At 44.5% G+C, this 1,153,433-nt stretch overlaps 2 protein-coding genes and 1 pseudogene across 2 annotated transcripts in view; 1 reads left to right on the forward strand and 2 right to left on the reverse strand.

Annotated features, from left to right (window-relative positions):
- Positions 1–195,431: 195,431 nt before the first annotated feature.
- DNAH5 (dynein axonemal heavy chain 5) lies at positions 195,432–835,707 on the reverse strand. Its single transcript, XM_029590044.1, is given in 80 exon segments — positions 195,432–197,269; positions 212,264–212,495; positions 214,873–215,025; positions 226,362–226,574; positions 232,285–232,500; positions 246,598–246,801; positions 247,781–247,986; positions 265,115–265,334; positions 266,837–267,082; positions 276,988–277,137; positions 295,000–295,121; positions 298,605–298,795; positions 300,685–300,799; positions 301,707–301,950; positions 312,014–312,124; positions 312,126–312,197; positions 325,753–325,908; positions 327,538–327,854; positions 336,813–336,948; positions 339,250–339,387; positions 348,474–348,653; positions 359,308–359,511; positions 362,941–363,117; positions 364,473–364,587; positions 376,213–376,444; positions 388,659–388,926; positions 395,393–395,546; positions 406,457–406,587; positions 409,130–409,302; positions 437,262–437,460; positions 446,427–446,650; positions 448,580–448,793; positions 461,708–461,830; positions 467,505–467,639; positions 468,461–468,603; positions 472,152–472,356; positions 474,755–474,931; positions 476,996–477,237; positions 482,158–482,304; positions 484,037–484,190; positions 511,793–511,900; positions 513,668–513,802; positions 525,951–526,145; positions 527,037–527,224; positions 531,877–532,055; positions 539,581–539,753; positions 541,614–541,838; positions 542,900–543,112; positions 547,630–547,786; positions 559,065–559,228; positions 561,622–561,775; positions 565,699–565,898; positions 579,584–579,824; positions 596,277–596,515; positions 604,905–604,967; positions 606,482–606,700; positions 615,466–615,701; positions 625,146–625,347; positions 644,039–644,175; positions 653,650–653,749; positions 653,848–654,038; positions 656,505–656,750; positions 665,589–665,763; positions 667,912–668,057; positions 676,811–676,982; positions 677,427–677,633; positions 677,836–678,157; positions 680,021–680,106; positions 691,851–691,958; positions 694,116–694,331; positions 701,673–701,795; positions 710,427–710,534; positions 716,855–716,968; positions 728,694–728,870; positions 737,027–737,164; positions 752,948–753,169; positions 766,957–767,120; positions 781,914–781,998; positions 787,110–787,244; positions 835,425–835,707. Coding segments are annotated over 80 exon segments (13,911 nt in total). The 5' UTR covers positions 835,482–835,707; the 3' UTR covers positions 195,432–197,117.
- Positions 835,708–862,039: 26,332 nt separating this feature from the next.
- Positions 862,040–902,209, reverse strand: LOC115083299 (annotated as a pseudogene).
- Positions 902,210–1,115,348: 213,139 nt separating this feature from the next.
- Positions 1,115,349–1,153,433, forward strand: part of TRIO (trio Rho guanine nucleotide exchange factor) — a 964,000-nt gene continuing 925,915 nt past the window's right edge. The window contains exon 1 of the mRNA XM_029590045.1: positions 1,115,349–1,115,949. Coding sequence (XP_029445905.1) covers positions 1,115,841–1,115,949 — 109 coding nt within the window. The 5' untranslated portion in view covers positions 1,115,349–1,115,840. The remainder of the gene's footprint in view (positions 1,115,950–1,153,433) is intronic.

Here is a 1,153,433-nt window from a genome sequence, read left to right on the forward strand (position 1 = left end):
CAGACCGCAGCCCTTGGATCCCAGGATTTTGCTGAGCAAGGTGGGGAGAAGGGTTCTACCTCATATTTTGCTGTAGTAAGGGGGTAAAGGGGATCATACAATGTTTGGCCCTTTCATTCAATTCAAATGTTGGAAAGAGGAAAAGCAGGAGACAGGGTTTTAAAGAGTTGTCAGTAATGATATTTCTATATTTCCTGGAAGTTGGCAACTGTGCCATTCCCCTAGAAAGGAGATCTTACTCTTGCATCTTCTCCCTGTGGTGTAAGGGGGATATAACTACATGTTGGTATATTAAAAATAATAATAATAATAATAATGTGTGTGACTAGATATAGATATGTATATATAAGACACTTCATCCCTTCTCCTCACCCCTCTCAACCCCTCCTTTCCCTTTCCCTGTCCCTCTCTCTCCTACACACACACCTCACCTCCCTTTCCATTTTCCCTCCCTTTCCCTATCACCCCTCTCCACCCTTCCTCCCTTCATTCTTAATTTTCACCTTTCATACATACACACTCTCCCCTCCTCCCCTCTCAAATTTTCTCCCCTCTTACATACTTCTTTACCATCCCGCTCACCCCTCCCTCTCTCACAAACCCAATATACTCCCCCTTCTTTCACTGACCCTCTCTCCCATTCACCTCCTCCCTTCCTTCTCACTCTCATTCACTATCCCTCTCACCAATTTGCCTCTTGATCTTCCATTGGTAGGACCTTCACTTCCTACCAGTGGCTCTTCCAAATGCCACAGTTTGGAGGCTTTTCCACTGTAGTGGGGCCTGACCTCCTCAGCAGTGGATCTTTCAAATGCCACGGTCCCATGGCTTCCTCTACCACTGGCAGGGCCTGGCTTCTCCACTAGTGGTTCTTCCAAAGGTCATGGTCCAACCGCTCTTCCAACGCTGGGAGGTTCTGGCCTCCCTACCAGGGATTCTTTCAAAGGCCATCGCCCGGCAGCTCTTCTACTGCTGGCAGGGCCTGGAAAACCCCGCCAGCCTTTTTGCTGCTGCAGCCGCACCCCATGATGGGAAGGGAGAAAAAAAAATGACTCTGCAGACCAGATCCAGCTCGCAGGCTTTAGTCTGGGGACCCCCTACATAATGACATGTTATGTGTAACTCCCCTCCCCCTGCAGTTATATATATGGACCACAACGGGAGAGGAGTCACACTAGAAGAAAATAAAATTCAGAATATTCTCATACATAAATATAAATTCATTGACTTACAAGGGCAGACCATGGAAGTCGCACTTCTGGTATAGATGTATTAAACCAGCTGATTCCTGTCTAACTGGCTATCCAATGCTCTTTGTTATTTAGAGCACTCTTTTTCAACATTAAACAACAGGGATGTGAATGCCACCTCTACTTTGGGTTACACAGACACTTATAGGTGTACAGCACTGCTGCTCTTTCTTTAAACTGGATACGTTTTATGGGTCTATATTTTGTTTTCATGTTTGAATCTGTCCCACATAGAATAGCCATTAATTAGCTCATTCTTCAGCTCACCAGCTCACCTCTGTTTTCCAGCTCTCTCAACTTTTGCACAGTAAAAGGAAACAGTTTCTGTCTCCCTTTAGATTTATTTGGCAGCTCTGTAATAACAGAGCCATCTTTTTTTTCCTCGCCCCCTTCTCCATTTCCCAACTGGTTCAGAGTCAGCTGCAATGGTGTTTCTCCCTCTTTTACCTCACAGCATTGATTGCCACACAACACTCATCTCCTTTTCAAAAGGATTTGCTTGCATAAGAGCAGTATATAATGTAACAGTTTTCAAAAGGTCACTTACAGGGGTAACGTGCATTTATACATGTAAAACCCCAATTTTAAGTGCAAAAATTATGCTGACAATTACCCCTAAGTGAGATGTTGGATCCCCTTCCTCTGCAGTCTGGCTCTGCAGCAAGGCAAAAACAAAACAAAACAATGTCCAAACTTGGCTTCCTACCAACTCATCAAGCAAGAGAAAACAGTCTGCAGCTTCTCTAATTGGCTAGTGTGCCTGCCAGTCTATGTTAACAAGCAGCAGATCTCCACAGGGTGATGGAAAACAGAGTTGGCTAGGATTAGCCCTGCAAAGAAAGTATTTAATATATTATTGAAAGATGCAGAGCTGAAACATCATAAAGGACTATTAAACTAGGAAAGCCAGATGCAGAAGACAATCCCTGGGTTTCAAAATGATGACAGATGTACAAATTAAGAAAAGAAGACCCGATTCAATGTATCTGAGTTTAATTTACACTTCCTTTGGTCAAATTTTTTTTTTTAAATGGTTCTTAATGCTTACCATTAATTGTTGCATTTTAAGGACAAGCCTCCAATATAAAGGGAAATTAGCTTGCAATGTCATAACCTTTTCCAAGAAATAATATGCCAAGTACATTTATGTAACCCCCCCTGCCAGACGGGGCACATAAAATGTGAGAGGACCTGAATGAGCTGTGTCAGTCTCTCGGGAAGGGTTTGAAGGGAACGTAGGTCAAGCAGATGCTGTCGTGGACCCAAGCCCAGAACATAGGAGGATGTGCAGGTGTCCTTAGTTGGAAAGGGCTTTTGCTCACTGACAAATCCCTCTATGAGCCCCTATTTTCTCCTTACTTCACATCTGTAGATGCATCCCTTACTACCTCCCCAACCCAGAATGGTTTCAATGCCTCTTAAGTGAGAGAGAAGACTCCCTGATGGGAGACACGTCGCATCTCTCCCCGACCTAAAATGATTTTGGGCCTCCAAACCTCCCGTAGACCATCCGTTCAACATTTAGAACACCTCCTGATGATGTTGTCGGAGATGGTAGTCAATTCTAACTACTAGGCAGATCAATTCTTCCAGGGCGGCCAGTTCGTCCTTAAATGCCGGAGACAGTCCCTCGATGGGCCTGGGGATGCTCGTGGACGCCCGGTGAAGCAGTGCTGGGGTTGAGAGAGGAGATGCTAGACGGTCGCGCCAGGTGAGCAGGCCCGGTCGCAGCACCAGCACAGCTGGGAAGCGCAACGGTTTTCCTGGGTGATGACTCCTGACATGGAATCCAGCATCGTGCACCTACATGTATTACTTTGTACTTGTCCACATTAAATTGTATCTGGCATTTAGATGTCCCACTCTCATAAGGTCCTTAAGCAGTTCTTCAAAATCTGCTGTTGTTTTAATGAATCAAAACAATTTTGTGTCATCTGCAATTTATTTATGAACTTTCAAAATAGCACAAGTCGCAGTACAGACCTATGAGTCACTCCAATAATGATCTTTTTCCATTAGAAAAACTGACAATTTACTCCTACCCTGTTTCCTGTCTTTTATCCAGATACCAATTTATAATAGGACACTGCTCTGATCCCATGACCTCTCAATTTCCTGAGGAGTCTCTCATGAGGGACTTTTTCAATGCCTTCTGAAAATCCAAATGCACTAAATCGATCAGTTCACTATTATTGGCATGTTTATTTATACCTTCCAAAAAATCTAGTAAATTGGTAAAACAAGACTTTCCTTTGGAAAAACATATGTTGCCTCTCCCCCATTAAACCATATTTATATATGTGGTCAGTAATTTTGCTTTTAAAAATAGCTTCTATGATTTTTTCTGGCACCGACATCTGGCTTACCAGTTTGTATTTTTTCTTATTACCACTAGAGCCCTTTTTAAAAATTGGTATCATGTTAGCCACTTTCCAGTTTTCTGGTACCTTGGCTGCCTTAAATGATAGGTTGCAAATCACCAGAAACAAATCTGAAATTTCATATTTCGGTTCTATCAGAACTCTTGGGTGAATGCCATCTGGTCCTGGTGATTTATTATTCTTTAGTCTGTACTACATTTCCCAGTGATTTTGTTTAGTAGCTCAGAGTTAACACCATCAAATAATGTTTTCTGTGTGGGTATGACCCTGACATCCTGCTTAGTAAAGATAGAGGCAAAGAATTAATTTAGTTTTTCTGCTATTTCCTTGTCCTCCCTGAGTACCCCTCAGTCATCTAGTGTCCCAAATGACTCCCTCAAATGTATTTTAAGAAGGTTTTATTACTTGTTCTTACCTCTTTGGCAAGCTCTTTTCAAATTCTCTCTTGGCCATCTTAACTACTTTTTTACACCTAACTTGTCAGTGACTAAGCTCTTCTCTATTTTATTCATTTAGACCCATTTTCCATATTTTGAATGATACCCTTTTGGCTTTAATTGCCTCTTTTACCTCACTATTAAACCATGCCAACAGTCATTTGGTTTTCCTTCAACCTTTTAAATGTATGGAATGCAGTTTGTCTGGGCCTTAATGTTCGAAATTTTAAACAGTATCCATACTTCCTGCAAGTTTTTAACTTTGTGACTTGCTCCTTTTAGGTTTTTTTTCTAACAAATGTCCTCATTTTATCGTAGTCTCCCTTTTTATAGTTAAATGCTACATCAATAGTTGTCCTTAGTAATCACCATTCAGTGATTATGACAAATTTTATTACATTATGATCACTGTTGCCAAGCAGATTGACAACTACCTTGCCAGATAGTATCTTTCTCCCAGGATCATGAAATTTTGTTCTCTCCTCTGGAATTTCTTTCTCCCAGCACCCTTTGAGGCAATATGTAGGAACCTCTCTTGTGTCCTGGCCCTCACCCTTCTGAGCTTTTCCTATACAACCCTTCCCACCCACTGTGGACATCTCATGCCCCTCTACTCTACCTGCAGGGCTCAGGTCAGGTCTCTGGTTATCTCTTCCTTAGAAGACACACTGCTCCTTGGCTGCTTCCCTCTGAGGAGAACTTCCTATTTCCTCAGGACTTTCCCCTTGAAGGGAAGTCCCCATAAGGCCAAAGGCCCTCTCACATGAGAGGCAGCCCTGGGCTGAATTTACTCCCTGGATGGGTTCCTTTCAATAACTCCTCCCAAAATCCTAAACCACCCCTTTTATACTGAGGGACAAACTCCCTCTATGGGATCTTGTTCCCCAATCTTTTTAAAGGGAATCTTCGCAAATAGAAGAGCAACCACTCCTTAATTTAAACAGTCAAATGCTCTGTGTAAATTTAGTAGAATGCATACCATCTAATGTTCACTTATCATACCACCACTTACATTTCAGCATGAAAAGGCAATGTTTGCTTTTCTACAGTTTTGTTACACTCTATTAACGCAACCTGTGCAGTCTCCCCCATCCAAAATGGTTGCAGGGTCTTTTTAGTGATGGAGAAGGCTCCCTCATGGGAGACCCAGCACATTTATGTGAGTATGGAATATACACAAATATCTACTGGAGGTGGAGATTATAGCTGCAAAGATTTAAAGGTAACTTAGAGGCTGATGTACTAAATTAAGGCATTTTCCATTGGTTAGCGGATGTTTTGCAAAACTTTTCTATGAATATAAATGAAGTGACCTATATATATAGCTCACTTTTATGTGCATTTCTGTTGATGCTGTCCCATTCAGTGCCACTATATTTTAAAGGGGCTTTATGGCCTTAAAGGGGAGGTATGACCCATCAACTCTTCCCCATCCTCACTGTAATGCCCCCTTGACTGCTTACCTCGTGGGAAGGTCCTGGGTGTGGAACTGACTGGCGAGAACCCCCCCCCCCCCCCAAGGGAAGACTTCATCGGTCCTCACATTCTTTGCAGCTGGTTCCTCTACCTGGGGAATAAGGTGTTAGTGGATGGGATTTCCCTCCTTTCACCCCAGGAAAACAATTGGAACTGTGAACATGGCTGGTAGTATGTACAAATATATTCAGATTTATTAGACTATATAAATACATACATTTCTACATGACTATGTACATTGTTTTATTGTAAACCGCCCTGAACCTTGGAGGGTGTGGTATATAAGTATTTCAAAATAAATAAATAAATCACTAATAGAATATCAAACAGCACACTTATCTACTTGTGGTTAGTAGTCTCAAGCCATGCAACTATATACATTTCTACAAGATATCAAGAACATGTAATATTTGACAATTTGGAGTTGTTGGCCCCCACAGTATGCTACCATAAAGAATAGAAGGAATCTCTTGCATTCCTTCTTAATTATTATTAGTGCCCTCCCCCTTTTATCCCAAGTCTCACCCATGTGAAAAGATGCAACTGGGCTGGTGAGCAGTACGGGTCTGGTGGGTTCGTTGTATCTAAACCTATGCCATCTCCTCTGTGCTCTGCTGAAAGGTATGTGACCTCTTTTAAAGACTCAACTCCACTTCCCTATCCAACACTGGGGTCCCCACCTACCTGTAGGACCCAATTCCATATTCCGGTCTGCTGGCAGGGTTCATGCCTTCCTGGGGGACCTGACTCCACCTACCAGTCTAACTCTGGGGACCATACCCTTCTGGGGGACCCAGATCTACTTACCAGAATGCTGTCAGGATCCATGCCCTCCTGAGGGACCCAACTCCACCTCTGGGTCCATCGCTGGTGTCACCGTTGTCATGGGGGATGCAAGGTCACCTCTAAGTCTGCCACTGGGGACCCCTTCCTCCTGGGGGATCACTAAATCTGCTGTGGGTATCCCTGTTAGTCAGGATGAGAATTTGTTTGCTTCGTAGGACTGTTTTTCAGTACATTTCTCTCATAAATCCCTCTCTCATCCAGAATTCTCCAATGTAGGACTTTTCCAGTCATAGTTCTGTAATTTAGGATTTTGCTATCCTTTGATTTAAAGAGATATTTCACTGCAAGTTACCAACAGCATTCTAGGGGACTGTGACATGCAAATTCCTACCTGAGTCTCTGATTCAACTGCTCAGTGGTCAGTAAATTACCTTCACAGTAAGGGATCTGGCAACCTTTTCAATCTCATTCTGAATTTCCTAGGCTGGTGGCCTATATTACATAGCTGCACTGTCCTCTTTTTTCTCTGCTGCAAAACATTTACAGGTCAATGCAGTACCATGCACTGGCCATAGTGCATGGCTCAACGCAAGATTGGATGTGCGTAATGGACGTGTGTCTATAACCCCCAAACAGGTGTTTATTTTGGAGGAGCCCAAAAAGTGTACATAAAAACAGAAAATACTGTTTTTCTGTACTTCCTTCGACAATAACATATCAATATTAAATCAAAGAACAGAAAAAGAAGAAAGGTCAAAAAAGTTTTTTAAAAAATGGTCTGACCACCTCCAAGGTCTGGCCCAATGGGCCAAGCAGTCTGGGTCAGACCCAGGGGACCGGTATCTGAATTTGGGAATCCAGGGTCCTTAGCATAAAACCACCCTTGCCAGACTGCAAATCTTCTCCTTCATAGCCAGGAACCCCTGCTGGAAAGACTATATAAATTTATATATTTCTACATGACTATTGTTGCACCAGAAGTGGACCCTTGGGCCGAGGTGGGGTTGACACTACCCATAGGAAGGATCCTATGGGTCCTCACAGTCGGCAGGCAGAGAGGGCTGATGGATGGAGGCTGGCTGGCGCTTCACCAATACCATCCCTCAGTCCCCATGGGTTGATCCTTTGGGTGCAGGGGCCATCTGGACTTAGGTGGTCTCCATCGGTGGTCATCGATGGATAGATCAAGATCAGCTCAGAGTCAGCAACAGGTGAGGGTATCAGTCTGTACTGGATCAGGCGGAGTCCCGGAGATCCAGGCGCCAATAGGAACACAGACAGAAGGTGCCCAAGCAAGAGCAGGTCGAAGCCCGAATAAGCCACATCCAGGACAAGGGCTGAAGAGGCATCATTGAGCAAGCTGGGTTCAGGGCCAGCGGCAATCTGGAAGTGGTAGCAAGCAAGGCTGAGTTCTGGATGAGGAGAGAAGCACATGGATGGTCAGACAAAGCAGAAGTCCAGGGCTGGAGAGAGACAATGGAGTACTCCGGCAATGCAGAGGTCCGGGGCTGGAGAGAGGCAATGGAGTAGTCAGGCAATGCAGAGGTCCAGGGCTGGAGAGAGGCAACGGAGTAGTCAGGCAATGCAGAGGTCTGGGGCTGGAGAGAGACAATGGAGTAGTCAGGCAATGCAGAGGTCAAACTAAGTCAGCAATCCAAAGGGGAGATGAAAGAACAGGGACACCGGAACAAGGAATCAGGAACAAGGATACTCTGCATCAGGAACCAGTAACGAGCACTCAACAAGTGAGGGGACCTGTTGCAAAGGCAATCTGAGATAGCGGGGTTTGGCCTTATATACCGGAGCTCTTCTGATGTCATCATCCAGGGCCTGCAGCTAGATTCCCACAGCGGGCCCTACTTTAGGTCTGGTTGTGCGCGTGCTCACCTAGGGAGGGGCACAGCACTGGTCGGAACGGTGTCTCTCCACGGGCCATGTGGAGAGGCCTGACGCGGAGTGCCAGGAGCAGTAGCAGAGCCGGAGGCACCAGGGGTAGCCCGAGGATGGAGCCGGTGGCTCACATCCGCCAGAGATGAGGGACCAGACACTGGATTATTTTGAAAGAGGTGAGAAGGCCGAGTCGCGGGTCTGCCATGGCCAGCGAGCGTAACAACTATCAGCATTGATAATAGGATATCAAACAGCATACTTAGCTACTCATGCTTAATAGACTCAAGGTAGCAAGAACATTTAATATTTGGCAATCTGGGGTTGTTGGCCACCACTGTATACCACCATATAGAACAGAAGGGATCTCTTGAGTTCCTGCTTCATCAAGTGCTGTTAATGTCTTCCCCCTTTTTTCCCAAGTCTCACCCATATGAAAATAGGCAACTGGGCTGGTGGGCAGTGTTGGACCAGGGGAGCAGTTGCATCTTAACTGCTGCCATCTCCTCAGTGCTGCTTCTACTTCACTGAAAGCTCCATGCCAGTGCTGAGGTCCACATCCTCCTGGGGACCCAATTCCACCTCCTGGTCTGTTGCTAGCATCTATACCCTCCTGGGGGACCTGACTCTACCTCCTGGAATGCTTTTGGGCTCAGCAACCTTCTGGGGAACCTGACTGCACCTCTGGGACTGCTGCTGGGGGTCCCCTTCCTCCTGGGGACCACTCAATCTGCTTCTGGGCCCCACACCTTCCCGGGGGACTGCTGAAACTGCTGCTGGGGTACACAACCTCCTGGGAGACCTATCAATCTGCCACTGTGGTTCCCTTGTTCAAGGGACACCCAGGGTCACATCCCGATCTGTCACTGTAATCCCCTTTCTCCTGTGAGACTGCTTGATCTGGACATCCTCTTTCTTAAGAGAGATCCAGGGTCACTTCAATGGGTCAGCTTCATTCAGCCAAAAGGCCAAGACCCAGGCAGGGCCATGGAAAGAAAATAGGTACATACCCTTCCATCCTGCCTGGCCTTTTTTCTACTGTTGTCTAAGATCTGTGTACCCAAGGGTGTGACTCCCCTTGTTAGTCAGGGTGAGAATCTGTTTGCTTTCTAGGACTGTTTTTCAGTTCATTTTTCTCACAAATCCTTCTCTCTTTCAGAATTCTCCAGTGTAGGACTTTTCCGGTCATAGTTTTGTAATTTAGGATTTTGCTATCCTTAGATTTAAACTGATATTTCACTGCAAGTTACCAACAGTAGTCCAGGGGCTGTAACATACCTGAGTCTCTGACTCATCTATTCAACAGTCATTTAAGCACCTTCACAGTAAGGGGTCTGCCAATCTTTTCATTCTCATTCTGGTTCCTGTGCTCATGGCTCATGTTACACAGCTACATTGCCCTCTTTTATTTCTGCTGCAGTTTACTTAAATGGTAGCATGCTATTTACCCTCTCTCTCTTTCTCTTGGGAGGGGGGTTTCATCCATATTTGTTATAACAGATATTTAAAAAGCTGGCCCAAGTAGTACTATAGAGACCTTTGCATTCCAAATTCTAAATTCCTTAATCCTTTATTCTTTCTCCTTCAATACTCATACTTTGCTCATGCATTCCCTAGTTAATGAATATATTCTGAACAGTTTGGGGACAATTATCAGAAAGCTCACCCATATTCTTCTAATTTCAAAGGATAACTATGCAGTTACATTCTCTTGGAAAATTGACTACAAGATCCATAGATAAAAAGTACCCAAAGACTTCATACCTGTTTCATATGCTGGCAAAAATGTTGTGAAAAACATCATGCATAGATCTGAATGCACAATCCATATGCACTGTTTTCCCTGCATTATTCCTAGCCCCAGGAATGCCTCCCTTCAGCTGGGATCAACTTCCAGGCACTGTGGAAGCTCTTATATATAATTTTAACAGGGCAGAGGGGGACAACATTCCAATAAGCCAATTTATCCGGGTAAATAGCTTTGACGATTGCCTTACCCACCATGTTTTCCTATTAACAAAAGGCCAGAAATAGCTACATAGGAGAAATAAACTTGGTTTTTTTTAGAAGAATATAGTAATTGCAGAGTGATGGGAGAAGATTTGGCTGTGACACAATCAATAGTTCAAAGACAGCTGAATGTTCTCACACAAGCAAGGCATTCAGTGCCACACAGAACAGTAAAGGTCAGAATATACTGCAGTAATCCTGCAATAACTGAATACAGGGACCATGAAATGTAATGCTTCTTTCAATTTACTTTACAGCGGATGATTTTTGTTCAGACTGAAATAACAGCTGTTGACCTATCAGGTGGTAGGAAAAGTCTGACAGCTTTCTCACTTGATATATGAAGGCTTAATTATACTGTAAGATACTTCTTTTTGGACAGCCAGTAGAAAAGGAAAGATGTCTATCAAACACAAGAGGATCTGCAGAATGACTCAGCAGATACTGAGGACAAGTTTTAAAAGTTGTATTCCTAGGATCCTGCTCATAGTTCTAATTTTCTTTGCTCCTTTATTGTAAAGCTTCAGGATACAATCATGTCTATTTCAACCTTACAGAAACCCATACATTTTTGCAATCTGTGACATTGTTTCATGGCAAGTACGTCACAGTGCAACTTTAACCCAGTTTTGAAAGTGTTCTCACACAATCAAGGGCAGGTGATTTTTTTTTTTTGTTTGCAGTTTTAATTGGTTTAAAAGCAATTGCTTTGGAGAAAGCAGTAAGGCTGAATTCAGAAATTTTATCTCAGGTGTCAAATTGGCATAATGCAGGGAATCTGAAAAATGGAGATGTACTTAAAAAATCTAGATTATAAAGCTATTTGTCCATTAATTAATATAAATATCACAACTTTTTTCAGGGGGAGGGGGGCACCTAAATTTTAAATCAACACTGGAAAGCAGCACTGACTCAAAAGTGGATAAAGGCTTCCAAAAAGGGGATCCCTGGTAATCTGTGTTCTGACAGTTTTGACAGCCATTTTTAAACCGGCCAAATTTTCAAAGTGCTGCACGTGCAAAATCATCAGCTTATGCCCGCTTGTAATGCCGGCGTGTGTACATGTAGTTTTGCAAAGTTGGTAGTTGTGCACGTATGTGTTCTCGAACACACAAATATGCACGCATCAAAAAGGGGCATGTCATGGCCGTGTCAGGGGCAGGCACTAGACATACGGGCATTTGACGTATTTTGTAAGGGCCACGCGCTTATGGGACAGTGCATTCAGCCAAACTTGTGCGCTCGTATATTTGCTACTGCATGTATACGCGAGCGAGTGCTAACTTCTGTTTTGCTCGGGTATTTTCTATTGGTTTGGCTCCTCGCTCTGGGTCACTGGATGCAGAAGCAAGGCAGAAGTGGGAGGGAGTGTTTCTGGGACTTACTGGTGAAAACTGGGAAAGTGTTAGATAATAGCACATGGCTAGCAAGTTTACAATGTGTGTTTGAAAGGACTAAGGTCTGGAAAAATGTTTTCATGTATGCACTGGTGATTTTAGTATAGTATAGGGAAGAGACAGGAACAGGAGGTGAAAAATATGTGTTGTACCAATAGTTATTGAGGGGGATATTCATAATTTGTGTTTCTCTTCAACATTATGATTACAATAGCTGCATGGGTACTCAGATCTATATGGCTCAGAAGAGAAAGAGAGAGGGGAAAAAGAATGCAGAGGAGGAGCTACCCCTTACACAGAGTTTACAGGACTCCGACACAGTTTCTGGATCTGTCTGAGGAGGACATAATGCACAGGTTCAGATTTAACAAAAAAAAAACATACTGTACCTAGGCCAACTGTTAAAGGCAGAACTGCAACCTAGTACCCAAAGAGGCCATGCCTTGCCAGTACACGTCAAGGTCACTACCACCCTGCCCTTTTCTGTAACTGGCACCTTCCAAAGCCCTCTAGGGATCACATCTGGAATCACTCAGTCTGCCACCTCAAGGTCCTGGCTGCCTTACTGAGGAAAACACAACAATGTATCTCCTTCCCCTCCAAAAGACAGGAACAACACCAAATAATCATTGATTTCTATCAAACTGCACGCTTCCCCTCAGTCTTGGGAGCTAGTGATTGCACTCACATGCCCTTAAGGGCACCAGGAGGAGAAGAGACCACATAATGCAACCGCAAGGGATTCCACTTCCTCAACATGCAAGTGGTCTGCAAAGCCAAGGGCAACAACTTGAATATGGTGGCTTTCCAGGATCCATTCATGATGCTTACATTCTCTCACAATCAAGAATTCATGACCACTTCCAGCAAGGACACATCACTGGGGGATGGCTTCTAGGTAGGAAGACACCCACCATTTCTAACACATACCTATTTCCCTGCATACTTTTGTCACCCTTATATTTAGGGTGCTACTGCAGGGCCAGGGAGCCACTGGTGGCTGCAGCTGCAAGGGAGGCATCTGCTGCAGCTGCATCTGCTGCAGCTTCTCCCTCCACACTGCAGTTTGATCATCTGTTGCCTGGCAAAGGTCCCGTACCAACTGCAGAATCCCCTGCGCTTCCTCCCTGATGGAATCACAGAGGGCCTCTGCTTCTTGCCTCACCACATCATGCAGGTCTGAAATCACCTCCAAGAGTCTGCCACTTTGCTGTATTAACATCCTCTCAGCCTGACTGGCAACCATTTCAGGTTTGGGCTGGTCAGATACACTGCTGTTCTGTGGGCGATCCTGTAGCAGATCAGCCAGTGTGTCCTCCGGCTCCTCTTCCTTCCTGCCACTGCCGCTCCTCTTCCTCTTCAGACTGTTGCAGCTCCTCACGGGCTCCCTCTCCCTCTTCATCCAAGCTATCAGGGATTACCTGCAAATGCCAGTACCGCTTTTGGGGCTGACTAGGTGCAGGTCTTGGATGCTCATCATCTGGCTCCTCTAGAAAAAGAAATAGGTAAATGTCAAACACTGGCAGTTGGTGTTTTCTGTACTTTGGTTCATATGGCCTGCATGCTCCACTAGATAGACCTAATTACTAGTCCTTTGGTACAGAGGTATAAATCACTGTAGCATTCAATGCTGCCCCTACCCTGATTTACAGTCCAGATGGGAGTCCCTGAGGCAGATGGAGGGCTTCATCCAGGCTGCAGAGTGCTTGAGTATTATGAATTTCTAAGGAGATAGAGCAGTTTAAGTGTGCTCTACATGTTTGGGTCACAGTCTACCACTGACACAAAGACAAGGTCCTGTCTTTTGAAGAGTAATGAAAGGGGAGAGAAGCAGAGAAAGTCATAAAGACACCCCTAATGTAATTTCTGCTGCTGGGACACAAGACACAGTCAGGATGGACTTTTGGAGTCACTGTGTAGGGCAGGTATTGTGGTCAGGGATGCATTCACTGTTAGCTGATCCCACCCCACACCATGGAGGCTGAACATTTGCACGGCCCCTGCGCCTTGAGGAACACATGGCTATGAGATAGAAAACCATTACATCCTAACATGTTTAAATCTTGGGGCCCTGCTTGTACCTGCACACACATTTTACGCACTCATGCTTTAAAGACATGTCCTCTTCTTGCAGGCTCCTTTGTAAGGGAGCCTTTTCCCTTAAGCTGTAGGAAAGCACAGAAAAAACACACAATGTTACCTCTGACATTGGTATAGAAGGTTATTTTTGTGCCCACATACATTTGCTATCCCTTGGAGAACTTTGATGGGGAAACAGATAGAGGAGATTAGGGATGTGAATCGGGCTTCGGACGATTGAAAATATTGTAGATATTTTCAAAATCGTCAGCAATCGGGGGCTCTCCGAAAACAATAGGAAAACCTCACGATATTGATCGTGGGGCTTCCCTTATCATTTTGGGGGAGGGTGGGAAAAACGGCACACAAAAATAACCCCTAAACCCACCCGACCCTTTAAAAGTAACCCCTTAGCTTCCCCCACCCTTCCGACCCCCCCAAAACCTTTTTACAGGTACCTGGTGGTCCAGTGGGGATCCCGGGAGCAATCTCCCGTGATCTCCTGCTCCGGGCCATCCTCCGGCTACCGGGCCGTCCTTTGCCCTTACCTTATGACAGGGTATCCGTGCCATTGGCCGGATCCTGTCACATGGTAGGAGCACTGGATGGCCGGCGCTATCTTGTGCTCCTACCATGTGACAGGGGCTGACCAATGGCACCGGTAGCCCCTGTGACATAGTAAGGGCAAGGCTATCGGCGCCATTTTGGTTCCTGGCACCCGATGGCACGAGTGCAGGAGATCGCTCCTGGACCCCCGCTGGACCCCCAGGGACTTTTGGCCAGCTTGGGGGGGCCTCCTAACCCCCACAAGACTTGCCAAAAGTCCAGCGGGGGCCGGGAGCGACCTCCTGCACTCGGGCCGTATTGCCAGTATTCAAAATGGAGCCGGCGCTAGCCTTTGCCCTCATATGTCACATAGTGAGGGCAGCCGATAAATAAAACGCAATCAGGCCCGATGGGAAAAAACCCACATGTGAATCTGAACTGGAATCCGAACTGATTCCGGTTCTGATTCACATCTCTAGAGGAGATAGTCCCAACAAAGAACATCCCTTCTGCTCTTTAATATACAGGCTATGCAACAACACATTAAACATTGTACTTTATTTTCTTAAAAAATGGCGTGGGTCATCCATTGCTCTTACCATGTGATAGGGGCCGGCCAATGGCACTGATAGCCCCTGTCACATGGTAAGGGCAAAGGGCCATCAGTGCCATTTTAATTAGTGGCAGCCAATGGCCCGAGAGCAGGAGATCGCTCCTGGGTCCCCCGCTGGACCACCAGGTACCTTAGGAAAATTTGGGGGGGGGGGTTGGGAGGGGGGGGGATTGTAAATAATTAGATCTAAAGGGTCGGGGTGGGTTTGGTTTTTTTTTCTGTGTGCCCTTTCCCCCCCCCCCCCCCCCCCCACCTCCAAAATGAAAAGAAAACCACACAAAAATTTCTTGGGGTTTTCCTATCATTTTCGGGGACACCCGATACATGACGGATTAGAAAATACCATGCTATATTTTCATCCGTCAAAAAAACGATGCACATCCCTATTAAATCCTTAGATACAAGAAGGTAGATCACATTCAAATCTAACCAGTTATGTTTGAATTTAACCGGTTAGATCTGAAAGTTATCCAACCACGTGTGGCTGAATAACTTGCAACTTAACTGGCTGTATTCAAAACAGATGCAAAAATTGAGCTTTAAAAGAAAAAAGATCAGGACCTTTAGGCCAATTGCCCCAGCTCTCCACCCCTAAAAATATGTAATAATTGTGGCCATAATGCCTAATTCCCCCCTCCACCCCCAACCCACCAAATTAAAACTAAACCAGCAGGCACTAGTGACTAGAAGCCACTGCACCTCACTCCTTTCCCGGTTTTTAGCTTAAATGTCAATTCCCCTCTTGCCCCCCATATTCACCCAACTCTCAACCTCCACCCTTCCTCCCCCGCCCCCCCCCCCACCTCCTAATCTCTAAAACCCCTGCCAGGAGTGTGGTAGTCTCCCACCTGCCCCAACCCACTCCCTGAATTGCTGGAAGCTGCCGTTATGGTACTTTGCTCCATCCAGGAATGCCCTCAAAATGCCTCTTGTTTATCTGGCTAAGTTTTAGCCCAGTAATGCATTATCTGGCTAAAACATGGCTGGTTGGACAGGGGCGGGGGGTGGGGGAGGGAATATTTAAACACCAGATTTGTCCGGTTAAGTTTAGGATTTACTCAGACAAATCCTTGAATATGGACCTCTTTTTATTACTTTTATCCTTTTGTCGGGATATAAAATGTCATTTTAATGCTATATGTACATGAATACCTCTTCAGCTGAATCAACTTTAAGGAATGACTCTATATTTTATTATTTCAATGTTAATAAGCATACCAACATTTTCATTCCTTGTCTTCATCAGATAACTTTGTCTCTATGTCCTTCAGGTAAATGTTACAAAGTCACACGTGCTCCTCCGGGGTGAAAATTGCATCCTCAGTAGAACTTAATATCTCCTATTTCCTCCCTTGCCTTGGGCCTTCGACTTCCATTTGTGCTCAGCAATCCCATCTATCTCAAATTTCTTCTTAGGGATTTACTGTATATCATTGGTATCAAGGGAAAGAGAAACATCATTTTGAATTAATACATTTAACTTTGGTTAACCCAGTCATGACATCATCATTTCCCATTTTTTTAAATTCTAAATGATTGAAAGGTTTGTTACTATATTGATCTCAGGAAAAAGCATACTATATTGGAGACTGCAATGTCTTTTACTGTACAATGAAAAGAAATTTATTGCCAAAATAAACCCCATTTAAACTCAATCTGAGTTTCTATCAGGGGTATAGGATGGGAAAATCGACAGGAAAAGAACATTTAAAACTTTTTCCACTGCTTTTAATTAATTTAATGTATTTAATCCTATCTTGTACTTATTTTATTTCAATTTTATATTACTTTTGTTAATTATTTTAACTATTTTTCTTTTACAAGTATGTACCATTTATTATAGTGTTTTATTAACTATTTTATGTATTTTATTTACTATTATTGTAAACCGTCATGATGGTTTTTCTGATACGACGGTATATAAAATTTTATAAACTAGAAACTAAACTAAACTAGAAACTTACTGATACCAGAATCTTTTCTGGGTTACACAGTTTGTGCATTCTCAGACATTTCAAGAGCTATTACAACCCATAGAATGGTATTTGTCAACTTTCATTAAGAAGTAGCTAATATAGGAGGGCAGTTCTCCCTAGGCTACCCTGATAAATGTAAAATCATTTATCAGCATCATGTACATTTTTTATAATCCAGATCAACTCACAGCCTTCTTAAATATAAATAAGCAAGATATTACTGAAGAATTTAAGTCCAAATTTGTTGGATTTAAAATCAGGGCACCCAGAGGCAAGAAGGCTTTCCCTTGAGGTTATTAAAGGTGCCAGGGATCCAGCACAACCCCCCCCCCCACACACACACACATACACAACCTCACTGTGGCCAGATCATTCCTTCTCCCAGTGTCCCCACTAACACTTCAGAGTTGCAGTGCCATTGACCCCCATAAGAGTAGCAAGTCCAACAAAAAAAAATTCAGTACAGACTGACAGGCCCTGGAGTGCCCCATCCTCCTTCACACTGGTTTACATGATGATTGGAATCCCACGCTGAGGAAGAGTCAAGGCCATTTCAGCAGTGTTCAAAACACAAGGGCTTGCAGATGTCGTGATGAATTTTGTCACAGTTGCTGCTGATTTGGTGACTGCGCCAGGGCAACGACAGGCTTAGCACGGGGTCTTAGTGTAGTAGTATTTGGGAATGCTAGCACCAATGAAAATTTGGCACCAGATGCAGTTTCCTATGCCTAAATCTGAGCCTTGATCCTCTATATCAGTGATTTTCAAATGTGGGGGCACACCTGTGACTGTGTTGCAGTCCTATTTCTGACTAACGTGCAGCTTCTGCTGCCAACTCACACTCTATGCAGCTCTCAGGAAATTTGAACTGCACGACCTCATCACTTTTGTGATGAGAGCCAAGAAGTGCTAGAGTCACCGCGCATCTCAGTGTGACTAAGCTACATGCCATGAACCTTCAGGAGTATTCGAGACAGTGAGGAAGAGGAGCTGGGGGCTTGTATGAGTGAACAATGAGAAGTGGGCAACACATGGTCACATGAGGGGCAGGGGGAGGCAGAGAGAGAATGTTTCTGTTTCTTCCATTGGGTCCTGAGAAGAAAATGTTTTCTTCCACTGGCCAATTCTTGTGAAATACAAGAAAACACAAAATAAACATTTTTAAAAAAATGGAAGTTGGAAAATCAGTTTTGTACACCAACGCTAGAGGACTTCATTGTCAGCAGAAATTAACTTTATTTATCTAATGAGAAACAAATTTTTGTTGATATTTTGAAAGCTTATTCTAATTAATGTAAGCTTACTTGTATAAGCATATAATAGTATCATTTTATTTTTTCTTTGGTGAGGGAAGGGGTTCACCAAGTGGTTTCCTTCTGCTCTTTTGGGCCATCCAGCCCATTTAGAATCAGAACCATGGACCTCTATTCACAACCACCTAGGAATTTTGTCACCTGTTTTAAACCCCGCCCCCAATGTACCTCAGCTGGGCATTGCAGCGATGCTCCTGTGCAGAGGACGCCATGCAGCAGGGCTCCTTCAGAGACCCTGCAGTCTGGCCTCCAGATGCCACCATTGAGTGAACGTGTTGACTCCCTCTCCCTCCCAGGGTCTGCGAACGTGGCCTTTGCAACATTCCCATTCCCAGCTGACCCAAAAACCAGAAGACTAGATTCAGGGATTGAATTGTAAATCTTAACGCATGGCAATGCACAACACTGCCACTGAGTCTAATTCATACCAAATAGAGAACGAGAGTGGCAGTCAGCACAGAGCAGAGCAGGAATAGCTCTCTGGATGCTGCCAGCTCAAATATCTAGCCTATATGCAAAGAAAATAGGAGAAATATGAAGAGGACTGTGTAAAACCTTGCCATCTTTGTATGGGAGTCTCAACACCAATGACAACTTAGAGACTGAGTAGATGTTTTCAATGGAGAAAGAGGTGGTGGAGGATTCCAGAAACAGAAAATTGACCTTGATTAAGTTCATGAAAGAAGGGACTGGCAAAATCCATCTTTTTGCTGTGAGCCTGATTCATTTTTTAAAAAGTGGCCACCAGTTTGCTAATGCGCAGCATGCCGAAAAATGGCAAGGAAAATGTGGCTTGGAACAGTTTAACTTCAAAGTCAGACTTGCAAAAGGACAGTAAAACTTGCCATAGTTGAATGAACAGGTTGTGGGTAATTGGGCGCCTTGCATCGCGCAGTGGCCCTGTCTTTCTAGCCCACCCTACCAACAGCTGTTCCAGGGAACAGCTCTGAGGTGAAGATGGTAGTACTCACTGGTGTTGAAGATAGCGAATCCTTCCAGGCAGAATAGAAGATAGGAGCAGGTAGCGAGTCAGGGAACATGGGCCCTCGAGGAGCAAGTACCGGTTTCCTGATAGCGACCTGAAAAACAAGTGAGGCCCCCGAGGAGCGGGTACCCCATTAGCGTTAAGAGTCCAATAGTAGATTGGATGCAGAGTAGCTGGGTATGGAGAGCGAATACCATCCATAGGAATTCCCTTGCTAACTCAAAGGCTAGCAAACAGTGTAGGCTATAAATATCCGGGCAGCGTGACGTCATCACAGGGGGACGCCCCTGAGGTTCACGCGAAGTAGGAAATAAGAGCGAGGGCCACGCGGCGCACGCGCCCTAAGGTACATGCGGCAGGCAGCACCCAAGCCGTTCTGGGGACGCCAGAGAGGATGGCAGGCAGACGCAGCAGAAGCCAGCCATCCATCAACAGCAAGAGGAGGTGCAAGGAAAGAACAGTAGGCGGAGTGAAGCCATCGGGAAGGGACGGTTGCAACAATGACAGGAGATGAAGTGCACTTTCTTTGATTATAGCTGATATGCCGAATATAATGGGTGTAATCAATTGCAAGCATATCGCTCTCATCCTCCCACACAGGAGAGACATGGTATATTGTAAACAAGAAGCACACATGAAGATCATCAGTGTTGTCTCTCAAGTTTTCCAGAATCAGCCATGACTCCTTCATTCTTGTGCAGTTGGGGCTGGCTTGAAATTTCAACAAAAGGATATATAATGAAGGCTTGTTGCTCAGTAAGTCAAACCAACGTGTAAGCTAAAATTTCAAAATGTGAGTTCTCTCGGGTGGATACCAAAAGTGTTGGTTAAACTATAGGGTGGGTATCAACAGATTAACAGCAAGATTTAGTTTGATTCCTTTTACGCAACAAATTAATGGATTTTTCTCGTTCAAAAAATACAAAGACTGGGAAGCACACCATGAAGTTAGTAAATAGCATATTCAAAACAAATCGGAGATAATTCTTTTTTACTCAATGCACAATTAAACTCTGCAATTCTTTCCCAGAGGATATGGTTAAGACTGCACAGCTGGGTTTAAAAAGAGTTTGGACGGAGGTTATCCATTCTACATCACTGCGGTGAGACCCGGGACTTTGTTTCTCAGCTTGTTGGAGAGGGAGATCGGGATGCCGGCTTCGCCGACGTCAGAGGGTGGCGCCGGAAGAACCCTTGAAAAGGCGCCCCCGTAAGAGATCCCGTGAGGTTATCCATTCTACATCACTGCGGTGAGACCCGGGACTTTGTTTCTCAGCTTGTTGGAGAGGGAGATCAGGACGCCGGCTTCGCCGATGTCAGAGGGTGGCACCGGAAGAACCCTTGAAAAAGCGCCCCCGTAAGAGATCCCTTGAAAAGACGCCTCCATTTCGGCACGTCGTCAAATCGGCGCGTCGTCGAAGCCACGCGTGTCCAAGGGGCACGCGCGACTTTGCCCGACTTCGCCCGACATAGCCCAGGTTGATTTTTCTTTATAAGGAAAGAGGAAATTGCTGCATAGTCAAGAATTACTTCAAATTAATTAACCAGCTATACTATGCCTGCGAAGAGGAAAGGGAAAATTCGGATCTTCCCTCCGGAACCTATTCCATCAACCTCTACATAGCTAGAAATCCATAAATTCTTGACCCAGCTGGGAAAGCAAGGAACCAATGAGTCCGTTGGAATTCCTCTTGGAGGAGAAATGGGGAATTCCCATGAGGAGGCGTCCTTAAGCCCAGATATTAGACCACCACCGGTACAACGTGCATCTGAGGAACAGGCTGTTCAGCCCTCTACCCTATTAGGAGATGGAATGACTGAACAGGAGGGAGCCTCGACCTCAAATATAGAAGAACCGATGCAGATGATAACATGACCTGAGAAGGTAACCCTTGAGGCAATTTGGGACGCAGTCAAGAGTCTGAGTGGAGCCGTGAATAGATTGGAAAAAAAGATGGACACAATAACATTAGAAAGTCAGGGTAAGATGCAGCAATTTCAAACTAATTTATCAGAGGTTTCAAAAAAGGTGGATAAAAATGAGGAAGATATGAGAATGATACAAAAATTGAATGTTATGGTAGTTAAAGAACAAACTGCTATATCACATAGGTTGGAAATGTTAGAGAATAGGGCAAGACACTTAAATGTACGTATTACTAATTTTCCACAGGTACTTGGGGAATTACCCTATATTTCTTTAAAAAAATATTTGAAAGAAGTATTATCATATACTGATAGTGATTTACCATCTATAAATACATGTTATTTCCTATTAAAAAATCCCCTGTACCAGCAAATCTAACAAATTTCCTGGAAGATTCATCATTAGATATATTGCATAGAAACACTCTGATTGTATCTTTTATAGTAACAAAAGATATTAGTACCCTAATGAAAAAATATTTCCAAAAGTTTCCAACCAGTTTTCACGGACAAACTGTGAAAATATACCCAGACCTGGCTCCCATCACAAGGTTACGACGAAAATAATTTTTAAAGTTGAGACAAAGAGTAGTTACATTGGGTTTTACATTCTTTTTAAGATACCCTTATAGATGTGAGCTGAAGAAAGGGGATTGTGAGTATGTGTTTTTTCATTCTGAGCAATTAATACAGTTTGTAGAAGCTCAACAACCTACTGCATCAACGCCGTTGCCCAACGATAGGACATCTAATGAGGTTATACATTTAAGTGAGTGAGAAATAAAATGAGCTATATTTAAAATTCAGCTAGAAAATATGGAGAGCTATCGATAATTATTTGCTGTTTTATCTCCTGTATATCCTAGTTTCCTTATATAGCCTCAATTTTTTCTTTTTCTCTTAGATAGAGAAAGGGGTTATTATGGTTTTCCTTTTTTCTTGTTTAAATATGCAATTTAAAATATATGTTGGACATTATAAATTTTCATTAGGTTTATTTTCGTGAAAATTGTATACTAAACGGATCTTGTAAAAAATTTGACTTAAATGTCTCTATATTTGATTTCTGTATATTAGAAATTTGGAAAAATGATAAATAAAGATTAAAAAAAAAAAGAGTTTGGACAAGCTCCTGGAAGAGAAGTCAATAAACTATTATTAACCACTACTTATCACTGTGCGATAGCAGCATGGATTTATTTATTGTTTTGTGATCTTGCCAGGTAATTGTGATTGGCCACTGTTAGAAAAAGGATACTGAGCTTGATGGAACCTCGGTCTAACCCGAGTATGGCAAAATCTTATGTTCTTATGATGCAATTGTTGGATCCAGGTGAAATGACACTGCTTGTCCCTTGTATCCTCCCAGTTTCTCAGAAAAAAACTCATGGCATTCATACATTCTGTTCTTGAGATGCCCTTCAGTATGACATGTACCTATTGGATATTGATTCCTTGATTGTCAGTTATTACTGTCTTCATAGATAACTAACTCTCTCGACACAAAGTCACTTCCAGTTCACATTCACAACCATTGATATGGACTAGTAGTTATTAACACTTCTGAATTATGTGACGCCATGTTCTGTAAAGTCTGAATGTGATATAATTTCCCAATCTCATCACCTATTGCTGCATGCAGCATACATATATTTGTTTGTGAATCAGGGTCTTTGTTCTTTCCCTTATGTCTCTGAAGTTTGGTCTGCAAACTCATTTAATGTGGCCTTTCTTTTAGCAAAAATTAAATTCTGCCCCTTTAAATCTGCATATAGCATGTCAATGCATTCTTCTACAGCTGAAAGTTAAGTTTGGAAGCACAGCCTCCTGAATTGGATGCTAAGTGACTTTCTTATTTTGGCTAACAGTGTCTACACTGGTTGCAGTGACCCTGGTTTCTTTAATGTGCTATAGCACCATTTCAGCTGCCAATACCTTTTCTTGTGCTGTTGCAAGGGCAGATTTGGCTTAGCAAGAAGATGGTGCCGACGTGCTTCATTCTGGACCCCACAGACTAGATAGTCACAATTTTGTGCAATTCAGCCTTATAGGTGGCAGTGTTCTCATTATAACTTTGATTCTGCTTGTGGAACTGAAATTTGCATTCTGATGAACAGTGCAGGTGATAAATATATCTTAAGTAACACAATGATTTCTTCATATGTCTTAGTGTTCGGCAAGGCTGGCCCATTTCTTTTCAGGGATCCCAATCTTATTTGCTTCCAAATAAAATAATAGTTCCAGGCATTGGGATACCCTACATCAAACTCCTTAATGTGACCAAAAGTGGCCAAAGCTGCAGGTGAATGTGTTGCTTTGACTTCTAAGCAAGATCCTACCTTCTCAGTGCTGACTTATCATGCTGGATTCACCGACCAAGAACGGCGGTATCATAGCCTCATCACTAGAAATGGGCACAGAATATTAGGTGAAACCCAGCAGATATTAACCAATTTTTATAATGTAAACCATCCACTACCTAGGTGGGAGCTGCATAGCCAGAAAAGATAAAGGACAAGAAGAAGCCCCAAGAGATTGTGGAGCACAGAATCTGAAGACATCCCATGCAAGTAGAGTGGCCGCTGCTGCATACATAAAATTAAGTTACTTATAAAAAATACACAAAGAACACTTGTGATGGGCCTTTCTTCCCAGTAAAAATGGAAGTAAAAATCCTGGTAGTGCCTCTTGATTAAAAACTTTACTCTGCAATCCCATATTAACAGTGAGTCCAGTACTCAATAGTCTGGGTAAATCACCAAATACGCACATACTGTGGAGGTTTATGCTAGTATATTATAAACTGTGTGGCACAGGAGATGAGTCTCTTTCAATGGAAAGAAGGCTGTAGAACAAGGGTCATGGGATGAGGGTGAAAGGGGGTAGACTCAAGAGTAATCTTACAAAATATTTCTTTAGAAAGAGCGTGGTGGATGCATGGAATGGACTTCCAGTGGAAGTGGTGGAGATAAAAATGGTATCTGAATTCAAGAAAGCATGGGATAAATACAGGGGATCTCTAAGGGAGTGATGGGAATTATACTGCTAAATTAATTGGATGGATAGGCAGACTAGATGGGCCATATAGTCTTATTTCTGCCATCATGTTTTGGTGTTTCAAGATACACTCCTGTCCATTGCATCTCTGTCAGAGACGAAGTATGCAGAAAATACAAAACATGCTTTTTTATGCTACCCCCACTCTTTGAAATTCACTCAGCTGAGAAGAGGTTATTTATGTTCTAGGAAAATGTGCAAAATGTGACTTTTTACCTTTGCATTTTAATGTATTGCTTCCATGTTTTATTTTGCATTTCTGGTTTTTATGATTTTGCATCTTTCATGTAAATTTATATTTGTGTAGAATTGTATATTGTTTTTATTCGCATAGAGTTCTACTGAAATTGACTCACATAAATGTAAACAAATAAATAAATGACTAGCCATTGCTCCACCGGGTCTATAATTGAGCACACCATTGGACTGCTGAAAAGTCAGTTTCACTCAGTAGATTACACTAAAGGTTTCCCTGTCCTTGTGCTAGGGAAAGTCAGAAAAGAATTTATTGTATGCTGTATATTGCACAATATTTGCATCTTTCGCTATCTTCCCTGGCCTGGGGATGCAGAATAGATGGCTACAGAGGAGGAAGATGAGGATGGAATAAGAAGTTGCTGCATGTACAGCCTCCCAGAGAGTTTGTTTAACGTCCCAGTTCTTCAGCACAGAGTGGAAAGTGTGTGGTGTGCACGTGTCATTATAACATAGCTGATGAGGCTAGATGTTAAGGGTGTTTATGTTGTTTTCCTGTTATAGCACTACTTTGTTATCCTCTTTTTCGAGAACTTCTCTGTTGAAGGTGGACCATGGCTTGCCAGGTAGGGGGCAAATGAAACACCTATGCACTCTGCCTCTGCTTCTCTCATACTACTTTTGAGTGGCTTAACAACTTTTGAGTTGTCGGATCACCCTAGCATTAGAAAAGTGTAGCAGTACTTCTTCAAAGTAGCAGAAAGATATGCGTCAACTGTCTGAGCATAGTGAGGACAGCTCTTCATTAAATACAGTTATAGTAGAGATGGGGATTGGATATATATATATTTCCTTGTAAAGACTGCATCACAGAATGGGGCAGAATTTCAAAAGGTTATGCACGCCGGACCTAATTTCAAAAGGCCCGGGGACGCGCATAAAGCCCCGGGACGCGTGTAAGTCCCAGGGCTTGCAAAATGAGGTGGGGAGGGACGGTCCAGGGGGCGGGGTGGGGAGGAGTCAGAGGCTCCCGGCACAGCGGCCATTTGCCGCTGCGCCGGGGATCACACGCCGGCAGTCGGCCAGGGAACACAACTTACTTTAGCCCCAAGGCTGAAATTTTGAAACAAAAGAAAAAAATAAGAAAAAGGTAGGGGGGAAGTGTGGGGGAGGTAGGGGAAAGGAAGGGAAGGTGGGGTGGGGGGGGTAGGGAAGGAACGGACTGGGAGGGAACGGGGGAAGGCAGCACGGCTCGGCGCAGGCTCGGCGCGCACAAGCTGCACAATTGTGCGCCCCCTTGCGCGTGCCGACCCCCGATTTTATAACATGCGCGTGCCTGCATGAGCATGTTATAAAATCAGGTGTACGTGTGTGCTCCCTCTCCCCCCCCCCCCCCCTGTTAATCACTCATTATTTCGGATACTCTGGCACTTATCACTTAACCCCCCCCCTCTCAATATAAATTCTCTGGTAGTACCCTCCCCTGTTAGTTCACCCTGTATCCCTATCCTTTAAATGCATTCCTATTAACTAATTTATGATCTGTACATTTTTGTACCCTTATCCATTATGCAGTTCCTGTTAACTTATGTACTCATACCAATTATGCAGTTCCTGTTAACTCATGAAGTTGTAATGTTAAGCCCGTTGCTTTTGCTATCTCTTTCACGTGTTTCTTGTAAAGCTTGTTGCTGCATTATGTATTATTGTAAACTGAGGTGATGTTCCAAACGTGCCGCGGTGTATAAAAACTCGTAAATAAATAAATACATAAATAAATAAATAAATAAATAAATGTTCACCCGTGCTAGTGTCTGAAAATCTACCCCAATGCTTATGCATGTTTGCTCTGTAAAAAGTGCTTTTTCGTACTTGTACTGGGATTTTCTTCACTGAATCATTTCATCCTAGGGTGAATAAGTGTTTCAGGGAGTATACAAGTGCGATGGTGTAGAGACTGAAATGTGGATGGTCATTTTTGACTCCTTTTTGTGCCGGTCATGGCCTACACATGCTAAATGCTATTCCCCTGCCTTTTTCTAGAGGAGACCGATGTCATGCGAGCAACTTTGTTTGTATAAAAAGGGACAATCAGGCTCATGTGTAGTTTAGTGAGGCGGCTAATGCATTCTGAGACTTGGAGCGAGCTGGCCCCCAAATGCTTCATTATCCACTCGTTATCACTCAATTTCCCATTAGTTGACCTCCTATGCAGCACCTGCTCCAACTGTGAATAATGATATTTTTATTTGGTTACCTTCCCAAAAAAGCTGTTTGCCACAGTGTCCTTTCCAGTCGGAAATTGGATGAATCAAGCCTTTAGTCTTTTATTTGGAAGGATGAATACCTAACATCACAAATTATAGTCCAACTATGGTGTCATGAATGGGATGGTGGCACCTTTATTCTGCGTTTCTTCCTTTTTTTTTAACTTTGCTTAGTTCCGTTACATTGTGAAGTGCTCTTTTGTGAAAAATATCCCAGTCAGCAGATCATCTTCTGTAAAATGATGCATTGAGAAATAGTCTGACAGTTAATTTGTAGGTTTAAGACTCTGTCTTAAAATTGTTTGATGAGTTTCTTGTGCCTTTTTGTTTTTTTTCACAGTAACACTGGGTTCTGTTTCCTTTTGCTTTGTATTTTCGTTTTTTTTTTTTTAATTAGGCCATGCAATGTGTCCCTGCAGGCTATTTTAATTCATCCCATTCAAAGCTGCTTTCTGCGGATAGCAATGACTGCAATGAACGTGAGCCTTTCTGGGGGAAGTAACTCCACTGAGGTTAGTGACAGAAGAAAAAAGTCTTATTGTGGCGTCCCCAGTTCGTTCTTTATTCTACTGTGTGCAGATTAGTGAGGCCATCGGAAATAAAAAAGGGAGGAAAAAAGAGCAAGAGCATGGAACTGCACCATTTATAGTCATCACTGAAGGAGATAATTAATATACTCAAGTTCAGACCCTGCCAGCAAAATTTTCCAGCAAATCTTTGCTACTGAAATAAGAAAAAGCCTTGCTGAAAAACCTAGCAAGGGACATTTTCAGAACAGCAAGCCAGAGTTGCAGACAAAATAACTTGCTTCAAAAGTGGTAATAGTAATAACTTCACATGCCACCGAAATTGCACCCCCTTAAGATGTTTTTCTTATTTTTAGAGGCCTGCATGAAATGTGCTACTGTCGCTAAGGTGGGGAAAGCATTTGAGGAGGGAGAGATTTATAACTCTACATTTTTTTTTTGTGATGGTAGATTATATCCAATCACACCAAGGTGCCTGTTCAATTAGTAAAGGCTAAATGAATTCTTAGGAAAGCTGGCAGGTGGCTAAGAAAAGAGAGAAAAAAAATATGGTTGCATTCTTTCTGTATTGCTGCAAAGTCACATTCAGTTATGCTTAAGCAAAGCACAGGATACCTGATTGGAGAGAGGCCCAAAAGTGTACATCGCAGGTAAGAAGGTGTTGCAGATTCACTCGTGGGTGTGGTAAAGAAATTAAAGCAAACACACAAAGGGCTGGTAACCCCCAGGCTTACCATCCTGACAGGATTCACCACTTCAGGGCACAAAGCGATATCCCAAGGCTCTACATCTCCTGACAGGAACCACTACACAATAAAACACAAAGCCACACTCCCACACTCATACTTTGAGATAGCACAGAATGGATACTGGGATAACAGTGTTTATTATTAATGCTAAGCTATGTTTCAGAAAGTAACCAGAATACATAGATATAGCAAAGACCATAGTTGCAAGGTGAATAATGCAGTACAAATACTTAAGAACATAAGAACATACCATACTGGGTCAGACCAAGGGTCCATCAAGCCCAGCATCCTGTTTCCAACAGTGGCCAATCCAGGCCATAAGAACCTGGCAAGTACCCAAAAACTAAGTCTATCCCATGTTACTGTTGCTAGTAATAGCTAGTAATAGCTGTGGCTATTTTCTAAGTCAACTTAATTAATAGCAGGTAATGGACTTCTCCTCCAAGAACTTATCCAATTCTTTTTTAAACACAGCTACACTAACTGCACTAACCACATCATCTGGCAACAAATTCCAGAGTTTAATTGTGCGTTGATGATGCAGGTGCTAGCCCCCCCTTGAGGCAAGGAGATCAGATGGAGAACGTCTCAGAATTAAGTATCATCTTAGAACCCGGGCAAACTTCAATCGGGACTGAGGTAGAAGTTAAAGAGGGTGGAGGGGATGGGGCTTTTATAACTCGGATTAAACCTTTAGTTAAACCGCAAGAATTTTCCTTAGAAAACATTTGGGATGCTATAAATGAAGTGAATAAAAATATGGGAGATCAAATGTCTGCATTATCAAAAATTGTTTTATTAACAAAGAAAAATGTTGAGGATATCGAATTGGAAAATAAGACAGTTAGAAATGATTTAAAGAAAGTAAAAGAAGAAACTGGAAAATCTAGGGAGATTCAGACAATGATGATAAAGAAAATGTATTATTACAACTTAAAATAGAAAATTTAGAGAATGTAGCTAGGATCAAGAACATAAGATGTATAAATTTTCCAAAATCGTCTATTTTGACTCCATTATTTCTTTGGAGAAAATATTTGATGGAAAATTTAAATATCACAGAAGCTACCTTACCTATAATGTCTAAACTGTTTTATCTTCCATTAATGAAAAAATCAACGGTTGTTGGAAATATTGGAAATCTAAAAATAGAGGAGTTAGTTAATAGTGCTCAATCCCAAAATAAAGATTTGAATGTAACAGAAATGTTAGAAAAATCTGATACAGAATCTGTAGTACCATCTACTTTAATAGTATCTTTTATGTTAGAGACAGATAAAGATTGGATCTTTAAAAAATTCTTTTTAAACAAATCCAAGGAATTTATGGGGTGCAAGGTGCAATTATTTCCCGACTTAGCATCTGCCACACAAAGACGTAGAAAACAATTTCTAGCATTGAAATCTCAGGTAGTTCAGATGGGAATGATGTTTATTTTGAAATATCCATGTAAGTGCCTCATAAAATATGAAGGAAATACATATATCTTTTTACATGCGGATCAATTAACACAATATATTCAGAGTAAAATTCCACGAACAGCTAGCTCCACCCCAAAACCTGATTAACCTGATTAAACTAGTCATAAAACGATATGAAGTGATTCTCTCTAATAAAATAAGTAATCCCAGTTAGATGTGCTTTTAAATATTAAAATTAGATAATGTTTGGGGAATGTGTATCTTGGTTTCAATGTGGGCTAGACACAGGTAGATAAAACAATGAAAAATGTGTTTCAATGAATGGAATTTATTGACCGATAATTAAGTGCAATAGTATATAATGTCATGAATTATTGATTAAGTATATTATTCGGTCAACATGTTGTGTAAACTTGGTAAAAATTGTCTTATCATGTTGTTAATGCTAAATTGTTTTCTACAAACCTGTGATTAATTTAAGAAATTAAATGCTTAAATTGATTGTAAAATTCAATAAATATAAAATAAAAAAAGAACTTTCTCCAATTAGGTTTAAATGTGCCACATGCTAACTTCATGGAGTGCCCCCTAGTCTTTCATTTATCTGAAAGAGTAAATAACTGATTCACATCTACCCGTTCTAGACCTCTCATGATTTTAAACACCTCTATCATATCCCCCCTCAGCCGTCTCTTCTCCAAGCTGAAAAGTCCTAACCTCTTTAGTCTTTCCTCATAGCGGAGCTCTTCTATTCCCCTTATCATTTTGGTTTCCCTTCTCTGTACCTTCTCCATCGCAATTATATATTTTTTGAGATGCGGCGACCAGAATTGTACACAGTATTCAAGGTGCGGTCTCACGATAGAGCGATACAGAGGCATTATGACATTTTCCGTTTTATTCACCATTCCCTTTCTAATAATTCCCAACATTCTGTTTACTTTTTTGTCTGCCGCAGCACACTGAGCCGATGATTTCAATGTGTTATCCACTATGACGCCTAGATCTCTTTCTTGGGTGGTAGCTCCTAATATGGAGTCCAAAATTGTGTAACTCTAGCATGGGTTATTTTTCCCTATATGCATCACCATGCACTTATCCACATTAAATTTCATCTGCCATTTGGATGCCCAATTTTCCAGTCTCAGAAGGTCTTCCTACAATTTATCATAATCTGCTTGTGATTTAACTACTCTGAACAATTTTGTATTATCTGGTTGCCGCATCTAAGAAAAGATATAATTGCGATGGAGAAGGTGCAGAGGATGGTGACCAAGATGATAAGGGGAATGGAACAGCTCACCTATGTGGAAAGACTAAAGAGGTTAGGACTTTTCAACTTGGTGAAGAGACGGCTTAGGGGGGGATATGATAGAAGTGTTTAAAATCATGAGAGGTCTAGAACAGGTAGATGTGAATCGGTTATTTACTCTTTCGATAATAGAAAGACTAGGGGGCACTCCATGAAGTTAGCATGTGGCACATTTAAAACTAATCAGAGAAAGTTCTTTTCCACCCAGCGCACAATTAAACTCTTGAATTTGTTGCCAGAGGATGTGGTTAGTGCAGTTAGGGTATCAAAGATTGGATAAGTTCTTGGAAGAGAAGTCCATTACCTGCTGTTAATTAAGTTGACTTAGAAAATAGCCACTGCTATTATTAACAACAATAGCATGGAATAGACTTACTTTTTGGGTACTTGCCAGGTTCTTATGGCCTGGATTGGCCACTGTTGGAAACAGAATGCTGTGCTTGATGGACACTTGGTCTGACCTAGTATGGCATGTTCTTATGTTCTTATGCAATGGCAACGGCAGCAGCAGGTTTAGTTGCCAGAGTCACCTATCTGCCTCTTAGCACTTCCATCACAAAACATGTATTCAGCCTGTGCTGAGTATACATTTTACAGTCTGTGCACTTTTTCAACTGTCAATAGATTTGCATAGTATTAGCTTACTGCATTGGGAATTAAAATTAAATTAACCTTTGCATTAAAACTGTGTGCTGAAATCCAGCGCACAGGTTCTTAATGCACAGGTTATTGCATCAGCCTCTCTGTGCAGCTGTTCAGATAACCCCAAACAGGAACAATTGACCCCATTTAAGCTTTATTTCACCAGAGGTTTGGCCAAATTGAAATCTTTAGCAGGACGTGACTTCATGCCGCCAGGACCCTCCATGGTGATTCTCAGCATTCCCTATCATCTACTGCAATCTCTGTGCTAATAGCTGTATATATGGTTGGCTCTGACTTTTGGGGATGCCCAGCTCATCAGAGTTCAAGGTCAAGTTCTTATTAATTCAATTCAATGTTGGGCACTATTAGCTCATCATAGCCTGCTTATCAAAGGTTCACAGTACTTTCCTGAGATTTAGCTGGGTGTTTTACCATTCTGTGCTGCATTCTGTCTCCGGTCCTTTCTTTATTTATTTATTTATTTAAGGTTTTTATATACCGGCAATCATGAGCACATATCTTGCTGGTTTACATGGAACGGGAGTGCATTAAATACAACTAGAACTGTGGTGATCGAAGGAGCAGTTACAAATAACAAGGGTAGCAGAACTTGGATAAGAAGGAAGAGATAGGAAAGAATAAACGGTTGAACGGTATACAAATAAATTAAATGCTATGTAAAAATGGCATGATTAATGGCTGAATATTTGAAGTCCTTGGTTTGTATCTATAACGTGATATTAGATTGTGTCTGGGAAAGCTTGCTTGAATAACCAAGTCTTAAGTCCTTTCCTAAAAGTTAAGAGGCAGGGTTCCAGTCTGATTAGTATCTTATTAGTATCTCCCACTGGCAATTCACACTCTGCTTTATTATATTTTGTATATGTAGGGACTGCCTTGTCTTCACTAGATGGCCCTAGATCCCCACCCTTTTTGTTAGACAGCTAGGAAGGAGATAGCATTGGGCCTCCCTCAGAGGATGACCGTGATGGTTGAATCTCTATCTAGAGAGTTTGAGTTTGGCTTTTTTATGATAAAAGAGCTATTTTCAGTGCTCTTGTTGTGAGTTGGGCCCTCCTTGCTTAACTTTCCTATTTGTGAAGAGAATCTCCTTTGCCTGTCAAGACCTATCTCCTGGTTTAGGTGAGTAGCTAGACAAATTTGTGGATCTGTGTGTCTCTCTCTTTGCAAGTGAAGAGGCTGAAGTGACTTCATCACCTCGAAGGAAGCTTTGGATTTTGATGTTAATCCCCTTTTTGTTTATGAGGAAGTTTTACCATGCTTTCTCACTCTTAAGCTTGGTTCCCAGTCAGCCTGGCTTTTAGATCTATGCCAGACCTTTCCTCATGAGAGGTCAATCCTAAGGAGTTTGGAGTTTTGTAACAGGAGAGAAGAGACAAGATCTTTGGAGACCCATCCCTGGGAATCTCCATCATTTGGAGACACAGGTTGATGAGAAGAAGACTAAACATTTTGGACCTCAGGTAGAATTTATTTTGCGACTAAGGACCCTTTTCACATCTAGGATTTCCTTGCCCAACTGGGATAGTTTATCTACTAAATCCAAGAGGGATAAACCTCATCCCAGGAGCCCAAAACTAAGGACACATACTCAGAGAGAGAGAGACCTTAAGGATGTTCAGTAAAAGAAACCAGTGGGAGCATAGATGTAAAATGAAATATTTTCAATGTGACTGGAATTTATTTGGTTTGAAGAAATCAAAGTAAAATTATATTTGAACACTCAAACTGTGTCCAGCCTGTTCCCTGCAGCACTAACACACAGAAGGAAGGGCGCTCACTACATCACCTGGGCCTTGAAGGTTATTTCCCCCCCCCCCCCCCCCCCCAATATAAAGGACCTACACCTTGAGACAAGCAAGAGGAACAATATGCTAATGGATACAGCCCCAAGATATAAATGGCCCTTTACAATATAGCCAATCTAGCAATAAAGGGTTACATATAAGTATTTGGAACAGTTAAACTCAGATGTACCATCTATCCCCCTCCTCTTGACATCTGGATGCTATTGTGACAAAAGGAATAACATTCAGATGTCAAGATTTCTTTTGACCTAACCAACAACACAAGAAAGGCAAATATGTACAAGAAGAAAATCTGTAATAATAAGAAATGCATAAAGTAAGATAATATGTAGCATCAATAGCATAATGATTGTGTAATGATTGTATATTTCAGAAATGGAAAAAAATTGCTGAGTTAAGGGGAAAAAAAGCAACATTTCAAAATTGTGTAGTAAATATGTGCAATTTGTCATTAGTTAAATGCATAATTAAATATATCCTATGACACATTATTATAATATCAAATCATTGCATTTGAAGTAACCTGGATGCTAGGAAGGTCATGTGCTATTTTGCCAAAAATTAGCTGTATAATATATGACACATTTTTTATTTATTTCCCCCATTGACAGAAATGTGTGTGAGTAATATACCCATGAAACCCCCCACAACCAAAGCTTAAGTGTATTCATGCCTTTCCTCCCCTAACCCCTAACCCACCCTGGTTCCCCCCTCCCTCCCCACAAAGCCCATTCCACAGGACAATAGACAACATATAGGACTAACAACACATTTATACAGACTTCCCATACTGCATAAGAAATTGCCTAAACTCCCAAAAAGTAAAAGAAAAGAAGGAGGGAAAATGCAAATATTACTTGTGGAAAAAATCTGTGAAAATATCAAAAACAGAAAACTTCACCGATCTGTTTAGAAACGCAAAAAAAAGGGTATTAAGATGAATTCTCTTTTTTTAAACAAGGATGGGGGAGGGGTGGAAGAGGAGCCTCACCTTTGATTTCTGGAAACAAACATACATAGATACAAATATTCGGCACAAACTCAGTCTTTCTTTGGATAAGTCCTCATGCACACACCCACATTGTATTTATTTATTAAGTAATTGTGGGAGAGAGAAGAAAAGCTTAGAGTGATTTTCCTCTTTCCTAAGTTCTGTAAAAACACAAAAACAAAAGTGGAGGCTTCTTCATTCTTACAACTTTCATAAAAGAAGGGTGAAAAAACACCATCATTTTTCCTTCTATAACATATATTTTCACATAAAAAGTCAATTACATTTTAAATCAAGTCACAGTGTCACACTTTTCAAATAAGTCTTACTTTTCTTTTGGTTAGTCTGGTATTATAACCTCTCTCTTATCTGCCAATAAATTATTTATTTTAATTATTTATTTAAACTTTCTGTTCCCCGCCCATCAATAATTCAGGGTGGGGTACAAAAGATACATTTTATGGATGTATCTCAATAAAAACAAAAATACATAAAAGTGAAAAAATAAAGCAAACAAAATAAAATCACAGCACAATTAGACATCAAAGAATAAAAAAGGAACAGCAGAGACTGAATTAAACTTCTGCACTGCATGCCGACTTAACAAATGAGTTTTCAGTGCCTTCTTAAAGGCTTTTGGCTCCTTTATATTATGAATAAATGCTGGAAGAGAGTTCCCAAATTTTGGCCTGCTGTTGAAAATGCCCTTTGTCTTGTCTCATCAGGATGGTCAGCATAGGGTGAGGGGACATCTAAGAGACTTTAATTGGAGGATTTAAGAGATTGTGATAGGATGTATCTTTTGTAAGCATGTGCATTTGTTGCTCCATTCGCTTCATTTGTTTCAGCAGTACATGAATATCTGATGAATGGATAGTGGGCATGCAGAAACGACGTGTACATACGCACATTCCTGTCCCTAATGACCTGAAGCCAACCTACCCCTGCACTACAGATAGCACTGCTCAATTCTTTGCTTTTTTTTCTCCATTCATACACTTAGAACATTAATCAAGATATAAGGCCTGGTTAGCTAAGCATTTTTCCATAAACACAACATCTGGAAAAAAAAAAAAAGATAACTTTCAAAGCAGTACATGGGTGCACATCAGCTTGTGTGCTTTGGTGTACACCCAGGGACACTGATTTTATAATTTGCACACATAATAAAATACACTGGCTGTGTGAACAGGTGCACCCAATTTTAAGTGGGTATGCACCTAGCCTCGTAAATCTCGTTTCTACTGCATAAGTCAGGGTTTTTTATAATAGGCGCAAGCCACACCAATGCCAATTTCACCAGTTCGTCCACCAGTTGATCCAGTTAAGAGCTAGGTCCTCCAACCCTCTGCCCTCCCCCCCCCCCCCCCCCCCCCGGTTTAATAGCCTGCACTCCCCCCAGTTACCCCAGACCCCTTATATCTATCAGACATGGCTATTTTTTTATTTTTTCAAGTTAAACCTCCTCCATAGCAGAAGTAAACAATGCCAGTCAATATAACAGATGGTTGTGTTTTAGAAGGTTGTGTTTTTCAGATAATAGAAGGACTAGGTGCCATTCCATGAATTTAGCATGTGGAACATTTAAAACTAATTGGAGAAAGTTCTTTTTCACCCAACGCACAATTAAACTCTGGAATTTGTTGCCAGAGGATGTGGGTAGTGGAGCTAGTGTAACTGGGTTCAAAAAAGGATTGGATAAGTTCATGGAGGAGAAGTCCAGTACCTGCTATTAAGTTGACTTAGAAAATAGCCACTGCTATTACTGGTATCAGTAGCCAGGTTCTTATGGCCTGGATTGGTCACTGTTGAAAACAGGATGCTGGGCTTGATGGACACTTGGTCTGACCCAGTATGGCATGTTCTTATGTTCTTAAGGTGGCACAGTGCTTATAGGAGTGAGATATTTGAAGGCAGAATGCCCTTGCAGAACTGGACCAAGACATGGGCATCTCAGCCAAGTAAATAATTTGGTGCATCTTCAAACCAATATTTATCACCCCTTACTGCTAGGTGCCTCAGGCAATTGCTCAGCTGGCCCTACCCTTAATCCAGCTCTGCCCCTTCTGTTATTTTTTGAGACAGATGAGACTCCAGGGATGACCCTAGTATTACTGACCTGTGTGGAAGGGAGTTGGGAGGTTGTAAAGCCATGACAGCAATGCAGAATGTATGTGCAAGAGTTTCTTGTGCCCTGTGAATGCTGTCCCTGAGAAGACAGCTGTAAGTGAAAAATGCAGAATTGCGTAAATGAAAAACAGTTTTACTTTTCATTTGGATACAGTCTTGCATTCTTGCACTTCCTCATATCTGATAGCCAGTGGAGGTTTATTTTCTGACTGCAACAAGCCTTCTTTTTGCATGTATGTCCGGGATGTCTTCATTGATTTTTATAGAGCAGAAGTGAATAATTGTTTCAGAGAATATACAAATAAGGCTGTTTGGAAAGAGAGACGTTGACAGGTGTTTTTTTGGCTTCTCAGCCTTAATTTGCACTGCCACTGATATGACAGCCCAGGCATGTTCAGTGTGGTTTTCCTGCTTTTTCTAAAGGGGACTAACATCACCAGAATGACTTTGCATGTCCAAAAAGAGATAATGAGACTCATGCATAAGGAAATGAGCTAATTTATTCCCTGGCTCAAGGCAGGGTAGGTGGAAAATCCCTCATTTTTGCTCTAATCACCTCTATTCAGCTTACCATGCAGCCTCTATTCCAGCTTCGAATAACAAATATTTTTGTTCACCAGCTTGTCAGAAATTCAGAATACCTATTTGTCTGTGCCTCTTTTATGGACTCCAAATAGGTGACTCATCTCCTAGATATTACAAAACAGTTTTATTTTTTCTTTTGCTATGAAGGCCTAACTATAGATGTATTCTGTAACGTCACATAAATTAATTTATCTCACTTTTCTAAAGGACCTTGGATGTATGCCAGAAGTATTAATCTGGAAAAGCTGTTTTACATGTTCAGCAGAATTCTAAAGTCTCCTAAGAATAAATTGAACAGTTTTAGCTGCTAAACTATTCTTTATAGCCTACTGAGATCATTTGCTTTTATGCACTGGAAAGCTCATGGTAAATGATTTAGCAAATTGGAGACACAGAGCAACTTTGATGTCCTATCCAGTAAATCATTTAGAGTTTTATCAAGCCCATGATCTTTCATAACCACATGAACAGTCTCATACTATAGGTCTGTGTTACAGTCCCGGGCCGTGCCCCGGGACCTTCACTCACCTCGCGAGCAGGCCGGGGCATGGGAACCCTTCCTCGGCCGTCCAGGCCCGAAACCCAGCCTGCTGCGGTGTCCCCTCCACGAGGGAGATGCCAACGACCTCCAGTCGCTGGCCCTGCCCCCTAGGCACACATGCGCACCAGGGCTCTGGATTTAAAGGGGCTAGCGCGGGAAATGGAGGACAGCCCCAATGATGACGTCAGACATTGACAAGTTATTTAAACCATGCAGCCACCTCTTGACCTCGCCTTGCAATGAGGTTCGCTCTTCGGAGCTGCTAGTTGCTGTCCCAGGACTCTCATCTATCTTGACTTCGGACTTCTGACTTCTGGGTTCTGACCCTGCTTCATCCATTGACTCCGACTTCTGTTTCCGCCCCTGGTTTTGGCTTCAGACTTCTGACTTCTGGCTTCTGACCCTGCTTCGTCCATTGACTCCGACTTCAGCTCCCTCGTCATCTACAGGTATCCAGTTCTTGCTTGCCCGGAGGATTCTCCTAAGTCCCAGTGGCTTGGGCTCTAACGGGCTCCTCCCGGGGGAGCCGCGGGCTTCCAAGGGTGAAGACTCTTCTGGCATCCGGGGCCCAACCGCTCCCATTGACCATCTCTTCAGCCGCTTCCTTGATCCTTGGTTGCATAGGGTCACACCTAAGTCTAGGAGGCCTGGGTCCCTATGAGCTCCTCCTGGGGGGACCTCATGCTTCCAGTGGTGAAGCCTTCTTCAGAACACCTCTTCAGCGCCGCCTCCCAGCTGCAACGCCCACTGTGGGTCCCCACAGTGCAACACATGCAGTCTCAGCCGGCCCAAGGGTCCACTACCCTAACAGTATGTCACATCACTATGTACATGTTGCCTTTGTTAACTTCAAAATCACTCAGATCAGCCTATGCCTAGGTGTAGAATTCTGAAGCATATGATAGGTAGCTGAGAATCAATTAAGTACTGATTTGCCTCTTCAGACAAAAGAAATAGCTACTAAAGATCCCCGCTGGCATACCCATAAAGTACACAATTTCAGTTAGCCTAGATTGGCTCTGGATGTCAGTTTTGCAGTTTTGAGGACACTTGCTCAATTTACAACAAGCTGGCACATAGATATCTGATTTGGAATTGGTAAGTTGGACAACAGTCACTTTTTTGTACTTAGGAATGTGAAAGCCACACAGTGCAGTACTGCGGGGTGGGGGGGAATGAAAGTAAACACTACAATAAAGAATAAAAGGCATAAAATGGTAATATTTGCATTGACAATATATTGATATAGAACAGGGGTGGTGAACTCCACTCCTCAAGAGCCACAAACATGCCTGGTTTTCAGGATATCCACAATGAATATGCATGAGATGTTGGAATCTGTGGGAGGGAGCGCTAGGGAGCGCTTCCAATTCTGGGGAGATGTGTGCCCATGGACTATGACACGACTGCAGAGAGGAGCTCCATGGAAGTGCCGCAGCAGGCAAGATGTGTCCCAGCATGGGAGGAGCAGGCTGACCACTGCCCTAACCTCTGCCGAACCTGCACACACCGGTAGAGACCCAACAACGCAATGCTGGTCTCTGGGGTAGCCCTCCAGCCACTCGATAGCCCTTTTGGACCTGCCACTGGGTAGTGGCAGATGCGGCAGAATGGACAGAGGTCGAGGACAGGCGATGGTACTGGAGCTTGGAACAAGATGAGACCTCAGCCTTAAACTAGGCTGACAGCTTGAAGAAGGCGAGGAAGCTTGGAGACTCAGGAGCTTGGGGCTCAGACGAGACGAGGACGCTTGAAGACTCAGACAAGATGAAGACGTGAGGTGGCTTGGAACTCAGACATGACGAGAACGTGAGGTGGCTTGGAACTCAGATGCAAGATGCTCAGACGTAGTTGGAGATCAGAAGTGGATTCTAGAGAGTCAGGTGAGGATTCTGGATACTCTGATGAGGATTTCGAACTGGGGAAGACTCAGACAAGGATAAGGACTCAGGATACTCAGATGAAGACAGAGCTTAGGAACTAGGAAGAATCCAGGCACTGCTCGAAGACAGATCCTGCCGGAAGGGGGGCTCCAGCCACCAAACTCAGACATCCGTAACTTAAGGACTGACGGTACTTCAGGGTCGGAACCTGACAAAGGACATCAGAAGCGAGACTTGGAACATCAGGGTTGGAATGTAGGACATTGGAAATGACCGGTACCTCAGGACATCAGGACATCTATGGCAACTGGACATCTGGGAACTTCAAGAGAGGAGGACCATAGGGATGACTGGAACATGACGAAGACATCAGAAGGCTGAGACGTCTGGAAATCCGAAGACAAGGGGACATCAGGACATCCGGAGATAGGGAGATGTCAGGACATCTGAAGTCGAGAAGTCATCTGGACAAACGAAGACATCTGGACATCTGAAGACACGGAGACATCGGGACATCTGGAGACATGAGGACGGGATCCGTCGAAAGACCGGGACATGGAACGAAGAAGACAACGGAAGTTCAGGAACTAAGGATGAAGACAAGGAGGATCAACATGGAACAGACTGCCTTGAAGAAGAGAAGAGGGATCGTGGAGGACTCCTGGAATGAAAAGCTGGAACTGAAGATCCAGGAGAGGTCTGACTCCATGACCAACTCCTTGCAAAGGCGAAGACTGACTGAAGGCTGAGCCCTTTTGTAGGGCTGAAGAAGGAGGAGCCAGAAGGACTGGCCTTTTAAATAAGCTGAAGAGGTGCGGCCCTGAGCCTAAGGAGGCAGGACCGTGGAGAGCGGCATCCTGCAGTAAAGGAGAAGCAAGGCCTTGACGATGGTGGCTCCCTGCCGTGAAGCAGGAAGATGATGGCAGCCTCCAGGCCGCATGAAAAGGAACTTCAGGTTGGCCTCCGGGCCACAGAAGAGGACGTTAGCAGTGGCCTCCAGGCCACAAAGAGGACCCGGCGATGGCGGCCTCCTGACCGCATGGTGAGAAGCTTCAAGGCGGCCTCCTTGCCGCAAAGAGATGGCAGTGACTGCGGCCTAGCCGTGAAGAAGCAGCAGCAGCGGCACCAGGCCGTGAAGAAGATCCGGAGACAGTGGCCTCCAGGCCACACAAGTGGTAGTGGTTATTCCAGACCGCAAAGATGGCAGTGAATGCGGTCTCCAGGCCGCGGGGGGCAGTGCTGACATCGGCAGCTCCAGCCACGAAGGAGAGAGGACATCGGCGGCCTCCTGGCTGCAAGTAAGGAGGCAGCAGGGGCGGTTGACCTGCCGCAGAGCACGAGGACACGGAAGACAATGGAAGAGAGGTGAGAGGCTGCTTGTGGGCTTATTCCCATAAGCAGAATCGTAACATGAGATAGATTTGCATGTATATCCCTGTGGATCTAATAAAAGCGGGTGGGGGTTCACAGGTTCTATAATACCTGGAAGAGGAATTCCATGCCCATTGAATTAGTTGTCCCTTTCTCACCCTCTTCTCTTTTCTTTGGCACTCCTTTTTCTGTATATTAAGATATCACATCTAACCATCATGTCCAGATGAATGACATCCTAGAGGGTGTGGTTATGCAGCATACAGCACACCATGATGATTTCTACTGCTTTCTCTGGTGAATATTGCAGAGCTCCTCCAGAGTAGTCAAGGCAGTGGAACCGTCTTTGCAACAGGTCAAATGTACATCCTATGACTGCCCTGGTTCTTGTATGCACCTCGTTATAGCAGATTTCTGCCACTATACATGGTGCAGCCAGGAACATGATCAGCCATGCCTTGCAACCGTATCCAGCATCTCCTGCAAAAACAATTGGAACTTGAACAATCCATTAATTTGTTGTGTTAAAGGAATCAAACTAAATCTTGCTGTTAATCTGTTGATACCCACCCTATAGTTTAACCCACACTTTTGGTATCCACCTGAGAGAGCTCACATTTTGACATTTTAGCTTACACTTTGGTTTGACTTACTGAGCAACAAGCCTTCACTATATTTCCTTTTCTTGAAATTTCAAGCCAGCCCCAACTGCACAAGAATGAAGGAGTGATGGCTGCTTCTGGAAAACTTGAGAGACAACACTGATGATCTTCATGAATCCTCCTGTGTGGGAGGATGAGAGTGATATGCTTGCAATTGAATATGCCCATTATATTCAGCATACCAGCTATATCAAAGAAAGTACACTTCATATCCTGTCATTCTGTAAGCTGCAGTGGGTACTTGTTTATTTTTTATTTATTTATTTATTTATTTAACATGTTTTCTATAGTGTCATTCGGTTTTGCCATCATAACGGTTTACAGTAGTCACATTAGTTAAACAAAATCTTGAATCATATTAGGTAAGCATCGTTACATAATATTATTTAAATAAAAGTTACATCATGGTGGCTATATAGTTTACATAGTTGTGTAACCACATTTGTGTGTGGCATTGTATGATGCGTTGTGTATTGTCTCATCTGTTGTTAAGTTGTCTTAGATGCTTTTGTGTTTCTTTGATGATGTGGACTTTTTCTTTGTGGTTGGTTGTGTGGGGGATTCTGGTTGTGTTGATGGATCAGATCATTTGCATATTCTCTGGTGAATAGCCAAGTTTTCAAGTCTTTTTTAAAGGTTTTGATATTTGGTTGCATTCTTATTTCGGTTGGTAATGAGTTCCATAGGGCGGGGCTGGTGATGGATATGGCTCTCTCACGAGATGTATTCAGCTGCGTGGATCTTACATCAGGGATTTTGAGGAGTCCTTTGTTTGTTGATTGAAGGTTCCTTTTTGGAGCCTTGGGTACGATGCATTTGCTCAGCCAGTAGTTTTGCTGTCCTGTGATTATTTTATGAAGGATTGTTAGAACTTTGTATTCTATTCTGTACTTTATTGGGAGCCAGTGTAGAGAGATGAGGATTGGTGTGATATGGTCATGTTTCTTTGTTCCTGTAAGAATTCTGGCTGCTGTGTTCTGTAGTATTTGGAGCAGACGGATGATGGTAAGAGGTAGGCTGAGGAGTAAGGCATTGCAGTAGTCTAGGTTGGAAAATATGAGTAGTTGTAGGACTGTTCTGAAATCTTCCTGTGCAAGAAAAGGTTTAAGATGTCTGAGTGTGAGTAATTTGTGGTATCCTTCTTTGATTTTATTTGTTATGTGGATTTTATATGATAGTTCTTTGTCTATGGTTATTCCTAGGTTTCGAGCATGGCTAACAGGAGACATAAATGTTTTAGGGTCTTCCTTTTTAAGTGGTAGCATGGGAGATTCACTGACTTTTTTTTGTCTAGGATTACTAATTCGGTATTCTCAATGTTTATTATGGGGTAGATTTTCAAAAAACGTGAATAGGCGTACTTTTGCTGGCGCATCAGGCGCAAGCAAAAGTACGCTGGATTTTAGTAGATACGCGCGGAGCCGCGCGTATCCACTAAAATCCTGGATCGGCGCGCGCAAGGCTATGAATTCTGTATAGCCGGCGCGCGCCGAGCCGCGCTGCCTACCCCCGTTCCCTCCAAGGCCGCTCCGAAATCGGAGCGGCCTTGGAGGGAATCCTCTAACGCCCTCCCCTCATCTTCCCCTCCCTTCCTCTATCTAACCCACCCGCCCGGCCCTGTCTACAACCCCCCCTTACCTTTCACCGGGGATTTACGCTTCCCGGAGGGAGAAGTAAATCCCCGCGCGCCAGCGGGCCTCTTGCGCGCCGGGCCGCGACTTGGGGCGGGTACGGAGAGTGCGGCCACGCCCCCGGACCGCCCCGGGCCATAGCCACGCCCCTGTATCTGCCCCCAAAAAGCTGCCGACACGCCCCCGAAACGCCCCCGAAACGCCGCATGACCGGGCCCGCCCCCGACACGCCCCCGACACGCCCCCCTCGGAGAACCCCGGGACTTACGCGAGTCCCGGGGCTCTGCGCGTGCCGATAGGCCTATGTAAATTAGGCTCACCGGCGAGCAGGGCTCTGAAAATCCGCCCCTATGAGTTTTATGGTGGATAGGCACTGTTTGATTTCTGCGAGATAGCTGGTTATACTTTTGTAAGTTTCTTCTATTGAATTCTGTATTGGGACCAAGATTTGGATGTTGTCAGCATATAAGAAATGAGTTAGGCCTAGGCGATCCAGTGTGTGATAGATTGGTAGAAGATAGATGTTGAAAAATGTTGCTGACAGGGCAGATCCTTGTGGGACTCCTGTACTTAGCTTAACCTTGTTCGAAAAGTTATTGTTGAATATTACTTGGAAACTTCTGTTTGACAAATAAGAGGCGAACCATTTTAGTGTGGTTCTAGTTGCTCCTATTTCAGATAGTCTGTCAAGTAAGATGGCATGGTTGACTGTGTCAAAAGCAGCTGATAAATCCAGGAGGATTAATATGTAACTTTTTCCTTTATCGAATCCTCAAAGTATTGTGTCATTTAGCAACAATAGTAATGACTCGGTGCTTAAATTTTTTCTGAATCTAAATTGTGAGGGGTGAAATATGTTATTCATTTCAATGTGGTCAGATAGTTGGGAGTGGACAATTTTTTCGATGATTTTTGCTATGAAGGGTAGGCTTGATATGGGTCTATATTTTTGAATATTCTCTGGGTCTAGGTTGTTCTTTTTTAATAAAGGTTTGATGATTGCTGATTTTAGGCAATCTGGGTATTTCCCTTCGGTAAGTGATAGGTTAACTATTTCAGTTATTGTTTTATTTATTGAGTTATCAAGCAATTTAATAGTTTGTGTGGGGATGCTATCAATGGGGTGGCCCAGAGGATCTTGTTGAAATTCCTTCAAAATGTTGACTGGTTCATACGGCCACCACAGCCACTGTATTCTGGAACGAGCCAGTGGCAAGAAAATACAAGATAGCAATATGTTTGACTAAACCTGGAATGGCATGTCCATGCTCAGTTAGAGGATCAATGTCATCTCTGATTTCTTCATAGACAGAAATAATTGCCATGGAGCTCAGTCTAGACATCTATACCACATCTGTCTCCAGTAACCCCAGTAGTGTTATCCACAGGTAAAATATCTGCTGACTGTGTGCCCTTCTGTGAAGAGCATGAGAAAAGACATCCTGTTCCTCTTGGACCCTCCTTTCTTCTTTGGCGATATATAATCTTCTTTTGCTCTTTTCCCTCTCTTCTTTGCTCTAAAGCTTTTGCCATTGTAATTCTTTGGCCCACTTATAAAATGTATCAAAGCATTAAAGAAAATGTATGTAATCCTTGTTTACCATAAAGAACTCAGAGAAGCACCTACACACAGCACCACAATAGACTAAAATGACCACCCAAAACATGACTCCTGCCCTTACCCAGGCATTACATTTCCCATGTTAAAAAACAAGTGATACGATATCTCCCAGCTGATTTTCCTGTAACAGCTAACATCATCTTTTACATGTGATATGCATGCTTCCACAGTATACCATGGGTTTCATAGCATGATGGTTTTTTTGGCATTAAAATGAGGGGTTAAAGGGGCACTTAGAGAAGATAAGGCCATGGCGGAAAGATTAAATGATTTCTTTGCTTTGGTGTTTACTGAAGAGGATGTTGGGGAGGTACCCGTAATGGAGAAGGTTTTCATGGGTAATGATTCAGATGGACTGAATCAAATCATGGTGAACCTAGAAGATGTGGTAGGCCTGATTGACAAACTGAAGAGTAGTAAATCACCTGGACTGGATGGTATACATCCCAAAGTTCTGAAGGAACTAAAAAATGAAATTTCAGACCTATTAGTAAAAATGTGTAACTTATCATTAAAATCATCCATTGTACCTGAAGACTGGAGGATAGCAAATGTAACCCCAATATTTAAAAAGGGCTCCAGTGGCGATCCGGGAAACTACAGACCGGTTAGCCTGACTTCAGTGCCAGGAAAAATAGTGGAAAGTGTTCTAAGCATCAAAATCACAGAACATATAGAAAGACATGGTTTAATGGAACAAAGTCAGCACGGCTTTACCCAGGGCAAGTCTTGCCTCACAAATCTGCTTCACTTTTTTGAAGGAGTTAATAAACATGTGGATAAAGGTGAACCGGTAGATATAGTATACTTGGATTTTCAGAAGGCGCTTGACAAAGTTCCTCATGAGAGGCTTCTAGGAAAAGTAAAAAGTCATGGGATAGGTGGCGATGTCCTTTCGTAGATTGCAAACTGGCTAAAAGACAGGAAGCAGAGAGTAGGATTAAATGGGCAATTTTCTCAATGGAAGGGAGTGGACAGTGGAGTGCCTCAGGGATCTGTATTGGGACCCTTACTTTTCAATATATTTATAAATGATCTGGAAAGAAATACGACGAGTGAGATAATCAAATTTGCAGATGACACAAAATTGTTCAGAGTAGTTAAATCACAAGCAGATTGTGATAAATTGCAGGAAGAACTTGTGAGACTGGAAAATTGAGCATCCAAATGGCAGATGAAATTTAATGTGGATATGTGCAAGGTGATGCATATAGGGAAAAATAACCCATGCTATAATTACACAATGTTGGGTTCCAAATTAGGTGCTACAACCCAAGAAAGAGATCTAGGTGGGAATTATTAGAAAGGGAATGGTGAATAAAACGGAAAATGTCATAATGCCTCTGTATCGCTCTATCGTGAGACCGCACCTTGAATACTGTGTACAATTCTGGTCGCCGCATCTCAAAAAAGATATAATTGCGATGGAGAAGGTACAGAGAAGGGCAACCAAAATGATAAGGGGAATGGAAGAGCTCCCCTATGAGGAAAGACCAAAGAGGTTAGGACTTTTCAGCTTGGAGATGAGACGGCTGAGGAGGGATATGATAGAGGTGTTTCAAATCATGAGAGGTCTACAACAGGTAGATATGAATCAGTTATTTACTCTTTCAGATAATAGAAAGATTAGGGGGCACTCCATGAAGTTAGCATGTGGCACATTTAAACCTAATTGGAGAAAGTTCTTTTTCACTCAACGCACAATTAAACTCCATACGACATATAGCACTATAGAAGTGTTAAGTAGTGATAGTAGTAGTAGCAGTAGATATTAGAGATGTGAATCGTGTGCCCGATCGTCTTAACAATTGGGTTTGGCTAGAGGGGGGAAAACATCTGATCTGGGGTGATGTGAATCAGAATTGGTTCCGATTCACATCGTTATTTTTTTTTTAGTGAGGCCCGACCCTTTAAAATTAACCCCTTACCTTCCACGCGCCCTCACTGGACCACCAGGTACTCGTAAAAAGTTTTGGGGGTTTTGGGAGGGTGGGGGAAGGTAAGGGATTCGTTTTATAGGGTCGGGGTGGGTTTAGGGGTTGTTTTGGTGTGCCGGTTTTCCCCACCCTCCCCCCTCCCCCGATTTATGATTTTTCACGATAAACCAGGAAAAAAAGGTTTTTAAAATGCGATGAAAGGGGTCCTCGTCCAATTGAAAGTCCAGCAGAGCCAGTATCTACTCTTAGAAGTAAGCCGGTTCTGATGATCCTTGTTCAGGGAGAACAGAGGAACAACATATCCAAAGGAAAATTGAGCAGTAGTATTAAAGGAAAAAGTCTTTACTGCTCCCCATGGTGCAAAGAACCATAGTCCTGAAGTATTATAAACAGATAATCTGCTGTTATTTCCTCTTACCTCAGAGGTAGCAAAGTAGACTTTTGAGATGTTTCCCCCAGTGACAACAGGGTGACCCAACAACGAGCAATCTTGCGCTTCCATGTAAGCCTTGGCAAGCAGAAATATGGGGAAGGGGTATGCTCATCATGAGTGTAGTTACTAGTACATCTGAGGTTGTGTCCATAACCTGTGGAACATGAACCTCAGATGGGGTTTCCGGCTTCCATTTGGCATAATTGACAAATGGAATGTACTAAACCACTACCTCCACCATAATCACAATGGGACAGAATCCTGTTAAAGCATGGAGGATAGGCACCTGACTCTCACACTTCTCAGGCTCCTAAAATCCAAATCATTCCCAGATATCTGGGACCCCCCCGACTCTCCTCCACCTCCGTGACTCATATCAGGTCCCCTGGCTGCTTCCTCTTGAGGAAAAAATCCTATTCACCATGGGCCTTTTCCCTTGAGTCCTTTCACCTGAGATGAAATCCTAGATGACCCTTCCCCTAGATGGGTTCTCTCCATTTCTTTCCACCAAATCTTCAACCCAGTTTTTTTTATACTGGATGACTACTCCCTATATGGGACATTGCTCCTCATTCTTAAAGAGGAGCTTTACAACACAAACCACAACCATTCTCTCATCATGACATAGTTTAAATGCATCATATAATGTTACCAGAAGGAAGGCTGTCTAGTGGCCAGACCTAGATTTAGGTATAGGCAACATAGGCAATTGCCTAGGCCAGTGCTTCTCAACCCAGTCCTTGGGACATAACCAGCCAGTCAGGTTTTCAGGATATCCACAATGAATATGCATGAGATAGATTTGCATACAATGAAAGCAGTGCATGCAAATCTATCTCATGCATATTCATTGTGGATATCCTGAAACCTGGCTGCTTACATAAGAACATAAGATATGCCATACTGGGTCTGACCAAGGGTCCATCAAGCCCAGTAGCCTGTATCCAGTAGTGGCCAATCCAAGTCACAAATACCTGGCAAGTACCCAAACATTAGATAGATCACAAGCTACTATTGCTTATTAATTACCATCTTAGCAGTTTATGGATTTATCCTCTAGGAACTTATCCAAACCTTTTTTAAACCTAGTTACACTAACTGCTGTAACCACATCCTCTGACAATGAATTCCAGAGCTTAACTATTGTGCTGAGTGAAAAAGAATTTTCTTCGATTTGTTTTAAATGAGCTACTTGCTAACTTCATGGAGTGCCCCCTGGTCCTCTATTATCTGAGAGAGTAAATAACCGATTCAAGTCCTTTCATGATTTTGTAGACTTCTACCATATTCTCCCTCAGTTATCTCTTCTCTACACCTAACAGCCCTAACTTCTTTAGCCTTTCCTCATAGGGTAGCCATTCCATGCCCCATATCATTTGTTTTGCCCTTCTCTGCACTTTCTCCAATGCAGCTATAATCCTTTTTGAGATGCGGTGACCAGAATTGCACACAGTATTCAAGGTGCGGTCTCACCTTGGAGAGATACAGAGGCATTATGACATCCTCCATTTTATTCTCCATTCCCTTCTTAATAATTCCTAAAATTCTGTTTGCTTTTTTGATTGCCACAGCACACTGGGCTGTCAGTTTCAATGTATTATTCACTATGATGCCTAGATCTCTTTCCTGGGTGGTAACTCCTAAGATAGAACCTAACATTGTGTAACTCTAGCAAGGGTTATTTTCCCCTGTATGCATCACTTTGCACTTGTCCATGTTAATTTTCAACTGCCATTTGGAAGCCCAATCTTCCAGTCTCACAAGGTCCTCTTACAATTCATCACAATCCGCTTGAGATTTAACAACTCTGCATAATTTTGTGTCGTCCGAAAATTTGATCACCTCACTCACTGTACCCCTTTCCAGACCATTTATAAATATATTAAAAAGCACCAGTCCTTAGCAGTAGGTTTAGAAGCACTGGCCTAGGACACCAAATTTTAAAGGTACCAGATACCGAGACCAAAGAGGAGTGCAACTATGCCAAGAAGGAGCCTGCTCTACAATCCACCTCTAAGGGGCACTACTATGGCATTCTGGGACTCTGGAAGGGAGTGGAGGTAGAATGACCACCCACTAACTGAACTCCAAGGTCTTCCAATCCTGCCTATGGGCACCCAAATCCTAAATCTAGCCCTGCTAGTGGCCATTCAGAATACCACACCTTTCAAATGAAATTAGCAATAGGCAGCTTTTGCTATCCTACAGTATTCCCATATTCCTCTAGAACAGTGGTTCTCAACCCTGTCCTGGGGACCCCCCCCCCCCCAGCCAGTCGGGTTTTCAGGATATCCACAATGAATATGCATGAGAGAAAATTTGCATGTTATGGAGGCAGTGCATGCAAATTTTCTCTCATGCATATTCATTGTGGATATCCTGAAAACCCGACTGGCTGGGGGGGTCCCCAGGACAGGGTTGAGAACCACTGCTCTAGAATGTTTAATTAGCCGCAACCAACCAGAATTCTCTCCAGGTATCCTTTTCAGTGATGGAAAAAGGCTCCTTACTTAGGAGATAGTCCCATTTCCCTTATTTTTAGTTTCCTTTGTGAGACAGGGCTACAAATTCAGACAACTGATTGCACCCTACCCTATTTCTTTATGCAAAATGCCATCCAGGCTTTGGATTTATGCATTACCAGCATGTTATCATGAACGCCCATATCTATAGTGTTAAGTTTATGGTTTAATTACAGCAGCCTGTTTACTATCCCAAGGAGATGCAAAATGTCTGTTGTTCCTCATTGCATGCTTATTAGCCTTCAGATGGAGTTTGTAATTAGCTCTTAATAATGTAATGCAGTTTAAGCAATAGCTACAGTAATTCATGTCAGCAAGATGTAAGAAGCCTCAAAGTTACTAGTCTCTCTATTTTAGCTATTAAGTAACAAAAAAAAGGCCTTTCAGAGCATGTAAAGCATGACTTAACATGCTGCCATAGCCCTATACAGTCAAATTATTGTTCAGATGTGTAGTTTCTTACTTAAAAGTTTAGGGAAGTTAATTTTGTAGCATCACAGGTAACATGCAGCAGCTAGATGCATAAGTTATACTACTTTTCAAAGTGAACCTATGCACATAACTTTATGTTGAAAACTATGCAAAAGTATGCACAGGAATTTACCTGCATAAAGTTACATCTGTTCTTTGTAGTACACAACATATGTATGTGAGTTTACATGCACACTTTTTTTTTAAATCTAAAGTATGCATGTAAATCCAAACTGCACCTCAGTTCCATCCCCCAGAATGCCTCTTTTTTGCATGTGTGAAAGTATATGTGAAATCAGGTTTCATGCCTATGTAACCTGCAATATATACATGACACGAGTTTCTTGTTGTAGGTTATTACTCCAGGGTTCACCAACTTCATACTATGCAAGGTTAAGGCTTTAGAGAGACCTGCAGTTCAACTGCTAGCCCAGCACCAATAATAAAACTACACACCTCATTAGCATGTGACAGCATTCAACTTTACTGAATAATTAGCAAACCTGATCAATCTGCTCACTCCACAAACACATGAATACTGTAGAGGTTTAGGCATAAAATCTTGCTCAAAGATTTCAAACTGGTATTAAATCAGTAGCTAGCTCCAATCTTTACACAGTCTTTGCACTACTAACAAAGTCCCAGCTTGTGTCCTATTATGGAGCCATTTGAATGCTGAAGGGCTGGAGATGATGTCAGCATTGCTCTTGCTGCTAACAGCTGAATCCTTATTTAGTCCTAGGGGAATTCTGCACTACTGCGGAGCGCAGAATTTGCACAGAATTCCCCCCCTGTGCAGAATTGCCATTTTCTGTGCAGAAAATAGCAGAGGAGACCCTGGCATGCTGTGAACGGAGTGCATCCCCTCGTGTGCCATGGGACATGCTCCATTCGCAGCAAAGATGAATGCCCGGGTGCGCCGTTTGCGGCGAAAATGAAAGGCCCCCGTGTGCCGCGAACGGAGTGTGCTCCACTCGCAGCAAAGATGGAAGGCCCCCGTGCGCCGCGAACGGCGTGCCTGGGCCTTCATCTTCACCACAAACAGAGCGCGTCCCATGGCACATGCAGGATGCACTCCATTCGTGGCATGCCGGTCAGAGAGAATGTGTGTGTGAGAGAGGGGAGGGGGTGTGGGGGAGGGGAGGGTAAGAGAGAGCAGGAGGGTGTGAGAGAGAGCATGGGAGGTAAGAGGGGGTGGGGGGATGCTGATGAGAGAGAATGTGTGGGGGAGAGAGGTGAGGGGGTGTGGGGGAGGGGAGGGTCAGCGAGAGCAGGAGTGGGTGAGAGAGAGCATAGGAGGTAAAAAAGGGGGTGGGGGGATGCTTGAATGTGGGTTTCAGAGAGAGAGGGAGCCTATATGAGGGGAGGGGAGGGTGAGAGCATGGGAGGTAAGAGAGCGGGGAGGGATGCTTGAGTGTGGGTTTCAGAGAGAGGAAGCCTATATGAGGAGATTGTGAAGGAGTGTGTGTGTGTGTGAGAGATTGGGAACTCGTGTGTATGAAAAAGAGATTGTGTGTATGTGAGGGTGCTAGTCTGTGTGAAGGGATTGTGTATGTGTGAGACAGAGTCTGTGTGAAGATCTGCATGAGAGAGAGACATAGGTAGCCTGTGTGAGGATGTATGTGTGAGAGAGAAAGGGAGCTTGTGTGGGTGTGTATGCAAGAGAGAGGGCCCTGTATGAGGGGATGTGTGTGTGTGTGTGTGCGAGACAGTGAGGGAGCCTGTATGAGGGTGTGTGTATGTGTATTAGAGAGAGGGAGCATGTGTGTAAGAGAGAGGGAGAGACAGAGGGAGCCTGTGTGAGGGGCAGTACCGAGAACGGGGTCAAACTCTGGGACTGGCAATAGAGTGGAAGGGGTTGAGCCTAGAGGTGGAAGGGAGAGATACTGGCAGGTGGAGGACTTGGGGCCTGAGAAGGCAAAGTGGCCAGGGGAGTAGGGAGAGCGGGTGGAAGGGACACTCTTACAGTGAGTTTCTAGGGAAATTCTGCTCAAAATATTTAAAATTCTGCTTCTTTAAGTAATAACTTTTTTCTGTATTAATTTAAAATGTAATTACTTAAAGACTGTCATGTAAATCGTGTTATTTTGACCAATATAAAGTTTGCAGAATTTTGCAGAATTTTAAGTTTTTGTTCTCAGAATTCCCCCAGGAGTAGATTATAGCAGCCTCCAGCCAAGGAAACCCTTGGTCTCTGGCAAATCAAATGACTCTAAGTCCATCACAGCATGGATCCTTAATTGTAAACAGACAACAATTATTTTTAGCTTCAGAGCTGTTACGTGTTCCGCCCGCGGCTGTCCCATGCATGGGACCGCTCACCTGCATAGTTCCTCAGCGGGTCCCGGGATGACCTCCCTCGCGCTGGTTGCTAGTCCAGCTAGGCCCTGGCGGTCTGCGACGACGGTCACCGGGCCTTCCACTGCACGCCAGGCCTCACGCCGAGGTTCGGCCTCTTCCTCCATGCTAGCCACGCCCATACGCGCGCGCACATGGCCTGTCCCGAGACTTGTAGGGCTGAGAGCGGTACCGGGTTCCGCGGCGTGCCCTGATTAAGCTAATATATAAGGAAGTTCCTGACTGCACTTCCTTGCCTTGGCAATCAGATTAGTACTCTGCTAGATTGTCTTCGCATTTGTTCCTGCTTGTTCCTAGTCTCGTTCCAGGATCCTTCTGTTCCAGTTCCGTTCCTGACCTGTTCCTGTATCCTCGTTCCTGAGTCCTGTCTGTTCCTGTGTTTGTCTATCTGCTTTCCCAGGTAGTACCCTTGGACTGACTTCTGGTACTGACCCCGGCTTGTTCTTGACCTGTCTGCCTGCCTGCTACCTGTCTACGACCATCGCTAGTTCCTGACTCATCTGCCTGCCACCTGCCTCAAGACCCAGCCTGTTCCTGATCTATTCGTCTGTCTGCCGCCTGCCTCAAGGACCTCAGCCTGTTCCTGATCTACTCATCTGTCTGCCGCCTGCCTCAAGGACCTCTGCTTGCCTCTGATTACATCTGACCTCCAGTATCTGACTCTTGCTTCGGTGACCACTCCGCGGACTGATCTATGGACATTGACCTTTCGCCTGCCTGACCATGCTTCCAGATTCTGGCTCTGTTCCTCACCTTGTCATCACTAACTCTGTTCTGGCTCTCCTTGCTCCAGCTCGAACCTGACCACACTTCCTCTCTGTCTGTGGGCACACTGGACTATCACTCTCCCAGGAGACCCTGCGAGGCCCACCTAAGTCCAAGCGGCCCGGGTCCCTACGGGCTCCTCCTGGGGGGACCTCGGGCTTCCAGTGGTGAAGCTCTACCTACCTCTGTCTCCTTCAGTGCTCCAGCCCCTGGGGCCAGTTACCTTCTGTTTCCTTTCAGGAGCCATTCCACCCTTGCCCCAGGCCAAGGGTCCACCCCCGAGTGCAACAAGAGCAGAGCGGGGAACTTCCTCCATCTTGGGCTGAGAAAACAGTGATCTGCCTGCACTTGCCCCTTTTATATGCACATCTCTTTTTATTAATACATAATCAACATTTAAATGTAATATCTTTTTGAAGGGCAAGTACATTGCTTGCAGTAATTCAATTAATAACATTAGTTTGTACATTTATACATCCTAACAACTTGTACTTTTATATAGGCAAAATAACGAAGAACCTCCAGTACAAGGCTCTTGAATAATCATAGCTAACTCCAGCACAATTCACATGACTGCAAATATGAATGGCCGCTTACCTTAATTGTAAACAGACACCGTTTTTTTTAGCTTCAGAGCACAGCAAGGAACTTCCTCCATCTTGGGCTGAGGAAACAGTGATCTGCCTGCACATGCCCCATACTGGAGAAGAGACGACTGAGGGGGGATATGATCGAGGTGTTTAAAATCATGAGAGGTCTAGAACGGGTAGATGTGAATCAGTTATTTACTCTTTCGGATAGTAGAAAGACTAGGGGGCACTCCATGAAGTTAGCATGGGGCACATTTAAAACTAATCGGAGAAAGTTCTTTTTTACTCAACGCACAATTAAACTCTGGAATTTGTTGCCAGAGGATGTGGTTAGTGCAGTTAGTATAGCTGTGTTTAAAAAAGGATTGGATAAGTTCTTGGAGGAGAAGTCCATTACCTGCTAATGGAGGAGAAGTCCATTAGCAATGCTTACATGGAATAGACTTAGTTTTTGGGTACTTGCCAGGTTCTTGTGGCCTGGATTGGCCACTGTTGGAAACAGGTTGCTGGGCTTGATGGACCCTTGGTCTGACCCAGTATGGCATTTTCTTATGTTCTTATACTGACAAGAGTTCAACAGTGTTTTTGCAGCCCTTACAGAGACAACATCAAATTGACAGTCCTTCAGTGTGACAAATGATAGTTTTGATATTGTCACTGTCTTCTTAATAAAGGTGGGTTACACATATGCTTATCTGTGCAAACCCCAGGAAATTTTATAACAAGTCATGCATGCACATAAATCAACTTTTATTTAGATAAATGGCTTTCAAAATTCACCCCAAATAGTAATCAGAAATTGGAATATGACTTAATAACTGGATGGAGCACACTAAAGAAATCTACTGTGACAGCATTTAACTTTCAAAAAGGTGACTATGATAACATGAGAAAAATGGTTAGGAAAAAACTGAAAGGAGCAACTGCAAAGGTTAAGAGTCCAGCTCAGGCATGACTGTTGTTTAAAAATACCATCTTGGAAGTCCAGACCAGATGTATTCCATGCATTAGAAATGGTGGAAGGAAGGCTAAACAACCTCCAGCATAGTTAAAAGGTGAAGTGAGAGAGCTGTAATATCTTAAAGAACATCTTTCAAGAAATGGAAAAGCGATGTGCATAAAGAAAACAGGAAACAGCATAAGCACTGACAAGTCATAGGCAAAGCACTGATAAGGAAGGTAAAGAAAGAATTTAAAAAGTAGCTTGCGATAGAAGCAAAAACTCATAATAAAACCTTTTTCAGGTACATTAAAGGGCCCGCGGCAGGAACCTGGCTGCGGACCCGAATGTTTACGTCAGTTCCCTCAACATATAAAAGCTCAGGCAGCGCTCCTCAGCATTGCCTTTGCAACAGGTCGCCTTGGTCTTCTGTTCCGGGTTCCGAGTTCTAGTTGCCTTGTGCTTGTCTTATTCCTGTGATTCCTGGTTCCTGTTCCTTATGTTCATCTCGTCTGTCTACTGGATCGACTACCTGGTTCTGACCTCTGCTACGCCTGACCTTGCCTGCCTTCTCCAAGCCTGACCTTTGCTACATCTGACCACATCTGCCTTCTCTGTGCCTTGACCATTGCTACGCCTGACCATGCCTGCCTTCTCTGTGCCTTGATCATTGCTATGTACGACTTTGCCTCAGACATTCTTGAGTCCAGAGATCCATATTGCTTGCTACACCTTCCAAGTGCTGCCAGCTTCCATTCAAGCTTGACAGTGACGCCTCTGTCCCTATCCTCTGGACATGGACTATTAAGGCTTCGGCCTTCCTTTGCTCAGGCACCTTCAGTTCTTTTTTGTCCCTTGGTGCTTGAGTTCCTGTTCCACATCCCGTCCAGGATAGGACCACACCACCTGCTGGCTGCTGTCTCTGGGCTGAACTATCTCCTACCTGTACTCCACCTTGAGGCCCGCCTAAGTCGTGCCGGCCCTGGCACCCGAAGGCTCAACCTGAGGGGAACGTGAACTGGTATAGGTGAAGCTCCAGTGGCCTCCAGCTTCAGCCCACTCTGTCTGCTGACAGTGGGGACCCTTAGGCCCTCACCTACAAGTTGTGTCAACCCCACCTCAGCCCAAGGATCCACCTCCTATGCAACAAAAACATGGAGTCAGTGGACATGATCAGTATTTTTTAGCTATGCTCCAGAACTGCAGCCAGGATTGCCGAAGCCCCAAGCAGAGCTGGAATCAGAATGGAGGAAGGCTCTGGAGCTCAGAGCTCAGCTAAGGTTCTGGTGCTGCTCCACTCTCTGCTATCTTAAAATAAAGTTTACTGAAAGTATCAAAATGCAATATCTTGTTAATTTCATAAGTAAAATAATCAAACGTCATTCCAACTGTTTGAGAAAGAGCATTTTTATTAATGTAATTTTGTTTTATGACTTTCTTTTCTTGGATCCAAAGCATTCCTAGGCATATATGGGGATTGGGAGGAGGTCAGGTAAAAGGATGTGTGGAAAAAAGGTCTAGAGGCAAAAAATTAGTTTCACTTTGTCTAGAGTGGACACTGCCTGGTGAAGTTGGACCCATACTTGTCTCTACAAAAAGCAAAATGAAGGTTATACAGTGCGAACTCTGTCTTAAGATATCTCTCAATCAGAAGAGACATCTGGAAAGATATCACTCAAATATTTTCATAAATAATGCTAAAAGAACAAGAGAAAAGAAAAAACAAAATGGCTTCAGCTGAAAGATTTTTTTGGAATTGCATCTGAGTTAGAGTTCAAAAATGCCACCAGGAAAAACAAGAAGATGTGGATACAGCTATACCAGAGGGGATTGCCCTTGATCTGCTACCTTTTTCAATCATAGAATCAGCCGCAGTCAGGGAAATGCATTGTTTCTATCTACTCTATCTGCTTAGTCTTCACTATTGTATATCTCCTACCTGTTTGCCTTTTGGAGGGAAAGCCCTTCTTTTAGACCCAAATCACACTGTTCTTCTTTCCTTCCCTATTGTCCCTCTTCTGGGTCTCTTATATAGATCCTTATGGGTGCACTTCTTCAATGGCTCCCAAAAGAGTTTATCTGGCTCCTAAACTCAACAGAATCATATCCAACCTATGAGTTTAGTACTTTGTGGTATTTGAGGCTTTGAGTCTGTGTTTTATGTGAAATTATGTCCAGAAGTCTGCCAAGGTATGTGCGTGTGACTATATCTATAGGGATGTACAGGGGGGAAAATGTGTTTTTGTTATTCAGTTTGTTTTCGGGAGTTTTTTTTTCCCACAAATTTCGGTTCGTGAATTGCTCGATTTGTTTGATTTGTGTGAAAAAAAACGAATCCAGCAATTAAAAAAAAAAATCCACAAAATTGCCAAAAAAACTAGGTCTCCCTCCAGCCCCACCCCCCCATAAAAATACGAGGGCCATGATCACCCCGAGTCCCCACTTACCGACTCCAATGGGGATCAGCTGGTGAACCCAGGCCCGATGTCATGGCCTAGCTTGGAGGCCAGGACTCAGGCCCAATGCCATGACCAAACCTGGAGATCAGGTTGTGGCATCGAGCCTTGGACTGGGCCCTTACCTGGGCCGAGGTGCTGGCATCAGGATCCAGCCTTCGATGGATAGCTAAAGGATCAGGTACATTTTTTTGCTTTTTTGGGGGGGTCTCAGCCAAGGCCCCAGCATCGGCTTGTGCCTAGGCCACGGTCCTTGCTTTGAGCCTTGGCCTATTCCCCTTTCCGACTCTGGCGCCTTGACCTAGGCTCAAAGCCAAAGTCTCACCTAGGGCATTGGCCATGGCCCCTACTTTAGGGTGCCATGGCCTAGACCTAGGCCTGTTGAACTTGTTTAAAATGAAACCAGGGAATAAGATTTCTTTCATTTGGGGGCCCCAGATTTAGTTCAGGGCCCCCTGAATGAAACAAATTAGCCTTATTGGTTGCATTTTGCATTTTCGTTTTAAATGAATCCACATCCCTAGATATATAGTCCTTGTCCTCAGCTCTTGGGTATGAGAGCACACAGGGAAGGCTGTTGTGCCAGAGGCCCCTGTCCCCGCCCCCACCCTGCCCCCGTACCTCACCTCCCTGCCCCTGCCCTTTTAGTAAAGCCCCGGGACTTAGATGCATCCTGGGGCTTTACGCGCATAGAGCTTTTAAAATCTGGCCCTCTCCTTTTCATTTGGACCTCCTCAAATTATCATCTTGTTTCAGGAACACTTCCTTCAGCACAATCTGGACTCTCAAGACTTCACCCCTCCTGGAATCCAGCAGTTCTCCTATTCCTCTTCTACCATACCTTCCCTTTGGAGGGTGAAGACCCACCAAGTCTCCTTCACCTCTGACCTAAGGCTTACTCTAACCCACTCTCTCCCTCTGTTTCACAGAGTTGAAGAGGTTCTATATAGACTTACTACCCCTCCCAATAAAGAGTGGTATACTACACTAAAACACCTCACTTTACTGACATCATAATAAAGGGCAGGGTCTGTTGAGATCTCTGACATATACTGCTGGCAGGATGACCTGTTGATGCCACTAATGCTATGCTACTAAGGAGAAACAACTGCTAGTAAGGGGCAGATTTTATAGTCCTCTTACAAATGTATATGGTTGGAATGTAAGAAAAAGTAGTTTCAGACAGCAACCAACAAGACGTTGAATTTTACGGTCTGGGAAAACAAATAAGCATGGGGGTAACATACTGATGCAGCTGTTACTACCCTTAACCAATAAACTTTATACTTGTGATGCAACTCCAACATTGCTCTCTGCTTCAACAGCAAGAAGTAATGGGGAACTGGACTCAAACAATAACCACCAAGGGCCCTAACTTTGACAGTTTGGGAAAATAAGTATGGAGGTAACTAGTATGGCATGGAAGATACCACCTCCTGCTGCTACCATTATGGGGGAGACCTGTATGATGCGGCTGATGCTACCATAAGCTTGCTCAGCAGACTGGATGGACCATTTGGTCCTTTTCTGCCATCATTTCTATATTTCTATGACTGTTTTCACAAATCTTAAGTGTCCCTCTTTGGCCATTTGAAAAGTTGTGATGTATGCTATTGTTTTTCTACTAAATTTAGGTCCATACACAATATTTTACTATTTGTACAGTTAAATAAAGTAGGGCTGCATCATGCAGCAATGCTCATTTCAATAAATGTCTTCCCACCAAAGCCAATGCCGTACAACAAAAAGGTGCTGTCCACTGTATGCATGTACGCATGTATGCATGTACACTATATGCATGTCCACTGTACGCATGTAAATGCTTTTTAAAATCTGCCCCTATTTGAATAGGGTAATACACAAACTAATGATTGTGATTTCTGAGTCTTCTTAGGTTGTAATAAAAGATCCCTATTTATATAACGCGCTCTTTTGTACGCGTGATTAACTACACGATCCGGATAGCCCCGTGTACAAGTTGCAGTGTTTGCAGATTTAGTTTGTCGGTGGATTCTTTTACCCATCCGGTTTCTGGAAAAAAGATTTATTTGAAAAATAGAACTACGTGGCAATCCAGCTCAGTAGTATATATTATACAATGTCCTTGTGGATTGTTTTATGTGGGGAAAACATCAAGAAAGGTTAGAATTCGGGTACTAGAACATTGTAGTAGGATTCGGAATGTGGTTGAAACTGCCCCACTGGTAAAACATTGGCAAGAATACCATCATACAGTGGAGGAGCTTCGTTTTTTTGTAATACAAGAAATACATAATAGACATGGAGGTAACATTAATAAAGCATTGCTACGTTTGGAGCAAAGATTGATTTTTTCTTTGGGAACATTGTGGCCCAAGGGTTTGAATGATAAAATAGATTGGGTAGCATGTCTTTAGTAATGTAATTATTATTGATTCGGGTTGATGTAAGAAATAAGAAGTGTAAGGAGTTTTTTTACATTTTGAAAGACGAAATGTTTTTTTATTCTGAGTTCTGGGGAAGTGCAGTTGTGCAGCAGGGCTAAGTTGAATTTCAGCGGGAAGGCAAAATAAAGGGGCGGAGATGAATTTAGACTGCCTTTTGATTGGAGTAAGGGACTTTAAAAGAAGAGGGGGAGTGGTTATTTTACTTCTTTCGATTCACTCGATGTCGGCGTCTGTTTCAACATTATGAAGGTGGTGGTGTGTTAAGAACTATAAGATACGGTGAGTTTTCCTTCTCTTTGTTATCCGTGTTTATGGGATTTAGAAAGGAGGGGGTTTTTTCCTCTCCGGTAGGAATTTCTAATTTTTGAATTGTTGATTTAATTCGCTCAGGTAACTCATAAAGGAAGGGTGGAAGAAGTGTTTAATTTCAAGCGTTGGTGAATGCTTGTTGAAAAGACATGGAGCAGCGAGAGCGGAATGGTACATTTGCATGTACGTCTAAGAGAAATCTTTTTGAGGACGTACAGGTAAAAATCTAATCATTAGATATATTTTTAAGGTAAAAAGATACAAAATTCTCTTTGGTGAAAATTTATTGAAAATTATGCTAATTGATTTTACTAAACATTATAGATGAAATCCATGCGGAAATATGTGATGAATATGAATACATGAGCAGTAGGAGATTCATTTAAATATCTCCTGAGGAAGCCTGTGGGAAGGCGAAACATGTTGAGATAAAAGAAGAGTCAAAGAATTTGTCGTTTTTCAAACAAATGACAATTTATGAAAATTGGATTTTCTCTGCTTATTCAATAGTTTGTATTTAAAAATCTATAATGTACTGTAAAGCAGTTTTGGTATGTGTGTATGACTTAATCTGAGAAGATTGAGACAGTTTTATGAAGAAAGGTTTGAAGTATGTGAGGGTATGTATGATGTATGAATGGAGTGAGCATTTTTAGATGCATGTTTTTGTGGGTAATATGTTAAATATTTAAATACTGTTGTAATTTTTCTAATGTAATAAAGATTAAAAATATATGTCACTATATATGGTTTTATGGTGAAATTAAGGCAAAGAGACCCAACAAGGTTATATCTCAGGAACTTTGGGATAGAATTTGAAGCTGGACTTCCCACTTGAACAAAGCAGCGTCAGGACAGTACCTGGAATTAGTCCCATGACAAACATCAAGCTGAAAAAGCATGGGCTGAATTGAAACTGGTGGAATGAAGCCAAGCCTAGGGTGCATTTGCCTCCTCCCGGTCGGTCAAAGCCAAGGACCAGGAGTTGCTGAAATCTGATTCAAGAAGGCATACAGTCCCTGAAGCTTGATGATACTTAGTGAAGAAGCAGAACTCAGAAAAGGTGATGTGGAAACCTGGGCGCAGGTGCCTCCTGCAGGTTGGGTAGAACCCAGGATGGAACACCACATCTCTGTGGGATGAGCAGAGATAGACTCTGGAACCACTGCAGATACCTCCTGCTGGTCGAAGGGAGTTCCAGGACTGGCTTAAAAAAAAAAACTGGATGCAGGTGCCTCCTGCGGGTCATGAAAATCCAGACATACCAAAAAATGAAGCAAACAGTAAAAAAAAAAAATTTGTAACTAGGCAAAGGGTCCAGGAAACTAGAAGCAAAAATTTTCTAAGCAAGGAACAAGATTCAAAAAATGTCCAGGAAACTGTAATTGTTCCACAAGTTCCTTCATGATGAAATTCCCTCTGGAATCAGACTCTATGAAAGCCTGGGTGGGAAAGATTAGGAGGTCATGGGAAAATAAGTTGGGGAGTTGGACTGGTAAGGCCTAAAATTATTTCCCCCACCAGACCTTAGGCTCTGGGATTTCCTGGCTTCATTGGGCATTTGGCTACCAGATGGCCCTTGCCCACACAATATAGGCACAGGCCTAGTTGCCAGTCGCAGAGCCTCTCTTCCGGGATCAACCAGGTTCATCTCAATTACATGGGTTCTCCAGGGGAACTGCTGAAATGAGGAGCAGGTACTGGAGGTGAAGGTGGGTGCTGGAACCGGGATGCCACCACCTGATCTTGCCCATCAGGTTGATAAGCTCTTCCAAGGATGTGGGCAGATTTTGGGCTGTGAGCTCATCTTTAATTCTGGGAGACATGCCTTCCATAAATATGGTGAGGAGACAGTCCTCTCACCAATTGAGCTCTGTTATCAGGGTCCAAAATTCAATGGCATATTAAAATAGTGCTCTTCTGCCCTGGTGGAGGTAAAGAAGCCCTGAACCCATGGTGGCCAGTCGGCCTGTTTCCTCAAAAACCATTTTGAAAACAGTGGTAAACTGCTGCAAGTCCTGTAACAATGACTCAATATACTCTCAAAAGGGAGAAGCCAAAGCCAGGGCCTTGCCATCCAGGAAAGAGAGAATGTATGTGGTCTTAACTATATCATTCGAAAAGAGTGGAGGAAAATGTATCTAGTACTACTTTAGGAACACACGGCATTGCTTGGAGTCCCTGATATACTAAGGTGGAGCCGGCAGCTGTGGTATCAGTCAGCTGGGTTCCATGGGTACTAGGGAGTAGGCAGTAGGACTGGTAAAGTTGCAGCAGCATCTAATAGTGTAGAGACTTGTTCCATAGATGCAGCCAGTAGTTCCAGAAACGTCTGCTGTTCCTGTATCTTGTGTGCCAGACCCAGAATGGTCTATAAAGCTGTGATGTCCACCAAGTCCACAGTCTCAGCAATCTGTTGAAGGCATGGACTTTTGGGCCAAGGTGGAGGTGGTGCAACCTGCAATGAGGAGCCCTGTAGTTCCCCACTGTCGGCTGGCAGAGTTGGATGAAGCAGAGACCTAGCTGGAGCTTCTTCTATACCACCCCACATTCCCCTTAGATTGAGTCCTCAGGTGCCAGGGCTGGCAGGTCTTAGGTGGTGGCTTCTGCTGAAGAACAGAAGATCTATCGAAGAGGCTGGGATGAACAGACGAAGTTGAAGGCAGGCTTGGGTCAAGGCAAGTGACATTCAGGGATGGTCAGAAGGCAGTCCAAGGTCAGTGGCAGGCAGAATTTGAGAATAACCAGAAGTCAGGTAGCAGGTCGGTGGCAGGTAGAGTTCAAGTGGAGTCCAAGAAGCAGTACAAGGTCAATACCAGGAAATCCATCCAAGGGAAGGCAGGATGGATAGGTGGGGCAGGAGGGCACAGAGCAATCAGGCAGAGAGGCAGGGAAATGTGGAACATAGAAAGGCTGACCACAAGTCTGAAGAGGACCTGAAGACGAAGGCCACTGGAATCAAGAACAAAAAGAAGGCCAGGAACCGAAGACAGCGAAGACCAGGAACTGAAGACAATGAAGACCAGAAACTGGGAATGCAGGAGGAATGCTGAGGCAACTCACACTACAAGCTGTAGGACACCTGTTGCCGAGGTGAGGATTGAAGGAACACAGAGGTCTTTTATATGCTGGGGCCTGTGAGGGTCATCTGTGAGTGCTATGGTGGATTTCCCATTGCAGGCCCTATAAATTTGTAGCCATCAGGCACATGTGCACCTATAGGAAGCCGGAGGAGGTGCTGGTAGTGTCCCTGCCGCATGTTGCATTGGGAGCAAAGAAGTGTGGCAGCCTACCACGCTGCTGCACTGAAGTCTTCCAGTGGCATCAGGGCTGAAGTTCGGTGGCCCAGGACCGACGGTAATTGAGACACTTCGTGGGGGGAGGGGAGGAACCTGCCAACCACTGAACGCAACAGGATCTGAACCAAATAGAATTCCAAGAAACTAAATTACATGATGGAGTTCAAGTTTACCAATGATTTAAAAAGTGATGCTGCAAGCAGAACAACAGGAAATTTCAGAAGTGAAATTAAAGAAACCAGCACCAAACAATACTGCTGGAGATGCTTCTAGAAGAAATGTGTGTATTGTAATGCTCAAACCAGCATAAGAAGCCAGCCACTACAACTCTTTCTGGTGCAAAGTCTCTAATTGCATCTCTTATTGTCCCCACAGTATTAAACATTTGCACCACTCTTGGAAAACAAAATAAAAAACTATCTTTTGAGTCAAATGTCAACAAAATTGTCAAGCTTTCAGAATGATATGGATGGCCATATATCATCCTTTTTAGATCCACATTTTAAACATCATTTTTACAACACTGAGCAAATGGAAGCTGTGCTCACAGGTATGTCTGTTGCTCTTTGTGCAACCACCGAAAATAATAGCCCAATGCCAGTCTCAGCCAAAAAAGCATGTACGTCTGCAAGAATCTGTGATCTCTCTGAGGGCAGACCTGAGGATGACAGCATGGGGGGGGGGGGGTGTCTCTTTTGTGCAAGGAGGTGAAGGTGTGTATTGCAAAGAAGAGGGAGCCCCTTCATTCCTGTCCTTTGGCTCTTTGGAAAAGCTTGATTCACAGCCTCTATTGGGACAGCTGTCTTACTGTTTCTTTTGTGCATCAGCAGCTCATGTAGAAAGTGAAAAACTCTTCTCTACAGCAAGAAACCTCATCACTGATGGCAGAATAAGACTGAGCTCTGCAAATGTTGAGAAAATAATTTTGATAAACCAGAGCCTATCCTTGAGTATGCGGTGAACAGGAAGATATTTGAAAAAAGCTGTTTAATGAGAGCCAAAAAAAAAAAATGGAAACAAATCTTTGTTTAGGAATTTGACTTTAGTTGTTTAGAATGTAATTAATGCCATACAAATGTAGTTTCTGTGCCACTTAATTGTTTAAAACAGAAATAGATTATTTCCCCAGCCCTCCTCATTATCCCATAGTTGCTGACTTGTTAGATATACAAATAAAACAATTCATGTTTAATAAATAGTGTTTAAGTATCATCTTTTTTTCACTCAAACGTATAATTATCTTGGCATATTTATTATCCAGTAACATCAGTTAGAAATGTGATTAAGCTTACTACAGCACCATACTTTATTTTTTACATTTTTCCCTGAGGCTCCGGAGTTGGAGCCTAGTAAAAACAGCTGAAGCTGGTGCAGCAGTTTGGAGCTGTGTCAGAACTGCTCCAGAACAGTTGTTCCTGGAACAAGCTGGAGCTAAGGGTCTCTCGTGAGCCCCAGAGTCCTCCTGAAGCTGGAAGCTAGACTACCACTACCAATGCCAACCCTAGTATTATGCTCAATTGCCTTTTGTCCCAGGTTTAGTAAGTATATAATACAATCTATTAGATAATCATGGGTGGCAAGAGAAATGGGAAGCTATGCACAAGCCCTTTGTTTATAGGACTGGTCTTAAATTGGCATTTCACATTATAGACTGAAGAATATATTAACAGTCACCTTTTTTACAGAGCAGTATTTACAAATTCCATGACTTCAAAGGGAAGCCAAATTTGATGAGTGTGCCTGTCTCCACTAGGAGCTGACAGGAGATCCATTTTCTGAAAGAAGATCTTTGAGCCAAATATGTGAACTTCCATCTCAGTGCAGTGATATTTGTAGCCCTGTGTCTTCCATTTGCAATCAGCCAGACATCAGGTGGTAAAGTCAACGTCAATAGTGGCCTAAACATTTCCTCCAGAAACTGTATCGTGTGGCAACTCTACCTACCTAGATGAGTCTGGAAAATGGCACAGTTAAGCACAGCTAGGCTGGGCATGTATTTTATTTTTATTATTATTATTGACTGATTTTGAAGATGCATCATCATCCAAGGCACCTTACAATTCAAATGGAAAAATTACACATAGTCTGAATCAAGCTTAAAATTATGAATTCTAAACACTCTTAATTGATTTAGGTTAGAGTTGCTGTTCTCAAGAAGCTAGGGCATATTTCCACTCTAAGAAATGATGCGCATCACTGAATGTTTGTGTAGAAACCCCTTGGGGTCTCCACTAGATGTCCCTAGTCCCAGCCCTTGGGTAGTCAGCTGCAGAGGGACAAACCAATCATTATAGTATCTCCCCCAGAGTTTGTGTAGAATTGGACATCCCTTAGGTGCAAGGATGGGGAGTGGTGGGCTAGATTAGGTCAGAATAGGGCAGATGTAGTTTGCTTTTGGAAAGGAAGGATGTGTATTATATGTGCTCTCTGAGTCTGACAAAAGAGAAGAGAGGCGCGTGCCTTGCCAGTTCCTGTAATGGGGCTGGAAAGGAGAAGGCTATTAAGAGACTTTTATACGTTTTCCAGGGCTCTGCATTTTTGACCAGTTCTATTCCTGACAGGCAGAATCCCCTGCGCAGGAGGGTCAGAAGTGACTGTGCATCTTTTCGACCTACATAAGAGGAGGTTGCAGCCTCCAGAGAGAGAAGAGAACATGTTTCAAGTTGTATTTTTCCATCGTTGGGGGAAAAGGGAGATTTTTCTGTCCCCTTCCTTTCCCTTGAACTGAAGACTTTTCGTAGCTGTTTCCAGTACTGGTCTTTCCTCCTGGGAGGCCAGTTGCTGTCTTTTGAAGAGGAATCACCAAGGGAGAAACATCAGGAGACATCACACGGAGTTTCAACCCCAAGACACAGGACACTGACCGATGACTTTTGGGATACTTTGTGGACCTCAGGTACTGTGGGAAAGGATCCGGTCACTGTTAGGATTGCCCAGCCACCTTGGGATAATCATTTTTCCTTTCCTTGGAGTATATGTGCCAAGCTCCTGCCTGGAGGGACATTTCCACAGAGTTAGAGATCATTTAAACCTTGTCTCATTTAAAACTGATAACACTGGAAGTATCTGGACACTTTATATTTTGTATCTATTGATTCTTTTAAAAGGAATTACAGAGAACTTTAATTTGAACCCCCATCCAGCGAGTCCTGCCTGGTTTATCAGTGTACCTGCCCCAAAGAGCTATGGTAACACACACACATGGGAGAACACTAGTGCCTGGGCCAAGAAGGTTAGCCTTCACCCCGAAGGAAAGGACCTACACCTTGGGAACTCAGGAAAGAGGAATGAACAGTGTGAGGACAGCTCCAGCAAAAAATTATTTTATGGCCCTTCAGGATATGTACTATCCACTGAAAAAGAGTTACATCTGGTTTAACAATACATGAAGTCCTGTTATTGCAACAGAAAAAACTGTGTCAAAGGAACAGAATTGACTTCCCAGTTTTTTATAACACTACTATTTAGTGCACTTACAAAATCCTTTCCCAACTCATTTTTCAATACTTAAAGTAAAAATACAAGCAGAAAGAAAAAGATAATTAATTTGGACAAGTTAAACAAAGCAATTTATTCACCCAGCATGCTGTAGCTACATCATCTTCAGGTTTCCTGCCTTTAGCTCTTTCTGTTTCTTGTATGGGGCCTAAAGCACAGTCTCAAATGTTATGACAACTGCCAACATAACCTAACTGACGGGCCAATTCAGTAAAGTCCGCAGGAGAGCTGGCGAATGCCCGCTCTCCCGGCGCGCGCACAGGCCACTTGCCTGTGCACGCAATTCAGTATTTAAATGAGGCCCGGCGGTAGAAACAGGCAAAAGGAGGTGCTAGGAACACTAGTGCGTCCCTAGCGCCTCCTTTTATCCCAGAGCGGCGGCTGTCAGTGGGTTTGACAGCTGATGCTCAATTTTGCCGGCGTCGGTTCTCGAGCCTGCTGACAGCCACGGGCTCGGAAACCGGACACCGGCAAAATTGAGCGTCCGGTTTTCGACCCGACAGCCGCTGGCCGACTTCAAATTTTTATTTATTTTTTTTTTGGGTAGGCGCTAATTTCTGAAAGTAAAATGTGTGGCTTGGCTGCACATTTTACTTACTGAATCGCGCGGGAATACCTAATAGGGCCATCAACATGCATTTGCATGTTGAGGGCGCTATTAGGTTCGGCAGGTTGGACACGTGTTTTTGGCCTCTTACTTAATAAGGGGTAAGGGAAAATGCGCGTCCAATGGCAGGTTAACAGTGCGCTCCATCAGAGCACACTGTGCTGTATTGGCCCGAAAGGGATTCAAGCTGGAATCCCTAAAATTCATGACAGAACCTATAGCAAAAAGTCATCCCCTAAACAAGACAGCAAGGGGTTAATATTCTCTGGTTGTATCAACTGGCCTTGCTTGAGAAGGAGAAAGGAGATTCCCCCCCCCCCCCCAGCCAAATCCGATCGTTAAAATGATCGGGCACACGATTCACATCCCTAGTGTTACCTTGCAAGATTGGAAGATCCACGATAAAATCGATAGATATGTGTCCAGGGTTCCTCTGGAACAGGCAATGGCTGTAATTCCCCCCCAAGGACGGCCTGCCAAAGTTTTCTGTTGGGCACAGACTGTGCATAAATCCACATATGAGCAGACATCTTTACACATATTTGGCCACCAATAAAATTGTTGAGTTAAAGCTAGTGTCCGTGCACATCCCAGATTTCCCGTGATGCGGGAGTCGTGAGACCAGGATAACACCTGGTTTTGAAATATCTTGGAAACCACTGTTCTTCCTGGAGGTACAGTCTTGATGATGGAAAGAAGAATTCATGTTGGATCAATGATATGTTGTATAGATTCATCGGGTTCCTCTGTACAGAAAGAACGGGAGAGTGCATTCGCATGAAGATTTTTGACCAAGGGAATGTAATGGAGTTTGAAGTCAAAATGCATAAAGAAAAGAGCCCAATGAGTCTGACGTGGGTTAAGGCGTTGACCCTGTTGAAGATGTTCAAGATTTTTGTGCTCTGTATAAACAGTAATCCGATATTGAGCTCCTTCAAGCCATTGACGCCATTCTTCAAATGCTAGTTTGCTAAGAGTTCTTTGTCACCAATGGCATAATTTTGCTCACCTGAGGAAAACATCTTGGAGAAAAAAGAACATGCATGCAAAGTACCTGAGGACTCGTGCTGACTGAGCACTGCTCCAACTCCATCGGATGAAGCGTCCACCTCCACCACAAAAGGGAGTCTCGGATCTGGGTGTCAAAGACACAGTTTCTAGAGAAAAGCCTCTTTAAGTGTTCTAAAGGCTACTTCAGTTTCAATAGGCCATTATTTGATGTTAGCTCCTTTGCATGTTAATGCAGTAAGTGGTGCAGCCAATTTAGAATACTTCTGAATGAAGCTGCGGTAGTAATTTGCAAAACCCAGGAATCTTTGGAAAGCCCGTAAGCCGTTGGGTTGAGGCCAATCTTGAATACTCTTAAGTTTTGCAGGATCCATACTGAAGCCTTGACTAGAAACTATATAACCTAGGAAAGGAAGAGCCTCCTTTTCAAAAATGCATTTTTCTAATTTTGCATATAAACAATTCTCCCTCAATCGTTGTAAACTTTGGTGACATCCTGTCGATGAGACTGCAGGTCTTTGGAAAATATCAGAATATCGTCTAAATATACAACTACACAATTATAGACAAGATCTCGAAAAATTTAATTCATTAAATTTTGAAAAACAGCAGGAGTATTGCAAAGTCTGAATGGCATAACCAGATACTCATAATGACCATCCCTGGTGTTGAATGCTGTTTTCCATTCATCTACCTCACGTATCCGAACTAAATTATAAGCCCCATGGAGGTCTAACTTAGTGAATATTTTTGCTCCTTGTAAGCGATCAAACAACTCCACTATGAGGGTAATGTATAATGATCTTTTAAGGTGATTGCATTTAGGCCATGATAGTCAATACATGGTCGAAGAATGCCATCTTTTTTGCTCACAAAGAAGAAACCCTCACCTGCTGGAGAGGAAGACCATTGAATAAAACCCTTTTGTAGATTTTTCCTTGATATATTCAGACACAGCACAAGTTTCTGGAAGAGACAATGGATAAACCCGACCTCGAGGTGGTGTAGAAACTGGCACCAGACTAATAGCACAATAATACTTCCGATGAAAGGGCAATAAGTCCACAGCCTTTTTAGAGAAGACATCTGCAAACTGGAGATAATGTGAAGGTAAGCTGTCAGGAGATAAGATGGTGGAAGAACAAGGTAGAACAATAGCGTTCCTCAAACAAGTCTTTTGACAAGCAGAACCCCAATGGGTCAATTGAAGAGAGGTCCAGTCAAATTGTGGATATGTAACTGTAGCCAGGGAATTCCAAGTACTACTGGATGAATAGCCTTCTGAATGACAAAAGCTAGATGTTCCTGATGTTGTGAATTTGTGCAAAATTTTAATGGAGTGGTGGTATGTGTAATCGTTCCTGGAAGAGAATTCCCATGAATGGAAGAAAGAGTCAGGGGTACAGGACAAGAATGAGTAGGAATAGACAATAATTCCACAACATCTTGCATTAAAAAATTTACTCCGGCTCCAGAATCTACTAAGGCTAAGGTGGAGAAATCTCGACCTCCTACGGAGAGAGTTACTGGCAGTGTTAATGGGGGAACAGGTGAAGCTAGACCTAGGACCAATCCCCCTGTGAACCCTAGGCCCAGGAGTTTCCCGGTCGGACAGAGCAACGAGCAATTAAGTGACCGGATTGTCCACAGTTCAAGCAGAGTCCAGCCCGTTGACGTCGCTGACGTTCCTCAGGAGTCAAGTGACCATACCCAACTGCATGGGTTCATCCATCTGTTTATCTGAAGAATAAGGTGGATGTGAGGCTGGAGATGAATTTCAGATACAATTAACAGGTCCATGCCTCCTCAGTCCTTGAAGTTCGTGGGATCTCTCTTGCAGGCGTCGATCAATTCCTCCTGTTAAGTTGATCAGAGCAACCAGAGATATCGGAAGTTCATGAGTGGCCAACTCGTCTTTAATCCTGGGAGCTAACCCATCTAAAAAGATAGTCCAAAGACAGTCTTCTCACCAGTAGAGTTCAGTAGCCAGAGTACGAAATTCAACCGTATAATCTGCCAGAGAATGCCCCCCTTGTCGTATATGTAGTAGTTTGGATCAAAAGCTGCCAAACAACCTGGTTCTTCAAAAATTGTCCAAAAAAGATCCAAAAATCAAGGAAGATCTTGGAGAATGGGATCCGAGTGTTCCCATGGAGGGGAAGCCATGGCTAGTGCTTTACCCTCAAGTAAGGATAAAATGAAGGTAGTCTTCGTAAGATTGTCTGGAAACAAAGAATTCTGGAGGCAAAATTGCATGTTGCACTGATTTAGAAATCCTCGACATCGCAAATGATCTCTGGCATAAAGAGGAGGAGCAAATAGTGAAATAGTAGAACAGAAGGATGGTAGTGGCATTGGAAGGCTCGATGTAGAAGGAATTGGAGGTATGTTTCCAGGCACCATGGAATCAAAACGGGCACTGAGCTGGTCCATGGAAGCCACTAATGTCTCCAAAGCTCTTAGCTGTTCCAAAATCTTCTGAGCTTGGCCCAGAATAGCCTTCGCTGGATCCATAGCCTTGGCAATCTGTTCTAGGCTTTTAAGAAGTGGACCCTTGAACTGAAGGAAGGTGATCCAGCTTGTAAGATGGAATCCTTCCTTCAGGAGGCGAGACTGGACAAAAACTGAAACCCCAATAAACTTCACCAATACCAACCCACGTTCCCCTTAGGTTGAGCCCTCGGGTGCTGGGGTCAGCTGGACTTACGTGGGGTCTCAGATAGAGAGCCGGGCACAGCACAGACAGACGGTGAAATTCAGGGTAGTCAGCAAAGTTCAAAGGATGTCAGCCAAAAAATCAAAGGTTTTATTAAAAATCAATCACTGGTATCTTAACAACATGAATTAGAAAACACAGGGAAAAATCTGTAATCACCAGAAAACCAAAGAAATCTCAGGAAAACCCAAAACCTCGGGAGTGACAAGGTACTTTAAAAAAAAATGTTGCCAAGGCACTAGTGCAGTGCAGGGACTTTCCTTATATAGTCCCTGCATTGTGATGTCAGAGAATAGACCTGTGAGGAAAAACTACTGGCCCTTTAAAAATAAAAGTAAACAACCTGCGGTCCTACGGAGCCCTGATGACAGGGAAACCCGGAAACCCCAATGAAGACGGCAGAGCCCCAACCGTTCGAGCTGCTCCAGCCGCACGCCCAACAGGATCCCAGCAGCGACCCAAGCCCAGCGACAGAACCGAAGGCAGAGGCTCCACATCCCATGCGCACATCAAAACGCTGCAACAGAAACACCGCAGCGATGCCCAGCGCTGCGACCAGCCCTAAGCCTGCACTGCCAAATTGGAGAGAAGGTAAGTGGGATCAGATGCACTAGTCCAACCTGCGAACAGTAGGTTACTTAATTATGAAGTAAAGCATGGTGCACAAGACGTTTTATTAAAATTTAAAAACTTTTTTGGAGCAATTAAATTCATAGTCTTAAGAATGGAGGTATTCCATTCATAGACAGTAGTATTGATGTTCTCTGAAATAGTGTCAGGTTTAACTGGAAGAAAAGAAGTTAAAAACTGAACAGATTGAACTTTTTTTCTTATCAGGGATTTGTGGTTATTTGTCAAATCTTTGACAATCCCAGGGTTGAGCACTCTACATAAAGAAATAAGGGAGTGATCTGACCATGGTATTGTTTCCAGTTGCAAATTTAACAAGCTGGTACAAATAAAGTCTTGGTTAATAAATACAAGGGTCTAGAATGTGATCATATTTATGAGTTAGTGCATTGATCAAGTGCTTCCAGCTTAGACCAGATATGGCCTTAAGAAACACAAAGACAGTAGGTGGAGAAGAGAAGACATCTAGATGTAAATTAAAGTCGCCAGCAATAATAGTTTTAGATAAGTCAAGAAGTGGAGATAAATCTGAGGTTAGTAAACCTGTCAGACAGTATAACACACAAAAGTTGGCAATTGAAGTAAGACTTCATAAGAGTCGTTGATGCTTAAAGTTCTCTTGCAGGGTTGGAAACAAGATTTAACAATAGCCAAGAGTCCTCCACCCATGCGGTTCAGTCTAGGGTTGGAGATAGGGACTTAATCTGGAGAAGACAATTTATTTAATATTACAGTATCATGGTCAGCAAGCCAAGATTCAGATATTAAACACAGTCAGGCTTAGTATTTGATATAAAGACATAAATAATAGGAGTTTATTTCTTATAGATTGTGCGTTGAAAACTACCTTTGTAATAGTAATTGTTGAAGAAAAAAATAAAGCTGAATTGATACATTGCTTTATGTGTGTTAATGAGCTTCTAAATCTATGAATATGCTTAACACATCTATGTCCGAGATCACCATAAATGCAGTTACCTATAACAGTTGAGATTTCTATGTTGAAAAAAATTAGAAAAAGTAGAGAAAAGGAATATTAATAAGGTAAACAAAGACCTTAAGAGTGCAGACAGTCCATCACAGGAGATAGCAAAGAGATGCAGAAAAAGGAGCATGCCCCCTTGTTGCACTTCTTTGGCATGTGGCGTCTCTGGTGGCATGCTGGCCCCTTTAGCCTATCGCTCCGATCTTGTCAGCAAGGGGCAGGACAGGAAATCATGCAGGCTATGGGGTGATGCATTGATGGTTCTCACAGCATACAATGGCTCCCAACAGCAGATAGTAGCAGGTAGTAGCATTAGTAGCATTAATAGCATGGGATCTATTTAATGTTTGGGTACTTGCTAGGTACTTGTATCCTGGATTGGCCACTGTTGGAAACAGGATACTGGGTTTGATGGACCCTCGATCTGATCCAGTATGCCAACTTCTTTTGTTCTTATGTTGTTAAGTATTAAGAAGCTGCTTTGTAAGTATTTGCATGCATAGCAGTTCATTACCATATCTGCAGAACTGGGGGGAAGCTAACATGGTATTTTAAATCCCACAAATCACCATGTTAGGCCATTTACTGTGCAGTAAATGCCTAATGCAGTTAAGTAAATGACCCCCATAGACAGTAAACCCTCTAAGGACAGGGAAATACCTACTGTCTCTGAATGTAACTCACCTTGAGCTACAAATGAACAAGCATAAGCTAAATAAAAATAAGTACATAACGCTCTTCCCAAACCCTTTGGAATCATCCTTCTCATATAACCTCTTACATGTATGGAAGTAGCAAGTTGATCTCTGAGCCTATAACTGAAGGCCTTATAACTAAAATTAAGATAGCACTATTGAGCTAGATTGATGGCGCCATGTTGTTGCGAGAGGAGAAAGAGTGAACATTTAATGTCGAAATATATTGCCCCGATAAAGGATCGAAACGCGTAGCATGTCGGGCATCTCACGGCATGATATAAATTTTTCCCGACTAGTGTCTCCATTTAAAATGAAGAAGAAATTTATGAAAATATATGCACATGCTTTGGCAAAGATAAATAATCTTTCTTCTCTTTTGAAAGTATTTCAAAAGTTTATGGGATTATAAATAATAAAAGGAAAATACGCACTAAAAAATTATTTTCTAGTTTTTGTGGATACACTTATGAGACCTATGATTTAAAATGAAAGGGAAAAATTGGTTTGCTGGATAGTCCAGCCAAGTTGGGCAAAATTTTCCTTTAGCATTTAAAGGTTCCCACTTATAATGGTCTCTGTAATAGCTCTGTTGCCCTTGGTTCTTTTCTGAGTAAGTTTATTATTTCACCTGGGTTTTGTTGTATCCTTTCTGTGGTAACTCTATATAGCTGCAGTACATTATTTAAATAGCTTTCAACTGGATATGGAACTCTTATAGAATGCATTTCAAACTTTTCCAGGGGAAATTTAATGAGGACCATACTGTTATTCAACCCATTGATAGACAGCGCTGAACTAAGCACATCAAATGTTCCTTGTCTCTGTCAAGGAAAGGGCAGAATGACTCTCCAATTCATTTTACAAATTCAGTATGGATGTCTCCCTTGTCACTCATTAATAATCTAGAATTATGAGACTCAGCTATGGGATTAAATTCCTAATTAATAAAAATTGCCTTTAAAATCAAAGCCAATCAAGACAGACATGACTTGCAATTACTTATTCCCAAAATTTATATTTTACATATTATTTTATTACCAAACTAATAAGGTTATCCCATTTCCCCAGCCACGTATACTGGCCCAAAAAATTGCTTAAGATAATAGGGATGTGAATCATTTTTTGACGATTTAAAAAATCGTCCGATATTTTTTAAATCGTCAAAAATCATTAGAGTGCGCAATACAATACAAATTCCCCCGATTTATCGTGAAAAATCGTTAATTGGGTACGGGAGTTATTGGGGGGGAGGGTGGGAAAACTGGCACACCAAAACAACCCCTAAACCCACCCCGACCCTTTAAAACGAATCCCTTACTCTCCCAACCCCCCCCCCAAAATTTTTTTAAATTACCTGGTTGTCTAGTAGGGGGGGGGGTCCCGGCGTGATCTCCCGCTCTCGGGCCATTGGCGCCATTTTGGCTGCCACTAATAAAAATGGCGCCGATGGCCCGATAAAAAAAAAAATCCACCCGACCCTTTAAAACTTACCCCTTAGCCTCCCCCACCCTCCTGACCCCCCCCCCCCCCAAACCTTTTAAAATTACTTGGTGGTCCAGTGGGGGCATGGGGAGCGATCTCCCGCTCTCGGGCCATCGGCTGCCACTAATAAAAATGGCGCCGATGGCCCTTTGCCTTTACTATGTGACAGGGTATCCATGCCATTGGCTGGCTCCTGTCACATGGTAGGAGCACTGGATGGCCAGCACCATCTTTAAAAATGGCACAGGCCATGGCCGGCCATTCAGTGCTCCTACCATGTGACAGGGGCCGGCCAATGGCACGGATTCCCTGTCACATGGTAAGGGCAAAGGGCCATCGGCGCCATTTTTATTAACGCAGCCAATGGCCCGAGAGCGGGAGATCACTCCCCGCGCCCCCACTGGACCACCAGGTAATTTTAAAACATTTTTGGGGGGTTCGGGAGGGTTTTTTTGTTATCGGATCAGGCGCAGCCGATAACAAAAAAAAAAATCGAGCCAGACAATAAAAATTTCAAGATTTGAATCGGAACCGGAACCAATCCGATTCTGGTTCTGATTCACATCTCTATAAGATAATACTGCATTACAGTGAAATAGAATTGGAAACTAGACAAAAATTAACTGTAATTGTTAAGGACTAAATGGCCCAATTAAAAAAAAGAATTTTAATCTTTGGAAAACAGGGAGGAACCGATATTTATTTTTGTTACCCCCCTCTACGGAGACCTCCTGTAATGCAGGGGCTCACTGTAGTCCTTGAAGCTACTCCTGCCCCAAACCTTCTGTCGCTTCTCAATTCACACCAACATAGTTCACAGGAGGCCAACGGGGTACGAGGGGTTCATTCTAGAGGGAAGAAGGATAAACCTATTGGGCTGTAGACTCATGGGGTTGGGGACTCACAAACAGCCTCTAACTTCCTTTAAATTATCTGGATCCACAGTACTTAAGCTTGGGATGTTCTTGCTTGAGGGACCTCTTGACACTGAAGAAAACAACACTGGATACTCTCATGGGGTGTTCAACAAAAAAAATACTGCAACCAAAACTACTGAGGGGTAGAAATCCATCTAAATGGCTTTTGAATAACAGAAAATATATCCATGTAAATGGCTTGGCCATAATATTTGGCAACTTATCTGGCTAAATTCTAGCCAGATAAAGAGTTACCCGGCTAGAATTTAGATTATGTCAGAGGTGTTCCTAGAGTGGGAGGTAGGCATTCCGCGAAGGAGCGGATTTAGCTGGTTATTTTTGGATTTATGAATTAGGCTTGGGTCCATATTCAGCTGCTGAACGACTAGATAAGTTATCCAGATACATCTATCCACTTAACTTAACTGGATATTCAGTGGCACGGCAGCACGCTAAATATACCCAACTATATTTAAAGTTGGCCAGATAGGTATATCCGGCTAACTTTAGACCTGCCTGTAGCGCAGCCAGATTTAGCCGGTTAGGTTCACTGGCTAACTCCAAATATCGGAGTTATCATGCTGTTCCAGGATTCCAGTATTGGGCCTATAAGGGGATGCCATCTCCAGATTTAGTGAGCTGAGTAGAGACCCAAGAAGACAAAAGCCATTTCTTGGTGTTAGGCCCAATCTCTTTCAGTTTTAACCCAATATTTATCCATTGGCTATAAGGGCCAGTTAATACTTTTTAAATGTATGGCCTTCTGGTACAACTGTAAATTTGGGAGGCTTAGACTACCCAAATCCTTAAAAGCTGACATCACTTTTGGAGAGATTCTCAGTCTTTTCCCTTTCCAAATGAACTTAGCAACAAATTTAGATTACAGAAGAAAACATAAGAACATAAGAAATTTCCATGCTGGGTCAGACCAAGGGTCCATCAAGCCCAGAATCCTTTTTCCATCAGAGGCCAAACCAGGTCACAAGAACCTGGCAAGTACCTAAACACTAAGAAGATCCCATGCTACGGATGCAATTAATCAATAACAACCAACTATCAAGGGAACTCCTCGATATGTGGTGATGTGCGGTTGCTATATCTGAGGCAACCACTTTGTGATTGTCTCTTCTAATAGCTCCCGTGTTTATTCTTGAATTACTTTATTATTTTTAAATATTTTTATTTATTTTATTTTGTTTTATTTCCATGTGCTTGGTATCCTCTCCTTGGCAGGTACCACAGCCCTCCCTAAGCGTTCCGGCTTTGTTATTAGTACTTATCAGTTCTTGTTGATCCAGATCAATTCTTGCTGCTACTGTGGGGTCGGGACCACCTGCCTGACATTGGCCGTGGTTCGGCAATTGTCTGCCTGCTTCAGGGACCTCAGGGGGATTTTCTTTTTGTCCAACGTAAAGTTTCAAAACTCTAAAGCACATATAATTTTTTTCTTTAAAATTCTTTTTCGTGAGCAGCACTTACATCATGAAGGTGCAATACCGACTTATAAACTATCCATTTATAATCCACCCGACAAGGCCTTGTTTCTGACCGTGACCGGTCTTTCCTCAGGGGATATCCACTATTTTAATAGATAGTCGGAATTACTTATCTTGAACTGCAGTTTTTCAGAATTCAAGCGTTGTATGGAACTGCTGGTAGCATCTTCTTAGGACGGATGTTGAATTTCTTTAAGTTATTTTTCCCCAACACTCTGAGATGAATCAATGTTTTTAGTCAAAGTAACTGAGCGAGCATGCTTCTCATTGTTTCTTCGTTTTCACCAGCGTACCTCTCATGCTCTCCAGAACGCTCACTGATGCTTCTAACGTGCCTATGGGGGTTAAATGTCTCTCCCCTGTATTCAAAACAGACCAATCACCTGTTACGTTGTGTGCTGAGGCTGCGTGATTTCAAATGAATGAATTCCAGTCCAGCTCTTCATTCAATCCCTGAGGAGCCTGAGTCTTTAAGGTGAATATCCAAAACGACTCCCGTCGATTTAGCAATGAGACTCGATAATCACCCCTTGGTGCTTCTTTTACCTGATCTATTATTGTCCATTTTAAATTACTAAATGTATATTGGAACTGTAGGCAATGGGCTACCATCGGTGCCTTAGTGGACTGGGTGTTTATTTGAGATTTATGTTCATTTAGCCTAGTTTTTATACAGCGTGTTGTTCTGCCTATATATACTAATGGACACGGGCAGATAATAGCATAGACCACATAAGAAGATTCACAATTGGTGAGACACCTCCGATATACATTGTATTGAGTTATTGGGTTATAGGATGCACCCATACTTGCCCCTCTTTGATTTACAAGTGACATTTCAACACCTCCAAATTGGTGGATATGATAAGCCACTTGCCTAAAGTAAACTAGTAGAAAGTGTGTATTGCCTGATTATACACTGAGCTTTGTGGCAAGTGTATTGTTTGGGTATGCAACATTAACAGGCTTCTCCAGCATGGATACAGAAAGCCCAGCCCTGGCTCAATTTTTTGTCTACCTAACTGTACAAGCCACTTGTCATGTCACCTATGCTGTCACATCCCTGATAGCCCCCCCTGTCAGTGCCATTTGTTGGAAACACAAAGCCAGAGAAAGACTAGGGAAAGAAGCAGCGCGCTTACCTGTGAGCCAGCCATCACCATAGAGGCTGACTTCAAAAAATTCAAACAGGACCGATTGCCTAAGTATAAAGGAATCGTGTGCAGCTCTCAGGTACCTGGCGACCACATCGAGGATGCACATTCGAGCGTTACAGACCAATTACACATTGATGGGAGTGGAGGAGCTTTCTATTGCAGTAGATCTCCTCCCTCCCATGGGGTGGGATGATGGCTATGTGAATGCAGTTGATAGCTCCCAGAAAATTTGGAAAGTTGGCAATGGCATAAAACCCTCTTTTCAATTCCATCAAGTCCTGCCTTGTACTGTAAAAGATAGCATGGTCTTAGGGCTTACCAATAGCCTTTTAAGGCTCATATCAGATTAGATCCTAGCTTCTATTGTCTGATAGTATTGGCAGTGAGATCACAAAGTCAGGGTGGTGTGAATGATGCAACTGTTCTCTCTTTACTGCAGGAGATTTGGGATACAGTTGCAGGACATGACTTCTCACACCAGTTGCTATTCCCAAAACACTGGTGGAGATGAGGTACAATGAGACTTTATGTTCTAACTGCTGTGTCATAGAATGCACCTTCAGAGTTCTCAAAAGTAGATTTCACTGTTTGGATAAAACAGGGAGAGCTTGAATGTATGCCCAACCAGAGTTGCTAAAATAGTGCTGCTCTGCTGTGTAGTACATAATCTGATTCTACGGCATGCCTACATTTGTAATTGAAAGTCACCTCAGAAATTTAAAGGTCAAAGTATATTTAGTGATGACTACAATAGCACCCATATGTCACCTAAAAAAGATTCACCTCAATGAACACAAGGCAAAGCTGTGTTAGAAGCTATAGACTTGGCCTGACATGTCACAGATAGCCATTGGGAAATATAGAGATGTCAGGGTGCTGCTTGGCCCAGGAGATGACACAACAGCATGGTGGCAGCACGAGGATGAGAAGAGACACCAGCAGCAGGACCAGGAAATGAAACATGAAGAAAAGAGATACCAGCAGCAGGACTATGATTGAAGACTGCATCAAGGAGGCAGGACTACCAGCAAAACATAGAGGAGGGCATAAGAAGTAAGCAGCAGGACAACACATGACAGTAGACCATCCCTATCATCTAGCCAGCACAGGGGCTCTCTAGTGAGGACAGGCCCAGAGGTCTTCTTCCATCTAGCTGGGACAGGAACTCTGTAGTGAGTACCGGCCTGGCTTGTTTGGACAAGTCATCTTTCAGTGAAATGTGTAACCCTTTAAAAGGGTTAATACTTGGGGGAAGGGGTGGGGGGCGGGTGGAGGGAACCTCACAGCCCTTTTCCTTGCCTCGGCTTATGGCTGTTGGGGGTGGCATTTGTTTGAATGGCTTACCCCTGGTCCTTCCTGATAGCTGGGGATTGCTGCATGGAGTTGACTCCTGGGAAGATGGGGATGGCACTGGTGGAGGCTCTGGCAATCTTTGAAAGAGTTGTGTGACAGTAGATGGGAGGTTGTTGACCGAGGTGGCAGTGGTGGTAAGGCTCTGCGTTAGGGCAGCTGTGTACACCGTCAAGGCATTGGTGGTCCTGATGTGAACCTTCCTCAAACACACCAGCTCTGCCTGTATATTTATTTATTTATTTATTTATTTATTTATTTATTTAAGGTTTTATATACCGGCATTAGTATGCAAACATCATGCCGGTTTACATTGGAACTAAAAAGGAGGAAAGGAAATACAATGAACAGGGGTATTGGGAGGGGGCATAGCATAGGCTGCAGATATGGTATATGGTGCAGATGGAGGTCATGCTTCCTCTCGATGAGGTCAGTGGTTTCATGGACTTGCTGTTCCTCTTCTGCTGGTGCTGCAGGTGAAGGCTGATGCACTGTCTGCAGGAACAACACTGGCATGTTCGAGCTGGTGGCTTGATCAGGCTGTGTATCCATAGGATCTGGCTAGAGAATGGGCATGCTGGCGCGAGGTGGGGACTAGCCAGCTTGGTCCCATGGCTTCAGGCTGGAGAGAGTAAGGTTCATGTCCAGTTGCAGGGGTGAGCCAAGGGGGTGCAAGCCGCTGCTGCTGGAGCTGCTCCTCCTCCTCTTCCTTACTCCACTGTGTTTGTGAGTCCAATTAGAGGGTTGCAGTATGAGCTCCTGCTGCTGCACTGCTGGTCCTGAGGCTGCATTTCTGGTCGTGGGGGCTTCACAGCTGGGACAGGCAGTTTCCTGGGGGAGAAAGAAAGAAGACATAAGTATAAATGCTAAAAAGTGCACATGTAATTTTTGGCATAAGATGTGCCCTTTTCATCAATCCATCAGTCTATCAATGTGAGCATCTTATGCCAAAATATGTGTACATCTGTAGCAGACTTGACAGTTACATGTGAGGTGAACTTACCAGCCCCAGCTCACGTAGTGTCCAGGGCTTCTTCCATGCCCTCAAATTAGTCTAGTCCCAGCCGTTCAATCAGATGCTGCTCCATGGCAGTCAGGATGATGGGCAAAGGGGCTCCTTGTCCCGTCTGTCACTGATAATTGTTCCTGCTCACCACCCTGGTCTTGAGCTGGGCATTTATATTGCCATAGCGGTGGGCCACCTGCTCTCCATTCCTCCTTATTCCACTGCACCGGGATATAGCCTGGGCAACGGTGCACCATATCTGTCCCTTGGCTGCCCTGGATGTCTTTGCAGCACGGTTCCCAAAAAAGAGAGTGTAGTTCTCAAGGGCCCTGGTGATTAGCAGCTCATTGTCCTCGACGCTGAATTTTAAGGTCCTTAGATGAGTTAACTCTACTGTCCAACTGCCAGATGATTGGATTTCCACTTCCGGAGAGGTGTCACTATCCTCATTCTCGCTCCCACTCCCCATTTCTCTCCCTTCCTCCCCCTCTCCTGCATTTGTCCTGCAAATTCCCCTCCCCTCTGCCCTCTCTGTCTATTCATACCCTACCATCCTCTTCCCGCCACACTCGCCTGCCTATCCCCTTCCCCCTATCCCCTTCCCCCTTCCCCCTCCCACCTCCTTACATCCCTTCCTTTGTCCCTACTCTTCTCCTGTCCCTGTCCCTACTCCTACTCCTATTCTTCCTATCATTCCTGCCCACCTCCTCCCTTCTCTCCCTCCTCTCCCTCCTCTCCTCATGCTTCTCCTCTCTTCTCTCCCCATGCTTCTCACACTCCATCCTCACCATCACTCACCGCCACCACCACCACCACTTCTCACCACCACCACAAAGACAGACAGACAAACTTGACAAACTTACAAAAACTTTCACGCACAAATAAACACAAGAGACAAAGGTAAAGGGAAGCAGATGATAACAGAAGACAAGACAATGCACTCAGATATTGCTATAGACCTGTTCTAAACTCCTACCAAAAACTCACCTCCTCTCTTCTTCTCTCTCTCCATCTGACACACTCTCAAAGAGGCAGCTGCAGGACACCTGTATATGTAAACAAAAACATTAACGCATGACTCATAAAACGATGCATGCCGCATAAAATGGCACACAGTGATGTGGGTCACACTGCGGTGTCATGCTACACAATACTGTATTACAAGTTGTACAAGTTAGCTACGCGATGCAGTAAATACGATATTTCCCTAATCATGCCCCTTTTTTTTTTAACGCAGATGCTACCACAACATATTTCTGCTATATTTATAGCAGTTTGATGGTTCTAGACCTAAGCTTGGTCAGGTTAAAGAGCTGTTCGAAAGTTTGCTGACTATAGTTAGCCAGTTAACTTTAAGATAATCAGCTCTATTTAATAGTGTGGTTGCACTATTGAACATACCTCCAAAGTTAGCCAGATAAGTTTATCCGGCTAACTTTGCTAGCCGGACTGTGTCTGAATATGGGCCTCCTTAATTTTAACTTGTAGTTTTGGCTTGTGTACTTCATACTGAATAAATAAGGCTGCAGCCTTTATTTTCCAAGGCTGGTGTCCAATAGTTTTGATTTATGTGAGGTGGTATGTGTAGGGGCACATGGGGAGGGGGGGGGGTGTTCCAGATGCCTACATTATGTAGTTACTCGATCAGCTCTAGAGCTTTTTATGTCAATTGGCTTTACACAGGCAACCCTCCAGTCCTCAGGGATAAAGGCAGAATGGAATGACAAGTTACAGATTACCAGCAGCAGGTCTGCAATTTCATATACGAGTTCCTTTTAGAGCCCTGGGGTGAATCCCATCAGCTGTCTCTTTTCTCCATCCCACATGTGCCATTTCTTCTGCCTTATCCTAATTCTGCACCCTCTCACTCTCTTCTTCCATCCCGCTGCTCTCTCACCCTCTGTGCATCTCTCATTCCCTCTCTCAGCCTCTTGTTATTTTTCTGATTCCCTTTTATACTGCAAACAGCATTTTAAATGTGATAGACAAGAAGAAACTCCCTCTCTTATGCATGCTCTGTTATCTTAGCTGAAGGTGAAGGTGAGGTGAAGCAGAGAAGGGAAGCTTGACTGTATATGTGTACAAGGCAGAGGGAACTTTGTCTTGCATGATTTGTTTAAAATTACTGCTTTTTACTAAGCACTGCCATCACTGCTTTTATTTGATCTTATTTTTTCTTAAGCTGCCCAAGCCCTCCAGATGCTGGGAATTCTCCCTGAATTCTGAAGTGCGGGTTCAAAACCCAGAAACTCATGCAGAGGGCCAGAGAGTTGTCAGCTGTGATGGAGCAAGAAAATGCACAAAGCAAGCCATTGATTTTTCAGTAATCCTTATGGGGATCAATAATCAAAGTACTCACATTGATGCACACCTAGCTGGCAAATTTTACTTGTAGGGTTTTAAGCAACACATTGCTTTCTCTGCAAATACATTTTACATCTAAAAGAATGCGTGTAGTAGTTTGATCCCTCTCCTTCTCTCCTTCCCCAGGAATGTGCATATTATTCCCCGTATTGAGAGTGGGCAATATTAAAGACCCCATTTCTGAAAGTAACACGAGGTTTTATCTGAGGAAATGTGTTTATTGTCCTCCCCATGGGATTAAAAAAAACAGGGCTAAATCCAATCCAAATGTGTCAGACTGCTCCATCCGAGCTTGAAATTTTAGCAAGCTATGAAGGGGTTCTTTCCTTCCCTTTGAGTTTTAAATCTGACATTTTGCTTTATATCTCAAAGAAAACTCAGTACTATGCTTGCTTTTATATAAAACACCTTTGACTTCAAGTATCTGCTGTTTAAAGTAATATTTTATGCATGCATTCAATTTACAGGAACATTTCATAAAGCTTTAGCATTATTTATATTGTACCCAATGACATTTTCAATAAATGGTGCATAGTCAATGCAAATGCTGCTGCTGTTAAGTTTAGAAACCAATTTTGTTCTAGAAATGTTAGCCTAATGTGCACCAAAAAAAACTATGTTCTCTCTAAAGTTCAAATATTCAACTATCCTGAAGTTAAAGATGAAAAATGTTTACAGTACTATATATGCACTTGTTTTGGAATCTCTAAACACTGTGGGCTCAATATTCTGAATTATCCAGCTATGTAAGGGCTGGATTTTCTTTCTTTGCACCGGTTTGTGAATCCCGGCGCTAACAGGGGGTGTGGGGACGAAGCAGGGGGCGGGCCTGCGAAAGCCGGCAGTGGTCGCACCACCGCGGTGCTATCGCTGCCGGCTTTCGCACCCAATAGCGCAACTGGCGGCGATAAGGGGCCTTACCTTTTCACCGTCAGCGAAGTTTCCGCGGCTTCCGCCCCGACGCCACCCCGACTCCTCCTTTTCCAGTGCTGACGCTGCCCCGACTCCGCCCCGATCCAGGTATCGCACACGAAACGGGACTTTTCGCGTGCGATAGGGTTAGAAAATAACCCCTTAAGTTAGCACCTATGCTGCTGAATATCCCCATATTTGGCACTATTTCGACAGATAAGTATTATCCAGCTAAGTCAGACCTGCTCTATGGCAAGTCAAACTTATCCAAATAACTTAACTAGATAAGTCTGAATATTGGCATTTATCCAGCTAACAGGCCAATACAGAACAGTGCGCTCAGCTGAGTGCACCATTTCCCCCGTTTGGCTGCACATTTTAGACGCGCTATTATTACCCCTTATACTGTAAGGGTTAATAACATGTAGAAAATGCGTGGCCAACCCCCCTCCCCCCGGAAATTAATAGCGCTCATCACATGCAAATTCATGTTGATGAGCCTATTATTTAGTTGCCTGGAATACTGAAAGTAAAATGTGTGTAATATTTGTTTAATTTTTGGAAGGTAGGAAGTTTGAGTGAAAAATTTAAAAATTAATTTTAAATTGATTGACTTGTGGGAAATGTTGTCAGTCTTGATATGAATGAATGTAAGAATAATTTTAATAATAAACACAAAGACTGAGAAAAATTTAAAATGATAATTATTTACTTTGAGAAGCGAATCTGGTGTACAAAAACCAGTTTTTCAATACATATAATTATAACTTTGAGAAATAATTCTAGTGTAGATAAACCAGATTCTCAGATGTCAAGGGAAAGGATAAATCTAATGTACATAAATTAGTACTTTTGTCCAGTAACAACTGGAGTTTTAATTTGTGTCCTTAGATTACCAGTAAATATATGATACCCTTTCTAGTTATTTTAGGGATGTCATGTGTATGTGTAGTTGAGTGAGTGAGTTCCAGGTATTCTGATGATCCAGTTTGATAAGAAGATCTTCAAGCAACAATAACACAATATAGCTAGTTAGGTCATTAAGACTGAGGGAACTATTTTCTTTTTTTTCATAATAAATAAAATCTCAGTCCACTAAGGTTCCTCTAAACATACACATAGCAAGACATAGTTCACAGGGAAGAAGAAAATTAAATAAGGAGTTAGGTTTCTCTTTTTGCTTTATTATTAAGAGAGGGTAGTAGGTGAAAAGAAAACTAGACCACAAGTCAAGCGTCCTGAGACATAATTCATATGGTAAAGAGTTCCAGCCGGTGATAGCTTGCAATGCGAGCCAGCATCTAGTTACAAGCAACTAAAGCGTCTCATCTGCGTTGTTAAAGTTACCATTGACAGCCAGCTACGGTCGCTAGCCTTGTACTCAATCAACCATAGAAGAGTTAAGCTAAGTCATATATATATATATATATATATATATATATATATATATATATGTTGTCATCTGGGACATGAGACATTTTATATACATTTTTTAATACAAGCCTGGTACCAGATTAAATGCTATTTTGATTTTAGTAATATTTTATTTTATTTATTTATTAATTTCTATACCGGCTTTCACGACCAAAGGTTGCATCAAGTCGGTTTACATTTAACAAGTCGTGTAATAAACATAGAACTAGGGTAATTGAACTGGTGCAGAAAATAATAGTTACAATGAACAAGGAAATTACCAACTGGGATAGGAGGAGAAAAGAGAAAAGGGACAGGAATATTTGCATAGTAAAACGCATTTACAGTGAATATTTACATAGTAAGCAATAAAGGATCTGTGTCAAGAGGATGTGTTATACATCTAATATGTATTAATATGTATTAATATGTATTAATATGTAATATTAGATGTTATACATCTAATATGTTAGTACATCTAACATAGAACATGGATGCACTGCTTTTATAACATGTGCATGCTAGCACACACATGCTATAAAATCTGGGGGCCCGTCTGCACATGCACATCGGATTTTATAATCCACATGTGCATGTGTGGACGGCGCAGGTAAGTGGGGGAGACTTAGGCAATTTCCACACTGCAACACATCCCAGCCTTCCTCAATTCCCTCCTCCCCACCTCACCTTCCCTACCCTTCCCCTCTCCTCCCCACCCCCTAAATACAAGGTTTTTGGGGGGGGTTTTTTACCTTTGCTCAGCAACTTACTTCAGCTCCCGAGCTGGGAGCCAGGTCTTCGGAGACAGGCTGTCCCGGCCCGCCCCCCACTTATGCACGTACTGCAGGTTACGCATGTGGCTGGGCCATGTGCGCAGCGCACACAAGGCCCAGCCACACACGTAGTCCCCCAGGTTTTACGTGCACGGGGAATTTAAAATGTGCCCATTAGTGTATTCAACGATATGTGACTGGTATATGATAATTGACAATTACCAAGAGTAATTCATATTGCCACATGTTATGCTCAGGCTTGTGAACCCTTGGACCGATGAGAGGATGGAATACCTGAGGAGGTGGATCCGTAGGCTCCCCCTTCGGGTGGCGAGGCAGAGCAGAAGATGCGACCAGCTGACCCTCGGTACTGGAGACTGAGGCGACTGTGGAGGCAGACGAAGAGTCATGACATCAAGGAGAGGAACTGTGTCTTAACCACTGGAAGTCCGCAGTCCCCCCAGGAGGAGCCCGTAGGGACCTGGACCCCTGGGACTTAGGTGGACCTTTGAGAGGTCAAGGAATCGAGAGCTCGGTGCAAGGGCTAACTGGAGCTTCAACACCTGGAAGCCCGCAGTCCCCCCCAGAGGAGCCCATAGGGTCCAGAAGAAGTCCAAGGTCAAGTGCCAGAGGTTGTCACTTGCCAGTCCAAAGTCACACACCAGGATCACAAAGATGAGACAGGAACCAAGAAGCAAGGGTCCGAACACAAGAAGACTCTCCCAAGCAAGCAGACTCAAACAACACTGGAAGGACAGTTCGTAGCAGTGCTCTATCTTCATCCTACCAGGCCACCAGCAGGAACCAGAAGTCCTGAACAGACAGTCAAGGACAGAACCAATCCACAGGAGTGAGGTCCGGGGCAAGCAGCAGCTGAACAAGGCAGTGAGTCATTCTTGGATCTTCCAGTCCTGCAGATGTTAAATACTTCCAGTCCTGCAGATGTTAAATACTTCCTCTGCTCTGGATCATTGTGAACAGCTGAACGTAGTTAAAGGGACGAGGTCCCTTTAAATCTAGCAAGGAGGCGCGGCCTCGTGCCTAAGATGGTGGTGGCCATCTTGGATTTCCTCCACGGAAGAAAGGCTGCCTGATACTGCGAGGGAGGAGCAGGGACGGCTCCCCACCCAAGGCCATCCCGGGGGCCCGCGCCGGAGCAACGGGCACGGACTCAGCAGCTTCCCTTGAAGCTGCTGCGGTGGGTCGCCACCACGGGTGAGATAGGAGACCATGGCCGTGGCCGTCCACGGCCACAAAACACAACACCACCTGAAACAAATTGTTTTTACTTGGAATATTGGAATAGTGTTATTGCTAAATTTGATCTAATTTCTCTTTTGGGTATTTTGGAAATAATAAACTGCATATTAACTATAGACTTGTCTTAGACAATCCCTTATTTTTTCCTTCGTGTAGACAACTGGTATAAGAATTGTTATAATAATTTGTTTAAAAGGGGAAACTGATCATAACTGCTTGGCTACTATTACGTGACACGGTGCAAAACTAACAATTCTGCGCCGGGTGCTCTACATTTATATGAGTTTTTAACTATTTAATGTTATTCTATTTCTTAGCTGTTTTGAATTATTCTTTTTATTGGTGTATGATTGCTGCTTTGGACCTCTCACTGTGCCATGCAGTATATTACTTGCCATAGTACCCCTCCTTGCTCAAGGAGTTCCATAGAGACCACCCCCACCCCCCCATCAGTGCCTGGTTCCAATGAGCACCAATAATGTGGCCCTGTTTAAAAAAGGTTTGCACATCCCTTGCCTAGCTCCTTTTCCTGGGTGGTGTCTCCAAATGTGGAACCTTGCATTTTGTAGCTATATTTGTATTTATTTATTTAAAATTATTTGTTCAGGGTGGGCTATAATAAAACATACATAATCATTAAAACAAAATAAAATAAAACATATACAATTTAACAATTATATGGAATGCTATATAATATAGATGTTGACTTTAGTGACACACTTGAGTTGTAGGAGCAGCTGGATTAAAAATGTAAGTCCACATAGGTCTAGAGGGAAACATAGCAGTTGTTGATAGAGGTAAAAAAGCATATCAATAGAGATCAGCTACCAGGGAAGGCAAGCTAGAATAGATGTGTTTTTAATAATTGCTCTAAAAGCTTAGGATCTTTAGTTTACGATATGTTACTCAGTAAAGAGTTTCATATTGTTGGGCCATGAATGGAGAAGGAGCGTTCCCTAGTTTCAGGGAGGCATGCAACTTTTAGAGAAGGAATATCTAGCAGGCATTGGCCTGCAGAACATAAAGTATGTGAAGGAAGATAGATTCTCAGAGTAGACTGTATTCAAGGTGAAGTGATGTTGTGAAGGTGGTGGTGGATGAGTACTGCAGTTTTATATTGTATGCGTCAGAGAACTGGAAGCCAGTATAATGCTGTGAGAACTGGAGTGATGTGATCTTGTATTTGTGATCCAGTAAGTAAACAAGCAGCATAATTTTGTATAATCTGTAATGGTTGTATAGTGGAGTACGATAAACCTGAGTAAAGAGAATTGCAAAAATCAAGACCTGAAAGAACAAGAGCTTCAAGGACAGTGTGAAAGCAGGTTTCAAAGGGGTTTGAGATAGCAAAGTAGTTTTAGTTTATTGAAAGAAATTTGGACTAGTGGCTAGTGTGTGCTTTCATTGTTAGCCTTGGAGCAAGATATATACCAAGATCCTGCTCCAAGATCTTGGTATTTGGATAGGAGGCAGGCTGTCCAAGGGAGATATCTTCAGTCTTTTTAACATTAAGTAGAAGTTTATTCTGAGAAAGCCAGTCCTAAACAGTGGATAAGCAGTGAGAAAAAAATTGGTTGGTGTCATGCCAGGTGGATTTCAGCGGAAAGAAAATTGAATGTCATCAGCAAAAAGCTTATCTGACATACCAAGCTGTCCTAGAATTCTACATAGTGGAGTTAAGTAAATGTTAAAAACTACAAAGGAAAGAGTGGAACCTTGTGGAACACCAGATTGTATGGAATGCCAGAAAGAGCTAATTTTGGTTGCTGTTACCCATGTGCATCAGTTTGCACTTGCCACATTAAACTTCATCTGTCATTTGGATGCCCAGTCTCCCAGTCTCACAAGGTCCTCTTGCAATTTCTCACAGTTCTCTTGTGATTTAACAGCTTTGAATAATTTTGCATCATTTGCAAATGTGATCACCACACTCCTTGTTCCCATTTCCAGGTAATTTATTAATATATTAAAAAACAATGGTCCCAGTACAGATCCCTGGGGCACTCCACTATTAACCTTTCTCCATTATAAAAATTGACGATTTAGCCCTACTCTCTGTTGTCTATCCTTTAACTATTTCCCAATCTACAAAAGGACATTGCCTCCTATCTCATGACTTTTTAATTTCCTCAGAAGTCTCTCATGAGGGACTTTGTCAACACTTTCTGAAAATCCAGATGCATTATATCATCTGGCTCACCTTTATCCACATGTTTATTCATGCCTTCAAAAAATGTAGCAGATTCGTGAGGCAAGACTTCTTAGCTAAATCTATGTTAGTTTTATTCCATTAAACTATTAGTATCTATATATTCAGTAATTTTGTTTTTTTATAATAGTTTCCACCATTTTGCCCAGCACTAGCATCAGGCTCACTGGTCTATAGTTTCTTGGATCACCCCTGGAGCCCTTTTTAAACATTGGGGTAACATTGGCCACCCTCCAGTCTTCAGGTTGAAAGGATGATTTTAATGATATTTTACAAATTTTAACTAATAAATCTGAAATTTCATTTTTAAGTTCCTTCAGAACCCTGGAATGCATACCATCCAGTCCAGGTGATCTGCTACTCTAGTTTATCAATCTGGCCTATTACATCTTCCAGGTTCACAGTGATTTGGTTCAGTTCATTTGACTCATCATCCTTGAAAACCATCTCTGGAACCGGTTTCTCTCCAACATCCTAATTAAAAAAACACAGAAGAAAGAATGAATTTAGTCTTTCTGCAATGGCCTTATCTTTCCTAAGAGCCCCTTTAACCCCTAGGTCATCTAACATTCACCTCACCTTTTAACCATGCCGGTAATAGTTTTGCCTTCCTTCCACCTTTCTTAATGCATTACTTCGGCATTTCTCCAGCTCCCTTCCAGCCCAGCACACACTCAGGGAGCAGGACTTTGAGGGATGTTGTTACTGAAGATATGCAGAGGTTCGGGAGCTGGGGAGCTGTTTCTGTTGGCTGTGCTATGGTGCCACAAACTTTCCCCATGGTTTTTAATCAGAACATGGGAAAGGAGGTGGGGTGGTGCCACAGGAGACCAGCACAACTCTCAAGTGAGCGATAACAAACCTGTCCTGCCTTCCTCTCTCATTCTAATCAGGAAGCATTGCTAAGAAGAAGAGTCATCCGGCATAAAAAGCCTGCTGCATTAACCACAATCTGGTTTTAACTGCGCCCACTGGAGACTGGGCAGGAGTTTGAACTGTTTGCAAGGCTGACACAGAGCCCAGAGCAAATAAGCCCAAGTGGCCCCCCTCCCCCACAGAGGCTGAAGAGTAGGGGAGGAAAGGTATGTCATCCCCTCCCCTCCCTCATCTCCCTCTCAGATATGGGGTGATAGTGTGCTTCCAACCCAGAAGTGTCTGCCAAGTCGCAACTGCAAACAGCCCCACCAGATTAGGAGGAGGAGTGAGAGTAAGTGCAGAAGTAGTGGCAGGAGTTTTGCTCTACTGGTGCTGGGCCTGAACAGGAGTGCAGGAGATGGCCTGAAAATGTATGAGTCTGCAGCTAAATGCAGGAGACTTGCCAACTCTGTCATACCCGGTAACTAGTGCCGAGATCCAATTGGGTTCCTCAGAGGTAAGATTATTGGTTCTTCCACCAGGCTTGAGAGTAATTTGCCCTATCGTGCCTGAATCCCCTCAACAGAGCCTCCCAGTGGTTCACTGATAAGACACTATATTCTTTCACAGCAAGCCACTGGTTCAAACTCTGACAAACCTTCTTTCCTTACAGTTGTGTAAGATGAGCATGCCCAGTATGCACTGCTGCGAGGTTGACAATGCTTGTGGTGCCAGCTGCATAGCCACACTTTCACAGCTAATGGAGTGAACTCTTCTGGCCACCCTATTCCACCAGCTTCTTCAATGACCTGAAGGAAAGGCTCCACCTGCCACTCTGCTGCCTGGACCTTTTCATTGTGGTTGGGAGATGTTCCACCAGCTGCTCTGTCACAGCTCTCACATGTCACAGCCTGGGCCCACTAATGTGTGTCACTCTGTCCCATTTTATAGCACTTGAATGGTCCAATTTTTTACCACAGGGATTGAGAGCTATTTCCTTTCACTGATCTTATTAAAATTTGGCAGGAGTGCTTCCACATTACAAAGAGATGCAGCTTTTATCATTCAGGCAAACTGGTTCATGAATAGAGTCTTTAATCCATGCATATGGAAGACAGTGTCAACAGTGGTGCTGGGCATGGAAGTGGCAAGCAATGGCCTAGTGGTTGAAACAACGGAATGGAACCAGGGAATGCAGGGCTCAAATCCCAGGTCCCACAGTGACACTCCTAGTGACCTTGGGCAAGTGACTTTATCTCCGATTGCCTTAGGTAGCCTCTTAGATTATAAACTCTTTTGGTCAGGATTTGTACCTGCATTCTAATAATGGTATAAATTGCCTTGGAGAATTTTGGAAAAGAAAAAGCAGGACACCTTGGAAAGGTTGCCCAAACAATTAAATAAATAAAAAAATACAACAGACTCTCCTGAATATAATAAGACACCTGGCTCCAGCCTGCACTAATCGTACAGTACAGTACCATGTCTGATATCTTTAAAATAGTTTCTGTTATCAGCTTTCACACAGCCCTTTTCCAGTCTTTTTCAGATTACGTTTCTTCAAATCTGTGGCTTTTAGTCTTTGAAAAGACACTTCAACTATGTATGTAGGGCAACAGAAAGTGCCCCACCACATCATCTCCATAAGAATAAAAAGTTATTTCTAAGCATATTGATTAGGTAATATGGTTTTCAGTATCTAATGAGTTGACATTTTTCCTTCTATGTTGGTAGAATCTCACAAGCTCATGTACAAACTCCCAACTGGATACATTTTATGTTGGCCTAATATTAGGACTGCAGCCTACAATGAATCCCCATGCAACCTAACCCAGAGTGTGAGCCTCTGATGTCATAATGGGGCATTATGACAGCAGACCCCTGTCAGATTACATTGTCTGTCTCTCTCACCAAGGCAAATCATTTCTTTGGTACACCTGACACTGAGGAGTTTGCAGAAAGTGAAGAGAGAGATGGGAAACCTCAAAAAGGCAAAAGGTTTGTAATTAATCCAATCCAATTAGCTGCTGGCCCTGGTACAAGGTAGCAATGTACCTTGGATCATCCAGATTTATAGACAGCCATAAAAGTAGTGGAGAAAGGAACCTTCCTGTATGGTCTATAAAAACTGTGGATGTGAAGGAATCGCACATGTTTCTTCCAGCAACTTCATCTGATATCACAGGTGAATGGGCAGAAACGAAAGAGATGTGTGGTCAAACTGAGCACCCAAGTTAAAGGCAGTTGTACTGTGTCAGAGCAAGAAGGGCCTTCTGGGATCTCTCAAAGCAGGAGCTGGATCAGTCGAACCTGCTCTGCCCCAAAGCCATAGCAAGATCTAGTCAGGACCACTCTGCAACGGAGTCTGCTGCCTGAGCCTCACCCCTCTTCCAGCGGGGTGCATGGTCATTGGCAGAGCATCTGGGCGTTGGATCCCACCACCTCCGTGCCCTGGTACCATGTCTTCCTTCTTCATTCCTGACTGCCTGCCTAATAAAGAACTTTGATGGCCCCAGCCAAAGCATGAGATGAGCCTGGAACATCCTGAGGAAAAACCAAAGTCAGACCCAGGCTAGACTCTAGCTGGATGTACTGCAGTGATGAGGAGATTTTGGATTTGGGATTAAATTACTCGCCTTTTCCAACCTAACCTCAAGGCAAGTTAAAGTTCAGGTACAGCGGTGCATAATTTCCTGCCCCCAAAGGGCTTAGATTTTAAGTTTTATACCTGAGGCAATGGAGGGTGAAGTGACTTGCCCACGGCCACAAGGAGCATCAGTAGGAGAATCAAGATTTTTTGATCCCTAGCTTCCCTGATTCTCAGAAAGCTGCTAGGCCACTCCTCCACACAAAAGTTAAACTGCCTTTTATGAAATCATATGTAGATATGTTTGGTGAATTTTTTCCAACTTACTGAACAACAGTAATCTCCTTCTGTATCTTACTCTCTCTTTATTAAAACTGGGAAGGTGGTTATAAAAACTATGAAATGAATAAACATACTTACATATTGGGAATGTGCTTTCATATGAAATGAAACAGGAAATGTCAAAAAAAATTCCTATTTTGCTTCCTTTCATTTGAAGCAAAAGAAAAATGAACACAATTTTTTTTAGTTTTTCTTTCATTCTCATATGCCAGGCTGCCAGCACTGGCCCCACCTCCCTTGCCAAAAATGTTATGCTATCAAAATTCCAAAAAGCCCATCTTGGCTAGCTGCCATCACTCTCTAGCTGCCCAGCCACCCCCACTGCATCTCAGCCCATCCATGGGTCTGAAGAGGGCAGGATCTTATTTTATCCGTGGGGTTGAATTATGGCAGGCCTGATCTCCATTCGCTCCTGTGCCACTGGGGCTGTAATCCAAAATGGCAGCGGACAAAATGAGGTCAGGGCCTTTCTGGAGTATTGACAAACTACAAACCTCACACACAGCCCTCACCCCACCGGGCTTGCTGCCATCTCCCTCAGCCATGCTGCCTCCTGCATCTTACCCTCATCAGTGTGTATGAAGGGGAAATGAGCAATCCCCACTCACTCTTGCCCCACCAGTGCTGTCTTTCAAAATGTCACGGGCCATTTTGGAGTACATGTTTCTGACTGATTGAGGTCAGTGCCTTTTTGAAATATGGGACCGGCCAGGCAGGAACAACTGAGGAGCGAGGGAGAGAGAGAACGCTTGGGGGAAGCAATGGAAAGCAAATAGTTAAAATAAAGGAAATGAAACAACTTTGAAAATATTTAAAAAATGCTAGAATTACATGGCAACTTTATAGAGTATGTTTTATGATTCAATGACTTGCATATCCAGGTTGCAATTGCTTCATATGTGTGTGTGTTAGTCTGTGTGCATGTATATGTGAGTCTTGCAGTTGCTCTGGGGAGGGGTAGGATGTAGGTATAGGGGGTGGGCCCTGGCAGTATGTGGGGGGATAAGGGATTGTGGGTGAAGGGGATATGTGAGTGAGGGTGGAGTGTATGGACAGCGGTTTCAGGAGTTAAATTTATTGCTACTAATACTACTAATATTAATAATTTTTATAGTGCTACACGATGTACACACTGCTGCACTGACACACATGGGAGACAGTCCCTGCTGTATGGAGCTTAAACACTAGTCAAGACACACAAGCAAGACTTTGTGTACCTAAAACATAGAAACATAGAAACATAGAAACATAGAAATGACGGCAGAAGAAGACCAAACGGCCCATCCAGTCTGCCCAGCAAGCTTCACACACTTTCTCTCATACTTATCTGTTTCTCTTAGCTCTTGGTTCTATTTCCCTTCCACCCCCACCATTAATGTAGAGAGCAGTGATGGAGCTGCATCCAAGTGAAATATCTAGCTTGATTAGTTAGGGGTAGTAGGGGTAGTAACCGCCGCAATAAGCAAGCTACACCCATGCTTGTTTTATTCAGACTATGTTATACAGCCCTTATTGGTTGTTTTTCTTCTCCCCTGCCGTTGAAGCAGGGAGCTATGCTGGATATGCTTGAATGGTTAAAGTCAAGCTTTGCCCCAAATGTCTATTATAGTTGCTCCTAGGGAGAAGAGAGTGTGTGTGTGAGTGGGTTGGTGGGAGATGTGTGAGCGAGGGGTGTGTGAATCCATATACAGCCCCTCTCGCCCACATCCCCTAAGATACACATCCCCATTCACATTAATCAAATGCCCACTCACCCCCCCCCCCCCGCACCTCCTCACACCCATCCATACCACTCCACCCACAAACATTCCCCATAACACACACATACACACCCCTATCCCAATCTCCCTTATAATCCAACTACTGGCTTCACCTCATCTCTGGCTGGCAGGGCCTGAGAAATCCTGCCAGCCCTGGTGCTTGTGCTGCTATCAGCACAACTGAACATAATGTCTCCGGTCCTAGGACTTGCATCATTTTGAATAAGGACCTGGTGGGCCACGAGTGCCTTGGGATGGCTCCTGCCTCATTTGCATTTCTTAAGATCCACAGATGGGGGTAAGATGGATCTGCAGCAGGTGAGAGAGAAGGTGTGGGCACACTCTGGAGGAAGCTTTACTTTTTAAACCTTTCAGTGCTGAGGCCATTTTTATTTGTTATGCTTCTCCATCCACCAGCAGCTCCTCCACCAGCACTTATGGTTTCGCTTTGTCTGTCTGAGCACCACAGCTCCTGCCTTTGATATCACTGTCACAGATGGACAGCCTCTAAATAGCACCTCCCTGTGGAAGAGACTTTTTCCGCTGTCGTGGCTGGTTAGAGGGTTACTGGGTGTTTGTGTTGCAAGACCTCTAGTTGGCACATAAGTTGCCCTCTTCCCAACAGGGTCTCCTGTGCAGAAAAAGGGTCCAGAACCCACCCAGCAAAGTCTCCTGGAGGTCGGGAAGGGAAGCAGGGATACAATTAGGATAAAACATTCTGAGGACCTCTGCAATGAAGAATTCTTGAAGTAACAGGTTTAACAACTTTTTTATTTTGCTAAAAAGAAAATAATTTGATATTTGCTGGTAATAGACAATTTAACTTGCATTCAAATTCTTTCAACAGGAATCTTTGAAACAATACTTCCAAAACCAATTTTTTTATCTTTTTCATTAATCAACACTTAGAAATTCAAATGCTTTCAAACTTTTTTTCTAGAACAGAAATACTTTGGAAACAATTTTAATATTTACTTTTTCTCTTTTTTTTCAGAACTTTGATCTTGAACTAACTATAAGTCAGATAAGTATCACTTTTTTTGTCTGTTTGTCTTTATTTTACTCTGTGTCCAACCTTTCAAATTCATATGTCAAGAAATTGAGTCTTTGTGGTATTTTTTCTTTCAGGCTCTTCGAAAACAGAGAATCCCTTTTATGGTAAGTTTCCCTTTTATTTTCTTCACTGTATGTGTTTACTTTTCCAGTCTTTTCTGTCTTTTGTGTTGCTTCCTACTAAGCTCAGTATTTGTACTTGACTGCTAGTCTGGCCAGACCTAGGGTGCGATTATGGTAGATGTGTGCAGAGACTTACCTGTGGTCCCTGGGTCTTGGTCCAATCTCATTCCGTCCCAATGCAAGCTCCAATGCGATGGTCTCGGGTGCACTCACATCTCCTCTGGCGATGGTCACTGGTGTCGGGCATTCTCTTGTCGGCGTTCACCTCCAGGGGGTACCTACTACCTGACTATACCAAATCAACAACGACTGGCAATGAATATCTTCCACCCAAGAAGAGTCTTTCTAGTGAGGGTGTCTGATGGCTTGGTGAAACTGATAACTAATAATTCCCTGTCTTTTTTTTTCCAGGGGAACAGCATTTACTTTTCCACAGTGTTCTAAACTTTACACTCCCTTCAAACTAAAACAGGCAAAAGTACTGTGTTCCTGTTCAGCTTTATTACTATTAACTACCTTATTCCCCCCCCCCCCCTTTTTTTTTTTTTTTTTTTTTTTTTTTTAAATCTTCCAGGGCACAGGAATCACCTTGGAATAAAACTCCTTTTGTGCTTCTTTTTCTCTTCCAAGCTCCTCAGAAACATGGTAACATGGTTTTTGGATCATTTGGGTCATGGTTCATTTTTTTATATGCTGCCTATGCACAAAGCCCATAGGCAGCTAACAATAAAACATACATAATTAAATCAAAAAAATATTAAAAATTGACATAACATCAAAATGAATAAGATCAAATAAAATTACAAAGAAGATGGCATCTACTGCTAAAACAACATGAAATAAGATAAAAATATAATCAAATAATTTTGTAAAGAAATAGAATCTGCAGCCCAGACAGCATGAGATAAAACATAGGTCAATACATTAACAGAAGTCTTATTGGTTCCTATAGCTGTTCCCCTTGGGTGCTGACTTGCTCCACATATTCCTGGGATTCTGGCAGAGCAGGTGATCAGCACTTCTACCTCCTCCAACAACCTCCTGCCTTCTACGCCAGTCTCCTTATTCTTCAGGGAGCAGATCCTTGCTCCACTGATATCACCAAAACGAAGTGCTGCTTTTAAAAGCTTTTAAAGTTCCTGGTACTATCACTCTCAGCTTTCTTAATGACAGGGAAGAGGTGACAGCCACCTCTATTTAATTCCTATAACTTTTGAAAGTAGCTGCGTTGTCCATGCTAAAGTCTCCAAGAGCTGGTCCCCTCACTTTTTAGTGTTCCTACTCTGAGCAAATCACTGTAAAATGCCAAGAAGCTAACCCTCGTGCTTTTGAGCTTGCTACAATAAACATACAAGTTACCTGCAGGAAAACCTGGACTGGATTCCTATCTAGACTGTAGTCTTGGAACGGGGCTCTTTCTAACCACATTAAAATACCCAAATCCCCTTCAGCATCAATAATTGAAAGGTTCTTTCTTCAGTTTAGTAAAGCTTTAACTTTTAATTGCTTACTCATCTACTCTCCTCCTCTTGTCACTATTTCATTCTTAGCAGAATTAATTAATTCTATCAATGACAGTTTTCCGAATAGTTCTCAGTTTTTTAGTTGTAGGAGACTTTAATTTACAAGCTCATGAACCTGATAAACCTTTGGAATCAAATTTGTTTTTGCAGCAATGGTAGACCTATCACTTACTCAATGGGTCAATCAACCAACGCATACAGCTAGTCACATAATTAATTTAATATTTTCTTTAGATTCCATCAAGATCTCTAAAAATCCATTCCTTGTTACTCCTTTAATCTGGACTGATCATTCTCTGATTCAGATTTTTTAGTTTATAGAATGTGCCAAAAATAGTCAAAACAAGTACACAATAAGCAAAGAATAAGGGAAGGGGAAGATGATTCAAGGAAAAGGGAAATCGGAAGTGAAAGTCAGTGAAGAAGGAGGAGGAGGGACTGATCAGAGGGTCAATAGATGACAGCTCCAGGAGCTTTTTGAGAAGGTTATTCTTAACTATTCTGAACTGGATGTCACAGATCCTGGTTATGTGTTACAATGTCCACACTCAAGCAGTTCATGGGAGAAAGAAAAGCCAAAAACAAGGAAAACAGTAAAAGATTAGTCAAACAATAGACAGCACACTCCCTTTCTATCTATCCACAAAGCTGTCCTTGACCTCTACAGCTGGGCCCAGTGGCTCTTCACACTCTCCTCAGTGAGTGACTGTGAAAGTCTGACTTCCTACGTTTCTTGAAAGGGTGTGAACTCCTGCAATATTGTCACTTCTCAAATGGTAAAACTATTGCCTGATAAATACTTATCACACTTTACTGAGTTTTAATTGTGATATCTAGAAGTAGTGCAGCAAAAGTACTGCATTTCAATTTTGCATATTATTATCTTAGTACATAATGTGATAGTCTTTTTTGTGTGTGATAATTTTAATAAGAATACCAAAATTACCGCATTTTATTATATCTACTTTTATTGATTTCCTTTCAGTACACAATTTGTAATGTGCCTAACAGACATAGAAACTTTCAATCTGGAATCTCTTTCTGTAACTCCTCAGTGGATATAAGAAATGAGCTACATTGTGTTGTCATGGAAAGTAATGCTTACCCATAGGCCTGCACTATCCTAATGGTCCCTCTCCTCTGCTGTTTATTCTCTTGTTTTCCCACATCATTGACTTTACATACCTCAGCAGACTTCCTGGTACTGATATCCAAATTAGTTTATTATAACATTATTATTTGGTTTGATGGCACGAAATTCATTCATTGGGAGTTGAACCAGTCTTGAAGGAATTCTCTGAACATTTAAATATGACAATAATTATCTTTTGACATTGACAAATATCTTTAGACTGTTGTGACAATGAATTTACTGAGCTGTGCCTTTTCTCAGGCAGGGGTGCCTGCAGCTGGACTGTAGCACATTTGTCACTGCTATATCAATGAGATATTTAAGTGAGTTGAAAAGTGCAAGCTACAAGCCTTGCACGGACGTGCATTCCCTTCACTTACCTCTCCCACCCCCGACCCCAAAACCTCCACAGATATGGCTAGAGATTGAGATCACTGGTGGCAGCAGTGCCACAGAAGCCCACTTTTCCTCCCACTCTCTGCCCAAGTCCTCGGCTGCCTCACGTATTGCATGCTCAATGCTTGACTAAGGGTGTGTAGCCGCACATCCACATCACAAACTCACTACTGCTGTGGACAAATGTATAGACTTATTTATTTATTTATTTATTTTAAAATTCTTGTATACCGCCTACACAATTGTATTGGATCTAAGCGGTTTACAGAGAGTACATGCATAAAATATAAACATAAGTAACAATACAGCATAAATGGACAAAATAAGCTCAAAGTTGGAATAAAATAAGATAAAATGGTTGAGGTTAGGGGAAGGTAGAGTTATAGTTAAGAACCTTCAAGTTTGCCCTATGCCATAGAGCAGAGGTGCGTCTTAAGTGCCTTTTTAAAATCATTATAATTTAGGATAAGGTGAATATGGTCTGGGAGAGAGTTCCATAATATCGGACCAGCAACTGAAAAGGCGCGCCTGCGGGTTAGGTCCAGTCTGGCTGTTTTAATTTTTGGGACTTCTAACATACATTTGTCCATGGATCTTAGTTGACGGGGTGGCCAGTACAGCCTTAAAATAGGACATAGCCAAATGGTAGAAAGATTGTAGATTAAGTTGTAAATAATGCATAGCAACTTGTAATGATTGCGATAGTGTATAGGAAGCCAATGGAGAAATCACAGGACAGGAGTAGTGTGCTCTCTGCATAGGGTGTTGGAAATTAAACGAGCGACAGAGTTTTGAATGAGTTGACATGGAAGACCTAAGTATAGGGCATTGCAATAATCTAAACCTGATAGGATGAGCACTTGCACAACTGAGCGGAAATCAGACAGAAAAAGAAGAGACTTTAGTCTTTTGAGTAAATGAAATTTGAAATAAGATTTTTTAACTAATGCAGAAATATTAGAAGTCATAGATATTCTGGAGTCTAGCAGTACTCCTAGATTTCGAGCACAGTTTGTAACTGGAATAGTATGGCTATCAAAGATAAAGTTTGCTGGTGGACAGTGAGTGGAATCAGGATTAGTGGATAGAAAAAGGAGTTCTGTTTTTGCTATGTTCAATTTTAAATGATTATGTGAAAGCCAGGTGTTTATGGTCTTTAAATTTATACATTTATACATTACAGTTTCTATGTAACATCTTGAAACCTTGAACCTGCATATTTAACCTTGCTAATTCACTAACTGGAATTTGTATTATAATGCCATTGCCTATACTAACTCATTAACATATTTTAATCCATTGAAACTTGTAAACCGTTATGACAGCGAAACTGAATGACGGTATATAAAACTCAATAAATAAAATAAATAAATATAGTTGTATCAGTGATAAGGTTTTTGTCCAGAAGTCAGCATGGTGAATGATAAACTGGAAGTCATCTGCGTAAATTATAAATTCTAAGTTAAGACCAGCAAGAAAGTGACAAGAAGGGGAGTAGATAAATATTGAAAAGAATAGCAGAAAGTGAAGATCCTTAAGGGACACCAGTGTGTATGAAATACCAGTCAGAACTGAAGTTATCATAAGTGATTTTTTAGGGCGATTGGCAAGAAATGATTTGAGCCATTGTAGTGTGCAACCAGAGATACCTGTGTGCTGTAAGATGGAGAATAGTATGTCATGATTTAATGTGTCGAATGCTGCAGAGATATCTAGGAAGACTATTATATAGTCAATGTTGATGAACAGACAGACAGACAGATGAGCACAACCATCACTATAGGTACACCTGCTCTAGCAAAACATGCCTAAAAACTAAAGTATTTTATTTTAATTCTGATAACCATCAGATGCTTGATGGTGCTAGAGCATTAGTGTTAAAATGGTATATGACCTTTTGTTATATAAAGTCAGAACAGAACTTCTCTCATATCTCACTGTTTAAGCAGATACAATAACCGATATACACACTACAGCAGAGATCAAAGAGCATACTTAAATATATTCAATATCACTATTAAAACTATTGGTGAAACTTTATGCTTGTGAAGTAGGGGTGCACAGCTGGTTCCATTTGGTGAAAGAAGTAATCAAACACCTGTTGCTTTAATGAGATGGAAGACTCTAGGGATGTATAGCCCCAAAATATTTGGTTTGGTTTGGTTCACCTTTTTGTTTCAGGAAGGCGGGTTCATTCTTATTCAGTTTGTTTAATGTTTTTTGGTTTTGTTCATTTGACAAACAAAAAAAAAACACAAACAAGATAAAACTACAAAACAAAACAAAATAAATAAAAAATGCTCAAAAATGAAAACAGACCTCTGGCATCCCTAGCTGGGCCTTCTTGGGCCAAAACACTTCCCCGAGCTGGGCCCCAGGACCTAACCTCAGGCCTGGCACCAAAGTCTAGTACCACTATCAAAGCCTAGCACCAAGCCAGCCACAGCTCAAGGCTTAGCCCCAGACCAGGTCCAGCACCAAGGCCTGTCCTAGGGCCAAGCCAGCCATTAAGGCTTAGCACCAGGCTAGACCTAGCATGATGCCATGGCCTAGCCCTGAGATAGGCGCAGAGCTGAGGTTTGTCTGGAGACAGCTGAGGCTGGATCCTGCTCAAGTGCTAGGGAGATACCATCCCAGCGCCCACTTACTCCCTTCCTGGATCTTGCATTGAAATAGGCAGGAGCGATACCCAGCCACTCCTGCCCAGATCCCAGCAATTTGAAAATGGCACCATCTGCCTGAGGACAGTGCCAAACTGATGCCTTTCTCTGGTGTGCTTCAGCTGACCTCTGGGCCCTCTCTGGTGCTTTCTTCAACAACAGCCTTGTGAGAAGCTCTGCCTTCATCGAGTAATGGGGAATAAACCTTCTGTAGCATCTCATAAGGCCTAGGAATGCTTTCATTATTGCTTTTGTTTGTAGAAGTGACACCCTGGTGATTGCCTCAATATTCTAGATCTGCAGATGAACATTGCCCTTTCTCAGGGTGTAGCCAAGATACTGGACTTTTTGCCCTTCCAACAGGCACTTTTTGCCCTCCCAACAGGCACTTCACAGGTTTGGTCAGGTTTGGTCATCAGTGCTGCTTTCTTCAGACTGGTTAGTCTGGCCTGTACTCTTGATATGGGCAAAGCAGATGGTCAACCAAGCACTCAAACATTGTAGGGGCACCATGGAGTCCAAAAGTGAGGACAGTAAACTGGAAAAAGTTTCCCTTGAGTCAATAATATAATCTCCTCCTTCGCTGGTGGCGTGAGAGATACCTGCCAATACCCTTTTATAAGGTCCAGGATAGAGATGAACTGGGCTGATCCCAGATGCTCAATTAGTTCATTCACTCATGACATTGGATATGTGTCATTTTGAGACCTTGTTGACCTTTTTAAAGTCAATGCAGAACTTTATGCTCCCATCTGGCTTCGGCACTAATATTATGGGTGAGGACCAATCACTTTTAGTCTCCTCTATAACTCCAAGCCAAAGCATCCCCTCCATTTCAGTCTCAATGACATGGTGCCAGACCTTGGGAATCTGATAGAGTCATTGCCGTACAACAACTGCAGGAGGGTAATAGTGTCATACTGCACCAGGTGGGTACAACCTTGTAGGTTCAAGAAGATCTCCATGTTTGGCTCCACCAGCTGCTTTCTGTCAGCTGCCCAAGCAGTGGACAGCTGCTTTCCAAAACGAATTTGGGTTTGGTCCACTTCAGGTCCAACCTCTCGACCAAACTCTCCTTCTTGCATCATTCCATACTCCCGTGCAACCCTCTTCTTCAGAAGATTTATGTGGTATATTTGAGTTTTCTTTCATTTATCTGGCTCAGCTACTTTGTAATTCACAGGAGCTGTTTGCTTCAAAACTTCGTAGGGTCCTTGCCAGTGGGCCAGCCACTTGCTTTCTGAAGATGGGAGAAGGACAAGGACATGGTCTTCTGGCTGGAATACTCTTTGAACCATAGGACAATTTAACCTTGGGCTTGAGTAGCCTGAGCCTTCTCTAGGCAAAGGCGGGCCACCTCCCCACCTTTTTTAGATGATCCTGCACTCAAAGAATGTAGTCAATGAGGTTCTGCCCAGGGATCCTTTCGTCTTTCCAGGTCTTGCAAGCTTTGTCCAAGATTCCTTTCAGTCTCCTCCAATCCAGTGTCGCAAAAAAGGAAAACCCACCAAGCTCTGTAGCATTTTGCGGACTGTGAACAGCCCATAGTGTAGCAATGCATCCCAACTCTTGGTGCCTTTATCCACAAAGTCCCTCAACATTTCTTGAGTATCTGATTGAAGCACTCTATGAGGCCATTGGTCTGCAGGTGATACACCAAAATATGCAGAACTTTTGCTGCAAGGTGCAGAGTTGTTTCATTACATTGGACAAAAACAGGATTCCCTGATCCATCAGGATCTCCTTAGCCAGCCCAAGTCAAGAAAATACTTCCATTAGGATGGTCGCCACCATTGCTATGAAAGGTGCCACCCGTATGCCGCTAGGCTTTGTGAGTTGGCAGGTAGAACAGAACCAGCAATACAACTAGATCTGTTTATATTGGCCCGGCCAATAGAATTGTGCCAACATTGTATCATTTGTATCATTTGCTTTTCCACCCCCAGGTAACCCCCTAAAAGGTACTGTGAGCTAATTGCATAACCTTCTGGTGATATGGTTTGAGAACTAGGAGTTGTTCTATCAATTCCCTTTCCACACTTCCCTTTGCAACTCGGTAAAGTACCGTATTTTTCGCACTATAAGACGCACCTGACCATAAGACACATCTAGGATTTAGAGGAGGAAAATAAGAAAAAAAATATTCTGAACCAAATGGTGTGCTAAAACATTTAATAAAATATAACAGAATAATATTTCAACAATGTAAAGTGAACAGCAGTATTAAGAACCATCATCGCTGTCATTAACAAATGAGGAGAGACTTTAACATTCAGGTACTCCTCTAGTTGTCTGGGAACCCCAAGAACTCATCGCTAGTGTCAGAATTTATGAAGCTCAGTTGCTCACAATCACTGGTATCACTTTCTTCACTATCTTCATATATGATATCATTTTCAGTGCCATCTAAGGCATTGCTAATGCCACATTTTTTGAATGACCGTACAATGGTTTCATCCTTCACTGACTGCCATAATGTTTTCACCCATTCACAAACTTGAGTGATAGTGGGCCTCTTCATTCGTCCATTAGGTGTTAGATCATGATTACCAGCAGCCATCCATTTGTTCCACTCTTCTCGTATAAAGACTTTAAATGGTTTGTTGATGGAAACATCAAGAGGTTGCAAAAGACTGGTAAGACCCCCAGGAATTACAGCTAGATGAGTCTTCACTTCTTTAAAGCGCTTTTTTGTGGTTTCACTAATATGTACTCTAAACTGGTCAAGCACTAATAGGGCAGGATTTTTCAGAACCCCTCCAGGACGTTTGGACCACACTTTTCACCCTATTCTCTCATTACATTTTCATCCATCCATCCTTTCTCATGAACATGCGCAACGACTCCTTGTGAGATCGCTTCTTTTGGTATGTTTTTCCTTTTGAAAATTAACATTGGTGGCAGTTTGGTGTCGTCTGTACAGCAGGACAACACAACTGTGTAATGGGTTTTTTCATGTCCTGAGGTTTTCACAATTATGGCTTTGGCACCTTTCAGATCAACAGTCCTGTTAGATGGCACATCAAAGGTTAGCGGGACTTCATCCATATTCCCACTCTGGCCAATTTCAAAATCATTTTTCTTCTTAGCATCAATTACAAATTTGTGAAAAGACACAATCTTTGATTCATATTCTTTTGGCATTTTTTGCGCAATTCTAGTTTTGGTGCGCATAGCAAGGCCACATCACCTCATAAATCTGTAGCACTATGATGATGATCAGTAAAATCCTGAATGCCTTTCTCTACAGCAATGCGTTTGGCTTCATATATTATCATTTTTGTAGAGACTGAGAAGCCATTATTCCTGTTACGTGTGATCCATTCTTTCATGTCCACGTCTAACTGTTGCCACTTTGTAGCATGCCCACGAAAAGTGTGCTTACTTTTATCTGCTTTTTGCAGCTGATCCTCCTGTTTCCTCCACTCCCTTATCATTTTTTCAGTCGGAGGTGGCCCAAAATGTTTCTCCGCTGCTCTGTTTCCATGTTCCTTAGCATATTTTACTACCTCCAGTTTAAAAGGAATTTTATATGTTAGCCTTTTCTGCTTTGACATCTTTGTATGTAGCATGAGACTATAGTATTTTTTTTGCAAGAAAATACAGTAATGAAAGAACTTTCAGTCTGCAGGAGGGAAATGCACTCATGCACGGCAAGCAGGAACAGGCTGGAGCAGGCACATGGGGCAGCTAAAGGAAAGCCTGCACCCGCCCACCGATCCTTCCAACAGCGCTCCTCTCCCTCCAACACGCAGTTGCTTCTTTCCCACTGGGTTCTAAGAGACAGCACAGAGGGGACAGCAGTGTCTGGGCGTAGCTGCGGGACGTGCCGGGAGGAGGGCGAGATTTGGGACTCAAAAGGAAAGCCAGTTCTACAGAAACGCTGCCACCTCTCAAAAGCAAAAATGCCTCAGGGAGGAGTCAAAGACAAAAAAAGAATATTAAAAATATAAGATGGTCCTCCATCATTCTTATTGTGCATTATAGGTCCTCATAATACTGCCATAGCCAAACCATCGTCCCTGCAGAATTTCCCGACAGGTGTCAGGTTGGTCAATAAACTTCCAGTTTGCCAACATGGCCGGATTCATACTACTGTCCTATCACTGCATATCCAAGGCATACGGTCAAGTGCCTTCAATAGACGGGAAATGTACAGCCAGCCTTGGTGCGATTTACAGAATGCTACTGAAAAATGGATTTTCTTAGATCAGTTTTAGTGGCCTTCTTTTTTTATTTTTATGTTTCCTGGAATTTCTCTCAAAAATGAGAAAAATCAGTGGGGAAATACTGTATTACCGTACTCATTTTTCCAGGTACCGGTAAATATCAAAGTTCAGGTATATTTTGGTGCATAGAAGTCAGGATAGTAAAAAAAAAATATTAAGCAGATTCATATTTTAATAAGCAAATTTACTATAATTTCCTGTAGAACTGAAAAAGAGCACTTTATGGCTCTCACCCAATCACCTTCTCCAATCAACCCACTCAGCAGCATCTCCCTCTCTACCTCCCATCCCCTGTATGCAAATCCCTCTTTGCCCTGCCAAGAATCTCCCTCTCTCTCACCCCCCCCCCCCATCCCCAACATAGCAGCATTTCCCCCCCCCCCCCCCCCCCCCCTTACCAGCAGTGGCTCCAGGCTCTCATGCTGCTCTTTGCCTTTTGTCCCTCCTTCGGCAGGATGCCTGCACGTGCTTTTGCTCTGGCTCCTGCGCTCTGTAGCACTTCCGCCAGGGGGAGGAGAGGAGGCAGGATCTGAAATGCCGTGTTAGCGGCTGCCTTCCAGCGGTGGCGAAACCTCTACCTCAGCAGTTAGCCCGGTTCGGGCATTAAAATAAAAATAGCTCACCGTTTCGCCGCAAATCGGCTTCGTTTTTGGGTGGGGGACGGGCATGCAGCGCGGCATACCGTGATTGACAAGTCAGTATGGCATGCCGTGCTGTGCGCCCGTCCTCCGCCTGAAAACGGAGCCGGTTTGCGGCGAAACGGTGAGCTTTTTTTTATTTTAATGCCCCAACCAGGCTAACCGCCGAGGGAGAGGTTTCGTGAGGTCTGTGACGCTACATTCGCTCCATAAGATGCACAAACATTTTCTCTCCACTTTTGGGGGAAAAAAAGTGCGTCTTATGGAGCGAAAAAATACGGTAAATCCCCTTTCATTACAAAATGAGGTGGAATAGGTTCTGTAACCTGGCTTTCTGTCCATCCTCAGTATATACTCCACCCTCTGGACCCATCTGAAGCTCCCCAGGTCACCCCTCTTTTCCCACTCAAAGGGGACAGGTATGACATTGTGGGTGGGCTGCTGCTCTCCTCCTGATTCCAACACGTCATCCCTGGTTGCCAATCAGTTAGCAACATAACTATATTTGACACTGTCGACATTGCCTCTGAGACTTAGGAGTTTTAATGTCTTTATGGTACAGGTCTGGGTCTTCTAAGGGAAAGAGTTTTAGAAACAGCAATTCTTCATTGCAATGGTTGCACAAACCCATTGTGAGCTGGTTCCATAAGTTCTCAAAATGTGGACAGTCCAGTCATATTATCACAGGTTAGGGTAGCCACAGAAGAACTCCCACTTCAATTCCGTCTTGGCTGACCGGGATCTGCAGTTGTACCTGGCTTGTTGAATATTGTCGTTGGTCCCTGTGGATGCATGTCAGGGTCATGACTCTGTCATAAACAATCTGTGCCCACTTCACTAATTCTCTTTGAATGAGCATTTTTATACTCCCAGCGCCAACCTATACCTGGGTAGGAATGCCATCTAGCTAAACCACAACCACAAAAGTAGAGACTTCCTGGCTGGGGAGATCCACAAAATTACAAAAGTGTGGAGCCACAGCATTAACGCCATTGCCTCTTCTTCCCTGCCAGGACAGTCCCATGCAAAATGGCATCTCTTCCTGCAGCTGAAATATGGTGGTCCCGTGGGTTTTTGTGGTTGAGGAGAAAAGTCCAGCCTGTCTGGCTCCACTCTCTGTTGAGATTCCCTTGCTTTAGGACTCCAGTGTCCTCTACCTGGGTCAGCTGGTCTCTCCTTGAGCCCATGGTGATTCAGAGATGGACTGAGCTTGGTAATAAATCTCTGCCATTTCCATTGCCATCTCTAGCATAAGATTTGGGTGTCTGCACACTCACAGCCAGTGTCAGCCACATAGGGCATTCTAGGCCATCAAGGAACTGTTCCAGTAAATCCATGTTGGCTTCCTCTGCCCTGGTATACCCTTCTAGGCGAAGCCACTTCCAAACCACATCCTTAAGCCAGTGGAAAAGGCTCTGCAGGTTCTCCTCTGGTTGAAGGACTCTGATGAAATTGCTGTTGGTAGGCTATTGGGGTGAGTGACATTCTCTCTAAGATGGCTGCTTTGACTTCCTGATATGTGGCCTTCCCTTTCAGATTGGCAGTTTAGAAGGTCTCTTGATTAATCCTGGTGCGTAAATTCCCCAGATAGACCATCTATCTATCATCTGGCCAGTCTGCCAATTCAGCAATCCATTCAAAATTTTTCAAGAAACAATCAGGGTCTTCTCCAGAGGCCATCTTATGTACAAAAAAAAAACCAACTAAAAACCTGCTGACTTGTCAGCCCTCACTCATTGCTTGAACCCTGATTGCACAGGCAGGCTTCCCCCTTGGTCTGTTGTAGCTTCAGATGGGTGAATGGAATTGGGAGACCCAAGGAAAAAGAGAAAAAAGAGCTCTGCAAGGTTTTTTTTTCCTCTGCTGTTGTGGCTGTGGGCTACTGCCTGTGCTTCCCACTTAGACAAGAGATCCCACTGCTCCCACCATATATGGTAACTTGAGTGATAGTGCCTTGGGAAACAGCCAGGAGGAATAAGGAGACAGAGTCTGCTGTTTCATTTTGTGCAGATTTATGTACAATGCAAAACGAAAACAGAAATTAAATGCAGCTCACCTTGCAGCATTGATACAAAACACCATCAAACATAGCAACGGGGCCGGTGCAAGATTTTTTGCTGCTTCTCTATGCAAAAAAGTACTGTGCCGGCCTACCACCACCAATTCATTTAGTGCCTGTCCCGGGCCCATCAAATAAAGCCCAGATCCATCCTGCAATCTATATTTTTAAAAACTGACACACCCTCCCGGAACCCATGGATAGGGAAGGGTATTGGGTACCCTAGGCAAAACTTCCAGCCTTGCACACAAGCAACCCCCCCCCCCCCCCTCATCTCCACACTCACCCCCACACCCTTTACAGACTCACACAATTAAATTAGGCATTTACAACAAATTTTACATGAAAAAGAACATTCATAAGTACAGTCTTCTGAGGCAAAAATTTAACTTACAATATACATATTATATTTATATGCACTCCTGTGGTACCAACCAGAAAGCTCTGCAAAAAAGACACGTGGAACTCCTATGGAATTAGACTTTTTGTAATGGATGCTAGGTGTGGGCTTGGCCCATAGAAAGCCATGAATAAATGGAATTTTCATTACAATATAGTAAACCTCCCTTACCAAAACAACCCTAACAACCTTATCTATGAAAAGGCAACACTGCACACATTACACCAGGCCCTAGAACACCAGTAAAATTCTTATTAGGAAACCAGGCTGCTATAGATCCCTCCACAGAAATTACATGCCAATAAAATATCTCACCTCGGTCACATATGCAGAACAAGACAGACCCTCACCAAATACAGAATAAAGAGATCAGAAAGTATAAACAGAAATGTGCTGAGAAGAACTGAACTGGAACCCACAACAAGTCAGTCTCTATATGCAGAGCAACAATGGAAAAACAGAAATATTACTATTCTTCATAAATACATCAAATAATAAAATCAAGAAATATAAAACAATCATAATAGAAAAATCACATTTGTAAAAAGAATAAATATTTCAAACCAGTTAATGAATAGAATATCCAAAATTTCCCAAACACCAATAAAATATGTCAAAACATCTGAGGAATAAAAATCCTATAATTAAAAAATGTTCTATTTCACCCCCCCCCCCCCCCCCCCCCACACACACACACACACACACACACACACAAAAAACAAATTAAATATTTAGAAAGAGCAGAATCATCAAATTACACCCAATAATTAAAACTGATAAGGAATAAAACATTTCCTGCTCTCCAGACCTGGGATCTGATTTCCAGTCAACATGAGATTGTTGTGGTTTGGGGAAGGTAGGGCCGCACAAATGTTATCTTCTCTCTCACACACATGCACAATATATTCATTCTATCACTTACTCCCTCTATCTAACATACACTTGCTCCCTCTCCCTCACCGATACATTATGTGTGTGTATGTGCATGTGCATGCATCTGAGAGCCTATATGTGACACAAAGTCTCTCATAGGCACACAAACATACACAAACACACAAGCTCTCACACATACACACACATATAGGATCTTACACAGACACACACATGTGCACACACACACTGGCTCTCAGACACACATAGGCTCTCACTCACTCACACACACATACTCACATGGTCTGTTGTCATCGAGTCATGGTGGGATGAGCTCCACCATGACCCTGTGGATCTCATGTCTTGCTGTCTTCGAGTTGTGGTGGGAAGAGCTCCACGATGGCCCACCGAACTTCCTGCTCTGCGCGGGTGCATGAGCACTCATGCATGCATGCACATAAACAGAAGAAGGGCCTCTTCTTTATCATCCACCAGCGGGTTGAGTGCTGGCAGCCTACAGCCTTTCTCCTTCTTTGGCCGCCAGTGGGTTAGGCTCTGCCGGTGGCCCCACAGCATCTCCTGCTGCCACTGATCCACCACTTCCCCAGGAGTGGTGGATCAGTGGCAGCACCCCTGATCCAGGAGTGGCCACCCCATGCAAATGCACGCTATGGACACCTGGTCAAGCCGGGCCTGTTCAGTAGGTTTTAGCATAGGCTGGCTTCCTGCATACTACCTGGGACCTTTATAACTCTTCTGAGCCCTATCTTCTTATGCTAGGCTGAAATGTCCTCCCTGGACTCAGAATCCCTTGCTGGAAGACCAGGCCAGATAGCTGTGGCTGGTCCCTTAAGGTGGTCTGAGGAAATTTCCTGTAGACTCCCTCACACCTACCTTTTAGTGGGATGTGTCTCAGGTGTACTAATTTTCCTCTGAGCATGAACAAAGGATCTTTCCTCTGTGGAGCCTACTCTAGAGGACTGATCAGGGTCTTTCTGCTCCCCTGGTGGATTAACCTTGGAGTTGGATAAGTAAAGATTAGTAGGAGTAGTGACAGGAAAGACATTTTGAGAAGTGAGGAGTTTGGGTATTGCTATCCTGTGGGCCAGTTGCTCATAGAAGGGCAAACCTCCATCTCTGAAAGGACTGGGTTCTTGGGGTTCTTCCTGGACCCTCTTTGCATCCAGTTAACAGCAAAAGAGAAGCCTTGGGGATCTATGATTGTGAAGAGAGTTTTTAGTAACTTCTTTTTTTAAACTAACCAGGGGTTTTGAGGGTCTCCCCCCCAGTTTTAAGTTAATGAGGACAATCATCCCACCCTCTCTGGGGACGTGATAGAGGAGACTGAGTCAGTTAGGGGAAGGAGAGTGGCTATAAGATGCACCATGGGTAAAGAAACCACTGCTTTTCTTGTGAATATTTTTATTTTGTTATTTATGATTTTTGCAAAACTATCTTGGATCATCTTGTTTAAGCTGAAGTACAGTTTTTTTTTCAGCAGAACACCACTATTGGTCTCCAGCCAAGCAGATCAGCCATTGTGAGTACCCACTGACCCGTGTGTTGGAGCATTGGAGTCAGTGCGTTGTTCCATTTCTGCACCAGAGGCCCCAGAGCTGAAGAAGCTCCTCCCCTGCCACAGTAACCTCTGCAATCTTGCGGCTGTGTAATTTTCCCAGAAGATTCAGCCCCAAGGCAAACCAAGGGTCCTGCTACACTTAGTTTACTCATCTTTTAAATCTTCTCATTTTTTTTTGCTTATTTAACATTTTTACACTTTCTTTTTTTTTTGCCTTTATTCTCCCTTCCCCACCTCCTCATTCTCTCTGGCCTCTTTGCCCAATCCCCTCCCCCTTTCTTACTACTACTTTTCCCTCAAGTGGGCAACAGCTGTGATCTCTCTCCCTGGGTAGGGACCCGGCAGCAATAAGAACTCCTCCCGGGCTGAGGCCTGAGGGTGGCAGCTCTTCCTGGGTCGTGGAACATGGCCTTCACTCCCCACTTGTCCTGCACCACAACTGGGCCCGCCACAGCAGAAGCAGCTTCTTTTCCCAGCCTATCAAAAGAGACACATGGGTTAAGTGTGTCTTCATCCATGTGTTAACCCATGTGTGTCTTAAAAAAAAACCTAAATAAAATAAAATAAAAGTCATGGCTTGTTTACAGTGATGTCACTACTTTCTGGCAGCTCCCTCTCTCCCGAGCTTTGCCGTGCCTCCGCTGCACCGAGATTCAACAACATAGCTATTTCTGTCTCCCCTAATTGGGCAGCCAGCCTGCATGCCCCCCTGTACAGGGCTCACCCCTGATCCAGGAGAATCTATCAACATTGGCACTGGGTAGTCTTGCAGAAGGATTTATGATAAATTCCTGGAGCCTGTATTCCTCATAATCCCACTGCTGTTTCCGGAGCTGTGCAGCCCAGGTGTCTGGGGAGAAAAAGCCAGCGACAGAGTGCTGATGGTATAAGTGGACTAATAAGGGTCTGAGTTGCTAGTTTTGCTCATGTGTTAATAATGATATTAATTATTAAATTGTTCTCATTTTATGAAGCACTCAGTTTTAATGAAATCTAACCCCTGCCTCAATATTTTCCTTTCTCAGTTTAATTAAAGAACGAATTAATGGTAATTTGGTATTGCCGATTCTATTTCTAGATGTATTGCCAACCCCAAAGACCTAAGCTGAACATAACGACTGAAACTGCAGGGCAAAAGCAATTACTAGAGGTAGAATCCACAAAACTTGACTTTTTAGTTTTTTATTTTTAATGACTTTTGGAATATTTCTAGAATGGTTCTTTCAAGATGAAATTGTAGTGCATATTATGTGGATCATTGCAGCAAATCCCCTGCTTTAATGCATTTTGATTTTCATTTTTCAGACATCAGAATGTGAAAAATGTACAAGGGTGTAAAGACTTTCACAAGGCACTGCATCCCAGTTGCCAGCCACAAAGCATAACTGCTTGCTTCTATCCTTATCCAGGACAAATTTGTGATCTTCCTCGTGTGCACTCTCCCTTCTTTGCAAATGAGCATGAAAGATGCCCAACTCAGTTCTTACTCAGCACCCTTCCTTTCCCATCTCCAACCACAAAGTTTTGTAATACTCTAAATAACTACCAGTACTAGCAGGGCTGTTGTTTGAACATCCAGCCTCCTCGATCCCCTGCATACTCCGTCAGCAGACCCAGCTACATGAACAACTGCATTTTCATTAGGAGTTCTCATTCTTAGTGTACTTATAGCCTGCCAGGCAGAACCCAACTACTAGTTTTATTCTATCATCGCAGTCTAATCTCAGTAGCGACAGATATTAGCTTAGCTGTTACCAAAACTTCCAGCTTTTTAGCTTCCCTGCACTGCTTTCCAGAAAGACTCAGCTACATAAGTTGCAACTAGGACTTCGAGAGGTACACATTCAGCTGCTGACTGGCAAGGAAAGTTATCCAGAATTCTCAGCGGCATAAGTGCGCCACTGAACATACGTTTATCTGGCTAATTTTAGGACTGCACTTTGGCTGTCCTAAAGTTATCTGCTATCTTCACTGGATAATGCTGAAAATCGGGATTATCTAGCTAACTTAGATCTAGATATGCTATAAATAAAGCGGAAATAGCACCCATGATAAAAAAGGAGGCATGGTTAGAATAATTTTACTGCTCCCGCATGATGCATTTATAATAATTTTACTGCTCCCGCATGATGTATTTATCATGCAAAAAGATTTTATTGCAAATGCTGGGGAGAGGGAGAGAGAGAGAGAGAGACAGAGAGAGCCTGATCCTCTGTAGAAGCCAATAGGTAAGGTTGAGGAGTTGATTTGTACAATGTACTCTCATCAAGTTTGGTAGAGAGAGAGAGCTTACATCGCTCCAAATGACAGAAAATCTTCACTGATGTCAACTTTGCTATTCGTACTTCTGACTGTGTATGTAAAACTGCCCCCCAAAACCTCCCCACCTCCCAAACCTCCCCATGAGTTAAAAGTGACCCCTCTTACAGTGGATAAATAATTACCTCACATATTGGCTTCTACAGAGTCTCTCCCTCTCTCTCTCTTTCAGGCCCTAATATAAGATGACATCTTCAGGACATAGCCTGAGAAAAATTCTTTAACTAGATAACAAGTTGTCTGGCTATGTTACAGTCAGAGCAGCAGGATTTGTAAATCCTGACATTTATCTGGCTTAAGTGCCAAATGTAGCCAGACAAACATGCTGAGTATGGACCTTCTAGTGATTACTGTGCATGGAATCCATGAACTTTTATGGGAGCAATCTGATATCCAGAGCTTGAAATGTCTCAGACGAGACTATTTGCTAAAGCGTGTAATGTGTGTTGGGGTTGGACGGGGGGGGGGAGATCAAGTGTAAACATTACACTACTCATGACTGAGATCAATCCTGAGAAAGTCTTCAAACACTCCGAGTGAAATGTATTTATTTATTTATTTGTTGAGTTTTATATACCGTCATTCGGTAGAGCCAAAATATGGTTTGGACTGAAGCAACAGAAATTGTTCACACCCTCTCATTTTCTTTGCCTATATTTGTTTACTTTATTTGGTATCGTGCTTTTCAAAAATGACAATAAAAGAGTTTACATTTCTAAAAACAATAAACATTAAAATAACAGAAATATCACAAACAAATCAACACAGAATAATATTATACTTCAGAATGCTTTCTCCCCACTTTGTACTCATACAGTTAATCCCTTCGTTTATTACTGATAACAAAGAGAGCAAGAGGTATTCCTATAGAAACATTCAATCATTTCAAAATCTTATTGCATACCTACAATAACCCTCTCTTGGCCTTTCACTAGGGCACCATGATCTTAGAACAACCAAGGTCAGGCCCTTGCTGCAGCTCTTAAACAGTTTTCAGAAAATCAAATTAGTTTCAGAATTGCCAACAACAGAACTATTAAAACTGTTCATGAGATCAATTTGTGAGATTTGCTCAGCAGGTAGTCTCAAGAACAGTTCTCTGGGAAAATATTTTAGTTTAATTGCTTCAGTAATAATGTTGAAAAAGGTATGAATGAGGTTTGTAAATGCTCAATATCAACTTTTTTGAAGCAATATTTCTCACTGAGTAATGCTGATTAGATTATATTTAGGAACCTTTGTTTTCAATTTTTACCTTATGATGTCTAGAATTTTAACAGAGTAGCCTAGTGGTTAGAGCAGGAGACTACAAATCAGGGAAACCAGCGTTCAAATCCCACTGCTATTCCTTGTGACCTTGGGCAAGTCCTTTACCCTCCATTACCTCAAGTATCAACTTAGGACCGGATTCACAAATGTTTTTTCCCATAGACACAGAATGGGAGGAAAGCCTTAATGAATTTGGTCCTTGCCCCTAGATTCATCAAAATGCATTAACACATTGATAACAACCGCGTTAAGAAAAAGAAGCATGTTTAGGGAAATTTTAGAATTACTGCTTTGCATTGGTAGTATCATGTGGTGTGGTAAACTTGGCATACACTGTGATAATCCCTATTTTTCAGGGAAGAGAGAGACAGAGACAGAGACTATCTACATGGCCCTCATAGTAGTGAAGTATTTATATCTCTATAGGAGGGCCATCTAAGAACATAAGAAATTGCCATACTGAGTAAGACCAAGGGTCCATCAAACCCAGCATCCTGTTTCCAACAGTGACCAATCCAGGCTACAAGTACCTGGCAAGAACCCAAAAACTAAGTATATCCTGTTGCGCTGAAGGTGGACCCTTGGCCTGGTTCAGGATTGGTACAGCCCTCTGGTCGGACCCAGAGAGCGCCTGCCACCAGGAGGCGGAGCACATGATGAGACAGAAGCTAGCTGGAGTTTCGCCAATAACAGTCCAGGGTTTCCGCAGGTTGAGCCCTTGGGTACCCGGACCACATGGACTTAGGTGGGCCTCAGATGGTCTCCCGGAGAGGTAGCGGAGGAGTGTGCCCACCACGAGCAAGGGTGCGCGGCTGATCTAGAGGTAATGGACCAGACCCGAACTGGAAGCTCTGGAGACCTCAGGGAGGTAACAGTTCAGGAAGGTTCTCCGGGTGAGGCAGGCAGCGCCTATGGGTCTAGTCGGGTGAAGGGCGCAGGTGGATTCCAAGCAGGTGGTCTGGTAGCCTCAGTAGGCCAGAAGAGAGTGTCCGAGAGAAGCGCAAGGGTCAGAGCCAGAGTATCCGTCCAGAAGTGGTCAGCCAAAGCAGGAGTCAAATACCAAGGTCAGTCCGAGCGTAGTCAAGGCAAGCGAGGGTTGGCTCCAGGCAGCAGACGAAGAGAATGGTCAGGCAGGCAGTGGTCAGTTCCAGGCAGAAAACGAGAGAGTAGTCAGATAGGCCAAGGTCAATACCAGAGATCAGTCCGAAGAGTTACTACCTGAGTATGGATACAGGAACACACTGAGATGCTGGAACAAGGAGACACTTGGAACGCAGGGTTAGGCAAGCTTACTACAACACGGTGTTGACCCGATTGCAAGGCGAGGTTCTGGGAACAGGACCTCGCTATTTATAGTCAGACTGAGTGATGTCATCACTTCACATCCAGATCGGGTTTGCCGCGCTAGCTCTTTAAATAGAAAGACGTAGGCTGGCAAGTGCCTAGGGGCGGGGCTGAGGTGGCCGAAGATGCAAAGTCCCGACGGAAGCTCTGCTGCGAGTCCTGTAGTGATGAGAAGGCCAGAGAGGGCCGTAGTGAGCGACAGGGATGGCAGGAGCTGGCAGCAGCGGCAAGACCGGAGCTAGTCGAGGGCAGCACGAGGTGAGCAGGCCTGGTCACGGCACCTACGCGGCCTGGACGTGCAACATATCCCATGCTACTGATGCTAGTATTAGCAGTGACTATTTTCTAAGTCAACTTGATTAATAGCAGGTAATGGACTTCTCTTCCAAGAATTTATCCAAACCTTTTTTAAACCCAGCTACACTAACTGCATTAACCACATCCCCTGGCAAAAAATTCCAGAGTTTACTTGTGCATTGAGTGAAAGAATTTTCTCTGATTAGTTTTAAATGTGCTACATGCTAACTTCATGGAGTGCCCACTAATCCTTCTATTATCCAAAAGAATAAATAACCGATTCACATTTACCTGTTCTAGACCACTCATGATTTTAAACACCTCTATCATATCACCCCTCAGCTGTCTCTTCTCCAAGCTGAACAGCCCTAAATTATTTAGTCTTTCCTCATAGAAGAGCTGTTCCATCCCCTTCACCATTTTGGTCGCCCTTCTCAATACCTTCTCCGTCACAACTATATATTTTTTTAGATGCAGCGACCAGAATTGTACACAGTATTCAAGGTGCAGTCTCACCATGGAGTGATATAGAGGCATAATGATATTTTCCGTTTTATTCACCATTCCCTTTCTCATAACTCCTAACATTCTGTTTGTTTTTTTGACTGCTGCAGGACACTGAGCTGACGGTTTCAATATATTATCCACTATGATGCTTAGATCTCTTTTCTGGGTGGTAGCTCCTAATATGGAACCTAACATCATGTAACTACAGCATGGGTTATTTTTCCCTATATGCATTAGGGATGTGAATCGTTTTTTGACGATTTAAAATATCGTCCGATATATTTTAAATCGTCAAAAATCGTTAGAGGCGCGATACAATAGGAATTCCCCCGATTTATCGTCAAAAATCGTAAATCGGGGGAGGGGGGAGGGGAAGGGGGAGGGCGGGAAAACTGGCACACTAAAACAACCCTAAAACCCACCCCGACCCTTTAAAATAAATCCCCCAACCTCCCGAACCCCCCCAAAATGTTTTAAATTACCTGGGGTCCAGTGGGGGGGTCCCGGTGTGATCTTCCACTCTCGGGCCATGGCTGCGTTAATAGAAATCGCGCTGGCGCCATTTTGGTTCCTGTCCCCCGACGTCACGAGCGCAGGAGATCGCTCCCGGACCCCCGCTGGACCCGCAGGGACTTTTGGCCAGCTTGGGGGGGGGCCTCCTGACCCCCACAAGACTTGCCCAAGGTCCAGCAGGGGTCCGGGAGCGACCTCATGCACTAGGGCCGTATTGCAAAATGGCAATATGGCCATACGGCCGGTGCCATTTTGCAATACGGCCCTAGTGCATGAGGTCGCTCCCGGACCCCCGCTGGACTTTTGGCAAGTCTTGTGGGGGTCAGGAGGCCCCCCCCCAAGCTGGCCAAAAGTCCCTGGGGGTCCAGCGGGGGTCTGGGAGCGATCTCCTGCACTCGTGACGTCGGGGGACAGGAACCAAAATGGCGCCGGCGCTACCTTTGCCCTGTCATATGACAGGGCAAAGGTAGCGCCGGCGCCATTTCTATTAACGCAGCCGTGGCCTGAGAGTGGAAGATCACACCGGGACCCCCCACTGGACCCCAGGTAATTTAAAACATTTGGGGGGGGTTCGGGAGGGTGGGGGATTTATTTTAAAGGGTCGGGGTGGGTTTTAGGGTTGTTTTAGTGTGCCGGTTTTCCCGCCCTCCCCCGATTTACGATTTAAACGATTTTAAAAAAACAAAACCGCGACGATCAGATTCCCTCCCCCCCCCCCCAGCCAAAATCGATCATTAAGACGATCGATCACACGATTCACATCTCTAATATGCATCACCTTGTACTTATCCACATTAAATTTCATCTACCATTTGGATGCCCAATTTTCCAATCTCACAAGGTCCTCCTACAATTTATCACAATCTGCTTGTGATTTAACTACTCTGAATAATTTTGTATCATCTGACTTTATAACAGGGTAGCATCAAGCTAGGGTGAGAGAACATAATACAAAATGTCATCTTTGTGAGACTTTCCTCACTCCAAATGATGTCAAATCTTCACCAATGTGAACTGTGCTGTTTGTACGTCTCACTGCACACGAGAAACTGGCCCCTAAACCCTAAACCACCACCAACACCTCACCTCGACCTATTAAATGGCCTTCCTATAGAGATATAAATAGTTGCACACTGTGAGGGCCTCCCTAGAGGCTCTACTCTATTCCACACCACTCCCTTCCTCTCCTTTCCCTTCTCTCCAAGCACAGAAATGGCCAAAATATAACTCAATTTATCACAAACTGCATTATGGCCATTTGGGGCATATCACACAGCCTAACATCTGGAAAAAGGTGTAGATATTTCCAGCATTAAAACTGTACAATAGCAGAAGAATTGCTGGACCAGAGGCAGCATGGATTCACCAGGGGAAGGTCCTGTCAGACAAATCTGATTGGGTGACTAGGGAATTGATCGAGGAAGAGCGCTCGATGTCAAGTTCTGCGCCATGTACTGCTTTTCTGCCTTCCAACCTCCAGCGTGCACTCTGCCCCCAATGTCCCAGGTATTGCTCTTCCCCTTCCCAAGTCCCAGTCTCTTCTGTGCCCCATATGCACTCAATACTGCTCTCCCTCCCTCTTCACAGCTCAGCTCAAGCTGGGAGAAGAGTAGAGCTCGCGCCTTTCCTTTCCTTTCCTCCCACAGGGTTCACAGTCTAAGAAGCATCTTAGATTTTTAGGGAGCTCTATATGGTTTGAATGGTATCTTAGACCCTGAACCATATGGGAGGGATAGGAAAGGTACCATCTCCAGAGGGCACTAGCAGCTGACTCCCATTTTTGGCTCTGCCGTTGCTGCAGATTCTTCAGCCCTGCATGAGCTGGATCAGGAGGGTGGGGTGGTCACAGAGCATTTTGGTTTTGGCCCCACAGGCTGCTTCAGAGTCGTGGTCAATGCTCTACTCTCCTCCCCTGTCTTTCCCCTTTATCCTGACAATTTCTGGACCAGGGGGGGTGGCAAACCATTACAACATCCTTAGGGCAGAGGCACCTATAGCCATGACCACATAAGCCATAGGCCAGTTGCAGCTCTGATGGAGAGGCAAAGCATGCAACACCTTTTAGTTTGCCCATTGCTTGAGGATGGTTCCTGACAGTGCAGGTTCTTACTGATTTATGCTCATCAGTGAAAAGAAATATGACTTTGATGGATGGATTGAAGAAGAAAAAGAAGAGCAAACAACTTTATTTAATTTAGGTTTACAATATATAGCACAATGCCCAAAATGCCTTTCAAAAGTATGCAATAGATTACATAATATATTCTATGTGTCTTTCTGTGAGTCAATTAATCACCAGCTGCTTGTATTTGTCCTTAACATACTGCCAGTAGTTAAAGAAAGCTGGGGCACAAGTTTTATGAAACTTTGCTTTCCTTAAAAACTCATTAAATGTTAACATATGTGAGCAAATATTTTAAAAAATGCAAACACTATAGTGACTTGGCACATATATAAAGACCTCAGCACAGCTAATTCATTTATCCTGACCATTTTTTGTTTTGGTCAATATATTTTTATTGTCATTAACATAGACAGATGAAGTGTGTTGGTTTCTTTCACACCTCACATGCAATAAAGAACAATAAGTAAGAATAACCAAAATATCAGCTGTGAAACCCAGAATCCCCCCCCCCCTTCCCATTCCCACCCCCTCCCAATTATTAGAGAGACAGAGACGGCAAAAATGTCCAATTATTCAAGTGGCAGAATTAAGCTCCTTGCGCTCGGAGAAAGTGCTTGAAGATACGAGTCCCAGGTCGCCAAGAAGGATCGTTGCCTTTTAAAAGATGTTATTGCTGCTCTGCGATCCATTTGAAACACATCATGTGGTACACTGCGCCATTGCCAAAAAGATGGGCCTTTAGATTCCCTCCAAGACGCCACACTACGAACCAGCTTTCTTCACCTCCGAGAGCTGTCCGGTAATGTTTCTTTACCAGAACTGCATCCTTCATTTTTGAGACGTGCATATATTTCTCAAGCTGAAGCATAGCGGGCTGGCTTGAGAGATTCAGATTTATGTATACGCTGCAAGCTGAAGGCAGGAACCCTTATTCCATACCTTTCGGGCTTGTCTGAAATCCCCATCTTTTTGGTCTCGAATGACAGGTTATGTTTCTAACCTTCCGGGTTACTCAATTCCAATGTGCCCAGACCTTGTTCTCTTTGAACATTTTTCTCCATTTACCATTAAAAATAAGGGAGAGGCCTTCTTTTTCAGAAAGGCCTATTTGCTGGGTAAAAAAAGCTGTTTTGTTGTCATTATTTTTTATACGAAATTAGCAGGATGGAGGTAGATACAGCCACCATGGCCTGCAGGAATGGCGCTAACATTCAGAGCATTGTCCTCCAGCTATCCTTTCAAATGTCCTGTCTTCTGGCATTTTCATAGTACAGATTTGAAGACTTACAGTACCAGGATAGCAACAAAAAGATGCTCCAGGAATTTTCTTCAAAGTTAGTGCTTCAACAGGCAATCCATTCTGTAAACAGCACAGTAAATTCCTAGCACACTGCAGGGAAAGGATATGTAAATCAGGCTTTAATGGTTACCTAAAAACAATTCACACAGCATCATAAAATACTGGACAATGAGCTGCTCGTTGTAATCTGCAAACCTCTGCTGTAGTTATGAATCTCTACATCCCCATTATGCTGTTTTTACTAATATGATACAAGCATCGGGTTTTGTGGCATTTTATAAATAAATAGAAAAATTGCATCACCGGATTTCCATAATACCAAAGGGACAGCTTTATCAGTAAAAATAGCAAGTGCTATTTTGTTCTAGAGTGAATCAGTTGTGGGAGAGTAATAGCGATCAAGAGCTGGTCGTCCTTTCATTTCACAAGCTTAGATTAACGCCCAAATGAAGGTCAAGTACTCTCCTCCATCCAGAATCCTTTCCAAGTGACAAAAAGAGGGCTCTTTCTCGGAAGACCCTTCACATTCACCATGCTTTTAAATATAGAGACAGTAACTTTCAAACTCATGCGCGGGCGTCCACATGAACATGGCGATTTTATAACATGCACGGGCCGACGTGCGCATATCATAAAATCCGCTACCCTCGCGTACGTGTGCGCACGATTTTATATCGGCACATGCACATTCGTGCGAGTGCCAAATCAGGGGCGTAAGTGGGGGGGATTTCACAACCTGCATGCAGCGATGCGATAGGCCTTTTCCCCCGTTCCCTCCCAGTTCGCTCCTTTACTGGGAGCGAACTGGGAGGGAACTTCCTAAACTCTTAATTAACCTGCCTCCCTTTTTCCCTATCTACCACGACCCCTAAAACCCCACTTGCTTTTTTTGTTTTTTAACTTACCTGCTGTCTGGACTAGCAGCAATTTGCGCTAGTCCAGACCGCAGTCCTAATGGTGCAGTCCCACCCCACCCACACCCTGCCTCCAGCCCACCCCTTTTCTAAAAATCCGTTTTTCTTTGCATACCAGGAGATACGCATGTGGCTGCAGGCCTAAGAAGATGCACACGGCACACGTGTAGCCCAGCTCTGAGGAAATATAACAGGAAATCAGAAGTCCCAATATGCAATGGGGTAAAACCAGGACTGGATCCACCTATCTTGAAAATCTTGAGCCAGCTGACACCACTAGCAACAACTCTATATGAAAAGGCAGAACTGTCAATAGTCCACTGGGCCCTAGAACACCAATACACCTCCTATTGAGCAAACAAAGTCAAGCTGCTATAGATCCCTACACAAAAACTACACACTAGCAGAATACCTCACCTCAGTCACACAGTCAGAATAAGTGCCCACAAATTACACCAAATACAGAATAAGTGCCCACAAATTAGAGATATAAATATGCAGACACAAACTGAATTGTCTTTGCTTTGCTGTCCACTTCAACTTCACACCTCACCTCCTGTTCCCTGCAGAGAGGAAAGGAGGTCCGAACATGAAGGGGAGATTGGCTGGTATAGGAAGCAGAATGGTTTTTCTTTGTTCTACAGTGTCTCCTCCAGACTCATCTACTCTCTCCCTGTCTTGGAATGACAGAAGGGGAGGGGCTGGATTAGGGAACAGAGTGGTTCTTCTTTGCTCTGTCTGTTCCAGACTCGATCCCCTCCCTTTCTGTTCCTGGCATGCATAATGCCTAGGAAGAAAGAGACTGAAGCAGGAAGCAGAGGAATTTGCTGCCTGAGATTGTGGACACTGGCACATAGAGTCATGAAGGCAAAGCCCACTGTGCTCATGTAATGGGCGTCCTGCTAAAAGGGGCAGTGTATGCCCAAAATAAACCCAATATATACCTTGCACCTTCAGTTTAGTAAAGATATGCTCTGCATCCACATCCACATCTCCCACTCCCCCTCCCAAAAAAAAATGGGTACAGAGAAGAACTTGGACTTTTCTCCATATAGCTAACAAATTTACAAACAGTAACAGCAACAAAAACTCTCTGCACTACAAGGCATAATGTGAAAAAAATACAAAAAGCCTGCAAAAACGCTGAGAACAGTTGCAGCAAATTTTCCATACTCTAGCAGCACTAATTCCCAGGTCTCAAACAGCAACAACACTACCTATGAAAAGGCAAAACTGCAAATAAAGCAGTAGATCCTAAAACACCAATACACTTCCTATTGGGAAAACACACAACAGACAGCACTGCTACAGATCTTCATTGATCTTGCGGGATGAATTGATCATCGTCTGTGTGAGCGGTCACAAGAGATAAAGGGTCCTAAGAAGATGACACCAGGAACTCCACACTCTCATCCAGCACCGGTTCTGCAGACTACTTCAACACCCAGTAATGAGAAGGAAGAACCCATGCAATTAGGCCACAGCCACCTAACAGCCAAGGAGAAGCATTATCGTAGAAGATTAGGCCTCTGCATGTACTGTGGGCAACCTGGCCATGCAATTCCCTTCTGTTCTATCTGTCCGGAAAACTCGCAGACCTAGGATCCGCTGGAGGACTCCTCCTCGGTCTAACTTCTCAATCTCCTCCACTGACTCTTCCAGTCTCTATCATTTCAAATACTCTCGAATTCCACACATTAGCCCTAGTGGACTCCGGTGCCGGGGGAAACTTCATACTCAGACAACTCGAAGAGCATCTATGAATCCCCACTGTCTGGATACCTACGCCACTGCTGCTATCATCCATACATGGCGAGCCACTTCCTGGTGAGGTCTCTTACTCTACTCAACCCATTCGTCTTCTTCTGGTCTTGGATAAAGCTATACACCCGGTAGTACTTGGATTACCATGGTTACAGACGCACTCACCCCAGTTTGATTGGAACACTTTGGAACTATCTCAATGGGGAAGAGATTGCCATGGGAAATGTCTACAAGTGGTCACTCCCATGCTGTGCATGACCACTACCACCTCCCTTCCGGGCCTACCTCAGCAATATTCATCCTACCAAGACGTGTTCTCTAAGAAAGCAACAGATACTCTGCCCCCTCACTGATCCTTTGACTGCGCCATCAACTTAGTACCAAACTCCAAACCTCCCAGAGGAAGGGTGTACCCTCTTTCTCTGTCTGAAACCCCAGCTATGTCAGCCTATATTCAAGATAACTTGGCGAAGGGTTTCATTCAGCCTTCTAAATCTCCAGCTGGAGCCAGATTCTTTTTTGGGGGTAAGAAGGATGGATCCCTTCGCCCATGAATAGACTACCGTGGCTTAAATGAGATCACCATGAAGGACCGCTATCCATTGCCATTGATCTCTGAACTCTTTGATCAGCTCCAAGGGGCCAAAATATTCACAAAGCTTGTCCTCAGAGGGGCATATAACCTGGTCCAAATACGCCAGGGCGATGAATGGAAGACAGCATTTAATACCCGTGACAGCCATTTTGAATATTTAGTCATGCCCTTCGGCCTTTGCAATGCCCCAGCTGTATTAAAACATGATGAATGAAATCTTCAGGGTCATGTTGTACAGATGTGTAGTAGTATATCTCGACAACATACTGGTTTTCTCTCAAAACCTACAGAGCCATCAAGTAGCCATCAACGTCCTCCAAAGACTTGGGGATAGCCACCTATATGCCAAATTGGAGAAATGTTCTTTCCATCAGGAATCCATCCCATTTCTAGGCTAAGTGATATCCAGCCAGGGTTCCAAATAGACCCGCAAAAAACCAAAAGCTTCTGGGACTGGCCCCAACCTACTGGTCTTAAGGCTTTGTGAAGATTTCTTGGATTCACAAACTACTACAGGTCCTTCATTCATCACTATTCCACTTTGACCACACCCCTTACAGCCATGACGCAGAAGGGAGCCAATCCCTCTCAATGATCTACAGAAGCCGTTGACGCTTTCCAGAAACTCAAAGAGGCGTTTGTTCAAGAACCATGCCTACGCCATCCAAACCTCCAATGACCATTCACTGTCGAGGTGGATGCTTCAGACGTTGGAGTTGGTGCTGTCCTTAGTCAACACAGTGACACCCACACCTTATATCCCTGCTCCTTCTTCTCTCAATGTTTCTCTCCTGCCGAGCAGAATTATGGGATAGGAGACAAGGAGCTACTTGCCATCAAATTGGCGTTTGAAAAATGGCGCCCATGGCTTGAGGGTGCTCAACACCAAATAACGGTTTACACCGACCACAAAAATCTTGAATACGTAAACCATGCGCAATGCTTGAACTATAGACAAGTGCGCTGGTCTCTATTTTTTAATCAGTTTGATTTCATATTGAAGTATTGTCCAGCAGACAAGAATACCTGGGCAGACGCTCTCTCCCATTCCTTCATTCTAGAGGTTGTCCCAGGCACACCACGATATATCATTGACCCTACCAGGATACTTCTCTCAGCCACACACATGGTTCCAGCCAGAAAGACAGTGGTGCCTCAGTCTCTCAGGAAGAAGATCCTACCTGCGCAAGACAGAAACCTCCAGCCGATCGCTCCTGGGGACTTTTCCAGCCACTGTCCGCTCCTAGTGAACCGTGGATACACATTGCCACGGACTTTATCGTCAATTTGCCTTTGTCCAACGGCAATAATACCATTTGGGTCACCATTGACCGCTTTTCTAAAATAGCTCATTTTGTGGCACTACCCGGCTTACCATCTGCCCTGGAATTAGCAAAGTTGTTCATCCGTCACATCTTCCGTCTACATGGCATGCCAAAGCACATCCTCTTGGACAGAGGGGTTCAGTTTACAGCTAAGTTTTGGAGATCCCTGTGCAAAACATTTGACATCTCATTGGATCTTACATCAGCTAACCACCCGCAAGCCAATGGACAGACAGAGAGAATGAATCGCACACTAAAACAGTTTCTCCGGGCTTATGTTAATTCCCAACATAGCGACTGGTCTGACCTGCTCCCCTGAGCTGAATTTGCACTGAATTCTCATCAGTCTGCTTCAACTGGGTCGTCACCTTTTCAACTAGTTTATGGATGTCAGCCGCTACCTCCCCTACCAATGCCATTATCAGTAGCTTCCCCTGCAGCCCAGGCATCGGCGCAAGAATTACATCAGTTGTGGGAACACACAAAGGAACTTCTCCAGAATGCTGGACAACAGGCCAAGAAGTTCTATGATGCCCATCACAGAGCTGCTCCACAGTTACAACCCGGAGACAAAGTGTGGCTTAGTACCCGTTTCATCCACCTTAAACTGCCATCAGTTCGATTGGAATTACTTAGGTGAGTGTGTGCGCGAAAGGGCCTCCTTTGTACACGTCATGGCGGGAACATCGGGGGCATCCCCTCCCGATGACGTCAATCCGCTATTGTATTTAACCTGACCGGCCCTTGCCTTCTACAAGTTAGCATAATGTTGGTTCTTTCTCTCATTTCTTTACACTCCAATGTCCATCTGTGCAAGTGTCTCTGGTACGGCCGGGAATCCAACCACCCTTCTGGGTTAGGCAGAGCAGCAATCCATTCAGGTTAGAGTCCCTTTAGAGAGTGGGAACCCCTCCCAGATGGCAACAAAATCTGTCTTGGCAAAGAGAGTTAATGTCTCCTTCTCCCCAGGGATTCAGAGATTCCAGATGGGTGTCTTCCCGTTAGATCTTATATTTACTCACAGTTAGTTGTCCATTCTCTGGATGAGGATCCCTGATGGAAAGGATCCTGGATGGAACTGCAGGTCCACTGATGGATAGGAAGAGGGGTGGAAAATCACTTCCTCCCAGGTCTTGACAAAAAAATAACTTATTTTGTTCCCCAAAATAGATAACACCAGATATCCTGTGCAACGGGTCACTACCACTTCTGAGGCAGGTCTTCCCTAAACCTGGATGTCTTCAACTAAGGGTTCACCAGTCCCCGAGTCTCAGAAAGGCCCAGGCCTTCATCAGGGCTCCTACCAAGTAAAAGTCAAAATCCAAAATAGTCCCAGACAGCCACTCTGTACCTCAGCTGGAGAGCACAGCAGTGGATGCCTTCTCCTGCACAGGAGTAGTCTCAGAGGGTTTCTGAGGCTCCAGGTAGGCCCAAAGCAGTGGCCTAGCCACAGGTGGGCCTAGGTGGGCAATGGTCCATCCATTTTTGAGTTCAGATCCACCCAACCAGGACTATTTCACACCGGAAGAGGCCTGTTGGAATAATGCCATTATGAGATTCCATCTCCATGACGGCGAAGAAGAGGGCCTCAGAAGCAAGGCCATCGTGGAATCTCATCCCCGTGACGGTATAGAAGAGGTCCTCAGAAGCAAGGCCGTCATGGAATCCCATCCCTGTGATAGCAAAGAAGAGCGCCAGAGCTGCAATGCCATCGCAAGATCCCATCGCCGCGGTGGCGGAAGTAGGAGTTTGTCTGTGCCTAATGAAAAGGCCCTGCAAGTGTGTGGGTGAGAATGGGAGACTGAATGTGTTATGTAGGTAAGAATGGGATCCTGGGGGTGTGTGTGGGGGGGTGATAATGGGAACCTGAATGGGTATGTGGAAGGGTAAGACTGGGAGCCTGGGCTTGTGTGTATGTGAGTGAGAATGGGAGCCTGGGTGGGATTGAGAGAGTGAGAGCTTGTGTGTGTGTGTGTGTGTGTGTGTGTATGTATAGAATGAGAGCTTGTATGGGGGGGGAGAGCATATGAGAGTGAGAGTCTGTGTGTATACGGGAGTTGTGAAAAAAAGCATAAGCCTGTGTGTGTGTGTGTGTGTGTGTGTGTGTACGAGGGAGAAAGGAAAGAAGACAGTAGGAGAAGAGAGACCCTGAAAAGGAATTAGGAAATGACAGATAATGGAAAAGTGGGAAAAAGGATACAGGGACAAACTGATTAGAAAAATAAAAAGATCAGACAAAAAAGGTTAAAAAATATTTTAGCAATTTGAATATGCTGTCTTTGGGAATGTGCATGTCTTATATTTTTATATTTTGCTTTTTCTTCAGTATTCCACTGTTCACAGCCTATTTTCTCAGGCTTTCTATTTTGGTTTTGTCTTCATGTTTCTGTTTCTAATTTGTAGTTGGTCTCTGTTTTGGCTGTGTGTGACTGAAATGCAGTATTTCAGCTAGCATGTAGTTTCTCTTTAGCAGTCTAGCTTGTTCTGCTACTCCAGTAGGTGATATATTGATGTTCTAGGGCCTGGTATATATTTGCATTGCTGCTTTTTCTCAAGGTTGCTGTTATTTGAGCCCTCAGAGTGTATTGTATGCTAAGATTCTAGACTATTCTTTCTTTGCAGGAGTTTGTGTTACTTTACAAAATAGCAATGGAGGGATATTTTTTGCTGAGGTGACACCAGATTTTTAATATTTTTTTTTCATGTTGTTGTAATCTGAATTGTCCTAGCTCTGCTCTGCACCTGTTTTGATGATTAATGCTATTTTATTGTAGTTACGGTGATTTCTGGCTTTCAGCAAAGAGAATTCTTGAAAGAATACATTAAGTTTTGTTTTATTACATGATTGATTGGATCTGGTTTTTTTTTCTTTGCTTTTTACATGATATATTTGTATATTTATAAACTGCAATAAATATAAAATACATTAATACAGATTAATAAGGAATTTTTAATTCTGGTAAGTGCTTGAAATAATTGAGGTAAAATGTTTTAAAGGTTCACACATGTTGCATAATGGCTGTTGCATGCTACTTAGAAAGCTATTGCAGGGTGCAGTATATGGCATTATTTATCAATAAGAATACAATTAGTAGGTCTCAGACCTGCATGCCTGCAGCCCATCCATGTTAACCTTTGCCCATCCAAAAATCAATTCTGGCTTGCCACTGCCATAAAGTAACTCAGGATAAACCTCCAACTTTCCTCTCCTAGACTGCCCCCAGAGCTCTTTGTGCAGCTCTGCTATAAAACCTTCTGCAGGGTATATCCATTGCAGTCCCACTATGGGAGAGCTGCCACTGAATGGTTCCACTCCCTAATTATATTTCTCTACTGCACTAACAGGTCTGCTCCCAGGGCTTCATGGTAACCTGGAAAGGTGCCTGGGTACATATGGGGCATTGTTTGTCTGGGTCCTCTTCTCTCTTGTTTGTTGTGGAGAGGGGAGCAGTAGGTACAGACATAGTGGGGTGACACTTCTGGCTTGTGTACAGATATGGATTTTTTCGAGTTATTGTACCTTTTAGTTTACTTCCATCTCAAGGGGGTTTACACTGGACAATTCTGAGGTGTCATCTTATGCACCAAACTTAAAACTCAGATCATTTCTTGTCAATGCCTGGCCCTGTATGAACTTGGAGAAAACTGTGAATGGAAGAAAAACAATGTTATTCTCTACTTTACACCTTGAGCCTAGGGAAACCCATTTTTCCTGCAGGCTGTATGGCAGTTTAGTTACAACTGAATTCAATCCATGAGTAATGTCCAAATAACCAAGGCCTGAGAAATATGAATCAGCTATGGCCACTTCCAGTTCTAAAAGCACATCTCCAAGTTCTTATAACTTATGGTTGTCTCTGTTTGAAACCTTTGGAAAGTTCTCACTTCTTCTGACTAGACCATCTTCAATAACTTCAGGGCTACCATAATACTGCTCAGTTCTTCTCCACATCAATATCAGGCCTGCTAAGGGATCATCTATGTGCATTGACCTCAATCTCTTCACATGTTCTGAGGTCTTGCTCCCCAGCCATTTTACTATCAGGTCCATTTTTTCACTTGCGGTGACTTTCAGGTCTTTGATGACCCTTCTGAATGTACATCTCCAAGCTCTGTAGTTTTCAGGATAATCATCAAACTTAGTACCTGTTTCACCATAGACACAAAATGGGAGCAAAGCCTTAATGAATCTGGCCCTTAGTGAGCCTTATGTTGACAGGCTCACAATAGGTCACATACTTGGCCAGATCTGTCTGGAACTTCAGTTTTCTGGTGATGAAGTGCTTGTGGGATGCTGTTGTGTGACATTTTGCTAGATTCCTTCCCACTGTGTCAATACTAGGCACTTGTACTGACACAGTGGGGTTTGATCACGTGCATTTGGCATGGTTTGATCACGTGCATTTGGCTTCTATTGATGACACACTCTCAGGTATGACTTAAACCCAAGTCATATAAGATGTTGGGGTGTGGACTTGAATTAGAATGTTTCTATGCACATATTTACCTGGCGCATGAGCCAGCTGTAGTGCTTCTATAAGCATATGAGCATGTGAAACACTATGATGGCGATTAACATCCATGGTAAAGCATGCATTGAGTTGATCTCTGTTAGGAGCACAAACTACTGCATTGTCTCAGCATCTGTTATCTCTCCTGACTGTAGGTGTGAGAGTGCGCTGCCATGATCATAGGCAAGTGTTTGGACATAGTTTCTGGTATGCTAAACAGGATCCTCTGAGAGAAATTATCAGTTTGGATCTCCCTGCTTTCCTGTCCTGCACATACTTTAAAGGCTCTTAGCTTGGGCTATTGCAGCCTTAGCTTTCCTCTCTTGATGCAGCATTTCTAGTTCAGCATCTGACTCAGCATTCCTGTATGAGTTTGCTGCTGCAGTGACAATGTTGGCTTTCTGTTCTTCTGCCTCCAATTCAGCTTTCTTGTGTGCAGCTGCATTACCAGCTTTCTTTTCTTCTGCCTCCAACTCAGCTTTCTTGTGTGTGGCAGCTTTGGTGGCAACAGCAGCTGCTGTATATTCTTCTTCAATTCTAGATCTGACTCTGAGACCTTGAGAAGCATTTGGAAAAGCTGGAGTACTGGGACACAGTTTCCTTTAAGCTTTCAATGTTTTGCTGTGCTTGTATAATAGTACTTTGTACTAGATTGTTATTATGTTCTAGAACAATGTCCTTGTGCAGGCCTCTTTCCTCAAGGCTTCCCTCTCTAGTGATTCTTGTTAGAAATGTGAAGTATCTACTGGTTGGCATTAATAGCATAGCTGAACTTGAGGTGACTTATAGCTTGATAAATTTCTTCTATACCTGAAGCACTAGCAAGCTTATGTGTATCAGATTCAGATCCTTCTCATGCTTTATTAATTTTATTTAAGTAATTCATTTTCTCAGATTAATAATTCTCTAAAGCAAAACATGCTGGGAAAGCAGTCTAATTTGGATTTTCACAAAGCACAGGGTTTTCTGACAAAGCATTTTCTGCCATCCTTTGAAATAATATTGAAGACTGACATATCAGGGTACAACTCACAGTCAGCACAGTTCTTGAGAGAGAGAGAACCAGCAGCAAGGTTTGAAATGCCCTCCCTTAGTTCAACAACTGATTTTGTTCACTGCTCAGTGTGAATGATTTAGGAAAGATGTAAACAGCAAATAACAAATCTGTGCTAGAATAGACAGAACAAATCTTCTAACTTCACTCTCATGAGAGTTAGACATTCATTGAATCCTCTGATTAACAACTCCTTTAGTTTCAACATCGTTCACTGTGCTATTCTCACAAAATGTCCACTTTTGCTAGTGTTGTTAAACAGCCAGCTAGATCTTCTCCAGAGCTTCAAAAAGCATATAAACTCAGTTCTTGATTACCAAAATATTTATTACAATAATAAAAAATTCCACACTCACTGTTAATGAGAAGGTGTCAAAAGTAGTTGCACAGATAGGAGAGACTGTTACAGCTGTTATAAGTTTTCTGAAAGCCCAATAAGTCTGAAGAAGATAAACTGCAGCTGAAGTAGAAGCTGAGTATTAATGAGTGAATGTTGGTGTTTGAGGTAGTTGTGGGTGGATCCTTGGGCTGGTAGCAGATGACCACGCCCCTGGGGGAAGATCCCAAGAGGGACCACCAGTCAGGCTCAGAGTATGGAGACACACACTAGTTCTTTTATTAAACAGTATATTGAACCACCAGAGGTGGCAGTAGTGAGCTGGAAGTGCCTGGCTGGGCTGTAGTCCCTCAGGTACTGGAACTGAATATAGTGAGTAAGCAGGGTATGCAGAGTTCAGGAACAGAACCTTGATGGTAACACTCACACAATAGTCTCTAGCAGTAGTCCAGGTGTTAGAATGAGTTAGGCCCTCGAGGAGCGAGTACCTGGTTCCAGGGAAAGCTCTGAGAGAGAGATGGTAACTCACTGGTGTAGTAGGCAGCGATGACTTCCAGGCGGAATAAGTATTCAGCAACCAGGCTGGGAACATGGGCCATCGAAGAGCGAGTACCGGTTCCAGACTGTGACCTGAAAAACAAAGAGAGAGCGAGGCCCCTGAGGAGCGGGTACCCCTGGTAAGTCCGAGGAGGCAGAGTAACGTAGAACGAATCCATTCCCTTGCTAACTCAATTTGTTAGCGATTTCTAAGACCTTATATATCCGGTACTGATGATGTCATCTCAGGGGGATGCCCCTGAGGTTCGCGCCATTGCTGGTACATCAGTCGGGGCCACACCATGAGTGCACCCTTAGGCCCTTGTGAAACATGGCAGATTGCAGTGTCGAGCCGCTCCGGAGATGCCAAAGGAAGACAGCAGAATGACGCCGTGGCAGCCAACCTTCCACTTGAGCAAGAGGGAGTTGCCAAGGGGTGAGGAGGGCGGAGTGGAGACATCGGGCAGCAATGGTCGCAAGAGTGAAAGGTAAAATACGATACTGTTTCAGGAGCCTTGAAAAGGAACCAGGGATGTTGGTAAGTCTTGGGGAGGGATCGGGCTGGGGGGAGTTGTATTATAGTTAATTGTAATACTTGGGATGGTTTTTAATTAAAAAAAATAAAATGTGCCCCTCTCCCCGTACAAACCCGAAAAGCTGCCCCTTCCACCCCCTGCGCGTGCCGAGCCTATCTTGCATAGGCTCGGTGGCGCGCGCAAGCCCCGGAATGCGCGTAAGTCCCAGGGCTTTCCTGGGGGGGGGGGGGCATGTCGGGGCATTCCGGGGGCGTGCCCGCAGCCTCCGGACCAGCCCCCGGGCCGGAACATGGCCCGCCAGCAGCCGGCCGGGGAGCGCAAGTTACGCCTGCCTTGGGCAGGCGTAAATTGTAAAATAAAGGTGGGGGGGATTAGTTAGGGCTGGGGGGGTGGGTTAGATAGGGGAAGGTGGGGGAAGGTGGGGGGGGGGCCGGAAGGAAAGTTCCCTACGAGGCCGCTCCAATGCAGCAAACTTATCCTTTAAACTAATTACTAGCTTATACTTTTACCTATTTTTGTAAAAAAAAAGGGGAAAGAATTGGTGTATATATTGATTTTGTTATGTATCTAAACACCATAGTTAATCGGAGCGGCCTCGGAGGGTATGGAGGATGGCTGCACGGCTCGGCGTGTGCAGGCTGCCGATTTTGCACAGCCTTGCGTGCGCTGACCCTGTATTTTATAACATGCACGTGGCAGCGCGAGCATGTTATAAAATCGGGAGTAGATTTGTTCGCGCTGGGCTGTGCATTTAATTTTCGGTCCAACTATAATGCTTTAGAATTGTTTTTATTAGAGTTACAATGAGATTTTTTAATCTCATCTATTTATGATTGATTCCGAATGAGATAAGGTACATGTTTTTTATAAGATAATAATATACAGTAACAGTCAGATAAATATTTATGAAAACTCATAACCCAAAAATCTTATATATATTATTTTAGATTCAATTACACTGCAGATTATCTATGAATAAAAGTGGTTAATGAGGTCAAAACCAACTTCAACAGATTTGAGTCTAATGAGTGTTTAACGTAAAAATTAAATAATATGGGGTAGATTTTCAAAGGGGTACGAAAACCTACCCCAAACGCCCCTGTGCGCACCGAGCCTATTATGCATAGGCTCTGTGGCGCGCGCAAACCCCGGGACGCGCTAAGTCCCGGGGCTTGCATGGAGAGGCGTGCCAGGGGGCGTGTCAGGGCGTGGCGGCCGTGACGCGGCGTTTCAGGTGCATGGCGCGGGTGATGCGACGTTTCGGGGGCGTAAATCCGGCGATAAAGGTAGGGGGGGTTTAGATAGGGCTGGGGGGGTGGGTCACGTAGGGGAAGGGAAGGGAAGGGGAGGGGAGGGCAAAAGAAAGTTCCCTCCAATTTCGGAGAGGCCTTGGAGGGAACGGAGGCAGGGTGCGCGGCTCGGCGCGCGCAGGCTGCCCAAAATTGGCAGCCTTGCATGCGCCGATTCTGGATTTTAATGGATACGCGTGGCTACGTGCGTATCTATTGAAATCCCGCGTACTCTTGTTCACGCCTGGTGCATGAACAAATGTACGCGTTTGCGCTAAATTATAAAATCTACCCCTTTATCGCCGGATTTACGCCTGCCGGAGGCAGAAGTAAATCTGCGCGCGCCAGCGGACTGCTGGCGCGCCATCACCCGACCCAGGGGCTGTTCCGGAGGGTGTGGCCACGCCCCCGGAACGCCCCAGGCCGAAACCACGCCCGCGCCGCCGCCCCAGAAACGTCGCGTCACCCGCGCCACGCCACCGAAACGCCGCGTCACGACCGACATGCCCCCAACACGCCCCCCGGCACGCCTCTCCATGCAAGCCCCGGGACTTACGCGCGTCCCGGGGCTTGTGCGCGCTGCCGAGCCTATGCAAAATAGGCTCGGCGCACGCAGGGGGGGGTTGGGGTTTTCGGGGGGTACGCACGTATCCTACGCGCGTACCCTTTTGAAAATCTACCTCTGAGAGTAGAATGACAGTATGCCCCCAGTTAACAACAATATTATTTAGAGACCTCAACCTGCCATGGTAGTATAAATTAGCTAAACAATGTTCCAAAATTTTTCTTTTTTTATGGAACAAGAAAGTGTTTTGAGACCGCTCAGTAAGGTTTAATCATTAATCTCACATAATTCACTTTTTTTAGAGCACATTTTTTAGAGTATTGAATATAAAATCAAAGTTTCTATAAGAAAGACTGATCACTTATCTTCATTTTAGTAGATTTTAGAATGTTATGCCAACATCAATGTTCAAAGTCCCTTCTTGAAATGACTAAATGTTAGACTGAATGCCTGACATATAACATGCTTTGTTTCTTGTTCAGGTCATCTTTGATAAGTGGTAAATGAATCTCATAATCCTCTACATTAGATAAATGAAAAAATTATCATTCAGTAAATTGTTCTAGATATAGCAAAAAAAAAGTGTAAATTTACAATGACTTGGCATAATAGTATTTCAGTATGCTGTCAATCTCATGTGTGTATTGCAAAATGGTGTATACCAGGGGTCGGGAACCTTTTTGGCTGAGAGAGCCATGAACGCCACATATTTTAAAATGTAATTCCGTGAGAGCCATACTAACTACAACCCCCCCACCCTCCTGACTCCCCCAAGACCTACCAAATTCATTTACTACAACCCCCTACTCTCCTGACGCCCCCAAGACCTGCCAAATTAATTTACTACAACCCCCATCCTCCTAAACCCCCCCCCCCCCAAGACCTGCCAAAAGTCCCTAGGGCTCACAGACAAATCTTTAATAAAAAAGTAAAAATCTAACAAAAACCCCCACCCTCCTGACGCCCCCAAGACCTCCAAAATTGATTTACTACAACCCCCACCCTCCTGACCCCCCCCCCCCCCAAGACCTGCCAAAAGTCCCTGGTGGTCCAGCGGGGGTCCGGGAGCAATCTCCTGGACTTGGGCTGTCGGCTGCCAGTAGTCAAAATGGCTCCGATGGCCCTTTGCCCTCACTATGTCACAGGGGTTGACCAATGGCGGCGGTAGCCCCTGTGACATAGTAAGGGCAAAGGGCCGTCGACGCCATTTTTGATTACTGGCAGCCGACGGCCCTTTGCCCTTACTATGTCACAGGGGCTACCGCCACCATTGGTCGACCCCAGTGACATAGTGAGGGCAAAGGGCCATCGGCGCTATTTTGACTACTGGCAGCCATCAGCCCAAGTCCAGGAGATCGCTCTCGGACTGCTCCTGGATCCCCACTGGACCACCAGGGACTTTTGGCAGGTCTTGGGGGGTCAGGAGGGTGGGGGTTGTAGTAAATTCATTTTGGAGGTCTTGGGGGGCGTCAGGAGGGTGGGGGATTTTGTTAGATTTTTACTTTTTTATTAAAGATTTGTCTGCGAGCCAGATGCAGCCATCAAAAGAGCCATATCTGGCTCCCGAGCCATAGGTTCCTGACCCCTGGTGTATACCTTTGTTGTCAAACTTTTTAGTTTTTAATACTAAATGCACCAATCACAAAACATAGAGTGCTAGAACAGCCAGTGGGAGGAAATAAATTATGTTAAAATAAACCAATCAATGTTCTCATTTAAACCTCTTGGTGCAGTCATGTCCAATTGAAAAATCAATTGCTGTTCCTTGTAATTCAGCAAAGAAGCAGTGTCACCACCTCATTATGATATAGATACGGATTTGATAACAAACCGTTGTAAATCTTTGAATTTATGATGGAAAGCTAAACAATATTTCACTATTGATGCTTCCTCCCTCTGAGTATTAAGATGGCTATGATGTTCCCGAATGCATACTTTCACTGGCTGACACATCCTCTCAATTTAAATCAGTGAGCAATTACTTTAGATAAGATAAATGACACTCCTAGAATTGCAGTCTGTATACGTTTTTCTTTTAAACTGAATTTGGGAATTTGGATGTTCCCAGGTGACACCTAACAGTGTATTCACACACAGATCACATTCATTATAGAGATAATGTCTTAGTGTTGAAGGAATCATAGTGCTTTTAGCATGCTCTAATCACATGGTCCCTGATATTCTGACTGACCTCTAGTGTATGATATCATTGGAGGTTCTGTAAATATGGAATGGAGAGCTAATATGTTTCAATGGCTTCAGATACTGTGTGCCACCACTGAAGACTTGTTGAATGGGGAAGGACGCATACTAATTGAGAGATGGCAGGTTTCACCTGATCCTGTAATAGTGAATCTCTGTCTGAGTATACTGCTCGTCAATATGCAGCCTTGATATTCTCTAATGAATAGCCATGTGCACAGAAAAAAGAGCTAATGAGTATGATTGATCCTTAAATTCTCTTAAATTGGAGCAAGTCCTTTTTATCCAAAAAAAAAGACTAACAGGAAAACCTGCTTTAAATGCTATAGGATGAAATGATTGTAACTTCAAGAAATTATTTCAATCAGTCTTATTGCAAAACACAGATGTATGTTGAACTGCATGATAATTAGTTCTTAAAATATCCCAAAAAGCAATCTGCTGAACATATGTTATTGCAAACTTCAAAAATTGGTCTTTTGAATTCATCCAATTGTGAAATTGATGTAATTATGTTTCCGAAGTGGACCAAATTAAAAAAGGGTCATCTACATATCTTACCCACATGAGTATCTTGGGGGAAAATGGAGGAGTAAATGAACTGTTCCTCATACTCTTCCATTACTAAATTTGCCACTGATGGGGCCACTGAAGAGCCCATAGAGATCCTATACTTCTGAATATAGTAATTGTTGTGTAAGATCAACTTGCCCATTTTTAGAAGAAAATGATCAGATACCTGCCTTGAATTATTAGGTCTTGATAGAGCTTATTTACTCATTCATAAGACTGAGTCATTTGTATATAGGGATATCACATTCATCATTTCCAACAAAACATGTGGGGGCAAGATAAATCCCTTAACATTGTCAATACATGTGTTGTGTCTCGTACAAAGGTTTTCATGGCATTAACTTGTAGTCTTAACAATTTATTCAGATATATCTAATGGTTCCAATAATGAGCCATTGTTGGACACAATAGGTCATGTTAGCAGGTTTATCAATGTTTTGTGGATTTTAGTGACTCTATAATTTACTGGAATCTGAGGATTTGATACTGTAAGAAATTAATGTTCACATGTGGCTGGTGCCATCTTGTGCTCCTACCATGTGACAGGGGCTGACCAATGGCACCGGTAGCCCCTGTGACATAGTAAGGGCAAAGGCTATTGGCGCCATTTTGATTACTGGCAGCCGACGGCCCGAGTGCAGGAGATCGCTCCTGGACCCCCGCTGGACCACCAGGGACATAGTGAGGGCAAAGGCTATTGGCACCATTTTGAATACTGGCAGTCGATAGCCTATGCCCTCACTATGTCACAGGGGCCGACAGTCGGCCCTGTGACATAGTGTGGGCAAAGGCTATCGGCGCCATTTTGAATAATGGCAGGTGACGGCCCGAGTGCAGGACGTCACTCCCGGACCCCCGCTGGACTTTTGGCAAGTCTTGTGGGGGTCAGCAGGGTCCCCCAAGACTTGCCAAAAGTCCCTGGTGGTCCAGTGGGATTCCGGGAGCGATCTCCTGCACTCAGGCCGTCGGCTGCCAGTAATCAAAATAGCGGTGATAGTCTTTGCCCTTACTATGTCACAGGGGCTACCGGTGCCATTGGTCAGCCCCTGTCACATGGTAGGAGCACAAGATGGCACCAGCCAGCCATGTGACAGGGGCTGAACAATGGCACCGGTAGCCCCTGTGACATGGTAGGTCAAAGGCTATCGGTGCCATTTTGAAACCGGCAGCCCAGGGTGTGAGTGCAGGAGATGGCTCCCGGACCCCCCGCTGGACCACCAGGGAGTTTTGGTAAGTCTTGGGGGGGTCATGAGGGTGGGGGTTTGTTTAAATTGGCTTCTTTAGGAGGCCGAATAATTCGGCGAAGATTCGTGTATTCGTGGGGAATCACGATACGTTTTGCTTCCCCACGAATACAACAAATATGGCCACATCCATTGCGGATTGCCAATACGTAGGTACTGAATGCACACCCCTAGTGCTTCTTGCACATGCTTAGAGCAGTGGAGGAAGCACCCTAAGATAACAAGACCAGATTGAAATGGCGGGGGCAACAATGGTGCTGGTGATTAAAAACTGAAATGGAAGGAGCAAACCAACACATCGAGAAGAGTAGCTGTAAAACCCCTAAGGTGTACCTCGAGGACTGAGGTGGAGGATTATGGTATGAAAAGCCTGAGGAGGGATGCAGGAGGCATGTAAACCCACAGATGCCCAGGCCAAGGGCAGGAGTCGCCACATACTGTATTGGAAGGGGAATTGGAAGGAACCTCATAAACATCCATAGTGGGGGAGTCTATTCCAGTCAGAGTTACGGCTGCTTGGCTGATCTACCAGTAGTATATGCTTCTAACAAATAGTAAATGTTGAATGACATCCAGAGTGGCATGAAGGGCCCAAAGATTGGTGAAGCAAACATGCAGAGCAACAGATGGCTAGGGAAAGACTAAAAGTCAGCAAGTACCTAATAGGGATGTGAATCGTTTTCCATATCGTCTTAACAATAGAAATCATGTGGCAGGGCAAGAAAATCGTCTTAGGCACGATTTTTTAGTTAAAAAATCGTTAAAAATCGTTTTTTCCGATTAGTGCGCACTAACTCGAGTTAGTGCGCACTAACGGGAGTTAGTGCGCACTAACTGAAAATGATACAATTTGACACTTTTCAGGTCAGTTAAGGTCAGTTTAGGAATGAATATGTATTCCTATTGGCTGCCCTCTTATTTATTCATGTTACCAAGTTTCCTACTGACAGTATATGGGGGATGGGAAATGGAAACAGTTGGTAGCTTGACAAAACAAGTAATGTGATCAGTCAATGTGACTAGAACTTGTGCCCTAACCCTGATACCAGGGGTATTGTGATCTTCCTGCACACAGTGCCCTATCCCTATTAATACCAGGAGTGTTGTGATCTTCCTGCACACAGTGCCCTATCCCTAATACCAGGGGTGTTGTGATCTTCCTGCACACAGTGCCCTATTCCTGATACTGGGGGTGTTGTGATCTTCCTGCACACAGTGCCCTATTCCTGATACCGGGGGTGTTGTGATCTTCTTGCACACATCCCGGTATCAGGGATAGGGCACTGCATGCAGGAAGATCACAACACTCCTGGTATTAATAGGGATAGGGCACTGCATGCAGGAAGATCACAACACTCCTGGTATTAATAGGGATAGGGCACTGCATGCAGGAAGATCACAACACCCCTGGTATCAGGGATAGGGCACTGTGTGCAGGAAGATCACAATACCCCGGAGGAGTGAGGGTCAGGCAGCTCCCCCCTGTCTGTGAAGCCAGCCTCTCACTAGTAATGCAGGGAGGGAACTGTCTCAGACTTCACCATCCTCCCCCCCCCTTACCCACACACCATTCACTAGCTGGGACATGGGGGAAGTCAGGAGTGAGGGTCAGGCAGCTCCCCCCTGTCTGTGAAGCCAGCCTCTCACTAGTAATGCAGGGAGGGAGCTGTCTCAGACTTCACCATCCACCCCCCCCCCCTCACCCACACACCATTCACTAGCTGGGACATGGGGGAAGTCAGGAGTGAGGGACAGGCAGCTCCCCCCTGTCTGTGAAGCCAGCCTCTCACTAGTAATGCAGGGAGGGAGCTGTCTCAGACTTCACCATCCTCCCCCCCCCCCCCTCACCCACACACCATTCACTAGCTGGGACATGGGGGAAGTCAGGAGTGAGGGTCAGGCAGCTCCCCCCTGTCTGTGAAGCCAGCCTCTCACTAGTAATGCAGGGAGGGAGCCGTCTCAGCCCTCACCATCCCCCCCCCCCCCCCCCCTCACCCACACACCATTCACTAGCTGGGACATGGGGGAAGTCAGGAGTGAGGGTCAGGCAGCTCCCCCCTGTCTGCGAAGCCAGCCTCTCACTAGTAATGCAGGGAGGGAGCTGTCTCAGACTTCACCATCCTCCCCCCCCCCCCTCACCCACACACCATTCACTAGCTGGGACATGGGGGAAGTCAGGAGTGAGGGTCAGGCAGCTCCCCCCCTGTCTGTGAAGCCAGCCTCTCACTAGTAATGCAGGGAGGGAGCTGTCTCAGACTTCACCATCCTCCCCCCCCCCCCCTCACCCACACACCCTTCACTAGCTGGGACATGGGGGAAGTCAGGAGTGAGGGTCAGGCAGCTCCCCCCTGTCTGTGAAGCCAGCCTCTCACTAGTAATGCAGGGAGGGAGCTGTCTCAGACTGGTATCAGGGTTAGGGCACTGTGTGCAGGAAGATCACAACACTCCTGGTATTAATAGGGATAGGGCACTGTAAGAGATGACTGTAGTAGATTGAATAAAGATCTGATGTTTCTGCTCTCCTCACACCAAACAAAAACAACACACAAGCAGAGAAGCCCTTCTTACAAAGCTGAGCTAGTGAGTTAAGTAGGAGGAAAAGTAAACATACTGGTGCCAGTGTGGCTACTTAAAAAATACACTTACCAACAATCAATTACATATATTTGAACTGTGTACAGTTCCAGCCAGGACCACCTTTCTAAAATGCACAGTGATTGGCAAATTCAACATGCACTAGCATTTCAGGTGCCTGCTAACAAAAATAATAAACAAACAAGTTCTAGTCACGTGAGTGCTGATCATTACATTACTTTTTTTGTCAAGCTTCCAACTGTTTCCATTTCACATCCCCCCAACCATATTGGTAACATCAATAGATAAGAGCACAGCCAGCCAATAGGAATACATACATACATATTCATTCCTAAGTGACCTTTACTGACCTGGGAAGTGTGAACACTTTGTTTCATTTTCTGTTGGTGTTCGTTAGTTTCCAGTTCCATTTCCCATCCCCCCAACCATCACCTCAGTGGTAACCTTGGTAACATCAATAGATAAGAGGGCAGCCAGCCAATAGGAACACATATTCATTCCTAACTGACCTTCAGTGACCTGGAAAGTGTTTATTTGTATCATTTTCAGTTAGTGCGCACTAACTCGAGTTAGTGCGCACTAACACGATTTAACGATTTTTAACGATAAATCGTTAGAATTTCTATTGTATCGTGTTCTATAACGATTTAAGACGATATAAACATTATCGGACGATAATTTTAATCGTTGAAAAACGATTCACATCCCTAGTACCTAAAGGGAAGGGAATTGGGAATGAAAAAGAGCCTCATAGACAGCCAGAGTGGAGGATATTTGTCCCAGACTGAACTATGGTTAGCTTTCTGATCTACCAGTTCAGTAGCATATGCCTGTGTTGAAAAGTAAGCCATGCACTTTATATATACACATGGCTGGCAAAATGAAACTGCAAATAGCTCAAGAAATCAGTTCTGGTTCTAGCTATAACTTGCATAACTCTGGTAATTCTAGAATAAATACATGCCGATGAGCGCTAACCCCCAATGCATAGAGAGGAAAATTGAAAACAGCATAGAGTCATGAAATGCCCCAAGGCGTACCTCAAAGGCTGAGACAGGAGGAAGAAAGGCATCAAAAGCCCAAGAAGTGGTACAGCAGGCCTGCAAACCAATGAATTGCCAGGTAAGAGCAAGAATCACCACATATTATAGGGACAGGGGAACTTTATAGGCAGCAGGAGCAGGGGAAGGAGCACTGTAAGTACCAAGACTGGCTTTGAGTGGCGGCGACAGCAATGGTACTTGTGATTATTAAAAGTAAAACGAACGGAGCACAGCAACCGTGAGAGAAGAGTAGCCATAAAACCTGTAAGGTGTACCTCAAGGGAATACAGTGCTCCTTGTGCAAGCTCAGAGCAGTGGGGAAAGCACCATAATGTACCAAGACTGGCTTGGCGCAGTGGTGGCAGCAGTGACGCTGGCAATTTTTAAAATCTGAAATGGTAAGTGCAAAGGAAAGCAGCTAGAAGTATAGTTGTAAAACCCCTAAGATGTACCACAAGGGTAAGACTTGGGGAGGACATCACATCAGCCATGTGGCCCACTAAACATATTATTAAGCTGTTCACTAGGGCTGACAGACTCCACACTCAGAAACATATATTTTAATTTTGTATATTAACTTTATTTATTTATTTATTTATTTATTTACTTAAAATACATTTTTAATCGCTCCTCCAGTAATCGAGGCGATTTACAAAATTAAAATCAACATAATCATAATAAAAATATTACAAAGTTAAAAAACCAGCTAAACTTGATGTCTGAAATCTCATTATGTTTTCTAGCATGTACTATCTTGCTGAAATGTTTATTCACTGAAGGCTTGTTAAAACTGCCAAGTTTTTAGTCCTTTTATAAATGCTTTGAGGTCAAGAGGGATTCTAAGCTGCTCAGGCATGAGGTTTCAAATTATTGGTCCTGCCACAGGTATTGCGCAGTTTCTTATTTCCCCCAAATGTGCCTGCAGGATTGTTAGGACCACAAGGAGGCCTTTGTTTGCAAAGCACAATGTTCTATGAGGGGTATGTGTGTAGGGCTACCCCTAACCTGGAGTGACCCATCCATGGTGGCACTTCTGGAATTCAGGTCTTCCCTGACATCCTTGAAGAGCTTCAGGATTTCTACCAACTGACTTGTGACTGCCCAATCATGATGCCCCAGAGGGCATTGCAAATCTATCTCTATTTCCCAAGAGAGATCATGATGGAGTGTCTGCTGCTCCACTAACCTCTGCAGTATCATATAGGTGGAATTCCAGCAGGTACTAACATCTTGAATGAGGCACTTGTGAGGCATCCCCAATTCCTCCTGCTTTTCTCAGAGAAGACCCCCCTCCTTCGTGCTTCAATGGAAGGGTCCTGCTATTTCCTGCACTTCTCTATCGGTTCCTGCAGGAATGCATTCCTGTAGTCCTTGGACCCCAGCCCCAGGGCATCCTCTACTGCCAGAAGCAGCGAGTGTGCAAAATAATGGATGACTTGAAAGCCCCCATTGTCTACTGCTTTTACCATATTTGTGCCATTGTCTGTGCCAAAGAAACTTATGTTTCAACTCCTTGTTCTCCGGTCTAGCTGTCAACATACATCATCTCTCTTATGGCTGATATAATATTCAGTGAAGAATGGGGCCCTCCACAGACTGGGTGTTCAGCAAAGTTCATCTACATAATCATGCTCCATCTCTGCTAGAGCTTCTGCCTGCCCCTCCCTCAGCACAGGGAGAGGTAAGAGCGTGTAGCGTTCGTGTTGGTCCGGATGTCACTGGTAAAATGCATGCTACTCCCTTCTACGTAGCCAGCAGTGACTACGACATTGGTTGTATAGACTGTGGATGTCCTTTCTACTAAATGTGATCCTGGAGGGAACTTTGTAATTGTTATGTTAGCCAGTCTCAGTGGCTTACCACAACCAGCTGCTCTCACCTTGGCTTTCCCCAAGGCCACCAGCATCCAGGCTCTTCCTTTGCAGCAAATGCCACCGACCTTCCCTTGCACAGCAGGATGCTGCAGGAACTACAGCCTCCAGCTCCCTGCATAGATACGCATGTCCAACATTGAGATTCTTAAAGGGCCCATGGTGGGAAAACACTGTGGCCCACAGGAATGTCCTCATCATCTTCAGCTCTATAAAATAGCTCAGCAACAGGGCCTCCTACCTAGTGTAATGTGTGTTGCTATTCATCCAGCCTAGCTATGTCCTTCCAGCCTATCCTGCCTTCCAGTCCAGTCAAGCCTCATTCAGCCTTGTCTTGTTCCTGCACCTGTGCTGTCTTTGTTGCCTTGTCTTATCTCTCTTGTCTTATTGTCACCCTTGTCCTTAGGGCCTTGTCCTGCCTTGCTGTGTCCTTCTTGTCCTGTCTTGATCCCTTGTCTCTTGTCTGGTCCTGTCTTTCAGTTCTGATCTCAGTGCGGATTTAGATCTATCCGCTTGCCGCATGGACCCGACCTTAGCCTTAAACCTTGACTACAACTTGTCTGCCATCAGTCCCGACTCTGGACTCTGTCTTAGTTCCCTCAAACCACCTAAGTCCTGCCAGCTCCTGGAACTCAAGGGCTCAACCCAAGGGGGAGACAGCTGGTACAGGTGAAGCTCTAGCCTGGCCCGTATCAAAAAGATTTCTCCAGCTGCCAGTGTAGACCTCGTTGGCTTGCCCATGAGACAGCATCAACTATGCTGCAGTGCAAAGGACTCATGCTCATTCCATTCCTTACAGTAATTTGGGGCTAACACCTGCAGCAAATGCTTAAAGCCTACATTCTTCACTTCCTCCAGAGCTGGGCACAAAGGGCAATCATTTCCCCAATACCCCTCGTTACAACTTTTGATGTTGCATGCCTCTTACCCTGGGACCAGTGGTAGTGAGTAGAGGAGAGTGTGCTGCTTGTTTTGGGTGTTGCTTTTCAGCTACCCCTGCTGTTTTTCTACTCTCTGCCTTGGATAACTCTCCCATCTCTTGCCTTTGTTCCAAAACATAAGGAAGAGAAATCGGCTCAGTAGTCTGCAGTGGTATATGCTCTCCATATTTCAATTTCTTCTGGGTGGAGCTGCTTTCTGCCATTCTGGGCTTGAAGAAGTCCCATTTGAACTTAGGTGCAGGACTATTTCTTTTGTTATTGCTGCTAGCCCTGGCATTGCCAACATTCCATTTTCTTCCTCTGCCTTTCCCTGACATCATGGAATTTGTCACTGGGGCTTTGGATATTAAAATGAATTTTTATTTATTAGAGGTACTTTAACTGACTGCACACCCATTATGCAGAAAACTATCACACACACACATAATTCAGTATCATGCCATGCAGTAGTGCTGAAACTGCTGACAGGTTCCACTGTGCAGTACTGTGTACCGCTCACCTTGCTGAATTAATGCTGTCCAGATAGAAAGAGACAAAATCAGTAGCACTGTTGTAATTCTCCTCACTCTCTTTCACCCATACCCAGATCCTCTACCCTCCCCCAAGGGAGAGAAAAAAAAACAGCATCAAAGTGCTACTGCCTATCTTTCTTTGCTGACTAGAACTATAGATGAAACCAATGCAGCACAGACTGAAAATACTACAGGGTGGCCCATGGAAAAGTAGCCCACCTCCAATACCAGTGCATTGGAGGCAGGCTACTTTTCCATGGGCCACCCTGTAGCAGCAGCCAAAAAGCTTTTTTTGAAAAGTTGAATTCTAAAAGAGCCCCACTCCATTGTGTCCTTCTAGGACAAAGTCTACAGAAGAAATACAGTATTTGTTGCACATGCTTAGACTTCAGGATCGATCTCACTTGTTCCAGAGAGCAACAATAAACTGAATTTTTAAAAATGCTTCAGAATTTTAAAAAATGCTTCAGAATGAGATCCCTGCCAACATATTCAGCCTAGGTTGCAACAAGTCGATGAGGTCACATATGACTCACAAGGATGGTCTGGTAGCTATGCTTGTCTTACACCTGTTCCCATTTATTTTTCTGTCCCATAGAATTAAATGGGCCATAGAAATGAATGGGGAACAAAACAAATGGGACAAATAGAATTTGTTTCATTTGTGGGATTCCCTCTATTCATTTTGGGGACCCATGAAAGAAACAAATGGGGTCCCATTTGTTTCAGGATGCCCATTTGTTTTAAACAAATGCACATTCTTACATTCTGATGCCTATGCTATAATAAGAGTTTAAATCTCCTGTAGTACACAATTTCTTAAATAGATATGCACTGCAAAACTTTGTCAGCCTTTGTTATACCTCATAAACAACACCAAGAAGGCACTCAAACAGCTTGCTCTTAATTTCTTAATTTCAGTTTGCTTCAACCTAGATAATTGCACCAAAATATCATGAAAGTATAGACAAACTTACAATCACACTGTCAAGAATAGAAAAAATGACACACAGTGGGAAGGCTGCCTTCAGTATGATTCTGAAAGAATGCAGCATGAGACACGAGCCACAGTCACAGGCCACAGAATCAACAAAGACATAAAGAACAGGCTGCCAGAGGTTTGGGTTTTTTTTTTTTTGCGTACTCTGCATAAAAAGAAGCCCAATTAATAAAACAAACCATATGGTACCTGTAGAATAGCTGGGGCACACTGTACAGAATGCAGAGCATACATATTTTGAAAACGAGGACGTAGGAGATAAGGTGGCTTAATAGGAATCAGTGAACCACTGCCAAAACTATATACTGTTTAGATAAAAGCAGCTGTCAAGATAATCCCTTGAAAGGAATAAAAACTGAAACAAAATAAAAAAGAATAAACATTATGATATATTTATTTTGCTGGACATTTATATGGTACCCTAAGCTACATTAGCATGGTGCAACAGTAATGGGATAATGGCTTAGAATATTTATAATGTACTTATCAGAGGATAATGAACAGACAAGAATGCCTGTTAGGATGCTACGTTTATGGTTTCTTCTAAGGTGATGTGGATACCTGTCCCCCGGGAACTGCGCATCCCATAGGCCACCAAACAGTTCTCAAGTACCAGGGATCTTTACTATTGGTTTCCATGAGCTGTTTTTACTATTGCCACCAAACTACCACCAAAAACCCAGTCTCTGCCTTTTTTCTTCATTCTCTTCATCTTCCTCTTCTCAGCTTCCATTTCTTTCCCTTCGTTACCATATCTTCTCACTTCTTCCTAGCTTTTCTCACATTTTTCAGCTCTTAGCTACCCTTCCACTCTATTTTTCTTTCTCCTACCCTTCAAATTTTTTTTTTTTTGTTTCTCATGCCTTCTACCTCCTTTCCCTGTTCTTCCATTTCCACATGATACCTCATTTGTTTCCATTCTTACTCCTTGCCACTAAAAATCTTTGATTTCTCACTTCCCCAGCATCTGCCCTTCTGCCTTCTTTCCCAGGCATCCACCCTTCTGCCTCTTTATTTACATTTGATATCTTGCATCAACTTTGCAGCCCTGAACAAGTTACAAAAACACATAACTACCTAAAGTGTGTCATCAAAAAACAATATTCCAATTAATCAAAGTATAATCATCAGCTCTATAAACCATGGGCCCAGCCTTCTCCAGCCTTTAAAAATAATGAAAAGTACATACCAAAAGACAAATCCAGCAGAAGACTTCATCATCATCCTCACCCTTCAAAGATTTTAACAAAAAGCCATGCTTTCAGTTTTTTCCACAAGGATAAGTAATTCAGTTCAGTACACAACACTGTTGGCATCAAATTCCAAAAGTGAGCACACAGTAGCTGAAAGCTCTTTGCATGTTTACAGATAACATTACTTTAGTCAAACCAAGAAGGGCACGCATAACTTGTCGAGATCGAATCTGTCATGATGGTGAGCAGTCCCTCAGTAAATCAGCCAAATACTTCAGCTCCCCAGTCCGATATGCAAAGAGATTTGAATACAGTCCTTCTCTTGACTAGCAACCAATATAGGCTCTTAAGTAATGGTGTTGCACAATCACACAATTTTTTATCTAGCAGTAATCTTGCTGCAAAGTTGTATAATATCCACCTCTTCCCTAGAATTTGATCTCTGCTTCTACGTTTGCCATCCACCCTTGGAACGATAGATTTATGATCTTGAGCTAGCTTATGGACAAATTCATCCAAAGATCTCCAAGAGTAATATCCACTAGACTGGGGACGAGAGAGAAAGATGAACTCTGATTTTCTGAAACAAAGATGCTTTGGCTAAGGAAAATGCATTACCAAGATTGTTTGATAAGGTGGTAACTGCAGAACTCACATTGGCAGTAGTTGCAGCATTAAATAGTAAGTTGAAAACAACTCCATTGCAAATTTTAACACTCGCTTCAGTCGTGTGGAGGGGCAAGTTGGAATAGTGAAGGATGATACACACATACGCATTAGCAGTGAAAGTCAATACCCTAGAAAAAATATTAGCAGATCAGGAGGAGAAACTTGCAACCTGGAAAACAGGTGGCATTATAACAACTTAACCCTTTGTTAGTTTCTCGGAAGAAATTGCAGAACAAAATCTAAGTGACATGTTGGAGAATTGGCTGCCTGTGGAGCTTGGCTTACTAGAGCTTCTTAAACTGAACATGCGCATAGGCTGGGCAGCACCAGAGCTGGGCAAGGAATGCCACGAGCTGTTACTGCAAAGTTTCTAAATTATGCCCAGAAAATGATCTTAATGCAGGCGTAGAGGAAGAAAAAGGATATTCAATATCAAAGCCAATATATTCTGATATTTCAGGATTTTTCTAATAGAGTTTCTCTAAAAAGGAGAGTTTCTGCCAATCTGCTCTATGTTAATTAAGCGGCAAATTTGGTTTAGCCTTCAGTACCCCTCAAAACTGAGAAAAAGGCACCTTAATCCCATGAAGGTTTCTGAAAATGTAGAAGCTGCCAAACCTTTGATCAGAGTCTTCCTGAGGTGGATGGATGAAAAGAAGTATATAATGTGAACAACAAGCACAGAAGGGAGTTCATTTTTGTGCACCAACTCATGTTGCAAATTGGCTGAGGATCTAGTCATCATCTATATTTTGGGGACTTTGTGAGTTTATATTGGTATAAAACTGTGCAATCTCTGTGTTGGCCAAGAAAAATGCCTTGTTTGGGTCCAGCTTCATTTCTAGTTTTGTTTTGTTTTTTTAACTTTTTATTTAATAAACAAGACAAGAAAGGCAAAGCCATGCAACAAATATTGCATCAACTGTTCTTCAAATAAAAGGAAGCTTGTCCAAATCTGGTGAAGGCCATTTCCATGCATATAAAACGTATTGAAATTCCAAACAAAAAATATATATTCATTTATAGAAGTCTGTCACCATTTGCAATATTTTCCCCAAACTCTATCACACTGTTAGGATTTCTCTTTTAAAGCAAAAGTTATACACTCAAGCACTGCCAATTCTGAAATTTTATTTTTCCAATAAGGCACCTGAGGTGACGTCTTCCAAACATATGCCATAGTTATCCTCCCTGCATGTATCAAGTGAGAAACTAAACATTTGTCATTTTTCTTCTTTTCTAATTTGATACACACTGTGTACAAATGTAATGAATGGGTGTTATTGTTCTGCAAGTCACGAAGAGCTTTTAGTTTAAGCAACATTAACAAACCTTTCCTTTTTAATTTTTGGATGCCCCCTGAGAAATCATTTATTCCTCTACTGTAGACTTGCTGGTTCACTCATCTCTACATTGGGATAAGCGGACAGGGAAGAGAATTTTGTAATCATGCTATCTTTCCCATCTCCTTCATTTTTTATGTGTTGGATTACAGTTTATTTATTTTATTTATTTAAATTTCTTATATACCGGCATTCGCGATGGGAGTCGCATCATGCCGGTTTACAAATAACAAGGTGTGACAACAGAATAAATACTTAATAACTTAAAAACATTAACATGTGATAGAAGAATAAGGTAGCAGTTACAATAAAACAGGGATAAAATGCAACTTGGAAAGAAGAGAAGGCAAAAGAGAGATTAACACTGAGATAACAAAAGAATGACCAAGGTAAATAAAACCAAGGTAAATAAAACCTGCCTCATTAAAAAAAAAAAAAAAAAGAGAGAACATTATTGAGTTGTCAAAGGTTGTTGATTACCCTGACGGGAGTTCTTAGTTGCTTGAGTTGAGAGTGGGTTCAGTTGGTGTCTGGAAAGGCTTAGTCAATTAATTACAGTTAATTGACTATCTCCACATTCTTTTTGAATGAGTGCGCCTTGGTTTAAAGAGTCCCGGGAAGGGATGGTAAGTTGTTTTTTTTCACTATAAGTTCTCAACAGCAAAGGAGCGATGGGCAGTATCAACAGTAAAAACATACTATAGTTGGGCTCATTGTGTATTCTTGATGGTCCCTTTTGGGATAATTGCTGTAACTCCTAGATGGGTGATCAGTAATACTGATTTCATGAGTATTGGGGGTGGCACCTGAACACATTGCTTCATGGCTCTTATCCTATTTTATATGAGGATGTGTGTTTGTTTGGCAGGGGGAATTTTGGGGATGGGAGGGGCACGGTGATAGAGGAGTAAGAGATTGTAGAAAGAGGGAAAGGGTGAGGGAGGGGGCATCAAGCTAAGTTGAGAGAACATTGCACAAATCTCATCTTTGTATGAGTTTCCTCACTCAGAAGGACATCAAATCGTCACAAGAGTGTACGTTGTTTTTTTTGTACGTCTCACTCTGCATGTAAAAGTGGCCCCCTAACCCCTACACTACTACCTAAACCTCACCTCTCGTTACTAGGTGGGCCTCCTATAGAGATATAAATAGCTAAATACTAGAGGGGCCTTGCAGGCAGTCTCTCTTGCCCCCTCTCCCCCCCCCCCCCCAAGATAGCTAATCATTGTACAGTACCAGAAACAATGTGTTTGGCCTAAACTAGGGTGTGACTCATTATTGCCAGCTTATCACCCTATATTTTTCTAAATCTTGATATAAACATTTATGCCAAGATCCTGTCTTCCCAGTTAAATACTATTTTACCTTTATTGGTTTCTGGGAGCCAGGTTGGCTTTGTTCATGGGAGGCATTCTAGCATGCATATGCAGAGGCTGATGATCTTTTTAGAAGGATGTAAGAAGAATCAATTTGTGGAGCCCATTCTTATTGGATTTGATGTAGAAAATGCCTTTGATAGGGTCTCTTGGGTCTTCTTGGAAGAATTACTTCACCAGTTTGGTTTTCAAGGGTTAAAAATGTAATATATAAAAGTGCTATATTCCAATTGGGGGCCCAAAATTTTAGTAAATGGTCTTATGTGTAATCCTTCCAGTTGTATAGAGGTACTCAGCAGGGATACCCCTTGTTCTTGTTCTTATTTATTTTGCCTTTAGAGTCCTTGATTCACAAATAATAATTTAGTAATGAAGACATTGGGTATCCCTGGGGGTTGCCTTTTATGAGAAGTGCTTTTTGTGGATGATATTTTGTTTTGCTTATCACATGCAAAAAAATAATTACCATAGCTTTTGCACATTTTTCAGTTACATGGGCAATAATCTGGGTTTAACAAAACAAGGATCCGCGAGGATCCTTGTTTTGTTTACCCTGTCTTTTCTTAGCTGCCTATCGTTACCCCCTCTCCCAGTTTGAACTTCCCTGTTAAAATGTAATTTTCCAAACTTAACTTGTTGACTGTAAACCGACATGATGTCCACAACGAATGCCGGTATATAAAATGTTTTAAATAAAATAAATAAATAAATAACTTGGTAAAATCAGAAGCACTGGATGCTGGGGGGGAGACGCATAGGGAAATGTGGGGGAACTTATCTGTGACAAGGGCAGGAAAGTCTATTAAATATCTAGGGGTAAAAATTAATATAGATCCCAAATGAATTGCATGATTTGAATATTGTCCCTTAATCCAAGGCATCAAGACCAAATTAGAGTTGGATCCACTACCCAATCTCTTTGACGGGTAGAGTAGCTTTATTGAAGATGATCTTAGTGCCAAAATTGTTATAAATTCTTTTAATGTTATCCCTTTGTGTAAAAAGTAAGGACTTGAAACTGTTTAATACCCTTTGATTGAATTCTATTTGGAGGGAAAAAATGGTAGACTAAAATTTGTAACTCTGTTAGCCCTGAGAGAGGAAGGTGGCTTGGGTTTTCGAATTTTAAATTGTACAATGTGACCAGCCTATTGAAATCTTTGGAAGACTGGCTTTGTGGCAATACTTGCTTTTCAGATTTGCAATTAGAAAAAGACTGGGCTAATTCATTGGATCTAAAATATATTCTACACGTCAAACCCGGAAAACATCCCACTGTCTGTCTACTTCAATTCTAGTGAAAAGTGTGCAATACGCTTGGAAAAGTGTGAGAATACTGGTGAGCCTTAGACGGGATTGTTCTTTTTGTGTTCCCCTGACTGGGAATCCGCTATTCCCTCTGGGCAACTTGTACCCTGCATAACAGATAGATTGCAGATGGGGCCTATTTTATTTTTATGTGACTCTGGGTTCTGTACCTGGGTCTTCACCCACTCAGTGGGTGGGTGAAGACCCACACAGAGCTTATTACATTTCCCAAAGTCCAAATCCCACGTGGATGGTCTAGAAATGCTTTCTTTCCTCAACAAAGTCAAAGGAAAAGATAACAGAACAAAAAGAAAACACTCCTGCATCCCCCTAAAATCAAATTAAGATTCCACTCTCACTTGGGGTCTCTGCCTTTTATAGGGACAGGCATCAGTCACTACAGCAGCCTACATGGGGAAGCTGAGAGATAGGTGGAATGCTCCCCTGAGCTTATGCTGCCTACCAGATTTTTCAGTGGAATAGAACTTAGTAGGAATCTAATGAGGCCCTATATAGGTGATTCCTTATTATTGAACTAACTTAATATATTTGTGAATAGCTTCCATCAGCTCAATGGAAAAAAATAAATGTTTGCATTGACCCAAAAGAAGGAGCATAGCCCTTGAGAGCTAATCACAGATCTGTAATCCCCCTTCACCGGGATTCATTTTCAGAGGTTGCTGAACACTGGCCAACATTTATTTATCAGATTTTTATATTCCACTTATCAGCACTTCAGAGCAGATTACAATCAGGTACTGTAGATATTTCTCCGTCCCCAGAAAGCTCACAATCTAAGGCCCAGATTTTTTCATTCCACTATAAATATAGCGGAATATAGAGCCAAGGCCAGAAAAGGGGCAGGGGGCGTTAGTGTACACCCGGCCGCATCACAGTAGTGAGTTTTCACCTGTCGCAGTTGCGGCCGTGACACACACACACTATCGTCCCCATAGCGCCCCTGCAAAAGGTGTATTATTTCCGGCACCACTGCCAGTGCTTATGTTTTAAACATTATCGCCCGCAGTGCAACCGGGCCCAACATTTTTTAAACCCTGCCCAAACCCCTCCCCTTTCCCTCATTTATTGTTGCAATAACAGCCCATTGCGTTTTGAAAAATGACCTTAGAAGTTTGTACCTGAGGCAATTGAGGGTAAAGCAACATGCCCAAGGTCACAAAGATTCACAGGGGGAGTTGAACGCTGTTCTTCCTGGTTCAAACTCAGCTGCTCGGCTACTCCTCCACTCTGCTGTGTTATATGCTCTAGAGAAATGCATTGATTAGTGCTGTGAAGAGCAGATTTCACCTGTGGGGCCCAAGGGCTCACCAGAAAAAAAATTGTATCCATACAAAGGTTGTGTTCCAAAACAAAAAAAGAATATATTTAAAGTCCTAAAGTCAAAATCCAGAAAGGCAGAAAAAAATGAGCAAAACATTCCACAGCTTGCAAAAGTAGGGGAAAACAGCTTCTGAAAGTCCACAAATCTCAAAATGGTTACTGACTTTCCTCTCATGCACTCCCCAGATGGAAGAATTTCTCCACATATCACCACCCGGACCTATTTCTTCCCCAGACCACAATGTCACATTATCAAACCTCTTCTCCTTTATCCAAAACAAAGACTGCAGACTTCCCCAGATAGACGTGGTTGGGGCACTACTCCTTCCAGATGGTCTGCAGCCTTTATTAGTGAGAGACTGCTCTCTCCAGTTGATCATTGAAACTTAAGATTGGACACCACATTGGGGCAAAAGTCCCTGAGCTAATAAACAAAATATCTGACTCCAGGCCTCCTTTAATAACTCTTCCCTATGACTAGAAAGGACAAGTTATATATCACATCTAACACCCATCCCCTTGGGGAAAAGAACACTTCTGTAAATCACAACACCACTTATACCCCCTGAACCTCTGATTGTTGGAAAATTCTTAATGATAAAGCATAATATACTGTAGTGAACTCAGAAAGGGGGTTATACTTGCTGCCATCAACACAAAAAAAAAAATTGAGAAATCACACGAGATCATTTTTTTCATATCACTTAGATAATATAAGAGAAACACTTCGCAATACAAATAGCAACAAATACCAACAGATGGCATTTTCCATTTAAGAAGACATACTCCAAAGAGCCCTCCTGGAATCTTATGGCCTGCATGGGGTCAACCTTAAAAAGAGAGATGGAGATAAATGCTGCCACCTGCATGCATAATTCAACAGCCAGTCACAGTTGTTGCATTTGAGGGTCTTCAGGCTGCTCCGGCAAACCGACACACTCCTCTCCCGGCCAGGCCAGTCCTGCTGCTTCCCAACGTGGTGAACACTGTCAGCCTGCCATGCGGCAGGATGCCTCTCTTCAACACGCAATGCCTCTCCGTCAACAACATGCACCACACCTCCCCCTAGGCGCACACACACGACCTTCTGCCATTTAAAAGGACCACGGCAGGAAAGTCCCTGCGGCCCTTAGTTATGACATCATCAGTGCAGCCCTATATAAGGGCAGCTCCCCAGAAGCAATTCTCTTCTGCAACAGGTCCAGCTATTTCCTAGTAGTGCATGTTGTGTCCCTGCATTCCAGTCTTCAGTCTTCGTCCAGCTTATCTTCTGTCTTCAATCCATCCTGTCCCTTCCTTGCTGTCCACTTGTGCTTGTCCTAGCCTTCTCGCCCTGCCTATCCATTCCTCCCTCAGACACATGTTATAAAAGAGACTGGCTACGCAAACACGTGCGCCATATTTTAAGTGGGCATACACAAGTGCGCACAAATGTGGCTTCTACCACGTAAAGTGAGGGATTTTAAAAAGGGCGTGCACCGACTCCATTTCCAGTTTTACCAGTTCATCTTCAGTTTGTCCACTTAAGGGAGAGTTCTTCAAACCTCCCTGGTTTAATAGCCCTCACGCCCCTCAGTTATCTCTGACCCTTAAAACCCCACCGATCTGCCTATTTATCTTTATTTTATAACTTACATGGCATCATAGCAGAAGTAAAATTATGCAGCAGGGGGCATCAGCACCTGCTGGACGGAGTAAGTATTTATAAGCACACCTCAGCTTCATGCCCTGAAATGCACATGCCCTATCCAGATCACACTCTCACTCCGCTCCTTTTTGAAAACTTCCAAGATGTGCACGCTGCGGCATTTACATGCATATCCGGTGCATGCAACCCCAACATATTCACATATCCCCTAAGTGATGCATGCGTTGGGATTTTAAAATTCACCTTTAAGAGGGTAACTTTCAAATAGCTCCATGTGGCCCCATATATGACAATGTAGAGATCTACAAAAGTGTCCATAATCCATACATATTAGATATGCGCCTATTATAAAATACACCTATATGTATCCCCCCCCAACATACACGCACATGCATGATTATGTGTGAATACATGCAATGGATGGATTTTTAAGTAAAATCTGTTATTCTTGCAAAAATTTAATTGTGTGTGGTGAGAGCTGGGGGAATGGGGAAGTGTAAGGTTTGCCGAGCACCTAATCCCCTTGCACTGTGCCATGCATAGACCCTTACCATTCACCCATCTTCTACTTCTGCAGAGTGCAAATACTGGGGAAGGATGGGAAGCAGATGGTAGGGCTCTGAGGAGGGTGGCAGGATTCTTAGATTTTAGAAATTTCACTGACACTTTTATCTGCCACACTTCTGGGATCTCTGATCCCTGCCTGCCCGCTTCCCCAGCATTTCATATCATCGAAAGGGCCATTCTCCAAGGGGGACCTCACCTCCTTGACATCTCAGAAATTTGACCTGTGACACACCTCCGGAGGTGAGAGGGGAGGGCAGAGCCATCTCTTCCCTCACCTCAGGCAACAGATTGCATTGAGCCGTCCCTGCTGGAAATGTTAAAGCATAAGGGGTCCTAATGCCCTCTCAGTACCTATTAGGGTAAATATAGTTACTCACAGTCCAGGTCAAATGTTAACAACAGAAGGGACTACTGGAAGGAGGAGGTTCTCCTGGTAGTACCGCATGAGCATTTTGAGGGCAATAAGCGAGCCCAATCTTGGAATATTGTGAGTTGCTGGAATTCTCTAAATTGGAACTGAACTTGTGAGATGTTCACTCTTTGCCTTATTCCATGGAATTGCCCAATATCTCTAAATAGTTACAACTATTTAGGGATCTCTATATTTACAGGGTCTCCTGATCTAGTTTTCAGGGCCCTTTACAAGGGGGTTCCATAAGCTATTACAAAAGTGACTATAGCACACAGATTTCACATTACTACACCCAAACAAGGGTCCTCAACACTGGAGCACCTGATTATATTGTGCAGAGACTACCTAATAATATACTGCACAGCTCACAAATATAATAACAGTTTGCACATCTCTACTGATGAAAAACAACAGGAGCTGATTATTGCACACAAGCAATTAAAAGCCAGGCAAGTAAAGGTGTGGAAGTATTGTTTCAACTTCTCTAGATCTTTAGCTGCTGTACCATTGCATTGCTCCTTCTCTCTTGCATTGTATTATCAGTGCTGAAAGTACAGTGGGCATGGTCACTGGCTAAGGAGTCATTTCTCTTCTACATTTATTTATTTATTTACTTATTTATTTTATTTATTGAAAACGTGATTACCACTTGATTACCACAGTTGATTTAGAAAAAAGCCACTGCTATTACTAGCAACGGTAACATGGAATAGACTTAGATTTTGGGTACTTGCCAGGTTCTTATGGCCTGGATTGGCCACTGTTGGAAACAGGATGCTGGGCTTGATGGATCCTTGGTCTGTCCCAGTATGGCATGTTCTTATGTTCTTAAATCAAAGATTTCTAAGTGGTTTTCAAAAAACAGTCATAAAAACATAAATAGTAAAACATAAACAAGACACATGTAAAATAAATAAAAATACCTATCTATAGTTGGTCCATATTCAGTACTAGCCTTCAGTGTTTACTCATAGGTGCTCATCATAAAATCTGCTCATTACTGGCTACTCATTAAGCAGAAAAGCCTGGGAAAATGTACTCTTGTGATCCCATCAGTTGTCAGCATCCAATTATAAGCATGGGCATTAACAACAAATGGATAGTGAGAAGAGGCAAGAGCAGGGTGCAGCAGGAAAGCAAGGCGTTGGAGTTAGGTGTTACACATTGAGGTGTATCAATTTTCCCAAAATGGTCACGTTGCAGGGTTGGAATTTCTTCACAGATATCAACAATACTTGAAATATGTCTTAATTTCTAGATCCTATTATATTTCCCCTTTTGATAAGAAAAAGGGGGGAAAGTTTCAGTTGTATGTTTATTTTTATATTTATTGATTTATTGACTTGCTTTATTACAAATAACTAAAGCAATATACAATAAAAAAAAAAAAATAGAAACATACTTAGTAAAATAGTAAGTCAAAAGCCATTGTAACCCCTGGTGTGATGTCCTCCATTTGGACTATAAGGGCCATCTTCAAATTCAAGGGCTTTCTCGGTTCACAGTTCCCATTCTTTGCTTACGGCCCTCTCTTTCCAGGATTTCCTGTCGGAGATGGAGGGGGGGAAATAATCTCCAAAGCTCTGAGCATAATTTTAACAGCTTTAAGGTACTCAATAATAATTACACTGGACAATGATTGTGGTTCCAACATAACTTTACTGATTGTTATTCATTTTAATATAAAATCAACTATTTACAAGTCTTTATTTGATACAGTCCATTACATAATCCTCCCATAATAAATCTGTGACTCTATAATTTTTTGTTCTACATCCCTTCACAATTTCAGGAATAGTTTTAGAGCTCCCACGCATAAATAGTGGATAGGATACTTAAACTGAATTTAGATGGCACATTTACAAGTCCTCTGTCCTTCAGTCCAGATGTCATAGACAAGCATCTTCTTATCCAACCTTTTTCACTCCTTTTGCTGGTAACTGAATACTCCTGAAGAAATGTTAGTAATTAACACCAGATGGATGCCATTGGTCTCCTTTCTTACCAATCTTCTTCTCTTCCAAGGAATGAATAAAAATTCTTTCCTTGCATGTCCTTTGAAGGGTCACTGGATCTTTCTGGGTAAGAGACTCCTTTAAAACTCCTCATTTGATGTCTCTAAATTTCCTTGTCAATCACAAATTTGCCCAAAATACACTTAATGTATTCCAGAAACCCTTGATAATCACACAAATCCAACTAGAATGGTTTACTGGTATCTCTTTCAAAGCATTTTGAATAGCCACATCAGAAATATAGACATATACCAGTGGTGTAGCCAGAAATGAATTTTTGGCTGGGCCCAAGGTTAACATGGGTGGGCACTAAAAGTCTGAGCCATGGAATTCATATTCTTATTGATAAATACTTTCACACACACACACCTGACAATAGATTTCTAAATAATCTGCTACAGCTGTTATACTTTTAATATTTTAAACTCAATTACTTCAAGCAGCTACCAATGCTAAACCTAATATATAGTTATGAAAGCATTTCAATTATACTTAAAGAGATCTCAAGTGGCAGTATCTCATAACTTACAAAGAACCATATACTAGTCTACTATAAAGACAGATATCTCATCATACATCACAGTATTCTGTGAGATGTTTTAAAACCCTCTGGAATGTTGTACCAAAATATTTCAACTTGAAAAAAGCTCAGAAAGGCAATGTACTTTTAAGATGGAACTAGGTTCAAACTAATTACAAATTCAATGATGAAGGAACCCTCTTTCCTATTTTCTTATCAAACGCAGTAATTCATGACCATCATAATAGGCATCATTGTGTGGTAAAGTATACCTTTGTCACTCTGCCTTATGCTTAATCATAGGTCAGTCCATATTTTTAAGTGTTTTTGTTGCTTAATTCACCCCAGTGATATACTCCAAATTTCTAGCAATAATCTTGTTACATCAATTCAAGGTTACTTATGTTGAAAATTATGAACCAAACTTATCTGGATAATACGATGTTATTACTTCTTCTTAACCACCATCGACTTTGAGCTTGATGCCACGCCAAGATACGCCATGCTGTGGAATATATTACGCCCTTGAAGAAGGACTCGATGCTAGTCCGAAACATTGTGCAATGTCGGGCATAGAACAGCAATATAGTGAATTCTCATATTGCTGACAGTTTGAGGGCATCAAGCTCAAAGTCGAGTGGTGGTTAAGAAGAAGTAATAACATTGTAATTATCCAGATAAGTTTGGTTCATAATTTTCAACAAAAGTAACCTTGAATTGATGTAACACAAGATTATTGCTAGAAATTTGGAGTATATCACTGGGGTGAATTAAGCAACAAAAACACTTAAAAATATGGACTGACCTATGATTAAGAACATAAGAACATAAGAAATTGCCATGCTGGGTCAGACCAAGGGTCCATCAAGCCCAGCATCCTGTTTCCAACAGAGGCCAAACCAGGCCACAAGAACCTGGCAATTACCCCAAACACCTAGAAGATCCCATGCTACTGATGCAATTAATAGCAGTGACTATTCCCTAAGTAAACTTGATTAATAGCAGTTAATGGACTTCTCTTCCAAGAACTTATCCAAACCTTTTTTGAACCCAGCTACACTAACTGCACTAACCACATCCTCTGGCAACAAATTCCAGAGATTTATTGTGCGTTGAGTGAAAAAGAATTTTCTCCGATTAGTCTTAAATGTGCTACTTGCTAACTTCATGGAATGCCCCCTAGTCCTTCTATTATTCGAAAGTGTAAATAACCGAGTCACATCTACTCGTTCAAGACCTCTCATGATCTTAAAGACCTCTATGATATCCCCCCTCAGCCGTCTCTTCTCCAAGCTGAACAGCCCTAACCTCTTCAGCCTTTCCTCATAGGGGAGCTGTTCCATCCCCTTTATCATTTTGGTTGCCCTTCTCTGTACCTTCTCCAATGCAACTATATCTTTTTTGAGATACGGCGACCAGAATTGTACACAGTATTCAAGGTGTGGTCTCACCATGGAGCGATATAGAGGCATTATGACATTTCCGTTTTATTAGCCATTCCCTTCCTAATAATTCCTAACATTTTATTGCTTTTTTGACTGCTGCAGCACACTGAGCTGACGATTTCAATGTATTATCTACTATGACGCCTAGATCTCTTTCTTGGGTGGTAGCTCCTAATATGGAACCTAACATTGTGTAACTACAGCTAGGGTTATTTTTCCCTATATGCAACACCTTGCACTTGTCCACATTAAATTTCATCTGCCATTTGGATGCCCAATCTTCCAGTCTTGCAAGGTCCTCCTGTAATGTATCACAGTCTGCTTGTGATTTAACTACTCTGAATAATTTTGTATCATCTGCAAATTTGATAACGTCACTCATCGTATTCCTTTCCAGATCATTGATATATATATTGAAAAGCACCGGTCCAAGTACAGATCCCTGAGGCACTCCACTGTTTACCCTTTTCCACTGAGAAAATTGACCATTTAGTCCTACTCTCTGTTTCCTGTCTTTTAACCAGTTTGTAATCCACGAAAGGACATCGCCTCCTATCCCATGACTTTTTAGTTTTCGTAGAAGCCTCTCATGAGGGACTTTGTCAAACGCCTTCTGAAAATCCAAATACACTACATCTACCGGTTCACCTTTATCCACATGTTTATTAACCCCTTCAAAAAAATGAAGCAGGTTTGTTAGGCAAGACTTCCCTTGGGTAAATCCATGTTGACTGTGTCCCATTAAATCATGTCTTTCTATATGCTCTACAATTTTGATCTTGAGGATAGTTTCCACTATTTTTCCCGGCACTGAAGTTAGGCTCACTGGTCTATAGTTACCCGGATCACCCTGGAGCCTTTTTTAAATATTGGGGTTACATTGGCCACCCTCCAGTCTTCAGGTACAATGGATGATTTTAATGATAGGTTACAAATTTTAACTAATAGGTCAGAAATTTCATTTTTGAGTTCCTTTAGTACCCTGGGATGCATACCATCCGGTCCAGGGTGACTTGCTACTCTTTAGTTTGTCAATCTGGCCTACTACATCTTCCAGGTTGACAGTGATTTCGTTCAGTTCGTCTGACTCATCACCCCTGAAAACCAACTCCGGAACTGGTATCTCCCCAACATCCTCACTAGTAAACACGGAAGCAAAGAATTCATTTAGTCTTTCTGCAATGGCCTTATCTTCCCTAAGAGCCCCTTTAACCCCTCGGTCATCTAATGGTCCAACCGACTCCCTCACAGGTTTCTTGCTTTGGATATATTTAAAAAAGTTTTTATTATGAGTTTTTGCCTATATGGCCAACTTCATTTCAAATTCTCTCTTCGCTTGTTTTATCAATGTTTTACACTTAACTTGACAATGCTTATGTTTTATCCTATTTTCTTCAGATGGATCTTTCTTCCAATTTTTGAAGGATGATTTTTTGGCTAAAATAGCCTCTTTCACCTCACCTTTTAACCATGACGGTAATCGTTTTGCCTTCCTTCCACCTTTCTTAATGCGTGGAATACATATGGACTGCGCCTCTAGGATTGTATTTTTAAACAATGTCCAAGCCTGTTGAACACTTTTAACCTTTGCAGCTGCACCTTTCAGTTTTTTCTGACTATTTTCCTCATTTTATCAAAGTTTCCCTTTTGAAAGTTTTAGTGTTAGAGCTGCAGATTTACTTATTGTCCCCCTACCAGTTATTAGTTTAAATTTGATCATGTTATGATCACTGTTGCCAAGTGGCCCCACCACCGTTACCTCTCTCACCAAATCCTGTGTTCCACTAAGAATTAAATCTAAAATAGCTCCCTCTCTTGTTGGTTCCTGAACCAATTGCTCCATGAAACAATCATTTATTACATCCAGGAACTTTATATCTCTAGCAAGTCCTGATGTTACATTTACCCAGTCAATATTGGGGTAAACTGTATTTTGCCATTTTCTATTTTAGGACATACTATTACCACCATGATTCGTCGTCACTGGAGCTCGCTGGCCCTCACAGAGTTATTGAAAAGCCCACTTCGCTTCACTTTTCGGCGGGGCACAAATCTCCGTGACAGATTGGTCCATGCATCCTCATTTCCACATAATCTGGGGGATCACTCTTTGCAAGAGCATGCTACACATAGACCGTGCGGACACTGTAGTATGTGTTGTCACACGGAGGTGTCTACTGGGCTAGTCCACCCGCTGACAGGACGGTTGTTTAAGATTCGCGCCACTTCCGATTGTGTTACAAAAGGAGTGGTCTATGTCATTAAATGCCCGTGCCCCCTGCTGTATGTAGGGAAAACTACTCGGATGCTTAAGACCCGCATCATCGAGCACTGCTCGAACATCCGCTTAGGCAGAATAGACGAACCCCTGGTTACACACTGGATGGAACGCGGCCACTCCGTTTCTGATCTTTCCTTCTCGGTCCTCGAGGTGGTACACCGGCCCCCCCGGGGTGGCAACTATCCCGAGGTACTGGGTCGGAGAGAGCAGAAATGGATTTTCACTCTGGACACAGTGTTCCCTAAAGGATTGAACAAGGAGATTGAATGGCACCTTTTTAACTAATCTTGGATTTTGGTTGCAGTATTTCACGGTGACAGGTCTCGCGAGACTGTCAGCTTTCAATCCTGACAGGTCTCGCGAGACTGTCAGCTTTCGCGCCTTTTTCTCTGTTTTAAATGGTTGTCAATTTTGAGGGCGCTTGCGCTCCATTGCACATATGAGAAGGTATGTAGTCTTACCTGTATATATTTATTGGCCTTTTTCATCACCTCCATGTAGTGATTTTATACATTTTGTTTATATTCTAGATTTAAATGTGCGTGCTGGTCCCTCCCGATGCAGCCTAGCGAAACACGGTCCGTGTCGGGGGATCGCTTTAAATGATATACTATGTAACTTGTGGAGTTGCCGTTTCAACATTGTTTCACTTTACTTGAAACATTAAATAAAAATCTCTTTTCGAATCTCTCGGTGGTGATACATTTTACCCTGCACCAGTGTATATTGGTAATTGAAATCTCCCATTATTATTGCACTGCCAAATTGGTTTGCTTCCCTGATTTCTCTTAGCATTTCATCATCTGTCTGACCATTTTGTCCAGGTGGACGGTAGTATACTCCTATCACTATACTCTTACCCAACACACATGGGATTTCTACCCATATAGATTCTACTGAGCATTTAGTCTCTTGTATGATCTTTAGCCTGTTGGACTCTATACCCTCCCGGACATAAAGTGCCACACCCCCACCAAGTTGATCCTCCCTATCATTGCGATATAATTTGTACCCTGATATAGCACTGTCCCATTGGTTATCCTCCTTCCACCAAGTTTCTGTGATGAAAATTATGTCAATCTCATCATTTGCTGCTATACACTCTAACTCTCCCATCTTACTTCTTAGACTTCTGGCATTGGCATATAGACATTTCAAAGTGTGTTTTTTGTTTGTTTTAACAACCTGCTTTTCAGTTGTTTGGGATAATTCGGAAATCATTAGTTTTGGTGATTTTTTACATATAGGCATATGGACTATATTTGCTTTTAATGGAACCTCTCTGTTGGGATGCCCTAACTCTCCTGTTTCATTAGTATCCTTCAAGGATACATTTCTCCGAACCATGCACTGCTGAGTGACTGTCGGCTTTCCCCTTTGTTCTAGTTTAAAAGCTGCTCTATCTCCTTTTTGAAAGTTAGTGCCAGCAGCTTGGTTCCACTCTGGTTAAGGTGGAGCCCATCCTTTCGGAAAAGTCTCCCCTTTCCCCAAAAGTTTCCCCAGTTCCTTACAAAGCTGAATCCCTCTTCCCTACACCATCGTCTCATCCACGCATTGAAACTCTGGAGCTCTGCCTGCCTCTGGGGTCCTGCACGTGGAACAGGAAGCATTTCAGAGAATGCCACCCTGGAGGTTCTGGATTTTAGCTTCCTACCTAATATCCTAAATTTGGCTTCCAGAACCTCTCTCCCACACTTTCCTATGTCGTTGGTGCCCACATGTACCACGACAGCCGGCTCCTCCCCAGCACTGTCTATAATCCTATCTAGGTGGCGCGTGAGGTCTGCCACCTTCGCACCAGGCAGGCAAGTTACCAGGCGGTCCTCACGTCCACCAGCCACCCTGCTATCTACATTTCTAATAATTGAATCGCCAACTATGATGGCAGGCCTAACCCTTCCCTCCTGGGCAGTAGCCCTGGGAGACTTGTCCTCGGTGCGAGAGGACAATACATCACCTGGAGAGCAGGTCCTTGCTACAGGATCACTTCCTGCTACACCAGGGTGATGTTCTCCTACTGGGAGACCTTTCTGATCCAAGGCAGCACTAGGGCTGCCAGACTAGATTTGGGACTTGACTACTATGTCCCTGAAGGTCTCGTCAATGTACCTCTCTGTCTCCCTCAGCTCCTCCAAGTCTACTACTCTAGCCTCCAGAGATCGGACTCGTTCCCTGAGAGCCAGGAGCTCTTTGCACCGGGTGCACACATACAATCTCTCACCGGCAGGTAAAAAATCATACATGTGACACTCAATGCAAAAGACTGGAAAGCCTCCCTCTTGTTGCTGGACTGCTGCCTTCATCTTAGTTTTATTGAGTTCCTAGTTAAGTTTAAGATACTAAGGGAGTTGGAATGAGAGTAGTTTAAATTTACAGGTGAATTTACTAATTAATCAGCTAGTTTCCTACAAGGGGATGATTAAACTTTCAGTAAGGGCTGGTACAATAGTATGATTTAGATAAGACCCTGATTGATTTTTGATGAAAAACTGTCTCGTGCCTAAAAATCAAGGGTTGAGTGGGTGGGAAAGACAGATACTGGAATTAACTATCTCTGGCTTGCTTATTACCTCAGACACACACAAACTCTAAAAAATATATCCCTTAATTTCACCTTTCACCGACTTATATAAGCCCAAAAATTTCTGAAAGCTATACTTACCAATCCTCTTTAACCACCGTTAATCTTCACTCAGTTAATGGAAGGGTTTGAGATTCGCGCACCGTTAGGCGCGCGCTTTCCGGTCCTCCTCTACTGCAAAGGAATGCTGGGCCTCTGGAAGCTGGGCTATGGACGCCAATCCCTGGATCACTTGCGGTGACTTCTGGACTCCTCTCCCGGGGGATGCTGGGAGCAGTATGCAGATGAGCCTTCCGGTCCTCCTCTACTGCAAAGGAATGCTGGGCCTCTGGAAGCTGGGCTATGGACGCCAATCCCTGGATCACTTGCGGTGACTTCTGGACTCCTCTCCCGGGGGATGCTGGGAGCAGTATGCAGATGAGCCTTCCGGTCCTCCTCTACTGCAAAGGAATGCTGGGCCTCTGGAAGCTGGGCTATGGACGCCAATCCCTGGATCACTTGCGGTGACTTCTGGACTCCTCTCCCGGGGGATGCTGGGAGCAGTATGCAGATGAGCCTTCCGGTCCTCCTCTACTGCAAAGGAATGCTGGGCCTCTGGAAGCTGGGCTATGGACGCCAATCCCTGGATCACTTGCGGTGACTTCTGGACTCCTCTCCCGGGGGATGCTGGGAGCAGTATGCAGATGAGCCTTCCGGTCCTCCTCTACTGCAAAGGAATGCTGGGCCTCTGGAAGCTGGGCTATGGACGCCAATCCCTGGATCACTTGCGGTGACTTCTGGACTCCTCTCCCGGGGGATGCTGGGAGCAGTATGCAGATGAGCCTTCCGGTCCTCCTCTACTGCATAAGGCAGAGTGACAAAGGTATACTTTACCACACAATGATGCCTATTATGATGGTCATGCCTATTATGATGGTCATGAATTACTGCGTTTGATAAGTTTAAGAAAATAGGAAAGAGGGTTCCTTCATCATTGAATTTGTACCAAAATATTTACCATAATTGAGCAAATGCCTTATTAATCTGTATCAATAAAACAGATAAATATCTTTGAAGATTTCTTTTCCTTTCCTATGACTCAACTATTTAGTTTTAGTCTTCCTCTGATGCTGACATTTGCTGAATCGAGTCCAGGGGCTCCTGACATTCATCCCCATTTCTTTACAAAGGAAGAACAGAAAAAAAGACTGTTCTGGATAAAGAGATGTCTTGAAGGTGGTCACACCCTTTGGCTGACAGCTGGGATGTATCCTTAGCAGTGTGGAGAGGATAACTGGGTAGACAGGAGAAAAAGGCTATCCAGCCCTGTCATTTACTAAGCTATCATCATGTAAACATACACTCTGCATCCACAAATAAGATTGATACAATTGCCTACATGCTAGTAAAATACCTCACCTCAGGCACACACACAGAACCGACCTTCACCAAAGTACAGAAGGACCACACATTATAAATATGGAGATAGAAACTGGAATGGAAAACCAAAAAAAGCCACTCTGCATGCAGTGCAAACCTGGAGAAATGGAAAGAGAAATATAGCACCTAACAGTCCCAGGATCTGCAATAATGCACACAAACTAAGCCGCACAAAGTTACACCTGCATTATGGAACATATAACAACCCTATCTATGAAAAGGCAACACTACAAATATTAAATTAGGTCCTAAACATTAATACACCTCCTATTAGGAAAACAGAACAAGCCAAGCTGCTATAGAGCCCCACACAGAAATAACTGTAAAACTATATTAATAAATGTTTCAAAACAGCTGATGAACAGAATAACATCCAACAAAACTCATAAAAATTATTAAACATTGTCCAAATATCAATAAAATATTTCAAAACAGCAGACACATCACATAATACTCAATAATTAAAATGGCAGTCAATCAAGAAAAATAAACTTAAAATGCCACTTTTACTTACCATCTCCAGCAACTCTCCTACTCCTTTCCCTTGAAAGCACATACCAGGAGCAGCAGCTCTGTCTCTCACACACACACCCCAGTCACCTCCCTGCCCAGTCTCTGTCTCACACACACCCCAGTCACCTCCCTGCCCAGTCTCTGTCTCACACACACCCCACACACACCCCAGTCACACCCCAGTCACCCTCCCTGCCCAGTCTCTGTCTCACACACACCCCAGTCACCTCCCTGCCCAGGCTCTGTCTCTCACACACACCCCAGTCACCCTCCCTGCCCAGTCTCTGTCTCACACACACCCCAGTCACCCTCCCTGCCCAGTCTCTGTCTCACACACACCCCAGTCACCCTCCCTGCCCAGTCTCTGTCTCACACACACCCCAGTCACCCTCCCTGCCCAGTCTCTGTCTCACACACACCCCAGTCACCCTCCCTGCCCAGTCTCTGTCTCACACACACCCCAGTCACCTCCCTGCCCAGTCTCTGTCTCACACACACCCAAGTCAGCCTCCCTGCCCAGTCTCTGTCTCACACACAGCCCAGTCACCCTCCCTGCCCAGTCTCTGTCTCACAAACACCCCAATCACCCTCCCTGCCCAGTCTCTGTCTCACACACACCCCAGTCACCCTCCCTGCCCAGTCTGTCTCACACACACCCCAGTCACCCTCCCTGCCCAGGCTCTGTCTCTCACACACACCCCAGTCACCCTCCCTGCCCAGTCTCTGTCTCACACACACCCCAGTCACCCTCCCTGCCCAGGCTCTGTCTCTCACACACACCCCAGTCACCCTCCCTGCCCAGGCTCTGTCTCTCACACACACCCCAGTCACCCTCCCTGCCCAGTCTCTGTCTCACACACACCCCAGTCACCCTCCCTGCCCAGTCTCTGTCTCACACACACCCCAGTCACCCTCCCTGCCCAGTCTCTGTCTCACACACACCCCAGTCACCTCCCTGCCCTGCATTTCCAGCCCGTGGCTTGAACACTGCCACTCCTCCCACCCTGATGACCCCCTTCTTCCTGCCCCACCAGCCATTCAGAGGCTTCCTCCTTCCACTGGCAGGAAGAAGGCTTCCGATTGGCCCGCGGGGGCAGGTAGAAGGGAGGAGGTTTCCCATTGGCCCACGGGGGCAGGAAGAAGGGAGGAGGTTTCCCATTGGCCCACGGGGGCAGGAAGAAGATAGGAGGTTTCCCATTGGCCCGCGGGGGCAGGAAGAAGGTAAAGGGAAGTATTACTGGGGCTGTGGGACACCGGGAGCCGCAACACACCAGCTGATTTTATTTTTTTTCTCCCTTGGGTGCCTGCTGATGCTGCCTGCTTTTATTGGCTGCAGTGTCTTGCAAAGAAATTTGGGTGGGCCTGAATGGAAAGTGGGTGGGCCACTGCCCACCCAGGCCCACCCGTAGCTACGCCACTGACATATACAATATGTTTATGTAAGACCCACACTTCCAGAGTTTGTATATCAATCAAACTCAAATGGTAATAGGTCTTTTTACTTTATTTTCAACATTTGCGAGTCTGAAGTCAGACCGCGGGAGAAGGATAAAGAACAAGACGATAGCTAGGTGGATATCGAGCTGATGGAACGTTGTGAAGACTCAATAAAGGATTACCCCTGAAGCAGGACCTGTCGGTTCGAAACATGATCATGTCGGGACTGTTATGCAGAGATAAGTACTTACCGAAAGGACAAATAAAAATTGCTATTGAATATAAGGGTGGATTTACTGCTAATGATACATAGAGGGATATTCACTTAATTACACATGAAGATTGATGTTTTGAAGTTCATCAGCAATTAAGAAAGATATCATTTGAAATACTTTTTAAGAAAAATTAAGAAAATTATCAAAATATAGAAAAATGTTGAAAATAAAGTAAAGAGACCTATTACCATATGAATTTGATTGATATACAAACTCTGGAAGTCTGGGACTTACATAAACATATTGTGTATGTCTATATTTCTGATGTGGCTATTCAGAATGCTTTGAAAGAGATACCAGTAAACCATTCTAGTTGGATTTGTCTAAATTTCCTTGGCCATGGGAAATTCAGGCAACAGACAAAACGAAAACTTGGCCTTCAAATTCTAAAAAGGATGGGTGGATGCAAGACTACACACAAAAAAAACCAGAGGCAAGAGGAGCAACCTGTCTCCTCAAAGGTTTAACCAAAAAATGTACCCCCTAATATGGTGTTTCTGGTTTTCATAAAGCCAGGACATTACCAATGCAACAATCCACATGGAAAAGCTGTCACATAAGTAGATCTACTTCGTTTCTACCTACACAGATGGAACATTTTGTATGGTAGAGACCCAGTAGGGTTCTAGACACTATAAGGAAGTAAACACACAATAAAAAAAATATGATAAACACATAAATATTTATTTAAAAAAAAACAGTTTAAAATAAAGTCAAAAGAAAAATCTAATATTTCTATAAAGAAGATCTTTGAAATGCCCTAATATAAACAGAAAGCTTGATTCAACAGCCCATGCTTTATCCATTTGCCTGAATTTCTGATTATTCATTTCTAATAGTAATTCTTGGAGTAAAGCATTCCAGAGAAGAGGTCCCTGATAAGAAAAACTCATTTCCCATGTAGATTCAAGTCTGATTTCTGTACATGAAGATAAATGCAATAAAACAAGCTGAGAAGAAAACAAAAGGCTAATAGGTTTGTAAGCTAAAAGACAGATAGAAAAGCTGGAATATCAGTATGCGGAACCGTGAAAATGAAACAAAGGATCTTAAATTTTATTCTGCTAGTTACTGGTGACCAATAAAGTTCTTGCAGAAGTTTACTTACATGATCAAATTCTTTTCTACCAAAAATTAATTTGACAGCTGTATTTTGGAGCATTTATATTTGTTTCAATGGTGTCATAGGAAGCCCTTGATAAAAGGCATTGCAATAATCTGCATGGCTTACTTTTAAAGCATGAGTCAGAGTTTTTAGATCTTGTTGATTCATAAATGGGCATAATCGGCAGATGTAACTCAGGTAGTAAAATGAGTGCTGTATCACAGCACAAATTTGGTTGCAAAAGTTAACTAGCCAATTTTTATCCCTAAAGGTATGACCACTTCTTTTAATGAGATAAGCATGCCATCTTTCATTGTCATTGCTCTTCCTAGTTACCCAAATAGCCTCAGATTTATTGGGCTTGACCTTTAATTTATGCCAATGAAGCCAATCTGAGACCTTAGAGAGACATTCATTAAATGTTGTTACTTGTAAAGATCAATATGGATCAATGTAAGTCATAATTTGAATAACAAAAACAACTGAAACCAAGATCCTGAACTAATGTGGCTAATGGGGATAGATAGAGGATAAGAACATAAGAAAATGCCATACTGGGTCAGACCAAGGGTCCATCAAGCCCAGCATCCTGTTTCCAACAGTGGCCAATCCAGGCCATAAGAACCTGGCAAGTACCCAAAAACTAAGTCTATTCCATGTTACTGATGCCAGAAATAGCAGTGATTATTCACTAAGTAAACTTGATTAATAACAGGTAATGGACTTCTCCTCCAAGAACTTATCCAATCCTTTTTTAAACACAGCTATACTAACTGCACTAACCACATCTTCTGGCAACAAATTCCAGAGATTAACTGTGTGTTGAGTGCAAAAGAATTTTCTCTGATTAATTTTAAATATGCCGCTTGCTAACTTCATGGTGTGCCCCCTACTCCTTCTATTATCCAAAAGAGTAAATATGTTCTTAAAATCACGGAAGAATATCCCATGCCTGATGACTGGGATAGAAGCCTGCCTGTTCTTCTGAAAGCAAGCTGGACCCTCCAAACCAAGGCTGAGAGAAAGCCCACTCTCTCAAAATAAGGAAAGTAATATGCTTCCCCTCTAGGAGCCTGGAGAGCCAGTGCCTTTGCTGCCTCTCCCGAGCTCCCCTAAATGCTGATGTTCTTTGGTGAACATTATTTTATTTAGTTATGAATATTTGATATTCTGCCTTATCCAAAGTTAGTCTCAAGGTGGATTACAATACATTTTAATGAATGGAAGCATTAGAATAGCTTACAATAAAATCAAAATTCACAATTAACATAGCATTGGGATCTGGCATAGGAAAACCCATTTGTGAAGTTTCAAGATCTCAGTTGTGTATGACACAATTTATCATTGGGAGTTCAGGAAGGTGGGCCAAAGATATGGATCTTAGGAGACAGGGTTGGCTGAAAAGCCATGGCCTTAGCTTTTTTTTTCTTGAACTTAAGGTAGCAAGGTTAGTGGAACTTTGTTTCAAATGTTTAGTGTATAACAACTGAAAGCACAGAATCATGGACCTTAGCGCCACTCTGATGGGGGTGGACCATACCCATCACTTCCTATTAGGGATGTGCAGACCAAAAGTTTAAGTTCATAAGTCCATAAGTCGAAAGGGGGTCCCATTTGCGGTCAATATGGACATATGGAGAATTCCATAAGTTGAGTCTATGTCCATATGTGCAAATAAAAATTTAAACCCCTCACCCGCCTTAATCCCGCCCCCCCCCAAGACTTACCAAAACTCCCTGGTGGTCCAGCGGGGTCAGGACGCCATTCCTGAACTCCTTTGCAAGGAGCACGTGACGTCGGCGTCACGTCGGAGTGACGCGGCGTCACGTGATTCCCCTCGGGTTCGCTCCCGGACCCCTCGTTGGGCCCAAAAGGAACTTTTGGCCAGCTTGGGGGGGTCAGGAGGCTTTTATAATGATATTTGGAAAACTCCAATATTTTTGGAAAATTTTGTTCCTTATAATGTACACATACATATTTTACATATGTGTCACTAGATGGCAGCAGAGTAACATGGGAAAATACAAACCATGCAAGACCAAGAAACAATCATGGTAACTAGTGGTTACCAATTTGAGATAAATAGCAAAAGTCTTTCAGCACACAGCAGGGTCTGTGTATTGTTGCTTCAACTCAGTTTAGTTCCCAGAAAAGGCAGCGCTTGCCACTCTTTGTTTCTGTCAGTTCTCAGAAAACTGCCTGCAAGCAGTGCCGTCTTCTTTTGAGTAATGTCTCTCTTCTCCTCTACACAGTTCAGATTGCAGAAATATATAGCAGACTCCAGGTAATCTGTAAGGTTTATAAAGGAACAAGTCAAGTTTTCTTTACTGGCTCCTACACAAGAAATAGATATGTTTCCCTGAAAACATTTACCAAGCAAGTTAGCATAGCACTCAATTCACTTACCGCAGGCCTCTCTGTTCTTGTGACTGTCATTTGGACTCTAAAATCCTGATAAGTCTGTAATTCAATGCATCTTGGTCATATGGGAAATGGGAGGGCTGTCAGTGTGGCACTTGCAGGATGAAATTCCCTTTGACCCTGGCCTGGTGTTTTCATTAGGAATACTAGGTGGTCACCTGAATAATAAACTTTTTGGGACAGCACAGACCTGCTAGAGCAAGGCCCAGAGGCATGTTGTGCCAGAACCAATACTGCTAAAGAAGGGAGCAGTGCGCTGGAATCATTACTGCTGGTAGGAGGGAGCATTGTGCAGGAGCTGCTTCCAAGCACTCTTGTGAAGATTTGATGTCCTTCGGAGTGAGGAAACTTTCACAAAGATGAGATTTGTACAATGTTCTCTCAACCTAGCTTGATGTTACCCAGGTAGAGATGTTACCCAGAACATTGTACAAATCTCATCTTTGTGACAGTTTTCTAACCCCAAAGGACATCAAATCTTCACAAGAGTGCACTGTTCTGTTTGTACATCTCACTCTGCATGTAAATATGGCCCCTAACCCCTACACTACTACATAAACCTCACCTCAAGTTACTAGGCAGGACTCCTATAGTATAGGAAGTAGGGGTGTGCATTCGTTTTGAACTTAAATGGAAAACGCAACTTTTTTTTTTTTTTAACTTAAAAAAATGATGAGGCGTAAACGTTCGGATTTCCAACTTATTCAACATAGCTATGTTGAATACGTTGGAAATCGCGATTGTTGATCTAAATAAAAATTTAAACCCCTCACCCTCCTTAATCCCCCCCCCCCAAGACTTACCAAAACTCCCCAAGCTGGCCAAAAGTTCCGTGAGGGTCCCGGAGCGAACCCAAGGGGAATCACGTGACGCCGCGTCACTCCGACGTCACGCCGACGTCACGTGATTCCCCTCGGGTTCGCTCCCAGAACCCTCGTTGGGCCCAAAAGGCACTTTTGGCCAGCTTGGGGGGGTCAGGAGGCCCCCCCAAGCTGGCCAAAAGTTCCTTTTGAGCCCAACGAGGGGTCCCGGAGCGAACCCGAGGGGAATCACGTGACGCCGCGTCACTCCAACGTCACGTGATTCCCCTCGGGTTCGCTCCCGGAACCCTCGTTGGGCCCAAAAGGCACTTTTGGCCAGCTTGGGGGGGTCAGGAGGCCCCCCCAAGCTGGCCAAAAGTTCCTTTTGAGCCCAACGAGGGGTCCCGGAGCGAACCCGAGGGGAATCACGTGACGCCGCGTCACTCCAACGTCACGTGATTCCCCTCGGGTTCGCTCCCGGAACCCTCGTTGGGCCCAAAAGGCACTTTTGGCCAGCTTGGGGGGGTCAGGAGGCCCCCCCAAGCTGGCCAAAAGTGCCTTTTGGGCCCAACGAGGGGTCCGGGAGCGAACCCTAGGGGAATCACGTGATGTCGGCGTGACGCGGCGTCACGTGATTCCCCTCGGGTTCGCTCCGGGACCCCTCGTTGGGCCCAAAAGGAACTTTTGGCCAGCTTGGGGGGGCCTCCTGACCCCCCCAAGCTGGCCAAAAGTGCCTTTTGGGCCCAACGAGGGTTCCGGGAGCGAACCCGAGGGGAATCACGTGACGTTGGAGTGACGCGGCGTCACGTGATTCCCCTCGGGTTCGCTCCGGGACCCCTCGTTGGGCTCAAAAGGAACTTTTGGCCAGCTTGGGGGGGCCTCCTGACCCCCCCAAGCTGGCCAAAAGTGCCTTTTGGGCCCAACGAGGGTTCTGGGAGCGAACCCGAGGGGAATCACGTGACGTCGGCGTGACGTCGGAGTGACGCGGCGTCACGTGATTCCCCTTGGGTTCGCTCCGGGACCCTCACGGAACTTTTGGCCAGCTTGGGGAGTTTTGGTAAGTCTTGGGGGGGGGGGATTAAGGAGGGTGAGGGGTTTAAATTTTTATTTAGATCAACAATCGCGATTTCCAACGTATTCAACATAGCTATGTTGAATAAGTTGGAAATCCGAACGTTTACGCCTCATCATTTTTTTAAGTTAAAAAAAAAAAAAGTTGCGTTTTCCATTTAAGTTCAAAACGAATGCACACCCCTACTTCCTATACTATAGGAGTCCTGCCTAGTAACTTGAGGTGAGGTTTATGTAGTAGTGTAGGGGTTAGGGGCCATATTTACATGCAGAGTGAGATGTACAAACAGAACAGTGCACTCTTGTGAAGATTTGATGTCCTTTGGGGTTAGAAAACTGTCACAAAGATGAGATTTGTACAATGTTCTGGGTAACATCTCTACCTGGGTAACATCAAGCTAGGTTGAGAGAACATTGTACAAATCTCATCTTTGTGAAAGTTTCCTCACTCCGAAGGACATCAAATCTTCACAAGAGTGCTTGGAAGCAGCTCCTGCACAATGCTCCCTCCTACCAGCAGTAATGATTCCAGCGCACTGCTCCCTTCTTTAGCAGTATTGGTTCTGGCACAACATGCCTCTGGGCCTTGCTCTAGCAGGTCTGTGCTGTCCCAAAAAGTTTATTATTCAGGTGACCACCTAGTATTCCTAATGAAAACACCAGGCCAGGGTCAAAGGGAATTTCATCCTGCAAGTGCCACACTGACAGCCCTCCCATTTCCCATATGACCAAGATGCATTGAATTACAGACTTATCAGGATTTTAGAGTCCAAATGACAGTCACAAGAACAGAGAGGCCTGCGGTAAGTGAATTGAGTGCTATGCTAACTTGCTTGGTAAATGTTTTCAGGGAAACATATCTATTTCTTGTGTAGGAGCCAGTAAAGAAAACTTGACTTGTTCCTTTATAAACCTTACAGATTACCTGGAGTCTGCTATATATTTCTGCAATCTGAACTGTGTAGAGGAGAAGAGAGACATTACTCAAAAGAAGACGGCACTGCTTGCAGGCAGTTTTCTGAGAACTGACAGAAACAAAGAGTGGCAAGCGCTGCCTTTTCTGGGAACTAAACTGAGTTGAAGCAACAATACACAGACCCTGCTGTGTGCTGAAAGACTTTTGCTATTTATCTCAAATTGGTAACCACTAGTTACCATGATTGTTTCTTGGTCTTGCATGGTTTGTATTTTCCCATGTTACTCTGCTGCCATCTAGTGACACATATGTAAAATATGTATGTGTACATTATAAGGAACAAAATTTTCCAAAAATATTGGAGTTTTCCAAATATCATTATAAAAGCAGACATTTGTCAGATATGAATATTTGTCACAGAAACAGCTGTATTTGTTTCAGCTTAAGAAAAAAATACCTGGTAAGTGCAAAAGGAGGGACCTCCACAAACATACTGCTCATAAACATGCCCACAAGGACTGATTTATCCAAACACATAAGTACCTTTTATTAACCTTCTTGAGCCCTCAAATCCTAAAATATTTACCCTTTCTCCAAGGGATGCCACCAGTATGTAGCCCAATTAATTTCTACTGACTCATCTAGCAATTAAATCTTCATTACAGTTTGGCACCAATATTGCAATAATGTAACATTTGGTCAACTTTTGTGTACACAAAAAACCAGAAATGTCTCCTTTTGTTATCACTTATGATTTTATAAATTGTTCTGCATCGCATTATAATGTTCCACACTCTGCTCTGTGTGTTTTTATCAAGCTATGACATTATTACCTCATCATCTCATTTACATATCCCATCAAATCATACCATTAAACCAGAGGACATTCTTTTTGTGCTCATGGGCTATGCAACCAGCCTGGAACATGAACACAAGCACAATTACAAACAAAATATCAGGAAAACAAATAAACAGGTTATACAAAATGGATCCGATTTTCAGCAGAATTTAGACACCTATCGGGCTGATACAGTAAAGTCCGCAGGAGAGCGGGCGAACGCCCGCTCTCCCGGCGCACGCACAGGCCACTCTCCTGCGCGCACGATTCAGTATTCAAATTAGGGCCGGCGGTAAAAAGAGGCGCTAGGGACACTAGCTCGTCCCTAGCGCCTCTTTTTGGACAGGAGTGGCAGCTGTTAGCGGTTTGACAGCCGACGCTCAATTTTGCCGGCGTTGGTTCTCAAACCCACTGACAGCCACTGGTTCGGAAACCGGACGCCGGCAAAATTGAGCGTCCGGTTTTCAACCTGCGAGCCGCAGGCCGACTTCAATTTTTTTTTTTTAACTTTTTGTAACTTTCGGGACCTCCGACTTAATATCACCATGATAATAAGTTGGCGGGTGCACAGAAAAGCAGCTTTTACTGCTTTTCTGTGCACTTTCCTAGTACCCGGAGAAATTAGCGCCTACCTTTGGGTAGGCGCTAATTTCTGAAAGTAAAATGTGCGGCTTGGCTGCACATTTTCCTTTCTGAATCGCGTGGGAATACCTAATCTGGCCATCAACATGCATTTGCATGTTCCGGGCGCTATTAGGTTCAGTGGGGGTTGGACGCGCATTTTTGACCCCTTACTGAATAAGGGTTATCATAGCGCGTCGAAAACGCGTGTCCAATCGTGGGTATACAGTGCGCTGTCTCGGCCTGTATGGAGTTACACAACTAGAACATGCAGGGTGAAAATTTCAATCAGCTGAGAGGTTAGATTTAGCTCCACAAAAAGTGAGCGATCTCAAGGGCATTCCCAGGGTAAGGAAGGGACATGGAGGACCTAGGCAGCTAGCACTGAGTTTAAGCTGCACATAAGAGCATAAGAACTTTAGAAATTGCCATGCTGGGTCAGACCAAGGGTCCATCAAGCCCAGCATCCTGTTTCCAACTGAGAGCCAAACCAGGCCACTAGAACCTGGCAATTACCCAAACACTAAGAAGATCCCATGCTACTGATGCAATTAATAGCAGTGGCTATTCCCTAAGTAAACTAGCTAGTTAATGTTTAGCCACCTAACCTATCTGACGAAGTGGACTCTGTCCTCAAAAGTTTATAAGAACCTAAGAACATGCCATACTGGATCAGACCAAGGGTCCATCAAGCCCAGCATCCTGTCTCCAACAGTGGCCAATCCAGGCCATAAGAACCTGGCAAGTACCCAAAAACTAAGTCTATTCCATGTTACCATTGCTAATGGCAGTGGCTATTCTCTAAGTGAACTTAATAGCAGGTAATGGACTTCTCCTCCAAGAACTTATCCAATCCTTTTTTAAGCACAGCTATACTAACTGCACTAACCACATCCTCTGGCAACAAATTCCAGAGTTTAATTGTGCATTGAGTAAAAAAGAACTTTCTCAGATTAGTTTTAAATGTGCCACATGCTAACTTCATGAAGTGCCCACTAGTCTTTCTATTATCCGAAAGAGTAAATAACTGATTCACATCTACCCGTTCTAGACTCTCATGATTTTAAACACCTCTATCATATCCCCCCTCAGTCGTCTCTTCTCCAAGCTGAAAAGTCCTAACCTCTTTAGTCTTTCCTCAATAAATTGGTTAGTTTTTAATGTGCCACCCGCCTCTTGTCATTTTTGCTACACCAGACTAACACAGATATCCCTCTTAAAATCTGAACCACCTAACCTTGAGCATCCAAATAGCAATCCTAAATCCAGCTGGCTAGAATTAAAGACATTTTCAACTACAACCTAGCTGGCTAGGTTGCAGCTGAAAACTAGCCTAAGACAACCACTTAAAACTTAGCCAGCTATCTTTGTCGTTCTGAGCCCAGGCTGAAATTTTATCCCATGCTTTATTTAATTGACTGTTGTTCCTATAAATCTTATAGAAAAAATCAAGAAATATTTTCTCTAGGTACATTCTTATCCATATCTGAATATATCCACACTCAAGAAAATGCATACAAGCAGCAGAGCTTGGTCAGCTTGGCCATGTTGTTTGTGTTGGTTTGCTGGTGAGTGACATGTTTGTTACAGTAGCTGCATAGAGAATATGAAAGAGAGCAGAAGATTGGAAGAAAAGGTGAAAGAGCATAGGTAGGTGTGTTAACTTTTCCTGAGCAGTTATTGTGTAGCAAATTTGAGTGAGGCATAAGTTTATATTCACTAATGATATACTGCAACAATTCCTCTTTTCCTTTACCTCTTTTCCTTTTCCTTTTAATTCACTGTTATGTGTGAGTGTATGTAGGTTTGTGTTTGTGTTTGTGTAGTTGTATCCTACGTTTTTGGTATTTAAATGATACCTTAAGTGGAAAAAAACAATTATGTAATTGGCCCATTCAACCTTTCCAGTTGGCTTGCTCTCTGATTTTCTACCACTTTGGATAAATGAGCATAAAAATTCCCATACACAAAATGACAGCAGCTTCCTCCATGCCTTGTACTCAGCCTTTCAACTTTGTTCTCAGCACTGCTCTCTATAATAGTCCAAAGCATGCTCTTTAATGTTAGGTTATATCCATGGCTGCTCCATGCAGGTTATCCCAACCATCTTGGAAGCCCATGTAAAATGAACTTGGTGTTGTCTTCAGAGTCTCCCAGCACATACTACAAAAACAAGTCATACACGTTAAGCTCAGTGCATATGGTAAACACAGAGCGCATGATCACTGCCTGTACTGGAAACAAGGACCTTAGATATATATGAGCTTATTCATAAAGGAATGCCAGCATCCATGACTAAGAATAATGCTGTTTTACACGTAGGCACACACTATAAAAGGAACAGAGACTCTTCCAATTGTAACTTCATCGAGGGCTGAAATGAGCACCCAGAGCCATTACTGACACCTTACCAACTGGTACCAAAGTTTCTCCAGTGCACAAGGACAGTGAACATGTGTTATAACCATATTGTGCAGACTCTGTATTATATCTGATACATATATGTGCATATATATAGATATAGATATATATATGTGGCCGACCCCTTGGTCAGCCACTCGATGGCCCTAATTTCCTGTCCATTAGTAATAACAGTTTACTGGAATTTTCCATTCCATTTCAGTTGAGTATGATTGGCTATCCCTAGTGCACTTGGTGGAACTAGAGGCATAGAGAATGTGGTCATGTGGTCATCCTGAAGAGTAAAGAGCTATTTTTTCCTTGTCCTCTGCTGAGTTGGGGCCCACTAACCCAACTTGGTGTTTTTCCTGCAATTAGATGAGATGCCTCATCAGTATACTCCCGATCTGAGAGGGTAGGTTTTTGAAGAAGTGATAAATTTTTTCAGGATTTTTATTGGTTTTCTTGTTCTGGGAAACACCCTGTACCCTTTGGAGAGGGACAAGCCCCAATCTGGAGAGCAGGGGCTGGGAACCTGTGAGCTTTCCTTCTGCTTCCTAGAAGAAGCAAGACCAGTCAGCATAACCCAGCATGGGATTTTTAGATTTACAGTAATTTAGATTTCTTCCCCTTTTGGTTATTGTGTGTGTGGGGGGGGGGGGGGGGGGGGGGCTTCCATCTGTCTTCACAAATTGGAATTAGGAGATTGAGAAAACTGGCTCAAGACTGGAAGTATCAGACAGACTTTTCCCTTCAGAGAAGCCACACAGATGTAAACACTCTTGGGCACCAAACTATCTTGAGCACTAACACGTGTGTAGCCAGATGGTAAGGCTATTAGGGTTTCCGCTTTTAAAGATGGTATGGAGATAGTTTGCATACCCAGAGTATCTTCACCAGAAAATAAATCAAAATAGAAAAATGATTTCAGAGGCACCTTTATAATTAAAGGATTTTATTTTGCTAGCAAATCGATAATTTTCTAGGTTCTTCACTTCCAGAAACAAGCGTAATTATTGAACAAGCAAACCTTTCAACAATGTCAATAATTTCAATAAGAAATAATTTACTTCTGGTACACAAAAACAATTTTTCATTTGTGACCTGTGCTCGGCCTGCACATGGGCCTGCTCACCTCGCTAGCTCCTCTGCAAGTCACGGGTTGGCCTCCCCAGCGGCAGCCGCGAGCTCCTCCAGGCCTCGGTGTCCTGTGGCGGCGGTCGCCGGGCCTTCCACTGCGCAGCAGGCCTCACGCCGGAGCTCGGTGTCCCCAGTGGCATTCGCCACACCCCTATGCACACGCGGACCACCCGGCTTCTTGAGGGCCAGGGGCTGGTCCTAGCTCCGCGGTGCGCCCTGATTGAACGTACAATATAAGAAAGTCCCTGCCTGTACTTCCTTGCCTTGGCAATCGGGTCGGCACTGTAAGTGTACTAGTTTGCCTCCACGTTCACAATCTTGTTCCAGTCTTGTTCCAGCGTCCTTCTGTTCCAGCGTCCTTTTGTTCCAACGTCTGTCTGTCCTGTCTCCCAGGTAGTACCCTTGGACTGTCTCTCTGGTACTGACCTCAGCCTGCTCCTTGACCATTCTGTTCGCTGCCTGGATCCTGACCTCTGCCTGCCTTATGACCTCATCTGACCTCTGGAACCTGACCCCTGCTTCGTTGACTACTCCTCAGACTGATCCTCATTCTGACCCCGGCTGCCATTGACCACGTCTCCTGATTCTGGCTTTGTCCCTTGCCTTGTCATTGCCTACACTGTTCTGGCCTTCCTTGCTCCTCCAGACCTACAGCCTAGTGTCCGATTGCGCTCTCTTGCTGTTCGTGGGCACGCCTCTCTACTACCTCTCTGGGAAACCCTGTGAGGCCCACCTAAGTCCAAGCGGCCCGGGTCCCTACGGGCTCCACCCAGGGGGACCGCGGGCTTCCAGTGGTGAAGCTCATCCTAGCCTCTGTCTCCTCCTATGCTCCACCCCCTGGGGGCAGGTGCTTTCTTGTCCCTACCAGGGAGCCGATCTCCACTGCTCCAGGACAAGGGTCCACTTCCAAGCGCCACAACTTGCCAATGCCATGGACTCGGCGTAGTCTCCCGCCTCCAAGGCCCTACCGGGTTTGGCTGCCACAGTCCAAGAACATCGCAGGGCTTTGGAATCGCTAGCCTCTTCGGTGGAAGAGCTTCGTTCCCAGCTGCGAGATACAGCCCTGGCCAATCCTATGAGCCTATCGGCCTCTATGCTACCCAAAGCATCGTTGGTGCTCCCTGCACTTCCTCGATACAACGGAGACTCATGTTCCTGTCATGCCTGCCTCAATCAGTACTTCATGCAATTTGCACTGCAACCCTCCTTGTTCCTGAAGGAAACCACTAAAGTCACCTTAATCCTTTCCCACCTAGAAGGGAATGCTCTTGCATTGGCCTCTCCATTATAGGAATGCTCTGATCCCATGCTTTCCAAGCTATCCGAGTTTGTTGCTCTCTTCAAGCAGACCTTCAGAGACCCAAGGCACCAAGCTGTAGCCAACCATAATCTACTCCACCTCCATCAAAGGTCACGGACCCTCTCTGAGTATACGGTGGAATTCAAGACCCTGGCTACTGAGCTCGGGTAGCAAGAAGATTGTCTGCAAGTCATCTTCCTAAATGGACTCTCCAGCGCGCCCAAATATGAACTCTCTGTCCGTGAGACTCCCAAGTCTCCAGAGGACTTGATTTCCCTCACCGGGACGATCAACCATCATCTCTGGCAAAGGCGCCTAGAAGTAAAGGCTTCCAGCTCTCCTACACTATGTCCCATGCATGCCCAGAGTCCTCCAGTCAAGACTCCATCACCACCACCTCCTCCTGTGGTGGAACCCATGGAGGTGAACTGTGGGCGACTGTCTCCGACTGAACATCTCTGTCAGAGAAAGGAGGGTCTTTGCCTTTACTGTGGTGCTTCAGGACATCTTCGGCAGTCCTGTCCAGGCTGTCCGGAAAACTGCAACACCTGAGCCTGGCGGGGGTCCCGAGCTTAGGCGCTACTGTCACCAGCCCCCAACTCCTGCTTCCAGTCTCTTTGGGCATCGAGGCCCACTCCTTCACCACCACTGCTCTTGTCAATACAGGAGCAAGTGGCAGCTTCATCATGAATGACATTGTCAAGCTTCTGAACATTCCTCTTCAGCCATTAGATGTGAGCCTCTGCATCGCCTCCATTCAAGGAGAACATCTTCCAAGGCTCATCACCCATCGAACAGTGGCTGTCCGTCTTACCATGGGCACTCTCCACAAGGAGGAGATGTCCTTCTATGTGTTAAAACGTTCTACACATCCAGTCATCCTGGGGCTGCCCTGGCTCCAGGTCCACGAACCCCAGTTCGATTGGCATCCCCTGCAGTTGGTGCAGTGGGGTTCCAAATGCCAGAAGACATGTCTACGTCAAGTATCTCCAGCAGTCTCTGTCTAGACGTCTACCACCCTATCTGGTTTGCCTACCCAATATATTGAGTTCAAAGACATCTTCTCAATGCAGAAGGTGGACACCTTGCCTCCGCTACGCAAGTTCAAGTGCTCCATAGAACTTCTGCCGGGCACGACGCCTCCCAAGGGCAGAACTTATCCATTGTCTCATCCAGAAACCCTAGCCATGTCTGAGTATATCAAAGAGAACTTAGAAAAAGGGTTCATTTGTCCCTCTGATTCTCCCGCTGGAGCAGGCTTTTTCTTCGTCAAGAAAAAGGATGGCGGTTTACACCCTTGTATTGACTACAGAGGGCTCAATGCCATAACCCGCAAAGACCGGTACCTCTGCCCCTTATCAGTGAGTTGTTTGACCGCCTTCAAGGGGCACGGATCTTCACCAAGTTGGATCTGAGGGGTGCGTACAATCTGGTACGCATCCAAACTGAAGATATCTGGAAAACCGCATTCAACATGAGGGATGGTCACTATGAATATACCATGATGCCCTTTGGGCTATGTAATGCCCCAGCAGTCTTTCAATGCCTTATGAATGAAATCCTCCGAGACCTCTTGTACTCATTCGTAGTCGTATATCTTGACGACATCCTGATCTTTTCCAAAGACCTTAAATCCCATCGAGATCATGTTCAGATCATCCTCCGTCTAAGAGAAAATCACCTTTATGCCAAGTTAGAAAAGTGCCTCTTCGAACGAAATCACTTACCCTTCCTAGGGTACATCATACCCGATCGAGGTTTCTTCATGGATCCAGATAAAGTCCAGGGGATCCGAGATTGGCCCCAGCCAGTGGCCTACAGGCCTTACAATGTTTCCTTGGCTTTACTAATTATTACAGGAGCTTCATCGCCAATTATTCTACCCTAGCTGCTTCGCTCACCGCCATGACCAAGAAAGAGGCTAACACTCGTGTGTGGACTCCCAAAGCACAAGCAGTCTTTCAGATGCTAAAAGAAGCATTCTGTTCCAGTTCTTGTCTTCAGCATCCAGACCCAAGACGCCCGTTCGTCGTTGAAGTTGACGCCTCTGCAATTGGAACAGGAGCCATCTTAAGTCAGTTTTCTCCAAAGGGTAAATTGATACCTTGTCCATTCTACTCACACAAGTTCTCTCCTACAGAGCAGCAGTACCCTGTTGGTGACTGAGAAATTCTAGCTGTCAAGTTGGCGCTCCAAGAGTGGCGCCCCCTGGTTGGAAGGGGTGCAACATAAATTTCCCATTTTCACCAACCATAAGAATCTTGAGCACCTTAAAGAAGCTCAACTCTTGAATCCTAGACAAGCCCGATGGGCGCTCTTCTTTGAATGCTTCAATTTTGTCCTACGTTATCGCCCAGCTTCCAAGAATCTCTGTGCTGATGCACTATCAAGATCCTTCGAACCAGAGGATGTTCCTGATGTTCCCAGACACATCATAGATCCTGCCTGCGTATCCCTTGCCATGACCAATACAGTTCCAGTTGGGAAAACCATCATTCCACATAGATTACATGAACGAGTTCTGAAATGGGCCCATGATTCCAAGTTGGCAGGACACCCGGGTCGTACCAGGACCCTAGAGATGTTGCGGAGATATTACTGGTGGCCCAACATGGTGCAAGACTCCTGTAACTATGTAGATTCATGTCCCGTCTGCGCCCAACAGAAGCCACCTACCAGACAGCCTTGGGGCCTACTCCAACCATTTCCAGCACCTACAGAGCCATTGTTTAGCATCTCAACGGACTTCATCACAGACCTGCCTCCGTCCCAGAACAATACCGTAATCCGGTTCATCATCGACCGTTTTTCGAAAATGGGTCACTTCATTCCCCTGCCAGGCCTCCCATTGGCCCCAGAATTAGCCAAGTTTTTCCTGAAACACATTTTCCATCTCCATAGACTCCCAAAGGAAATCATATCCAACCGAGGACCACAGTTTGCCTCCAGGTACTGGCACTCTCTATTCAAAATGTTTAACATTGCCTTGAATTTCACGTTGGCCTATCACCCACAGGCCAATGGTCAAACTGAATGGACCAACCGGACCTTGAAAACATTTCTTCGTTCCTACGTGAATGACCAGCAGGACAACTGGTATGATCTGTTACCCTTGGCTGAGCTGTCGCATAATATCCACATCGCTGCTGCCACCGATGTATCTCCGTTGCTGTGGTATTCGGACGACAACCTCGGCTGCCACTTCCATTTCCTTTGACTGTTCCTTCTCCAGCTGAGCAATTCATGGCCCACACCATTCGCCAGGTGTGAAATCAAGTCAAAGGACGCCTTACCCAGGCCGCTGAATGCTCCAAATGCACTTCTGGTACCCAGAGACGTCCCACTCCACTCTTCCGTGCTGATCAGAAGGTGTGGTTAAGCATCCGACACATAAGGTTGAGACTCCCTTCTCATTGCCTGGCTCCCAAGTACATCGGCCCATTTCCAGTGCTTCGAAGAGTGGGAGCAGTGTCTTATCAACTTCAGCTACCTCGAGCCATGGGCATCCACAACACATTCCATGTCTCTCTGTTGAAGCCTTTGGTCCTCTCCTGACCCTCTCTTAGAGATCCTTCACCTCCGCGGATCTCTACCGAACCAGACTCGTCACTCCAGGTAAGAGAGGTCCTCGACGTCCATTGGCGTCGAGGCAGATGGGAATACCTCTTAGCCTGAGAGGGTTATGGAGCCAAGGAGAACTCATGGGAACCATCCCACAACATTCTTGATAAAGAGCTCCTCAGGACTTTCCATAGGACCTATCCTGAAAAGCTACTGCCGCATAGAGGGAGGCCTAGAGGGGGGGGGGGGGGAATGTTGCGCGCCTCGTCTGCACCCGGCCCGCACACGAGCCTGCTCACCTCGCTAGCTCCTCTGCAAGTCACTATAGACACTTTGCACACAGGTCCTTACAAGCTAGCCTTCCTCTTAGTGTTTGAGTGCAACCCAACAGACATGCACCCGACTACACATAGCGATGCAATTTAACAATTATACTGTGAAAAAGGTGAGGCCCTTGTACATCGTGATTTCATGAATGTTGCATTAGCTTCTTGGTGAGCCTACAGCAGGATGCACATCATACTCAGTGAAAGCAAGATTAGGGATCAGATAGTGTCCTCCCTTCACTTGTCATTTACAATGAGTTATGACATGTCACAGTCACAGTTTATTTTCTAATCACTCTTACAGCGTCCACATCAATGAAGAACAAAGGATTATGTCATACAGGCAACAGTAAGGTGTGTTTGAACCTCCTGCCTTCAACTTTCCTCTCACACGTAGCCTTATCAGATAGGAAGATGTCACAGACGTGCAAGCCCATTGTGCCTTATGCGTCAAAGCCATTAATGAGGTGCAGGTGTATGCACATATGTATGAACAGTTAACATATTCTGAGAATTGCCCTTTTACCTATACCTACAAGCTCTTACAATGCAGTAGCTAAATCTGAGCACAGGAAAGCACATAGACTGAGCAGTCCTGACCCAAATTGTTTGCAGAGAGTTAAGTTGGCAAAAACACTGCACATATTTCCATGCTTTCATGGTTGCATGCCCTTGCTGATGCACATGTGTGTCACCACCCCTGGCGAATCAGGAAGAGCTGCTATCTTCTAGGCTGAGCATCATGTGCTGTAAGTAACTTTGACTGCTTGTTCTGAGCATGCCAGGTCTGCTGCTCCACTGGCAATGAAGTGGTCTGTGTATAGCATTATGGGTAGAGAAAATCTTGTCAGCTGAAGAGATAATGAGCCTACTAGCTGCCCACATAGTAAAGGGCACATAGTGCTGAATGTATAGCCCTACTACTTCCAGAGCTGTCATGTCATTGCCATACTGTCTGATGGCCTTTCTATGTTGCGGTCTGGTCAGACATGCATTTACTGCCACCTAGGCCCTTCAGAGGCCCAGCCTCAACTTCACACTAAGTAGGTGTAATGTATGCCTCAGACATCATTTGTTTAGGTGCCCAGCTAGTTATGTTTGCCCTGGAAGGACTCTGACTAATTCATTAGAACTTAGGGCGCTATGTAAAGCCTTTTAGTCACACACACAGAATGGGAGAAAAGCCTTATTCATCCAGGCCCTTAGTGAGAAGCAGACACAAAGCTCAATGTAGTTTGATGACAAACATTTGATGAACCAACTCAGTACACATGTGTAGGTGCTACAAATGCAGCCAGTTGTACATACTCCAAAAACAAGGGTGTGTGTCACTCGGTGAATGACCTGCTGTGTTTGACTTGGTCAATCGCTCTGTGTGCAGATGCTGCAGAACTCTGAAGTCCCTCCCTTGCCACTGCCATCCAGACCCTTGAGCAGGCGTGTGTGCACATTCATAAAGCACACACTGCTGTTTGACAGCATTGATAAAGTGATTGCCCTGTTGAAAGCAGGCGCCTCTGAAAGGCCAGCATATGGGCAATGGTTGCAATGGCCTGACTCCTTGTACTGTAACGTTTCCCCAAGTACACTCAAAGTTAATATGTAGTGTTCAAAGAGGAGCCAAGGTGTGCTGGTTGGCATTATGCCACGTCAAAAATGCTGTATAACTTGATTGTAATAGTTGACATTTGACTGTTGTGAGCACCGTGCCCCCACCACCCAATGATGCTTTACTACGTACTAGTTGGAGTTGGCAGAATAGTTAAGTTAGCAGGTAGTGTGCAGCCTACCAAGAACTTAGGTTGACACAGAGCCTTGCAACTTAATGGAGGGAGGTTGTGCTGGTTCTTAAAAGAGCTGTCAACGTGGGGATGCAATGTGGATGGAAAGTGGATTGGCAAGGACCAGGTAATGCTATAGCAGTTGGGCTGATTCTGATGAATGATCAGCATCAAACAGCTTTGCACACAGCATGTACTGATATAACAGGTGCAGGGGTATGCGTGCTTGTGGTTGAGATGGGGGTAGGTTAGCTTGCCTGGTAGCTAAGGTCTAACAGAACTCCCATTATACAGTCCATTTTTGCTGTCACTGGCCTGCTTTGCCTCCTCTCCGTGGATCATATCATGCACACTTCACATAGAGGTAAGCACCCCAGCTTGCATCTTTTGACACTCACTCTAGGCCAATACAGTAAAAAATGCGGGAGATCGGGTGCTCCGTGTTGAGCGCCCGCTCTCCTGATGCCCACCCAGGCACCTCTCCTGGGCACGTGATTCTGTATTTAAATGAGGCGGTGCGCTAATAAGGAGGTGCTAGGGACAATAGTGCATCCCTAGCGCCACCTTATTAGTGGTAGAAGTGGCTGTCAGTGGGTCTGACAACCAATGCTCAATTTTACCGGTGCCGGTTTTCAAATCGGCTGACAGCCATAGGTTAGGTGCCAAGCCCACCATATCCTTAATTGCCACAAATCTTGAGTTAAAAGACTCGCGAATAGTCAATTGGGACATGCTGGAAAGGAGCACATACCCAGATGGGAAGGATTTGACTGTTTCCTTCCATTTTTTCGGCCACTTGGAATTGAAATAAGGAGAAAAACTCACAAAGTCATACAGCTTTCACCAAACAAATTCTCACTTAGGGGTGCATCCCCTTAGTGTGCAGCTTCTACTGTGTGTCGGTGGCTGTGTGCCACATGCCCAGCTCTAAAATAGGCACTGACTGGACTCTTCTGATGACATCACCACAGTGCCAAGAGATGCAAGGGGGAGAGGTGAGGAGTACAGGTGGTAAACAGGAAACAACAGCAGCTCTCCTCGGGTAGTTCATCCCCCCTGTTTATATATGTTTTTGAGTTATTCACTGCTAGGATGCTCTGATAACTGGCGGTATATCAAATAAATAAATAAATAATAGTATGAATGGGAGTGTGCTAGTTGGGTGAGATGGTGCAGACAGAGAAAAGAATGGAGAGATGTGTGAATGGAAGGACTAAGAGGCAGTGGAGGGATGAGAGATTAAAATAGGGGAACTGGGAAGCAGATGAAATAGAGGAAATGGAGGCTGGACAAGGGCTGAAAGCTAGAGAGAGAACGAATGACAGGAAAAGAGTTGAGGCTAGTGAAGAGACAAGAGGCAGAGGAAAGCAGATGAAGGCTGGCGAGGGAATGAGTACAGATGGTGGAAATAAGGGATTAGAGAATGAGGTGATAGGTAAAGGAAGAAGAGGAAATGGGGAAAAATGAGATGGGGAAAGGCAAAGCTGGCAAGTGAGTGAGAGTGGGTAGTTAGGTGAGGTGAAAAGAGGGATACAGGAGTAGAGGAGGAAGAAGGAGGAATAAAATCTAGCTGTAAGTGGACAATGAGTCAAAGAAGAGAAAAAATGGAAAAAGAGATGAAAGGGAAAGATCAATGTCAGAGAAATGGAAGAAAGGGAAGAAGAGAGAAGGAGAGAAGAAATGGAAAATGGAAAGTAGACCCTGGAAAAGGACTTAGGAGAAGACTAATAAGAGGAAACCAGAAGACTGGAATCAAAACAATTAGAAAATTAAATTTCCAGACAATAAACACCAAAAAGCGCTGAGGTAGATCTTTAAAAAGTACGTGCGCGTGTACGTTTGTTCGCGAAATCGGAGTGGCCTCGGAGGGAACTTTCCTTCCGTGTCCCCACACATTCCCCTCCCTTCCCCTATCTAACCCACCCCCCGGCCCTACCTAAATCCCCCCCCTACCTTTGTTGGGCAAGTTACGCCTGCTTGAAGCAGGCGTAACTTGCGCGCGCCGCCTGCATCCCCCAGCACAGGTCGCAGTGCCGGGGGACTCGGGACCGCCCTCCCAGCTCGCCCCCAAACCTTCACCATACCCCCAGACCCACCCCGGACCGCCCCCTGACCCCCGAACATGCCCCCCCGGCACCTTTTACGAAGCCCCGGGACTTTTGCGCGCCCTGGGGTTTTGTGCGCACCGGCGGCCTATGCAAAATAGGCGCGCAGGGCTTTTAAAATCTAGCCCTTTGTATTTCTTCTAGTTTTAGTGATTATAATATGTCAGCTTAGGGAATATACATTTCTTATATCTTTGAAATTTCGCTTAAAATAGGAAGAAATGCTTTGCTGTTTTTCCTTCTCCAATGATGCACTTCATGCACAGTCTGGTTTCTCAGAATTTCCATTTCAATTTTTGCTTGCATATTTCTAATTTGTGGTCCCTTGTTTGTTTTTTTTCTTTTAATTACAAAGCAAATCTCTTTGTTCAAAAATATTTGGAAATTTCTTTAACAATATCTCTCTTATAAGAAAACAGTCATATATTATTTCAGATCTCAAGTCATACTGGATGAGGAGTGCACCATTTAAAGGAGCAAACAATGAAAAAATTATTTAAAGAAACAATTTAACATGTTAACTACTACCCATTACTTTGCCTAGATATAGGGCTCTCTTGCAGAGAAGGGATGTGCGCCAGCCATTTACGAGCTTCAAGTAACATTTTAAGCTGTTCTGGTACAAATAAAATGTATGTCTCGTTATCTAACTTGATAGTGCACTTACAGGGATATCTCAACTGAAAGGCGGCGCCCACTGCATGGGTCTCCTGGCTTAATGACAGGAACTACTTTCTTCTCTCTTGGGTAACATTTGCCAAATCAGTAATATTTGGACAACTTTACCCAGGAAATTAACCCCTATATGCTGGAAGTAATTTCTTTTTACAAGACCTAGGTCTTGTTCAAATATAAATGATACCAATAATGTTGCTCTTTCATATATCTCTACTGTTGAGGTTTCTAAAAAGTCTGTTAGATTTCCAAAATCAATTTGGGGCTGTGCCGCATTCTGTCTTGTATGAGCAAATGGTAAGAAGTATACTTTATTAAAAGAAGGTGTATTTTCAGGGGAAATATGAAGAATCTCAATCAAATACTTGTGGAGTGTAACACTCGGCAGTTCACCTACAACTTTAGGGAAATTTAGAAACCTTAAATTCAGGTGTCTTAAACGGTTGTCAATTAGCTTAACTTTCCTGTTCAATACAGTATGTTCTTGGATTAAAGTTGTCTGAAGATCCTGAGCTTTTTTCCCTTGCACTTCCAAATTCTGAATTCTATTAGCATGGTCTGTGAGCTGCGAATTAAAATCCTGAGTTATTGTCTCCATCTTCAAAGATATTGTGGAAATCTGCTGTGAACATCCATGTAAAGCTGAACCCAGATTAGCAACCAGTTCCCACAGTGAGTCCACTGTCACTACTGATGGTTTAGGGATTGTGATATTCATGACTCCCTGTTCCAATGGAGCCTCAGCTTGTTAAACATTCGAGGAACTTAAAGTTAGAGTTCTAACAGGCTCACCTCCACCAATCACTTCCATCTGGGGTTCCAGGTCTAGGGACATTTCCATCACATTCCCTTCTTTCAGAGCCGCTGTAATATTCCTGGTCCCTGTGGCGATTCCCTTGCTTGCCTTTCCAGAACTCACCTGTTCTGTATTTGCATTCACCGGACTCGAGGACAACTGGGCAAATGGCGTTGAAAAGGTGTTATAGGACACAGAGGGCTGAGAGTGGTCTCCCCTGGGAAGGCCGATGCTCCTCTACCGGTCTCCTTGGCGCGAGACGCCACTGCTGTCTTCGGGTACTAGGTAGTAAGTTTGGGGATAGTTCGCTGCCCCGGTGAGAGGTAAGGCACCGAGGGAAATACCTGCACTCTCCCTTTCCATTTTGGAGGCATCTAATTTCAGTATAGTCGAGGAAATTGCTGTGAGGAAATGAGCAGCGTCCCGAACACTACACACATGCCACCGCCATCTTGGATCCTCCCCCCAGTGTTCTCACCCCTTGTTCTTTATTTGGTGAGTCTGTCTGTATTCTGTGTGATCAAGGTGAGGGATTCTGTTAGCATAGAAACTCTGGGGAAGGTTCTCTAGTAGTCTGGTTGTTAAGTTTTCCCATAGGAGGGCCTGTATTAATATTTCTAGTGTTTCCTTATCATAGGTATCCTATCATAGGTATCTTATCATCCCACCCCTATCATCTGCGAAACTATCAACCACTAGAGATAGAGCCTTCTCGATAGCAGGACCGGTAATATGGAACTCTATCCCAGGATACCTAAGCTCCATCAGAGATCCCAAAACATTCAAAAAAGAACTAAAAACATGGTTGTTTAGACAATCATTCACAGACTGATATGACAAATCCTGAGTTATCCCACTTCTTTATTTCTGTAACAAAACTTTCCTTCTTACTTAAGTTATATGTTGCCTACTGATAACTTGTTCTAATCTGCTTTTCGCCGATTTTTTATATTTATTATCTATAATTATCCTTAACTTAAAACTCGTACTAGTTCTCTGTACGAAGCTGTATAAATCGTTCTCTGTATGAAGTTGTATAACTCGTTCTCTGTATGATGTTGTTGTTGTTTCGCTGTAAACCGGGGTGAAGGCACTAAGCTATATTTCGGTATATAAAAGAATATAAATAAATAAACATATAAATAAATAAATAAATAGGTAAGGTTGCTGCTGTTTGAGTCCTGGGAGTTAGTGCTGTTGTAGAGTGGCAGTTTTGCTATGTAAGTTTTGAGAGTTTGTTTTTCAAAGTTTTGTGTTACTTCACAAAAATGTCTGGCAGTGCAGGGAGTTGCTATTACTGAGGTGACACCAGAATTTAAATATATTAAGCCCATTAGTCAGAAAACAATTAGCCAGATAAGTCTGATTTATCTGATTAAGTGGCACTGCTGAATATCCTTTATCTGAAAAACTGGAACAATTGTGACTTAATACAAATACAATTCAAAAAAAAAAAAAGATTCATTTATTCTCCAATGCTTATTTAAGCCCCTGAAGAAGGAGGACAAAAAAACTTCGAAACACCAGCGGTGTCGGGCAAGACAGCAGAAGCGAGCTCAGTATGCTCCATAGATTCGGGCAAACTAGACAAACCAGCAGAACGAGCTAAAGACGCTCAATGGACTTAAGCAATTTCGCTATATCAATGAGATAAGTACAACTACTCAATTTGATGGAAAATATCGATAAAATTGGAGATTTTTGAGAAAAAAACTTCATATAATTAAAAAAAAAATATTGTGTGAAATCTTTTGGAAGTTCTGCTTTAAACAAACAGCAGCACATAAGCGGCAGTGTCAACCACCACGGTTCATTAATAGGTTACCCTATGATTGAATTACGAATGGGCAACCAGAGATTTCTAGGCATAAAATTTATAAACGCTAAATCAGCGGAAGTGTACACTGCTGAATATCCAGCTATGGACAGCGGGTACAGCTTGGCCAGATATGTGAATTATCCAGCTAAGCTTTTAGCCAGATATCTCAGGGGCGGGGGAATGAACATGTCAGGGAAGAGTCAATTTAACCATATAAGTTATGCATCTAACTCCGATATTCAGAGCTAGCCAGATAACTTATCCGGTTAAATCTGATCAGGCCATAGGACTGGCCTAAAGTTAGCCGGGTAAACTTATCTGGCTAACTTTAAGATAGCCGGGTATATACAGCCATCCTAGGTGTTACCGTGCCTGACCACGCTCACCTTCTCCAGCCAGTTCCCACTTCTGCTTCAGCCAGCGGAGAGGCCAGCAGCGTGTGACTCCTTCCCGCACCCTGCCCCGTAGGCAGGAGGCCTGCTCTTGCGGTAGGAATGCCGCCGCCGGCTAGGCTACGCCCCCTGGCTCTCCTTAGCCACGCACACCGCCAACGACATATTTAAAGGGCCCAGGGCGGGAACACTGGCCCAGCCCTTATCTCTGACATCACTGAGGTGGGGTATTTAAACTTCTTCCTGTCTTCTCTCCAACAAGTTACCAAGGATTTCCTTCTTGCTGGATTGCACTCTGTGGTGGAGACACTTCTCTGTTTTCTTCGTTGAGACTTCCTTCCTGTACTCCAGGACCTGGATGCCTTAAGTACCCGCTCCTCGGGAGCCTTTTCACGTCCTGCCTATCCGCTCCTCAGAGGGCCTTACTGCCTGGTCAATTCCTCTATTCGCTTGGGACTCCATCTTGACCAGCCTAGTGAGTATGTTTATCCTCTGCTGCCATCTCTTCATCACTGGGTACCCCCACTACTCTGGACAGTGTTTCTCTTCCCACTCGGTGGGCTCTACTATTCCAGTATAATAAAGTCTCTTTATCTACTGTGTCCTTCCCTGCTGAGACCATGCCTATCATAGTGAGTCCCCACAGGACTTCCCCCTGAGGGAGGAAACAATTCTCACTGCGATCCAGGGTTCACAACCAAAACACAACACTAGGTAGAGGAGTAGCCAGAGGCCCATACTTAATCGAACACACAACCTCTCATTCCACACCCCCACCCCCATCACCACCCCCACTACCACCAGCCCATGACTTACATCTAAGATCTGCAATAATCTAAACAATTTCTAAAACTAGAGAGACTGTTGCCTGAACCTCCTCTGAACCCCCTTCCACAGCCTTGCTGAGCAGTAACCAGCCACAACCAATCTGCCGGTGCTGACATGGTTGCTTTCCAGGGCATTGTGGCCCACTGGTATCAACCTGGCAACTCCATGGCCTGTGGTATGATTTCATGGTACTGTTTTTATCCACCCTTCTTTGTAATGTAACAAAAGTAAAAATATCCTTTGATATGCTTCTATTACTGCTAGTTGGAAAATTAGGAGATTCAAACATACAGAGGGACAATTCTCAAATAGCCCGTGTACTTGTAAAGCATGTAGAAGCTTTTACCACATGGACTTTATGCTAATTTTACAAGAGAAGCTACCCAGAAGTCTGTATTTACTAGTAGGTTTCTAGCCACGGAGGCAGTCCAAACTGCTTTTTAGAAGGTAAGCACTGAGATCTCTGGAAGGACAAGCAGGATTGATCTTTGAAAACCTCACCTAGGAATTGAAAGTTTAGCCTGTTTCCAAATAGGGTGAGGTCACGCGATAAAGTGAAACATGAATAAATAAAAAGCTTCAACAGTATCAAAATTGCTCACATGGGATGTAAGGGGAACTGTGTGACTGCAGTACCACTTCCGTTTTATGCTAGCCTCAAGAAGGAGTAATTATCCCAGTGAATGACAGGTAAAGATAGATATTTGTAAGCATATTTATTGGTAGGCTGTAAGAGGTAAACGTGGAGCATTTATGGTAACTTCTCCTCCTCTGCGCTCCAAATACATTTTTATGGACAGCAATAAATACATTTTCTGTGCTGAATATCTGATGAAGGTGTCATTTTATGGCAGTTAGTATTCAACAAAACCCAAATATTTTCTGCCACTTAGCCTCAAGAGGCCAAAATGAATTTGGCTGAACTGAGCCCTTACTGCCAAACAAGGTTTAAATTCTCCTAGATTTTTTCCCCATAAGGCTCCCACCTCCCTGATGAAATCATACTTCTGGGATGTGGAGTATCTCCACCAAACTTTCCATTTCTGGGGCATGGGCAGGGAGGAAGGGGACGGTTCTGCACAATCTTGCAATCCTGTCACTACTGTAGTGGGCAGCAAAGTTCGAGGCACTACTGAGCTTCTCTTCTTGCACCCCGCCACTGGTTCAGGCTTATCACTGCTCACCTCTCCTTCTGCCCAAACCATGATAATTTCAGAATTCACAGGACAGCTGTGCTGATCTCACGCACTGCAAAATTAGCGCAACTGGCGCACAAAGTTTGAAAATGCTTGATCATGATGCCAGCATTGTTTACAAGTATTTACAGAAGTTGAACTCTGGACAGCTTTGACTGCATGTAAGTTATAACACCAGCCAGACTCCACCATTCACTCGCTTCATCCAGTACTAAACAAACACAGAATCCCAGACTGCCGAAGTATAATTAAAGGCCATGGTTTTATTAACATTGAACAAAATGGAATATATACATGTCTAATATTTGTCTATGCATCGCTTGTTTCATGTTCTTTTCTTTGTCAAGATAACATCATTACTTTACTTGAGGACATGAAGGCTAGTGGGGGTGAGAGAGGTTACAAACATTATCCAATATGAACTGACTGCAAAACTCTGGCCTGACCATGATTTGCCTTAGACCTTTTCCATCCCAGCAACTGAGACTCAGTCACCTCTGCCACATAGCTGAAGTCCAATAGTATCTGATCCACTTATTGTGAATACCACACAGCTCTCAACTTTAGAGGGGGCTATCTCTAACATTACACTTTCCCGAGGAAAATGTATTCCAAAGGCAAGGTCAGTGACTCTTCATTCTTCTTGTCCTGCCTACTACTACCCGCAGCCCTTACCCTTATAATGAACCCCCAGTTCAATTGTGCCTTGCAGTGTTGAATTAAATACATTTGTTATCAGCTCAGACAGCTGTGAAAAAGGATACCTAGTTCTGAGCAGATCAACCTTACTCTTATGGGAAAAACTGCTAGATTTTTTTGACTTGGCTTTTGAAATGTGCACTGTTGTACCACATGATTATTTATAGTTTTCCTCATGTTGGGCTGGAGGCACAGAGTAATTAGTGCTTAAAGGCTCATGCTGGGGATTTTACAGTATAGACACCCATGCATACACAGAAACAGGAAATATTTCCATATTTTTTATCATCCTCTCCTCCAAAGGTTTTTCTATTGCTGAACCAAACAGCCAACATATTGCATAATAAAATTTGCATTTATTTACTTACTTTGCAGTGTCTAACCCTTTAATACCTCTTTTGCATAATCTTTGAAATATGTATATATTCTTTATAGCTAAAACTGATCACCACAAGTCTTAAGTAACTGTACCTGAATGGAAACAATTCTGAATGTTATTGCTGGAGAGTTGGGAGGCTCTTCATCTTTTAAAATTCTAGAAATGTCACTGGTAATCTTACTCATCTTTTCGGTTCTCTTGTTTCAACTGTGTAAACATCTCGACCATTATTCAGAAAAATATGCTAAAAAGTTAAGTGCATCAAAGTTCTTTTTGCAAATCAAACTGTATTTTATTATTCAAATTATCAATTTCTTAATATTAAACACAGGGGGACTGGTCACTACTTTGGGACAGGAATCCAGCCTTCTAACTGGCTAGGAAATGCCCATTACTTAGCAACTTGCAATTATACAATTTCTAAAAATGGCTTTAAAAATTTTTAATTTTTTTTAAATGACTTCCAACTGAGCAATTATCTATTCTTTAATACCCAGCTGGATTTATTGCTCCTTCTCTTCCACACATCTACCAGACTATAGCCTGACTACAAATGACTTTTCTTCTAAGTTATTGATACTTAAACATTCCCTGTTCATTCCATTATTCATTTTGAGGTAATAATGCATGATTGTTTAAAAATCATCTTTATTAATAAATAGAATTGTGACTAGAACTTTTAAGAAAGTGTTTTTTTTTTAAAGCTGTATAATACTGTGAAGGTGTTTTAAATATTTGTTTTTATAGTCTTTAAAGTAAAATAATTTGAGCCAACAATATAGAAAGTGTGTGTGTGTGTGTGTGTAAATATCTATATGCAGAGAAATTCAAATAAAAGAGTTGACTCAACATTATTTGACATCACACAAAAGTGCAACACCACGCAGAATCCAGTGCTCTGGCGGCTGGATGGTTTTAAGGTCAACAGCTGCAATGTAATTCAGGTCTGTGCGGACTGGCTTCTTATAGATTGGACAAGAGTACAGCCGAAGATCTTTAGAACCTAGAAAGACAAACATACAACAATTACAACTGAGCAAGACTGAGTGAAGACTACCCATACTCCATCTCCCATACACCCTTTCTAGTTTCGCTATGTCTTTCTTGAGATGGGATGGCCAGAAATGCACACACTACTCAAGGTGCAGTAGCACAATGAATCGATACAGAGGCAATATGATATTTTCCATTTTATTCTCAATTCCTTTTCAGATCATTCCTAACATTCTATTTGCTTTTCTGACTGCAATTGCGCACTGAGTAGAGGATTTCAATGTATTGTCCACAAGGATTCCAAGGTCCTTTTCCTAGGTAGTGACTCCTAATACAGAACCCAGCATTCTGTACCTGGTTGGGATTGTTTTTCCTTATGTGCATCACTTTGCACTTTTCCATATTAAATGTCATCTGCCAGTCAGTTGCCCAGTCTCCTAGTCTGACAAGGTTGTTCTGCAGTTCTCCCAATCTGCGACTTTTTTTTTAACAAGTTTGTATAATTTTTTGCCATTTGCAAATTTGATCACCTCATTCATTGTTTCCTTTTCCAGATCATTTATGAATATGTTAAACAACACAGGTACCAGAACCAATTCCTGTGGTACTCCATTAACGACCTTTCTCCATTTAAAAAAAAAAAAAAGGAAAATTGGTTCTTACCTGCTAATTTTTGTTCCTGTAGTACCACGGAGCAGTCCAGATAGCTGGGTTTTGCCTCCCCTCCAGCAGATGGAGACAGAGACGTTTTTGACTGACACTGCCAGTTAAGTTGAGGTACCACCTGCATTCTGCCAGTACTGAACTGTACCCAAGCCAGTTTAACATAAAAAAAGAACCACACTATGTACAATTGTTCCCCAAACGAGCAGAGGGAAGAAGAAACCTTGTATATTGAAGAACTCCTGCCAGCACCACACACCTGCGCAGGACCAGAACCTGAAACCAAACACTGATTGAACTGGACTCTCAACTGGACTGATCGAGCTGGACTGGACTGATCCATGGTACTACAGGAACGAAAATTAGCAGGTAAGAACCAATTTTCCTTTCCCTGTACATACCCAGATCAGTGCAGACAGCTGGGATGTACCAAAGCTTTTTCACACTGGGTAGGACCCTGAGAGTCCTGCTTGAAGCACACTGTCACCAAAATCTGAGGCCTGGACATCCAGACGGTAATGTCTGGCAAAGGTGTGCAAAGATTTCCAAGTGGCCACCCTACAGATTTCCTGTAGCGAAACTTGCTGACACCCAAGAGGCCGCTTGTAACTGGGTAGAATGAGCGCGAAGCCCATTAGGCACCGGTCGCCCTTTGGCGATGTACGCCGAGCTGATAGCCTCCTTCAACCACCGAGCAATAGTGGCTCTAGAAGCCTTCTGCCCCCTCCTGGAGCCACTCCACAGTACAAACAGGTGATCCGACAGGTGAAAACTGTTAGTAACCTTCAAATAATGCAACAGAGCCCGCTCATGTCCAACCGACTTAAATCTCTGGATTGAGGGGTGGAAGAGCCCGACACCGGGAAGGAAGGGAGCTCCACAGACTGATTCAAATGAAAAGATGACACAACCTTAGGTAAAAAGGAGGGAACCGTCCTCAAAGCCACCCCAGAATCAGAAATCCTCAAGAAGGGATCTCTGCAGGATAAGGCCTGAAGTTCCGACACCTGACGAGCTGATAATATAGAAACCAGGAAAATCACTTTCAAAGTAAGATCCTTTAGCGTTGCACATTTCAAAGGCTCAAACGGCAGCATACTGTTGTGTTCCGCGCTCGCGGCCGTCCGCGGGAGTGGCCCCCTACCTCGTCTCCCGACCGGACTCACGGCAGAGTCGGGGCCGACTGCCCTGCGCCGGGCTCGGCACCCCTGTGCGGTGGCGCGGGCCTTCGGGCTGGCCGCCGGGATCAGAGCCGTCCCTTCTCCTCCCTCGTGGCTGCTGCTGCTCTCCTCCCTGACCCGGATCCAAGATGGCCACCGCCATCCTTAGGCATGAGGCCGCGCCGCTTCGCTAGATTTAAAGGGACCTCGTCCCTTTAATTGGCTCCAGCTGATTCCTATCCACAGGGCCAGAGAAAGTATAAAAGGAGATTTCCTCTGACCATTCCCTGACTTGGCAACGTCTCTTGTGAGAGTTGTTTGAGTCTGCTTGCTTCGGTGAGTTCCAGCATCTTGATTCCTTGTTCCAGCTTGTCTTGGTTTCCTGGTTCCTGACTTCAGATCGGCTAGCGGTGATTCCTGGTATTGACTTCGGACTGGCAAGTGGTGATCACTCGGTGTGTGACCTCGGACTGGTAAGTGGTGACCCTCTGGTACTCGACCTTGGACTTCCTTCTGACCATCGTCTCCAAGGGCCTACCTAAGTCCCAGCGGCCCGGGTCCCTACGGGCTCCTCCCGGGGGGACCACGGACTTCCAGGGGTGAAGCTCGAGTCAGCCCTTGCACCGTACGTTTGCTCCTTGACCTCTCAAAGGTCCACCTAAGTCCCAGCGGTCCGGGTCCCTATGGGCTCCTCCCGCGGGGACCGCGGACCTCCAGCGGTGAAGCCACACCTTGCTCCCCAACGTCACGACTCTTCGTCTGCCTCCACAGCCATGCCTGTCTACAGTGCCAAGGATCCACTGCTCACATCTTCGGTTCCTGCCTCGCCACCCAACGGGAGAACCTACGGATCTTCCGCCAAGGTATACCATCCTCCCGTCGGCCCAAGGGTCTACAAGCCTGAGCATAACAGATTGCCAAGTCCATGGACCCGGCGGAGGTATCTGCCTGTCAGGCCATTTCGGGAATGGCCCAGCGCCTGAAGGACCAGCAACAGACCCTCGATGCCCTGGTCTCTGCGGTACAGGGTCTGACCCAACGCCTTGAGGCATTAGGGCCCATGAACCCTGTGCTGCCGTCTCTGTCTGGGGCTCAAGGGGGCCGCCCTACTCAGCCACACACCAACCAGGCCTCCGGAGGCAACCTGGGGCAAGTAACTCCCGGCGCCTTCTCGCTACGCCGGAGATGCGAAGTTGTGTCGAGGATTCCTCAGCCAGTGCCAGGTTCGCTTTTCCTTGCTGCCTGCGCAGTTTCCCAGCGACCTGGTCAAAACCAGCTACATCATGTCCCTGCTCAATGGAAACCCCTGATCTGGGCCTCTCATCTGTGGGAGAGAAGGGATCCAGTCTTTGAAGACCTGAGTCAGTTTCTGTTGGCTTTCTGGCAGATGTTTGATGAACCCGTCCGCAAATCCACTGCGGTCTCAGAACTGCTCCGATTGCGTCAGGGTACTCGGACTGTGGCCGAGTATGCAACGGAATTCCGTACCCTGGACGCAGAGCTGAATTGGAGGGAAGATTTCCTGCACGGAATCTTCTTGGAAGGCCTAGCCTCGCGTCTTCAAAATGAGCTTGCAGCGAGAGAACTCCCAGACGACCTCGATGGCATGATAGAGTTGGCCAATCAAGTGGATCGTCAGATGCGGTTCCGCCTTACAGTGGTTAAGGCAGCGAGGAGGCCCTCACCTCCATCCAAGAGTGTCTCTGAAGTCCCTCGGGCACCCGCCGATGAACCCATGGAGTTGGGTCGCAGGAGAGTGCTTTTATTGTGGCGCGACAGGCCATCGAATAGCCGCCTGCCCAGCACGACCGGAAAACTCTCGGGCCTAGGACCTGAAGGAGGTCTCTTCCTGGGCCGTACTGCACCCGCACCTCCACTAACATTGCCAGTGGCGTTAACTGCTAAAGAAGGGGTCTTCCACAAGCTAGCTCTAGTGGACTCCAGCACCAGCAGCAATTTTATAATGAAAGGCCTGGTGGAACACAAAGATTCCACAAATCCGCCTCTCTGTCCCTATGGTCATCTCTTCGATCCAAGGGAAGCCTCTTCCAGAACAGGTGACACACACCACGATTCCCGTCCAGCTGAGGGCCGGGGCCCTGCATCAGGAACAGATGTCGTTCTATGTCTTGGATTATTCCATCCATCCGATCGTCCTAGGTCTTCCTTGGCTCCAGGATCACGAGCCCCAGTTTGATTGGAAGACTTTGCAGCTGGCTCGTTGGGGGCCGAATTGCCACGGTAATTGCCTCCACTCTGTGGTGCCAGTATCCTGTTCCCTAACTTCCACCTTCCTTCCAGGCCTGCCAGCCCCTTATGCCGCATACGTGGATGTTTTCTCGAAACAGAAGGCCGAAATACTGCCATCACATTGATCCCTCGATTGTGCCATCAATCTTCTCCCAGGAGCGGAGCCTTCTTGAGGACGCACCTATGCCCTCTTTCCGGCCGAGACACAGGCCATGAAGGAGTATATGGAGGAAAATCTGGAGAGAGGATTCATCCAGAAATCACAGTCCCCAGCAGAGGCCGGGTTCTTCTTCGTCGCCAAGAAGGATGGAAGTCTGCGCTTTTACATTGACTACAGGGGCCTGAATGCAATAACAGTCAAGGACCGTTATCCGTTACCCCTCATCTCAGAACTCTTCGACCGGTTGCAAGGAGCACAGATCTTCTCCAAGCTGGATCTCTGGGAAGCCTACAACTTGATCCGTATTAAGGAGGGCGATGAGTGGAAGACGGCCTTCAATACCCGAGACGGCCACTACAAGTATTTAGTGATGCCTTTTGGGCTCTGTAATGCCCCTGCGGTGTTCCAGAACACTATGAATGAGATACTCTCGACCTCTTGTACCGGTGCGTAGTCGTATACTTGGATGACATAATGATATTTTCAGATACCCTGACCGCTCACCGCCAGCACGTCATCCAAGTACTACAGCGCCTTAGAGAACACAAATTGTACACGAAGCTTGAAAAGTGCCTTTTTGAGCAGGAGTCCCTTCCCTTCCTGGGATACATAGTTTCCAGAGAAGGTTTTCGCATGGACCCTCAGAAGCTGAAAGCCATTCGGGAATGGCCGCAGCCGTCAGGACTAAAGGCACTCCAGAGGTTTCTGGTTTTCGCGAACTACTATCGATCTTTTATCCTGCATTATGCGACCATCGTTGCCCCGATGACAGCCCTGACCCAGAAAGGTGCGGACCCCAAAAAGTGGCCTCCTGCGGCAGAGGCCGTATTTCGTCGCCTCAAGGAGGCATTCTTGTTACAGCCGTGCATCCGGATCCGCAGCGGCCGTTTGTCATCGAAGTGGACGCATCCTCAGAAGGCGTAGGCGCCGTTCTGAGCCAGACCTCCGAAAAACATAAGCCACGTCTGTGTGCTTTCATCTCACGCCTGTTCTCCCTGGCCGAGCGGAACTACGCCATAGGTGATAAGGAACTCTTGGCTATAAAGGTAGCCTTAGAAGAGTGGCGGCCATGGCTAGAGGGGGCACAACACCAGTTTATGGTCTACACGGACCACAAAAACTTAGAGTACCTGCAGCGGGCTCAACGACTCAACCCATGGCAGGCTCGTTGGGCCCTATTCTTCACTAGGTTCAACTTCGTCCTTCGCTACAGACCCGCTGGGAAGAATGTCAAGGCCGATGCCCTATCCCGTGTCTTTGAATCCACAGAAGGTACGGAGGATCCGCGGTTCATCATAGAACCATCCGTATCCACCTGTCTGCTACCACGACCATCCCTTCTGGGAAAACCCTGGTTCCACAGCATCTGCAGAAACATGTCCTAGCTTGGGCCCACGACTCCCGTTGTTCGGGCCATCCTGGACAATCCCAGACCTTACAAAACCTGCGCCGATACTATTGGTGGCCTAAAGTCAACAGGATGTCCGGGCTTACGTGGAGTCCTGTCAGGCATGTGCCCGCCACAAGAGGATCCATGGTGCGACCCCAGGCCTACTCCAGCCTTTACCAGCAACCGCAGAACCTTGGACTCATGTGGCCACCAACTTCCTGGTCGACCTGCCATTATCTAGTGGCAATACAGTCATATGGGTGGTCGTAGATCAATTCAGTAAAATGGCACATTTCGTGCCCCTCCCGGGGCTGCCGTCTGCTCCCCAGCTGGCCCAACTGTTCGTGCAGCATATCTTTCGGCTGCATGGCCTTCCTAAAAGCATCCTGTCAGATAGGGGACCTCAGTTTAATGCCAGGTTTTGGAGGGCCCTCTGCCAAAAGTTTGACATTACCTTAGACTATACATCGGGGTACCATCCTCAGTCTAATGGTCTGGCGGAGAGGACAAACCAGATGCTAAAACAATTCCTCCGATTTTATGTCAATGACAAACAGGATGATTGGTCCAGCCTACTACCCTGGGCGGAGTTCGCGCTTAACTCTCACCTCTCCTCTGCTACCGGGTCCTTGCCGTTTCAGATTGTATATGGGAGGCAGCCACGCCCACTGCTGCCAGTTCCCATCACAGTTACGTCCCCGGTAGCTCAACTTTTGGCAGATGAGTTACACCGTTTATGGATCTCCACACGACGTGTGTTGGTCCAAGCCAGTCAAGCCGCTAAAAGATACGCAGATCGGTGAAGAAGGCCTTACCCTCCGTTCAGGCCAGGCCAAAAGGTATGGCTAAATACTCAGTTCATCCGTTGGAAGCTGCCATCAACGCGACTGGCCCCGCATTTTATTGGACCTTTCCCCATCATTCGTCAGGTTGGAGCCGTCTCATATCAGCTTCGTCTGCCACCTTCCCTTAAGATACACAACACGTTCCATGTATCCCTCTTAAAGCCCTTGGTATTGTCTTGGCCCTCCAGCACGCCTTCAACTCCCCAACCTATTGCCTCCGAGGATGACCTCACTTTTCAAGTTCGCGAGGTCTTAGACAAAAGAAAGCATGGAAAGAAGTGGGAGTATCTCCTTGTGTGGGAGGGGTTCGGTCCTGAGGAAAACACCTGGGAACCGTTGGCCAACATCCTGGATAGCGGATTGCTCGAGCAATTTCACCGAGAACATCCAGCTAAACCCAGGCCTCCGGGAAGGCGCCCTAAAGAGGGGGTTACTGTTGTGTTCCGCACCCACGGACATGCGCAGGCGCAGCCCCCTACCTCGTCTCCCGACCGGACTCACGGCAGCGTCAGGGTCAACTGCCCTGCGCCAGGCGTGGCGGCGCGGGCCTTCGGGCTGGCCGTCAGGATCGGAGCCATACCTGCTCCTCCCTCATGGCCGCTGCTGCTCTCCTCCATGGCCCGGATCCAAGATGGCCGCCACCATCCTTAGGCGTGAGGCCGCGCCTCTTCGCTAGATTTAAAGGGACCTTATCCCTTTAATTGGCTCCAGCTGATTCCTATCCACAGGGCCAGAGGAAGTATAAAAGGAGACTTCCTCTGACCATTCCCTGACTTGGCAACGACTCTTGTGAGAGTTGTTTGAGTCTGCTTGCTTCGGTGAGTTCCAGCGTCTTGATTCCTTGTTCCAGCTTGTCTTGGTTTCCTGGTTCCTGACTTCAGATCGGCTAGCGGTGATTCCTGGTATTGACTTCGGACTGACAAGTGGTGATCCCTCGGTGTGTGACCTCGGACTGGTAAGCGGCGACACTCTGGCACTCGACCTTGGACTTCCTTCTGACCATCGTCTCCAAGGGCCCACCTAAGTCCCAGCGGCCCAGGTCCCTACAAGCTCCTCCCGAGGGGGACCATGGGCTTCCAGGGGTATAGCTTGAGTCAGCCCTTGCACCGTACATTTGCTCCTTGACCTCTCAAAGGTCCACCTAAGTCCCAGCGGTCCGGGTCCCTACGGGCTCCTACCGGGGGGGCCGCGGACCTCCAGCAGTGAAGCCACACCTTGCTCCCCGATGTCACGACTCTTCGTCCACCTCCACAGTCACGCCTGTCTACAGTGCCGAGGGTCCACTGGTCACATTTTTGGTTCCTGCCTCGCCACCTGACGGGAAACCCCCTATGGATCTTCCGCCAAGGTATACCATCCTCCCATTGGTCCAAGGGTCCACAAGCCTGAGCATAACACATACACATCACCCGTAACACCAGATTGAGACTCCAGGAAGGACAGGGATTCCGGACGATGTCGGGATACGCTGCCAAGTGAACTCCATGTACCTTACCCCGAAAATAAACCAGGGCCACCTGGCTTGTTTTGGCCAGACTAGCCTGCAAAAAGGCCAAGACATTGCTCACAGAGGCATGAGTGGGGACCATCTCGTGTTCCATGTACCAATACTCAAAAATATCCTACACACCGACATAAGCCAGGAAGGTAGAGGTCTTTCTGGACTGCAAAAGAGTAGCAACCACCACATCTGAATAACCTTTACTCCTTAAGCATTCCCTCTCAAAAGCCATGCTGCTAGACAAAAGCGATCTGCCCTTCCAAACTCACGGGACCTTGTCAGAGAAGATCCAGCCAGAGTGGAAACCTCAATGGACTGTCCATGGCTAGGTTTACGTGGTCCGCAAACCACGGCCACCTCAGCCATTCTGGCGAGGATTATGTCCCCTCGGTGAATCTCTACTCTGCACAACACCTTGCCGATTAGTGGCCATGGCGGGAACACGTATAGGAGAACATCTGATGGCCAAGGGAGGACCAGAGCGTCCACCCCTTCTGTGCCTGTCTCCCGACGCTGACTGAAGAACCTTGGAGCTTTAGCATTGTGAAAGGTCGCCATCAGATCCATGCAGGGGTGGCCCCACCTGTTGCATATAAGGCAAAAGGCTCCTCCGACAGCATCCACTCACCGGGATCCAGGCAGCGCCAACTCAGGAAGTCCACTTGAACATTGTCCTTGCCTGCAATATGAGAGGATGCTATCCTTTGCAGATGCAGCTCCACCCGATTGATCAATTCCCAGGCTTCCAGGGCTACTGCTCTGCTCGTGGTGCCTCCGTGGTGATTTATATAAGCCACTGTTGTCGCATTGTCTGACAGGACCCTCACCGGGGAAGACGTGCTTGAAGAGCAAGATGCACAGCTCTGGTCTCCAACCGACTGACTGGCCACGAGGACTCCATCTTCAACCATTGGCCCTGGACCGATCTGCCTTGGCAGACGTCACCCCAACCAGAAAGATTGGCATCCATGGTCACTACCACCCAACAGGGAACCTTCAGGTCTACCCCTCTGCGAAGCCTGTCCTGTGTGGACCACGCAGAGCTGGTAAGCGGAAGCGGTAGCTAAAACTGCCATTAAACCATGCTGGTAATAGCTTTGTCTTCCTTCTGCCTTTTTTAATGCAAGGAATACATTATATCTGGGCTTCCAAATACCAATGTCCAGTGTCATGCAAAGTTTTAACCATTGCAACCACTCCTTTTAGAATTTTTTAAAACTATTTTTCTCAACAGCCACGAAGGATATTTTATGTAGGTTTCGGGACTATTATAAGGATCTATATATGTCGGATCACTGGGATTCGGAAGCATGCGCTAGCTTCTGTGAGCAGCTAAACCTCCCCCGCTTGACTAGCGATCAGCGAAATCGGTTAAATAGCCCAGTGACATTAGCTGAAATACAATCGGTTATTCGGGGGGCTAAGGCCCTTAAGGCACCGGGCCCTGATGGGTATGGGGCAGAATTTTATAAATGTTTAATAGACCTTGTGGGGGACCCCTTGGTGCAGGTGGTAGCAGCCCTAGCGGACAGAGGGTCCTTCCCCACTCATGCTAATATGGCTAATATTGTTTTGATACCCAAACCGGGGAAGGACACACTGGCACCTGAATCTTATCGTCCCATTTCATTATTGAATTTTGACCAGAAGCTCATCGCTAAAGTGATGGCAGACCATCTTTCCGCTATCCTTCCAACCCTAGTAGGGGCAGATCAGGTGGGTTTCGTTCGTAAGCGCTACGCGCTGACTAATATACGTAAAGTCCTAGCAGCAATGAACATGTGTCAGCAGATGGGGGCCCCCTTCCTCGCCGTGAGTTTTGACGCTGAAAAGGCGTTTGATAGGGTGGAGTGGGGTTACCTTTTCTGGGTCTTAAGGCAGATGGGATTTGAGGGACTTTTTCTTAGTGTAGTGAGTCTTTTGTACCAAGACCCGGAAGCTACGGTGGTAGCCAATGGTTCCTCTTCGGAGGTTTTCTCTATTTCAAGAGGTACTAGACAAGGCTGTCCGCTGTCTCCTCTTTTATTTGTCCTCCAACTAGAACCTCTGCTACGAAAAATACAATTGGCCAAAACTGTTAAGGGGTTCAGACTCCAGTCCTCTACCTTTAAGTACGCTGCATTCGCTGATGACATTTTGGTTTTTCTTACTAACCCCCAAGAATCCCTTCCTCCCTTACTCCGGATTTTTTGGGCCTATGGCATTTTTTCAGGGTTTCGATTAAATCTTGATAAGTCGGCGGCCTTACCATTCCCTGATTCGTTAGAGACTGGGTGGGGGGAGGAATTTCCTTTACAATAGGCTGGTCTCTCTTTTAAATATCTTGGCATTGTCATACCCAGGGACCTCTCCCAAATATATAAATTGAATGTTTTACCCTTATTAAAATCCACCCAGGATAAATTGGCTGCTTGGGCGGGATTACCTCTCTCCTTGGGGGGTAGAGTCCATCTGTTTAAAATGATTATTTTGCCAAAGTGGCTATATTTATTTCAGAATCTGCCCCTACACTTAAGGACAGTGGAGATTAAACAGTTAGATAGGGCCCAACGACATTTCTATTGGAGGGGAGGGAAATCTCGGGTCCCGTTGGTGTGGATGCAGGAGCGCTGGGGACGGGGAGGCTTGGGAGTCCCGGACTTGGCCTTATATAATTTAGCCAGCAATTTGAGATTGATTAGGGACTGGTTGTTAACCTCTTCCACGGTTATCAATCTCTCTGCGGATGTGGAACTGGCTGCTTCTACATCCCTACATTTTGTACTACAAGCCCCGGCCAGTTCGATACCTAGCTATCTGGGGCGGAATGTATTAATTGGCCCTATTCAGACTTCTTGGCTCCGGCTCACACGCCTTATACATGCCCCCCGCATTAATGCATGGTTCCTACCAGTTCGGGGGAATCCAGATTTTTCCCCGGGTACTCAAATTGCGGCATTCCATGGCTGGCGTGCAAGGGGTATTTCTTTATTGGGACATGTACTCTCTCCTGAGGGGGCGCTTTTATCTTTTGCTGAACTTGGGGAGCTATATGGTATTCCTAAAGCCGATGTCTTTTCTTACCTACAGCTGAAACATTATGTGCATTCGCTTTCACCAGATGTTAGGCAGCCCTCTCATTTCCACGCATTGGATTCTCTGTTTTCCTTTACCCGGGTGCAGGTACCTTCATTATCCCGATATTATACAAGGCTCAAGCAATTGACTGAAGTAGATACCTGTTCTATTCTAGTTCAGCGGTGGAATGGTGATGGGTTGTTTGCAATTAATGGATATATAATCAAAGCTGGCTTCAGGCGGATTTCCCAACTTTCGGTGAACTCATATTTTAGAGAGATGCAATATAAATTTTTTCGGAGAAGTTATATATCGGCACAGGGGGCGTTTCATTTACAAATTTCACCCTCCCCAGCCTGTGCTCAGTGTGGAAACCTGCGGGGCATGTTGTCTCACGCCTTTTGGGAGTGCCCATTGGTTCACCGTATGTGGAGCCGGCTGGTTCATTATTTGGAGGGTTTGCTGGGAGTCATTATCCCGGTGTCCCCCCTGTGGCTTCTTTTTGGTTGCATTTCTCCATTACGTGTTCGAGATTGGGGAACCCGCTTGCTTATCCACAAGGCCTGTTTAGTGGGGAAGAAAGTGATATTACTGCATTGGCGAGAGATCTCTGCTCCTTCATATTGGACTTGGCGCAACTGCTTCCATCGAATGATGCTTTTAGATGCAGCGACTATGCGCTTATCTCCACGACACCGAAAGCGCTTTCTGGATGTATGGGACGTATATTTGCAATCTCTACCACAGGGTGTCCGAAGTTCGATTCTCAATGAGGGACTGTAAAGTGAACTCTAAGGACTGAACGGTGATTTTTTACTGACTCGTTTCTTCTCAGATTTATGGACTGGTGAGGGATCTGGGCTCCTTTTGAGGAGTCTGGCATTAACAGGGGACTCGGGAGGGTGGGGGGAGGGTATTAGGGTGGGTCAGTATGAGGTTTACTCGGGAGTTTTTGTAACTTTTATAGGATGGTGGTGAAGAGTAAAGCTGCCTTCCGAGTTGTATTAATTTTGATAAAACAATAAAAACCGTATTTACAAAACTATTTTTCTCATTCTATCATAGTCTCCCTTTTTAAATGTATATGCTACAGATAACACTTATCCACCTAAGTAGTACTTTCTATGTGAAAAGCCAGCTAAGATCTAGCTTCATCATTTTGCTATAAATATAGCAAGATTCCGCAATGTGTGCTATTTTACTGCAAGTGCTTAGATAGACTTTTACCACTTTTCGGACTGCTGCTAATGAGAGAGAGACAGACAGAGAGAGAGAGCCCAGTCAGAGTAATGAACATCACAATAGACCACAGTGAAAATTTGATGTGATTTGGAGTGATGACAGGTACACAAAGACGAGATTTGTACATTGTACTCTCAACCTAGTTTTTTTTTGTTTTTTTTTTTTTTAATTTATAGTTTATTAATTTCTTATACATTTTACAATGACAAAAAACAAAGAATATTTATGGATTACAAAAGCAATTTCTAACAACTTCAAAAGAAACTTTTACTTGTAATTCCAAATTTCATAGTCCACATTATAGGGGAGCTTATAAAGAAAGAAAAAATTATAACAGAAATCACAATATTGTGTTTTGGAGGAATAACATTTTTCACCAGTTAATTCACCCCAACTGGAGCCGTCAATATGTACTCATCCCCCCTTATCTACTAGAAATACTTCTAGGTGTGCAGGTTCCAAAAAAATAAATTTATTTTTAAGAAAAGTGACTCTCAACCTAGTTTGATAGCAACTAGGTAGAGAGTGCATCAAGCTAGGTCAAGAGTACATTGTACAAATATCATCTTTTTATACCTTTCATCACTCCAAATCACATCAAATCTTCACTGTGACTACTGTGCTGTTCATACCTCTGACTGGGCATCTAAACTTGCCCCACCAAAATCTCAGCCCAAGTTCAGAATGGCCCCTCTTACAGCGGTATAAAAAGTTGACTAATATGTGTGCCTCCCCAGAGGTGCTCTCTCTTTCTCCTCCCCCAAGCCTCTCCCCTTCTCCTCTCCCTGTCCGAGATGGGATTTGTGATTTTTATCGCAAATCCCAATTCTAGCATAACACTTCCGGCATTAAATCATGCAATAGCGTGCATTACGCTGTCACACGCAACGCTGAATACCCCTCATTTTCATAAACTCCACCCAAACTCCTCCCTTTTGACTACATTTTTAAAATTTGCATACGCATCTCGTGATGCTTTATCGCATGCGTTATGGCATTATCGCAGGTGTTAGAGCCCTAATGCCCGTGATAAGGCTCTAACGCGATTTGATAAATGACCCTCTAAGTTACTTAGCTGGCTGGCTTCTCAATCTTCACATCTAGGGATATTCTGAAAACCTGACTTGTTTGTGGCTCTTGAGGACTGGAAGTACATATCACCTTTTTACAGTACAGGACTGATTATCATTCTTCAGGTGTTGTCTACATATTACAGTGCCCTTGCCCACAACTATATGTGGGAAAAAACTATCAGATCTTAATAAACAGACTCACTGAACAAAGAGCTACCTTAGGCATTCCCTGGCAAATGTACCTTTAGTTGCACATTTTGATGCATGCTGACACACGTTTTCAGTCTTGAGATTTTGTATCTTTGATAAGGTCATCCACACTGGCATGGAGGAGACTTGGCTAATAAGATTCTGAGTTTGGAACAACAGTGGATACACTATTTGCAATCTTTGGAACAAGATATCTTTTTTCTTATCATGTTATATGATATATGATCTCTGTAGAATGAATTGCAGTAATTGAGTGTTGCCTAGTCCCTTTAGGCTTTTTCTGATCATGTACCACTCAGCTGATTTATCAAATGAAGATGAAGTCTTTCCATACAGCTGTTTGTCAGATGAGAACAAGGCTATCTGCATGCCCTCTTTGAAGTGATATAAGAGACTTCAGCTCGGCATTAGACTCCATTTTGATGCATTTTACTGTATTGACTCCAAAGACATCCACTACTTTTTTGCATAAGATAAAGTGTGTCTTGTCCTATTATTTCCTCTGAAGCAGGCAATGCCAAAACATCGGTTGATGCTGAGACTTTTGTTGTCCTGTTCAGACTCAGACATCTGCAGCCAGCAGTCTCTTTTATGTATTCACCTGTTGATCAGTTGTTTGGGAGATGCACTCATAGTAAAGAGACTCTGTTTCTGCCTTCCACATTGGATGGGCGGTGGTGCTTACACCTCATTTTCATGCTTTAAAAGAAATCTAAATACTGGATAACACTCTCTACCCAGGGGTAAATGATTGATCCCATCCAGCAAAGCAAGAAATAGCTACTGATAATTTGGAGTATCTGATATCCCCTGTATCTGTTTTTAGTTGTGTTTCCACATAAACACTTCAAGATAGCATTCTATTGTACACAGCTCCTTTCTTTATCTCTACAGCAGCCCCATTATTTCAGCTTGTGATTTACCTTATTTTTTATTTGGGGATTCTCAGTGCTGTGTTTTGTTTCTACTGTATATGTAATAAGGTCATGTGTACAGCAAAACAAATCTTGACTCCATTGTGAAGGAAAGCTGAGCAGCTTGTAAAATCAAACAGGTGAATTTTCAAGGGAGCTATGCATACAAATGTAACATATTATCGTGACAGTTTTCAAAAGCTATTTACCTGCGTTAAATGCACTTACACATAATAAACCTATTGACAATTCAATGGCTTATGTTGCAGCAAATTTTCAAAGCCCACTTACATGGGTAAAATGCATTTACATGTGTTAAACCTAGTTTTAAGTGTGTAAATCCTTCTGAAAATTACCCCAAAGCCTATAGCACAACTAGGGATACTAATATGTCCATTTAAAACAGTCCCCGTAACAAAAAAAGACTCAAAATGTATTCAGAACAATCATATTATCTGTATGAGGATGTATACATTCAAATCTAATCGCATGGTTATGTAGTCACTAATGACCAATTGCCAATATGCAAAGGTACTTACTATTGTTCTCTGCGTAGATCCTTATAACCGGCAACATCTCAAAAAGAACTTTGGGCTTTGATTCGATCAGCTTCAAGTTTCTTCGATCCCAGCCAGCTCCTTCCAGGTACAGTCCATAAACATAGACTCCCTCGGTTGGAGGACTGGTGATGTCATCCTTCATCCACTTGGTGACCTCATTGCACAGCACCACGCTGTCTAAAGCCCACCCTTTGTTAGCACGAGTAATCTCCTGTTTATAGAGATAGACAGGGATTTAAGGGCTATAGCATATCACAGGAGGAACAAGTAAAGATGATCTTAACCACTGCATTTTCACCACCATATTTCAAAAATATAAATATGATTAAATTGTAGACAGATTTAACAACAGAACCAAAGAAATACATCACAGAAAAGCTGCTAAGTTAAAAATGTTTGTAGGAATAATACATTTTTTTTATTGGGTCAAACTGAAAGCCCAATAATATTACAAAACATTTTGTAAAATAAATATTAAAAGGAAGCAGTTCCATGTTTTCTCAACACTAACTGTAAGATGAGGTATTTTTGCATATTTATTTTTTTATAACATTTATGTAGTCTTTTTGGAAATAAAGGGGGTAATATGCTGGAATTTTAAATCGTTCGCTCAAGTACACACATAGGGGCAGATTTACAAAAAATGCGCGTTCGCGTACTTTTGTTGGCGCACCAGTCGCAAACAAAAGTACGCTGGATTTTAGCAGATACGCGCGTAGCCGCGCGTATCTGCTAAAATCCAGGATCGGCGCACGCAAGGCTGCCGATGTCGTGTAGCCGGCGCGTGCCGAGCCGCACAGCCTGCCTCCGTTCCCTCCAAGGCCGCTCCGAAATCGGAGCGTCCTCGGAGGGAACTCGCTTTCGCGCTCCCCTCACCTTCCCCCTCCCTTCCTCTATCTAACCCACCCCCCCGGCCCTATCTAAACCCCCCCCCACCTTTGTCCGGGGATTTACGCCTCCCGGAGGGGAGAAGTAAATCCCCGTGCGCCAGCGGGTCGCTAGTGCGCCGAGACGCGACCCGGGGGCGGTTCCGGAGGGCGCGGCCACGCCCCCGGACTGCCCCAGGCCGAAACCACGCCCCCAGGCCTGCCCCTGAAACGCCGCATCCCGCCCCCAAAGCGCCGCGATCGGCCCCGCCCCCGTCATGCCCCCGACAAAAAATCCCGGGGCTTACGCGAGTCCCGGGGCTCTGCGCGTGCCGGCGCGCCTATGGGAAATAGGCGCGCCGGCGCGCAAGGCCCTGCTCGCGTAAATCCAGGCGGATTTACGCGAGCAGGGCTTTTAAAATCCGCCCCTTACTATTCAAATATGCCTATTGCATGTATGTGTGCTCCTAATTTTAAGGGGTTACATAAAGAAATGTTAGTGTATCTTTCCTTAGGACTTGTCAGCTTTTACACGTGCAAGTGAGCACATTTTAAAATATGTGCACGTGAAAGAAATAACCAGTTTTCCCATTTAGTCCACCAGTTTGCAAGCCTATCTCCAGGTCTTCTCTGGTTCTTCAGCCTGCACTTCCCCCCCCCCCCCTCCTGTTTATCCAGACCCCTCACCCAGTTTTTGGCTATAATGAGTTTTATTCTGATTTATACCTGAAAAAGAGCAGAAGTAAATATGGGCAGATATCAGCCCGAAGCATGCTGCATTTGCTGGATTTAAAATCGAGAATTATGTCCCTCCCCAAATTCGCCCTTTCACTCACACATATGTGTGTAATTTTCCAGTTTTAAAATAAGAGCTGCTTGCGCATATAGAGGTGGATTTTAAAAGGGTTATGCACGTATATTACATGCGTAACCCCGAAAACCTGCTCCTGCGCACGCTGAGCCTATTTTGCATTTCAAGCCCTGGGACGCGTGTAAGTCCCAGGGCTTGAAAAAATGGGCGGGGCATGGCTTGGGCATAGCCAGAGGCCTCTCCACTGCTGCTGGGCCCGGGGATCGTGTGCCGGCACTCGGCCAGCGCGCGCAACCTACGCCTGCCCAGAGGCAGGCGTAAATAAAAAATTAAGGTGGGGGGGATTTAGGTAGGGCTGGGGGGTGGGTTAGATAGGGGAAGGTCGGGGACGGCGGGAACAGGGAAAGCCATCGGGGCTTCCCTAGGGCTCGCTCACGCAAGGTGCACAAGTGTGCACCCCCTTGCATGCGCCGACCCCGGATTTTATAACATGCAGGATTTGAAAATCCCTACTGGCTGACCTCCTCTGAGTTATCCAGCTAAGTAGTTAGCTAGATAAAACTTAGCTAGATAACTTGGAGGAACTCTGGGGATGTTTCTGGGTACAGTTAAGTTAGTTGAATAAGTTATCTGGTTAACGCTGGTTGTGCCATAGAGAAGTCCTAAAGTTAGCTGAATAAACTTATCTGGCTAACTTCAAGATAGCAAGGTGTATACACTGGCGCAGCTAACTTTGCCAGTTGCCTAGCCAATGAATATGGACCTCTACATATCATAAAGGCAATACTCAAAGCTAAGTATCATGGGCTGTTCGTTGTACGGAATTTCAGTCTGTTACATGCGACAGTTACTGAAGGTAAGGGGAAGAAAATAATCAGCAGTCCTTGGGAGGTGGAGGAGTCTGCCTTCACCTGTCTCATTGCAGTTAGAAATCCTTGAGGGTTAAAAAATCCTGTCATCCAAAAGCAGTCTGGCCGGCCTTCGAAGATCCAACAGGAAAACTGACGGTTTCTCTCCAGAAGTTCAGTAAACCAGAAACCAAGTGTGCTTGATGCCCAAGAGGCCTGGAAATGAAAGAAGAGAAATGAAGGAGAAAAAAAAATACATTCTTATACATTGTCCAGAACTGTTCCAGGCACTGAGATTCTTTGTTTATGAAGGTTGGAAAAAGAGAACTTGTTCTTTTAGCTATTTTTTTTTTTGAGAGAAAACATTCTCGAAAATCAGCAATGAATTTTAAAAATGTTATAGGTACAAAATATGAAACATAAGAAATGCCATACTGGATCAGATTAAAGGCCCATCAAGCCCAGCATCCTGTCTCCGACAGTGGCCAATCCAGGTAACAAGTAACTGATAGGTCCAATTCTTCTTGCTATATAACTAGGGGTAAGCAGTGGCTTTCAAATGTCTACATGGCTAATAGTGGTGTATGGAATTTTCCTACAGGAACTTGTCTAAACCCTTTTAAAACCCAGATATGCTAACTGCTTTCGCTGCATTCTCGGGGAAGAAATTTCACAGTTTGTTGTTTGCTCTATTACACTTTCCCGGTTCACCATGATTTGTATCAGTTCCTCTGCATTATCACTCAAAGAATTTTTCTGGTATAGGTATCTCCCCAACCAGGGGAGGATTGCAGGAAAATATCAGCCCGGGGGATATCTTTCAAAACCAGCCCACTGTAACTCACTCGTGCACTTTCTGTGCAGCACATGCTTCAACAGCTCCCAAAACTACACCGTCAACCCTTGAGAGGTACATACATCATGTGACCTGGAGCCTGGCAGAATTGAGACAAAAACCTCCCACAAATTTCATATTTTTCCTAAACAACTAACTATAGTTCACCTTACACCAGGGGTGAGCAAACTGAGCTGCAATCTCCCTTCCATCCATGCAATCTTTGGGCCCCCTACAAGTCTGGTTACATCTCTCATATATATCCTGGTCTGGTGTTAAAGTTACTTGCCAACCAATCAAATGTTGAACCAGTTGCCAAGTAATGAGACAACCACACTGCCAACCAGGGACTCAAACACACACACAAAGACATTTTCTGTTGTGCTGCTGCTCATGTGCTCATCCAGCAAGTGCCATCCTGCCGCAGCACTTCCACATCATTATGTGGAAATTCTTGCTTGTTGCCAGCCTTTCCTCAGCTTTCAACAGCCCCCTCTCTTTCCCATTCTCACCTCTTCTCAGCACCCTCTCTCTCCCAGAGGCTCACTGATTCCATAACCAGCTGCTCCTCTCAAAGCCCAGTCACCTCTGACAGAAGATTCATGAACACTGCACAGGCACTTCTTTCTGGCTCACCACTCTCTTTCTAGCTTGCCTCTACTTCTCAGGGCCCCACCCCAGCATATTCATAAACTGTGTGCCTCACAGAATGCTGCTTTTATCGTTCTGTAGGATCTGCTCTGCCAATCTATTCCAGGAAAGGGGGAGCCAGCAGTGATCCATGCTGGACAAGAGTGAGGCTGGGAAGAGCCTGGCTCAAAGTAGCACAGCTCCAGATGGAATCCCACTTTCCCACAAAGAGCCAGTGCAGCCAGAGCTTGCACACACACACACACACCCAGCCCCAATCTCTCCATACACAGTTAAAAGATATGCATTTATATTAAGGTTTTACATGAAAATGGACAAAAATATCACAACATGTATATTATATTTACATGCACTACTGTGGCATCAACCAGAAAACCCTGAAAAATGTAAACAAGACAAATGAACTCGTATGATATTAAGCCTATTATAACATATGTTGGGTATAGGTTTGGCCCTCACAAAGCCATGAGTTAACTAAATTACAAAATAGTAAACCTCCTATATCAAAACATCACTAACTGCCAGCACTCAAATAGTAACAACCCTATATATGAAAAGGCAACACTGATAAACCCCTGAAACCCCAATATACTTCCAATTAGGAAAACAGAATAAACCAGGCTTCTAAAGATCCCTACAAAGAAACTACACGTCAACAAAATACCTCACCTCAATCACACATGTGGACTCATCAATGCAGAATGAAGAGACCATAAGGAATAAAAAGAAATGTGCAGGCAAAAACTAAACTAGAAAATGCAATAAGCTAGATTCTGTATGCAGTGCAACAACAGAAAAACAAACATTACTCCTGTTCATAAAATATTGAATAAAAACTAAGAAATATAAAACATAATAGTAAAACCAACCAATAAATATCAATAAAAAGAACACACATTTCATAACATAATTTTTTTTTAAATTTCCCAATAAACACCAATAAAATATTTCAAATAACACCCAATATATTTTTTTTATCTGAAAAATATACCCTGCTTTCCATACCGGGGAACTTTGGATTTCCAGTCATCCTGAAATTGTCATGGATTAGCAAGGGAAGAATGGTGCAAACACACATACACACACACACACACAAGCTACCACTCACAAACACACAAGCAAGTTTCCTCCCTCACATGGAGCCTCTATTCATTCCTTGCCCAGTAAGCCTGGCCATTGGTGGTCACCCACTGCATCACTCCACTGTTTAGCCACAACCAGCCTGGCCTCCAGCAGTGGCCCACAGCATCACAACATCCACTGCTAGCCTAGCCTCTGGTGACAGCCTGCAGCATCACTCCATTCTTCAACTGCCATTGGCCTGGCCTCTGGCGGTAGCCCACAGTGGCACTCCACTCTTCAGCCACTGCCAGCCTGCCCTCTGGCAGCGGCCTGCAGCATCTCTCCAGCTACTACCGCCTGGCCTCTGCCAGTGGCCCGAGCTCTGGTGGCTCACAGAATCTCTCCTCTCTTCAGCCACAGCTGGCCTGGGCCCTGGTGGTGGCCCACAGTACCTTTTCCTTCAGCTGCTATCTCCTTTGGGCCATTCTGCCTGCACACCAGAATGTGGGGACATTGCATAGCAGAGGACATGCTGGTGCCAAATATCACATGACCAACTGCATCAGCCCACCAGGGGATCTGCAATCCCCCATTAGGTCAATCCGCCCCTGTTCCCAACTCTCTTCTGAGGAAAGACCGAAGCAAAGAATTCCTTTAACTTTTCTGCTATGGCCTTCTTTTCTTGAGCTCTCCTTTTTATATCTCAGTCATCTGGTGGTCCTACTGACTTCCTCACAGGCTTTTTACTATGAATTTATTTGAAGAGTATAGAAATGTGAAATAAACACTGGAGACAGTGTGGAAGCAGTAATGCTAAGTCTTTATGGGAGAAAAATGTACACACCTCATGCCCCAGAGGAACCAGATTCGTCACCAGAGCCACATGTAATTCATCCTAGGTTATTATGGGAAATAAGTGAAGTAGTTGCTTGATCACTTTAGGTAACATTTCAGGAATCAATTAGGAACAAGTCTGTTCCTTAGGACCAGTTATAGGCTCATGGAGTGCCAGTATTTACAAAGGGATCCAAAGCAGTACTAGGTAATTACAGATCAATTAGCTTAACATCAATTCAGGAAAATACCAGCAGATATCTTAAAGAAGGAGATGATTGCAAAGTTGAAGGAAAAAGGATTAATCAGCAAGACTTAATGAGTTCCATATTCAAAAAACATTTAGATGGATATCTCAAAATGTATCCATCTAAATGGCTAATGTGGCATGTTCAGCCATTTATCTGTCTAAATTATAATTAGATATTTATATGGATATAATTTTGCTAGATAAAAAAAGAGGCATTTTAGGAGCATTCCAGGGAGGGGCTGAGATATCTGGCTAACCTAGCCAAATATCAGGTATATCTAGCTAGGTTAGCCGGATAGCCGGATAACCTTCTTCTGAGCAGGTCTAAAGTTATCCTGTCTTGTGTGGCTGGATAATGTGCTAAGGTGCACTGTCATACCCAAACAAAAAAAAAAAAAAGAAAAGAAAGTGCCAGCGGGCCAATCCCCTCCCTCCTCCAACACATCATACAAAGACCCTGTTGGGCCATACTGTCATCACTTCCCAACCAATTTTAATCCATTAGAAATCTCTGGTATTGTATCTAGGCCCCCCTGTCCCGGTTTTTGATAAATCGTTCAATCAGCTGCCCTCCTTCCCTCCCACCCACCTGCCCGCAAGTATAATAAGAAGGGCTGGCCCCCCCTTCATCCCAACCCTCTATATCCCCCCCCCCCCCCCCCCCCCCCCCCCATATCTTATTTTAGCCTGCCGGGAGCAAGGGATCCACTGTCTGCCTCCAGCGCTGTAAACTTACAACTAACGAGTGGCCCTGGAAGACTGTTGCTCCTGGAAATATTCTGTTGACTGTAGGAGTCCCTATCCCCCATTTTGTTTAATATTCTATTGACTGTGGGAGTCCCTATCCCCCATTTTGTTTAATATCTTTGGGGGGAAGTGATTTCAAATTTGGAATCTGCTACCACTGCCATGCAGACGACATGCAGCTCTGTCTCCATGTGAGGAAACATCAGGTTCCTAGGGTGGGATTGAGAAGAAGCAGGCTCCCCCTGTAGAGAGTTCCTGTGCTGGAGTTTACAGGAAACTTCCTCAGAACCCCTTAAGGGACTAGACATGATTATCTGGCCAGGTTCTCCATAAGGATCAGCCTCGCAAGGGATTCTGGGTGGAGGGAGTGCCCCTCACCACAGTGTAAGGAGTCAGGGCCCAGAAGGCTTAGGGAGGCCCCGGGAAGCAGGCAGGAAGCCAGCGTATGCCAAAACTAGTTCCCTGTACGTACCTGGATCAGTCCAGACAGTGGGTTATGTCCCCAATCCAGCAGATGGAGTCAGCACAAGCTTTGAGGGGGCGTATCCATATATACTACTACCCCCTCTGCAGGAGTTCAGTATCTTCTGACTCCAGCAGATGCGAGTAGGGGAATCAGGCTTCCCCTCCTTTTCCTTCACTTTCTTGCTTGATTATGGCTTGTTGCTGTCTTTTTCTGTGGATCAAGTTTGTAGCAAGTTTGTATTAAGTTTAAAAAAAAAAAAAAAAAGGCAGAGTTCTTTCAACTTCTGGGGAGTGGCTTCTCTTCCTTGTCTCTTCTCTGCGGCCTTGCTGTTTATTTCTCGTTGCAGCCAGGGGTAAGTTTGTTTTTCCTTTGTAGTTTTTTCCTTTACAGCTCAGCCCCCGGTGCCCGCGAAAGCCGGTGGAGCCGGCCTCTTCGCTCTTTACTCCCTCACCCACGGCCATTTTACAGCTCCTCATGGGCTGCTGAGCCATTTAGGGAAAGATGTCTGGGGCGGGTCGTGTGGCCAGGAAGGCCCCCCCGCGGCACCCTCCTCTATTTTCAGACAGCGGACAGTGCGGGCCGACCGGGCCCCCCCGCAGCGGCGCCTTTGTGCGCGTGGCCCCCCCCGTGGCTTTTTCTTTTCTCCTGCAGCGATCCCGATGCCGCGGCCGTCCCACTGTGCGGCCTGCGGAGACCCGGGGTCCCGGATTTCCCAGGAGGGCATCTGTGCACGATGCCTTCCCGGGGGGGGAAGGTACCTCACAGTCCCTGACTGATTTCTCTTTTTTGCCCGGGCGGTGCGGGCCGGCCACTCCGCCATTTTTGGCGGGAACGGCGGCCATTTTACATTCTGAGCGCCCTGAGGCGCAGGCCACTAGGGGGAACGGATCCCTGGAGGCCACGAGGGAGAACGGATCCCTGGAGGACTCTACCAGCGGGGGTGTTCCCCCGATTTTGGTGCAGGAAACAAGCACCCAGAGCCAGGGAGCAGGAACCACGCCGCCCCCAAAGCGCACCCGAGCAGGCCGGGGTTCTCTCCGGAGTTTATCCTGCTCATGCATACCGCTTATCTGCAGGGGCTGGAAGCACCTGTGGGACCCCCCCCCCTCCTAAGATCCCTCGGATGTCGCCCTCGACGCCGGCCCCCCCCGACCCTCCAGGAGTGGGGGCCTCCCGCCTTCCTACCCGGGTCCGATCCACGCCCACGGCAGTGGGGGCGGTGCCAGACCCAGCGGGACATGGACTTGACCTCCCGGACGGGGGACAAGGGGACGGCACACAGGAGGGGGATGATCCGCGTACCCTACGCCTCTTCCAGAGGGAAGAGCTGGACGACCTCATCCCGCAGATCATCCAAGAATTAGATTTGGATCCGCCACCAGACCCACCTGCCCCAGTAGCTCCCGCTGTCATCACTTCTTCAAGGAAGGGAGATCCTGTCCTGGCGGCACTCCGGCCGAGGGCTCGGGCTTTTCCCATTCATGACTCGTTTTTACAACTTCTCACCAGGGAATGGGACACCCCGGAGGCCTCCCTGAAGAGCAGCCGGGCTATGGAAAAGCTGTACCCGCTCCCCGAAGATTTTCTGGACCTCATCAAGGTCCCAAAGGTGGACTCCGCAGTGTCGGCGGTCACGAAGAGGACGACTATCCCAGTGACGGGAGGTGCGGCGTTGCGGGACACACAGGATCGTAAGTTGGAAGTTTTCCTTAAGCGGGTTTTCGAGGTCTCCGCTCTGGGTATGCGGGCGGTGATGTGCAGTTCGCTTGCCCAGCGGACTAGTCTCCTTTGGGTGCAACAACTCCTCACGTCTCAGAACCTGCCGTCCGATGAGGCTGCCCAGGCAGATCGGCTAGAAGCCGCAGTGGCGTATGGGGCGGACGCCTCGTACGACCTTTTTCGGGTCCTCACAAGATCCATGGTTTCGGTAGTGGCAGCACAATGACTACTGTGGCTACGCAATTGGGCGTCTGATACGTCCTCTAAGTCCAGTCTGGGCTCTCTTCCCTTCAGGGGCAAGTTCCTCTTCGGGGAGGATTTGGACCAGATCATCAAGTCCCTGGGGGAGAACGCTGTTCATCGGCTGCCGGAGGATAGGTTTCGACCATCCAGAGCGTTTTCTTCTTCTCGGACCAGAGCCAGAGCGCAACGGCGCTACAGGAGCTACAGACAGACGGGCTCCCGGCCATCCGCCCCCAGGTCTCAGCCCTGGTTGCGCGCCTTCCGCGGGCATCGGCCCGCACGCACTACTCCCGGAACCGGGAACCCCTATACCAAGTCTTCACAATGATGCCAGTCTCGCCCACTCCCCTGTCCCCAGGATTGGGGACCGACTAACGTATTTCTAAGCGGAGTGGGCACGGATCACCTCGGACCAGTGGGTCCTGGATACCATAAAACACGGCTACGCATTGGAATTTGTCCGCCCCCTGCAGGGAAGGTTCATCTTTTCCCCCTGTGGCTCGGACCTCAAGAGAGGAGCGGTGCAGCTGACTCTGGACAGACTCCGGGAGATAGGCGCTACTGCGCCCGTGCCCTTCGGAGAGGTGGGCTCGGGCCACTATTCCATCTATTTCGTCGTACCAAAGAAGGACGGTTCCTTCCGGCCTATCCTAGTCCTCAAGGAAGTCAACAAATCCCTTCGAGTCGTTCGGTTCCGCATGGAAACGCTCCGGTCAGTGATTGCGGCGGTGCATCGGGGGGAGTTCCTCGCCTCCCTGGACTTAACGGAGGCCTACCTGCACATTCCCATCCGCCCGGACCACCACAGTTTCCTTCGTTTCAAAATTCTGGACCAGCATTTTCAGTTCACGGCTCTCGCGTTTGGATTGGCGCCGGCGCTGCACACCTTCACCAAGATCATGGTAGTTGTGGCGGCAGCTCTCCGGAAGGAGGGCATCCTGGTTCATCCTTATCTGGACGATTGGCTCCTCCGGGCGAAGTCATTCGATCATGGACGCTCAGCGGTGACTCGAGTAGTACGGTTTCTACATTCCCTGGGATGGGTAGTGAACTTCTCCAAGAGCTCCCTCATGCCCTCGCAACGCTTGGGTTTTTTTTTTGGGGGCAACTTTCGACACCCTACTGGGCAAAGTTTTTCTGCGCCAGGACAAAGCTCAATCCTTGCGGGATCACACACGACGGTTCTCTGCGTTACCAGAGCCCACCTCCTGGGACTACCTGCAACTCCTGGGAGTGATGGGGTCCACCATCGACCTTGTACCTTGGGCTTTCGCGCACCTCAGGACCTTACAGTGGGCGCTCTTCTCCCGTTGGAAACCAGTATTGCAGGACTATCAGATGATTCTCCCGCTCCCACAGAATGCCAGGGACAGTCTGGGCTGGTGGTTGGATCCGCCGAACCTGGCCCGTGGCATGTCCCTCGATCTGCCAAATTGGGTGGTGGTGACCACCTATGCCAGTCTAGCAGGCTGGGGTGCAGTCTGCGATCGAAGCGCCATGCAGGGGACGTGGTCCATGGTGGAGGCGAAGTGGTCAATCAACCGTCTGGAAACCAGAGCGGTCCGGCTAGCTCTGCGACATTTCCTCCCGCTTCTTCGGAACCGAGAAGTCAGAATCCTATCGGACAATGCTACCACCGTGGTCTACATCAACCGACAAGGAGGCACGCGCAGCCCGCAGGTCGCGCTCGAGGCGGCGCTGCTGATGCAATGGGCGGAGCGTCATCTCGTCCGGCTAGCGGCCTCGCACGTCGCCGGTGTGGACAACGTCCAGGCGGACTTCCTCAGTCGTCAACTGCTGGACCCGGAGAGTGGTCTCTCTCCGACAAAGCAATGCAAATTCTCGTCCATCGGTGGGGGGCCCCCCACTTGGATCTGATGGCGTCCGCTCTCAACGCCAAGGCTCCACGCTTCTTCAGTCGCCGGAGAGAGCGCGGAGGGAGTGGATGCCCTGGTCCTCCCGTGGCCGCCATATCTTTCTTTTCCACCATGGCCCCTGGTGGGCAGGATGCTCCGTAGAATAGAAAGCCATCAGGGGACCGTGGTTTTCGTCGCCCCAGAATGGCCCAGGCGACCCTGGTTTGCGGACCTGCTACAGCTGGTGATCGACAGGCCAATCAGGCTGGGGCACCTCCCCCAGCTCCTACATCAGGGCCCGGTATTTTTCGAGCAGGCAGAATTCTTCTGTCTTGCAGCCTGGCTTTTGAGAGGCGCCGCCTCTGGCGTCGGGGCTACCTGGAGGCGGTAGTATCCACGCTATTGCGGGCACGAAAGACATCGGCCTATGTTCGAGTCTGGAAGGTGTTCGAGCTGTGGTGTACCAGCCAGGCCACGAGACCCGCTAAGGCTTCTGTACCTCAGATCCTTCAGTTTCTACAGGCGGGGGTGGAAAAAGGGCTCGCCTATAATTCACTACGGGTTCAGGTGGCCGCCCTTGGTTCGCTGTTGAGCGATGGGGGCTCTCTTCTACAGCATCCTGACATTGCTCGTTTTCTCAAGGGTGCCAAGCATATGCGTCCTCCGTTACGGGACCCTTGTCCCTCCTGGAGTCTTAACCTTGTGCTTCGCTCCCTGTCGGGACCACTGTTCGAGCCGCTGCGCAGCGCAACGATAAAGGATCTCACTCTTAAGACTGTATTTCTTGTGGCCATCTGTTCCGCTCGACGCATCTCGGAGATGCAGGCTCTGTCGTGTAGAGAGCCCTATCTCCGTTTCTCCGACTCTGGAGTTTCGCTTCGCACCGTTCCCTCCTTCCTTCCGAAGGTGGTTTCTGCATTCCATGTGAACCAGACGGTGGAGTTGCCGTCCTTCTCCTCCTCAGAGCCGAAGTCTCTCCGTCTCTTGAATGTCAAGCGCACTCTGCGCCTCTATCTGGAGGCTACAAATGAGTTCCGAACCTCTGACCATCTCTTTGTACTCTGGGCCGGTCCTAAGAAGGGGTCTCAGGCCTCGAAGACTACCATTGCCAGATGGCTGAAGGCCGGCATTGCTGCTTCTTACATTGGGGCGGGTCGGACTCCCCCACCCGGAATCGTAGCGCATTCTACACGTTCTCAGGCGGCTTCCTGGGCGGAGGTTCGCTCGGTATCCTCGCAGGAAATTTGTAGGGCAGCCACCTGGAAATCGTTACACACGTTCTCGAGGCACTATCGTCTGCACCTCGCCTCTTCGGTCTCTGGACACTTTGGCGAGCAGGTTCTCCGAGCAGGCCTCGCAGGACCCCACCCGATTTAGGGAAGCTTGGGTACATCCCACTGTCTGGACTGATCCAGGTACGTACAGGGAAAAGAAAATTATTATTTACCTGCTAATTTTCGTTCCTATAGTACCATGGATCAGTCCAGACGCCCACCGCGTTTGGGTTCTTGATCCTGCTCAGCTCTGCGCTGCTTCTTGCTCGCAGTGTTCTGTGTCTTCACAGTTGTTTCTTTTCGCTGTTTTTCACAGCTCCCTACAAGTTGGTAGGATGTTTGCAGTTACTTGTTGCGGTTACAATTGTTTTCATTATCTGTTTCCACAAACTTGATCCTTCGGGGGTTTCTACTCGGGCTTTGATATACTCGATACTGAACTCCTGCAGAGGGGGTAGTAGTATATATGGATACGCCCCCTCAAAGCTTGTGCTGACTCCATCTGCTGGATTGGGGACATAACCCACTGTCTGGACTGATCCATGGTACTACAGGAACGAAAATTAGCAGGTAAATAATAATTTTCTTTTACATTTGAGTTTGAGTGTTGCCAGCACTGCAAGGTGAACAGTTTTCTTTGTGTTGTGTTTTGTTCTGTAAATGCAATTGTACATAAGGAAACAGTCAGAGTCTGCCTCCTTTATCCCACAGGCTGTTTCCCAGACCGTGACTGCTCCAAGTTACCACAGTTCCATTAAAAGCCATCGTATGTGTCAGAGCCATTAACATGGTCTGAATTATCATCAAGTTAACTATTCCATCACTGGGAAAAGGGATTTACACTAGATAGGTAGTTTACAATACACATCTTACATTTTAGGATTATAGGATCCAAATCACTAAACACAGTTAAATACAAGACCCTGCTGCTAACATCCACAAACGTCTTGCACAAAAACAAGTTTGTTTTTTTTTCTTGCTTAGCCTTTCCATTGAAAGCAGAGCAATGAGTGAGAGAGTGTTGGTGCTGCTAACCACATAAAAAGAGTTGTCAGTGCCATCTTGTGAATATCCAGAAGACAATTTTTAATAGCTCATCTAGTGGCAAGGTCTGTGCACTTTTGCACACAAGTCTCTTGTAGCTAATTTTCCAAGAATAACTACCCAGGCAGCTTCCCTTTAAAAATCAATTGCAAATATAAGAGTACACGTGGTGCACACACATTGTGCTTCCTCTTTGGGGGGGGAGGGGCAGATCAAGGGTACAAAATCATGTGTACAACTGAAACTATCAACATGAAGGTACTGCTTAACTCCCCCAGCCTAAATACCTGCCCCTCTCCCTAGAAATGCCTCCTTATGACCTGGCTAAAGGGTACATGTCATGAAAGGCTGCACTTACTTTTAGCCATACTGAGGTGCACAAAATTCAGCCAGACTGGGTAAATATTTTTACCTAGGTTAATGCCTTCAAAAGTTGTTCTGTTAGTTGCTTAATAGAAACGCGTTCTTGGCATGAGCTTTTTTTTTGTGTTTTTGTTTTGTTTTTTTTTAAGAGGGGCCTCTGCACTGTATACATAAACTCTAAAGTCGCATTTCCGGCTGCTGCACTTGCCTTTCTCCAGCGGGCTGGAATCCGTGCATCGTACATGCAGTCCAGAGCATCCCTCAGGTTCTCGCTCATGATGATGGTCCCGTCGATGGCAAGCTTCAAGTCAGTGAGCGTGCCTCGCACCAGGCTAATCACCCTCTGCATCCTGTCAATCTCCTGACGCAGGAAGATGTTCATGGGTTGAAAGGGGCCCATCTTCTGTAGCCTTTCCCTCACCTGCCGCCCAGAGATGAACAAGGGAAAAAAAAACAAACCAACAAAATAGCAAAAATCAGATTACGGTAAGGTACCTCAAAGCCTGAACTCTTTTCATGACAGGGAGAGAAACAGTGACAATTAAATATTACAAAGTTCAAAACGTGATTGTGCTTTTTATGGATACTGCAGTATGGCTATTTATACTGTGCAAGAATGGAATCCGTGAAAGCCTGCATAAATTGTGAATCTTCAACATATTCCAACAGTGAATCAAATACACTGGCCACTATATTTTTCCAATGTCATTTATTTCATTATTTTTTGTTTTTATTCCCCCCTTTTTTTTTTACTTAACTCTCCAATTGCACAAACTCATGGAATTACAGCAACCATTACTTTTATGAAACTATTCGTTTTTGGAAGGGAAAACCTCAGACAGCGCTTGGTATCAAGATCTTTTATTTCATTCTCTAGATGATTCTGCGTGCAATCGTTTTCATTGCCATCACGGGTCAAAAACCATTTCAGTTTTTTTATTTCAAAACTTATTCAAACTTCAAAGTCTCGTCAAAAATAGTTGCTATGTTATTAATAACTTCTCACATCAAAAAATTCTCCTTCTCTTCCTTCAGAGAAAATGGGTGGTGCATATGGTCTGCCTACCCACATACAGTCAAAGGATAAATTCCAGATTCAAATAATCAGTTCTTATCTCAGCAACGCTTATGCGCTGCTTATGCAATGCTTCTTCTTCTTCTCACCCAGCCAAAAGTACCCACTACACCTTGGTCACCTAGTCAGAAAATTCTAAGACTATCTGGGCAACTTTAGCCTGGTCTATTCAGCGGAAGACTTATTCAGATAAGTGCCGTGAATATCCAGGTAAAGTTACCCGGGCAACTGTCCCACTCACCAGGCCACTGAATATCTGCCTCTCAAATGATATATTATGGAAACTACTCTACCAAAAGTCTGCCTGGCCAACAGCTGGAAAGAAACAACACCCCAGGAAGAAACTGGTACAACTGAGGTACTGAACTGTTTTCTTCTTTATGTGCCAACACATACCTATCAGAAAACTTAAGATATTATGTTTTCATGGCTTATACTCTATGAATGCCCCGTGCAATGTATATGCACATCCTGGGCGAGCTGTGCCGCAAATCATTTGCAGAAGAAAGCCACTTGGCCAAAAATAAAACTCTACAGTTTTGATTAAGGGCCAGATGTAGTAAGCATGTTCTCCAGAGACAGAAAATGGGAGAAATTGTTAGTGCATACGGCTCTCTGTGCTCAGATGAGGAATCTTTAATAGAGCGGCATTACTACAAAGTAGACTCTTTATAAAAAGAGAACGATCCAGGCGTAAGCATTGCTCTCCACACACACAGCACCTTTTATTTAAATTGGCATTTAAATGTGGTGGGGGAGGGAGTGAAAATAAAACTGCTCTATCAAATCACCAAACTCAATTCTCCCTATTACAATACTGAAAGCATCATTATTTCTTTGTTTGTAAGGAAACCAATGCTTTGGCATCCACTGAGCAGCAGTGGTTTGTGTGGGTTCTGTGGAGTTCCTTTTTTCCCCCTTTTCATTTGATTTTTTGCATCAGTATGGTACATAAAAGGGTAACGTTCTGGCCCCCTGATGCCACTTACTAGGCTGATAGACTCTTTTTTTGGTCCTCACCACTCAACCTCTGTCCTAGGAAGTTGCTGAAGAGACTCTGGATGAGGCATAGGTAGTGACCTTTCTGGCTACGAAGCTTCTCTCAGCCCTGCGGATCGGACTTCACCGACAATGCCTGCAAATTTTCTCTGAATCAGCGATGCAGTTGCCTCCTTCCCCTACCCCCTCCATGAACTTCGAAAGTTCACGTGTGGATGTGTCTCTGGGGAGAGGCTTGCAACAGGCAGCTGTGCTCCGAAACAATGTCATGCAAGTGGGCCAATGGAAGATGGCCTTAGGAGTGGAGTGCAAGCAGAAGGAGCTGCAATGAGTGGAGAGAGCTTGAGGTTCAGGTCCTTGGAGCTGGTTCCAGAGCAACCCCACAGTGTGAGCAACCAGAGAGTGCTGTCATAATATTTCTATGCTCCAAAAAATAAATATTGCTCTAATCAAGGACAACATACTGTTCTCTAATAATTTCAGATATAAAAATCTAGGTCCTCATTAATTTCCACCAAGCTAGAAGGTCTCTACCATATCAAATAGTGAGAAAGTATTTTTGGAGGTTTTAAAAATCTCTTGATGCTATACCTCTTTTGACTAAGGTTTATGTTCCATCTATGAGGTGGTTGGGAAAACAGCAGGAAGGGGCAACAGAGGCCCTTACTCCAGTGGACAGTATGGACGTCTCTGCTATTTTAGAAACCTCAGAGGAAGAAGTAACGACTAGAGGGACATTGCCCAAAGTGGGGGGCAGGATATGGTAATTTTGGGGAGGAGCTACTTATCCGGCTAACTTACGGCTGGATTCATCATTCTTCCCAGAATGATGGATCCAGTGAAAAAGGGGGCGGGGATGGAGGGCCTGCGAAAGGCCGCAGCCGTTCGCACTGCGGCGGTGCGATTTTGCCGGCCGCAGTGTGGCCGGCTGCAGTCTTTTGTGCAAATAGCGCTACCGTGAAAGGTGGTGCTATTCGCCACGCTACTGCTGGCGATAATGTTCCTCACATTATCGCTGGCAGTGCTGCTGCAGCCAACTCCTCCCCCTCCCTGCCCAGACTCCTCCCCTCCAGCAAATTAGCATCCTATCACACACGAAAAGTTTCTTTTCAAATGTGATAGGAGTTTATCGCGTGCATTAGAGCCTTATAGCATGCGACAAGTTATAACTGGATAAGTTAAGACCTGCTCAATAAGACTTATCCAGCCTACCAGTGACTTACTTGGGTTTATTTAGCAGCATAGCCGTGCTGTGGAATGTCCCTTGTAAGTTAGCCAGATAAGTTTTATCTGGCTTACTATGATATTTTCCTCTTAATATTTATCTCTTAGATTTGATACTTTTCTTCAGGTATCAGTCTTCTCTTTTTTTGGACATACAATTCATATATTTCCTGATCCTTGCAAGCCTACCCAGGCCATAGGAAAGCGGGTTTTTTGGAGTTTCTGTTGCAGGTCTTGAGTGTTGGTGCATCCTTTCTCGTAAAATTTTCTTGTAAGCGTATTGTAATTTTTCAGGGGAACAGTTGGTGTTTTATGACATTGAGCAATTTAAAATTTTTCTTCATAATAAAATTCTTGATTAATTTCCATTCAGTTAGTTCTACTATGTTGTGTTCTTTTTTTTTTTTATAACTTTTATTTCTGGTAGATGCCATATTGTAATATAACATTGATCATAGCCAGCATCATCATAATTTACATCCAATTAGATGCACCAAAAAACTAAAATCACCACAACAATACTGCATCAATTTTTTAACCATCAGAAACACAGAAGGCACCATAGCACTACAAAACGACAAAACACAAGACAACCATACACATCCCATTTTTATCAATACATACAATGGCAAGAAAAAAATGTACATTGAAAAAAAATAACCCATACACAATTTATTGACCATACAATAGAGTATTCAACATCTTGTAGCTGTTCCCTGCTGAAATGGTAAAAGCAAATAACTATGTTGTTTTCTGTGGATAGGCGCAGTAATTTTTTTGATAGGAGTCTAATTAGATATATTTGTATTTCTGCTTAGTCCATGCCTAAAGATCTTCTTCCACCCACCAATTTTTTGGACTTGAGGTCAGTTCATAGAGGGGCCGATTTTAAATTTTATGCACGCGGGGTACATTTGTGCGTGCTACCCGGCGCGCACAAATGTACACCTGATTTTATAACATGTGCGTGCTACTGCGCGCATGTTATAAAATCTGGGGTCAGCGCATGCAAGGGGATGCACACTTGTGCACCTTGCGCGCGCCGAGCCCAAGGGGAGCCTTGATGGCTTTTCCCGGTCCATCCGAGGCCGCTCCGAAATCGGAGCGGCCTTGGAGAGAACTTTTCTACCACTCCCCCCCCCCACCTTCCCCTCCCTTCCCCTATCTAACCCACCCCCCAGCCCTAACTAAATCCCCCCCCACCTTTGTTGCAGAAGTTAAGCCTGCCCGAGACAGGCATAACTTGCACGCGCCAGCTGGCTGCCGGCATGCCATCCCCCGGCACAGGCTGCTGTGCCGGAGGACTCGGGACCGCCGTCACGCCCTGGCCCCACCCCCAGACCGCCGCCACGCCCCCGACCCGGCCCACCCCCGGCCCGCCGCCCCGCCCCCACCCATTTTTGAAAGCCCCGGGACATATGTGCGTCCTGAGGCTTGCGTGCGCCGCCGAACCTATGCAAAATAGGCTCGGCGCGCGCAGGGGTAGGTTTTCGCATGTAACCCTTTGAAAACCTACCCCAGAATGTTGTAATTTCTCTATTTTTATTTAACATTTGGCTTCTTAAGGATGTGTAATGGTGAATATGAACTAACATTTCTTGGATGCTTTATCTTCACATATATTAATGAATTGCAAAATGAAATTAAAAAAAAAAAAAGAAAACCAGTGCTTTAAATTTATATGGTATCATCAGCTGTTAGGACAGGATGTGCCATTTTGGCAGCACAATTACTCAAACTTAAGGTTGCTCTTAGTGCAGCACCATTTTTGGCCAAGCGTTAACACTGGCAGCATCCTCTTAATGAATGTTGTTGTGTTGATGTTCTCCTGGTTCTGGGAGCTGTAGGGGTGAGAGCACGGTGGTTGGTTCCCCTGCTTCTAATCCGCTCAGTGTTGTCTCCGCCTACTCACTCAGGGGCGGATTTTAAGAGCCCTGCTCGCCTAAATCCGCCCAAATCCGGGCGGATTTAGGCGAGCAGGGCCCTGCGCGCCGGTGAGCCTATTTTACATAGGCTCACCGGCGCGCGCAGACCCCGGGACTCGCGTAAGTCCTGGGGTTCTCCGAGGGGGGCGTGTCGGGGGCGGGCCCGGTCGTCGCGGCGTTTAGGGGGCGTGCCGGGAGCGTTTCGGGGGCGGGCCCGGGGGCGTGGTTACGGCCCGGGGGTGTGGCCGCGCCCTCCGGACCCGCCCCCAGGTCGCGTCCCGGCGCGCTAGCGGCCCACTGGCGCGCGGGGATTTACGCCTCCCTCTGGGAGGCGTAAATCCCCTGACAAAGGTAAGGGGGGGCTTAGACAGGGCCGGGTGGGTGGGTTAGGTAGGGGAAGGGAGGGGAAGGTGAGGAGAGGGCAAAAGGAAGTTCCCTCCGAGGCCGCTCCGATTTCGGAGCGGCCTCGGAGGGAACGGGGGTAGGCTGCGCGGCTCGGCGCGCGCCGGCTATACAGAATTCATAGCCTTGCGCGCGCCGATCCAGGATTTTAGCGGATACGCGCGGCTCCGCGCGTATCTACTAAAATCCAGCGTACTTTTGCTGGCGCCTGATGCGCCAGCAAAAATACGCCTATTCGCGTTTTTTGAAAATCTACCCCTCAGTGTCAGCACCACAAATATTTACAAAATGTGTGGGTCGGCTGCATTGATCTCATATATTGTATGATCAGCAGCGCCAGTCTGCAACTTTCTGAAAAGACTTGTAGTGTTAGTATTGTGCAGGTAGGCAGAATGGCATGACACCAGGATTATATTCATGTGCTACATACTGAGAGGTGGGGAAGTGGAGCTTGCTGACCCCTGGATCAAAGACTTATTTTTCATATAGCATACACCATCACTTACTTCGAATGGTACATAATCAACAGGAAGCTTTTCCAGCATGTCATCAGCTAGTCTTGCAACTACTGCTTCTCGGGTCTCTCCTCCTCCACTGGAGCTGTCTTTGGGTTGAATACTAAGGATAGTGTCCAAAACGTCCTTAGCAAGCTTACTTTGATATGTGATATCAGCATTAGGGTGCAGACCAAAGACTTCTGGTGTGTCGTAAGCAGGCAAGCCCTAAAACACCCAATATACACAAATGTGTCTCAACCACAAATCCATTCACAGAAATAAAACCATCTTTAAGATATAAACTAAAAGTAAGGCTATTTGCCATTTCAGACAGTCATTCTGAACAGAAAACAGGAAACATCCAAAATGCTAGAGAAATCATAATACATTAGATTTATTATTAAAGTGAAAGCTGCCCCTCTTTATAAGAAACCTAATTCTAACAAATGTTTTGTTAGAATTAACAGAAATCTTGTTCTCCAGAGTCATTCTAGCATTTTTTGTAACAGTAGGCCAGTTCTTCTGAATAATTAGTTCATGCAAAAACCATTCTGAGCTTCCAAATCCATACTTACAATGCAATAGAAAAAACATTACTTCTGCAATCACAATGCAGTCATGCATAAGCCAACTGACAGTATTATTTTTTAAGTAATTCTGGCAACCATAGTTCAAGATCATGGGTTTAGTGGTGTCAGGCAACATTTAAATTTAAACTTACTTACACCCATAGGGGTAATATTTAGCTGCTTGCTGACTTGCAAAGTTAGCTGGATAAACTTATCCAGCTAACTTTTGCCTAGATTCATCAAAATGATATAAATTTCGCATGGATAATGCCTGTGATAAGGAAAAGGGGTATGGCTAGGATAATTTTTGAGGAGAGAGATTGAGTGAGAGAGAGAGAGAGACTAAGACTCTTTATAAGTGTCTCATAGTAATCAACTATTTATACCACTATAAGAGAGTCATCTAGTATCTCAAGGTGAGGTTTTAGTGGTGGACTAGGGTTTTAGGGCCAGTTTTACATGCACAGTCATTTTGTATATTTATTTATTTATTTATTTTAAATCTTTTCTATACCGTTGTTTGGAGGTGATCGTCACAACGGTTTACATCGAGGCACATAAAAGTAATGATACTGTAATTTATCCGTTTACAAAAGTGCCATAAGGTTCAGTAACATAGTTAGTGATCAACAATGTTAAATGTAATTAATCATGTCCATGTCTCTATCTCGGTTTTGATTACAGAATTAACTTTAAAATTGTGACTTGTCCTTTAAAAACTACACACATAGGGGTAGATTTTTTTTTTTTTTTTTTTTTTTTAAGGTTTATTTAATTTTTATTGAGAAACCAACAAATACAAAACATGTAAACAGTGGACAACAGTAGAAGCATCACAATCAATTCTGCAATCTTGAAACACAACATATGACATCCACCATTGTAAGAGAGCTCTATAATTAGGCCCTCCACTCAATCATATAATGGGCTGCAACCACCTACATTTATACACAGTCCTCAATGAATAGATCGTGTTGAAGCCCACCAAGTAAAACACTGAAGTTTAACCTTTTGGATTCCCAACTGTTTCCCCCCCCCCCCTTCCCATCCCCTCTTTTCCCCTATATAGGATTGAGAACCAAAAATTAATTACTTGCCGCTGAGAAGGAGCTGTTATTTATCTCAACCACCTAAATATTACCACCTCCCTGGGCTGAACTGAATAACTTCCGTACCTTTCCCCTGCCCCCAGTCCTTCCCTTTAAATACACAGCCATATATTTCAATCTTAAACCAGAAAAAAAACCCTTTCAATCCCAACCCCATAAAACTAAAAAAAACCTCCAGTAGCCTACCCCGATGGACTACATACATTCATTAAGAATCCGGCTTCTAGCAACGTGAGGAAGAGACTGAATATATGGATCCCAAACACTAAGAAATCGCTTACTTTGTACTGGGGATTGTCGAATGGCCATCTGCTCCATCTGCATCATCGTATACAAAAGGTTCCTCCATGCCCAAAAAGAAGGGGGATCAGCGCTTCTCCAGTTCATGAGAATCACCCGCTTCCCAACCACACTAGCTTTCTGCAAAAATAACCTGATGCCAGGATCTCGTATTCTCAACGGGGGTATGCACCCAAATAAAATCCACAAGGGCGCTATCGGAATAGAAACATGTAAGATTGTAGCTAAATAATGTGCAATCTGGGTCCAAAAAGCCTGCACCACAGGGCAAGCCCAAAAACCATGAGCCAAAGTAGCCCCCTCCTTCCGGCACCGCAAACATGAACCCGATAGTGCAATACGTTGTCTTTTTGCCATCTGGGGCGAGATATAGGCCCTTCCCAAAAATTTATACTGCAGTTCTCTATAGTATGTATTATACGAGATCCTGGCAATCCGACCATAACAGGTTCGCAATATGGAGGCGGTGACCACAAACTCCCCATCCGCCGTCCATCTGTCTGCCAGTATGGAATACATCTCTATCTTTTTCAGGCGGTGTAGTTGTTGATAATAATATGATAGGGATGGTGCTTTATTTCTAGAGAGGGCCAACAAGTTCTCCAGTTTCTGAAAGGTCGAAATTAGCCTAAATGCCATCGGGATGGTCTTAACATAGTGTTGAAGTTGTAAATAAGGGAATACCGTAATTACTCCCCTCCCATAACTCTTCTGCAATTCAGAAAATGACATCAGATTCCCCTCTTCTGTAAATACATGCCCCAGATATTTAATTCCCACCTTTTTCCATGCCTGAAACTGTGGAGAGGTGATCCCCGGTAAGAAATCAGTATTCCCATGAACCGGGAGCAAATATGCACTGACTCTAGGCATTTGAAGAGTTTTAGTCAAAGTAACCCAGGCCTGCCGTATCGGCAATACCACCTTAGACTGAGTCAGCACGGGGGGGAGTTTTGCTGGCTCTACCTGGAGCGCGTAACTAACATGAACCGGGTATTGAAGGGCACTCTCCGCCATAAAGCTAGTGTGGGAAGAAGTACCAAGCAACCAATCCCGTATAATCCGCAGATTACATGCCACAGCGTACAACGCCAGGTTCGGTACCCCCAGGCCTCCCATCCCCCACCTCCGCTGCAACCAGACCAAGGGAATTCTCGCCTTGCCTCCCCTCCATAAAAATTTCCGCACACAGCTATCTAATAACGACGCATCCCCCCTTTTCAAATGGAGAGGAAGGGTTTGAAATAAGTATAACCACTTGGGTAGAATAACCATTTTAAATAGGTTTACCCTACCACACAGAGTTAAAGGAAAGTTTTGCCACGTAGCAAGTGTGTCTTGTGTATAGCGGAGCATACTTGGCACATTAGCGTTGTAAACCAGAGAAGGGTCTACCGGCACTCTCACCCCCAGATAGCGAAAGGAATCTATCGCCCATTGCAATGGAAAAGAGCCCCTCCATCTCTCCTTCAGCGCTTCTGGAAAAGCCAAGGCAGAGGACTTATGTTCATTCAACCGAAATCCCGAAAAGATTCCAAAGGAACCCATCACATCGAGCAGAGGGCTCAAAGACCGAACCGGATCAGTCAAAAATACCAAAAGGTCATCTGCAAAGGCCGCACATTTAAAGATTTCTCTGTCAAATCGCACTCCCCGAACACCAGGCGCTCCCTGTATAGTAAGTAACAGCGGTTCTAGTTGCAACAAAAAAAGAAGCGGAGACAACGGACATCCTTGACGAGTGCCTCTCCTGATAGGAAACATTTCAGACCTATCTCCATTAACCAAAATGGTTGCCTGTGGATCCTCGTATAATAAGTGCACTGCCTCATAAAACAGGCCTTCGAAACCCATGTGTCTCAAAATATAAAACAAATAACTCCACTCCACCCTATCAAAGGCCTTTTCGGCGTCGAAACTAATAGCCAAATAGGGAGTATTCGTAAAACGACAGATTTCCATTGCCGCTAAAATCCTCCGCAGATTTGAAAGGGCATATCGCTTTCTAACAAATCCCACTTGATGGGGTCCCACGAGAGAGGGCAACACCACCGCTAGGCGATCCGCCAAAATCTTTGCTAACAACTTTTGGTCAAAGTTCAGCAAGGATATAGGACGGTAGGCATCAGGCTGTAGGGTGTCCCTGCCTGTTTTCGGAATAAGGGTAATGTGTGCTACATTCATCTGGGGTGGAAAACTTCCCTGTCGAATTAAAGCTGAAAAAAGCGCGGTTAAAGGTCCCGTCACTCTATCAAGCAGGCCCTTATAGAATTCTGCCGAGAGACCATCCGGTCCCGGGGTTTTTAAGCGTTTAGAATTATAAATAGCCCTCCGGACTTCCTCCTCCGAAATTGGCATATTTAAAGTCATTTTTTGCTCCTCTGTGAGAATGGGAATCGGCAGAGACCCACAAAACTGTCTGCACGCCTCCTCCGACCAGCCCTCCGTCTCGTATAATCGCTGATAGAAATTTCGAAAGAGGCGCAGTATGGTACGTGTGTTTGTTTCCACATGCCCATTCTCATTCTTTAGTCCCGTAATAAACCGAGGCGCTCTCGAAGATCTAATCAAATGTGTCATTAATTTACCCGCCTTATTGCTGTGTTGATACAACCTATGCTGATAATATAACATACTTTTTTTTGCCCTCAAATGTAGTACTGAATTTAACGTATTTTGTATAGATAGGTAATTATCTCTATTTTGTTTCGTATGCAAACGGACCAGACAAATCCGGGCCCTGTGTAATTGTTCAGTCAACAGTAATACTTGCTTATTCAGACTCTTCCGCCGATGTGTCACATATGCGATAATATCTCCTCGGAGGACTGCTTTAGCAGTGTACCAATATAATACTGGCTGCTCAATATGTGCCTCGTTTGAGGATGCATAGTCCACCCACCGTTTTGTTAGATATTCATTAAAGTGCTTATCTTCAGCCAGGTAGTAGGGATACCGCCACAACCGAGCTCCTTGTTCAGGACGCCCAGCCTGCACATCTAGCCAGACAGGGCTATGATCTGAAATGAAAATATCATCAATACCCGCCTCTTGTATTGTAGGAAACATATGAGCACTAGTTAGAAAAAAATCTATACGGGAGTAGGTGGCATGTGCCCTGGACAGATGAGTAAAAGTTTTGTCCCCTGGGTTCAAAGTACGCCACGGATCCACTAAGTGCAGGTTTTTCTGCAAATGCGCAGGTCCCTTACCCATTCCATATTCTCTGCGCCTATTTTTTGAGGCGTCTAACAGAGCATCTTGAATTGTATTAAAGTCTCCCCCCATAATAATATTATCTGAGATGTAGGGAAGGAGGTGTTGGTACACCTCTTGAAAAAATGTTTGGCTAAAAGTATTCGGGGCATACAAGTTACACAATATTAGAGGTTTAGCGTATAACTCCCCAATCAATATAAGAAACCGGCCCTCCGGATCCTTAATCTCCTTCTGAATTTGATATGGTAAATTTTTACTAACCAAAATCGCTACCCCCGCCGAACGAGTAGTAGCCGAAGCATAATAGACCCCCCCTACCCAACCTCCAGCTAATTTAGTGTGTTCTATATCCGTAAGGTGTGTCTCCTGTAAAAATCCAATGTCGGTCCCTTTACGCTTGAACGCCTGTAAGATCTTATTTCTCTTAATCGGGGTATGGATGCCGCATACATTCCATGAGACGATACGGGTTAATGTACTAGGCATGGAGCTGAGTGAAGAAACAGCATAGATTAGCTAAATGTGCCATCCAGACGAAGGCCGTCCCAGCTAAGGCCCTCGTACGTACATTTCCCCATTTTTTTGCAATGGCAGACTGGAGCGTTCCCTTAAAGGGGCACGGAATACATTGAAAGAAACGGCTTAAGAAGCCATCAACCAGGTCAGACTGGACCCCCTCTTTCTCCTCCCCCCCCTCCCCAGAGACTCCCCCCCCCCTCCCCCACTCCCACCCCGACTCCCTCATCCATCCCCCAGACCCCAAATGGGTCTATGCCTTTCATTAGAACGCAGACCGGGACTGCCCCCACCCAGATCTGCATTGGAGGGCGTGCCCCAGACTGGATAGCCACCCTCCCTCCCGCTCCCCCTCTCCTCCACAACGCTTGCATATAACGTTTCCAAATATGTGCATAACCTCCTCTTTCTTTTTTTTTTTTTTTTTTTTTTTTTCCTCCATTTCCGTAAATTACTAGCAGTCTGCCTTACCTCAATTACAAAACTTGGAATAACTATGCAATGACACTCCCAGTTAAAGTAATCCTATAGCCTCCAGCTATTCTGGATCAGACCATTTAGTCTTGCGGTATTGTCTTTTCCATCATTGAGGAAACTCTGGAAGTTGGTTTCCTCTTCGGACGTTCCACTCGCTGCCAATTCGAAGTCGCAGCCCCCCGAGGCTTCGTGGCTGTCTCTTCCAAAGCAGCCCGAGGGGGTTCCAGATGCGCTTGTTGAAAAATCTCGGTGGCGTCCTTCATGGTTTTCAAACGATATGTCGTCCCATCTTTTTGGAAAGACAGGGAAAAAGGAAAATTCCATCTATATCTTATGTCCGCCGCACGTAAAGCTGCAGTAACACTTCTCAATTCATATCTCTTTTTTAAGGTACTAGCTGCCAAGTCCTGATAGACCACAACTGTAGCATTTCTCCAATTCCATTGCTTCTTCTTGCGGGCCACCGCCAGAATGTTTTCCTTTTGCAGGTAACTATTGAAGTTGATGATAATATCTCTCGGCTTGTTATCTCTACGGGCTCCCAGTGCCCTGTGCGCTCTTTCTATGGTAAGGGAGTCTGGTACTGAATCTCTTTCCGTGGGTGCCGCTCCCTCCTCCCCCTGATCAAGAAGGAAGGTACAAAACGATTTAGCAGTCTCCATGCTGTCTCGAAAGTCTGCCGATTCTGGTATCCCTCGCAGTCGGATGTTCATTCTCCTTGATCGGTTTTCCATATCTTCCAACTTATCTTGCAGCACCAGCAATTCCGTATAGGTTTCAGTGGTTTTTTGGGTTAGGGTCTGCAACTTTGCCTCATGGCTTTCCACCTGGACATCTAAATCATCGACTCTATGTCCCAACGCCAGAAAATCCTCTCTCAATTCCGAAAAGGAGTGTAGCAGTTCCTCTTTATTTTGCTTCATGTCTGCCCGAAGTTCAATAAACCAATCTCTCATCGTATCCTTCGTTGGTAAATCCGAAAGGGATGACGCCCCCTCCCGAGATGTTTGTGGGGATAATATCGGTGCCTCAGAATCGGAGCCTCCCCCTCCACTCCCCTCAGGTCCGTCTGTTATGTCCATCCCTGATTGCCGCATCTCAGCCGCCACTTTGGTAAATGAAAACTTTTGTAAATCACTTTTTTTCCTGGCAGCCATCCGCTTTATGAAAGCTAATCCCCTCGAAAAAAAAACTCCTGTTTGGGAAGTGCCTGGTCAGATCCGCTATAAATGAGGGGAAGATCACAGCCCAGCCTCTCCACTGGGTAAGGTGTTCCACCTTTGCCTACTCAGCACAGTCTGAACTCCCCCAATGGTCGGCAGCCCCACTCTGTTGCAGGAGGCTGCAATATGCTGTTACGTCTGGACTACCACGTTGCAAAAGTGCGTCCCCGGTGTAAAGCTTAAGCAGGGACCCCGTACCTCCTATTGTGGATTCCCTCCTCTCCACCACTGATGCCACTAGGTCCTCGGGTATCTGCTCAAGCACTGTTTAAGGAGCGCTTTAGCTTCATTTAAATAAAAGCTTAGCAGCAGACTCCGACGCAATTCCCTCCTCCTGTTTCCTCTCGCGGCTCTTATAAGACGCAGCTGTTAGCGCACCACATCTTCTCTCTGCAGGCCAGAATCGCAGCCTTCAGACGCCATAGACCCTGTATGTACCCCAACACTGATATTAAAATGGCGGTTCGGGTCTCTCGTCTCCAACGCCCCTCCTCCGTCTCTCCCGATGCCCGGTCAAGCCCGGCCCTTGTACACCAATTTTCTGTAGGTTGAGATTTGCACCTACATTTACAGTCATCCGCGCCGTCTTAGCCTCTCCCAGCTCCTGCACGTTCAGCAGAAAGCAGGCCGAGACGCGAGTGCCCCCCGCTGCCACGTGGCGCTACTTTGCTCCCCGGCTATGTTCGCTGCTGGCTGTGCCGTCGGACTGGGGACGTCTCTCCACTGCTCCGATCGTTGTCGGTACTCTCAGCTGATTCAGTTCGTTTGTGATTAAGCTGCCCGGTAAGCCTATAGCGCCACGGCAAAAATTTCTCGACCCGAGAGTAAGTCCAAAATGGCGAACGGGAGGACCTCGGCCCCGCTGTACCCGCAATAGTGATGTTCCCGGCCTGCGAGTACCTGCAGGTATTTTTGCTCTGCTAATATTTATTTGATTCGCAACCTTTTGGCTTCCGATGGAGGTATTATGATCGCGGTGTGCACATCTTTTCAAAGCGCTGTTTAGTTTTCTAGGAGGAGCGGGACGGGAGCCCCTCGCTTACGCAGCCATCCAGTCACGCGGCCAACCTGGGGTAGATTTTTTTAAAAAGCGTGATCGCGTACTTTTGTTCGCGCAGCAGGCGCAAACAAAAATATGCAGGATTTTATAAGATACGCGCATAGCCGTGCATATCTTATAAAATCCTGGATCGGCGCGCGCGCAAGGCTGCCGATTTTGGGCAGCCTGCGTGCGCCGAGCCGCGCAGCCTGCCTCTGTTCCCTCCGAGGCCGCTCCGAAATCGGAGCGGCCTCGGAGGGAACTTCCTTTTGCCCTCCCCTCACCTTCCCCTCCCTTCCCCTACCTAACCCACCCCCCCGGCCCTATCTAAACCCCCCCCCTTACCTTTGTCCCTAGATTTACGCCTGCGAGAAGCAGACGTAAATCTACGCACGCCAGCGCACTGCTGGCGCGCCGTCATCCAACCCGGGGGGGCTGGTCCGGAGGCCTGGACCATGCCCCCGGGCCGGCGCCATGCCCCCAGTCCCACCCCCGAGACGCCGTGTCCCGCCCCCGAAACGCCGCGTCATCTGGACCCGCCCCGACACACCCCCTTCAAAAAACCCCGGGACCTACGCGCGTCCCGGGGCTCTGCGCGCGCCGGCGGCCTATGCAAAATAGGCCTGCCGGTGCACAAGGGCCCTGCTCACGTAAATCCGGGCGGATTCTACAGAAAGGTCTTTCTTTTGTTCCAACTAATAGGTATGATGCATTTCCACCAGAACTCATGTACATAAGTTTATTCATAAACTGAAAATTGCTTTGTTCTTTAGGAATCATCCACAGCCAGCTAATAGTGGGTTGTTAGTAAAAAAAAATTCCAATTGTGTCCCTCCAGGACCAACTGATCCTCTGATTGCAGCCTTTGTAGCCTAAGGGGGTCATTTTCTATTGATATCGCATTGCAAAAAGTCCCTTTTCGCGCGCGATACCTAGATCGGGGCAGAGTCGGGGTGGCGTCAGCACCGGAATAGGAGGAGTCGGGACGGTGTTGGGGCGGACGCCACGGAAACTTCGCTGCCGGCGAAAAGGTAAGGCCCCTTATCACCGTCAGTAGCGCGCCCAATAGCACCACCTTTTACGATGGCGCTACTGGGTGCAGGCCCGCCCCCCGTTAGCGCCGGGATTCAGGAAGCCGCGGTAGTTTAGAAAATCTGGCCCTTAGTTAGGAAGGATCTAACAATTATGGAAACATCTAAAAGTTTTTTTAATAGTAATTTCAGTTCGAAAGAGAGGTTGGCATGTGAGGTCCTACGAAGGGACTCTACTATAGTAATTTGTACTGTTGACAAGGGAGGAGGAATTGTGATCTTGGACAGAACCACATATAATGCAGAGGCAATATGACAGTTGAGTGATTTTCAGTTTTATATAGCTTTAGACTCAGACCCCATGCTGAAGTTGACTCAGGAGATTACTGAGATACTGGATAGAGGGAAAGAGAAGGGACTCATTTTTGGAAGGGAGTATGATTTTTTTATTAGAGAGACATCCCATCATGCTATAATTTTATTTTTTGCCAAAAATTCATAAGGATTTAAATAATCCACTGGGTTGGCCTATCGTTTCAGGTATCTGTTCCGTTTTGGAACTTTTATCTAAATATGTGGACTCCATATTAAACTGTTGGTCCCTCAAATACGTTCCTGTGTAAGGGATTCTACTCATTTTCTTCAGATTTTGCAATCTTCAGCTCCTCGGTGGGAAAGTCATTGGTTATTAGTGACAGTGGATATCTCATCACTATATATCAATATCCCTCAAAAGGAGGCAATTGGGGTAATAAGTGAGTGTTTGAAAAAGACAGAATGTTCAAAACTGCAGCAGTCATTTATCTCTGATGTAGCCTGTATAGCCCTTAAAAAAATTGTTTTAGATTGATAAGATCATATATCAACAGATAAAGGGCACAGAAATGGGGGCCATGATGGCCCCCTCAGTATCCTGTCTTTATGTTTCATCTCTTGAAGAAAGTTATGTCTATCTTTCAGATTTTTGGTGCCACATTAAAATGTGGGTCCATTTTATTGACAATATTTTTTTCATTTGGACAGAATCTTTCAGTGCATTACAGGTATTTAGTTCATTGCTAAATTCAAGGAATATCAACTTGCAATTCAGTTTTGAATATAGTAGTGAGAAAGTCTCTTTTTTGGATGTGGTCGTATATAAACATGTTGATTCTTTGTGTACCATCAAATAGATCAAGAAAATGTGCAGAGAAAATTCAATGTCCACACATTATTCTGAGTGAAGGAATTATATTTTTGAAACAGCAACTCCACAGTGTTATGACAGGGTATGATTCAAGATGGGTCCCCAGACACGGACCCGTGTTTCGCCGTGAGGCTGTGTCGGGAGGGACAAAACAGTATTTTATTTTTTCTGTACCGGTTTCACAAACAGCGTCACTGTGAGTGACATTTTCTTGATCTATTTGATTGTTTTGCTTGCAGCAGTGCTCCCTTTTTGTTTTTTGGATTCTTTGTGTACCACCATTCACCATAAAATCACTGACAGGAATTCCTTGTTATCCTTTCAAGTCATCATCCATGAAGGCTCCGAGAGAACATCCCAGTTGGACATTTCTTACATTTACGCCGTCTCTGCTCTACTATAAAAGAATTTAGACATCAGGCAGTTAATATGCAGAATCATTTATTTCAAAGTGGGTATCCTCGGAAGATCCCTAAAAATGTGTATAAGAGGGCTTTATTTGCAAATCGTGATCTTTTACTTGCCACTTCTCAAAAAACGCCTATTGATCAGCAGATATGTATCATACCTTTTTCTACCCACACTAGAGAAATACAATAAATTATTTTGAAACATTGGAACATCCTTGTGTACATGACATATTTCTACAGTCCCCTATTTTTGCTAAAACTCATGGTTGGAAGTTCAAGGATCTTTTGATTGACACATCAGACCGCAATATAGTTGATTCATCTTCAATTATATATGTTTACATGTGGGAAATGTGTTGTTTGTTCAACTATGTTAAACATTCATGAATTTCAATGCCCCTCGCTACCTATTAAACATATTTTTCGTGAGTATTACACATGTGAAACAGCGCAAGTGATTTCTGCCATTCTTTTCCTTGCCATAAATTGGATATTAGGCATACTAAGAGGGAGATTAAAACACACATCATTAAACCAAGAGTTGTAGTAGGACACAAAAAAAAAGTCTACATTGAAAAATATCGTTGCTGAACAAGATTTATTGTATGTGCAGTTATGCAGCTGTTTTGATATGAGAAATAACAGCGCAGAACATTATCTTTCATACTTGTGCTGCTGGGAGCTGCATAGCAGCAGTTTGGAGCATTTCCTGCCGCTTTTGTGCTGTAACGAGGGGGTGGTGTTTGTATGAACTACTCTTGTCTCTTTGCCACACTGTAATTGCCTGAGCTGTCAGAAATGCAGCCGATGTGAATTTTGCTGCTCTGAGCCTTCTTGAGCTGTTACAAAATACTGTTGCTGTGAGTTGGAAAATACCACTGAATGTTCCCCCCTGAGGAAGCCCGATTCTGGGTGAAACAAAGGCCTTTGTATGATTCCATGTTTCAGTTTTAGGAATAAACTTTCAGTTGTTAATGAGGATAGCATATTTTGTTTCATTATTATAGAAGTTTTGATACTTTGTTTCACTATTGCATAAACTAGCTTTTTAATTGATTAGGATGTGTGAATGTGTGGTATGGGTAAATGGATATGATTTTTAGGTGGATGATATCTCAATAGTATTTTAATATGCATATATAATGTTTGATTACAGTTTCTTTAGATAAAACATTTTTCTAATTGTGGTTTTGACTTTATAGAATATTTGTAAAGGGAGAGTACTAGATATTTTTTGTACACACACACACACACACACACACACATATATATAATTACCATGTATTATATTTCTATTTTTTGTATCATATTTTAACCTTGTATCATATTTCTATATGTTAAACCATTCTTACTCCTTCCATCCACTTTGTCTCCTCCTCCTCATATATGCATTACCTTATACTATATCATTACCACTGTATTATATTTCAATATGTATTTCTAAAAAAGCATGTATCTCTTTTAAAAATGTAAACCGTTGTGATGGCATGTCTGAACGACGGTATAGAAAAATTGATAAATAAATAAACATATATATACACACATATAAATATATATTATATACACAATGTAACCCAACTTTGATGGGTGGGGGGCAACAAATTGTATGCATGGAAGGGGGGGCTGAGGCTCGAAAGGTTTGATCACCCCTGCTACAGACGATTTTTACGATATTTTACAAATTAACAATAGCAGGTCCGCAATTACATTTTCCGGTCCTTTTAGCACTCTGATATGTAAACCATCTGGTTCAGGTGATTTGCTACTCTTTAGTTTGTCAATTTGCCCTATTACGTCTTCCAGGTACACTGAGATTTGTTTCAGTTCCCCTGAATCGTCACTTTTGAATACTATTTCTGGCATGGGTATCTCTCTTGCATCTCCCTCAGTGAAAACCGAAGGAAAATGTTATGTAACATGATTATGCATTTGCTTTATCATATTGCACTTCATAGTGTTGCTTTGAGGCTGTGGAATATATTTGGCAGAAGTGAATAAAAATGTTTCCGTAGTTTTTCTGCTGTACAATTGTAATGTCCATATGGTAACATATGTGGTTTTCACTTTATCCTAGTTCTTTTCTTTTCAGAGCTTAATTATACCTTCATCAACCTTTTAAGTGGTTAGTTAAATAGCCAAGAATCAAATATATTCACCATTTTTACTCTAATCAGAGCATTTTTCTACTGGTTCAAGACACTACATGAAAATGACCCTGAATCTCTGAAGATCCTATTGCAGCCATATTCCCCAGCCTGGACCTTATGCTCCCAGGTGAAGAACAATTTGTGGTTCCATGTTTCAAGGACTATTGACTACAGGCAGCTCGAGGCCGGGCTTTCTCATTTTCAAGACCTCAACTATGGAACACTACCACTGACTCTCAGATAGGACACAGGTTTACTAACATTTAATTTTTGGTCATGAGCTCTGTTTTATGTTTGCTATTTTAATCAGCATTGAACAATCCCATTGTAAATAACAGAATAGAAATAGTTTAAATGAATAAATAAACCTCAACCTCTTTTGAACACAATTTTCTTTGGCTGAGGCCTGATCCCAGGCATGTGCCAGGCACTTTGTTGTTTTGTTTCAGAGCCCAAGGAATGGAAGGTAAAAATTTCCTTTGACTTTCAATGTAACCTAGGTTAACTGGTGTTATCCTGTTGTGCTTCAGTTTACCCCATTGAAACAATGCAACAATAACCACAGCAAGAACAACATTATTCTTTCTCCCTTCACCCTCTTAGATGCTGTCATGCATTCTGTGATCAGATATCTGCTGTCACGTCATCCACTTCCTTATTGTTCCAGAAGTAGTAAGGACAAAGCAAATACTGTGCACCAAAAGGGTAATTTTAAAACTGACTGCACTGGTGCTCAATCTGCAAGCACTTTTTTATCCATGGCTTTTGCACAAATTTACAAAGGAAAAGAACATGTGTAGTTTCCCTTTGAAAGTTATCCCAGAAAAAACTACCAGCACATATGATCCCCAGTTTAAATTACGTGCATATTTTTGAAAATTCAAACATGCAAACTCCTCCTAACCCCATCCGCAAAAACACTTCTTCACAACATGGGTTAACTGTACATGCACAGAGGGTGTATATGTGCATACTTCTACCTGCATATAGGCTGGGCAACTTTTTAGAAGTCCATTTCCATGGGTAAAGTGAAAAAATTATCCTCTACAAGAGGATTTGCACAAAGGGGGGGGTGGTAAAAGATAGAAACGATTACCTGTATATACTGCAGGTATTGATCCACAACAGTACATTTAGGAATGCTGTAGCCCTTGTAAAAGTAGAAGTCTGGACTGAACATGTTCTCACTGAACCAGACCTTAGCAAATGTGTTTAGCAGCCTCTTGTCATAGTCGTCCGTCACTCTGCCGCCATACTGGATCTCACCTATCATATAGCGCACAGTATTCCAGGAAACTCCCTAATAAGAGGATAAAAGAGATTGTTTGCTCTCTGTCACATATTACAAGGCTGACTGCCACCTTACTGGAACAGTCTGTCTACAAGAAGAAGAGAAAGAAATAGAAGACTTGAAATATCATTGTATTTCAATCAAATTCAAATTGTGACATTGGTGCTTTGGCTGAAAGAAGACATCAGCGTGCGGAATTCTTTAAACCGTCTACATTTAAGCAATTTTCTGTCTTGATCCAAAGCAACACAAAAAAAAAAAATCAGAATAACAAACTGCTAAACTCTAGCTAAAAGCATTAAAATCTTGGTTTCACAGGTCAGACAAGAGAAGTTTAACACTGTCCTAAGCCCTGTGCACTCAATACTGAAAGCATTCTTAGTACCTTAATATGAGCCCTATGTTAGGTGCTAAACTTAGGTTTCTATATTCAGCGAGTACAAAATCAGAAACAGAAACTCTTAAAGTTAGGTTAGATACAGGAACTCCTATGGTTAGGCATCTAACACTGGAAATCAAAGCTGAGCACCTACGTTTCTTTCCAAAACCTGGTCGTGCCCTTGTCTCTGCCCCTTTCTAAGAGCCTTGTTATTTTAGGAGTCTAAATTTAGGTGCTTATAGATGACACATTTTTTAATTCAGAAGTCTAGGCTCTCTTAAAATTAAGCATCAAGGTTTTTTCAGTATTGGGACCATAGCTGTTGCTTTTATCAAACAGTATCAGTAATGAGTTTGCAAGTTTTTTTTTTGTTTTTTAAATCTTTATGCTCCTTCAAGAGACATTTGCCTTTAATCTACCTACTGCAATATCAGATATTCAAAATGAGAAATGAAATTGATAATAACTAGCATCTGGCAAGCAAATGAAAAATGAGTGTACAAATGTTAACATTTGTCTGCATACTATTGCACTTATTTCTCCCTGAATCAATTAACCAGGTTGCCCTTACCTGACCCATTTCATTTAACCAGTGTAGGAATCAAGTACCTTTTTGATGTCCATGTCATCCAGATGGTTCTGGACGAACTGCACTGTGGCATTGAAGTCAGCCTGGTTAAACTCATAAGGGATATTCCATCCCAGAGGTCCAAACTTGCGTCTCTCTTGTACTGTGGAGTGCAGGAAGCCTACGGCATACAACATTGGCTTCCACTGGACCATAGTGCTGATATCCAGCAAATCCTGACTGACGCCTGTTCAAAAGAATGGAAATTGTAACAAGCCATGGATGAAATCAATGCAGAGCAGCGCATACCTGATATTCCAAAAATCCCACACATTAGGATTATATAACGCAGAAAATGTACAACTACGTGCCAAAGGAGAGGCTCTGTTCTCTCACTTTACTGTAATATAAGCCAAAGTAATAGTTCCTTGTGGAATTTTAGATTAGGGATGAGTCAGAAATAAATACAAACCTCACCTATCATCCAGGCATTTGCTTGCTTATCACACTTCAATTAATGATTGTGACAATTCAAACCCAGAAAATAAAGATAAAAATGACAAGATTCCCAGTTATATGAAGGGCATCATTTTCCACATTACATCTTATTGCTTAATTGGAATGTCTCTGTATTTTTTATATGACTTGTGTACCAAAACGTGCTGGCTGTACAAAGGGAGGGTAATTTTAAAAAAACATTTCTGTGGGTAAAACTGTGCCTTTCCCATGGAAATGGTATGTCATAAATTTACATGCCCAATATGGGCCAGATTTTAAAACGTATGCGTGGGTGTAGATTTGTGCTACCGGGGCTTGGAGGGAACTTTTTTTTGCTACCCCCCACCTTTCCCTTCCTTCCCCTATCTAACCCACCCCCCAGCCCTACCTAAATCCCCCCCATCTTATCTCGAGTTACGCCTGCCTGCGCGTGCCAGCTCACCATCCCCCGGCACAGGCCGCTGTGCTGGAGGATTTGGCCCCACCCCCAGATCGCCCCCGAACCGCTGCCACGCCCCCGGATCGCCGCCCCACCTCCGCTCTGCCCATTTTTGAAAGCCCCTGGACATACGCACGTCCCGGGGCTTGTGCGCGTATCTTACGTGCATAACCATTTGAAAATCTACCCCTATGTGAATAAACTTATGCGAGCATTTCTTCTATACGCTTAAGTTTACCCAGAGTGAGAAGTGATGTTCCTAGGGCAAGGGGCTGTGGAGGGGTCTGGACTTGCATTTATAAAAGTACGTGCATCAATTTTCCCCAGAATTTCTTGTCTACCAATTAGCAGGTGTAATTGTGTATGAGTAGCTTAGGTCAGATCATTTTCAAAGCACACATACATGCGCAAGTTGGCTTTGAAAAATTGGTGTAACTCATTGCATATTTTCCAATATCAAAACTTTTAAGAAAGGAGTAAAAACATGGCTATTTTATCAAGCCTTCCAATAACTTTGCAAAAATCTGCTGTTGAGCGCTGATATTGCAAGCTTTTTCTTCTAAATATCTTCACTAATTTGGTATGTAATATCGATATTTTTGGAGCTCTGCTTTGAAACCAAAGAAATCCCTTGTGCTAATTCGACTTGATTTCACCTTGCGATGCTTTAAGCCAATTGATGTGGCTTGTAAGCCTCTGAGGCAGCTCTTTGAGCGAAACTCGGCCAGAGTCGGGCAAGCTTCAATAAAATCCTGTTTACACCGATCCATCTACTTGTTTTCATTACATGAATGCCTGTATACAAAAACCAATAAATAAATACATAAATAAATAAATAAATAAATGTGGGCTGGGCAATGTGGTGGATCCCTTGTCCAAAGATCAAGATAATACTAGGGCTGAAAGGCTGAGCAGTTCTGGCCTCAAGCACAGGGAGAGTGGCTGGAATGTCCAATAGGTCTTTGGGGGCAGAGTCTCTGAGTGCAGAGTGGGTGGAGGCTCCTACCTCACCAATGAGACTTAGGGGTATAGAAAGAGAAACAGAAGCAAGAGGAAAAGGAGGAGGAGGAGTTACAAGTTGTTTAAGTTACATTTCTCTTGTTGGGAATTAAAGACAGCCATGGAGACAGGCAGAGGATCACAGTGAAAGAGAAGTATAAGCGAGGGCCTGTAACTGATTAAGTAAACTGGTAGAGAGGTATCTTCGGAAGCTACTAATGAAACAAGAGAGTTAGGGCATTCCAACAGAGAGGTTGCAATAAAAGCAAAAGTAGTCCATGTGCCTATAAGTGAAGAATCACCTGAGCTAGATTCCAAATGTTCCCTATCACCTGAAAAGCAGGTTGTTAATACAAACAAAAAACTTTGAAATATCTGCATGCCAGTGCCAGTTGTCTAAGAAGTAAGATGGGAGAGTTAGAATGTATAGCAGTGAATGATGGGCTAGACATAATTGGCTTCATAGAGACCTGGTGGAAGGAGAATAACCAATGGGATAGTGAAAAATCAGGTACAAATTATACTGCAAAGACAGAGTGGATCAATTTGGTGGGGGCGGGTGGTACTTTCAGGATGGCATAGAGTCCAACAGGATAAAGATCCTGCAAAAGACTAAATACAAGGTAGAGTGTGATCATCTGCTCATTTGGCCCTCCCCCTGCTGACGCTGATCCCCTCACCATCGGAACCTGCATTGGAGCATAAAAAGCGGCACGCCTAAACTGCACGCCAAAGGGGACGTGCCTCTGGAGAATTTTTCTTTCGGTGTGTGTCTCAGTTTCTTGAGCCTGCTGTGGGGAAGAAGAGAAAAGGGAACCTCTATACTCTCCCCTTCATTGTGAGTAGCTCCTTCTCCCGCCCCACAGGTGACTATTGATAATTTTTTTTTCAACCACAAGCAATGGGCACAGTAGGAATGGGAGATTCCAGCTATCTCCATGATGAGACTGGAGATTCCAGCTATCTCCATGATGAGACTGGGGTCTCTCTGAGCCCAGATGGACCTATACCTCTACAGGTTTTCATTCTGGCTTTATGTGTCTCTGTCAGCAAGTTTGGAGGGATGAGTGCATCCACCTCCTCTCTCCCTGTGTTTGGGGAGAGACCTCTGTTAGGAAGTATAATATCTCAGCCAGAGTTGGTTGAGAATCTATTTATCATCTATATACCAGCTTTTATAACACATGAAGCTGAAATTAAATGAAAATAAAACCAACATTTTATTCATCTGTAATAAATTAGAGATAAAGTATCTCTCTCTAGTAGACAGAATCGAGATATTATTCTGACCCTGGAAGTGAGAAACCTTGGGATATTTTTTAGACAGTGAACTCAACATGAAGAGGTCGGTAGCAAACATTACGAAAGATGGTTTTTATAAGTTACAAATTTTAAAAAGCTTAAAACCGTTTTTATATGAGCAGGATTTCGATCTGTCCTGCAGTCCTTACTGTTTGCAAAAATAGACTACTGCAATGCTCTCTTTTTAGGTCTCCCACAATGCCTCTCCGTCCATTGCAACTATTGCAAAATACAGCTGTGAGGGTTTTATTGGTTTTGAAAAAGTATGATCATATTACTGGTCTTAAAATATTTACATTGGCTCCCAGTATCTTTTAGAGTTCAGTTTAAGTGCCTATGTTTAATTCATAAAGCTATTTTTAATGATAAAAAAGAATGGTTTAATGCCTCGCTTCAGCTACAGACAACAGAACGTAGTTTAAGAGCAAAATACCAAGGACAACTATCAATTCCATTACCAAAATTAGCACACAAACAAAATATGTGAATGAGCTCAATCTTTGGCTGGCCCTTGTATATGGAATGAGCTACCAAGCGATCTGAGATTAGAACCAACCTTTTCAAGTTTTAAAAAGAAATTAAATCCATAGGGCCAGATTTTTAAAAACTTACGTGCATAAATCCCGGGGATTTACGTAGCGTAGGTGGCCTTTCGTGCCCCGAGCCTATTTTCAAAGGCCCGGCCACGTGAGTAAAGCCCCAGGACGCGTAAAAGTCCCGGGGCCTCGGGAAAGGGGAGAGGAGGGGGCAGGTTAGGGCGCTCCGGGGGCAGGGTGGGGCGGGGCTAGAGGACGCTGTGCCAGGGAATCACGTGCCGGCAGGGTGACGGTGCACACAGCTGGCGCACACAACCTGTGCCTACTCCAAGCAGGCGCAATAGGTAAGATAAGGATTTGGAGGGGTTAGGATAGGGCTAGGGGGTGGGAAGGTTAGGGGAAGGGGTTGGAAGGTTAGAATAGGGGGTAGGGAAGTTCCCTCCTAGGCCACTCCTAAATTGGAGTGGCCTGGGAGGGAAGTGGGGAAGGCTGCGGGCATCGGCACGCACAGATTGCACAAATGTGCACCCCCTTGTGTGCGCTGAGCCCCAATTTTATAACATGTGCGCACCGGCGCGCGCATGTTATAAAATTGCATGTCCATGTGCGCATGTGTGCTAGTTTTGAAAATCTACCCCATATTTATTTAATCTTGCATTTGGAGAACAAAATGTTGAAGAGAAGTAAGAAAATTTGAAGGACAAGGAAAGTGGCTAGTTTACCATTGTTGTTAGTTTCTTTATGATGCTGTTTTATTTTATATTGGATTTGAATGTTTTTATGTTTTATTGTTTTTATTTTGATGTATCTTTTTGTTTTAGAATGTAAACCAGTATGATTTCTTTTGAATACTGGTATATAAACTGAAATAAATAACTAAATACATGTTGTTGTCTTCTATCACCAAAATGGATCAGTCTGTTTCTAACAAGATTGATTCCTTAAAGTAGTTCAGGGAATTTCTCAGTACTTAAATGAGCATTCTCAAACAATACAAAATCATACTGAGAAAATTAATGAACTTAAAAATTAATGTGTCAAACTACAAGAATGTGATGTTGCACTTATTAGGGACACACAGTATATCCACCAAAAACTGGAAAATATTGGAAATCATCTTAAGTTCTTATGTTCTTATCTCCGAAGACTTAATTTGCATTTCTTACATTTTCCTAAATGTCCTCTCATTTTCCCTAAGGAAATGTTAAGAAATGTTAAGAAAATTTTATTTAGAATTTCTTAAGTTATCTAAAGAAATGATTCCTGATTTTACTAAAGTGTATTACTTGCTAGACCGTAAGAAACTTTAAATTTCCTAATTTGGTTGGAGTTCTTCATTCTCCTAATTTATATATCTCTGCTTTTCTGGAGCAATCTAGCTCTGAAACGATTGACAGAGCTTCTCTATTAGTGATTTTTTTTTATAAAAAGTCTGATAAGCAGTGGACTCTGCGTCTTTTCTTTTGACTAAAAAACTTTTCTTTTATGGGTCAAAATATTTCCTTGTTTCCAGATGTGGTGGAGTGGGCTAGATGTAGGGTTTTTCTTTTTAAGAAGCCTAGAGTTTTAGATTTAGGTGAATCATTTGTATTAAGGTTTCCCTATAAGTGCATTATTAAGTACCAAGGAATGCAATATATGGTTTTGGATCCTATCCATTTGGAAAATGTTTTGCAAAACAGAACTGCCCCTTTAGGTTTAATGGATAACCACTCATAAGCTTTAAGTAGATGGTATTTTCTTTTTTATTACACTTAAATGCTTTTTGTTTCTCCCCAGATATGTGGTTTGTTTCTGGAGACAATTTATAGGAAAATTGTTTCTTAACTGCTAATTTTCGTTCCTGTAGTACCATGGATCAGTCCAGAATCCTGGGTTTTGCCTCCCCACCAGCAGGTAGAGACAGAGAAGTTTTGACTGACTCTGCCCTATACCCTCAGCTGCCACCTACAGTCTGTCAGTATTACACTGTATCCAAGCAGAACATTTATAAACCATAACTCAGAACAACCTTAGTTTTCACACACTACACCTGGTCACTAACCCCAAGAAGGAGCAGAACCCAGGAAACTTTGACAACTTTGAAAACTCTGAGAACTTTTTAAAGTAATCCGCAGAATATAAAGAAGAACTGAACGAGCAGACTCTCCGTTATCTCATACAGAAAAGGGCGGGACTCTGGACTGATCTATGGTACTACAGGAACGAAAATTAGCAGGTAAGAACCAATTTTCCTTTCCCTGTATGTACCCAGATCAGTCCAGACTCCTGGAATGTGTTGCAGCGGATGTGGACCCTTGGGCCGAGGTGGGGTTGACGAACCTGTAGGTAAGGACCTACGGGTCCCCACCGTCGGCAGGTGGAGTGGGCTAAGACAGAGGCCGCTGGAGCTTCATCTATACCAGCCCTCGTTCCCTGCAGGTTGAGCCTTTGGGTGCCGAGGCCGGAAGGACTTAGGTGGACCTCTGTATATAGTTGCAGTAGGAGTTGGTTCAGCCCAGAGACAGCACATGAGAGATGGTACAGTCTTTCTCCGGACTGGGTAATGTCCTGGAAACTCGGGTACCAATAGAATGAAGGCAGACAGGGGGCGCTTGAGAAAATGTAGGCCGAAGCCTGAAGAAACTACATCCAGGGAGTAAGCAGAACAGGTGTCCAATGGTAGGCTTGAGTCAGGACTTGCGGCAATCCAAAGGCAGTGGCAAGCAAGGCTGAGGTCTGATCAAGGAGGTAGTCAAGAGCGTAGTCAAGCAAAGCTGAGGTCTGACCACGGAGATAGACAATAGCGTAGTCAGGCAAGGCGAAGTTCTGGGTCTGGAGATAGGCAGTGCATAATCAGACGAAGCAGAGGTCTGGGTCTGGAGATAGGCAGTAGTGTAGTCAAGCGAAGCAGAGGTCTGGGTCTGGAGATAGGAATGCGTAGTCGGACGAAGCAGAGGTCTGGGTCTGGAGATAGGCACTAGGCAGTAGCGTAGTCAGGCAAAGCGGAGGTCTGTGTCTGGAGATAGGAATGTGTAGTCGGACGAAGCAGAGGTCTGGGTCTGGAGATAGGCAGTAGCGTAGTCAAGCGAAGATGAGGTCTGGGTCTGGAGATAGGGAATAGCATAGTTAGGCGAAGCGGAGTGCTGGGTAGGGAAATAGGCAGTACCATGGTCAAGTGAAGCAGAGGTCTGGGTCTGGAGATAGGCAATGGCAACGTCAGGCACAGCAAAGTCAAAGTCCGTGTAGTCAATCCGAAGCATAAGCAGGGTACGAATGAAGAGACAGGAACCAGGAACAACAAGGAACAGGAATGCAGGGATGAGACAAATCTCTAGGAAGCAACGAGTACTCGACCAGCGAGGAGATCTGTTGCAAAGGCAATGCTAGGGAGCGGAGCCTGAGCTTAAATACTATGGTTAGGTTGACATCATCATCCGGGCCTGCAGCTAGGTTCCCGCCGCGGTCCCTACTTAAGAGTCAATGATGCGCACGCGCATGCCTAGAAAGGGGAACGGTGCGAGTAGCAGTGTCTCTCCACGGGCCACACAGAGAGGCCCGATGAGAAGTGGAAGCAGGACCAGGAACGCCAAGGACTGTGGCAAACCTGGAGGCACTTGGGGAGGCTCGAGGACGAAGCAGATGGCCTGCCGCCGCCAGCGAGGAGGAACCAGAGGCTGGGGTTACCGTAGAAAGGTGAGGGGGCCGTGCCGCGGGTCTGCCTCGGATGACACGCATAACAGGATGTACCAGAGCTTTCCTACACCGCGTGGGACCCTAAGAGGCCCACTCGGATCACATCTTCCCTAAAAGCACCAGAGCCTGGGGCCTGGACATCCAACCGATAATGCCTAGCAAAGGCATGCAAAGATTTCCAAGTAGCCACCCTACAAATTTCTTGCAGCAAAACTTGTTGGCACTCCACCCATGAGGCTGCCTGTGAACGGGTAGAATGTGCGCAAAGTGCGACCGGAAGCAGACAACCACGAATCAGGTACGCTGAACCAATAGCCTCTTTCAACCAGTGAGCAATTGTCGCCCTAGACGCCTTATGTCCTTTTTTGGGGCCACTCCAGAGCCCAAAGAGATGGTCCAACATAGGGAAGCTATTTGTAACCTCCAGATAACTCAACATCACTCGATGCACATCAAGTTTCCTCAGATTTCTAGATTGGGGATCAGAGTGGTCCAAATCTGGAAAGGATGGAAGTTCTACCGACTGATTCAAATGAAAAGAGGACACCACCTTTGCGAGAAAAGAAGGCATCTGTAATTCTCAAAAAAGGCTCTCTACAGGACAACGCCTGAAGTTCTGACACCCAGCGAGCTGAGGAAATAGCCACGAGAAAAACCACCTTTAAAGTGAGATCCTTGAGTGTCGCCCTCTTCAAAGACTCAAAAGGCGCCACACACAGTACTTTGAGAACCAAATTTAGGCTCCACGATGGACAAGGATTACGTACCAGAGGACACAAATGTTTCGTCCCTCAGAGAAAACGTCCCACGTCCGAATACATGGCTAAGGCTACACCGCATATTTTACCACTGAAACAACCAAGAGCCGCCACTTGCGCCCTTAGAGAACTGCATGCTAAACCTTTGGCCAAGCCAGCCTGTAGGAAGAACAAGATATCAGACACTGACGCACGAGCAAGGACCACCTCGCGCTCCATACACCAAGACTCAAAAACTCTCCATACCCTGAAATAAGCCAGGGAGGTAGAGGTCTTTCTTGACCGCAAAAGGGTAGCTATGACTGTGTCTGAATATCCCTTATCCTTTAGCCATCGACTCTCAAAAGCCAGGCCGCTAGACAAAAGCGATCTGCCTCTTTCAAACAGACGGGTCCCTGAAGCAGGTTTGGGAAGTCCCGAAACCTCAGGGGCCCGTCCACTGTTAGGTTGACTAGATTCGCAAACCATGGACATCTCGGCCATTTCAGGGCTACCAGGATCACCTCCGTCGAATGAGCCACTATGGACAGTAGAACCTTGCTTATCAGAGGCCAGAGTGGAAACACATAAAGCAGGACATTCGTCAGCCAGGAAAGAGCCAGGGCATCCACCCCTTCTGCCTCTGGCTCCAGACATCAACTGAAGAATCATGGGGCTTTGGAGTTCCGAAATGTTGCCATCAGGTCCACGCTCGGTGTAGACCACCTGTCGCATATGAGATGGAATGCCTCCTTGGATAGCTCCCACTCCCCTGGATCGAGACGGTTGTGACTGAGGAAATCCACTTGAACGTTGCAGGGTGCACGTGGCAGCCTGCACTCCCAGCACGGAGATCTCAAAAATCTTCTTGAGCTGGATTTCGGGCTTATGACCCTGAAGATCCCTGAACGCTGTTGCCCCTATCACTGGGATGGTGGTCTTCTTAGTGACTGCAAACACCGCAGCATCCACCTTGGGGACCCGAAGAAGATCCAAGGCTTCCTCTGGTAAAGGATACAGCTTATCCATCGCTTTACTGACTTTTACATCCAAGTCTGGGGTGTCCCATTCATGAAACTGTAACAGAAATATGCAATGGGGAGGATCGAGATGGACCACAAAGATCCACCATGACAGGATCAATGGCCCCCATCCGGGAGTCTTCCGGAGGGGCATCAATGCCCAATTCCTCCAACATCGCGGGATAAGTGGACCTAACTCATCCCTCCGGAACAAACGAACCACCTTGGGGTCATGTCTGGTAGAATGAGCCTGGACCTCCTCCTGGTCCGCTCCCGGTAGAGGCTTGTCCCCTGGATCTCCATCCGCAATATCGGAAACTTCTGAGGAGGAAATGTCCAGCAGCCGGGGAGTCATGGACCACAGGGGGCACTTCTTTCTAGTAGCCCCCTCCTCCTCCGGGGCTCTGGACCACTTAGGACCTTTGTCCCCTAGAACTGAACCATTCCTCTTGGCAGCTGTCCTTGATTTAAAAGCTTTGTGCAGTAACATAATAAAGTCAGAGGAGAAGGAGGATGAAGAGGAGTCTGAAGCCCCCTCAGGGATCTCCTCTGCCGCGACTATAGGCTCCTCACTAGGTCTGCCCCCCTCGGAGGCCATCTGCTGTGGAGATAAAGGCAGTGGGGATTTCCCCTCCCCCCCACCGCAGCCTGTGCTGTCACGTGAATTGTTTCCAAAATGGTGTCTGTTCCCATACTGAGCGGGAATGGATCCACTGAAGGAAGCCGCAGCCACCTGAGACTCCCAGGATTTTGGCGCGGCTTGAAAACACCTCCCCCAGCGGCTTTGTACGTGCTTTCTCCTCCGGGAAAGCAGGGAGAGCATAAGCCATCAAGGGAGACTCGCGTCCCCACAGGCTCGATAGGCTGCACCACGTGGCACTGTCGGTCAACAGCGCTACTAAAAAACCCCCAAAAAGGAAACAAATTCGGCTTCCGACCTCTGACCACCCCTGCAGGAGAAAACGGAGGCTCACTCACATAGTAATGGGAAACCAGCCGAAGCGCCATTCTGACACTTTTTCTTTTTTCAGTCAAACCTGACAGAAGCTCTGCGCAGGTCCTGCAGCTCCTGGGGTGAGTGATACGGGCTCCCCGGTATCACCCCGAGCTCTGGAAGTAAGATCAGAGAGAAGGGCCTTTGACCCTGAGCTCCAGATGCCTCAACTACCAGGGGGCATGGTCCCCTCAGGACCTGCCAACCCCCTGGGAGGCTTAAAGGCTCCTTTGTTGCTTCCTCCTTTCTTTTTTTTTTTTTAAAGGGCTGTAGCTGCCTAACCTAACTTCCTAAGGGGTAGATTTTCAAACCGCGCGATTTGGCGTACTTTTGCTGGCGCATCAGGCGCAAGCAAAAATACGCGGGATTTTAGTAGATACGCGCGTAGCCGCTAAAATCCTGGATCGGCGCACGCAAGGCTATCAATTCCGTATAGCCGGCGCGCCCCGAGCAGCGCAGCCTACCCCCGTTCCCTCCGAGGCCGCTCCGATTTGGAGCGGCCTCGGAGGGAATTTTCTTTTGCCCTCCCCTCACCTTCCCCTCCCTTCCCCTACCTAACCCACCCGCCCGGCCCTGTCTAAACCCCCCCCTTACCTTTGTCGGGGGATTTACGCCTCCCGGAGGGAGACGTAAATCCCCGCGCGCCAGCAGGCCGCTAGCACGCCGGGACGCGACCTGGGGGCGGGTCTGGAGGGCGCGGCCACGCCCCTGGACCGCCCCGGGCCGTAGCCATGCCCCCGGGCCCGCCCCCGGAACGCTCCCGACACGCCCCGAAAACACAGCGCAGTTCGGGCCCGCCCCCGACACGCCCCCGACACGCCCCCCTCAGAAAACCCCGGGACTTACGCGAGTCCCGGGGCTCTGCGCGCACCGGTAGGCCTATGCAAAATAGGCTCACCGGCGCGCAGGGCCCTGCTCGCCTAAATCCGCCCGGATTTGGGCGGATTTAGGCGAGCAGGGCTCTTAAAATCCGCCCCTAAATGTGTTCTTTTTTTTTTTTTTTAACTAATTCCTAATTTTCTTCACAGACTTTAGGCTTTGCAGCTCCACCATCAGCTGGAGACAGAGAAATACTGTAGGTGGCACCTGAGGGTATATGTCAGTCAAAACTTCTCTGTCTCCATCTGCTGGTGGGGAGGCAAAACCCAGGAGTCTGGACTGATCCAGGTACGTACAGGGAAAGTGTGTTATATTACTTGAAAATAATTTCCTAATATTCTTGACTATAATTGTTCTCTGATTTTTCTTTGAATCAATGTATCTTGATTTATATTTTGGAAAATTTAAAAATAAAGGAAAAAAAATGTTTATGGGTATGGGAAGAATATAAGGGTGGGGATATGCTATCATTCACCTGGCCAAAATAAACAGATGGATGATGGAATGCTAAGAGAAATTAGGGAAGCTAACAAATTTGGCAGCACAGTAATAATGGGAGATTTCAAACACCCCAAATTTGACTTGGTAAATGTAATATCAGGACAAGCTATAAAAGTAAAGTTCCTGGCTGGAATAAATGACTGCTTTATGGAGCAATTGGTTCAGGACATGACAAGAGGAGGAGCCATTTAAGATCTAATTCTTAGTGGAATGCAGGATCTGGTGCGAAAGGTAATGGTGGCAGGGCCACTTGGAAATAGCAATTATAACATGATCAAATTTGACATAATGACAGGAAGAGGGTCTATAAGTAAATCAACAGCTCTAGCACTAAACTTTCAAAAGGCAGACTGATAAAATGAGGAAAATAGTTAGAAAAAACTGAAAGGTATAGCTACAAAGTTTGAGTGTACTACAGGTGTACACAATGATTAAAAGTGCCATCTTCAAAGTCCTGTCCAGATGATTTCCATGCATTAAAAAAGGTGGAAATAAGGCCAAATAATTACCGGCATGGTTAAAAAGTGAGGTGAAAGAGGCTATTTTAGCCAAAAGAATGTCCTTCAAAAATTGGAAGAAGGATCCATCTGAAGAAAACAGGAAAAATCATAAGCATTAACAAGTTAAATGTAAAAATTTGGTAAGACAGGCTAAGGGAGAATTTCCAAAGAAGCTGGCCGTAGAGGCAAAATCTCATAATAAAAACTTTTTAAAATATATCCGAAGAAGGTAGCCAGTAAGGAAGCTGGTTGGATCGTTAGATGGGGTTAAAGGGGCACTTAGGGAAGATAAGGCGATTGCAGAAAGACTAAGTGAATTCTTTTCTTCAGTGTTTACTAATGAGGATGTTGGGAGATACCCATTCCTGATACAGTTTCCAAGGGTGATGATGCAGATGAATTGAACCAATTCATGGTGAACAGATGGTGTACACCCCAGGGGTCTAAAAGAAATCAATAATGAAATTTCAAAACTATTATTAGTAATTTGTAACCTATCATTAAAATTGTCCAGTTCACCTGAATACTGGAGGGTAGCCAATGTAACCCCAATATTTAAAATGGCTCCTGGGTGAACTGAGAAACTATAGACTGGTGAGCCTGACTTCAGTCCCAGGAAAAATCATGGCAATTATTCTAAATAAAATCACAGACCATATAGATAGACATGGTTTAATGGGAGACAGCCAACACAGATTTATCCAAGGGAAGTCTGGACTCACAAATCTGCTACTTTTTTGAAAGGATTAATAAACATGTGGCGAAAAGTAAGCCAGTAGATTTAGTGTATTTAGATTTTCAGAAGGTGGGGGTATGCTATCGGCCACCTGGCCAAAATGAACAGATGGACAATGGAATGCTAAGAGAAATTAGGGAAGCTAACAAATTTGGCAGCACAGTTCCACATGAGAGACTCCTAAGCAAATTAAAAAGTCATGGGATAGAAGACAATGTCCTTTTATGGACGCAAACTGGTTAAATATAGAAAACAGAGAGTAAGATTAAATGGTCAGTATTCTCCGTGGAGAAAGGTAAACAATGGAGTGCCTCGGGGATCTGTACTGGGACTGATGCTTTTTAATATATTTATAAATGATCTGGAAAGGGGAACAATGAGTGAGGTGATCAAATTTGCAGACGACACAAAATTATTCAGAGTTGTTAAATCACAAACGGATTGTGATAAATTGCAGGAAGACCTTGCAAGACTGGAAGACTAGACATCCAAATGGCAGTGGAAATTTAATGTAGACAAGTGCAAAATGATGCACATACGCAAAAAGTAACCCAAGCTGTGATTACACAGTTAGGTTCTGTATTAGGAGTAATCACTCAGGAAAAAGATCTAGGTGTCATAGTGGACAATACCAGCTCAGTGTGCTGTAATGGTCATAAAAGCAAACAGAGTATTAGGAATTATTAGGGTAGGAATAGCTAATAAAATGAAAAATGTCAAAATACCTCTTTATTGCTCCATGGTGAGACCACACCTTGAGTGTGCAACTCTGGTCATTGCATCTAAAAAAAGTTACAGCTGCATTGGAAAAGATATAGAGAAGAGTGACCAAACTGATAAAAGGATGGAATGTCTCCCCTATGATGAAAGGCTAAATAGGTTAGGGCTGTTCAGCTTAGAGAAGAGACGGCTGAGGGGGATATGATAGAGGTCTAAAGTTTATTAAAGGACTTGAAGGGGTAAATGTGAATCATACTCTCTCAGATAATAGAAGGAATAGAAGGCACGCCATGAAGTTCACAAGTAGCACATTTAAAACAAATAAGAAAACAATTCTTTTTCACTCAACACACAATTAAGCTTTGGAATTCATTGCCAGAGGATGTGGTTACAGCAGTTTGTGTAACTATGTTTAAAAAAGGTTTGGATACGTTCCTAGAGGATAAGTCCATAAACTGCTATTAATCAATAAGGAATAGTAGCTTGGGATCTATTTAATGTTTGGGTACTTGCCAGGTACTTGTGACTTGGATAGGTTACTGTTGGAAACAGAATGCTGGGCTTGATGGACTCTTAGTCTGACCCAGTACGGTAACTACTTATGTTCTTATAGGAAGTCCATCCTGTGTTTTGATTACAGACAACCAGCGCAGAAGGTAGGACCTTCACAACTGTTACAAAATTAGTCCCAATATGTTAATATAATTAAACATCACTAAGTTTAATTTGTGAATGATGTGCTAATTCAGAAATGGGATGAAAGTGGAAGGGCAAAATGACAAGGAGCTAGTTACAAACTGATGTGAAGAAAACGAAGAGGTCACAAAAGTATAATGTGAAGAGGGTGAAAGCTCAGAAAAGGACAGGTGATAGGAGATAAAAGGCAATTCTGCATGTGGGTTGGTATGGCTTGAAGTATTTGGTTTCTAGTCTTTTGAGCTGCAGGAGTGTTTTTTGAGTGTTCCTCTTTTTGAGTCTCCAGCCTGATAGAAGTAAAGTAGCACTGTAGTTTTGGATTTTTTATTTGGAGTGTGAAGAAGCTGAGAGAAGCAATTTTTGAGAAGAGCTGCCTTGGGTTGTTCCTGATACCTCTGCCTTGGGAGGTCAAGAAGATGCTGGGATTCATTCTGCTCAGCTAAGAAGGGAGAGCAGTGACCAGACAGAGAAAAACAGAGAGAAGCATTTTTGTAGAGTTTTGTTGCAGTAATTTTAGGAGGAATTTTTATCCCCAGTTCCTGCTCACTGAGAAGGAGTAAAAGAATATAGGAGAAAAGAAAAGAAAAGAATATAGGAGATCTCATCCCTACTAGGAGCACACACTCTAGCACTCAGGAATACTAGGTCCTTTCCTAGTGCTTTCCACCTAAGGGACACTGACTCAGTTTGTAAACTGGAAACAAGTACCCTTGGACTATTTATTTTTGTGTGACGAAAACTGGAGAATTTTTGTTGTGAATTGGATTTTTAAGTATTTTTGGTTACAATATATATTTTTGTTGAACATCCAAAGAGTGTCCAGCATCTTCATTCAAGTGCAGAGGTGCCCCCTAAAGCAAGGACATCCCAAGCGGGAGTATTGTGCGCAAAGAGAGACCAAAGGAAGTGAGAGAATGTGTGTGGGGCCCCAGACGTTTATTCCTCCTCCCACCAGAATGAACCCCGGCATCCTCGTGGCCTGCTGTGAACTGTGTTGGTGTGAACTGAGTGGAGACAGAGAGTAGGGAGCAGAAGTGGTCCCAGGGACAACCGTGTGCCCCTGCATTCCGGGAGGTTCCCGAAGAGGAAGTTGCACACATCTACCGCTCACGCACGCCAATACATGCGCGAATCGTTGCGCAAGCGGAGATACTCTTGAATTTCAAATCATGCGCGCGCTTGCACATGTATGATCTAAAATACTGCACGTAAGAATGCTCCTAATTTTAAGCCTTTACTCGAGTTAACCTACTTTGCGTATCTTCCACAGGACTTTGCCGGCTTTAACATGCGTATATAAGCGGACTCTGAAACATGCTTGCGGGAGGGACAGTCCCAGTTTTTCCAATTAGTCCACCAGTTTCCCCAGTCAATCTCGAGGTCATCCAGGCCCCTCTGGTTCTTCATCCTGCATGCCCCCCAGTTGACCTGGACCCTTCACCCTGTCATGTAAGCCCAAAAATGTCTGCAGACTTGCTCCTCATCAGGAGCAGCAGTAAAGTTATGCGGCTAACAAACCACCGTGCACTGCAGCCTCCAATTTTAAAATACGTAGTTATATGCGTAACAGTTGCCCCACCCTGGAATGCCCATGCCCCGCCCCTTTTCTGCTGCCTTATTTTTTTGCTCGCACACCTGCATAAATGCACATAAATCACGACTTTTAAAATCCGCCTTGCTTACGTGTGGCTCACATGCGCGTGCGCATGTGGGCATTTTAGCATGAACAATGCTTTTAACATTGACCACAAAGTGACTCTGAGCCTTAAGAGTAGAAATTTTCCCATTTAATCATTCTCTGGCCCATCAAACTATCTTATATAATGCAAGGTTTCTTTCCTATTGTGCCAAGCACAGGATATACAATTTTAAAGAAATGTTTTTCATGTCCACTTGGCTAGCAACTGGGAAATACATTACCCAAATATTCAGGGTCCACGGATATATATAACTTGCCATCTTTAGTCATGAGGAAAATTGTAGGAAATTCCAAAGTTCTGCCATTACAGACATGAATAGATTTGCAGCTTGTGCTGCTGCAGACTTCCAGGGTATTCTGTGGAATTCTGCAGTATTTCATATAATTTCAGTTAAAATGCATTAGAAGGGACCCTGAGGTTTGGATCACGGGATCACAGAACTACCATTTAGACTTCATTTATGGAAATAGATTAAGAAAGACTGGTACAAAGTGCCATATTTGAACTGGTTCAGTATTAAAGTTGTGTTGAACACCAGTTTTGTGTGCAGGTTGGGTTTTGGCACTCACTACTTAAATAGCTAAATAACATCCAGGGCTCAGTAGGTTATTCCCCCCCCCCCCCCCCCCCCCACACACACACACACAAAGAATTCTATAGATCCACGTCTGAAATAAACTGGGTAATTTAAGAAGCTCACTTGGCCCTGATATTGAGTGTGCTCTGTGAACTCTTAGAAGGGACCATAATCCACAGGGGATTACATACAATTATTCTTCCTAAACTGAGCAACTTCATATATTCCAGCACTTTCATGTCCTTTGTATTCCTTTCATAAATCAGTTTTCGGTATCAGGTCAGTTATTTCATCATCAATATACATGTGTGAGAGTGAAACTCATTATAATTATTATGAGGTTCTCAAATTACATATATACCATTAGGATTAAGTGATTTTTGATAGGTGACCTTATAATGAGTTACAGAATGGCCTAATCACAGAGGAGTAGGTAAGCTTGAGATAAATGTATTAGGTATGGGGAAAGGTTTTGTTTTTTTTTTACTTCTCTTCCCTTCAACTAGATCCAGGACAAAAAAAAATCATACTTTTTGTATCCTGGAAAGAGAAAGAAAATGATTTGTAATCTTCAGCTGTAAAAATCTTTTTTTTCCATTGATTACAAACTGCACACAGATCAATGATCTAATCTACTGATGGTAAAAACCACAATTTGATTCCGCCCATTCACAGTTTAGACACCACAGGCAACACAGACTAGGTCAGATGCCACTGGCTTTTTCTTTTCTTTTTTTTTAGTTTGGCATCAGTGGTGAGCTTTAAACCTAGAGAGATTCACTTTGTTTAAATAGTATAGCGTTGCATGATCTAGTCAGAACAAGAAATTCTAAACTATATATTTCTGTATCAGTTTCCACATACCCCCATATGTCCTCTTCAGGCCAGCTTTGAGCCCCTGGGGAGGTTCATTGGTGAATTTGATGGACATCTGGAGAAGAGTAATAGGGAACTGCTTATGCACTTCAGTGGTCATCCACAGACGGAAAGTCTCATGTACAGTCTCTGTTTCTGTAACAGTGTCCATCAGCTCATCTAGGAAGTCAAGACCCAGGTGGCAGTTTTGCAGAAGTGCCCATCCTCCCTATGTGAATAAAATAAAGTAAAATCAAATGCAGGTATTTTGAAATATTAGCTGTAGCCTAGAAAAGGTTTAAATGGCTAATTACTATATTATTAATGCGTTCCTTGCATGCCTGCATGCACAAACAGGCCGATTCAGTACGGTGCGCTCAGGCCGAGCGCACTGTTATCCCCCATTTCGACGCGCGTTTTCGACGCGCTATTATTACCCCTTATACAGTAAGGGATAGTAATAGCGCGTGGAAAACGCGCGTCCAACCCCCCCGAAACTAATAGACTCATCAACATGCAAAAGCATGTTGATGAGTCTATTAGTTAGTCTCGCTCAATACAGAAAGTAAAATATGCAGCCAAGCCACACATTTTACTTTCAGAAATGAATGCCTGCCCAAAGGCAGGAGTTAATTTCAGCCGGCACCGGGAAAGTGTGCAGAATATTAAGTCGGAGGCCCCAAAAATTAAAAAAAAAAAAAAATCTGCCCGCGGTCCACGGGTTGGAAAACAGACGCTCAATTTTGCCGGCGTCCGTTTTCTGAACCCGTGGCTGTCAGTGGGTTCGACAACCAATGCCGGTAAAATTAAGCGTCGGCTGTCAAACCCGCTGACAGCCGCCGCTTCTGCCAATAAGGAGGCACTAGGGATGCGCTAGTGTCCCTAGCGCCTCCTTATTAGCACGGGCCCTCATTTGCATACTGAATCGTGCGCCCAGGAGAGGGGTCTGGGCGCGCATTGGGAGAGCGGGCGCTCGCCTCGGAGCGCCGGCTCTCCTGCGCAGTTTACTGAATCGGCCCAAGAGTTGGTAGAAATTCCTTTAAAGCTTGCTGGCATTTGGCTACCTGCTGCTAAAAACTGGTGTCCAGATCACTTTTATAGTGGCCCCTTGAATTCCACCACAATATCACTAAAGCCTGTAAGTCATGTGATGAAAATTGGTGGTCAAAACACTTTTTTATGGCCACTGTTGGACACAGAGTCGTTGAATTTCTGCCATACTGCCTATACTCTAGATCCTGAGGAGATTCGGATGCTGAGCACTGGCAAAGTAAGGCAAAACTGAATAAGGAGTGAAGAAAGGAGAAAAGCAGCAACCTCTCTTCTGCGCCTGTACTGCTACCAAAATAATTAACAAGATATGTTTTTAATTGTTCCAAATGGTGAAGGCTATAGAGAGTACATAATATACACTCAGTACTGCAGGAATGGTAAAGATATGATCACTTCAAAATGCCAGTCAAACAGGGCTGATATTTATAATTGGCAAATATATCTGAATATCCCAAATTAGAATTCTGGGTACATATACACCAAACATAGCCTTTCAGCATTACTTAGAGCAGGGGTTTTCAACTCCGTCCTCGGAATACACCTGTTTTCAGAATATCCACAATGAATATACATGCCACAGATTTGTTGGCACTGCCTGTAAATTTGACTGGTTAGATGCCCTGAGGACTAGGATGAGAATCCATGAGTTAGAGAGCTCTTCATATACTAATAGCTTACATGTGCCATGGTCTGCTGTAAAAGCTTCCGGGCATGGACTTCTTGTCCCTGGCCCATGGAAACAGAGCGCGTCTCAATCCTTAGCCGTTTGCCCAGGGCAATGATGGAATCTGTAGGGTCTGAGCCCATAGAAAGGAAACAGATGAGAGGTGTCCGAGGATCCGATTCTTCCCAGGTCTTTTCCACATCCAAGATCACACCTTCTGTGTATTTGCCACCCATGGAATCCATGATATACTTTCGAGCCTGTAAAACAAATGTTAGAAATTCTCAAAATAAAAACAGAAGGAGATGTACAAAAATACACAAATCTTTGCTAAAGGCCCTTCACATAAGAAGTCCCAAAGTAGCGCGTGTCATGCGTGATAATGCACAGCATTTCAGGTTTTAACATACAAAAAGCCATTTGTGAAGTTGTTCATGTTTGCAAAAAAGTTTTATTTCGCACATAGTTTTCGGAGCATGAAATTTTAAATGAAAAGAAGATAAGCGGAAGACGGTCTCGTGGTGCAGGATGCAAGAACAACAAGATGAGACCAATCATGTGTGTAGTAAAGGGAAACTTTTATTAAAACACGATTTTAAATAAAATACCCTTGCCTGTCTCAGGCCGAGTTTCGCCTTAACAATGGGCTGTGTCAGGGGTCAATGGGGTAGTATCAAAATGTGAAAAAAGTTGGTAATATGTTCCAACAGTGTTTCTGGGTGAAAAGTTATTATGAGGTGTAAAATCTGTGAGTAAATCGCCACTCACGGTCAGAAATATCTGTTGTAATGGCACTTGTTTTTAAGGCGACTCCTCTCTAAAATTTAAGACTAACGGGATTTCCTTTTTTCATAAAATAAAACCACGGTGCTGTGAGAGAATCACGACCAAATGTAACAGCAAACCTTATATTTTTTATTTTAAAAGCTCTGAGTGCGTAAAATCCAGGCTTTACGTGTATGGCTAGGCCTTGTGTGCACCGAGCAAATTTTCAGAGGGGTCCGGCCACGCACATAAAGTCCAGTACACACACAAGTGCCGGGCCTCCTCGAAGGGGGCAGGCCGGGGGGGTGGGGAGGGGCAAGCCAGGACAGCACGCGCACATTTTTAATCTACCCCTATTTTTCTATGCGACTCATTTGAATATGTAAAATAACAATGTGCAAAAAATGCAATAATATGTGCAAAATGGCGGACTTTTGTACATCAATTGCCTAGTTTGCTAACTTCTGAATACAACCAGAGTCTAGCTTTGGAGTATGTGAGCAACACTCTATGTCATACTTGCTTTGCTAAAGCCTGAGCTATCATAGGGGCTGATGGAGTCTTTGGAGTATGTGTCTTTGGAGTATGTGAGCAACACTCTATGTCATACTTGCTTTGCTAAAGCCTGAGCTATCATAGGGGCTGATGCAAAACAGTGCGCTCAGCTGAGCGCACTGTTTAAACCACAGTTGGACTTGCGTTTTGGAGGCGCGTCCGCAGCCACTTATGCTATAAGGGGATTAGCACGTCCACAATGTGCATCTAATCCCCCCTAGTGAAACTAACAGCGCTCATCACGTGCAAATGCATGTCAATGACCCTATTATTTAGTCACCCCACATGCAAAAAAGCAGAGTCGCTTACCTGTAACAGGTGCTCTCCCAGGACAGCAGGATGTAGTCCTCACATATGGGTGACGTCACTGGACAGAGCCCTATCACAAAAAATGTTTCTGTCAAAGTTTCTAGAAAGCTTTGACTGGCACACTGAGTGCACTGAGCATGCCCAACATGCCATGATCCCTGTGTCCACAGGGGTCTCCCTTCAGTCTCGTTTGTAGCTAAAAGGGCGAGCGAAAAAATAAAATAAATAAACGTTAGCGGACCCAACTTCGCGGAGTGGCGGGTGGGTTTCGTGAGGACTACATCCTGCTGTCCTGGGAGAACACCTCTTGCAGGTAAGCAACTCTGCTTTTTCCCAGGACAAGCAGGATGACAGTCCTCACATATGGGTGATTAGCAAACTACAGAGTGACTCGTATTACAAGAGTCCAATAGCAGACAACTCGTGTGGAGGCACAGTAATTGTGGTGCTACCGGCAATGATGAGGCAGCCTGAAATCACAGCAGGTGGTTGTGGAAAGAGTTAGGGATTATAGTGGAAGAAAGCTTTTCAAGACAGGTTGGCCAAAGGCAGAGTCTTGACAGACTTCCATTTCTAAGCAGTAGAGGGCTGCAAAAGTGTGAAGAGAGCTACAAGTCGTAGCCTAGGAAATGTCGGCAATTCATACTGAACGATAGTGTAATACCGAATTTGTTATGGCCGTTACAGAATGTGCCTTCACTCACCCCTGGAGAGGAAGGTCTGCTTATTCATAGCAGAATTCAATTCAGTCTGCTAGGCAGTTGGAGAGAGTCTGTTTGCCCACTTGAACTTGCAGCTTGATTTTGTCAAAGAAGGAAGGAGTTGGGTATATGTTCCATGGAGTACAGTGCGGCCTAGATAGAATGCAAGTGCACGCTTACAGTCCAAGGTGTGGAAAACCCTCTAGCCCTGGTGAGAGAGAGAGGCCTTGGGAAAAAGTGGGCAGAGTATAGTCTGAGTAAGGTGAGAGGCTGAGTCTACCTTAAGAAGAATATTAGGGAGAGTACGGAGGACTACTCGGTCATGGAGGAACCTAGGGTAAGGAGAGTATGCAACAAGGGCTTGCAACTCACTGACCCTTTTAGCAGAAGTGATGACTACGAGGGAAAGAATTTCCCGTGTTAGAATTTTAAGGCTATAGGAATGCAAAGGCTCAAACGGGGAACATATGAGTCTTGTAAGCACTACATATAGGCCCCATTGTAGAGGAGGCTTAATTGATAGAGAACCCATGACAAGCCGACTCATAAGGGGTTGAACCATTAATCAGGCATTCCCCTACTCCCAGATGGTACACTGAAATGGAACTGAGGTGTACCTGTGCGGAGGATGTCTGGGGACCAGAATCCGAGGGGTATCCTAGATAGCCTAAGAGAGATGGAGTGATGCAGAAAAAAAGGTGCTAATACCTTTTTGTGCACACCATGTGGTAAATCTTGCCCATTTCGAATGGTAAGATTTACATGTGGAAGATTGTCGTGAGGCTACAAGTATTTGAGAATATCAGTGAGTCTGTGTTATGAGACTGAGTTGTGGGAAGGCAAATTGGTTACTGGAGTGCTAGGTCGAGAAGTATGGGGAGCATACTTGTCGAGGCCAGGATGTGCTTATGAAAATCATTGGAAACCTGTCCTGCTGTAGCATCACGAGAGTTGTGGCTATGAGTGGTATCAAGAGACGCATATAGGAGGCCTTTGCTGCAGAGCGAGCAAAGGCGTCTATGGGAACACATTTCGATGCATGTGTAGGGAGTAGAATCTGTCCACTGTGTGGTTCGATTTGGACGCAGAGGTCAAAAGTTGGTTGACCTCAGCGGTAGAAGATTTTGCTCGCTACACATGGATTCAGAGACCATTCGTGAGGATGGAGACATCTATGGAGAAGGTCTGCTAGTGCATTCAGTATGCCTATTAGATAAGTGGCCCGTAGATGTATGGAGTGTGCAAGGATCCAGGGCTAGTGTTATGTGGCCTCCTGGCAGAGCAGATAAGAGGCTGTTCATGCTTGTGTGTTGGAATACCACATTGCCACTATGCTGTCTGTCTGTATGCACAAAGGTTTGTGTGAGAGGCAGTGTTTTAAGACATAAAGGGCATAAGGCATGGCTCAAAGCTCCAGGAAGTTGATCTGAGACTTCATATGGAGCAGAATAGACGCATCTTGGGTTGGAAGGATGTGGATTCAAGCTCTCCAACCCTAGTTGAATGTGATCGTGGCCAAGATCATCTAAGGATTTGGTACTGGATCGGTAATAAGGATCAGGGATAAAGCCCCTGAAATGTGAGAATCCACTGAATCTTACTCATGGCTAGTCTGGCCATATGAGTGATGTGGATAGTGAAAAACCCTGTGGCCCAGCAAAGAAAGAATTTATAGGCTGAGGCTATGTTGCATGCACGCAGAGATGTGAGAATTTAACAGGATGTCTGTGCAGTTGTTGTGCAGGAAGTCTGTTGCGACTGTAGAGCCCAGAACTACTCCATATGGGATTTATGGTAGTTGATCAGAAATCCCAGCCAATTGAAAAGTTTTATAGTGAGTCTTGGAGAATTTAGAGCTCCTTGCTTGGATTGATTCCTATTAGGTAGTCGTTCATGCAAGGAAAGGCGTAAATGCTGTTTTTCTCCATAGAGAAACAGCAGTCACTGCTACGCATTTGCTAAAATACACAAGTTGTTGAAGCTAGTGCGAACGGCAGTACTTGGTATTAAAAATGTTGTTGACTCACTATGAAGCACATAGAAAGACCAGAGGAGAGAGGCAACCCACTTATTGTAGTAAGGGAAGCATGATGACATGAGACACCATTCCCTTCTGAAGAAAATTGTTGAGATTTCTGAGGTCCAGGATGGGTGGAGATCACCTGTTTTCTGTTGAAAGAAGGAATAGTGGGATTAAAATCCCCCGCATTGTTGCATCCGGGGAACGGTACCCTGAGCCCTGGTTCTCAGTGGGATGGCCGCTCTGATGTCTGATAAGGTTGAAAGTCCAGGAATATGCCCGATTGGTGGAGCTGGTGCGATCTGGATATCAGTTGGTCTCATGCGGGAGTGGGAGCAGTAAAAGTCCTTCCCGCATCTCCCCTATTGTGCAAGAAAACGTAGAGAGCTGTCGCCATGTCTCGAGGTGGGCTTGTAATTGAGGCACTATCTGCTGGACCTTGTGCATAGCAGACCAGGTAGTGTATCTGGGACTTCGGGCTGTAATCAGGATCTGGAAGCCAGACTATTATCGAGTACAGAGTCCTGTTGCTGGCAACGGGAGGATGTCTTGAAGCAATTCCAAGAGGCTCCCTTGGTGTTGTGTCTAGCATAGCTGGTAATAGCAATATGTGACAACAATATGGTTCTTGGAAGATAACACGACCTAGAACTTTCCAAAACCATCTGGTCATTTTAGTGACCTGGTCTCGATGGGATTAGAGTACTTACAGCTCCTTGTGGTAGAGGCGCAGAAGGACGAGTCGGTGGCGATGACTTAGGCTGTCGTTGGCAGGTATCGCAATGAGGCAGTGCCACAATGGTGCGAATATTGATGGCTCTGGTGTTAGTAGATTTCGGGAGGCACTGAGGACAGCCTGAGGGACATAAACAACCGGCTCCACTCTGTAAGCTGGTATGGTAGTGCAGCTACAGAGGAGACAGGCTAGGCATTACTGGCGTTTCCACATTATTTTGTGGTGGCTCAGTACCTGGCACCGTTGTCGGTGGGGAACGCCTTGGCGCCTCGGGTGCAGAGGAGCACAAGACTCGTGTACCCAGGCCCGCTTTGCAACTGGCTCAATGGACATTGATGCCGGTGTGGAATAAGTGCCAGCACCGAATGTGGAACCATGTTGATGCTGGCTGTATCCCTCGGAGCTTGGACTTGTCATTCTCCAGCACCGAGTAAGATGCCACCAATGTCCTGGATGGCGTCGGTGGTGGACGGTCATCATGCCGGTGATGACAATTCCCACGGTGCTCGGCACAATCATTCCCCAGCACAGAGGTAGATGCCCTCTCTATCTCGGATGGCGATTAGTAACGTACTGTCACCGTGCCTTCAGTGATCCTGGCACTGTTTATCACCTAAGGATTACACAGGGCTTTGGTTAAGAACCCGAAGTAAGGAGCATTTTGTTTAGTCGAGGGCATTAGTTTTAGGTGCTTCGGTAGTACCGACTGTATCGATGGTGGCATTAAAGGCGGCATTGAAGGCATTGCCGAAGGTATTGATGGAAGCATTGATGGCAAGGGCGGAGCACCGATGGCATTGACGGAAGCACCGATGGCATCGACAGCGGTATCGATGGAATCGATGTGGCATCAATGAAATCGATGAGCCATCAATGGCATCAGTGGAATCGATGGCGGCATCGACGGAATCGACGAGAGCATCTATGGCAGCGATGAAATCAGCGATGGAATCAACGAAGGCATCATTTGAATCGATAGAATTGATGTGGGTGTCGATAGCATCGAATTAATCGACATGGACATCGATGGTGTCGATGGCATCGAATGAATCGTCATTGGCATCAATGGCATAGACATTGGCATCGACATGGACATTGATGGCATCGACATTGGCATCGATGGCATAGACATTGGCATCGATGGCATAGACATTGGCATCGACATGGGCATTGATGGCATCGATGGAATCGACATGAGCATCGATGTGGGCATCAATGGAATCCATGGAGGGATCGATGGCATCGACAGAGGAATCCATGGAGGAATCGATGGAATCGATGAGAGCATCGATTGCATGGATGAGGGCACCGAGGGAATCGATGGAGGAACCAATGGAATCGATGAGAGCATTGATGGCATCGACGGCAGCCCTGGCGGCAATGGTAACTGTGAACGTTGCTTTCCCTCTAGCCCTGATAAACCCAGTGGAGGATCGCAAGAAGGACACTTGCAGGCATCGTGGGGCTCACCGAGGGTGCTAAACATAGGAGAGAGAAGGCTGCAATTCAGTTGGTAACCCGGGGGAACCATTAGTGAGGTGACAGGAACCAAATGAAAAACAGGGCATAATACTCAATGAGTGTCGATGAAATGTACGTGAAGGGAGACCCGTGTGTAGGGAAAAGTTATTTGTGAAGTAAAACTTCAAATGTTTCCATGAGGAAAAGTTGTGAGAAATCTCTCACAGAGCTCCTGAACGCGAGGCAAATTGCATCGCGGAAAAAAAGAGACTGAAGGGAGACCCCTGTGGACACAGGGATCATGGCATGCTGGGCATGCTTAGTGCACTCAGTGTGCCAGTTAAAGCTTTCTAGAAACTTTGACAAAACGTTTTCTGTGATAGCGCTCCGTTCAGTAATATCACCCATACATGAGGACTACCATCCTGCTTGTCCTGGGAGAAAAAAATGTGCATCCAATCTGCACATTTTTACCTCAAAACGTTGTACAGAAAAGCAGAAAATACTGCTTTTCTGTACATCCTCCGACTTAATATAGTGGTGATATTAAGTTAGAGGAATGAAAAGTTTAAAAGATTTAAAAAAAAAAATGAATAACAGCGGTCAGCTTAGGGAAACAGATGCTCAGATAACCAGTGTCCATTTCTCTAACCCATGGCTGTTAGGAAAACAGATGCCAATAAATTCAGTATCTGCTTACTTAACCCATGTACAGCCAACCTCTCCTGGGTGCTTGCTACTAATTTGGCGCTAGGGGCGTGTAATCGACCCTAGCTCCTCCTTGGCAGCGCGACCCCTAATTTAAATATTGCAAGGTGCCCCCAGGAGAGGTGCCTAGGCAAGCATTAGAAAAGCAGGTGCTGAACAGTCAGCACCCGCTTTCGGTGAATTTTTTTTGTATTGGCCCTATAGTTTCCTAAACTCTGTGGTAAGCAAACTCTATGGAATCGCTGTTAAAACAAAGGATAGTGCAATTTTTGGAATCCAATGGATTGCAAGATCCGAGGCAGCATAATTTTACCAGAGATAAATCTTGTCAGACAAATCTGATCAATTTCTTTGGGTTATCAGGGAGTTGGATCAAGGGAGAGCACTAGACATAGTGTACTTAGATTTCAGTAGGGTCTTTGACATGTTACGCACAGAAGAATTATAAATAAAGTGAGCACTCTTGGTATGGAAACTTGAGAGACTGACTGGGTTAGAAAGTTGCTGTGTGGGAGGTGACAAAGGGAAGTGGTAAATGGAGTTTTGAAGAAGTGGGGGTGTTACTAGCGGTGTGCCTCAGGAATCTGAGGTTTGAACTGGTTCTTTTCAGCATTTTTGTGAGTGACATAATGGAAAGACTGTCAGGAAAGGTTTGTCTTTTCTAAGGATACCAAAATCTGTAACAGGGTGGACAGCAAGAAAGGTGTGGAAAACATGAGGGGAGATCTAGTGAAGCTCGAAGAATGGTACATTTAAGATGCAAAAATCCAAGGGAAAGGTACAGTATTGAAAGTGAAATTCTTCTAAGCACTAAGGAAGAGCGGAATTTGGGGGTGATTGTATCTGATGATCTTAAGGTGGCCAAACAGGTGGCTAAATATGGTAAAAGCCAGAAAGATGCTTGGCTGCATTGGGAGAGGTATGGTCAGCAGGAAAAGGGAGGTTATGTTGCCCCTATATAGGTCCCTGGTAAGACTTCATTTGGAATATTGTGTAGAATTCTGGAGCCCGCACCTTCAAAAGGATATCAACAGCAAGGAGTCGGTCCAGACGGTGGTTACTAAAATGGTCAGTGTTCTTCATTATAACATATAGGGGCAGACTTAAATATCTAAACATATACACCTGTAGGAAAGGCGAGATAGTGGAGATATAATAGAGACATTCAAAGATCTGAAAGGTTTCCATGTACAGGAGGTGAGCCTCTTTCAATGGAAAAGAGACTCTAGAACAAGGGGTCATGAAATGAGGTTGAAGGAGAGTAGATTCAGGAGTAATCTTAGGAAATATTTCTTTACAGAGAGGGTAGTGGATGTGTGGAAAACCTCCCAGTGAAGGTGGTGGAGACAAAAACAATATTTGAATTCAAGAAAGCATGGAATAGATACAGGTAATCTCTAAGGAAGTGATGATAATTAAAATGCTAAATTAATTGGATGGATGGGCAGACTAGATGGGCCATGTGGTCTTTTTCTACTGTCATGTATCTATGTTTCTATTTTTCATAGTTCTGTGTTAAGCTCTCTGCCCTCTTCCTACCAACCCTTTGCAGTTAACATCTGGCAAAAGGGATAATGTCTCATTTTTTACTCCAGTATCTGAAAGTAGTTCTGTTCTACAGAGCCATAATACACCACAGAATGAATGAAAGACAGAATGGGCATGGATTGTGTCCATTCTCAATACTTGATTTGTCCTACATCTTGTCTTCTCCCGTAACTTCTTAAACTACTCTGTGGTGCCTGTGAAAAAAAAAACGTACTTTAGAAATGTATTTGGGTCGGCCAGCCTGTGGCTCCCTGACAACACTCTGCATACAGAAGATCCACAGTTTGATCCCAGATTTCTGCTCCCCAGGTCAACTGGGACTGGAACAGAGTTATGATCATCACTCAAGGGTGACACCTAGTGGCTGGATTCAGGGTCCATGATTGAAGGGTTCCTGAAGGAGCTCTGGTGAATGGCCCCTGGCCCAGGATCATTGCTGCAATGGCCAGAATAAAGGACTAATGTACTAAATTGCGAGGGAACTGGCAATAATGTGCTAGCACCATGCAAAGTTTTTCTTGCAGTGCCAGCTCATTTAAATAATATGGAAATAAGTTTTTCAGCATTTCTCTTGTGATCAAACCCACAAAAACATCCCAGTCTTTTATCGCATGAAAACGAAACTACACCTCCCTAGTTACGCGTCCCATAACATCTTACTTTTGCTAAATGTTTTTTAAGAAATGTCACTGCTGCTGAATCGCTAATGAGCTGATGTACATGATTTTTCAGCTGATGAGCATTTTAGCGTACACTTTGCTAATGGGCATGTTTCATGAACACTATAACGTGTATTATATGCAGTTTTAACTCATGTGCAAGCATTTGCAAAGCCATTTGCAGCTTAGTACAATGGCCTCTAGGTATATTAGAAGGGGGCATAAAATATGAGAGAAATCCCTGAGAAGCTGCAAATGAAACTCAGAGTGTCAGATCCCAGCCCTGGTCCTGACTAAGCTGGAAGAACAAAGGATCAGGAGAAAACTGCTGGGTCTAAAAATATATATATATCTGGGTCAAAACTAGAATTTTCTTTTCTATAGTATGTGAAATACTTAAGAGTGCTGTCATAAACCCTTTTGTTCTGAGCTATAATGGGCTCTGTGGTTGACATTTTGCATCTCCTCAACCCAAAAGTACAAGAGTAAGGTATGGTACTTGCTGACAAATAGTTGTTAAAAATGAACATTTTCCAGCATCAAAGTTATTCACAGCCAGTACTGTTGCTGAATCATTTATCTTAATGAACCTGGTAATAAGGTTAGATTTAGAAATAGGAAAATCAGTCCACTGCGAAGCATGCAATCCCTAAGAATTCCATAACAAATGTTAATCAATGAGCAGCGACGGTGCACAACGCACCTGAGCAATGGTTCTGTCTGGACACCACGATCTAATCAGCAGCAGACGTCTAAAGCAGTCCAGTGCTTGATCATAACCACTGGGTACAACTTCTTCCTCAGGGCTCTCCTTATCAAACCAGATTTTCCACAGTCTCTCGTTTCTTGTGATCTGAAAGCACCAGAGGGAAGGAAAGGTAGCCCATAGTTAAAAAAGAAAAAGATTTCAAGCAATGGTTTAATTTCACACATTCCAGGCTTGACTAATAAAGGACAGACACACTTATACAGACATCCAAAACTTATTTCTTCATCTACTGTCAGCTGAAATTTTACAATTGAATCTCTTCTCTATCTTGGCTCTCCTCAGAGTCAAGATGCCAATATTTTTCAAAAACCCAATAGTTTCTTTTATTTTATTTTTTTAAGATCCCATCATTTCCACTTCTTTCACTGGCAGCTGTGCTGATATTGTGCCAGCAGATCTGAGGCATGGTGCAAAGTTAGTCGCATTGCATCATGCTTTTGCTGCTGGAGTTCCTAAATCCAATCACCCTATTTGCATCCTGTATATAAGCATCATTGGCATAATATAGAGAGACCAGTCAAACTGAGAGTAATGGGGGCTTTAAAAACTTCTAAGCCTCTTTCATAAACCCTTCCCCCCTTACACCATGTCTGAGTTCTCTCCTCTTTCTTTTTAAGCAAAAAGGAGGGCACCTGTAAGAGAAAAGGGGCATTTATTTTCATTTCATGCTCATTTCATTTATTAAAATATATTAATCGGCTTAACACAATAAGGGGCGGATTTTCAGAGCCCTGCTCGCGTAAATCCGCCCAAAACCGGGCGGATTTACGCGAGCAGGGCCCTGCGCGCCGGGAAGCCTATTTACATAGGCCTCCCGGCGCGCGCAGAGCCCCGGGACTCGCGTAAGTCCCGGGGTTCTCGGAGGGGGGCGTGTCGGGGGCGTGTCGGGGGGCGGGCCCGGTCGTCGCGGCGTTCCGGGGGCGTGTCGGCAGCGTTTTGGGGGCGGGTACGGGGCGTGGCTACGGCCCAGGGGCGTGGCCGCGCCCTCCGTACCCGCCCCCAGGTCGCGGCCCGGCGCGCAGCAGGCCCGCTGGCGCGCGGGGATTTACGTCTCCCTCCGGGAGGCGTAAATCCCCCGACAAAGGTAAGGGGGGGGTGTAGACAGGGCCGGGCGGGTGGGTTAGGTAGGGGAAGGGAGGGTAAGGTGAGGGGAGGGCAAAGGAAAGTTCCCTCCGAGGCCGCTCCGATTTCGGAGCGGCCTTGGAGGGAACGGGGGGAGGCAGCGCGGCTCGGCGCGCGCAGGCTATACAAAATCGATAGCCTTGCGCGCGCCGATCCAGGATTTTAGTGGATACGCGCGGCTCCGCGCGTATCTACTAAAATCCAGCGTACTTTTGCTTGAGTCTGATGCGCAAGCAAAAGTAGGCTGATCGCGCTTCTTTTAAAATCTACCCCTAAAGGTCTAAGCGAGTTACAGAATAAATAACATACATACCAAAAAACAAAAGTATATAGCAAAAATGAGTACAAAACAAATAAAAACCCCACAAAAAAATATAAAACATAACAAAATCTCAAGCTGCAGAATCATAATCAAGAAGTCAGGCATATAGATCTTAATAAAACTCTTGTTTCAATAAAAATCTTTTTAAAAGAAGTCTAAATTTCATAAGACAGTCGACCATCGGAAGCTCCATTGATAAAGAATTCCAAAACATTGGTGCTGCAACTGAAAAGGCTGTCTCTTGTGGTTGAAAGTAGGACATCATGGTTAGAAGGTATATCAAGTAATCCTAGTTGTGAAAGATTTTAGCTCACGTGCAGGATTATACATTTTTAGTAAGGCATTCGTCCATGGATATGAATCAGAATTTAATAACTTAAAGAAAGTCATGCAGATTTTATAAAAAATCCATTGCTGACCTGGTAACCATTTTAGTTTATCTAATACTGGTGTAATATGATCAAGACGTTTAACTCCAGTAATCTGTCTAGCTGCCAAATTAAGTAGCAATTGTAATGGAATCTTCTGAGTGGGCCAAGACAGCACTAGGGGTTTGAGGAGAGATATATGAAATACATTGTGGATCTTCATGCAAGCAGACAAGCGCAATTGGTAAGTGACAGGCTCAATTTGATGGGCAATTGGAAAAGGCCCGATGTAACATGGAGCCAGCCTTATAGAGGATACTCTGAGCCGAATGTAGCGAGTACTTAACCAGACCCTATCCCTAACCTTGAACTGTGGGACAGAATGTCGGTGGGTGTCTGTCGTCTCTTCTGCTCTAAGGGCAGCTCTCTGAATCATAGCCTCTGTCTGAAACCACAGGTCCTCAGTTCCTGTACTGTTAATTGAGCTGCTGGGGATGCGATGTTCAGCAGTACCAGCAGTGGAGGGGTTGGTTGTCACCCATAAACCAACAGGAATGGAGATGATCCAGTGGCAGCATTGGTGTGGGAGTTATAAGAAAATTCTGCCCATGGGAGGAAAGCAGCCCAGATGTCCTGGTGTTCACTGACAAAAAAATTGAGGAAGATTTTTAGTATGCGGCTGGTCCATTCCACTTGACCGTTGGCTTGAGGATGGTACGTTTGGTAAAATCCAAATGGGCAGATTTTCAAAGGGTTATGTGCGTAACTCCCGAAAAGCTGCCCCTGCGCGCGTTGAGCCTATCTTGCATAGGTTCGGCGGCGCACACAAGTCCCGGGACGCGCGTATGACCCGGGGCTTGCAAAAAGGGGTGGGGTCGGGCAGGGCGGGGTGTGGCCGGAACCTCCAGGCACAGCGGCTATTTGCCGCTGTGCCGGCTGTCAGCCGGCACGCGTAAGCTCCACCTGCCAGGAGGCAGGCGCAACTTACCCGACAAAGGTAAGGGGGGGGTCTAGGTAGGGCTGGGAGGCAGATTAGGTAGGGGAAGGGAGGGGAAGATGGGGGGAGGCGGAAGGAAAGTTCCCTCCGAGGTTGCTCCAATTTTGGAGCGGCCTTGGAGGGAACGGAGGAAGGCTGCACGGCTCAGCGCGCACAAGTTGCACAATTGTGCACCCCCTTGCATGTTATAAAATCGGGCATAGATTTGTTTGCGCCGGGTTGCGTGAACAAATCTACGCCCATGCGCACCTTTTAAAATTTGGCCAATAGTGATACTGGATTGTTGCGGTCCCGGTCGCTAGGCTAGCGACCGGGTCCTTACCTTTCTGCTGCCTCTCCCGGTCTCGCCGCGTTCCGTTGCTCCTGGGGCCTGCAGGGCCGCATGGCAGCGTCTCTCTCCACGTGGAGACGCTGCCGAGGAGCGACTCAGACTCCTCCCACTGCCAGGCAACGCGCGCGCGCGAGCAGGGGGCTCTTAAAGGTCCAGCACCCGGAAGTGCTGAACCGCCCCGTTCCTGACGTCAGACGCTGGCCGGCTATTTAAACCAGCGTCTGACTTCCTTGCTTTGCCTTTGCAACGAGGTCACTCTACTGTGTGCTTAGTTGCTTCCCAGCGTTGCTTTCAGCCTTGGTTCCTGCTTGTTCCAGCCGTGCCTTGCTTCCAGCCCTGGTTCCTGCTTGTTCCAGCCGTGCCTTGCTTCCAGCTCCGGTTCCAGCTTGTTCCAGCCGTGCCTTGCTTCCAGCCCTGGTTCCTGCTTGTTCCAGCCGTGCCTTGCTTCCAGCTCCGGTTCCAGCTTGTCCCAGCCGTGCCTTGCTTCCAGGTCAGGTTCTGTTTGGTCCTGCTGTGCCTTGGCTCCAGCTCTGGGCTCTACTTGCTGTCTACATATCCTGACTCCAGCTCCGGTTCCTGATTCTCCTTGTCTTCAGCCAGCCACGAACCTTGGTCTTCTTCACGATTCTCCTTTGTCTTCAGCCAGCCACGAACCTTGGTCTTCTTCACGATTCTCCTTTGTCTTCAGCCAGCCACGAACCTTGGTCTTCTTCACGATTCTCCTTTGTCTTCAGCCAGCCACGAACCTTGGTCTTCTTCACGATTCTCCTTTGTCTTCTGCCAGCCTCGAACCTTGGTCTTCTTCACGATTCTCCTTTGTCTTCAGCCAGCCACAGACCTTGGACTCATTCACGATTCTCCTAAGTCCCAGCGACTCGGACCCCTACGGACTCCTCCTGGGGGGGTCTTGGGTTTCCAGGGTGAAGACGCCATCAGTCCGCTCCAGCTGAGTGCCGCCTCCCGGCTTATTAACTCCTGTGGACGCTGTCCACCTCAGCCGGCCCAAGGGTCCACTATTGACTTTACTCATAACATAACAGTTTGCAAAGGCCATGGACTCGGCGGACTCCGCTCCTATGCAGGCCATCCCTGGCATGGCCCAAAGAATCCAGCAGCAACAGCAATGGCTGGAAGTCTTGGCTGCTACGGTGGATCGCCTAGCCAGTCGCTTGGACGCCAATCCTCCTCCGGTGGCACAACCCCCGCCTCCACCGGCGGTTCTAGCTCCCGCGCAGACTCAGCTTCCAGCGCCTACTCGATACTCCGGGGATGCCAGATCGTGCAGGGCGTTTTTGAATCAGTGTTTCATCCGCTTCACTTTGCTACCAGGGCAGTTCCCGTCTGATGCCGTCAAGGTAGCATATATTTTGTCTCTGCTCGATGGGAGAGCTATGCTATGGGCCTCTCCCATGTGGGAGAAACAGGACGCCATGCTGCACAATTTACAGGATTTCGTGACTCACTTCAAACAGACTTTTGACGAGCCAGCTCGTGCTACCACCGCTACCACTGAAATTCTACAGCTACGACAAGGATCCCGTTCTCTGGCGGAGTACGCTATTGAATTTCGTACTCTGGCGATGGAACTCGGCTGGCAGGATGACTGTTTGCGGGGTATTTTCTTGGAAGGCCTTGCAGGCCGTATCAAGGACGAGCTGATGGCTCGCGACCTGCCCTTCACTCTGAACGGGGTGATAGACTTGGCCGGGAGGATTGACCGGCGATTGCAGCAACGAGCTAAGGAGGGTCGAGTTCCTCGTCGGCCTGTCTCTTTGGCACCCTCCTTCTCCAGGTCTCTGACTTTATCTCACAAGACATCATCAGCCTCCCACAGCCCCTCTGAGGAACCTATGCAGCTTGGTCGGGCGCCCCTAACCGAGGAGGAGAAGACACGTCGCCGCACTCAAGGCCTGTGCTTATACTGCGGCACTAAGGGTCATTTCCTGGGTCAGTGTCCTGCGAGACCGGGAAAGCTCAAGTCTAGGGAGAGATGAGGAGGTTCCCCTAGGCTATGTTAATGCTACTCCTCAATGTACAGTTCCTATAACGTTGGAGTATCCAGGTGGCTCCTTTCAGACTCTAGCTTTCATTGATTCCGGAGCCGGAGGGAACTTTATCTGGAGAGAACTGGTACACCAATTAGGACTACCTACTAAGCGCCGGATACCTCCATTACGGGTTACCTCTATCCAGGGAACCCCTCTACCTGGATCCATTTCTGAAACTACGATGCCTCTCACTTTACGGACGGGAGTGCTTCACACTGAGACAATCTCCTTTTTGCTACTTGATAAATCGGTGCACCCTGTGGTCCTGGGACTCCCTTGGTTGCAACAACATGCTCCGGTGATCCATTGGGACTCTCTCCAAATTGCGCAATGGAGTCCTTCCTGTTTCCAGAATTGCCTGGATCCCGTTCCTAGACCGGAGATATTACTCTCTCACTCTGCCCTGGACCTTCCTTTGCCGTACCAGAATTACGCTGACGTGTTCTCCAAACAAAAGGCTGAACTGCTTCCATGCCATCGGCCCTTCGACTGTGCCATTGATTTACTACCTGGTTCCACTCCTCCGCGGGGTAGGGTATACCCTCTTTCTCTGCCAGAAACCCATGCAATGTCAGACTACATTACGGAGAATCTTGCCAAAGGGTTCATTCGTCCTTCGCACTCCCCTGCAGGAGCAGGATTCTTTTTTGTGTCCAAAAAAGATGGCTCCCTCCGGCCGTGCATAGACTATCGAGGTCTGAACTCCATCACTAAGAAAGATCGCTATCCCTTGCCTCTGATCCCAGAACTGCTCGATAGACTTCAGGGGGCCAAGATCTTTACAAAATTGGATTTACGTGGAGCATACAATTTGGTTCGTATTCGTCCCGGTGACGAGTGGAAGACAGCGTTCAACACGCGAGATGGACATTACGAATACTTAGTAATGCCTTTCGGCTTATGTAATGCCCCTGCTGTCTTCCAGAATCTGATGAATGAGGTACTCCGGGAGATGCTTCATTCCTTCGTCATAGTGTACCTTGATGACGTCCTGATCTATTCCCAAGATCTTTCTTCCCATCGCCAACACGTCAAACAAGTCTTACAGGCTCTAAGGGACAATCATCTATACGCTAAATTTGAAAAATGTCAGTTTGAGCGCGAGTCGCTTCCGTTCTTGGGATATATTGTTTCCTCGTCCGGTTTCCAGATGGACCCAGAGAAGGTGGCGGCCATTGTCAATTGGCCTCGCCCGTCTGGCCTGAAGGCGCTACAGCGATTCCTTGGATTCGCCAATTTTTACAGGCATTTTATACCACATTACTCCCAGAAGGTAGCTCCTCTCACGGCGCTTACTCGCAAAGGGGTTAACGCTCACGATTGGTCCACTACCGCCTCGGCTGCCTTTGAAGACTTAAAACAAGCATTCCTAGCCGCTTCCTGCCTACGACACCCAGATCCACAAAGACCCTTCATCTTGGAGGTCGATGCCTCGAATCTGGCTGTTGGAGCGGTGCTCAGTCAACACGATACTTCGGGCAAATTGATGCCATGTTCTTACTTCTCTAAAAAGTTTTCGCCTGCTGAATGTAACTATGGCATCGGAGACAAGGAACTCCTAGCCATTAAGTTAGCCTTCGAGGAGTGGAGGCAATGGCTGGAGGGGGCTAATCATCCGGTGACAGTGTACACTGACCACAAAAATTTATTGTACTTGGCCCGAGCTCAACGACTAAACTCGCGGCAAGCAAGATGGTCACTCTTCTTCAGTCGTTTCAATTTCATCCTCAAGTTTCGACCAGCGGAGAAGAACGTTCGAGCCGATGCTCTATCTCGTACCTGTCAGCCGGAGGAAGAGGACAACTCTCCACGAACCATCCTGGATCCTGCCTGTGTTCAACTAACTACTACTTCCATTTGTTCCTCAAGTAAGACTACGGTTCCTAAAAGGCTTCGGAGGGAAGTCCTGTCTTGGGGCCACGACTCCTTGACCGGGGGGCACGCTGGTAGACTAAGAACTTTGGATCTTATAAATCGTTTCTATTGGTGGCCAGGTCTTCGACGTGATGTTTCCCTTTACGTGAGTTCTTGCCCCACTTGCGCTCTGCAGAAACCGCTTAATGGCCCCCCGAGAGGGTTACTACAACCGTTACCTATACCCACGGAACCCTGGACACATATTGCCACTGACTTTATGGTGGAACTCCCGCCTTCGCAAGGCAAGACTGTGGTATGGGTCACGGTGGACCGCTTCTCTAAAATGGCTCACTTTGTGCCTTTACCCAAATTACCTTCCGCCACTGAACTGGCTTCTCTGTTCACACACCATGTATTCCGTATTCATGGTCTGCCTCAGGACATTGTTTCAGACAGAGGTCCTCAATTCACAGCCAGGTATTGGAAAGCCTTATGCAAAAAATTTAAGATCCAGTTGAGTTTCTCTTCCGCTTTTCACCCGCAAAGTAATGGGCAAACTGAACGCATGAATCGTTCTTTAAAGTTGTTCCTACGAGCGTTCATTAACCACAAACAAGATAATTGGGTGGAGCTTTTGCCTTGGGCTGAATTCGCCTATAATAATCAGATACATACGGCGACGGGGAAATCCCCTTTTCAAATTGTGTACGGTAAACAGCTCAAACCACCGTTACCTCTACCTGTACCAACCTCCTCACCCGCTGCTCAATTGTCCGCGGACCAATTGAGTAAATTGTGGTCCTCAACTCAACACCGTCTTCAGAAGGTCGCACGCACTGCTAAATGCTACTATGATCGACACCGAAAACCTGCATTCACCTTCCTCCCAGGCGATCGAGTGTGGCTTAGTACAAAGAACATTCATTTGAGGCAACCTTCCAAAAAACTCTCTCCCAAGTTCTGTGGTCCCTTCCGCGTAGCAGAAAGAGTAGGGTTGGTCTCTTACCGTCTACGACTCCCAACCACTTTACGCATTCATGATGTCTTTCACGTCTCTCTCTTAAAACCAGTAATTCTTTCCAGATTCCACCCCAGGCCTCTTGACGACGCTTCCACCACCACGGATGGGGATCCTACGTTTCAGGTACGAGAGGTCCTGGATGCTCGTTTCGCCAACAGACGTTGGGAGTATTTGCTGGCCTGGGAAGGTTGTGGAGACGAAGACAATACGTGGGAGCCTGCCCGCAACATCTTGGACAAGACTCTCCTACAGCAATATCATCTGGACCATCCTGACAGGCCTAGTCCTCTGAAGAGGGGGCGTAAAAGGGGGGGTACTGTTGCGGTCCCGGTCGCTAGGCTAGCGACCAGGTCCTTACCTTTCTGCTGCCTCTCCCGGTCTCGCCGCGTTCCGTTGCTCCTGGGGCCTGCAGGGCCGCATGGCAGCGTCTCTCTCCACGTGGAGACGCTGCCGAGGAGCGACTCAGACTCCTCCCACTGCCAGGCAACGCGCGCGCGCGAGCAGGGGGCTCTTAAAGGTCCAGCACCCGGAAGTGCTGAACCGCCCCGTTCCTGACGTCAGACGCTGGCCGGCTATTTAAACCAGCGTCTGACTTCCTTGCTTTGCCTTTGCAACGAGGTCACTCTACTGTGTGCTTAGTTGCTTCCCAGCGTTGCTTTCAGCCTTGGTTCCTGCTTGTTCCAGCCGTGCCTTGCTTCCAGCCCTGGTTCCTGCTTGTTCCAGCCGTGCCTTGCTTCCAGCTCTGGTTCCAGCTTGTTCCAGCCGTGCCTTGCTTCCAGCCCTGGTTCCTGCTTGTTCCAGCCGTGCCTTGCTTCCAGCTCTGGTTCCAGCTTGTCCCAGCCGTGCCTTGCTTCCAGGTCAGGTTCTGTTTGGTCCTGCTGTGCCTTGGCTCCAGCTCTGGGCTCTACTTGCTGTCTACATATCCTGACTCCAGCTCCGGTTCCTGATTCTCCTTGTCTTCAGCCAGCCACGAACCTTGGTCTTCTTCACGATTCTCCTTTGTCTTCAGCCAGCCACGAACCTTGGTCTTCTTCACGATTCTCCTTTGTCTTCAGCCAGCCACGAACCTTGGTCTTCTTCACGATTCTCCTTTGTCTTCAGCCAGCCACGAACCTTGGTCTTCTTCACGATTCTCCTTTGTCTTCTGCCAGCCTCGAACCTTGGTCTTCTTCACGATTCTCCTTTGTCTTCAGCCAGCCACAGACCTTGGACTCATTCACGATTCTCCTAAGTCCCAGCGACTCGGACCCCTACGGGCTCCTCCTGGGGGGGTCTTGGGTTTCCAGGGTGAAGACGCCATCAGTCCGCTCCAGCTGAGTGCCGCCTCCCGGCTTATTAACTCCTGTGGACGCTGTCCACCTCAGCCGGCCCAAGGGTCCACTATTGACTTTACTCATAACATAACATGGATATACGGCATAAGGAATGCCAGTATTTGGCCATGAATTGAGCCCCTTGATCGGAGGCAATGTGCAGGTGGAAGACATGGGTCACAAAGAGCTTTGCTAACTCGGATGCAGAAGGTAGACCAGGAAGGGCGACAAAGTGGGACATTTTAGAGAAATGGTTGATGATGACCCAGATAATACGGTGGCTGGCAATGGCTGTAACAACCCCTAAGGTCATCCCACCATAGATTTTTGCTGGGTGCAGGTCAGACAAGAGTCCACAGAGGCCTGGACATTCTTTTGCATCTGGAGGCCACCAGTAATACCGCTGGAGGAGTGCGATGGTTCAGGCCCGACCAGGATGGCCTGCGACACAAGAATCGTGGGACCCATTCCAAAACCTTTTGATGGAGGCAGAGTGGAACAACCGTCTTTCCTGGGGGGACGGTCATGGTGATAGCCAGTAGGATTTGTGCTGGGTCAATGATGTACCCAGACGGGTCAGGTGTATCTTCTACCTCGAAGGACCGGGATAGGGCATCTGCCTGGGTGTTCTTGGTTGCCAGTCTGTACCTTACTTTGAAGTCAAAACGGGTGAAAAACAGAGACCAGAGGACTTGGCAGGCATTCAAATGCTGGGCATTGCGTGGGTGTTCTAAGTTTTTATGGTCGGTGTAAATCATGATGCAATGTTGCGCACCTTCCAGCCAATGTCACCATTCTTCAAGTGCCATCTTTATAACTAACAATTCCTTGTCCCCGATGCTGTAGTTTCATCCAGCAGGTGAAAATTTCTGAGAGAAGAAGGAACAAGGATGAAGGATCCCTGTGTCAGAATGCTGACTTAATATTGCTCCGACTCCCAACGAAGAAGCGTCCACTTCAAGTATAAAAGGACATGTGCGATCAGGATGGTGGAGGCAGGGTTCTCGAAGGAAGGCTTGCTTCAATTTGAAGAAGGCGTTGACTGCCTCTGGAGGCCAGTCCTTGGTATTTGCTCCCTTTTTGGTGAGCACCATAAGGGGTGCTGTGATCTGAGAGTAATTGGGAATAAGGTGTCGAGAGAAGTTTGCAAATCCCAAGAGCTTTTGCAGAGGACGAAGACCAGAGGGATGTGGCCAGGTCTGAATACATTCCATGTTCTCAGGGTCCATGCAAAAGCCACAGCTAGAGATTATGTACCCCAAGAAGGGCAAACTCTCTTTTTCAAAAATGCACTTTTCAAAAGAGATGTGAATCGTGTGCCCGATCGTCTTAACGATCGGGTTCGGCTAGAGGGGGGAAAAAATCTGATCGTGGGTGATGTGGGTGATGTGAATCGGAATTGGTTCCGATTCACATCGTTATTTTTTTTGTAGTGAGGCCCAACCCTTTAAAATTAACCCCTTACCTTCCCCCACCCTCCCAAACCCCCCAAAAACTTTTTACAATTACCTGGTGGTCCAGTGGGGGCGCGGGGACTGATCTCCCACTCTCGGGCCATCGGCGCTATTTTGGCTGCCACTCAAAAATGGCGCCGATGGCCCGATAAAAAAAACAAACCACCTGACCCTTTAAAAACGACCCCTTAGCTTCCCCCACCCTCCCGAGCCCCCCAAAACATACCTGGTGGTCTAGTGGTGGTCCCGGGAGCGATCTCCCGTTCTCAGGCCATCGGCTGCCACTCATAAAGATGGCGCCGATGGCCCTTTGCCCTTACCATATCACAGGGTATCCATGCCATTGGCCGGCTCCTGTCACATGGTAGGAGCACTGGATGGCTAGCGCCATCTTTAAAGATGGCGGTGGCCATTTTATGATGGCGGCGGCCGTCTTTAAATACGGCGGCGGCCATCTTTAAAGATGGCGCCGGCCAGCCAGTGCTCCTACCATGTGACAGGGGCCGGCCAATGGCATGGATACCCTGTCATATGGTAAGGGCAAAGGGCCATCGGCGCCATCTTTATGAGTGGCAGCCGACGGCCTGAGAACGGGAGATCGCTCCCGAGACCACCACTAGACCACCAGGTATGTTTTGGGGGGATCAGGAGGGTGGGGGAAGCTAAGGGGTCGTTTTTAAAGGGTCGGGTGGGTTTTTTTTTTATCGGGCCATCGGCGCCATTTTTGAGTGGCAGTCAAAATGGCGCCGATGGACCGAGAGCAAGAGATCGGTCCCCGTGCCCCCACTGGACCACCAGATACTCGTAAAAAGTTTTGGGGGGGTTCGGGAGGGTGGGGGAAGGTAAGGGATTAGTTTTATAGGGTTGGGGTGGGTTTAGGGGTTTTTTTGGTGTGCCGGTTTTCCCCGCCCTCCCCCCTCCCCCGATTTACGATTTTTCACGATAAATCGGGGGAATTTCTATTGTATCGCGACTCTTAACGATTTTTGACGATTTAAAATATATCTGACGATTGTTTTAAATCGTCAAAAAACGATTCACATCCCTACTTTTCAAGCTTGGCATACAGTTTATTAGAGCATAGACATTGAAGAACTTACCGGACATGTTGACGATGAGAAGAAATATCTTTGGAAAAGATGATAATGTCGTCAAGGTAGACTACCACACAGACATACAAGAGAACTTGGAAAATCTTGTTCATTATGTTTTGAAACACGGCGGGACATACATTACCAAGTATTCGTAATGGCCACCCAATGATTGAATGCCGTTTTCCATCCATCACCTGATTTACAAGCCGATTCAGTAAAGTCCGCGGGAGAGCGGACGAACGCCCGCTCTCCCGGCACGTGCACCGGCCACTTGCCGGTGCGCGCGATTCAGTATTTAAATTAGGTGGTGCAGTAGAAACAGGCAAAAGGAGGCGCTAGGGACACTAGCACATCCCTAGCGCCTCCTTTTAGCCCGGAGCGGCGGCTGTCAGCGGGTTTGACAGCCAACGTTCAATTTTGCCGGCGTCAGTTCTCGAGTCCGCTGACAGTCACGGGCTCGGAAACTGGACGCCAGCAAAATTGAGCATCCGGTTTTTGGCCCGACAGCCGCCGGCCCATTTAAAAAAAAAATTTCTTTTTTTTTTTTTTTTTTACTTTTTTTACCCTTCGGGACCTCAGACTTAATATCGCCATGATATTAAGTCGGAGGGTGCACAGAAAACCAGTTTTTACTGCTTTTCTGTGCACTTTCCCGGTGCCGGCAGAAACTAGCGCCAACCTTTGGGTAGGCGCTAATTTCTTAAAATAAAATGTGCAGCTTGGCTGCACATTTTACTTTCTGTATCACGCAGGAATACCTAATAGGGCCATCAACATGCATTTGCATGTTGAGGGCGCTATTAGGTGCTGCGGGTTGGATGCGCGTTTTCCGCCCCTTACTGAATGAGGGGTAAGGGAAAACGTGCGTCCAAGAGCAGGTTAACAGTGCGCTCCGTCGGAGCGCACTGTACTGTATTGGCCTGTTAATGTGGATAAGACTGTACGCCCCGTGGAGGTCAAGTTTTGTGAATATCCTGGCTCCTTGAAGGCAATTGAGAAGTTCAGAGATGAGGTGCAAGCAGTAGTGATCCTTCTTCATTATAGCATTCAAACCCTGATAGTCTATGCAGGGTCGTGATGTACCATCCTTTTTTGATACAAAGAAGCAGCCTGCCCCAGCCGGGGACTTGGATAGTTGAATGAAACCCCTTGCGAGGTTCTCCTGGATGTACTGGGACATAGCCTTCATTTCTGGGAGAGATAGTGGATAGACTATTCCTCGTGGTGGAGTAACACCAGGAATAAGATTGATGGTGCAATCAAAGATTGATGCTCAGTATAGTCTCTTTGTTCTTAGAGAAGACATTGATAAAATCAGCATACTGTGGTGGTAGTCCCAAGGAGGTTGTGGCTAGAGACAGGAGATAGAGGCTGAATCTGACAAAGACAGGACGTATGACAGCAAGGACTCTGCTTTGCTAATTGCAGGGTTCCCCAATCAAAACTAGGAGAATGACGCTGCAACCAGGGCAATGCGAGCATGATTGGGTGTACAGCCTTCTCGAGGACAAACAAGTTTATCTCTTCTACATGTAGGATGCTGGTGTGGAGGTGTAGTGGCACAGTCGTCAAAGTGATCCGACCTGGAAGGGGTTCTCTGTATATGGAAGATATGATCAATGGATAGTCTCAGGTGATCCACCAGTGCCTTCATGATGAAGTTCCCCCCTGCGCTAGAGTCCACAAGTGAGATGGTGGAGAATACCTGGTCTCTTGAGGTTATTTCCACAGGAAGGATGAGTTGAGGAGCAGGAGAATTATAGCCTATGAACATCTCCCTACTAGTTCCTAGGCTCATCAGTTTCCTGTTTCTCCTGGCAATGTGCTAGAAGATGCCCCTTGCCTGTGTAGTAGACACAGAGGCCCAAGGTACGGCGACTGTGTTTCTCCTCCAACATGATGTGGCTCCACCCCAGCTGCATGGATTCTTCCGGACAGGCCAAAGCAGGTGTTGTCACCATGGTTGGCGTAAGGGGATGGGAAAATGATGGGGCCAGTAGCACCTGCCTGCATGATGTTCGCATATCCCAAGCCCTCTGTTGAAAATGCTAGTCAATCCTCCTGGTCAGATCAATGAGGGCATCTAGGGAGTTAGGCAGTTCTCTGGCAGCGATCTCATCTTTAATTTGGGGGGATTCTCCTTCCAAAAAAATGCTCTGGAGGCTATCCTCTTGCCAATTCAATTCCATGGCCATCGTGCGGAATTTGATGGCATGCTCCATCAGGGGTCTGGTGCCCTGCCGCAGGTGCAGTAGATCTAATCCCACTGTGGCCAGACGTCCCAGTTCATCAAATACCAGTTTAAAGGCTTTGATGAAGAGTTGTATGTCCTGAAGTAAAGGATCTCCACACTCCCAGAGGGGGGAGGGTCAGGCTAAGGCCTTCCCATCCAGGAGAGTAAGGATGAAGGTGGTTTTAATGGCATCATTGGAAAACTATGCTGGTTGAAGAGAAAAGTGCATAAAGCACTGACTGAGGAATCAGCGACATTGTTTAGGATCCCCGGGGTATTGGGAGAAGGACTGGGGAGGGGGCCACCACAGTTACCGTTGCTGCTGGAACCCCTGGATTAGTCAAGGTAGTGGTTGCATCAAGATGGGAGCTCAGCTATTCCATCGAACTTGCCAATGCTTCCAGGAATTGTTGCTGCTGCTGTATTTTATGAGTCAAGCCCAGAATGGCTTGGAGGCCAGAGAGCTCTGCTGGGTCCATCGCCTCAGCAAACTGTTGTAGAGCGTGGGCCCTTGGACCAAGGTGAGGTTGACGCTACTTGCAGGGAGGAGTCCTGCAGGTCCTCGCCATTGATTGGCGGAACTGACCGGTGCAGAGACCCAACAGGACCTTCACCAATACCAGCTCTCGTTCCCCGCAGGTTGAGCCCTCGGGTGCCGGGACGGCAGGACTTAGATGCAGGGCTCCGATGATAAAGAATCCCACGACAGCAGCAGATGATAGCAGAGTCAAGAAGACCCAAGGATCAGGGCAAGCAGTGATAAAGCAAAGTCCAAGACGTGAGCAAGTGGTCAAGACAGGTGGCAATCAAAGCGAAGTCCAAAAGACATACCGGGGTCAAAGCCAGAGAAGCAATCCAGGAGGAAGGTAGGACGAAGGGCAAGAGTCAGGAACACAGAGTCAGGAACAAGGAGAGATGCAACCAGCTACTCCTAGGAGCTCGACCTGTTGCTGTGACATCTACAGCAGGCCAGGTTCTGCTTTAAATAAGAAGGCTGCAGTGATGTCATTGCTGGGCACCACGAGAGGTTTCCCGCCGCGGGCCCTTTAAATTGAAGAGGGATGTGAGCGCACGCACCTAGGGACGCTCACACAGAATAACAGCGTCCCTAGCATGGCATGGTCCCTTGAGTGCGGCGGCCTGCCACGTCTGAGTCGGGGGAAATGCGACAGCATCGATGTTCCAGCCGCTTCCCTGGGTTTCAGGTGAGTGAAGCCAGCCACGGGATAGGCCCATGGCCAGCCAAGCGCAACACTTTTTTGCCATTTAGATGGATAATTTTTGAATTATATGTCTAAAAAGCTTTTGAATACAGGCCTCCAAGTATACATCTCTTTTTACATACATATAGGGGTAATTTTCAAAAGGATTTACATGTATAAATGCAACTAATATTGTAGCAATTTTCAAAAGCCATTTACACATCTAAAGTGCACTTAGGTAAATCCTATGGACAATTCAATGTCATATATTGTAGTCATTTTTAAAAGCCCACTTACACGAGTTAAGTGCATTTACACATGTAAAACCCGGTTTTTAAGCGTGTAAATGCTTTTGCAGATCAGGCCTATAGTATAAAAATATGCAAATCTTTTATTGGCAGAGAAATTATGTAGATCCTTTCTAAGACATCAGATACTGCTCATCTACTCCGTCAGACTTTACATGTTCTTTTGGGAGCACATTTAGTACCGGAGCAGTAGCCTACTTGTTGTAGCAACAGACTGAGACATAGGAAAGGTAGGGTTCAGATCTTGCTTCTTCCACTGATGCTCCTTGTGACTTTGGGCAAGTCACTTTACACTTCATTGCCTTAAGTATAAGCTTATTTTCCAAGGAGCACACCTTAGCAAGTCCTACAATATTTCCCCCATTGGGAAAAATACTTAGAAGCTTAGGCCTGGACCTTAGAGAATCTAGACCTTAGAGACCTTAGAGAATCTGGCGGTAATGGGGGGGCGGGGTGCAAAGCGGGGGGACGGTCCTGCGATAGTCGGCAGCGATCGCACCTCCGCGGTGCGATCGCTGCCGGCTTTCGCGTTGAATAACTACACCATAAAAGGAGTAGTTATTCGGCACGAAACTGGCGGCGATAAAGAATCTTCCCTTTCGCCGCCAGAGATGTGTCCGCAGCGTCAGCCCCGGTGCCGCCCCGACTCCTCCTCTTCCGGGACCGACTCCACCCCGAGCTAGCTATCGCGTGCGAAAAGTTCCTTTTCACGTGCGATAGCATTAGAGAATGACCCCCTTAGATGGTGGCCCCAGAGCCGGGGGCTGCTGTCTTTTAAATGGTTCAATGAGACACATAGTTCTCTCCTGGGCTGTAAAATCAGTGGGGATCTATAGCAGGGGTGGCCAACGCTAGGGCTCAAGAGCCACAAACAGACCTGGTTTTTAGGATATCCATAATGAATATGAATGAGATAGATTTGCATACAAAAGAGGCAGTGTCCAGTCTCCATAGGTGTTTTTCTGTTTATTCACTGTTGTCTCCTGCTTCCACAGCAGCCTTTCGGTTTCTGTTGCTAATGTTATGTTCATGCCTTTATTTTCCATAATTTCTTTGTTGTTGTGTTGCCAACTGGTGGTCATCGTGCAGATTCACAACTTCTGCTATATTCAGTCCAGCTGGCTCTAAAGGGTTAACTTCTGTCTTGGACGCAGAGGATCATGGATGTTGTTCTAGTTTTGTGTCCAGTCAGTTCTGGGCAGCTTTCCAGCGTGTGTGCTTCAGCAGCTAATCTGGTCAGCCCTGCAAAATTACCTTCATTTTACCTGTCTTCATTTCTGTGGTGTTGCGGCCTAGACGACGCTGGTTGCTGTTATTTCCTATGCAAAGTAAGACTCTGTTCATTTGTTTTACCTGTTAATACATTTTTGGAGTTGAAGAAGCGGCCTCCTTAGCGAGTAAGGACCGAGTTACGCTATCTGTTTAGGCTGTCGAAAGAAAACACATAGCAGAGAGAGAATACAGCTCCCTGCATGGTTCAAACCATTGTACAGCTGTGGCACACTTGGCAGAATGTGGATCGCGGCCCCTCACCCCATGCACATTAACGGGATTATCCTGGTCAAAAGGAAACAGATGGCTGGAAGTCACTTCTCTGTGGCCCAGACGAAGAGGAAGCACCATGGAAGCCAGGGCATTCCCCCTACAAGACCCTGGCATGGCAGAAAGCAGCCCCTGGCTAGCAATGCTTTCTGCCGTGCTCCCTCCTTCCACCTGACAGAGCAGCAACAGTGAATGCTACTTTGATCCTGCCACCAAGATCCTGCCACCAGAACCAACCACCACCTCAAAGGTAAAAAGAGAGAGAAGAAGGAAAAACCATGATGGGCCCAGGGGAAATGAGAGGTGAGAAGATGAACCAGAAAGCAATGGGCAGTGAAGGGCAGGGTAAAAATCTGATGGAAGAGGAGGGAGAGAAGGGCAGGAAGTAGAATGAAAGAGACAAACCTGGGGCTATAGTAAGGTGGCAAAGTATGGGGAATGATAAGAATGCGAGGGAGGGAAAAGATGAGAGAAACTGGGAGAAGCAGGCAAACCAGGGAGAAGAAGGAGAGTGGAAGAACACACCACAATTTTCCATGAGTTTCCACTTATGTACACGTAATACAAGGAAAACATCATCAAGGGGTTTCATATCTGCTTTTATTACACTTGTTACAAATGGCACAGTCTTTCATAATGCAAGAAATAAAAAGATATTAATTTGTTGTATGTATTTTAAGCACTGTTTGCCCTAGTTAAATAGGTGTATGTCTGTTAAAGAAAATGTTGCCTACCTGATCAAGAACATCAGAGAACTGTCTAAGTTTACTGAGCTCCACTAAGTTCAGCCATGTCATGTCCAGAATCCACTTAGATGGCTTCGGAGGACAAGCTTTAAGGTCCAGAGATGCACCTCCTGCAACGAATTATTTAAGATGATAGATGAAAATGTACCACAGATACTTAAAAGCTGAGCTTTTCTTTATAAATGTGACAATGTCACAGGTCAACCCCAAGGTCATGCATATTTTAATATAAACTTAGAGGCAGCATTTATAATTCCAATTTTTATTATTTTCCTTACTTGCCAAACTTCATGTTGAGGTTTAATGATCACCATGACCGTTGCCAATTACTGAAGGCTTGCATTATATGTGCAATTGAAATGCTCTCCTCAAAATCTGCAATGAACATCTATCACTAAAGTGTTATATTCCAGCCCACCCCTCTGCTCTCCTCCTTACACAAAACAAGTGCCAGCGAGACATGCTGACGGAAAGCTAGAATATTGTAGAAGTTTGAGCAGGGACTGTCAAGAATACCAGAAGGAACAGCTCACTTGAAAAGACCCTCCCCTCCATATACAATCCCCTGTGTCCACTTCTGATGATTTGGAAGAAGAATGTTTATGTGAACTTTAGGTTTATTTTATTTTTACCTTGCCTTTTATTTTTTTAGCATTTTGTATTCCTGCCTGCTTTATGCTTAATTAATTTTATAATGACTTATTTTATACAGTTTCATTATTTTTATATTATACCTTTATCTTTTCAGTTCTATTTTATCAGTTCGTGCAAACCGTTGTGATGGTATTTTCCAAATGAAGGTATATAAAATTTATACAAATAAATAAATAAATAGATCTGTGATAAAAACTTAATATGACCTAACACAATATGGGGCGGATTTTAAAACAATACGCGCGCCGGTACTTTTGTTCACGCCACCAGCGCGAACTAAAGTACACCAGATTTTAAAAGATACGTGCGTATCTTATAAAATCCGGGGTCGGCGCGCGCAAGGGGGTGCACATTTGTGCAACCTGCGTGCGCCGAGCCCAGCGCGGCCTGCCTGTTCCCTCCGAGGCCGCTCCGATTTCGGAGCGGCCTCAGAGGGAACCTTTCTTCGCCCTCCCCCCACCTTCCACTCCCTTCCCCTACCTAACCCACCCCCCGGCCCTATCTAAACCCTCCCCTTACCTTTGTCGGCAAAGTTACGCCTGCTGAAAGCAGGCGTAACTTTGCGCGCGTAGCCGGCAGCCCCGCTCCATCCTCCGGTCCCGGGGGCATGGTCCGGAGGCCTCAACCACGACCCCGGGCCGGCGCCATGCCCCCGGGCCCGCCCCCGAAACGCCGCGTCGTTTCGGGAACGCCCCCGGACACGCCCCCTCCCTCCCCATTTCGAAAGCCCCGGGACTTATGCACGTCCCGGGGCTTTATGCGCGCCGGCGGCCCTTTTAAAATCCGCCCCTATATTTCTAAACTACAGTAAGCTTGCACAACCAGCTGGCAAGTTTTTGACAATTGTCATGCCTTGTAGTTCCTCAGTTCCATGTAATATATGGAATCTGTCAATTTTCTCCTTCTCCAAAATCAGTTCCAGTTTGAAAATCAATAACTTTGGGTTGCTTTATAGAGTGCATTGGGGAGCCATCTTTCACTCACAAGGCTGGATTAGCTTCCTGTATTTTATTATATGATACACAGAGGGGCAAATTTTCAAAGGGGTATGCGCGTAAGATACACGCGTACCCCGAGAAAACCTGTCCCAAGTTCCCCCTGCGTGCGCCGAGCCTATGATGAATAGGCTCGGCGGCGCGCACAAGCCCCGTGACGCGTGTAAGTCCCGGGGCTTTCCTGGGGGGGCGTGTCGCAGCAGTGCATCATTCGGGGGCGGGGCCACGGGCATGGTTCCGGCCCGGGGACGTGGCCGAGGCCTCTGAAACAGCTCCCGGGTTGGGGAATTGCGCGCCAGCTGGCCGGCCGGCGCAGACGTAACTTTTAAAACAAAGGTAGGGGGGTTTAGATAGGGCTGGGGGGGGTGGGTTAGGTAGGGGAAGGTGCGGGAGGGTGGAAGGAAAGTTCCCTCCGAGGCCGCTCCGATTTCGAAGCGGTCTCAGAGGGAACGGAGACAGGCTGCACGGCTTGACGGAGGCAGGCTGCGCGGCTTAGCGCACACAGGCTGCCGATTTTGGGCAGCCTTGCGCGCGCCGACCCCGGGTTTTAAAGGATACACACGGCTATGCGCGTATCTATTAAAATCCAGCATACTTTTGTTTGCGCCTGGTGCACGAACAAAAGTACGTGCGGGTGTACTTTTATAAAATCTACCCCAGAAAGTTCATTTAGAATCCCTGAAATCTGATTGGTTGGAAATTAGCAATTACTCCTATTAATTCATTAACAGTAGCCCATTTATAAACTTAATTCTTTGAAATGTTATGTGCCTGGAATTGTAGATAGGCAGATTCTACATTTTTTAATAAACAAATAAAAAAATTTTCACCAGATAGGGCTTTCACTTCATGTTCACTAAGTTGCAGGCATCAAAGCTTCCCTACCTCACTTCTCCAGATAGTGCTAGCCAATAATGAATACTTTTGCCAAAGGGGATTATTCCTGTTTTAAATTATTGGGAAAGATTCTTTTAAAGATTAAACATTTAGAAGTGTTGCTTTGATGTTCAAAATTTAGTCCTTGGCTTAATTTTGTTGAGGACTTATTAATGACTAAATTCTGACATGTCGATAAGATCTATCATATATAATGTATGTGTGTATATGTATATATATATATATACATATACACACATATGTGCTCTCTATTAATTGTGTCTAATTGCTCTCTTACTACTTTCACTGTAGTGGGCATATATGTATTAAATATATTTCTTCAAGCTTTTAATGCACTTAAGGGATGGATCTTTTCCTTTGTTGGAAACTCCACACATTTAAAATAAATCAGTTTCTTATTTTTTATATTTTCATTTTTATGTGCCAAGAAAACGTTTGGTAAAATTCAGTGCCGGCCCCTTAACAACCTCATCTGCTAACATCCGAACTTAGCATATAAACACAAAATCTGGGCCATCCTTCTCCTTGTCTTGTCCCCTTTTTCTCCCCCTCTTCCTTTCTCTTCCTTCCTTTCCCCTATTTCCTCTCCCAACCTTACCTTATGCAACCTGAGGATCATGTTCAGAACCAATATTATAACATATCATGCATTCTTCTTCCTTGCGTCTTATTCTCTTATTACGGCCCTGTTTCACCAATTGTGCTCATAGGCTTCCATATACATTTCAATTTATCAAATTTACTTTTTCTTATAGCCATAATCTCCATCAGTTTCTAACCCAAACCTATCCCCCCCCCACCCCGCCTTCCCTCCTGCCTCTCTGCTAAACATCCATCTGAACATCCATCAACATCTGCGTAGTGGAAACTCCTAGTGAAGAGGACATTGCAGTAAATAGCTGCTTTCAAAAAACCACTCTTTCTGATGTACATGTGGCATGGAGCACCTAATTTGAGCTAAGCAGTGAGCAGATGGTAGAAGAGAACAGAAAACTCTTGGTCAGATGATTTATTTTCCTGAGATCTGCACTGCCACACCCTCCTGACCTTTAATGAGCGTGAGGAACTCCTCGTGTTTCACTTTGTGGCTCTGCATGTCGATCTTCAAGGCGAGGAGAAGTGTAAACAAGAATTTGTGCTCTTCATAGAGTCCTCTGGCAGCATATTTATACACCTCAAAGGTCATGTGTTCAATGATATTTGCTATTCGTTTGCTGGTGATGGGGTTTTTGACAGATCTGCGTACAAGAAAGCATGAGCAAGCTCTTATTTCCATGTTTTTTGGCAACAGTCCTCTTGGGGTCATCCCAGAGCCTGCAGGGCTCACAATCATAACTCTTTTCCAGAATATGGCTGCTTTTTTTTTTTTTTTAAATATGAAATGATCCCCAAATAAGAATTTTACTTCAGATGACCATTAGACACAGTGCATGAACAGTATATTAATGTTTGTTTGTGGGGTTCACATGCAAAATTATTAAAACACACCTCAGGACATTTTGTGGAATGTGTACACAAAGGGGTACATTTCGAAGGGCTCTGGCACCTTTTACACTGATAAAAAAGGAGCTAGCCTACCTACATCAGCCATATTCAGATATGCAGATATTTAGGGTAAATTTTGTGGGCATAGGGACGGTAACTTTCAAACCGGCGCATGGGCGCACATTTGTGCATGTGTGTTGCCCATGCCCAGGCACATGGGTTTTTTTATAACTTGCGCACGTTATAAAATAGCTTGGCCGCATGCACATGTGCACTGAATTTTAAGTGGGCATGTGCATGGGCATGGGTGCCCAAATTTTAAGTGGGCATGTGCAAATTTTAAGTGGGCATGTGCATGTGCATGGGTGCCCAAATCCCACTTCTACTGCGTAAGTCAGCAGATTTTAGAAGGGGCACATGCCCAAGACATTCCCAGTTTACCAAATCGACCACTAGTTAAAAAGCTAGGTCCTCCAACCCCCCCTGGTTTGATAGCCTATGATCCCTCCCAATTATCCCAGACCCTTTAAATATTTCAGAAATGGATCAATCCTTTTATTTTATGACATACATATCATCCATAGCAGAAATACAGTTACGCAACAGGGGATCTCGGTGCACACCAGGGTGTACAAGTATTTAAACCCTCATGTCCAGGCCAAGCCCTGAAAAGCCCCATGCAGAACATGCCCAGCCCCCGCCCGTTTCTGGAAATGTTTTTGATGTGTGTGCTGCGACATTTATGCACATATATGGATGCTTTGTAAAATACAGTAGGTGGGCATAAGCCCAACTTCTTCGTTCATCCCCTAATTTCGGCATATGCCAGGCTTTTAAAATTCACCTTAAAATATATGTGTTCCATAGAGGAATATGTTCAATACTCAATTTTTCAGTTCGTGTAACTCAAAAAGTTGCATGCTCAAAGGCTTTGAATGTAGATCTCACCATTTATGCAGATACCTTGTGCTTGAAAATTGGCTAGGACCCAAAACTATTAACCTTGTCATTTAAAGTTACTGTATTTTCTAGTGTATAAGTCGTGGGGTTTTGTTTTTTTCAAATTTTCATCAATGCATCCTGTACAACAGTTTTTCTAAATATCTCCGTATCTCTCTCTCTCTCTTTCCTGTGCGCGGCCTGTGAACAGTGTTTCTTTACCATAAGAGTGCCTGTGACACCTATGACTGCAACTCTCCATGCTGCCTCTCGAATGCCACTAAATGGACTTACTTTTGGCAGTCGCCTAGTACACCTGATCCTCCCGCGCCCTATAACTGTGATTAGGATACTCACCTTATGCAGCCGCTGTCTCTTTCTTAGTGACTTTCTGAATCTGATTAGGCAGTGATATAGCATAGGACATAGCATAAACGCATCAGTCTCTGTACGAACAGGTGCATCTTCTATAAAGGTGCGACTTCTATAAAGGTGTGACTTGTGTACAAACTTTTTCATAAAAATGGCTGTTAATACAGGGGGTGTGACTTACACAACAGTGCAACTTATATGCCAGAAAATACGGTATAACAATAAGGATTCATAAAACCCAAATCTGAGGTGAGGGGATGGAAGGGGATATTATAAAACAACTGAAGTCTTTCTTATGGAACATGAAATCATATTTTTGGCATTCTTGTACCTGGCCAATGAAAGGTCAAAGAGCCCCAGGAACTGTCGGAGAGAAGTCTGATACATCACGTTGACCATGCTCATCTCGGTTATAAGGAAATAGAGGATGCTTCCTCTTGATGCAACTAGGACACAGATTAAAAAAAAAGATGTTGCACAGAAATACAGAGGAAACGAATATGTATGTGAGAGAGTGGTGGGGGAGTAGTGGAGAGAAGAGAGAAAGCTGATATGCGCATGCCCTCCCTCTAGCCACACGGAATCTCCCAAGATGAACACGATTGGAAAGTTTACAGGTATGGCATTTGCAGAGAGGTGGCTGGGGGAGGGAAGGGGTTGTAAGGAGAGTTTGCTGTTTCAAACTGCATACAAACATCAAACGGGAAAGGTAACCGGGACTGGCAGTATCCTCCAAAGAGGGGTAGGTGCTGATCCCATTCATTAAAAGAAATTGGGTTAGAAAAATTTGCTATTTTTTTCTGATTCCAGGCCGTGTAACCTGTTTTAAAGTGATATGATTATCTCTAAGGGCCAAATCTCAGTTATATCCCAGAATTTACCATCTCCTCTCTACTTTGCATCCTGTTAGAATGAATTAGTAGCTTCATCTTTTTTCTTCTTTATCCACCATGTTGGTATAATTTCTTTCAACTGAGGTTGGTTCTCCTATTTATTGTGGACTTACAATAGCAAAATGAAGTCAAATGCTTTAATTTCTTAGGCAGTGTTTGCTTTTTTTCTGGTTCATATTCCTCTTAAAAGTTTGTTTCTTGGAAATATAAAACTGAAAATTATTTTAAAAAATAGAAATATTAGACTTATGGCAAATGGAGAAATCCAGTGGTTCCATGTAAATTAAGGGAACCACCTGCTGCTAACAGTGGGCCTGGACTGCCTACAGGAACAGGGCTCCTTTTAAGCATTGTGCACTGAGTTTCCTCTGATCATTTCTTTCCTCCTACTCTGCGCTGCTTGTTGCTTGTAATTTTACAGGTTGTTCGCAGTTCTTAATCAGCAAAATCTTCGGCTCACCAGGTCTGTACTCCTCTCGGGCTGCGTTGATTTGTATTTCCGTCTCTGCTGATATCTGGAGTTTCTGGGTGACTTCTTCTGCCGTCTTTTTTGTGGTGCTCAGTACAACGATGAGACTCTCATCCTCCACCAGGGAGCCCTGAGTACTCGTCAGGCGGTACAGAAGATTATCTTCCAGCTCCTTCATCTTTCTCTTGTTCGCAGTCACATCTTCTATGAGATCTGTTCTCTCTTTTTCTAGTTCCTGTTCAAGAAGGAAGGAAGACTTGCATCAGTTTCCATCATTACTTTGAAAGAAATAATTGCATCAAACTTAGCTGGTACCACAATACACAAGCAGAATGACTCATGCACAGTTATATATATATTTTTTTTGAATTAAAATCATAAGAGGTAGAGAGCACATGATTTTCAATGGAAAAACATCTAGAATTCTGTATTTTGAATAATTATGGAATTATGGCAAAAAAATGGTGAGTCTATTCCACGTAATCATTGCTAATGGCAGTGGCTATTCTCTAAGGGGTAGATTTTCAAAAAACGCGAATAGGCGTACTTTTGCTGGCGCATCAGGCGCAAGCAAAAGTACGCTGGATTTTAGTAGATACGTGCGGAGCCGCGCGTATCCACTAAAATCCCGGATCGGCGCGCGCAAGGCTATGAATTCTGTATAGCCGGCGCGCGCCGAGCCGCACAGCCTACCCCCGTTCCCTCCAAGGCCGCTCCGAAATCGGAGCGGCCTTGGAGGGAATCCTCTAACGCCCTCCCCTCACCTTCCCCTCCCTTCCTCTACCTAACCCACCCGCCCGGCCCTGTCTACACCCCCCCCCCTTACCTTTCTCCGGGGATTTACGCCTCCCGGAGGGAGAAGTAAATCCCCACGCGCCAGCGGGCCTGTTGCGCGCCGGGACGCGACCTGGGGGCGGGTACGGAAGGCGCGGCCACGCCCCCAGACCGCCCCGGGCCGTAGCCACGCCCCGTACCCGCCCCCAAAAAGCTGCCGACACGCCCCCTAAACGCCGTGACGACCGGGCCCGCCCCCCGACACGCCTCCCTTGGAGAACCCCGGGACTTACGCGAGTCCCGGGGCTCTGCGTGCGCAGGTAGGCCTATGTAAAATAGGCTCACCGGCGCGCAGAGCCCTGCTTGCCTAAATCCGCCCGGTTTTGGGCGGATTTAGGCGAGCAGGGCTCTGAAAATCCGCCCCTAAGTGAACTTAATAGCAGGTAATGGACTTCTCCTCCAAGAACTTATCCAATCCTTTTTTAAACACAGCTATACTAACTGCACTAACCACATCCTCTGGCAACAAATTCCAGAGTTTAATTGTGCGTTGAGTAAAAAAGAACTTTCTCCGATTAGTTTTAAATGTGCCCCATGCTAACTTCATGGAGTGCCCCCTAGTCTTTCTACTATCCGAAAGAGTAAATAACCGATTCACATCTACCCGTTCTAGACCTCTCATGATTTTAAACACCTCTATCACCTCAGTCGTCTCTTCTCCAAGCTGAAAAGTCCTAACCTCTTTAGTCTTTCCTCATAGGGGAGTTGTTCCATTCCTCTTATCATTTTGGTAACCCTTCTCTGTAGCTTCTCCATCGCAATTATATCTTTTTTGAGATGCGGCGACCAGAATTGTACACAATATTCAAGGTGTGGTCTCACCATGGAGCGATACAGAGGCATTATGACATTTTCCGTTTTATTCACCATTCCCTTTCTAATAATTCCCAACATTCTGTTTGCTTTTTTGACTGCCGCAGCACACTGTACCGATAATTTCAATGTGTTATCCACCATGACACCTAGATCTCTTTCTTGGGTTGTAGCACCTAATATGGAACCCAACATTGTGTAATTATAGCATGGGTTATTTTTCCCTATATGCATCACCTTGCACTTATCCACATTAAATTTCATCTGCCATTTGGATGCCCAATTTTCCAGTCTCACAAGGTCTTCCTGCAATTTATCACAATCTGCTTGTGATTTAACTACTCTGAACAATTTTGTGTCATCTGCAAATTTGATTATCTCACTCGTCGTATTTCTTTCCAGATCATTTATAAATATATTGAAAAGTAAGGGTCCCAATACAGATCCCTGAGGCACTCCACTGTCCACTCCCTTCCACTGAGAAAATTGCCCATTTAATCCTACTGTTTCCTGTCTTTTAGCCAGTTTGCAATCCACGAAAGGACATCGCCACCTATCCCATGACTTTTTACTTTTCCTAGAAGCCTCTCATGAGGAACTTTGTCAAACGACTTCTGAAAATCCAAGTATACTATATCTACTGGTTCACCTTTATCCACATGTTTATTAACTCCTTCAAAAAAGTGAAGCAGATTTGTGAGGCAAGACTTGCCCTGGGTAAAGCCATGCTGACTTTGTTCCATTAAACCATGTCTTTCTATATGTTCTGTGATTTTGATGTTTAGAACACTTTCCACTATTTTTCCTGGCACTGAAGTCAGGCTAACCGGTCTGTAGTTTCCCGGATCGCCCCTGGAGCCCTTTTTAAATATTGGGGTTACATTTGCAATCCTCCAGTCTTCAGGTACAATGGATGATTTTAATGATAAGTTACACATTTTTACTAATAGGTCTGAAATTTCATTTTTTAGTTCCTTCAGAACTCTGGGGTGTATACCATCCGGTACAGGTGATTTACTACTCTTCAGTTTGTAAATCAGGCCTACCACATCTTCTAGGTTCACCGTGATTTGATTCAGTCCATCTGAATCATTACCCATGAAAACCTTCTCCATTATGGGTACCTCCCCAACATCCTCTTCAGTAAACACCGAAGCAAAGAAATCATTTAATCTTTCCGCGATGGCCTTATCTTCTCCAAGTGCCCCTTTAACCCCTCGATCATCTTAACGGTCCAACTGACTCCCTCACAGGCTTTCTGCTTCGGATATATTTACAAAAGTTTTTACTGTGAGTTTTTGCCTCTACACCAACTTCTTTTCAAATTCTCTCTTAGCCTGTCTTATCAATGTCTTACATTTAACTTGCCAACGTTTATGCATTATCCTATTTTCTTCTGTTGGATCATTCTTCCAATTTTTGAATGAATATCTTTTGACTAAAATAGCTTCTTTCACCTCCCCTTTTAACCATGCCGGTAATTGTTTTGCCTTCTTTCCACCTTTCTTAATGTGTGGAATACATCTGGACTGTGCTTCTAGAATGGTATTTTTTAACAATGACCACGCCTCTTGGACATTTTTTACTTTTGTAGCTGCTCCTTTCAGTTTTTTTCTAACAATTTTTCTCATTTTATCAAAGTTTCCCTTTTGAAAGTTTAGCACGCGAGCCTTGGATTTGCACACTGTTCCTTTTCCAGTCATTAAATCAAATTTGATCATATTATGATCACTATTGCCAAACGGCCCCACCACCGTTACCTCTCTCACCAAGTCCTGTGCTCCACTGAGAATTAGATCTAAAATTGCTCCCTCTCTCGTCGGTTCCTGAACCAATTGCTCCATAAAGCTATCATTTATTCCATCCAGGAACGTTATCTCTCTAGCGTGACCCGATGATACATTTACCCAGTCTATATTGGGGAATTGAAGTCTCCCATTATTACTGCACTACCAATTTGGTTAGCTTCCCTAATTTCTCTTAGCATTTCACTGTCCATCTCACCATCTTGACCAGGTGGACGGGAGTATACCCCTATCACTATAGTCTTCCCTGACACACAAGGGATTTCTACCCATAAAGATTCAATTTTGTATTTAGTCTCATGCAGGATGTTAATCCTGTTGGACTCTATGCCATCCCGGACATAAAGTGCCACACCTCCTCCTGAGTGCTCCTCTCTGTCATTGCGATATAATTTGTACCCTGGTATAGCACTGTTCCATTGGTTATCCTCCTTCCACCATGTCTCTGAGATGCCAATTAAGTCTATGTCATCATTCACTGCTATACATTCTAATTCTCCCATCTTACTTCTTAGACTTCTGGCATTAGCATACAAACATTTCAAAGTTTGTTTTTTGTTTGTATTTTCGTTCTGCTTTTTAATTGATAGGGATAAGTTAGAATTTTTTAGCTCAGGGGAGTTTTTAGTTACAGGCACTTGGACTACTTTTCTAATTATTGGAACCTCACTGTCGGAAGGCCCTAATTCTAATGCATCATTAATATCCTTTAAAGATACCTCTCTCCGAACCATGTGCTGCTGAGCGACTGTCGGCTTTCCCCTTTGTTCTAGTTTAAAAGCTGCTCTATCTCCTTTTTAAAGGTTAGCGCCAGCAGTCTGGTTCCACCCTGGTTAAGGTGGAGCCCATCCCTTCGGAAGAGACTCCCTCTTCCCCGAAAGGTTCCCCAGTTCCTAACAAATACAAACAGTCTAACTTCAGTTAGTCAGCCTGAGTAACTCACTGCTCCCTTGATTAACAAATGTTGTTCCCTATTCAAACCCAATCACACTACCTCAACACCTTTCCAAGGTGAGTAACTGAGCTGAACTATTCAACTTTTTTACTTTGGTATATACTGCTCCTAGCTTATTTCTAGCTTCTGGCTACTTTTTTTTTTTTTTTTTTTGGGGGGGGGGGGGGGGTTGTGGGTTTTTGTTTTTTTTCAATACAAGCACTCAGTTAGTATTAAATACAAACACTCAGCTCTTTAAAAGTCTGGAGAACACTCAGTTATGCAGACTTTTAAAAATAAACACACTACCTACTGCTACCTTATTGACTGACTAAAAATACAAACAGTCTAACTTGTTTATTCGCTGCCTACCTACTGCTACCTTATTGACTGACTAAAAATACAAACAGTCTAACTTGTTTATTCACTGCCTACCTACTGCTACCTTATTGACTGACTATTTAAAAATGCAGTCTAACTTGTTTATTCACTGCCTTTCTGACTATTAAAGGCACAAACACACTAAATAATATTCCCAAATAGTTAACTTTGCCCCAATACTTTTAAAAAAGACAATGTCCCAAGCAAAAACTTACTGATTCCTTTCAGCCACCAACAAGGTGATCCTCTCCTCTCAGTGTTTCCACTGGAATGTGGGTTACTGAGCTCTTTCCTTCTAATTTATAATGTGCTTCTTAGGTAAATTAGTGCAAAACAATCCCTTAGGAGATGTATACTTCAGTTAGATTTCCTGAGTGACTCTTCAGTTAGATTTCCTGAGTGACCTTTCAGTTAGATTTCCTGTGTGACTCACTGCTGTGCTGATTAACAAAGAATAGTACCTATTCACAAACACACAACCTTCACACTTAGGGGTAGATTTTAAAAGAAGCGCGATCAGCCTACTTTTGCTTGCGCATCAGACTCAAGCAAAAGTACGCTGGATTTTAGTAGATACGCGCGGAGCCGCGCGTATCCACTAAAATCCTGGATCGGCGCGCGCAAGGCTATCGATTTTGTATAGCCTGCGCGCGCCGAGCCGCGCTGCCTCCCCCCGTTCCCTCCAAGGCCGCTCCGAAATCGGAGCGGCCTTGGAGGGAACTTTCCTTTGCCCTCCCCTCACCTTCCCCTCCCTTCCCCTACCTAACCCACCCCCCCCGGCCCTGTCTACACCCCCCCCCTTACCTTTGTCGGGGGATTTACGCCTCCCGGAGGGAGACGTAAATCCCCGCGCGCCAGCGGGCCTGCTGCGCGCCGGGCCGCGACCTGGGGGCGGGTACGGAGGGCGCGGCCACGCCCCCGGGCCGTAGCCACGCCCCGTACCCGCCCCCAAAACGCTGCCGACACGCCCCCGGAACGCCGCGACGACCGGGCCCGCCCCCCGACACGCCCCCGACACGCCCCCCTCCGAGAACCCCGGGACTTACGCGAGTCCCGGGGCTCTGCGCGCGCCGGGAGGCCTATGTAAAATAGGCTTCCCGGCGCGCAGGGCCCTGCTCGCCTAAATCCGCCCGGTTTTGGGCGGATTTAGGCGAGCAGGGCTCTGAAAATCTACCCCTTAGGGCCTTATTTTCCAATATCGCATTGGTAACGCATTAGGGGGCGTTACCAATGCAAATGAGGCTTCTTTCGTGCAGTGGGGAAACATCGTGTGCGGCGATGTTTTCGCCATTCGCGAAAACATTAGCGCCGCACGCGATGTTTTCCCACTGCACGATGATTCTTTCAGGGTTTTAGCGCGGTGCACGATGTGCCTATGCCCTACATAGGTATTTGAATCCCTATGGGAGGGCTACCTACTAACTCGGGGTGGGGATTAGGTATGAGCGTCGGGGGTTGGGGGCCACTTTTGCATTCCACATGAGACCTACGGACAGAACAGTGGTCTCTAGTGCAGATTTGCTGGCCGTCGGAGTGAGGACGCTCACACCAAGAAGTGGTTTGGGCAACGTTCTCTCCACCTAGCTTGATGAACACTCTACCTGGGCAACAACATGCTAGGTGGAGAAAATGTTGGCCAAATCTCCGCTTGGAGTGAGCGTCCTCACTCCGACGGCCAGCAAATCTGCACTAGAGACCACTGTTCTGTCCGTAGGTCTCATGTGGAATGCAAAAAGTGGCCCCCCAACCCCCGACGCTCATACCTAATCCCCACCCCGAGTTAGTAGGTAGCCCTCCCATAGGGATTCAAATCTCTCTCTCTCTCTCTCTCTCTCTCTCTCTCTCTCTCTCTCCCCTCTGCAACAGGCTGTCCGGAACTACCGTGGATGGCGATAATCCTTTTCTGGCCCGTAGCGCAGTCCATAACGCGAAGTTGGAGTTGTAGTTAAAATCCGCGATAGCAGCCGCGCTACCACTGCGGTTGTTTCGCCGCACACGATACACAGGTTCCCGCTTTACATATGCTCCGCCCCAACTCCGCCCCCTGAATACCAAATGACTAATTTGCATTTGCGAATCGCGTTAACAGCTGTTAACGCGATTCGCGAATTTATCGCACGCGGTAAAGTGCTTTGAAAATGAGGCCCTTAGTTAGTCAGCCTGAGTGACTAACTGCTCCCTTGATTAACAAATGTTGTTCCCTATTCAAACCCAATCACACTACCTCAACACCTTTCCAAGGTGAGTAACTGAGCTGAACTATTCAACTTTTTTACTTTGGTATATAATGCTCCTAGCTTATTTCTAGCTTCTGGCTACTTTTTGTGGTTTGTTTGTTTTTTTTGTGGGGGTTTTTTTTTTCAATACAAACACTCAGCTCTTTAAAAGTCTGGAGAACACTCAGTTCTGCAGACTTTTAAAAATAAACACACTACCTACTGCTACCTTATTGACTGACTAAAAATACAAACAGTCTAACTTGTTTATTCACTGCCTACCTACTGCTACCTTATTGACTGACTATTTAAAAATGCAAACAGTCTAACTTGTTTATTCACTGCCTTTCTGACTATTAAAGGCACAAATACAATGTCCCAAGCAAAAACTTACTGATTCCTTTCAGCTACAAGCAAGGTGATCCTCTCCTCTCAGTGTTTCCACCTCTAATTATATCCCCCCTCAGCCGTCTCTTTTCCAAACTGAAAAGTCCTAATCTCTTTAGTCTTTGGTGTCTGATCTTTGTATTTTTCTAAGCAGTTGGTCCTGGTCTCTTTTTCCCATTTTTTCCCTTGTCGCTCATTTCCTAATTCCTCTTCAGTGTCTTTTCTACTACTGTCTTCTTCCCTTCCACACACACACATATATACATACATGCTTTTTCTCACAGACTCCCTCACACACTCAAGCTCTCACTCTCATATGCTCTCCCCCCCCAAGCTCAAATTCTCTGCAGACATACATACAAGCTCTCACTTCTCTCACCCCTCCCCAGGCTTATATTCTTATGCATTCACAAACGCACATCCAGGCACCCATTCTCATCCACACACACAAACCCATACTCCCGTTCTCACCCACACATACACATGTTCAAGCTCCCATTCTCACCCACACATACACACATTCAAGCACCCATTCTCACCCACACACACAAACCCAGACTCCCATTCTCACCCACACACACAAACCCAGGCTCCCATTCTCACCCATATATATACACACATTCAAGCTTCCATCCTCACCCACATATTCAAGCTTCCATTCTCACCCACATACATTCAAGACTCCATTCTCACTCCCATACACACCCAGGCTCCGATTTTCACCCCCACACATACACACACATTCAAGCCTGTGCACAGTTTCCGCTTCCTCGCCCCAGAGCAGGAAGATCAGCTGGCCTCTCCTGCTGCCACTGGCCTCCTGCTATCTTCGGGCCATACGGCCGACCGATCTTCCTGCTGGGGGGGGGGGAGCGGAAGCTGTGCGCGGCGCTTCCGCTCTCCTCCCCCCCCCCAACAGGAAGATTGGTTGGCTGTATGCAGGAGGCCGGTGGCAGCAGAAGAGGCCAGCTGATCTTCCTGCTCTGGGGGGAGGAAGCGGAAGCTGTGTGCGGCGCTTCCGCTCTCCTCCCCCCCCCCCCCAAACAGGAAGATCGGTCGGCCGTATGGCCTGAAGATTGCAGGAGAGGCCAGCTGATCTTCCTGCTTTGGGGGGAGGAAGTGGAAGCTGTGCAAGGCGCTTATACTCCCCCCCCCCCCAAAACAGGAAGATCGGTTGGCCATATGGTTGCAGGACCGCTTCCCCACGTGTGCCGTGATGGCGCGCCAAGCATGGGTTCTCCTCTTCACTGTTGCGGGGATGAGATCCCGCGACAGCCTTGCAGTTCTGGTGTCAGTTGGGTGGGCTTGGGTCTAAATTGGGTGGGCAGCTGCCCACCCAGGCCACGCCACTGATATATATATATCAACCTAATAATTGAAGGTTGACCGACGTGCCGCAAATGCGCAGTAGAGACCAGCTCTACCGCACATGTGCGGACGAGCACGTCGGTCTCAGCCAGCATCAGAAAAAGAACATGGCGGTGTCGAGTGGCAGCAGCGGCGGGTGGCAGCGGCGGCGGCGGGGCAGCGGGCGGCGGCAGCGGCGTCCAATAGCGAGCGAGGGAGGGAAGAGAGAGAGAGAGGGAGGGACGGACGGACTGAGTGAGAGGGAGGGAGTGACTGAGTGAGAGGGAGGGACTGAGTGGGAGGGAGGGAGGAGCTGAGGGAGGGGGAGGACTGAGTGGGAGGGAGGGACTGAGTGAGAGGTAGGGAGGGGGAGGGACTGAGGGAGGGGGAGGGAGGGACTGAGTGAGAGGGAGGGAGGAGTGGTGAGTGTGTGGGAGGGAGGGAGGGGGTGGGGAAGAGTGAGGGGAGAGGGAGAATGAGGGAGAGGTGAGAGACAGGGATGTGAGTAAGTGGAAGGAGGAGAGGGAGAATGAGGTGAGAGACAGGGATGTGAGACAGGGATGTGAGACAGGATGTGAGACAGGGTGTGAGGGATGTGAGACAGGGATGTGAGTAAGTGGAAGGGTAAGAAGTTGTGGAGCAGAGAAAAAGGGAGTGGAGGAGGGCTGAGGGGGAGGGGATGGGATTGAGAGAGGGTGGGGAGTGACTGGGGGAAGGGGAGAGAGGTGGGAGTGACTGAGGGAAGGGGAGGGAGGTGAGAGTGAGGGGAAGGAGGCAGTGGGAGACAGAGGGTGAGTAAGACTGAGTGGAGGAAAGGGGAGGAGTGAACGAGGGGGAAGGGGGAGAGAGGGAGAAAAAGTGTAGAAGGGTGCTGTGTTAGAAAATGGACTGAAAAAAAAATGTAATGTAGCCCGTTTTAACGGGCTTAACGGCTTGTAAATATATATATTGCAATAGCTGAACTTTTGAGACCCAAAGGCCTCTTCTGAACTTTTTTTTTTAATTGATCCTTTAAACGTTATCACAACCCAAAAAGACTTCAGTTTTCTTCAGGACCAATAAGGTTACTAGAACTACTATTGCACTGTATCACTGATAATCCGTTTATCATCATATCAGTATGGTAGCACTATGAATATCCTTACTGATAACGGTGTAATAGGTTTCTCCACAGTGATACCATACTGCTATTACGACCCCTGCTATTAGTTACTGTCCCTGTATTGTTATATTGATATCTAAACATGGATATTTACCCAGATGGCAATTTTGAAACAGAACTGTAGAATATCAAAACTCATGAATACTTCCATGTTGGAATAACCTCTAGCTCTAGATGTGGCCATCAGCTCGTATGAGAGAGATGAAACACAGTGGCTGCGCATCCAGTTAGTTTTAGAGCAGTGAGGCATTTCAGTTCAGAGATTTATCCTACAGCCTTGTGCAGCTCTGTGTTGGCTTGCTGGAAGTCATCACTGGTGTGAAGTGAATCGAGAAGAACCAACAAAATGCTTTGAGATCCTAATGATCTAAGCACACTTTCCATAGCCTATAGGACAATGCTGACTGGAAGCCACTTACCTGTTTCTCAGTGAGAATGACTCTCCCCAGTAACTGGTCCTCAAGGCCCTTCATGGTGACAGTGAAGTCAATGATGGAGGTGCGAGCACTGATCTCAGGGGTGTATGCAGGGGTTTGGCAGCTTTGTGGTAATGTAGAGCCTGAAACCATTCATGACATCCACTTCCTTATCACCAACCTTAACCTTATTTAATAAGCAAGAAAAGTGAATGGGAAAAATTAAAAAGAAAAAAAGCCAAACCACATTCCTTTTACACATATAGGATAAGGACAAATGGGATAAAGGGAGATATAAAATTTGTTCATATAACTCTTACAATGACATACTATAGCAGTGGTTTCCAAACCGGCCCTAGGACACCCCCAGACGTTCAGATTTCCAACTATCTGCAATGAATATGCATGAGATAAAATTGCAGGCAAATCTATGTCATGCATATTCATTGTGGATATCCTGAAAAAATGATTGTCTGGGGGTCCCCAAAGACAAGTTTGAAACAACTGGTAAAATTTCTCTTTCAAATATAGTGGGGTCTCTTTTAACTCAATTTTATGTTTTGTTCTAGTAAACTGTAACCTTGCCACTCCTCAAACTTCACAATAACAAATTGTCTTTATAGCAAATTTTTTAATAACTTTCCAGCCCTTTTACTATAAAGACTGACCACTGAAACAGGGAGCTAGGAAAAGCAGCATTGCTACTGCAGTGACATGATTTGAATGGGCTCTCTTACCCACTCCATATGCACAGTAAAACAATCTTCCAGAGTTAAAAATGAAAAACACAACTAATGCTCCTTAACCCTGCTAAAAGGGTAAGGAGAACCAAAAGTAACGCCATTGTTGGAAATTGGAATGGAATGATATATTTGTACATGTATAAGAGGCTATATTTATTTATTTTATTTCTTTCTTTCTTTATTTATTTTATTTAGCATTTTTATATACCGACGTTCTCGATACAAATATCAAATCAGGTCGGTTTACATAAAACAAAACAATCGCGGTGAGGCGCTACAATAAACGGAGTTTCAGAACATGAGAATAAACTTTATAAAATTTATAACTTTTTTATACCGATGTTCAGGTAACAGCAGGGCCGGTGCAAGGGGATTTGGCGCCCTAGGCGAGCCTTCTTCCTTGCGCCCCCCCCCCCCCCCGGTCTCGGCCCTGACTCCTACCTCATTCTCAATCACGCCCGCTGACTGGGGTTTTCTGGGTCGCGAGCAGATTGGGCACTGCTTGCGGCCCGCCAAATCTCCACTCCTCTTTGCCACCACTTGCGGCCCCATATGGCTCGCACCCAGTGGCGCACCAAGGGTCTCCAGCGCCCAGGGCCAATGCATTTGTGTGCCACAGAAAATCAGTGGCATCTCTAGACAGAAGAATTTGTTTTGGGTGGGGGGGGGGAGCCAAAATGACATTTCTTCATCACACCCACCTCTATAGCATGGATCCTGCTTTAAAATTGGTTATAAAAAAAAGTGTTGTTAAAAAAAGTCCAAAGGGTCCTCTGCATTATTTTAAAAAGCTGGCCAGTTTCACACTTCTAGTAAAACTACTATAAAATTATTTGATAGCCTCATTCAACTAATTCTATATGGATTATGAGAGTGAAGTCTGGAATATATAGGAAGGGACAGAATGTCAATACAAATCCTGCACCTCCAGTTCTGTATCTCTGTGCATCCACTGAAATTCCCCCAAACAATGGAGCTTGGATGTTTCCCTTACAGCTCATCATACTAAAAGATATTTTCAAATTCTGGTGTCACCTCACAGTAACAGCAGCACAAACACCTTCCACTGCCAGACACATTGTGAACTAACATAAAGCACCGCAAAAGAGACACCCAAAATCTATACTGCAATCCCATCATAACATAACAGTAATAACACCAAGGACTCAAACAACAATAACCCTACCTGTGAATAAGCAAGGATAAATATTACACTGGGTCCTAGAATACCAATACACCACCTACTGAGGAAACAAAACAAACCCAATTGCTATAGATCCCTATGCTAGCAGAATCTCTCATCATGGTCACACACACAGAGCAGAGACAGACCTTCACCAAATACAGAATACAAAATAAAGGAGCACAAATTAGAAAAAACTGAAATGGAAACCCCAAGAAGCCAGACTCTGTGTATTAGCAATGGAAAAACAGAACAACCATTCCTCATAAAACAAATAAAATCAAGAAACAAAGCATCAGTTATAATAGTAAAACCATACTAATAAAATATTTTAAAACTACTGATAAATAGAATTTCTATTAATTAAAATCATATACATTTTTTACAATTTCCCAAACACCAATAAAATATTTCAAAACAGTACATATATCAAATAACACCCAATAATTAAAACTAATAAGGATTTTAAAAAGCCCCTGCTGTCCATACATGGGAGCTCTTGATTTCCAGTCACCCTGATATTGTCGAGGATTAGGAGGTTATCCTCTCTCTCTCACACATACTCACATGTCCATTCTCTCTCACACATACACTGTCACATACATACACATTCATGCTCTTATACCCAACCATAACCTCTCGCTCTCTCAGACACTGACACACTCTCAGGGTGTAAGACACTCTCTTCCCCCCCCCCCCCACTCACACACACTCTTACTCCCCTGGATTTTCTCATACACACTCATGCTCTCACTGGCTCCCTCACATACACACAAACACACACTCCCAGGCAAGCTCCCACTCGTTCTCACACAGACACACACACACAGGCAAGCTCCTAGTCATTCTCACACTGAACCCCAGGCAGGCTCCCATTCATTTTCACACCACTCCCTCTCCATCCCCCAGGCATGCACACATTCATTCTCACACACACAGACCCCCAGGCAGGCACCAATTTATTCTCACACACACACATACACCACAAACAGGCAGGCACATATTCTCACACATACAAACCCCAGGAAGACACCCATACATTCTCATACACAGACACACCCTCAGGCAGGCACCCATGCATTCACACACATACACCGCCAGGCAGACTCCCATTCATACACATGCACACACTAAAGGCAGAGACCCCCTCTCTTTCTTTTGCCAGCAACCTCAGAGCCTCTCTCATCCCTCTGCTGCCACTGTCACTGCTGCTGTATGGCTATTGCGGAGGTGCTGATTGCTGCTATTGGCACTGAAGCCCATTCTGCTGCCTCCTCTGTGCAGGCCCCATGGGCTTCCAGTTCCTCTATGCTGATCTCGTACATTGTGAGATCCGCATAGAGAAAGTGCTACTCTTGCACATTCCCAAAGATTACATGTTCCAATCAGTAAAAAGTAATTTATTTCTTTTTACATTTGCTGTCTGATCTTAGTTTTCTAATCGGTTGGTCACAGGCTTTTTTTTTCCACCTTCCCTTTCTTATTTTTTTTGCCAATTCCTTTTATAACATATTTCTTTTCTCTCCATCTGTCTGCTTCCCTCAAACACACAGTCAGGTTCTCATTCTCACATGCTTTCTCTCTCTCACATACACAGGCATTCTCACATGCTGTCCCTCATACAATTATTTATACACAGTCTCTCTCTTGCACATCCTAACTCTCACTCCCACATGCTGTCTTGCTCAAGCACAGGTTCTCACTGTCACATGCTCTCTCTCATACAATCATTCCTACACACAGGCTCTCACTGTCACATGCTGACTCACACACACACACACAGGCTCTCTCTCACTCCCACATGCTGTCTTGCTCAAGCACAGGCTCTCACTATCACATGCTGTCTCTCACACACACAGAGGCTCTCCCATGCTGTCTCTGCAAACATTCAGGTCTTCACTCACACCCACACACACAGTCTCTCAACTCATCTCATACACGCACACATACACACTGTACAAACCCTCAGTCTCTCTCTCACCTCTGGGCCTCCTCTTCACGGGCCACTGCAGGATGGGCTCTGCAGCGGCCCCGGTCTTCTCGAGCCGCGCTGATCCTCTTCTGCACGTGGCTGATGCTCCTCCTCTTTCCTGCCCGCGCTGCTCCGGCCACATTTTTCTTCCGGGGCCGCGCGGGCAGGAAGGAGGAGAAGTTCCTGCATTGGCTGATGCTCCTCCTCTTTCCTGCCCGCGCGGCCCCGGCAACATTTTTCTTCCGGGGCCGCGCGGGCAGGAAGGAGGAGAAGTTCCTGCATTGGCTGATGCTCCTCCTCTTTCCTGCCCGCGCGGCCCCGGCAAACATTTTTCTTCCGGGGCCGCGCGGGCAGGAAGGAGGAGGAGGAGCACCAGCATGTTTAGACGCGACTGTACCACGGTCCTGCCGATCTTCTTGCTGTGTGTATCCGGCACACAGCATAGCAGTAGTTCACCGCTCAGCCGCCATTGGGATGATGTCCACCGGCGGCCATTGGCCATCAGCGGCTCGGCGCCCCCTAATGCTCAGCGCCCTAGGCGATCGCCTAGTTCGCCTAGTGCTTCCGCCGGCCCTGGGTAACAGAGTTACTTATCACTCCGGTTTACATTCCAACAGGCAATAATATAGTATAAGAGGATCTTAAAAAGTCCCTTCTTCATAAGGTATATACTGTATCTCAACAGACTCACAGCGGTAATGTCAGAAAGGAGGTATAGAGATGTTTCAGACACTCCCCATTTGGAGGTGTTTAACGATTCCGTGAGTGAATAAAACTCAAGGTACCCAGAGATGTCTGTGCTTTTTCTCTACAGGCAGTCCAAGACTCAAGGTTGGAGTCACAGGAAAGCAAGACAAGTGCTTTGAGCAGCAGTGAGGGGCACTGCGCAGGAATCTGGTGTGGATTCCTAGTGAAGGGGAATATTCTCCAGGCTCCTTGTTCCAGTGGAGATTGCACGCTTCCACTGGTGTTCAGTGGTCCAACTCCAGTGGAAGCATGTTCTGCTGCAGAAGAGGTTCTACTCTCAAGAGAGAGGAGACAGGAATTTCTTATAAAGTCTATGTCCAGTGGATTCTTCCAGGAGAAATCCCATAAGTGGGAGAGGATCTCATTCTGTGGAGGGTAACTGTCTGCACTTTCCAAGAAGAATGGGTAATCACCAGCTTTATTCAGGTACCCAAAAAAAGGGTGTTCCATATTTCAGGAGGTCTCTGAAGAATGGCCTGAGAGGGGCTGGAAATCAGAGGTAGCCCCAGCAGCAGTTGATGAATTGCTACCGTTGAATGGTGAATAAAATGGAAAATGTCATAATGCCTCTATCACTCCATGGTGAGACCACACTTTTGAGTATTGTGTACAATTCTGGTCACCGCATCTCAAAAAAGATATAGTTACACTGGAGAAGGTACAGAGAAGGGCGACCAAAATGATAAGAGGAATGGAACAGCTCCCCTATGAGGAAAGACTAAAGAGGTTAGGACTGTTCAACTTGGAGAAGAGATGGCTGAGGGGGGATATGATAGAGGTCTTTAAAATCATTAGAGGTCTAGAATGGGTAAATGTGAATCAGTTATTTACTCTTTCAGATAATAGGACTAGAGGGCATTCCACAGAGTTAGCAAGTAGCACATTTAAAACTAACGGGAGAAAATTCTTTTTCACTCAATGCACAATTAAACTCTGGAATTTGTTGCCAGGGGATGTGGTTAGTGCAGTTAGTGTAGCTGGGTTTAAAAAAGGGTGCATAAGTTCTTGGAGGAGAAGTCCATTATCTGCTATTAATCAAGTTGACTAAAGTGTGGATTTTTGAAGGCCCGTGAGCATAAAAAGCAGGGCCTTAATTGGAGCGGACTGGGAGGGAACTGGGGGAGACCTGATTGTGTCGCAGCGCCTATCGATGGAAAATTCGGCCCCCCAGTGTGTGCCACCCGTGCATGTGCGCTCGGATTTTAAAATCTGGTGCACATGTATGCACAGCCATCCAATTTTATAATATGCTTGCATTGGTGCGTGCATGTTATAAAACTGGTGCATCCATGTGCGTGCACCGGGAATTGCGCACACATGGACGCACGCGTGCTTCTTTGAAAATCGACCCCTTAGGGAATAGCCACTACTATTACTAGCATCAGTAGCATGGGATCTACTTGGTGTTTGGGTAATTGCCAGGTTCTTGTGGCCTGGTTTGGTCTCTGTTGGAAACGTTCCCAACTATGGCCAATCCAAGTCACAAGTATCTGGTAAGTACACATACACTACGTAGATCACATGCTACTATTGCTTATTAATTACCATCATAGCAGTTTATGGATTTATCCTCTATGAACTTATCCAAATCTTTTTTAAACCCAGTTAAACCAACTGCTGTAACCACATCCTCTGGCAATGAATTCCAGAGTTTAGCTATGCGCCGAGTGAAAAAGAATTTTCTTCGATTTGTTTTAAATGAGCTACTTGTGTCCCATCAAACCATGTCTATCTAAATGTTTTGTGATTTTATTCTTTATAACAGTTTCCATGATTTTTCCCATGGATGTAACACACAGGAACTTTGTTTTCTGCCAGTTGATCACTCTTCATCAATTGTCTTTAATTTTGGAACACCATCTTTTGGTGTGGATAGAGGAATTTTTCCTCTCTCGTTTATTTGTCCTCACCCTGTGAGCCCCAAAGGAATTGCTTCCCCCCATTGAAGAACCCCAGGGGTTGCAGTCGACTATCTAATACCCTGCAGTACCCTGATGTGCCCCTTTGTCCCTGCCTGGAGTGGAAAGGGGGTTTCATTTGCATAGCATTGCTTCAATAAGGCAGAAATTTTCAAAAGGATTTACATGCATAAAACTGGGTTTTACATACATAAATGCACTTTACATGCATAAAGGAAAATTGGTTCTTACCTGCTAATTTTCGTTCCTGTAGTACCACAGATCAATTCAGGCTCCTGGGTTTTGCCTCCCCTCCAGCAGATGGAGACAGAGAAAGCTTTGACTGACTCTGCCCTATACCCTGAGATGCCACCTGCAGTCCGTCAGTATTATGTAGAAACATAGAAACATAGAAATGACGGCAGAAGAAGACCAAACGGTCCATCCAGTCTGCCCAGCAAGGTTTCACACTTTTTTTTTCATACTTTTGTTAATCTTGTCCCTTTAAATAACATTTTTAGTTCTATTTCCCTTCCACCCCTGCTATTGTAGATAGCAGTGCTGGAGCTGCATCTGAGAGAAGTATCCAGCTAATTGGTTTGGGGTAGTAACCGCTGTAATAAGCAAGCTACTCCCATGCTTGTTTATCCAGCCTGTGAATTCAGTCTTTGTTGGTTGTTTGAATATAAATCCTCCTTTCTTCATTCCCCCTGCCACTGAAGCAGTGAGCTGCACTGGATATGTATTCTAAGTGAAGTATCAGGCTTGATTTGGGGTAGTAATCGCCGTAACAAGCAAGCTACACCCATGCTTATTTGTTTTACCTAGACTATGTAATTCAGTCCTTGTTGGTAGATGTCTGAATATAAAACATATTTTCTTCATTCCCCCTGCTGTTGAAGCAGAGAGCTATGCTGGATATGCATTGAAAGTGAAGTATCAGGCATTTTTGGTATGGGGTAGTAACCGCCGTAACAAGCAAGCTACTCCCCTGCTTTTATGTGGATGCAAAATCCTTGTTTCCACATTTCCTCTTGTCATTGAAGCATAGAGCAATGTTGGAATCGCATTAACCGTGTGTATGTTTATTGAATAAGGATATTCATCTCCAGGTAGTAGCCGTCATTCCCGCAAGCCACCCCCATGTCTCTTCTCTTCATTCACATCCTCTAGACTTTATTGATCCACAGTATTTATCCCATGCCCCTTTGAAATCCTTCACAGTTTTGGTCTTCACCACTTCCTCCAGAAGGGTGTTCCAGGCATCCACCACTCTCTCCATGAAAAAATACTTCCTGACATTGGTTCTAAGTCTTCCTCCCTGGAGTTTTAAATCGATATTAAACGATATCAAAGCAGAAGTTCCCAAACATAACTAGCTAACTAAATTTCATTGGAACCACAGTCCACCCGGGTTAGAAATGAATCCCTGCAACTCACGAACCCTAAGTGGAAGCAGAATCCCGAAGAACCATCAATAATGAAAAAGAACAGTGAACACAGTCAGCACTTATTTGCATTTGTACACCAAAACGGTGATTGAGCGGACTCTCCGAAAATCTTTACACAGAAATGGGCGGGACTCTGGACTGATCCATGGTACTACAGGAACAAAAATTAGCAGATAAGAACCAATTTTCCTTTCCCTGTATGTATCCGGATCAGTCCAGACTGCTGGAATGTACCAGAGCTGCTTTACTCGGGGTGGGACCCAGAAAGTTCCGCTCAGAGAACACCCTCTCCAAAGGCCACTGAGCTCGGAGCCTGGACATCCAATCGGTAATGACGAGCAAAGGTATGTAACGACTTCCAAGTCGCCATCCTACAAATCTCCTGTGGAGAAACTTGCTGACACTCAGCCCACGATGTCGCTTGTGACCAAGTAGAATGAGCTCTCAAGCCTACCGGGAGAGCCCGACGAGCAAGAAGATAGGCCGACCCAATGGCCTTCTTCAACCACCGAGCAATCGTGGCCCGGGATACCTTATGACTTCTTTGAGAACCACTCCATAGCACAAACAAATGATCCGACATATGGAAACTATTGATGACCTCTAGATAACGCAACAGCACGTGTCGCACATCTAACCTCCTGAGGTCCTTGGAAGAGGGATCCGAACGGTTGAATCAGAAAAAGCCGGAAGTTCCACGGTCTGATTCAGATGAAAGGAAGAAACCACCTTTGGTAGAAAGGCAGGCATAGTCCTCAAAGAAACTGCCTTCAACGTAAGATCTTTCAAAGACACTTGTTTGAGAGGTTCAAAGGGCGTGGCGTACAGGGCCTTGAGAACCAAGTTCAAACTCCAGAAAGGGCAAGGGTTTCTAAACGGAGGGCGCAAATGCTTCGCTCCCCAGAGAAATCGCGCTACATCCGGATGCGCCGCTAAGGACACTCCATGTAACTTACCTTGAAAACAACCAAGAGCTGCCACCTGAACCCGTAAGGAACTACAGGACAACCCTTTTGCCAAGCCAGCTTGCAAAAAAGACAAGATATTGGATACCGAAATCCACACCGGATCTAATTGGTGATCCACACACCAAGACTCAAAAATTCTCCACTCTTACATATGCCAGGGAGGTGGAGGGCTTACACAAACGCAGAAGAATAGCCACCACCGTGTCTGAATAACCCTTGTTCTTTAACCGGTGCCTCTCAAAAGCCATGCCATTAGACAAAAGCGCTCAACCTCTTCCAAACGGGATCCTGACAGAGAAGGTACGGCAGATCCCAAAATCGTAGGGAGCCGTCCACCGCCAGACTGACCAAATCCACAAACCATGGGCATTGTGGCCACTCAGGCACCACTATAACGACTTCCGCCTGGTGAGCTTCTATCCGCCTCAGTACTTTGCTGATCAGAGGCCAGGGTGGAAACAGTAAAGAAGAATGTCCTTCGGCCAGGGAACCACCAGAGCATCCACCCCTTCCGCTCCCCATTCTCGCTTGCGACTGTAGAACCGAGGGGCCTTGGAATTCTGAAACGTTGCCATGAGGTCCACCACCTGTTGCATATCCGCTGAAAGGCTTCTTTGCACAACTCCCACTCCCCTGGGTTGAGACAATGATGACTGAGAAAGTCGGCCTAAACGTTGTCGACCCCGGCAATGTGAGAGCCTGCTATGCTGAGCAGATGCTGCTCTGCCCAGCTTATCAGTTGCTGCGCCTCCCACGCCACTGGTTGTCTCCTGGTTCCTCCCTGGCGGTTGATATATGCCACCATGGTCGCATTGTCAGAGAGAACCCTGTCTGACTTTCCCTGAAGGAGGGGCTGAAGAGCCTGCAACGCCAACCGCACAGCCCTAGTCTCCAGTCGATTGATCGACCACCGCGCCTCTTCCCTGGACCACTGGCCTTGGACCAATGTCTCCTGACATACTGCTCCCCAGTCAGAAAGACTGGCATCCATGGTGACCACTGTCCAATTGGGAACTTCCAGAGGTACCCCACGCTGCAAATTGTCCGCCAGTAACCATCAATCCAGACTGGACCAAGCCTCCTCCGTAAGGGGGAGGGGAAGACAGTATTGTTCAGAAACTGGGCTCCAGCGGGAAAGCAATGTGGACTGTAGAGGCCTCATATGTGCAAAGGCCCAGGAAACCAACTCCAGAGTGGATGTCATCGAGCTGAGGACTCACAAATAATCCCATACACGTGGTATAGGAGTGGACAACAAATCTCAGCCCTGTGCGGTGTTCAGGAAGAAACACCCTCCCCTGAAGAGTGTAGAATAGGGTGCCCAGGAATTCCAGTGACTGGGAGGGAGCCAGGTGGCTCTTGTCTACGTTGATCATCCAACCTAGGGACTGAAAGAGATCGATGATTCTGCGAAACGTTGAGCAGCAGAGAGACTCCGACATCGCCCGAATCAACCAGTCGTCCAGATATGGGTGAACCAACAGACCTTCCTTTCTGAGTTGTGCCGCTACAACCACCATCACCTTGGTAAAAGTTCTGGGAGCCGTGGCCAGCCCGAACGGGAGAGCTCAAAATTGAAAAAGCTGTCTCAAAATGCAAAATCTCAGAAACTTCTGATGATCAGGGCAGATGCAGATATGAAGGTAGACCTCGGTCAAGTCCAGGGACGCAAGAAACTCCCCCTTGTGCACCGAGGCAATGATCGATCTGAGGGTCTCCATGCGAAACCTGGGGATTTGGAGACAACGGTTGACTTTTTTGAGGTCAAGAATGGGCCGAAACACCCCCTCCTTTTTGGGCACCACAAAGTAAATTGTGTAACAACCTCTCCGCTGTTCCGATCGAGGGACCAGAATGATGGCTCCAAGATCGGTCAGACACTGCAGGGTATCCCGCACTGCTTGACGCTTTTCTTGGTAGGAACACGGAGAGACGAGAAACACGTCTCGTAGCCTCCAAACAAAATCTAAAGAGTAACCTTGACTTATCACCTTGAGAACCCACTGGTCTGAAGTCCATTTGGTCCATTCCCCATAGAACAGAGACAATCTGCCTCCTACCACTGGAACCAGAGAATGGTCCGGCCCCATGTCATTGGGTCAATTTAGCTCCCTCGGCTGCTTGAGGGTTCCCCAGTCTTCCAAAACGGCAGCCACGAAAGGACTGAGACCAAGACTGCTATCTGACCGAAGATTGTCTCGCCGGACGACCAGAGGGATGAGAAGATCAGAACCTCTGATCTGACCGAAAACGGGCGCGTGAAGAGAAGGAGCTCCAAGCCCTGGGTCGATCCTCTTCTCCCCTAAGGACTGTATCATATCCTCCAAGTCCTTTCTAAAGAACAATTTACCCTTAAAGGGCAGAGATCCCAAATGAGCCTTAGAGGATACATCTGCTGACCAATTTCTCAACCAGAGGAGCCTATGAGCCGAAACCGCCGACACCGCCGACACCATTGATCGAGCTGAAGTCTGCAGGAGATCATATAAAGCATCTGCACTGTAGGCCACTACCGCCTCTAAGTGCCCGGCCCGTACCACCTCTTCGTCTGAGAGTGAAGAATTGCTCTGTAAAGACTGTACCCAACGAAGTCCTGCTCGCAAGGCAAAGCTGCTGCACATGGCAGCCTGCACTCCCAGGGCAGACACCTCAAAGATTCGTTTGAGCTGCACCTCCAACTTATGGTCCTAAGGGCCGTGGCTCCCGTCACCGGAATAGTTGCCTTTTTAGTGACTGCCGACACAGCAACATCTACCTTAGGGAGCTTCAAGACCTCCAAAGTATCCTCCAGTAACAGATACAGTTTGTCCATTGCTTTGCTGACCTTCAGGCCCAAGTCAAAGGTGTCCCACTCTCGGTACAGGAGGTCGGTGACCGAAAGATGGAAGGGAAATGATGTCGTTGGTCCCCTGAGCCCCACCATTACCAGATCTATATCTCCCATCCATGAGTCCTTCTGTAGGGTCGCAATGCCCAATTCCGCTAAGATTGCCGGGATAAGGGGACTAAGCTCATCCCTCCGAATAATACGGAGCAACTTGGGGTCATCCCCGTCCGCCATGTGAGGAGTAGAACCACTCTCCTGACCAGGATCCCCCCCCCGAGATCCGGATCCGGCGAGGGCTTATCCCAGGGATCTGGCTGGTTCTGGTCAGAGTCCTCTGAGGTAGTATCCTGAGAGTGGCCCAGACCATACCTCAGGGGATGCTTTGGAACTGGACAGGAGCCCAGATCAAATAGCCTTGAGCATTTGGATAGCCGGGCCTCCAGGTCCTGCATAGAACTACTCCCCTGGCGTCTCCTACGCCCCTTCTGTGACTTATAGGCCTTGTGAAGGAACCTGATAAAGTCCGCAGAGAAAGATGAAGAGAAGGAGGAGTCTGAGGCCTCCTCGAGGCCATCCTCTCCTGTGTCTATCGCCCCTGCCCAATGCATGCCACCCCCAGGGACTGCCTGCTATGGGGACAAGGGAGGGGGATATGACGCTCCCTGCATGGCCTGCTGAGTTGCCGCGCGAATGGTGCCTAAGATGGCCTCCGTTCCTGCGCTTAGCTTGAATGGGTCCGGAGGAGGAGAGCTGATGCGCCGAGATTTAGCTGAGGCACGAGCCGGCCGAATCTCCACCTTAGCGGCTGAAACTGACATGCCCTCCCCCCGGGGAGGCACGCGGTGCAGTGACCATCCTGGGAGAGCCACGCGCGCACACGTCCCCACACATGCGGCAGACTGCGCCACGCGGCATCGGTGAATTGGCGCGGGAGAGAAAAAAGATGAGAAAAAAAATCTACCTCGTCGGCAAAGATTAACAAGCTTCTCCCCTGCCGCGGAGTGACAAAAAACGGCGCTGCCGAGCACTACCTTCGCAACAAACTGCAAGTGCTTCTCTCAGGTTTTTTTTTTTTTTACCTGACTGCTCAGCGGGTCCTGCACTGAATAGGGTACGTGAGCCCGGCTCTCTGGTATCACCCCATCCAGGAGTGGTTGCTAGGTCCTCAACCTCCCCAACTCTGGTGGCCTCAAGAACCAGGGGGAGATGGTCCCCTCAGGACCTAACCACCCCCTGGGAGGCAGTGAAATGTCTGTTGAGAAGATTTAGTCACACTTTACTTCTGGGTTTTTGTTTATTTTTATTTAAAGGGCCAGTCCTGACCTACGAGCCCCAGACTAATCCTCATACAACACTACCTCTCTCTTTCTTTTCAAAACCAGCTACCACAGACTGCAGGATTTTGCACCTCCACCATCTGCTGGAGACAGAGAAATACTGACGCGTTGCAGGTGGCACCTCAGGGTATAGGGCAGAGTCAGTCAAAGCTTTCTTTGTCTCCATCTGCTGGAGGGGAGGCAAAACCCAGGAGTCTGGACTGATCCGGGTACGTACAGGGAATGGACTTTTGAAAATTGTTACTTTTGCATACGTAACTCTTTAAAATTCACTCCATAAGACTGTATTGTCAAAAGGTTTTACATGTGTAAATGCACTTTTGAAAACTGCTATGATACACTGTATTCTTTTTGTACAGAACTCCTTTGAAAATTGCCTCCTTAGACAGCACTGCAGCAGCTGAGTGGCTTACATTATGCCAGGTGTTGTGTACATTATTGCTGTCTTCCCGCACACTAAAGATTGCCTGCCAAATTCATACAGGATCAAGAGAATCAAATGCAGTCAAACCACCATGTACGATCTGGACAAAACCCTTCACATAAAACAGGTGTGACGGGATTCAACAGTTTATACCCTGATATTGGGCTCTATACTTTTATATTGGCCTCCTACCTTATAAGTGGAACCTGTTTTGATGAAATTCTTCTCTAACACACCATCCAGTGCTGGGTCTAGCTCCTCCCCAACATCTTCAATCAGCAGCGGCCTTCCTAGAGAAAGGCTGTCCTCTAAATGATTTCTGAAGTACTTATGGTTCAGAGATGTAATCTGGTGAAACAAGCACAAAAAGATCATTTTATTCTGAGATGCAGGAATAGAAACAAAATACTGGCAGAACAAGCAACTACCTAGTTTAGCACAGTATTTAGGAGATAGTAAAATGCTAACATATCAGTACAGGGAACAAATTAAAAGAACTCTCCTTGGAGACAAAGAAAGATAGGGGCTAGGGCGAGAGGAGATACGGCGAATGAAAAAGAAAAACAATATTAAATCAGATGAAAGGAGACTCCAGAAATAGGAAATAAATACAGGAGCATTGTGGGAATAAGACAGAATAGGAGAAAATGCCATATTTCCAATTTATTTATATGTAACTTTACATAAATGTAAAATTTCCTAGATTACAGGACAATATTCGTTTTAAAGTTAGGACTATGAATTGTATTGGCAGCAGTTTCACCTCAAGTTGCCTCCCATAAGTACCCCTTTTATTAAGATTTTCATTCTTATAAAAGCTGTTCTGGGTTGAAAGGTCTATCATAGCATGTAGCACCCTGCATTTTCTGGGACGGGCTTTAACCAGATCCCTACTTTTATGACAAAAATCCCAGAAAACAAAACCTTTTATTGCCACCTGGAAGCCTGTACTCCAGTGATACAGGCAAGCATCGAACAAAAGATGTCTGTATAAATTGCACTCTGTAGGACTCCTCCCTTACTACTAGTTGAAATGGGGCTATCTAGCTTGAGTACAATCACCAACCTTCTCCTGGATTTGGAATACACAAGTCTGAGGATACGTCTGGTCTCACCAAGTCAGAAAGACAAGAAAATTAACTCAAGGTCAGAGTTTTTATACTTCAGACCTATAAATACCATGGACTAACAATGTCTATTATAGACAAAATGGAATGGAGGAGTAGCCTAGTTCTAAAGCAGCAGGCCACAAACCAGGGAAGCCAAGATTCAAATCCCAATACCACTCCTTGTAACCTTGAGCAAATCACTTTACCTTCCATTGTCTCAGATACAAACTAGATTGTGAGCCCTCAGTGGATAGATAAATACCAACAGTACCTGAATGTAATCCACTTTGAAGTGCTGAAAGCAGAATATAAATAATAAAATACCAAAAACTGTGTTCCATGTGGCTCTTGCTCCTTTTCTCCTTTGGTTCCTGCCCCAGTGCACTGCACAGCACTGCGTGACGTGGTGTAGAGTAGTACATGCTGGGGAAGTCTTTAAACCCTGCAGCTAGCTTGCGGATTCAGCGGGCACTTTGTACCTAAAGGGATGCAAGCAGATTTTCAAGGGGAAACTCGCCCGACAAAGTTTCCCGTTGAAAATTTGGGACCAGTCCATGTCATGATTACTTCCAGTCCCTTGGTCTTGGCACCCGCTTTAAAGCAGGTGCAAAGCTTGCACCATAAATCACACGCAAGGATTTCGAAAACAAACTTCCCGTGCATTTCCTGCCACTTCCAGCCCCACCCCTTTGTGGTGAGGGTGAAAGTGAAATGGTGCAGTTACTTTTATCTGCGGGGGGGGGGGCGACAATTTTCAATCAAGGATTTTACCCAGTTAACCTGATAAAATTGTGTAAAAATTGCACTACCCGTGCTAACAACAAAGCAATTACCTCAGGTTCCAGGGCAATGCCCATAGACCCCTTACCTGAAGTTCATTTCTGCCTTCTTTATTTTTAATCCAGATCTTTCCCTGAGTCTGTGGGTCAATCAACAAAGGGTAACGAGAGGCTTTGGTGACAATAATCCCATTCTGAATGGAGAGGTCATCATTTGGCAGCCCCTGCAGGTTCCATTCGCTAATGGTCGGGGCATCAATCAACATCTCCGTGAGGTTCAAATTGCCACCCAATGGGATTTTCCGGGTTTTCATTTCTTTCTTCCAGTCCGTCAGCAAAAGATTGCGGAACTCTTGGTTAAAGGGTCCAGAATATGACAGAAAAGCTGTAGCTAGTAACACGTCCCCTGAAAGAAATGACAGCGGTTGCTGCAAGGAGTGAATTTTTGTAAATTCCTGTCAGTGCATGCAAGATAAGAGTCTACTAGCATTTCAGGAACTAAACAGTTCCAGACTCACTCAGGTGGAGATCTAAACTGTGTTTCAATCTTCCTTTTAGACTTGTTTGTAGGGATAAGTGTTAGAGATTTGTGGCACAAGAGAGTTAGTATACATAAGAGAATGCTTTCCAAAGGAAAACAAGCCATAGCGGTTTCTTCTTTGCGACAGGAATAAAACAGCACTGTTTTTATTAACAAAGTAAAATGGAGCTTGAAAGCAAGCACCAGCTCAACTCACGCAGAAAGCAAGAAGTATGTACATATCCTGCAATACAGAATCCCTAGTAGCTCAAAACAGTTCAGTACTAGCTAACTCAATACAGTCAAGAACAGAGAGATGAAAAATGTTTCCAACAGCATACATTTATTGGATGTCAGAACCCAGCTTACCACAAAACAGTGCAGCACCATCAGCCTTACTGTTAATAAGATTGCTGGCAGTGACAAAGCCACAGGTGGGTCTGGGTGGGCTGTGGCCCATCCTCTTTGGGCTCAGTCTCACCTAATCAGTAATGACTAGAGCCCCAAGAAGACAGGCCCTATCACAGGGCCACTGCTGACAGGTCTGGTTCTGCTGGGTGTACACAATTGGGAGTGGCAGCCAAAGAGAGGAGGAGGCCTGCGCCGATAGACCCCACCCCACCAGCATCTGAAAAGAGGAGGAGGTCCGGGAGGCCACCAGTAGACACCATCCCACCGGCGGTCGAAAAAAAAAAGAGAAACTTAATAGAAGGGAGCCTGTTCTCCTGCTCCTCCTTGTGTGTCAACCCTGAGGCATCCAAAACACATGCAGCTAGCTGGTGCTCTATGCTGAACTCGCAATGCATGAGGTCAGCATAGGAAGTGCTAAGCCCCTTGAGTTTTGAATAGCGCAGGACCAGCACACAAGGAGGAATAACAGAACGGGCTCCCCCCTTCTGCTTCCAATGGGGATTCTGCCTGGGTTTTGTGTTTGTGTGTGTGTGCAAGTGTGAATGGGAGCCTATCTTAGCTGTGTGTGTGTGAATGAATGGGAACCAGCCTGAAGGAGTGTGTTTGGGTAAATGGAAGCCTGCCTCGGGATATGTTTGTGTGAATGGGAGTCTGTCTGGGGGGGGGGGGGAGTTGTAAATGGTAGCCTGCCTGGGTGTCTATGTGTGTGAGAGAAAGCACGTGGGTATGAGAGCCTGTGTGTGTGTGAGAAAGAGAGAGAGCATTTGAGTATGAGAGCCTGTGTGTGTGTGTGTGTGTATGTATGTATGAGAGAGAGCATGTGGGAGTGAGAGCTTGTGTGTGTGTGTGCAAGTGTATGTGTGAGAAAGAGAGAGCATTTGGGAATTGGAGCCTGTGTGTTTGTGTGGGAATATGAACCTGCATATGAGCGAGCATGTAAGAGTGAGAGCCTGTGTGTGTTTGTAAGGGGGAATGGGAGCATCCATGTGAGAGATAGCATATGAGAGAGGAGTGTGTTTGTGTAGGAATAGCAGCCTGCATGTGAGAGAGAACATGTGAGAGTGAGAGTCTGTGTGTGTGTGTGTGTGTAGGAATGTGAACCTGTATGTGAGAGAGCATGTAAAGGTGAGAGCCTGTGTTTGTTTGAAGGGGGAATAGGAGCCTGTGAGTGAGAGAGAGCGCATGTAAAAGTGAACACCTGTGTATTTATGGGAGTAGGAACTTGGGTGTAACTGTATATGAAAGTGAGAGTCTGTGTGTGGGAGTGGGAGCCTATGTGTGAGTTGTGATGGAGCATATATGGGTGGAAGAAGCAGCCTGCATGTGAGAGAAAGCATGTAAAAGTTGGAGTCTCTGTGTGTGTTGGGGGGGGGGAAGTGGCATCCTGCTTGTGAGAACATGTGTGTTTATGTGTATATGTGCATTTGGGAATGGAAGCCTGCATGTGAGAAACAGCATGTAAGAGCAGGAGTATGTATGCGTGAGAATGGAAGCTTGCATGTAAGAGAGAGAGCATGTGAAAGTGAGAGCGACAGCCTTTGTGTGTGTGTGCAGGAATGTGAACCTGCATGTGAAAGGGCATGTAAGAGAGAGAGCCTATGTATATGTGGAGGGAGGAAACGAAGCCTCTGTGTGAGAGAGAGCACATGAAAGTGAGAGCGGGAGCCTGTGTGTGTGTGTGTGTGTTTGTGGGAATGGGAGCATGCCTGTGTGTGAGAGAGAGCATGTGAGAGTGAAAGTGAGAGCCTGTGTATGTGTGCATGGGAGTGGGAACCTGCATATGAGAGAGCACGTATAAAAGTGAGAGTCTGCATGTGAGAGAGGAAGTGCATAAGAGTGGGAACCTGGGAGAGAGAGAGTATATGGGAATGGAAGCATGGTGTATGTGAGAGAGATCATGCAAGAGTGGGAGCCTGCGTGAGAGAAAGCATGTATGTGAGGGAGCACATGTGAGAGCTCATGTGTGTGAATGAAGCAAAATGGAAAGAAGACAGCAAGTGAGAAAAGAAATAATAAGAATAAAAGAGACCCTGAAAAAGGAATTAGGAAAAGACAGAAACATGTAAAAAAGAGACTGGAACCAACTAATTAGAAACATAAGATCAGATATTAAAGGTAAAAAAAATATTTTGACTTTCAGTGATTGAAATATGCCATCTTTGGGAATGTGCATGTCTTATATATTTGTATTTTGCTTTTTCTTCAGTACTCCAGTGTCCACAGGGTCTGGTTTCTTGGGCTTTCCATTTCAGTTTTGTCTGCATGTTTGTTTCTAATTTGTAGTCCCTTATTCTGTATTAGGTAAGGGTCTATCTGTGTTGCACATGTGTGACAGAGCTGCAGTATTTTGGCTAGCATGTAGTTTCTCTGTAAGGATTTGTGGCAATCTGGCTTGTTCTGTTTGCACAGTAGGTGGTGTATTAGTGTTCTAGGATCTGGTTTGTTTGCCGTGCTGTCTTTTCATAGATACGGTTGCTGCTGATACAGTCCTGAGAGTTACTGCCGTTATGGTGTAGTATGGCAAGATTCTAGGAGGGTTGTTTGTTGCTTTTTTGTGTGTAGGGGTTTGTGTTACTTCACAAAGTGTTTGGTAGTAGAGTGAATTTGTTTTGCTGTCACTAAGGTGACACAAGAATTTGAAATTTTTTTTCTCATAGTTCTGTTCTGCACCTGTTGCAAATCTTAAGTTGTTATGATTAATATGATTATTGCTGTATTTTTGTAGTTATGGTGTTCTCTGCATTTCTGGAAAGAGGCTTCATAAAAGAATGCATTATTTCTTTAATTTCTTGATTGGATATGATATTTATGCTAAGTATTCTTTGTTTACTTTTTACATGACATTGCTGGGTATTTATAAATTGCAATAAATATAAAATTAATACAGATTAACAAGGAATTTTTAATATTGGTAAGTGCTTGAAATAATAGAATTAAAATATTTTAAAGCATCACTTATGATGGCTGTTGCAGACTACTTAGAAATGCATTATTGGGTACACTCTAAGGCAATATTTGTTCATAAGAGTACAACTAGTAGGGCCTAGTCCTGTATGTCTGTTATAGACCTGCTCCCCAGAGGGGAGGAGTTAGCAATCTGTTATGAATCTGGCTGCTGGATACTCCCGTTGAAGAAGGAGTTAACAATCTGTTAGCGATCACCCCCGCCAGGGGAAGCGGAGTTAGCCTCTGATATGGATCTTGCTAAGGAGTAGCAATCTGTTAGTGCTCTGCTCTTCCAGAGGGAAGGAGTAGCAACTGTTATGCTTTGTTCTTGTAGAAAGATGAACCAGCAACCTGTATGATTCCCACGGGGACATAGCTATCTGATATGGATCAGCTTCCGCAGAGAGAGGAGTAATGGTCTGATGTGGGTTGGCTCCCACAGAGTGGCAGATGATAATACCGCTCTATTAGTGTAGAAGTAACACTTAGTAGAAATAGTGAATCCCTGGGCCGATGGCAGATGACTGCGCCCTCAAGTGGAGATCCTGAGAGGGACCACCGGCTATGCTGGAGTATTGAGACAAACACAGATAGTTCTTTATTAGACTGGAAGTAGAACCACCAGAGGGGGCAGTAGTGAGTTGATATGCCCGGCAGGGCTGAAGTCCCTCTGATACTGGAACTACGATCTCTGAGTTGCTGAGCTGTAAGGAGAGACTATAGGTCGTGAGTAGACAGAGTATGCTGGGCATAACCAGTGGTAAATGATACACTCACAATTGTAGATCTCTGTAGTGTCTTAAGAACATAAGAAAATGCCATACTGGGTCAGACCAAGGGTCCATCAAGCCCAGCATCCTGTTTCCAACAGTGGACAATCCAGGCCATAAGAACCTGGCAAGTACCCAAAAACTAAGCCTAGTCCATGTTACTGTTGCTAATAATAGCGGTGGTTATTATATGTCAACTTAATTAATAGCAGGTAATGACTTCTCGTCCAAGAACTTATCCAATCCTTTTTTAAACACAGCTATACTAACTGCACTAACCACATCCTCTGGCAACAAATTCCAGTTTAATTGTGCGTTGAGTGAAAAAGAACTTTCTCCGATTAGTTTTTAAATGTGCTACATGCTAACTTCATGGAGTGCCCCCTAGTCTTTCTATTATCCGAAAGAGTAAAAAACCGATTCACGTCTAGCCGTTCTAGACCTCTCATGATTTTAAACACCTCTATCATATCCCTCCTCAGCCGTCTCTTCTCCAAGCTGAAAAGTCCTAACCTCTTTAGTCTTTCCTCATAGGGGAGCTGTTCCATTCCCTTTATCATTTTGGTAGCCTTTCTCTGTACCTTCTCCATCGCAATTATATCTTTTTTGAGATGCGGCGACCAGAATTGTACACAATATTCAAGGTGTGGTCTCACCATGGAGCGATACAGAGGCATTATGACATTTTCTGTTTTATTCACCATTCCCTTTCTAATAATTCCCAACATTCTGTTTGCTTTTTTGACTGCCGCAGCATACTGAACTGACAATTTCAATGTGTTATCCACTATGACGCCTATATCTCTTTCTTGGGTAGTAGCACCTAATATGGAACCTAACATTGTGTAACTATAGCATGGGTTATTTTTCCCTATATGCATCACCTTGCACTTGTCCACATTAAATTTCATCTGCCATTTAGATGCCCAATTTTCCAGCCTCACAAGGTCTTCCTGCAATTTATCACAATCTGCTTGTGATTTAACTACTCTGAACAACTTTGTATCATCTGCAAATTTGATTACCTCATTTGTCGTATTTCTTTCCAGATCATTTATAAATATATTGAAAAGTAAGGGTTCCAGTACAGATCCCTGAGGCACTCCACTGTCCACTCCCTTCCACTGAGAAAACTGTCCATTTAATCCTACTCTCTGTTTCCTGTCTTTTAGCCTGTTTGTAATCCACGAAAGGACATCACCATCTATCCCATGACTTTTTACTTTTCCTAGAAGCCTCTCATGAGGAACTTTGTCAAATGCCTCAGAAGGCATTTGTCTTTACTCACCATATAAATATTATACACTCACTACATAAATGTTTTCCATTATATGAGGTTGTTCAGTACTAAGTCTATGGCACAGGTCTCTGTGATTCAGGCCATCCCTGGCCTGACCCAGTGAATTACAGAGCAGCAAAAGGTATTAGAAACTTTGGCTAATGCCATAAATCAATTGAGTAATCGGCTGGACTATGCCTCCATGCCTGCCAAGCCAAACCCTGCTCCACATGCGTCACCGTTCCGGCCTCCAGTGCCCTTGCCGGCACCTCCTCATTTCGCAGGTGACCCCTTGTTGTGTAGGGGCTTTTTGAATCAGTGCAGCATGCACTTTTCCTTACAACCTGCATATTTCCCCGATGTAGTTTCCAAAACTACGTACATATTGTCCCTCCTGGACGGAAAAGCCTTGGCCTGGGCGTCACCCCTTTGGGAGCGAATGGACCTGATTGTCAACGACTTGCTGGGCTTCCTCACCCTATTCTGCTCCATATTTGAAGATCCCAGTCGCAAGACCATCGCCGGATCTGCCCTCCTGCAACTAAAACAAGGTGCCAGATCGCTGACCGACTATGTCATTGAGTTTAGGACTCTTTCCTCAGAATTACATTGGAACCTGGGCTGCCTGTGTGCCATATTCCTAAAAGGTCTAAGCTCACTCATCAAGGACGAATTAGCAACACGAGAGCTCCCTGAGGCCTTGGACTCCCTTATCGACCTCACCGGTCGCATTGATCGCCGTCTGCGTGAGCGGTCACACGAGGCTAGAGGATCCAAGAGAATGTCTTTGGGTATTCCACGCATTCGCCCTACAGCTACCACCCAGACTGTTCCTACACCCAGCACCGAGGAAGAGGAACAGATTACACTTTCGGATAATAGAAGGACTAGGGGAATCAGAGTAGTCCAAGTCCTGAAAAGACGGGAGTTCGATCGGCCGATTCAAGTGAAAGGCCGATACCACCTTCAGAAGAAAAGAAGGAACCGTCCTCAAGGAGACCCTGTATTCGTAATTCTAATAAAGGGCTCCCTGCAGAACCAAGCCTGTAGCTCAGACACCCGGCGAGCTAAGGAAATAGCCACGAGAAAAAAAACATTTAAGGTAAGATCCTTTAGCGTCGCCTGTTTTAAAGGTTCAAAAGGTGCCGCACATAGAACTCGGAGGACCAAATTTAAACTCCACGATGGACAAGGATTCCTGACTGAAGGATGTAGGTGTTTAGCCCCCTGAGAAACCGCGCCACATCCGGATGCACAGCCAAGGGCACACCTCGTATTTTACCATGGAAACAACCAAGGGCCGCTACTTGTACCCGCAAAGAGCTGCATGAAAGGCCTTTAACCAGGCCGGCTTGTAGGAAAGATAATATATCGGGCACCAGAGCTCGAGTAGGATCCACCTTGCGGTCTACACACCATAACTCAAAGACCTTCCACACTCTGACATAAGCTAAAGAAGTGGAGGTCTTCCTGGAACGCAAAAGGGTAGTGACGACCGCGTCCGAATAACCCTTGGTCTTCAGTCTTTGCCTCTCAAAAGCCATGCCGCTAGACAAAAGGAATCTGCCTCTTCCAAACAAATGGGCCCCTGACGCAGAAGATTTGGAAGGTCACGGAACCTCAGGGGCCCTTCCACTGTCAGGTTTATGAGATTCGCAAACAATGGATGCCTTGGCCATTCCGGAGCTACTAGGATTACTTCAGATGGATGAGTTTTGATGCGCCTCAACACTTTGCCGATGAGAGGCCACGGTGGAAACACATACAGAAGGATGTGCCTTGGCCAAGCAAGAACCAAAGCATCCACTCCTTCTGCCATTGGTTCCCGGTGCCGACTGAAGAAACGAGGAGCCTTTTCTGGAAGGTCACCATCAAATCAACACTCGGTGTGGACCACTTGCTGCAAATGAGATGGAATGCTTCCTCGGAGAGCTCCTACTCCTTGGATTAAGATGATGACTGAGAAAATCGGCTTGGACGTTGTCCACCTCTGCTATGTGAGAGGTTGCGATGCTGGCTAGGTGTTGCTCTGCCACTGGTCGACTCTTGGTTCCCACCTGGCAATTGATATAGGCCACTGCCATCGCATTGCTGTCGCATTGTCCGATAGAACTCTGATGGGCTTCCTCTGGAAAAGCGGGAGAAAGGTTTGTAGAGCTAACCACACTGCCCTGGTCTCCAGACAATTGATCAACCATTGGGATTTCTCCCCAGACCATTGGCCCTGCACCAACTTTCCTTAGCACACCATTCCCCAGCCGGAGAGACTGGCATCCGTGGTGACCACCGTCCAAGCAGGAACCTCCAAACTGACCCCCCGGTGCAAACTGTCTGAGAGGAGCAACCAATCGAGACTGGAACATGCAGAGTCCGTAAGAGGTAGTGGAAGATGAAATTGCTCGGATGCTGGGCTCCAGCGAGAGAGCAATGCTGACTGAAGCAGCCTCATATGAGCAAAGGCCCATGGGACCAGCTCCAAAGTAGAAGCCATCGATCCGAGGACCTGCAAATAGTCCCAAATTCTGGGAAGTCTGAGATAGCAAGTCCCGAACTTGACCTTGCAAACTGACGATTCGCTCCTCAGTGAGGAAGACCCTGTCTAGACATGTGTCGAACAGGGCTCCCAAGAACTCCAATGACTGAGAGGGTACCAATTGGCTCTTGGTCAAATTGACCACCCAACCCAGAGACCTCAGCAGCTGAAGAATCTGGTCCACTGCTGCACAACAAAGCGACTCCAACTTCACTCGAATCAGCCAATCGTCCAGATAGGGATGGACTAATAGGCCTTCCTTCCGAAGCTCCACTACTACCACGACCATAACCTTGGTAAAGATCCTTGATGCCGTTGCTAAGCCGAAAGGAAGAGCGCAGAACTGAAAATGGTGACCCAGTATGGAAAACCTGAGAAATTTCTGGTGAGCAGCTCAGATTCTGATGTGCAAATAAGCTTCCGTAAGATCCAGGGACGCCAGATACTCTCCCTTGTGTACTGATACAATGATCGATCGCAGGGTCTCCATGCGAAACCGTGGCACTCGAAGATATCTGTTGACCCTCTTCAGAATGAGGATGGGCCGGTACGTGCCTTCCTTCTTGGGCACCACGAAGTAAATGGAATAGCGGCCCCTTCGTCGCTCCTGGATTTTGCAGGAGTCTGAACTGATCCGGGTACATACAGGGAAAGAGATGTTTTGTATTTTGGTTTGAAATAGTTTGTGTTCTCACTTAGGTTTATACTGTTTTACTATGTGGTTTTTCATCATGTTTCCCCCTCTTGCTTTCCTTACACGTTTACCCTACTACACCTTTTAAACTGATTCTGTGTGTGATGCAGAGAGCAACCCTAGGGAGAAGGAGGGGAAAGGAAGGGAAGGGAAATTCTTTTCCCAGACAGATTAACAGCCCCTTTGACTCCCAGGTTGGGACCACACTTACCCACGAGCCTTTTGGTTTGTGCAGCAAATTCTTTACTTTGTTCTGTCCACCTTTCTTTTTCACCAGCCAACCCACTAATCAGACTGGAAGCTGTCTGCATCTTGTGCCTGCAGCGCTCTGCATCCTCCAGCAGGGTCTAAGAGAGATCATGAAGAGAAAACAGAGACAGTTGGAGAAAATAAATCTAATTTCATGCCACTACTACTGTACTGCACAAGAAATGTATGACCAACTCTAATTTGCACGTTTGAAATAAAAAAAACAAAACACTACCATGACAACAAGATAATTATACTGCTGTCCCATGCCAGATGTAATAGTGCAATTAAAGCAAGTTTAAATTGCTTTCAGGTTTCATTTGTGTAAGCAAACTTGTAGTTTATATAAATATATTGCACAGAACGAAGACTATATGCACAAAGGGTTTCCACCCTACTTTGATTTGGTAAGAAGTAGCCAATGGGGCTTAATGCTATTTGCTAAATGCAATTATGCACCCAATTGCTTACATTTATTTTTTTTAGTTCCTCAGGACTATTTCTACACAGACTAAAACTAGAGCCCATTTCTAAATCATCAATACAGCATGTTTGCAGTATAAACCACTAGCCCCTTTTGTATTTCTTGTCCTGAAAGGAATCAGGTGACAAGCAGGATGACTGCTGTTTATTGCTTTAACTTTTGTTGCCTCTATTGTGGGAAGTTATGGTGCACAAAGGAACCAACCAACAGTGAGCAGAATGGTGGGGAAGTGGCCAAAAACTACAGCATGGAACTGAAGTGGTACAGAACTAACTCTTCACCACCCATCGGAGGCTGCAGAAATTTAAACAGTCAGCAAAAAAGCAAAGCCAACACATGAAGTTTCCAAAGTCTGTGAGGCTTTTGAAGAGGGCTCAGCCAGAATGCAACTTTTTATCCTGTCATTTCCCTTATTCTTCTCTCAACAACATCAACTTACTGGCATGATCAGTGGAATCTTTCTGGGCTTTAATCACCTAAATTATTTTTGCCCCCTGGAGAGCAAATACAAACCAAAACTCAATATCAACTATTATAAAAAGAGGTACCTGGAAGATATTTGTCCAAAAGAAGAAAACATTTGTCACAGCTCAAAAAAGTCATATTCAGAGCACGTAGAAGGCAATGCCATAGATGCACCAGAATATCCTCCATGTCACCCATAGAAATGCCTCAAAACATTGATACATACTTGCATTTTATTTGCCCTGGAAGCCCTCAGACTTGAGTATATTTACTCCAGCCTTAGGCAGAACTAACTCTGGACCTAAGTGCTGCCTCAGCCATGCAGCTTTCATTCAGGTCTATAGAAGCAATTTGGCACACAAAGCTTTTGGAAAAATAGAAAAACTAAGGCGAAACAAACTATTTTGTTTTAATCCATCAGAAAACACCCTTAAAATATGAAACAACCTTTCTCTGTTTGTAAATAGGGGTTAAAATTTACTATGCAAAATTGAATTTAATGGGACAAGGTCAATGTAAGATCTGTAGACCCTTGATGCTGTGGCAAGATTGGCTCAACCTATGGGAAAACCTCAAAGGTTCTCACCGAAAACTGACGGAGCTACGCAGAGAACAGACTGACTAGGAGCTACATCTATACCAATCCCTTTCCCCTTGGGTTGAGCCCTTGGGTTCCGGGGACCCACAGGTTCTTAGGTGAGAGTCTCTGTGGTTATATCGTAGGCAACTATCTAGGGCCAGATGAGGGTCAAAAGCAGGTGGCAAAAAAGAAAGGTCAGTGTCCAGGCAAGGGTTAAAGGCAGGTGGCAACAAGAGTGGTCAGAGTCCAGGCAAGGGTCAGAACTAGAAGTCAGTCCAAGAAGAGGCGAGGATACCGAGGCAAGGAAGGCTGAGGATTGAGGCAAGGCTGGGCTGGAGAGACAAGGTAAGGCTGGAACCCAGGAAAAGGAGCAGGAGCAGCAATATACTACACTTCCCAGTATAGGCAACCCATTGCTGAGGTGATTGCTAGGGTTCAAGAGCAAGGGATTCTGGGCTAGGGTGAATCACTGCAAGCAGGGATAGGAGGCTAGGGCCCAAGGGATGAGGAAGCCACCAGAGCGATATGGAAGCCTTGAGATAATGAACTGTAAATTACAAATGTTTTGTTGAACTGCACAAACCAGCTAAGTTGTTTTGTTTATCATTGTTCACCAATAAAAAAGCTTATAAAGATTTTTGCCAGAGTCCAGTCTAGCGTCTGTTCTCTGGCTAGTCTGACCACTCGGCATCACACAGGTAAATTTGAAATCCCCACCCCAGTTAAATGTGTGTCCATTGTAATTTTGCGCACAGAAAATGTAATCTGAGAGCAGGAGTGCCAGAGCTGTTACAGGCCAGTTGTAACCATATAAATGTTTTGAATATCAACCTCATAGTGGCACATTACTTCCATTAACAAAATACTGACCTGTTTCTCCACCATAGCCTTTTCATACTCTGCCTGTACAATATCCAGTTCAGCCTGTTTGGCATCTAGCTCTGCTTGTGCCGTTTGCAGATCTGCCATGGCAGTGGACAGACGACTCTCTTGGATTGCCAAATTAGCCTACATAAAAGCACAGACACACAAAAACAAACTCAATTGCAGGAAACTGCACTCGGTGCTCTGTTGTCAAATGCACCATTTACCTTAATTTAATTATATTAAAAAATGTTCTGCCTAATTGATCTCATAAGAAGTCTGGACTACATTCAGTCAGTTCTGAGAAGGACAAACTACTGTCAGAGTCATTTATTATAATTGTACTATAAAATATACTCAAACACCTCAAGTATTGAAAAAAAAAACGTTGAGTAGATACAGACAAGTCCATATGTCTCTCAAGCTGCTACCAACCATCTAGGCAACAGAGCCATGTCTACATCCAAATGCAATTTCAGTATTATGCATCCAGTTGAGATTTTATAAATGCCCCATAAAATGTTTCCTTCCATCTGTTCATTTCTGCTTCAGGATGTGTTTTGAGGTCCCAGGCAAGGCAGAAAAGGGAAACTCAATATCTTGCCATTAAACGTAGGACTGTTGTATTTCAACAACACAGCTGCTGCTATCGATGGCTAAACATCTATTCTAAATATGATGCAGATTACCATTTAAAAATGTTTTATTAACTGTACAGGCTTCTGGAATAACACAGCTGTAAATCATTGCACTATTTTATCTAGGGCTTTTTTTTTCCAGAGGGTACGTGTCGGAACTGAGTACAGCACGGGGCATGTCAAGCACCTGCTTGACATGCCCCGTGGTCCCTTATAAAAAAACACATGCATCCTGAATGTGAGCATCGGCACCATTTTGCCAGAAAGATAGCACTGCTTTTATCCAGATTGCACCACTAGAATTGGTTAGCGTTTCAAAAACAAAATCAGTTGTTTTCTAACTGTCAGCAGTTTGGGTAGTGTAGTGCTCCCCGTGAGTCAAAACACATAACACATTTTAAAATTTATTTGGTAAACTGCTCTCTTGAGATGAATCACATTTTCATACAAATTTCACAAATAGATTATAACTCTTTCTAAAAGTTTAAAGGAAATCTTGTTACACACATTTTAGCTTTTTCCGGGACTTAGGCTGCCAGCTTCAGGCTTATGGCATACAGCAGATACTTGGAAGTATCTTTACTTGTAGGAAATTCTGTCACCTAGAAAGGACCACAACGCAGCTAAGGCTTCCTTCCTGTGTAAACTCACTGAGAAAAAGAATTGGACACAGGTAAAATGGCACAGCAGGAGGCTTCCTGAACACTACAAGACCTAGCATCCAGTGGGGCGCAGGAATCCCCTATTGTAGGAGGAGGCCTGGGGTCTGCTAATGTTTTGACTGGTTTAGCTCTTGTGTTCAGAGAGGAAAATTCCAGTACAGTCGCAGGATGTGGGTCTGTCCATGAGATTAGATCCTGTACATCAGCAGATGTTATATGTGGCATCTGAAAGAGGAGCACTACAGCCAGAAAATGTGGCAGCTAACATCTGTCTGCTGAGATCGGCTAATCACAGTGAGGGAGCCAAAAACCGCGGAGGAGACAAGGGAAATCATAGACAGACGTTCATTAATAGTCATGTTTATAAGAGCAATATGCTTTTTAGCTGTAGAAGCCATATGCAGGATAGAGGTGGTTCACAGCTCAAAGGAAAGATCTTGCAAAATTGTATCTGCTATGCATGCAGGTAGCCATTAGAGTACACTGTTTTCCAGGTGGTTATGAAGTGATTATGACAATTGCCAATCGACACCAGATCAATCCTTAAATATTATGTAATGTGAGAATAGCCCACATGCCAGTATAATGTGCTGGGGAGAAGCCAGCTGTCAGAGTAACACAGTAATATAGTAATGACGGGAGAAAAAGATCAAAATGGTCCATCTAGTCTGCCCAGCAAGCTTCCCAAGGTAGTAACTGCGGCTCGGTGCAGGTTACCCCCAAGCCTTTTTATTTATTCCCATCATCTAGCCTTTAGGGATCCAGTGTTTATCCCATGCCCTTTTGAAATCCTTCATAGTTTTAGTCTTCACCACTTCCTCCGGAAGGGCATTCCAGGCATCCACCACCCTCTCAGTGAAGAAATATTTCCTGACATTGGTTCTAAATCTTCCTCCCTGGAGTTTCAAATCGTAACCCCTAGTTCTACTAAATTGTTTCCAACAAACCTTTTCCACTGGAAAGAATTTAGTAGAACTAGAGGTCACGGTTTGAAACTCCAGGGAGGCTTAGAACCAATGTCAGGCAATATTTCTTCACTGAGTGGGTGGTGGATGATACATGTCATGGTACATGTGGGCACCAATAACATAGGAAAATGTGGGAGGGAAGTTCTAGAAGTAGAAAGCTGAAATCCAGACCCTCCAGGGTAGCATTCTCTGAAATTCTCCCTGTTCCACTCACAGGTCCCCAGAGGCAGGCAGAGCTCTGGAGTCTCAATGTGTGGATGAGATGATGGTGCAAGGAAGAGGGATTCAATTTTGAGAGGAACTGGGGATTCTTTTGGGGAAGGGGGAGACTTTTCAGAAGGGATGGGCTCCACCTTAATCAGGGTGGAACCAGGCTGCTGGTGCTAACCTTTAAAAAGGAGATAGAGCAGCTTTTAAATTAGATCAAAGGGGAAAGCCAACAGCTGCTCAGCAGCAAATGGTTAAGAGGGAGGTATATTCAAAGGATACTAATGAAGTATTAGAGTTAGGGCATCCCAACAGAGAGGTTCCAATAATAAGAAAAGTAGTCCATGTGCCTTTAAGAATCACCTGAGCTAAAAGATTCCAAATGATCCCTGTCAACTGAAAAGCAGAATGTAAATACAAACAAAAAACATAGTTTGAAATGTTTATATGCTAATGCCAGAAGTATAAGAAGTAAGATGGAAAAGTTACAGTGCTTAGCACTGAATGATGACATTGACTTAATTGGCATCTCAGAGACATGGTGGTAAGAGGATAACCAATGGGATAGTGTCATACCAAGGTACAAATTATATCACAATGATAAAGAGGAGCAACTTGGCGGTGAGGTGGCACTTTATGACTGGGATGGTATAGAGTCCAACAGGATAAACATCCTGCATGAGACTAAATGCACAATCAAATCTTTATGGGTTGAAATCGCTTCTGTGTTGGGGAAGAGAATTGTGATAGGAGTATGCTACTGTCTACCTGGCCAAAATGATGAGATGGACAGTGAAATGCTAACAGAAATTAGGGAAACTAACCAAATTGGTAATGCAGTAATAATGGGAGATTTCAATTACCCCAATATTAAATGGGTAAATGTAACTTCAGGACATGCTAGAGAGAGAAAATTCCTGGATAGAATAAATGACATTTTTATGAAGCAATTAGTTCTGGAACTGATAAGAGAGGAAGTAATTTTAGATCTAATTCTCAATGGAGCGCAGGATCTGGTGAGAGGGGTGACGGTGGTGGGGTCGCTTGGCAGTGGTAATTATAAAATGAGCAAATTTGAATTAAGGACAGGAGGGGGGACAGTAAGTAAATCCATGGCTCTAGCTCTAAACTTTCAAAAGGGAAACTTTGACAAAATGAGAAAATAGTTTAAAAACCAGAAAGGTGCAGCTACAATGGTAAAGAGTGTGCAACAGGCATGGTCATTGTTTAAAAATACAATTTTAGAAGCACAGTCCTGATGTATTCCATGCATTAAAAAAAAGTGGAAAGAAGAGAAAACAATTGCTGGCATGCTTAAAAAGTCAGGTGAAAGAGGCTATTTTAACCAAAAGAGCTTTATTCAAAAATTGGAAGAAGGTTCCATAAGCAGAAAATAGGATAAAGCATAAGCATCAGCAAGTTTTAAATGTAATACATTGATAAGACAGGCTAAGAGAGAATTTGAAAAGAAGTTGGCCATAGAGGCAAAAACTAATAATAAAAACTTTTTAAAATATATCCGAAGCAGAAAGCCTGTGAGAAGGTTGGTTGGACCGTTAGATGATCGAGGGGTTAATGGGGTACTTAAAGAAGATAAGGCCAATGTGGAAAGATTAACAAATTCTTTGCTTCAGTATTTACTACTGATTATGTTGGGGAGGTACCCATTCCAGAGACATTTTTCAAGGCTGATGATTCAGATGAACTGAACCAAATTATGGTGAACCTGGAAGATGTAGTAGGCCAGACTGACAAACTGAAGAGTAGTAAATCACCTGGACCGGATGGTATACACCCCAGGGTTCTGAAAGAGCTTAAAAATGAAATTTCAGACCCATTAATAAAAATTTGTACACTGTCATTAAAATAATCCATTGTACTGGAAGATTAGAGAGTGACCAATGCAACCCTGATATTTAAAAGGGCCCCAAGTGAGATCTGGGAAACTGTAGACCGGTGAGTCTGACTTCAGTGCTGGGAAAAATTATGGAAACTGTTATAAAGAATGAAATCACAGAATATTTAGATATACATGGTTTAATGGGACACAGCCAGCATAGATTTACCCAAGGGAAGTCTTGCCTCACAAATCTCCTACATTTTTATGAAGGGGTTAATGACATGTGGACAAAGGTGAATTGGTAGATGTTGTTGCGGTTCTGGCTGCGAGCACCGCAGCCAGGCCCTTACCTCCGGGTTCCCGGACCTGCTCCCGCTTCCAGAAGCCTGGTTTGCGGCCTGGTTGGTGGCGTCCCCACTGGGGCTGTGCCACTGCAAGCCCTCCCACGGAAGCCCGGCTCCTAGGCGCGTGCGCCAACGTGCCACTTGGGTGCTTTTCTAGGCCGTTTCCTGCCAGTGGTGACTCCGCCCAACTTCTGACGTCAGACGCTGCGGCCTTGATAAGCCAGCCGCAGCCATCCAGTCTTTGCCTTGCAACGGGTTAGCTTCCCGGTTTCCTGTTGCGCTGTGCCCTGGAGTGACTCGCTTTGTTTCGTCGCTCCGTTCCTGCTACAGTACCTGCCTGGTTCCTGCCTGCTTGCTACAGTACCTGCCTGGTCCCAGCCTGTCTGCTACAGTCCCAGCCTGCCTGCTACTGTTCCTGCCTGGTTCCAGAATCAGAACCCAGTTACAGTATTGCTACTGTCTTAGTCTGGTTCCAGTTACCTGTCCTGAGCCACAACCCGCCTAAGTCCCAGCGGCCGGGTCCCTACAAGCTCCTCCCAGGGGGCTTCGGCTTCCAAGGGTGAAGCCACCTAAGTTCCAGTGGTTGGGCTCCTACGGGCTCCTCCCGGGGGAGCACCAGCTTCCAGGGTGAAGAGCATCTACGTCCCGCCTGAACATCTGCCTCCCGGCCTGCTATTCACTAGAGACATTGACCACCTTTCCCAGTCTCCAGCAGGTCGGCCCAAGGGTCCACTAAACAGAGACTCCCATAACAGATGTAGCGTATTTGGATTTGAGGAAGGCATTCGACAAAGTCCCGCATGAGAGGCTTCTAAGAAAACTAAATTGTCATGGGATAGGAGGAGAAATCCTTTTGTGGATTGCAAACTGCTTAAAAGACGCTCTCTAGGATTAAATGGTCTGTTTTCACAGTAGAAAAAGGTAAACAGTGGAGTGCCTCAGGGATCTGTACTAGGACCAGTGCTTTTTATATTTATAAATGATCTGAAAAGATGCTTAAATTTGTTGATGACACAAAATTATGCAGAGTAGTTAAATCTCAAGCGGATTGTGATAAATTGCAGGAGGACCTTTTAAGACTGGAAGATTAGGCGTCCAAATGGCAGATGAAATGTAATGTGAACAAGTACAAGGTGATGCATATAGGGAAAAATAACCCTTGCTGTGGTTACACAATGTTAGGTTCCACATTAAAAGTTATAACTCAGGAAAGAGATCTAGGCATCATAGTGGATAATACATTGAAATTGTCAGCCCAGTGTGCTGTGTTGGTCAAAATAGCAAACAGAATGTTTATTTATTTTATTTATTTATTTAAAAGCTCTTCTATACCGTCGTTAAGTTAGATAACCATCACAACGGTTTACAGCAAGGCACGATAATGACTAAAGTAAGTGGTATAGATTACAATTAATCATGTGCCATCATAGTGCGGTAACAATTCACTTCAATAAACTATGTGTGTACATTAAGCTTGTCTGTAGGGAGCATATTAGATGGAAAGAATTTAACCTTAATGTGCATTTGTAGGTTACAAATAACAATTTCTAGTTTGGTGCATCCTAATCAATCAACTGTTTTTTTTCCTTCTCTTTATCTTTATAAAAAGCTTGTTTAAATAGCCAGGTTTTCAGATTGGATTTGAATATTTTGAAGTTTCTCTGCAGCCTTATTTCGAGTGGCATGGTGTTCCATAGCACGGGGCTGGCCAGTGATAGTGCTCTCTCCCTAACTTGCGTGAGGCGTGCTGTTTTGACAGAGGGAACAGTTAATAGAGCCTTATTAGCAGATCTTAGGTTTCTTTGTGGGACATGTACGCGCAGAGCAGTGTTAAGCCAGTCAGCTTTTTCATCGTGGATTAGTTTATGTTTTATGCATAAAGCCTTATATTGAATTCTTTGTTCAATTGGGAGCCAGTGTAAATCGGCAAGCGTTCCTGTAATGTGATCATTCTTTTTTTTGCCAGTCAAAATTCTAGCAGCTGAATTTTGTAATATCTGCAGTGGCCGAATTGTGGATTGTGGTAGTCCTAACAGTAGGGAGTTGCAGTAGTCTGTACTTGCGAATATCATTGCCTGCAAAACTGTGCGGAAATTGTTTAGTGTTAGTAGAGGTTTAAGTCGTCTTAGGATCATTAGTTTCGCATATCCTTCCTTTATTTTCAAGGAGATGTGTTCTTTCATGTTTAGCTCAGGGTCAATTATTACTCCTAGATTTCGTACTTTAGTTGCTTGCTCAACAGTTTGGTTATTTTTAGTTGTGAGTATTGGTTGGATGTGGTGTATGTTTTTACGTTCAAGGTGTAGGAATTCCGTTTTGTCGATGTTTATTACCAGTTCCATCTGATTTAAGAGCTGTTTAATTATCTCAAGATACATATTAGCAAGTTTCATTGTTTCTTCAATGGTGTTTACAATTGGTAGCAGTAGCTGTATATCGTCTGCGTATAAGTAATGTATGATTCCAAGTCCTGCTAGTAGGTGACATACCGGGAGGAGAAATGTTAAAGAGTGTTGCCGACAGTGCCGATCCCTGTGGGACACGAGTTAGCAGTGTGACTTTGTCAGAAAGTGTATTTTTAATTAGTACTTGGAAACATCTGTTTTTAAGGTATGACTCAAACCATTTTATTGTTTTATTAGTGAGGCCTATTTCTTTCAGTTATTGAGTAGTGTTTTGTGATTTACTGTGTCGAATGCTGCGGAGAGATCTAATAGAACTAGAATGTAGTGTATTCCAGTATCAAATCCTCTTAAGATATTATCTGATAAAGCTAATAGTAGAGTTTCAGTGCTGTAGTGTTTGCGAAACCCATGTTGCGCTGGGTAAAATATGTTGTTACATTCAATATGGTTTGACAATTGTTGTACTGTTTTTTCAATTAGTTTGGCTAGTAGGGGTAAGTTAGAGACTGGTCTATAGTTATTGAGAACTAGTGGGTCAAGGTTCTTTTTTTTAATTATTGGTTTAATAATGGCTCCTTTCAAGGTATCCGGCATTACTCCTTCATCAAGTGAGAGGTTGATGATTTTAGTTAGGGTTAGGGCTATTGTGTTGGTGAGTTTTTTTAGTTCAGTAATGGGAATGGTGTCAATTATGTGGGTGGCAGGGTTTCCTGTACTTTGTTAAATTATCAGCGGTTTTGTTATTTTTCCATTCTTTTTCTTTCTTTCTAAGGCATCGTTTTATTTCCTTGATTTGTGCACTATACCATGGATTATTTTGCTTTGATTCTTTAATGAGGGCCATTTGCATAGGGTTTAATTAATTCGCCAAGGTAGTGGTTCTATTTAACCAGTCGGTTGTTGCGTCATGGCTATTTGCAGAGTTAATGTGAGTTAATTCATCAGAAAGTTGGTCTTTGAGTATATCTGTTAGGAATTATTAGGAAAGGAATGGTGAATAAAATAGTGGATGTTATAATGCTTCTGTATTGCTCCATGGTGAGTCCACACCTTAAATACTGTGTGCAATTCAAGTCGCCTATCTCAAAAAAGATATTGTTGCACTAGAAGAAGTAAAGAGAAGGGCAACCATAATAATAAAGGGGATGGAACGGCTCCCCTATCAGGAAACGCTATAGAAGGTAGGGCTGTTCAGCTTGAAGAGGAGATGTTTGAGGGGGGATATGATAGAGGTCTACAAAATCATGATAGGACTTGAATGGGTAAATGTGAATCGGTTATTTACTCTTTCAGATAATACGAGGACTAGGGGGCACTCCATGAAATTAGCAAGTAGCTCTTTTGAAACAAATTGGAGAAAATTCTTTTTCACTAAATGCATAATTAATCTCTGGAATTCATTGCCAGAGGATGTGGTTACAGCAGTTAGTGTAGCTGTGTTTAAAAAAGATTTGGATAAGTTCCTAGAGCAGAAGTCCATAAACTACTATTAATCAATAAGGATTAATAGCTTGGGATCTATTAATTTAATGTTTGGGTACTTGCCAGGTACTTGTGACTTGGATTGGCCACTGTTGAACATAGGATACTGGGCTTGATGGACCCTTGGTCTGACCCATATGGCATATCTTATGTTCTCAAGGCAGTAAGTTTGTGGGTTTTGTCTATAAAAGATAAAGTGATAACAGAGGATCCAGATTCTCCTTTGAGGCCAATGCAATCAGATGCGCTCTACAGAGCTCACAGTTTAACCCACAAATGAGCACACATTTTTTTGTGCACAAACATTACTCCCGATGCGGCAAGGAGTTTTGTGCACCAAAAATATGTACAGAAGTTAGCACCCTCTCATGCCAATTCTATGTTAATGATGGCATTAGCTATATGGAGAGAGGTGAACTGGCTTACTTGTGTTTGTTTAATGCTGGAAACTTAAAGGTCCAAATTCAGTCACTGCCTGGATAGCAAAGTTAGCCAGATAAACATATCCGGCTAACTTTGGAGGTATATTCAATAGTGCAGCCGCACTATGGAGTCTATGCTTAAATGTCAGGCATACTTACAGACATAAAATGTATTATGAATAATGCTAGCTCTCAAATTCTCTCTTCATACTCTGGTTTCCTCCAGGTTGTACTGTAAGGTCAAGCATCAAAGGCTGATTACCTTCAAGGGCAGCACTTCCTTATTGATGGAGAAGAATGAAGCCATGGCTTTGGTCCACGAGCAAAGTCCAGCCACGTTACCACACACTCGCTTGGCAGTTTCAATGTTGTAATCTATCATCTCAAAGTAAGGAAACAAAAGCTCCACCACTTCTTCATTGATAGTATCCTTAGGAAATTGCTTAAATTAAAAAATAAAATGTCAGTTATGAAAAAGGTTCACTATACTCCTTAACACAAAACAGCCACTCCTTTAGAATCGTTTTTATTTGCCCATTTCAAGCTGGAAATTGAAGTAGTCTGTTGACCCTGCCCTGGTGTCTCATGTTTTATCCTTTCCACACACTTTTATCTTCTCTGATTTTACCTTTGATTATTCTGAGTTTCATGAAATCAAAGCTAATTTAAAATTAGATAAACTTAAAGCAAGCACAGCAGACTCATTATTTAAATGCACTGTAACAGTATCTATGCAATCTCAGCTTCATTAGTGTTTCTAAGTAGTATAAACTGAATGATACATGTGGTTATAAAGTCAGGTGTAGATATCTTATCTTCCTTGTTTATCTCTACATAAGATTTCTTATTTGTTTATGAAGCACCTTTTATAACACCAAGGGGCTAATTTACAAAGCTGGGCTAATGCATTAAAGTGTATTAAACACTGAATTGTGTGCTGAAAGCCTATTAGCATCCATTATCAGTAATATACAAGTGTTATCAGAAACACATAAGAAAAAATCAGGCTTAACACAAGGAAAATAGTGATAAGATGCATCACATGCAAAGCAGCTCTTTAGCATTAGAAAGTCTTAACGCAGATAGCAATAAATTTCACAAAAGGAAAATTGGTTCTTACCTGCTCATTTTCATTCTTGGAATACCACGGAACAGTCCAGACTCCTGGGATTATTCCTCCCTTCCAGCAGATGGAGACAGAAAAAGTTTCACTGCCACTGGCATATAACATAGAGTGCCACCCTGCAGTCCCTCAGTATTGACCTGTACCCAAGCCAAGATTCACTACATGACAATCCTAATGAAATGCAAGCAAGGCCCATAGATGAGCAGGGGGGAAAAGGTAAAAACCCCTCTTTGAAAGAAAACTTTTCGTTTCATAACTCCAAACCAGGAGAACAAACTTGAAATCTTCATCAGCTCTACCACCTATATATATCAGCATGACAGAAAAAACACGAGCGGACACTCCCTCATACCCGGGCAGGACTCTGGACTGATCCGTGGTATTCCAGGAATGAAAATCAGCAGGTAAGAACCAATTTTCCTTTCCTGTTCATACCCGGATCAGTCCAGACTCCTGGGATGTACCCAAGCTTCCCTAAATAGGGTAGGAATGAGAGAGTCCCACTCGAAGAACACTCCCACCAAAGCCCATATTGTCTGGGTCTTGGACATCCAAACGATAATGTCAAGCAAAAGTGTGCAATGACTTCCAGGTAGCTGCCTGACAAATTTCTTGCGGTGACACAAGTTAACACTCAGCCTATGAAGCTGCCTGAGACTGAACCAAATGCTCTCAATCCCTCCGGGTCCATACAGACTTTGCAGATATAAACCAAGCTAACTGCCTCTTTCAACCATCATGCTACCATAGATTTGGAAGCCTTCTGTCCCTTCCTAGGACCACTCCACAGCACAAAGAGATAGTCCAACACCATGAAAGAACTGGTGAACTTGAGGTAACACAATAAAGCCCTCTTCACATCCAACCAGCGTAACTCCCTAGCATACAGAGTTGACACGTCCAAATCCGGAAAGGCTGGGAGTTCCACGGACTGATTCAAATGGAAAGCAGATACCACCTTCGGGAGAAAAGAGAGCACTGACCTTAAAGATATTCCGGAATCTGAAATCTTCATGATAATGCTTGCAGTTCAGAGATCCTCCAGACACAACAAATAGCTACCAGAAACATCACCTTTAAAGTGAGATCCTTTACTGTTGCTCTCCTCAAAGGTTCAAAAGGAGCTTCACACAACCCTTGCAGGACCATATTAAGGTTCCATGAGGGTCATATTTTCTGCACAGGAGGCCGCAGATGCTTCGCCCCTTGGAGAAAGGGAAGCACATCCAGGTGCACCGCCAAGGCCACTCCATGCACCTTGCCCCATAAAGAGCCCAAGGCTGCAACCTGAACCTTAAGAGAGTTAGAAGCCAAGCCTTTAAACAAACCTTTCTGCAAAAAAGCCAAGATGTGGGCTATCGAGGTCTGGGTAGAGTCTATTCCTTGACCCGTGTACCAGGACCCGTGCACCAGATCTTCCAGACACTTACATAAAACAACAAAGTGGAAGTCTTTTTAGCCTGCAGCAAAGTGGAAATGACATCCTCCGGATATCCTTTTTATCGCAAATGCTTCCTCTCAAAAGCTAAGCTGCAAGACAGAGCGATCCTCTCGATCTTAAAATACTGGACCTTGCCGCAGTAGCCCCAGCAAATGTGTGAGCCAAAATGGATCACCCACCGCCAGCTTGACCAGGTCTGTGAACGACGGGCACCTTGGCCACTCTGGCACTCTTCTCCGGGATGATTTTCTATTCGCCATATCATTTTCCCCACCAGAGGCCACAGAGGAAACACATAAAGAAGAATGCCTCGAGGCCAGGATAGAACCAGAGCATCTACACCCTCTGCTCCATGCTCTCTTCTGCAACTGAAGAAGCAGGGTGCCTTGGTGTTCTTCCGCATCGCCTTGGTGTTCTTCCATGTCACCTCCAATTTTAAAAGAACTCCACTGGCTACCCATTGAGAAAAGGATTCATTACAAAGTATTATGCATCTTACACAAAGCTATCCACGGCGATCAAATCGAATGGCTAAATGCCTCCATAAGGCTCCATACACCACAACGTAACTTATGCTCTGCCAACAAAGGGCTCTTAGCGATACCCTCACTAGTATCAGCCAAACTGACATCTGTAAGAGAGAGAGAGCACTATCCTTAGCAGGCCCCAAACTATGGAATACATTACCAACTGAACTTAGGCTGGAAGCTAATCTGAAGGAGTTCAAGAAAAGACTCAAAACATAGCTTTTTACACAAACTTATAATGATAGCACAAGCCAATGTGAGTCTTAATGTCCTGCACAGGGTGTCACAAATCCACATATCTATTCTTCCTCTGTTTTAATAATCTATTATTCATTTTATCTATTTTAGGTTTTCTTAGTTATTACTATATTTTAGATCTGTATTATTTTATGTAAAATTTAAGTTTGTACTTTAATTTTAGTTGTATTGAACTTTTAGTATTGTATTATGTATTTATACTTTCTTCATGTATTTTATTATTGTAAACCGATGTGATGGTACTTGCTAAATACCGGTATAAAAAAGCCTAATAAATAAATAAAAATTAAAAAATCAAGTCCAGGTGAGGAGTCCCCCACCGGCGACATATCAGAGCCATCATGTCGTTTGATAGCTCCCACTCTCCGGGATCCATCTTCTGGCGACTGAGAAAATCCGCCTGCACATTGTCTACTCCGGCGAAGTGAGATGCCGCCAGCATTGCTAGATGTCGCTCTGCCCAAAGAAACAACTTCTGTGCTTCCAGGGCCTCTGCTCTACTCCTGATTCCTGCTTGGTGGTTGATAGTCTAACAGGATGTGCAGCAAGCGGCCGCTCAACAGAGGCAGAAATGCTACTAAGGCACACCTCACTGCCATCATCTCCAAAGGATTGATAGACCAGGACTTCTCTTCTTTGGACCATTGCCGCTGGACTGACTGATTCTGGCATACCACCCCCCAGCCAGAAAGACTGTCATTGGTAGTAGCTACCACCTAGTCCGGAACCTCCAAGTCCACTCCACAATTCAACTGTTCTTGACCAAGCCACCATGAGAGACTGGCCCTGGAAGGTTCCTCGAGTGACAATGGAAGATGAAACTGCTCCGACAAAGGGTTCCATTGGGAAAGAAGAGACTGTTGCAGAGGTCTCATATGCGTGAATGCCCACGTGACCAATTCCAACATCGAGGCCATAAAGCCCAACAACTGAAGGTAATCCCTGACCCTGGGAACTGCCACTTCCAACAGCCTGCGCACCTGCATTTGTAACTTGAGAATATGCTCCCCACATGAAGAAAAACTTTCCTACCATGGTGTTGAAGCGTGCGCGCCCAAGAAGTCCAGGAACTGATACAAGTAGAGATGACTCTTCAGCAAGTTCACCACCCATCCCAGGGACTTCAATTGCTGGAGGACTTGAGCCAGTGCCTGAGTCCCAAGGACTTCTGACTTTGCTCGAATGAGCCAGTCATCCAGATATGGATGAACCAAGATGCCTCTCTTCCTGAGTGCCACTGCCGCAACCACCATTAACTTGATAAACATTCATGGCGCCATTGTGAGTCCAAATGGGAGGGCACAAAACTGAAAATGTTTCCCAAGGACCATGAAGCGCAAAATCCGCTGGTGATCTGGGTAGATTGGAATGTACAGTATGCTTCAGACAAGTCCAGAGAAGCCAGGAACTCTCCCTTGCACACTACTGCAATCACCAAGCACAGAGTTTCCATTTGAAAATGAGGAATCTTGAGAGCCACATTCATCTTCTTTAGATCCAAAATTTGATGGAAGGATCCCTCCTTTTTCGGAACCACGAAGTATATGGAATACCTTCCTGTCCCTCGTTCCCTCAACAGAACAGGAACTACGGTTCCCAGAGCTTGCAACCGGTCCACAGTTTCCTGAACCATCTTTTTCTTTTCACACCAAGCACAAGGGGAAACCATGAACAAGACCCGCAGCAGAAGAGAGAATTCTAATGCCTAGCCATCTTTTACCACACTGAGAACCCACCGGTCCAACGTGATCTTAGCCCACTCCTCGTAAAATAGAGCCAGGCGCCCCCCAGTCAGAGGAAGAGAAGAGTGGACCAGCCTCGCTTGATTGGGAAGATTTGGTTCCACCAGAGCTCTGTCCAAGGACCTCTTTTCCAGACTATCTGCCACCTAGAAAGGACTGGTTCTATGACTGCTGCCTCCTGGCACCTTGCTGCTGAGCTCCTGCTGAAGGACTACTCCGCTGAAACCGTCTATTAGACCAAAACTAGAGCCACCTCGTAAAGGAACTCGTATTCCCCCTGGGCTTGTCCTCCAGCAGCCTATGCCCTTTAGTCTCCCTGAGATGTTTCACAAGCTCCTCTAAGTCTTCTCTAAACAGAGGCTTCCCCTTGAAAGGTAAAGCTCCCAAATGAAACTTAAATCAAACATCCGCTGCCAGTTCCTCAACCAAAGGAGCCTTCTGGCCGATACTGCAGACATCATAAATCTGGAGAACGTTCTAACAAGGTCATATAGGGAATCTGCTACATAAGCTGCTGCTGCCTCCAGGCAGTCCACCTGCTTAGCCTCGGATGGAGATAATGGCCTTGTAGCCTGTAATTGCTGAACCCAGCGCAAATGGGCCCTGTGCTTGAAGCTATTGCACACAGCAGCCCTTACGCCAAGCGCCGACACCTCAAATGCCTTCTTGAGAAGAATTTCCAACTTTCTATCCTGCATGCCCTTCAGCACTGCCGAACCAGCTACAGGAATAGTGGTCTTCTTAGTGACTGCAGACACCGATGCACCCATCTTAGGAATTGCCAACAACCTCAGAGTGTTCTCAGGCAACGGATACAACTTTGCCATCGCCCGACCTACCTTGAGGACCATCTCGGTGGTGTCCCACTCCCTAATGATGAGTTTCTTCGCAGACTTGTGAAAAGGGAAACTTTCACTGGACCCCGCATGCCATCTATGACCGGATCCACAACCTCTTGATCAGATTCCTCCTGAGGTACTTTGATCCTAAGCTCCTCCAGAACATGAGGAATTAGGGGCCACAACTCCTCTTTCTGGAATAACCGTACAACTGTGGGGTTGTCCCCTTCAGTCACCATCACCTGATCCAACCCTGCATCCGGATCCGGAGCATCTGGGTTAGTAAAGGTATAGCCAGATCGTTGCCGAGCCTCAGAGGATTCGGACGGTCAGGGACCTGCAGATCCCCTTCCAACTCATTGGAATCGATATCTGGATTGCCCAGCCCTGTCCTCATCCCAAGGATCCTAGGAGCCTTCCGCAAAACCAGACCCCACACTGTGGCTCACTGGTGATAATGGAGGAGGGAGATCATCACCCCCCCAAAAGAGTCCCAATGGGCCATCCACCCCGGACATTATGGCCGCCTTTCCTGCACCAGGTGAGGAAGGAGGTGCCGACTTGCCAAGTGTTCCCGTGCCTGATTTCCCTCTAGACTGCCACTCAGACATGGCCTCTGGCAGTTCCAACCTGCCCTCTCCCCCAGAGAGGAGCAGGAGCACAGTCCGGCATATGCAAATGTGCGTGCGCCTCACCGCATTTATTGTACGCACTGCCGCGCATCATGCCACCACGAGGCACACCGACCTCCACTAGGTCCAACTGAACAGCAAACAACGGTACTGCCACACCGCATGGGCAAGTAACTTCAATGCTGATAAAAAATCCTCTCGCAGCTCTGCCAAGCTTCAATGCAGCCTTACCAGCCGCTCACCACTTTGCCGCTCCCCTGCTTGATGCTTTTTTGTTTTTTTTAAACAGCCTCCTTATATCTTTAATAAACTTTACTGAGCCAGAGGAACACAGGCAAAGAAAATAAATGTGACAGGCAAGCTGCTGGGCTTCAATTTTCTCTCTTTGGGGGGAGGGAACCGGACCCACCAGCTGTCACCCCCCTGGGTGGCAAAAGAATGAGCTAAATGAGGGTCCCCAACCCCCTGCTCTTACAGCAGGAGGGATAGCCCCACCAAGGCCTAGCCACCTCCTGGGAGAATAAATCTACCAATTTGCAATTTTTTGCTATCCCTTTTTTTTTTTTTTTTTTTTTAGACTGCAGGGATTGCACCTCCATCATCTGCTGGAGACAGAGAAATACTGGGGGACTGCAGGTGGCACTCTGGGTTATATGCCAGAGCCAGAGAAACTTTCCATCTGCTAGAAGGGAGTCATAATCCCAGGAGTCTGGACTGATCCGGTTATAAACAGGAACAGCAATTTGCCTTCCAAAGTTAACTACACTTCAGATGTAGTAAGCCTGCCAATGCTCCAACGCGCTTGATGAAAGTTACTACTCCCTACTGATACTCCAACCACACACCCCCAAATTCTTAAAGGGGCATCAAGCACTGAATTAAGTCCTCTCCGGTACCAACCCCCTCCCATCCCAAAATAACCCTATAGCCATCGCCAGGGAATATGGTGTTAGCCCTACCCCAGAACAAGCCTCACCACCACCCAACTTCCAAATAAAAAAGAGCAAAGGGAAGCCTCAGGTCAGCTGTGCCATTTTGAATTTCAGTGCCCAGCTGGGCAGAAGAGATTGGATGTTGCTTCTGCCCCATGGATCTCAGATCAGCCTCCTATAAGATAGAGGGTCCTGGAGAAGCCTTTTTTTATTGGATATTGGGTACAGAGTGGGGCTAACATCATATTCTCTGGAGCTGAGTGGGTAAGTGGGTTATGCTGAAGTGCAGGGGCATCTCTTCTTTGGGGGTGAGCGGTGGTGGACAGGGGCAACTGCAGCTTGGAGCTAAGTGCCTCTTTAAGGATTGCAGCCCAAGGTGGCCATGAAGGAGTGTTCACATGGTTGGGAACACAGGGATATTAATGCAGTGGGTAACATTCATCTTTCTCAGCCATGGAAACATGGGATTTACTAAACTGTGGTACTTGCATTCCATTATTAAGTAAATCCTGCGTGAAATAACCTTTGTTAAAAAAGCACACGAATGTACTGTTTTTAATGCAGCTTACTAAATAGGCCCCAAAGGTAGTTATTTATTTATTCATTTATGTGAAGAAGGGCCAAAGGGGAGGGGCATTTTCTGGTAGCTCTTGTCCTATCAGGCCAGTTAAGGTATTGACAGAAACAGCATTAATAGATATAAATAAGTTACCTCAGAGTTAATTCTCAGTAATATAAATTATCAGAATTTGTATATGTAAAAAAAAAATTACAAAGCTGCGAAAGCACCGGTTACAAGTTGCTGGTGGGAAATGTATGCATCATTAATGCCTTGTTTTCCATTAAGCCAATCAAAATTAGGCTTTCCTGCCCAGCACTCTGACCACATCCCAGAGCTTGGTTTATAGTGTGTGCATTCCTTATTTCTCTGCCTCTTTGTTGCTTCCACCTGTTGATTTTGCATGAAATAGTTTTGCAATTTACTCTTTGTTACTTTGTTAATGTGCAATCCCATCTACTTAAAAACAGCAGAAAGGTGCAAGCATGTCCGTGGGAGCCACAGTTGCTGCAGGTCATCCCAATGAAGATAATTTTACATCTCAATTTACCTTTCAGCCAGGACATGGGACTTCTGTGCTGAAAAGTTCACCAGGCACACTGGTTTCTGATCATTAGTAAAAGCCGATTAAGTGCTCTGCTAATTCTTTTGTGTTGCTGCTGTAATATTTTTAGCCCCAAGCCTTTTAAAACAGACGTGGTCTGATTGGCACCTTTCCCTGCCGTCCAGAGGAGATTCTGGTTCTCTAGTGAGCCAGGCCTCACGTGGCTTCAGTATTACCATCACTGCGATAAATGTCTTAACCATTCTCATGATTACATTTTTGGTGTGGTGAACTCTGAACATGATAATATCAACTGTTGTCTGCACTGGAAGGGCTGAGATTGCAGCAGGGTTATCCTTGAAGAGGGGGGCGTGGTGATTACAGGGACCTAACTGTTTCTAGGTCTAAATGTTTTAGATATCATGACAGGCTAACTTTTGAGACTGCACAGTAGATTGTAGGTCAAAGCATAAATGCATAAGGCAGAACAAAATGGGTACAGATAAATCAATTAAAATTGGAACTTGTTTTCACTCTAAAAATGCTTAAGCCTTGCATAATGATAATATTTGACTGCTAGAAATTATTATTCAAGAAGCTAGTGTGGAAGCAATGAATGCGATGAAAATATTAATCTGATTTGCTAAGAAATGAAATGTAACCTTGAGGGAATAAAGCAGAAGTACTCTTAGGTATATAAGATGCATTGTTATCTGAATATGTTAGAATATCTTCCCTAGTTTTCCAAGCTGTTCTGTGTGAGCCAGGGATTTCCAGAATAACCCCAAAAATAAGGGGCATATTTCTACAGATGTGAATAAGGACAAGTGCCCTGGAGCCTACACTTTTTTTTTTGTAGGGGAGGGCAGAGTATGCAGCCATGATAGCCCCATCCTCGGGACTATAATTTCCTGCCACCATGGGGGTGGAATTATGCATGTCAGTATTCCAGGTCCCTGCTGTGTTTGATTTGCCCTGGGTCCCACACCCTCCTAAGGTCAGGCCTGGTTTGCAAGTTCTGCAATGCATTTTTTTCCTACGAATGCAGAGTAAAGCCTTTGCCTTGGACTTTTTAAAATTACCATAACTATGTGTTTTTTTCTACTGAGACTTCATGATAGGTTTTATTTTATTAGGGTGACAAATAAAACTGGAGGTTCTTACCCCTTGGACATATAAATTTAATATTCATTTTGTACCCTGCAAAAAGATTTTTGAAGACTCAGCAGGTTTAAAACATAACGGCATCTCAGTATTAAGTAGGTAATGCTTTACATTTGAAACCTATGGAATAAGCACAGTTTGCTGGTTTTCGGATGAGTGCCATGACAAAAAATTTTCATCACTTTGCTGAAGGTATCTTTGAAGAAGAACAATTACAGATAAGAACTGCTGTTTCTCAAAAGACAGAATATGGCAGAACAGAATATCATATGGGTTTTCTAAAGATCCAATATATTTTCCCATTGCTTTCGCCATTCTTAATAATTACTAGAGTTGTGCTTCGGGTAAAAATTTTGTGTCGGGCTTTGTTTCGAGGGCCCCCCCCCTGTGGAAATTTCGTTTTTCCTGTGGTTTGGGGGGTTATTTTCAGGGGCCCCGATTTTCAGGTTAGTGTGCACTATCAGGAGTTAGCACACACTAACTCAAAACTGAATTTTTTCCGAAATTTCGGGAAAAATTCAATCGTTTTTTTGGTTCTCCTGATCCATTCCGAATTAGGCAATGTCGTTGACATTGCCTAATTCAGGAAAAACGACTGCACATCACTAATAATTACAATTCATGCAGAAGGTAGTACAGCATGTGTACAAACCATTTGAGACACATCCCCAACAAAAACCGTGACAAAGCACACACTTCATTCTGGGGTAGATTTTCAAAAAGCGCGATTTGGCGTACTTTTGTTGGCACATCAGGCGCAAACAAAAGTACGCTGGATTTTAGTAGATACGCGCGTAGCCACGCATATCCGCTAAGATCCTGGATCGGCGCGCGCAAGGCTACCGATTCCGTATAGCTGGCGCGCGCCGAGCCGCGCAGCCTACCTCCGTTCCCTCCCCTCACCTTCCCCTCCCTTCCCCTACCTAACCCACCCCCCGGCCCTGTCTAAACCCCCCCCCCCTTACCTTTGTCGGGGGATTTACGCCTCCCGGAGGGAGACGTAAATCCCCGCGCGCCGGGAAGCGACCTGGGGGCGGGTCCAGAGGGCGCAGCCACGCCCCCGGACCGCCCCGGGCCGTAACCACGCCCCCGGACCCGCCCCCCAAAACGCTACGTCCCGCCCTGAAAACGCCGCGCGGATCGGGCCCGCCCCCGACACGCCCCCCTCGGAAAACCCCGGGACTTACGCGAGTCCCAGGGCTCTGCGCGCGCCGGTAGGCCTATGTAAAATAGGCGCACCGGCGAGCAGGGCTCTTAAAATCCGCCCCTCTATGCACAGTCATTCAAGTTTACTCCCAGATTCACCTTCTCACATCACCTCTGAATTGTTACCTGAAGATTCTGTAAGAAGTTTCCTGCCGTCATCAGTTTTAAAGACTCTTGCCAGGATGGGGTGGTACAGTTTTTCTCTGTGTCCATTTTCACAGTGTTAACTTTCCTCTGAAACAGCAGCAGTACGCAGTCCATGATACGCATGATAAGATGAGGAGGCCGACCCAGGGTGCGAACCGTAGCAATATCAGACGGCTTAATAGTCTATGAAAGGCAGAGACAAGCAATATAAAATTTATTCTTATTGTTTTTTTGTATGCTGATACAAAGCATATGTAGCACTTCACAGAGGCATGTAAGAGACAGTCCCTTCTCCTCGAGCTTACAGTCCAGTCAAGACAGACAGACGCAACATATTTATTTATTTATTTACATCTTTTTACTATACCGACGTTAAGACGAAGATTCTTATCACACCGGTTTACATCGAACCAAAACATATAGACAAAAACAAATAAGATGCATTGAGTTAAAAAAGGTGAAGCCATGATGGGGAACAATTAACCAGGTGGGTTAATTGTGGAATTAATTGAGGACAGGGCAGCTTTAATTGAGTGAAGCTGCAAGGAATGACGCCTCAAGAGCTTATGTAAGAGGAGCCAGAGGGTGACTGAGACTCTAAATCCTTCCCAAAAAGTTTGAGTAGCACTATGCTCTATCTTATATCAACACCAAAACTCATCAGCCAAGTTAGCTTAATACAGTTAACAATTTAGCAATTTTAAACAATTCACTAGAAACAGCCAGCTGTAAAGTCTGACAGAACTTCCACATACAAAGGTTAATTTTGAAAGGTATTTACGCACATAGGGGCAGATTTTAAAAGCCTTACGCGTATAGGGGGAGTTACACGCGCCGAGCCTATTTTGCATAGGCCCGGCGACGCGCGCAATCCCCGGGACATGCTTATGTCCAGGGGCTCAAAAAAAGGGGCGGGGCGTGGGCGGTCCGGGGCGTGGCAGAGGCATGGCCAGAGGCCTCCGTAGGGTCTCTAGGCTGGGGGATCGCGCACTGGCACTCGGCCGTGCGCACAACCTATGCCTGCTCGGAGGCAGGCGCAACTTTTAAAACAAAGGTCGGGGGGGTTTAGGTAGGGCCGAGGGGCAGGTTAGGTAGGGGAAGGGAGGGGAAGGTGGGGGGGGGGGGCAGAAGGAAAGTTCCCTCCGAGGCCTTGGAGGGAACAGGGAAAGCCATCGGGGCTCACCTAGGGCTCGGCGTGCGCAAGGTGCACAAGTGGGCACCCCCTTGCGAGCACCAACCCTGGATTTTATAACATGAGCACGGCTGCGCGCCCATGTTATAAAATCGGGCGTACCTCTTAAAATCTGGCCCTCAAACCCTAATTTAAGCACGTAAGGAGACATTTTCTTACCTTTTAATTTTCTTTCCATGAATCCTACTAGACCAGTCCAGACAGATGATTTTGTTTTCTTCAGGCCGGCATGTAAAGGTCAGACTGCAGTTGTTGGTGCAAGGAATTGTGGATGAAAGCAGTCTGTCGGCCTCAGGTCCCCTAAATGCTGCTTGTGTCTGCAATAGGGAGGTCCCCTGGGAGACTTGTAAGGCTTTTGGCGAACCAGCAGAAGTAGGCAAGGCCAGACAGTGAGTACTCATGGTGCCGTGATCAGAAAGCAGACTAGGTGATGCCTCAGAAGTGCCGGATTTGGTGGGAAAGACCACCATTTTGAGCTCTTCTCCCATGGCAGCTGCGGCCTTCAAACGGCATTCCTCTTAGGCACTGCAGGATATTAGGGATCTTCCAGTGCTTGAGCTTTGGCATATCAATTATTAATTGGGGCCAGACTGTGCCTTTTTCTGAGAAATATTTATCTGAATTTTTTCATTTTATGCATCAGGCCTTCTGCATGCATAAGGAGAAAAGGGAGACCTCCCTCATTGGGTTCTTCCTACAGGGTATACCCGATGACCAGATGCCCAATAAACACTCCAGGTTGGTTCCAGAAGTACCAAGTCATACTTCAATGGACTAGCCAGACTTTGTTAGCTGTGCGTCTTTGGAGGTGGGTGAAGTTGCCTTTGATAGGGAAGAAGACTATTATTCGCCTTTTCCATAGGGCCAAAGTTGCTTCTTCTGTTAAGCAAGCCATAACTTCTCCGAGAATTGGGGATTCCAAGATGGAGAAACCTCCTGTCTGGGATCCCATCATCAAGGGGATCTATAAATTGACCAAGGCTTTTCTTCTCCACTTTGAGATGGATGCAATGGACATTTCTGAAAGGAAGTCCCCAGAGAGTGGTCTTAAAGGAATGAAGAATATTGAAAAGCTGCATAGTCTCACTTAGGCAGTAATTCAGCACTTATTTCAGATGCCACAGGTGGATGACTTGATCATTGCCATTACTACAAGAACCATTATCCCAATGGAGGGTAATGGTTCACTTGAGGATCCACATGATAGGAAGACTGAACTTCCTCTGAAGCACACATTTTCTTCAAAGGCGCTTACAATTCAAGTCTTGATCTGCGGCAGCATGGTGGCCCTTGCTCTATTGCAATGCATTCAGCAACTCCCAAAGAATGATGAAGCTGCCTGAATGAAGTCAGCTGCAGCTTTGCTAGTGAATGCCCTTTTTCAGCCTCCTCAGAATTTCTTCAAAGTTGCTAGCTTTGGTATAGTGGCAAGGTGGCTTCTCTGGCTCCATAATTGAACGGCCAATTCATGGTCCAAGTTCAGGCTGGATAAGCTCCCTTTTCAGGGGAAGCTTCTGTTTTCAGGAGGTCTAGAACAGTTAGTGAAAAATCTTGGGGATCCGAAGTCAAACAGAGCTCCCTGAAGACAGAGGGTGCACCTTTTATCACTGCCATTACTTCTGCTGGCTGCCCAGATGCCTTGGAAGTCTCCCCAGAGACCTCCCCATTATGGACATAAGCATCACGCAGGAATCTCGAGACAGACACAGACCACTTACATCCGCAGGCTCTACACTGACAGCTGCGGTCTGACCTCTCCATGTCAGCCTGAAGAAAATGAAAATCCACCTGTCTGGATTGATGTAGAAAGATGAAATTGAAATATTCTTTGAAAAATTACCCAGGGCTGGGGAAGGGGGGGTGGGGGGGAGTGACAGATTTGCACATAAAACCATGCAATTTTGCATGTACTTTTACATGCACTAGAAAAAGGTACGCTAGGGGACTGGACATGAGGTAAGAGACATGATTTAGGCACACTCTTTCAATTTTTGAAAGTATGCACATTGATATAAAAGCACAAAGTTACGCCTGCTCCTGATCAGATGTAACTTTGTACAATGCATATGTTGGCATTGGTTCTGCACATGCCTGTAAATTTTCAAAGCGGATTTATGTACATAAGCCTACTTTGGAAATTCAGAGTAAAGTCGACAGGTAAGGAGTCCCCTCAGACTTCAGCTTAGGCAGAATGCTTGGAAATCAATCTCACAATGTGCAATGAATCCACCAGCCTATATGCCAATGCAGTGCATTCATTGAACGGAACAGGGAATGCAAGCAGTACTTGAGCAGCACTGCCAACTCAGACCGGTTCGGGGAGTGGAGTGGGATCCTGAGCTGGCAGTGGACCCCATCTATCCTCCCTCTCGACACCGGAAAACGGACTGATGCCACACCCAGCATTCTTAACCAGTAACCTTCAAAGCGGCTTCAGCTTCTTCCAGGGCAGGTTTGGCAGCTTCCAGCTTTTCTTCAGCAATGGCTTTATCCGCTGAGATGCTGTCTACGATAGCCTGGGCTTTGTCCTTCACCTTCTGCACTTCAGCCTTCACCTTTTCAGCGGCCTGGGCTTTCACAGTCACTTCTTTCAACACCTATGCAAATTCAAAATAAAAACAGGGTCCAAAATTAAAAAAAAAACAAACAACAAAACAAACTCCTGGCAAGAAAAGATAAATTATACTCATTTCTTACATCAGGCATTGTTTTCACCAGCTGATATGCAAGGATGCTTCTATGCAAACTGAATTAACATTTTAAAAGCTAAAGCGGGAACAATTTTTAAAAGTTCACCCACATAAAAATGGATTTTAAAATTGCCCCACCCCCTTGTATTTGGGTAAATGTACGCTTGCTGAATGACAGTGCACATACTTTTAGCTGTGGAAAGAAATGTTGAGACTTGGAGGCAGGGAGACAAATATAGGCAGATATATACATAGGGTCCCCGCTGGCACCTAAAATTTCAAAAGGAAACTTGCAGAGCTGTGGATACAAAAAGTGCTTGCAGACCTATGGGTACACGTTCTCACACATACTGAAAATTAACTCCTTAATCATACCCCCCCTCCCCCAAAAAAAAAAAAAATCATTTAAACCCATGTACCATGGTCTACCTGTTAGCTAGCTGGGGAATTAAAGAAAATCCTAATGAGATCAATTCACTCCTGGAGATTTCAGCTACCTTTTGGTCCTTAGCAGATGAACAGCAAACTTTTCATACTAGCAGCGGTTGTAAAAGGCAATATTCGGCAACTGTTCTGAAACTTTCAGTAAAATGTTCAGAAGGACTTAAAAAAAAGACAGTTGTCATGCGTGGGAAGCGGCATAGTCTCACTCACTACTGAGCTCACCACCCTCAAAATGCAATTCACCCCTCCAAATGCGCCTTTTATTTGCTTCCCCGAGGTTGCTCAGGGCAGGAGTAAACCGTGAGCAGCTTCCCTTTCTTTTACATTTTATTTTCCTTCCATGATACTAGAAAGGATACCATAAAAAAAAAATCTCTAGAAAAAGTTTTTAAAAAGTCCCATTCTGGTATAATTTTCTGAACATTATTAAAGAGACATGAATGGCCATTGTGCTATTTGTTTCTTCAAGAATGGCATTCACTATCCCTACCTGCTGCACAAACATCTCCATACGCTATCCACATATCTGCCACACCCCTAACCTTCCCCCATTATACCTTTTGCTCAAATCACTCTCCAAGTGTACACTAGTAGGCCCCTCTCTGCACACAGGCGCTCACACTCCTGCACTCAAACCCAGCATACAGACACACATCTCTGTGTAATCTGTTATTATTCAGCCACACAAAGAGGCCCTCCTCTGACTTTGAATATGACACATAGCTATTTGTCTCTGTGTCTTTTCCAGAATCGAAATGGGCGAAGCGACTCAATGATAAATTCCAATAAATTAAACCGCCGAAGGAAAACAAACCTACCATGTCAGCCCTTTTATTAGCCTCCTGCAGCTCTTTCTCTTTTGCTTCCAGCTCTATGCTTAGAGCACCCACCGACTCAGATGCCTCTTTTAATTTCTCCAGTCCAGTGTTCATTCTGGATAACACATTTGAAAAAAAATTCTTTGGTTTTCATTTTCTGTTTCAACACACTAGACAGTAGTTTTTTGATATCTACCATTGTCCCTACCCTAGTTATTAAGACAAATCTCAAATGCCTCCTTTTTGCAACATCAATCACAGATCATGTAAGTAGGTGATGCCTTTTTTCCCCCAGTGGTAAGTAATGAGGGTGGAGATTCCATTAGCTTTACTACTGGGGGAGCTGGTTGCTGTTGGCCATGTTTATGCTAATGACATCCAGTTCCTGGTTCCTACGGGGGGGGGGGGGGGGAATATGGATGAGGTAGTTATTTGTCTATATTCCTCTTTGGCAGATCTGGCTTGATGGCTCTAGAAGAGCCAATTGGTCATGAATAGGAACAAGACTGAGCTTTTGTATATAAGGAATAATATGGAAATGTTGTTAGCCCTGACCATCCAGCATGTTGTTAAGGAGCATGTTATTCCTATTTTTTCTAAGATTAGGAGTTTGGAGGTTGTTTTGGATTCTTGCTTTTCTTTGGAGCCCTATATTAGGCTCCAAAGAAAACCAAGCTTGCTTACAGTTAAAGGCAGTGTGACAGCTGCATCTTTTTTGGGATCTTCAGGCTTTAAAGATAGTGGTATTATGCTCTGGTAATTTCAGTTTCGGACTATTGCAACATGCTATATATGGGGCTGCCAGGTAGGCTAATCCATAAACTTCAGCTATTACAAAATATTGCAGCATGAGTGATTATAGGAAAATGTAAGTGTGAAAGGGCCTCTCATCTGCTTACAGAATTCCACTGGTTAACCATTGCCAAGAGAGCAAAATTTAAGCTGTTGACTATCTATCTTCAATCATCTTAAACATTTATGGGATAAGCTTAGGTGGTATAGACCAGCCTGGAAATTAAGGGCATATCAGGGATATTGTCTGATGGCAGCACTGGCCCTGAAGTTATGACTGAAGTGGTATATAGCTTGAGCCTGCTCACAGGTAGCTCCACTGTTTTGGAATGAGATGCTGGGATCTGTTAAAGCAGAACTGAATTTTTTGAAATTTCGGAAGCAAGTGAAGACACTTTTGTTTCCAAAGTGAGGTGATTTTTATTTGGATGTAATATGAGTAAGTGAAGACTCCTTTGAAGGTGAGATGATTTTGGTTAGGTGTTATGTAGCTATTTTAGATTTTTAATTTTATGTATATTTTACTTTACCTTATTTTTATTTTGAAGAAGTTTTGTATATTAATTTGTTTTTATTTTGGTATTATTTTGAATTATGAATGTTATACTGTAAATCATTTTTTTTAATATAGTTTTACTGTTTAAGCAATATATAAATCTATTACTTAAATAAATTAGGCCCTTGTTGGCATGTTGTGCTACTGTTCTGATACAGTGCATACCTATTTATATTGTTGACTCTGCTGTTAGAATGCTTTGCCATGCTCATCCAACACGGTCCTTCTCCCTAATTTTGCTTGCAGTTTCCCCAGCTTGTTTGATCGTTTAATATCACAAACTTACCTTACTTCCATCTATAGACAGGAATTGGCTGAGTCAAATTGTATTAATAAACATGCAAAAACTATTCAAAGGAAGGAAAATATTTGTTGATCTTGAAGGAATAGCTGCAAGTCATGAACAGGCTTGTTCTTATGTGGGAGCAATCAACTCAATATACTGCATTTCTGTGGTTAGTTTTCTTTAAGGTGAATTTTAAAAGCCCAACGTGTACATTAATCAGGATTCACATGCACCAAATGGATTTTAAAAGCTGCCGAGATATGTGCATATCTCCTGCAGCGCACACATCCCAAAAGTTTTCCAAAAAGCATGGTCTGGGCAGGGAATGGAGATTTCGGGGCATGAAAGGAAAATTGGTTCTTACCTGCTAATTTTTGTTCCTGTAGTACTACGGATCAGTCCAGAATGTTGGGTTTTGCCTCCCTTCCAGCAGATGGAGACAGAGAAAAACTTCGAGAGCACCCCCTCTTAATTGGGTGTAGCACCTGCCTCTCCTCAGAATTCTCAAAGCAGAAAATGTATTGCAACCATTCAACAAGAAAGACAAGCAAGGACAAGAAAAAAATGAGCAAACTATGTACTTTAGAACTCCTGCAATCAGGATAAGGAAAAAATGGATCCTGTAGTGGAGCTGAAAAAGAAGGTTATGAAGACAGATCGAGCGGACTCTCAGAAGAATTGTGTCCATTCTCAAAGGGTGGGCATCTGGACTGATCCGTGGTACTACAGGAACGAAAATTAGCAGGTAAGAACCAATTTTCCTTTCCCTGTACGTACCCAGATCAGTCCAGACTGCTTCCCTATCTGGGGTGGGACCTTGACAGTCCCACTCAAATGACACTGCTTCCAAAACTGGCAACTTCTGGAGCCTGGACATCCAAACGATAGTGTCTGGTAAAGGTGTGTAAGGTCTTCAGGTCGCCACCCTACCAATTTCTTATGGCGAAACCAACTGACACTCTGCCCAGGAAGCTGCCTGCAACCTGATGGAATGTGCTTTCAAACCTTCAGAGACAGGATGTCCACGACAAATATAAACAGAAGCAATAGCCTCTTTCAATCAACAAGCTATGGCCGCTTTTGACGCTTTGTGCCCCTTCTTAGAGCCACTCCTGAGATCAAAAAGATGCCCGAAAGGAATCAGTAACCTCGAGGTATCGTAAGAGGGCCCTCCTAACATCTAGACGCCTCAATTCATTAGCATGAGGTGCATCCAGCTTGACATCGGTAAAAGCTGGAAGCTCCACTGACTGGTTCAAGTGGAAAGCTTAGACCACCTTCGGTAGAAAAGAGGGAACCATTTTGAGGGAAACCCCAGAATCAGAAATTTGTAAAAAAAGGTTCCCTGCACGAAAAGGCTAGGAGATCCGACACCCTCCAAGCTGAGCATATTTCCACCAAAAACAGCATCTGCAGAGTTAAATCCTTCAAGGTGATCTTCTTAAGAGGTTCAAAAGGGGCTTCGCACAAGACTCTTAGCATCAAGTTAAGGCTCCAAGATGGACATACCAGCCGAACGTGGGGATCCAAGAGTTTTGCCCCTCGAAGGAAACGTACCACATCCAGATGAGCTGCTAGCGGTGCCCCATAAAGCTTTCCCCTCAGGCATCCCAAAGCTGCAAGACAATCCTCTTCTGCGCCCACTCTGCAAGAAAGCTAGCATCTGCACCACCAAGGACTGTCAGGAGAAGGACTCCCTGCTCGCGACACCAAGACTCGAAGACCTTCCAGACTCGGACAAAAGTTATAGAAGTAGAGGTCTTCTGGGCCCGAATTGGAGTAGTAATAACATCTTCCGGATAGCCCTTCTTCTCTAACTGCTTCCTTTCAAAAGCCAGGCCCCTAGACAAAAGCGATCCACCTGGTCAAAAAATATAGGACTTTGCCGCAGCAAGTTTGGAAGAGGACTCAGTCGTAGGATGACAGTCCATTGTGAGGTTGTCTAGGTCGGCGAACCAGGGCATACAGGGCCACTCTGGGGCCACTCGAATTACCATCCCTGGGTGAACTTCTATCCTCTGCAGAAGCTTGCCTATCAGAGGCCACGGAGGGAACACATAAAGCAGAACATTGTGCGGCCATGGGAGTACCAGGGCATCGACCCCTACCACTCGGTGTTGTCTTCTGCGACTGAAGAAATGTTGTGCCTTGGCATTTGTTCAAGTTGCCATCAAATCCAGACGAGGAGTGCCCCATCTGCGTGAAATGAGGGTCATCGCTTCTTACTACACTCTCCGGGGTCTATTCTTTGGCAGCTCAGAAAATCCGCTTGCACATTGTTGGTTCCCGCTATGTGTGTAAGACTAAATGCTGTTCTGCCCAGGACATCAGCTGCTCCGCTTCCAGAGCAACCTGATGACTTTGGTTCCCCCTTGACGGTTGATGTAGGTCACTGCTGTCGCATTGTCTGACAGAAACCGTACGACCCGGTTGCGCACAAGTGGAAGTAACAACTGTAATGCCAGCCTCACCAGTTTGTTCTCTAGGTGACTGATGGACCACTGTGCCTCCTACATCAACCATAGGCCCTGGACCGACTGGGACTGGCACACCATGCCCCAACCGGAGAGGCTGGCATCAGTGGTCACTACCACCCACTGAGGCAGCTTGAAGTCCACCTCGGACCTCAAGTGTCTGTGGAGAAGCCACCAATCAAGCAAACCCAGACTTAATAAACCCATATCAAAGATACCTGAGCCACATATGCACTGACTTGCGCGGTGCTGATGAACAGTCTAGCATCTAGCCGTGAATCATCTATCAGCAGCGGTACTGGAGCCAAAACGGGGCAGAGTAGCTTAGAATGGACGAGTCCAATCCTTGCTAACTCGATTTGTTAGCAAACGAAGGGCAGGCTAAATACCCAGATGGCGTGACGTCACTTGATAGATGATGCTGACAGATGATTCACAGCTAGACGCTAGACTGTTTATCAGCACCACGCAAGTCAGTGCTTATGCGGCTCAGGTATCTTTGATATGGGTTTATTAAGTCTGGGTTTGCTTGTTTCATGTTTTATGCACCCTGTTCAATTGTAGAATCACGCTGAGACGTTTTATCACAGCCAGACAAGTTTGACTCACAACACGTAAGTTTCTCCTACCAGAGGCACCGTTCTTCTCAAAAACTGTAAGTGGGACTTTTTGAATATATACCTCTTATTTAAAATGCAATTCCATTTTCACAGTTTCTGTACCGGCAAGAATTATATCCGACTCCCTGAAGAAGGAGTTTTTCTCTGAAACACTGCGTGTCGGACAGTGTCTGATTTTCCTCACCCAGCCGGATTACATTTTGGTTTCTTGCACTTGTGCTCTCACCTGCAAAATTTGGACTGTAGAGCCTTATAAGATAAGTGTATATCGATTCAGCTTCATACATGGAAGCGTTCTAAAAAATGCCTCATTGTGCCAATGATTAAAAAAAGGCCCTTGCCGTTGAAAGCTTTTTCAAGCCTGTAGCCCCTCGGGCACCTTATATGAGGTCACTTTGAGTCTTCTCTTAAATCCCTGTCTCACCACACAATATACAGGATTTGTATTATTATAGTATTATCAGTGATTTCCTGATTATCGTGGATTCTAGACTTGTGGTATGAATGCAGATCCCAGCAGGCAGAAGTAGTTGGATTGCAGACACCAAGGCAGGGAGAGCAGGCCCTCGAGGAGCGAGTACCTGATCCCAGATAGGCACCTGAATGAAAGCAAGGGCCCCCGAGGAGCAGGTACCCAGGTTAGTTGAAATACCCTGAAGGGCAGAGAGAGCTTCCAGCGCAGCAAGGAAGCGGCAGAGTAGCTTAGACCGGACGAGTCCAATCCTTGCTAACTCGATTTGTTAGCAAACGAAGGGCAGGCTAAATACCCAGATGGCGTGACATCACTCGAGGGGGACGCCCCTGAGGTTCCCGCCATGACATGGATAAAGACGTAGGTGGCATGCGCGCACGCATCCTAGGAGGCCCTCAGGAGAAACATGGTGGATAGCCGTGCCATTGCCGTTCCGGGGATGCTGGAGAGAGCGGCATGCAGATGAGGAGGTAGCCATCTTCCCAAGGCTAGCAGGGAGAGCAGAGAGAAAGGTGAGGCACAGAGGTCGAAGCTGTCTGAGACTGACGGATGCAACATCGGTCCTCCACTAGGAAGACCTTTCCCCCTCAGGTATGGAGTCATGCTTCTAAGAAGTGCAGAACCTGAGAAGGATGAAGATGACTCTTGGACTGGTTGACAACCCAATAGAGGGACCTCAAACGGAACAAGACCTTGTCCACTGCTTGCTTGCACAGTTCCTCTGACTTCGCGCAGATGAGCCAGTCATCTAGATTGTTGCGATTCCAGGCCGACCCCGGAATCGCCACTCACCCGCGGTCCGGTCCCGGTCTCGCACAAGCTCCCCCCGGGCCGTGCAGGCCCCGAATGCGGCACTGCCACGCCGTAGCAGCACCCGGCGTCCTCCCGCGGCTGGCCCCGCCCCCTAGCCGCGCGCTGAGCCCCTGCATTTAAAGGGGCCAGCGCGGGAACAGGCCAGGAGCAGCTGATGACGTCAGACGCTGCAGGGCTACATAAGCCCTGCAGTTCCTTCACTCCCTGCCTTGCAACGAGGTTCCCAGGGTCTCCTGCTTCCAGTTGCTGCGTTCCTGGTCTCCGCTCGCTCGAATCCGGCGTGCCTGCTGACCTCTCTCCTTCTTGACTTGGCTCCGTTCCTGACTCCGCTTCTGGACTTCCCTTCGGCTTGGTACGACATCTGACTTCTGGCTTGACTCGGCTCCGTTCCTGACTCCGCTTCTGGACTTCCCTTTGGCTTGGTACGACATCTGACTTCTGGCTTGACTCGGCTCCGTTCCTGACTCCGCTTCTGGACTTCCCTTCGGCTTTGGTATGACATCTGACTTCTGGCTTGACCCGGCTCCGTCCCTGACCTCGACTAGCTTCTTTCCTGGACCTCATCTCGGACTTTCTTCGCTCCTCTGGCCCGAAGACTCTCCTAAGTCCCAGCGTCTGGGCCCCTACGGGCTTCTTCTGGGGGGGCTCCGGCTTCCAGGGCGAATCTCCAGAAGTCCCAGCGGCCGGGCTCCTACGAGCTCCTCTCGGGGGAACGCCGGTCTCCAGGGTGAAGAGTTCACTACTCCAGGGCCCAACGTTCTCCTGTCTTCAGGTCATCCTCGAGTCCTTGGTCGCATAGGGCTCCATCCAGTTCCAGCACCCAAAGCCATTACGTCCGTCCAGCCGCCTCCCAGTTGGGACCTGTACTGAGGCTCTCCACAGCTTCCTCTTTTGTCCCGACCGGCCCAAGGGTCCGCAACCCTCAACAAGTTGCAAGGCGGACCTCGCAGGCCTGAAGGCCATTCCGGGTCTTGCCCTAAAGCTTCAGCAGCAACAGAGCTGCCTCAACACACTGATGTCCACGGTCCAACGCTTAGCGGACCGAGTTGAGGGGGCCTCCGCTGCTAGCGCTACGGCATCTACATCCCGGGCCAGTGCTGAATCTGCCGTCCCAGTCCAGATGCCCGCCCTGTCCCGATATTCGGGGGACGCAAAGTCTTGCCGAGGTTTTCTTAACCAGTGTTACATCCGCTTTAATCTGCTCCCGGCGCAATTTCCCACCGACCACGTGAAGACAAGTTACATCATTTCCCTCTTGGATGGGAAGCCACTGGCCTGGGCTTCCTCCCTCTGGGAGAGTCAGGATCCCCGGTTAGGCAATCTAGTCCAATTCGTCAAAGCCTTCCGAAGGATCTTCGACGAACAGTCTCGTGCTTCCACAGCTGCTTCGGAACTTCTTCAACTGCGTCAAGGGAACCGTCCCTTGGAGGAATTTGCTGTGGAGTTCCAGACCCTGGCCACAGAATTGGGTTGGGGAGCCGACAGTCTGCATGGCATTTTTCTGGAAGGGCTTTCCCCACGTCTCCAGGACGAGTTGGCAGGGCGAGATCTGCCAGACGACCTCCATGAGCTGATCGAATTGGCGGGTCAAGTAGACCGACAGATTCAGCGCCGCTTCCGGGATCGAAGGACCACCCTAGGACAGTCTACCCGTAGGTCCACGCCTCCTCGTGGTCGACCCTCGCCACCAGCCCCGTCCACCACTCATGGGGAGGAACCCATGCAGTTAGGCCGGGGTCCCCTCTCTTCAGAGGAACGGAAGCGGCGTCGCTCCCAAGGCCTGTGTCTCTATTGTGGCGGTAAGGGGCACTTCCTGGCCCGCTGTACCGAGCGCCCGGGAAACGCCCGCACCTAGAGTATAGTGGGGAGTTGACTCTAGGCAACATCTCCTCAAACTCCCCATGTACCATTCCGGTTAGACTGTGCCTCCCGGGAGGGGCCTTCGACACACTAGCCCTGCTGGACTCCGGGGCCGGGGGAAATTTTATTCTCCGAGCTCTTGTACAGCAACTACAACTGCAGACCCAGCCCCAAGAGCCGCCAGTACGGGTCTCTTCCATCCAGGGGACTCCTCTTCTGGGCTCTATTTCCACCTGGACTCGTTCGCTCAAACTTCAAGTCGGGGCTCTTCACACTGAGCAGATCTCCTTCCTCATCCTGGAGAGGTCCATCCACCCTATTGTGTTAGGGTTGCCAAGGCTCAGGAAACATTCGCCGGTGATTGACTGGAACTCACTCCAGATCACGTCATGGGGGACCACTTGCTTCCGTCAGTGCCTTCCTGCCCGCTTACGACCCACGGTCCCACTTCAGACAACGCCGCCAGCCATACCTCAGCAATACAACGCCTTCCGGGATGTCTTCTCCAAAGAGAAGGCCGAGTTGCTCCCCAAGCATCGGCCTTTTGATTGTGCTATTAATCTGCTGCCGGGCACCATGCCGCCCCGCGGACGAGTGTACCCGTTATCTCTGCCGGAGACCCAGGCTATGTCCGCATATATCAAAGAAAATCTGGACCGAGGCTTCATCAGACCCTCGAATTCCCCGGCTGGGGCCGGATTCTTCTTCGTGGGAAAGAAGGATGGGTCTCTTCGACCCTGTATCGACTATCGGGGCTTGAAGCGCATTACCCGGCGTGATCGCTACCCGTTGCCCTTGATCCCCGAACTCCTGGATCGCCTTCAAGGGGCCAAAGTATTTACCAAGCTGGACCTCAGGGGGGCCTATAACCTCGTAAGAATCCGTCCGGGGGATGAGTGGAAGACCGCCTTCAATACCGGGGACGGCCATTACGAGTATCTCGTCATGCCTTTCGGCCTCTGTAATGCCCCTGCAATGGCCAGGTCGAACGCACCAACCGAACTCTTAAAACCTTCCTCCGGGCCTTCGTCAGTGACTTACAGGATAACTGGGTCGCCCTCTTACCTTGGGCGGAGTTCTCGTATAACCGCCACAAACACTCCGCTACCCTACAGTCCCCATTCCAGATGGTGTATGGCAGGACGCCCAAACCTCCCTTGCCATTGCCTCAGACGGTCTCGTCCCCGGCGGCTCAACTGACAGCTAGCCAGCTACATCGCCTCTGGCGCTCCACTCAAGAGAAGTTACAGCAAACGGCCGCACGTTCCAAGAAATACGCAGATAAAGCCCGGCGACCCGCTCCAGTGTTCCTACCAGGGACCAAGGTATGGCTGAGTACCAGAAATATTCAGCTGCGCGTACCTTCCATGAGACTATCACCCCGCTATATCGGCCCCTTTATCGTGGCCGAGCGTATTGGGGCAGTGGCCTATAGGTTACGGTTGCCCTCCACTCTGAAGATACATGACGTCTTCCACGTCTCCTTACTCAAACCGGTGGTCCTTTCCCGGATTCAGCCTCGACCTCCGGAATCCAGTGCTTCCGCTGCTGACCTGGAGGGCACGTATACAGTTAAAGAGGTTCTGGACGTTCGAGTTTGCCGCCGGCGCTGGGAATATCTACTCTCCTGGGAAGGTTATGGGCCCGAGGAGAATTCCTGGGAACCCGCTTCCCACATCCTGGATAAGAGTCTCCTCTGCCAGTTCCATCTGTGTCACCCCGATAGGCCGAGGCCTCCAGGAAGGGGCCGCAGGAGAGGGGGTACTGTTGCGATTCCGAGCCGGCCCCGGAATCGCCACTCACCCGCGGTCTGGTCCCGGTCTCGCATGAGCTCCCCCCGGGCCGTGCAGGCCCCGAATGCGGCGCTGCCACGCCGTAGCAGCACCCGGCGTCCTCCCGCGGCTGGCCCCGCCCCCTAGCCGCGCGCGCACGCTGAGCCCTTGCATTTAAAGGGGCCAGCGCGGGAACAGGCCAGGAGCAGCTGATGACATCAGACGCTGCAGGGCTACATAAGCCCTGCAGTTCCTTCACTCCCTGCCTTGCAACGAGGTTCCCAGGGTCTCCTGCTTCCAGTTGCTGCGTTCCTGGTCTCCGCTCGCTCGGATCCGGCGTGCCTGCTGATCTCTCTCCTTCTTGACTCGGCTCCGTTCCTGACTCCGCTTCTGGACTTCCCTTCGGCTTGGTACGACATCTGACTTCTGGCTTGACTCGGCTCCGTTCCTGACTCCGCTTCTGGACTTCCCTTCGGCTTGGTACGACATCTGACTTCTGGCTTGACTCGGCTCCGTTCCTGACTCCGCTTCTGGACTTCCCTTCGGCTTTGGTACGACATCTGACTTCTGGCTTGACCCGGCTCCGACCCTGACCTCGACTAGCTTCTTTCCTGGACCTCATCTCAGACTTTCTTCGCTCCTCTGGCCCGAAGACTCTCCTAAGTCCCAGCGGCTGGGCCCCTACGGGCTCCTCCTGGGGGGGCTCCGGCTTCCAGGGCGAATCTCCAGAAGTCCCAGCGGCCGGGCTCCTACGAGCTCCTCTCAGGGGAGCGCCGGTCTCCAGGGTGAAGAGTTCACCACTCCAGGGCCCAACGTTCTCCTGTCTTCAGGTCATCCTCGAGTCCTTGGTCGCATAGGGCTCCATCCAGTTCCAGCACCCAAAGCCATTACATCCGTCCAGCCGCCTCCCGGTTGGGACCTGTACTGAGGCTCTCCACAGCTTCCTCTTTTGTCCCGACCGGCCCAAGGGTCCACAACCCTCAACATAGATACAGGTGAACTAGCACTCCCTCCCGCCAAAGGGCCACTGCCACCACCACCATCACCTTGGTGACTGTGTGCGGAACTGTAGCCAGACTGAAGGAGAGAGCACAGAACTAGAATGAAGTGGAGAAACCTCTGGTGATCCCTGTGGATCCTTATGTTCAGGTATGCTTCCATCATATGGCCGATATGACTGAGTGCATGGTCTCCATATGAAAACATGGGAGTCTGAGGGACTTCCTTCGGCACCACAAAGTAAAAGGAACAAAGGCAAGTTCCCAATTCTTCCTGGGGAACAGGAATGAGGGCCCCCAGACTGATCCTGCGTTGAAGCTTCTTTGGTTGCTTTAATGGATTATATATATATAATTTATTTTTTTTTCAAGGAAAACCTAACAACGGTCAGAGTCGCAGGTTTTGCACCACCTCCATTTGCTAGAGACAGCGAAATACTGAGGAGAGGCAGGTGCTACCCCCAGTGTAATCCCAAGTTTTACTCTCTCTCCATCTACTGGAAGGGAGGCAAAACCCAGCAGTCTGGACTGATCCGGGTTCGTACAGGGAACCTGAGATGTGTGTGTATATAATTATGCAACCCAGCACATGCTGAGGTCCCCTGCTGCGTAACTTTACTTCTGCTATGGATGAAATTATAATAATCATATTCCTTGTTTCCTAAGTGTTGCAAACAGAAGTATAAAATATATAAGAGCAACAATTAGACACGCTATGCTATCCATTTCTTTTTTGTTTACAATTGCTTAAATGAGAAAATAAAAGCTTACATGTGTATCTACATACTTGTATGGTTTTGGGCTAAAACATCCTCCAACAGTGAATATAATCCTTAGACCCATCCACCTTCCCAAAATCACTGTGCAGAATTTATTTAACTATTTTTATTTTAAATATTGGTATGTTGTGTAATCCCAAGTTCTAAGCATCTTACAGTAAAAATATACACAGATACAATAAAACAGTAAGACAGTGATAGACCTGAATGATGGTCCAGTATTGTCTGTATACATCAGAGAGGGACCAAGAATTCACACAAATACATTTTTTAGAGAGGTGACGGCACAAGAACTGCCCCGGTGTTGCCTCTCTTTACCTGTTTGCCATCGTCTGCACTTCGGTGTGCTTTTCTTTGTATACTGCTTTATAACCCTGGATGAAGGACAAGTAAGACTTGGGAGTAACGTGAGTAGACCGGCGGTATCTCTGAAAGTAGTCCACACATTTCTCTGCCACGCCATCTTGAAATGAGCCCATACACTGCACCACCTCCTTCTTGACTTCTGCCGTGCAGTCAACATCAAAAGAGGACAGAAAGTGTTCAGACACTGCAAAGTGATAAGAAAGAGGGAGACAGTCATATGTATGGTAAATATCACGTTATTTCTTAAGAAAAATATATTGATATAATTTCACCAGGATAAGACTTAGCTGAAAAAAAAGTTCAAAGCACCTGAAAGGATATACAAAGCACTATGCACCATACATAAACTAATATATGATGAAAAAGCGGACTGGCTAAACACCACACTACGGGTACACGTACCACACAGGAACCTTCGTTCAGCAAACAAAGCTCTCTTAACCATTCCCTCAGTCAAGACAGCAAGACTAACCCAGGTAAGAGAAAGGGCATTGTCTTTTAGCAGGACCCACACTCTGGAACACAATGCAATGCCTTTGGAGATCAGATTACAGAGAGACCCCAAAACATTCAAGAGAAGTCTAAAGACATGGCTTTTTAAACAAGCCTTTTATAAAGAGACCGGAGAATAGAAAATACAGTGGAATAAACAGAAGAGCACTGGCACACAGCACTATTCTCATAAATGTGCATTACAATATTTTAACATATTAAGTACATAATGAATGTAATAAGATACACAGTAAATGTGATTTTTTTTTACCTGTAAAAGTACCTTCTAGGTACACCTGGCCAGAACCTACATCACTAAACATTTGTACGTATTTTATTATTTAATGTAACCGAAAGTTAATGGCACCGGTTAGAATGTACTATAGTACACTTACTCCAAACTTACTTATGTGCCTACATGTAAACCATTGCGATGGTATATAACTTAGCGACAGTATAGAAAAGACTTTAAATAAATAACTAAATAAATAAATATTTTCCTTTCAGAAAAAAAATCAAAGCTTGGCTCTTTACCCAAGCCCTCTCCTAAACTCTATGGGAAATGCTAGCCACTTCAGCCAACCCTGGACCAAAATCCTGTAGAAAATGCTACTCACCTCATTTGTTTCCTCCATTTGCATCTGCTCCTTAGCATTCTAGGAATGAACTCCCACCTAAAGATGCGTTGTTCATTGCTTATATTGTGTGTATTCTTCTCTTTATACTGTGTGTACTCGCTACACAACAGTAATATATTGAACAATTTTCTTAAACGTTTACAGTGCCTATTCCTGTTGCATCTGATTCCAATATTATGAAATATGCAATGTATGTTCTCTTCTTCTATTCCTTTCTATTTTATAGCTCTTCTTGTGGGCTTACACTGTGCAATTGTCAACTGCTCATTCTCTGCTTAATAATATGCACCATGTATGTGTACATTTATGAAATCTCTTCCTGACATGGGGGACATTTTATAACAGCCCACCTACATTATAAGGCAATGCACATATAATTTACATCAACTTTCAAAGGGGACTCACATGTCTAAGCCCATCTGCATACTTTTGAAAATCCAAATGTGTATGCCTATGGCTCAGACCAGGTAAATGTACACACAGGTGAGCAATTTTGTAAAAGGTCATTTTTGTATGTGAAACACTATTTTACTCACAGAAATGTCTTTGCAAATTACTCTTTTTCTATTTATTTATTTATTTATTTATGATTTTTTTTTTTTTCATATAACAAATATGTGAATTATTACATTCAATATATCCATTGAAATGCAACTATATATTTCAGCATGATTTAACCAAATATTAAAAAGAAAAGAATATCATTTTCAAAAAATCATCAATCAATACTATTGAAAACTTGCACAATATCATTGATAATTTCTCATAGGAATATAAATATAACTCTGAGACTACTAGACTGAAATTCAAGTGGAGATACTAAGGAAAAACATTTTTTTTTTTAAAGCATTGGCACAGTTACAGCTGATTTAACATTACGCCTACACATCAAGAGGTTACGGGTTCTCGTGACTCCACAAATTGACGTAATTGTTCTATCTGGGTAAAAATAAATTACTCATTTCCCCTCTTTATAATACATCGGCATGGGTATCTAAGAAGGAAAGAGAACCCTAAAGATATAACTCTTTGTCTTATTTCAAGAAATTCGACGCTTGTTACGAGTAATTGGTGCTAAATCTGGAAAGATTTTAACATCTTGTCCATGATATGAAATAGGAAATTTCTGAAAATATACTTTCATTAACTTACTTATATCAGAGGCTGTTAAAAGAAACAATTAATGTCTCTCTATCTAACACCTGTAGGGATGAATTTTCTAAGAAACTTGTAAGATTTGCTGGAATAGATAGAACTGGTGCAGAGGTTCTCTTTTTTACAAAGAAACAAGAGTTTATAGAGAGCATATTATTATCAGAGAAACCGAGAGCCTCTGTAAGAAAACTTTTAAAGGAAACAAAAGGAATTTCTCCAGCAATTCTTGGGAAATTAACTATCCTTACATTCAGGTGCCTGATATTATTTTCTATCGTTTCTAACCGCCTAGAACAAGCTGATTGATCTTTTATCATTATAGTATTCAAAGTTTGTAACGATTTTATATTTTTTTCAGCTTCTTCTATTCTAGTAACAATTACATTTGCTTGCTGCTGCATACCCTGAAATTGTTGTTGTAAATTGGAGGATACAGAATCATTTTTTTCTTCCAGTCTATTCACGGTTACACTCAAACCACTCACCAGGTCCCAAATTGCCCCAATGTTACCGTCTCTGGCCTTGATGTTGATGGCTGCACATCCTCTGGCTGTTCGGAGTGGAGGGATTCTTGTTGTTGTCTTGCAGGCACTACTGCTTCCTTCTCCTCCTCTGAATCCAGTACGGAGCTTGCTCCTTCAAAAGTTGTCGATCGGTCAACCTCTTCAGTGGGCGATGCAGCTGCTTCTCCATCTGCACCACGTTGGACAGGAGGCAGACGTTAGTCAGGACTGAGGGAAGCCTCATCTAGGGGAGTCTCCCGTTCTCCCTCCGGGGGGCTTCCAACAGATTCACCGGGTCCCTCTTTTGACAGCTGAGTCATAAAATGATCAATTTCGAGCTGAAGAAATGGAGGTAAGGGTTCTGAAGGAAAAACCCTTACCTTCCCTTTCCTTTTGGCTGGCATAGCACGAAACTGAAAAAAATATTCAGTCAAAAGCTCAAGAATTCGAACGTTTATGTTGTGCCTACCTACATTTCCTAGGTCTCAGTAAAACGGGGGACAGTATGTAGAGCTTCCTCCTTCAGTCCGCCCTAGTCCGGACTAAGCCGGACCAAGCCGTGCGCACCCCTTAGGTGCACACGGCTTTGGCGGTGCGCCGTCAGCGACGGGGCGCCGCTGCCGCGCTGTTCTTATTGCGCGTTTAGGCTCCTCCCACCCATGTCGGGCCTCTGAGGGTGGTAGATGTTCCGGGCCTGGAACCGGAGCCAAGCAATCCGGTCTCCCCAGCGTCTCTTGCGCTGCCGCACTGTTCTTATTGCGCGTTTCGGCTCCTCCCACTCACATCGGGCCTCTGAGGGTGGTAGATGTTCCGGGCCTGGAACCGGAGCCCAGCAATCCGGTCTCCCCAGCATCTCTCGCGCTGCCGAGCTGTTCTTATTGCGCGTTTCGGCTCCTCCCACTCACGTCAGGCCTCTGAGGGTGGTAGATGTTCCGGGCCTGGAACCGGAGCCCAGCAATCCGGTCTCCCCCCTACTCTTTTTAAGGGACTTTCCAAAGGCACTTATGTACATAAAAAATAATTTTATGTGGCTAAGTGGCTCTCTGAAAATAGCCCCAATGGATATGCACATAAAAGTGTTGCATGCATACATTTTCATGCATGCTGCATAGCAATTCAACAATCCACAAACCCAATTTTCAAAGCAGACTTTAGGTGCACAAGTCCACTTTAAAAATCAGTGGGCATACGCAGTAAACACATGCACATTTCTGCCTGCATGGGAGCAGGCGTAAACGTTTACATGTTCATTTCTGCATATACTTTCAAGTTTAGAAAATATGGGATGAATTTTCAAAATGTTCCACAAGTAAAAATTAGCATGCACATGTGTAGGTAGCCTCCATTCATGTAGTTCATATTTTTAAAAAGTCCAAAATATGTGTTTCACTTTTGCCCCGCACATATATATGCCTGTAAAAATAAGGTGGGGTAAGTCTAGGGGCACTCCAGGGCAGAACCGACATTTATGCACATTCATGCGCTAATTTACTCATGTATTTTTAAAATTTGCTAATTATCTGGCATAAATGATAATGTGTAGTACTGACAGGGTGGGAGGTCTGGCTGAACTGGAGGGAATTCAAGGCTGAAGAACCAGGAGGGTTTCAAATACCTGAAGAGGGACTGGGCGAACTGGTGGACTAATTGGTAAAACTGGTTAATTACTTTGATGCGCACATGTTTTAAAATGCATCGATTTACACGAATATATGCATGTATATTTTGAAAATAGGTGGGTAAAGTATCACATTTAATGCATTAATATACTTTCTTTCAATGCATTGCATGTATTCATGTGTAAGCCTGCATACATGCATATGTTGCGGGGTATAGAAAAGGAAAATTAGTTCTTACCTGTTAATTTTCATTCCTGTAGTACCACGGATCAGTCCAGACTCCTGGGTTTTGCCTCCCCTCCGGCAGATGGAGACAGAGAAGTTTTGGCGGACTCTGACCTAAACCCTGAGGTGCCACCTACAGTCCGTCAGTATTTCAACGTATCAAAGCAGAATGATCCAGAACCCTACTTAACTATCAGCTATAACTGGGGTTCAATTGCATAGAAACCAGGCTAACTAACCCCAACGGCAGCAGAGCCCGTAATAAAATTGGAAAAACATCAATAAGAAAAGTTCAAATTGTGTAACCAATAATCTGCAGAGCAAAGTAACCAAGAACTGAACGAGTGGACTCTCCATTATCACTACTCTGAAAAGGGCGGGACTCTGGACTGATCCGTGGTTCTACAGGAACGAAAATTAACAGGTAAGAACTAATTTTCCTTTCCCTGTACGTACCCGGATCAGTCCAGACTCCTGGGATGTACCAGAGCTCTCCTACCAGGGGTGGGACCTGGAGAGTCCCGCTCGAATCACACCTTCACCAAAACTCCCAGAGTCTGGAGCTCGCACATCCAACCGATAATGATGAGCAAAGGTGTGTAGTGATTTCCAAGTGGCCGCTCTACAAATCTCCTGCAGTGAAATCTGTTGGCCCTCAGCCCACAAGGCTGCCTGAGAACGTGTAGAATGCACGTGGAGACCCTCCAGGAGAGGACAACCCTGAAGGAGGTTTATCCAATGGGTTATAGTAGCCCTTGATGCTTCATGACCTCTCCTGGGACCACTCCAGAGGACAAATACATGGTCTGACATGTGAAAACTATTTGTAACCTCCAAATAACGCAGCAGGACCCATCGGACATCTAATCTCCATAAATCAGTGTAGTGGGGATCAGAAGGATCCAAACCAGAGCAGGATGGCAGTTCCACAGACTGATTCAAGTGGAAAGAAGATGCCACCTTCGGAAGAAAGGAAAGGAACTGTCCGCAAGGAAACTCCCGAATCTGTAATCCTCAAAAAGGGCTCCCTGTAAGACAATGCTTGAAGTTCTGACACTCTGTGAGTCGAAGAAATAGCCACTAGGAACGACACCTTCAAAGTGAGATCTTTCAAGGTAGCCCTTTTTATGGGCTTGAACGGCGTGTTACATAGAGCTTTAAGAACCAAGTTCAAATTCCACGATGGACAAGGCCTTTTAAGCGGAGGACGCAGATGATTCGCCCATTTAAGAAAAATGCGCTACGTCAGGATGCGCGGCCAAAGAAATTCCTCGTAACTTACCACGGAAACATCCAAGAACCGCTACCTGCACAAGTAGTGAATTGCAGGACAATCCTTTAGAGAGGCCAGCCTGCAAAAAGGAGAGAATATCCTCCACCATCGCCCAAGTGGGATCTATGCCGTGTTGGACGCACCAGGCCTCAAATATTCCCCACATCCTAACATAAGCTAGTGAGGTAGAAGACTTTCGTGACCGTAAAAGAGTAGCTATCACCGCATCAGAGTATCCTTTGCTCTTCAAACGTTGCCTCTCAAAAACCATGCCGTGAGACAGAAGCGATCCGCCTCTTCCAAACAGACAGGCCCCTGATGTAGAAGATTCGGTAACTCCCTGAACCACAGTGGACCATCCACCACTAAGTTGACCAGATCAGCAAACCAGCGACACCTCGGCCACTCTGGCGCAATTAATACCATGTCCCCTGGATGAGTCTTTATTCTTTGAAGCACTCTTCCGATTAATGGCCAGGGTGGAAACACATACAGCAAGACTACCATCGGCCAGGGAAGAACCAAGGCATCCACTCCTTCCGCCCCGTCTCTCGGCGCTGACTGAAGAAACGAGGAGCCTTGGCCTTTCGGAATGTGGCCATGAGATCCATGCTCGGCCTAGACCATGCGTGGCATAACATCTAGAAAGCTTCTGCGGAGAGTTCCCACTCTCCAGGATGGAGACGGTGGCGACTGAGAAAATCGGCTTGAACGTTGTCGACCCCGGCAAAGTGAGAGGCTGTGATACTGATGAGATGGTGCTCTACCCAATGAATCAGGAGCTGAGCTTCCAGTGCCACTGGTTGGCTCTTGGTTCCTCCTTGGCAATTGATATAAGCCACCATTGTCACGTTGTCCGACAGGACTCTGACCGATTTCTACTACAGAAGCAGCAGAAAGGCTTGCAATGCCAACCTCGTTGCTCTGGTCTCCAGATGGTTGATGGACCAATTGGATTCTTCCAGCGACCAGAGGCCCTGTACCGATTTGTCTTGACAGACCGCCCCCCAACCGGTGAGACTGGCATCCATGGTCACTACCGTCCAGACAGGCATTTCCAGGGGCATACCCCGGTTCAAGTGGTCTGAGAGGAGCCACCAATCAAGACTAGACTGAGCAGAATCTGTAAAGGGAAGGAGAAGGTGGAATTGTTTGGAAACGGGATTCCAACGGGAAAGCAATGCTGACTGCAGAGGTCTTATATGAGCAAAGGCCCATGGTACCAACTCTAGGGTAGAGGTCATAGAACCAAGGACCTGCAAATAATCCCATACTCTTGGAGGATTCTTGGACAAAAAATCTCGAATCTGTCCTTGCAGCTTGACAATGCGGTCCACGGTGAGAAAGACTCTTCCACACCGTGTGCCGAACAAAGCTCCCAGGAATTCCAAAGACTGCGAAGGAGTCAGGTAGCTTTTGGCGGCATTATCTACCCAACCGAGAGATTGTAGTAGCTGAAGCACTCTGCTCACCGCCGAATGAGAGAGCTCCTCAGACTTTGCCTGAATCAGCCAGTCGTCCAGGTAGGGATGCACAAACAAACCTTCTTTTCTCAAGTGCACCGCAACTACGATCATGATTTTGGTAAAGGTCCTGGGCACCGTAGCCAGATCGAAGGGAAGAGCGCAAAAATGAAAATGATCGCCCAGTACGGAGATCCGCAGAAACATCTGGTGGTCTGGACGGATGCCAATGTGTAAATACACTTCAGTGAGATCGAGAGACGCTAGGAACTCACCCTTGTGAACTGAAGAGATGACCGATCGCAGAGTCCCCATGTGAAATAGTGGAACCCGAAGGTATCTGTTGACTCGCTTTAGATCCAATATGGGCCAGTAGGTGGCGTCCTTCTTTGGAACCATGAGTAAATGGAGTAACGGCCTTTTAGCCATTCCTTGGGGGGAACTGGAACTATTGCCCCTAGATCGATCAGTTGCCTTACAGTGTCCCTGACCGCCTGGCATTTCTCTTCTTAGGAGCAAGGGGAGATTAGGAAGCGATTCTGAAGGCGCCAAGCAAAATCTAAAGCATAGCCTTGTCTTATCACCGTGAGGACTCATTGATCTGACATTAACTTGGTCCATTCCTCGTAAAACTGAGACAGTCTGCCTCCCACCAGCGGAACAGAGGAATGGACCAGCCGCATCTCATTGAGAGGATTTGACTCCCCCTGTGGACTGAGAGGCCCCAGATCTTCCGAATCTACGGCCTCAAAAGGACTGTGACCATGATTGCTGCCTGCCTGCAGATTGTTGGGAGGAGGACCCCCAACGAACGGGAAGCTCGGAATCTGTAATTCCCACGGAAACTAGACCGGGAAGGGAAGGTATTCCTCGGTCTAGGCTTATCCTCCAAAAGTGACGGACCTTGTTTTCTCCCAAGGATTGCATCATATTCTCCAGTTCCTTTCTGAACAGCAGTTTGCCCTTAAATAGCAAAGTACCCAACTGAGCTTTAGAAGAGATGTTGGTCGGCCAGTTCCCTAACCAAAGGAGGCGGCAGGCCGAGACAGCTGTCACCATGGAGCAGGCCGATGTCCGAAGCAGGTATTACAAGGCATCAGCACTGTACACCATCACGGTCTCCAGGTGTCCTGCCTGGACAGCCTGTTCCTGAGAAAGAGAGGTAATATTCTGCAGATGTTGGACCCAACGAAGCCCTGAACGCAAAGAAAAGCTGCTGCATATAACAGCCTGGACTCCCAGCGCAGAAACTTCAAAAATGTGCTTAAGCTGTACCTCAAACTTACGGTCCTGCAGATCTCGAAGTGCCATTGCTCCTGTCACCGGGATGGTGGTCTTCTTGGTTATAGCAGACACCACCGCATCCACTTTAGGCAGTTTTAACAGGTTCAATAACTCCTCGGGCAGAGGATATAGCCTATCTATTGCCTAGTTGACCTTCAGGCCCAACTCCAGAGTGTCCCATTCCCGGAACAGTAAATCAGTGACGGTCAAATGAAAAGGAAAAGATTTTGTCAGACCCTGGAGACCCACCATGACTGGGTCAATGTTTCCCAAATGGGAATCTTCCTTAGGTAACTCAATACCTAATTCCTCCAAAACAGCCAGAATGAGCGGGTCCAACTCATCTCTTCAAAAGAGTCGGACCATCTAAGGGTCATCCTCCTCCATGCCTTGAGGTTTAATGTGGTCCAAGTCTTCGTCAGGATTCGTCCCCAGCGGGGGCTTGTCACCCAAATTCGCATCATCCGGGTCAGAATCTGGTGAGGACATCTCGCCCGCCGGACGGGCTGGGGGGGAACCCCGGAGTGACTGAGGAACCAGGTATCCCCTTTGTCTGGAAGCCGAGGCCGCTTGGAATCATGCACCCCAGAGGATAGCGAGGCAGCACCTGCCCCCCCCCCCCCTCTTGGCAGCTTTTCAGGCTTTAAATGCTTTGTGCACGAGCATAATAAAATCAAATAAAAATGATAAAGAGGAGGAGTCAGAATCCCCCTCAGGGCTCTGTCCCTCTTCTTCAGCAACCTCCTCTGCCCGCTTGCTCCCCTCAGGAGCCTGAAAATGCGACAACAAAGGCGGGGGGTAAATTCCCCTCCCCCAGCGTGGCTAGTTCAGCCGCACGAAAAGTCTGTAAAATGGCCTCCGTTCCCGCGCTGAGTGGGAACGGGTCTACTGCATCCTGCTGCAGGCGCCCGAGCTTTCCCAGCTCGTGATGGGGTTTAGAAATGTCATTACTGACAGCGGAGGACGCTCCCTCACACCCGGGGTGGCAAGCGGAACAAAGGCAGTCTCTAGAGACGTGCGCGCATCTCCGCACGCCTTGCAGGCTGCTCGCCGCTGCATGAGGAGAAAATCAAACGGCTACACCGGACTAACAGGATCGCTGACAGAATAAAAAGCCTGCCCCCAGTGCAGCCCGATAATGGTGGGAGACCCGGCCCAGCAAGGCACTCTGCCCCTGAAACAGGAGAAAACAAAACAAAACTTTTTTTAAAAAACCTGTTTGATATCTTCCTGGGTCCTCTGCCTCTGAGGGTGAGTGAGCCGGGCTCCCTGGTATCACCAGAAGACCTAGGGGGGGCTGGAGCAGACACAGAGGTTCTCAACCCCTCGCTCCTAGTGCCTCAAATACCAGGGGAATAGTCCCCTTGGGACCTGCCGACCCCCTGGGAGGCTCGGACGGCTGTAGAAAATCTAAGTCTTCTCTTTTTTTTATATACAACTAACTGACTAAGACCAGACTGTAGGTTTTACACCTCCACCATCTGCTGGAGACAGAGAAATACTGACGGACTGTAGATGGCACCTCAGAGTTTAGGTCAGAGTCCGCCAAAACTTCTCTGTTTCCATCTGCTGGAGGGGAGGCAAAACCCAGGAGTCTAGACTGATCCAGGTACATACAGGGAACGCATATTTTACATAATAAATATCATATGCGTGGGTTATAAAATACTAGCATAGATTTGCTCATCACCACATACACATGTATATGCTGCCATGTGCATTTCTTTGAAAGTTATCCTCCCTGTGAGTTAATGATTTACCCACCTTAACTCCACCCCTCGGTATGCCTCTTTCAATTACATGAGAAATTGCTTCTGTGTGTACTGCCCAAGAGTAATTTTCAAAAGACCTATATGTTGCACTCCTGCTCACGGGCCCTACTGCAAGCAGGTGCTTACTTTCGCGGCCTGGAGGACGCCAACGTCCGCCCTGTCTCCCTTGGTTGGAAGGCCGCGGTCCTCGCTCCCACGTGGTCCGGAGGCCGCCATCTTCGCCGCTCCCATGGCTAGCCAGAAGCCACGGTCTAGCCTCTCTTCGCGGCATGGAGCTTCTAACACTGTGCTCTCGCAGTCCGGAGGCCGCCCTGTAGCATACCTCTTCACGGCAGCAGCCGCTGACGTCATCCTTACCTTCACGGCCTGGAGTCCGCAGGCATCGGTGTTCCCTTGTGGCAGGAGCCACTCCCAGCTGCCTCTTCGCGGCTCGGATGCTGCCTCCCATGTCGGGGCTGTGCTGCGGCCCGTTCCTCCTCCTGATCAGTGTCTGCAGCAGGGCAGCTCTCCATGGTCCTGCCCTTTCCTTCCTGCTTCCTCCTTAGGCACGGGGCCGTGCCTCCTTCTTGGATTTAAAGGGTCCACAGCTGGATATGCCCCGGGCCCCACCTCTGGACTCCTCCATGGGCGTCTCCTCCTTCAGCCCTATATCTGGGCTCTTCAGTCAGTCCAGCTTTGCCTTCACAAGGAGCTAGTCTTCTCTAGGACTTCTCTGCATTCCTGCTCCTGCTCGGCTTTCCTTTGTCTTCATGGGATCCTTCGTCGTCGTCTGTTCCTGGTCTTTGCTGACTTCATGTTCCTGATGTATCCAGATGTCTCCATCGTTGTTCCTGCCTTCCACTTCTCCGTAAGCTCTGCTCTGACCTGTCCCTGCATGGTCCGCGACCAGCCCAGCTGGGTTGAGTAGGGTGCGCAGCGTCCCAGAGGTGCGCTACCACCATGCTGGGATGTGTAGGGTGCTTGGTGGATCTATTTCATTTGTCGAGGCCGAGGATCTTCCATGTCCTTTTTCTGCCATGTCCATAGTCCGGAGTCCTCTAGATGTCCTGCTTCACTCTTCCCGGCTGCCCTTTGTTGAGTGTCCTGGGAGTCCGTCTGGATGTCCTGAACCTTCATCATGGAGACCTGTCTTTTAACCTTCCTCCGATGTCTTGGACTCCGGCTACGCCTAGCCTCCGGCGGACTGTGCTCCAATGGATAGCCTGAGGGTCATTCTGGCCACTGTACCCTCCTTTCCGGCTGAGGGTGTTAGCATGCTATCCGGATTCCACTCCATCCTGAGTTTTTATTACATGATTTTAGCTTGCCTTGTCTTCAGTACCTGAGTCTTATCCTCATTTCGCCTGAGTCTTGTTTTCATCATCGCTTGAGTCTGGTCTTCATCAATTTCTGAGTCTTGTCTTCTTCATCACCTGAGTCTGGTCTTCGTCAATGCCTGTGTCTTCATCTTCATCAGCAACTGAGTCTGTCCTTACCCGTGGTCTTCATCCACCTTTTTCTCCTGTCCGGCCTGCCACCTCTGCCGTTACCCAGTGGCAGGTCCGAAAGGGCTTGGAGTGGTCGGAGGACTACTCAGAGACCGATCTTGAATGGTTGGCCTCACTGAGGCCATGCAGGTCAACAGGGGTCTGGACATCAGTCTCCACTCAGAGGAGGACCCATCTCACCTGCCTCGGCGCTTCCTTGGAGCTCCTTTCCTGGTTTGCCGAGGTCCAAGGGCACACTTCTCCCCGGAATCGGGAGCGCCCCCTAGCGCTTCCTCCTACACATCCGCTATACTATATATGCATGTGAAATGATGTTTTATGCACATTCATACTTTTGAAAATCCACTCCATAATGTACTATATATATTGCAATATACCTTCTTGCAATGTTCCTTGTGCCTTGTCACTGGAAAAAGTAGAATATTATTTGAATACAAATAAAAAAATAAATATTACACAAAGCCGAGAGTGCAAGTCACAGACTCACCCGCTACTAATGCATCCTTTGGCCATCGGCTAAACCAGTCCATAGTGCATCCAGAAATAAGAGCAGGGAACTTAAGGGCTCGGTTTCTAAACTTTTCTCCTACTGGCGAGAAGCAAAGCACCACATGGAGGTTTTGTCTCACTCTGGTCATGAAATAATCATATAGGTTCTCATTGGTTGGCGGCCGCCGGGGGTACTCTCTTTTCATAGTGGTTATGAGGTCACTGGTTATCTCGTCAATTTCATCACGGGCAAATAAGTTGGAAACCTGAGAACAAGGAGAAACTACACTGAATATTAAACATGAAAAACATTTACATGAAAAATTAAGGGACCAGGGATGAAAATAAATATGCTAGATCCATCTACTGATTACTTAGATAACTCTTAATATCTAACTTCCAATAACAAAAAGCTTCAGACATTTCAACTGACTGTTGGTAATTTGTGAGACAGTCTAATAGCAATGTTCCTTATATTATCAGAGATAAATAAGGATGACATTTTTCTTAATTTGAAGCTTCATTCTGGTACACATTTAAGAAGTTATAACTAACTCAAGTCAAAATGCAATAAATACAGCAGCTACTTGACCAGCTCTGAGGTAGTATGCTTCCATCATTGTAGCTCCATGATACTTTAAACCTTAAGATTTTCATTTTAAAAACAGAGCCCTAAACTTCATGGATTGAATTTCCAAAACCTTAACAAGCTTTTATGCATGTTGACATTATATTTTAGATGCCTAAATTCAGTATTTGAAGTTCACAAATAATTTCCAAAGACATGGGGAGTAATTTTCAGAGGCAGTTTTATGCACGTTGTTGCATGTGCCGGCTGTGGCAGGCCGCGGCTGGCCCACTTACCCCTGTTTGCCTCCTCCAGTGCCTGATTCCGCCTCTCTTGCGGCCGTGGGCAGCCGCCTCCGTGCTTGAGCTGCTCCCAGTGCTCCCAGCTCCTCCGCGGATGTCCCTGCTCTGTGGTGGGCCTCCTAGAGTGGTCTGCGGGGATATGCTGTCGTTTCGCACCACGCCCCTCCTTAGGCGTGTGTGCATGCACTTGCTCTACCTTTAAAGGGGCCGCGGTGGGAAACTATCCTGTGGCCCCGGATGATGATGTCATTGGGTCCCAGTATATAAGGCTGGGCCCAGCCAGTGCTTCTTTGCCTTGGCAACAGGTCTCCACGATTCTCATGTGCTTAGTTGCTTGTTCCTGTGTGTTCCTGGTTCCCGGTTTGTTACTGCTTCGTCTGTGTTCCTGATTCCTGGTCCTGCCTTGCTCCTGGGATCCGTTCCTGTTCCTGTGTTCGTCTCTACCCTGCTTGCCTCACTACTGATTGATACCTGGCTTGAACTCTGCTTCGTCTGACAACGCTATTGATTGATACCTGGCTTGACCTCTGCTTCGTCCAACTACGCTACTGACCGATACCTGGCTTGACCTCCACTATGTCTGACTATGCTCCTGCCTGATTCCTGACTTGACCTTTGCCTTACCTGACCTTCCTCTGACTGACTCCTGGTTTGACCCGTGTCCGTATTGTCACTCCTCCTTGCCTGCTGCCTGCCCTGACCACAGCCTGTTCTTCTACGCCTCTGCTGAATCTACTCTGGACTTGGCCTCTCAGGCTTTGGCCTGTTCATACTCGGGCGCCCTCTGTCCTGTTCCCGTTATCCTTGGTGCCCGGGTCTCCGGGACTCTGCCTCATCTGGACTTGTTCTCCTAATTCTACCACTGCTGCTGGCCCCTGGCTGATTCTCTCATCGCCTCTCAGAAGACCTCGGATGGAGGCCAACCTAAGACCAGCCAGCCCCGGTACCCAAGGGCTCAACCTGCGGGGAAAGAGGGCTGGTATTGGCGAACATCCAGCCGACCTCCGTCAATCAGCCAGCTCCGCCTGCCGACGGTGGGGATCCGAAGGGCTTGCCCTGTGGGTAGCATCAACCCCACCTCAGTCCAAGGGTCCACTTCCTACGGAACACATGTAAGTGGCTTTTTAAAAATAGCCCTATGAGTATGCACCTAAAAGTTCACGAAGAACAGTTTGCACATCTGTGTCTTGCCCCCGAGGAGGGGGCAAGACACAGAGTTGGGCAGAATTGAAATTTAGATTTTAGATAACTGTATGTAAATCCGAACTGTAGCGTATTCAGGCCAGCAGCGGCATTGGGAACAGCCAAGGAACACAACAAGCCTTGTCTGCTCAATTCTGGTACAAGTATTTATTTACAGTGCTTCAAAGAAACAGAAACCAAAATAAATTTACCTCACCTTGCTTCAGGCACTAATATCAGTTAAACATACTCTGTACAGGCCTTGGCAAGCTTTCTGGACCCTTATCTTTATACTATTATGAAGGAACCCTCCTGGGAGGCCCAGAATCCTATGCATATCTGCGCCTTAAGGGGGACCGGGGCAGATGCCTGTGGGCTGTGTGTTAAGGTGGTTTCAGGGAGTCTCTTGTATACTCCCTCACATACACCAATTCGGGTGAGCAGCTGCCTGTATCAGGAACACCTCTCTGGATAAAAAGTTAGCACTGACATTCTCCTTCTCGGGGCTATGCTGAATTTTATAACTGAAGGGCTGCAGAGCCAGAAACCACCTCATCATCCTGGAGCTGGTCTCTTTGTTCAGGTTTATCCATATGTGGTTGGTGGTCCATCACCAGGGTAAACTGCCATCCCAGGAGGTAATACTGTAAGGCTTCAAGTGCCCATTTTCCCACTAAGGCCTCTTTCTCCACTGTAGAGTATTTTTTCTCCCAATGCAGAAGCTTCCAACTTATATAAGCCACGGGATGCTTTTGGCCACCCTTCTCTTGGTTGAAGATTGCCCCTTCTCCTACTTCCGAGGCATCCGTCTGAACGATGAAGGGTTCCATAAAGTTTGGGGTTATTAGAACCAGGTTGGAGCAGATCACTTCCTTCAGCTCCCAGAAGGCAATCTCTGCTTCCTCTGACCACTGTATCTTTTCTGGCAATTTCTTCAATATGAGCCCTCATGAGAGTTTCTGCCATCTTCCTGATCCTTTATACTATTATTAAGGGACCCTTCTGGGGCCCAGAATCCTTTGCGTGTCTGCACCTTAAAGGGGACCGGAGTAGATACATGTGGGCTGTGCGTTAACGCAATTTAGGGGGGTCTCTTGAATACTTCTTCACATGCACACACAGAGTTATAAGTGCTTTGAAAAATCTGTCTAAATTCTACAGATTTTAGCCTATGTGGTGTCGGACCTAGAGGGAATCTATGGTTACGATCCCAATTGTATTGATCCATTGAGATTGGCAAGGCCAAGCCTACGCAGTTAGAAATAATGCTTAAGCTCCTCTTTGGCTATATAATTAAATAATGTAGAAACTGCTTTAAGGCTGGACATGTGACAAGAAGGCTATGCTGCAAGCACATACGCATAATAAAGAAATAACTAGATAACCAAGTTGTTTACAGCTTAGAAGACCGTTAAGACTGCATAAGCCTCCTAGTACCTGTGTTTGACGAATATTAATAAGCAAAGTAATACAATTCCACTTTTCTTAGCCAATAATTAATAAGAGAGTATAGAAACTGACGTTTTATAGGATGATTCTCAAACCCTCACCTTATAGGTTAAATCTCAATCCTTTACCTTATTTGTAAAAAGCAGAAGTTAAGAGATGTATTTAAGCCTGTATTGTGTCTGCGTAACCAGGCTTTGTTCTCTGGATTTTTGATGGCAGCAAGCCTCTATGTAGACATACCTAAATAAAAGGGAAGTGGATTTCCGGTATCTGATGGTCTGTCTTAACAGTCTAAAGAGAAAACCAGGGCCTCTACAACTGGTGCTTCAAAATCCGACCAGGAGGAGACTTTTAATAATTTTATCTCCCTCCTGTGGTTTCCTTTGCGGTCTCTCCCTTTTATTTCTCTTTTTCATGTCTGACATCCTGTTAGTGGCAACGTTCTTATTATTTTTCCTTTTCCTTTTGGGCTCCTGGTATTGGCTTTGTATCTGCACCTCGCTAAGCCTGCAACCCTTTTTCTGTGGTGTGCTCCTCCAGTCCTTTCCTGGTACCTTTTTCTTTGCTTTCCAGGTGAGTTATTCTCTTTTCTTTTGCTGTTTTTTTTTCTCTCTCCTTTTGGCTCCGCTGCCGGGCTCTCTCGCTAGGCAGCGGTGCCAAGGGAGGGTGGTGGTATCTGTGGTCTCCGTCAGCTGTTATTCTGACGCTGAGCCTTCTTGGAATATTGGAAATATTCACAGATGTGTGAATACTTTAGGTGTGGTCAGTGGCGTCTGACCCTTTGGAAGTGGTTTTGTGCTGTTCTAACTGGTTTAGATAAGGTTCCTGTGGGTGTTATAGGGTCCTGAAAAAGCACAAATCCTGTTTTTTTCCCGTGAAAAGTTCCAAGACTAGGTTCTTGATTTTATGGTCTTAGGGGAGACAGAATCTGTAAGGCTTCTAATATATGTGGTTTCAGGGAGGATTAAATCTCTATGAGTTGTTTTTTGTGGTGGTTTTAGTTGCAGGCTCTGGGAGAAATACTGTGGGGCAGTTTTCTGTGTTCAATTAAGGGTCCAAGCATAGCTCAAAGTCCCTCATGAGAGGCTTCTAAGAAAACTAAAAAGTCATGGGATAGGAGGTGATGTCCTTTTGTGGATTGAAAACTGGTTAAAAGACAGGAAACAGAGAGTAGGATTAAATGGTCAATTTTCTTAGTGGAAAAGGGTAAAGAGTGGAGTGCCTCAGGGATCTGTACTTGGACCGGTGCTTTTCAATATATATAAAAATGATCTGGAAAGGAATACGACGAGTGAGGTTATCAAGTTTGCGGACGATACAAAATTATTCAGAGTAGTTAAGTTGCAAGCGGATTGTGATAAATTGCAGGAAGACCTTGTGAGAATGGAAAATTGGGCATCCAAATGGCAGATGAAATTTAATATGGACAAGTGCAAGGTGATGCATATAGGGAAAAATAACCCATGCTATAGTTACACAATGTTAGGTTCCATATTAGGTGCTACAACCCAAGAAAGAGATCTAGGCGTCATAGTGGATAACACATTGAAATCGTCGGTTCAGTGTGCTGCGGCAGTCACAAAAGCAAACAGAATGTTGGGAATTATTAGAAAGGGAATGGTGAATAAAACGGAAAATGTCATAATGCCTCTGTATCGCTCCATGGTGAGACCGCACCTTGAATACTGTGTACAATTCTGGTCGCCGCATCTCAAAAAAGATATAATTGCAATGGAGAAGGTACAGAGAAGGGCAACCAAAATGATAAAGGGGATGGAACAGCTCCTCTATGAGGAAAGACTAAAGAGTTTAGGACTGTTCAGCTTGGAGAAGAGACGGCTGAGGGGGGATATGATAAAGGTGTTTAAAAATCATGAGAGGTCTAGAATGGGTAAAAGTGAATCAGTTATTTACTCTTTCGGATAATAGGACTAGGGGGAACACCATGAAGTTAGCATGTAGCACATTTAAAACTAATCGGAGAAAGTTCTTTTTCACTCAAGGCACAATTAAACTCTGGAATTTATTGCCAGGGTATATGGTTAGTGTAGTTAGTGAAGATGGGTTTAAAAAAGGATTGGATAAGTACTTGGAGGAGAAGTCCATTACCTGCTATTAATTAAGTTGACTTAGAAATTAGCCACTGCTATTACTAGAATCAGTAGCATGGGATAGACTTAGTTTTTGGGTACTTGCCAGATTCTTATGGCCTGGATTGGCCACTGTTGGAAACAGGATGCTGGGCTTGATGGACCCTTGGTCTGACCCAGTATGGCATGTTCTTATGTTCTTATGTTTTTATTGCATTAGCATGATATGTAAAGAGTGAGGCCATCCATTACTCCTAACATGTGCCAGGGGCCGGCCAATGGCACGGATACCCTGTCACATGGTAAGGGCAAAGGGCCATCGGTGCCATTTTGATTAGTGGCAGCCGACGGCCCGAGAGCGGGAGATCGCTCCCGGGACCCCCACTGGACCACCAGGTAATTTTTTAAACCTTTTTTGGGGGGTCAGGAGGTTGGGGGAAGCTAAGGGAGCAGTTTTAAAGGGGTGGGTTTAGGGCTTGTTTATGTGTGCAATTTTTCCCGCCCTCCCTCAAAACGATAAGAGAACCCAACGAACAATTTTGTGGGGTTTTCCTATCGATTTCAGGGAGCCCCCAATTTCTGACGACAGGATGTGAATCATCAGAAATACGATTCACATCCCTAGGAGGCAGACTCTTGCAGGAGCAAGATGCCTCAACAGCGTGTGCTATGGCAGAAATTCTCCAGGGCAAACACACAAGTAACTTATTTTCCACCTTGTAATCAAGCACTGCAAATGCTTAAATCTGTTCCAGGGCTAGATTTAGAATTTGGGTGTCCATAAGCAGGATTTAGGGGGGGGGGGGGGAAGGGAAAAAGAGACGCTGGAGATCAGATAGTAGATGACGTCCCTCCCCCTCCACCCCCCTCCCCAGACTGCTATAACAGTGTCCTGTTGAAGTGGATGGCTAAAGCAAGCTTCTTCTTGTACTCTTCTTTTGGCCTGGATATTTGGTACCTTCAAAATTAGGCACCCTAGGCAATTGCCTATGTTGCCTATGCCTAAATCTGAGACTGATCTGTTCCCATGCGTCCTAGGCAGCCCAGGTGAATCCCCATCATCTCTGACCCACATTTCAAGTAACACAAACATCTCATTCCCTAGGTTTGTCCTGTGAACGCTGAAGTGGCTGTGCTGTACCTCTCCAGATGACAGGACATTGTTCATGTATTCTAAAAAGGACTCGTCTTTGATCTCGTTGTCTGTAAAAATAAAGGTGATGCCTTTGCCTTGCTGGCCTGCTGTTCTATACAAAACCTTCAGGTCCTCCATCAAGTTTGAAGTGTTGTAGGATCTGCAAATACACAACAGCTCAGTCACAACTACCATCATCTACAATCTGTTATTGCCATGGACTGTACAACAACCTGTTATGAAATCTAGAAAGAGCATCATATAAATAATACTTTTAATCAAGAAGGTAATTTAATACTGCATTTTATTTATAAAGTAAATAACATTTATTTTTCTAAAATGTTAACTGAATTTCTAATCTATGTTATATTTGTATTAACTAATAAGCACCTACTTAGGCTGCAAAGCACAAAGCTTGGGGAAGGCAATTTACAAAATTATTTCTGCAGCATTTTACCTGCAGCAATGGAGTGTTTGAATACTGCCCCCACCACGCAGGTAAAAGAAGGCACCCTGATCTCCGCACACGTATTTTTAGCCACTGCAAAAAAAAAAAAAAAAGAGGGGGCGAGTACATGCAAGGATTTCATTTTGAAAGTCCTGGGTGTACTTTCCCCGAGGGTACAAAAGTATGCAAATTACTCGTGTTCCCACTGCTGCTCAAATTTTCAAAGTGATATCTACAAGAAGTCAAGCTTCTATGCTTGGCAACTGGGATAAATCCTTAAGTTTACAACTGAATCACTGAGCAGTCACTTGCCCATACTCGGCCAACATCAAACTGCTGGTATCATCCCAGTTGGTTTCTGGAGAGCTGCTGCTGCCTGGTGGCTGATTCTAATGTAGCTATCTTTACCAGCCCTTTGTTTTCTCCTTATCTCCTCTCCCCTTGCCTCTGCTCTGGTGGGAGTAAAGGGGGAGTTGTTTCAAATGCTATAACCTCTCAACCCTATTCAAGCGTGCTTGAAGTCTGGTTTTCACTACTTCTACTTGTAGGTTATTCCAAGCATCTTCTCAGAACCTTCTCATGTTTCCTCCAATTTCACATCCTAGAAATGTACTTCCAATGCATAATTTCACCTTCTTGTAATTTTTCGAAGCCGGTCAAATATTTGTCACATTTGCAGCACAGAAGTGAAACAGCAGGTTACCCAAGGTGATTGAATAGTTTCATCATGTAAAAGACCTGATATCTGATGAGCAAATAATATACATTTTTTATGATAAACAACAGTAAAGGTGAGTCTGCAAGAGGAAGAAGAAAAATATATCTCTAAGGAACTAGCAGACATGGTAAAGGCAAAAAGACTTAAACTTAGAAAATACAATTCAGGAAGGACCAGGTAGGAAGGAAGGGAGGAGGCGTAGCATTTTATATAAAAAATAATATTAAAGCAACAGAATTGCAGAGCTTACGAGGTAAGGAGGAGGCACTGTGGGTTAATTTGGAAATAGGTGATGGAACATCTATTTATATTGGTATAATATACAGACCTCCATCACAGACAGAGGAGAGAAATAGAGATTTAATGGAGGATATTCACAAAGGGCCGGATTTTAAAAGGGTTACGTACATAAGGTACGTGCGTAACCCTTTTCAACCCCCCCTGCGCGCGCCTTGCCTATTTTGCATAGGCTTGGTGGCGTGCGCAAGCCCCGGGATGCACGTAAGTCCCGGGGCTTGCAAAAAGGGGCAGCCGGGGGCGTGGCTTTGGATCGGGGGCGTGTTCGGGAGAATGTGGGCGGTCCGGGGGCGTGGCCGAGTGCCTCGACACAGCGGCCTGTGTTGGGGCTGCTGCGCCGGCGCGCATAAGTTACTACTGCCCGGAGGCAGTAGTAACTTTTCAGATAAAGGTAGGGGGGGGGTCTAGATAGGGCCGGGGGGTGGGTTAGGTAGGGGAAGGGAGGGGAAGGTGCGGTGGGGGGGTGTGGAAGGAAAGTTCCCTCCGAGGCCGCTCCGATTTCGGCGCGGCCTTGGAGGGAACGGGCAGCGCGCTCAGGGCTCGGCACGCGGAAATTGCACAAATGTGCACCCCCTTGCGCGCGCCGACCCTGGATTTTATAAGATACGCGTGGCTACACGCGTATCTTATAAAGTACGCGCGCATGTAGAATTATAAAATCTACCCCAAAATTGCTATGAAAGGGGATGTGCTACTGCAAGGGGATTTCAATCTGCCAGATGTGAATTGGGACTTTCTGGCTGTAGTGTCTTCTAGAAGCAAGGAGATCCTGGATTCTCTACAAAGAAAATTGTTCTGTCAACTGGTAACGGAACCCATACAGGAGGGGGCAATACCGGGCCTGGTACTTATCAATGGGGACAGTATCTCTCATGTAGTAGTTGATGATCATCTGGGATCCAGTGATCACCAGATGATGTGGTTTAGTATTAGAGCACATCAGATGAAGGTTAATTCAAAGGCAAGGGTCCTAGACTTCAGGAAAACCAATTTTGTTAAAATGTAGGCATGTAGGCTGGTTGGGAAAACTTAGGGGAAGTAGGAGATATTATAAGGGCAACAAACCTTTTTGTTAGGAAAGTAAATAAAGGAAAAATAGGCCACTATGGTTTTCTAAATAAGTAGCTGAAAAGATGAGGGAGAAAAGGTTAGTGTTCATAAACTTCAAGAGATCACAGAAAATGGAAGACAGGCAACAATATCTGGTAAAGCTAAGAGAAGCTGGAAAAGAAGTCAGGAATGTAAAATTCAAATGGAAGGAAAAATAGAAAATATGGTAAAGGTTGGGGGGACAAGGCTTTTTTTTTTTTTTTTAGATATGTTAGTGATAGAAGGAAGTGCAAAAGTGGCATTGTGAGAAACAAAGGAGAAGAGGAGGAATATGTAGAGTTGATGAGGAAAAAGAAAAATTACTTAACAAATATTTCTGTTTGGTGTTCACTGTGGAAGGGCCAGGAGCAGGACCACATAAAACAAATACAAATAAAATTGGAAGTGATGCAAAACTCAATTGATTTTCAGAACAGTGTGTTTGTGAGAAGCTAACTAAACTTAAAGCAGATAAAGCAATGGGGACAGATGGGATACATCCAAGGGTATTGATGGAACTTAAAGAAGTCCTGGAAGCTCCGCTGGCTGACCCTTTTCAATGCTTCCTTAGAGTCTGGAGTAGTTCTAGGGGACTGGAGAGGGGCAGATGTGGTTCTTACTCATAAAAGTTGAAGTAAGGAGGCGGCTGGGAACTATAGGCCACGTAGTCTGTTCTCTGTGGGGAGTAAATTAAAGGAATCACTTCTAAAACAGAGGATAGTGCAGTTTCTGGAGTGCAATGGATTGTATGACTGAGGCAGCTTGGTTTTACCACAGGTAAATCTTTTCAGACGAATCTTACTAATTTCTTTGATTGAGTGACCATAAAGTTGGATCAAGGGAGAGCACTAGATGTAATGTACTTGTATTTCAGTAAGGCGTTTGACACAGTTCTGCACAGGAGACTTATAAATGAATTGAGCGCCCTTGGTATGGAATCTAGAGTGACTGACTAGGTGAGAAGAGAGCAGGCGGCAACAAAGGGTAGTGATAAATAGAGTTTACTCTTGGTGGGGGGGCATTACTAGAAATGTGCCTCAGGAATCAGTCTTGGGACTAATTCTTTTCAACATTTTCGTAAGCAACATAGTGAAAGGAAGTGTTTTTGCCAATACCACCAAAATCTGCAGCAGGGTAGATAACCAGGAAGGTGTGGAAAATATGAGGAGGGATCTAGCAAAGCTCAAGGAATGGTTAGATGCTGATAGCTAAGATTTAATGCTAAAAACGCAAAGTAATCCATTTAGGCTGCAGAAACCCAAGATTATTGGAGGCAAATTCTTCTAAGCACAAAAGAAGAGCAGGATCTGGGGAGGGATTGCACCTGATGATCTTAAGGTGACCAAACAAGTGGATAAAGCGAGGACAAAACCTAGAAAGATGCTTGATTGCATAGCGAGAGGAATAGTCAGACCTTGTTTAGAATACTGTGTACAATTCTAGAGACCACACCTTTAAAAAGATGCAAGCCAGTTGGAGTCATCCAGAGGATGGCTACTAAAAAGATCACTGGTCTTCATTATAAAGTAAAAGGGGATAAATTTAAAGATCTAAACATATATACCCCAGAGGAAAGGCAAGATAGGGGAGATATGACAGAAACATTTAAATATTTAAATATCTTAAAGGTTTCTGTACACAGGAGGCTAGCTTCTTAATGGAAAGGAGACTCTAGAACAAGAAGTCATGAGATGATGGTGAAAGGGATGTGTGGAATGGCCTCCCAGTGGAGGTGGTAAAGGTAAAAATGGTACATGAATTCAAGAAAGCATGGGCTGGGCCTGTCCTCGATCTCTGTCTGTCCTGTCGCACCTGCCATTCCCAGGCAGCAGGTCTGAAAGGGCTATCGAGTGGCTGGGTCTCTTTTGGTGCATTCGGGTTTGGCAGAGGTCTCCGAGTCTTCAGCCTGTCCACCCATGGTTGGATATGTCTCACCTGCCTCGGCGCTTCTCCAGAGTCCTCCTGTGGGGCCAAGCCGTGGCCCAATGGCACACACTCTCCCCTGAATAGGGACCGCTCCCAAGCGCTCCCAACATAAGGAAAGGCAATAGTATACTTGGATGTATAAGGAGAGGTATCAACAGCATGACAAAGGATGTAATGTTGCTCTTGTACAGATTACTAGTTACTACAGACTTTAAGTAAGGATTTTCCATTCTGGAGACCATACCTTTGTAATATATAATTGCTGAGAATTAAAAAATAATCAGTATTTCTGGTATGCAATGTGCAAGAATTGTGAATCATCATAACACCTGTCGGATTGGGAGATGCTGACTTTTTTCATTCCTCTGCTACCAACACATGGGTCCAAGGGTCATATTTAATCATAGATTCATGTTATTGCATTCATCCAACGTGTAACACGGGCACCTCTCCAGGATACCAGTAAGTCCTGGGTGTTTAATAGCAGTGTCAATGTCAGCTAGCTAGTGCAAGATGAAGTATGGGAAGATCCATTCAAATATATTGTCTCCTTCTGCAGGGTCTGGAATGGCCGTACCACTTGAAACAGCTACAGCTCAGTTAATACAAAGTACAGAGGTAGAAACAGAGACAGAGGTTAGTTTTTGTTATTTCACAGGCCTAGCCAGAGGAGGCAAATAAGCCCTGTTTGGTGGTCCTGGCCAGTATCAGGAGGGTTTCTGCTCAGCCAGTACACAATCTGTCTGGTGCGAGTTATCCCTCTGAGTGCATTTTTTAGAATTTAAACTTTTAAGTAGTAGCAACCTTATTGGAGCCTGTTCAGTTCTTGGACCCAGGAAACGGGGAACCCTGGGTCTGAGCCTGAGCAGGTTAGGGAAGACCTGCCCTCCGTAACCCTCAATGAGGAAGGGTGTGACAGTGACCTGCTATAAGGAGACACCCCAGAGTTATCTTCAGTTTTGTAAAGAATAATTTCAAGAACCAGGAAGAGGTTTTGGCTGCTGCTCTTTCCTGCCTGAAGCCCAGAGACCCCGCTTCGGGGATCCCTCCCATCAGGGATCACAACTGAGAAAAGGAACATACCTGCATCCAAAACTAAGAGACTGAGGAATCAACTAACCATTAGTAAAGGCCAAGCCTAATAAAAAAAGGGACACCCATCCAGTGATGCTTAAACACCCTGGAGAGAGAGAGAGAGAGGGAGTTTCTCCCTCTGTGCAGAGACAATAACATTGCATCCTTGCCAGTTGGAAGGGGTGATTCTGCCCATAGAAAGAACCACCTGTTTTTCCTTGCCCTGGAGGGTAGAATTTCCCCTGGTTTGGTGCTAGACAACCGTGCACAGATTGAGGAAGAAATTGTAACCATACATTATATTGTGATGCTGTGGATCAAGAGTTATGCCATTTCCATACATTGTTATCAGTAAAGAATTATTTTTGGACACTAACACAGTGACTCCAGTCTTTATTTTGCATCCCAGCACACACAGTAACAATATTACATCACCAAAGGAAGTCAGGACGAGAAAATTATCCACCCCATACTGAGAACCGAGAGGACTCCTTTCATCCCCAAGTCTATCGAACCTATATCCTGGCGAGAAAGATAAGTAGCTCAGCTAGCCTAGGTTCCTGCTCCAAAGAGTTCAAATTAGTTTATTTTCCCATTTGTACCTGACTTGTATATTAAGGTGGGGTTACAAATGCATGCCATATTTTTTTTATAATTTTTAAGTTGCAAGTAAAAACAATGTTTTCTTTAAATGGGTTACTTCCCTTCAGTTATTTATGCAATCAAGATAAAACTTCACGTTGAACTTCAACGTACATTGGATAGCGTTTTTTGGACCTTGTCATATGTAAGGATGGTACCTCTCCACACACTACCCTTCATCAGAAGCTGAATGAGAGAAACAATCTACTACTGGTATCAGAGTTTTCATCCATGTGTTTTAAGAAGAATTTTTCAGTTGGCCAGTTGCTCCAGTTAAGGAGGATACGTTCAGGTGTATCTGAGTTCAAAACCAAGTGAAAAATATGGTATCTCATTTTTAGAGAGAAGATACCGATTCACCACAATTAAGCATGCCTATTGATAAGCTCTATTAATAACTATTAATAACTATTATTACTACCAGCAATTGTGAACAGGACACATGCCAAACTCGCATATTGAGACATTTGACCCTGTCCTCTAAACAATTATCCATCAAAATTGGTCTTTTCTGAGAACATTTCCTTTGCTTTATTTAGCATCTAGATTTGCTTTTTCCCAGGGATGCGATATCAAGGACTTTGTCACTTGAGCTAATTTGCCTTTTAACTTAGCAGCACTGTGTGATCCAGTTGAACTGTGTGTGTTATCTGTGCCATTTGTTCTCTCCAATATAATGAGGCGTGTGTGGTTTCACTTACAGGCAAGAGGTTTCCTATCCAGCACATGTCCACACGTGCTGTAAAGTGGAATATGTCGTGTTCATATTGCAATATCCCTGCAGGCTACAATCTATTGGACAGACTTCTAGATCATTCAAAATGCGGCTTCTGGAACATAAAACCTATTTTAAAACAGTTAAGATGCAAGTTCCAATTATGGTGCACTTTCTTCAAAAGCAGCACAATTTTTCTGACATCAAATGGTTCATTTTGGAAAGGATCAAAAAAGATTGGGGGGATGATAATTTTATACCAACACGAACAACGATGGATGTACTGCTTACAGTCAGTTGCGCTCTTTGGACTCAATGTGGAAACTGAATGGGGTGCATTCTTTTGAACTACTCATTTGCACATTGTGGCTCCTGTCACAATGCCTGGCTTTAGAATCAGAATTGTTACAGCTGACTGTCAGTGTATGCAGGTGAATGGAGCTATATTTGGATACTGACAGCTGATTGTTGAATAAATGCTGTCTCAGCTGTGTTTCAGTAAATGCAGGCACACGTCACTACATTCAGATGGTGACGCAAACTTTCCCTTTTTAAATGGATGGTCATTTGCACATGATCAATACTGACAAAAAGACACTGGTTACTATCTGCAGTTGATATTTATTGAAAGATAAAGTATGGTCGCTGATTGTCCTGCTTCTCTGTGCAAATATGATATACTTTATTATTCTCATCCCATGTGTTTCTTTTTTCTTGAAATTTTACAGTTATACATGCTTCAAAAGAAAACATGTGCAGTTTAAGCCCCTGATGAAATTTCTTCGAAACATAGCTCTATGTTGGGTTTCTGATTGAAGTTCATGACTGCATAAACAATTGAAGGGAAGTAACCCGTTTAAAAAAACACTGTTTTTATTTGCAACTTAAAAATTATAAAAATTATGATGTGTTGGATAAATTCAACAGAGTGAATCTATGATTAAATATGACCCATGTGTTGGTAAGCGTAGGAGTGAAAAAAGCCAGTATCTCCCCGTCTGACGGGTGTTATGATGATTCACAATTTTTGTACATTGCTTGCAAGAATACTGATCATTCATTGCTATTATATATTACATATTTGTTGCATTCTTCTTCTGACTGATCATGTTGGTTAATTGACCGTACCTTTGTGCCAGGATGGAAGTGGTTCAGAGAAGGGCTACCAAAATAGTACAGGGCTGCAGTTCAAGCTCCATACGTACTGAGAAACATAAGGAACTCAAAAAGTACTAGTTGAAGGATATAAAAGGAAAGGCAGGATACGACACAAGCATTCAAATACTTAGCAGGCTTCAGTAAAGTAAAAGTAAAAGAAGGCACTTTCTGTACAAAAGCAATTCCTGGACAATCGGTCATGCTATGAAGTTGGAGGAAGGAAGAGTTGAAGGAAGCAGGATAAAATATTTCTGCATTGAGAGGGGTGGTAGAGGCCTGTTGGCTGGTATACCACGACAGAATCTAAGCTCACTGGGGACGGATATAGAAGGCAGTCGTAAGAACAGATGGGAGAGCAGGAGGCAAACAAAATGAGGCTGGGCCTGGGTTTCAAACTAGTTATGGAAATCTATTCGCTCAATTACTTAGAACAGCAGAGAAACAAACATTTTAAAAAATGAATGTTAACTTGCATGGAATGGCAGTACAGCTGCATCAGGCTCCCAAGAAGCGACAGCAAGGTCCACCAGCATGAAAAATGGAAGCAAATCCTTGATACATTTCTTAGACGTATCCTGGAGAAGATATGACTTAGCTATGTTTCCCAGTTATGGATGTAAGCCCTTCTCCTGTGTCCTCACAGTGATTGGGGCTTCTGGTGTGTGGTTTAAACCAAGAGAAGGAAAGCTACATTCTTAGGTGGCTGGACTGCACTCACTTAGACTCAGCTGAGTTTCCATGCTGCAGCTGGCATTCCAACAGATATCTTTACTATAACAGCATTTAGCATGCAGTACATTCACTGGGTGAGGAATCTGTATTACCCAGTTCTACATTCACCATTCATAAGCAGCTACAGCTCTTTCCTTTCACTGTGGCAGGTCCTCCTCCTGAATAGTTTCAGGGAATCCCTGCACCAGGGGTGGCCATCTCCAGTCCTCGAGAGCCACAAATAGGCACAGTTTTCAGGACATCCACAATGAAAATACATGAAATAGAAACATAGAAACATAGAAATGACGGCAGAAGAAGATCAAACGGCCCATCCAGTCTGCCCAGCAAGCCATGTATTTTTTTTTTCCTTTCCTCTCTCTCTCATACTTGTTACACTTGGCTTCTAGTACTCTCTAGTTCTATTTCCCCTCTCTAGTTCTATTTCCCCTCCTCCCCACCATCAATGTAGAGAGCAGCGCTGGAACTGCACCAAGTGAATATCTGGCTCAATTAGGGGTAGCAACCGCCGCAACAAGCAGGCCACACCCCTGCCCCTGTCCACCCAGACTATGCAATCCACATACAGATCCTCCCTTCCTCACTCCCCCCGCCGTTGAAGCAGAGAGCCACGCTGGACATGCACTGAAAGTAAAGCATCTGCCCAGCTACACCTCGCTTCCCTATGAATACAAATTTTTTTTTTTTTAATTTTTCTTCCACATTACCACTTGCCGTTGAAGCCCAGAGCAATGATGGAGTCACAACCGTGTGTATGTACACTGAACAAGGATACTATCTCCAGGTAGTAGCCCCAATTTCCGCGAGCCACATTAACAAACAAATATTGAACAAGCCTAGTAATTGGCAATACCTTTAGCCTATGACCTCACCGGTAATTTTACATACTCTTACCCACCCCTGGTTTTTTTTTTTTGTTTTGTTTTTTTATTATTTGGGAGATCTGCATGCTCTGCCTCCAATAGATCTGCATGCTCTGCCTCCAATGTATGCAAAACTATCTCATGCATATTCATTGTGGATATCCTGAAAACCTGGGCTGTTGTGGCTCTCGAGGACCGGAGTTGGCCACTCCTGCCCTACACTCTTCAGGGCCCAGTGAACCTAAACTCCAGTGTAGCTGCACTGCTCCTTTACAGAACAGTCTCTTTTCTCTCCTTTGATGCACCGTGTTGCCACAGACTCCTTTTCTCCCCAGTGTGAACTATTTTACTGACACCTGAACAAGTCAGCATAAAATGTCTTCTCCCCTGTAGAATCACAGCAGAGTGCTGTGTGAGTCCCAGATCCTTTTCCAGACAATCTATAACTGGAATTCTTCTGAACATAGAGAGAGGACTTTCTCCAGTTCTGAGAATTCCTAGAGTAAGAGCTATCATCCACTGCTTGGGACGCTCTCACTTTTTCTTGTCCTCTACTTTAGGACCTATCAGATACTTGGAAATGAAACGCTTTAGACTTGCTTTCCCCTCCCTAACTCCTTGAAGAAAGGAGAGAGTTCACCATTCCCTGCCTCTGGGTCTGCAGCTTTTCCCTAGACAAAACAGCTCCCATACTGTCTGTGTGACTGAAGGAGGGAACACACTGAACTTTCTAGAAACTCTAGGGCTATCTTTCAAAGAGCTGATCCTACAAAATGGACTATCCCACCTACTCTTTACTTCCAAAACCAAGTCCTTTGTAAAAGTAACACATTTATGTAGTGGAGAATATAGACACAGAAGGAGTGAGACCCAATGGGTGCAGCGGGTTTGGGAATGCAGGTTAAGGGTAAGCAAAGTTTGTAGCTACATTTAGAAGAGTGAAGAGAGTCAAGCTTGTACAGCTAATAGCTGGGAGATACGCTCAGCTAGTATAGTGTTGGCAGGAACAACTCAGAAGCCTGGATAAGTTAAATAGTCCTTGTCTGCTAATATCTACTATGTTACATGGGCCAAATCTACTAAAGGGTCTTCCCATTTTGTGTCTATGAAAAACTGCTTGGTATATCTGACTCCTGTTACAATATCTCATGTTTAGATAATTTAGATGAGATGTTTTATTTTGTGATCTGCATTGATCAAAATTTCTTTTCGGGTTTTGTGGAATGTTTTAATAAATACATAATTTTGTTACACAAAAGATTATAGTTTATAAAATATATTTTATATAGTTTTAAAAAATCCATTAGCAAATTTATATTATTATTAAGGAGAACTGTGTTTGTCTTTCAGTGTTCCAAGATTAGCTTAAAAACATATTGAAGATTGTTAAATGGTGGTTTTGACTCACCTGGTTAAAGTGATCTGGAACATACTGTAGCCAGCAATGTACGATGCAAGTTTAGTCAAACTCTGCTTTCCTGAGCCTCCAACGCCAACAAGAAGTGCATTTCCACGGGGCGTGCGAATGATGCGAGAAACCTGCAGAAGACCAAGCTCAATTCATGTAACTGTCTATGTGTGCGTCTATGGAATACATCGAAAGTGTGTGTTTTTATAGCTGAATACCCACTTCATTAAGTGTACAACTGATTATAGAGCTTTCACACCTGCCTAGTTACTATATATATATATACACACACACACTCACAAACACGTGTGTGTATCTGTGCTTGTGCATATGTGTGTACACATGTACTGCATTACTGTGGATATTCTAAGAATGCTATTTATATAGATATATACACACTTCTGAATAGGGATTAGTCATTTCACAGAGAGCTGTCAGGGAAAGCTACATGGGATTTATAACTGTGATACTGAGTACTGCAAGTCAGTAAATTCCACAGTGCTTTTCCACCTACTGCCATGGCTGGGATTGTCACACATTCTTGGCCGCTGCTACATATGGTGGCGGCTTCACATCCTGAAGCTGCATTTCTTTAAAGGTACCAACCACCCATAACCCCCACCCCCACCCCCAAACCCTAAATAAAGAAATCCTTGGGGGTCTAGTGGACCCCATCTTCCAACCCCGCTCCTGCAGCCTCGAGTGGCAAAAAATGAACAAGAAAATAGTCCTCCATGCCCCCACCCCCCAGTAAGCAACCCCCTACTCTCTTGCCCACAGAAATAACCTCTCACCCCACTGATCCCACCCCTCTCACCCCACCAGGATCCCCCAAAAGTTACTTTAAATCCCTGGTTAGTTAGTGTAGCTGGGTTCAAAAAAGGTTTGGATAAGTTCTTGGAGGAGAAGTCCATTAATGGCTATTAATCAAGTTTACTTAGGGAATAGCCACTGCTATTAATTGCATCAGTAGCATGGGTCTTCTTAGTGTTTGGGTAATTGCCAGGTTCTTGTGGTCTGGTTTGGCCACTGTTGGAAACAGGATGCTGGGCTTGATGGACCCTTGGTCTGACCCAGTATGGCAATTTCTTATGTTCTTATACTAGGAGCGCCCCTACAGGCTGCTGCTCCACTGACTCCATCTTCAAAATGCTGCCAGCCAACTCCAGGCACATCTTTGCCCTAGGAGCTGAAACGGCATTTAATATTCACATATTCACTTCACTTGCCCACTGATTGATCAATTCACAGACAGCTGTCAATGAAGGGACCAATCCCTGTTCAAAAGTGTGTATGTGTGTGTGTGTATGTAGATATACTGTATGTATACGTTCAAGCAAATAAAAATTGTTACGTGCTTTACAAAGTAGATAGTATAAATGTAGAAATTATAAACACAATACCTTGTTTGGTGAAAATAAAGCATATACAGCAAAACATTTGCTGTCCTCTTATCATATAAGATGTGGCACTAATGGAAGCTAAATGGCCAGTCATTCCTGTAAAAATGCATAAAGCTGCATGAACTCTGCTGTACGTCGACAGCTGAACTGTTGCCCATTGAGGGGGTAATTTTAAAACTCTCTGCATTGATGCAATGTGTCAGTACTTTTTAACCTATGGACTTTGCACTGATTTTCAAAAGCACATGTGTACTTTCCCTTTCAAAAATGATCCCAGAAAAACTACCCATGCACACTTACACCTGCTAAATTTGTGGGTAGTTTTTCTGATTTAAAAAAAAATAAAATTACATGCATACCTATGAAAATTCAGAACTATGTGTTTAAGTATAATCCCTTCCCCAGCCCAGCTCCTGGAAACACCTCCCCCACTGCAGGCTAACGTATGCGACTAGAGGAGACCCTACACATGTACGTTTATGCGCATGTAGGGCGGGCCATTTTCTAACAGCCCATTCCTGCAGGTAAAGCACCGTTTTACCCATGGAACTGGCTCTTGATATTACCCTGTAGAAAGCCTGCTTGAACATTCTTAGAGTGAGAGAAGTAGAGTGAATGCTCGGTTTCAGAACCTTAAGAATGGGAAAGTAGGATCCCCTGTTCAAGGCAGGTGGCCAGGACTTTGAGTCCCGAGCTGGGATGATCATAGGGGTCAGCAGAGATCGCAAATGCAAGAACAGCAGTGTTCAATGCAGGTGACCTATATTCTGCATCCCACGTCTGGCAGATCATGGGGTCAGCAGGGGCCGGGGATACCTCAAAGGCAGGGGGTGAGGGGGAGAAGCAGGAAGCTCCACAAGTCTTTTCAAAGCAACTTGTAGGTGAAATTTAGGTTCTATACATAAGTTCCAAAAAGAAGCGTGGTTTGTGTCCCCCCCTAGCAAACTTTCTCATCGTGAAGATAGGGTTGCAGAGGCAAAACCCTCGGCAACTATGAATTAAGGCACGTGGGTCCTCAGCTTCAGATCCCTCTCTAATCATCGTTAGTGAGCAGCCTTTGCAGAAGTTCTAGCTGAGTTGAAAACACAGGCCTGGAGAAAGGCAAGCCAGGCCCGCAAGAATAAATATTGCACAAAATGTAATTTCTGGACGAATGCTTGCCTCCAAAATGTAAGAAAAGGTTTTAAAATCAGAACTCTGCATTTAGAAGGAAAGCTGCTATGAAGAAGTCATGATGAAAAAGCAGTGGTGAGATATTAACTTGCCATACCTTAACCAGATGGACCATCGCATCTGTGAAGAACACCATGTCCATGCCTGCCCCACGAATGTTCTCATTGAACATTTGTAGAAACAGGTTTAAACGCTCCCTCAAGTGATTAAAGGATTCAATGGGCTCATAAATCTTTGGCATTTCAAAGTCTGTATCTTCTGGCTCCTCACCTGCGGTAAGAATATGGTTAAAGGGGGAGAAAAAAAATCCAAAAAAAAACAAGAGCAAGCTTTGCTATCCTCTTAAAACTCCTACTGTTGTCCATCACGGCTTATTCCTATGCTCCTTCCACCTACTAAAACTTAACATCTGCTGATGAACCTATTCATGGCTATTGGCAGATGCTTATTATTTCTGCTTTAATCTATCTCATTGAATGGTTCGACACAAAGTTGTTTAATGCTGACTTCAAAACTTACCTTAAAAAAATATTAATAAAGGGAAAGCAGATAAAAGTCAATTATTTTCATCCTCTCCCTTTGCTTGCATGATTTTTATCAGTGGGGGGGGGTCAGTTTCCAGTTTGTCCAAGCAACAGGAAGGAATGATTGCATACCTTATTAAAGCAATGTTTCCCAATCCTCTCCTGAAGGCACACCTACCCAGTCAGGTTTTCAGGATTGCCACAATGAATATGCAGAAGATCAATTTGCATATTGGAGACCGTGTGTATGCAATTCGATCTCAAGCATATTCATTGTGGCAATCCTGAAAACCCGACTGAATCGTTGTGCCCCCAGGAGAGGTTTGGGAAACACTGTACTAAAAAGTTGTTACAATTTATATCTAACATTAGACTCTCAAGTGTGATGAACCAAGGGTCAGCACATGGAGAAGCAACTTAAGGATATACCCTAGGCAGGCTACAAACTACAAAAAGAACATAATAAGGAAAGATTGGCTTTGCAGACAGAAGCTCTGGGGAACTGGAATCCATAACAGAGTAGAGGATACTGCCCAGCTTGGAACAGACAAGGTTTAAGATGCAGTTGGTGCGCCACAGGAGCAGAGGACACTGCAAGGAAGAAAATGAAAGGGAGAAGCTTTGTGGGTAATGTCCTAAGGGCCCAGGAGTCGTGGAGAAAGGGGTGGACAATTTGGACGGGGTTTAGGGAAAAGAAAAGGCCTTGGTGAAGCAGCAGCCGACAAGTGGAGGGCCATGGAGCTGCCAGCAGAGGTTTGCTAGGCAGGCTGTCGGTCAGAGACGCTGAGCAACGAGAGTCCAAGATAAATCTAGGGCTATAAGAAACCTGGGGAGTCTGCAGCTTCAGACTGGGACTAGAGAGTGGCAAGCTACAGCATTAGAGAGAGTTTAAAGCGTTGTGCGCGCCTTCTTTCTTTGCCTGTTTACAATTTCCCAATGTATGCATGCATCAGTGGCTTTGCACCATTACTAATATTCTACTTACTTGCATCTGGGGGGGGGGGGGGTATGTTTTGCATTTTGGTGGCCATTCCCCGGTTTGGGAGTGGTCAGGGCTCCCCTTTACATTCTGGAGAAGAGCAGTTCCTGGTTTGTGGTTCTTTGGTTGTGGAGTTGACTTTCTTGTTGCTGATTCAAAGTTTAGGGCTGGTTCCTGGTTTTGGAGTGGTGAGCCCCCAGCTTCCTACTACAGGGATAACAGAGGGGAACATCCTATTTTTGGTGCCCTCCCAGTCAGAAGGGATTTTTGTGGTGCAGAAGTAAAGAGTGAAAGTATGTTTGGACTTCCCGTGGTGAGCCTGTCATTTATGAGGTGTTACCCAGCCTTGGAGGGAAGCCCCCTCTAGGACTAGAAGGACTCTGAGTCTGTCTGTTTACTCAACACCCATGTGTGCACTGCAGGTTTTTGAAGAAAGTTTTGGGCCTGGGAAGAGCTTGCCAAGATTCTGGATATTGTTTGAGAAGCTGAGGGTCCTGGAGGTTTAACCTCCTCCCTGCTGGAGTGGACCCAGGCTAACTCCTGTAGTGATATTGAGAAGAGCAAAAGAGAAATATTCCGGGACCTGCTGTGACTTCCTGAGAATTGCCATGACCCCTGCATTCGAGACTGTAAAACCAAGAGGGGTTACATGCATCTGAAACAATACTGTCTCAAGGAAGGAACTCCACTGAGTCTGTCAGATAACAGAGCAAAAAGAATAAGAGACACCGGGATCCCTAGTCAAAAGGATTTGTCCAACTAATTTCAGGACTTGGTTCGACAATCCTGGGGATTAAATATCTTCCCACTATGACTGGATAAGTTTTAGCCAAACAAGTTATTACCCAGCTAACATTTAGCTGAATAAAAAGAGGCATATGGGGGGCATTCTAGGCTGGTAGCACTGAATAACAGCGCTACCCACTTATGTTTAGTCGGGTGCATGGCTGTCTTTGATGAGGGGGGGGAGGGGGAGTGAACAGGAGTGACCTCCCTGGGGCCTGCACTTTGGGAGGCCCTGCTCCACCATGGAAGACCCATCCCCAACACTATTATTTCAATGTTCCAGGGTCCCAGTGCTCTTTATTCACCCTGGGCTCCACACCCTCTTAAACTCAGCCCTGATCTGGGGTGTCTGCTCATGGTGGTGAGCAGGTCTAAACTTATCCAGGTATCCAAGATAACTTTAATACCTAACAGGTTGTTCCCTAAAAATAGCCAGTTAAATATATATATATATTTTTTTTTTTTTAAAGGACCATTCCCCACCCTGCCCCCACTGCCAAAATAGTCGCAGGCCATTAGCAGCCCAAGGCCTTGAGCCCAACCCCCCACCCCCACCCTTTGCCCCTCCCAACCCCCGACCCTTTTATTTAATATCTGTGGGGACCCAAGGCTTTGAGCCCCATCCCCACGGATATTTAAGTGAAAGGGCTGGCTCCAGGCCCCTCCCCCCCATGCATATTGCCAAATGCAGCCGAAGGCCCCCTGTGAATCATATTCCTAATAAAAACTGGAAATGTTAATAACGTTTGCAGATTGCCAAAATACATCCCAAACCCCAAGAAGCATCACCATTTGATTTTGAATCCTGATTTTTTTTCCCCCAGATTTCAGCCTTATCCTGCAGGCTAACAGTGGCTGCAAAATAAGCTTTTCGGTAAAAGGTATTCTTGCCTCTTTGAAGTATCAAGAAAAATGCAACAACATAAATGCATTATTAATAATGGAATTGGTCTCTTCTTTCTCTTACTTAAGTTAGACAATTTCAAAAAGTTATGTCTTAAATGAAATGCTGAAGTCTTTATTATGGCGATGACATTATTTGTACGTAAACAGGAATTTCATAGTTGGACGGGGGGGGGGGGAGGGGGCAATCTTGATATTTCTTTGGAATATTTTCAGTATGGGTCCTGGTGAATTTTCTGATGCCGTGGTATGGAGCTGCGTAACTGATGAGCTCACCAAAAGGTATACGAAAAGTTATACTTAAAATGATTTCTGGTTACCTACAACCTGAGTTAAGGGCATATTTACCAAGCCGCAGTAAGACTGTTTTGTCACAGGTAAATAATTTGCAGGATTTTACTAAACTGCAGTATCCGAGTTCCAGCAGTTTAATAAATCCCATGGCGTTTTAACTCGTGTTGCCACAGTGAGAACACTGTGCGTCCCCAGACACGGCAAAGAGAGATGTGGCCCCCCCCCCCCATCCTGGGGCTCCCATCTTTTATAGGGGCAGCACATATATAAAAATGCAAGGTACCCATGCCTCAACCCCACCCCCGGGGTTCCTGTCCTTGCCCCATAGGCAAAAAGAGTGCCCCCTCCCACCCCCAGAGCACCCTCCAACCTCCCAGGGCCCTTCCCAGACTCTCCTTAAAACCCCTGGGGGCTTAATGGGGGCAGGAATGAACCTGCCTTGCCAGTGCAACCTTTCAAAAGGGGGCTTTCATAGGACATTGCGGTCCCTTTTACCCATGAAATTTGCACCTATAATAAAGCTAGGCTGTGCCAGTAGTTTAGTTTTCATTACTGCCTAAGGAAAATTACACAGAAATTTGCACCTCCTTTGTCTGCGCAAAATTATTTTTTTTTCAGCACAAAATTACACACATTCAGGCCGATACTGTAAAGTGTGCGGGAAAACGGGCGCTCAGTGTTGAGCGCCCGCTTTCCCAATGCGCGCCCAGCCACCTCTCCTGAGGAGTCATTCTAAAAAGGAGGCACCAGAGACAATAGCGTGTCCCTAGCTCCTACTTAGCAGCGGAAATCCAGGAGAGGTGGCTACCAGCGGGTATACAGTCACGGGTTAGGAAAATGGACGCTCTTAAAATTGAGCGTCCGTTTTCCTAACCTGACCCGCTGGAACATATTTTTTTTTTAACCTTTTTGGTTCCTCCGACTTAATATCGCTAGGATATTAAGTCGGACGATGTACACTTTTTCGGGCTGCTCAGAAATTTACGCCTGCCCTTGGGCAGGCACTAATTTCTGAGTGTAAAATGTGCAGTTTGGGTGCACATTTTTTTAAGGTATCTAGGGTGAATTACTAATAGCCTTATCAACATGCATGTGCATGTGATGAGCGCTATTAGTTTCGGGAGGGTTCGGATGCACGTTATGGATGCACTAAACCCCTTATTGTATAAGGAGTTGTGGACACACATTCAACTGCATGTTAAACTGTGCACTCAGCTAAGCACACTTTATAGTATCGGCCTGGTAGTTTTGTACAATCAAAACCTATGCACATAGTTCCATTCTCTCCAGGACTGCCTCCGTGGTATGAGGGTAAAAGTACACATGCTGCTGAAATACATGCATACTTCCACCAACATGTTGGGGGGGGCGGGCAATAAGCCACACTGTCATTCACAAAAATGGCTTTGATTATTGTCTTCTTAAAGTACTCTAATGGCTTGAAAGAAGTGTGCTTTGTTTATGCGTTTGTGGCCTTTCAGGTATCCATAATCCCCCATCCACCCATGCAGTTCTAACAATGCATGCCTAAGCAACCCATGCAGTACCAAGACTTGTACTGCAAGCACAGCCATTGCTATGTACTAAAGGCAGCATCTGTTTGCAGACTAGCTGAAGACATGTGTGAGACTTTGCAATAACAGAAAGCATAATAAAGGTACATGCAGTACACAGCAAATGGTAACACTGATCAAAGGCTCCATTCACTGATATTCATTTTAGCCTGTAGAACGTGAATAATGGGGGTTGGAGGTGAGGGAGACCCCGAAACAGCATCCAACCTAAAAACAAGCTCTTGGGAGACATTTTGTCAACAACATGAGGGAATACTCAGGACGGATTGAAAAAAAAACATATATTTGGAGTGTACAGGAGGAAGAGCCGCCAAGGACACTCCATTAACTCCTTCCACTCCACCTGCAGATATGCCCCCATTCACCAAAATACATCCACATCTTTTACCTGCCTCTAGGAACCTTTGTACCTAAACACATTCACTTCTTTTTGAGCTGGAGTTAAGTATGGGACAGAGCTCTGCCACAGCTGCAGAGCTCTCATCGCTTCTAGGAGAGTGATTTTGACACTGAAAATGGTTATTCCTGCCAAAAATAGGAAATCTAATTGCATCTATTTTGTCACTCAATGCACACAAAATTGTGTAAAAGCTGTTTTTAAAAGATCTGCACCATTTTTCCCATCAGGATTCAAAGTGTTCACCTTTGAAAAAACACTTTGAGCTACCTTAACCATTGCATTAGTCTAGCTCAGGAAAGGCAAATACCTGTCCTTGACTACTACAAATAGGTCTGGCTTTCAAGGATTCCACAATAAACATCTGTGGCATATATCTGCATACATTTGATCCAAGAATCAGGTTAATTTGCATAGTGTGGCTATCCTGAAAGTCATACCTATTCGTGATACTTGAGGATCGCTATTCACTAATCATAACAACTTTCTTAACCTAAAATCTCATTTACCTTTCATCCACAACCTTTCCTCCTCTCGCACGTTCATTCTGTCACACTTCACATACAGCGTTACACTGCATACACATTATGAATACATGCATACCCTTCTTCACATAGCCCCTTCTCTTGTAGCACAGCAGAGACATCCATGGGAATATGGATACAGTGTTAGTATGTTAGCAAGCAAGGCTCCTGCATGCATGCTGTACTTGTAACTTCTGACGTTACATTTCACAACTCATATTTTTTCTGCCATATACAGCACTGCACCAGGGGGAGGGCAATTTTCCAGCTGTTTGCACTAGTACAAAGAGAGCATGCAGCTTTTACTAACAAACTTTGCAGCGGTTCTCAATGGGAAAGTACTTTCACTTTGAAGCTCGCCATGGAAACACTTGCACCTTTTTTATTTCCGTATATAATTTTGCAGTTAAAATGTGTGCAGAGTTGAAAATGTTTAATCTAAGGAGCGGATTTTATAAGGGTTACACGCATAACCCGTTAAAACACCTCCTGCGTGCGCCAAGCCTGTTTTGCATAGGCCTGGCGACGCGCGCAGGCCCCAGGACGCGCATATGTCCCAGGACTTGAAAAGGGGGCGGGGCATGGGTGGGGTGGGGCAGTCTGGGGGCGGGGCCGGAACCTCCAGGCACAGCGGCCATTTGCTGCTGTGCCCAGGATCGCGGGCCGGCCGTTGGTCAGCGCGCACAACCTATGCCTGCCCGGAGGCAGGTACAATTTCTAAGTTAAAGGTAAAGGGGGTTTTTAGGTAGGGCTGGGGAGCGGGTTAGGTAGGGGAAGGGAGGGGAAGTAAAGTTCTCTTCGAGGCCACTCCGATTTCGTGCGTGCGCCGACCCCGGATTTTATAACATGCGCGCGGCTGAGCGCATGTTATAAAATCGGGAGTAGATTTCTGTGTGCCGGGTTGTATGCACAAATCTACGCCTGCGCCTAAATCTTGAAATCAGGCCCTAAGTGCATACATTTCCTCTCCCAACCTAAACATGTGGAAGAAAATACCTGGGTGAGAGAGCGCCTGTGTGTGTGTATGTGAGGGAGAGAAAGCCAGTGAGCAGAGAGAGCCTATATATGTCTCTGTGAGGGAGAGACAGCCAAAGTGTGTGAGATAGCGTGTGTGTGTGTGTGTGTGTGTGAGAGAGAGAGAGAGAGAGAGAGGGAGGGAGAGAGGGAGAGAGGGAGAAAGAGCCAGTGAGTGACAGAGCCTGTGTGTTTGTATACTTGTGAGTTTCTGTGAGGGAGATATAGCCAGTGAGTGTGTTTGTATGTGAGTGAGAATGTATATGTAAGGGAGGGAGTATGCATGAGTTTAAGAAACCTCTGGTTTCCTTACCAAAAGAAATGTTTTACCTAGCATGGGGAGGTTCAGAGAGATTTGGTGCAGAGAGGTTTGGATCTTTGCTTCCCCATGTGGGAGCTGCAGATGGTGTGCTCCAGCTGTTTATCACCATCTGGCATCATCTTAGAAGCATGGATTTTATTTTGGATTTCGGTTAGACAGGAGCTCCTTGACGCCTGTCTCTTATTTGTCTAACTTGATGCAGGGGGAGTTGTCTGTTTTTGCACTCTCTGGATAGTCTGACATTCTAGCCAACTTCTGGTAGCTTTTCACTCTTAAGCCAGGTTTTGGAGATTTCCCTGTAAGATCCTTGGTTCCCTTCACAGAGGACTGGGGCATCCCTGTGTAAAGTTAGATCAAGTATTAGGGAACATTATGCTGCTCTCTATCTCACCTCCAGGGGACAGACCAGTCAGTGACCTGATGCAGAGGAGTTTCAACTTTAAATTGCCTGTCTTTAGTGGCCGTCTCCTCAGTTTGAGGCTAGGAAGTTTTTTCTACCCTTTCTGTTTCTATTTTTGTTTTCCTCTGTTTTGGGTAACAATCTATGTTTTGCAACACCTGGAGCTGAGTGACCTAGGTACCAGGGACAGTGTTTCCAACATATTGGGAGAAAAGGGTCTTTCACTCAGAAGGAACCTGAAGATTGGAGAAGCTATCAGTGAGGACTGGATCTATGCTCTTTGCAGAGGAGGGATGAGTCTGAAGGTAGTGTTTAAGAATTTTATATGTTGCTGGCTAAAGTGTGCTGCTCAGAAGGAGATCGAAAATATTTTAAAAGACTTCAGGAAAGGTATGAGAATTGGAACTTAAGTTCTGATAAATAATTGGAACTTTTCTAACCATTCTACAGTGGGAAGAAATATCTAATATAGCTTGAAGTTGGAAGAAGGATTGCACGTTCTGCAATCTGAGTAAGAGGAAGAAGGAGGAGTGCCAGTATTAAGGAACTGGCTTCTAGAAGAGATTCAGAGACTTTACAGGAAGAGTGAGGTAACAAATTTATTAATCTTCTTCATTATTGTTCATCAATTGTATTTGAAATCCGAGAGCTGTACAGAATCTTCATTCAATTAATCAACTAGCAGTAAAGGAGTTGGAAACTACTTTGATGTGCAGTGTGATTTTTCCTGCTAAAGACTTTTGGAGATGGTTAGTGCTGGTTACAGAGATTTACATAGGCAGGGAAAAGGGTTTGTACTGGGATTTATGCAAAAGGGCCTTGAAGCTAAAGCTTTTCCCCACAGGTAGCCCTGGAAATTAGAATTATTATTATTATTTTATTTATATACTGTCAATCTGGAAATTCAAACTTGGTGGTTTGCAATAAATTAAAAAACATAATACATAACAAATGATTAAATCATACATTAAAATCAAAATTTCTACATCAAAAAAAGAACCAAATATGATAAATTAATCAAAAAATTCATTAGCTGCTTTTCCATCTTTGTTGATCTGAGACTGCTGTCCTGTGTCTGGAAGCTGAAATGCAATTCCAAATAGCCACGTTTTTAGATCTTTTTTGAAACGCTTAGGCCTGGATTTTCTAACGTCACAGGCCTTTCTGAATCACGCGGTACCGGGGGGCGGGGGGGGAGAAGCGTGGGTCGCACCTAATAGCGCCACCATGAAAGGTGGTGCTATTGGGCATGCTACTGGCGGCGATAAGGCGTCTTACATTTTGCCATCAGCGAAGTCGTCGCGGAGTCCACCCCGATGCCGCCCCGACTCCTCCTCTTCTGGTGCGGACTCCGCCTTGATCTAGGTATCGCACGCGAAAAGCGACTTTTCATATGTGATAACTTTAGAAAATGACCCCCTTAGTGTCCGATTCAAGTCTTAATTTTGTTGGCATCATGTTCCAGAGCTTAGGTCCTGCTATGGATATAGATCTGTCTTTAACTTTGTTCAGCCAAGCCCCATGTATGGTAGGGATCTGTAAGAGGCCTTTATTTGCAGATCTTAAGGTTCTGTTTGGAGTGTATAAATGTAATGATGTATTTAACCATTCTACATTATTGTTGTATAAGGAATTATGTTAATACTTTGTATTGGGCTCGAAATTTAACCAAAAGCCAATGTAGAGCTTGTAGAGTTGATCTGATGTGTTCTGATTTTTTACAACTTGTAAGGACTCTAGCTGATGCATTCTGTAAAATTTGAAGTGGTCGTATCGTGGGAAATGGTAGACCATGTAAAAGTGAACTGCAGTAATCAAATTCACTGAAAATCATTGTTTGTACGATTGTTCTGAAATCAGTACTGTGTAAAAGTGGTTTTAATTGTTTTAATGTATTCAACTTATGGTAACCATCATTTTTTGATGACTGTGTTTTTTCATTGACAACTTGCTATCTATAATGATCCCTAAATCTCTTCCAAATCTCAATAATTCTATTTTTCTTTGATTTTTTATTTATTATTTATTTGTTTATTTGTTTATTTATTTATTTAATGTTTTTGTATACCGACATTCGTTAAGAAAACATCACATCGGTTTCCATGGAACAAGAAAGTAGCCAACAGGGCTTTACAATGAAGAGAATAACTTCTGTTTTTCCTAAATTTAGAACTAGTTTCATTTGTTGCATTAATTGCTTGATACTTGAAAAATACATTTCTAAGGTTTTTAATGCAGATTCGATTGATGCGTTTATTGGAACCAGAAATTGAATGTCATCTGCTTAGATAAAGTATTTAATGCTCAATCCTGATAGAAGGTGACATAATGGTCTCATGTAAATGTTAAATAGCATGGCTGATAGTGCCGATCCTTGAGGTAATCCTGTTTTTAATTGTAATGTTTCTGACGTACAGTTTTCTATTCTCACTTTGAAGGAGCAATCAGTTAAATATGATATGATCCAATCTAAGACTGTACCTGATATGCCAATTTCTTTTAATCTAGTTATCATGATGTAGTGATCTATTGTGTCAAATGCAGCTGGCAGGTCCAATAAAACGAATAGGTAAGCATATCCTAAATCAAAACCTCGTAATATTGTGTCTTGTAATGATAATAACAATGTTTTTGTGCTATTATTTTTTCTAAATCCGTGTTGTGAAGGATATAGGAGTTTGAGTGCTTCTAGATATTCTGTTAGTTGAGACAGTACTATTTTTTCAGTAATTTTTGCTAGTAGTGTTACGCTCCTGCCCACAAGAAGCATGGGCAGGCTCTTACCTTTCTCACAGACAGCCAGTCTGGCTGCTAACTCTGCTAGCTTTCTCCCTGAATCAGCTGGGGCCGTTTCCACAGCTGCTGCCATGCGGTCTGCTTCTCTGCTCCTGTTCCTGCCTTCCCCCAACGTGCTGCTGCGATCCTGGGACCTCCAGCCAGCAGCGAGACCATCTTTCTCAGTGCCTGCTTCAGCCCGGGTCCTTGCCTGGCTGGGAAGCCGTTCCTGCCAGTGCCTGCACTCTTACCTCTGGAGCCGTTCCTGCGGTCAGCCCTTCCCCCGCTTCCTCTGCAGGCAGTCTTACCTCTCTGCCTGCAGCCTGCTACAGCTCCCTGCTCGTCATGCAGCCAGCACTTCTCTCTCTCTGCTTCAGTCCTGGTGGCTGGGAGCCGCTCCAGCGACCTGCATTCACCCAGCTCCAGTCCAGGGCTGCTCCGCGGCTTCCTTGGGCCCTCCACGTGGCTGAGGACGCCACCAGCTTCCAGCTCTTCTCTCCAGCCTCCTAGGGCGCGAGCGCGCGCCTCTCTGCTCCTCTTAAAGGGCCAGCCAGGTGTGGCCCCCTGCTGACCCCTCCCTGGGCGTTGTCCACCTCAGCCCTACTAAAGGGCTCAGCTTTCAGTGTGTCTTTGCCTTCGCAAGGAGTTGGTCACTCCTGAGATCCTCGTTCCAGGAGATGCCTTGTATTCCAGCCTTCTGCAAGGTCCAGTGTTCCATGTTTCCCGTTGAAGCTTCTTGTCAAGTTGTTCCAGTCCTGATGTCTTCAGTGTTCCAGTCCTGATGTCTTCAGTGTTCCAGTCCTGATGTCTGCCTGCCGTTCCAGTCCCAAGGTCTGTCTCTTGATCCAGTCCTGATGTTCCTGATGTCCATGTTCCAGCCCAGAGATGTGTCTCCTATTCCAGTATATGTGTTCCAGTCCTGATGTTCCTGATATCCTTGTTCCTGATCCTGATGCTTTGACCTGCCTCGTGCTGCCAGGAGAGCAGCGTATTCTTGCCTCGTGCTGCCAGGAGAGCAGCATATTCTTGCCTCGTGCTGCCAGGAGAGCAGCGAACCCGCTTCCTCTTACCTGTGCTCTCCCGCTCTCTGTGTGGTCCGCGACCAGCCTTCCAGGGCTGTGTAGGGCGCGCATGGGACAGGGTGGTCCGCGACTCAGTCCCACGGGTGGCCTGAGTAGGGCGCCCTGAGGGTCAGTACCCATGTCTACCTTCAGCCCTCGTTCCTGATTCTACCTCTGTGCATCCAGTCCTGAGTCCATGCCTGTGCCTGTCCACGTCTATGCATCCTACACCTCATTCCTGAGTCCACGTCTTTGCCTGAGTCCACGTCTAAGGATCCTGCATCTATGCCTGAGTCCACGTCTATGGATCCTGCACCTCGTCCTGAGTCCACGTCTATGCCTGAGTCTACGTTGTTCCTGAGTCTCGTCCGAATCCATGTTCCAGTCCTCGCTGTCCTGGCCTCCATCCGGCCTGCCGCTTCGTGCCGTACCCTGCGGCAGGTCCGAAAGGGCTAGGAACGGTCGGAGGACTGTTCACAAGACCAACATTGCGTTGTTGGGTCTTCCGAAGCGTGCAGGTCCGGAGGAGGGCCTGTCTTCCATGTCACTCCAGCCCTGCTTCCGTCCAGCCCATGCTCGGGCATGCCACGCCTCCCACGGCACTTCTTCAGAGTCCTCTGGGGTCTAGCCGTGGCCCAAGGACACACATCACCCAGGAGTGGGATCGCTCTCCTAGCGCTCCACAACAAGTAGTGGTAAATTTGATATTGGTCTACAATTGAAATCATGGATGTCTTTTTTTATTTGATTTTAGAATTGGTTTAACCGCTGCACAGTTTAGGCATTTGGGTAGGTAACCTTCTTTAAGTGAGAGATTAAAAATTGTGGTGATTTTTGGTGCAGTTATCTCATTTATTAATTTCAGGTTTTTTATTGATAGTAAATCAAAAGGGTGAGTGGCAGGATTTAATTTATTTAATATTGTTGTTATTTCTAATGTTGATGTTGGATTGAATTCAAACAGGCAAATATCATTATTTGTCTTTAGAGATATATTTTGTAATGAAGTAGTGTTGAAATTACTGGTCAAGTGTTGTATTTTTGTGTTAAAGAATTTTGCAAATTTGTTACATATTTCTGATGATGGTATTGAGGTCATATCAGTTTTGACAAATAAATCATGTTAGTTTATGTGACCATGCAAACAATGCTTTTGAGTTATATTTAATAACATGAATTTTAGATGCATAGTAATCTTTTTTTGTATTATTTATCAATGAGCGATATTTAGATGCTAAGATTCTGTATGATGCTAATGTTTCATTGCATGGATTTTTTTCGCCATAATCTTTCTTTAATTCTTAGTTGTCTTTTAAATTCTCTAATTTTGTTGTTATACCACAGTTTGTTTTTTTATTTGATTGTAAGTTCTTTTTCAAATTTAGAGCTTATTTCATCTATTATTTCTTGAATTATTTTGCTCCATGACTGTATTGCATTATCCTTGTTATCTAAAGATAACATGTGAATAGCCATGTTTGTTTTATTTGTTAATTCTTCTGTGGTGAATTTTTTCCTACACTGAATTGTTTTTTTTAATTTCAGTAGACTCTGTTGTTGTTTTTTGGATATTAAAATTTGGGATTGCTGTAATTCCTAGGGATTGTAATATTACTTTTTCCTTATTTATAAATATAAGGTCCAATGTATGACCGCCTCTGTGTGTTGGCCTATTGATGATTTGAGTCCAACCCATAGCTAGCATTGTGTTTAGAAAGGTTTCACAAGCATTGGTTTTCACCTCAGCATCTAAATGTAGATTGAAATCTCCTAAGTTTGTAAGACTAACCATAGAGACTGACAGAGTCTATCTCGCTTTCTGTGTGCCCCCTGGTGAAGTCTTGGGGATCTGTCACACCCAGGGGTGTGAATAAGAAAGAGAGAGGATACATTTTGTACACTCATGCCTCCCTTACTAATCCATGACAATCTCAGGATGATTAAAAATCAAAGGTTCCCAGGTATGGAAAGCAGGAAATTATTGTATCCCTATTAGTTTTAATTATTGGACTTAATTTGTGTCTACAATATTTTATTGGTGTTTAGGAGCACTGAGAGGAGAGAATCACCTTGCTGGTAGCTGAAGAGAATTGGTAAGTACTTCTTTGGGAAATTTTAGAACTTAAAAGTTTTGGGGAGAATTAACTTTTGAGATATATTCTTTATTGTGTTTTTGTGTCTGTATTAAATAGCTAGTCATAAGTAGGAAAAAGCCAGGAATTTGTGTGTTTGTATTAAATAGTAAGAAGCAGGCAAAAGCCAGGAGTTTGTGTGTTTGTATTGAATAGCTAATTAGAAGCAGGCAAAAACCAGAAGCTTGTATGTTTGTATTTCCCTTCCTCCCACCCCTCGCTCACCTACTCCTAGCTCATTCTTAGATTTATAGGCAGGAGACACTTTCAATTAAAAAAAATAAAAATAATTATCAGCCTTTTAAATTAAACTCAGGATTGCCCCATGCTTAATCAAGAGTTTAGTCATCCAAATTTAGGTCACTACCAGATAAATAGTGAATACATTAATACATTTAGAGGACTCCCACAACACCCTAAACTTAACTAGGAACTGAACAAAATTAAGATTAAGGCAGCAGTCCAGCAGCAAGAAGGGGGCCTTCCAGTCTTTTCAATCTTTTGCATTGAGTGTCACATGTATGATTTTCTACCCGCCGGTGAGAGGTTATTTGTGTGGACATGATGCAAAGAGCTCCTCTCAGAGAACAAGTTTGATCTCTAGAGGCCAGAGTGGCAGACCTGGAGGAGCTAAGGCAGATAGAGAGGTATATAGATGAGACCTTCAGGGATATAGTAGCTAAGTCCCAACTACAGTCTGGCAGCCCTACTGCTGCCTTGGAGGAGGAAGGTCTCCTGGTCAGAGATCATCAATCTGGTGCAGCAGGAAATGAACCTGTAGCAAGGACCTGCTCTCCAGGAAGTGCATTGTTCTCTCGCACCGAGGATGTATCTCGGGGGCTACTGCCTAGGAGGGAAGGGTTAGATTAGCTGTTATAGTTGGTGATCCAATTATTAGGAATATAGATAGCTGGGTGGCTTGGGGGTGTGAGGATCACCTGGTAACATGCCTACCTGGTGTGAAGGTGGCAGACCTCGCGCATCACCTAGAAATGATTTTAGACAGTGCTGGGGAGGAGCCAGCTGTTGTGGTACAAGTGGGCACCAAAGACATAGGAAAATGTGGGAGGAAGGTTCTGGAAGCCAAATCTAGGCTCTTAAGTAGAAAGCTGAAATCCAGAAACTCCAGGGTAGCAATCTCTGAAATGCTTCCTGTTCCACAGCACAGGTCCCCAGAGGCAGGCAGATCTCCGGAGTCTCAAGGTGTGGATGAGACAATGGTGCAAGGAAGAGGGATTCAGTTTTGTAAGGAGCTGGGGAACATTTTGGGGAAGTCTTTTCCAAAGGGAAGGCTCCACCTTAACCAGGGTGGAACCAAGCTGTTGGCGCTAACCTTTAAAAAGGAGATAGTGCAGCTTTTAAACTAGAACAAAAGGGAAAGTTGACAGTCGCTCAGCAGCGCATGGTTCGGAGAGAGGTATCTTCAAAGAATAGTAATGAAGCATTACAGTTAGGGCATCCTAACAGAGAGGTTCCAGTAATAAGAAACAACATACATGTGCCTATAAGTAAAGAATCACTTGAGATAAAAGATTCCAAATTATCCCGGTTAACTGAAAAAGCAGGTTGTTAATACAAACAAAAAACACACTTTGAAATGTTTGTATGCCAATGCCAGAAGTCTAAGAATTAAGATGGGAGAGTTAGAGTGTATAGCAGTGAATGATGACATAGACTTAATTGGCATCTCAGAGACATGGTGGAAGGAAGATAACCAATGTGACAGTGCTATACTAGGCTACAAATTACATCACAATGACAGAGAGGAGCAACTTTGTGGCGACGTGGTGCTTTATATCCGGGATGGCATATATACAACAGGATAAAGATTCTGCAAGAGACTAAGGAGGTCATTTTCAAAGGAGTTACGCATGTAAATGTGACATACTATCGTAGCAATTTTCAAAAGCTATTTCCTCGAGTAAAGTGCACTTACTTGAGTAAATCCTATGGACAATTCAATGGCATATATTGTAGCAATTTGAAAAGCCCACTTACTTGAGTAAAGTGTATTTACTCGAGCAAAACCAGTTTTGCTCGAGTAAATGCTTTTTAAAATCTTCCCCTAAATGCACAATTGAATCTTTATGGGTAGAAATCCCTTGACTGTTGGGGAAGAGTATAATGATAGGAGTATATTACCATCTACCTGGCCAAAATGGTGAGACAGACAGTAAAATGGTAAGAGAAGTTAGGGACGCTAACCAAATTGGTAGTGCAATTTAGTATATTGGGGAGGGTTAGTCAACGTAAATGAGAAATAGTGGTACATTTTCCTTTATCACTTTCTAATGGAATGCAATTTCTTGTATTTCTCCCCCATATTATAGGTTTGATGATTTGTAGTCAAGTTTATAATAATTGTTTTTGGTGAAATTAATATTGCCTTACTGTGATCATCATTGATTTACTTTATTGTATTAATTTAAAATTTTCCATTAAGATATAATTAAAAATTAAAAAAAACAAATTGGTAGTGCAGTAATAATGGAAGATTTCAATTACCCTAATACTGACTGGGTAAATGTAACATCAGGGCATGCTAGAGAGATAAAGTTCCTGGATGGAATAAATTACAGTCTTATGGAACAATTGGTTCAGGAACTGATGAGAGAGGGAGCAATTTTAGATCTAATTCTCAGTGGAGCGCAGGATTTGGTGAGAAAGTTAACGGTGATGGGGCCGCTTGGCAAAAGTGATCATAATTTGATCAAATTTGAATTTATGACTGGAAGGGGAACAATATGTAAATCCATGGCTCTAGCAATAACATTTCAAAAGGGAAAGTTTGATAAAATGAGAAAAATAGTTTAAATGACTTAACAGCATTTTTGTCCAGCATGATGGTCTTGATTAGGAGAAGAAGCTGTGGAGAATGGAATTGCATGGCCTCCAGAAGATATGAACTTCAGGTGCTGCAGTAATATCTCAGAGAGCACATACTGTGAGTCAGTACCTCAGCCAAATCCCAGCAGGTACATAGAAAGCCACATAGGTTAAAAGTAGATAGCCTTAGTTGCTGACTTAGGTATGAGGTGTATGTGCATATATACGTGTGCTTGTGATGACAGTGTGTATGTGTGTATGTTTGTGTAACTGTGCAATATTCTGTAATATATTTCTCCTATGTTATGTCCCTCAGATATTGGAGATAATGACAATTGCCTTTCATACCAAATCTTAACCTGGCATTTAAAAAGCATGGGGGCACAACACTATTAATGGAGAAGTTATTTACCTTATAATTTTGCTTTCCTTAGTGTAGACATATGGACTCAGGACCAGTGGGTTTATGCTCCCCTGCCAGCAGATGGAGACGGAGCAAGCTGACATCACAGTAACCCTGCAGTGACCCCAGCCTAACAGTATTCTCTTCAAAAGCAACTGTGGACAGACTAGCAAAAAACTTGATTAAAACATGATTAAAAACAGATAACCAGAACTGTACTCAACCAATCATAAACACTGAATCCATGTAAGATTCTAGGTACTCCAAGCTAGGGACTGGATGAACACTTACCAGTAATTCCCTGGGATCCAGAGCTCCACAGGAGGACTATTGACACACTCATGCGGCAGCCGAGGGTGGGAAGCTGAGTCCATCTGTCTACACTAAGGAAAATGAAATTATCAGGTAAGTAATTTCTCCATTTCCTAGCGTGTAGAATGAAGGACTCAGGACAAGTGGGATGTACCAAACCTTCGCCCCAACAGGATGGGAGTCTGCCCGCGGTCCAGTCAACACCGCATGTGCAAAGGCCTCATCCTTCCAAGCCTGCACATCCAGACGATAAAACCTGGAAAAAGTGTTTAAGGAGGATCACATTGCAGCTCGGCAGATATCAACGGCAGACAACAAACTAACCTCCACCCGTGACACTGCCTGAGCCCTAGTGGAATGAGCCCTAACCTAAGTAGGCAACGATTTTTCAGCATCCACATACGCAGCCGTAACTACCTCCTTAATCCAGCGAGCTATGGTAGCCCGCGAAGCCAGAGCGCCCTGCTTACTCTTGCCATGGAGAACAAACAGGTGATCCATCTTTCGAAAAGGTTCAGAAACTTCCAGATACCACACGACAAGTCTCTTGACATCCAAGGAGCGCAAGAGGCAATACTTCTCCACATCCCTGATCTTATCCAGAGACGGCAAGGAGATGGAATAATTCAAATGAAAGTCTGAGACTACCTTGGGCAAGAAAGATGGAAGAGTACACAGCTGTAACGCCCCCAGAGTCTCCCAAAGGAATGGCTCCCTGCAAGACAAGGCCTGAGCTCAGACATTCGATGTACTGAACATATAGCCACGAGGAAAACAATCTTCAAGGTCAACTGCAAGGAAAGGCTAGCAGCAGTCAAAGCACAGGGCCCGCCAAAATATTCAGCACCAATTTAAGACTCCACAAGGGGACTGGTAAACTCAAGGGAGGCCTAAAATGCTTCACATCCCTTCAAATAAAAACAGATCACATCAGGGTGAAACTACAATGAACCACCATTCACGCAGCCCCTGAAACAGGTAAGAGCTGCAACCTGCACCTTCAAGGAAATAAAGGCCAATCCTTTATTCAACCCATCCTGCAAAATGTCCAGAATGAGTGGGATCTTAACTGAAAGAGGAAAAACACCCTGCTCCTCACATCAGGCCTCAAAAACTCTCCAAACCCACACATAAGCCAAGGAAGTGGAGAACTTGCGAGCGCGGAGTAAGGTGGCAATCACCGCAGAGGAATAACCACACTTCAACAGGCGAGCCCTCTCAAGTGCCAAACTGTAAGACAGAACTGGATCCTTATGAAGAACTGGTCCCTGTTGTAACAGATCCCTGTGCAGCATGAGGCGAAGGGGGGGTCTCTACCAAGAGTCTTCGAAAATCCATATACCACAGACGCTTGGCCCAATCCAGTGCCACCAGGAGTACTAGCCTCCTGTGGCCTTCAATCTTGAGAATTATCCTGCCTAGCAAGGGTCACGGAGGAAAGGCATAAAGCAATCTGTGTTCCGGCCAGACCTGTACGAGCGTCTATTCCCAGGGACCATGAATCTCTCCTGTGACTGTAGAATCGAGGAACCTTTGCATTGCGAGAATTCACCAGCAGGTCTAGGTACAGAAGACCCCAATGATCCACAAATCTGAAACACCTCTGCTGACAAAACCCACTCTCCTGGGTCCAGGCTCTCCCTGCTTAGAAAGTCTGCTCCTACATTGTCTTTTCCTGCAATGTGAGAGGTGGAGATCATTTGCAGATGACCTTCTGCCCATTCTATAAGCTAGTCTATTTCCTGCGACACTTGCTGGCTCTTGGTTCCTCCCTGGCGATTGACGTAAGCCACCATCATCGTGTTGTCCAACATCATGCAAACCGCTTGATCCCACAGATTGTGGCTAAATTGCAAGCATGCCAGCTGTACCGCCCGGGCTTCCAGGCGATTGATGTTCCAGTGGGACTCTTCGGCATTCCAACGCCCTTGGGCCATTAATTCCAGACAGTGAGCACCCCAACCGTGGAGACTCACATCTGTCGTGAGTATCAACCAGGTCAGAAAGGACAAGGGAACTCCCTTTCTCAATGATCCTTCTGCAACCACCACTGGAGGCAGGAACAGATTTCCATTGGCAAGTGGAGCTGAACAGTAAAATCCTGAGACTGCGGGTTCCAACAAGACAGCAAAGAGCGCTGAAGAGGATGCATATGTGCCCTCACCCACAGCACCACTTCCAGGTTTGCTGCCATCAAGCCAAGTCCCTGTAGGCATATGTTGTTCACCAACTGACGCACTTGAGACATCAAATTCTGAATCAGAACTTCTGGCAGGAAAACTCTGTCCTGCCCTGTGTCAAATTAAACTCTCAGATACTCCATTGACTGGCATGACTAAAGATTGCTCTTAGTCAGGTTCACCACCCATCCGAGCTCCTGCAATAAGGAGATCACCTGACATGATCTCAACCCACCTCTGATGAAAGAGAGAGAGATGTCCCCCTATCTCTCATTCCCAAGGTGGGTCAGCAAAACTTCATTAGGAAGCTCAGGAAGGTCCACCCCTCGAGCTTGCTCCTCTCTTGGGCTGTTGGGGATGAAAGGACCGAGTCTACTGAAAAGTCAACCCTCTGTAGAGATGAAACCACTTGGAACCCCGGAGATGACCCCCTCATACTAAGGGGGCACTGTAACTGCTTCATATCTTCTGGCAAACGAGGAACTGGAGACTTGCACCACTTACTGGCCAGTTTCTCAAACTCACTCCCAAAGAAGAGCGAACCTTTAAAGGGCATCTTGGTAAGATTAGCTTTGGAGGCTGCATCAGTTGACCAACTTCACAATCAGAGTTGATGCCTGGCCGCTATCACCAAAGCCACTCCTCTGACCAAGGTGCAGACCAAATCACAGCCTGCGTCTTCTAAAAAGGCGGCAGTGGGCTCCATAACTGCTTTGGAATTCCCTCCAGACTTATTAACCTCCTGAGAGAGAAGTAGACAAGACTGCGCCACTAGGGTGAAACAGAAAGCAAACTGTAAAGTCATTGCCACTGCCTCAAAGGCTTGCTTAAGAATAGCCTCAATCCTTCTATCATGTACATCCTTCAAGGCCGCTTCTCCCTCTATGGGAATAGTCATCCGCTTAGAGATGGCACATACCAATGCACCCACTTTTGGAAAACGCAATGCTCTCTCATAGCCAGATTCAGGGGGTACAGGCCTTCCAATGTCCAACCCCCTCTGAAATTTGCCTCTGGGGCATCCCATTTCAGATCAATCAATTCCTGAATGGCATCCATCACAGGGAAAAAAAAAAAGATGCTTTACGTAAGGAAACAAAATGGGATTCTTTCTCGGCTCTGACATAGCATCTTAACCAGGGACATCCAACTGTTTCAAAAACTGGGAAATCAGGGCCAGCAGTTCATCTCTATGAAACAACTGCAACATGGTTCAAAATGGTTCCAGTTCTGGAGGAATTTCCCCATCTTCCAGGGAATCAGGACCAACCTCATCATCAGTGCCATCCGGATTCCTGTCGGGGACACCTGCAGGGAGCTGAGGCAAGCTCCGGCGCTTATGCACAGGACTGGAAGAGGGAGGAGCCACTGGCTAAGGGTCCAACCAGACAGGAATGGGTGAAGTGAAGAACTGCACCTAAAGAAAAGCTTGTAAGCCTTGAAAATATTTCACTCAAGAAAAAGCAGCTGGATCCAGACCAAGCCCAGAAGGAACTGGAGCTGGTCCCACAGAACTCCCCTCACCTACGGAAGATCCAGTCAAAGGAGAATCAAGGTCTGGAGTCCCTTCAGCCAAGGCCATGACCAACCCATCATCAGAATGGGAGGATCCAGGCTTAGCAAAATCTGAGGAAGAAAACTCTCCCTGAGCGCCTGAGCAGTGCTGACACAGGTAAAAGACAGGTCAGGCTGAGAAGCCCTAATATGACAGGCAACACAAATAGGAAGATGCTTAGGCTTCTTGTTTACCGGCGCCATCATTGCGGTAAATGTGTATCTGAATGGCTTGCCCTCAAAAACATTATGTGCACAAAAAATAAGCGCTGCAGAAGGGAAGCGCGGCAAGGTGCTCACACAGCTCGTGTGGCAAGCCAGGTATGTGAACAGTCTAAAACCTGTGCACGTAAAAGGCACACGCAAAACCAAGTGCACAAAGCATGCACAAAGCCAACGACTGCACACACCAATGGCCTGTAGAGGGCAGCAGAGCACGCACAGGAATGCGCGAAAAACACCACCATGGCCTACCACGCAGCATGCAAGAAAAAAGCCTAACTGCAGAGCCTAGCCCACTGGGCGCCGCTCAATCTGCCAGGCCACCCAGTTCCCCAACCCCAACGGGAGCAGGAATGAACTTTGGGACAGCACACCAACCACAGAGACTGGAGGAAATACTGAAACCCCTCTAACTGTCTCTGGGTCAAGGTAAAACTGCTCTATTTTTTTTAAATCTTACCTTAGCTCAGCGCTTACCGGCTGAATACAGAGTCGGTCTCTGGCTGTGGGGGGAGAGGGCATCTGCCATCACCGCCATGCTTGGCCTCCTGTAGCTGCTGCTTTTCAGCTGAACTAGCAGCTAAGTCCACGCTGGGAAACCCAGCTACCAGACCAAGGCACACCTCTGAGGGACCACGGAAATCGCCTCAGGAATTCTCAACTGGTGGAGGGACCTTTAGGTATCACCACAGGAGAGCAGGGCTTTCTTTTCCATAATTTAGATTTTAAATTTCTCCTTCTAAAAAACTCGAAACAATCCCCGTAGGGATATGCACATCCACCATCTGCTGGAGACGGAGAACACTGGCAGGCTGGGGTCACTGCAGGGCTATATATACTGTGACATCAGCTTGCTCCGTCTCCATCTGCTGGCAGGGGATCATAAACCCCACTGGTCCTGAGTCTATCTATCTACACACTAAGAAATAAGAGATTTAAAAAAAGAAAAAGAAATCATGCGTTACCACTTAAAATTACCACATGAATAAGCTCCATTTAAAAAAAAATGTAAAAAGAATAATATTTGGGATAACAGCACAAAAACAAAACAGCTTCAGGTTTACACTAATGTTTACCCCAGAGAGTTCTAAGATATTTTACCAGGCATTAAAAAAACACCAACTGCATAACAAGGTTTGAAAAGGTTTTGAAAAGGGGTTTGAAAAGGTTTTCAAATCCCTTACTAACAGTTTTATACTGTTAAACTCTTTAACAGTATGTCAATACTTCATTCAAACTTTGTTATAAACAGTTAAAACAGTGTTACCCAAAAGTCATAAAGGGCTCTATTCAGTAGAAATTCCAATACTGGACAACTCTGGCTGCTGAGGTTCCAGGACCTCCTATGCCTTAGCACTTCTGAGTCTGCAGCATGCTCCTGCCACTGTCTGGAATGCAGTTACTTATCCTTCCCAGTTTTATTGGCCTCATTCCCATCCAATCTCAAATCATGACCCACACCCAGCTTGAAATACCCAGACTGGGGAAGAGGGGATTTGGGGGTCACAATGAAACTGTAATTTTCCCTGCTCATTTTTCAACCAAGAACCCTATAATTTTTACAGTTGTGCTAGTGGCCGCTGAAGCTCGGATATGACGGGCCCTTAGTCTAGCACTGGAGTAGGCTAGCTGTCAACTCAAAGAAATTGGGTCAGTCACCCTTTTTGGGGACAAATACATTTTCCAATGGCCAGGTGCTCAAAAAAAAGAAGAAGATATTAGTACGAGTTCTCAATTTTCACCAGCAACCGCACAGGGTATGCAGGGTGTCTGTAATCCAATCAGCTCAACTAAACCCAAAAACAGATTATACAGCTTCCAGATGGTGGAAGAAATGGACATTTTCTACTGAAAATAGAGCACAATATGATGTCATTTCAGCCAAGCAGTACACTCTACACTCTATACTTGCAGTCTATTGCATATTAAACTACAGGTATATTTGTTTAGCCAGTCAGAATTGAACGGGCTAAAAAAAATCCATACATTTTTGTATGTTATCCTTTGCTCATATAGTCAGCTTACCTTTAATGCACTGTCGCTTTGCTTTGCCTAATTTGAAATAAAATATATATTCTTTATAAATGTTAACAAAAATTATGGATATTTTTCTCAGTAACTATTTTGTTTTCTCAATGCCATTGCCAAAAAAAAAACCCTAAACAAAAAAATTCTAAATAATGTGATTCATTTCTTCCAGAGACCAAGACAGAGAAGCAGCTAAAATGGATTCAGATCCTTAAAAATAAGACACCAAATAATTATAAATGTAATATAAATGTAATAAATAAATTTCAATAGTTATTAATTGCATTTCCTTCTTTTACTGCAAAGTAATACAAAATGCAATGAACTGCCTCTACATTTATTGTCTTTAAAAACAGGATGTGATGAACCATGAAAAGGAAATAAAATGATGAGAGAGGGCCCTGACCTTGACTCACCTTTCTCCTCTTTAGGTAATAAAGGATTGCATATGTTCTTACAGTACACACTAGAGTAAAAGCTCCATTACTCAACACATTAGCGTCTGGAATGCTTTGCTAACCAGCATCTTGCCCAGGCAGCACCTTTGCATGGACACTGATTAAAAATCCCATCTGAGAAGCCCAGATCAGATGTATTCCATACATTAGAAAAGTTGGAAGGAAGGCTAAACGACTACCGGCATGGTTAAAAGGTGAGGCGAAAGAGGTTATAATAGCTAAAAGAACATTTCTCCAGAAATGAAAAAGGGATCTGAATGAAGAAAACAGGAACAGCATAAGCACTGGCAAGTTAGATGCAAAGCATTGATAAAGAAGACAAAGAGAGAATTTGAAAAGAAGCTTGCCGTGAAGCAAAAACTCACAATAAAGACTTCTACAGGTACATTTAAAGTAAAATGTATTTGAGTGAGTTAGCTAGACCATTAGATGATCAAGGGATAAAAGGGGCACTTAAGGATGACAAGATCATAGCAGAGAGACTAAGAGCCTGATATTCAGCTGGCAGATAGCCGAATAAGTAGGGTTTACTGGCTATCTAGCAGCTACTGAATATCCACATAAAATCAGTTGCTGCTACATAGCCAAATAAGTCACTTAGCTGACTATCTCTTAGTCGGATAAGTTTGTGGACAGGCAGTGGTTAGATCAGCTAGGTACTACTTAGCTGGATAACTTGTCCGTCTAAGGCCTAAATTCATCATTTTGCTATAAATTTCGCATGACTAGCACCCATGATAAAAAAAAAAAAGGGGCATGATTTGAGTAATGAGTTACCACAATACACATTTCCTTCTTTTGGAAATGTGCGGAGAGAGAGAGAGAGAGATTCTTTATAAGGCCAGTTTACATGCATAGTCAGACATACGAACAGCACAGTACACATCTGTGAAGATTTGATGTGATTTGGAATGAGGAAAGATACACAAATTGAGATTTCTACAATGTACTCTCGCCCTAGCTTGATGCACTCTCTACTTCTCTCTCTCTCTTTCTCTCTCACCACTCCACTCCCCTCCCTTCCTTCTCCCTCACCTGCCCGAAACGGGATTCGTGATATCTATCGCACAGTTTAATGCGACGAAAAAAGGTTAAACACTCCTCATTTTCATAAAGCTCACCAAAACTCTTCCCCTTTGACTAAATTTTTGAAATTTGCATGCATGCATTATGTCATTATCGTGGGCGTTAACATCCTAACGCATTTTGATGAATGACCCTGTAAGTTAGAACTGATCTATAGCAAGTCTAAGTTTAGACAGAATTTATTTGGCTAAGTTGAAAAATATATAAGCAGATATTCAGCAGCATAGCCATGCCCCTGAATAATGCACAGTCACAGAGATATCACATGCTATACACGTTATTTTGTATGTCTCCTCCCCTATTACAATGACCTTCTTTGCGCACAATTTGCATGCATGAATGCAGGTCCCAAGGCTCGTGCTGCACATTTAAAGTGGCAGGGAAAAATAGGAATAATTTTTTAAAAAACACAGCCATATGGGGAGGTTAAGGGAGGGTCCTTCCTGACCCTGGTTTCAACTCAGGGCCGCCAGTCAAGGCGGCCCCAACTCCCCCAAAATAAAAATAAAGGTAAAAGTAAGCGCATGGCCCCCCTGGCCCCGCCGATGAGCAAGCCCCCATCCCCTCCCCATGGCCCCCCAAACGAGCAATCCCCCCACCCCCCTGAGCAGCTGCATTAGTAATGGAAGTCAGCTGGATGCCTGTGAGCCAGCGTGAACTTACATGCCCTACAGTGGCACTGCCCTTGCATGAGTTCCTGTGGTAACAGGAAGCCCTGATGAGGAGGGATCAGGGGCCGTTGGAGGGCCTGTGAGCTGGTATTGGCTCACAGCCCCCATGCTGACTTTTAGTACCAATGCTGCTGCCCCTCCAGATTATTTTCAGGCTTGGGACCAGCCATGTGGAGAGGGGAAGGCAGAATGTACATGGACCAGTGGAGACTGCCACTGCTTCTCTCTCCTCATCCAGCACTGAACCTATCCAAGAGAAAAGTGTTGCCTCTGTCATCAGCCTTCCCTCCCTTTCCATCATTGGCATCTACCATTGGCTCAGGGCCCAAAGAAAAATATTGCTGCTGACCCTGGCCAGGAGGATGTTTGGAGGAGGGGCTATTTGTAAAGAGGAATGAGAGGCAGGAGGGTTTTGAGGGGTGGAGAAGGACTGGCTGTGGAGGGTATGGGGGGAAATGACAGAAGATCAACTGTGGGATGTAAGAGATGCTGGAGAATGAGATCAGCTGGGGGGAATGGAGTTGGAGGGTAGGCTGGGAGGTGAGAGAGGGGTTGGGGGACGAGAGTAAAAAGGGGATGAGAGTGAAGACGGAACAGGGAAAAGGGAAGGGAGTAGATGACAGAGAATAATTGTTTTTATTGTCCGATTTTATTGTTCCATCTGTTCTATGGTTCCATGTAAAGCTCCTTTCTCTGTTAGGCAGTTCATCGTTTTATGTAAACCGGAGTGATTTGTAATTCTCACAAGAACTTCGGTATATAAAAATTAAAAATAAATAAATAAATAAATAAATTAGGAGTGAGAGAAGATCAGCTGGGGGCTGAAGAGAGTGAGAAGGAATGGGCTGGGGAGGAGAGAGGAGTAGAGGTTGAGAGAAGGGGTTCACTTGAGGGGAGAAGGTTAAAAGAGGAGTTCTTCTGGAGAGGGGATCAAATGGCATGCAAGGAGGATGAGAAGAAGTGATTGAATGGAGGGGAGTGCACCCCTACTAATTTGTTTTACTCAACCTCTGGGGTCATGTGAATTTCCAAGAGCTAAAAGTTTGGTAAGCCCTGATTTAGTATTATGTTAACAACAATGTTAATCAATTACTTACTCTTTCAAAGAGCATAAAGACTATGGGATATACAATGAAGTTATTAGGCGATATAGTGAAAGCTATTAGTGTAGCTGTGTTTAAAAAAGATTTGGACAAGATCCTGGAGGAAAGGTCCATACACCATTATTAAGATGAAGTTGCAGAAATCCAGTTTATCCCTGCAATAAGCAGCTTGGAATCTTTCAAATTTTAGGCATCCTGCCAGGTACTTGTGACCTGGATTGGCCACTGTTGGAAACAGGATACCGGGCTTGATGGACCTTTGGTCTGATCCAGTATGGAAAATATTATGTTCTTAATCTTATTTCTTATGTAAAATAATGTGTAATATGTTTCATTCATAGAGACATTCTCTTAGCCACAATAAATTCTGTTAAAAAATAATTGTACCTTTATCATTTATACTCAGAAAGCCTTTACACAGAAATGAAATCATCTAGTATAAACCAGGTAATGGAAATAGCTACAGGCTCGCTGCTCTTAAGTTTAATAGAATGTAAGGGTGGGGATTTCCTCTCAGGTTTATTATGTAAAAGGCTCCTCATCAGAGCAATCCTTTTGAGTTTCAGATATCCTTTTACACCTGTCTATCCACAGGCCTTGTGTGGAAGGAAGACATTTTTCGCTTTGACGTTTAGAAATAACCAGGCAGTAATTCATCCCACTGATATTCTGACATTCTCAAGCACCTTATTCTCAAGAGATGCCGGTTGATCGTTAGGAGTGAGCATGGCCATTTATCATGTAGCCTAATCAATGCAAGCGGATCTAAGATCGCCATAGATTTAGCATCTTTTTCATAAAATGCATGTTTCCCTATGGTTGTACATGCCCCCCCTTCCCACAAAAAGAAAATTGTTATAATAAATGAAAAACCTGGAAATCTGTTCATGCCCAGCAAAAAAGAGAATGCAGTCCTCCTTATGAAGGGGTGGGTATACATAAACCAACATTAATAACAAATTAAATTATATGGATCAGATGAAAAAAAAAAGAAAACCAAGATGTCTTTGTGCATCTACAAGCTGCCAGAGTCATTGCTCGGCCTAGGAATGTTAGTTACAATGTTGTCTATGGTCAAAAAGATGCATACTGTTTATGCAAACTATTTATTAAGAGGTCAATACTGAAAGGGGTTTGTCTTGGTAAATTTTGAGTTTTGAGTTTCAAAATTTATCAGGATGAGCGGTGGGTGGGGGTGGAGTGGCATTCCTGGGGTTACTCTGGGCAAAACCAAGTTATCCGAATCTGGTACTCAAAGTTATCTGTTTAAGTAATCTGGATAACTTTAATCATGCCAAGAGGCCATCTTAAAATTATCCAGTAAACTTACCTAGATAACTTTGGGTTTGTCTGGGTTTATTTTGTGGCATGGCTGCTTCCCTGATTGTAGGGTGTAAGTCACCTGGTAAGTTTATCCAAGTAACTTATCTGGGCACTTGCAACCTGGATTCGCAACTGATGGAGGCAGGATGCTGGGCTCGATGAATCTTAGTCTGAATCAGTATTGAAATTCTTATGTTCTTCGATTTCTTAAAGTTTTCTCCCATTTTTTTGTGCCTATGGGAAAAATTCTTAGTAATTAGGGCTCTAATTGTGCCTTTTTCAAGTTTCCTGCCTGCGCACAGTGTTAGATTTAGTATTTTCTGCTCCTCGTATTGTAGAGAACATCAAGGTCATCAAATCTCAAGCTTATGGACTAACCTGTTGCTTCAGGAGCATCCCTCAGGAAATCAACAAAGTAGGTATCCATGCCACAGTCTACCATCGTCTTTTCCCCTTCACCAAACTCTTCCCCCACTAGCTTTACCAAAGCCTTGTCAAACCAATCAACATCCTCCATGGTTGTGAAACGATCAGCAATAACACGTTTACACTCATGTTTCCATAGTTTTAACAGCACCTGCACAGAGACAAATTTAAGAACCAACATCAAGCAGGAGATATATTAAAAGATCACACATCTCTAATTGTATCATTTTATCCTCATTTACAACTTTTTTATTGGCAGCAAAGCATAGTACAGCTCATTTCAACAAAATCCACTATTAAAATTGTTATACTACCCCGTGTTCCTCAAAATATGAGTTAATCAATTCTTCCCTTTGTCGGTCTATTTTTTTTTTTTGGCCTATTTCCTGATTTCTCACATCTTTTTATAAATTCTTACAATAAAAAAGATAGAAGGATTTTACTGTGGTCATCATGACCACAATTTTTATAAATCTCCTATTCTCTGGTCAACTTTTAAACTATCCAGGAGATGTTCATATGAATCCATGTGATGTTAGTAGTATAGGATTCTTATGAGGCACAAGATTATCTCTGACTGTATCTAAACTAGGGATTGATAAAGTTTTTGGTGGAGTGAAAAGCAAATATCTTCTTTGGATAGCTTTGAGAAGCAGCAGTTCTACCATTCAATGAAAAAGAGTCCATTTTATCAAGCAGGAGAAACTCTTGACAAACAATAGGCAAGTGGTTATCATTCCTCAGCTAAAATTATTTCTCACCAACAGAAGATTTCAGTTTAAATGTTCTGTACATGCATCTATGCCTGACTTTCTCTTTTCCATTATGTCTCTTTATCACAAGTACTTCTTTCCCCTCATTGTCTTTTATTGTTTTCTCTTTGCCTATGCTCTGTATTGGTGGGCCCTTAGTGCTGTGGCGTGGTTGGCACAGCCTAGCAGGATAGCCAACTAGGCCCATGTCGATAGCTGGCAGACGCACCCTGTGGCAGGATGGACTGGAGATTCACCTATACCAGCCGCCTCCCTCACAGATTGATCCCTTGGATTCTGGTGGCTGGCAGGACTTAGGTCGGTCCATAGGATGGTCAAGCAGACAAGAGTCCAATGATAGACCAAGGTCTGGACTGATGACAGACAGGAGTTACTGGAAACAGGCCAGAGGTTGGGGCAGGCAGAAGACAGGAGATATTGGAGACAAGCCAGAAGTTGGGGAAGGCAGCAGACAAGGCGTAGTCAGATCCAAGGCAAGGGATCAGATCCAGGTGGTAATCAGGGAAAGTCAAAGTCCATAGCAAGAGTCAGTACCAGAAGATCAATACGAGGAGACCAAAAGAGACACAAGATGGACAGACGCAGAGACGGGGCAAGGCAAGGTGAGACAAGGCTCATGGCACATCATGAGATCTATTGGTGATGCTCTTCTGAAGGAGCCAGTAATGTCATCAGGGGGCTGTTTTCCTGCCACGGGCCCTTTAAGAGTGTGAGCGTCAGGCACATGTGCACACCTAGGGGAAGCTGGGGGAGCAACGTTATGGTGGCATCCTGAGCCACACTCAGTGGCGTTTGTTTGCTGATGGCATCGGGGGTGAGTGAAGCAGCTCGCGGGGCCATCCCGCAATCCACCAATCATAACACCTCCCCAGTATTTATACATTTTCATCTCCTCTTTAATTTCCATGCAACATAATTCTCATTCATAAGGATACCATAGTACAAAGAGATATTGAGTCATGATTATATAATAAACACTAGTATATTATATCACAACTCATACAGGTGGGAAATTTCCCCCTGGATATGTAATAAACACATCAAGGCAACTATATTACTTCAATACTAATTTTAGTGAATTTCTCCATACATATGAGCTGCAATTTAAAATGACTGATAGATAAAAAAATTCAGAATTACAGAAACATGCTTCCTGATTCTTCCTCCCTTTCTTATTTTCTGAATTTTTTCAATGATACCAAATATAATAGACTGACTGCCACTGAAACTAAGATCATGGACTTAAGTCTGGATCATCTCTGAAATCTAAACAATTTTAAAAAAGATTTTAGCAAGAAGCATATAGGTTGTGCCTCATGAAAGATGGCAGCATATATACATATCACTAACAGACCATATGAAAGTGCTAAATGATAAAAGATAAAATTTTGAGTTTTGTATTTTGTTGCCATGCTGCTACCTGCCAGGAAACCCAGATGCATGGGACAAATCATGTCTAAGATTATAGCTGAGTCATACTTCACATGACAACAGCAAGAAAGCAGAGTTCTTTACATGTAATAGGTCTTTCCAAGAATAGCAGGATGTACGTTCTCACACGTGGAGTGACATGATCAGACTTCAAAACTTCAAGAAGCTTTGAGCATGCCCTACTGGGCGTGTGCAGCCCTGACCACCTCCCCACATCTTATGTGGGGCCCCTCAGTCTCTGATAAAGCTAAAGACTTGGAGAAACCAATTCTAAGGAGAGGTGGATGAGCTGGTGTTATGCCGAAGAACTCCTCAATTTTAGGCTTCTCTAACCCAGGTAAAGGGGAACTAGCATTGTTCTCCCACAATTTTGCTTTTCGCTTGGTGTGAGGCATAGCAAGCACAGGAAAAAGAGGAAAGAAGGCAATATCACTAGGCAGCTCCATTGCGTGCTTCTCAATTGGTGGCCATCTTGCTCCCCCCCCCCCCCCCCCCCTCCGGGTCAATACCACTTTGAGGTCCCTTGACACATTGGGAGGCTTGCTAGAAGGCTTCAGTTGAAGCAAGCATACATGACATAGTCATAGTCATCGCAATTATATCTTTTTTGAGATGCGGCGACCAGAATTGTACACAGTATTCAAGGTGCGGTCTCACCATGGAGCGATACAGAGGCATTATGACATTTTCCATTTTATTCACCATTCCCTTTCTAATAATTCCCAACATTGTTTGCTTTTGTGACTGCTGCAGCACATTGAACTGACGATTTTAATGTGTTATCCACTATCACGCCTAGATCTCTTTCTTGGGTTGTAGCACCTAATATGGAACCTAACATTGTGTAACTATAGCATGGGTTATTTTTCCCTATATGCATCACCTTGCACTTATCCACATTAAATTTCATCTGCCATTTTGATGGCCAATTTTCCAGTCTCACAAGGTCTTCCTGCAATTTATCACAATCTGCTTATGATTTAACTACTCTGAACTCTTTTAATCTGCTTATCATTTAACTACTCTGAACTCTTTTACCAACCTCTTGTAAGGCATCTGTACAATTAGGAATAGGAAAATTTCCTAATACCATGTTTTTTTAGACATTGTTTTTTGGTCATTTATTTTTTTCTTCTATATAGCTGCTATTTAAAAAGCTCTATTTAAAACATTAAGACTTTTAGACATTTAAGACATTGTTTTTTGTCATATATATTTTTCTTCTATTTAACTGTTATTTAAAAAGTTCCTCGTTATATGTAATTGCCCCCAAGCAAGTTTTTCAACTGTTTTTCAACTGTTCTATTTAACTGTTATTTAAAAAGTTCTTCGTTATATGTAATTGCCCCCAAGCAAGTTTTTCAACTGTTCTCTGTAAACCGATTTGATTTGCATATAATGTAAGAAGATCGGTATATAAAAAACATAAATAAATAAATAAACAATTTTGTATCATCTGCAAATTTGATTATCTCACTCGTCGTATTTCTTTCCAGATCATTTATAAATATATTGAAAAGTAAGGGTCCCAATACAGATCCCTGAGGCACTCCACTGCCCACTCCCTTCCACTGAGAAAATTGTCCATTTAATCCTACTCTCTGTTTCCTGTCTTTTAGACAGTTTGCAATCCACGAAAGGTCATCGCCACCTATCCCATGACATTTTACTTTTCCTAGAAGCCTCTCATGAGGAACTTTGTCAAACGCCTTCTGAAAATCCAAGTATACTACATCTACTGGTTCACCTTTATCCACATGTTTATTAACTCCTTCAAAAAAGTGAAGCAGATTTGTGAGGCAAGACTTGCCTTGGGTAAAGCCATGCTGACTTTGTTCCATTAAACCATTTCTTTCTATATGTTCTGTGATTTTGATGTTTAGAATACTTTCCACTATTTTTCCTGGCACTGAAGTCAGGCTAACCGGTCTGTAGTTTCCCGGATCGCCCCTGGAGCCCTTTTTAAATATTGGGGTTACATTAGCTATCCTCCAGTCTTCAGGTACAATGAATGATAGGTTACAAATTTTTACTAATAGGTCTGAAATTTCATTTTTTAGTTCCTTCAGAACTCTGGGGTGTATACCATCCGGTCCAGGTGATTTACTACTCTTCAGTTTGTCAACCAGGTCTACACATCTTCTAGCTTCACCGTGATTTGATTCAGTCCATCTGAATCATTACCCATGAAAACCTTCTGCAGTACGGGTACCTCCCCAACATCCTCTTCAGTAAACACCGAAGCAAAGAAATCATTTAATCTTTCCACCAAGGCCTTATCTTCTCTAAGTGCCCCTTTAACCCCTCAATCATCTAACGGTCCAACTGACTCCCTCACAGGCTTTCTGCTTCGGATATATTTAAAAATGTTTTTACTGTGAGTTTTTGCCTCTATGGCCAACTTCTTTCAAATTCTCTCTTAGCCTGTCTTATCAATGTCTTACATTTAACTTGTAATGAACAAATCCTGAAACACATAGGGAGTGGGTAAGCTCAGAGAGACCTCATAATCGGGTGCCCAAAGGCTAAGCTGATATAAACTTTTAATGGCTCAAGCTTTTCTTTAGTGGCTTTTAATCATCGGTCTCAATGGGCTATTTGTGAAAGGCGCTTTCCAATATACAGCTGCCCCAATGTACTTAAAGTCTCTATATATACTTCAAAATCGGGTAATGCCACCATTAAGAGCTATGCCCGAAAATATTACTTAACTTGCAACTTTATGTCCGTCGGCAAGCCTTGAAGTAATGATGGTGAAATGGTGTAATCTGACGTTATTCCGGGAGAATTCTGCTCAAATTCTGCATTCCACACTAGCGCAGAATTTCACCAGGACTACAGATTGCAGCATAGCTAAATGTGGCATTTTGTTTAGGAGGTAGAGAGAGAAGGCATATATTTCTTGAGTTTGTTCCCTTCCTGGGGTGCTGAGTTTTGTAGCCTGAGCCAATACCCTAGTGGGAAGGGGTCTAGTGCCTTCCTTGGTGCTAGTTCCATATTTGGTTGGAGATTGAGAATTCAGGATTAATTTTGTGAATTTTGTCATGCAAGTATGCCACAGAATGTGGCAAAAGAATTATGTCCTGGGGCCCTGGGCTGTGCTGCTGTGAGAGGAAGTTTAGAAATTGGCCCTGGGGCCCTCATGTACCCCTGCCCTCTTGGCCCCTAAGCCAGAGAAGGGGTTATACTTGTGAGTAGGCATGGTAGAGCAAAGTTGGAGATCAAATAAAAGTTTAAGGAAAGGAGTTTTGAGGCATAAGAGTCAGAAGGGTCATCAACATGAAGGTTAAAACTGCCAAGATTAAGGGAAGGGGAAGATGGGTCAAGGAAGAAGGAAAGCCAGAAATCAAAGTTGATGAGAGAGGTACATCACAGCTACCCAGAGAGGTAGTATGGTGAATCAGCAGATGGACTGGGCCTCCAAGGAAAAGAATGAATGGGGTTGGGGTGAAAGAAGGTTTGAAACCTACAGGAGAGGGAGAAAAGCAGTACAACACCACCACTGCAGCCTACTTTGGGAGTTGTATGAGAGAAAAGATAACCTCCATGACAGACAGCAGCAATTAAATGTAAGATCAGTGGACCCTTATTGCTGGGTGAGACTGGCTCAGCCTATGGGATAGGCCCTGTGGGCTCTCACCGACAGCTGGTGGAGCTATTTATTTATTTATTTATTTTTAGATTTTTATATACCGGTGTTCCTGTATTAAAATACAGATCACATCGGTTTACATTGAAACATAAAAATTATGCCAAGAGGCGGTACATATAACAAGGTTATAGAACTTGGAAAACATGGAAAACAGATTCGAATAATAACACTGATAAAGTTGTAAAGTCTCTGAGAAATCAAATCATAAAATAAGGCGTAATTGTCTAAGATAACTGTGATCTGCAAAAGGGATTGAGATGGTGAGAAAATCTTGATAGCTGGAGGTAAAAAATAATCAAAGTTCTGGAAAAGCTTGGCTAAAGAGCCAGGTTTATAATCTTTATTATTATAATAATATAATTATATATAATCCTTAATTATAATTAAATTATAATTAATTATAATCAATTATAATCCTTCGGTGTATAATCCCCTAGAGGGATTATACACCGAAGGAGGAGAACAGCAGTACCTGGGTGTCGCACCGGCATGTAAGCCGCGTGGCATGGCGTTGATGACGGGAAGCAGTGTTCCTGCCAGGGGCAGAGTCTGTCTGCCAAAGGGGTAAGTGTGCTAGAGGGGCATCCCGCAAGCCACTAAATGTAACAAAGAGATGGCTTAGGAGCTTTTTCCTATACCAGCCCCTTTTGGTTTGAGCCCTTAGGTCTCAGGGGCCCGGCAGGTCTTAGGCAAGAGTCTCTTGTGGCAATGGTGTAGGCATTGATCCAGGGTCAGGCTAGAGTCAGAGACAGGTGGAAAGCAAGAATGGTCAATGTCCAGGCAAGGGTCAGATCTAGAAGCCAGTCCAAGGGGAGGCAAGGAGACGAGGCAATGTGGGGCTGGAGAACCAAGGCAAGGATCAGGAGTGCCTGAACCAGAAATGAAGGAGCAGCAATAAACACTACCCAGGATATGTACGAGACCGTTTGCTGAGGTACTGGATGGCATGTGAGGCTGGCTTAAATATCAGTGGTGGCTGACATCATCAGAGGGCATTCAGACATGAACTCCTGCCACAGCTCTTTTAAAATGTGTTGCGCACCCCTAGAGGGATTATACACCGAAGGAGGAGAACAGCAGTACCTGGGTGTCGCACCGGCATGTAAGCCGCGTGGCATGGCTTTGATGATGGGAAGCAGTGTTCCTGCCAGGGGCAGAGTCTGTCTGCCAAAGGGGTAAGTGTGCTAGAGGGGCATCCCGCAAGCCACTAAATGTAACACTGAAGCAGAGTCCTCAGAGGAAAACCAGGTCTCAGTCAAGGCATGAAGATGAAGAGTATGAGAGCAAAAAAGGGGCCATGAATAAGCAAGCTTGCTGGACACAGAGTGGGCATTCCATGGGGCTCATGAGAAAGGAAGAAAAGAGGAAGGGAGAAGAGAAAGAATAAGACTGGAGGGATAATGATTTGATATGCACCAATGGGGTGAAAGTTGCCTGGGAGGACAAGTATTGGGATTAATATCCCCAGCTAAAAGGAGAAGGAGGAGCAGGAGAATACATAGAAGAGAGCTAGAAATGTCATGATAGCAACAAGGATGAGATGCTGTCAGAGAAAATGGAGATGGCTGGATGCGAGGAAGTTCAAGAACAGTGGGCAGTGCAGATAACAATGACAGATGAGATAAATAATGTAGAGAAATGGGAAAGTAGATAAGGTGGTAGTAGTGGTTTGCAGTAGGGAATAAGAATGGAATGATTAGCATCAAAAAGAGAAAATGTAGTTCCATAGGAAATAATAAAAGGTCTGCAACCTACCCAATACCTGGCCAGCTGCTCAAGGAATGTGGGGTGGCAGCACTCAGTCCTGAGGTGTATAGTGATAACTTCCAGACTCAACCACGAGGCAAATAGGAGAAGCATGCAGATGGGTTGCAACCTCCCCAGTACCTTATAGTGTAGGGTGGAAGCAGCTTAGGCCCAAGGTGGGTTGTAATGACTTCTGAAGTTGACCACTGAGGCAGCTGGGAGAATTATGCAGATGGCCTGCAATATCCTAGTACCAAAAGAATATGAGCTACATCCTCGGACAGATTCAAGGGTTTCAGGGCTGCCTTTTACATTACACTTCAATTTACATGCCACCCTCCTCCAAAAAGGACCCAGAGCAGCTTGCAACATAACAAAAATAATCAAAGTACATTAAAAAATACAATAGGATATATTTTTAACATCCAGGCTGTGAGGACCAGGGACCCAAAGTTGGGATGTTGTAGCAGCTCCCAATCCTCAGTGATGAGCATTGGGAAATTCCTCAACCTGACTGGATCCTTACGAATGTCTCTTGTAGGAGTGGAGACCATATCTGACTCGGGCTATACAAGACTGTGAAAATCACATCTGTTACATATCTATTCATAGCACTCTCTCTTTTTCTTTTTCTACATAGCTCTCTTCAGCTACATACACATATAACTAAAATGGCATGCTATTATTGTATATGAAAGTTGCTTTTATATTTCAGTAATGCTAATTAAAAACACCTTATTGCATTATTTTTATTATTATTATTTTGGTTATTTATCAGGAATCCTAGATGCAGATATAACAGTTTCAGCCTTAAAGAGTTCAGTTAAATCTCTCATGTTCTACCCTAAATTAAACTATAACTAGGGATGGGTAACTAGTTTGTTTTTCAAACCAAATTCAATGAATTTGGCAAATTTATTCCACAGATAAATTCATGGGATCCTTTGATATGTTTTCAAAGGTTCATTCCATATACTTATTTAAAATATCTTATATTCCATGTTTTCCAGAGAAACTGTACAATGTGGGTAACAGCTTAATATAATCAATTCACATATAATTACAAAACATAGAATCATAGTTTTACAGTGTCAAAATCTTTCTTGGGCAAAACAACTGCCAAAGAATTAGGAACTCTTCAAACAGCAACGTACAATTTTTTAAAATTTTCAACAAACACTGTCAGAAAAGCTTTTCAACATACATGTTGGCTTTCTCTTCCTTTCCCCATACTTAGCAAATTTAAGTTTACCTTGAATGAAGGACTAATTTTTCAAACATTGTACAGGCCTAAATGTTCACTATCTGCACGCGAGTATTTTTATTCAAATTGCTTTGTATTAAAAAGAAATTAATAAACACAAATATTCTCCCAATGTTGACAATTAAAACTTTATCACTAAAAATACCTGCCAATGATGCAAGTGAGCTGCTGGACTGTTTGCAATCTGAGCTCGCTGTCCAAGTACAATACCTACATAATAATCTCTGTAATGTTCCCAGGCATCAACTTACATTGGAATTACTGATGATCTCAGCAAGAGAGTGCAGCATGCCTTGCCAGATCCTGGAGAGATCTCTCAGGTTGAAAATATAATGAAATTTGGCTGGGGTAGGCAGCATTTTGATCTTGGTCATCTGCCACAATTTACGGGTCAGTGGTACCAGTTTGGCTACAGAATTCCTTATTTCTTCTGGAAACCCCCGCTGGGCACAGTAATGGCCTAATCCAATCACTCCTGGAAGGTAAAGGAAGGTATAGATTTAAAACGACTGATGTAGCAGAATTATAAAACTGTAGTGCCTGAGTGAAATAAAATCTGACTGCAATCCATATACCACATCAAACATTGTATTTCTTGTACAAGGGGTCTTAGTAGGTTGTGATACCTTACCAGGAAACAGAAAGACATTGCAGTATATGAGCTTTCAAAATGAGACGGATCCCTTCTTTAGATGTACCACAAGCTATTTAAACTCCAGTTTCCTCAATGACCAATACTACTTCTAGAACTGCACTCTTGAACAGAGGGCAAAGAGGAATAATTCTGGGTATCAAAAACATTGGCATTTCGGTGGCTGCAGAAAAGCCGTACCTGTGGAGAGTGGGGCATACCCCAAAAATTAACTTCAAAGAATTGACTGGATCCTTGTTACAGCAAAGACAGCATTACTAGATATGACAATACACTGTGATATTTAGATTAAAATGCTCTCTGTCATTTGGTGGCAAAATTGTGACAAAACGGCATCAGCAGGTTCTGTAGGTGTATTTAAGCCCCATGAAATTAGGAGATTCACAACTTTAGTACCCCCAATAGCATGGGAGGAGCACTTCTCAGTATGGGGTAGATTTTATAATTGTGTGCGAGCGCGTACTTTTGTTCGCGCACCAGGCGCGAACAAGAGTACGCGGGATTTCAATAGATACGCGCATAGCCGCGCGTATCCATTAAAATCTGGGATCGGCGCGCACAAGGCTGCCGATTTTGGGCAGCCTGCGCGCGCCGAGCCGCACAGCCTGCTTCCGTTCCCTCCGAGGCCGCTCCGGAGCGGCCTCGGAGGGAACTTTCTTTCGCCCTCCCCTCATGTTCCCCTCCCTTCCCCTACCTAACCCACCCCCTCCCGGCCCTATCTAAACCCCCCCCCACCTTTATCGACGGATTTACGCCTGCCGGAAGCAGACGTAAATCTGCGCGCGCCAGCGGGCTGCTGGCGCAGCATCACCCGACCCGGGGGCTGTTCCGGAGGGCGCAGCCATGCCCCCAGAACGCCCCCGGGCCAAAACCATGCCCGCGGCGCCACCCCTGAAACGTCACGTCACCCGCGCCACGCCCCCGAAACGCCGCGTCACGACTGCCACGCCCCCCAGCACGCCTCTCCATGCAAGCCCCGGGACTTATGAGTGTCCCGGGGCTTGCGCGCGCGGGGGGGTTTGGGGTAGGTTTTCGGGGGGTACGCGTGTATCCTACGCACGTACCCCTTTGAAAATCTACCCCTATATCTTTGCATTACAAGCCTCAGAGGTCAGAAAAATTGCTCATTGGTCAACAGGCACTTTTGCTACACATGTATATGGCATATACTAGGGGTGTCCAATGCTGTTTCTCAAACAGGTCTGGTTTCAGGATGTCCACAATGAATATTTAAGATATATTTATACACAAAGGCTCCTGTTTATAGTTCAATTACATATTTTGGATACCCCCGAAAACCAAATCTGCTAGGGTACCCTGAGGACCAGCATTTGACATGCATGGCATACAAAAACAGTAAGAAGAGCAAATCGAGCATCAGCACATTGCAGCAGAGCTTCAGTGGAAAGCTTTTCATTTACACATTTCTCTCAAATATGCCATTATTTGCCGTAAAAAATGTTTGATCTGTTTTGATCACATATCAATCTGCTTTATAGCAGCAAAAACACTTTCAGAGTATATTCCTACATAATATATATAAAGACTGCACAGAGATTAGAGATACCCAGTTGTGCTGTGAGCTTCACAACATACTGGGGCATCTGTACATATAATGTAACTGGACATACACCTATATTTCTTAATTTGATAGGTAGTGTAAATTGATTAAACCAAAATCCATGAAATGTTATTTGTCTAAGTAGATATCTGCAGTATTATAAATATTTAAATTTATATTACTCATTTTACCAAAGATTTTGTCGATGGAAGAATTGGATGGCAGGGTACAGTTGAACATAGAGAACTGCCTCTTCAGTCTCTGTGGAATGTCATTGCGACCTCCACCAGGATGGATCATCGCAGCCATGAACTGAATGTCTAAAATGGTGGTAAACTCCCCTGGCTTTTCCAAATTATAGAACCCATTCTGCTCCATCAATTGTCGAACAATCTCATTTGTGACCTTAAAAAGAGTCAAAGGCAGGATTAAAAAGGGGTATAGTATTTTACTTAAAACAAAATGCATATAAACTAAGGAGGATACAAAAATCAGTACTTTTGTAACAGTTTTGAAATTATCCAACTATTTTTTAATAGGTCAACAGTTTGCAAGCTCTCATAATATAGCATACCATTAACCGAACTACTAAAACCCAGAATCAGCAATCTGTTGCAGGCAATGACCCATGAAAGAAAAATATACTAAACCAGAAGTGGCTAACTTTAGTGCAACCCTTGTTTTCAGAATGATCAAAATATACAAACTGGTTGTATTCTTATTGAAATTAGAAATGTGCTGTTGTTTGAAACGTGATTGGAAAAGGAAAATTGGTTCTTACCTGCTAATTTTCGTTCCTGTACTACCACGGGTTTTGCCTCCCCTCCAGCAGATGGAGACAGAGAAAGATTTGACTGACTCTGTACTATATCCTGAGGTGCCACCTGCAGTCCGTCAGTATTAATCGGTATCAAAGCAGTATGTACCATAAAATTCAACTATCCAACACGACTGTCTCTACTCTCCACCCGGGCTAGGAATGGACACATCCTGCTCACCAACCCTAAGTGGAAGCAGAACCTGCGATAACATTCGATAACTTGCAAAAATTGGAAACTGTAATCACTTATCTGCAGATTGCATTAAAAAAACAGTGAATGAGCGGATTCTCCATTACTTCTATGCAGAAATGGGCGGGACTCTGTTCTGATCCGTGGTACTACAGGAACAAAAATTAGCAGGTAAGAACCAATTTTCCTTTCCCTGTATGTACCCAGATCAGTCCAGACTTCAGGGATGTACCAGAGCTCTCTTACTCGGGGTGGGACCCTGAGAGTCCCACTTGGATAACTCCTCCAAAGACTGCCAAGCCTGGGGCCTGGACATCTACTCTGTAATGCCTAGCAAATGTGTGCAAAGACTTCCAAGTCGCTGCCCTACAAATCTCCTGTGGCGAAACGACACTCCAGCCACGATGTCGCTTGTGAATGAGTAGAATGAGCTCTCAAACCAACCAGAAGCGGCTGACGAGAAAGAAGATATGCTGACCCAATAGCCTCTTTCAACCAATGAGCAATAGTGGCTCTAGACATTTTATTCCCTCTTCTGGAACCACTCCAGAGAATGAACAGATGATCCGACATATGGAAACTGTTAGTTATCTCAAGTAGTGGCAACATAACGTGACACACGTCTAACTTCCTGAGCTCTCTAGAGTAGGGATCAGAACGGTTCAAATCTGGAAATGCCAGAAGATCCACCGACTGATTCAAATGAAAGGAGGAGACTACCTTTGGAAGAAAAGAAGAAACAGTCCTCAAGGAGACTCCCGCTTCTGTAATCCTGAAAAAGGGTTCCCTGCAGGATAATGCTTGAAGCTCCAACACCCGGTGCGCAGAAGAAATAGCCACAAGGAATACCACCTTTAACATGAGATCCTTCAAAGTTGCCCTTTTAGAGGCTCAAAGGGCGCAGCACATAGGGTTTTGAGAACCAAGTTCAAACTCCACAAAGGGCAAGGATTCCTGATCGGGGGGCGCAAATGCTTTGCTCCCTGGAGAAAACGTGCCACGTCCAGATGTGCTGCTAATGACACGCCATTTAACTTACCACAGAAACAGCCAAGGGCTGCTACCTGCACCCATAGGGAACTGCACGACAACCCTTTAGCTAGCCCAGCTTGCAAAAAGGACAAAATATACGACACCAAGGCTCAGGTACGGTCTAACTTGTGCTCCACGCACCAAGACTCAAAAATTCCCCACACCCTGACATAGGTCAGGGAGGTAGACGTCTTCCACGAACGCAAAAGCATCGCCACTATAGCATCTGAATAACCTTTGTTCTTTAGACGGCGCCTCTCAAAAGCCATGCCACTAGACAAAAGTGATCTACCTCTTCCAAACAAACAGGGCCCTGACGGAGGAGGTTTGGGAGATCCCGAAACCTCAAGGAGTCTTACACCACAGAATGATGAGATCCGCAAACCACGGACGTCTTGGCCACTCCGTCGTCACTAGAATGACCTCCCTCGGGTGAGCCTCTATTTGTCTCAGCACTCTGCCGATCAGAGGCCAAGACGCAAAATGCCAGGAAAGCACTAGGGCATCCACTCCTTCCGCTCCCCTTTCTCACCTCTGACTGAAAAAGTGAGGGGCCTTGGAATTCCGAAAGGTTGCCATAAGGTCTACTGCCGGACTGGACCACTTGTCACATATCCGCTGAAAGGCCTCTTGGGATAACTCCCACTCCCCAGGGTCGAGACGGTGATGACTGAGAAATTCACCCTGAATGTTGTCGACTCCGGCTATGTGAGAGGCTGCTATGCTGACTAGATGCTGCTCCTTCCAGAGTATCAGCTGTTGCGCCTCGAGCACCACCAGTTGGCTTTTGGTTCCTTCCTGACGATTGATATAAGCCACTGCGGTCGAATTGTCAGACAGAATCCAGACCGACTTCCCCTGCAGGAAGGGCTGGAGAGCCTGCAATGCCAAACACATAGCTCTGGTCTCCAGAAGATTGATCGACCAATGGGCTCCAACATGGACCATTGACCTTGAACTGATGTTCCCTGACAAACTGCTCCCCAGCAGGAGAGACTGGCATCCGTGGTGACCACCGTCCAATTTGGAACTTCCAGGGACACTCCACGTCTCAAGTTATCCGATAGTAGCCACCAATCCAGACTGGACCGAGCCGCATCCGGAAGGGGAAGGTGATATTGTTCAGAAACCGGGTTCCAGTGGGAAAGCAATGCTGACTGTAATGGTCTGATATGAGCAAAGGCCCAAGGAACCAACTCCAGGGTGGAAGTCATCGAGCCGAGGACCCTCAAATAATCCCATACTCTTGGAGTATGATTGGACACAGTCTCGAACCTGTCCCTGCAACTTGAGAAGACAGTGTTTGGGAAGAAACATCCTCCCCTGAGGCGTGTCAAACAGGGCCCCTAGGAACTCCAGTTACTGGGAGGGAGTCAGGTTGATCACCCAACCCAGTGATCAAAAGAGAGAAAGCACTTGGTGTACCGAACAGCAAAAAGACTCTGACTTTGCCTGAATTAGCCCGTTGTCCAGATACAGATGGACTAAAAGACCCTCCTTTCAGAGTTGTGCTGCCACCACAATCATCACCTTGGTAAAGGTCCTGGGAGCCGTGGCCAGTCCAAATGGTAGAGCTCGAAACTGAAAATGTTGTCCCAGGATGCAGAATCTCAGGAACCTCTGGTGATCAGGCCGGATTCCGATGTGCAAGTATGCCTCGGTCAAATCCAGCGATGCGAGGAATTCTCCCTTGTGTACCGAAGCAATGACCGACCTGAGGGTCTCCATGCGAAACCTCAGGACTGGGAGACAGCGGTTGACTCTCTTAAGGTCTAGAATGGGCCAAAATGTGCACAACGAAGTAAATGGAGTAACGACCCTTTCACTGCTCTGCCAGAGGGACCAGAACGATGGTCCCGAGATTGCGCAGGCGCTGCAAAGTGTCCCGCACTGCTCGATGCCCTTGTTAGTAGGAGCATGGGGAGACAAGAAATCAATCTCACAGTCGTTTAACGAAATCTAAAGCTTTACCTTGTCCTATCATGTTAAGGACCCACTGGTCTGACGACCACTTGGTCCATTCCCCGTAAAACAGAGACAGCCTGCCTCCCACCACCGGAACCGAGGAATCGACTGGCCTCGCTTCATTGGGAGGATTTAACTCCTCCTGCTGACAGGGGTATCCCAGGCATTCCAAATCGACGTCCATGAAAGGACTGGAACCAAGACTGCTGTCTGCCCGAAGGTTGTCTCGAAGGGGGACCCGATGGTCAAGAAGAGCGGAACCTTCGAGTTGTCCTAAAGCGAGATCGAGAGGGAAAAGAGCCTCAAGCCCTAGGGCGATCCTCCGGCAGTTTATGGACCTTGCTCTCCCCTAAGGACTGTATCATATCTTCCAAGTCCTTTCCAAAAAGATGCTTGCCTTTGAAAGGTAGAGAGCTGAGTTGCGCCTTAGAGGATACAACCCCCGACCAGTTTCTCAACCAAAGGAGCCTACAGGCAGAAACCACCGACACCAAGGACCGAGCCGAAGTCTGCAGCAGGTCGTGTAAGGCATCTGTGCTGTAGGCCACCACCGCCTCTAAGCTCCCAGCCTGCACCACCTCGTCCTCCGAGAGGGAAGGATTGCTTTGCAAAAACTGTACCTATCGAAGCCCAGCCCGCAGGGCAAAGCTGCTGCACATGGCAGCCCGCACTCCCAGGGCTGAAACTTCAAAAATCCTCTTGAGCTGTACTTCAAGCTTGCAGTCCTGAAGATCCTTAAGGACCGTTGCTCCTGTCACCAGAATGGTAGTCTTTTTGGTGACTGCAGACTGTTGCGGGATCTGCTAGCGAGTTAGCAATCTGTTGGGATTTGCTATGCGGATGGAAGGAGCCAGCAGATGAGAATAGCAGCCTGATAGAATCCCCTCCCCAAAGGGGAGGAGTAGCAATCTGTAGTGAACTGCCTCCTATAGGTCTACTAAGGAATGGCAATATGTTATGATGTAGACTGCAGAGTTGGCAATCTGTACCAGCGGAGTACTAGAGATGGTGCTCAGCTGGACAGAAGGTAGATAGGTGAATCCTTGGGCCGATGGCAGATGACAGTGCCCCAGAAGGGAGTCCCGAGAGGGTCTCCCTCCCTAGGCTGGAGTATGGAGACAGACACAGATAGTTCTTTTTATTAGATAGGAGTATAACCACCAGAGGTGGCAGTAGTGAGCTGGTATGCCCGGCAGGGCTGAGGACCCTCATATACTGGAACTGTGATTCCAAGGTTGCTGAGCTGCAAAGAGACTGTAGATAGTGAATAGACAGGGTATGCAAATATACATAGCCAGTACTAGATGATAACTCTCATAAGGTCTTGAGATGGCTCAGTAGCTGGAAAGAGTTAGGCCCTCGAGGAGCGATTACCTGGTTCCAGGGAAAGCTCTGAGAGAGCGGTGGTCACTCACAATAATCTGTATCTGGAATAGCTTCTAGTCAATAGAGAATCTTCAGCGTGTTCAGGAACATAGGCCCTCGAGGAGTGAGTGCCAGTTCCTATATACCTTCTGAAATAGTAACTCACAAATGTCTGTACATGCAATAGCTTCTGGACAAGGAGAATCTTCAGAGTATTCAGGAACATAGGCCCTCGAGGAGCGAGTACCGGTTCCTATCGGTAGTCTGAAATAATAACTCACAAAGGTCTGTACCTGCGATAGCTTCTGGGCAAGGAGAATCTTCAGATGGTCAGGAACATAGGCCCTCGAGGAGCGAGTACCGGTTCCTATCTGTAGTCTGAAATAATAACTCACAATGTCCGTCTCTTGCGATAGCTTCCAGGTAATGGCGAGTCTTCAGAGAGTTTAGGAACATGGGCCCTCGAGGAGCGAATACCGGTTCCTTTCTGTAATCTGAAATAGAGAAAGAGAATGAGGCCCCCCGAGGAGCGGGTAGCCCTGGTAGGTCCGGAGAGGCAATGTTGCAAGAGTGAAGCGGGTCCAAAGGAAATCCCGCAAGCAATCCTTTGGGTGCAAAGTAGTCTTGGAGAGCCGAAGCTAGTCCAATCGGAGTCCTTGCTAACTCGATCTGTTAGCAAAAGACCTTTTATGTTGGAAGCGAATGACATCAATACAGGGGGACGCCCCTGAGGTTCGCGCCCTTGCTGGTACATACTTCGGAGCGCGTGCCCTACATCATCAGGAACATGGCGGATCTGCAGCGTCGAGCCGGCCCGGGGACGCCGGGGAGAAGCGTAATGGAGACACCACGACATCAAGCGGTCCATCAGGCATGGAGGGAGTTGCCACACAGGTAGAGAGGGTGGAGCGAGGGCAAAAGCAGGCTTGAACGCAACACAGACACAGTGGCATCTACCTTTGGGATCTTCAAGACATCCAAACGTCTTCTGGCAATTGATACAGTTTGTCCATCGCTTTACTGACCTTCAGGCCCAAATCCGGGGTGTTCCATTCATGGAATAGCAGGTCGTGACAGAAAGGTGAAAGGGAAAAGACGTGGTCGGACCCCTCAGGCCCACCATAACAGGATCAATATCCCCCATCCGGGAGTCCTTCTGCGGGGCTTCAATTCCCAATTCCTCTAGAATCGCCAGAATAAGGGGACTCAGCTCGTCCCTTTGAAAAAGACAGACCAACTTGGGATCATCCCCATCCGCCACGTGAGGACTAGGACGGCACTCCTGATCCTGATCATTCCCAAGATCCGCCCCCAGTGTGGGTTTGTGTCAGGGTCCCTGGTCCTCTGGATTGGACTCCTCTGAGGTAGCATCAGCTTGAGAATGAGACACGTTGGACCTAAGGGAACGCTTACCCCGTGGACCCGACCCCTGCTCTAGGGGTCTCGATCGTTTGGAATCCAAAATAGTCCTCTTGTGGCCCTTTCTCCCACTCCCCAACCCAAGGGGCCTCTGCAGGCCAACCCCACCCCCGGGGACCCCATCTTACACCATTTGTTTCTGCCTGGCCACTGCTGTTTTTCAAAATGGCACTGCTTTGAAAACCAGCAGCAATGGAGTAGGAAGGAATGGGGTTTGCTCTTGCCCCATTTAAACCATAAATGGGGTAAGAGGGGATCCAGGGCACAGGACTGAGGGAGACTGGAGAACAATTAATGTTTGCAGGTTGGGCAGATAAGAAATGGAAAATGAAAAAAAAAATGTTTCCAGTGCACACCCCTAATTGAAAACTTGAAATATTGTATTTAACAGGGGCCCTCAGAATCTGAATGGTCTGTGGATTTCAATGAGTGGGTTCAGTATCTTTCTGCTAGGCAGTTGAGGGGTAGGAGAAATAGGTTATGTTAGGAAAAGGAGACTGTACAAAATCAGATGGAACCTTTATAGTCTGTGTCAACAGAAAATCTCTTTGGGAAAATAAGGGACCAATGGGTTTTCATCTTTTAAATTTAAATAAGTAATAGTGTTGACTTTCCTAAAAACAACTCCATGGTTTCTTGGTGCTGCAAGTAATATTTCTGTATGTCTGTTCTCTCACAATATATTTTATATTCTGACTTTTTACATTTTCTGGAATAAAAGGTATGGATACAATCCTACAATAATGTTTCCTGATTCCTACAGCTGTTTATACACCAGGTGGCACTAGTATAGGTTTGTGATGATGATCAATATAGCCTCACACTAAGCTAATTTGGGTCTACAAAAGTGGAAGTGGTATTTTGTTTGAATCAGTCAGTTTTGTTTTGTTTTGTTTTGTTTGGGGGGTTGTAGGGGGCATCTCTAGCTGGTCATGCTGACAGCCATGGCTGCCATGGGCCTTCATTTACAGCGTGTAGGCCTTGTTTTAATAATTGTATCCTTTCCCAGAAGGCCAAGAATTACAATGGTAATTGATCAGCAGTGAAACAGGTACTTGGGCTCCTGATAGAGCATGACACAAATACATCTGTTACTCAGAGTTAATAGATGATAATCTTCATATATCTGGATTTCTCTCTCCCAAAGGCTGTAACTGTAGCAAAATGAGTTTTTAAAACTGTAATGCTTATTTCACCTCTGGAATGAAATGGAAATTAGAAAAAAGGACAATTGTAATTATTTTGTTTTGCCAGCAAGCTGATACTTCTACAGTTTTTATTGCAAAAATATAAACACAAATATTCAATGTCAACATATCTAATTGTAGTTAGCATTGGTAAGCATTCATAAAAATAAGTTATTTATTTATTTATTTAAAATTCTTGTAATATGCCGATGCTCAAGACCAGGTCTTATCGTACCAGTTTACAATAAACTAGGGGTTAAACCAGTTAACATTGAAAGCAAAAGTTACATTACAACAGGGAGTGTGGAACTGGGCTGTTAGAAAAAAGATAGGTTAACAATTTCTAACTGGAGAGCAGAGCATGTAAGCAGAGAGTAATTGCTTACATGGTAAGAATTATATACAATTTACACAGTGTAGTCGATTAGGCAAGTTATATGAAAGTGCAGTTAGCAGAAAAAACAGTTCCTTTGTGTGGCGGAAAGAGGACTATTGACTATTGATCTCATAATTTGAGATCAATAGTCAAATCCTTTTAGATGGATAACTCATAACTTACACGTCTAAATGGCAAGTTCTGAAATATTCAGCCCCTTATCCAGCTAAATTATAATTAAGCCAGATACAAAAAAGGCATTCCGGTAGTGTAGCAGGGCATGCCACAGTTATCTGGCTCACTTAAACGAATATCAGTTATCCATTAACCTACCAGTTAACATATCTTCAAATGATATCTGGTTAAGTGGCAATCATTTTTTTAAAAATCCTTCACTGTGGGTCTCTCAGCCCTTTTCTTAACCTCCCACCACAAAAGTCTGACATACTCCTTCCCTCTGGTCAGGACACCCCGATTAGTTACCTGGCCACACAAGGCCGGATAATTTTAGGCCTAATTGGTCATATTCATACAGTGGCTGGTTAGGGTTCAAGTTGTCCAGCTATATGTAAGCTGGATAACTTTAAGATAGTATATTCTGCGTGACATTTATCTTGCTGAATATACACAACAAATTATCTGGCTAAATTTAGCTAGATAACTTTTCCACTGAACACCCTACTGAACATGGACCTCTTTGGATGTATGTATTATTTTTAATCCAAATAGAATCACAAAGTGTTTTGCAATTTTATAGCATGGATTCAACCACCTCTGGGATGTATGGCCTATAGCATATTTTTGACAACCGGACTGCAGGCAAGCTTCCAAAGGGGAAAAAAAGAGAAGGGATATTACTATTATCCAATTTCAGATGGGTAAAGGGAGGAGAAAAAGTTATTTAGTGAGAAAGACGAGTTTTTATCTTTTTATGCTGGACTTCTTCAACTTGTAATCCAGTGCTCTGACCCCAGTCTAATATATACCCAGTCTAATATATACGGTACCCCTGTTAATGTGAGTTCAGGGTACAAGTAAAATAATGATAGTATATATAATCAGGGTGCCTTACAACAAAGGTCAGACAAAACAGAGAAACAATATACAGCATCATAGTAAATAGACAATATACGGACGATATGTGATTAAATATCAGAGCAGGCAAGATAGAGAATATCTATTTTGAATTTAGTCCTATAGATACACTGGGAGTTCTTTGCAGAGAGAAAATGCTAATAGTGAGAAGGCCTGGAAATGAGACCTTGCTTGTTTCAGTGGGATCCATAGTGGTGCATGGGACTATGAGCTAGAAGATCAATAACTGAGAAGAAGACCCAAGAGACAGTCACAAGCAGGTAAGTGTGAACCTCTTCAAAACAGACTTCTCAAACAATCTGACAAACCAGGGAAATTCTCAAAGGTTCAAGGTGGTTCATTGGGAAAAGCTGCTTCAGATTTTCAAACAGCAAAGGACATTTCATCTGTGGACTCAAATTTAAAAATTACCACCAAATCTACTAATAAAATTCATATGGATTTCCCCAGCTGGTCTAGATAAAATTCTAAAATGTCAATGTGCTTAAACCAGGCTGCAAGTTGCTCACACACATCTAATATGGAGCAGCAAGGCAGTGAATACAATTGAGATTAGAGAGCCAGGAGTTTGAACATGGTGCATTATTTAACAAGGAAGCCAAATTAGAAAGCACAGCAAAGAAGAAATAGCAAAGCAGCATGAAAGGCAGCAGAATACACATACAGCTGATTTCTGTAGAAGCTAAAATGCACAGAGCACAGAGTCAGGGAGACCCATGATAAGGCAATTACAATATTTCAGGAGGCACATAAAACCATCTGCGTTCACATACTTACACCCTAAAGAACTTACGACATACATTTCATTGTAGATACATTTAGTGAGGTGTGACGACACGAACTACAACCCACATTATACTGTGGATTCCTCATAGCTCTTCTTGTAATCCAGCCCAGGTTTTCCAGTGGGTAGCCTATAGATTGCAAGGCCCTGTATGGCAAATTCTGACACTGCGGAGCAGCCTGAACTCAGTTGAATCTAATTCCCTAATTAGGAAGGAGTTCAGGCAGTTTAAGTGATGTGAAATGCCTAACCTCAGGGAGATGACAGAAATGCCTGCTGAGTTCAAGCTGATCCTTCAAAGTCTCTCTGACTCCAGGAAGGGAAACTCTGAGCCCTGAGATACCACAGTCTGAATATAAGTCTACTTTTCTTTGATGGCAATGAACTAGAGACAAAGAGAGATGCTGCCCCCTACCTCCTTCCCAATTATCAGGTTCCCAACCTGGATTACCTTGAGGCCAGGCGTAATTCCTTATCTCTGGAAGTAGCAAGAAGTAGCAGACAAGTCCAATCTGTGGTTCAGGAGGTAGGGTACCAGCCCCTCATCCAAGAAAGCCCCTGGCTGAAGGCCTGACATTACCCCACCACTGCACACACACACACAGGTGTTCCTAAGACATCAACATTTTAGGCTTTTTCATAAAACAAGCAGGCAGGTTAGGTTAAGACTCTGCCTCCATGACCAATGCTGTGCTCTGTCCCTGTGGGGGCTCTCTCACTCATGTAATGGGGCGTACTCTGAATCCAATAAAACCAAATTCAACTCCAGTGAGTCTGTATAACCAACATCCCTTTACTGTATTTATTTTATTTTAAAAAAAATGTATATACCGCCTTCAAGTCTATCAAAGCAGTACACACTCATGGACTCTTAGCCAAATGATCCAGAAGGTAGTCAGACTGGGGGCCTTCTTCCATTGTGCCCCAGTCGTGGCAGCATTATCAGTATAAGGGTCTAGTACTTGAGGAGCACCAGTTCTCCCAGGGCAATTCTGTGTTGAATAGATCTCCAATATCAAGTTTTCTGCTTCCCAGCCCTGTCTAGTGTTGTCAAATTCCTTACAGAGAGTATCTCCAAACATTTGATGTTGGCTCTTTCACATCTTTTTCCTACATAGAGTATCTCTGTGATGTTTACCCAGTCAAGAGTTTGTTTTAAATAACAGGTCAATGAAGAATCTACCCATTCTGGTGGTTCCAGCCCCCGCCGAGCCAGCCGCATTCCTGCTTTGTTCGCAACACTGGTGAGCCGCTACCACTACTGCCTACCGGCATGGCAGGGAGCAGATGTCAACACGCAGCCTGCCACAGCTGCCTCTAGGCGCGCGTGTGCAGCTTCCCCCCGGATTTAAAGGTCTGAGGCAGGAAAACTTCCTGCGGCCCCAAATAATGATGTCGGCCCCTGGGGCTATTTAAAGACAGCTCTTGCTGCCAAACTCTTGCCTCAGCAACAGGTCAAGCTCTCCTGAGTTACTTCTCCATATTCCTGCTCTGTGTTCCTGCTCCTAGCTCTGCATTTCTGTTCCTGACTCCGTGTTCCTGTTCTTGGCTCCGCACTCCAGTTCTCTTGGACTGACTCCCTGGCTTGACCTTGGTACGTTCTCCTGACTTCTGCTTGTCTGTTGCCTGCCCTGACCATCTGCCTGCCTCTTGGACTCATCTGCTTGCTGCCTGCCCTGACCTTCTGCCTGCGTCCTGGACTCCACCTTGCCTGTCATCTTCATCAGATTCATAGTCTGGAGACCTGCGCCTAAGTCCAGCCGGCCCCGGTACCCAAGAGCTCAACCTGCAGGGAACGAGGGCTGGTATTGGTGAAGTGCCAGTTGGGTCTCCGCACCGTTCATTTCTGCCTGCCAACAACGAGGACCTGCGGGGGGGGGGGGGGGGCTCCTTCAGCAGGTAGCATCAACCTCATCTCGGCCCAAGGGTCTACCTCCTAACACAGGCAGAGTCCACTACCAACTGGCAGAAATGGATGACTTAGGTGCTCACTAAAACAGACCCTATCTCAGGTGCTGAATCACCCTCTTGCCCCTACAAACATGGTATTGCTTGACAGTAGAAGGCTGTTCTGCTCCAATAGAGGAGAAGCCAAGTTTAATACATGTATAGTCTTAGAATCAGTGTAAACGTGGCACTATCTCAGTTAACTTCCTTGGCTACATCATAAGTAGAAGTTGAAACTGATTAAAGAATCTGTGGAAAAACCTCTGTGTGTAGTTGATTTGCATTATGAATAGTAGTTTGGGGCCCTGAGTCACCACTTGTAATCTTATGGCTGCATTTTCATCCTGGAGTTGAGCTCCTTGCTGGTACAGGCCGTGAATCTCCAGTAGATGCTGCAACCTTCAGGACTTCATTTATCTTAGCTTGGTTGGGTCTCACTATGTCTGGGTTTCGGTTATTTCAGCAGATTGGAAATCACTCGAAGCAGACTATTAGTCATCGCATCATGCTCAACACAGGTTTCTTCCTTTGCATAAATCTGAATTTGCATTGTGGCTAAGGAAGGGCACTGGCTCCTCTTCCAAGCAGAGCATCCAGTTCAAGATCTGCCCATGGCTCATTCTGACACCCTGCTCCAAGGATAGGTAAAGTGTGATTTCTCTCTGATACTAATTATCCATTTGCCTACTGAAGAAAATCCATTTGACGTGGTTAGTTCAGTTGGTGTTTAAAAAAGGATTGGATAAGTTCTTGGAGGAGAAGTCCATTACCTGCTATTAATTAAGTTGACTTACAAAATAGCCACTGCTATTACTAGCAATGGTAAAATGAAATAGACTTAGTTTTTGGGTACTTGCCAGGTTCTTATGGCCTGGATTGGCCACTGTTGGAAACAGGATGCTGGGCTTGATGGACCCTTGGTCTGACCCAGTATGGCATGTTCTTATGTTCTTATGTTGTTTATTTGCTGCATATAAGTTGATTTATGTTGTCAAAAGCAAACTGTGATGTTTCAAGTTGTTGAACCACAAATTAAGTTCCTATCTCAGCAGGCCTGTTGAAACATCCCTCCCACCTTTTCAGTCTCCTAGAGATATGTGCAAGTAAACAGTAGCATTAAAGAACCAGTGATAACTCACCTGATCTCCCCATTCATTGATTATAGGCATGTTTATATCATCAATAAAGACTGTCATCTTCTTCCCTGCAGGAGGTCCATATGTTGTGCCCATGCGTTTATCTACATAGCTCTCTATAGTACGCTGTAAAAGAACACAGGTAGGGGAAATGGTATGGTTAATGGGAAAGACGTGTGATTAGTATCAAAGAAATCAGTTATTACAGATCTTATCAGTCATTACTAAACACCACCAGTGATTCCCAACTCTTTCTTCTGGGATCCCAGCCAGCTGTGTTTTCAGGATGTCCACCAGGAATATGAAGATGTATCGCATGCCACTATAGCTCATGCGTATTCATTGTAGATATCCTGAAAAACCAACTGTGTGTCGATTCCTGAGGAAAACATTTGAACTACTGCCCTACCATGTTTTCATTCTTATAATTACATCATGTATTGGAGCAGCACTAGTGACCATTTTCAGTTACAAAGCACTACTTTGTACCATACTTGCACCAAGCAAAAACACATGTTCTCCATTGCACAACACTGTGATGCTTAAAGGGGTGGAAAAAGCATGTAATATGACCCTGTGCAGTTTCTGTGGCAATTTGCATTTCTCCTAGAACCACTGAGTTTTTGTGTGCCCCAGGAGGCATCTGATCCAAGATGGCGCCTTAGCGAGACGGACTTGAGCGTCTCTCTTTCCGCTTGCTTTTTTTTCTTCAGGGCAATGCCGCATTTGGCCCGCAAACGAAGGGCAATAGAGCGATTGGCCTTGGAAGCTCTCTCGCCCCTTCTTGTGGTGGGACCAAAGGACGTTCATGTCCGTCGAGGATCAGCTACCCCAGGAGGAGGCTCGATGGCTGGACTTCGGGGGGAAGAGGAGCCCGAACCCGTCCCTGAGCTGCTAACAACATTATCCCCGGAGATGAGGTCTCCATCCACTAACCCCGCTAAAAGACACCTACACCAGCAGCATCGAGACTCGGAGGTGCTAGAGATAAGTGCCTGTAGTGAGTCTCAGCCGGAGCCCGTGACACTGGAGGAAGGCGTTTCAGCCCTATGAGAGAACTTTGGGGAAGCGGGAGAGGTTTCTGCTGGAGTTGCTGTGCAGCAGGCCGCTGTGAGCTCCGCTGATTATACATCTTCACGATTAATGGAGCTGGTAAGACTCAGATATTTAGTCTAGAGATGATATGGGATTGATTACATGCTGAATTCCAATATTGCAGTTCAAGTAAATTCTATTACTAACACAGTTAGAGAGTTTGATATGCGTTTAAAGACTGTTGAGAAAGAAGATGGAGAACAAAGTGGTGTTGGAATCCCTTAAAATCAATCTTGAGAGTTCTACTATTACCCAACAAGCATTGATTAAGGAAAATCAATTTCTGCAGTTTAAATTGGAGAATATGGAGAACCAATTGCATGGGAAAAATCTACGATGTATAAATTTCCTGAAAGTTCCATTTATTTCACTTAAGGACATATGTAGGAGGTATCTAATGGAAATTTTAAAAGTACCAGATGCTACCCTTCCAATAATGTCTAAGATATATTATATCCCTCCATTGAAGAAGAGTTCACTGGATAGAAAAAATATGCAGGTTTTATTACCTAATGAAACACTTAAGGTGGATATCTCAACAGTCTTGGAACAGTCAGATGAAAATTTGCAATATCTTCTACTCTGATTGTTACCTTTTTACTTGAGACTGATAGGGAATGGATATTTAAAAAAATACTTTACTCATTGAACAGAGCTATTTTTGAACCATAAAGTTCAAATATTCCCTGATCTCTCTAGACAAACTCAGAGGAGAAGAAGCCAGTTCTTGTTACTAAAGCCCAAAGTGCTTGAATTAGGATCATTATTTGTATTGAAATTTCCATGTATATGTTTGGTTAAGAATCAAGGGGCTTTTTATTTATTTTTCCAACCTTCTCAATTAATAACTTTTTTGTCTAATTAAGCTGGAGTTCAGTTTAGCTCTTCTCCAGTCTCTGGTTAAAAAGCTCCTTAAAGTAGAAACTTGATCTCTTATATGATAAGCCGATCCATTTTCGCTACTTCTACTTATTGTTGCAGGATTTCCCCATGGATAGTGTAAATCTTGGATCATTTATTATGGGCTTGTTAGATATGTGGTATTTGTTTTTTCTATTTCTTAAAATTTTTCCAATTTTCTGTTTTTGTTTTTATACTCCATGTATTGCCTTTCAAGTGAATGCTTGAATAAATGCATAAATAAAAAAAAATGCATAAATAAAAAAAAAAAAACCACTGAGTTTGTGCCAGATTATTGCTTTATTTCATTCCTTCCTCTCCCCTCCACCATCTCCTCCCCCCCACACACACACAATTTGTCCCTAATATATATGTCCCTTGAGCTTTTATTCTAGAGTCTACAGAGCTTTACTAGATGCTGGCAATGGCCACCTTTTCCAGCCCTTGCTCCTGATACCTCTAAGCAGTCATTGACACTAAACTGTGCATAAGACCACTGAAGACATGAGACAACCAAACTGAATGAGGTTTGTGTGATCCCCTAGCAAAAACATCCCGAGTAGGGCTCAGCTTGCCCTATTCTGCAGCTAGAAAAGGATCCTGTTAGTTCTTGCTAGGCTACACATTTCATTTTTTTTTAATTATTTGGGAAAAAGAGCGAAAACAGAAAAATTCAAGGAATTGTAACCGCAGGGGATATATTGTCACTACATACCCATGAGAAAACAGAAAATTAGTTCTTGCACGACAAAAATATGCTATTTTCGTGCATTTCTAAAGCACCCTTTCATTTGAAAAAATGACAAGTTCAGCTTGTGCAAAAATAATTGGTCACATTTGAAGACAAAACATGTGGGATCTGGAAAGTTCATGCACATCATTATCTCTGGAAAATTTTTATGCTGGTGCAATAAAAGTTATCACAACCTGCAAAGAATCCATTAGTCTCCAGAACCAATACGACTACTAGAACTCTTATTTTTATTGTAGATTGTTGCAAGGAGGAAGTTGTACACTGATGCATGTCTATAAAGTGACTGCATAATGAAAATCAGCATGCACTGTACATAGAAAAACAAATCTGAATTTTATTTTGCCTAAGTGCCATTTGAAAATGAAGATTGTACCAATATTTAAAGTTTGTTTCAAGCAAAAAATAAGGTATAAGTCCCTTTAATAATATAGCATAGAAGTATTTGTCTTGTTTTAATTAAAGAAATAGATGTAAAATAAAAGCATGTGGTCACTTCATAGACACTATAAATAAACTGAGAATTAATGAAAACTTGATCTTATGAACACTATCAATTAAACAAGATCTTGCCTGCATACTGCTCTTTCACAGGCATACTCAAGGAACTTTGAGTGTTTCTTGAACATTCAGCCTTATTCAGAGCCAACCCACAGCATAAAAGTTCATCTTTCTTTTTTCCTTTTAAAGTTTAGTGTGTTAATGACAACAAATAATACACATTCTTCATCTATAGTAACAATATAGTCAGAAACACAAGGATAAGTATATACACATTATGTAATCTCCCTCCCCTTAACCCCAAAAGTTTATCTTTCTGGGCTGACAATAAAGAATGGGATTCCATCCTTGTGCTCAGGTTGGCAGGTGCCAGCGTGTTCTTTAAATAGCGTGCACATGCATATAGATATGACACGCATAGTTCTCGAGAGGTAAACTTACCTATTGCTCTTACAGCAACAAAGGAAGCGTCTGTTCCAAAAGCATTTCCACAGTAAATCAGTGCTTTATCAGCAGAAATTGGCTTTTTAAAAATTGTGCACCAGATATGTGGGAAAACTTATGGGGTATATTTTCAAAGGGTTACGCGTGTAATTTACGCGCGTAACCCAGAAAACCTGCCCCTGCGCGCGCCGAGCCTATTTTGCATAGGCTCGGCAGCGCGAGCAAGCCCCAGGATGCACGTATGTCCTGGGGCTTTGTAAAAGGGGCGGGAAGGGGGTGGGGTCATGGGCGTGGCGCCGATCTGGGGGCAGTCCGGGGGCGGGACTGAGGCCTCCAGCACAGCGGCCGTGCCAGAGGTTCGCCAGAGGCAGGCGCAACTATGGAAACCAAGATGGTGGGGGGGATTTAGGTAGGTATGGGGGGTGGATTAGATAAGGGAAGGGAGGGGAAGTTGGAGGGGAGTGGAAGGAAAGTTCCCTCTGAGGCTGCTCCGATTTCAGAGCAGCTTCGGAGGGAATGGGGAAAGCCATTGGGGCTCCCCTAGGGCTCAGCGCACGCAAGGTGCACAAGTGTGCACCCCCTTGCATGCGCCGAACCCGGATTTTATAACATGCGCGCGGCAGCGCATGCATTTTATAAAATCGGGTGTACATTTGTGCGCGCCGGGTAGCATGCACAAATGTACCGTGCGCGCACCGATTCGAAAATCTGCCCCTATGTGCACATCTCAATCTCACTTGCAAGTTTACCCAGACTGAGCAGACGCATTCTAGAGGGGTGGAGTTCGGGAGAGGTTTGCAGTTACCTGCACACTTTTGGATTTCAGAAAGTTTGTGTGTTCATTTTCATGTGAAATCTGTGCAGATGTTTAGCAGGTGTAACTTATGAGGGTAGATTCGGTGGGATTTATGGGCATAAGTCCACTTTGAAAGTTGGTGGAACCTGCATACATATTTGCTGGCTAACTTGTTTTACAAAATTCCCCCGTTAATGACCAGTCCAATAGCATCCTTAAAAGCAGCTCTTAAGGGGGTTTGACCCTGTTCTCTTAGCAAGATGCTCACTATAGTACTTAGTCAATCTACTAGAGCAGATGCTGAAGTAAAATGAGAAAATATTGGCAGCCGTTCAGCGCACATCTTTGATACTGCCAGGACACGGAGAGAAGTGTTTTGACAATCTAAACAAAGAAACATGTCGCCTGTAAAATACAGATGCAGAGGTTTCCTACCACAGAAAAGAGGTATAAAGCTCTAAATATGTTTACCACATAAGAACAAAACTGGAAAAGAATTGTTACCAAACAGGGTCAGATGAGCGATAGTATACATTTTGTCCACTGCGTCCAATAGTAAAGAAAAAATAAAATACCTACAGTTTCTGTAACCTGAGCTTCACTAAAACAAAATATGCAAGAAAACATCTGCACAGCACCAATAATGTTTTGAATCTGTTGAGTGGAGGCAGCATTGCATCTCTATGAAATACTAGGAGGTTAGCTTGCTGACTGATACTATGGGCCGGATTTTAAATGCCCTGCGCGCGTAAATCCGGCTGGATTTACGCGTGCAGGGCCCTTGTGCACCGGCATGCCTATTTTGCATAGGCCGCCGGTGTGCGCACAGCCCCGGGACGTGCGTAAGTCCCGGGGCTTCGTAAAAGGGGCGGGGAGGGGGCGTGTCCGGGGCGTGTCCGGGGTCAGGGGCGAGACTGGGGGCGTGGCGCCGGCCCGGGAGCGTGGTTGAGGCCTCCGGACCAGCCCCCGGGTTGGGTGATGGCGCGCCAGCAGCCCGCTGGCGCGCGCAGATTTACGTCTGCTTTCAGCAGGCGTAAATCTGCCAACAAAAGGTAGGGGGGGTTTAGATAGGGCCAGGGGGGTGGGTTAGGTAGGGGAAGGGAGGGGAAGGTGCGGGGGGCTGGAAAGAAAGTTCCCTCCGAGGCCCCTTGCGCGCGCCGACCCCGGATTTTATAAGATACGCGCGTATCTTATAAAAATCCAGCGTACTTTTGTTCGCGCCTGGTGCGCGAACAAAAGTACGCGCTCGCGCAAAATTATAAAATCTACCCCATTATATTCACACTAATAGTCTATATAACAATGTGGAGTACCTGGAACATGAGAGGGGTGGTGGCAGACGAAAAGTTCAGGCTCTTTGCCATGTGAGTCTCAGGGTTATATTTGGACATAAATCCTTTGGTTATGACAGTTTTCGCAGTCCCTTGCTCACCAATTAACAGCACAGCCTAAGAGAAGAAACATGAAGTGAATTTCAAGTTGCTTCACTGAGTGAAGGAGAACTGTAGAATGCCACTATAGAGTAAGAGTCCTATTCCACGGAAAACATTTTTCTCCATAAGCAAAGAATGGAAACAGTGTGTAGGGCCCTACAGGACTGACTTGCAAAGTTTCTCTCTCTGCTTTGCTTATGCAGAAAATATCTTATAACTCAGCCCTACATGTGTTGTTAACAAAATCACATGCAAGTCAACAAATGAACTGCTCTACTGTTGATATTGTGGAGAAGAGTGAACTCACTGGATTGATACTGTCTTTCAATAACGTGACTATATAACATTCCCTCTCTTGGGCAGCTCTCCTTTAATGCATCTGAGGGACAGAAATGAGTTCCACTGAGCTCCAGAATCAACTGAGCGCACCAGTTTCCAACACTTCATTTAAAACCAGAATGGAATTTGGACATTTCTAAAAGCTGACTAGAAAATGGCCTTCAGAATGGTTATGAAGCCAGAAACACACAGTGACTGCATTTTTACACGTCTTCTGCATTATAAATCATAACTACCAAATAAAGTCCCTGTTAATGGGCAGCATATAATTACTGAGACTTCATGAAGCCACCAAAAAACAAAGAGAGATCATTTATCATGTTTCCAGCAACAAATTTACTGTGAAAGTGGCTGTATTTCTAGAACTGCAGAGAGAGATCACTTCAGTATCTCAGGGCAGCAGAGGAGAGGGGGGGATTCTTCAAATTTCCAACCTATCGCTTTATCACAAGCAGGACATTATCGATGCCAAGCCAAAGAAGGCTGGGAAACTCTACCTTGCTCTGCTTAGCAATAGTCTGGATAAGGAAGTCTGTCCTCACGTTATCAACATTTGGAACCAGGATGGAACCGTACTCTGGCGTACTGTCAGTAGGATAGATATATTCTTCAACACAAGTATTCCAGTGCATCCAATTACCTAGAAAAGATAATAATGATTTTAGCGCTCCAAGTTACCATAGTTTTACCCTAAAAAAGGAAGAGCATGCACAGAAGCAGCGCTACTGAGTGGAGTTCACAGTTTGGGACCAAAACCAATATTTAGACGTGAACTAGCAAGGTTATTGGACTTGGCTCCATAACATAAGCAACAGGTGAGTCAATCCTGATTCCTCACCACTTGTTTTGAAGAATTGTAGAAATAAAATTAAACCTTTGAAAAGGGAATTGAAAATCCAGCCTTGTCGCTCCTGTTCCATACAACTTGTGCTATTACTAGCAACGGTAACATGGAATAGACTTAGCTTTTGGGTACTTGCCAGGTTCTTATGGCCTAGATTGGCCACTGTTGGAAACAGGATGCAGGGCTTGATGGACCCTTGGTCTGACCCAGTATGGCATGTTCTTATGTTCTAAGTGGTCATTGTGACATGTAAAGGTAACATGAATAATACACATGAATATTTTATGGCTGCCATGTCAGAGGTAGAGTAAAGTTTCCAATGCCAATTTTAATCTATCAGTAGAAGCAGAAGTTCTGGTGCCCAAACCTGTAGTTGGGATTTATGCAGAGAAAACATGCTTTGCACACACAACATGCAAATAACTCCACGTGGCAGCATATACATGCATATATGGCTGCATGGAGACCTGCAATAGTATTTTAGAACCTGAAGATATTAGATATGTGCATATTATAAAATATATTTACCTCTACCCACAACATAAGCGTGCATGTATGCCTACACATGAATACAGTCAATGCATTGGAAGCATTTCAATGCATTAAACGTATGTACTTTTCCTACCATTTTTAGAACTATATGTATATATATTTTACGCATGAAAATAAATTAGGACGCGGGAGTAAAACCTGATTTAAGCACATATTTGAAAACATGCGTGCGTAATTGAAATTAACCAGTTCACTCAGTCTTTCTCCAGGTTATTGAGATCCTCCCGGTGCTTCAGCCTGAATTCCCCCCACTTCACGCAGACCTCCCATGCAGCCAATAATACATAATTATCACATTTAATGTCACATATGCCAGTTAATTAGCAGGTGTAAAATTACGCACATAAGTTGCCAAATGCACATGCGTACGTATCATAAAATAGCAACTTCTGCGCGTAACTGTTGGCCCCACTCTGGAATGCTCCTAGATTGCCCTCTTTTACATGCGTATATGTGCACACAAAGTGAAAATATGTACGTGCTTTCAATTTTTTAAATATTGATTGCTCGAGTACAGGATACTTACATGCACATATGCTCATTTTTGCATAAGTAAATTTTTGAAAGTTGACTCTTTTGTTTACTGAGCATAAATATGATTTACAGGTGCAAAAAACCCATTATCTCCACTGAAAGTATTTTTGGGCACATAAATCATATTCTATGTACACAAAAGAAGCAGAAATCATGTTTGCATGCATCAATCTTTGTCCAAGAGACACCCCTCGCCACATGAATTAAAAAGTTCAATCAGCCCAGTCTCAATGCACATTTTAACTTGGGTTTGTTTGTACATTTTTGTGCTTTGCACATTTTAACTCTGGATGCATTAGCCTACCATTTGCTTACTGTAGTGAGAATTACATTTCTTTTTAGCACCTGCATTAAGAAACCTTGAACTGAATTTCAGCCCCCAATTTTAATGCAGGGCTTACGACATCTGCCCCTAGATGATAATTACACACCATGAAGGACATCTCTGAAACTTTACTTATGAAATACCTGTTCGTAAAATTACAAAGTGCCCAAGTATTTTGGCTGAGGATCTCTGACATACCCAGATTAATTATAAATAGGGATTCCTTGATATATCTTTGCTACATGGATTTATTTCTATTTGGTTTCGGGCACTGCTGTTTTCAGCACACACACATATAACCAACCCACATAGCTTGCAGGCAGGCAAGCCAATTTTCAAAAGGAAATTGCCATTGAAGATTCCCTGTGACAATCTGCCAGCTGTAAAGCTTACAGGGTAAATAATGCACAGGGACGTGTATGTCTGCTGGCCTGCTCTAACCTCACCCCCAGTTATTCCCCCTTTTTCCTGCAGGGAAAAGTATGTGCACTATTGACAGCATAGATACTTCTGGGAAGGCAAGGAGGGCAATTTTTAATTGTGTGTGAGGGGGGTTTCTGTGAGTAAAGCGATTTACCATGACAATCCTTTTAAAAATTGTTCCCTTAGTGACTGATATTCAACACCACTTAGCCGGACAAGTTGGAATTCAGTGGTGTTTTTTCAATATTCGGCTGCATTCAGTGGCTGCCACTTAAGTAGTTAGCCAGCTAAGTCAAGGGTGGGACTGGGATGGTCTATAGCTCAGCTACTTATTCAGCAAACTTAGCAGGATAAGTACTGATATTTAGCCTTATCCAGCTAAGTACCTGATTCACTAAAAGGTGAGTTTTAAAAGCACTACACATGCCAAAGCCAGGAGATACACACAGATGTCAGGCCGGCACGCACCGTTCAGATTTTTAAAAGCACGCAAGTACGCGTGTATCTCCCAGTACACACACAAGAAATGTTTTGCAAAAAAGGGACAGGGCATGGACTTGGTCTGCGCGGGGCATGGGCATCCCTAGATTTCTCAATTAAGTATTTATGTGCACAAGCGCATGCCGGGGTCCCCTACCACATAACTTTACTTCTGCTATGGATGGCACGTAAGCCCTGAAACAAAATAATCTAGAGGTTAGCGGGGTCTTAAGGGTCAGGGCTAACACGGTCAAAGGTAGGCTAGTTAACTAAGAGGATTAGGAAGTCCTAACCTGGGCGAACTGGGAATGAACTAGGTGAACTGGTAATTGGTAAGCACATGTCTACTAAAATCCTCCACTTACGTACATATGTGCGCATCCATACAAAATTGCACCTACATGTACGCACGTACAGCCTATTTTATACCATGTGTGCAAATACGCAAGTATGTTATAAAATGGCCACGTACATAGTGTGAGTTGGCATACATGCGTACATGTGCACCCACACAGCTGTTTCAAAGTTATTATCCCCGGGTTTTTCCCATAGACACAAAATGTGAGAAAAGCTTTAATTAATCTGGAACTAAGTTAAGTGGATAGGTTAGACCTGCTGGTTAGCCAATTAGAGGCTGAATATTTACCCCCTTAATGTTTAAGATGTGGGGTGTGTTTTAGGCACCAAAACATATAGACCTAAGAGGGATCAGTGCTATGAATGATAAGTACAAATAGTGAAAGTCCCATATTTCTTGATAACCATAGAAAATGAGAACACCCTAGTAGTAAGAACAGTACAAAACTATGGAAGAAAGGAATATTTCCCAAGCACAAGCCAGGGAAAAGCACTTCCACCTCCCAGGACATAAGATAGTCATGGATTTATTTTTACACTTGGTAAGTTTGACCAGCTTAATACTCTTTAGCCATGAGGTAAAAGAGCAATTAAACAAAATCAAGGAAGAAAGGAGGCACCTTAAAGATAAATTTAAAAAACATTACTTTTTAAGAGCTAGTGGACAACTAACCATCAGAGGTCACATAGTAATCAAACATGGTATCTTCACTTCCTGCAGGGATTTTAGGGAGATCCAGATTCACAGTTTCATGTCTTCGAAGCCACTGTTCCATTTTATTTCTGTCATTTAATTCCAGCAAGGCCCCAATGCTCCACATCAGGGAGAAGACATAGAGCCTCTCCAGGTGCACGGGCATCACCTCCCCTCCTTGATCCTGAGGGAGAGAGAAGCACTATATTACACAGCTACCACCCTGTACCTACTGCAAGAAAGCAGACAGTGAAGTACAATAAACTCGGACAGCAGCTTACAGGTCCGAACAGAATTTCCCTTTGAAAATTCAGCTGACAAACATGCAAAGCTATGCGCGGTGATTTCAAAATGAAACCCTGTACACACTTTCCCTTCCCCCACCAAGCCCTCATCCTCAGGTCCACCCCTTTCTCTCCCAGCTAAAAGTATGCACACATTTTTACCCACTACAAGGAGGGCAATTTTCACCTCGGAGGTTTACTCAGATACCTCCTTTGTTACCCGGGCAAATCCCTTTGAAAATTGTTCTCCCCATATAAGCAATCATCCTGGTCATTTGCCTTCATGTTTGATTGTGTAATGACACCCTGGAGTTCATTACCAGCATGGCCTAGTGAACTCCTTGATCTAGGACAGCCAGGCTAGTAATTTGGGGAGGCACCATTTGTTTAAAGTTCCTCCCTTTGAGGATGTTGGAGAGGCCATCTCCTTGTGGTTAGATAAGCAGCTCTCTCTCTCCCTGAGAGTTTGGGGCAGTGGAGGAGGTTTAAGAGCTTTGTACATAATTTGGATTTTTGGGGGCCTATCTTGGGGCTCAAGCACTCCAGTCTGGTGTCCTTGGAGAAGGTTGGGAAACTGCCCTTCAAGTCTGCTCACCCTCCAGGTTGCGTTGGGTGTTTTCCACATTTTATTTGCAAGAAGCCTTGTGAGACTGGCAGGGGTCACCTGGAGAGAGGTCACAAGGAAACCTCTCCCTGGGAGGCCTAAGATAGGGAAGACCTGTCCCTTTTCACCCTCCTGGAGGGCAGAGGTATGGTAGTGGACCTTCCGATGGTTTTGGACTCACATTTTGGGAAAATACTTTTTTGGTTAGAAGACCAGAGATGAAGAGTTTTGCTGCCCCCGTCTTTCCCTGAAGGAGGAACATTGGTGAGCTGGGTGTTCCTTTGTGGATCCTTTCCAACTAGGGTTCCAGAAAGTGAGCAAGAGAGAATCTGGAGCACTGTGAGTAAGACCATTTTGAGACCTTTTGTGGACCCCCACTTGCAGTCTTCACCCTGGGGAAGAGGTATTGTGGAACTCTATGCTAAGACTGTTATAGCATTTTTTCATGCCAGTTTTGATGGGGGGAGTTTTTCTGTCCAGACAAGAATACCCCTGCTCACTTGGGAACTTCGTTCCTCCAAACCCTGGAGGGTGAGGGTGTCCCTTGCCCTGGTCAAAAGAGACCCTTGCACAGATAGAGGAGAGACTGTGAACAATAAAGACCATTGATGATGATGATGAGAATTGTTTGAACTCTGTCATTTACATCCCCAAGAACATCTGCAATAAAGTTAATTTTGGACACTCCATCAAAGTCTCCTGCATTGTTATTGGCACCTACTGCGCCCACAGTGGTCAAGAATTTATACCTCTTCCAGGCAAATGCGTTACAGTGTCACCCCCCCCGCCAGTAAAGAACCCGGGCCCTGGGGAAAGAGACTAGTGAGACAGTGGAAATGGAGCCAGCCCTATGAACTATAAATTCCTTTATGGCCCCATTGGTAGTTAGCGGCTACTCCAAAAGGGGATTACAATTGCAACAGCCGTATTTCACCAGCTAATTTTTTGTTTGAAAGAGTTTGCTGGAGAAAGAACTAGTTTAAACTAAAGAAATACAAAAGAAACTGAGAAAACATTTCCTAGAAGCAAAATTCAAAGGAGGCAATATTCAGTATCCCACTTGGCAGGCAATTTTCAAAACAAACTACACAGTCAGGAAGTAATTTTCAAAAGGATTTACACTGCATAAAACTGGGTTTTTACACAAGTAAATGGACTTTTGAAAATTTCTAAATGTACATACACAGCTCCTTTGCAAATTCACTCCATAAGGATGAATTGTCAAACTTTTTTACATACAGAAATGTGCTATTGAAGACTGCTCTGATATATGCTATTTTTATGCACATAACTCTTTTGATAATTACCTACATAGCGTTGTTTTTGTTTTTTTTAATTTGCAGATACAGGAATGCTGACAGAAACATCCTTGTGGACTTTGCATCCTCCTTTTTCTATGGGCAGAGGAAAAGGGTGAGAACAGCACACAGATTGGAAAATACCAATCTATAAGCGTACTTTCCTCCCCCACCTTACAGATGCCCTCAGTAATGCCCCTTTTACATTCAGCTAAAAGCAAGGGCATTAGAACCCAGCAATTACTTTTAGCTGCTCTGAGAACTTTCAGACAGACCCAATTTACCCATGTACATGGCTTTGAAGATTGTCCTCCAAGAGGGCTATATTGTAGGAATAATCATAAGAGGTTGCAGCGCCACCCAATGACACAGGCGCTCATCATAAAGTCCTTTTACCTTTGGAGGGATCAGCCCCTGCAGCATGTTGATGCTTTGCATTATCACAAAGGCCTCCAGCACATCAATCTTGTACTCCAAAGACTGAATGCTGAAGCGGTATAGCTCCGGGAAAGAGGAGTTGTACAGCTGTCGCAGAATCTCACCTTCAGAAGCAGAGCGCTTTTTCAGCCAACCCTGCAATAATTAGAAAGCCTAGATCATTAATCTGAAGTTATATAAAAGATACTTTTTCTAGGCTGGGTTATGCAGATGAATATCTTTTACTTGTTTGTACACTCGTTTAGCAGATAGGGAAAAGAAATTCTAATATCTGAAATGTTTTTGAACCATATCAGAGCTTTTCTATGGTAATCTCCCTCTACAAAGTAAGGCAGAGTTCTAGCAGTTATATTGGCACAGAAAAAGGCCTATGTGGTCTCAAAAACCCAAGTGCAATATCTGTGCATAATTTTCATGTAGGGTCAATCAATGGTATCACAACCTGCCAAAATATCCCATCTCCATTTAAGAAAGTTGAGACAATCCCCTCTCACTAATTATTTATTCTGCGTAATTTTGGGATAGGTTAGGTTCTACCACCATTAAAAGATAGCAAAATTATAATAATATACCGGCCCAAGTAAACTGCGTCCATCTTACTGGCGGCATCAAGATGGGAAGCTCCCAAAGACGAGCCAGCAGTTCCTTGAAGATGTCATGAACCGGCACTGCCACTACCTCTTTCGGGACATCCATGAATTGTAGAATCTCAAGCATCCCGTGTCTAGTGTCTTGCTCTGATAAAAGCTGGAAAGGCACCAATTCCACCATGGCCTTTACAAACCCCATGAAGGAGAGATCCTCTGGGGGAGATTTCTACCACTCCTCCAGTGAAGAGGGTTCTGAAGGCAGGTCCTCTGATTTCTCAGTGGAGGAAATGGATGCCTCCCTTTCCCAGGGATCATAAGGGGCCTCCCCTTCACTGCATCCCTTCAGGGATGCAGGGGGGGGGGGGGGTGTCGAATACCCAACTGCGTCCGAAGTTCAAGTCTCGTAGGCACTGAAGAAGGAATTGAGGGTATCGGCAGGCCTTGAGGCTGTAAATGCACTGACAGGTCCAACAGTGTCAGGGGGCTCGGGGGCACTGAAGACACCAATAGCACCGATCCTGATGGCCCTGGGGGAGCTGGGAAGGGAGCACCATGTGTCCCCAAGACACCACCAAACCCAATGGCCCATCTTCTTGTGAGGATTCACGCACCGGAATGGGGGCCGGTGGCGGTGGCAGTGCTGCTCCCTTCGGTGACATCGAAGGAGTCAAGACCAGAACCTCCTTCCCGAGCAGGGTAGAGGTCCCCAAAGCTGATGACAGATCCGATCTTTTGGACCCGAATAACTTTTCCATTTTATCAAGACATGCCTAACAGCCCTTAGGGGTTTTCTGGGCACAGAGGTCACAACTGCGGTCATCATGGATGCCCCCAGGCAGAGGACACAGACCTTGTGGGGGTCTGTGATGGACACAGTCTGGGGGCACTGGGGGCACCGGCAAAAGCAGGTTGATGCCATCGCAAAAAGTACATGGCACAGTCAATGGTCAGCGGACACTGGATGATGAAGCCATCAGCGATCGACGGCAAAAACTCAATGAACTTACCAGATCGTAGACAGAGGACAAAAAAATATACGAGGGACCCTATGTGACGCCGAAAGAGAAAAAAATTGCAAAAAACTGTAAAAAGAAGCGTGAGTTCTATGACCGCGAAGCAACAGCTTCACGGAAAGGAAGAGACTGAAGAGGGATCCCATGTGGGCACGTGGTTAGCGGCATGTTGGGCATGCTCAGTGTGCCAAGTTTCTAGAAACTTTGACAAAAGTTTTCTGGGCCAGGCTCCATCTGATGATGTCACCCATGTGTGAAGACTACCATCCTGCTTGTCCTTGGAGAAGCATTTTTCCCATAGACACAGAATGGGCAAAAAGCCTTAGTAAATCAGGCTGTATATTTGCTAAATCTAGCTGGTTAAATTTTGCCCAGCTAGATTTACCCAGATTTTCAGCTGAAAACCTACTTGATACGTTCAGCTGAAAATTTGCCTAAAGATAACTGGTGAAAATTAACAGGTTTTCTTGGTCACTTATGAGCTGTTTGAAAATTGATCCCTATATAAATCATCAGAGCAATAGCTAATTAATCTGATATTTTCCAAGACGCAAAATAATACAGAAATCAACCTAAAGTTAAGATTTACACTGTACCTCAAGAATTGGACTCCAGTTGAGGACTGAGGAGCTCATAAAGACCATGCCATTCCTTGACACAGTGGCAGGGGAAGCATTGTCAATGTTGTGGGGCTCAAAGACTATTTTACAATTAGGAGCCATGGGGATACGGTCTCCATTAGCTAATGTCAAGGTTTTGTTGTCATCCAACACGGAGTTCAGGTTTTCAATCCAAATGGCGTCCACGGGACCATCAAGAACTATCCAAATGTGTTCTCCTGCAGAAAGAATGAAAAGTTTGAGCAACTGACGGATGAAATTGAAATAAGAAACCCTGGTTGAATTTCTAGCAGAAGCATCTCTTTCTTCAGACAACCATCCAATTAAACAACTGTAATCATGTAGTTCTGTGAAAGATGAAAAATACCATGCATGTTTACAAATCTGATGAGATCAGTCAGTCATAAAACATTTTTGCTCCAACTGCCTGATCTAATGATGAGTTTCTTGGATAGCAAGCTGCAATTGTAGTAGAAAAGGCTGTTACTATAGTGTCTCCAGTTGGATGAGAGGGTTTGGGGCATGAATATATATTACACCCTTGTGTCACTGATGTTGCAATTAAAAATTCCCATTCATTGTCACAAGTTGCCTGCTAATCATAGTGGCATATTAAATAATTGCAGATAAAAATTAAAATGGCCTATCCAGTCTGCCCAGTAACAGTTGTATGCATATCTATTTATTTATTTATTTAAAATTGATTTCTTGTTCACATACTTCCAGTAGTTTGTAGCAAATTACAAAGAAACATATATATTAAAAAACAAATAATTATACGTACATGTTAAAAATACAGGAGTAGATTTTAAAAAGGTTCGCGCGGGCGTACATGTGCGCGTGCTACCCGGCGCGTGCACATGTATACCCGATTTTATCACTTGTGCGCACAAGTAATAAAATCAGGGATCGGCGCGCACGCAAGGGGGTACACAATTGTGCACCTTGCATGCGCCGAGCCGCACTGCCTTCCCCCATTCCCTCCCCCCTAACCTGACCTTCCCACCCCTTCCCCTAACCTTTCGTCCCCCATAGCCCTACTCTAACCCCCCACAAAATTTTTAATTTACCTTTTGCGCGTGCCTGGAGCATCTGACCCCGCCCACGCGCCACCCATTCCCCACCCCTTCCCGCCCCTTTAGTAAAGCCCTGGGACTTACACGCATCCCGGGGCCTTTTGAAAGTAGACCCGGCGCGTGTAAATCCGGAGTGTTATATAGATCTTACGTACATATATGTAAAACATATGTGCTATACACATTGCATACATATATTATACAATACATTGTATATATGTTCTCTATATACCCTTTCAAACAACTACGTTTCTTATCCCAACTTCAATATTATTTCCGCATCAAATTATATTTTGTTATAACTATTATCAGGATAATTACCCATTTATTGCCCACACTACTGTATGCAAATCCAAAAAGAACTCTCTTTCTGATATTGTTCTCACAAAGAGTTCTTTTTCATGAAAGGCTTTTTTTAAAACAGGTACTTCACTCGTATAATTCTTCTTTATATCCCTCGCCAACTTCTTATCTTGTATATTTCTTGAAATATTGTTCTCGTCTTCACAAAAATCCCTCCTTATATTAGCGTTTCCTCTTTATATTCCCTTTCTCGTATGTACGACGCTTCCTCCTTATATTCCCCATTCCTCTTAGTATACTTTACAAGGGATCCTCGTTTTGCCTATTAAGGCTTCATCAGGGAAACGATGACATCCACCTCTTTACTACTAGCTTACTTCAAACAATAGCATACATAGCCCACTCCATAATTTTGCAATTTAAAATGTGTCGCATTACAATCAAGTTCCGGCTCAATGCTGGGAAACGCTAGTCTAAACACACTGCTTCCCCCACACCCGACTCCCAGTGTGCGATCCTTTCATAAAAAAGAACTCTTTATGAGAACAACATCAGAAAGAGTTCTATGTGGATTTGTATACAATAGTGTGGATAATAAATGAGTAATTATCCTGATAATAATTATAACGAAAAAGAATTTGATGCGGAAATAATTTTGTAGTTGGGATAAGAACGTAGATGTTTGAAAAGGTATATAAAGAACATATATGCAATGTATTGTATATTATATGTATGCCATGTTCATATTCACACAAGCTTTCCCGGACGCCAATTGATAGAACACCGCCAAGCCACCCCTAATCTCCAACTATACCATGGTTAACTAATCTCCAACATGGTTAACTAATCTCCAACTCGGTTAACTAATCTCCAAATACACCATGGTCATCCTTATCTTCTATCGTTTACCTGTGTGAATTTCAATAACCTTTCCTTTCTCTTCCTTCTCAGCCAAGTTCTTATCACCCTGTTATATGTAACTGCCTTTTCAACACCATTGTTATAGTTATGTTTACTATGCACCCCTGTTTTATGTGAACCAGCACGATGTGACTGCTGTCTCGAATGCCGGTATATAAAAATCTGAAATAAATAAATAAATAAATAAATGTGTATAGTACATATGTTTTACATATACCTATGTAAGATCCATAGAACACTCTTGTTTTTGCTATTGTTGGGATATACTGTATATGTATTGCTGTATACGTATGGTGGATTTTAGGGTGTGAATGAGGTGTGAATGTTTATTTTTTATGTGAAATCGTGTTGATTAATAAATGGAGATTCATGTTGTGTAAATCATATAAAAGACTCAATTGTCTGATTTCTTAGTTGGATTGCTTTGAGAGTCACAAATAATTCCACCCATATTAGTTTGCTAATTAAGATCTCAGCCAGTTATATCAAAAACTTTGAAAGTTTTTCCCTGTTGAATGGTCTAATTTTAGCCAGCTAGTTTCATTAAATTTACATTTAATTCCTCAAATTCTGGTTGGTCCAGGGGGCACGGTTAGGTACAGAGAAACAAAGTTAGCCAACTAGTGCTAATTTTCAGCATTAGCTGGCAAACTTAGCCAGCTACTTTTATGCGCAGGTATAGCTATCCTATATCTGGCTGGCTATGCCTGTGCTCAGACCCAGCGACACCAACTCACTCTCATCTGATATTGAATTAAAGAATCCCATGGCACAGCCCTCGATTGCCAACCTTCATATAAGCCCCTCCTCCCCTGAGAGTCCTGCAATCCTCTTCTTCATCTCTGCCCAAACTACATCTCAACCCCCCCCCTACCTCCCCCCACCATCACCAATCTCCTGCCACCAAGAGGAGGATACAGTCCAGGTGTCAGAAAAATGCTGAATGCTGAACTGGTAGAAAGTAAGCCTGTACCCCTCCTGCCTGGCTTGAGGAGCTTTCGAGGACTTCTGAAAGGTGGATCAGGGGGCTCTTTAGATTTGTACTAGGCAAGTTGGAGGGGAGAGAACTGCAGAGCACATGAAGGCGGGAGACAGTTATATGAAAATCGGGCAGGTGGCTGGGAAAGTATCATAGGACTGTAGGAATTTTTTTTAGTGAAGATCAGGAAAGTGGGAGGGAGAGTATCACTGGTTTGTTGGAGCTGAGTTTTGATTGAAGATTGATAGATGGGAGGAGGGAGATTACCATTTTGTGGTGTGGTGTTTGAGGAAACTTAGTTGTCTAGTGCTAAAGTTACACGTGCACAGGATATATGCATGTAAGTTTACCCTCATATCATGCAGGCACTTTTATAAATGTTGCGCGCCCCGTCTGCGCTCGGCCCGCATGCGGACCTGCTCACCTTTCCAACTCCTCTGCAGGTCCCGGGTTAGCTTCCCCAGCAGCAGCTGCAAGCTCCTCCAGGCATTGGCGTCCCACGGTGTCAGTCGCCGGGCCTTCCTCAACACATCAAGCCTCACTGCAGGGCTCGGTATCCTCTATGGCATCGGCCCCTCCCCTAGGCGCGCATGCAGACCGCCTGGTCCCTTAAAGGGCCAGGGGCAGGTCCTAGCTCCACGACGCGCCCTGATTGAACGCAGTACTAAAGGAAGTGCCTGCCTGCAATTCCTTGCCTTGGCAATCGGGTCGACACCATGTGTGTACTAGTTTGCCTCTGTGTCTCATCGCCTGTTCCAGTTCGTTCCAGTCCTGTTCCAGCGTCCTTCTGTTCCAGCGTCCTCCTATTCCTACATTCCCCCAGGTAGTACCTCTTGAACTGACTCTCTGGTACTGACCTCTGCCTGTTCTTCACTACGTTGATCGCTGCCCGGATACTGACCTCTGCCTGCCTGTGACTACACTGACCGCTGCCTGGGTACATGACCTCTGTCTGTCTACTCGACCATGTCTAACCTCTGGAACCTGACCTCTCCTTTGGCTGACTACTCTTGGACTGACCTTTGGAACTTGACCTCTGCTTTGACTGACTATTCTCGGACTGACCTTTGGAACTTGACCTTTGCTACTACTGACCGTGCCCTCCTTGATTTTGGCCTTGCTCCTAGCCTTGTCATCTCAGACACTGTTCTGGCCTTCTCTGGTCCTCCAGACCTCCAGCCTTGATGTTAACTGCGCACCCTTGATCCTGGTAGGCACACCATTGAACTTCCTTTTTGGGAGACTCTGCGGGGCCTACCTAAGTCCAAGCGGCCCGGGTCCCCAAGGGCTCCACCGGGGGGACCGCGGGCTTCCAGTGATGAAGCTCCAGCTAGCCTCTGTCTCCTCCTGTGCTCCATCCTGGTGGCAGGGGCTTCCTGGGTTCGACCAGGGAGCCTACCAACACTGTTCTAGAACAAGGGTCCACCTCCAAGCGCAACAATAAAGAGGCATTTCTGCAGGTAAAATACTTGTGATTTTGGTTGCAAACTGATTTCACTGTCTGTTGTGCACCATTTTGGGTAACATTCCAAAGCCTGGGAAGTGATATACATAATTAATTGAAATAATAAATAAATTTGCCCACAAAAATGACTTTGAAAACTACTCTCCCTATGTCACGCCAACTAAGTTTTAGCCAGTTAGGTATGGCCGACTAAAACTTAGCTGGATAAGTAGGGTACTCAGGGGTTTTTTTTGAAAATTGACCTGAAAATAATCAGTCAAGAACCCTTGGAGGATTTAAGCTGGACTACGGTGAGCAGAAAGACAACCTGACCAACATTAATGCTGCTTTTGTCAGAATTATCTTATTTCCTTCATCCATTTTTATGGCTCAATATTTTCTGTGGGTTTTTTACCTTTCTTAGCTCTAAGTGTCTTCCTCCACAATGTAGAAAATATCCCATCAGTCCAATCATTGGTTGCTACATCAAGACGACCAAACATCTGGGGTGCTGTGATAGCTTTAGGATTCATTCTCATTTCACGATGCGGCTGTCCGCAATCTGTGAGATTAAATTATACCGAGTAAAATGCCTGGACACGGCAATGCCATATTACACACGTACCGTAACATGATTATTACTTTAAAAATTCTTTGCTGCATCAAAAGTTGAACACAACAGGCCCTAAAATTAAGAAATCAAACATAATTCTAAATATCAGTTACAGCTTATAAGATTAAAAACATGCTTCACACAGGCTTGCCAAGCATGATTTTAATCTTATATGCTGAAACAATGTAAATGTTATTTGATTTTTATTTTATTGTGACTGTATAATTAGGTATTATTGTTTTGTTTCTGATGCATGGAATCTGCTTGCAAAAACATTGTTGTATGTGTAGAATATAAGTGGTTTCAAATAAAGAAATACATTATAGTATTATATTGTTTTTGTGACTACGGTCCCTGAAATTTTGTTTGATGTATGATTCTAACGGAGCATTTGGCACAATCCAAATAGGCAAACTGTGAAATTGTCCATCAGAAGCACCATTCCTTTGCCAAGCAAAGCACATACAGCACAGGTGGGATTTTGCATTATGATGCCTAACATCTGCAACCTTCACTCACCAAGCCCACATTCTTTATCATACATACAACTATATTTAACTGAATCTGAAACATAAACTATCACGATGCATGAAAGGCCCTGTTCTCCTTGTTATAGTTTTTGCACTGCCCAATCACATTGTATCTGTACAGGTATTTATGGCATCACAAATCCTTCAAATCAAATAACATCAATCCTATTACTAAAAAAAAAATTATTCCAACAACATTAAGAAACCTGGTGATTATGCCACTTCTCTGGTGCTTGAGTGACTTTAGCCTTTATTGTAATGGCTCACAACATTTAAGCAATTTTTATCACACCCTCCTGCTAACTTAAGAAACCTAAAATGCCTTTCAGGCAATAAAATAGCTGGAGTAACTAAACAGTCCATGCTTTATTATTATTATATATTTACAGCAGTGGTGGGCAACTCTGGTCCTCGAGAGCCACAAACAGGCCAGGTTTTTAGGATATCCACAATGAATATGCATGAGAGAGATTTGCATACACTGCCTCCATTGTATGCAAATCTCTCTCATGCTTATTCATTGTGGATATCCTGAAAAAAGGCCTGTCTGTGGCTCTCAAGGACTGCAATTCGCCACCCCTGATCAAGAGTGCCTTAAGCAGATGGGAAGGTTTTTCAACAGTAGCACCATTCCATTATAAGAGCTAGTGGGAAAGTTGAAAATGTATTTATTTTTATTTTTTTGGAAGGAGATTAGCAGAAATCAAACACTGTATCACTTTATAGTGTGTTTTATTAAAGTCTGGAGTAGAACAGTTGAGCCTTGTAACTCAGCATTTTATGAGGTTATTTCTTGGAAGTTAATGCCCCAGCAGACATACACCATTTTGGAATCATTAATCATTTCTAAAACATTTGCATAATACAACCTGGTCGTGATTACTGAAATTATCAACTATATTGGTGAATTTGAAAGCTAAAGAAAAGATAAGCTAAGAAAACTCATCTGCACATTCTTACTTCCAATAACATAACATTAGCCTGCTGGACACATTTTCCAAAATGAAATATAATTTGCAGGTGATCTGCAGTGTATCACTTCAGTCAGAATTACTTTCTTGCTATACAAGGAATGTGCTACATATCTTATTGCCTTCAACTAAGTTTAAATGTACTCATAAAAACACTTTACTGATGCTATTTTGTCATACCTGTCATGGCTTTCATCAGAGTGTGGATGCAGGTCGTTTTACCTGCTCCACTTGGTCCCAAGGTCATCATTCCATGCCTCACCCTCTGTGTCTCAAACAGCTGGATAATTTTTAGCTTCCAGGGAGGATGACAAATTAAACCAGCACCTTCAACCTGTGATAATCAGAAATCCACAATCAGGTCCCTGTGTATGCATCATAAACACAGCCCCTGGCTTGCTACAGCACATTTTTCAAGATTCTGCAGAAAGAGTTAGCAAATTTAGTAGTAATTAAATGGAAAAATTTGCATAACTTTGCATAAAGTTTTCACATCTCTCATTATGGAAAAAAGTCAATTTTTTATTGAAAGTTTTTCATATTTTTAAACAATACACTATTTAAACTATATACAAATACAAAATGCACCATGTACAAAAATAAACTATTTATCATGTAAAACCATATTAGTTACAAACATTTAACTGTGAAATATCACTTTTCTTTTGAACTAAAACAGAGTGCCACAATCCCTTTTATATTTTCTGGAAAAAGTATATGAGCTTATCTATTCTGAAGTTGTGCTCAACTTCAGCAGAGTTTGTGATGCTGTTAACTGAAATTAATGCCACCTCTGCCAGCTATGGGACACAAATAGCTGAAGACTTCCAAAACACAACCAGGTCTTTGTCAGTTGATGTATAGTTGGCCATATATGCAGGTTCAAGAACCTATGTATAAAGATGAAATTCTTCTAATGGGACCTTTCTCCATCCAGAAACTATATCAGAATCGTCTTTGGTTTGAGTCAAGAGATTTCTGAAATCTCAAACTTTCTGATTGCGTGAGCTGTCCACTCTAACCTCATCCCTCCCCTCCTGTTATGTATATAAGAAGTTGCCTTAATGGGTCCATCAAGCCCAGTATCCTGTTTCCAACAATGGCCAATCTAAGTTACAAGTCTCTGGCAAGTACCCAAATACTGCATCTACTGATGCCGGTAATAAGCAGTGGATATTGATGTGGGTGCTCATAGTCTCAGTGAAACACTTTTTGACATGTCATACAAGAAGTCATTATTCCTGTTCTCTTAAGATTTTTATTTTTTATAAGTAGCCTTTATAATTGCTAACAAGTATAACATTGTAACATGACATTTGTGTTACAACCTTGTAATATAGACAGTTAGATACTATAAGCTAGATAAAGATGCTGAGCTACAAGGTTGTAGAACATTTGAAATGATATGAGGTTATTTGACATTCCAATAAAAACAGGGATGAGATCAGTTTTCATTCCATTTAAGATTATAGAATCATATCTATAACTAGAATAAGGATGAGGCCAATTGACATTCCATCTAAGATTATAGAAAATATTCTTAGAACACACACAAGGTTGCTAATGCTGGAAAATTCCAAGAAAACATTTACAAACGAGATGAGAATTAAATTACCATATGGCCATTCAGATTATTTGTTTATAACAGCAAGCCAATCATAGAAATTTTGACAATTATGTAACCTAGTTTAGGGGTTGGAAATATACAACTGAAATTCTATATAATGCTTTGTTATCAGTAAAATCATTTGAGAGGGAGTTTATACTATGCCTTGCATGGCACCCTGCCGCTGCATAAGGTACCATTTTATTTAATGTCTAAGATTTATATTAATTTATAGCATTTAAATAAACAACCTTTCTCTATAGCTAGTGGCTTTAAACATTCTTATTTCAATGAACCACAACAGATGGTGACTCATCAATGCCTCAAAGAGTTGGCTGTTCTATTTACCTTCATCCTCTCTCCACTGCCAGCTGGCTTTCTTTCTCCTCTACTCTAATAGGCAAACCTGTTGATTTGTTATTTTTTGTCATGCAGAGCCATGGCTAGAGAAAACTTTATTAGGATAAGTTTAAGATTTATAGGTTAAGATTTATAGAGTTAGACATGGAAGTTCTCCTCACGACCAATTATCCCACTCGTGTTGAAGTAGGAGAAAGAGAAGCAAATCATAGAGAAGCCTAGTATCCAGGCTGGTGGTATCTTGAGAAGTGTTATATTCTGTGCTAAGCTAGTTTTAAGTCACAGAATTGACTAATATAGGGGTAGAGCACTCAACTTTAAGGTTAGGTATAATGAGAAATCCAGTATGTGCGAATAAATTAGAGACAGATTTGCAGTGCTTGTCAATATGTGTTGTGGGTGGAAGAGTGTGAAAAATTGCAGTTCTTGTTCATGTCAATGTATGATGTAACTTTCTCTGAGTAATCTGTGTGTCACTGATTAATGAGTGAATTCAGGTTTAATAGTTTCTGTAATTTTAAGGTAACAGTTTTAATAAGTTCTAATATTTTAAGGTATTTGTTTTTACTTAACAGGCCTGATTTTAGAAAACATTTACATGCTTAAAATTGGGTTTTACATATGTAAATGCAACTTCACTTCTGTAAGTGGGCTTTTCAAAATTGCTACAATATATGCAATTGAATTGTCCAAAGAATTTACTCTTATAAGTGCACTTTACATAGATAAATTGCTTTTGGAAATCGCTACACGTGTAAATCCTTTTGAAAATTATCCCATGTATGTTTTTTGTCCTGTCTCATGTTCTGTCTGTTTCTATGTGTTACACTTGCCGACTGCGGAGCCCCGTGGTCAGCTTTCTCAGCTCCCGCCACCCTGCAGCAGCGGCAGCGGGCTCAGGCTCTCTGGCAGCGTTGGGGAGCCACTGCTGACGCAAGCTGTCCCTTTCTGGGGCCACTGGAGTCTCTCCTCCCTCTTCTGCAGTTGGGACGCCACCAACTGCCGCTCTTCTACAGGCCTCTTCTACGCGCTCGCGCGCACACGCCTCTTCCCAGGCCTTAAAGGGCCAGCAGCGGGAAATTGCTGCCGGCCCTCTCTGACGACGTCATCAGCTCCAGCCTTTTTAAGGTTGCATCGGGCTCCCAGCAGGCGGCTTGGCAACAGGTCTCCTTGCTATCTTCCGCCAGCGTTCCCGAGTTGCTGTTCCTGAGTTCCCGTTCCTGCTCTGGATTCCCTGCTCCTGTTCCTGCACTCCCGTTCCAGTTTCTTCTCCTCATTCCTCGGACAGAGTTTGGGTCTTCACCCAGCTTGCTTCCTGACCACGTCTTCGGCCGCTGCCTCTGACCCTTGGACCGGACTTGACCACATCTTTTGCCGCCTTCCTCTGACCTCTGAACCGGACCTGATCATGCCTTCTGACATCTGGACCAGACCTGACCACGCCTTCTCCCTAGCTACCGCCTGCCTCGTCTGGCCATGCTATTTGGGATCATCCACGCAGAGGCCCACCTAAGAACAGCTGGCCCCTGTACCCAAGGGCTCAACCTGCGGGGAATGAGGGCTAGTAGTGGCAAAGCTCCTGCTGGCCTCTGCTTTCCATCCAGCCTTGCCTCCCAACAGTGGAACCTGTGGGGGTCTCCCCCACAGGTAGCGCCAACACATCCTCAGGCCATGGGTCCACGTACCCAACACTATGTTGTTGGCCAAAAGAAAAAAAACCAAGGTAGCACAAGCTGATAATAATTAGGATTAGGGAGATTTCCTTGCTGAAAAATATCATGAGTTCTCCACTTCATAGTGGGGGACAAAATTACTGCCTCAATAAGCAGACTAATTCTGTTCGATAGCTAAATAAAGCAAGATTTGGGGAATTACAAAAACATTCTAATGTGCTATGAATGCACCTCTGATAATAGTCTGTTATAATAATCAGTTAGCAAGATAAATCACGGAAAGTGTTCATTGTGTTGACATTAATACAATACGAGACAAAATGCAGTGATAAATAATAAAGGGGTAGATTTTTAAAAACAGCGCGATCGCGTACTTTTGTTTGCGCAGCAACTGTCATTGTCTTCCTTATACTAATAGCTCTTTGCAAAATATAAGATTTACTTGAAATGATCAAATATTTTGTTAGTGCCATTTCTTAGATGTTTATTTAATTTGCTTGTTATTGTACTAAGATGTTTAAGGTGCAAAGACTGCAGCCCATTGTTTGTTTGTTGAGTTATAACTATGAATGTCACTTTGTAAACCGTTGTGATCTATACATGGAACGACGGTATATAAAGTGTCTAAATAAATAAATAAATACATACATACATACATACATATCACTCCTGTGTTTAGAAATTTTGTTTATACTAAAAGAAAATCTATTCTATCTCTGTACAATACACACTTTCAAAACCTATTCTTTCTCCATTATTAGCCCTGGTTTAAATGCTAAGGAAAAACTAAATTATTTTTCTTTCTATATGCATTGAATACAATGAAAAGAATATGTTGCATGTCCCGCTCGCACCCGACCCGCTTCCAGGTCCGCTTACCCTTCCGTCACGCCAGCCAGTCCCGGGTCGGCCTCCCTCGTGTCTGCCGGCAGCTCCACTCGGCCACGGTGTTCCGTGGCGTCATTCCCCAATGCTTCACCTCCCAGCTCTGGCCAGGCCTCATGGCAGAGCTTGAGTTACTCCGTGGCGTCAGACCTGCCCCTAGGCACATGTGCCCGGACTAACCGGCCTCTTAAAGGGCCAAAGGCAGGTGCCAGCTCCGCGGTGCACCCAGATTGATTAATGTACAAAAGGAAGTGCCTCACATCACTTCCTTGCCTTGGCAATCGGGTCAATCACCTAGTGATAGCAAGTTTGCCCTCCTGCGTTCCAGTGTCTCCTGTGTCTCCAGTTCCAGCGTCTACTGTGTCTCCTCTTCCAGAGTCTCCTGCTCCTTCGTCTCTCCATCCCTGGTAGTACCCTTCGGACTGATCTCACGATACTGACCTTTGCCTGTTCTTGACTACTCCTTGATTGCTGCCTGTAACACAGACTACTCTCTGATTGCTGCTTGCCCTGATCTCTGCCTGGAACACCAATTACTCTCGTTTGCCACCTGGAACTCGACCTTCTGCTTGACCTGACTAGACCCGGACAGACCTCTGTTACCGACCCTGCCTGGCTGACCATTCTGCACCAAGACTCTGGCATTGATTCTCGCTATACACTTGGACACTCTATTCTAACCTCCTGCGACCTCTGGACTTCCTTGTCTGAACACCGACCATGCACCCTTTTTCGTGGTGGGCACACCCTTGACTTTCTCTCTAGGAGACCCTGCGAGGCCCACCTAAGACCAGACAGCCCGGGTAACCAAGGGCTCAACCTGAGGGAGCCCCGGTTTGCTATTGGTGAAGCTCCAGCTAGCCTCTGTCTCCTCCTGTGCTCCGCCTCCTGGTGGCAGGCGCTCTCCGGGCCCGACCAAACAGCCATACCAATTCTGCACCAGGCCAAGGGTGCACTCCCAGCACAACACAATATAGTATTTTTAAAAGAAAAAAATATATATAAATGGGTATCACACTGGCAGATGGTTCATCTATTATAACAGATGTTTCATTAATAGACAATGGAGAGGAAACAGTAAGTTGTTGGGCCACCATAAACTGCCGTAGTTGCTCTATCTGGTAGAAAACATAAGTATGTATGTTTTCTACCAGATAGAGCAACTATGATTATAAGCAATAAGTAATATGATTATAAGCATAAGTAATATGCTTATAATCATATTACTTCGCTTATATTTCCCTTGTACAGTAATTCCCATCATGTTTCCTCCCCTTACCACCCCCTAGTTCTCTTATCAGTTTCATTGTAAAGCCCTGTTGGCCAGTTTTATGTTACATGAAAACCGATGTGATGTTTGCTAAACGAACTTCGGTATACAAAAATTTCAAATAAATAAATAAATATGTTCTCCTTTTTTTAGCTCACATTTGCAGGGATAACGTAAAAGGAAGGTGAATAGCTTGAAAAGGGCATATATATAGAAATACCAGTTGTTTCTATGTTAAGCTTTCTATGAAAAATTTCTAAATCTATCTCCATGTATAACCTAATTACTCTTAATCAGTCTCATTTTTTCTTATGTTTAATAATTTAAATCACAGATATTATGTGTCCAGATATTGCTTTGTTTCTCAAATGCTGATATTATTTCTTTGTTTGTAATTTTTTTCATGGAATATCTTATCATGTGGTTATTCTTATTTTATTTTTTCATTGTATATGTGAAATTAAAATCTATAAATAAAGAATTAAAATATATATATATATATATAATATATATATATATAAATATTTAATTTGGTAAAAAGATGTTAGTTATTCTACATATTAGTCTATCAGCAAAGGATTTATAAATATTGATTAATATGCTAACATATTATACTGTATGATGTTTATGCTTGTATTAAAAATTCTTTCCGGGGGCCTTGTTGGAGAAGAGGAGGTGTCCTGACAAGCCCTGCCTGCACAGCCTATTCTGGTGAGAGAGAGACGGAGAATTGTGAGGGGAAACAGCTGGGACCAAGCCGGCTGCAACATCAAAGCAGGACCGCGGGACCTTTAAATCCCGCAGCAGAGTGGCATCGAGTGGGGGCCTTGTTGGAGGAGAGGAGGTGTCCTGACAAGCCCTGCCTGCACAGCCTATTCTGGTGAGAGAGAGATGGAGAATTGTGAGGGGAAACAGCTGGGACTGAGCCGGCTGCAACATCAAAGCAGGACCTTTAAATCCCGCAGCAGAGCAGTGCACTGCTGTCGCCGACGTGCTGCCTAAGCTGCACGTGCCGAAGGGGCGAGTGGCTTTGACCGCCTTGGACCGCTCTCTGCCCATTTTTTTATTATTTGAAATTGTAATTAAGTGGTGTTTAATAAATGGGGAGAAAACGGAAGGCAAAAGTCTTCACCTTATCACCTTCCCCTGTTAAAATCGGACCCATGGATGCGCATGTCAACAGAGAAGTGCCACAGACGGACTTCGTTTGAGACACTATGGAAGTGTCTCTGAGTCTGGGCAATGGCCCGATAGCGCCTCCACAGCCACCAGGTACCTCAGTTGAATAAGCCTCCATCAAGGACAGTTCGTTAAATGTGAGTAAAAGGGAAGGAAGTTCCCCTTTAAATATAACTGCTGGAACATCTCAGCCAGAAAATCAACACCTAAGAACTGTAGAAGGGACTTCTCCTGGTGGTACTGTTAGTAGTCTGATGAACTTGGAAGACTCATCAGATATTACCCTGAGGGACTTGTGGAAAATGCTAGTCAGATTAGAATCCAATGTCTCACAAATTAATGCATGTCTTACTTCTCTGGTAAATGTTAATAAAAGCTCCATTGATGATCGGGGGGAAAGACTGCTAGAAGTAGAAACTTCTGTAAAGAATATAACAGCTAAAATTCAGAATATTCAAAATGCAGAAAAGATGCACATAGATGTTAGTTTGTCATTACATTCAGAACTGGAAAATGTAGAAAATCTGATGAGGATTAAAAATTTGCATTATAGTAAGTTTTCCAATAACAAGACTTCTATCTCCGTATGAAATGTTTAGGGCATTTTCGTTAGAAAATCTATCATATGAAGAGGATAAAATTCCTATCATTTCTAAGATCTTTTATTTCCTGATCCAGCCTAAAAACATTCTAGGTGGAGACAGAGAAGAGTCCTGGGATTTCATCCTTTTTGGAGGAATCACTGGATATCATAAATAAAAGAGGTATATTTTGTGTTATGGAGATGGAGACCTTGAGCATGGGAAAGCTCAGAGGCCTTCGCAATCTGTTAGGAAGCACTAGGAGAGCGGTTCCACTTACCAGGGGAATGTGTGTTATGGACCACAGCTCAACCCCAGAGGAACTCCGAAGAGGTGTCGCGGCAGGCAAGGTATGCCCGAGCATGGGCTGGACAGGAGCAAGGCTGGACTGAAGACAGATGACTAAAGATACTGACCCTCCTCCGGACCTGCACGCTTCGGGAAGACCATCAACGCAATGGTGGTCTATTGAACAGTCTTCCGACCATTCCAAGCCCTTTCGGACCTGCCGCTGGGTAACTGCAAGAAGCGGCAGGCCAGATGGAGGCCAGAATCTATCAAAAATACACCACTCAATACAGCAAACTAATGAACTAAACAAAACAATCTAGAGTTATGCTCTGTCGCTGTCAACAGCGTGGGATAAACACTGCGGGGATAAACACTGCGGATCCATAAAGTCAAGAGGCCATCAATGAAGAGGCCATCAATGAAGAGGCCATCAATGAAGAGTGGGTGACTCGCCAGAATGATGGCTATTGACACAATACCCTTACTAAATAAACATACACATGCTTACTGTGACTCCTACATCGCTCTAAGCTTCAACAGCAAGAGGTAATGGAAAAAAGGATTTGCACTCATAAAGAGGGGAGTAGCTGGCTTGTTACGGCGGTTACTACCCCAAACCAAATATGCCTGATACTTCACTTTCAATGCATATACAGCATAGCTCTCTGCTTCAATGACAGGGGAGAAGAATAACTGATACTTCACACATCCAGCAGAGCTCTCTGCTACAACGGCAAAGGAGAAGAAAAAGGGTTCGCACTCAAACGCGGGGAGTAGCTGGCTTGTTACGGCAGTTACTACCCCAAACCAAATGTGCCTGATACTTCACTTTCCATGCATATCCAGCATGGTTCTCTCCTGCATCGGCATGAGAGAAAGACTGATACATCACGCATTTCCAGCATAGCTCTCTGCTTCAAGGGCAGGGGGAAAAAAAAACAAAAACTGATGCTTCACGCATATCCTGCATAGCTTCAACGACAGGGGTGAAGAAAAAAAAGGATTCGCAATCACAAAGCGAGGAGTTGCTGGCTTGTTACGGCGGTTACTACCCCAACCAAATGTGCCTGATACTTCACTTTCAATGCATATCCAGCATGCTCTCTGCTTCTACAGCAGGGGAGAAGAAAAAAAAAAAAAACCCAACAAGAGCTGTACAACATAGTCTAGGTAAAACAAATAAGCATGGGTGTAGCTTGCTTATCGCGGCGGTTACTGCCCCTACTACCCCTAACTAATCAAGCTAGATATTTCACTTGCATGCAGCTCCATCACTGCTCTCTACATTAATGGTGGGGGTGGAAGGGGAATAGAACAAGGAGCTAAGAGTAACAGATAAGAATGAGAGAAAAAATGTGTGAGGCTTGCTGGGCAGACTGGATGGGCCATTCGGTCTTCTTCTGCCGTCATTTCTATGTTTCTATGTTTCTATGTAACTTCAAAATTATTTATACTATTTTTCAATTGTTTTAAATGTGAAGTGTGTCCCTACACAACAAGTGGTATATGTTTATATTACAATATATAAAGATGGATTCTTTAAATAATATATGGAGTTAGAGAAAGGTTTCATATATAATGTGTAGGTGCCCGGCACCACTACTTAGTGGTATTATAATCATTAACCTTCCTCCTCCTCCTTGAGTTCTTTTTTAAGGTTTTTTGGAATTTGTAATGTCCCAATAAACCTGAAGACTCTTCCGTGGCGATGGAATGTTGTTATATGCGTGTTCTGCGTTGTTAACTCTATGAGACTTAAAAAAGAACTCAAGGAGGAGGAGGAAGGTTAATGATTATAATACCACTAAGTAGTGGTGCCGGGCACCTACACATTATATATGAAACCTTTCTCTAACTCCATATATTATTTAAAGAATCCATCTTTATACACAGATGGAGGCCAGGGCAGTGAAGACCGGAATATGGAGATTCAGACGAAGACTCAGGAACGAGGTATTTGGATGCACAGAGAAGACTCAGGAACAAGGTACTTGGATGCATAGACAAAGACTCAGGAACGAGGTACTTGGATGCACAGATGAAAACTCAGGAACAAGGTATTCAGAGAAAAGTTCAAGGTATTCAGAAGACTCAAGCTAGGTTCAAGGCATATGGGAGAGTCAAGCAAAGTTCAAGGTATTCAGGAAAGTCAAGTAAAGTACTGAGTTGAGACTGCTAGCAGCGTGCCCAACACAGTCCACCCACGGGACTGGTCATGGACCATGCTGGACTCGAAGAGCCTCTAGACGAGATGATGGAAGCTGATACTGGAACATGGCAAAGATACTGAAGAGGCCTGCACTGAGGCGCGCCCTACACAGCCACCTGTGGCTGGTCACAGACCACGCTGAAACAGAGCAGGTTCAAACAGAGTTTTAGGCATGGACGGTGCAGGCACAAGGTATCTGAGAGTGAGCAAAGTTCAAGACACAGGACCAAGATACGACTTGCCTTCAAGCAAGGGATACGGGACCAAGACACAGCTTGGCTTCAAACAAGGGATTCGTTCCGGAGGCTTCAGCTGTGGTAGTGAAGAAGGCATTGTACCATGAAGCGCCCTACTCAGCCCACCCATGGAACTAGTCGTTGACCACGACATGGCATGCCAGGAAAGGTGGTGACAAGGAACCTGGAGTTCAGGACATCGGGACTGGATCATGAACATCAGGAACAGGAGACAGTCATCAGGGCTGGATCACAAACATCAGGGCTGGATGGCGGACATCTGGACTGGAACACAGACTTCAAGACGAGACATGGAGCTCCAACAGGAAACAAGGAATACAGGACCTTGAAGAAGAGCTGGAACATAGAAGACTCCTGGAGCGAAGACAAAAACATCCAGGAGCAACTTTGGCGCGCCAAAGGGGCATGCCCCTTTGTACGCCCCTTCGTACGCCTAAAATAAAATCCAAGGAAACAGAGCATTGAAATACACACCAAAAAACAAGACTTGATGGAATTGCTAAAAGGAACATGAACCAACAAAGGTAAGTACAGCAAAAAACACAACTATTTGCAAACACAAAAAGAAAGTTACAAATCAAATGAGCACAAAAATATCAACAGATGTAATCTCATCAAAGTAAAGAAAACTAAAAATCCAACCACACTAAGTCTAAATAAACTGTTATCCTTAACTTTCATTCTAGTAAATGCTCAGTCCATAACAAAGAAATTCCCAATAATTACAGACCTATTATATGGCATTAAACCAAATGTCATCGCTATCACTGAAATGTGGTTAAAAAAATCCGACATTATCATTAAAAATCAAATAGCACACAGAAACTATGACGTATTCTCAATTCCAAGGATAAATAAACGTGGAGGCGGCATAGCACTAATTACTGAAAAAAAATTTAATTGTAAACTGATCCCAACAACACCCCCTGCAAACCATGAAATTGCACTATTTGAGACGGAACACATACAAATATGCATTATATACTTCCCACCCAGCTTACTTGACCTAAACTTATCCCCTTTAATAGAATATTTAACAATAAACCTAAACACATCAAAACCTACAGTCATAATGGGAGATTTTAACCTTCACATGGACGTATTTCCACTATCAAATACATGCCAGACACTAAACGATATGATGGAAGCACTGGGATTCACCTTAATTACAGATAAACCCACACACAAAGCTGGCCACTCCCTTGACCTGACATACATTAATCATAGCTTCATTGAACACACGAATACTAGCTTTAGTCAAATTCCATGGACAGATCACTTCCTAATCCAATCCGACATGAAATTCATAAAACCGAAAGAAATACAGAAAAATGAGCCCTTAGAATTTAAATATCGTCCCCCATTGAACAATGACATACTAAAAAAGGAACTAGAAGAAACTTTGATAAACTTCAACCACAAAAACTGTATAGACGCAACAACAGAATGGATAACGAAAACAAGTAAATTGGCAGACGACATTAACCCCACAAGAACAATACAAATCCATGAACCAAAACAGAAAAACCCTTAGTGAAAAAATAAAGGAAATTAAACAAAATCTGAGAAAAAAAGAAAAAAGGTGGAAGAAAGACAAATCAGCAGAAAATCTAACCAAATTTAGAAAACAACTAGCCTTTTATAAAAAAAAGAATTTTCGAGGCAATAAAACAGTTCTTTAATTCAAAAATTGAAAAATTCTCAAACAACCCACGAACACTATTCAACATAGTTAAAAATCTGACTAATGATAAAACAGACATGCCCCAAACCCCACAAGAGAACAAATGCAACGACCTAGCACACTATTTCTCTGACAAAATCACAAACCTTAAAGCAAAAATTCCAATCCTAACAAAACATGAAATCAAGATGCAAAAAAGCGATGTGACACAATTCTCCACATTTGACGAGGTATCACAAACAGAAGTTGAATGCATGCTAAAAAAAACTGAATCCTGCACCACATAAAATAGACACCATTCCTACCACAAACATAAAAAAATTAGCAGAAATATCCTCATACACATTAGCCAAAATAATTAACCTATCACTCAATGAAGGAGTCATGCCAGACTCACTTAAAAATGCAATAATATAACCAATCTTGAAAAAGAAAAACAGTGACCCAACTCTTTTAAGTAAGTGACGGTATTAGAGGAGAGAACCACAGCTATTCCAGCCTCAGATGTGCTTTAGCTCATAATGCAGCTCCGTTGAACGTAGGATCCTGCAGAGGAAACTGGCCTGAGGAAGCTCAAAACAGCAGAATTCTACCCGGCGGTTCACTAAAAAGCCCTGGAAAGATGGCATCATTGCAGTCAGATACAGGAAGCTGCACAGCAGGCAAAAATGACAGTTTATTGATGAAAATAAATCATATTTAATCAAGTTTGTATTCAGAGCTTGGGAGTCAGATATTAGCATGGGTATCCAAACAGATTCAGATTTAATGTCTTTTAATATTGCTAGCAAAGTAGAGCAAACTTGTTTCTTTATCTTTTAATCAGTCTATGCCATTGTAATTTATCCTCCAGTTGGTCAATAAAGTTTTATTTTATTGTTGCACTGAGTTCCTTTAATATAGGTTTCTGTCCATTATCTCATAATATAATCAGTGCTGAAGCTTTAAATGCATTCATACAGTCTATAGATTGTCCATACATTATAAGAAAAATTCAAAGCTATCTTGTATCAAGGTATGTAATAATAAAAAGGCTGTGCTCACAACAGAATGCGAAGACCAGAGCTCGGTGTGGTGTGGTGTGCTGGGCTCAGTGTTGGATATTTTCTAATAAAAAGTTACAATAGTTTACCAACATAATAAATAAAATTCAATGTTTGGTTATGTTCCAATATTCCATAATATATGAAAAATATTTAAGCTAATTTAAATTTAATGCATTACTTTTGAAGAAAAGGATATATTAATAATTATTCAATAGACTGAAAATAAATTTGAAAGTACTAGTTATAATGGGAGGTACATCCCATTACTCAGATTAAAGGGAAGTAAAGGGAAAGAGGAAGCTGGTGAAAGCAGAACTATAGAAGCTACAGGTGTCTTGTATCTTTTAAACAGCTTTTAAAACACTGATTTTCTACCACCTCTGAAGTGCATCCTTTTTAACTTTCCTGTCTACTATTATGTTAATGATTTCAAGATTATTTCTGCTTCCAGATATACAACTCATAAGAACATAACATGAGAACATAAGATATGCAATACTGGGTCTGACCAAAGGTCCATCAAGTCCAGTATCATGTCTCCAACAGCAGCCATTCCAAGTCACAGGTACCTGGCAAGTACCCAAACATTAAATAAATCCGATGCTATTAATGCCGGCAAAAAGCAGTGGCTACTTCCTATTGATTAACAGCAGTTTATGGACTTTTCCTTGACTGACTTATCAAAACTTTTTTTTAAACCCAGCTACACTAGCCACATCCTTTGGCATTGATTTCCATTAAGTGAAAAGAAGAAACTAACCCCATGAGATGAGAAAATATAAAAACCATATGGTTTAATGGAACATAGTCAGCATGAATTTACCCAAGGGAAATCTTGCCTCACAAATCTGCTTCATTTTTTGGAATGAGTTAATAAACATGTGGATAAAGGTGAAGTGGTAGATGTAGTGTATTTGGATTTTCAGAAGGCGTTTGACAAAATCCATCATGAGAGGCTTCTAAGAAAACTAAAAAGTCGTGGGATAGGAGCAATGTCCTTTCATAGATTACAAACTGGTTAAAAGACAGGAAACAGAGAGCAGGATTAAATGGTCAATTATCTCAGTGGAAAAGGTTGAACAGTGGAGTGCCTGAGGGATCTGTACTTGGACCGGTGCTTTTCAATATATTTATAAATTATCTAGAAAGGAATATGATGAGTGAGGTAATCAAATTTGTAGATGATACAAAATTATTGAGTAGTTAAATCACAAGCAGATTGTGATAAATTGCAGGAGGACCTTGCGAGATTGGAAGATTGGGCATCCAAATGTCACATGAAATTTAATGTGGACAAGTGCAAAGTGATGCATATAGGGAAAAATAACCCTTGCTGTAGTTACATAATGTTAGGTTCCATATTAGGAGCTACCACCCAGGAAAAACATCTAGCCATTATAGTGGATAATACATTGAAATCGTCGGTTCAGTGTGCTGCGGCAGTCAAAAAAGCAAACAGAACGTTAGAAAATGTTTGCCCAGCCACGGAGAACCTCAAGGGCGGCCTCCTGCCTGCACTGTTGCACCCCTGCCCGTGGTACCCACGGACAGGGCCTTAACTCCACTGCCCCTCACGGCTCAGAACTTCTGCTGCGTTCGTGGCTGGAGCTGCTGATGATCAGGCCTCATGTGGCCTGGAAGCCATCGCTGCTACTTCGGGCCTGCCTGCCCTCGGACGCCTCTTCCCTTGTGGGCAGGAGGCCGCCCTCGAGGTTCTCCATGGCTGGGTGTCACCTCTGGCCCTGCCCTCTGACCTGGCAGGGACACCGCAGACATCTCCTGCCTCTGGGCTCTCCTCCCATGTGGCTAGAAAGCCGCCGACATGACCCGCTTCCTCCTGCTCTGAAGGGCCGGTCTCCAGGGTCCTGCAGCCTGCCTCTGGCCTTCTTTTGGCATGCGGCCTCACCTTTCTCCTCCTTTTAAAGGGCTAGCAACAGGAAGTGGCTGCAGCCCCACCGACTGTCAGTCTCCACCCTCTTCCTGGGTCTGCACTATAAGAGAGCCTCGCTCTATTCCTTCATTGTCTTCGCATCTTTCCAGATGCTCCTGAAGACTTCGCTTCAGTCTGATTTCTGTTCCGTGTCCTGTCCGTGACTCTTCATCCTGATGCCTGTTCATGTCCTGATGTCCATTCTATGTCTTGATGTCCATGACTCTGAATCCTGATGTCTGTTCCATGTCCTGATGTCTATACTCCATAAGTCCATTCCAGAGAGACGTCCGTGACTCCAGAGAAACATCCATGACTCCATTCCAGTTATATCCAAGTCCCTTGATGTTCCAAGGCCCTTGATGTTCCAAGCCTCCTTGTTGTCCAGAGTTCTGTCATGTGTCTGGTCCTAATGCTCCAGGTTCTGTAGGGCCCGTGCCTCCAGAGATTCCCTGTTTTTAATCCGAGTTGTCAAGCTCCAAGGTTTTATCTTGTCTTCCCAAGTCCCGACTCCGGAGGATCCGAGGGGTCGCTGCTACCCTGCGCTAAGAGACTTCCTGAACCTGTCCCATTCTCCTCGTGGTCCGCGACCACCCATCCGGCTGGGTAGGGCACAACGGAGACGGTGTTGTCTGCGACCAGCCCCATGTGCTGTATAGGGCACTGAGGGTCTTGCTAATCCCTCTTGGTTTCCTGTCCGTCTCCAAGTCTACGTCCAAGTCTCCAAGTCTCCACATCTATGTCCAGTCTTCCAAGCTCCGTTCAGCTCTGTTCCTATGCCACCCATTCCTGCACAAACACCTCATCACAGGTGCGACTCGTGTCCCGACCCGAGCCGCCCCATGGTCCAAAAGCTCTGCTCTCTTATGAGCCAAGTGACACGTGCCGAGCCCACATCATTGGCTCCCAAAGGCTGTGCTCGCAACAGAATGCGAAGACCAGAGCTCGGTGTGGTGTGCTGGGCTCAGTGTTGGATATTTTTGTTTTTGACCGTCTAGAGGTCTGGCTTAAAATTTTTTTTTCAATTTCCTGGATGTTTCCAAGTTCCTATCTCCTGTCTTTAGTCCCTGGACTTTCTATGGACTGCCTTTTTGTTAAATACTCTGTTTTCCATAAAAAATGTGTTGCTCGCTTGCCTTCTTCAGGACGTCCGGGTTCTACCCCGCAACAGACTTGCATCTACATCTTTAAGTTACTCCAGTTTCCGTGTTCTTTGGGATCGGCAGTAGAGGTTTGGACATTCCAACGACCTGCAGGAGGTGCCTGCTTTCTGATCCTCTACTAGCCGCTCAAGTCCCACAGTTTCCAACGACCTGCAGGAGGCACCTGCAATCCGACTCTCCATTAGTCAGTTCCAGTTCCAGTTTCCTTCGACCAGCAGGAGAGGCCTGCAATCTGTTCTTACCAGCCAGTATAAGTCCTGGAGTTTCATCTAACCAACAGAAGGTGTCTACATTAATGCAAGACCTTCCCTACTCTTCGTAGAGAAGTGATATCCTCCCTGGGTTCCAACGACCTGCAGGAGGCACCTGCACCCAGGTTCTTTTCTCACTACTATTTGATTCAATGTCCTTCAGTTTCCAGGACTGAACCTTGAGTGTCTTCCAGCATCCAGGTTCTGGGTCTAACGACCAGCAGGAGGTGCCTGCACCCCAGATCTGGCTTTGTCCTCTAGCGTCACTACTGAGGACCCCCTCGAGCCTAGAAATCCATTGATCCAATTGAGGTGGAGAGGCCCTAGCCTGTTCCATCATTGACCTAATCTTCATAAGGACTTTTCCATCCTACTTGATGCTTGAACTTCTTGCTTCCGTCTAATATTACTTATTGTACTACGTTAATCCAGTGAACCTGTAGATACTTCAGCCGTCCTTGGCTTAGCCTATTGCAAAGGTTTCCAAGATGACCTTTCTGTTCTGCATATTATTCTCTAAAGAAGACGCAGTCCAGGATGTCTTCATCCATTCCTGGTATGTCAACCTGGTTCCAGATTCTATACCACTGCCTCAGTCAATATCTAGACACTTTTCTCCAAAAGAAATCGCAGCGAATTGGCACATCTACTACTAGGGTCAATTAGAACTGAATGGGACTTCCATTGATACTTCGGTGCCCCCTATTCCATTTGGGGTCTTGTCTCCTTTTGAACTGTACCTATGATATGTCAGTTTCAAGCTATTTTTTTTATCATTTCAGCTCTCCAGCCTGAGAAGTGTGTTGAACCCCCAAGTTTCCAACACACTAATTGACTTCCTCCTCTAGCCAGCAAGAAGGAGTTGAAGAGGGGGCCTTTCAAAGGGGGTACTGTTGTGCCCCTGCCTGCATTACCCATGGACAGGGCCTTACCTCCGCTGCCCCTTGCGGCTCGGAGCCGCTGCTGACTTCACGGCTGGAGCCGCTGACAATCAGGCCTCATGCGGCCTGGAAGCCGCCACTGCTACTTCGGGCTTGCCTACCCTTAGACTCCGCTTCCCTCATGGGCAGCATGCCGCCTTCCAGATTCTCTGCGGCTGGGTGCCGCCTCCAGTCCTACCCTCTGACCTGGCAGGGATGCTGCAGTCGTCGCCTGTCTCTGGGCCCTCCTCCCATGCGGCTAGAACGCTGCCGATACGACCTGCTTCCTCCTGCTCTTCAGGGCTATTCTCCAGGGTCCTGCAGCCTGCCTCTGGCCTTCCTTAGGCACGCGGCCACACCTTCCTCCTCCTTTTAAAGGGCTAGCAACAGGAAGTGGCTGCAACCCCACTGACTGTCAGTCTCCACCATCTTCCTGGGTCTGCACTATAAGAGGGCCTCGCTCCATTCCTTCGTTGTCTTCGCATCTTTCCAGATGCTCCTGAAGACTTCTCTTCAGTCTGATGTCTGTTCTGTGTCTTGATATCCATGACTCTTCAGCCTGATGTCTGTTCCATGTCCTGATGTCCGTTCCATGACTTGATGTCCATGACTCTGAACCCTGATATCTGTTCCATGTCCTGGACTCACAAATACTTTGTGAGTCCATTCCTGAGAGATGTCCATGAGTCCATTCCTGAGAGATGTCCATGAGTCCTTCCTGAGGGACTCCATGAGTCCATTCCAAGATGTCCAGGAGTCCATTCCTGAGTGATGTCAATAAGTCCATTCCTGAGAGACGTCCGTGACTCCATTCCAGAGATGTCCGTGACTCCATTCCAGAGAGACGTCCATGACTCCAATCCAGTTATGTCCAAGTCACTTGATGTTCCAAGCCTCCTTGTTGTCCCAAGTTCCGTCATGTATCTGGTCCTAATGCTCCAGGTTCTGTAGGACCCGTGCCTCTGGTGATTCCCTGTTTTTAATCCGAGTTGTCAAGTTCCAAGGTTTTATCTTGTCTTCCCAAGTCCCGACTCCGGAGGATTCGAGGGGTCGCTGCTACCCTGCGCTAAGAGACTTCCTGAGCCTGTCCCATTCTCCTCGTGGTCCATGACCAGCCATCCGGCTGTGTAGGGTGCGACGGAGACAGTGTGGTCCGCGACCAGCCCCATGTGCTGTGTAGAGCGCCTGAGGGTCTTGCTCATCCCTCCTGGTTTCCTGTCCTCGTCACCAAGTCTATGTCCAAGCCTATGTCCACGTCTCCACGTCTACGTCCAAGTCTTCACGTCTATGTCCAAGTCTACGTCAGTCTCCAAATCACGTCTACGTCCAGTCTTCCAAGCTCCATCCAGCTCTGTTCCTATGCCGCCCATTCCTGCATACACACCTCAACACGGGTGCGACTCATGTCCTGACCTAGCCACCCTGTGGCCCAAGGGCTCCGCTCTCCTTTGAGCCAAGTGACGTGCGCCGAGCCCATACCATCGGCTCCCGAAGGCTGCGCTCGCAACAATCACTAATGTATACCATCTGGTCCAGATGATTTGCTACTCTTCAGTCTGTTAATCTGACCTACTACATCTTCTAGGTTCACCGTGATTTAGTTCAGTTCATCTGAATCATCACCACTGAAAACCGTCTCCGGAAAAGGTATCCGCCCAAAATTCATTTCATCTTTCTGTGATGACCTTATCTTCCCTAAATGCCCCTGTTGTACACTCTTAACCTTTGTAGCAGTACCTTTCAGTTTTTTCTAACTATTTTCCCCATTTTATCAAAGTTTACCTTTTGAAAGTTTAATTCTAGAGCTGTAGATATACTTATTGTCCCCCTTCTAGTCATTAATTCAAATGTGTTCATATTATGATCACTTTGCCAAGTGGCTCAACCAGTATTATCTCTCTCACCAAATCCTGCATTCCTCTAAAAATTAGATCTAAAAAAGCTCCATCACTCATTGGTCCATGAAACAGTAATTTATTCTATCCAGGAACTTTACCTCTCTTGTATGTCCTGATGTTAAATTTCCTCAGTCAATATTGGGGTTATTGAACTCTCCCATTATCACTGTACTGACAAATTGGTTAGTTTCCCTAATTTCTCTTAGCATTTCATCATCCGTCTTATCATTTTGGCCAGGTAGACAATAATATACTCCTATTGTTATACTCTTCCCCAACACACATGGCATTTCTACCCATAAAGATTCTACTGTGTATTTCGTGTCTTGCAGGTTCTTTATCCTGTTGGACTCTATGGCATCCCATAAAGCGCCACCATCACCATTGTGATATAATTTGTATCCTGGTATTATACTGTCCCTGTAATTATCCTCCTTCCACCAGGTCTCTGAGATACCAATTATATCTAAGAATTCACTGCTATACACTCTGACTCTCCTACCTTACTTCTTAGACTTCTGGCATTGACATTCACCTTGATCTAGTTTAAAAACTGTTCTATCGCTTTTTTAAAGGTTAGTGCCAGCAACCTGGTTCCCCCCTGGTTAAGGTAGAGCCCATCCTTTCATAAGACTCCCCCTTCCCTAAAAGGTTGCCCAGTCCCTAACAAAACTGAATCCCTCTTTCCTGCACCATTGTCTCATGCACACATTGAAACTCCAAAGACTTGCCTGTCTTTTGGGACCTGCTTGTGGAACAGTGAGCATTTCAGAGAATGCTACACTGGAGGCTCTGGATTTCTGCTTTCCATCTAAAAGCCTAAATTTGGCTTCCAGACTTCCCTCACACATTTCCCCTTCAACAGGAAAGGAGGGGGTAGAAAAACAACAGGGTGAGGGGCTGGATTAGAGAGAAGAGTGGCTTTCTATGTTCTGTTTGCTCCGGCCTCGGCCTCATCCTCTCCTGTCCTGTTGCTGCACCCTGCCAGGGAGGGGAGGGGTTGAAAAAGGAAGCAGAGAGAGTTGAGACAGAACGACCCTTGAATCAGCTCTGCAGGCACAATGTAGCTTCTTTCAGACAACAGAGGTAATCAACCCCATACCTGTGATTGTGCATGAAATGTGGCAGGCAAGACATGAACATATTGTTGCTAAAAATTGGTATGGGTGGCAGGTCAACTAAGTAGCTTCCTACTGGGGTGGAGGAGAAATGGACAACCTAGAAGGCTATAAATCTCCTCCATAGTCACTGGCAGGTCAACAGCCAACATGACGAAATGGGTATACTCTACCAGACCTGAAGCCTGTGATTGTGGCAAAAGGCAGAGCTTTTGGTTTGCCAATTGCTCAAGCAGAACTTCTGTCCAGTGTTGGATCTTGCTGAAATCAATGCAAAAGTGTGGTTGTCAGTGGAAAATGCACTTGTCAGTGGAAAAAAATGATTTTGGTGGAAAGGCATGAGAAGATGAAGAAGCAGCAGCAGATTTTAGTCATCAGGTTGTCTGCTGGCACCTACTCAGAGCCTGCACAAGCTAATAGTGTATAAAAATCTATTCAGGGACACAGATTTCAGACAGACTTCTTATTCATCAGTGTTCTTCTATGGACAATTTTGACAATATTAAAATTCATGTATATTTAGCCACACAATTTAAATTGTCCTTCTGGTGACAAAGCAAAACAAATTTGGAAAGGTATAAATGGTCTGGGTGAGTGTGTGACGATAAAGGAAACAAACAGTTTTTTATCCTCTTTGTATTGTCTGTGGTCCAATTTATTCACTTAAACAGCAAGTTCTTTTTAGGTGTTCTTTACAGTAAGTATACTGCAACATGCCTTAAGGCCTTGCCGATTTCCATTTGTGCCCTTTCATAACTCACCCATGAAATTTTCCTGGCAACAGAAAGTTATACATGTAAAATGAAAAAGGACAAGGATGACTGTGGCTATGTATGAATACATCCTGGCAGAGACTGATTGGGTCTGCTGGACAGCCTTGCTTTCTATTGTTAGCTGATTTGAAATACCTACGGTACCTGAAATCAAATAAACAAATTTAGCAACTGCCTCCCTCCTCCTGTTTGCTCTGTCCTTGCACAAGTGTGGAGCACACGACTCAGAGGCCATGCAATATAAACATGCTAAAAACAGGTTCTCGCATTGAATGCCCATCTGCCTAACGCGCGCCTATCTACCTCTCCTCGGAGCTGAAGCAAATGCTAATGAACTGCTATGTTTAAAAAGGATGCACTAGGGGAAACTGTGCTCTCCTAGTGCATCCTTTGCATTGGGCGCCCAGGGGACGTGGCTGTGTGCGGGTTAATTAAAACCAGAGAAGGAAACCATCTTTTTGAGTCAAAATATGACAACAAAATCTACGAGGCCTACATAGTAAAAATGTAAGTGAATGGAGTTCATGATGGCATCAAACACTGAGAACACGTTATTTTGGCATCAAGGAAGATAGGATAAAAGAGATATCAAAAAATGTATCTGTTATACTGGAAGACAGATTAAGTAAGCTCTAGTCATTGCTTGATGACATTAGAGAGGCATTTGTGTAACAGGCCCAATTTGGATCAAAGGGTAGTAGCACACAAAAGTTTGACTGTAAATGTAGAGATGTAAGGTGAGGCCCTGAGAAGACAGACTAGCTTGCCCATGGACAGAATAGAAGATCAAGAAAACCGAGGAAGAAGAAACAAAATCCACTTCATCGATCACTCTGAATCTGTTAAAGATTCTGAACTTCTTCAATTGGTATAAATACGGTTACCTGAAAGTCTGGATGTTTCCTTGTAAATGGAACTGATCATGGTGGAACTGGCTCATAGTATGGGAATTTACAAAGAAAATTCAGCGTGACTGAGGTTGGTCATTGCCAGGATGTTGAATTATGTGGATAAAGTTAAAATTTGGAGAGCATAAAGAAGAAAGGAGATTTACAATATGAAGGTAAAAAACTTCTCCTTTCCAAAGTCTATTCACTTAAAATTTCTGAAAATCGCAAGACGCTCAGTCCAGTTTGTTCTGAATGTTATCATAAGAACATAAAATTTGCCTTCTTATTCCTGGCTAAATTGAAAGTGGTTTATGAAGGAAAGATGCTATTCTAGTAGTCAAAAGAACAAATAGACAATTTCTTGATAAATTACAATAGATGTTGCACAATAAGCTGCTTAATGGTTATGCCAATTACCGGTAGGTCTTTTCTTTATTTTAAACTTAGATTGAGGCAGCAAGAGCAATATAAGGCTGCAAAGGAGTTAACTTCTACTATGTCATAGCAGTGAACTCAGATGTCATATTAGCGAGTTGCTATTATGTTCATAGCTGAAGGGACGGCCCAACATGTACTTACACTTACTCCAACACCACCAGCTCACTCTGGCCTCTCGACTTGGCAGAGAAATGCTGCCACTCTAGCTCTGTTTCTAGGCTTGCGCATGTGGTGTGCACAACTTATAAGGACCTCACAAGGGGAATCCAAGCTCCTGGCGCATGCCGATGATGTCACATGGCCGGGTATTTAAATCCCTGCCATGCAACACAGCATTGCCTCAGCAAGAAACTGGTTCCTTGTCTTCAGCTGGTTCCCTGTCATCAGCCTTGCTCCACTCCAGTCTTCAGTCTTTAGGCTTGCTCCGCTCCAATCTCCAATATTCAATCTTCAACCTTGCTCTGCCCCTTGCTCTATTCCAAGTCTTCAGTCTTGCTTTGCTGCAAGTCTTCCGACAAGTCTTCAGCTTCAGCCACAGCTTTGTCTTCAATCCCAGTGTTGCCTCTGTCAAGTCTTCAACTTCTGCCATGGCCTCTTGGCCTCTGTCATGGCCTGGCCCGTGCTAAGACTCACTCACCTGGCATCAGCGCAAACCTCAGGGCCCAGCCCATAAAGTTGTGTCAATAGTTCCATGGCAAGAGGGGCTCACACTCACATCATTTGCAACAGTTGCTGGTCATTCACAGAAGAATGCAGATAGGGAAGCCAATAATATGTACAATATTTATTCCATATTTCATAATGCTTCTCTAAAGATTTCATCAATAGTTCTTTATTTCTGCTTGTGGTATTCTCTTCTTTGCAGTTGATGGCACAGGCAGCGCTATGGACTGCTATGTGTGAAATCAGCGAATATGCACTAGGCCTCACAGAATGTCAACCAGTTTACACTTTCAATGTCATACCTCTTTTAAGTACAAGTTCCTAGCAAGCACCCAAACATTAAATAGATCCCAAGCTACTATTCATAATTGATTAATAGCAGTTTATGGACTTCTCCTCCAGGAATTTATTCAAACTTTTTTTAAACCCAGTTACACTAACTGCCATAACCACATCCTCTGGCAATGAATTCCAGACTTAACTATGCATTGAGTGAAAAACAATTTTCTCCAATTTGTTTTAAATGAGCTACTTGCTAACTTCATGGAGTGCTTCCTAGTCCTTCTATTATCTAAGAGAGTAAATAAATGATTTACATTAACCTGTTCAGGTCCTTTCATGATTTTGTAGACCTCTATCATATCCCCCCTTAGCCATCTCTTCTTCAAACTGAACAGCCCTAACCACTTTAGCCTTTCCTCAAAGGGGAGCTGTTCCATGCTCCTTATCAATTCAGTCATCCTTCTCTGCACTTTCTCCAGTGCAACTATATCTTTTCTGAGACACGGCAACCACAATTGCGCACAGTATTCAAGGTCTCTTTTCTTCTCCTATTGGTTGGACTAGACATTGTCATTCTCAATATGGCCCCTGAAAAGAATCACTACAATTTTTTCCACCCAGTTAACCTCAGAGGGGACATCTTCAGTCTATGAAATGTGGTGGCAGAAAATAAAAATGCTGTTCTTTGCAGCATTATGTTTTATTGGTTTCTGGTTTGTTAAGTTTAGTGTGAAAGATATAGGAATGAATTTGTGAGTATATGTTGGAAGAAATTTGGATGGCAGGATAAAAGATAATATAGGTGGACTGCAGCAAGCAGCTTTAAAGTTTTTACTATGATTATTATGTAGCTGTTGCATCTAAACTGGAGGATACTTAGGCTCAGTATGGAAATAAATAAAGTACACTTAGTATTTTTAGAATGTCTCAATGTCAGATTTAAACATTTATTTTATAAGGGGATAATTTCCAAAGCATTTACATGTGTAAATGTAACTATCATTGTAGCAATTTTCAAAAGCCATTTACCTATGTAAAGTGCACTTATGCAAGTAAATCCTATGTACAATTCAATGGCATATATTGTAGCAATTTTCAAAAGCCCACCTAAACAGGTAAGGTGCATTTACATGTGTAAAACCCATTTTTAAGCATATAAATGCTTTTTAAAATCAGACCTTCAAAATTGGGATTTATAAGTATAAATACTCTTTACAAATGTAAGTGAGCTTTTGAAAATTGCTGCAGAATATGCCATTCGATTGTCCATAAGTTTTGTACATGTATATGCACTTTGGGGTAGATTTTCAAACGAGCGCGAACAGCCTACTTTTGTTTGCGCTCCAGGCGCAAACAAAAGTACGCTGGATTTTAGTAGATACGCGCATAGTCGCGCGTATCGGCTAAAATCCTGGATCGGCGCGCGCAAGGCTATCGATTTCGTATAGCCTGCGCGCGCCGAGCCGCGCAGCCTACCCCCGTTCCCTCCTAGGCCGCTCCGAAATCGGAGCGGCCTAGAAGGGAACTTTCCTTTGCCCTCCCCTCACCTTCCCCTCCCTTCCCCTACCTAACCCACCCGCCCGGCCCTGTCTAAACCCCGATCCTACCTTTGTCGGGGGATTTACGCCTCCCAGAGGGAGGCGTAAATCCCCGCGCGCGAGCGGGACCCCTGCGCGCCGGGCCGCGACCTGGGGGCGGGTACGGAGGGCGAGGCCACGCCCCCGGACCGCCCCGGGGCGTAGCCACGCCCCCGTACCCGCCCCCAAAACGCTGCCGGCACGCCCCCGAAACGCCGCGCAATCCGGCCCCGCCCCCCGACACGCCTCCCGACACGCCCACTCCGAAAACCCCGGGACTTACGCGAGTCCCGGGGTTGTGCGCGCGCCGGTGAGCCTATGTAAAATAGGCTCACCGGCGCGCAGGGCCCTGCTCGCGTAAATCCGCCCGGTTTTGGGCGGATTTAGGCGAGCAGGGCTCTGAAAATCTACCCCTTTACGCCTGTAAATAGGTTTTTGTAATATGCCAGAAAATGACAGATTGGATGCATTGTGAGAGATTAGATCCAGTTGATTAGATGTAATGCATAGAAGAGTTGCTAAAGATTACGTTAAAGCATAGGAATCCTTTTATATTATCACCCCAACTTCTATTAAAAGTAGACAGAAAGATTTAGGATATTCTTAGGTCAATATTCAGTCGCTGAACAGCTAGTTAAGTTAACCAGATATAGCTATCCGGCTAATTTAACGAGGATATTCAGCAGCATGGCCGCTCCACTGAATATTCCCTAATATCTTAAATTAGCCAGATAGGTATATCTGGCCAACTTTAGGGCAGCCCTAGGGCACGAACAGATTTAGCCGCATAAATTATACAGCTAACTCCGAATATCAGAGTTAGCCGCATAATTTATGTGGCTAAATCTGGCCCACCCGGAAATGCCTCCTGTCTGCCCCAGGAACACCCCCATTTTAAGCAGCTAAATTCTAGCCACATAAGTCATAATAATTTAGCCAAATATGGCTTTAAATATAGCTGGCTAGTGATAACTTTTCAGTTATCTGTCTAAATGGCTTTTGAATATTGACCTCATTATTTTTATTGTGGCAATATGGTGCACGGTATAATGGATGAATGGTATGTTTTTGCTGCATAATTACCTTGTTAGCTGTTATGGCAGCTTTGTTAAGACAAAATGTTGGCGATGGGATAAACTTCTCTGTTTTTATATGGCCACTGGGCGAAATTGCGAATGTTTGGTATTGTCTATTTTTTCAAGTTGTGCGGAATAGAAAAAAGCATGGAATAAGCACAGAGGACCCTTAGTTGCAAATAAAAACGGTAACTTTCAAAGGGGGCGTGTGGGCGTACATTGATGCATGTGTGATGGCATGCGTCCAGAGGCGAGGCAATTGTATTAACATATGCACATATGTTACACAATAGCCTAGGCACGCGTATATGTGTGCCCTATTTTGCACTTGGGCACGCATAGCCACATAAATCTGGGTATGAGCCCCGCAAGTGGGAGAATCTTCGAACAGGCACGCATCCATGCCATAACCAGTTTCACCAGTTCATCCACCAGTTCGCCCAGTCTAGAGCCAGGTCTTCCAAATCCCGCTGTTTCTTTAGCCTGTACTCCCCCCAGTTATCCCGGACCACTTCAACCATTCAAGGATGGCTATATATATATATATATTTATTTATTTTTCTAAATGTACATCTCCTCTATAGCAGAAGTAAAGTTACATGGCACTGGACCTGGGCGCGTGCCCAGGCATGCAAGTACTTGCATGCACTTCTCTTGATCCCACCCATGTCCCACCCACACCACACCCATTCTTCATTCCAACTGAGCTATTGGCATATCGGGAGATGCACGCGCATTTAGGCAGCTTTTAAAATTGGGTGGACGTGCATATATCCTATATGCGCATGCATCTCCTGATTATACAGATGCTGCAGGCCAAATCCCAGATCTCTTGGTTATGGGTGCCTTTGATGTCCACTGGGATCATAAGGATCAATGTCTCTGCGGTCAGTTTATGGCCAGCATGAACATTTTATTTATTTATTTATTTTTAATTTTTGTATACCAACCTTCTTGTATAATATATACCGGTTTACATTAAAACAGGAGATGCAGGAAAAAAGTTACCTTTTGTCAAATACATTTAACATTAATAACAATGAAAATTGTTAACAAGGGATAACAACTATGAAAAAAGAGAAAGGTAAACAAAAGTGGAAGAAACATAGAAGTTTAAAGCTTTGCTCCATTGATAAATGTGATGGGGGGGGGAGGTGTAAGGTTTGAATTTAGTGTTCCACCAGGGAAATTCTCCTTCTATTCCTTGGCTGGATCATAGTCTGATCACATTTGTTAGTGAACATCAAATTTAGATTTTGTAGGATTTAAAATGGCTCAAGTTCACAAAGGAGTTAGTTCCATCCAGATTCATAGTAGTCTTAAGCTTGTTTCTATTACAGAAGACTTTGAAAGGCTTGAATAATCTCATAACAGCTTGAAACTTTGATTTTAACCAGGCTTTGGACCTGATCACTCCTAAGATAGGTGTTAGGATTGTGGGTAAGAGAACTGCCCTTATTTTACTGATGACTTTAGGAAACAGAAACAGGAAGTATGGAAGTGGGGTAGGTATTGGCATAAAAATAAGCAAATCAAGACTAAATTAAAATGGAAATCAGATGTGATGGCATATAAGAAGGCAAACCCAGCCATGCTAAATCTAGGTAGTCAATATTTTGACTGTCTAGCCTAGATTTATGAGAATATACAACTGAAAACCTAGCCAACTAAATTTAGTGATAATCTTACCCGCTCAGTGGATCTTTGAATATGGTTCTCTATACTTCTAATTAGGTACTCAAAATCTTTCAAAACATTTTTTATAAAGAATTGTAAGCACTTACAATTCAATTATTTTTATATTTTTAAATTGATTCTTTCCAAAAGGTTTTATTAAATTCTTCAAAATCAAAATGCTTTTTCAAAATACATTCTAACACATAACCTAAGCAACATTTACAATATAAAATAATTACCTGTTTGTTAATAGCAGCTTCTAACTCTGGATAACCTGCTTTGTCCAGCTGTATGCTCGGAAAGAGATCTTCAATCAAACTCAAAAACAAAGGTTCATCCTCATCGATCTTACAAAGAGAAAAAGAACAGATTTCACTATTTGCCTGTTATTGGGTTCTGTGGATCATATTCAATAGTCTCCCTTCTTATTTACCAAAGATATTTTAATGTCTCATATTTCTACATACTTGGAATAACATATGTGTGCCTCAGGACTACACAAACATAGGCTGCTTAGTACCATCCCTCCTTTGTTCTAAAACTGCAGTTTGTCAGTGATTTTGATAACAATCTATTCCTGGGTGATTATCTGCTGCAACCAGATTGTACCAGGATTTTAAATTCACTCAGGGAAAAGAAGAGGCCTTCGTTAAATCAAGAGTATCAAGTTAAGTTTCAAAGGAGGTATGCACATAAAATTTGCCTATACGCACATAAGTAGCTTGCAGTCATGTACGTGCTATTTTATAAATATCAAAAGTATGTGCAGCTTTTCGGTTTCAAGCACTCATTTATTTACCTGCACATAAAAAAGGTGGGTCTACAGGCATTCTGGGATAGGGCCAAGAGGTACATGCTTAAGTTGTTGTTCTCTTGTCCGCTATTATTGAGTGGGAGGTCTGGGTGAACTGAGGGGAGTTCAGGGTGAAGTACTAGGAGAGTCTCAATGAACTGGAGACAGACTAGGAGATCTGGTAGAGCCATAGGCAAACTAGTGATTTCAAGTACATGCACACATTTTAAAATATACCTGCCTCTGTGTATAAATTGGGATTTTATGTGAACAAGTTATATTTTTTCACATGTATTAAAAATGTGCATATGTTTATAAAACTAGGGGGGGTTAGGAAGTTCGACCCATTAACTGGGAGATCTGGGAATGAACTGAGATAATTGGTAATTGTGTTGGCGCATGTACCTAGTATAATCCCCCCACTTACATGGTAAAGCGGGCATTTGTGCGCACATGCACGCGTCCATGTAAAATTGCATGTACATGTATGTGCGTGCAGCCGATTTTAAAACATATGCGCATAGATGTTCGCATGTTATAAAATGTAAGCATCTCTGGATGCAAGCCGGAAATCGCATGTATATATTCGAAGTTACTATCCCTAAGTTAAATAAAACTTTACAAACTGTCATACAATCTGAAAGACATAAGATGCATAAAAGTAATAAATCAAATAAATAAATAATACATTCTAAAACAGATTAAAACTAGAAACAGTTATAAAACATTGGCATTGTAGTGCGATGTCTAACAGTACAGAACTGGGAAACCTGGACATTTTATTTTATTTATTTTATTTATTTGTGTTTTTTCTATACCGGCATTCACGGATGGTCGTATCATGTCGGTTTACATAGAACAAGGGGTGAGCAATACATTATAACGTACAGAAATATAACCTGTGAGTATACATTAGAAATTAGAAATTATAACAAGTGCACAGAAGAAGAAGTTACAATAAAACAGGGATGATTCTAACTGGGAGTAGAAGAAAAAGATGATAGAAGTTTAACAAAAGTGGTAGAAACGTTGTAGTTACTGGTGAAGTCTAGTTCAGATTGATGGAGGATAATCAGTAAGGCTCAGTTTGACATAAAATGTATAGTCTACTGTACGACCCTGAGCAAGTCAAATAAGCTGCCATGTGCAAAATCAGCCTGTAACGCTCTGGGACAGAGAAAACACCTCACTGTGCCCTATCCTAGAACAGTTTATATAACCAAGATTAATTTGCATGCAAGCTATGAAACAAGCAGTGGTAAATCATTAAGGACAATGGTCATTAAATAAAGATAGGAGTGCTACAGGCTGTTCAGCTTACCAGTTTGGAAAGATTCATGTCTCGCAGCACACGCATGACAATAGTAGATTCTGTATCAGTTGGGTTGGACCTCTTGGCTGCGCCCAACGTCCTCAGTACCGAGAGAATGTTCCGCAGACCAAAATCATAATGTACCTGAGGAAATGAAGGCATGTTTCTTTTGTTATAACAGTTATATGGAGATTTTATTTTCACTGTAAAGGAAATCATAAGACCACAAATACACTTGCAGCAAGTGTTAATAAGCACCCAATATTAATAGAAAATATGCTTAGGAATCACTATTTTTTAATATTTTAAGCTGCCCCCTCACCCCCTTCTTTGAAATTTTCCTTAACTCCTGAGGGCAGGGAAATTAGTAAAAGAACCCTAAATAATGTGATTACATAAAGCGCTATGATGTCATTTGTGTAACTGTAGTGCACATAGACCATCTGGATCCAGTTTGTGAGAGATTTAATTTGTAAATTAGGAATCAAGGCATAATTCAGGTTCTCCAATCGAGCATATGATGGAATGGATGAAGTCAAAGCTAGGATTAAAGAGAGGAAAGGTTCCAAGCACTCAGCTTCAGGATCTATGATCAGTAGGTATCAAAGAGTTCACAAGGCAGAAGAGACATGGAGGCAGTAATCGTGACCCCAGACAAAATATAATAAGAGAATAAAAATAAAAATATTTCATAAATATGTTTTGCTACAAAATAGGAAACAGGATGAGGGTACAGCGAATAAAGACGCAAAAAAAAGAGAAAAGAAAAAAGCATATCTAGATCAATTGGTAATTAGACATCAGCATTTCATAATCCAGCTTGTGTAGGGGCCAAGAAAAACCCTGAAACGTTTTTGTTATTAAGATAAGCAGATAGGAAACCAAAGACTCACTTTGCCTATAGAGGTTGGATTTGGTAAAATAATGATGATGAATGATTTACAGAGGAAATGGTAAGATACTAAGTCATTTGGTGGGAGCACAAACATAGGCATGTGGCTGCTGGAAATGACCCCTCGGGGACTATTACCATACCCAGGATTAATCAGTAGTACAAGCAGCAGCTTTTATCCACACTCTCCATTAGTAGAGAAGATTGCCAAAATTTTAATGCCAGACACTGTAAGTGTAACTCCGCCTTGGGTTTGAGCGCCCGTAATATAGGGCCACGTCCCAGGTCCACGATATCTTTCCCAGATCTCTCAACTACATACAGACAACAGACTTCAGCCCTGGGTGCCGGGGCTCCATCGGCCAGGAGGAGGATGTAAGTCTGCGGGGCCCTCAGTGCAGTGGTTGGAATTCAGAATACAGTGGCTCAAATTCAAACACCCTCTCACTCACTGTTCAATGGATACTCACAGAAGGAAGGATCTTACTGAGTTGAAGGCAGCTTGAAAAAACTCAGCTGCAGTCCAGTAATGGTGCTCAACAAAAATAGGTTTAACTTAAGAAGAAGCCCAAAGTCTAGGCCAAAATGAAAAAACTCATTAGCATAACACTTGCGGCCTGGTTTCACTCAGGAATAAAAAGTTCTGTGTTGGCAGTTTAGGGGAGGTCACGGACAGTATGTTTTAGAGTTGGGGATCAGGATTTGTAAACTGACACATGTATACAAGTGCATTTCTTACTGTTATACCTGTGCAAGTTATGTATTGTATGTTAGTTTTTCTAAAAAAAAAAAGTTATAAAAAGAAAAATCACAACTCCAAGGGCTTCAGTCTCTCTGTCCATAGTGCATCTCCTCTTAACTCTTCTGATCTGAATCAACGTCCAAGATGCACTTCCCTTGAAGGCTGACATAATTCTCCTCTTTCAAAAAATATAACCAGGGGGTAAAAATGGAAAAAACTTTCCTTGTTTCAAAACAAGATATAAAACTCTTTTAAAACCAGCAATCTCTGTCCCTACTGTTTGCTGGCCGTAGGGGTTAAGTGGCTGAAAATCCAATCCCTCCAGCGAGGCTGTAGTGGCCTCACTGTTGGAAACTGATCAAAAATGAATGGATACAGAACTCTTCTCATCCAGTAGTCTCTGCTCCACTGTATATTGGTCGCGGGTTGAAACCACTGTGAAATCCGGTCCTTCCAGGGAGGGTGTAACTGGCCCTCCTGTTAGGAGACTGGTCAAAACCACTAAAATCCACAAAAGCTTCCAGCTTCCTCAGTCTTCTTCAGCTGGTAAACTGTGAAGTTATGCCAGTGAGAAGGTTAACAGCAGCTACAACTAGGATTCAGGAATATTATTTCATGAGATTAAACAGGAACATGAGGAAGGTATTGACAGTATGGGATAGTTTCCCTCAGAATTTTAATGGAATTTCACAGTAACAAATTGCTCCAGTCTCTAACAGAGACCTGCAACTATTTACAGATAACTTGGGGCTTGCAAATTACTTACAGGGCTCATGAAGCTCATGAATCCCAGGCTGTATAGTGGTATGCAAATGTAAATCACTCAAAATCTCACATATCTACAGTTACTCCCTTGATTTGTAGCTTTAAAATTATGGGCAGGGGGGGCGCTGTTTGGCGCGCGTGGTGAATGGACGTGTGATTCCTGAGCTCCCGACTTTGAGCCCTCCAAACCCTATTATTACGCGAACTGGAGTACTACCAGCTTATTATATACTTATATTTCGCAAGATAAAAGCAGTCTGATGGCGACTAAGCGAAAAACGGCAGATCTCAAGCACTACGGCTTTCAAAAACAAGCGGTGGAGCAGCAGCCGCAGCCTGACCCGCCAGAGAAAGACCAGCGCGGGGAAGTCGAGCCCGGGGATCCCATCACAGACCCAGGCCTAAATATAGTCCTCACCGACACCGTTAGCCGAGAGGAGCTTCGGGGATGGTTCCTGGAGATACGGGAGGATCTGAAAAAACATCGCGGTGAGTTACTTGCGTCCATGGCGGATATTCGGGAAGATATGGCTTCCTTAGGTAATAGAGTCGACGACTTGGAACAATCTATGGATGGGCATGCCCTCACACTGGCGTCCTGCTCTGCACACTATCAAACCTTGCAAACGGACAATACTGCCATTCACGAAAAACTAGAAGACATGGAAAATCGCCTAAGGCGAAACAACTTACGGATCCGCGGCATCCCAGAAACTGAAATGTTTAACGACGTGGAGGCGGTAGTGAAGAAAGTTTGCCTTTTTTTCTTAACTAAAGCGGCGCCTGATTCCTCCGCAGCCCCGTCTGACCGCCCCGTGCACGTGGCGATTGATCGGGCTCACAGGGCCCTAGGCCCCAGAGCAGATAATAGAGCCCGAGATATTATCTTCTGCCTACGGGACTACTCACAGAAAGCTCAAATTTATGCGGTGTCCAGGCAGCAGACCGAGTGGACCTGGGACGGCCTCACCATTGCCGTTTTTCAAGATCTGGCCCCAACTACTTTAAAAAAAAGGTATGAGATGCGAGAGGCGACCAAAGCACTACGTGACGCCCAGGTCCGATATCGGTGGACTTTCCCCTTCGGACTCTCATTTGCTCAACAGGGAGTCACTTACCGCGCCAAATCGCTGGAGGAGGCAGTGGAAACCTTTACTAAGGCGGGGATACCTTTTTCCTTCGTTGTGCCTGCGAAAACGGCCATTTTGCCACCCAGAGCCTTCCCTGCACGCTGGCAAAGAGCGACTAATGGCCGCCGCCGCCTTCGTCGCCAGTCTGAGGACCGTAATGCATCCCTGAGTGAACAAGGCTGAATATCTATACATATTCCGTATGAACATTTGCATTCTTATTTCCAGTTATGCATTTAGTTATCATGCTTTTGCTGCCCGATACAGCTAGTTAATGCTTATGCTGATATCTAAGCGAGTGTGCTGTTTTTCTTCTGGTTATACACTTTTGCTGGATACAGATTACTCCTTTTTTTATGTATGCACTGTATGATGTGGGGGGGTTTGGAGGGGGGGGTATCGAGATTATTGCACGCCACTTCTCATGCGTATTCACGCCCTGCGCAGGAGTCTGATCTGCCGGATGGATAGGGCAGATTGTCAGTTTAACTTGGGGTCTCACCATTTCACACAGGCATCATTGAATGTTAGCAACCTTTTTTCCTTTTGTTTTGCTTTGTATGGGAGTGTTGGACGAGTATATCTATGTCTCACTTGTGCTTTTCTATTCTTCCTTAATGGTTAGGTTACTATCTTTAAATGTAAAGGGGTTACAAACATATCGGAAACGACAACTTCTATTCCAAGAGCTCAATACTCTCCATACAGATATCGTGATGTTACAAGAGACTCACTTAAAAGCGAGGCATGAGAAACTGCTGCGTCACTCTAGATTCCCGAATCAGTATTTCGCCTCCAGCTCGGTTCGGGCAAAGTATACTGGGGTGGCGATCCTTATCTCTGCATCTGTGGTACACGAGGTGCTTTATGAATATGCAGACCCTGAAGGTCGTATGTTATTACTTACCATTCGAATTGGACATGACTTGTTTACGCTTGTTAATATCTATGCTCCAAATGTAACCCAGGCCCCTTTTTTACGCCACCTGCAAGACCAAATGTCTAAGCTGGACAACCATCATGTTCTAATTGGGGGGGATTTTAACTTTACACTTAGACCACACTTAGATGCATCCAAGGTTGGGGCCTCCACTGCCACCGTTGCGCGCAAGTTGCTTCTTTGTCTCATGGATGACTGGAATATTGTGGACATATGGAGGCAGCGAAATCCGCAGTCACGTCAATATACATTTTATTCGCACCCTCATTCTGTCTACACACGCATAGATTACATCCTGCTCGATAAAAACTTACAGAATCATGTTACTAAAGTGGAAATAGAGCCTATAACATGGTCGGACCACGCTCCAGTATGGGTGGACTTCACCATCCCTGATGTGAAAAGGGGAGTACAGTTCTGGCGCCTTAATGAGCAAATATTGGAGAATGAGGATTATGTTAAAAAGGTTGAACGCTCTCTAATCGACTATTTTCAGAACCAGAACCCGCAGGAATCGTCAGCTACTATGATTTGGGAGTGTTCCAAAGCGTTTATCCGCGGGGAATTTATCTCCCGAGCCACTTACTGCAAAAAGCGTAAAGAAGAAAAGAGAACTCATCTTCTTCAATCCATCGCAGATACCACTAAGCGACACATGATTCACCCCACTGCTGCTCTGTACCGGCAGCTCACGGAGGCACGACTAGAGCTCCAGAAATTGGACGCAGACCGCATAGCCCACGCCTTAAATATTACTAAACAACGTTATTTTGAAGGCGGGAATAAGGCGGGTCGGTTGCTCGCACGCCGCCTTAAAAAAACACTTCTGCGCAACAACATTGCAAAAATAAAGAATAGCCATGGAGAGATGAAGACTAACTCTACAGATATCAGTGACTGTTTTACTCAGTTTTATTCCTCCCTTTATGCTGCACGTACTGATATCCACATCACGGAGATTGATGCCTACCTGCGTGCAGTGGACTTACCTACTTTATCATCTGCCCAACAGGATCAACTGGATGGTCCAATTACTCTGGTGGAAGTTCTACGGGCCATTAAATCTCTTAAGCCTGGTAAGGCGCCAGGATTGGACGGACTTACTAGCAAGTATTACAAAATATTTTCTTCAGTTCTTGCACCACATTTAGTGTCAGCGTTCAATGCCCTGCGGACCACGGCATCTTTGGGACCTCATTCCAACACAGCTGGCATCACCATTATCGCCAAACCTGGGAAGGACCCTTCCTTGTGTGGTTCTTATCGTCCCATCTCCTTGATCAACTTAGATTTGAAGCTACTGGCTCGAATACTGGCAGAGCGCCTCAATCTCTTTCTTCCGGAGCTGGTACACCCGGACCAAGCGGGGTTCATTCCTAATCGCTCAGCAGTAGACAACATACGCCGCACTGTCGACCTTCTCTGGTGGGTACATAAGGAAAGGATCCCGGGGGCGATTCTAGCAGTAGACGCTGAAAAGGCGTTCGACATGGTACATTGGCCCTTTTTATTTCGTACTCTTTCTAAAATGGGATTTGGTACCAGTTATCTACGTTGGCTTCAACAACTATACCATGAACCAGCAGCGCGAGTTAAAGTGAATGGAAGCTACGGGGCCTGTTTTCCTATTGCCCGAGGGACTCGCCAGGGGTGTCCACTCTCCCCCCTTTTATTTGCACTTTTTCTTGAACCTTTCACTACGATGATACGCTCTAGAATGGAGGTGATGGGGGTGCCTCTAGGCGATCAACAATATAAAATGAACTTATTCGCCGATGACGTCCTGTTTACTCTTACGCAACCAAGCACATCCCTACCATCGGTGCTTAGGGCCATTCAAGCTTTTAGCTCCGTCTCAGGATATAAAGTGAATTTGGACAAATCTGAGATTTTACCACTTCATATACCACCAGAAGAAGAACGACGGTTGCAAACTCAGCTGCCTTTTCGTTGGACCAAGAAGCCTCTGAAATACTTGGGTGTATACATTAGCGCCCAGGTGGACCAGCTTTTCAAGTTGAACTATGTGCCACTATTGAAGCGCATAGATGATGATCTATTGCATTGGTATCAAGATTCTCATTCCTGGTTGGGTCGGATAGCGATCTTAAAGATGAATGTGCTTCCTCGTCTTCTATACTTATTCATCAGTCTCCCGATTCCTCTTGCTTCTCACATTTTGAAGTCTACACAAAGGAAGTTGTTTGCTTTCATATGGAGAAGGCGTCCCCCTAGGGTCCCTCGCAATGTTTTATATCGCCCAAAGGTAAACGGTGGGATGAGTGTACCTAACCTTGATTGGTACTACGCAGCGGCACAACTGCGAGCGGTTTTACAAGTGCATGGGGGTGCCCAGAGCTCCATGCCGTGGCAGCACATTGAGCAATACTTCGCTGGAAATATGCCGCTAGCTGCGATGTTTTGGCAACCGAAATCGACCTGGCGACCGACTTCTCCCCTACCACCAACACTTCAGAACACTTTCCGAATTTGGTCCAGATGGAAGGTGAAGTTGGTGGGAAATTTCGCATATCACTTATCCTCGTCTTTATTTCACAATTTACAGTTACCAGTGGGATTGCCTAGATCTGCCTTTTCGACGTGGAAACAAGCAGGAATCTCCACCATGGGTAAGCTGCTTTCTCAGTCATCTGTGTTGTCTTTGTCCACTATTTCAGAGAAATACCCGGGGCTTCATTTTCCTTTTCTAGAATATGCTCAACTGGACCACTTCCTCAAGACTCAGTTATCAGCCCATCGCATGTCCCTCACCAATACTCTTTTTGAGACATACTGTGCTCAACCTAAGGTTGTGAAGGGAGCGGTATCTAAGATATATCAACTGTTGCAAGGTCCACAGTCTACTAAACTTCGGAGCTCCTTAACGTGGGAGCGAGACCTCAACGTCACTTTGCAGATTGAGGACTGGGAAGAGATATTCGCTAGAGGCCGTAAATGCTCCTTATCAGCGCACTTACAAGAGAACTGTTTAAAACTCATATATCAATGGCACTATGTACCAGCATATCTCCATAAATTATACCCAACAACGCCGGGGGAATGTTGGAGGGGCTGCGGTCAAATGGGAACATATTTACACATTTGGTGGTCTTGCCCATTAGTGCTTGCCTTCTGGACAATGATAACCGACTGGTTGGCTCAAGTTCTTGGCCAGTCAGTGGCAATGGACCCCACCATAATTCTCTTGGGAGCCCCTAATCATTCCTTATCATCATCTCCAGATAGGTTTTGCCAGCAAGTTTTTATATTGGCCCGCCTGGCCCTAGCTAGCAAGTGGAAGACTCACCACACCCCTACACTTAAGGACATTATTCCCCGGATTCATAACCTTCGCCAATTGGAATATATCACAGCGATCCGACTCAAACGTCTTCAGGCTTATCGGGATGTGTGGTCTCCGTTTGCTGTGTGGTACCAAGCTCAGGGGCCAGAGAAGAGTATATGAATAAGCAAGCATTTTCCTCATAATCACACTCACCTTTACATTTTCTGTCCTTAGTATTTTCTCTCTCTTTTTCTTTTCCTTTCCTGGAAGCTTTCTATAGACATGGTAGCTCGTCCTTATATTCTCTTATATTCTCTCATATTCTCTCATATATCTCTTATGTATATACGAATTGGGGCATAGACCTGTTACTGAGGCTTATATTCACCTTGGACATACTCGATATGATTTTGCCTTGCTCCTTGTTTATTGTATTTTACATCTTGCCTCATATGCTAACTGTCTTTTGATTGCCTGTTGGTGAGGGGGGGGGGGGGTATGTCTATGCATCTATATGTCTCTGTAATGCACTGTAGTCTTTATATGACACTAGATGATACTGTTGTAACATTGTTTTGATGCTTCTGTTATGCATCTTGCTGTTATTAATAAAAACCATTAAATATAAAAAAAAAAAAAAAAAATTATGGGCAGACCCATTCAAAAACGAGAAAGATATATCATTGTCTGACAGCATGAGAATAGTTTTCTCAAAGGGTGAACAGCAAATCAAGTGATCTCCTTTTAAGCTACTCGCCTCAAAAGCAGACAAGGGAGAGAGGATATCAATGGACTTGTGGAAGTTTGATTTCAAAATGTGAGTTGGAACACCATTTTCTTTCACAGAGATCATAGAGAATTTAATGAGTGGTGTAAATAAATGCACTCAGTTCTAAAGATATAACAACCTAGGGGCAAGAGAATAACAGACAGATGATGTTATTCATAATAGCTGGTAATGAAAGGAGATATTTTTACTCAGGTTCATCTGCCCAGTTATTTTAGATTGTAGGGTCAGGTTCATCCCAACAAATGATTCATTATAACAAAAGAAAATTGGTCAAGGTTTGATATTAAAAAGAAAATGATAAACCCAATACAAGGAAAGATAAAACTCATAGGGGTAGATTTTTAAAGAAGCGCGCGTGGAGTACATTTCTGCACGCTACCCGGCGCGCACAAATGTACACCCGATTTTATAACATGTGCGTGCTGCTGCCTCTGGCCTGCCTCTGGCAGGCGTAACTTGCGCAGGCCGGCCAGCTGCTGGCACAGCCTCTGTGCCGGAGGCCTCAGTCACGCCACCAGACCGGCACCACACCCACGGCCCCACCCCCTTCCCGCCCCTTTTTCAAAGCCCCAGGACATACGCGCGTCCTGGTGCTTGTGCGCGCTGACGAGCCTATGCAAAATAGGCTCGGCACGCGCAGGAGGGTTCGAAAAACTACCCCATATTGGTCCAAGTCTGTAACATATTGCACATGGTATCCACATCTGCATTTAAGATTAGATTTCCACACTGCCTTCTCACTGGACTTTTTTGCGGCTTTCTGAATGACTACATTGGTTGCAGCCCTTAGAAGTGGTTCCGCTGATCCAAGTTTATTATTGAGCAACACTGAAATGTTAAACAGCATTAAATGAGGCATTCAAAAAATGGAAGAAAGATCAGCTAGATGTAGAGTAATGGGAAGAACTAAATAGGAATAAAAATAGAAACTTTAGTAAAAAAAAACTAGTTAGATTTTATGATAGTGAAATCAAAGGCCCTAAATGCTCCTTTATTCATGCAGGTGAGTATGTGCTGAAAAAACCCAATTCACAAAGATAATGAAAATGCACTCATCTGTCTGCAGTACTGATAGAAACATAGGGGCGGATTTTAAAAGCCCTGCTCGCGTAAATCCGCCGGATTTACGCGAGCAGGGCCTTGCGCGCCGGCATGCCTATTTTCCATAGGCGCACCGGCGCGCGCAGAGCCCCGGGACTCGCGTAAGTCCCGGGGTTTTTCGAGGGGGGGCGTGTCGGGGGCGTGATGGGGACGGGGCTGATCGGCGCGGCGTTTTGGGGGCGGGATGCGGCGTTCCGGGGACGGGCCCGGGGGCGTGGTTTCGGGCCGGGGCGGTCCGGGGGCGTGGCCGCGCCCTCCGGAACCGCCTCCGGATCGCGTCTCCGCGCGCCAGCAGCCCCCTGGCGCCCGTGGATTTACGTCTCCCTCTGGGAGGCGTAAATCCAGGGATAAAGGTAGGGGGGGGGTTTAGATAGGGCCGGGGGGGTAGGGCGAAAGGGAGTTCCCTCCGAGGCCGCTCCGATTTCGGAGCGGCCTCGGAGGGAACGGAGACAGGCTGCACGGCTCGGCGCGCACCGGCTGCCCAAAATCGGCAGCCTTGCGCGCGCCGATCCAGGATTTTAGCGGCTACGCGCGTATCTACTAAAATCCAGCGTACTTTTGTTTGCGCCTGGTGCGCCAACAAAAGTACGCGCTCGTGCTGTTTTATAAAATCTACCCCATAGAGTTCTATATTCAGACAAAGTCCAGATAGCAAAGTGAGCCAGATAAATTTATCTGACTAACTTTGGAGGTATGTTCAATAGTTCAACCACAATATTAAATATAGCCAGCTATCTCAAAGTTAGCAACTAACTTTATCCAGCTAATTTTAGGATAGCTATTTGGCCTGACCAGACTTTGCCAGCTAACTCAACTCCTACCAATTATTCCCCTAGAATGCCCCTATCTTATCTGACTAAATTCTATCCACCTAACTTATTAGCCGACTAGAATTTAGCTGGATATGAGCCCAAATATTCATTTAGCCACTAACTTCTGAGTTAGCCGCTCAATGCTTTTGAATATGGACCTCATAGAATATTATGTTAGATAGATACAGTAAGGTAAATCTAGTCTGCTCAATTTTATTTTACAATGCCATAGACCATAGTTCCTTCACAACCAGGAATCCCCTATCTTATCCCATGCCCTCTTGGCATCTGCTACTATACCTCAACCAGAGGTGTAGTAGCAGATGCCAAGATGTACTTGGCATCTGTTACTACAACCAGAGGTGGCATCTGCTACTGCTACTACACCTCAACCAGAGGTGGCATCTGCTCACCACACCTCAACCAGAGAAAGGGCTTTCTCTATTGCCGGCCCTTCCCTATGGAATACCCTGCCCATGGCCCTCCGTCTAGAACCTAACCTGTCTAAATTTAAAAAGGGCTCAAAACCTGGCTCTTTACATTAGCATACCCAGACGTTGACCAAACGTAGGTTGCACTCTAACCCCGCAGCCCACCCTTTCCCCCTCCTCCTCTCTGCCTCTCCTTTTCTCCCCCTTCTTCACCCCAAAGACTCCAAAATATAGTGTTTCTCCCCCCCCCTAAGCAATGACGCCTAAATTCTGTTATTAGTTTCCCCTCATCCTCCTTTAAGCCTATCCTACCATTCCCCCCCCCCTCCCCCCACCTCTCCCTGTCACTGCCATCAATGGTCTGGACCCTACCAGCCCACCTGTACATATTGTCTATTGTTAATTTATTTTCTTCAAATGTTCCTATCTCTTTCCCTATCCTTCCTACTGCTGTCCTCTCTCCTCTTTCATTACTGCTCCCCCCTTCCCTTCCCTGTTTATTGTATTTCTCTCTCTTGTTATTTTGTTACAATGTAAACCGGCATGAAGTTCCGACAAATGTCGGTATATAAAAATCAACAAATAAATAAATACTATTATTGCCTCCCATATCTCCACTACGTTTCATTCCATGCGAAGGCTACTCTTTCAATGAAGAAATATATTTTCCAATGATACTCCTGAGTCTATCTGCTTTGCGACTCATACCATAACCCAAAGCCATCTTTAAGGTGGAATGAGACCTATGAGGGGCTTCTTCTCCTCCTCCTCTTCTGCCCATCCCAAATCCTCTCCTCCTCCTTCCCAAACACAAGTCTGGACTGTTAACTTCAGGAGGACTGAAAAGGGGGCAGGAGACTGTTGCCTGATAGAGGTAAGATAGGGATAAGGGAGGAACATGAGCATAAATGAAGGTAAAGATAAACATAGAGGAAAGATAAGGGAATAGGGAAGTGCAACACAGGGATGATAGCAGAAAAGTGGAACATGAGAGAAAGAGGGGGAAGAAGAGATTGCAAGAGAGGATTAGGGATATAAGAAGACAGAGGAGGAGAGTGAGGAAAGAGTGATGGAGAGGTGAGGCAAAACTGAAAATGAGGGAATTGAACAGGAAGGAAGAGACAGGTACAGAAGAGAGATGGAAAGAAGTGAAAATGTGAACAACGGAGATATAGTTGGAGAACTGAAAGGGTAAGACAGATGATGAGGTTAAGATAGATAGAAGGAGCTGCAAGATACGAGTGTTCAATCATTTTTTTCACTTCAGTCGTCTAGAGTTTAATTTTGTTCTGGGAAAGTTCGGGGGGGGAGGGGGTGCGCAAAAAGAGGCACAGAGGTTGGGAAATGGTCATGACTAAATCATATTGATGGGGGTTAATGGATTTCTTTGCTTCCAGACTTACTTGTTTGGAGAGTTGCTCCTCACACAGCTTGTAAAGGGTGAAGAATTTTCTGGCCAGTACAATGTTGTCAATGAAGCCACAGCTGGCCAGTTTGACACGAATAATGATCTGGCGATCAGGGACCATCATAGCCACTGAGCGGAAATTGATCTTCAGGTTTTCAGGCAGCTCCTGTCGACCAGCATAGCCTGGATTCTAGTTGGATAACCAAAGAGGAATTTATATTGGTGACACAAAGTAACATTTGAAAATGCATATTCATAAGGAATTAAAGCAACAGTCTCTTTCTCAGGAAAGGCCAAACTAGACAAAAAAAAAATCTCTTAGCACTCAAACTACAGATATGTTTTTCTGAGGCAGATGGGGAGAGAGAAGAATGCTCTCACACTTCTTAAGGATCAAAAGCAGGAAAGATGAAATAAAGTAACAGCAGTAATTTTTGCTGGCACTCTACTTTATCATCTGGAAGATTTCAGCTGCTCTGTGTTGCCCTGAAATGTTATTTTCAAATGGATTCTTTCTTATCAGAATAAGTAAGAATTCACAGTTCCTGGTCCTTATATAAGGATCAATCTTTTTGTAACAAAGGAGGAGTCATCATTAGGGATGTGCACCAAGTAGATTTTTCATTTTGTGAATAGTTTGTGCTTCTTATTTTGGAAATGTTCTCCATAGAGATTGCAAATTCACAAAACTATATCCCACAGACGTTAGGGGAGAATATCTGTGGAAAAGGTGGAAAACAGTGAACTTTTGTCAGTTTTGTCAATTTAAAAAGGTGAGATTATGAATGCAGTTAAAAGGGCAAATGCCACTGGAGGTTTTGCCAGCTTCATTAAAAAAAAACATTTTGGTGATATTCAATGGCAAACATTTTGCTGCAAACACTTCCCAAATTCTTCTGCAGATAAAGTGCCTGGTGATTGCCATTTTCCCTTTTGATAATATGTTCACACACCTCTCGGCATCACTTTGTAAAGGTGCTACCTTTTATCCACACCCACACCCTGTCTTGCCCTTCCCCCATCACTCTTCCTTCATGGGAAAAGCTCATCACAGAATATGTTAATTAAATATCATCCTCACCATGGTTAGAAATAGCCCAAACTCAGGGTTCAACTCCACATTATCTCCATCCGTGAAAATAAAATTCTTCTTGCGCTCCTTCTTACTGGTCAGCACAATAGCAATTTGCTGTGCAGCCACCGATAACACTGGCAAGTCAATACGGTTGAACTCATCAAAGCAGCCCCAGGATCCAGATTGGGCAAGACCTTATAGACAATAGAAGCAAAAGGTAAATCAGGAAAGAAAAAAAATGAAGATAAAGCTGATGGAAAGATAATTAGTAGTTTACTCAAACTTTTACTCAACTGCAATAGGTTAATAAGAGCTTAGTTCCATGTCTCCTAATATCTGTGGAAGTGTTCATATAGTTCAGCCACCAGAAGCGTGCTTCCCCACCTGCCACCCCATAGTGACTCTGGGGTAGATGGTGCAATTACTACTTACCTGATAATTTCTCCTTTACTTCCCTTCATTCATCTTCCTTTTTTTTTTTTTAACTTCCAGAACAACAAGGAAGTGAAGGAAACAAAAATCTACAAACAAAAAGAGTGGTAAGCATGGGGAAAAGAAAAAACAATACCCTTCTATATTCTCCAAGAACTTAGGTTCTGACTTATAGGACATTCATACGCCTTCTCTGGACAATCTGCCAAGAACCTAACACTACAGAAATAGAAAGTAGCATTGGGAAGGCAAGTAGTCTGGCCTGACTGTTCTACAGGAAAGGACATTATCAGGTAAGTAGTAATTTCTCCATCCTCTTCATCTAGTCAGGCCAGTCCATTGCCAACAGGATGTACCAAAACTACTCCCTCATAGGGTGGGATGCTGCCTCATCCCCCTCAACATCGTTGAGGCAAAGGAAGCATCCTGCTTCACCCGAATATCCAGACGATAATGTTTAGAAAAGATATGCAAGGATGACCAAGTTGCTGCCCTGCAAATCTCCAGTGGAGATACCAACTGTAGCTCTGCCCACAAAGTAGCCTGCGATCTTGTAGAATGCAGCTGAATTTCCTTTGGTAGAAGCACCTTAGCCTCCATATATGCCACCGTGACCACTTCCTTTATCCATCTTACCACTGTGGCTTTAGAGGTCGCTGCCCCTTTCCGAACATCACCATATAGTACAAAGAGATGATTTGAAATCTGAAACGTAATGGTCACCTTGAGATAATGTAAAAGATGTCTGTGCACATCCAAAGGGTCAAGAAGTGCATACTCAGCTGCATTCTCCTCTTTGTCTAGAGAAAGCAAGGAAACAGACTGATTCATGTGAAAGCTAGACACCACCGTAGGAAGAAAGGAAGGTAGCATGTGAAGCTGAATGCTATCTGGAGTAATCATTTGAAAAGGCTCCCACAAAGAGAGAGCCTGCAATTTGATACCTAAAAGCTAAACAGATATCAACAAGGAAAATGGCCTTCAAGATGAGCAATTATAGAGAAATGCTTTCAAGAGGGGAAAACTGTGCCCCTGACAAAATTGAGAAGGTCATATTAAGATCCCAAAGGGGAACTTGAATCTGAACAAGCAGTTGAATGTTCTTGACGCCTTGCAAAAAACATCCCATATCTGGATAGAAAGATAGAAGCTTACCTTGAATCCAGACCCTATAACAAGCAAGAGATGCCACCTGCACCTTTAAGGTATTAAAAGCCAACTGCTTAGAAAAGCCTACCTGTACAAACTCCAAAATCATTGGTACCGACATATGTCCCAGCACACACTGATGCATGGAGCATCAATCTTTGAAAATTCTCCACACATGCACATAAGCCAGAGAAGTTGAAAACGTTTTTGCCCTCAATAGCATCACTATCACAGATTTGAATATCCTTTCTTCACCAAATGTGTCTTCTCAAATGCCAGATCATAAGAGAGAATCAATGCGGATGCTCATGAGCCACTGGGCACTTACAAAGTAAGCTCCCAAGAGGTGGAAACTGAAGAGGACTGTCACACAACAGGCGAGACAGATTTGCAAACCACGGTCTCTGAGGTCAATCCACAGCCACCAGAAATTCCAGCCCTAGATGTCCTGCAGTCCTTTGAGTTTCTCTGCCTATCATAAGCCAAAGAGGAAACAAATACAAAGTCTTGCCATACGGCCACTCCTTTACCGGGGCATCAATGCCGGCTGGGCATAAATCTTTTCTGCAACTGAAATAATGACCTACCTTTGCTTTTGCACTAGTTACCATCAACTCTAGAAATGGTATCTCCCACCTGGCCACAATGAGCTTGAAGGCCACATCTGATAAACTCCATTCTTCCAAGTCCAATATAAGCCTACAGAGAAAATCAAACTGCATATTCTCCTTGCCCGCTATGTGCAATGCCAACAAAGCCAAAAGATACTTCTCTGCCCATAGAAGAAGCAGATCCATCTCCAAGAAGACATATAGACTCCAGGTTCCTCCCTGGTAGTTTATGTATGCTACCACCGAGGCATTGTCGGGCATCACTCTCACCATCTTCCCAAGCACCTGGGGTGAGAATTCAAGGAGGACTAACTAAATTGCCCAAATCTCCAGATGGTTGATGGACTAGACCACCTCCAATGGGAACCATTGCCCCTGCACTCAGAGCTTCTGACAACGGGCTCCCCAGCCTGACAAGACTTGCGCCGATGGTCACCACCACCCAGAAAGGGGGTACCAAATCAAACCCCCTGCCCAGATGGTCCCTTTCTAGCCACTACTGTAGTATCTAGTAGTGCCTCTGTAGTGACTAGTAGTGCCTCTGTATGAGGCAGTCATACTATGTAGTCCTGGGACTAGGGACTCCACTGAGAAAGCAAGGCTTTCTGCAGAGGGTACATGTGGGCTCTTGCCCATAGGACCGCATCCAAAGTCGCCATCATAGAGTCCACAGTCTGAAAATAACACCACACTGTCAGGCTCCTGACCACTTGAAGCCCCCAGACCTTGTTGTTCAATTTCACGATATGCTGCTCTGGAAGATACACTCAGCTGGAGTATGTATCGGACTGAGCACCTAGGTATACCAGGTTCTGTGGTGGACACAGACCGTTCTTTGCCAGGTGGCCCACCCACCCTAATTCTTACACCAACTGAACCACCCTCTGGGTGGCTACCTGGCTTTCTTGGAAAGACTGAGTGAATCAGCCAATCCAGATACAGGTGCACGAGGATAACTTTTCTTTGCAAAGCTGATGCCACTAGTACCGTCACCTTGGAAAAAAAAAATCATTGCAGCTATGGACAACCAAACGGTAGCACTTGAAACTGAAAATGACACCCCAAGACCGTGAAACAAAGGAACTTCTGGTGCTCCTCTCAAATCGGAATGTGAAAATAATATGCCTCCGTTAAATGAGAGAGGCGAGGAACTCTCCTTTTTGTACTGCCATGATTATGGACCACAAGGTCTCCATCCTAAAGCAAGTAACCTTCAAAAAATCATTCACTTGTTTCAGATCCAGGATAGAGCATAAGCAACCCTTTTTCACTGATACTATGAAATAAATGGGGTATTGACCCTGGCCCTCATGATCTCTAGGGATTGGGAAGATGCCTTTAACACAAGAAGTTGATCCAGAGTGGACTGAACTGCCACTCACTTTTCTGAGGCATGACAAGGAGAAAACTTAAAAGCATTTGAAACCAGAAGTTTGAACTCCAGAGCGTAGCCATTCTGAATTATTTCAAGGACCCACTTATCTAATGTAATCTAGGCCCACCTGCAATAAAAGTGAGATTAATGCCTGCTTATCTCCAGCACCTGCAGGAGATAAGCAGTCATTGTGAAACTCTGGAAAAGGCAGCTCCTGTGGAGCTATGCTTGGGATTCTTTTTGTAACAAAATAAGAGCATAAGAACATGCCATACTGGGTCAGACCAAGGGTCCATCAAACCCAGCATCCTGTTTCCAACAATGACCAATCCAGGCCATAAGAACCTGGCAAGTTCCCAAAAACTAAGTCTATCCCATGTTACTGTTGCTCATGATTTTAAACACCTCTATCATATCCCCCCAGAGCCGTCTCTTCTCCAAGCTGAAAAGTCCTAACCTCTTTAGTCTTTCCTCACAGGGGAGCTGTTCCATCCCCTTTATCATTTTGGTAGCCCTTCTCTGTACCTTATCCATCAAAACTATATCCTTTTTGAGATGTGGCGACCAGAATTGTACACAGTATTCAAGTTGTGATCTCACCGTGGAGTGATACAGAAGCATTATGACATTTTCTGTTTTATTCACCATTCCCTTTCTAATAATTCCCAACATTGTTTGCTTTTTTGACTGCCGCAACACACTGAACCGACGATTTCAATGTGTTATCCACTATGATGCCTAGATCTCTTTCTTGGGTGGTAGCTCCTAATATGGAACCTAACATTGTGTAACTATAATTTTCCTATCCTGAAAATGTAGTTGCTGTACGTTAAATAGTTTGTGAGATAATGTGACTTCAGAAAGATAGAAAAAAACAAGTTTGTTTGTTTTTAGAAAATAAAGCACTAAAAAGTGCGAAAGAAAAAGGATCAAAGAGAACTGTAAAGCTGTAAGTTGGAGATGGATGGAGTCATCAGCCAGTGCTGTTGGTAAGGTAGGAGTGGTTTTAATTTTATGCCTTTACATTACAAAGCAGGGTCTATCTGGGAGGAGGTGACCTGGAAAATAAAGGACTGCTCCAGACTTGGGGCCCCTCAAGCCTGTCTACGTCTGAACTTTTCTTTGGATGATGGTAAGAAGTGGCTAGGTGCAGCTACCTTAGTGATACTTTCAAAGTCACCTGGATAACCTGTTTTTAATATTTCACATCACAAAGACATAAACACAACTGATACTGCTTGGACCATAACTGGAAATTCTAACAGGAGAGTCTTCTCACCTTTGAAAATTCTTCCAAGTCCTCGGAAGTCCATCTGATCTGAGCAATTGAATACGACCACGTATTTCCCGAGACATCTTCCCATGTCTTTAGTGGTTTCTGTTTTTCCGGTTCCTGCAGGTCCAGCTGGAGCTCCGCCCATGCTCATGCCCAGTGCTTGAGCCAAAGTGATATAGCATCTAAGAGAAAAGTGACTGTATTAAGCATGCAATACGCAGTTATCTGAAAAGCAAAACTCCACACTAGAGTCAGAAAAAAAAAAAAACCTTTAGAGCTTGGAGTTTTAAATCTTTGAAACAGTAAAAACCATGATCAGGAAAATTATAGATGCGGGGATTTTTCAAGTTAGATGATGGAAAGGAACAAACAATTAGCTTACAAGGAGGCCGATGCAATATGGTGCGCTGAGCGCACTTAACGTGCAGTTGGACGCAGGTAGAACAGGCGCTAATAAACCAGGAGCAGGCGTTAATAGATGTGCATATCGAAAAAAGAAGTAAAAGAAAAGAAAAAAATATTTGACGATCGGGCCCATCACAAAAAACCGACGCCGAATACAATTAATGGCAGGCCAAGGTAGGCATAGTCTAGGAGTGTGCTCTACTTGGTTATTTAGACAAAATGTGAGATTTGTTTTGGAGATATTTTGGCTCAGTTCTGCTGGTGATGTGTGATTCAGGTGATACATGATTGACAGAAAATAAAAAAATATGTCTCATTATTCTGTAGATGCATTCTATATCTAGAGAATGTGTATTTCTATATTTCTAAGGCCAGCACTAGAGTGGTGGGGAGAATGGGGAGAATCAGAGAGAGAGAGAAATAGTGTACTCACCCCTGCTAATCTATGTCCATCTTTGGAAGGGTGGGGAGGGCGTTAGCCCTTCTCCCTCATCCTCCCAGTCTGACTTCCTTACCCTTTTCCCTTGAGAAACAGGGATCACTTGGGAGGGATGAAGGCACCCCATCAATGATTTTTGCACAGGACGTCACAGCTTGAAGAGAGAGGAGACCTGGCAGATCTCATTCTGCCTTGGCCTGAAGAGCTCCCAACATAATGTAACCAAAAACCTTTTGCTCATGAACACACATTTTGTTCACAGCAACCCAATCCTTAGAAGGAACATTGGTTGAGGGGTCAGGCAAAAGACATGGGGAGGGGGTAGCTGGTGTTGGATTGCAAATGGCAATTTATTTGTACATTTACCAAAGTTAGTGGATCTCAACTGGGCTGACTGGAGGGGTCATTTTGGTCTTTATGTGCCATCATATACTATTTGTCTAATTTTAACTTGAGTGTGTGTGTGTACACCCATACACGCTCAAATCGGCACAGGAGCAAAGATATGCTGGAATTTTAAATCATGAGCACAACTGCACGCATAAGTTCTAAAATACAACAATCGTGTATTAAGTATGCTCCTAATTTTAAGAAGTTACTCAAACAAAGCTAGCGTGCATATCTTCCATAGGACTTTTGTTGGCCTTTATGTGCAATGCAAGTGGATTTTAAAACATGCTTGCGCGGGGGACATTCCCAGTTTTCCATTTAATCCACTAGTTTGTTCAGTTAATACCGAGGTCTTCCAGGCCCCTCTGCTTCTTCACCCTGCATGCTGCCCCGTTGATCCGGACCCCTCACCTGTCCTATGAGCCCTAAATTCAAGATCTACAGACTTGCTCGTCATCTGGAGCAGCAGTAAAGTTACACAGATAACAAACCTACGCGCGCTGCAGTTTCTGGTTTTAAAATACGTGTAAGTGTTGGCCCCACCCCAGAATGATCATGCCCCACCCCTTTTCCACACCCTTATTTTTCACACACATATGGTTACATACGCATATAATTCGTGGCTTCTTAAAATCCATGTTGCTCGCACACGACTCACGCATATGTGGGTTTTTTGGCGCAAGCAATTCTTTTAGAATCGACCTCTTTGTTACTAAGTCTGGATATTATCACATTTTATTTTTGTTAGCTGCTGAGTACACAATAGAAAATAATTTTTGTTATAAGATGAAATGTCAAGGGCTCAGTAATAACTATAATGAATCTCCAGGAGTCTATGGGAGCCCTATCTGTCGGTACTGTAGTATGGCACAATGAGCAGACTAGAGCTTTGAAAGCCAGAAATTAGCTCATTTTCCCTAGCTCCACTGACGTTGTGAGCCTTTATAAGTCACTTACAGGTTATAATACAGTTTCTAATGTTTTTTTTATATCATAGTTGCAGTCATCCATATATTGCCATAGCAATTATGGAAACTGCAATGTATTTACCCAAGATTCTGATGTCTAAACCTTTACCAGAGTTGCATGAATGCATTTTCTATAAATGGACACTATTCTCCACCAAGGAACCCTTGTAAATATGTCTGTGTGTGAATGCATGATATCTGAACATAATGCTGCAAACTTTTCATCCTGTAATTTCAAAAAGGGACTTTAAAGGAGAATGCCTGCTTAGCTGATTTAAAAATGCTGTCCACTGTGAAACGCTCCCAATGCAAGCATACCATTTTACAACCTTGGCAGTAGAAACAAAAAATAAGAAGCTATTTTTTCCATAATTTCAGAGCTTTCCCAGGGTGTTGTCAGTCTGGCTGCACTCTAGTTCTTCCAAAACCCATTAAGAAGCTTCTGCAAGAGTAAAGAGCTTCCCAAGAGGGGGGCTGGAGTGCCACCAGGGAAATAAATGTATCGTCCTCTAGCACACACCAAGACTCCATTTATTTATTAAGATATTTTTTCTTCTTTCTGAGGGTGAATAGTATTCTCTATTAGCACTATACAACACCCTCCCCCTCTACCCACCCACCCCTGGGATTAGATTACTAATATAGACTGTCTAAATTAGCATTAGCAACAAGATCAATTAGTAAGTTAACAGCTAAGGACATACCAATCCAAAACTTAACCAATATGAGAACTATCCAATGCAACTGTTGTAGAGCCTTTATTTATTTATTTATTTATTTATTTGAAGCTTTTATATACCGAGGTTTAGCACATGCCTTCACCCCGGTTTACATTGGAACGAAACAATGATACATAGAACAATTTGAGAAACAAAAGTATATGCAACTAGCATATGGAGAAGGAAGTAACAGGAATAACTAAAAAATAATTTAATTCAAATAACGAAAAAGAAAATAGAAACGAAAAACGAGGAAGGTATGTACAAACTCGTGCTCTGAATACAAGAAAGTCTGAATGGGAAAAGTAGGAAATGAGGGGGGGATGGGGTAGGTAATGGAAGGAGGAAGGGGTAGGTAAGCGGAGAAGAGAAGAGGGGAGAAGGATGGGAAGCTTGAGGCATCACAATTGTGGATTGCTTAAATCATCATTGAAAGTCTGGCTGAAGATCCAGGTTTTCAGTTCTTTTTTGAATGATTTATTTTCGATGATAGTGGTGAGGTAGCATGGTAGGGCGTTCCAGAGTTTAGGCCCCGCTATGGAGAGAGCTCTATTTCTGGTGTTAGTAAGCTTAGCCATGGGATATGTGGGTATTTCGAGTAGACGTTTTATTCTGAGGGAAAGCATCTGGAGACTTGGAGCTTGCCCAATCTGTGCACAGCTCTCTTCTTTGAAAACGGAGCTGACTGAGGTTAAAGCTCAATTAGCTTCAATTAAAAGAATTACACCCATATTGCATTACTCAGAAAATAATTCCCCAACACCAAAGAATAACCAGGAGTCAAGAAAAAGAAATACAGTAGACTCAGGTAGGATAACACATGTGTCCCACAGTCACCCATTCTTGACAGATGGGAAGCCAACAAGTATACCCCCCCACTCAATCAGTTCATCAAGTAAATCATTAAAAAACAGGATCACAGTGGGCTCTGGTAGAATTAGACCTGTAACAAGGAGACACACACAGTATCAAATGCAACAAGAACATAAAGCCCTCCCTATATTAACTGAAGAAATTCTAGAGAAAAACATTGAGATGGATAACTCTGTCATCAATGGCACAACTGCAAAAGGAACGAGTAAAGTGAATAACAAATCTCAACTAAAGTCTCATAAGGAGTACAGGAAAAGCAATAACCGTAAAGAGAGTACCTGGAAAGCTATGACTACAAATGCTCATAGTTTGGGAAATAAAATCCCAGATCTGCAGGCCCTAATGACAGAGGCAGAACTGGACATCGTTGCTATCACAGAGACATGGTTCACAGAATCTCATGATTGGGATACGGCAATACCAGGCTATAATTTGTTAAGGAAGGACAGAGTGGATAGAAAAGGGGGAGGTGTGGCTCTTTATGTCAGAAATAATATCCAAGCATCTGAGCTGCAAGGAAGTTGGGGCAAGGAAGAAGCACTATGGGTAGACCTAAAAACAGATGATGGAGCATCCATTTATATTGGAGTGGTTTACAGGCCTCCAAACCAAAAGGAAGAGCTGGACAGACATCTGGTTGAAGACATCCATAAGATAGGTAAGAAAGGGGAAGTGGTGATCATTGGTGACTTTAATATGCCAGATGTAGACTGGAAAATCCCATCTGCAGAATCTAAAAACAGTAGAGCAATACTGGATGCCATGCAAGTATCTTTGTTCAAACAAATGGTATTGGAACCCACGAGAGAAGGAACTATTCTCGACTTAGTGCTCAATAATGGAGAAATCGTCTCTGATGTCAAGGTGGGCGCCCACCTCAGCACCAGTGATCATCAAACGGTATGGTTTAATATCACTAAAAGAATATGGAAAAGGAGCACAAAGACCAGAGTTTTACAGTTCAAAAACACAGACTTTGAGGAAATGGGGAAGTACCTAGAGGAAGAACTAAATGGATGGGAAAATGAGAGAGATGTGGATCAACAGTGGACCAATCTAAAAGGAGCAATCGCCAAGGCAACTGCTCTATATGTTAGAAATGTAAAGAAAAGCAAAAGAAAAATGAAACCTATCTGGTTCTCAAAGGAGGTGGCTGACAAAATTAAAGCTAAAAGAACTGCATACAAGAAATACAAAAGATCCCAAAGGAAGGAGCACAAAGAAGAATATTTGTATCAACTGAGGGAGACAAAGAAATTAATCAAGTTGGCAAAAAGTCAAGCAGAAGAGAGGATTGCCAAGGAGATAAAATATGGTGACAAAACATTTTTCAGATACATCAGCGAAAAGAGAAAGGTCCAAAGTGGTATAGTGAAACTGAAAGGTGGAAATGATCAATGTGTGGAGGGAGACGAAGAAATGGCAGAAATATTAAACGAATACTTCAGCTCTGTGTTCACTAAAGAAGACCCTGGAGAAGGACCATCTCTACACAACAAGAAACTGGAGGGAAGCGGAACAGAGGAAAATCCATTTACAGTAGATAATGTATGGGAAGAGCTAAAGAATCTGAAAGTGGACAAAGCCATGGGGCCTGATGGGATTCATCCAAGGATATTGAGGGAGCTCAGAGATGTGCTGGCGGGACCGCTGTGCGACCTGTTCAATAGATCCCTAGAAACGGGAGTGGTGCCGAGTGATTGGAGAAGAGCGGTGGTGGTCCCACTTCACAAGAGTGGGAACAGAGAGGAGGCTGGTAACTACAGACCGGTTAGCCTCACTTCAGTGGTGGGAAAAGTAATGGAGTCACTGTTGAAAGAGAGAATAGTGAACTATCTACAGTCCGGAGAATTGATGGACCAGAGGCAGCATGGATTCACCAGAGGAAGATCCTGTCAGACAAATCTGATTGACTTTTTTGACTGGGTAACCAAGGAATTGGATAGAGGAAGAGCGCTCGATATCATATACTTGGATTTCAGCAAAGCTTTTGATACGGTTCCGCACAGGAGACTGGTGAATAAAACGAGAAGCTTGGGAGTGAGTGCCGAGGTGGTGACCTGGATTGCAAATTGGTTGACGGACAGAAGACAATGTGTGATGGTAAATGGAACCTTCTCTGAAGAGAGAGCGGTTTTAAGTGGTGTACCGCAAGGATCGGTGTTGGGACCGGTCCTGTTCAATATCTTTGTGAGCGACATTGCGGACGGGATAGAAGGTAAGGTTTGTCTTTTTGCGGATGACACTAAGATCTGCAACAGAGTGGACACGCCGGAAGGAGTGGAGAGAATGAGACGGGATCTAAGGAAACTGGAAGAGTGGTCGAAGATATGGCAGCTGAGATTCAATGCCAAGAAGTGCAAAGTCATGCATATGGGGAGTGGAAATCCAAATGAACTGTATTCGATGGGGGGGGAAAGGCTGATGTGCACGGAGCAGGAGAGGGACCTTGGGGTGATGGTGTCTAATGATCTGAAGTCGGCAAAACAATGCGACAAGGCGATAGCTAAAGCCAGAAGAATGCTGGGCTGCATAGAGAGAGGAATATCGAGTAAGAAAAGGGAAGTGATTATTCCCTTGTACAGGTCCTTGGTGAGGCCTCACCTGGAGTACTGTGTTCAGTTCTGGAGACCGTATCTTCAAAAAGACAAAGACAAGATGGAGGCGGTACAGAGAAGGGCGACCAGGAAGGTGGAGGATCTTCATCGGATGACGTACGAGGAGAGATTGAAGAATCTAAATATGTACACCCTGGAGGAAAGGAGGAGCAGAGGTGATATGATACAGACTTTCAGATACTTGAAAGGTGTTAATGATCAAAAGACAACGACAAACCTTTTCCGAAGGAAAAAAATCAGCAGAACCAGGGGTCACAATTTGAAGCTCCAGGGAGGAAGATTCAGAACCAATGTCAGGAAGTATTTCTTCACGGAGAGGGTGGTGGATGCCTGGAATGCCCTTCCGGAGGATGTGGTGAAGACCAGAACTGTGAAGGACTTCAAAGGGGCGTGGGATAAACACTGTGGATCCATAAAGTCAAGAGGCTGCCAAAGAAGAGTGGGTGACTCGCCAGAATGATGGCTACTGCCTGGAAGTCAATACCCTTATTAAATAAACATACACAGGCTTGACTCCAACATCGCTCTAAGCTTCAACAGCAAGAGGAAATGTGGAAAAAAGGATTCACACTCACAAAGAGGGGAGTAGCTGGCTTGTTACGGCGGTTACTACCCCAAATCAAATAAGCCTGATACTTCACTTTCAATGCATATACAGCATAGTTCTCTGATTCAACGGCAGGGGAGAAGAAAAACTGATACTTCACACATCCAGCAAAGCTCTCTGCTTCAACGGCAGGGGAGAAGAAAAGAGGGTTCGCACTCACAAAGCGGGGAGTAGCTGGCTTGTTACGGCGGTTACTACCCCAAACCAAATGTGCCTGATACTTCACTTTCGATGCACATCCAGCATGGCTCTCTGCTTCAACGGCATGGGAGAAGAAAAACAACCAATAAGGGCTAATAACATAGTCTGGGTAAAACAAATAAGCATGGGTGCAGCTTGCTTATTGCGGCGGCTACTACCCCAAACTAATCAAGCTAGATATTTCACTTGGATGCAGCTCCATCACTGCTCTCTACATTAAAGGTGGGGGTGGAAGGGAAATAGAACCAAGAGCTAAGAGAAATAGATAAGTATGAGAGAAAATATGTGTGAAGCTTGCTGGGCAGACTAGATGGGCCATTTGGTCTTCTTCTGCCGTCATTTCTATGTTTCTATGTTTCTATATGAGAGCATTCGGATCTTGGTAATTAAGATAGCAAAACTGAAGCACTCCTGCAAAGATCCGAAATAGAAAAATGAATATGTTATAGTAATGTTTCCAAGGTAATAAAACTAAACCTTCCTCTACCTGTCTGTAAGGGGTGTTATGACCAGCCTGTCAGTGCAGCCCAAGAATTCATTCTGATATATGAAAGGCACATCTGTAATGTTTATCATCATCTTGTCGGTGTCCTCCTTAAAATAAAACCGGCATTGCTTCAGCCATTCGAAATCTGTCGGGCTTTTGATATGCATGCGGCACTACAAAACAGAAATAACCACCATTATGAAACAACTGGTCTTAAATGTAGCAAAGCATAACTGAGAGAACCACTGTATTGACTGCATGACGGAATGAGAGTATATTGGCAGCCAGTCTGGCTTCATTGGGAGAGAGTTCTAGAGCCTGGGAAGAAACAGGGAGAAGGTGCACTTGTGTGTTTGGGTTAACCTGGCGTCTTTGGGAGCAGGGAGTGGTAGGAGAGCCCCTGTTTCAGACCTCAATCTCCAGGTAGGTTTGTAGGGGATAGGCAGTCTTTCAGATAGGTGGAGCCTAGACTGTGTGCCCTTCACAAACTGGTTTACACAATTATTTTGCATTGGTAATGTGCCCATAGTTATTTATATCTTGATTTATCTGCTTATAGATCCTGATGCACCTAAATCCACCCAAGAAACACAGTGATTGAAGACAGTGATTTTTCTGTCCATCTCTAATATAAAGGAGTCATGTTTCTCAAGTTTTACTTTCTACAGCAAAAATAATGATTAGAAGAGTGATTAGGAATGACCAAGATAGTATGCCATTATGCTATGGTAAAAAAAAAAAAAAGAAAAAAATTACTCTAAATTACTGCCAAATTGCCAGTTATTTTAGGATTGATGTATGATTAGTTTTCTCCTATTTTGTGCATGGGAAAAAATCCTTGTTAAATCAGGCCCACTTTTTTTCAATGGCAAATATATCTTCCCTAGTAAAAATTGGTTCCAGAAATATTCACGTTCTTTCACCAAGCCTTCCCCTCCAATCCCTAATGGCACCAGCACTGAACTTTAGCTCTCTGCATATGAAGACTATGCTCAGCCTACCACATAATATTATCTCCCCAGAGGGGGAAGATACCGAGGTATTTATTAAGCTGAGTCCCACAGCTTAGTAAACCGCACGGTAGTTCTCTTAGCAGTAAAATACCAAGGGGGAAAATAATGCGGGTTAATTGCCCCCATAAATTCTGCGCAATTGCAGCCTCTCCGCCCAGGACTCCCTTCTTGTTAAAGGGCCATCCTTTATCACCCCTTACCCTGCTGCCCCTAGAGGCAGCCCCAGTGCCAGATGTTTTAAAAAATTTTTAAAGTTGCACAATGCAGGCCTCTCCTCTTCTCTTTCTTCCCAACACTGCCCTTTTGTCAAAATCTTTGTCCCCCAGTCTTTGGACCCAACACAATTTCAGGATGCCCCCCACCCTAGCTCTCGCCTCAAAACCCCTCCTCCAGGTCATACCTTTGAGATCCTGGTGGCCTACTAGAGCCCAGAACACCCACTAGGCTCCAGACCCAGTGCCGACCCAGAAAAAATGGCACCAGCTAAATGAAGTTACATCCTTATCACATGATGGGACACAACATGAAAACTGGCCAACCGGCGTCATTTTTCCAGAATGGCACATAGCCCGGAGCCTAGGGGGCGCTCTGGGCCTCACTGGACCACCAAGGGCTCAAAGGTATGACCTGGGCTGGATCAGGGGGAGTGTTAGGGTGAGGGGGTTTCAGGAGGCCAGGAGGGATCTGAAGGCTGGGGGGGGAGGGGATTTTGAAAAAGGGGTGGAGTTGGGAAGGGAGGGGAGAGGTCTTCGCTGCATGTATTTTTTTAAAAAGAAAATTCAATCTGGCACTGGCGCCACCTCTAGGGAAAGTGTGGGGCATGGCAGCAGGGAGGTGGGATAGGAGAACTCTCACAAGATCCCCCGGGGGCTTTTTCACACTTTTAATGCAGGAGTCTTCAGGCCACTGTCCCTGGTCACAAGATAGAAAGGGAATTGCCCTCCTCCCTCTGGAGTGCTCTTTAGCCCTGGCACAGTCCTGTGCAAATCTCAACAGTGCCTTATATAGAGCAACACTTACCAGGTCGTCAAATATATCTCTCTGATGTACATGAATAGTGATGAGTGTCTCATATTTGATGCGCTCCACTGAGCTCAGATCCTTTGTTGTCATATCTATCAGAGTGTTTAGTAGATCCAGGAAAGACTGGTTTGTCTTCTGCATGATTTTCTTGTCATATTTAGCATTAGACAAAGCCTCCTCAGAATCTCGCGTCCAAATCATTTGAATTCCCAGTAATCCAACCTTTTGGAACAAAACCAAATAAAATGTGTTTGCATAAAGAGTACAGCAAGCTGCAGGAAATTGTTTGATTGTACGTACACTAATGCAAGCATTGGTTTTCCCTTTTACTTTGCTGAATTGTGAAAACATATTTGTGGTATTGTAACCATCTTGAATTACATATTGTTCCATCTTTGGTATTCTAGAGGACTTTGAGATCTTTTAGTACGAATTCTAGAACAATTAAATTGTGGATGGGCCAATCCCAAAATTTCTGATCTGTGTCTCATTCAAAGATATTTTGCAATTTTACCCTGAGATTCACTGATCAGAATTCATAATTTGCAAGTCATATTTGGAAGCTCTATAATTAATCTAATATGCAAGCAACATTAGACAAGGGCATCAAAATGCCGCTCTTTCTTCTGAGTGGAATTACAGCCATTCAGGAATGTGAACCACAGAGAGTGAAGAAAGCTGGTGCTACTGCAGCAACCCCTACTAGCCAGTGAGCACTACTGAGCGTTATTCTCAAAGGAACCTCCTCTCCAGTCCTCAGGTCAGCAAGCATGGCCTCTGGGGAGGTGGAGATATACGAAAGAGGGAAAATGGGAATTCATATAAAAGAGCATACAGATTAATATGAAGCAATCTGGTCCATCTTTAAATTAAAAAGATGGCATTAGTTAGCAGAAGCAAGGCCATTAGTGTAGAGAATAGTACTGGATGCTCCCCGCAGAACATTTGTAATTGAATTTGAGCTCAGGTCTTTCATGCACAGGGCCCAACAGAAAGTGAAAAGATTGTTGTAGTAACGTTCTCAACCACAGGGAATGGGATTAATGCCATTAAGATCCAGACAGACCTCTACCAGTAACAGAGGCACCTTATGACTTCACCAACCAAGATGGTGGTATAGCCTGCAACCACATCAGAAGTCTGCATGGTTTCTGACAGGAAAAGGATTTGAGGAGATACGGGGTTGGTAACTGGAATTAGGAAGACAACGGACAGCAACCGTTAAAGCAATTACTTACACAAGAGTCAAAGCACTTTTTCTACCCCCATTCTGAATAACCCACCTGGGCTGGGAACTGAGTAAGGAATTCGATCAAGTGGAAGCCGGGCTCCTGGATATTCATAGCTGCCTGGCGGATCACGAGATGCAGCGATGCCTGGGATTCCTTCAGAAGAGCATTGAGCCAAACCTCCACATTGCCCTCTGCCAGAACTGATTTTTCCAACTCTATAGTCTCACCCTCTCGTGAGGAAATGGACAAGATTCGGTCATATGACTATTTAAAAATCATTCAGAAAGAATATGTTATGTGCATGCATAAGATGCCATACTTTAACCATCCCTCACCTGTCACCACCCACATTTATTGCCATGTTAATTTGCTACTTACTTTAGTTTGAAAAGCTCTTTAAATGTCAACCATTAGTAAACCCAATGGCTTCAGCTAAAGTGAATTCAATATTCACAAATGAGAATAAAGGAGGAAATAAACTGAATTAATACAGATTAGATTTTGCATCTATGTAACATTTTTAAAGTCATATTTCAATATCTCATGATCACAGCATGCACTGGCATGAGGACCCTTAAAGATTCATCACTAGCTGTAGAGTATCCCACCCAAAAATTGTAGTTTACAGATCTGAGCTGTCAGCACTGGTGAATGAAACAGCCATCACACTTCTCCCTGTTTGAAAGGAGAGACATGCCAAAATCTAATACAGTATCAAATCATTAGGAATCGCTCTAGAAAACCAAGACTAATGACAAGCCAATATGAAACAATGAAAGCAAGAAGCAGCCCAGTTGAGAATTTGTTTCAATGGACTGATACAATGCAGAATGTTAGCTTGACAAATACAGAATTTAGTGCATCCGTCTATTAGGACTGTGGGCTTGTGGGTAAGTTAAGGGTGACAGGCCTGATGAACTGCCTCATCTTGTGATTGATGTACTCTGCTTCCTTTTGTTGATTCTGCTAGGGATCTTGGTTTTATTTTTTATCAAGGTTGACCTTGAAATCACAGATGGTTGCATTCATTCGATCTAGCTTCTTTAAGGTTTGTATGTTGGGATTTTTTAAATATGTTCTTTCTTGAGAGGACTATAGATCTGTTATACAAGCCTTTGTATTAACACAGAGCTTCCCAAACTTTGGGTCAGGACCCCAGATGGGGTCACAAACCCTCCAGCTGGGGTCACAAGTGCCTCAAAGGGCAGTCCTCCAAACATCACCAGCAGCAGAGGTAGTGGAAATCAGCATGGGATCTTTGAGCTAGCATGCACTCTCAGTTCCTGCAATGGTCCCACCCTCACTTGAGTTTCCACATTAACAGGAAGCCATGTGTGAAGAGGGACTGGGGCCACTGCAGGGCCTTTGAGCTTTTACTGGCTCACAGATCCTGTGCTGACTTTCATTACTAAGGCTGCTGCCAGTTGCAATTCAACATCAGGCATTGGACCAACCATTGGGGAAGAGTAGGCAGAGTGTGCACAGGTCTGTGCAGGTTGTCACTTCTTCTCTATCCTCTCCCATCACTGAACTTACCTAAAAGAAAAATGTTGCCCCTGTCATTAGCCTGCCCTCTCTTCCCATTAGCTGTCATCCACTTATCGCCTGAGGCCCAAAGGAAAATGTTGCTGCTGATCCTAGCCAAGGGGATGTGTGGATGGGGGCTGTTTGAAGGGAGGGATCAGGTACAGGAAGGGTTTGAGGATTGGATCAGTGGGAGAGGGATTGGCTGTGGAAGGTGAGAGGAGGGATGCAAGAGAGGAGCTAGGGGTGAGCGTATCAACGGGGGGAAGGGGTATGTGAGAAAAGAGGGAGGAAGGGGATGACAGATGATCAATCAGGGTTACAAAAATGGCTTGGAGGTGAGACAGGTTCAGTGGGGAGGATGTAAAAAGCTGGAATGGGTGAGCGAGAGGCTGGGCTGGGAAGGGGAGAGGAAGTGGGGGATGTAAGAGGGGATCAGCTGGAGGGGCAGAGGTTGAGAGGCCCTCTGGAGGGGATGGAGGTTGAGAGAGAGGATCAGTTGGAGTGCAGGAATGGTAAGTGGAGGGATTGTTGGAGGCGAATTACATCCCCGCAAATTAGGTTTGGTTGTCCTCTGGGGTCATGTGAATTTTCAAGTGCTAAAATGGGATCACATTGGCTAAAAGTTTGGGAAGCCCTGTATTAACAACAACTGAATATTGTAATTTGCTTTATATTGGACTGCCCAAATATTGTATGTGGACATTACAGGTCTTACAAAATGCTACCGCATGCATGATGGTGTCATGCGCTATGCATGAACATATTACCCTTGTGTTCCAGCAGTTTCATTGGCTGCCTATAAAGCAGCATGTAACATTTAAATTGTTAACTGTTATGCATAGACCTGTACAGGAATCTAGTCCAACCTTTATCACAGATAAGTTAGTTTTTTATGAGCCAGGTTGTAGTTTGAGATTTTCAGGTAAATTTCTCCTTAGTGTGCAATCTTTTAGAGATTAACATCTGCAAGTCACCAGGAAGACAACCAGGAAGACAGCTCATTCCAACTGGAATGAGCTGCCCTTTGAATTGCGAGCTATGGTGGATTATAAACTCTTTTGGAAATGAGTGAAGGCACATTTATTTTAATATGTTTATTTGTCTGTATGTTATATTATATATTTCATTGCTATTGTTATTTAATGATTTATGTTTAAATTGCACCCCACTTAGTAAAAGATTCTCTTTGTAAGTGGTTTATAAATGATTATAAATAAATAAAATTCCAAAATTATAGCAAGCCCTTCTAATGCTTGTTTATTGAAAGTACTCTGTATACTATAAGAAACAAACCTCAACTCTCCAATACTCAAAATATTCTTAACATATCAAGGAACCAATGCAGTAAGCTGCAGTAAATCTTCTGCACAATGTTTTTCTGTGCTAATCTTATGCGTGCATGCAATAATGTGTTTATCGTGGAAAAAACACCAGCACAAACCCAGACAAAAAGCCGCAGCTGGTTTAGCGTGAGTCCACGCAAATGGCATACAAAGGAGGCAATTAACTATTCACAGGCAATGCAGAGAGCTGCGCGGGCAGGGAGAAAGATTAGTGCGGGGTTTTTACACCAGTTTTTTAGCACTTCGTTCAGGGCAGGAGTTAAGTTTACGTGCATGTCTGAGATGCATAATTCATGCCAACTCTGCTGCATATCTGAGAGCACATACCTCAGAGTAGTAAGCCATGCCAACTGTATAGTTCTGATTGCATATTTGCCTTTACCCACACTATCAACATATGAGCAACAAATGGGCACTTTACCATGTCGAAAATGACTGTGTGCCCTGATCTCAAAAGAACTCAAAAAAGTGAAGTTACCTTTGGGGTGAAGTTTCATCGCTAAACAACATACCACATGTACTTCATCTTTTGTTGTCTTTGATCACTTGCCCGTGGTTCAGCTTTGAAATGAACTCTGCAACAATTCTATTAGCACTCAGAATTTAGTGCATGTTTTTCCCGCGGCTGTCTCTATTGGGGCGTGGCGCGTGTATTAGGTATTCAATGGGTTTTTTGCACGTATCTCATTTGCATGCCGTCCCTTTATTACAGCCCATGGAGGCGGACACTTTTGCCACACACTGTAAAACAATACACTCTGAAAAATAGCGCCAATTTCACCACGAACCTTATTACATCAGCCACTATAAATGGTGACCTCATACTAGGCATCAAACTGTGCTTTCTATACAAAGTATTTACTTTGATGTTAAATTCATATATATTCTATATATAAAGAGTTTTAAAAAAAAATGTGTTTTCACACAGACGTTCTTTCTGCCTTACATGTAATCACAGGCATAATGCATATGAGAAAATAATGACTAAGAGATCGACATTACCACCACTGACTTGTGATTACATGTAAGGCAGAAAGAACGTCTGTGTGAAAACACACTTTGATGATGCCTAGTATGAAGTCACCATTTATAATCTGTTAAGAATATTGTGAGTACTGGAGAACTGAGGTGTAATTCTTATTGAAAATAAATAAATGCATAAATAACATCAGCGCTCAGATCCATGAGATGATGAACTATAGATTTTAAGACAGCACTGACAATTTTCAGCAACCCTTCCAAAAAAAAAACCCCACCTCCAATATACATACATGCCAAAGGGTTTTACAGATAGATTCTGTTACTACTGTGGCATCCACCACCTCCCCAGGAAGGTCGATCCATGCATTCACCACCCTTTAAAGTGTTTTGCATTATCTATTATGTAACTGCATCTTTCTTAAATTAAACATTTTTCTTTCCGCTAAACATCACATTCTCTTTGACATGTATGCCACACTGAGTGGGCCTGGCCACTTATTTATTTATTTATTTATTTATTTAACAATTTTTATATACCGGCATTCGTAGGACACATCATGTCGGTTCACATTTAACTGAGAAAGGAAATTACAATGAACGAGGATAGAGAGAGTCAACGATATTACAATGAACTAGGAACAAGGATAGAGAGAGTCAACGAGCAAGGATACAACTTTGTAAAACGAACTGGATGATGATTATGCATGTTAAGAGTAGGTATGCATCAGGATGTAAAGGATGCATGTACCCTTAAGAACTTAACATATGAAATTATTTACAATAATAATATTAAATGTAGGGGCAGGGAGAAGGGGAAGGGGGTGCATTTGAAATGTTTATCCACTTCCTGGATAAACATTTCAAATGCACAAGCATGGACTGCCAACTGGGAGGCTGTGAGGCCCATGTGACGGGGGTGGCAGCGTGTACCTTTTCATGAAACTTGACAGATTTGATGTTATCAAAGACATTCAGTAGGTGAGCCTGGATAGTGTGAGAGTCAGAGGCTTGACCGAGGATCTCCAGCAGAGCCGGGTCTGAGACGAAGAAAAAGCGAGGGAACAGCAGGCGCTTCTTCTCCAAATACCTAAGAATTGAAAGCACAGTGTCTGTAATGCATCTGAACAGAGTCCTGGCCTCAATAACGATTTTAGGATGCTTCTTGCATGTTCCTTTCTGTACAGATTTCTCAGCATTTATCCTTCATTTACTTAAAATAAAAAAAAAAAAAAAAAAAAAATATATATATATATATATATATATATATATATATATATATATATATATATATATTCTAAGCTCTGGTCTTCAAAAGAAGAACCTGAGAAGAATGTTGGATACTAGCTATCTGTGCTCCATCTGATGTATGGCACAGGCTGCTAAAAAGTTGTAGGGCCCTGAAAAGTAATGGAAGTGGGCACTGGCAGATTGCTCACAGGATCCTACCACTTTTCAGCAGCCTTTGCTTTTAGTAACTTTTCAGTTTTTTCCTCTACAGACACAGAGAACAGGATGGCAAATAAGGCCCCCAGGGCCCATTTTGTCTGTTCAGTTTCCTTCCTGGCACAGTGCCATAGATCCCACTTATCTCTAGCTTTATCGTCACTTCCTCACAACTTAGGGAACTTCTGTGCTTATTGCAAGCTTTCTTGAATTCCATTACTGTTTTGGCATCCACCACCTCCCCTGGAAGGTCAATCCATGCATTTTTCTGATGTTACCCCTTGATGCCTCTGCTCCTGATGCTCCCACCCGCCACTGCTGCAGTTTCTTCCTCGCTGTAGGTGCTGCCATGACACGATGTTTACTTGGAGCCACACACTAGGGAAGAGAGGTTGCTGCTGCATTTGCAGCAGTGGGACTGGAGCAACCACAAGAGACAGCAGTGGGGATGAAGGCAGAAGCAACCCAGAGTGCTGTGTGTGGAAGGCAGTTTGCCAAGATTCCATGGCAAGGAATAAATTCTGTGTCAGCTCAGACAGGTATGCAAAAGTAGAGAGCCTTAGTAATAATAATGCATACGGAGACTCTACAAAAGCATATTGTTTCCAGTCTCTTCATTGAACTATACTGTGCATATCTATTTAACATATTAGCTAATATTCTTATCATGCTGGTTATTCTTTGCTGGTTACAATATCTTTTATTGGACCAAAATAAGAATTACCCAAAGTTGAAGAAGGCTCCTTCTTCCAATGTGATTCCTTAGTCATACCTGGTTAATTTGCTAATTAAAGGGGAAGCCTCCCAAATGGCACAACTTAAAAATAGCCAAGAGAAAGACCGTGAACATAATCTAAATAGTCCTTAAAGGTGTTTTAGCACAAATTGTTAAACTTTATTGTAATTCTGGAACTCCGCAGAAATTCAATTAAAATGGTCCACTTGAAATAAAGTGATGTCCCCTGACACGGTCACTATGTTTCGCCCCACAGGCTGTATCGGGAGGGATCATAGCATACAGTTCAAATGCATGCTTTATCCGTAGACCAGCATTATAATACATTTATAGGACTACTCATTGGTCTCTGTCTTCATATCCCTGATAGTCACTTTAATGGCTCTAACACAATAATAAACAGAAAAGGTTGCAGTCTTGGATATCGGTGACTATGGTCACCAACTAAGAAGGAAATAGCCTGCAAAACTTAGGGATTCAGGGGTCATGTTTTCAAAAAAAAGACCAGAGTACCTAGCTTAGCTGGCCAGATTTTGATTGGCTAAGCTAAGCACATTTCCAAGCAAACCTAGGCACCTAGGTTTCCCTAAAAATATGCTTAAACCTAGCCATCCAAAATATGGCCTGTTAGATTTAGGTCACTCACCTTTAGGAACCTGAACTTAGCTAGCTAATGTGAAAATAAGAGCTAGCACACTAAGTTCCACTGAAGACTAGTTTACCCAATGTCCACAAGACCAGCAATCTACTGTCTCCCTCCTGCTGAATGTAAAATAAACCTTGCGGTTGGACAGCTACCAAGATCCCCCTCCCATTGCTCCCAATCCCTGCTTCCAGTGTCCTTCCCTCCTGTCCAATCAAAAAATGAAATCTCTCCAATCCCTCCTCCCAATGCCTCCTTCTTCCTGCCCAATCAAAACTAGATATAGCTCTTTGATCTCCTCCCCCAGAACTCCACCAAAAACTCAGAACAGCCAAGCCAGTAGGACGACACAGTCTTACCTACTACCAGCTCAGAGTTCACTGTTGCTCTGATAATACCTAAACCAGAGTAATGCTGGATGCTGAGCTGTAGGAATAAGGCATGGCTTTCAGAGCTTCTATGGTAATTCTGGGGGGGACGGAAGGAATCAAGGGATGAACACAGAGGCTATTTCTCTTTTTTTTTAACTTTAAAAGGTAAACTTTCAAAATGTTACTTGCGTAGAAATTAACATATTCGCACATATTTAGCTATTACACATATATTCTGTATTTTATAAATGCTCAAAATAAGTGTGCATTTTCACTTTTGCGTGCACATATTATGCGTGTAAAATAAGGAGCGATCTAAGGGCGTTCCAAGGTGGGGCCAACAGTTACAGGTGAAAGCTGCCTTTTTAAAAAGACACTCACAATCATTTTCCAACTTACTCACATATTTTTACACCTTCTGATTATCTGGCAGAAATTGATATTCAATGTGTTTATTGTGCAGCACGGAAAGGGTGGGAGGCCTGAGTGAATTGGGAGGAGTTCAGACTGAAGAACCAGGAGAATCTCAATGACCTGGAAAAGGACTGGGCAAACTGGTGGACTAATTAATAAAATTGGTAATCTCACCCGCGTATGTTTTAAAATACTCCTATTTATGCACAAATGTCTTATTTTCACACGTGAAATATAAGCGCATATATTTTTAAAGTAGGCCGATAAAGCACTGCGCTCCATGCATGTCTGCAGCCACATACGTGCAGATATATCGCCACACGCAATTCTTTTAAAGTTATCCTCTATATGTATTGAATTTCAAAAATGAACACAAACATAGACTTGCATCAGTAATTCATGCTCCAAAAAAATAGGAAAAAAGAAACATAACATTACAGCAATCCCTTTACGAGACCACTGCAAAGGAGGTTCCGATTAGAATCTGAGCATTCAATAATAATAGAAACAAGAAAAAAAGGCATGAGAGATGTGATAGGCCTTTACTAGAGAGTCAATTAACTTGACCAATACCAATTAAGACAAATTAGTACCCCTGCAAACTCCTAGAGGTGAATTTTTAAGAAAGGCACAAATAACCCGGTGCCATGTGCACCTGGAACGCCAAAGAGGGACGGGGGTACGCAGCCTCTCCCACCGCACAGGGTGATGCTGTCGCCAGACGTGCAATGTCGGCGCGGGCAGATGATGCAGCCGGCGCGCCGATGTTGCTCCCCTCACCGGTTTGGGCATGCCCGGCCCTTAGCCATGGGACCCACAAGCTAAAGGCAGGGGGAGCGGTGAGGTCCCGCTGGGATGCCCAGTCGGGGGAGGGGGGGGGCATGTCCAAGCGAAGTGGGACGATTTGAGGCCCTGGGCCATCCCAAGGAGTGGGGGCAGTTGCGTGGGGGGAAACACCTCGCCGGAGTGCAGTGCCCCCGAGCCCCGGAGTGCAGTGCCCCCGAGCCCCTGTCCTCCGCGCAGCTGCCTCGCTAGGGAAAACCCACCCAACCAACCCCTTTTACGTTTTGCAAGCGTCAGCAGTATAGTCAGCTTTGATGTTAGCAATACATTTCTTTATATTTATTGCAGCTGGGGCACATGTACCTGAGCCAGGAGGAGGAGTTGCTAGCTAGAGATAGTACACAGCACAAGCTATAACGACATCGAAGCGAGGGGGGCTGTCTGTCGCCAGGGCTCGCTGGCCCTGGTGTGGCAGCAGAGCGGATGCCCACACTCTTCAATGGGGCAGTCACCTTGCCTAGATGTGGCGGGTGACCAGAATGCCTGTGATTTCCTCCTGGGAGGCAAAGGGACTTTGCTTGGTTGCGGTGGGCCCCGGCCGGAGGTGACATGCTACCTGCACAAAGGAGGATGAACGGATAGCTTACCTATGTTCCTGTACATACTCATATCTTTCTAGACCAGTGGGTTGAATCCCTACCAGCAGATGGATTCAGAGAAAAAAAAAACTTTGGACACTGCTACATAAGAGAGAGTGCCACCTGCAGTCCCTCGGTATCTCTCCGACTCAGCAGATGGTAGAGATGCAAACCTGCAGTCTAGGGTTTAGTTTAAAAAAAAAAAAGTGTGGTTAGTTTAGATTAGCTGAGCTGAGATTTTGCTCACGGAGGTGGGAGGCACCATTGCGGGCCATCCCAACAGTGAAGCCGGGCGTCTGCGGGGTTAGATACCCCTGACTGAGTTTCGCCTGCACCCTGCCGGAAGGCATGATAACCAGAGGCTTCTGGTTCCCTCAGCCTCCGAAGCTGTTCCCGGTTTCCTCTGGTCCTGCGGAGGTTGGCTAAAGTTTTTATTTAAAAAAAAAAAAGAAAAGAAAAGTGATTTCATCAGAACCTAAGAAGTTCCTCAGGTAGGCCTCTGGACTTAGCTGGGGCCCGGCTGGGACAGTGGGTACTGTGGCCCAAGGAGGAGACTGGTCAGTGTCTGGGGCGTGAGGGTCGGCAGCCCGGGGTTCCAGGCGGGTGTGACATCAGACGCGATCGCTTTCTGAAGCGAGGGGGCTGCCTCTGCTCTTTCGGGGTGCGTGCTAGTTCTTCCTCACGTTCCGCGGTGTGAGTGACGCTTTCGAGGCAGGCAGTTGCGGGCCCCGATGCCATGGTCCACAGGCGCTTTGGTCCACCAGCAGGTGGCCGAGTGTGGCTCCTTTTCGGCGGGTGCCATTTTCGTCGGAGCTCTCCCACGGTTCGCCACATGGAGCCGAAATCCAAGATGGCCACCTACCACGCATGTGGCGCGGCAGGGGGCAGGTTGGATTGGTGCTCCCTCTGTGTTAACTGCGGGTTGGGAGAGGAGGGCCCCTCGGTAGGGGGCTGCTCAGTTAGGCTAGGCCTCCATTCGGCCGGGCCTCCTGCCTCTGCATCGGAAGTCGAGGCTTCTGACCTTGTGGTGCCGGGGAGGGGGGGCATTCCCCTCTTCCCCCTTTCCCTATGGACCTGGTTTGCGCTAATTTGTGCTAATTCTTCATCAGGCCTTTTTGGCCAATCAAAAATCCAGAATTAAAAGGATAGCGGAGCAGTTGGCAGACCTGTCCAGCGGAAGATCAAAACGTTCTTCTCAGGATCCCCTGCAGCCCCTGGGGCTCTGTCAGGCACGGGGTGACACGGCCTCCAGCGGGAACACTATGGGGGCGCTGCAAGGTGGCCCCCCAGATACGCAGGGAATGGACCCGGGATCTGATCCCTCCCCAGAACTGGGAGATCCAGACACGGATGACCTGGCCTTGGATGGATTCCCAATCCCGGAGGGGGATGACCCTCGAGTTGTCCAGCTGTTCAAGTTGGAGGAGCTGCGCCCATTGATTCCCCAAGCTTTAGAAGAGTTGGGGGTTAAGGTCTCCCAGGAAGAGTCGGATAGTAAGGGAGTCAATCCGGTGCTCAATGGTCTGCAAGGACCAACAATCGCCTTTCTTCTGCCCAAGAAGATCAGGAAGTTGGTGACAAGGGAGAGGGACTCTCCTGATTCCAGCTTGAAAGTGGGCCGAGCGATGGCAAAAATTTACCCCCTCTCTCTGGAGACCTTGGACCTTCTGAAAGTGCCGCAGGTGGATGCTACTGTTTCAGCAGTCACCAAGAAGACAACAATCCCGGTGGCTGGGGCAGCTGCTTTGAAAGACATGCAGGACCACAAACTGGAAATTCAGCTGAAGCGTTTCTTTGAGGTCTCCGTGCTCGGCTTGCACACGGCAGTGTGTGCCAGCATGATGCAGCATGCCTGTCTGTATTAGGTCCAGAAGGTTGTGGAGGCGGTAGCAGTGGGCGACGTTTTGCCCTTGCAGGCAACCCACCTTGAGGCGGGAGTGGCTTATGTGGCGGAAGCTCTCTATGATTTGGTTTGCACCTCTGCAAGTAGTATGGTTTCCTCACATCCTTAGATCTAACGGAGGCTTATCTGCACATTCCAATCCAGCAGGACATCAAAGATTCCGGAGGTTCAAGGTGCTGGGTCAGCATTTTCAGTTTTGAGCTCTTCCCTTTGGGCTGGCCATGGCTCCTCCCACGTTCACCAAAGTGATGGTAGTAGTAGCAGCAGCTCTGTGCAAAGAAGGGATCTTGGTGCATCCATATTTGGACGATTGGTTCATCCAGGCGAAGTTATCAGGAGGACTGCACGAGATCTCTCCAGAGAGTGATGGTGTCTTGGTTCGGTCATTAATCTGCAGAAGAGCCAATTGGTGCCCACACAATGCCTGGTATGCCTAGCAGCACGTTTCGACACACAAAAGGGCAAGGTCTTCCTGGTGACAGAGTGCAGAAGTTACAGACTCAGGTGAAAGGTCTTCTTCGCTTGACGATGCCAACAGCCTGGGATTATCTCCAAGTGCTCCATGGTATCCACATTAGAGCTGGTGCCTTGGGCGTTTGTGCACTTGAGACCTTTACAGGTGGAGTCCAGTGTCGGAGCAGTTCCATATTCTGCTGCCTCTTCTTCAGGAACCCAGACGCAGTCTCTCTTAGTGGCTGTTGCACCGCAACCTGGAGAAAGGGGTGGAGTTGGAAACACAGACACACACACACATACACACCGGCTTGGATGGTCATCTCTACAGATGCCAGCCTCTCTGGATGGGGAGCAGTTTGTCAAGACAAGACCACTCAAGGCCTGTGGCGATTGTCGGAGAAATCTTGGTCTAACAACAGACTCAAAATCCAGGCAGTTTGCCGGGCCCTTCAAGTGTTCCTGCCCTTAGTCAGGGGTCAGGGGTCAGATGGTGCACGTCTTTCCCAACAATGCGACCACAGTGGCGAATATCAACAGGCAAGGGGGAACCAGGAGCCCTTCAGTGGTGCTGGAAGCATGAAGTTTGTTCGCCTGGGCAGAGATTCATCTCAGGAGCATCGTGGCAGGAGTGGAAAACGTGCAAGCGGACTTCCTCAGCCGACAGCACTTGGACCCCAGAGAGTGGGAGTTGTCCTCCGAGGCGTGGAATCACATTTGCGCCAGATGGGGCATTCCGCAGTTGGACCTGATCGTGACTCGAGCCAACTCGAAAACGGTTCGGTTTTTCAGTCGAAGGAAGTAACTCCCATCAGTGGGGCTCGATGCTCTGGTATGTCCTTGGCCCATGGGATTTCTTCTCTATGTCTTCCCCCCGTGGCCTCTCATAGGCCGCGTTCTCAGGCGGATAGAATCACATCATGGATCCGTGGTGCTCAAGGCTCTGGAGTGGCCCAGGCATCCCTGGTTAGCGGATCTTGTACGACTGGCAGAGCATGGCCCTCTTCGTCTGGCTCATCTTCCACACCTTCTGTGTCAGGGGCCTATATTCTCAGATCTGGTTGATCACTTCTGACTTGCGGCTTGGCTTTTGAGAGGTGGAGGTTACAGCTGAAAGGGTATTCAGAGTCGGTAATTTCCACTCCTTTTTAGGCTAGGAGACCTGTTACGTCGAAGGCGTATGCCAGGGTTTGGCAGGTATTTGAAGGTTAGTGCTTGCAGAGGAACCTGACCCCCATGGCTGTCGAGATGACCCAGATTTTGGATTTCCTGTAGCAGGGGTTAGCTAAGGGCTTAGGGCTGGATTTTAAAGACCCTGCGCGCGTAAATCCAGCCGGATTTATGCGCGCAGGGCACCGGCGCGCCTATTTTGCAAAGGCCGCCGGCGCGCGCACAGCCCCGGGATGCATGTAAGTCCTGGGGCTTCGTAAAAGGGGCAGGGGGGGGCGTGTCCGGGGTCAGGGGGCGGGACCGGGGGCATGGTGCCGGCCCGGGGGTGTGGTCGAGGCCTCCGGACCAGCCCCTGGGCCGGCCCCCGGGCCGTTCCCTCCAAGGCCGCTCCGATTTTGGAGCGGCCTTGGAGGGAACAGGCAGCGCGCGTCGGGCTCGGCGCACGCAAGTTGCACAAATGTGCACCCCCTTGCGCGCGCCGACCCAGGATTTTATAAAATCCAGCGTACTTTTGTTCGCGCCTAATGCGCGAACAAAAGTACGTGCTCGCGCAAAATTATAAAATCTACCCCTTAGCTTTTAACTCGCTTCGAGTTCAGGTAGCTGCTTTGGGAGCCCTCTGAGATGTTGCTCAGGGTCAGAAGCTGATGACGCATCCAGATATCATCAGGTTTCTTAGAGGAGCGAAGCATTTGCGTCCGCCAGTATGAACCACCATTTGAACCATTGTAGAGGGAGTCATTGAAGGATTTGACTCTGAAGATGGTGTTCTTAGTAGCTATCTGTTCATCACTGAGGATTTTGGAGCTGCAAGCCTTATCCTTGTAGAGTCCCTTTCCTGAGAATTTACAGGGACAGGGTATCCTTGCGAACAGTTCCTTCCTTCATGCCCAAGGTGGTCTCTTCTTTCCATGTCAATTCGATGGTGGAACTTCCAGCTTTTCCAGGAAAGCAGGCTCCTGTGGGGTTGAGAGCCCACTCCACAAGGGCACAGGCGGCCTCCTTGGGTGGAATGTCAACTTCTTTCTCCATAGAAGATTTGTAGGGCAGTTGTCTGGTCTTCCCTTCACACTTTCACCAAGTTTTATCGTTTGGATGTCAGGGCGCAGGAGGAGGCGTCCTTTGGAGAGAGTGTTCTGCGAGCGGGTCTTTCGGAGGCCCGCCCAGTATAAGGTGGCTTGGGTACATCCCACTGGTCTGGAATGATCTGAGTATGTACAGGAGAGGAAAATTGGTTCTTACCTGCTAATTTTCATTCCTGTAATACAGCAGATCATTCCAGAGGCCCACCCCGTTCTGACTCCGAAAGACAGTCTGTGGAGCTTTTAGTATTCTGAAGGAATGATTGGTTTTCTATTAAACAGCAGGGCCGGTGGCTTACCAGTGTATGTTTCACTGGTTTTGGGTGACCTAGACCTAGTTGGGAGGGATCGGTCACCCTTGGAAGTTTAGTTGAAGTTTAGTTTCAAGGGCTGAGTACAAGCCAATACTGAGGGACTGCAGGTGGCACTCTCTCTTATGTAGCAGTGTCCAAAGTTTTTGTTCTCTGATTCCATCTACTGCTAGGGATACACAACCCACTGGCCTGGAATGATCTGCTGTATTACAAGAATGAAAATTAGCAGGTAAGAACCAATTTTCCTTATTAGTTCGGGTACGATGTTTGTGGTATACTGTTTATTGTAATAAAGCTGCAGCCAATTTTATTCCACATCTGGTCTTTTGTATACATAAGTGTATATTACTGCATCCCCCTCCCTTTTCCCAGCAACAGACAGTCACAGTTGCCCAGGTTATATCCTTTTATGAAAGTTAGCTGGAAAAGACTTTATCTGGCTAAGTTACTTGAGACATTCAACGGCACAGCTATGCTGTTGAATATCCCAGTATTTTCTGCTACTTAGACAAAATTTGTATTTTAAGGGAAGGGATTGGGGGTTGGAGTAGAGACTCACCTGGGCTTTATACATTTTTTTAATTTAATTTTTAAACAACATTTGCCTCCAGGGGTGGTGGAAGGAGAAGTAGGACAAACTGATATATAGACCTTCCCTGGGTTTTTGCTTAACTTTCAGGGGGGTATGTTACTCGGGGCCCAGCAGCCCTTTAAGCGATGGCACCCCTACAGCCCTAGGGCCACCATAGTGTGTTTTTTGGGGGCAAATTATCGCAGCTATGTGTCTCTTGCGGGAAAAATACTGTGGCTTAGTGAATGAGCCCCTAAATTTGTATTTGAGGCTAGGGAAGTTAAAGAAACATGCTCAAGGTCACAAGAATTATTAATAGGATTTGAACCTGGTTTAGAGTCTGCTGCCCTAACTCCTAGACTAGAATGGTTTATTTACTCTTTCAAACAGTAAGACACTCCGTGAAATTAAAAGACAAAAGTCAGAGAAGTAATGTTTTCACGCAATGCACAATCAAGTTGTGAAATGTGCTGTTGATAGATGTGGTCAAGGTATCTAGCATAGCTGAGCTTAAAAGAGGTTTGGACAAGTTCCTTGAGGAAAAAGTCCTTAAACAATTATTAGCCAGGTAGAGGGGAAACCTACAGCATATCCCTGGGAATTAGCAACAAGGAATGGATCTACTCTTTGTGATCTGCCAAATGCTTGTGACCTGCACTGGCCACTTTCAGAGACAGGATGTTGGGCTCGATGGACCTTTGTTCTGACTCAAGGTTAGGCAACTCTATCCTGGAGTGTTACAAACAGGTCTGGTTTTCAGGATATTCACAATGAATATGTATGAGATATATTTTCATGCACTGCCTCCACGGTATGCAAGTCTATCTGATGCATATTCACTTACAATGACTTGAAAACCAGATCTGTTTGTGGCACTCCAGGAGTGGAGTTGCCAATCCCTGGTCTGACCCATGTTCTTACTCACACATTTTATAACTTGTCTCTGTGTTCGAAATATAGACCTCACAAATGGGGCCAAGAAAACAAGCAGCTGATTTTCAAAGATCTTAAAAGACACAGGCCTTCTTTTAGAAAGAATGAGAATGCAAACCTTTTACCATGTCATTTCATCTGCAGGATGGATAGTTTTCTTTCACTATTATATTTTGCTTGGCATACAGAAATAGTGAGGAGCTGCAAGTTTCATGATTCAGTATTATTTATTAGCAGGGATCTTCATTTTCAGTTTTGATTTAATTTACCTGGGAATTTATCAATGTTATTTACAAGAAGAAAAATGCATGAAATCGATATATAAAAAATTACTTGTCATTTTTTCAGGTAAATATAATTTTTGTTCTTCTTGTAATAATATTGTTAAGTTCCTGGGGAAAAAAAAAAAAATCTGAAAACGAAAGTCCCTATTTATTGTCTGTTGTAGATTGCTGAACACCTCTCTCTCTCTGTTCCCTGACACTAATGCTCTCTTTTTGGTCGTAGTGCTAGGTCATCTTTCTTTTTTGTCTTAACGTGTTTTAGTTCTCATTTTAAACCACTCTAGAATAAGAAGTCATACATATTTCATTATGACCCCTGATAAATATCTTCTGTGAATCTCTCTCTTAGCTTTACATGTACCAGTGTGATGACCGCATGGGAGTCTGATGGGGAGCAATACAAGCATGCCATAATTTTCTCAGATTCATAATGGTAAGAGAAGACATTTCCAAGGTCATTAGAAGCTTATATTGTCTCAGGCATGGAAAGCACATGACCAAAATAGGGAATAAATTACATTTTGTGTAATTGCCAATTTATCTAGTAAATGATACACTTGCTTGATACTGCTACTACTTTCAGTTTGGGTTCATCTAAAAGGCATTGTTTCTGTATAACTTTCTTACCCTGTGAGTGACTTCTGACAGATTTCTAGTTGCTCCAGTAAGTGAGGCAGGAGTTGCCCCATGGTTTCATCTCCAACACAGCACTGCACCACGTTTGGCATCTCATGAGCCCGAGTCATGATCCTGACCCACGACTTATCAATGTTGGAAAAGCGCTTGGCCTCCTGTGGGGACAACAAGAAATCTAGGGAAACTGAACAGAGGAGGGAATTGACTTTCCAAGATACCTCAGAAACAGGGAGAAGCCACAGGATTTCCCCAGCACCGCCATGTTCATTCTAGGCCCAGTGATGGTGAACTTTGGACCTTGAGAACCATCAACAGGTCCAGTTTCCAGGACAAGCCCAATTAATGCAAATAAACAAGGCTCCTGGATCCAACTTATTTCATAAACATTCATAATGAAAATCATGAAAGCCTGACCAGTTTGTAGCATTTGAGAAGAGTTTGCCATCCTGATTATTGGCTGGTTAAGCTTTCTTTTTTCCTTCATGTCTTTCTCATTGGGAAAGTTTTCATATTCACATAAAGCTGGGTGTCCTGTGTACAAGTTGTTAGAGAACTTTTTTGACAATCGTATAATCGCACAGCAACAAAAAGTCTCTCTGAGCAAGATTTCTTTTTCTCTTCTCCCCTTCCCCCTCCCTGCCATCACCAACAAGAGCTCAGCAGGACTTCTCTTTCATTAACTAAGGGGAGAAGGGAAGAGACTTCATCACTGCCAACTAAAGAGACTTTTTACTCAAAGAGTAGTAGAATTATTGGGCATTTTGCCACCAGAGATGATTATAGCTACAACACTAAATCAATTTTCCAAAAGTAAATTGGACAGATTTTAGAGGGAAAACATATTGATGGGTATGGTGATAGACCTGTGGCCTTCTTTAAATCTAAGCAACTATGTCACGACCCAAGAAGAGAAAGAGGGTTCCGTGGCAAAGCCAACTTTTCATGCAGCACTGATTTCCCCCCCTGAACTGAAGGGTTTTTTTCATTCTCTGCCTAGGGGAAAAATGCTTTGCACATTTGGCCCTTACTCCTACTCGTCGGGAAGGACTGCCATAGTGAGAGCTCTGCCTTTGTCACCCCAAGAGTAGCAATTGCTTCTGCAGCCCTCTCAGTTCTGACTGCTCTGAAGACCATGGTGATAACACAGCCAACAATCCAATATTTCAATTTCTACTGTGCTGTACCATCCCACTGGCTTAGGAGAAAAACGGTCTCAATACTATGGTAGAATCTTTCAAAAAGTCTGAAGATTTTCAAACATTAAAACAGTAAACAAAATAAATGGATGACAGTAGGCAAATCTGTAACTGGAAAGATCCTCAAACTCTTTCCTGCAGAACACAATCCTGTCCCTGGATTATTTATTTCTGTGGTTTGTTTGCTCTTTAAAATTCAGGAGAAGGCTTCTGAATGCCTGCATCTTCTCAAGAGCAGGATAAGAAAGAGAAACATGCAGGGTTTAATTTATGGAGTAATGGCCTGGAACAGTTCCCGCACTTCCTTTCAGGCTTAAGAGGCAAAGCAGCAGGAGTGTTCTGCTCCAGTACCTCCCCCTCCAGGCAGCCTGCAGGGAAGAGAAGAAAAGTGTGTGATCCTGAAGCACACAAAGAACAACCACTCTTACTCCCTAATCCAGCCCCTCCCCTCTTGTTCCCCCTCCTGCCACCTCTCCTCCTGTATTGCAGGGAGCAGAAAGAGAAGAGCAAAGAACAGACTCAAAAAAAGGGTTTGAATTAGCACAAGTTTTAAACTTGTGAGCAGTAGTTCCAAATGTCAAGGCCTCAACCCTGGCCTTGATGATTGGCACTACTGCTCACAACTTTCAAACTTGGGCTAATTCAACTCCTTTTTGTGCCCATTACCGAGGGTTTAATTGTTGGCAGAAAAAACCCAGAATGGCATTCTCACCTTCTTTCTGGGACCCAAGAAAGTAGGTCTGTCCTGAAGAAATAGAACAAAGCCAGTAGTTGCAGGGATTAGTTTTGCACTGCCTCCCCCGGCCCTCAATCCCGAGGAGAAAGCAGAGAAGATCAGAGAGTTTTGGAGTTACTTACCCTGGATTTATAGCAAAGAAATTATAAAGAAAATGCAGACATTTTAAATATAGTGTCACAGAAGAATTCTGAGGATTAGGTGGAAGGAAATTATTTCAATTGAAAGGGTGCATGAGAAGATGATGGAAGGTGGAAGATCTGGTCAAAAGGAAAATTAAACTTGATGGCTATGTACTCAGAGATTCTAGTGGCAAACCAGCTAATTTACTACTGGATGTCATGATAAGAGGGCAAAAGTTAGAGAAAAACACACTGCAGCCTGGAGTGATGCCATCAAAAAAAGGTCAAAATCTAGAACTAGGCAACTAAATAGAAAAGCTGACTGGTGCTTTGTAGTTAACAACTTTGGAATCAAAGATTTCACTTGCTGATAGTTTGTTTTTTGCTATTTCATTTGTATTGTTTTAAGGCATACAGCACCCTCTTGACACCAGCTTCCTGGTATAAAAAAATTTCTAAACAACATTTATTTTTCATTTAAAAGAATTATAAACCTTTGGAAGTTGTTTTGCAATGTCTCCTCCCACGAACACAGCTTCCAAATAAATCCACAAGTTCTGCACAGTCATCCAGTTTTCAATGATGTCCGTGGTGTTGGAAAGGTACTGTACCCACTTCTGGATTTGTGCCTTAAATGGGGCGTTGTACCTGAAACAGCAGGGTAGTAGTACAGATGATAAAATCCACAAATATGACCAGTGCACAGCATAGAATCAACAGCGAACTCCATTTATTTGGGGTTGGTACGTCAATCTAGTCATTTAGGGAGCTGAGCTGTGTATCCCAAGGGATTTACAATGCAAAAAGTGGGCACCCATGGGTAGGCCGGCATCTGCTCACAGTCTATCTCAGTTTAACCTTTCCTCTTTATTAAGTAAGGAATATACAGTGGTGATCAAATCTGAAATATAAAATGTTATTGTGTCATTTCTATGGTTGAAGAAAAAATAATTTCAGTGACCATAGCGGATTCATTTCCTATCAATATATTAATCATAAAAGATTTTTAGGTCAATTTATCCAAAGTCTTTTTGTTTCTAAAGGCAAATAGCGGGAATAAAAACCAAAAAGCAAGTTCACAAACCAAGATTTTCTGAAAAAGGTTTTAGGATAGGAGGATAATTGTTATAGCCTGAATAAAAACCATTACCAGGGCATTTGGGCCAGTCACTTCACCCTCCACTGCCTCAGGTACAAACAGACTGTGAGTGCTCTGTGGACAGGGAAATACCACTTCAAAGTGGATAACACTCCGTACGGAGTGTTATCCACTTTGAAGTGGCTAAAAGGCAGAATATAAATAAAATAAACAATTTTCAAAACTGCTCGCATAGAAGCAAAGTCCATTCGTACCAGGACCTACAGACTTTGCACCAATTCTCAAATAGAAACTACAGCACGAGCACATTTTCCCTTTCAATAACTGCCATGGTGGAAAGTAAGCACAGAGGTTTGTACCTGCTTTTTCTGCAGGTATTTTTCCATGGCAAATAACACACTGGGAGCCTAACTTTCAAATCAATCCGTGATTCACCATTTACACGCAAGAGTGGACGCACAGAGATTTATGACAGTATTTTATAAACCGTACAGCAGGATCTGCAGGCTCTTTCTAAATACTGCGTAGACCTGCTCCGAAAACATATTCATATGTTTCAGTATGTGCAAATATTTCCAGTGCAAGAAAATGCATACTTTCACTACCTAGTTTGAAAACATACGCATGTATAAAAATATAACATGCATGCATAATAATCCCAGTTCATACACAGAGGCAGGCATTTCATAAAGTAGGCAGATGTACTTGAAATCACCAGTTTGCCGATACCTTCACCAGTTCATCCAATCAATATCCAGCTCACCTAGACTCTCTAGCACTTCGCCCTGAACCCTCCACCAGTTCACCCAGACCTCCCATCCAAAATCTGCAGACAAGAGACAGGTCTGATTTCACCTGCACAAGTCAAATAGCAGGCAAAAATAAGTTTGGTAATGTACACACATATATCTCTTACAAAATAGCAAATACCGGGCCAGATTTTCAAAGGGATACGCGCGTACCCCCCAAAAACCTGGCTCAAACTCCCCCTGCGTGCGCCGAGCCGATGTTGAGTAGGCTCGGCGGCGCGCGCAAGCCCCGGGACATGGGGGGGGGGGGTCGGGGGCATGGTCGTGGCCGTGGCCGCGGCCTCCGGACCAGCCCCCGGACTGGACCATGATGCGCCAGCGGCCGGCCCAACGCGCGCAAGTTACGCCTGCCTCGAGCAGGCGTAACTTGTACAACAAAGGTGGGGGGGTTTAGACAGGGCCGGGGGGGGGGGGGGGTTAGGTAGGGGAAGGGAGGGGAAGGGAGAGGAAGGTGGGGGGAGGCCGAAGGAAAGTTCCCTCCGAGGCCGCTACGATTTCAGAGCGGCCTCGGAGGGAACAGAGGCAGGCTGCGCGGCTCGGCGCGCTCAGGCTGCTGATTTTGGGCAGCCTTGCGCGCGCCGACCCCGGATTTTAATGGATACGTGCGGCTACGCGCGTATGTATTGAAATCCCGCATACTCTTGTTCGCGCCTGGTGCGCAAACAAGAGTATGCGTGTGCGCAAATTTATAAAACCTACTCCACTGTGCGTACTTCTAAACCCCGCCCCAGAATACCTGTAGCCTGCCCCTTTTTCTGCAGGTAAAATGAGCTGGAAATGCCTCTGCATAATTTTAAAAAGCCCTTTCACTTAGGTGAATTAATATTTACCTGTGTACATGGCTTTTTGAAAGTTGCCCTGTATGAGTGCACAAGTAAAGGACCCACCATAGGGATCATTTAGAAGATGGAAAGGAGGATGGGTAACTACTTGTTCAGATGGATTGACTAAATTTCTTAATTGCTAGCCATTGCTTTAAATATTATAAAATGTGCTAATCAGGAGACTAAATCCTGGTAAAAATACAATTAGCGGACAATTTTCAAAGCAATTCAAGGGGGTAAAAATGTGCTCTATCCGCGTTAACCAGCTGTCTCAAGATTGCCCTCCCTCAAAGCAGCTAAAAGTCCACGCAGTGTTACACAACACAGAGACTTTTACTTGCCCTAAGATGCCTTCCTGGAGGCATCTGTACATCCAGGGAGGAAAAGTACATAAGTAGATGGGCATTGGCAAATCTTTGAACATACATTTCCAGGAAAAATCTAGCCACAGGAAAGGCAGGTGGCAGAAACCAAGCAATACTTTCTACCCATGACCGGTTTCAAAGTGAAAGTATGCGTGTACTTTTACTCTGAAAATTTGTACAAAGCTTGTAGGCATAAAGGACAATGCAGACAATTAGAAAATTGCCCCTTTATTGAGCATATGAGGGATTTTGGCCAGGAACCTCTCCAACCCATGAAATGCATGATTGTCCTACTTAAAATATGCATAAGTTTCTTTGTTCCTTTCACATAGATAAAGGCACTTTTCTGATTATTAGGGACATCCGGAATTAGACAGAAGCACAAAGAGCTCGCTCAGGGAGTGATGTCAGCACTTGCTATGGACAAGAACCCAAAATCATTTGATCACATTTCAGTCGGCTCACTGCCTCGTTTAAATATAATCCAAACACAAAGGCAGCCTGGTGCCCTTAGAAATAAGGGAGTGAAGTCCACTGTCTTGCTGTGTTTTATCTGTGAATTATCCTTTCTGATTTTCTTTATTATTTTCTATCAGTCCCACTATAATATGCTACTCCTCCAGTGCAGGATCTCAAATAGCCCAATTTTAGTGGTTGTTAGTTAATGCTTTGCTGCCTTTAGCTGCCCCTTTTCTCTTTATCACCTCTCCCTTTGTTCATTTTCCAAAACCGTACCCATTCTTCCAGTTTTTTTTTCATGTGTCCTTTCAGTGTTTACGTCCCTTCTAGTGTGCCTGCTCAGTTGTATCTACAAACAAGTTCTCAGATTCGAAATGTAGTTAGTAAAAATGTTTCACTTTCAAGAAAGTATCGTTCAGCAAAAACTGTGCTGTTTAGCTCTAAGTCCCAATGCATAAAGCATATTTCATTAAGTAACATATCTTTCGAGGGAAAATATAGAGAGGGCAATATCCAGGAGGCCTGTTCAGCTGAAATTCAGGACTTTAGCAGCACAAAAGTAAGGTTTTGCATTTCCTGCCCTCATAGTGGATACATTTTAGCTGGGTAAGTCATTGCCGGGATAAACGTACCCAGGTAAAAATAAGAGACGAGGTTGGGAGCATTCTGGGGATAGGATTTAACTTTAACCAGCTAGCGCAATCCAGATAAAGTTATGCAGGCAAAACTGTTCGTGCCAGAAGGCTATTATAAAGATCTCATATAACTTTACCCAGGTCACCTTGACTTTAGTGAAGTTTATCTAGCGGAACATATAACCAGGGCTGTTCCGCTGAATATCCGAGTTCGAGCCAAGTAACTTTCCCTTTCCTCAGCTCACTCTAGATGAGCCTCTTAAATTGCATATGATCGGTGCTTTTTTTGTTATTGGGTGGGGGGGGGGTGTTTTATTCCTTGAAACATTTTAACTCTTTCTGAAATGTTTTCCTCTGCTTGCACCTTCATCTCCTGTTACCTGTTGCTCATGAGAGAGCCCAGGATCATCAGGCTGTCCTCCATACTGGCGATAACCTCCGACGTGCTGTCGCCCCTCAGCAGCAGCTCACCCCGGGCCTTGAAATTGGCAAAAGTGAAGGTTTTGTTGTCCCACTCGGCAATCACTTGTTTCAGCTTCTGTTCAATGTCTTTCTCCTTTACCGCACTGATGCAGATATCCTACCGGGGGGGGGGGGGGGAGAAAATGGAACTTAAATACCATATTACAGATGGGTCAAAAAAAAAACCAAGATTCTAGACTGTGATTAAAAATCCTGTCTGTTATTCCAGTATTTCCTAGCAGCAGGGCTTTCACACAATATTAGAAAAATAGGGCTTAAGAAGGGAAATCAAGAGGTCATCTAACCTAGACACCTTCTTCAGGTAAAGATCCAAAGTACGTAAACAAACCCAGCCAAATGTTTGCTAATCTGTCCTTAAAACAGGGCTTCCCAACCCTGTCCTGGGGACCCCACAGACAGTCAGATTTTCAGGATGTCCACAATGAATATGCATGGATAAATTTGCATATCATGGAACCTTGGTATATGCAAATTTAACTCATGCATATTTGTTGTGGATATTCTGAAAACCCGACTGGCTGTGGGGGTCCCCAGGACAGGTTTGGGAAGCTCTGCCTTAAAATCTTCCATGGATGGCGATTCCACCACCCACCCAGGAACAGCTCAAAGCTTAGTTGCCATTAAAGACGCAAAACTTTTCCTAAAGTTTCAGTTAGATCTCTGCAACTTCAATTTAAGCCTCAGTTTAACCTTTTGCCCTCATCCTGGTGGAAATGAAGAGCAACTGATCATCAGCCTCTTCATAGCCTTTCCTTTAGGCAACCAATAATCTGGGACAGCTGAAAACTTTAACTCATTGCCTTATTTTTGTACTGAAAATCAATGCAGCAAAACATCTCAAATATCAATATATAATCAATAGAAAAAGAGGTGTAAAGTCACAAATCTCACTAATCCTCCCTTTTTTTTAAAGTACAACGAACATGGAATCAGAACTACCAAAGTGCTAAGATTTATCTGATGTCTCTTGCCACACAATGGGCTTCAGGCATTTTCAAATAAAGCCGCTGCCATATTGTGAATCGGTTGGTTGTGTTATATGGAAAGGTAATTTGACCCCTGAGGAGGACGGATTATCTCATTGAAACATGGACCTATGTCGGGTATGTTAAGAATCCATATAAACTGGTTGTGAGGGGATCCACAATGGTATTGTAGCACATTTCAGCATGGTGTGGAGCTCTCAGAATTCCTAGGGTTGTTTGTTTTTTTTTTGGGGGGGGGGTTCCTTTGGAACTGCCACATTCTGGATGGAAGAGAAGGGATAAGGAAAGGAATGCCTCTGCTGCCCCACCAAGCTCCCCTCTTGCTGACCCAATGGACACCCACATTGTTTGGGGGATATCAACATCAGGAGTTGAATCACTGGGGTTACAGTGAGAGGAAGATGTACGCGCCTTTCCCCCCGATTCTTTAGCATCACTCTTCCCCACTGTCCGGACTCCTTCCATGAACCCAGCAGTGGCCTTGAGCCTGGCCCTGCGAGTGGAGGAATGGCAAGCTGATGACGCTGATGCAACTTCTCCCCTGGCAGAGAATGCAGAGCAGTGTGATTTGGCTGCACCAGCTAGTTTAGCCATCGCTGGAGGCTCAGGAGGTTTTCCTGCCATAAGCAGCCAGCAGGTTCTAAGAGAAGGTCTGCCTTCTTCTCTTTTCAATCGTTGCTGAATCTTCACCATCTCTGGTTCATTTTTCAATGGTAAGACTGGCTCAGTATTACGAGAGTGGAACCTTGGGCCGGTGGAATAGGGGACCAATGGGGAGGAGCCCCAGGGGACCCTTCTGACAGCAGGTGAGGCTGTAGGAGACCCGAGACCCCGCAGTTCCTTCACCACTACCAGCCCTCGTTCCCCGCAGGTTGAGCCCTTGGGTACCGGGGCCGGCTGGACTTACGTGGGGTTTCAGGCAGGTGGTGATACTTGAGTCCGGCAGGCAAGGATCTAGGCAGATGGAGTACCTGGTAGTCAGGCTGACAAGGAACTTGGCAAGCAGCATATGTCACAGTCGGGCAGGCAAGGGTCTTGGCAGACAGCGTATCTCATAGTCGGGCAGCCAAGGGTCTTGGCAGGCGGTGTATCTCGTAGTCAGGCAAGAAAGGGTCTTGGCAGGCGGCGTATCTCGTAGTTGGGCAGGAAAGGGTCTTGGCACAAAGAGACAGAAGACAGGAATCAAGAATCAGATGACAGAGAGTCCAAACAGAAACTGGAGACAAGAGAGCCAAGGCAAGGCCTGAGAAACAGGCCCTGCCTTATATACTTGCAGGCTTAGGGGAGGAGTCCGCACCCCTCCCACGGTGACCCTGAAAAGGCGTGTGCCTGGGAAGCCGGGGGTCAGGATGAAGGCCAGAGCAGGAGCTGCCGGTGTGCCGTCCTGCATGCGGCATTGGCGTGGCAGCCCGGGAGGAAGGCCGCGGTGCGGCTCGCCGGCCGCGACCGCCAGCTGAAACGAGGTTCCCAGGTCTGAGGAGGCGGAGTCGCCGTGCCGGTAGGTGGGGGAGTCTGGCTGCAGTCCCATTCGGCCGACTTTCACAACAGTACCCCCTCCTCTAAGCCCCCTCCCCGGGGGTTTTGGGTTTCTTAGGATGGTCCCAGTGGAACTGCTTGATCAAGTCCTTATCAGGGATGTTCGTAGAGGGTTCCCATGAATTTTCTTCGGGACCAAAGCTTTCCCAAGCAAGCAGGTACTCCCACTTGTGCCCCCCACCTCCGAACATCTTGCACCTCTCGAACCTGGTAAGTGGTATCTTCTTCAGCGGACATAGATGGCGCTTCGGGTATCTTTCTGGAGGACCAATGCAAGACTAGAGGCTTCAGCAAAGAGGTATGGAAAGCATTATGGATCTTCAAGGAGGCTGGTAAGTGAAGTTGATAGGTCACTGAACCCAGTTTTACCAAAGGATGGGAAAGGGTCCAATGTAGCGAGGTGCGAGTCACTTAGATGGTACCCGTAACCGGATAAACCGGGTGCTGAGTCAAACGTTTTGGCCGGGACGATATTGAGGTTCGGCACGGCAATGGCAATCCGAGAATTTCTTGGCTGCACTACTGGCTTTGAGGAGCATCTTGCGTACCGGTGACCACAGGCTCTTCAGGTTCTCTGATGTCATCTGGGCAGCCACCAATGGTACAGGAAGCGGTAGTGGAATAGGGGGAAGCAGCTGCTTGCCATAGACTATCTGGAAAGGAGAAGCCCCTGTGACAGTGCATGGATGAGAATTGTGCGAGAATTCAGCCCATGGGAGTAGTTCAGCCCAATCGTCTTGGCGGGCATTGATGTACATTTGCAGAACTTGTTTAAGGGAGTGATTCGTCCTTTTTGTCTGGCCATTCGCTTGTGAGTAGTAGGCTGAAGTAAGATCCAGAGTGACGAGGAATTTCTTACAGAGACTTTGCCAGTAATTGGCAGTGAATTGTGGGCCACGGTCTGAGGAAATGTGCTGAGGTAGGCCGTGGAGTCAAAAGACATTCTGGGTAAAAAGCTGTGCTAGATGCGGAGCTGAAGGAAGAATGGGCAGAGCCACAAAGTGAGCCATCTTGGAAAATCGATCCACAGTGACCCAAGTAACAGTGTTCCCCCCGGTGGAAGGTAGGGTCACCTGAATGTCTGTCGAAAGGTGGGTCCAGAGTTCACTAGATGGAGGCAGGGGCTGGAGCAGGCCCCAGGATTTGCCCATGGGTGTTTTTTGTTGGGCGCAGGTTGGGCAAGAGGCCACGCAGGCGTGAACATCCGAACGCATACCGGACCACCAATAGTAGTATAGTAGACATGATAGTGTTCTCGCCTGTCCAGGATGTCCGGCAGAAGGAGAGTAGTGACCCCAAGCCAAAACTCAGTTCCGAAGCCTGCGTGGCACCACAGTCTTCTGGGCGGGGACCGTCTGGGTAGCTGCAAGGATCACACGTGCAGGGTTGATGATGTGGATCACACTATCGGGTGCTTCTTCCGGGGAGAAGGACCGTGAAAGAGCATCTGCTCACTGGTTTTTAGATGCAGGGCAATAACGCAGCTCAAAATCGAAGCACGTGAAGAAGAGAGCCCAACAGGGCTGGCGAGGATTGAGGCGCTGCGCTTCGTGCAGGTGCTCTAAATTCTTATGGTCGGTATAGACCGTTATATGATGCTGGGCTCCCTCGAGCCACTGGTGCCACTCTTCGAAAGCCATTTTGACTGCCAAGAGTCCTTGATCACCTATAGTGTAATTTCGTTAAGCTGGAGTGAACTTCTTGGAGAAGAAGGTATTGGGATGTAACGTCCCAGCTGCATCGAGTTGACTTAAGACAGCCCCAACTCCTTCAGAGGAGGCATCCACTTCCAGGACAAAGGGCTGTCAGGGATCCAGATGACGGAGGCAGGAGTGATGCAGAAAGGCCCGTTTTAAGGCCTTGAAGGCTTCCTCGGCCTCAGCAGGCCAGTCTTTTACCGAGTACCTTTACGGGATAAACTGGTCAGAGGTGCCGCCAGGTGGGAGTAATTCTTGATGAAGCTCCGGTAGTAGTTGGCGAAGCCTAAGAAGCATTGAAGGCTACATAGGCCTGTTGGCCATGGCCAATTCAGAATACTTTTCCTCTTGGCTGGGTCCATCTTGAATCCCTGGTTGGACACTGTATAACCCAAGAAGGGCAGCGAAGTCTTCTCAAAAACACATTTCTCCAATTTAGCATAGAGACTATTCTCTCACAAGAGCTTCAGGACTTGACATATGTGCTGTCAAAAGGTTTGCAGGTTCTTGGAATATATCAAAATGTCATCCAGATAAACGACTACGCAAATGTATAGGAGGTCGCGGAGAATCTCATTCATCAAGTTCTGGAAGACGGTGGGCACATTACAGAGCTCGAACGGCATGTCTTGATATTCATAATGGCCATTTCTTGTGTTAAATGCCGTCTTCCATTTGTCACCCTCCTTGATTCTGACGAGATCGTAAGCATCTCAAAGGTCTAATTTCGAGAAGATCTGGGCCCCCTGTAGGCGGCCAAAAAGCTCAGTTATCAGTGGCAAGGGGTAGCGGTCCTTGACAGTAATCGCGTTCAAGCCATGATAGTCAATACAGGGCTGGAGGGACCTGTCTTTTTTTCCCCACGAAAAAGAAGCCGGCTCCAGCCAGTGAGTTGGAACGGCGGATGAACCCATTCTGGAGGTTTTCCCGGATGTAATCAGGCATGGCTTGGGTCTCCTGTTCCAAGAGCAGGTATACTCTGCCAAGAGGAGGTGTGGAGCCCGGGATCAAGTTGATAGCACAGTTCGATTGCCTATGGGGCAGCAAAGTGCTAGCTGCTTTCTTTGAAAATACATCTGCGTATTGAGCATATTGAGTAGGCAGCACCGCCGGTACTTCGGGGCTGGATTCAGGAGAAAGTTCGCCGGAAGCCAGGAAACATTTAGGGTAGCACATGGAACCCCAGTGGTTGATTTGGAGAGACGTCCAGTTCATCTGAGGATTATGCTGCTGCAGCCATGGGATACCCAGGACCATCAGATGAATGGCCTTCTGAATGACTTAGAAGGAGATGTGCTCTCGATGCCCAGGTTCAGCAAGGCATTCCAGAGGAATGGTTGTGTGGGTGATTTGACCTGGTAAAGGCTCTCCGTGAATTGATGAGATAACCAGGGGAACAGGACAAGGCTGAGTGGGAATCGATAACTGGTCCATGATCTCTTGCATGAGAAAATTCCCACCTGCCCCTGAATCCACCAAAGCCAAGGTAGGAAGGCTGCAGTCTTGGAAGGTCAAATTCACCAGCAAGGTGAGTGGAGGGACAGGAGCAGTTAAGCCTAGGGTCACCCCTCCAGAGAATCCTAGGCCCTGGAGTTTACCGGCCGCACTGGATATTGGGCCAGGCTTTAGGAGACCCGAGACCCCGCAGGACCTTCACCACTACCAGCCTTCATTCCCCACAAGTTGAGCCCTTGGGTACCAGGGCCGGCTGGACTTATGTGGGGTCTCAAGCAGGTGGTGACACTCGAGTCCAGCAGGCAAGGATCTAGGCAGACAGAGTACCTGGTAGTCAGGCTGGCAAGGAACTTGGCAGGTGGCGTATGACGTAGTCGGGCAAGCAAGGGTCTTGGCAGGCTGCGTATCTCATAGTCGGGCAGGCAAGGGTCTTGGCAGGTGGCGTATCTCGTAGATGGGCAGGCAAGGGTCTTGGCAGGCAGCGTATCTCATAGTCGGGCAGACAAGGGCCTTGGCACAGAGAGACAGAATACAGGAATCAAGAATCAGATGACGGAGAGTCCAAACAGGAACTGGAGCCAGGAGTAGCCAAGGCAAGGCCTGAGAAGCAGGCCCTGCCTTATATACTTGCAGGCTTAGGGGGAGGAGTTCGCGCCCCTCCCACGGTGACCCCTGAAGAGGGGTCAGGTGGCGCGCGCGTGCCTAGGAAGCGAGGGGTCATGAGGAAGACCAGAGCAGGAGCAGCTGGCGTGCCATCCTGCATGCAGCGTCAAAGTTGCGGCTGAAGCAAGGTTCCCAGATCTGAGGAGGCGGAGTCGGCCGTGCTGGTAGGTGGGGGAGTCTAGCTGTGGTCCCGTTCAGCTGACTTTTGCAACACTCAGTTTACTTTGGAGACAATTTAGGAGGCCATAGAAGGGCTGGGATCCTCTATAACTGCAACTAAATCCCTTGTTTATTAAATATACTAGTCTTGAGTCTTGAGTCCATACTTTGGAATTTTCTAAAACTAATTTGGGACAGCAGGTTTTAAGCAAAATAGTTGATAATGTTAAATCCTTACAAGATTCTCATTAAAGAAAGCGCAGTTGCTTACCTGTAACATGTGTTCTCCTAGAACAGCAGGATGTTAGTCCTTACAGATGGGGTGACATCATCAGATGGAGCCAGGCACAGAGAACTTTTGTCAAATTTTCTAGAAGCCTTGACTGGCACACTGAGCATGCCCAGCATGCCACTATCCATGTGTCCACACCAGTTCCCCCTTCAGTTTCATAACAGAAAAATACGAGCGAGAAAAATAAAATAACAAAAACGAAGGAGAAACCAACTCCATGGGGTGGCGGGCTGGTTTCCTGAGGACTAACAACCTGATGTCCTAGGAGAATACCTGTTACAGGTAAGCAGCTGCACTTTCTCCTAGATAAACAGGATGGTATTCCTCTCAGATGGGTGAATACCAGGCTGTTCCTGGCAACAACTAAGATCAACAAGTACCGAACAAGGTGCCAACGGGCACAATACCAACTGATGTACTGTTCGGCAGTAGGAAAACAGTTTGGTTTCAACTTCCAGGGGGCTTATGGTAGGAAGAGTTGGGTTTAAGTATGGAAGAGATTGCGCAGGACAGATTGGTTGAATCTACCATCTTGTTGACTATCCTTGACCAAGTAGTAATGGGCAGCGAACATGTGTAGGGAGCTCCACATCGCAGCCCTGCAGATTTCGACAACGGGGACCACCCGTATGTGGGCCATCGATACCACCATAGCCCACACAGAGTGAGCCTTAACTCTGCCATCTAGATGAAGACCTGATTGTGCATAGCAGAATGAGATGCAGTCTGCTAGCCAATTGGATAAATTCTGTTTGCCCACCGCAACCCCCATTCTGTTCTTGTCAAAAGATATGAATAGTTGTGTGGATTGCCTATGGCCTGCTGAGCATTCTAAATAGAAAGCCAGAGCTCTTCTGCATTCCAAAATATGTAGAACCCGTTCCCCTTGAAGGATTGGGGCCTCGGAAAAAAGATGGGCAAGACAATAGACTAATGTGAAATTCAGTCATGACCTTCGGCAGTTACTTATGATGCATATGCAGGGCCACACGATCATGAAAATATTTCGTGTAGAGTGGGTACGTAACCAAGACCTGAAGCTCACTTACCCTACGAGCTGAAGTAACCGCCACCAGGAAAAAGGACTTTCCAGGTGAGGAATTTCAGCTCACAGAAGCACCTAGGCTCAAAAGGGGGATGCATGAGCCGCGCCAACATGATGTTGAGATCCCAGGACACAACAGGGGGCTGCAGAGGTGGCTTTAGCTGAAGCAGGCCCCACATAAAGCGACCTACTATGGGCTGAACCGAGATGGGTGCACCAGCTACTCCACTATGATAAGCACTGACCATACTCAAATGGACCCTAACTGAGCTGGATTTTAGTTCACTCTTGGAAAGGTACCACAGGTAATCCAGAAATCTCGGCACTGGGCAAGTAAATGGATATAAGTCCTGTTCCCTACACCAGGCTGAGAACCCACTTCAAGACATCCTGGGGGAAGACTTCCTGGAGACCACCAGTACCTGGGACATGTTATCAGACACGCTCAAGAGCTGAAAGACTATGTGCTCAACATCCAAGCCGTCACGGCCAGCACCCGGAGGTTTGGATGGTGCAGCATGCCCTGGTCCTGAGTTATCAGGTCAAGCGCAGTTCCCAGGCTGATAGGAGTCCTTATCGACAGATCTTGGAGGAGAGGGAACCCGAGTTGCCTGGGCCTGTATAGCACCAGTAGAATCATGGTCCCTTGTTCCGATTGGAACTTCAGGAGTGTCCTCTTGAGAAGCAGAATAGGAGGATAGGCGTACAGGAGACCTGTGTGCCAATGGAGGACAAAGGTGTCGAAGGCTAGGCATCCGTCCATCCTGAAGAGGGAACAGAAGTTGTTCACTTTGCAATTGGAGGGGGAGGAGACGAGATCCATATCCGGAGTTCCCCACAAATGGAAAATCTGGGCTGCAACTGCCCAATTTAAGGACCACTCATGCTCAGGTGGTCTACGAGTACGGTGAATGTGCCGGCCACGTTCGTTGCTCAAAGGGACATATCCTGTGACAGAGCCCAAGCCCAGACCTGCACCGCCTCCTGACAGAGGAGGTACGATCCTGTGCCTACCTGCTTGTTGATATATCACTCCGAATCAGGACTGCTTTGTGAAACAGCTGATCCTGAAACGCCCAAAGAGCATAGCAGATCACCCGCAGCTCCAGGAAGTTTATTTGGTACTGAGCTTCTTGAGCTGTCCAGTTCCCTTGTGTGTGGAGGCCATGCACATGCAGCCTCCAGCCATGGGGGGAGTCATTGGTGGTAAGGACTACTTGAGGAAGCGCAGGTTGGAAAGGAACCCCCTGTTCCAAATTGGAGAGATTCTGCCACTAGGACAGGGAAATCCTCAGGGGCTGGTGATGGAGATACAACTTCCGAGGTCCTGGGATGCCTGCTGCCACTGCAACCACAGAGTCCACTGTGTGTCCTGCGCAAAGGGGTGACATGGGCAGAAGCTGCCATGTGGTCCAGCAATCGAAGCAGTAGATGAGCAGTTACCTGCTGACTGTTGCCCACCAAGGCCACCATCAAGGACAGGGTGAGAGCCCAAACATGGGGAAAAAACACCCTCACCTGAGTTGTGTCCAGCTCCTATAAAGTCCAGCTGGGGAGAAGGCCAGAGGTTAGACTTTGGGTAGTTGATAAATCCCAGAAAGTGCATCACCTGCATGGTAAGGGTCAAACTGCTCAACGCTCCTGGGCGGGAGCTGCTTTAGACAAACCAGTCATCTAGTTAGGGGAACACATGTACACCCCCCCCCCCCCCGATGTCTGAGGTGCACTGCAACCACTGCCAGGCACTTGGTGAAGACTCAAGGAACTGACACCAAGCCAAACGGCAGTACACCATACTGGTACTGAGCTTGCCCGACCACGAAGTGGAGGTACTTCCTGTGCCTTGGGAGGATGGCAATGTGAGCATAGGCGTCTTTGAGTTCGAGGGAACAGAGTAAGTCTTCTCTCCAAAGGAGCGGTATCAGAGTGCCCAAGAGACCATCTTGAGCTCTTCCCTGTGGAGGAATTTGTTCAAGGCCCTGAGATCAAAAATGGGGCATAGGCTCCCAGTTCTCTTTGGTATCAGGAAATACCTTGAATAAAGCCCTGCCCTTGCTGATGGGAAATGGGTTCTACCACTCCCGCCACTAGAAGAGCGGAGAGTTCTGTTCGTAGTATTGCCTGCGGGATGGACAAACCCCACGATGGACCCAAAAGCAACAAAGAAGTTGATCTAGCAAAGCTGTGAGGTGAACAAAAGGAGATAGATCTCAAGTCCTTTTGAAAATCTTTAATATTATAAAAACAAGTCACTCAATGATAGCCAGACTCCGGCCGAGTTTCGCCCGCTTTCATGGGGCTGCATCAGGGGCTACAAAATGTGAACAAGCCATTAAAATAACATACAAAAACATATAAAAGACATATAAAGTGGAAACATATATATAAAGGTGAAATATCTCACAAATTATAATAAATAATAAAGCAAATAAAATAATTAAATCAGATGCAGACAAACGGCAGCACATACTCAATTTTAAACATACATAACTAGACTGTGGCACCTGTAGTTATTTTAAAACAAGAAAATATGAATATATAAATAGGAAAAGTTGATGTAACTGAAAACAATTTTTTGAAAAACATTTTTAAATGAATATTCCTTAATAAAAAATGTGATTTCATAATAAAATTATTTATACCAGTATGCACAATATATTTTTGATTGTATGTAGTCCTTGATCAAAATAGAAAACCTATTGAGATAATATATTCAAAAGTAGAATTAATTAAAATGTGTTAACTCATATAATTAATATTACAATCTTAAAATTGATCTTTTAATATTTCTGTGCATAATACTGTAGATATGCTATTCAACTCAGTTCTATTCTTAAGTATTATATTGCAAGGTGGCCTGAATATATATTAATAATAAATATTCCGTTAGAAGAATTGAATTTGCTACATACAATGTGAGGTCATACGTGTCAATCAAATAACTGATGGGTACTCTTTTAAATAATGAAGCCTGTTACCTAAAAGATAAGTTAGAGGCATTAATTTATGGGTTGAACCATTGGTTATTGAATAAATGCTCCGTATATTCGGTGGTATAAACGAGTTAGTTTAGCCATATTGATCTGAACTTGATGTGCTTGATTACATATGTCTTAATTTGTTCCTCCCCCTCATATAGGTCCCAAGGGGCCTGTGTGGGTGAGGCCTGTCCAAACCTTTTGGTCTGGGCACCAAGGGACCCCAGGGCACCAATGGCACCAAGGGAACCAGTGGCATCGACGATAGGGAGACCGACGATGGCTGTGGGAGGCCTGATGGCCCCAACACAGGCTCAGGGAACTGTGGCCTCAGGACCAAAGCACCTGGTGCACGTCTTCCTCCTCAGAGGACCTGATGATGGGAATTGCTCCCAAGGAGGGTATTGGTGGCTGTTGGAGAACCGATAGTTCGCTGGGCACCGGTTGCATCTGAAGGGCGCTAAGTAGGACGTCCAGACACTTGAGCAGAGGTGACAACAGAAATGGTGCGGGCTGTGGCACTGGTATTGGGGGCTAGTGCCTGGGCGGTTCAATGCCTCATAAGGCTTAGAGCATCGCACCTCGCACCCTGAGACCAACTCCTCCTGAAAGTCCGGTGAAAACAGGATTGATGGATGGGGACAAGGCATCACCGGAGCCTCCTCGGAGCCCTGAGGAGGCTCAGTGCCCGGCACTGATATTGGTGGGGAACATCTAGGACTCCTGGGTCTGCCAGAGGATGGGGCCTCCTCATCATGGGGCCTCTTTGATGGTGGCACAGCGGCAGCCGGTGCCACACCAGAACCAGACTTATGCACCGATGGCAACTGGTGGCGATGCTTTCGGGGTTTCCCATGGTGCTCAGTCCAGTCTTTCCCCAGCACCGAGGAAGCAGAGGAATCCAATGTCTGAGAGAACACAGACTGTGGTGAGAGCTCCCCGATCCCTGGAAGTAGCTGCCACAGGTGTAGAGAGGGACAGCATATTCAGCAGTTCCCCCCTACCCCTGGGAGTCGGGGGGGCATCGGTGAAATCCGGACAACATCGGATTTCATCGACAAGCGGCCGATGGTCGGCGGTCAAGGGGAAGCGAGCCACTGGGAATCGACAGCGAAAAATGTTGAATGGTAAAACTAACTTGCCGTGCCGAGGGGGACACCATCCGGAGGAAGGGGGCCCAGACATGAAACGGGAGAAAAAAATGCTTGACAAGAGAGCACAAACTAGAGAGCTCTAAACACCATGAGGCAACTAGCACCGCAGAAAAAAAGAGACTGAAGGGGAACCTCGCGTGGACACGCACATAGTGACATGCTTGGCAAGTTCAGTGTGCCAGTCAAAACTTCTAGAAACTTTGACAAAAGTTTTCCATGCCGGGCTCCATCTGCTGAGGACTACCATCCTGCTTGTCCTAGGAGAAAAACAGGTACTCTACAATAAAATACAAAATCTTGATTAAACTGTGAGAGGAAAAAATTTGAGATTTATTAATTTTCCCAAGATACCTCTTATACCACCTAAGGACATGGCCAATAGATACCTTTTGGAAGTACTGAAAGTTCCAGAACAAGCTGTTCTCCCAATTTTCAAGGCTTACTACCTGCCTGCATTTAAAAGGGAAAATGGTTCGCCTGTTACAACTTTTCCCTTGTCATGAATGCAAATGGACAATATCTCAGCTGTACTTGAGACTTATGGTAGTGAAAAGGCTATTCCTGCTACCTTGATTGTCACCTTTGTATTAGAACCAGATCGAGATTGGATATTGTGGCTGTTTTTTAGACATCGAGCTGAGTCTTTTCTTAATTTCAAAGTCAGAGTTTTCCCAGATCTGGCTAGACAGAGAAAAAGAGGCAACAGTTTCTTATAATGAGACCTAGAGTTCTACAATTAGATGTAATGTTATATTTAAAATATCCTTGCAAATGTTAATTAAGTATAGAGATATAGCTTAGATTTTTTTCTATCCTGCTCAATTGTCTCATTTTCTGTGTGATAAAATTTTGATGGGTGATACCTTTCTTCACCCTGCAGCTATTTACATCTTTAGCTAGGCAGATTAAAGTCCTGTATTAGTTAGGAAATCTTCTATTGTGTTACTTTTTCCCTTTGTTCTTATTTTTATTATCCTTGGATTTTGTCTGGATCCCTATTATTTTGGACTTGGATTGGAAGTTTCTTTTGTTTCTTTTATAACTTTCCGATAGTGTGTTTCTGAAAGACTATTTCTATTTTCACTTTCAAGAATTTGTCTTGGATATTGTATCACGAAAATTGCAAGAAAAAAGAATCCATATAAATATTAGTGTTAAACGGTGAATTTTTTTAAGAAGCTAAGTATTGGGGTAGATTTTCAAAGGGTTACGAGTGTAGGTTATGCGCATAACCCCTGAAAACCTACCCCAAACCCCCCCTGCGCGAACAAAAGTACGCGCGGGCGTACTTTTATAAAATCTACCCCATTATTTGTTCTATTACATAGGAATTGTTTTGAGGAATATTTATAAAATGTAGCTATCCAAAACACATTTCAGCGAACTGACAAATGATAAATCATTATAGTTTTATTGAAAATGCCTGAAGCCCTTTGCATTGCAAGAGACATCAGATAAATCTTAGCACTTTGGTAGCTATGATGCCATGTTTGTTGCAAGTATCTTGAAAAAAAAGAGGATTTGGTGAGATTTCTGACTTTACACCTCTTTTTCTATTGATTACTTATTTTTGTACTACCATCTTTTCATCAAAAATTACATAAAAACCTTCTCAGCTACTATTTTTCTATTATATATATATATATATATATATATATAACAAAAGTATTGTAATCTTAAACATTTAACCAAATTATTAAAACTCAAAATCAACTTTAATCAAATAGACATAATGGAATTATACAATTGGAATTCACATATAATCATGATCTAAGCCTGCAGCATTTTTCATACCCTATGCATAAGCCACACATTACCTCTATTTCCTCCTTGCATTTGAGCAGAGGAGCTTCCATGATGTTCCTGAGTTTAAAAGTCTCATTATCCACATCAAAGCTGTGGCCTGTGGCAGCTGTTATCCGCTTCCAGTGTCGAGCCATCATGGCTTTGTTCGACATGAGCTCCAGTAGGGGGCAGCACTCATTGAAATCATCAATGGTCGTCCTGAGGTCCAGAAAGGCCTGCCATTCCTTCAAGGCTCGAGGAAGCTTGCGGCACCTGCACATATATCGAAGTCAGAAGAAAAAGATTAGCTGGACTCTTCACTACTAAGTGTCATCCAATACATACTGCACACAATACTGAGAAAGATACTAAATACTCATGGCAGCACTTCAATACATGAGGGTATTATCCATATTGAGTAAGTAATACTGGTGGGCTGAAAAATGATTTAAGTTCAACCACACTTCATTCCACTTCCAGTCCCTCTCAATGGCTGAATGCCACTCAGCCAGCCTGTTGATTGAGTAAGCTGTTGCTTGGAATTCTGATTTAAAGTTTTAAAAAACAAACATATGGAATTATCTTTTTATTTATAAAATAAAAAAGCAACAAAAAAGTAATCTGATTTATCATAGGGATTTTTGTTTGTCTTTACATATCTTTTTCCAATAACAATATTACCCTGAGAAGCACTAGCAACATGGGTCAGATTGGAGTCTTTGCATTTGTCTTGAGCCCTTTGACAATGGCATCTAAGCAATCAGATATCTGAACAAGGCAATCTCACTCTCATGATAATTGATTGTAAATTTCAAAATGGAACCCAGAGAATTCAGCCAAGGGTAGAATTCCATCAACGATGTTGCTGATCCTTGCCACAGGACGAAAACATCATAAATATAACATTTCCAACATTTAATACAATCAATCCAGTTGTGCAACACAAATGTTGGCAATGTCAGGCACCATCACTACTCCCATCACTGTACCACGTGTCTGTAAAAATTCTTCCCATCAAAAGCAAAATAATTTTTGCTGAATGCTAAAGAGAACATTTCAACAATATATTCAGTAGAGATTCTCAGGTTGTCACTGCAAGTATTAAGGACATCAATTAATATTGTTTGTGATTCATCTTGGGGGATGACCGAATACAATGATTCAATATCTAGAGTGACTAAAAGCCAATCCATTTCAGTTGCCAGACCCTGAAGAAATCGAATCATGTCTGAACCATCTTTGATATACAATGGGGCTAACGGCACCAGTGGCTGTAAAATTTTGTCTAAAAAAAATAGAAATTGGCTCAAGCACCGAACCCCTAGCAGACACAATCTGTTTCCCTGGTGGGTTCTGAAGGGACTTGTGGATTTTCAGTAATATATAGAGAATAGGTAAACCGATCTTTTACATTGCACTACCCTCATTGAATATCTTAAGAATCAGCTTATCCCAAGGGGATTTCACATGTATAAGGAACTGAAGGTTTATACAGAATATCACAGCTTTCTGGACAGATGGTCCTATATTCTTAACAAATACTCTATGGACCTTATGCTATTGATTGTTGAGGAGGCTCAAAGATTTTGGATGAACAGCTGGAGAAAACACGGTCAGTGTTGGAAGATTCTTAAAAAGATACTGTCGTGGATGTATTTGATTCTACTCATTAGGATTTCTAGTGGAGTATGGACAAGCTCCATGTTGAATTGAGAAAGATGAAAATTAACAAATTTAAACACGATGTTGCTGACTACCAGAGAGGACACATTTACCCTTGGCTTAACTGTGAGTGTAAAGAAAAACGAGTTACTTTTGACCTTCTGTCTTGACAGTTTAACTGACAGTGATAAAGAGAACGCAACGACTGATTTTTTAGGGAATGGACGACACAGAGGTCAAGGAGGAGGGGGCAAACCCTGACGCCAAGGTATGCGGAATTACCAAGAGGCCGAGAAGGAGAAACCACGAACCTGGTCACAATTTTTGACCTAAGACATGATCAGGTGAGTGTCAGTTTTTGTGACATTACCTCCTCTGTTGTTAACATTTCAGGCTGCAGCCTTACTTTAGAAGAACGAGTAACAAAGGCCTTAATTTCATGCCCACCCGAATATATGATCCTCTGCAGTTCCGCTGTGATTTTTTTTAATTTATAAGGCAGTTTCAGTGGAAAGTGTACTTCGAAAAGTTTCCTTCAGCTAGTGGATCTTCATCATTGGTTGCAAATCGAAATGGTGTCCCCGCCCTGCTGGGTGATCCTGTAATTCAAACATTTCAACAGCTTGTACTGCTAGATGTGGGGGACCTAGAAACTTGAAATCATCAGGCTTTTTATAACATCACACACCAGGATATGTTAGCCATTACACAGTTGAAAACACGGGAAGATATCATTGTGAAAGCCGCTAACAAAGTGGTGCTGTTATAGTAATGGATTGTGACCAATACAATACAGAGGTTACCATCAGTTTAAAAATACTGATTTTTATGAGGAACTAACTGAAGATCCTAGACAATGTGTCTTACATGATGTTAAGACTCTGGTACTAAGCAGTTTTGAATGTGGATTTTTGACTAACAAAGAAAAAGAGTTCCTAATTAGGGAACATCCAAGGATACCTGTCCTCTATATATTGCCCAAAATCCATAAGTCCTCCAGAACCTGCCAGGGAGACAGATTGTGTCTGCTAGGGGTTCAGTGCGTGAGGCAATTTTTATTTTTGTAGACAAACTTTTACAGCCTCTGGTGCCATTAGCTCCATTGTACATCAAAGATACTTCAGTCATGATTCAATTTCTTCAGGTTCTTGAAATTGAAATGGACTGGCTTTTAGTCACCCTAGATATTCAATTATTGTATACGGTCATCCCCCAAGATTGAAGCACTAACCGCATTAACTGATGTCCTTAATACTCGCAGTGACAACCTGAGTATCCATACTGAATATATTATCGAAATGACAACTTTAGCCCTCAGCAAAAATCATTTTGCTTTTCATGGGAAGTATTATTTACAGACACATGGTACAGCTATGGGATGGTGCCTGACACTGCCAACATTTATGTGGCTGCATTTGAAAGAAAATATCTGACCTTGCACAACTGGACTGATTATATCAAATGTTGGAAACATTATACTGATGACGTTTTTGTCCTGTGACAAGCATCAGCAGCATTGCTGATGGAATTCTACACTTAGCTGAATTTTCTGAGTTTCATTTTAAAATTTAACATCAATTATTGTAAAAGCGAGATTGCCTTTTTGGATATCCAGATTTTCATAGATCAGTGTACCTTGAAGACTACCATCTATACGAAACTGAATGAATGTAACAACCTTCTGTCCTATGAAAGTTTCTATTCAAGGAATTTTAAAAAAATAACTTCCAATAGGATAGGTCTTGCGGTTACACAGGCTTTGTTCTGATACTGCGAGTTCAAGATTCAAGCACAAGTGATTGTGATTCACTTTTTAGAAAGAGATTACCCATTTTGCTGTATTAAGGTTGCATATCGGAGAGCCTTGTATAGCAATTGGGACTTGTTGCTGCAACCGCTAGTTCAGGAACATTCAGACAAACACTAGTGTTGAGACACTCTACTATTTCTAGTCAAATTTGTACGTCCATACGCAAACACTGGTCTCTTCTCCACCATACCCAACTTTCCTTTGAAGCTCCAATTCGGCTTGCATTTTCAAGGAGTCACAACATCCATGATCAAGTTATCTGATCCTCCTCTTTTCAGCCTGATTTTAGTGAATCAGAATCTACTGAGTGTCATGGATGTTCTTGGTGTGATTTGAAGATGTTAGATGAGCATGTTACATCTAATACAGGGAAAGTGTACCCCTAAGTTAGAGATGTCTCTTGCAGATCATGTTTTGTGATATACATCATTTGTTGCCCCTGTGGACTACATTATATTGGAATGACAAAACAGATGTTAAGAACTCACTTAATTTTGCACAAATGTTGTTTGAATATCAAAAAAATGGAGACGCCTCTTGTGTCCCATTTTGTGGAATCTTAACACACTGCCTTGGATATACAATGGGCAGTGTTAAAAACCATGCCTGCACATTGGAGAGGGGGGGGGGGGATAGGGTGCTTAACTTGGCACCGAGTTTTATTTGTTTTTATTATTTTTTAGAAAGTACAAGTAAGCATTTCCTAATGCTTTTCAGCCCCTGAAGCAATGTCCTCGAAACATGGTTCCATGTCGGGCTCACAGATTGAATTTCACTCAAGCACTGCACAGAACTCAAGTATATGGGTAGTAACTTTTCATTTTTTATGAGCAACAAAAAAAAAATCTAAAAAAAAAAAACAATTTTTGTGGGACATGGTTATATATGACCAGTACAGCAGTAGAAATGTCATATTTGGCAAATAATCACTCGGTGTTATGAAGGTCTTTTTATTCTATTGAAATGTCTTTTGTCTCAAAACTTAAAATTGTAAATCTACTAGCCAAGTGTTTTTCTTATCATTAATAACCAACTATCTTTCCCCACAGCAAATTGTAAAGTCCTATTTAACTCTAGTAAGGTGTTAGCTCTGTGGACCCTTGAGCCGGCACGAGCACTGGTAACACCCCCGAGGGACGGCCCCCAGAGGTCCTCATAGCCGGGAGGCAGTACAGGTCCAGGAGACCCAGCAGGAGCTTCAACTATACCAACCCCGTTCCCCTCAGGTTGAGCCCTTGGGTGCCGGGGCCGGCAGGACTTAGGTGGGGGTCTCCCGGTGCAGGGCGGTCCAGAGAAGGAGACGGTGTCAGGAAGGACGGGTCAAGGCAGGCTGAGGACAGAAGCACTGTGGGCAGTCCAGAAGTCAGGGAAAGCGGAGAACAGGCTGGATCGGAACTAGGCCAGGAGTCAGGGCAGGCAGCAGACTCAGAGAGACCGGAAACAACTCAAAGGTCAGGAAGGATCCAACAGAAGAAAATAGGATAAAGCATAAACATTGGCAAGTTAAATGTAAGACATTGATAAGACAGGCTAAGAGAGAATTTGAAAAGAAGTTGGCTGTAGAGGCAAGAACTCACAGTAAAAACTTTTTTAAATATATCCGAAGCAGAAAGCCTGTGAGGGAGTCAGTTGGACCGTTAGATGATCGAGGGGTTAAAGGGGCACTTAGAGAAGATAAGGCCATCGCGGAAAGATTAAATGATTTCTTTGCTTCGGTGTTTACTGAAGAGGATGTTGGGGAGGTACCCGTAATGGAGAAGGTTTTCATGGGTAATGATTCAGATGGACTGAATCAAATCACGGTGAACCTAGAAGATGTGGTAGGCCTGATTGACAAACTGAAGAGTAGTAAATCACCTGGACCGGATGGTATACACCCCAGAGTTCTGAAGGAACTAAAAAATGAAATTTCAGACCTATTAGTAAAAATTTGTAACTTATCATTAAAATCATCCATTGTACCTGAAGACTGGAGGATAGCAAATGTAACCCCAATATTTAAAAAGGGCTCCAGGGGCGATCCGGGAAATTACAGACCGGTTAGCCTGACTTCAGTGCCAGGAAAAATAGTGGAAAGTGTTCTAAACATCAAAATCACAGAACATATAGAAAGACATGGTTTAATGGAACAAAGTCAGCATGGCTTTACCCAGGGCAAGTCTTGCCTCACAAATCTGCTTCACTTTTTTGAAGGAGTTAATAAACATGTGGATAAAGGTGAACCGGTAGATATAGTATACTTGGATTTTCAGAAGGCGTTTGACAAAGTTCCTCATGAGAGGCTTCTAGGAAAAGTAAAAAGTCATGGGATAGGTGGCGATGTCCTTTCGTGGATTGCAAACTGGCTAAAAGACAGGAAACAGAGAGTAGGATTAAATGGGCAATTTTCTCAGTGGAAGGGAGTGGACAGTGGAGTGCCTCAGGGATCTGTATTGGGACCCTTACTGTTCAATATATTTATAAATGATCTGGAAAGAAATACGACGAGTGAGATAATCAAATTTGCAGATGACACAAAATTGTGCAGAGTAGTTAAATCACAAGCAGATTGTGATAAATTGCAGGAAGACCTTGTGAGACTGGAAAATTGGACATCCAAATGGCAGATGAAATTTAATGTGGATAAGTGCAAGGTGATGCATATAGGGAAAAATAACCCATGCTATAATTACACGATGTTGGGTTCCATATTAGGTGCTACAACCCAAGAAAGAGATCTAGGTGTCATAGTGGATAACACATTGAAATCGTCGGTTCAGTGTGCTGCGGCAGTCAAAAAAGCAAACAGAATGTTGGGAATTATTAGAAAAGGAATGATGAATAAAACGGAAAATGTCATAATGCCTCTGTATCGCTCCATGGTGAGACCGCACCTTGAATACTGTGTACAATTCTGGTCGCCGCATCTCAAAAAAGATATAATTGCGATGGAGAAGGTACAGAGAAGGGCTACCAAAATGATAAGGGGAATGGAACAACTCCCCTATGAGGAAAGACTAAAGAGGTTAGGACTTTTCAGCTTGGAGAAGAGACGACTGAGGGGGGATATGATAGAGGTGTTTAAAATCATGAGAGGTCTAGAACGGGTAGATGTGAATCGGTTATTTACTCTTTCGGATAGTAGAAGGACTAGGGGACACTCCATGAAGTTAGCATGGGGCACATTTAAAACTAATCGGAGAAAGTTCTTTTTTACTCAATGCACAATTAGACTCTGGAATTTGTTGCCAGAGAATGTGGTTCGTGCAGTTAGTATAGCTGTGTTTAAAAAAGGATTGGATAAGTTCTTGGAGGAGAAGTCCATTACCTGCTATTAAGTTCACTTAGAGAATAGCCACTGCCATTAGCAATGGTTACATGGAATAGACTTAGTTTTTGGGTACTTGCCAGGTTCTTATGGCCTGGATTGGCCACTGTTGGAAACAGGATGCTGGGCTTGATGGACCCTTGGTCTGACCCAGTATGGCATTTTCTTATGTTCTTATGTTCTTATGTTCTTTAAGAGACCAGTCTGTCCTGTGCGCGCGCCGAATGGGGGGAAGGGCAGAGAGAGCCGAGGGCGGCCCGCACAAGGGATGCCCCGACGCGAGGAGCCACACATCGCACCAGCCCTGGCATGCGTGGCAGCGCGCCGAACGTCAGTCCCTGTACAGGAACATGGGACACCCGCCTCGCAGGACTAGAGGTGAGTGTGGCAGTCAGATGGGGTAACTCACAGGCCGCCGAAAGTAACAGCCTAGTCCCATCTAATGGTCATGCCAACCCTGTACCACCCTAGTGTTCACTAACAGCAAACAGCTAAGGAGGTTTCCACAAGGTACACAAAACAAGGAAAGGAGAAAAATCAGATTGTTCAAGAGCAAGCAGTAGATCCAAGTATTTTAAGGAAGCATCCTGAAGGGAATTGGAGGACCCTCTTCAGAGTGCCCAGGGCATCTTCACAGTCCATCGAAGTCGAGAGAAGGAACCCTGAGGAATAGATTGATGGACAACAGATTCACAGTTACTGCTTTTAAGCTGCATTTATGGAGATTATCTGTGACTTGCATCCATTGCCATATATTCATGTTGAAAATTTTTTTCAGTACATTTGTATGTTGGAACAGAGTGCCCATCTTCTTTTTTGGCACATGGAAGAAGATAACAAATGTAACATCAACAGCCTTGGAGATTTATTCTCCCCTACCCAACCTGCAATTCACCCTGGAATTCAGGACTTATAGAGTGAGTCTAAGGACTTAGCCCCTGTACTGTGATCCCCTTCACATTAAGGAAAGCCTGAGTCGAAGCTACTCAAAGAAAGAATAGAAAACAAATGAAATAGCTTTATTAAAACCAATTGTTAGTATGTATGATCAAGAGGGAAATGTTAACCTTCCTGAGGCCAATATTCAAGAAAACATAGAACAGATTAATTGTCCAACTAAATATAGGCGGTTAAGTTATCCTGGATATTCAGCAGAATATCCTCAAATAAAGTTATATGACTTGGCTAACTTTAAATTTAGTCAGCTATCTTTTGAATGTTGCCGGTTAGGTTTAAAGTTATCTGGCCTTATGTGGCTGGATAAGTTCAGACTTAACTGGCTATATTCAAAAGAATATATCTGGTCGAGTGACCATACCTTTCACAAAACAAAAAAAAATTCCTGCACAGACCTGGCAACCAAAAGCACAAACCCCCACCCAATAATAAAACATGAGCCGAGCCTCCTCCATCCTCCTAAACCCCTCTGCAAGCAATTTAAAAATTAGAGTGAGGGGTCCACAGGGAGTTCCCACCACATCCCCTCTCCAGTTTGGTAAAATTGTAACATATTGCTCCCTCCTCTCCCCAACCCTAACCCTCCCACCCTCCCAGTACTTTTCAAAACTCTCTCTTCTGCTGGGATTGCGGTACGCTCATACCATGATACCAGCACTTTCTGCGTTGCTATGCCAGCTACGCTGGAAATGTAAGTGGACACACAGAGATTAATGCTAGTATTTTATGAACTAGGCAGCAGGAGCTGCACAGTTTATAAAATATCATGTTTTTCTGCTCCACAAGTGCATGCATGTTTCAATACACGCATTTATTTCCAATGCAAGAGAATGCATATTTTACCTATTTATAAATATACATCTGTATATTTTATGCATGAAATAATCGTGACACTGCACAAAATAAACAACAAGAATTAAGCGCAGAGGCAGGTATTTTATAAAGTATTCGCGTATACCGTTTTGAAAATATTTGCAAGTGTACTTGAAATCATTCTTACAAAATAGCACCTACCACATATAATTTTGAACCCCACTCTGGGACTTCTCTACACTTCCCCTTTTTTCCCCAAGTAAAATATATGCACAAAACCGAAAATACATATGTACTCTCCAAATTTATAAAATAGCATGTGCGCGCATACATGCTACTTATGCGCATATATGCTATTTTTACATATGGAATGCCTTTGAAAATTCACTCTAGTTTGGATATTTACAAATGGCATTCTTCTACTCCTCTTAACTTTATTGCCTGGACATAGTATTTAGAGCTACAATTTACAACTGTACATCGCTTTGAGCGTTTTAACAGTAAGGTGATTAATAAAAGTTATTCATAAATAAATAACTTTAGAAAATACTACTCTATAAATTAGGGTCGAGTCACTTACAGTCAAGTTTGTTCCCTTCCTTCATCTCACCCCACCCACTTGTCTCTCTGAAGTCAATTTCTGGCTTCTGATCATGAATGTTGCAGTCCCGGTCGCTAGGCTAGCGACCGGGTCCTTACCTTTCTCCTGCCTCCCCCGGTCTCGCTGCAATCCGTTGCTCCTGGGGCCTGCAGGGCCGCATGGCAGCGTCTCTCTCCACGTGGAGACGCTGCCGAAGGACGATTCTGACTCCTCCCACTGCCAGGCAACGCGCGCGCGTGAGCAGGGGGCTCTTAAAGGTCCAGCACCCGGAAGTGCTGAACCGCCCTGTTCCTGACGTCAGACGCTGGCTGGCTATTTAAACCATCGTCTGACTTCCTTGCTTTGCCTTTGCAACGAGGTCGCTCTCCTGAGTGCTTAGTTGCTTCCCAGCGTTGCTTTCAGCCTTGGTTCCTGCTTGTTCCAGCCGTGCCTTGCTTCCAGCTCTGGTTCCTGCTTGTTCCAGCCGTGCCTTGCTTCCAGCTCTGGTTCCTGCTTGTTCCAGCCGTGCCTTGCTTCCAGCTCCGGTTCCTGCTTGTTCCAGCCGTGCCTTGCTTCCAGCTCCGGTTCCTGCTTGTTCCAGCCGTGCCTTGCTTCCAGCTCCGGTTCCAGCTTGTTCCAGCCGTGCCTTGCTTCCAGCTCCGGTTCCAGCTTGTCCCAGCCGTGCCTTGCTTCCAGGTCAGGTTCTGTTTGGTCCTGCTGTGCCTTGGCTCCAGCTCTGGGCTCCACTTGCTGTCTACATATCCTGACTCCAGCTCCGGTTCCTGATTCTCCTTTGTCTTCAGCCAGCCACGAACCTTGGTCTTCTTCACGATTCTCCTTTGTCTTCAGCCAGCCACGAACCTTGGTCTTCTTCACGATTCTCCTTTGTCTTCAGCCAGCCACGAACCTTGGTCTTCTTCACGATTCTCCTTTGTCTTCAGCCAGCCACGAACCTTGGTCTTCTTCACGATTCTCCTTTGTCTTCTGCCAGCCTCGAACCTTGGACTCTTTCACGATTCTCCTAAGTCCCAGCGACTCGGACCCCTACGGGCTCCTCCTGGGGGGGTCTCGGGTTTCCAGGGTGAAGACGCCACCAGTCCGCTCCAGCTGAGTGCCGCCTCCCGGCTTATTAACTCCTGTGGACGCTGTCCACCTCAGCCGGCCCAAGGGTCCACTATTGACTTTACTCATAACATAACAGTTTGCAAAGGCCATGGACTCGGCGGACTCCGCTCCTATGCAGGCCATCCCTGGCATGGCCCAAAGAATCCAGCAGCAACAGCAATGTCTGGAAGTCTTGGCTGCTACGGTGGATCGCCTAGCCAGTCGCTTGGACGCCAATCCTCCACCGCTGGCACCACCCCCGCCTCCACTGGCGGTTCAAGCTCCCGCACAGACTCAGCTTCCAGCGCCTACTCGATACTCCGGGGATGCCAGATCGTGCAGGGCGTTTTTGAATCAGTGCTTCATCCGCTTCACGTTGCTACCAGGGCAGTTCCCGTCTGATGCCGTCAAGGTAGCATATATTTTGTCTCTGCTCGATGGGAGGGCTATGCTATGGGCCTCTCCCATGTGGGAGAAACAGGACGCCATGCTGCACAACTTGCAGGATTTCGTGACTCACTTCAAACAGACTTTTGATGAGCCAGCTCGTGCTACCACTGCTACCACTGAAATTCTACAGCTACGACAAGGATCCCGCTCTCTGGCGGAGTACGCTATCGAATTTCGTACTCTGGCGATGGAACTCGGCTGGCAGGATGACTGTTTGCGGGGTATTTTCCTGGAAGGTCTTGCAGGTCGTATCAAAGACGAGCTGATGGCTCGCGACCTGCCCCTCACTCTGAACGGGGTGATAGACTTGGCCGGGAGGATTGACCGGCGATTGCAGCAACGAGCTAAGGAGGGTCGAGTTCCTCGTCGGCCTGTCTCATTGGCACCCTCCTTCTCCAGGTCTCTGACTGTACCTCACAAGACACCATCAGCCTCCCACAGCTCCTCAGAGGAACTTATGCAGCTTGGACGGGCACCGCTAACCGAGGAGGAGAAGACACGACGCCGCACTCTGGGCCTGTGCTTATACTGCGGCACTAAGGGTCATTTCCTGGGTCAATGTCCTGCGAGACCGGGAAATGCTCGAGTCTAGGGAGAGATGAGGAGGTTCCCCTAGGCTATGTTAATGCTACTCCTCAATGTACAGTTCCTATAACGCTGGAATATCCAGGTGGCTCCTTGCAGACTCTAGCTTTCATTGATTCCGGAGCCGGAGGGAACTTTATCTGGAGAGAACTGGTACACCAATTAGGACTACCTACTAAGCGCCGGATACCTCCGTTACGGGTTACCTCTATCCGGGGAACCCCTCTACCTGGATCCATTTCTGAAACCACGATGCCTCTCACTTTACGGACGGGAGTGCTTCACACTGAGACAATCTCCTTTTTGCTACTGGATAAATCGGTGCACCCTGTGGTCCTGGGACTCCCTTGGTTGCAACAACATGCTCCGGTGATCCATTGGGACTCTCTCCAAATTGCGCAATGGAGTCCTTCCTGTTTCCAGAATTGCCTGGATCCCGTTCCTAGACCGGAGATATTACTCTCTCACTCTGCCCTGGACCTTCCTTTGCCGTACCAGGATTACGCTGACGTGTTCTCCAAACAAAAAGCTGAACTGCTTCCATGCCATCGGCCCTTCGACTGTGCCATTGATTTACTACCTGGTTCCACTCCCCCGCGGGGTAGGGTATACCCTCTTTCTCTGCCAGAAACCCATGCAATGTCAGACTACATTACGGAGAATCTTGCCAAAGGGTTCATTCGCCCTTCGCACTCTCCTGCAGGAGCAGGATTCTTTTTTGTGTCCAAAAAAGATGGCTCCCTCCGGCCGTGCATAGACTATCGAGGTCTGAACTCCATCACTAAGAAAGATCGCTATCCCTTGCCTCTGATCCCAGAACTGCTCGATAGACTTCAGGGGGCCAAGATCTTTACAAAATTGGATTTACGTGGAGCATACAATTTGGTTCGTATTCGTCCCGGTGACGAGTGGAAGACAGCGTTCAACACGCGAGATGGACATTACGAATACTTAGTAATGCCTTTCGGCTTATGTAATGCCCCTGCTGTCTTCCAGAATCTGATGAATGAGGTACTCCGAGAGATGCTTCATTCTTTCGTCATAGTGTACCTTGATGACGTTCTGATCTATTCCCAAGATCTCTCCTCCCATCGCCAACACGTCAAACAGGTCTTACAGGCTCTAAGAGACAATCATCTATACGCTAAATTTGAAAAATGTCAGTTTGAGCGCGAGTCGCTTCCGTTCTTGGGATATATTGTTTCCTCGTCCGGTTTCCAGATGGACCCAGAGAAGGTGGCGGCCATTGTCAAATGGCCTCGCCCGTCTGGCCTGAAGGCGCTACAGCGATTCCTTGGATTCGCCAATTTTTACAGGCATTTTATACCACATTACTCCCAGAAGGTAGCTCCTCTCACGGCGCTTACTCGCAAAGGGGTTAACGCTCACGATTGGTCCACTACCGCCTCGGCTGCCTTTGAAGACTTAAAACAAGCATTCCTAGACGCTTCCTGCCTACGACACCCAGATCCACAACGACCCTTCATCCTGGAGGTCGATGCCTCGAATCTGGCTGTTGGAGCGGTGCTCAGTCAACACGATACTTCGGGCAAATTGATGCCATGTTCTTACTTCTCTAAAAAGTTTTCGCCTGCTGAATGTAACTATGGCATCGGAGACAAAGAACTCTTAGCCATCAAGTTGGCCTTCGAGGAGTGGAGGCAATGGCTGGAGGGGGCTAATCATCCGGTGACAGTGTACACTGATCACAAAAATTTATTGTACTTGGCCCAAGCTCAACGACTAAACTCGCGGCAAGCAAGATGGTCACTCTTCTTCAGTCGTTTCAATTTCATCCTCAAGTTTCGACCAGCTGAGAAGAACGTTCGAGCCGATGCTCTATCTCGTACCTATCAGCCGGAAGAAGAGGACGACTCTCCACGAACCATCCTGGATCCTGCCTGTGTTCAAATAACTACCACTTCCATTGCTTCCTCAAATAAGACTACCGTTCCTAAGAGGCTTCGGAGGAAAGTCTTGTCTTGGGGCCATGACTCCTTGACCGGGGGACATGCTGGTAGACTAAGAACATTGGATCTTATAAATCGTTTCTATTGGTGGCCTGGTCTTCGACGTGATGTTTCCCTTTACGTGAATTCTTGCCCCACTTGCGCCCTGCAGAAACCGCTTAATGGCCCTCCGAGAGGGTTTCTACAACCGTTACCTATACCCACGGAACCCTGGACACATATTGCTACTGATTTTATGGTGGAACTCCCGCCTTCGCAAGGCAAGACTGTGGTATGGGTCACGGTGGACCGCTTCTCTAAAATGGCTCACTTTGTGCCTTTGCCCAAATTACCTTCCGCCACTGAACTGGCTTCTCTGTTCACACACCATGTATTCCGTATTCATGGTCTGCCTCAGGACATTGTATCTGACAGAGGCCCTCAATTCACAGCCAGGTATTGGAAAGCCTTATGCAAAAAATTTAAGATCCAGCTGAGTTTCTCCTCCGCTTTCCACCCGCAAAGTAATGGGCAAACCGAACGCATGAATCGTTCATTAAAGTTGTTCCTACGAGCGTTCATTAACCACAAACAAGATAATTGGGTGGAGCTTTTGCCTTGGGCAGAATTCGCCTATAATAATCAAATACATACGGCGACGGGGAAATCCCCTTTTCAAATTGTGTACGGTAAACAGCTCAAACCACCGTTACCTCTACCAGTACCAACCTCCTCACCAGCTGCTCAATTGACCGCGGACCAATTGAGTAAACTTTGGTCCTCTACTCAACACCGACTTCAGAAAGTCGCACGCACTTCTAAACGCTACTATGATCGACACCGAAAACCGGCATTCGCTTTTTTCCCAGGCGATCGAGTGTGGCTTAGTACAAAGAACATTCATCTGAGGCAACCTTCCAAGAAGCTCTCACCCAAGTTCTGTGGTCCTTTCCGCGTTGCAGAGAGGGTAGGGCTGGTCTCTTACCGTCTACGACTCCCAACCACTTTACGCATTCATGATGTCTTTCACGTCTCCCTCTTAAAACCAGTGATTCTTTCCAGATTCCACCCCAGGCCTCTTGAGGACGCTTCCATCACTACGGATGAGGATCCTACGTTTCAGGTACGAGAGGTCCTGGATGCTCGCTTCGCCAACAGACGTTGGGAATATTTGCTAGCCTGGGAAGGTTGTGGAGACGAAGACAATACGTGGGAGCCTGCCCGCAACATCTTGGACAAGACTCTTCTGCAGCAATATCATCTGGACCATCCTGACAGGCCAAGCCCTCTGAAGAGGGGGCGTAAAGGGGGGGGTACTGTTGCAGTCCCGGTCGCTAGGCTAGCGACCGGGTCCTTACCTTTCTCCTGCCTCCCCCGGTCTCGCTGCAATCCGTTGCTCCTGGGGCCTGCAGGGCCGCATGGCAGCGTCTCTCTCCACGTGGAGACGCTGCCGAAGGACGATTCTGACTCCTCCCACTGCCAGGCAACGCGCGCGCGTGAGCAGGGGGCTCTTAAAGGTCCAGCACCCGGAAGTGCTGAACCGCCCTGTTCCTGACGTCAGACGCTGGCTGGCTATTTAAACCATCGTCTGACTTCCTTGCTTTGCCTTTGCAACGAGGTCGCTCTCCTGAGTGCTTAGTTGCTTCCCAGCGTTGCTTTCAGCCTTGGTTCCTGCTTGTTCCAGCCGTGCCTTGCTTCCAGCTCTGGTTCCTGCTTGTTCCAGCCGTGCCTTTGTTCCAGCCGTGCCTTGCTTCCAGCTCCGGTTCCAGCTTGTTCCAGCCGTGCCTTGCTTCCAGCTCCGGTTCCAGCTTGTTCCAGCCGTGCCTTGCTTCCAGCTCCGGTTCCAGCTTGTCCCAGCCGTGCCTTGCTTCCAGGTCAGGTTCTGTTTGGTCCTGCTGTGCCTTGGCTCCAGCTCTGGGCTCCACTTGCTGTCTACATATCCTGACTCCAGCTCCGGTTCCTGATTCTCCTTTGTCTTCAGCCAGCCACGAACCTTGGTCTTCTTCACGATTCTCCTTTGTCTTCAGCCAGCCACGAACCTTGGTCTTCTTCACGATTCTCCTTTGTCTTCAGCCAGCCACGAACCTTGGTCTTCTTCACGATTCTCCTTTGTCTTCAGCCAACCACGAACCTTGGTCTTCTTCACGATTCTCCTTTGTCTTCTGCCAGCCTCGAACCTTGGACTCTTTCACGATTCTCCTAAGTCCCAGCGACTCGGACCCCTACGGGCTCCTCCTGGGGGGGTCTCGGGTTTCCAGGGTGAAGACGCCACCAGTCCGCTCCAGCTGAGTGCCGCCTCCCGGCTTATTAACTCCTGTGGACGCTGTCCACCTCAGCCGGCCCAAGGGTCCACTATTGACTTTACTCATAACATAACAATGAATGCTAAAATGGATCCAGCGATATCTTACCATTATCTGTGTTATTGCTACAGCATAGCACAGCCCATGATGCAGGTGCAGAGTCTAGCTACACTGCCTCAACACTACCCTGACTTCGGACCTCTCTACTTTAGGTGACCAGACTGCCTACAGAAATAGTGGGGGATTAGATGTGGAACATTCAGAAACACTCTATGACGGTAACTTTCAAAGTGGCACACAGGCACATATATGTGTGTGCATGCTGGCCCATGTCGAGATACGCAGCCATTTTATAACATACACATGCATATGCACGCAAGTTATAAAACAGCCTGGCTGCGTGCACATGTGCACCTAATTTTAAGTGGGCTCACGCATATGTGCACAAATCCTGCTTCTACCGCGTAACTCAGGGGATTTTAAAAGTGGCATGCGAAGATGCCATTGCCAATTAATCAGTTCGTCCCCAGTTCGCTCAGTTAAGGGATAGGTCCTCCAAATCCCCCTAGTTTAATATCCTTCATTCCCTCCCAATCCTTAAAACCCCTCAGATCTGCCTAGTTTTCTTAATTTGATAACTTACACCTTCTCCATAGCAGAAGTAAACTTACACAGTAGGGGATCTGAGCTCGCCCCTGAAACGCCCGAGACCCACCCAGACCATGCTCAATTTTGAAAACTTTTGAGATGTACACATTGCAGGAGATACGCACATATCTGGGCACACATATCTGGGTGGCTTTTAAAATCCGCTCGGCACACGCGAGCCCATCTTGCACATGCATCACCTGTTTGTTATTAACTGGGTCCAGAGGCAGAGGGAGGGAGCAACTTGCCGTAAGTCACAGATAGTCAAATGAGTAAAGAGAGTTTTGAACTAATATCCTAAGATTTTTTCTTACTCACAGTCCAATGCTCTGACCACTGAATTACTGATCTGTCAAAGTGGAGGAAAATGACTTTATCCAGGATACTGTCAATGGAAAACTATTTTAAGAATTAACACACACATGGTGTTTCCATGCAATTCTAAAAGTGAGATTGTTTGTCTAAAGATCTGGGGAAAAAGCACATTTATAATTACATATTTATATGCATACTTTGTTCACTTCAGGGCCTCTTAAGCACCACAACAGTCATCTTACCTATTCTGAAACTCAAGTAGTTCATTGTTAATCTTCTCAATGTTCACATCTGACCAAAGAATATCGTAGTAACCATTTACGGTGTCAATGACATTATTGTACAGGCTATAAAGCTTCTGCAGTAGGTTAAGTTGCTTCTTTATCTCCAACAGCTGGGGATACTGAGTGACCGGCAAACCAAAAAGCTCTTCTCCACCAGTATAGGTAATGAATTTTCGATAGAGATTATCAAATCGATTCTGTGGGGGGAAAAAAAGTACCATCAATAAATTGTTCAGGTTCACCCTCCAAGCAATATGCTAAATTTACTTTGATACATGAAGGTAGTTGTACAAGTTAGCACACTAAGACCATGAGCATACATTTAGGATAATAAAGTCGAGCACATCAATGTAAATTTAGAGATTGGAAAGAAAAACAACTACAGCTACATCTGCTCCAGAGTGACCTGGGAAGGAACAACTCTCACCTTCAGCCACCAAGCCTATAGTCTAGACTTCATCCAAGTCTCCCACCTCTCCAATTAAGCCCAAATACTAGCAGCAACAAAATCGGCCTTCCTCCAATCATGACAACTGCACCACCTACGCACCTTCTTTGATGACCCTGCCTTCACTACAGTGGTCCAAGTCTGTGTCATTTTCCACCTTGACTACTACAACTCCCTTTACATTGGGCTACCCTAAAAATGAAACCATCCTCTCAGCTAATACAAAACTCAGCAGCACAAACAATGCTAAAAGCAAATCACCTCACTTCTGAAAACCTTACATTGGCTTACTTCACACCACCACTCCCTATTCAAAATCCTGGGCTTGGCCTTCAAAGCTCTTAAAGGCCTGGCACCATCCTACCTTAATACAGACTCACTCCATGTATACCCTCCGAGTCACACCACTCATTACCTCAGCCCTGCCTATTGGTACCATCCCAAAAGCAAATGAGACTCTCAAACACTAGGAAAAGATTTTTTTCTGGATCAGTCCCTACCATTTGGAACTGTCCACCACTAGAAGTCTGTCTTGCATCTGACCTCCTTATCTTTAGGAAGCAACTGAAATCCTGACTATTTTGTAGCAGCCTTCAGTTCACAGCCAGAAACATAAATCCTGATTGGAACACTCAGTCACAATGTGGGTCTCCTATGCCCCAACTAGGCCGAATAAACACACTCTCACTAACCACTACACTCTTCAATTTCTGGAGTTTCACTTACTGATTTACAGGCCGATACAGTACAGAGCGCCCGCTCTCCCGCGAACTTTACTGTATCAGCCTGACAGTGAGGTAATCTATTCTTACTGTTAGCCTATATATGTTGTAATATCTGCTTTCTACTAATTTATATTCCGGATCTGAGACAAGAACCATGCCTACCTACTTTCAGAAAAAGGCTTAAGACTTGGCTATTTAAACAAGCCTTCCCAGATCCCAATTGAATGATAGCAACTTTTATAAGAGACTTCACAATATAATGTAAATAATTAATCCTAACTGCTCGGTTATCTTACTCTAATTCTCTCCCCAGTTATATGATCCTTGTTGTAATGTAACTTTTGATCTCTTTGCACTTGTTTATGTTCCGTTTTTTCTTTTTTGTTCACACCCCCTTGTTATATGTAAACCGGCATGATGTGGTTTCTAATCACGAATGCCGGTATAGAAAAACTCTAAATAAATAAATAAATAAATAAATAAATAAATAAATAAATATTCTACACAAACAGGATAAATTTAAAACTGCTCATATGCACCCATTTACTTGTGTATGTGGGCACACACAAAGTTGGTATAACAGAAATGTTATAAAATACAAATACATATGCACGCACAAATGCTCGCATATATAAAAACCATGAGCCACGTAAGTTCAGACTTATCTGGGAAAGACGCTACTTAGCCAAATAAGTTGGAAATTAGCTGGGTAAGTGTACACAACTCATAAACCCATGTATTTGTACTTCTAATTTTACAAGGATACATGCACAGAATTTTGTGTTAATTTGACTCTTTTACCCCCATAAGTCAACTTTTATACATGTTAATCAGATGCTTGTGCAGCAATGAAATAACCAGTTTTACCATTTAGTCTATCAGTTTGCCCAGTCCATCTGCAGCTCATGAAGACCCTCCTGGCTCTTCAATCTGAAATCCCACTATGGCACCCAGACCCTCTACCAGTCATTTTTTCACTTTAATGATGTTTACGATCACTGTCACCAGAAATTGAACAGAAGTAAATATATGCAAGTAAAAGACATATGAGCATCACTTTGACAGGTTTTATGACAGTAACTAGGGATGGTAACTTTCAAAGGGGTGCATGGGCGCACATTGGCGCATGTGCATCAGCATGAGCCCAAGGATGCGGCTATTTTATAAAATACACATATGTTATATAATAGCATAGGCGCAGTATGTATGCCCCCTATTTTGCAATTGGGCATGCACAGCTGCACAAGACGGGGCATTTTATCACAGGTGTGTAACAACACCAGGACCAGTTTCACCAGTCAATCCACCAGTTCACCCAGATTAGAGGTAGGTCCTCCAAACCTCTGTGGTTCTTTAGCCTGCATTTCCCCCAGTTACCCTAAACCCTTTATATACCTCAGAAATGGCTGGTTTTGGGTTTTTTTTTGGGGGGGGGGGTTAAAGTTACACCTCCTCCATAGCAGAAGTAAAGATACATGTAAAACATGAAAAGTATAACTAGAGGAGTTTTGTACAAATGACTACACATCTTTAGTGATGTCAATTTTACTATAAATACCTCAGAAAGTTTCTATAACACCACCAATCTAAACCACCCCCCCAAACACACACCTTCCGAAATCCACCCCAATTCAAAGTGCCCCTCCCTTCCCCTATTTAACCCACCCCCAGCCCTACCTAAATCCCCCCCTACCTTTATTTTATTAGTTTCGCCTCTGGCAGGCGTAACTTGCGTGCACGGGCCGGCTGCCGGCGAGCCATCCCCTGGCACAGTCACTGTGCCGGAGGCCTCAGTCCCGCCCCCGGACCGGCGCCCCGCCCATGGCCCCGCCCCTTCCCACCCCTTTTTCAAAGCCCCGGGACATGCGCGCGTCATTGAGCCTATGCAGGGGCCAAAACTTTAATAATATAAAACCACTCAAAAAGTGAAAATTTATTCTCAAATCTCCAAATCAATCACTTTTAAACTCTAATAAATCATCGAACCCTAATAATATTGTGAAGGAGATTAAATGTACATAACCCACAACTCCAACTGGCTCGACCTACCCTTCACTGCCCCCCTGTCCATCCGAGCTACTAGATCCACCAACAATGGCACCCTTCATGTCCAATCCTTGAAAATGGCTCACCTCTCTTCCACCCGCGACCATGCCATCTCCATTGCCGGTCCGGCGCTCTGGAATTCACTACCTGCCCACATGCGCCTTGAACCATGTACAATTAAATTTAAAAAGAAACTAAAAACTCTCCTGTTCAACCATGCCTACACAGAATAGCTCCTGCACCCCCCCCCCCCCCCCCACTCAAGTGTCCGCCCTCTCCTTATATTAAGGAGACATTCATTGTAAATTTGTAAATTATTTTCTCTTGTTATGACCTTCTTGTTTTCTCTATCCTCCTACTACCTTTTGGTTTACCCCCGCCCAGGTTCATTCTCCCTGTTGAAATGTATTTTCCAAACTTTCAGTTATTATGTGAACCGGTATGATGTCCCCACTAATACCGGTATATAAAAGTTTCGAAATAAATAAATAAATAAATAATATATGATTGGTCCATTAGTAGGTCTTGATGCTCTATTTAACACATTACTTCCTGATGCTGAGGTATGACAAGATAGCCATGACTGTTGTGTCCGTCGGTCCCCGACGCCCTCTCTCCGCCCTCCGTACCTCTTTGGCGCCTCCCTCTTCGCCCGCGGGAAGATTGGCTGCCGCGGCATCCTTCTGCCGAAGTCCTCCAGCATCCCCGGGCCGGCTAGACGCTGCAACCCACCATGTTTCCTGGAGGCCTAGGGGCACGTGTGTGGCGTGACCCCGACTGAAGTACCAGAGATGCCGTCACCCGCGACGGATATATAAGGTCTTAGAATTTGCTAACAGATCAGGTTAGCAAGGGTTCAGGTTACTCTACCTAAGCTACTCTGCCTCCTCGGGGCCTCGCTCTCTCCTTTGTTTTTCAGATGACAGTCTGGAACCGGTACTCACTCCACGAGGGCCCTCGTTCCCAGACTTGCTCAGTATTCACTTCTGCCTGGAAGTCATCGCTGCCTACTACATCAGTGAGTTACCATCGCTCTCTCAGAGCTTTCCCTGGAACCAGGTACTCGCTCCTCGAGGGCCTATACATTCCAGCTCCTGGGCTTCTATGAGACATTGTGTGAGTGTTACCATCAAGTTCTGTCCATGAACTCTGCATACCCTGCCTACTCACTATATTTCATTTTCTCTACAGTTCAGTCTCTAGGGATCGCTGTTCCAGTATCTGAGGGACTACAGCCCAGCCGGGCATTCCAGCTCACTACTGCCACCTCTGGTGGTTCAGTATACTGTCTAATAAAAGAACTAGTGTGTGTCTGTCTCCTAACTCTGAGCCTGACCGGTGGTCCCTCTCGGGATCTTCCCCCGGGGGCGTGGTCATCTGCCACCGGTCCAAGGATCCACCCACAACTATCCTAAATAACAACAGATTGCTAACTCCTATCTGACTGCTACTCCTTACAGATAGCAGCTCTCAACAATGACTGAGAAAAAACAATATGCATTTGGAAACCCCTGATGAAGAAATACATCAAAACATGGCCAAGCACTGGGCAGTTTTCTGTAACAGTGGACTTAAGCATCTAATATAACCCAACAGGTCGAGTAATTGATATTTTTACAACGTTCTCGGATTTTCAAGATAAGCTAATGAGCTCTCTTTAAGGCAAATTTTAAAAGCCGAGTGCTCAACAAAATTAGAAGATGTGCGCACATGTAGCTCATACGCATGTCCACCCAATTTTATAAGGCGTCCAGATGCGCGCACAAGTGCCAATGCGTGAATATCTCACATCTAACGAAAAAGGGTGGGGCATGGTGTAGGTGGGACGTGGGCGTTCCAAGATGGGAACACAAGATGTGTGTGCAAGTACTTACACGCCTGGGCATGTGCCCAGGTCCAATGCCACGTAACTTTACTTCTGCTATGGAGGAAGAGGCATCTATGAAGGGTTTGAAGGGTCTGAGGTAACTAGGAGGAGTACAGGCTAAAGAACGAGGTGGATTTGGAGGACCTAGCTTTAGACTGGACAAACTGATGGACAAACTGGTCAAACTGGTCATGGCGTGAATGTGTGCCTGTTATAAAGGCCCCTCACGTGGCTCAAACCCCACTTTATGCTGCTGGGCACACAAGCTTAAAAGTAAGCGCACATATATGCGTACTTAGGAAATTTTATAAAAAACACGCGTATGTGCGCACAGGTTATAAAATGGCCACATCTCTGGGTGTGCATCAACACACATGCATATGTGTGTGCCTGTTTGAAAGTTAGCTTCTTAGTATCTAAATGGTTTGTTGACATGATATATGACTGCTTGCTTTCCAGATTTTAAATGAAAAATGAAAAACAAATCTTAAAATATATATAGACTTATTTTAATAAGGAAAAGACATCTGATTATAATACAGGCAGTAGCACCATGAAGTATGAAGTTTCAATAAGGTGTGGATCCTGATATGATGTGTTCCTCTTTCACACTACAGTATATTATATTATTTACAATGGCATTATGGTGTATTAGGGTTTAAAAGTGATTTTGACATTAAAACATGCCTATTTAAGAGAGCATATCAGGGAATCTGATGACTGCAGATAATTATTTTTTGGGGCGATCAAAATGCAAAATGCCTGATTCATAAGGAACAAAGATCGATGCTGAGTACATGTTTTCTGATGAGCTATGATATTGAATTTAATAGGCAAGGACTGAACCAGAACATGTGAAGTGATTTGTTTTATTGGTTTTAAGTTATTTGCTGTTTTTATATTGTATGTTATAATATATTTGTTTTACGTTTTTTGTAATTATTGTACATGTTATTATATAACCTGCCTAGTATTGCAGATAGTCGGAATAGAAATGATTAAATAAAATAATTAATTGATTAATTAATTAATTAATTAATTTGGTCTATTGTAAGTTGGATATTAGGGATCTGCATTCGTTCAGGATGACGAATCCCGAATACATTTTTCCCGAAATTTTGGGAAAAATTCATTTTTGAGTTAGTGCATGCAAACACTAACTCTGAATTTCAAAGTTCCGAACCGCGGGAAATACGATATTTCCGCGGCGGACTGAAAAAGGTTCGGGCTTTGCACATCACTATTGGATATGGGCTTTGCCCTCAGAAAACCATGAATAAAATCAATTACAATTATAATACAGTAAACCTTCTATATCAAAACAGTAGGAACTGTCAGTACACAAACAGCAACAACCTTACTTATGAAAAGGCAACACTGCAAATATTACACTGTGCTCTAGAACACCAATACACCTCCTTTTAAGAAAATAGAACAACCCAGACTGCTATAGATCTCTACACTGAAACTACACACAAGCAGAACTTTGACCTTCACCAAAAACAGAATAAAGATACCATACAGTATTAATAAAAACATGCAGACAAAAAATGAACTAGAAACAGCAACAAGTCAGACTCCATATGCAAGAATGGAAAAACAGAAATATCATCATGCCTCATAAAACATCAAACAACAAAATCAAGAAACATAAAACATCAATCATAATATTAAAATCATACTATTAAAAAGAATAAATTTTTCAAAACAACTGACAAGTAGAATAACATTCAATAATTAAAAATTAATATGGGGTTAATTTTCAAAAGATTTAAGATCCTATATTTTTCGGTTAGGCTCCTAAATTGGCCCTTTTTAAAATTTACTGGGGATGAGTGCCAAAATTTGGACTCCTAGTTTCTTTAGGGACCTAAACTTAGGATCTTAAAATCTGGATGGCTACAGAGGCAGAGTTTGGGCAGGGAAACAAAATTAGGAGCTGTGCACTGTTTTTCAGAGCTAAGCACCTAATTTGGGACCTGATTCATTAAGGTTTTTCTCCCATTTTGTGTATATGGGAAAAACACTTAAGGGTAGATTTTTTAAAAATATGTATGCGCCTCCATGATTTTATAATATGTGCGCATGTGCGCGTAGCATGTGCAAGGGAGGTAGATTTTAGCTAGTTTCACACGGCGATGCATTTCAGCCTTCCCCAGTTCCCTCCCAGTCCACTCCAATTAAGGAACAAACTGGGATGAAAGTTCCCTACCCTAGCCTCCCATTCCCATTCCTATTCCCCTCTCCTCCCCACGTCCTAAACCTTATCTGCCGTACCTATTTTTTTTTGTTTTTTTAATTTGCTGCTCCTCTGGTGCCACCAGTCCCGCCCCTCTCCGCCCCCTGGACCAACCCCTTTTCCTGGCCCCGGCACTTAATCACGTACTGGGATTTGAAAATGGGCCTGGCGCACGTAAGGCCCGGCCATGCACATAAACCTCAGGATTCACGCGCGCTGGGGTTTAAAAATGTACCCTTTAGTGAATCAGGTACTTAGGCTCCTAAATCTAGGTAAATGAATAGTAGGAACTAAATTTAGGACCTAAATTTTAGAGCCCTAAATATGTTTGAATATTCAGCTAAAAACATAGAGGCCAATATTCGGTAGCTATTTAGTGGAGGAACTTGTCCAGTATATTCAGTGGGATACAAGTCCCACTGAATATACTTGTTGAAATTTATTCAGCTACATATAGCTGGATAACTTTAACCCCAACTTGACAATGACTGAATATACCTGGTTAGGCCTAAAGTTATCTGGCCTTGTGTGGCCAGATATCTTGCTGCTTATCCAGATATCTCCAGACCCCTACCCCTGCCTGACAATCTTCCCACCCACCCGATACCTCCAAAAATGGCCTCCTTCTGTGTGCCGGGATCGCTGTTCTCGGTGATCATGGCCACTTCCTGCGTAACTTAGGAAAGTACCTAAGTAATGCTTCATATGGGTTATATAGGTAATAGCTTAAATTGCGCAGGACGTGTATGCCCGCCCCTCCTTTCATGTTTGAGATTCCAGAGTTCATCAGTGTACCACACTAACAACTAGGATCAGGAGATATTTCTTGCCTAAATAATGGACCACTTGTGAAAGGTTGCTGATGAAAAACAAAATTATATCAACAGAAAGTGAGAGAAAGCTGGGAGAATCAGAAAATCTTTAGTAAGGACTTTATTCTGGCAGGGAGGAAAAGCAGGGTGGACAGCGGGAGGACTGGATGAAGACATGATGGGATCAAACATGATTCTGAAGTGCTCAGATAATGTAAAGTTCTGAAGAGAATAGGAAAGAATAGAAGTGTGTGGGAGAGGAGAAACAGTGGATTTGACTGTAAGTGTTAAGCATGGAGAGGAATCTAGCAGCACAATCAATCTACAGGATTCTCAGCATGGATTTTAAAATCATCAAGGGAGCCTGAGCAGCCTTCAAACTAAAAAATACATTGCTCAAAATCACTACAACTCCTAACAAGGGAGAAAGTATTCCACCTAAGGTATACCTGAAACATAATAAGTCTGTCACTGGCTTCTTGAGGTGCAATTCCAACAACCATTGGTCCATTCTGAAAAGAAAACAGACAGACAGGACTTAAATAACAAAACAATGTTAGTTATTTTTGGGCTCAACCACCACATAATTATCTTTGCTATGCTTCATTAAAACTTAAACGTTCTGCATTTGGACAAAGACCGAACGTGCCTTTTATTAGTGGGCTCTGCTGAAATTTTCAAGGCAAAAGTCCCCACAAACTTTCACGTTAAACTAAGTGATATCATTGAGGAGGTAGAGGACAAAAGTGAAAGGGAAAAGGTAAAGACAAAACAGAACAAGCTAGGAAAGTATTTTCCTAGACAACAGCCATCCAGACAATGTAAAACTCAGGGATGTGTTATTATACATGAAGGAATGGATGAAGAGAGAGCCTGTAGAGATGAAAACGGGGACCTGATTATGTTAGTCCAGAGTTTGTGTAAACAGACACCAAAAGAAATAGTGGCTGAGAGTGAAGCTAGTCATTATTATGTGGATTTATGGGTGGATAGATTAGCTAAATGGACTGAGGAAATGAGAGGAAATATGTCCCCATATCCAAGACAGGGTTCTTTATCTTCCAGAGATATGAATGTAGCCCGCCAGTGTATTAGAGGGTATAAAGTACATGCAGTCACATTCATGTGCTTTTTCTGTAGCTAGACCTCTGCTGGAATAGTTAATGCATAAAAATATAAAAATGTTATCTACGTGCACACTTTGCCTCCCCTGAGCTAAACAGGCCCCATGGAATGCCTCTGCTCGGTGTAAAGATAGCCACACCGTGGAACAATGCGTTGACTTCTAGCTGCACTGAGGAAGGGCAGTTTACAGAGAACCGATTAACCCAGAAAAAATTATTTTTACCTGCTTAAATCACTTTGAAAATTGCCCTTCCTATTGCTAGTATGTACAGCAGAGTACTGTGTGTGTGTGTGTGTGTGTGTGTGTGTGTGTGTGTGTGTATGTATAGATGTATATATGCTATACAGCATCAAAGAGCAACAATGGCACTGAAGTCATACGCAGATGTTCAGAGAGTCAGGGGTTAGATCTGACCCATGACATTAATGAAAGCCCTTTCACTGCTGAAAAAAGTATGTGTTGCTTGTTTTTATGTGAAAAACAGCATCTTTTCTTTTAAAGCAAGCAGCAGAGCTTCTCACTGACCAGGAAAAATTTTCTCAAAGCTAGAAGAATCCTCACGCAAAAAAAAAAAGAAAAAACTATACTATCAAGACCTGATCCAGTCATATGGAGGTATTCTATGAACTGGGAAAAAACTAAAATCACAGTTGGTTCATCAAACTATTCCAGCAAGGAAAAGTCTTCCACCATGCAATTCATGACTGATGAATATGTTTGAATGGGAGCCTACTAGACTAGTACAAACTATTTTTCATAATTTATTTACACTTCTTCCACTACATCAGATAACATATCATGAACCAGAAAACCAAAACTAAATTACTATAGTATAGTATTAATAATATTCTGTCTCACTGTCACTCAAAAAGAGTGGTGCTGTATGTTTGGATGGGATACCTTCTCATAGTCTGCATAATAGTCCGTGCAATCCTCAACGAAGGTCTGGACGGTGGTGATAAGTTCTCCTCTGAAATTTGGCTGCAGAGCAACCAGTTCATTCTGCACTTCATTAGCCCGGACTAGCAGCTTCTCCCAAGTGTAGCGCAGGGTGTCCACCTTCTCCATCTCTTCCTTGGCCACCAAGAGCTCATATTTATTTAGCAGAGCATAAGACTCCTACCAAGACAGAAACTTTGCTGTCATATCATTCATGCAGCTACATCCTGTCGGCATTGCACTGCAACATAAATGTAAGCAAATAATGCACAAATGTTTTTGTTCTGGGGAGGGGGAGTTCTGGGAAGGGAGAAGGAAATATAATGTATGATAAAAAAAAAATTCAGAGATACAGAATTTTGGAGGAAGGTGACCCCAAGTGGAAGAGGGATTACATTTACAATTCACTGTGTTATTGACCAAGGAGCAAAATTCAAGCAGATCACATTCTGAGTTCTTCAGTTAGAATTCTCATAGCTGTATTAGTCCTTAAAAAAATCAGAAGTCTTTGCAGTCTGTGACTGCTTTTAAAGAAGTAACAAAAATGATGTTGCAGAACATCAACTTTCAAGACCTCATCGTCAGACTAGGTACTTCTGATTCCTACTAGAACCCTGTATCACAACTTAAAAACATCATTAAGAACTATCATCCTATGATTAACACAGATAAAAAAGTGGGGACATATTAATGGAACCACTCATCATTGCCTATAGCCAACATCCCAAATTTTCTAGCCTACTTACCATCTAACTAGGCAACAGGACCAAGAGGAACTCTACCATACAATAAGACTGAATGCAAGACCTATAAACATATATGAACACTAACTACCATCCTGCAAATCTAGCAATGTGGTATACCTCCTCCAGCACAAGAAATATCTCAACAAAAAATACATGGGAGATACCAAATAGGGCCTCCAAAACCAGGATAAATTGCTATCATTTCATTATATCTGACTCCAACACTGCGTGCCTGTGGGGCACCACTTATCTCAAACAGGACTCCCAATCTCTAGCTTATCTACACTAGTCTTATGGCAATTTAAAAACCTACTGGAACGATGGAAATGGGATCTAGTATACATTCATTTTTAAAGAAATAGGAGATGGAACCAAGGCATTGTATTCATGTCTACTATGGAAGCCTCTAGTTCATTGTCTCTAGTTAATGCTGATAAAATTTTCTGTGAACACCTCCTGATAATTTATTATTCTGGCCTCTATGTAGGAATTCCCACTGTATACAAAACTTCTTTCTTCAGCTCTACAGTCAATTATGAAGAAAGCCTGCTAGATCTTGAAAGCTCATGCCCTATAACATATTTTTGTTAATCCATGAACCCATTAGATCCAATTCCCCCAAGATTCTGTTGCAACCGTCCCTTCCTGATGGCTGCATTCCTCCTACCTCTCTCCTTTTGCTCCTCCTCTTGCTGTTAATTGACGCCTGGCTGCTGTGGCGTCTGTTTGCCATCCTCTCCAGCGTCCCCGGACCGGCTTGGGCGCTGCCTCCCGCCATGCTCCGTCTGTACCTTAGGATGCGAGCACCGCGCGGCCCTCGCCCTTATTTCCTACTTGGCGCGAACCTCAGGGGCGTCCCCCTGTGATGACGTCATGCTGCCCGGATATTTAAAGCCTACACTGTTTGCTAGCCTTTGAGTTAGCAAGGGGATTCTTATGGATGGGATTCGCTCTCCGTTCCCAGCTACTCTGCCTCCAATCTTCATTGGACTCTTAACGCTAACGGGGTACGGCTCCTCGGGGGCCTCACTTCCTTTTCAGGTCACTATCAGGAAACCGGTACTCGCTCCTCGAGGGCCCATGTTCCCTGACTCACTGCCTGCTCCTATCTTCACTTCTACCTGGAAGGATTTGGTATCTTCAATACCAGTGAGTACCTACCATCTCCACCTCAGAGCCTTCCCTGGAACCAGGTACTCGCTCCTCGAGGGCCTGCCTCCTGTCTAGCCCTGGTGCCATCTCCTACGTGGAACCGCTGTGTGAGTTCATCTCCTTCAAGCCTTTCAGCTCTCAGGGATCAGGTACTCGCTCCTCGAGGGCCTGCTCTTCCTATCCTGGGGTTCTCCATACTGGGGCTTGTTCATATTCCACTGTACTCATTATTCTCAGTTCTTTCCACTATAGCACTGCTACCGGGGGAGTCGCTGTTCCAATGCCTGAGGGATACTAGCCCAGCCAGGCATCTTCAACTACACATCACTTGTCTAGACACTGCCACCTCTGGTGGCTACACAACATTGTTTAAATAAAGATCAATCTCTGTGTTTGTGTGTCCTCAGCTGAGCCTGACCTGTGGCCCCTCATGGACTGCCCCCATGGGCGTGGTCAGCTGCCACAGTGTCCAAGGGTCCACCCAAACCTCACTAATTATAACAGATTCATCTGTAACCTGAAACATGACCTAGCCCTCTGGCTAACTAATATAATAAATGCCAGTCTAACCCAAGGCTTACTACCCAACTACCTGTTCATCAATATCTTCTTCTCTAAGAGGACCCTTGGATTCTTTTGTGGTTTGTGGGGCAGCACCGAATCGAAGTAGTGGTCCCTCCATTCTGAAGGATGATGATCAACTGGTCCTAGAAGCCCATAATTCCAATGAGCTCATTTGAGCAATCACCTCCGCTTCAGCACTCTCTGAAACTGATGCCATCAGGAGTGCGACAGCTGGGGCAGGAAGATGACTCTAGCAGCCAGTGCCCTGAGGATAGGGGTGTGACCATCAGGGCCATCGAGCATTAAGAGTGAGGAACAACCCATGGAGGAACCAACTGAACAGGTAAATCGAGATATGGAAGGGTTAGAAGCTTCTCTGAGGAACAGTAGGTAGGCGGTAATACCCTCTACTCAATAGTCGTTGATATCAGAAGGTACAAGTAACTGTTTGAATGAGATCAGTGTCCCTGAAGCCAAACATTTCTCTATTGTCAGTATCTCATTGCAGTAGTTACCAAGACTGAAAATTTTCTGACTGAATAGTTAAAGATCTCTGTGCTTTCTCTTGTGCAGTAGCTCTTAAACTAAAGGATTTCGATGAAACGATTTCTACTAAGCTTGCTTCGGTTCAGCAATGTGAGGAAAAGGTTTTGTCAATGCAAAATCTACAAGCTAGAGTTGTAATGGATAATATAAATTTGAGATAAAAGGTTGAAATGTCAGAAAATAATGCTAGAAGATATAATCTTCAACTTATTCATTTTCCTAGGCTTTTATCTAGTTCATCATGGGAAATGTTCCATACATATTTGATTGAAGTATTGAAATTTTCTTCTGAATCATTTCCTCCTACCATGAGAATTCAGTATCTCCCAGTTCCTAATATATGTTATTATATGTTGGCCCACTTAAACTGTGTGCTGTTGGCAAGAAATGATTCAAATCACTTTAGGGTAGTGCCATCGATGCCGATGCCCTTTAAGCACTGGATCAAGAGTTAGTGATCAACCATATCAAAGGTATTTGAGAGATCAAGTAGGATTCTGAGGGAGCCACCATTTTGATCCGCATTGAGGTAGATGCTGTATGAGAACTTCCAACCTTTTCTGTTGGAAAGGAAACTATAGAACTAGGGGGTCATGAAATAAAACTCCAGGGGGTATGATTCAGAACAAAATCAGGAAATACAGTATTTCTTCATGGAGACAGTGGTGGATGCCTGGAATGCCCTCCCGGAAGAGGTGGTGAGGATGAAAACACTAAATTAATTCAAAAGGGCATGGGATAAACACTGCAGATCCCTAGAGGCCAGAGGTTAGAAATGAAAAAAAGGGTGCATGGGTGTAACCTGCAGGGAGTGGGAGTTAATATCCTTAATAGAATGCAAGGAGATTACTATCCCTAACAGTAAACATGGGGGTAACCTGCACAGAGTGGCAATTACTACCATTAACAGAAAGCTTGGGGGTAATTTGCACGAAGTGGAAATCATACAGCATCCACCTCAATGCAGATTAAAATGGTATATATGCAGGGCAGATTGGATGGACCATTTGGTCTGTTTTTGCCATTAATATTAGGTTACTATGTTACATCCAAAGGAGTCAGTCCGTAGCCTAGAGGTCCAACTCAATGAAAACCTCACAATGAAACCCTACTTCTCGAAAGTAGTAAGGTCCTCTTTCATGTATCTACATCAGATTTGCCAACTACATAATTTCCTTGCTAAACACAATGGGGTCAAAATTTAAAAATTATCCATTTATCTAAGTTTGCCGGATAGACATATCCAGCTAACTTAGATCGGATATTCAGCAGCAAGGCTATGCTGTTGAATGACCCCAGACAAATCGCTACTTAGTTGGATAACTTATGAGCAGGTCTAACCTAGGTGGATAAGTTATCCGTCTAAGGCTGAATATTGCTACTGAGCCAGATAACTTATCCAGCGAACAAGCGCTGCCACGATCTGCCCATTGTCCACCTACTTGTCCAGCTAACTATCCAGCATCTGAATATCAGCCCCAGTCTTGCTACTGTAATCCATGTGTTAATCACTGGCCAAATCAATTACTATAATTCTCTATACAATGGCATCTCAGAGTGCAGTTTAAAGTACCCCCAGTTTTTACAAAGTACAGCCACAAGAATTTTGGTAGGTGCAAAAGGAATCAGTCATATCAATCCTATTCTACATTGACTTCACTGGCTTCCAGTAGAAAGCAGGATACAATTTGAAACTCTTTGCTTTTTCTTCAAATGCTTAAATAAACAGGCCCCTGAATACCTCTCTCAACTTCTCTCCCCATACACTCCCTCAAAGAAACTCTGGTCTGCCAAAACGGCTCTTCTTTCCTCTCCTCCGCTTATCACTGCCAAATTGTCCTGTAAGAGAATCCGCGCTTTCAGCTGTTACATACCAAAACTGTTGAGCAAAGTACCATAAACCCTGCAGCTGGAGCCATTCTACCTCAAGTTCAGGAATAAAGTTAAGGCATGGCTTTTTAGCCAGGCCTTCCCCTAAGACCTACATCTTCAGCCCAACTTCTTGAACTCCCGATGAAGGACTGTGTTATACACAACAGAGACACAACACTTTAAACATACTGTGGAGACTGTGGGATACAAGAAAAGCTAAATAAAATAAATAAAATGTACTGGATCTTGAAACTATTTACAAATGTGTTTTCCTATGCTGTATCCCAATACTATGTTACTGTAATTGCAAATTCTGATTTGATTATAAGCTGTTCTAATGCCTCTGTACATTAAAATTTATTGTAATCAGCCTTGAGACCAACTCTGAGTAAAAGCAGAATATCAAATGTTCATGAATGAATGAATGAATGAATGAATGAATGAATAAATAAATCAATTTCACAACCTACAAAGTCTCCATACGGTGCACTTGTGAGGTAATTTTAAGTAAAAGTGCAAACATTGCTCTATCACAGCTATCAGATTTTTGAACTGATATAAATAAAGTAGATTTGTATGGTATTTTAGTGGACTCTTCTACCACAATGTCTCTTTTGTTAATATTTTTTTAAAATCTTATGACTGTTAGCAATTGACGAGAAAGCCCCAATCTGGGATTGGTCTAAAGGCCCATGGGGAGCGATGCAAGTTTAATTTCTTGACCCGGGTTCAGTTCCTCAAACCAGCCTGAACTAGGGAATACTCAACGGGCAGCAATCACAGCCCCCAAGAGGTACTTCCAGCCATTACTCAAAAGTGCCAGTTACCGACTGGCCCAAGTATACAACCATATCAGTATTAGGAAACAACTGCAAGCTGCATCTCACAGTAAGAGGACTGTCACTATGTCTGAATTAGCCAGGGAAGTAAGAGAATGAATAAAAATGGAGGAAAAAGAAATAAACTTGTAAAGTCATGAGTGAAGATCCATTGGTTCCACAGCACCAGTTGGGATCAACTCTGATTTAACTAAAAGCCCAAAGCAGTAGGATAAAGCCACTGGGCAAAAAAAAAAAAGCCAAGTCACAATTTCGATCCCTTCTCCCTCTCCTTGGATCATTTGTTATTAGTTGAGCAAAGGAAAATGGAGGCTGTCAGACAGCTAAAGAACTTGGCCCTAGGATACCCAGGCAGTTCAACTGTGCTGAAATTTCATGGAAAGATTTTAATTGTCTGTTCTCATCCTCAGGCCCGACACGTCCGGGTGTGCATACCACACATTTGCATGGGGCGGCGCACACACGGGGGGGGGGGGGGGGCGGGCCAGCAGCAGCGAGGAAGGAGAGAGGCCGCCAGCGGAGCTCAAGCCACTGAAGAACGGTTTTAATACTTCAGCCGTTTGCTACTAACACGCTGCAACCCGTTTTAATGCTTAAGAACATAAGAAGTGCAAAGCTTGGTGCATTAGCTTTATATTCCCTGCTGTATGTTTAACTGGACGGCAAGAACAGTTCTGTCCTCAGTCCTCTCCTCCTGCTGGGAAACCCAACAAAACCTAAAGGTGCCAGGGGGAACCCCCCCCCCCCCAATAAACGTACTATAGATGTCTCTCTGAAAAACATACCATGCTTATTAAAAAGGGTCTTCCGCCCATTAAGCCCCAAACTAAACTCTCCCTCACCCACCGCTGTGCCCTTCCTCGGAGCTTCCCTTTCACCGCAAGCAGGGAGGCTTGGCTGGGCGGGCATGGGGCGGCGAGCTCGCTCTCCTCTACAACGTGCACCCCCCACACACACACACACACTCCTCGTGCTTCCTCCTAGTGCTCCGTGGCTGCACGAGCCAGGTTGTTGGTGCCAAATGGCTGCCAAGTGCACGCAGAGGTCAGCCTGATGGGGCTCAGAGGTTGTTGGGCTACAAAAAGGTCAAGAATGACCATGGCTGAGGAGCAGAGCACGGTGCGGCAGCAGGGTCAGCTAGGACAGGAGGAAATAAGGATCCGCAGTCACTTCTGCTTCAGAGATCAGTACTGGGACCAGGGTTGTTTAAGGCAGGGGTGCTCAAGCCAGTCCTATAGGGCCCCCCCAGCCAGTCGGGTTTTCAGGATATCCTTAATGAATATGCCTGTGTGTGTCTGTGACAGCATGTGTGTCTGTGTCTCTGTGAGAGCCTATGTATGTGTTTGTCATTGTGAGCACATATGTGTGTGTGTGAGAGAGCATGTGTGTTTGTGTGTCTACATGAGAGTCTATGTGTGTGTGTGTGTGTCTGTGTGATAGTATGTGCCTATGAATGTGTCTGTGAGAGCCTGTATGCTTGTGAATGTTTGTATGCCTATGAGAGCCTATGAGTCACATATAGGCTCTCACAGGCACACACACATACAAAATGTATCTGTGAGGGAGAAGGAGCCTGTGTATGTGAGAGAGAGAATGTGTGAGAGAATGAATGTGTTATTGTGCATGTGTGCGAAAGGGAAGATAAAATTTGTACAGCCCTACCTCCCTCAATCCATAATGATCTCATGGTGACTGGAAATCAAAAGATCCAAGGTATGGAGAGCAGGAGATTTTTAAAGCCTTATTAATTTTAATTATTGGGTGTAATTTGATGTTTCTTCTCTTCTGAAATATTTAATTTTTTTTGGGGGGGGTAAATAGAACATTTTTTAATTATTGGATTTTTTTATTCATCAGGTGTTTTGAAAGATTTATTGTGTTTGGGAAATTTTGGATACTCTTATTCATTAACTGGTTTGAAATATTTATTCTCTTTACGAATATGATTTTTCTATTATGACTGATGTTTCATATTTCTTGATTTTATTATTTAATGTTTTATTAAGAATACTAATGTTCCTGTTTTCCCATTGTTGCACTGCATATAGAGGTTGGCTTTTTGTGGGTTCCAGTTCAGTTCTTCTCAGCACATTTCTGTTTATACGTTCTGATCTCTTCATTCTGCATTTGGTGAGGTTCTGTATATGTTTTGCATATGTAACGGTGGTGAGAGGGTGGGAGTTTGTCAGTTTTTAAAAATATAGATTGCAGGAGGGAGCAGGGCTTTATTTGATGGGCCAGGACAGAGACTGAATGAATCGGGGGATCGGGGGGGAGAGCACAGTAATTGTTCGCACAGGGCAGCAAAAAACCTAGCACCGGCCCTACTCATCCTTCTTCCAGGATCTTTTTCCTTTTCTTTTCGCATCCCAGATATTTCACCAGCTCCATTTTCTCCCACTGCAGACCACAATTGTCTGTGAAAGGCTCAAATTAAAGCCTTTTCTGTGCTCTGATACATACATGATGCTAAATATTCATAAATGCCAAATCTCTTGCATCTCGCAGGAGTCTCCCACTGGAGCAGTTGCTGCCTTATTCTCACACAAGCAGACAGGAAGTGCCTCTAAATGGGGTCCCCCAGTAATTGGAAGGAAGCAAATGCACAGCCAATAGTGCCCTTCCTACAGACTCCAGGACAAGCTACTGGCAGCTGCTGATAAGCAATACTAGAAAGGGAGAGAAATGGATGGAGGAGGAGAGTGAAGAAAAGGTTGCACACAAGTGAAAGAATGAAATATAAGGAAAAGAGAATCACCAGCGAGGGTGAATGGAAGGGATGTCAGGGGGAAAACAGGAGCATGAGAGGGAAGGAGAAGAGTATGAACATTTACTATGTATTAACCCCTCCTCTTCTTCTTCCCACTCTGCCTCACACTCAAAAAATCTGCAGTAAGCAGGGAGGATAACTTTGAAGCATTCACGCGTGCCCATATACGCATGTATATGGGCGCGCACAATTTTACTATAGTATTTTATAAAATGTGCGTTTCTGATAACGCACACGTATGTATATGTTTGCTACACAACATGTGCTCATATGTAGGCCTATGTGCAAATACATAAGATGCACTGAAACCACAGTTTGATATAAACTGCCTTGGGTGTTCTGTTACAGGAAAAAGGCAGTATGTAAGAAAGAGAATAGAATAAAATAGAATAGAATGTAACATGGTAGATCATGGACAGAGCTGTTAAACATATCATACTACTGCTCTCTCGTTACCTCAATAGGTCCCACTTGGAAATCAATGGGGATCTGCTGCTCTCTGATCTCTTTCAGTGCTGCCATTGCTATCCTTATGTCATCCAAGTCTTTGATCGGCCTATTCAGTTTCTTGCTGACTTCTTCCACAAATATAAAAATGTTTTCCATCTCAGTTCTATATTTCTTGTTGCAGTGACGACCAAAGTCAACCATCCAGGCTTTGGTCTCAGCAGTTAATGCCAATTTCAAGTCAGCTGGAAGGGATAGAAAAAGAAAAAGTATTTTGATTGTAATATGTAAAGGATTTCTAATGAGAAATTGCTACTTACCTGATAATTTCCTTTTCTTTAGGACAGTCAAATGAATCCAGAACAAGTGGGTTATGTACTTCTACCAGCAGATGGAAATGGAGCAAACTGACATCACAGTATATATACCCCTGCAGTGACATCAGCCTGCCAGTATTTTCTTCAAAAACAACTGTGCTAATAAAACTTGATTACAAACAGATACCCTTCGCAATACTCAGCCAACAGGCAACATTGCGCTCAGACAAGAACGTAATAACACTAGTCTAGGGACTGGAGTAACACTTACCAGTAAATCCCTGTAACACGTAGGCACACAGGAGGATCATTATGCAATCATTCGGCAGCCAAGAGAGGGAAGCTGGATTCACCTGCGTCGTAAAGAAAAGGAAATTATCAGGTAAGTAGTAATTTCTCATTTCTTAGCGTCCATTCAGATAAATTCAGAACAAGTGGGATGTACCCCAAATACACCCAAATAGGGCGGGAGACTGCCAGTGGTCCAGTCAAAACCGCACGTGCAAAGGATGTGTCCTCCCAGGCTGAAACATCTAGACGATAATACCTGGATAAGGTGTGTAAGGAGGACCATGTCATAGCTTGGCAAAAGTCAATGGGAGACAGCAAGCTAACTTCTGCCTATGACACTGCCTGAGCCCTAGTGGAATGAGCCCTAACCTGACTAGGCAACACCTTTCCATCATCCACATATGCAGCCAAGACTACCTCCATAATCCAGTGAGCTATTGTAGCCCGCAAGGCTAGCTCTCCCTGCATAGTACTGCCATGAAGGACAAGTACGTGATTCGACTTCTGCAAAGAGTCAGTAACTTCCAGATACCTGACAATATGCCTCTTGACATTCAAGAGCCGCAACAGGCAGCACTCCTCTGCATCTCTCTTTCTGTCCAGAGACAGCAGGGAGATGGACTGATTCCAAGTGAAATTCAAAGACCACCTTCGGTAAAAAGGAAGGAACAGTATGCAACTGAACTGCCCCTGAAGTCACCTGAAGAAATGGTTCCTGGCAAGACAAGACCTGCAGTTTGGAAACCCTACATGCAGAACAAATTGTCAGAAGAAACACCGTTTTCAAAGTCAGCAACCACAAGGTCAAAGTAAGTAGTGGTCTAAACATAGGGTTTGCCAAAATAATCCAAAATCAAATTAAGACTCCATAGGGCCACCGGAACTGCAAAGGAGGACGAAGATGTTTCACTCCTTTTAGAAAACAGCCACATCAGGATCAGCCAACAAGGATCCACCATTGGCATTTACCTGACCCCTGAAACAGGTGAGAACCACTACTTATACCTTTAAGGAATTGAGAGCTAAGCCTTTATTCAAGCTATCCTGCAAAATTCCAAAATGAGCGGAATCCTGATCAAGGAAAGGAAGAGTACCTTGATCCTCACACCAGACCTCAAACACTCTTCAAACCCACACAAAGGCCAAGGAAGTAGAGAACTTTCTAGCTCTTAGCAAGGTGGAAATCACTGCCGCAGCCACAGCGTATCCACATTTCAGCAAGCGAGCCCTTTTAAGGGCCATACTATAATACAAAAATCAAGTCAGTTCTTCATGAAGAACAGGACCCTGCTGCAACAGGTTCCTGTGTGCTGGAAGTCGAAGAGTCGAATCCACCAGGAGCCTCCACAGATCTGCATACCACAGTCTCCTGTGCCAATCTGGAGTGACCAACAGCACCATCCCTCATGGTGTTCAATCCTTCACATCAGTCTGCCCAACATGGGCCTTGGAGGAAAGCATACAGCAACTTGCCTTCTGGCCTGCTCTAGGGAATCAATCTCCATTTACTTCCTCCTGCAGCTGAAAAAACGCAGAACTTTCGCATTGCGCAAAGTTACCAACTGGTCTAGGAACGGGAGACCCCAGCAATTCCGAATCAGTTGAAATGGCTCATCTGCCAGCACCCACTCTCCTGGGTCCAGACTCTCCCTGCTGTTAAAGTCTGCTCTTACTTTGTCTTTGCCTGCAATGTGCAAGGCTGAGATCATCTGGAGATACACCTCTGCCATTCCATAAATTGATCTATTTCCTGCAACACTTGTTGGCCCTTGGTACCTCCCTGCCAACTGATGTAAGCCAGAGTCGTTGCAGAGTCTGACATTCGGACCGATCAACCCTTCAGCCTGTCACCGAATTGTAAACATGCCAACCGGACGCCCCATCTTCCAGCCGATTGATGTTCCAGAGAGACTCTGCACTCCAGTGCCCTTGCGCTGTCGACTCTTGACAGTGAGCTCCCCAATCAAGGAGACTCGCATCTGTTGTCAATATTAGCCAGTCCAGTGGGGTTAGGGAACGCCCTTTCATAGATGATCCATCTGCAGCCACCACTGCAGTTGGGAGGAGACCTTCATCAGCAGGTGGAGCCCATTCAAATAGTCCTGATGCTGGGGATTCCACCGAGACAGTAGGGAGCACTGAAGAGAACACATATGCGCCCTCGCCCATGGTACCACTTCCTGGGTTGCTACTATTCAGCCAAGTACTTGCAGATAAGACCATATGGTTGGGCACAGAGTGTTCAACAACAGAGTTGAGCTAGCAATTTCTGAATTTGAACTTCCGGCAGGAACACCTTGCCCAGCTTTGTGTCAAACCAAACCCAGAGGTATTCCAGCAACTGAGTAGGCTGAAGACTGCTCTTTGCTAGGCTCACCACCGAGCCAAGCTCCTGCAGTAGAGAAATAACCTTGTGAGTCACCAGATGGCTCTTTTCTGGTGACTTGGCTTGAATCAGCCAGTCATCCAATTATGGGTGACCTAGGAATCCATCCTTTTGCAACTCTGCTGCAACTACTACCATTATCTTGGAAAAGGTTCTGGGAACAATGGTCAGACCAAAGGGCAATGCCTGAAACTGAAAGTGGCACCCCAGAACTGCAAACCGCAGAAAACATTAATGTGAAGATACGCTTCGGACAGTTCCCCTGACTGCACAGCTTTTTAGAACCAAACACAAGGTTTTCATGTGAAAATGTTTCTCCTTTGAGGACCAGGGTGGGATGAAAGAAGCCCTCCTTCTTTGGCACAATGAACTAAATGGAATATCTCACAGTATTTTCTTGAGACATGGGCACTAAGACCACAGCCCTCAGACTGAAAAGCCTTGTCAATGTACTCTCTACTGCCCGCTTCTTCTGCAGGGAGTGACAGGGGGATGCAATGAACATGTCCTGAGGAACACTGCGAAACTCATCGCATATCCTTCTCACATCACTTCCAGGACCCACTGTGATTTCAACCCATGTATGATAAAAGAGAGAAAGGTGTCCCCCTATCTCCTATTCCTGGGGGTGGGTCAGCAAGCCTTCATTGGGAGGCTCGGGAGGTGCCACTACCCAAGCCCTTACCCTTTCTGGGTTGTCTGGGGCGAAAGGACTGAGACTTTCTGAAAGGTCAAGCCCTCTAAAAGGTTGCTCCTCTATAGAGTAGAAAACAACTGGATCCTCAAACACAACCTCTCATGTTAAAGAAGTGCTACAACTGCTTTTTAGCCTTTGGCAAACGAGGAACCAGAGATTCACCCCACTTATTGGCCAGTTTCTCCAACTCGCTCCCAAATAAAGTGAGCCATTAAAGGGCAAATTGGTGAGGTTAGCCTTGGAGGTTGCATCGGCCAACCAATTTCTCAACCATAGCTGTCACCTGGCTGCTACTATAGAAGTCATCCTTCTGGCTGAAGTGCGGACCAAGTCACAGCCTACATCTGCCAAGAAGGCAGCGGCTAGTTCCATAACTGCCCTGGAGCTTATTCCAGAGTCATCAACCTCCTGGGAGAGAAGCAAACAAGAGTGAGCTACCAAGAAACAACAAGAAGCGATCTGAAAGGCATTTCCACTGCTTCAAATGCTTGCTTGAGGATAGACTCAATCTTTTTATTATGAACATCCTTCAAGGCCACTCCTCCTGCCACGGGAATAGTGGTCCACTTGGAGACTGCACACACAGTGCATCTACCTTTGGAAAATGTAAGCACTCTCTTACCACTGGATCCAGAGGGTACAGGCCTTCCAGAATCCGATCTCCTTTGAAATTAGCCCCTGGGGCGCCCCATTCAAAAACAATCAATTCTTGAATGGCTTCCATCACGGGGGAAAAAACAAGAAGCTTTATGCAAGGAAACCAAGATGGGATTTCTCTTCAGCTCAGCCCGGAATCTGCGCAGGAACCCTGAGCATTTCCCAGGTCTGGGAGAGCAGAACTGGCAGTTCACCTCTATGAAAGATCCGTAGCAAAGTTCTAAATGGTTCTAAACCTGGAGGAATTTCACCATCCTCAAGAGAGTCAGGATCGGCACCATGATCTGTGCCATCCGAATCTCTACCCAGAAGTCCCACTACCGCTCTAGCACTTAACAGAAGTTCTGGGCAAGGATCCTACCTGCACCTCTGCTCTGGGAGCATTGGACAGGGTTCAAGACTATGCCTGAAGAAAGAATGCAACCCCTGGAAAACTTCTACCCATGAAAAAGTAGAAGTATCCAAACCAGGAGGCACCTGAGGCGTACTCACTAAGCTACCATCCCCTGCTGAGAAACCAGTTAGGGGAGGTCCAAATTCAGGTGCCCCACATGAGTCAACTTTACCCAGACCTAAATCTGGCTGGGAAGAACCAGGCTTAGTGAAATCAGAGGAAGATAAATCTCCCTGAGCCTACAAACAGTGCTGGCACAAGTTAGTGGGCGCTCCTGGCTGAGTTGCCCTAATATGATAGCAGTGCAAAGAGAAACAGGGTTTAGACTTCTTAGGTATAAGCACCATTATGGCCAATTGGGCACTGAGCTGCAGCAGGAGGCGTGCATCTGTTTTGTTTTGAGATAGATATATATATATATATATATATATATATACTTCCAACTTAGGCGCCCAAAAATTAGGTGTTTTTATATATATATATATATATATATATATATATATATATATATATATATATATATATATACTTCCAACTTAGGCGCCCAAAAATTATTTGTTCAACACTTAGGTGACCCACACCGGGGCACCTAACTAGGTATCCAAGGCTTAGGCATCCCAAAGATAAGTGCCATTGCGGCCTACCTCACGGCACACAGTGGAAAAAGCCTCGGAGCGGGGCCTAGCCTAAGGAGGCCTCTTAACCCACCAGGCTGCCCATGTCCCTTGACCTCCCACGGAGCAGGACAAACATCGGTACAGCACACCGAGCACAGAGACCAGGGGAAGGAGGAAGCCCTACCCAACAAAAGCCTCCTTCTAAGTCTCTGTATATTACATTATTATTTATTTTTTTAAACTTACCAGAGCTCAGCCTTACCTGGCTGACTACAAAGATGGTCTCCAGCTGCAGGGAGAGAGGGCATGTGCTGTCACCGCCGCACTCATCTTCCTACACCCGTTGCCTTTCAGCTGCTTAAGCAGCTAAGTCCACGCCAGTTGAAAACCAGCTTCCAGACCAAGGCACTCATCTGAGGGAACACGGAAATCACCTCAGGAATTCTCAACTGGGGGAGGGACCATTTGGCATCACCACAGGAGAGCAGGTTAAATTTATTTCCTTAATTCTCCTTTCTCAAAATGAAGCAATCCCCAGTAGGGAGATGCACGTCCACCATCTGCTGGAGATGGAAAATACTGTCAGGCTGATGTCACTGCAGGGGTATATATATATATATATATATATATATATAGTGTGACATTAGTTTGCTCCATCTCCATCTGCTGGGAAAGGTGCATCCCAGGATAACTTCTATTGGACAACATAAAAATTATTCAAAGATATTACTATATATGAGCTTTTGAGACCACATAGACTGCTTCTTCAGAACTCTGCGCAACTAAATAAGGAAAGCACATTTTCTCCAAAGGTCACGATTCTGGAATGAAAAACATATAGGGGGAACAATTCTGAGACTGACTGTGGGGCAGGGCTTAATTTGTAAACAAAAAAGAAGTGGAACTGTACAGCAGGAGTGGGAAGGGTGCAGAGAGTGGGGCCAAGGTTGGGTATGATTTGTGAAAGGGGCCAGGGCTGGATGTGCTCTCAGTCTCAGACACACATACATTATCCATGAAAAACACTCACACTCTTCCTCCTTATAGTGATCCTCCATTCCTAACCCCTACCAATACTCAACCACCAGCTGTCCTTCACCCAATAAAGCTCGATGAGTGCTCCTACTCATCTCAGTTCTGACTTTTCTATCTACACTTCTTCCTTCAGTGCTCTAATCTTCTCCCATGGCTTTCAGTACCATTATTATACTGATGACTCCCAGATCTACCACTACACCAGAAATTTGTCCACAAATCCAATTTCAGCCTGCTTGTCTGAAACACCACCTGGATGTCCTGCTTCTACCTTAAACTTAACTTGGCCAAAACAGATCTTCTTCTCTTAACCCCAATATCTGCGTCCCCTATTGCCTCTTTTTCTATCATCATCTTGGTTCTCTCAGTCATCTTTGATGCTTCTTTCTCCTCCTCTATGCACATCCAAAACACTGCTAATTTACCGATTCTTCCTCTATAACATGGCTAAATTCGGTCCCTTCCTTTTTAAGCAAGCTACCAAAATGCTCATCCACTCTTATCACCTCCCACTTAAGACAGTTGCAACTTGCTCATTGTTGGCCTCTCTGAATTGTCATTCTCCACAACAATCTATTCAAAATTCAGCTGTATGACTTATTTTTCTTCAGTGTCACTATAACCATTTAAAGCCTCATCTTAAGTCACTACATTGGCTCACTGTCTGCTTCCATATACAGTTCAAGCTTGTCTTACTTGCCTCTAAATGTATTCACTCTGAAGCTCCTCATTACCTATCTTCTCTTCTCTCCCCCTACTCCCTTCCACATGAACTTTGTTCATTGGGCAAGTCACTCTTATCTGTGACCTTTTCCTCCATTGCCAACTGCCAACTCTGCACTTTCCATCTTGCTCTGCTATATGCCTGGAATAGACGTCGTGACTTGATGCGTCACGCTCCCTTTCTGGCCATCTTCGAGTCCAGCCTAAAAACTCACCCATTTTAGGCTGCTTTTAAATCTAAGCACTTCTCTATAATGCACTACTTACAGATTCTTGTTTGTCATTTATGTTTGCCTTGACTAGACTGTAATCTGCAGGGCTCTAGGACTATATCATGGGCCGGATTTTAAAACCCCGGAAAGCGTAAATCCCAGAGTTTACGCACGTGGCCAGGCCTTACACGCGCCGAGCTAATTTTCAAATGGGCCCAGCCACGCATGTAAACCTCGGAACGTGTGTAAGTGCCGGGGCCTTAAAAGGGGGCAGGTCGGGGGGGCAGGGCGGGACAGCGCCATGCCTCGCTGTCCCGGGCCCTGAAGTAACTTGCAAAATAAAAGGTAATAACATTTTAAAAAGGGTTATAGAGGGTGGGGAGGAGAGGGGAAGGGAAAGGGAGGTTAGGGTAGGGGGTAGAAAAGTTCCCTCCCAGTCCGCTCCTAAATTGGAGCGGACTGGGAGGAAACTGGGGAAGGCCCCGATGCGTGGCCGCGTGAATGTAGACAAAATTGCCCCCTCTGCTTGCGCACACTGCCGCCAATTTTAAAACATGCACACACTGGCACGCTCATGTTATAAAATCACGCGCCCATGTGTGCACATGGACCCGCGCATGCATCTTTTTAAAATCTACTCCTATATGTATATGTACAGCACTGCATATTGTCTAGTAGTGCTTCTCAATGATAAATAATAATAGTAGTAAGTAATAATAGCAGTAAGTTCCTTCCCCTGTCCTGCTGCTGGCCCACAGCTGGTAAGTGTATAATGCCAACAGTCCCATCGTGATTACAAGCTGATTAGTTGGTTTCTGCGGCCTCTCCATATCCATCCGCCAAGGTTCATTCACTGATTCATGCAGCTGCTACTGCTGCCACCACTAGGCACAGGCACAACTTTCTACATCTTTCCTCCTCAACTCAGGTCCTTCCTGCAGAACTTGGGAGTGCAGTACCTTACTGTGTATAGCAAACCTCCTCTAGCCAGGAGGCAGTTCCATCAGTAGCAATTTGAACTGCTCGGTCCCTGTATAAGTGAAATCTGTGGAGGCCTGAGTAGTTCAAACCACCAGCTGCTGAAATTGTCTGGTAGTTGGAGGAGGATCACAACATGTGATTCTGAGTTCTACTGGTGGGGATGTGGGGCAGGAAGCTAAGGATTGGAAGGCCAACAAAGACCCAATATCAGGGGAAGAGGTGAACAAAGACCCAGGTTCAGGAGAGGTAGTGGATGACCAAAGACCCAGGATCAAGCTGAGGGGGTTGGAGGAAAAGGAATGGGAATGAGAATGGGAATGGGAATTGAACTGAAAAGTGAGAGGTGGGAGAGAGATAAAAGGAGGAAGGGAGGACAGTTGATGAGAGAGAAATTGAAGGATGGCAGAGGAAGATGTGATGGGAGAGAGAGAGTGATGGAAGGAGACACAGATGAGATGGAAGGTGGGGGAGATGATGGGAGCGAGATGCGAGGAAAGGAGTGATGATGAGAGACAGACAGAAGGATGGATAAAGAAGTACAGGAGAGAGAGGGAAGGAGAAAGGAAACAGTAAGAGGAAGGGAAAGAAACAAACTAGGATGAAACAGAAAAACTGGGCTGAGTCTAGGAAAGGTGGGGTAGGCTTGGGTGGGGGAGATTACAAAATACGTGGTGAGATAAGAAAAGAAATGGAAGACTGAAAAGGGGAAAAGCAAATGGAAGGAGAAGAGAAGAGTGGCAATGGGAGCAATCCAAAATGACATTTCCACACATCTTGCTCACCCCCACAACATGGCCTCCTGCCATTAAATTTGATATAAGGGCCTTCTGTGCAATTAAAAAACCCAGTGAGTTTCAAGCTCTCAGTAAAGCTACCATTAAAATTATTTGACAGCCTCATTCAACCAGTTCTCTATATGGATATAAAAGTGGAGTCTATATTGGAAGGGACAAAATCTCAGTACAAATCCTGCACCTCAGTTCCGTAACACCCAACACAGAATAAGGGACCAACAACTGGAACCAGAAACAAGCAGAATGAAAACCCCTAAGAAGCCAAACTGAGCAGTGCAATGCTGGAGAAAGTGAAATATAAATTGTATTTCCTCTTATACTTTGTAAGGGTTGAGAAGGAGGAAGAACTGGGAAGAGGACAGGATTTGCAGAAAAGCATAGGGAGGTGGTATGAAGAGGGAAAGAATCTCTAGAGGGAGGGAGAAAGTGAGGGGGGGATCCTTTATAGGGTAAGTGAAAAGTGAGGAAGCACTGTATATACGGTAATGCTTCCTTGCAGAATCCCCATCTTAATCCCTGATCCATAGTTTAAAAAAGAGACCCAACAGAATGAGAATCCAACAGCAGGAAATTCTATAGATATACCTGTATAGAGTGCTATAGTCCCCACACAGATGTACTCGGGCTCTGAATTTATTTCCAGTTCTAAATCTCGGAAGTAGAGGATCTGGGATTCAAATTCGCTCAGTAACGGATTCCCCACAATAAATTTCTGAATGGTTTCTTCTCTCTCCCTCTGCCAGATATGGTGGTAGCATTTGAAACGTTCAAGGGCTGTGAGAATCTCCTAGAACACATAAAGAAGAAACACATTATGGCTCCACCATCTTATTTATTATTTGATTTATATTCCGCTTTGATGGGGACTTACTTACCAGAGTGCTTATTCTGCACAATAAAATATTTTCTTTGAGAAAAATCTTTGGCGATTGTGCAACAAAGAGCAATCTGAAGCACACAGATGAGAAACACATTTCTTCAAGAAATCAGTGAGAGGGCATTGCATTCTTCTGTTTCCTAGTGAAGGAAATGCTTAGCACTGCACAACACATTCAACCACTGTCCCTTTTATTTCATGGGGAATGCGGTATGTTAAAGAAACTGCTAGGGATGACCATGGGAATTTAAAAAACCTCTGAAAGAAGTATTTAATTATCCCAATGTTATTTGTTACCAATTATTACATTCGTAAAGCAAAGTGCTTCCTTTAGGCTTTTGGTTCAGACTTCTAGTAACCGTGTGCCATGTGCCGGGCTCTAATAGCTACACTGGCCTTGAAGAAAACTGGAATTTTGTAGGATGTAGTACATGGAGCTTTCAAGACTACAAAGGTCCTTTCATAACCTATAAAGAATCCTCTATTCTTTTTTAAAGCAAATTTGAAGGTTTCAAGGTAAGAATGTTTGATATTGTGCACAGCCAGAGAGCAGCAGTAATAAGAAGCAACAAACTCGACAGAAGCTTAACACCTGGACTGGAAGGATGTGCCAATCCCATTGCTTCATTTATTGTGTCTGCCTCGCAAACCGCCATCAACACATACTGTATCGGTGACTTTCCAATTCCCATTTTATTAGTCCTACACATGTCCCATTAAAGTAACAGATGCCAGTTAAAAGCAGATACAGTTGCTCTGATGTCCCTTCTTTGTTTCTATTTTTTACTACTAGGGTTATCAACTGGTTCCAGATTTTCAGGACAGGTTGATCCAGTCCTGGTTTTACTCCCCTGATGCAAAGACTTGAGGTCTTGCATTTTCACAGGGAATGCACTAGGGAAATAAGGAGTCCCAGCATGCAATGGAGTACAACCAGGACTGGATCCACCTGTCCTGAAAATCTGGAGCCAGTTGTCAACCCTATTTTCTACCCAAGCAGCAATCACTATTTAAAGTATCTGAAAGCTCTTCCTACTTAGTAATTCCCATCATTACACATCCAGGGAAATAAAAAAAAGGGGTGTAATCAACATAAAATGGTAGAGACTGTTAATTCAAATAAAATACAGCCAAGACAACAGCATCTGGCCAAGACAGATTCTCTGGATTGAAAAGTCACATACTGCCACCTTAGCCCCTCAGCTTATCTTGGATGGGACTACTGTCAGTCCTCAGCTACATGTTAAAAGTGTGGAGGTGATTTTGGATCACATCGTTAGCTTTGAGAAGCACATTTTCTCTATATCAAAGGTTGCTGGGTTTAAGTTATAACTAATTTGTTCCTTTAAACCTTTTTCTAAAGACATTTCTTTATTGATTTTAACCATTTTATAACAAAGAATAAAGCAATAAAAAGCAAGACAAGGAGCCTGCATTACTTATATACAGTAAGGATACGGTTCCAATTCCCAGATTACATGATGATCTTCAGTTGCTCCACATAATTCACATCTTCTTATCAATTTTGAAAATAATTAAGCTAACATTTCCAAATGTTCTTAAATTTTTTGTCCACTCAACCCCTTATGTACATAAATCGCTTTCTCTTTTAGGATCATAAGTATTTATTTATTTATTTATTTATTTATTTAAGACATTTCTATACCATTTTATCAGCGATATTACTGTTCAAAGCGGTTTACAATAATAGCATAAAATAGGAGAGTAATTAAATAATAATCGTAAAATCAAAAAACAAAAATTAAATCAAGGAAATACAATAAGTGAGAATAAAAATACAAAGGGAGTCATTATCAATAATATAACTTATAATAGTAAAAGAAAAAAAAAATTGGCAACTACTTTATAAAATCTCAAAGAACAGAAGATCATATAAAAGTAATTAACTTAAATGTTTATATAAATAAGAAAACACTAAATAAACAATGCTCATCTAGTATTGTTATTTCAAACTGGGAGTTACCATATCTTTAAAAGCTATTTGAAATAGATGAGTTTTCAGTGCCTTTTTAAATTCCTTTACGTAATGTATTTGCCTTAAGGGGTTCGGCAGAGCGTTCCAGAGTGTGGGACCTTCCACTGAGAAGGCCCGGTTTCTGGTCACATTTAGTGGAGCATTTTTTACTGATGGCACTTCCAGCAGGTTTTGTCCTGCTGACCTGAGTTCCCTCTGTGGTTTGTAAACTCTTAACGAAGAACACAACCAAGTAGAATCTGTATTGTTTAGTAGAGAGTGTACAAGTGACAGGATTTTATAAGTAGAATGTCTGCTATGCAGTCGTGCTATCCTTCTTCATGCTAAAACCAGACTTCTGCCAGGACCAATACAAGAAATACCCACACCTTCAACTTTTTCCAGACAAAGGGTTTAACAGGAATTAAAATATTATAAACCTTATTAATGATTAATGCAATATCACTCCAATATCTACGCATATTGCTACAGCATAAGGAAGAAAGTGCTCATTGTATCTCCACACCTCATACAATTCAAAGACTCCTTCCATCCTATTTGAAAAGCCTTTCTGGGATATAAGAAATCCTATGAATAAAGTGAATAAGCCTCAAATTAGCATTAATCAAGACAACGCTTGAAGGCATCAATACATTTTCCAAAGATTCATTAGCAGAGATAATACCATTGTCAGCCCATAATATGGAAGGCTAAGGCGAATTTAAAGCTACATTTCAACATCGCCTTCTACACAGGAAATATCATTGGCTAGATGCTTACCCTCCCACTACAGCACTTAAAGCATGATATAATTTTAGATGTTCGAACAAGTATATATTTAAGATGTCAAATTCAGTTTTTAGTTGCTCAAATGCTTTAGAAGAGTCCTCATTAAATAACTGATCCAGGGAATTAATTCCTTTCTGTTTCTAAATATTATAGTCAATTTTTTATTCCTCCAAAGAGAGGTAAATAATGTTACTTTTTTAGCCCATCCCAGGTGTCTATGCACTTTTGCTGTACAGAGGAAGTCTCCCTGAAAATCTGTCAGGAATAGCAGGTGTCTTTACCCAGAGGGAGAAACCAGAGCTTACCCCAGTGTACAGTCCCCTCCTTGCTACCAGGAACTGATTTGTGTTAGTGGTGAAGTCCAAAATTTTAACTTTAAATTTGGCAAACCCAGTTCTCCTTGTTTCCAGGATTTCTGTAATGTATTCAATTTTGTTCTTGAATTTTTACCAGCAGTTACAAATCTATGCAGAATTTCATCATTCTTATAAACTCCAATCAGGAATTTCCACAGGAGCAGCTCTAAACACACGTAAAAACTTAGGAACAATCATCATCTTTATAGCACTGACTCGTCCTAATAGTGAGAGAGACAAAAAGTCTCTTTCTAAATCTGACTCCATTTTCCCCATTAATAGAAATATTGTGCTGCATAAAGCTATTTAACTTTTTATGAATTTGAACACCCAGATACTGAAATGTATGTGCCTCCATTTTAAGGGTCAAATATGTTGTGTGTCCTGTCCACACTCGGCCCGCACCCGGGCCTCCTCACCTCACTGACTCCTCCACGGGTCCTGGGTTGTCCTCCCCTGCAGCAGCAGCGAGCACAAATAGGCCTCGGCGTCCCGCAGCAGCGGTCCCCGGGCCTTCTACCTCCAGCCAGGCCTCACGGCAGGGCTCGGCGTCCTCTGTAGCATTGGCCCCGCCCCCAGGCGCGCGCGCGGACCGCCCAGCCCCTTAGAGGCCAGAGGCGGATCCCAGCTCTGCGGCATGCCCAGATTGAGCGTAGTATAAAGGAAGTCCCTGCCATCACTTCCTTGCCTTAGCAATCAGGTCGGTCACACTGATATCTAGTTTGCCTCTGCGTTCCAGTCTTTGTTTCCATTCTCGTTCCAGCCTTGTTCCAGTCTCGTTCCAGTACTGATCCAGTCTCGTTCCAGTACTGATCCAGTCTCGTTCCAGTCCTGTTCCAGCGTCCTCCTGTTCCTGCATCCTTCTGTTCCTGCGTCTTCCCAGGTAGTACCTTTTGGACTGTCTTCTCGGTACTGACCTCTGCCTGTTCTTGACTACTTTGATTACTTCTGGAACTGACCTCTGCCTGAACCTTGACCACGTCTGCACGCTGCCTGGAACCGACCTCTGCTTGACCATCAACAACGTCTGACTGCTGCCTGGAACCTGACCTCTGCTTGCCTGACTACCCACGGACTGACCACTGGAATTGACCCCTGCTTTGGCTGACCACGCTATACTGACTGGCTCTGATTCTCGCCATTCATTCCAAGACTCTCTTTTGGCCCTCTCTGGCACCCCGGACTCATAGCCTGAACATCGACTGCACACCCTTGATCGTGGTGGGCACACCCCTGAACTTTCTCTCAAGGAGATCCTGCAAGGCCCACATAAGACCAGGCAGCCCGGGTAACCAAGGGCTCAACCCAAGGGAATCCCGGGTTGCTAGTGGCGAAGCTCCAGCTAGCCTCTCTCTCCTCCTGTGCTCCGCCTCTTGGTGGCAGGCGCTCTCTAGGTCCGACCACGGAGCCTATCAATCCTGCACTAAGCCAAGGGTCCACCTCCCGGTGCAATAGGTTGTCAAGGCCATGGACCCACGGAGTCTCCAGCCTCACGGTTCTTTCGGGGTCTAGCCGCAACTGTCCAAGAACAATGTCAAGCCATAGAGACTCTAGATTCTCCAGTAGAAGAACTCTCAAATGCAGGATGCAGTAATGGCAAATTCTGTGGGCCTGAGTTCGACCCTGCTACCGAGAGCATCACTGGCTCTGCCAGCTCCTCCTCATTTCAATGGTGATCTATGCCTCTGCCGAGGCTTCCTTAATCAGTGCTTCATGCAATTTGCCCTTCAGCCATCTCTGTTCCTGGAGGAGTCAACAAAGATAACCTTTATCCTCTCTTGCCTAGAGGGGAAGGCCTTGGCATGGGCTTCTCCACTTTGGGAGCATTCTGACCCCATTCTCACACAACTATCCCAGTTCATCACTGTCTTCAAGCGGACCTTTGAAGATCCTGGTCGTCAGGCGGTTGCGGGTCATCATCTTCTCCACCTCTGTCAAGGCTCAAGATCCCTCTCTGAGTTTACGGTGGAGTCCCTGACCCTAGCCTCAGAACTGGGATGGCAAGAGGACTGCCTCCAGGCACTCTATCTAGAGGGTCTATCTCCCACTCTCAAAGATGACCTCGCTGTCCGTGAGATTCCTATATCTCTAGAGGACTTGATTTCCCTCACTGGGAAAATTGATCATCGCCTCCGACAACGGCACCATGAAGTGAAAGCATCCCAGCCTCCTGCTCAATGCCCAGCATGTACCCCAAGCCCTCAGTTCAAGGCTCAACCAGCACCACCTCCATCCACCGAAAGACCCATGCAGGTCAACCGTAAGCGGTTGTCACCCAAAGAGCGTCTTCGGCGCAAAAAGCAGGGTCTTTGCCTTTACTGTGGTGCTTCTGGTCATCTGAGGCAATCCTGTCCAGTCCGTCCGGAAAACTTCAAGGCCTAAGCCCGGCGGGGGTCCTGAGCTTGGGCGCTACAGTCACCGGCCTCCAACTGTTACTTCCAGTTTCCCTCTCCTTGGAATCCCGTTCCTTCACTACCACTGCTCTGATTGACATGGGAGCCAGTGGCAGCTTCATCATGGACAATATCATCAACCTCTTAAAATTCCTGTGCAACTCCTAGAGGTGCCTCTCCACATCGCATCTATCCAAGGGGAACATCTCCCCGGGCGCATCACGCATCACACATCACACAGTAGCTTTCCGCCTCACCGTGGGAACCCTACACGAGGAAGAAATATCCTTGTACGTCTTGAAACATTCCACTCACCCAGTCATACTGGGCCTCCCTTGGCTCCAAAAGCATGGACCTCAATTTGACTGGAAATCCCTCCAGCAGGTGCAATGGGGCTTGCAATGCCAGAAACATTGTTTAAAGCAAGTTTCACCTGCAGTGACCGTCTTGAAGACCACCACCCTTGCCGGCCTTCCGGCCCAGTACTCTGACTTCGAGGATGTATTTTCAAAACAAAAAGCAGACACACTACCTCCACTCCGAAAGTATAACTGACCTATCAAACTCCTACCTGGCACTACACCTCCCAAGGGTAGGACATATCCACTCTCACTTCCGGAGACCCAGGCGATGTCCAAATATATCAAAGAGAATCTCAAGAAAGGGTTCATCAGACCTTCTGACTCCCCTGCAGGAGTGGGCTTCTTTTTTGTCAAAAAGAAAGATGGATGACTACGTCTCTGTATCGATTACCGGGGGCTGAATGCCATCACCCGCAAGGATCGCTACACACTACCCCTTATCAGCGAGTTATTTGACCATCTACAAGGAGCCCAGATCTTCACAAAACTCGATCTACAAGGACCATACAACCTCGTACATATCCAGCCTGAGGACATATAGAAGACCCCTTTCAACACCAGGGATGGTCACTACGAGTATATAGTGATGCCTTTCGGCCTCTGCAATGCCCCTGTGGTGTTCCAACGCCTGATGAATGAAATCCTCCGCGACCTACTCTATTCATTCATAGTCATATACCTAGATGACATCTTGATATTCTCTAAAGACTTAAAGTCTTATCGTTCCCATGTCAGAACTGTTCTCCAACGCCTCAGAGAGAATCATCTGTACGCAAAACTAGAGAAATGCATCTGAGCAGAATCGTCTTCCCTTCCTGGGATATATTTTTTCCAATCAAGGATTTACAATGGATCCTGAAAAGCTTTGTGACTGGCCTCAAACAGTAGGCCTCCGTGCCTTACAAAGATTCCTTGGATTCACGAATTACTACACGAGCTTTATCGCCAACTATTCTACATTAGCCACTCCAATCACTGCAATGACCAAGAAAGGAACCAACCTCCGAATTTGGAGTCCTAAGGCTCAAGCCGCATTCCATGACCTAAAAAAAGCCTTTTATTCAGGTCCCTGCCTATGACACCCTGACCCAAGCCGCCCATTTGTCGTCGAAGTTGACGCCTCCGCCATCGGAGCCGGAGCGGTGTTGAGTCAGTATTCTTCCAAAGGTACTTTGGTGCCATGTTCTTTCTACTCCCAAAAATTTTCGCCTGTGGAGCAGAGTTACACAATTGGAGACCGTGAACTCCTAGCCGTCAAACTGGCACTTCAGGAGTGGCGCTCTTGGCTAGAGGGTGCTCAACACAAATTTACTATATTCATGGATCACAGGAATCTGGAGCACCTTAAAGAGACGTAATTGTTAAATCCAAGACAAGCCCGATGGGCACTATTCTTCGAGAGGTTCAATTTTGAACTGTGCTATCGACCGGCCTCAAAGAACCTCCGCGCAGATGCATTCTCACGCTCCCTCCAGCCAGAGGACACACCAGACACCCCAAAACAAACTATCGATCCAGCTTGTGTGTCCCTTGCGGTCACTACCACAGTACCTGCAGGAAAGACGGTCATTCCACGCCGACTACGCAAACGTGTCCTCCGTTGGGCTCATGATTCAAAGATAGCGGAACATCTGGTTGTGCCAGGACCCTGGAGATGTTAAGATGCTTCTATTGGTGGACCAGCATGGTGTCCGATTCCCGCAGCTACTTTGACTCATGCCCAGTATGTGCGCAACAGAAGCCCCTAATGGGGACTTCTCTAACCATTTCTAGCACCCACTGAATCCTGGTCCAGCATATCAACCGATTTCATCACCAACCTGCCTCCTTCCCAAGACAACACTGTCATTTGGGTCATCTTTGACTGCTTCTCCAAGATGGCATACTTTATTCCTCTACGAAACCTTCCTTCAGCTCCCAAACTCACCAAGCTGTTTCTGAGGCATATCTTCCGTCTGCACAGCCTTCCAAAAGAAATATTATCAGACCAAGGTCCACAGTTCGCTGCAAAATACTGGCAGTCCTTATGGCAAAAGTTCAATATTAACCTAAGTTTCACCTCGGCTTACCACCCATAGGCTAAAGGCCAAGCCGAACAAACTAACCGTACACTGAAAACATGTGAATCACCAAGAAGACAATTGGGCTGAATTGCTCCCCTGGGCAGAGTTATCACATAATTCACATCTCGCAGCAGCTACCAACATCTCTCTATTTTCAGTAGTATTTGGGCAACAACGACGACTACCCTTGCAGTACCCCTCTCTGTGCCTTCGCCTGCAGCGCAGTTTACTGCACAGACCATCCGTAATGTATGGAACCAAGTACAAGAGCATCTGACCCAAGCTGCAGAGAAATCAAAGAAAGTCGCTGATGCCCATTGTAGGTCAGTTCCACTCTTCTGACCTGGCCAAAAGGTATGGCTAAATGCCAAAAATATCCAGATACATCTTCCCTCTCAGATTAGCACCCAAGTATATTGGGCCATTCCCAATACTTCGTCGTGTTGGAGTGGTAACCTACCAGCTACAGTTGCCACGATCTATGGGGATACATAACACCTTCCATGTCTCCTTGTTAAAGCCTCTCGTACTCTCTTAGCCATCACGCAGAGAGCCTCCTCCACCACAAGTCTCCACCAAACAAGACAATACCCTCCAGGTAAGAGAGGTCCTCAACGTCCATCAGCGTTGAGGATGCTGGGAGTACCTACTCTCTTGGGAGGGGTATGGGGCCGAGGAGAACTCTTGGGAGCCCTCACAGAACATCCTGGACAAGGACTTCCTTAAGGCCTTCCATAGGGCACACTCAGACAAGCCTCGCCTGAGGAGGGGAAGGCCTAGAAGGGAGGGTACTGTTGCATGTCCCGCCCGGGCCTGCTCACCTCACTGGCTCCTCCACGGGTCCCAGGTTGTCCTCACCTGCGGCAGCAGCAAGCAGCACTAGGCCTTGGCATCCCGTGTGGCAGTCGCCGGACCTTCCACCTCCAGCCAGGCCGCACAGCGGGGCTCGGCATCCTCCATTGTGTTGGCCCCATCCCTAGGCACTCGCGCGCGGACCGCCCAGGCCCCTTAAAGGGCCAGGGGCGGATCCCAGCTCCGCGGCATGCCCTGATTGAGCATAGTATAAAGAAAGTCCCTGCCATCACTTCTTTGCCTTGGCAATTGGGTCGATTACTCTGTGATATCTAGTTTGCCTTTGTATTCCAGTCTTTGTTTCCAGTTTCATTCCAGCCTTGTTCCAGTCTCGTTCCAGTCCTGTTCCAGTCTCGTTCGTCTCGTTCCAGTCCTGTTCCAGCGTCCTCCTGTTCCTGCATCCTTCTGGTCCTGCATCTCCCCAGGTAGTACCTTTCAGACTGTCTTCTCAGTACTGACCTCTGCCTGTTCTTGACTACGTTGATCGCTGCCTGGAACCGACCTCTGCCTGAACTTTGACCACATCTGACCACTGCCTGGAACCTGACCTCTGCTTGCCTGACTACCCAAGGACTGATCTCTGGAACTTGACCTTTGCTTTGGCTGACTACCTACGGACTGACCACTGGAAATGACCCCTGCTTTGGCTGACCACACTATCCTGACTCTGGCTCTGATTCTAGCCATTCATTCTGAGACTCTCTTTTGGCCCTCTCTGGCACCTCAGACTCATAGCCTGAACATCGACTGCGCACCCTTGATCATGGTGGGCACACCCCTGAACTTTCTCTCAAAGAGATCCTGCGAGGCCCACCTAAGACTAGGCGGCCCGGGTAACCAAGGGCTCAACCCAAGGGAACACCGGGTTGCTAGTGGCGAAGCTCCAGCTAGCCTCTGTCTCCTCCTATACTCCATCTCCTGGTGGCAGGCGCTCTCTGGGTCCGACCAGGGAGCCTATCAATCCTGCACTAGGCCAAGGGTCCACCTCCCAGCGCAACAAAACCCTGAGTCACTTCTGAGTCAGTCAACTGTTAAAAGATAGAATGAAGATTTATCCCAGTTTATAGTAGACCCAACCCTTCTCCAAATTTCTCCAAGATTCCAATCATTTTAGGTATAAACATTTTTGGATTTTGAAAGAAAAGCAAAATATTGTCAGCACATAAAGGAATTTTAAAATCATTATACCTTATATTGACTTATGATATGATTCTGCCCCCTTCATCATGACCGCCAGAGGCTCTAGTAGTAATGCAAAATGAAAAAGGACAATCCTGAGGTATCTCCCTCCATAAGGGAAAAGCATTGGATAATAATCCATTGTTTAAATTCTCACCTCTGGCTTATTATAAAGCAGCTCAAGCCAACTCCTAAAAGTAGACCCAAAATTAAACTTAGAAAGAATGCTTTGCAAGAAGTTCCATTTCATAGAGTCAAAAGCCTTTTCAGCATCTAGTACTAAAATTTCAAATGATATATAGGGAGCTATTTAAGTCTTCAATGAGAGCATACCATACAGCCTTCACTAGAACAAAAAAGTTATATTATCATATCTGAGAACTTCTGATTTCCATTTACCCTGTCATTGCTGCAGATTGGGCAAGGCAAGGTGTCAGCATGCACATAAACTTTCTCTCACACATTCATATGTTCACTTTCATACTCTTTTACACACACACACACACTCCTCTCATTCTTCCACAAATACACTCTCATACATATGCCTCTCCCTCTCCCACACACACATGTCCATCTACACACTAACACATATACATGTCCACACTCATTTTTCTCTCTGTCACTCCCAAGCTCACTCACACTTTCAGTTCTGTCCCATATCACACACACACACTCGTTCTCTCTCTCATTCACACGTACACTTTCTCTCTATCTCTCATTCAAACATATGCTCACTCATTTTCTCTGCTTACCCCAACCCACCAGTGACAACAGTCTTCTCTTCAAGGCCCCTGGATTTTCTCCTCCTTTGCTGCCTAGGCTAGGGACCTCCTTCTCCTGCTAGGGACCGACCAATTGTGGTCTCCTTCTACTGCCCCACAGGGCCAACCAATCTCCCCCAACTCCTGCTGCTCCGCCAGGCCGACCAGTCGACTCCTACTGCCCTCTTCCTGCTACCAGACAGATCACAGCTTCCTTTTGCTGCCCCATGGGACCAACTGATCGCCTCTCCTTCCCTTATGTGAGGCCTACAGAGTCCCTGTTTCTTCTTCCACCAGAATGGGTGAGGGATCTCCAACGCTCTGACACTTCTCTTCCTCCTTCCCCCAATTTCTTTGGCGCATGGCCTAGAAAACCTTTTCTTCCCAGGTCTGCTTTTAGAGCAGCACCCGGACTTTCAGATGTTGGCCCAGAGATCCAGCAGTTCCTTTAGAATTCCAGAGTCTCTGGTTCAAATCCAAAGAGTTCCCAAGTACGTATATTATTCAAGTATTCAAGTATCACTCAATAGGTCTCAGAAGAAGCCCTCTGCTAGCAGCTCCCAAACTGTAGTGGAGCCAGAGGTGCTTGTTCAGTTGTTTATTGATATGGTAAAAAAAAACTAAGTTCTTCCCTAAATACATCTGATGCTACTAGTGTCAGTTTAGTCAAGTGAAAATGGAATGAATTTCACAGCATCACTTCATTTGAAGTGTCATCCTTAATAAGTAGCCTTAACTCCTTAGCTTGTCTTTTAGATACTGGTCCATTCTGGATAATTCCTAGTTTACATCTATTCACATAACCATTAACTAAACTAATAAATGCCTCTTTAACAAAAGAATTTGTTCCTGAGTCCCTTAAGCAAGCCTCAATTTGTCCCATATTAAAGAAGACATTTTTGCCTACATCTGATCAGCCAATTTTCAGCTGATTTCAAATCTACCATCAATAAGCAAGTTGTTAGAAAAGTGTGTCTTAACTAGGTTGGTTGATTTCTTGGAGGAACATAAAATCCTTGATACTTTTCAAAGAGCTTTCTAAAAAGATCATAGTGCAGAAATTTTGTTAGTCTTACTTAAAGATTCTATTTTGTCTAATTTTAATAAAGGGAATGCTGAGATAGGAAAATTGATTCTTACCAGCACTTGTTAAGAGTGCCTCCCATGGAGGACCCCTTCCTCTCCAGTGGCACAGACAGCACACAAGGAGACCATATTGAGGCGCACACTTTCCTGTGCTGAGCAGAAGGTGCTACATTGCTGCCATGGCTGGTGCCAAAAATAGCCTGATAGCGCACATTCCATCACCGCTCCTTCCAGCACTATCCTGCACTTCCGGTGCTGCCTCCAGGCTACAAGTACCTGGCAAGTACCAAAACAATAAGTAGATCCAGGCTGACGCATACATACACAGGCACAGGCCCACACAAACACACACAGGCAAGGGAATCCCACAAACACATAAGCACAGGCCCCCAAACACAGAGGCATAGGTGCACACACAGACGCGCATACACACAGGCGCACACACACACACAGACACACATAGGCTGAGACACGCAGGCACACACAAGTACGCTGACACATACATACACACAACATACACATCGGCACAGTACCCCACACAAAGTCACATAGGCACACATACAGGCAGGCACAGGCTCAGACACACACAGATACACATAGGCCGAGATATACAGGCACACACACACACACAGACATCCACACATACACAGGCATACACACATACAGTCTCCCCCAAACACACACACACAGGCAGACACTCCACACACAGGCACCCAAACATGCTGTTATAGACCAGACTTCCCGAGTAATGTCAGACATTTTTCACTAGTAAATAAATAAATAAAATACTTAGTCATTGGCCAGATTGCAAAATTAGCGGGATAGTAAGTGGTACAGCAGCAGTACTGAATATAGCCGCATATCCTCCTAGAAAGAATATATGCCCTGGGAACAGGAGACAATGTCATTAAATTGCTTCAATCTTTTCTTTTAAATTGGGTCTTTCAGGTTAGGATGGAGGTTCAGCATCTTCTTGGAAAATTTTGAAGTGCGGAGTCGTTGAGGAGTCTGCCATGTCAGCAATATTATTTAATTTCTATCTATATCCTCTAGGGCAATATTTACTACTTCATTTGATGTTCAGTACAGAATTAATGCTGATGATGATCAGCTATTTATTTATTTAAAAATTTTTATATACTGTCATTAAGTTATATACCATCACAACGGTTTACAAAAAGGCACATATAGAAATGTTAAAAAATTGAATTGGGTAATACGTTATACAATAGTGCCAACAAGGTTCCGGTTACATAAATTTTTAAAATAAATACTATTTGATGAGTGTCATAAATCTTGTCCTTTTTCTTACATGTAACAGTTTTCATTTACATGTAGAACTCTCTTGTACTGTATAATTTTTATTCAAGGTTAGTGGTGAGTCATAAAATAAAAAATATGTACATAGTAAACTAAGTGCTGCGTGCTGAAGTTCAAAAGCCAGGTTTATTTACTATCCTATTCTCTGTTCTCTTTGTAAAATGCCTGTTTAAACAGCCAGGTTTTTAAACTTCCTTTGAATAGTTTGAAATTTCTCTGTAATCTTATCTCAAGGGGCATAGTGTTCTATAGTATGGGTCCTGCCAGGGACAGTGCTCGTTCTCTAACTTGGGTAAGTCTTGCTGTCTTAACAGTAGGGACGGTTAGGAGGGCTTTGTTAGCCGATCTGAGATTTCTTTGTGGAACACGTACACGTAGTGCATTGTTGAGCCACTCTGCTTTATCATCATGAATTAGTTTATGTATTGTGCATAGTGCTTTACATTGTACTCTGTTGTATAGGTAGCCAGTGTAATTCTGCTAGTGTTTCAGAAATGCGATCTCTTTTCCTTTTACCTGTAAGTATTCTTGCGGCAGAGTTTTGTAATATTTGGAGTAGTCTTATAGTTGTATATGGTAAACCTAAAAACAGGGCATTACAGTAGTCAGTGCTTGCAAATATTAGTGCTTGTAGAACTGTTCAGATGTTTGTTAGAGTTAATAGCGGTTTTAGCTTCCTGAGGACCATTAGTTTAGTGTATCCTTCTTTTACTTTTAGTGATACATGTTGTTTAAGGCTGAGTTCCATGTCGATTATTACACCAAGGTTCCGAACCTTCTTGGCTAATTCTACTTTTTGATTATTTTTAAGCAAGATTGGAGTTTGAATAATATCAATAATTTTTCATTCCAGATGTATGAATTCAGTTTTTTCGATATTTATAACTAGCTCCATTTGGTTTAATAGTTGTTTAAGTATGTCTAGGTAAATGTTAGCTAGGTTTAAAGTTTTTTCAATTGTGTCGTCAATGGGTAAGATTAGTTGTATGTCATCAGCATATATGTAATGTATAATTCCCAGGCCTGCCAGTAGGTGGCACAAAGGTAGTAGGTAAATAATAAAGAGCGTCGCAGACAGAGATGATCCTTGTGGTACTCCTGTTAGCTCCTTTGTATCCACTGCCTTAAATCAACTCACTCTGCCTGTTTGCCATTAATGCATGGAAGAAGAGCAATATGCTCTTCTTCCATGAAATATGCTGGTTTAGTCATACTCCTTCCATACCTATGCATTTAACGCTAAAGTTTGATAACTGTGAGATATTCTTCTCAGAGACTGTCTAGAATATTGGAGTTTACTTTGACTAAGTTTTCTATGTGTTGGCAGATTAATTCGGTGTTGAAGCTCTCTTTTAATTACTTGGGATTACTTTGGTGAATTGGGTTCCTGATAGATAAGAATGACTTTAGAACTGTGAATCAATCCTTAATTATATGAGCAATAGATTACAGTGCCTTGTACTGTATGTAGGTTTTCCGAAGAACCAAATGCATGTCTTTCAAATACTGTAGAATGTAGCTACTCATTTGATCACTGGTGGACACATCAGAGACCACATTACCACGAAGCAAAAGGAGCTTCACTGGCTCCCAGTTAGTGTTAGGGCTAACTTCAAAATTCTTTCAATATTCTTCAAAGAACCACTCAGAGAAGGTCCTCTGCTCTTTTCTGAGAAAATCATAAAATATGTACTCATAGATCTCTTACATCGCAAGATACAGTTTTGCTATGTATCCCAACTGTTTTAAATCAATTTGCCTCCAAGAATCATGAAATCGTATATTTTCTGTGTTGGGCCCTCCTGCTAGAATTCTCTTCCTGCAATGGTGAGGGTAATCACAAAAGACCTTTCAAAAACATGTCAAGGCTTACTGATTTGCCTTAACATACAACCTAGTTGTTTGATACTTGGATGTATTTTTTATTTTCAAAGATATTTTATGTTTAATTTTTATAGTGATTATTTCTTTTTTAAAAGATTTATTTATTGCATGTTTTAAAACTGGTTTGATTCTGCTTAATATTTGTTTGTTTAATTGTGATTTGTGCTTGAAGTTGTCTTCAGCTTAGTTTTTATTCTGTTATTTAAATATATCATTGTCTGAGCCCCAACCTATAATTTATGATTGATTAAGATGTAACTCACTTAGAACAACATTGTTTGTATAATGCGGGATATGTTTTTGAATGAATGACTAATGAATGAATGAATGAATGAATGAATGAATGAATAAATCTATATATATATATATAACAGGCTTGCATCAGTCACTCACACTGTTGTGTGTGTCTGTGGCCACTAGGTGGCACCCAGAATAATGGAAGGTGCTCTGTGCAAAGACAATATGCTCTGTCTGCAAAGCACTGTCACGCACACACTAACACACTGACATGGACACAGGCATATACACATATACAGGCTAGGGATGTGCAGCAGGGACGGATTCGTCCCATTCAGAATTCATATTCGTGGGGAGCCAAATCCATTGCATCCATTCTCGGGGGACCCCGATCCGTTTATTAGTTATGTATGTATTCGTTTCCCAAAAAAAACCCATCCCAACCCTTTAAATTTAATTAACTACAACCCCCCACCCTCCTGACCTCCCCAAGATTTACCAAAAGTCCCTGGTGGTCCAGCGGGGGTCCTGGCGCAATCTCCTGCACTCGGGCTGTCGGCTGCCGGTATTCAAAATGGCACCAATAGCCTTTGCCCTCACTATGTCACAGGGGCTATGGGTGCCATTGGTCGGCCCCTGTTACATGGTAGGAGCAATGGACGGCCGGCGCCATCTTGTGCTCCTACCATGTGACAGGGGCCGACCAATGGCACCGGTAGCCCCTGTGCATTCGTATTCGTGGCTCCCCACGAATACAAATGCACACCCCTAATGCAGGCATGCATTGCACATACACACACACAAATGCACAGGCATACAGTCACAGACATACAAAGCACAAACATAAAAACACACATGCAGACACATAAATACAGACACACACACTCGTACACACAGATAGACACACACCCAGAGGCATGTGTACACACAGGCTCCCCCAAACAAACACACACACACACACACACCCATACACACACATTCAGACACACACCCCATGCACATACAGGCATACACGAGCACATACAGGCATAGGCTCCCAGGAGCACATACAGGCATAGGCTCACAGGAGCACACACACAGGCTGTTATTAACCAGACAACCTGAGCAATGCCAGATAATGTTAGCTAATATGCTTCCACACACAAGGACAGGCAGGGATAGACAAACACACGCTTGCACACACTAGCGTGTGCAAGCTTGCACAAGTGTGCACAGGCTTGCATTCATGTCACATTGACTCACACATGCAATAGGCTCACATAGGGCACATGCACTCACCCATACACAAAGACACACATGGGTAGAAACATACACACACACATGCACAGGCTTCCTAAACACATATACACACACATAAGCTGACACATACATATACACAGGCACAGGTCCCCCCCCACACACACACAGGCACAGGTGCAGGCAGGCACAGGCAGAGATACACACATACAGGCTCCCCAAACACACACACATACAAATACATATATAAGAACATAAGAAATTGCCATACTGGGTCAGAGCTAGAGTCCATCAAGCCCAACATCCTGTTTCTAACAGTGGCCAATCCAGGCTACAAGTACCTGGCAAGTACCAAAACAATAAGTAGATCCAGGCTAAGCATACACACACAGGCACAGGCTTCCCCACAGATACACATAGGCACAGGCCCACAAAAACACACAAGGCAGGTGAATCCCATACACACACATATAAGCACAGGCCCGCACATACAGAGGCAGGCACACACAAACACACACGCACGCTGACACATACACACACACACACACACGCATACACATACACATAGGCACTGTACCCCACACAAAGTCACATAAGCACACATACAAGCAGGTACAGGCTCACTCACACACACAGATACACATAGGCCGAGATATACAGGCACACACACACAGACAAAGGCATCCACACATACAGGAATACATACATACAGTCTCCCCCAAACACACACACACAGACAGACACTCACAAGCACAGGCCCCTACACACACAGGCATCCAAACATGCTGTTATAGACCAGACTACCCGAGTAATGTCAGGCATTTTTCACTAGTAAATAAATAAAATATTTAGTTACTGGACAGATTGCAAAATTAGGCCTGGATTCTCTAATACCGCTGGGCTCTTTGAATCGCGCGGTACAGGGGGGCGGGGGGCGCGAAGCGGGAGGTGGGCCTGTGAAAGCCGGCAGCGATCGCATCTCTGCAGTGCGATCGCTGCCGGCTTTCACACCCAATAGAGCCATCATAAAAGGTGGTGCTATTGGGCACGAAACTGGCAGTGAAAAGGGTTCTTACCTTTTCGCTGTCCGCGATGTCTTTGCAGCATCCACCCTGGTACCGCCCCGACTCCTCCTGTTCCGGTCTTGACGCCACCCCGACTCCGCCCCCATTTAGTGATCGCATGTGAAAAGGGACTTTTCGAGTGCGAAACGACCCTTTTCGCGTGCGATCGCTTTGGAAAATGTCCCCCTTAGCCAGATAAACTTATCCAGCTAACTTTAGAGGGATATTAAGTGACAGCAGCAGTTATGAATATAGCCGCACATCTTAAAAATAGACAGATAAGTTATCCAGCTAGCTCTGAATTTCTGAATTTATTTATTTGAAATGTTATATGCTGCCCCATAAGCAAAACTATCTCAGCAGTTTACAATAAAAATAACATCCATAAAATATAAAAAACAAACATGATCATCCTCTTCACTGCTAAACTCATTGCCCCTGCAACCCTACCTCCTCAAGCACTAGGGAACAGAAAAGCTTTAACATTTTTCAGGAGTTTTTAATTATTCAGTTCCAAAGGCACTGCAACTGGAAACATATTCCATAGTTGTGAAGCTATGCTTACAAAAACACCACAATCCAAATCCATATCTTGCTGAAGTTGACAATAGAAAACCTTGTGAAGATCTGCAAGGCCCGACCTGGAACATACCATTCCAACTTATACACAAACTTTGGATCATTACTTTACAAGCAGCAAAAGACTATTGTTAGCAATTTACACTTTATTCTCTCCGACACTGGTAACTAGCAGAAATGGACTAATAATGTTATTTTCCCACATATATGCCCTGAAACTCAGAGCAAGCTCTCAACTAGATAGCTACTCTAGGGTGAAAATAAATAAGAATGGGAAGAGTGGATATCCCTGTCTTGTCTCTACTTTTCACTCAAACACATCAGAGTCAATGTTATTTATTAAGAACCACATCATATGGGAACTGAATAATTAATTTAGAATTTTAAATGTAATGACTTATTCTACGAGTATCTCCGAAAACACATGCATACATATATTATATATTTCTGCTCATGCTGGCTTACCTTTTTGGTGGAGTTTATAGCTGTGCTGAGCACAGAGATGAGCTTAACAATCTCTTTATTCTCAGAAATGTTTTTGAAATAATTTCTGCTTTGAAGAAGAGGAGCCAAGGTGACCGATGCAATGTCAGACACACTCCCTGGAGAGACAAAATTGCTTATGTTATTTAAAAAAAATTGTAAGTATAAAATCTTCATGAACATTATGAAAAATGTCAGCTACGCTTTAAACCAAATTTATTCACTGGCATTCATAAATGGAGTGCACTGACTAGGCAAAATATATAAAGAAAAAAAATCACATGTAGGTAATAAGGCTCGTCATGCTACAGAATCATCTAGAGATCTTTTTGTTCAACAAATTTTTAATTTATTATCTGAAACATATTATTTATTAGTAGTATTAAGAGAAATATTGCCACACTTTAGCCATATGGAGCAAATTCAAATCTTGGACATGTGATAAAACTTGTCTTTCTGCACACCAACATGGATCTTATTCCTTATATCCAGCCTAGTTCTATATTATTCTGATGAAAATAAACTCAGAAGGTTCTCCACTGTAATTTAATCTCAATAGAATGGATCAATAGTTCATCTTTGATGCAGACTATAGAATTGGAGAAGGGTGTACTCTATTTCATCTTGAAGTTGAAAATTTAACTTTCTGCAGCTTCAATTCTATATTTATTATGAAGGGGAAAAATAACACAAAAAATACCATTTCGCAGGTCAGAACCATACAAGAATAGGTGGGCTACTTATTGGGAGTACCCTACCCAAGGCAGGCGCAACAGGGTAGGATAATTTATTTGGCGGGGTTTAGCTTAGGGCTGGAGGGCAGGGGAGTCTGGGGAAGGGAAGGGAAGGTGGTGTGAGGGGGTAGGGAACTGGAAAAGACAGCACGGCTCGGCGCGGCCGCAGTGCAAGCAAGGTGCACAACTGTGCACCCCCTTGCGCACGCCAACACCCAATTTTATAACATGTGCACGTCTGCGTGGACCGCCTGGACTTAGGTGGGCCTCAGGTGGTCTCCCGGAGAGGTAGCAGAAGGATGTGCCCACCATGAGCAAGGGTGCACGGCTGATGCAGAGTGGATGGACTAGACCTGAACTGGAAGCTCCGGAGACCTCAGGGAGGTAACAGTTCAGGAAGGTTCTCCGGGCGAGGCAGGCAGTGCCTGCGGATCTAGTCAGGTGAAAGCCACGGTTAGTTTTCAAGCAGGTTGGTCTGGTAGTCACAGTAGGCCAGAAGAGAGTGTCCGAGTGAAGCGCAAAGGTCAGAGCCAGAGTTTCAGTCCAGAAGTGGTCAGCCAAAGCAGGGTTCAATAACAAGGTAAATCTGTGCATAGTCAAGGCAAGCGAGGGTCGGTTCCAGGCGGCAGACAGGAGAATGGTTAGGCAAGCAGAGGTCAAAACCAGAGGTCAGTCCAAAGAGGTACTACTTGAGAAGGATACAGGAACACTCAGAGATACTGGGAACAAGGAGACGCTGGAACGAGGAGACACTGGAACAAGGAGAAGTGGAACAAGAGAACACTGGAACAGAAGAAGGCAAACTAGTACTCTAACGTGTCGACCCGATTGCCAAGGCGAGGTCCTGGGGACAGGGCCTCGCTTTAAATAGGGTTAAGCAGTGATGTCATCACCACGTCTTGTCGGCTGCGCACGCACCTAGGGACGGGACCGAGACGGCCGAAGACTTGGAGCCCCAGCGGGAGCTCCGCTGCGAGGCCTGGAGCGAGGAGGAAGATGAGGCAGGCCGTGGTGAGCGTTGGGGACTCCGGGAGCTAGCAGCAGCACTGAGGCCGGCACTGGTCGAGGGCAGCGTGAGTTGAGCGGGCCCAGTCGCAGCACCCACGCGGCCGGGACACGCAACACAAACTTACTATGCACAGTTTGTCCAAATTCACTATAGCTTGCCAAATATCTTCCAGACCGATATTGATAGGTTTCTGGGGCACTGAGAACACCAGTATATCCCTTCTACCAGGGCATTACCAGCACTAACCTTTAATCCAGAAGCAAGTGCTACAGATGGTATACAATACCTAGGAGCCAGTGCCAGGGGTGAAAAATGGCAATCAGGGCTAAGAGATGTTTCATCTTCTGTCTAGTGCAAAGGTGTGTCTCTAGCTACAAAAGCATCAAGAGTATCTCCTGAAACAGAAGACTCCAGTGCCTCTGCTAACATCTGTGAAATAGTTCTTTAAAAAGATGGAAGAGTCGATAGCAAACAACAAACCCATCCCTTCCTTTTACCCATAAGGAAGAGAGAATAAAGTAAGAAATGTTATATTATGGAGGGTCCTGTGACCAGCAGCATTCACCCCAGACAGCTGCCATCACAAGTAAACCTGTCTTCATGGCTGAGTTGACGACACCATGCTGCCCCTGCTGTGAGTCGCACTAGGCACCCATGCATGCCACTGCACGCAGGTTAAAGGCCCATGCGGGAACTCTATGAGATATGCTTCCTGATTACTTCAGCGCTGTCCTGTTTTTAAGCCCAGCTCTCTCTCCTAAAGGCTGCCTCAGCATCAGGTCCCTCTGCCTTGCAATGCATGTTGCTTCCTTAGGTTCCCTGTGCCTTTTTCGCTGTTTGCCTTGCTCATAGCCTTATTGTCCTGCCTTGCTGTTCCTCCTCCGTTCCATGCCTCCGAGCTCTGCCAGGTCCGTGTGTCTTTCTGTGGTCTCCATGTCCTGTCTTCCCAGTTCTTCCTGTCTTGGCCTGCTTCCGGTTTCAACCTCTGTCTTGGATTTGGATTACTCTCCTTGCCTGCCACCTGCCTTGATCCTTCGCTATGCATATCAGTCACTTTCTCTTGCCTGCCGTCTACCTTGGAGCTTTGCTACAGACACTGACTAGTCTCTTGCTTATAGCCTTCCACAGACCCTTGTCTTGGATTTGGACCATGCTCTGATTACTGACTGCCCTGACCTCAGCCCGGCCCCGGACTCTCCCTTCATCTTAGCCCTGTAGGACTATCACCTAAGTCCTGCTGGCCCCTTGAATCCAAAGGCTCAACCTGTGGGGAACGTAGCTAGTATAGGTGAAGCTCCAGACCAGTCCCAGCCCAGGACGGGTCCGCCATGTGGCAGCGTGGATCTAGCAGGTTTGCTGTTTATGTTGCACCAACCACGCCCCAGCACAAGAGTCCATTTTGCTTACACGGAGTCAACAAGACAAAAAGGATCTCCACCACACATGAAAGCCAAGAGAAGTCTCCCAGGAAATCAGCTCAAAGGGGCATGCTCCTATGGAGCATGGTTTAGACTTGCTGCCAGCAGCACACTGTAAGGTGCTGCACTTTTTTGGGAACCAGGAGCACAGAGAAATAATGTCAAGACCATGTGTCAAAGGTATCTCTTGGCTGTCGATCATCCAGGAGAGCTGGAAACTGGGAGGCAGATGGAGATAGTCCTGCAGCAGTTCAACTCACTCCACAAGATGCTGCACTTTATTGGGAATCAGGAGCACAGAGAAATGATGTCAGACCTGTGCACTGAGGGTCTCCCATGGCTGCTGATCATCCAGAAGAACTGGAAACCGAGAGACCAATGGAGATAGTCCCACAGCAGCTCCTTTTGTGCACAACTTATCCATATAACTGATGGCATTACAACTCAATGAGTAGCATAAGCTTTACTAGGGAAGCATGCTATTTTACATGCCTCAATAAACAGTTCCAAATTACAGCATCCTAGCACCTCTACAAATTCAGTAGACAAAGAATGCAGTACAGAATAAAAATGTACAGAGGCAAAATTTTTATTTTGGTTGGTTAATTCATTTTGTAGGTCACCTCCATTTCTTTGTTTTGTTTCAAACGAAAAAAAAATTTAGTCATTTTATTTGTTCATTGGTTTAACATTAAAGTCAATGGGGGAAGCACTGCAGCCTATTTGGGCTCCAAAATTGGGGGATTTCTCATAAATTCTAATGAAACTTGTGGGAAGACATCATCAAAAGGGGCAAGAACTCCAAGGCACTTAGACTGTGGCAAAATGTAACTATAAGTGGCATGAATAACCTATGGAACCTTAAAGGGGCAAAAGGAAACCAGCAGTGGCAGGAGTTCTCCTAGGCACCATGAGAAGAGCAAGAGTTGGAAGAACATACTATGAGGTGAATTTTAAAAGCCATTGCTCACGCTAAAAGGACCATATATGCAAGTGGATGAGCCGCATGTGAGCAACACGTATTTTAAAAGCCAGAAATTATGTGCGTATATACACGGGTACAAATGAAAAAAGAGGTGAAGCTAAGACATGTTGGGAAGTTTCAAGGCGGGCCCAACAATTTCTTGTATAAATCCATATTTTAAATCTGGCAGCCGCAGTGCATGCAGCTTGTTAACCGTGACATTTACTGCTTCTCCTGACGAGGTGTAAGTCTGCAGAAATTGCTTTTTAGGTCTATCACGCCAGAATGAGGGGTCCGGGTCAATTGGGGGAGTGCAAATTGAAGAACAAGAGAGGTCTGGATGACCTCGAGATAGACTGCACAAACTGGTGGAGTAATTGGTAAAACTGGGAATGTCCTTCACACGAACATGTTTTAAAATCTGCTTACCTGCGTTCATTAGAGCTGATAAATTCCTAAGAAAGATACACAAAATACATTTGCTCGAGTAACTCTTAAAATTAGGAGCACAAACACGCGCAGTAGGTGTATTTTAAATTATACATGCATAAATGCACACGTGATTTAAAATTCTAGCATATGTTCACTCGCATGCTCATACGCACATGTATCAATATCCTAAAACACCAAAAAGGGAAAACAAAGCAGATAAGGAGTCAAGAAAAGCCCCAAGGCACTGATAAAGGAACAAAGCAGTACAAAGACTGGCATCAACATACCAAGGCACCATGAGAGGTGCAGATCAGCCCCCACACAGTGGCAAAAACACCCTAAGGTGTAGAGTCTGGGATATGACAGCAAGGCAGAATGACAGCAAGACCATCAAGGTACAATGTCTTAATACGGCAGAAATGCTGAGTGGAAGAAAGTCTCCTAAGGTGTAAAATAAGGAGCATATCATCAAGGTGGAGTGGCATGAGAAATGTCTGTCTTCCTGTTGAAGCACTTGCCACTTGTCAGATTTAGTACAAGAGAATGATCTGTCATCAGTATCATTTTTGTGACATGAGCTTGTTGCTGGATGGAATTTTGATTGCTTGTGAACTTTGCCTTCCGATTGAAACTTTTGTCACAATCAGAAATGACAGTAGTCTCTCTTCAGTGTGGCTTTCCTGTAGTTGTATGAGCCCATACAAAGTACTACACTCTGAAGGAGACATAGCATCGATACTTGCTAAGACCCCTGATGCAGCCCTACTGAAAGAGGGCAAAACTCGGCTGGAGTCGGGCTCTATTGTGTATATTTGCACACAATAAACCTCTACAAGATCGGACATTTGGTTGCTTATTGTGTACAATAAGATCAACCATTCAGATCCAACCATTGCAGGGTGTCACCAACACCTTGCCACTTAATTTTCATACCGTACTTGCTTATTCGCAATTCTAACAGTCATTATTCACCTTTATATAACCGTCTACTGCAGACCATATTCGCTACTAAAGTTCTTTGTAAAAAAGGTTAAATCTGTTAAATGCTATTGTTACATTCTATGTTACTTGTAATAATGTTCAATGGTTTATTGTTATTGTTCCATGTTCTATGTAAAAAAAACCCAGGTCTAACCTCCCAGACCAGGGCAACCTCTTTCGTTACTTGTAAACCGGACTGATTTGTATTGCATACAGGAATTCCGGTATATAAAAATTTAAAATAAATAAAATAAAATACTGTTGATCTGACGGTTTTTATTTGCCAGCATTCAGTATGTTACTAAAACATCCCAGTATAACCAACAAACAAAGAGGGTGGGAAAACTAGGTTGAGATCAAAAACAGCAAACAATGCAGAGGCACCAAAACTGCCATACTGGTATATAATAGGCATGGCAGATAGGCATATTATCAGCATGACCCCCAAGGTGGTACATCAGGACATGGTAGGTAGGTAGAATGGTAGCAATGAGACTCCTAAGGTGGTATATTAGAGGCATGGCAGGTAAGCATATTGCAGCAAGACCCCTAAAGTGGTATACCAGGGACATGGCAGGTAGGCAGAGCAGTCACAGCAAAATCCCTAAGGTAGTACATATAGGGCATGGTAGATAGGCTTGAGGAAGCAAGATCTCTAAGGGCATGGTAGATAGGCACATTGGCAGCAAGGTCTTCAAGGTGTTTTCAGTCTTCTTGACACTCGCATGGAAATTCTCGAAATCGAAGCAAAGACAGATTGACTATCAAAAATACCAGCTTTTCCATCAACTCTGGTGTCAGTCTTGAGTGATAAGGGCTCACCATATCCCTTGTCAATGAGAAGACATACTGCTTGGTGGACAGGAAAGATATCACTAAGCCATCTTGGCTAGGTCTGGCCAGACTGCCAATTTGTGTGCCCAATATACAAGTGCATCTGTATCCATGTCCTTGGTGGGCTATACAAGATAGCTTTTCACAGAAATTTCTGCTGTGCTCTCCTTTGCAGAGTTTCTCTCCTGTCAGCTGCTTTAGCTATGGCCTGTGCCAGGAGAGATGGTTCTTTGCAGGCAACATGGCTTTGACGAATTGAGGTAGGCGCGGAAGTGGTAGCTGAAAGGGTGCTGCTCCTGCTTATGCTACTCTCTGAGGTGGCCACTCTATCCTGTGCTACATCCCCACTGCTCCTCTGCCTCTGGTGCTCCTCTTCACACACCATAGCTTCCAGAATCTCCTTCAAGAATGTGAAATGCTGGGACTGGATGGCAAGATTCTCTTTTATCCATAGATCACAAAGTGTGGCAAGCATGTATGTATTGATTTATGTGAGAGGTTTCAGTAATTTTCAGTAATTTCTTCCACTTGCTACTGCAAGGAGTCCAGAACTGCAACACCTCTGCTTCTATTCCCTCTTGTTCATGGAAGCCCTAGAACTATTCCTCCAGAATATTTACTATAGTGATGACCCTGCCCAGGGTGGAACCTTTGGAACTCAGATCCTTCATATCATCCTTGAAGGGCTTCAGGATTGTAACAGCTGCCTCATCACTACCCAATCATGATGGCCCAGAGACCAAAGCACACCTACCTCTGTTTTCAGCAACAGAACATAAATGTTGCTCCATTAACCTCTCTGTATCATTTTTTTTTTATATACCGACATTCATCTCAATTGAGATATCACACCGGTTTACATTCAGGTACTGTAGGTATTTCTCTATCCCCAAAGGGCTTACAATCTAAGTTTTTGTACCTGAGGCAATGTAGGGTAAAGTGACTTGCCCAAGGTCACAAGGAGCGACAGCGGGACTTGAACCTTGGTCTCCTGGTTCATAGTCCACTGCTCTAACCACTAGGCTATTCCTCCATATAGGTGGAATTATAGAAGGTGCCAACATCTTGAATCAGATCCATGAGAAGCATCCTGAATTCTTGCTGCTTTTCATGGAGATACTGCTCTGCATTATGCTTCTATGAAAATGTCCTGTTATTTTCCTGCACCTATCAGATTCTTCAGGAACAGATACTTGTATTCCTTCTGCCACAGTGTTATGGTTTAGTGGTGTTTGGGTGGATTCCTGGGTACTGTGGTAGATGACCATGCCCACGGGGAGGAGCCCCGTGGGGAGCCACAGTACTGAGCTAGACTCGGGATGCACAAACACAAAGTTAGATCTTTTATTATACAGCTTGTAGTACACCACCAGAGGTGGCAGTAGTGAGGTGATCCAGAGGTAGAAGTCCAGGGACCCTCGGCAGAGGGGACCCATCTCACCAAGTTGGTATAGGGAGATTCCAGTGTAGTTTTCCTAGCACGGCAAAGCTGTGGGTGAGATAGACTGAGAATGAGATTACTCATTCTCAGTCTATCTCACCCACAGATGGTAGCTGTAAGGTTGGCGATTCCACCAGACTAAAGTAGATGGTAAAGGCACCGATGCAGGGAGAGCAGGCCCTCGAGGAGCGAGTACCTGATCCCAGTAAGGCACCTGAAAGGAAAGCAGAGGGCCCCCGAGGAGCGGGTACCCAGGTTAGAGAATACCCCGAAGGGCAAGGTAGAGTTTCCAGTGGCAGCAGGAATCGTCAGAGTAGCATAGACCGGACAAATCCAATCCTTGTTAACTCAATGAGCTAGCAAACAAGCATAGGCTAAATACCCAGATGGCATGATGTCACTTGAGGGGAACGTCCCCGAGGTTTGCGCCATAGCTGGAATAAAGACATGGGTATGGTAATTTTCAAAGCTGCGCGCGGGCACACAGATTGGCGCATGTGCCACTCAGACTACGCCCACACCATGTCCCTTTTTGAAATCAAGTGAGATGTGCGTGCAGCGAGAGATATGTGCAAATCTGAGCATCTTTTAAAATTCAGTGGGTAAGCCAGAGCCCGACGTGCACACATCTCCCAATTTTCTCATGCACCAAGCTTTTAAAATTCACAAAGAGTATGAAACCATTGAAACACAGACAAGATCAGAAGTCAGTGCCAAATCCAAAGTTGCTAAGCTTTTTTAAAACTCTGTGAAAGGTTCTGCTAAAACGTCCTTCTCTGCCAAGAGCTAGGGAGAAAATACAGAGCTTCTTACACACGCTTAGGCTTTACAATGGGATGAAGTCAGCATCACTTGATCAAAATAGCAACTTTAGGCTACTTTAGAAAGATGCTTCACGGTGATTTGTCTTCTGTGTGGTTTCCTTACTAACTGTCCTGCCTTGACTCTGACAAAAATGAGTGGTCACACAGGTAAGAGTTGGTTGCTAAGTTACCCGCATTTGTTCATTTACTTAGAGCAGAGCCAAAGGCGTTAATGAGCCATAGACTTGAATGGGAATCATAAACGAATGAGATGATTTTTCATTTCATTCGTAGGACCCTCCTCCATTTATTTTGGGTGACCACAAATGAAACAAATATGGACTCATTCACCATGTTTTCCCATTTGTTTCAAACAAATACACAGTCCTAATACTGAAGCACCTGAGCTTCTATTTCACAACTAGTTAGATCAGACAAGATGAATAAAAGTACAGATAGAGGCAGACATAGATAAAATAAAACAATGTTATTACAACTATTATATTTATATAAATCAATAATTAGAATTTAGTGTAAAGAAGTCCTTTTCAACTATATAAAACAGGAGTCAGCCTGGTAGCTCTATGATTCTGCTGCACACTGCAATGCAGAGTGACCTAGGTTCAATTTCAAGCTCTGATCTTCTACTCCTCAAGTCAACAAGGCTGACAATGCTGCAGAGGGAGCATTTATGGCCTCTGAATGATTGAGAATCTCAGCCATCACACAACAGTGACACCTTGTAGCTAGATTTAGGGCCCAAGATTGCATGTTCTTGGACAGAGGCCTGTAACTGCAATGAATGGACTAAACAAAGAGTTGAAAGTTAATATAAAATAGGGGGGAAAAGTTTCCAGGTAGTTGCAAATAAAGATGCTAGATCCCAGCTGATGTTCTGACTTGAGTTGGAAGCCAAATGGAACAGAAGGAATCCATCAATTGAAAAGGTAAACTATGTGACAGTGTAAAATTTTTACCTTGAATATTTTTTATCCCAGGTTCTTCCATCCCATCCTCAGAGTCGCTGTCTCTGCTATCATGTCGCATTGCCGCTATTTTTTTTTCAAGCATCTTTTTCTACAAAGGTAATATAAAGAATTTAAACACCACTTTACAAGAATAAAAAATGAATGTTTAACTAAGATGCATATAACAAACATAAAAAATGAACGAACCTTAGACAATCTCTCTTTGCCCCACTGCCCCACTCCTTTGGTGACACTGACAATACTCTCCACAGCTCTGTTGATGGATTGCTGCACCTCATCCAGCGCTGGCACCATGTTAATGTTTGGGATGGACAGAGTAATGCTAGTCCTAAAGATAGGATGGTTGCTTGCTTTCTGCCTGGCTGCATCATTGTTCTCTAAATTAAATGGAGAAGAGGCCGATAAAAAAAAACAAATCAACATCAACTGAACTGGTTAGGTATGTATGGAGAGAAAAGTGTGAAAAAAATAATCATAATCTGGCTTGGCCTGAATGAAAGCAGGGCTGTCTACTTCCCTATATTTAGGGCCCGATTTAACTTTACTCCCATTCTGTGTCTATGGAGAAAGAAAGCTTAGTAAATCAGGGATCAGATGTCCCAGAATACCCTGTAGATTCTCAACATCAAGTTATCAAAAGCCCTTATTTAAAGTGAGATTCACTCATTTTATTAAAAGCTCCTTCCCATACCATGAACTATCCAAACAGGGGAGGAAAGTCCCAGCCATCACACAACTTTTATCGACTGGTTAGGTCAAGCATACACATGTGCCAGCTTCTAGAAAGCTCCTGGCCTTAAGACTTTTGAGGCAAAGGTTTGAGTAGATAGGAGTAGACAAAGGGTTAAAAATGAAGGAAAACCCTGAATAACTGCAAATGAGTGGTTCTTAGCATTGTAGCTCTGCAGGAATTGGCTATGACTAAGCTGGAAGCCCAAAATAGGATTCTGGGGGTTGGGGGTGGGGGGTTGTTTCATTTTGTTCATTGGTAGGGAGGATAATTTTGTTTTTTCCCTTCAAATATATCACTTCGTTTCATTTTAGTACTCGTTATTGTAAAATAGCATTCACTAAAACATGCACCACCTGATTAATAAAAGGCCCCCCTGTTAGGGTTGCCAACTGGCTTCAGATTTTCAAGACAGGTTGATCCAGTTCTGGTTTTACTCCATTGCATGCTGGTATTTATTCTGATTTCCCTTTGGCATTCACTAAGAAAAGCAAGACTACAAGTACCTGCATGCAGAGGAGTTAAACCAGGACTGGATCAACCAGTCCTGAAAATCTGGAGCCAGTTGGCAACCCTATCCCCTGGGCTTTTTTTCCATTTCTTCTGCCCCCCTCCCTCCAGATCGCACCCTAGCTTGCCCAAGGAAGGGCAGGAGCAATCCCCAGTTGTTACTGCCCTGCCGATGCCTTAGTTCAAAGTGCTTTCGGCCAACCTGGGGAAAGAAACCTTTTTTCCTTACAGGTCAATTCAATCAAGATGGCAGGAGAAAGGGCGTTCCCGACACCAATCCTGGGCGCGCTATCCTATACTTAAATGAGGGGGTCGCGCTAAAAGGAGGCACTAGGGATGATTACACGCCCCTAGCACCTTCTTGGCCCAGGAAAGGTGGCTCTGTCACCCATTGTCAGCAGGTTCAGGAAACCGACGCTCAATTTTAGGAGCTTCGGTTTTCGAAACCACTGACAGCAATCGCTTAGGAAAATGGATGCAGGTAAAATTGGGCTTCCATTTTCCTATCCTGACTAGCTGACACTTTTTTTTTTTTTTTTTACATTTTTGGTTCCTCCAACTGGGATATTAAGTCAGAGGGTGTACAGAAAAGCAGTATTTTCTGCTTTTCTGTACACTTTTCTGGGTTGCTCATATGAACGTAAAATGTGCGGATTGGTTGCACATTTTACTTTTTGAATCGGGGTGACTGACTAATAGCCTCATCAACATGCATTTGCATGTGATGAGCGCCATTAGTTTTCAGGGGGTTTGGCCAAGTATTTTCGAGGTGCTTAAGGGGGTTATAGATCCCCATTGAAAACACGCAGCCCAACAGGTGTAGAGCAGTGCGCACAGCTGAGCGCACTTTACAGAATCGGCCTGATGATCAGGGAGCGTGTTTAGTTGGGAGCGGGGGCATTTTGAAATCAAATGAGAAACAAATGAAATGTCTGGGTTGGGGGGGGGGGGGTTCATTTCATTTCTAAAACAAAATAGGAAATGTCAACAACATTGTTTCAAACAAAAGCACATCCCTGGCCCACGGAAGTTAAATCAAGCTTTTGGGCTAAAAGACAAAACAAGCCTTTTCAAAAGTAGAAATATATATTCATATATATGGTCAGATCTGGTTAATTTACATCCATTTCGGAAGTTTTTAGTTGTCCGTGAAGAGTCCTCTCACTTAAAATTAGAAATTATGTCATGCTTTATTTTTAGTTACTTAGTCACACAGCCCCTCCACCCCCTTCAATAAATGTCAGCACAGCAGGGTCAGGCTGAAGTCTGCCAAACATGTTTAAGTACCGAATAGGCAAGGAGACCAAATTATTCTCTTAACACTGGAGGTTTCCCCATGACAGCAAGACAGAGCTGTTCTGACATGGCATTGTGGGAAAAAACATCCATTCTGAGGCTACGTGTATAAACATGAAAGGAAATTCAATTTCTAATGCTCAAGAATAAGTCATTTTCATAACAAAATAAAAATTACTCCAAAATTAATGGAAAAGGCATCCTAAAAGTCCAATAGAAGCTAAACAGCTGATTCATTATGTACATGAATCTCTCTGCATGATCATTTCCACTTAATGACTAAGACAAAGAGGAGGTGACATTCTACCTAAGAAATTAATAGTAGAAGATGTCTGAATGCGCTTGCGGATCATCTCCAGAGAATTCCGGGTGACTTTCAGAAGCGCATCTACATTACGGTGACTGAAATGAGACAGAAGCTCATGACCCTCTTCTTCCAAGATCTCCATCATGTCTTTCTTCTTCTTCTTGGTCGGTGGCGAAAAAGACCCCAGGCTAACATGACTGGCATTCCGTGAGGTTGCCCGGTTCTCTGACCGCCCATCGTCTGCTTCTGTTCCAAGAGTTATGGAAAAAAAAACAAAACACTTCTATTTCAGTCACCCAAGATCAAACTCAGATGCCTGCTTATTGAAGTTTTGTACAGCAGGAAAGCTCAAAAGGATTAATGTTAGGAACAAACAATTGTATGTATGGGAACAAAATATATTTGACATACAGAAGAATTGGTCAGATGTAAAGACAAAACAAAAAAAGAAAATAGCTAAAAGAAAAAAATTCCTAAACTGTATTTTGTGAATGTACTGAATTTTATATTTGTATCAAATTTAAGGTTTGCCCAAAACTCCCTCTTTAAAACTATTTTGGGGTTAATTTTAAAGCTATCTAGCCACAAAAAATGGAGATAGATGGCTGGATCCTTCAGGGTGATTTCTCCATCTTGCAGCTAAACTTATCTACTCGAAATCTGGGTGGACCCGGAAATGGGGTTAGGTTGGTGGATGGAGCTTAGTAGCCTAGAATTGACTTTTAGCCCTAGGCACCTAACTTAGGAATTCAAATTTAGAAATCATTTTCAGATTTAAATCTAGACAGCTGCCTAGATTTAGGGAATACATTTCAGCCTCAAACCTAGAGACCTAATTTCAGCTGAAGTTTCTCCAATATGTAGGAGACCAAAATTTGCATTCAGCCTTTTCTGAAAATGCAATTCTGTGCATTGAAAAACTGCACATCAGGATTGACAAATATGCTGTAAATTATTCTCAAATGGTGCAAGTTATGGCTAAGGCATAAATCTGGCACTTGGCAAAAAAACAATTACACATGCTAAAGGATACACAAAAAAATGAGATGAGGATGGTTGCCCAATCATTAAATCTGGCCATGTGTGTTTTAGTTTAAAAAATAAATATATGGGATCACTAAATATTTTGTAACAATTACAAATTCTTTACTAAATGGAGTCCATAGTTCGTTATATACCTGGGTGTTGCATAACCTTTGCCTCCCCTGCCCCACTGGATTATCCCACTAATATAATTTTTGTACCAATTTGCAGGCCATTCAATTTGAAATTTAACAGTATCTTACTCATTACTTAAATGTATTATTTATGGCTGGAACATATGATAGCGAAAAACAATTGCATTTCGTGAGGTGCATGATGCTGGAGCAATCTTTATTATGAAAAAGTAGACTGCCAAAAAATTAGGTCAAAGTGAAAGCTGGATTCAGAGGATACGGGGCAAGACTGCAGATGAGTGTTTTATGGAATTTGATGATCTCTGACCGCTAAAATTGTCTCAAGAAAGCCAAAAAAGGATTGAAAATTCCAACAAGCAGAAAAAAAAGCTGTTACCCCACTCATTTTAAAGCCGTTTTGCAAGCTAATGTTAGGCATACCAACTATTAAGTATGTGTTGTTTAATTCTGTTTTGAATGCTGATTAAAATGGTGAATTGCATATTTCTATCAGATTTCTGGTTGCTGCAGCAATGGGCGTGGTAAAGGTTACGCAACACCTGGTATACTACTCAATATTTCCAAGCATATTTCAGGTTTTCCAGGTTATTAATGTACATCACCTGGGTATTTCTTACAGTTAACCCTGAACAATAATACAGATCTGCGGTTGGCACCTGAACCAAGAACAAAGGAAGGCAAAATAGTTGAAATACCTACCAAAGGGGCGGATTTTAAAAGGCGCGCGAATAGCCTACTTTTGTTTGCGCTCCAGGCGCAAACAAAAGTACGCTGGATTTTAGTAGATACGTGCGGAGCCGCGCGTACTGCTAAAAACCTGGATCAGCGCGCGCAAGGCTATGGATTTTGTATAGCCGGCGCGCGCCGAGCCGCGCAGCCTACCCCCGTTCCCTCCAAGGCCGCTCCGAAATCGGAGCGGCCTCGGAGGGAACTTTCCTTTGCCCTCCCCTCACCTTCCCCTCCCTTCCCCTACCTAACCCACCCACCCGGCTCTGTCTAAAACCCCCTCTTACCTTTGTTGGGGGATTTACGCCTCCCGGAGGGAGGCGTAAATCCCCGCGCGCGAGCGGGCCTCCTGCGCGCCGGGCCGCGACCTGGGGGCGGGTACGGAGGGCGCGGCCACGCCCCCGGACAGCCCCGGGCCGTAGCCACGCCCCCGTACCCGCCCCCAAAACGCTGCCGACACGCCCCCGAAACGCCGCGACGACCGGGCCCGCGCCCCCGACACGCCCCCCTCGGAGAACCCCGGGACTTACGCGAGTCCCGGGGCTCTGCGCGCGCCGGGAGGCCTATGTAAAATAGGCTTCCCGGCGCGCAGGGCCCTGCTCGCGTAAATCCGCCCGGTTTTGGGCGGATTTACGCAAGCAGGGCTCTGAAAATCCGCCCCAAAATGTATAGCTTTAGGTTAGAAAAAAACAAAATATGCCACAGCAGGAAGAAAACCTGTAAATATTTTATATACTGAGATCCTCTCTAACTACTTTTTTTTCTGAGATAGTTCAAAACGAAGCTTGCCAAATTTTCAGTTCTTGCTTAATCTACATGTAGCCCCTGTGGCATATGGCATCCCTGTACTTTGCAGCCTCGTGGTAGAGTCTAAAGATGTTTGTGAGCAAGCTCTAGGGGCAGATGATCAGTGGTACTTGGTGTGTGTTGATTGTGTGAAGAGCAAGGGTGAGCTGTGACTGGAAGCTCCCTGAGCTGCTTGGTTTAGCTCCTGGGAGGACTATAAAGTAACAAATGTAGATAATTTTGGTTCCTGAGGGAGATAAAGATATTTATCTTTACAACTGCTGTAAAAGTAGGACTGTGAATAAGAATAGATTACCATGCCATAGTGTAACCACAGGACACAGAGGATCCACTGAGTTGTACTCTGTAAAAAGCAGGGAGCATTTTTATAGAAAATGAGTCCAAAGATCATTTCCTTGGGGAGAAGTGGCATGCTTTAAAATTCAGAGCTTTATTCCGAGTAGTTTAAATTTGCAATAAGCTATTCAATGATTTGCCTACTGAATCGTGAAACTGATCCCAAGTTTCAAGTTAAAGTTATGCCAAGAGGAGGTTTTCAAAGGAGAGGAAGGATTAATATCTGTAACCTCTAGAAAGACAAGAGAAGTAACACATTTAACAATCCCTATGTGTGTCCTTGCTCTGTGAAAAGCAACTTCTAAACAGCAAATACCTTTCTGTATACATAAACAGACTTGTTTTGGAACTACAGTTTTAAAAGAAACCTTCATTTACAGAGAGGACTGTTCACTCTTATTTGAGTGGGAGTTTGACCACAGGTCCACTACACCATCTGAACAACCACCTTGAAAAATAACCCTCAGCCTAATCAGATATTTCCTTGATACAAGGGTTACATGCAACATGAACTGTATGTAACTCTTTTATTATAGCACACAGGCATAAGGGTATAGAATATGTGCTATAAGAGATTAATCCATGACTATAAATTGACTGCAAAACAGAAAAGAAAAAAAAGTTTAAGGGAACTCAGAAAATCATAAGCAAATATTTTGAGAAGAATAAGGACTCCAAAATCTACAGACTTTTAGATATTCTAGAGTACTCTTTGAGGGTAAACTACTGCACTTTGGAAAAACACATAATATTTTTGTGATATAAATCCCCTACCAATTTTAAGCATCTGCACACTGCTTTGGTAACATGCACTATGCTAAATATCAGTGATTCTACGAGGGTAAGTCAGTAAGTAAGTCACAAATCTCTCTACTAAGGTAATAAAACATATATCTGTAATGTTGTCATATTCCATAGATGGCAGCACCTTAGAAGTGCTTATGTACATAAATAGTTATTTAAACTGTGCATGCACAGGGGCTGTGTACACAAGGAAAATGGCTGCCGTGTTGACAGATTGTACGGTCGAAGAACAATGTGCTGTTGTCCGATTTTTATGGGCTAAGGGCTTAGTGGCAAAAGACATTCATAAAGAAATATATCCAGTATATGGAGAGAAATGTCTCTCACGTAAAGCAATTTATAACTGGACCGATAAATTTGCACAAGGACGTGCCAACGTGAACGAAGAAACCAGACCTGGTCGACCTGTTGAGATTGCGACAGAGGCAACTGTGAAGCAGGTTGAAGAGATGGTTCGCGCTAACCGGAGGGTAACAATTGACAAAGTTGCCAAAGAAATTGGGTGTTCTCACGGATTAGCATATTCCTTAGTGCACGATGCATTGAACTTTCGCAAAGTCTGTGCAAGATGGGTTCCCAAACAGCTGACCGAAGACAATAAGAACAACCGGATGAGTGTCTGTTTGGAAAATCTCTGCCGTTATGCAAACAAAGGTGAATCAATGATGGCACGTATTGTTACTGGTGACGAGTCGTGGGTGCACCACTATCAACCAGAAGCGAAACGCGATTCCATGCAGTGGAAGCATCCACTATCACAGACATCGAGAAAGTTCAAGCTTGTGACTTCTGCAGGAAAGGTGATGTTGACTGTGTTTTGGGACCGAGATGGGATAGTCTTAACCAGTTTTCAGAAGCGTGGTGAATCTGTTAATTCGGCTTCCTACTGTGCTACTCTATTAAAGCTTAAAGGAGCTATTCGTAGAAAACGCCCAGATCTGGAAAAAAGAGGAGTGCTGATTCTTCACGATAATGCCAGACCACACACTTCGAATGAGACTCGTCAGACAATTGTGAACCTGCACTGGGAAGTTCTTAAACATCCACCATACAGTCCAGATTTGGCACCCAGTGATTTTCACTTGTTTGGCAAACTGAAAAGCCATCTTGGTGGTAAACATTTCACCAGCGATGAAGAAGTGGAACAAGAGGTGAAGCGCTGGTTACGATGCCAGCCAAAAGACTTTTATGCAGAAGGTTTTGACGGACTTTTCAAACGCTGGGACAAATGTATAAATGTTCGCGGCGATTACGTTGAAAAGTAGTTGGTTTTTCCAGAAAAACTGTTTGTGACTATATTCTGTATATTTCATAGTAAATAATTCATCTTTTGCATTTAAATAAATTTCATAAATATTAATCCCATGTATGTTTGTGACTTACTTACTGACTTACCCTCGTATATAAGTGCATTGCTCCATGATGGTTTGCACAAGGAAAATAATAAGCAGAGGCAGCATTCACAGCCCTGTGGGTGCTCTCTGTCACCAGGCGCAAACAAAAGTACACCGGATTTTATAAGATACGCGCATTGCCGCGCGTATCTTATACAATCCGGGGTCGGCGCGCGCAAAGGGGTGCACATTTGTGCAACTTGCGCGCGCCGAGCCCTACACGCGCTGCCCGTTCCCTCCTTCGGCCTCCTCCCATCTTCCCCTACCTAACCCACCCCTCCCAGCCCTATCTACAACCCCTACTTTTATCGACAAAGTTACGTCTGCCAGCAGGTGCACCATCACCCGACCCGGGGGCTGTTCCGGAGGCCACGGCCGTGCCCCCGGAACACCCCTGGGCCGGCACCACGCCCCCAACACGCCCCCAGGAACGCCCCGAACAACGTGCCGCCACCCGACACGCCCTCTAGCAAAGCCCCGGGACTTACGTGCGCCGCCGAGCCTATGCAAAATAGGCTCAGCGCACACAGGGGGGTTTTAAAAGGGTTACGTGTATAACTTATGCGCGTAACCCTTTTAAAATCTACCCCAAAGGCTACATATGTGTCAAGTCATGTTTCAGGTCCAGACCGATCACCTACTTTTTGCATCAGGCTTACCTTAATAATATTAAAACACCTCCATACCAGGTAAAAATAGTAATAGATTTATTATTAGCTCATAGCAATAATTTACAAATAACACTAAATGGTTGAATGCAGACAACAGCAATTATTACAAAGAACACCTAAATATACACACATATATATATATATATATATATATATATATATATATATACACATATACATATAAAAATGCAGAGCTTATGTTCCTAGCCACAAGGGTTCAAGAGATCTGTCGGTGCTGCCATCACTGGGGTCTGTGTTGATGTTATAATCATTTTCGGTTTTACCTGCTTTTATACTGTTTATGCGCAATCCTAACAACTAACAGATGCATAAAGTGGGAATAAGCAAACCGCTTGAAGCAGGAGGGTCTTGCTGAAGCCACAGTTAAGCACATCAGACCTTTGTACATGGGCACCAGGAGCGGATTGGCCTATCGGGGGATCGGGCTTCCCCTGGTGGGCCGGTCGCTCCCATCACGTGATTTTTTTTTTTTAAACTTCCCGGCCCGAAGAGAAAACTGTGGGCAAGGCCGATGGAAGCACTAGGCCTGGGCCTGGGGCGCCGCGAGCAGTGGTATCCCGAGGGGAGCCAATGCCCCCGGGCGCAGGGAGGCTCATGCGGCACGACAGGCAGATCGGAAGGGCTGTGGTGAGGCTCACGTCACCACAGCCCGAAGAAAAAGATCGCATTTAAACGCGCTGATGCTCCTCCTCCTTCCTGCCTGTGCGGTCCCGGAAGTAAATGCTGCCGTAGCCGCGTGGGCAGGAAGGAGGAGGAGCACCGCGCGTGCAGAAGAGGAGCAGTGCTTCTGGGCCACCGCGAATCCCAAGTCGCAGCGGTCCGAGAAGAGGAAGAGGCCCGGTAGCAGGGCCGCCGCAGCCCGAGAAAATCAGGGCCACTGCAGAGCCCATCCTGCGGCGACCCGCGAAGAGGAGGCCCAGAGGTGAGAGAGAGGCTGGGGGTCTGTAGAGTGTGTGTGCGTGCGTGTATGAGATGAGTTGAGAGATTGTGTGTAAGAGTGAGGACCTGAATATTTGCAGAGACAGCATGTGAGAGCCTCTGTGTGTGTGAGAGAGACAGCATGTGAAAGTGAGAGCCTGTGTATATGAATAATTGTATGAGAGAGAGCATGTGACAGTGAGAGCCTGTGCTTGAGCAAGATAGCATGTGGGAGTGAGAAAGAGCCTGTGTGTGTGAGAGTCAGACAGCATGTGCCAGTGAGAGACTGTGTATGAATGATTGTATGAGAGAGCGCATGTGACAGTGAGAGCCTGTGTGTGTGAGAGAGAGAGAAATGTATGTGAGAATGAGAACCTGACTGTGTGTTTGAGGCAAGAAGATGGAGAGAAAAGAAACAGTAAAAAAGACAATATAAAAGGAATTGGCAAGAAAAACAAGAAAGGGAAGGTGGAAAAAAATAAGAAAGGGAAGATGGAAAAAAAAAAAAGCCTGTGACCAACCAATTAGAAAACTAAGATCAGACAGCAAAGGTAAAAAAAAAATTTCTTTTTAGGGATTGGCATATGTAATCTTTGGGAATGTGCAAGAATAGCATTTTCTCTATGCGGATCTCACAATGTACGAGATCAGCATGGAGAAAGTGGAAGCCCACGGGGCCTGCACAGAGGCAGCAGAATGGGCTTCAGTGCCAGTAGCAGCAATCGGCACCTCCCCAATAGCCATGTGGCAGAGGTGACAGTGGCAGCAGAGGAATGAGAGAGGTTCCAAGGTTGCTGGCAAAAGAGAGGGGGGGTCTGCCTTTAGTGTGTACATGTGTATGAATGGGACTCTGCCTGGGGGTGTATGTGTGTGAATGCATGGGTGCCTGCCTGGGGATCTGTGTGTGTGAGAATGAATGTGTGCATGCCTGGGGGATGGGGAGGGAGTGGTGTGAAAATGAATGGGAGCCTGCCTGGGGGTCAGTGTGTGTGTGTGAGAATGACTGGGAGCTTGCCTGGGTGTAGAACGTATGTGAGGGAGCCAGTGAGTGTGACAGCATGAGTGTGTATGAGAAAATCCAAGGCAGTAGGAGTTTGTATGTGTGGGGCGGGGGTGTGGAGGGAGAGAGAGTGTCTTAGAGCCTGAGAGTGTCAGTGTCAGTGAGAGCGAGAGGTTATGGTGGATATAAGAGCATGATTGTGTATGTATGTGACAGTGTATGTGTGAGAGAGAATGGACATGTGAGTATGTGTGAGAGAGAGAGGATAACCTCCTAATCCTCGACAATATCAGGGTGACTGGAAATCAAGAGCTCCCACAGAAGGGGACAGCAGGGGCTTTTTAAAATCCTTATTAGTTTTAATTGTTGAATATTATTTGATGTCTGCTCTTTTTGAAATATTTTATTGGTGTTATATACAAATTTTTGAAAATTTCCATGAGTTAAATTACTGGAGGTTCTATTCATCAGCAGTTTTGAAATATATATTTTTAGTATGATTTTCCTATTGTGATGTTTTATAGTTCTTGATTTTATTGTTTGATGTTTTATGAGGAATAATGGTATTTTCTGTTTTTCCATTGCTGCATTACATAGAGTCTAACTTGTTGTGATTTCCAGTTCAGTTTGTGCATTTCTGTGTCTATTTTATGGTCTCTTTATTCTGTATTTGGTGACTCACCAAATTGTATGTGTAATTGGGTACCCATGGGCCAGTATGGAGAAAAATCCCCTGAGCCACTATTTTCCCTCAATCTGCCCCTGATGGGCACAGTTCTAATCAACAACATCTGCATATGTGAGAGATGCCGCCCTTCTGCTCTAGACTTTAGCAAATAGGCATGTTAAATAAGCTCTGCAACAATTATTTGGGGAATGTGCAAACAGCAAGTAATTGTGCAAGTGGTAGGGTATATGCAACCAGCAATTATATGGAGGATTAGATTCAAGGACAGTTCTGTGTGCCTGCACATGTGTAAATAAAGTTAACTGGTTCTGAGTTGGCCAGGCCCAGAATCAATGTCCTATATTCTTATGTACATTCTGTCTGAGTGCAGCTCTGAGTTCATCAATAGTCAGATTCAAGCAAAATAATCCCATAACAAGTCACCAAACAGGTTCTGAGCCAACTGGAATTCCCAAGGAAGAGTAGAAACAGCCAGGCCAAAGAAACCTCACAAGCAAAGTAATGCCTTGAAACAGGTACTGTTTGAAAACAGGTTATTTACCTCCATTCTCCTTCACTGTATGTGTACCATTTGCACTCCCTCCTGGCACTGATATTTTGTCTTCCTCTTTGGATTGAAGGTCTAGGTCCAATAACATGTTTATCAGCTCATTGGTTGCTTCCTCCACCAGTGAGCTTTTAGAATGCAAAGTCTGTGCACCTCTGACGCAAAGGTCCTACCAGCAACAGAACAAAAGTACACATCAAGTACTGTGCTATAAAGTCCCCTGTAAAACAGATCACCAACAGCGCAGCACGTCCTCAAACGTATCAGATTGGAAGCTATGGGTTTTAGTACATGTGGGACTAAATTTAAGAATTTGGCAATCTGTGTGCTTCTAATTAGGACCAATTCTTTTCTGCACAAATGTCTGCTTTCTGCCAATTTGCGCTTTGGACAAAATGAATGTTTTTTAAAATTATGCAACACAATGATTTGCGTTGTTGTTTCAGATTATTTTCATACACTTTTTTTTCTATGCAGAATGTCAGAAATTGCATCAGTTTTTGTGCCACTCTTAAATTTCCCTTAGAGGTAGAACTCATTGAATATTTATTTATTTATTTATTTTACATTTTTATATACCGCAATTCATGTAGCAAAGTTACATATCATTTCGGTTTACATTATAACATTAACACGCAAAAAAGCTTGCAATTACATCAAACAGGTAGATGAACTTGGAACAGGAAAAAGACTTAGGGATGAAAATACAATAAATATGCAAAATACCTACCATTTCCATTATCTGTGCTCAGTGTGATGAATTCAAAAGCGACAAGAATATTTTTAATATATGGATGAATACATGAGGACCAGCACATTAGCCCAATGTAGGAAGTCTATACTGTATGATAGTAACTTTTAAACTGCTGCATGGGCACACATGTATGAACGTATGCCGGCTTGAGCTAATGGACATGGCCATTTTATAACACACACGCATATGTTTGTGCATTTGGACCTTATTAACAAAGGTGTCACATTTGACACTTTCTACTACTTAAAACTTACTGGGATTAACATCCCAGTAAAGAAAAGGCTCAAGGCAAAATGCAAGGAAATACAGACCAGTAACTAATTTTGATTTTTTTTTTTAAAGAGTTTACTAAGTTGCACAGAATAAATCATGAGTTTCACAAAAATAAGACATCATGGCTTCTGAAAATGGGACTCATGCCTCATTAAATCTTTTCAAGCTCTTTGAGGATGTCAAGAAACTGTGACTAATGGGTATCCAAGGGATATAAAATAGTTGGATTTCCAATAAGTTCTTACTAAGTTTTCCTCACCAAAAGTTTAAACTTATCAACTTTCCTCTCCCTCCACCTATCCCCATCATCATAATCTGTCCTCTTTCTCCATTTCACCTCCCCACCTACCCTCTCTCTCCACCTTGTCTTCTCACCCCCTGGCATCATCATCACCACATTCCCTCTTTCCATCTTTCCTCCCCACTCCCTAGCATAATCATTATCACCTCTCCTCTCCTTCCACTTCTCTCCCTCCACCCCTCTTTCTCACCCCTGGCATCAGCATCACTTTCCCTCTGCCTCCACCCACTGGCACCATCAGCTTCTCTTCCCAATCCTTCCACCCCAGCAATCGCCTTCTCTTTACTTTCTCTCTACTCCCTGGCATCATCTTTCCTCTCCCTCACTTCCTGGCATCATCATCACCTTCCTTCTCCCTCCCTCTACCTCCACCCCCTGGCATCATCAGCACATCTCTTTCTTTTCCTTCCATCCCTCTGGCATAATCATCTTCTCTTTGCCTTCCCTCTACCCCCTGGCATCACCTGGCATTAAATTTGTTATTTCACTAGATAATTATCATTTATTAGCACTGGATATTTGTACATTAATCTAATCCATTCATTTTATGGTTTTTTTTCCATTTCCTCCAAAAGGATGTGAATTACCAGATGTCACAATATGTATCAGACAAGAGGACCATAATGCACCAAAGAGCTAGGAAGTGGAGAAAAAAAACAGCAAAATTCCACTTGAAAAAAAGATATTTTTCTCCCAGTTTTATCTCATTCTGGCTCAATGCCCTGGAACACTGGCATTAATTATTGTATTATATAATATCAAAGTTCTGAAATCTTGATCCTGATTTTTATTGCAAGTATAGTCAAACATTTTCATTCATCCATCTGAGCATTCAATTGAGCCATTTCTGTTACAAAAAAAATTGTAAATGTAAAAGGCAAATAGCATCTTTATCATTTAATTACCATCTAACAGCACTTCACAAGTAGCATGTTTAATGAAGGAGGACTGAGTGAATAGAAAGAATAATTGGCCAAGCTTGTAATAACCTTGGTTTTTTGAAGGAATTCCTCACAGCTGAATGGTTCCTCTTCGGGGAGCTTGCACAGAGGAATGGTGCTCATTTCTTGCAGGACTGCATCAATACGAAACTCTACTAGGTCATTCACCCGATCAAGCAGCAGCTCCAGCTCGGCTAGAAAAGGATTAGGCAGGTTGAGAAGGACATGCTAGTCATCAGAAAAGGCAACAGACCAGCTGCATTGCAAGATACACGGGCCTCTTATTTCAAAACAGTGCAAGAGGAACAGACCAATCAAAAGGTTTAATTAAGTCCTCCTACTTCAGAAATACCAAACCTAACTTCGCAAGGGTCTGGATTTTCTCATTCTTGGCTATACATCTTAATCTATTTTCTCTAGTTTTATTTACCACCTTCCCTTCAAATACAATGGCAGACTGGTGCACTTCCAAACACACCCACACTGAAGAAAACTGCACCAAATACTCCCATAAATGTACATCAATAATAAATGCATTTTGAGAATACAGATAATTTTATATAACTGCCTGATATGAAATATCACTGAATATTGTACATATAATAAACTATCAATTGTGCAAAATGGCATTATCATATGAAATCAGACAAAAGTACAAAAATATTTACAATATAAAGTTTACACAACCTCTTACGTGTTTGTCAATATAGTATAGCAAAGCCTGCATCTAGTTGAATCTGTCCCACCTTTAAAAAAAAATACGTAATAGATAATTTATTAGTGATTTTGCAAGAGAAAGCAGTTTCTATGTGGAATATTAAAGCTCTGAAAAAGCCTGACATATGCTTTGACTAGTGACTTAGCATGGCTTGATCTGGGGACTTGCTTGGATGAGGAATTGGTGCCCTATCTCCTGAGCCACCACAGAGACTTAAGCATGTAGAGTCCTGTTTTGAACTGATACAAAGAACTGTAACCATGCCTCAGAGGTATCCGATTGGTCCTCAGACATTTCAAAGGGTTTACTGTGAATAGGGAAGTATTTGCTGCAGCTTGACAGTTCCTTAGCTTGTGAGAGATAATTAACCAGGTTTGTTTAACCCTGAACATAGTTTGCCTAAACCCAGACTTAGAGGTTAATATAGTAAAATGCACCAAACTTCACTCAAATTTGCATGCCAATTAGTTTTTAGCATGTGCTAATTTGCTACTGGGCACTATATACAAATAAATCCAAGAGCAAAATAGCATACATAGCTTTTCTACGGACTTTATTGCAAAATTGTTGCGAGCACGGGGGAGCGGTCGCTTGCTCTAGAGGGATGTGAGCCCTTGGACCACGGCATGGCTCAGGGAGGAGCCCCAAGACACAAACCATGGGAGGTGAGTGTCCAAGCACAGACAGGAGCTGGATCAAGACTGGATCAGGATCGAGATGTGGAACATCGAAAAACTGGAATAAGGCAGGCTCAGACCACCAATGGATCTGCACATATAGGTGAGACCCAGCAATACAATACTGGTCTCAAGAGTAGCCCTCAGGCCACTCGGTAGCCCTTCCAGACCTGCCACTTGGGAACGACAAGTGGGTGAGGCCAGACGGAGGCTGAGGGCAGGAACATGATGAGACATGGACTTGGAAGACTCAGATGAAGGCTCGAGGAACTTGAAGGTCACAGACAAAGACTCGAGGAATTTGGTATGCTCAGATGAAGACTCGAGGAACTTGAAAGGCTCAGAAGAGGATTCAAGGACCTTGAAAGACTCAGAAGAGGATTCAGGATTCAGGTACTAGTACAGGGTGAGTATTGCACTGCGGACCATTCTGGAAGCCAAGCAGACTCCAGATGAGAAGATGAAGATTTGAAGCTGGAAACATGACGAAGATTCAGGAGAGGCCTGCACCAAGGCACCCCCTATACAGTCGCCGGTGGCTGGTCGCGGACCTCGCTGCAGTGGAGCAGGTTCTGGCTTGAGTCTAGGGCATGGACGGAAGCATAACAAGGAACTCCAAAGACCGGATCAGGATTCAAAGTTTCAAGACCCAGGATTGAAGACTCAGGATTGAAGACTCAAGATTCAGGAACTGACCTCGGCATTAAAAGCAACGGCCTTCTGGAGACTTGAGCTGCAGACATGAAGATAGGCCTTGTGACACGAAGCGCCCCACACAGCCCCCCCTTGGGCTGGTCACGAACCACAATGGTGGCACGCCAGGAAAGGTGGACAAACAGGAAACCTGGAAGCAGGACGAAGAGCCAGAGATGGGAACATCAGGACCAGGACTGGAACAGCAGAAACATGGAACAGACAACGAAGGAGCTCCAATGAGGAACAACACCAGGAACATCGGGAACATCCAATGAAGAAGACCAAGAACATCCAAGAGCCACCTAATCATGAGGAAACCACGGAGGACCTTAACCGGAGAGAGACCACAGGCAACTGTGAAGATCCGATGCAAAGGATGCGAGGAGAACAAGCAGAGACCTTTTATAGGGCTGGACATGGCACAGGAAGATGATATCATCTATTGGGGCGATGGGGCTTTTCCCGCCGCTGGCCCTTTAAATGCTGAGAAGAGGCACACGTGCGCCTATGCAGGACCTAGGACAGACAGGAGAAGAACGGCAGTGTCGGCGGCGTTCCTGCAGCGAAGAAGTAGAATCTGTGGCGGCCCTCCCCGCTGAGGAGGTGTCAGATGTGGCGGAGCTCCCCTGCCATGCAGGAAGACGGAGTCAGCGGCCGCGAAGCATGGCATCGGCAGCAGCTGAGCTGTATAGAAGCAGCCGAGAGCAGCAGCAGTAGCAGCGGGGACGTCAGAGCCGCATCAGAATCAGGAGACTGGTGGCGTTGGACCAGAGATGAGAGGCTGCTCGCAGAATGGGCCCTGCGAGCAGCATTGCAACAAAAATGCTAGACCTCTGTGGCCCTCCCTTGCTCCAAACTATGAATTACCCATATGCTTGGGGTCAGGAGTACCACATGAGAAATTATATTTACTAATATGGTTTATATTCAGGTTCATAGCACTGAGTCGAGGGTGAGACGGGGTCCCGGTCATCCCAATACCACAGTTCTCTACCTTTCTCAAACAACCTCTCACTTGTGGTACCACAGACCAGATAAAATCATCACACCAAAATAAAAAAGTAATTAACCCTTTTACTAGTTTTGTGTAAGAAGACAGTAAATACAACCAGAACATAAATGGGAAAAGTACAGTAGTAAAGTATAATATAAACTTGCAGTTTTCTTATTTTAAATGAAGCAATGCAAAAATTAAAATGCCAGGATAATAAAAAATATAAGGAGCATTAATAGAGAAAGGTGGGGGGGAAGCAGTGAAGTACACAGCTTTCAGAAATTGTCTTTACTCCTGAGTACTCAAAACAATTTGGGGGAAGGGGACCTGATCCACTCCAATTTCACCAGTCTGTAAAGGATGCACCCTGTCCAAATACAACATTGTGTGGAAAGAAAACAATCAAGAAAATGAACGAGTCCCTCTTGATGGTGGAGCTGGCTAGATGACAAACCAAATAGGTGAGCACTGCATTGCGTGAATGGTCTCTCTCTCTCCTGGGGAGCTTTCCCAAATGGTTTACTTGGTACTAAAAGGAAAGCTAGTTTGGTTTCCATCTCTTACAGAAAAATACGGTCCATCAGCTTCTCTTTCCCAGCAATGTCTCATGTGGTTGTACCTGCTAGCAAGAGTTTATGCTTGAATTTGGCTGAAAAGCTGAAGCAGTTAAAATGAGATACTGAATTTGTGACAAAAGGCAAGGAAATAAACCTTCTCCCTCCTCTGCTAAGAAACACTCTGTAAAAAATTTAGATTATTATCTCAGTCTCTTAGAAGGATGATCCAGCCATGTGTACCTGGGCCTGGATATCTCAGGAAAGGAAGTTTCTCAGTCTCTCAGCTCCTGGCTCCTCTATCCCTTGCTAGGATTTTACATGTAGCTCGCCTATGAAGCAAGAACAGCTCTCTGTCTTTCTAGTTCCCCAGAGCACAGACTTCTGTCACTCCCTCTCAATAATTAGCTGTTCAGGAGAAGAACTGATTGCAGGGCTGCCAGATACATCCCTCTCTTCCTAGCTCCTGGATCCAACTCCTGTTCATCCCTGCCCCACAGATGGTATTCCTCATGTTCTGTACAGGGAGCAGAACTGAGGAACCTTCCTGTTCCAAGGCGCTGTGAAGAGATGCACATCCGGGCTTCCCCAGAGGCAGAAGATCCAATTCGCGATCCCTTGGTCCAGAGGCCAATTGTGGGACCCGAGGTTGCGACTCAATCTGTCTACTATCACATTCTCCATTCCGGCCAGGTAGATGGCTCGTAGCACCATCCCATGGGAAAGGGACCACGACCAGATCTGAACTGCTTCCTGACACAAGAGGGGAAATCACATACATCCCTGATTGTTGACATACCACATTGCCATTGGTTAAGAACATAAGAAATTGCTTTGCTGGGTCACACCAAGGGTCCATCAAGCCCAGCATTCTGTCTCCAACAGAGGCCAAAGCAGGCCACAAGAACCTGGCAATTACCCCAAACACCAAGAAGATCCCATGCTACTGATGCAATTAATAGCAGTGGCTATTCCCTAAGTAAACTTGATTAATATCAGTTAATGGACTTCTCCTCCAAGAACTTATCCAAACATTTTTGAACCCAGCTACACTAACTGCACTAACCACATCCTCTGGCAACAAATTCCAGAGCTTGTGAGTTGAGTGAAAAATAATTTTCTCCGATTAGTCTTAAATGTGCTACTTGCTAACTTCATGGAATGCCCCCTAGTCCTTCTATTATCCAAAAGTGTAAATAACAGATTCACATCAACTCGTTCAAAACCTCTCATGATCTTAAAGATCTCTATCATATCCCCCCCTCAGACGTCTCTTCTTCAAGCTGAACAGCCCTAACCTTTTCAGCCTTTCCTCATAGGGGAGCTGTTCCATCCCTTTTATCATTTTGGTTGCCCTTCTCTGTACCTTCTCCATCGCAACTATATCTTTTTTTAGATGTGATGATCAGAATTGAACACAGTATTCAAGGTGCGGTCTCACCATGGAATGATACAGAGGCAATTTGACATTTTCTGTTTTATTAACCATTCCCTTCCTAATAATTCCTAACATTCTGTTTCCTTTTTTGACTGCTGCAGCACACTGAGCTGACGATTTTAAAGTATTATCCACTATGATGCCTGGATCTTTTTCCTGGGTGGTAGTTCCTAATATGGAACCTAACATCATATAACTACAGCAAGGTTTATTTTTCTCTATATGCAACACCTTGCACTTGTCCACATTAAATTTCATCTGCCATATGGATGCCCAATCTTCCAGTCTTGCAAGGTCCTCCTGCAATGTATCACAATCCGCTTGTGATTTAACTACCCTGAATAATTTTGTATCGGCCGCAAATTTGATAACCTCATTCGTCATATTCCTTTCCAGATCATTCATATATATATTGAAAAGCACCAGTCCAAGTACAGATCCCCGAGGCACTCCACCGTTTACCCTCTTCCACTGAGAAAATTGACCATTTAATCCTACTCTCTGTTTCCTGTCTTTTAACCAGTTTGTAATCCACGAAAGGACATCACCTCCTATCCCATGACTTTTTAGTTTTCTTAGTGTTATGCTCAGGTTGTGAACCCTTGGGCCGACAGGAGGATGGTGTACCTTAGGAAGTGGATCCGTAGGTTCTCCTGTTGGGTGGCGAGGCAGGACAGAAGATGCAACCAGCTGACCCTCGGCACTGGAGACAAGGCTACCGTGGAGGCAGACGAAGAGTCGTGACGTCGAGGAGCAGAACTGTGTCTTCGCCACTGGAAGTCCGCGGTCCCCCCGGGAGGAGCCCGTAGGGACCCGGGCAGCTAGGTCTTAGGTGGGCCCTTGGAGACGGTGGTCCAGAAGAAGTCCAAGGTCAAGTGCCAGAGGGTCGTCGCTTACCAGTCCGAGGTCACACACCAAGGGATCGTTGCTTTCAAGTCCGAAGTCACACACCAGGAATCACCGCTAGCCAATCTGAATTCAGGAACCAGGAACACCAAGACGAGACAGGAACCAGGAACAAGGATCCGAACAAGCAGACCTGACTATGAAGAACGTTGCCAAGTCAAAGAATGAGCAGAGGAAGCCTCCCTTTATACTTCCTCAACTCTAGCCCATTAGAAACAGCTGTGAGTAGTTAAGGGGCCTGGCCCCTTTAAATCTAGGAAGGAGGCGCGGCCTCGCGCCTAAAGATGGTGGCGGCCATCTTGGATTTCCTCCGCGGAGGAAAGACTGCCGGACGCCGCGAGGGAGGAGCAGGGATGGCTCCCCACCCGGCAGCCATCTCGGGGACCCGAGCCGGAACGACAGGAACAAGGTCAGGGACTTCCCCCGGAGCTGCCGCGGCGGGTCGCCGTCGCGGGCAAGGTAGGGAGCCGCAGTCATGGCCATCCACGGCCGCGGAACACAACACTTAGAAGCCTCTCATGAGGGACATTGTCAAACACCTTCTGAAAATCCAAATACACTATATCTACTGATTCACCTTTATCCACATGTTTATTAACCCCTTCAAAAAAATGAAGCAGGTTTGTTAGGCAAGACTTCCCTTGGGTAAATCCATGTTGACTGTGTTCCATTAAACCATGTCTTTCTATATGCTCTACGATTTTGATCTTTATAATAGTTTCCACTATTTTTCCTGGCACTGAAGTCAGGCTCACTGGTCTATAGTTACCCGGATAGCCACTTGAGCCCTTTTTAAATATTGGGGTTACATTGGCCACCCTCCAGTCTTCAGGTACAATGGATGATTTTAATGATAGGTTACAAATTTTAAGTAATAGATCATAAATTTCATTTTTGAGTTCCTTCAGTACCCTAGGATGCATACCATCCGGCCCAGGTGATTTTATTTATTTGTGGATTTTTCTATACCGACAGTCATTTAGTGAAAAACATCACATCGGTTTACATTCAACAAAAAAGATAGCAACGGTGCTTTACAAATGCAATTATAGAGAATACAAAAAGATATTAAACATTATTTATTATTATAGTAGTTATTTGCTACTCTTTAGTTTGTCAATCTGGCCTACTACATCTTCCTGGTTCACAGTGATTTGGTTCAGCTCATCTGACTCATTACCCTTGAAAACCATCTCCAGAACTGGTATCTCCCCAACATCCTCATTAGTAAACACGGAAGCAAAGAATTCATTTAGTCTTTCTGCAATGGCCTTATCTTCCCTAAGAGCCCCTTTAACCCCTCGGTCATCTAATGGTCCAACCGACTCCCTCACAGGTTTCTTGCTTCGGATATATTTTAAAAAGTTTTTATTATGAGTTTTTGCCTCTATGGTTGTCAGTCTGTATCAGAAAACTTCTATTATACAAACAATCTCTGAATGCCCATGGCGCATACCTGAGTGCCTGGAGCTCCAGGAAAATTATTTGATAGAGAAATTCCTGGGTGGACCAAAGGCCCTGGGTGCTGAGTCCATCTACATGAGCTCCCAAGCCCAGAGTGAACAAATCCATGGTTAGAACAATTTGGGTGGGAAGACTTTGAAAAGGACCCCCCCCCCCCCCAATTGAAATTTCCCACCACTTGGACAAAGAGTCCTGGAGAGACAAAGTGAGTCGAATGCGGTCCTGGAAATACCAAGTAGCTTGTTGCCACTGTGACCTCAGAGTCCACTGGGCTTTTCATATGTGTAAATGTGCAAGGGAATGACATGAATTGTCATGGCCATATGGCCCAACAGTCTCAACATATGCCTAGTTCCCTGTCGCAATGGTCATCAGGTTGAGGGCCCTTTGTCGGGATAGGAAGGCCTTGGCCTGAGCTGTGTCTAACAGGGTTCCAATGAAGTTCAATTGCGGTGACAAGCTGAGATGGGGACTTGAGGTATTTGATAACAAAACCTAGTGTCTCCAGCGCCAGGATGGTCAAGCACATGGACCCATCAGCTCCTGCCCGAGAGGTGCTCTTGACCAGCCAATCATCCAAATATAGGAAAACAAACTCCCAATCTGCAAAGGTTCGCCGCCACCACGGATAGGCATTTTGTAAAGACACATGGGGCTGAAGCAAGTCCAAATGGCAGAAGATGATACTGGAAGTGTTACTTTCACACCACAAATCTGAGATACTTCCATGTGACTTGGGAAGATCTCAATGTGAGTGTAAGTGACTTTGAGATCCAGGGAGCATAGCTAGTTCCCTTTTTACAAAAAGGGGATCAAAATGCCCAGGGAAACCATCTTGAACTTTTCTCTTTTGAGGAATTTGTTCAAGGCCCTTAGGTCTAGGATGGGATGGAATTCCTCTGTTTTCTTTGCTCTAGGACGCTAACGGGAGCACTGGGGGGACCCCGCGTCGACAGCGTAAGGAAGCACAAAGAATTTTTAGCAAAAAAAACAACTTAAAAAAGTAGGCCAAAAATATATGAAAAATTGAGGCTCACCCAACCGCAAGACGCGAGGCTCCATGGAAAAGAAGAGACTGAAGGGCCCCGTATGGATATATGGTATAGTGCATGCATGAGCATGCTCAATGAGACTCAGTCAAAGTTTTAGAAACTTTGACATTAATTTTCTGTGCCAGGCTCCATCCGATGATGTCACCCATGTGTGAGGACTGCCATCCTGCTTGTCCTTGGAGAATCCCTGATCCCAGCCTGCCTGACCGTGACACAGGGAAAACGGAGATATATTCATCATTCAATGTTAAGGTAAAACAAAGTGCCTAAATCTATTCTGCTTGAATTGAGGTGCCTTATAAATCTGATATTATTATTAATATTATAATACTCGATAAGCTTGACCAATTTATAATTTAGATTTCTGACAACATTTCCAATTTCTGAATCAAGAAGGAAAGATAAACTTCTCACTCTGAAAAAGAAAATGCAGAATATGTAAACGTACCATGTCTGGTATTAATACTGCTTAAATACTTCTCAATATTCAGTGAAGTCCAGTTTAGTGACGTCAATCCAGGTTGGATAGCATCATCTACTTTTGCCAAATGAGGAGCCATTAGTTGTTCCAGAGGAGGTTGGATCTTTGATCGGACCCTTTTGTCTTCTGCCAGCATCATCTGAAAGAAATCATGCTATCACTATATATCATAAGAATTATTCTACCTGTAAAGAAATTATGTATGCTAAACGTGAACACTTACTATACAGGCACACAAGTGCAAATCTAGAAATAAGTTCAGTTATCAAATCCCATCAACGTGCTGATGTACAGTTATCAAATAACTACAGGTCATTAGTAACAGACTCACAGTCCTTAAATGTGATGGGGTTCCAACTCCCCTGAGGAAACAAGACTACACAATTCATAGATGGAATGGAATGGAAGTTTAAAATTAAGAGTGACACAACCTGCCCCTCATGACCTGGAGTAACCTGCTAACCCTCTTAGTAGCTCTTTGAAGATGCCCTGCATCAAAAAAAAAAAAAAGAGGAGTGCTGAAATCTACAAGAGCATAACTATACTCTCTATAAATCGCTGTTCCTCTTCCACTTCAAAGTACCTGAAGTTTGTTGTAATTCTTTTTGAATAGGTCTTGTTTCTGCTGAAGAGAAACTGCAAAGGGTGGGATTTCAAGATCCATGTAAGCCATGCACTCAGTCTCTCGAATCAATGTCAATATCATAGGGTCAAAGTTCACAAATAATTCCCCAGTGTCAGAAGCCTTCACCAACAAAGAGGCCTGAAGTCCAGATTTAGCCACATCAATCTGTGGAGGCAACACGTAATGCAATATTTTAGCATCTAAATGATTGATAAGGTTAATTTGATATACAGATCACTGAGTATTCGAGATTTGTTTGATATGCCAAGTTATGGAGTGACTCTTACAAATAGAAATGCAGTAAGTCTACAGAAAATAAAGCATAATTTACTGGTTAACCGAACCTGATAGGAAGAGGATATTTCACCTGTTTAAGCCATGCCCTATGGAACAGGACTTCGTACTCCAAGAGGACCTTTGCCACTTTGTTGTAGTTTCGGATGATACGTTTGGCATCTTCTGTTTGCAGGACTGTGGAAAGCTGCTGAAAACGTTCCATTGGTTGCTGGATCCTGTGAAAGAGTTGACGAGCCCACAAAATCTTTCCAGCAATAGGGGGCAGATCACGGCCCAAGGGGGGGTCATTTTTCTGTTTTGTGTACACTCTGGAGACCATCTCAATGTCGTGACCATAGTTCTGAAGAATCTTGTGATATTTTTCATCAATGCCCAAATTAGGTATTCTCAACCTGATCATGCAAGACACAAAGCACCAGCAAAATGTTTTTCCTTCAGTCCAAAATATGGTATCATGGCCCATTTTCTCAGCTAAGCTTCTCATATATGTTTCAATCTACATTTCATATTTGCTTCTATAGATTCTTGCTTTTTCATCCTACAAGGACCAGAACCAGTCCTGTCATTGAAGACAGATCTAGCAATGTACTTCATCAATATTTATAGTATGGTATAAAGGGGTATATAGGAGAACCCCTCAGAACTCCTTAAAGGACCAGCTCTAGCTATCTAGGTGGTCCACTTTAAGGGACACCCAAGAGGGAAAACCAAGACGCAGGGTATTTCCCTAGGGAGAGGAATAAAAGCTCAAGCTCAGGGACAAAAAGGGAAGCCCTGGGGAAGAGGAGAAGGTAGCTCCTACAATAAGACTGTCTAATTTTGATTGCTATAAATTTGATTTAAAGCTGCTGAGGTAAGCAGTCCTTTTTCTGCCTGTTTTCAGTTGTGCTGTAAATAATAAAATTATTCTGTGAAAAAAAGGTATGAAGTCCAGACTGTTCTGACCTCTAGTCACCTCCATGCAGTCCTTCAGGAGTGGGCAGGTGGATACGGTGAGAGACAAGCAGGAAAGCCTTCTTATGACTTCTTGGGGCTCGGTGAGGATGGAGACAGGCTTTCCTGCAGCCCCTAGAAGTGTATGCCAAGAGGCTTTAATCAATGACACAAAAAGGTTACATCCATGCCTATAATGGGGACTTTGAGGGAGGAGAGGTCCTCTAACCCAGGCAAAGTGTGAAAGGTAGTGGGTGAGTAAGTCCTTTGTGTTGTGGTGTAGTTGACGCAGTCTCGAGGGCAAACCCCCGAGGTCTCCGTCATCAGCTGGCAGAAACTCCAGATTGTCCCAGTAGTGGGACAATCTGGAGTTTCAGCTTTACAACCTCCTCCCCTGCAGATTGAGCCCTTGGGTTCTGGCAGCTGGCAGAACTTAGGCAGGTTCCTAGGGGGATGAGGATGATAGAAATCCAGAGGCACATTGAGGTCAGGGCAGGCAGCAGATGAACAGAGTCAAGAATAGGTCAAGGTTGAGGCAGGCAGTTAGGAAGAGTGGTCAGGTCCAGGCAGCAGGCAATCATGGTCAGGTCCAAGTAAGGGGTCAAGATCCAGAGAGTTAAGCCAAGGACAGATAGACACACAAGAGACACTGGACAAGACAGGACGGGTAAGGCTTAGACGACAGAGTCAAGGCAAGGCTGAATGAAGAACTCAAGGCAAGGCTGGACAAAGAAGGCAAAGCAAGACTGGACAAGAACTGAAGAAGGATGGAACCAGAAACCCAGACAGGAACAAGAACCAAATGCAGAAGCAACACGCACTACTCAAAAGAAGGAGATCTGTTGCTGAGGCAAAGACAAGGAGTGCAAGGAGCACTTAAATAGGAGAAGGTCACTGATGTCATCACTGAGCGCTGCAGGGCTCTTCCTGCTGTTGGCCTTTTAAATGCTACCGAGCATTGCGTGTGCCTATGGAGCAGGGAAGGAGCAGGAAGGCAATGGTGGCAGAGCCACATGGGAGGTTTGGCAGTGTTGCTCGCATGAGAGGTCCTAGCAGCATACTTGGCTGAGATCAAGAGTGGGTGGCATGAAGCCTAGGAAGCAGCTCCATGGTGAGTGAGACAGCTTACTGGACAGCCCCGTGAGCCACAAATCATAAAACAAAGAACAGATATCTTTATTAATAAAGCAACAAAGAAGAAAGGAGACCTAAGAATAAGACCAAAAGAAAAATCAATACAGTCAAGAAGACAACATGCTGATATTTAGAGAATTCTAGTTAGTATCATTTTTGAAACATTTTGTTCATAAATATCTTCTTACCTTTCAAACTTCCTCAGCAAGGACAGAGCTCTTTCAGTGTTATGAATATTTTCAAAGGTAGTATCCATAAAGATCTTCAGTTGATCCTAAATCAAAACAAAATAGAAACATCTGCATAATGTATATTTTAAAATAAAATGATAATCTGAAATTCAGAGTCTTTATACTGTATACTCTGCTCCTCAGCTTGTCTTCCATTGCTCTCCTCCCTCTGTGTTGCACTCTTATCATTCATCAGTCTCTTATCCATTACCTTCTTCAGTTGCTCTGGTTTTCCAGGACCTTGTGATATTCCTCTCCAGATCTCTTCTTCCCTTTCTATTTCTCTTTCCGCAACATCCCTTAATTGTTCTAAGTCCGTATCATTTACGCACTTCATTGTTGTTCTTGTGACCTTTAAAAGTTAGGGTCGGATATGCGCTACACCTCTAGTTTAGTGCACCTCTATTTATTTATTTATTTATTTATTTATTTATTTGAAACATTTTTTATCCACCTATAGTGAAAAAATCAAGCTAAGCGGATCATACCTTAGCATATAACAATAAAATCACAGTTTATTAAATACAAAATTCAATTAAAAGCTTCATTAAACAGTAGTGCTTTAAGCTGTTTCCTAAAAATGTTCAGGTCAGAGAACAACTGCAACTCAATGGACAGATCATTCCATAACTTAGGTCAGATTATTGACAAGGCTTGATTCCTAGTTGTTTGCAATTGGGCTTACCCTACAGAAGGAATCATCAACAACTGCTAACTGGAGGACCATACAGGACGAGACAGCTGATAAAGCATAAACATTTTAGCAAAATAGGGAAAATGTACATTTTTTAAAAGCATTAACATCCATAGTCAATACTTTGAATTTCACAGGAATCAAGATGGGCAACCAGTGTGAGGCTGTTGCAGTTGGGGAGTGATGTGCTCCTGCAGTGGCCTTTTTGTCACTAAGCACGCCACCGTGTTCTGCAACATTGTCCCGGGGAAGCACGCGCCCACTGGAGTAAGTACTGAAATTAAAAATATAGAGTTAGGTTTATGGGGAGGGGAGGAGAGGAGAGGGTAAGAGGGAGGAAGGTTAGGTAAGAGGGTAGGGAAGTTCCCTCCCAGTCCGCTCCTTAATTGGAGGGAACTGGGAGAGGCCTGATTGAGTCACCGCACGTATTTAGCGAAAATTCCTCCCGCACCGCCCACACATGCATGCACGGATTTTAAAATCTGGCATGCATGTGCATGCAGCCATCAGATTTTAAAATCAGCGTGTCCATGTGCATGCGCCAGGAACTGCGCACACATGGACAGCTGCGCGCTGCTTTTAAAATCAACCCCATATTTTGGCACGCTTTTTTCCCAATAAACTGGAAACCTAAGGTTGGAGGGGGCAGAAGTAAAAGAGAGCAGCTCAAGCAGATATAAGGTTGAGCTACAAAGTGTCTCTAGTCAGCAGAAATCTCAGACAAGCTGTGAGATAAAAGTAAACCATCAGAAGAAGGAACCCGGACAGATAAAACCACAAAAACAGGCACGAAGCATAAGAACATAAGAACATAAGAAAATGCCATACTGGGTCAGATCAAGGGTCCATCAAGCCCAGCATCCTGTTTCCAACAGTGGCCAATCCAGGCCATAAAAACCTGGCAAGTACCCAAAAACTAAGTCTATTCCATGTAACCATTGCTAATGGCAGTGGCTATTCTCTAAGTGAACTTAATAGCAGGTAATGGACTTCTCCTCCAAGAACTTATCCAATCCTTTTTTAAACACAGCTATACTAACTGCACGAACCACATTCTCTGGCAACAAATTCCAGAGTTTAATTGTGCGTTGAGTAAAAAAGAACTTTCTCCGATTAGTTTTAAATGTGCCCCATGCTAACTTCATGGAGTGCCCCCTAGTCTTTCTACTATCCGAAAGAGTAAATAACCGATTCACATCTACCCAATCTAGACCTCTCATGATTTTAAACACCTCTATCATATCCCCCCTCAGTCGTCTCTTCTCCAAGCTGAAAAGTCCTAACCTCTTTAGTCTTTCCTCATAGGGGAGTTGTTCCATTCCCTTTATCATTTTGGTAGCCCTTCTCTGTACCTTCTCCATCGCAATTATATCTTTTTTGAGATGTGGCGACCAGAATTGTACACAGTATTCAAGGTGCGGTCTCACCATGGAGCGATACAGAGGCATTATGACATTTTCCGTTTTATTCATCATTCCTTTTCTAATAATTCCCAACATTCTGTTTGCTTTTTTGACTGCCGCAGCACACTGCACCGACGATTTCAATGTGTTGTCCACTATGACACCTAGATCTCTTTCTTGGGTTGTAGCACCTAATATGGAACCCAACATTGTGTAATTATAGCATGGGTTATTTTTCCCTATATGCATCACCTTGCACTTATCCACATTAAATTTCATCTGCCATTTGGATGCCCAATTTTCCAGTCTCACAAGGTCTTCCTGCAATTTATCACAATCTGCTTGTGATTTAACTACTCTGAACAATTTTGTGTCATCTGCAAATTTGATTATCTCACTCGTCGTATTTCTTTCCAGATCATTTATAAATATATTGAACAGTAAGGGTCCCAATACAGATCCCTGAGGCACTCCACTGTCCACTCCCTTCCACTGAGAAAATTGCCCATTTAATCCTACTCTCTGTTTCCTGTCTTTTAGCCAGTTTGCAATCCACGAAAGGACATCGCCACCTATCCCATGACTTTTTACTTTTCCTAGAAGCCTCTCATGAGGAACTTTGTCAAACGCCTTCTGAAAATCCAAGTATACTATATCTACCGGTTCACCTTTATCCACATGTTTATTAACTCCTTCAAAAAAGTGAAGCAGATTTGTGAGGCAAGACTTGCCTAGGGTAAAGCCATGCTGACTTTGTTCCATTAAACCATGTCTTTCTATATGTTCTGTGATTTTGATGTTTAGAACACTTTCCACTATTTTTCCTGGCACTGAAGTCAGGCTAACCGGTCTGTAGTTTCCCGGATCGCCCCTGGAGCCCTTTTTAAATATTGGGGTTACATTTGCTATCCTCCAGTCTTCAGGTACAATGGATGATTTTAATGATAAGTTACAAATTTTTACTAATAGGTCTGAAATTTCATTTTTTAGTTCCTTCAGAACTCTGGGGTGTATACCATCCGGTCCAGGTGATTTACTACTGTTTAGTTTGTCAATCAGGCCTACCACATCTTCTAGGTTCACCGTGATTTGATTCAGTCCATCTGAATCATTACCCATGAAAACCTTCTCCATTACGGGTACCTCCCCAACATCCTCTTCAGTAAACACCGAAGCAAAGAAATCATTTAATCTTTCCGCGATGGCCTTATCTTCTCTAAGTGCCCCTTTAACCCCTCGATCATCTAATGGTCCAACTGACTCCCTCACAGGCTTTCTGCTTCGGATATATTTAAAAAAGTTTTTACTGTGAGTTTTTGCCTCTACAGCCAACTTCTTTTCAAATTTTCTCTTAGCCTGTCTTATCAATGTCTTACATTTAACTTGCCAATGTTTATGCTTTATCCTATTTTCTTCTGTTGGATCCTTCTTCCAATTTTTGAATGAAGATCTTTTGGCTAAAATAGCTTCTTTCACCTCCCCTTTTAACCATGCCGGTAATCGTTTTGCCTTCTTTCCACCTTTCTTAATGTGTGGAATACATCTGGACTGTGCTTCTAGAATGGTATTTTTTAACAATGACCACGCCTCTTGGACATTTTTTACTTTTGTAGCTGCTTCTTTCAGTTTTTTTCTAACAATTTTTCTCATTTTATCAAAGTTTCCCTTTTGAAAGTTTAGCACGAGAGCCTTGGATTTGCACACTGTTCCTTTTCCAGTCATTAAATCAAATTTGATCATATTATGATCACTATTGCCAAGCGGCCCCACCACCGTTACCTCTCTCACCAAGTCCTGTGCTCCACTGAGAATTAGATCTAAAATTGCTCCCTCTCTCGTCGGTTCCTGAACCAATTGCTCCATAAAGCTATCATTTATTCCATCCAGGAACGTTATCTCTCTAGCGTGACCTGATGATACATTTACCCAGTCTATATTGGGGTAATTGAAGTCTCCCATTATTACTGCACTACCAATTTGGTTAGCTTCCCTAATTTCTCTTAGCATTTCACTGTCCATCTCACCGTCTTGACCAGGTGGACGGTAGTATACCCCTATCACTGTAGTCTTCCCTGACACACAAGGGATTTCTACCCATAAAGATTCAATTTTGTATTTAGTCTCATGCAGGATGTTTATCCTGTTGGACTCTATGCCATCCCGGACATAAAGCGCCACACCTCCTCCCGATTGCTCCTCTCTGTCATTGCGATATAATTTGTACCCGGTATAGCACTGTCCCATTGGTTATCCTCTTTCCACCAAGTCTCTGAGATGCCAATTAAGTCTATGTCATCATTTACTGCTATACATTCTAATTCTCCCATCTTACTTCTTAGACTTCTGGCATTAGCATACAAACATTTCAAAGTTTGTTTTTTGTTTGTATTTTTATTCTGCTTTTTAATTGATAGGGATAAGTTAGAATTTTTTAGGTCAGGTGAGTTTTTAGTTACAGGCACTTGGACTACTTTTCTAATTATTGGAACCTCACTATTGGGATGCCCTAATTCTAATGCATCATTAGTATCCTTTAAAGATACCTCTCTCCGAACCATGCGCTGCTGAGCGACTGTCGGCTTTCCCCTTTGTTCTAGTTTAAAAGCTGCTCTATCTCTTATATAGACTAGTAACAGTGACTTGGATAAATGAGCAAGGAAAGCCCCCTGATTAGCCACATCCAATCAGATGTGTCCGGCCACAAGTGCCTGATGCTACAGTGCTAAGTGGAATTTTCTTATAAAATGACATACCAGAATTATGAGAGGCAGATTGCAACAGACAACAAGAAATGTTGAGAGCAGAAGACATCAAAGAGAAGGACCATGACAGCATGGATACATGCCTGCTAAAAGAACCACTGGGCATTCTTCACAAACTCTACATTAGGTGCAATAAAACCTAGTAGAAACTCAGTGTCCTGTTTTAAAAAATACAGTGCTAGCCCCATTAGGATAATAGCAAGGAGACATGAAAACTTTGCTGATAAGTCTTCTGTGGATCCTTATTTTGTCTCCTCTTTATTTTGCACCTAGTAAAGCGGTCTGACACTAGGAAGTGCCAGTTCTGGACCTTGTTTTACAAGCTGAACAGTCTGGGGATGGGTTCCAAGGTGGTGGACTGGATTAGAAACTGGGTGAGTGATAGAAGACAGAGGGTAATGGTAAACAGAATTCACATGGAGGAGAGAAAGTGGAGTGCCTCAGGGATTGGCCCTGGGTGCCAGTTCTGTTCATAAGAATGTAAGAAATTGCCATACTGGGTCAGATCAAGGGTCCATCAGTAGAGCAATTCTCTAATGTTCAACATCTTTGCAATGATATTGTGGAGGGATTAAAAAGGAAACGTTTTCCTTTTTGCAGATGACGGAGATCTGAAACAGAGTTGACACCCCTGAAGGAAAAGAAAGAATGAGAAGTGGTCAAAGAAAGCTTGAGGAGTAGTCAAGTGGTCAAAGAAAGCTTGAGGAGTAGTGTTATGTTTGGCAGAAATGATTCAATGCAAAAAAAAAACTGCAGAGTCATGCATTTGAGGTACAAAAATCAAAAGGAGCTGTACATGAAGGAGGTTGAGAAAATGATGTGCAATAAAGAGTAAAGAGACTTTGTGGTGAGAGGGTCCAAATATCTCAAGGTAGGAATAAAAGGTCTGCCAGAGTCACCGGTATGCTAGGATATATAGGGAGAGGCATAACCAGTAGAAAAAAAGCAGGCAATAACTGTTGTTGGAGAGACATCAACTGAAATATGCTGTCCATTCCTCCAAAAGGGGTATAAACAGGCTGGAGGTGTTCAAGAGAAAAGCTACCAAAATACTGCGGTGTCTGCAACACAAACAACATGACATGAAACTTAAGAGGCTTAAATAGGTATATCCTAGAGTTGAAGTTCCCCAACCTTTTCCACAAATAATATGCATGAGATAGATTTGCATGCACTCCCTCCACTGGCATTAATTTGCATATGGAAATGTATAAGCTCATCTATTCAAAGTGAAAGAAGCTGGACCAGGCAGATTGGATGGGCCAAGGTGGCTTTTATTTGCCATCATCAGCGATACTATGTTTTATCTTCAGGGTTACACTTGATTACATGCATTCCTTTAAAATGTTTTGTTAGCTGCTGTGGTCTGTTTCTACTGCAGCTGGTCGATGAAATGGTTCAGCATGGCCTAAAACTGTGGCAGGGACGGGACCTTCACCCAAAGAGTCTACACTGCCGCTACCACAAGGGAGGGCAGTTTTATATCCTGAGCAATGTGCAGCCAGAACAGATTAGTCTTTTGGTTTCTTTTCATACCTAAATAGTAATGGATAACCTGCTGTGATTTGGTCTAGATTGCTATACAATGAGGCCACATCATGAAGGTACTCAGACCTGGCAAGAAAATATTATTCAAATAGTTTCTGCCCCTTTAATTGTTTTTAAAGTCAACCTAGAGCTCCAGCAAAGCACATGGATAAAACAGAGCAGATTTCTGCTAAACATACATTAAACTACTATGGTTTGCATCTTACTATGTGCATTAACAGCATTTTACAGTACCAGCCCTCTAAACTGAGAATAACTCACTAATACCCAGGCAAGTCATAATTTTCATCATCAAAGCTGACAAGAAATTCCACTACATAACTGTCAATTGTCAATGCCATAAAAAGCCAATATGAATGGATGAAAGATACAATGCAGATGCCTAAGATGCACTGTTCCCTCTAAACTATGTGAACGTGCATGCACACAGCTCATGAACCCTGGGCCCACAGCAGAACTTAGAGGTAGATTTTAAAAGCCCGGCACGCGCATCAATGACGGGATGTGCGCACAAGTCAGGCTTGCGCTTGTCAACCAAATTTTAAAAGTGGAGTGGAGAAGCAGGGGGCTATCAACCAGGGAAGCCCGGGTTCAGATCCCACTGCTGCTCCTTGTGATCTTGGGCAAGTCACTTCATCCTCCATTGCCTCAGGTACAAACTTAGATTATGAGCCCACTGGGGACAGGGAGTTACCTAAAGTACCTGAATGTAATGTGCTTTGAAGTGCCTGAAAAAGCAGAATATAAATACATATCTCCCATAGCACGCACATCTCACTCGATTTCAAAAAGGGGTGTGGTCAGGGTAGAACATGGGAGTTTTAGGATGTTGCCAAGAGATGTGCACGGAAATATTTATGCATGCCCAGGTCCACTGCCATGTAAGTTTACTTCTGCTATGGAGGAGGTATTTTTAAAAAAACAGACATTTTAGAGGGGTTTAAAGGGTCTGGAGTAACTAGGGGGAGTGCAGGTTATTAAACCAGGAGGGATTGGAGGACCTGACTAGATGAATTGGTGAAACTGATCATGGCATGGATGCATGCCCATTTTAAAATACCCTGACTTACACAGTAAAAACCCAATTCACTCTGCTGTATGTACGCACACCCTGGCTATTTTATAACGCTGGTTATAAATGGTCAGGTATCTGGGCACACACCAACACACACACTTCAATGTGTACCCGCACACTGTTTTGAAAGTTACCATCCCTGTGCACAAAGGATTCCTGTTATTATTTGTATTATACTGGCTAGTAGCACATAAAATAAACTCTGCTTTATCAAAAATTACACAAAAGTACATTTTTGTGCACGTAGCCTCTCAAAAATTAGAGGTAAAACTGCTAAGATGGCTACTTTTTAATAACATCTCTTTTATGAAAACAAGGTACATTCAATCAGTGTACGGGTGTATGATCACAAGTCTTTAAAAATAAAATAATCAATAGCAGTGAGCTTTAAATGTTATGGTCCCGTGCCATGCCCCGGTCCCTCCACCTACCTCAGGGCTGGCCCGGGCCGCAGGAAATTCTCTTCGGCCGTTTAGGCCTGACCTGGCTCCTGCCGCAGCGTCTCCCTCCTCGAGGGAGACGCCGCCGATCCTCCGTGGCTGGTCCCGCCCCCTAGGCACACGCGCGCGCAGGGGCTCTGGGGTTTAAAGGGGCCAGCGCGGAAAAACAGAGCACAGCCCTAGGGATGACGTCAGATGCTGCAGGGTTATTTAAACCCTGCAGCTGGCTCTAAGCTTTGCCTTGCAACTTGGTTCCCTCTGTTTAGAGCTCCTAGTTGCTGCTTCGGATCCCTGATCTGGTCTTCGACTTCTGACTCCTGGTTTTTGAATCCGGCTTCCGTCCCTGGACCTCCGATTCTGCTTCTGGCCTTGGCTTGGTTTTCGGCTTCTGACTCCTGGCTTCCGACCTTGACTCGTCCACTGACTTCTGGCTTCAGCGTCCGTCCCTGGCTGGACTCCGGCTTCTGGCTTCTCTGCATCTACAGGTATCCGATTCTTCGCCCACCAGGGGACCTCGTCTAAGTCCCAGCAGCTCGGGTCCCCCCGGGCTCCTCCCGGGGGGACCACGGGCTTCCAAGGGTGAAGCCTTCCGGGGCCATCTCCTCAGCGCCGCCTCCCGGCGGTGACGTCCACTTTGGGTCCCCAAAGTGCATCACCATCCGTCTCAGCCGACTCAACGGTCCACCCTCCTAACATCAAATGAGAGCACTGGACCTTTTAGGACATGGTTCACCTGAGCAATACTACTCTCCTCCAGTATATGACTCACTCACTTTTCAATCACATATTCAGAGCACATTGTAATAGATAACTCCTTCTGTATCTTAATGCTAAATTATATGCCTTGTGAAAGTGACTCAGAATACTAGCATTGGAACAAGATTGGCTCTTAACTTCGGCAGTCCGTTATCCCATTGCCAAGGAACCCTAAAGTAGACTGAATGCTCATCATAACCATACTTGTGTGGCGCCAGCTCAATTGCTCTGGTCTTTTTCATGAAGAATGTTCCAGCAATGGGAGGTTCCCAAGAAGCAGTGTCACTTAGGAGTGACAAGGGGTGGTCTGTCCCCTATAGTGTAGGTCAGTAGAGTAGAACTATAAAGGGTACATCTACCAATCTGAGGAGTTCTAAAACAATGGGTGATGATGGGAGGAGAGGTCTTGGAGGGAGCCTGGGGAGAGGCAGCAGAGCGGCTGGGCGCTGCCTCAGGATTCCAGCTGGATCCATAGGAGAGGGGATTTCCTTCCTGCAAGCAGAGTGGAGTTAACAAGGAGATCCAGCCCCTGGACAACAGGCAGAGGATTGGCTCCTAGCAAGCCAGCCATCTGTAGGTAATTTTTGGTACAAGAGGAGGATTCTCTAGCATCCTTTTGGAGGTCTGAAGAGTCAAGGACTTTTCTAAAAATAATAAGGGAGTTCAGTATGGTTTGGGAAGTGAAGTTAAAAGTTTGAGGACCTGTGTTCACCTTTTTTGAGATATTTTGGAATTTAAGAAGAGGTCTTGCCTTGATTTTCTATATTGGAATGCCTCCATTTTGTATGCTGACTTTTGATTCTTCTCAGTAAAACCTATTTTTGTTTCGAATACAAAACCCAAGTGTGGACTGGTTTATTTGTTGAGTGCAATCTTCTTAAAACCCTACAGGTTATCCTGTCCACATCACAGAATGTGTGTTCCCCAACCGTGCAACGAGTAGGTTAGTACCCAGCAGGAATTGGAAGTGCAATCCCCCACTCCCTTCCCAAAGGGACAGCAGTTTATATTAAAATCAGATGTTCAGTTAAAATGATATCTATACTATTATCTTGATTCACAATCTCCAAGAAGGAGTTTATAACAGTAATAAAATAATTTATAAATGTGAAAGATGAGAATGAAAGAGCTGATAAAAAGAATGATCAGAGGAAGGCTAATGGACTTCAAAATCATGCCTATTCTTATAGTGAACTGACAGGCTAAGGGTCTCCCAGCTTCCTCTCTGGATCTGAGCCCTTCAAATATGACATTTCCAAGAAAGGACCTTCTTGCCACTATTGCTGAAACCTTCAACTGAAGCTATAGATAATTATCTGTTTTATAAGAAGCAACGCCCTGCTATTGATATGAAGGCATTCAGCTGCCACCATCATACAACATAGGACTGTCCTCAAGGCTTCTCTCATTCCATCTCATCCATTAATATACATTGTTAGATGAAAGAGAAAACAGAAAGATTAACTACTTTTAGTACTCTCTTTTTACATGGCACCCTGACCAGGGCACTGTAGAAATATAATATCGCAAAACAATAGTATAGCATCAATAGAAGTGCAGCAGTGGGCATTTAGATTACTGCAACTCTCTTTACCCAGGACTCCCATTCAGACTATTGAGAAGTTGTGGCGGGTGCAAAACTCTGCAATATGAATGATTTTGAATGGCACTGTCACCCAGTTAGGCCTAGGATTAATTTTAAATTGCTTATTTCGGCTTTAAAACATACTAAGAGGTAAGGGGCATATTTAATTGAAAGATAAGATACCCTGGGAAGAGCCCACATAGACTTTAAGAAGTGAATTTTCAAAGGGGTTCCTCGCGCATAGATAGTATATTCACGTATAAGTGACATACGCACATATATGCTATTTTATAAGCATCGAATGTGTTCACATTTTAGGTTTCACACACATATTTTACCAGGAAAAAAAGGGGTAGTCTAGGGCCTTTCCAGGGTGAGGTTCAGAAGTACCCACAGAAGTACCCACAGTGATCCTGGCCGCTTCCAGCGTTATTACCTAAGTTACGCTAGAAGAGTTAGGTAGGTAATAACCAAAGTTACTCTGCAAGCGGTCGGGATCTCTGCGAACACTGATCTTGGCATAGAGAAGAGGGATGCTTTTGGGAGGTAACAGTGGGTAGGAAGGTGACAGCCAGGGATGGGGAAGGGGGTGACTGGGGTGGGGGGGGGGGGGGAGAAGCTGGTAATGTACTTTTTGGAACCTTTCTACTTTCTAATATTTACACATGCACACCAGGTTTTGGGTTCCGCGGCATGGGGAGGGGGATAGGCATTGGGCCAGGAAGTCCACAACTTTTTTTTTTATCCTTTGATATGCTACTTACCCTGATATCTCTGAAGATATCGGGATAAATAGCGAGTTATCCAGCCAAACGAGGCAGGATAACTTTAGGCCTAACCAGCCATATTCAATCAATGGCCAGTTAGGGTTGAAGTTATCCGGTTATATGTAGCAGAATAATTCTAAACTAGTATATCCAGCCGGAAGTTTATACCGCTAAATATACTGGACAAGTTATCCGGCTATCCTTAGACAGATAACTTGCCCAATAAAGGCCAACTGAAAATTGGCCCCAATGTGTTTAATGTTACCACCTTTGTTGCAGCTTCTCAGGAAATGTGGGCTACACATTATGTAAAGTAAATTAAATTAAATAATATGATCAAGAGAAAGCAAGTTGTTATACAGGACCAGGTGGTGCATTCAGGTCCAAAGAAGGAAGGCAGCTCCCTGCACTGAAATGAACCCTGCCAACCAATGAAAAGCACTGAGGGTACCCCTATCCCAAAAAATCCCAAAAGGAAGCACCACCTCTCCAGCAATCGCACCACTGAGGGTCCCTGGCTGCCCACCTAGGCTTTCTAGGCAGAAGGGAGCAGCAGACACCACTGAGGGACAAAAACGGGGCTAAAAGACAAGACCAAAATGGGCACTACCTACATATTGGTGAAAAGTTATTCCAGAGATGTGTCACTAAGAAAGAGAAAACCCAAGCCATAAGGAAGCATTCAGCATGCAGAGCAAAATGCATGACTGGGAGCAACGTTATGAAATAGGACTGGAATGTTCTAAGAAGGAACTTACGTGTAGGTCACTTGTCTGTTTACAAAATTCTTCATAGTCCTCGTCAAAATCAGTCTTCTTCTGATCTAGGAAATTATAATGCTTGCTCTTCATGGTGGCAACAATGGCCTAAGCAGAGGATGGAGCATAAAAGAAAGTGTATACACAGTTACACTTCATGGAAACGAGCACAATTCACCATGGACATTTCCAGTGAAAAGAGATAAGAGCTGGCAATATCTTGTAGAATGGATATTTACAGTCAAAACAGCCAAAAAAACAAACGGGCCCAATATTCAAAGCAAGCTCAGTGCTATTTAGCACCTAAAAAGAGGCCGCTGAATAGGCACCTATGATCAGCGGCCACTGCTTCGCCATATAAGTCCCTTATATGGCTAAAAGTTACATGCACAAAAAGTAGGCATGTACTGGGCGGATCGGGGGCGGAGCGAGTTAGAAGTATAACTTAGACCAATATTCGGAGTTAACTGCATACATTTATTTCTAAGTTTAAACGCTCCATAGAGCAGGTCTACACTTAGCCGTGTAGACTTATCCAACAAAGTGCACACATATACGCGTATATTCCACAGCTTTGCCGTGCCACTGAATATACAGCATAACTTAGCCGGATTAATCATATCCGGTTAAGTCACTTAATCGGTCAGCACTGAATATTGGGCCCAAGCATGTATAAGGCTTTACTTGGGAAGGGTAATTTTCAAAGACGGGGAAAGTCTGTGGGTACTTCTTACGCGCAGAATTTCCACACATTTTCAAAGCGAAAGCACGCAAATACTTGGGCTTTGAAAATTTTCGGAAAGCATGTGCACAAACTCCCTCACACAAAGTTACACCTGCTCCTTGTGGGGTGTAACTCGTTCATGTGGATTTACAGGCATTATTTTTTAAAACTGAAGGAATGCACATAAATCCGAACTTTTGCCCTCCCCCCACCCCCGGAGCTCCTCTGTTTTGCATGCATAAAAGTATACATGAAAACAAGTTACGTGTATACTTTTTGCATGCAAAGACCAGCACATTTTTGAATGAGCAATTTATGTGCATAAAACAGTGTATTATGCGTGTAAATTGCTTTCAAAATTATATGGGGATTTCAAATCTTTTTCTTTTTGCACTTTCAACGAAGCTATAACTGCCTTTTAATGCTGTTAGTCAGGATGGTGATAAAATGCAAAATATTTACTGAATTAAGTCTGGAAAAACAATTTAGGGTTTTGGGTTTTGGTTTTTTTTTTGTTTTTTTTCATTTTATCTTGCTGTCAAGTCAAAGCTTTGTATATATTTTTGTTCTAGTAAAACGGATTGAACGTGCAAAACAAGAAAAAACCTTTTATGCAAAGAAAACATGGGCCAGAGGCAAGAAAGCTAGGATACATGAAATCTGTGCTACATGCTCCACATTGAAGTATGTTGCATCAGTTCTCATCTGACAGCGGAAAGAAAGGGTAAAAGCAATCCTCAGATCCTCATTTCACTGCATGACCAGCCTGTTGGATTTATTACCTCCCACTGCTCCTGCATTTGTGCCGCCTGTGCAGGCAAAAGCACACAGTAGTTAAATTAATTGTTAGCTGTGCAAGGCTAACCAGATTATCATTTTAAAATTTGCATCCCAGTGATTCTGCAGAGTTACAAACACAGGGGAAGATTTTAAAGCCTGCGCAAGGACGCAGATTTGTTCGCGCAACCTGGCAAGAACAAATCTATGCCTGATTTTATAACATGCGCGCGCAGCCGGCCCACGATCCCAGGCACAGTGGCAGGGGTGGCAGGAGTGGCAGGGGTGGGGCGTGGCCTGGAGGCTCAGGCCACGCCCCACCCCTGGACCGTCCCAAACCGCCCACGCCCGCCCCTTTTTGCAAGCCCCAGGCGCGAGCGTCCCGGGGCTTGGTCGCGCCGCCGAGCCTATGCAAAATAGGCTTGGCGCGCGCAGGGGGGTCTTTTAAGGGTTACGCGCGTAACCCTTTTAAAATCCGCCCCAAAGTGAACAACAGACCAGCATTACTTGTACACATATTCTTGGTTTAAAATAACTACTTTATATATGTCTTTTCTGCTGGCAAATGCTTCCAAGGTGTATTATTTTCCTATAACATAAAAAAGAAAGACTATTTTATGGAGTGTGACATTCCTTGCAGCTAAACATGACAAAACGAAGCCAAGGCTACAGTTTGAATTTCACAGCCTTATCCAACAGTACTCGGCTTTGAATAGAAGTTTGTCTAAATGTCTGTGGAGAAAGCAGTTTTCCTTGAAGTGTACCTGAAACTTAGTTGCCATAACTTCCAGTCCTTCGATGTTGGACTCTTGTAGGGCTGAATAAGTCGTAATAGTATCAAACATATGGATTAGCTTTTCCAGGCGTCTCTGGAAGGTATCAAATTTCCCAAAAATGTACACTTCACTAAAATCAAACTGTCGCTCGGATGGATTTTGTTCCAGCGCTTCCTTGGTCTTGTGAAATACATGCTGATAGCACTAGAGTATAAAGAAGAGGAAGAAGGACACTCGTTACACACTCCATTTTTAACAGTCAGATTTTCTACAATAGACAGTAATCATTCACCTAGTTTGTAGATGGAGATGGTACCGGAAATGTAAGGCACATGGAAAAAGAAAAAAGAACCACATCTAAGCCAACCTGAAACCGGATTTGAACATCGACAGGGAATTCTGTGGTAACACTTGATCCATAAGATAAGAAAGACACCAGCAGTCCTTGTGACGCCTATGGCTGTAGAAAGATACCATCTCTTCTCCTCTTCATTCCTTCTGCAATAACTTTGTTATGATCTTTCCAATGGCTGGAGATGGCAAATCATCAATGGAAGCCGTTACTGAAAAACTCAGGACAGTTTAAGTCTTAAGAGGCAATTTCAGCTGAGAGGTCCCCCTGGTTGACGTTCTTTGGATGATTCTACGACGATGTTAATTGTTGGGGGAGTAAAATTGTTCTTATTTTTTAAATCAAATTTTATTTTTATATAAAACTTAAGTGTGATTTTTGTAGAAATTTTCAGTGGAGGGACTTTGCTATTTCCTTTCCAGGTGGGACAGAGAATGGGCTTTGGAATAGCCAGGGAACTGACTCAGGCAGATCTCTCATAAACTTCTTTATTTAATGCCAATAAGCAAAACAAAAAGCAGCTCTGCTGTTGTTCGCAGTTCACAAAACAAAGGCAGAAATACAACTTATAGGTCAGCAGTGTTCTCTTTCTCTAGGCTTCCTTCTCTCCCCTGGGCCCAGCTTCCTATTCCCTTCTTAGGAACCTGCTCTCAGGGTGCGACTCCCTTCCTGTCTGAGGCTGAAAGTGCACCAGGCTGAATGCCTGGTCCCAGGCTTTTAAGGAGGGTCTAAAGCAGCGGTTCTCAACGCAGTGTGTCGCGGCACGCGGGAAGAAGTAAAGGCCATGCATGGATGCTGCTGCTGCAGAAATTGCATCTCAAGGCTCTCCCGGGCCCCGCTACGCTCAGCGGTTTGCCTGTGCTGCGATCATCACGGCACAGGTCAGCTGAGAATGTGGCCGCCGGGATTTCCTGCTGCGCGGCTGTTGGGGAAAAGCCGTTCATCAGCTGCCCGGACATGGAGCTGAAGATCGATGCTGGCTGTTCACTTTGCCAGGGGCTACAGGAGTACGGTGCCGCTGCCCCCCCCCCCCCCCCCCCCCGGTCTGGCTCTGACCTCCCCTTCTCTCGCCAGTGCAACACCAGCAAGAAAACATAAAAATAATAATAATCAAATTGCAAATTGCAAAAAAAATAAAAGGCATTCAAACACTGCACGGAGCGGCATTAGCCACAGAGGCATTCACGGAGCGGGATGCCAGTGGCCAGTAGTTGGTGTTCCACCTTCACAGAGTGGAAGGATGGAGGGCTGCTATCTCAAAACATAAAAAAAATAAAAACAGGGGTGGGTAAGAGTATGGGGTAAGGGTGTGGCCTGCTTGTTACAGCGGTTGCTACCCCTAATTGAGCTGGACGTTCACTTGGATGCAGTTACGGCGCTGCTCTCTAAATTGGTGGTGGGGTGGAGGGGAATTAGGGCTGGAGGGTACTGGAAGCCAATAGTAACAGGTGGGAGAGAAAAAAAGGGGGGAAAAAATGGATAAAGTGCGTAGCTTGCTGGGCAGACTAGATGGGCCTGGAATGCCCTTCCGGAGGAAGTGGTGAAGTCTAAAACTGTGAACGACTTCAAAAGGGCATGGGATAAACACTGTGGATCCATCAAGTCTAGAGGGCGTGAATAAGGAGGAGGCATTCAAACACTGCACGGAGCGGCAGTAGCCACAGAGGCATTCACGGAGCGGGATGCCAGTGGCCAGTAGTTGGTGTTCCACCTTCACGGAGCGGAAGGATGGAGGGCTGCTATCTCAAAAAATAAATAAATAAAAACAGGGGTGGGTAAGAGTATGGGGTAAGGGTGTGGCCTGCTTGTTACAGCGGTTGCTACCCCTAATTGAGCTGGACGTTCACTTGAATGCAAATACGGCGCTGCTCTCTAAATTGGTGGTGGGGTGGAGGGGAATTAGGGCTGGAGGGTACTGGAAGCCAATAGTAACAGGTGGGAGAGGAAAAAAAAGGGGAAAAAATGGATAAAGTGCGTGGCTAGCTGGGCAGACTAGATGGGCCGTTTGGTCTTCTTCTGCCGTCATTTCTATGTTTCTATGTTTCATTTCTATGGGGAGAAGAAAAAGCATAGAATTACATTCTAGGCTGACTTCTCTGTGCCGTTGTAGCAGCAGAAGCAATCAGCTGAGTGCTGCCTTCTTACCACTGCGGGGCCGGGAGGTCATTCCTGCTGCAGTTTCTAGCCTGTCAGGACTCTGCTTTTAATAGCAGCATACCAGCTACCTAGTGCTATAGCTGCCATGTGTGGTGGGGGTGGGGTGGGGTGCATGAGTGAGACAGAGAGAGTGAGCCAGCATGTGTGTATGAGAGAATGTGTGTGTATGTGTAACTAAGAGAAAACGTTTGAGAGCAAGATGCTACTCAGGAAAGTCACTGGTGTGTGTGAGAGAAAGAGATTGGTCAGGGAGGTGACTGGTGTGTGTGTGTGAAAGAAAGAGACATTGGTAAGGGAGGTAACTGGTGTGTTTGTTTGAGGGAGAGAAAGAAGATATTGGTCAGGGAGATGACTGATATGTGCGTGTGAGAGAAAGATATTGGTCAGGGAGGTGATTGGTGTGTGTGAGAGAAAGAGATTGGTCAGGGAGATGACTGGTGTGTGAGAGAGAGAAAGTGTGTGTGTGTGTGTGTGTGTGTGTGTGTGTGTGTGTGTGTGTGTGAGAAATAGATTAATCATGGGCCCTAAGGAAGAAGAACGTGAGGACAGAGCTTCAGCAGCCCTTGCTGCTTCTGGTATGTGCTATTGGCCTACAAGGGAAAGGAGTAGGAGAGTTACTGGAGAGGGTAAGTAAAGGTGGCTTTTTAAGTTTATCTTTCTTGATTGACTGCCATTTTAATTATTGGGTATTATGTGATGTGTCTGCTGTTAGAAATATTTTATTGGTATTTGGAGAATTTTTAATTTTGAAAATTTTTAATGTTTGGATGTTATTCCATTTATCAGCTGTTTTGAAACATTTATTATATTCTAGTTTTAGAATTATTTTATATTTCTCGAGGAATGTATAAATATAAATGTGGAGACAAAAACTGAACTGGAAGCAGCAAGAAGCCAAACTCTGTATGCAGTGCAACAACGCAAAAACAAAAGCATTAGCTTTATGGTCACTTTATTCTGGTTTTGGTGAGGGTCTGTCTGTGTTCTGCATGTGAGACCCAGCTAAGGGTGTTCTGCAAGCTTGTAGTTTCTTGGTAGGCATCTATAGCAGCTTGGCTTGTTCTGTTTTCCTAATAGGAGGTGTATTGGTGTTTAGGGCCTGGTGTAACTTTTGCAATGCTGCCTTTTCATAGGTAGGGTTATTACTGTTTGAGTTCCATAATGCAGGTGTAACTTTGTGCGCATTAGTTTGTGTACATTATTGTAGATCCTGGAAGTCTGTTAGGTGCAATATTTCTGTTTTGCACAGAATGCAGAGTGGCTTTTTTGGGTTTCCATTCCAGTTTCTGTTTCCATATTTGTAATTTGTGGTCTTTCTCTTCTTGGTGAAGGTTGATTCTATGTATGTGACCGAGGTGAAGTATTTTACTAGCATGTAGGCATTTATATCAATACTATTTATTGTGTTTTCTCAATAGAACATACAGTGGTGGTAAATTACTGGTTTTCATAAGGAGGGCTATTGCACCTGGTAGGAGAGAGTGTTTATGTTGCTGTTTCTGAGATGACACCAGAAATATCTCTTTTGTATGGTAAATTGAATGGGGAATGTCCTGTTCTGTAGCCATTGTTAGGGGTTCAGGGTGGATCCTGTAGATACAGAGTATATATTTACTTTTAGCCCTATGATGGTCATGTATTCAGTGTGTCACGCATGTGAGAACCATCTGTCAGGTGTGTCCCGACAGAAAAAAGGTTGAGAACCACTGCACTAAAGAACAGAAAAAGCCAAAATTAAAACGGAATATTGCATAGTAATAAAAATGTATGCACAGCAGAGCAATCACCGTTTCCAACATTTCTTAGGGTGGGTCCAACATGTGAAGGTAGCAGAAGATCAGGGAAAACTTGAGAATATGTGGAAAGACTAAGGCTAATGGGAAAAATTCAATGCACAATGTTTACCAGTAAGTCAAGATGAAAATCGTACAGTTCAGCTACTAAGATGAATTCATCTTGGACAAAGCAGCCGGAGCAGTCCATTGGCTGTCTCCATTTTACAGACAGCATGCAGGTTTATTGGCAAACTATAATTTTTGTTTTAGCATAGCTTATAAAATAAACAAAAAATGTATGTTTTAGTTTGCCCATCTGTCTGTCTGTTACACTGAAAAGCAGGCAGGTGGGCAAAAGAAAAGATAAGTGGTGGTGGGAGAACCACTGGCAGAGCAGAGTAGTGGGACTGGGAAGGGCTCCCATGCTCTGTCACTCAAGGGGAAGCAGAGCCGGAAACAAGTTAAGCAGCAAGGCTGACAGACCCCACCAGCTGAAGATGAGATGAGATGCAGCCAAGCTGGTGTGTGGATAGAAGAAATTGAAATACTTAATATCTAGGTCATAAAGTTTGCTCTTTTAAGTTAACAAGCAATTCAAGACTTCTTTTAGCCAGCATCCTGCCAACTAGACAGCCGGTCTCAAGCCAGTGGCCATAGATACAGCAGGCCAGGACTCTACCAGGGAGAGCTACAAGAGCTGTGGAGATGCAGGTGAGCAATGCTATTCCTACCCTTTGGGTACTGAGGGCTTGGCTGCACCCAGGGAATCCCTCATTGGTCACATTGGAGAACTGCCCCCACAGTCCACCCTGTTTAAAGCCTGTGCCTCCAGAAACTTTCAGCCGCAACAACGATCCTGATCATGATTCCGAGTCTGAGCTTCCTTGGATCCTCCCAAAGCTTGTTCCTATATTCAGCCAGTGCTCACCTGGACCCTTGTCTCTCCTAATCTGGTTTGTGAGTGCTGCCTTGAGTCTTCTCTGAGTTGTCAACCTACAATCTTGTTTGCCTTGTAAGGAAGTTATTCTGTAACTTCTGTTGTTTTTCCTCCATGAAGTAAGCCAGGATCTTGTTGTATTTGCAATGTACTTACTTGAATGAAAGCACTTTGGGAACCCTGAATTGTTATGCCTCATCCTGGGTTTGTCATATAAGGTATACAGTATTGCCCCATGGCCATCTACATCCTGGTCAGTCCCTGACACCTGTTAAAAGATTCAGCCACTGCCCTTTAATTTGGGATAATTCAATTTTGCTATGAAGAGCCACAGTTTTACCAAGGCTCTTGCATGAATTCCAGATGCAAAAGTTTAGACATCACTGATCTTGTACTAATTCTTCAGTGTGGGAGAGAACACAAACCACAAATGTCAGCTCCGCCTAGTGAGAATAAAGCGTCTCTTTAGTATTGTTTTGGATGACCGTCATTTATAACTGCAAGACTAGTATCTAGTGACTATTGCAAAACATATCCCTGCTTCACGAATAAAGCATGCTTAGCCAGAGGGATAATGCAGTGTAAAAGATGGTATTTGATCTTTAGTGTCTTGAAACTGAAACCTTTGGAGAAAGAGTCCATATACATATCCATATACAATAAGAGCTAACAGAAATTGTGCAGAATAAAGGGCCCTGACTGGTCAAGTGTACAATGAAACAGATGAACCTCTGGTGCTCAGCTGCTCACCATGGATAAAAAGTATTAGCACTTATTGAGATATAACACATATCCATCTCTCTCTGTTTGTCTCTCAATGTGTATATTTATATATATATATATATATATATAGTGAAAAAAGAAGAAAAGGCAATGTAAAAACATAAAGTATTCAATAAATTAAACAATATCTAATTACAAAAAATGCACACTAATGCATCATTTTATATCCCACTTATTTAAAATTATTTATTTAAACAAAATTTCAAATATTTTTTACAAAAAAAGCACACACAATATATATCAAAAATCTCACTTTGCATATACACTATTCAAAAAATGACTGAAGGCGCTATACTTAAATAACAATTATCATGACACTAGCTACAACAAATACTATTCAATGTCATATACAAAGTGAGGGAAAAATCCTCTCCCACTTACATAGATAATGCTAATTGTATTGCAAGTGATAGCCACTGCAAGCACGACTGAATGTCCAGTTCAAACCGGAGAAAGATCCTCTGACATCAGCACAGCACTGAACCTAAAAGTGCAGCGTTGAGTATTGAAATGCAATTGTTCAAAAAATTCCCCGACAAAGGCCTTTTTGTTTCGCCCAACGAGGCTTCATCAGGGGGTCTATGTTACATCAAATCAATGTCCTCAGCGTCTGTATTACAGAGATCTTAGTGCCACAGCCAACATCAATCAATTATAATTTGTCACAGAAAGATTTTATCCTCAGCGTCTATGTTATAGAGATCTTAATCCCGCAACCATCATCCAATGTAAATGATCAACAAAAGTTTTTATCTGAGCCTTCCTCTCGCTGTCACACGCATATACACATTCTCACCCATGAGAAACACACCAAAGTGCCACCTTTGCATACCATGTGAGCATTCTTTCCATTATATTTCCTCTTCATTTAACGTCATTAAGAGGCAATTTTCAGTGGGCTCTTGACAGTACATGTTAAGAAAATAAAATCAGTCATTAGCTCTTGTGAAAATGGCGCTTAAATATGCTATTTTTGTTGTACAACACCCACAATGACCAACAAAGCCAGCATTTTGGGAATGCAATCGTCTAGGGCGCCATGAGCGGGGGGACGGGGGGGGTGCCCAGGCCACCACCAGCAACACCCATCCCGCCGTAGATGAAGGGAGTCCCAGTACGGCCATGGATCCCATCTCTCCCAGACAGTCATGGCATGGCTGGAGCGGTCTCCCTCTCACCTCCTGGTCCCCCCTTACCTAAAAGAAGAATCCCTGGTAGTTCAGTGGTGGCCCGGAGACTCCAGAGAGTCTTCTTTTAGGTAAGGAGGGCTGCAGGGGGAGGGAGGGGGCCACTAGACCACCAGGGAATGCTTTTTGGGTGGGTGGGAGGGGTTGATACAGCGGGCATGGGAGGGGGTTTTTTGCCCAGGCACCATTTGTCCTAAAGCTGGCTCAGATGACAACACTCACACACACACAGACACATATATATATTTATATGATAAGCACAAGCTATAAAACAAAACTGTTCTCTTTAGTCTTTAAGTACATAACTGGAATAATATAACATAATAGAGTGCACATCTCTGAGTCTTAAGTTACCTGGTTAAGCTTAATAGCAGCTTTCAGTTTTTCCACAACTTTCTCCTGAGGCTGGTCCCAAATAGTGGTAGTTTTGTTGCTGGTAATGTAAGATTTACATGCTGTTATCATCTGGTTTGTCACCTATGATGTAAATAAATAAAATCATGAGTCAAGAAAGAATATTACATGTGTCAATAGTTTTCTTAGGTTTACATTTATAGGCATGTCCTTCAACAGCAGGAAATAAATTAACCTGCAGTACCAAAAATCTACTACCAAGAGTTCCTGCAAGTAGCTTAGCAGTCTCTACTAGAGGCAACATTTTCAAAAGTTGAATCTCACAAGAAATGTATCATGCATAGTTCCATGACTATGGAAGCCCCTAATAAACATCAGAGACGGCTGAGGGGGGATATGATAGAGATGTTTAAAATCATGAGAGGTCTTGAAGGAGTAGATGTGAATCGGTTATTTACACTTTCGGATAATAGAAGGACTAGGGGACACTCCATGAAGTTAGCATGTGGCACATTTAAAACTAATCAGAGAAAGTTCTTTTTCACTCAACACACAAACTCTGGAACTTGTTGCCAGAGGATGTGTTTAGTGCAGTTAAATAGCTGTGTTTAAAAAAGGATTGGATAAGTTCTTGGAGGAGAAGTCCATTACCTGCTATTAATTAAGTTGACTTAGAAAATAACCACTGCTATTACTAGCAACGGTAGCATGGAATAGACTTAGTTTTTGGGTACTTGCCAGGTTCTTATAGCCTGGATTGGCCACTGTTGCAAACAGGATGCTGGGCTTGATGGACCCTTGGTTTTACCCAGTATGGCATATTCTTATGTTCTTATGAAACAGGGCGAGCTTAATCAATATGCAAGCTAGGCAGTCACCATAATTTAGGGGGTGGCACTCCTACACATTTTGAATTGAATTTGTTTCATAAGGCTACCACCTATTGCCCCTCCAATGGGGCCAAAGAAAATAATAAAGAGCCACTGTTTACCATCTCCCCACACCGTCCTCCACCACAACTAGCTCTTGCTGCAGCTGCTGGGGACTTATGAAGTGAGAGCTTCATTAAAAAAGGTGGAAAGAAGGCAAAACGATTACTGGCATGGTTAAAAGGGGAGGTGAAAGAAGCTATTTTAGCCAAAAGATTTTCATTAAAAATTGGAAGAAGGATCCAATAGAAGAAAATAAGATTTATTTATTATTTTCATATACCAACATTTGATCTGAGATATCACATCTTTACATTCAGGTACTGTAGATTTTTCTCCATCCCCAGAGAGTTTATAATCTAAGCTTTTATATCAGAGGCAATGGAGGGTAAAGGTCACAAGGAGTGATAGTGGGACTCAAACCCTGGTCTCCTGGTTCATAGCAGACTGCTTTAACCACTAGGCTATTCCTCCTCCCAGCATAAGTGCTGGCAAGTTAAATGTAAGACATTGATAAGACAGGCTAAGAGAGAATTTGAAAAGAAGTTGGCCGTAGAGGCAAAAACTCACAATAAAAACTTTTTTAAATACATCTGAAGCAGAAAGCCTGTGAGGGAGTCAGTTGGACCGTTAGATGATCGAGGGGTTAAAGGGGCACTTAGAGAAGATAAGTCCATCTCGGAAAGATTAAATGATTTCTTTGCTTCGGTGTTTACTAAAGAGTATGTTGGGGAGATACCCGTTCCGGAGAAGGTTTTCATGGGTAATGATTCAGATGGACTGAATCAAATCACGGTGAACCTAGAAGATGTGGTAAGCCTGATTGATAAATTGAAGAGTAGTAAATCACCTGGACCGGATGGTATACACCCCAGGATTCTAAAGGAACTAAAAAATGAAATTTCAGACCTATTAGTAAAAATTTGTAACCTATCATTAAAATCATCCATTGTACCTGAAGACTGGAGGATAGCTAATATAACCCCAATATTTAAAAGGGGCTCCAGGGGTGATCCAGGAAACTACAGACCGGTTAGCCTGACTTCAGTGCCAGGAAAAATAGTGGAAAGTGTTCTAAGCATCAAAATCACAGAACATATAGAAAGACATGTTTTAATGGAACAAAGTCAGCATGGCTTTACCCTAGGCAAGTCTTGCCTCACAAATCTGCTTCACTTTTTTGAAGGAGTTAATAAACATGGGGATAAACGTGAACCAGTAGATGTAGTGTACTTGGATTTTCAGAAGGCGTTTGATAAAGTTCCTCATGAGAGGCTTCTAGGAAAAGTAAAAAGTCATGTTATAGGTGGCGATGTCCTTTCGTGGATTACAAACTGGCTAAAAGACAGGAAACAGAGAGTAGGATTAAATGGACAATTTTCTCACTGGAAGGGAGTGGGCAATGGAGTGCCTCAGGGATCTGTATTGGGACCCTTTTCAATATATTTATAAATGATCTGGAAAGAAATACGAGGAGTGAGATAATCAAATTTGCAGATGATACAAAATTATTCAGAGTAGTTAAATCACAAGCAGATTGTAATAAATTGCAGGAAGACCTTGTGAGACTGGAAAATTGGGCATCGAAATGGAAGATGAAATTTAATGTGGATAAGTGCAAGGTGATGCATATAGGGAAAAATAACCCATGCTATAGTTACACAATGTTAGGTTCCACAGGGTCGGCTTTGTCAGCCACTTTGTTTATCGTATATTTATTACCTTTGTGTCATTTGTTAACAGGTTTAGGCTTGATATATTATATATATGCGGATGAAATCCAGCTATTATTTCCAATAGAAAGTAATATTGAATCTACTTTTAAAATGGTGAATATGTATTTAAAAATCATTAGCCAACTCCTTGTTCAAATGAAATTGGTTTTAAATATAGATAAATCTGTATTTATGATTTTAGACAGGAAAAATTTTAGTCAAGAAAGAAAGATAATTACCTTGGAGGATCAAACATGTTTTAAGCTAACAGATATAACCAGAAATCTTGGCCTGATTATTGATTTTGAACTAAATTTTAGAGCCCACATATCCAAAAAAGTAAAAGAAAGTTTTAATAAACTAAGATTATTGAAATGTTTAAAACCAGTGCTTTCTCAAAATAATTTTAGGTATGTTTTACAGACTTTATTGTTCTCAGGCCTTGACTAATGCTGGGACTTCCTAAATCAACTTTAAGGCCTCTTCAGGTGATTCAAAATGTAGCAGCAAGGATCTTAACAAATACAAAGAAAAGAGATCACATCACACCAGTCTTAAAATCATTACTCTGGCTACCATTGGAATATAGAATCAAACATAATACCCTATGTATAATCCATAAAATCATACATGGAGACAGAACAAATTGGCTGAATACGGCTATCAAATTACATGTACCGCAATGAGAATTAAGGTCAGCCAAAGGATTATTATCAGTACCCACCGTTAAATCGGCGCACTTAAGCGAAGTGAGAGAATGAGCCATATCAGTCGCAGAGCCAAAGCTTTGGAATAATTTACCATTAGAACTCAGAATGCAAGACAATCTAAAAAGATTCAAGACCTTTACTGTATGATCATGACTTCCTTACTGTTATTCGGTCAATAATATTCCATCACATAGATTATTGCAATGGCCTTCTTGTAGGTTTACGTAAGACTACTTTACAGCCTATTCAACTTTTACTTAATGCCACTGCTCAACTTGTTTCTCATACGAAACAAACTGAACACATTTCACCAATCCTCTGTAAGATGAATTGGTTACCTGTGTCTGAATGTACTGAATTCAAAATCATTATGACTGTATTTAAACTTCTCAATGCAGATACTCCTCATTGGTTGAATGCTCTGCTTCGGATCTATAAACCTACTAGAGGGCTTAGATCATCTCAACTGAATCTATTAGATGTTCCCTCCATGCGACAAGCACGTTTATTTTTCACAAGAGAGACGTCCTTTTCAATTGTTGCTCCATCTTTATGGAATCTCATTCCATTTGAATTACGTTCTCTGGACATTGTAAAAAAGTTTAAAAGGCTGTTGAAAGATTCTTTACTTCATTGTGCTTTTAGTATTTTTTGAGACGTGTGATAACCTTATTAAGTTCTGAGGCTCACTGTAAGGCTTGATGTATTAACCTAGTTCCAATCCTGTAACATCTAGATTGACTCCTGTCCCAAGGAATGATATATGGGATATTTCCATCCTTGTAACATCTTGATGGAATTTCTTTGAACATACGTGAATGGTATGGTTTCTATGAAACCTAATGATATTTGTTAATGACAGTTGTTTGTCAAGTGAATTCTCTTTGTTTTTTTTATTATTATGTATGTCTTTTGTAAATCGCCCAGACCTTGTTTGTGTAGGGCGTTTAATAAATTTTAGTAAAATGAAATGAGAAAAAAAAGTTTAATCTGCTCAAAATGGGGTTCCACTAGGGAAACAGTTCCATAAAGAGGGGGCAAACATGCTTAACCCCTCCCCACCCAAGAAATACAACATATTTAGATAGGCAGCCACTGACAAATTATCAATACCTAAACCTTTAGAGAACTGAAGGCAAGACTCTTACGCAAACCTCTCTGCAGAAAAATTAGAATGATCAGAATATCTGCCCACCAAAGCAAGACTGAAAGATCCTTGCAACAATCCTCAAAAAATACCAGATCCAAACACAGGTAAATATATAAAAGTCCAAAAAGGAATGGTAACAAATTCTCTTGGCCAGCAAAAGATGAATGCAAATCTTTTTATGATGAATAGCCAGATAGCTTTCCGAAAATAAAACTTATAATCCGAGTTGACGGTCTCCCGACATGGACCATGTTTCAAATAAACTGCTTCAGCCTATTCATCAATAAAAAGATTTGATTTCATCATTTGCTGGACAAGTGAATTTGTTACCATTCCTTCTTGAACTTTTATATATTTTTGGGTGGTCTGGTTATCCATTATTTTCCTTTCTGAGATCCAAACATAGGTCAATAAAGTGGAAATTTTACAGGCTTCCAGCAGGATAGAAATCACTGCAGAAGAATACATCTTCCTGTGCAACAGTGACCTTTCAAGGGCCAGGCCATAGGATAGAATGGATCCGGATCTTCCACGAGAATTGGGCCTTGATGTAATAGTGTAAGGGTATTGGTTGTTGTGCAGCCCTCCTGCTTGCAGGGCCCTCACTGGGCTGCATTCTGAGCTGCACAGGTTTATGCATTGAAAATTCTTATGATTCAGCAGAGCCACACCTTCAAATGGTCTGGTTCACACACAGTTCCCTGCCTCACCTTGGAGTTAGTTCTCCTAGCTGTGGCTACTATTTCCTAGTCTTGTTTCATTCTTCTTGATGCTGTTTATTTGTGTATTTAGGCCCACTATAGTGGCCTTTCTAGTTTATGTTCTGTTTTGGTTTGTCTGTGTGTTTGCCTCTGTGTCTGTTTATTCTTGTCCTGTTGGTGTACTCCCCTGTCTGTATTTGTTCTGGGCACCTTTCTGTCCCTTGCTCTGTTGCAGCCTTGCTACCTTAATGGTGCTCTCCTGAACCCCATCCCTGTCACACTGCACCACTATCTAAGTCCTGTAGCCACCAGAACCGGAGAGCTCAACTCAAAGGGAAGGTGGCTAGTCAGGCTACTTGACTCCTAGCCAACTTGACTCCTAGCCAACTTCTGGGGAGTCTAGCCAACTCCTGCCTCAGGGTTTATCCAAGCACCAGCCATTCATGGCCAGACAAATAATCCTTGAATCCCAGCCAGACAAAGAGTAGCAGCAACTTGCAACATTACTAGATCCGCCTTCTTGGCCAAGCTAGGGCTACCAAAGATGGTGATCCTTTATCTGTCTCAGGGTTCTGTCTATGAGGGACCAGGAAGGAATAAATTCATTCATTGACTATGGCTGAATCAGGGCATCGATCCTGCTGAAACCCCATGCCTTCTGGTGACTGAAGAACCTGATGTTACACACGTCAGTCACAGACGGCTGCGACCACAGTTGCTCACCTATTTCTTTGCAGCTTTGGCTCCGTTGGGAAGATTTGCGGCCTCCACCAGCTACTGCCAGCCTGTCTACCGTTCCCAGGCCTCCCTGGACGCTGCTGACTGCCATCTTGCCCTTAGAATCCCCTAGGCGCGCTCGCATGCGCATGGGCCAGTCTTAAGCACGTCATGGTGGAAGCCTCGAGGGCGTCCCCCTCCAGATGACATCATCCTTCCAGGACATTTAAGCCAGCTGGCCCTGCCTACCTACGACTTGGCAACGAGTTCCCTCATTGCTGAATCCGCTTCGGTCACTACGGACTTCCCGTTCCGGTTCCTGCTCCTTGGCATAAGATGCTCTGGGTACCAGCTCCTCGGGGACCCTTCCTCATCTCTGGCTATCCGCTCCTCGGAGGCCTTTCGTCTTAGACTATTGCTTGCCCCGTTCCCGGGGCTTCTCTTGGAACCTTCGCTACTGTGAGTACCTCCGCTCTATGGACCACTACCGTACCATCTCTAGTGTGGAACCCTCATCGGTGTACCCACGCTGTGGACCACTACCATGTCATCTCTTCTGATGAACCCTCATCAGTGTGCCCTGCTCCACGGATCACTACCGTATCATCTCTACTGTGGAGCCTCAACGGTGTACCCCGCTCTGCAGACCATTGCTGTATCTTTACTACAGAGGTATTCGCCTTGGGTATACCCCACTGCACAGACTCTGTGATTTTCTCCTGCACTCCCCGCTTCACAGGCAGTGCCTTTCTATTTCTCTAATAAAGACTCTATCCTACAGCTGTGTCTGATGTCCACTGAGACCTCGCCTCCCGACGGTGAGGCTCACAGGGCTCCTCCCTGTGGGCGGTACCATCTCTCACCTCGGCCCAGGGTCCACATACCTACAAATCCTAACACCTGACTCTTGGCATTCTTGCAAGTTGCCATTAGATTCATGTAAGGAAGTCCCACCAGATATCTGTCTTCTGAAAGTCTTAGCTGTGTTCCCAATTTCTGGGGTCTATTGTATTTCTGCTGAGGAAGTCAGCCTGAATGTTGACTATTCCTGCAAAGTGAGTTGCAAAAGGTTGTAGGAAATTCTGTTCTGCTCAATGGAAGAGCAGATTGGCTTTGTGAACCACCGATGGATTACAAGGGTCCCTCTGCCTGTTCACATAAGCTACTACTACGGCATTGTCTGAGAGTACTAGATATGAAGATTGCTCATCTCAAAATTCACTACCTAACCTACAAAACTCTGTTGGACAACTGACCATGATGTCCCCTTTGTATAAAAATGTTTTACCCATTACAACCTTGAACATCCTGGAAGCATTGGCAAGACCAAAGAGAAGGGCCCTAAACTTAGAACACAATGGAGAAGGTACAGAGAAGGGCTACCAAAATGATAATGGGAATGGAACAGTTCCCCTATGAGGAAAGACTAAAGAGGTTAGGACTTTTCAGCTTGGAGAAGAGATGGCTGAGGGGGGATATGATAGAGATGTTTAAAATCATGAGAGGTCTAGAACGGGTAGATGTGAATTGGTTATTTACTCTTTCGGATAGTAGAAAGACTAGGGGGCACTCCATGAAGTTAGCATGGGGCACATTTAAAACTAATCGGAGAAAGTTCTTTTTTACTCAACGCACAATTAAACTCTGGAATTTGTTGCCAGAGGATGTGGTTAGTGCAGTTAGTATAGCTGTGTTTAAAAAAGGATTAGATAAGTTCTTGGAGGAGAAGTCCATTACCTGCTATTAAGTTCATTTAGAGAATAGCCACTGCCATTAGCAATAGTAACATGGAAAAGACTTCGTTTTTGGGTACTTGCCAGGTTCTTTTGGCCTGGATTGGCCACTGTTGGAAACAGGATGCTGGGCTTGATGGACCCTTGGTCTGACCCAGTATGGCATGTTCTTATGTTCTTAAAATTGCAGAAATATTTGATGATCCTCCCTGATAGGGATGTGAAAAGAAGAATCTGACAGCAGTGCTGATAGCTTATGCTTCCAGCAATGCTGACAGAGCAACGCTGGAAGCTACCAGAATTGCAATGTACTACGATCCTGGGGAACAAATGGGTTTCTGATGGTACTGGGAGGGGGCAACCAATTGCCTCACTGGGGAGGGGGCAGGAAGAAGATGGGAGACTAACAGTGACCACTCATACGTTTCTTTTGAGATGGTACTGAGAGTGGTTTCAGAGAGTGGAGGGGCTCTGCCTGATAGGGCACTTTTTTATACTTTGAGTAGGGAAATAGTAATTGGACTAACAAGCCAGCAGAACACATTTTTTTTTTATTAAGCCTGTCGCCACTTTACCAGCTAAATTCTTTTGAATACAACCAGTTAAATCTAAAGTTATTCAATTACTTTTAGTTGGATAACAATCTAACCAGCAATGTTCAAAAGATGGCCAGTTAGGTTTAAAGCTATTCAGTTAGATCTAGCCAAATAACTTTATTCAGGGATATCCCATTCAATATCCAGGATAATTTATCCGGGTAACATTAGCTGGATAAGTTAGCCATTTCAGGCTTTTTTGAATATTAGCCTCTTTGAGTATTGAGGCTTTAGAGCAGTGGTTCTCAACCCTGTCCTGGGGACCCCCCCAGCCAGTCGGGTTTTCAGGATATCCACAATGAATATGCATGAGAGAAAATTTGCATGTTATGGAGGCAGTGTATGCAAATTTTCTCTCATGCATATTCATTGTGGATATCCTGAAAACCCGACTGGCTGGGGGGGTCCCCAGGACAGGGTTGAGAACCACTGCTTTAGAGTAAGTCCAAAGATCATGCAAAATGAAAGAAAATTATTGATAACAAAATCTGGCATGCACCAACCTTCACAAACAGCGAGGATATCTTTTCAGAGGTGTTATAGTAACGAGAGATGTTGTGAATCATTCCAATGGCATTCATGAGTCTTGGGATAGAATCCATCATGGACACCTGAATAGACATGGACACCACAGCCATTTAATAAGACAGTTTTTAAAGGCAGAAGCAGTGGGTAAACTTTCTTTTTTAAAATTACAGGCTGCTTAATAGTGCCTATTTGTAAAACTGTAAGTCAACTGCCATTTTTCAACATTTTTAAATACCCAAACTAAAATCATCTTCCTCTTTGTCCTGCAGACCAGTCTATATGAATGGGCTTTCACTGCTGGCCAGCAGGTGGAGGCAGAGAACTTTTTCTACATTTTCTTACATCAGCTTTCCCTATATATTCTGGGATAGCCGGGCAGACCTTCAGCAGTTCTCTGCTTCCAAGCTGGCGGTAGGCTAGGGATAGCTGGGGATTACTAAAAACAAAAACAAAACCAAAAAAAAAGAAAAGAAACAAAGGGAGGAGTTTGGATTTTTTTTCCTACTTTTTGATTCCTTAAGTATATATTTGTTTGGCTCTTTTTACAAAAAAGAATAAAAAGGGGAGGGGGGGAACGTTCAGTATACTTGTCTTGCTTCCAATAAAAAAATCTGGTCCACGTTTGGGCCTAGCAGGCAAAAAAGAAAATAGGAGCCAAGAACTGCATAGGGCAGTTCCACTAAGGGGGAGAAACTCACTCAGAAAGAATAAAAGAGCAGCCAATGGGAAAAGGAACCCCCCTCCCTTCCATAGGCCCCCCCCCCTTCCCGCCATGGCCGACAGAGGCCAAAAATGTTTGCAGAGCGGGGAAAAGAGACAGAGCTCAATAGCAGGCTCTTTTTGTCCCCAATGCAATGCCCCGAGTTCCCAGAGAAGCAGGTATATTGGGGATGAACAGAAAATAGAAGCAGGTCACTGCATGAGGAACAGCCGATGCCAGCTCAGCAGGAAGGGAGGGAGCAAGCAGACCAAGTAGACAGCTCAGGGTGGGGAGATGCTTCCGACGCACCCACAGGCCCAACTAACACTGCAGCTATACCCATAGGCCAGGGGCAACCAGAGCCAAGTGAAAACATGGATTTCTTAACTGAATTCATTTTATTAAAGCATCAGGCCTACAGGAAAATGAAGAATAAGCCTGGTGGCCAGGATGGGGCCCCATATATTTTCTTGGTACCCCACAGCGGAGAGCACAGAGAGTAAATAGGTCCCGAAGGGGAAATGAGCCCTTTGATACTCTCCCCACTCCCTGATCAGTTCTGATAGCGAACCAGGAGATGCTCTGAGCCAGAAGAACAGCTGGGTGAGGGGAAGGAGAAGGACAACACAGACTGTTTAGAAGGGAGGAATTAGATCCATATTGAGAAAGTTATGTAGGCTTTGAGTCTGCAAGCAGAAGAAAAGGATGTTGAGAAGTGCTCACAGGGAGACCCAATTCCTCAAGGCAGTAGAAAGCTGCCTAAAGCCTTCCGACTATACCCAGCCATCAGAGAGATAAGAGTGGAATGGGAAGCACCAGATGTAGCCCTAAAAGCAAGGCAGGTAATGGACACACTTTATCCATTACAACATACAGAAGGGGATGAGCTGTTTAAGGTGCCGAAAGTGGGCACACCCATAGCAGCAGTAACAAGGAAAACAACAATCCCAGTAGAAGGAGGCACAGCCCTCAAAGATGCACAGATCAGAAATATATAGGGTGACCCATGGAAAAGTAGCCCGCCTCCAATACCAGTGCATTGGAGGCGGGCTATTTTTCTCTGGGCCACCCTGTAGAATCTCTGCTAAAGAAAGCCTTTGAGGTTGCTAATCTCTCTCTACAAACCACAGTCTGTGGGGAGTTTGTTGCTAGGGCACTGGTGAAGTAGTTGCAGCAGCACTGGGAGGTGGTGCTGGATCCGCATGAAGTAGCAAAAGCAGAAGTGGTTAGGTTGGAATCCAGTTCGCATTCTTAGCAGACACACTATATGATTTAATCAGAACTTCAGCTAAGCAGTTGGCAACAGTAGTGGTAACGAGGAGGTTTCTGTGGCTGAAGCAGTGGGCAGCAGACACTGCCTTAAAGTCTAGATTGAGCAGCTTGCCCTTTACAAGGAATCTCCTCTTTGGAGAGGAGCTTGATGTCTTGCTGAAAGGGTTATTAGAGGCAAGACCACAAAGGCTACCAGAAGACAGGAGTAGAGCACTTGGGAGAAACTTCTAAGTCTAAGGAAACGAGGAAATATAGGCCAGGTAGGGCACAGAACATCCAGGGAGTAAGCTCAAGCTGAGACAGCCCTTTCATGGGAACCAAAGGTGAGCCCAAGACAAGGCACCCCAGAATTCAAGGGGCTTTAGGGGTACTAAATAATGGTTTAGGGGCCCAGTCCTTGATTCCTTAGTAGGCAACCGTCTATCACTCTTTTTGGAGGAATGGGTTCAGATAATCAGAGACAGGTAGGTCCTGGAAATTATTCATCAGGATCTTTTCAGCTTTCTCCCCAATAAAAGAACGGGCCATTTGAGAGATGCTAAACTGCCTTCTGGTGCTAGAAGCAATAATGCTAGTGCCCACCCTAGAAAGAGGAAAAGAGTACTATTCTCTGTATTTTGTGGTCCCCAAGAAAGAAGGGATGTTTTGCCCAGTGTTGGACTTAAAGAGGGTAAATAAGGTACCCAGAGTGCCTTGATTAAGAATGGAAATTTTAAGATCTGTGGCAGCAGCAATCAGCAAGGGGGAGTTTCTCATGTCCCTGGACGTGGCGGAAGCCTATTTGCATATCTCCATTAGACCAGCGCATCGGAAAATTTTAAGGTTTGTGATCCTAGGAAACCATTTTCAATTCAAAGCTCTACCTTTTGAATTGGCCACAACACCACAAATCTTTAGAAAGGTGATGGCTGTCATGGCATCCTCCCTGAGAAGGGAAGGCATTCCGGTCCATCCACATCTGGACAACTGGTTAATCAGGACCAGACTGAGGGAGGAGAGTAAGAGTTTAACCCAGCAGGTAAGATGCCACCTCAATTCATTGGGCAGGGTGGTGCAGAAGGCCAAGAGCTATCTGCAGCCATCCCAAACATTGGTGTACCTGGAAGCCCTATTCAATACCATACAGAGGAAAGTGTTCATGATGCAAGCAAGAGGCAAAAAGCTGAGAGCTCAGGTAAGAAAACTGACAGTGAGCAGAAGGCCAAGTGCAAGGGAATACCTGCAGGTATTGGGCTCGATGGCAGTGGCAATAGATGTGAGTCCCTGGTTGAGGGTGCATATGGGCCCACTGCAGAGGACATTACTCTCCTGTTGGAATCCCAACAGTCTAAAGTACAAGGAAAAACTCGAACTTCCATCCAAAACCAAAACCAGCCTTCAATGGTGGCTAGGGAAGTGCAGTTTACACACAAGAGTGAGCCTGGTCCCTCTGGTATGAAACATACCAGTAGCAGACACCAGCCAGACAGGTTGGGGAGCCCACTGCAAAGGGCAGGTGACACAAGGAAGATGGATGGAGAAACAGTCTGGTTTGTCAATGAGCCTTTTGGAAGACTGGCACTCAAGGAGTTGTACCCAAAGGTTTAAGCAAGAGCAATAAGAGTGCTATCAGACAGCACATCGGCAGTAGCATACTTGAAGAAAAAGGGATTACCCGGGGCTCTTGGTTAGAAAGGGAAATGGCATGGCTGATGAGCTGGGCAGAGGAGCACTTCATAGCATTGTCAGCCAGGCATATAGCAGGGATGAAAAACACACAGGCAGATTACCTCAGCAGAGTCACGCTAGATCAAGGAGAATGGGAGCGTATGGACAAAGCATTCACAAGGATAAGAGAAAGGTGGGAGAATCTCCACTGGGATCTCATGGTATTCCAGAAGAATGCCAAATTGAGAAATGTTTTCAGCAAGGGGTGGGAAGAAAATTCAAGGGGAATAGATGCACTGATCCAGCCATGGCCAGTAGACCAACTGCTGTATATCTTTCCCCCTTGGCCACTGATAGCAAGATCGTTGAGAAGAATAATGGACCATGAGGAATGGGTCATCCTGGTGGTGCCGGACTGACCCAGAAAAGTGTGGTATGCAGACCTTGTGAAACTAAGCAAGGACAGGACAATGAAGCTGGGAACAGCCAGGGGCCTGCTCAAGCAGGGTCTGGTGTTGATGGAAAACTCCAATCTGTCTTACAGTCTGGCTCTCAAGAGGAGGAAATTAAGAAGACAGGGTTATTCAGAGGTGGTGGTCTCCACTTTGCTGAAGTCTAGGAAGCATATAGCATATGGCAGGGTCTGGAAGTTGTGCAGGAGAAGTTATGCAGGAGAAAAGCATTATTCTGGATAAGACTCAACTGAAAACAATTCTTCAATTTCTGCAAGATGACCTCAGAAGGGCTCCATGAAGCAGTCATTTATTCCATCAGGAATTTTATGTCTCTAGCATGTCCTGATGTTACATTTATCCAGTCAATATTGGGGTAATTGAAATCTCCCATTATTACTGCACTGCCAAATCGGTTAGCTTCCCTGATCTCTCTTAGCATTTCATCATCTGTCTGATCATTTTGGCCAGGTGGACGATAGTATACTCCTATCACTATACTCTTACCCAACAGACATGGGATTTCTACCCATACAGATTCTACTGAGCATTTAGTCTCTTGAATGATCTTTATCCTGTTGGACTCTTTACCCTCCCAGACAAAAACTGCTATACCCCCACCAAGTTGATCGTCCCCATCATTGCGGGATAATTTATACCCTAATATAGCTCTGTCCCATTGGTTATCCTCCTTCCACCAGGTCTCTGAGAAGCCAATTATGTCTCATCATTCACTGCTATACGTTCTAAGTCTGCCATCTTACTTCTTAGACTTCTGGCACTGGCATACAGACAATTCAAAATGATTTTTTGTTTGTATTAACAACCTTCTTTTCAGCTGATATGGATAATTTGGAATTCTTTAGCGTAGGTGACTCTTCTTATAGGCACATGGGCTACTTTTGCTTTTATTGGAACCTCTCTGTTGGGGTGCCCTAACTCTCCTGTTTCATTAGTATCCTTCAAAAATACATTTCTCCGAACCATGCATTGCTGAGTGACTGTCGGCTTTCCCCCTTGTTCTAGTTTAAAAGCTGCTCTATTTCCTTTTTAAAAGTTAGCGGCAGCAACCTGGTTCCATTTTGGTTAAGGTGAAGCACATCCTTTTGGAAAAGTCTCTCCCTTCCCCAAAAAGTTGTCCATTTCCTTACAAAACTGAATTCCTCTTTCCTGCACCATCGTCTCATCCACACATTGAAACTTCAGAGCTCTGCCTGCCTCCGGTGATCTGCATGTGGAACAGGAGGCATTTCAGAGAATGCCACCCTGGAGGTTCTGGATTTCAACTTTCTACCTAAAATCTTAAATTTGGCTTCCAGAACCTCCCTCCCACAAATTCCTATGTCATTGGTTCCCACATGTGCCACAACAGCCGGCTCCTCCCCAGCACTGTCGATAATCCTATCTAGGTGACGTGTGAGGTCCACCACCTTTGCACCAGGCAGGCAAGTTACCAGGCGGTCCTTACATCACCAGCCACCCAGCTATCTACATTTCTAATAATCGAATCAACAACTATGATGGCCAACCTAACCCTTCCCTTCTGGGAGACTTGTCCTCAGTGCAAGAGGACAACACATCATCTGGAGAGCAGGTCCTTGCTACAGGATCACTTCCTGCTACTCCAGGGTAATGCTCTCCAACTGGGAGAACTTTCTGATCCAAGGCAGCACCAGGGCTGCCAGACTGGATTTGGGACTTGGCTACTATGTCCCTGAAGGTCTCATCAATGTACCTCTCTGTCTGCCTCAGCTCCTCCAAGTATGCTACTCTAGTCTCTAGAGATCGGACTCTTTCTCTGAGAACCAGGAGCTCTTTGCACCGGATACACACATACGATTTCTCACTGGTGGGTAAAAAAAAAAACATACCTGTGACACTCGATGCAAAAGACTGGAAAGCCCCCCTTTTGCTGCTGGACTGCTGCCTTCATCTTACTTTTGTTAGTTCTTAGTTAAGTTTAGGGTGCTAAGGGAGTTGGAACTAGAATACTTTAAATTTATAGGTGTATTCACTAATTAATCTGCTAGTGACCCTTAAGGGAATGATTTAGAAAAGAGCCTGATTGATTTTTACTGAAAAAGTGTCTCGCCTAAAAATCAAGGGCTGAGCTAGGGGTGGGTGGGAGGGCAAGACAGATGCTAGAATTAACTCCCTGTGGCTTGCTTATTATCTCAGAAACACACAAACTCTAAAGAATATATGCCACTGTTAAACCTCTCTCCAACCTTTTTTAAGTCCTAAGAATTTCCAAGGCTATACAATGCATGGAACAAAAACATGCTTCTGACAGCTACCCTTTCATTTGTAAACAGAAAACAAGTCTACTCACAGGATCACTGTTGTATAGTGGGTCACAGTATTTCTCAAGTGTGTACAAGTATTTCACATTGTCTTTGGCTTCATTTGCAGCATCTGTTATGCGAGTGTCCAATTCTCGCCAAGTCTTGAGAATATAAAAAAAAAGCAGATGAGTAATTTTAAAACCATACCATTAAAGCAGCTTTTTCAAAATATTAACCTGACTGTTTCTTAACTTTATAGCTTACTCTTTGGGTTTTATTCCTGTCTTCTTTCTTTGCAATAAAATGTTTTCTTATATTTTAGATTGTTTTGAATAAATAGTGTGCACTTTACATTATGGCCAGACACACTTTTCTAAAAGTATGCTAAACCAACTCGACATTTCTTTTGTTGTGATGCATTAAAGAACATAAGACTTGCCATATTGGGTCAGACCAAGGGTCCATCAAGCCCAGTATCCTGTTTCCAACAGGGGCCAAGTCAGGTCACAAGTACCTGGCAGGATCCCAAGAGGTAGATAGATTCCAAGCTGCTTATCCCAAGAATAGGCAATGGATTTCTGCAACTCTCCCTTAATAATTGTTAATGGACTTTTCCTACAGGAACTTGTCCAAACCTTTTTTTAAACGCAGCTATACTAAATGTTTTACCACATCCTCTGACAATGAATTCCAGAGCTTAATTATGAATTGAGAATATTTTTTCTTATTAGTTTTAAAGGTATTATCCAGTAACTTCATTGTGTATCCCCTGGATTTGTACTTTTTGAAAGAGTAAACAACTGATTAACATTTACTCGTTCCATTCCACTCATTTTATAGACTTCTATGAAATCACCCCTCAGCTATCTCTTCTCTAAGCTGAAGAGCCCTAACCTCTTTAGCCTTTCTTCATAGGGGAATTGTTCCATCCCCTTTATTATCTTGGTCACACTTTTCTAATTCTGTACCTTTTCTAATTCTGCTGTATCTTTCTTGAGATGTGGTGACCAGAACTGAACACAATACTCAAGATGAGGTCTTACCATGGAGCAATACAGAGGCATTATGATATTCTCTATTTTATTCTCCATTCCTTTCCTAATAATCCCTAGCATTCTATTTGCTTTCTTGGCTGCTGCTGAACACTGAGTAGAAGATTTAAATGTATTTTCAATTATGAGCCCTAGATCCTTTGTGGAATCTTACATTTTGTAACTATAATTTAGGTTTCTCTTCCCTAAGTGCATCACTTTGCACTTGCCTACATTAGATTTCATTTGCCATTTGCATGCCCAGTCTCCCAGTTTTGCAATGTCCTCTTGCAAGTTCTCACAATCCTCTTGTGATTTGAGAACTCTGAATAATTTTGTATCATCGGCACATTTGAACACCTCATTTGCTGTTCCCATTTCCAGGTCATTTATAAATATACTAGCCGTTAAGCCCGTAACAACAGGCTACATTTAAAAAAAAAATTTTCGGTTCATTTCCTTCCCACTCCCTCCCCCTCATTCTCCCTCCTCCCTCTCCCCCTTCCCCCTCCCCTCCCCCCTTCCCCTCTATTCTCTCTTCCTCCCTCTCCCCCCCTATTCTCCCTCCCTCCCCTCTTCCTCCCTCTCCCCCTCCCCCTCTATTCTCCCTCCCCCTCTATTCTCCCTCTTCCTCCCTCTCCCCCCCCCATTCTCCCTCCTCTCCTCCCTCCCCACTTCCTCCCTCTCCCCCCCTCCCCCTCTATTCTCCCTCCCCCCGCCCTCCCCTCTTCCTCCATCTCTACCCCCTCCCCCTCTACTGCTTCCCTCCCTCTCCCCCTGCCCCTCTATTCTCGCCTCCCTCTCTCCTCCTTATCTCCCTTCCCCCCCCCCTCCCCTTCCCCTCTCCTCCCTCTCCCCTTCCCCTCTCCTCCCCCTCCCCTTTCCCTCTCCTCCCCCCTTCCCCCCCTCTTTCCCCCCTCTTCATGCCCCTTCCTCTCCTCCCCCTCCCTTTCCTCTCCTCCCCCCCTCCCCTTTCCCTCTCCTTCCCTCACTCTCCCCCTCACTCTCTCCTCCCTCTCCTCAGTCACTCCCCCTCTCTCAATCCCCTCCCCTTTCAGATCATCCACAACCGGCAGACGGAAGATCTCCGGGGGGGGGTCCCTCCCACGCACGCGGCGCCGCTACTGCTCGTCGTCGCTGCTGCCACTACTGTCCTCCCACTCCTGCTTCTCACCGCCGCCGCTCCTGCGGCCCCAGCGCCATTTTTTTTTTCATCGCTGCCGCCGCTACTGCTCCTCCCACTCCTGCTTCTCACCGCCGCCGCTCCTGCGGCCCCAGCGCCATTTTTTTTTGGGCACGCTCGGCTCTGACCGACGTGCTCGCCTGCGCATGCACGGTAGAGCTGCTCTCTACTGCACATTTGCATTTGCGGGCCGTCGGTCAGAGCCCATTTATAAGGTAGATTAAAAAAAGCATCGGTTCCAGAACAGATCCTTAGGGCACTCCACTCTTTACATTTTCCCATTGGGAAAATGTACCTTGTAGCCCTACTCTCTGTTTTCAATCTTTTAACCAGTTGGCAATCCACCTATCCTATGACTTTCTAATGTCCTAAGAAGTCTCTCATGAGGGACTTTGTCAAATGTTTTCTGGAAATCCAGATACACTATATCAACTGGCTCATCTTTATCCACAAGTTTATGTACGCCTTCAAAAAAATGTAGCAAATTTGTGAGGCAAGATCTCCCTTGGCTAAATCCATGTTGGCTTTGTCCCATTAAACTATGCTTATCCACCTTTTCTATGATAGTTTCTACCTTTTTTCCTGACACAGACATCAGACTCACTGGTCTGTAATTTCCTGGATTACCCCTCAATCCCTTTTTAAAAATTGGTGTTACATTGGCAACATTCCAGTCTTCTGGTACCATAGATGATGTTATTAATAGTTTACAAATTTCCAATAGCAGGTCCGCAATTTCATTTCTCAGTTCTTTCAGCACTCTAGGATGTAAGCCATCTGGTCCAGGTGATTTGCTAATCTTTAGTTTGTCAATTTGCCCTAGTACATCTTCCAGGTTCACTGAGATTTGTTCAGTTCCTCTGAATCATCACCTTTGAATATATTTCTGGCATGGGTATATCTCTTACATTTTCCTCAGTGAATACTGAAGCAAAGAATTAATTTAGTCTCTCTGCTATGGCTTTGTCATTGAAGTGCTCCTTTTATCCCTTGATCGTCTAATGGTCCAACTGACTCCCTCGCAGGCTTTTTCCCTCGAATGTACCTCAAAAAATGTTATTATGAATTTTTGCTTCCATGGCAAGCTTCTTTTCAAATTCTATCTTTGCCTTCCTTATCAATGCTTTGCATCTGACTTGCCAGTGCTTATGCTGTTTCCTGATTTCTTCATTTGGATCCTTTCTCTATTTTTTAGAAGATATTCTTTTAGATATTATAGCCTCTCTCACTTCACTTTTTGACCATGCCACTAATCATTTAGCTTCCTTTCCACCTTTTCTAATGCATGAAATACATCTGCTCCTGGCTTCCAAGATGGTATTTTAAACAATGTCTATGTCTGATGTAAACTCTTAACCTTTGCAGCTGCTCCTTTCAGTTTTTTCCTAACCATTTTCCTCATTTTATCATAGTCACCTTTTTGAAAGTTAATAACTGGAAGGAAAGCAAAAAAGAAAACTACTAGGACAGCATTTAAGTCAAATTTGATAATGTTGTGATCACTATTGTCAAGTGGCTTCAACATGGTTACTTCTCACACCAAATCCTGTGTTCCGCTAAGGACTAAGTCTTAAATTGTTTCACGTCCTGTTGGTTCTTGTACCAGCTGCTCCATGAAGCAGTCATTTATTTCATCTAGGAACTTTACCTCTCTAGAATGTCCTGATGTAACATTCACCCAGTCAATACTGGGGTAATTGAAAACACTCATTATTACTGTGCTGCTGATTTTGTTAGCTTCCCTAATTTCTTTTAGTATTTCATTGTCTGTTAGTTCATTCTGGCCAGGTGGATGGTAAAACATCCCCACTGCTAATTTATTCCGTTTTTCACCTGGAATTTCTATCCATACAGATTCAATATTGCATTTTGTTTCCTGCAAAACTTTTATTCTGTTTCACTCAATGCTCTCATTAACATATAAAGGTCAATTTTAAAAGGAGCATGATTGCTCCTGTAAACACGGTATCGGCATGCGAGCTGAGATATGCTGCGATTTTATAGTGTGATGGCAAGTATGCGCATATCATTCAAAATCCGTCTGCCACGCGTATGTATGCAAATAATCTCTAACAGATGGCTCGAGTAAATGTCCAGTGCGTATTTGCGCTAGAGCTTTACCGCATATGCTGGCGGATTTTAAAACATGCTCGCACGAGGAAAAAAACAGCTCTTCCAATTAGTCCACCAGTTTGCCCAGTTGATATTGAGGTCTTCAAGACCCCTCTGGTTCTTCATCCTGTAAGCCCCTGACTTGACTCTGAACCTTAACGCTTTGCTGAAAGCCCTAAAATTCGAGATCTCTAGACTTGCGCCTCATCAGGACCAGCAGCAAAGTTATGCAGATGACACATGGACGTGCACCATAGTCAGCTTTTTTAAAATTCGGAGCTATGCATGTAAGTTGTACCCCTGCCCCGGAACGCCCATGCCCCACCCTTGTCCTGCCTCTTTCTCTTGATGCATGCATGGGTATGTATGCACATACTTCGTGGAGTCTTAAAATTCATGTTTCTCATGCACTGACCACATATGTGGCCAGTTTTGCGTGAGCAATGCTTTTAAAATTGACTTGATAGTACCACCCCTCCACCAATTTGATCTATCCTATCATTTCAATGTAATTTGTAACCGGGGTGGATTGGCCTATCGGGGCTTCGGGCATGCCCCGGTGGGCTGCTCACCCCAATCATGTGATAGGTGTTGGTCACGGCAACCAACAGCAGCCATCCACTTAAGTGCTGCTTTTGTATTTTCCCCGCGGCACCAGCCCTGGTTTCATGGGCCTATTCGCCGCACTTCTCCCGTGCCCCATCATCACCGAGGCCCCGTCGCCTCCATTCGCGCCTGCCCCGCTTGCGTTTTTGCCAGCGGGAGGCAGCCAGCACACTTCCTGCCGCTGCCTCACCGCAGGCTGAATACCTGCCTCCCAGATCCCACAGCTTTCCTCTGCGGCAGGCTTTCATTCTCAAGCTGCAGCAAAAATACATATAAAAGCAAACAGCTTCAGGGCTCACATGGCTTAATAGATCTCAGGCCTTCCCACACCAAATGGCCACCCCCTCCCTCTAAAGCAGCGTTTCTCAACCGGTGTGTCGCGTGCTACCGGTCTCCCGCTGCTCTTCCCCCCTCTTCCCTCACCGAGCGAGAGGCAGGCTATCTTCCACTGCTGCCGTTGCCGCCCGGGCTATCAGCACGTTCAAGCCTGGAATGGAATGGCAGCAGTGTTAGTGGAGGCTGGCAATTGCAGCTGGGCCTTTTCTTCTTCCTGCACCTGACCCCCTGCCCCGGAACAGGACGTGATGTGCAGTGGGGTGTGCAGGAAGAAGAAAGAGCCATGCCGCACCAAAAAGTGGCATCGGGCAGTGTCGGCCACGGGCAATAGCATGCACCCGAAGCAAAATCAGAAGCAGCCAGAAATCGGCACAGGAGACAGCTGAATTAGCCTCCCGTGGCAGACAGGAATCTTCTTTCTTGGCCTGCAGGGGCTAGAGGAGGAGGCTGCTGCAGCTACCATTTGTGCTCGGGGGGGGGGGGGGGGGCAGGAAATTAGAGAGAGAGAGACAGCCAGCCAGCCTGTCTGTAAGTGAGAGAATGTATGTGTGACTGAGAGTGTGCATGTGTAACTGTGACAGAGCCTGTGTGTAAGTGAGAGCATTTCATTGATATCATCTATGTAAAGTGTGTGAGAGAGAGCATTGTGTGATTGAGAGAAATTGGTCAGAAAGTTGATGTGTGTGTGTGTATATATAGGAGAGACAATGGAAGTGACTGGTCAGGGAGATGACTGGAGTGTGTGTGTGTGTGAGAGAGAAAGTGATTATGGGAATGAGAAGCCTGTGTATGTGGAGAGAGCTAGCATAGGAGTGAGAAACATGTGTGTGTGTATGAGACACAGTATGGGAGTGAGAAGCCTCTGTGTGTGTGTGTGTGTAAGAGAAAAACTGGTCAGGAGATGATTGGTATGTGAGACTCAGAAACTGGTATGTGAGTGTGACTGGTATGTGTGTGTGTGTGGGAGAGAGAAAGAAAGTAATTATGGGAATAAGAAGCTTGTGCATGTGGCAAGAGCTAGCATAAGAGTAAAAAACCTGGGTGTGTATGAGACACAGCATGGGAGTGAGAAGCCTGTATATGTAAGATAGAACATGGAAGTGGGAAACCTGTTTGTGTGTGTGTGCATGAGAGAGAGAGACTGATCGGGAAGGTGACTGGTGTGTATGTAAGAGAAAGACTGGTCGGGAGATGATTGGTGTGCGAAAGACAGAAACTGGTCTTGGGGGTTTAACTGGTAGATGTGTGTGTGAGACAGAGAGACTGGTCGTGGACCCTAAGGAAGAGGACCATGAGAACAGAGCTTCAGCCACTACTGCTTCTGGTGTGTGCTACTGGCCTGCATGGAAGAGGAGTAGGAGAGCTGCTGGAAGGGGTTAGTAAAGGTGGCTTTTTAAGTTTATTTTTCTTGAGTGACTGCCATTTTAATTACTGAATATTATGTGATGTGTCTGCTGTTTTGAAATATTTTATTGATGTTTGGAGAATTTTAAATAATTTTTATGAGTTCTTAATTGTTGGATATTATTCTGTTCATAGTTGTTGTGAAACATTTATTCTGCTTATTAGTATAGTTATACAATTATTTCTGTGTTGGGATCTATAGCTGCTTGGCTAGTTCTGTTTTCCTAATAGAAGGTGTATTGATGTTTAGGGCCTGATTTAATATTTGTAGTGTTGCCTTTTCATAGGTAGGGTTGTTACTGTTTGAGTGTGTTCCACAATACAAGTGTAACTGTGTGTGAATTAGTTTATGTGCATTACTGCATATCCTGATAGTATGTTAGGTCGGTTCTGTGTATGTGACCAAGGTGAGGTATTTTACTGTATCAGTCTTATTTGTTGTATTTTCTCAAGAGGACATGCATTAGTGATAAACTGCTGTCTTTTCATAAGTAGAGCTATTGAGCCTGGTAGTTAGTTTGTGTTGCTGTTACTGAGATGACACTAGAACAAGAATATATTTTTTGTAAGGTGAGTTGCACATCCATAATTGTGGGTCAGGGGGGTTCCTGTGGATGAAAACTGTACTTTTACATTTAGCCCTATGATGGTCATGTGTTCAGTGCGTCACGCATGTGAGAACTATCTGTCAAGTGTGTCCCAACAGAAAAAAGGTTGAGAACCACTGCTCTAAAGCCCACTCTTACTCTCCTCTCTTGAGCCCTGCCTGGATTTTCCCTGACCACCAATGTAAGTAAAAATGTTTTTTTACTTATTCACAGACAGAGGGGGAGAAAAGCAAACATAAGTGAGCATGACTGAATGTATGAGGCAATGAGGGTATGTATGTCAGCATGTGTGATCATTAAGACTGCAAGTGGGTCAGTGAGCATGTGTGCAAGGGAGAGAATGACAGCATGTGTGAGTGTACATAGGTCTGAGCATGTATATTTATTTTTTTTTTATTTAAAAAACTTTTATATACCGGTATTAGTATGCATACATCATACTGGTTTACAATGTAACTTTAAAGGCAGAAATTACAATGAACAGGGAGGGCGAACAAGGAGGAGTATACAAAGAGTAGGAGGTGGAGGAATTAAAGCAATAAATAAAACTGCAACGGACTATTTACAGGAATATACAAGGCGTAGGCAAGATACTTGCGGAAGTCAGTGTACTTAATCAGGGTAGGCTTGTCGGAAGAGCCATGTTTTAAGTTTTTTTCTGAACTTGGTGTAACATGGCTCTAGCCTGAGAGTGGTAGGGAGGGCGTTCCATTGTTTAGGGCCTGCAATGGATAGTGCACGGTCCCTAGTAGAGGAGAGGTGGGCTTTTTTCAAAGGGGGAATGGAGAGGGTGCCTTTGTTGACAGTGCGAGTGGGTCGTTCAGTGCGTATAGGACGAAAGGGTTCATCCAACCAATTGGAATTGTGCGAGTGGATGGACTTGTGCACTATGGTTAGAATTTTGAAGAGAATTTGGGATGCGATGGGGAGCCAGTGGAGTTCTTTGAGTATAGGGGTAATGTGATCAGCTTTCCTTGAGTTGGTGATGACCCTGGCGATGGCATTCTGGAGCATTTGTAAGGGCTTGGTGGTGGAGGAGGGTAGGCCGAGGAAGAGGGCATTACAGTAGTCCAGCTTTGAGGAAAGGGTGGCTTGGACAACGGTGCGGAAGTCATGATAGTGGAGGAGGGGTCTGAGTTTCTTCAGGATGTGAAGCTTGAAGAAACCTTCTTTGAGGATGGAGTTGATCTGTTTTTTGAGATTGAGTTGTTGATCTATGATAACCCCAAGGTCTCTTACTGTGGGTTGGGGTGTTATGACGTTGAAAGCTGGATCGTTGGAGATCGGTGGTTTGGGAGGGAGGTGAGGAGAGATAAGGAGCAGCTCTGTTTTGGAGGAGTTTAGAGCGAGGTGGATGTTGGTGAGGAAGTCATTTATGTTGGCAAGACATGTGTTCCAGAAGGCAAGGGCATCTGAGAGAGAGTTGTGAATGGGAATGACGATTTGAACGTCATCTGCATAGAGGTAAAATTTGAGGCCGAGGTCTGTGAGGAGCTGACATAGAGGTGTGAGATAAATGTTGAAAAGGGTGGAGGAGAGGGAGGAGCCTTGTGGGACACCTTGAGACAAGGGGTAGAGTGTGGAGTTGGCGTTTCCTATCTTGACGGAGAACTTTCTGTTAGATAAGTAGGATTTAAACCATAGTAGGGCTAGGCCTGAGATGCCTATTTCGGATAGCCGGTTGATGAGGAGGTTGTGGTTGATGGTATCAAAGGCAGCTGAGATGTCGAGTAGGGCGAGGAGGTAACAGTTGCCTCGGTCCATGCCTATGAGTAAGTGGTCCGTGAGGGAGAGCAGGAGGGTTTCTGTATTGAGGTATTTACGGAAGCCGTATTGGGCTGGATGCAGAATGTTGTTGCTTTCTAGATATTCTGTAAGTTGGATGTTTACAATCTTTTCCATAATTTTGGATAGGAAGGGCAGGTTAGAGATAGGGTGGAAGTTAGCGGGGTCTTTAGGGTCTAGTGTTGGTTTTTTTAGGAGGGGCTTGACAATAGCTTGTTTGAGAGCATCTGGGACAGAGCCTGAAGAGAGGGAGGAGTTTATGATGTCTGCGATGGGTTTGGATATAGTATTCGGGATGGAGAGGAGGGATTTTGTGGGAATGGTGTCTGAAGGGTGGGAAGCTGGTTTGAGTTTTCTGAGAATAGATTCCACTTCTTTGGCGGAAGTCAGGTCAAGGGTTTGGAGGGTGGGTGAAGTGGGGGAAGGTTGGAGGGAGGGGGAAGGGGAAGGTTGGAGGGAGGGGGAAGGGGAGGTAGATGGAGAAGGGTGTTGAAATCTGCGGAGGATGTTGGTGATGTCATGTATATGAGCGTGATTGGACGGATGAGTCAGAGTTTGTGTGCCACTGAATATGTGTGAGTGAGACAGGGCGAGTGTGTCAGTGAGCATGTGTGTGAGGGAGAGTGAATGAGTCAGCATGTGGTGAAAGCATGCATAAGGCCGTGAGTGAGAGCATGTGTGTCAGTAAGCATCTGTGTCAGAGTAAGCAAGCACATCAGTGAGAGAGGGAGACTGTGTATGCATGAGTGAGCATATGAGGGTGATGTGTGCTAGAGAACAACTAATTCATGACCATCTCAAGGTGACTAGAATTAAAAGTTCCCAGGTATGGAGAACCAGGGATTTTTTTCTATCCTTATTAGTTTTAATTATTGAATATTATTTGATGTCTGCTGTTTTTGAAATATTTTATTGGTGTTAGGGAAATTTTCAAAAATGTATATATGAGTTAAATTACTATTTATCAGCAGGTTTGAAATATATATTTTTAGTATGATTTTCCTATTGTGATTCATGTTTTATAGTTCTTGATTTTATTGTTTGCTGTTTTATGAGGAATGATGCTATTTTCTGTTTTTCCATTGCTGCATTACATACAGTCTAACTTGTTGTGGTTTCCAGTTCAGTTTGTCTGTGCATTTCTGTGTATATTTTATGGTCCCTTTATTCTGTATTTGGTGACGCACCAAATTGTATGAGTAATTGGGTACCCATGGGCCAGTATGGAGAAAATTCCCCCAGGCCACTATTTTCCCACAATCCACTTCTGTTTGTAAACTGGTATCACAGTGTCCCATTGGTTTTCCTCTTTCCACCAGGTCTCTGAGACACAATTATATCTACCTCTTCATCCAGTGCTTTACACTAACGCTCCCATTTTATTTTTTAGACTTCTAGCATTTGTATATAGACATTTCATAGTATGTATTAACAACCTTCTCATCAGTTGACAGGGGTAATTTGGAATCTTTCTGCACTTTACTTAAAGGGACCTGATCCCCTTTGGCATTTATTGCAACCTCTCTTCTAGGATGCCCTATGCTCCCTGTTTTCATAGTATCCTTCAAAAATACATCATTCCAAACCATACGCTTCTGAGCAACTACCGGCTTTCCCCATCATCTAGTTTAAAAGCTGTGCTATCTCTTTTTTAAAGGTTAATGTCAGCAGCCTGGTTCCACTCTGGTTAATGTGGAGCCCATCCTTTTGGAAAAGGCCCCCACTTCCCAAAATGAAGCCCAGTTCCTAACAAATCTAAAACCCTCTTCCCTGTACCATTGTCTCATCCATGCATTGAGACTCTGGAGCTCTGCCTGCCTCTGGGGTCCTCACATGGAATGGGGAGAATTTCTGAGAATGCTACCCTTGAGGTTCTGGATTTCAGCTTTCTACCTAAAACCCTAAATTTGACTTCCAGAACCTCCCTCCTACACTTTCCTATGTCATTGGTACCCACATGTACCAAGACAGCTGGCTCCTCCCCAGCGCTATCTAAAATTTTATCTATGTGATGCGTGAGGTCCACCACCTTCTCCCCAGGCAGGTAAGTTACCAAGCGATCCTCATGTCCACCAGCCACCCAGCTTATATATATTTGTGTGCATGCATGTCTGCATGGAATTCTGATTAGGGATGATTGAAATTAAATTTAAAAAAAAGCTTTTGTGAACAGGAACCCATCCATAACAATACTAGTAATTAAACTTGTCATAGGCTTCGATTGTTTGCAAAAGATCCCCTCCATCTACAAAAGCAGCTTCCTGGATCTGTCCCACTGTAGGTTAATAATGATAGGAAAAAATCGGTGAGTCAAAGTCAGGGAAAGGAGGACAGATATGGAAAGAGGGAACCGTGCAGAAAAGGTAAGAAGAAAAATGAAAAAAAAAAAAAGAGAAAGATCAGGAGAGCAAAGAAAAGGTAGAGAGACCTGTGCTACGACTCAGTGCCAGCAGAATCCTGTGTCTTTAATGCCTCACGTCTGTAAAGCAACTGAAGATGGAGCTAGCGGCAGCATGTTCATGATGAACCACTTATTACGCCACATGCTGATGAAAGGAATGACAGTCGGCAGTGCTGCCAGTAATAGCGATAATGTCAGGAGATCATGTAAAGGCATCAAAACTGGGATCTTTGTGTAGCCTACCCTCACTGAAGTGGCATTGATTCTTCTTCATACAACAAAGGTAAAAAAAGCAAACAGGCAAGTAGTGAGATAAATTCTGCAGAGCGAATTAGTGTCTCCCCAAAAAAAATTCATATTCTGAATGTTTGCCTTGTAATAGAGGATAAAGGAGAAAAAAATGAAGAAACTGATGAGAACCTTCAGAAATCTGGATTTAGCAGCTGTTAGAACTCCTAGAACAGCTTTCACATCTGAGTTCTTTAGCTGGTCCAGCAAGTAGTTGAACTTGGACAGTCGTTTCTTCCAGTGATCCAGCTCAGCTCGTGGCCCGAGGTCATCAGCTTCCTTCCGTAGCTGGTTACTTTCAGCAAGAACCTGAAAATGGTGAGCAATACAAAATACTCAGTCACTAGGAGAGAACCGAAGCAGCAACTTTAAGCAAGAGAATTCCAAACCCAGGCAGTAACAAAAGGCCCATGGAGGAGCAGCACAGCCATGATGTCAGTCAGGACATCAGAATCCCCCAAAATATCAGGCACATAACACTGAACAAGTAGGATTCATTGGATTCGGGGTAAGTACATCAGAGGGCTTGCTAACAGACTGGGGAAGGTATTTATTGGCTTTTCTTTACCATTATGATAACCAAGAACTCAAACTGCACTTTTTACCTGGAATAGTTAACAAAATTATGTTTTATTATTTCACTTTGCAACAGAAACTCCTGAACTAAAATACAAACACAGAGGTCAAGAATCAGAGAGCAGACAAGCAGGGAAGTTAACTGGATAAAGTTATGTGCACAATGTTTTAGCCTGTATAAAGTTTCTATTGTTTCATTTTGTTACTTGTAGTACATAATTTATTATTATGTACCATATTCCTTTTTGCTCCGTCTCCGGCCCTTCTCGGCCTCTTTCTGTTCATTCTCCCATCCCCTTTACCTGTTTAATGTACTTTCCACCTTTTTAGTTCAGATATAAACCGGCATGATGTTCCCCACTAATGTCAGTATATAAAAACTTTAAATAAATAAATAAATAAACAAACAGATAGATAGATAAATAAATAAATAAATATTAAACAGGACAAATGTGCATGAGTTTGCCACTGAGCATACCCGGATTAAGCTACATGCATAACTTTACCTGTTTGAATTTAGGACAGACTCAGGCACATATATTGAGCACTCTCTGGCTAAAATTTAGCCCTGATCCTGGAATGCCTCCAGCATTGCCCCTTTTTATCCAGATAGATTTTGTGCATGCAATGAAATGTGTGCTCAAAATGTATGCAGTCAGCAGGGTTAAGATATTCAGTTCTTGGTATTTCTGCACATAACTTCATTTTTTAATATTTCTTTTATTAAGCAATTTGAATCCCTACTAATTTCTTATTACATTACAATCCCTACTAATTTTTTATTACATTAGCAAACCCATGCTCAAGATGAGTTATAATCCAGTTCAGTAGAAGGGTTTACAATCTAAAGGGTACAGATAAAGGGGTGGTCCAGGGGCGGGGCTGGGCAGTCCGGAGGGCAGGGAGGGGCGGGGCTGGAGGCCCCTGTACAGCGGCCATTTGCCACTGTGCCGGGGAAGCACTCAACAGCAGCCTGCCGACATACACAAGTTACTACTGCTCCAGAGGAGTAGCAACTTGTGAAATATTTTTTAAAAAGGTACGGTAGGGTAGGTTTAGGAGGTAGGGAGGAGAGAGGAAGGGGAAGGAAGGTTAGATAGGAGGGTAGGGAACTGGGCAAGGTCTTGATGTGTCGCCGCACAGGAATTGACTAAATCTCCCCCCCCCCCCTTGCGTGCGCTGCAAGCACATGCGCACATGGATTACAAAATCCGGCACGCATGTGCGTGCGGCCCAAAGATTTTATAACATATGCGCGCCATCGTCGCACATATTATAAAATTGGTGCGTCCATGTGTGTGCACTGGGAAGCACGCGCGCACCTTAGAAAATCTAACCCTAAGCTGCTACCTGAGGAGTGAAATGACTTACCCAAGGACAGAAGGAACGTCAATGGGAGAAACAAGATTTGAATGCTGCCCTCCCTGGTTCTTAGCCCTCTCATCTAACCATTATGCTATTCCTCCACTGCAACTAGGTTATTGCTGCAAAACTAAAAAAAAAAAGTGGCAGTGTCCAATTTTTAAAAAAAAACTGGCTAGTTAAACCACCCTGTAGTGCTTGCACTGCTATCAGTCAACATCATCTAAAAGGTCTCCAGGACGTGGAATCGTGTGTTTGCTTCCTATTTCCTCCAGCACAGTTAGGCTGAGCACCGGACAACAAGGCAGCCACTGGCTTCCATCAGCTGTCCAGTGATAGAAACAGAAACAATACATCCTAAGCTGAGAGTTCGGTTTTTGTTGTGTAGTAACTGTTGGCACAATCAAGAAATGAATCGATAAACTAAGTAAATGTGAGCTGGAAGTTGCAGAACAACCCCACACAAACAATCAAAAGGATTCACTGTCACAAAGTATCTTTTATCAGTCGAGGATCATTTTTTGATATTCTGTATACAATGCACCTGTTGTGAGGGCGGCTGTAGAGGGGATGTTGTAGACACCACGTTCTGGAGTAGCGCAGGATGGCAGGACTGGCACAGAGTGTGGATAGTCCTGTGAAGCTGAAGCAAGGGACAAGTGAAGTCTGGATTGGAGTTCAAGGATGCAGTGCAGGCAGCAATGAAGCTGTGAAGACTGGAACACTGGAACAAACTGGATCCGAGTGCAGGTAAGAGTGAACTGGAACACCGGAACAAACTGGATCTGAGTGCAGGTAAGAGTGAACTGAAACAGGTGGACCAGGGTGCAGATAAGAGTGAAGCTGGAATACTGAAACAGGGACTAGGGCAAGACAGGATAAACCAGAACAAGGACTACACAGAACATGGAACATAGAGGGGTAGATTTTATAATTTTCTGTGAGCGCGTACTTTTGTTCGCGCACCAAGCGCGAACAAGAGTACGCGGGATTTCAATAGATACGTGCGTAGCCGCGTGTATCCATTAAAATCCGGGATCGGCGCACGCAAGGCTGCCAATTTTGGGCAGCCTGCGCGCGCCAAGCTGCGAAACCTGCCTCGGTTCCCTCCGAGGCCGCTCTGAAATCAGAGCGGCCTCAGAGGGAACTTTCTTTCGCCCTCTCCTCACCTTCCCCTCCCTTCCCCTACCTAACCCCCCCCCCCCCCCGGCCCTATCTAAACCCCCCCTACCTTTATCACCGGATTTACGCCTGCCGGAGGCAGATGTAAAACTGCTCGCGCCAGCGGGCTGCTGGCACGCCATCACCCAACCCAGGGGCTGTTCCGGAGGGCGCAGCCACGCCCCCGGAACAGCCCCCAGGCAGAAACCACGCCCACGGCGCCGCCCCTGAAACGTCGCGTCACCCGCGCCATGCCCGCCACGCCCCCCGCCACGCCTCTCCATGCAAGCCCCGGGGCTTACGCGCGTCCCGGGGCTTGCGCACGCATCCTATGCGCGTACCCCTTTGAAAATCTACCCCAGAATGCCCGAAGGCAGTGCAGGCAAGGAAAGCCCCAAGAGGCAAGGCAGAGAGAAGCCTAGAAACAGAGAGAGACCTTGGAGTCTCAGAGCTAGGCAGGAAGTCACGAAACAGGGCAGAAGGAGTAAGCAAGGCAGAACAGAGATCAGAAGGCCCAGAGGTCTCACAGGAACACAAGGAAAGGCCTTAGAAGGTCGCAAAGCAGGAGGAAGTGACATCACCCGACCCGATGGTGGCTTGAATCCCGAGCTCCTTCCCCCCAGCTTATAAATAAATCTAGCTTCATCTGACTTAAAAATTAGTGAAAACCACTGCCCTGGTCTCTGGAGACTGTTAGATGGCGATGAGGAAAAAAATCGCGGACCTCAAACAATTTTTGTTCTCTGCTGCGGCAGAGCAGCTCCAGGACAGCATGGCCAACCCTGATCAGGGCGAACAAAGTGCCGCTTCTCCTCTCACCACCGAGAACAGCTGCAAATCGTGGGAGGTAGAAGAGCCAGAAATTACATGCGTTGACTTCCAAAGGTGGTTCGGTGAGTTGAAAGAGGGCATGGGAAATTTAAAAGTGAAATACAGCAGATAGCTGCTGAGCTCCGACGCGATTTTGCAGGCCTGGGGGACCGCATGGATGCTTTAGAGATGCAGGCAGAAGAGCAGGGTGAAGCTTTCACTGCCCTGCAGAAAGAAGTTGACCAGCTAAAACAGGGAGTGGATGAATATTTAAGCTGGCTAGAAGATCTGAAGAATCGCTCCAGAAGGGGGAACTTACGATTCAGGGGCATACCAGAAGGCAAGGTGAAGGATATCAAGACTGCACTAAAATTATATAAGACATTTGTGGTCTTATTCTGCAAAATCAGAACACAGAAGACAGTCCCCCTTTAATTAAACTGGATAGGGCACATAAAGCCCTCACCAAACTGAGAGGAAACACACCCAGAGACATAGTGGTATGCTTCCATGCTTATGAACAGAAAGAAAAGATACTACAACAAGCGAGACAAATGCCAGATTTTCAGTGGCATGGAGGCAAAGTGGAAATCTTTCAAGACCTGTCTCCAATTACTATAAAGAAGAGGAGTGAAGTTCGCGAAGTGCTCCAGGTTCTACGGGCAGGAAACTATCGCTATAAGTGGTTATTCCCTTTTGGGCTTCAATTTATGATTCAGGGTGTCTCTTCCAGAGTCAAAACCGTGGAAGAAGCCTCCAAACTGCTAGACAAGACGCAAGTTTTGGGTTTCCCCTTGGGGACACCATAGAAATGGCAGAGAGTTTAGCACAGGGGAAAACGTTTAAGAAGACAGATAACCTCCAGGGAAACTGTGCCGTGAGTCAAGCAGAACTCAGTGTGTGATATACTGGAAAAATTCAGCCAGCAGTTACCAGACACTAGGCATTAGCAGTACTTAGTACTGATGTTGTGATGCTCAGGGTTTGTGAAGCATAAGTGTGTATAACTACTTGTGGTATTCTATTTAAGACAAGTTTTGTTTATTTTTTAAATGAGTTAAGGATATTAATAACATAGGCCTCAGTAAGGGGGGGAGGGGTGGAATGCACAAACACCGGAAAGGTTCTTGAGAGGCGTTAGTCCTCCGGGGGCGTGAGAGTTACGTATGGGGGGGAACATAGGGAGGGGGTGGGGGAAAAAGGAAGGGGGGTGGGACCACTGATAATTTACAGTCCTATTATTTACTAACGAGTGGGGAGGGGAAGGTTGGTACATACCAAACATTTGGGAAGGGAAAGGAGTTGAATAGATACACCGAGATTCACAGGACACCACAGATTGTGGGGGAGAAACTCTTAAAATGGGTGAATTAAGAATGATGTCTTGGAATGTCAAGGGGCTTAATTCCTTTTACAAACGAAAAAGATTATTACAAGATCCCACTAGGGAAAAAGTGGATATCCTCCTATACCAAGAGACTCATCTCAGGAAGAAATATGAGAAGCTACTGCTATCTCAACAATTCCCTACGCAATTCTTTGCCTCCACCACAGTAGGTCACAAATACGGAGGTGTGGGTATTCTTTTTTCAAAAAAGTGACAGTAGACATTGTCTCTATAATGTGAGATACTGAAGGAAGATACATTATTGTCAAGTTTAAATTAGGCAAAACTATTTATACTATTGTAAATATATATGCCCCCAATACGGGACAAGGTTTATTCTTCGAGCAATTGGCTACAACTCTCCAACAGTGAGTAGAGGGTTCCTTAATAATAGGGGGGGACGTCATTATCACCTGGTACCCATTTTTAGATTCAAGTGGGAGAGGAGGGAGCCACTCCAGATGCCACAGGAAGGGTCTGAAAACTCTTCCGAGTGATTGGAACTTGAGCGACGCCTGGTGACTTTACCATCCGTCAGAGCTTAACTACACATTCTATTCAAAAGTACGTAAACATACTCAAGAATTGATTACTTCTTTGTAGATAAAGATCTCACTAACAAGTGTTGCGTCCATCGGTCGCAGACGGCTGCGACCGCTCTGCCTTACCTCTTTCTCCCCTTTGTCTCTCTTTGAGCAAGATGGCTGCCTCCGGTGCCGAATGCCGAGTGACTCGGCGTTGCCAAACCAGCATGGGCATCCCCATCCACCATGCTCACTTCCATGGCCTCCTAGGGCGCGAGCGCACACATCTTCTACACTCAAATACACGTCATGGTGGGAACCTCGGGGGCGGCCCCACCGCATGACATCAGTACCTCCGGGTATATCTAGCCTCCGCTTTCATTACCACCTTGAATTAGCAAGGACTTTGGTTTAAGCTACTCTGACCACTCTAAGCTGCACGCTTAGACGCTGCTTCACTCCAAGGGCCTCGCTGCAGTAGAAGCTTTAGATACCCACACCTCGGGGGTCTCTCGCTTCCAACTACCCTTCGGAATCCTCTCTAACTAGACAACCGCTCCTCGGGGGTCTCTCTCTCTCTTCTACATTTCAGGATATCGGACCATCAGGTACTCGCTCCTCGAGGGCCTACCAGCCATTATATCCTGCACCATGGACCTCCAGTCCCAACTTTCCACCATCAGGAAGATGCCACCATTCCTGTGAGTACCTCTACGATCCGGTGCTCCAGCTCCACCCATCAGCTGCGACGTTACCCGCACTGCGGGCTTCCACCTATCGTGAAACATCTGGGTGAGACTTCACATCTGAGCCTGTTGAACATACTGGCACTTCTGGGATCAGTGCCTTACCTTCCTGTTTTACCAGCTATCTACAAGCAGTACAATAAAGCCTCTATCCATACTGTGTCTGCTATCTGAATTCAGCCTATTGCAGTGGTTCCCCACATGGCCCCTCCCCGTGGGCGGTGTCATCTCCATTCCGACCAAGAGTCTACAATGCCACAAACATAACAACAAGATCAAATCTACAGAGATATCTCCAATTACATGATCCGATCATGCAGCCATTACAATTACATTTCAGAAATTGGGAATCCAGTCAGGAGAAAGATTCTGTCGGCTAAACGATAGCCTATTGAATGATACCGAATTTTGTACTGTACTGAGACAAGAAATGGAGAAATTTTTAGAGGAGAACAACAATGGGGAAGTATCTGCTAACACATTGTGGGACTGCTTTAAAGCAGTAGCCAGAGGCAAACTAATAGCACGGGCCTCTTATGTTCAGAAAACCAAAAATAAAAGGCGAACAGAGATCATGTCCCAATTGAGCAAACTTGAAATTAGACACAAACTCAGTGGGGAACTGGAGGTGGCTACCAAATTAGATAGATTGAGGGAGGAGTTGAAAGACCTATCAATTCGTGAATTAGCGTTTCAAATGGACAAAGCTGAGCAGGAATTCTTCGAGGGAGGAAATAAAGCTGGGAAGATGCTTGCTAGAAGGCTCAAGGCCCGAGCTACGCAGAACCAAATTTTAAAAATTAGATCAGAAACTGGCGAGATATTTTCCGATAACGAGAAAATTCGTCAGAGGTTTATTCAATTCTATCATCAACTTTATTCCCATAGGAAGGACATTTCTCAAGACGCCATAGATTCATATTTAGGGAATATATAGCTGCAGTGTGCAGAGCAAGTCCAACAACAATCTCTCAATAAGCCAGTCTCAGAAGAGGAAGTATTGAAAGCGATTCAAGGGCTAAAAACCGGGAAATCGCCGGGTATAGATGGGTTCACAGCCAGCTTTTACATATCCTTGAGCTCTACCATAACTCGTCCCCTGTCAGCGGGATGTTACGTTGTGTGGGTCCTATAGACCCATATCTCTCATCAACCTGGACTTGAAGCTGCTGGCAAAAATTTTGGCTACTCGTCTAAGTAATATTGCCACCTCTTTAATATACTCAGATCAGACAGGATTTGTCCCAGGCAGGCTAGCAGCGGATAATGTCCGGAGAGTGATTGATTTAATATGGTATGCACAGCCCAATCAACAACCAATGGTACTACTTACAATCGACGCAGAAAAGTATCCATCCATACTCGACACCATATATTCTACATGAGCACTGGACTGTCGGGGGGGGGGGGGGGGGACTGGAAGGGGGGAAATGGAGGAATATCACTACAAAACAAAAACTGTCCGCTGTACAAATTGTATGCTTTATATGTTTGACGACACTAGACTTTTATAGTAGGCCTTTATTATATATACATGTTTCGTCATAAACATATGTTGTTATATTTGAAAAATATAAATTAAAAAAAAAAAGAAGGTCGCAAAGCGAGAGTGGATAAAGCAGGGAGCCAAGGAGGACTCGATGCCGAAGCATTGAGGGGAAGGACAGACAGGTTAAGTAGGGCAGGAGTCTGGGTGTGGTGCAGGCAGGAGAGAAGGGCTTGGCCAGCCAGGGTAAAGAGATCATGGAGGTCCTTTGGTGGTGCAGAGACTGCAGGACAGGCAGAGGCCAGGGACCAAGGATGTGTTGGTAGTTTGAAGCTGGAATCACCAGGGTCCTCTGGTGGAGGGGAGGCTTATGCAGCGTCCAGAAATGCAACAGCACCTGAAAACAAAATTACCTGTTCAATTTGCTTGATCCACACTTTCATACAAGTCTCTATTTTCTCTAGGGCCTCTGTGCTGTTAGCTACTGCCATGTAGTCTTGTGGCCCCTTCAGTGTTTTCAGGTCATATGTTTCACATTTACTCAGGTTCACCTAGAAATTAAAACAGAATTAACCATATTATTTGCTGAAGGGACACTATTGTCAACTGACCAATCAGACTTTCAGGGACAACTGTTAGAGTGCAGCAGAGCTGAGTCTTGGTCTCTCTTCAAGATCTAGCGCAGCAGTTCTCAGCCCAGTCTTCAGAACAAACTGTCCTGTTTGGTTTTCAGACTATCGATAATGAATGTACAAGAGATGTGTCTGCATTCACCTACCTAATTCAAATATATCTGTACACAAATATATCTCATGCATATGAAAACCAGAATGGCTTGGGTGCTCCCAGAGATGAAGCTGAGAACTGCTAACCTAGACCCAAATGAACTGAAATAAGGAATAACACACAACAGATTGTACTGCCATAAAAACATATAACACACCCACATAAATCTGGGAGCATGGTAAAATCTAAGGGCCTGATTTTAAAAAGCATTTACTTGAGTAAATTACTCCTTAGGGAATAATTTTCAAAAGGATTTATGCATGTAAATATTATTGTAGCAATTTTCAAAAGCCATTTACCCGCAAAAAATGCACTTATGCGAATAAATCCAATGGACAAATTTTTAAAAGCCCTCTTACATGGATTAAGTGCATTTACACGTGTAAAACCCATTTTTAAGTGAGTAAATGCTGTTGAAAATCAGGCCCTTAACCTCTAAGAATGAAGGACAAATACTATCAATGTAACTGTAGGTGTGTTTGTGTATGTATGTATGATATTTACAATCACACCACTTAGGGGGTTACTCCACTTAGAAAAGGTTTACATATTTAAAAATAAATAGTTAACTTTTATTTTGGTGGGGGAAAAATGGTTGACTTAGAAAGAACATGAACATGGGGATTGGACAAGATGGCCGCCAGCTGGGAAGCACGCTAAAGAGCTCTCTCCATCTCCTTTTGCCTTTGAGCTCTATTTCCTCTAGTTATGCCTCACACGAAAAGGAAAGCGTAGATAAGAGAGAATTTAGTTTCTTCTCCCTTACCAGATGAACATCAGCCACAAATTGAGAGCTTCTTTGCGGCCCCACCGATATCGCTATTGGAAGGAGCAGTCGCTGCGACTTTTGATGTAGAGCGGACATCGGTGTCGCTGGCTGAAGGAGCATCACTAAGCCCTGGCGTACCTACAACGCCTTCCCCACCATTTGCCACCTTGTCGTTTGGGCTAACGACCCAACCTTTCAATCCTGACCAGAGTGAAGACCCGAAGTCGCTGAAAGATCTTGAGCTGGGAGGCTATGGAGGAGGAATGTCAGAGGCTCCAGCTATGATGCCTCAGAGCCCAGGCTGGGCCTCAGGCTTGACTGAACCAACCAAGCCCTCTGGAGTTGGGGAAGGTGCAACTGTCTCCCCAGGACAGGAGAAGCTGATGTGAAGTTATGTTCATTGCCTAGAATTTCTCTGATAAAACCTCCTGTGATTACAATGGATTCATTATGGACTGCTTTATTCTCTTTGGAGTTGGCAATTTCCACTTTAACGAATATAGCCTTGGATATTAATTAATAGATCACAAGTATGGATAAGACTGTTAATACTCTTAGTGAAAAAATAGGACAGATAGATCCTCGTCTAACTACAGTGGAGAATTTACAGCATAGTCTAGTGTAATCTGAACTGGTTCACACAAAAAAACTAGGAAATACTGAAAATGTTTTGAAAACCTTAAAGCTCCATGTACTTAATTTTCCACCTAGTGATTTATTTAAATCTTATCTAACTTGGGTTCTGGGATAATTTGCCGGTTATTTCTAAAATGTACTATTTACCTTTAAATGAATGGAATCAAGGGTTATCTGCTGATCAATATCAATCTGAGCAGTCTTTCAAATTTATCTGATATTTTGGATATGTCTTTAGACACTGTGGTAACTAATCGTGCTACATTGTTAGTATCATTTACTTTTATTTCTGACAAAAATGCTGTGGTTAAGGTTTTTTTTTCTGCGAAACGGTTCCCTCCTTGTTTTACGGCCAAAAAATATGGATTTACCCCAATTTAGCAAGAGCCACTCAGTTGCGGAGGAAAAAGTTTCTTGCTATGAGAATGGTGGTTCTATCACGAGGAGCTAAATCTGTGTTAAGATATCCATGTAAATGCTTAGTTCATTATATAGATTCCAAATATGTTTTTTTTTTAAACCCTCACAATTGCGAGCATTCCTCGATTCCCGCCCCTGAAGAACTCCCAGTTGTTAGGGTTAGGTGCTAGAATTAATGGTGGGGTATTACCGGGATTTATTTCTTTTTTCCTGTGTATGGTAAACCGCTTTGATTACACTTTGTCTCATCTCCATTTCCTTTACTTGGAGATTTCATGTTTCATGATATTTCACTGGTTTTGTCATAATTTGTGTGATTTATGAGGTGTATTTCTTCATGATATTCTCATTTCAGTACAAGAGGATTCTTGTGATTTTCGTGAAAATTATAAAAAGAAAAGAAAGAACATGAACACTAAAGAGAAATCTAGTCCTTAGAAGTTACTGAAAAACGTGCTCCCTGTGGAAAGGTAGGGTAATTTTAAAAGCACTTCCACAGGTAAAATAATGCTTTACCCGTGGAAATGGCCTTTTTGAAAACTGCCCGCCCTATATGCAGGTGGAAGTATGTACGAGAGGCCTCTATGCGCATATTTTTCCCCCAGTAGGAGGAGGCATTCCTGGACAATAGGAGTCAGGGTAGGATTTGGAAATATGTACATACTTTTGAATCTTCAAGTACCTGTACAAATTAGCAAGCGCCAATGTGAGTGGATACTTGCCTGGGGTAATTTTCAAAATTGAAGTATACAGATACAAAGTCTATGGGTAAAATGTACCTGCAGATTTTGCACTTATGCAGTCAGTCTTAATACTACACCCTATGAAATGCATCCATTAATTTTCTAAAACCACAGGCAAAGACTATTATAAACCTTGCATCTAAACCAGAAAACAGAATTTATAAGCGCCTTTCATGGTAGTCTGTTTGCTGCTGTATCCCTCACAGTTACAGCTCCAAGAAGAAAAAACACCAGCAGTCTCCTTTTCCTCATTTTTTATCTGGTTATGGTTTCTTTAGCTTTGTGAGTGATACAACCAGAACAAAGGGGAAAGCAGACAGTTGCTTAGCAGCGCATGGTTCGGAGGGGGGTATCTTCAAAGGATATTAATGAAGCATTAGAGTTAGGGCATCCCAATAGAGAGGTTCCAATAATAAGAAAAGTAGTCCAAGTGCTTAATATTAAAAACTCACCTGAGCTAAAAGATTCCAATTTATCCCTGTCAACTTAAAAGCAGAATGTAAATACAAACAAAAAACACACTTTGAAATGTTTGCATACCAGAAGTCTAAGAAGTAAGATGGGAGAGTTAGAGTGTATAGCAGGGAATGATGACATAGACTTAACTGGCATCTCAGAGTGCTATTCCAGGGTACAAATTATATCGCAATGACAGAGAGCAGCATCTTGGTGGCGGGGTGGCGCTTTATGTCCGGGATGGCATAAAGTCGAAAAGGAGAAAGATCCTGCATGAGACTAAATGCACAATCGAATCTTTATGTGTAGAAATCCCTTGTGTGTTGGGGAAGAGTATAATGATAGGAGTATACTACCATCTACCTGGCCAAAATGGTGAGACAGGCAGTCAAATGCTAAGAGAAATTAGGAAAGCTAACCAAACTAGTAGTGCAGTAATAATGGGAGATTTCAATTACCCAACTCAAAACAAAAGAGTCAACGGTTAACCACAGAAACCAAATCAAAACACAACAGTGTGGAACCCAAAACAATATTGAAATAGCCTAAGAAGGTGTCAGCAAGCTTGACGTTGTGTGACTTCAAAGGGTATTAAAAGATAGACTCTATAGTATAATGCTTACACCTTTAGAGTCTATCTTTTAATACCTTTTGAGGATGGAGGACCATTTTTAAAGAAAATACAAAAATTAAAAAATATTTTTTTGAAGCATTAAAGAATGATGAAGGTGAATGATTAGAAGACCGGTTGGTGTCTTGTTTTGAAGTCACACAATGGCAGGCTTGCTGATACCTTCTTAGGCTAATATTTCAATATTGTTTTGGGTTCCAAACTGTTGTATTTTGGTTTACATTTCAATTACTCCAATATTGACTGAGTAAATGAAACATCAGGGTATGCTAGACAGATAAAGTTCCTTAATAGAATAAATGACAGTTTTATGGAGCAATTGGTTCAGGAACCAACGAGAGAGGAAGCAATTTTAGATCTAATACTCAGTGGAATGCAGGATTTTGGTGAGAGAGGTAATGGTGGTGGGGCCGCTTGGCAATATTGATCATAATATGATCAAATCTGAATTTTGCGCTCCAAGAGACATACCTGACCATAAGAAGCACCTAGGATTCAGAGGGGGAAAATTTAAAAAAAAAATGGTTTGCTAAACCAGCTCTTTTCCCGGGCGTCTGTGCATCTTATGGAGCAAATTAGGGGAGTGCATAAAAATTTTTTTGTCCCCATTTCGTTTTTGGGTCTGGGGAGGGTCATTTCGGTCCCTGCCGGCACCACGGAGTTGTTTGCGGGCTGTGGGAGTCAGGGACACTTTCTGCTGGCATTGCATTACAATTTTGCACCATGCCCAGCCCCTGCCTAATTGCAGAACCGCAGGCCTGGCATGGTGCAAAATTGCAAGGCAGCACCAGCAGAAAGTGTTTCCAACTCCCGCAGCTCGCAAACAAGAAATTGAAGAGGCCCAGAAAGGATCGGCACCAAAACTCCCGCCTGCGGCTGAGAAGTAGGCCTATCGACACTAACTCTCCTGCCAGTGACCAACCAAAAAACCCAACGGGGCCACCAGCAAAAGCCTTCCCACCCGCAGCAGAAAAAAAAAGGAACCAGCGGGGCTGAAGAGAAGGCTTAGTGGGACGGGCTGACACACCCCTCCTATAGGAATTTTAACTACAAAGGACCTGCGGGTCCGCCGACACTGTCACCCCTGCCCGTAGTTAAAGAAGAGGCCTACCGGAGCCGGCACACCCCTCCCAGCAGTTGCTTAATACAAAGGCCCCATACATCCTCTGGTGCCTGCAGCAGAAGAGGAGGCCTGGATTGTGAGAGTGCCAGTGAATGAGTGTGTGTATGAGGAGGGGAGAGCAAGTGAGAGTGTGTCTGTATATGAGGGAGAGAGAGTCAGTTAGTGTTTGTGTGTCTGTATATGTGGGGGGAAGAGAGTCAGTGTGTCTGTGTAAGGGGGGAGAGAGAGCCAGTTAGTGTTTATGAGGGGGAAGAGAGTCAGTTAGTGTTAGTGTGTCTGTGTATGAGGGGGAAGAGAGTCAGTTAGTGTTAGTGAGTCTGTGTATGAGGAGGAAGAGAGTCAGTTAGTGTTAGTGTGTCTGTGTATGAGGGGGAAGAGAGTCAGTTAGTGTTAGTGTGTCTGTGTATGAGGGAGAAGAGAGTCAGTTAGTGTTAGTGTGTCTGTGTAAGAGGGGGAGAGAGAGCCAGTTAGTGTTTATGAGAGGAAGAGAGTCAGTTAGTGTTAGTGTGTCTGTGTATGAGGGGGAAGAGAGTCAGTTAGTGTTAGTGTGTCTGTGTAAGAGGGGGGGAGAGAGAGCCAGTTAGTGTTTATGAGAGGAAGAGAGTCAGTTAGTGTTAGTGTGTCTGTGTATGAGGGGGAAGAGAGTCAGTTAGTGTTAGTGTGTCTGTGTAAGAGGGGGGGGAGAGAGAGCCAGTTAGTGTTTATGAGAGGAAGAGAGTCAGTTAGTGTTAGTGTGTCTGTGTATGAGGGGGAAGAGAGTCAGTTAGTGTTAGTGTGTCTGTGTAAGAGGGGGAAGAGAGTCAGTTAGTGTTTATGAGAGGAAGAGAGTCAGTTAGTGTTAGTGTGTCTGTGTATGAGGGGGAAGAGAGTCAGTTAGTGTTAGTGTGTCTGTGTAAGGGGGGAGAGAGAGCCAGTTAGTGTTTATGAGAGGAAGAGAGTCAGTTAGTGTTAGTGTGTCTGTGTATGAGGGGGAAGAGAGTCAGTTAGTGTTAGTGTGTCTGTGTAAGAGGGGGAGAGAGAGCCAGTTAGTGTTTATGAGAGGAAGAGAGTCAGTTAGTGTTAGTGTGTCTGTGTATGAGGGGGAGTGAGAGAGTCAGTTAGTGTTAGTGTGTCTGTGTAAGGGGGGAAGAGATAGCCAGTTAGTGTTTATGAGTGGGAGAGAACCATTTAGTGTTTATGAGGGGGAGAGAGTCAATTAGTGTTAGTGTGTCTGTGTATGAGGGGGAGTGAGAGAGTCAGTTAGTGTTAGTGTGTCTGTATATGAGGGGGGAAGAGAGTCAGTTAGTGTTAGTGTGTCTGTGTATGAGGGGGAGTGAGAGAGTCAGTTAGTGTTAGTGTGTCTGTGTATGAGGGGGAGTGAGAGAGTCAGTTAGTGTTAGTGTGTCTGTGTAAGAGGGGGAGAGAGAGCCAGTTAGTGTTTATGAGAGGAAGAGAGTCAGTTAGTGTTAGTGTGTCTGTGTAAGAGGGGGAGAGAGAGCCAGTTAGTGTTTATGAGAGGAAGAGAGTCAGTTAGTGTTAGTGTGTCTGTGTATGAGGGGGAAGAGAGTCAGTTAGTGTTAGTGTGTCTGTGTAAGAGGGGGGGAGAGAGAGCCAGTTAGTGTTTATGAGAGGAAGAGAGTCAGTTAGTGTTAGTGTGTCTGTGTATGAGGGGGAAGAGAGTCAGTTAGTGTTAGTGTGTCTGTGTAAGAGGGGGGGAGAGAGAGCCAGTTAGTGTTTATGAGAGGAAGAGAGTCAGTTAGTGTTAGTGTGTCTGTGTATGAGGGGGAAGAGAGTCAGTTAGTGTTAGTGTGTCTGTGTAAGAGGGGGAAGAGAGTCAGTTAGTGTTTATGAGAGGAAGAGAGTCAGTTAGTGTTAGTGTGTCTGTGTATGAGGGGGAAGAGAGTCAGTTAGTGTTAGTGTGTCTGTGTAAGGGGGGAGAGAGAGCCAGTTAGTGTTTATGAGAGGAAGAGAGTCAGTTAGTGTTAGTGTGTCTGTGTATGAGGGGGAAGAGAGTCAGTTAGTGTTAGTGTGTCTGTGTAAGAGGGGGAGAGAGAGCCAGTTAGTGTTTATGAGAGGAAGAGAGTCAGTTAGTGTTAGTGTGTCTGTGTATGAGGGGGAGTGAGAGAGTCAGTTAGTGTTAGTGTGTCTGTGTAAGGGGGGAAGAGATAGCCAGTTAGTGTTTATGAGTGGGAGAGAACCATTTAGTGTTTATGAGGGGGAGAGAGTCAATTAGTGTTAGTGTGTCTGTGTATGAGGGGGAGTGAGAGAGTCAGTTAGTGTTAGTGTGTCTGTATATGAGGGGGGAAGAGAGTCAGTTAGTGTTAGTGTGTCTGTGTATGAGGGGGAGTGAGAGAGTCAGTTAGTGTTAGTGTGTCTGTGTATGAGGGGGAGTGAGAGAGTCAGTTAGTGTTAGTGTGTCTGTGTAAGAGGGGGAGAGAGAGCCAGTTAGTGTTTATGAGAGGAAGAGAGTCAGTTAGTGTTAGTGTGTCTGTGTAAGGGGGGGGAGAGAGAGCCAGTTAGTGTTTATGAGAGGAAGAGAGTCAGTTAGTGTTAGTGAGTCTGTGTATGAGGGGGAAGAGAGTCAGTTAGTGTTAGTGTGTCTGTGTATGAGGGGGAAGAGAGTCAGTTAGTGTTAGTGTGTCTGTGTAAGAGGGGGAGAGAGAGCCAGTTAGTGTTTATGAGAGGAAGAGAGTCAGTTAGTGTTAGTGTGTCTGTATATGAGGGGGGAAGAGAGTCAGTTAGTGTTAGTGTGTCTGTGTATGAGGGGGAGTGAGAGAGTCAGTTAGTGTTAGTGTGTCTGTGTATGAGGGGGAAAGGAGTCAGTGTTAGTGTGTCTGTGTAAGAGGGGGAGAGAGAGCCAGTTAGTGTTTATGAGAGGAAGAGAGTCAGTTAGTGTTAGTGTGTCTGTGTAAGGGGGGGGAGAGAGAGCCAGTTAGTGTTTATGAGAGGAAGAGAGTCAGTTAGTGTTAGTGTGTCTGTGTATGAGGGGGAAGAGAGTCAGTTAGTGTTAGTGAGTCTGTGTATGAGGGGGAAGAGAGTCAGTTAGTGTTAGTGTGTCTGTGTATGAGGGGGAAGAGAGTCAGTTAGTGTTAGTGTGTCTGTGTATGAGGGGGAAGAGAGTCAGTTAGTGTTTATGAGAGGAAGAGAGTCAGTTAGTGTTAGTGTGTCTGTGTATGAGGGGGAAGAGAGTCAGTTAGTGTTAGTGTGTCTGTGTAAGGGGGGAGAGAGAGCCAGTTAGTGTTTATGAGAGGAAGAGAGTCAGTTAGTGTTAGTGTGTCTGTGTATGAGGGGGAAGAGAGTCAGTTAGTGTTAGTGTGTCTGTGTAAGAGGGGGAGAGAGAGCCAGTTAGTGTTTATGAGAGGAAGAGAGTCAGTTAGTGTTAGTGTGTCTGTGTAAGGGGGGGAGAGAGAGCCAGTTAGTGTTTATGAGAGGAAGAGAGTCAGTTAGTGTTAGTGTGTCTGTGTATGAGGGGGAGTGAGAGAGTCAGTTAGTGTTAGTGTGTCTGTGTAAGGGGGGAAGAGATAGCCAGTTAGTGTTTATGAGGGGGAGAGAACCATTTAGTGTTTATGAGGGGGAGAGAGTCAATTAGTGTTAGTGTGTCTGTGTATGAGGGGGAGTGAGAGAGTCAGTTAGTGTTAGTGTGTCTGTGTATGAGGGGGAGTGAGAGAGTCAGTTAGTGTTAGTGTGTCTGTATATGAGGGGGGAAGAGAGTCAGTTAGTGTTAGTGTGTCTGTGTATGAGTGAAAGTGAGAGAGTCAGTTAGTGTTAGTGTGTCTGTATATGAGGGGGGAAGAGAGTCAGTTAGTGTTAGTGTGTCTGTGTATGAGTGAAAGTGAGAGAGTCAGTTAGTGTTAGTGTGTCTGTGTATGAGGGGGAGTGAGAGAGTTAGTTAGTGTTAGTGTGTCTGTATATGAGGGGGGAAGAGAGTCAGTTAGTGTTAGTGTGTCTGTGTATGAGGGGGAGTGAGAGAGTCAGTTAGTGTTAGTGTGTCTGTATATGAGGGGGGAAGAGAGTCAGTTAGTGTTAGTATGTCTGTGTATGAGGGGGAAGAGAGTCAGTGTTAGTGTGTCTGTGTATGAGGGGGAAGAGAGTCAGTTAGTGTTAGTGTGTCTGTATATGAGGGGGGAATAGAGTCAGTTAGTGTTAGTGTGTCTGTGTATGAGGGGGAAGAGAGTCAGTTAGTGTTAGTGTGTCTGTGTATGAGGGGGGAAGAGAGTCAGTTAGTGTTTATGAGAGGAAGAGAGTCAGTTAGTGTTAGTGTGTCTGTGTATGAGGGGGAAGAGAGTCAGTTAGTGTTAGTGTGTCTGTGTAAGGGGGGAGAGAGAGCCAGTTAGTGTTTATGAGAGGAAGAGAGTCAGTTAGTGTTAGTGTGTCTGTGTATGAGGGGGAAGAGAGTCAGTTAGTGTTAGTGTGTCTGTGTAAGAGGGGGAGAGAGAGCCAGTTAGTGTTTATGAGAGGAAGAGAGTCAGTTAGTGTTAGTGTGTCTGTGTAAGGGGGGGAGAGAGAGCCAGTTAGTGTTTATGAGAGGAAGAGAGTCAGTTAGTGTTAGTGTGTCTGTGTATGAGGGGGAGTGAGAGAGTCAGTTAGTGTTAGTGTGTCTGTGTAAGGGGGGAAGAGATAGCCAGTTAGTGTTTATGAGGGGGAGAGAACCATTTAGTGTTTATGAGGGGGAGAGAGTCAATTAGTGTTAGTGTGTCTGTGTATGAGGGGGAGTGAGAGAGTCAGTTAGTGTTAGTGTGTCTGTGTATGAGGGGGAGTGAGAGAGTCAGTTAGTGTTAGTGTGTCTGTATATGAGGGGGGAAGAGAGTCAGTTAGTGTTAGTGTGTCTGTGTATGAGTGAAAGTGAGAGAGTCAGTTAGTGTTAGTGTGTCTGTATATGAGGGGGGAAGAGAGTCAGTTAGTGTTAGTGTGTCTGTGTAAGAGGGGGAGAGAGAGCCAATTAGTGTTAGTGTATCTGTGTATGAGGGGGAGAGATATCCAGTTAGTGTGTATGAGGGGGAGAGAGAGCCAGTTAGGGGCAGATTTTAAAACCTACGCACATGGCCTACATTTGTGCGCGCTACCCGGCGCGCACAAATGTACACCCGATTTTATAACATGCGCGCGCCGCAGCGCACATATTATAAAATCCAGGGTCCCCCCATCTTCCCCTACCTGTCCCGCCCCCCAGCCTGAAAAAAAAATACCCCCATACCTTTATCCCAGAATTCACTCCTGCCAGAGGCAGGTATAACTTGCGTGTGCTGGCCGAGTGCTAGCACGTGATCCCCAGGCCCAGCAGCCGAAGAAAGGCCTCTGGCCACGCCCCCCAGACCACCCATTTTTTCAAGCCCCGGGACTTACGTGCGTCCCGAGGTTTTACGCGCACCGCCGGGCCTTTTGAAAATAGGCCCGGCGTGCGTAATCCATCTGGATTTACACGTGTAGGCTTTTTAAATCTGCTCCTTAGTGTTTATGAGGGGAAGAGAGTCAATTAGTGTTAGTGTGTCTGTGTATGAGGGGGAGAGAGAGTTAATGTTATTGCGTCTGTGTATGAGGAGGAGAGAGTCGTGTGTGTGTGTGTATGAGAGAAATTGAGAGTGAACATGTACAGTATGATCGTGTTTGAGAGAATGTGTGTGTGTGTGTGTGTGTGTGTGTGTGTGTGTGTGTGTGTGTGTGTGTGTGAGAAGAGATAGTTTGTTCTCCTTCCTCCTCCCCTTCTAATCCATGACAATTTCAGGGTGACTGGAAATCAAAAAGTTCCCAGGTATGGATGGCAGAGGATTTTTGTTCATACCAGTTAGTTTTTATTATTGGGTTATATTTGATGCTGCAGTTTTGAAATATTTTGTTATTTTTGGCAAATTTTTAAACATTTTAATGAGCTTTTTATATTATTGGATGTTCAAGATATTGTTGACTTTTTTAAATCCTGCATGTGTGACCAAGGTGAGATATTCCGCAAATATGTAGTTTCTGTGTATGGAGATGTAGCAGAAGGAAGTGTATTGGTGGTTTAGGGTCTGATGTTATATTTACAGTTTTGCTTTTTTATAGGTAGGACTGTAACTATTTGAATCTGGCAGTTAGTATATTATTGTATGGCAGGGGTACTTTTTCTGAAGGATTTTGGATTATACAATGTTCCTGGAAGTGGAGGGAATTGTTGCTGCTATTAATGAGGTAACATCAGCATATGAATATTTATTTTTGTATGGTGAGTGGTAAGGGGAAATGTCCTAGTTCAGCAGTTTTTTCTGACTCTGGGATTAAGCTCGTCAACTCAAGCTGCCGGTGACTGAGGAACATTGCATTGTTGTATTGCCACCTGCTCTTCCACTGAAAATAGAAAATGCACTCAAACTAGTAGGTGCCTTGTTGATTGAAAGTGCTTACTGAAATATTTTATATATGATATATTAAGTATTTAAAATGTGCACTATGGGGCAGATTTTCGAATCGGCGCGCACGGGGTACATTTGTGCGCGCTACCCGGCACACACAAATGTACACCCGATTTTATAACATGCGCGCGCTGCCGCACGCATGTTATAAAATCCAGGGTCGGCGCGCACAAGGGGGTGCACACTTGTGCACCTTGCGCATGCCGAGCCCTAAGGAAGCCCTTTCCTTCCGCTCCCCCCCACCTTCCCCTCCCTTCTCCTATCTAACCCGCCCCCCAGCCCTACCTAAATCCCCCCCCACCTTGTTTTCCTGCCTCTGGCAGGCGTAACTTGCGCGCACCGGCCAGCTGCCGACGAGCAAACCTCAGGCATGGCCGTTGTGCCAGAGGCCTCAGTCCTGCCCACGGACCGCTCCCAGATCGGCGCCACACCCACGACCCCGCCCCTTCCTGCCCCTTTTACAAAGCCCCAGGACATACGCGCATCCCGGGGCTTGTGCGTGCCGCAGAGCTATGCAAAATAGGCTCGGCGCGGGCAGGGGCAGGTTTTCGGGGTTACGCGCGTAACCCTTTGAAAATCTACCCCTATATTACAATGTTGGAACTTTCTATATTTGTGTCTTTTATTCCATAATTTCCTTACACTTAAGTGATCAAGAAGTGTGTGTGTGTGTGTGTGTGTGTGTGTGTGTGTGTGTAAAATTGTATACCCATGGGCCAGTATGGATAAAAATCCCCCAGGCCGATATTTTCCCATAATCCGCCCCTATTACCCATGATTGTTTTTTCCTTCAAGCTAACAAGTTTTATATTTTTAAACATGAAGCAACACCAGCCGACAATCTGACTAGACCATAAGGGTCAATGGGAAAAATATTGAGTCACAAGACATGCTACATAGCCAGGGGCATACCCCTTTAGTACTCTGAAAGTGATGTTAGGGTTTTTAAGTAATCACACAATTTGATAGGTAGCCAGTATAAGGCAAGCAGCAGTGGTATTGCTTTATTCCATCTCTTCACTCCTAGAACGACTGTAGCAGCAGTATTTTGGACTTAACTGCAACTAAGCCAACAGTTTCCCTGGAAGCCCAAAATAAACTATGTTGCAATAATCAAGATGAGACAGCACCACTGCATGCATCATACATCTATGCTATCTAACCAATGGGCCGATACAGTAAAGTCCGCGGGAGAGCGGGCAAACGCCCACTCTCCCGTCACACGCACAGGCCACGCTCCTGTGCACGCGATTCAATATGCAAATCAGGCCCAGTGGTAAAAACAGGCAAAAGGAGGCGCTAGGGACACTAGCGCGTCCCTAGCACCTCCTTTTGGACCGGAGCTGCGGCTGTCAGCGGGTTTGACAGCCGACGCTCAATTTTGCCGGCATCGGTTCTCGAGCCTGCTGACAGCCACGGGTTCGGAAACCGGACGCCGGCAAAATTGAGCGTCCGGTTTTCGACCCACGAGCCGACTTCAATTTTATTTTATTTTTTTTTTACTTTTGGTAATTTTTGGGACCTCCGACTTAATATCGCCATGATATTAAGTCGGAGGGTGCACAGAAAAGCAGTTTTTACTGCTTTTCTGTGCACTTTCCTGGTGCCCGAAGAAATTAGCAGCTACCTTTGGGTAGGCGCTAATTTCTGAAAGCAAAATGTGCTGCTTGGCTGCATATTTTGTTTTCTGAATCACGTGGGAATACCTAATAGGGCCATCAACATGCATTTGCATGTTGCGGGCGCTATAAGGTTCGGGGGGTTGGACGTGCGTTTTCAGCCCCTTACTGAATAAGGGGTAACGCTAGCGCGTCGAAAACACGCGTCCAGTTGAGGGTTAACAGTGCGCTCCATTGCGCTCTGTATTGGCCCGCAAGTGAAGACTGATATATGCCTTCTTAACCAAGGTCAATCATTAATAGAGAGGAAAGCAAAATAATCCCACTTTCAGACAAGGCACTATCTGAGTACCACACAACAAAGGCATGAGTTGGAAGAAGGCGACTCTGTTTAACCTATCCACAATAGCTCACTTATGGGTGGGATAGTGAGAGAACAACCTAAGCAAACTAAATCAATCGCAAAATCTCCCGAAAATGCAGCACAAATATGCTTTTACGAGTGTGACACACATAGTGACCAACACAGAACATTACAAATTATAGAGTGAGGAATTATAAACTAAGCTGTTCGATTTTGAGCAATCTGCTGAGCTGAAATATGGAGCAAAAAAAATCATAAAATAATTTTTTTTTTTAACACAGCTATTCTTAATGTTCATGTCCTTTACTCTTCTTTTATGAGTACATTTTCAAAGGCTTAGACACCTTTTCCACAGATGGTTGTTGGTGCTGACTGTTGCTAAGTGGACTTTTAGCCGCAATAAAATTTCCACATACTTTTGTCCACATAGAAGAGAGATGTTCCTGGGCCATTTAAAAGACATGTTTGGAAACTAATGGGTAGATTTTAAAATGTGTATGTGCACATCCATGTGTGCGAGCTTCCCGACATGCACACAAGGAGCGGACTGGGAAGGAGTGTCCCTACACCTCTATCTAAACTCCCTCCCTCTTCCCCTCTCCTCTACTCCCTAACCCCTGCCTATTTTTTGGGGAGGGTTTGTTTCAGAAGTTACTTCAGGTCCCCAGGCTGAAGTAAGTTGCGCGCGCCCTAGTTTTCAGGACAGCATTCAATGGCACTGTCCCGGCCCACCCCCGGCAGTTGTGCGCGTACCGGAGTTTACTCGCATGGCCAGGCCTCTTTGAAAATTCGCCCGGTGCATGCAAGGCCCGGCCACTCATGTAAACCCCGGGAATTTACGCTCGCAGGTTTTTTAAAATCTACCCTTAAGTGCATATATTTCAATTCTCAAAATGTAAGCACGTAATAGACAGGCTTTAGATGTGTTATACCATCATTTAACACCATGTAAGCATATACGTATACTTTTATCCACATGAGAAGCAAATATTCAAACACATTGTACACAAGTACTGTGTATTTGAAAACTGGCTCAGTTTGTGCAGGCTGAAAAGAATATGTGTACATTGCCAGTTAGGTTCCCTACTGAAAATTTCAATATGTTTCCAGCAAAATAGCAAACTTTAGACCTTCAACTCCACTATTAAATGTTCTGTTCAACTGTGACTTTTGCTAAAATAATGGCTGTCATATTTGTCAAGAATAGAGTTGCCAGCTGGCTCCAGATTTTCAGGACAGGCTGATCCAGTTCTGGTTTTACTCTCTGGCATGCAGGTACTTATATAGCCTGGATTTTATTAGGGAATGCAAAAGGTAAATCAGAATAAGTCCCAGCATGCAATGGGTAAGACCAGGACTGGATCAACCTGTCCTGAAAATCTGAAGCCAGCTGGTAACCCTAGTCAAGAAGTGGTATCTTGCAAAATGTCCAGCTAATATTGCCAATGCACTTCACTCTGATGAAGAGGTAAATGAGTGTGCTCCATATGCATCACATATCACCATCTGCATAGCATCTGCACCTTCAAGAGCAGTGGATGCAAGAGTAAAGCAGCCCTAGTGCTCCCTTGGATTCTTGATGTTCTGGGCAAAGGGATATTCCCCTATCATTTCCTACTGAGCAAAAGATCGAAGAATACACTAACCTTGTAAAACTGTTTGCCACAGTTTATAAACAGGGCTTACTGCATACTATCAAAGTGATAAAAGTATCTAAGGGATGGATAAGTTAATGTAAATCAGAAGTCACACCTCAAAACATCAGTACAAAAGCAGAGGTTCAACACTACTTGTTTTTCAGTTTCTCATAATGCTATACATACTTCATAGGAAAATAAATACAAATGTTAAAGACGAAAACACTAAATCAGTAGTCCCTGAATGTTTTTCCACTGCTAGCTGCTCTCTCTAGGCCTTCACTCCATGCAGGGTAGAAAAGAGCAGCATCCAGTGCACAGCTGGAGAGGAAGGCAAAGCTGCCAGAAAGGGAAATGCTCAGGAATCTTGCACAGCTCGGATTTTCAGCTGAAAAATGGATTCTTTAGTTTTCATAGCTTAAGCTCATTGACAGTATATACCTAGCCATACGAAAGCGGCAAAAAGAAATCATAATGAAAAACTTTTACTGAGCTGCAAATGTAATGGTGTGAAAAGACAGATGCAAACTATTTTAGTAAAGACCCTTGACTGAAATTTAAACATGGCCAGTCACAGTCCAAGTAGTATGTTGACTCCATGTCAACTGGATGGACTGAGTTAGCTCTAATTTTACCCCAATGGAATTATGAACTTGCAGTTCCCATTTATTTATTGTTTTAAGGCAAGACTGTGGAGCCATAGCCATGCAGGCTGAATCAGCCTATCTAGATTCAGTCGAACCAGATGGCAGTACTTCGCAGTAGTTTGGGAAAATCAATCTTACCTTCTCCATCAGACTCTGCTGAGCTCCAGCCAGAACACTGACAAATCCCTCCACGGTGCTGAGAAAGTCCTGCCGAAAGTTAGCTGCCTGCTGTGCCACCCCCAGCTCTCCCCAGCCGTGGTCCACAGTCTTGAGGGCAGGAATAAAAATATCAGACAGCAAGTGCTCAACACTCTTCAACAAGCCACCCTCAGAGGTGTCCAGCACATTGAAATTCACCTCCTATAAAAGATTACATAATTGGTATTGTTTATAATAAAAGTAAAAAAAAAAAAAAAAAGATAAAACTGCAGGGTCTAATTTTGCACTGAAAAGCAAAAGAAGACATGTTACATTGCTAACACTGCACTGAAAATGTGATCTCATGGTTCAGGGTTTTCCATTCACCCCAATGATAATAGAAAGTGGTGATGTGTCCAGGTTAAATCCTGGCTTAAAACAATCCACTTGACTTACCCCAAGGTCCCAATGGCCACATTTAGGAGATCATTCTCAAGGGAGTTACGCATGTAAAAATTAGCAATATATGCATGCGAGTAGCTTGTACATGTCTTTTTTTAAACATCAAAAGTACGCACATATTTTTTGTTTCGCACATACATCTACCTGCATAGAAATGGGCGGTCTAGGAGCATTCCTGGGCGGGGTTAAAACATCTGTATGCAAATTGCTATGTTATAAGAAATGTATGCAAATACATTAAATGTGCAGGAACAAATTGAATGTCCACACAAGGTTTAGAAGTAGGATATTTTCATTTTGAACGGCAACTCCACAGTGTATATGCCAGCAGTTAAAGATGCAAAGCGGGTCCCCCAACACGGACCCATGTTTCGCCGCGAGGCTGCGCCATTTTCTGAAGTGTATGAAGAACAACTTAATTGTGTTTGTCCCTCCCGACGCAGCCTCACAGCGAAACACGGGTCCGTGTCGGGGACCCGCTTTGCATCTTTAACTGCTGGCATATACACTGTGGAGTTGCCGTTCAAAATGAAAATATTCTACTTCTAAGCCTTGTGTGGACATTCAATTTTTTCCTGCACATTTTTTGCTTGCTGTGTTTGTTAACGTGCAGTAGTGCTCCTGTTTGTTGTTTGCACATACATTAAGCAACTTATTCACACAATTTTGCACCTGCTAATTATCTAAGTGCTATTGATAGCTGACTTGTCTGTTGTCTGCTAATATTGGTGGGGTGACTGGGTGAGTTGTGGGGAGTTCAAAGTGAAGTACTAGGAGGGTCTCAATAAATAGTGAAGGTATTGACATTCTGATGATTTCAAGTATGCACACATATTTTAAAAAATACCAACTTCGAGCAGTACTTTTAATTAATGGAGGTTAGACAGAAGAATTTGGCCGCAGGAAACGGGGTCAGCGGCGCCTGGCTGCGCTAAGAACAAGGTGGGTGGAGAGGCCTGCTCACGGAGATTAGCTCTGCGGGCAGGAATCGTAACAGTTGTCCATTATCACCCTTACTGTTTGTTCTTTCTCTCAATCCCTTGTTGAGGTGGACATAAACCTTGGATACTATTTGAGGGGTGATTATGGGGTGTTCTGAATTCAAACTTGCTGCTTTTGCAGATGATTTATTAGTTCACCTCATTGATCCGATTAACTCTCTAGCAGCGTTGATATCGGAATTTTCTTTGCTTGGATTGTTTTCTGGTTCCAATTTAAAATTTGGTTTCGGAAGCACTTGGAGCTTCTCTTATAGTAGGTACTCTGTGGAGACAGAGCTTCCCTCTACGGTGGACTGAGGTCGTTTCAATACTTGGGGATTGCTCTCTCAGTTGAGATGGACAAAGTATACAAACTTAATGCTTATCCTTTGCTTTCTCAGACAAGGGCTAAGTTACAAGCTTGACATTCGCTTTCTTTGTCTTTGGTAAGCAGAGGTAATTTATTTAAGATGGTTCTGTTCCCTAAATGGCTCTACATGCTCAAATTGCTTCCTACCCAGATCCACCCTAAAGACTTTAAAAGATTGTATAGAGATATTTCTAAATTTCTGTGGCACGACAGTAAACCTAGGGTTGGTATATATCACCTAATGGGGGCATGGGATACTGGTGGTGTAGGATTTCCGGATTTGGAACAGTACGATTGGGCATGTCAATTATGTCATATTAGGGATTGGCTCTGAGATTCCTCTTGCTATACCCCAGCAGATGCTGAGAGGCATTTGGTTTCCCAGAACGTTTGTGTGAGTGAATGTGAGCAGTAACAAATGTGAGAGGTTGTGTGTGTGCAGTAGCATGTAAACAATAGCATGTGTGAAAGTTTGTGGGTGTGTGTGCATGTGAGTGATGCTGCATGAGTCCATGGAGGTAGCTGATGCTGCCCGCACATCCCAGGAACAGCGAGAGCATGAGAGAAAGCTTGTGGTTGAGCATGTCTGTGTGTGAGTGTGAGTGAGAGAGAGGGATTGGGAGCCAGCTTGTGTATGCCTGAGAGAGAGAGAGATTGGGAGGGACTGGGAGCCTGCTTGTGTGTGTGCCTATGTGGGAGAGAGAGAGAGAGATTGGGAACCTATGTGTGTGTGTCTGTGAGAGAGGGAGATTGGGAGCCTGCTTACGTGTGTGCTTGTGTGAGACAGAGAGAGAAATTGGGAGCCTACTTGTGTGTGCCTGTGTAAGAGAAAGAGAGACTGGGATCCTGCTTGTGTGTGCCTGTGTGAGAGAGAGATAGAGATTGGGAGCCTGCTTGTGTGTGTGCCTGTGAGAGAGTGAGATTAGGAGCCTGCTTGTGTGTGTGTGCCAGTAAGAGAGAGAGAGCGTGAGAGAGATTGTGAGCTTACTGGTATGTATGCCTGTCAGAGAGAGAAAGAAACTGGGAGCCTGCTTGTGTATGTGCCTGTGTGAGAGAGAGAGATTGGGAGTCTAACTGTGTGTGTATTTGTGTGAGCTTGCATGGCTGTGAAAGCCTATATGTCAGTACAGGCTCTCAGAGGCATGCACGCTCACACATAATAGGGTTGATTTTATAACATGCGTGAGCTACCCGGTGCGCGCACATGTACACCTGATTTTATAACTTGCGCGCGCAAGCACACGCAAGTTATAAAGTCAGGGGTCGGCGCATGCAAGGGGGTGCACAATTGTGCACCTTGAGCGCGCCAAGCCGTGCTGTTTTCCCCGTTCCCTTCTCCCCTAATCTAACCTTCCCACACCCTCCCATAACCTTTCCCCCCCAGCCCTACTTTAACACCCGCCCCCCCCCCCCCCGACTTTTATTTTATCTTTTGCACACGCCAGCAGCCTGCTGGCATGAGATCCTCCAACACAGCAGTAATGGCCGCTGAGTAGGAGGCCTCTGGTCCCGCCCCCGCCCTGCTCCGCCTCGCCCTTTTTTGCAAGTCCCAGGACTTATACGTGTCCCGGGGATTTACGCGCGTAGGGCTTTTAAAATCCGGCACAGCACAGGTGTGTGTGTGTGTGTGTGTGTGTGTGTGTGTGTGTGTGTGTGTGTGAGTGAGTGAGAGAGAGAGAGAGAGAGAGAGAAAGAGAAGATAATGTTTGTGTAGCCCTCCCTCAACCAATCCACAACAATCTCAGGGGGACTGGAAACCAAAATATCCCAGGTATAGAGAGCAGAAGTTTTTAAAGTCCTTATTTTAATTATTCGGTGATATTTGATGTTTCTATTGTTTTGAAATATTTTATTGTTGTTTTGGGAAATATAATTTTTTAATTATTGGATTTTTTTGGTTGTTTTAACATTTATTCTTTTTATTAGTATCATTTTAATATTGCGAATGTTTTAAGTCTTAATTTTATTGCTTGATGTTTTGCAAGGAAAGATGATGTTTCTGTTTTTACATTATTGCACTGCATAATACAGTCAGGCTTGTGGTTTCCAGTTCAGTTTTTATTGGCACATTTTTATTTATACTTTATGGCCTTTCTATTTTGCTTTGGTGAGGGTCTGTCTCGTGTAATGTTAATTCTTGCTGTGAAAATGATGGAATTCTCATCACTGGCTTTTATAGCATTATGGTCATCCCTTCTTCATTTCATTTTAACAAAGATTTGCTCTTTATTAATTTCACCTGCATGCAGAAAGCAGTTTGAATGTTATTTCCAAAAATATTTTTTCATACACGTTTTATTCTCATTGCTATTAGTAGATATTAGGTGATTATTTTAAGCAAGGGATGCACTTAGCTAATGTTCTCTTTAAGGATTGGGTTGCTGTGAGCATAAAAGTAAATAGGCTTTTTTTTTGTTTATTCTTTATTTTATTAAATTTTCATTTATACGTTACAAGCATGTCTTGCAATATGAAATTTCAGAACATGAATGTAAATGTAAAACTCATAAGTAACCAGGAAAAATAATCACCGTTGATATTTACATATACATATTCTTCATCCTCTGTAAGAAAATAAGAGAAGTAGTCTATTTAAAGAGCACTACAAACATATATTAATAACAAGAAAAAAGTAAGCATTCCCCTATTTAACTTTAATCAGCTGGTGCTTCAGTCCCTAGTAACGACTTAAGATGTTCCGGGTCAGTAAATTGGTAGTTTTGCCCTTTAAACTTAATGGCACACCTACAAGGGTAATTAAGTAATAATTGTCCCCCCTTATCAATTACTTCTTTCCTTAAAGCTAGAAATGTCTTCCTATGAAGTTGTGTAACTCTGACGAGGTCTAGATATATCCAGATCCTCTGTCCGTAGAATGTTTTTAATCTATTTCGAAAGAAGAATTTCAAAACATTTTCTTTAGCTGAGATAAAAGCAAAATTTACCAACATAAATTCCTCTATTTTTAATATTCATATCCTCCTGTGATTTCTGAAGAAAGTCTGAAATATTCATAGATGTCTCAGCAATTGGTTTTTGTATATTTATCTCCTTATCTCCCAATATTATTTGATCTGAATCTTTTGTCTTTACCTTTGTTGTTACATTTACATAAAAGGCTCTCACAATTACAGGCATGCATTGTTCTGGTATTTTGAATATCTGTGTAATATAACTCCTAAAAAATTCCACTGGACTCATTTGATCAATAATTGGGACATTAATAACCCTCAAATTTAGAGAACAAATATAATTTTCTATATTTTCAAGCTTTATATGGAATTCTCCTTCTATTTTTATTTGTTGAAAGGAAAATTGGTTCTTACCTGCTAATTTTTGTTCCTGTAGTGCCACGGATCAGTCCAGACTCCTGGGTTCTGTCCACTCACCAGCAGATGGAGGCAGAAAAAGTTCCAACTAACTCCGCCCCTTCCGTGAGGTGAACCTACAGTACGTCAGTATTTAAATGTAACAAAGCAGAAGAACTAAAAAACCTAAGTAGCTAACTGCTATAAACTGGGAGAACATTCCATAAGAACCAGATTCACTGACCCAAACAGCAGCAGAGCACCTAACAACATATAACAAGCATTATGTGAAAATACTTATCTGCAAAATAAACAACAAGAATGCGCGGACTCTCCTTTATCTCCAAACTGAAAAAGGCGGGACTCTGGACTGATCTGTGGTACTACAGGAATGAAAATTAGCAGGTAAGAACCAATTTTCCTTTCCCTGTACGTACCCGGATCAGTCCAGACTCCTGGGATGTACCAGAGCTCCTTTACCTAGGGTGGACCCTGAGAGTCCCGCTCGGATCACCGCATCACCAAAACCCCCAAATCCTGGAGCCTGAACATCCAGGTGATAATGTCTTGCAAAAGTATGTAAAGACTTCCAAGTCGCCGCCCTACAAATCTCATGCGGAGATAGTTGCTGACACTCCGCCCAGGAAGTTGCTTGAGACTGAGTAGCGTGAGCACGAAGACCAGACGGAAGCGACTGACCATGAAGTAAGTATGCCGAACCAATAGCTTCTTTTAGCCATTGGGCTATAGTAGCCCTAGATGCTTTGTGCCCTCTCTTGGGACCGCTACAGAGCACAAAAGATGGTCTGACATGCGAAAACTATTAATGACCTCGAGATAACGCAATAGAGAGCACCGCACATCTAGCCTTCTCAAATCTCTAGACTGAGGATCCGAAGGCTGTGAATCAGGAAAAGATGGCAGATCAATCGACCGATTCAAGTGAAAAGAAGAAACCACCTTTGGAAGAAATGCCGGAACAGTCCTCAAAGGAACTCCAGAATCTGTAATTCTTAAAAATGGTTCTCTACAAGATAAAGCCTAAAGCTCAGAAATCCTACGGGCCGAAGAAATAGCTACCAGAAAAATCACCTTTAAGATAAGGTATTTAAGAGTAGCCCTCTTTAGAGGCTCAAAGGGCACAGCACAAAGAGCTTTAAGAACCAAATTTAAACTCCATGAAGGGCAAGGATTTTTGAAAGGAGGATGCAAGTGTTTTGCCCCCCGAAGAAAATGAGCCACATCAGGATGGGATGCCAGGGTAACTCCTTTTATCTTCCCACGGATGCAACCTAGAGCTGCCACCTGTACCCTGAGAGAGTTGCAAGATAAGCCCTTAGCCAGACCAGCCTGCAAAAAAAGACAAAATGTCAGGAATCAAAGCCCAAATAGGAACCACCTGATTCTCCTCACACCAGGATTCGAAAACTCCCCAAACCCTGACATAAGCCAGGGAAGTAGGGGTTTTTCTTGACCTCAGAAGAGTAGCAACCACCGCATCAGAATAACCCTTATCTTTCAAGTGCCGCCTTTCAAAAGCCATGCCACTAGAGAGAAGCGATCTACCTCTTCCAAACAAACGGGACCTTGGCAGAGAAGATTCGGAAGGTTCTGAAAGTGAAGCGGATCGTCCACTATGAGGTTGACAAGGTCTGCAAACCAAGGACGTCTCGGCCATTCCGGAGCTACCAGAATCACCTCCGAGGGATGAGATTCTATGCGCCGAAGAATTTTGCCGATTAGAGGCCAAGGAGGAAACACATAAAGCAGAATGCTCATTGGCCAGGAAAGAACCAAGGAATTGACTTCTTCTGCCCCTGGCTCTCGACGTCGACTGAAGAAGCGTGGAGCCTTGGAGTTCCGGAACGTTGCCATCAGGTCTATGCTCGGTGTGGACCATTTTTCGCATATGAGTTGAAATGCCTGCTCGGAAAGTTCCCACTCCCCAGGATCTAGACGATGGCGACTGAGAAAGTCTGCTTGAACATTGTCGAACCCGGCAATGTGAGACACTGCATTGCGAAGGAGATGTTCCGCCCATGCTATCAACAGCTGAGCCTCGAATGCGATTGATTGGCTCTTGGTTCTCCCTTGGCGGTTGATATAAGTGACTGTCGTTGCATTGTCGGAAAGGATTCTGACTGACTTCCCCTGAAGAAGCAGTAGAAAGGCCTATAAGGCTAGTCTCACCGCTCTGGTCTCCAAATGATTGATCGACCAACAAGATTCCTCTGGCGACCATTGCCCCTGAATAGACCTGTCGAGACAAACTGCCCCCCAGCCGGACAGACTGGCATCCGTCATGACTACTGTCCAAACTGGAGCCTCTAGGTCCACTCCACGATGCAAATTCTGCGATAGGAGCCACCAATCGAGACTGGAACGAGCAGTCTGTAAAAGGAAGGGGAAGATGAAATGGTTCCAACACCGGATTCCAGCGGGAGAGCAATGCTGACTGAAGTGGTCTAAAATAAGTAAATGCCCACAGAACTAAGTCCAAAGTGGAGGCCATGGAGCCTAGACCTGTAGATAATGCCAGACTTTGGGAGGAGACTTGGACAACAAGACCCGAATTTGACACTGTAGTTTGATGATCCGTTGTTCCGTGAGAAAAACTTTCCCCCGCCGGGTGTCGAACAGGGCTCCCAGAAATTCCAAGGACTGGGATGGTGCTAAGTGGCTCTTTGCCGGGTTGACAACCCAGCCCAATGACTGCAGAAGCTGAAGAACTCGAGACACAGTCAAGCGACAGAGATGTTCCGACTTCGTTCGAATGAGCCAATCATTGAGGTAGGGATGAACAAAGAATCCCTCTTTTCGGAGCTGTGCAGCTACTACAATCATTATTTTGGTAAAGGTCCTGGGTGCCGTGGTGAGACCGAAAGGAAGAGTGCAAAATTGAAAGTGGTTCCCCCAGAATCGAGAACTGCAGGAACTTCTGATGTTCAGAACAAATTCCTATGTGAAGATATGCCTCAATCAGGTCCAAAGAAGCTGGGAACGCCTTTGTGAATGGATGCCAGGACCGCTCTTAAGGTTTCCATGTGAAACCTTGGGATTCTCAGACATCAATTGACTCTTTTTAGGTCGAGAATGGGACGAAATGTGCCGTCTTTTTTTTACAATGAAGTAGATGGAATAACGGCCCTTTCGTACTCCAATGGAGGAGGTACCGGCACAATGGCCCCGAGCTCTCTTAGATGAAGTAAGGTGTCCCGCAACGCCTGACACTTTTGAGTGTAAGAACATGGAAAGACGAGAAAACGGTCGCGAGGGTGACGTACAAAATCTAAGGTGTAGCCTTGTTTTATCACAGTAAGGACCCACTGATCCAATGTTATTTTGGCCCACACCTCGAAATAGAGAGACAATCTGTTTTCTACTACCGGAACCGAGGAACGGACCGGCCTCATCTCATTGAGACGTTTTTGCTCCACCAGAGGACTAGGAGAGACCAGGTCTCCCATAATAACGTCCTCGAAAGAACTGAGGCCAAGATTGCTGTCTAGCAGGCTGTTGCCGAGAAGAAGAACCTGAAGAGCGGGAGGAGTGAAACCTGCGGTTTCTAGTAAACGGGATCTGGAAGATAACGATCCCCTTGTCCTGGGCCTATCATCAAGTAGACGATGTACCTTATTTTCTCCAAAGGAATGAATCAAGTCCTCAAGATCCTTCCCAAAGAGAAGTTTACCCTTAAAGGGTAAAAATCCCAATTGAGCTTTTAAAGAGACATCAGCAGAGCAGTGTCTTAACCAGAGAAGTGTGCGGGCAGAGACAGCTGAAACCATTGATCTGGCTGAGGTACATAACAAATCATAAAGAGCGTCAACACTGTAAGCAACAGCTGCTTCCAAACGCCCAGCTTGAATAGCCTCGGACTCAGAAAGAGAAGAATTATTCTGCAGGAGCTGAACCCAGTGGAGTCCTGCTCTTAAAGCAAAACTACTGCACATAGCAGCTCAGACTCCAAGAGCCGAAACTTCAAAAATCTTTTTAAGTTGAACTAACTTTCGATCCTGAAAATCTTTGAGAACTGTATTACCGGAAACCGGGATTGTAGTCTTTTTGGTAACAGCAGAGACCGCTGCATCAACCTTGGGAACATGCAAAAGGTCCAAAGCATCCTCAGGCAGAGGATATAGCTTATCCATGGCCTTGCTGACCTTTAATCCCAAGTCAGGGGTGTCCCATTCACGAAATAATAAGTCTGTGACTGAAAGATGAAAAGGAAAAGACCGAGTGGGACCACGAAGACCAACCGTGACAGGGTCAATTGAACCCATACGAGAATCCTCTGGTGAGGAATCAATTCCCAACTCCTCAAGAATCGCAGGAATGAGAGGAAGAAGCTCATCCTTCCTAAAGAAGCCGACCACCTTAGGATCATTGCCTTTGACCACATGAGGACCCTCAGAGGGCAAGGGATCATGACCAGCAGCAGAATCAGGGTCCTGAGGAGGAATGTCGCTTGGGTCCCCCTGGTCTAACTCTGAGGCATCAGAAGAGTCAGGTAAGTGCTGAGACACTGGAGTCCTAAGAGAGCATTTAAGTTTGGGAACATCCATCCCCCGTGAGGATTTGTTCCGTTTAGAAGCTGCTTTTTGAGACAATGGTACTGAAAAAGAAATCCCCTCAGAATTCTTTTTTGAGGACTTTCTGGCCTTATAAGCTTTATATAAAAATATAATAAAGTCGGAAGAAAAGGAAGAAGAGGAGTCTGAAGTCCCCTCAAGACTCTCCTCAGCAACAGCAGCTGAATTAGCAAAACAATCACCTCACTCGGAGGCTAATTGCTGTGGAGAAAGAGCAGGAGGAGAAACCCCTTCCTCCTCTGCTGCGAGCGGAGCAGCTTGAACAGAGACAGAAATAGCTTCAGATGAAGGAGGAAATGGGAAGGAGGCTGCAGCAGAAAGACGCAGGCATCCCGATCTGACACAGCAACGGAGCGAGAAAGAAATAACACCCCCAGCTGACCCTGAAGATCCCTTCCCCTTGGGGAGGCAGGAGGAGCATAGGCCGTCGCGAGAGACTCTAGCCCGCGCGTCTCCACACGCACGGAAGGCTGGCCCATGCGGCATTTGTGAAAAAAAAAATAAGCCGGCTGAGGAGAAAATGAAAGCGAAAGAAAAAAGCCTGCCGACTGCCCAAAGTAGCTAAAGAGGTAACGGTGAGTCCGACCGGCAAAGTAAAAGGGCTATAAATAACTTTTTTTTTATACGACCTAAAAGAAGCTGGGTCCTCTGCTCCACGGGGTGAATGAACTGGGCTCCCTGGTATCACCCCAAAAGCTGCAGCAAACTAAAGCCAAAGGTTCTCAACCCCTAAAGCCAAAAGCCTCAAATACCAGGGAGGATGGTTCCCTCAGGACCTGCCAACTCCCTGGGAGGCTAATCTCTGCTTGCCCTGCTTCCAGAAAAAAAAAAACTTCCTTTTTTTTTTTTTTTTAAATAAAGTAAAATAAGAAATACTTAAAAGAAAGATAAATTTTATGAACAAAAATATCTATTTTGTCTGTATTTTTCAAAACTAATTGACTAAAATCCTGACTGTAGATTTTGCACCTCCACCATCTGCTGGAGGCAGATAAATACTGACGTACTGTAGGTGCACCTCACAGAAGGGGCGGAGTCAGACGGAACTTTTTCTGCCTCCATCTGCTGATGAGTGGACAGAATCCAGGAGTCTGGACTAATCCAGGTACGTACAGGGAATTTGAATTTTTTCAGCTTTTATCAATCGTTCTTCCATATCAATAATTTTCTTTTGCTGAGTTTCTATTATTTCAGAATTTCTTTTCACAGATTTATTAGTTTCATTTACTTAATCTGTTAACTTCATAATAGATGAATCCAGCTTAGCAATATAATTCCATAAAGTTTCCATTGTAACACTAACAGGTTTCACTATTACATTTTTAGTAATTTTAGCTTTAGTATTTTTCTCAGTATCTTGTTGTGTATAATATTCAGATTTTCTATCAACCCTTGGTGTGCTTTCTTCATTTGGAATTAATGGAAAAACTACCAATTTCTCTCAAGTCAGATGCTGACAGTGATACTTGTAAGCCAAGTTCACAAGGTATTTCTTTAGTTCCCTTTAATTCTTCACCATTCTTTCCCAGAATCCCTAAGTCGTCCTTCCCCCTCTCTAGCTGTCAGGATCTCTCTGATGGAGGTATATTGCTCGAGGAGCTGTACAGAACTAGCCTGCTCCTCCCCCACAGATTAAGCCTGTGGGTTCTGGGGTCCAGTAGGTCTCTGTGGTGGCAGTACATAGTGAGTCAGTACTACAGAGCAAAGCTGGGTATAGGAGCCAGACAAGACAAGGCTTAGTACAGGCTGAGAAAGGTAAGGTCTGGTACTGGCTTAAGCAAGCAAGGTTTGGTACACGCTGAGGCAGGTAAGGCTCGGTACTGGAGTTAGCCACAGAACAAGGGCTGGGGCTGCAATGGACAGAGACAAGGTAAGATAGTGAGAACAGCCAAGGAACGATACAAGCAAGGCAGAGTACTGCGCAAGAATAGGGCAGGACCATGGACAGGATACTGGAACAGACAGGGAGGTGGACTGGATACTGGAACAAGCAGGACTGAACAGGGTGCGACAAGACCAGACAAGACAAGACCAACAAGGCATATTAGGGCAGGACTTAGACAAGGCAGACAAGGGTAACACAGAACAGAGAACATATAAGCCCAAAGGCAACCAGGCTGGAGGTCCATAGACCACCAGGCAAGAGGCCCAAAGGCCACTAGGAGATGAAAGAGGCCTCGATAGGCCACAAGGCTAGAAGTAATAAAACAAATGGACCCAAGGCAAGGCACTAGGAACAAGAAGGCCTAGAAGCCACGAAGCAAGGCAAGAAGCAAGAAGACCGAAAGGCCACAAAGCAAGGCAAGTAAAGGCACAAGAAGGCCCAAAGGCCACAAGGCAAGGCAAGGAACAAGAAGGCCCAAAGGCCATAAAGCATGAGGTAGGGAAGCAGTAGGCAGATCAGAGAGCCAAAAGTGACTCAATGAGAAGGCAAGGTTACACTGGCGGGGCTGGGTTACTTAAGCCTGAAGCTCGGGTGTGGTGCAGGCAGTGAGGAGAAGCTTGGCAAAGCTGTGGGCTAAGCTCGCTGAGGGCTCCTGGCGGAACAAAGGCTGAGTCAGATGGTCATTGAGGAGCTGGAAGCAGAGCTCGCCAGAAGCCCCCCACTGGTGGGATGCCACCATCGCAGGAGGCAGCTTGGTTATCAGGCAAAATCCTAACACTAGCACTCTCTCTCTCCAATTTTCTCTCCCTCCTTTTCTTTGCCCTCCCTGCAAGCACTTCCTCCCTTCTCTCATTCCCTCCCTGGCACTTCTCCTCTCCTGTCTACCTCTGCTGCCGCCTGCACAGCAGACAGCGTGCAGGCAGAGGCGATGTGTCTGGCAGGTGGAGGCAGCAGAAGGGTAGCTTGTGTCCAATAACCGACTCCTCTGTTTTTTGGCTGGTGAGACCTAGGCTCCCCACCAATCACGCTGCTTTCGTTCTCCTCCGCTGCAGATTCTTTTTCAGCTGACAAAATATGGGCTCCCCACCCAGCATGCTTCATTTTTTTCTTCACCAGCAGCTCCTCTAGTTTCAGCAGTCACCGCTGCTCTACAGACCAGCAAAATATTGGCCTGGACTAGCGACTGAAAATTACTGTTCTACAGCTCTGCATGAAGAATAATTCAGTTCCCAAATATGCTACAGTTTTTCTATTGCATCCCTAAATGCTCATGATCTTTGGAAATTAGGACTAGTTAAGTCATTTATGTTTTACATTATATTTTTTTAAATTTATGAATTGCTTAACACTAAAAATAGGCCTAAGCGATGTACAAAGTAACAGTCTTAAAATTCAATACATACAAAATTCAATAAATACAAAAAAAAAACCATATAAATTGATCTTCTTTACCTCAACCTAGCTGAGTATGCTAGTATTTTTTTTTTGAAGATTTTGTTTTTATTGTGGTCTCTGTTTGTATATTCTTATTTTGTGTAGGTTTGAAATGTACATTGCTTAGTCCTTTGAGCAAAGGCAATTTATAAAACTTAATAAACATTTCTCATTTAAGAATGTTACAAGTGTTAACTTTTTCTTTGGTTCTTATTATGAGCCTACAAGGATTCCTAATCAAAGTTATCACATATACGGTGAGTGAGATTTGTTGTAGAATGGTGCCCAGCATCTCAATTTCTAAGACATTCAATCTTTCTTGCATGCAGTTGGTTGTTAGTACAAGCATACACATTCATACTATCTGCCACCAGGCTTGAACATGTAAGAAGCTAATAGTTACACTTGTACAGGTAAAAAGAAAACAAAAGTAATAATACAGGTATAATGTAACTAAGTTCATAGTTAAAAGCTCACATTAGTATGGGATGAGAACTTGAAATATTCCATAGACATACTCAGATTTATCACAATTGGTAATACATGGCTAACTGCTGCTGAATGACTGTGTATTCTATTGATTTTATTCTGAATGGCTGTGATTTGGTTCTTGATCTATTGCTAAAATGTTTGCCGCCTAAGCTGATTAGGTAATTTATTTCTTCTTCTTCTTCTTCCCAGCTTCCGTCTCTTTTACACAGGCAGGTGCTGGTGCAAACTGCTGTGGGAACTGGCCATCACCACCCACCAACAGACTGCAGCTTTACATGTCAGCTGAACAACTGCAGGCTTCCTCTCAGGGGATGAAAGATGCTTCATTCAGGCAACAAGAAGGATAAAATAAAATGAACTACCTTAGCATTTTCCCTCCTCATCCAGTAAAAATCAGAATGAGTTTCCTGACCAGTATTTGCACAATAAAACAAAGCAATTTGAAAGTGTACCACAGTAACATTTGACATTATGAGCAGCTCATACCTTGTGAACGTTCTCTGCAGTGATGGGTTTTGTAGTATTGGATCTAATGAAGAACACACATACTCCAGTCAGAGCCACATCTCTACCCTCTGTCACAAACACTTTAAGTTTTCTGCTTCTTCCACTGTGAATATTAGACCCAGGTATAGGATGGCCCATGTGTCCTGCAGATAGATAATGTCACCAGCAGTAAATGATAGTTCTACATATGTTCTACATATATGTATTATATATACAAGAAAATGAATTATTCCTGCCAGCCAATCAACACTGAGATTGGACAGTACAAGCCAATGAAATCTTGCTAGTCATGTGATAGTTAAAAACATTTTTTATTTTTTATTCCATTTTCTTGATAACAGACTCATCATCAGATAATTAGGGCTGTCTCCGCATGAGATGCTCTCACATATGGCTTGGGTCATAGGGAACTCTGTCACCATATGATTTCCTATCACCAATGCTATCACTTGACACTTACGTCGATAATATTGTTACTCTTTAATCTGAAGGAAGAAGTCTTTGGTTCATTCTAGTAGACTTAGGATCTGATTTTCAAAAACATTTACATGCTGAAAACTGGGTTTTACATGTATAAATGCACTTTACCCATGTAAGTGAGCTTTTGAAAATTGCTACAATATATACCATTGAATTGTCAGTAGGTTTTAGCCATGTTAAGTCACTTAACTCACATAAATGGCTTTTGAAAACTGCTATGATAGTATGTTACATTTACATGTGTAACACCTTTGAAAATTCACCTCAAAATCTTAAAGAACAGTCCTCATTTTACATTCTTAAAAAATGTATTTGAAATTAATTTCAAAAACATATCAAAATGTAATTATAAAATAACTTATAAAATATCAATTATAAAATAAATGTGGCCAAAGCAACAGACTACATAAGACCAATTCAAAGATAGCTACACTGGTTCACAGTGGAATGTAGGATACAATTCAAAACTCTCTGCTTAATCCTCAAATGTTTATTTTTTTTTAATTAACATTTTATTGATAATCACTCATAACAGGTAAGACAGGTATCAAACAGATAATAAAACGTACAAAAAAACCCTCCATTTGACATGTGTGATTATATAATTATTTAGTTATCCCCCTCCCCCATGCACATATTAAGGTACATTACTCGTAAGATGAGCTCTACCCATCCTTAAGTCCAGTGAAGCGCCCCTCAATATAACGTCGATAGTCTATCATGTCTCATACAATTGAACTCAAAGATTAGGGAAATCTCTAATATACGAAAATCTCTAATATGAGAAATCTCAGGTGCGCCCGTATAAGATAAGAGCAGCCTTCACTGCCTGTTGAGGAGCCCTTGCTTCTTGCCACCCAGTCATTCATTTCTGAGAATCGCGCCACAACAAATATTGGTCCCATATTGTGTGATATCGCTGAATGGTACCATGTCACTCTGCCATCAGCTTACTCATTGTACATATGAAGTCTATCCATTCAAGTACTTTAAAGAATGTGGGCACCACTTTCTGTTTCCAGCCTTTAGCTATTTCAAGCCACGTTGCTACACATATTGAGGATATAAAATTTTGAGGCCCCCATGGTAGGCCCTCAATTGGGTTGTTTAAAAGGGCATAAACCTGTTGGAGTCGGATTGGGGAATGGAGCAATTCAGTTAATAGTTTTCCAATCCAGTGCCACAAGCAATGCAAGTTCCATCCCACCACATGTGTATAAACGTTCCTCTGTCAGGACATCCTCTCCAACCGAGTCCGTTATGTCTGGTATCAAACTTTGATATCGTCTCAGGTATCATATACCATCGATATAATAGTTTGTAGCTGTTCTCGACTAATGATACAGAGATCGATATCTTGACCACTTTATTATAAACATTCAGCCATTCTTCCTCTTCAAAAGCTGTCGACAGATCCCGCTCCCACATGTGCTGGTGTTGTCGATAGTCTCTGATTACAAAATTTGTAGATCTTTGAGACAAGGCCTTTAAGTTTGGTAGGCTGCCTACACAGACCTTCAAATAGCGAGCTGGTAGTCTGTAGGAGACCTTTACTCTGCAAGCCTCTGTAGTAATGATAAAGTTGGTGGTAGGTAAGAAATTCAGCATTGGGCAATTGCGCCCTGGCACATAAGGTAGGAAACTGTAAAATCAAGTCTCCTTCTCAGATGTGTTCAATCTTAGTGATAGTGCAAGCTTTCCAGGTTTCAAAAGCTCTCAAGGATTGACTAGGTAAAAAGTTGACATTATGGAAGAGGTGGGTAAGTAAACAGCGAGGTTCCTTTCCTACTAATTGCTGTTTCCATGCGTCCCATAATTGTAACGTATGGTGAGTAGTAGGCAGCATTTTGCTGCATTCTCTCCAAGTCTTTCTCGGTTGCCATGGCATAGCCAATAGTGGCATAGTTGGGATCTGTGATTGTTCAATGAAGACCCAATATTTAACCTTGGTTGTATTGTGCCACACTATCACTGCCTGTAACTGGGCAGCAATGTAGTACCAGGTAAGGTTGGGTACACCAAGTCCCCCATCCGCTTAGTCTGATATAGAACTTTTCTGCTGATGCATGGAGGGCGACAATGCCATATGTAACGAAATAGCTTTTTCTGCCAGTCACGCAATATATTGTATGCAACAGAAATTGTCAAGGTCTGGAAAAGATACAACAGACCCAGGAGCAAGTTCATCTTAATAGTGGCTATCCTCCCTAGCCAGGAGAACAACATAAATGTCCACTTTTCAAGATCTTGCTGGAGTCGAGTGAGCAATGGAGTGTAATTTAATGTGAATAGCTCGGCGGGGTGCGCACTTAACTGTATTCCCAAATATTTAGGTTGATGTGATGCCCATTGAAAGAGATGCATATCTTGCAGGGAACGTACCATCCTGAGGTTACATGTAATGTTGAGTATCTCCGATTTGGCCCAGTTGACTTTTGAGCCAGATACTTGTCCAAACTTTGGAGTGTCTGTTCAATGGCAGTTAGAGAGGCATGTGGTTCTGTTAGCATAAACATAATATTGTCTGCATAAAGAGACATTTTAAAGACATGGGGGTCCACCTGTATGCCATGTATACCCAGGTGCTGTCTCACAGTTATAGCTAGGGGTTCTAAAAAGAGGGCAAATAGTAGCGGGGAGAGTGGGCAGCCCTGCCTGGTACCCCTTCCTACCTGAAACAAATCGGTATAGCCCCCATTAATCTTAATACATGCCCTAGGCCGATCATAGAGCCCTGCTATCCATTTACAGAAGTAGTCCCCGAATCCCATTTTCGTGAGTGTGCAAAAGAGGAAGGGCCAGTGCACAAGATCAAAGGCCTTCTCGGCATCTATTGCAAGGAATACGGAGTCTATTTTGATCCGGTGCACCCACCACATAAGATTGACTAGTTTACGAACATTGTCCCCTGCCAGTCTCCCAGGATTAAATCCTGCTTGATCTTGGTGAATAAGTTGGGCAATAAAGATATTTAAACGACCTGCTAATATTTTGGCTAGTATCTTTAAATTGACACTGATTAGTGAAATAGGCCGATATGAGCCACATTGTGTGGGATCCTGACCTGGTTTTGCTATTACCGTGATTCCAGCTATGTTAGAATTGGGCTGTAATGTTCCACCAGTTTTCAAGTAATTATATACTTTCTGTAATAAGGCTACGTTGTTCGGCCCCAGGGTCTTGTAAAATTTTGAGGTCAGCCCATCAAGACCAGGTGATTTTCCAGGTTTTAGGGATTTTATTGCTGCTAGTATTTCTACACTAGTTATCTCTCTGTCTAGTTCTTCTCTCATTTCCATAGTTAATTGGGGTAGTGGTACTCCCTGCAAATAGTTCTCAATTCCTTCAGATGAAATTGTTGTTTCTGCCCCATATAGCGCCTCGTAAAACTGTAAGAAACGCTTGCGGATGGCAGTGTTGTCAGTTAGTATTACTCCAGTGTCCCCTTTAATTTTTAAAATATTGTTCTGAAGCAGTTTCTTTTTTAATTTACAAGCTAAAACTTTACCTGCCTTATCTCCCCCTTAAAAAATATTCCTGTTTAGTGATATTCAACATGTGTGTAAGCTTTGTGGATTCAAGTCGCATTAAGTCTCCTGTAGCGTTATTTAGTTTAGTGAGGACTGTCCGCTTACCTGTGGCCTGGTATTGAAGAGTCAATGTGTATATAGTCTGCCGCAATCTCTCAGCCTCCCTCTCTCTTTGTTTCTTGAGGAGGGAGACTCTTGAAATCAAGAGACCCCGGGTATATGCCTTTAGGCTCTCCAATATTATAGTAGGTGGATATCACCCGTTTCATTTTTTTCTATATATTCTTGAACCTGGCTGGACAGGGTTTTATTATAATCTGAGTCTGTTAGTAAGGTGTCATTAAGACGCCAAAATCTCGTCCCCTTATCATAATGGTCAAAAAAGACCTACATCCAGACTGCAGCATGATCGATCCACCCAACTGGGGTGATCCCTGATTTTGAAATTTTATATCGGATAAAAAAATAGTCAATCCGAGAGTGTGAGTCATGTGGGTGAGAATAAAACGTGTAAGATCGTGAAGTTGGGTAGTGTGTTCTCCAGACATCAGTTAATTGCCAGTGGTCAATCAACTCCTTTAGTTTAATCCTGAACCCCAAAGGGGTTGCAGTACTACCTTTTGATGTATCTAAGGCTGGTATTCTTGCCAAGTTAAAGTCACCTCCTATAATTACTTGTCCTGAATTATATGTCACTAATACCCAATGTAACTTATCCAGAAACGCTCCATGCTCTATATTTGGGGCACAGATATTGAGCAATGTATACTCCACTCCATTCACTATGATCTGCAATAGTAGATAGCGCCCTCCGGGATCTGCATGACAGAGCCGACATTCAAACACCAAATCGGCAGAAATCAGTATATATACTCCCGCATATTTTGAGTTGTTATGACACGCTGAAAAGTATTGCTTAGGGTATTTCCCAGATTTCAGCAGGTTAGTATACCTGCTTTTTAGATGGGTCTCTTGTGCAAAAATAATGTCTGCTTTTAGGACAGCCATCTCTTTGTAGAACAGATGGTGCTTCATTAGTGAATTAAGGCCCTTAACGTTAAGGGAAACAATTTTAAACGTCGCCATCCTTGTTATTCAATTAAGGCGCATTTCTTATCAGGCCCTGATATATCCCTAAAATAATACTGCAGTCTGGGTATTTCCCCCAATACTTTTCATGAGCGTTATGCACATCTTGATAGGGCCATTACTCACAGCTATTGTAACATCTTTCTCCCTCTTGTGCATGCTTCCTCTTACCCATACCAGCCCCCCCCCCCCCCCCCACACTTTCTCTGATCTGCTGAAACCTCCACGCAGATCAACCAAACCCATCCAATCGGAGGAAGCAAAAGGTAAACCAACTTAGAAGCATTCGAACAAGTTCCAACCAGCTTCTAATATATATATCTCTTGAACCCGTTATTAAATATAGAACCAGAAAATGAACATGCAGTCTAGCTTCATCCACCACCAGACTTAACGTAAGTAGTCCTACTGCAGGTGTTTAGATGTATCCATGCCGCTCCATGGGTAGTTATATTCCATACTGTATTGAGCAACCCTAGCTCAAGTATGATCTGCATCCTGGGAATTCGTTCCCGAACTCCTCTTCAGTCGGCTATTTCTTGTACCCACGCGTTGCCATTTTGGAGGCAGATTGCCAGTACCATCTCTTTTACTTGTGCTCATGCACGGTCTTGTAGGTTGAAAGCCACGGTCCTTGAGTGCTTCAGCCACCTCTACAGGTGTAAAGACTTTTGTGGTAACTCCATTCCAGGTATACATCAGTCCAAAAGGATGTAGCCATCTATATTTAATATTTGCTGTACGAAGGAAGGTGGTGACTTCACGCATCTCAATGCAGCTCTGCAGGGTTGCTTGCGATAGGTCTGCAAATATCGCAATCTCTTGTCTCCCCCAGATCCACATGGGTTTTTTCCTTGCCGCCACTGCTAGTCATGGAAGCATACAATTATATTGCGTATTCTGTTATTATTAGGTGTGCTGAGTGCCCTGTGAGCTCTATCTAGTCGGATATCTAGTATAGGCTCAGCTTCTGATGCTATATTAGTTTCAAGCAGGAACTTGCAAAAGCTTGGCACAGTCAGCGTTGTCAGCCAATTCCTGGAACCCTTTGAATCTAAGGTTTATGCCTCCTAGATCTATTTTCCAAGTCAGCCATTTTAGTCCTTAGGGAGGTGTTTTCATCCTATAATGCAGAGCATGTCGCTTGTAACTGTTTAATACATTCTGCATTGGTATCCACCTGCACATCGATGTCATCAACCCTATGCCCAATATTTACCAGCTCTTGATGGAACTCATCTAGCAGCCCTCTTATCTCTGTTTTGTAGGTCTTGAGGTCCCTGCGCAGGCTGCTAAACCATTCTTGGAACTCCGAGCACGTCAGGGCTTCTTCGAGCGAGGGCTGAGCTGCATCATCCAGGCTCACTGGCATCTCCTCCCGATTGGGGTCCACGCCATCTTGATTATCATCTTGCTCTGCGGCCTCCGTTCTCCAACATGAGAACTGTTTGAAATCGACCGATTTACGTTTCGCCGCCATCCCGGGGTGAATCACTGCCGTTTCGAACTTAGTCTGGTGGAAAATCACAAGGATTAAGCTTTTATAAGTCTGCAAGATTGCTGGTTGAGAGAGCGGAGCTCAGCCTCTATGCTGCCGGTGACGTCACTTCCTCCAATCCTCAAACGTTTAAACAAACTGGCTTCTATCTCTCCCAGCTCCTATTGCCCTACATTCCCACACAAGAATGTCGATCCTCCCAAATGGCCCTCCTATCCTTCCCACCTTTGACATCCCTTAGACTGGCCTGCACCAGACTTAATTTATTCAGCTGCTATGCTCCAAAACCATAAAATAAGCTACCGTTACTTCTTCATCTCAAAGCAAACTACCTTACCATCAGGGGACAAATCAAGACTTCGCTATTCAACCAGACCTTCTTGTGGATTCCATGGCAAAGACTTCCCTTCTTATAAAGATTACCCAAGTTCTCAATCTTGAGATCACCTCATCATCCTCAAAGAGTTTATTATTGAATATTCTCTTTCTATACTTGATACCTGCTTTATGTTTATACATCTGCCTTTCTCTGTCTCTGCCCTTACTCTAGAATCTATCAAGCAGACCAATCATTTAGCTCATGTTCTACTACATCCCAGACAACCACATAAAGCTACCTTGTTTCTTTTCCCATATCTTAAATCCCCTTCTTCAAGGTCAATGCTCTTGTGATGACTGAAAATTGTCATTCAGCTGTAATTGTAATTTTGAATGTAATCTACCTTGAGACCAATTTAGGAAAGGCAAAATATCAAATGTTTATAAATAAATTAATTGAAGACTGCTCGTCTTTAGTTTCAAACTGGTTTTAAACTCACAATGAAGACAGTTAAGCAGAAGACTGTGCTTTTTGATATGTCTAAATCTCAACGGGGATCAATTCATCTCCAAAATTTGGGCCTTTACTAGGTGAATAGTGGCTAAATTCTTTGCTTTTGTAAATATCTGTGGTGGTTCAGAAGAGGTAAATAATTGTCCAAATGGGACAAAAAATGCTACTAACAGCAGAGCCACTGTATATTCTCCATTCCAAGGCTCTGATCCAGCCCCTACCTTCAAAGGGTTATTCATCTACCCACTTACCTTGTTTCACCTCTACCCCAAATACATTTAATCCTGCTCAATGCAGACTCCCTTGCAGCCACTTACTTCCCATTATTTTCTCTGGATGGAAAAATGTCATTTTTATTTTATTTTCCTCACATGAAAACTTTTTTGAGCTGGACTATGCCATCTTGGCTCCATTTATTCTATCTAGTTTCTCAGAATAGCACAGCTTGCAAAGTTTTTTCATGAGTTGAGCTACTGGCTGGCATGGTAATGAGCTGTGATGCATGTTGTGTTAAATTTATTTTTAGCACTAAGCTGTGAAATGGCCAAATAGCTTGCAATATTGGCAGACAATGTGGGTTAATTGGGACATTCACAGCTTAGTAAACAGGCCCATAAGTCTGAACATAAGAAATTGCCATGCTGGGACAGACCAAGGGTCCATCAAGCCCAGCATCCTGTTCCCAAAAGAGGCCAAACTAGGCCACAAGAACCTGGCAAGTACTCAAACACCAAGAAGATCCCATGCTACTGATGCAATTAATAGCAGAAGCCATTCCCTAAGTCAAATTGATTAATAACAGTTAATGGACTTCTCTAATGATGGGTAAAGGGTCTTGCCCAAGGCCACAAGAAGTGTCAGTGGGAGAAGTGGGATTGGACCCCTGGCTTCCCTGGTTCTCAGCCTGCTGCTCTAATCACAGCTGGAGGAAGTTTGTGATCTTTCGGAACAGCTGAAATGCATCCCATACTCATGTCTCACAATGAACAGCCAGCCCGTATAAAAGGGTTACAAAGATGGTGGTGCTTTCCACTTGGCCAAACTAAAATAAATATGTATTGCCACAGTCTGAAAATTCAGATCTGCCATGACCTTTCCTTATTGATGATGGGTGTGTTTCAGTTTCCTAGTTCCTACCACAAGGCCCTTATAGTAAGGCACTTTTACCCCACCTTCTCATTTCAAAAGAACTGCTGAAAGTGGCTAACACAATATATAATTTATAAAGACAGTACAAAAAAACAAGTCAAAACAATTCAATATAATAATTTGATAATAAAAAATAAAACCCTAACATAGGTTCCGCTGGATAGGAGTTAGAACCATCGTAGTACTAAATTATGCTGCTAAGGATATGTTTATAGCAGTCTAATGTTTCAATGTGTGCCACATTTCTTCTGTGCTTGTAGGTAATAATGGTTAAGCCCCTGTTGCAATGATGCTAACTCGATTCCTCCATATCTCCTCTGCCTCTGAAGAGTGCTACAGCTCCACTGTGTCCCTGATCAAGCACATCATTAGGTGGCTGAAAATCTGATTAAACTCAGTAGACCACACCAGATACTTTCTTGGCCTGATGCCAGAGAAAAATCAGCAAGGTGTTCGTCGTGTGTTGCAGGCCACACGACATTTGCAGTTTGTCATTCTCTTCCCTGGGCAAAAGCAAGCAGCTGTGGAGGCAAAAACGATGGATATGGAGAAGGATGAGATCTGCAGGTACAGCACCCCAGACAGCACACATACGGTAATATGCCAGCTCCTCATGAAAGAACTATCTGGCAAGCATGTAGTGTGTAAGTGGTGTTGTGACATAGCTGAGGTTATATATTAAAAGTGTGTTGTGCTGTGATAGGGTTCTGTTTTCCTCTTGTGTCCCATAGTAAGACATGTTGAGCAAATGTGGCACCTTTTTCACCCTGCTCCTACAGTTCTGATGTTACTTTTACCTCTACTGTAAGTCTACCTGAGTTGTCAGACTTACCCTAGCATTGGAAATGTGGTGTGTTGCTTCCTTGAAACAATATACAAAGTATATTTAGCCATCCAAGGAGAGTGTCTTACCCCTGTATGGCCAGGACAACTTTTCATCACATCAGTGATGGCAGAGATAGGATATGCAGATGTGCAGGGCATCCTGTGTTCTACTTTCCTAAACCACTGATAAAAATGTTTGCTCTCTAATACTGAAACTGTTAAATGTGAGTTGTTGCTGGGGTCTTTTCCATTGATTCCACTGATTCCAAAGCAAATGAGTGTTGGGCAGAGTTCAGAAATGATACCGGATTATGATTAAAACATGGGCAGGAATGTTTTGCTTTTTGCCCTTTCTTGGTGCAATCATGGCTCCCGTTCCCTTACAAAGTTTTCTACAGAGGGGGCCCAGCAGTGTAAATTTGCATATTAATTCCATTTTATTTCACATGCCCTTCCCAAGTAGCTTCCTTTCCTGCCCCAGACTGGGTGAATCGACCCCAGAGAACTTAATAGATTTTTGCTGACCCACATGCAAATTTACACTGCTGGCCCCGCCCCCCTATAGAAAACTGTGTAAGAGGACGGGAGCCATGATTGCACCAAGAAAGGGCAAAAAGCAAAACATTCCTGCCCATGTTTTAATCATAATCCGGTATAATTTCTGTACTCCGCCCAACACTCATTTGCTTTGGAATCAGTGGAATCAATGGAAAAGACCACAGCAACAACTCACATTTAACAGTTTCAGTATTAGAGAGCAAACATTTTTATCAGTGGTTTAGGAAAGTAGAACACAGGATGCCCTGCACATCTGCATATCCTATCTCTGCCATCACTGATGTGATGAAAAGTTGTCCTGGCCATACAGGGGTAACACACTCTCCTTGGATGGCTAAATATACTTTTCTATTGTTTCAAGGAAGCAGTTTTCACTCCTGTTCCTTTGGGTTTCCAGCTCGATTGGAATTGGCCTCTCGGGCAGTGATGCGGTGCACCTTCATTTGCCACTGCCTTGGTGTTTAACCCTTATTTTATATCCCCACTCTTAACTCAGCCCTGCCACTGAAACAACGTTCTCTGTCAAGGGCCACGAACCACTGCTCCTTCCAGAAGTCAGCTAACATGGACCTATGTCCAGCCACTAGGTGTCATCATTACACGAAGACTGAGACTGCCTCCCCAAGAGCTGTGAGCGCTGCTTCCACAGCTTCCTCAGGCCCAGCTGGCCCAAGGAACAGAAGACCTAACCTGAGAATCAAAACTCAGTCCTCTGCAGGGCAACACACAGCACTGCCAGGGATTCATAGAGCCAGCCTTTAAACGTTCATTTATTTATGTGGATATTTCCCAATTTTCATATATAAAAAACACTGGAAAATATATTCCACGGAGGCAATTTTCAAAAGAATTTACATGCGTAAAACTGTGTTTTACCCATAAATGGGTTTTGAAAATTGCTATTTTTATGTGCATAACTCCTTTCAAAATTCAGTCCATGGGGCTGAAACGTGAAAAGGTTTTATGTATGGAAATGTATTTTGCCTGCCTAAATTGGCTTTTGGAAAATGCTATGATATATGCTATTTTTATGTGTGTTAACTCCATTAAAAATTACCTCCTAAGCATGATAGTTTATTGTATTGTGCTATTTCTGGACTCTGAAAACTCTGCAGGTACATCAGTTAGCAACAGAAAAGTATATTGTGCTGTAACAGATGCCTGCGGCTAATGATGATGTTTCTGTGAGGCTGTGTAGGATGCTGTTGTTTGAATTTTAACTGGAGGCATAACTAATGTAAAATTGATAAGGCACCTGTTACTTGTATCGTCATATGCCATTTTCTTTCTCTCTGGAAGAAAGGAAATAGAAAGGCTTTCTCTTTGAAGGCAGATCAAAGAATTGGCATGGAGAGAAGGGGGAGGGAAGGAGAGTCTTGGTGGTGTGACAGGCGGACAGGAGAATGACTTGGGCTTTTAAGACATTAGAATTCTTCCTCAGCAAAAAGTATTAGAGTGGGCTGTCTGATTTACTTACTACTAGCTCCAAAAGGCGAGATTTATTCTAGTTGATCAAAAACATGAAAGCTTGCCTTGTGAAGCAAATGAGAAAAGTGGAAGGGAATGAGAGGATTCCTCCAGCTTCTAAGAAGGAGCTTAGGACCCTGAGAGCCTTATTTGATCTAGATTTTTGTTCTCCATAGGCAGAGAATATAGACAAGTCATTTCTGAATAAGGCCCTGTGTGTGAAGAGCCCAGGAGGATGTGCTGAAGACACAAAATAGCAAACATTCTGCCAGAAGAGCTAGGGCAGAAAGAATCACCTTGTCACACAACTCGTTTTAAAATCTCCTTCTGTAAATTCTGTAGTATAGTGTTCTGGCAGTGGAAGTGGTCCTGAAAAAAACTGGAGTCTTTCAAGTTTGTGATGCCTTTTAAAGCTAGTAGCTTTCAAATAAAGATAGTTCTTTTCAAAGAAGATCTCTGTGACAAGGACTTAAAAGATTGTTATCCTAATTGCAAGTAAAAGTTGGAATACAAGATCGTTAGCTATGTCCGTGTGTCTATATGTGTTGTGCATTTTCCTCTAATAACTTTTGTGTTTGGGGTCCTATTCACACCAAATTTCCAAGATATGCCAGGGTTGGGGGAATTAGGACTCTGGCAAGAGTGTGTGTGTGTGTGTGTGTGTGGGGGGGGGGGGTTTAATCCACACATATGCTGTATATGAACCACAGACAGAGCTGAATTTAAGATTATGGTAACTATAGGCAGAATATTGGGGGTGAGAGATTTCACCCCTGGAAATGAAAGAGCAGCAGAGCAGTCCCAGTTTTGGGTGACATCAGAATTTGGCACCCTAGGCAAGTGCCTATGTTGCATATGACTAAATCTGGCCCTGACCTCAGAAACATACACTGGAAAGTAGGTTCTTAAGTTCTGGGTGGAACTTCTTTCTATTTTTAATATGTGACTGCAACAGTGAGGATCTGACTTGAGCCAACCGGTCTGAGCTACCTACGAGTTAGCAAGGACTTCCTTCCTGCTGAATTCCACTCCTTCGGAGACGCTTTGCTTTGCTACGCTGAACTTGTTCCTGACCCAGAGACTTGAATGCTTTAGGTACTCGCTCCTCAGGGGCCTTATCACATTCTGGCTATTCGCTCCTCGGAGGGCCTTCCTGCCTGGAGTCTCTCTTCTTCTACTCTGGGCTTGTCTGGTTCAGCCTTGTGGCTTCGCTACCTTCAGCTGACGTAACCTCCGGTGTACCCTGTGCCTCGGGCCACTACCGTGATCACCTCAGCAATCTTCCTTGCACACTTCAGAGTAAGTACCATCTGCTATCCAAGCTCTACTGACCTCCTGCTCTACTCTCAACACTCTCCTGTGATTCTCGGTGTACCCCGCTCCGCGGACCACTACCGGGGATATCATCATCGAGCAACCTCTTTCTCTGGACTGTTCTTTCTCTTCCCACTTGGTGGGTTTCTCTACATTCCAGTACAATAAAGTCTCTTACTGTTGTGTCCGTCTCAGCTAAGGCCACACCTATCGTGATGAGTCACCACAGGGCTCCTCCCTGTAGGTGGAGTCAGCTCTCACCCCGATCCAGGGTCTACCAACATCACAGAATATAACACTGACTTCTATAGTTACTGCATACAATAAATTCCTGCAATGAGGTCAATTAAATAATTGTGTTTAAGTATGGTTAGGTTTTTCAAAACATCAGTGAAGTCCATATTCAAAAGCATTTGTCCAGATAACTCAGAAGTTATCTGGCTAAATGAAGATTTGGGCACTTATCCAGCTAAGTATCTGACTTCCTAAGGATTTTTCCCCATAGACACAAAATGGGAGAAAAGCCTTAATGAATCTGGCCCTAAGTTAGGGGTGATCCAGGGACATAACTGACAGGAGCTGAGTTAGCCAGATAAGTTATTCAGCTAACTCCAATATTCAGAGTTAGCTCGCTAACTTACCACTAGATTTATCAAAATGCTCTGTGTGTGAAAGAAAGAGAGAGAGAGAGAGAGAGAGAGAGAGAGAGAGAGAGAACCTCTCTATAGAAAGCACTATGTCACGTTCTATTTATACCACTATAAAAGAGGGTACTTTGAACTCAGGGTGAGGTTTGGGGTGACTTGGGGTGGGGTAGATTGAGGGAGTGGTTTTACATACAAAGTCAGAGGTATGAACAGCGAAGTTGACATCACTGAAGATTTTCTGTCATTTGACTCAATGTAAGATTCAAGAGGAGTTGATTTGTAATTTGTACAATGCACTCTCTACTTAGCTTCAAACAAACTAGGTAGAGAGTCCATCAAGCTAGGCAGAGAGAGAATTGTACAAATCATCTCCTCTTGTATTTTCATCAAATCAAATGACAGAAAATCTTCAGTGTTGTCAACTTCACTGTTCATACCTCTGACTGTGTATGTAAAACCATCCTCCCAAACCTACCCCACTCCCAAAACCCCCCAAACTCCACACCGAGTTAAAAATACCCCCTCTTACAGTGGTATATAGAGAGCGTGACATTGCGTTCTATAGAGAGATTTGTTCTCTCTCGCTCTCTCTCTCTCTCCCCCAAGGGCATGTGCATTAAAAACCTTTTCCTTGTAATGCAGGCACAATGCACAGGAAAAAGGTGTAGTTATTTCTGATAGCATATCAGATAGAATAATGTGTTAAAACCCACATTATTCTATTGCATTCCACGTTTAAAGCTGCTCATTACCATTAACTGCCCAAACTCCTCCTACTTGCATAGCAAATATGAAATTTGCACACTAGCACGTGTTGCACTATTTAACGCATGCGTTAGAGTGTTATCACAAGCATTAAGGCCCTAATGTGAAATGATAAATGATCCTGTATGCCAGTTAAGTATGATTGGGCCAAAGAACAGTCTTTAAGACAGCCAGCTATATTCAGTAGTACGACTGCTATTAAATATACTCCCAAGTTAGCCAGATACATTTATCTGTCTAATATTGCTATCCAGACAGCGAGTGAATATGGTCTTCCAGTAGGTCTTCTTCATAAGAAATCTTGGTTGTAAAAGAGAGAATTCCTGATTTCCCAAAAGGAATTATTTTAAGAATATCTGTGTACTCAAATCATGCAATGACAAACCCAGTTTTGTTCATTGGCTCCTATTTGATCTCTTAATTAGTATGAACTTCTTGAGTTACGAAAGTTATCCATTTTCCTTTATATCATCCTTTAAAACTAACACACCAAGTCCATATATAGGTTCTGAGCCATCCACCAATACTAATTCACTTTGAGACCCTGAAAGAAGTAAGAGTGAAGGGCACATCATCAGGGTGGCTCTCCAAAGCCATATGCACACTTGAAATGTTTGCTTTGAAGAGCTTAGAAAGAAATGAAGAAACAAATGATTCTTTCCTGAAAGTGTGCCCTTTGCATGGATCTGTACCCCAGAACTTTCACTTGTTGGGCGTGGATTGTTCAAACTAGATTCCTTAGCACCATATCACTGGAATTTTTACCAGGTTATCCATCTTACCTATTTCAGCACTTTCCAGATCTTGGTAATAAAACATAATATGACGCAGACCTCCAACTGCAAAGAATCGTTCAATGCGCTCAATCTGTAAGAAGAAACATAGTCTGTTTACATCCAGGATTTTGTTAATTTTATTGTGATTTCCCTTGATCCATTTCCATGAGATCAGGGACTGCAATCCAAAAACCACTGAAAGTCTAGCAATACTCAGACTATAGGCAAGTATTTTAACTGTGATCTTCCATCACAAGTAGTCTGCCCAATTCACTTCTGACAGCATGATTGTAAAAGGGCCAAGAAAGAAGAGGACTTACCTTTTACAGGCTGTAATAAGAGGCCTGGGAAACTGACTTGAAGAGGACTGCTAAACCTAACTGTCAAATTTTGTAGGAATTCGGCAACATGCCAATAGTAAATTCCACATTGGATTATGTAACACCCTTACAAAAACAGTATGACAAGCAGTGTGCATGCTATAATAAAACTGGGTGCCTCTTGCCTTAAGATTTGCACATAACATTATTTTAATCTAAATTCTTGTCCCAGTACTACATGGCTCTATAGGGAACATAAAATGTGTCAAGTTGGGTCAGACCATAGTGCCTTCGAGCCCAGCATCCTGTCTCTAATAATGGGCAATCCAGATCAGGTCGCCCCCCCCAAGAGTAGATCCATTCCTTCTTACTGACCCCCAGGGGAAAGTGGTGACTTGCCCAAATCTACTTGGTTAATGATTTATGGATTTTTCCTCTAGGAACTTGGCCAAACCCCTTTTAAACCCAGCTATTCTAGATTCCTTGACCAAATCATCAGGCAAATTCTACAGACTGATGGAGAAAGTTTTTGTTTTTACTCAAATTTGTTTGAAATCTGCTACTTGTTATTTTCCTGAAGTGCTCCTTAGTAAATAACCATTCCCTATTTTTCTGTTCTACTCCATTCATGATCAACATTTTATAAACCTCTCAGGCATCTCTTCCCCAAGCTGAAAAGCCCTAACCTGTTTAGCCTTTCTTCATAAGGGAGTATTACCATCTCCTTTATCATTTTTGTTACCTGTTTTTGTATTTTTTCTAGTTCTGTTTTATCTGCTTTGAGATGGGGGCGATTAGAATTGCACACTACAACCAAGCTGCATTTGAACCATGGACTAATACAGAGACTTTATGATATTCTCAGTTTTAGTTTCCATTTCTTTTTAAATAATTCCAAATGTTCTATTTGCTTTATTGACTGCTGCACACACTCAGCTGAGGATTTCAACGCATTGTCCTCAATGACTCTAAGATCCTTTTCCTGGGTGGTGACTTCTAATATGGAACCCAGCACTGTGTACCTACAGTTAAGATTATTTATCCCTATATACATTACTTTGCACTTGTCCGCATTAAATTTAATCTGCCACCTAGATGCCCAGGTTTCCCAGTCCAGCAAGGTTCTTCTGCAGCTCTTCATAGTTTTTTTCACAGTTTTTTGCATCTACTAATTTGACCACCACATTCTTAGCTCCGTTTTCCAGATCATTTATGAATATGCTAAACAGCACCAGTCTAAAACTCTAATAGATGGTTAAGGAAAGTCTTCGCTTTGCTGAATCCATGTTGGCTCTTGCCTATTAATCCATGCTATCCATATGACCAGTAATTCTATTCCTAAGAAAAGCTTCTAATATTTTGCTTGGCACTGACATCAAGATCACTGGTCTATAGTTGCCCAGATTATCCCAGAGCCCTTTTTAACAACTGGCATTACATTGGCCACTTTGTAGTCTTCAGGCATAATGACTGATTTTAATTTTTACAGATTGCTAGCAACGGGTCTGCAACTTCATATTTCTGTTTTTTTAGAATTCAGGGATGAATACCATCAGAGTCCGGTGATTTGTTATTCTTTAGTTTGTCAATTAGCTTTTTTTTTTTACATCTTCCAGTTTCACAGCTATTTATTGTTTTATTTCCCACCTTTTTGAAGAAATTCACTCAAGGTGGGCTACAACATATTATAAAGCATCATAGAATGGTAGGTTTGTCAATAACATACTGGAAAGCATTATAGCAGGCACTAGAGTGGTAGTGTAACAGCTTAACAGGTTCAGTGTGAAAAAGGTGGACAAATCAGGACTAAACCTGATGTGAATAACCATCACAGAAAGATAATATGTTATAGCAGCAGATTCCAGATACTCATAAATGATGCCAGACAGTTTATAGTTTATAGTGCTCAGAAATGGTGTTGCATAGTCATTTTAAATCATGAAAGAAAGTCAGTTTTTAATCGGCTTTCCAGGATGGATTTAGTTAAGGATTTGGAAGGCTTTTACTTTTCTCCTTAAGTGAGAGTAGTCATGTTTGGTAGAGCTCTTCTGGAAGAAAATTCCAGAGGGCAGGTACTATTCCTGAGACAGTTGTCAATGGGTATCCATTCTTTTAATTGTTTTGTCAATGGAGTGAGTAAGGAGAGCAGTCTGGAAAGCATGTAAGCCAGCCTCTTTCTCAGTTATCTTAGTCCATTTCCTCTTACAGCCTTAAAGATCAGTGTCGGGATATTGAATTTGGCTCTATAGGAGACAGGTAACCAGTGTAGTTTTTGTAGGGTGGGTGTGCTTTGGTCATGTGGTTTACATCTCTCTATCATTCATGCTGTGTAGTTTTTGAAGGGCCTCTTTTTGTAGTCCTTTATAAAGTGCATTGCAGTAGTCTAACTGTGAGGTTACCATGGCATTGTGTACCATGAGCAGGTTTATCTTCTCAAGGAGAAGGCTGAGTCTTCACAGTTTACATAATGGAAGAAGTAGCTCTTTAATGTTGCCTGGATTTCTGGAAGCCTGATTAGTCCTGAGTCCCGCAATACTCTGAAGTTTTTGACCTATGTTTTCAGGAGAGCACATATTTTCTGAAAGGAATTTTTAAATCAAGGACCAGCCCACTCATATTTTGTATCCAAACAAGCTCTGTTTAATTTTGGTTCATATGGACTTTGTTGTTTTTTTGTCCATTCTTGGATGGCTGTGAAACATGTAGTAGGCTTTTTTATAGCTGTTGATAGGTCCAGGTCCACTGGTAATATAAGCTGAACATCATCCACACAGATGTAGGATTTTGTTTGGATCAGCCGTGCTAGAGGGCTGAGGTAGATGCTAAATAGTACAGGTAACAGTATAGATCCCTGTAGGAGCCCACAGGTTAGCATCTAGTGTGCCAAAGAGTTATCAGGGAAATGTACAGATTGTCTGCCTGGCAGAAAGAAAGGAAATAAACCAGGTTAGGACCTTGTCATTTAAGCGGTGATAACATGATTGTGTGATCCACAGTGTCAATGGCTGCTGAGAAATCCAGTAGCACTAACACCGTGGCCTGGCTCTATCATCCATCTGTCTCTGTTCTGTGGCCTTGTCTAAAGCCGGACTGATACTGGTCCAGCCAGTTTCCTCTGCCAGCCAGTGATTTAGTTGGATTTGGACTGTCTGTTCTATTAGTTTCCCCAAAAATGGACTGTTTGACATGTTGGTAGTTTTCAGGTTTGTCAGGGTCTAGAGAGGCCTTTTTTAGAAAGCAAGAAAGTGACTTCTTTTAGCTTTGTTGGTAGCAGTCGCTTAGAGAGGGAGTTTAATGTTTTGGATGCCAAGATTATGAGTCCCCTGCTTACCAGCTCCACTAATTTTAGATGGATAACTTGTCCGCTCGCTGGATTACCGAATACAGACCTCATTATTTCTGCATGTACAAGAAGTATTATGTTCTATAATGTGTATATTCTTTTTGCAATTGCTACACAATACAAACTTTTTTCTTTGCGTAAACTAGGTGTCATTGGTAATTTGAAGCTCCAGGGCTCCCATACTGAGGCCTGAGTTTGTCTCCATCTGTACTCTCTGGTTGATTTCACCCTCCTTCCAATCTCCACTTCCGATGATTTTCACCCTTATTCCTCCCCATCTGCTGATTCTCAGCCTCCTTATCCCCCTCCCCCCACCTCAGCGTTGATTTCTCCTCTCCCTGTGCTGATCGCCTAACAGGCGGAGGACAGCAGCGGTGCTTTAGGCCGCATTCTCCTCTTCTGCCACCCAGACCCCAACTCGGGGCCTGGACCGCACAGCAGTACAATTTCTCATGTAGTTCAAATCCCAAGTCGGGGCTCTGGGAACGGAGGAGGAGGAGGAGGAGGAGGATGTGTCCCAAGGCACCACTGCTTTCCTCCTCCTGCTGGCTGATCAGCATAATGGGGGAGGGGTATGACGAGGCGTGCAAGATGCGTATACCTCTGTCTCTTGTGATTCCACAGCAAGGGCCTAATTTTGCAGCCCTTATCACAGCCTTGATCATAGGTTTACAAAGAAAAAGGTATTTATTTATTTATTTATTTATTTAATGATTTTTATATGCCGATGTTTCATGAGAACAAATCAAATCGGTTTACATTAGCTAACAAATATTCGTTTAAAAATATTTGCATTTCCAAAAAGAAAAGTAAATACATAGTTTCATAATATAAATAAAAATAAAATAGTAAACTAGATAATCAAAATTTAGACAGAGAAGCAGTATAGTAAGAGCAGAGATAATACAATCAACTATATATATATATTACAGTGGTATATAATCAGTAGGTTAAAATCATTAGGTTAAAAACTCTTGGAAGGCTTGTTTGAATAGCCATGTTTTGATGCCCTTTTTAAATATTTTAATGTCTGCTTCCATCCTTAATTCTTGTGTTATTGAGTTCCACAGTTGGGGCCCAGCAATGGAAATAGTCCTTTCTCTCACATTAATTAGGTGAGCAATCTTAGGGGAAGGAATTGGTAACATCCCTGTACCTGTTGATCTAGTGATTCTTGAAGGGATATGGAAATGAAATGATGAAGTTAACCATTCTATCTTTTCATTGTAGAGTGTTTTATGAATTAGGGATAGGATTTTATGCTGAGCTCTATATTTAACAGGCAGCCAGTGAAGGTCCTTTAATATCGGGGTAATATGATCAGATCTTCTAGTTCCTGTCAAAAGTCTAGCTGCTGAGTTCTGTTGATCCCCTATAGAAAAAGTCTCATTGTTATTTCTGACAGCAGTGAGATAAGCAGGAGTTTATCACCACTCAGGTCTCTTCAGACCATCTGCACATAATCTTCTACAGGTACCACCAGCCTTTCACATCCCTCTGTGGGATTTCTCTGACAAAAGTGATAGAAAATCTGCATACCTGACTGCCTTCAAGGATTGCATCTTCCACCTCAGCCTTCTCCAAATCCAGGCAGAGAGCAACAATCCCCAGCACATAGTCATGTCTACCATCCAGCTGAGCCCGTTTCGCTTCCTTCTCCTCCTTCAGTTTTTGCTGTAAAATATATTTTTTAATTCATAAATAGTCAAAAAAATTAAAACAATGTAATATGTATCATCTGCTACAAGCAACTCAAAGTCAGGGTTGAATCAATACAGTCTTCAAATGTCTTTGTGTACTGAAATGGCTTTTTATACTTTTAAATCATTGCTTTTTACATTTTTGTCAAATTATCCTCTGATCTTAAGGATCGCACCATAACTTTTTTTTATAGTGATAAGTCATCCTTATGTAAAAACTATTTATCAGTGCACAAAAGATACTTCTATTTTCTTTTCGTATTTCACTAGTGAGCACATAGCCAAAAGGTATTTTGTATTTCACTAGTGAGCATGTATGACTCAAAAGGATTAGACAGATACAAGAGACGGAGAAAAGGTATACAACAAAAACTGCAGAATATGTAATATCACTGATGCAGAAACATACCATTAAAATATATTATGACGCCTACACACTAAAACTTTGCATACACAAAAACAGTATGTGAAGGACCAACAGCTTACTGTGCATGCTAATCTGGACCTGGCCAACATGAATACATGCATGCTAAAAGTAGAACATTCCTACATGTAAATTAGCTTACATCAGGTGCAAATGAGGATTTAGCAAGTCCATGCAAAATGGCATGCTATGTTCTCCATGCACTATTTCAGGTGTCCACGAGGGACTAAAATGGAACTTTAGTATGTGGACCCCCTGGTTTGCCACTAGGTGGTCCTAGATCCTTATCCAGTGATTTTTCCAGCTTAGTAGGGACACCATTCTTATATAGCCCCCTCCTCTTGAGGCTGGCTGTGATTGGTGGTCTCAATCTACTTGGAGGGCTAGAAGTAGGAGTAGTATGGTCAGTTGAGTTAGCCTTTGGAGAGCGAGAAGGTGATTTTTGTTTTCCCTGCTGGATTGGGCCTACTATCCCCTACCTGGTGTTTTCGCGTTTAGAGAAAAACTTCCCTTCAGTGCATGCCCTGCCTGAGAGGGTTCTGCCTCATTTTTTAATTGGTTTACCCCCGCCCAGGTTCATTCTCCCTGTTGAAATGTATTTTCCAAACTTTCAGTTATTATGTGAACCGGTATGATGTCCCCACTAATACCGGTATATAAAAGTTTCGAAATAAATAAATAAATTAAAAGAAAGACTTCATTTGGATTTTTGGATATTCGGTGACTGTAGTGAAACCTTGAACCTTTATGGTGACGATAGTCCCCGGATCCAGAGGACATGAACTGAAGACCTGTGAGCCCTCCTTCTAGGCGAGAGAGGAGGCAAGATCAGTGACAACACCACCCCGGCCAGAGAGCCAGAGAAAGATTTTTGGAACTGCAGAAGGTTTCCCCATTTTTGTTGTGAGGAAGATTTTGATCCACCCCTCCTTATAGGGAAGCTGGGCTGGTCTAGCTGGTTTCCAGTATGCCTCAGACTTTTCCTTCAGAGAAGTCACATCTACTGGAAGTTTGGGAAGAAAGAAGAAGATGAGGAGACCCTCAACAGGATTTCCACCCTAAGGGACCAGGACACAGGCTGTGGGCAAGAGACAGAACTTTGGACTAAGGTAGGATTTTTCCGAGATTCAGGGGATTCCCCCCATTAGGATTTTCCTAACCCTCTGGAACAAATTTATTCACTGAGAAGAAAGGTGATAAGCTTCATCCCAGAAGTTAAGATAAGGACACAAGCCCAGAATCAGGAAGATTGTGTAAATATTCCCATTGTACAGTTTCATTTGCGGAGGCTCTCATGGACATTAATGGAAGTTTTTGAGATAATCAATACGTCATGTTTAAACACCCAGTCTGTATCCAGCCTGTTTGTCCCAGCTGTAACTACTGAAAGAGAAAAAGGATAGATACACACTCACACACAGGGAAAAGCACTCCTGCCTGGGCCAAGAAGGACTGCCTTCACCCCATAGAAAGAATCCACCCCTTGGGATCTGCAGTGAGGAGAAATATGGCTGAGAGGACAGCCTCAGAGAATACATACTTTTATGGCCCTAGGAGAAATAGCAAACCCCCAGAAAAAGGGTAACATTAGCATGCATATTGAAAATCAATATTCCCCCATGCTCATCAGCCAAAAGAAGGGAGTCTGGGTCTGAGAAGGAAGTCTGGGTCTGTCTCGAGGGGAGGGGTGGGCTAGGTTCCATGTTAGGAAGTCCGTGATTGTGTCTTCCTTGCCAAGGGGATGAAATCCTCCATATTAAGTGGCTCTTTCACTTCTAGCTGGTTAGCATGAGGGTATTTCAACATGCACTGTTTTGTCTTAACATGCATGCTAATTTTGCATGCCTACTAAAGAAGCTTCATTTTGATGAGCCTGCAAAAAGATTTAGTGCATCCCATGTTAAGCAGAGTTTTAGCACACATGTTACATTTTTACAGATGTATGAACTAAAACGTTTTAATGCAGGTTTAGTGCATAAGCCCCTGTATGGATCTATAATTTGATTTATTTAATATCTCCAATATAGTCTTTGACTCTTCATGACAGCTTTGTACTAAGCATAAGGAGAGGAGTTTAAAAGCATCATGCTTCTGACAAAAATAATGTGTGTTAGTGGATAGGATCTTCAGGAATTTAAATCCTACTCTCTTGAACTGAGCAGATCGCTACAATACCCTTACTATATTACAGCATTGCAGCAGTAGCACTAAAAATGATCAACAAGAAAAAGTATCCTAAAGTCATGCAGGAAGGTCCTGTGATTGTAAAGCCTCAAGACTATCCTGTCTAGCAGTAACTGGCTTTTACAGATGCAGTCAGTATCAGAAGTTGGAACATAAGAAGATAAGCAAAGTCCCAATAAATTCTGCCAACATGCCCAGTAAGTGTTCAGGATGCTTTAAGGGCACATCTAACGTTAAGCAGAATGGGGGCAATTGTCAACCTTCCAACCTAGGTTCAAGGTACTCATGGATCTTGTATCTAATTTTCAAAGGGAAAGTACACATGTATTTTCCCTTTGAAAACTGCCACAGGAATAAACTACCCATGGACTTTTGCAGCTCCTGGAGGTAAGGATAAAATTCCACTGGTAAACACCGTGCATGGGTATGAAAATGCAAACCGCGCGCGTTATTTTCTGATCGCACCCATCATACACCACTGAGCATGACTCCCCTAAATGCAACTAAGTGTAAGCCCACTGCAAACTGGTGCCACATGTAGGGGAGGCTATTTTCTAAACTGGCATTCAACCTGGGCAAAGGTAAATGCCTTTGAGAAATGTCCTCAATACTATGTTTTCCTAGGAGGATTGATAACGGTGATTCATGAAAAAGAGACACACAGCCGGGTTGCCAATTTATGTTTTTTTCATCTCTAAGATTCCACGTCCACACTTCATTGGTAATGAAGTGTTTATTCCGACAATCTGTCACCATCTCCTAAGGTAAGGCACAATCAAAGGGGCTAGTTTCTTAATGAGAAATAATGTCATATTTCACAACTACATTTTCTACGGCAATCAGTTATTTTTATCAACATGATGAAGATTAGGCTTTAAAAAAATGCTCTTCTAATTGTAAACTACTACTAGTTATTTCTGAGGCACTAGAAGACACATGCAACACTGTGCACATACACATAAGAGAAAGTCCCTGCTCTAAGGAGCTTACAGTCGAGTCAAGGCACACACACATGATAAATAAGCCACTTCAGGAGCTTTATTTACTATAGATACATAGCTAAGATCAAACAAGGCAATGAATAGGAAAAGCCAGGAGCTTTCATTTGGCCAGAGTGGGAGCATGACCCATCAACTCAGGCAGGCTATTGCAGGAATACAGGGCAGCAAGGTGGAACGCAACCAGTCAGGAGTTGGCAATGGAGGACAAGGGTACAGATAAGAGTGACAACAGATGAATGGAGTTCATGAGGAGGGCAGAAGTGGGAGACAAGAAAGGAGAGAGAATGTAAGCAGAATGAATACACTAGTAGGTAAGCAGGAGAAACCTAACCAGTATACAGAAATGGAGGAGCAGCCAATGCAGTTACTTGAAAAGAGGGGTAGCATCATGCAACATGCATGGTCATTGTGACAATGGAGGAGATAAGTCATGCAATTGCATTCTGAATAGACCCGTAGCGTAGAGAGATGCTTCAGAAGACAACCAGTGGGGAGCAGGGTGCAGTCGTCTAAGCAAGAGGTGATCAGGGGTTTGACAGTGTGTTCAGAATCGAAGGGATAAATGTTTGTGATATTGTAGAGAATGAACTGTTCACAGCTCACGTCTATCATTAATAACCTTACACAATGCCATGTTCTGCATTAGAACTGTCATCCTTTCTTCAGATTATGAGCTCATGCTAAATTTAATCTACGTTTTTCATGGTTGATAGGTGTTGGCTAAGAAGATAGGGGTCATACTCAGTCCCAGGGCTGAGTTCTGACAAAGTCTCACAAAAAATCCCAGTTTGGATTCTCCAATTTGGGGGGATGTATATCTCCAGGCAGGGGCACAGAGTGACTATTTAAGATGGTGGTGCACCAGAAATTTTGCTCCTGTCCTGTGACTCAAGAACAAACCGAAATTTGGTGGCAGTTTCAGAGTTTGTCATTGTTAATGCCATTTTATGTTATGTATGTTTTACCTGTTCCTTGCCTAGGAATATAGATGGGGGGGGTGAGAAATATTTAAAATAAATGAAATAAAGTACATATTAATTATTTAAATAAGTAAAAAAGAGAAATCATGAGCTTCTAAGTGCATATACCCCTATGACTAATCTGCATTAAGTTTCTTCCAGCAATGTAGTTATGAGAAATTTAATGAAACTGGGACAGGGTAGTGATGGGGAAAAGGCTAGCATGCCAGTCTTGAACCACAGAGTCACAGTGTTAAAGTTTTTGGCCACCCTTCTGACACAAAAAAAGGCCATAGAGATGCTAAGTGCTCCTGCCTTCATTACCAAACAAGCCCACAAAAACCCCAGCATTCCTGCAGCTCCCCCAGCAACAGTTCTTGGAAGCCTACCTGACCCCACCTCTCCCCACCATCAATGTCCCCCTGATCCTCCATAACTCTCTGTAGGCAGGAAAGATGCTTACCACCTGTTGACTTGCTCGATACTGTCAAAATTCACATCAGCTCCCCACCATCTCATGCTTTGTCCACACACAGGTCAAAATGTGCAGCAGGGATGAGCAAGGTAGCAGGAGGTAACTACCCCTACTCCCTGACAGGGAAATGGTTCAGGGAGGCCTGGGCCCTGGGGAAGTTTGAGGGGTGGGCGGCCTTGTTACAGACAACCCAAGTTTGGATTATGAATTTCAGGTAGATGGGCAGCGCAGAGTTGGGAAGAGAAGCAAAGGTTAATGTATCTACACAACTCTCCCTTCCAGGCCAAAAATGACATAAATATGCATTGCTAAATACTACAGAACACAGAGATAACATTTATTATACCTACAATAAGGTCTTCACCAGCTAAATAGTGCCTGGGCAGTCATTCATCTTACCCGCGTTTTCTGATGACTGTCTAGAATGGTAAAAACTAATTTTTTCTTCAATTCTTCAATTTATTCTTTATTAATTATAACAAAATTTGACAAAAGCAAATCATGTCAATAACAAGGATATTAATAACATCCAAGAAAAAAAAGAAAAACCAATATCCTTAAAGAAGTATGTAATATTAATGCCATATTACACTAATACAGCATTTAATACTTAACCTTTAATATTTAATATCCTAGGTACTATGCAATAGGAGGAACCATGATTCAAAAGAGGTATATTACTAAACATAATTAAAGAATGAGGAAAATGTTATTTCCATTATGTGTTAAAAACTTGGTTTGCGGTGTTCCCGATTAAGTCTTTTGCTGCAAGAAAAGTCTTAAGATGCGAAGGCTCATAATATATATATTTAACATTATTAATTCTCATAATACATTTGCAAGGATACCGAACAGTAATCTGGGCTCCAGTTTGTCTAGCTTGTTGACAAAGAGCTAGAAGTTCCTTCCTCCTTTGCTCTGTGGCTTTTACTATATCTGGAAACATCCATAACTTCTTTCCATAATATAGGACCTGTCTGTTTCGCAGAAAAAGTTTGAGCACCAAATCTCTATCTGATGAAAAAATGAACTTAACTAATAATGTTCCACGTTTTACAACTTGTTCTTCTCCAGATGATTCCAAGAAAGCTGATAGCTTAGCTATTGGAGGTTCTGGTACTGGGCCCTGTTCTCAAGGCAATAATTCTTCTTCTTTATCAAAAGATGTAAAGTACATTTTTGCAAGGGGTGGCACAGCTTCAGGTGATATTTTTAAAACCTCTTGAAGATCTTTTTTAAATTGCTCACGTGGAGAAACATACTGGATCTGAGGAAAATTCAATACTCTTAGGTTTAAATACCTTATTTCATTCTCAATTTTCTCTAATTTCCTTGACTGTGCCAAATCTCCTTGTATTAAACCAGTTTGAACCTTCTGTACTTGAGACATTTTCTGCTCCATTTCTTCTAATTTTGTAGCGTGTAAAACGACTTGTTGTTCTGACGTTTATTTATATCAGAAACTGCAGAAATTAAGGACGAAATTGACTTCTCCAGAATCATTAGTGCTGTCCAAACAGAGTCCAAGGTAATCACAGGAGGTTTTACAATTATCCTTTCAGGAACAGTGCTTGCCAAGCTTATACCGCCAGGAGTTACCACATTACTGTGCCCGCTGGCAGTTCCTCCTTCTCCCCAAGGAGTCGATGCCACCACCAACTCTTGGCATCCTACCTCTCTCCCCAAATATGTTGATTTGCATTGTGGAAGATGTTATTAATATTTCCACTTACTTCGGGTTTCTCAGGTACAACCGAGGGATTCGCCTCCTCAACCTCTGTGGAAGTCTGACCTGTTACTAGGCCTTCCTTGGGTCAGTTCAATCCAAAGCTCATTTCACTAATCGGTGGGGAGGGTGTTAACTGGCGCTCCAGGACTCAGCAATATAGATGAAGCTAGTGACACCATCATTAGCTCCACAGCAGGAGTAACAGCGCTCCAGCTGGAGCTCTTCCCCGGGGTCGACAGCGAAAAAGCCCTCTATTCTCTGTTGTAATCGGGCCAACCGGGGAAGGAATTGGAGGCTACCTCCCTAAGTTTTCCCTTGCGCTTAGTATGCGGCACTGTTTCCCAACTGCCCGCTAACAAGCAGGTAACAAAAAATGCAACACAGAGCGGAGAGCCTCCACCGCATCTCTCCTTCAGTCCCCCATAAAACTAATTTTATAATACATATAAAATAACCTAAACCTCTCAAAAGTCACATAATCAAAATAAATGTTTTTTAAGGGTTTCCACCTCACCCCCAGGTCAACCAAAGAAGCTGATCGAGGTCCTGGTTTTGCAGCCTCCTTCAACACCCACCCCCATCCCCACCCCAAACACACACCCACATTTGCATGCATGCAGTTGTAGTTCTTAGGAAAATCAATGGGAGAATCAGAACTGCAGCTCTATGCATGCAATGGGGGGGGGGGGGTGTTAAAACCATGACTGCATCAGTCTGTTTGATTGATAAGGGAAGCAATCCTGTCTTTCATCAGTCTGACTCTCATTACCTCCCTGCTGGCCAGCCCTAGTCTGTAGCTGTTGCACCTTCTCTTGACTCTAGTTTGTATCTGTCTGTCTTCCTCTCTCCCCCTCCCCTCCTCATGCTCTGCTGAACACTTTTGGGCAGGGACCTATCTGAATGCTTATCACCATTGTTCAATGCCATGTATGTCCAGTAATGCTAAAAAAAAATTATAATTATTATTAAGCCTCTCCCTCTCTCCTCCCTCACTCTCTGCTCATCTTCTTAGATTATAAACTCTTTGGGACAGGAACTCTATCTCCTCACCCACTGCCAACATCTTTCCCTTCCTCCCCCATTCTCCCACCCATCCCCCCCCCCCAAATCGCCTGCCTACACTGCCAGCATCTCCCTCCCCCCCCCAATCATCTGCAGACTGGCTGACCTTTAATACTCCCTAGTCCTGAGTCCTACTACCAGTGGTGCTCCCAGGTCAGCAAGAGTGCTCCCACAGTCCCCTCTTTCAATGGCACAGAGAAGTGCAGCTCCTTCAGCCATAGTGGTATCAGCAAGTAGGTCCAATCCAAAGCTTCATGCACATACATTTGGCAGTGACTAACTCTTCCCCACACATGCTCATACCTAAGAAATTCTGATGGGGGGTCATCCTAAGCTTATCATCAATTAACAGGGTATGGGAAGAGGGTGGAGCAAGAAGGGCCAGAAATGTACACAAACTTCTCCTCACTCAATACACATACATACTAGCACACTCCACATGTTCATATCTCACACATATACATGCTCATTCTCTCATACACAAGTACACTTATGCACTCCTTTTATTCTCACACACATTCACATGCCCACTCACATTCCCTCTCACATACATAACAATACACACACACTCACTCCCTCAAATGCACAAACATGCTTTCTTTCCCTCTCATATATCCTCACTCATTTTCTCCCATCCTGAATGCTCCAGCAGCAGGGGTGGATTGGCCTATCGGGGGATCGGGCTTCCCGCTCTGGGCCGGTCTAGCTGGTCACGTGGTCTCGACCGCGAGGCTCTTCCTCAGCCCAGCCTCGGCGCCTCCCAGCCAGCCCCCGCCTGAGATCAAGCCAGCGGAGGCCGAAGAAAAGAAGATCAGTCAGCCCCGTGGGAGACCAAGCGGCGGGGCCGAAGAAATTAAAATCGAGGCCAGCGGCGGCGGCAGAGGCCGAAGAAAAGAAGATGGGCGCCTCCCAGCCAGCCCCCACTTGAGGCTGGCTGGAGGCACCCATCTTCTTTTCTTTGGCCTCTGCTGCCGCCGCCGGCCTTGATTTTAATTTCTCGGCCCCCGCCGGCCTCTATTTTAATTTCTTCGGCCCTCGCCGGAGACCAAGCCAGGGGGGGCCGAAGAAATTAAAATCGAGGCCGGCGGGGGCCGAAGAAATTAAAATCGAGTCCGGCGGGGGTGCTTCTGTGGGTTATGTGAGAAAGGAACAGTGCTTGTGTGTGTATGTGTGAATGTGAGAAAGGAATGGTGCTTCCTGTGTGTGTGTGTGTGTGTGTGTGTGTGTGGTGTGTGTGTGTGATGTGTGAGAAAGGAATGGTGCTTTGTGTGTGTGATGTATATGAGAAAGGATATCTGCAGTTTGAAAAAAAATGAAATGTGATAATACATATACCTCAACTTTTGTGCTGGTAGGCAACTTTTGTAAAGATGGATGAAAGATGAAATTACTGAATTTTGTAAGCATCCCTCTTCTGGAAAATAAAATTAGCAAAGTGGGGGTAGAGACAAATACTAAAGCAAAAAAATTAAACTATTTAAAATGTTTCATCTCAGCAAAATCACAAATTAAGATACTGATGCCAGGTGGGGTTTGGTTTGTTTTTTTGAAGCATAATTTAAGCATGAAGACTAGAATAGTCCAATCTGAAAACGGTTTTGCTATTTTTTTAAGCCTTTAGAAAATGTATATTTTTAAATGACTAAGACTGGGAGTCTTCCCATTTAAAAGTGAAGTTGACTAAGGATGTCTTTCGGTTCCATATCTCCCACATGAATAATCGTATGACTGATAGTTTGAAGAAGACACTTGCTTTATTGCCTGAAAGCATAAAACAAGAGAAGCTGTACGGTGTGGGTGGCTGCCCCTGGGAGGACAAAACCTGAGGAAGGGTGTCATTACTCATTTCGCCTTCTGATAGGAATGTGGTTTTCTTATTTAATGGTTGGGATCATCACGTTCACTTTTAGTAAAAGTGAAAAATGCTGCAAGTCTGAAAGCAAGGTGCTTCTGTGAGAATGTAATGTTTATTGAGACAAGGAGGGTGCCTTTGTATGTGTGGGGTGTATATGTGAGTCAGGGAGGGGGCTTGTGTGTGTCAATGTGTGTGTGCAAGACAGATGGAGCATGTTTTTGGCTGGCTTGTGGCTGTGAGAGAGGACATGTGTGCGACTGAGCCTGTTTGTAAGTGAGATAGAACATGTGTGTGATTGAAAGCTTGTGTGTAAGAGGGAGCGAGAGCATTGTGTGAGTGAGAGAGACTGGCCAGAGAGGTGATGTGTGTATGTGTGAGACTGATCAGGGAGATGACTGGTATGTGTGTGCTTGTGTGTGTGTGAGAGAGAGAGAGACTGTTTGGGGAAATGATTGGTATGTGAGAGACAGAAACTGGTCTTGAGGGTATGACTGGTGTGTGTGTGTGTGAGAGAGAGAGAGAGAGAGAGAGAGAGAGAGAAGAGGCTGGTTGTGGTCCCTAAGGAAGAGGACCTTGAGGACAGCTTCAGCAGCTACTGCTGCTTCTGGTGTGGCCTGCAAGGGAAAGGAGTAGGAGAACTGCTGGAGGGGATAAGTAAAGGTGGCTTTTTAAGTTCATTTTTCTTGATTGACTACCATTTTAATTATTGGGTAGTATGTGATGTCTGCTGTTTTGAAATATTTTATTGGTGTTTGGTAAAGGTTTCAAAATTTGCTTGAATAGAATATCCAATAATTAAAGACCCATCAGCTGTTTTGAAATTAATTCATTAGTATGATTTTATAATTATGATTCATGATTTATATATCTTGATTTTATTGATTGTTTCATGAGGAATGGTGACATTTTTGTTTTTCCATTGTTGCACTGTATAGAGTCTGGCATGATATGTTTTACAGTTTAGTTTTTGTCTGCACATTTCTATTTATACTTTATGTGGCTTTATTCTGTAAAGGGGCGGGACGGCACTAGGCGTCGCGCGCCTAAGGAGCGCGACAAAGGGGCCTGCCCCTTTGTGCGCCCCTTCGTGCGCACCGGAGTAATACCAAGCAAGGCACCCATCCTCTCATACTGTGAGCACAGTCTTGCACCCACAGACTCAACCACTCCATATCTCTTCATCATACAAACACTGCATTCATTCATCCTTGCTCCTTCACTCAGCAAATCAACACTCAACGGACTCACTCTACAGAACAGCATGCAGTGGACTCACGCAGCAGACAGACAACCAATGGACTCACGCAACGGACGAACACGCAACGGACTACTCAACAGACTGACAGATAACATCTACAGACGGACACCCACCCATCACTCACCTCCCGCACTCAACAGGCAGACGCTCACCAGGACACCAGGACTTCCCACACTCAACAGACAGACGCTCACCAGGACACCAGGACCTCCCGCACTCAACAGACAGACGCTCACCAGGACACCAGGACCTCCCGCACTCAACAGACAGATGCTCACCAGGACACCCAGCTATTCACACTCCCTATTTCAGCTCCACAGGATTCCCAACCTACCCCTTTGCTCCAACAAACAGAAGCTCAGCCAATCCTGACCAGCCTGATCACAAGTGGAACATGACACAAGGATACCCGATCCCCATCCTCCACCACAGCACCCTTACCAGGGAAAAATCTCTCACATTACTCCGGACACGCACCACTAGATCCCTTATCCCGATCATGGTCTCGCCTCTCACCCAACTACTGGGTCTCGCACTACTCTCAGTATCTCTTTTTAACGCTCAATCGATTACAAAAAAAAGCACACATTCTAAATGATTATCTCCTAGACGCAAACCCAGACATCTGCGCCATAACAGAAACCTGGCTTAAACCGACAGATGCAGCCCTGACAAACCAACTACCTTCCCATCAATACGACATCTATTCTCTTCCCAGACAGAAAAAAAGAGGCGGCGGCTTGCTCCTTGCAGCCAAAAAGGAACTCAGGCTTACCCTTCAACCAATTAAGTCAGTCTCTAAATTAGAACTAGGCCTGTTTAAATCCGACCATCTACAAATCCTCCTTATTACGCCCCCACCTGGTCTCCTGGACACAGACGCCTCCCCCATAGTTGAAATCATAGCCAAACATGTCAACCTAGATGCCCCCGCTCTGATATTAGGGGACTTCAACCTCCATGTCGATTCATCCCTGCTCTCTACCAACTGCGAAGCATTCCTCACCTCTCTCAAGGCTATGGGCTTCACACAACTCATTAACAAGCCCACCCATAAAGCAGGTCATATACTTGACCTCATCTTCATCAACTCCAGTTTTTCACCTTCTACCCCGCCGGAATGCACACCAGTTCCCTGGTCTGACCACTCGCTGATTACCATCACCCTCACAAGCAAGGAAAACCCCAAAGCACAACCCACTCAATCTACTGTTCACTACAGGAAATCTTGCTCCTCAGAAGTCCTCAGCGAGCAGCTAACAAAGGAACTACACAAACTAGAAGTCTCGGACCCTAACTCGGCACTCCACTCATGGCTTAATATCACAGAATCAATAGCGAACAAAGTATGCCCTTGGGCAGCTAGAAGAATCAAACAGAACGCCTAACAAGAAACAACCATGGTTCTCTGATGAACTCAGAGAACTTAAACGAACCCTCAGACAAAGAGAAAACAAATGGCGCAAGACCCCGTGCCCGAGCACACTGAATGCATACAAATCAACCCTACACATATACAGAAACGCCACTCACCGAGCGAAAAAAGATTTCTATGGCCACAGAATACATGACCTCGTCTTCGATCCCAAGGCCCTATTTTCCAATGTGTCAGAGCTCACTAAAACTGTACCCCATGCATCCCAGATGAACAAGCGCAAGCAAAGCAAACGAATTGGCAATTTTTTTCCACAAACAAAATTACTAATTTACTAACCCTCCTGCCTGTTAATTTCTACTTCCACTCACATCTCCAGCCCCCCCCCCCCCCTCAAATTCCGGACCACATCACCTGGATTCATTTGAGATCAGCTCTGCTTCGGAAATTGAATCCATTTTATAAGAAAATGAACCCTTCCTACCCACCCTCTCGACCCCCCCCCCCCCCCCCAAATCCCAAACCAAGCTTCTTCTAATCGGTGCCTGGACTCCATCTCCAAAGTACCTAGCCGACATTCCATAAACTGCTCACTATCTCAAGGAATCTTCCCGGACATCCTAAAAATTGCCACCCTCAAACCCCTTCTGAAGAAAGCCAATCTAGATCCTAGAGAAACTCAACAACTTCCGCCCCATTTCCAACCTACCCTTTTCTGGCAAAGATCATTGAAAAAATAGTTAACAGCCAATTATCTGAATACCTGGAAGACCACAACCATCCTCCACTCATGCAATATGGATTTCGCAAAGCTCTAAGTACCGAATCCCTCCTCATCTCCCTCAACAGATCATCTCATCATGGGTATGGACTCGGTCACTCCTTCCTTCTAATACTCCTCGACATCTCGGCAGCATTTGACACGGTGAATCACTCCACTCTCCTTAAACGACTTTCGGACATCGGGATAACAGGTACGGCCTTCAAATGGTTTGACTCCTTTCTCACGAACAGAGGCTACAAAGTGAAGATTAATAATAAGGAATCTCCACTCATCAACACCACTAGAGGTGTTCCACAGGGCTCCTCTCTGTCTCCTACACTATTCAACCTATACCTTCTTCCCCTTTGCCAGCTGCTTATGAATCTTAAACTCAAACACTATCTCTACGCCGACGATGTCCAAATCCTGATCCCAATAACCAAATCCCTCACAAAAACACTGAAGTTCTGGGACAACTGCCTCCAAGATATCAACAACCTCCTTACCACCTTAAACCTTGTTCTTAACACGTCTCAAGACAGAAATGCTCCTCATATCTCTCAACCACAATGATAACATACATTCAAGTCACACCAAAACACCCTGGTCAGCCAAGCAAGAGACCTCGGAGTTATAATTGATAACCAGCTAAATCTAAAAAAAGTTCATCACCAACACAACCAAAGATGCTTCTTCAAACTTCAGGTACTAAAAAGACTCAAACCGCTACTGTACTTTCAAGACTTCAGATCAGTACTCCAGGCCATTATATCTCCAAATTAGATTACTGCAATTCCATTCTGCTAGGCCTTCCCGCCTCTTCCCACCAAACCGCTTCAGATGCTACAAAATTCGGCCGCTAGAATTCTAACAAACTCCAACAGAAGAGACCACATTACACCCATCCTAAAAAACCTGCATTGGCTCCCAGTAAACTTTAGAATTCTTCACAAGTGTCTCACCATCATCCATAAAACCATTTACAACGGAACACCCATCGATTTACACTACCCACTCACGCTGCACTTCTCTTCTAGACCCATCAGAGAAGCATACAAGGGCTCGCTACACCAACCCCCAGTCAAATCCACACATCTCTCTCATCCATCAAAGACCGAGCCTTCTCGACAGCGGCTCCAACCATCTGGAACTCCATGCCCCCAGATCTTAGACAAGAACCTTGCAGACTGACATTCAGAAAGAAACTCAAGACATGGCTATTTCTACAAGCCTTCCCTGATCTATAACCGCCCCAACTATAACAAATCGCCATGGTTCTCCAGTCGACATACCACATCCCTGACTTGGCTTCTGACTATACATTAATTAGTCCCGAGTTTTATGAACTGACACTATCTAGTCAGGAACATATGATATTATTACAGCCCTGAGTATATGATATTTACATTTTTGAAATAATCCAGTCCTGAGTACTTGTTTTATTATAATCCTGAATATTTATTTGACTAGATATTATTTATTTCTGTGTTAGCCATGTCTCTGGCTCTTCCTCCTCCCAGTTCATGTGCCCCTGTTTTACTGTAACTTTTGTTCACTTGTTCTCTCCTCGCCTATTGTTCATGTTGATGTTAATGTTTTTGCACCATTATTTCTTGTAAACCGATATGATATGATTGGTATCATGAATGTCGGTATAAAAAAGCCGTAAATAAATAAATAATAAATAAATATTTAGTGAGAGTTTGTGTTCTGCATGCAAAGACTGAGATGAAGCATTCTTTTAGCATGTGGTTTCTCTGCAGGGATCTGTAGTAGCTTGGCCTGTTCTGTTTTCCTGATAGGAGGTGTATTGATATTTTAGATTCTGGTGTAATATTTGTGGTACTTTTCATAGGTGGGGGTTGTTATTTTTTGAGTTTTGGCAAATAATACTGTGTTGATACGGGAGAACCATGCTGAAATATAGGGGTGTGTACATATGTAAATTATATATGTAAATTATATTGTATATGTAATTGGGTACCCATGGGCCACTATGGAGAAAAATCCCCCGGGCCACTATTTTCCCTCAATCCGCTCCTGAGCAGCAGCTTTCTTCTTCGACCCTTGTGGTGGACAGGACTCCTCCTCCTTAAATTGGGCAGGCTTATGCTGTCTCTGTTCCTTCTTCAGACTACACAGGCCGATAGGATTCTTTCTGCCTGCGCGGTCAATGCTACCTCTGCTCCTTCTTCAGGCTGTGTGGGCCAACAGGATTCTTCTTGCTTCTTCCCACTCAAGCAGCAGATACGCTTCCTTCTTTCTATTTGCGCAGACCCAGGTAATTTCCTCTTCTGGAACCCACACAGGCATTTCTCTGTTGCACCAGGAATTTTCCACTGTTGGTCTGGACATCGGGCAAATGCTTTAGAATTTCTGAGTCTCTAGGCCAAATCCTGAGAGTTCCCAGGTATGCACATGCCTATGCACTAAGCCCCACAAAGGAACATACCTGGGAACATTTCAGATTCACCTTTGCATTTGGTATGGAGGAGTGGTAATAAACTTTGTGCAGGTTTTGGTTGGACTTTTTGTATGGCTTTGGGTTTATGACGCTCCCACTGTCTGGAACAAAACGGAAGTTGTTGGTGTTGTGGAAGTAGAGGCGGCATCCAGTAATGGTGGACCTGCAGGAAGGGGCATCTCTGGAAATTAGGAGGTTGACAATCAAAAGTCATCTAGATGGATAACTTAAAAGTTACTCAATACAAAAAAGGAGGATGTATAATGTTTTCTTTTATAATTTTTAAGGTGCTAAATAAAAAAACCTTATCAACTCTTTATATAGGAACAAATACCATCAGTAGTAGTGCAAATGGAAGTTAATCCATCGCCTCTCGCCACGCAATGGGCCCCAGGCGAATTCAGCGTTTATTCAAGCACTCAGTATACAATCATTTGGTATTGTTCCTTTATTTATTCCACAACATTTGATTCCTATCTACTAAAAATATTTTTTATTTTATTTTCAAAATTTAAATTTATCCCAAAACCCAAAAGCTTATTTATTTGTGTATTTCTAAAATCTCAAATGCTTATTATCCTAGCATAAATTAAATGTCCACCGTCATTCAGTTTATTCAATCATTGACATCCTGGAACAAAATCCTAGGATAAATTATACTTAGCCCCACTGTAGATGTATTGTTTCTCAAATTGTCCCGACATGGGCCATGTTTCGACTGTTTCCAGTCTTCCTCAGGGGATACTTAGTATGTTGTAATCACGATTCCAAAAACAGTTTTTGTTATTCTGCCTTACCAGCGCTAGTCAGTTAATTTGACAGTGTTGCTAATGCCCATTCTTTTTCATGCATTAATGGCGCCTCGAGGCGCCTCGAGTAAATTCGTGAGTGAGGATCTTTAGCTTCTGTTGATTGATTAACTTAAAAGTTATCCATCTAAATGGCAAAATCGGCACATTAAGTGACTTATCCAGTGACTTATCCAGATAATTTGTTTACGGCTAGAATTTAGCCAGATAAGTGGAAGGCGTGCCAGGGCGGGCAGGAAGCATTCCGGGGAGGAGCAGTGTTAACCATATAAGTAAATGGATAAATGTATCCACTCTTCTCCTTTACTCCTCAAGTATTTTCTCTTTCCCAGAACAATTGTATGGTTTTCTTATTATCCTCCCAGACCCTGGATGGGTACACTGACTCTTTCTCAGGTGAAGAGACCAGAAAAATCCATGAAAGAATGAAGGGTGGATAAAACTTCCTTCCAAAAATATTTACAAAAATGAACAATGCAAGTTCTTAAAAAGAACACCTTTACTACTCTTTCTAAATCCAAGCCTTAACCCATAAGTTCCAAGGGTCTTCTTTCGCCCCCCAAAAAAAAGAAAACAGGAGTAGAAGCACTATCCTACCTCCAAAAAAGCTGAAAATCCAAACCCTCTCTAAGAGGCCGATGCAATACCGTGCACAGCAGCTGGCGCATGGTTTAACACGTGATTGGACGCGCATTTTGGATGTGCGTCCATAACCCCTGATCCAATACAGGGATTAGGGCATCCAAAACATGGGTCCAAATCACCACATAGCTAATAGCGCTCATTACATGTAAGTTCCATGTAGATGAGCGCTATTAGCTAATCCCAGGGCTGTCATAAAGGTGTGCCACGCTCAAGGGTGCATTGGAAAAAAAGAAAAACCCTGCTTTCTGTGATTCTTCCTAATAGTATCGTAGCAATACTAAGTACGAGGAATCAAATAAAACAGATTTAGTTAAAAAAAAAAAGTTTTTGAAAAAAAAATTCTGGACACCCAACAGACACGCAGAAGATGGTCCAGGCCGTGTATCTTGTGCATGTCTATGCCGGTAGCGGGAGAAAACGGACACTCATAGATTGAGCATCCGTTTTCCCAACCAGCTTGACAGCCACCTCTCCTGTGTGCCTGATGCCGAGGAGGCGCTAGGGATGCACACATTTTCCCTACAGCCTCCTTTTTTGCACGACCCCTAATTCAAATATTGGATCGCACACCCAGGTCAGGTGGCTGGGCGAGCGTTAGGAAAACATGCGCTGAGCACCCGTTTTCTGCGCACAGATATTGCATCGGCCCCTAAATGTTTCTCCTCTTTATTGGAACAGGAAGCAACCAAGACAACTGCCCACATGGGGGAGCTGGAAACTGCTTGGTATATTTCTCCTCTAACTACACCAATAGTACAGTCTTCTTAGTAGAAACTCATTAAGGCTCTCTACCTATCATTTTAGTAGCTCTTTTCAAGAGAAAAATGGTAGTGCGTTTAAATCAATAAGCGAAAGAAAGCTTAAGAATATGGAAAATAAAACATAAGCTCATTACTGTGCAGTGAAAGCAATATACCAAAGTACATTTAATTAAGCTAAAGTGGCTTAAACTAACCTAGGATTTTGCATCACATGAATATATTATCAAGAGTAGAATAAACCATTTTAGCAAATTAAGGGCATAATTTACTAAGCCTTTTCTCCATAGGCACAGAATAGTAAAAAATGCCTTAGTAAATCAGGCCCTAAATTTCTTTTAAGAGCAGATTTTCAAAGAAACATTCTATTAACTTTTATAAATGTGTGCATTAGATAATATATACTTAATATCACTGAAGCTATACTGAAAAGTAAATCATAATTGCTAAAATAAAAATTCAGAAATAAGTACCCACCCAGGGAAGGAAATTAATGATCTCAAGAAGGCATTTTCAAAGATCAAATACTGTAAATGTTTGGATGATTTTTCCAAAAACTCTCTCCACACATGGCCACACATCCCCTGAACCCCTCTCCCTCACACACACTACTACACACACTGACTCCCAAATCTATATCCTCCACAAACACAACAGTCCTCAGACATACCTACAAACACCTTCACCCACAGAAATGCACACACACGTACAGCTCTCCAAAAAAGGGATAGAAATTCACTAACCCCTAGATTGATCAAAATGCTATAATTTTCACATGGATAACGCCTGCGATAAGAAAAAGGGGTGTAGTTATGATAATTTTAGAATTGCTGCACTATTTGCTTTGCATAGGTAGCTTACTGTACCATGTATTAAAGTTTTTGCACCCTGTGATGTGGAGAGAGACAGTAGTCAACTATTTATACTGCTATAGGAGGGCCAGCTAGTAACTCAAGGTATGGTTTTAGTGGTGGTGTAGTATTTTTTGGGCCAGTTTTACACGCAGAGTGAGTTGTACGAACAGCACAGTAGACCTCAGTGAAGATCTGTTGTCATTTGGAGTGAGGAAAGTCAGACTAAGATGAGATTACTTCAGTGTTCGGCCTGAGCGCACCGTTCTGTATTGGCCTGATTGCTAGTGAAGGATGGTGGCAAAAAGACACCTTCCAAGCCCACTCCACACACAAACACTTCTCACCACATTCAAAGCACCCAGGCACACCCATACTCCATACACCCATACTCCATACACATACTTTCTACCTACATCAAAACACACTCACCCCACAACTCCATTCCCTACAAACTCCCAAATACTCACAAACCCCTATACACACACACATACACACACATTTCCATTTCCCCCAAACACACTTCCCGCACATACAACCCCACACTCAACCACATACATAACACAACCATGCCTATTACCCCCACACACACAGCCGTACCCCAAAAGAGACATTACACAATGCCCCTACTCACTCAAATGTGCCCATACATCCATCCATATACAACCCACATAAACAACCCCTTCACAAATAACTCCTACATACCCATTCAAATGTGCCCATACAACCACAGACCCATATGCCCAACACATTTCTCAAACCATCAAATACACCCCCACCTCAACATCCCGCAGACATGATGGCACTCACCTACACACATTGCAACACATACACACCTTCTCACATCCTATAGCCTCTACACACAAATACACAAACTGAAAACTAAATGGTAAGGAAACCTAGATTATATGATTGGGAGAGAAACAGACCAAAGTGGGATGAATTTCTATTTGTAGATGGGAATCCATGTATGCTGAAAGACCAGGCAAAGAATTTAGGGGCAGTCATGGATTTTCCCCTAAGGTTTAAGACTTAAATTTCAGATATCACAAGGTAGGCATTTAGTAAATTATCACCACACAGCTAGAATGTACAGAAACACCTATCAATTTAAACATCAATTTTGAAAAATTAAATCTTTAAATGGCATTTTCAAGAATTTTCAAAATTTTCAAATATAAGGAGGAAAACCTAAAAAAAAGATATGCAACAGCTCTAGGCTGACAATGTAAGCATATGTCCTTTCCAATCATAAGTAAAAAAAAAAAAACCAAAACCTTCTTCATCACCAGTTTATTTATTCAATGCACAAAAATCCATTATTAACTATTTTCATTAAAGTTAGAAAAACGTTATCTTCTCTCAAAGCCTCCACACCTTGTAATGAGTCTTAAGGATGCATGTATAACCACGGAGAATGAAGCTGACCATTGCCTTCTTGGATGTAATGCTCGGTGCATAAGTCTGAAATGTAAGCCGACATGGGCCTCTGCTTCAGGGCTATTGTTAAGCAACGTGCCGCACCAATTTTTCAAAACACAAAATTATTTTCAGGACATGATTTTTACATGATAGGTGTTTCTGCACATTCTAGTTGTGTGGTGAAGGTTTTTAAACATTGGTTAATTTTTCCTTCATTTGCTTCTTCTTTTTTTGATTTAGTAAAATATACGAGGTCAGGCAGTTACACCCACATTTATGTAAACCTGCCTAGGATCACTAGAAAGGAACTGGAGGTGTAGCTATGCTTTCCGCAAAGGACGTTTATGGAGAGGACGAAGGGCTATGTGCAAACATTGCTCTGCAGGATGAAAGGGGTTTTTTTTCCCCTTTCCTTCCTTTGAAGGGTGGGAAGGATGGGGCTTCAGCACAGGGATGCTGATGAATGAAGTGATAAGGCAGAAGGTGCAGAGGAGAGTCAGGGGATCCCTAACTCGGGATTCCAGCTAGGCAGATGAGTGGAGAATGAGTTTAATAAGTGATAGATTCTAGCTGCTTGGTACGAGGTGATAGTGTGGGTAAGAATGTTTTTGGTCCAGATCACTGAGAGCCATCCCAAGTGACTTAAGCTCTAAGGAGAAGAGGTTTTGATCCTTGTTCGGGAAGACCAAACTGAAGATGCAGAGAAGAGTTACTGCTGTGTGGAGTTTTTACCCTGAAAGATCTTGGGGTTACAAACTGAAGTTCCAGTAATGGCGGAGCTCTGAGTATACGTGTGGAGGTGAGCTTTGGGGACTGCTCCTTGCATAAATCTGTCGCAAACACCACACCTCCAGCTACATTTTACCCGTTTGCAGCCACAGTGAAAGCAAACCCCCTCCAGCACACAGTTTTGCTTTGATTGTTGCCCCAGGAAAAAGTAGTCGCAGATTTTTGCACCTGATTTTTCTGCATGTAATCTTGTCCTTGGAAATAATATGGGAAGGTTTTAAAGCGTCATCTACAGGGCATTACCTCCCTCCTCTAGCATAAACACGCCCTTGGAAACCTCCAGAGTAGGTGAGATTACACACGTTGTACAATGTTCATCATTTTTTCCCCACATCGAGGGTGGTCAATTTTTAAACAGCCCATTTTCGATAAAACAGAAAAGGCTTCAATTATTGCCTTCTTAGTACAGTAGGTCCCTTAAGGAATTAGCCGTAACTCTAAAATTCCTGATTTTCTTTTTTTTTTATTTGTTAGAGCATAACGTTCCTGCACTGCAATTGTTGTAGGTGAGTAAATCCTTTAAGACTGATGTTTGGGCACAGGGAGTGTTGTTGTGGATACTGCTTGTGGGTTGGAAATGCTGGCCCTGTTCGAGTTTACTAGGGTGGTGAATGCACCGAATGATACAGCAGGGTTTTATTACTGTTTCAGGCAAGCTATAACAGAGTAACAATGGGTATCCTTTCCAGCTGAGGTGAAATCCAGCTTCCAGTGCAGTTTGACAAAGACACCCAAGTCACTTTGATCTGCATTTGTAGTGACTGCCTGTCATGTATTAAAATAAGTTTTTTCTTAAAAAAAAAAAAAAATACAATGCAGATCAGTCGTTTCTTTTTTTTTTTTGACATTTTTCAACACATTGCAAAATGTCCTGCATAACATTACAAAGTTGGCTAATCTATTAGCAATAAAGCCAATCAGGAAGAAACAGTGCTTGCCACATTGATGTTTTAAACTAATGAAATTGGAGCACTAGAGGGGACATGAGCTGCATTTTTTTCTTTGCTGCACAGAATTGGACCTAAGGGTTTTACCACCTTAGGCAAACTTAAAACACAAGTGACCTTCCCACCCATGCTCGCTGAGTAATCCATGTTCTGGCATGCCTAAGATACAGTAGTTCCAAGCTCATGTACAGTTGGATGGTGTATTGATCCTAGGATGCTATATGGTCTCCTTTAATGCAGGAAAATATTAGCAGATTTACAGAGTCCAAAGTCTAGGGCTAAACTGTCATGTGGCAATTTTATTTCAAGTTCAACTATGGAAAAGAGTAAAATAAAAATGTTAAATATACCTGCTGTGGGAAAGAAAAGAAAGGCTTCAATAAAGTACAGGAAGGTAAAATCTTCTATAGAAGAAGAAATTTTAGGACAAGCGGTCATGATGTGAAGTTGCAGGGAAGAAGGTATAGCAGAAACAGTGTAGTTGATACCTAGAACAGTCTATCGGCATTGGTAGCAGCAACCAAAACGTGACAGAATTTTAAAAATGTCTGGAATAGGCCCGGAACACAGTGGTAAAGGGCTGGTAGAGGGTAATGGGAAAACAAAATATGAAAGAGAGGGATATATTTGGGACATTTGTGAAGGGCAGTGGTAGGAGCAGAGCTCGGAGGTTGGGGGAAGGACATGGGGGAGGGGCAGAACTGGGGTGGGTTTAGGAAATGAAAATGTATGTTCTCACCTACCCAAGTGGTAGAAATCCAAACATAAAGAATTTCAGTCTGGGCAATTTGGATCAGCCTAGTTGATCATTGTTTGCCATCATTTCCTTTGTATCTTACTGTATTACCAAAACAGGGAAAATAGAGAATATAACCAAGCAAAACATCCCCTGGGATGACCCTGTTGTTTTTTGTTTGGTTTTTGTTTTGGGGCCTGGTAATTCCTCCTTCCGGTCAGAACCACTGCTGGGATTCTGGCTCCATGAACCTTCATTTCCAACTTCCCAGCGTGTTTTTTCCCCTGTGATTATAAACTCACCCTCCCACTGTCCCTAGTCTGGTCACTGTGGCAACAGTCCCGAGGCTCCTGTTCCAAATCCAGTCACCAGGCATTGCCCTGAACGATGACCATGGTTCCCTCCCAGCAGGGGCGGTGAACGCTGCCTCCACAGCAGCCCCAGCACACGCCAACCCAGAGTGCAGGAGGTTTGACCCGGGAACCGAATTGGGGACTATCCATGTGGCAGTGCACAGGGCTGCCACTGAGCCACCAGGATGACCCTGTTGTACGTTTAACTTTTCATATTAGTCTTCTGGGAGATTAAAAAAAGAATATTTCTCATGAATGACAGATCCGAATGAGCCATCGTTACCTCTGCATTAGAGATCTTCCAGAACACTTATTTTTAAACATATAAAGAGACTCCCTCAGAGAAAATAATCCATCCATAGAATCTGTTATTTCCAAGGCCTGTGCAAGGGTATTAGGCACCATAAGCAACCACTGGCCTTGCACCCACACTCTCCCCCCCCTCTTCCAGACTTATTTACTGGCAGCAGCTCCTGTGCTTTTCAGCTGCTGGCGGGATGGGCTCCACTGACAGTCCTGAGCCTCCTCCCATGAGTTTGACACACACATACACACATTGGGGACCACTGCTCTAGGCAACTGCCTAGTTTTCCTAGTGGAAGCACCAGCCCTGGTTCTTTCTGTGTCATACTCTGGAGTTCTAGTCACTCTCTGCTCGCTGCTACCTGTAGTTCTGTGATATTGCCTTACTGGCCAATGACGTTTTACCCGTCTACAAATCTTCCCATATCATACATTCTACCAATAAAAACCTACTAGAGGTCCCTTCAGTGAAACTAGCCCACCTTGAATTAACCAGAGAGTGAGCCTTCTCAGTAGCAGGTCCAGTATTCTGGAATTCTTATCCAGAAAATTTGAGAACATTGGCTTGTCCTAAAATATTTTTTTTTTAAAGCATTAAAAACATATTGTTTTCACAAACATTTACAGAGGTTCCTTCTTTGTAACACTGGATATAAGGAAATATGCCAGTAAAGATGCAATCCCAGGACTGAACTGCAGACAAATCCATTCAAATTGCAGGTATAGTTATTGTTGTTTCATGTAGGTTTGTAATTTTATTTGCTGTTTCTTATATTCCTGCTTTTTTCACACAAGTGTTTTTTACTATTGTGTTCCTCCTCAAACTTTTGCTTTGAGTGCAGACTAAAAATTATTTTAAATAAGTAGATGAGAGAAAGAGGTGACTCTGGCTGGGCATGAGTAGGGATAAAGAAGGGAAATGCTGTTGGACGGGGCAGGGTACAGGGGTCAGGTGAGGGAAGAGAGGGGGCTGTTGCTGGGTGGAAGAGAACGAGAGTTCCTGCTGGATAAGGATGGGGGGAGAAGAGAGCTGTTGTGGGGCAGAGGTGGGGGTCAGAGAGAGGGGCTGCTGATCGATTGGGGTAGTAAAAATGATAGAGATGGGGACTGCTGCTGGACAGGGATGGAGGGAGGAGAGAGAGATGTGATGCTTTGGGGCATGGGCTGGGGGGGGGGGGGAGAGAAAGTGGAGATGTTGAACCAGGGGTGGTGTAATTCTGAATATCTGTCCTGGATGCTGTAAAAAGTTGGCCCTGGCACTGTCCTGCACCACAAATATTGCTGTAAGAGAGAGGACAAGTTCTCCCTGAACATCCAGTAAGGCAGGCTCCTCTTCTTTTCATAGGCTCTGTACCAGCAGAACTAAATTGCAAGGTATTTTAATAATTCATTGAACCTACACTAATCAGCCCAAAGACTATTTATTGATTTTATTTAACAAGTTTATATTCCACCAACTGCAGACCACTATTCGAAGCAGATTACAACATACACAATTCTCATCACACATTAATGCACAAATCTAAAAATTACAGCACAACATATTGACAGGCACCGTTAATCCTTCTTTAGCCCAGAGACTTGAACAACGAAGAGGCCACCCCCACTTAAGGGACAGCCTTTATATAATAAGGGCAGGTACTACGGAGAGAGAGGCTGGGGAGCTAGGCTGGGGAGGAGAGTTCTATCACAAATTCTCCACAGGCTGACTGCAATGGCACAGCATCAGTATTTGTAAGTTTGCAAGCAATACCAATAAACTGAGTACTTCCTAGTACTGCAGAATGAAGAGGCCCGTTTACCCAAGATGTTTTCCAGAAGTACAGAATGGAAGAAAACCTTTGATAACTCTCATGAACATTGCACAAGATAAGACAAAAGTACAACATACAAAGCGAAGTCTTACAACTTAGATGAGTTGAACAATTATTAACTTTCAAAAAATAAAATAAAAAAACATCTGGTTTGCAGTTTGTTACATTTTTGCAAATGAAATGAAATAAAAATTCATGTTTTGCACATTTGATACTACAACTGTCTGCTGGAGTCTTATCTTTTGCTAGATTTCATATGGTATCTCTTAGAAATGGGCCAGAAAATTGCTGTGATGGAACTTGATGCTAAACCCTGCTCAAAAGGTATTTGCCTGCAGAGCGGTCTGTTGATCACAATCCAAAGTTAGAAAATTAAAACCCCAGGGAAATCATAGGTAAAATAATGGCACCCCCAGTCATAGCAAGGACTTGGGTTGATTCACCCAAATTTGGGCCTTAGAATTTCTAATAAAGTTATTTGCTGACTTTGAAGAATTAACATAAAAATATCCTGTGTTAAAGAAACACAGCTAAGAGGCCCTGCCTACCATAGAAAAGAACAAAATCCACAACCCCTCCCCCACCATTACAACCTTTACATAACGTTTCAGGATGGTCCTCACTCTAAGTAACACATTATCGGCTTCCTTACAATATGCAATGTCTTCATTTTCAGACACAGACTTGTCTTTCTAATGTCATCAGCAATACCTGAAAATGGGCTGAGAAAACATCCATAACAGTAGCTTAAGTGAAGGGTGAGAAACCAAAAAAGCTTATCCACCCCACAGTTACCATACTGCCTCATATAAATTTCAGCAAAAGCACCTCTCTCCATCACCTGCATAAAAATCAATGGGCAAGCAGGATCATTAAAGAAACATCAAAATGTGTATTTTGTGGAAAATCTCATTTAAAAAGAGATAGATATATACATTCATAGGTGAAAATTCTGTGATTATCACTTCTCTACACACCAAAGGGAACAGTTTCAATCATAAAGAATCATTTTTCACAGCTAAAAGTCTTTATTTTTCAGCACTTTAAAGCAGGTTACATTCAGGTACTGTAGGTATTTCCCTATCCCCAGAGAGCTTACAATCTAACAGGCCAATACAGTACAGTGCGCTCCAACGGAGCACACTGTTAACCTGCCCTTGGACGCGCGTTTCCCTTACGCCTTATTCAGTAAGGGGCCGAAAACGCGCGTCCAACCTGCCGAACCTAATAGCGCCCACAACATGCAAAATGCATGTTGAGGGCCCTATTAGGTATTCCTGCGCGATTCAGAAAACAAAATGTGCAGCCAAGCCACACATTTTACTTTCAGAAATTAGCGCCTACCCAAAGGAAGGCGCTAATTTCTTCGGGCACCGGGAAAGTGCACAGAAAAGCAGTAAAAACTGCTTTTATGTGCACCCTCTGACTTAATATCATGGCGATATTAAGTCGGAAGTCCCATAGAAACATAGAAATGACGGCAGAAGAAGACCAAATGGCCCATCCAGTCTGCCCAGTAAGCCACGCACTTTATCTATTTTTTTTCCCTTTTTCTCTCTCCCACCTGTTACTATTGGCTACCCTCCAGCCCTAACTCCCCTCCACCCCACCACCAATCTAGAGAGCAGCTCCGTATCTGCATCCAAGTGACATCCAGCTCAATTAGGGGAAGCAACCACTGCAACAAGCAGGCCACACCCTTGCCCCATACTCTTACCCATCCCTGTTTTTATTTTTTTGTTTGTTTTATTTATTTTTTTATTTTTATTTTTTTTTAGATAGCAGCCCTCCATCCTTCCGCTCCGTGAAGGTGGAACACTAACTACTGGCCACTGGCATCCCGCTCCGTAAATGCCTCTGTGGCTACTGCCGCTCCGTGCAGTGTTTGAATGCCTCTGTGGCAACTGCCGCTCCGTGCAGTGTTTTGCTGCCTCCACTTTATTCACGCCCTCTGGACTTGATGGATCCACAGTGTTTATCCCACGCCCCTTTGAAGTCGTTCACAGTTTTAGACTTCACCACTTCCTCCGGAAGGGCATTCCAGGCATCCACCACCCTTTCCGTGAAGAAATACTTCCTGACATTGGTTCTTAGTCTTCCTCCCTGGAGCCTCAGCTCGTGACCTCTGGTTCTGCTGATTTTTTTCTGACGGAAAAGGTTTGTCGTTGTCTTTGGATCATTAAAGTTTTTCAAGTATCTGAAAGTCTGAATCATATCTCCCCTGCTCCTCCTTTCCTCCAGGGAGTACATATTTAGATTCTTCAATCTCTCCTCGTATGTCATCCGATGAAGACCCTCCACCTTCCTGGTCGCCCTTCTCTGTACCGCTTCCATCTTGTCCTTGTCTCTTTGTAGATACGGTCTCCAGAACTGAACACAGTACTCCAGGTGAGACCTCACCAAGGACCTGTACAAGGGGATAATCACTTCCCTTTTCTTACTCGATATTCCTCTCTCTATGCATCCCAGCATTCTTCTGGCTTTTGCTATCGCCTTGTCGCATTGTTTCGCAGACTTCATATCATTAGACACTATCACCCCAAGGTCTCTCTCCTGCTCCGTGCACATCAGCCTTTCCCCCCCCATCGAATACAGTTCATTCGGATTTCCACACCCCATATGCATGACTCTGCACTTCATGGCATTGAACCTCAGCTGCCATATCTTCGACCACTCTTCCAGCTTCCTTAAATCCCGTCTCATTCTCTCCACTCCTTCCGGCGTGTCCACTCTGTTGCAGATCTTAGTGTCATCCGCAAAAAGACAAACCTTACCTTCTATCCCGTCCGCAATGTCGCTCACAAAGATATTGAACAGGACCGGTCCCAACACTGATCCTTGCGGTACACCACTTAAAAGCGCTCTCTCTTCAGAGAAAGTTCCATTTACCATCACACATTGTCTTCTGTCCGTCAACCAGTTTTCAATCCAGGTCACCACCTCAGCACTCACTCCTAAGCTTCTCGTTTTATTCACCAGTCTCCTGTGCGGAACCGTATCAAAAGCTTTGCTGAAATCCAAGTAGATGACATCGAGCGCTCTTCCTTGATCCAATTCCTTGGTTACCCAGTCAAAAAAGTCAATCAGATTTGACTATTATCCTATTATCCGAAAATGTGCTGAGGAAAGGCTGAGGAAAGGTTGAGGCTGAGGAAAGGCTGAGGAAAGGTCTTTAAAATCCCGAAGGGTAAAAAAATTTGGTCGGCCCGCAGCTGTCGGGCCAAAAACCGGACGCTCGATTTTGCCGGCATCCGGTTTCCGAGTCCGTGGCTGTCAGCGGGCTCGAGAACCGACACCAGCAAAATTGAGCGTCGGCTGTCAAACCCGCTGACAGCCGCCGCTCCGGGCCAAAAGGAGGTGCTAGGGACGCACTAGTGTCCTTAGCGCCTCCTTTTGCCTGTTTCTACTGCCATACTGAATCACTGTGACCTGTGCACACCGGGAGTTTGCCCACTCTACCACAGACTTTACTGAATCGGCCTATAAAGTAGTACCTGAAGCAATGGAGGATGTAAAGTGACTTTCCCAAGGTCACAAGGAGTGACAGCAGGACTTGAACGCTGGTCTCCTGGTTCGTAGACCACTGCTCTAACCACTAGGCTACTCCTCCATTCATGCTTATTTAAATCCCCTCTTAGAAAAGCACACACTGCACAATACTGAATGTAGTTTCTAATGCAGTGGTTCTCAACCGGTGTGTCGCAACACACCAGTGTGTCACCAAGCACACGCAGGTGTGTCACCACACTTCCCGGTCCCCTGCTGACCCAGCTGCTCCCCCTACACGAGCAAGATAGGTCCTCCATCGTCGGCTCAGTATGCTGCAGCAGTCAAAAAAGCAAACGGAATGTTAGGAATTATTAGGAAGGGAATGGTTAATAAAACGGAAAATGTCATAATGCCTCTATATCGCTCCATGGTGAGACTGGAATACTGTGTACAATTCTGGTCGCCGCATCTCAAAAAAGATATAGTTGCGATGGAGAAGGTACAGAGAAGGGCAACCATAATGATAAAGGGGATGAAACAGCTCCCCTATGAGGAAAGGCTGAAGAGGTTAGAGCTGTTCAGCTTGGAGAAGACACGGATGAGGGGGAATATGATAGAGGTCTTTAAAATCATGAGAGGTCTTGAATGAGTAGATATGAATTGGTTATTTACACTTTCGGATAATAGGAGGAATAGGGGGCATTCCATGAAGTTAGCAAGTAGCACATTTAAGACTAATTGGAGAAAATTCTTTTTCTCTCAACGCACAATTAAGCTCTGGAATTTGTTGCCAGAGGATGTGGTTAGTGCAGTTAGTGTAGCTGGGTTCAAAAAAGGTTTGGATAAGTTCTTGGAGAAGTCCATTAACTGCTATTAATCAAGTTTACTTAGGGAATAGCCACTGCTATTAATTGCATCAATAGCATGGGATGTTCTTAGTATTTGGGTAATTGCCAGGTTCTTATGGCCTGGTTTTGGCCTCTGTTGGAAACAGGATGTTGGGCTTGATGGACCCTTGGTCTGACCCAGCATGGCAATTTCTTATGTTCTTATGTTCTTAAATGTTAATGGTCTTAATCACTCTCTCAAGGTTACAAAGTTTCTCCAGGTGCTGCAGATGTGACCTTTTTACAAGAAACGCATTTGTCCAGCAGTTAGTATAAACTGCAGGCAAAATGAATGAGCAAGTACTATGTGGTGTCCTGGAAAGGGGACAAGACTAGAAGGGTTTCTCTCTTATTTGGTAAACATGTCAGCTTTTTCAGTAGAAAGAAAGATATGGGATCTAGAGGATAGATTTATACTGTTGCAAGGTACAGTAAATGGGGAGGAAATCACTATGTTGAACCTTTATGGCCGAAGAGCTGAGCCAGGCAGTTCTGTCAGGAAGCCTTTGAGCTCCTCTGTGCAGAAGACAGAGGTGTGTTTTTGGTAGGGGGAGTTTTAAATCTGATATTAGATTATGTTCTTGATAGATTGCGTCACCTCTCCTAAGGAGATAGCTGAGGCATTTTGGAGATTTTATTAATCTTTATACAAATCACAGGGAATACCTGACTCGCAGGCCCTATTGCGGTATTTGGAGGAGATCAACTTGCCAAAACTGGAGATAGCAGAAAGTTTTTTTTCATACCTCTATTTATGTGATAGAAGTCTTAGTGGCAATAAAAGGCCTAAAAGCAGGAAGGCCAGTGGTTTAAATGGCTATAGAATTAAGTTGTAACATAGTAACATACATACATAGTAACAGCAATGATGGCAGAAAAGATCCAAATGAGCCATCCAATTTGCCCAGCAAGCTTCATAATGGCAGTTAAGGTAGTAACTGCCACTCTGTGCAGGTCACTCCCATGTTTCTCTTAAGGGTATCAATTGCCAATCTGTGCAGTTATTTCTAAGCATTATGATAACCCATAAAAATTGCAGCTAGCAACATCTTTTACTGGATGAGCTTTCTTGAAAATCCAGTATTGCTTACTTATGGACTTGCTGTAGATGCAATCCTCTGCTTTTCCTCATATGTCTGCATATCTGTACCCCAGACCATAGAAATCAGGGCCTTCTTGGTTGTTGCCTGAATCCAATTGCCCTTTCCCCCCTGCCTTTGAAGCAGGGAACAATGCTGCAGTTACATTAAAATATTCAAGGCTTATTGGTTAAGGGTCATAATCTCTATGCCTTCTGCTAAGGGTAGTAACTGCCACACCAGTAAATTAACCCCATGCACACTTTCTTCATTTTCTTTAGAGCTTGGCTGAAGAAGCAGCCCTGTGCAGGGAACAATGATGCAGTTGCATTAAAAGCATTAAGGCATATTGTTTTAAGGGGAGCAATCTCAGGATGTGTAAAGACCTTTGTCACGCAGCTGGCTCTGATTTTAGTTAGATACTTCCGGGAGATATTGGAATCATGAGAGCTACCAGACATCATGTATGAGGCATGCATTAGTGGGATTTTGAAACTGGGTAAGGCTAGGGATGACTGTACAACCTACCGCCCAATTTCACTGTTGCATATGGATTTAAAAATCTTTTTTAAAGTGCTGGCAAAGCATCTGGAGAGAGTTATGTTGAAGTTAATTCACTGAGACCCATCCGGATTTATTGCAGGAAGACTTTCTAGTGACAATCTTTTGCGAATGTTAGGTATGGTGCATGGGGTGCGGAAGGGACCGAAAGAATGTTGTATTAGTAAATATGGATGTGGAAATGAGTGATTGGGTGGAATGGGAGTTCCTGGGTGTACAGTTGGCATAGTTCCCAATTTCGGAAGATGGATACCGAATATGTATAAGCATCCCATGGCAGTAGTACAAGTTAAAAAAGAGTACTACTATCTGAACAGTTCAATTTAGGGAGAGGCACTAGAAAGGGCTGTCCTCGTTCACCACTTTTTATTTGCATTAGTTATACAGCCTCTTGAAGCTCATTTTAGAGGGGATTGTCAAGTTAGAGAAATGAGAGTGTCAGATGGAGTGGAACATTTTTCTTATGCCATTGACATTTTGTTATAACTGACAAATTTGGAGATGTCCTTGCCTAGATTTTTGTATCTTTTTTGAAGGAATTTGGCAGCTATTTTGGTTATAAGGTAAATGAAAGTAAGGCTGAAATGTTGGTGTTACCTGTTTCAGAGAAGGAGAAACTTCAAGAAAGAGTTGCTTGTCCATTACGTTGGGTTACAGGACACATTAGCTATTTAGGCATCTTCAGACCTTGTGAAACTTTATCAACTGAACTATATTTCAGTATTATCATTTTTGAAAGAAGATGTCCAAAAGTGGAGAGGTTTACTTGTGAGTTTGGCTTGGGCAAATGAATGCTGTTCATATGAACTGGTTACCCCATGTGTTATATTTGTTTACTATGCTCCCGCTGGATTTATCAGCCTTCTATTTTGCTGCTTTAAATAAGATTATGGTTATGTTTATATTGCAGGACACTAAAGAAAGGATTAGTTTACGGATTTTGCAGAGACTCAAAAAGTGAAGGAAGGGCTGGGTTATCTGATTTTTGTAATTATTACCTGGTATCATAGTTTAATATACTAGTTCAATATTATTTTCTGTCTCCTGCTCAGCACTGGATAGAGTTTGGATATTCTGTTTTATAGTTAATGAACCATAGTATTCCTGGCATAAGCCAAGGCTTAGGGCCTCCCGCTGCCAGGGGCCTCATAGGCATTTAGCAAGAAAATATTTTTTAAGCAAGTTAATATTTTGTATTATGTCTGAAAGACTATTCAAAGATGACTTATCTTAAGACTGTAATTATTTATTCATTCTTTGTTTTGCAAATTGCAGTTTGTGTAGCTTGTCACCAACAAAGCATTACTAATACTTATTTATTTAAACCAAATTATCTGCTTCCTACCAAACTCCAACATTAATCAACACTAACTCTTCTGTATTTTTGGTTCACACTTAAAATATTGGCGTCATAATGAAGCAATAGCATGACATTCGACACTTCTCGCTTTACCATGGCCCCCATTCACTACGAAGTTAAATTATATTGTTGCTAATTTCTGTTTATGAATGTTAAAGGTCAGTTATATGTACATATTAACTTTGTTCTTTGTGTAGAAATTGACCCAAATGAAGAGAAAAGAAAAAAGAAGCTACTGTTTCAGACCCAGCTGAAGCTGTTACCGAAAGACAACAGTTATCTTCATCATACAATAAAGGATGACAGTGAATCTCAAGTTCAAGAGAGTCTACCGGCAATGAAGCACTTCAGTGACGAGTCCTCTTCTAGTATTAATGACAATGACATAGTAGATGATCATGAGGTAAGGATTACTAGTGATAAGCAGATTGAGCATGATCATCAGACAGACAATACCGTTTTTGTAGACAATGAAAACACAAGTCAGGAGAACACATGTAATATGCAGCTTGATGTTGGCATGTGGAACATTTTAAACAATGAAGATATTGCATACTGGATCTACAAAGGTTCTTCCAACTGTTGCCATGCTGACAGTCCATTTGAAAAGTCAAAGTGATTATTTAACAGAGTTAGACATTACTCAAGTGACCTGTTTTATTCTATGGACGCTAACAATGAAAAATACAGCCTAGAATGGCTGGTTTACTCTCCAGAAACTGGTTGCCTTTATTGTTTTGTGTGTAAACTCTTTTCTACCAAATCCACCAGCATTCTCCGGTGATGGGTTTAATGATTGGCAAAACCTAGTGGCAATTTGAAATCATGAAAACTCTATGGAACACAGAAATGCTTTACTGACATATTTTGTGAGACAGCGCAGATTAACAATTGATTCACAGCTAGAAAAGCAGACCAGGAGGAAGCAAGAGTACTGGTGGCAAATACTTACACGTCTTATTGCAAACACAATTTTGAAGTATTCAGTCAATAAACATATAGGGGCGGATTTTCAGAGCCCTGCTCGCGTAAATCCGCCCAAAACCGGGCGGATTTACGCGAGCAGGGCCCTGCGCGCCGGGAAGCCTATTTTACATAGGCCTCCCGGCGCGCGCAGAGCCCCGGGACTCGCGTAAGTCCCGGGGTTCTCCGAGGGGGGCGTGTCGGGGGCGTGTCGGGGGCGGGCCCGGTCGTCGCGGCGTTTCGGGGGCGTCGGCAGCGTTTTGGGGCGGGTACGGGGGCGTGGCTACGGCCCGGGGTGGTCCGGGGGCGTGGCCGCGCCCTCCGTACCCGCCCCCAGGTCGCGGCCCGGCGCGCAGGAGGCCCGCTGGCGCGCGGGGATTTACGCCTCCATCCCCCGACAAAGGTAAGGGGGGGGTTTAGATAGGGCCGGGCGGGTGGGTTAGGTAGGGGAAGGGAGGGGAAGGTGAGGGGAGGGCAAAGGAAAGTTCCCTCCGAGGCCGCTCCGATTTCGGAGCGGCCTCGGAGGGAACGGGGGTAGGCTGCGCGGCTCGGCGCGCGCCGGCTATACAAAATCCATAGCCTTGCGCGCGCCGATCCAGGTTTTTAGCAGATACGCGCGGCTCCGCGCGTATCTACTAAAATCCAGCGTACTTTTGTTTGCGCCTGGAGCGCAAACAAAAGTAGGCTATTTGCGCGGCTTTTAAAATCCGCCCCATAGTGAACTTTAGCAAGTGTACAGGACAGTCATACAACATCAAAGCTAACATGTCAGATAGATATAATGGCATGCAGCAAAAACTGCAGGAGAAAAATAAATAAGCACTATACATCCCATGTGCAGGACATTCATTAAACTTGGTTGGAAGAGCAGCAGTAGATTGCTGTTTAGAAGCCATTAATTCCTTTGCTGTAGTACAAAAAAAATGTACACATTTTTTTCTTTGCCCAAATGTTGGGCAGTGTTGAAATCAAGTTTGAAATGTGATTCATCTGTGCCAAAAAGTCTATCAGATATGAGATGGGAAGCACATGCAAAAGCAGTTGAATCAGTATCAAAGAATTACGATTTAATTGTTGATGCATTGGAACAACTTTACAATGACAGCAATGAAAAAGGCAATATTGGAGAAATTACTTACCTGATAATTTCGTTTTCCTTAGTGTAGACAGATGGACTCAGGACCAATGGGTACAGTGTACTCCTGATAGCAGTTGGAGACGGATCAGATTTCAGTCTGACATCAGCCCTAGTACATATACCCCCTGCAGGAAGTGCAGCTCTTCAGTATTCTCCTCAGAAAGCAATTGTGGGTATATGTATGACTGAATAATTTGAATAACTTGATTAACTTTATAACTTGGATAACATGATTAACTTTATAACTTGGTTAAATCAATTAAGTTGGACTGGTTGAATTGGTTATAGCTGGAGAACGCCAATGCCCTCAACTGAGAAATGGCGACACCCGGCAAGATGGGTGTTCTAGTTGGAGAAAGGTATGGCTTACCCGTGAACCGCTCGCTGACAGTGATGTCCTTCAAGTATTCCATGACTAACAGCAGCCGCGGGTGGGATGCTGAGTCCATCTGTCTACACTAAGGAAAACGAAATTATCAGGTAAGTAATTCCTCCATTTCCTAGCGTGTAGCAGATGGACTCGGGACCAATGGGCTGTAAAAAAGCTACTCCCGAACCGGGTGGGAGGTTGCCAGGGACCCACTTAGTACTGCCCTTGCAAATGCTGTGTCCTCTCGAGCCTGAACATCCAGGCAGTAAAACCTGGAGAAGGTGTGGATGGAGGACCATGTCGCTGCCTGACAGATCTTGGCAGGTGACAGCATCTTGGTTTCCGTCTGTAGAGGTAAGATTTCTTCTTATTCTTTGGTTTTCTTTGGTGAAATTACTCTAACACTGTGCGAGCGTGCATAGAGTCCCTAACTGCTATGGAGACGGAAAATACTGAAGAGCTGCACTTCCTGCAGGGGTATATGTACTAGGGCTGATGTCAGATTGAAATCTGATCCGTCTCCAACTGCTAGCAGGAGTACACTATACCCATTGGTCCTGAGTCCATCTGCTACACGCTAGGAAAAAGAAGAGTAGCTGGTATTATTCAAGAGAAAATGGAAGAATTAAAGTTTATGTTCATGCTTGAACTTTGGAATAGTTTGTTAAGTTGGTTTCAAAAAAGAGCAAGACTCTATAGGAAACCCATATAGCAGCTGTATGAGGGTATAACATTGATGACGAAAACCTATCCTGAAAGACATTGATCTAAGTCTTGTTGGAAAGTTGAGGCTATTCAATACTTATGTGAAGACAGCTTAACTAGATAAAGACAGCGTGAGCTTTCTCAAATTGTATAACATTATCTACAGAGAAAAAATTCATTTGGTCCTTTAAACTTTGGATCTATTTTTAAGTTATTTTTGAGTCTAATGGTAACAAACTGTTCTGCAGAAAGGTCATTTTCATCATTGAAAAGGTTCAAGAATGACCTGCAAAATACACTTCATCAAGAAAAGCTTTCTGTATTGAGCATTTTGTATATAGGAAATGAAAAACTGTGCAGTCTTTCGATTGATGATATAGTGAATGACTTTGCAGAACATAAATCGCAACAGAAAATGTTTTAACAGCTTACAGTTTTAGTGTGCATACTGTATACTTGCATTTACCTGTCATGAACTGAAATACATGCAGTATTTATGCCTGATCCCTGCTATGAAATAAATTCAACCACTTACTCTAAACTGTGATGAATTGTTCTTTTTTGATTGAGAATTTGTGATATTCATTCTAAAGGATAAGTATAGTGCTTTCACGTATAAGGTGTACATTAATTATCACTAATTTTTCTTACTCCTAGTTCTAAACAACTATTTTTTGAAATAGTGAGGGCCTCTCAAACAGCAGTAGCTTAGGGCCTTGCTAAGTATAAATCTGGCACTGCATAGATCTTATGGCCCCAGTGATTGCAGAAAGAAGTGGTGAGGATATCAGAAAAGATTTTATTCTGACAAACTAATGGACTATATGCCAACTAAAAGTTGGCATATAGTCAACTGGTGAAAATTTGGCCTAAAAAGATCTGATATTTGATAATGGTGTCTCCCCTCAAGGTTATAGTGCAACTGTTCATTGAGGGCAAATTTTGTTCATGGGAATTGTTTCAGGTATTTCCTTTTTTCTGCTATCTCCAATTGAAGAAACTTTATACTGACCAGAGACAACTGATAGCAATTGTTAAACCGCAGACTTTAGAGAGAATGATTTTGAGGGCAGGGGAAATGAAGGGGCAAGTAAGTCACATACACAAAGCTTTGGTTTGATGTAGAGAAACTCAAAACATATTGGGTAGTAAAGTATGGGAAAATTAAATCGGAGGATCTTGGGAAGAGGCAGATTGGGAACAGGTGATTATAGGGATTTGAACGTGCTCCGTCTCTGCCAGTGTTATATAATAACAGTACTGTAATTTTCAAAGAGCTTATTTAATTCTGGTTAGGGTGCATGAGATAAATGTGCAGCACTCTGAAAAATGCGGGAGAGGTTGTGGGCTTATTGGTAATTTGAACCAAATTATAGTAGCGTTGTCCTGTTCTTTCTTCATTTGGACAGAAGTTAAGGGGCTGGTAGAACAGGTAATGGATCTCCATATTCTGGATGATCCGAGAGTGTATATTTTTTTGTATCTACCAGAAGCAAATATGGGTGGGAATATGGGGCAATTTGCTAAGAAATTATTTTTGGTAAGAAGGATGACGATACTGGGGAAATCGAAATTCCTGGATCCCCCAACAATGCAAGAGTAGTTTAAGGGAGTAGTTTTTGTGTTGGAAATGGAAGTTTCTTAACAGATAATATCAGAGGGAGATCTGGATGTGCAGTGCAATTGTGGGACCCTATGCTGAAATATCTGAAGACAAAGTTGTTTTGAGATAATTTCCTTTTCGCAAAAGATACTAAGGGCTTATTGGGGGAAGGGGGAATAGAGTAATATAGATAGGTTTATGAAAGGGGTGGGAATTACTATGTGTTGCCTACTTGTGAGCACTAGTACCTGTTATGTCCGTCGGTCGCAGACGGCTGCGACCGCTGATGCTCATCTCTTTCTTTGCTGCATTGACCCCGCTGGGGAGAGTGGCGGCCTTCGACAGCTACCGCCGACCTGCCTGGCATCCCCGGTATGGCATGGGCGCTGCCAACCGCCACCTTGCCCTCGGAATCACTTAGGTGTGTGCGCGCGCACGGGCCAGTCTTAAGCACATAATGGCGGGAATCTCGGGGACATCCTCTCCAGATGACATCGATACTCCAGGATACTTAAGCCGGCTGGCCCTGCCTACTGATGACTTGGCAACGAGTTCCCTCATTGCTGAATCCGCTTCGCTCACTACGGACTTCCCGTTCCAGTTCCTGCACATTTGGCGTGAGATGCTCTGGGTACCCACTCCTCGGGGGCCCTTTCTTTGTCTCTGGCTATCCGCTCCTCTGAGGGCCTTCTTGCCTTGGACTATTGCCTACCTCCATTCCCCATGGCTTCTGCTGGAACATTTGTCACTTTGAGTACCTTCACTACCACACCATCTCTAGTAGGAAACCTCATCGGTGTACCTCGCACTGCGGACCTCTATTCTACCATCTCTAGTGGGAGACGCTCATCGGTGTACCCCGTACTGCGGACCACTACCTTACCATCTCTATGTGAGGAACCCCTTTGATAGACTCCACGCTGCAGGCCACTACTGAATCATCTCTACAGAGGAGCTTCTCGGGCAGTGCCTCTCTAATAAAGACTCTATTCCACAGTTGTGACTGACGTCCACTGAGACCTTGCCTCCGGATGGTGAGGCTCACATGGTTCCTCCCTGTGGGCAATCCATCTCTCACCTCGGCCCTGGGCCCACATACCTACAAATCCTAACAGATTGCCAAGTCCATGGACCCGGCACAGGTCTCGGCATTTCAGGCCATCCCTGGCCTGGCACAGTGAATTACAGAGCAGCAAAAGGTATTAGAGGCTTTGGCTAACGCCATAAATCAATTGAGTAATCAGCTGGACTCTGCTTTGACACCTGCCAAGCCAAGGCCTGCTCCACATGCGTCACTGTTCCGGCCTCCAGTGCCCTTGCCGGCACCTCCTCGTTTCGCAGGTGACCCCTTGTTATGTATGGGCTTTTTGAATCAGTGCAGCATGCACTTTTCCTTACAACCTGCATACTTCCCCGACATAGTACATCTTGTCCTTCCTGGACGGAAAAGCCTTGGCCTGGGCATCACCCCTTTGGGAGCGAACGGATCCGATTCTCAATGACTTGCTGGGCTTCCTGGCCCTATTTTGCTCCGTATTTGATGACCCCAGTCGCAAGACCATCGCAGGATCTACACTCCTGCATCTGCAACAAGGTGCCAGGTCACTGATCAATTATCTCATTGAGCTTAGGACTCTTTCCTCAAATTACACTGGGATCTGGGCTGCCTGCATGCCATATTCCTAGAAGGTCTAAGATCACGCATCAAGGACGAATTAGCAGCATGAGAATTCCCTGAGGCCTTGGACTCTCATATTGACCTTGCCGGTCGCATTGATCGCCGTCTGCATAAGTGGTCACACAAGGCTAGGGGATCCAAGAGAATGTCTTCGGGTGTTCCACACATTCGCCCAACACCTACCACCCAGACCGCTCCTACACCTAGCACTGAGGAAGAGGAACCTATGCAAATGGGTCACAGTCATCTATCTGCAAAGGAGAAGCATCGTCGGCAAAGATCAGCTCTTTGCATGTATTGTGGCCAACCGGGTCATGCAGTACCCTCCTGTCCACTCTGTCCAGGAAACTACCAGGCCTAGGATCTGCCAGAGGACTCCTCCTAGGCCTGACCGCTCCCTCTCCTCCACTAACACTGCCTGTCTCTATTAACTCAGACACCCTGGAATTTCATTCCCTGGCACTGGTGGACTCTAGGGCCGGTGGAAACTTTATACTTAGACAACTCATGGAACACCTACGAATCCCCACCTTCCAGACACCTATCCCATTGCTACTGTTTTCTATTCATGGTGAACCGTTACCAGGCGAAGTTACCTTCTCCACGGTCCCCATCCAACTTTACACCGGGGTCACTGCACACAGAGACCATTTCTTTCTTGATACTAGATAGGGCTCTACACTCTGTGGTGCTTGGACTGCCATGGTTATTTATTTATTTGTTTATTTATTTATTTATAGTTTTTTATATACCGCCGCTCATCAGAGATATCACGTCGGTGTACAGTGAACAGGAACTTACGCCGGAGCGTTATACATTTAACAAGGGTTAATATATAGGTATTTGAACATAAAACAAGTAGAAGCAATTAAAAAACAAAACGATCATTTAGGTGTAACTTAACTGAACTGAGTTAAACAAAGCTGGAGAATATAGGGATTCTAGGAATTTAGGTATGAGGTTAGGGAAGGGTAAAGAAGAAAAGGAATTCTAAGTTAGAGGTGGTAAGAGGGGGGAGATAGCATTTAGATTGCAGTTAAGAGCAGTTATATAGAAGGGTATTGAGAGTAGAAGCAGATATAAGGGGAAATCAGAGATGGTGTATAAAAAGGAGGTGTTGGGTAGATATAAAGGAGTAGAAAGACATATGTATATCAAGTATAGGCATGTGTGAATAACCATGTCTTGAGTTTTTGCTTGAATGTTTTGGGAGATAGCTCAAGGCGTAGTTCGGAGGGCATAGTATTCCATAACAAGGGGCCGGCAAAGGAAAATGCTCGTGCTTTAGTGGAGGCATGGTTATATAGTTTGGGCGAGGGGGTCTGTAAGGTGGCGAGGTATGGTTTTCTGGTGGGTTTAATAGATGTTTGAAATTGTAGTGAATTATTAAACCATTTCATTTCAGGATTGTGGAGGGCTTTATGGATAAGTGTTAGTGTCTTGTAATGTATGCGAGATTGAACAGGGAGCCAGTGTAACTCTTTCAAAACTGGCGTAATGTGTTCCTTTGAGTTTGTGTTAGTAAGGATACGGGCTGCGGTATTTTGCAGGATTTGTAAGGGGCGGATGGCATTTTTGGGTAGGCCTAGGAGAAGTGAATTGCAATAGTCCGTTTTGGAAAATAACATGGCTTGTAGAACTGTCCGGAAATCAGATGCGTGAAGCAAAGGTTTCAATTTTTTGAGTGTATGTATTTTGAAAAAACACTCTTTAAGGATTGCATTAATAAATTTTTGAGGGTCATTTGGTCGTCAAGAATGACTCCTAGGTCTCGGACTTGGTGGGAGAATTGTATGTGAGTCGATGTTATAGGTGAAGTAGGAGAGGTATGTAGTGGGGTAGGAGAAGATATGATCATGAGTTCTGTTTTTGTGGAGTTAAGGGCAAGTTGTAAGGAAGTTAAGAGGTTATTGATAGAAGCGAGAGTGGTATCCCAAATTTCAAGGGCTTTGGGTATGGATTCCGTTACTGGAATGAGGATTTGTACATCATCAGCGTACAGGTTACAACTCCATACCCCACAATTTGATTGGAGCACTTTACAACTGGGGCAACTCCTGTCAAGGAAAGTGCTGGAGGTCGTGTCCCCGATGCCTTGCCTGACTATTACAACATCCCTTTCGGGTCTTCCACTGCAGTACTCCTCTTTTAAAGACGTGTTCTCCAAGAAAACCACGGACACTTTACCGCCTCACCGCTCATTTGATTGCACTATAAACTTATTACCTGAGCTTCCAAGAAGAAGGGTCTACCCACTTTCTCTGACTGAGACAAAGGTCATGTCTGAATATATACAAGAGAATTTGGTGAAAGGCTTCATTCGGCCTTCTAAGTCTCCTGCTGGTGCCGGGTTCTTTTTTGTTGGGTTCTGGCCATGTATAGATTCCCGCAGCTTAAATGAGATTACCCAGAAGGATCATTACCCAGAAGGATCACTACCCATTGCCATTAATCTGACTATTACATGTTAAATGTATTTATAATGTTATTTATAATGTTATTTGTTATAATGTAAGCCGCCCACGTGGCGACAGTTTTATTTCACTGTACACCGGTGTGATATGTATTTTATACAGGAACGTCGGTTTATAAAAACTAAAAATAAATAAATAAATAAATAAAATAATCTCAGAACTTTTTGACAGGCTCCAATGGACCAAGATATTTAACAAATTGGACCTTAGAGGAACTTATAATTTGGACAGGATACGCTGGGGCGACAAATGGAAAACCGCATTTAACACCCCTGACGGCCATTTTGAATATTTAGTAATGCCGTTTGGCCTCTGCAACGGCCCGGCGGTATTTAAGAATATGATGAACGAAATCTTCAGAGATATGCTCTACAGCTGTGTCTTGCTTTATCTGGATGACATTCTGTTTTTTCACAAGACCTTCAGAGCCACGACTTGGACATCGCCAACGTCTTACAACGCTTGAGGGATAACCAGTTATATGCCAAACTGGAAAAATGTTCCTTTCACTGGGAATGTGACCCCTTTCTGGGCTACGTGGTCTCAAGCCAGGGGTTCCAGATGGATCCACAAAAGACTAAGAGTATTCGGGATTGACCTCAACCCACGTCTTAAGGCGCTTCGAAGATTCCTTGGTTTTTCTAACTACTACAGGTCATTCATCCACCATTATTCAACACTGACCACCCCACTCACAGCTATGACTCAAAAGGGAGCCAATCCCTCCCAGTAGTCACCTGAAGCCATGACCACCTTCCAAGAACTCAAGGAAGTGTTCCTCTGAGAACTGTGCTTATGTCACCCAGATCCCCGATGACCCTTCATCGTCAAAGTAGACACTTCAGACGTCGGTGTTGATGCAGTCCTCAGCCAATCACACCTTGCACCCATGTTTGTTCTTCTTCTGACAATTCTCTACTGCGGAGCATAATTACGGAATTGAGGACAAGGAATTACTGGTGATTAAACTAGCCTTCAAGGAGTGGCGTCTCTGGCTCGAGGGATTGCAGCACCAAATCATGTTTTACACTGACCACAAGAACCTCGAGTACTTACACCATGCTCAATGTCTTAACCGGTTCAATTTCCTCTTGCGATACCGGCCAGCCAATAAGAATACCCCAGCCGATACACTCTCCCGTTTGTTCACCACGGAAGATGTTCTAGATACTCCACGGCACATCATCGACCCAATGAGGGTACTCCTCTCTACCACACACACGGTGCCATCTGGGAAGACGATGGTTCCCCGACCACTCAGAAGGAAAATCTTCAGATCGGCGCATGATTCCTTGCTCGCAGGCCACTCCAGACAAGCTAGAACTCTTTCTAATCTTCAAAGGTTCTACTGGTGGACAACTATGAAAAAAGACGCTCAAGCATATGTTGAATCATGTCCCACTTGCGCCTGTATAAAGCTGCCGACAGGCTGCCCTTGGTGGTTCCTTCAACCACTTCCTGCAACTAGTGAGCTGTGGACATATAGCCATGGATTTCATTGAGGATTTACCTCCATCCAGTGGCAACAACACTGGTCACCGTGGACGGCTTTTCAAAGATGGCTCACTTCATGGCGTTACCTGGTCTACCTTCGGCTCCGGAGTTGGCAAAATTGTTCATTTGCCACTTATTTTGCCTTCACGGACTCCAAAGACACATACTCTCTGATCGAGGGTTTCAATTTACGCCAAAATTCTGGAAGTCATTATGCAAGAAACTCGACATATCCTTGGACCTCACATCAGCCTACCATCCATAGGCCAATGGACAGACAGAGAGGACAAACCGTACCTTAAAGCACTTTCTCCAAGCATATGTGAACTCTAGGCAGAATGACTGGTCCGATTTATTACCCTAGGCCAAGCTTGCCTTAAACTCCCACCAGTCTGCTTCTACTGGATCATCGCCCTTCCAAATTGTATACAGACGCCAGCCTCTGTCTCCTCTTCCAGTAACCCTGTCTGTGTTGTCTCCAGCGGCACAGGCTTCTGCGCAAGAGTTGCACCATCTCTGGGAACACACCAAACAACTTCTACAGCAAGCTGGTCAAAAGGCAAAGAAGTTCTAAGATGCCCATCATCGGGCTGCTCCTCAGTTGAACCCCAGAGACAAAGTGTGGCTCAGCACCTGCTTCATCCGCTTGAAACTGCCCTCAGCTCGCTTCGCTCCCAGATACATCGGGCCTTTTGCAGAACTTCATCAACTGGATCCAGTTACTTACAGCCTTCGGTTACCCACATCACTTAAGATCCACAACGCCTTCCACATATCGCTCTTAAATTTGCTCATCCTATCTGAATTTTCGAAAAAATCGCCTGAACCCCAACCTCTGACCGCTGAAGAGGATATAACATATCAAGTTGAGGACATCTTGGACGGTGAGGAAGCATGGAAGGCATTGGGAATATCTCATCTCATGGGAAGGATATGGCCCCAAAGAGAATAGTTGGGAGCCTGCAGTCAACATCCTTGACAAAGAGCTGATCAAACAGTTCCATGCTTCTCACCCAAGAAAGCCAAAACCCCCGGGGAGGGGCCCTAAGAAGGGGGGTACTGTTATGCCCGTCAGTCACAGATGGCTGCGACCGCTGATGCTCACCTCTTTCTTTGCTTCATTGACCCCGTTGGGGAGAGTGGCAGCCTCCACCAGCTACCACTGACCTGCCTGGCGTTCCCGGGGCGGCATGGGCACTGCGACTGCCATCTTGCCCTCGGAATCACTTAGGCGCGCACACGGGCCAGTCTTAAGAAAGTCATGGCGGGACCCTCGAGGGCATCCCCTCAGGATGACATCATCACTCCAGGATACTTAAGCCGGCTGGCCCTGCCTACTGACGACTTGGCAACGAGTTCCCTCATTGCTGAATCCGCTTCGGTCACTACGGACTACCTGTTCCAGTTCCTGCACAACTGGCGTGAGACGCTCTGGGTACCCGCTCCTCGGGAGCCCTTTCCTCGTCTCTGGCTATCCGCTCCTCGGAGGGCCTTCTTGCCTTGGACTGCTGCCCATTCCCGTTCCCAGGGGCTTCTGCTGGAACATTCGTCACTGTGAGTACCTTCACACTACGGATCACTACCGTACCATCTCTAGTAGGAAACCTCATCGGTGTACCTCGCGCTGTGGACCTCTACTGTACCATCTCTAGTGGGAGACCCTCAACAGTGTACCCCGTACTGCTGGCCACTACCGTACCATCTCTAAGGGGGTCATTTATCTAAGTGCTATATGGCATTTTCACATGCAAAACATGCCTTTAATGTATGCGAAAACACCATAACGCATAGTGTGATGCAAATTAGAAAAAAGGGAGGAGTTTGAGGCCTGGCTTCATAATTTGTGAAGCCATATTGCACGGCTTTAACAGCAACTTTTTCATTTGTGTGATAGAGCTTTATTGTGCTATTTTCACAAATGCTGTTTTTAGTAGTTTTAAGCTCTTGGAGATCCAGCCTAGCTATCAGGGCCCTTCTACAACCACTGGGAGAGAGAGAGAGAGAAAGAGAGAGAGACTAGCCATGATGCCCTCATACTATGTAGGTATCTATACCTCTATATAAGGCCTATCTAGTCACTCGAGGTGAGGTTTAGGTATTAGTGTAGGGGTTAGGGGTCACTTTGACATTCAAAGTGGCACATACGAACAGAACAGTGCTTTGTTGTGAAGATCTGATGACCTTCAGAGTGAGGAAACTCACCCAAAGATGAGATTTGTGCAATGTTCTCTCAACCTAGCTTGATGTTACCCAGGTAGAGAGTCAATCAAGCTGTTTTTGACATGATATTTTATTGCTATAATGGCTGTTTTTGCCTATTGTTGTCATAAAGCTTATTTTTTATTATTAGTTAATTTGTTTATTTGCTTTATATTCCACTTTTTGGTACTTCAAAGTGGATTATATTCAGTTCCAAAAAACCCCCATAGACAGACATGGTTTAATGAGGGCAAGTCAACATGGTCTATGCAAAGGGAAGTCTGGCCTTACTAATGAAATAGAATTTTTAAGATATAAATAGTAACATAGTAAATGATGGCAGAAAAAGACCTAATGGTCTATCCAGTCTGCCCAGCAAGCTTCTTTTTTTTTTTTAGGGTCATATATAAACATGCAAATAAATGTGAACAGATATAGTGTATTTGGATTTTCAGAAGGCATTTGACAAAGTCCATCATGAGAGACTCCTTAGGAAATTAGGAGGTCATGGGATTGGAGGCAGTGTCCTATTGTGCATTGGTGACTGGATAAAATACAGGAAACAGAAGGTAGGACTAAATAATCAGTTTTTCAAATGGAGAAAGATCATTAGTGAAGTGCCCTTGAATCTGTATTAGGACCTGTACTATTTAGAATATTCATAACTGATCTGGAGGAAAGATCAGTGAGTGAAGTGTCCATATTTGTAGATGACACAAAATTGTTTTGAGTTGTTAAAACAGCAGTGGATTGTGAAGAACTGCAGAAGGACCTTGTAGAAATCACCACCCAGGAAAAGGACCTCGGAGTCCTTGTAGATAATACCTTTAAATCTTCAGATCAGTGAGTTGCAAAGGTCAAAAAGGCAAATAGAATGTTAGGAATTATTTGTGAAGAATAGAGAACAAAACTAAGAATATCATAATGCCTTTGTAGAGATCCATGATGCAATCATAACTTAGGCCTGGATTCCTTAGAGAATCCAGCGGTAATGGAGGGTGGGGGGGGGGGGGCGGGCCGGCTTTCGCAACTGGCGGCGATAAGGGTCCTTACCTTTCACCGCCAGCGATGTCTCTGCAGCGTCGGCCCCGGTGCCGCCCCGACTCCTCCTCTTCCAGTGCCGACTCTGCCCCGATCAACCCTATCGCGTGCGAAAACTATTGAAAATGACCCCCTTAAGTTGTTAAGTTGTGCTTGCTCTTATCAAAATGAAAACACGAAATAAGGAAAAAGATATTTGACCTTTCAGAGGCTACAATATTTCTGGTGTTCTGTCAGAGCTAAATTACAAGCCTGGGCTTGACAAATCAAGCTAACTGTTGAAATCAGAAACAGGCGGGGTGGGGTATTCTCTCTGATAGCACATTTCCTTTATTGACTAAGAAAAAATAGACAAAGTCTTGAAGAAAGGTTCTAACCTTGGCCTCCCTCTACATAAGATTTTTCCTAAGCTACAGCAAACACAAATTAAAACAAATATTTGGGTAATGAATTAGCCACACATGGCTCGGGCTCGCATTTAGATTCATAGGTTGGTGCATTCTTTCTGCAAATGTGATTTAGTTGGGGTGAATTTTAAAAGCCTGATAACGCACATCAATCGGGGGTTGCGCGAATAAGTCGGGCTGGCGCACACCGAGCAGATTTCAAAAGCTGCCGAGATATGCACGTATCTCCTGCAACACGCTCATCTCTGAGGTTTTCAAAAAGGAGAGGGGAATGGGCGTTTTTTGGACGTGAACCTAATAGGTGCGCGTAAATACTGACTCGACCTGGTGTGCCCTGAGGCCTCCTGCCACGTAACTTTACTTCTACTATGGATGCCATGTAAGTTAAAATTTAAAGAAAACTAAGCAGATCTGCAGGGTTTTAAGGATCGGGGCTATGAGGGGTGAGTCAAGGCTATCAAACCAGGGGGGTGGGAGGAACTATCTTTTAACTAAGTGAACTGGGGACGAACTAGTAAAACTGGAAATGGCGTCGGCAGGCACACCTTTTAAAATCCCCCGATTTATGTGCTGGAAATGAGGATTTGTGCGCACATGCGCACACCCACTTAAAATTTGACACACAATGTGTGCGTACCTAGGCTATGTTATAAAATGACCGGGTACCTGGGTGCAGGCTGACATCTGCGCGCAAATATGCACACGCGCTCCGGTTTGAAAGTTACCATCCCTGGGAGCAATGCGTAGCCTAGTTACTAGGCAGGGATGCACATGTGCTCACGTGTGCCTTGTGACCAATTTTCAATGGCAAACCACCTGGGAAGTTTGTCTTTGAAAATTACGTGCAGGTACGCGTGTACAAAAGGAGTATGGACTTACACTTGCTGTTTCCACAGGCAGATGACTGGGGGTAAAACCGTGCACACGCACATTTCCTCCTCCAACCTAAAAACACCCCCTGGGAATGCCTCTTTCTAACCCAGCTAAAAGTACGCGTTCTGTGAAAGTCCGCGCAGGCTTTTAGCCGCCCTGAGGGAAATGTTTGGGAAAAAGGCTGGGAAAGTGCATCACTTTTCCTGCACCTGTTTATAGACAGCAGCATAAAGAGGAAAGCATGATTAGTGCAACAGGCTGCGCTCCTTGTGACCTTGGGCAAGTCACTTTATCTTCTGTTTCCTCAGGTTCCCACTCAGACTGTAAGCTCTTTAGGGAAGGGATTTACTGCATTACCATTAGCACAGTTTAGTGTTAATGGTAATGAAAGCGTTAATGCACGTTAAACATCTGCATTATCTAACACAAGCAGTTAACATGGGAATTCTAGCTTAAGGCAAAAACTATGCCAATGAGCTAATGAAATGCAAAAGTATGCTAGACAACAGACCAATAACTAAACAACAGACCAATAACTAAAGCTCTGAGCAGTTTACAGAAATGAAAACTCTCAATAAATCACATAAAACAAATAAGGCACATACACAGACTCAAAGAATGAATAATACTGTCTGAAAATATCTCTCATGGCTCAGACAACATCAGCATGCTCACATTGCTAACAATTTCAATCACCAGCAAAATCAAGCAAACTTGATTGATAATGGCAAGCAAAGTAGTAATCTTAACAATTACTCTTTGCCCCAGCATATAGATAATATTGCAAAGTACCTCTTATGGTCAAAAATATAAAACCACTCTCAGCAAAGAGGTCAACCAACATCAGGCTTCCTTACCTTCAAAATTCTGGTCACGCTTTGCTTCCACAGTTGTCTCCGACCAGACCTAAACATTTTAGCGAGATTATAAATTTTCACTAAAATGACAGCTATTAATTTTCCAGCACACCTAAGACACCTGGAATTGTCATCATTCAAGACCTTTGTCCACGGAGCGAAGGCTACATCAGTCCCGGGTGGTTTCAGACCTGCTTCTAGTTTCTTTAAGCTTCTTGGAAGACAGAGTTAAAGATAAACCCCTCTGCCTGTCCTGCTCGTACTGGAGGTTAAATAGCTGTACTTTACTATCAGCACAAAGCTAAGAGGAATACCCAGAATTTATTTTTGCATCTAGACTCTGGCCCATAGAAGCCTTCGTGCCACACTGTTTTGGTGTTGTTAAGGTGCACTGTTTGTGTTCTGTTTACTAAGGCGAAGCTATTCATCACGAACAGTAATGTGTCTAAATCATTTAAACAGCTGTGTCACAATACTTCTTATCTTGGCTTAATTGTAATCCTACACACTCCTGCTACTACAGAATTTGAGCCAGCAGCAATCTATTTGATGCGGCTTTGCCAACAGTGGGAAGTTTACGATGTAAAGAGGTAACACATTCTATATCCCCAAGACCAATCCCTTTAAAGCTCCAGTAGCATACTGGTAGGCATTTCTGTTTCTTTTCCAGATTAGGTAAACTAGACTTACATTTTTTTGTGTGAACCTATGACCTTTCTCCTGTTTCTTTGACCTTCCAACTCAACGGTGACCCGTCATAACTGGGACTATGGCAGCATGAACTGAATCTGATTTTTTATGTATTTGTTTGATTTATATTCTGCTTCTTCATGCACTTCAAAGCAGATTATATTCAGGTACTGTAGGTATCTGGGCATAATTGCCCTTTTTAGCCAGGCACTAGGTGTCACTCGTGAGTGGAAAGCAGAAGATTTGCATGAAGCACCCCCCTTTTCCCACCCATCACCTCATGGAAAAATATGAAACAAATAGCATTTAGTTAGTGAATTTTAAAACAAAGCTAGTTAGGAGGGGTAGAGCACTGCTATTTGCCAGCTACTAAACTTACATTTTAAAAAGTTGTAAAAATTGCACATAAAGGGGACAATTTTCATGCTGCCCACATTACTGCAAAATCTACCCAAGATCTGTTTCAAAAGGAAAAATACACCCTTGGGAAAAGTACTTACAGATATTTTCACCTGCTTTTTCTGTGGATAATTTTTCCAGACAAAAGTGCCAAGATGGATCCTTAGTTATTTCTAATCATAGAAATTGGGAAGTTAGTGGTGATGAGAAAGAAATAAAAAGTCACCTTGAGGCTTCTCTTGAAAAAGCAATTAGTGTACAGCCAGGATTCCCAAACCTGTCCCAGGATATCCACCTACAGCACTTGAATGCAATCCACTCTGGTGCTGAAAATAAATTCATATTAATATAAAAATAAATATTAATAAATGAATAATAATGAAGAAGAATATGCATGACACAGATTTGCATACAACAGAAATAAAATATATGCAGATTTCTCTCATACATATTCATAGTGGATATCCTGAAAAATCTGACTGGCTGTAGGGTCCCCAGGACAGGTTTGGGAAGCCCTGGTGTACAGGATTAGAGAAGGCTGAGATCAGGGGAAAAGAAAAACAGGCATAGAAGAGGAACAAAGTAAGTAATAAAGCTAATGGCATTCATTACACCTTTTCAGCCGTTACCCACATGATTTATTACCTTAGGCTAAGTACAATAGCCAGTATTGGATTGTAATTTTAAATGCAATTCATTAGCGCCTCATGCCTTGCGTGTTCCTTGACTTTGGTGTATTATATGTCCTTTCCAATCATTCCATTATTGTTTTATGGTAGTCTTTTCAAGGTGTTTATGCTTTAGAGCAAGAGACCAAAGGTCAAGCCTCCTCTCCTTTAGGGCCACAGACGCCTGACCGTATTGGGGGACGGTAACATAGGGAATGACGGAAAATAAAGACCTACATGGTCCATCCGGTCTGCCCAGTTGCGATTCATCCTTTTTGGCAGATGGCATATAAAATTCGCAAACACAGCCTAACACCATCTCTCTCCTTGGGACTTCCATCCAATCTCTCAACCCTTCTCTCTTATCAGTCTCAAACCTGGCCAAAATACATCACAGTGTTGGCTTTTCCCTGCTTTCTTGGAGCCCTCATGTTTAGGTTTGTAACTGCCACTCTGTACAGGTTACCCCCAGGCTTTCTAGGAGTCCTGATGCAATCATACCATGGCTTTTTTGAATTATAACTGGCACTCTGTGCAGGTTAACCTGAATATGCTTCATTTCCATTTTCTTGCCACGATGGATCCTCTGTGTTTATCCCATGCATTTTTTTAATTCTGCCACCATTTTTATTCCCACCATCAACTCGGGAAGGGCATTCCTGGTGTCCAGCACACTGTTCATGAAAAAATATCTTTCTGAAATGGAGGACACTATGGTACATCTAGTTCGGGGTTTTAATTTTTTCCAGCACACAAGAACCAGACGTTGACCTCTAGTAGGTTGTGATAGTTTATTTATTTAAAACCTTTTTTATACCGGCATTAGTAGGTTCATCATACCGGTTCACATCTGAACAAAAGATGGAAAGTACTTAAAACAGGGCTTGGGGTTGGATAAGCGAGAGGGTGAAGGCGGAAAGATAGCGCACTAGGCAATAGATAAAAATATAAGTAACAGAAACTGTCAATGATAACAATTTAAATAAGTAAATAAGAAATAATAAAAATTACAAAATACAAAGCTATATACATGGGTTCAGGTCAGATGCTAATGATGCTTCAGGAGGATAAGAGTGAGAGAATTAGTCCGGGTAAGCCTGCTTAAATAGCCACGTCTTTAATTTCTTTTTAAATTTGGTTGTGCATGGTTCGAGACGGAGGTTTGTGGGCAGTGAGTTCCATCGTGAGGGACCTGCAATGGAGATAGCACGATCCCTCGTAGAGGAGAGGTGTGCCTTTGAGGGAGGGCACACAGAGGGTTCCTTTATTGTTTGTTCTGGTGGGGGATTGGAGAGTGTAAGGCTGAGGGGAACATCAAGCCAGTTAGAATTGTGATTATATAAAGATTTATGGATGGTGGTGAGGGTTTTATATAGGATACGAGAGGGGATGGGGAGCCAGTGGTGGTCCTTAAGGATGGGCATAATGTGGTCTGATTTACGGGCATTAGTGATGGTCATAGCTACCACATTTTGGAGCGGCTTTATAGTGGAATAGGGGAGCCCAAGGAGGAGGAAGTTACAGTAATCCAATTAAGAAGATAGAGTGGCTTGGATCACAGAGCGGAAGTCCTGGGTATGGAGTAATGGTTTTAATTTTTTTAGTACATTGAGCTTGAAGAAACCCTCTTTAAGGATAGTGCTAACATATTTCTTTAAATTCAAATGCTGGTCTAAGGCAACCCCTAGGACTCTTACAAATGGTTGAGCAGAGATGGAAGTGAATGCAGGGTCATTTGCCAGGGCGGGTTTGGGGGTCTGGTGTTGGGAGATGAACAGAGTTCCGTTTTATTTGTGTTTAGGGCAAGGTAAAGATTAGAGAGTAGGGTGTTGATGGAGGAAAGGCATGGTTCCCATAATTTAAGGAATTGGAGATAGAGTCGTGAACAGGTATAATAATTTGTACATCGTCGGCATATAAATAGAACTTGAGTCCAAGATCCGAGAGGAGCTGGAAGAGGGGTGTGAGGTAGATATTAAATAGGGTGGACGATAAGGAGGAGCCTTGTGGGACCCCTTGTGAGAGGGGGTAGAGGGTGGATTCAGCATTACCAATTTTGACAGAAAATTTTCTGTTAGACAGGTATGATTTGAACCAAAGGAGGGCTAAACCAGAGATGCCGATGTCAGCAAGGCAGGAGAGGAGGTGATTGTGGCTTATAGTGTCAAAAGCAGAGGAGATATCAAGGAGGGGGAGAAGGTAGCAGTGGCCATGGTCCATTCCTCTGAGGAGATGGTCAGATAGGGTGGTTAGGAGGGTTTCCGTGTTAAAGTGCTTACGAAAGCCAAATTGTGAGGGGTGAAGGATATTGTTGCTTTCGAGGTAATCCATGAGTTGTGTGTTAACTGCTTTCTCCATAATTTTAGCGATAAATGGGAGGTTTGAGATGGGACGGAAATTGGACGGATCGTTAGGGTCCAGTCAAGGTTTTTTGAGTAGGGGTTTGACCTCTGCCTGCTTGAGTGTGTCTGGGACAATGCCGGAGGAGAGTGAGCAATTAATAATGTCATCTAAGGGTTTGGCAATGGCATTGGGGATGGACAGGAGTGCTTTGGTGGGGATGGGTAGCAGGCTTAAAACTTTTGAGAATGGACTCAATTTCCTTAGAGGAGGTGAAATCAAGGGAGACAAGGGTGGCGGTGGGTGGGTCTGTACCAGGGGGGATGGAATAGGGAGTGTTGGGGAATCTGAGGAGTATGTTCACTATTTTGTTGTGAAAGTAGAGTGCCAATTCTTCACATTTGGTGGAGGCTTCAGTCAGGAATGGTGGGCGGGGCAGATTTAGTGAGGCCCGCAACATACAAATACTTATGTATTTTTAGGGCATAAAAGTCCCGTTTGGACTTGAGGGTGGAGAATCTGTAGCAGTGAAGGGCAGATTTGTAACTAGAGGTGTGCTGAGGGGTCGGGTCCTTACACCATATTCTCAGTTTCTTGAATGGGTTACATTAACCATGAAAATTTGGTGAGGCTATTGTATTCAGTGTTTTTATTCTGCTCAGTAGAGATTTTCACACAAAAAATATATATTGCTCACATTGTTCTTGAGTCTTTCCTCTCAGAGCTTCACATTATGACCTACATCTTCTGAAAAAGATTTGCCTTTTGTACACCATTAATACCTTTTAGGTATCTAAATGTCTATCATATCCCCCTTGTCTCTCTTTTCCTCTATGGTAATCATATTAAAGTCCTCGAGTCTCATCTCATACAGAATGTAGTGCAAGCCCTACAGCATTTTGGTCATCATTTGCACAGCTCTTCACTACCAACATGTACTGCTTCCTCAGCTAGCTGCATCCCAAATGCATGCCTCTACACTTTTTCACATTGAATCTTAACTGCCAAGCATTTGACCACTTCTCAAGGTTTTTTTAGATCATTTCTCATTCTGTCTACTCCCTTAGGGGAATCCCCTCTGCTACTGATCTTTGTGTCCTCGACAAAAAGGCAAAAACATTTCCTTTTAATCCCACTGCAATGTCCCTGACAAAGATTTATTTATTTTTATTTTATTTAAAAGTATTTTTTACTCACATTCCAAATAAAGTTTGGGGTGAGGCACAATAAAACATACATAATTAAAATAACACAAAAACAAGACATAAATAATAAGTTTCTTGGGGCTAAAACAAAAAGAGCATTAATCAACTTAAGGGGAGCACAAAATTCATACCTTAGATGGCAAAATGATCATTGCATTCTAGCTGGAAGAAGCAAAAGCTTCTCTGAACAAATGGGTTTTTAGTAACTTCTTAAAGATATTGAACAGAACCAACTCAGAATAGATCCCAGAGACACGTCACTAATCACCATTTTCTCCTCAGAGTGAATTACATTTATAAATTATCAGGCCGATAAAGTACAGTGCGCTCTTACGAAGCGCACTGTTAGCCTGCTCTTGGACGCACGTTTTCCCTTACCCCTTATTCAGTAAGGGGAGGAAAACGCGTGTCCAACCCGCGGCACCTAATAGTGCCCTCAACATGCAAATGCATACCTAATAGGGGCATCAACATGCAAATGCATGTTGATGCCCCTATTAGGTATTCGTGCGCGATTCAGAAAGTAAAATGTACAGCCATGCCGCACATTTTACTTTCAGAAATTAGCGCCGACCCAAAGGTAGGAGCTAATTTCTTCCAGCACCGGGAAAGTACACAGAAAAGCAGTAAAAACTTTACTGTATTGGCCTGTATGTGTGTTAGTGAGGCTGAGCATGTAAAACTGTGAGAGGGAGCATCTGAGAGAGAGCATGTGTGAAAGAAAGCATGTGTGAGTGCCTGTGATAGAGATAGAGCATGTGGGAGAGAGAGAGCATGTGTGTGTAAGTGTGAGAACATATGGCAGATAGAGAACATGTCGGAGAGAGAAAGCATGTGAGAGAGTATGTGTGTGTATGTGTGAGAACATATGGCAGATAGAGAACATGTCGGAGAGAGAAAGCATGTGAGTATGTGTTATGAGCAGCGGCAGATTCCCGATGAAGACCGGCCCAGGAGATACCACGTGGTCTGCCGAGCGCGGCTCTGTCACGGTCGCGCTCTGCAGACCACATGACTAACGCGACTGGCCCACCGGGGGATGCCCGATCCCCCGATAGACCAATCCACCCCTGGTTATGAGAGAGCATGTAGGAGAGAGAACTTGTGTTTGTGTGAGGGAGAAAAAGCGCATGTGGTACAGAGAAAGCATATGTATGTGTGTGAGAGAGTATATAATATAAAATAGTAACATAGTAATGACACAGAAAAGGACCAAATTGTCCAGCCAATCTGCCCAGCAAGCTTAAGGTAGTAACTGCCACTCTGTGCAGGTTCCACCTCCATGCAATTATCCCCAAATGGAGCAGCCCTGGCACACAGACATGTCTGTTTTACCGGTGTTCGGCCTTTGATACTACATCTGTGATTGAGTTCTCTAATATCATATCAAAGATGAATTCTTCCTTCTGCCCTTTAAACATCTATAGTGTGCCTATCTTAAATATTTCCAAAGATTTGATTACCCTTACCAACATGGTCAATCTATCTTTGTTGGAAGCTGTGGTACCTACCCCTTTTGAAAAAATCCTCTGTAAGGCCTTTATTGAAGAAACCTGGACTACAGTCCATGAAACAGTGGCTTCACCACAATAAGCTGACAATCACTCAGTCCGAAAGGGCTTGGAATGGTCGGATGACCGTTCCTCTACCAACATCATCTTGTTGTTGGCGCTGGGAGCTTGCAGGCCTGGCAGAGGGTAAGACCACGCTGGGACATGCCGTCAACCCTCAGTTCGGTCCTGGATTTGTCTGGGGTTGGGTCGAGGCCCAAGGGCGCACTTAAACCTGTTCCACAACATACCGTATGGCACCTAGCTCTTGGAGGTTGATCTTTAGAGGACTCTCTGCTAAGAACCACATCCCCTGGATTCAATCTGTATTGGTATGAGTTCCCTGCCTCCTGGAGGAGGCATCAGTGAATAGAGCCATTAAGTGAGGTGGTGCCCGCAGGGAATGCCCCATATCTAGAACCAATGGTTTTAACTACCACTGAAGAGCAGTTTTCATTCCAGCCATTACACTTTTACAGTGGACCAAAGGTTGTAGCAGCTAGTCCTAATGGCACCGAAGGCCTCATTGTATGTTTCTCATATGCAAGCAAGTCAAAGGGACAATATGAGTACTACTGCCATGTATCCCAAGACAACTTGTTGGACCCTAGTTCCTCTGCAGGAAGCTCTTTACTCATCCCCTTAGTACTAAGACCCTTTTGCTTGGGAGGAATGTTCCCATCGGTGCCAATGAAGGACCCACAGTCACAATGATATGCAGCTTCTTATCCTTGGTTCCAAAGAGCTCCATCTCAAGGACAAACCCCACTTAGGAACACACATCTGTGCCTTTTCTAGCACTTCAGTGCTTTTCTCAAGCACATATCCCAAAGTGGATCCAGGCCCCAGTGCTTTAGGAGGGGGAGCTATTTCCACCAAGCAGCAATATGAGGAGCCCTTTCTCATCTTGGCAAAGCATGAGCCAGAGAAGGCTCTGCTTAGGGAAGAACAGCTCCTACAACTCAACCCATGGGCATGCTTCTCCTTGAGTGCCTTTTGGAGATCCGGTACCTTCCAGGCCCACAACTGCTGGGCCCTGGAAGACATCTCACCACAATTATAGCAGTTTGCCATGTGATGATTAGGGCTCAAACATTTGTAACAGGCTTCATGGGTATTGGTGAATGACATCCGGTGTGGGCAGACACAGAACATGAACCCATTGATGACTGGCTTCCTTTTGGGCCTCTCTGAACATCTTAAACAATAATAAAGATTTTTTATTTTAGTAGCACTTAAAAGTGCTGCTGAGGGTCTACTGAGGCAGTGAGTGTGATTGAAAAACTAACTGCTATGAGACAGATAAAAAAAACAGAAAAAAGTATACAAAAGAAGGTCATGCATCCATGCGTGAGCTTGGATAAAATCAGACTGAGAGGCTAACAAGACAGTGTGCATAATAAGTACAGTTTTTACTGAGCTCAGAGAGACGGGTCCGTTCAATGCCGTCAGATGACATCACCTATATGTCATGGTTAATTCAGCTCTGCTTTTCAATGAAGAACGGATGATCTATATGGTTACATATTATGTTGTTTCATACCTTAGTCCAATTATGCATTTTTCTTACTTTCTTTGTATATGGATGGTACCTCCATACCTTTTTCTTCAACATTTTGGTGATGTGGAAGTAGCTAACACCAGAAGGGTACCACAGATCTTATTGTCTTTCTCCTTCTTATCCTCAGGAATGAACCCAGATTCATCTTCCACAGGACTTCCAATAGTCCATCTGTGATCTCTGGTTGTGGGACACCACTCCTCTTCCCTAAACCACACTGAGCCCCTAGGCCCTAGGGTACTTGGGCAGGTCGTAAAAAGAAAACCTTAGAAAAAGGGGAAACCAAAAGAGAGGAAGAGTGGACAAACTTCCTCCTCCAAAAAGCAAAAGGTTCCCAAAGAGATCTCTTAAGATAAGGCAAAGGCACCCTTTCCACTTTCCTTATCCCTGGTCTCAACCCTAGAGAACCAAAACAGGGAAAAGTATAATACCATGCTGCCCCTACAAGGGATAACTCAAAAGTCCACATCTTAAGATGATAGCCCATCTTGGGCTCGTTCTTGAGGAAACTGAAATCCACAATACCATTACTTCTATTTCCCCAGTAACAAATAGAACAATCCTCTTTAGTGGCAATCCTTGTATTTTAGTTTGTGCATGAAGAGAAGCAGCCTTGATCTTTCCAAATCCAACATTAGAAACCTGGCATGTCATGGGTCGAGCTCACCTGCCTGGATTCAGGTTTGAGTTAACTTATGCTGTTTCTAGTAAGACAACATTATCCCCCTCCTCGTGACTATAATCCTGGTGCAAGTGATGGTAATAGTACTGGTGCTGCAGACTCATGTCAGCTGATGGAAGTCAAGGATCTGTGCCTGCACTATCTCCAGGGTGACCCTCCTGAGGCTCAGCAACTCTTTCACTGTCTCCTGCTTCTGAGAGATAGAGTGTTTGTGACAACGTACCATTTCAGCACATAACCTACTCTATTTTCTGCTTCTGTGACCAGGACCAGAAATTTGCATAAACATGATGCAGGTGCAAAGTCACACACATATCACTATTTGTCTCATCAAAAATTGTAAAAATAAATAAATAAACAAATAAATAAACTGTTAAAGTTTACACACCTACAGCTCAACAGCTTTCCAATCGAATATGACTCATTGAAATCAGCTGAGAAATGTAGGTGTTCACTGGAGAAATAATGACAGATTAGCACACATTATTATGTAGATAGTCTGCATAGTAATGATCTCATAGCAAGGTCTGAAACGAACAACATCAAGAGACACATTTAAATCAGAGTGTGCTCTTCTAGGCCTAATGGAAAATTCAAGGCTCCTGTGCATCAGAACAATAGTTATCTTCAGACAACAAGCAATATGAGAAGGATCCAAGCACCTTCTTCATGGATATCTACCTTTACAGCTAAGGGGACTAATTCACGAAGGTCTGTTTTCCCCATTCTGTCCCTACAGGAAAAGATCTGGATGAATGAGACCCTATATAAAGCAAAATTCCTCTGAGATTTACCTACACTTTTGTTAAGCTGCAGCAAAATTCACAGTTCAGGCAAAGCGTAATGACAGTTTTCTCCAAATTTTGACTATCTGGCAAATTTTATCCTAAACCAGCTTCAGAAATTTCTCACACACGCACACACACACTTACTTTCCAATGTAACCATTCATAACTAAATGAAGCCCCTGCTTCAGGTATTACAGCCGAACAGGATACAGGGTACATAGTCCTGGGACTAAATCCTCACACAGTCTCCCAACAACCCCGGGAGGGTAGATTCTCCAATAGGGAGGACGGCTGAAACTCCATAGCCCAACACATAGGAGGGAACACCTCGCTGTTTCATTCTTGCTCTCTTCACTGGGTGTACTCCCTGGTTGAAAAACAGGCTGCAAAGTCTCAATTCAGGTACGCAAGAAATACATTGGACATTAGAGTGAGGTGTTCCAAAATTAAAATTTACTGCAACAAATCAAAGTCAAGCCACAGGCAGCCTCCTATTTGATCTTCACAACCACAAAATCTCAGTGTAACAACTGTCTTAGTTCTGTTTCTCTGAGTATGTCTCAAGGAGACAGACACTAGGGAAAACTTTTTCTTCCAGGTAGAGGAAGCCAGGATCCTAGTAGAGTACAGGGTCTCCTATTCTTTCTTTGATGTTGTCTTAAATGAAAACCACCATGCTCTGCATCAGATGAACTCCTAATCTTCTTCTCCTTGACAGGAATAGTGGGCAAAAAATCCTTCAAACAAAAAGAAAACACAAATCCTCTCCAAAACTCAGAAAAATCTTCTCTTGTAGCCAGACACTGCTATTCCTCCACATGTTATACGATGGGAACCAATATTCTGTCTCCGCAATGCACTTCCTATGCACAGTTTTAATAGATAGTTTAACTCGGTCCTTACGCACAGACAGAGGAGGCCGCTTCTTCAACTCCAAACTTCGCAGCCTATTCCTTCTTGCACTGTTGCACTAGCTTGCGCTCCAATCTGTCTTTAAGCCATAAGCACTCTTTGTCTGTGTGGTCCTCTGTCTTACGATAGAAGCATGCCCATGGGGGTAGTTTCCATTTAACTTTAGCCATTCCTCCCAGGGGCTTTTAATTTTCTTCTTTTCCAAATGGGCAGCATACTTCCTTGTGTCCACTCCCCGCACAAAGGGCATAGAAGTAGAAAGTATCTATACCATTATTACTGGGTTTTATCAGTCTCTCTGAAATCCCTTTTTTACTTTCCACTTGATGATTGACCTTGTTTTGGACACTTTCCTTTGTCCATGTCGACTTAAGTCTGTAGTGCTGTCTGTGTCTCCATGTTGATGTTTATCATTTCGCTTTGATTGTACTGACAGTCTCTGGCCAAGTGATGTCTTTTTCCTCAGTTGAAGCAATTGGGAGAGGGTGTGGCCTATGTGCTGGACTCAGACCCCAAATTGTCCACTTCAGCGGGTCGTTGCCAGGGCTCTCCACTTTCATTACTATGCCATGGAGCCTGTGTGGGCTGCCTTTCTAAACTCCGCACTATATCAGGCATTAATTGGGCCTAGTGGAAGGCATCTGCCACTTCTAATGCTTTTTCCAAAGTGAGCCTGGGGTGCCGACATATCAAAAAAACTGTTCCAGAAGCACCTGGTTGGGTACTTTGAGGTCAGTCTTTGCCTTGGGCTGCAGCCATTTCCACCCAGCGTCTTTCAGTTAGTGGAATAGGTTTCGGGATTTTTCCCTGGGCTGTATCAAGCCCTGCCAAAAACGTTGTTGGAAGGTTTCTGAAGTATATCCTGCCTTTCTAGGATGGCAGTCTTTACTTCTGCATAGGTGGCCCTTCCCCTCAGATTGGCTGCTTGAAAGTTCACTTGGCTTTTGCATATAAGCCAATTTTCCAGGTATGTGCTCCAGTTAGCTTCTGGTGAACCTGTAATGTGGGCGGTCCTTTTGAAGTTTCTCAAGAAGATCTCCGGGTCCTCCCCTGCCTTCATCTTAATCAGGATGGGAGGTGGCAGATTCATCCAAGTTGTGGCAGCTTATAGCTGGATGAACTGTTCATATAGATTTTGAACAACTTTCTGGAGCTGCTGCTGGCCTTCCACCAGGACTAGTATCTACTTGCTCCATGTTGGCTTATTGGACCTAGTTGCCCAATGAATCCGTGAAAGGCTCTGGGCTACTCCTGAGCACCTGCACAAGTAGCCTTCCCCTTTATTTTCTTCTTGAAAACCAAACCCTGCTTGTTTGGCACTGACTTACTGTTAATTCCCTCTTTCAGGCAGATCTATTCTCCTTAGCCTGTTTAAATCCTTCTTCCAGGCAGCAGCTGTCTCTGGGCCCCAGGAAATAGGATAAAGAGAAAAATCCATTTCCTTCTTCTGTTTGGCTTGCATTTCTGACTGTGTAATTTTAGCTTACAGATCCCTGAACTGACACCATATGAGGCATCGTGTGTAGTCATAATGGTCAGAGCATAAACAAAGGCTAGTTTCTTGCTGAATATTCATGATGTTTATTAAGTCACAACAGAAAAACTACTCTGCATACTTTCACAACTTATAAACAAAGAAGCAGTATCCCCACTTACAATCTCTCGGTCTGGGCTTTTCATAAGGTTCCCCAGGTCCGCCTTTTCCCTTCTGGGCCTGACTAGATATACAGTACATCTTTCCAGGAGCCTCCTCCTGGACCAGAATTCCCTGTTGTCTGGGGCTTAAGGTGGACCAGGCCAGATTTCTGGATCTTGTCCCTTAAGGTATTCTGGGGTTTTCATGTGTATACTCTTTCAGTGTATCTGATTCTAAAGGATTAACTCTGACTGAAAGCAGGGGAGCGTGGGAGTTTTTCTTGCCTCATGGGTTTTTTCAGCCATCTCTGGTCAGTACTGGCCAGGCCTATGTGAATCAACAACTATGCTAGCCAACCCTGCATAATTTAACCTGTCCTGATTGCTGTAATTTTCAGTTTATGCACTGTAAGACTCCCACTTTTCATGAGAATGAAAAGTGGGAGCACAAACGGTTGAACATTCTTGCAAAACTTCAAAGCTGTAACTTGGTGGATATCCCACATTGGAAACTTAAGGAATTTGTGATCCAGCTGGGACTGGATGAGGTTCCAACATAAGCTCTTGTAGACTCAAAGTATAGTAAAGCACTTGTTCATAAAGACTTGACCATGAGACAGGATATCAATGAGAAGAAGGCAGCGATGTTTGTGTACATAATGAAGGATAGCAGTACCCCAACAGTCAGATTCTGCTGACAACGCCAGCAGGAAAACTGTTATGGAAGCAAGGACAATTCCCGAGCTACCTTATCCAGAGGTTGTAGGCTATGACTGTTCCCAGTTTAAAACCCTGTGGGTCAGCTTATGGGCAGATAAGCTAGACTGGAACAGTAAGCAGCCTATAAACCCTGGAATGGTTTCCCAAATGACTTGGGGAGGGGAAACCTTAAATGGGCTAAGCAGATTCAGCATAGGATGGGGAGTGAAAAGAGAAACTGAAGTCTTCTTAGTATATCCTTAATAAGGATAAGTGTTTAACCTAAGAAGTTTGAGCTGAGGAGGAGGATATGTGAAGGGGTATACACAAGAAAACCCCAAAATACCTTAAGAGACTGGATCCAGAGAACTGGCCCGGTCCACCTTAAACCCCAGATAACAGGGAATCCTGGTCTGGGAGGAGGCCCCTGTGAAAGTGTATATCTAGGCAAAAGCAGAGAGAATGGGTGGAGTAGAAAGCTCACACATATAGAGAAAATACAACAAAAATAATGTGTGGCGAACAATGTACTGGACAATAACCATTAAAAAAAAATTTTATTTATAAATATGCACTCATCAGTTGTGCATGGTTCTAGACACACAATTCAATTGTAGTGTACAAACAAGGACCTCGACACGGCCGTGTTTCGCATCAGGGCTGCGTCAGGGGGACCATACCTTCCATAAATTTGAATGTTGTGTAAAAAACCTAGTGTGGAGAATGATGCTGGAGTGTAACAAGCGAATATAAACATGATATCACCTCTAATAAATACTCTATTGATTTTTCTAAACACTTTTCAAAAGGAGAAAATCCTTTTCAAAAGGAGAAAAGGAGTGTAATAAGCAGCATGAAATTGAGTTTACCAACTGCAAGCCTGTAACCAAGGGTGCTGCGGGGGAACTCAATCGTGGCACAGGGCGGATAATGAACCTTGGATTAACTAACAAACAGGTTTAGATGGTAGGTGTTGCACAGGAGGTGGATCCTTGAGCCAAGGTGGGGTTGATACTACCCACAGGGCAAGCCCTATGGGTCCCCACTGTCGGTAGGCGGAGCAGGCTGACTGATGGAGGCCAGCTGGAGCTTCGCCAATACCAGCCCTCGTTGCCCGCAGGTTGAGCCCTTGGGTACCAGGGCTGGCTGGAGTTAGGTGGGCCTTCGTCCGAGGTCTTCTGATGGACAAGGAGGAGGTCAGCCAAGAGCCAGCAGTGGTAACAGTGGAAGGCCTGGTCTGGATGAGGCGGAGTCCTGGAGACCTGGGCGCCAAGTGGAACAAGAAGCAGATAGGGGGCACCCGAGTAAGAACAGGCTGAAAATAGCAGAGGCGTCATTGAACAGGCTGGAGTCAGGGCAGGCAAAGGAGAGTGGTAAGGCAAGGCAATGGTCAAATCTAGGAGATGATCAATGCATGGTCAGACAAAGCAGAGTTCAGGTCCAGGAGATAATCAGTAGTGTAGTCGGGCAAAGCAGAGTTTGGGTCCAGGAGATGATCAGTAGTGTGGTCAGGCAAAGCAGAAGTCGGGTCCAGGAGATGATCAGTAGTGTGGTCAGGCAAAGCAGAAGTCGGGTCCAGGAGATGATCAGTAGTGTGGTCAGGCAAAGCAGAGGTCGAGTCCAAGAGTCAATCTGTAGAATGAGTAGAAGAACACAGGGACACAGGAACGAGGAAGAGTACCGGAACTTGGATCAGGAACACAAAGGAATCACCAGAGGAAGCAACGAAGTACACGACCAGCGTGGAGACCTTTTGCAAAGGCAACTAACTGTGTCTGGGCCCAGCATCCTGTTTCCAACAGTGGCCAATCCAGGCCTGGATGGCAGTATGGCAATGCTCCAGTGCCTATGAAAATTCCACACCAGAAGCAGTTGCCTATGCCTAAACTCTGGGCCTGGTAATCCCGCACTCGCTCTTAGCACTCTGACTGCTGCCTTTGACCAGTGGCGTCAGAGCGGTAGTCATTTGCACAAAGCAGCAAAGCAGGTAGCACCAGCCCAGTCTGTGCCATTTCTGCATTACACAGTGGTGCAGAATTTGCCCCAAGGAGTTAACTTTCCACAAGGCATTTCCTATAGAGATGTCAAATGATATACCAAAGAAAATGTCAACTTTCACTAAGCTAATTAGCTGCAAAGTACGCAAGTACATTTATAGCTGCATAACTTTATCATATTTTCAAAGAAAACATACCCACAAAGTTTCACTTTGAAAATTCATTTAAATTTATATGGCTACAGATCTGCAGATCAGTTTAGGCAAGGAAAACTAAGTGTGTATATCTGAATATTCAATATGCATGCATAGTTTTTCTCCCACTGGCCATACTATACTTTAGGGCAGTGTTTTTCAACTTTTTGTATGCTAGAGACCAGCTAGCTACCGTCTTTAAATTACATAGACCAGTTGCAGTTCTGATGAATGGGGGGAATGGAGGGTTCCCCTAGAAAATTAAAGAACAGGGGGGAGAGGATAAGGATGTACTACCTCCACCACCGGGGTTTTCATCTCACAGGTCAGCCCTGCAGCTGGTTTGTGTCATTCTTAGAAGGTAACTGGCCAGTTTAAGAAAATTGTTTTCTAAAATAAGTTGGTCTTATTTAAAAAAAAAAAAAAAAAGCCCCTAGCTCTGTCCCCCCTTCCCTCTCCCAACCAGTCACCAGTTGATTGATAAAAAGATAAAATCTCCCTTCCTTTTTCCCTCCTCTCACAGGAAAAGTCTTTTCTGGCTGTAGAGCAGGGCTGGTCTTGCCTCCTTCTGATCCTCCCGCATTCACCATTGGTCTGAGGGCTTGCACTGGCCTACCAACCAGTGGTTGAGAAACACTGCTCTAGGAATACCCACCTTTAGACTGGCTATATACTGTATGCCATCGATGTCAACTAGGTGACTATATTTAGCACCTCTGAGTCCCAGTGTAAGAAGGTGAACTTGGCTGTGTGTAAATGTTAGCGTTCGGGTGCACACACATTTTTGTACGTACAATTTTATTTTCAATTTTAAAAAAATATGTGCACAAATATGAGCAAAACTATGCATACAAATTTGCATTCTTCATGCAAATGCAATGCTAATCAAGGCATTACTACTACTTCCCAATGCAGAAAGATGCGGAGGACTGACTAGTTTTTTTTTATGCTGGAAATTTAACTCCCGGTCAAAGATGAAGAAAATTTTCTGGAGTAAGTATAAGGGGTTGAACCTGGAGTTTGTGTGCGGGGGAGGAGGAGTGGTCCTGTACTTGGCATTTATGAGCATAATACACAAATCATGTTTTATGCATGCTAAGCATGTCTTGTGTGCACATTTTCAGGTTAGCTTACTGCATCAGGAGTTAACTTTATTTTTTTTTTTTTAGTGCATGAGTAAAGAAAATATGCGCTAACGTCCTCACATTTTTTTTACTCATGTCTTATTATACTGGGGCCTGAGAAGGGCACTTTTTACCTTGGGTGTTATATGAACTCCTCCAACCTCATTTCCTATGGCACCATCTGCTGGGTGAGGCTGGAACTGCAGGTGCTCTGAGCTACTATTGATCCTCCTGACCATTCTGTAAAGCTCCAGCTGCTTAAAAAGACTAAAAATGCACAGGTTGTGAACCAAAATACAGCCACCACACTTCCATCATTCCCTATAGCACCGCCTGCTGGGATAGGCAAAAACTGCAGGAGCTGTGAACCTTCCTTCATAGTTGGTTTTCTTGCATCATTATCACCAGAACAACATATTATAACTCCTATCGAAAAGAACATGAATTCAGAAATTTCTCCATAGGAAGGAGAAATAATGGAAGGACTTCAAAGTTACTATTCACAGAAGAAATAAAACAATGGATTATGAAACTATTTCCCTTGGCATCAACATGAATTAGAATATGTTAAAGTTAACTATTTCTGCTCTGTTGATATTTTACTTTAGTTGATTCTTCCTTTGAAGTTTACTAATGGGCACCTTATAGTAATGATCTGTCTGTTTTTGTCTGTGCATTTCTCTTTTTCTTGTCCTTTTTTGTAGCTCTAGCCATCTTTTTGCTTTTCTCTTCTTATATAGAGCTCTGTCCTTCAAACCGAGCTGCTGCAGCTGATGTGGAAGACTGTACTAACATAAGGTCATACACGACTTGCCAAGTAATAATTTAGGCAGATGTGTGGAGCCTAGCCCACAGCTGGAGCATCAGTGGTAGACTTCTCACCTACCATGTGGGAGGCCTGGGTTTGATTCTCAGCCAATACAATAGAGTATTGGGGGGGGGGGGGGTTGTTTGGTTTTTTTTTGGAAACCTTAATCTCACTTCCGTACTTGAAATGGAACCTTTTATTCCTGGGGTACTCCTGTGCCAAATAATAAAAAAATACTGTGCATAGCATTTTAAAACTCTACATATTATTCATCAAACCTATACAATATAGTCACCATCTGAGTAATAATTTCAACTACAGTGCAGAATAAAGGTATTTAGTCTACTGCACCAAATTTTTAATTTTTTGTCATAGAATTCTCCTAGTAATATTCTAACAGTCATCTCCACTACTCTGCATCGTAGCCTCTTGACTTAGAAGCCTCTCCCACCCTCATCCCACCAGCCTCTCTCTTTCTCCCTCACCCCAGGTTCTCCTCTTTCCTTCACACACTTCCGGACTCTGTCTCTATCTCTCCGTCCTAGCTGGACTTGCAAGGGCCATGAGGAAGACAGGACCGGGACCTACTGTGTGACCCCAAAGGTGAGCAGTCCCGTGTGCGGGACGACCGTGGGTGGGGCGCGTAACAATTATGATTCTCTAAAGAAGTAGCTGAAAAAGTAAGAGAGAAAAGGATAGCATTCATAAACTACAAGAGATTGCAGAAAGAGGAAGACAGGTAGCAATATTTGTAAAAATTAAGAGAAGCTGGGAAATTAGTCAGGCATGCAAGAATTCAAATAGAAGAAAAATAGCAAATATGGTAAAATAGGGGGACAATCATTTTTTTAGATATGTTAGTGATAGAAGGAAGTGCAAAAGTGGCATTGTGGGACTCAAAGGTGAAGGGGAGGAATATGTAGAGGCAGATGAGGAAAAAGTAAAATTGCTTAACAAATATTTCTGTTCCATGTTCACTATGGAAAGGGCTGGAGCAGGACCGCATAAAACAAACAAAAATAACATTGGAAGTGAGGTAAATCTCAATCGATGTTCAGAACAGTGTGTTATTGAAGAGGTAAATAAACTTAAAGTAGATAAGGCGATGGGGCTGGATGGGATACATCCAAGGATACTAAGGGAACACACATGTCCTGGCAGCTCTGCTAGGTGACCTTTTCAATGCTTCTCTAGAATATGAAGTAATTCCGGAGGACTGGAAAAGAGTAGATGTGGTTCCTATTCATAAAAGTGGAAGTAAGGAGTAGTTTGGGAACTACAGGCCAGTTAATCTGACCTCTGTGGTGAGCAAACTAATGGAATCACTGCTAAAACAGAGGAAAGTACAATTTTTGGAATCCAATGGACAACAAGATTCAAGGCAGTATGGTTTTACCAGAGGTAAATCTCACCAGACAAATCTATCAATTTCTTTGAATGGTTGTCCAGAGAATTGGAGCAAGGGAGAGCACTAGACATAGTGTACTTGGATTTCAGCAAGGCTTTTGACACGGTTCCATGCAGAAGACTTATAAATAAAATGTGCGTCCTTTGTATGGATCCTAGAGTGACTGGCTGGGTTAGAAACTAGCTGAATGGGAGGTGACAAAGGGTAGTGGTAAATAGAGTTTTCTCTGAAGAGGAAGTTATTACTAGCAGTATATGTCAGGGATTGGTCCTTGGACCAATTCTTTTCAACATTTTTGTAAGCGACATAATGGAAGGGTTGTCGAGAAATCTGTAACAGGGTGGACAGCTAGGAAAAATGAAAAATATGAAGAGAAATCTAGTGAAGTTTGTGGAATAGTATAAGGTCTAGCATCTAAGATTTAATACTAAAAAGTGCAGAGTAATGCATTTAGGATGCAAAAACCCAAGATTAAAGGTACAGTATTAAGGTGAAATTCTTCTAAGCACAAAGGAGGAACAGTATCTGGGGATAATTGTATCTGATGGTCTTAAGGTGGCCAAACAGGTGGATATAACGATGGTAAAAGCCAGAAAGATGCATAGAGAGAGAAATGGTCAGCAGAAAAATGGAGGTGATTTTGCCCCTGTATAGGTCCCTGGTAAGACCTCAGTTGGAATTTTGTGTACAATTCTAGAGACCGCACTTTTCAAAGCATATAAACAGAATGGAGTCAGTCCAGAGGTTGGGTACTAAAATAATCAGTGGTCTTTATTCTAAAACATATGGGGAAAGACTGAAAGATCTAAACATGTATGCCCCAGAGGAAAGACAAGATAGGAGAGATATGATAAAATATGACAAGATAGGAGAGATATGATAAAAGACCTAATCAAGTCTTTTAACCCATATCATGGGTTATTCTCACTGTTTTATGCTATTAAGATTAAGATTTTGTCAACTGTACCTAAATTTTTGAGTTCTTTCATCTTTTGTATTTACTGTATTCACATTTCATTTACTCTATCCCTCTTTTATTTATTTTCTATATAATATTTAATTACTATATTACTATGTTTAATTGGTTATCTATTCTATTTGTTCCATCATTATTGTTATTGTTCTATTGTTACCTGTTTTATTGTTTCATTGTACCTGTTTTATTGTTCAATTGTTCTATGTAAAGCCCCCTACTCTTTGGGCATTTAAAAGTTGTATGTAAACCGGATTGATTTGTAGTTCCTACAAGAACTTCGGTCTATAAAAATTAAAAATAAATAAATAAATAAATGATAAAACATTCAAATATCTCAAAGGTTTCCACGCACAGGAAGTGAGCCTTTTTCAATGGATATAAGGCTCTAGAATGAGAGGATCATGAGATGAGGATGAAAGGGGGTAGACTCAGGAGTAATCTTAGAAAATATTTCTTTACAGAGAAGGTAGTGGAATGTGTGGAACAGCCTCCCAGAGGAAGTAGTGGAGACAAAAAACAGTATCTGAATTCAAGAAAACATGAGATAAATATAGGGCAGATTGGATGGGCCATACTGTCTTTTTCTGAAGTCGTGTTTCTGTTTCTAAACTACAGGCCAAAAATCAACTGTCTGGTAAACCTAACACTACTTCACAACTCTTCAAGCATTGGTGAATAGGAGCAAGCAAATCCTTAGCCAAGGCTTTACATAACTGTAAAATCAAACCTTTATGCCCAACTCATCAAAAATAACCTGCTCAAATTCAAACAGTAATGTTGGTAAATGCACTACATTAGAACTCAGGGCAAAATACCTAATCTGAAAAAAAGTGGCTTCCACTGAGGCAAACTTGCCTCCTGCAAAAAATTGGGGAAAAATGAAGAAGATAGATGTACTCCTCATGGGCCTTCCAGATCTTCCTGCCCATTCCCTAATAAATTCTAGTGCTACCAATGGAGTCTAGGAGGCAGATACAGAATCTCTTTCAAGCATCCTAAAAATTCTGACACATACTTTGAGCACAATGGAAATGAAAATATGCTCTCTATATCTCCCTTTTCTATCTCCTGGAGGTACAAAAATAAATGCCAACAAAGTAATAGAGTTGACAATCAAGCTCTCCAGCCTAGTCCCGTGGACATAAGAGGAAGGCAAAGACCCAAAAATAAACAGCCTTAAAGCAACTACATCAATGGAACAACTCAACATTTGGAGACCCATTCCTCCTCTCTCCTTAAGAGATGATAATGTACTATATCATACTTGAGATTTCTTTCCCTGCCAAAGTCTGATAATCTTTTGTAGAACACACAAAATATTTCTAGGTGATTCAAAAGGTAGAAGAATAAATACAGAAAAGATTTTGGGAAGAATCAGCATTTTAATAACATTGATCCTACGCAACTATTAAATAATCTTTTTCCAAGACCTAATCAGTGTCTCATAGTTTAAGGAGAAGGATCATTGGGCACTATAACTCCCAAATACCCAAATTTGCTATCAGTCCAAAAGCCAAATTGCAATAACTCCTCTCTACTAACTGAATTCCATGTCTATACAGGACATGAGAACAGACTTAGAAAAACTTACTGAGTACTCAGAAAAGCATCCGAGCTTTTGCACTAGGTCAGTCAAACTTGGGAGGGAAACATCAGGATCCATTAAATATACTAAGATGTAAATAACTCCCATATTGAGTTACCTGGGTTTATCCTGCACAGGGTATTTTGTTGATCCTACCAAAAATAAAATAATTGTGCAAAATTCCATCAGGATACTTAGAAAACAAATGGAGACCTATTTATGCCTGAATTTAATCATTAGTGTAAGTCTCCGTGCCAATACCATATTGTTATGGATAACAGCATATTGGGTATTTCTCTCTACATTGATGCCATATCACTAGCAACATCTACTTCAATGTAGTCACCCTGATAACCACAAAAGGCCATAGCATAAGCTGGTTTCACCTTGGTCTTTCAACTCCTCCATTCAGGGCAGCAGGGGCTAACTAATGCTCTGGACTTCTACATTCATGGGTTACCAATTCATCAATATTTGTTCATTGGTATGGATTGAAGGAAAACAATGTATGTGCCCAATTTTCTGAAAGTGGCATACCTACGATTTATTTGTATATTTGGGCAACACCATCCTTTATGTTTATCTTCTCATTTTGGTTTGAGCTGATTAAGGGAGTGTAACTCTCAAAAACAAGTCAGCAATGTATTACGTTGGTCCACTAAAAGAGGAATCACCTCCAATTTTTGTGACTTTTGTTTATGTGTTTAAGTGGACTAACACAGCAACTGCATTGCTTTATCAAAAGCTTGCAAAATGCAGCAGCAAACATACAGTGAGGACACTAGATGGTACACTTTCCTCACAGAAAAAGGAACTGGATGTTTCATTTGCAGCACTACCGGGCTGCTAATAAAAGCTTTTATTGGGCAGGATTTCACTAGCCTACAATCGTAAACAGCCATTATCTTCACAACAGACCACTGTTATTTTTTATTTAAATCACAGTACCAGTGGTAGTGAAACCAATTCTTTTGAAACCGCCTGGCTAAAATTAGTATTTATTATTAGATACTGTACTGCAACGTATGACTAGCTCTTAATATGCTTAACCAGTTTAGAAAACAGCCTCTCAGGGAAGCTAGAAGCCTCTTAAAGATATTGTGCCAACATATTTGTGATTTGCAGTTTCTGCCCCTAGAGTTATCATCATCATTATATTTCTGTAATGAGCATACTACTCTTGTATTTATCAGTAGTATGGTTGAGCCTATCTGGATAGCAGTGTGCCTGCGCTAGCTAATCAGTTCCCTTGAGTTTGCAAATATGTTGCTAGGTAACTTAAGTCAATGGTATGTCCCCCTTATTTTGAATATTAGTGACTATTCATCTAAAAAGAGGATCCCTATTGGCTCTACTGTGCCAGCGAGCACAAGACTTAGGGGTTAATTTCTACACAGGCATTTATATTTTGTTCCAGAAAGATCTTTTTCTCTACCTCTGCCTGAATGGAGTTTTTAAATTTATCTAGTTTGTATCTCCAAATCGATTTGTTTTGTGAGGAACGTGACAGAAAGGAACCTCACTCGTAAACCAGGGCATGTTAGGTAAGATCTCAATCTCTCATATTTACTGCTAGCATGTTTCTTAATACTGGCATTCTGCCAAAGAGCGCCTCCTTCTGCAGCTCACAAGAGGTTAATGCACATTAGCAGCATATCAAGGGGTGCTGGGAAATTCTCTCTTAAAATCAGGCCAGTGATGCCTAAGACAAATAGAATTATTCCTGTATCTTTCTGCCACATTTTCCTGGTCTCCAAATGCATTTCCCGATACTTGTAATCTTTTGTCTCTCTACATATACAGCAGTACAGAATAGTTGATTGGTACTGATACTTATTAGGAAAGCTGTTCTTGTTATCTCTTTTCTTGGCCACTAGGGCTGGTTTTTCTGGAATCATCTTTTGTCTCCTTCGGGAGAGACCAACTGGTGTTTCCCTGGCTGGGGGGGGGGGGGGGGGCTCAAAGCCACACTGACTCCAGCCTTCTCAAAGCAGTTTTAACTTTTATTTACACAATCAACACAGCAAGGCTGGACTGCCTTCCTTAGCAGTACTCCCTTACAGACAGGGTTTGTAGACTGCCTCCCCTCTCTGGATAGCAGTGTACATGCAATTCCTCCTGGTTCGGACAGAGACACTTTACAGGAATTGCATCTCCTGGAGATGTAGAAGCCTCCTGATACCAGCTGGGCTCACAAAACTTATCCTGTCCCAGCTGGTCTCACCTTCCGGACTCTCCCTGCCCAGCAGGGTCCCCTCCCACAAAGCTCTCTCCCTCTACGGGATTTAAGGTGGATCAGGCATCCAACCTGGTCCTGCACAGGTTTAAAGGGGAAAATAGGGGCACTCCATCACATCCCCCCTCCTCACAGCTTGAACCATTGGTCCAGGGGGAACTTATTACTCCCACCCCCCCCCGGACCAACACCCTAACCCTAACACTCCCCCCTGGTTCCTATCCAAAGAAGTACCACACAACCCACTCCCCTAAATCTGGTCTCCCACCAGTATGGGATGGGGATCTAGGGTCATGCTCACGCATTAGGGTTAGCCCAGACAACAAGAGTACCACCCACTGCACCCTTGGCCCAGTGTGCACCCACAGTCCTTTATCTGCCTGGCCACTTCTACCCTAACGGGATTCCTTGGACTGGCTGTGGGACTTGCAGTAATTACTCGTCACTCCTCTCTACGGTGACTTATGCACCATCACGATCAGAGCCCTCTGGCGAATCCACCATGACTCTGTCTGACTCCTTGTCAGTGCCATGCATTGGCTCCTCTGTAGCCCCTCTTGCTGGGGTCTCTACACTTCCTTTCTCCAGAATCTCCTTAGCCCCACCTTCTGGCTTCTCCACGGCAGCACCTCTATCTGGCTTCTCCATAGTCCCTCTCTCTGGGGACTCCATGGCCTCTGCGGCCTCTTCAACTGGCCCCTTGGCAGCACGTCTCTCAGGCTCCTTCATGCTGCCTTCCTCTGGCCACTTGAAACTGCCTCTCACAGGCCACTCAGTATTGCCCCCTTCTGGGCACCCCGTGGCCCCTCTCTCAGGGCTCTCCACAGCCCGTCTCTGGGCTTTCTCCAGCTTTCTGGCACCCTAAATTGCCTCCCTCTGGGCTTTCAGTAGTGCCCTCCACAGGTCTCCCTAGAATGCACCGCTCAGGGACTATTTTGGCTTCAGCCCCGTTGCTACTTTCCGCTTGCCCTGGAGTGGAAGGGTCTCGCGCCAGTCACATAATTCAAATGGCTGCTGTGCTTCTTCAGTTTTCAGGAGCCCTACAGCCTTGCCTGGCTTCACTTTTGGCAGGCTGGCAGGTTTTCTCAGTTCATTCACTAACATACTGTTCTCTCTGGCGAGTTGCCTTTATCTCCCTCTCTATTTGGGTCATCTCTGCTGCAATCTCCTGTACTTCAACAATCGGATGTAGCCATTTAAATCTGCCTCCCTCTCTCTGAACATCTACAGCATGTAAGACTGGCTTTGCAGGCCTTACTAGCCTGGCTGGCCTTTCCTTCTGCCAGACCTCCAGTCTCAGTTTCTCCTTCTCTGCCGGCTCTTGAGAGTGAGGAACTCCCACTACACAGAAGTACATAGCTATTCTTTCTTCTTTCTCCTGCACTGCAGTACACCCAGTGAATCCAGACCAGGCTTTTGGTAGTATTGCCCAGGCCTCTGATAGCAGCAATCTCTATAGGGATCACCCCCTGTTCTGCACTTGCTAGCAGTTTCAGTTTCTGTCTGGGCCACACCCTGCTCCAGCCACAGTGCACAACTGCTTTTTCCTGTGTTTTTTTTTCTCATTAAAAAGAAAAAAAAAACCTGCCTCACCAGCACTAACTACACTGTGTAGCAGATGTAACTCAGACGGAGCTTCTCTCTTTAGTTTGTAAAGAAAAATCTAAAATGTGACTACCTGCCAGTCTCCATAGATCACTCTCTATTTAAAGGCAATTTCAGGGGTTTTTTTTTCACTCTGTTATCTTCCTTGAGCCAGCAAGCTTTAACTTTCAGTGCTCTAACTCCCTAGCAGCACTGTTTTTCTGTCCCAGCCCCCCTTTTTTTAGGCAAGGCTAGACAAACTTTTCCTCTTTATTTTCTGCATGCAAGCCACACAAACTTCAGCTGCCTACTCTTTTGAGCAGCACTTTGCCTCCAACCTCTTGGCAGGCCACACAACAGACTTCAATTCACAGTCCTGCCTTGGAGACTTGGGGTTTTTCTCTGTGCCTTGCAAAAAAAATCCAACTTCTGACACCATAAGTGGGAGACCTATCGGTGTTTCCCTGGCTGGGGTCTCAAAGCCACACTGACTCCAGCCTTTTCAAAGCAGTTTTAACTTTTATTTACACATTCAACACAGCAACGCTGGACTGCGTACCTTAGCAGTACTCACTTACAGAGTTTGTAGATTGTCTTCCCTCTCTGGACAGTGTACATTCAATCCCTCCTGGTTTAAACAGAAATGCTTTACAGAAGCTGCCTCTCCTAGAGAGGTAAAGGCCTCCTGATCTCAGCTGGGCTCACAAACTTATCCTGTCCCAGCTGGTCTCACCTTCAGTACTCTCCCTGCCCATACAGCTCTCTCCCTTTTGTGGGATTTAAGGTGGATCAGGCATCCAGCCTGGTTCTGCACAGGTTTAAAGGGGAAAATAGGAGCACTCTGTAACACTCCTGGTATGGGAATTACATCATTTTCTTTTGCTGCAATTCGGTCAGGACTTAGGGTCATGAACCCAGTGTTTCTCTTGTACCCTAATGTTATTATATATACAGTTTCCCATGCATCAACTGTGCTACTTAACTGTGCCTGGAAAAGATTTCTGGCTTGTTATGCCACAATAAACTAAAGTTCAATCCACAAAAGACAGAAGTGCTATGGATGGGTGAAAGAGACCTCAAACTCTTAAAGTCTCAGGTGACTCTCAAAGAGACACCTCATCCCATCAAACATAAAGTCTATTCATCTTAGACTCCAAGCTGACCTTCAAGACTCAAGGCAGTTTTCTTTCATCTATGCGAACTTCGCCATCTCTGTCCCAACTTTGGTGGCTCAGCCTTTACTACAGTCATCCACATTTGCATAATCTCCCGCCTCAATTATTTTAACTATCTCTGCATCAGGATTCCAAAAAAACCTGACTCGGCACCTGCAACTTTAAAAAACACTACAACACATATGCTGTTAACTGCAAAGGAATTCAAAAAATCATACTTATCTTAAAATCCCTACATTGAACCAAGTTTAAAACCCTGGTTCTGACCTTCAAGCCCCAGAATGGCTGTACCCTTCTGCATCTGAGCCAAAGTCTAAACCCTTATATGCTCTCTCACTCTCTGAGGTCACTGCCACAAGAACGACTAATGGTGCCACCACTAAGGGACCAATACCTACTAGTACCAGAGAGAGCACCTTCTCAGGAGAAGCTCCAGCACTATGGAGCTCTTTGCTTCTCAACATCAGACTAGCAACTAACCTGCTAGTCTTCAGAAAACATGGCTTTTCAAAACTCCCTAGCCTTTTACTAAAAAGTCTCTGAACCTGAAACAGTTGCAGTGTGTCAGTATTTTTTTTTATTTATATATTTCTAGACCATTTATCAACCTTACTAAATGGTTTACAAGTAAACATTCATAAAACTAAAAACAGAAATTAAAAGTAATAAACATAACATTAAAAATATGTATTAAAAAAAGCTAAAAACAGAAATACTAAAACGTAATAACATGTCAAAAGTAAAAACAATCACAACATTGTCAAAAGGATCACAAAATAATACAATACAGACTGAATGATCACTCTGATTTATTACTAGGGCTAGCCATTGGGCAATTTAAAAGCAAAGTGTTGCATTTGAGGTGGATTCTTGGGCTGAGGTGGGGTTGACGCAACGGGTCCCCACCATCAGCAGGGCTGAAGCGAGAGGCCACTGGAGCTTCACCTATACCAGCCCACATTCTCCTTAGGTTGAGCCGGCAGGACTTAGGCGGGCCTTGAGAATCGGTATGAGTAGTAGATGGTTCAGCCCAGTGACAGCAGCCTGCAGATAGAGTACTACTATCTTGGATGGGATAAGGAACTAGAACAAGCACCAAGGGACCAGGAGAAACTGAGGGTGCCTGAGCAGAGGAAGCCTTAATAGTCCACGTCCAGAAGATAGACAGATAAGTCACTGTCAAGCTGGAATTAAGATTGATAGCAATAAGATGGTGTAGCAAACAACATGGAACCATGGAGAAGGCAGGCATGGTCAGGCGAAGCAATGGTCAGGCTTGGAGTAGGCAGGCGTAGTCAGACAAAGCAGAGATCAGGCTTGGAGAAGGCAGGTGTACTCGGGCAAAGCAGAGGTCAAACCAGGAAGTCTATCAGCAAACGAAGACAAGACAAACACAGGAACCGAAGTCACAGGAACACAATCAGGAAACATGGAGAAGCAACAAGCACTTGGAAACCAGGGATAGGCAAACCAAGGAGACCTGCTGCAAAGGCGAAGCTTCTGTGGAAAACCGGAGTATTTATATGGTGCTGAACATGACATCATCATCTGGGTCTGGGCCTGGTTCCCGCTGCAGGCCCTTTAAAGGTATCAAGGTGGCATGCTCCCGCCTATAGGGAGGCGTGGTGCTACTGGAGGTGTCTCTCTGCGGCGCACACCAAGAAACTCGATGGATGGAGGTGTCCTGGCTGGAGCCCCCAGGACTCGATGCAAGGCCAGAGGCACTGGTGGACGCCTGAGGTCGGGGCTGGCAGCCCACTGCCGCCAGCGACGAAGAGCTGGCTCCTGGAGGCTGTGCAGTAAGGTACGAGGGCCGCACCGCGGGGTTGCCACGGGCAGCGAGCATAACACAAAGCAGATCTATTTAAATCATATATTTGTTGAAAAAGATGCTCCTTAATCATCTTCCTGTACCTGATATATTCTAAAATGGATATAAAGTAATCCATCCTCTTCTGCAGGGTACTCCATGAGTTTTCAACTTATGGCCCAAAACTGGTCAAACTTGTCATTCTGCAAGCCTATCCAGAGCCACTTGTGATCTTTCTTCTGCATCTCATTGATCACTTGGCCTTTATGATTTAAGGTATCAGCTTTCTTCACACAAGACATGAAATGAGTTTCTATTACATATTTAGAGAAACAGTGAGGGAGATCTTTCTCTCAGAAAGACTTAAAGTATACTGTGATGTTCCATGGGAGACCTGTATTTGATGCTTGAAGGTCAAACAGCAAACAAAGGTGTGCCTTCATAATCAAACCAAATCTCACCTACATCCTCTGGTCTCATCACCTTCAGGAAATGTTTTTTCACTTTGTCCATGATCAGCGTTAAGTAGCTTTCACTAAGTAACAGCAAATAATAAGGTTCTGTTTCTCTTTCTGTTAGCTCGTCCTGATATATAGTGAAGCAGGTGGGGATTCTTCTGAAACAAACATCAGGAAGCACATCTTGTTATCTGTTATTCTTCCAGTGACTGCTACAGCACATAAAGACCAACTCGTTGCATTCCACCACAGATTCTGCTGTCTCCTCCAAAGCTCCCCACCAACAAAGTATCCATTTTAAACTATCCACACAGATCGTCTTTTACACCTTATTCGATATATATCTCTAATTTCTCCTACCCTGACTCACTATTACTTTATGTCCCTGTTATGCTATGATCTCATGCCATTACTCATTGTATATTTTGAAAAGATCGCTCAATAGAAACTCTACTAATATCCTTAATGGACCCGGTACTATAAGGATTTGACATTGACAAATCTTACATCCTGGTTTTATTAAACTTGAAAGCAGCCTTCGACACTGTGGACCATACCCTGCTGTGCCATCAGATGAGAAAAATTGGAATAGACAGAAGTGTTCTTAAATGGTTCTCTTCCTTCCTAGCTGACAGAACACTCCAAGTCAAACTGGGCAGCCACATATCTGACACTTTCCGTATCGATACAGATGTCCCCCAGGGTTCAGCATTATCTGCAACACTTTTCAACATTTATATGCTTCCTTTGTCCACTCTACTAGCAAAACTAGGAATCAACTTCTTATATGCTGATGACATATAGTTCTACATTCCTTTCGCTAAATCAACTGAAAATACAGCATCAACAGTCTCAACATACATGAAGGCAATACAGCATGAACTGAAACAGCTTAAACTAACACTAAAAACAAATAAAACTGAAACTGTATGGCTAAGAAGAAACTCCTCCACAGTTAAACCGCCACCCCTAGACCTGGGTGATTTTCAAATTACAGCCTCCGAACAAATACGAGACCTAGGAAAACAGATCGATGAGAACATCACAGTGAAAAAGCACATAAACAAATTAATTAAAACAGGATACTCCAAGCTGCAAATATTACATCGGTTAAAACCAGTACTAAAATTCCAGAACTTCCACACTGTATTACAAACACTAATTTTCTCAAATATAGATTACTGTAACTCCCTATTACAAGAACTATCCTCTGGACTTATATAAAACCACTACAGTTACTACAAAATGCCTCTGCAAGACTTCTACTAGGAACAAGAAAATTTGACCACATCACCCCCTCACTGATAGCTCTGCACTGGCTGCCAGTATAATCCAGAATCCATTGTAACGTACTAACATTTATTTATAACATAATCAATGATAGAATCCCCTGCTTAATAGGGGCAAATCTCCAAACATACAAACCACAGCAAATACTAAGATCACACAATAAAGGGCTACTAACTGTGCCTACAACGCGAAGTACACATCTAATGCAAATAAAAGACCGAATGTTTTCCATAGCAGGGTCCAAGCTGTGGAATTCTCTACCAGAGTCGCTACGTCTTTTAACAGAAAGAAAGAGATTCAAACGTGAGCTGAAAACCTGGCTCTTCAAAAATGCATATGATCTAAAATAATATATCAATATGCAGAGAACCACAAAATTAAAAAGCATAGTCAGTCTTAGAAGTATGAACGAGAAATAGTGAGTGATATAAAGTGTCCTAAGACAAATCCTTGACTAATATATGAAGACAACTGAAAAATCTCTGACTAATATATGTAGACATTTGAAACAGAAATTATGTAGCACAAACTTCCAAATAAACTTATTAACATGTTTTTAAATGTTTAAGAGTATTGTTGACCTATAATAAGAATGCCGCTCTTGTAACTTGTATTAATGAGCTGACCACACCCTTTCCAGCAGCAGAAGACCAGAAGGCATGTGCCAAAACACCATGTCCTATAAAGTTTCAACAGATTTATTTATTTGGTACAATAACATGGAATTAGTTCAAAACAAGAGCCAATAAGGTATGTAACTAGGCAACTATAAATAGATTAATTATAGTCTCTGGAGGATCATTGACAGACATATATAAAATAAACCAAAAAATTGCTTTTGATTAGTTTGAATATCCCTACTCTCTTATTTATTTATTTTTAGTTTTTATATACCGATGTTCCTGTATAATATACATATCACACCGGTGTTATGTATATTATAGAAATTTTAAATCATTAACATCTGAACAAAATTACGATGAAGACAGTAGTCCAGCAGCAAGTAGGGGGTTATCCAGTCTTTCGTGCTGAGGGCCACATATATGATTATCTACCAGTTGGTGAGAGGTTGTATGTGTCCATTTGGTGCAAAGAGCTTCCAGCTCTCAGAAAAGGAGTCCAATCCCTGGAGGCTAGCGTGACTGGGGCTTGGCCTGGCAGGAAGGCTGGCTGTATTGGGGCTGGGGGAAGTTCAAACTATGCTGGAGCTGGGGCAGCAGGGGAGAACGGCAATAGATAGGAGCCTCCTGGGATTTTCCACGGGCGGCTGTACTGCTGCTGTGGCTGGAGCTGAGGGGCAAAGGCAGGCTTTGCTGTTCCTGGAGCTGCAGAGGAGAGGGCAGCCTGCGCTGGGGCTGGGGAAGGCAAGGCATAGGAATCTCTGGCCAATTTCCAGGAGTGTCAGCTAGTACTACTAAGTGAAAGATACAACTGATAATATACGAACAAAAATGCATTAAGGCTATGCATAGATCCCATTTGCTCAATCTACTATTCAGAAATGTCAAACCTTGGCAACGTTGGGGAAATGCCAGAAAAAAAGCCTTATTTTTAAAAAAAAAAGTTACTGAGAAGCATTAGTCATCCTGCTGCATGTCTGACTGACACAGTGCTTAGAGCTGCCTCTTCTGCCAGAGATAAATCTTAAGCTTTTTTTATTCTTTCTTGGAGTGGCTCAGCAATGGAAGTATTTTTCATTGAATAAGTATGGAATGCTGTTATATAAATGAAGACTGAAATTAGTTTTTGTGGGGCTTTAAGACAAGTCCTCTGCCCGATGAGCTGAAAGGAAGACACCTCTCACAAAACAGAATCTTAAAATTGTGCCAGCCTACAATTATATTTAAACAAAACAGGGGTCTAGATACAAAAGTCCAAACTTAAATAGAAGGAAAGATTGACAGTTGTCTAACAAGTGGAGCTAAAGCGCATTGGCAATGTCATGAGTGCGGCCAGACCCTCCAGCCTGCCACTGAATATCCCCGGTTCCATTTCCTTTGCCTAAACAACTTTAGAGGTATCCATCCCCCTCACCCTCCTCCTACCTAGGAGAGCAGGGATTGGTTACTCAGGCCCTATATAACCAGCCATTTTGTAGTTTAGGTTGTGGCTAGTTTCATTTTAGAGGAGACACCAGAGAAGCAGGATGTAGAATTTTTTCCTCCCTGCTGAAGCCTCCTGTGTCATCGGTTTTCCCCCTTTTTCTGTAGGGTTTGGCCTCTGAGCACAACTTGCTAGAGCAGTGGTTTCCAACCCTGTCCTGGGGACCCCCAGCCAGTTGGGTTTTCAGGATATCCACAATGAATACGCATGAGAGAAAATGTGCATGCTATGGAGGTTCAATGCAGCAAATTTTCTCTCATGCGTATGCTGAAAACCCAACTGGCTGGGGGGTCCCCAGGACAGGGTTGGGAACCACTGTACTAGAGGATCCCTAAGTATTTAGTTTAGTAAGATAGATTTTTGATGGATTTCCCTTCAGGGCAAAAGGTCTCTCAAGCCAGATCCATGAGCCCCACTCTCCTCCCTAGGTGGGCAAGACCGGTGCCAGATCTTTCTGAGTGAGATATTTGATGGCCGAAAGGTATCCTGTTTTGCAAGAAGGAAAAAACATTTTTGTTTTGTTGCGAAGAGGTTTTAAGCCTCCCCTCTTCACTGGGAGCCTGGCTGGATCAGCAGGTTCCCTCCCAAAGACTTTTCAACCCGAGGAGTCACCCTTTCAGATTCACTTAATAGAGTCAAGGAAGAACGAGGAGACCCCCATCCGGATCTCCACTAATTTGGGACCAGGACACAGGGCTAGGTGTTCGGGAAGTTAGGATTTTCGTGCGCTAGTAGGGGGACCCCTGACCTAGGAATCCCGGCTGAGCCGCTGGGAGAGCTTTGAATGCACAATTTACACCACCAATTGGGAAGCTCAACCAGTGAGCTGAAAGAAAAGGATACCTACCCACAGCGAAACCCTCTTATCTGTAAAGACATATATTTAAAGATGGACTTTGATTTGCCTTAAACCCATCAGTGGATTATTATTTAACACCCAGCACCTGGTCCTGTTTGGTTATTCACAGCATCTCCCTCTAGAGGATGCCACAGTTATAAATACACACGAGGGACACACACACACTAACGTTTCTTTCATTGTCTGGGCCATAGACAAGAGTCTCGCCCCATAGAAAGAATCCTCCCCAGGTTTCAAGAGTCGAGCTGGGAAAGAGCCAGCTAAGCCGGAGCAAACCCAGAGGTTACAAATGTGATTGTGGGCCCTTGGGACTAAACACTCTGGGTGAGGGCTACAAATGTAACCCTAATATAAACAGTTGTTTTAAAAAAAATCTGTTAAACAGGGTCCAGCCCTATGCCTCAGGCCACAGTGCTGTGCAGTACGGTACCTGGGGATGTGGGTTCAGATCGCCCATCTTGGCTGATGGGCCCGAGCACACCACCTGCATGGCACACCCAGGTTAGAAGGGGAAGGAAAGGCTGCTGCCACCGATATGGCTCCTGCTGGCCGAACAGAGGCTGAGAGTATGAGTCAGAGACGACGCTCTTCCAACCTCAGAGCAGTGAGGATTCAGATAGGTGGCAGGGAATGCTATCTTGGGAGAGGGGCATGGAAGACCAAGATGAAGGGAGAAAAAGGAAGTAAAAGACAGTTCTTAAAAACCTCTATTGCTTTCTTGTTGGATCTTACTAGTACGTCTCTTTTTTTTTTTTGGCCCAAAATATTTTTTTTTTCTTAGGCCAGGGCTTCCCCAACTGTGGGTCGTAAAAAACCATTAGTGGGAGATAAAACTGCCTCCAACAGTAGGGCTCAATAGGCACCAGCAGCAACAGCATTAATAGTGGACGTCATCTTGGGGGCCTGTGAGCCAGCATGCGCTCACAGGCCCTTCAGGGGCACTGAAGAGTCTTCTGTAATAACAGGAAGCCCTGCATGAGGAAGTATCAGGCCGCTGCAGGACCCTGTGATCTTGCACTGGCTCACAAGCCTCACATTGACTTACATTACTAACACGACTGCCACATGCAAATCACAGTCAGGCTTGGGACCAGCCATGAGTGGAGGGTAGGGCTACATGTGCATGGACCAGTGGAGACTGCCACTGCTCCTCGTTCCTCACTGAGCACTGAACCTACCCAAGAGAAAGATGTTCCCCTATCATCAGCCAGGAAAAAAAAGGGCCTGCGCAGATTTGCACTCTGTTTTTCTGCAGATACTCTTTCCATGAAAAGCAATGTGCAGAGTTTTCAACATACAAAACCATGCATGTTGTTGCCTCCCCCAGATCTAACGCCACCTAGTTTTCCCACAAGTGGGTTAGATCAGGGCTGTTGATCCTTACTCGTACTTTTACCCGGATAAATGGCTTTTGGTGCTTTCGTATTTAGCTGTACGAATGGCACCACTGGAAAATCCAGTCATGCTCAGTGGCCAGCACTTTATCCAGAGAAAAAGACAGAAAGATAAGTTGGGGGCAGGGTGGAGTCAGCTCGATATGCAGCATTCTGTAAGTAGCTCAGCCAAATCATTACCTGGCTAACTTTGAAACAGCTGTGCCACTGAATATGTAACAAAAGTTAGCCAGATAAATTTATTCAGCTAACTTTGCACTACGGCCAGTGGCTGAATATGGACTTTGATATTTTTCCACCATCATGCCTGCATGGCGTTCCAGCGAGGATCACTGCAGGAGGGGGCTCCGTAAAGCTTTGCAAAATATGTAAGCACCATTATCACCTCTGCAATAAAGTAAAATGGGAGAAAAGACTGTAGTTCATAATGACTTTGCTTGGTTTTAGTGGCAGCTGAGTTAGATAATATCGGTTCTCCTACATTTGTTGATTTTTTTTGCCCCCAAACACCTTTGGCAGAGGTTGAAGTCCAGAGGCAGATTTTTCAAACAGTAAATCTGACAAAATTTTAAAAAGTCTTCATGGCTTTATTTGATGCACTGCCTGCCGCCTGTACTAACTCTGTCTGCGCTACTAAAGAAAAAAAAAAAGGGAAAAACCTTGAAATAAAGAGATTCACTGAAACAGCCTCTAAGCAGCAGGACTGTGAATCATGCCCAGTACCACTATTCAAACCAACAACCTTTTCTTGCCCTTGTTAAATAAGCCGAAAACGTAAAGAGATTTAAAAACAAACATCAGTTTAACTAAAGGAACTGTGAATACTATCCAGGCAACAAAAAGAAAAAAGTATCACAATTTTGACTGGTACCACTTACCTCCGACAGCAGCCCTGCATCACGGCACTCAGCCTCCCATTCCATTCTCAACACAAAGGGCTCCCAGCCCTGCTCTTCACCAGTTATGTGCCAGCCCTGGGGTTTCGTAATCGCAGAACATGGTAAGGCACGGGCCCAAAACTTCAATCCCAGGGAGAAAAGCAAGGCTCCCTAACGATGCCTCTTGCAGATTCTTGTGCCAGGAATGGTACAGAGGCGGCTCAAGCTACGACCCTGGGAGACACTTTCACCAGTCTTTTGTAACTGGTGAGCACTATCATAGCAACAGTTGTTATTCAGTGACCCATATACTCCTCTTTTTAAATAGCTTAATTAATACAAACAGCAACAAAGCTCTGGGGATTTTGCTTTTGCAGGAAATAGACGCTTATTTCGATCACTCATTAACAATCCCCCGCTGATAGACACTAAGGAGACGACAGCCACAGTGAAAAGTAACACATACCAGGGTAGATCTAATGTCACAAGGATTGCTCATTAATAATCAACAAGTATCAAGCAGTCAGAAACAACAACAAAAAAAACCCCACTTTTTTCTTTTTTTACTTGAAAAATAATTCTAATTGTCTTAAATAAAAATTATGGTGAGAAGAGAGATTTAACTAATTAGCAGATTTCAGCTTGTATTTTAAGGGCAACGGAAAGCTGCTGGAAAGGAAATTAGGTCAAAGCACACTCTCACCAGCACAGAAAAGGGAGAGATCACTTAACTGTAATCCAACCTCTCAGTCTGTAACAGACTTACATGCTATGTAAAAGAATGCTTTCCCTACTCCCATTCTCCTACTCCCCAATACCCCACCACTGCAAAGAAAATGTGCATCCTACGACTGCACATTCATGTTAAGGCAACCACATGACAGGAGACAAAGCTAGGAATGGCTTGAGAAATCCACAAGGCAGAGGTGGCTAGAGCAGGAAGCCAAGAAAGACTTGATGACGAAGCACTGAGGAGAAGGACAGGCTGGATTAAGTAGGACAGGAGTCTGGGTGTGATACAGGTTGGGGCTGGGATAGTCAGGGGAGAGAGAGCTCCTGGAGGTCCCCTTCTGGCATGGAGGCTGAAGCACAGGCTGCGGACAGGAGCCAGAGAATGCTGGAGAATAGTTTGGAGCCGCGCTCACTGGGGTCCTCTGGTGGAAGGGAGGCTGCGCAGCAGCCAGAATCACAACGGTTACGGTACTGGCCTCCATCAACTCTGCTGATAGGCCATTCCAGTCATCCATTGCCTCTCAACAAATAAGTACTTTCTCATGTTTTTTCTGAGGCTAACATAATGCATAGTGAATGAAAATGATGGTAGATATGGGCCAATTTTTCATTCATTCAGTCTGTCTGTCTATTCCTTTCATGCTCTGCTAAGGATATAGTCCAGCTGTCAGCCATTGACATTTGACCATATGCAGAAAATTGCTCCTTATCCAAGTCAGTTTCTGTCACCTTTCTCTCTAGTTCCCATACTTTATCCAACACCCAAGCCACCTCCCATGTCCTAACACCAAAAGAAAAAGAAAGAACAATCACCAGAACTAGTGAGGTTGTTGTACAAACATCTGTCCAACTCATACTCATTGATATAAGGATTGTAACTATGACCATTCCGTTCAGGTTACGTCAACCTTCTTGGAAGTCTGATGCACACAGGGAAGAGAAAAAGGTAAAATCTCTGTTTTAACAGAAAATCACAGAATATGTGTACTTCTGTAAAAGTGTTTGCTGTTGAATTTAACTGAAACATTTTCCTATTTCAAGCCATTCACATGCCCCTCTATTTTTATTAAATGCAATGGTGAAAAGACACAGAACTGGCAAATTTAACTGTTTTTTGCCTTTCAGGTAGAAATTCTCTTATTGAAGCCCACTGTGAATATTTTTTCACCCATATGTGAATTTTGGAAAAGCATAATTTTTGGCATAAACCTGAACGGAAGATAGAAAATAAAGTAGCACTCACTCCTCTTGAAACCTGAGGAAAACACAGCAGAGGCCTTTAGCAGCTTCAACCCGAGAAGTCTATAATGGGCCCTCATCCCGAGAGGGCCATACAAGAGCCAACTTTAACAGAAGATGGGCAGAGTCAACAAAGCAAAAAAGTCTCTGACAGCAAGGGCCAAAAAGAAATACCCCTAACTGGGTGAAAACTACAGGAAGAGGAAAAAAGGGAGGGGAGAATGGGGCATAGAGTTTAGAGTTCTTACCACTTATCCATAGAGGACAGAGACATCTCACTTCCCCTGAATATGACTCACAGCACTGAAACATTCCACATTTAACATGCACTTAAGCAGGTTTACAAGCCTGCCCTCATCACCATGGAAGATGCGGCAGGGAGTGAGATCAAAAGAGCAGAAGCATTTTAGCAGTTTAGTATCTGGCAGCGTACCTGCAGATATTTGTTGGTAGCAGGAGTTTCATACATAGTGACATAGTAAATGACAGCAAATAGAAACTACAATGGTTCATTCAGTCTGCCCGATAGCGATTAATTCCATTTAGGTACACACATACAGAGAATTCCCTATCTGCAACCCAACACCATCTTCCTCCGCCCTGATTCCTGGAAGCACAAAGCAGTCATACCACTGCTGTTATGGGCTGAACCTACCACTGCACGCTGGTTATCCAGTGCGTCAGGATCCAGGAATCCTTTGTGTTTATCCCACTGTTTTGTTTTGTTTTTTTTATTTTGTTATTGTTTTTGCTTCCACCACTTCCTGTGGAAGGGCGTTCAAGGTATCCATCGCCCTCCCTGTGAAAAAGTACTGGCTGACATTGTTTCTGGACCTTCCGTCTTGGAACTTCATATCATGACCCTAACTTTACAATTGACTTTCCATTCAAAAAGGTTTGCTTCTTGTGTATTAATATCTTGCAAACTCCCCTCACTCTTTTACTCCCTCCCAACCATAATCCCCTCACTCACCTCTTACACTCCCTCCCGCCGTAATCCCCTCACCCACCTCCTTCACTCCCACCCCAACCCTCCCCCGGCACTGCCGCAATCCCACCACTCGCCCACCTCCAAACACCTGAAGAACCGCCGTCTACGGGCCTTGGTTCTCTTCCTGTTCCGCGGCTGTTGGCGCCCGAGGACATCATTCAGTTGCCAGCAGCCGAGGAAGAGATAGAGGGACCGAGGTGCTGCATGACGAAGATCCTCCAATTTTAAGAACAAAGAGGGTGAGTGACCGGGATTAGGGTTCGGGGCGGGGGTAGCAGCAGTAGCAGCAGCGTCGGTGGTAGCTGTCGCCGGGGGTGGGGGATAGCACAATGAGACTTCACTTGTTCTGTTGCCATGGCCCATGCGGTCTCCCCCCACCCCCATCGTTTCCAATGATTGTGCCAAATTAGGGTGAAAATCGTTTTAAACTGATTTTCACCTCTGGAAAAATCCAGGCATTTAAACCAAAAAGGAAGGTCCCTTGCAGTCGTGCAGCTGTGTTACTGAACGTAGCCGGCTATCCTTAGGACGGCTCTTTGGCCTGACCAGACTTAGCCAGCTATAGTAGCTGGCTAACTGTGAATATCGCAGTTAGCCAAATAACATAGGGCCTCATTTACTAAGCATCTTTCCCATAGACACAGAATGGGAGAAAAGCCTTAGTAAATCAGGCCCTTAGCTGGCTAACTCAACTCCTTACAGTTACACTCCCAGAACATCCCCTAACTTAGCTGGCTAAATTCTAAATGGCTAACTTATTAGCCGACTAGAATTTAGCCAGAAAAGTTCCCACATCTTCATTTAGCCGGATAACTTCTGAGTTATTCAGCTAATTGCTTATGAATATGGACCTCCCTGTGTTTGGGAACCAAGGTTTAGGTGCATGATGCTATGTAATGTGGCTTACGATTAGACTTAAATGTTGCGCTGGAGGTGGACCCTTGGCCTGGTGCAGGATTGGTACGGCCCTCTGGTTGGACCCAGAGAGCGCCTGCCACCAGGAGGCGGAGCACAGGAGGAGACAGAGGCTGACTGGAGCTTCACCAATAACAGTGCAGGGTTTCTGCAGGTTGAGCCCTTGGGTACCTGGACCACCTGGCCTTAGGTGGGCCTCAGATGGTCTCCCAGAGAGGTAGCAGAGGGGTGTGCCCACCAGGAGCAAGGGTGCGCGGCTGATGCTGAGAGGATGGACTAGACCTGAACTGGAAGCTCCAGAGACCTCAGGGAGGTAGCAGTTCAGGAAGGTTCTCCGGGCAAGGCAGGCAGCACCTGCAGGTCTAGTCTGGTGAAGGCCGCGGGTTGAATCCAAGCAGGTTGGTCTGGTAGTCACGATAGGCCAGAAGAGAGTGTCCGAGTGAAGCACAAGGGTCAATGCCAGTGTATCTGTCCAGAAGTGGTCAGCCGAAGCAGGGGTCAATACCAGGGTCAGTCCGCGCATAGTCAAGACAAGCGAGGGTCAGTTCCAGGTAGCAGATGAAGAGAGTAGTCAGACAGGCCAAGGTCAGTACCAGAGATCAATCCGGGAAGGTACTACCTGAGTAAGGACACAGGAAGGACACAGGATGCAGGAACACTGGAGACGCTGGAACAAGGGAACACTGGAGCAAGGAGACGCTGGAACAAGGAGACGCTGGAGCAAGGAGACGCTGGAACAAGGAGACGCTGGAACAAGGAGACGCTGGAGCAAGGAGACGCTGGAACAAGGAGACGCTGGAACAAGGAGACGCTGGAGCAAGGAGATGCTGGAACAAGGAGACGCTGGAACAAGGAGACGCTGGAGCAAGGAGACGCTGGAACAAGGAGACGCTGGAGCAAGGAGACGCTGGAGCAAGGAGACGCTGGAACAAGGAGACGCTGGAGCAAGGAGACGCTGGAACAAGGAGACGCTGGAACAAGGAGACGCTGGAGCAAGGAGACGCTGGAACAAGGAGACGCTGGAGCAAGGAGACGCTGGAACAAGGAGACGCTGGAGCAAGGAGACGCTGGAACAAGGAGACGCTGGAACAAGGATCAGATACAAGGAACATGCAAACTAGTACACCGAGGTGTCGACCCGATTGCCAAAGTGAGGTCCTGGGGGCAGGACCTCGCTTTATATAGGGCTTCCATGTGATGTCATTAATTCGTGTCCGAGTCAGGTTTCCCGCACTTGGCCTTTTAAATCTGAGGACGTCGGCCGCGCATGCGCCTAGGGGCGGGGCCGAGGCGGCCGAAGATGCGGAGTCCTGATGGGAATTCCGCTGCGAGGCCTGCAGCGTGGAGGAAGCCGGAGAGGGCCGTGGTGAGCGTAAGGGACGCCGGGAGCTGGCAGCAGCGGCAAGACCGGAGCTCGTAGAGGGCAGCGTGAGGTGAGCAGGCCTGGTCGCGGCACCCACACGGCCAGGATGCGCACCATTAAATTTCCAAATTCATTTCATTTTCATTAATTTATTAAGCTTATTACTTGTTAGTATACAGACAACTACTCCTAGAGGTACAACCAATAATTTTGCAAAAAGTACACTAGACAACAAGCAAATAAAAACAATGGCAAAATAAGGCAAATAAAACAAAGGTATCCCAAACAAGGATGCTAACAATAAAAACCCAAAAATAGATATAAAAAAATATAAGATAGCAGCATGTCACAACAAACGATACACAAATAAATAAAAAGAATAATAGGAAAGAATATCAGCTGTGAATACCTCAATAAAATAACAGCATCATAAGTTCATATCAAATTATGGAACTGGCACAAGAAAATCAAACAAAAGCCTAAGAAAAAAAATCTTAAAAGACTTTCTAAAATCTAAATAACAGGTCATTATCCGAGTCTCAAATGGTAGGCAAATCCAAAATTATAGAGCTACACATGAAAAAACACATTTCCTAATGCAGACAAATCTAATAGCCTTCGGAGGCAACCAGTAGAGTTGCCTGTGAAGAGTGCAGCTGGTGACTGGATTTAATTAATCAGTCAGTCCCACAAATATTTGGCTTCCATTGTCATGAGTGGCTTTAAAAACCGAGCAATTTTAAATTGTATGCGGAAGTCGACTGGGAGCCAAGGTAACTTTTTCAGCAACACCAGAGTCACCCAGGAGTAGATTTTCAAAGGGTTACATGCATAAGATACATGCGTAACCCCTGAAAACCTACCCCTGCGCGCGCCGAGCCTATTTTGCATAGGCTCAGTGGCGCGTGCAAGCCCCGGGATGCGCGTATGTCCCGGGGCTTTAAAAAATGGGCAGTCCAGGGGCGGGTCTGGGGGCGTGGCAGTGGTCCGGGGGCAGGGCCGGGGGCATTCCTGAGTCCTCCGGCACAGCGGCCGTGCCGGAGGTTCACGCGCCAGCAGCTGGCCGGTGCATGCAAGTTACGCCTGCCTCTGGCAGGCATAACTCGCCGAAATAAGGTAGGGGGGGATTTAGGTAGGGCTGGGGGGTGGGTTAGATAGAGGAAGGGAGAAAAAGGTGGGGGGTGACCAAAAATAAGTTCCCCTCCAAGGCCGCTCCAATTTCGGAACGGCCTTGGAGGGAACGGGGAAAGTCATTGGGCTTTCCCTAGGGCTCGCCGCGTGCAAGGTGCAAACGTGTGCACCCCCTTGCACGCGCTGACCTTGGATTTTATAACATGCGCGCGGCAGTGCGCTCATGTTATAAAATCGGGTGTACATTTATGCGCACCGGGTGGAGTGCACAAATGTACCTCACGCGCGTAACTTTTAAAATCGGCCCCCCAGTGCCTAAGGCCAGCAATTTTTTCCTTCTCCTTTGGGACTCCAGGTTAATCAGAATCAGCACTATGAGCCTTCATTTACAACTACCTGGGCTATGTTGCCCATTTCTAATCCACGTCCTGGTTAGCCCAGATGCTGCAGTGGCAGTCCTTGGCTAGAGGCCGCAGACTGTGGCTCCTTCCAAAGCACAATGCATCTGCACCCGGTGTCTGCCGGTAAGTGGGTGTCACAGTTGAGTGACCGGTTGGGACTCCCAACTGTTTCCCTTGTCCCCACCTGCTATGGCTGTGACAGCATCCTCCGTGGCAATCCTTAGTCCCTGCCAGCCACAGAGGCAAAAAGTGGAACCTGAATGCATGCAGCCTTGCCAACGAGTCATCGGGTCAGCATCTTGTTCTCTGTTGGGAGGAGGAAGGATTTCGGGACTCCTGATTTATAATGTTTGAATAAGGCTCTTGTAAAAGTACCTTTAATGGTTTCAGTACAGCATAGAGCTTCAAGGACAGCAACTCTCTTTAAACTGCCATAGCAACAGGCAGAAAGACAACCTCCTCTCTATTCTTTAGCAGATGAACATCACAAAGCCTAGCTCAGGGATTTCGAGCATCAAAGAACTCCAGTGTGACTGCTCCTGTGACTGCGAAACTTAGAAACAGTCTCTGGCAGTGCCGCCAGACAGGCACCTCATGCCCAACAAGCTAAGCCTTACCTCCTTTGTTTACTAAACACTGGAGATACTCCATAAATACAAAGAGAATTTAATGGCTAATGCTGAACCTAAGAGAAATAAATCTTTTCAAAATGAATGTACTGCCCAGATTGTTATACTGTATATGTTTCAACACCTTCCTTTGTGACGTTCCTGCAGCAACATCTGCCCATTCGAACAATGCAATCACTGGTTTCATTTGGCAGAATAAGCCTTGCAGGATTAAACTCGGTACTCGGTACATAGTGGAATGGGGCTTCCAAATTTGATATTTTAGTACTGGCTGGTATTAATGCACTCATCAGCACTTTGGGTCTTATTAGAGGCTTATCAGGCCATAGAGGTAGATTTGAACGTCTCATTGTTTTTGCTTGCCGTGGCCTATTTTGCTCAGTACAATTCGCTGCAGCAGTCCTATTCTGGCTCAGGCATAAATAAGGAGGTCTACGTTCAGCCACTGTGTGGCTCGGCTAACTAACCAGATAAACGTATCCAACTAATTTAGCCTATACTGGGTGCTGTGTCGCCTCAAAGTCTTTATATTTTTATCTTTGATTTTGTAATCATTTTTATGGATGTTTTATTGTAAACCGCTTTGATGGTTTTATAAGCGGTATATAAGCAATTTTAAATAAATAAATATCCAGTTACCTTAAAGTTAGCTGGATACGTTTATCCAGCTAACTTAACTCTTCCCAGTTATACCCCCGAGACACCCCTAACTTATATCTGGCTAAATTCTAGCTGGCTAACTTATTATCCAGCTAGAATTTAGCCGGTAAAGTGTCCAAGTCTTCATTTAGCCAGATATCTTCTGAGTTATCCAGCTAAATGCTTTTGATCGTGGACCTCAGGGACGATAACATTAAAACAGATGCGCACGTGCCCATTTATGCGTGTATATGGGCACATGGAAAACTGTATTTAATAATCCACATGTATATGTATATGATATGCACAAGTTATAAAATACCTACAAATGTGCCCAGCAACCCGTGTGCATGTAAAAAAACATACAGATATATATTGCTCTTATGCAGGTAAGTTCCAACTTCTCAGACTAAGTAGTGGCTTTGCTGCTACTTAGCCGAATAAGTCTTAAGGGCACTACTTATCCAGCTAAGGCCTGGATTTATCAAAATGCACTAAATATCACCTGCGATAGACAAAGGGGTGTGTTTTATGGTAATAGGCACTTTATTGCAATAATACCTATGCAAAGAGCTAAGTTTCTGCAAATTGTGATAACTTTTTCACACTTTCAGATAAGTGCCAGAATGTGGTATTTCCTACATACAACCACTGGGGGGAAAAGAGAGAAATAGAGAGAGCACCTAGCCATACTTGCACACTAGATAGATATTTATATCCCTATGGGAGGCCCACCTAGTAATTCGAGGTGAGGTTTAGGTATTAGTGTAGGGGTTAGGGGCCACTTTGACATTCAAAGTGAGATGTACAAACAGAACTGTGATCTCTAGTGAAGTTTGATGACCCTCGGAGTGAGGACACTCACCCAAAGTTGGGATTTGTGCAATGTTATTTATTTCAACAATCTAATTTTAACCAAGACTACCAACCATACTCATGCAAAAGAGATAATGAAATATCATCTGGCAATGACCATCATAATAGCAATATGAACTTATAATTAACACTAGAAGACCATCCTGAATATGTTTAAATACCAACACTGTTACCACTATCCTTTTCCCTTCTTTTCCTTATGCTCCCTTTTTCACCACCAACCTCTCCCCGATCCCTTCTTCTTTTCCACTATTAATTTATGCATCAATGTTTTTAATAGTTTATTCTCTGTTTGATTTTTGTAAACCATTATGATGGCGGAACCGAATGACGGTATATAAAACTGAACAAATAAATAAATAAATGTTCTCTCAACCTAGCTTGATGGACTCAACATCAAGCTAGGTTGAGAGAACATTGCACAAATCTCATCTTTGGGTGAGTTTCCTCACTCCAAAGGTCCTGAAATCTTCACCAGAGAGCACAATTCTGTTCGTACATCTCACTTTGCATGTCAAAGTGGCCCCTAACCCCTACACTAATACCTAAACCTCACCTCGAATTACTAGGTGGGCCTCCCATAGGGATATAAATACCTATCTAGTGTAAGGGTAGTATGGCTAGAGTCTCTCTCTCTCTCTCTCTCTCTCTCTCTCTCTCTCTCTCTCTCTCTCTCTCTCTCTCTCTCTCTCTCTCTCTCTCTCTCTCTCTCTCTCTCTCTCCTGCATTAAAGAGTACAGATTGAACTCACAGAAACACACATAACAGCAGATTAAAATGTGTCTGGCAGTTGGGGAATGGGCATTCTCTAAGATCCTTTCTTCATTAATGAGGGAGTTTGGTCTTTCTAGTTCTTTGCTAAGGACACTTGGATGGGGAATGGGAGGTGAAAGAGCAAAGTCCAGTTGGTAACTGGTCTATCTCGTGCAAAGGTAGTGGATCTCAAACATCACCTAAATAAAATGCCGATACAGAACAGTGCGCTCCAAAGGAGCACACTGTTAACCTGCCCTTGGACGCGCGTTTTCCCTTACCCCTTATTCAGTAAGGGGCGGAAAATGTGCGTCCAACACGCGGCACCTAATAGCGCCCTCAACATGCAAATGCATGTTGAAGGCCCTATTAGGTATGCCCGCACGATACAGAAAGTAAAAGGCACATTTTACTTTAAGAAATTAGCGCCTATCCAAAGGTAGGCGCTAGTTTCTGCCGGCACCAGGAAGTGCACAGAAAAGCAGTAAAAACTGCTTTTCTGTGCACCCTCCGACTTAATATCAAAAAAAGAAAAAGTAAAAAAAGTAAAGTAAAAAAAAAAAAAAAATTTAAATGGGCCGGCGGCTGTCGGGCCGAAAACCGGACGCTCAATTTTGCCGGCGTCCGGTTTCCGAGCCCGTGGCTGTCAGCGGGCTCGAGAACCGACGCCAGCAAAATTGAGCGACGGCTGTCAAACCCGCTGACAGCCGTCCCTCCGGGTCAAAAGGAGGCGCTAGGGACGCGCTAGTGTCCCTAGCGCCTCCTTTTGCCTGTTTCTACCGCACCACCTAATTTAAATACAGGATCGCGCGCACTGGCGAGTGGTCTGCGCGCGCACCGGGAGAGCGGGCGTTCGTCCGCTGTCCCATGGACTTTACTGAATCGGCCCGTAAGATTTTAGAGAGTGCTGGGGAGGAGCTGACTGTCAAGGTAGATATGAGTATCAGTGACATAGGAAGGTGCAGGAAGGAGGTTCTGGAAACTAAAGTTAGGCTCTTAAGTAGGAATCCGAAATCCAGAACCTCCAGGGTTGCATTTATTTATTTATTATTTTAAACCATTTATCTTAAATCTAAATGGTTTACATCATTAATACAAATCACATACAATAAAAACATATTAAAAGACATTTAAAACAATTTTGACATCACCAAGAGAATTGAGAGGAGAACCCAGGGAAATGTTGGTAGCGGTCAGTCAAATCCCCACACACACACCTATTTTCTTAAAGCGTGTGTTTCTCATTTTTTATATTCTAAATTCTCCCTTTTTATTTTTAAACAACAAAGAACTAGAGTTAAGTAGTACTATATCTTATAGCGGAGTAAGAAAAAACTGGACATGACTTATAACACCCACCAAATAATATTTATTGTGAAATTATGTTACAGTATATTGATGGCACCTGTTTAGAGTTAGAATTCCAGACACTTTATACAACATATAATTTTTGTGCCCTATTGTGAACCGTTGTGATGGCACCCGCTTAACGACGGTATAGAAAAGATTTTAAATAAATAAATAATAAAATAATAAAAGTACAAAAGTACATACACAAATTCAAAAGCATCTTGTCCCCCCCTTTTTTTTTAATACCACCTAACCTATGCCATACAAAAAACACCTCCCACCCACTGTTTTAATCAAATTTAATTTTTTCAAACTCCTCCCTAAAAAGCCAAGTTTTTAATGTTTTTTTAAACAATTTCAGATCCCTCAGAAATTGCAGTTCTTCTGGCATTAAATTCCAGCGTAACGATCCTGCTACTGTTACAGCCCTTTCCCATACCATATTTAAACAAATCTGTCAGGTTGAAGGTATTATCAAAAAACCCTTATTCGCTGATCGTAGCTCTCTTTGAGGCACATATACCAGTAATCTTGTTCCCAAACGATCATCATCTAGATTATTAACTATTTTATGAACTATTGTCAAAATCTTATAATGAATTCTATATTCTACTGGTAACCAATGAAGATAGAATAAAGCCGGCTACAATTACTGCAGAATGCTGCTGTACGAGTGCTCACTGGCAAAAAGAAGTTTGATCACATCTCTCCACCCCTAAAAAACCTTCATTGGCTACCAATTTCACAAAGAATTAAATACAAGTCCTTAACCATTCTACATAACGAAATTTACAAAGACAACAATTCCACTCTGGATAACATGATTGCAATTCACAAATCACCCCGCTCTTCAAGATCTTCTAACAAATTACAACTAATCATTCCCCCACTATCTTCTGCGAAACTATCCGCTACAAGACATAGAGCCTTCTCGATAGCTGGTCCGATAGAATGGAACTCCATCCCTGGATACCTAAGCTCTATCAGAGATTCCAAAACCTTCAAAAAAGAACTAAAAACATGGTTGTTTAGACAATCATTCACAGACTGATATGATTTATATCAATCTTAATCTTGAACCCTAATGCTCCTCTAATAAGTAATCTTCTAAACCAAGTCTTAAATTGTCTCCTGCTAACATGTTATACTCTGCTTTTTGCCGAGATGTTATATTTTTCTTTTCCTGTTCTGCGTTATAACTTATAACTTGTTCATTGTATGATGTTGTTACTTTGTAAACCGGGGTGAAGGCACTCAGCTATACTTCGGTATAAAAAAAAAGAATATAAATAAATAAATAAATAAATGTTCATATCTTCCTACCCCCAGCAACACCCTAGCTGCCGAGTTCTGGAGCAGTTGTAAAGGCTTGATCACATTTTTAGGGAGGCCCAGAAGAAGTGCATTACAATAGTCCATATTACTAAAAATTAACAGGAAGTGGAACCTTGGGCCGAGGTGGGGTTGACGCAACCCGCTGGGCAAGTCCTATGGGTCCCCACCATCACCAGGCGGAGCTGGCTGACTGACGGAGGCCGGCTGGAGCTTCGCCAATACCAGCCCTTGTTAGCCACAGGTTGGGTACCAGGCCGGCTGGACTTAGCCGCAGGTTGGGTACCGGGCCGGCTGGACTTAGGTGGGCCTCCATCCGAGGTCTTCTCAGGGACGACGACGAGGTCAGCCAGGGGTCAGCAACAGTAGAATTCAGTGATCTGATTGGGACGAGGTGGAGTCCCGGAGACCCAGGCACCAATGAGAACAGGAGGCAGACAAAGGGCACCCGAGTAAGAACAGGTCGAAGCCTGAAAGGCCAAGTCCAGAATGAAGACAAGAGGAACGTCGTAGAGCAGGCTGAAGTCAGGGCAGTCGGCAGGCAAGGAAGAGTGGCAAGACAAGCATGGGTCAAAACCGGAAGTCAATTAGAGAATAGTCAGGCAAGGCGAAGGTCAAACCCAGAGACGAGCAGAATCTTAGTCAGACAAAGCAGAGGTCAGAGCTAGGAGACACTCAGTAGCGTGGTCAGACGAAGCAGTGGTCAGAGCGAGGAGACAATCAGTAGCTTGGTCAGACAAAGCAGTGGTCAGAGCCAGGAGTCAGTCAGTAGCAACAAGAAGGGTATTCACGGAACACAGAAGCAGGAACGGATACCAGGATCAGGAACAGGAACGCAGACAAATCAGGAACCAGGAACACGGAGGAGTCACAGGAGAAGCAACTAAGCACACGACTAGTGTGGAGACCTGTTGCCAAGGCAAGAAAGCAGTGGCTGGGCCCACCTTAAGTACCAGGACCCAGTGACTTCAACATCCGGGGCCACAGGCTGGATTCCCACCCTGGCCCCTTTAAAAGGAGAACTGATGCGCGCACTGTGTCCAGCATTGGAGACCGAATCTCCAGAAAGATTTAGACAAAGCAGAGGCAATTCAGGGATGGGCTATTAATATGGTGCAGTCTGCAGCATAAGTCCTATAAAATGACATTTAAGGATATGTGTGTGTGTGTGTGTGTCTATATATGTATATCTATGTATATGTATATGTATATATATATATATATGTATATCTATATATCTACAGAACATGGGAAGGCAACTCCGGTCCTGCATACAAAAGAGGAAGTGCTTGCAAATACCTCATGCATATTCATTGTGGATATCCTGAAAACCAGAATAGCTTGGGGCACTCCAGGACCAAAGTTGTTTACCCCTGTGATAGAGACATTAAAATACCTCAGCGGTATAAATAATGTTTGAGAAACAAACATTTTTCAATGGAAAGGAAATTCCATAACTAGGGGTTGTGATATGAGGCTCAAAGGAGGTAGACTCCAGACTATCACAAGGAAATGTTTCTCCACAGAGAGGGTGGAGGTGTTGGAGGCAACAAGAGAAACAGAATTAAGAAAAGAATGGCATAAGTATAGAGGATCCACGGATGTGAGGGTAAAGCCAGAGAATAGGTAGGTTCTGTGGTACAGCATCAGGAATGGGCAGATTAGATGGGCCTTTGCAGGCCTTATCTGCAGTCGTGTTCTATGATGCTAGATATTGTTTTTAACTACGTGATCAGGCAGGGCAGGACAGGTCCTGGTTTGTCCAAGTCAGTATGGGCTCCTGGTTTTGCTGCAGGCAAACTCGGGCAGTTTAGGATCAGAAGGGTGGTCGGGGATCACATGGTTGGGAGTCCGTTCTTCCCAGTGTTTTCAAACCATTGCAAGATTTGCTACTGTTTGACTGGCTCCACTGGGAACGTTGGAAGGGGAAATGCACGTGGGGATGAGGATACAAGAACAGGTTCTGTGGGCCGGTGCTTTTTCTCTCCCTCCCCTTTTTTTTTCTGTTCTCAGGTTCCCTCCACCCTTCCTTTCATCTTTGGAATCTTGCTGGGGATGTGGTGAATGATCATGGTGCAATGATTTAGGTGTTGATGTTATGCTCGGGTATCTACGTCTATATAATTGTGGTTTAATAAAGCTGTGGCCGATTTTGATTCCAACCGTTGTTTGTTGAGTTTGTTGATTGTGTGGTTTTATTTTATGTGAAGAAAGAGGTTGTGAGCAGCACGATAGCACTGGATGCCTCTAACGGGGCCGATGCAATATCAAGTGCGAAAAAACTTGCGTCCAAACTGGGGGCATGTTTTTTTCAACTCACGCACATCCCCATCTCCTGGGCGCCCGACGTAACAGGCAAATGAGCTGCCACACTAAAAAGGATGCACTAGGGACAAATTGGGCGTCCCTAGTGCATCCATGGCATCGGGCGCCCAGGAGATATGATTGTGCACTAGCTAGGAAAACGGACGCTTAATTAAAGAACGTCCATTTTCCTAACCTGTGCACATCAGACGCCCGTAATTTGAGCATCCGTTTTCCTAACCTGACCACCGTCAAGATTTTTTTTTTTTCATGCTGCTTCCTGTGGTTCCTCCTACTTAGTATTGCAATGATATTAAGTGTGGGATGAACCACAGAAGTATTTTCTTCTTTTATGTGGAGGCTCGGGGCGCCTCAAGACTTAACGCCAGCTCCAGGGCTGGTGTTAATTTTTGGGAGTAAAAACGAGCGCCTCGGGCTCATGGTAATTTTCTGCATAGGGAGTAATAGCTAATAGCCTCATCTATATGGCACGTACATGTGATGAGCGCTGTTAGCTAAGCACTGGTTTGGACGTACATTATGGATGCACTAATCCCATTATTGCATGGGGAGTTATTGTAGCACATCCAAAAAGTGCGTCCAACCACACAGCAACCTGTGTGCTAGGCTGAGCACACTGTATTGCATCAGCCTGATTGTTTCTTACCAGTTTGTAGGTGTTTCATTTTAATTACAAAATAACCAGGAAGAAAATCATTGGGAAGGGGAAATGCATTCTCTTTGCAGTATAATATGAGGCAGCACTAAGAAACTCCTCTAAACAAACTTAATCAAAAAAACAAAAGACTGCAAACTATACTGCCTCTCTACCTCCCCAGGAGCAGGAAGTGAAGAGTCGCAAACACCGGTTTATTATTGTTTAAGTGCAGTGGGTAAAGGAAACCTCTCTATCACAATGAAACACTTGAAATCTCCAATGAGAGAGAGGTAGTGGGGGAGAGAAAAGCATGAACTTTCTGCTAAGTCACTGCATTGTTCCCTAAGCTGACGAGCCAGTTTGAGCAGTGTACCTTCTGATTCGGGCACATCCTTTATGCCAGGAGTAACATAGTAACATAGTAATGACGGCGGAAAAAGACCAAAATGGTCCATCCAGTCTGCCCAGCAAGCTTCCCAAGGCAGTCACTGCCGCTCCGTGCAGGTTACCCCCATGTTTCTCTTAAGGGTAGTGACTGCCACTCTATGCGGGTTAAGCTTTTTTTTTTATTCCCATCCTCTAGCCTTTTAAGGATCCACAGTGTTTATTCCATGCCCCTTTGAAATTCTTCACAGTTTTAGTCTTCACTACTTCCTCCTGAAGGGCATTCCAGGCATCTACCACCACCCTCTCAGTGAAGAAATATTTCCTGACATTGGTTCTTCCTCCCTGGAGTTTCAAATTGTGACCCCTAGTTCTACTAAATTGTTTCCAATGGAAAAGGTTTGTTGACGACCATGGATCATTAAAACCTTTCAAGTATCTGAAGCTTTGTATCATATCACCCCGCGCCTCCTCTCTAGGGCAGTGGTTCTCAACCTTTTTTCTGTCGGGACACACCTGACAGATGGTTCTCACATACGTGACACACTGAACACATGACCATCATAGGGCTAAATGTAAAAGTACAGTTTGCACCCACAGGAACCCCCCTGACCCACAATTATGGATGTAAAGCAGAATTATGACATTCCCCGTACAACTCACCTTACAAAAAATATATTCTGGTTCTAGTGTCATCTCAGTAACAGCAACATAAACTCCAACTACCAGGCTCAATAGCTCTATTTATAAAAAGACAGCAGTTTATCACTAATGCATGTCCTCTTGAGAAAATACAACAAATAAGACTGATACAGTAAAATACCTCACCTTAGTAACATACACAGAACCGACCTAACATACTCCCAGGATCTGCAGTTATGCACATAAACTAATCCGCACACAGTTACACCTGTATTATGGAATGTACTTAAACAGTAACAACCCTACCTATGAAAAGGCAACACTACAAATATTAAATCAGGTCTAAACACTAATACACCTCCTATTAGGAAAACAGAACTAGCCAAGCAGCTATAGATCCCAACACAGAAATAATTATATAACTATACTAATAAGCAGAATAAATGTTTCACAACAACTATGAACAGAATAATATCCAACAATTAAAAACTCATAAAAATTATTTAAAATTCTCCAAACACCAATAAAATATTTCAAAACAGCGGACACATCACATAATATTCAGTAATTAAAATGGCAGTCAATCAAGAAAAATAAACTTAAAAAGCCACCTTTACTAACCCCCTCCAGCAGCTCTCCTACTCCTCTTCCATGCAGGCCAGTAGCACACACCAGAAGCAGAAGTAGTGGATGCAGCTCTGTACTCATGGTCCTCTTCCTTAGTGCCCACGACCAGTCTCTCTGTCTCTCACACACACACATACCAGTTAAACCCCCATGACCAGTTTCTGTCTTTCACACACCAATCATCTCCTGACCAGTCTTTCTCTTACACACACTCACACACACACACACACACACCAGTCATCTTCCCGAACAGTCTCTCTCATGCACACACGCACAGGCTTCCCACTTCCATGTTCTACCTTACATATACAGGCTTCTCACTCCCATGCTGTGTCTCACACACACCCATATTTCTCACTCCTATGCTAGCTCTCTCCACATACACAGGCTTCTAATTCACATAATCACTTTCTCTCACACACACACACTCCAGTCATCTCCCTGACCAGTCACTTCCATTGTCTCTCCTATATACACAAATCACCTCTCTGACCAGTTTCTCTCAATCACACACATGGTTCTCTCTCACACACATTACATAGATGATGCCAATGAAAAGCTCTCACACACAGGCTCTCAGTCACAGTTACACATGCACACTCTTAATCACTCATACCTTCTCTCACTTACAGACAGGCTGTCTCTCTCTCTCTCTCATTTCCTGCCCCCCCCCCCCCCCCGAGCACAAATGGTAGCTGCAGCAGCCTCCTCCTCCAGCCCCCACAGGCCAAGAAAGAAGAAACCCATCGGCCACGGGGGGCTAATTCTGATGTCTCCTGTGCCGATTGCTGGCTGCTTCTGATTTTGCTTCGGGCTCATGCTACTGCTCAGGGGTGCCGCTGCCGCTGCTACTTTTTCGTGCAGCATGGCTCTTTCTTCTTCCCGCGCACCCCTCTGCACATCACTTCCTGTTCCAGGGCAGGAGGGCAGGTGCAGGAAGAAGAAAAGGCCCAGCCGCAGTTGCCAGTCTCCACTAACACTGCTGTTGTTCCCATCCGGGCTTGAACATGCTGATAGCCCAGGCAGCATCAGCAGCAGTGGAAGATCTTCTGCCTCTCGCTCGGTGAAGGAAGAGGGGGGAAGAGCAGTGGGAGACCGGTAGCACGTGACACACCTGCCGCTGTTTAGTGACACACTGGTGGGTCGCAACACACCGGTTGAGAAACGCTGCTCTAGGGTATACATATTTAGGTTCTTCAACCTCTCTCATAAGTCATTCAATGGAGACCACCCACCATTTTGGTCGCCCTTCTCTGGACCGCCTCCATCCTGTCTCTGTCTCCTTTGAGATACGGTCTCCAGAACTGAACACAGTACTCCAGGTGAGGCTTCACTAAGGACCTGTTCAAGGGGATCATCACTTCCCTTTTCTTACTAGATATTCCTCTCTCTATGCAGCCTAGCATTCGTCTGGCTTTGGCTATCGCCGTGTCACACTGCTTCGTCGATTTCAGGTCGTTAGACACTATCACCCCAAGGTTACTCTCCTGCTCCATGCACATCAGCCCTTCACCTCCCAACGCTTATAGTTCTTTCAGATTACCACACCCCAGATACATGACTCTGCATTTCTCCAGTCCTCAAGGGCCACAAACAGGCCAGGTTTTCAGGATCTCCACAATGAATATACATGAGAGAGATTTGCATGCATTGCCTCCATTGTACTCATATATATATTTCGTGCACATTCAGTGTGGATATCCTGCTTGTGGCTCTTGAGGACTGGAGTTGGCCTCCCCTGCTTGCTGAGCAAGCCTGCAATAAGTATTGGGGTTTTGTATTTGAGTTTTGCTGGTGCACTGTACACATCCAGTCACTGTGCCTCTTGAACAGAGCCCCAAATGGGATATAAATGCATCGGCCTGTGAATTGACTTCCAGACTGCTAAACTTCCTGAGCTGCATGAGCAGTGGACTTTTAGTCCTGCAACATTTTCCTCTCTCATGCTACAAAAAGGGCTGGGTGGTGGGACAGCTGGCTTTATTCCACAGAAACTCACTAGGGTGTCTGATTTCTTTTTTTTTCACACCTCCCAGTTTTTACAGAATAGATGCCATTGGGTGGTGGGTCTCTATCTAGTAAAGGAGGTTTGTGGAACCCTGATGAGAACAGTTTATTGGGGAGCTAAAGGACAGGATGACATCCAATAGCTCCACTTGGCTGCAAGGTGTCTCAGAACCCACAGGACACCAGCTCACTCCCAGCCTTTACCTAGTGCTACACCCTCCCCTGCCCCACCCCCCTAAGGGGAACGTAATGTAATTGCTTAAGTTTGTGGTGCTGCTACCATATAACTCAAGAACAAATTAAGTACATGCTGACTGTTTAAATAAGAGAGGCCCTGAGCCTTACCTTTGAGCCAGTTCAGGTGATAAGTACTATATTAAAAAGGATAAGACCACTCTTCCACGCCAAAGATTTCAGAACCATTCTCCAAGCCCTCATCTTCTCCAAATTAGACTACTGCAACGCGACTCTTCTTGGCCTCCCCTCCTCATATACAAAACCACTCCAAATGGTCCAAAACGCAGCAGCACGTTTACTAACAAACACCAGAAAAAGAGACCACATCTCTCCAGTCCTTCAAGCCCTCCACTGGTTACCAATCCACTTCAGAGTAATTTACAAATCCATCACATTATTATACAAAATCATTCACCAACACACCACAATCGACCTACAAATTCCTCCCCGTGTTCACGAATCAACAAGACTGACTAGGGAAGCCTACACAGGATGCCTCCTTGTTCCACCCGTAAAAACTACTAATCACAGAACCTTGAGAGACCGAGCCCTTTCAACAGCAGGCCCTCCGCTATGGAACTCTATCCCACCAGATCTAAGAAACGAACCGTGCCTCTTAACGTTTAGGAAAAGACTTAAGACATGGCTTTTCAGGCAAGCCTTCCCGAACTCCACCTAACAAGATCCATCAATGACTCCTATGCTAAGTAGCTGTATATAATGGACTCCATATTTATTTTGTTCTCTTGTATTTATAGAGAACTCCTTATTTACATTGTACACTTGTATATAATTATCCTCCTCTATCTCTTTTATTTCTTATAATCCCAGTTCATGATCCCTTGTTAATTGTAACTGCTTCTCTTCTCCACGTTTAGTTATGTTTTTGGTTATATTTCTGCACCCCTGTTTTCTGTAAACCGACATGATGAGAACGAGTTCTTGAATGCCGGTATAAAAAAACCTTAAATAAATAAATAAATAAATAAATAAATAAATATTAATATACAGAAGGTCACTGGTTCAAATGGCCCAGCGCAGGTATGCTGCTTCCATTTAGGTAACAAATGTCACTACTAATTGGAAAATAAATTGCTTTTCTGCTGAGGTAACTTACACAGGGCAGCAGTTACAGTCCAAAATAGCAATGATATGACTACACTGAGCTTTCTAGAAGGCACTGGATAACAGAGTGGAAAATTCAAATATGTGTGAAGGTAAAGGTGTTTCCATCTAAACCTGAGTTCCAGTATGGTTAAACCTGTGGTATGAAAGGTATTTGGGAATGAGTCCTGTAATTGCATTTTGAATATTATTGTATTGCCTGTTTTATTTTGTTCATCGCTTTGGGTGATTTTTAATCTGTAAAGCGATTAAGAAATGCTGTGAAATAAATAAAATAAATGCACGCCCATGAAAGACAAGGAGGGGGAGTGGATTACGGGTTCCATGTGGGAATCTACGTGCTTAGCTACGCACAGTGGACCCATCACTACTGGATGGGCCATTTTGGTCTTTATCTGCCATCATTTACTATGTCAATGTTTCCCAATCTTTGCAAGCTCAAGGCACACCTCCTTTAACAAAAAACATTGTGTGCCACACCAGCCTCCACAGACAGGCAGTGCAGATATGGAAAGACCTCCTAAGAGCAAAAGAGCAGGGAAGCACTGAAAGCTCCATTTGTTTCTCTTTCAAATTTTAATAGAAAGGGGCAGAGAGGGGGTGGATATGCACACGAACCCATCTCAATGGATCATATCCCTGTAAATACAAGTGCAGAAGACGAGAGGAGTCAATGTGGTGTGTGCAGCTGACTCGGTTAGTTATCTTGATAGCCACAGTTGACTGCCAGATCTCCTCCACTGTGCTGCTTCCAACACTCAGAGGGGGCCGATGTAATAAGATGCATGTTGCTGACGGGCGCTCGTATTGAGCACCCGTTTTCTTAACGTGCATGCAGCCACATCCCCTGGGCACCCGATGCAGTATTTAAATGAGGTGCGGCATCAAAAAGGGCACGTTGGAGGAGAATTTTGCACCCCTAGCGCTCAAATGCATCGGGGCGCCCAACACTTGCAATGGGCGTTCAATATGAGCATCAATTTTTATCCCACTTCTGGCTGATTTTGCTGAGGTCACCAAAGACACCCATAACTAAGTGCTCCTTGCTATGGGCATCTAAATTGTGCATCCAGAAGAAATTTTTTTTTTTTTTAAATACACATTTATTTTTCAACACCGCAAGCAGTATATTTAAGTATCAAAACGATACTAAGTAGGATGAACCACAGAGAACTGTATTTTTTAATTTCTCGTGAGCCCCTGACTCGTGGTTTGACTTTACGTCACCACCGGAGCTGGAATTAAATTTATCACGTTAAAAAGTGTGTATTGGGTGCCCAGCAATTTTCTGCATCAGAGATAATAGCTAATAGCCTCAGCCACTTGGAATTTACATGTGATGAATGCTATCGGCTATGTATTTGTTTGGGCACATGTTTTGGGCGTGCTAAACTCTTTATTGCATTGGGTGTTATTCTAGCGTATCCAAAACGCACGTTCAACCGCGTGTAAACCTTGTGCGCTAGGATGGGCGCACTTTATTGCATCGGCGCCAGAGTAAGTCACATTCAGTGCTCAGGGCACACGCTCTCCCCGTCTCACTCAGCCTGGGGATAAGACAGAGGCTGGAAGGACTCAAAGGAGGGGAAAGATGAGGAAGTGCTGCGTGCAATGAGTATGCTGCACAAAGCAAGGCCCAGTTACCCATGCCCTGCATGCTGCCGTTAATTACCAGACTTCAGAGCTCATGTTATACCTAGGAAGGAGAGGCATACACGATTACACAGGCTCTCAAAAGGAGCAAATAGTAGAGAGAGCCAGGGATGAATAACCAGTAATTAAATAATTAATAAATGAATAAGCAATAATACATAATAATGTGCTTTATTACCATGACAAATTATGTAAATAGATAGTTTTATGTAAATAAATAGTATGTTTTATTACAACATTACAATAATACAATAAAAACACATATAAAGATATTCTGAGTGTACAAACTAAAGTATGTGCAGACCAAACCGGGGAAACTCACATACAAAAGAAACTCATATGCAAATAACCCTCAGGCTGATACAGTAAAGTCCGCGGGAGAGCAGGCGAACGCCCGCTCTCCCGGCGCGCACACCGGCCACTCGCTGGTGCGCGCGATTCAGTATTTAAATTAGGCCCGGCAGTAAAAACGGGCAAAAGGAGGCGCTAGGGACACTAGCGCGTCCCTAGCGCCTCCTTTTTGACAGGAGCGGCGGCTGTCAGCGGGTTTGACTGCCGACGCTCAATTTTGCCGGCGTCGGTTCTCGAGCCCGCTGACAGCCACGGGCTCGGAAACCGGACGCCGGCAAAATTGAGCGTCCGGTTTTCCGCCCGACAGCCACGGGCCGAATTCAAATTTTTTTTTAAACTTTTTTTAACTTTTTTTATTCTTCGGGACCTCCGACTTAATATCGCCATGATATTAAGTCGGAGGGGGCACAGAAAAGCTTCTGGCACTTTCCCAGTGCCAGAAGAAATTAGCTCCTACCTTTGGGTCGGCGCTAATTTCTGAAAGTAAAATGTGCGGCTTGAATGCACATTTTATTTTCTGTATCCCGCGCGCATACATAATAGGGCCATCAACATGCATTTGCATGTTGAGGGCGCTATTAGGTGCCGCGGGTTGGACGCGTGTTTTCCTCCCCTTACTGAATAAGGGGTAAGGGAAAACGCGTGTCCAAGAGCAGGCTAACAGTGCGCTCCATCGGCGCGCACTGTACTGTATCGGCCTGCCTGTGATTAAAAGAGAAAGGAGCTCCAAAACGTTTAACAGCCACTACTGGTGGTGTCTCTTGCTGCTGTAAGATACTAAGAACAGAGCACAGATGCTGGCCAGGATCTGAGCAAAAAGAAGTGGTGGCTTTTCCATGGCATATCTGATCAGGTCTGAAGGGATGCCTGTCACACTGTTGTTACTATCCACTGCTTTTTGCCAGCCTAATTTTTCAGTAGGGATATAGAAATCTTGGGATATTTTTACATACCAAGGCCTTAAAAGCAGATTTATCTTAGAATTGCCATACTGTAAATCATGTTTTCACTTAAACCAAGCAAAGGCAAGATCTAGCGGGCTATATATACCAGCAATACTTCACTGAGCTTAAGCAGAGATTTACATTTTGAAAAAAGAAAGCATGAGAAAAAGGTGAGAAGTTGTTTTTTTGCTTTCTTTTTCTAATTCAGTTTTCCAAGCTTGAAAACTGTGTTCCTTTCCTATCCTATCCGAATTGAATACAAGGTACTTACCATTTTACATAAAATTATATATGAAGAACAGACAGACTGGTTAAATGCAGCAATTAAACTTCATGTTCCCCAATGAAACTTATGATCAGCCAATAAAGGCCTATTAACAATTCCATCAGTACGTTCTGCACAACTCGCCCAAGTTCGCGAACGTGCAATTTCGCTTGCCAGTCCAAAATTATGGAACGCACTTCCCACCGAATTACGACTATAATCGAGTCTAAAAACATTTAAGAAGGAGCTAAAGACCTAGCTATTCACTAAGACATACCATGATTCGTAATAATCCTCGCATCCTCCTACCTACCCTGCACTAACATCCTAAGATTTTATTCTTTTTTCTATGTTCTTAATATTTATTTTTTCTTTTAGTGTTTAATTGAAACCTATTTTTATCATGAATGTTATCGTATTTTATTTTTACTATGCACTGTTTTATTTGTACTAGAAATTGCATGTCTCATGCTTTGTTAACCATTGTGATGGCTACACTGAATGATGGTATACAAAAACCAATAAATAAATAAACCAATAAATAGTGATCTCAAATTCAGCTTTGAAGATTTTGCTGCAGACTATTCTTCGATGGTAGAGCTCAGTTCCAGAAGATGCACTATCACTGAAGGATCAGTATTTGCTCCTCCATACTAACGTCAAGATTTGACCAGATATTACAGTGTTTTCCTGGTGAAGGCCTTGGAGGTCATAACCATTTTGTCTTTTGTATCATGCAACTAGAGCTCTGAACTCTTTCTCAGGGCTGATTGTGTCAGGTCACTCCAGGTCACCAGCCTGAAACCTTTTTGAACCACAACAAATCGCTCTCTGCAGGTCTAACCTGGTACCTTTTTTTTTTTTTCAAGAAAATCACCACTGCTCTTTCTTCTTTACTATATTGTCAAACAACCACCACCAGTGAGCACTATGAAATCAGATTCTTCTTAGCGGTGACTGTAAGCAGGAGAAATATCACAGCTTGGCCTTGAGATGGGTTGGCAAGTGCATTGAGACCATCAAAAGCACAAACACACTTTACAGTAAATCAAATACCACGTGACAGCCGTAGGATAAAATAACCCCAGATTACCATGGCCTCTCACAGTCAACATGAACACTTAAAAGAGTGTCTTCCTGGTGAGAAAAAGAATCTCAGGCTGTCAAACAAAAACTTCCCAGTTATCTGAAGAAATCAGCTACAGCAGGAACACATCCTGCCTTTCATATTCCGTTTTATCTCTGCAGTACCAAAGTGCATAAAAAAAGTTATGCTGAAGTCGTTATATTCTATATAGCCAATGGAAGGCATCTACAAATGGTAGCACAATGCACCCTCAGGGAGAGAAAATAAAATGTTGTAATTATAGAGCGGGAGAGTTATAACATGTATGTAGTTCCACATGCAACAACCGGAACTCTTTGTCCATATTCCCCAGTGCTCCAACCTGAGCCTACTTGGGAGCCTTACCCATTTGCAAAGCAGCTCCCTAACAGGCACGGCTGGGGATGGATAGCAGGCATCTGAGTATCTGACAACCAAAACAAAGCCTCACCATTGAGAAAATGACTTTTAATTAAAAGGCAGGCATTTTATTGTTTTACCACTATGCACTCATGGGGAGCGCATCACTGTAGCTACCATCACCCTCCTTTTTTTTTTTTCTTATTGAATTGGCTTGTATTGTAACTTAAGAAATTGAGCAGATTTTGTTAACCGGGCGTTGCAGAGCAGCCACATACTGGCAAGCTTGTGGTCTTTCTGTTTTCATCATCAGCGAGACACCGAGAAGCAAAAGAAAGGCGGGAACACAGAACCATCTTAGGCAGAGTTCTCAAAAAGGGGCTCTAGAGCCAGATCTATAGCACTCCCAGTTCCAGAAATTTAAAACAAATAAAAACCCTGGGTACGCATCCTATCTCGACCACTCTCGGAGAATTAATCCATTACAATGTTTTTCACAATATGTTTAGCAGTGCAGCAGACCAGTTTTAGCATTTTGACTCCCTCCTAGTAGAGTTGCGTATGTCTAACAGTGCTACCGGTATGTAAATGATAACTAGTAATAATAGCAGTTGTGCTACTTATCAGAGACTACAAGTACCACAATGCCCCGGTAACGGATTTTCCAAAATGCAAAATTGAATAAAAAATAGCCCAGGTCACTTTCTCTAGCCAGAAGCTATGTGCCTTCAGCAAGGTCAGCCCCCCTCCCTCCTGTTCCCTACCCACCTGGATCTCCTTGATGTTCTCCATCGGGGCGATGGGCTGTGCCGGCCGGTGCCTGCTCCATCCCGCCGCCACTGGCACCTGCGAGGGGGCCCTGCCGGACCTATGCTGCGACGGGGGAGACCCGGGGCCGGGCCGGACTGAAGGAGCAGCCATAGCAATCGCTGTCTGCTTCTCCATCCTGGCGCTCTCTTGCTCCTCCGGCTCTGGCAGCATTTAGCAGCAGTAGCCCAGTGGGAGCGGAGAGGAGGAGGAGGTTAAATACGCTGCATGCTCCCCCGGGGGTGCAGAGTTTAATTTTTGTTATTGGCACTCGTGCTGAACCTGTGGCTGGTGTCGGGGGGCGGGATATGAGGTATAGATCCCGGGAGGTGCTTTTTTTTTTTTTTTTATTGTGGCTGCTGCTGCTGCAGCACTGTACGTGCTGCCCGCTGCAGGGATCATTAGCTCGTGCCCTCTTCTCTTGGCCCGGGATGCGAGAGGGGCGGGGGGAGGGGGAGATGGGGAGGGGTGGCGTTGAGGGAGTTGTTTAGGGTTGTCATGGAGACGTGGAATCCTCCGTTGCTTTCGGCTGTGTTGTCATAATCCCCCCCCCCCCCCCCCCCCCTCCTCATTGCTTCGGCTCAGCTCTCCTGGGGCGCTCGAGCTGCCGCACTGTTGGCGGGAAGACCGAAGGGAGACTGAACTGGAGCCGGCGTGAAGGCTAGAAACAGCGTGTAAAAAGAAAAGCAAAAACACCACCACTGCAGCTTTCGGTTTCGCGCTCCGCCCTTCAACTTTAAAATAAAAATCCTTCATTTAAACGTGTTTCAGTAGGTGTTTGTCTATTTCCTTCTTAAAATACCCTTTTGCAAAAACTGCCTACTTCCCACTGCACAAAGGCTGTAGCTAGTTTACCAGATCTTGGGGGCAAATCTGGGGCACCTCCTCGTGCAGTAGTAAATCAGCAGTTTATAAAATATCTTTCTAGAGAAGAACTGGGAAAGTAACGGAAATAAAGGTCAACAGACTAAAAAATATAAAGTGATACCTTTTTTTTGGACTAACTAAATATATTTCAAGGGTAATTTTGTAACATTGTGGGTAACATATACGGCAACTACACATATAAATTGCACCAAATTTTAATTTGGTGCAATTTATATCATGAAAATTATCCCACGGACAGTACCAGCATAAATTACACCTATCTGGATTATGTAAACTTTCCTGTGTAGATTTATGCGCAAATTTTTTAAAATGGAAAAGTATGCATGTAAGTGAAAACTGTACCCCAACCCTGCCCCTGGGAAAATCTCTGCACAGTTTAAGTGAACCTACATGTGAATCTGATATACATATGCAAATTTACTTGCACACTGGCTGTGCAATTTTAGAAAACCTCATTTTTGTGCATAAAACTGTTGCGATGGAGGAAATCCGGAAGTGGATCCTTAGGACGACTGACCCGAGGGATCAGTCGGTAGGCAGAACTCCCACTGGGCAATTGGAGCTTCACCTGGAAACCCGTGACTCCCCCAGAGGAGCTGTGGGAGCCCGGGTCGCTAGGACTTAGGAGTCTTCGCCCTGGAAGTCCGAGGTCCCCCCAGGAGGAGCCCGTAGGGACCCGGACCGCTGGGACTTAGGCGAGGACGAAGAAACCCAGGAGTGGAATACGGACCGGAGTCGAGGCAGGCTGAAGACAAGCAGGAGTCGGAGTCACGGACCGGAGTCAAGGCAGGCTGAAGACAAGCAGGAGTCGGAGTCACGGACCGGAGTCAAGGCAGGCTGAAGACAAGCAGGAGTCGGAGTCACGGACCGGAGTCAAGGCAGGCTGAAGACAAGCAGTGGGGAACAGGAACGACGGCAACTAGCTCTTCGGGTGAAGGAACCTCGTTGCAAGGCACTTTGGAGACGAAAGTGCCTCGTTTAAATCCCCCGGTCGGCGTCTGACGTCACGGGGAGGCGTGTCAGCACATCCAGGTGCTGACAGCAGAAAAGCCCGACCCTCGCGCGCGCGCGTTCCCCCGAGGGGGAGGAGTCTCCCGCGAAGGTTGGCGGCGTCCCGCACGGGGAAAGGCCTTCCCCACGCGGCCTGACCGAGCCCCGAGTCCGCGGATCGCGGCAAGGCCCCGGGACCCGGAGAGGAGGTAAGGGCTCGAGCGCCACCGTGGCGACCGAGACCGCAACAGAACCCCCCCTCTTACGCCCCCTCCGCCGAGGACCGGGTTTCCCGGGATTGTCCAGGTGGAATTGAGTTAGCAATGATTTGTCCAAGATGTTCCGAGCTGGTTCCCATGAGTCTTCTTCGGGGCCGCACCCTTCCCATGCCAGCAGGTATTCCCAGTGACGGGCGTGGAAGCGAACGTCCAAGACCTCCCGTACCTGATACGTATTCTCCCCAGATGTAGGTGAAGATAGTGCGTCCGTGGAAGGATGGTGGAATCGGGAAAGTACCACCGGTTTCAACAAGGAGACGTGGAAAACGTTATGGATGAGGAGTGAAGACGGGAGGCGAAGTCTGTAGGATACTGTTCCTATACGCTCCGCAACTTGAAAAGGCCCGCAGTATCTGGGAGCCAACTTACGAGAACGGTTAGGTAGTTGGAGGTTCCGGGTGCTTAACCACACCTTGGTACCCGGCAGGAAGACTGGCGCTGGACGTCGATGACGATTAGCGAACTGCTGAGACTTTTTCGCTGCAGTGGTCAGTCTGTGTTGAATCCCCTTCCAGAGATGATGCACTTGACGTGCTGCTGTTAAGGCAGCTGGTGATGGAATGGAAATAGGAACCGGTATCTGAGGCCTTGGGTGCCGACCAAACACAATCTGGAAAGGTGTTTGTCCCGTGACCGCATGGGTATGATTGTTGTAGGCGAACTCTGCCCAAGGCAGAAGAGAAACCCAGTTAGTTCCCTTTTCAGAGATGAAACTACGGAGGAAGGTTTTAAGAGTGCGATTCGTGCGCTCCGTCTGACCATTGGTCTGGGGGTGAAACGCAGTGGACAAATTTAACTGTACCCCAAATTTCTTACAAAGGGCACGCCAGAAACGGGCCGTAAACTGTGGTCCTCTATCAGATACGATACTCTGTGGTAGTCCATGAGCCCGGAAGATGTGTTGAGTAAACAAGAGCGCGAGTTCAGGCGCAGAGGGCAGCTTAGGCAAGGGTACCAGGTGAATCATTTTTGAAAAGCGGTCTACGGTTACCCAAATCACCGTATTACCTTCCGAGGGTGGCAGATCCACTACAAAGTCCGTGGCTATGTGGGACCATGGTTCCGCGGGAACGGGCAGCGGCTGCAGAAGCCCCCAGGGCCGGCCACTAGACAGTTTTTGCCAGGCACATACTGGACACGAATCCACATATAACCGTACATCTTGACGAATTCGAGGCCACCAGTAATAGCGGTTTAGCAGATCGAGCGTCCTCTCCCTGCCGGCATGACCCCCCGAGAGGGAGTCGTGGGCCCAGGCTAACACCCTCCTGCGATCTCTGCGGGAAACCACAACTCGTCCTAGAGTGGAAACTGTGGTACTGGCTATCTGGATTCTAGCGGGATCAATGATGTGTTGTGGGAGGTCTTCCTTTCCCTCCTGGATTTCACAACGAGAGAGCGCATCAGCCCGTACATTCTTCGAGGCGGGACGATACTTTAGTATGAAATCAAAACGGTTAAAGAAAAGGGACCAACGTGCTTGTCTGGGATTAAGTCGTTGGGCCTGGTTGAGAAACTCCAGGTTTTTATGATCTGTATAAATCGTGACAGGATGAAGAGAGCCCTCCAACCACTGTCTCCATTCTTCCAGCGCAAGTTTGACAGCCAGCAACTCCTTATCCCCAATGCCGTAATTACACTCGCCTGATGAGAATTTTTTGGAAAAGTAGGAGCAGGGTAGGAGATGTCCGGAAGTAGAGGCTTGCGAGAGGACCGCCCCCACAGCAATATTAGAAGCATCGACCTCGACAAAGAATGGCCGCGTGGGATCCGGGTGACGTAAACAAGTATCCCGGAGAAACGCCTCCTTTAATTGTTCAAAAGCCTCACAAGCCCCCTTAGGCCAAAGACGGTTGTTTGCCCCTTTCCGAGTTAGAGCGGTTAAAGGTGCCACCAAACGAGAGTACTGGGGAATAAAGTGTCTATAGAAGTTAGCAAACCCCAAAAAACGTTGCAACGCTTTAAGCCCCTCAGGACGGGGCCACTTCCTGATGGCGGACACTTTACTGGGGTCCATTCGGAAACCAGTAGAGGACACAATATACCCTAAGAAGGGTAACGACTCCTGCTCAAAGAGACATTTTTCAAACTTTGCATACAAATGATGGTCTCGTAAGATCTGGAGTACTTGTCTCACATGTTGCCGATGGGAGGTAAGATCCGGGGAATGTATGAGAACGTCGTCCAAATAGACGATTACGCAAGAGTGCAATAATTCTCGCAGAATCTCGTTCATTAAGTGCTGGAATACGGCGGGAGCATTGCACAGTCCAAACGGCATCACTAGGTATTCATAATGGCCGTCCCGGGTGTTGAACGCCGTCTTCCATTCATCCCCGGGACGGATTCGGACCAGGTTGTATGCGCCGCGGAGGTCCAATTTAGTGAAAACTTGGGCCCCTTGGAGTCTATCCAACAATTCCGGAATGAGAGGAAGCGGGTACCGGTTCTTCTTGGTGATAGCATTGAGCCCACGGTAATCTATGCAAGGTCGCAAGGCTCCGTCCTTCTTTGCAACAAAAAAGAAACCTGCTCCCGCGGGAGACTTTGAAGGGCGGATGAAGCCCTTAGCCAGATTCTCGGTGATGTATTCTGACATAGCCCGGGTCTCTGGCTGAGACAACGGGTATACCCGTCCCCGAGGGGGAGTAGTACCCGGGAGCAACTCTATCGCACAGTCAAAAGGCCGGTGTTGTGGTAACAATTCTGCTTTCTCTTTGGAAAAGACATCCATAAAATCTGCATACGGAGCCGGTAATGCCGGAGTGATGAGAGCCAGCGGAATCCGTTGGAATTTTTTCGCTTGGAGGCAGGATTGGAAACACTCAGAACTCCACCGAGTGATCTGAAAGTCCTTCCAGCGAATCACAGGAGAGTGTTTTTGGAGCCAGGGTAAACCAAGGACCACCGGATGTACAGCTTTCTCCAAAACCAACAACGAAATCTCCTCTGTGTGCAATAAGCCCGTCTGCAAAATCAGCGGTAAGGTCTCTGTGGAAATGCACCCAGACAGAGGAGTACCCTGAATAGAGGTTACCCGTAAGGCAGGAGTCCTAGATCGTGTAGGAAGACTCAACTGTTGCACCAGATCCTTAGTAATGAAGTTGCCTCCTGCCCCGGAGTCGACTAGGGCTTGCGTGAGGAAGGAACCACCGGGATATTCCAAGGTTACCAGTATGGTACATTGAGGAGCAGCGCTAAGGCAGCCTAGGGGACACTCCTCCCTTACACCTAGGCGCGGGAGTTTTCCGCTCGTTCCTTACACTGTGCAAGGTAGTGACCCTTACCGCCACAGTACAGGCACAGCCTCAAGTCGCGGCGTCGCTGCCTTTCTTCGGGCGACAATGACGAGCGACCCAGTTGCATGGGCTCGTCTGAGGAAGCTGCTGGTGAAGTTGTAGTTCCTCGTGACCCCAAATTCGGGATTTTAGGAGTCACAGACGTCAAGCGTCGAAAAGGGCGCCCCTCTTTCGCCCTCTGCTGCAAACGCCGATCAATTCGACCCGCCAAGTCAATAAGGGAGCTAAGGGTCTCCGGCAGATCCCGAGCCGCTAGCTCGTCCTTAATACAACCGGCTAAGCCCTCCAGGAACACGCCCCGAAGAGCTTCATCCTGCCAGCCTACCTCGTGGGCGAGCGTGCGGAAATCCAACGCGTAGTCCGCTAAAGTCCGCGTTCCTTGCCGGAGCTGGAGTAACTCTGAGGTAGCGGAAGCCTGTCGTGCTGGCTCATCAAAAGCCGCTTTGAACTCTTCCACAAAACGGTTCAAATCCCCCAGCGCTGGATCATTATTCTCCCACATGGGGGAAGCCCACCTTGGCGCCATCTGTAGGAAACTGGTTAGGCAGTAGTGCAAAGCGCACATAACATTGGTTTAAGAACCCTCGACACGCCTTGGCATCCCCGGAATAGCGAGATGGCGCTGGAAGCTGCGTAGGGGACTGGAGGGTTACCAGTGGTACTGGAGCGAGTACTGGTACCGGAACAGGTGCGGGCGGCTCGGCATCCATGCGAGCGGCCAGCCGCTCTACTGTTGCAGCCAGGGAGTCCAGGACCTGCTGTTGCTGAACTAAACGCTGGGCCAAACCCGGAATAGCCTGTAGCCCGGCGAGGTCTGCCGGATCCATGGCCTTGCAAACTGTTGCGATGGAGGAAATCCGGAAGTGGATCCTTAGGACGACTGACCCGAGGGATCAGTCGGTAGGCAGAACTCCCACTGGGCAATTGGAGCTTCACCTGGAAACCCGTGACTCCCCCAGAGGAGCTGTGGGAGCCCGGGTCGCTAGGACTTAGGAGTCTTCGCCCTGGAAGTCCGAGGTTCCCCCAGGAGGAGCCCGTAGGGACCCGGACCGCTGGGACTTAGGCGAGGATGAAGAAACCCACGAGTGGAATACGAACCGGAGTCGAGGCAGGCTGAAGACAAGCAGGAGTCGGAGTCACGGACCGGAGTCAAGGCAGGCTGAAGACAAGCAAAAGTCGGAGTCACGGACCGGAGTCAAGGCAGGCTGAAGACAAGCAGGAGTCGGAGTCACGGACCGGAGTCAAGGCAGGCTGAAGACAAGCAGTGGGGAACAGGAACGACGACAACTAGCTCTTCGGGTGAAGGAACCTCGTTGCAAGGCACTTTGGAGACGAAAGTGCCTCGTTTAAATCCCCCGGTCGGCGTCTGACGTCACGGGGAGGCGTGTCAGCACATCCGGGTGCTGACAGCAGAAAAGCCCGACCCTCACGCGCGCGCGTTCCCCCAAGGGGGAGGAGTCTCCCGCGAAGGTTGGCGGCGTCCCGCACGGGGAAAGGCCTTCCCCACGCGGCCTGACCGAGCCCCGAGTCCGCGGATCGCGGCAAGGCCCCAGGACCCGGAGAGGAGGTAAGGGCTCGAGCGCCACCGTGGCGACCGAGACCGCAACATAAAACAGCATTTTATGATTAGAAATGCATTTGAAAATTACCTTCTTTATGACTAACTCTGTAATTAATGCTTCCTTCTTCAGGTCAGAGCAAAAGATGATAGAAAATACAAGCAATCACAGAATAGTTTACAATCAGGCTGATACAGTAAAAATCGCGGGAGAGCAGACAAGCGCCCACTCTCCCGGCGCGCACACAGGCCACTCTCCTGTGCGCGTGATTCAGAAAAAAAAATTATTCAAATTAGGGCCCGCGGTAAAAAGAGACGCTAGGGACACTAGCGCATCCCTAGCGCCTCTTTTTGGACAGGAGCGGCGGCTGTCAGCGAGTTTGACAGCCGACGCTTAATTTTGCCGGCGTCTGTTCTCAAAGCCACTGACAGCCACAAGTTCGGAAAGTGGATGCCGGCAAAATTGAGCATCCGGTTTTCAACCCGTGGGCCGCAGGCCAATTTAAACATTTTTTTAAATTATTTTTATTATTTTTAATTTTTGGGACCGCCGACTTAATATCGCCGTGATATTAAGTCGGAGGTCCCAGAGTTTGCACTTTCCCGATGCCAGCAGAAATTAACGCCTACCTTTGGGTAGGCGCTAATTTCTGAAAGTAAAATGTGCGGCTTGGCTGCACATTTTACTTACTGAATCAATCACGTGAGAATAACTAATAGGGCCATCAACATGCATTTGCATGTTGCGGGCGCTATTAGTTTTGGGGGGGATTGGACGCGCATTTTCGACGCGCTATTACCCCTTACTGAATAAGGGGTAAAGCTAGTGCATCAAAAACGCGCGTCTAAATACGGGTTAACGGTGCGCTCCGCCGGAGTGCAGTGCACTGTATCGGCCTGAATGGTAGTGTGAAGAGGAGCTGATGTATAAGAAAATGATAAATAGGCTGCACAATTTTTTTCTGGTAGTGTGCTTACAACCCAAGTGTCTTTTAAGTCCTTTTATGAGAGTTCTGAAATGTTTGATCATTTTTATGTCTTGTGCTCCTGGATTGTACTGAAATTGCCTTGATGCAGCGATCTGTCCGAAAAAAATGGAGGGGTTGCTGTTGGCTTGCTCTTCTTTGTGATGTGTAATTTTCCGTATTTATTCTATGATTCACTTTATGACATCAGACTCCTTTGATGGGAGTATAACAGACAAGCCTGGATTTGCCAATAGGCACACTAGGCCTCAGCCTAGGGCTGCAAAAATTTGGTAGCAGGAGGCCAGTGGAAGATTTGCTATCTCCCAGCTAATCTGAATCTCACTCAACAAAGAAGAGCCCTCTGCTTCCTGCTCCAGTCGCTCCCCTGCTGTCCCAGTTAGCAACAGGAGGAGGTTGGATATTAAATAGGATGAAAAATAAAAGAAACAAAAAAAGTTAAGAAAAAAAATAGATAGTCGGGTTCATGAAACAGACGCTCGACTGACAAGCTTTTGCTTCGGCATCAATTTTCGTGATTGCCGTCCGCTGGTAAGGAAAACCTTGCCGGCGGACATCCGAATCACGAAAACTGATTGGGTTCTCGTTAGCAAGGACCCTAGCGCTTCCTTGCTAACGTGACCCCTTAATTTAAATATTGCATGGCGCCCCCCCTTAAGAGAGCGTGTGTGTGTGTGTGTGTATGTGGGATGGGGGAGTCTTTTTCCCCCACCACTTCCCAAAGTCCCAGAGTGCCAAAGCAGCGCTATTTTTTAAGTGGACTGCTGGAGCAGGCTCCTCGTTGGCACAACTGCATTCCTTTTTGGCCTGTGTATTTAGCACCTTCAAAATTTGGTACCCTAGAGGCAATTGCCTATGTTGTCTATACCTAAATCCGGGCCTGAATTTTGCTTCTTCTCTCCTGTCATTCAGGGACAGAAGAAGGGATGAACCTGGAGCAGACAGAGCAGAGAGGGATCACTTTGGGAGGGTAGGACGGGCTGAGATGAGGATCATAGGGAGGTGAGGATGGGGGCTGGAGGATGAGAGGGAATTGGCTGGGGGGGTATGTATGCAAGCCTTAGGCAGCAGAAATCTAGGGGTAGCAGTCTGGCCGAAGTTTTATTGCCTCTCAGATGTGCTGAATCTCATACTGCAGAGAGCAACCTTCTGCTTCCTGTTCCAGGACCATCCCCTTCCAAGCAGAGAACAGGAGAGAAGGAAGTGAGGCTACAGCAGACAGAGCAAATAAAACCTGCTGTGCTCTTTAATCCAGACTTTCCCATCCTGTTCTGAGTAGGAAAGGAGGGGGGGGGGGGAGTGACAACACCAACAGTGCCTAGGGATGGCAAAAACCTAAATCTGTCACCGTCATTAGGCATATGTATATCTGTGACAGAAAGTAAGAGAGGAAGAGGGGAGGGGGAGCAGGGTTTGTGTGAAAGGTTAGAGAGGGTATAGGGTTTCTCCCTCCCTTGATCTCAGATTGTATCCCCCAGATTCTGATACCTCCCTTCATTTCTACCTCGCCCTTCTCCCCAGATCATGGAGCTCCCACTTCCCCCTCCCCCAATCCCTGATCAAAGATCCTCCATCCTCTCCGTCCCCTTGCACTCCCTCTTCTCCTTCTTTAAACCCTTCCTTCCCCCCATCCCAGATTCTAGATCTCTTGTCTTCCTTGTCTCCCTCAAATCTTCCCCATCCTCCCTGTCCCCAGTCTTCTCTCCCTCTTCTCCCCTCTCTCCAATCTTCTCTCCCCCCTCCTGATCCTTCCCCTCTCCACAATCTCCAGTCATACCTCTTCTCTTCCCATCCCTGAGCCTTTCACCATCTCCTCCTCCTCTCCCTGTTCCCAAAATCTCCTCCCTGTACTGATACTTGAGATCCCTTTTCCTCACCCAAGACAACACAAGCAAGGCTGGAAAACTGCCTTGAGGCTCAACATTGAAAACTGCTGTGCGGGAAACTTTTCAAATTATGTGCACAAAAACTAAGCTTACAATATTTCGCCCCTCTGACCGCAAACATTTTCTGTGTACAAAAGGGGGCCTCGATGGAGTGATTCCGGAGGCAGGACTAAACTTTAACCAGTGAGTACACATACCCTGCACTCTCCAGCTAAAGTTACGCACATAAAGTCTGGACGAAGATGTCCAAGTCCTAAATTTATCCAGCTACAGATATGCGCATAACTTTGTCCACAGATATTCAGCGGGAGACTTGTGCACCTAAATCCCACTGAATATCTGGGAAAAGCTACACGCGTAAAGAAACGTTTGCTGCTCGCTGGCTTACTGACTATTTATCCTTTTCTTCTTATAAAGTAATATAAATGTAACCCTTTTCTGCAGGAAGTTTACTGTTTCCTGAGGGTGTACAAAAACATTTATATCTGGGGATACTTCTTCCATCACTTCTCCATTTCCCTTTATCCCAAAGCGTAAATTCTTTAGTCGTGGGGGAAAGGAGAACCTTTCCCCCACGACTAAAGAATTTGTTTCACTCCACCCCCAGTGGAGTGAAACAAATTTAGTTCTGAGTTACTGTCCCTTTTACTGTTATTACTGCTGCAGGAACAGATAGGACACTGGGTGGGTGTTCATACTACATTTTACTTCGATTTGTCAGAATTTAAAAAAAAGTCCAGTCACATAGAAATTTACTTCCACTGTACATCTGTGTTCCAACGGTGTATTTACTAGGTGTTCTTCCCCACTGTCCTCAGGGTAGGTGTGCTGAGTACTACTTCCTAGGAGGTAGCTCACCCCATCCTTCTCCTGACAGGAACAAGTGTCCCAGTCTAGCACGGAAATCCTAGGTGAGGATCCTTTAAAACCCAAAACTCATACCTGACTTCCAACTGAATCTAAAGGCATCCCCATGCCTGCGTCCTGTGTTACCTAGGGTAGAGATCCAGTTGTGGGTCTCTCAACCCTATGCTGCTTCTTTTCCTTGGATTCACCAACTGTAACCCCTTCTGAGAAAAGATCTGATTCTGACCAGGAACCTAGATTTTGCAGTCTTGCTCCTACTGTGAGGATGCTTGGCAATAACCTCCTCACAACCAAAAACAGGAAAAAAACACCTCTCAATCTCTGCTCTTCCACTGAGGTGAAAGCAGTCACTGCAACCCCTTCTGTGATGGAGAGGGGATCTCAGATCTTCTGCTGCTTGGTCTCCGGTTAAGTGGCATGTCCCTCACACATGAGGATCCAGGGTCTCACCCTCAGCCAAAAACAAAATCTGCAAATTATCTAAAATCAAAACAACTTTCTTCTCAAACAGGAGTAAGATCCTCCCAGGCAGGGAGTGCATGATGCAGAATCACCTCTTTGTCAAAAAAAAAACCAAGTTAGATGTTTAGGACCCAACCAGGATGGGGACAAACAAAATCCAGCAACGCCCTCTTGGAGAACCAACTCAAAAGACCACACTGCTAACTAGCCTGACTCTCTTCTAGGAAGAGATCAATCCATCTCAGACAAACATCAGGGGGAGATACTGATAGGATGGTTTCCCGTCGATAGCAAAGTTGAATTAGCCATGCTGTCATGGGAAATGTCCTTCAGGCCCAGGAGGTGGAGCTTCAAAGTGATGTCAGAGCTTTGCACTGAGGCTGCATGTGAGTTCCCATGCTGAAACAGATTCTCCTCAGTCTGTTTTTCCACACGCGGGATTGCACGCGGAGCTTCAGATCTCCTCAGCATTTTCTGTAAGAAAGAAATAAAAAAGGAAATTTCGAAGAAAATGAAGGAGCATGGAAGAAAGGATGTTCCCAGACCGTCGGGGTTCAAACCCTGTGTCTGTGGTAAGGTCATGTCCATAACCGATGGACATGACAAGTGTTATAGATGTCTGGGCCCAGAGCATCTACAGGACTCCTGTCCGCACTACGGACATATGTCTCCGAGGGCCAGGCGCCAAAGAGCTGATAAGATTCTGGCCTTAAAATTGGGATGGGGTGGATCGTACGCCTCGCCATCAGAAGCCCACTCTTCTCCAGGGCCCTTCACGACAGCGCCTCCCCCGGGGCGTCGAGCTTCTTCAATGGAGCCTCCCACCTCCAGGCCTGGAGGTGGAGACCGACAAAAAACTAAGAAACAGGGTTCCAGGGGTCGAGACCCCATAAAAGCTAAAGATCGGAGCGAGGATGAGTCGAATGCGGCGAGATGACATCAAAAATCGGGACCGCAGGCGCATGACAAGTCCCATGCCTCGACGAAGCTACTGACGCCCGACGCACCAATGCATCAGCATCTCGATGCGGCGCAAACGGAACCGAACACAATGCTTCCTCAGCCGGTGCCGAAGACAAAGCCTTCTGAGCCGGAGCTGAGGCCTCATGCATCGACTATGACGCCGGCGCACCACCCGTCACACGCTCTGACGGTGCACAGAGCGCCGGTATTGATGCACGCTTCCCTCGCGCCAACGCAAAGACATAAGAAGATGCATACTTCTTTAAAATTGACGCATTTGTTGACACCGAAGAAGCGTTCCTCTAAGTCATCGGCGCAAATTCAATTGCCACCTTCCAAGAAAAGGAAAAGCAATACGTCTCAGTATGATACCTTGTCGCCCGCTATTCCGGCCTCAATAAGAGACTCTAGATATTCTCCATTGTCACTGGGACAGGGTTCACCAGACTCCCTGTCTAGGTCAGAAGGGGAAGTTGTTCCGATACCAAGATTTTCTTCTTCGTCCTCAGCTTCTTCCATCCAAGTATTCTCGGACTTGTCTTCTGCCTCCAGGCACTGCTCCAGAGGTGACGTCCTGCAGGAACCATTTTCTAAGAAGCGCAAGGCACCTGAGGTACTTTGTACCCACAAACAACACCGGACAGCACAGATTCTGACATACTGTTGGCAGCAATACCTGCACCCCGTCCAACCACTCCAGCTAGACCGACAATGCCTCCTCAGATGCAACAGGCTTTTTCACAGCTTTCACAAGCCCTATCTGGCTTTTTTGAGGCCATGCAATCTTCTTATCAGCTCCCTTCATCATCGCCAAGTAGTGGTAACATTTCTCCAAAACCATTGGAACATTCATCTCTGGTGCGGTCAAGGTCACCTTCACCAAGGGCTTTTTCTCCTTCACCGCTACAGTTACCACAGCCTCAGGAGCTTCTGCCTCAACCTCTTACTCCAGACCTTCCACCAACATCCCCAGACACCTCAACGGAATACCCTACAGACCCAGCAGAAGAACCAGCAGAGCCCTATTCACCGCCGGAAGATCAGACCTACCCTAAGTTTTTGGAAAAGATGGGCACAATACTAAATCTTGACATCCAGAAAGTGCCAGATCCTAGGGCAGCAATCCTAGGGTTACTAAAGATATTCGACCTTCCGGCAGAACTGACATCACTCCATTCCCATGCAGTGCTGGACACGGTGCTTGAAAAGTCCTGGGAGACGCCTTTCACACTCCCAGCAGTCTCGAGGAAAACATATAAAATACAAGATGAAGAAATCTCCATATTACATCTCTCCACAGTTACCTCATGCTTCTATTGTCATCAAATCAGCGATGACCAAGGCCAAAAACTCCAAGTTGAACTCTGCCACTCCTCCGTCCTTGGATGATTTTGCTAAGCGTACCTTCCAGGCGGCTATGTTAGCAGCCTGGATTAACCACCATCAGTTCTACAGAGTCCAATATCTATATGAATGCGTTCAACATCTAAAGGGCAGTCCTACCTTCACAGACGCGACTTCATCCATTCCTCAATCCATCCAAGACATCAAAGAAGGGATACGCCAACTGCTATGACTTTGTTCGAAGCCTTTGAAACATCCTCATGTGCTTTCACGGCAGCGATTGCAGCACAGCGAATGGCTTGGCTCCGGGCCAGTACATTCAGAGAGGATGTACATGACTTGCCCTGTAAAGGAGACAACCTCTTTGGCAAAAGATTTCAAGAAACGGTGGCTCAACTTAAGGAGCAGTCTATGGCCGTTCAGTCCCTGACAAATCCACCATCCTACTCTGCTTCTTTGCGCTGATACTATGCCCCGCAGCGAAGACAGCCATTCCAATGCCAGGCATATTGACCATATGTGTCCTATCGTCCACCGTCATACCAGATGATGCAATGCCCACAACACCAACAAAACCAAGGTCGCAGGGGATGCCCACGATCCCAACAACCCCAGACTCAGTAACCCCCTACTGCATCTAAGACTCCTCTGTCTTTTTGAAGATAGTCATGCCACGGTATTGGCAGGAGGAATAACATCGCACTTTCAGGAGTGGGAAAAGATCACCACCAATCATTGGGTGTTGGACATAGTCCACACAGGGTACCAGCTTCAATTTCTGAGTCCACCACCGCTTCCTTACCTAACAGCCAGAGGGAGCAAAACAGATCCCACACAGCTGGGGATAAAGATAGCTTCTTTATTACGACAACAAGCAATTCGCCGTCTGCCTTCATCAACCCAGAATATGGGGTTCTACTCCCCTTATTTCCTCATCCCCAAAACGTCAGGGGATCTCTGACCGATCTTGGATCTCCGGGAGCTCAACAAATACATAGTCAAGGAACAATTCAAGATGATCTCCCTAAAATCCATATTGCCCCTAATCCAACCCAATGATTGGATGTGCTCCATAGACCTCAAGGATGCATACACTCATATTCTAATTCACCATTCCTCCTGGCAATACCTATCCTTCCAATTCAATGGCCAGCACTATCAATACAAGGTCCCTCCCTTCGGCCTATCAGCAGCACCAAGGGTGTTCACCAAGTGCATGGCAGAGGTGGTGCCATTCCTCCGTCAGCAGGGAATCATAATATTTCCATATCTTGACCATTGGCTACTTGTGGCCTCCAGCCCCAACACACTATAGAAGCATCTCCAGGAGACAATCATTTGTCTCGACAAATTGGGCCTAGTCATCAATTACCAAAAATCCCACCTACAACATACGCAAACTATTTAATTCATAGGAGCGTGTCTGGACACAACCAAACACAGAGTTTTTCCGCTGCACGACAGAAGATGCACCATTCGCCTTCTCTTGAGACAACTCAACCTCATGCAATCGCCGTCAGCTCGTCAAGTCTTAACATTCTTGTGTCATACGGCTGCCTCGATTCACGCAGTTTCCAATACAAGACTACACATGGGACTGATACAGTGGGATCTCAAACGGCAATGGAAACACCATTCTCAGCCATTAACATGGAAAGTGTCCTTAGGAGCAATGATAACGGAGATAGATTGGTGGTTAAACAAAACACTCACCAAGGGCGCCCCCTTCAATCTGTTGCTACACAATGCAGTGCTCACCACCGATGCCTCCCGCAAGAGATGGGGTGGCTCATTTCAATCATCTCCAGACACAAAGCTTCTGGTCCAGACAGGAACAGAGATTTCAAATCAATCTCCTAGAACTCAGAGCGATACATAATGCTTTGAAAACTTTCATCTCTCATCTGCAAGGTTACCAGGTCATGGTCTACACAGACAATCAAGTGGTCATGTTTTATATCAACAGACAAGGTGGGTCCAGTTCATGGACCCTTTTCCAGAAGGCCCTCACCATTCTGGAGTGGGCCAACCACCATTCAATTCAGTTACAAGCAACATACCTACCAGGCATAGCCAATACTCGAGCAGACAAACTAAGTCATGTATTCCATCCACATGAATGGTCCCTCAATCATGAGGTGGCAGAGACAATCTTCCAAAGGTGGGGACGACCGACAATAGACCTCTTCGCCACCGAGATCAACAGAAAAGCGACTCGCTTCTGCTCCATTTGGCCCAGCCCACACAGGGAGGCCCAAGACACTTTTTTCATTCCCTGGACAGAACCACTGCTGTATGTGTTTCCTCCGATTGCACTTATTACAAGAACGCTACAAAAATGTATGCAGGAGGCGGCGCAACTAATCCTTGTGGCGCCAGCCTGGCCTCGACAACCATGGTACACACACCTCCTCCATTTGTCCACAGAAACATCAATTCTGTTGCCGAATCGGGAAGATCTTCTGTCACAAGAGGAGGGAGCCCTTCTCCATCCGCTGCACTCCTCCCTGCATCTAACAGCTTGGAGGTTGAGTGGATCCTTCTAACAGAACAAGGATTTTCAATAACTGTACAAGATATCATTTTAGCATCCAGGAAGCCTTCCGCTAGAAAAAATGATCAATTCAAATGGAAGCGTTACGCAGCTTGGTGCAAGTCAAAGTGTATTGTCCTGCTCACCTGTACGCCGGACGTTTTATTGGATTATCTCCACACCTTATAAGTGGCAGGTATTGCTACGGCTTCGGTCTGTGTTCACCTCAGTGCTATGGCAGCCTTCCACAGACTACACAATGGTCAACCTATTTCGGTTCACCCAATGGTGTCTCATTTTCTCAGAGGGTTGATACATCTCCAGCCCCTGGTTTCAAAACCACCAGTGCGGTGGAATCTGAACCTCTTCTTGGAACAACTGATGGTATCTCCATTTGAACCTATGGACTTGGCTCATCTCAAATTTCTCACCTAGAAGGTTGTATTCCTGACAGCAATTACATCAGTTCATCGGGTTAGCGAACTACAGATGCTGGTTCATTGTAGCCCGTATCTTCAATTCTATCACAATAAAGTGCTCCTCCGAACTCACCCAACGTTTTTACCGAAGGTGGTCTCCCAATTTCACCTGAATCAATCCATTGAACTGCCAACATTTTGTCCAAAACCACATCAAAATGAAAGAGAAAAACTTTTGCATACCTTGGACTGCAAAAGGGTATTAGCCTATTATAAACATCGAACCCACTCACCTACTAGGGCCTCTCAATTATTTGTTTCCTTCAAACCAATTGCGCTAGGACTGCCTGTTGCTAAACGCACAATTTCTAGCTGGATCACTCAATGTATACAATTCAGTTACAACAAACAAAATGTCAAACTGTCTTCTCATCCCACTGCTCATCAGGCACGTGCAGTTGCCACATCATTAGCCCATTTACAACATGTTCAACAATTGGACATATGTAAAGCAGCCACATGGGCATCCCTTCATACTTTCACTTCCCACTATTGTTTAGACCAACACAATGCGGAAGACGCCAAATTGGGCAGAGCACTTCTGCAATCCTTATCAAAAGAGACATCGAGGTCGACTGTCACTTAAACTACATCACGCTTACCTGAATATAAACTCATAAACCTTTTCCTAAGCGTGATGGGGAGCTTAGGACTCCCATGACAGCATGGCTAATTCAGCCCTGCTATCGATGGGAAAAAGCAAGTTTGCTTATCATAAACGGTGTTTCTGTAGATATCAGGATGAATTATTATTATTATTATTTAGTTTTTTATATACCAAAGTTTAATGAGAACATATCACATTGGTTCACAATAATTAACAAATATTCGTTTAATAATATTTGCATTTCCAAAATTAAAAGGAGAGAAGAAAATACAGAGTTTCATAATAAACTACTAAAATAAATAAAATAGTAAAACAGTAAAATAAAAAAACAAAATTTACACAGTTAAAGAGGCAGAACAGTAAGAACAGTAAGAGCAGAGATAAAATAATTAATTAAGTTCTTATAATAAAGGGGAGTATAATCCTTAGGTTAAAGCTCTTGGAAGGCTTGATTGAATAGCCATGTTTTAATACTCTTTTTAAATATTTTAATATCAGATTCCATCCTTAATTCCTGGGGTAGAGAGTTCCATAGCTGGGGCCCTGCAATGGAAATAGCCCTTTCTCTGACATTATTTAAATGAGGAATTTTTGGAGAAGGTATGGGTAGCATCTTTGTACCTGCTGATCTTGTAATTCTTGATGGGATGTGAAAATGTAATGTTGAAGTTAACCATTCTATCTTTTCATTGTAGAGGGTTTTATGAATTAGCGATATAACTTTATGCTGCGCCCTATATTTAACAGGTAAGCAATGGAGGTCTTTCAATATTAGTGTAATGTAATCGGATCTTTTAGTTCCTGTTAGGAGTCTAGCTGCTGAGTTCTGTAATAGTTGTAATGGTCTTGTCACATTCGCTGGTAGACCTAAAAACATTGAATTACAGTAATCTAATTTTGATAAAACAAGAGCTTGTAAAACTGTTCTAAAATCTTTTGGTAATAAGAGAGGCTTCAATCTTTTAAGTACATTTAATTTAAAATACCCGTCGTTAATGATTTTTTTAATGCATGCTTTCAGTGTGAATTCACAATCAAGGAAGATCCCAAGATCTCGTATCTCCAGGGAAATGGGATAGTTTTTGGCAGCTTCCTGAATTTCAAGTTCTTTTGACTGGATTAATTTAGGGGCGATATATAAAATTTCAGTCTTTTTCGCATTCAGAGAAAGATTAATTTTGGATAGAACTTTATAAATGGCAGAGTGGTATATATATCCCAAAGCTTAAGAGTTAGATCAATTGATTTTTTGATAGGAATTAAAATTTGCACATCGTCTGCATAAATAAAATGCGTAATGCTGAAACTAGATAAAATTCTGCATAAAGGAAGCATGTAAACATTAAAAAGGGTCGCCGACAAAGAGGATCCCTGTGGTACCCCGTGTTGAAGATCAATTGGTTGTGATTCTTTATTATGAAATTTAACTTTAAAAGATCTATTCTTTACGTAGGAGTCAAACCATTTCAGCGCAGAGTCTTTAATACCTATTTCATTTAATCTATCTAGGAGAATTTTATGATTAACTGTATCGAATGCTGAAGATATATCCAGCGTAATCAGAAAATAAGTTTGGCTGTTATCGGCTCCTCTTAGCCATGCTGACCCACCCACCTCCCTGAACAGTCGACTTCTCGCCATACACGACCAGGCTTGCTTTATCACAGACTGAGGAGAATCTGACCCAGCGCAGGAACTCACGCGCAGCCTCAGAGCAAAGCTCTGACATCACTTTGAAGCTCCGCCTCCAGGGCAGTATCCATGACAGCATGGCTAATTCATCCTGCTTTCTACGGAAACACCGTTTACGGTAAGCAAACTTGCTTTTTCTCCCACATTACTATTTCACTATGACAGGCTCTACGGCCATGTGGTGGAAACCAGCGAGTCCACACATAAAAATGTAAACATTTGCTAGTGTGCTTCACAAATTTCTAACTCTTGCCACAGAATCGACCCCTGAACTGCTGCAGGATACTGTGGGGCTTTGCCAAAGACTTCCTTTCCTCTGTTGACTGACTTTCTTTAAGGGAGGGGTTGAGGGGAGTCAACAGTACCAACAGTGCTTAGGTTTGGCAAAAACCTAAATCCTACACTGATAACAAATAGATAGAAATCATGTTTTATTACACAGGATTATGTTACAACTGAAATTCAGAATCCAAACTGCTGTTTCTCAGACGTTTTTATGCTGTGCATTTGTAGTGTAGATCCAAAATATCAACAAAATAAGATACTATAGAGTCCAACACTCAAAACCAGGGAGGGGAGGGGGTGCAGGATAGATCATGGGGAGGGGCACAAGATGTTTGGCTTGATGACTTTCACTGCAGTACATTGGACTGTAAATTGAAAAAAGCTCATTTTACCAGGCAGGGGTGGGAGTGCATGTTGTGATCCGCGATCGTGGAAGGCAACGAGCACGGCCCCCTACCTTGCCCGCGACGGTGACCCGCCGCAGGAACTCCGGGAGAGACCCCTTGACCCGATGCCCGTCGCTTCGGCGCAGGCCCCCACTCTAGCCGCTGGGTGGGGAGCCGTCCCTGCTCCTCCCTCGCGGCGTCCTGCAACATTTCCACCGCGGAGGAAATCCAAGATGGCTGCCACCGCCATCTTTAGGCTTGAGGCTGCGCCTCCTCATTAGATTTAAAGGGACCTGATCCCTTTAACCAGGTTCAGCTGTTCCCTATGAGCCAGAGCAGAGGAAGAATAAAAGGAGGCTTCCTCTGCTCATTCCTCGACTTGGCAACTTTTGGGTTAGTCAGGTCTGCTTGCTTCGGTGAGTTCTTCTACTTTGGATCCTTGTTCCTGTTGTCTTGGTGTTCCTGGTTCCTGACTTCGGATCGGCTAGCGGTGATTCCTGTTGTGTGACTTTGGATCGGCTAGCGGTGATTCCTGGTGTTTGAGTTCAGACTGGCAAGCGGTGATTCTCTCGTGTGTGACTTCGGACTGGCAAGTGGTGATTCCTCGGTGTGTGACCTCGGACTGGTAAGCGACGACCCTCTGGCACTTGACCTTGGACTTCCTCTTGACCATCGCCTCCAAGGGCCCACCTAAGTCCCAGCGGCCCAGGTCCATACGGGCTCCTCCCGGGGGTACCGTGGGCTTCCAGGGGTGAAGCTCCAGTCAGCCCTTGCACCGAACACTCAACTTCTTGACCTCTCAAAGGTCCACCTAAGTCCCAGCGGTCCGGGTCCCTACGGGCTCCTCCTGGGGGGACCGCAGGCTTCCAGTGGCGAAGACACAGTTCCTTTCCTTGACGTCACGACTCTTTGTCTGCCTCCACAGTCGTCTCTGTTTCTAGTGCCGAGGGTCAGCTGGTCACGTTTTCTGTTCCTGCCTCGCCACCCGACGGGAGAACCTATGGATCTTCCTCCTAAGGTATTCCATCCTCCTGTCGGCCCAAGGGTTCACAAGCCTAAGCATAACAGTGCAGAAGCTAAAAGTATCACAGATAAGCAAAAAGAGGTGCATACTATAAAGTTTGAGAAACAATATTTGCCAGTACATGAGCTTTTGACTCCTTAGGCCTCTTCTTCAGCTGTGAGTACTGGAGAGCTCATGCACTACCTCTTATTTGTTGGTTTTTTAAAAGGTCTCACCGCCCACAAAGATTCCGCTATGCTGTAATTTTCAAATTATTTATAGCATGCTATCGTGTTTTTCTGCTCTTATATGTTTTTATGTTACCAGCTGACTGTTCATAGTGGTGTCTCAGTCCATACTTGTGGCCTCAGACCAACATCAGCTTACTTCACTCGGTCCTCTCTCAACCTCAACCTCCAGCATCCATCACTCGGACCACCCTTTGTGCAGCCCCTGAGAACAGAACCTGCTTCATTGGCCACGTCATTCTCCTTTCATATCTTGTAAAGATCTCAGCGTTTCACCCTCAAAACTTTAGGTTTACATAGGCAACAAGAGTCAAGACAGCTGAGTCAACATCAACAACCAACATGCTAACTGGTTTCCCAATCCCCTTACATCACCATTTTTGCCATGGTTCATACTCCATTCCTATCATCAGGAAACAACGCAATCATCAAACTAAACCTCTACCACAACATTACAACCGTCAACAAAGGCTAATTCCAATTATGATTTCACCTATCACTCAATTCCTGGGCCTTTCTCTTCTATCCCTAACACTTTTCAACGCACAATCGCTTTCGAAAAAAACTCACATCTTAAATGATTACCTTACAGAAGTAAACCCAGATATCTGTGCAATCACAGAAACATGGCTTAAACCCACAGATATAGCTCTTTTAAACCAACTACCTACTCAACTTTACAATTTTTTCTCCATCCCTAGACTCAAAAGAAAGGGAGGAGGTCTGTTCCTAGCATCCAAGAAAGAGCTAGGTTTCACTTTACAATATTCAAACATCACATCGAACATAGAGTTTGCAGTTTTTAAATCCGAGCATCTACAAATTGGCCTAATCTATGCTCCTCCTGGAACTATAGACTCTGACCCCTCTCCGGTCATTGAACTTACCGCCAAATATTTCAACCCAGATAAACCTGCCATTTTATTGGGAGATTTCAACATACATGTCGATGCTTCACCACAAACAGCAAACTGTGTTACCCTACTTTCATCACTCAGCTATATGGGTTTCACACAAATAATAAAAAGCCCAACCCATAAAGCAGGCCACACGTTGGACCTTATTTTCATTAATCAGTGTATCTTGCCCCCTGATTCACCCTCTTGTTCTCCTGTCCCTTGGACGGACCATCAAATTATCAACACGACACTCAAGCTCTCAGGACATCTTCCCACTTCATTCCCAAAAACCACTATCCAATTTAGGAAACCCTGTTCCACAGACCTTCTTAGCAACCATCTCTCTAATGAATTATCTCAACTTGATCTCTCCAACGCTTCTACAGCCATATCTTCATGGTGCAACATCACCAATAAAATTGCAGATCTAACCTGTCCTTCAATCACCAAAGTAGTACAACCTTCGCCTGACAACAGAAAACCCTGGTTCACCACTGAATTGAAGCTGCTTAAACAAAAACTAAGAAATAAAGAACACACATGGAGAAAAAACCCATCCCCCACAACATTAGCTGTATACAAAACCACTCTCAATGCCTACAGGATCAACATTCTTAAAACTAAGAGAGACTTTTTCTCTAAAAAAATACATCATTTCATCTTTGATTCGAAAGCACTCTTCTCCTACGTTTCTGCCCTCACTAAACCAACCCCTCCTACCATCCCAGATGATCAAGCTCTCAACAAAGCCTCCGAACTAGCTGAATACTTCAAGGAAAAAATTGATAAATTGACTGTTTCTTTCTCTTCATCTAGTTCTTCTCCATCTCCACCTAATACTCCACCAAAACTAAATACGACTCTAGAAACTTTTGAAACCACATCAGCTCTTGAGATCGAAAATATTCTCAAGAAAATGAAACCATCCTCTCATCCCTTAGACACAATTCCAAACAACCTCCTCATTGCTATAAGGAATACCATTTCAAAGCCAATTGCCGATATCATTAATTGCTCTCTTTCCCAAGGTCTAGTTCCTGACCAACTTAAACTAGCAATTCTTAAACCTCTTCTTAAAAAACCAAATCTTCCGGCCACAGATCCAGCTAACTTCCGCCCAATAGCCAATTTGCCAATGATCGCCAAAATTATGGAAAAGATAGTCAATAGACAACTATCAGAGTACCTGGAAGAAAACTACATTCTTGCACCTTCCCAGTACGGTTTTCGTAAATCGTTAAGCACTGAATCCCTACTTATCTCTCTCACCGACAATATTCTAACTAATATGGATAAAAAACAACCTCACCTCCTTATTCTTTTAGATCTCTCTGCGGCTTTTGACACTGTCAACCATTCATCTTTATTACAAGGTCTGATAGACATAGGCATTAAGGGAACAGTACTCAGCTGGTTCAAGTCCTTCCTGGTTAATAGACAATTCAAGGTAAAGATAAACAACAAAGAATCACACCCGGTCCCAGCAAATCAAGGAGTCCCTCAAGGTTCCTCCCTCTCTCCAACCCTTTTCAACATTTACCTTCTCCCTCTCTGTCGTCTTCTTAATAATCTAAACCTAACACACTACATTTACGCGGATGACATCCAAATACTCATCCCAATCTCAGAATCCCTACACAAAACCTTGATTCACTGGAATAATTGCTTGCAACTAATCAATCATCTTCTATCCAGTCTCAGCCTTATTCTCAACAACAACAAAACCGAGATCTTAATTATCAATCATGACGTTAATAACAATCTAATATACCCAGCTGTCCCACTCATTTCTACCACTCCTATAATTAATCACTCACCATATGTACGTGATCTAGGCGTCATGATAGATAATCAGCTTAACTTCAAAAAATTTATAAGCACCACCACTAAAGACTGCTTCTATAAACTTCTTGTCCTGAGAAAATTGAAACCACTTCTCCACTTCAATGATTTTCGGATGGTTCTACAAGCCATTATTCTAACAAAAATCGATTATTGCAACTCGCTCCTTTTTGGTCTCCCTACCTCATCCATCAAACCCCTCCAGATGATTCAAAACTCTGCAGCTAGAATCCTTACCAATACAAATAAAAGAGACCATATAACCCCCATACTAAAACTCCTCCACTGGCTGCCTATTAAGCAAAGGATTCTCTATAAAGTATACACAGCAATTCATAAATCTATTTACAACATATCCCCACTCCACTTAAGTACCCAACTTCGTTTTCACTCTTCATCTAGACCTATCAGAGGAGCTTATAAAGGCACACTCTATGTTCCTTCAACAATATCCTTACATCAGAAACGTACCATCTCTTTAGCAGGACCCGTCCAATGGAACATGCTCCCGCCAGACATCCGCCTTGAGATCTGCTTCGCTTCCTTCAAAAAGAAAATTAAAACCTGGCTCTTTAGCCAAGCTTTTCCAGAACTTTGATTATTTTTTACCTCTAGCTATCAAGATTTTCTCACCATCGCAATCCCTTCTGCAGATCACATTTATCTTAGACAATTACGCCTTATTTTATGATTTGGTTTCTCAAAGAGACTATACAATTTTCTCAATGTTATTTTTCGAACCTGTTTTCCATGTTTTCCAAGTTCTATAACCTTGTTATATGTACCGCCTCTTGGCGTAATTTTTATGTTTCAATGTAAACCGATGTGATCTGTATTTTAATACAGGAACACCGGTATATAAAAATCTAAAAATAAATAAATAAATAAATTTGGGCAAGCACTGATCCATATTCAGTCCAACCTAACTATCTCTAACATAATTCTAAAAGCATTTTTAAACTTCAGATTTTTTTTTTTATAATTGAAGCTTTATTAATTTTTAGAGAATACAAAGAAACATTGCATTGAAAAGAAGAATGTGAACATGGTCAAATGTAAGCAGAACAAAATGGCAATGTACACTAATACATATCAACAATAAGTCTGTGTAAATATTGAACATAAACACCAAATCATTCTTTTCAAACTGTAAAGGCTTGTTCACCCCAACCCCTCCCCTTGCTTGTCTATCTGCAAGAGATTTTAGGGCCCAAAGGCATTGCACAATTGGATACAGAAGGGAGAAGAAGTGAAAAAGCAAAATGTTTAAATGACTCCACTTAATGCGTCCTTTGTCCTCAGTTGTATGTTTTACTTATACCAGCAAAACTGAAGGAGACTGCCCAGCCCACACAACTTGTGCTATATCTGGAAACAGAGAGTCAGTGTACTAAATTGACAGCATCTTCACAGGTGCAACAGTACATGCAAAAATGCCAAATAGCATGCATAATCACGTTTTTTAATTTTATTAGGACATGCCATTTGGTGTTTTTGCACAAAAACTATGCTAAATTGTTAGAGATTAAAAAAAAAATGCAATTCAGCTCATTAGCAAAATAGATGTTTCAAAAGTTCATGAGAAAAAGTTTGCAAAAGCGAAATGTTTTGCAAAACAGCTGCACCTCAGAGAGGTGCACTTAAGTTTCATTGCGATAAAATCTGCTATTTTGCGCTGACTTTGGGCAAAACATGACCCAACACAGCACTTCTAATATTATTTAAATAAACCAGCAAAGCACAAAATTTTCACACTTTACCGGCCCATTTTTGCCATGCCATTTACAGCTTTGTGCAATTGGCCTCAGAGCATCCAGTTGGAGCATGTCTATCTGCCGCTTCAAGCAGTTTACAGGATAAAATTGTGGAGTTTTGCTCCTGTGTTATGTTATAGGATTTTCATTCTTTATAATTTTATTATTCCCCTAAGGTAGTGGATCTCAGCATTCTTTTCTCTCACAGCCCCTTTTTGGGGAGCTGAAAGAGAACCAGAAATGGTGCTGGAGGGTATGGGTGAGAGAATGCTAGAGGTGGTGAAAGGGAAAGGAGGGTGACAAAGTCCATGAAGGGGGAAGGTGACAAACATCCAAAGATGGTGATAGAGGAAGGGTGATAGAGAGTCAGAGGTGGGCACTGAGAGGGGAAAATATTAGAGAGAGAGAAAGTGAGATAAAGACACACACAGAAGGGAGATGGTGGCATAGGTGTGTTAGAGCCAGAATTGATGATGGAGGAGGGTGTATGAGAGAAAGCCAAGGAGCTTCTGGCAAAGAGGAAAGGGAGGTCATGGAAGAGGATGATTTGAGGTGAAATTAAATCAGAGAGGGAGTGGTGAAGGGATAATTGGGGGATGAGGGAATCAGAGTGGGAATGATGGAATGAAGACTGGAAGGGATGGGAGAACATGGGGGGTAAATTAACTTAAATAGTTGGAGGTCAAAGTGATGATTGGGGGAAAGAGAGAGTCAGTGTAGGGATGATGGAGATTGGTGATCCTGAAAAGGGGTGGCTGTTGAGAGAGAAATGAATTAGATAGAAGATTGATGGGGGAGCAACCCACTGAGAGGGAGATAGAGGGCTGAGAGGCTCAGTGGAGGGAAGAGTTGGGGAGATGAAGTATCAAGACAGGGGAGCTAAAGGGTGAGAGATGGTGAAGAAAAGGAGCAAGAGCCAGATGTGAGTGGATAGAGGGAGAAGAAATTATGAAAGGGAAGGGTTTATTTAGAGGCAGAAAAGAGAGAAATAGAAGAAAATAAAATCAATGGGAAATATCAATGTCAGAGAAAGATAATAGAGGAAGCAATGAAGATAGAAAAAAAATAAATACAATGATAAAGAGAGCCTGGAAAAGGAGTTAGGAGAGGGCAGACAAGAAGAAAGCAGATAAAAAGAGATAGGGACTGACGTGATTGGAAAAAAATATACCCAGACAACAAAGGTAGAGGGAACATCTTATATTCACTTTAGTGATTAGAATATGTATAAAGTAGTGATCTATGACTCCTGGAGTAAACTGAATTCTCTGCAGAATGTGATAGCTGTTATAGGATCAATGCAAATATTATCCAAAAATAATGAACATAAGCTGTCGAGACCACATAGGTCCTTCTTCAGATGTGAATAATGTTTTTGATGTGATATCTGGATCTATGTGGTCTCAACAGTTCATGCGTGGTATTTTTAGACAATTTTTATGTTGATCCTGTAAAGCAGGGGTGGACAATTCCGGTCCTCGAGGGCTGCAAACCAGTCGGGTTTTCAGGATATCCTTAATGAATATGCATGAGAGAGACCTGCATACACACTGCCTCAGTTGTATGCAAATCTATTTCATGCATATTCATTAGGGGTACCTTGAAAACCCGACTGGTTTGCAGCCCTCGAGGACCGGTCTTGCCCACCCCTGCTGTAAAGGGTTTCAATCTGCTAAGTATCCTGTGATTGGAATGTCATTTTCAGTATTGTTGTTGTATGTTTTTTGGAATTGTGATACTCAGAGGTGAAGGGGAGGAACATATAGAAGCTGATGAGAAAAAAGCAAAATTACTTAACATGTATTTCTGTTCGGTGCTCACCTTGGAAGGACCAGGTGCAGGACCACAAAAACCAAACACAAATAAAATTGGAAATGAGGTAAACTTCAATCGATTTTTGGAAAAGTGTGCTCATAAGGAGCTAAGAACATAAGAAAATGCCATACTGGGTCAGACCAAGGGTCCATCAAGCCCAGCATCCTTTTTCCAACAGTGGCCAATCCAGGCCATAAGAACCTGGCAAGTATCCAAAAACTAAGTCTATTCCATGTTACCGTTGCTAATGGCAGTGGCTATTTTCTAAGTGAACTTAATAGCAGGTAATGGACTTCTCCTCCAAGAACTTATCCAATCATTTTTTAAACACAGCTATACTAACTCCACTAACCACATCCTCTGGCAACAAATTCCAGAGTATAATTTAGCTAACTAAACTTAAAATAGAAAAATTGATAGGTCCAGATGGGAATACATCCCAGGGTACTAAGGGAACTTAGAGAAGTTCTGGCAGCTCCACTGGCTGACCTTTTCAATGATCCTTTAGAATAGAGGCCTGGGGACAGGCAAATGTGGTTTGGAGGAGGCTGGGAACTGCAGGCCATTTATTCTGACCTCTATGGTGAGTAAATTAATGGAATCACTGCTAAAAAAGAGGATAGTGCAGTTTTGGAACCCAATGGATTGCAACATCTGAGGCAGCATGGTTTTACCAGAGTTAGATCTTCTCAGACAAATCTGATCAATTTATTTGATTGGGTGAACAGAGGTTTTTTTAAGGGAGAGTGCTAGATGTAGTATACTTGAATTTCAGCAAAGCCTTTGACACAATTTCACATAAGTGACTTCTAAATAAACTGAGCACCCTTGGTATGGTCCTTAAAGTAAATGACTGGGTTAGAAACTGGTTGAATGGGAGGCTAGAAAGGGTTGTGGTAAATGGAGTTCATTTTAATGAGGGAGGCGTTGCTGGAGGTGCACTGCAGAGACTGGTCCTTGGACCGTTTTTTTTTTTCCACCTTTTTTGTGAGCAATATTGCAGAAGGATGATTTCATAAGACACTCAGCACTGAGACTCTCCTTATATCCCTTGCAGATACTATCCTTATAAACATGGAAAAAGGACAAACTTACCTTCTTGCGCTACTTGATCTTTCTGCTGCGTTTGACACGGTGAACCATGCGATTCTCTTAGAAAGATTAATGGACATAGGCATCAAGGGAACTTAAACTATCCCACTTCCTATACGTGGATGACGTCCAAATACTCATCCCGATCACAGAATCCATTCAAAAAACCATTAACCACTGGAACAACTGCCTTCAAGCAATTAACCACCTTCTTTCCACCCTTAACCTGGTCTTGAACACCAATAAGACTGAGATTCTAATCATTTCACAAGATGGTCTCACAACTCAGCCGATCTTGCCGTCCTCCCACTCAGCCAACTCTTCTTTCAATAGCGCTCCATTTGTGAGAGACTTAGGCGTAATCTTGGATAAACAGCTTAACCTAAAGAATTTTGTGAACACCACTACAAAGGACTGCTTCTTCAAACTGCAAGTCCTAAGAAACCTAAAACCACTACTTCACTTCCAGGACTTCAGACTAGTCCTGAAATCCATCATCATGTCGAATTTGGACTATTGCAACTCCCTTCTTCTCGGTCTCCCGGCCAACTCCATTAAGCCACTTCAAATGGTTCAGAACTCCGCGGCTAGGATCCTTACCAATACCAAAAAAAGGGAACATATCACCCCCACCCTTCAGAGCCTCCACTGGCTACCTATCAAATACAGGATACTCTTCAAAGTACTCATGATCATCCATAAAGCAAAAAATAACCTCACATCTCTCCACTTATCTACCCAACTAAGACCTCATACTTCCGCTAGACCAATCAGGAGTGCCTACAGGGACACCTTGTATGCCCCTCAAGCGAAAACCTGCCTTAGAAAACGTGCCATATCGACAGCAGGATCCCATCATTGGAATGCGTTGCCCCTGGACCTCAGACAAGAAGCTTGCCCATCTGCTTTCAAAAAGAAACTTAAAACATGGCTATTCCAAGAAAATTCACCACCTCCAATTCAACCCTAAAGCTTTATTCACTCTAGTTTCAAATCTTACCAAACCCAACGTGTCCGCAACCCAAGTCCCCTCCACACAAACCCGGTGCAATGAAATTGCCATGTTCTTTAAGGACAAAATTTCCAACATCACTGCTAAATTTACCCCCAACACCAAAAACTCCCCCCTCACCAGCTACATTACCCCCCCCCCCCCACCCCTCATACACCCACCATCCTCTCCTCTTTTGAACCCTCCTCATCTCTAGAAATAGAAAATATTTTAAAAAAGATGAGACCCTCCTCCCACCCCTCAGAAACCATCCCCACTAAACTACTCCTCTCTATCCCCAAAACCATAGCCACCTCACTCTCCAAAATCGTTAACTGCTCCCTGGAACACGGCCTAGTACCTATCTCCCTGAAACAAGCCGTGGTCAAACCCATCTTAAAAAAACCCTCCCTTGACCCCTCCAACCTTTCCAACCTCCGTCCCATCTCCAACCTCCCCTTCCTCTCCAAAATCATTGAAAAACTAGTAAACTCCCGTCTCTCCGACTACCTCGAACAATCCAATATACTCCCACCCTCACAATATGGCTTCCGCAAGCTCCTCAGCACTGAATCCCTACTCCTCTCCCTTACCGACACCATCATCAAAGGAATGGACGCTGGCAACTCCTATCTCCTTGCTATGCTTGATATATCCGCTGCCTTTGACACTGTAGATCACAACATCCTCATCAACACACTCATCGGTATAGGAATATCAGGTACTGCTCTCTCCTGGGTAAAATCCTTCCTCCAAAACCGTACCTACACAGTCCTCACTGACAACTTCACCTCCCCCCCTATTAATCTCAACTGTGGCGCCCCCAAGGTTCCTCCCTCTCTTCCACCTTGTTTAACATCTACATGCTCCCCCTTACAAACCTCCTCTCCAACCTTGGGATTACACACTTCATCTACGCAGATGATGTGCAGATCCTCATTCCTTTTACTAATTCTGCTCTCACTGCTCTCCAAAAATGGAACACTATTCTCGCTTCCATAAACCAACTCCTCACTGACATGCACCTAGCCCTCAACCCGCACAAAACTGAACTACTCCTCATCTCCTCCAGACATGCCTCCACACCCTCCCCCTCCACCCTCCAACCCTCTAACTTTCTCTCTGATACAAGAAATCTAGGTGTCATACTTGACAACCAACTCACCTTCAAACCATTTATCAAATCCATCCTTAGCAGCTGCTACTTTAAATTACAAACCCTCAAAAAACTCAAACCCCTCCTCTACTTCTCGGACTTCCGTACAGTACTCCAATCTATAATCTTCTCAAAAATTGATTACTGTAACGCACTCCTACTGGGACTCCCTGCTACCTACATCAAACCTCTACAACTCCTTCAAAACGCTACTGCACGCATCCTCACCAATGCCAAAAAGAAAGACCATATCACTCCCACCCTCTTTAACCTCCACTGGCTTCCTATCCACTCACGAATTCTATACAAAACCCTCACCCTCATCCACAAAAGTATAATTAATGAACACTACAACTGGCTAAACCCACCCTTCACCCTTCGTACCTCCACAAGACCCACCCGCTCCTCCCTCCGTGGAACCCTTATCCCTCCCTCCACAAAATCCTCCAGACTCATCTCCACCACGAACAGGGCCCTCTCCCTCGCAGGCCCTTCCCTCTGGAATTCCATGCCTCTTGACCTACGCATTGAAACCTCCACACCCACCTTCAAAAAGAAACTCAAAACCTGGCTCTTCCTCCAAGCTTACCCCCAATCGTCTTCTTTACCTACTAACACCTTAACCCTACCACCTTCCCGTACTAACACCCCCTCCACTGGACCTACTCCCATACCCTCTAAGGACTTACAAACCCCACACCTAACCTCTAGCACATAATATGACACATAGCTCTACCGTTCCCATCTTCTCACCTCAATTTCTTATTTACTACATGCTTATACAGTTTTGTATATAACCTATGTATATGTCAATAATATAACCTATGTCAATTTGCCAATGTATATAGATGTCAATAATATAACCTATGTATACGTCAATAATCACTCGACCCCTGTACATATTACTCCTCTTGTACCTGTACATATTACTCCTTTTTGTACCTGTTTTCACCCACCCACCCTCCCCCCCCCCGCCCCCTCCCCTGTCTCGACCACCCCTACCCCTCTTTCCACAAGTTTGCTAGTTTTTGCTCTGTTTTCTGAGCTATGTTAAACACTGTTCCTTGTAAAGGCTTTGCCTATATATCCATTGTTGTAAGTTATCTGTAAACCGGCACGATGTGCAAACGGTTTCCGGTATATAAAATTAAATAAATAAATAAATAAATAAATAAATAAATAAGCCTTCCCGGTCACGTAATCTTCCCCACTTGCAACCCCTCTCTCTCAAGCAAATTTTCCATGCGGTCACCATAGTCCAGTTTATTTTCTCCATTGTTTTATCTAGTTCTCATCTCATCCATTCTGAGATGATTTGTATTGAATTATTTTATAAGGTTTATGTTATGTTATGATCCGTTTCAATGTTAATATTCCACCTCTGTTCTTTGTATCGCCCTGAGCGAACATTGTTGTTACATTGTAAACCGTTGTGATATGTATATTTTACAGGAACATTGGTATAGAAAAGCAAAAAAATAAAATAAATAAATAAACTGTCAGGAAAGGTTTGTCTTTTTGTCAATGATACCAAAATCTGCAACAGCAAGGAAGGTGTGGAAAAAAAGAGGAAAGATATAGTGAAGCATGAGGAATGGTCTAGGATTTGGCAGCTAAGATTTAATGCTAAAAACGTAGAATTATGCATTTAAGCTGCAAAAGCCCAAGGAAGACGTGCAGTATTGGAGGTGAAATTCTATGCATGAAAGAAGAGCAGGATTTGGCGGTGATCATATATGATGCTCTTAAGGTGGCCAAACAAGTGGATAAATCAATGGCGCCAGCTCACCATGCAGCAAGACACTGCTCTCCAATGTGGCAAGGCGCCAACGGCTCATTACGCAGCAGGATGCTGCCGGCCCCAACTAGCCATGCTCCACCTTAGGCGCATGCATGCCTGACGTCATTGTATTTAAAAGGCCCGCAGCGGGAAAAGCCCCATGGTGCCTCCTGATGTCCTCATATGCTTAGCCCTATAAAGGGATATGTCTGCCACAGCCCTATGTGTTCCACTTCTTCTTCCTTGGATGGATACTTGGTTTAACCTCTGCTTGGACTCTGGATATACCTGACTGCTGCCTGTCCTTGACCTCTGCCTGGACTCTGGAAATGCCTGACTGCTGCCTGCCTCTGACCCTTGCCCAGACCTCAACACATCTACTCGCCACTTGCCTTATAACCTTTGCCTGGCCTCGGAACCCATCTCCTGTCATCAGCAAAGACCCTTGCCTAAGTCCTGCCAGCCCCGGCACCAAAGGCTCAACCTGAGGGGAACGTGGGCTGGTATAGGTGAAAGTCCAGTCTGGTCTCTGCTTCGCTTGGGTCCATCTAATGACGCCGAAAACCTGCAGGTAGTTTCAATCTCACCTCAGCTCAAGGGTCCACAGACACAACAACAACATACACTAAACTCATTCTGAAAGAACAATTATAGAAATATTCCAAAAGTAATTACTGTAACAATAAAAAAAAGAAAAAGAAAAAGATTACATAAATGTCATACCCTTTATTATACCAAACCCAAATTAACTCTAAACTTCATGATAATGTTATTCAAAGCTACAGACTGAGAGAAAACTATAAGAAAATTTAAATGTATTTGAATATCTCCTGGGTCATTGTCAGATCCATCATTTTAAAGTGTAAACAGTTTGGCACCACCACGACACTGCTGTGGTCAAACCATCCAAAGTCAGTAGCTATGGGTTAAGAAAATTTTGTTATGGGTTTGACAATTGCTTTGTTTTGATTGTAAATATTACTATCCTTAACATAAGGCTTGGGTGTAACCTGCACGGAATGGCAGTTATTACCATTAATAGAAACATGGGGGTAGCTGGCACGGAGCGGCAGTTACTACGATAAGAAACTTGCTGGGCAAACTGGATGGAACATTTGGTCTTTATCTGCTGTCATTACTATGTTACAATGTGAAAATTGCTTAAGAAGGTGACTGTAAGGCCTAAGGTTACTTTAAAAGAACAACAGAGGTCTCTGGCAAGAACTGGAGAAAATGCTGACTGTTTAACCATTTCAAGATTACTTCACAAATATACCCTGTAGGGGAAAGTGGTTAGAAGGATGCCACTACCGAGGAAAAGTCATATGAAGTGCCACATAGCGTTTGCAAAGGAACACTTTGGGGACACCGCACGCATGTGGGAAAAGGTTTTTGTGGTCTAATGGAATTTTTTCATCTCAATGCTAAGTGATACGTGTGGTGGAAAACAAACACAGCACATCACTCCGCTAACATCGTCCCCACGGGAAAGTATGGTGGGCGCCAGCAGCATCATGTTGTGAGGATTCTTTGCAGCAGCAGGAATAGGGACGCTTATGAAGACTGAAGGGAAGATGGATGGTGCAAAGTACAGGCAGATCTTAGAGGAAAACCTGTCTTAGGGCTGGATTTACTAATACCACCGGGCTCTTTGAATCCCGCGGTAACGGGGAGTGGGGGGGTGGTCCTGAGATAGCTGGCACCATAAAAGGTGTAGTTATTCGGCGCGAAACTGGCAGCGAAAAAGACGCGTACCTTTTGCTGTCGGCGAAGTCTTCGCGGCGTCAGCCCTGGTGCCGCACTGACTCCTCCTCTTCCGGGGCTGACGCCGCCCTGACTCCGCCCCGATATTGGTATCACGTGCGATCCGCTTGGAAAATGACCCCCCTTAGAGACCTGATACTCGGGGAAGATTCGCCTTTCAGCAGGACAAATATCCTAAGTACAAAAACAAAAGCAACAATGGAGTAGTGCAGCAAAATGAAAGTGAACATCCTAATGTAGGGGGTCAAAGCCCAGGCCTAAATCCAATAGAAAATCTGTAGCAAGACGTGAAGACTGCGGTCTATGGATAATTCCCAGCCAACCTGAAAGAGCTTAAGCATTTCTGCCAAGAAGAATGGGCAAAAATTGCACCATCCTTCTGTGCCAAGTTCGTAGACACTTATCCTAATTGACTCGTTACTTTTATTGCTGCAAAAGGGGCTTCTTCCAAGTATTGAGGCATGGGATGTGAAGATTTATGCAATCAAGACTTTTTGTTTTTATATTCTTAATTACTTTTGGAATATTTCTGTAATTGTTCCTTCATCATGAAAATGTAGAGAATGTTGTGTAGATCAGTGAAACAAATTCCTGCTTTAATGCATTTTGATTTGTATTTTTTTAGACAGCAGAATGTGAAAAAATGTTCAAGAGTGTGAAGACTTTTACAAGGCACTGTAATTGCATTTTAAATAAAGAGGATGCACAATATAATTTTTGGACAGACAAATTCTGAATAGGAAAGGAGGGAGGGTTGAGAAGAAAGACAATTGGTTTCAAGATTAATCCTGTTTTGGTTTTTTTAGCACAGAATTCAAATGTACATGGGATAAATACTGCGAGCTGGAATGGGCAGGGGCAGCTAGGGAGACTGCTGACTCTGTTATTTAACACACTTATATCTATGCAAAGATGTCATAGATGTATTTGTAAATAAATTCTCAATAGAAAATGAATGAATTAGCATAATGTTAAATATTAATGAGAATTATTTCACTTCCTTTTACATAGAACATTAAATGTAATCTCATTCACAGAAGAAAACATCAACTCTATATTTTATTAATGCAATTTTGTAATCATCTATTAAAAGTTGAAAAGTATAACTGTGATCAATTGCCTTTTTGCACATAACATTCCCTGGATATGTCTGAACCGTTATGAATAAAAGAGCTTGCCCAGCTAAGCCATCCAACCTTACAAAAGATTTTAAGAAACATCATAAAATGGTTTGTTTTAGTTCATTATTTTTGCCGAGGAGAAATCATGGCATGTAGCAGAAGTCTGAGGATTTTGTCAGTGTAGATATGAAGATTATTTTTTCATGTGGGGCGAGGGAGGGGTTTCTTCTCCTGATTTGTGGTATCTTAAGTTGTCACTATCTAGCAAAATTCAAAACAAATATCTGTTGGGTAAGGGCTGACAGTAAGAACTGCCCTTCACATGGGTCACACCTCACTCTTCGACATTACAGCTTTAAGAGGTTGCTGATGTATCTGGTTACTAGAGCCAAAAGCGCACCTTGGCGGAGAGAGCATTTGGGAAATGACTCAGACAGAGGGAGGAGTCTGCGGGAACAGGAATAATTGATCCGTTCCTGTAAATTAGAGCCCTTGACAGTTACAAACAAACTGCCCTTGATGGTTAGAAATCTACATGAATAGGGTTTTATACGGTTAGGCTCTAAGGATTAGCATCAAAAGGCAGTAGTAAACAGTGTTCAGAAAAAGACTGTCGCAAGAATTGACATTACATCCAAGGTCGTTGAGCTGCAGAATGAATGCCTGCTTCCCTTTAGGAAAATAAGACACAGGGACACCTCGTAGTGCTACAAAAAGCCTCTATTTTTGTTTCTTTTCCCTTCTTACAACTTAATTCCTGGAAATGACATATGGGCACACTTACCTGCTTTTCTACAAGAAAATCTCTTCAGACTGTCTTCTTTTTTTGTGTTTTTTTTAAGGGGTTGATTGGAGCCACATGATTTGACAGGGATTGGGTTCAGAGCGACTCACTGAGAAATGCAAACTAGGTGGCGTGCTCGCTGCAAAAGAATCAGCTACGCTAGCCTACATAGCAGCCAGAGAAGGAGGGAAACTGGACTTAATTGAAGATGAAGCACTGATTGCTACCAACTGTAGATTAAAAAAAACATTTTTATTTTTTTTTACTAAACTGTTTTTTGTTTGACTCTGCAGAGACCTGTGATAGGATCAACACTCTGCACAAGATAAAACCACGAGGAGGAAGGGCAGGACTTTAGTTCTTTTCTTGCCAAGGTGAATTTCATTTCAGAAGATGTAGAGCACAGAAACACGATAGCAGAAAAAGACCATTAAGGCCTATTTAGTTTGCTTAGCCACACCAACTATTTAGCTTTAGAATCCCTTCCACTCCCTTAGAGATCTTCTGTGTTTATCCCATGCTTTCTTATTTATTGATTGATTTATATATTTTTTTCTGGCACTTCAAAGCGGATTACATTCAGGTATTGTAAGTATTTCTCTGTCCCCAGAGGGCTCACAATCCATGGGCCTCATTAACTAAGCATTTATTCCCATAGACACAGAATGGGAGTAAAGCCTTAGTAAATCAGGCCCTAAATTTGTATCTGAGGCAATGGAGGGTGAAGTGACTTACCAAAGGTCACAGTTCAGATACTGTCTTCATCTCTTCCACCTTCATGGAGAGGCAATGCAGCCAATACTTTCTCTGTCAATAAATATTCCCTTAGATTACTCTTAAATTTACCCCCTTTCACCCTCATCTCATAAACCCTCATTTTAGAGCTGCCTTTCCTTTGAAAGAGACTTGCTTCCTGTGCAGGAAAACCTTCCTCTAGGTTATACATGTTTAGATCTTTAAGTTTGTCCTCACATATTTTAAAATCAAGACCACTGACCGTTTTAGTAGCCGTCCTCTGGACTGTCTACAACCGGATTAGATCTTTTTGAAGGTGCGGTCTCCAGAATTGTGCCCAGTATTCCAAATGAGGTCTTACCAGGGACCTATACAAGGGCAATATCCTCCCCTTTTTCTGCTGACCATTCATCTCCCTATGCAGCCAAGCATCTTTCTGGCTTTTGCTGTTGCTTTATTCATCTGTTTGGCCACTTTAGGATTATCAGATATGATCACCCTTAGATCCTACTCTTTCATGTTTAGAAATTCATCCCCATGCTGCACCTCTCCCTTGGGTGTTTGCATCCTAAATGCATAACTCTGCATTTTTTAGCATTAAATCTAAGCTGCCAGATTCTAGACCATTCCTCAAATTTCGCTAAATCCTCTCTCATATTTTCCACACTTTCCTAGCTGTCTACCCTGTTGCAGATTTTGGTATCATCCACAAAAAGACAAACCTTTCCCAATAATCCTTCCTTGCACACAAAAATATTGATAAAAAAAACTAGTCCTGCGGCACACCACTAATAACTCTCCTCTCCTTATTGTGAACTCCATTTATCACTAGCTGTTTTGAAGTAGATAGCTCACTCACAAATCATTAGTGTCCAATCCAAATGCACAATAGAAAACATCCCATTCAAAGTCAGTACGAAAATATGCAGCAGTCTCACTTCTTAGCTGTATACTTGATTTTACTTCATAGATATATCCAGGCAGGAATGAAAAATTGCTCTCCTATGGCATCCAATCCAGGTATTTTACTCTAGAAAATTATTATAGATGGTCAACCTTGAAAAATTCTAGGATTCCTCATCCCAATAAGGAATAGCCGCTGCTTGTTACAAGTATTAGTACCTTGGGATCTATTTAATGTTTGGGATCTTGTCAGGTATTTGTGATTTGGATTGGACACTGTTGGAAACAGAATGCTGGACTTGATGGACTCTTGGTCTGACCCAGTATGGCAATTCTTATGTTCTTATGTATTCTACTTACTGAGTCCATTAGGTGGTATTTGAAGTTACATCATTCTCAGTCTCAGACTCCAGAATCTTCAGACATAACCCCTTTCCAGAAAGAATGTTATGATTTGATAACTTTGCCAGAATTGTAAAGATAGCTTCTCACAGGACAAGCAGATTGGTAGTCCTCACATATGGCTGACATCACAGGATGGAGCCCAATCATGGAACACTTTTGTCAAAGTTTCTAGAACTTTGACTGGCACCTACTGGGCATGCCCAGCATGGCACTAAACCTGCAGCCAGCAGGGGTCCCCCTTCAGTCTTCTTTTTTCCGCGCAGCAGTAGCCATGCGGGTTAAGGAGCTCCACAGAGATTCCTGACAGGAATTTTCCTCACGGAATTACTAAAAACTTTCATACCCCACAGGGGTCTCTCCTTCAAAATTTTGACTCCGCGGTACTCCAGTAAGTTTTTTACCCAGTTTCAATCGATTCCCGTCGAGTTTGGCCCTCGTGGCCTACTGGCCGTCGACCATACCTCGGCTAAATGTTTCATGGTGTCGGGGTTCCGTCCATTACAGACCCACATAAAGTCTGTGTAATGTGTCTCGGGTGCGAGCATGATGTCCTGACTTGCACCAAATGTGTCTTAATGACACCAAAAGGTCACAAGGCCAGAATGGAGAAAATGGAACTTCTTTTTCGTTCCAGTCTTTTAGCAAAAGAATCATCTGTTGTGGAGCATTGAGAAAACTGGGATATTAGGTTCCATAAAGCAGTGATTCTCAACCTTTTTTCTGTCGGGACACACCTGACAGATGGTTCTCACATGCATGACACACTGACCCATGATCGTCACGGGGCTAGATGTAAAAGTACAGTTTGCATCCACGGGAACCCCCTTGACCCACAATAATGGATGTAAATGGTTGTAATGGATGTAAAGCAGAATTACGACATTCCCCATACAACTCATCCTACAAAAAAGATATTCTGGTTCTGATGTCATCTCAGTAACAGCAACTCAAACTCCTTCTACTTCCAGGCTCAATAGCCCTACTTATGAAAAGACAGCAGTTTACCACCAATGCATGTCCTCTTGAGAAAACACACAAATAAGACTGATACAAACACTTACATGCTAGTAAAATATCTCATCTTGGTAACAGACACAGAACCGACCTAACATACTCCCAGGATCTGTAGTAATGCACATAAACTAATCCGCACACAGTTACACCTATATTATGGAATACACTCAAACAGGAGCAACCCTATCTATGAAAAGGCAACACTACAAATATTAAATCAGCCCCTAAAAACCAATACACCTCCTATTAGGAAAACAGAACAAGCCAAGCTGCTATAGATCCCCACACTACACTATACTAATAAGCAGAATAAATGTTTCAAAACAGCTATGAACAGAATAACATTCAACAATTAAAAACTCATAAAAACTATTAAAAATTCTCCAAACACCAATAAAATATTTAAAAAAAAAGCAGATACATCACATAATATTAAATAATTAAAATGGCAGTCAATCAAGAAAAATAAACTTAAAAAGCCACCTTTACTTACCCCCTCCAGCAGCTCTCCTACTCTTCTTCCATGCAGGCCGTAGCACACACCAGAAGCAGCAGTAGTGGCTAAGCACTATACTCATGGTCCTCTTCCTTAGGGCCCATGTCTCTCTCACACACACCATGCCATACACACACACAGTGTGTGTATGGCATTCCCATTCCCGTGTTCTACTTACATATACGGGCTTCTCACTCTCATAATCACTTTCTCTGTCTCACACACACACCAGTCTCTCACTCCCATGCTTGTTCTCTTCACATGCACAGGCTTCTCATTCCCATAATCACTTTCTTTCTCTCACCACACACACACATACACACAAACACACACCAGCCACCTGATCTCTCTCATGCATACACACACACATACACAGACTTCCCACGCCCATGTTCTCTTTCAGATATACAGGCTTCTCACTCCCATGCTGTGTCTCACACACACCCAGGTTTCTCACTCCCATGCTCACTCTTCACATGCACAGGCTTCTCATTCCCATGATCACTTTCTTTCTCTCTCACACACACACATACACACAAACACACACCAGTTACCTGATCTCTCTCATGCATACACACACACAGGCTTCCCACTCCCATGTTGTCATTCAGATATGCAGGCTTCTCACTCTCATGCTGTGTCTCACACACACCCAAGTTTCTCACTCCCATGCTCACTCTCTTCACATGCACAGGCTTCTCATTCCCATAATCACTTTCTCTCTGTTACACACACACACACACACGCCTCTCTCTCATTTCCATGTTCGCTCTCCACGTGCACGGGCTTCTCATTTCCTGAATCACATTCTTTCTCTCACATTCACACACACCAGGCTCTTTCTCTCACACACACTGTCACCTTACCAACCAGTCTCTCTCTCATGCACGCACACACACACACACACACAGGCTTCCCACTCCCATGCTCTCTCTCACATAATCAGGCTTCTTACTCCCATGCTTTCTCACACACCCAGATTTCTCACGTCCATGCTTTTTCTCTCTCTCACTCACATACACATCAGTCATCTCTCTGAGCAGTCACTTTCATTGTCTCTCACATATACACACACACATCAGCTCTCTGATCAGTTTCTCTCAATCACACACATGCTCTCAATCAAATACATTCTCTCACTTACACACAGGCTCTCAATCATGCACACATTTTCTCACACACAGGCAGGCTGGCTGGCTGCTTCTCTCTCTTTCTCTCACTCACTTCCTCTTCCCCCCCTCCCGAGCACAAATGGTAGCTGCAGCAGCCTCCTCCTCCAGCCCACACAGGCCAAGAAAGAAGAATCCCATCGGCTGCGGGAGGCTCATGCTGCTGTCTCCTTTCCCGATTACCGGCTGCTTCGATTGCTCGGGGGCCGATGCTGCTGCTGCCGCTGCTACTTTTCCATGCAGCACGGCCTTTCTCCTTCCCGCACACCGCTCTGTGTATCACTTCCTGTTCCGGATCGGGGGGGGGGGGGGGCAGGCACGGGAAGAAGAAATGGCCAGCCGCGAGTGCCACAGCTTCTTCTAGCACCGCTGCCGTTCCCACTGGGCTTGAAAGTGCTGATAGCCCGGTGGCAACGGCAGCAGGGAAGGAAGAGCAGCGGGAGAGACTGGGAGCACGCAACATACCTGCTGGTGCTTGGTGACACACTGGTGTGTCGCGACACACCGGTTGAGAAGCACTGCCATAAAGTGTCTAAAGTTACCACCTCCAGCTTAAGCTGAAAAAAGCTAGAGCCCACAACAATAGGTCCCATAGATAGCAAGGAACTTTCAACATTCACAGAAGATGGCACTGTGAGAACAACTTTGGCTCCAGCAGGCTCTGAAAATGATTGAAGGTTTTCAGCATGAAACATCCTATCTCCCCCTGCTCCCCCACAGCCGGTGTCTAACATAGCATCATTTGTATCAGATGCTGGTGCTTCAGGAGTTGAGCGACGCACAGCCGGAGGTAGACGATTGCTAAGCGGACTAAGAGAAACTTCCTCCAGAACCCTTTCCAGCATTCAACCGACAAATCTGCCATCGTGGACAGACACCCCCCCCCCCCCCAAATCAGCAGGAGTGTGGGAAGATAATTTTAGACAGTTAGCTAGATCCCCGGAAGACTTTGTACCATGAATAGACAGCTATGGATCAGAATAAACTCTAATGACTGATGAGTAAAAATCAATATCTATATAAATAAAAATGTTAAATGGTTTGGACAAAATCGCTAAACTCAGAAACCACTGAACCGATTGCTTTCAAATTTGGACACAACCTTCATTTCGCATACAGGAAGGTTCTTCTTTACTTACATTACAGATATGTCACACCTGTGACAGGTAAAATAGGTTTAAAACATTTTTCGAGAAAACAGTGACATCTGCTGGACATAAGCGCCATCTGTTACACCTTACACTAACACACGCTACACTAATCATTTCGCCAGTCCAGGTCCACGTTTCACTTCCATTTTAACACATTCGCACACTTTTTTCACCGGAAGATAACTATTTCCTTTACAGATAAAATACACCCACCACCCTCCTCAGGCCCCCCACACACATGCCAAATTGATTTACTTCCCACAGCCTCCCAACACACACAAAACCACCCTCCTCACACCCCCCACACACATGCCAAATTTATTTACTTTCCAGGTCCTCACAACACCCACAAAACCCGACAGAAGTCCAGGAGGCTCCAGTGGGGGGCCAGGACCGGTCCGGGACACATCTCCTGCACTACGGCCGTCGGCTGCCAGCAATCAACATGGCGCCGACGGCCCTTTCCCTTACTATGCCACTCGGGGACACCAATGGCGGCAGTAGCCCATGTGACATAGTAAGGGTGAGGGCCCCTCGGCGCCATTTTCAGGACTGGCAGCCGGCGGACCTTTGCCCTTACTATGTCAGAGGACCTACCGCTGCCATTGCTCCACCCCACTGACATAGTAAGGGCAAAGGGCCGTCGGAACCCGTTTCAGTGCTCGCAGCCGACGGACCAACGCCAATACATCACTCCCGGACTGCTCCTGAATGCCCGCTCCAGCGACAGACATTTTTATCAGGTCTCAGGGGGTCTGGAGGGTGGGGGGTGGTAATGAATTTATTGCGAACATCTTGGGGATGGGTCACGAGGCGGGGGCAGGTTTCATTCATTCAGCAACTCTGGGGGGCAGGGGGGTGGGCTACTGTGTTTCGCAGGGCTGGGGGAGGGGGGCAGGAGAGTGTGGGGTGGTTAGTTTAAGAGAACTTTTCTCATACGGTTGTTTTTTGGGGGAAGGGGGAGGTTCACACACAAATACATACACTAAACTTGCACGATCTCGGGAATGCACCAAAATAGCCCTCCCCAGACCACAAAACAAATTTGGAAGTGCAAATTTGGTTAGGCACTCCCCTATTTGGCTACATAACGTGCACAGACGCCCAGGGATAGACCACATGTAGCACCAACAATTTTAATTTCCCAGGTCTTGGGAGGGGGCAGGAGGGTGGGAGGTTATTTGATTTAAAGGGTTGGGATTGGGGATTTTTGGGGGGGGTTTGGGGTGGGGGGTTCCCACAGAAATAGAAAGACAAAGGTTTTCTGATCTGAAGGGTAGGCAGTAGGCGGGGGGAAGTGACAGTGAGGGGAGGGGGGAGGTGAGTGTCAGGGGAGGGAGAATGAGGGGAGAGGTGAGTGTGAGGGGAGAGAGTTGGAGTGGGGACAGGGGAGGGAAGGGGGGGGGGTGAGTGACCAAGGGGGAGGAGGATGAGTGACTGAGGTAAATGAGCAAGGGGAAGGGGAAGGAGGGTAAAGAACCTGACTCTGCCACTGCAACATGTGGCCGGGTACCGCTAGTATTGCATATAATTTAAGTACAAAGATTGTACAAAGGCATGACACTATCACCATTTGTTCCCTTCATTCCTGAGACATTCTGCCAACAATATGCAGATAAAGAGCTGGATGGCCCCAAGGAACATTTGGTGTCCCTAGGAAGATCAAAGGCTATGACATTTGGTATTTCTTAACACCTGGGAAGATCAAATGCTAAAGACTAGTACTGATACTAATGAGTTGACAATAAGTTAAACAGTTGGTGTCTTATACCAAATGGGAAATCGAAAGATTGGTACCGAAATACCTTCTTGAGTAAAGTGCAAATTGAAGCACTTAACTTGCAGAGGGATATATAAAGCATAGCATTTGCTTATTTTAGTTGCATGAGCTGTAAGGAACACAGAGCAAGTCTTTCTTTTTCAGAGTCCCTGGGCCCAAGTCTTCCAGGTTTCTATGAACGCTGGCTTATATAGAGGATGATGTATAAGGGAGGTGTTCTTCTTTTTGTTCTTTGTTGTTCTTTGATTAATATTCTAGCTTTATTTCTGTCTGTTTCCTATTTACCAATATTGATTTATGTATAGTTTACTGTGATACTGTATTCAATTACTTTGCTGATTTATTATCCAGATATTTAACTTAATTTAGTAAACTAAGTTTTGCTTTGCCAGATTGTGTGTGGAGTGTTCTATGGCATAATATAAAATATACCCTCACACAGCCACAGTGCACAAGGGGCCATAAAACTATTCATAAGACGCTGACCTGGTAAAGTAAGGACTCTGAAGGATAAGTCCTAATTTTTCCCTTTCATTTGGGAGACATGGTGTTTGTCTTCAGAAATTCAAACAGAGCAGAAATAATAAGAAAAACAGGAGAGCATCTAGGAGCGTGGCATGTTCAAACTGCCATCTTGCCTCCCAACCTTGAATTCAGGTATCCCTCTTGACTCCTCCTATCGACAACATACATCAATGAGTCTGCAGGGCAGAGGTGTAGCCATGGGTGAGCCTTGAGGGACCTGTGCCCCCTCATTTTTAGGTTCAAGTTCCCATCCTTAACAGCATGATCATGTTTCATATGAATCAGCCCTTTAATGATGCAGGAGTTAAAGGGTTTAGAGGCCCTGGAATCCCTGCCAGTCCATGAACCTCTGCACCTTTAAGGAGGCTACATGGATCCAAAGGAAATAAGACGTTACATATGGCAAATCATTAGTTTTATTTTCTGAAACTTCTATATTTGTTTTATATGTGGGACCAGTGTTCTAGTAGAAAAAAAGTGCCTACATAGTCCTAAAAGGTCAAGGACAACATAATCTTTGGATAATTTATAGATTGGGTAAAAAAAAAAAAAAAAAGGGCATCTCAAACTTTATAGCATCCAGTTATAGAATGGTCAGGAAAATATTATGCCCAAATTCACCCATTATATATCTATATCTATCTATATGTGTGTGTATACACACGTATAGAGATATGAATTAGGCTGTATATATATTATAGGCTCTGCTCTCTACTGATCGCTTCAGTTAGCCTGCTTAGAAATCAATTTGCAAAATGCATTTATAGTATTTTTTTTGTCTCCCTGAAGTCTATACTTTTTTGTGTTTTGTATTGACAGGAGGCTTCAGCAGTAAAAACATTTTCAAGCCAAGGCACTGGAGATAATAATTATCTGACTAGAATATTTTTTCATTGTGTCAGTTAATGATGTTCCTAACTGAACTCTGTAGTAGCTAAACTCTAGCTTCATTATAACTATCGAGAGCAAACATCTCTGTTTTATCTAGCATTCGCATATCATTAGAATTGCTGGCATCAGACATCTGCTTTGTTAAGCAAATATTTCTGGTTTTCACATTCAGCAAAGATCCAGCCAATGATGTTATATTTAAACTACAGCTTTGTCTTACATGGCTATTCAATAGTGGGCACCATAGTACAAAATACATATCCTAAAACTTATAAGGAACCATCTGTGATTGTAGTCAGTGACACTCCCCACTTAAATGGTATTAGCCTGCACAATCTTTCAGTTTATCTCCACATATAGAAAATAGTTTATGATACATTCATTTATTAGAAAACATTTTAGCATTCAGAATAAGATGTATTAATGATGAAGAAACAATTCCATGCATATTTGCAGGCAATTCACTGTATTAATTCTGTGATGTGCATATAAACCTGCTTTTGAAGAGGTACCACATTACAAGTGACTCTCAAACCAGTCAAGGATTTAAGTCTAACTACAGTATCCCAGTCAAATCTTTTTGTTTTAAAATCTACATTAGTACATTTTTCTCTTCAAAGTCAGGACTATGCTATCATTAAGGCTAGACTAGTTAGGAGTAAACTCAACCTGGACAAATTTGTTTCTGTGTTAAAGGAACAAAATATGGATTGTTCTGCAGACTCAGTAATACATTGGGTTAACAAACTGAATATAGAAATGAGTGATGTATTAATTTGCATCAACCAAATTAAAATGTATAGACCCCAGTATTTAAAATTGGCTGACTGGTTTTCAGAGAAGCTCAGATTAATTTAACAGACCAATCATCAAGAACATTGCAAATGGAAGAAAATGAAGTTGGAAACAGGTTTATTTACTTAAAATTTATTTTTAAAATATTTATTTTAAATTATTTATAACTCGCCATTCCAATGTTCATGGTGGATTCTTTGTATAGAATAAATATGCTAAATGCTATAAAATGAAGATTTGGGGCTGGAAATAGTACTGAAACCACATTGGTTTAATCTATCTGACACAAAAAAGTTCAATCATGTTTCCCCTGTACTGATGAAGTTACACTGGTTACCGGTCCAGTCCCGTATTCAATACAAGTGCCTAACTTTAATTCATAAAGCCATATATGAATGGCTAAATGCCTCATTACGCATTCATGTCCCAGTCCGGAATCTGAGATCACTAGGTCAAGCCCTATTGACAATACCATCACCCAAATTAGCCCATCTCGGTTCAGTGAGGGAGAGGTCCTTGTCACTGGCAGGACCAAAGATGTGGAATTCCTTACCTGTTGAAATTCGTACAGAGGAAAATATCAATAGCTTCAAGAAGCAGATAAAAACCTGGTTATTCGAACAGGCTTTTATCCAAAATAATTGACCCTTCCTACCTCAGTTTTACTTAGCGGATGAGATAGAATAAGGAGAATAAGGGGAAGAAGGGTTAGAAGGGAAGGGGGGAAAGACGGGAAAGAGGGCGTGAAGAAGGGAAGGAGGAAGAGAAAGAAATGAGGAGGAAGGGAAAGATATGATTGGGGTTTTATCAGTATTATTGTATTTTAAAATGGTTTTAGACTATGTAAAAGTATTGTTTTATTAATTTAACGTTTTTGAAAAATGATGTAACATGTATAACGATAGGTTCAGTATAAGTGTGTTTTGAATGTTGCTACTGCAAATTCTATCAGTGTAAACCGCCTTGAAATTAAGTTGAAAGCCGGTATATAAAGCTGAATAAATAAAATAAATAAATAAATAAATTTATGTTATGAATCAGTGATTCAATCATTAAGAATCTAGATAGCTAAATGGCTAATGGCCATGAGGATTGCTTGACAACTTCTCTGCCTAGTGAAAAGGTTGTGGGTCTCATTCATCACCTTGATAGGATTTTAGAAAGGGCTGAAGAGGAACCAGTTATTGTGATTCATGTGGGTACCAATGAGGTATAACAAGGTGCAGGAGGGAGATTCTGGAAGCCAAATTTAGGATTCTGGGTAGTAAACTAAAATTCAGAATCTCCAGGATAGTGTTATGGTTAATGGTGTTTGGGTGGATCATTGGACACTGTGGCAGCTGACCACGCCCATGGGGGGGGCAGTCCCGTGAGTGACCACGGTGTCAGGCTAGACTCTGGACACACAAACACAGATTTGAATCTTTTATTAAACAGTTTGAATGACCACCAGAGGTGGCGGTAGTGAGTAGTGGTGTAGAGCCCGGCTGGGTGCGTCTCCCACAGAACACTGGAACAGCGGATCCTCTGCAAGGCAGTGCTGTAGTGGAAAGAGACTGAGAGTTATGAGCACACAACAAGAATAACATTCAGAGTCCCAATGTAGAAATAGGAGAAGCTCCGAGACAGGGAGAGCAGGCCCTTGAGGAGCGAGTACCTGATCCCTTAGAGCAGAGACTCGGTAACGTTGTACTCACTTAGCAGTAACAGAGATTCCACTAGATGAGAAGTCTGGCACGGAGCAGAGAGCAGGCCCTCGAGGAGCAAGTACCTGGTTCCAGTGAAGGAGTACTATGGAAAGAGAAGGTTTCTGTACTCACTGATGGTAACTGTAAGTTAGTTCTTCCAAGTAGAAGGGTAGAGTATGCAGGTAGCGACACAGGGAACATGGGCCCTCGAGGAGCGAGTACCGGTCTCCTGATAGCACCTGAAAGAAGCAAAGAGGCCCCCGAGGAGCGGGTACCCCGTTAGAGATCCCGAAGGGTAGTAAGAGTTCCAGATAGCGCTGGAGTGGCAGAGTAGCTTAGGAACGGAGAGCGAATCCCATCTATAAGAATTCCTGTTGCTAACTCAACGAGCTAGCAAATACTGTAGGCAGATATACCCGGAAGTCGTGACGTCAGAACAGGGGGACGCCCCTGAGGTTCGCGCCAATGTAGAGTTAAAGATGAGGGCGGCATGCGAGCACGCGTGCCCTAGACCATTCTGGCTCTGGCATTGACAAATGAAGACAACACCATTGACTTGAGTGTAAAGGAAAATTCAAGACAGATTTGTGATTATAGCATAGGCAGCCATGTTTGCTTCTTGCTCTTTGTTCACATTGACATCATGGCCTATGCACATTTAATTCAGCTTCTCCAAATTTTTCAGTAGGGGACCCACACCACCCAAGTGACTTTGTATGTCTGAAAGGAGATAATAAGGTTCATGCTTGGGAAATGAGGAAGCTAATGCATTCTATGTCCCCAAATGCCTCATTATATACTCATTATTGCCCATTCAGCTGCTATTTGATCTCTTGCTGTTTGTTCAGTTGGTGAATAGCTTTTTTTTTATTTAGTCATCCTTCTTATCACAGCCTCTTTTCTGGTTTAAATTAGGTGAATTGAATTTTTAACTCAATTTTTCTTTATCATAGAAAACCCTATTCCTTTGAAAAATTCCCAAATGGAGCTACACATTTTAGTGTGACTGAGAAATGCAGGGGGATAGAAAATATGATAGGTGAACTTGCATATAACACCTGCCAAATTGTTTTATAGAGCACAATTTTCTGTTGAAATCTGGAATTCTGACTGTGTCAATAGCACATCTTTCTTGTCATATTTTGTGATGTGTACCACAAAAACTATGTAATACTGCGTGAACCTTTTCATTAAGTGATTTAAGTTTCCAAAACATGACCTCCCACTCCATCTGCTGCATGTTACAAAACTGACTCAGGTCTATTTTTACTTTTTCAGAACAGCTAATTATCATGTAGTTTAATATACCTAAATTAGCCATGCTAATTGGCTAATGAGATAACTGTAAGAATGTTAGCTGGCTTGGTTTAAGCTATTAATCCACCCAAGTGAATAATGCACCTTTAGGGTGTTTGTTGAGCTGTTCCATCTTCCTACGCTTTCTTGTCAACAAATATACCGTATTTACCAACACAGCAGTACTAGCAAAAAGAAACAGTTATTTACAAGTAAATTTTCAAAGGGCTACGTGCATTAAAACCAAGGTTTACACACGTGGCCGGGCCTTATGCGTGCTGCACGTATTTTACAATGGGCGTGGCCCTTACTTAAACCCCGGTAAGCACAGAAGTGCTGGCAGAGGAAAAAGGGGCGGCTCCGGGGGGGGGGGGGGGCGTGATATGGGTGGGTTGGGGCAGGGTGGCCATGACAGTGCCATTAACTGCTGTCCCAGGGAAGAACACGCCTGCAGCCCACTGGCGCGCGCAGATTACTTCTGCTCCAAAGGAGCAGTAAGTAACAAAATAAAAAGATTAGAGATTGGTAGGGTTAGGTTAGGTTAGGGGTCAGGGAGGAGAGGGGAAGAGGTAGGAAGGGTAGGGTTAGGGATAGGAAAGTTCCCTCCCTCGGGGGAGGCCCGATTGAGTCGCCATGCATAGGTTATAAAATTCCCCCCCCCCCACTCCACGAGTTGCGGGCCGCCCGCATATGTGCACGTGGCCATCGGATTTTATAACATGTGCACATGTTATAAAATCAATGCATCCATGTGCGCGTGCCGGGAACTGCATGTGGTCTTTTTAAAATTGACCTTTAATTGGCAGTAGAGACCATCAAAATCATTATGGCCTCAAGTTACCCAAAATTGATACCAAGAAACATTTATAACCAAAAAGTAATTTGTTGATATGAATGAATAAAATGAATCACATTTAAAGTTAAGTCAGTCCAATAAAAAGGCAGTACCAACAACTTGTTTATTCACCATTAATTCTACATATCCAAGTAGACTAACAGGGCAACCACAACTCTATGTTAAAAAATACATTAAAAAATGATCTGAAACTCAGGATCCTGTGTATCATTAGAAAAATCATTCAAATTCTCTTTAAGTATCTTTTTTACACTGGTCCTTGCTCAAATTAACTTAATATATTATCAACTTAACTAAACTATGCATGGCACTAGACATCCTTTTCTGGAATGCTGTCGCTGTCCTCATATCATCAACGTCTGGAACTGAGTGAAGGAAGGGCCAGGAGCACACCCCTTCTTTGACATCAGTTCAAAACCATTTTACTATGTTTGAGGATCAATGTTTGGTTGCCCCTCCAAATGACAATAAAGGAAAGAAGTTGTCCAAAGAAAGCTCCTCTGTACTATTAAATTCACTATAGGGTAGATTTTAAAAGGTTGCGCGCGGGCGTATATGTGTATTTATTTATTTTAAAACTTTTCTATACCATCGTTTAGTGGTATACCATCACAATGGTTTACAGATAGGCACATAAATAAGTGTGGTTTGGATTATAAATTAGCTAGTAGGTGCCAATAAATTTTCGATTACATGATTCAAATAATATACGCTTTCTGGATCATGGATTGGAAATTCCATTTATATGACTAATAGAATATCCATATATGAGATATGTTGTACTCTCGTATATTAATCTTTAGGTATGAGAAAAAATAATAAAGGAGGGATAACTGCTATTTGTTAACTTTTAACTGTGTGTCGGAGTTCTTTTTCTTGTCTGTTAGTATTCCTTACTCCCCACTCTCACTGTCAAAAGCTTTTTTGAAGAGCCATGTTTTAAAACTTTTTTTGAAGAGTTTTAAATCTTTCATTAATCTTATTTTGAGTGGCATTGTGTTCCATAATATTGGATCGACTAGGGATAGTACTCTCTCTCTTACTTGTGTCAGTTTTGCTGTCTTTACAGAGGGTATGGTTAGTAGAGCTTTATTGGCTGATCTTAGATTTCTCTGGGGTTCATGTAGTCGTAGTGCAATGTTTAGCCAGTCAGTATGTTCCTCATAGATTAGTTTGTGGATTAAGAACATAAGAACATAAGAAAATGCCATACTGGGTCAGACCAAGGGTCCATCAAGCCCAGCATCCTGTTTCCAACAGTGGCCAATCCAGGACATAAGAACCTGGCAAGTACCCAAAAACTAAGTCTATTCCATGTAACCATTGCTAATGGCAGTGGCTATTCTCTAAGTGAACTTAATAGCAGGTAATGGACTTCTCCTCCAAGAACTTATCCAATCCTTTTTTAAACACAGCTATACTAACTGCACGAACCACATTCTCTGGCAACAAATTCCAGAGTTTTATTGTGCGTTGAGTAAAAAAGAACTTTCTCCGATTAGTTTTAAATGTGCCCCATGCTAACTTCATGGAGTGTCCCCTAGTCCTTCTACTATCCGAAAGAGTAAATAACCGATTCACATCTACCCGTTCTAGACCTCTCATGATTTTAAACACCTCTATCATATCCCCCCTCAGTCGTCTCTTCTCCAAGCTGAAAAGTCCTAACCTCTTTAGTCTTTCCTCATAGGGGAGTTGTTCCATTCCCCTTATCATTTTGGTAGCCCTTCTCTGTACCTTCTCCATCGCAATTATATCTTTTTTGAGATGCGGCGACCAGAATTGTACACAGTATTCAAGGTGCGGTCTCACCATGGAGCGATACAGAGGCATTATGACATTTTCCGTTTTATTCATCATTCCTTTTCTAATAATTCCCAACATTCTGTTTGCTTTTTTGACTGCCGCAGCACACTGAACCGACGATTTCAATGTGTTATCCACTATGACACCTAGATCTCTTTCTTGGGTTGTAGCACCTAATATGGAACCCAACATCGTGTAATTATAGCATGTGCATAGTGTTTTAAATTGCACGCTTTGTTCAATTGGCAGCCAGTGTAATTCGGCGAGTGTTTGAGTGATGTGATCCCTTCTGCTTTTTCCAGTTAGTATTCTGGCTGCAGAGTTCTGTAAGATTTGTAGTGGTCTTAGTGTTGTATATGGTAATCCTAGCAAAAGTGTGTTACAATAGTCTGTGCTAGCAAATATAAGTGCTTGAAGAACAGTTCAAAGGTGCTCTTGGGTTAATAGGGGTTTTAGCCTTCTAAGGACCATTAGTTTGGCGTAGCCTTCCCTAACTTTCACTGATATGTGTTGCTTAAGATTGAGTTCATTGCCAATTATTACACCTAGGTTTCTGGCCTTTTCAGTTAGCTCCACTATCTGATCCTTTTTAAGTTTGATGTAATAACTCATGCCTCTGAAGAAGATCATCTTTGACAGAATTGTTTCTGAAGACACTTTCCAGGGGTTGCACGCAGCATTCCACTCTCATTCAGTTGCAATCTACATCTCAGTAGTGCAAGAGAGTGAGTGAGAAGATGTGTGTGTGTGGGGGGGGAGAATGAGTGAGGAGATCAGAGGGAGAAGAGGGCAATTGAGTGAGGGGCTGTTCACAAATTACATAACTTAAATGTGGAGGGTTAACCGAGATGTTATGCTTTGATACAAGGGTGTGGGGGGTTCTGAAATGTTGTTACATAACACAGGAAAAATCCATTGATAATCCATAAGTAACAGGCTATACAAAGTTTTTGCTTTCCATAGACAGGGTTAGTCAATGACAAAGAGAGAATATTCAGTGCACAGAGGTTGGTTATTTACTTAGTTTATGAAGTCAGCATAGAATTTTATATCTATGGAAATCAGCCTAGAGCCCAAAAATTTAGGAGGGCCTGTTAGATGTGCTGAGGACTCAGCAGCTTAGCATTAACAACTGTCTGGATATTTTCAGGACTCTACAAAAATTTGTAAATTATCTGTCTCCAACCCAGAAGAATGGCTAAAGTCTCTGGATATTTTTCATAGTTTAATCCTCTACAGCTCTCCACTGCTTCCCCTTTCCATTCCAGAGACTGTGGTAGGATCCAGCCAATCGGAAGACTGCACTAGTCATAAACACTATGGTAAAATCCAGCCAATGGGAAGGCAGCGGGGGCAGTGCACTGGAAGGAAGCACTAATCACAGACTCTGGGGTAAGGATCCAGCCAATGGAAAGGTTGTTTTGTTACAGAGAGAAGGGACTGAGTTGCAAGTGCTGGAGTAGGTGAGAAAGTATGGGTTAAGCCCTGTAAAATCAGTGAGTGTTCTGGGGGAGAGGGGGTTGTTGAAGAAATTTTAAGAAGAATGGGGGAAAGTGCGAAGGATCGGCTGCAGGCTGAGGAAAAGAACTGGCAGCAAATGCAAGAACTGTATATGTTGGTAGGGGCTGGGGGCACTGCCTGAGAGAGTGCATGTTTGTGTGTATCTTTCTATGTCTCTGGTGACAGCAGCCTCGTATAAATAGAGCTCCCATTTGAAAATCTAAGCTGGAGTGCAGAAGTGCACCAATACAAATGTACCTGTGTGCATAAGTGGAGGGAAGTTTTCATCTTGGGGAATTTACCTAGATATTTAAGTTACCTAAGCAAATTCTTTTGAAAATCGTCCTGATATTTTCTTAACTCTGTCCTATCAGAAGCACCAAAGAAAGCTAAATATTTATTATATTTTGCTTTTTCCACTTGTGAAGCTTTTTCCCTATGTAAAACTGAGTAGATTTATACCTCAGATGCATTGCAAAAATCTCGTTCTTTTGGGCAGCCTACACTTGGCAATTCTGGTTCATACCAGAGGCAGTGGAGTGAAAAAATGACTTGCCAAATTACCCTAGTTCCAAGCCCACTGTTTATAAAATAATGAGTGGAATGGAACAAGTTGTTTACACTTTCAAAAAGTACAAAGACTAGGGGACACACAATGAAGTTACTAGCTAATACATTTAAAACTAATAAGAGAAAATATTTTTTTACTCAATGCATAATTAAGCTCTAGTATTCATTGCCAGAGGATATGGTGAAAACTATTTGTTCAGCTGCGTTTAAAAATGATTTGACAAAGTTCCTGGAGGAAAAGTCCATAAACCATTATTAAAGTGGAGTTGCAGATATCCACTGCTTATTCTTGGGATAAGCAGCATGGAATTTATCTACCCCTCGGGATTCTGCCAGGTACTTGTAACCTGGATTGGTCACTGTTGGAAACAGGATACTGGGCTTGATGGACCCTTGGTCTGACCCAGTATGGCAAGTATTATGTTCATAAATTAAGTAAATAAGCAACCTCTGTGCACAGAATGTTCGCTCTTAGTCATTGACACACAGTCTACGGAAAGCAAAACTTTGTATAATCTGTTTCTTATGAATTATCAATGGATTTTTCCTGCGTTATGTAACAACATTTCAGAAACCCTCAACCCCCTTGTAACAAAGCATAACATCTCGGCAACCCCTCCCCCCTCCATTTGAGTTACATCAATTGTGAATTGCTGGTGTGGTTAAGCACTCGAAATCAATATCTCAAGATGCCATCAACCGTGTAAACCCCTAGGTTCATTGGGCCATTTCCCATCTTGCTACAGATATGTACACAAGTTTAAGTTAAAATGTGTACATAGCGTAGTGCACCTCCATGTAAATCACATGTTAATCAAGAAATTAGCTATTATTCCCCAAGTAGAGAGGTGTGTAGGCTTAACTCAAGTTTCTTAATGCTGGAAATTTTACTCCTCATCAGAGGTAGAGTAATATTTCTGGGGCTAGTGTTAGTCTATAGGACGGAATCTAGAGTTTGTGGAATTGAGGTCCTGTATTCAGAATTTATGCACATAAAACAAGATGTGTGTTTTGTGCTTATAAATTTTATAAGCCAACTTATGTTCCTAACTCAAGTCTTTGACTTCTATCCATCCTGACGCACTTACCGTTCCCATGTGGCTGGTCAGGAAGGGCTATCACGTGGTCGGAGGGCTACCCCAGAGACCAGCATTGCGTTGCTGGGTCTCTTCTTGGTGCGTTCAGGTACAGCAGAGGCCTGAGTGCTCCAAGTCTTCAGCCTGTCCGCCCGTGCTCGGATACGCCTCACCTGCCACGGCGCATACCCTGGTTTCTTCCTCTGGGGTTGTGCTGCGGCCTAAGGGCACACTCTTTTGAACAAGCGACCGCTCTCCTGCGCCCGCAACAGTTTGCCCTCATGGATTGTGCCTGTGAGGGAATTTACAGACCTTTAATGATTCACTTCCAGTTGAAGAAGCCACCCAGAAAAAATAAATGTTGTATGCAAGGAGTAACTGCAAACCCTAAGGCATAGGATTATGAGTTATTGCCCTCTTTCAAGGAGAAAGGGAGGGGAAACAAGGCAGAAACTTTCCAGTCCCATAACACTTCTTAGTGTCCTAAGGTTGAAGACAAAGAAAAAAAAGAATTTCCCAAGAAGTGGAATATAGCTCTTAGAAAGTAAAGAATTCTATCCTTGGAGTAAGAGAGTTCCAGTTTGGGTTTTCCAAAAGGGATCTGGGAGCCACATAGCAATGTGCTGTGATTTTTCAGGGAGAAGGAGAAAGAGAAGTATGCTGACTTGTCCAGTCAGTGAAACAAAGTGCCAACAAGATACTTCACAATGGGGAGAAAGGGAGTCTGTACACCGTACTTTTCTAGAGAGGAGAACTACACAGGATTTCAGATGCTAATGGTGTCCTAAAAGGTATAAGAACTCACTAAAGCCTAGCCAGTACAAGAACCTGCAGAATGAAACTGTTAAATCCTGTTCCCTGTACATACCCAGATCAGTCCAGACTCCTGGGTTTTTTCTCCTCTCCAGCAGATGAAGACAGAGAAGTTTTAGCTGACTCTGCCCTATACCCTCAGGTGCCACCTACAGTCCGTCAGTATTTCTCTGTCTCCAGCAGATGGTGGTGGTGCAAACTCCTACAGTCTGTAGATAGTTTAAAAAAAAAAAAGTCTAGTTTAGGGATATAGTTAGAATTAGTTTCCTAAAAAAAAGAAGAATTTCTTCATAGCAGTAGCAGTGACTGGAGTCTCCCAGGGAGTTGGCAGGTCCTGTGGGGACCATCCTCCCTGGTATTCGAGGCTGTGGGTGTCAGGGGTCGAGGACCCTGAGGACCTATTTTACCCCCAGCGCTCGGGGTTGATACCGGGGAGCCCGGCTCACTCACCTCAGGAGGCACAGGACCTGCGATGATTTCCAGGTTGGGAAAATAAAAAAGGAAACAGAAGGATTGAGGTGGTTTCTGCTGGTAGGGGTATCTGTTACATCCTCTGAAAAGGGGGGATGCGCTGGGGGAGTAGGAGAGCCTTTACCTATTTAGTTTTTTCTCCGTCCGTTGCTGAGGCGCCACTGCTCCTCCGCCAATGCCGCGTGGTGCGGAGATGCTTATGCTCAGCCTGTCTTCCCAGCAGTGAGGGCACTTTTGTGAACACCAGGGGTGACAGTTTTAAAGAGCGCCAAGGGTCAGTGAGCTTAGGGCAGCAGCAGCAGCATCCATCTCCCGATCCGTTCCTGCTCAGCGTGGGAACGGACGCCATTTTGAATTCTCTGGTGAAGTCGGAGTCTCTCTGTCACGCTGCAGTGCACCGAGTTCTTCATCTGTTGTGGTCTCTAGGTTGGTCAACCTAGCAAAGAGCCATTTAGTTCCCTCCCAGACCTTGGAGGCCTTGTTCGACACACGACTGGGGAGAATTTTCCTGACCGAGGAGTGATTCATCAAACTGCAGGGATAAGTCTGAGCATTGTTGTGCAAGCATCTTCCCAGGGTTTGGGATTATTTGCAAGTCCTCGGCTTGATGGCTTCCACCTTAGAGTTAGTCCCATGGGCCTTTGCTCATATGAGGCCTCTTCAGTCAGCGTTGCTTTCCCGATGGAACCCGGTGTCTGAACAATTTCACCTTCCACTCCCTCTTACAGACTCTGCATGTTCCCGTCTAGATTGGTGGCTCTTCACGGACAATTTGTGCTGTGGGGTAACCCTAGAAGTTCCCACCTAAACGGTGGTCACCACAGACGCCAGTATCTCCGGCTAGGGGAGCAGTTTGTTAGGAGAGATCAGTGCAGGGACAATGGGCAGTGGAAGAATCCCGATGGTCGATCAATCGTTTGGAGACCAGAGCGGTGAGATTAGCGTTACAGGCTCTTTTACCACTTCTGCAGGGAAGGTCGGTCAGGGTTCTGTCCAACAATGTGACTGTGGTGGCTTATATCAATCGCCAAGGAGGAACCAAAAGCCAGCCGGTGGCGATCAAAGCTCAGCTATTGATCGACTGGGCAGAACTACATCTTGTCAGCATTGCAGCCTCGCACATCGCTGGGGTCGACATTGTTCAAGCAGATTTTTTCAGCCGCAACCGTCTCAATCCCAGGGAGTGGGAACTCTGTGAGGAGGCGTTCCATCTCATATGCGACAAATGGTCCATACCCAGCGTGGACCTGATGGCAACATTTTGGAATGCCAAAGCTCCTCATTTCTTCAGTTGACACCGGGAGCCAGGGGCGTAAGGGCGACCAAAATGATAAAGGGAATGGAACAGCTCCCCTATGAGGAAAGACTAAAGAGGTTAGGACTTTTTAGCTTGGAGAAGAGACGGCTGAGGGGGGATATGATAGAGGTGTTTAAAATCATGAGAGGTCTAGAATGGGTTAATGTGAATCAGTTATTTACTCTTTCGGATAATAGAAAGACTAGGGGGCACTCCATGAAGTTAGCATGTGGCACATTTAAAACTAATCGGAGAAAGTTCTTTTTCACTCAACGCACAATTAAACTCTGGAATTTGTTGCCAGAGGATGTGGTTAGTGCAGTTAGCGTAGCTGTGTTTAAAAAAGGATTGGATAAGTTCCTGGAGGATAAGTCTATTACCTGCTATTAATTAAGTAGACTTAGAAAATAGCCACTGCTATTACTAGCAACAGTAGCATGAAATAGACTTAGTTTTTGGGTACTTGCCAGGTTCTTATGGCCTGGATTTGCCACTGTTGGAAACAGGATGATGGGCTTGATGGACCCTTGGTCTGACCCAGTATGGCATTTTCTTATGTTCTTATGAGTGGATGCCTTGGCTCTCATCTGGCTGAAGAATGTTCTGCTGTATGTGTTTCTGCCTTGGCCTCTGATCGGCAAGGTGCTGTGGCGCATAGAAGCTCACCTGTCAGAGGTGATCCTGGTTGCTCTGGAATAGCCAAGACATCCATGGTTTTTGGATCTAGTCAACCTAACAGTGGATGGACCCCTGAGGTTCCGGGATCTCCCAAACCCTCTACGTCAGGGCCCGTTTGTTTGGAAGAGGTACATTGTTTTTGTATAGTGGCATGGCTTTTGAGAGGCAACGACTAAAGAGCAAGGGCTATTCAGACGCAGTGGTGCCTACCCTTTTGCGATCAAGGAAAACTTCTACTTCCCTGGCTTATGTCAGGGTGTGGGGAATTTTTGAGTCTTGGTGTGTGGAACACAAGGTGGATCCTACTCGGGTGTTGGTTTCTGATGTCTTGTCCTTTTTAAAGGCCGGCCTGGCTAAAGGTTTATCGTGCAGCTCTCTAAGGGTGCAGGTAGCAGCACTTGGTTGTTTCCATGGTAAAATACATGGTGTAGCCTTAGCTACACATCCGGATGTGGTGCGTTTTCTCCAAGGGGCGAAACATTTGCATCCTCCAGTCAAGAATCCTTGTCCATTGTGGAGCCTAAATTTGGTTCTCAAGGCTCTTTGTGCGGCGCCATTTCAGCCTCTGAAGAAGGCGACACTCAAAGATCTTATGTTAAAGGTGGATTTTCTCATAGCTATTTCCTCAGCTTGCCGGGTGTCAGAGTTTCAGGCGTTATCCTGCAGGGAGCACTTTTTAAGGATTACAAATGCGGGAGTCTCTTTGCGAACGGTTCCTTCCTTTCTCCCAAAGATTGTGTCATCTTTTCATTTGAATCACTCGATGGAACTCCCATCCTTTCTGGAATTGGACCGCTCAGATCCCCAGTCTAGAGATCTGAGGAAGCTTGATGTGCGTCGGGTGCTGTTGCGTTATCTGGAGGTTACAAATAGCTTCCGTATATCGGATCATCTATTCGTGCTGTGGAGTGGCCCTAAAAGAGGGCATAAGGCAGCTAGGGTGACCATCGCTTACTGGTTGAAAGAGGCTATTGGTTTAGCATACCTGCATCATGGCCAGCCACTTCCAGTCAGACTTCATGCACATTCTACCCGTTCGCAGGCAACCTCGGGCGTGGAGTGTCAGCTAGTGTTGCCGCAAGAAATTTGTAGGGCGGCTACTTGGAAGTCTTTGCACACTTTTGCTAAGCATTATCGGTTGGATGTCCAGGCCCCAGGCTCTGGTGGCTTTGGTGAAGGTGTGATCCGAGTGGGACTCTCAGGGTCCCATCCCGTGTAGGAAAGCTCTGGTACATCCCAGGAGTCTGGACTGATCCGGGTACGTACAGGGAAAGGAAAATTGGTTCTTACCTGCTAATTTTCGTTCCTGTAGTACCACAGATCAGTCCAGAGTCCCGCCCTTTTTTCAGTGTTGACATAACAGAGTCCACTCGTTCAATACTTCTTTAACTTTCTGCAGATTACTTTAAAAGTTCTCTAAGTGTTCAACGTATTTTAAAGTTTTTAAAGTTTTCTTGGGTTCTGCTCCTTCCTGGGATTAGTGACCAGGTAGTGTGTGCGAATTAAGGTAGTTATTTATGGTGGTTTTGAAATGTTCTGCTTGGGTATAGTGTAATACTGATGGACTGTAGGTGGCACCTGAGGGTATAGGGCAGTGTCAGTCAAAACTTCTCTGTCTCCATCTGCTGGAGGGAAGGCAAAACCCAGGAGACTGGACTGATCCGTGGTATACAGGAATGAAAATTAGCAGGTAAGAACCAATTTTCCTTTTGTCTGAATTGTGGATGTGTGAATAGAAATTACTGATTCTGTACCCAGTAAATGCACAGGCTGTCCAGGGCTGGTGGAAGCACTAAGTGGACTAGCAACAGCCTAGAATGCCACAGGTTTGGGGGCAGCTACCTACTGCTTCCATCGATCCTGCTCAGAATTGTGGAAACACTCTGGTGGCAGCCAGTGGGGGCCAGACGAGGAAATATGTTGTGGACCTGTGCGGCCAGGAAGAAGGAGGCCCAGTCATTGCAACCAGAAGAAGCAAGGTATGGGCTCCATGGGACCAGAAGAAAGGACTCAGAAGTTGTGGCATTACATTGTCAGCTGGACCCATCTGACTTTGAGAAGCAGAAGCAGCATTGGCAGGCCCATGCAGATGAAAAGAGGAGCAGAAGCAGCAGCAGCTGCGTCCCCGTGGTTGAAAGGAGAAGCAGCAGCAGTGGCTGAGCCTGTGCAGCCGAAGAGAGGAACAGCAGCAGCAACCAGATCCATGCAGTCGAAGAGAGGTGTTGCATCCGTCGGACTCAGACGGCTTCGGCCCACATGCCTCACCTCAATATTTGCTTTCTCCACCAGCCTCGGGAAAATGGCGACCACCGCATCTGCTTGCCGCTCTCTCCAGCGTCCCCAGAACGGCTATGGCAAGGCATTCCGCCATGATTCATCTGAGGCCCTCCTAGGGTGCGCGCGCATGTGCTACCCATGTCTTTATTCCAATATTGACGCGAACCTCGGGGGTATCCCCCTCGAGTGACGTCACATCATCTGGTATTTAGGTTGCCCATTTGCTGACTGTCTTTGAGTTAGCAAGGATTGGACTTGTCTGGTCTAAGCTGCTCTGCTGCTTCCTGCTGCTGCTGCTGGAAGCTCTCCTTGTTGGATTCGTGGACCCTTGGGCTGGTCGGAGCCAGAGGATGGATTGCTGAAGATGGTTGCAGCAGTGGCCCCGGCCGGGAGGCGGCAAGGACAGGCTGGTGGCTGGCCGAAGTTGGAACCCTGGGAGCCCTATGCGACCAAGGGCTTTGGCGAGGAAGCAGGAGATGGTGGCGGTGGCACTGTGGTGAGAAGATCTTCGCCCTGGAAGCCGATCCTCCCCCGAGAGGAGCTCGTAGGAGTTCGGCCGCTGGGACTTAGGAGATTCACCCTGGAAGCCGGAGTCCCCCCAGGAGGAGCCCGTAGGAACCCGGCCGCTGGGACTTAGGAGGGCCCGCGGGGGCCTGGTCAGAAGAAGTCCAAGGTTGAGTGCCGAAGAGTCGTCGCTCGCCAGTCCAGAGTCGGGAACCAATGGATCACCGTAAGCCAGTCCAAGGTCAGGAGCCAGAGAATCAACGTAAGCCGGTCCGGGGTCAGAAGCCAGAGAATCAACGTAAGCCGGTCCGGGGTCAGAAGCCAGAGAATTACCGTAAGCCAGTCCGGGGTCAGAAGCCAAGCAGGAGACAAGCAGGAACGCAGCAACTGGATACAGGGAAACCTGGGAACCTCGTTGCAAGGCAAGGAGAGGATGTCGGTGCAGGGTTTAAATACCCTGAGCATCTGACGTCATCTAGGAGGCAGTGCTGAGAATTCCCGCGCTGGCCCCTTTAAGGCCCAGGGCCTGCCGCGCGTGCGCGGCTAGGGGGCGGGGCCTAGCCGCGGAGAACACCGGCAGCCGGTGCGGCGTGGAAGCGCCGTTGTTGGGGCCTGCACGGCCCGACCGAGGCTCGGGGGAGCCTGAAGACGCAGCGAAATCGGAGGGGAACCGCGAGGGGGTGAGTGGCGATCCCGGGGACGGCCCGGGATCGCAACAGTACCCCCCCCCCCACGCCCCCTCCCTGGAGGCCGGGGCTTGGCCGGATGAGCCAGATGGAACCGGCGGAGGAGATCCTTATCCAGGATGTGAGAGGAGGGTTCCCACGAGTTTTCCTCGGGCCCGTAGCCCTCCCAAGAAAGGAGGTACTCCCAGCGACGACGTCGGAACCGGACATCCAGCACCTCCTTAACAGTGTACGTGGCTCCCGGGTCAGAAGCTACAGTAGTGGGCTTCGGAGGCAAAGGTCGAAAGCGGGAGAGGACCACTGGCTTGAGGAAAGAGACATGGAAGACGTCATGTATGCGGAGGGTAGATGGAAGACGTAGGCGGTAGGAAACCGCACCAACACGTTCAGCTACCTGGAAGGGACCAATGTAACGGGGCGCTAGCCTCATAGACGGAAGCCGAAGTTGGATGTTCTTAGTACTGAGCCATACCCTTGAACCGGGCAGAAACACTGGAGCCGGTCGCCGAGACTTATCCGCGTAAGCCTTGAACCGTGCGGCGGTGTGGTGGAGCTTCTCTTGTGTGGAGTGCCAAAGTTGCTGAATCTGGCTGGCCGTCAGTTGCGCCGCTGGCGAGGAGGTAGAGACTGATAACGGTAGTGGCGGTTTGGGAACCTTTCCATAAACCAGCTTGAAGGGAGACTGTAGCGTGGCAGAGTGTCGATGGCGATTGTAAGAGAACTCTGCCCACGGGAGAAGAGCAGCCCAGTTGTCTTGCTGTTCTCCTACAAAGGCTCGGAGGAACGCCTTCAGGGTTCGGTTCGTGCGTTCCACTTGGCCGTTGGCCTGGGGATGAAATGCCGTGGTCAAGTCTAGCTGAACCCCAAATTTCCTACAGAGTGCCCGCCAGTATTTCGCCGTAAATTGGGGCCCTCGGTCCGAGGCAATGTGTAGCGGCAAACCATGCAGTCGGAAGATGTGCTGGATAAACAGTTCAGCTAACTCCGGGGCCGTAGGTAACTTGGCCAGTGGCACGAAATGAGCCATCTTCGAGAAGCAGTCAATGGTGACCCACACCACCGTTTTACCTTGGGATGGGGGTAGCTCTACCACAAAGTCCGTGGAGATGTGAGTCCACGGTTCCGTGGGTACTGGGAGTGGCTGGAGGAGACCCCAGGGGCGGCCTGGTAGCGACTTCTGCTGTGCGCACGTGGGACAAGACTGGACATATAGGCAAACATCCTCCTTTACCCGTGGCCACCAATAGAACTCGGTCAGTAGTTCCAAAGTCCGGGTGATCCCGGGGTGGCCAGCCGTCAGTGAATCGTGCGCCCAGGCTAGGACCTTTTTCCTCGAGCGGAGTGGAACTACCGTCCTCCCAGCGGGTGCCAGTTCGGTGGCAGACAATTGGACCTTCGCTGGATCCAGAATGTACTGAGGGGGTTCCGCGGTGTCTTCACTTTCTGTAGTGCGTGAGAGGGCGTCCGCCCTAATATTCTTGGCCGCCGGTCGGTACCGAAGAGAGAAGTTGAACCGACTAAAAAAGAGTGACCAGCGTGCCTGTCTGGGATTGAGCCTTTGTGCTTGGGATAAGTACGCCAAATTCTTGTGGTCCGTATACACCACGATTGGGTGTTGGGCCCCCTCCAACCACTGGCGCCATTCTTCAAAGGCCAGCTTGATGGCCAGTAGTTCTTTGTCCCCGATGCCATAGTTCCTTTCGGCGGGCGAAAATTTTCGGGAGAAATAGGAACATGGCCTGGCTTTACCGTCTTTAGAAATCTGGGACAGGACGGCCCCGACGGCCACACTGGAGGCATCCACCTCTACTATGAACGGGCGTACGGGATCCGAGTGTCGGAGACAGGTGTCTTGAAGGAAGGCTTCCTTAAGAGCCTGGAAGGCCTGTACGGCGGTTGGAGTCCAATTTCGGGCATCGGCACCCTTGCGTGTGAGGGCCGTTAGAGGGGCCATCAAGGTGGAGTACTGAGGGATGAAGTGACGGTAAAAGTTGGCAAAGCCTAAGAAACGCTGGAGCGCCTTTACTCCCATCGGCTGTGGCCACTTCCGGATAACAGCAACCTTATCGGGGTCCATGCGGAAGCCAGTCGAAGAGATGATGTACCCCAAGAAGGGCAAGGATTCCTCTTCGAATTGGCATTTCTCCAGTTTGGCATACAGTCGGTTCTCTCATAACTTAAGCAAAACCTGGCGCATGTGTTGGCGGTGTTCCTCAAGGTCCCGGGAGAAAATCAACACGTCGTCCAGGTAGACAATGACTGAGGTGTACAAGAGGTCGCGCAGCACCTCGTTCATTAAATTTTGAAACACGGCTGGGGCATTGCAGAGACCAAATGGCATGACGAGGTACTCATAATGACCGTCCCTGGTGTTAAAGGCGGTCTTCCACTCGTCTCCCGGTCGTATCCGTACGAGGTTGTACGCCCCTCTAAGGTCCAACTTGGTGAAGATGCGGGCCCCCTGCAACTGATCTAGGAGTTCCGGAATCAGAGGCAACGGATAGCGGTCTCGTCGGGTGATCTGGTTCAGGCCCCGGTAGTCGATACAGGGCCGAAGAGACCCATCCTTTTTGGCCACAAAGAAGAAGCCGGCTCCTGCGGGGGACTTGGATGGTCTTATGAATCCTCGGTCTAGGTTCTCCTTAATGTAGGCAGACATGGCCTTGGTTTCGGGCAGGGATAGAGGATAAACTCTACCGCGAGGAGGCGTGGTATCTGGCAGTAAATCAATCGCACAGTCGAACGGACGATGCTCAGATAGTAACTCAGCCTTCTCCTTAGAGAAGACATCCCGGAAGGCCTGGTACTGTGGTGGTATCGTCAGCGGAGCGGCCAGAAGTGGAAGTGTCTGAAGCGGACGAGCAGGAAGGCAACTGTGGGAGCAGGCTGGCCCCCAAGACATGATCTGAAGCGAGAGCCAGTCTATTACTGGCGAGTGTTTCCTTAGCCAGGGCAGTCCGAGGATGAGCGGGTGAATGGATCTCTCGAGGATGAGAAAAGAGATCTCCTCCTTATGAAGGAGCCCGACCTGAAGCTGGAGAGGAGTCATACGAGTAGTAATGGACCCTGGAAGGGGAATCCCTTGGATGGAAGATACCCGCAAAGGGGGTTCCTGAGACAGGACCTTAAGCTGCAGTTGTTGCACCAGATCACGGAGGATAAAATTCCCTCCGGACCCAGAGTCGAGCAGTGCCAGGGTATCGAACCCTCCTCCAGGAAGACAGAGTTTAGCGGAACGGTGCATGGGGAGTTCAGAGAGGTACTGCCTAGGGTCAACTCCCCACTCGACTCTAGGTTCTGGCGTTTCCCGGACGCTCTGTGCAGCGAGCCAAGAAATGCCCCTTACCACCGCAATAGAGACATAGCCCCTGCGAGCGTCGACGCCTTCGTTCTTCGGCCGAGAGAGGGCCTCGGCCCAACTGCATGGGTTCCTCCGGCGGGACGGCAGCTGCCGCAGAAGGTGAAGCTCGGACCCGAGGTGGCGTGGTACGACGAGCGGCCGGCCCCTGCACGGACCTTCGCTCTCGGAAGCGGCGCTGGATGCGTCGATCCACTCGTCCGGCCAATTCTATGAGCTCCTGGAGATCGTCCGGGAGGTCCCGAGCCGCGAGTTCATCCTGGAGCCATGGGGAAAGACCCTCCAGGAATATCCCATGCAAACTGTCCTCCCCCCAGGCCAGTTCAGTGGCCAGGGTCTGAAACTCCATCGCAAATTCTTCTAGAGGGCGATTTCCTTGTCTCAACTGGAGCAGTTCCGAGGCAGCCGTGCAGGCCCGGGATGGTTCGTCAAAAATCCTCCGGAAGGCTTTGACGAAGAGTACAAGGTTATTCAGTCAGGAGTCTTGGCGCTCCCAAAGGGAAGAAGCCCAGGCCAAGGGTTTCCCATCCAGGAGAGAGATAATGTAGGTCGTCTTGGACCGGTCCGTGGAGAACTGAGCAGGCAGTAGGTCAAAGCGGATATAGCAGTGGTTGAGAAACCCCCGACACGCCTTCGGATCTCCAGAATATTTAGGCGGTGCTGGCATCTGTACCGGGACATGGGAGCCCGCGCTGGCCTGGGACGAGGGTGCTACGGGGCGAATTGCAGAGGTTCCTTCAACGCGATCCGCCAGGCGTTGAACGGCTGACATCAGAGTATCGAGGCAGGACTGTTGTTGTTGAAGCTTCTGGGCTATGCCCGGAATGGCCTTGAGGCCGGCCAGGTCCGCCGGGTCCATGGCCTTGCAATCTGTTGGATTCGTGGACCCTTGGGCCGGTCGGACCCAGAGGATGGATTGCTGAAGATGGTTGCAGCAGTGGCCCCGGCCGGGAGGCGGCAAGGACAGGCTGGTGGCTGGCCGAAGATGGAACCCTGGGAGCCCTATGCGTACCGTGTTTCGGACTTCTCCATGTCCTTCATCAAGGGCTTCACATCTGCGTCTAGAAACCAAGAGTCACATCAATCATGACTGAGCTTTATATCAATTGATATAAAGCTCTATAAACCAAGAGTCACATCAATGGTAACTGAGCTTTATATCAATTGATATAAAGCTCTATAAGCTCAGTTACCATTGATGTGACTCTTGGTTTCTAGACGCAGATGTGAAGCCCTTGATGAAGGACATGGAGAAGTCCGAAACACGGTACGGTGTCGGGCACTAAAGAGCTTGTGTGAAGGCCCACAATGCTAAAACATTTTGGCAGAAGTTTCATGGTTGGTTTACGGCAGAGAAATAAGCGTGTCAACATGAGATAAGTACATTGCCTAATATAAAATATTGGGAGAAGAAGATATCATAAAATCTGTGTGAATTATGTTGAAGAGACTTGTGGATATTGATATATGTCATTTAGACAATTATAATAGTTTTAACTCACGGGTGAAATTAGCACAAAAAAATAATCAAAAAATCATGTTTTAATATGGACTGACCGATGATTATATATAAGGCTGAGTGACATTGGCTGTCTAACCACACAATGATGCCTAGTATGATGGTCAGATATTCTACAATAGCGCCGTAAAAGGTGTTATGAATGAGGAAGTAGGTCATCAGTGGAAGTTTATCTCCTAAAGCACAAGCCACCTTTCATATGTTAAAAGAAGCATTCTGCTCCGGCCCTTGCCTACAAAATCCGGACCCCAGATGCCCATTCGGCGTAGAAGTCAATGCATCTGCTATGAGCGGAGGCAGTGTTAAGTCAATTTTCTCCCAAGAGTACATTGATATCATGCTCATTCTATTCGCACAAATTCTCGCCTACTGAACAGAATTACACAGTCAGAGATCGGGAACTTCTAGCGGTCAAATTGGCCCTTCAAGAGTGGCACCCCTGGTTGGAAGGGGCGCAACACAAATTCACCATTTTCACCAATCATAAGAATCTCGAACATCTCAAAGAAGTACAACTCCTGAATCCAAGGCAAGCCTGATGGGCGCTGTTTTTCGAGAGATTTAATTTTGAACTGCGCTATCGACTGGCCTTGAAAAACCTCCGCACAGATGCGCTCTCCAGATCCTTCAAGCCCGAAGATATCCCCGATGTCCCAAGACATATCATTGACCCTGCATGTGTATTCCTCACAGTGACCACCACGGTCCCTGCCGGAAAGACCGTCGTTCCACGTAGATTACGTGAGCGGGTTCTCAAATGGGCCCATGACTCTAAGTTAGCCAGACATCCGGGCCATACCAGAACCCTCGAGATGTTGTGGAGATTCTACTGGTGGCCCAGTATGGTACAAGACTCCCGCATCTATGTAGATTCATGCCCTGTCTGTGCCCAACAGAAACCCCCTACAGGGCAACCATGGGGTCTCCTCCAACTGCTTCCAGCTCCTACCGAACCTTGGTCAAGTATATCCACGGATTTTATCACAGAGCTTCCACCGTAACAGAACAATACCGTGATCTGGGTTATCACTGACCGTTTCTCTAAAATGGGTCACTTCATCCCCCTGCGACGTCTTCTGTCTGCCCCAGAATTAGTGAAACTATTTCTAAAACACATATTTCGCCTCCATGGTCTTCCAAAAGAGATTATCTCAGAGCGAGGACCACAGTTCGCTGCAAGGTACTGGCACTCGTTATGTAAAAAATTCAACATCACCTTGAATTTTACGTATCCCCAGGCCAACGGTCAAGCCGAAAGGGCCAATCGGACCCTGAAGACCTTCCTTTGCCCATACGTAAATGGCCAACTGGACAATAGGGCAGAACTGTGGCATAATACCCACGTTGCTGCTCCCATCTATGTATCACCATTTTCCGTGGTGTTTGGTCGACAACCACGCTTACCATTACCAGTATCCCTCTCTGTTCCCTCGCCAGCTGCCCAGTTCATGGCCCACACCATTTGTCAGGTGTGGAACCAAGTCAAAGAACGCCTCAATCAGGCCGCCGAACGTTCCAAACGGACTTCAGATGCCCACAGTCGTCCCGCTCCACTCTTCCATCCTGGCCAGAAACTATGGCTAAGCACTCGTTATATAAGACTGCAATTCCCTTCACACGGTCTGGCACCGAAGTTCATCGGCCCATTCTCAGTCCTACGGAGAGTGGGAGCAGTGTCCTATCAATTGCAACTGCCACGTGCCATGGGCATTCATAACACCTTCCATGTTTCCCTGTTAAAGCCGCTAATCCTATCCTGGCCCTCTAGGAGAGATCCATCGCCACCCCGAATCTCCACGGAACCTGATAAAACTCTCCAGGTAAGAGAAGTCCTCGATGTCCATCGGCATCGAGGCAGATGGGAATACTTCTTATCCTGGGAGGGTTACAGAGCCGAGGAGAATTCTTGGGAACCTTCCCACAATATTCTTGACAAGGACCTCCTTAGAACCTTCCACAGGGCTCACCCTGAAAAACCTCGCCTGCGTAGAGGGAGGTCTAGAAGGGGGGATACTGTTGTGCACCCCGTCCGCGCTCACCCCACGCATGGGCCTGCTCACCTTTCAAACTCCACTGCAAGTCCCGGGTTAGCCTCCCTGGCAGCGGCTGCTAGCTCCTCCAGGCCTCGGCGTCCGGGCTTTCCTCAGCGCACCAGGCCTCATGGCGGGGCTCGGCGTCCTCCGTAGCATTGGCCCCGCCCCTAGGCACGCGCGCACGGACTGCCCGGTCCCTTATAGGGCCAGGGGCGGGTTCTAGCTCCGCAGCGTGCCCTGATTGAACATCCTACTAAAGGAAGTGTCTGCCTGCACTTCCTTGCCATGGCAATAAGGTCGACACCGTGTGTGTACTGAGTTTGCCTCCGTGTCTCGTTCCAGTCTTGTTCTAGTCTCGTTCCAGTCTTGTTCCAGCCTTGTTCCAGCATCCTTGTGTTCCAGCGTCCTTGTGTTCCAGCATCTGTCTGTTCCTGCATTCCCCCAGGTAGTACCTATTGGACTAACTCTCTGGTACTGACCTTTGCCTGTCTCCTTGACCATGCTGATCGCTGCCCAGATTCTGACCTTTGCCTGCCTCCTTGACCACATCTGACCTCTGGAACCTGACCCCTGCTTCGGCTGACTATTCTCGGACATATTCTTGGAACTTGACCCCTGCTTTGGCTGACCACTCTCAGACTGATCCTTGGAACTCGACCTCAGCTATCCTTGACCACGCCTCCTTGATTCTGGCCCTGCTCCTAGCCTTGTCATCGCATACACTGTACTGGCCTTCCTTGACCCCTCAGGCCTCCAGTCAAGACATCGACCACGCACCCTTGATCCTGGTGGGCACACCTCTATACTTCCTATCAGGGAGACCCTGCGAGGCCCACCTAAGTTCAAGCGGCCCGGGTCCCCAAGGACTCCACCCGGGAAGACCGCGGGCTTCCAGTGGTGAAGCTCCAGCTAGCCTCTGTCTCCTCCTATGCTCCGCCACCTGGTGGCAGGTGCTTCCTGGGTCTAACCAGGGAGCCGTTCTCCACTGCTCCAGGACAAAGGTCCACCTCCAAGCGCAACAAATAATAGCTAATGTCCTTATTAACATGGGATTTGCATGGAGGCGCACTATGCAGTGCACACATTTTATTTAACTCAAGCTTTTGTGCACTATTTTTATGCATAAAACTCTTTTACTACATCATGAATTCAGTTCTATGTACAAAAAATATGCACAGAAACATGTGCTGACATGAAGTAAGGAAACAGGAGGGAGGTTACACCCAGGTAGTCAATTCAGTTCAGAAGAAGACGACAAGCAGGATAATACCTTAAATGCAAGCAAGCCAGTCCAATTGAAAAAAAAAAGATTTGAGGTCAGGGCAAGGCCAAAGTCAAGCCAGAAAATCAGATCAAAAGCAGAATACACAAACAGGCAGAGGCCGAGGCAGGCAGAATGGAAGCAGGATTAGACTTGAACAGGTAAGGGTCCAGGCAAATAGGAATGTAGGAGGAAGTAGAACAGAATAGAGGATCTGGACAGAGCTGGATTCAAGTAGTTGTATAAGCCAGGAGCAAGAGTAAACCAGGAACCTGTTGATCCAATCAGAACACAGAAGCTGAGTCCAGAGACAAACTCCAAAAAGAAGTGCTGATAGGGAGGGGAATTTTCAGTCTGTTCCATGGGTAAAACAGTGCTTTAAGCACAAAAATGGGCATTTATACAATTGCTCTCCCAATTTATTTATTTATTTCAAACATTCATATGCCGTCCTATCCCAGGTTCAGGGCAGCTCACAAAGATATATACATACTAAAAAGTTAGAAACAGACATATAAATAGAAAGATAAAAGTAACATGCCCATATAACTTAAAAATCAGAAAAACATGTAACATAAAAATCGGAGGAACACTGAATCTGCAAAAAAACCCATTAAAATGAAAACAATGTAACAACCTCAGAAAAAGAAAGGCCTTTATTTGTTTCCTAAAATTTTTTCTTAAGGCTTCTGGAAGCCAATTCCATAGGGAAGGCACCATAGTAGCAAACATCCTTTCATTAGTTTCATTCAGCCCTGTAAGCCTAGGGTTCAATATGTCCAAAAAGCATTTGCCTACAGATCGAAGAGCTCTGCTGGGACAGTCAATTTTTAATCGAGAGCTAATACAAAGAGGGGCAGCATTGCTCAGTACTTTATGGACCATCCTAAGAATCTTAAATTGTATCCTCTAGGCAATGAGTACAGGACTGGCAATATAAGGTCAAATTGTAAGGTTCCCCCCCACCACCACCAAGGATTCTAGCAACTGAATTCATTACTACCAGAAGAGCTCTAAGGGTATAGTGAAGGAGGCTGAGATAAATAGAATTACAGTAATCAAGGCTGCAGTTAATAACAGCTCGAAGCATTGTCCTAAAATCTGAAACATCAAGATAAGGTTTGGTCTTTCTCAGAATCTGCAGTTTAAAGAGAACCTTCTGGACTACTGACTTTCACATGTTAGGATTTGCAGGTATGTGGGCCCTGGGCCGAGGTGAGAGATGGTACCGCCCACAGGGAGGAGCACTGTGAGCCTCACCATCGGGAAGCGAGGTCTCAGATGACGTCAGACACAGCTATAGATTAGAGTCTTTAATAAGAAATAGAGAGGCACTGCCCGTGGAGTGGGGAGTGAAGGAGAAAGTCTCAGAGTCTGTGCGGTGGGGTATACCCAAAGGGAATACCTCTGTAGTGAAAATACGGCAATGGTCCGCAGAGCGGGGTACACTGATGAGGCTCCTCAGTAGAGATGATATGGTAGTGGTCCGTAGAGCAGGGTACGCTGGTGAGGGTTCCTCAGTAGAGGTGATACGGTAGTGGTACGCAGCGTGGGGTACACTGATTTATTTACTTTATTTATTTAAGAGTTTTTATATACCGTCATTAAGTTATTTACCATCATAATGGTTTACAATAGTGCACCAATATCCAAGTGAATATGGATCATAATTTACATAGGTGGTGCCAGTACTATTCGGTAACAAACAATATGGACTAATATAATTTACTATAAGGATTATGCATATGAAGAAAATCAATTGGGGGATTGTCTGTTTTATAGCGATGTATCCTATGTTTTGACTACAGTTAAAATAAGTGGTGAGCTAATTTCCAGTAGTAACTGGATTTTGTGAGCTTGTTGCTACATGTCCGCTTATTCTGATGAGGGTTCCTCACTTAGCGATGACACAGTAGTGATCCGCAGCACGGGGTACACCGGTAACAGGTTCCTCACTAGAGATGGTATGGTAGTACGCAGTGCAGAGGTACTCATAGTAGCGAAGGTTCCAAGAGAAGCCCCGGGGAACGGGGCAGGTAGCAATCCAAGGCGTTAGGCCCTCCGAGGAGCAGATAGCCAGAGACGAGGAAAGTGCACCTGAGGAGCGGGTACCCAAAGTGTTTCACGCTGAAGAGGCAGCAACAGGAACGGGAAGTTCGTAGTGAGCGAAGCGGATTCAGCAATGAGGGAACACATTGCCAAGTCGTCGGTAGGCAGAACCAGCCGGCTTAAGTGTCCTGGTGGAATGATGTCATCCAGAGAGGACTCCCCTGAGGTTCCCGCCATGACGTGCTTAAGACTGACCTGTGCGCGCACCCGCCTAAGGGATTCCAAGGACAAGAAGGTGGTCGTCAGCGTCCGTGCTGTCCAGGGAGGCTGGGAGTGGTAGGCAGGCCGGTGATAGCTGGCGAAGGCTGCAAGTCTACCCAACGGAGTCAATGCTGTAAACAAAGAAGTGAGCAAGAGCGGTCGCAGCCATCTGCGACCGTGGGGGTAACAGTAGCCCCCCTCTTAGGGCCCCCCCCTGGGGTTTTTAGCTTTCTTGGGTGAGAAGCATTGAACTGTTTGATCAGCTCTTTGTCAAGGATATTGACTGCAGGCTGCCAGCTATTCTCTTCGGGGCCAAGTCCTTCCCATGAGATCAGATATTCCCAACGCTTCCTGCACATCCTCATGTCCATATGTCCTCAACCTAATATGTTATATCCTCTTCATCCGCCAGAGGTTGGGGCTCCAATGGTTTCTTGGAGAATTCTGACAGGATGAGCGGCTTTAATAGTGAGATGTGGAAGGTGTTATGAATTTTGAGCGATGTGGGTAGACGAAGGCTGTAAGTGAACGGGTCCAGCCGGCGAAGTATGGGAAAAGGCCCTATGTATCTGGGAGAGAAGGCAGTTTCAAGCGAATAAAGTCTCCGGGGTTCAACTGAGGAGCTGCCCGATGATGGGCATTGTAGAATCTTTTTGCTTTCTGAGCGGCTTGCTGGAGAAGGAGATTGGTGTGTTCCCAAAGTTGGTGTAACTCTTGCCCAGAAGCCTGTGCCGCCGGAGACGACACAGGCAGGGGTACTGGGCAAGGAGGCAGAGGTTGGTGTCCGTATACTATTTGGAAGGGTGATGATCCAGTAGATGCAGACTGGTGGGAGTTTAAGGCAAACTCGGCCCAAGGTAGTAAGTCAGACCAGTCATTCTGCCGAGAGTTCACATATGCCTGAAGAAACTGCTTTAGAGTATGGTTCATCCCCTCTGGCTGTCTGTTGGCCTGCGGGTGATAGGCTGATGTGAGGCTTAAGTGTCCTGGTAGAATGACATCATCCGGAGGGGCGCTCCCGAGGTTCCCGTCATGACGTGCTTAAGACAGGCCCGTGCATGCGCGCGCCTAAGGGATTCCGAGGGCAAGATGGCGGTTGTCAGCATCCGTGCCGTCCAGGGTGGCCTGGGAAGGGTAGGCAGGCCGGCGATACCTGGCGGAGGCCACAAGTGTACCCAACGGAATCAATGCTGTAAAGAAAGAGGTGAACAAGAGCAGTCGCAGCCGTCTGCAACCGAGGGCGTACCAATATTTCTGCATAAAAAGTACTCATACAGGGCTTGTATGCGTGTGCTATTACCCACAGTAAGCAGAGGCATTCCCAGGGGTGGGATTAGCACTTATGCGCATACTTTTGAATTTTCAAAAGTATGTGCATATATTAATAGCTTTAAAAATGTGCAAGTAGTTTTGATGGTATAAGATAATTTTCAAAAGGAAAGGATGCCCAATGCAGGCAGTTACAAAGTTACTCTCCAATTGAAAGGCACCTAGCACTAGATGGAGATATAGCTTAACAGAGAAAGTTCCAGGTTGAGAATCTGCAGGGTGCCTGTTCAACCAACCAGTCCTAGTACCCCTCGCCTCAAAGGACCACTCTTAGAGCCCATGAAACTGGCACTGGCTTTACAAAATGATATAAAAAATGTTAGCCAACAGGGTTTAACCTGAAAATAGAGATTAAGGTCCTTTGTATTTCAAAATGGACAACTAGAGACTCATGGCAGACATGAAGCAAAGAGGCTGTGAATATGCATGAACTCAGGTCAGAAATGAACATAGCCATGGCAAGATTATATGGTTTGAGTACTGCACCTCACTAATAGTAAGAGATTTGGGGTTAATGTTTATTGCAGGGAAAGGGAGCTCCCCCTCTACTAAAGTTGATAGAGAGTTCTGGCAGCAGAAGACACACTGGAACCTTATCTGCCTCGCTAACCTTTTCCGTCTTAGAGTGACAGGAATGTCTATTGCATGAATCTCAAGTCAAAGCAAATACATAGATTCCTTATGTCTTTGAATGATGTCCATTATGAGTGTGACTGATTCAAACACAGGTTCAAAAGACAGGGCAGCGCCTTTGTTCAGCTACAGAATAATTCTTCTGGCTAGCCAAATAATATGGGTAGCCAGGACTGACTTTTCTCCCACCACCCACCCTCTCAGACAACCAATGCAATCAATAACATCAACAAGACTTAGTCAAGAGTGGGGTCAAACAGGCCGCAACTTTATTGTACAACAATCAGGTGCCCGATCCAGGAATTTACATGCTTCCCTGCGCACCCGCCACCTGCCAGCAAGATGCGCAGATCCAGTTTGAATCATTAACATTTTCACTATACCCACGACCCCTGCCACCATCTAGCAAGGGGTTGTGACCACTAGCTCCCACCACCTACAACAAGGAGCTCCCACAGGACAACTGCACCCAATTGTCCCACCATCAACACATTACATTTCAATTGGCTCAGGCGCCCCGTGCTCCCCCCAGTTGCGACAACACCGCTTCTAATGAACAACATGAACATAATCACATAACATAAACACGTGCCTTGAGGGTGGGTGGGTGGGATGCGAGCTCAGGGAACGTTGGCAGGCAAAGAGGGAACTGCTGACGCTCCCAGGCAAACTAATCAGCAGGGTGCCTGCTGATTGGTTCGCCTCTCCCCAGGGGAACCAATGAGGCTCCTGGCTCGCCTCCCCGAGGACAAGATACATCCTTGGGGACGGAGATCAATGGGTGGCCCACCCTCTCCACCCCCTCCCCCCGGGTGCCGGCGCGGCAGGTGCCTGGCACCCACATTATGCCCAGGCACCCCGATACTTCGTTAGGGTGCCCTTCTCTAATATGGGTAGCTAGGACTGACTTTTCTCCCTGCACCCACCCTCACACAAGTCAATAACAAGCAATGCAATCAATAACATCAACGACACTTAGTCAGAACTACATATGTTTGTTAAACTGTCCCATAATCTCTGTAGAGTATCATGGGTAATCAGATGTTTCCCCTCTACCGCTCATGTCCCCTCTACTGCTCGTGCCCCCTCTTTTGCACAACCCAACAGTAAATGACGTATCAAAAATTGTCCGCATGGGAAACCCCAACCATGAGTCCTCATAAAGAAGGAAAAGCCCGTTAGTTGTCTTGCAACTGCCGCCCTTGATGTTCCTTCGGCTTTTGCCACCTCTATGTATCGCATAATGCCCCACTCCGAAACTGGTCCCCCACTCATTCCCCTCTTTGGAGAAAAAGGACACCACCTTCTCAGTCCCTTTCACGTATGCAGACCACGTGGAAGGGGCTAGTGACATTTGAAGCAACCTCCAGGTTTCTGGATACCAAACTGCCAAAGGAAAGCAGGCACTGAAGCTCCCTTTGGATCCGCCTCTGGTGCGAGTGTCCCACTTCGAACAAGAAAGAGAATCAGCCAAAGTGTTAGAATCACCCGGCACATGCCGCGCCCACACAGTCACATTTAATTCCATTCATCGAAGGATGAATTCGCGCAGCAGATCCGAGACTAACATGTTTTTTGCTGCTCTCTTTTTGATAATCTCAACCACACCCTGGTTATTGCACCAAAAAATCACTTTTATGTTTCTGATCCGCTCACCCCATAGTACCACCGTTACTAAGATGGGGAAAAGCTCTAGGAAGGTGATGTTCCTGGTGATGCTGGAATGCACCTAGTCCTCGGGTCACTGAGCCATGCACCATGCTTCTTGACAATATGCACCAAACCCAACCGATCCCGCCGCGTCACTAAACAGTTCTAACTCATAGTTCGAGACTGCTTCAGACTGCCACAACAACGTTCCATTGAAGTTGGACAGAAATCTGTTCCAGATAAACAAATCCTCGCAAATTCCCTTTGAGATACGGATACGGTGGAAACTTTTCTTGACTCCAGACATTGCGGCTGACAGCCGCCGCAAGAAGGCTCTTCCCATAGGGATAACCCTACAAGCAAAGTTTAGGCTACCCACCAGTGATTGGACCTGCATTAGTGTCCATTTCTTCGCACTCTGTGCTTGCGAGATCAGTCGTTTAAGTTCGTTCACTTTTTCTTCTGGTAACTGTGACTGCATGGACATCGAGTATATTTCGATGCCCAAGAAAACCAGCCGTGTAGAGGGCCCTACTGTTTTGTTTTCTGCAATGGGTCAAACTTGTCTGCAACCTGGTGAAAGCAATGCAAGAGGTCTTTGCAGTCTCTCACATGTGGATGACCCACGAATAGGAAGCTGTCTAAATAATGCACTATGTTCGATGATCCGGATTCTTGTTCGATCACCCAATGTATAAAAGAGCTGAAAACTTCGAAAAAGGTGCACGCGATAGAGCAACCCATCGGTAGGCATTTGTCCACGAAGTAACCTCCCTCAAATTGAAAACCCAGCAATGGAAAACTCTACGGCTGTATTGGCAGCAGACGGAAAACTGACTCACTGTCTACCTTTGCCATCAACGCCCCTTGACCGCATATCTGCACTAGCTGGACTGCTGAGCTGAATGACTAAGAACATAAGAACATAAGAAAATGCCATACTGGATCAGACCAAGGGTCCATCAAGCCCAGCATCCTGTTTCCAACAGTGGCCAATCCAGGCCATAAGAACCTGGCAAGTACCCAAAAACTAAGTCTATTCCATGTAACCATTGCTAATGGCAGTGGCTATTCTCTAAGTGAACTTAATAGCAGGTAATGGACTTCTCCTCCAAGAACTTATCCAATCCTTTTTTAAACACAGCCATATTAACTGCACTAACCACATCCTCCGGCAACAAATTCCAGAGTCTAATTGTGCGTTGAGTAAAAAAGAACTTTCTCTGATTAGTTTTAAATGTGCCCCATGCTAACTTCATGGAGTGCCCCCTAGTCTTTCTACTATCCGAAAGAGTAAATAACCGATTCACATCTACCCGTTCTAGACCTCTCATGATTTTAAACACCTCTATCATATCCCCCCTCAGTCGTCTCTTCTCCAAGCTGAAAAGTCCTAACCTCTTTAGTCTTTCCTCATAGGGGAGTTGTTCCATTCCCCTTATCATTTTGGTAGCCCTTCTCTGTACCTTCTCCATCGCAATTATATCTTTTTTGAGATGCGGCGACCAGAATTGTACACAGTATTCAAGGTGCGGTCTCACCATGGAGCGATACAGAGGCATTATGACATTTTCCGTTTTATTCACCATTCCTTTTCTAATAATTCCCAACATTCTGTTTGCTTTTTTGACTGCCACAGCACACTGTACCGACAATTTCAATGTGTTATCCACTATGACACCTAGATCTCTTTCTTGGGTTGTAGCTTCCGAGTCACATGGGGGGCAAGGCGTACGCACTGCTCCCCTATCTGTCTTCTCCCGCGTGTGATGTCTTCCTCTTTTTGGGACAGGCGTTTCGATGTGTACGGCGTCGTTGCTCGAGCGGAACCCCTCCCAACCTCTGTTCGTAGGGGCCGGGCCTGGCGTCCTCTCCCGGAAATCACTTGGACTGCATGTGGTTCACCCAATGGCTCTCCAGGTGCCACTGTGGCCTCCTCGGATTCAATCTCCCGCAGGCTGATGTTGGGAGCCATGCGGGGCATGCCAGTGGAACGCTGGAAGTTTTCGCTTCCGGGTTGGAAGAGCTGTGGCCCTGGGACCTGCATCTGGCAGAGCTGTGGCACTGGGGCATCCATCTGGTGGAGTTGAGGCGTTGAGCCCTCAATCCGGAGGGGCTGAGGAACTTGGGACTCCATGTAGGTTTTTATTTTTTTTTTTTAGATGGGGAGATCAATCAAGGGTGCCCAGGAAGTGCAAGGTCGAAAGCATGTGGGCAAGTCCCAGATACGGGCCTGGGGAGGCAGCAGCAGGCACACTGGGGGCAGCAGCCGGCAAACGGGATTGCGGGAGGGGGCTTCTGGTGCTCACACGGCATCAGGAAGGCTTGGGGCCTACAGGCAGGAGCAGGGCCCAAGGAAAAAGGCCGGTGCAAGTCTCGCGCGAGCGAGGTGGGGGGGCAGGAGAATGACGAAGGGGCTCGCTGGCTGAGCAGAGCTGGGGAGACTGCGGAGCACCGGTAGACACGCGGGCAGAGCAAGAGGCAGAGCTACAGGGTAGATATCATCCAATTCTATCTCATTTTGTCTTCTCCATCCTCCTCTGTAAACACTTGTCTTTTCTCTTGTTTTTCTTCCATTGACTCATGGATGCATTCATAATTTACATAGAATACACTTTGGATATTTGGATTTAATAAGTTGCTTTTTCAAATTTGACTCAAGACGAGTTATAATTCAGGTATAGTAGGTATTTCCCTGACCCAGGAGGCTTACAATCTAAGGTCCTGATGTAATTAAAAATGACTAACAAATATGAGCTAAGTTTTAGCTCATATTTTCTTTGTTCACACGGTAAAACTAAGTTAACTTCTGATGCAGTAAGCTAAAGGTATGCTAAAATCATGCTAATCCAAAAATGTGTGCAGAAGATATGGATAGTGTACATAAAACATTATTTATACATTTAAAACATTTTACGTACATAATTAGCGTCTTTTGAGCATAAACCAAAATGTGCACAAAACACAATTTGCGTATATGGAAAAAAGTGTACAAAGCATATTCTGTGTCCATAAAACATGCATTATGCATATGTAGAGAACACTACTGTATTTCTATGAAGAAGACCTTACCATTAGGATAGGCAAAGATAAAGCATTCCAAATGGATTACAGCTCCCCCATGTGGTCTGCTATGTTGATTGCTTCTTACTGATATAAGAAGGGGAAACAGCTAGAATGTGGATTTTCAGTTAGAATTCTGAGCAGGCAAGATTTTTTTTAATCCTGATTCTGTTTTGTTTTTTCTTGCCCTTTAGCCTTTAGGGATTAAGGCCTGGATATGAAAAAGGTATAAGGGAATGCCCTTTTCAAAATTTTAAGGAATGCTATTTCCTGTTGGCCTTGTGTGTTATTTGTGTTGAAAAATGTTTTTGTCCACCCTTTCTTTGGATTTTGAAGACTGATTTTTATTTTTAACAGCCAACTAAATCCCTCTTGGCCAAAGGAATTGAGTTGCCATCAGTGGGAGAGGTTTTCAGAGGAGTCCCTCACCCAGAGAGATCTAGTGATCCTTCAGAGGTTAAGATTTTCATTCATTCTGGGGAGCACAAAATGGACTGGAAAGAAAGGAGAGTTGGGGCCTCTATCCAGTATTAACTACAATATTTGAATATTCTGGGAGGAGTTTGGATAAGAAGAAGCTTATATTTGAAATTTGAATCAAGGTTTGAGAAATGGGACTTTCAATTATGTCAGCTAGACTAATTCCAGTAATATGTCCACCATTTTTGGGAGGAAGTTCCAGAACTGCCCCTGAAATTTATTTTTATTTATTTAAAAAGCTTCTATTCCGCTGATCGTTGTCAGTGGATTACAACAAACATATATATTCAGCAATAACACAGTCCACTAAAACAATCAGCATCACCTCAATACTGCGATAGACTATGGAAAGAAAAGATCAGATTAAACCCTCAGTACAGAGTCATGGATTTATTGGAAAATTATTATGCAATGGACCGTATTTATTTCATCTTAGCCCAGAGGTTATATACAGAAAACTTGATTTTCTATACAAACTGTGTTTTATGCCCATAAATTTGGAGTACTGGATTCTCAGACTATGGACTTCAGGTTCAGCCCCATAAACTAACATTAGATGCAAGTAACTTTAGTCCAGCTCTGACCAGGAGTTAAAGTTCAGCTTTAAGAAACGTGTTATGCCTACGTGCCTTTCTGTATCAGGGACTAACAGCTAAAGCCTTCCTTAACATGGGATTTAAATGGAGGAACACTAATTTATGTGCATAGTTGTATGCTAGTTTGCATGCACATTTTTTGTATACAAAACTCATTGCATGAAGAGTAAAGATCATTCCGTATTGCTCACTCCCAGAAGTATAAGGTGGAGACACTTCGTTCTATCTGGCTAATAATTGTTTATGCATCTATCCTCCAGAAACTTGTCCAAATCCTTTTTTAAACCCAACCACTGAGGCAATAGAGGGTAAAGTAATTTGCCCAAGGTGTGAAGCAGGATTTGAACCTTGGCTTCCCTGGCTCTCAGCCCACAGCTCTAACATGAAGCTATTCCTCCAGATAAGGACAGTAAGGCTCATCTAGTCTGTCCAGTTTTCTTCCTTTTGCATGCCAAGGACTGGGTGGTGGAGAGGTGAGGTGCTGCTGGGCAAGGGGTGGGTGGTAGAGAGGAGGGATGTTGCTGGTTAAGGAATGGAGGGGGAGAAACAACAGGATGTAGGTCAAGAACTGGGTGAGGGTGAAAGAGGGGAATGCAGGCAAGATGTGGGTAGAGGAGACAATGGGAATGCAGGTTAAGGAGGATGCAGAACAAGTAGTGAGGGGGAGGGGGGAGAAAAAGAATATATTCCCAGGGCAAACATTGAAAATGGGAGAAAAAGAGTGAGGTGCAGGGTGCAGAGTGGATTGGGCACTGGAGAGGAATGCTGGAGAAAGAGTGGAGGGGAAGAGAAAGGAGGATGCAGGATAAGAAGGGAAAGATGGTGGGGTTTTGCTTTCCTGGAGTCGCTGCTACTAGAGCAACAGCTATACCTTTGTCACCAAAGGAGAAAGCACTATGCCAGAGCTGCCACTGGTTATTGGGGTTGGGGGTGGGGGTTGCTATACTGCTATACTGAATAATTGCCCCAGGCACAGAAAAAGGTGGTCCCAGCATTGAAATAGTACTATCAAAGCCAAAAAGGCTTCTTTTAAAAAATGAAAAGCAGGGTCTAATGAGGAAAATAGGAAGACACATAAGCACTGCCAAATTAGATGTAAAACACTACTAAAGCAGGCCAAGAGATAATTTGAGGAGAGACTTGCCAAAGAGGCAAAAGCTAAATAATAAAAACCTTTTCAAGTACATTCAAAACAAGAAACCTAAGAGGGAGTCAGCTGGGCCATTAGATGAACAGATGGTAAAAGTGGTGCTTATGGAGGATAAATCCATAGCAGAAAACTAAATGAACACTTTGCTCCAGACTTTACGGAGAAGGAGATGGATTTTGATTAAGAGGAACTGAATCAAATCAGTGTGAAGAAGAGGTGCTAGAGCAAACTGACAAACTATATGGTAGCAAATCACCAGGATTTGATGGTTCTAAAAGGACTCAAATATGAAATTACAAACCTACTACTGGTAAGCTGTAGACTATCATTCAAATCTGCCTCTTTTCCAAAGGACTGAAGGTTAACACATATAATGCCAATTTTCAAAAAGGACTCAAGTTATGACCCGAATAACTACAGACTGGTGAGCCTGACGTCTGTGCCTGGTAAACTGGTGGAAGTTATAATTAAGAAAAAAATTATTGGTCATATGAATTACGACAGAGTATATATCCAGAAACCCTGAAACACCTTAAGAACAGGGCTTAGCTATCTGGACCTAGTCCATTTTAAGACAAGGAATTCTAGGTACAGGCTGTCTCCTCCGGCCCAGGGATATAATGGAGGCTGAGAGGAGAGCAAAGAGAGGCTCAGGACTCCAGAAATGTGAATAGGAGGGATAGGCATCCCTTTAAGAACAGCTGACCTGTTTGTGTTATCATGTAAATGGGAGAAAGCAGTTCTTTTGTATAGTTGCCTGAATTTGTGTTGGGTGAACTATGAATGCTGGCGGTTTTGTTGTACTGTAAAAATAAAGCACTTGAAAGAAGAAAAAAACCTTGACTGTTCATTTCTGTGCCACATGGACAAACATGGTTTAATAGAAAAGAGCCAGCATGAATTTAGCAAAGGGATGCTTTATCTTACTAACCTATTAGAATTCTTTGAAGGTGTAAAAAAGCACGTGGATAAAGGTAAGCCAATCAAAACAGTATATTTGGATTTTTAGTAGACACCTGATACAGTGCTTCATGAGAGACTCCTCGGAAAACTAGTCATGGATAAGAAGTATTGTCTTACTGTGGATTGGTAACTGGTTAAAAGATAGTGTTGCAATCCATGGGTTGACATGCTAGGCCTCCAAGCTCTCTCTGCAATAGTCCCAGATCTCACTGTGTCACAGGTCAAGAATGCAATAGCATGGTCTTTATAAAATTAATTTACCTCATTTCTTCCAATAGTGCCACTGTTGAAACATTCAAGCAAAGTGTCCTTTATCATAGTCTTAGGCTGGAGGAATGAGATTCTATAGTGCACAAACAGAATAATCTCTTTTCCATTAATATCTCAATCTCTTCTTCTCACAGATCACAATCTGATCATTATAGGCAGAGCAGTCTCTCCTCTATGGGTCACACAGTCCTCTCATCACAAGAGCAACAGTCTTTGTTTCTGCTACTACCTTCCACAACCTACAGCTGTAATTATGCCTTCTTCAGCTACAGCTACCTCCACCCATGCCAGTGTTTAAAGAATCCTCTAACTTCCAGATTCCACACTTTTACTTTCTTCTGGGGGAGGCCTCCATCACTGATCCTTAATGCCCATGATCTGGCAGATCTTCCCATTGCTTCTGCCCCTCCTCCTCCTCTTCTAGCAAACTCTCCTCATTTAAATTCACCTGGGCTTTCTCCCTGGCCGATGGCCCTTCTGGGTGATTAAAGGTTTGGAAGTTTTCACCCTTCCTGCTCTCAGAAACTTCCCCTCAAGAGCCCCATGCCTCCTGGGAGTTGTAGTTTCATTTCTTTTATGATTTTTCCTCTGCTCTGGAGGTTTCTCCCAGACTTTCTAAACCGGTTTCCCCTAGTGGTTCCTCCAGTTAGTTTCTCAAAGGGTATATAGTGATCCTCATATTAGGAAACAAAGAGCAGGATTACTTAGTCCATTTTCCCAGTGGAGAAAGTTAAATAGTGGCGTCCCCCAGGGATCTGTCCTTGCACCAGTATTGTTTAATTTTAAAAAATTGAGTGACAAGTGAAGTGATCACATTTGCAGATTACACAAAAATATATGAAATAGTTAAAATACAGGCAGACTATGAGGACCCACAGAAGGACCTTGTGAGAGTGGGGAACTGGCCATCTAAAAGGCAGATGAAATGTAATGTTGACAAGGGCAAAATGATGCACATAGGGAAGAATAATCCTAATTTTAGATACACAATGCTAGTTTCACATTAGGAGCAACCACCCAGAGAAAGGATGCTGGAGTCCTTGTCAACAGTACGTTGAAATCCTCAACTCAGTGTGCAGTGGCGGTCAAAAAATGCAAGCAGAATGCTAGGATTTAGTCAGAAAGAAATAGAGAATAAAAACAGAGAGCGTCATAAAGCCTCTGTATAGATCTATGATGCAACTGCACCTTGAATATTGTGGGCATTTCTGGTCACTCCATCTCAAAAACGATATAGCAGAATTAGAGCAGATATAGAGAAAGGCAATAAAACTGGTAAAGGGATGGAATGCCTCCATTATAAAGAAAGGTTGTACAGGTTAGAGTTCTTCAGCTTGGAGAAGAGACAATAGAGAGCAGATACGACAGAGTGGAGTAGAACAAGTAAATAGGGAATGGTTACATTTACCCTTTCAGATAGTACAAGGAGTAAGAGATAAATCTTATTTATTTATTTATTTATTTGCGTTTTTTTCTATACCGGCATTCATGGTTAGAAACCACATCATGCCGGTTTACATGTAACAAGGGGTGAGAACAGAAAACGGAACATAAACAAGTGCAGGGAGATCAAAAGTTACATTACAACAAGGGTCTTAAACTTGGAGGAGAGATAAGAATAAGAGAGCCGAACAGTAAGGATTACATTATTTACATTATATACATTATACTGTGAAGACTCTTGTATAATTTACTATCTCTTATAAAATTGCTATCATTTAGTTCGGATCTGGGAAGGCTTGTTTAAATAGCCAAGTCTTAAGCCTTTTTCTAAAAGTCGGTAGGCATGGTTCTTGTCTCAGATCCGGAGGGATAGAATTCCATAATGAAGGGCCGGCTGTGGAAAAGGCTCTGTCTCTGAAAGTTAGATAGTGAGTGGTTTTGGTTTGGGGAACGCGGAGAGATCCTTTGTAGGTTTCTCTGATGGGTCTAGTGGATGTGTGTTGTCTGAGTGGTATTTGTAAATCGAGAGTTGCTTGCTGATGTATAGCCTTGTGGATAATAGTGATAGATTTGTGGAGAATTCTAAAGTGTATAGGCAGCCAGTGCAGGTTCTTGAGAATGGGGGAAATGTGATCTCTTCTCCTGGTGTTGGACAGAATTCTCGCAGCTGTGTTCTGGAGCATCTGAAGGGGTTTGATGGAAGCGGAAGGGAGACCTAGTAAGATGGAATTGCAATAGTCTATCTTAGAAAAGATAATTGCTTGAAGGACCATTCTGAAGTCTCGTACGTGAAGGAGCGGTTTGATTCTTTTAAGTACCTGGAGTTTGTAGAATCCATCTTTAGTAGTTTGTTTGATGAAGGATTTTAAGTTGAGATGGTTGTCGATAATTATTCCTACGTCCCTTGTTTGGGTGGTAGGTGGGTTGGTTGGAAGACTCGAAGATGGGTTGCTGTTTTCTGGTGAGATGATAAGAAGTTCCGTCTTAGCCGTGTTTAATATCAAGTTTAAACTCGAGAGGAGGAGGTTGATTTCTTTAAGACAGAGTTCCCAGAATTCAAGAGTTTTGGCGATGGTTTCGTTGATAGGGATCAAGATCTGCACGTCGTCTGCGTATAGGAAGTGAATTAGTTTCAAGTGGGTAAGCAGTTGACAAAGCGGAAGAAGGTAAATATTAAAGAGAGTAGGTGAGAGGGAGGAACCCTGAGGAACTCCTAAAGAAGAGGAATGGCGGGAAGATTCCTTGTTATGGACCTTTACCTTATAGCCTCTGTTGCTGAGGAAAGAGGTGAACCATGATAGAGCAGTACCTGAAATTCCTATGTTGGACAGTTGGTTGAGGAGGGTGGAGTGGTTGACGGTATCAAACGCAGCCGAAAGGTCTAAAAGAATAAGTAGGAAGGATTGGCCTTTGTCTAGTCCCATGATGATGTTATCCGTCAGGGATATGAGTAGAGTTTCCGTGCTTAATGCTTTACGGAATCCATATTGTGAGGGGTAAAGTATTTTGTGGTCTTCAATGTAGTTGGAGAGTTGAGTGTTGACCAGCTTTTCCATTATCTTGGCAATAAATGGAAGGTTTGAAATCGGGCGAAAGTTGTTAGGGTCTTTAGGGTCTAGATTGGGTTTCTTTAAGAGTGGTTTTAGAGAAGCTAGTTTAAGTTCTTCTGGGAAAATTCCCTGGGATAATGAGCAGTTGATGATATCTGCCAGGGTTTTGGAGATTGTTTCCGGTATAAGAAGGAGGAGCTTTGTGGGTATTTGGTCGAAGGGGTGGGAGGAAGGTTTCATTTTCTTAAGTAACAGGAGGATATCAGAGGCTGTGATGGGTTCGAATGATTCAAAGGGGAAGTGTATTTGATCCCTGCGTTCACGAAGATGAGGTCCAGGGTGTGGCCAGCTTTATGGGTAGGCTTGTTGACGATCTGATTAAAACCCATAGCTGAGAGGGCCGTGAGTAGAGCCTCGCAATTGGTGGTAAGTGTAGGGTTGTCCACATGTATATTGAAATCTCCTAGAATAATGGCTGGGGATTCTAAATTCAAGTGTGTTGTTATGATTTCTACAAAAGGGGAGGCATCTGAGTCCAGGAGACCTGGGGGGGCGTAGACGAGTAGGACTTGGAGTTCGGCTGTTTTGAAGAGTCCTACTTCAAGTTTAGAATCTGATTTGACTGGAAGTTGGGAGAATTTCAATTCTTTTTTGGCTGCCAAAAGAATGCCCCCTCCCATTTTTTTGAGACGAGGGAGGGAGAAGAAGTCGTAGAGATCGGTGGGAAGTTGATTTATTATTGCAATGTCTGTTGGTTTGAGCCAGGTTTCTGTTATGGTACATATGTCTGGGTTGGAGTCTAGGAGATAGTCATTGAGAATCAGGGATTTTTTGGTGAGAGATTGAGCGTTGAATAGCGTGAGGGAAAATAGTGTTAGACCTAGTAGTTGTGTAAGAGGAGTAATCATAATAGGGATAAGGGCTGTGTAGTTGCGAGATCTTTGTGTCATTGTGGTTTTTCCTGTGTTGAGAAAGTTGTGTTGGAGTACTGGGATAGGAAGTATCAGGGTCATAATGAACTGTAGAGTTAGGGATGTTCAGTTGAATTTAAGTGCGCAGATAATTGTGTAGGTAGGTTGGGTGGATGCTGAAATGGCTGACTAACGTTGGATCGGACTGGATGGATACTGTGATGATGAAAGCTGGTAATGCTGGGTGAATGCTGTTATGATGCAAGTTGGTACCGCTGAGTGAATGATGTGAGGATGAGAGATGGACTAACAGATAGCTGATTTACAACAAATTGGAGAAAAATCTTTTTTGATCAATGTACAATAGGGATGTGCAGGTCAGAATTTTCCATTTTGGTTTGTTTTTTCATTTGCTGGGGGTGGGGTTCCCCCGAACCTAAAAATAAAAAACATTAAATAACCAAATCACCCCTCTCAATAAAAAACCAAAATGGGCCTCTGCGAGGCCCTCCAATCCTCCTCCCACCCTCATAAAGACAACCCTGGGGCCCAGGCCTACCCAGCTGCGTTGAGCCAGGCCCAGCTGGGACCTTTCTGACCTTTCCAACCCTCCTCCTGCTCCATAAAAACAAGCCCATAGCCTGGGCCTACCCAACTAAGCTGAGCCAGGCTCACTCAGGGCCTTCCTGGGCCCCCTTCACCCCCCGCCCCCCAACTCCTGCCCTGTAAAAATATTGCCAGGACCAGGGAGCTCCCCAGCCCTTAAAACCATCCAAGGAGGTCTGTAAGATTCAAAGGACAGGACTGATGCCCACTCGTTTCTGCACCATTTTGTTGTATGGTTTGTAGTACCCTCAACCCCAGCTCCAGCCCCAGCAGCAACAGCAACAGCAACACCACCCTCTCCCCCACAAGCCTGCAGAGAGGGAGAAGACATCCCAGAAGAAAGCTAAGGTATGGGGCACTGCAGAGCCAAAGAGAACCCGTGTTCTGCAGTGTATTTACTGTTTCAAGTCCATCAGTAGAGGGAAATACTGGGGCATCTTACAAACAGTAGAATGCTGCAAAATGTGAGAAGAGAGCACTCACTAGCATGGTCTTCAGAAGAGGGTGCAAGTACTAGCCTAAAGACGTCATCTGCCAGTCAAACAAAGTAGCAACAGCAGCAGCAAAGCACTAGAACAGGAGAAGTCAGTCTCCCAAGTCAACCCCCCCGGCTTCTTCCTCTGGTATCATGATAGGTAAGCAGCCCCTAACCCCACATCAGTGGCAAGCAGGGCCAGCGGAACCACTAAGCGAACTAGAGGGTGCCGACCATTAGGGGATGCGAGCCAAATCTCCACTCCTCTATGGCACCGCCACTCGCGGCCCCACGTGGCTTACGCCCCCTAATGGGGGTGGCAGCATGACCGGGAGGGGAGGGCAGTGTGACGAGGGTAGGGTGGCGCAAGGCAGAAGGTGCCTAGGATGCCTAATCTCCTTGCACCGGCCCTGGTGGCAAGCTACCCCGGAGCAGAGGAAGTATGTAATCATATCACTGTCATGGGATAGAAGACAAGAAGCATCAAAGGTAGTCACATGCTGTATCAAGAAAATGATTTCACTGGAGGATTAGCCCTTACAGATGGTAGAGAATGTGAGATTTAAGCTTCTACTGGCAGCTAATTATAAAGTGCTCTCTTGGGCAACATTTAGCAGCCAGGTTATCCCCAGCCTGTATACTCAGTGCCATGCTTACATCCAGACATAGCTGGCCAAGGTGAAAAGAGGAAGCATTCATTTCACTAGTGACATTGGGACCGACCAGAATGCTACACATGCCTATTTTACCATCATGCCACACTATTGATAGTTGTCTGAGACAGGAGCAGGCAGCAACTCTAGCAGGTAGGGAGCAGCAGGGTACAGTTGTGTTGTGCTCACTGAATATCTTTTTTTTTTTTTTAATTGTTTTTTATTAAATTTCCAAGGATAGTACATGACAATAATACTACATTCTCTGTGATTGCAATGAACAAGTAGGTAATTATTCATTTAACTTTGTAAGCTTGAAAAAACAGGAACATTAAGCAATAACATTAAGTAATAAACAAAACCTAGACTGGCTTAATGAAGAGTACATCCTCAATTACAATTACTGATGGGCATTTTCAAGGATGTACTCACTGAATATCTTAGCAGCAATAAGGAAGACCATGGAGGGTGGCAGGTAGAGGAGAGATACATGATTGTTTATACTGTTTTTTGGGGGTTTTTTTAGACTGACAGTGGTCAAAATATGAAAAGGATAGGGCAAGATGGGGGCTATGAGAGGATCCATTGCTTTGCATACTTGCTTCACTAAAGGATGCCCAGGGAGTGAAGAAAGAACATAGCAGCAGCTTAGGCCTGAAAGAACTGATTAATAAGTGCAGGAAAATAGCAAGGCATTTCACTGAACCATGAAGGTTGGGCAGCAGCTGGGCGAGAGTCAGGAAGCAGTGATGGGTGCCTGTGCATCAGTTGATTCAACGTGTAGGCATCAAATGGAATTCCATCAGTCTAATGGAGCAAGAGGAAGTCAGTCCTTCATGATTTGGCTCTGGATGGCGACATAAGTGGTGCCTTTGGCATCATGAATGGCTACACATAGAAAAGAGAGACAACAAAATAAAACATTTAGATAGAACCCAAAGCAGTTCTACAGGGAATTGGGAAAAACATAAGTACTGTAAAGCACCACCGGCAAAAGAAACAGAATAGTTTTGGAGAAATTTGTATGAAGATCCTGTAGAGCACAACAGAGAACACAATGGTTGCTTAGCATACAGGAGAATATAGTAAAGACAAACATCAAAACTATGGAATGACCTGAAATTACAACTGACCTAGAAGCCAGGTTTAAAAGATCCCCAGATTGGAAGTGCCCTGGCCTTGATGGAATTCCCAACTATTGGCTCAAATATTTAACCTCAGGGGGCGCTGTTGCATGCTGATGAAGGTGGATGCATGCTAGTGTAGTTCCACCAACCTGGGACCTTAATTCGCTTTAAAAAACTTTGTTTTTGTTGCACTTTGCCTACAGAATTTTGGGCATAGTTTTGGTGCACTTCGGAATGGAGACATTTACCTGTTGCAATCCCCAGCTGTTTTGGCTTCTGGCTCCATGACCATGTGTCACACAAGCAGCACTTTAGAGTAGCCTATTACTGACATTTACCAGGAGGTGCAGGACCCTACTTCAGGAGGAGATGCTGGTGGGAGAGTTTTTCTGCTATGATGGGACAAATTTTACAAGAGCTAAGGGAATTACACATGGTTATGTCCCATGATTTGAGTGGATTGTGGGCTTTTATAGAGGAGCTCAAGGAGCGAACAGAAATAGTAGACCCTAAAGTTGAAGAGTCAGAGAACCGTGTCTCTGCAATTGAAGACTGGGAGTCCACCATGGCAAACTCGTCACAGCTCTTAAAAAACAAGTTAAATTCTTAGAAGATAAGGTAATCGACCTGAAAGACAGGTCTTGCCATGGCAATATTGGGGTGATCGGGATTCCCAAGCGGGCAGAGGGCCACGATCCGAAGAGGTTTCTCGAAACGCTCCTTCGAAAACTATTCAATCTGGGTGACCTGAGCAGCCGGATGGACCTCCGAGGTCACGGCATTCGCTCATGCGCCTTCGCTGCTTGAGCGCCCAAATTGGACGTGCGTTCATGCACCTTCGCCGGCATTTGGGCGCTCAAGGGTCCGGAGTGACATCACAAGCTGCAAGATGGCACTGGGGAGGCAGTGAGCAGTGGAATGGAGGCAGGCAGGCAGGCAAGCCGGAGCTGCTCCGCATGCAGGAAAGGTAGGGAGCTGCCGTCCCGCCCCCCCCCAGCCCTGGCTCCGCCGCTCTGGCAATCTTCCAGTTGCCTGCCGGTGCAATATTTTTGGCATCATGAGCTCGCACCACCTGTACGTCCCATTTGGGCGCTCAAGCCAGCAAAGGTGCCTTGAGCGCCCAAATTGGAAGTACAGGCGTGCGTTCATGCATCTTCGCCAGCTGGGGCTGCTGAAAGCCGCCTCATGGAGAGCGCCCGATCCACCCTGGGCTGCTGACGTGGGAGAAGGAATGCTGAAAGAGAAAATGAAGGGACAACATGAGCCAAAGCGGAAGAAGGAATGCTGGAGGAGAACATGAAGGGTTGTGAGCCAAAGCGGGAGAAGGCATGCTGAAAGAGAAAGTGAAGGGACATTTGTGAGTCAATGTCCCTGTCAGCGCGGGCCCGAACAGGAGACCGGCACCCATGGACGCAGCCAGGGCAGGTGAGCGGGGGCTGGGGGAAAGTTTGCCCGTGAAATTTCACGGGCAAACTTTACCGCCTACCCTCTAACGCAGGGGTAAGGGTAGGCGGTAATTTAGCAGGTTAAAGATGCGGCTAAACTGCAGGTTAAAAAGGCGATAGTCGGGGCGCACATTACTGTATGGGAGGGAATAGCTAATCGGAGCGTTTACATATCATATACATGCCGCGGGCGGAAAGGGTTACCCGTTGGTTTAAAGAAGCAGTAAGGATGGGTTAAAAGGGATAGTGAATCGCGGGTTGGACTTACGTGGCCAAATTCCGGGTACAAAGCGGGTTAGAAACGGGGTAATCGTGGCCGCGCTTTACTGTATCGGCCTGTCTGTTACTAATGCTGTTCATACTTTCTACATAGTTTCCTTGTTTCTGTTATACTGCCAACTGGTGGTCAGTCTGCATATTCACAGCTTCTGCTGTATTCAGTGCAGCTGGCTCTGAAGGGTTAAAGTATGACTTGGAAGCAGAGGGTCCTGGGTATTTTTTCCAGGTGTGTTTTCAGTCAGCTCTGATCAACTCTGTTTTGTCCAGCCTGTTTGATTCAGCAACTAATCTGACCAACCCTGCAGAGCACTCTTCATTTTACCTGCCTTTATTTCTGTGACCCAGACTGCATTGGTTGCTGTTATCTATAGTTTTTGCACAATAAGAATGTATTTGTTTTGCATATAAAATAAAGTTTGGAGTTCAAGAAGTGGCCTAGATTGTCTGTGAGTAAAGGCTAAGTTATATCTTTTAAATTTGTTTTGTCTGGCACTAAATCTATTGAGTACTCTAATTAATTCCATAACCCAAGAAATTAATTAGAGTACTCAATAGATTTAGTGCCAGACAAAAAAATCAGGGAATATCCCTGTTATTTTATTTAAAGTATTTATTATCCACCCCAAACTTGTTTTGGAGGGGTGGATAATAAATACTTTAATTAAAAAAAAATGGAGACAGAATAGACATTTCACCTACTATTTGTAGATGATTTGAAACTCTATAGTTCCTACAATGCTCATTTAGCAGAACAACTCTGAGTAGTAAAATTTCTCAGATGATATCTGGTTTGGACAAGTCTGCAAAGGTGCCCATCCTTAGAGGAAAATTAAGCACAACTGAAAACATTGTTCCTGCCTGAAGATTGTAATATAAAAAAACTAGAGCAGAAAGGTATGTATAAATATTAGGAGTAGAGGAAGGTAGAAAAATTCAGCATAATGTACTGAAAGAAAAGATCAGTTGATATTGAAAAGTGCCTTAACAGCATGGGAAAAGATACAAACTCAGTTCCTGCACTCTAATACAGCTTTTGAAATAGTGGATTGGACCCATAAATATCTTGATAAATCGGATATAAAAATAAGAAGGTTCTCCATGCCCATCAGGTAATCTATAAGAACCAGTGTATGCTGAGATTGTACATCCCTAGAGCTGAAGGCAATATGGGTCTCATTAAAAATTATTACATATATGGAGCTACCATAATAGGCCTTCAGGCATACTTAATGGTATCAACTGATCCAAGCAACCAAATAGTGCTAAAGGATGAAAGCGAACAAGCAACACTGATTTCTGTTCTTAAACTTGGACAATTGTTCAGGCGAATGACTGAAAATCCACCAACGTACAAGGGGAAAGCAGGTACAGAATCAGCAAAACAAGAGGGAAAACTAAAGAATCAGACAATCAGACGAGGAAAGACCATTGGCAGAAGCAGGGGCGCATTGGCCTATCAAGGCTTTGGGCATGCCCGGTGAGTCGGTCAGCCCAATCACATGGTTGCTGTTGGTCACACCCATGCCTGCGGAGTCGCTGTACCCAATACCACCCTGCAGCAGCAGCTCTTCTCTCTGCTCAAGGCTGCCTTTTCATTTTCTGCAGAGAGGCAGCATGGGCCTGAGCTCCTTTTCCACACAGCACTGCGGCAGCAGAAACATTCTGGCCGATTCCTCGGTCTTTCATGCCGTCGCAACCATGCTCTGCTGTGGACTGGCAGGACCAAAGACAGTTGCTGCAGGCCGCCGCAGGAGCAGGGCCGAAAACGGGAGCTCAACTGGAGGCCACCACCAGGCCCCCGCAGCAGTTTTAGGTATTTTTTTTTAGCTCCCCGATGGCAATGACAAGGTAGCTCCATGGGCCTGCTCTCTCTACTCTCCTTTCCACCCCTACCACCACTGCAGTAAAGGAAAGAACTCCCACTACGTTCCTCACACCTGCTTTGCCCTTCCTCACCTGGTCTCGAGTCTCCTCTGCCGGAGACATGTACGCACGAATATCCTGAGGCTACCTCTCTGAGGGCTGAGCACTTCCCGCTGCTCCCAGGTGCGACAGCTTCAAACCCCCCCCCCCCCCCAAACAAAAAAAACTACCCTTAGCGATTATTACTACCTACTAGAGCAGCAACAGGGCACCTACCCAGACCCTAGTCTTTTGGGGCCCTGCTTGAATACCCCCTAACCACCATGTAAATGTAAATTTGTTTTTTAACTTAAGAGACAGCGAGAGTGAGTCACTGAGTACCTATCTGAGCTGGTATGAATTTTGAACATGTATGAGAGGGCATATTCAAGAGTGCATGTGATTGAGCATGTGTGAGAGCATGAGTGTGTGTTTGTGAGTCAGTGAGCGTGAGAGAGTATGTTTGTGAGGGTGCATATGACAGAGTATGAATAAGAATGAACATGTATGTTAGAGAGTATGTGTGTGTGCACTCCTATGCCTGCCTGATCCACAACAATCTTAAGGTGATAGGAATCAAAGGTTCCCAGGTATAAAGAGTTTGGGATTTTCAATCCTTATTAGTTTAAGTTATTAGATATTATTAAATGTATCTGCTGTTTTAAAATATTTTACTGATTCCCAATTGTTGGATGTTCATTTTGTCAGCTGTTTTGAAATATTTATTCTTTTTTTTAGTCTGGTTTTACTATTATGGCTGAAGTCTTATATTTTTTTATTTTATTGTTTGATATTTTATGAGGAAAGATGGTGATTCTGGTTTTCCATTGTTCCACTGGCTTGTTACTGTTTCCAGTTCAGTTTTTGTTTCTACCTTATGGTCTTTTTATTCTGTGTTTGAGTTTGTTTGAAGATCTACACATGTAATAGAGGTGAAGTATTCTACTAGCATGTAGTTTCTATTTAGGGATCTATAACAGCTTGACTTGTTTGTTTTCTTTTCCCAATAGGAAGTGTATTGGTGTTTTAGAGTCTGGTGCAATATTTATCATGTTGCTGTTTTATAGGTAGGGTTGTAACTCTTTGTGTGCTGGAAGTTAGTGCTGTTTTGGTGTGGAGGTTTACTGTTTTGTAATTCAGTTTACCCAAGATTTTCTGAAGTCCAAGCCCACACCCAAAATGCATTAAAATAGGCTTAATGCCATAAGTGTTGCACTGGAGGTGGACCCTTGGCCTGGTGCAGGATTGGTATGGCCCTCTGGTTGGACCCAGAGAGCACCTGCCACCAGGAGGCGGAGCGCACAAGGAGTTAGAGGCTAACTGGAGCTTCATCAATAACAGTCTGGGGTTTCCACAGGTTGAGCCCTTGGGTACCCAGACCGCCTGGACTTAGGTGGGCCTCTGGTGGTCTCTCAGAGAGATAGCAGAGGGGTGTGCCCACCACGAGCAAGGGTGTGTGGCTGATGCAGAATGGATGGACTAGACCCAAACTGGAAGCTCCGGAGACCTCAGGGTGGTAGCAGCTCAGGGAGGTCCTCCAGGCGAGACAGGCAGTGCCTGTGGGTCTAGTCGAGTGGAAACCGTGATTAGTTTCCAAGCAGGTTGGTCTGGTAGTCACAGTAGGCCAGAAGAGAGTGTCCGAGTGAAGCGCAAGGGTCAGAACCAGAATATCTGTCCAAGAATAGTCAGCCAAAGCAAGGGTTAATACCAGGGTCAGCTTCCAGATGGCAGGCACGAGAATGGTCAGGCAGGCAGTGGTCAGTTCCAGATGGCAGACATAAGAATGGTCAGACAGGCTGTGGTCAGTTCCAGGTGGCAGACATAAGAATGGTCAGGCAGGCAGAGGTCAGTTCCAGGCGGCAAACAGAAGAATGGTCAGGCAGGCAGAGGTCAGTACCAGAGTTCAGTCCGATGGGTACTACCTGAGAAAGGTATGGGAACACACAGAGACACAGGTAACGCTGGGACTAGGAGACGCTGAAACAGGAGACTCTGGAACAAGAGACACTGGAACAAGAGACACTGGAACACACAAGGCAAACTGACACACCAATGGTGTCGACCCGATTGTCAAGGCGAGGTCCTGAGGACAGTCACAGTAGTCACAGTAGGCCAGAAGAGCGTGTCCGAGTGAAGCGCAAGGGTCAGAGCCAGAATATCAGTCCAAGAATAGTCAGCCAAAGCAAGAGTCAATATCAGTTCCAGATGGCAGGCACAAGAATGGTCAGGCAAGCAGTGGTTAGTTCCAGGCGACAGACAGAAGAATGTTCAGGCAAGCAGAGGTCAGTACCAGAGGTCATTCTGATGGGTACTACCTGAGAAATGTACGGGAACACACGGAGACACACGGAGACACAGGGAACGCTGGGACGAGAAGATGCTGGAACAGGAGACGCTGGAACAAGAGACACTGGAACACACAAGGGAAACTATCACACCAACGGTGTCAACCCGATTGTCAAGGTGAGGTCCTGGGGCAGGGCCTCGCCTTAAATAGCAAGTCTACCTGACATCATCGGGAGGCGCCCCCGCGGGTTTTCCCGCCTTGGGCCCTTTAAAGGGCTGTTAGCCGCGCGCGCACTTAGGGGCGTGATGGAGGACGCCGACTATGAGTAGCCCCGACGGGAGCTCTGCCGTGAGGCCTGCGAGAAGGATGGTGAGTGGAGAGCCCGAGGATGCCGTGAGCTGGCTGCGGCAGCAATGGAGGGGTGCCCAGAGCTGGTCGAAGGAAGCGTGAGGTGAGCAGGCCCGGCCGCAGTGCCAAACAATAAGAACATAAGAAGTACCATGCTTGCTCAGACCAAAGGTCCATCAAGTCCAGTATCTTGTCTCCAACAGTGGCCAGTCCCTAAAAGTAGATTCAATTTTTTGCTGTGACAAGTGGTGGGTTTCCCCGAGTCACCTGTTTAATAATTATGGACTTTTCTTCCATTAACTTGTCCAAACTCTTTTTAAATTCAGTTATGCTAGCTGTCTTGATCCCATCCTTAGGCAGTGAATTCCATAACTTGATTGTGCATTAAGTGAAAAAAATAGACAATTGAGGCAGGATATGATTGATGGCTACAAAAGTATGAGTGGAGTAGAACAGGTAAATAAGGAACAGCTATTTACCCTTTCAAATAACATTAGGACTAGGGAATACTCACTGAAATAACAGGTAGCAAATTTAAAACAAATTGGAAAAAGTATTCTCCAAGCTGAAGAGTCCTAACTTGTTTAGCCTTTCTCCATAAGGGAGCTGTTCCAATCCCTTAATTATGTTTATCACCCTTCTCTATATCTTTTCTAACGCCACTATACCAGAATGACCAGAATTTCACACTCAAGATGCCGCCACATTAGTGATCTATACAAAGGCATTATGATTATCTCGGTTTTATTCTCCATTCCTTTTTAAATTATTCCTAGCATTCTCTTTGTTTTTCTGACTATCATCCACTCTGAGCTGAGGATTTCACTTTACTGGCCTCACAGTGAATGCATAAATATTGTGTATGGGGAGGGTGAGTTTGGAGGGGGTGTAAGGCTGTAAAGTTCATATATGGTGTCTATAATAATCTTTCATCAGCCCTGGCTGCACTGGCTCCATGTGGGAAATCTGGATTCTGTCTGGAGCTGTGCTGCGCTGGGTCAGTGGCTCTCCCCATCCACACTCATACTTTGTGTCAGTGTGTGTGCGTGTGTGTGTGTGTGTGTGTGTGGGTGGGTGGGTGTAAGTCTTTCTGACACAGATACACACACGTTCTCTTGCTCAGACACAGACACACCCACATACTGAGAGCAACAGAATGTGTATGTGCCTTTGTTTCAGAGCAGGAGAGAGAGTGTGTGTGTGTGTGCCTGACACTGACTGGCAGTATGGTTATCTCATTATTTGGCAACTGATTCAAGAGCTGCTTGGTTGGTAAACATCTAACACCAAACCAGGAATGAGAGATGTATGAGAGATGAGCATAGCTCTTTGCTTCAACGGCAGGGGAGAAAGACTGAATCATCACGCATATCCAGCATAGCTCTCTGCTTCAACAGCAGGGAAAAAAGTCTGATACCTCACTTTCAATGCATATCCAGCATAGCTCTCTGCTTCAACGGCAGGGGAGAAAGTCTGATACCTCACTTTCAATGCATATTCAGCATAACTCTCTGCTTCAACGGCAGGGGGAATGAAGAAAAGTGGATCTATATACAGACAACAACCAACAAGGACTGTATTACATAGTCTGGGTAAACAAATAAGCATGGGTGTAGCTTGCTTATTGCGGCGGTTACTACCCCTAACTAATTAAGATATTTCACTTAGATGCAGTTCTAACACTGCTCTCTACATTAATGGTGTGGGTGGAAGGGAAATAGAACCAAAAGGTTACTAAGAGCCAAGAGTAACAGATAAGTATGAGAAAAAAAAAAGTGCGAAACTTGCTGGGCAGACTGGATGGGCCGTTTGGTCTTCTTCTGCCGTCATTTCTATGTTTCTATGATGTAACCAAGCTTATGGGGAGCCAAAGCGATTGCATGGATAGAAGGGGGACCGCTGCTCTGTTTGTTCTCTCCTGGTCTAGGGTATGCACTACTACTTAGTTATTTAGGAAAAATGTGAAATCTATGTTAGAAATTTTTTGACTCAATTCTGCCAGGTTCCAGATCATGATGTACCTCTCAAGGAGTGAGCTTTTGGGAGCTCTTGAAACACATGCTGTAGGAATAGTGCACGAGGAAAGTCAGATACCCAGTGGGCTGGTTCTGAAAAAAATCCCCCGGGCTGCTGTTTTCCTGCAAGCCGCCCCTGGGCAGAAGCATAGATATAGTGGGAAGTACAAAGAGAACTAGTGGGACATAACAAAGCTATTCCTGAACAGCGCGGGAGGCTATCCACGGTCCAGTCAAAATCACACGTGCGAAGGCTGCGTCTTCCCGGGCCTGCACATCCAGGCGATAATGCCTGAAAAAAGTGAGTAAGGAGGACCAAGTCGCAGCTCGGCAAATGTCGATGAGAGACAACAATCTAACCTCCGCCGATGACCCTGCCTGAGCCCTAGAGGAATGAGCCCTAACCTGACTAGGCAATGGCTGCTCAGCATCCACATATGTGGCTGTGACTATCTCCTTAATCCAGCGGGCTATTGTAGCCTGTGATGCCAGCTCGCCCTGTTTACTTCCACCATGGAGAACAAACAAGTGATCCGTCTTCCTGAGAGATTTCAAAATCTCCAGATATCTCAAGATATGCCTCTTGACATCCAAGGACCGTAACAGGTGATATTCCTCTGCATCTCCTTCCCTGTCCAGAGATGGCAGGGAAATGGACTGATTCAAGTGAAAATCCGAGACCACTTTTAGCAAAAAGGAAGGAACAGTATGCAGTCACTCATAGAAATGGCTCCAGGCAAGACAAGGCCTGCAGTTTGGACTCTCGACGTGCAGAACAAATTGCCACAATTAACATTGTTTTCAAGGTTAGTAACCTCAAGGAAAGGCTACACATCAGTCAAAAAGTAGGGCCTGCTAAAAAATCCAAAACTAGATTAATACTCCACAAGGGCACCGGTAACTGCAAGGGAGGATGAAGATACTTCACTCCTTTCAAGAAACGGGCCACAAGTGGATGAGCCAATAAGGGTCCACCATTCACCTGACTTCGGAAACTGGCAAGAGCTGCCACTTGTACTTTTAATGAATTAAGGGCCAACCTTTTACTCAATCCATTCTGCAAAAATTCCAAAATGAGCGGGATTTTAACTGAATGAGGAAGAGCCTCTCAATCTTCACACTGAGCCTCAAACACTTGCTAAACCCGCACATAGGTTAAGAAAGTGGAGAACTTTCTTGCTCTTAGCAAGGTGGCAGTCACCACAGTAGAATATCCATGCTCCACTGTTGGAAACAGGATGCTGGGCTTGATAGACCCTTGGTCTGACCCAGTGTGGCATTTTCTTATGTTTCTTATGTTTCTTATCCATGCTTCAGCAATCGAGTTGGATCTTCATGAAGAACAGGCCCCTGCTGTAGCAGATTCCTGTGCGCCAGAAACTGGAAGGGAAAGTCCACCAGGAACCTTTGGAAATCTGCATACCACAGTCTCCTGGGCCAATCTGGTGCCACCAGAAGCACCATGCCCCTGAATCATTCTGCCAACATGGGCCACGGGGGAAAAGCATACATCAGCTTGCCCTCCGACCACTCCAGCATGAGGGCATCAATGCCCAAGGATTTTCGATCTCTCTGTGACTGAAGAAGCGAGGAACCTTCGCATTGAGAGAATCACCAGCAGATCCAGAAACAGAAGGCCCCAGTGATCCACTATTAGCTGAAATGCCTTGTTTGACAATTCCCATTCTCCTGGATCCAGACTCTGCAAGCTGAGAAAGTCGACTCTTACATTGTCTTTTCCTGCAATGTGTGAGGCTGAGATCTCCTGAAGATGCACTTCCGCCCATTCAATATGTTGGGCTATTTCCTGCAACACTTGCTGGCTCTTTGTTTCTCCCTGCCGATTTGTTGTAGTGACGAACGAGGATGTGGACCCTTTGCTCGAGGAGGAGTTGGCACTATCTTAGAGGGCGAACCCCCGCAGGTCCCTACCGTCGGGAGGCGAGGCCGAGCTGACGCAGGGGCCGGCTGGAGCTTCACCAATACCAGTCCTGTTCCCCACGGGTTGAGCCTTTGGGTGCATTGGGCCGGATGGTCTTAGGTGGGCCCCTGTGAAGACGGTGGATTCACAGCCAGAAGAGTCACCCAAAGTCAGTCCAGGATCAGAAGCCAGAGAGTCGCCGATAGCCAGTCCGAGGTCAGAAGCCAGAGTCATCGATAGCCAGTCCGAGGTCGAAGCCAGAAGAATCACCGTAAGCCAGTCCGAGGTCAGAAGCCAGAGAGTTGCCGATAGCCAGTCCGAGATCGAAGCCAGAAGATCCGTCCGTCGGAACTAAGAATGGGAGCTGGAGCAGGAACAGGACTCAGAAGGCAGGAACAGGGCTCAGACACTCACGCAGCTCAGAAGACTCCACAAGAGAAGCAGATTCATTGCCAAGTTGTCTGTCCTGGGTCGCTGCAGGGATTTTAAAGGAAGGAGGCCTGATGTGAACAGGGAGGGCCGGTGACGTCTCCCTGCCATGGGCCCTTTAAATTTGTGTGAAGGATGCGCGCACGCGCTTAGGAGGCAGAGCCAAGATGGTTGACGTCTCAGCTCGGGAGGAGAACGCTGCGGCCCCGGCGGTGCGGGAGGAGCGCAAGCCCTGCCGAGGCTCGGGACCAGCGAGGGAGAGATGGAGAATGGAGCCGGTAGGCATTACATGATTGATATAAGCCACTGTCATTGCATTGTCCAACATTATCCAGACTGCTCAACCCTGCAATCAGTTGCTGAACCGCAAGCATGCCAACTGGACTGCATGGGCTTCCAGCCAAGTGATGTTCTAGAGAGACTCTTCTGCACTCCAGCACCCTTTTGCTGTCAGCTCCTGACAGTGAGCTCCCCAACCCTGGAGGCTCACATCTGTTATGAGCATTAGCCAGACTGATGATCTCAGGGAATCCTCCTTTCTTAGATGATCTGCTTTTAACCACCACTGCAGGTGAGTGCAGACCTCCATCTGTAGGTGAAGCCAAATCGAATAGTCCTGAGACTGTAGGCTCCAATGAGACATCAAAGTGCGCTGAAGAGGACGCATATGCACTCTTGCCCACGGCACCTCCAGGGTCGCCACCATCAATCAGAGCACCTGTAGATAGGACCACACTGTCGGGCATATTGTGTTCGTCAATAGACACACCTGTGCCATCAGTTTCTGAATACGGCTTTCCGGCTGGAACACCCTGCCCTGTTTCATGTGAAACCAAACACCAAGATTCTCTTTCTACTGTGATGGCTGAAGATTGTTCTTGGTCAGGTTCACCTCCTAACCTAGCTCCTGCAACAAGGAGATCACCTTGTGCAAAACCCAGAGTTTCTCTTCCAGACTCAGCCCGAATCAGCCAATCGTCCAAGTACAGGTATACCAGGATCCCATCCTTTCTCAACTCAACCGCCACCATCACTATAATCTTGGAAAAAGTTCTGGGCTCAGTGGCCAAACCAAAAAGTAGCACTCAAAGCTGATAATGACACCCCAAAACCATGAAATGCAGAAATCATTGATGCTCTAGCCAAATGGAAATATGCAGGTATGCCTCAGACAAATCCAGAGACGTCAGAAACTCTCACAACTGTACTGCCATTATCACTGAGCACAAAGTTTCCATGAGAAAACGAGCCACATGCAAATGACGGTTGACCCCCTTGAGATCTAGGATGGGACAAAAAGAGTTCTCCTTCTTGGGCACAATGAAATAAATGGAATATCAGCCCATATTTTCTTGAGACGTGAGAGTTGGAACCACAGCCCACAGACTGAAAAGTCTTGACAATGTACACTCCATTGCCTGTCTCTTCTGCGGGGAGTTGCAGGGAGACACCATGAACACATCCCTAGGAACACTATGAAACTCCAGCTCATAGCCATTTCATATCTCCTCCGGAACCCACTGGTCTGATGTGATTTCAACCCACATCCGATAAAAGAGAGAGAGAGAGAGAGATGACCCCTTATCTCCTGTTCCCGAGGTTGGGCCAGCACACCTTCATTAGTAGGCTCGGGGGGCTCCACTACCCGAGCCTGTGCCCTTTCTGGACTTCCTAGGAAGAAAAGACTTAGACCTAATCAAACGTCGAGCCCTCTGGAAGCCTGCTCCTCTGTAAGACTGAAAACATGTGGATCCCCTAGTATGACCTCTCATGCTGAAGGAGTGCAGCGTCTGTTTCTTATCCTCTGGCAACCGAGGAACCTGGGACTCACCCCACTTATTGGCCATTTTCTCCAGCTGACTCCCAAACAAGAGTGAGCCTTTAAAGGACAACTTCGTAAGGTAAGACTTGGAGGCTGCATCAGCTGACCAATTTCTCAGCCATAACTTACACCTGGCCGCTATTACCGAAGCCATCCTCTGGCCAAAGTGCAGACTAAATCACAACCCGCATCTGCCAAAAAAGGTGGCTGCTGGATCCATCACTGCCCTGGAATGCACACCAAATTCATTGACTTCCTGAGAGAGAAGTAAACAAGAGCGAGCCATCAGGGAACAACAAGAAGCTATCTGCAGATTTACTGACATTGCATCAAAGGCTTGCTTATAGATAGCCTCAATTCTCCTATCCTGTGCATCCTTCAAGGCCATTCTCCCTTCTACGGGAATAGTCGTCCACTTGGTGACAGCACACACAAGCGCATCCACTTTTGGAAAGCATAATTGCTCTCTCGCAGCTAGATCCAGGGGTACAGTCCTTCCAAGCCTTTGAAATTAGCTTCTGGGGTGCCCCATTCAAGATCAATCAATGCTTGAATGACCTCCATAATAAGGAAGAAACATGAGGCTTTATGCAAAGAAAATTGACCTCTTACTGTTTTTGTTGTGCTGTCATAAGACAAAGCCTACTATGTATGCCTGACCTGTTCCTCAACTAGAGTTCCTTTTATATGAATAGAAAGTCCATAATGTGTTTCTTCAATTGTTTTAATATTGCATGGGAAATTTTACTTCCTACATAATTTCATGGTTCACTGCGTGCCAGGAAACAAAAAATGATTTGTTTGTTTGCAGTCCACTTGTTCCTCTAACCATCTGTTGCTCTCTTCAGAAACTAGCAGCTCTGTGAGCTGTCCAAAAGCTCAGCTAGTTTTTATTGTTTAAAATGCAAAAAAAAAAATTAAAAAAATCAGAATTTGGAAATATAATCATAACATCCTCATTTTTAAAGATAGGGTGAACATCTGTCAAACTCAGATACTTCCTCCTTGTTTGTGTGTATGCGTGCATGTGTCTGGGTGTTGTTTACAGTTTTTATAAAAATAAATTAATTCTGTGCTGTAGCTCTTCATAATGTTATTGAATGAAACTTGACTATATTCCTTCTGAAGCTACATTGACATTCAGTCACAAATAGAAAATGCTACCTTTACTACTGCTGACAAATAATAGTCAGAGCAAAATCACATATTAAGGGGACTAGTTACTAAACAGCATTAACACATTAAAACGCATTAAAGCCTGCATTAAACTGAACATATGTTAATGCTAACTAGCTCATTTAATGTGTTTGCCAATGATGCAAAAATTTAACAATACCTCTAGAGCAGTGGTTCCCAACCTTTTTTGTTTCATGGTACACCTGGCACAGGGGTCTGTTGAGGCACACCACCTGCTTCCCCATCATCAGTTTCTCTTCTCTTATTACCCTCTCCCCTTACCCCTTGGCATCATCACTTTCTCCCTTCACTCTTCCCCCAGCATCCTAATCATGCCAGTCCCCTGGCTCATGATCGTCTTCCCTTCCCTATCCTCCACCCTTCTGGCATCATCATCATCATCATTATCACCTTCTCTCTCCCACTATCTCTTCCCCCTCCCTCATATTATCATCAACTTCCCTCTCCCTCACTCCCTGGCATCAACATCACCTTCTCTCTCTCCACCTCCTCATCCCTGGCATCATTATCATCACTACCTTCCCTTTCCTTCTACCCCACTTCCTGGCATCATCTCCTTCCTTCTTCCACCATCATCATCATCATCATAACCTTCCCTCTCTTTCCACCACTCTCCTGCACCCCTGGCATCATCACCTTCTCTCTCCACCTCCTCACCCCTGACATCATCATCATCATCATCATCAGTAGTTTCCCTTTCCTTCCACCCCTCTCCCCCACCCCCTGGCATCATCATTATCTCTCTCCTTCTTCTCCTCTGGCATCATCATTATCAGCTTCCCTCTTCCTCCATTTCTCTCTCCCACCCCTTGGCATCATAATCACCTTCTCTTTCCCTCCATCCTTTCCCCCAGCCCTAGGCTTTCTCACCATGTCTTCAACAACCCCTTACATCATCATTGCTTTCCCTCTCCCTCTTCTCCTCCTCACCTCCTGGCATCATCTCCTTCCCTCTTCCTCCACCCTGTCCCTCACTTCTGGCATCATCAATTTCCCTCTCTCTCCATCCCCTGGCATCATTGCTTTCTCTCCCTCTCTCTCCACTCTCCTTGCAATCACCTTCTGTTCCCTTTCCCTTCAACCCTGGCATCACTTACCCTCTTCCTCACTTCCTGGAGTTATCATCATCTTCCCTCTCTCCCATCCCCTGTCATTCCTCTCCCCCACTGACATTCTTATCAAACTTCCGTTTACCCACCCACCCTGGCATCACCTTCTCTCAACCTCACTCCCTGGCATCATTATCACCTTCCCTCTCCTTCCACCTTTCCTCCCCAACCCATGACCTCATCAACTTCCCTGTCCCCTGTCTCCTGGCATCATCACCTTCCCTGCCCTCTCCCCCAACACACTGTGGCACATTCTGCTGTCCCTTTCCCCCAATCCCTGAACAGCAAATGTCTGTGAGCAGGCTTACCCTGTGCTGCTTCTTCCTCCTTGCTAGCCTCCCTCTGCAAACTGCACTGCACAGGACTAGCAGGTCTCACAAGCCTACAGAGCCCCATGCAGTTTCTGTTGCAGAGGAGAGCCAGCAGAGGGGAAGCAGGAGCAGCTGTGGATATGCAACACCCCCTGCTGGCAGGAGGACATTCTACAGGCCAGGAGGGAAACAGGAAATGAGACTGCAGCCGCAGCAGACCAGCACTGCAGCATGGCATACTAATGTGCTGCGGCACACTGGTTCAGTATTGCTGCTCTAGAGGTGTAGTTAAGTGCACAAATTTTAATGTGCAAACTGTTTGTACTTTTAACACACAATTTACATGTAGAGAGCCTAACTGTCAAACCTATCTGCAGTACAGTGGTTTCACCAAAAAGAGGATAGCTTTAAAAACAGCTCATATGTGCTCCTTTATGTAAGTATGTGGGCATATACAAAATTACTACTGTATTTTATAACCTATGCAGATATGATATGGGCAATTTATAAAATACGAGTACATATGCGAGCAAGCATGCTTATGTATTTAAAAACCACGATCCGTGCAAGTTCGGACTTATCCAGCTAAGTAGCTTCACTTAGCCGGATAAGTCTGAAAAGCACTCGCGCTTTTTGTACTGTATGTAAGATAGCCGGATATAAGTCTGAAAAGAGCTACATATCCAGCTAAATCTGATAGCCAGATAAGTAGAGCTTTAAGACTTATTCACCTATTTGTCTTGGACAGATAAGTAGCATTTTATGACTTATCCAGCTAAGTATTGCTTTTTTTTTTTTAGACTTATCAGGCTATTTTACTTACCCGGATAAGTCCAAAAAGCACTGCGTAGACAGACAAGTAATGCTTTTCAGACTTATCTGGCTAAGTCGAGCCTGTTGCACTGGAGGTGAACCCTTGGTCTGGTGCAGGATTGGTACGGTCCTCTGGTCGGACCCAGAGAGCACCTGCCACCAGGAGGCGGAGCACACGAGGAGACAGAGGCTAGCTGGAGCTTCGCCAATAACAGTCCGGGGTTTCCGTAGGTTGAGCTCATGGGTACCCAGACTGCCTGGACTTAGGTGGGCCTCAGAGGGTCTCCAGGACAGGTAGCGGAGAGGTGTGCCCACCATGAGTAAGAGTGCATGGCTGATGCAGAGAGGATGGACCAGACCCGAACTGGAGACTCCGGAGACCTCAGGGAGGTAGTGTTATAAATCGATTGCCTGATGGGAGGAGCAATCAGATAGGAGTTAGCAGTCTTATGTGGACTCCTCCTGAAGAAGGGAGAAGTTAGCAATCTGTTATGGATCTGTTACAGAGTTAGCAATCTGTTGTAGACTTGCTAGGGAGTTAGCAATCTGTAGTGGAACGACTCCTGTAAAAGGGAGGAGTTAACGCAGTCTGTTAGGGACTCCGTGAGGAGTTAGTAATCTTGTTATGAACTAGCTCCTGTGGGAGGAAGAGGTAGCAATCTGATATGCTCAGCTCCTGTAGAGGGAGTAGTAAACAATCTGTTAGGGTTAAGACTGCGGAAGTAGCAATCTTTTATGAATCTGTTGCTGAAGACTCCTGATGGAGAGAGTAGCAATATGTTACCAGCGGAGTGCTTGGAGAGGGCATTCAGCTGTAGAGGAATGTAGATAGGTGGATCCTTGGGCCGATGACAGATGACTGCGCCCCCAGGAGGATATCCTGAGAGGGACCACCGGCTAGGCTTGGGTATGGAGACAGACACAGATAGTTCTTTTATTAGACAGGTTAGTAGAACCACCAGAGGTGGCAGTAGTGAGCTGATATGCTCGGCAGGGCTGAAGTCCCTCAGGTACTGGAACAGCGATTCCAGGGTTGCTGAGCTGTAGAGAAACTATAGATAGTGAGTAGACAGGGTATGCTGTGTTCATAGCCAGAACTAGATGACAAAACTCACATAAGGTCTCAAGGAAGCTCAGTAGCTGTAAAGGGTTAGGCCCTCGAGGAGCGAGTACCTGGTTCTAGGGAAAGCTCTGAGAGAAGCGGGTGGTAACTCACAAATGTCTGTATCTGCGATAGCTTCCAGGCAGTAGAGAATCTTCAGAGTAGTCAGGAACATGGGCCCCTCGAGGAGCGAGTACCTGTTCCTATCGACAATCTGAAATAAAGAAAAGAGAGCGAGGCTCCCGAGGAGCAGGTACCCCTGGTAAGTCCAAGGAGGCAGAGTAGCTAAGGTAGTGAAACCCTTGCTAACTCGATTCATTAGCAAATACTGAGACCTTTTATATTGGAAGCGGATGATGACATCTGTATATAATTTAGTCTCTGCTAAACTATCTTTATTTCCTCTGATCCCAGTTCAATAGTCCTTGTTAATTGTAACTGCTTTCTTCGACACGTTATTTCTGTTTGATGTATTTATTGCACCCCTGTTTATTTGTAAACCAGCATGATGTGATCGCTTCATGAATGCCGGTATATAAAAACCTTAAATAAATAAATAAATAAATAGATCTCAGGGGGACGTCCCCAAGATTCGCGCCCTTGTTGGAACATCAATCGGAACTCGCGCACCGCGCGCCCTACATCATCAGGAACATGGCGGATCCACAGTGTCATGACGGTCTGGGGATGCCAGAAAGAGATGGCAAGAAGAGGCCGCGGCAGCTAACCGTCCATCAGACCCGGAGGAAGTCGCCACAGTGGTAAAGAGGCGGAGTGAGGGGCATCGAGCAGCGACGGACACAACAGGTAGCAGTTCAGGAAGGCTCTCCGGGTGGAACAGGCAGCACCTGTTGGTCTGATCAGATGAAAGCCGCGGTCAGAATCCAAGCAGGTTCAGTCTGGTGGTCACAGAAGGCAAGAAGAGGGTGTCTGAGTGAAGCACAAGGGTCAAAGCCAGGGTATCCTTCCAGAAGTGGTCAGCCAAAGCAGGGGGTCAAATCCAAGGTCAGTCTGAGCGTTGTCAAGGCAAGCAAAGGTCAGTTCCAGGCAGCAGTCAATGTGGTCGAGGCAGGCAGAGGTCAGTTCCAGGTAGCGGTCAACATGGTTAGAAGGCAGGCAAAGGTCAGGTCCAGGGCAAGCGGTCTGTCGTAGTCAGCTTCCTTAAATCCCATCTCATTCTCTCTACTCCTTCCGGCGTGTCCACTCTGTTGCAGATCTTAGTGTCATCCGCAAAAAGACAAACCTTACCTTCTATCCTGACTGCAATGTCGCTCACAAAGATATTGAAACAGAACCGGGACCCAATACCGATCCTTATGGCACTCCGCTTAACACCGCTCTCTCTTCAGAGTAAGTTCCATTTACCATCACACATTGTCTCTTCTGTCCGTCAACCAGTTTGCAATCCAGACCACCACCTCGGCACTCACTCCTAAGCTTCTCATTTTATTCACAAGTCTCCTGTGCGGGTATCGTATCAAAAGCTTACTGAAATCCAAGTAGATGACATTGAGGGCTCTTCCTCGATCCAACTATCTGAAAAGATAGAAGAGGGACTTCAGTTCAGTTTGCTTACCCCTTGTCTAGCGTGTTATCTACCTAGTTACGGAGGAAAGATTCTGGGGTGTGATATACCAGTTATTTAGGAAATGTGAAATTTATGTTGGAAATATTTTGACTCAGTTCTGCCCAGCTTTAGGTCAAATGATGTTCCCTGCAAGGGTTGGTGTTATTGTGCTTTTGGGAGCTATTGAATCTTTGCACAAAGGAAGCCAGACAACGTATCCCATGGGCTAGTTTTTAAAAAAAAATCCCTCTGGCTGATAGTTTCCTATAATCCGTCCCTGAAAAGGTTGAATATTTGAACTGGATTCAGAGGTCAGTATAAAGATGGGACAGAAAGCTGTGGGAGGAGGTCAGTGTGCCAAGGGAATGAGTGAAAGCGATAGAAGAGGGCCCAGGAACAGAGCCCCAAGGCACACCAGCTGATAATGGGATAGCTGTGAAGGAAGAAAGTACTAGGAGTGTATTAAAAATGTAACAAGAAATATTCAGAGAAGCAAGATAGGATAGAGTCCAGAATTCCAAGTGAAGATAGTGTCAAGGAAGCAGATGTGATCAGTGATGTTGAAAGCAGCAGATTGGTCAAAGGTACGAGAATTGGGTAAAGGCCCCTGCTTTTGGCCAAGAAGAGGTCACTAGAGAATTTAGTAACAAGTGTTTCCATATAACTAAAAGGGCAGAAGCCAAACTGGAGTGTATTGAGAATGTCTTTAAATGGAAAATGTCAAGACATCAGAGATAAATGGAATATTTGAATAATTTGGATTTAAACTGGAGGATGGAGATGGGATAATAGCAGAACAGGCAAGCTCCAGTAAAGGTTTATTGAGGAGTAGTGTGTACACACAACATAACTTAAGATAGCAGGAATAGTAGAAGTGGAACGTGATCAATAGAGGATGTGATAACTGGAGGGGGATAACTGCAGAAGAGATAGAACTGTGGAGATGAAGGAGAATAAGGTCAGAAGAACAAATAGTGAGTGAAAGAGGAGAGAAAACGGGCAGTTTCCTCCTCAGTGATTTTAGAAAAGGAAGAAAAGGTGGCAGGAACTAAGAGCACTAGAGCAGACTGAAATGGGGGGAGGTAGAAGAGGCCCCCGATGAAGAACAACATAATTGATCTTGTGAACGGACAGAAGACAATGTGTGATGGTAAATGGAATTTACCTCTGAAGAGGGAGAGCGGGTGTTAAGCGGAGTGCCGAAGGATCGGTGTTGGGGACTGGTCCTGGTCAATATCTTTGTGAGGTGACAATGCGGACAGGATAGAAGGTAGGTTTGTCTTGTTCTTGTAGATAGTTTTACCCCAACTTTCCTCCCCTGACCACTCCCCCCCTGTAGCCACAACTAGTGTTTTATAATTCCTGTTTTCTGTAAAAGCAAACATTTGCTACTGTAAACCGATTGTGATGTATCTAACGAATGTCAGTATAGAAAAACTTTAAAATAAATAAATAAAGGGGGTCACGTGATGGGATGTAGCTGAGCGGACGTGTCTGTCTCGGCTCCGTGCGCTCCCCTCCTGCAATCCTCTAGACATCCTTACTAAAACCGGTCGGATTGTCTCCATAAACCGCGCGCCTTGAACGTGGATGTCTATAGACCAAATTTATGCTGCGAGGATCGGGGAGTATGCCCTTAAAGGAAGTAAAAAGGAAAAAGAAAATCCGGCCCGGCGACCCACAAGATGGCGGAAACCACGAGTAGCCGACGCCTCCAAAATACTCCCAACCGCTATGGTTCCCCAGGCGGACCTTACTTTCAACGTTACGAATGCAGTGGTGGCGGCGCTTGATGGTCGATTTTCTGAGCTTCATCTCAAGAGCTAAAGGACTCTTTTGCGGAAACTACCCCCTCCGCATGCCGAAATGGAATCCCGCATTTCTGAATTGGAGGATACCTCCCTCGCCACGCAGAGTAGGGTACAAGCCCTGGAAACCACTGTCGCAACCCGGCCGAAAAAATTGACGATCTCGAAAACCGTGCTCGAAGGAACCAATATTCGGCTCTCTGGCATAACCCGAATCGGTGGGAAAAAGAAACAAATTTAGAGGCCATACTGGAAGCGTGGCTGCCCTGAAGCGCTGGGCCTCCCGGAGCTAGGCAAGATTTTCACATCGAAATGGTCCCACCCGCTTGGGACGACGAAGAGATGGAGACAGCCCGCCCACGCTTTATAATTGCAAAACTGCTGAATTGGTCGCAGAAACAAAAAATATTTCAGGCCTATCGCACCAAACAACCTTTGAAATATAAGGAGGTGGAAGTACGGTTATTCCAAGATTTCTCAGCAGCCCTAGCTCAAAAGCGCAAACATTCAGCCCTTTATGTACTGATCTCTTTAACAAGAACATTCGCTTCCAGCTTGCTTACCCGGCCACCTTGAAGTTTCGACACGGTGGTAAGGAACATGTTTTTAACGACTGTAGAAACCGGCTAAGAGTGTATCGCAAAGCTTGGAGAGGTCTAAAACAAAATGGCTGCGATGTCACTGGTGGTGAGGGGTGAGCGTTTAATTTTTAATTTTTGGTTACCGGCCTTAGACTGAGCATTGCTAAACCTAGCCAGTCTTCCTTTTTTAATTTTATTTTTTTTTTTCCTTCGCTGTCACTGCTGCTATTCCTGGAAGCGGATATTGGGGACTTGGATCCATCATTAGGGAACTGACGCGTCCCGATTCTGGCAAACGTTAAGGAGTACCCTGCATCCCTACATGGGGGGTATTGTGGTTATGAACGGAGCTTCTTTTACCCTTACCAACTGGGATACTGTTTGCAGCAAAAGGAGACGAGTGGGCCCACTTGCTGGGACTTGCCTGAGCTTGCATGTTGAAGGGACAACATTTTCTTAGCGATCCCCAGACTTTGTACACCCGGCTTTTGGCGCGGAGCACCACCTTGTTATGGCAGACGGCGGGCTCCACTATCAGCTGGCGATCCTTATTATGCGTGATCCATTGATGTGGGGAGATATCCCGCTAGGAGCTGCGGGCAGATACGCTAGACAGTTATTACTCCTCAAACACTGAGGTGGCGCGGGCCGACGTGGGGGAGTTCTTGCGGCCCCTGGATGCCAAGCCACAAATGGCAGGAAGTAACGTTTACTAAACACTTTTGGTACTTCTCCGGAACAGTTCTTCGTCTACCCACCACTGCTATTGTCTGATGGTTTCTTGAATCCGGATTACAGGGATTGTTTCTTTTACAATTGATTTTTGCTTTGTCTGTTAATTTTGCAGAGGAGGGGCAGGGGATAGTGCTGACTACACCACCAGCAAAGAACGGAATGCTGATATGGTTATGATTGTTGATGGTTTGTTCTGTATAATATTTGATTGCAGGAGGTGGAGTGCACATCACATCCAAGTGCACCTCCCTGAGGATTTCCCCTGAAGAAGGGACCTCAAGAAGTATAAGGTTTATGTGTATGGGGGAAGGGGTTTGCGGGAGGGAGGGGGTCGGGGGAGGGGAATTTTTGGGACAGGGCACGGGGGTGGGGTGGGGTGGGGGGAGGGAAGGCGGCTGGGGTGGGTAGCTACCGAGGTTTGGGGCTGGGAGCGGTCGGAGCACTATGCTTCCTTTGTTCATGGGACTAGGATCAACAAGGGGATCAGGCTGGGGATCCCTTTGTCTCTTTGTTTGCTACCCCATCAAGGGCCTGTATCCCAGGCTTATCGGGCGTTGTATGACAATGGATAAAGTAATATCGTGGAATGTCAATGGTTTAGGCACTCCATTAAAAGAAAGAAAATTCTTAATTACTTGAAGCATTTAAGAGCGATACGCTTGTATACAGGAGACGCACCTATCCCCTGTGGAAAGTGCCAAACTCCGTAGGGGAATGGGTGGGGACGTGGTATTGCTTCGGCGTCCTCTGGCCGGAAGGGAGCGTGGTGATTTTAATTCGCAAGAACCTGAATTTATCACTATCACAGGACAGGTTCTAGACCCGGAGGGACGGTATGCGCTGGGTCACAGCACATGGGAGGGGACTCCAGTCACTATTTGCAATGTATACGCCCCTAATGAGTATAGACATAGCTTCTTTGACCATTTGGGGAATCTCCTTTTATCTCACACACAGGGAATGCTTCTCTTGATGGGAGACTTTAATTGTGTACATGATGCTAGCATAGATCGGAGTCCTCCAATGTTTTTGACTCCGAGCAAGAAGTTGAAAGGTATAGCTTATCTCTGCTCGCAATTAGGACTCTTGGATATATGGAGAGTACTGCATCCCGCAGAGAAAGATTATACACATGTATCCAGGGCACACTCCTCTCTGTCGCGCATTGATTATATTCTACTCTCCAATACTTATTTTGCTAAGGTTGCGTCTGCTTCAATAGAAACGCAGGCCATATCTGACCACTCACCAGTAGCTCTTCAACTTTCTTTGGCGTCTCCTGGGGCTGGTCAGAAGTGGTGGCGCTTTCCTGCTCAGTTGAAGCAAGATCCCCAATTCCACAAATTCCTACAAACTAAATGGGATGACTATTTCCAACATAACCAGCAACACACCAATACCCCACAGGTCTTTTGGGAGGCAGCCAAGACAGTAATACGGGGGGAAATCATATCCTACACTCATTTCTTGCGAAAGCAAGCTGATTCAGCTATTTTGGCCTTGGAACGGCAGTTGCAGCGACAAAAAACAGTACTGCTCTCCAATCCACGTCACCCTAAGACAGAATACTACAGCACTCCTCACAACTCAACACTCTATGGCATACGCGGGCCCAAAGGCAGCTACTCAAAGGAGAACAAACCTTGTTCCAATTTGGAAATAAGGCTGGTCGACTTCTGGCCAATGTGGCAAAAGCTACACGATCTACCACTTTTTATATCACACATGAAAAATAGTCAGGGCAAAGTTGTTACGGAGAAACCAGACATTTTGTGAGGTGTTTCGGGAATTCTATGCGCACTTATACACGGCAGAACAGAATGAGAATCGTGCTGCGGAAGCAGAATTTTTCCAAGACATAGAGCTTCCCCGGCTTTCGCAGACGCAACTGGGCTTCCTTAATCGCCCCGTAGCAACTTTAGAAGTGTCGCATGCTATAGCGGCTGTCCAATCGGGAAGTCACCCGGACTGACGGCTTTTCATATGATTTCTACAAAATCTTGAAAGCCCTCAGTTAGTAGATCACCTTGCTGCTTTTTTATCAGGACGGGCTAGATACAAATGCTTTTCCCACTGACTTTAATCTTGCACACATTACTGTCTTAACCGAAACCTGGTAAAGATCCCTTGCTCCCTGGGTCGTACCGCCCAATATCTTTAACTTAATTGCGATCTCAAACTCTTAGCCAAAATATTGGCGGATCGTCTTAATGTGCTTCTCCCTCAATTGATTTCTCCTCATCAAGTAGGTTTGTGTGAAAGGCCGTAAAGGGAATGCAAATATACTCAAGCTGATCACAGCTATGAAAATATGCCGCGCTAACCATACCCCGGCCTTAGTCTGTGGGCTTTGACTCGGAGAAGGCATTCGACCGAGTCTCCTGGAAATATATGTTTTTTTTGTTGAAAAAATTGGGGATGGAAGGGCCTTTCCTCCAATATATTTCTTTACTTTATTGCTCCCCAGTATCTAGAATTATTGCTAATGGCTATGCCTCCGGGAATGTACCTATATGTCGAGGAGTTCGTCAGGGGTGCCCCCTGTCGCCCCCTCCTGTACATTTTGGTTATAGATCCGTTATTGCGGAAAATTGCTGCGAATCCTCAGATCACAGGGTTTGGGAGTCCGGCACAGTCATTCACCGTTGCCGCCTTCGCGGATGATGTCCTGATCTTTGTGCTGAATCCTGAAATTTCTTTACCAGAGGTTTTTACGGCTTCAACATAATTTCGGCACATTCGCTGGTTTAAAAAATAAACCAAGAAAAATCTGAGGCGGTTGATGTCACCGGGGTGGTGCGGGACCAGTGGACAGGCTCGTTCCCACTTAGATGGGTTGACTCGGAGTTAAAATACTTGGGAATCCGAATCCCCATCGATATTGATGAGTTGTATGCGGCTAACGTTAAACCTTTGCTACAGCATACATCTCGCATTTTAGAGACTTGGCGGAATCTACCGCTCTCCTTACGAGGCCGCATACAGCTCTTTAAGATGATTGTACTCCCTAAGTGGTTTGTACATACTCCAAATGGTTCCCTATGGGTGACTCAACAAGATATGCGAAGTTTCAATAAATCCCTTCGTCTTTTTCTGTGGAGACAGAAAAAGTCACGGATATCTATGGCGGTTTTGTGTAGGACCGGTTGGAGAGAGGGGACTGGGTTGCCCCAATCTTCTTTGGTATAATATGGCGTGTAACCTGCGATTGGTGCGGGACTGGTTGTTGGCTACGCAAGCCCTTGTTCCTTACCGAACTTTAACGGCTTGGTATCAAGTTCCGGGATTAAATCCCCTGTTACAGCTGGCTGCCGGTCGAGTCCCGCATCATTTGCAATCCCACATTTTAGTGGCGTCCTGTCGTAAGACCTGGCGGCACCTCTAAATCTCTTTGATATAGGTTCTCGATTAACCCCATTTATTACTCTGGTACACAACCCAGAATTTTCCACCAGGGAACCAAAACTCTACCTTTCACAAATGGTACAATCAGGGCTTGAGATATGTGTATCAACTCTTTGATAGTACCACGGCACAACCACAGACATTCCTGGCCTTACAAAGCAGATATCTGTTGCCACCGCATGATTCCTATGCTTTTCTTCAAATCCAACATTTTATAGCTAGTCACCGGCCTATATTTACTCCTACTCCCACTGTTCATAAACTTAAGGAACTATTTCCTGAGTACCCCCGACACAGAAAATGAACATAACGTGTACTACACGGCCTTGTTCCAAACGGGCTTACCCGATCCTATCCAAAAACTCTATAAGAAATGGGAGGTTTGGCCGGAGTTTAAAACTGTCTTATGAGGAGTTTACACGGTTGTTTGAGATAACCAGATATGTCACAGACAATGTTTTATTGCAGGAAACCTTTTATAAATTCATATGGAGATTCTTTATTACTCTGCTAAAGCATACCAGATACGTCTAGGGTCCACAGACCGTTGCCCTAAATGTAAGACACAGTTGGGAACCTATGCCCATTGTTTTGGGAATGTCCAGGTATCACTCATTTCTGGGAAGACGTGGCTCGGTTGGTGCTCCCGCATATTGGGACAATCCTTTACCTGTGGACCCGAACTTATGGTTTTTTGGTTCCATGACACGACTCTCGTGGGATCCCCTGCCACACACCGTCCTCTTTTTACACAGAGCAGGTTTAATATAGGCAAGAAATTGCTGCTACTTGCACTGGCTGACAGAGAAGGGTGCCTACGGTGGATGCTTGGTTCACTAGAATGATATGGTTGGGTAGTCCTTGAATATGTGACTGCTAGAAATACCGTCCTTAAGAACTTCGCATGATCCAACAAATATGGGAAGCTTTCTTCGTTACTTGGACCCACTACAGGGGCCCGCCTTATTGATTAACCGTAGGTTATCAACCGGGCAATGCTGCACTATGTAATCTCTTACTTGATGTCAACCTAGTCACAGTCCGCAAACCATCTTGGCGTGTCGGCCTGGTGCTCTAGATCCCCTTTTCGGGAAGTGTCTTTACTTGTATATGTACTATTCTCTTATTTTATACAAGGTTCCATATGGCCCCACTTATGTACGCGGGTGATGGCCTTGCTCATGGGTATTCCAGTCCCTAGCTCGGTAGAGGGGGTCGGTTGGGAGGGAGGGGGGGAAGGGGGGAATGGAGGGGGGGGGGGACAGGGAGGGGGGTAATAACACCAAGACGGCATGCTTTACCCATCTTCCTTGACATGTTTTTTGACCATTTGATGATTTGATGACTGGATGCTGCCCCACCCTTGAAGGGATTCCCCTTTTACTAACCTAGTATACGTTGGGCTGCAGTTCATGGTCAGGATATGCTTCTTGATGGTCAATGCCTCTTCAGACTGATACTTATAGAGTTTGGGTCACTTACTCTGAGGTTATCCTGTTGATTGTTACTCTACGTGTTCATCCTATGCATGTACATGTAAATTGTTTGGTGTTTTCAATTCAATAAAAAGATTTTACAAAAATAAATAAATAAATAAATAAATACCTTTATCATGGAGGAAGCCAGCACTGCAAACTTGGGCAGATTAGCACCATTTTTCTCCCCAAGGTCCATGCTGCCATGTGGTCAGCAGCAGGTGCAATAGGAAGAAGTCTAGGGGGTGAGAGGATAGGAGGAGTGCATTAAGCTAGTTATATGAGGGTAGGGTTGAGAGCATGCTGGAAGGGGACAGGTGTGTGAAAGAAATCCAGAGATGGAAGAGGAGAGGGCTGACAGAAAGAGAGCCATAGATTGTTGTTAGGATGGTGACAGGAGCTAGAAATGATGATGAGGGTAAGGTTGACAAAGAGTCAGTGGGTTTTGATTAGAAGGGGGAAAAGATCAACAGATAGATAGCGAGTGATAGAGAGAGAGATACACACCAGGGAAGGAAGTGATGAAGACAGGAGAGATAAGCATAAAATGGAAAGAAGAGCCCTTGAAAAGGATTAGGAGAAGACAGAAAAGACAAAAGTGGAAAAAAAGGGAGACTGGAACCCTATGTAATTAGAATGATAGAGACTGGACCCAATTCAATAACAATGAGAAAGAAAAGCATTTTATTTCAGTTTACTGATTGAATATATAAACAGTGATCTAGTATCTACATGTGTCTGAATTAAACTGGCTTCTTTGCATGAACAAAGCAAGAATTACCCAAAATATTTAGGGATCTTCGCTTTCAGTTTTTATTTTGCCTGGGAATTTCAATGAAATCAAAGGAAAATTGACTTTTCACTGATATTTCTCCTCTGTGTTGTATCAAAGTTATTTTCCACTGAAACTTTTTGTTACAACATTGAAATTCCAGGTCTACAATTTCATAGTTTAAAAGCTGCTCTATTGTTGGGACACATTATAATAATAGCAGGAAATTTGTTTTTACAAAACTGATTTGTGTTGTTCGAAGTGGGAAGGTTTTTCATGATTGTTGAGTTTAATTATCAAAATCACAGGGCAGGCTCCTTTGGGCCCAAGCCCCAAATCTTGTAAGTACCTAGCAACATCTATGATGATTATATGTGTGAGAAATTTTTGGTTACGGTTGCTAATTATATGCACTGTTTTGAATTGCTTCAAAGTGAAAGTCTTTTGGAAGGCATTTATAGACTTTCAATTCTCATTATGAGCTGAACTTTCCCTTTGTTATCACCAGGGCCCAAAATTTGTATTTTTAATCTTCCTTTGTAGTAAAAAATGATTGTTTTGCTCTATTGGAAGGTAGTGGATCCTCCAGCAATATTTATTTATTTATTTACAAACTTTTTTCTTTTTTTTTTTTAAGTATATTTATTTGAATTTTTCCATACATCTTTAAACAAACGTACAACCTTTGGGAAAAAAAACTCTACAAAGTATATAAAAAAAATATATACTAAAACTAAACCCCACCTGCCCTCCCACCCTCTGCAACATTGTCAAGTAACAAAACAGGTGCATAAAACGATGAAAAACATTTCTGTCTCTCTTCTCCTTTCCCTTCCTTTCTTAATGTCCAATGGTGGATGGTATTAATGCCATCTCGGGGAGTCCCTTCCACACTAGTACTTCCCAATATTCAGTTAATTCTTGGGTGGTTCCTCTCGAACTTTTCCAAGGGTCACTGCAGGCGCCAATACTAGGAGTGAGATAAGCAGTAAGAGCTGCCCATAGTCATCGAGGTTTGTACAGATCTCTTTGGCATAGTCGGGGGGTAAGGATCGCATGTTCCATGGAGCACAAACGTACCAAACATTTGAACCATAGCTCATGACTGGGGCTATTTGGGTTAAGCCAATGTTTCAAAACAATCTGTTTGCCCACCAAGCCTGCTTAAAGTAAAAATAGGGTTTCCGAGGGGGATAGTTGTAAGAGGAATCCGCAACCCCAAAAAAACAGAGATTTGGGTTGGGAGGCAACTTTCTCTTCAAAAGCATAGAGCAGGTGCAACACACCTTCCTCCAAAAAAGGGAAATGGGCACACAATCCCAAAAACAATGAAAAAAGGTGCTCTCGGGGGTTCGCACATTTTGGACATTGGGGGATGGGGAAAACCTCATCTTATAGGCTCTAAGAGGAGTGATACAACTTTGCCAGTGAAATTTGTAGTGTGTTTCTTGCAAAAGAACATTTTCGGAAATGACAGGTAAGTCTTTGAAACATTTATGAAATTCTGCATAGGACAGTGCAAAAAGATCCCATTTCGTCCATCTATTTTACAAAGGGGTCAGAAAATTGGGGGCGGACAAGCCCAATACTTCCTGATAGTAGTAAGATACAGTAGTTTTTCCCCGTCTACCCACTTGTATCATGTCTCTCAATTTTTGAGTTTCTGGAGTCTCTGTTAAGGAGGGTTTCGTGGACTTTAAAAAATGAGTAACTTGAAGGTATGTGTATAGGTCCGATGCTGGTAGGGTATATGTATGTTGCAGGGTAGAAAAGGGAAGTATATTCCCTGTTACATCTTCCTGTAAGTCATATATATATGTCAGTCCCCGGTTCCGCCACCGGGAGAAAACGCCACTATCCCTACCGGGGGCAAATAAATCATAAGCTGTAATTGTAAGGATCGGGGTTAAGATATTTGGGACACAACCCAGTTTGCATAACAAACGCCAGGCTTTCCTACAGGTACATAATAAGTCCTGTGATTTTATATGAGGAGGAACCAGGTGTGAAGGGAGTTGTAACAACGGGTTAAGGGATGATACTCCATACCATTCCAATAAGTATGGATAGGGAGTTACCGTAGATAGGGCAAGTAACCAATATCTGACATGTCGAATACTACAGGCTAAATTGTAGAACAGTAAATTTGGACACCCCAAACCCCCACTTTCCTTCGGACTTTGTAAAACGTGTAGAGGCAGTCGAGCTCATTTTCCTTGCCAAAAAAACGAGTGTAGTGCCTGTTTGATCTTTGGGTGGTCTCCCTTAGAGATCCATAATGGGGCCATTTGGAGAATATATAACCACTTAGATACCAAAACCATCTTAAAAAGCCGTATACGTCCCGTTAGTGATAGGGGGGAGGGGTGTCCATCGTCGTAAGGTATCCAGAGTAGAGGTTAGTAAAGGCTGTACATTCGCCTTGTAAAAATCCCCCACTTTTGTTGGGATATTTAGGCCTAAATATTTTAAAGTGCCTTGCGCCCACCTAAGAGGAAAACTATCCTGCCAATAAGCTTTTAGATCTCCAGTGACATCCAGAGCCTCTGATTTATCACAATTTATTATCCGAAGGCCTGCAAAAAAGGCCAATTAATTTTGAAATTGCAAGTACCTCCGGGAGTGAGATAATTGGGGTTGGGTAAGAAAAACCCAAAAGGTCGTCTGCAAAAGCCGCAATTTTAAATATGTGTGAGGGCCTCCAAGCCCTTCACCAGTCGGGCACTCATCGATTTTCCGTAGGAGGGGGTCTAGAGATAATAAATATAGTAATGGTGAGAGGGGGCAGCCTGTCTCACTCCTCTCTGAATTGTCACTGCTTCCGATAGACAGCCGTTCACTATAATTCAGGATACGGGTTTATTATAGAAAAGGGATATGTAATGTAAAAAATCCCCCCGAATGCCAAAATGTTGTAAGATTGAAAAAAGATACCTCCAATCCTACCTGATCGAAGGCCTTTTCTGAGTCCAAGGCCAATAATGATTGCTGGGATGTTTTGTGTGGGCAAATATTCATAGCAGTAAGCAGCCTTGATTATATTTTTGTTTGGTGTTTTCGACTTTTGACAAAACCTGCTTGATGTGAGAGACTAAGCTTGGCAGGCAAGACATTTAGTCGGTCTGTCAAGGCCGTAGTCAGATCTCAAAAGTCACAATTTAGTAGGGGAAATGGGCCCTGTATGCCGAAGGGCAGGTAAGATCCTTCCCAGATTTGGAAGAAACAATGATATGGGGGTCCGTAAAAGAGGCGGGAAAGCTTCCCTGCGAAAGCCCTTCTTTAAAATAATTTGTTAGTGGGGTCAAGACATAAGGTGAGAGAATTTTGTAAAACTCGTAGGAGAACACATCTGGACCCGGGGATTTTTTCGGGTGAGACGCAGCTATGATTTTGGATATTTCATATGTCTGCAGTGGTCTGTTCAAAAAGGCAAGTTGGGAAGCGAAGAGAATAGGAAGGTTCAGCCCTTGACAGAAAAACTTCTTCCTCCCACTCTCCCCCAAGGTATCCGCTGTGTATAGTTACATAAAACAGCCTAAAAGCTTTCACTGATTTCAGTGACCTTGGAGGTGATCTGTCCCAAGGGAGTTTTTAAAATGGTAACAAATGATTTTTGGTGTCGGGGTTTTGTTAAATTGGCCAGCAGTTGGCCGGGTTTGTTGCCAAATTTAAAAAAAGATTGTTGGCCCTTCCTGATGTAAAATTGTGTTCTGGTATCCAAAAGGGTATTTAAGCGGCCCAGCACACTATAAAATTCTGCTGTAGTGTGAACTGTATTTTGTTGCAATAGCTTCTGTTTAGCTCCCTGAAGTAGGGTTTCTAGGTGAAGGATAGACTGATTTAGCTGTTTGTTACGAGTGTGAACATATGAAATGATGTCCCCTCGAAGAACTGCTTTCGCAGCTTCCCAATAGAGATGAGGGGTCTCCTCATGCTGTTTGTTATTTGCTACATAATCCTCCCATCGAGCTTTGATATAATTCTGAAATTGAACATCATCCTTGAGAAAGGAGGGAAAACGCCACAATCGGGTGTAATGTGAAGGTAGCTGGGCCCGTATATGTATGGAAATCGGGGTATGGTCTGATATGGCCATAAGCTCAATAGTGGCAGTAGTTACTTCAAAAAAGTTTTGTGAAGAAATCAGGATGTAATCAATGCATGACAATGTGCCATGCGTTCTGGAAATGTGCGTGTAGTCCCGTTCGTTGGGATGAAGGGTTCTCCATACATCTAAGAGATCTAAATGTTTGCAAAGGTAACTGACCCTGATTGGTCTCTGACTCAAAGGTCCCAATTAGGGAGGGCTTTTATCTATAAAAGGATCGTGTACACAGGTCAGATCCCCCACAACATATAACATTCCCCTAGTATGAAGGTGCAGAAGGTTACATATGTTCACAAAAAACTCGTGGTTATATGCATTTGGGGCGTATACATTGCATAGGGTGATTGGTCTGTTTATTCCAGACACCTATTATAATAATATAACGTCCCTCAGGGTCTATGATGGTCCGGGAGGCCTGGAGGTTTGTGGATTTATTGATTAAAATTGCCACCCCACCTTTCCGATGGAAAGCCTCCACATAAAAACAACTACCCACCCATTCTCTATGCAGTTTTTTACTCTCAGGAGCAGTGAGGTGTGTCTCTTGGATACAGGCCACATCCGCGTGCAATCCTTTAAGGTGAGAAAACACCTTTTTCCTTTTCACTGGAGTACCCAGGCCATAGACATTCCAAGAGATTAAGTTAAGCATTTAGATATGAGATAAGGGGAGTTCTCCAAGGTATTACCAGAAATATAGTGACAAGGGAAGGCCCCCAGATCAGCCTTCCCTGGTCCACCACCACGGCCATGGTACCACTGCCAGATTATACATATGGAAACACAAAATACGATACGATAGTCACTCATATCATGGGTAGTACCAGTGGAAGCAATTTGAAACAGAGAGAACCTGGACAAGAAGTGAAAGGACCAAAACAGTATCCAACCATTACACCTGTTTGAGATGTATAAGGGTCCTTGAAATCCCCTTCCCCCCTCCCCCCCCGCCCTCTAAACTTCCCCCCCCCCCCCCATCTCCCATCTCCCTCCCCCCTCCCCCCACCTCCACCCAGGTCCATTCAAATAATAAGGAGGTATGAGGATCCAAATAATGTGACCAGGGCCCTACTCCCCTAAAAGATAGGAGTTCGCACGAAGTTTTGGTCCAATTTTTTTTTTTTTTACCTCAGGCTGTTATCTATGGTCTCTTTCCATGGAGTCTCCTTAGAATAAGTTCTCAGTCTAGTGTTGCTCCGCAGGTCGGTCAAAATAAAATCTTCAGATGTGAAAAAATTAAAATTGCAGTGGGGTAGAAAGCGACCTGCTGCTTTTTTGCTTTTTTTTTTCACATACAGGCAGAAAATTAAAATAATTTAAAAAAAAGGAGTCTTTCCACAAACAAAATATATCTTCTATAACATCACGTCCAGATCAAGAAGCTCACCTGATAAAAGCTGTATCTCCACTGCTGTTGCAATAAAGAAAAGAAAAGTTAAAGGACGAAGCAAACAGGTCTGCAGTCAGTGAAAATATAACACGGGGCCTTCTACCATTTAGACCCCTCAGGCACGCACTTCTCCCCAACTGCAACCAGGTGACGATTGGGCTCCGGGGCTGTAGTCTCCAGCGTGCCCAAAAAAAAAAAATTCTTTATTTTCTTTTGAGAATATTATAGAAAAAACTGCGTGCTTTGTGTTCAAAAGGTCTAACAGCGGGTTTCATTTCCTGATGTCCACGGTATTCAGGAAAGTTTGTGCTGCTTTAGGTGTATCCAAGAAATGGTTTTTATCAGCGTGCCAAATTCGTAGTTTGGCCGGGAAGAGTAGCGAAAACCAAATCCCCCATTGATGCAGCGTGGAGCAGACCGGGGAGAAGCTCCTCCAGGCCTCTGAAACTGTTGCTGAAAAATCCTGGAAAATGCGGATAGTATTGCCCTGATAAAGCAACTCAGTTTTGGCTCGCGAGGCCTTCCAAATTTCAGCTTTATAGGCCGAGTTCAAGATCTTAGGAATGATCAGCCTTGGGCGGTTTTGGTCTGCTTTTCTAGCTCCCAGGCGGTGGGCCTGCTCTACTACCAGTTTTCCCTGCAGGTGGGGGAGCATTAGGGACTGCCGGCAGCCAGCCTTCCACACTGATGCAAAGCTTTTTTCTTTCACTACTCCCTCGGGAAAGCCCAGAAAACGTAAGTTGTCTCGTCATGCTCTGTTTTCTAGTTTGTCCACTTTAATTTGGAGATCTTTTACTTTTTTATCACGGTCAGCCATTTTGCCGTCATTTTGGGTTGCCTCATCTTCTAGGAGAGAGATCCTATTTTCGATGTGATCTATGTGGGGCAACATGTCCGTTAAGTTTTCTTTCACTTCTCCCAGCTGGGATGTGATATGTTGTAGTTTTTCATCTAGTGCTTCCTTAATCGCCTCCTTGATTTCCCCGATGGAGAGCGCCGGGGGGGGGGGGGGGGGGGGAGGGGGGTCGTCACCATCTCTATTGGTCGCCATTTTGGGATTGCTGGTCTTCGGTTTTTCTCTCTCCCCTTTTACCACTTTGGATGCCATCAATGGAGAAACTTTTTGCATATAGTTTGTGATGGACATAAGCCCTCTGGGATAAGGTGGTCCATATACCCCTGTGTCGAGCCATTAACACATAGATGAACCGCGATGGTGGGAGTGGGCCCTGGAGCCAGTAAGAAAAAACGTCCTCCTGGTTCACCACATCAAGTGATCCCCTATTTATTTACGAACTTTTAATATACCGACATTCGTATAACACATCATACTGGTTTACAATCAACTCAAAGGATGGAAAGGAAATTACAGTAGAGGCCTGGCAAATGAAAATGTGTTTGATGATGACTTTAGATAGGCTTACTGCTAAGAATTTGGGATATCATGCATCAAGAAATCTTTTTTAAGGAGCATATTTATGGTCGCTTGCCGATTGCAGCATAGAGATGTCATTCTTAAAGTTGATGACCCAGCTTGGTGGTTCCTTTGATAGGTATCTAGGGTCCAATGTTTTGTTAGGGATATAAACTTTTTTATTTGTATTTCTTTAGGGGTTTGTTTTTTTTGTTTTTTTTTTTTGCTTTTCCTGTTATTTAGATGTTTAAACTTTTGACCCAGTGGTTTGTGGCTTTTACTTAGATGGCTGTTTGGTTAACCTTTCACTTGGGTCAGATGTGTTATGCTTGTTGTGCTAAAGGTAATTTCATATGATTTACTGTAATTCATATGTTTTTCTCTAAATAAGTTTGTTCAGTTATGTTAGTTCAGTGTTCTGTTTAATCATGGTTGTATGGGTTTCCATGGAGGTCTATAACCTTAAGAAGGTTTGACAGAGTTAATTTTTTCAAGATTCCCGACAAAAACAGAGATTTATGTGTTTCTTTTCCCTTTCCCCCAAGTAAATTTAGGTGGGCACTCATTACCTGCACAGAATTTAGCTGTGTAAATAGAGGTGGTGCTGGGGGACAATTCCAGGGATGAGGCTAAACCTTATTATGTTTAACTCGGTGGCGGTGGACCCTTGGTCCGACATAGTACTTCAAGTCCCTACCGTCGGAAGTGAGGCCAACTCGGAAGATCTTCGTGATGTTGCAGAGGGAAATCTGGATGCAGGCACCCTGCTGGCCGGTCGTGTGGTCCAGATAGCTGGCGCCTCCAGCAAGGTCGTGTGGTTCAGATGGCTGGCACCTCCAGCAGGTCAATACCACTCTGGCTCACGCACACAGGTAGTCGAGAAGAGTCCAGGGGTTAAGAACCAGAGGATACTCCGCAGCCAGTCCAGGGATTAAGAACCAAACGATATTCTGCAGGCAGTCCAGGGATCAAGAACCAAAGGATACTCCGCAGCCAGTCCAGGGATCAAGAACCAAAGGATATTCCGCAGCCAGTCCAAGGGTCAATACCAAGCGAAGTCAGCAGCCAGTCCAGAATCAGATACCATGAAAGAACAGCAGCCAGTACAAGAATCAGGCACGGGAGGTCACCAGAGGGACAGGAACGGAACTCAGGAACAAACAAACCACAGGAGCCAAGAAGCCAAGGCAAGGTCTGAGGTGCAGACCTTGCCTTAAATAGTCCCCTGAAGATGGAGCTTACAGGAAGGAGCCTAACCCATTTCCTGTAGTGGCTCCTTAAATCCAAGCTACTGCCGCCGCCGTGCGGCCCTAGGGGAACTCAGCAGGGGCGGAGCTAGATGCGCGTAGGAGAACACTGCGGCCATGACGGTCAGGCAGCAGGGCACTGCTGCAGGAAGAACCCACTGACGCCGAGCCTTCAACGTCGACGGGTCGGCCCAACCGTGCTGGTGAGTGGCTGGCCCGGTCGCGGCTTGCCGCGGCCGGCAGCCATAACAATTTAGCACTACCCAGCTAAACTGGCCCTGTAAATCTGGTCAGAGAAACAGCTGTTCTAAAATTACACATGGGTGTATTCAGTGGAACCTTATGTGGGTATTTAAATTTATACGAAGACTTTTGGATAGTATGGCAGCAAAATGCAGAAGAAAGAGAGAACAAACAGAAGAGTTTAAACAGGCAGGGCCCCATGGCTCAGTGATAATGTTGTTGAAATGCCATGCAGAGAGACCCGGAATTCAATTACCAGCTCAGTATTCTTCCAATCCCTGAGGCAGGAGTGTTATGATATCGAGGTGTTTGGTGGATTCTCAGGGGCAACAATGATGGTATCTCCTACGGGGAGGAGCCCCGTCAGACAGTAGTCCCCAACCTTTTTTGCACCAGGGATCGGCTTCAAGCAAGCCCATTTTCCATGGCCCGGCAGGGCGGGGTGGGGTGGGGCAAGGGGAGGGGTTTTGGGTCATATGGAGGTGGGACAGGGGAGGGGTTTTGGTCATATGGGGGCGGGGTTATGGAGGGGGTTGGATTTTAGTGCATACTTATCATTTAATTATGACATTTATAATGTGAATGTGTCTCAACTCACCATAGGTTCAGAATGAATGGGAACACCGGGCTTGTTTCCCTTGCTTTCCAAACTTCACACCTCTCTCCTCCACCTGACGCCTTCCCTCTCATGACCTCCCCTGGCTATGAGCACCAAACTTCTCCTCCCGCAGATTTCCACTTGAGGCCTTTCACAATGAAAAACTCCACTTCCCTTCATGAGACTAGAGGCCCAGTCCCCGGACCCTGGGGGTCTCAGTTAACACAAAAAGGGGAAAAACCAAGGTAAAGAGGCAAGCAGGGTGGACAAAAACCCCCTCCTCAAACAAACTTCCAAAAAAAAACCCCCAACAAACCAGAGTAATAAATGAATAAAAGGATGCCCTCTCATCTCCCTTCCTAGGTTTCCAGAGTCCTTTCCCAGGAGTACAACAACAAAAGGGCAGAGGAGAAAAACCTGCTGCCCCAAAAGGGTAAAATGGCAGCACTGCTTTGTATTGAATAAGGAAGCTTCCATCCAGGCTCCACATGGGGGAGCTTTCCCTCTCACATTACCTACTCAATCCCCTCCCCTTTTCATGAACTCAAAGATCCCTTTGGGTCTCTACAGACACAGAAATCATTCTCAGCGCTACCACACTGGCCACCGGAAAGAGGAGTCAAATTTTACTCTTCCTCGGAACCAGGAGTTGACTTTCCAGCAATACAAAAATGCGCGCTGAGCCTCCCTCCTAACACCTTCCTCGACATGGGATCTGCACGCATCCCTGCTAATCTCGGCACAGATTTTAACTCCTCCTTTAGCATGGATTTTTTTCCAGCGCTGATAACTGTATTTAATTACCACGGTCATGCCAGTGCTGAAAGATGCACCCGAAAATGAGAGCTAAGACCTAGGCTAAGCTCAGCGCACAGGATTACATTTAAGTTCAGGACCCTGCCTTCCTTGCTTACCTAATGCCTGCTCCCATTTCCCTGCCTCTTACTTACAGCAGTCCTAGCACGGCAGAGATCCGATCTTTTATACCTGAGCTGCAAGGGGCAATGAGCTCTTACTGCATCCTGGGGATGCACACACATAGGCAAGCTCCCACTCATTCTCACACTGAACACCAGGCAGGCTCCCGTTCATTTTCACACCACTCCCTCCCCATCCCCCAGGCATGCACACATTCATTCTCACACACACAGACCCCCAGGCAGGCACCAAGTTATTCTCACACACACACATACACCACACACACAGGCAGGCACCTATTCTCACACATACAAACCCCAGGAAGACACCCATTCATTCTCATACACAGACACACCCTCAGGCAGGCACCCATGTATTCACACACATACACCCCCAGACAGACTCCCATTCATACACATGCACACACTAAAGGCAGAGACCCCCTCTCTTTCTTTTGCCAGCAACCTCAGAGCTTCTCTCATTCCTCTGCTGCCACTGCTGCTGCGTGGCTATTGGGGAGGTGCTGATTGCTGCTACTGACACTGAAGCCCATTCTGCTGCCTCCTCTGTGCAGGCCCCATGGGCTTCCAGTTCCTCCATGCTGATCGCGTACATTGTGAGATCCGCATAGATAAAGTGCTACTCTTGCACATTCCCAAAGATTACATGTATCAATCAGTAAAAAGTAATTTATTTTTTTTACATTTGCTGTCTGATCTTAGTTTTCTAATCAGTAGGTCACAGGCTTTTTTTTTCCACCTTCCCTTTCTTATTTTTTTGCCAATTCCTTTTATATTGTCTGTTTTTCTATTTCTTTTCTCTCCATCTGTATTCGTCCCTCAAACACACAGTCAGGTTCTCATTCTCACATGCTTTCTCTCTCTCTCTCTCTCACACACACACACACACACAGGCTCTCACTCTCACATGCTCTCTCTCATATAATCATTCATACACACAGTCTCTCACTGGCACATGCTGTCTGACTCTCACACACACAGGCTCTCTCTCACTCCTATATACTGTCTTGCTCAAGCACAGGCTCTCACTGTCACATGCTGTCTCTCTCACACACACAGAGGCTCTCACATGCTTTCTCTGCAAACATTCAGGTCTTCACTCCCACACACAGTCTCTCAACTCACTCTCACACACAATCACTCAACTCATCTCATACACGCACACATACACACTCTATAGGCCCTCAGCCTCTCTCTCACCTCTGGGCCTCTTCTTTACAGGTCGCCACAGGATGGGCTCTGCAGCAGCCCTGGTCTTCTCGGGCCGCACTGCTCCTCTTCTGCAGGCGGCTGATGCTCCTCCTCCTTCCTGCTCGTGCGGCTCCGGCAAGATTTTTCTTCCGGGGCCGTGTGGGCAGGTAGGAGGAGGTGCACCTGCACGTTTAGACGCGACCTTTTTCTTCGAGCCGTGGTGACGTGAGCTCCACCACGGCCCTGCTGATCTTCTTGCTGTGTGTATCCGGCACACAGCACAGCAGTAGTTCACCACTCATCCGCCAGTGGGATGAGGTCCACCAACAGCCCTAGCATTAGGGGGCGCCGATTTAAAAATGAAACTGCAAAACTCGACAATTAAGGCTAATTTTGTTTCATTAGGAGGGGGTCCCCCGAATAAAACAAACCTCATTCATTTGTTTCATTTTAAACTAATGATTTGGATCTAAGTCTAGGCTCGAAGTTGGAGCCTTGCTGAGGCCCAAAGCAGGGGCCGTGCCCTATGCCTGAGTGCAACACCAGTGCCTCAACCTAGGCATGAAGCCGGGGCCTTGCCTGATGCCAGGGCCTAGGCCTGGACCCATACACAATGCCATGACCTGACCCGAAGGCCGGGTTCCCAACACTGGGGCCTCGGTCTAGGCCAGGGCCCGGGCCTGGGCCCAGGCTCAACACTGCGACCCGGTCCAGAGGCCAGATTCTGACGCCGGGGCCTCAGCAAGGCTAAGGCCCAGACCCAGACCCGACACCACGACCTGGCCCGGAGGCTGGGTCCTGATTTGGCGGCCTTCACCTAGGTTGGTGCCCAGACCAATGCCATGGCTCAAACTGGAGGCCAGTTCCCGACGCCAGGGCCTTAGTTCTGACCCAGGCCCAAATCCACAACCCGACCTGAAGACTAAATCCTGACACATGGGCCTTGGTCCAAGGTCAAGCCCAGGCCTCAGAGCTGAGGCCTGGGAGCCTATTCTTGGTCCTCTTCTTTCTTTGGCACTTGCAAACCAAATATTCTGGTGTGACCCCCAGCAGTCATCACCATTGTGCTGCAGGCTAAAGAAAGAAGAGGATGCCTGAAGAGGAGCTCCTAAACCTGGGCTCTGAGTCCTGGGCCTGATCCCGGGGCCAAGGCTCCGGCATCAGGCCTGGGTCCGGGCCTAGGCCTTGGTATAGGGACCCACCTCTGGGTTGGGTTGTGGCATTGGGTTCTGGCCTAGGTTGAGGTCCCAGTGTCAGTACCCAGCCTCCAGGTCAGGTCGCTGCATTGGGCTCTGTCCCAGGCTGAGGCCCCAGTGTTGGTACTTGGTCTCCAGGTCAGTTTACTGCATTGGGCCTGAGTATGGGCCGAAGCCCCAGCATCGGGACCCAGCCTCCGGGACGAGCTGCAGTGTCAGGCCTGGGAGCAACAGCAAATGGCCTGTGTGGTCAAGGACAAGAGCCGTGTCTGCTCAACAAGAAGAGAGTGGAGGCCTCCTGATGCATGGAAGTCCAAAAATACAGCTACTGCTGCTGCCTGAAATTAGGAAGGAGAGAAAAAAATAGTGTATGCATGTGAACATGTGTGAGTGCATGTGTGTGTGAGAGTATATGGGGAGAGAGAACGTGTGTGTTTGTGTGTGTGTGTGTGTGAGAGAGAGAGAGAGACAGAACATGAGGAGAAGAGAGAGCATGTGTATGTGAGCATGTGTGAGAAAGAGAAAGCATGTTTGTATATGTGTGTGATAGCATGTGAGAGAGCAAACATATGAGGATAAAAGAGAGTGTGTGTATGTGTGAGAGAGAGAGAGAGCATGTGGGGAAGAGAGAGCATGTGGGGGAGAGCCTGTGGTGGGAGAGAGCATCTGTGTGTGTGAGAACTTGTGGGGAGAGAGAACATGTGTGTATGTGTATGAAAGCAAGAGGGGAGAGAAAAGGTGTGAGTGTGTGAGAGCATGTAGATGAGAAGGCATGTGTGTGTGTGTATGAGGGTGCGTGTGGGGGAGAATGAGGGTATGTGGGAGAGAGAGAATATGTGGGGGGAGAGAGTGAATATGTGTGTGTAAGCGAGTGTGCATGTGTTGGAGAGTGTATATGTGAGAGAGAGGAGAAAATTTGTGTATTGCAGCCACCGCCTCCCCTCACTAATCCATGACAAGCTCAGACTGAAAATCAAAAATTCCCAGGTATGGAGAGCGAGAGGTTTTCTATCCTTATTTTTAATTATTGGGTGGTGTTTGGTGTGTCTGCTGTTTTGAAATATTTTATTGGTATTTGGGAAAGCGTTCAAAATTTGTACGAGTCTTTAATTATTGGATATTTTATTCATCAGCTGATTTGAAATTATTTTATTATGATTTTACCATTATGATTAATGATTTATACATCTTGATTTTATTGTTTGATGTTTAATAAGGACTGATGATATTTCTGTTTTTCCATTGTTTCACTGTATACAGAGTCTGGCGTGTTGCGATTTACAGTTCAGTTTTTGTCTGCACATTTCTATTTATACTTTATGGTATCTTTATTCTGTTTTGGTGAGGTTTGTGTTCTGCATGCCTGACTGAAGTGAAGCATTCTCTTCGCATGTGGTTTCTCTGTAGGGATCTGTAGTGGCTTGGCCTATTCTGTTTTCCTGATAGGAGTTGTATTGATGTTTTAGAGTCTGGTGTAATATTTGCAGTGTTCCTTTTCACAGGTTTGATTGTTAATGTTTTAGTGTTGGCAGATAGTATTGTGTTGATAAGGAAGGACCATGTTATAATAAGCCTAATGCCATATGAGTTACAAGTTGCAATAGTTTTTTAGTGAGCAACATAGCAGTGCATGTAACTATCACAACAACGTGTATATTATTTTTATCTCAGAATGTCATTTTTCATGTAAAATCTGTTGTTATAAATGCATAATTTTAAATTGTGTTTGGGAAAGTAGGGGGGCACCAGGCTATAAGATTTGCCTAGGGCACCTAATACTCTTGCACTGGCCCTGCTGCAGCTGCCAGGGGAGCCCATCTTGCCCAGCAGCAGAGGCAGAGGAGGCCCCGGGCTGCTAGGGCAGCCCCTCCTGCCCAGCGGCAGAGGTGGAGGCCATCCAGCCCAGCTGAAGGAGAGAGACTGGAGCCAGATCCTGCAGGGGTGTGTGTGTGCATATATGTAAGGCAGGGAGCGAAGCCAGCATGTGTGTAGGATAGAGTGTGGAGCTAGTGTATGGTTTTGTGTGTGTGTGTGTGTGTGTAGGCGAGGGAGTAGAGCTAGCATACGTGTACCTGAGAGAGAGTAAGCCAGTATGTGTATGAGCCTGAGAAAGAGGGAGCCAGCCAGCTTGTGTGTATCTATGACAGTATTTGAGTTTTGAAAGAGTATTTGTGTGTGTCTGTGCGAGCATGAGGATGAACGAGTGTAGTATATGAGGAAGGAGAAAGTTTGTGCACCTCCCTTCCCTTCCCACTACTCCATGACAATCTTAAGTTGACCGGAAGTCAAAAGTTCCCAGGTATGGAGAGTGATTTTTTTTTTAATCCTTATTGATTTTAATTAATCTGGTGTTATTTGATGTGTTTGCTGTTTTGAAATATTGCATTGGTGTTTAGGAAATTAAAAAAAATATATGAGTTTTAATTATTGGATGTTATTCTGTTCATCCTCTTGTTACACGTGCTAGCCGCGACAGACCAGCGGCTCGGCCCCCTCATCTCTCTCAAGTGAATCCAGCGCCTGGTCCCTCGTCTCTGGTGGTAGTAGGCCACTGGCTCCATCCTCGGGCCACCCCTGGTGCCTCCGGTTCAGCTACAGACCCTGGTACCTCCAGTTCAGCTACAACTCCTGGTGCTCCTCGTCGGGCCTCTCTGCGTGGCCCGTGGAGAGACACCGCTAGGAGAGATACTGCTAGGAGCGGTCGCGCGCATCGCTGTGACTTAAATAGGGTCCTTCAACCAACTCCTTTAAATATTTTTATAAAAATTATTTTTTTGAGCACTTAATAAGAATATTGGGTCCATTTGCGTGTAGGTTATCAAAAGCTCATATAGCCAGTAAAAATCAACATATATTAGTGAGTACAGATCGATTATAGACAGAAGAATATACCCTCAGGGTAGCACAGTGATCAAACAGTTTGTTCAATTTGTTGATTTATTTTTCTATTCAGGTTTCGTCCTGTTCTTGCTCGAGCGTCCCCCGTCTGACTTTGTTCCTTTGGCGCCCGGGTCTCCGGGACTCCACCTCGTCCAGTACAGACTGTACCATTCCTCTGTTGCTGTCTCTGGGCTGATCTCAATCCTCCCATCGATGACGACATACGGAGGCCCACCAAAGTCCAGCCGGCCCCAGTACCCAAAGGCTCAACCCGCAGGGAACGAGGGCTGGTATTGGTGAAGCGCCAGCTGGCCTCTATCCATCAGCCCACTTTGCCTGCCAACGATGGGGACCCGTAAGACCCTTCCTATGGGTTGCGTCAACCCCACTTCGGCCCAAGGGTCTACCTCTGGCGCAACACCTCTGTTTTGAAATATTAATTCTTTTTATTAGTATGATTTTACTATTATGATTGATGCTTTATATTTCTTGATTTTATTATTTTATGTTTTCTGAGAAATGGTGATGCTTTTCTTTTTCTGTTGGTGCACTACATATGGAGTCTGACTTGTGGTTTTCAGTTCAGTTTATATCTGCACTTTTCTATTTATACTTTATGGTCACTTTATTCTGTATTTGGTGAGGATCTGTCTGTGTTTTGCATGTGTAATTGAGGTTAAGTATTCTGCTAATGTGTCATTTCAATGTAGGGATCTGTAGAAGTTTGGTTTGTTCTGTTTTCCTTGTAGGAGGTATATTGGTGTTTTAGGACCAGGTGCAATGTTTGCAGGGTCACCTTTTCATAGGGTTGTAACTGTTTGAGTGCTGACGGTTAGTGCTGTTTTGGAATGCGAGGTTTATTATATTGTAATTGTAATTTAGCTTGCTCGTGGCTTTTTGAGGACCAAGCCCACACCCAACATGCTTTACAATAGTCCTAATACGATATGTGTTCCAAGTTTCTTTTTAGCTTTTATGCAGGGTTTTATGATTGACATCACAGCAGTGCATGTAAATATAATATATATGCTATTATGATATTTTTATTTCAAAATATTATACTTTGAGTGTCCTTTTTCATGTAAAATCTTTTATTATAAATGCATAATTTGAAATTGTGTATGGAGAGGGCCATGGTGGGGGGAAAGGTGGGCATAAAGCTGTAAGATTCACTTAGGACGCCTAATACCCTTGCACTGACCCTGACTAGAAAAAGAATACAAATAAAATGTAAAAGCAAAACAGAATAAGGAAGGGCCAGCACAGTAATTGTTCGCCCAGGGCTGCAAAAAAATTAGCACTGGCCCTGCACGGTGGTGCCTTGTGATGACGGGCTGGCTGGGTTCCCACCCTTCCCCGGTGAAAAGAAATCCCACACAGTGGTGCCATGTGGTGATGACCTGGCAGGTGATAGTGGGGAAGAAAGGGGGGTGTAGGGGAGAAAACACAGATGCATTGGCCCCTGGGTGCCAGAGAATCTCGCTACACCTCTGGCCTTGAGAGAGCCTGTGCACTACCTGGGCTCAGGGCACAGGGAATCCTCTGCCTGGGGCTGTACAGGTTAGAGGAGATCTGCTGTTCCAAACTCTCAATGAGGATGGGGAAGGTAGTGACCTGCAAGGAGGCACTCCAGTGTTAGTATTTGTTGCAAGGGAAATGGACTTTATTTCAAGATCCAGGAGGAAGTTTTGGCTGCCCCTTCCTTCCTGCATTGGAGCAGCCTGTTCCAGATCCTCCCATCAGGGATCCAGCAAGAAGGAGAGAAGCCAGAGATATATCAGAAGGACAACTAACCATGGGTAAGAACAGCTTAAAACCATTGAGGGCACCCAAAAGTAGTCTATGCCCCTGGGGAGAGAAAGAGAAAATTGGACTCTCTGTGCATAGAACAGTATTATATTTGCCAGTTTAAAAAGTGTTTTATGCGCAGCTAAAGGATTCCCTGCCCACCTGGGGACCCTACTTTTTCCAAGCTCTGGAGGGTAGTAGTTTCCCTTCCCCTGATACAAGTTACTCCTGCACAGATATAGGGAAGGAAGAATGTAAAGGAAAAGGAGTTCTGTGGTGCTGAAGAATAATTTGTTGTGCCATATTTCAAAAGTGTTTGAACAGTAAAGACTTTCATTTCTGGATACTAAACCAGTGACTCCAGAGTGATTTTTGACACACACACACAGCGCACAGCGAGGATACACACCCAGTCTCCCAGGGGTTAAATGGAAGGAAAGTCACCCCTAGCAATTGGGGCTCTGAAAGTTAACTCTTCTTCCCCCCCCCCCCCCCAACCAAAAAGAATCCACACCCTGGGGAAAGAGACTGCAAGAAGAACTAGCCAGGGTTCCTGCCCTGAAGAGTCAATAAATAAGTTTATGGCCCCATCGGAGCACAGCCTACCTCTCGGGATTCGGTTACGTTAGGAGTTACCACCCAGAAAAAAGATCTAAGTGTAATCGTGGATAATACTTTGAAATCCTCAGCATAGTGTGCAGTGACATTCATAAAAAGCATCAGCATCAAAAGCACTCAAAACTAATTATATTTTTTTATATCGCACACCGCCACAATTATGCAGTTGTGTTAGATAAGACCTTCATCCCACCAATGCACAGGTTACTTAGTATTTGTTGCGCGTCCCGGCTGCATTGGTGCCACGACCGGGCCTGCTCACCTTGCGCTTCCTTCCACCTAACCTCAAAACTTTCAAAAAAGACCTAAAGACATGGCTGTTCCGCAAAGTCTACATTGACAGTCAAACGTCTCATCATCCTAATACCCAAAGGAACTTCCAACCAAATCCACAAAATAACTTGACTCCAACCAGCTCCAAATAAACCCACCTCACTCATAAATGATTCTCTTCTGGACTATAATTGTTTAATCTATTGTTTAATATGTATCCTGTTATTCCTTTTTTCACAATTGTTAAAAGAAGTACTATTTGAATCTTGTAAACCGTTATGATGGCTTCACCGAATGACGATATATAAAACTCAACAAATAAATAAATAAATAAATACAAGCTCCAGACACTCTTCCCTCACTTCGGCTGCCAGCTCTCGGTGTCCTCTGCGCCTCCCCTGCTCACCACCATCCTCGCAGGCCTCACAGCGGTGCTCCCTTCGGGGCTCCACGTTCTCAGCGTCCTTGGCCCCACCCCTAAGTGTGCGTATGGCCCGCATTCCGCCCTTTAAAGGGCACAGGGCGGGAACCTCGGCCCGGATGCCGCCCGATGACGTCACCTAGACTCCGTATTTAAGGCGAGGCTCTGCCCCCAGAACCTCGCCTTGGCAAACGGGTCGTCTCTTAGGAGAAGCTAGTTGCCGTCCTGTGTTCTTCTTCCTTGCCTGTTCCAGTGTTCCAGCGTCCTTGTTCCAGTGTTCCTGTGTTTCTGCGTTCCTGTGTCTTCCAGTGCTCCTGCGTTCCTGTCTTCCTGTGTTCCCGTCGTCCTTCCTGTGCTCCAGCGTCTGTTCCTGTTCCTGTCCCGCTACCCAGGTTGTACCTTCTCGGACTGATTTCACGGTACTGACCTCGGCTAGCCTGACCACGTCTGGACTGATTCCCGGTACTGACCCCTGCTTGCCTCTGACCATGATTGGACCGCCGCCTGGAACTGACCTCTGCTTGCCTCTGACCATGATTGGACCGCCGCCTGGAACTGACCTCTGCTTGCCACTGACCATGCTCCGACTGATACCTGGAACTGACCCTTGCTTTGGCTCACCACCCTCAGACGGATACCCTGGCTTTGACCCTTGCGCTCCATAAGGACACTCTCTTTGCTGCCCCAGTGACCACCAGGCCAGCCTGTTCTGATGCTACCCATGGTCTTCTTCTAACTAGACCTATAGGCGCTGCCTGTCTTGACTGGACGACCTCCAGTTCCTGCCTTACTCCATTGGTCTCCGGTTCCTTCTGTTCTGGTCTAGTCCAGTTATTCTCCTCAAGCCGTGCACCCTTGCTCATGGTGGGCACACCTCTCCGCTACCTCTCCAGGAGACCCTCAGAGGCCCACCTAAGTCCAGGCCGTTCGGGAATCCAAGGGCTCAACCCAAGGAGCCCCCAGACTGTTATTGGTGAAGCTCCAGCTAACCTCGTTCTCGTGTGCTCTGCCTCCTGGCAGCAGGTGCCCTCGGGGACCTCCCTAAGGGCCGTACCAATCCTGTGCCAGGCCAAGGGTCCACCTCCAGTGCAGCAGTATTTTGTTCACCTTCTAGCACATATGGGTCATCTTTAATCATCGGTCCACAATGTCCACTTTTATATTATTCTTTTATATTTTTTAAAATTGATTGCATATAAAAAGGTGGAAAAAGTTACTTCCCTGAATGACTGAAAAAAAACATAATTCCCGACGTGATATCACGTTTTGACATGCTGCATCAGGGGCTCAAATGTGTAATTCTGCCACCGGTTTGTTTCATGTTACACCTTGCTGAAATGGCGAAACATGTTTCGGCACAGCATTCTGAAAAACACATCATGGCATATGTTAATTTCAACTATCTGAATAGAATTTCTCATATACAATAACATTCAAGGTACTGTAGATTTCCAAAAACATGTAGAGGAATACATTCACCTACTACACCTACTGTGTAAATTTAAGCTTCTATAGTCTAGCATGCCAGGTGTGGCAGGTGGAAGACTGGTAATGTGAAGAGAGCATATTCAGGGTTTTGTAAATTGAGCTATGCCAAATAAAAACTTGCTCACTTTCTGCATGCTTTATCAGAAATTAAATTGAAGTAAGTAATATGGCAGATTCTGAGAGGGAAACGCTATAGCAGTTGCTTTGTGTGATTAACTACAAACGTTTGCTATTATAACCAAGACACATATGTATCTGTAGATTTATAATTTTATATTTTATTTAAAATTGAGGTGGAAACTTCAGATCTTATTTTTTATTTCAGATAGTCTCACTATGCTGCTTGAGCCACTGAGGAAGGAATGCTTCCAAAACACAAGTCGTGTCAAGCAGCACACCCTCTTTATGATAAATTAAGATAAGTACATTTGCACAGATATTTTTCAAAATAAATAACAATATTTAAAACATTTTCTATGACACCTATGACTTTATATGCTCTATGGGAATTTGATTACTCGAGGTGGTTTTCAAAAGTTAATGTAAACCACAAATAAGTGAATTTAAAATCTACCCATATTATTTATGAGGTTTCTATAAGTGCAGTTATGTGAATTCTCATTTATGTATGGCTTTTTGCATTCTATGAAGATATATGTTCCATATAGTATTCAGTTCTTTTTTATTTTTTTGTTATCATAAATTAAGTCAGACAAAGAGGTGGTAATGGAATATGTTTTGCTTTGTTCTGTTATTAAGGTTTGGAGACAAATTAGGAAAATATATGGGTATAGTTTTAGAACATCAATATTTTGTTTGATTAAAGGCAGCCCTGACTTCCTCACAAAAATAGGCTCATCAGTATTTGACAGATAGATACACCTGGGCATTAAAGAAATGGGAGACATACTGAGTCAGATTCAATCAAGAGGTGTGCGGTCTTTTGAACAGCTTAAAAATCTGTATGAGGTTAACAATAGAGATTTTTATGCATACCTTCACGTGAGACAATATTATCCATAGTTTTCGGGACAGACTTTGGATAGAAGGTTCTAGATTTGATGACTTTCTTTTCCATGTTGAAAATTAAAGTGTACTCTTTGTCAGGTAATTATAGAACCTTGGTGGGAAGAAAGGAAAAAAAAAGGAACAAGAAAACTTGGCACAGGTATGGTCAAGAATTTTGGGAAAAGAGGTAACATCTGAGGACATTTATGCATCCTGGAATGGGTACAGTAGCTCAAGGTTTGTTCGTATATCTTCAAGAGGTAAAGTTTTCTTTTCTTCCTTACTAGACCAGTCCTTACTCATGGGATATGTCCTCCCCTCAGCTGACGGAGGCAGAGGACACACCTCTTTTATGATCTCAATCTGGGCTATAAGGGAAGTATGCTCCTTGGCAGTTGCCAGTAGTTTCTGTCTTCAGCAACTGAAGACAAGGGAAGACTGGTCAGAGAGCTCCCAGAGCCTAGGTTTGGCCCCAGCCTGGTAGAGTACTTGTCGCTCCCACAGCAATACACTCCCACAGGGACGATTTCTCCAATAGAAGACATGATATGCCATACTGGGTGTTACAGTTTTGGCTGCAGTGCAACCGCCTCACCACTAGGGGTCCCTCTAGTGCTGGCTCTCCTGACAGGCCCAGGCCATCTCCCCTGTCCACTCTATGTTCTGGGTTGGCCCTTATAACCCTGCCTGACAGTTCCCTCAGTGCTTCGGCATCGAGCTCACCTGGGCTCCCTGCTCTAGCCTTGCGCGGCCTTCGGGCCTTTCCTTGCCTTGCGCTGCCTTCGGGCCTTCTTCCTCGCTTTTCTTACCTGGCCTACGGGCCTTATGACCTGCCTTGCTCTGCTTACGGTGTGTGGCCTACGGGCCTTCTGTGTATGTGTGGCCTACGGGCCTTCTGACCTGCCTGCTCTGCTTACGGTGTGTGGCCTACGGGCCTTCTGTGTATGTGTGGCCTACGGGCCTTCTGACCTGCCTGCTCTGCTTACGGTGTGTGGCCTACGGGCCTTCTGTGTATGTGTGGCCTATGGGCCTTCTGACATGCCTTGCTCTGCTTACGGTGTGTGGCCTACGGGCCTTCTGTGTGTGTGTGGCCTACGGGCCTTGTGACCTGCCTTGCCCCGACTACGGTGTGTGGCCTACGGGCCTTCTCTGTGTGTGTGTGGCCTACGGGCCTTCTGACCTGCCTGCCCTGCTTACTGTGCCCTGACCCAGCCTGAACCTAGACACTGCTTCCTGCCTCCTGCCCTGACCCAGCCTGAGCCTAGACACTGCTTCCTGCCGCCTGCCCTGACCCAGCCTGGACCCAGACACTGCTATCTGCCGCCTGCCCTGACCCAGCCTGGACCCAGACTCTGTTTTTGCCATTCCTGTCTCTCTCAACCTGGAACCACCCTTCTGGGTGGTGTTCACGACTCCTGACCGGAGCCCAGTCGTAACACTGGGTCAGACCAAAGGTCCATCAAGCCCAGCATCCTGTTTCCGACAGGATGCTGGGCTTGACCTCCTAGGACTTCTGGTTGAGTGCTTCTGAATCTAATCCAGTACACTTTGGGGTCTGTGGATGCCTCTGGGAAGGGGGGTCCTTAAGGACCCTAGATGGATTAGAGGGGGTAAATGTTGGGCAGAGTCCTCAGAGCCTCCCTCTTTCTCTTTTTCTCTTTCCTTCTGTCCCCTTCTTTTCTCTTCCAAGCTACCCTGTCAAGAGGACCGATAAAGTTTTGGGGAAAATAAAAGGGCAAGGAATAGGAAGCAAGGCTAAAGTTCATCAGCCATTCACCTGGGAGGGATAAGTACTATTAAGGAAGGGAGGGCTCAGAGAAAAGTGGTTCAGATTGAGTCAGAGCCATAGAAAGGCAATTTGTCACCTATGGCCAAATGGAACATAGAAACATGATGGCAGAAAAAGACTGTATGGCCCATCCGTTCAATTAATTTAGTATTATAATGCTCATTAATTCCTTAGAGATCCCTTGTATTTATCCCATGCTTTCTTGAATTCAGATAGTTTTTGTCTCCACCACTTCCACTGGGAGGCTGTTCCACACATCCACCAACCTCTCTGTAAAGAAATATTTCCTAAGATTACTCCTGTGTCTAAGCCCTTTCAATCTCATCTCATGATCTCTTATTCTAGAGCGTCTTTTCCATTGAAAAAGGCTCACCTCTTGTGCATGGAAACCTTTGAGATATTTGAAAGTCTCTATCATATCTCTCCTATCTTGCCTTTCTTCTAGGGTATACATGTTTAGATCGTTAAGTATCTCCTCATATCAGAGGCGGATTGGCCTATCGGGGGATCGGGCTTCCCCCAGTGGGCCGGTCGCTCCCATCACGTGATTTTTTTTTAAACTTCCCGCCCAAAGACAAGAAGAGGCTCTGCTGGTGCTGCGGCCCGAAGAGAAACCTGCGGGCAGGGCCAGTGGAAGCACTAGGCCTGGGGCGCCACGAGCAGTGGTATCCCGAGGGGAGCCAATGCCCCCAGGCGCAGGGAGGCTCATGCGGCGCTGCGACAGGCAGATCAACAGTGCCATGGTGAGGCTCACGTCACCACGGCCCGAAGAAAAAGATCGCGTTTAAACGTACTGATGCTCCTCCTCCTTCCTGCCTGTGCAGCCCCGGAAGTAAACGTTGCCGGAGTCGCGTGGGCAGGAAGGAGGAGGAGCATCAGCGCTTGCAGAAGAGGAGCAGCTCTTACGGGCCGCCGTGAATCCCAAGTTGCAACGGCCCGAGAAGAGGAAGAGGCCTGGTATCAGGGCCGCCGCGGCCTGAGAAGATCAGGGCCGCTGCAGAGCCCATCCTGTGGTGACCCACGAAGAGGAGGCCCAGAGGTGAGAGAGAGGCTGAGGGTCTGTAGAGTGTGTGTTTGTGTGTATGAGATGAGTTGAGAGATTGTGTGTAAGAGTGAGGACCTGAATGTTTGCAGAGACAGCATGTGAGAGCCTCTGTGTGTGTGTGAGAGAGACAGCATGTGACAGTGAGAGCCTGTGTGTGTGTGTATGAATGATTGTATGAGAGAGAGCATGTGACAGTGAGAGCCTGTGCTTGAGCAAGACAGCATGTGGGAGTGAGAGAGAGCCTATGTGTGTGAGAGTCAGACAGCATGTGCCAGTGAGAGACTGTGTGTATGAATGATTTTATATGAGAGAGAGCATGTGACAGTGAGAGCCTGTGTGTGTGAGAGAGAGAGAGAAATGCATGTGAGAATGAGAACCTGACAGTGTGTTTGAGGGAAGAAGATGGAGAGAAAAGAAACAGAAAAAAAGACAATATAAAAGGAATTGGCAAAAAAAAAATAAGAAAGGAAAGGTGGGAAAAAAAAGCCTGTGACCAACCAATTAGAAAACTAAGATCAGACAGCAAAGGTAAAACAAAAAAATAAATTACTTTTTACTGATTGGCACATGTAATCTTTGGGAATGTGCAAGAATAGCACTTTCTCTATGCGGATCTCACAATGTACGAGATCAGCATGGAGAAAATGGAAGCCCACGGGGCCTACACAGAGGAGGCAGCAGAATGGGCTTCAGTGTCAGTAGCAGCAATCGGTACCTCCCCAATAGCCATGTGGCAGTAGTGACAGTGGCAGCAGAGGAATGAGAGAGGTTCCGAGGTTGCTGGCAAAAGAGAAGGGGGTCTGCCTTTAGTGTGTGCATGTGTATGAATGGGACTCTGCCTGGGGGTGCATGTGTGTGAATGCATGGGTGCCTGCCTGGGGGTCTGTGTGTGTGAGAATGACTGGGAGCTTGCCTGGGTGTGTGTGTGTTTGTGTGTATGTGAGGGAGCCAGTGAGTGTGAGAGCATGAGTTGTATGAAAAAATCCAAGGGAGTAAGAGTTTGTGTGTGGAGGGGGACAGAGTGTCTTAGAGCCTGAGAGTGTGTCAGTGTCTGTGAGAGCAAGAGGTTATGGTGGATATAAGAGCATGAATGTGTATGTATGTGACAGTGTATGTGTGAGAGAGAATGGACATGTGAGTATGTGTGAGAGAGAGAGAGGATAACCTCCTAATCCTCAACCATATCAGGGTGACTGGAAATCAAGAGCTCCCACAGAAGGGGCCAGCAGGGGCTTTTTAAAATCCTTATTAGTTTTAATTATTGAATATTATTTGATGTCTGCTCTTTTTGAAATATTTTATTGGTGTTATATACAAATTTTTGAAATTTTCTGAGTTAAATTACAGGAGGTTCTATTCTTCAGCAGTTTTGAAATATATATTTTTAGTATGATTTTCCTATTGTGATGTTTTATAGTTCTTGATTTTATTGTTTGATGTTTTATGAGGAATGATGGTATTTTCTGTTTTTCCATTGCTGCATTACATACAGTCTAACTTCTTGTGATTTCCAGTTCAGTTTGTCTGTGCATATTTTATGGTCCCTTTTTTCTGTATTTGGTGACTCACCAATTGGGTACCCATGGGCCAGTATGGAGAAAAATCCCCCGGGCCACTATTTTCCCACAATCCGCCCCTGCCTCTTATGCTTTATAATGAAGACCACTGACCATTTTAGTAGCCACCCTCTGGTCTTACTGAAATGTGTGCCTCCTCTCCCACTTCTTCCCTAGGCTGCTGCCACCACTACCACCATCTCCCCTCTTTACTCCTCCTTCACCTCCCCTGACTACTATCATCGACATCCCCCATTGCATTCCCCCAGCCACAACCAGCAACATCCCCCTCCCACCTTCCAGTTAAAACCAACATCCCTCACCCTTCTACAACCAATAACTGCTCCCCCTCAAACATATGATCCTTGCCTCCCAGAGTCCCCAACCCCCTCCGCAAACACAGGTAGTGAAACAATGTAACATAATAAGATAGTGGATGATGGCAAATAAAGACCAAAATGGTCCATCCAGTCCACTGAACAAGCTTTTCTTTTTTTTTTTTTTTTTAGTAGCAGCTGCCATTCCATACAGTAGAATCTCAAGCCCTCTGTTAAGTGTAATAGCAGCTGCCGCTCTGTGCAGGTCACCCGAAACTCTCTGTTAAGGATAGTAACAGCTGTTGTTCCATGCAGGCCATATTAAGGCTGCTCCATATAGGCCATTCCCAAGCCTTCTGTTAAGGCTGGTAGCAGCTGATACAAGGCTTACAGCAGCTGTGACAAGGCAATGGCTAGGGCTAGAGAGATAATGGGATGCATAGACGAGGCATGACCAGGTGGAAGAAGAAAGTGATCATGCTATTGTACAGATCACTGGTGAGATCTGACCTAGAATATTGTATATAGCATATATCTAGCAGACCTGTCATATCAAAAGTAGCACTAACTCCCAAAATTCATACCGATATTCTCTGTTTTATTCTGTATTCCTTTTCTAATAATTCCTAGCATTCTGTTTGCTTTCTTGGCTGATGCTGCACACTGAGCAGAAGATTTCAACGTATTATCAACAATAACACCTAGATCTTTTTCCTAAATGGTGGCTCATAATGTGGAACCTTACATTGTTGTTGGAAGATATAGGGAATTAGTTAATTAGTGGATTGGAAGACATTTGTATGTGTAGTTGGGGATAATAATAATAGTGGAACAAATCAATCACCAATCAGTGGATAATAAATAAATGAATGTGAATCAATATATATTGCACATCTTAGACTAGGACAGTTTTAAACACGATACTGCTGCATAATTTTTTTTTCCTTATTCTCTAAGGGGCTGATGCAATACAGTGTGCTCACATGAGCGCACTGTTTAACCCGCTGTCGGACACGGGTTAAACAGGCGCTAATCCACCCCCTAATGCAATAGAGGGATTAGCACCTATTTAATGCGCATCCAAAGCGGAGTGAATGAGTTAGCGCTCATCACATGCAAATACATGTGAATGAGGCTATTAATCATTCACTCCGCATTCAAAAAAGAAATGTGCGTCTCAGACGCACATTTATTGCTCAGATAGTAACGCCTGCCTGGAGCAGGCATTAATAGCTGAGCGCACATAGATGAAGTACAGAAAAGCAGAAAAAACTGTTTTTCGGTACTTCTTCAATAAAAAAAAAAACAAAACAGCAGACTGCCGAGTTATGAAGACCAATGCCGGTAAACTCGGCATCCATTTTCATAACCGGCCGTCTGCCAGTGATGAAAATGGACGCCAAGTTTATCGGCATCTGGTCTTCATGACTGGCAGCTGCCATGGGGTTGCATTAGCTAGCGCCTCCTTGCTAGCGTGACCCCTAATTTGCATATTGCATGGCGCCCCCCCCCCCCCGTGCGGGTACCATGCATGCGCTAAGAAAGCAGGCACTAAAAAGTCAGCACCCGTTTTCCACAAAATTTATTGTATCGGCCCTTGTTTGCTCATTGCTGAGATAAGAACAAGGAACATCTGTTTTTCTGTCTGATAAGACCAGTGAAGGCCAGTACTTAGAGTCAGACAGTACCAGGATCTCTAACGAGCCACACTGGGACATAAATCTTGTCAAAGTTTTGAGTTCTAATTAGACCAACCTGAACTAGAGCCAGAAAATGAGAATATAAGGAAATGGCAATTGCAGTGTCTTTAGATCATCAGATGAAGGGAGTGCCATTTGCCATCTCATCTTGGGAGGGTCTCCAGGCCTGCTTGCATCTATCAATTTCTTCACAGATACATTGACTCACAATAAGGAGATTTGTGAGGGAGGTATCTATCTTCTTGTACAAATCCTTATTTTTTATTATTGTAACGCTATTGGCTTTTTATTGATTTATACAATACAAGCCGTAAAGCCCGTTAAAACGGGCTACATCCCTCTGTCTCTCACCTCCCCCTCATTCTCTCTCCCCTCACTCTTCACCACCCCCCTCCCCCACCCTCCCTCTCCTCTCACTCAGTCCCCCCTCTCCCTCACTCCCTCCCACTCAGTCCCCCCTCTCCCTCCCTCCCACTCACTCAGTCCCCCTCTCCCTCCCTCCCTCCCACTCACTCAGTCCCCCTCTCCCTCCCACTCACTCAGTCCCCCTCTCCCTCCCTCCCTCCCTTCACCCACCTCCATTTCCTCCCGGCGCCGTAAGCGCGACTTCCCGCAACCCTCACCCGGCTCCATTAACTCCTCCCACTCCTGCCGGCAGATCTCGGGGGGGGGGCGCGGGAGTGACACCCCCCCCGAGATCTGCCGGCAGATCTCGGTGGGGGGGGCGCGGGAGTGACACCCCCCCCCGAGATCTGCCGGCAGATCTGGGGAGGAGAAGCAGCGGCACCGCGCGCGCGCGCGGCGCCGCTGCTTCTCCTCCCGCTCCTGCGGCCCCACCGCCATTTTTTTTTTCTGATCGACATCCTTGCCCGCACATGCGCAGTAGAGCTGTGCTCTACTGCGCATTTGCGGGCCGTCGGTCACAGGCCATTTATAAGGTAGATTGCTGTGATGCTGTGTGATATTATTTACATTTGCTGATTTTTTACTATGTTTTACAATATTTAGTAAAACAAGTTTTTGCTTTTACAAATCTGAGTTTATGTGTTCTATGATATAATTGCCATCATTCAGACCACCGCTTACAATTGTATAACTATAATTTGAGTTGCTCGTCCCTAACTGCATCACTTTGCACTTGTCCACATTAAATTTTGTTATGGAAAAATAATTACAAACTGCACAACAAGCAAAAGACTGGAAGTTCTTTTACTATTAACCCTTTATTGATTCATGCGTGCATGGGGAGCCAGCATGCAATACTGACTGACTCTGAATTGACATGGCATATGCAAGATGTAAATACACTTTCTAACCAAGATAAATGTTAAGATAAGCACTTTTAATAAAAGATGAAAAGGGTGAAGACATACACATTCCTAACCCTCTTCTAGAAAAGCTAAACTAACCTTGAAAACATTTACAGGGAGGTTATGTTCACAGCCTTCCTTAATCACACAGAGGAAATGAAACATTTGTTCTTATTTTTGTACCATGCTCTCGCTGTTTTCTGGGTTCCACAATTTGTAAATGCTTGAGTCAACATTATATTTTACCCTGACATCCATTATACAAAGAGGATCTTAACTATTTTAACTATTTTAATTTCATCTACCATTTGCATGCCCAGTCTTCCAGTTTTGCAAGGTCTTCTTGCAATTTCTCACAATCCTCTTGTAATTTAACAACTTTGAATAATTTTGTATCATCAGCAAATTTGATCATCTCACTTGTTGTTCCCATTTCCAGGTTGTTTATAAATATATTAAAAAGCAATGGTTCCAGAACAGATCCTTGGGGCATGCCACTATTTAATTTTTTCCATTGGGAAAATGTATCATTTAGCCCTACTCGCTGTTTTCTGTCTTTTAACCAGTTCGCACCCCACAATAGGACACTGCTCACTATCCCATGACTTTTTATTTTCCTAAGAAGACTCATGAGAGACATTGTCAATGCTTTCTGTAAATCTAGATACATTATGTCATCTGGCTCACTTGTATCCACATGTTTATTTATGCCCTCAAAAAAGTTAGCAGATTGGTGAGGCAAGACTTCCCTTTATTACATCTTCCAAGTTCACTGAGATTTATTTCAGTTCTGCTGAATCATTACTTTTAAATATCATATCTTCCTCAGTGAAGACCAAAGCAAAGAATTAATTTAGTCTCTCTGCTATGGCTTTGTCATCCCTAAGTGCCTCTTTTACTCCTTGATCATCTAATGGTCCAACTGACTCCCTCACAGGCTTTTTACTTTAAATGTACCTGAAAATGCTTTTATTAAGAGTAGGGCTTAATTTGTAGACAAAAAGAAAGTAGAACTGTGTAGGGGATGAGATGAGTAGGGCCAGGGCTAGGTATGAACTGTGCAAAGGGGCAGGACTAGGGCAGGGTGTGACCTCTCTCTCTCACCACATACCAGAACATACTCTTCAAACTTTTAACATGCTCAATGAGCACTGGTAGGTGAAAGATGGCTGGGGGTTGGGGGTGCAGGATCACTGAGGAAAGGAGAAGCCAAAGAGAATAGGGCTCTGTCTAACCCCCTCCTTCTCTCTGCACTGATAATCTTGATCCTCCATCCTCAGCCCTTCTATAATTCCCCAGTGATCCTATCCACCCCCCGCCCCCCAGTGGTCCTAAAGCTCCTAACCCTGGAGATCCTTGAGTCCCTCCTCTCCCTGGAAAATCTCCCTCTCCAGCAACTCTCCTCGGCGGGTAAAGTACAGGCCTTCACTTCAAGACAGAATCAGCTGGCTCACCTGTGCTTTGGGGGGTGGGAACACTGTCTGCTATCCTTAGTCTCCTTGGACAGGGTATGGGGCCTGGAATTCAAAAGCATGGCTGCTCTTTGCCTCCTTCAGAGTGGAAGGAAGGGAGCAATGCTACATGCTTTCCTCATCCACTTGCTTCTCTCTCCCTTCCCCCACCATGCCCAATCCTAATTCTCCCCTCCTTCACTCTTTCTCCAACCCCTCCAATCACTTCTCTCACAGACTGACCCCAACTCAGACCATCTCACTCACATCTCATAATCTCTCCGAGTCTCTCATTCACACCCAGAGCACCTTTGATACTCTCACTCATTTTTTCCTCCTCTACCCACAAATAATGTATTTTTGTTTTAATTTTTTAGGTTGTTATTATGAATGGTATTATGAGTATTACAATATGCTTTTGTTTTAGTGTATTGTGTTATAGTTCCGTGCATTAAGAAAGGTGGAAGGAAGGCAAAACGATTACCGTCATGGTTAAAAGGTGAGGTAAAAGAGGCTATTTTAGCCAAAAAAGCATCCTTCAAAAATTGGAAGAAGGATCCATCTGAAGAAAATAGGATAAAACATAAGCATTGCCAAGGTAAGTGTAAAACATTGATAAGACAGGCGAAGAGAGAATTTGAAATGAAGTTGGCCATAGAGGCAAAAACTCATAATAAAAACTTTTTAAAATATATCCAGAGCAAGAAACCTGTGAGGGAGTTGGTTGGTCCATTAGATGACAGAGGGGTTAAAGGGGCTCTTAGGGAAGATAAGGCCATTGCAGAAAGACTAAATGAATTCTTTGCCTCCGTGTTTACTAATGAGGATGTTGGGGAGATACCAGTTCCGGAGATGGTTTTCAGGGGTGATGAATCAGACGAATTGAATGAAATCACTGTGAACCTGGAAGATGTAGTAGGCCAGATTGACAAACTAAAGAGTAGCAAATCACCTGGACCAGATGGTATGAATCCTAGGGTTCTGAAGGAACTCAAAAATGAAATTTCTGATCGCTTAGTTAAAATTTGTAACCTATCATTAAAATCATCCATTGTACCTGAAGACCGGAGGGTGGCCAATGTAACCCCAACATTTAAAAAAGGCTCCAGGGACGATCCGGGTAACTATAGACCAGTGAGCCTGACTTCAGTGCCAGGAAAAATAGTGGAAACTATTCTCAAGATCAAAATCGTAGAGCATATAGAAAAACATGATTTAATGGGACACAGTCAACATGGATTTACCCAAGGGAAGTCTTGCCTAACAAATCTGCTTCATTTTTTTGAAGGGGTTAATAAACATGTGGATAAAGGTGAACTGGCAGATGTAGTATATTTGGATTTTCAGAAGGCGTTTGACAAAGTCCCTCATGAGAGGCTTCTACGAAAACTAAAAAGTCATGGGATAGGAGTCGATGTTCTTTCATGGATTACAAACTGGTTAAAAGACAGGAAACAGAGAGTAGGATTAAATAGTCGATTTTCTCAGTGGAAAAGGGTAAACAGTGGAGAGCCTCAGGGATCTGTACTTGGACCGGTGCTTTTCAATATATATATATATATATATAAAGGATATGGAAAGGAATACGACGAGTGAGGTTATCAAAATTGCAGATGATACAAATGTATTCAGAGTAGTTAAATCACAAGCAGACTGTGATACATTACAGGAGGACCTTGCAAGACTGGAAGATTGGGCATCCAAATGACAGATGAAATTTAATGTGGACAAGTGCAAGGTGTTGCATATAGGGAAAAATAACCCTTGCTGTAGTTACACGATGTTAGGTTCCATATTAGGAGCTACCACCCAGGAAAAAGATCTAGGCATCATAGTGGATAATACTTTAAAATTGTCGGCTCAGTGTGCTGCAGCAGTCAAAAAAGCAAATAGAATGTTAAGAATTATTAGGAAGGGAATGGTTAATAGAATGGAAAATGTCATAATGCCTCTGTATCGCTCCATGGTGAGACCGCACCTTGAATACTGTGTACAATTCTGGTTGCCGCATCTCAAAAAAGATATAGTTGCGATGGAGAAGATACAGAGAAGGGCAACCAAAATGATAAAGGGGATGGAACAGCTCCCCTATGAGGAAAGGCTGAAGAGGTTAGGGCTGTTCAGCTTGGAGAAGAGACGGCTGAGGGGGGATATGATAGAGGTCTTTAAGATCATGAGAGGTCTTGAACGAGTAGATGTGACTCGGTTATTTTCACTTTCGAATAATAGAAGGACTAGGGGGCATTCCATGAAGTTAGAAAGTAGCACATTTAAGACTAATTGGAGAAAATTCTTTTTCACTCAACCCACAATAAAGTTCTGGAATTTGTTGTCAGAGGATGTGGTTAGTGCAGTTAGTGTAGCTGGGTTCAAAAACGGTTTGGATAAGTTCTTGGAGGAGAAGTCCATTAATGGCTATTAATTAATTTTTCTTAGGGAATAGCCATTGCTATTAATTGCATCAGTAGCATGGGATCTTCTTAGTGTTTGGGTAATTGCCAGGTTCTTGTGGCCTGGTTTTGGCCTCTGTTGGAAACAGGATGCTGGGCTTGATGGACCCTTGGTCTGACCCAGCATGGCAATTTTTTATGTTCTTATGTTCTTAAGATGCAATCCATCTTGAATATGTAGAAATAGTGGAATATAAAATGGAATCAATAAATAAATAAACCCATAGTCTCTCGGATCTCTTCACTCTATTTTTCCAGAAATATCCCTTCACTCACTCCCTCCAATCCTCTTATTCACTCTGTTGGTCCTTTCACACTCACCAATGTGGTCAACAGCAGCAGAGGTGGCAGGGCGTGATAAGCAGGAAGCCAGGAATGGCAGATGCAGTGGGGCTGACACTCATTCATCTATCTCATCATTCATTGCTATACACTCTATCTCTCCATCTTACTTCTTAGCCTTCTGGTATTGGCATACAGACATTTCTACTCCTGGGGGAATTCTGTGCAAAAAATTTAAAATTCTGCGCACAAAAACTTAAAATTCTGCAAAATTCTGCAAACTTTATATTGGTTAAAATAACAAATTTACATGAGTCTTTAAGTAATTACATTTTAAATTAATACAGAAAAAATTATTACTTAAAGATGCAGAATTTTAAATATTTTGAGCAGAATTTCCCTAGAAATTCACTGTAAGAGTGTCCCTTCCACTCGCTCTCCCTACTCCCCTGGCCACTTTGCCTTCTCAGGCCTCAAGTCCTCCACCTGCCAGTATCTCTCCCCTCCACCTCTAGGCTCAACCCCTTCCACTCTATTGCCAGTTCCAGAGTTTGACCCCGTTCTCAGTACTGCCTCTCACACAGGCTCCCTCTGTCCCTCCCTCTCTCACACACATGCTCCCTCTCTCTAATACACATACACACACCCTCATACAGGCTCCCTCACTCTCTCTCTCACACACACACACATACCTCATACAGGGTCCTCTCTCTTGCATACACACCCACACAAGCTCCCTTTCTCTTTCACACATACATCCTCACACAGGCTACCTATGTCTCTCTCTCATGCAGCCCTACACACAGGCTCTGTCTCACACATACACAATCCCTTCACACAGACTAGCACCCTCACATACACACAATCCGTTTTTCATACACTCGAGCTCCCAATCTCTCACACAGATACACACTCCTTCACAATCTCCTCATATAGGCTCCCTCTCTCTGAAACCAACACTCAAGCATCTCCCCACCCCCCTTACCTCCCATGCTCTCCTTCACACCCTCCTGTTCTCTCACCCTTCGCTCCCTCACACCCCCTCCCCTTTCTCACACACACATTCTCTCTCACCGGCATGCCATGAACGGAGCGCGTCCCGCGTGTACCGCGGGATGTGCTCCATTCGCAGTGAAGATGAAGGCCTGGGCACACCATTCACAGCACACGGGGGCCTTCAATCTGTGCCGTGAGCGGAGCACACTGTTCGCGGCACACGGGGGACTTCCCTTTTCGCTGTGAAAGGTGCACCTGGGCCTTCATCTTCACCGCGAATGGAGAGCAAACTGCGGCTCACTCGAGACGTGCTCTGTTCGTGGCATGCCTGGGTCTCCTCTGCTATTTTCTGCACAGAATTTGTCAATTTTGCGCAAAAAATGGCAATTATGTGCAGGGGGGAATTCTGCACAAATTGGGGCGGATTTTAAGAGCCCTGCTCGCGTAAATCCACCCGGATTTACGCGAGCAGGGCCTTGCGTGCCGGTGCGCCTATTTTACATAGGCCTACCGGCGCGCGCAGAGCCCCGGGACTCGCGTAAGTCCCAGGGTTTTTCGAGGGGGCGTGTCGGGGGCGGGCCGATTGGCGTGGCGTTTTCAGGGCGGGACGCAGCGTTTCGGGGCGGGCCCGGGGCGTGGTTTCAGGCTAGGGCGGTCCGGGGCATGGCCGCGCCCTCTGGAACCGCCCCCAGGTCCCGTCTCGGCGCGCTAGAGGCCCGCTGGCGCGCGGGGATTTACTTCTCCCTCAGGGAGGCGTAAATCCCCCGACAAAGGTAAGGGGGGGGTCTAGATAGGGCCGGGGGGGTGGGTTAGATAGAGGAAGGGAGGGGAAGGTGAGGGGAGGGCGAAAGCAAGTTCCCTCCGAGGCCGCTCCGATTTCGGAGCGGCCTTGGAGGGAATGGCGGCAGGCTGCGCGGCTCGGCGCGCGCCGGCTACACGAAATCGGCAGCCTTGCGCGCGCCAATCCAGGATTTTAGCGGATACGTGCGGCTATGCGCGTATCTACTAAAATCCAGCGTACTTTTGTTTGCGCCTGATGCGCCAACAAAAGTACGCTAAGGCGCGCTTTTTGAAAATCTACCCCATTATGCGCTCTGCAGTAGCACAGAATTCCCTCTGGACTACATTTCAAAGTGCATTTTATGTTTGTATTAACAACCTACTTTTCAGTTGATAGGGATAATTTGGAATTCTTTAGTTCAGAGTTTTTTTTACTTATAGGCACATGGACTACTTTTGCTTTTATTGGAACCTCTATGTTAAGATGCTGTAACTCTCCTGTTTCAATCTTTCAAAGATACATTCCTCTGAACCATGCACTGCTGAGTGAGTGTCGGCTTTCCCCCTTGTTCTAGTTTAAAAGCTCAGGTCAGCCTTAGCCAAGCAAGCAACTGGGGCCAAGAATGCCTGCTCCTTTTACTGAGTAAAGCTCTGCATCATTAGTAATAAATGTTACTAGCTAACTAACAAAGGAATCATATATGTTACATATATTAAAAAATCATTTTAATAATCTAATCAAACATTAAAATATGCATTTAGTGTTATGCTCAGGTTTGTGGACCCTTGGGCCGACGAGGGGATGTTACACCTTGCAGAGGATCCGTAGATTCTCTCGTCGGGTGGCGAGGCAGGACAGAGGAGGAGAGCAGCTGACCCTTGGCACTGAAGACAGAAGCTACTGTGGAGATGGACAAGGAGATGAGCAGAAGGGCGGTCTTCACCACAGGTGGTCTGCGGTCCCCCCGGGAGGAGCCCGTAGGGACCCAGGCTGCTGGAACTTAGGTGGGCCCTTGAAGACGGTAGTCTTGAAGGAGTCCTGAGTCGAGTGCCAGAGGATCAACGCTCACCAGTCCGAGGTCGTGTACCAGAGAGTCACCGCTTGCCGATCCGAAGTCAGGAACCAGAGAATCACCACTTGCCAATCCAAAGTCAGGAACCAGAGAATTACCGTAAGCCAATCTGAAGTCAGGAACCAGAAACACCAAGACGAAACAGGAACCAGAGTCCAAGCGCAGGGAACTCACCGAAGCAAGCAGACTAGACAGTGTTGAAGGACTTTGCCAAGTCAAGGAATGGTCAGAGGAAGTCGCCTTATATACTTCCTCTGGCCCTAGAGGTAAGAACCAACTGCAGGCAATTAAAGGAGCGAGGTCCCTTTAACTCTGGAAAAGGGGCGTGGCCTCGCATCCAAGCATGGCGGCGGCCATCTTGGATCCGGGCCGCGGAGGAGAGCAGCAGCGGCCGTGTGGGAGGAGCAGGGATGGCTCTGTTCCCGGCGGCCAGCCCGAAGGCCTGTACTGCCGCGCGGGGGTGCGGAGCTCGGGGCAGGGCAGTCGGCCCCGACGCTGCCCTGGTCGTTGGAGGAGGTAGGGGGCTGCGCCCGCGGATGTCCATGGGCGTGGAACACAACATTTAGCAAGTGTGTGCCTTTACAATTACAAAACAAAGAGGATTCACTACAGTATAGTAACATTTAAAATGAAATCAAATACTTATCTATCTAACTAGTATCATACATTAAATGACAATATGCTTAAACAATATAGAATATGATAAAGACCAAACAAATTACCTATATTCACTAAATGACAATATACATAGCAGTATACGCTAGAAAATTAGGAAACACAAAGGTCTAAAATAGACCAAATGGGAGTCAAGGTGGCCGACAGCTAGACGACAGCTGTGAGCGTTTCTTCCTGCTGCGGAGAGCCGGTCCAGGTCGACGAGAATTGCGACCCGGTAGAGCTTTACCTTTCTGAATTGATGAAATTTTTCTGTATGGGATGAAAGCGAAAGCCAAGGATGGTGTATGTCCCCGTGACTCCTCCAGGGTTTCCTACATCGGGCCCGATGGACGCTCACGCTGTCTGCAGTAGCCCCATACCGGGTAATCAGCCACTGGAGAGAGGGGGAGGGGAATTTGAGCTCCCCTCTCCCCCAGGCTCATTGTCGCCTTTGAGCCCAGTATGAGGAACGCCTCCTGGGAATCTGGCAGCTGCATGGGCACCCTTAACAGCTGCTGAGATGCCAGTAAACCGATGTGTACTGCCGGTGAGCCCGGCGGGGAGCAGCGGGGCGCCTGAGGCGACTGCAGATCCAGTGAACATCATAGGACAAACGGACAGGAGAAGTTTGAGAGACGGAGAAGGGGAGAATTGAGTGAGAGGAGACCGGGAGTTATCCGTGCCTGAATTAACAATGCCAGGGCTGCCTCCAGTTCCAAGACCTGAAGAGGTATCTCTTTTATCAATATGGGATACTATAGCTGAATTTAGGAGTTCTATAACTCAGCAATTGATGCCTATAGTAAGTAAATGTAATGAGCTGGATCAAAAAGTGTTAGTTCTGGGTAACACCACAGCCGATAAGAAGCAACAAATATCCACCATAAGAGTACAAACAAACTCAATCCAACAGTCTCAGCAAATGCTGATGAAGGTCAATGCTAATTTAGCATTAAAAGTAGAAAATCTGGAAAATGCTGTTAGGAGTAAAAATTTAAGAATTATAAACTTCCCTAAGGTATCATTGATTACACCAAGAGATATGTTCAAAAGGTTCTTGATAGAACTACTAAAAGTTCCAGAAAATGCTATACATCCAACATCAAAGATATTTTATTTACCACCATATAAAAGGGAGTCAGATCCACAAAGGGAAGGAATGGAGACACTGCAACCGGTTGAAGTGCCTTTAATGGACTTAACTGCACTTATTGAAACATCGGACTCTGAAATAGCATCCCCTGCTATGTTAATAGTGTCATTGGTTCTTGAACCTGATAGATGCTGGCTAGCTACTGAAATTGTTTTTCAGACATAGACTTGAGAAGTTTATGCGGTTTAAGATTAATATGTTTCCTGATGTTTCGCGCCAAACACCAAAAAGGCGTAAAAGGTTCTTATTGATGAAATCGCAAGTGCAACAGATTGGGGGAGTATTTTTCCTTAAATGTCCCTGCAAATGTTTGGTAAAATACCAGATTAATTCATTTAATTTCTTTGATCCCCCTCAGTTGTCACATTTTTTAAAATACTCCCCCAATCTGTTGCACTTGCGATTTCATCAATAAGAACCTTTTGCGCCTTTTTTGTGTTTGGTGCGAAACATCAGGAAACATATTAATCTTAAACTGCATAAGCTTCTCAAGTCTATGTCTGAAAAACAATTTGAGTAGCCAGTCTCTACCAGGTTCAAGAACCAATGACACTATTAACGTAGCAAGGGACGCTATTTCAGAGTCTGATGTTTCAATACGTGCATAACCCCCGAAAACCTACCCCAAACCCCCCCTGCACACACCGAGCCTATCTTGCTTAGGCTGCCGGCACGCACAAAGCCCCGGGACACGCTTAAGTCCCGGGGCTTTCCTGGGGGGGCGGCATGTCGGGGGCACGTCGTGGCCGGTGCTTCATCGAGTAGGGGGGGTTTAGATAGGGCCAGGGGGTAGGTTAGGTAGGGGAAGGGAGGGGAAGGTGCGGGGGGGTGGAAGAAAAGTTCCCTCCGAGGCCGCTTCGATTTCGGAGCGGCCTCGGAGGGAACGGAGGCTGGCTGCATGGCTCGGCATGCGCCGGCTGCCGATTTTGGGCAGCCTTGCGCGCACTGACCCCGGATTTTAACAGATACGCTCGGCTATGCGCGTATCTATTGAAATCTGGCGTACTTTTGTTTGCGCCTGGTGCGCGAACAAAAGTACGGGCACGTGCTTTTTTTTATAAAATCTACCCCTTAGTGTATTTCTAATGACAATTGTGTGTAAAGCATTACCTATTTTTCTGTCGAGAGATCTTGTTTAAGTTTAAAAATTCAATAAATAAATAAATTATAAAATAGACCAAACACATTGCCTAATACATTTGTAAGAAACACTTGATGTACAATGTTACAAAAATTTCTTTATATGTGTTACAAAAAAAGCTGTCTCTGAGTGACAGAGTATCGATTAAATGTAGGTAAAGGCTTTGAACATTTCAGGCTAATGAACATGAACAGTTCAAATGAATTTGATGTTGGGAAGGGAAATGTTTAACAAAGTAGCCATCTTATCGCATCAAAATTATGAAGTCTCCCAACAAAGAAGAATCTTCTCCATTTCACCGACATGAGGCTTCTTCAAGGGATATATCACAACAGATTTACCAAATGAACAAAAAATCCAACTGTTGTTATCACAAATGATCTAAATGGGAAACCATTCCCCTCTTAGATCAAAAACGTGAGATATCGATGAATATATTAAAAAAAAGTGTGAATAACTAAATCATATATAAGTCAAAGTTCATATTACCCTTCAAAATTTCAAGATATTACCAAGGAAAATTAGCGATCTGTCTCCCAAAATGTACTCGACACGTTAAGTCACCTTGTGATAGTATTCGAAAAGCAAATGAAAAATAATTAATACCTGAGTTATAACTAAAAGAGCAGAATATCCTTTTTTTTTTTTTTTACCTACCATTTCTTTTAAGGCAGATTAGGGTTGTTTTCACTTCTGGGATATTTCCCTGTCCTGGGCAGACTTAGCTCATGTTTGTGGAAAGAAGCTATAGCCCTTAATTAAAGAGACCAATCAGATAGCCTGGGCACATATTGTCATTCTGGTCAAAAGTTCCTCATCTTGTTTCTCTGTTGAAACATATAAGTCAGCGACCATCTTATGAAGTCAGTGTCCATCTTGTGGGGTCAGTATTCATATTTGGTTGCTTACAGTAGTAAAATCTTCTGATATCTCCTACAGTACCATTCTTCTTGCCAAAGGTGGTATCCTCATTTCATGTTAATCAGGTAATATCACTCCCAGCTTTTGACAGCAGTGATTATAAAGGGAAAATAAGAGTCTTTATCTGCTGGATGTATGATACCATCACCCGCCCCTTATATAAGAAATTTAACCAATCACAGCCTTCCTACAAAAATGTCATTTTTTAAAGTAACAAGACCTTATCTTAACCATTGACATGCTGCCCATTCCACTTCTTTGTTCAACAGCGTCGTTGAATTGTATTTAAACTATAACTCCACCATTGCTCCCTATATACCAATGCTAAAACATAGTTACGCCAACAAAATCATACTGGAGGTTTTTCTAAAAAGAGAAAATAAAATGTTTAAAGATGTGTTATGTCAAAACACAATGTTCCACTAAAGTATGTCCATTTTCTGACAAGTGATATTGTTTCCATGATCGATCATGCACGATTTTAAAGCCCTTTTGGTCTTCCCAATATATACAAAATTGCATGCACACCACATAATGTACACTATCCTTTAGTGCCACAGGTGGTCGAACATCTCAAATGGTATGTCCAAAGATTATCAAGGGTAATCTGTCCCCTTCAAAGCTCTGAGCACATACAGAACACTATCCACTGCACCGGTGGCCATCACTAACACATAATCCATCCACCAACTTGTTTAAGCTCAGCCTCTTTGCGTGTTTGTTACTATGTATCCAATATATAGAGTTATATATTTTCTGTAAAATTTAGTTAAAATAATAAGCTCTTAAGAAGTTTAACTAGAACCAGTTCCAGAGTCCAGTTTGCTACAAAGTCAGTCCCGTTTAATCGGAAAACAAAGCAGCAATGGAAAGACAAGCCTGGTATCAGGAATCAGGCGGTGGACCATGCAGTTAGAAAAGACAGAGCCTCATTTGCATTGTGCCCCACCCCCACTGGCATGTGCAGTCAGATGTGTGTATCTAACACAGTGTAGGCTTCCAAAGTCTGGCCAAGTGTTGCATGAATTACTTAAGTCTGCCAGTGTGCCAAGATCCGTGACCCTCTGTGACACGTGCCATGTGGCTCAGTGCAAATCTCTTTAAATGAATAGAGGCCTTTATAGGGAGGATAAAAAGCAACATTCTCTTGAAATACTCTTATTAATTAAACCCACATATCCAAAGTGTGTCTTGAGCCTTTCTTCATGCTGTCTCGCACTCTCCCTGCTTTTGGTTTGCTAAGCCATGCAGATAAAAAGCTGCCTGGCAGATTTAGAATTCAGTACTGACCGTTTTGAGAAGAACAAGTGAAAGAAACATAGACCCCTTGATTGCAATGCCCGAGTTTTTGAAAAATCTTTACAGTATTGTATTATTATTATTATTATTATTGAATTATACAGTACTACAAGGTATACGCAGCACTCTGCAGATACATATAAGAGACAGTCCCTGCTCCATGGAGCTTACAATCTAGCCGAGACACAAATGTGAAATAATAGTATGTTGTAATAATAGTAATGTGAAAATGGTTAAAGTTAAAAAGGCCATGTGATGGAAGAATTATGATCAAGTTTTAAAAGTGGCCTCAAAGAGGTAAGCATTTAGGCTGGATTTGAATCTGGTAAGAGCAGTGGCGTAGCCAGAATTGATTTTTTGGGTGGGCACAAGGTTAACATAGGTGGGCACAAGGCATGCAGGTCTACTAGTTGTTTTCTTACTGATAAATAATGCCATATACTGCACCCTAGAATGGCTTTCTAAGTAGTTTGCAACAGCCATTATGTGTCATGTATGAAACTTTAAAATAATTTACTTCAATTATTTCAAGTATAGAAAACAATCAAATCCAATCATATAATAAAACAAAAATTAATGTATTCTTTCATGAACCATCTTTGCAGAAACCCAGAAATCTTCATAAATACAATAAAATATAATTAATCATCAGAACAGGTGCAGCGCAAAGCTAGGGCAATTCACATTACAAGTAACATGAAAAAAAAAATTCAAATTCTGGTGTAATCTCAGCAAAAAATAACCCTCTACTGCTATTTTGTGAAGTAACAAACTCTTGCAAAGAAAGAGGCATCTGGAACTTTGCCAAACAATCACAGCACTGACTCTCAGGACTCAAACAGCAACCTTATGAAAAAGCAGCAATGCAAATACTACACCAGGCCCTAGAACATTAATACATCACCTACGGGAATAACAGAACAGGCTGGACTACTACTACAGAGAAACTATATGCTAGAAATACTCATTTCTGTCACAAACAGGCAAAACTGAGACCGACCCTTACCTAATATAGAAATAAGAGACTATAAATTAGAAACATGTAGATAAAGCCAAAATAGAAAGCCTGAGAAACTAAAATGTCTGAACAGTGGAATACTTAAGAAAGAGCAAAATACAAAAATATAAGAATGCACATTCCCAAAGATGACATATTTAAATTGCTAACCTCTCTCTCTCTCTCTATATATATATATATATTTTTTTTTTTTTACCTTTGTTGTCTGATCTTTGTATTTTTCTAATCAGTTGGTCCTGGTCTCTCTTTCCCATTTTTTCCCTTGTCGCTCATTTCCTAATTCCTCTTCAGTGTCTTTTCTACTACTGTCTTCTTCCCTTCCACACACACACACATATATACATAAATGCTTTCACTCACAGACTCCCTCACACACTCAGGCTCTCACTCTCATATGCTCTCCCCCCCCCCCCAGCTCACATTCTCTGCAGACACACATACAAGCTCTCACTTTCTCACCCCTCCCCAGGCTTATATTCTTATGCACACAGACGCACATCCAGGCACCCATTCTCATCCACACACACAAACCCATTCTCCCATTCTCACCCACACATACACACATTTAAGGTCCCATTCTCACCCACACATACACACTTTCAAGCACCCATTCTCACCCACATATTCAAGCTTCCATTCTCACCCACACACACAAACCCAGGCTCCCATTCTCACCCATATATACACACATTCAAGCTTCCATCCTCACCCATATATACACACATTCAAGCTTCCAACCTCACCCACATATTCAAGCTTCCAACCTCACCCACATATTCAAGCTTCCATTATCACCCACACACATTCAAGACTCCATTCTCACTCCCATACACACCCAGGGTCCGATTTTCACCCACACACACACACACAAGGCTCCCATTCTCATCCTCACATACACATTCAAGCCTGTGCACAGTTTCCGCTTCCTCCCCCCAGAGCAGGAAGATCAGCTGGCCTCTCCTGCTGCCACTGGCCTCCTGCTATCTTCGAGCCATACGGCCGACCGATCTTCCTGCTGGGGGGGGGGGAAGAAGAGCGGAAGCGCGGCGCTTCCGCTCTTCTTCCCCCCCCCCCAACAGGAAGATCGGTCGGCTGTACACAGGAGGCCAGTGGCAGCAGGAGAGGCAGCTGATCTTCCTGCTCTGGGGGGAGGAAGCGGAAACTGTGCGCGGCGCTTCCGCTCTCCTCCCCCCCCCCCCAAACAGGAAGATCGGTCGGCCATACTGCCCGAAGATAGCAGGAGAGACCAGCTGATCTTCCTGCTCTGGGGGGAGGAAGTGGAAGCTGTGCACAGCGCTTCCGCTCCCCCCCTCCCCCCGCAAACAGGAAGATCGGTCGGCCATATGGTTGTAGGACCGCTTCCCCACGTGTGCCGTGATGGCACGCCAAGCATGGGTTCTCCTCTTCACTGTCGCGGGGATGGGATCCCGCGACAGCCTTGCAGTTCTGGTGTCAGTTGGGTGGGCCTGGGTCTAAATTGGGTGGGCAGCTGCCCACCCAGGCCCACCCGTGGCTACGCCACTGGGTAAGAGAGGAAGCATGATGCACATGTTCAGGAAGGCTGTTCCAGGCATTCAGTGCAACAAAGTGACAGTGCACTTTTAATGATGGAGGAGAAGGGTACAGAAAAGAGCAGCTTACTAGATGAACAAAGTTTGGGAAGAGAGAGGAGTGCATGGAAAAACTGAGAGAGGAAAGGTAATGAGGTGAGTAAAAGATGTTTGAATTCTATGCAGAAGTGGCTGAGGAGCCAGCGTAGTGATTTGAGGAATTAAATTAGTCATAACTGTTGTGGAGCACTAGAAGAGCGGTTCAGCTTACCAGGGGATGTGTGTTCTTGGACCATGGCTCGAACCCAGAGGAACTCCAAAGAGGTGCCACAGCAGGCGAGGCATGCCCGAGCCTGGGCTGGACAGGAGCGAGACTGGACTGAAGACAGATGACTGGAGATACTGACCCTCCTCCGGACCTGCATGCTTCGGAAGACCAGCAACGCAATGGTGGTCTTATGAACAGTCCTCTGACCGTTCCAAGCTCTTTCGGACCTGCCGCAGGGTATGGCAAGAAGCAGCAGGCTGGATGGAGGCTAGGGCAGCGAAGACCGTAACATGGAGATTCAGACGAAGACTCAGGAACAAGGTACTTGGAAGCACAGACGAGACTCGGGTAAACGGACATTGACACGGTCCCTCAGGGCACCCTACTCAGCCAGTACCAGTCAGGGATGTAGAAAGACCTGCTAAAACTGGTACTACCCCTGTGAAACTAGCATTGGAAAAGGGACATGCTGCTTTCTCAGATTAATTGGAAGGTGTGGTTAGCCATTTAAGGAGACCATGCCATTCAAGCAATTCTAGAGCTAGGGCAATACTTTATTAATGGACACGGTAGAGATAGGGTTTGCAAATATGTTTACTTATAAAGACTGCAGCACATCATACTTTTTACCTTCCTAAACCCAGGGTCGGTGTAAGGGTATTAGGCGCCCTAGGCAAACCTTACAGCCTGACTCCCTCTCCCCCCCATTTCCTCATACACAATTTTAAATTATGCATTTATAACAACAGATTTTACATGAAAATTGACATTCTGAGATAAAAATAATGTACACGTTGTTGTGATAGTTACATGCACTGTTGTGATGCCAACATGAAAACTCTGCAACTTGGAATTCATATGGCATTAGACCTATTGTAACATGTTTTGTGTGGGCATGGTCCTCCCGTGTCAGCACAGTACTATCTGCCAACACTCAAACAGTAACAACTCTACCTATGAAAAGGAATACTGCAAATATTACACCAGAATCTAAAATATCAATACACCTCCTATCAGGAAAACAGAATAGGCCAAGCTACTACAGATCCCTACAGAGAAACCACATGCTAACAGAATGTTTCACCTCAGTCAGGCATGCAGAACACAGACCTCACAAAAAACAGAATAAAGGCACTATAAAGTATAAATAGAAATGTGCAGACAAAAACTGAACTGTAAAATGCAACACGCCAGACTCTATACAGTGCAACAATGGAAAAACAAAAATGTCATCATTCCTCATGAAACAATCAATAAAATCAAGATATATAAATCATTAATCATAATAGTAAAATCATACTAATAAAATACTTTCAAAACAGCTGATGAACAGAATATCTAATACTTAAAAACTCATGCAAATTTTGAAAGCTTTCCCAAATACCAATAAAATATTTCAAACAGCAAACACATAAGCACCACCTGATAATTAAAAATAAGGATAAAAAGCCTCCCACACTCCATACATGGGAACCTTTGATTTTCAGTCTGACCTTGTCATGGATTAATAGGAGAAGGCGGTGGCTGTGATACAAAGACTTTCTCCTCTTTCTCACATACACATACTCCAACACAGGCATACTCGCTTAGTCACACATATTCATACACACACTCACTCTTTCCCCTACATGCTCTCTCACACATACACACATATGCTCTCTCCCCCACATAAAAACATAAGAACATGCCATACTGGGTCAGACCAAGGGTCCATCAAGCCCAGCATCCTGTTTCCAACAGTGGCCAATCCAGGCCATAAGAACCTGGCAAGTACCCCAAAACTATGTCTATCCCATGTTACTGTTGCTAGTAATAGCGGTGGTTATTATCTACGTCAGTTTAATTAATAGCAGGTAATGGACTTCTCCTCCAAGAACCTATCCAATCCTTTTTTAAACACAGCTATACTAACTGCACTAACCACATCCTCTGGCAACAAATTCCAGAGCTTAATTGTGTGTTGAGTGAAAAATAACTTTCTCCGATTAGTTTTAAATGTGCCACATGCTAACTTCATGGAGTGCCCCCTAGTTTTTCTACTATCCGAAAGAGTAAAAAACCAATTCACATCTACCCGTTCTAGACCTCTCACGATTTTAAACACCTCTATCATATCCCCCCTCAGCCGTCTTTTCTCCAAGCTGAAAAGTCCTAACCTCTTTAGTCTTTCCTCATAGGGGAGCTGTTCTATTCCCCTTATCATTTTGGTAGCCCTTCTCTGTACCTTCTCCATTGCAATTATATCTTTCTTGAGATGCGGTAACCAGAATTGTGCACAGCATTCAAGGTGCGGTCTCACCATGGAGCGATACAGAGGCATCATGACATTTTCCGTTTTATTCACCATTCCCTTTCTAATAATTCCCAACATTCTGTTTGCTTTTTTGACTGCTGCAGCACACTGAACCGACGATTTCAATGCGTTATCTACTATGATGCCTAGATCTCTTTCCTGGGTGGTAGCACCTAATATGGAACCTAACATTGTGTAACTATAGCATGGGTTATTTTTCCCTTTATGCATCACCTTGCACTTATCCACATTAAATTTCATCTGCCATTTGGATGCCCAATTTTCCAGTCTCACAAGGTCTTCCTGCAATTTATCACAATCTGCTTGTGATTTATCTACTCTGAACAATTTTGTATCATCTGCAAATTTGATTACCTCACTCGTCATATTTCTTTCCAGATCATTTATAAATATATTGAAAAGTAAGGGTCCCAATACAGATCCCTGAGGCACTCCACTGTCCACTCCCTTCCACTGAGAAAATTGCCCATTTAATCCTACTCTCTGTTTCCTGTCTTTTAGCCAGTTTGTAATCCACAAAAGGACATCACCACCTATCCCATGACTTTTTACTTTTCCTAGAAGCCTCTCATAAGGAACTTTGTCAAATGCTTTCTGAAAATCCAAGTACACTACATCTACCGGTTCACCTTTATCCACATGCTCTCCCCTACATTCTTTCTCTCACACACACAAACACACACACACACACACACACACACGTTTTCTCTCCCCTTCATGCTGTTTCCTCCACAGACTCTCATCCCACACACTCTTTCTTCCTCACATGCTCTCTCTCACAAACACATACTCTTTTTCCCCCCATATGTCCTCTCTCCCCATATGCTCTCACATACACATGCACTAATACATACTGACACACATATACTCTTTTTTTACTCTCCCTCCTAGGTGTAGGCAGCAGCAGCAGCTTTCTTCTTGGACTTCCACAGAATCAGGAGGCCTCCATTGTCTTCCTCATTCAGCAGAGAAGCTGCCTCTCTCCTGTCATGTGGCCCAGCCAATGCTGCAATTGACCCTGTCATTCTTTTCTTCCGGCTGCTCCTTTCAGCTGCTCCTTCTTCCTGCCCACGCAGGCCCACAACACATTTCCTCTTTCGGTCCTCAAGGACTGAAAGAAGGAGGTCCAATTGCCTAGGTCCTGCAGCTGCCACCAGTGTCAGGAATAGGGACAAAGATTTTTCACAATTCTGAGCAGGTCCTGGAAACAGTAGGTGGCTGCTGGGTCACCTCCAAACCTGTGGCACCCTAGGCAATTGCCTAGTTCACCTGCCCTGCCTAAGCCACTGATGGTAGTATTCGCCCTGTAGTACTCATTTTTTAAGTATGTGTGAGAACTGAGGTTTAGCGCTTTGATTCCTACAGAGTGGGGACAAATAAGTGTTGGAGAAACTGCAAATGAGTTAGGCTTGTGATTGAAGTATTGTCAGCAGTATTTTTGGCTTCTTGCCTTTACTTTGCATAGATGTCTTGACCTATGCATGCTCACTGCAGTTCCTTAGCCTTTTTCTGAAGGACACCAACATCACCAGACTGAATTTTCATGTCAAAAAAGGGATAATGAGGTTCAAGCATATTGTAAGGAGACTCATAATACTCAGAGCCAAGCTAGTCCCAAATGCCTCACTGTACTTCATTTACTATAGCCTCAAATTGGGTGAATTGCCCTCTGTGAATTAATGCAGAATGGATATGATTTCTCTGTTTTGAAAACTGATAAACTGGTATGATATTTAATGGTAATAAAACTTTAAATAATACGCATAACCTACCATAAATGAGACAGCAGCTGTTCATCTCTAGGCCTCTGTGAGGTAAAGCATCTAACTCATTATCTGACCAGAAAATATGTAAATAATTCTGCAGTTGTACAGAAGTGAACAAAGATAGCTCATAAAGAGACTGACATAAGTGCTTTGCTTGCTGATTAAGTCACAGTTTTTCTGAATCAATAAAAGCTGCCAGTCCTCTCAGTAAGAGAGAAATGCCAACTGTGAATCAGAAATTCATATAACTGTGTCATTATTGTAGGCGACAGATATTTGCTTTGGTGCGTAGATAAAATATTTGGCAAACTAAAGGTCAAATGCAGATATTGTACTGAACTTACGAGCAAGATATAGGGCATAAATCACATCTTTTTGTATAAAATTCTAACTGTGGGAGATCTCATGATCTGGTGAGAGGAGAAGGGCATGTTTCCTCTTGCTCCCAGGACTCTCTCTTCTATTATACCTACATTAGAACATAAGAACATAAGAAATTGCCATGCTGGGACAGACCAAGGGTCCATCAAGCTCAGCATCCTGTTTCCAACAGAGACCAAAACCAGGCCACAAGAACGTGGCAAGTACCCAAACACTAAGAAGATCCCATGCTACTGATGTAATTAATAGCAGTGGCTATTCCCTAAGTAAACTTGATGAATAGCCATTAATGGACTTCTCCTCCAAGAACGTATCCAAACCTTTTTTGAACCCAGCTACACTAACTGCACTAACCACATCCTCTGGCAACAAATTCCAGAGCTTTATTGTGCGTTGAGTGAAAAAGAATTTTCTCCGATTAGTCTTAAATGTGTTACTTGCTAGACAGGTCCTGGAAAGGAAAATAACAGGGCTCATAGAAACTTTGCTACTGCATCTTAGTAACCAGGTCATTTATCAAATCGTGATGGACTATTATCGCGAGCATTAGGGCGATATCGCACGCGATAACACTCTAAGGCACGCAATAACTACCGCATCACAATTTTAAAATGTAAATGATGAAAGGAGAGGGGTTTGACAAATTTAGGGCCCGGTAACACTGCAGGCAATAATGTTTTACACATTATCGTCGGGAGTAGCGCCAGAAATAGCTACACCTATTTCATTGGTGCTACAGGGATGATAGTGTGCAATGCTATATTTATAGCTATATTTAAAGTGGAATGATCTCCCATGGGAAAAAAGGGGCAGGGGGCGATAGTGTGAAACAATATCGCCCACAGCACTACCACACATTTTAACTCAGTAAAGGAGGGGGAGCTATCTGTGACAGCTGCAGCCGCCACTTAGATTTATCTATCTATCCAGCAGTGGGAAGAACCTGCCAGATATCCGGATAAGTCAGTATTTATCCCTCATCTAGCGTAGGTCACCGCTACTTAGCTGGATAAAGTGCTTATCCAGCTAAGTAGCGGTGACCCACGTTTGGCCTGTGGTGAACATACATTTTAAAGGTTTTGTGCATTTTTTAAACTCCCGATGCATTAGAATATCATTAGCTTACTGCATTGGGAGTAAAAAAAAAAGTGCACTAGAAACCAGCACCGTTTTTTAACACTCAAATTATTGCGTCAGCCCCATAGACTGGAAAGGGTGCACAGACTAGGCCAGCACATTACAGATAACAACCGACCTCGAGCTGAAATAGCGAAAGTACTAAATTTTGCTCATAAGAAAGAAATCATGAAAGCATACCAAAAGATGGGCGGGAAATTATTTTATTCCAAGATTATTCGGCATCTATGGCAGCCAAGCATAAAACCTTGGCCCCCATCCGTATACAATTTATTAAAACAAAAATTTGATTTGCGTGGCGTTGCAATTCCCTGAGTTCATGTGGGCAGTCTATGAGAGGAAACCAACAGTTTTTGAAACTACATCACACACTTTCCTCCAAAATTTGGGCAAGGGTCGGACCTTGCTCAGACGCCGGTAAGAGGAAACGGCGGCAAGGTCGGAAAGCAAGTAAATCAATAACGGGGCAGTGATAAATATACCTGTCAATTATCAAATACAGAAGCGGAGTGTATTTATTTCAGTCCCTGAAGCAGCGATGCGAAACGCGCGTCGGACTGGACTTTAAATAATCATGTTTTTTTGAAAGTTTGAGCCACGCCAAGGAAGGTATTACCCCGATATAGAATTTTATGAAAAAATTTTCAAAAATACTACTAAAAAATATGCAAAAAAGGACTTGGGCCAATGATTAAACACGACCTGAAGTGGCAAGACCTTAAGCTAAAATATGCTGGTATGCCCGCAGGTGTTATGATGGCTCTATAAATAATAGCACATTGACTAAGAAAAATCATAGTTACATGACGTCTTTCTAGTGGTAATTGAAGTCTCCCATTATTTCCGCACTACCAATTTGGTTAGCTTCCCTAATTTCTCTTAGCATTTCAGTGTACGTCTCACCATCTTGACCAGGTGGATGATAGTATACTCCTATCCCTATAGTCTTCCCCGACACACAAGGGATATCTACCCATAAAGATTCAATTTTGCATTTAGTCTCATGCAGGATGTTTATCCTGTTGGACTCTATGCCATCCCGGACATAAAGCACCACACCGCCTCCCGGGTGCTCCTCTCTGTCATTGCGATATAATTTGTACCCCGGTATAGCACTGTCCCATTGGTTATTCTCGTTCTACCATGTCTCTGAGATGCCAATTAAGTCTATGTCATCATTCACTGCTATACATTCTAATACTCCCATCTTACTTCTTAGACTTCTGGCATTAACATACAAATATTTCAAAGTTTGTTTTTTGTTTGTATTTTCATTCTGCTTTTTAATTGATAGGGATAAGTTAGAATTTTTTAGCTCAGGTGAGTTTTTAGTTACAGGCACTCAGACTACTTTTCTTATAATTGGACCTTCACTGTCGGGATGCCCTAATTCTAATGCATCATTTGTATCCTTTGAAGTTGCCTCTCTCCGAACGATACATGTGACACTAGATGCAAAAGACTGGGAAGCCCCCCTCTTGCTGCTGGACTGCTGCCTTCATCTCAATTTTGATCAGTTCCTAGTTAAGTTTTAGGTTGCTATGGGAGTAAGAATGTGTCTAACGTCCTTTAAATGTATTAGTGAATTCATTATATGTCTGATAGTGGCCTACCGGGGTCTGATGAAACTCTCAATAAAGTTTTTGTTGTTGTTTTTTTTGTTTGTTTTTTATGAAAGTGGCACCTGCCTATAAATTAAAGGATGAGCTAGGGGTGGGTGGGCGAGGGGTGGGAGGGTTGGGAAATACAAACAGTTTAACTTCAGTTAATCAGCCAGAGTGACTCACTGCTCTCTTGATTAACAAATGTTGGTCCCTATTCAAACCAAATCACACTACCTCAACACCTTTCCAAGGTGAGTAACTGAGCTGAACTTTTCAACCTTTTTACTTAGGTATACACTGCTCCTAGCTTATTTCTTGCTTCTGCCTACTTTTTTTTTTTTTTTTTTTTTGGGGGGGGGGGTTTAATACAAACACTAAGTTCTGCTTACTAGCTGTCTTACAGACTTTTAAAAATAAACACACTACCTACTGCTTACTAGCTGCCTTATTGACTGACTATTTAAAAATACAGTCTAACTTGTTTATTCACTGCCTTACTGACTATTAAAAGCACAAACACACTAAATAATATTCCCAAAGGGTTAACTTTGCCCCAATACTTTAAAAAAGACAACATCCCAAGCAAAAACTTACTGATTGCTTTCAGCCACCAGCAAGGCGATCCTCTCCTCTCAGTGCTCCCACTGGAATGTGTGATTGGCCCATTTCCAGTGCTTTGAAGAGTGGGAGCAGTGTCTTATCAACTTCAGTTACCTCGAACCATGGGCATCCACAACACATTCCATGTCTCTCTTTTGAAGACTTTGGTCCTCTCCTGGCCCTCTCATAGAGATCCTTCACCTCCGCGATCTCTACCGAACCAAATTCGTCATGAGGTCCTCGACGTCCATTGGTGTCGAGACAGATCAGAATACCTCTTAGCCTGGGAGGGTTATGGGGCTGAGGAGAACTCATGGAAACCATCCCACAACATTCTTGATAAAGAGCTCCTCAGGACTTTCCACAGGACCTATCCCGGAAAGCCAAGGCCGCATAGAGGGAGGCCTAGAAGGGGAGGTACTGTTGCGCACCCCGTCCACACATGGCCCGAGCATGGGCCTGCTCACCTCAATAGCTCCTCTGCAGGTCACGGGTCAGCATCCCCAGCAGCAGCCACGAGCTTCTCCAGGCCTCGGCATCCCGGGCCTTCAACTGCGCACCAGGCCTCACTTCAGAGTTCGGCGTCCTCAGTGGCATTGGCTATGCCCCTATGTGCGCAGTCTGCCCGGCCTTTTGTAGGGCCAGGGGCGGGTCCTAGCTCTGTGGCGTGCCCTGATTGAACGTACGATATAAGGAAGTCCCTGTCTGCACTTCCTTGCCTTGGCAATCGGGTCGGCACTTTTTGTGTACTAGTTTGCCTCCATGTTCACAGTCTTGTTCCAGCGTCCTACCGTTCCAGCGTCCTACTGTTCCAGCCTTGTCCAGCGTCCTTCTGTTCCAGCATCCTCCTGTTCCAGCGTCTGTCTGTCCTGTCTCCCCAGGTAGTACCCTTGGACTGTCTCTCTGGTACTGACCTCAGCCTGCTCCTTGACTATTCTGTTCGCTGCCTGGATCCTGACTTCTGCCTACCTTGTGACCTTGTCTGACCTCTGGAACCTGACCCCTGCTTCGTTGGCTACTCCTCAGACTGATCCTCGGATTCTGACCCCGGCTGCCATTGACCACGTCTCCTGATTCTGGCTCTGTCCCTTGCCTTGTCATCGCCTACGCTGTTCTGGCCTTCCTTGCTCTTCCAGACCTACAGCCTAGTGTCCGACCGCGCTCCCTTGCTGTTCATGGGCATGCCTCTCTACCGCCTCTCTGGGAGACCCTGCGAGGCCCACCTAAGTCCAAGCGGCCCGGGTCCTTACGGGCTCCACCCGGGGGGACCGCGGGCTTCCTGTGGTGAAGCGCATCCTAGCCTCTGTCTCCTCCTGTGCTCCGCCCCCTGGGAGCAGATGCTTCCTGGACCCTACCAGGGAGCTGTTCACTGCTCCAGGGCACGGATCCACCTCCAAGAGTCTGACTGGATGCAGTTTTTAGTTCACCTTTTGCCTGTATGTTTCTATTTATACTTTATGGTTGTTTTATTTTGTATTTGAGGAGGGTCTGTTTGCGTTCTGCATGTGTGACTAAGGTTAGGTATTCTCCTAATAAGAAATGTATTGATATTTTAGGGTCTGGTATACTATTTGTAGTGTTGCCTTTTCATAGGTAGGTTTGATACTGTTTGAGTGCTGGCATTTAGTGCTGTTTTGGTATTGTAGGTTTATTATATTGTAATTGTAATTCAGTTTACTTATAGCTTTCTGAGGGTCAAGCATACACCCAACAAGTGTTACAACAGGCCTAATACCATATTGGTTCCAAGTGTCTTTTGCAGGGATTTCTGTTTGGCACCACAGCAGTGCTTATAAATATAATGTAAGTGATATTTTTACCTTAGAATTCTGAACTTTGATCTTTTTCATGTAAAATCTGTTATAAATGTATAATTCTTAACTGTGTGTGAGGGAGGTAGGACACCCAACACCCTCGCAATGGCCAGGGTTTCTGGGAGAGGGGGTGAAGACCCAGGGGATTGGGGAGGTATAATTTTTTAAATTTTGTATATCTGGAAGGAGCTGGGCCTTTTTTTGGTGGGCCCAGGACAGAGACTGAATGAACAGAGGAGGAGGTGGGTGAAAGACGGCAGCACAGTAATTGTTTGCAGAGAGCAGCAACAAAGTTAGCACTGGCCCTGTGTTCCATAGTACTGTGCCACTGCCTCCTCTCCTCCAGCTCCAGAGCAGACATTAAGGCTCAAACCTGGAGCTGGTGCACATTCATCTGATCAGAAATAATCACATCTCTGAGCCACCCATCCTGCTGGAAAAAGAGTGCTGCCAATGCCTCCTTCCTCTAGCGTTTTAAGCTGTCTGTTGCCATGATGTCCATGCTGGGCTGGCTGGCCTAGTAAGGAGGAGGGACTGCTGTTTGGGAGCGAGGAGGAAGGGAAACGGGAGATACTCATGCTGCTGGGCAGGAAAGTAGAGAGGGAAGTGGGAATGACAGGCAGAAAGTGGAAGAAGGAGGGAGGGAGGGAGGGAGGGAAGATTCTGGGACATTGGTCAGAGAAATGATGGGGCTCAGGGAGATAGTGGGCAGAGATTGAGGAGGAGGAGGAGGAGAGGGGGCTCAAGAGATAGTGGGCAGAGGGACTGGAGGTTGTCAGAAGGATGTGGGGTGGGTGGGTAGCAGCAAAAGGGGGAAAGGAATAAAGTGGGAAGAGGATGGCGGTGAGAGGAGGGTGAGAGGGGGACTCCAATGGTGGGTACTAGGTAGAGTAGGAGTTAAGGGAATGGTGGGCAGGAAAGGGGGCAGTCAGGAAGGTACAGGATAGAGAGCTGGGGGTCTTCTGGGGTAAGAAAAGGAAGTATGTTGCCCCTAGTCCAGGCCTCCATTCAGCAGCATCTGGAGAGGACAGGAGTAGGGCCGGGGGCAAACGTGGTGATGTTTTTTTCGGTGTTGTACTGGATAGTTTGGCTTCTTGTGGTTCCCAGTTCAGTTTCTGTCTGCATATGTCTATTTTTAATTTGTGCTTCCTTATTCTGTATGTGGTGAAGATCTGTCTGTGTTCTGCATATGTGACCAATGTGAAGGATTCTGCTAGTGTATAGTTTCTGCGTAGGGGTCTTATTGCAGTCTGGCTTGTTCCTTTTTTTTTTTTTTTTCCAGTTAGAGGTGTATTATGTTCTAGGGCCCAGTGTAATATTTGCAGTGTTACTTTTTCTTGTGTAGGATTGTTGTGGTTGAGTCTTGGGAGTTAGAGCTGTTTAGGTATGGCAGAGTGGTACAGTGAATTGTGAGCAATCATAAGATGAATTTGAAAGTGTGCATAACAAGCAAGGTATATTGAACTTTATGTGCAAAAATAAGGTCATGCATTGTATTTCTAAAACATTTGTTTTCCACATCCTCTTGACCCTCCTTTGTTTATGTCACCAGTGATGAGCAATGCTTTCCAAGCCACAGTTCATCAAAACGTATATTCATTCCTCAATGATACAAGAAAGACTTGGGCTATCCACCTTAACAATAGAACATGAAATTGATGTTAGAATGTTAAATGTAACAGGAGACCTCCCCTCCTCCTTCCCAGATCCACAGGTTTGGTGGGGTGTCCAGATACATTCTATGAAAAAGTTGGTTACCCTAGCAGCAAAGCCGGCAGAACTGTAGTAGCATATCTCACCATAGCCTGAAGTGAAAATGAGGCCAGCAGGGCCATGGTGGAGCTCATCCCACTGTGGCCTGAAGAGAAGAGGAGGCCATGTGTGTGTATCTGTATAAGAGCCTGTATGTCTGTCTGTGCGCTCTCATAGATGCATGTGAGAGCCTGTATGTGTGTGTGCGCTGTCATAGATGCGCACACACACACACATAATGTGTCAAAGAGTATGTGTATGAGAGAGAGAGAGAGTGTATGTGAGAGCATAGGCATATATATGAGAGAAAAAGTGTGTGAGAGAATAAATGTTATAGTGTGTGTGAGAGAGAGAAGAAAGTTTATGTGACTCTGCTTCCCCCCAATCCACAACAATCTCAGGATGACTAAAAATCAAAAGATCCCCAGTATGGAGAGAGGAGATTTGTAATCCTTATTAGTTTTAATTATTTGGGTATAATTTGATGTTTCTGCTGTTTTAAATTTTTTTTGTTTTTTTTTGGAAATATTAGAACTTTTATAGATTATTGGATGTGTTAAAATATTTTATTGGTGTTTGGGAAACAGAACAAATGTATGCAAGTTTTATTAATTATTGGATGTTCATCAGCTGTTTTGACATTCTTTTTATTATGATTTTAATATGAATGATAGTTATTGCTTGATGTGTTGCAAGGAATGATGATGTTTCTGTTTTTCTATTGTTGCACTGGATATTGCAGTTGGGCTTGGGTTTTTTGTTTTTCAATTAGAGGTATATTGCATTCTAGGGTCCAGTGTAATATTTGCAATGTTGCTTTTACTTTTGTAGGATTAATGTGGTTGAGTCTTGGGAGTTAGTACTGTTTTGGTATGGCAGATTTGTACAATGAATTGTGAGACATCACAAACAAGGTGTAGTGAACTTTATATGCAAAATTAAGGTGTTAGCTTGTATCCCCAAAACTTTTTTTGTTTTCCACATCCTCTTGATCCTCCTTGTTTCTGTCACCAGTGGTGAGCAATGCTTTGTCTGTCTGAGACATATGTAGGGAAGGAAGGAAAGACAGGAGGAGAAATGAAATGGAAAGTGGAAGGGAGAAGCAAGAGACCAAGACAAACTCACCCACAAAAATAAAATGCTCAGACCAGCAAAGATAGAAAATATTTTATTTTCAGTTTATATAGAGAGTAGAATTTGGAACCTTTGGGAATGTTCATGTCTTACATCTTTGCATGTTGCTTTTTTCAGGAGGAAATGTATTTCTATTTCTTTTTCTTGATGTTGCATGGCAGTCTGACTTCTCAGGATTTCCATTTCAATTTTTTTCTGCATTTTTCTGTTCTTAATTTGTGGTCCTTTATTTTGCATTAGTTAAGGGTCAGTTTGAGATCAGTATGTGCGAGTGAGATGAGGGATTGTGCTGGTGTGAAGTGTCTGGCTTGTTCTGTTTTTCCAGTAGAATGTGTATTGGTGTTCTAGGGCCTATAGGAATATGTATAGATCTACCTCTTCCCAGATACAGCTGCTGCTGCTGTTTGATTCCTGGAAGTGAGTTTGTTGAGGTTTGGCAAGTTTTCTCTATAGGTTCTGAGTCTTTATTGAAATAATTTGTGTTACTTCACAATGTTTCTGGTAGTAGATGTTGTGTGACTGTTGCTGGGGTGACACCAGAATTTGAATTTTGGGGGTTTTTTTGGTATGGTGAATTGGTGAAGGCCTGTGTCTTGGAAAGTATACCCCTTTTGGATACCTTAGCAAGGGTGAGGGGGCCATCTCATCCAATCCCTCACCTCAGGCAGTAGATTGTGTTATGGTACCATCCGCGGCAGACCCGCAGCATGCCCTCTCACCTTTCCACAAGGACTCCAGCCTTTGGTTCCTTCTCACTGGTGGCGGTGGGCTGCCAGCTCCGTCCTTGGGCCTCCCCCGGTGCCTCTGGCCCTGATACAGTCTCTGACATTCCCGTTGCTGATGCCATTACTTGTTGGCCTCTCTGCGTGGCACCACCACATGCACCGTGCCCCTCCCTAGGCGCGTGCGTGTGCATTGCTGATCCTTATGTAGGGACCGTGGCGGGAACCTAGCTGCGGCCCCAGATGATGACATCAAACTATTCACAGTATTTAAGCTCAGGCTCCACTCCATAGCATTGCCTTTGCAGCAGGTCTCTTCGCTGCTTGAGTACTCGATGCTACTACAAGATTCGTCTCTTCCCTGTGTTCCTGTTCCTTGTTGTTTCTGGTTCCTGTTTCCTTGTTCCTGTTCTGCCTATGCTTTGGATTGACTACACGGACTTTGACTTTGCTTCGCCTGACTATGCTACAGCCTATCTCCAGACCCAGACCTCTGCATCGCCTGACCACGCTACTGCCTATCTCCAGACCCAGACCTTTGCTTCGTCTGACTACGCTATTGACTATCTCCGTGACCAGACCTCAGCTTTGCTTGACTACACTATTGACTATTTCCATGATAAGACCTAAGCTTTGCTTGACTATGCTACTGACTATCTCCATGATCAGCCCATGGGGAATGAGGGCTAGTATAGGTGAAACTCCAGCAGCCTCTGCCTTTCAGCCCACTTCACCTGCTGATGGTGGGGACCCATAGGTTCTTACCTTTGGGTTGTGTCAACCTCACCTCGGCCCAAGAGTCCACCTCCAATGCAACAGATTGTCTTGAGCCATTCCTGACTGTTGGTAGCAGTTACTGATAAAGAACAGCCCTGCTCCTGCTCTGGGCTGCTGACACTCTGAACTACTTCCCACAGCCTGATGGCATCATCAAAGGCCAGCTCAATGTTGTACATGTTCGCATGTCAAAGGATTTCAGTTAAATTGGTAGCGGAGGTCTGCTTGAGAAAAATCATATGGATGTATGGAAGCGGCATTGAGTTTCAAGCCTTGAAAAGCCCGCAGCGAAACATTAGCTAATGTCAGCTCCAGCTCTGGTCTGAATAAGCCTCCTCGGCTTTCACATGAATATTGCCTTTGCAATTATCTATCCCACCCCTGTTGAAGAAGAAACGTGGGATACAGATTTTAGTCTATATACAAAAGAGAAGGCTATGCACAAGATCCAAGATTAAGATAAGTGAGATTTTGGATTCATTTAAATGTTTCAACTCATGCCCTTAAGAAGTTCCACCTAAGCTTCTTGAAGTTATGTATACAATGTATTCATTGAGAACTGAAAGTTCTGTAACAAATATTTTTCTTCGTGAGGCTTCAATATGATCAGCATAAGTTTCTATTTTTTCATGTATCCTATGTAAAATAACTGCTAGAGTGAAAATATTTTAAAGCACAAGAAAAAACAACCAAAAAAAATTTTTTTTAGAAAAAGATACATATAGAGAAAATGTAAATAAAGTTTTTTGAAGAATCTAATGAAATAGGGGGTTGGAGATTTTTAAGACCTATGATTGGAGCAACCTCATATATACCATTGAGTTCTTGCAAAGAAACTGGTACAGAGGCTCTGAGGTCTTTTTCCTCCTTAATTTTAAACATCCTTAAATTTATAAATATTTGCAATACTTATACGTGTGAAGATTTTCTGCTTTGGAATTGTCACATGTTGTCTCTTCAAGTCTAAAGCTCTACAAATCCTGCTGATCTATGCCCCTCCTGGTGCTCTCAACAAGGATCCCTGCCCCCTCATCGAAACCATATCATCTTGCATCAACACCAATCACTTCACCATCATCTTAGGAGATTTCAACCTCCACATCGACAAATTTCCCCACTCCCTGTCATGTGAGCTCCTCCTTAACACTTTAACTGCTATGGGCTTCAAACAAATAATCAACTCCCCCACACAAAAATCAGGCCACACCCTGGATCTGATATTCATCAACAAGAAAATAACACTCAACGCCCCCCCTTCTACCACCACGGTCCCCTAGTCAGCCCACATGTTAATACAAACCAAGCTCCAAGTGGGTTACACCCATATCCACACTCACAAAGACAAAAAACACATTGAATTCACCAAAACTTGCTCCAGTGAGAGCCTAGAGAAAACCCTACCAGAAGCCCTTAAACAACTGGATACATCTAATATCATAACGGCAGTTAACACATGGACCGCAATCAACACGGAGATAGCAAAAAATATATGCCCAACCATCAAAAAATAAATTAGTACCTCAGCAAAATGCAAAGCACCTTGGTATAACCAGGAGCTAAAAAACATAAAACGCCTGTTAAGGCAAGCAGAAAAAGCCTGGAGAAAAAACCCCACAAACCAGTTACGTGACTGATACAGATCACTGCTCTACATTTATACAACAGACATCAACAAAGCCAAACGGAATTTCTACACTAAAAGAATTCATGACTACCAATACAACCCAAGAGTCCTATTTGATTATGTCACTCAACTGACTCGGCCCATCAACAACACCCTTCAAAAAGATACCCCAACAATATCCAGTCAAAAATTTGCCCAATACCTTAAAGACAGAACATCCGAACTAAGTTCAAATAGCCCACCAATCAACCTTGAACCCCCTACACCATCACCCCTTACTACATCAAAATGGACACAATTTGAGACCATTGCTTCCATCGAGATGTAAACTATTGTGTGGAAGATCAACCCAGCGGCTCATCCACTCGACCCCATTTCAACAAAAACCCTCAAACTAATCCCGAACGTCCTGGCAAGACCCATCGCGGACATCATCAACCTTTCCCTCGAACAAGGTCTCCTCCCAGATTCCCTTAAAAGCGCTGTGGTTAAACCTATCCTAAAGAAACCTCAACTGGTTCCAACCATCCCATCCAACTACCGACCCATCTCTAACCTGCCTTTCCTGGCCAAAGTCATCGAGAAAACAGCTAACCACCAACTTTCAGAATTCCTAGAAAACCAAAATATACTTGTTCCAGCTCAACACGGTTTCAAGAAATTTCACAGCACGGAATCACTTTTATTCACCCTCACAGATACAATACTGCAAGGGTTTGACAAAGGTACTTCCTTTCTCCTACTACTTCTTGACATTTCTGCAGCATTTGACACTATCAACCATGAGATCTTAATTCACAAACTAAGAGAAATTGGTCCCAATAGCACCATCCTCCAATGGTTTCAATCATTCCTCTCTAAACAGATCCTTTAAGGTAACCTACAACAATACAACATCAGAACTAATACCCCTCTCACAGGGAGTCCCATAAGACACATCCCTATCCCCTACCCTCTTCAATGTTTATATGCTCCCATTATGCAACTATTTGGACAAAGCAGGCCTTTCCTATTTCCTGTATGCCGATGATGTACAGATCCTGCTTCCCATCACAGATAGCATCAATAATACACTAAACCGATGGGAAACATACCTTACTGATATAAAATGTATCCTCACCCAAATGGCACTTACGCTCAACCAGAGCAAAATGGAAATTCTTCACCTTGCAAGTAAAACTGCAACACCCCCCACTGACCCCACTGAAGAGTGGGTGACTCGCCAGAATGTCAAGAGGCCGCCAATGAAGAGTGGGTGACTCGCCAGAATGATGGCTACTGCCTGGAGACAATACCCTTATTCAATAAACGTACACATGCTTACTGTGACTCCAACATCATTCTAGCTTCAACAGCAAGAGGAAATGTGGAATAAAGGATCTGCACTCACAAAGGGGGAGTAGCTGGCTTGTTACGGCGGTTACTACCCCAAACCAAATAAGCCTGTTACTTCAATTTCTATGCAAATACAGCAGAGCTCTCTGCTTCAACGGCAGGGGAGAAGAAAAAAGGGTTCACACTCACAAAGCGGGGAGTAGCTGGCTTGTTACGGCGGTTACTACCCCAAACCAAATGTGCCTGATACTTCACTTTCGATGCATATCCAGCATAGCTCCCTGCTTCAACGGCAGGGGAGAAGAAAAACAACCAATAAGGGCTGTATAACATAGTCTGAGTAAAACAAATAAGCATGGGTGTAGCTTGCTTATTGCGGCGGTTACTACCCCTACTACCCCTAACTTATCAGCTAGATATTCACTTGGATGCAGCTCCATCACTGCTTTCTACATTAATGGTGGGGGTGGAAGGGAAATAGAACCAAGAGCTAAGAGAAACAGATAAGTATGAGAGAAAAAAGTGTGTGAAGCTTGCTGGGCAGACTGGATGGGCCATTTGGTCTTCTTCTGCCGTCATTTCTATGTTTCTATGTTTCTATGACCCTACAACATCGCTCAAATACAAATCACGCACAACAATTAGAGACCTTGGAGTCACCTTGGACAAGGAATTAAATTTCAAATTTCATATCAACACACTGATAAAAGAAGGTTTTTACAAACTACAAATCCTTAAGAAACTCCAACCCCTGCTACATCCTCCAGATTACCGGACTGTACTACAATCCCTCCTCTTCGCCAAGTTAGATTACTGTAACACCCTCCTAATAGGCCTGCCCGTTGCCACTCTCAAGCCCCTCCAGCTCCTCCAGAATGCAACTGCAAGATCACTAACAAATAGCAAAAAAACAGACCACATCACACCCCTACTCAAACAACTCCTCTGGCTACCCATCCCATTCAGATCTCAATATAAGATCCTTATGCTCATCCACAAAGCTATCCACAATGACAAGGTCAGATGGTTACAAGGACCACTGCACACCTGCAACCCTTCAAGGAACCTCCGCTCAACCAACACAGGTTTACTTGCAATTCCCTACATTAAGGAAGTTCATCAAGTCTCCACAAGAGAACGCGCTGCATCTATAGCAGGCCCCCACATCTGGAACAACCTCCCGGCTCCTCTCAGAACCGACCCTTCTACGCCTTCCTTCAGAAACTTGGCTCTTCAGGAAAGCATTCCCTCCAAAGAATTAATCCCCGGCTCCCTACCCCTCCTCCCCCCCCACCCTTTCCCCCCACTTTTGGTTACCCTCCCTTGGCACTGCCAGTTCCCTTCCCCCCCACCTCCCCACCATTGTACATAGTAAATTAAATTCAGAACATAAGTATTGTTAGTATAGCGATTATGTAAAACAAGTTTCGTTATATTTACTCGGTTAATCTGTTATACTGTATCATGTCACCCAAAGGGCTGCCTTTGAGACATCCTGTTCTATGTAAACCGGTGTGATATTTTGAATCGAATATCAGTATAGAAGAATAAATAAATAAATAAATGTCAAAGGAGACATTTCAAAACCAGCCTTTGTTGATGATGTCAGGCTAGGGAGGCAGCTCAGAGGGTCAAACACAATGAAGCAGCAAATTTTCTGATGCACCACCAACTTCAGCAGTTATCCTGTGCCCCTGTATACCCTGATATATGTTCTATCAATGACCAAGTTCCTATTTTACACCTCTTTAAAGACGCTAGTATATTGTTTTGACCATCATAATAGGCATCATTGTGTGGTGTTGTACAGCCATTATCACTCTGCCTTATGTTTAATCATAGGTCAGTCCATTGTGTTGGAACTCTATTTTTTCAATTTTTTATGTGCTTCTCTCACCCGTGAAGTTAAAATCTCTTCTACAATCATGTAAATTCTTAATGCTTAAATTCACTTATCTTATCAACTGATTCCACACGCTGTTTTCTGTCTGCTTTTTACTTCCGACACTGTACCGTTTTTCGGACTCTGTAATGTCCTTCATCAAGGGCTTGTATCTGCGTTTTTAAGCGGCATGGCGTTTCTCAACGTGTTTTCTTACAAAGTTTTTTACAAAGTCCGAAACACGGTACAGTGTCGGAAGTAAAAAGCAGACAGAAAACAGTGTGTGGAATCAGTGTAGTGTGAGGACGGTTTTAGTGTGCCCTTGGGCCTCAGCCTGGACCCAGACCTTCAGGGCCGAGCCGAGGGTTGACGGTGGCTCCGCATGGCTGACGGTCTTACCCTCTGCCAGGCCGGCAAGCTCCCAAGGCCAACATCCAAGGATGTTGGAAGTTGAATGGTCCTCCGACCATTCCGAGCCTTTTTGGACCTGCTGCGAACAGCATGGAGCAGCAGGCCTGGCCTGAGGTTGAGGTCAGACGGCCTTGACACGAAGACATGACAATGATTGATGTGACAGCATCTAGATGAAGACACTGGGTTGATGCAACGGCATCCTTGGATGAAGACAGAGGGTTGATGCAACGGCATCCATGATGAAGACACATGGCTGATGCAACCGCATCCATGACAAAGAGCTTGACATCCAAATAGGCAAAACACAAGGCATGGACATTGGCACTGTCTCTCAGGGCACCCCACTCAGGCCACCCGCGGGACTGAGTCGCAGGCCACCCTGTCTCACTGTGCGCCCTACACAGCCCTTGCAGGCTGGTCACGGACCATGAGGAGAACGGGACAGCGCAGGAAAGATCCAGGACATGACGGCTCGAGAGCGTAGGACACCAGTCCACCTGCAGGCCACTCCAACCCGGGAAAGATGTCATCCGAGGAAGTCCGGCCCACAGGACCAGAAGGCTCAGGAGCGAGAAGACGAGATGGAGGAACACACATCAGGACGTGAAGGAACATAGCGAAACATCACAACATGGACCGGGACCTCAGGCAGAACACCAAGACATGAAGACGTGGTAGAAGGCAGACGAGAAGAGGAGCTCCACGAAGACAGAAGACCTTACAAGGCTCTGGCAGGCAGGAGCCTCCAAAGGGAAGTCACCATGATGCAAGGCCAAGAACAGACTGATGAAGCAGCCCTTTATAGGGCTAAAGCAGGAAGTCCAATAACAGGTGGGGCCAGCACACTTCCTGTGCCTGGCCCTTTAAATGCAGCAGAGAGGCGCGGGCCGGCACCTAATAGAAGCAAGCAGGAAGCTGTGCAGGACCACGGACAGCGGCCTGCACCGACAGGCAAGACAGAGAGAGGCAGGACCAAGCCTGGACGCAGGCTCAGACGTCGGCAGCGGCTCCAGCCGCTGCAGGAGGCGCTGGGGGTGGCTCCAGCCACTACTCCAGCCCGGGGCTGTGCCCTTAGCGCCGCGAAGATGAAGAGCAATGTCGGGGGCGGTCCCGGACTGCAAAGAAGGATGGAAAGTCCGCGGCTCCAGCCGCGGTGAAGAGGAGAAGCACGGGCGGCCTCCGGGCAGCATGAGGAAGGAAAGTCCGCGGCTCCTGCCGCGCGGGGGGGGCCGACATCAGCGGCATCGTGCCGCGAAGAAAAGGCAGCATGGGGTGAGTAAGCGGAGCCTGCTCGCGGGGAGACCCGCGGGCAGTGCATTCATAACAATCAGTTGATAAGATAAGTGAATTTAAGCATTAAGAATTTACATGATTGTAGAAGAGATTTTAACTTCACGGGTGAGAGAAGCACATAAAAAATTGAAAAAATAGAGTTCCAACACAATGGACTGACCTATGATTAAAAATAAGGCAGAGTGATAATGGTTGTACAACACCACACAATGATGCCTATTATGATGGTCAAAACAATATAGTAGCGTCTTTAAAGAGGTGTAAAATAGGAACTTGGTCATTGATAGAAGATATTGTTGATTGGTTGACCTGTCCATTAATCAAGTGGTCGCCCTGAGCATTGATAAAGTGATTTTACAATACCCTGATATATGGCCATCGAGGGACTATCTATTTAAAAATGACAGCAAACTGCCACTTTTCTGGGTTATTTTATCTATAATTTTAATTGTGAAAGGAATACAATCTGCATTATACAAGCTAAACTAGAAGAATGCAGATTTAAATTGTGTCTGAAACTTATAGGAAACATAGGCACAGCAAAAATGTGTACTTCAATACATTATCTCAACAAAGTAGAATATCAGTCTACATTACACATCAACACTTAAACTTCAGATCTAATAAAGTCTGTTACGATTTCTCCTGTAGCTGCACCACAGGAGGCATCTCACCTTTTTCGAAGGCCGCTCCGAAGCCAGGGCCTCGCCTGAGCAAGTGTCCGGATCCTGCTCCACGGCCTGGGAGGCCTTCGGTGTTGTTCGGGGCCTATTCAAGGCCTGCTCCACTGCAGCCTGGATGCTCTTGTGTGGGCTACGCCCTTCTCCTAAGGGGCAGGCCCGCGGCTCCTCTCCACTTTTATAGAGTCAGCGAGGGACGGCCTATTTGGACTCCTCCTGTTGTGACACGCCTCATTCTATGACGTCACCTCCTTCTGTGACATCAGATGCTGGGGGAATGTAAACCCGGCGTCTCCTAGGTTTCCTTGCCTTTGCAACACAGTTACCAAGATAGCTGCTTGCCTGTTAGCCTGCCTGCCTGCCACCACTCTACCTGCTTGCCTGCCAGTTTGCCTGCCTGCCTACCAGTCTACCTGCCTGCCTGCCAGTTTACCTGCCTGCCTGCCAGTCTACCTGCCTGCCTACCAGTCTACCTGCCTGCCTGCCAGTTTACCTGCCTGCCTGCCAGTCTACCTGCTTGCCTGTCAGTCTACCTGCCTGCCTGCCAGTCTACCTGCCTGCCTGTCAGTCTACCTGTCTGCCTGCTGACCTGAACTGCCTCCTGACCGTCTTCCATCAACGGTCGGCCCAAGGATCCACTACTGGATTTACAACAGTTTGCAAAGGCCATGGATCTGGCAGACCTCGCTAGCCTTCAAGCCATTCCCGGACTGGCTCAACGGCTAGTACAGCAGCAACAGGTCTTGGACAACCTGGCTGTCACTGTGGAGCAACTGGCCGCTCGGATGGATGCTGGTCCACCAGCACCGGACCCGGTTCCGGTGATGACCCTTCACACTCTTACGCAACTCCCTGCGCCAGCACGGTACGCGGGAGACTCCAAGGCTTGCAGAGGCTTTCTGAACCAATGCTTCGTAAGGTTCACTCTCCTGCCCAACCAGTTCCCCTCGGATGCCGTCAAGGTGGCCTACATCTTCTCACTGCTGGACGGTCGGGCTCTGAACTGGGCATCTCCTATGTGGGAGAAGAAAGATCCGGCTCTGAACGACTTGAATATCTTCGTAGCTGATTTCAAGGCAGCCTTTGATGAACCAGCTCACCAGACCTCTGCAACCTCCGAATTGCTCCAACTCAGGCAGGGAATTCGGCCCCTGGCCGATTATGCTTTGGAGTTCCGTACCCTCGCACTGGAGGTTGGATGGCGGGACGACGCCCTCCGTGGAATCTTCTTAGAGGGACTTGCTGCAAGGATAAAAGACGAATTGGCGGCTCGAGACCTTCCGGAGGACCTCAATGCTCTCATCGAACTGGCTGGCCGCATCGATCGCCACCTTCAGCAGCGTGCCAAAGAGGGGCGTTCTCTCCGTCGTTTAGTTCCGCTGGCTCCAACCTCTCCTCGCCCATTTCCATTGGGCCCACGGGGGGCTAGCACGTCCACGGAAGCCACATTCGAGGAGCCCATGCAGCTGGGAAGAGCGTCCCTGACACCTGAAGAAAGGCAGCGCCGCCGTTAGTATGGGTTTGTGCCTGTACTGCAGGGGCAAAGGTCACTTCCTCGCTCAGTGCAAAGAGCGAGCGTGAAACTCCCGCGCCTAGGAGTTAGGGAGGAGTGCCTCCTAGGTTGTTTGAATGCTGCTCCTCTATGTACCGTTTCTATAACCCTCAGATATCCCGGAGGGTCTTTCAAGACTCAGGCATTCATTGACTCTGGGGGCAGGAGGGAACTTCATCGCTGCCAATCTTGTACATCAGCTCGCCTGGCCACACAATCCCGGGAGCCTCCTTTACGGATTACTTCCATACAAGGTACCTGCCTGTCTGGCCACATTCTACCGAGACTGCACCACTGATCATGCAGACTGGGATCCTACATTTTGAGGAGATCTCGTTTTTGGTTCTGGAAAACTCAGTTCATCCGGTGGTTCCTCGGCCTACCCTGGCTCCAGCAGCACTCTCCAGTGATCCAATGGAGCGATTTGCAAATTACCCAATGGAGTCCTCACTGCGTCAAATCTTGTATCAAGTCTCTACCAGTCCAGCACATTCCTTTGGCTCACACCGGCGGTCACCCTTCCCAGTCATTATGCGGACTACACGGACGTATTTTCTAAGGGAAAAAGCAGAACTTTTTGCCCCAACATCGTCCTTTCGATTGCGCCATCGAACTGGTGTCTGGGGCAACTCCTCCCGAGGCAGGGTGTATCCACTATCACAACCTGAAACCAAAGCAATGTCTGAATACATTGCTGAGAACCTCGCCAAGGGCTTTATCCGACCTTCAACGTCACCCGCAGGGGCGGGATTCTTCTTCGTGGCAAAAAAAGGACGGGTCCTTGAGACCATGCATAGACTATCGGGGATTAAATGCCATTACTAAAAAGAACCGCTATCCGCTTCCGCTAATTCCAGAATTATTGGATAAACTCCAGGGAGCCGAGTATTTACCAAGTTGGACTTAAGGGGGGCGTACAATTTGGTGCGTATCCGTCCCGGGGACGAGTGGAAGACAGCGTTCAACACCCGGGACGGGCACTACGAGTACTTGGTTATGCCCTTCGGTTTGTGTAATGCTCCTGCGGTGTTCCAGCACCTCATGAATGAGGTCCTCCGCGAACTGCTGAACTCTTGTGTGATAGTCTACCTTGATGATGTCCTCATCTACTCACAGAATTTGACCTCTCATAGGCAACAAGTTCGGCAAGTGCTCCAAATTCTTCGTAATCACCACCTATACGCTAAACTGGAGAAGTGTCTCTTCGAACAGGAGTCGCTGCCTTTTCTTGGGTACATCGTTTCAGCTACGGGTTTCCTCATGGATCCAAGTAAAGTGTCCGCCATTAAGAATTGGCCCCAACCAGTAGGCCTGAAGGCTTTGCAGTGTTTTTTAGGATTTGCCAATTTCTACAGGCATTTTATATCGCAATACTCCCGACTGGTCGCACCTCTGAACGCCTTAACCAAAAAGGGGGCCGACACGCACGTTTGGTCAGCCGAGGCATGTAAGGCCTTCAAGGATTTAAAGGAGGCCTTTCCTGTTGACACTTGTTTGCGCCATCCGGATCCGTCAAGGCCCTTCTTTGTGGAGGTTGATGCCTCCAATATAGCTGTGGGGGCAGTACTGTCTCAAAGCTCCAACTCCGGGCATTTGTTGCCTTGCTCCTACTTCTCAAGGAGGTTTACGCCAGCCAAAGGTAATTACGGTATAGGAGACAAGGAACTGCTTGCCATTAAGTTGGCACTTGAAGAATGGAGGACAGTGGCTGGAGGGAGCCGCTCACCCCATCACAATCTATACTGACCATAAGAACCTGGAGTCCTCAGCCAAGCTCAACGACTCAACCCAAGGCAAGCACGATGGTCGCTATTCTTTAGTCACTTCGATTTTTACCCTCAAATATCGTCCAGCATTCTAAGAATGTTCGAGCGGATGCGCTCTCTCGGAATGCCATCATGGATGAAAAGGAGGAACCTCTTCAACATGTTATCGACCCAGCAAAGATCGAAACTAGCCAGCACCAACAATCTCTACACAGGGCAGAATAGTTGTTCCACATAAAGACCGGAAGAAAGTCCTGCAATGGACCACGATTCCCTCATTGGAGGCCACGCCGGCAGAAGGAGGACGCTCGATCTATTGAACCGTCATTATTGGTGGCCCCGAGTCCGGCAGGATGTGCGACTTTACGTAGACTCGTGCCCGGTATTGTGCCCGACAGAAGCCTCTCGGCGGCCGACCCTGGGGTCTTCTACAACCTCTACCAATACCTGCAGAACCATGGACTCACATTGCCACACAGACTTCGTGTGTGGACTTGCCTCCTTCCGAGGGTAACACAGTAATCTGGGTCACCGTAGACCGGTTTTCAAGATGGTACATTTGGTACCATTACCTAAGCTTCCGTCTGCACCAGAGCTAGCACTTCTTTTCACGCAACATATCTTCCGGGCCCCACGGCCTTCCACATAGCATTGGTCTCCGATCGAGGGACCCCAATTCACAGCCCGGTATTGGCGTGCCCTCTGCCAAAATGTTTGGGATACAACTGAACTTGTCTACCGCTTTCCACCCACAGTCTAACAGGCAAACTGAGCGGATGAAACCGTTCTCTCAGACGTTTTCTCCGAAGCTTCAGTTCGCAAAGAAGGACAACTGGGTCTCCCTCCTTCCCTGGGCTGAATTCGCCTATAATAACCACACTCACTCGGCTACGGGCAATCTCCCTTTCAAACGGTCTTCGGACGCCACCTCAGGACACCTCGTCCTCTGTACCTATCGATGGTCGCTTCACCGGCGGCCCAGACGTGGCTACCCTACCACTTCACAATCTCTGAGAGCCCTTCAGACGACGTCTCTAACCTCTGCAGCAAAGAAAGCACAAAGCTGTGCAAACCGCCACCGACGTCTGCTCCAACACTTCTACCCGGTACTAAAGTATGGTTAAGTACCAAGAATCTCCATTTAGCTGGACAATCACGTAAGTTGGCATTCAGATACTGCTGGCCCTTTCCAGGTGGCAGAACGAATTGGTCTGGTGTCCTATAGACTTCGTCTGCCATCCTCATGCGCATCCACAACGTATTTCATGTGTCATTGTTGAAACCAGTGATATTCTCCCATTTCCATCGGCTTACGCCGGATGCGATCTCCACCTCCCCAAACGAAGATCCTGTTTACCAAGTACGGGAAGTACGGGATGTACGCTTCCACAACTGCCGATGGGAGTATCTATTGGCCCTGGGAGGGCTGCGGCTCTGAGGAGGACTCTTTGGGAACCTGCCCGAAATATACTGGACAAGTCCCTATTAACCCAGTTCCATCATGACAATCCCAATAAAACCCCCGGACCCTTGAGGAGGGGGCATAAGAGGGGGGGTACTGTTTGTGACACGCCCATTCTATGACGTCACCTCCTTCTGTGACATCAGATGCTGGGGGAATGTAACCCGGCGTCTCCTAGGTTTCCTTGCCTTTGCAACACAGTTACCAAGATAGCTGCTTGCCTGTTAGGCCTGCCTGCCTTGCCACCACTCTACCTGCTTGCCTGCCAGTTTGCCTGCCTGCCTGCCAGTTTTACCTGCCTGCCTGCCAGTTTACCTGCTTGCCTGTCAGTCTACCTGCCTGCCTGCCAGTTTACCTGCCTGCCTGCCAGTCTACCTGCTTGCCTGTCAGTCTACCTGCCTGCCTGTCAGTCTACCTGTCTGCCTGCTGACCTGAACTGCCTCCTGACCGTCTTCCATCAACGGTCGGCCCAAGGATCCACTACTGGATTACAACACCTCCCAGGGAGTTTGCCTACTCCTGGGCTATAAAAGCTTTGCTCCAGCACTCATGCTTTGCCTTGCATTGGAGTTACACGATTCTGGATGTCGCCTCTTCCAGGGCTCTGTCGGGCCTTCGTTGTTTGTTTCAGCTTGGTGTCCAGTGTCTTGCATGTCCTGATGTTTCTTGATGTTCGTTCCTGGTCCCTGATGTTTCCAACCCTGCTTCAGACTGCCGGTGTGGCAGTATCCTGCTTCAGACTGCCGGTGTGCAGTACCTCGCTTCAGACTGCTGGTGTACAGTACATTACTCTGGACTGCTTTGTGCAGCATTTCCTTTCCTGTGCTAGTCCCGCTCCTGCGGGTGTAGGACAGGGTGGTCCGTGACCAGACCAGTGGTAGTGGCTGTGTAGACAGTGCCAACGTCTGAACCTCCCAAGCTCCTGAGTCTACGTCTACAGTCTACAGTTCCTGCGTCCTTGTCTTCAGTTCCTGCGCTGGTTCCGCTCCTGCAGGTATAGGACAGGGTGCTCCGGTGACCAGACCAGTGGTACTGGCTGTGTAGGGTGCCCTGAGGGACCGTGCCAATGTCTCAATCTTCCAAGTCCCTACTTGTTTCAGAGTCTCCATCTACAGTACCTTGCTTCAGAGTCTACGTCTACAGTCTATGGTTCCCGAGTCTTCGTCTGTTTCTGAACCTTCATCTGCCCACGCCCTGAAGTCCGGCCTGCTGCCTCTTGCCATCCCCAGTGGCAGGTCCGAAAGGGCCGGGAACGGTTGGAGGACTGTTCATCACCAACACTCCACAGTTGGTTCCAGAGGCATGGGGTCGAGCTGTCTCTCGCCACCCACGCTACACCTACCCTTGGTGCGGGATCGTGCCAGGGGCCCAAGGGCACACTCCCTCTAAGGGGGACTGCTCTCCCAGCGCTCCCCTGTAACAAAGTCAGTCTCAGAATTCCTGCTTACATTGACTAAGGCAGGCACAGTGATCAAACAAAACATGAAGCAAACCTTATTACATTTAATACTGGGAGCGTGTAAGCCATATACAAAAACAGTGTAAAAAGGAGGATGTAAAGGCTACAGAAAACTATTCAGATTTACTTTTGAATACAAGAGTGAATTTTTCAAAAGACATCATTGGCCCCACTTTGATAAGCCAAGTCTGGAAATTTAAGGCTATTAAGAGTTTTTCATTCATCTGCAATGGACCCTCTAGCTGCCAAATTAGCGGTAAGGGAAGTTCTCTAATCAGCACATTTATCTTCTAAATATCCCAACAGATATAGCAAGGGATCCAGCTGTGTTTGCAGGCCACATATGTTTCTAATATTCTGTCTAATTGTTTCCCAATAGAATTGAATGACTGGACAATCCCACCACAAATGAACAAATCTACCTTCCCCTCCATAGTCTCTGCAACAGATGGGGGAAACAAATTTGCTGTAATCTGCCAAGTAATTTGGATTGTGTGGGTAATAAGTCTACTAAATAAATTTAAAAAAAATATTCCTCGATGGGGTGGGGGAGGGGAAGGGGGGGAGTATTTCTTTTGCCATCTGAATCTGTTGGTAGTTGGTACTGGGGAGGGCCAAGAGTCCTGCCTCCTCAGAGATGTTGTTGATGATGTTATATTCAAAACCAATAAAAACGTTTAAAACATTAAAAAAAAAAAAAAAATTCAAAGTCCCTGAAAACTTGCAGGGACATTTTCAAAGGAAGGCCCCCCCTCCCCCCCGGGTCCATGGAGTTTCCCCTTGAAAATTGAACCTCCAAAGTCCGCAGATCCTTTTGTATCCATTAACTTTGCACTTGCTAATTATGCGCATCAGGCCCACAGGGTGGAAATATGTTTAGAAAATTAAATTTCTGTGCATGCTTAACTCACCCGCCCTTCCCTCTTTCCCTCTCTACTCTCTGGCCCCCCACTATCTCCTGGAATGCCCTTTTTTCCCCTGTTGACAAAAAGTACTCATTTTCACAGTGCCCTATACTTTTGCCTGCAGTAAGGCTAAGCAATTTTTCAAAAATCCTGTTTTATGATGGTAAACATATGTATACTGGCATAAAACCTTTGAAAAGTGACCTGCTGGTGCTAATCTTTAAAAGGGGAGAGGGTAGTTTTTAAACTAGAACAAAGGGGAAAGCCAACAGTCGCTCAACAGTGCATGGTTTGGAGGGAGGTATCTTCAAAGGATACTAATGAAACAGAAGAGGTTCAGGACATCCCAGAAGAGAGCTTCCAATAAAAGCAAAAGTAGTCCATGTACCTATAAATAAAGAGGCCACCTGAGTTAAAAGATTCTAAATTATCCATGTCAACTGATAAGCAGATTGTTAATACCAATAAAAAAAAATACTTTGAAATGTCTGTATGCAAATGCCAGAAGCCTAAGAAATAAGATGGGAAAGTTAGAGTATATAGCATTGAATGATGAGGGTAGACATTAACTGGCATCTCAGAGACCTGGTGTAAAAAGGATAACCAGTGGGACAGTGAAATACCAGGGTATAAATTATACCCCAATGATAGGGTGGATCAACTTGGAGGAGGGGTGGTGCGTTAAGTTCAGGATGGCATAGAATCTAACAGGATAAATATTCTGCAAGAGACTAAATGCACAGAAGAATCTTTGCAGGTAGAAATCCCATGTATATCAGGGAAGAGTATAGCGATAGTATTCTATTGTCCACATGGTCAAAATGATAAAACAGACGATGAAATGCTAAGAGAAATAAGGGAAGCTAACCAATTTGGCAATACAGTAATAGAGATTTCAATTTTCCCAATACTGACCGGGTAAATGTAGCATCGAACATGTTAGAGAGGTAAAGTTCATGGACAATAATAAATGACTGCTTCATTGGACCAATTGGTTCAGGAACTGACAAGAAAGGGAGCTATTTTAGAATCAATTCTTAGTGGAATGCAGGATTTGGTGATTAAGGTAACTGTGATGGGGCCACTTAGCAATAGTAATCATAATATGATCCAATTTGAATTAATGACTGGAAGGAGGACAATAAGTAAATCTTCAGCTCTAGCATTAAACTTTCAAAAGGGAGACTGATAAAATGAGGAAGATAGAAAAAAACTGAAAGGTACAGCTACATGAGGTTTAAAAGTGTACAATAGGTGTTGGACATTGTTTAAAATACCATCTTAGAAGCACAGTCACGATGTATTCCATGCATTAGGAAAGGTAGAAGGAAGGCCAAACACCTGCTGGCTTGGTTAAAAGGTGAAGTGAAAGAGGCTATTTTATAAAAAAAAAAAAAAACTCTTTCAAAAATTGGAAGAAGGATCCATCAGAAGAAAATAGGAAAAAGCATAAGCATTGGCAAGTTAAATGTAAAACACTGATAAGACAGGCTAAGAGAGAATTGGAAAAGATGGTCAAAGAGGCAAAAACATATAATAACATTTTAAAATATATCAGAAGTAGGAAACCTGCAAGGGAGTTGATTGGATGGTTAGATGATCGAGGAGTTAAAAGTGCACTTAGGGAAGATAAGGTTATCGCAGAAAGACTAAATAAATTCTTTGCTTCAGTGTTTACAAATGAAGATGTTGGGAAGATACCCATTCCACAGATGGTTTCAAGGGCGATGATTCAAATGAACTAAGCAAAATCACAGTGAACGTGGTAGATGTAGTAGGCCAGATTGACAAACTGAAGAGTAGCAAATTGCCTGGACCAGATGGTATACACCCCAGGGTTCTGAAAGAACTAAAAAATGAAATTTTAAATCTACTACTAGTAATTTATAACCTATCATTAAAATCGTTAATTTTACCTAAAGACTGTGTTGCACCCGTTGGTCGCAGATAGCTGCGACCTCTCATGCTCATGTCTTTGCTTGCTACTTCGTCAATTCTCAGAAGAGTGGCGGTCTCCGCCAGTGAACGCCAACCTCCCTGGTGTCCCTGGGATGGCGTGGGCAATGCAGACCGCCATCTTGTTCCTGGAGTCACCTAGTGCGCGCGCACGGGCCGTCTTTAGTAGATGTCATGGCGTGGCGACATCATGCGGGGGCGTTCTCCTCCGCATAATGTCGCCACCCCTTGCTGTATTAAGCTGACTGGCCCAAACACTCAGACGAGTTAGCGAGGAGGAGTTCTTCTCGTTGCTGAATCCGCTTCTCCTTGGAGTTCTGGTTCCTACTTCCTGTCTCGCTGGGTGAATGCTCTAAGTACCCGCTCCTTGGGGGCTCGTCCATATTCACAGGCTATCCGCTCCTCGGAGGGCCTTCCTGCCTGAACCTTTGAACCAACCCTTGTGAGTACTTCTATTTCATCTTTCTTCAAGCTTGCTGGGATTACCTGTGGCGTACCCCGGACCTTAGCCCACTACCGCATCTTCACCAGCAGGAGTCGCTACACTCTACCCTGCACTGCAGGACATTGGTTCATCGTTCTCAAACATCATCTGAGCTTCAGTACCCAGACTACATCAGCATCTTCATCTCAGTGCAAGTCATCTTCGGCATACCCCGCACTGCGGGCCACTACTGGATCTGCATACCTGAGGTATTTTCTACTCTACTGGAAAGACTATCCGGTGTACCCCATTCTGCGGGCCACTACCGGACTGTCACTACTGAAGTACTACTTTGGGTATTACCCTCAGCTCAAGAACTGTTACTTTAACAGCATTTCCCGTTCCACGGGTTCTGCTCAGAATTGCACCTTATTTGCATTCCCCTCTCCTCGGGTTTATGCTTCCTTTCTCTCTCCTTCATAATAAAGTCTGACTTACAGCTGTGTCCTGATACTGAGACCCACGCCTACCGACGGTGAGACCACAGGGCACCTCCCTGTGGGTGGAGTCATCTCTCACTCGGACTGGAAGTGGTCAGTGTTACCCGGAGTGATCCTGAAAACTATAGCCCAGTGAGTCTGACTTCAGTACCATGAAAAATCATGAAAGTATTTTAAAAATCAAAATCACAGAACATTTGGAGAGACATGCTGTAATGTGACACAGCCAGAATGGATTTACCCAAAGGAAGTCTTGCTTCACAAATCTGCTACACTTTTTTGAAGGGGTTAATAATACCAAAAAGCACAGAATTATGTAACTGGGATGCGATAATCCAAAAAGAGCTGTATGTGATTGGGGTGAAAGACTGATATGCATGGACCAAGAGAGGGATCTTGGTGTTGCGGTCTGCACCGCTTCCCCTCTCTTCTCCGTGACCAGCGCCTACCTCCGCGTCTGGAGACGCCGCACTCCGCGGTCTCCAGGACCCAAGGATGCGCTCGGTTCCATGTGCATCCGCCATTTTGCCTGTCTCTCTCACGCGGCCTCGTGCGCACGCGCGAGTACGGCCACTTGAGCGCCCAGAACCAGGAAGTCAAGCCCCGCCCTGCACTGATGACGTCACGCTCCGAGACAGATATAACCGGCGTCCGGACGTTCCCTCATCGCCTTGCAACGAGGTTCACTACAGTCTTGTAGTTCTGAGTTGCGCTTCGTCTTGCTGTGTTCCTACCGCTGACCTTGGAGTTCCTGACTACGCTCTGCCTGCTGCCTGCCTCGACCCGGTTCTTCCCTGACTACGCTCTGCCTGCTGCCTGCCTCGACCCCGGTTCGTCCCTGACCACGCTCTGTTGCCGCCTGCCTTTGATCCCGGCTCGACTCTGTTTCTGCTTCAGCCTTCAGCCTTGCCTTCACCTGCTGGCTGCGGACCCCGCTCCAGGATTCTACTTGCTCCTACTCACGTCTGCTCATTTAGAGACTCTATTATCTTTGGACTTCCTGGTTCTCTATTGCTGGACTCTCTCTCTAGTACCCAAGTCCCAAGGTGCCAGAACCCTACGGGCCCCTCCTGGGGGGCTCTGGGTACCCGGGTGAAGATCTTGTGCTAGACTCAATTACCATTGGACTTCCTGGTTCTCTGTTACTGGACTCTCTCTCTTGGTACCTAAGTACCAAGGGGCCAGGACCCTACGGGCTCCTCCTGGGGGGTTCCTGGTCCCGGGCAGTCACCTGGTGAACACTTTGAGCCTTGGCTCCGCCTCCTGGCCTATCCCCGCCTCTCGTGGTAGGTCGGCCCAAGGGTCCACTATCCACAGCAGTACCCAACTGCAACAGAAACCATGCTGCTCCTTTAAGATGGTGCTCTGGACCCTAACCACATGCACTTTAGTCTGATGAGGCTCCTGGAGAGAGGGGGAGGGAAACTAGTTACATCTCTTGAGGTGTGGCTAAACTTTCCTGCCAATAGTCCAGCTTGCAAAGTTTTTTCACAAGCTTCATTACTGATTGCCATGAAATGAAGCTCTTTTGCTTGCATTTGCATGCAGCTCAGCTCCTTACTATGGCTGCATTGTGCCTGATCTAAGCCCAGAATAACACAGAAAGTTTGTGATGATTCCAAATTTGTGCATAATTTCCATTTAGCCTGCAATAATGCATTTAAAATGTGCACATGCTTATCAAGGCTTAGTAAATTGGCCTCATAGTGAGTAGAACTCACTAAAGTCAGAGGGAAGACTGAAAAATAGAGGTTTTCAATTGTGGCTATTTCTAACAAGATAACTTGCCAAAGGCATCAGTAAGTTTGGGAAAATAATAGACACTGTAGTATAATTAGACACAGGTGTGTGTAGGGAGGGAAGAGGCTTGTTTACATATATGAAATGTTTTTAAATATATTCTAGAAGATGAAAAAGATTATTATCCAGTTTCAAACTAATGAAAGAGCTGACTAAGTGACTAGGATTAAGCAATGGTACACTAGAGGGTTTAGAAAGAATTATTTATCTCTAGGGAAAATACAGTTTACAGATATATAAACTAGTGATTAGAGCACGGAGTTGTTTCCAAGCCTCTGGACTGTCAGGAACAAATTAGAATATTTAGTAAAAAAAAAAGAAAAATTGGGACTCTTCCCTCAGCAACAACAAATTAGATTACTAAGACAGCATGAAAGGAAGTCCTTCAGTAATAAAGTCAAGGCCGATATTCAAAAGCCATTTAGATTGGTAACTGAAAAATTATCCATCTAAATGTCAAAGTGGCGAAATTCTAGCCGCATAATTCAGGAACGGGTGGGAGGTGTTTTAGGGCAGGCCAGAGTTAGCCCTATAAGTTATGTGGCTAACTTCGATATTCAGAGTTAGCCGCTTTACCTATTCGGCTAACTCTGGTCACGCCGTAGGGCTTTCCTAATATTAACCGGATATACATATCCGGCTTATTTTAAGATAACTAGGTATATTCAGTGGCACAGCCATGCCACTTAATATTCCCATTAAGTTAGCCAGATAGTTATATCAGAGTAACTTAACTAGCCACTCTACAGCTAATTATTGGCCGCATCATGATTGCCTGCACTGGTGACTGGCACAAAACTGAGATAGTGTGATTGCACCATTAAAAAAAATCCCTAAAGGGAACACACATGCTTTAAAAAATAAATAAATAAATAAAAGACATTCTGGTAGTGCAGTGTTTTCAACCCAGCCCTTGAGGCATGCCTAACCAGTCAAGTTTTCAGGATACCCATAATGACTAATAGGGATGTGAATCGTATTTCTGACGATTGAAAATATCGTACGATATTTTCAAAATTGTCAGAAATTGGGGGATCCCCGAAACCGATAGGAAAACCCCACGAAATTGTTTGTGGGGTTCTCTTATCATTTTGGGGAAGGGCGGGAAAAACGGCACACAAAAATAACCCCTAAAACCCACCCCGACCCATTAAAACTAATCCCTTAGATTCCCCCACCCTCCCGACCCCCCAAAAAACTTTTTACAGGTACCTGGTGATCCAGTGGGGGTCCTGGGAGCGATGTCCCGCTAACTCCATCAAACCCCTACAGATGGTTCAGATCGCCACCGCCAGGATTCTTACAAACTCCAGCAAAAGAGAACACATCACTCCCATCCTTCGAAACCTCCATTGGTTGCCCATCAAATCCAGGATTCTCTTTAAAGTTCTCACAATTATTCACAAAGGTACGCACAACCTCACCCCCCTCAACCTAAGTATACAACTTCGTCCTCATACATCGTCCAGACCTATCAGAAGACCATATAAAGATACATGTATGCCCCCCCCCCCCGGCAAAAACATCCTTAAGGAAGCGTGCCTTATCTACAGCAGGTCCACCACAGTGGAATGCGCTCCTCTCGGACCTTCGCCAAGAACCTTGCCCATCGGTTTTCAAAAAAAAACCTCAAAACGTGCCTTTTCAGCCAAGCATTTCCAGAAACATAACTCTTGTTAATTTTACAATTGGCATGTACATTTCAAATTCACGTCCTAGCTTTTCAGACCTCTTCTTTGATCCCACCCAGAGTGTGCTTCTTCAACTGTACCCATTCATCCAAGTAGATTCAGATTCAACCGGATCAGGACCTACTCTAAGCTTTTTTTAAGTCCTTTTAAGTTAAGCTTTTTATAAGTTGTTTTCTAATGCATTCATTTAATTTGGTAAACAAGGTTGTGTTTTGGGTCACATTGCTTTCAAATGTATTTTATTTATTCTGTATTTAAATGATTGTTCTCAGGGCTGAATTTAAGTGTATATATTTATAGTTCCCCAGTCCCAGTTACTTGTATCCCCTGTTCCTTGTATCGCACTAGTGCGAATCTTTCAGTTTCAGTGTAAACCGGTGTGATTTGTATTTTTTACAGGAATGTCGGTATAAAAAAAGTTAAAAATAAATAAATAGCAGTTTATGGACTTTCCCTTGAAGAACTTGTCCAAACCTTTTTTAAACCCAGCCAAGCTAACTGCCCTAACCACATCCTCTGGCAACAAATTCCAGAGCTTAATTGTGCATTGAGTGAAAGAATATTCTCCAATTTGTTTTAAATATGCTACTTGCTAACTTCATGGAGTGCCTCCTAATCCTTGTATTATCTAAAAGATTCACATTTTCCTGTTCTAATCCTCATGATTTTGTAGGGCAGTAAATGATGAGATTGACATAACTGGCATCACAGAGACCTGGTGGAAGGAGGATAACCAATGGGACAGTGCCATATCAGGGTACGAATTATATCGCAATGATAGGGAGGATCAATTTGGTGGGGGTGTGGCACTTTATGTCCAGGAGGGTATAGAGTCCAACAGGATAAAGATCATACAAGAGACTAAATGCTCAGCAGAATCTTTATGGGACGAAAATCGCATGTGTGTTGGGTAAAAGTATAGTGACTGGGTAAATGTAACATCAAGACTTGCTAGAGACATAAAGATCCTGGATGTAATAAATGACTGCTTCATGGAGCAATTGATTCAGGAACCAACGAGAGAGGGAGCTATTTTAGATTTAATACTTAGTGGAACGCATGATTTGGTGAGAGAGGTAATGGTGGTGGGGCCACTTGGCAATAGTGATCATAACATGATCAAATTTAAACTAATAACTGGAAAGGTGACAATAAGTACATCTACAGATCTAACACTAAACTTTCAAAAGGGAAACTTTGATAAAATGAGGAAAATAGTTGGAAAAAAACTGAGAGGTGCAGCTGCAAAGGTTAAAAGTGTCAAGTTAATTGTCAAACATTGATAAGACAGGCAAAAGAGAGAATTTGAAATAAAGTTGGCCGAAGAGGCAAAAACTCATAATAAAAACTTTTTAAAATATATCTGAAGCAAGAAACCTGTGAGGGGCATGACCCAGATTGAGCGGGAGGCATAGGTGAATGGTGGCATCTTGGAGTAAAGTCCGCTTCTGGGTTCTAATTAGTCAGAACAGAAGTAGAAAGCACATAAGCATCATCTTCATGGTAGTAGCAATGGTGAAAACAGATTAGGCTTAAAGCTGGATTCTTTAGATGCGAGGATAGTATGACTGGAGAGCGGGTAGGCGAGTTTGCAGGTACCACTTGCTCTTAGGTAGGCTTGGTACAAGGAGTACCCGGTGGAATGAGGAAATCCAATGAGGATTGCACTGAAGATGGAAAGCTGATTGTGGAGGCATAGTTATACCTTTCGATGATAGCTGGTACCGAAATGAAGTAGGCAAGTGGAAGGAAACTTGGGGTTACTGATTCCAAACTTTTACAAGGCCAGATTGTAAAAGAAGTCCCTTTAACTTGGTGAAAGAGGAAATTGCATCACAGGAAAATCCATATACTAATACAGGCTCCCATAAGGTGGTGTAGCTGTTCAGAGGAGCTTGGTAGTCTATATGTAGGAAACTGATTTGTCGTAAAGGATTTCCCAGATAACTGTATAGATGAGTATCTCTCAGGTTTGAATCAAATGAGTTGCTTTAAGGTAGATGGTTAAGACTCAGTAGCAAGGCTTGAGGACTCCAAGATACCTATATCTTCCTTTAGCACCATATATTCTAACTCTCCAGTCTTATTTTTCAGACTTCTTGCATTTGTATACAGACATTTTAAAGTAGTTTTATTTGTCTTTCTATTTTTATATACCGGTATATGGAGCAACAAAAAAAAGATACAGACCAGGGAGGTGATACAATATCATAATGTAAAAAATATACATAAAGAACTTGCACACAATATTTCAAAATTCCAACTAGGATACCTTTAAAGCAATACGCTGAAGGGTTACAGCACAATCTGTCAACAATGTTTATTAGATCCAAAATAGTCTAAAATATGTTCAAATCATAACACAATGTGGTTTAAAATGGCTGATTCAGGACACATTTCAACAATAAAATTGTACAAAAACACTGAGTTAGAAGATAGCGCCATCCGAACCATGGGCAGCTGAGCAACCTTCTGCTTTCCCCTATGTTCTAATTTAAAAGCTGCATGTTTATACTGTCTTTAAATATTATAAAATTTAATAAAGATTAAAAAAAAAAAAATCTGCTCTATCTCCTTTTTAAAGTTAGCACCATCAGCCTGGTTCCATTCTGTTTAAGATGCAGCTCATTCTGTCAGGATAGGCTCCCCTTACCATCATCTATTCTAAACCACACATTGAAACTCTAGATCTCTGCCACTGCTCCATTGTGTCACCTGCTACTGAACCCTCTGATGCTTTAGCTGGTGACACAATGGCCCTCATTGGGGCCAAAAATTGGAATCATCTACCAGCACTCTTTCTCCCTTCCCAGGGGCTCAATCCAAGCTAGAAGGGCAGAGCAAGTACATTTCTCCCCATCTTGTGTGGTTCAGAGCCAAGAAGCTGTTTGAATTATACTCTGCTCCCTAGAAATCTAAGGTGCATCATGTGGTTTAAGCAGCGTCTTACACAGTGAACCACATGATAGGTAGGGAAAGGCATTGATTCTTCCCTTTTTCTGGCTTGGGCTGTGCCGTGGGCAGGGAGAGCCTAACACCTGAGATATTTGGGGCTAGAGCAGGGACTGGTGTTGGGAAGGGGGAAGAACCTCTCCTGGGGGCAGGCTGAGAGCTGGGAGGGGGGAGAGTAACACCTCAGCCATTTGGGGCAGAGCGGGAACTAGGGGTTAGGAGAAGGAGAGCATGGATAGGGGATTGTAAATGGGAAAAGAAGCACCTGGGGATCTGGGTGGTGAGAATTGGAAATTCAGTAGGGAGAGCATCACTTGGGGCATTGAAGGGGAGAGTGAAGAGTGAGATTGGGTGGGAGGGGATGTGCAAGGATTGAGAGATGTTTGGTGGCTGGGGGATTGGATGAACAGGGTCTGGGGTAATTGAGGTTCATGAGACTGGGGTGAGGAAATGAGAATGGGAACTGGGATGAGTGAGAATGTGTGGGACAGGCAGCTGGCAGTGTGAGCTGAGTATATGAGAAGCGGCTAGGAGTTGTTAACAGTGGTGTGTGTGTGTAAGATGGCAGCTGAAGGTGGAGAAAGGGCGAGAAATGATGTGAAGGACCTGAAGGCCCGGGGGAAGGGATATGGCAGTGAAAAGGGACGGGGGGAGAGGGTGGAAATAGGGGATTGGGGAGAGGTGATGGGGGGCTGGAGAAGGCGTGAGATATTGGGGAATGGATTGGGATGTAAGAGAGGAGAAATAGGCTGGAAAGAAGGTGAGAGAAGAAATTGGAAAGTTCGTAGGCAAGAGGTGAAAAGGAGGTTGATAAAGGCAGGGAGGAATGAAAGAGCCTGGGACCAGCACCTTTAGAAAAATAAAATGTGCAGCAATAAAAGTAGAAAAAAAGCATTTAATTTCACTTTAGTGACTGGAATATGTCAGCTCTGGAACTATACATATTTGATATTTTATTTTGCTTGGTACAAGAGGAAATGTATTTCTGTTTAATATTAATTTGTAATATTAATTTGATTTATATTCTGCTTTTCACACTTCAAAGCTGATTACATTCAGGTATTGTAGGTACTGTTTCTCTTTCTCTAGTGTTGCACTCCTTGCAGAGTTTGACTTCTTGGGGTTTCCTGTTCAGTTTTTGACTGCATTTTTCTATTTCTAGTTTGTGATCCCTATTCTGTATTTGGTGAGGGTCTGTCTCTATTCTCTGTGTGTGACTGCAGCAAGGGATTCTGCTAGCATGCAGTTTCTGTGAGGGAATCTGTAGCACTACTGCTTGTTCTGCTTTTCTCAGTGGGAGGTGAATTGGGCAGGATTTAAGATTATGGCATCCATGGACAGAGGCCCAGTGGGAACTGGAAAGCAGCAGAGTCCCAGTTTATAGGCACCTTCTGAACTTGGTGCCCTATGCACATTCTTGTGTTTCCTATGCTTAAATCCAGCCTTGGGTGCTCTAGGGCCCATTACTGCATTGCAGTGCTGCCATTTAATAGGAAGGGTTGATGCTGCGTGAGTCCTGGGTGATAGTGTTGTAATGGTATAGTGGTTTGCTACAGAAGCTCTGAATCTTTTTGGCCAGGGGTTTGTGGAGCATCACAATGTGCCTGGTAGTGAAAGGAGTTTGTTTTTCTGTTAATTAAATCTAGAACCTAATTAGTTTACTATAATCAACCCCTGCTGCTTAACCAGGTCATACTAATCAATCAGATGCAAGTTAAGGTTCAGTTCTGGTAGAGGTTAAGATCACATCCATATAGACTTATGAGTCATACATTTGGGAACAAGATCACGCTTGTATCTAATTGTAGATTGTAAATAATATTGTTGTAAATATTGAAAAACAAATTTAACAGATTCTCTCCCAGCTTGTAGTGTTGTGTGTTATATACAGGGTGAGGGCATACTTTTTCATGTGACCTCATGGTCATTATCTGCTGACACAGTCTGTATTTCTTTCTTAAAGTGCCAGTGTCACTTCTCCAGGCTAGGATAGCAGCACTCAGCTTTTTTGAAACTCTTCTGGGATTCCTTGTCTACAATATCCAATGTTCTCATTGGTAGTACTGTAGTAGCTCACGTCTCCTAATCTAAGCCAATTTTTCTTTTCATGCACAACTTCACTGCCTCCTTCTGCACCATACTCATGCAGTCACACCCCACCCACTCTAAATCTACCTACTTTGAGGATTCCATTCTCTCCTAGAGCCCATTTTTAGTCAGACTGTCTCATTTTTTCATCTAGATTAGGAATGGTGAGGAATAGAGAGAGACTTCACTAATGGAAGCACCGCCTTTGACACAATCTACGATCGGCTTCTCCTTAATTAATCACTTACTTGACATTGACATTCAGGACTCTTTGGTTCAAATCCTTCCTAGAAGAAAGAACTTTTCAAGTTCACTGGATTTCATTGATTTCATCTAGTCACCTACTTACTTGTGGGGTATCCCAGTGCTCTGCCCTTTCTCCTACTCTTTAATTTCTTTCCCCACTTGCTACATTGATACAGCTACATTTATGCTGATGATGTTCAGGTTCTTCCTAGAATTGATTTAAAAAAAGGTTGACTCTCTCTTACCAAATTCAATCACTGTCCCTCCATTTGGCTTCGGTCCTCTAAATTTAAGTTAATCCTGAAAAATCCGAGGCCGTTTGATTCACTAGAAACAGCGTTTCCTTGGAGTTACCTACTCCTATCATGACTGGAACTCCAGTACCTCTGAAGAATACAGTTATTTTTTTAGGGTTCAATTAGATTCTTCACTCAATTTTTCTTCATACGTCTCTACCCTAGTTCAGCGTTCCTACTTTTTCTTACACTTCGTCCGAAGACTCAGACCATTTTTAAATATTAGTGACTTGAAGACTCTCATTTATTCTCTTATACTCGATAGGTTACACTATTGTAATGCCATATTACATGGCCTCTCTTCCAACTAAGGGGGTCATTTTCTATCGCTTATCGCATGCGATAGCTTGCTGGGGGCAGAGTCGGGGCGGCGAGGAGGTGGACTCAGCGGTGTCTTCGCTGGTGGAGATAAGTTAAGCACCATTATCATTGCCGGTGGCGCTATTGGATGCGAAAACCGGAAGCGAAAACACCGCGGTGGTGTGAAGTCTGCCGGCTTTCGCAGGCCCACCTCCCCCGCCCCCCATTTTCGCTGGATTCACCATTCTGCGTTAGAATGGTGAATCCAGGCCTAAATTTGCAGACTTCAAACAGTACAGAACACAGCAGCGAAAATAATTTCTGGAAAAAAATTTGATCACGTCACACCACTTCTCATTGAACTTCACTAGCTCCCAGTTTCTTTCAGGATTCAATTCAAGATTGGCCGTTTACCTTTCAAAGCTTTCCCCTGGAGTACTCCATCATATTTATCCAGCCTTCTTATCCCATATCTATCTGCACACACTCTGTTCCTCGCAACAAAAGCTATTAGTTCTCCCTTTGCCTAAGTCGATAAGACAGGAACATACTTGTGAAATGTTTTTCTTTTTAGGCTTCCAGTCTTTGGAATTCTTTTCCTTAGTTTTTTTTCAAGGTGAAACACCAATCTTAAATTTAGGAAGTCTCATAAAACCTTCCTTTTCACAAAGGTCTTCCCAAATTAGTGTTTTCTTATTTTACATGTATTTAAGTTTTACTTATTTTTATACATTGTTTGATTCTGATTTTTTATTCACATTTTATCTTCTCATTGTTTTAAGATACTGATTTAATTTGTTTTTAATCACTAGTAAATGTATGTTGTGTTTTTTCATGGTTTACAATGTTTTGCAATTTTTTAATGTTTATTTTACTGGCATCGGTTGTTGAATCCGCTGACAGCCACGCGTTTGGAACACGGACGCCGGCAAAATTGAGCATCCATCTTACAACCCACGGGCCGTGGGCAGATGTTTTTATTTTTGGGGCCTCCGACTTAATAGCGCTATGATATTAAGTTGGAGAGTGTACAGAAAAGCAGTTTTTTCTGCTTTTCTGTACATTTTCCCGATGCCGGCAGGAGTTAATTTCTGAGAGTAAAATGTATGGCTTGGCTGAACATTTTTTTCTGTATCGAGCAGGACTAACTAATAGGCTCATCAACATGCATTTGCATGTTGAGTGCGCTCTTAGTTTCGGGGGGGTTGGACGTGCGTTTTCCTCGCGCTATTACCCCTTACTGTATAAGGAGTAATAATAGCGTGTCAAAAATGCGTGTTCAAACAGAGACTAACGGTGCGCTCGGCCTGAGCACACCATACTGAATCGGCCTGTTTGATATATGTAAGAAATGCAATTCAGCAAAATTAATAAATAACAATAATAATTTAAGTGAACATAGATGATTACTTGATATGCAAATCATGTGCAGTTCTAAGGAATTCCTTTTAACAATGTGATTCCCAAAGTCACATTCACACTTCATTCATTCTTAGCACAAGCAGTACTGTAACTTTTCATCTGGTCTACAGAAAAGCTACTGGAAGATGCAGTTGAAGGAGGAGAGAGAAGTAGGAGTTATCCTTTCTTTTATCCATTTCAACAGAGGTTATATGCCAGAGCTGCAGTTCTTTGCCATAGCCATATAAATGTGGTCAATTATTCCTGTGCATCAGGAATTTTGTGCAGGTCTTGGCTTCTTCCTTCTTGCTGTGTAGTTCCATCAGCAACTGGCCACTTCGCTTTTCTACAAATGGAAAATAACTACAGATGACTCATTATTCACAAATTCAGCACTTTGGAAATGTATAACTTAAAATAGCTTCTTAGAAATCCATAACATGTATTTAAAAATTCATTGCAACATATCACGATCTTCTTAAGATAGCAAAAGTCCAAGGAACTATGAATTCACAGAACTGCATTACTTTAAGTTCTAATGAGAGAAAAAAAAATCAGTACAGCTATGTACAGGTAGAACATAAAGTATACATACTGTACATTCCCCTGATCGCACACATACAATCTAAGATCAAATATTAGATTAAAAAAAGGTCATGGAGGCAGGCAGGAGAACGCTCTCGAGGTTCTAATATAAGTGCTAAAGCAGAGCAGATTTTTCCCCCGAATAACAGGTCCTGCAGCAGCTATTTGAGGGCCTGATGTAATAAGATGCACTCTGGAGGCAGCAACACAAAAAAATGTGCATGTAGAACTGTTCACACTGCTTAATGCCCTGTAAATGAAGGCATTAGCCATTACCCCCTCAGTGCAGAGAGGTGCGCTGGCTTAACTCCTGTTGTCTTAACGCTGGAAATTTTACTCTTGGTTGGAGGTGGAATAAAGTTTCCATTCCCAGTGTTAGTCTAGGGGCAGAAGGAAGAATTCTAGTGTTGGGACTTGTAGTCAGTATTTTATGTGCAAAAACCATGCCGGGTGTACAAAAAAACATTTTCTGCATATAAAATAGGATTAGTGCACACAAATATGTTTACTGCACAGAAAGCATTTTGTGTGCATAAATTTGTGCACACAACCTATATATATGCATAAATCATGTTTTTCTGTGCGCTAAGTCTTTTCTTTGTGCATTTTCAGGTCTGTGCATATTTTTTTTAACTCCTGATGCATTAGCAAACCACTAGCTTACTGCATCAGGAGTTATTTAAAAAATATATATATATTAACTTGTACATTAAGAAGTTGTGTGCTGAATTTCAGTGCAGTTTTAATGTTCAGTTAAATACATCAGCCCCTTAATGATTAATTAGACAGTAAGGAAAATAATGTGAAGTGTGTGGTTTAATAGAGTGTATGTGTGACCATGAGGTAGTCAAGCCTGGATATGTCAATAGGCCCAGTAGGCCTGGGCCTAGGGAGGCAGATATCTAGGGGGAAGGGGCAGCAGGCAGAACTTAAAAATGTCCTGCCTCCTAGCAGTATAAAAAAGCCTCCACTGCCCTTGATTGCCCAATATGACTAAGGAACACTTGCTGCCACCACCTCTCCCCAGATATGGGGCCAAAAGGAGATCCGCAGTCACCCAACGCTTGCCCCAATGGATCCTACGGCAAGCTGAGGAGAGCCCTCACTGCTGTCTGTGCCTGGTCCAATCCTGCAGCTGGATCAAACAGAGCCACAGTCACTATCACCATTTGCCCCTTCCTCCCCTCGTGCTTCTGGAATCAGCTTCCAGCGAGGCCAAACAAAACTGCCAGCTCCACCACCAACCACTCTGCTGCTGCAAGGCCTGTCCTTTGGGGGGAAGGCGAACATGGGTGACAGCCCCATGCCTCTGCAGTAGCCCACCCCCCTCCTCCTGAGGCAGCCCAGATCCAAATGTAAATTTACCACAGCTACCTCCTTCACCTCTGAACCAGCCTGGGCAGGGCTAAAGCACCACTGCTGTCACTGTTCCCTGTGGCCCGCTGATGTCACCAAGGTAACAGGCAGAATCAGAAAGCTGGCAGCCAGGCCTTCTGCCTCATGCTGCCATGAGCGCCTCTTTCTCTCACACCAGTGAAACAGCTGATCTGACAGGCATGGGAGAAGGGCCAGTGGTAGCAGGAACAGCTAAAGGCATCTGCCCACTCGCCCTGCTCTCTTGCTGAGTGGGCTATGGGGGAGAGAAGCTGGAGAAGCATTCTTCAAACTGGGAACTTGGGGATGGGGTAGGTGGGGAAATAGGAACTCATGAGGTGGGAAAGAGTGGGACTGACGTGTGGGTAGGGGAGTGAGGACTATGGGATAAGGTTGGTAGACAGGGCCATTCTTAGTAAAAAAAAAAAAAGAAAAGGGGGGGGGGAGGGAGGGGACCATGAACCCAGCAGTGCCTAAGGTTTACAAAACCCTAAATCTGTCCCTGTGGGTAGTGTTATAAACTTACAGAGGTTTTTAAAATGGCTCTTGTCCATTTCAGTCAGCTGATACATTTGAAGAAAGAAAATAAATGAAGGACTATAAGATATCCAGGAGGTGTGATCTGACTTCCTAGCTATTTAGCCTCTCTAAAATGGATTTGTTTGATGTTGTGGCTCTTTTATGAGGGTAGGTGACTTCAATCCTCAGGCAGGAGAATCTTGAATCCTAGCCTAGATCTGAAAGAGCTTTTCCATTGGAAAAAAAATCAGCAGAAACAGGGGTCACGATTTGAAACTCCAGGGAGGAAGACTCAAAACCAATGTCAGGAAGTATTTCTTCATGGAGAGGGTGGTGGATGCCTGGAATGACCTTTCGGAGGAAGTGGTGAAGACCAAAACTGTAAAGAACTTCAAAGGGGCATGGGATAAACACTGTGGATCCATAAAGTCTAAAGGATGTGAATGAAGAGAAGAGGCATGGGAGCAGTTTGCGGGAATTACGGCTACTGCCTGGAGATTAATATCCTTATTCAATATACATACTCACTGTCCAGCATTGCTCTATGCTTCAACAGCAAGAGGAAATGTGGAAAAAAAAGGATTTGCATTCACAAAAAAAACAGGGAATAGCTTGCTTGTTGTGGCGGTTACTACCCCAAACCAAATAAGTCTGATACTTCACTTTCAATGCATATCCAGCATAGCTCTCTGCTTCAATGGCAAGGGAGAAAGACTGATACTTCACTTTCAGTGCATATCCAGCATAGCTCTCTGCTTCAACGGCAGGGGGGAAAGAGGAAAAGAGGAATTATATTCAGGCAACAACCAACAAGGAATAAATTACATAGTCTGGGCAAACAAATAATTATGGGAGTAGCTTGCTTGTTACGGCGGTTACTACCCTGAATCAGTTAAGCCGTATACTTCACTCGGAATACATATCCAACACAACGCACTGCTTCAACGGCAGGGGGAATAAAGAAAAGAGGAATTATATTCAGGCAACAAATAACAAGGACTGTATGGCACAGACTGGGTAAAGAAATAAGCATGGGAGTAACTTGCTTACTGCATCAGTTGCTACCCCTGCCCAATTAAGCTGGATGCTTCGCTTGGCTGCAGCTCCAGCGCTGCTCTCTACATCGATGGCGGGGGTGGAGGAAAACTGGAACCAGGGAGTTGCTGATGGGGGCCAAGAGTAACAGCTAAGTATGAGAAAAAAAAAAAATAAATAAAAAGTGTGAAAGCTTGCTGGGCAGACTGGATGGGCCGTTTGGTCTTCTTCTGCCGTCGTTTCTATGTTTCTATGTAATTTAGTAAGAGAACCTAGCTAGGTTTTGGCTGATCTGTAAACTGCTTGTGTGATGCTCGTGTTCAAATACAGACCATCCTTTCAGCTTGTGTGTGTAAGGGAAAATGCTGATGGATTTGTGTTGCCTGCTTACTGGCTTTCAGCAGAGAGTACGCCTATCCTGCGCAGAACAGACAAGAGATGAGAAAAGGCTTCATCAATACTGTTCACTTCATGTGATAGGAGAATGACTGTGGTATCCTAGCCAAATGGCTGGCTACTCTTTCCTCATTCCTCTAACCCCAGGTATGGACTGAGGTAATTTGAATGTTAGCTGAGGGATGGTTTGGAGAATGAAGCTACCCAATTATACAAAGTGCTAAGGTATTGTGCAGGGAATGATGAGCAGTGCTACGTAAAAGAAAGTCAGGGCAAGGCAAACTGTGCAGTAGGGAATAGAGAACATTTTTATTTCTTTATAGAGGTAACCCCCCCTTCCCTAATTTTAGTATTTTTTCTCTCTGTCAAGAAACTTTTTTTTTGTCAGTTTCCTTTTTCCCTGTGGATTCTTATAAAGTTCAAGCGCATTAAGTGCTTTTGGAGTTATTCAAATAATATTGTTTGATGACTGAAATATGGGAGTGTGATTTTCAGCATTGACCTTATTATGTACAGGCAGCAAAGTCTGTTCAGGTGCAGATACCATTATCATAAAGACAAATTCCCATATCTGAAATGAGATAATGAGGCTAATAGATTATTCTAATCACAGCAGGAGGTGATCTAAAACTGCATAAAGTGGATTTGCACAAATTTTCCAAGATATGTATTGCCTCTGAGTCATTTTTTTTTCTTAAACTTAGGATATGGCTGTTTGCCAGTGTCAACAGCTATTTTTGTGTCATGAGTTGCTTAAAGTTTTAAATTTGGGGACACCAAGCCATAAACGTATGCATGACAACTGGATTTAGTAGTAGTGAACAATCCTGGAATAAGTGCTAAGCTTTAAAACTGAGCTGCTGACAGCACAGACAGGATGCCTCTCTGCCTTTTTCTTCAGAACAGATTTGTAAGTGCATAACACCTGTATCTAACAGTTTGACAATCTTATTTTAAATGTTAAAATAGTAATAGAACTGCCTAACCACCAACTAAGTCACTTCAAAAAGGAACAAAACCTGTCACCTCTCATCTAGAACTGAGTAATCCTTTAAAAGATTGAGGCCAGCTTGATCTCAGCACCTGGCTCTGGCTCAATTTATCATTTTGAGAAAAGAATAAGGCAAGAGCGGTCATTCCAGTTCTAGCCAACTTGATCCTTTCTCCATCTTTCTACCACCTCCTTCTTCCTGGCTAGTTTGATCCTCATTAGCAGTGCTGGGAGAGCAGTGCTCCTAAAATACACAGACTCTTTTCTTCCATATGGTTTCAGTAAGGTAGTATAATACCATAAAAGGGAAATCCAATATTAAAATATTAGCACAGAACCTACATTAACAGATAGCCAATATTGAACACGCATAAGCAAACCAGTCGGTGTGCCCTAACTGAAATGGGCTACCCTGTCTTCTACATCATAGGTGGATTGTACTAGTCTATTTTTTAGTTATTTTTAACTTTAAATTTTAAAAATAACTAAAAAATAGACTTGTACAATCCGCAAAGGATGTAGAAGATCGGGTAGCCCGTTTCAATTAGGGCACACCGACTGGCATGCTGATGCATGTTCAACATAGGATATTGGCTGTTAACATAGGATCTGTGCTAATATTTTAATATTGGATTTGCCTTTTTTGGTATTATATTGTTGATTTTTGGCATTTCCTGGCTCCCAATTGGTGTTTTGGATTCAATAAGGTAGTGCCATCAAACCAAATGGTACCCACACCTCTTATGGTATTATTGCAAGACCCTTCCTTAACACACATAAGAACATGCCATATGGGTCAGACCAAGGGTCCATCAAGCCCAGCATCCTGTTTCCAACAGAGGCCAATCCAGGTCAAAAGTACCTGGCAAGTACCCAAAAACTAAGTCTAGCCCATGCTACCGATGCTAGTAATACTGTGTTTCTCTGAAAATAAGACAGGTCTTATATTTAATTTTTGCTCTGAAAAAAGAGTTAGGGCTTATTTTCAGGGGATGTCATTTTTTTCCTATGATTGGTGAATGAGGACAAGGCTAAGCCCGCCTCCTCTTTCATTCACCAATCAGATTCAGTTTTCGGCCGAACCTTTTGGTTTGGCCTTCATTATAAGCCCGCCGCGGGAAATTTTTTTTTCCCGCAGTTTGGGCCGATTTTATTTCGGCTGCCGCCCCCCCCCCGAAACCCGCCCCAACCCTTCAAATTTGATTAATTAAAACCGGGTTTGTAAGGTTAAAAGAAAAAAAACCCAAACCCACCACAACCCTTCAAATTTACTTCATTGCAACCCCCCTCCCGACCCCCCAAAAACTTTCCGAAATTCCCTGGTGGTCCAGCAGAGGTCCTGGGAGTGATCTCCCGCTCTCGGCCGTTGGCTGCCAGTAATCAAAATGGCGCCGATGGCCCTTTGCCCTTTCCATGTGACAGGCTATCGGTACCATTGGCCGACCTCTGTCACTTGTAGGTGTGTCAGAGGCAGGCCAATGGCACCGATAGCCTGTCACATGGAAAGGGCAAAGGGCCATTGGCACCATTTTGATTACTGGCAGCCGACAGCCCGAGAGCAGATCGCTCTCGGGACCCCCGCTGGACTACCAGGGAATTTCGGAAAGTTTTGGGGGGGTCGGGAGGTTGCAATGAAGTAAATTTGAAGGGTTGGGGTGGGTTTGGCTTTTTTTTCACAACCCCTGTCTGCCCACCCGGGTTTCGCCCCCCCCCCCCCCCCAGGGACTTTTGGTAAGACTTGGGGGAGAGTGTCAGGCAAGTCTTGGGGTGCAACCGTGCATGCACCTATAATTAGGGCTTATTTTTGGAGTAGGGCTTATATTTCAAGCCCAACTCCAAAAATCCTTAAAAAATCAAGCTAGGAGAGTCCACGTGTTTCAGGAATGTCACATTCTTTCCACAGAAAAGAGACAAGTGATGATGCTAACTAGGATGAAGTAGGAAACAGGTGCGGAGGGAAGACATGCCAAAAGAGAAATGGGTGTAGAAATAAGATGGATGGAGAAGGGGGAGAGAGAGAGATAGAAGGGATAGGGAAAAGGGAAAAATGGCAGGAGTGAAAGTGATTTGGGAAATAAATAGGAGAGATAAGGGAGACATGGGGAAGGAAGAGAGACAGGGAAGGATGAGAAAGGAAAGGGAAGAGAGATTTTCTTCTCTTGGACCATCCATTGACTTAAATGAAAAGGGTAGGGGTGAACACAAAATTGAAAGATAGGAAAGAGGGTCCAATCTAAGGCTGAGAGTAGTTCCACTTTTTTTTTTTTAATTTCATTTCCTGGGGCGCCGTGCTTTCTAATGAGGGTTGGAAAGGGAGGTAAGAAATCAGCATGGGTACAGGAGAGGCAATATGGAAGTAAGCAGGGGAAATAGATGGAAAGCAGTAGGAAGGGGAAACGGGGTGAAGTAGGGGGAAAGAAGATGGGCTGAAGGAAGCAAAAAGGTAGTAAAATAGTCTGGAGAGGAGATAAGGAAGAGTGGGAGAGAGGTGAGCTGGGTGGTAAAGAGGAGAAAGATGACAAAACAGGCACGCATGAAGGAAAGAGAAATAAAGCAGAAGCTGAATAAATGAACACAGAAAAATTAGAAGTTTTAAAAGAGAAGCAGAAGGTACGCTTCCACAAAGTATACAAGTGGCAGCGGCCTACTTGCACTGCTGCTCTTGTCTGTCAGTTTCCCCTCAACACCCCAATGCTGTCATTTGTGTCGGTCAACATCTTGTGTGTGGTGGTGATGCTCTCATTTACACTGTTCTGTCCGCTGCACATTTTCCTATCTGGCCACATCCCAGGGGCATTTCCCCTCTGCAGAACCTCTCCTGTGGTGGTAAAGGGTCCCCAACTCTGTGATGGTGGCAGCTCCCACGGGGTCCCAATGCCATTCACTCTTGTCTGGGGGTCAGAATACATATCTCCTGCACTCCCGCTTTCTAACCTTTCTACACTGCGTGGGCACCACCAACCATGAGAACTCAGGATTATCAGTCCAACAATACTGCTCGTGAATGTTGCAAACAAGACTCCTCTAGGTGTCATGGTTTTGGCAGGGATGTACAAGGTGTACACATAAGGCATTCTTTGTAGAAGAATGGCTAAAAACAGTTGGAGGATAAAGAGAACTGAGAGAAGACAAAGAAAGAAAGGAACAGAGATACAGGATAAATCAAAACAAGAGGTACAAAAAGGCTGGAAAATGGTTCATTTTAATAACATTCAGAGCTGGCTGGAGGCGATTCTCCTTACCCCCTAACTTCCCCTCACTTTTAAATCTTTCCTCTCCAAGCAGCATGCAATGGGGGCTGGACAGCTCAAGTTCTTTTGCTAGTGGAGGGCTAAACGGGAATCAGTCCTCTGAGATTAAGCCCATCACGCACACATCCATTAGTGAATAAACAAACAGGTTTTCATAATTATGGAAGAAAAAGATTTCACTAATTTTAACATAAAAATGTATTTACTCTAGTAATATTTACAGTATCACATTCTTGAATTATGCCATTGTTCTCTCCCATCATACTTTGGATCTTCAGAAACAAAAAACCACAAAGAAGAAAGGATCTTTTTCATGACGACATACAAACTAAACCAGATCATAGAACAATTGTATTGACTTCTGCTATGTGCATTTCCTGCAGTGAGCCTATTGTGTATCAGGAATAAAAGTCCATGCAAACTGCTTGTAGAAGTACTGAAACAGTTTATTTGATTTTACTTGCATAGATTTTAGGCTCACAGAAATATGCCTATCATGTTCAGCCTTCTGAGTATCTTAAGATGCTTGTTTTACTGCTTATACATCACTATAGCCACCCACTGATATTTTAACAGATGAGAACATGCCTAGCTTATGCTTGAAAACCTCTGTGGAAGATGCCTCATTAAATCTGATAATTGACTATTCCAGAACTATATTACCAGAACTGTACAATAAAAGGTTCTCTGAGGCGTAAATAGTCATTGGTTTTAACTTGTATCTTGTGGACCTACCATTTCCATGTACTTTAAACATTTGCTAAAATTAAAAAATGTATTGAAAAAAAACAAACCAAAACTTGTGCCTCCTAGTCAATAGTACTGGTACAGATGTAATCAAACCTCTTTTTCTTGAAGCAGCGAATACACTCAGGCTTGAATTTCATTTTTGTAAGGCATCCAAGTCTTGGTGGATCCTGAAGGTTTGCTACACCTTTAATCCTAGCCAAATTTTTTTTAACCTGCTTAATTGAATTGTGCTTCTTGGGATGAGTTGCTCCTTGAGACTGGGCCAGGATAAGAAGCTGGTAGGCTGAACACAACTGTGCAGCACAGTAAACTTGATAAAATAGTATTTTCTTCCTGATGTCTATTCATCCACAGACAGAACCTTTCCGGAGCCAGCAGGCAGCAGTTCAAAAGATATGCAAAGTCCTCAGCACGCATGCACCAAAATCAGTAAGATATGAAGTGTAAAAATAGAACATTTACAAGTCAAAACTTAGCAGCAGTACTATCTTGCTTCAGATACCGCATCACACGTGCCTGTCTGATGGACAAATCCACTCTCTTTTCACCTAGAACCTCACCTCAGAACTCTTTCCAATAAAGCCCTTTTTCCTATGGCAACACTTGCCTTGTCCTCTGTCTTGAGAGCTGCGCTGATGCTTTCTCCCCTAAAAGCCTCCAAGGCGAAGAATCCTTGTTCTCTAAATAGCACCTTAATTGACTTCAGCTATGTCCATCTATTAAAGCTGCCTTTTCCTGCAGTCAGACGGCTCAGAAAAAAACCCAACCCAAAACTGAATTTAATTCTGATCTACCCATTGCATCTGTAGAATCTCTCCATCCTTTCACACTTAAGATGTTCTGGAAAAGTACTGCAATTTAGCTTCTTGGGTGCCTTATTTAGCAGTGCTTATACTGCTCCCAGATCACAGGAGCATAGAAAAAACCCCATGGTAACAGCAAAGCACCTTCAAGCAGCACAGGCTGAATTTTCAAGAAGGCTGAATTTTCAAGAAGGCTACTGTTGCTAGCAGTAATTTTGTTATGGGTTTGATGGTTGCTTTGTTTTGATAGTAAATACTATGGTACTACCCTTAACATTAGGCTTGAGGGTAAACCAGCATGGAGTGGCAGTTGCTATCCTTAACATAAGGCTTATGGAAGCCTGCTTATAGCAGCAGTTACTACTATAAGAAACTTGCTGGGCAGACAGGATGGACCATTTGGTCTTTTTCTGCCATCATTACTATGTTGTATTCTAAGGGAGTTACTAAACTCTCCAAGTTCAACACCAGATGATGACAAAAGGTTTGATGATGTGCAACCACTTCCTTCTGTATAGACCTCTTCTCTAGTGACCTGCTGGGTGCAAACTGTGTGTTCACACTTGGTTCTTTTGATCAGTTGTAATTCTTTCTCCCTTCTGCCTCATCCCTAAAGGTCATCCTCCCTACAGTAGGAGTGTAGGGGATGGGAGGCTCCAGGAATGCTCAGCAGGTTCTTTTTGGTTTCTTTCTGTATCACAACTTTCTCTTTTTTTTTTTTTGGGAAGGGTGGCTTGTCCCAACTGTATCTCCTCCTTGTACCTTATCCATTTGGATGGCTGGACAGACCTCAGGTGGTGTGCGTGTTCCTTGACCGGAGTCCCTTCCTTTCAGACGGGTTTCTCTTGATGGATTTCTGTGCAGGTTCCAGCCTCATTACTCATGGAGAGGGGCCTAGGTCTGTGACAAATTTTGGACAGTTTGACCCTATTTTTTTCTTTCATGGCTGGATCACAGGAGCACTTGTTGCTTAGGTTCGCTGCCTGATGTTCCAGCTCCCCTCCACCGTTTCCAGAAGGTAAGGATTCTGCAGTGCGTGTGCGTGTGTGGCTTCCTGGCTTTTGCTCTTGGCAGCAGGGCTGGTGGGGTCCACCTTCTACTTTTGGGTGGGGGTACTCACTGTGTGTTCCTGGGCCAGTGTTGTCACAATGGTGGATTGCTCAGGGCTCTTCCTTCCAGCCATAAGTTTCCCTGCGGTGCGCTCTCTCCTGGGCCGCACTTGATGGTACTAGAGATTGATTGATTGATTGTCTTTTATATACCGAAGTATAGCAATCTGCCTTCTCTCCGGTTTACATACAACGAACAATAAAACGGGTATCATGTTAACTAGACGTAACTGAAACATCGTGGAAAATTTTGAGGTTAAACATGTCTAACTATGTATAAATATTGTCTAATCAGGGTATAAACGAGTGCTGATGCATAAATTCCATGAAAACAGGGTAAAGTCAGTGAGTGGTGTGTATGTTTGATGTATGCTTAGCCAACATCATCTGTGAAAGTCTGTCTGAAAATCCATGTTTTGAGTTCCTTTTTGAAGGATTTTATGTCTCTGAGTGAACTTAGGTAGTCAGGTAGGGAATTCCATGCTTTTGGTCCTGCAATGGAGAAGGCTCTGTTCCTAGTGTTGGAGTGCTTAGCTGATGGAAGAGAGGGTATGGCTAGGAGCAGTTTGCTTGAGGTTCTTGTCGTGCGTTGCGGTTTGTGTGTTTGGAGCATGTTATCGAGGATGGTGTTATCTGGTCTGTAAATCGCGTTGTGTAGGATTGTTAAGGTTTTGAACTTTATTCTTTGTTCGACCGGTAGCCAGTGAAGGCTCTTCAGAATAGGGGTTATGTGTTCTGACTTTTTTTTTGCCGGTTAAAACTCTGGCAGCAGCGTTCTGTAACAATTGGAGTGGTTTTATGGTAGATTTGGGAAGTCCAATTAGTAGTGAGTTACAGTAATCGAGGCTGGTAAAGATGAGAGATTGCAGGACGGTTCTGAAATCTTGTTGGTGTAGTAGAGGCTTGAGGTGTTTAAGTATGTGGAGTTTATGGAAGCCGTCTTTTGTTTTCATTGCGATGTTTTTTTGAAGTTTAGTTCGGAGTCAATCCAAATTCCGAGGTCCTTTGTATTATTCTTCAGTTGAATGTTAGAGTTGCCAATTTGAAAGGAGGGTAATGGGGTCATTTGGCCTGTGTTTCTATCGAAGAATATGCATTCTGTTTTGTCCATGTTGAGGCAAAGTTTTAGTTGGTTCAGCATGTTTCTGATTGCGATAAGGTGGTTGGCTGTTAGTCTTAAAGCATCTTCGATCGTAGAGATTATAGGGATGAGGAGCTGAATATCGTTGGCGTACATATAAAATGATACGCCTAGGCTTGCGATGAGTTGGCAGAATGGGAGTAAGTATATATTAAAGAGGGTGGCTGAGAGAGCTGACCCTTGTGGTACCCCTGTTTCGAGGGGGAGGGGATCAGAGGAGTTGTTGTTAAATGTGACTTTGAAGAACCTGTCTTTTAGGAAAGAAGTGAACCAAGCAAGAGTTTTTCCAGTAAGACCTATGTTAGCAAGTCTTGATATCAGGCTTTTGTGGTCTACGGTGTCGAAAGCCGCAGAGAGGTCGAGTAGTATTAGTAGGTAGCTTAGTTTATTGTCGAAGCCTCTTATTATTTTGTTTGATATATTGAGTAGTAGGGTTTCTGTGCTGCGATTTTTTCTGAACCCATGTTGTGATGGGTGTAGAATTTTATTGTTTTCTAGGTGTTCATTGAGTTGTAACAGTGCTGCTTTTTCAGTCATCTTTGCTAGTAAGGGAAGGTTAGAGATGGGGCGATAATTATTCAGATCATCCGGATCGAGGTTCTTTTTTTTTCAATATTGGAGTGATAGTTGCGATTTTTAATTTGGTTGGAAGTTCACCTTCTTCGAGAGATTTATTTATGATAGCTGCTAAGGTGGGAGCAATGATGTGTGATATTTCTTTTAACTCACGGGTTGGTATTACATCAAGATCATGGTGAGCTGGGTTTATTTTCCTTAGCATTTTTTCCGTTTCAATGTTTGTAATTGGGTCAAAATTCGACCATGGTCTAATATTTGGTGTGTCCGGGTTTTCTTCAGTTATCGAAGTATTGTTGAAGGTGTTCGCTATTTTGCTTATTTTATTCTTGAAGAATATGGCAAGGTCTTGACTTATGTTGTTTGTTTTGGAAGTGGGGGAGTTGATATTATTCTCATTTATGAGGTTTCTTACAATTTTGTAGAGGGCATTGGGTTGATTTGTGGAAGTTTTTATCTTTTGACTATAGTAGTCGAGTTTGGTGTTCAGAATTGTTTTTTTATATTTGGCGAGTTGTGTGCGATACCTTTGTAGGGATACTGGGCATTTGGATTTTTGCCATTCCTTTTCCAGTTTTCGGAGGTTGGATTTCATGGATCTTAGGTGAGGGTTGAACCATGGGTTGATTTTTGTTCTGTTTTTTTTCAACAGTTTCAATTTCTCGGGGTTTATGTTGTTGGCGGTTTGTTCTGTAATGCGGAACCAAGATTGAGTGGCATTATTTATGTTGGAGAGGTCAAGGTTCGTCATTTGTTTTCCTAGTTCCTGTTGGAGTAAGCAGGGTTGGAATGGAGGTCTGTATTTGAATGATTGTGGTACATTTGTTCTTGTTGTTAGATTGATTTTCACTTGTGTCCTACATTGTAGGAAACTGGTTTGGATGATATGGTAGTATCGGAGAAGTATTGGTTGGTGAAAATTAGGTCCAAGGTATGGCCAGCTTTATGAGTAGGGTTGTTTACTAGTTGATTCAGGTTTAGGCTGGAGAGCATGTCTAGTAGTGTTTGACAGTTTTGAGATCTGGGGTTGGCATCGATGTGGAGGTTGAAATCTCCGAGAATAATAGTGGGTTTTTTCAAACTAATGTTAGTAATTAAGAATTCTAGGAATGGAGAGATCTCGTTGTCTAAGAGTTTGGGAGGGCAGTAAACTAGGCATATTTGTAAGAATTCCGATTCAAAGAGTGCAATTTCATAGTTTTTTGGTAGGTTGTGAGGTATCAATTTCATTGAGAGATGTTTTTTTACGATGAGAAGTCCTCCTCCTCTGTGAGCCTTGCGTGGGATGGAGAATATGTCGTAATCATTGTTCGTTAGGTGGTTTGTTAGCACTTGATCGGTATTCTTGAACCAGGTTTCGGTTATGGCAATAAAGTCAGGGTTCTTTTCTTGTATTATGTTTGATATTAGTATGAATTTTTTTGTTAGAGATTGGGCGTTTACCATAATGAACGTGAGATAGAAAAGGTTTTTGATATGTTTCATTAAAGGGATGTTGATCAGGTAATTGGTTTTGTTTTGACGATGCATGGTGGGGGGTAATGCCATGATTGTGTTTTGGAGTATCTTGGAGAGCTGAGATGGGGCTGGAGGTGTCTTGTGAAGATGCCTAAGGGTTTGTTGCACTTGAGGTGTGTGATGCTGTGACTGCTTGGGGAGCAGCCTTGATGGTGATGGGCTTTTTAGTGCCCAGTAGAGATGTGAATCGGAACCAGAATCGGTTCGGATTTCAGTTCCGATTTACATCTCTATAGATGTGAATCAGAACCAGAATCGGTTCGGATTTCAGTTCCGATTCACATCTCTAGTGCTCAGGCACCTCTTGTGAGTGTACACCAACTTCTCCACAAAGATAACACTCTGCCTCCTCCGCGGAGCAATACACCCGATAGATGTAACTATTGTAGGGGATGGCAATCCGTCCCTCAGCCCCTTCCTGAACTCTTGCCATTTTGTTCACCACCTCCCTCAGGTACAATTGAATGTCTGATCTCGTGGCCCTTGTGCCCCATGGGGATAACTGATAGGGGCAACCTATCTTGTCCAAGGGCACGAAAGCATGTTTCCATGGCCTGCACTAAAGGAAAGGGGGGTGGGGTGGGGGACATTAGAGAGTACAACTCTTGTCCCCAGCCCATTGAGGGGTTCCAGGGAGTGGAAGGCCTCTCAGACCACTGGCCCTTCCGGGAGATGAGTGGCTGTTAGGATTGACAAAAGAATCACTGCCTTCCCATATATTTTGCCATAGACCACTATATTCTGGGGCAACACCAGCTTCACCATGGCTGATGCATAATCTTAGGAGGGTCCTTACTAGGGAGCATCAGGCACTGAACCCCATGCTTCCTGCAGAGGCTTGCTCCTCTTCTACTAAGTAGTGCTCTATTAGTTTGTATCATCTGGGAAGCAGTACCACCAGGGTTTTGAGGCGGCTGGGATATGCTGCACTGGAGGATCCTAACATTCGAGTGAATTTCACTTTTTCTTGCCACACTCTTTAGGAGCTCCACTTTGTGGGTGGGGCTGCAACCAATGTAGCATTGATTCTGCCATACGGATGCAGTGGGTGTGTCCTGGGGAATTCCTTTTGGAAGAATAGTTGTGGTTAGACTCTCCTGGGTTGATGCCAGGCTGAGCCCCATTCCCTGCTAGCGCAGCACATGGTTATGTTTCACTGTTTTGCAACAAATCCCTCCCAGGTTGGCACTAGCTTGAGTCACCATCTCTCCCTGGGTGGCACTCCTCTTTAGGTAATGTGGATGCTGCCACTTGGAGCTTGTGGTGTCCATTGTAGGATGATGCATGCCTACACTGCAGGTTTTCCTTGGGGAGGAGCAGCTGATATTGTGGACGGCAACAGAGTCAACTCCACTATGTGTGGTGTTGACTGGATTCCCGTGGTGTCCTTGGGGTGCTCGTGGGCAGAATGGCATATCATATACCTGGTTCTGCTGCTTTGCTGTTATGTTGCTGTGTAAGGCTTTGTTTGTGGGGGTGGTTTGAACTGTTGAGGTAATTGCCCTGGTTTTAGAGGTAAACTGGATTCCTCCTTGGACTGGGGGAGCCAGGATCAGTTGCACCTAGATAGCTTATGGTATACTTTCACTTCTCAGGCAGCAGGGCCTACAGTGGATATGGCTTGTGTGGTGTCCATCGTATGGCAGCAAGCTATAAGGATTTATCTTATTTGGGGGGTGGGGAAGGAGGACTTGGAGAAGTCTGGTCCCACATCCTCTCTTCTGTTGTTGGCTTTGGCCATGATGTACACCTGTAATGTAGTGCAGGGAAAATGTTCCAGAGAATGCATAAAAAACTAAAAAAAGATGGGGGTGGGGTGTAAGAAGAAAACCCAGGTGCTGACTTAAATGCAGCCAGTCAGTCAAAAACAAGAGGTTTTAAGCCTATGTTAAGCTTCACAGCTGCAGCTCTGTATGAGGAGTCAAAAAAGAAAAAAAAAAGCAGGAAAAGATCTTTTAAGTTTGCCTACCTTCTCCTAAGCTATTGATAGTAAGGAAGAAGAAGGGAAACACACTTATGGCTTACTTCAGCTGAGTGGTGAAGGGAAGGGAGAAAAACTAAGTACAGGTAGGTCTGCCAGGGTAGTCACACATACACATAATGCACAACACACCTGTTCATTGTAAGACATTAACTTGTCATTGTTCTGTTCAGAATGTAAACCGAATTGATCAGTAGCTCTGTTATTGGAAAATCGGTATATAAAAGTGCAAAATAAATAAATAAACACACAAAGAAAGAGAAAGGGGGAGAATTATGTGAAATAAAGAAAAACCCCTAAAGCTGGCTACAGGTAAGAAGAAAAATAAAACTACAGAAAGGTCAGGGGGACGGGGGACTGAAAATGTAGAAGAAAATAAAGGTTGACCAGCTGGGAGGGGGAAAAAAGGCTATATTCAAATGTAAATGAGTTTTGTTTTTTTAGTTTATTTTTTTGTAATCTGTTCCAAGAAACAGTTTAAAGGAAGCGGGCGGGGTGAAAGGGAAAAATGAAAGCCTTTTAAGTGACTGTTCTGCTTTCCCCCAGGTGAAAGCCCCACACAGTAGCAATTCCCACTGCGCCTGAAAAAAAAAAAGGGAAAAGGATAGGAGGCTTTACCTTTACTTTGGAGCAGCAGGAATCCAGGCGGTGAGCCGTCCCTGGGAGAAAGTGTAGCAGCTATAAAGGTTGAGAAAGGAGGGGGGGGGGGGGAGGAGCGACTCCAGGAGTCTGGACTCTTAGGGGGAACAAACCCTTAGAAAAACGCAGGGAGATGGTAGAGGTAAAAAGGGAAGAACTCAGCAGTAGTTTTTCCTTAGAAAAGAGAACCACAACCACCACAGTTGTGCTGAAATGGGAGGACTTTCCAGTTCCCTCTGCAAACCTGCTTGGGCTGGGCTTGCCTCTTGCTCCCCAGTAAGAAGGCAGCGCCTGCACTCGAGCGGGGACGATGTGCACCGACGAGCCGAGATTTAACCAAATCCCGTGCTCCTCCGCAGTCACCTTTCCGGGCCTGCTCAGTCTGCGTCTGTTGCGCCCACCCCCCTGCCCTCTGTCATTGGCTGCAAACGGCAGCCACAGAACCAATCTAAAAGGTAGCCCGAAGGGGACTCCCCACCAGGACCCCTCTAATCCCCTCAGGTATGTGCTGATTGGCCGTCAGCGCCCCCCCTCCCCCTGGAGGGAGCACAGGTTGAGCTCCCCGGTTCCGGAAAGGCGAATGAGTCACTGAAGATTCCCGGGCAAAATTGTAAAGCCGGGAAAGCTTTTTTTTTATATTTTGTTATTAAAACTAAACAACCCACACGCCATCGACACCAACACTGCCGAACAAATCAAGCTCAACCCAGAGCATAGGCAAGGGGGGACCGGTCCAGGGCTGCAGAATGTGAGGGTCGCAAACTCCCTACAGGACCCACCTCTTACGGGGAGTGCCGCCTCCTCCAGCCCCGAGCTTTGCCGGAAATTCCCGAGCATAGAATTTTTTTTCCCATCTCCTTTTAGCTCTTGCCCTTGTTCCTTCTGTTCGGCGGTGATTTTTTTTTTTCCACGCTATTTGAAAATCAAGATGGAGGATTGTACCGGGAGCTGCTGCCACTGCCGATATTACAGCTAAAAGCTACGGAAGAACCCTCCCCTCTCCCCCCCCTTTTTTTTTTTTGCCTTTTCCCCGCCCCTATTAGATTTTTTTTCTTTTGCACGGTTTCCCTAGTGCTGTGATTGTGTCTCGTTCCCCCGTTTTTTTTCTCGATTCATTACTGCCCCTGCACCGAAGAGAGGGGGTGGGGAGAGACCTGCAGCGGTGCTGAGTGCACTCCTCCTCCTCCATGCCTGCATTATTTGCAAGGATCGGGCAACCTTTCTCCGCTCAGCTGGCCCCCTCCTCCTCCGGTGATCTCCCTGTGGCGGCTTACCCGCCGGGATTTCGCTCTGCTGCTCATCGCCTGCAGCTGCACACCAGTGATTGATCAATTATAATAACACAGCCGAGCAAGGAGAAGAGGGAGAGGCGCGGGCTGTAACTCCCGGGGAGGGGGAGTACCGGGATCTCCGTCCGTGCCCAGACCCGGGAAGACAAGAGAGAGAGAGGGAGACGGCGATCTGCTCCGGGAGGAGCTCCCCCCGGGCCGCCACCGGTCATGAGCAGCAGCGCCTCCTCCTCCCTGTCCTCTGCCGCCGCAGCCACCGGGGAAGGGGCCGAGGACTCGGCCAAGGACTCGGCCGACATAGCGGCGTTTTACAGAGCCGGTAAGTGGGCACGGGAGGTGCTAGGGGGCGGCTGCCGGGGCTTTGATCGCTCTGCCACCCTTTCCATGCAGAAGTGGCCAGCGCTCCTCGTGCCCGCTCGAGCTTTGTTCATGGCTAGGGCCGGAGATTTCCAGTGCAGTGCGGAAACGTGTACAGATGCGGGAGGTCAGATGTGCTAGGGTGGCTTCCCCCAACCCAGTTTTTGATCTGGAAAAAAATCTTGTGAGTTTCAGTGCATCTCTGTTATCGAGGAAGCGTAGAAGTGCAGAAAGACGGGCTCGAAGTGGTTGGGAGGAAGAGGGACGGGCGTCCCGCTGTTTTCCCTGCTTAGGGGCAAATGGCTGGAGAACTCGGGGGCGCTGCATCTCTCTTGCCCTCGCTAGGTGATGGGGAACTCTCTTGGGTCTCTGAAGTTGAAGCTGTTAGGGCGATGCTGTTTGCTCTCGGAGGGTAGGTGTCGCTTGCAGGAGTCTTAAGGTGACCTCTGTTTACTAAAGCCGCTTGCAGGATAGGTGAAGTCTTGCCTTGTACAGCTGTGCAGTCCCTACCAGGCCTGTCTGGGGAAACCTATGACATGCTGTTTTCTTTTGCCTTTGTGCTACGTGCATCGATGCAATAGTATTTAGAATATATTGGGTTTTTTTAATTCTTGTAAAAATGTTTTAAATTGGCAAATATCAGTTTTGATAAGCGAAAGAACTGAAATACAGTTTTCTGTTTCTAATAATTAAGTATGCTAGTTTATGCGATCGGGGAGAAGGTTGATGGCTGGAAAACGGGAACCTGCTTACAGACGCTCTGATTGAGTTTGACTTTACAGGCGTGCAATATTGTGAGCAGATTCTGTAAGTGCAGTTTTAGTTTTCTGACACATCCCCCGGCCACATGGAGAGAGGGTTGGGGGGGACATGTGGAGTTGAACTTTCAGACTCGGCTTCAAAGGGTAGTCAAAGCCCCGCCCCCAAAGCAAGGCTCCCCGATAGGCAGTCCCATCGCCCCCATAATACTGAGGGCCCCTCTTTTCCTCCCCTGCACCTTTCGTTTCCTGTTGAATCAAAGCACGCCCACAGCGATCCAAAAAAAAAAAAAGAGAAGCCTGAAAGAAGCAAATGCCAGAACGGTGATAAAGTTGCAATTTGTTATGATGAGGGAGGAGGTTGACCTTCCAGGCATTTTGTAGGGCGTGTTACATTTTATTTATTTATTTTTTTAATTTGAAAGAGAAAGCTAGAGGAGGTAAAGTGAGGGCCCCTATCTGCTGGACGGTGAGTCACTTGGGCTCCGCCGCCGCCTTTCCTTTTCCTCTGCCGCCTGCTGTCCCGTGGCTGCTGCAGGGGCCGCCCCCATTCACCCTTATTTATTTATTCATTTATTTGTATATATATTTGTATACTATAGAGAGAGTTGTTTTTTTTTTTTTTTTTTTTAAACAGGAGAATGCTTTTCTTTGCGGTTGCTGCTAAGAGGGGCGGGGGCGGTGGGTAGGGTCTGAGACGTGCGCTGGGAGGGAGGGAAGGGGGAGTGTCCGCAGATTGTGGAGTGAGAGCAGGAAAATGCAGACTCACGGCTGGAGCGCAGAAGCTGCTTTAGGTTTGTGTACGCCTATATATCTCCGCTCACGTTTCAGATCCGGCATTATTTTGTGGTTAATATTGTGGGATTGGCTTTATTGGGTGGAGGGATGGGGAGGGAAGGCTGCTTCCTGGAGTGCTATTGGGTTCGATACCCTACATCCCATATGGAGGATGCAGGTGGAAGTTCTGTATCAGGGAATTGCATGCCGTGGTTTATTTCTGTTTATTCCGCCCCCTCCCGCTGGCCTGGGGAAGGGGAGCGCGGATCGGTGGAATGCTTATTCCGCCCCTGGCTGCTGCTGCGAGGAGGCCCAGGCTGAGAGTCGATATGACGGCTTAACGCCATTCAAAACCCGAGTCGGATCAAAGCAAATCTGAGCCAACCTGGGTGTTTGAGAGATGCAGGATGAGTAGCTCTGGGCCTACTGGGTTTTTGCCCCACCCCCGGGGACTGTCATTACTCTCCTTGGGTTCGCCTCGGGTATATGCAATTGATGGCACCGGAACGCTCGCAATGACGTTTGTGGACAAAGCTGGATTTGCACTCCAGTTCCTGCTTCCCGTTATTTAGTGATGTGCGTGGAAAGAGTTAGAGGTGCACGGGGGGACACCAGTTTTCATGTTCCTAGTACCATCATGAGGATGCTTGTATTGGGGAAGGCAATGGAATGGTAGAAACAGTAAACGGGGTGCCTCTGCTTTCTTAAAAAAAAAAAAAAAAAAAAAGGAAGAAGCCCAAAGCATTTCAGTTGAAATCCGCTGTTGATCACATCCCTTGATAAAATAGTGCAGGTGCCGTTAGTCCATTTGAATGTACAGAAAAAAAAGGTTAAAAAATACAAATGTATGTATGTATGTGTAAATATATATATACCTTTTTATTGGACTCACCTTTTATATATTTCTTGCAAGCTAATATGCCCTTCCTCAGTTTGCATTCTATTCAGAGTTGAGGAAGGGATTATTAGCTTTGGGAACCTCCTAAGTTAGTTGCCTAATATATATATTTTTTAACCTTTATTTCTGTGATCACATATCTGGATTTTTTTAAAGCTGATTTTTAATGTTCTAAATTGCTGTTTTTGACTGACTTGTTCAAATCATAGCACAGTAAACATATTGAGTGCCGTTTGTTCATAGTATTTTAGTCTAAAGTGTTTTCTTCTTCCCAATTAAAATCTTTCTTCAGCAGCCCCACAGATTTAAATAAACAGCTACCGTGGCCCAAAAACTTTCACATTTTAATTAACAGGGTTAAATAAAGAAATGCAAAAAAAAAAAAGTATCGAGGGAATTCCAAAAGGTCCCCAGTTTGATCCCCAAAATTTTCACTCCCTGAACAGAAGGAGGCAGAGATATGGTTATCACCCAAGAGTGATGTCTAGTGGCCAGATTTAGGGTCCCTAACTGCATTGTTCCAAAAGGTGCATGACTCTGGCCTGTTACTGCAATGACCAGACCAGCTGCATTGGGAGTTGGGCGTTGTGAATGAAGGGTCATGCCTCCAGGATCAATGAGCAGGCGGCTATTACCAGGTCCAAAAAAATATTAAAATAGCAAGACAATAACAAAATGTATCTTTTAGAAATGATCATATTCCAATCATTAATGCCTCCAAATATTGAATTCATACATTTGTATTCTGTCATGTATCAAAGTAATGTTGGATCTTTTAAAATTTCAATGGGCTCATCAGGTATAAGTCTGTTTTTAAGAGGTGGGTTCTTTAACCCTGTTTGTTTTCCCACATCATGTTTTGCTTATTTTGGAGAAATAAATGGAATCCAAACATTACGGTTTATATTCAGAGATGTTAAACACTTTAAAAGAGCAAATGGGCAGGGGAACATTTCTATTCCCCAAATCTGCTTTAAATTGCATTAAAATTGGGATAGTACTGTATACATTAGCAAAGGTCATCTGCGCTGCTTCTTCTGCAGATCTGAACTGCTCTGCAGCTGGACAGCAGCAAGGTCAGGAGGAAAGGACACATATAGAGTGCAGACTTGTCTTCATGTCCCCAAGTAAAAGAAATTTACGGATATTTCTAAAGAGAAACTGTACAGCACAACTTCCCAGACAGCTTTTGATTGGAAAACATGTTGCTCCTTTAAAAACCCTCTTAGTTCTTATTCTAGCCTTATCCACCACATAGCAATAATATGGGATTTGTTTTTTTATAGTATGTGTACTATAGAAAGCTACTGAGACTGGCAGCGTTGTCTGATTCAGCAGGCTGAGATCTTGTTGTGTCAATTTGCATATTATCAGAGATCTCCATATTCCTATTTTGCCAGTCTTGCATGTCCTTCTGAATCTGGCAGTAAATGATTTTTTGTGTGTGGATGATGATCCTAAACATAATTAGGTAGGGCTTCTGATTTTAGGTGTTTTATAAATTGTAAATTTGTTTTTTTCCAACTAATTAATAATGGGTTCTTTGAAAGTAGAAAATATAAACCGTAATGTTTTTGTGGCACAAGTACTATTTCTGCGTATGTTTTCTGGCTGAATCAAATAGATAATTATTCTTACCTGATAATTTTCTTTCCTTGAGTCCTGCTAAACCACTGGTCATGTATAGAATTTTCTTACTCCATGCCAGATATATGATGCCGTAACCATAATTTCGCCAGTTAATTGGACTAAAATATGCACCCTGGCTTAAGAAGGCTTTCGTTAATCCGAGCTTGACTGTTATTTACTATGTGTTTTTTGTAATAATAATTTTAAATCGTTCTCACCTTTTCTATAATCTCTTACAAGTTAGCCCTGTTATTTGCCCTGTTATTTGTAGCCTCTTGTTCGATGTAATTTCCAACTTTGGTTCTATGTAAACCGACGTGATATGTACCAGTACATGAACATCGGTATATAAAAGCCTTTAAATAAATAAATAAATAGAAGTTCCCCCTCCACAGCTGATGGAGATAGAGGACACACCTCTTTTTATGACTCCGGTCTGGGCTCTAGGGGAGGTGTAGTCTCAGACTACTGCCAGTAGTTTACTGCCAAAGCACTGAGACCAATAGAAATCCCTTTACTGCCCCATCCCAGCAGTTAAGATGTTATGGGGTATCCAAGACTGTTGAGTGAGTCTGTAAGAGCGAAGAATAAACAAAAACTAGAGGAATGAGGATGTGCTTTACTCCATACTATTGACCACTATTACCCCTGGGTTCTTGGACGAGTTCTGGACTGGTCTAGTAGAACTCGGGTAAGGATAATTTAACCTTCCCTATCTTCCTTCTAGACCAGTCTTCACGTATGGGAGTTACCTAAACTCCCAATTGTTGAGGAGGGAGGAAGATGGGGGTTGCCTTGATCCCCTGCCCCCGAGTCCAAATCGGCTTTGGCTTCCTGTAATATTTAGTGAAAGAACGTGAGAAGGATCAGGTGGCTGCCTTGCAAATCTCTTCTGGAGAGGCTGAGGCTGCCTCTAGCAGAGATGATGCTAGAGGCAGCCTCACGTCGTGACGTCACGTCTTGAGCGGCCCATTGCACGCACAGGGGCCGCTTTCCCCCGTGCAGGCGTCCATCTTCGCCGGGAGGCAGGGGAGCCACGATTTGTTCCTGCTGATGGCCGGAGGGCTGCAAAAAAAAGTAAGTCGCGCAGCGGGAGGCAGGAGAGGTCCGATGGGGGCTGCAAAAAGTAAGTTGCTTCGCCGCTTCACACTGTCAGTGTCTCTTCTTCCCTCCTCCCGAAGCAGGGCACGAAAAGCAGCCTTGCTCCGGGAGGAAGGAAGAAGGGGCTGGCAGTACGAAGCGGTGAAGCGACTTACTTTTTGTAGCCCCCTCCGGACATCGGAGGGGACTGCAACGTTTTTTTCGCTTTTTATTTTGCTTCGGGAGGAGGGGAGAGGACTGGGGCTGCCCCGGAGACCGGCACCCATGATCGCAGCCGGGGCAGGTGAGCAGGGGCTGGGGGAAAGCTTGCCGCCTACCCTGACCCCTGCCTCTACCGCAGGGGTCAGGGTAGGCGGTAAGTTAGCAGGTTAAACGCGCGACAAAACAGCAGGGAAAGATAGTCGGGGCGCGGGTTACGGAATGCTAGGGAATAGCTAATTCGCTCGTTTGCATGCAATATACATGCCGCGTGCGGAAGGGGTTGCCCGGGGATTTTAGGACGCGGTAGGAGTAGGTTAAAGGGGATTCGGGATTGCAGGAAGGGCTAACGCGGCCGGAAAGTGAGTAGAATGCGGGTTAGGAGCGGGGTAAACGCGGCCGCATTTACTGGATAGACCTGCAAGTTGGTAGCTGTATAGATGTAGATCCCAGCAGGATTACAGGGAGAGTAGGCCCTCGAGGAGCAAGTACCTGGTATCCCAGATAGGCACCTGAAAGAAAGCAAAGGGCCCCCGAGGAACGGGTACCCAGGTTAGATGAAGTACCCCGAAGGGCAGAGAGAGCTTCTAGTGGCAGCACAGAAGCGGCAGAGTAGCTTAGACCGGAGGCGAATCCAATCCTTGCTAACTTGAGTTGTTAGCAAACGAAGGGCAGGCTAAATACCTGGATGGCGTGACGTCATTAGAGGGGGACGCCCCCGAGGTTCCCGCTATGATGTGGATAAAGACGTGGGTGGCGTGCGCACGCGCACCCTAGGAGGCCCTCAGGAGAAATATGGCGGATAGCCTTGCCATAGCCGTTCTGGGGACGCCGGAAAGAGTGGCAAGCAGACGCGGCGGTAGCCATCTTCCCAAGGCTAGCGGGGAGACCAGAGAGAAAGGTAAGGCACAGAGGTCGAAGCCGTCTGAGACCGGATGCAACATACAGTGGCTTGCAAAAGTAATCCCCCCCCCCCCCTTTAAAAAGTCAGCAGATTTATGTGGTTTACAAATGACACTTACACAGATTCTTCCAGACAGTGTGTTTATTGCAAACCAGTATGCTCTTAAAATAAATTTTCAAAGTCACAATTCATTATTTCTTTGCATTTTTAATAAAAAAAAAAATTAAAAACTGAAAAATGCTGCTTGCGTAAGTATTCAACCCCTTCAGACTAGTAGTACTTGGTAGAACCACCTTTTGCTGCAATAACAGCTTTAAGTCTGTTGGGGTAAGCTTCTACTAGCTTTGCATATTGTTTGGGAGTGATTTGTGTCCATTCTTCCTGGCAGATTTGTTCCAGGGTGTTCAGGTTGGTTGGATGATGCTTATGGATTGCAATTTTCGAATAGTGCCACAGATTCTCGATTGGATTGAGTTCTGGACTTTGACTTGGCCATTGTAGAACATTCATCTTTTTGTTTTTCAGCCAATCCTGTGTTACTTTGGCCTTGTGCTTGGGATCATTGTCCTGCTGAAAGATGAACTTTCTCCCAGGTTTTAGTTTTTTTTTTTTTTAGCAGACTAGTAGGTTATCTTGCAGTATCTCCCTGTATGTTGCACCATCCATCCGTCCTTCAATTTTAACAAGATGCCCAGCCTCCACTGAGGAAAAGCATCCCCCACAAAATGATGCTGCCACCCCCATACTTTACTGATGGATGGTGTTTGCTGAGGTGTTAGGTTTGTGTCCCACATAGCATTTTGAATTTTGGCCAAAAAGCTCCATTGTTGTCTCATCTTATCCCACAATTTAGCTGGGTCACTCTGACGCTTTCTGATGCGGTTTTTCTTCAGTAATGGCTAATTTCTAGCTATCCTCCCATGCAGGCCGGTTGTATGCAGAGCTTTGGATATGGATGACTGGTGCATCTCCACTCCAGTCTCAGCCACTGAACTCTGAAGCTCCTTCAAAGTGAATATTGGCCTTTCTGTGGCTTCCCTCACAAGTCTCCTTCTTGCTCTGACACAGTTTTGAGGGACAGACTTGTGTAGGTAGTATCTGGGTGCTATGATGCAGCTTCCATTTACTTACAACTTATCCAGCGGTGCTCATTGGGATATCCAAGTACTTGAATATTATTTTGTAGCCTTTTCCTATCTTGTGCAAGTTTATAAATTTATCTTTAATTTCTTTAGCATGCTTTTTGGTCTTCATTTTCACAGCTTTCCTTCAGATTCACAGTCTGACCAATGGTACTGGAATTAGGGGGTCTTTTATCCAGAAAAGCTGACTTCTTTTTTTAAATGATTCACAGGTAGAGGCTAATGTTAGGGCAATATTATTCATCTGTGTAAACTTGGAGCTTCCACAGCATAGGGGTTAAATATTTATGCAAGCAGCATTTTTCAGTTTTTAATTTTATTTTACAAAACATGCAGAGAAATAATGAATTGTGACATTGAAAATTTACTTTAAAAACATTCTGGTTTACAATAAGCATACTGTCTGGAGCAATCTGTATAAGTGTCATTTTGTAATCCACACGCATCTGCTGACCTTTTTATGGGGTCAAATACTTTTGCAAGCCACTGTATATATCTGGCTGAGCAAATCTCTACCAGAAAGATGGTCTTCGAGGTCAAGTCCTTTATAGATGTCTGTTTCAACAGCTCAAAGGGAGGCTTACTCAGTGCCTGCAGGGCTAGGTTGAGGTCCCACTGGGGAAAGACTGGCCTGAATTGGCAGTCTGATTCATTTTACCCCCACCCCCCCTTAGAAACCGGACTGTATCCAGATGGCTGCTACCTGGGAGCCCCGATTCAGGCCCATAACATGATAATGCTGCTACCTGAACCTTCAGGGAGTTGAGGGCTGGACTCTTATTCGGGCCTAATTGCATAAAGTCCAAAATATGATCTATATCTATCCTTGCTGGGTTATTGCCTCGGAAGGCTTCAAAGGTTCTTTGGACCCTTATATAGGCAAAGGAAGTGAGAATTTGTGTGCTTTTAACATAATTGATATTACGGCCAAGGAATAACCTCTGTTAAGGAGGCACGGCCTTTAAGGGCCGGGCCGTAAGAGAATGGAGACAGATCTTCCATCGGGACAGGGCTTTGCTAGAGTAGGCCCTGTGGCTTGGGAAAATGCAGTGGGGTCAATTTGAGTAACCTTTCCGCATCGCAAGGCCTCCTTGGCTAATCCAGGGCTGCTAGCATCACCATAAATGGATGATTCTCTAGTCTCTTCACTATTTTGCCTATTAAGGGCCACGGAGAGAAGATGTATAACAGGTTGAGTTGTGGCCATGGGCATACGGGGATGTCTGTGCTGCTGGTGCCTGGCTCCCTCTTGCGACTGAAGAATATGCTGGCTTTAGTGTTGGCCCTTGTTGCCGTTAGATCTGAAACCAGGTGACCTCTATCAATCTATTATCATCTGAAAGGCTTCCGGGCCTGGTTTCCACTCTCCAGGGCCCAGCTTGTTCCGGCTGAGGAAAATTGGCTTGGTGGAGTCTCTTTCCCTGCTACGTGTGATGTGGTTAGCAGAAGGTGATTATCTTTTGCCCATTTGCATAACAGGGCCACCTCTTGGGCTAGGCTGCAGCTGTGCGTCTCCCCTTGCTTGTTTACATACACCACTGCTGTCACATTGTCCAATAGGAACCTGACCGCCTCTCCTTTTTAATAGCAGGAGTAAGGCTTGTAGTGCCAACCTGCTTGCCCTCATTTCTAGTCTGTTTATCAACCACTCTTCCTCCTCTCTAGGCCGTCGCCCTTGTGCTAGCTGCCCCTGACAATGCTACCCCCAAGCTGGCATCTGTGGTGACTATGATCTAGCTTGGGGATTCTAAAACTACTCCCTTAAGTTGGTGGGCTGCAGTCAACTAGTTCAGACTCTTGTACCTGCACTGGTACCTGGAGCTGTCATTTGTTTTTTCCAAGGAGGATGGTATGCTGCAGGTGGTGCCTATGCACTCTGGCTCATGGGACCAGCTCCAATGAAGCTGCCACAAGGCCCAGCAGCTGGAGATAGCCCCATGTCCTGGGTAACTCCAGCTCCCAGAAGGCGCCTTCACCTGTCCTATTAATTTGTATCTTTTGTTGGGGGAAAGGGTGACTCTCTCCTCTCATATCAAAGTGAGCTTCTAGGAACTATTAACGTTTGGTAGGGTTCCAGTTTGCTTTTTTTGCTTGGTTTATTACCCAACCTAGTTGTTTGTAGCATCTGGACAACTATCTCCAAGGCCCTGCTGCTTTCTTGCACTGACTTGGCTCTTATAAGCCAATCGTCCTGATAGGGGTGCACCCTGATCCCTTGTCTGCATATGGATGCCACAACCACCACCAACATGACCTTGGTAAAGGTCCTGAGAGCCAATGCTAGGTAAAACGGTAATGCCTGGAACTGAAAATGCTGTTCCAAAATGCAAAATTATGACAGGTTCTGATGGAACACCCTATGCCTCCGCTAAAACCAGGGAGGCCAATTGCTCCCCTTCCTGCACCAAAGCCATTACTGACTGTAACATCTTCATTCAAACGTGAGGCACATATTGATTTCTTTCCAGTGTCTGGCGGAAAGAACTGTCTTTCTTCCGAACCACAAACTATCTCAAATAGGTGCCCTAAGCCTCTTTTTCCTGAGGGGGTACCGGCATGATTGTAAGACTTTGTATCTTCATTTAGTGTTTCTTTTGCCACCCTCTTTTTGAGCGTAGATGTATGTGGAGATATCATAAAGATCCTTGGGACCATTCTTCTGCATTTAAGAGCATATCCCCTCTGCACGACGTCCGGCACCCACTGCTCTGTGGTAATTTGGGGCCACTTCGTGTAGCACCTTAGTAGGCAACCATCTACTGGTATCACCGGCGGAAGGACCCCCCCCCCCCCCTGTACATGGCCGGCTCCTGCTGCTGCAGAAGGCTCTGCTGTCGCCCTTTTGGCTCCCTTTGCCTGCTTGGAGGAGAATGCATGGCTGACCTAAACTGGAGCCACTCCTGGAGGTGCTGGGCCCTAGCCTCATGAGATGCTGAGTGCTCCTTACCTTTGGGAAGTTGCTGGGGCTTGGACTCCCCAGATCCTTAACACGCTTTTCCAGACCTTCCCCGAAAAGCAGATTCCCCTTAAAGGATAGCTTGTAAAGGTTCGATTTTGATGCTGAGTCTGCTACCCCGTTGCGTAGCCATAAAAGCCTCCTGGTTGCTACCTTTGAGGCCGAAGCATGCAAGGACATTCTCACCGTTTTGCCAAAAATGCTATGCCAGGTAGGCTGTGTCTGTGCCTTCTGGGAGCTGTAGCACTCGGCGCAAGACTGCCTGGGCCACCTAACTTCCACAGGTGGAGGCTTGCAAGGACATAGTGTGAGTAGTGAAGGCCTGTTTAAGAATTGATTCTGTTTTGCTATCCTGTGGGTCCTTCGGTGCTGCTCTGCTCTCAAACTGGGATTGTGGTTTTGTGTGTAACTGCTGAGGTTATGGCATCAACACATGGAATTCTGAGGAGGCTTGGGGCAGTGGAATATTCTATGGCCCCCTGTAAGCTCTGACTGGGAGCTGTCCCATTCGGTGAGGACTATGCACTTCAGGGTGCTGTGCAGAGGAAACGCCTTTGGTGGCGTCCTAGTGCTCTGAAGTGAAGAATATGGTTCCCTCTGCAGGATCCTCAGGTGCGGAGTCGCCATCCCTAGGACAGAGACTGTTCTGGAGATAAGGGCTGATGGCTTCTCTTTTTTTTCATGACTTGTGCATGCCTGCCTGGACTGGGAGGGAAGACTCAGGAGCACCCCTTGGGTGCTTAGATAGTGCTCCCTTAGAGATACGTATTATCGTCCCAGAGGGAGGCCACTGGGAATGTACACCAGGCTTACGCATAGCAATGTATGCTTGATGTATAATAACAAATTTGGGGGGAGAAAGCCCCCTGTTAAGCTCCCCCAGCCCCTGTTACATGAGCAGGAGCGTTTTAAGGGTCCCTTCAACTGTAGCAGTCCTCACCACCATATCTGGAAGAGGTGAAGGGGGGGGGGGAACCTTGCTGACCTGGGGGAGGGAAACGTCTGTTCCTTGCTGCCTGCCCCAGCTCTTTCCCTGATTATGGTCTTCCTTGTTCCTCCTTGGAGGCAGACGGAGAGCCCTCCTGAGAGATTTGGCACGGCTCACCCTCGCATATGGGCAGAAAGAGCCAGTCACATGGGGACCTGTTTTGTCCTGCATGCAAAGCACCTCCTGTGCATTGTGGAGGTCCTGGCATAGCCTGCAGCAACCCAGCTGCTGCAGTAGCGCTATTGGATGCGTGAAGCCTATGTTGCTATGTGCCATTGCTACCCTATAGGCTGTGGCGCTCGCCCCCGCACAAGCCTGTGTTGTTGATACAATTTGTGATGTTTCTTGTTATTGCCACGGTGCCTGCGGTCCATGGTATTTCTCTTTGCCACTATCACGGGAAACTCGGCAGAGCCTCCCTCTGAGCACCAGAGCTTCCTCCCTCCAGCACTGATCCTCTCCCTGCCCCCATCCAAATGATGTCATTCCTGCCTCCCTGGAGCCTGCTTCCCCAGGTACTCACCACTTCCAGGGTCCTCCATCTGCTGCGCTTGAGGGCCAAGCTTCCTTACTTTTTTTTTTTTCTTTTCCTACTTTGTTGGCCACCAGAAGAGCACAACAAGGGGGGGGTGGGGGGGAAGAAGGAGAGAGAGAGAGCAGTCCTTGAACCCTCTTTAATTTTTATTTATTTATTTATTTATTTAATGTTGGTCTCATTCGCCGGTTCCTAGAGTCTTAAGGAACCCCTCCCTGGGGATTCTTCAGACTCCTCAGGGTCCTGATATTAACCACCCAGGGGATTTAGCCATATAGTGGGAATAATGCTACAGCTGGGAAAATTAACCCCTTGGGGTTCTTATCCCAGGAGGAACAAGAGCTCGACCAGTCTGGGGCCGAACTTAGGCTCTGGGAGCTATGGCCTCTTCAAATGTCTGCAGTTGCTGGAGACAGACTGGCATTAGTCGGGGACCACAGGTTGCTTATATCCCAGAGTAAGGTAAAAAAAGAAGTGTGTCTTCTGTCTCTATCAGCTGTGAAAAAGGGAAATCCTATACATGAAGACTGGTCTAGCTGAGAAGGAGTTAGCCAGAAAGAGACAAAAACAAAGCGGAGGATCAAGGGTAAGCAAAAGGAGGGATGAGAGAGTACTAGGGGAAGTGGTATTTTTTTGGTGCTTTGTCTGATAAACACCTATTTTTTTCAGTCAAGGGTGTTTTATTGGGGTTTATCAATTTAAGATCTAAAATTTGAAGCCCTATATATAATTCACATTGGCTTTGATTTGGTTACGCATTAAGGAGATTTTTAGTTTAGATACACCAAACACAGCCAACTTTTCACACGTTGTGTTTACGTTCCACTTGGCAAGATACCGTCGAACATTTGAACATTTGCTTTGCTACTATCAAAACTTGGCTGAATCACAACAAACTCTCTTTGAATATTTCTAAAACAGTTTCGTTTTGTACACAGTGCATACTCTTATCTTTCCTGAAAATAACATTTCTTTGGATAATTTGTCTTTCCACATCAAGAACCAAGTAAAAAGTCTTGGAGTATTGTTAGGTAGCCCATTATCTTCATCCACGCATCAAAATGGTTAAGACAGGGATTTTTTAGACTACGTGTTTTAGCTGGGCTAAAAAAGCTTTTGCATGCCACAGAATTTCATACTGTGATACAAGCCTCTCTTTTTCCAGTCATTGATTATTGCAACAGCCTCTATCTGGGCCTTCCTTGTTCGACATTGCAACCACTACAGCTGCTCTTAAACTCATCTGCCCATTTGATTTTAAGGCATAACATGCTAGGATCACATCACTCCTGTTTTGATTGATTTACATTGGCTCTCTGTCAATGAGAGAATCAAATATAAAATAGGCATGACTATTTTTAAACTACCGTAATTAACAATCATTCCTGCCCATGGTCTAATGCCATTGTAAAGATACATCAACCATCCAGAAATTTGTGGTCTTCATAGAGGGGTCTCTTGGACCTTCCATCACCAAAATCGGCATGATTACATATTACTCAAATGTGCCTTCTCTGTTGCCGGTCCGGTCCTTTGGAACTCTTTTTCGATGGAACTCCATTTATGTGATTCCGTTAAAACATTCAGAGGTCTTTTGAAGACCTTTTTATTTAAGATTATATATAATTTTATTCAGTTTTATTTCATTTATTTTATTTTTACTGTATTGCTAATTATATATTGCATGGTAATTTGTTATATTTTATGTATGTTTTATTGTATATCGCTTAGACCTAGTCTAGTGTTTGGCAAATACCAAATTTTAATAGATGTGAATGTTGGGAGCCACAAACTTTGTATACACAGAGGCAGAGAGCTGCCATGCCTTTCTCAAGCTTGGGGGGGGCAGATGATCCCTATCTCTTGTCTGTAAGAAAAGGCTGATGCTGTCAGACAGAAAGACAAACACACGCAGTCATACTCTCTCTCAGACACACAGACGCACCCGCACGGAGTCGCTCTCTCAGTTACAGATGCACCCACAGGCAGTCGCTCTCTCAGACAGACACACCTACACACAGTCGCACACGCACGCAATCACTCTGACACGGAGAGAGAGAGACACACACACTCACACACATGTACATATTGTGGTGGTGTGCCTCTGCTTATGTGCTGCCACATTATGTAAAGTTCTTGCTTGCTACCAGCCCTTCCACAGCCTGCAGTACCCCTCCCTTTCCTTTTCCCACCTTTTCTCAGGACCCACACTCTCCAGGAGTCTCATTAATGCCACAGCCAGGGCATGTAGCTTACGAGATGCTGGTTGGCTATCTCTGTGATAGAATAACTCACACATGCAGCATATAGACGCTCACCAGATACAGAGTAGAGAGACCATGAAGTACCAATAGAAATGTGCCGACAAAAACTGAACTGGAAACCATAACTAGCCCCGACTGTATTATGCAGTGCAACAATGGAAAAACAAACTTCATCATTCCTGACACAACCTCAAGTAATAAAGCCAGTAGATTTAAAACATTATTCATTATTAAAACCATACTAATAAAAAAAATAAGAGATATAGAAACATGACTGCAGAAAAAGGCCATATGGCCCATCTAGTCTGCTCATCCAATTTATGTAGCCCTTACAATTCCCATCACTCCCTTAGAGATCCCTTGTATTTATCCCATGCTTTTTTGAATTCAGATACCATTTTTTCTCCACTGCCTCTACTGGGAAGCCATTCCATACAGCCACTACTCTCTCTATAAAGAAATAGTTCGTAAGATTACTCCTGAGTCTATCCTCTTTTACCCATAGTCATCCCTTGACCTCTCATTCTAGAGCCGCCTTTCCATTGAAAGAGGCCCGTCTCCTGTGTATGGAAAACTTTAAGATAGAGACATTTAATTATCATATCTCTTCTATCTTTTATTTATTTATTTATTTAAAATTTTTATATACCGGCATTCATGTTGCAAACACATCATGCCGGTTTACATATAACAGGGGTATACATTTCTGGATTAGAAACTGGCTGAGTGGGAGGCAACAATGGTAGTTGTAAATGGAGTTTACTCTGAGAAGAGGGGGTGCTTCAGGGAGCATCCTTGGACCGATGGTTTTCATCATTTTCGTGCGCGTTTGCAGTCTTTCACCGAGAGAGCAAGAGACCAGTTGGTGCATATGGACCAAAGCTTCCCGTAGTCATTGATTAGTAAAACAGCCTGTTAAGAAGCTAGAATCTTTATTTAAACATATACCACATTATCTAATATCTTTTTACGTATTGTAGTAGGCAGCCTGTAGTACGTCGCCCCCTCGATTTGGAAAGGTGGTCTGGCTGACGACATAATCCAGTTTCTGCACTGCAGTTTTGGAGGCGCCCACCACACTAAGTGTAAACCTAGGAAACTTTGCTAAATACCACGTTAGCATGGCGCACTATTTATTGAATATTTTTTTGATTTTAAAAATTTTATTTTAAAAATTTATATGCCATTCTATCAAGTGTCTAGATCAGTGGTCGCCAACCCCGTCCTGGGGGCCGACCAGCCAGTTGGGTTTTCAGGATATCCACAATGAATATGCATGAGTGAAAATTTGCATGTTATGGAGGCAGCACATGCAAATGAGTACCGTCATGCTCAATCCAAATGATATCAAATCTTCACAGAAGTGTACTGTGCTGTTCATACATCTCACTCTACATGCAAAACTGGCCCCTGCACTACCTCTAACACCTCACCTCAACCTATCAGGTGGCCCTCCTATAGAGATATAAATAGGTGCACACCATGGGACCTTTCATGGAGTGGCAGTTACTACCCTAAAAAAAGCTTGCAGGGCAGACTGGTTGCACCTATGTTAGTGCTTTGTGCAAACTCAGCAGCCAACTGCAGAAGGGCAAGTAAGAGACATTTCACATTTTATCGATCCCTATGTCTCTTCAGTTTTATGTGATCACCTCCTTTGCCATTCTTTGTGGGTACATAGTTATTGGTATTAGAGTTTATAGAGAACTGGAGACTCTTGACCCAGAATTATTACTGTCTTGCCATAGAAATGGCATTGCAAGTTTTGTGTTAGTTTCTTTACTTCTCTTTAGGAGATGTTAGTGCTGTAAGTTGAGAGAGTGTGCTTGTCGTTTTTTTTTTGCTTTCATATGTCTTATCTTTTCTCCTCATTGCTTTGCAGATTTATTGGTTCCAGCTTCTGCTTTTTTACCTAAACAGGTAAAAAGCCGGTGGCTATACTTTGTAGATTAAACAAAAATAATAACCCACCAAGTGCATCTCCTTATGCTCCTGGTGACTCAAACCTCTGTGCAGAGCTCCCTTTTTTTTTTTCTTTTGCCACTCATATGGAATATTTCTACATTTCCTTTATACCTGCCTGGTTGTTTTATATCCCATCACACTTCTCCTTCAAGGAGAGCCACTGTACTCATTTTTTGGATAAGAATACAACTGTACATTGTTACGCAGCATCTCATAAGACCTCTTATTCTAAAGCTTCTTTCCACTAGGATATATTAGTTTCTAGTATGTTATTTATCCTTTGAAGTATTTCAGCTTCTCTGTCGGTCTCCCCCTCAGCTTGCCATCTTCTAGGGTACATAAATGTTTAGATTGTTAAGTCATTTGAAGAGGCTTATGGGCCAGACTTTTGGAAGCCTTATTCTGGAATGCCTCAGTCTATTTTTGGAGGTATGGTCTCGAGAACTGGTCTCACAGATGACTTGTAGAGAGGCATTATCACCTCCCTTTTCCTGTTTGGAATACTTTTCCTGTACACCCTATGATTCTTCTGATTGTTGCCACTTGCTTTGCCAAACTGTTACGCTACCCTGAGATCATCCGATACGATTATATTAAGATCTCTTGCTTATGTGGGGCATGTCAGTACCTCATCTTCTCCCCTCAAATCGTGTACTGCTCCACAAAATGTATGACTGCGCTTTTTCTATTAAATCTTTTTATTTTTTTTATTTCTAATCTCTTATATACCACCTTCCCAGAAAATTGGCCAATGCAGTGTACAAGAATGCATAACATAACATATAAAACAATAAAAACAGAAAAATATAGCTGTAAAAACTAAACAAAATCTTTAAAACAATCTTAAAAGAACAATAATGATCCATCTGAGCACCTGACACAATTAACTTACTTTCAAGGGAACAGCCACGTTTTCACTTTTATGCGAAATGTTCATTAATTGGACTCTTGCCTTATGTCCAGTGGAGCAGAATTCCAAATTTTAAGCCCAAAATCCATTTTTTGATGTAACACCTTTTGGATCTCCCAAACTGAAGGTACCTGTGCCAGGGTCCTCATGAAGTGACCTAAGATTACGCCTGATGACATACGTCTTAACTTGTTTCTGCATATAAAAAGTCCCCAACCCCTGTTCAGTTTTATAAATCAATGTCATGATTTTAAGCTTGATTCTTTCCCTAGTTGGGAGCCATTGAAGAGACCTCAAAGGCTTAGCGCTCACCGTCCTTGGGCATGAATAAATCAGCCTCACCATCATATTTTGTAAAAGCTGAATTAATTGTAACAATTTATCCAGCAGCACCCCGTTACCATAATCAAATATAGGGGAAACTAAAGCCTGAATCGCAACTCAGAACACAGAAGGACTCGACAATCAATTTTTGCAGTTGATGTAATTTACAAAAGACACGTTTTATCGTCTTAACCACATGTGGCTCAAATGAAAGTTCCCGATCCACCCAAACTGTTAATAGTCGACAATGAACTAATCTGCTAAACTTTAATAATTAGTTAGGCATTTCAGTCCCACTAGAAATTAACAACCATGCCGCCCTATTCTCATTCAAAATCAACTTGTTGCTATCTAACCAACTTCCTATCCCTTTCAACCCTTTATTAATCTTCCTCAAAGTCCACCCCGCAGAAATCAATTGTTCATCATCCGCGTAAAGAAAGGCATCAAATCTGAAACTCCAAAAACACTTGCCCTAAGGGCCTCGTAAAAAGATTAAACAGCAAAGGTGATAGTGGGGACTCCTGAGGGACCCCTTAATCCAAAGGAAAGGGGACCGAGTCTAAGCCTGTAACCTGGACTTCTACCATTCTTGCAGAAAGAAAGCATGCAGGCCACTTCAAGGCTAGCCCACTAATGCCCACCTCTTGACAGTGACTCAGCAAGATCTGGTGATCCTCCAGATGAAATGCACTTGTTGGATCTAACATAATCAAAAACACCGGAGCTCCCTTATCCCTGTATCAAAGCAGCACATCATTTATGGCTACTAGTGTCATCTGTGTGCGATAGCCTTTCCTAAATCCGGACTGACCAAACCACCAACCTCCTCCAAATAATGGTTTAACCTGGTACATATTCCTTTTTCAGTTATTCAAACCAGGAAAGAAGTATTAGCCACAGGGCTATAACTTGCACAACTCTCTTTATCCAGTATCTGATTTTTTTTTTAACAAAGGAAAAATCACCATTTGCTTCAGTTGATCTGGAAGATTACCTTCACTCAGACAAATTCACAGTTCTCAAGAACTCCAGAAGGTCCACAGGAAACAGTTTTACTAAAATAAAGCTGGACACTGGTTACATTGGCAGGTTGTATCCTTACTCGTAGACAAAATTCCTTGCAAACCTTAGGTGCCTGAATTCTTTGAGTTGTCTGGTTTTTTTTTTTTTTTACTATGCTATCTGGAGTGTCCATACTATTGCAGATCTTCGTTTCGTTTGCAAATAAAGACAAAACTTTCCTACCGGCCACTGTGAAATATCACTTATAAAATTACTGAACAGGACTGGTCACAGGACATACCCTGAAGCATGGCACGGATAATCTATCTCTTTCCTGACATTAGGTCCATTTGCCACTATCCTCTCTTGCCTATCATTCAGCCAGTGTCTAACCCGGTGCCGGGCTGCTCATCTTTTTATTTGAATCTTCTGTGTAGGTCAGTTTCAAAAGCCTGACTGAAATGTAAGTACACCACATCCAGGGCATACCTCAATCTAATCTTTGGTCACCCCCGAAAAATGGACCAGATTTGTTTGACACAATCTTCCCTTGGTAAAGAAGCCATGCTGTCTTGAATCCTGCAATCAGCTGAATCCAAGATACTCCACTGTGACTTCCGTTAATTTACTCTGCACAGAAGTCAGGCTGACTGGCTTCTGGTTACCAGCCTCCTCCCTATTCCTCTAAAGAATAATGACATCTGCCCATCTCCTGGCCTCTGGGATCATCTCCAAAAGGTGACCCAAGAAAAGTGTCAATGGAGCACCAGAACCTCTCTAAGCTCCTTTAATATCCTAGGAGGTAACCCGTCATGCCCCACTGCCTTTTCCACTTTCGGCATTGCCAGTTCCAGGCTATAACACTCATCTCTATAAATAAATGGGACTGAGTTATATGCCATATATGCCTTCCATCTATTTGTGGTCTTTTTTCCAACCCCCTTATTTGGTCAGCACTGAACAAAAATAACTGTTGTGTGTTAATGCCCTACTTTGATAGCAGAAACATTGCATTCATGAAATTCCTGCAGGGAAGTCCAAAGCTAAGTTCCCACTCTCACAGAATATGTACAAGTATCACAATAAAAAATTATATAGAGAGATCTAGCTATATATAGATATTTTAAAGTAGACACCGTTTCCAGAATCCCCCATGTTGTGATGTCTGTGCTAATGAAATATTTCTCTGCAAAAAGGTTAACGGATCCTTGGAACCACTTCCAGTTGGAGGCCAATGCAGTAACAAAATTCAAGAAAGCAAGAGATAAACACACAGGACCATTTAGGTACAAGGGTGCGAGTGTAAAACCTGAGATTCTCAGCAGTTTTGCCTCTGGATTGGACAAATTAGAGAGGCCTTTTAATGTTATCTGTTACCATATTCCAGGTTTGTATAAAATAGGGATGTGCTTCGGCTGAACCTTTCGGTTTGGCCTTCGTTATCGGCCCACCGCGGGAAATTTCAGTTTCCCGTGGTTCTGGCCTTTTTTTTTTTTCTGTCACCCTGAATTTCGGGTTAGCGCACGCTAACCTGAAAAATGAATTTTTCCAAAATTTTGGAAAACTTTTGTTTGTTTTTCGGGTTTCCCGAAACAGGGCAAATTAGGAAATTTTGTTGAAATTGCCTAATTCGTCCAAAACGAATGCACATGCCTAGTATAAAACGGGGTCTGATGTGTGAAACGGATGCAGCTCTAAACTCATAACTACCTGTGGTTAGTGTTTTTTTTTTTTATGTGGAAAATAATCTTCAGTGGTCCTTCTCTAATGTTGTCCTGTGATTTGGGAAAGCCAAGGTCCTGTTTGCTATTTGAAACTCGAGCTTCTCGGCATAAGTTGTATTAGCATTTGCTGCCACCATTGTATGCAAATATACCTTATTCTATTCATTGTGATTAATCAGAAAACCAGACTGGCCGTGTGGGTCCTGAGGATAGGGGACTAGTCTATGTGAGGATCTAGAGGGCCATGGAGAGCCCTTTCTACCTCTGTAGACAGTCCTGCAGCAATGAATAAAAAAATAGTCCTTTCAGATTGCCACATGTGATCTCCTTAAATCCCTGGATTAGCATGTTTCCCCCTAGAGTCTTAACTGCCTCATCCTACCTAGCCAGGGATCCTTTATCCTCTAAACACTGAATTTGAGAATGGAACTTTTCCTTTATTTATAAGCTAAATAGAATCCTTCCTTTTTTATTCCATCTAATCTGATTTGTTGGGTGGTAGGGTGATAATCCCCCTGAAATGTCCTATTTTATTGGCTGTCCAGCATGTTTATGAATGCTGTTTTTCTGATAAAACTGTGAGAGCACCTAAAATGAACAGCTTTAGTTTTGCAGCAGCTGTAATTTTGAGATGGATTAGGCAGCTTGTGCGAAAAGGGGGGAGGGTTACTCCAGGGAGCTGGATGCATGCGACACTTGTGGTGAAATGCAGACTGCGCGGAGCACCGTGGCAGACCTGGCTCTGGACCTTATTCAGTAAGGATTTTTTTTTTTTTTTACCCCCAAAATGTTTATGAAATAAGCTCTTTTGATCCTATAGCTGATGCTGAAAAAACCCCCCAAAAACCCTGTGATTGCAGGTGGCAGCCATTGCTGTAGCTTCTTTATAGTTTAGCCCGCCTCTTCCACTTTTCGTACCTTCTCTCACCCTGCCAGCGCTTGCCCGAGCAGAGCCCCTTGAAGTGGGTTCATTATCTCTCAATTTCCCACAGAGGCCACAGAAAGGCTACTCCCAGTCCACGTCCGGCAAGTTTAAAATCTCCCAGCAACATCTTTCCCCTTCGTTCCCACCAAAATAGAAAGCAAACTTTTCCAATCTGATCGAGCCCATGAAGGAAGTGGCTGGTCCGACTAGACGCCATTCTTTTCCTCTGTCCTTTTGGCAGGATCTGCAGTTTATTTGGGACTTGCGTTTTGGGTCCGTGTACTGTCACTTAGGCTCCATAGTAGAAATAAAGGCAGCGAACAAATTGCAGGGGATATTTTTTTTAGTGGACCAAATAGATCTCTTGTCTTGCTTTTCTGAAAATCTGCACTGACCAAATGACGGAAGCCGAACTTTCATACGCTAGTCATAAATGTAATTAGTCTGGTAAATGGTATCTCATATACCTTGTTTGTTTCTCTTATTGCACAACCAGGTGGACTGACCTGGAAGCCTTCCCTACTTGATTCAGATCTCCAAGGCGTAAGAGAGAAATTAATGGAAATAGAGGGAAACATTTTGTTTAGTGTACTTTTTTCTCTTGTGCTTTAAAATGTCATTTTGTTTTATTACTTAACTGTGTATGCACCTAAAATATGGATGCATGTAAAGAAACAAAACAAATGCACATTCCTGCGAGGCAGGTGTACTGTCAGACCTGCCAAGCTGCGTCGTCCTTTTGCTGAGCCCCGAGGCAGTGTGTGATGGAAAATGGTAAATAAGTGGTCTTTTATAAAGCACTATTTTAAACCTTTGTAGTACCGATTGTCAGTCACTATGAGGTCATTTTAAGGTATTCTCTCTCTGAGCAGTAATAAACTATATGTGTACATATTTTCAGGATGTATAGTTTTTATTGCTTGGCTGCAGGCACTAACCAGTAGCAGGACAGCTTTCAAAATGCCCAGTGATATCACAGTGTGCCTTGAGCTGCCTGTTTCCTGAGGGGTGGGGGGAAGATGCGGGCTCAGTGGTGTTGCTTAGATTGAGAGCAGATTTCCAAAATACGTGTTTGTGCGTGAGACTTTGGGAGACTGCGTGAATGAGCAAGACTGAGCTGCTTGTGTGTGGGACAGAGGCAAGAATAGTAGTGGCACTTTTGGTGAGAAGGGATGGTGTGTGTGTGTGTGTGCATCTTTGCCAGATACCTTGAGTTCATGTATATTGGTAATGGAGATGTTCTCGTGTGTGTTTGTTTTGAGAAACGATGCTTGTGTTCATGTTTGTTCTTGCCTGTTTCCATTCACGTTCTTTTTCAGTCCATTTGGGTGCAGGTTCCCCGGCATCTCTGGATGCGGTTGCAGGACTGGATGCTGTTTTGCTGCCTGCAGAAGAGTTGACATACGTGCCAGTGTTTCCAGACTGCCAGCAGAAAGGTTAAGGTGTATATACATTGAAGTAAGGGGCAGGTGAAAATCTATGTTGACAGAAGGCGTTCTCCCGCATTTCCTGTAAAGCAGGCTGGCAAAGGGATTGTATATGTTGTGCCGTGTGAGAGGTCTGAGCTGGGTGCTTTCCTAGTTTGCGCAGACATTGGAATGAAATTTTGAGCCCATGTATCCTGAGCTGCTGGTTGGGTGGGAAAGTGGGGGAGAGAGAGACAAACCTAATGATTTTGATGAGTTGATAGATTATTTATTGCCTCATGAGCTCCTAGCTCCAGGTGAACTGTAGCACACAAATTCTGGGTTAGTTTGTCTACCCACCCACCCCAGTCTCATAATTTGATTGGTGTTCGTAAATTTTGAGGAGGAAACGTTGATTAAGTTTGGTCAAATAACTCATATGCTAGAAAAGCAGGCTTTTAATGTGTTAGGATATAGAAGGGAAGGTATTTCTCTTTCCAGAGATCTCTTGCAAGATAATAGTTTAAATTTAATTGAAGCTCTGGTTTTTAAATTCTGCCTTTCATACATTTTTTGTGCTTTTATTAGCTTGATGAATTTATAAATATTTGTTCGGGATAAGGGTGGTCCTGAAAGCTAAAGGCTGTGATTTGATTGTGTTTATATTCTCCCTTGCCCAGGGCGCTGTGGAAGAAAATTCAGAGCATAAACTTAATGGCAGTACAAAGTCAACTGAGCAGTGAATTGTTAAGGTGGCAGCAAAGTGATGGATTAGATCTATGGATAAGGCAGTTGAAAGAGATGCATTTTGAACTATGAGCAGAAACTTATCAGGGCTGTAATCTCTTGGATGTCAGGTGTTAGATTTTTCCAGTGAAAAGGTGCTCCATGAGTCTGATCAGCTTTTAAACTTCTGCCAAAAAAAAAAAAAAAAGCACTGCTAAGTTTAGGAAGTGAGCAAAAAAATCCACATTGTTTTTTGAAAATCCTGGGCAGATCTTGAGCAAAAGATGCACTGTTTCAAAAATGCAAGCAAACCAGCTTGCAAGATTTATGCCACTTCATTATTTTAAACCAGCTTTGTCTGAAGTTTCGGTTTATTATTATAGAAGATACAGAAAGAAAGCAAGGAGCAAAAGTAACGTAGAATGGGGACTGTGCTTCCATGTTGACTCTTAGGGCCGGACTTTAAAAGGGTTACGCGCATAAGGTACGCGTGTAACCCTTTTAAAACCCCCCTGCGCGCGCCGAGCCTATTTTGCATAGGCTCAACGGCGCGCGCAAGCCCCGGGACGTGCATAAGTCTCGGGGCTTGCAAAAAAGGGCGGTTGGGGCGTGGCCAGGGGCGTGGTTTGGATCGGGGGCGTGTTCGTGGCGTGTGGGCGGTCCAGGGGCGTGGCCGAGTGCCCCGACACAGCAGCCTGTGTCGGGGCCTGCTGCGCTGGCGCGCGTAAGTTACTACTGCCCGGAGGCAGTAGTAACTTTTCTGATAAAGGTAGGGGGTGGTCTAGATAGGGCTGGGAGGGTAGGTTAGGTAGGGGAAGAGAGGGGAAGGTGCGGGGGGGTGGTGGAGGGAACGGGCAGCGCGCATAAGTTGCACAAACGTGCACCCCCTTGCACTGGCCGACCCCGGATTTTATAAGATACGTGCGTATCTTATAAAATCCAGCGTACTTTTGTTCGCGCTCTCTTTTAAAATGTACCCCTTAATCTCCGCAGTGTGTTAAATCAATTTAATTTTTAATTTGTGGAAGTGTACATACATTGTGTGTGTGTGTGTGTGTATAATTATACATGTACAGATATAATTATATATATATACCCTTGTCTGTCACAAAATTTCTGCCTTGAAGTTGCTTGCCTGTTTAGTGAAATTCAAAGTATGGATATTGGTTGAGAGAGAATATAAAATAAAGGAGAAAATCTGCAGAGTAGATGTGAAGGAAGGATCATGCTTCCAACTGACCTGGAAGTACAAAGGAGCAGGAACAAAAGAAAAAAAGGTGATTCATTTTTTTTGTTTTGGGTTTTTCCCTCCCCCCCCCCCCCATTTATTTTTGATGGCCATCTGTATAAGCAGTTTGTCCTAGGCATTGACATGATTTGAGGGTAGGGTTTGGAGGATACAGTCCATTTTTTTCAAATATTGATTTTTGCTATCCAAATTTTTTTTTTGTCTGCCTGGTGGCGAGTCAAGGCCAGAAATGTTATTGCTAGGAGTATTTGCATTCCTGTAGCATTGAGTGTCTCAAAGTAAGGCCTTTCCTTACCTGCAGGAACGCTCACATTGAAGGCGGATTCTCTCTTGTTCTGGAACCTGCGGATAGCTTTGGCTGTCCCGGGGGGGGGGGGGGGGCAGGGGGATGCATTTTTGGAATGTCAGGATGTTGCCCTGGTGAGAACTGTGTAGCCTTGAATGAATGAAGATGACACAAAACGGATTGCAATTGTATTTAACGCTGCCCTCCCCCCAACCGCCAATGTTTTATTACATTCAGAGTGCCATCTTCCTAAATGAAGAAGTCCATGTAAAGTGTTCTCTTTGGTGCTGAAGCATTCTACGGTATTGTTTTCCTGCTTTCCGTTTTTAACATGTAGCATGGCCTATTACAAAATTGAAAAGGTACATTGTAGGGCGCTTTCTGTGTAGTGGATAAATGGACAGGCTGTTTTGTCCCTTTTAAAAGAAAGGTGTACCATGCCATCCTTGAAAATCACACATGAAAAGCGGCTAATGTCAATTCATTGCTTTCTGTTTGTTTTTGAATATTTTCAACTGTGCTGCTGACTTTCAGGGCAGAGCCGTGTTAGCAAGAGAGAAGTCAAACCTTGCTTTACCTTCGTTAAATCTGATTGGTCCACGCTGGTTATGATGTCACATGTGACCGTGCAGTGCTTGAACCAATTGGCTCACACTCCTTGTGAGGTCATTTTGTGACTTTGTTCTGAACATGGCTGCTTGCAAGGAGGGGAGCAGCTTAAAGGGAAAAAAACCAATGATTTGGGTGATTCATGTTAAATGTTGCCCAGCTTTATCTTAATATAAAAGTATCTTTTAACAGATTGTTTAAACTGCATGCGGGTGCAGAGTACATTGCTGAGACCAGCAGTTCTAGTTTGAAGTGTCCTTTTGTGCTCAAGGTCTGGGTTATCCAAGTGTCATTGCGCTAGTGGTCGGCCTGAGGCAATTTAGGAAGGGTGATGGTTTTTCTATAGGGGAGGGGGAGAGGAGGAGGTTAGAGAGAGAGCCCCTAGCAAGTGCATCCGAAGCATAATTTATAGACTAGGATAGAATGCACAATGAGTTGGCGATAAGGTTTCCTATTAAGAATAGGGGTTACTTGGGTCTTTTGTTTTGCCGTCTTAAATGTGCAAGGAAAGGGTAATTTTTATTTATTTTTTGCAGACAGATTTTTGAAGGCTTTGGTCCAACCTGCGCACATTTCCGGAGCACTCAACTCCCCTGGTGTCAGCAGCAGTAGGTGGTGACACTGTGGTTAGAGCAGCACAAGATGGGGCCAGCTGCCCAGGCTTGCAGAGTGGTGTATGTGACAGTGATGTTCCTGCCAGAAACTTTAAGAGGAAACATTAGCAGGCAGGGTTATTTTTCTGCCCATTCGGGTGGCAGTGCTTTTGATTTACAGGGTTCTTGTGTTAATGCCTTTCTGCTATTTGAAGAGGTCATGATTGCCATGTGGGTCTGCTTTTTTTTTTTTGTTTGTTTTTCTTTTAGAGAGAGGAAATGTTGCTTTCTGAAGGATGTGGCCTCCTGCGTGTGGTGTATCAGTTGTACCAGTCTGCCTGTAAAAAAACCCCCCAAAAAAACCCCCAAACAAACAAAAAAAAAACCCCAAACAGACTGGTGGAAAACACCTAGCAGCAAGTCACCCGGTTGCCTACAAAATTGTGGGGCCTGGGTCTGCTTTCTGTCAGCACGAGCGGTTTGGCAGGAGGGGGCCAGAAAGGCTCGAAGGGAGCGTTAAAACAAGTAAAAATCAAACTGCAACTAGATAATGCAAAAAGACAAAAGCAAGCAATAAATGAGACAAAACAGGAGCAAAAATCAAAGAAATCCAAAATGTAATCCTAACGAGAAGGAAGCAAATTTTTGTCCTGGCTCCACAAAATCTTAACTAGTGCCTGAATTTTCCAAACATCTTTCCACCTCTGGATACAGATATTTATTTGTATTTGCTCAGCTAGTTTAGTGTTGTGTTTTTTATTATGTTGATCTCTTAAGAAATCCAGTGTAAGAGTCCTGCACCGCTGTGTTGCGGATAAGGGGGTGGAACAGTGCCATTGTTCCTAGGTGTAAAGGCTTGGGTGACTATTTGAGTCGTCATCTGTCCTTTTCTTTCCACAGTTCCAGGTCCTGCTTTCTTTGGTAGAGGGAGCCTATCATTAACCTTATTGATTCCCGCTGAACTTTTCCTCTCTTGAGCTAGGACAAACATACAGACTCATCTACAAAATCCAATTGCAAGGTGCTACTGCATAATTTACCACCCCATCCATTCATGTCCTGATTTTCATCTTAATGTTCCAAATTTATATTTTAAGTTTCAGTTTTTACTTTGACTATAGTTTTTGTTCTGCCTCATATGTATTTAATTTGATTTTATTCTTTACACTTTGTCTGTTTTATCATTTTATCTGTTATGATTTATCTATGTATGTTTTTATATGTATACCGCCTAGACCATTACACATGTCTAAGCGGTATACAAAAATGCGTAAATACATTTGCACACTATTGCCTGGATGCCCTTCTCCATACTTTTTGGATTTTCTCAGTTGACTCGTGCAAAATCTTGTGGGAATTCTGTGCTAAAAAATGATTCTGCTTGCAATATTTTTTCTAATTCTACATAATCTTTGTCCAAATAACAGAATAAAATCACTGTCTGAGTAACAAATGTAAACGAGAATCTGGAAAAGAACGCTAATTCTTAAAGATGGAACATTTTAAAGCTGTTGGTACAGAATTCCCTCAGTACTGCAATAGTGCACTGTTAGCTAGGATTTTTGGGTATTTCAGTTTAGTGTTACGCACTATGAGTGACTTCTTGCAGCTGCCATTGCTTACAGTAACACAGCAGTGTCCGTTGTCATTGCCGCAGTTGTTTCAGTAGTTGAAAGAGGTCTGTGCTGCCAGCAGCTCAGAGGCTCCTCTCGGGCTCTGTGGACGGCAATATTACAATCCATAAGATCAGAAACCCTAGCAATAAGACAGTAGACCACTCATTGCCACCTCACTCCTCCCACCCATTCTGTCTCTCCACTCCCCCAAAACCTCCTGCTTACTTATCTTCTCTCTCTACCCCATCCAGCCTGCTAGTCAGCCCCTTCCATCAAGCTTTGCTGCTAAAGTCTTCTCCCAGCACCACCCCAGGAACAGCTGATGCCTTCTGGTACCACCTCGTGCTCAGTGAGCTTGAGTTAGGAGGTGCCTGTACTCCAGCACCATTCTAGGGTTGGGTACTGTGTGACATGGCCTGATTTTCGCTCTCCAGTTGTAGCTTAGCATCCATTCCTTCCCTATGATTATATAGTACAGTGCATGTATTGGTTGGCTATAGTGTGTGTTGGATACATTTATTTTGTGTTATTTACATAGAGTTCAGATTGATTGAATCAGAGGGCTAAAACATTTTAACAAAACAGTAGTTTGGCCCGTGGGCTGCTACCTGCAAAGCTGTTTCGGAAGAAAGACGCTCTAGACCTAGTAGTCATAAAATGAGGCTCCAGGGTGGCAGACTCAGGTGTAACATCAGAAAATATTTCTTCACAGAAAAATGCGTTGAAATCATGGAACAGCCTCCCAGTGGAGGTGATAAAAGCGGAAATTAACAGTTCAAGAAAGCATGGGACAGGTACAGAGGATCATTAATTCTGAGGAAGAGAAAGGAAAGTCAGATATCAACTGGGGTCTAAGGTATTGTAGCATGAAGTAAACTGGGCAGGCCTAGATGGGTCCTCATCTGCCATTATATTCTGTTTCTGTGGTTTTTCTGAGGCTGAAGAATGGCAATAGGTGTCGCATATGCGGAAACCCTTTAGCCAAGATATTAAACAGCAGCTCCAAGCACTGGGAAATTTGGAACCCTACACTGGTTTCGTGGGACTGAAACCAGAGCAGGAATACAAGTACCGGGCAGCTCAAACTTACTGAGAGCTGCATGGGGCCAGAAGGCATCAGCTGTTGTAAGTGAGGTGCCAGAAGAGACCGGGAGGGACAGTGTTGGGTCAGAGGATTGACAGGTTGAGTGGAAAGGCGGGAGAGAGGGTGGCTTGACTCTAGTGGCTCCCCCTTTGCTGCTGCTTCTGCTTCCATTGGCCCAGGTGGGATGACGAAATAAAATTCTCCACGGGGAGGGCAATTCTGCATTCTGCGGTGGTGCACAATTCTAGGAATATGCAGGAGCGTTTACTGTGCTCACAGCTACCACTTACTGGAGTAGGGAACTCCAAAACCAAGCAAAATTGTTGCATGTACAGAGCTCAAAACAATTTTGGCATGAGTAAAAATGTAAAGGGAGAGAACTCTTACCAGAGAAAGGGACCATTTTGTATCCGTGCAGCATCTTTCGTTATGGAGAGCTAATATAGTGTACACTTTCTGCTGTCTCATTATTATGGAATTCCTGAAGTTGAACCCTTACTATTTTGCTCTTATGTTGTGAGTGGCCTCGGGCGGACACTGGATGAATCGGCTACTGGTACTGTGAGAGATTGTGTACAATTGAATTTGTAAGTCTTTCAAAACATGGCTGCTCACAGAGGGTAGACGGGAGTTACAGTAGATCAGCACACACTATTGCTAAATAATATCTGGTTATGAATACTTGGGCTGTGCAGTATAGGGAAGATAGATAAGTGAAGATTAACAGTGGCTCCTACGAGACACTTGCTGAAGCAGAAGAAAATTATAGCTAGTCTTTGTAGGCAGTGGCTGAAATCATAAATCAGGCTTTATTTTGAGGCAATACATGGTAGTAACTAGTGTTGTGAAAACAAAGATGAGTGTTCTTATTCTGCAGCTTTTATTTGTCGTAATAATGTTTTTTTCTCTTGGTCCTGGGATAACTATATTACAGGTTTCCTTTTGGCTGAGTGCTATTCACCTGTATAACTGCATAGCAAAATGAAAGGTAGAAAAATGTAAGGACTTAGATTGTGGCCTGGAAGTTTTTTTTGTTTTTTTTGTTTTTAAATGCATGGAGAATGAATCTCCTTCTCTTATGCACATTTTTTTCCCTCTTGTCTGGTACCCTCTGTACTCATGGATTTAATAATACTGATCAGAATGATCAATGCGGGAGCAGTTGGGAATGTTCTACCGCCCTTCCTCATCTGTCCAGGCTGAAATTAAGGTGTGTATCTTACATCAAGTCTTTTTGCATCTGGCGTTAAAAGTAGCCCACTTTCAGCTCCTGAGAGGTTTTCTCTAGCAGAGTTAACAAAAGGGTCGTAAGAGTCAAAAGGGTTCAAATGGAATTTGTTGCCAGAGGATGTGGTTAGTGCAGTTAGTGTAGCTGGGTTCAAAAAAGGTTTGGATAAGTTCTTGGAGGAGAAGTCCATTAACTTCTATTAATCAAGTTTACTTGGGGAATAGCCACTGCCATTAATTGCAGCAGTAGCATGGGATCTTCTTAGTGTTTGGGTAATTGCCAGGTTCTTATGGCCTGGATTGGCCTCTGTTGGAAACAGGATGCTGGGCTTGATGGACCCTTGGTCTGACCCAGCATGGCAATTTCTTATGTTCTTTTGTTCTTAAATGAGTTTTTATTGCTGATTAAGCCTTTGTGGCCGTAAGTATGCCAAAGGAGAAAACGAAGGGCATGTTCAGAATATATGTTCATGAGGGAAAATTTTCAGCAAAAGCACTCATCAAAAAAATAAAAAAGGGGGTCTTTTCACAATCTTGCGTAAGACCCACAGATGGGATGCAACCATTGGCACCCTGCAGCCCCTCCAATGAACTTTTAATGGCAATGGCCGGTGCATGGGCCAGATATTTCAGGATCATCCATTTTTAAGGCTAGCAATCTGCTAAACCGAAGTCTTTGACTGTGGACCTACCGTAGGTTCAAGGTATGTCCACTATGAACTTCCATGGCATATGTATTTGCATATGTGTGTAATATGACCCAGGTTTATTTGCATATTGTGATTTTGAGAATCGGACCTGTTGGTGGCTGATGGGGCTTTGGCGATGGGGACAACTGTGCTAAGGAGTGTGTATTAATTCACCAGATGAGCGATTGCATTCTGCCTGTACATGACTGGTTTATCTGAGACACTGAGAGCTATGACAACCAAATCCATTCAATGTTGTGATCGGAGTATGAAATTCCTCGTTATTAGTTTGCTCACTGGCTTCCGTATGAGCTATCTGCATGGTGAAGAAGTGCTTCTGTCAAGTGCTGCCGTTCCTGTCTCTTCTCTTGGCCTGTTTAAGGAAGCTCAGGTGAGAGCAAGGTGAAGGTTGTGAGGAAATACAGCAGGGTCGTTGGTGGTGGGGGCAGGAGGAGCAGGAAAGAGATGGAGAATAAAAGTGGAATGGTTAGAGAACAGTTTTGGGGTGGGAGCAGGGGAAGGTAGGAAATCCACTCAGTATTTTATAGTACCCGCTTATGCTAGAAATAGCTGTGTAGGTGCTGATGCATTTTTCTAGAAGGTAGTAAGCAGAAGGACTACCTTGTTGGTGGTACCATTTATAGGAAAGATGTGATTTCTGATGCTATCGTATGTATCAGTTTTGTGATAGAATTTTCATTGTGTAAAGGTTTTTCAAATATACAAACTATTTGTATATATGTATGCTTCTCTATCTATCTTTATCTATCTATCTCTATATAATTAGCCCCTTGTAAAAGGTCTTCACACCCTTGTATATTTTTCACATTCTGCTGTCTAAAAAAATACAAATCAAAATGCATTTAAGAGGGTTTCACTGATCTACGCAACATATTCTATACTTTCATTGTAAAAGAACAATTATAGAAATATTGAAAAAGTAAGAATACTTAAAAAAAAAAAAAAAAAAAAAAAAAAAAAAAAAGCAACCCAGAACGTCTTGACTGCATAAGTCTTCACACCCTTTGTCATAGCAAAACCCCAAATTAGCTCTGGGTCAGAAAAAAATGCCTTAAGGCCCATATTAAGTTGAAGCCGACCTGTGTCCAATCATAGCTGAACTGATTCAAATAATCTTGGATGAAGTGAAAAGCCTTTTCTATTGTACAAAGTGAATTTGAAGCAAAGATTAAACCATGTAGACAGAGAGCCGCCGAAAGAACTAGGGAATGAAGTTATTCAAAAGTACAAGTTATGAAAAGGACATAAGAACATTTCAGTGTGTTTGAATATCCCTTGAGCCACTGTCAGATGTAAAGTGCAAACAGTTTGGCACCAAGACACTGCCGCAATCAGGCCATCCCTCAAAAAGTCAGTATTAGTTGGTTAAGGAAACTGCTACGGAAGGTCTCTGTGAGGCCTAAGATTACTTTAAGAACTACAAAAGTCTCTGACTAGGCCTGGGGAAAATGTGGACTGTTATACAATTAAAGATTAAAAAATGACTTCACAAACATGGCTTGTACAGGAGGGTGGCAAGGAGGAAGCCACCGCTGAAGAAAAGCCGTAAGACGTGCCGCACAGCATTTGCAAAATATAAAACAAAAACATTTAGGGGATGTGGGAGAAGGGTTTATGGTCTGAAGAGATGAAAGTGGAACTTTTTGATCTCAATGCTACGCGATGTGTTATGTAAAACAAACAGAGCACATCGTCCTGCTAACATGATCGCTACTGTAAAGCGAGGTGCTGGCAGCATTATGTCGCGGGGATGCTTTGAGGCAGCAGGGAATGGGAAGCTTGTGGAGATCGAGGGAAAGCTGGATGGTGCAAGGAGAGCCTGTTCCAGTCTGCCACAGACCTAGGACTGGGGGGAAGATTCACCTTTCAGCAGGACAATGAGCCTAAGCAACAATGGAGGAGCTCAGCAAGAAGAAGGTAAATGTCCCTGAGTGATGCAGTCAAAGCCCAGCCCTGAATCCAAAGGAAAATCTGTGGCAAGATTTGAAGGCTGCAGTCCACGGACTATCACCAGCCAACCTGAAAGAGCTTGAGCTCTTCTGCCAAGAATGGGCAAAAACTGCATCGTCCAGCTGTGCAAAGCTGGTAGACAACTTATCCTAAATGACTCACGGCAGTTAATGCTGCAAAATGGGCTTCCACCAAGTACTGGGACAAGGAATGTGATGATTTATGCGCTGAAGACCCCCTCCTTTTTTTTTTTGGTATTTTACTTTTAATTTCTTTTGAAATATTTCTATAATTGACCTTTCGTGATGAATGTGTAGTGTATGTTTTGTAGATCAGTAAAAAAACAAAACAAAACCTCCTTAAATGCATTTTAATTTGTATTTTATAGACGATGTGAAAAATATTACGAGTTTAAGACTTTTCCAAGACACTGTCAGGCCGATGCGCTCAGCCTAGTACACAGCTTGCTGCTGGGATTAGCGCATCCAAAATGCATATCCAAACCAGCACGTAACTAATAGCACTCATTACATGTAAATGCCATGTAGATGAGGCTAATAGCTATCATATTCCGATGCAAAAATTCACCGAGCACCCGACTTGCACGTTTTAACATGTAAAACGTAATGCCAGCCTGGAGCTGGTGTTAAGTCTTTGCTCTCCAAGCCGCCAAAAAAAAAAAAAAAGTCTTGACTGTGGTCAGGTTAGGAAACCAGACACTCCATTTACGAGTGTTCGTTTTCCTAACCCGTGGTTGTGCATGGGTTAGGAAAATGGACGCTCTTTAATTGAATGTCCGTTTTCTTAACCGGCGCACAGCCACATCTCTTAGGAGCCCAATGCCATGGACGCGCTAGGGATGTACAATTTATCCCTAGTGCTTCCTTTTTAGCCTGGCAGCTCATTTGCGTACTGGGCACCCAGGAAAAGGGGGGATGTGCGCTTGTTGAAAAAACGTGCACCTAGTTTGGACGCACGTTTTTTCGCACTTGGTATTGTATGTATGTACATGTGTGTGTATGTATGTATATATTCAAACACGCACATATATGTGCACCTTCATACCTCAAACCTGTGTTTTGATTTTAGTGTTACCCAAAAAATATCCAGTGTTCCACCTAGTGCTTCTTGCTGGGGAGAACCCCTTTGTGCTATTACCTAATCCAGCAGGGAAAACAGGACGTGAGCTAGACACTTCCTCACAGTGTTGGAAGCTTTGAGGGCTTGACAAGCTGCACAGCTGTACAGCTGTGATCCTGAGGGTATAGGGGAACAGCATGTTAAGGGAAGTAAAAACATCTTGTAAAATAAATCAATACAAGTGCATGAGCATGATCCCACCAAAAGTATTTGAAAGTAACTTTTAGTTTTTCCCTTTTTTGGTTTTACAAAAAAAAAATAAATCTCAGAATTACTGAATGTGTCTCTAGCAAAGTTCTGGTTATTGAAGAAATGGAGAGAATAGATGCTGCAGAGAAATTTTATGTGAGTGGAAAATTGGATGGTTGGTTTTTGGCATGCTTTATGATACACACGGCCATTTAATTATTTATTTATTTATTTAAACTGCTTACATTCTGCTGATTCCAAGAGTATTGTTCAGTGTGAAAAACAATGCAGTACATTCATAAAACCTGAAAAGCTGTGGACAGAGCTGCATATATTGTCTGGGGAAAACATTACATTTGGGGCCTGATTTACAAAGCCTTTCCCCCATAGACACAGAATGGGAATAAAGATTTTGTAATTCAGGCTGCTGATATATTTTTTTTTTACAATATGGCCATATTGTGATCACTGGAGGGGCAAATACTGTCTGCACAGGTTTTCCAGAGGGGGTTAAAATGCCTCTCTATTTCACCTTTGAGTATTGTTTGCAATTCTGGTCACCTTATCTAAAAAAAAAAAAAAAGATGTTATAGCAGAATTAGAAAAGGTACAGAGAAGGGTGACCGAAATGATAAAAGCTGGAATGATTTTCCTATGGGGAAAAGCTAAAGAGGTTAGGACTCTTCAGCTTGGAAAAGAGATGGCTGAGGGGGGATATGATCGAGAGCTATAAAATCATGAGAAGAACGGGAACTCAAATTGGTTGTTTACTCTTTCAAAAGTGCAAAGACGAGGGAATGTGCAATGAAGTTACTAGGTGATACATTTAAGACAAATAGGAGAAAATACTTTTTTACTCAACGCGTAATTTAGCTCTGGAATTTGTTGCCAAAGGATGAGGTGAAAGCAGTTAGTGTAGCTGGTTTTAAAAAAGGATTGGAAAAGTTCCTGGAGGAAAGGTTTATAAAGCATTATTAAGCTGGATTTGGGGAAATCCACTTCTTATCCCTGGCATAAGCAGCTTGGAATCTGTCAAGCTTTTGTGAACCTGCCAGGTACTTCTGACCTGGGTTGGCCACTGTTGGAAACAGGATGCTGGGTTTGATGGACCCCTTGTCTGATCCAGTATGGCATGTTCTTATATTGTGTGGCTCACTTTAGAAGTTAACAGGTGGGTTTTTATAATTTTGTTTTTAAATTGCTTTGTTGTATGTGTCTTGGCACCAGCATCCCGGAAACCATCTTGCCTCTGCCCCTGTCAGTGCCAGGATGTATGCCAGATGCACCGTCCTTGGGGAAGAGTGGCATTTCCTCCACAGCATTCATCAGAGGGCAGTGATAGAGCCAGCAGCTGTGCACGGGCATTCGTGTGACTGGTCATGGCATTTTTTGCAGTGAGTTTGGCAAAGCAAGCACGTACCTTAGTGGCACAGTGTCTGCTTGTGACGGCGACCGTAAAACTAAGCGTATTCTCAGAGTGGCAGTGAAGTGGCAGAATCTAGTCTCCTGAGCATTTTCCCTCACTTTTATCCAGATTCTTTAGACAAAAATATTTTTAAATGTGATTATTGCACGAAACATACCTAATAACTAGGATTCGCCCCCCTTTTTTTTTATTTGATTTTTCTTTAATTTTTGGGAGATATCGGTGTGATTGGTTTTTAAAGTTTTTTGGGTTATCTATTTTTTGCTGTTGCACGTGTAAGTAAATTGAGTATTGCCGTGTCGATCCTCACCTGAATGCCATGCAGGTGTGACTCTGCTACTTAAGAAAGTGGTGTGCGGTCCTATCAAAAGGTACACGCAACATGTTACAAAAGAAGTTTGAATGTGTGTGGGGGGAAAAAAACAAACAGGGAAGATCATCTGTTAGTAGAGTACAAAATGAAGCTATAGTCAGGAAGTGGGCACGTGATAGTTTGAAGAATCTAGCCAGGATTTGATTTGACTGACTTGAAGCTAGTTTCAAATGCATCATGGAGAAAACTGAATGAGTACAGTCCGGCACACTCTCCTGTGAGCCGTGATGTGGGCATCTTGCAACAAGCCGCTTCGGTTAAACTTAATTATATAATCCTCCTCAACTTGTTTATGCAAAAACAGCTTTCCTACCCAATCGTGATGTATTACAAGGAGAAAAGATAACTAGGCAGACTTAACCGTCTGATCTTCCGGTACCTCCATTCTTTGAGCTGCATTCAAATTATCATTTTTTATTTTATTTTTTTTTTTTAAAGAATATTCAGCACCATTCCCTACCACTGATGGAAAAACATATGCCACCTGGAGTTTGGGAGGGGCGGAGGTGAAAAATTGTACTGTACGGATCAGTAAAACCTCTTAACAAGCATTGTCGAAATAATTCAGTTGGAGAAATGCCATTAGGCTGTGGCAAACTAATACTTAACTTACTAAACTTCATGGACTTTTCCCAAGTGTTCCGATTCCTATTCAGAATCCGTTTCTTTAGGAAGGTGGCTGACAACACCATAGACCCATCAGACTTCTCCTCAAGTCCGTATTCTTTGTTTAGTATCTGGCCATTTTCCCATTCTGCTGCGAAAGAGGGTGTTCTTAACTTCTTAGCCAGTAATTTAGTTTCACCAAAGAAAAAAAATGAATCTAGTCAGTCGAGAAATTTCCAAACTCGCCCCCTCCTCGCCCAAAGCTGAATCCTTTGAACTTGGAGCCGCTGCCGGTCCTGCTTCTGGGCCGACATTGCTTTTCAGGGAATCCCAAGCACTTCTCCCTCGGTAACCTCCGTGGTGCTCACCAAAGCCATGGGCAGTAGTGAAGAGCCCCCCCTGGAGTGCCGTGTAGCCCGTTCATCTGTAAGCTCTAGCAGGGCACTCCTTGCCGCAGGATTTGTTGGCGGCGTAGGCGCTAATGGGGCCAAGGATGGCGCCCTCTGAGGGACGGCGCAGGAGGAGAGTCTCCGTTCTCTTCTAGCACCAAAGAAACCACAGTTGCAGGAGACACCCCAGGAACAGCAAAGGCAGCCATCCGGCTTTTCTTTGCCAGCTCTGACACGCCAGTCAACCAAAAGGATAAGGCTTTTCTTTACCCTGCTTTTCCATTTACCTGTTAGTTTGCCAAAAGAAAACCCCAAATTTTGTCACTCAGGGGCCCAATTAGAAAGAAGAGAGCAGGCAAAACCTCCGTGCTGAGGTGACTCCATGTTGGATCTCCGCTTTATTTAAAGATGCAGAATGTCTGACCTGGCTCAGGTTGTCATTCTGTGACCTGAAAATCCACAGGACCTAATCATTTTGCCCTTATTCCTGGTTGGAGTCTCTCTTTACTACTGTTGAGGGAAAAGGTCTCCGCCAGGATTTAATACAGGTGGCGAAAGCCTTTTTAAACAAACTGCTCCCTTGTCTATCAGAGGGTGAGTTTCTCCTTCCCAGTAGACACGGATCGGGAAGGAAAAAAAAGCTCTCTTGAGAAGCTGGGTCCAGTCATCTAAGATGGCACAAGTCGAAAAAAGGCAGCTAGATTTCTTGTGCCGTGTGGTGCCCCGGTCCATGCTGGGTGCAGGCAATGCGGCAGCTCCGTGCCCATTGCTATAACTGCCAGGCTGCAAATGAGGAATAGGGACACACACACACACACACACACACACACACACACTCTGTTGATTTCTCAAATGCAGAGTAAG

Source organism: Rhinatrema bivittatum, chromosome 2 (assembly GCF_901001135.1).
Source record: "Rhinatrema bivittatum chromosome 2, aRhiBiv1.1, whole genome shotgun sequence".
Lineage (NCBI taxonomy): Eukaryota > Metazoa > Chordata > Amphibia > Gymnophiona > Rhinatrematidae > Rhinatrema > Rhinatrema bivittatum.